Below are 1,153,433 nucleotides of genomic sequence, written 5' to 3'. Positions count from 1 at the left end.
GGCAGAGACAGACTGGCTGCGAGTGAGAAGCCCAAGGCGCCATCCCAACGTGGCATTAAGTAGTGTGTGATCTTAAGACGAATCGCCTCCCAGCTGACACCTGATTCTCTTGCCTATGTAACGAAGGGGCTTCCACTGGAACATTCTGTGATTATATAGTCTCTTTCATCTCCTTTTGCATGCTACTTCCATTGGACTGCTGGTGAAAAAAATGTGGCAAGATTTTATTTTTCAAATATATTTGAAACTGATCTAGAACAAATGACTAGAAATTACAAGTTCTTCAGCCTTCTAATAAATCCAGTTTAATTCGTTTCAGGTTTTTGGTGGAAACTGTAGTGTAGTGTAGACTCTGAAAGGTCTAGAGCAATTTCATATGGAATAATTCATAAGCACTAGAAACAATGAAAGCCATTTTTACATGCCAGAAATTTCTCCATTGTTGTGAAAGTGCCATGGGGACACTACAAATTAATATGAAGTCTACTCAAAAAGGAAGCTTGGATACAAACACAGAAGCAAGAGAACAAACCTTGCTCCCTTTTCCAACCACCTTGCTACAACTGGGCCCCTCATGTGTAAAACTCCTGTAGCTACTACTGTCTAATCAACAATTTTGGCTGTGATCAACCACAAGGGACAAAGCATGAACCAATCCCTGCTATCAAATACTTCCACCATGCGGATAAACTTATTCTAGTCCCTTTTTCCTCATAGACCTTCACCTTGTCCCTTTAATTTTCCCAAAAGTCTTTGAATGAGAGTTAAATTTTTTCTTATGCTATGGTTTCTCAAAACATCATAGGGATATCCAGTGGTCTGATACATTTATTAGTTTCTGGAATTTCAAAGCCCGTTTCAGAGCTAGATGATAGTTGAGATTTTTCAATGTCTAATTTTTAAAAAGACGGCTATGAGGAATTTCTAATATACACAAAAGGAGAGAATAATATAATGAACTGTCATATGTCTATCAGCTCGCTCCCACAATTTCAACATTTTGGCAATCATTCTTCTTGATTATTTTTTGGAACATTTTTATGTTAACTCCGCTGTTATAGTTAATAAAAACTATTACTTGATGATATGGTGCTATGCTCTGGCTACTAAATCTTCTTTAGAAAAATTCAGTTGAATGTACAGAGAACTGCAAATTGGCTGTTTTACCTGATTTCAAAGATAGCTGATGCTGTGCTATCAGAGACCATCTCTAAGAGCTGGTGTATGATATTGTCTTATTATGGGGCATCTGCTGGATTGTTCTTAAGGTGAGTTCACTTGGACTGTGGTTTTCAGTTCAGAGATTAGAATAATCAGAAATTGAATGTCTTCGTTACTCTTTCATTCCCAACTGTAGTACCTAATCCAGTACCTTGTAACGAAATATCTGATATATTTTAAGGTTGATTTCAGTGAAATTAATATATTCTCTGGAAATTCTTAAGTTTCACCTGTTGTTTAGTTTTCATTATCTTTGTACTCAGAAATGTTAAAAACAAAATTATGATATTTATAATATAATACTAGTCTATCAGTTCACTGATTACCAAAATGGTAGAGACTTGTTGAAGGTTAAATATTGAATAATGAGTCCAACAGATTCATTGCCTCATACTCAGCTCTATGCCTCTTCTTTATTTTACATTATTGAATGTTATCTCCTAATTATTATTCTTTGGATGCAATAGAGCAATTACTATAGTTAATCCTCCCCCATGCTTAGTTCTTAAAACTTGCGTAAATGATACCTAGTCTTGGTTTCAAGAAACTCAGTGAGGCACCATATCGTAAAAAGAAGCATGACCAAATTCTTAACAAATTTACAATTTATTTGAATTTATTTTGATGTGTAAAAAGCCATATATTATTTTTAGAAAAATTTAAAGGGCTGTGAGATGTGATTGCAGCTCGCAAAAAGTTTGGGAATTATAGGCTACACTTACTCATACCTTTGACGATAGCATCTATACATTGCAACCCTGAGAACCATCTGGACGAAACGACATTTCCAGAGCTATCAGGGTTATCTACTTCCCTAAGATCAGGTACTTGGTGGTAGAAGAGAGATGTCATTTGACAGCTTTAAAACTTCTGCTAACTCCTCCTTTCACCTTGCTTTGTATTCTGCTCTTTCTAGTTTTCTAGCCACTGCCTATTTTCTATTATTTATTTTCTTTCCAGGAACTTTGTAGTTGAAATTTAAGATATCTTGTTATCAGAGGGGTTGTCAATAGATTATAATGCATTCAGACTCATGGCCTATTTAATCTGAAGACAAGAACATAAAGCTCTAGCAAATGGGTATGCTTGCAGCTCTTGATTCTAGAGGTTATATCCTAACCAAGCAGTGGCATAGATTCCTTTAGTTGTTTTTATAGTATCAGTGATTGGGTTCATCTTACTTGGCCCTGCCTTACAAATAACACACATTTTCTAAAAGCTTGTCTAAAGCTTTTTTGTAAGTCTGTAATTTTGAAATTGATGTAGAGTAACAGATCCATGTGGGGATTGAGCCCATAACCTTAGCCTCATTAAACCTTACCAATGAGTGAATTGCTTACAGAGAACCGCCCCCCCCTGCAAAAAAAGAGAAAATAATAAAACACTGTTGAGAATGATAATGTTTTATAACAAAATAAGTTGACTCTCTGTTACTGAACTTTCCTACTATTTTGCCAAAAGTGAGATTTGAACCCAAGTTGTCAAATTTACGGAAGATAAAATCACTGGTATTTTCTGATCAGTAAGTAGGTTCAGTTGAGTAAGTATTGTGTTCTCTTAAAATACAATGAATATTATACTCCTACTATATTGTTCACTAAGGTCTGCACTTTTTCCTACTCTACAAGGCTCCCGTTGCACTAAGACCTGGGACAGAAATATAGAGTAAGTGAAATTTGTTTGTAACATAGACTATTATCTTTCATATTGCTTTGCAAGTGCTTTTGGAATCCATTTCCTTCAGAACAGATTCATGGAAAAGACTTAGAATTGCATAGTTATTTGACACTAGATTTCTCTGTATAATGACCAAGAAAAAAAATGAAGAGACAAGAAGAGAAAAAGATGCATTTCTTTTGAGGAGATCATATCACTTGAGTATGATGCATTTAAGCTTACTTGGAGCACAGCCCCCGTGAGCAGAGGGCATGATTTGTAGTTCAGAGAAGGCCAGTTAATTTTGGTGTGTGACATGACCACAGACAGTGTTCTCAATTGCTGCAAAACTTCTGGCAAATGCATACTGTTGTTAATTAGAGACCAGGCCAGAAAATGGTGATGGATGTAAAGTCATGCCAAAGCGAGGGGACAGTAGTGCTATCTTTGTATGTGATAGAATTGGTGTGAATTTCAGTACAATAAAACATCTCTGCCAATCCTTGTATTTGGATCTGCTGAGCTTTGGTTCATCATCCAGTTACTCATCCCTCACTGTTGTGACATAATGGGACTCAAGAAGAATGTGAACATGCTTTTTAGGAAATATTGCCACTTTGGTTTGATGATAAATGACATAAAATTGTATCGTTACACATAGTACTTTTTACTTCTTTAGAAATAACAGACTCCGCAGGAAATACTGATACTGCAGCAAGAAGTAAAGCTTGCAATGTTTCAAAATGACTCAAAGAAATCAATTTTAACTGAGTAGTATTTTCATTAAAAAAAATTATTTTCCTCCATAGCAAATAGAGCATGTGGGTGACCCTGAGTGTCAGTTTTCTGAAGGATGGGCTCTCATTCATAGGTGTCCTGCTGTCCTTTTTTGCTGTTTTGTTTTTCATGGGGGCCATCAAGCCATCGACCTCGTGGCTTGTCAAGAGCTGCTGTGGGAGAGTTTTCTTGTTCCCATTTAGAATAATCATGTCATGGTCCCTGCTCTCACTGACCTCTTTCTTTGGGGCTCAGAGTTGGGATACAGAGGGAACTAAGAAAGATTCAGAGCTGAATCTGCATAATAAACAGAAAATGATAGAAGGGTCTTAGTTTTCTGCTGCTATGTCAAAAAGGTATATTGTTCACAATAACAATTGCCAGCCTTGATTAAGAACGTACTTTGTGCCAGACACTGCCCCAAGTGGACCCCATGTTATTGCATTTAATTTCCACAGCAACTTAATAAAATTATTATCCCCATTTTACAGTTGTGGAAACGGAGGCTAGGCCAAGTGAAGTAATGTGCCCATAAAGGTAAGGAGGTGAGATTTGAATTCAAGCCCATCCCCCTAATCCCTTCTCTATTTTACCATCTCATAGTATAGAGACATTAACTTCTGAGTGTTCTGGGTCACGGACGCCACACAAAAATGGTTCAATTGAAAGCACATGATGTCCAGGGACATAGTCAATGTAGCTGTTTCCGTTGGTTGAATAGTTACCTACTTGGCTTGATTTCAAGAGAGGCAGAGAGACCCACCTGCTGGTTACTGCCTGAAATTTCATGATTACGGATTTCCTTTAGGAATGAGAATACATTGAAACCTAATCAGCAACTAGCTAGTGGATTGTTTTCTCTGATGTGTGCTTTCTCTAAGTGCAAGGGTTTAGGTCATTCAGACTTTCATGTAAGTTTTAGTTGCTTTTAGAAAATCCTAAATTTTTTTTCAAACTTATTTGTGTCCTTTGAAGGGATTTGATAGTTATAGTCCCTGGGGGGGAAAAAAAAACAGAATAGTCTGTGTTTTGCCATAGGTAAAAACATCTAAATATGCATGCTTTGTAACAACAAAGGTTTTGTTCTAGGTCATGCTATGTATCCACATCTATTCTGGGTTGTTAGAGACCCAAGCCAGACGGAAAGAGATTCTGGAGGATCTCCCTTTGGCAATTAACTATTTTTGCCCACAAGTAATTCATGTATTTCCCCTTGTAGCTTATTGGAGACAAATAGTCACATAGTCCTAAATAGCTACAAGGGGGCTGTATTAGTTTCTTAGGGCTGCCATAACAAATGTGACCACAAACTAGGTGGCTTAAAACAACAGAAATTTATTCTTTGACAGATCTGGGCTATAAGTCTGAAACCCAGGTGTTAGTAGAGTTGGTCCTTCTGGAAATCTGAGTAAGAACCTGTTCCATGCTTCTCCTAGCTTCTGGTGGTTGCTGCCAATCCATGGAATTTATTGGTTTGTAGAAATATCACACTAATCTCTGCCTCTGTCTTCACATGGCGTTCTCCCCTGTGTGGGTCTGTATACAAATTTCCCCCTAATGAGAAAACTGTGCATTGGGTTACTGCCCGCCCTAATCCTCATTTTAACTTGATTACACCTGTAAAGACTTTTTTTTCCAAGTAAGGCCACATTCACAGGTACCCTGGAGTTAGGACTTGGATATATCTTTTTGGGATACAATTCATCCCACAACAGGAACTGTGAAGTGCAATTGGATTATGGGGTTGGGAGGGAAGAGACGTGAAAATATATGGCAAAAGGCAGCAATGACTACTATATTATTCCCCTTTGAAATCTGAAACTGAGACACTGCTTTTTGGAAGTTGCCAGGAGTTTAAGAAAGGTCAGCAGCTCCAAGAACTAAAACAGACCTGACTATGAATGTAAACCCAACAGTTTACCTGCTGAGAATGTTTAAATGTTTTGAATGTTTGAGGATACTATTTGGGAAAGAAGCTACAAAAATATTGATGGTTTCAGTGACTTGAGGCCTCTCTTTATTTTTGCCACCCATGGAAGGAAGTGAAACAATTTTTGTGAGCACAGGGGCAGAAATACAAACCAAGTCCTTTTACCTAATTGGAGCATTTTGTATAGGATATAAGTATCTTCTTGGTGGCAATGGTGACAGAAGAATAACTTAGAAAAAAGTAGGGAAGACATTTTGGAGCCAGAGTGGTCTCAAGATTGAGGATATACTACAAAGAACATCACTGGATTACAAACCATGATTCTGTGTGAATTGATGATGAAAAACTAAAGGATTAATTGGAAAGTCGACAAGCTGTATCTTTGGTTAATTATTACTTAGGTACCTTTTGGAATAAAATTGCCTGACTTTAAAATTCTATTGTTTAAGGATGAATTATATTAGGACAAATAAGCTGTGGAAAATGCATGGTTATAAATGTCCTGGGGTTGAGAAGCAGGCCCCATTAGAAGCTTGTACCATGGTGGAGCTTAGGTTGTCACAAGAACACTGTGTACCTAATGAGTGTGTGGGTGGCTGGGATGCAGGCAGTGTGCTTAGGACCTGCCAAGTGGCAAAATAGAGTCATTGATATGGTAGCATCTGAAAACAGCCTTTATCCACGGCCCTCTCTTGTTACAGAATGAGTCTTTCTTGTAGCCGGACTTTCTCTATGGCCTGTTGCAACTTGCTTGTTGTCTTGGTCCATTTTTGTGTTGCTATAAAGGAATATTTGAGGCTGGGTGATTTATGAAGAAAAGAGGTTTATTTGGCTCACGTTTCTGCAGACTGTACAAGCATGGCACCGGCATCTGCTTCTGGTGAGGGCTTCAGGAAGCTTCCACTCATGGCAGAAGGTGAAGGGGAGCAGGCATCACATGGTGGGAGGAAGAAAGCAAGGGAGAGAGGGGAGGGAGGTGCCAGGGTCTTTTAACAAGCAGTTCTTGAAGGAACTAATAGAGAACTCACTTCTGTGAGAGTGGGGCCAAGCAGTTCATGTGGGATCTTCCCCCATGACCCAAACACCTCCTACTAGGCTCCAGTTCCAGCATTGGGGATCAGATTTCAACAGGAGACTTGATGGGGCCAAATAAACCACATCCAAACCATAGCAGGTGTGTACCCCCCATTGCCTACCTTCCAGAGTCTGGGAGAGTTGGGGCGTGTTCTTGTTGAGACCTTCCTTGCCTCAGAATCTCAAATGTCAGCAAAAAGTGAACAAACATTTCAGGAGTGGAGAGACTAAAGCATGTGAAAATAATAAAGACGGGCTATAGCTATGGCATATGGTGAGTGGCCTAGGTCTTAAAATAGTCAGCAGTTACTTGAGATATAGTAGAGAGACTGGGAAACAGAAGAACTGGGTTCTAGGCCAAGCTTTCTCACCAACCATCTGCGGCTTAGGCAGATCACTCATTTTCTTTAAAATTGGACCAGATATTTCCTAAACATCTTTCTGGCTAGAAACTGCAATAATTAAGGACAATTGCAACTTTCTGTTCATCCATATATGTGGTCATTGATTCATGGAGAGTTGGCAGTTTTCCACATTGGGGAAGCCTTATTTCATAAAACTGCCAAATGTTTATAAAGGAGGGGTATCTTAGGTTTTGGGTCAGAACGGGGTACAGGGGACAGTAATAAAAATAATAGATATTTACCAAGTATAATAATAAACATTTCTATTGTCAGTGTTATAAATGTTTTCTATGCATTAATCTTCATACAATCCTGGAGGAGGAAACAGAACCACAGAAGGTTGAAGTCACTTGCCCAAGGCAACACAGGTAGTGACAAGGTGGCCTGACTGAGCCCTTGCTCCTAACCCCTGCACTGTAACGCTCGCCACAGGTGAATACACAGACATTAGGTGGGAAGGAAAAGCCAGGGCACAGCAGTGGCCTTGGACCTCTCTTAAATTTATGCATTCACTCATTTACTCAACAGTTATTTACTGTGCACTCACTAAATGCCACTACCATCCCAGACACTAAGGAAATAACTGTGACCAAGAGAAGTCCATTTCTTGCCTACACAATGTTTTTAGTGTAGTTGAGAAACAGGGAGTTAAATAACACTTAGATTACAGTGTCAGAAATTCTAATATAGGCCAAATACAGTAAGAACATGTGTGTGTAGGGGGCATCCTAGAAGAAGTAATGTTTAAGCTGTAACCTGAAGGATGAATATGACGTGAAGGAAAAAGAGTGTTTCTAGCACAGAGAACAAGTGGTAAGAACCTAGAGCCAGCTGTTACTTTGGACTCATACCAATCTGGCTGTTTGAGCATCAGTTAAGATTCTGATTTCACAGGTGTGGGATGGGACCTGGGTATTTATGTTGTGAACACAGTGGCTTGGATGCCAGGCTGGTTTGTGAATCCTGCATTTTAGGCTGGTTTGATTCCAGGAGACCTGTATGAGGGCAGGTGGTTCTGCCCCACGTGGAAGTTCTGAATCACATTGGAAGAAGGCAGGAGAAGAACCTTTTTAAATAAAAACATTACAACCTCCGAGGGAGCTTCCCACTCTGGGAGGATTTTGGTGGTGTCTGAGACAGACAGGCTACAAATTCTGGGAACAGTCTGGTAGTGCTTGGGCCAGCCGGAGGGCACAAGTTGAAGGACATACTGAAGTGATATGACAGGATCTATTTCCTTTTTGTTTGAAAAAAATCTATTTTAGGAAGTGTTCAATTCTCAAAGACTTGTGCATGGCTATGTCATGGATGCGTAATGTTTATTTGGGTGCCTTCTTTTGTGTGTGAATCATGTGACCAAAATCTGTTAGTACTCTGGCACTATTTGATGGTATTTTGCATTAATTCCACAGGTCCAATGCTGTGATAGCATGTCCCATTTTTATCAATAAATAACCCTAAAACAATATAAACAGAGAATCATCATTTTTTATTATCTCAGTGACATCTCTGTGCTATTCTTTTCAGGAAAATAAATTCATGGTTCAATAAAATGAATAAATATATGAAATTATACTATATTTGAGTTGCTTTTGGAGTACTCTTGGGAGAAATTCTTAAGTCAGTTTTCTTTTTAAAATTTTCATCAATTCCTTTCTTCCGTATTATGAAACTTGTCTAATATATAAAAGGGTAAAAAGAATAATATAAAGAGCATCAGTGTATACTCTACTATTCATTTTAAAATCTTCTCAATTCTATTTCCTTCTCCTACTTTCTCTTTATCACTTCCCCTCTCTTAACACTTACTGTTGAATTTGGTGTTTATCATTTAGGTCATTCAAAAATGTCTTTTTATGTAAGTGTATAAGCCCCCAAATATATAGTAATTTGGACATTTTAAAACATTATTTAAATAGTAGCTTCCTGGATATATCTTTCCACAACTTTTTTTTTTTTTGTTGCCCAACATTATATTTGGAAGATATATCTATGTTTATATTACTACTTCATTCATTTTTATTGTTTTATAGTATTTGACTACCTAAAAATATGATGTATTTATTCTTTCTCCTAATTGATAAACATTTAAATTGGAAACAACCAAAAATGTCAAGTTCTTTCACTGATCATCTATATAGTTTAAATTATTCTCCCTTTGCCATTTATAGCTGCCTCTTTCCTTCCTATTCAATGATCATCTAAGTCATAGAACCATTGTTTCAGAAAGATTATGGAAAAACAGAGACAACATTGCCATAACCATGAAATATGTTCATGTGAATCCAATTACAGAGTGAACACTATGTGCCTAAGCTTATCATATGAACCAAGGCTGACTTTCTAAATGGAGAGTAGGTGGTTGGCCATAATAAAGCTGAAGCTCTTCTTGTATCTCATAACCTGGTGCTTTCTACTTCTGGTGAGTTTATTAAAGGAACCAAATAAATTGGTATCTATCTACAGGAAAAATATTTTCATATTAACTTCTTCAGGATAGCTCAGCAGGTTCACCTTTGAAAGGATGACTTATTGCAAGAAAAGGTCACCCGATCAGATTCTGTCACACTCTTGGCCTTTTCAGTCTTGAATTCTGAATCAAGACAAGCCTTTGCTTATAGTCATTCCTAATTTCTAGAAAGTTTTAGAAATATTTGCTTTATGAGCATGGAGGTAGATATCAATATGGCCTAATCACTAGGGTATATATGGAACCATCATCCCCTCCACAAAATATCTTCCACATCTGTTATCATTGATGTTTCAAATATTCTCACCAGAAGATACATCCTTTCTGCTATGTGATTAAAGATAATGTTTATTAAATTTGGGGTGACATAAAGCTTGGAAAATGACTAGAAGTTAGATGACAGAGCTGGTAACTTCGTATGATGGAAGAAGAAACTCAAATCAACAGAATAAATTGAACTCGAATGAATGTAAAAATTCAAAAAGCAATGAAAAAGCACTGGACTGGGTCAATTATATTTGACAACCTTTCATGTGAAATATATCTGAGGATTTTAGATACAATCTTAGTGGGTCAAGGCTACATTAATAGCTTTATGTAGAGGGATAATTTCACAATCAAGGGAAGTAATCAGCCTATTGTATTTAGAGACTAGTCAGACAACATCTGGAGATTGGTTTGCAGTTGTAGGATCTGCACTGTCATTGGAACATTGATAAACCAGGGATCTAGAAACTGATCAGAGTATTGAAAGATTGGAAATAGTGCCACTGAAAAAGAGTTTTTGTGAAAACTAATTTCTTTAATTACCCATGGTTCTGGTGTCATGATTGACCAGTACTTGACATGGAATACCTTAGACAGACTGAATTAAAACAGTGCATAAACTGTGACTCTTCATAGATTATATAAGATATTCGCTCATTTATTTGTGGATATATTTCATTATGATTTCTCCAGATAGGACAAATCATAAATGGGAAGATGAAAAAAAGAATCAATTTGATATACATGGATACTTTGATATATGTATGGAAATTACATAGGAAAAATTTTGTTACATTTTGGAATGAACATTTTGTAAATAAAGGCACATTTAGCTACAATTTCCCATTTTCTCTATGTATGGCAACTTTTGGGACACCTGTATTCTCCAACCTATTGACAGAGAGTGGATAATTGTTAACACCCCTAAGTCAGAGCGAATGTTAATTTTTTAGCTTCCTCACAGATTATCTTTGAGGCCTGTGAATATATACACAACAATATGAACACTATAAGGATGAGGTGATGAACCACAGGTTTTCCTGCTATCACTTTTCTTCTCCCCTCTCAGAGACAAACAGAGGAGTGGAGGAGTTGGTAGTCCATTCAAGGAGGAGATGAATAGGGCCTAGTTCTGTAGCGCAGTGTTTAAGAATCGTGTAGGGGGAAAGGTTTTACAATGTAGGTGAAGAGCTTCTGAGGCTCCCTTTCAAACACATGTTGACATTGGTCAAAGGAAATGATATTTGAATAATTGTTGATTGTAATCATATGTTTACATGGACCTATGGGACTATTCAGTAACTTCAAATGTAGATTTTGATTTGTTTTGTTTTGGACAAACTTACGAAATCAATATATTATAATAAAATATTTCCTTAATGGAATTTCTCTTTACTGACTTTCTGGAATGTGAATTGCTCTTTGAGTCTTAATCTGCTCAACTTTGGTGAAGCCTCTAGAAATGTACATTTCCATTGTGCTGTAAGGTGGGGGTTCCTTCTCACTCTACCAGTCAGCCTCTGTCTTACTGAGTCTTCAAAAAAGTAAAAGGTCTTAATGGTGAAACCATATAGTTTTACAGTTTTCCTCATTGTAAATATTGGTATGAATTTTGTTTGGATTCTGGGATAGTAGAGAGGTAAATTCAGAGCCATCATAATACTGATGTAGGATGCATTTCTGGATTCATATTATTCCATCTCAGTCCTACTAATCTGAAGCACTGTTGGAACAGGCAATCTTCAAAAAAAATGAAGTACTTTTTTAGCCCTAATATGAGCCAGTTGATGTTTTGGAATATATAATGAACTTGAAGCCCAGGAAGGTTGGATTTAAAGAATAGGATGTTACCTGCTTTTGATTTCACAGATTGGCTAACCTAACTGATCTTCAGTAGCTTTGCTCAGGAAATACCATAGAAACAGATCAGTGGCCATTCTAAGAATAATTTATATTCTTATAATTCTGCCAGAAATAATAAAAATTATTTTCAGAAAAGGCAACTACCAAACTATTCAAAATCAGTACATAAACTGAATAATTTTCCAAATAATTTCTCTATGTGTAAAAATGGGAAAGATACGCTTTTCTTTCCAGGTAATTTCGTGGATTAAATAAGCTATGTAATGCCTGTGAAAGTTCTCAGCATAGCAACAGCTACCCAGGAGAAAGTAGGGAAGTAACAGAATTTTGCTGCTGTTGAAGATATTCAACCACAGAAAACAAAAAATGTCTAATAGACATAGCAACTGTTTATAAAATGTGACAATCATTCATAAATAAGTCACAAAACTTTCTGCATAATCTATAAATAATAACTAATATTTATTTGAATTATTACCACCATTGCTCACTGAAGTGTGTGTGTAACTTTTAAATTCTTATCATTAGGGCAAAAATAAGGAAAAAAGTAATTTTTCTTTTTAAGGCATTTAAACTTTAATTTGCTTGTCAATAATCAGAAAAATGACAAATTTTCTTTATTTTCTATTTATTTAAGTTATTTGAAACTTTTGTAGAAGAGAAAATATTTCTTAAACCTCATGAGAGTTGTACATTTTGAATTTTTTCCTCAACCAAAGGAGAACATACTATTTCTTCGTAAAAATGGAAGTCAATCATCTCTACTTGCAGGGGATATATAATATCTTTTGGACTTTTCAAGTAATGAGCAATCAATAACAATATGATTTTTCAATGTAAATGATAACCTATTAAATACAGTTTTTAATTTAAAAAGCTGTTTTGGTTTTATTAATTTCTTTGAAATTGTATGTTAAACTTCAGATGATGAATTTATTGTCTGGTAGGCAACAAATTAAGCTATTTAATCCAAAACACACATTTTGCTTTTTTAAAACTGCATAGCTACAGTATCCATATAAAAATTCTTAAAATTTTAAAATCAACCATTCTTTCCCAAGCATGATGATAATGCATTTCAATAATGGTAAGTAAATTAACTAAAAATTTGAACAGACCTAAGTACCTTCCATGGACAGACACCCTCCCAGTGCCTAGGCAGAAAACAAAATAAGAAAATCTCAACTCTGGGGGAAAAAACTGCAGATGCTTATGAGGGTATTAATGATGAAAAAGAGAGTTCCAAGGAGAGTTACAGGAACAACTGGCAGTGACTGAATGCCTATTATATACCAGGCATTTTGACATTTGTTATCATGGTTAACCTTCCTAGCAACATTATTCTTGGATGACTATGTAATTTATTGTCCAAATGTGGGTAAGATTCAACCACTAAAATGCTAAACCAGGCATGATTTTGGAACAAAAGGAATAAACCACAGCTGTCTTGTGAAAAGCAGAACATATAGTGACCACATAATTACTTACCTTTTTCATTACAGGGAAGCTCCCTCCCCTTTAGAGATTTGCTAATAAACAGGCTAATAGGTCTAATAACATGTCTAACAGGTTAGACATGTCAGTTTCTCTCATCAGAGTCCATTCATGGTTTGTGCCACATTTCTTTTCCAGGTGATGGAGTAATGTTGTACCCTAACTATGCAGGCCCAGGAAATAAAAATAGAAAACAGATGCTATATGTAGATCTTCACCCCCATCCATCAATGCCATTTTTCCTAAAGCAGATAGGTCCTCCCACCTCCACTGTGTTCCCTTCTGTACAAAGCTAGTGGTTGTCTCTCTTTGCTTTCCTATTTCAACCCAGACTTTGAGATGGAGATGCCACTCATCTAAATGTTCACATCTTCCTTCATTACTTCATCTGAAGCCAACCCCTCTTCCCTACGCTCGACTTTCTGCTTCCTTTGGCTCTTGGCCAGTGGCTCCTCTCTTTCCTGGAAGGCACTTCTTCCTAATTAAAAATGTTTTTCTTTTGTTTTTGTATTTCATAGCAGCTGAATAGCTGTTAGTGACACTGGCTTCCTTGCAAAGAGTTTGCGCTCCCTGTAGGTAATCGGTGATGGGTTTACCATGAAGCTAATGCAGCATAATAGGCCCTGTGCCTAATTTTGTACTTGTATGATTGTATGCCTTTTCTTAAAGTACACCCCTACAACTGTAGCAGCAGCAGACAAACCTTTAAAATCTGGACCTGCTCTTGGTAACAATTTATAGGTCAGAAAAGATAGAGATGCTAAGAATGTAAGTAAAAATGGACATAACAAGAAGAGGCAAGATTTGTTTTTAATCTTTAAAAAATTAATGTTTAATTTGCGAGCAATACAATGCACAAATATTAAGTGTACAGTATGATACTTTGGAGAGCCATCCTTGTTTTATGTATCAGTAGTTCATTTCTTTTTATTTCTGAATAGTAGTCTGATATATGAATATGTCATATAATTTGTGTATCTGTACACCTGTTCATAGACATTGTTTCCCATTTGAGGATATTCTGAGTAAAATTTCTGTGAATATTCTTGTACAACTCTTTTAAGGACATGTGATTTTATTTCTTGTGAGAATATCCCTGTGTGCAATTGCTAATTCTTTTAATAAGTAAACATTTTATGAAAAATGTGCTAAACGGTTTTCCAAAGTGTGCTACTGGCAAAGTTAAGTTGCTCCACATCCCTATCAACTTTTAATTTTGTCAGGCTTTTCAATGTGAGCCATTCTAGTGGGTGTGTGGTGCAATTTGTGGTTTTAATTTCCATTTCTCTGGTGACTAATAATGTTCAGCATATTTTTATGTGGTTATTAAACATTCATTTATCTTATTTTGTGATGTGTCTATCCAAATATTTTGCTATTTTGAAATTTGGGTGCTTGTTTTCTTGTTATTGAACTGTAGGAGTTCTTTATATATTCTGTCAGATATATTTATGTGAACACTTTTTCTCAGTTTGTGTCTTGCCTTTTCATTTTCTTTCTTTTTTTTTTTTAAATTATTTTTGTCTTTGTTCTATTGGAAAAGTAAGAAGAAGAAAATATTTGGGGACAAAGTATAAGTAGATTATAAAATATCTGTTGAAAACCAACTAGCTTTTGATTGATTAATAAGCAGAAGTCATTAGCTTTATGATACGGGGAACCACTAAGCCTTGATCATCTTTGCTTTCAGGTACATAGGTCCATCGAAGGTTACATCAGGGTTGCTTGAGAGCAGTTGTTAAACTCCCACTGCGTTTTATTTTTGTAAAATAATAAGGTACTCTGACTCATTATTAGACACATTCTAAAACATCTACCCACCTGTCACCTATTCCTGACCACCTCATCCTTCTCCTCTATTTACTTATTCCAGCCAAATGACTCAAGTGAGAAAGAACATTTATTCAAGGCAGACATTAAATAAAGTGTCTATGAACAAATGATGTTGGAACTGCTTTGCCGATGCCTACTGTTACAAAACGCTTGTGGGTAAATAAGATCAATACACCCTGGAGGTGATGTTCAGGAGCCTGGGTCTTGACAAGCACATAAGTATACATGAGGAAGTTATATCTTTGGAGAGAATCCAGTTTAATTAATTGATGCTTACGGTAGCTAAGAGATCACTTTTAATTTTCTTAATAGTGTTTTTGTGATAAGCAGAAATTCTTAATTTTGATGAAATCTAGTTTATGATGTTTTTAGTTAGTGCATTTTAAGTTCTAGCTAAGAAATCTCTATCAACTCCAGTGATGTGATGGTACTCTCTTATGTTTTCTGCTAAAAGCTTTATAATTTTAGCTTTTATGTTTCTCTGCTATATAGCTATTATTTTTCTCGTAACTCATAAGCAACTTATGAAAGATACTTTAAAGCCAAGCAAATATCTTGTTTTTCATCAATTTTTCCCTAGTAGATTTAGTATAAATTGATGATTATTGCACCCAACTAATTTTTTCTATGATGATTTAAAATTGACAGGTTTTCATCTCTACCACATATCAGTTATTATTCTGTGTAATAAAGAATCCTTCTTTTCAGTTTCTCTCTCTCTCTCTCTCTCTCTCTCTCTCTCTCTCTTTGTCCAACATGGAACAGTAGATTTCTATTTTATTCAGTAGGTTATAATCAATTTTTATAATTTCTTTTGATCTCAAATTGTCCCAGATATGGCCAATGGGTACCCCTTCAAGATGAATCCTCATTCCTTTTGAAATCTCTCCATCTTTTTTTATAAAGAACTATCTTACTTTCTGGCTTAATAAGATGGCTCAAGCTCATCTTGTATTTTCTCTGCATCAGCCCTGGAATCATCCATTTCTCCAAAGATTTCTGGGTTCTTGATTTCCTCTAGAGGGAAATGCTATTAATATGTTAAAAACCAATATCTGGATGCTGAGTGTGCTCACTGCTACCGGGATGGTATTACTTCAGAGGCCCTTTCAGTGGATAGAATTGGAATATGAATATCTATTAACCCTTTTACATTTATGAAATTATCTTCTATAATGATTTTATATAAATAACTGCAATTCAAGCCAATCCCACAGGGTTCTTCTGAACCTTCCATTTCATATTTGTATCTCCTTTCTTCCATGTGTTCTAGCTCTCAATAATAACACATTTATTCATTGTCCAATATAATACACATAAAATAATTCCAGAATTTCCACCCCCATGGCATTACAAAAATCAACCTACTAAAAAAAGTTCAAGATTTGTTTGAGTCACTTCCCCACACTGACACTGAATGTGTATTGTCAAAATACTCTGATCAGAGATAAAGTTCTTGAGGTGAAGTTGCTGAATTGAAGAATAAAAGCTTATATGTATACTCACATATGTGTGTGTGTGTGTGTGTGTGTGTGTGTGTGTGTATATAAAGATTTCACCAAATTCTCCATAAAATTTGGCACATTTTGCATTCCATTGAGCAATATTTGAAAATGTCTCTTTCTCCACAGCATTGCCGACATAATCTGCATATTTGATAGGTGAGAATTAGTGTTTTTGTGTAGTGTTATCTTGCATTCTTTCTGTGAGTGAAGTTTCTCACCTTTTTATCTGCTTAGGGGCCATTTTTAAATCACTTTAAATAAATTGTTCCTGTCATTTGCTTATCTTTCCCCTCCTCAATTTTTAGAAGTTTTTTTATACCTTAGGGAACTTAGCTCTACCTGTGATGTGTGTTATAAATGTTTTCTCCCTATTTGACTTTGTTTGTGGTATATATATATATTTTTTTACTACAAAAGAGATGTAAAAGTAGGAAGTTCTCATACATCCTTTTCTCCACTTCCCTTTAACACTTACATATCCATAGAAAAATTATCAAAACTAAGAGATTAACATTAGTATGTACTATTAATTAAACATATATTTCAATTTTTACCAGTTTTTTTCTGTTCTAGGATCCAGATTAGGATTCCACATTGCATTTAGTTGTCACGTCTCCTCACCCTTCTCCTATTGAAAGCGCAATGTCTTTTCTTTTACAACCTCGGCAATTTTGAAGGGTCTGGTCACTTATTTTGAAAACTGTTGCTCAGTTTGGGTTTGTCTAATGTTTTCTAGTGAATAGGCTGACGTTGTGCACATTGGAGAAGATACCACAGAGGTGACGTGCCCTTGTCAATGTATCATACTAGGGGCACATGATAGTAACACAGCATGTTACTGGTGATGTTAACCTTGATGATTTAGAGAAGGTGGTGTCTGCCTGGTTTCTCTACTATAAAGTTACTATTTTTCCTTTGTTAATAAATATTAGGGGAGGGTACATTCAGATTTATGTAAATATCCTGTATCTGCTTAAACTTTTGCCAATAAATTTAGTATCTGTCAGTGGATTTTGCCTGAAGCAATTATTTCTGTGGTATCCCAATGGTCCTTTTTTACTTCCCTCATTCCTTCTACATATTTTAATCGAAATCTTTCTATAAGAAAGAGTTGTTCCTTTCCCCCAGTGTATTCAGCTATTTATATAATCAATATGGACTTGGGGAATATATATTTTATTATTACAAATATTATTTATTTTAATGTGCAAGATGTTCTAACTTTGGCCTTTGGGAGCTCTTTGACATTGGCTTCTGTGCCCTTTTTACATGAACTGATTTGTTGTTATTGTTGTTGTTGCTTTTTGGCACTTTCTTACTTTTTGGCACCACAAATGCTCCAGGGTGCTCTTGTATTTTTTCCTGCTCCCCCTCTGGAATCACCACTTCTACAAGGACGCTTGGATCCTTTTATTGGAAAATGGTAGTTAGAAACAAAAATCTGGTTGGTGGGTGTGCTCATTGCTACAGAGTGTCACTGCTTTTGGTCCCTCTCAGTGGGTGGAGCTAAGAAATATATGTATGTATAATATAACAACTCATGCATCCCCACACATATTCGTCTCTGTATTTAACTATATGTACATATAACAAAACCATGAGTCCATACCGATACCGCTGACTCCAGCCCAGCACTGCTGGGTTTATGTTAGCCTTCTCCCTTTCCTTATTTGTAACTTCTTTCTCTGACAATAGCAAACCTGGCTCTCATTATCTACGATACATTCACACATTTGTTCAATCCTAGCATACCTAGGGCTTCAGTAATGCTAAGCCATACCCCTAAGAAAAACAAATTTATCAAGTAGAGTGCAGTGTTATGTAGACTTCTTTTTGTCTTTAGCCTTACAATGTTCAGTCAAAACCCTGTTTTCCAAGTTCCTTAGGTCTATTTTATTCCCTAATCTCTTCAGTGTGATTATGTGATTAATTTATCATACAGTTAGGTTTGCTTGTCACATTCTGAATTCCATCTTTCTCTACAACCTTTTTTTCTTTAAATTTACATATAAAAAAGTCTTGTGGTGTCTAGTTCTGAGTTTTGTCTAATGCATAGAGCCCTGTGTCCACCAGCAGTGTCATGCCGAGCAGCTCCAATACCTTTCGAATTCCTCTTCTTGCCCTTTCACCTCCTCTCCCCGTCACTCAGCTCCAGCAGCACGGATCTGCTGTCTAACCCTGTTGTTTTGCCTTTTTTAGAGTATCATATATTAATCAATGGAATCATACCCAATGTATAGCTTGAGGAATAGATCTAATACTTTTTCCAAATGGCTATACAATTATACCAACACTACTTATTTAAAATTTAAAAACAATAATAAGAGGTATTTTTAATTTATGCAAGAATCCATTTATATCTTTTAAGCGTTTTTTTGAATAATTTTTTTCATAAAGGTTTTAAGGTTAACTGGCTATATTCATTTCTGAGTTTTTCCTTCTTATTGCTCTTATGAATTGGGTTTTCTCTTACACTTTATCTTCTAACTTATTCTATAAAGATTATTGATTTTAGCATGCTAACTTTATATCTGTTATATTATCTAATTCTTTTATCATTTGTTAGTTATATCATTGATACTATTATTATGTTATCTACAAGTAGAGATAGTTTTATTTCTTCCTTTCTCAGGTCTAATTGCATTGGTTAACACCTTGAGTTAAAAAACATCAAAAAGGTTGATATTGGACATCCTTGCCTTGTTCTTGACCTCAGTAGGGATGTCTGTAATGTTTCCCCATCGAGTAACATGCTGCTGACTCTAAGACTGAGGGAGGGTGTGTGTATGTGTGTGTGTTTTTGTGTGTGTGTGTATAAGGAAGTACCCATCTATTCTTCTTTATCAAGGGTTTCTTTTTATTAGAAATGGGTGTTTAATTTTGTCAAAGGCCTTTTTACAGCTAATTAAATATTTTATTTCAGTTACTGCTTTTTATTATTTTAAAGATTTCCATTAGTTTCCTTGACAGTTTTCATATCTTTCCTGAGATCCCTACCTCTTTATTTATACCTTCTTTTCTTATTGTTTGTAAACATTGATCATAGGTTCTTTCTTGTTTTTCAGTTCTTGTGCACTAATTTCAAAATCTGCCATGTAACTGGGTCTGTTTCTGTTGACTTTTCTCTAGGCCATGAGTCATAGTTTGACGTCTCTCTGCTAATATGCTGGACATTATGTGTGACGCACCAAGGAGACTCTGAATTCTGTCATTTTCCTCTGAAGAGTGTTGGGTATTGTTCTAGCAGGCAGTTAAATTACTGGCAGATCACCCCGATCTTCTGAAGGCTTGGTTTCAGATTTTATTGGAGTAGTGCTAACTCAGCCTTGCCCTTAGTGTAAAGAACATCTCCTAGTCATGGGATGTGATTTGTTTTCCTCAGGTAAACAGAGGTTCAACAGGGTGGCTGAGATATTTACCAAGCCTCTCTGACTTAGTGGGCAGCTGCCGAAGTTTCTGGTCAGCCCAGTCAACCTTCCACCTGGTGTTTTCTTCTGGAATGTTTACAGTCTTGTCCTTTATATATGTACTTAGGAGTCATCCAAACATTTTGAGAGAAATTTTTATGTAGATTTTGGGACTCCTCATGTGTGGCTCCCTTCTTTTAGGGAGTTTCCTCCTTGATTGTTAGTTTTTCGGGCAACCCCAGATTCTGACATCTGAGTCGTGAGTTCATTAGGAATACCATTTTCTACCCGAGTTACTCTAGCCCGTCCTCTGGGAAGAATGCGTGGTTCTCTCAGAGGAATAGCTGTACACACGTGGCTCTTACTCAATGTCACTTCCTTCTGTCAAGGAATGAATTCTTTCCAGGTCCTGTTTAATTTTGCTCATTCTCCAGTACCTCCAAACACATTAAAAAGGTATTTTCCCTAGAGTTTTTTTTATTGTTATTGGTAGTAAGTTTAGTATGATACAACGACTCTGCCATTACTTGAATCCAAAAGTCCAGAACCAAGACAAATCTCAGTAGAATTAATCTCAAAATGTATGTCCTTTCCATTTTACCGCACTGTCCTGCCTACTCTGATTGGGACTTTCTAGGTGTGAGAAATGAGTTTCATTATGTTCTGGTTACTTCTCAAGGCTAGATTGCCAGATGATAAGTGGTGGTCTTCTTGGAGTATGTTAATAAACTAATAGTTTGACTGTTTAGAATGAATTGATTGCTAGGTTGGAGGAGCAACCACTTGGAATAGTTTCTCCTGGACTGATCAGTCTCATGGACTGTGTCATGATTTTTCCAACTTTGGCAAACCCGTGAGTCTGCAGCTCCTTATGCTGTTTACATACAGAGCTGGATGCCAAAGAGCACCATATCTTTTTTTTTTTTTTTTTCTGAGACAGTCTCACTCTGTTGCCCTGAGTAGAGTGCCATGGCGTCAGCCTAGCTCACAGCAACCTCTAACTCCTGGGCTCAAGTGATCCTCCTGCCTTAGCCTCCTGAGTAGCTGGAACTACATGTGCTTGCCACAATGCCCAGCTAATTTTTTGTTTCTATTTTTAGTTGCCTGGCTAATTTTTTCTACTTTTAGTAGAGACAAGGTCTTGCTCTTGCTCAGGCTGGTCTTGAACTCCTGATCTCAAACAATCTTCCTGCCTCAGCCTCCTAGAGTGCTAGGAATAGAGGCATGAGACACTGTGCCCCGCTTAAAAAAGGTTAAAGATATTTAATATTGAAGCCCAAAACTGTTTCTACATGTTAGATTCTAACAGATTCTACTTGATATTAAACTTCACCTGACATTCCTTATGTTTACAAAATTAATTTAAAGATTTGAAAAATATATAGTAAATCTATAGGAAAAACTCATTTTTATTTAAAAAAAAAGATTATTTGTTTATTCTTTCAAATAACCCAGTTTATTGGTCCCAGGGGCAAAACATCAGACTAATTTGTGATTTCTTTCTTATGTTATTTCAAATGGAAAGATAATGAATTTAATTTTGGCAATTGTCTTCAGAATTGTTTTTTATCAGTGGTGAGGAGACACTTTCCTATGCAGCATTATCAAGTTATAAAGTGTTTAGTATGAGTCATATAATAGGAAGATTATAATGTTATTTTTCTATTTTAAGAATACTCAGTACATGAGAATTCAACTGCAAGTTAACTTTAAAGATGGCTATTCACTTTATGAAGCATTATTTTCTTAATATTAGTTTTATATAAGTGGTCTTCTGATATATTTAAATAAAATGTAATCTAGGGAGGATCTAGGTTTACTGCAATCTGTAATAATCAGTCTATGCTAAATAGCAAATCTTGCCAGGGAGGAGAGTTAACCCCAGGTCCCCAATGAGCCATGACCATGCTTCATGTCTGCAAACTTATTAATTTACTTTCACATCATTAAAATTGATTATAGTTGCTTTTATCCATAATTTTTTGGTTACCCATGATCACCTTCCTAATATTGCCCACTTCATTTCATCCCATTATGACAGTTAAAATTTAAGTTGTGATTGCATTTTGTAATATGAGGCAAAATTCCACCATATATTATCACCAATAATTGATATTTCTTCAGTGATATTTTAAGGAACTCAATATTGGTATATATGTATAGAATAAACTAGTAGTGGGGTAAAGAGTTGGAAAGAAAAAGATGAAGAGAAGAAAATAACATAGTAATTAGGGTATTAGCTGGTAAAGTCTTGAACCAGTGTTATTGTTGTAGAAATATAAAGGAAGTAATATCTAAGATAATTAAATTACAGAAATAAAATTAAAGAATATCTAATCAGATTTGGTAACTAAATGAAAATGGCTAGGGTGGAGTGGTTCAGGGGAGGAAATTTGGGGAGAAAGATGGTTGTTGAATAAGAAGTAGGATAGCTAAGAGAAAATACAATTTGAGAGAAAGGATCATCAGAGTTTAGGGATGTGGCCAGGGATAGAAATGCCTATTTGGGATTCATTCTTCTAGAAGTGATAGATGAAATGTTGAGAGTGAGTAAGACAGGATTAGCCATCATCTGGAATACAGCAGATGATGTTATGGCAATTCCGTGGCACAAATTTATAGAAACATTTTGTCTTAAAATATTTTAGTGTGACTTATATCCCTGAGTACAGTTTTATATTAGAAATCAGCTTCTTTTTCCTAGCAGTTTGCAACTCATGTATATTAACCACAGTATAGTCTTTCAAATTTAAAAAGGGAAAAATAATCCCTTGGGTTTTCTCTACAGCTTGCTTATTACCATTTGGTAGAAATGCATGAGCAAAATGTTAAGCAGATTTAATATTAGAGCTTTGATTGATTTGAAGTCTCTTTCTGGTGAATTGCTCAGTTATGATTTTTTTTTTTTACTAATTTTATTACGGTTGTCATACCCATTTGCAACAGGGAACTTCTTATCTTCCAATAGACCGTTTCTGTTGGCATGTTACACTCTAGGACTAAACGAAAAAATAATTTTGTTGCTCTATTTTATTTTAGAGAACATTTTTATCATTTCACATGTTTATAAAGGAATGCTCACTTTTGCTCATCATCTCTGGCGTTTCTCTTATTAGTGTACCAGTGGAAAACTGGAACTATACGACCCCTTTTAGCCTTCAGATTTGTTATTTTTCTCTGTGCCACATATCGAGCTATTAAATGAAATGGATTTCCACTTCAAAAAAAAAAAAAATAGGAGATTTCACACACCAGAGTCTGAATTTCCAGCTGTTCCTGAAAAATTGGAAATTCTGGTGACACTCTATATTAGGTATCTACTGTTTAAAACAATATTATTTATTACCTTAGTTTCTGTGGATGAGGAACCCAGGTACAGCATAATTGGGTCCTCTGGCTCTGGGTCTCTCCCAAAGCTGCACTCCGGTTGTATGCTGGGGCTGAAGTCATGGCAGGACTCCAGTGGGAGAGAGGAAGATCCCCGTTCTGCTTTCTCCTGCCATGGTTAGAAGAATTTAGTTCCTCAGGGGATGTCTGTCAAAGTCCTCCGTCAGTTCCTTCTCAGGCGGGGCCTCTCCACAGGGCAGCTTATCACATAGCAATTTGCTTCATCAGAGCAAATATGCTAAGAGTCAGAAAGTATGTTAGCAGGACAGATATCGCAGTCTTTTGTAAGCTTATATTGGAAATACCACCTCTTTTTTTGTTTTTTTTTGTCTTTTGTTCCCCGCCCCACATTGGAAACAAATCACTAGGTCCAGGCCATTCTCAAGAGGAGAGAATTACCCGGGGTATGAATGCTATTTTGAGCCATTCTAGAAGTCTACTGCTCACTGTTCAGAGTTTTCACAGCATAGACATTTGCTAGAGCTGAGTTCTGACTGGCTCCCTACACATAGGTCATGAACTCGCTGCATCTTCTGGTACCTTTAATGGATTTGTGTTCCCTGCTGGGATTCTATACACCACTGAGTTTGTGATCTCAGTTTAATGTCATCCTCACTATCTATTTCGTAGAAATATTTGTTCCACAGTTCCAGATTCTTACCTTTTCTGCCCTGTGGAGACAAAATAACCACATGCAGTGAGAGTATTAGACCTGAAAGGAACCAGATTTAATATAGACCAACTGCTTAACATACACCATTTATTTTTTTGGAAGTTCTGTAGGAATTCTCCAAATTTTGATTCAAACCTTATTAACAGAGATATCTCAATTATTTAAAAACTATTTAAGAGAACCTACCAGAATATAATACATAAAAGTTGTCACACTTAGAAATCATCAAAGCTTTGTGTTTTTCTAGGTAAAGCTTCTACTTTGCACATACATTTTAAATTTTTCTAAATGTGTTGTTAATTAGAAGTTTGTGAAATTGTACTGGTCTTTAAAAAAATTCTATAAAATTATACATGAATGTTCAATGGTATGGAGCAAAGTCTTCATGAAATTGTACAACTAAAACAAAATATATAAATGGGTTGTTAATGAAGCAGATATAATACTGTAACTTTTCTCTATATCTCCTGATTTCACATTTTGTGATTCATCAAAGTAGAATTTACTGTATTCTCATTGACTTTATAAGTAAATGTAAAAAAATATTAACTTATTTATATTAATAAAATGCTACTTTTAGCTCAATTGCTATACTGTGTAAGATTTCCCTAGACCAAAGAATTTCACTGCTAAAACAGAAGACATTGAAAACCACTGATCTAGACTAGTTTTCCTTTGGGTTAAGTAAAAAGACTTTAGCAAAAGATATACCCAGTAAAAGCCTTATTATTCCTAATCAAAATCATAGACTAGTTAGTTAGAATGAAAAGCTTTCTTTTATATAATAGCTACAAATAATGTTTAAAATAAAAACTCAAAGGTGCAACAAGACTATGAAGTATCTTTTTAAATCATCCACATTTGAATATGCATAGTAGTTTTCTTAGTAAAGAGATTAACAGTTAAACAGGTGTATTGATTATGTTATTTGGCCACTGTATTCAATTAATCACAATTTTCCATTCCCTGACCATACTATATTGCAGAGAGATTATATTATAAACACTATATCTGCACAATAACCTGTATAAATGTTTGGTTTATGTGCCATGATTCTTTACTATTTTTAGGATATAAACTAAATAATAAGAAATGTAAAAATCTGCTTGGTAAATACTGAGACTTTTCTTATTAGACTGTAGAACATAGAATATAGTAGAGAATATAGAATAATGTATATATTCTATGTAGTATATAATATATGTAGAATATGGTAAAGAATTATAGCAGCTATTTGTAGTACTTATGCTAGGAAATCAAATATTAGCCATTTATTATAAGTTTACATTATTCCTTAGAGCAACATGAAGGATATTTATTACTTATAAGGCAAAATTAATGTGTGGCTAGTTGATTTTATTTGAACATTAATGAAAGTTTTCTTATGCTTTTAAGCACATATTTTAACAGTGCATAATCTAACTTTTTAAATGTAAGTTTCTGTTGCATAATATTTATTTTCTCAAAACACTTTATAAATTTATCTGATATTTTGCCTAATCTAGGATTATTTTTATTGTGGTATAATTGACACCTATTTAGGATGATTTTTGAAGTAATCTGTTCAATAATTAATATTCTGTAAGATCAACTTATACAAAATTCTGCTAGCTTCCTTGGCATTCTAATTTTTCCTCTTAATTTTATAGGTGGAAAACTGAGATCCCAGGAGGTTAAGCAACTTAACTAAGCTCTCATAGCCATTTAAAGATAGATAAAGTCTGTTTCCTGAGTCCCAGACAAGTCTTTTAGGACAAATGAAGACCTATCTAGGCAAGGTCAGCACTTCTGTGAGCTCCTGTTACACCTGATGCTATGGAAATGGCTCCCTCTGACTCTAGGAATTTTTGTAGGCTCTGCCTCCCCCATCTATATGATTCCTCCTCATGGTCATCTGGTATCCTTGGATCTTACCATGCTGCTTCCTTGTGCATAGATTCCTGCTATCTCTTTGGGGCAGACACTTATGCTTCCTGAACTATTGCTGCATCCCTCCAGGGGACACCACTCACACACACTACAATGTGAAAGATGTCCTGGACAGTGGGTGGTGTTCAACCTGTACAGCCGCACAGTGGCATCAGCCTCTAGGCTGTTACGATGGACCAGCTGTTGGAATAGTCTGTATGACTCTCAGGCTTCTCCTCAACATTCCTGTCTCCACTGCAACCTTTGCCACATGCTTTAGCATTGGCCTTCAAGATTCCCATCACTCCGTTCCTGCTTCTCTGAGCTGGAGAAATCAGAAATGTATTCTATTCTGTGCTCTTTCTACTATACCATATTGAGAATTTAATTCCTTGCTATTAGAAAAATATTGGCAATAATAAATTCTAACATGTCAGGGATGTTGTGATCATTAGTACCATAATAACTGGTAAGTGGCTGGCATTCAGTAAATAATACTCATCATTCTTTTCTTAGTATAAATAATTAGTATAAGATTGTGAATTTTAACAACGCCATTTATGCGTGAGTCTATACAATGATTATAAAAAATGCTTTTCTCTTATTAAAGTAGGCCTTACACAGAACTAAAAACTTTTTGTTAGCCTAATTGAGTTACTGTGTTCTTGAAAGTAATTAAACTATGTAACATTAGCAAAAATCTACAATTTAGTTTTTCACAAATTCAGCCTGCAATTTCTGCTCTAATTAGCCAAGATTAGTGAGATGTTCCTGTGTGTGGTCTGACAGACACAAGAGCCGCCTGCATGAAGGAGGTAGCAGGATTATGCCTGAGGAAGATGGTTTTTGGGTGCTATGCTGGGCACCATGCTACAGCTGCTAACAGGCTGTGATTTCTAGTGGGTTGGCTTTCTTCTATTGTCTTTCTAAATTTGGGTCCTTTTTTTCTCGCTCATTTTTCTGGCCTGCCAACTTACATCCCACAACTCCTTCAATTTAAAACTCAGAACATGATGCTTCCAAGAAATTTTCTTTATTTATTTGTACAAAGGTTCATTATTCAAACATATTCACTTATGTTTGAGCTATCGAATGCTCTGCACCTAGCAGGTGCTCAGGAATGCTCCCTTAATAGAATTTCAGAACCACTGAAACATGTTTTATCTTGTTATAAGGGAGGCAATACTCCTAAATTCTGGGACCAGGCATGTATCTCTTTTCCTCAAGACAAAGAATGCCAGAAGAGTATAGAGGAAGAGCACTCTAGACCTTAGAGATAATAAACAGCTCTATGCAAGATATTTAAGGTGGATATTGATTTGTCTTCATGGTGTGTATCATTTTGATTACCCATGAAGGTGGTTTGCAACCCCTCTCTTAACCTACAGTCCCCTGCCCCTTTTACCCTATTCTATTCCCCTCGGATCTCCAGTTTATAGAACATACAAAGTAGAGCTCCTTTAGTTGAAGCAGCATCTTTATGGCCTCTTTGAGTCTTTTGCTATATTCCTGGGGCTCAGCTATATGGCTTTGGGCTTAACTCTTCTTGATCAATGGAAATGGAATCATATAATTAAAACTATTTAATTCTGTCTATTGTATGGTTGGAACCACATTAGATACTGTCTAAAACACAGAAAATGATAAGACCTACTCATTTATCTCCAGGTGCTAATGTGAGAGACAAACACACATGAAATAAGAGTGAATGGTCAAGGCAGTCAGTAATTAAGTATAGCTACATCGCTGTTCTGGGAGTTGTCATTGCTGTTCTATGTGCTGCCAAGCCCAAGTTAACAAGTATCAGGTAACATTTATGCCATGGTGTCAGGCATTTTTCTTTCCTTATTCCATTTTATCTTCACAACAGCTCTATGGTCACCCTTCTTTTATAGAAAAGGAAATTGAGGCTCAGAAAGGTTAAGTTCCTTGCCCATAAACACCAGAGGAGAATTTTGGATCCTGTGAAGTGCACTCTCTGGATTATTACACTTTGCTGGCATTCAGGGTTGTCCATGTTGAGTACAGAAGGTCTTGGCCTTTGAGGGGTGGTTGTAGGAACACATTGCTTTCTGTGACAGCATTGCAGGTAGCAGTTAAAATACAGATGAGACCTGTGCTATAAAGCAATGCAGGAGACATAATAAAAATGACAGACCAGCTGAATTATCTTTTGTATTTTGAAAGCAGCTTCATAGACATTACCATAGATATGAATTTTTTTTATGAGCTATAGCATTGTTACAGATACTGCTTTGCCCACCAGGAAGAATGAAGAAATCCACCAAAAGACACCAAATAACTTGTCCTGTGCTGCATGTCTAGGGACAGATTTGGGAATAGAACTCAATATTTCAGCTCCCTTTCTACCAAGATTTTTTTCAGAATTGGGAGACATGATAAAAAGTGGACATTTTATAGGTTGTCTGAATATTTTTTATTAATAGCAGCTTCTAAATCTATAATAATGATCCATGCTTGCCAAAGGAGTGTTGGATGAGAATATAACATGAATTACTTGTACATGGAGACTTGTACATACTTATTTTTCAAACTTACTTGTTTTTTTTTTTTTTTTACCTTTTAGTAATATTTTAAATGCCCGTGGAATTAAACTTGAACCCCTTAGTTGTTTGATCTGCTCCAAAGGTAATTGTGGAGGAATTCAAACCTGCTTGCATGACAAGAGGTGGCAGTTGCATAGACAGTCATAATTACAGGTAGCCTTTAGGCTGTTGTGGTCAAGATATAATGATTAATACATTACAACATTTTTAAAACATTGATAGTCCCTCTCAGGAAGACATTAGTAGGCACAGATTGCTTCAGAAGCAAAGCTGACTTCTGAAGGAAATTCAGACGTTGTTGGAGGAATAAAAGAAGAGTTGAAGGAACCTGAGAACTGTGTTTTGTTCCAGATATACAGAATTAAAAACCAGGCTACATTATTTAAACATTTTGGAATACTAGTTCATTCACTATATACTTTTTGGATTGAAAACCAGTAGGTGATTTGTACCACACTGTTCTGTTTGTTCATCATTTAATCTCTTATTTTATATTAGTGAATTTTGTCTCAAAGGCTCTCAGTGTGACTCATATTGCACATAAAATCCTCCTCTATATCCCTGGAAAACTACCACCTCTCTTCCGTAGGGGACATTACCTGGGGCGACAAAGAGTGTGTGGTGTGGCTGGCCGGTCAGCCTGTGCCAGCATGACAGGCGTTTAGATGTCCCCAGACACCCTAGCATGTTAAGCGCTAGTACAAAGGCACTGGGCAGTTGTTCATTGCTCTCCACAGCTCAACTCTTTTCAGTGATCTTTTCATCCTTATAACATTTGGACAAAATCCTAACTTGATATCAAATCTTCATCCCCTCTTTAATAAAAGCTAAGACATTCAGCCTGACCACAAGAAGGCAGATGCTGTGGTCCCAGGAAGATGGAGAAGCAGTGTAACTCCAAAGAGCAGACCCTACTAGCTAGTCTGGATCTGTAACTCAGGAGAGTTTTCTGTAAGAGTCGAGGCTCTGCACAAAGCACACATGATTGGCCAGTCCATGCAGCCCTGATGTCATATTCACGGGGGAGTTTATAGCCAGTGTGCTGTGCACCTGGAATGCGTGAGTGTGGGAAGCTTGTTCTTCCCACCGTAGGCACTCAGGAGGATTAGGGCATGGGAGCTTCCCCTCGGACACCAGCCCTGTCTTCTCTGCTGGGACAGAGGAGGTCACAAGAGGGGACTCTCATCCATCACCAGAGCCTCATAGTTAATGAGGATGGAGAAGGTATTTTGGGCCCTAGGGAAGCTCCAGCTGGCTCCCAGCTCGCCTGTTCATCTTCCCTAACACAAAAGGATGTTCCTAGGCTTCTTTGCAAGCCAATCAGAAACATTAAGTGGCAGTATTAATAAGGGTGAAGATTGCATCGTTAAAACAGCAACCACCTACTTCCTCACCTTTATTATAACTTGGGCTTGAGGATTCTGAGTTGTATTTTATTAGTTCATTACTCATTCACCCATCACTAACAGCACACTCATGCTGAGCCAGGCAAGTTATTGGGTGCTATGGAGGCAGAGATGAATAAAAGATATATTTTCTCCCTTCTAAGAGTGCACAGTCTGCTAAATACTTGTAATACGAAGGGCTCCTGATGAACACTGCCAACCTGCTGGTCACCTGGGAAAGCTTTAGGTTCCTTGTCTGTAAATAGAAATATTTGTATGTGATGATCTTTTGGCTCTTCTTCAGGTCTGATGTTTCTTGACTCCTTCTGAGCGACTACCAATAAATGTCATGGTTCTTAGCAATGTGGGATGTTTTGCTTGTAAAAGATAGCATCATTTTGTCAATTCAACCCCTACATATGGTCTTCCCCACAGTTATCAAACACTTGACCAACAATCTTAGGTTAAGTAGACTCAATACCTGTATTTTAAGGCTTTCAAACTAAGAAGTAAAAATATTTTCTGACATGGGCAAGTATTATTGTACTGGAGGAAATACATAGTGAGATACATTGCAATGTTTATCACATCTCTGGCATCCATTCTTTAGAATGGGCTTCTGCTGTAGTGGAAACAGGTTCTGGAATGATAGTCTTAGATTCTTCTCAAACTTCCCACAAATGTGTGAAATCTCTAGGTGAATCCAGTTATGATTAGTAATTGAAAATACATTGTTACAAGCAGAGTAAAGAAATAAAGCCCCAACAGAAAAATCATCATCAAATTACCATTCCCTTTTAATGAAGTGTGGTGGCAGATCCTATAGCGCTATGTGTGTGTGCGTGTGTGTATGTATGAGAGAGGGAGAGTATGATCAGCATCTTTGAGAAGAAGGGACATTATATCTTTGTAGGCTTGCAGACGTGTGGACTTTATCATGCCTTGACTCTTTCCCTCTGCCTAAGCTGTTTTTTCATTCACTAACAAAGTCATTTACCTATTTCATGAAAGACTGTCTTTAAAATGTGTCCTGTCCTCTCTCACCCCTGAACAAAAGTAGATTTTATAATTTATAATCTCTGTGAATCTCATTTTTCTCACCTATGAAATGGGAGAATGCTTTTCTCTCAGGGTTGTTATGGGGATTTAATAATCATATATGTGAAAAAAAGGTTACAAATTTGCCAGCGGCTTTCAAAGATGACGTATGATAATAAGCTGGTGCTTGAAGGCATGTCAGCGTCTTTCCTTGCTTGCAGTGTAGAAATTGGTTTCTGTTGACATTAGTCCTGTTTCACTAAATTTTAGTGGAAAACTTTTTAATATCTTGTACTAGAGGAGGTCTGCTTTTTTGGTTTGGGTTATAGAAAATACTGATAATTTCGGATCCCTTAAGAGAGCTATGATTTCTAAGACTATTCATATATATTTTTTCTAAATATTGTTTCTAATTATTTCTAATTATTACTTTCCTAAGTGTTATTATTTTCCTACTTATTTATATATAATGGTAATAATTCTATTACATATATAAATAAAACAACAAACCTATTCAATCAACCTAATCTATCTGTGTGTTGATTGGACACTCATACCAGGTGAGCGCATTCTGACACTCACTCTATTTAAGGTATCAAGTGAATGAAATCTTTGCAGAAGAGACAGTTCATCATTTTGTGCATGACAAAGAGCATTGGGAATAAATCCAGAGCTTGATGATTCAAGTCAGATCTCTACCCCTGTTCTCTAGTCAAGGCAGCTTTGTTTGTGACAGAGCCCACTCAGACTAGCTTAAGCCAAGGGATTCAGTGTAAGCCTACAGTAGTCAATTTCACTGTCATCCAAGATCAGGAGGTAAAGTACAGCCAGACTTTGTGCAGATAAGCATGGAAAGCCAGGAATGAGTGCTCTCGCTCGCTCTCTCTCTCTCTCTCTCTCTCTCTCTCTCTCTCTCTCCCCTAGGCTGCACAGTTCCCTTCATGTCGTCTTTCTCCAATCTTAGTGTTTCAACTTTATTTTATTTTCTTAACCAGTTTCTTTTGCTTGCTCATATTGGATATGACTTAACAAAGTCATTTCTTGGTCCCTCAGACCACAGTGTGGTTTTTCATTTCCAATGCCTATATCCAGCCAACTACAGTCTCTTTATAGCTTAGTTCAAATTCTCAAGACAATCTCATGAAGTGTTGGTTGATTTGGGGCCAGATATCCATTTCTGATCCATTTAGTGGTTTTGGGTGAAAAGGTTGCGCACACAAAACCATCTCCAGTATAACCCTTACTAGTTTGGTGAGCTGGGATAAAATTCTGATCAATTTTCTCCCCTGAAAAGATGTAGATAACACTACTTCCTTCAAAGGATAATGTGAGGATCAAATAAAGTAATATATGTGAGATTGCTGGTTAAAGTATAAAGAATTCTACAGTAAGAAAGGACTACTCTAGGGCAGTGGTTCCCAACCTTTTTGGTACCATGGACCATTTTCATGGAAGATAATTTTTCCATGGACTAGGGTCGGGGGGATGGTTTTGGGATGATTCAAGCACATTACATTTATTGTGCACTTTTTTCTATTATTATTACATTGTAATATGTAATGAAATAATTATACAACTCACCATAGGTTGGGGACCCCTGCTTTAGGGGATAGTGGTTACTGGGTAACTTGAAGCATTTGGCAGCTGGTATTCCTAAGATTACAGCTATTTCCCTTTAAATTAATTTCAACTCATTTCAAAGACTTTAGCTCCAGTCATGCTATAAGACATGAAGGCTAATGAAATGATGTCTCTGAAGAATGAACAGAGACTACACTGTTTAAATTACTATGACATGAGGCCAGGCATGGTGGCTCACACCTGTAAGCCTAGCACTCTGGGAGGCCGAGGCGGGCGGATTTGTTTGAGCTCAGGAGTTTGAGACCAGCCTGAGCAAGAGCGAGACCCTGTCTCTACTAAAAATAGAAAGAAATTATATGGACAGCTAAAAATATATATAGAAAAAATTAGCCAGGCATGGTGGCGCATGCCTGTAGTCCCAGCTACTCGGGAGGCTGAGGCAGGAGGATTGCTTGAGTCCAGGAGTTTGAGGTTGCTGTGAGCTAGGATGATGCCACGGCACTCACTCTAGCCTGGGCAACAGAGTGAGACTCTGTCTCAAAAAAAAAAAAAAAAAATTACTATGATATGAAAACAGGACAAATTAGTGTGAACCTTAAAGGGGAAAAAATGGAGCTGTTTGTGTTCCCAAATGTTGAAATATTTAATATGCCATCCAATCTTGACATTTAAAATATATTACCTTTTTATTATAAAGGGAAAAAAAGACTTAAATATATTGTGAAAAGGTAAATGAATGTGGCTGATCTTTTGTCGGCAAACATACTTTATAGCTGAACTACTAACCCTTGAACTAATTATTAATATCACTTGAACTAATCACTTCTTTTTATCAAGTCAGAGTATTTAATTTATGGTTTGCCTTTAAAAAAAACTAAGCTCAATTTTTACTTTGGAAATGCTAGAATCTGGAGAGAATTGCTTAAATGTTCAAGTCATCATTTTAAAAATATATTGGAACTTAGAGATTCACCAGAAAAATAAACAAAAAAAAAAAATTTAACTTGTTGACATGATGCTTTTTCATGAAATTCTAGACTTAAAGTCTATATAGTATCATGTTTTTTAATGATCTCTATTTTTTTAAATTTTTTTATTTCAGCATATTATGGGGGTACAAATGTTTAAGTTGCGTATATTGCCTTTGTCCAACCCAAGTCAGAGCTTCAAGTGTGTCCATCCCCCAGATGGTGCTCGCTGCACCCATTAGGTGTGTATATACCCATCCCTTCCTCCCCACTCCTATCTGCCTGACACCCAATGAATGTTATTGCTATCTGTGCACTTAAGTGTTAATCAGTTAATACCAATTTGATGGTGAGTACATGTGGTGCTTGTTTTTCCATTCTTGGGATACTTCACTTAGTAGAATGGGTTCGAGCTCTATCCAGGATAATACAAGAGGTGTTAGATCACCCTTGTTTTTTGTGGCTGAGAAGAACTCCATGGTATACATATACCACATTTTATTAATCTACTCATGTATTGATGGGCACTTCGGTTGTTTCCACATCTTTGCAATTGTGAATTTTGCTGCTATAAACATTTGAGTGCAGATATCTTTTTTACAGAATGACTTTTATTCTTTTGGGAAGATGCCCAGTAATGGGATTGCTGGATCAAGTGGTGGTTCTACTTGTATCTCTTTGAGGTATCTCCATATTACTTTCCACAATGGTTGTACTAGTTTGCAGTCCCACCAGCAGTGTATGAGTATTCCAATCTCTCCACATCCACACCAACATTTATTGTTTTGGGACTTTTTGATTAAGGCCATTCTCACTGGAGATAAGTAATACCTCATTGTAGTTTTGATTTGCATTTCTTTAATGATTAGAGATGGTGAGCATTTTTCATGTGTTTGTTGGCCATTAGTCTATCTTCTTTTGAAAAGTTTCTGTTCACTTCCTTTGCACACTTTTTGATAGAGTTGCTTGATTGTTTTCTTGCTGATTTTCCTGAGTTCTGTATAGATTCTAGTTATCAGCCCTTTATTGGATGTGTAAAATGCAAATATTTTCTCCCATTCTATAGGTTGTCTGTTTGCTCTTGTGATAGTTTCCTTGGCTGTGCAGAAGCTTTTTAATTTGATCAGGTCCCATTTATTTATTTTTGTTGTTGCTATGATTGTCTTTGGGATCTTCTTCATAAATTCTTTCCCTGGGCCAATGTCTACAAGAGTTTTTCCAACATTTTCTTCTAGAATTCTTATAGTTTCCTTAGGTTTAAGTCTGTCATCCACCATGACTTGATTTTTGTGAGAGGTGAAAGGTGTGGATCCTGTTTCAGTCTTCTACATGTAGCTATCCAGTTTTCCCAGCAAAGGATTCTTTTCCCCAGTAATGATCTCTATTGACACCATAAAATATAAATTGGAAAAAGTCAACTGACTCATCCTTGCTCCTAAAATGTTGTTCATGAGACAGAATTTGACATTTTCCTTGTAACCACCTCACTCACACAGAACATGCTGGGATAGTTCTAACTCTGCTGTTACCTGAGGCAATATGACTGGCTGAGATGTCATCCTTGGGATAATATATCAGGTTGGGTTGCTAGTTACATATGAAGATGCTTAATGAATTTTCATTTAAGGGAGTTTATTGCAGTCTTACAACAAATATTTTCAGTCACAATATTTCATGGTGTCATCATCTGATTGGGGGAATCACTTGGGTGGTTTGTCCATATGTGAATTATCTGTGCCAAATTCACAAGCTCACATTCACTTAACAGACCAGTGAGGTCTCTCTTGACCTCCAAGATGGCTTATGGTCAAATGAACAACTTATTTTAATAATCTAAAATCTTTAGGGGGTTAAAACCACTGCTAAACATATGGTGGAATCTCAAATTATATTAACTATTACAGCATACCACTATTTCTCACCATCATAACAAAAAATCCAAGTTGTCTAGACAACCAAAAATTTTGATAAAAACTTTCATAAGTCCAAGCTTCTGCCCTAACTTATAGGCTACTTCATCTACAACTTTTTATTAAACATTTAGCTTGCTTCTGTTTATTTCCTACAAAGCTTTTATGTACCTATTAATCTCTTTTTTCTCTCATCTTATTTTTTCTTTCTGTAATATCTTCTGGTTGTTTGCTTTAAAACTTTTTTTTTCATATATTATTCATGTCTCCTCAGGTAGATTGAGTACCTCAAGGATTGGGACCCTCTCTTACACCTCTGTATATGTTAAAAATTGCTCACCAAGTTAATATGTACACACTAGCTGCTCAATAAACGTTTACTGAATGAGTAAGAATTTTTCTCTTTACAGATGCTAGCCCCAGCTCAGATCCCTCAGCAGCTCATAGGTACTTTTTACCTCCTGTGTCTAGTCAATTATATTTACCAGGAAGTTCTTTCTACAGAAACTATTGTCATTTCATCAATGAAACATCTGTGTAACACATTTACATCTGGTTAGCAAATGCATACAATTTTTAACCCTGTTTATTGTGTTAGATATAACCTTCTCATACCTTATGACGTAATTTAGGAATAGAAAATATCATATATTGAATGCCTCATGAGATGAAAGTGATATTTTTGTATATTTGTAGTTTCATGTTAGTGATTTTTCTGTTTGGCTGATTTTAACTAAATAGTTTAAGCAAGGGAGAGACACCTTTTACTTTATAACAATCACTTTGGCTGGACCTGTAAAACAGATGACAGAAGCAAGGACTGGAGGTGAGGAGATCAGTTTCAAAGCACTTGGTATAATCTAGGCAAGAGATGATGATGATGTTAGGGTCTAGTTTAGTGTCATTGGGGTTGGAAAAATGTGGACATATTTAAGAGTTAGTAGATAGAGTTAAAAAAGTAATGATTGCGTTTCAGATATGCTGAGGAGCATGAGGCAGTGGTTTGTGTTTTGAAAGATCTCTCTGGCTCAGAGAATACTAAAAGAAAACTGAAAGAGATATGGGTTGACTTGTTAGGAAGTTATTGCAGTTGACAATGACAGTAACTTGAACTAGGATGAAAGCAGTGGAAATGGATAGAAGTGGACCAGTTCTAGAGATACTATGTTTAGAGAATAAAGACAACAAGAATTAATGATGGCTTGGATATGAGAGGAGAATGAGGGAGAGGGAGATGTCAAGGATGGCCCCTGCGAGTGGGTGGCTAGATGTGACATTCACTGAGATAGGAAATTGCAGAAAATAATAATTTTGGGAAGAAGATCAAAAGCTGCTTTTTGCCATGTCAATTTTGAAATGTCTTTGAAAAATTCAAGAGGATTTTTCAAGTAGGTGAGTGGATATACACATCTAGAGAGCCATAAAGGGAGATCCAGGTTGGAGATATACAATTGTGAGTCATCGCGTGGCAATTAAAGGCGTGGGACTGAATGAGATTGCCAGAGAAGGAGAAAAAGAGGGGTAATTGTTGAGCTGAGAGAAACTTTAGCATTCACACCTGGGGTTGAGGAAGTTAAACCTGCAAAAGGAGACCAAGGAGGAGTGGCAAGAGTCAGATTCCACTGGGCTGGAGCAATGAAAGAATAAGTGATGAAGAGTGTACGAGATACTGATCAAAGAGGTTATTTCCCTCTCTTGTCTCTGACCAACATTGGCATCGTCTTATTACCACGCTAACTTATGATGATCTAGTCCTTCCTGGAGACTCTTCTGATAAGCAGAGAACTCTATTTCATGAGCAGTTGTTCAGTGTTTAGACTGTATAATATATATTTGTTTTTCTTTTTTCATTAACATTGCAAATGTGTTTGCAACACCAAAATTACTGAAAGAATAATTCTAGAATTAGCGTCACTCTATCCTGCTGTTCTTTTTAATAGATCTTTCACACTTTAGGGAAAACAAAGAATATCTTCTGGAGTGGCTGTGGTCCACAAGACACTCCCCACCCCCACCACCATCCCCCTTACTCAAATCCCTGCCCTCCTTCCAGCAGCTTCATTGGAAATGGTGTTTCTTAACTGCTCTTTGCAATATGTTCTAATTATAGTAGCTCAATTTTTAAAATAACAAAGCACAAAAGATACAAAGTCTTCTCATATTAGAATTTTGTACTTCTTCCTTTTCAGGCATCTCAGGAATCAACAATAACGACACAGGGAAGTATTTGTTCTTTCCCTTTCAAAAATTCCTTCTAATTTCACGTAGTAATGTCTATGGCCTCACTGACTCCTAGGGTTGGTCATCTACTTGTTGCCAAAGTAATTGGATTTCTGAGATTGAGGTTAAATTTTTGAATACTAGTATTGTATTAATTTAATAATATTATCTTACAAAAGCATGTCGAGATGGGTAATTTTATGTGTCAGCATGACTGGACTAAGGGATGCCCAGATAGCTGGTAAAACATTATTTCTGTGTATGTCTATGAGGGCATTTCCAGAAGAGATTAGCATCTGAATCATTAGACTGAGTAAAGGAGATCACCCATAGCAATGCAGGCGAGCATCATCTGATCTGTTAGGGCCCACATAGAACAAAAAGACAGAGGAAGAGTGAATTCATTCCTGAGCTGGTATATTCGTCTTTTTCTACCCTCTGACATTGGTTCTCCTGGTTCCTGGGCCTTTAGATTTGGACTGGGATTTATACTGCTGGCTCCACCGTTTGTTCTCAGTCCTTTGGGCCTGTGTTGGGACTACACCACAAGCTTTCCTAGGCCTCCAGGTAGGAGATGACAGATTGTAGCACCTCTCAGTCTCCATAACTGTGTCAGCCAATCCCTCATAATAAATCTCTATTTATCTGCATATATTCTATTGGTTTGGTTTCTCTGGAGAACCCTGATTAATACGTGCACAAAGTATTTGACCTGGAAGTAACTATGAATCCCAGATCATTAATTTGCCCACTGAGGGCCCTTGTAGGAATTTAAAAAAAAAACCCTAAGAAATATATAAAAAGAATTATTGATATATGCAATGAAATAGATGAATCTCAAAATCATTATCTTAAGTGAAAGAAGCCAGGCAAAAAAGAGTATGTACTGTGATTTTATTTATATAAGATTTTAGAAAATGCAAATTTATCTATAGTAACAGAAAGCAGTTTGTGGTTGCTTGGAGCTGGGGAGCTGGGTAAGGGAGGGGCTTGGGATAGATACCAAGGGGACAAGGAAACTTTAGGGTATAATGCAAATTTCATTATTTTGATTGTGGTGCTGGTTTTAAATGTCAAAACTAACCAAACTGTGAACTTTAAATACATAAAGTTTATTTTACTTCAGCTATACTTCAATAAAACTGTGAAAAAAAGCCTACTAAATGACTCAACAAGAAAAAAAATCAATTTTAAAGTTCCTTCTAACACTCGCATTCTGTGATTCTCTTATTTTAGAGATGAGGGGACCAGAGGCAAAAGAACATCTTACAAGAGTTACTTCTGCACATAGCGTTACAGCTGGTTAGTTATGTTACTTACTGCCAGTTCCCACCAACTGTTAGAAAACAGGGGGCTTCCCTCTTCTGAGAACTTATCTAGTGAAAGAAAGAGTCTCTGAAATTTTAAAGTACTTGTTAGTTGAAGGACAACTATATATGTTGTGAATACAATTGTTTAAAAATAACACTATACTTATCATTCAGTTATCATTCATTTAGATGCAATAAAACCCACCCTTCATGTACAGTTGTGCAAATCATGTCTAAATTTGAAACAAGCCAAAATTTTGGACTTTTAAAGAAAATGCCATTTTAATTGTCAAAAACAATATGTTCATAAAACCTGATTATATTTGGAGTTAAGCTTCCGTTTTACAATGTCCCATGTTTTAAAATCCCTGATACTGGCTCCTTTTTAATAACTTAGAATTCAATAGTGATCAACTACATTTTCCAAATTAAGAACTACTTACGGAGCTTCATTTTTTCTGAGTCTATTTTAAATGTCAAAGTCCAATTTTCTGCCTGCACTTTTTCTAGGATGTATTTAAAAGATATGTTTTCAATTGTGTGTCAAGCATTTGGTCACAGATAGGCCAAAAGTTGACAAAAATGATTAATACTATTCTTGATAAATTTCAGTACTTTCTTACAAACAAAAAAGTATTTTGTTAGGTGAAAGAATGAGAATAATAGCAGTTCAAAATATAAACAGAATTAAAAGGACAAGATATTTTGCTCTATATTTTGAAAAATTTATTTTCTTGATTTTATAGAAAACACAAAGAAATTGTTTTTATCAATTAGCATTCTTTGCTGAACAAAACACTGTTATACCTCTTGCAAAAATATTTATGATTTCTTTTCCACTAGAAATAATTGATTATTTTTTATGCATTCATTTTTTGAGCCTTTAATCTCAGCATTCATATTTGTGCCACAATTCAAATGTAACATGACAGGTCAAAATTATATCCTGGTTGTGAGAATACATTCTTGAATCTTCTAGATGAGAGAGCAAAATAGAATGATAGGAACCAAAAAGTAGCATAGAGACTATGGTTATGTAAAACCTCAAAATCTTCCATGCCTCAAAAAGTTGGGGATTCAGTATGTGTAAATGGTTTTAATGGAAAAGAATTAAAAGTGATATTGTAGAGTCAGGAATGACATTACCCATCTAAAAAACATTGTAGTTTGCGGGCTCACAGGAGTTTTTTTTTCCTTTATGATGAGATTAATTCTTATGAGTTTTACTAGTTTTCTATTGCTATTGTATTAATATTACCAATAACTAGTTTCCACAATTTTAGTAGCTTAAACAATAAATATGTGTTATCTCAGAGTTCTGTAGGTCAGAAGTCTAAGGTGGTCCCACTGGGCTAAAATCAAGGTGTCAGCAGAGCTGTGTTCCCTTCGACCTCTCTCTCTTATCTCAGGCAGAAGAGTTCTTTTAAGTACTCATGTGATTTGTCTGGACCCACCTGCATAGTCCTGGACAATATCTCAGTCCCAAGGTCCCTCACCTTCATCACACTGCAAAGTCCCCTTTGCAATGTAACATATTCACAGGTTCCAAGGATTAAGCCATGGAAATCTTTGGGAGGTCATTATTTTGCCTACCATATGGGTAAAATACTGCAACGGGAATAAAACAAGGGCAGAGAGAGACTGAATTAATGGCTATGTTTTGTAGAGTGTCTGTTGGTATGGTTTTCAATAGAAGAATAAACGAATAAAGAAAATTATCAACAGAAAGAAAAGTGGGCATCAGGATAATACCTTTTAGTTACCAGTTGCCACGCTTTCCACACTAGCGATCCTCTTTGTTCATTCAATATTTAAATAAACTAATGACACTACTAGGCCTGTTCTGTCATCTGTTTCTCAGTCTGGGTAGCAGATGTAAATCCATCATTTAGGTATGTGAAGTTCTATAGCAAACATTTATGTGAATTAGTTGAAAACTATTAAGGGAAAATAGAACTAGGTTAATAGACAGTTTTTAAACCTAAAATTTCTTACCTAGAGTATTTTTAGGATCCATAGAGGAATGACACTAACTATAGACCAAATAAACTATAAACCAAATTTTGTCTTCTCAGAAAGATGGTCTTGACTTAGATAAAACTTATGATACGTGCACATCAAAAGAATGGCAAGATTTAATTCTAGTTTTTAAGTTAGCAAAGTGAAAATATTCCAGTTGTCACAAAACTTAATTAATAAAGAAAGGCAGATTACACTTTAAACATTCATTAGAAATATTGCTGGATAATATCCTCTTTGTTTTAGTTAATTAAATGGCTTTAATTTCTTACAGAATCCTGTTAAACTGCATTTTTCTTTCTTAAGTGGATTTTAATAAATGAGCTGCATAAAATTAATATTCATGTGAATCTAATAGATGGCTACAAATGTAGCTAGATTTGATGGTCTTAAAATTAATTGTAGTTTAAATTAATTGAAATTTAGAGCTCAAGCTATAAAACCAAAGACAATTGAGTAAAGCAGAGATCCAGGCAGTGTAGGAAGATAATTTTGTATGTTGTGGGAAATTTCCTTGTTTCAAAGATATGGAAAGTTTGAAAATCACTTCCTCCTCCCCCACCAATCTCTATAAAAGCAATAACTGGTTTTACATAAAATAAATACCTGAATTATCCAATAGAATTACTTGGTCTATTTCTACAAGTTAATTCATATGTGAATGTAAGTTACTACTGCCATTATTATGTATCTTACCTTTCCTTCTGCTGTGGGCTGGACAACCTAGGAAAAATCTAGAATCCCTTTGATCTCACTCTTCCCTGAGTCTAGAGGGAAAAGGGAAGGATGGAGGGAGGTAGAGGGAATTAACACTTATTCGGCACTACTCTGTACCAGATACACTGCTTTAAACACATTGCCACAACTTTTTGAATTATCATCCAGGAGACAACACTGAGACTTAGGGTGGCCCAGAATCTTGTGTGAGGTCAAACACTCCCTAAGCAGTATAGACTGGCTTGAATGCTCATGGGCTTGACTCCAAAGCTTCATTTTTCTCATCACCTCCATGACCTCCATGTTGCCTTCCTGAATCGAGGCTCATTTGTTGTTGTTGTTGTTGCTGCTTCTCAAACAGAAGGTACTGGCAGCCTAAAAGAAAATGCAAGGAAGACCCTCAAAACCTCTGGCATTGACATGTTTATAGGATTCCCCAAAGCAGCCCAGAGCCCTCAAATCAGGAAAGCCTTCAAATCACAGACGGACGCTTTCTTGTTCTCCAAATTGTGTGATGCTTTCCCTTCTCTAACCTATGTCCTCATCCTAGGTTATGATTCTCCCCTGGGAACAGATGGAATGTGCCATGTGCCACGCTCTCTGTGGTTATGCTTCAACTCAAATTTTCCTGTCCTGTCAACCCACGTGAGATTTCTGAGGATTCTGGCTTCACTTTCCATTCCTTCCTTTTTTGGCTCATCAGGGGTTAATGGGGTCAGTGTGAGGCCAAAAATATTTTCCTGATTTTAAAAGAACTTTTCGATAACGTTGACTGTAGTTGAAGCAAGAGAACCAAAGAAATGATCACACAGGCTACTGAAAGAGGAAAAAACTTATGTGTTGAAGAATAAGAAAGGTAGGACTATGTGGAAAACATGTTTGATAAAAATGATATAGATTTTTGTAATATTTTTATTTTCTAAAGAATAATATGATAACTGTGCTCATGATGTACTTATAATAGTTGTAAGTGAATTACCTTTAAGGCCAATAGAGTACCATTTAGAAAACCCCCCATAAGGGATATTTAAAATATAGGCAGTCATTACTGGGAAGGATTTTCATTGTAATATTATAATGCCCAGCAACAGGAAAATAGGAAAATAGTTAAACAAATTCTTGATCCCTGATTGATGTCCACAGCCTTTAACTGTGGTGTTTATAATGAATTTATAATGACATGGAAAAAAACCTTATAATAACATTTTTAAAACATGATTGAAAGCTAAAGATATGATATTTTCTTAATTATGAAAATGCATAAAAATTCTAAACATAACTGTTGAGATGTTAACAGTCTTGCCTGGGGAGTTCTCATTTATTGGTAATTTTTTTTTCTGCTTCATTGTGCTCTGCCAATATTTACAATTAGAAAAACAAGGTTCCATGAAGAAAAAGACAAGCAGAAGAGTTCATGAGTATTTTAAAGTTACCAATGAGGAAATAAGATATATCCTTCTGGCCAAATGGCATTTTGCAACGTAAAATTGTTACAACTTAAATTGATTCTGTGATCTCTCTGCTTAGATTAAAACCAGTGGTAATCAGGTAATGACTAGACCTAAACACCATAAAAGCAATTAGAAAAGTTATGCAACAAAAGACACATTTTGAACATTAAAATATGATGTGGCTTACTTGTAGACACAAATATGTAAGTTAATTAAATAATCTTGAAGTGAAATATAAATGACTTCTTAATTAATGCATTTGCTACATTCTGCCTTTTTATAATTTCCCTTAGTATAAGATCATTTCTGTCTTAACAAAAAGGCCATTTAGAAATTTAGAAATTAGGTATCAGTTCATTATTTTTAAAGCTATTTAAGTAGTAAATTTGTATATCCAATCAGTGAGCAATGACTTAGATTTATAAAAAAATTATAAAAATAATACTTTTAAAATTTTTAGTGTTTTGGGCTTTTTAATGGACTTTTTTTAAAGAGCAGATTTGGGTACTCAGCAAAATTGAACAGCATGTACAGAGTTGCTATTGTCCCATATACTCGATGCCACCAAACACACATAGCCTCCCCACCTAGCAACATCCTGCACCAGACAGGTACATTGGTTAACAATCAGTGAACCTACCTTGACACAACATTATCACCAAAGTCCATAGTGTACATTAGGGTTCACTCTTGGTGTACATTTTATGGTTTTGACAAATGTATAATGACATAGATCTACAAATTATAGTATTATACTATGCAGAATAGTTTCCATGCCCTAAAAATCCTCTATGCTCTGCCTATTCATCTCTCTTTCCTAACCTCTACCAACCACTGATCTTTTTACTGTCTCTGCAGTTTTGCCTTTTTCAGAATGTTATATATTAATAGTTAGAATCATATAGTATGTAGCCTTTTTCAGATTGGCTACTCTCAATAATATGCATTTAAGTTTCCTCCATGTCTTCTCATGGCTTGATACCTCACTTGTTTTTAGCACTGAATAATATTCCATTGTCTGGATGTACCATGGTTTATTTATTCACCTTCTGAAAAACATCTTGTTTACTTCCAAGTTTTGACAATTATGAATAAAGCTGTTATAAATGTCTGTGTGCAGGTTTGTGTGTGGACATAGTTTTAGGTTCATTTGGGTACATACCAAGGAGCACAATTTCTAGGTTGTATCAAGACCATGTTTAGTTTTGTAAGAAGTTGCCAAATTATCTTCCAAAGTGGCTGTACCATTTTGTATTCCCACCAGCGGTGAATGAGAATTCCTATTGCTGCACATCCTCACTAGCATTTGGTGTTGTCAGTGTTCTGGATTTTGACCATTCTCATAGGTACATAGTAATTTAATTTTTTAATTTGTAGTGTTTTAATTTGCATTTCTCCAAAGACATTTGATGTGAAGCATCTTTTCACATGATTATTTGCCGTCTACATATCTTCTTTGGCAAACTGTCTCTTCAAGTCTTTTGCCCATTTTTAATTGGGTTGTTTTCTTATTTTTGAGTTTTAAGAGTTCTCTTTATATTTTGGATAGCAGTCCTTTATCAAATATAATTTTTGCAAGTATTTTTTTTCAAGTCTGTGGCTTGTCTTCTCATTCTCTTTACTATGTCTTTCACAGAGAAGTTGTTTTTAATTTTAATGAATTCCAGCCTACCAATTACTTCTTTCACGGATAATGTTTTTGGTGTTGTATCTAAAAAGTCACTACCATACCCAAGGCCATCTAGATTTTTTCCTGTGTTATCTTCTAGAAGTTGTATACTTTTGCCCTTTACATTTAAGTCTATGATTCATGTTGAGTTAAATTTTTTTTGTAAGGTGAAAGGTCTGTATCTAGATTTGTGTATTTTTTTGCATATGGATGTCCAGTTGTGCTAGCACAATTTGTTGAAAAGACTATATTTTTCTATTGTATTGCTTTTGTTCCTTTGCCAAGATCAGTTGACTATATTTATGTGTGTCTATTTATGGACTATCTATTCTTCTTTTCCATTGATCTATTTGTCTATTCTTTTGCCAACATTATACTATCCTGAAGAGATATTACTTTGAAAACTCAGAGAAAGTAGAGTTCCTTCTACTTTTTGGGGGTACATATTTTCTGCAAAATAATTGTACTCTTGTAGACAGTGTTTCTCTAATGTTAAAATTAGTTCTTATGTTCTAGAGAATATAAATAGTGCTGAACAAGAAGATTAATTTACAGAAAACTATTTTTCTCTACTTTCTAAGTGACAATTTAGTTTCATTCTATTTGTGTACAAGTTTTTAAACCATTTCTGCAGGAATGAATGTGAGATAAATTATTAGGATGGTATTAGATTATATATTTTTTTCTGCATTTTCTTTAATGTTCCAAAAAAGTATGTAAGGAAGAAGCAATGAAGAAAGAAAAGCTTAATGTTCATTCACCACAATTTTAGAATACTCTTTCTAATAATTTTAGTAGAAGTTCTGTCCAAGAATAAAACTCAAGGAACAGATTGAGAAATTAACAAATTAGTATTAGATTAGAAACTATTCTATTTCTTTCATCTCTTATTTAACTGTTATCTTTTGTTCTGTAGTAAATATAAAAACATCAGACTGTTTCATCATCAGGTTGAGAAAAACATCAGGTTGAGCTCTCTTTGGTGCCTGGATTTCGGTAAAGGGTGTTATGCAGGATATTGTCCTGTGCTTGAAAGGTCAGAGCATGCCTGGTCAGCTGGAGGTTATACAGTCTGAGAGACTGATTTGTATCAGTCAAAGTCACAAGAGACCGATTTATAAATCTTAATGTCCACTCATTAATACACTGGGAGCTAAATTTAATACAATAACTGGATCAGTTATCTGTACAAGACTCTCCCTTTGGGTGAGTAGATATACTCTGGTGGCCAAATTTAGAAGGAAACTTGCTTGGAGGCTATGAAATTAGAGCAATTGAATATTGTTCAATTAGAGGAATTGAATATTAACAGATATTTCTTTCTAGCTAGGGGAACCTGATAATTTACCCTTTGCTCCTCCAGGGATTTTTCTATTATAGTAGCCAAAGATATTGCCTAGATCTCTTTTTAAAAATTTAGGGAGGGCGGGAACACAAAAAAATAAAAAAATAATAATAATATGTATTTTAGCTAAAAAAAAAAAATTTACCTTGCCCGTTGCATTCTCTAGATTGTTTAAGGTTACTATAACATACTGTTATTAAATTATTCTTCATGAAATATTGATTTCAGTTTCCAAGATGATGGTATATTTCAGAATAGTTTTATTTTGGTTCTTTTTACTGACTCTTAGATATCATATTCTAAAAAATAAACTATCTGGAAATAATAATATGGTAGGTTACAATAATTTCAGGTATTGTGCATTGGTTCTTACCTCATTTAATTTCAGAGGTTGTAACACTTTAATTTACAATTTTATTCTATTCTTTTGGCCTGTTATTTCTTTCCCTGTAACATACTGAATGATAGGCTACCTAGGATCTGCATTTTAATTTTATATTTAATCTTGGTGGTTTAAAAATATTGGTAGTTTAGCATTTTTGCAATCTACTTTAATAAATGTTACATTTGTTTCTTTTAAGAAAGATAAATTCTTTCTAAAGATTTGTTCCTTACTATAAAGCTCTTTCATAATTCAGTTTGTGGGCTGAATGATAATGATAGAAATGCTTCATTCAATTTTGAATCCTACAAACCACTTTTCGATAGGTAAAAAAAATAGCATGCTGAGGGAAGTTTTTTTTCTTTTTTGCTGTCATTTTTGTCAATTCTGCCGTGATATTTTCATGATATTTTGATGAGAATGAATGTGTATGCATTTCCATTGTAAATTAAGAGTCAGCATATCTGTCATAGGAAGTATATTATTCTAAGAAAATGGAAACAATGAATTCAGTGTTCAAGCTATGTTTTTCCCTGAAGTGTTTATTGAATTCAGAATATTATTCGTGTGCCTATTATTCCAGAATTACACCAAAATTGTAAGAGCAAGAAAATAAATGAAGATCCAGCATTGGAAAATGCAATTGTGGTGAATCTTGCCAAGCATACTTATTTTTGGGTAATATGTGGTTATAGTGATGGCTTGGATGCTTCGCATATGCCTACAAAGTAACTAGTAATAAAATGTAGTTTATATTGAGACATGTCCATTTCACCTGCATTAAATGTCAAACTATTGAATTGATATCTTTCTGGAAAAAAAGACATACTTATATATTACTTTGAGCAAATTTATATTAAGAATGTCCATGAAACAAATAGAAATTTTGCCATGAATACAACACACAGCTGGAATATTTATGAAACTCACCCTAGAAATCCAGATGTCCTAAACATTATAGCTATAAGGAAATGGACAATGGATAAGATTGTTTGTTGTAAGTCTTTTTGAAAAGGAACAAATAATCTGCAGAAACTACACTATTCGATGCACACTAAAAGATTAAAAGTAAATGGTGGTATGTTTATGTCTTCCACTATGTCCTGTTTCTTCAGGCGGCTGCTTTGATGCTTTGGAACATGTAGCAACACCTTCAAATAATGACCAAACAAGGACAAGATCCTACCTGATGGAAAACTCGGATAGTCTACTAAAGTTCCCATCAATCTTATGTCATGATGTCCCTTGATGTGAGAATGATATATAATCTGGTGTCCTTGGAGAGTGACATCAATGGAGGAATGTGATTTAATGCTAATGCAAGACTCCAGTGTACCCCAATTGGCATGATAATCTCATGCCTAAAGACTGGGAATCAGTCTTAACCAGAAGTACCATTGGCCTTTATTTATTTTCATTGAAAGTTTACTTTGGTTTTCTGCTTCCCTCTTTGAGCCACATGAGCTTCAATTGCAGAGCACAGCAGTACTACTTATGTTAAATCCCCTATTACTTTGTTTGCTGAGGTGTAAAATAATTTTCATTCCAAGTCAGGATAAGTCCTACCTAACCTCCAACTGGTCCCACAAAAAGAAAATGATTAAGTCCTTTAATTTAAGGGCATTACATTTTGTCTTTAGGATAGGCATTTTAATGAAGTGGTAACTGATCATTAAATAGTTATGACAAGTAAATTCTTCCTGCATTGCTAATAAGACTGGATAAATGTAGTAATCACAAACTGATGTTTAAATTAGACGTATAAACAACCCTATTAATCTTCCCCTCAGCTTTCCTGGATTCATGCTGAGAACACCTCAACCCTCTAAACTTAGGCAGTGACAATGTATAAAAACAAGTAGGGTAATAGTTTTTTTTTTTTTTTTAAAGATAAGTTTTTCTCAATGGAAAGAAATACTTTCATATTGAGTGTAAATAAAAATTATTTTATTGATTTGGGGGTGAAAGAATGTTAAAATATATTGGAACTTACATAAAACATGAACATTTATTTATTTATTTTGAGACAGGGTCTTGCTTTGTCACCCAGGCTGGAGAGCAGTGGCACGATTATAGCTCACTGCAGCTTTGAACTCCCGGGTTCAAGGGATTCTCTTGCCTTAGCCTCCTGGTGTAGCTGGGACTACAGGTGTATACTACCACACCTGGCTATTTTTAAAAATTTTCCAGGAGACAGGCTCTCTTTATGTTGCCCAGGCTGTTCTCAAACTTGACGTTAAGCTATCCTCCCACCTTGGCTTCTTAAAATGCTTGGATTATAGGTGTGAGCCACTGTACCCAGCCTTAGAATGCTTAATTATTAATATATGAGTAAAAATCTGAGATAAAACTGGAGGAAACTGATAGGTTATATTAATAGATGGGGAAAAAGTCATTTAATAAACTAAGACAGATTTAGAAAGTGACTCAAAATATAAGGATACTTGCTTGACATGGTTGACATATGTATTCCAAAGCAATATGTAATGCTTAGTTGTAAACATTTCTATTTCTATAAAATGCAGAACATGTTTATCATAATTATTTTAACATAATAGTGTTTTTAATATTTTGGGTGGTTTGTAATATTACTCCAAATATCAGTATTAAGAGTAACCAGGCAAATTCATAGTAATCAGTTAAAAATAACTTCTAATAAAAGGCTCCAGTATAGTAGGTAAATACAAGGTAAACAATATAAAAAACAAATAGGCAAAATAAATGCCTTACTAGGAATAGTCATTTAGAAATTACAATAAAAAAATAATTCCTAATAGTAGCAATTGCATGAAATACTTAAAAAAATCTGCAAAGGGATTGCGCATTTCATATGAAACTTTACTGAGATAATCAAAAGCAAACATGAATAGACATATCTCTAGTGAGAAAACTAAAGTTTGTTAGTATGTCAGTGCATCCAAAATGGATCTTTAAAAGGAAATTTTTGCCTAAGACATGAGTTATTAGAAAAGAATAACTACTGAGTAAACCCAATGATAATACATATAATCTCCCCTCTAAAAGGGGAAAAATGATCTATAAAAAATAAATTGTTTTAAGTAAATGGTTAGCAGTTTAGGGTGAAAATTTAGTTAGATACACGTTTCAGATATTCTACTACAATAGTTTCTTAAAAATTATAACAAATATGTAAATAACTAAGAAAAAAATGAAAATAAAATAAAATTAAATATTTGTCAGCTCTTAGATGAAAAAACTAAATTTAAAAGTGCTAGAAGGATCAAAAAGTAAAAAAAAAATGAACAAATTTAATTATATTAATATGATTGGTAAATAAAGATAGGAATAAAGAAAGGAAAGGGCACCTAATATAATGGGGGGAAAAAAGAAAGAACAAAGGAAAAAGAAATAAAAATAAAAAATAAGAAAAAGAAAATGGCCTCTCCTGATGAGGTTGCCATGAAGCCACTAGTCACATGTATTGTCAGTCCACATAAAACTAACTTCAGAGACTATTAGTACTCACAGAGGTATTCATACCCTTTGACCTAGTAATCCCACTCTGGCATTCCACATTAAGAAGTAATTCATGAAGGTAAATCCAAAATAATTAGTCTTAAAAATGTGTAAACTGTTCATCACAGGAACAATTATTGCAGTAAAAAATTGGAAGCAACTAAATAGTGAATAATATATGAAGCATTAAATTGTTTTGTAATATAAAAAGAATGTTTTACAGATTGTAACAGTGCTATGTAAGGAGAAATATGGAAATATCTTTGAACATATAGTTCAGGGTTTTTTTTTTTTTGTTTGTTTGTTTTTTTGAGACAGAGTCTCCCTCTGTTGCCCGGCTAGAGTGAGTGCCATGGCGTCAGCCTAGCTCACAGCAACCTCAAACTCCTGGGCTTAAGCGATCCTCCTGCCTCAGCCTCCCAAGTAGCTGAGACTACAGGCATGCACCACTATGCCCGGCTAATTTTTTCTATATATATTTTTAGTTGTCCAGATAATTTTTATTTCTATTTTTAGTAGAGACGGGGTCTCGCTCAGGCTGGTCTTGAACACCTGACCTCAAGTGATCCACCAGCCTCGGCCTCCCAGAGGACTAGGATTACAGGCGTGAGCCACTGTGCCCGGCTAGTTCAGGTTTTTAAAGATTATGTTTGAAAAGAAATATACATAAGGCTTATAAATATTACATTAGAATAGTGAATTTGTAGATCATCTATTTTCCACTATTTGATTTTTTTAGCATAAAAAAGAATAAACTTGAAATTAAACTAAATAGAGAAAAACTTTATATATTGACTATTTCTATTCATTATAAAAATATGAAATAGAAGGAAATGCCAAAAAAAAGATCATTAGGGAAACTCCTCATTCATTTTAGGCAGAATTTCTCTGTGGAGGGATCCCAGTTGCAAATAGAAACTGTAAGGCAATCCAAGTCATTTGCTGCATAGCTAGTAAGAACTTGTGTGAGGGGGGAGAGATGGTTTGCTCATATTACAGAAAAGTTAACAAATCTGCAGGGATTTCCTGTTCAGTGCAGAATTGAGACTGCAGGATTATGATTTGATCTCAATAGCCAAAATGTTTCTTTTCCCATCTGCTACACTATAACCAATCAAATAGGCTTGTGGTGATAGTTACCGAGTAACAAAGCGAGGCCATGTCCCCTCTACCTTTTCACTTGAGAGACTATGCATGTAAAACAATATGACATGACCATCAAACATCCTTTTTATTAATGACAGTTGTCAAACTCTACAGGAAGATTTAACTGTCAACTTGAAGTGCAAAGGGAGATACGACAAGTCACCTTGCCCCAGATATTCTCCTTGCAGTTAGAATTACAAAGAAAAGTCCTGATGAGGAATAAACAAACCCTGGTCCCATAAAGGAAATGAAAGGAAGGAGGGAAGGAGGCATTCTGGTGCACATATAAGGTAATTAATAGTAATGAGCCCTTACGGCTGTAAAGAATAGGCACTGTGACCTAAAGCAAGAGAGGAAGCATTTTGAAAGTATATTATCACCTATGTACTAATTTAAAATTATATCCTTATTTTATCATTATTGAGTGACCCTCACTCTCTAGGATAGTTTTTTGTCTCAGAGTCAACTTTGTATGATATTAATATAGCCATATAATTTTTCTTTTGGTTAGTATTGTCAGGAATATTTTTTTGTCCTTTTTATTATATTTTCAAGCTTTTATATTCTTTTTAAGGTGTCTTACTTGTAAACAGCATATAAATGGATTTTGTTATTGTATCCAATCCAACAACCAGTTTCTGTTAACTGGGGCATCCTGTCTACTTACATGCGCTGTAATTACTGGTGTTTTCATTACTATCTAATTTTGTGCTTTCTACTTATCTTCCCTTTTCTATGTTTCATTTCTTCTCCTTCTTCACCTTTTTTTTATTGAATTTTTTTCTCATTATATTTACCTTCTCTATTAGTTTGTAAGATACACACATTATTTCTAGATTTTTATTCCGTATCTCAGAAATTTTAACATGTATATGTAACTTATCAAAGTCTACAGCTAATCAATAATTTTACCCTCCTCCCAGTTTTTATACAGTGTCTATCTTTTTTTAATTTCAAAGTATTAAGGGGATACAAATGTTTTAACTGAGTTAAAAACAGTGTGGATCAACAGTGCAAGTCAAAAATCACATCTGTGGGCACTTTCTGTTCCCAACCTAAATCTGGCTGGCAGGGTCGCAGTTTATATTCTCTGGTGTAAGGTCAATTTATTGAGGCCCCATGAATTGACCTTATAGCATTATTTGAGAAAGAATCAATCATTAGCTTTAAAATAAACAGAATGGAGGTTTAATTACAAAAGATACCTGATCTCAAAAATAAGGCCCAGGTACTATAGCTAAGGCAAATGGTCAGAGTTAGACTATTGGCCAAAGTGATTCGATAATGAGTGACCCTAAATAATGACATTAAATCACCCCTTACTAGGTTCAAGACAGGTTCTATGGACTGACAGGGCTTAGAGGGAAGATGAGAACTGTGGCCTTGGAACAGATCTTTACCTTTGTGACTGTAAGTGGCTCTTGATGTGGAAACCATGTCTGGGTCCAGTTAGCTTCACGATGTGAAAAGTTGACTTAATTTGCCATGTGTCTTTTCACCAGGTTGGTTCTTGGGGAGAATCTGGAGAGACAAAAGTGTTGCCCTTTTGGCTGGCTAGACAAAAGATAGAATGCTATATCTAGAAATCAGTGATTCTCAAATCCCCTGGGCAATTCCCTAAAGCACAGGAAGTGGGGCCCCACCCCCAGAGCCACTGATCAGTAGGTCTGGATGGGGCCTGAGAATCTGCATTTCTGACAACTTCCCAGGTGATGCTGATTCCGCTGGGCAGGGAACCACATTTTTAGACCCTCTGATCTTAGATCTTTAATTCTAATTTTCCCACTAACCTGGTTTTGTACTTTTTGTCTTTGAATCGGTGGGAAATGATGCTCTTCACATGTACTTGTTAGAGTACTTAGAATAAAATAAAATATAAATGCTGAATAAAAATTATAAAGTTCTTTTTAATATGGCTGCTACTGATCTTTGGGTTTTATCACTTGGCAATTTTAGGAGCCACTTGATTTCTTTACATGCATAAAAATATTTTCTTGTAAGTTTTCCATAGCAAACGTTGGAAGCTGTTTCTGTACTTCCAGATTGCCTGGCATCTTGGCAGGAATGGTGAGGATTGGTGAACCTCAGGGCCCAGACCTCATATAGTCCAAACGCATGTGCTTGGATTGTCCGGTTGAAAGTTTGATGTCTGTCTTTTTCTTATGTCTTTGTATTTCTGAGGAATATTTTCTAAGACAGCTGAATCAGTGAGGCACATCCTGGAAGCTGTTTATGATTTCCTTGTTATTATGCTGTTAGTTAGTGAAGCTGCCATTTGTCAGGGTGGCATGGACCCAGTAATTGAACTCTCTGGAGATCAGAATTACTGAGAGAGGAAAAGCATTAGTATATTCAATTCAGCCAGATATTTTTTTTTTCTGTCCTGTTTTCCAGGGGGGATACTATGTGTATTAGTACCATTTGGAACGAATCTTAAAAGAAACAGGCCAGTGATTCTCAACTCTGGCTGAGACATTAGAATCCCCTAGGCAACTTTGAGGGGGGAAATGCCTGAAACCACCCTGGATTAATAAATTTGATACTCCCGGGCTGGAGCCTGGCATTGTTATCCAGCAGGTCCTCAAATAATGTCATGTCATTCAACATCCTTTCCTTATAACACTGATGAGAAAGAAAATCGATTCCCTACAGGGCAACTGTCTGTTTGGGGTCTGTGCGTTCTCCCCATGTCTGCGTGGGTTTTGTCTGAGTGCTCCAGTTTCCTCCCACGTTAGGTGCACCTTAAGTGGTTAGGTGACTCAGCCTGTCTACGCTGTCCCAGTGTGAGTGAGTGTGTGTTGTGTGAGTGTGAGTGCGCCCTGCCATGGGATGGCGTCTTGGCTGGGGTCAGTTCTCTTCTTGGCCCTGGGCTGCCGGGACAGGCTCCTGCCACTTGCAACCCTGAACTGGAATAAGTGGGTTGGAAAAATGAAGGAAAGAAAGAACACAGATTAATATCAAATAAAAATTTGTAAAGTCTACAGTGCATGACAATAGCTGATATAGTACAGAAGCAGAAGTACCCTGCTAGCTGCCTTGTCTGTGATGGTCGGCTTTTGAACTGCGTGGTAGGAGGACAAGCTCGTGACGATTTTCACTTTGCAAACATTTATTCCTTGATTTAACTCACTATCACTGTGACCACCGTCACTCATTGAGCCACCAAAAATGGATAAATTATTATCTTACCGTTTTACTGGATTTTTCTGAAAAGTATGTATAGCACACATTTACTTCAATGTTTGATATTAAAGGTGTTTTGAGTCTTTATCCAGAAGTTTCGTGATGTTTTGTGACCAGATATATGCCGGAGGAATGCAACTCTTGTTTATATCAATTGGCCTGTGGTAAAATTGGTTTCATTGCATGTCGTTTTGCTTAAAGTTGCAGTTTCCAAGAACTTATTAATGACATTAAGTAAGGATATACTGCATTTTAAAACCTCCTTAGATCAGTAATTCTGAAACTTTGGCCTGCATCAGAACTACCTAGAGGGTTTTATTAGAATATAGATAGCTGGATATTACCCCTAGAGTTTATGATTGAATAGGTCTGGGTGGGAGCCTAAAATTTTGCATTTTTATTAATTTTTTTTTGAGACAGTCTTACTCTGTTGCCCTGGGTACAGTGCAGTGGCATCATCATAGCTCACTGCAACCTCAAACTCCTGGACTTAAACTATCCTCCTGCCTCAGCCTCCCAGAGTGCTAGGATTACAGGCGTGAGCCACCACACTTGGCCTGATTTTTATTTTTATAGAGACAGGGTCTAGCTATGTTGCCCAGGCTGGTCTTGAACTCCTGGCCTCAAGTAATCTTCCTGCCTCAGTCTCCCAAAATGCTGGGATTATAAGTGTGAGCCACCATGCCCAGCAAATTTTGCATTTTTAGCAAGTTCCTAGTAGATGCTGTTACTGCTGGTGCTGGGACCATACTTTGAGGACCACTGCTCTCAGTGGCTGCAATGTGGAACTACAGGTACAGGTAGTACTGTATTGTAGGCAGAAGCTGGCCTGTCTGTAAGCACAGCTGTTGGCAACTTCGTTAGCCCTGGCCTTCCTACCAGGCTGAATAATAACCCTTAACTACACTATGAACCTTTTGTTACAGACTAAAATCTTTTGGAAAGTTAAGCACTTTGCTACATTGGAAGCCTTTAACTATCTGGCAATTTATTTTTGTATAAACAAAACTATAATTTTTGCATCAAAATGTGTTACTTTAGCCACTTCTAGCTGTATCAGTCAGCTCCAAAGAGCTCTGTCTTTACTAATATTTTCCATAATATTTTCTTGTAATTTTACTTACCAGACCCTTACGTTGGAGAAAAATAACAGCAGCCTCAACAGGCTAACATAAATTAGGTCCATGTGACAGTTTTCTGTATTACCCCCCGATATGATAAATATGATCATTTTACCAGGATTGCCATTCCTGGAAAGGTTATTTTTACTAAAATGTCTAAAGACAAGCCTCCATGTCAACGAGTCTTAGAGGTTTCCAAATTTTGGTTCTTGGCCTTTCTCTGCTTTTGCAGCATTCCACATGTATTTTGATTATAATTAAACCTGTTAAAACATATATGTGCATTGGTTTTCTTACTATGCTAAATGTCCAAGCTTCTCTTGTTAGTGTAATGAGAAAAGCATGGCCTTACAGACACATCTTTATTCTTATTACTAGATGTGTATGTTTGAGCAAATTCTTGGTCTCCCCAGCCTCAGTTTTCTTATCTGCAAAATGGAAGAATAATCTCTGTCTCACAGTGGTATTATAAGAATCAAATTCAATTAAGGAAGACTAGGTCCCCAGCTTAGTGCCTGCTAAAAAGTGCTAAGTTAGTAGACACTATTTTTCTTTTTTTTGTAGTGATTATAGTGTCTAAGAAGCTCTTGGAATCCTATGCAGGGAGAGAAGATCATGATCAAACAAGAGATTCATCCAAGCTGTAGAACCACACCAAACTAATCATTAGTAATAAGGAGCCCTGTCTGTCTACAAATAGTTTCACTGGTTGTACTGTATTCTGAAACATTTAAGTATGCCTTAAGAGAGAACATTGGAGGTCAGATTCCCTGCTCTACATAAGAATTTTTGCAAATATAATTGCTGACCTGATTTTTCATATTTACATGGTGGCATGGTGTGCCTATTAGGCACTATTTGAAGTGTACAGACTTGGGAATAATTCACTTAGGATTAATTAAAAAATGGAACTTGATTTAATTAAAGGATTACCTTTACAATAGAGGCTAGGTTGGATTTCTTTGAAGTTTGTAAATCTTAATTCTAATTGCCAAGTGGTCGCTGCCTTGTGAGACCATGCTTATTTACAGCTTAAACCAATCCTTATAATACGGACTTCTCATCTCAGTGAACATTCAAAAAGGGTTTGGAACTCTGCCCTCCCTCGGATGAGGTGGGCGTACACAGCAGACTCCTGCAGCTTTGCAAAGCTGGCAGGAATTTGGAAGAAACAAAGTCCATGTGAAAAACCAAAATCAAAACCAGTCTTGAGAACTCTAATTACTCTTATCTTGGTATGTTAATTTAACATGGCTGCAATATAACGGTATAACCATATAGTAGAATTATTATTATATTACTATGTGTATAGCTGCATAGGCAATTTATTTTAAGTACTTTAAACTCAATTTGTTGCATCAATTATGTGTGCAGTTTCTCCAAGCTAAGAATTTTGGTCCCCAAGATGTATATGTCTGTGTTCACAGGTGTGTGTGAATTTCTAACACTTTAATTTATTTATCTTAATTGACATATAAAAATTATATATTATCGTGTACACCATGTTTTGAAATGTGTATTCATTGTAGACTGGCTAAACACAGATATGTGTTTATATGTGTGTTTTTGTACAGGAATGAGAACAGTCTTTTTTTTGTTTTTGTTTTTATAGTTTACAGAAACAAGTACTGACTAATCACTGTAATATAATAAATATGAAGCATAGTTTTATTAATATTTTCCTTAAGTATTTCTGTTAAAAGCCTATTTAAAATAATATAAAAAACTTTATGTTCTACCTTTTCTCTTGAGGTCTTGATAATAGAATTTTATTTTCGGTATCTCTGTATTTTAATAAGCTAGTGATGCCAATTAGGCTATTAGATTTAATTTTGCCTAACTCTAGGCCAAGCTTGAGCTCTCTCCTGCAGGGTTTACCATTCCTCTCCTGTACCCCTCAGGGAGCTTATCTCTTTTCACTAATGAGCTAGAAACTTACAAACACTGAAGTGCCAAGAAATGCATGGGACTCTGACTGCTGGTATGAGAACAGCTCTTTTACTTTAGTCCACTCTGACTTCTGGCCATTTCTCTGACTCTCTATCTTGGGATTCTTATTGAGAATTAATGCTTCTCCATTCTACCTGTTCAAAAGTTAACATCTAGAAAAATGCTGTAACCTGTTAAGAATAGGCTCCACATGTACTCACCATCAAATTGGCACTAACTGATCGACACTATGGTGCTCTCACGGTAGTAATATTCTCCAGGGATTGGGGGGTTGGGGGGGGGCCTAAATTCATAACTAATGGACATGGTGACCATTGTAGAAGGGAAGGGCATGCCTCTAATCCCCACTTGGGTGAAGCAAAGTCATACAATGTAACCAAAATGTTTGTACCCTCATAATATCCTGAAATAAAGAAAAACACTATAGAAAATATTTATTAAATAAATAAAAAAAAATTTACACTGTAGGATGTAGACATACAGACATTTAACTTTGTTTTCTATAATTAAGCTCAACTTCACCATGAGATCCCATTTCTGCTGATGGTGGAAGGATATAAAATTTGCTTTACTTTTTCATAGTAATTTGTTTTCTTCCTTTACACGGCTTAGGATTTTTATAAGTCAACAAGTCCAGGATTATTTTCTACCATCCCCCCTCCCTTTCCTTTTCTTGGGGCAGATGGGGAAGCGTACGTAACACCATGGCAGTAAGGTGGGCTGGGACAGGGTGTTCAGGTCGTCCTCTGGGCTCCCTCGGGCTGCTGTGGGTGAGGAACAAGATGTCCTCAGCCTCTGAGCACCGCTGGGCACCCACTGCCAGCGGCCCTGGAGTCTGCGACAGCCTCAGGCATCAAAGTTCAGGACACGTTGACTTCACCTTCACTGTGGCCACAGGTATTTTCCTTTCAGAGGCCCAAATGTGAGCTAGGGCACAAGCCCCCTCTACTTTTAAGTTTCTCTTCAAACTATCTGAAGTTTATACAATTTCCTCTTCCGCCTTTGTCTTCCTTCTAGACCTTTCTCAGCGACACAGGCACTGTGCTTTTTTTCTAACTCCTGACTTCTCCCTCTGTAGTCTCTTCAGTCATAGTACAGGTTACAAGGGGCCCTTCCTTCATTCCTTCCATCTTTCCCTCCTTCCCTCCTTCCTTTGTCCCTTTCTTGCTCTCTCTTTTCTTTTACCTTTTTTGGTTAAAAAATCTTCATTCCATATTCTGCAGTTGATGTTGATCATCTCTGTGGTGGGTCTTCCAATTTTGACTCACTGGGCCTCATAAGTCCATCCTCTCAACGAAGTTTGGCTCCTACTGACAAAAGCTTTAGCTCTCACAAGTGTTGTCTCTGAAATGGACATTAAGAACCCACTTGGGAATTTGAAAGTAGAATAATATAATTTTTTATTTTTCTCTGCTGGATTCTGCCTTTCTCCTGAACCAATGGATGCCTCAATTTCAAAGAATGTAGACTAAAGATTGGCAAAAATTAGAGATATGAAATTACATCAAATAACATTTCAGAATTATTTTATACTATTACTTCAACTAAACATATGCATTGCAGACCTTGCATATTGGTTTTGTCCAGTATTGTTCCACAGAATATCTTGGTGGTTTTTGGACTTTCTTACCAATTAGGTAGCCCTTCTTACACAAATATTCTGTTGGCCTTTTAATCTTATTATAAAATAGTAGGTAATGAGGACATACAAAATATTTACCAATATTTATTGGCAAATTTCTATGATCCTAGACATATTGAAGAATATCTGCAATGACCTTTATTCTGTGTGATTAAAATAACTACAGTTGATTTTTTAACTGTAGATTTTTACAACTGCAGTTTCATAGAAAGTAATTTAAAAACCTACTGTGTAGGAGTTGATTTTTGACACTAAATTGTACATGATTTTTTTGTTTTATATAGATATTTAGAGTTTTCTCTATTATTCCAAAAGCTATGGCAATTATTTCTGATGGTTCAGAATAAAGAGAGGCATAAACACGAAAATATTTCATTCAATGCAGAATTGGTAGGGAGAATAATTGATTAGATTTTCTAACTATTGAGAAACCCCCTTGAGGATAAATCCATGTTTCCAGAGAAGTATAAAGGGAATTAATATTCATGCAGCATCTACTCTATGCCAGGTACTATACTAATAGCTTATATATGTGATGTTTTATTTAGTCCCTATTAGGTAGTTCTTATAATAATGAAGCACTTTATAATGAAGCAACTGATTTGTGGTCAAGTTGGAATTCAAAAACTAGGTCACTTCCCCATACCCCATCGCCAAACATGAAAATTATCTTCATATAATCTTTCCCTCCATCAGAGGAGCAGCAGCTGACATTTGAATAAGTGATACCTTTAAGAGATATTCATTAAAAATTCAACCAAATAACCAAGAAAATGATTCATTAAGAACATTTTTATAATGTGTTCTGCTAAAAAATATAAAAATTTAGTCTGACTCTTTTTATATATTGATTCAGTATGTGACTTTGAAACTGGGTGTAAGTGATTTTGAAAACAGTTGAGGACCATACTTTAGCACAAATTCAGTGACTCTTGTGAGTTGAAAATAACAGTAATTGATATATAAAGCATTAATTTCCCCTCCTGGGAATTATTTTAGAAATAGAAATTTCCCTTTTAATGCTTGTTCTAGCTTTAAAGTGAAAAATTACTGATAGTCCCATTCAGGTCCTCAAACAACCCTTGGGTGCCTTTGGGCAGAGTGCTACATCACTCTCACAGAATCCAAGATGAATAAGGCATGATCCCTTGCATCTGATCAGACGTCTACCTTAAATTAAAAGTTTTTGACACATGTTGCATGAGACCGTTTCCTGAGGACAGGTATTCTGTCTTCTTACATTTTTTTCTTGTACTTTAAAATGGAACATACATGGGAAGTGCCCTGTACATATTCAGTTGATGGTGACAGAATGAAAGTATGGTAAAATGGAGCTTCAGTTTAGTAGTATGGAATCTAACACATATTAGCTATTGAGTAAGTATTAATCACATTTAATTGAATTTCAAGGTGCTACTTAAGGCTTTATTGAGAGTCCACTTTGAGTCACTAGTAGCAGGTATCCTCCTAGATGCTGAATCCCATATATCTTATAAATCCCATCATTGGCTGTGAGTGGTTTTTTCCATTTCATAATAAAATAAAGATATTTGAAATAGATCATCTAGGGATTAATTACAGCATTGGAAAAAAATCTGGCAAGGCTTTTCTTATTAACACACTTTCATATTGTAAAGAATGTCCTTGAATTAACTCAAGGTTCCAAACTGGCAAGTGTGAGGAAATTCTTGACTTAGAATTATATTTAAACTTTTAAATCAATATCGTCTTTAAAAACAAACATATACAACAAAGCCTTGCTATATTCACCATTCAGGACATCATTTTGAGTTGATAAAGTTGAATGGCAAAAGTTGTGGTTAAGTGTGTAAGTGTTACATTTAATACCCCACTCTACATTTGGACAAAATAGCATTCTTAGGAAGTAAGAGACCTTATGCAAGCTAAGAAATGCGTATAGTTTACAGCTGAATGGAGGGAAGAATCCAATTAAATAATTTACTAGCCCATTAATTGGCCAGCGGCCCAGTTGTAAGCGTCCATGATAGAGCCATTAAAACCCGCTCGCAGCTTTGTGCACTTTGAAACTATGATTTGACCACTAGTGAGAATATATGTAAATTAAAATTTTAAAATTAATATTTATAAAGTTACTGTTTCTTTGGTTACCTTATGATTAATAATATTTCGCCATTATAGCATTCTTTTTAAGCATCATGAAACAAGGAGCAATGCCAGTGGTGTCTTGATCCTTTAAAACTCCTAGAACAGAGAGATAATTTTCAATTAGAAATTCAATTTCCTCTTTACATACGGGTTGCATTGCATGGAAGCAGATGAGATAGCTCCTAGCTAATTTTACTAGACTTTACTAGACCTCCACTATCTAATCTCTCCTATATAAATATGCCCTTCTTGTGGGTTTTATCCTATTTTCTCTCTCCCTTACATTGTAATCTGATATATCTATTTAACTTCAGCTAATCTTTGCCCCCTTATCTACAGTTTGCTTCTCAATAGTAATTTTTTCACAAACTTTCTTTTAGGTTTACATATTTGTAAATATGTGCAAGACCATTTTAAGGGAAAGTGTGCAGTCTTAGTCACCCAGTGGAAAATAACCATATAAAGTTTGTTTGCCAGCTCTAACAGTTTTCTAGATGGAAAGTGTTCTTTGATTTTTCTGAGAACTGAGAGGCACATTTCCTGCTCCAACTAACAGTTGAACAATGACATAGTGGACAAATTAGAAGAGTTTCTCTATTACTCTAGTATTTCTCTGCCTTTCTTCTTTCCCTCTTTCTTCCCTCCCTCCCTTCCTTCCTTCTTTCTTTTCATATTTTCTCTTCTTTCTTCCTTCTAACTTCCTAATTCTTTTCTTTCTCTTCCCTCTATTCCTTCCTCTTTCCTTTTATTAGTATATCTTTTTTACTTTTGTATTTTTCAACTTTCATTTTCATATAATTTTAGAATTATAGATGAGTTGTAAAGACACCATAAAGTATTGCCATATACCATTCATCTAGCTTTCCCCAAAGTTAGTATCTTACATGACAATGATGCATTGATCAAAAGTTTTACTTTTGTATTTTTCATCTACTCCAACCCTCTGTTCTAACACCTGTTAATCACTACTATATAAGAGAAATGATTTATATTTTGATGAAAATCATGCATATTTCACAAGGATACAATGAAATAACTTCATTCTACATCCTTTTTTTCCTTTACTCCTTACTCTTAATTTATACTGATAGTGTATTTTGGTAAGGGACATGTTTCTTAAAATTTTTCTCTAATGTCATAATCTCATTAAAGGGGTTGTTTTCAGAGCTTTACAGTGGTTTACTCTTACCCCAAATTTACTTCCTGGAATGGTGGAACCATTGCTAAACTATTCCCTTTGCCTCTCGTCTTGGCAGCCTCATCCTTCTCTAGCCAGCTGCCAGGATGATCTTTTTAGAATGTACATCCAATCACATCATTCCCTGGCATCAAATCTTTCCATGAATCTAGTTGACTAGAGTTGTGGTTCCTAATCTGTTCATGAAGGCACCTGGGCAGGCATTGGGGGTAGATACTGCAGAGAACTCACACAGGTACATGGATATTTTAAATGTTTGGGGGAAACAAAGCAATACTTGACATTTATTGAACACCGTGTGTACTAGCTTGAGGTAGTTCAATTTCAACATTAGATTGACACCTCTGTTTCTTTCAATAATGTCATATGTTGCAAAGCTGAATTTTCAGTTGTTGCTGTGATAAAAAGCAAGTATCACATGAGAAACAAAGTGAAACATAAAAGGAAGGTGGTAGTACCAATCTGATTCCAAAGTCAGTAAAGACAGGAGGTGCCCAGCTGCACACATCCATTGGTAAGTACTGTGAAATAAAAGTGTTACTTTTTCTTTCAATTTATGTGTATTATTTTTTCAAATGGCTACTACACTTTGGGGACATAAATATTTGTTGAGGTTTTTTTGGATCTAACTACTAAAAAAGGGAACTGTTATTTTGGTATTTAATTTGGTCTAGAGTCTCAGTGAAGAATGTTACTGAGAGTAGGAGCACTGAAAATAAAGTAAGTTTGTGAATCTGGACTAGAATAAAACTCCAACTCCATGGCAAAGTATAGCATGCAAAGTCCTCCTAAATCAATTTTCTTATCTTAAAATCAGGGTATCATGCCATTCATGTAAGAGTTTTGGTTTCAATTTTCTCATCTATGAGATTGAGAGAATAATTAGTATTGACATTTATATCTTAGGAAAGCAGTTGGAATTAAGAGATTAATTCTTAATTAATACCAGCACTTAGAATAGTCCTGGGCATAAAGTGTTTAGTCAATTTTGGACAATTAAATTAAATGCACAATTTTTGCTTATCTAAATCAAAACACATGTAAACTTAGAATCTGAGTCTATGAAGTCCTAGTGTTCTTTGACTTAGGTATTTCAGCCAGTTAGTGGCAAAGAGAGAACTCAAAGTCAGACCTCTGGGCTCTTCTCTCAGCCATTCCTCTGCTCTGCAAGCAAATCAGTGCTTTCTATCATTCAGAAGGTGGGGACGAGAAAGTTCTGATCTTGAGTAGAAAACATTTTCTGAATTCAACATTAAAAAAACCAAATCCAGCAATGTCTTTCTTGTTCTTTACTTTGCTTGGGACAAAGACTTATCTGTTATTACCTTTGTGGAAGTAGGAGAAATAAAATACTGAGTTGTTTGCCTTATCTAGAAAAGTAGGACAATGTGGGCTATACGTTGAATTGGTTCTTATTCCCATGTTGCTTTTTGATTCTGTCTCTTTTTCCTTAAAAAAGAGGGTTCCATAAAAACACTCAGATTTATTCTGCAGGGGAAAGCCATTTGCCCAGTGACGCAAGTACTCTGAAGGAGGCCTGTTTTGAGCTAGAGAGAGATTGCGAGAGATCGTAGAGGTGACATTAGAAGGTGTTTTCTGTGTCGCTACCTGCAGTTTGCTCCTGGGCCCTGGCCAAGCAGTAATGGGGCATCTGTTTAGACTCTGAATTCCTTTTATTGAGAGAAACAGAATTTTAAAAGGAAGCATATGATGGCATAGCAAATGGGATTAGTAAAGGACCATACTGATCATATACTGCTGCTGCACAAACTTAAAACCATGAATCCTTATATCCTCATGTACCTAAAAAAGGATTTGACCAGATTATTTTGAAAGTCTTTTCTTCTTCCGTGACAATTTGGGGAATCAAATTTTACTATGAACGGGACCCTTGAGCTTAGACAAGTCTCTTATCTCAGTGTGTGAGTTTCCTGATCTGCATAATAAGGAATGTTGGGTTGATCCAGCTGGGTCTATGGATTGTGCTTCCTGGGAGCACACTAAACCAACAAGCGACAAAAGCAAGCTTTAACAATTTCCAGATCAAATAAGGTTAGGATATAATACATCCTGTATTCCTCTTAGGTATTCATAATGGACATTATTATAATAAAGACTCAGGATATCCTGCAATAAAAATTGTGTTGAGATTCATTTGACTCAGTTTACTAAGGGAATTTTTTTTGGTGACAAAGTTTACTGATACACCACCGACTGTTCCTTGTGCCACAGCCTCTAGAGTACCTCTAAATTCCAAATGTAAACATTTTGATGCTGTGTTTCTAAAAATCATTTGAGAGACCAGAGGAGTGGGTCATCACCTCTCTACGTCTGCTGAGATATACCGTCACCTTTTATTATCCACGACGGTCAATTACATTACAGGTGTGCTAAGTAAACCATGAAACTGGGAAGTCAAGCGGTCAAGAGTAAAGAATACAGAGCCAGACTGCCTGCATTCAAACTCTGCTTCTGCTGCTTACTAGCCGTGAGACCTGGGGCAAGTTTAGACATTTGGTGCTTCATTTTGCTTCACTGATTAAACAAGCATGATAACAGCACCCACATCTTAGGGTTCAGATCAGAAACAGGCCTTGTACATAGTCAGGTGTCCACAAACATTACGCTGCTACTATTATTATTACTAAAGGAGGCTGCTGACTCCTCTTCTGGATATACTGAGAAGGAATGGAAAGATTCTAACCGATTCTCATCAAACGTCTGTTCATGTACTGTTTAGTTTCATCTCCTTAAATCTCTCTGCAGGGTTTCTCATCTCCATAAATGGCATTAACCTTCAGCTGGTAGTTCATGTCCAAAATTTACGAGCCCAATTCACAAGTTGTTTTTCCTCTACCTTCCAAATAGCCTTCAAAACATATCTCAAAACCAGCTCTCTTGAGATATTTATTGCCACCATCTCAGTGCAATCCAACACTGTGTCTTTCCTGCAGTTCTGTAATAACCTTTCTAATGGCCTGTGGTCTCGCATAGCCTTTTTATCAGTAGCAGCTAGAATGCTAGTTTAAAATGTATATCAGATAACTTGCCTAGGACTCCAGTGTATTAGAATAAAATCCGGGCATCTAACCATGACCTTCAAAGTCCCCACCTGCCTCCCTAATCTCCTCCCTCTCCTTCAGGGTGCTTTGGTCCACCTGGCCATGAACCTTGTTTGTCCTTGGTCTTTTGGATTTGGTGTTCCTTCTGCGTGCAGTATTTCCCCCCTGGATCTTCATAAGGCTGATTCCTTCTCTTTATTCTGGTCTGGATCAAATGTTAGCTTATCAGAGAGACAATCCTCCTTTACTCTAGGTGAAAATAGCCCCCAGCACAGTCTATCTGAATTTTTTTATTTGCTTGCTTGTTTATTTTTCCCTCCTCCTACCAGAATATAAAGCTACAAAGGAGGAGGGACCTTGTTAGTCTTGTTCTCAGGCATTTAGAATAATAACTGTTATTATTTCCATTTCAAGGTGTATTTGCTTAATGGCTGAATGCAGTCTTGCTTAAGGACCAATCAGTGCTCATCTCACTAGCTTGATTTGAAGGTTAAAAGGAAAACTGCAGGTAAAGGAACTCAGTTCAGAGCTTAGTGTGTGGAAGCTGTTGAGTATCTGTGCTTAGTATTTTTTGGTATTTTTATACCACTTTCACAAACAGTTTCCTATTCTAACCCCTCTAAGGCCCTACGGCAGAGATGCAAGAGACTCTGCTCAAATCTGGAGAAGACAAAGCAGAACCAGGGCTGGGGGCTGGATCTTAGGGCTTCTGGTCCAGGAGGATTTCTCGCACTGTGTTAACCAACTCCTGTGGTGGAAAACTGTAACCACTGAACTTTTAAGAAACTTTAGATACATTGTCATAGTCCATAAGGGTAAAATATCCTTTTTAAAAAAGAAGAAGACCATGACAAATTTCAAGCCCAGGATGGCATTAATTCACTCTCCTGTGATCATTTGAAATAAGTCCTTTATTATAGTTAGTCATCTATTTTTTAAATATATTTTTTCACTTCTAAGATTCAACATTTGACATAAGCTCTCATTCCATAGTATTACACTGTCTACTTCAGCTCCCTAATATAGGTTTTAATTTTTATTTCTAGACTTTGAAAGTATTGACCATCATCATTTCCCCTGGGTGAATAACTGCTATTCTATCCAGTGGAGCTTTACATTATTTACCTAGTGAATCAGCAAGATTCATATTCAGGGACCTCTATTGCTGATACAATTATACATTATGAGATGTATCCTGTACAAAAGTGTGTGTAACAAGTGTGTATATATCGTTTAAAGAATGACAAGTAAATGAATATCTCTATTTTTACTACCCAGCTTGTAAAAATAGAGTATGATCACTACTCTTGACATTCTAACTCCCACTTCCATTTACAGAGGTGACTGCATCCAAATTTGGTAACAATCCCTCCCTTCCTTTTCTTTATATCCCTAAATAATGTAAATTTGGTGTTGCCTGTTTTTGTTCATTTTGTATAAATGGAATCATATTGTATAAATTGTTCTGTGATTTTTCACTGTATTTGTTTGAGATTCACCTATGTGGATGAATATAACTGACTCATCATGCTCACTTTGGTACAGAATTCTATCATGTGAGTAAATCGCAATTTAATTCTCCGTTATCTTATTGGTGGATATTTGAGCTGTTTAGAGATTTTTGCTGTTATGAATGATGTTGCTGTGGACATTTTCTTATGTCTCCTGGTACATATGTGCAAGAGTTTTTCTAAGGGTTATACTCAGAATTGGTTTTATTTGTTCATAGGATATTCTCATATTCAACTCTACTATGCAATACCAACTTGTTTCCCAAAGTGATTATATCAAGTTATATTCCCCTCAGGTGGTACATAAAAATTTGGGGGGCTTTATATCCTGAACATTGTCAAGAAGATTGTCAGGCTTTTTAAGTTTTGCCAGTCTGGCAGGTATGAAATGGTTGTCTCTTTGAGATTTTAATTTGAATTTCCTTGCTTACTAAAGAGTCTGAGCATCATTTCGTGTTTATTTGGCATTCCCATTGCCTTTTCTGGGAAATGTTTGTTCATGCTTTTTTTTTCTCTTGGGTTCTTTGTTTTTGTCTTATTGATTTATAAGGGTTCTTTTTATATATTCTAGATACAATTTGGTTTGTCATATGTACAGAAAAATTTTCTTCCAGTTTTTGGATTGTCATTTCATGGTTCCTCTTGATAAACAGAAATTTTACATTTTAATGTAGTGGAATTTATCTGTAATTTCTTTTAAATTGCTACATAAAACATTCTCCATCATGATGTCATAAAGATATTCTCCTACATTTTCTCAAAAATCCTTACTCTTCAGGTTAAAGTCTTGGAACAGATTTTTTTCTTTTAGTTTATTCCAAGAAGGAATCAATTTTGTATGGCTTTCTATATAAATTCATAGTTATTTTGCATAATTTATTGAAAAATCCATTCATTCTGCACACATATGCAATATCAGCTCTATCACATATCAAGTCTCCATATACGCATGAATCTGTTTCAGGCTCTCTCTTGTTTCATTGGCCTATTTGTCTATTGCTAGGACAATACCATAGTTGTTAAATTGCTATAGCTTTCTAATAAGTCTTAATAACTGGTAGGGCAAATGTTTTCATCTATTTATAATCCTTTAGTCCTGCATGAAAATATTTAGAATAATTATATCAAGTCCTATGAAAATCCCATTGGAATTTTTACTGGAGCACCACTGAAAGTGTAAATAAATTTGGAGGACAAGGTTAATACTAGGCACTTCTATCCACAAACATGGTGTATCTCTCCATTTATTTAGCTCTCCCTTCAGGTCTTTTAATAAAATTTTGTACTTTCTACATAAAGGACTTGCGCATCTTAATATTAGATATATACTTAGATATCCCTGTCTTTTATTATTTGCAAAGGGTATATTTTAAAATAGCATTTTCTAATTTGTGGTATTTTAAAACAATATATTTTTATTAATTTTAATAATTTGGAATACTTAAGTTTTCTATGATACAATAATGTTATCCATGAATAATGGAAGTTTTATTTCTTCATTTACAAGTCATTTCTGTGTTAATTTTTTTCTTGATTTATTACACTGACTCAAACATCAAAGCTAACATTGGATAGAAGTGATAGTGGGCATTTTTTGGTGTAATTTCAAAGAAATAATGATAACATTGACCATTGAAAAGATATTTGTTGTAAGTTTTTTTTGTAGATACACTTTATCAAGATAAAAAAGCTGTCTGTGGTATCTTGTTTTTAAAAAGTTTTTATTATGAAGTGATGCTGAATTTTAAAGAATGCTTTTGCCAGATAAATTGACATGAATATGTAGATTTTTCTTTCTGTGAATTGTTAATGTTATAAATTACATTTCTGGTTTCTAATGTACAATCAACTTTACATTCTTGAGATAAACCCAATGTGATCATAATGTATTTGCTTTTTGGGGCATTGCTATGTTTGCTTTGCTATTTTAGTTGAGCATATGTGCACACATGTGTACATATATGTGTGTGTATATGTAATAGATATACATATATGTATTTATGATTAGGATTAAGATTGGTCTGTTATTTTTCTTTCCTGTTATCTCTTTGGTATTAGTGACAAAAATTAGACTAATGAGATGATTTGGAGAGTGTTTCCTCTCTTTCTTTTCTCTAGAAGTGATGGTAACGTACTAAAGTTATTGATTCCTTGAAGGTTTGTAGAACTTGCTCATAAAATGCTCTGGGTATGATGTTTTCTTTGAAAGAAGATTTTAAACAACTGACTTGTTTTTTAAAAATGTTATTAGGATTATTCAAATTTATTTCTTAAGTCAGTATTAATAATTCATACATTTCTAAGACTTTGCCTTTTCACATTGTTTTTGTATTTGTTTCTTACAATATTCTCTTGTAAATTTTTACTTTTCATTCTTAATATGATTTATTTCTGCCTCTCATTTTTAAAAATCAGCCTTTTAGAGATCGCTTAATTTTATCAACCATTAAAAACCAATGTTGACTTTGTTAATCCTGTATTGTATCTTTTCTATTTTCTATTCTTTTTTTCTCATCTATTTCTACTTTTAACCACATCATTTTCTTCTGCCAGCTTTTAAAAAATCAGTTTTCCTCCTTAAATTGATTCCTTAGCCTATTTTAGCCAAGTATGTGTATATGTGTGTGTGCATTATATACTTTTCCTTTTAAGTGCATTTTACAAGTTTGGATTTACTGTGTTCTTATCATCCTTCCTTGAGTTTCAAACACTTCTTTTTCATTATGCCTTATTTTTACCTGTGCTATTTAGCAGTATGTTTAATTTTTGCTTTTTCTAACTTCCTCCTCCTCCTTATTCTACCTATTCTTCTTGTCTTTCTCCTCTTTCATATCTTTCATTGTTTCCAACTTAATTTTGTTGTAATAAGATAACATGATCTATACGACATTGATTATCTGAAATATGGTGAGACTTGCTCTATGTCCTAAATAGTGATCAGTTTCCTAAACGTCCCATGTGAACTTAAGAAGAATATGTACTCTTCAATTATTGGTTTTAGGATTTATGAGTCCATCAGATCAAGCTTCTAATTATGTTATTCAAATACTTTTTATTTTTACCATTTTCTTTGTGGTTGATTTATAATACCAATTATTGCGTGAAGTGTATCAGAACTTCCCACTGTGATGGCAGATCTGTAATTTTTTTTGTATTTATATCAATTTTTCCTTTGTAGATTTTTGAAGTTATGTTAGTAGGGGCATAAAAGTTTGGAATTATTATGTATTTTTGGTAAATTAGACAATTTATCAATACGTAGTGACATTCTTTTACCTCTGCTAAGATTTTTGCCTTACATATATTTTGATTGGCAATAATATATAACTTTAGCTGGGTCCAGTTAGTATTTGACTCATATATCTTTTACTGTTGTCTAACAACAAAATTTCAACAAATTTAAAAATTGAATTGGCTTTTATTAGCAGTTCATGGCTTAGGCAGCATCCCATCTGCAAAGCAGAAAGAGCTCTGCTGGACATGGCAAAACATTTGGTTTTGTAAAGTAGCTTGAGCAGCAACAGAGAAACAGCACAAAACAAAACAGCAGATTGGTTAACAGCAAGTGACTTCAGGCTATTATCTTTGTAAGTGTTAAAGCAGAGAGGAGGTCCTTACCATGCTGGCTCAGGTAAACTGGGCCCCTTCTGATTGGTTACGGTGAACCTCCTGCTTTTGGACAAACTAATGTGTTTGAGAACTTTCCTATTTTTTAAGGTTCCAGTTTGATTATGTGGCACTTGACAGGATCACCTCCATCTTGGTTTGGTCTGTTGGGGCCCAGTGCAGGAACTCAATCTAAAACCGTGGCCTCCCGTGAATTTTATTTAATACTATCTTTTTCCTTTTAAATATTTGTAAATAGCACATATTTGGATTTTATCTTTTCTGAATCAAATCTGATTATCCTTGTTCTTAGAGAGTTCACTTTGTCTTAGTCCATTTACCTTGATTGTTGCTGATATATCTGTCTTCATTTCTAACATATTATTTGTGTTTTCTGTTTTACTTTTTTCTTTTTTCCTTGCCATTTTCAGATTCCCCCCCCCATTCTTCTACGTAAGTTGAGAATTTATATATCTGTGTCTATTATTTGAGTTCCCATATATCTTAATAAGCATATTTAATTTAGCAAGGCCTACTCCATATTTCACCTCCTCCCAACAATACAAGGATTTTGGAATGATTTAACTTGAATCACTTTCTTCCTGATTAAGATAATTGTCTTGGATTTTAGCTATATCTTGATTCCTTTAACTCTACAAGTAAGAGAGGTTTTATTATTGTTTTTCTATATAATTTTGCTCATATGTTCACAGATTTCTCTTGTACATTATTTCTTCAATTTTATATATTCTTTTGAGATCTTTTTTCCCCCTAACATATATCATTTATCAAGGTTTTTAAATACAGTTTCCTGATTCTAAACGCTGTTTCTGTTGATCTGAAAATGTCATTGTTCTACCTTCATTCTATTGAACATGTGATTCTTGGTTGACTTTTACTCTTTCAGTATTATTCCAAATACTGGTGTCAACTATTGCAGGTAAAAATACATTCAATATAACCTCTTTCATTTGTAGGGGTTTTCTTAAAGCCATTTTAAATATCTTTTCTTTCTTTTTGGTATTCTGAAGTTTTCTGATAATATATTTAAGTGTTTCTCTTTATTCAGGGGACATCCTGGATTTCTTAAATGCATAACTCAGTATCTCATAAGTTCCAAGAAATACTGTGGGGTCATTATCTTTTCAAACATTGCCCTTGCCCCCATACATCTTTCTTCTCTTTTTTGAACTTGGAATAGATGTATGTTGCACTGTCTCATTCTGTTCTCCAGCTTCTGAGCTTTTCTTTCATATTTTGCTTCTTTTTGCTTCTCAGTGCTACAATTAGGGCAATTTCTTATGATTTATCTTTAAACGCACAAATTTTTCTTCAGGTGTGCCTGATCTGTTAAACACTTTCATGGAGGTTTTAATTTCTATTAAAGTTTTTATCTTTAGACGTTTATTGCTTTCCTTTTTAATACTTTGTGGTCAATTTTTAGTGATCTCTTTTTCCTTTGATGTACTCTCAGCGTCATATTTCATTTCTTTCAATGCATTTATAGATACTAAAAGTTTGTGGGTTTTGCAGGACTCATCCTGCAGTTTGCATTTCCTGCTGACTCTTACTCACTGTTTCCTTATGTATGTTTTGATTTTTTTTAAGTTTTAAAGTGAGAGGATTTGAATTTTGTTTGTGGCACTAGAGGTGCTACTTGCCCATTACCTCTTTAAAATAAACATGTATATTAGGGATTGTGGGACCTCTCGGATCATATAATTTGCGTTCTCCCAAAATACGGTCTATCTTGGGGTTAGAAAGTCAGAGTCTCGGGAAATTTTTTTCGTCTCTTCTCACCTAGGGTCAAGAACAAGGAGACATGATGCTCCAGTATCTCCCTCTGCAGGAGGTTTTATTTTTCTAGCTCAACCATTTGGGAGATTCCAGCTTCATATCTGCAAGTCTTCTGTCCTCTCATCTGTTGGGATCTAAACTTTTTTCTTCTATTTTCTTCAAAAACCTAGGCCCAGGGTTACTGTAGATTGGCTGATGCCCTCAGAGTAAATGCTGGCTTCAGCACTGCTTATGTTTCTGTGTTCATCCTTTCTTGTCATTTCTGGCCTCCAAGGAATTCTCTTTATTTCCCCGCCAGCTCAGCCCTGCGTGAAAATGATTTTTTAGAAAAATACCCCATCATTTTTAGTTCTTCTGTATTAGAGTGTGTGAATGTGTGTGTGTGTGTGTGTGTGTGTGTGTGTGTGTGTAAAACTCGTCTGCTATAATGCTAGAAGCCAAATGTGCATGGTTTTCTGTCATACACAAATGAGCCTTATTTTTATTGTCTGTGCATCTGTCTCTCTGTATATGTATATGTGTACTTATATATGTATATATATGTGTATAATACCATGTATACATAGCATCAGTAAATTTTAACTTTGTTAATATTCAAACAATTTTAGCTCTATATACAGAGCATAGCATATATTGTAGGCCACATTATAGGGTTAGAAATTATTCCCGTGCTAACATACCTTCTTCTTCTATCCCCAAGTTAACTTTTAAAAACTATAATTAAAAAAAATCAGAGGTTTAAATCAAGGAACAGTGGGGAAAAACTCCCACTTTAAGAAAGCAGCAAATGTAAAATTTCCATCCAGCCACTGTAACAAACACTTAGGATTGGACCTGGTCACAGAAAAGAGACAGTTAACATAGGTCTGCTGTCTTCTAGGAAGTTTAAGTTCAAGTTTATGTTACCACCCAGCCAAGTTCATTGCCTGCTGCTCAAGAAGAAGCCGATATGTAGAGACAGCAAGTGTTACAGTGGAGAAAGGGTTTAATATCACAGGCGCCATGCGAGGAAACAGGAGGAGTTTCTCAAATTCGTCTCCTTGGGAATTTTTGGTCCAGGGTTTTTAAAGATAGTTTGTCAGTCAGAGGGCTGGGGAATTGGGTTTGCTGATTGGCCAGGGATGAACTCATAGGGTCAGGAAGTAGACATTGTCTTCTTGTGCTGAGTCCATTCTCAGTTCGCAAGACCAGTTGAGTTGGTTCCTTGGTATCTTCCTCTGAAAGATATATCTGAAAGACCAGCCTTAGGTTTCACAAGGGTGATGTTGCCTATGGGAGCAATGAAGAAAGCTAAGAACCTTTATGACCATCAGCTATGTGACTCTTGAGTAGTGAGCAATTATAGGAAAGCAAGCTAGGGAAGAATGGCTGGTTATATACATATTTTAGCTGTGCCTGTACTTTTGTAGAGTTCAGGCCCCTACCACGGTTCCCACCTTATCACTTTTTATTAATTTTATAAAGGGCAGCTTCATTTACTGGTACCTATATTTGACAGTACTTGTAAAAGTCTGAGCAAACTGGCCTACCAGAATTTGACCTTGCCTATAGAGTGGCTACTTTCAAAGTTCAAATCCCAGCTCTCATTCCTTATGTGGCATTGGGTGCGTTGCTTAACTTCTCCATCATTTCCTCATTTATTAAATGGGTTAATGAAAATAATAAATGTGCATGTCTCATGTTGTTGTAGTAGAAATAAGAGTTTATTAAGTTGATAGTGTAAAGTATTAGTAGGCTGGGTCTTATTTTTCTGAGTAAACATGTTCCGTGATTCTGAAGTTTTAGCCTATTTTGTATATTGGAGTCCAGCAGGTGAATTTTGCAGGCCTTCTTCTTTACCCTCCAATGAGAGAACCTGTGCTTGTCATGTTTCCACTTTTCTGAAGTTGCTCAGCATTGATGCAACACCTTATCTATAACCATGAGCATATATAGGTTTTTGTGCCCAATTAATGTTTTTTCAATACCCCAAATAGATGGAATTTGTGTGCCAACCTTATAGTGATTGATTGCCAGTATAAAAATAATGTGATATGCAGCCATGAAAGCTCTTTGGTGTGTATGCTGCGGTTCTGAGACTCAGGAAGGAGAGGCAAGCCCTTGCTTCTTCCCAGAACTCTTATAATTCTGCCTCTTTTTTGGTATTTGTGCAATACATCTGGGTGTTGTTTCTTTTACAGAATATATCTCAACTTAGATTGAAAAGCCCCAGAGGGTAAGTGTCCCGATACAGTTTTCTTATATTAGTTATTCAGTATATATTAAGTTGTTGAGAGTAATCTTATCCCTCATTCATTCAACAAGTATTTATTGAGCACCTAATAAAAGACACCTACAAAGAGAAGTTTCTAGGTTCTGGGGTATTTTTCAGTGAACAAGATATACAAAGCTCTGCTGTCAGGGAATTTACACTGGCTTAGAGGCAGACAGGAAAATAAACAAGTAAATGAACAAGGATTGTAAATAGTGGTCAGGGAAGGCTTTGGTGAGAAGTGACATTTGAGATTTGAATTAAACGATGTGAAGCATCTGAGGATGTGAGAGAAAAATCCAGGCAGGCGGAAGAGGTTGACATTTTGAAAAACAGGAAGAAAGCCAGTGTAGCTGGAGCACAACAAGGGATAGAGTGGTACTAGATAAAATCTGAGAAGCAGACAATGGCTAGAGTAATTGATAAGGGATTTTTATTAACAGTATTCCAGGTGGAATTGAATAGAATTTACCATATTGACTTCTATTGCATTTTGTCTCTTCCCCCTGCAAACTTATTGCTATTCCCTGTGCCTAAGCTATTGATTCCAGCAAATCCTTCTTTTCCTACCCCAGTCTTCCACACTCATTGTAACTCCTTCGGGCACAAATGACTGGCAGAGCTAGTTTAGTAAGTGATATATTAAAGAATAAAATGTGTTAATGGGCTAGATTCTCTGGGTAAAGGTTTTCACTGTCTGTGGAAGATGGATTCTGCAAAGTGAGCTTTGCACATGAAGGGCAGATCACAGCAAGATTCTGGCTTCTTGCAATAAACAGATTGCAAATCGGAATAAATTACATGCCCTCCCTTGGTTGAGCTTAATGTGAATTACTATTGCCTAATATGAGTTTCCTGAACTGTTACTCATGATTTATCAACAAGTTGATTGGGAAGCTATAAAACTACTATCCCTGATTGGATGACATCTTACAAAATTGCGGTGATTACTACACCTCCCTCCCCTCTGCGAGAGGCTTACAGAAGGGAATTCTCATGTCTTAGGAGACATTGTCGAGCCTTCTCATAAATAGTTGTGAGGCGCTTGACCTTGTGGCTATAGGTCTCCAGAAATGAACCGCTCGTTTCTGAAAGTCACATGGCTTTGGCACTGGATGAAATAGAAATCAGAGGAAATAAGGATTTGGAGAAAAGCTGTAGGCAAATATGAATAATTTTGTGCTGTGGCATTATCAATCTTCTGCTTTTATAAAATGGATATGGCACTGTTTGGAGATTACAGAGCGTAATAGGTTAATTTGCACCTGCAGAGTGAGTGTCTAGGGAAGTCTAGGTGACAGTACTCAGTGAAGCTCGATTTAGAAATTTGGTATGAACTCCAGCTGGGAAGTTAGGCTGGAGAAATCAGCAGGAGCAAGCTAAATGTGTGTAGAAAGTGGTAGTGCTGGTGCTTGTTCTCAGCAAAGAAAGCTTTACATGATGTCTGAGCACTTGAGCTGCCTGGGACCAAACAGCTTAGGCATTATTTGATTTGGACTAAGCAGTCCTGAGATGAAATGGCCTTTTATGCAACTTTGTGAACTGGGGCATGCTGGGCCTTGTTTCACTCTGAGTTTGCCAAGTAAAAGGATTGGCAGCCACGGAACAGAGCAAGATATTTCTGTCGCATCAGTCTCTCTATGGCAGCAGTTCCAGCTAATAGGCAGCTTTTCAACCCTGAGAGCTATCCTGTTTGCTCAGTGTTTCCTGGCTTATCTGGGTACACAGAACAAAACAGAACGGAGAGACAGAGCAGCTACAAAGAGCAGTTTACACAATGCAGCTAGCTCCCTCTAGTGGATAATAGTGAGAATGCAGATAATTTGAACAGCAAATTTTAGGAAAGATGGGATTATTTTGGACCCTCAGATACCTGATGCATACCCAGGCAGGACTGAATATGGGTTTAGTGGGGCCTAAAGTTTATACATTTTGTGGGGGGGTGAATTTAGAAAATAATAGTGTAAAATATCTTGTTTATGTAAGTTTTACCGAAACATGCAAATGTGTCAACACATTACTGAGTGAACTTCGTGGTAAATCTGCCTATTCTATATTTGCTGATTTTAAATAAAATAGAAATTTTGGAGAATATATCTTTAAAAAGGTTTGAGAATTTCTGCTTTTTAATCTATAAAAGTTATTTTGGACAGAAGTTTTAATATACTTTGTAAGTACAATATAAAATTCAGACTTAATTCACAATTTTCTTTCTTGGGAATAGTTAATCTAGCTTTTACAGCATTTCTCAGAGTGAATATTCTTCTATTTCCCAGCTGAATTTCGAACTGTATCTTCTAAGTAATGCATAGTACATTATTAGTCTTCAGCCTCTAAAATCTTACTTGAGTTATGGTAAAGTGCAAAGTTAGTAAAAGTTATTATAGTAAATAAAATTGCCCTCACTAACCTGAAGAGAGTATTCCAGTGATCAGCACATTCAATTCTGCTAATTTATGAATTAACTATAGAAATAAATGAGTCTCATAATTAGAAATGTTTGAATCTGCAAATAGGCCTACAGATCTGGGAAAGAGGGAGACAGAGCTGCCGAGTAGAGAGGAAAGGTTGATTCAGTCGTGAAGTGCAAAATCATTGACTGAAAGACACTCTCCCCAAAACTAGGGCATTAAAAAGCCAATTTTTTGAAACAAAAGAGGCAATCGATTTTTAACTATTTCCTTGAATTAAATGGGTATAGTTTTGTAGTTCTGTGCCCCAATATGAGCTTTTTCTTAAAAATAAAAGCTATAAGTGGAGTTACTTAAGCATTTTCCATACTAAATAAGCTTCTAAATAATGACATATAGATAAGTTTCATCTAACTAATGATGCATAGGCAGAATTAATTAGACTCAAATGCTGAGAGACAAGGCAGAAGACAGCTTGTGAGGCCACGTGGTCTAGTCTCCTCTGCCATTAGACAGGTCGAGAATTGTGTTCTTCATATTTTCTTCACATATAAGGATGACTGGTTTTAAAGGAAAACTTAAATTGAACTTCTGGATCTCTACCAAGGTGAGGCAAACTATATGAAGTACTAAAAGCACTGAACTATTATCCTGACTCACTAGCTGTCTTTTATATGGAAATACAGGTTAATTTTATGCTTACAAGTATAATTTATTTCAATTTCAAGTCTAAGATAATAACAGCTAGCTTTTTGGTTTCCTTTTATGAGGTATCAGAAACCAGTCCATGTGTCATCACAGTGTGTACACCTCCCATGTGTTATTATCCTTATAGTAACCCACTGAGTCTGGGACTACAAAAGAGAACACTAAGGGTTACAAAGGCTAAGTAAGTTGCCGAGGGTCTTTTAGCTAGCAAGTGGCAGAGCCAGGGCTCATCCCCAGGCAGTCTGGCTCCCTGAGATGATACCTCCCTATCATATCAGAAGGCCCTGCAGAAACCCACTGGTGATGGGGCACGTGAGAGATTAGTGCATTAAAAAAGAAGGAAATAGACACAATTATAATGACATGCACCTATCAGAAGACAATATAGATGTTGGTGAATTAAGAAGCACACTTGACTTGAAATCTTAAACTCCTGAATGGTGGCAGTAGTTAGAAGTATGAGCGTGAGCTGGGTATAGATCCAAAAAAACTGACAGCAGGGTCTCAAAGAGATATTTACACACCTGTGTTCATAGCAGCACTATTCACAATAGCCAAGAGAGGGCAGCCACCCAAGTATGCGTCAACAGACCAATGGATAAACAAAATGTGGTACATAAATACAATGGAATATTACTTAACTTTTAAAAGGAAGAAAATGCTGACACATGCTATCACATAAACCTTAAGGACATCATACTAAGTGAAACAAGCCAGTCACAAAAAGACACATACAGCATGATTCTACTTACATAAGGTATCTATAGTAGTTAGATTCATGGAAATGGAAAGTAAAATGGTGGTTTTCAGGGGCTTGGGGAAGGGGATAACGGGGAATTATTTAATAGGTGTAGAGTTTTAGTTTTGGGAGATAAAAAAGTACTAGAGATTGGTTGCACGCTAATGCGAATATACTTAACACTACTGAACTGTACACTTCAAAGCATGATTAAGATGGTAAATTTTATGTGATTTTACCACTATTTTTTTTTAAAAAGAGTATGGGAGTAGATTAAGAGTCCAGAAAAGAATTATAGGTAAAAGAGGAGGGATCAAAATGCAAAGCCTTGGGGAACACCAGCAAAGAGGAAAGTTGGCCTGAAAGTGACACTGAGAAAGAATGGCCAGTGAAGCAGAATAGCTGCCATCTGGAAATGCCCCAAGGGGGTGGGGACCGACAGCCTTACAAGTTCAAGGTAGTTGGCAAAGCTGTTAGTACACACATGTGCACACTGCCTCCTTAGATAAGAACATCTCCTATTCACCTGAAGGTATCTGTCACATCAGCCACGTGTAGAGTCTGATTATTATCCTAGAACGTTAGGAAATGAGCTACTTCACATTGGGAGAGGACAGTTAGAAGGGGCAGTCGCAGCCCTCAAATAAGAACACTGATCCAGTGGTTTTCAGTTCTCATGCTGATGAGCCTCAAACAAGAAAGAGCAGGCTGTTAATTTTGTCTTTGAATTCCTGTACAGATGGTGCTAACAGGTGTTTCCAAACAACTGACTTCTAAAAATCACAAGTCTACTTGAAGTTTCAAACAGAAGTATGCACAGACTTTGTAGTGCTTTGGCATACCTCTTGTTTTTAAAAATAGTACCACACTCTCAACCACTTGCTATGAGCAAACTTCTGTTTAGTGACAATTTTCACATCTACATCTACCTTACCATTGTTGAGGATGTTAATGTGCATTTGAAGGTGGCTTTCTAATGTCATTTTCATGACTTTGATAAGAAATTTGATGTGGTGGCTCAGGAATCCAGCAAATTCTAAAATCTAAAAGCGTTCCACCTTTCTAGTTTAGGAAGAGGACAATTAAAGAGATGTAGGTAGCAATAAAAGGGACAGTAAAGAGAGACTTGGTTTTAAACCCCCACCATCTGAATTAATTCAATTGTAAAATATTTATTGAGTGGATACTACGTACCAGATATTATACCTGGGGAGACAGCAATGGACTAAATGCTTTCTCATGGAGCCTTATTCTGGAAAATGAACAAAATAATAAATAAAATAGATAGTAGTAGACAGAAGCAAGTGTTTTGTAGGTAAGGTGACCTGAACTCAAACCTGACCTCTTACACATGTCAGGGTGCCTGTGTGCTCTTTTTTTAATGGTCATTCAAGTTCTGTCACTGCCCCTGCTGAAGTTTGCCTCTCCTTTGTCCCTGTGTCCTGAATTGCTGCTGCCTTCTCTGTTTCTTCTGTGACGTAGGCTTCCCTTGACAAGCCAGGACAAGTCTCTATCACATTGACATACCTCCCAACTTCACTTTGGGGTTCTGATTTTGTTCATTGCAGCACATATTTATTGAGAATGTCTTGAATGTCAGGCACCATGCCTGGTGCTGGGGACACAGTGATGAACAAGACAGATGTAGCCCTTGCCTGCATGGAGCTTACTATCTAGCTAGGGAAAAGCAACACCACGTAAACAGTCAAGAAAATCTGACAAGTGCTATAAAGGAAGCAAACAGGATGCTGAAATAAGAGAATCATAGAAGGGAATGATCTTAGACATTGGTGACCAGGGAGTTCCTCCTCGAAAGTGTGCTGTCTAGGGTAAGAGCTGAAGAAAGGAAGGAATCAGACTGTTTATTTATGGGTTTTTTTGCATGTGTGTTTGTGTGAGTGGAGGCCATGAGAATGCCACGTGCAAAGATGCAAAGACCTTAGCTAAGGAGAACAAAACCCAGCACTTTTAAGGACCTGCACAAGGGCTTTTGTGGCATTGAGTCAGGGTTGGAATACAGGGTGGCCTGAATCTGTTTCTTAAAGCTAATGTTAAAAGCTTATTTGGCTCCATTATTTAATTCCTCCCACCTCCGACAAATCCTCTTTCAAGAACCTAGGAATCATCTCCATCCATGCTGGGTGTTGGTACCTTTGAGAGAGTATGAATTGGCATTGCTCCCCAAGTCATCTCTGCTTGTCTCTGTAGTCTCTTACCACTGAGACTCTCCTTCCTCAGAGATGGTTCTCGGAGCGTGCCTGAGTGTGGAGTGGGGGCAGGAAATAATACTTCCAAGAATTGCTAACCCTGTTGTTTCAATGATGCCGTGAGGTCCCTCATAGTCTTCCTCTCCATGGCAAACCTCCTTAAAAGCTTACAATCCTTTTGGGACCCTTGCCACAAAGACCTGTGCTTGGTAAAAACATACAATTTCCAGTTTCTTTAGTTTGATAAAAAATTTTTTCTTTTAAGTCTAGATTTAGTTTCTCTTTTAAAAATACTTTATTCTTCAAAAGTGCCAGATGGACAAATATTTAGCTACACCCTCCATTGCCTTGGAGAAGGTCAGTAAGCCAACACACCTTTGAGCTCCATTGTGTAACTGTCCATATTTGGAGATTCTTTTTTTCATAGTGTATTTTTTCCCCCAGTAGATATCACTCTAACTGTTGATACTTTCACAGGAAGGGATTGCCTTCCTCTGCCTGAGTGTGCATTTTGGGCTTAGTAGCTGAGCCAAAGGAAATATTTGTAGCAAAGTCCAATCTATTAAAGAAACCAAGTTACTTTCTTTCATTTCCACTATGGGGTATTCTTCAACAATTTGACTGGAAGAAAATAATGAGTATAAATGGTCATTGGATATTTTTTGTGCCTAAGCAAGGTAAGTTTGGTGAAGAGAGAACTTGAGAAATAAACATGACTTTTGCCAATCTAATGATCAAAAAGTAGTATCTTATTATTGCTTTAACTGGCATTTCTTTGATAACTATTGTAATGAACTATTTCTGTTTATACCTGTTGGCCATTGGTATTTCCTATTGTTTTGGGGTTTGACTTACTGCTAGGTAAGATCTCTCTCTCTCTGTCTCTCTCTCTCTAAATATATGTGTGTGTGTGTGTGTGTATGTTACATACGGATATGTTAACATGTAATTATTAACCCTCTGTTATGTATGTGTCCAGGTTGTTATTCTGATCAAGTCTATCTATCATTTTTTTATACCAGGTTGAGCCATATATAGTTGTTTCTGTCCAACAAACATAGCAAAAAACAGCAATTGCATATGAGTCAAGCTAAACAGTTTGTGCCTGTGATATCAAACCTAGAGAGTTTGTACTCATCCCAGATTATATAAGGTTTCACATGTACATTTTTTCTTGTGCCTAATAACCTGTAATATTTATTTCCTTATTTAAGTGTTGTGTTTCTTTGAAAATTAGCATTTTATTCCTCCTTATAGTATTAGACTGTCTTCTAACATGGTCTGGTTTTATCTGATTTGGTATGTTTTGCTTTTGTTCTGATCCCAATACTGCGGTGTTCCTACCCTTTCCTGACTCCTTTTAGATTCTATTCACGAATCGGCCCCTCTGGGAAACCTCTTGGACTCCTTTGGCGTGGTCAGGTGCTCATGTTCTGCTCTTCCGTGGGACCCTGTGTGTACTTCTCCCATGGAATTTACCATCTCTGCAGGGATTGTTGACTTCTGCACTTTTAATCTGGGACCACACTGTAATTACTTCTAAGTCCTAGGATTTAGGACAGTGGCTGCCTCATAATAGACCCCCAGTTATTGTTCCTTTTACTTGAATTGAACTAAGTAAGCAGGAGCTTCTCATGGAGCAAGTAGTAAAGCAGTTATTAATATTTCTACTGCTTAATGCTGCGCAAGATACACCCAGGCAGTCTCCCCAGCACCAGCACTGACAGAAATAATAGCACCACCAGAACAAAATGCGTTGGATTATATTGCATTGGTATCGTACACTCTTTATAATTAGGTTTCCTTTCCTTATTCATTCACATTCATCTACCTACCTCCCTCCTTTCTGCCTTACAGTTCTAGTCTCTGACCTTGTCTCTGCATCCTCTTTTCCTGAAACCCATCTGTGGAGTGTGATGCTTAACTATTGCAAGTGTGTATGGATGACACATTGACAAAGTGTTTTTCCAGTTTGAATATTTTATTCTTCATTTTACTTTAATGCAGGTTAGATATCTGTTGAAAAATGTTATTAGAAGAATCATATCATTATATTCAGATGGGACCATGGGCATAATTTTCTATTTGGAGAGATGTTTTGCATTTTATCTGATCATGTGAACATTTTGTAGGCCATTAGCCATTATTTATAGACTTCCATATTTTCTATCTGGTGATACTCCCTTTTATCCACATATTCTTTTTTGAAATCAGTGTTAAAAATCATCAAATCCAGTCATGCTTCTTTGATTTGTCACATTGATTTTTCCAAAACTTTCGAATGACACCTGTTGTCTTTTATTAAATATATCAAATATAAATGCCTCAACATAAACTCTTTTTAAAAACCAAAAAACCCCCCAAAACTGTTTTTATTGAGTAATATAGCCCATTTATGAAAAAGCACAGTAAAACATGCAGTTTAAGAACAATAAGGAATGAACATCTGTGTATACCTTACCCAGAGGAAGAAATACGTTTTCCATTCTCATTTCAATCTCACCATGCTTCCTGAGTAGGCCTTCAGAGGTGGTTACTATGCTGAATGTTATGCTAGTTATTCCCTTGCTTTTTTAAATAGCTGTTTTTTAAAGCAACTGCTGTAGGAATTTCTAAATATTATATTGTTTTATCTATTTTTGAAATTTATGTAATTATAATGAAATAATTCTGTCTGAATTCTTAGGTAACTATTATTCAGCATTATACTTTTGAGACTTACCCATTTCAATGATTATAACCTAAATTCATTTTTCATGGCAATATAGTATTCCATGATATGACTATATTACAAGTTTTTTTTTTTCACATTACTTATGAGGTGTACATAGGGGTTTTCCAGTGTTACTGCTATTCTAAACAGCATAGTTGTAAATATTTTTATGTATATCTCCTGGTGCACATGGGTAAAATGTTTTCAAAGATAAATACCCAGTAGTAAAATTCCTGAATCAGACTAGCACACGTTGAAATTTCTTACATGATTTTCCAAAAAGTTTTATCCATTTATATACCCACTATCAATGGAAGAAAATACTCTTTGCTCTCTACTGATGGCAATGCTTGATATTATTCTGTATTTACATTTTTACCAACCTTGTAGTCATGAACTGTATCTCATTATGATTTTAATTTATACTCCCCTGATTATTAATGGTTAATATTTTTAATATGATATGGGTCATTTATTCTCTTTTGTAAAATTCGTGTTCATTTATTATTTCCATTTTTCAATAGTGTTTTATACTTTGTCTTATTGATTCATAGAGTTTTTTGTATATGATGCATAGTAATCTTTGGTTCTTTGTGTGTTATATCTTATGCAAATATATAGCTTATATTCTTACTCCATGATATCTTTTTTTTTTTTTTTTTTTGAGACAGCATCTTGCTTTGTTGCCCAGGCTAGAGTGAGTGCCGTGGCATCAGCCTAGCTCACAGCAACCTCAAACTCCTGGGCTCAAGCGATCCTACTGCATCAGCCTCCCGAATAGCTGGGACTACAGGCATGCACCACCATGCCCAGCTAATTTTTTCTATATATATTTTAGTTGGCCAGATAATGTCTTTCTATTTTTTTAGTAGAGATGGGGTCTCGCTCTTGCTCAGGCTGGTCTCGAACTCCTGACCTCGAGTGATCCACCTGCCTCGGCCTCCCAGAGTGCTAGGATTACAGGTGTGAGCCACCGTGCCCAGCCTTCCATGATATCTTTGAGGTTAGAAATTCTTATTCTTTATGTAATTGCATTTACCAATCTTTCCCTTTATAATCTGCCCATTTTGTCCCTTGTTTAAGAAATAACTTTATATACCCTCATCATAAAAATATGGCCCTGAATTGCTTCTAAAATTTTGCCTTTCTCATTTGTGTGCTTAATTCATCAGGAATTGATTTGCATGTGTGGTTGAGGAAGGGATGTTTTTTCCACATGTGTGTCAGTTGCCCCAGTACAATTTATTTTAAAAAGTTTATCCTTTCCCCATTGATCTACATTATAAACCCATTCATATGTCTGTGAATTCATCATTTTATCTTTGGGCCCTCAATTTGTTTAGTTGTTTTATTTGTCAATTACTGCTCTGATACCTATCTTTATTAATATGACTTTATAATAAAGTTTGATATCTGGTAGTCAAGTCCCATGACATTATTCCTCTTCTTAATTAGTATATATAATTATTGAAACTTTGCAATGCTCTATATATTTTAAAATCAGTTTCTTAGGCTTTGCATACAACACATACACACACGTACACTGAGTTGGATTTTGATTGAATTTATAGATCAATTTGTGATCAAATAAGATTTTTGCAATATTGACTAGTCCAATCCATTAATATAGTATTTCTACTTATTAAACTCTTCATTTATGTCTTTCAACAAAATGTTATAATTTTCACCACAAAGATCATACATATGATTTTTTTACACTGTAAATGGTACCTTTTAAAAAATAATTTATTTTCTAAACTTTGTTGCTGATGAATCGAAATTCAAATGATTTTTATGCAATTATTTTCTGTCCAACAATCTTGCTAATAGTGTTAGTCATAATTTATTGGAAGATTCTTTTTTATTATCTACAAACATAATCATATCTTGGTGAATAAAGATTATTTTGCTTCTTCTTTTCCAATCCTTATACTTTTTTCCTTGCCTTACTGTATTGGCTGGGAACTCCAAAGCAAAGATGAGTAGAAATGATAATAACAGACATCTTCTATGACTTCAGCATTATACAATTCATCATGTAACAAAAACCCTTGTACACCCTTACTATTTTGAAATAAAAATATTAAACAAAACAAAAAATAAATAACAGGCATCTTTACCTTTCTTTGCAAACTCAAAGGAAATGATTTCAGTATTTCAACATTGAGAATCAGAAGGGCTCCCACTATCTGCTCTAGGCCTTAACATCCTGTAAGCCCCTAGGAAACTAGGTAAATCACTGGAGGTCAAGGAGAGGATGCCAACCTAAGGTTATGTTTCTGCCACAAAGCATACTAAGAGTTTAAAATAAAAATTAATTTCTATTATAGAAAAATAAAGTGATATACCTTGCATACCTAAATTTGTAGACTGAATACGTGCCCATTACACAGTGAATAGATTCAAGAAAATGGCACTTATTCCAATGCAAAAAACATTATCAGAGTTTCCTGTGAGCATTTTCTGGCTCTCTCAATCTCTTAAGAAATTCCCTTGTAAAAATTCTCCCTATTTGAGAGCATTGCAGTAACTGACAGGTTAGTCTTTGCAGCATTTCCTGGAGGAAGAGAAGATGGCAGGGTGTTAGCAGAGCCTTTTAACCGTCCCTGTAAGTGTATGAAGAGCCTTGTGTGCTCTTTCACTAATACCTTAGTAGGTATATGTAACTGACGGAAAGAAAATAGGACAATCATACTGTTCAACTGTCTCACTGTAAAGGAAAACAGATCCTCATAAATCTCACTCAGTAAAACCACTAAGTTCTATGATAAACAAAAACAGAATTTTCAGTGCTGGTCCTGACAGAAGGAAGGCTTTTTGTGTATGTAGTACAGCGGTCCCTAACCTTTTTGGCACCAGGGACTGGTTTCATGGAAGACAATTTTCCCACAGACCGGTGTGGGGGCAGGGTATGGTTTTAGGATGATTCAAGTGCATTACATTTATTGTGCACTTTATTTCTGTTATTGTTACATTGTAATATACAATGAAATAATTATACAACTCACCATAATGCAGAATCAGTGGGAGGCCTGAGCTTGTGTTCCTGCAACTAGAGGGTCCCATCTGGGAGCAATGGGAGACAGTGACATCTGAATTGTGTTGCTTATGTTCAGTCTACTCTGTAATCTGGGTTTGTTTACTGTCACTGCAGAAAACCCTGCTTCACAAAGATAGGATGTTGGAAACGGAAGCAGGCTTTTCAGTGCTTTTGTGGCAATCTCAGGATATTCTACCTTGACTTTAATCCAGAACGTATGGAGACTTGAAGTTGTCTCAAACATACTTTTAAGGCCACTGTCATTTGTGATCTCAACCAGTTGATCCTCTTCTAGGACAGACAAAGTCGAGTCACCTGGCTTATTCACAAATGGGTCAGGGATCCATTCCTTCCCAGTTCAGTGGTCTTGTGTGGTTGGGAAGCAATGCTCAAACTCTTTTAAAAGCTGAGATAGGTGATCATGCACCAGCTGGGAGAAAGAAGGCCCTGTCTCAGTCTCTTTCAAAATCTCTGCTAATGTTTGAAACGTCAAAAATCCCAGTGTCCACTCATTGCCCCCATAATTCCAGTTTGGCTTTGAATGTAGCCACTTTATCTACTGACTTGAACACAGTTGTTGTTCTGCCTTGAAGTGACAGATTGAGTTTGTTGAGCAGGTTGAATATGTCACACAAGTGAGCAAATTTTGCTACCCATTCTGAGCCACTGAAATGTGCTGCCAATGGCAACTGTTTTTCTAAAAGAAATCTCTGGAGTGGCTCTTGTACCTCAAAAATTCTGGCCAGTGATCTGCCTTTAGAAAGTCACCTCACTTCTGTGTGTAAGAGAAGACTTTTGCACTCTGCCTCCATCTCCTCACAGAGCTGTGTGAACAGACATGAGTTAAGGGCATGTATTTTAATGTGATGGATACTTTTAATCACATCCTGCAAAACGTTGTTTAGGTCAGGTGACATTTTTCAGCTAGCCAGCATTTCTCTATGGATGACACAGTGCGTAGACTTATATTCAGAAGCAACCTCCTTGACCCGAGTCATGAAACTAGAAAGCTGTCCCATGCATGTACTGACACAAAATGACCAATTCAGTTTTCCTGTTATGTCATCATTCAAAGATTTGAATAGTTCTGCAGCTGGTTGGCAACAATAGTTCACATAACATACCCTCATGCACATCCTCCTGAAAAATATATCACACAAAAACAAGCATCGTTGCCTTGTTGTCAACATCAGTAGACTCAACAATCTGGATTGTGTACCACAGTGACTTATTAATCCTTTCTAACAATTGTGCCTCAATATCCTCTGCTGTTTCATCAATTCATCTAACTAGATGCTAGCAGAAAGAGGAACACGTGCCACCTTTTGAACTGCAGCCTCTCCTAAAAGTTCACGGCAAATGTCCTTAGCAGCAGGCAGGATCAACTCTTCAATAGTAAAGTGCTTCTTAGCTTAGCAATGTGGTTAGCCACTAAGAATGATGCTCTCAGTGCAGACTCATTTGATGAAGTGGTGGCCTTCAATAATTGCTTCTGTTCTTCATGTTCATGTTTTTTTCCTTTTGAAAAACTCCAAAGGCTTGTCTTTTAATGCAGGGTGCTTGGTCTCCATGTGGTGAGGCAGTTTTGAAGGTTTCATTGCTCCGTTGGATAGCTGGTTGCCACATCTTATACAAAGGGGGCTTGGAGAATGTGAATCACCTGTTGCTATGAACCGGTAATTTAAGTAGGACTGTTGGTATTTTGTTTTAAATGCAGCTTTCATTTTGTTGGAAGTCTTAGAGTCTTTGGCTGTCTCATCATTGGTCTTTCCCCTTTTTAAAAGAAGCTCTCCAGCGACATTTGTTTTTTACTCATTTTTGCTCGGGTTAGCTTGTGGGCTTATCAAAGCTGTAACTGAGAAAAGTGCACAGTGTGGGGAAGAGGCAGGGATGGAAGTGGTGTATAAAGCAATGGGCATGCCATGTGCAGACTAAAGTAAGTGCAGATTCTGACTTAAACCCTGCCACCAGATGCAGCTGTTCCATTGAAGTACATCAACTTGCCAGTATAAAGCCTATCACCAGATGTAGCTTAATTGTCACTTGCCACTCACTGATAGAGTTTTAATATGAGTCTCAAGCAATTGATTTATTATGGTCTCTGTGCAGTCAAAGCTCTCTGCGAATGATAATCTGTATTTGCATCCATTCCCCAGCACTAGTATCACTCCACCTCAGATCATCAGGCGTTAGATTCTTATAAGGAGCAGCAACCTAGATCCCTCGCATGCGCAGTTTACAGTAGGGTTCGCGCTCCTATGAGAATCTGATGCCACTGCTGATCTGACAGGAGGTGGAGCTCAGGAAGTTATGTGAGCGATGGGGAGCGGCTCTAAATACAGATGAAACTTTGTTCACTCACCTGCTGCATGGCCCAGTTCCTAACAGGCCACAGACTGGTACCAGTCCACGGCCCAGGAGTTGGGGACTGCAGGTATAGTAGACATTCTTCCTCCTGAAATCCACCTGGAGACTTTAGAAGTCAACCCCAAGACATAATAAATCAAGGACCACCTTGGGCACACACCTCCAGCACACACCTGTCACAGTAGAAGTGAGCTGAGCCCTGGGAGCAGCCTGGAGCATGAGTAAACTAACGGACAGAGGAGACGGATGACTCACAAACCTGGGGGAGGAGTGAATGAACATTATACGGAAACCGCTGGTAACAGATAAGGACATGCAAACATGGAATTTATCCATAGACACATGTTATTCATAAACATAATAATTGTCCAAAGAGAAGACATGGCATATCCTCTATCATAGCCAAGAACTGAATGTTAGAGACACAGGATTACTCAGGGAGGAGGGTCTTGGGGAGCTGTGTGTAGAATGTAAACTATAAAGTTAGCAATATGGAGATTGAGGTTAGCCTAGAAAACACATTTCATAATGCCCAACAGACATGCATCTATGGCCGAGTAACCTGGGCTTTTTCTCAGGCACAAACATTTAAAAAGTACAGAAACTCAACATCATTTTTAAAGATTCATTATCTCCTCCAATAGTCCAAAATCCATTATGGGCACAACATGCTTAATTGGTGCTTTGGAAAGTAGATTAATAGTAAACATCGTGAAGTTCCCCAGAGTCACATAAAGCTTTCTTTTTGATGTTATAAACCTGAATACATAACCTTACTGACATCCTTAATGACAGCCTTAACAGGGAAGAATACAGGCCATAATTACACCTTGTCAAGTCGTCACTTACTGATTTCAACTTGGCCTGCCAGTGCTGTCTCCATGGTCCTATGCCAAGAGATAAAAGAGAAAGGAGGACAGGAAAACAGAATTCATAGTGAGAGGTCCAGTGGCAGGGCCATCTTTTTCTTTCATCTGACATTGTCATATTTCTTGTCAATACCCCATGCAGTAATTATGGCTTTGCTGTAGAAACATTGTTGAAAAACTATATTGATGGAACTGAACATATAACTGATAAAGACAGGAACATAGAACAAGTCAAATTTTGATTTATCCTTTCAACTTCAGGAGTCTGGTCATGTAAAATTATTGTTAGAGGTTAAAAATGCTTTAACCTAATTTCCATATTCCAAATCTACACTCATTTTTAGGTCCTGGCTCCTGATTTGCCTTACTAGAATTATGCATCAGAATTCTCTTTACATAGGGCATCAGTTTGAATAAACAATACAACACTTTAATAGATTTATGACTACATAAAATAAAGTATATAAAATGAAAGTATACAAATAATTTATATGGTTCCTATTTCTATGGCTCCTATTAGAAAGGATGAATTTCACATCATCGTACTCTAGAAATAAGCCATGTACAGACATGTGAGCCTGTTTGTGTGGATACAGCCGAGTTTAATCTTTTTATTATAGATTATAAACCTCTGAGTCTGTTTCATCTTTGTATCTCCTTAAGTACTTATTGAATGAATAAATACATGAAAGAGTGAATAAATTTATAAATGAGCTAATGAATATATCAATACCTGGTATTTCTCTAGGAAAAGCAGTTAGTACATATTGGCTTATTTGGGGTTTGTACAGTATGTTGCCAAATAGACTTTCACTTTTTTATACCCTTTATGTTCATCGATAAGTATTTGAATTTTAACCTTTTAAAAATGATTTTTTGTCATTGCTTAGATTCGAGCAATGTGAAATTATAATCACCTTTAAAATAATGTCAGTTTCTCTTAATGCCACTTCTATTATGTTGATGTCATCATCATTGAAAATTTTCAAAAAGGTACAAAAAAATACCACACTTTCCTTTCATATCCAGGCACTGTCTGAATACGATGCTCTCTCATTTCTGTTTATGTTTACTACCCTCAGGGTTCATTTGTCAAGAGTCCTTTCAAGCGTGACTCTTTCTTTTCTAAGTTTTAAATTAAAAGGTATTCCCTGTGTTACGCTAAATTACATCTCAGACTATCCAGCTGGCACAAGGACAGGATAAGTGGTACTGAACCAGCTCTTCACAAGAGGTAGGACAAGAGCCACTAGTGTGGGCCCCCCGGGGACGGAGAATGAATAGATCTTTATCCCTTTCCTCTTCTCATCACTCCCCTGTTCACCCCTTTCTTTCATGTCTTTTGATTCAAGGAGACAGCTTCTGTTACTGTTCGTCAAGTGGAAAAGTGGCTCAGTTCCATATGCTTGGAACTTTTTGCCTCAGGTTGCTGGGGACGATAGTGTCACCTCCTACCGAGGATTCCATGGAGGTGTGTTTGCCCGTCCAGCCATTACCCAAATCAATCCAGGCCCAGCTGTGAGCCCTTTGTGGCTCTTTGATTTTTTTTTTTTTTTAAATCTCCAGCCAGACACTCCTCTGTTCCATAAGAGGAATCCGTTCACTTAGCAGGGCTCTCAGAAGCACACTCATCTCTCCTTCTTATTGTAAAAATGCTCTACATTTCCTTTATTCATGGACCCGAAGAGCTGGTGGTAAGTTTGCACTCCCAGTGGAGAAATCCAGAAAACGTGTTAAGTCAAAAAATATGGTACCTTTCCAACTGGGATCCTCTGAATGCAGTAGTAGAGTTTTGGAATTGAAATACGCTTAATAATTTTGAATATAGAGAAATTATTTGTCAGGGTAACTTTGGATTTTAGGGTAACAAAAGGGAAAAACACACTCACTCTTTTTCATGTTTGTCAGCTGGGACTCTTAACACTTGTTGGAAATTATAAGGCTAACATGCTTATTCAAACCTGCTATAATACAACTCACAACAAAATTTATCTTTTAACTGCATGGAAAATATCCCTCACATCCAATTGAGGAGGGCTGTATTTTGTTTTCTTTTAAAATTTTGATTGGAATTTGGCACACTGAATGGTTTGTGTATAGGTACATGAATATACTTCCCAATGCAACATGATTAAAAAGTCATACCATGCAGAAATGCATCGTAGGTATGTGAGGGCGTATAGGGGTATAACATGGCTGTGTTATTGAGTACTGTGATTAAACAGGCACTGTCTGTAGCTGTGACTTTGTACAGATGGCAGGACCCAAGCCAGAGTGGTTGAAATGGTTTTCTGAAATGAAGCCAGGAAGTAGATCCAGTTTTCCCCACTAAATCTTTGGAAGAAACCACATGAAAACATGCACTGTGCAAATAGGAGCTATGCATGCCGTGTATGTATAGATCTTTTACCTCTACTTTTGGTCATGGAGTTGTATATGCTACACCTACTATATGCTTGTGAAGTCTGAAACCATGTACCTGGGTAGAATTTTAAAAGATGTGTGATTTATTGAACAGAAAAGTATCTGGATATAGAGTGGTTTTTCCTGCCTTAAGCTCTTAAAACTGCTTTGGATAGCTCAGGTGCAAATCTTTTAGATAATTGGCAGCTAGACAGAATATTTTCTCTATTACATTTGTTTGAATTATTTTTTTCCCACCTCATTAAAGTAAATATTTTCTTTATCCTTTTGTTCTTCCAGTGAGCATCTCATCTGCCTTAACTCTTTATCCCCTAAAATCTTCTCCAACTTGTTATTATTTTTAAAAATTATCTTTTCTACATCATGTACATTTCTACAAGATCTCCTTAATCTCTTCCCTAAAATCTTTCCTAAACGATGGTTATTATTCAAGAGTGTTTGCCCTTCTGTAGTTCAGAACATGAAGTTTTGGCCAAGGGATAACTAAAAGCATTGGCTCTACTTTTTTTCTGGGTACAAATGCTTCCTTGATCTTGCATAAAATCTCAGGCAGATAAGCCACCATGCACGTGGAAGAATTATTTAACTATACAAGCTCATATATGCTTTGGAGAAATAAGTGAAATAGAATTTTCACAGAGTTGTAAGTTATTTGAAAGAAGTTATTCTTTCAAATTTCAAAGATAGGCAATAACTAACTAATTAACTAATTAACTAACTAAATAAATAAATAAAATGAGCTATGCATCAGAATAAGAAGGAAAAAATGAGATAATATCTAAGGGGTAGGTTCCCCTTAGATTGGGTATCAGGGAAGAGCTATATGAGAAAATGTAAGAGTTATTATTACTATGTACCAAATTATTCTGAAAACTAGCAGCTTGAAAAAACAAACATTTATTCTTTTACATGGTTTTTTTCAGATAAGAATTCAGTAATGACCAAGCTGGGTAGTTCTATCTCAGGGCCCCTTAAGAGGTTGCTGTCATCTGAAGGCTTGACTGGGCAGGAGAACCTGCTTCCAAGATGATTCACTCACATGACTGTTGGCAGGAGGCCTCATGGGTCTTCCCGCATGGGTCTTTCCATAAGGGCCATTTGAGTGTCTTCATGACATGCTGACTGGTTTCCCCCAAAGCGTATGGTCTAAGAGAGCAAAGAAGAGCAACAACATATTCTATGTTTTAGCCTTGGAAGTCACATGCTATCACTCTACCATATTTTATTGATCATACAGATTAGTGCAGATGCCATGTGGGGTGGGGTGGGGGAATTATTACAGGGTGTGAATACCAGGAGGTAAGGATCATTGGGCCACAGCTGGCTACCATGGGAAAGGATGGTTGAACTGAGGGCAGAATAATTACAAAGAATCACTTAAGTGAATACCTAGAGAGGAGGGCATTCCACTTAAAGGAAGCAGCAGTTCCTATGACACTGAGGCAGAGGAAGGTTGGTATTGTCAAGGAATAGACATAAAGCTAGCTTGAACAAGCAGGAGAGTTGCATGGAATGAGTCCAGTGAGCAACAGCCAGATTGCATAGAGCGGCTTGAGATAGAATCTGAGTGTGACATAAAACTGTTGGAAAGTTTTAAGCAGAGGGGTGACATTAACTGCATGATTACATGTTGAAAAAAAGTACAATTATGAGAAAAGAACTAGATTGGACCTGAAGAATTGCAGTAGTAAACAGAATGAGTTAGACAAAGACTCTTGACTTTTACCCTTGACTATCATACTCTGCAAACTCACATAAAGATGAGACACAAATATTTATTCTACTCCATTGAGTAATACAATAAAAGTGATCCAAGGATTTTTTTAATTTCAAAATATTGAGGGGGTACAAATGTTTTTGATTACATGGATTGCTTTTGCAATGCTTGAGTCCCAGCTATAGGTATGCCCATTACCCAAATAGTGTTCGTTGTAACCATTAGGTAGATTTTTGCTTCTCTCCTTCTCCCCCTCCTCCTGCTTGACTTCCACTGAGTTTTACTTCCCTCTGTGCATATGTGGGTTTATTGGTTAGTTCCAGTTTAATAATGAGTACTTGTGGTGTTTGTTTTTCCAATCTTGAGATACTTCACTTAGGAGAATCATCTCCAGTTCCATCCAAATTTTTGTAAAAGACATTAATTCATCCATTTTATGGCTGAGTAGAACTCCATGGTATACATATATGACATTTTCTTAATCCACTCATGAATTGATGGGCACTTGGGTTGATTCTACACCTTTGCAATTGTGAATTGTGCTACAATAAACATTCATGCACAGGTGTCTTTTTGATAGAAAGACTTCTTTTCTTTTGGGTAGATACCCAGTAGTGGGATTGCTGGATCAAATGGTAGTTCTATTTTTAGTTCTTTAAGAACTCTCCATATTGTTTTCTATATAGGCTGTACTAATTTGTATTCTCACCAACAGGATATAAATATTCCTTTCTCCCTGCATCCATGCCAGCATCTACTGTTTTTGGACTTTTTAATAAAAGCCATTCTAACTGGGGTGAGGTGATATCTCATTGTGGTTTTAATTTGCATTTCCCTGATGATTAGTGACATTGAGCATTTTTTCATGTTTATTGGCCATTTTTCTATCTTCTTTTGAAAAGCTTCTGTTCATGTCTTTTGCCTACTTTTTAATGGAGTTGTTTTGTTCTTGCTACTTTGCTTGAGTTCTTTGTAGAGTCTGGTTATTAGTCCTTTATCAGATGTACAGCTTGAAAATATTTTCTCTCATTATATAGGTTAACTATTTGCTCTGTTGATTATTTCCTTAGCTGTGCAGAAGCTTTTTAATTTAATTAAGTTCCATTTATTTATTTTTGTTATTGTTGTGATTGTCATTAGTGTCTTATTCATAAATTCTTTGCCTAGGCCGATATCTAGAAGAGTTTTTTTACACTTTCCTTTAGAATGCTTATGGTTTCATGCATTACACTTAAGTCTTTTATCCATCTTGAATTAATTTTTGTGAGTGGTGAGAGATAGGGGTCCTGTTTCATTCTTCTGCATATGGCTATCCAATTTTCCCAGCACCATTTATTGAATAGGGTTTCTTTTCCCCAGTGTACATTGTTGTCAAAGATCAGTTGGCCATAGATAGCTGGTTTTATATCTGGGTTCTCTGTTTTTTGTTCCACTGGTCTATGTCTCTACTTTTGTACCAAAACCATGCTGTTTTAGTTACTTATAGCCTTGTAGTATAGTTTAAAGTCTGGTAATGTGATGTCTCCCAGATTGGTTCTTTCTGCTTAAGATAGCTTTGGCTATTTGGGTTCTTTTCTAGTTCCAAATGAAGTGTAGAATGATTTTTTCTAGGTCTGTGAAGCATGATTTTGGTATTTTGATGGGGATAGCATTGAATCTGTAAATCACTTTGGGCAGTATGGGCATTTTAACAATCTTGATTCTACCGATCCAAGGATTTAAATGTGAAGTTTGAGCATCTCTTAATCAGCCCTGATGTGTTCTGCCATTATAAAAGAGATTCTACTGTTGATCCTGACCATTTATAGGAGCCAAAAGCCACAGGGAATTTCAGACAAGAATATACCTATGAGATATTTTATAAATATTTCAAGGTCCAAGTTGCATCCCTGCTCAAGCAGCTCTGTATTCTCCTTATTGCTTGTCAGGTAGAGCATCATTCACTCCAATTTGTCCAATTCTTTTCCATGTTGTTAGAAGGCAGATTTTGACTCATTTTTTAAAATTCACTTCAGACATAAAAGAATAGCTCTTTATTCTTTTGACCCCATAGCTCACCCTCTCAGCTAGCTCACTGGCCAATGATGGGTCTGACTCTTTACAAAGTGGTTTCAACCTCCAGAGAAAATGCAGACTTTAATTTCAAATGCGATTATTCTGCTCTGTTGCTCTGTGCAGGTGCTGAGATTCTGGCCATGGTTCACTGCCTTGGAGGAGGCATATGTTCAGTTTTTCTCTTAAACGAGACATACTTGCCATGTCCCTGCTGTGCCCCACAAAACATTTTAATGGTAATAGAATGTACCAGATAAAAATGTTCATTGTCTCTGATCCCAATCATGTGCACAAAATTAACCTTTTTCCGGGTCTACTGGTTTGATGTAACATTCTTATCTCTTCACTGTTTACTTACATTTCTTTATTTTTATCTGAGAACAAGAATACCTGTGCTTTTTAGAGCCTTGCATATAATGTAGCGGTTCTTCAAATATGAATGTACTAAACATTGTTATGTCTTTATTAATTGAAGCATTTCTAATATGGATTTGGGATATAACTCCATTAAGAGTTCAAAACCTTTATCTTGGTTCACATTCCACCTATCCCAACCCTCTTGTACACCCTATGCTGTTATTCACCATTAAGTAGACCATGTGCTTTCATATCTTTACTGCTTTGTACCTGTGGTTTGCTCTGCTGAGATGTCCTTTAACCTTACTTCTTTCATGAACTTTTATTTCTCTTTCAAAGCTCAGTGCAAATACCACCTTCCCTAAGAAGTTTTCTCTGATCCTTATAAGCAGATCCAGCTGCTATTCCCATAGCCCATGCTGGGACATTCAGGCTCCTTTTGGGTATTTAGTTCTAAGTTCTATAATTGCTTAATTTGATTACTCAGTTCATAGTCCCTGACATATCAGAGCCTCAGTACAAGTTTATTATTTTAACCAACAATCCCAAACCATTTTAAATAATCAATGTAAAATATTTCAAAGTTTCCCAGCCAATTTGTTCCTGTCATTTGCTCATCAGAATCCTGTAACAGCTTCAAATACTAGAAGCAACTTCAGTGTGGCTGATGTCCAGAGGTTTTACATGCATTGAGATAGAAAGTAGTGCCTGTCTTTTCTCACATCCCCTGGGAGCTACGATAACAACAATTGGAAGATCTGAGGTTCATTTTATTAGTGTGATGATTGTTCTTATTATCACCCTCTGGGAATATTAGCAAAAATGATATACACAAGTCCACCTTCTTTCATGTCCATTTAGATTATGTGACCTAAAACAAATGTCTGTTCATGTCTCAGGGCATTGAAAAATGTAAATATGACTAACACTCACACAAAGAGTGAGTCTAGGCATTTGAAGTTAAAGGCGGGCTATGGCATTTTAGGTCCCTTGGGGGGAATGGCAGAGATGATGGGTAGAATCTGAATAAAGAGCCTTTGGTGCCTCCCACGTCTCATTGTGGTCTGGGGGAGTGAAAAGAAAACGTTGCAATCCGAAGTACGTAGGGAAATAGCATCTACATATTTATTCATGCATTTGTTTACTCATTCACTGAGCTGAGCACGCCTTTTGGGCAACCACTTGCTGGAGGTCAGAGCCACAGGGATGAAACAGGTTGTGCCCTCATGGTGCTTCCAATCTAGAAGGAAGGGCAAAAGTGATTATGTGACTAATTTATTTACTACGTTTTTGATAAGTGCTATAGAGTAATATTCTGGAGTGTTATAGGAGCATATCATGATGGAGGTAGGTGTTCACATAGAGGGTTTTTCTAAGGAGGTGACATTTAAGGTGGGTCTTGAAGAATAAGGCAGGTAGGCAAAGAGGACAGGATAAGGGGAAGTGAGGGAGAGGACAGGAAGGTGAGGGGTGATCGAATGCTCTGTCTGGGTGAATAGACTCACTTCTGTGACTCTCCATGAATTTGCCATTGACTAACAGGACTAGCTTTCTTGCTTTTTTGTTTTAAGTTTGAATCATGTGGCATTAAAATTAACTTTTGTCATTTGGCATGACTTTTTTTGCTAGAGAAGGATACAATATTCAAAGGATTAAAATTGTGTTTATTAGTAGAAACAGAACATCATGCTAATTGGAATAAGCCAGTCACAGAAAGACAAATACTGCGTTAGTGTATGCATATGAGGTATCTAAAATATTCAAATTCATAGACTCATAGTGGAATGGTGATTACCACTGACTAGGGAGGGGGGATTTGGGATTTGATAATCAATGGGCAAAAGTTTCAGTTAAGCAAGATGAGTAAGCTCTAGATATCTGCTATAAAACATTATGCCTACAGTCAACAATAATGTATTATGGACTTAAAAAATTGGTTAAGAAGGTAGATCCCATGTAAAGCATTCTTACTGCAATAAAATAACAAATGAATTAAAAATAGGAATGTGATGAAAATACAGAACACATTAAAATAATTTATATTTATACTTCTGTGCTCATTTCACCACTAGTGGAGAGTGTAAGGAAGGCAGAAAGATACAGACTGAGGGATAAAAGGAGGGAGAGGATTTCTGGAAGGAATTACTGGAGGGGTAAAGGCATAAAAAAGAGAAAACAAATAGAATGTGAGCAGAGTGATGAACTACTGTATGTACCAACTCTAAAAAAAAATGGTTTTGTTCTTTCTTGCTGCAGCATCAAGGTTCAGACAACGATTTTTTTTTTTATCATTCTCTCATGTATAAAAATTACTAGGTTAGTCTTTGTTCACAGCCCTCAATTTTTTTTATTTTGTCATCTTCAGATAAATTATTCTCCAGGTTTCAGTGCCCAGAATCATGTAATCGTGAGGGCTGGGGAAAATGAAGGCAAGAGCCCAGGCACGCTTCAGTTCACTGGTACTGTGCAGTGGAGTGCAAAGTGGAGAGCTAGAATGTCTTAGCAGCCAGGGAATAGCAGAAATGTCTTTGGATTCTGGTTTTGGTTGCAGTGGACTCCTTAAGTCTGAGAGGTCTGACAGCCCTCAACTGCTCATGGTGTTGGAACTGGTGACAGACACCAATTTCCTTTCTCTAGCCAGAGAGGGGACAAGCAAAACAAGCTGGTTGACACTCAGTGGTAAGACAGGTTATTCATCCTCAAAGGGGTATCAGGAGGTGACATCAGTTGATAATAGCAGTGACAGTTGTGGATTTCTGTTGAGTGGTTCAGTTGAATTTAAATATGAGATAAAAAGGGGAGGGGGGGAGAGAGAGAGAGAGAGAATAGTCACTAGTTAAGTGAGGTGACAACAGTAGTCAAATAACACACCCAAATAACTGTTGGACATTAGAAAGGAAAATGTGAACACACAATAGATATTGCTGTTAATTCCAAGGGTATTTTCCCACAATGCTCAACATTCCTAATAGGCTTATGAATGGTTCTAAGCTATATATCCTGGAAGAGTCAAAGCCATTAAAAGAGGCTTGAGCAACTTTTGAGAACGGATGTTTGAAAACCAATGATGGGGTAAGGTGGCATTGGAAATAAAGTTATTGAAACTGCAATCAGGAGTGTCTTGAACTTTGGTTAACTTGGTGTATGTATTCAGATGGGACAATAAGAAATCACTATTTAGCACACACATTGACTTACATGCCCCAAAGGGCCACACTTTTCAAAGAAGTTTGTTGAAAATCAGCCTTATTTATCATTCTACCTCTTATCTAAATGATTTCGTCTTCCAAAGGATATGAGAGACAACAAAATTACTAAGCTACATGAGGAATGTAAGTTAATGTCAGAAAGGTAACTCATATTCAGATAGTCTATCTGGATACTACAGGACATCTAGATATTATTATGCTCAAAGAAAATTTAAAATTATAAAACAATTTTGACATCTAAAAAATGTATAACATATTTTGTAAGTAATATATGAGAGTGGCTTTGTTAACCTTTGTGGGTTTTTTTTATGAATCATGAAAGTTCTAATCAATTTTTTCCATTAATTCCTATTAAAATATTAAAGATCCCACGTTTGGATTTAAGAAAAGTAAGTGGGTGTTTTATACTTACAAGGATAAAAATATCTTTCTTTGCTATCATCCAAATTAAATATATTTCTTTGTTAAAACACCTCATGATAAGATTTAAACATTCTTTCTCTAGGATTAATGAGAAATGATACACCCACACATGACCAGCATACTTCTAAGAATTTTTTTCTTTAATTTGACATTAAGCAGATTTGCAAAATACATCTTATGATAGAAGTACTCTGCTTTAGGATATAGAGGATGGATGATGAAATGGTTTTACAAGGTGGGAAGAAAGGAAGGCAGAGAGGTGCACTAGATCTATGTGCAGCTTTCAAGTATGCCTGTTGAATTCTTGCTCAGGCTTGTTCGAGGGTGATCTTGAGCAAGTTACCTAGACTTTCCCAGCCCTGGTTTCCTTTCCTGCAAAATGGGTGATGGTGGTTCCCACTCCATAGGGTTTTCTTTAAGGATCAAATAAGTGAACATGTGTAAAGCACATAGAAGGGAGACTACACATGGTACAGCCTCATCTGTTAAGTTGAATCTATTATTTTATTTTAAAAGGAGGAAATCCCTATGCTGATGCAGAGATTTTTCTTTGGGTCACTTAATGTGACTGCAACATCATTCACTTTTTTCCCCCCAGCTTTGTTGAGATATAATTGACAAATAAAAAATACATATATTTGAGTGTTCTCATCCCTCACTTTTGTTACCTGGTTGTGTCAGATGGTAGAGACGGTAGGAAAAGGGAAATCTGCTTTTTTCAATATGAATTCTTCTCTCTGGCTTCTGAGAAGGGGGCACAGCATTCCAGAATGTGTTTTTCTTCCTCAACTCTTGGTCCTTTTCTTTGTCTCTTTTCCTTTCTCTTCATCTCTTACTTCAGAATCTTAACACTTGGGTCAAAGGTAATCACACTAAATTATTGTGGACTGGACATGAGGTTAAGGATTACTGAAATGGAAACAGGTCAGAGTGTTGGGTGTGTGAGATCTGGGGTGATTATTTCCTCAGTTGATTCTGTGGCCCTTGAACCAATTCATGGACACCTCGTACCTGGACTTACTGTGATTATGCCAGAATGAGCCCACAGCTTTGCTTCTCTTCTCTATGCAGGACAATCTAAGTTCTGTAGAGCAGCAGTCTCCAACCTTTTTGGCGCCAGGGGCCTGTTTCATGGAAGAGAATTTTTCTGGGGGGTGGGGAGGAGGCGGAGCTTACACGGTGATGCGAGCGATGGGGAGTGGCTGTAAATACAGATGAAGCTCCGCTCCCTCACCCACCACTCTCCTGCTGTGCGCCTCCCCCTTCCTAAATTTCATGGAAGACAATTTTTCCATGGATGGAGGTGGAGCTCTGTAGTCCAGTCCCTAGCAGGCAGTGCAAGGTACCTGTCTGCTGCCTCGGGTTGGAGACCACAGCTGTAAAGGATATGCAGATAAGAGGAGATCCTTCATGATTAAGGATTGTGCCCTTGTACACATATACAGCGTTCACTGACAGCTCCGTGGAGATCTGTGATAAATGCCTTGAGAACTGCTGCTCACAGAATTGGAAGATAAAAGATATTGTCGTAGACTCAGAAGTCTTTATGAGACTCATCTTTTGGGATTTTTCTTTCTGGTGGTCTTGGAAGTAAATTTCAAGTACAATAAACAATCTGCACTGTCTTCTCACTTTTGAATTTTAATCTCGTGGAGTTAACTCAAAGGGAGGGAAAAATATTTGTACAAATTTGGTCAGTGTAACATTTAAAAAATATTTTTTAAATGTAAGCAAACTTGGAGGAAAGTTAACTAAATTACGTCAGTTCAGTGAAATAAGATGAAGCTATTAAATGATAATTATGAAAGCACGTATGATGTTAAATGAAAATCAGGATTATAATAGTTTTAAGTAGAAGACAAAAAAGACTTTGGTCAGTGGAAATTGTGGGATTTTTAGTTTTTCCAATTTTTGTTAAAGCCATCACAGTATTTATAAATGTGGTTTTAAAATAAAATTGAAGAGGTTAAATATTTGACTACAATTATTACCACCAAGAAATAAAGGTGACAAATCTATCATGATCCCCCCAAATAGTAAATAGTCTGTAATTTTTAAGAGGACAACTTTCGGAATACCGAGAACATTACCCCTTTGATCTCAGATTCCTTATCTGTAAAATATTCTGTGGATGTTGGGAAGATTAAATATAATAATGCATGCAAAGCAAGTACCACAGTGCCTGGAAGTCAGCAGTCACACAGGAAGATACTAATTTAATGTATTAGTATATTTTGAAGTATTGATATGTTAATTAAAAATCAGAGCTTACCAGAATGAAATTTCCAAACTTCAGGTGGAAGCCTCTGCCTCATTTCCACCTGCCCAAACTCACGTAAATACTTATAACCAGTGAAACGTGATTTCCATGCAAAACATGCAAGTGCTTGGAAAAAAAATTAAAAATAAGAGCATTACTTTGGGGGGTGGGAATTCAAAATGAAAATTCCACAAAGTAACTACCAAGTATTTATTATCATATAAGTCAGTTATTTGTTTCTGAATTGAAAAATGAGATAAGAGGAAATTTATTCTCAATAATGTACAAAACTCGGATGATACATTGTGTTCCCTATCATAAATTAATGGGGACAGTGGGACAGTAGCTTGAAAAGCCACTGCTGAGCAACTAAAAAGGAGGTGTGGTCAGTAAGTCAAGGGCTCAGACTCTGGAGCCAGGCTGCCTGGGTTCAAGTCCCAGCTTTGCCACTGGCAGCATGAACTTGAACACCCTACTTAACCTCAGTTTCCCCATCTGTAAAGTGGGATTAATAACAGCCCTCACTTCATAGTATTATTGTAAGAACTAAATGAGTCAGTATGTGCAAAGAGCCAAGAGCAGTGCCATGTATTATAATTTACCTAGAAAATGTGTATAAAATTTTATGCCTTCAAATGTTTGCGTTTTCATAATTTTAGCCTTTAATCCACTTTTGATGTGCTGAGCAACACCATTTATGGTATTAATAACATAAAATACAGTTTTTGGAAAATGTAGGTCCTGATGCTTTCTAGATGGCGAAAATCTTCAGATGTGAGTTCTTGAGCTATAAATGCTTTTTCAATGAATACAAGCAAATTGTCTCACAGAGCAATTTAACACATAGTGACCAAATACCTTCACTCCCTCCCCGCCCCCCATTTTATGTATCATATAAACAAATGTCACTTCATTCTTAGGTTGTAAAGCAGTTAGACCCTGGATGAAAATTAAAAGTTACTAAGTTATCAGCTATAATGGAGGGATAGTGACTGATGGCATTATCAAAACACCTACAAACACTCAGCTTATCTTTAAAAGTCAGTATGCATGGAAGCGCAGACTTAATACAAAGATACATTCATCTGTGATTACTGGTTTTATGAAGGCATTTTTCTTAGGAGTGCTATAAATATACAATTTCTCTTGGTATAAATCAGTTCACTTTATATAAGTTGTATATGTAAATATTTAAAGAAAATATGTCTTAAATAGCTCAATCAGGCCCATACCTTTGCTATTATATTGAAAAATGTTTTATATATAATGTTTTCATCGTCACTATCACATGGTTTTTATTGACCAGCCATTGATCCTGTGGCATGAAGACTTTCATTGCACCAGCACTAAAATCATCATTTTTCTCCCAACCGCTCTTCTTCCTGTTTTCCCTCTTCTGACAAATGAGCCCACCATCCACTAAGTTACCCTGTTTGACATCCTAGGGTTCATCTTCTCCTCCCTCCTCCTTACACTGTACCCCCCTCCCATCCAGTCATTTACCACATTGTCACAAGTCTCTCCACTAAATATCCTTTACTTAAGAGCTCATCTCTTTTGTTTTCTTCATCTTTATCTACAGGATTACGGCCCTTTCCTAAATGTTTTCCCCTCTACTCTGTGTGCTACATTGCTTTAGAGGTATAACCCTAAGGCAACTGTTCTACCCATGCAAATCTGCGATTACTAGGCATGTCCCAGAGTCCTCTGTAGACACTCGTTCTGCACCATGTTAAAGATGGTGCATTTGAGAAATGCTGGGTTGAGCCATGTTAAATAGGATTCTTCATTGTAAGATTTCTCAGAGTTTTTAGGACTTGTACATTATGAATGTCCAAACGGATCTTATAGTACATAACTTTTTCTAAATTTAACTGATTAACTTCTATTTTTTTGGAAGAATACAGAGAGAAGTGGTGTTTTATGGAATATACTTTGTGAAGTGCTATTTTATTTGCCTCTTCAAACCCTCAAAAATTTGCATTACCCTATAAGATAAAGCATAAATTCCTTAACATGCATTACGAGGGCCTCCGTGGCCAGCCCCTGCTATCACCCTTGCCTTGTACACAGTGTCTGTCCTTGCACACACCTTTCGTTTTGGCCTCATCAAACTATGTGTAGATGCCATGTCATCCATATTGCTCTGCCTTGCATTCACTGCTCTCTCTACCTGAAATGCCTTCCTTCACGTTGTGTACTTGATGAGCTTTCTTCATCCTTCAAGTTGGGGTGCAAGTATCACCTCCTTTGTAAAACTTCCCCTGACCCACCCAAGGGGTCCATCTCTTTCTCCTTCATACTTCCTGGTACTTATCTCTCTTGTAGTTCTCATCATATTTTATTAAAGTTATTTGCATATAGTCTCCCTTCCATACCAGAATTGGGGGGTCTTTGATGGTTAGTGGTCTTCAATCCCATGTGCCTGGCGCCTGTCACACAGTTGGTGCTCAGTACAGAAAGGATAGTGCTCCGGTAGTGGTGAACGGACACACTGCTGTCAGAGGAGAGAGCTCCAGTGCAAGAAAGTTAGGATGATAATGGAATCAGAAGCAAGACTCTGTTTACTAATTAATACACGTGACTTCAACTGTGAAAACATCAGAACAAACAGCATCTGAATCCCAAGTCCATTTCCTCCTAAAACAGATGTCTTCAAATCAAATGTTGGGCATTTGTAACTTTGAAGGTTGCTTCCTGCTTTCTCTCTTTTCTGCATTCGTGGTCACCATACTTCTGAATGAAAGAGAAAAGAGACAAAACGGCCTTCAGAGGGGCTGAAATCTTTACTGAATATGGCATATCTCAGATCCTGGAACAAGATCAAAGGAAAAGCAATAAATAGGTTTTTTCTTTTGATTTAACCATTCGCTCTTGGTTGGCTGTAGATCATTCATTTTTGAAAACAAGGTAATTGTGGCAACAGCTGTCTGTAAGAAGCAAGTGGCAGAGTTGGCTTTGTTCCAGGAGAAAGGAGATTCAGATTATGAATTTATTTGGAATAATCACCTTACAGGGCTTTTACAACTGAAATGGGCAAAGAGAAACCCATCATTTTGGAGATAGAAAAATGGATGCTGGCACGGGATAAAAGACTTGCCCAAGGTCATAAGAATGAGAGGTTTATATTTTGTAGGTGGCAGCAGGATGTTTTTATCTATGTTTGAAAAACATAGTTCTAAAAAGACTCAAGGAATAAACAAGAGGAGACTTTAAGATCATCAGGCAAAATAATATTGTCAAGGTTTTTCCTGTTCATTTTGCCTTCTGTTTGTGTATAGCACGTGTCTCATACACTAACTGATGTTTCGTGTTAATGGGTTGTTTTGGCAGAGGTGTGTGGAGAGGATAGATGCAGGAATGATTTAGGAAGAGATGGTTGGTGTTTGCAGATGCAGGCAGGATGCTGGATGCTTGATCAGCCAAGGGGTGTTATGGAGGATCACTATCTTGTAAAAGTTTTTGCAAGGTGGATCTAAAAGCATTCCTTTACCATTTTCATTTCTTTTTGTTTCCTAGTATAGGAGGTTCCAATTCTTGATAAGCTATTTCAGCATTTTTTTAAGTGAGCATTAAAAAAACTAGTAAAAAAATTACCATTTATGGAAGCAAGATAATTTAGACAGTTTAGGCATGAGGCAATGGGAATGCAAACATGAACAGAGATGGTCATAGTAGTAGGGTATGGCCATGTTTGCATTACAGGGAAGACCCTGTAATGGATTGGTGGCAGCTATAGGGACTTCAACGCAATCTTTTGTGGCTAAGTTGGGCTGGTTAAGAGAAAGACATGGCTCCATGGCTACAGAAATTAGCAGAATCCAAAACTGTGTGTGGCTTTGCTGGAATGAGGGCTATCTATGGAAGAGATGGGGGCTTTCTTCTGATAGTTGGGAAACTTTAGCCATCCTTATCTGCATGAAAGGTAAGAAGGAAAAGTTTGTCCTCATTCCTCTGATCTTCATTTTTGTTCTGGGCTCTTTCTTTTCTCTCCTTGCCCTTATCGCCTCTGCGCAGCATTTGATCTTATCACATACACATAAAGCTTCTACAAACTATCTAAATATGTACAAGAGCAGATTGTTAGTGTGCTTTTGCATTCAACCTTTGAAAAATACAGTTTTGTAGATTATAATACTTTGGATAAAACCAAAGCATTTTTTAAATTAATTTTTAATTGGCAAGTAAAAACTATATCTATTTATCATGCACAACATGACGGTTTAAAATATGCATACATTGTGGAATGGCTAAATGGAGCTAATTAGCATATACATTAACTCACTTATCTTTTTTGTGGTGAGAATACTTAAAATCTCTGTTAGCAATTTCCGAGTATATAATATAGTTATTAACTATCATCACCATGTTGTACAAGAGATTTCCTGAACTTATTTCTCCTATCTAACTGAAATTTTGTGTTCTTTGACCAACATGTCCCCAGCACACCAGCCTCCCCGACCCCTGGTAACCACCATTCTACTCTGCTTCTATGAGTTCAATGTTTCTATGATTCTACATATAAGTGAGATCATGCGGTATTTGTCTTTCTATGCCTGGCTTATCTCACTTAAAATAATGCCCTCCAATTTCACCTGTGTTGTCATAAATGACAGAATTTCCTTCTTTTTGGAGACTGAATAGTATTCCATTGTGTATATGCAACATTTTCTTTATCCATTCATCCATTGATGGACACTTAGGCTGATGCCATATCTTGGCTGTTGTGAATAGTGCTGCAATAAACATGGGAGCATAGGCATCTCTTTGACATACTGATTTTCTTTCCTTTGGATGTATACCCAGTAGTGAGATTGCTGGATCATATGGTAGTTCTATTTTTAATTTTCTTTTAAGAACCTGCATACTATTTTCCATAATGGATATACCAAAGAAGTTTCTAGTAGAATAAATTAAGAAGCAGCTATTCCATTTTAATGTGTGTGAAAAGAAACTCAAACTTTAACCTAAAGCCAGATGTCCTAATCTTGGCACTATTGACCTTTTTGGCCATATAATGGTTGGTTATCTTGGTTATAAGTGGCTGTCCTGTGTGTCATATGGCAGCTAGCAGCATTTCCAGTCTCTACCAACTAGATGACAGTAATACGACCCCACCCCCATTGCAACAACAAAAATATCTTCAGATGTTGCCAAATGTCCCCAGGAAAGCAAAATTGTACCCGATTGATAATTACTGACCTAAAGCAGAATGCATGGTTTTTTGCTTCTTATAAAGTAAACATTTGTCTTTGAGTCAGCAAGACTTTTCAAGTAGTGCTGAAATCCCCTTTTCTTTATCCATCAAACGTTTTGAACATCTTACAATGAATCAGATGTGAGGGATGCAAAAATAAATGAGAAACTGCCCTCACAGACTTGCATTTTAATAAAGAAGACAGACATATGGAATAAGCCATTACTCTAGAGGATTCAAGTGTAATTCTGTAAGGGTAGGTCTATGGTGCCATAGAGCCCAAAGCATATAGAATCAAATCTGGAGTGAAGAACTCAGGGAAGTTTTATAATGAAAAGGATCATTGCATCTACTTCCTGGGAGGTATGGTTCCATGGATGCAGGGAGTTTTAGTTTCTAAAACTTTCAATAAAAATTTATAATTTTTTGCAAAACGAAGTTAGTCCTGTAGAGTGACCTTCACAACACTATTCTCTGTTGATGTGGGGACTCAGTGGAAATAGAGGTGGTTGACATTATAGATTATCATTCTAAGAAATGTGAAGAAAAAGAAGTCAACTTTAGGTAAACAGTGTCATAGCTTTAAAGGAAATGAACAGAATCCAAAAGGTCAGATAAAAGTCAAAGAAAATCATTTTGTTACCCTAAGATTCTGTGTCCACCTTGTCTCAAGAGCTGAGCAGCAGATTTTATGAGGAATCATATATTCTACCTCAATTGGCCATAATTAGAAAAACTAAAAAATGAAATAGATTCAAAATAAATTACATTGGATCTAAATTTTCCTTTGGGGGAAGTGAGGATTCTAATTTTAAAAATTAAAATTCTATGGTACAATGGATTAATATTAAACTTCAAGTTTTTATTTTGTTAAGTAAGCATTTATTACAAAGCTCCCAAGTATAAAGGACAGTTTTGTGGGATTGCAAAAAATGAGGACAATTCAAGCATTTAGTCTTGTGGAGAAGATGAACACAAAAGAACCAAGTTAATTCATCAGGGGGTGAGATTAGTACTATAATGGGGGATTTCAGATGAGGGAGTGAAGAATTATAACTGGTGGATGAGGCAATATGAACATCAATCTTTGCTCTTTCTGATTTCCTGAGCACAAGAATGTATATCAGGAATATTTGCAGATCAAAAAGTGTCATTCACCAGTATTAATGAAGCTGGTAGGAATCTTGAGTATGGCTTTAGTAGATTGTTATCAAACTCATTTTTCTCTTAGGAAAACAAAAAAAGGAAACTTTCTCTAAAAGTACGAAAATACCCTTTCTTTTCCTCTCATCCACCCATCCATTCATCCATTCCTCTATCCATTTTCCAAATAGTTGTCCTGATCTTTTTGAAGCAAAGCAAATCACTTATAACTCCTGTAAGATTATATCCCTTCAGTTGCTTCCCATTGCTCTTAAACTAAAAGTCAAACTCTTTTCCATGACCTTCAAGATATTGCAACGACCTGCCTTCTCCCAGCTCTCTGACCCCAGGTCACATCACTCTCCCCTTGTTCCTTGTCCTCCAGCTACTCAGCCTTTTCCCTCCATCTTAGGATCTTTGCATATATACCTGCAGTTCTGTCCTCTCTCCTCTGGGCTCCTACCCTTCTGTCTGTTGGCTCCTTTTCATGTTTCCCATCAAAATTTAAATTTAATTTCCCTAGAGAAGGTTCCTATCTCAACCTTTGTTCACTTCTTCCTTCACAGTTCAAAGCACTCCTTGAAGGTAGAAATCCTTATCTGTTTTGTTCAGCCATATATCCCTGTACAAGGCATAAGAAAGTGTGTGCTCAGTACATAGATTTTGAATGAATTAAACCACTACATTTCTTTGAGTATTTATCACCTCCACTAGATTATAAGCTTCTTAAGGACAGGGATATGTCCATCTTGCTCACCGTTACATAACTGATGCCTAGATTGATGCCCAGTCCAATCAAGATAGTCTGGAAATATTTTTGAACACGTAATAAATGAATTAATCAATAAGATGATTTGTAAGATTTATTTCAGGTAAGAAACCAAAAAAAAAAAAAAGCAAAATTAGAGCAATAACAAAAACCTTTGATCCTACCATTAGACTGCCAGTAGATATGGGAAGGAAAAGTAAAAATTTGGTCACCTAATTAAAAAATATATAGCTTCATGGCTAAATACACCTGTAAATATCTACTCAATTTGAATTTATTGTAGAAAAAATTTCCTAAAATCACTTATTAAGCCAGATGTAATAAGTTTAACACACTTCCCCTCCCCTATAGAAGCGTGACTGATATTTTGTTATTAATATTTATTATGATTATTTCATTATTTCAAGTTGTATTATAAAGATTGTTAATGGGGTTTATTCTCTTAACGGAAACGGCGAGCTATCAAGCCTTAAATTAAGGAGCACGTGAAAGACCAGTATTCACATTGTAGTTTTACCAGTCTAAAATGAGTCTCAATTTTGGCCACCAGGTGGCGCTGTCTGAGAAACCAATCCCCACTTGAATTCTTTCTTCGGCCACTTGATGGCACCTCTCCATTGTTTTCAGGAGCTCCTGACCGGCTCATCTCGATTCCTTTTGTGTTTCTTGTCTGCACTGCCTTCCGTTCTGCAGTTCTTTCCTTTCACATAGCCTCCCACATGCAGTCCCAGTCCTGTGTCAGGTTTACTAAGGAGCAGGTCTTTGGGACATTCCTTTGAAGAATATTCGTTGTGAAAATTTTTCATTTTAATTGTTTAAACTGCACTTTGCAGTAGAAGAAAATTTTTCTTCTATACTTAAAGGAAATGAAAAACTAGGATTCTTTAAAAATTTGTGAGAAAATTACATATAGACACATACACACACAATAGACAAAATGTTGGTTGGAGTATATGTGTGTGTGTGTGCGTGTGTGTGTGAGATAGTTTTAAAACGGTTTTGTGATCAGCCTGCACAGTAGCTTTATGTTGCCGAATTATATTATGATTCCATATGGGGACCTTCAAACTGTACTCTTCATAGTAAAATGCAGAATATTTATAGATTTTTTGCTTGTTACAACTTTCTCTGATTTTTTTTTTTTTTTTAGTATTTAGGGTAAAAATATATGACCACATTAAAAATCCAATGTAATTTAGACTTTGATTTTATAGAGTTTGCAGGGAAATGATCATTTTAGAATATTTGTATATTTTTCTTAAGGACTAGTAACTTTTCTTTTTAAGTTAGTTATATCCTCATTAACTTATTTGGTTTGGCCTTATAATCAAATTTTTGATTGGCATTTTATAGGTGATGCTTTGGGTGATCATACTTTCAGGGGTCGCTTTTCACAGCATTTTAAAGATGTTCCAGGCCGGGCACGGTGGCTCATGCCTGTAATCCTAGCACTCTGGGAGGTCGAGGCAGGTGGATCGCTCAAGGTCAGGAGTTCGAGAACAGCCTGAGCAAGAGCGATACCTCGTCTCTACTAAAAAAATAGAAAGAAATTATCTGGCCAACTAAAATATGTATAGCAAAAATTAGCTGGACATGGTGGTGCATGCCTGTAGTCCCAGCTACCCGGGAGGCTGAGGCAGTAGGATCGCTGAAGCCCAGGAGTTTGAGGTTGCTGTGAGCTAGGCTGACGCCACAGCACTCACTCTAGCCCGGGCAACAAAGCAAGACTCTGTCTCAAAAAAAAAAAAATAAATAAAAATAAAAAAAATAAATAAAAATAAAAAAAATAAAGATGTTCCAGATTGGTTTTGCTATTAAGAGTCTGCAAATGAAATGAGCAAGTTTTGCAAGTACTGTTTTTAAGTCAGAGACTATATTTCACCTGAAGCATTGTTATTCATTGCCCACTATTTAAAAGCAAATCACAGACATCTTAAAGCTCATTAATCCGTTTTGAAATAAATCTGTTTTTCTATTCTTCTTTCATGAAGATTTTATCTGTGTATCCTCAAGTGGCTTGTCTTTGTACTTTGGGTAATAAGGCTCTCTTCTTTCAAACTCCTGTTTCCACAATACACAAAACTTATACTTATGATCTTGATGCTCAGGGAGGTTGGCAACTGCAGGTAGCTACGTACACGTGTGACAGTGAGGGGCATACATTATAGCACTCACACCAGGGCTCTGTTAGAAGTGTCTTGGCTGAATGGGAAATTCAAGCAGACAATAAGAGAAAGCTGTGATTAGCTAGAAAGAGGAACTTTATCTCTCCTATGCCCCCTTAAATCAGATAAGATGGGATTTACAACAAGTAACAAAGCTCAGCTAAATTAAAATATAAGGAAAATATGTTCTGCCACCAGGACTGAGGTGTGATGGTTCCAGGTTGGGTAAGACAGAGCCTGAAGGATATCCTCTGTCTTTCCCTTCTGTCATCCCCAGTCTGTCAGCTTTGTCCTCTGGCTTGTCCCCTCGTGGTTGCTAGATGACTGTATGTTTCCAGGAGTCACGTTCAAATACCACTATGTCCAGAGGAAGAAGAAACCACTTAGCCATACTCAGAGGCCCTGCAGCCAACTCCCTCAGCTCTCATTGGCTAGAGTTGGTTGAATGCCCCTTTCTAAACCAATCCATGGCAAAGCGATTTCATTTACACAACTGCTTACACTGCTATTCAATTCACCACTGAGTCGCAGAGTGGAGGGGAGGATTTTCCAATGGAAGACACCCAAGAAAGGTGAATGCGCTTCAGGTAGACAACCAATAATTTCTGATGCCTTCCCTTTCTCTCGATTATTGGAGGTTTGGTAGAGCTTGAAGAAATTTAGTCATCAGATAAGAGTCAGAGTGTGCTTAAAATCTCAGTAATTTTAATGTTCTTGGATGGTGGACTCTGGGAAGGATGGTCCATCAGCCTTTGAGATTGTGCTTTCAGACCAAAAAGGCTGGGTTTTTGTTTGTTTGTTTGTTTATTTTTGGTCCCCTGAAATCTTTCACTGTTATACCCATGTTAAGGCCTGCACCCTAGCTAGTAACATATATCACTTGTTATAAAATAAAAATTCAAGGTTCTGAGCCTTCTTGTTCTAAACCCTAGTTTGTAATTGTTGGCTACCATATTTCTGCCAGGGATGGTGATTCTAGGCCATCATCAAAGACTAAGCAGCAGAAAGGAAGCCATGCTGGTGTTCTAGTCTTCTATTTCCCTCACTCTGAGCTGATTACTAGCGTCACTGAGAAAACAATGGTTGACTCTCATGAATTCCATCAACTGATCTTCCCTTTGTCATCTGAGTCTCTTCCTTCCCTCTGTGTGAGGATGGAATTCCACTCCTCCCTTCCCATGCTAATTCCCTCCCCAGGGTTTTCTATTCTTTTCTCTCCTGACTCCTTGCTCATTGCAGTCCAGGTCCTTTTCCCAAGTCACCTCGGCTAGACACTTGGGATTTAGTTTCAACTCTTTTCTTAACCCCTACCTACAATGAGTTGCCGATTCCTATTAATTATCCCTCCTGGGTATTATTTTACCCCTCCCTGCTGCCACTGCTGTCCTTTGCTGAAAGTAATTTTAGATTCTTGGAGCTCAGTAGACTGTTCCCTGAATTTAGCACTTCAACAGTCTGGCATTTGAAATAGAGTTTCTATTTTGCTATTTTTTAGCTTTATTAAGTATTCTGAGAGGTAACCTTTTGGTAATCTATATTTTCTTTGCAGTACACTAGAATTACATGGTACACATAAAACCTGAAGAGGCTAAAATGGTAGTAACTAACTACCAAGTACAGAGAGAGCACTAATTAAAGTGTCTTATAACTAAATCCTCCTGATATTAGGGTAGATAAGTTAGAACTGTGTGAATTTACAGAAGACAAATTTGAGATGGCAAAATAAATCCCATTATTATTATTACCATGAAAGTAGGTTGGTAAAATTGTAGGCGAATGTCAGTTAATTTTGTGAAACCAGTTATTTGTATAAATGGTTATTAAATAGGGCCAATTCAATTCTGGGTAGTATTTGTTAAAGCCATTGTTTTCTTTTCTTTTCTTTTCTTTTTGTTCTTTTAGTTAAAAACCTCATCTAATCCATTTTATCTAATGGCCAGAACCAAAGTGCTTGGTGAAATATCTCATTTTGCAGACCATGTGCTGAAATGTGTGAAGGGGCAGCACCTTAAGCAATTTTATTTAGTTTGTATTCAGTGGTCTATTGACTATTTCACTCTTGTTGTCATTGATTCTGTCCATTAACACATCCAAAACATGATCAACCTTATTTGCAGATTTGGCAAGCATGCCTTTTCTTTTCTAATTGTTTTGTAGAGTATACTACTTTCAAAATTTAAAAAAATCGTTAAAAATCTAACAAGCCCTGGGGAAGAACATAAAGTATTCTTGTAAAACTATGATATCATTAGGACTAGTGTTTCATTGAATTGTTTTCCTATTCATCATTGGATCACATAAAGGGAACATTAGACAACCAAACAGGGATCCAAATTATCCAGTGATCCAATTCCCAAACCCCTAGCCATGTCCCATTATGTAATTTTAAAAGTTGTAAAACATTATTTAAAATCCCAATCATGCTCCAATCCCTTCTTTCTCAACTGATGATCTTGGGTTCTGCTTGACTGAGAAAATAAAAAGGCATTCTGCATGAACTTCATCAAATGTTCTTATCTCGTCTTCTCTTCTGTGAATCTCTCTTCTGTTCCTCCCCTCTCTGGGGCAATTGAGTCCAACATTAACTCCAAACCTTGTGTATTTGACATCTGTTCCCATCTCCTGAGCCTTTGGCCACCACCCTTTCGTTATCTAGGCTGACACTTTCCAGTCATTGTCAATCAGTCCTTTCCTGGACTAGCACGTGATTACTCATTCCTGTTCTCTCAATGTCTCCACGGTTCTTTCCAGTTCTTTCCATGCCCACCATGGCTGCCCTGGTTAAAGACTACTTCTCTTCTTTGTCATTCTCAATACTAACTTATTCTTATAAATTTCCTCAGCTGTGTTCTTAAAACAATTGGAATTTTGTTACTCCTTGCCTCAAGAACATTCATTCAGTTCCTCCCTGTGGTGTAAGGAATAAAATTTAGATGTCTTCACAATTTATTCATAGTCCTCCTTGATCTGACACAAAATACCAAAATTCTTTCCAAATGCTTCTTCCAGAATGTTCCTCAATCCAACTACCTTGGATTTCCCAATGCTGTGCCAAGCTCCGACTTTGCCATGATTGTCACACGTCCGCTCATGTTGTTCTAGCAACCCAGGGTGTCCTCCCCACCAGTCTGAGCTATTAAAGTCCTACTCATGTTTCAGGGTCCATTTTGAATGCCATCTGGATTCTTGCAAACCTTTTTTCCTAATCCGTCAGTAAGAATGAACCAAACATTCCCTGTACTACTAAACTAAATGTCTTATAATGCTGTCAAATCACTTTACTTTTCCTGCTTTTTAATGTATTTAGTGTGTGTGTGTGTTTTTTTTTTAACATTTTTCCCGTTAGATACACCCTTCCCACTTTACTGCCCCAAGCACTTAGCAAAGTGCTTTACACAGAGCAGGAACTCAATAACATTTGCTGGAGTGAAATTACCTGTTATTCAAATAGTCTGGCTTATGTTTTGATGTGATCTTTATAATTTTATGAAATCTATAATAAAAAGGTAAAGTTTAGTGCACAGCTTTCTAGTGTTCAATGCTAGTGTTCACTGGTTGGCCTCAAGTGAATTTTTTTTTTTAACTTTTAAATTTTTTCAATGTTTTTTATTTCAGCATATTACGGGGGTACAAATGTTTAGGTTACATATATTGCCTTTGCCCAACCTAAGTCAGAACTTCAAACATGTCCATCCCCCAGATGGTGTGCACCACACCCATTAGGTGTTTATACCCATCCCCTCCTCCCCCTCCCACCTGCCCGACACCCAACCCAAGTGGATTTTTGGTGTGTGTAGATAGTGATTCTTTTACCCTTCAAGGTGGCATGAAAGGGCTTCGATGACTTAGAGGATTTGCCCCAATATGCATTACAAATATTACCATGTTCTGTGTTTCCTGAGTTGTGCACAAGGTCAGCAGAGTGGTGAGGGCATGAGTGCTGGAATCAGAGTGGCTGGATTGGAAATCCGACTCTGTCATTCACTCATTTAAGGCTCAAATTTTTCAGGCTTCAATTATGGAGTCTTAGTTTTATTTTTAGACTCAAGTCAAAGGAGCCCCTGGGCCAGGCCCCCTGTTTTAGAAAGCTCTGCTCTGGCTTCCCTGTGACCACATCATTCCTTGCAAGATGAGGAGGTTATGCTACTATGAGTATGTGCTCACTTGGTGCCTATACCTCTCCTTAAAGGACAAGTTCTGGATCCCCGGAACTGTCTGCCAAATGACCTTGAGCCTACTTCCAAGATCTGCACAGGCCTCTTTTCTCAGCTTGTCTTCCAGTGGGCAGACCACATGTACAACGTGCCGTCTCGGGATAGCTGTCTGAGGCAGTGTGGCCCGAGCTAAGACATGTGAGCCATCAGTCCACAGCCTGTGCACATGGTGTCCCCTCAGTGGGGAATTCAAGAACTCAAATTCAAACCTGACCTAACATGTTTTTATGGAGAGATACTGGCAACACAAGAGTGGAGTACATATTTTTCATAACAGTATATCAGCTTGGGTTATAACTTTTGAGTATTTAAACTTAAGGGGTGTGTGTGTCTCTATTTGTATTCTTCCCTAGGCCTTGCATATGTTATAGGCTACAACCCTGAGATAATTAATACTTTTTCCCCTTACAGATTGATAATGTAGATTATTTATACTAATGTGAGCATACCACATTGTCTGGTTTTTAGTAAGTGATCAATAAATATAAGCTCTCATTAATAATTTATTTCTCCATTCATCTGTTCAAAATATATTTATCAAGTACTTGCATCAAACATGATTTTATGTGAAAAGACAGACAAGATTCATTGTCTTTCTGTCATTTGATGCTAAGTTGAGATAATTAAATATTGCACATTCTCATACCTTTAACTTTCTACCATGCTTCTTTTTATTTTTGGATTTCTTTTTATTACTATTATTATTATTATTACTTCAATAGATTTAGAGGATACAGTGTTTTTGTTACATGGATGAATTGTATAATAGAGAAATAGGGGCTTTTAGTGTATCTGTCACCAGAATAGTGGACATTGTCTACCAATAGGTAGATTCTTATTCCTCATTCCTCCCTCCTTCTCCACTTCTTAGTTTTCAATGTTCATTATACCACTTTTTGATTATATATACCCTTTGTTTAGCTCCCACTTGTAAGTGAGAACATGAGGCATTTGTTTTTCCATTCCAGAGATACTTCATTTAGGATAATGGCCTCCAGCCCCATCCAAGTTGCTACAAAAGAGATTATTGCATCCCTTTTTATGACTGAGTAGTACTCCATAGTATGTGGATGTGTGTATACACCCCCCCACACACATATTTATCTACTCATTAGTTGATGGGCACTTAGGTTGCTTACATATCTTTGCAATTGTGAATTGTGCTATGATAAACATTTGAATGCAGCTGTCTTTCTAATATAATGCCTTCCTTTCCTTTGGGTAGATAACCAGTAGAGAGATTTCTGGACCAAATGGTAGGACTACTTTTAGTTCTATGCTGCTTTCCATACAGGTTGTACTAATTTACATTCCCACCAGCAGCCTATAAGCATTCCCTTGTCACCGCATCTGCGCCAACATCTATTGTTTTTTGACTGATTATCTACCATGCTTCTTGACACATGTACTTGTGCGTGTGCCAGAGGATATGGCAGGCAGTTTTGCAGAGTCTCAGAAACTGTGTCCTAGATACTGACATAGTGTGAATAATGTTAGTCTGGGAGTTGGGAACCAAGGAAACCTCTATGAAAATTGGGCAAATCAGATTGCCCAGTAAAGATTATAGAAGAGGATCAACACAAGATGTGGGGCAAAACTGTGTGTGTTCAAAGCTACATTTTTCTGGGGTTGATTTTTATCATAATCTCCAAATGGTTTGTATTCCTCTTCCCTATCCTCAGACTTTCCCCTCCCCCCACAAAAGGTTTAAAACCATCAGACTAAGAGTTTTCACTAGTTAGAAAGAAGTTGATATCAGGTCCCCATTGTTTTAGAATTCATTATCTATTCCATGTATTTCTGCTTGATGAATTATATAATAAAATGCTGACATAAAGTTCCCTGTTTAAAAGCTCCTCCAGTCTTGGTTTTTAAATAATGGACTCAAGAGAGTCAACCATAGTTTAAGAGGAATCACTAATCCCACATTTGACACCAGCCTCTCTCTGCAAAGGCAATGTTTAGATGATTAAATATTAGAAAATCCTGCCTTAGCAACATTAGGAGAATAAGTTAATAGATACCATTACTTCCTTCTTTGTTGTCTGTACATAATATGAATAAATAGTGCTTTATAATGTTGAAAAGTCTGATTTTTTGTAATCAGTTTACCAATTGACCTAAATAGGTGAGTTAGGGCAGAAAAGCTAATCCCAGACCATGTGTTCCCAATAGCCTTTATTAACTAACTCAAGGGTCAACTGAAATTTTATCAGTTTCTGTCCTGTTCTGAGATTTCATTTTACACCCTCAGATAATCCAGACCCACCATGAGAAGCAGCACATCTCAGCAAAAAGCAACATGCATAAGCTTTGGTATCAGATGGGCCTCAGTCCTAATCCCAGCCCTGCCCCTTACAAGTTATGTTCTTTTGAACACATTATTTCCTCTGTAACCAACTAATATAGTCCTTTGAAAATGGATTAAATAACATGTCACAGATTCTGAAGAACGGAGGAGAGAACATGTGTGTCTGACACAGGGTCTGCAGGCAAAAACATATGAACACCCTCCAATCAAAGACGGTGGGAAAAGCTAACAAATTTGCTGGCGCCATCCGGCGTCCTTCTGTGCTCCCACAGCACTTTGCTTTGACATTGATCGCGCACCATCTTGTATGCAAATTAGTTGTTTTCAGGACTCTCTTTTGGGAGCCTCTCACATAGCCTTTATTCTAAGATAGTTACAAAATGTGAGAAAAGCCAATCAAGGGCATTATTGGCATCACTGGGAAATGTGGGCATGTGTTTGTGAGTTAGTGGAAAAAACTCAAGTAGAGAGAGTAAGAGTTGTCCAAAAATCAGCTAAAACCATCTCTGAGGGAAATAGTCACCAGTTGCTTTAGGTTCTAGGTCAGGTGTCTGTAAACGATGGCCTGGGGCTGCATCCCGACTCCTCTCTTGTTCTGTTCTACTCTCAAATGCAGTTGCAGTCATGCACTGCTTATTGTCTGCAACAGCAAGCCAGAAACATTTACCTTCTGGCCATTTACTAGAAAAGTTTGCTGACCCCCACTCTACAGAAGAAGTATGCAATAAAATATAGTGTGATTTTAAATTTTAAATATTATGTAATATATGTATTACATAAATATATATCATTTATTATTGATCGATTCTCCATTTTAAGTCATGGAAATCTGGTATGGGTTTTGCACTTACAGCACATGTCAGTTTGTTCCAGTCACAGTCGCAGTGCCCAGTGGCTACACGTGGCTGGTGGCTGGCATGTTGCACAGGCCTGCCAGACGCCCACATGTGGCTGTGGCATCTTGAAGATAGAAGTGGCAGTGAGATCAGGTGTTGGCTAGGTCACTGGACTACACACAGGCCAGTGATCTCTGGGAACCCCATCAGACAATGGCAAACTCTGGAACCTACATGAGGCAAACTGGGGAATAAAAAGCAGGTGAGATAAAGAGCAGGAGAGTTAGAACATGCCTGGGGGGAAGAATGAAGGGAAATGTCAGCTGCAGACAAGGAAGCCACCCAGAGCTGCAGTGGGTGAGTGTGTCTGCCTAGTTTCCCAGTTGCTTGAAATTTAATAAAGTAAATGTCAATTTCCCTACCGCCTTGATTTGGGATAATTCATACATTTGTTATATGCCTTTAAAAAATCATTAGCTCTTGAAAAGCAAGAACTATATTTAATTCATTTTCATATGTGATCAAGGTACCTACCACAGTGTGTGGCCCTTAGGGTGTGCTTAAAATAATTAGGACTGAAGCTAAGCAGTACAGTGCTGATAAATGGATAATGAACAAATGATTGACTTAACAAATACCTAAAAATGTAATAATAAACCCATTTTTCAGTGGCTGATAACAGTTTCCTCAGGATGCTTGTAGTTTAGTAAGGATCAGAGTCTGAGAGTTAAAGAAACTAAGATCTACTGACAAACACCAAGCACCATTCTGTTCATTGAAGAGGTGACTTTTTGTTTGTTTGGTAGTTTGTTTTGGGAGGAGGCAGAGTGAGGGCTCCTGACCACAAGTCAACCATACACATACTTTGTGATAATGGAGACAGGAGATTTGAAGGAAGCCCATGAATATAAAAGTGCTTGCAGGCCAACTCCACAACAGAACCATTTCTGCCTCAAATTCTGTGCCTGCAGAGTGGACTGGAACCAGCTTGCTCATGCTTTACATTAAGTTAGGACCCTGATCTGCATATATTTCAAGGCACTGTGATTCTAAATTAGACATGAACCGAAGAGCACCTAAGGCTATAGGCAGGCTTCCATGACTTCAGGATCGCAAATGTCGGTCTGCCGTGTTCCCAGCCCCATGTCTCTGAGCACAAATTCCTGTTTCAGCTTCTGGGTTGTCTCTTCTCCACATCTGAAAGGCAGACTTCAAATTGCTCATATCACAGGAAAGTATTTGTGGCAAAACAGAAAGAAAATATCTTTTTATTGCTTTCAATTTTTACTAGGTTTCAGAGCCACAATTTAACCAGTATCACCTAGCTGAATTTCCCAACAGTGACATAATGAAGTAGTGTTCTTCTATGGAATACCACAAGCTACTTGACATGTACATAGGATGCACACACTGAAGTAGCCTGAATAATGGATCCCTCAAAGATATTCAGATCCTAACCCCCGGAGCCCTCATGTCACTCTACACGGCAAAAGGGACTTCACAGATGTGTGTAAATTAAGGATCTTGAGATAAGAAGTTTATCCTGAATTATCTGGGTGGCCCAGTGTAATCATGAGAGTCCTTAAAAGCAGGGAGGTAGGAATGTCAGAGTCAGGCAAGGAGATGTGACAACCAAGGCAGAAGGTAAGCAAGAGAGGCAGATTGCAAGATGCTACATTGCTGGCTTTGAAGATGGAGCTATCCTCTGTCTTCAAGAACCAAGAAATTACAGGTGGCCTCTTGAAGCTAGAAAATAAAAGTACACAAATTCATCCGTGCAGCTTTCAAAGGAATGCAGCTCTGCCCACCCATTTTGGAACTTTTGACCTCCAGAATTGGAAGCAAATAAATTTGTGCTTTATTCAGCCACTAAGTTGGTGGCCATTTGTTACAGAAGAAATAGGAAACTCATATACATATATTATATATACAAATACCTTTCCGTTTGAATAATAAATTTAAAAATCAGTTTACTTAAATGTCACATTTATATTAGTCCCTTCAAGGAGTCTTTTCTTTGGGGACCTAAAAGATGCCTGCTAGCTCTAAGCTATCATCTTCTACAAATTAAAAATGAAGGCTAGCTTGAGACAGCAGGATTTCTAGCAGATGTTGATATGTAATGCCAAATGAGGCAGATTCTAAGAAGGAAAAGGCTGTAGCAAGTAGAGGGAATCTGAGCTTCCAATCTAGCAATGGGCTGGCACCAGCACTCTTTGTACCTGTTTCACATCGCTGTGGTCTGTGCTCAGTGTTTTGCTGCACCATCTTCACAAGCTGACGAGATCACATTATTAGTTAGTAAATGGCAGAGTCAGAAGTTACACTGAAGCAGATAGGGCTCCAATGCACATGCTATCAAGGTTCTACCATCCAGCTTCTGATATTCACTGCAGGAATATTGTGTGTTCATTTCTTTACCATGCTCACTTTCTGATGCATTTATAAATAGGATTCAGTGCTGAGGCACCCTTTCTTTAACTTGTACCCTGCTCCCTTCCTGGTCCACACTTAACTTTGTATCTCTTTTCCATATGCCCTGCCCTCTTCTGCACTGGCACTATGATGAGCTAATTCTCCAGCCCCTACTGGCACACTGTGGCATTGGGGGAATGTGGTGATCACCTTTCTTTCATGAGCAGCTTTGTATCTGCTCTTTGTCCTTGACCTCCATCCAGGAGTAACCTACTGCAATCCCCAGACTCCTAGGATTCCATTTGAAAGCACCACATGTAGCTAGGAAAAGGCAATCCGGAGTCTTCATTTGACTGCCCTGCCCTACTCTTTGACAATCAACATTGTCATTACCTGAAATGGCATGAGACAACTGAACCTAGCAAAGATAAGAAATAATATCATTTTCAAATAAAATGAATCTTATTTTCCTCCTTTAAAATTCAAAAGGAGAATGGTGGATCCATGTTATATTAAAGATTATATGCTTCATTTTTATTTTGTAGAAGCTATAATAATCATGTATAGTCAACAGACATCTCATTTGTCCCCAGATTACAATTTGACAATTAAGGTAAAGTTTCAGTACCAAATATTCATATTCCAGTCAATATTTACTTTAATTATATGCAAATGTCTTCAATTATTCAATTCTTGGTATAGGTAGTATGTGCAAAATTAAACGGCATATTAAAATGGGAAGGAATCTTATTTTACTTTGCAAAGGCATCAGCCACTCCATAAAAACAAAAACCATTATCTTATACATCATTCTATGGGGAACAGCCTTGATAATTTTAGAAAAATAACTATGCAAATTCTAGGCAACCGCAGGAAAAATTGCCATTTTCCACATTAAATTAAAGGAGGACGTTTCTGTGACAATGTGTTTGGAAGTCACAGTTAAATAAAGTGTAGGTGTTATTATTAGCATTAGAAAGACTTCTAGAGTTTGCAAGAAGCCAAATTTTCAAAGACCCTCTAGCCAAAAATTCAGTTAGGGCTTTCAAATGTCATTCCAGGCTTGGGGTTTCTCTTTGCAGTGAAGCTCAGAAGTCTTTTCCTTTAATTCAGAGTGAATCAAATCCTGCTGACCTACTTTCAGATTCACCAAGAGAATTGTAGCTATACTGCTGAGGTCCCTTTCTCTTTAATTATTATATTACTTATCTATTTCTGTGTAACGAATTACCCCCAGACTTATTGATTTACAACAACGATATGCAATTATTATTTAACAGTCCCTGTGGGTCAGAAATTCGGGGGCAGTCTGCTGTGTGGTTCCAGCTCGAGATCTCTAATGAAGTTGCAGTTAGGGCGTCAGTAGCGCTACAGTATCTGCTTCCAAGGTTACCCACTCACAGACCTGACTGTTGGCAGGAGGTCTCGGTTCCTTGCCATGTGACCTCTTTATAAGGCTGCTTACGTGTCCTGACAGCATGGCAGTTGGCTTTTCCCAGAGCGAGTTATCCACGAGAAAGCAAGGCACTATCGTTTTCTGTTTGTTACACGGATCAGCACGATTCAGTGTGGGAGGGAACCACACAAGGGTGGGAGCGCCAGGAGGCAGGGGTCATTGCGGGCCGGCTTTGGGCCTGACTACCACAACTGTAAAATTCTGATGACCTATGTGTATTAGTGTGCTTTGGCTGCAATAACAAAGTACTATGGACTGCCTGGCTCAAACAGAAATTTTTTTCCTCACGATTCTGGAGGCTGGAAGTCTGAGATCAAGGCACTGGCGGTGTTGGTTTCTCCTGCAGTCTCTCTCCTTGCCTTGCAGACGGTCCTCGTCTCCCTGTGCCTCCACGAGGTCTTCCCCCTCTTTGTGTCTGTGTCCTAACCTCCGCTTCTTGTAAGAACGCCAGTCGGACTGGATTAGGGCCCACCTTAATGTTCTCATTTTGACTTAATCACCTCTTTAAAGATTCTGTCTTGAACTACAGTCATCTTCTGAGGTGCTGAAGGTTAGAACTTCAGCATATGAATTTGTGGGGGGAAGCAATTCAGCAATAACACCCTGTCATCCACCTTCTTCACAACACACGTCCTTGTTTTGGGACTTGTAAAAGCAAGTATTCAAACTACTTACTCAGAAAGTTTGTGTACCCTTTAACAAATAGTGTGGAAGTCACTATTCCATGTCTGTCTACATACATGTTTCAGCCATCAAAGAGAAAGCTCCGGGAAGGTAAGGACTCACTGCAAATTCCTTCCTACAAACTGCAGTTGTACCTATGTGATCTGCTCCCTGATGACAACTCCAAACTAATTGCACAGCACTGCACCTGCTTACTCCACTCCTGCCTCCTTGCTGTGCCTCTAATACGCCAGGCTTGCTGCCCTGCAGGGCTTTGCCCATGCTAGTCTCTCTTTGGAATGTTCTTCTGCTATGTGGCAGCATGGTTGATTCACTCACTCATTCAGGCCTCTGTTCCGTAAGTGACTCTCTTCAGAGAGACCTTCCCTGCCAACACATTCTATTATCATCTTTCTCCTCCTCCCCCTACTTATTCTCCAAAGCTTCATTATCAAACCTATCACTACTTGAAATTACATTTTATGTTATATTTTTAACTCCTTATTGTCTGTCTCCCATACTAGACTATGAGTTCCATGATCATGGGGGCTTTATCCTGTTCACTATATATCCCCAGTGCCTGGTATATAGTATATACAGTCAACAGATTTATTTATTGAATAAGTGAATGAATGACTATGTCAATTAGGTTAGTCCGGGCAGTCAGAGAAAGATGAATTAAGGTGGTGCTTGTGCTTTATAATCTACATCCTCAAGGTTTTCTGATTACTAATAGGATACATTTTTTGCTTTGGTGATATAATTTCAGTAAATTGCTTTAATTACATTGGAAATTGCCAGTAAGTGTTTGTTTTCCTTAGACGTGGGACTCTGAGATTCAGATATTACATCTGCAATGTTGAACAAACACACAAATGGCTGCCAATCTGGATGATTCCCAGAAATTCTCAATACTGAAAAACTCAGGTTCCTAGACTTGCAAAGTGCTCTCTGTTGATGCACACTTCTGTACATCCTCCAAACTAATCAATGAAGGTAGAAAATAATTCTTTATTCTATTATAGTAAGATATTACAGAGACCTAAGATCAAGTTTACAAACTACTTCATGACTTCCTTTTTTGTTGTACATTAGTTTCTTACCTGAAAAACAAATTTTGGGCCTGTAAAATAATTTGTAGCCATCGTGGTAGCAAAAGCTTAAATAGCTCAGCAAATTTCTATTGTCTACAAATGCCATGTAATAAGTTAATAGACATAACCTACAGAAAGTACTTCCAGAGATACGTAAATTATCTGTCCCCATTCTCAAATATGTTGTCTACTGTGTGTTGTGGAAATGCCTTTAGTTGAGACTTAGAGCTCCCAATTTCTAGTGTAAGAATCACAACTACCCCCATGTATGGATTGTGGTAAGTCATTGATTTAATAATTATCTGGATATTAATTTTCTTCATAAATTGAGGTATATCATTCAATCTATCCTGTTTCTTTTTATCCTAAAGTCCCATCATTTGCTTCTCCTCTTCTTCCCTCTTCTTCTCTCTTTTACCTCTTCCCCAGATTTGCAGAAAAAAAATAAAAAGAAATAGTGGAAAAAGTTTAGGAAGAGGAGTGGTAAATAAATAGATAATCTTATTTCACTTACTAGGAATCAAAAGAAAGGTACTTTACTATTCACACTTTCTCAATTGCTATTCCCCAGCCTCCAGAGAATCCTCTGGGGATGAATGAAAGTGTCACACTACAGGTCATAAGAGGTCACGAGAGGCACCTCTGTTTATCATCCAAACTGCACAAAATTATGCACGACTCTGCTAAATAAATACATCTGCTAAGATAAGTGCATGTATATGCTTTTATACCTATACATATACATAACATATGCAACTGTAGGCAAAATAAAGATATCTGCTAAAATAAAGGCAGTTATATGTTGAAATAATTTGGTGCTGGTATGCACAAGAAATGGGTATAATTAGGCTATGTGTGGTTTTGACACTTCTCAATTCAAATTCTTGACCAATTCAAAGTATGCTTAAGAGGATCTTGAATCAAACATTCGTTGCTTTTGTCTGAACGGGGTGATGATAGTATGAACATAATTCTAGAGCATGTCCAATATGACCTCAACATTCTCCTAGATTGTATCCTTTAGAAATATTTTCTTCTTGGGAGTTTCTTTATCCAGGCACATTGTTTCAGAAACCTGCTTCATTTTCTTACGATGTACCTGAGGAAAGGGGTTGTAGATAGCAACAGAAAGCCCAAATTTTATGTTTTTATTTATGAGATAATGATAATCTGGAAAATGAATTCCATTGTTAAAGTTCCAGGCACTTCTGATAGAATTTATTTTTTTTTAAGTTTTGGCAACATTTTCAATATAAACATGACTCTCCCAAGCAAAAGGATCAGAACACTTTTGAAAAGTGATTGGTAGAATTTTCACCTTCATATTTCCCCTTGAAAAGTGTCTTAGTCTGTTTTGTGTGGCTATAACAGAATACCCAAATTGGGTAATTTACAAAGAATAGAAATTTATCTCTCACAGTTCTGCAGGCTGGGAAGTCCAAGATCAAGGTATTGGCATTTCATCTGGTGAGGGCCTTGTTGCTACAGCCTCACATAACAGAAGGCAGAAGGGCAAGTTCATAAATTACCCAAATGCTGCAAGAAGCTTCTTTTATAAGAGACTTAATTCCTTTAATTAGGAAGGAGCTTTCATGGCCTAAACACCTCTTAAATGTCCTACTTCTTAATACCATTAACATTGGCTCCACCTGAATTTTGGAGGAGATACATTCAAACCATAGCAGAGGGTATACATTATACCTATCAAAACTCTACTTGTTCACTGCAATGAAGAATCAGCAGAGATTCAACATGTTTTTCAAAGTAACACCTTTTCAGCATTTCTAGAATATATTCCAATGCATTTCGATAAAGAAAAAAAGCAGTAGTAGCATTAAATTATTAGACATTTACTTTCTCCTTAGTAAATCTACTTTTATTCTCTCTCACATGGATCACAAATAATGTCCAGCAGAGACGATGCCTGATTTTTTTAGGGACAAATTCTGGCTTCCTTCTATATACATCATTCTCTACCTCAAATGAGATTATAGCTCTCTCTTCCCCCTCCAAGTGATACACAATGGTGAAAGATAAATTATCAACTCAATCTCAGAAAAAAGTTCTGGAGTGAAGCCAGCCTATGGTGCCCTCCTACTTTATGTTGTAGAGCTCTCAGATAATTTGGGCCATCTCTTTCCCTTATCTCTCAGTTCTCCTTCAGTTCCCACTGCTCCAAAATGAGCTTTCTTTTCTTCATCCAATATCTACTAACTAAGGTAGCCTTCTTTATGCAATTTTTATGATTAAATACCCTCAATATAAAACTTGATATGGTGCATCTTTGTCCATCAAAGGTCATTTTCTTGTTAATGGAGCCTTATAATTTTAATGCATCTGTAATTAATAGAGCTTTAGGCAATCAGACCTTGTGAAGGTTGTCTAGAAAACTTAGGAATACATTTAAGGGTAAAGGGGATCTTCATGGTGCTGCCTAAATCACATCACACAAACAACCATCTACTCTTCATCTGTGGAAGGGTATTTGGGCTCTCTCTCTCTTTAATACACCCCAAGAGTATTAATGTTATTTTCGGATAATACTCTTGAAAATTTTCCAACCCTTGTTCTAAGAGGTGTTAATATTCTCTTTAACACAGCACTCTACCAACTGTACCTGTGGTGACCAAAATATTCTGTGATACAAAAAAAATCTCAGACTGGACTATACCAAAGATTCATATGTTTCAGGTCAAATACACCTCTCTTCTTAAGATTACCTTCCCTACCTCCTTCCCTTGAAGAAGAAAAAAATAACAGCATTTTAAAAATTTGGTTTTTATAGATCTAATGTGGAATATTTAACATTTCATGCCGTGAAATTTATTGGTAGAATTTCTCATATCAGAATAGCAGAACAGATTTACTACCAAAATTATTGGTATTTTTTTGAAAAGTTTCTCATAAACACCTCAACACACATAGTTCTTACAATATAAATATTTTAGGCTACTTCTGAATCCTTGAAAATATTAAATTACAGTCACTATAGTCCAATAATCTATAGGAAAATATACAACCACATTGATCTGTGAATTTATCATTCAAAAATCATCAAATGACTCTTTTGAAAAAAATAGACTTCACTAAAAATATTAGCAGAAATTTAAAGCAAAATCAAATTTCTGCATCAAAAGTCATGAGTCAAAACAGTACATTAGTTCAGGAAATATTTGTTTCATTTGATATACACTCAGGGTATAACCCAATAGGAAATGCAATACACTATTCATTCCCTAGAATGGAAAAAATACCATGCATTTCTTAGAATGAATAATTTATTGATAGCCTTTCTTTTTTGTTAAATAAGGATGAGAAAAACATATTTTCATGTTAATTTGTTGACTGCAAGTCCTCAAGTATACCAAGTATAAAAGTTGGGCATTGAAACTAATTTATATCACCACCACAGAGCCTTATGAATTGGAATTTTCAAAGATTGCTTTGCTTATTAAGGTCTTTGTTTAAAAAGCAATTTCATTGTATTTAAGAAATAGAATTAATTAGGGCAGCCTGTGGAATTTATTTACAACATTTGCTACATAAGAATTTATTCGCTTGAAAGATTTCATTCTTTTGTCGAGGATTAACTCAACAGACCTTATGGTATCTAAATATAGCTCAGAGGGATAATTTAGCACATCTTGAAATTTACTACATAAATGTAAAATGTCTTTTCCTCTGGAACTGGATGAGACTTATATGTACCACTTCTTATACTTGTGCCAGATTCTTTATTGAAACTGTATTTTGTAAATTTAAAAGTAATTTTCTACTTCCACATTGAATGATTATTTGATTCTGTTAGGGAAGTTTTAAATTGTTGTTATAATCTTCAAAGTGACCATTAGGAGAGAGATTGGCTAGATTACAAATTCCTGGAGGGTGGGAACTATGTTGTATTCATCTTTTTATCCCTGGTGTCCCATTTTCTAGAGTTAGCAATAAACAAGTGCTGTCTTCAATAAGTGAAAGAATAAACATATTATAACTCTAGCCATGACTGTTAGCCAGCAGGATATATTATTCTTTCCATTAGCTTAACATCTTTTATCTAAGTCCACATTGACTGTAACACAGATAGTTTATGAAAGTGTCAATACAACTTTAAATGTTTGTGTTAAACATCTAGAATTTTTTTTTAAAGCAACAAATGTATCCTTTCTGGTTTGGAACAAAGATAGGAATTTGAAAAAAAATAATTTCTTTTGTTTAAGACTTTTACAAAAATATTTTTAGTGGTAAATTAGATTCAGGGAGAGAGATTGAGGAAGAGAAGAATACCAACATTTTGAGGAAGAACCCAAACACAAGAAAATAGAAGAGTTTGTAGTCTACCCATCCTAGGATTAGTCCTCTAAAAAGAATTCATAGAGTAGTATCTGGGTCATGCCAGGGATAAAATTTTAATTGAACTCTTTTGCCTCCTAGTAGGATACCAAATTTTTTATGTTGAAAATGTCCTACAATGTAGATTGTGCTTTATATTATTAGTTGATCATTATAACTTTTACAAACACTGTGTCCTTTTTAAAACTATTTTTCTCTTTCCAGAGACAGAAAAAGCTTTTAAAATGTTCTGAGTTACTTGGCTTCCCTGAGAAATGGAAATAGAGAAAAAATACCTCAAAATTATCACTTCTTTGTAGGATTTAAAGCTAATAGCACAATGCATTGGTTCATCTAAGTACAACGTCCTTCACATAGACCTTGAACCTCAGGTAATCGCACACTCACCCGTTCTGTTTCACACCTTTATATTTAAAATCTTTCCCAGTGGTAGAGACTGCCAAAGCTGCCAGAGCTTTTCTGGCTTATGCTCTTGGTAGCTCCTTTCACTATAGTCCTGGTGGCATTTTCTTAACTGTATCTAGCCAAAAATTCAATTGGTTCAACATTTTAAAAAGAATTCTGAATCGAAATTTGGATCCTTATAATATTTTTTCCAGAATATACTGGAATTCTATTATGTAAGATATTAATTAATGCTTCTTAAGCTTACTGATTCGACATGCTATGAAATCTAAACTCATCTTGCAAAAGAACAGAGATCACAGACATACACTGAGTGCTATGTGCAGACTGACTTTAAAATTAAAGGTTTCAGAGATAGACTAATTTGAACTTTGTGCAAATTAATCTTGATTTTAAATATTCCTGGGAAAAATCTAGCTCATGTGACTTTATTCGGGACATTCATTTTATCAGCTATCCCACAGCCATGCTCATTGTGCCAATGAGCACAGAGAATCAGAATGACTCAGATATATTATTAGTTTTGGAAGATTTTAAGACAAAAACATCACTTACATTTGCATATGTGTCAACTTGGGAAATCACTGCCTTTAACAGCTTTAATTTGTTTGTGGCAGACAGATGTGGAAAGCGATATTTCAGGCATAAGCTTCCATTGTCCTTCAGTAGTACAAGGTACTGCGCTATGCCCAGTGCATAACCGCGATACTGACAAGAAGCCACGGTGAAATCAATGTACCTCCAGCTTAGGTCACTATGCTGCAGACGCAGTTTCTTCACCAGCAAATGATGCATGATCACAGGGGCTGAGTCTATGTCATGGTCAGTTCGCTGAGGAAATGTCTGATTCCCCACAGCTGAACCCTCTGTACACTGCATGGTACCACTCTGAAAAGCCTCAGTCATTACCAGATTAAATTGTGAAAACAATCTATTTATTCAGGCTTGACTTTTGTTAACAGAATGAAATACCAATGGAGGAATTTAGATTGTGATGCAAAAATTCAGTTTAAGTTGGCTATTTAAAATGTGGTTTCTACAGTATTCAATTCAGAATCTGGCAAAGAAAGATAAGTTTATTTATTACTATTTCTATTATTGCTATTATTACTGATATTAATATTGATATTACTTTTATAGTTGTTATTAGTACCGCTCCTGTTACCGTGACCATTGCTGTCTTCATTGCCACTGTCACATCTTGCCTGGGCTTTGTATCAGAGCCTTTTCACTAATCTCCTTACTTTTACTCTTGCCCTTTCATCGTCCATTATTGCCTTCGTCACTTTTTATCATCCATTCTCCATATAACAACCAAATCCAGCTTTAAAAAGTATGAATTAGATAATATCACTCTCCTGCTTAAAACCCTCCAATGAATCAAAGTAAACTCCCCATTGCCTCAAAGTAACATGCAAGCTGCTTATCCTGTTAAATGTAAGCAATGTTGCCCCAGTTGATCCAATTTGATACCAAACAGTGTAGCTGGGGTGCAGTGGAAGGCACTGGCCCCTGTACATTGGCCGTCACTGCCCCCAATCTCAATGAACTCATGGGTGACCCAGAGCCCTCGCACCTGCTGTTCTAACTACCTGCAGGTCTCATGCGCTAGCCTTCATGTGGACGTTTCTTCCAGCCACTGTCATCTCACTTGTTCAGCTGTTACCATCTGAGAGAATGTCTTCCTGAATATCCAGTGCTGCCCTAGCATGTCATTTCTTCTTTATTTATTGTAATTTCATCAATTTGTTTATTTCATTTCTTGCAGCTTTTCCTTTTTTTAAGTCTTTATTGCCTGCCTCTCTTACTAAGATGTAACTAACCTTTATGAGGTTCATTGTTTGGAATTCAGGATGATGTTATTAGTTTCTTGCATGGCAGCTACTTTTTCCTGTCAATGGTCTAAATATTTTACCAGAGACTAGGCTGGCCAATCCTATCGCTTAAAAACTAGAGATGCAGATATAAATAGCACAGAGCGTCATCACAGCCCCTACAGCTGATCATTTAGAGCATCAGGAGTATGTATACCATTGGAAAGATTAAAGAACACGCTAATGTGTGCTATTGTGTCAGGTCTGTGATGCTGTAGGCATGTACTAAAAGTTTTGGAAGGTGTTTAACAGCAATTGAGATCCATGAAAAAGGAAAGCTCCCCTTCCCCAATCTTTTAAAAAAGCTTGGTTATTCTAAGTAGACCCATAGCCTTTTATCACTATAAAATTTTGAGCACAATCATAATATAGTCATGAAACCACCAGTCAATATGGTTCTTATCCTTTTAAACTTGGTTAAATTATCATTCACTATGTGAAAGTTTCCTTGCTTGGCAAGAAGTTAGTCACACAGTTTTTGTGCTTCTATACAACTTCGAACAGATTATGTAGCAGTCACTGGAATATGAACCTGCCTTTCCCAGTGCACTGATACCTTGGTTTTATCCATCTCTGTATCCTCAACTCTAAGCATGGTGACTTGTGCATAGGAGGTGTTCAATAAATGTGTGTTGGATGAATGATGGATGAATGTCTAGAAGAAGGATCAAAAGAGAATGATCATATCAAGTAGCCAAATAAAGGACTGCTATGTCTGTGATGGAAAATTAAATTCACTCTTAGCAATATTCCTTGGCAAATTTCATAGATGATAAAGAGCTTTAACAGTATAGTTTAGTGGATATTAATAGTTACATTGCCTGGGTTCAAATCCTGACACTACTGCTAACCAGCTGTGTGACCTTGGGCAAGTTATTTAATCACACTATGCTTCAATTTACTCATCCAAAAATGGCTATAAAATGTATCTAACTGAAACATTATCTTGATTGTGTTACTATTATGATGAAATGAATATGTGTAGAGCCCCTAACATGTAATGAGAATTATGTGACAGTTTGTTGTTATTGTTGTTTGGGGTCTCTGTACATCTGTGATAAAGAAGAATAAACAGACAAATCATAGGCCTGCTCCACTTCCCAAAATTCCACATGCAGGACACACTGGGTTCGTGTGGGTGAGGAAAGTTAGAACAAGACCCAGACTTCTGTAAGTTAAAATTTCAGTAATCACATGTCCTTTCCCTTGTTTTGCCTTTAATCAAATCTTGCTGTTCCGATACATAATGAAAATCAGTTAAGCAAAACCATCTTCTTCTTATTGGAAAAAATCTAGTTATAAATAATTCCAACAGTCTGTTATTCAAGTGAATTAATTTGCAGTTCGGCAAGGAGATACTTGGGTGGAAACAGTGATTCCATCTTTTCTAAGCCCCATCATTCCACGATAGTGAGTTGGATGGTAGAAGAAGCCCTTGAATTCTTCCAGACTCCCAGGCCACTGTTAAGTACCATCAGGCAGAAGGGCCCTGGGGGTGGGGGACGCCGTGGCCAGGATGCACTGTTGTTTAAAGCTTCATGCACATGATGGCAAGTTTGCTATTTGGTTCCCCAGTGGGCTGCCTAGCTTTCTCCAAAGCAGGAGGATCTGTCTGAAAGAATGCTGGATTGAATCAGGACAGCTAGATTTCATTCCAGACCTAAAAACCATTGCTTCAAACCTTTGGATGTCAAAGTTTTTCCATTTATCCTTGGCCCAATATTTTATTAAGTGGAATTTATAAATCGATACATTTTTATTGTGTACATTATAAGCATGATACTTCACTAAATACCATGGACATAAATTCTAACTTCACGGAGAAGTGATGGAAGTGGCTGGGCAGAGCTGCTCTGCTTCACCCTTCACTTGATCATAGAGGACACATATTTAATACCTGCAAAAGCATAACAAGATGACTGCTGCATAGTGTGTCTTGGCTAAACATGACCATAAACTATATTACACCGTCTAGAGTCTGTGAGAGAGAGAATGTTCTAAGAGAGGGCTGCTGAGTGTGCTTGTGCAAAGCTGATACCACAAATTACTGTTATGGTACTTGCATTGAGTATTTTCATGAAGGAGATCTTGGGGGACAGTAGGAAAGTATTTGCTCTTTCCCAAGGGATGAAGCTAGTAAGCTGGTATTCAATTCAACCCTGCAAACATATATCAAGCACCTAGTATGCATCCAGTGCTGTTAAGGTACAGAGATGAGTAAGATAGAAAGTCATCCTCTCTCTAAAGGAACTTACAGGGAAGAGGATCTAACTAAATATCAATATGTTAGGAAGTGTACCTAGTTCAATGCAATTGTGCCCTTTGTTTAGCTCTTCACTTTCCATTCAGTCCTATGGAAGAATGAACAATTGGCTACCTTTCTCTCCCTATGTGTGGGTCTAAAAGTCATCGAGGACATACATACCGATATGTGAACACAAATGCCCAAAGTAAAATGTATAACATTCTACAAAAGAAGTTATACTTTATTATTTTATAGGGATTAAAGTATAATGTGTTAGCCCTTTAGGCAATTTCAGTGTGAAAGTGATTTGTAATCTTGAACTGCTTTACCTCTCACCAAGAACTAGACAAATATAAGAGAGAAGTAAGCATAAAGGTTTCTGAATCCATTTTATTCGCTTGACAGTTACTTTTGAGATCAACTCATTCTAAAATATGCATGAATTAGTAGAAAAATGATTAGTATTCCCATTAATTAGAAACCTATTTACAATTTAATCGAACTAATTCTCTCACTTTCAATAAACTCACATCTGTTCATAAACAGCAAAGAATTTGTACAGGTCCCCTTAGTTGGGAGCAAAATTGTGTCAGCAATTTCATTCTTCAATTATGATCAAGGTGTAGGTTCTCACTTAAGCCATCAAATGCTTAGCTTTCACAATAGACACTGGATCTTTTCTATAAAACTCTGCAGGTTCCAGGCTATTAGCTTCTGATCCATCTTTAGCTATGACATGTGCCCATGCTGTGAGCCCACTAGGGGTAGACATTCCCGTGTGTTTTAAGTAACTTTGAGGGTCTCCCTGCTACTCAGAGATATTAACTTCCTCCTTCTTTTCTGCACTGAAATGCCTGCTCATCCTGGTATTAAAAACAAACCAAAAAAGCCATGAAAACTCTTTAAAACGCTAAATGAGCAAGTGCCTTTTATAATTAAAACCGCCAGCAAAGAAAATCTTCAGTTCCTCCCCAAAGTGGAACTGAGTTCTCCAGAGATTTCATTCAATTTTATTTTACACTTAAGTGAATCTGCCTCCTAAATTTGCCCATTTCTTAATAGTGTTCTTACTTTGAATTCCCAAGGATGTCAAAAAAAATTTTAGTGCATTCATTGGCAGTGGTCCAAGAATGCATTTAGTTAGGACAAATTCAAAACCAGTTTTATTAAATTTTGAATGCTTCTGGAAGGAATCTCTTAAATTACAAAATAAGTAGAGTTTAGGAAGTTCTGTAATCTTGTGGATTAATTGAATTTGTGATCTTGAGCAACAATGAATTGCAAAACAGAGCCCCAAGTGTAACTTAACTTTGAAGGCTTTTGCTGATAGAGATACAGGGAATGCCTGTTACAATCGTACAGACGTGCTGTGAAACAATGTTCTTTGTCTTCACTGTTGGCTTATTTGCATGCTGTAAAATGAGTGTTCTTCAACATCCCTCCATGTGCAAGCCCAACTGAATGCCTTATTAACATATATTAAGAAGGAAATTTATAAAAATAAAGCTGGTTTCTAGTGAAAATGGCAATAGTGTTGAGGACTATTAATCATTTAACAAATTTATGAACCATTATTTTTTGTCAAGCATTTGTGTTAAGCATGAGTAAGACATTTACCCTGTCCTCATGGATCTTACAGTTTGGGTTTGTGTTTTGGTGAAGGAGAGTGGACAAATATCTGCTGCAAAGTAAAAAACAAAAATGATTGAATTATGGCAGTACTGAATAGGCTTCTGGATACAAAATGATAGGAGAATTTACCTGGGACAGTGGAAGGACTCAGGGAAGCATGAGGACAGACTATTTCATCTGATCTTGGAATGGGAGTTTCCTGGTTAACAAGATGGGGAGGAGGTTACAGGCAGAAGAATCAATAGAAGCAGAGGTATGGAATTATGAAAGTTAGTGGAATATTCAGGGATAGCTTGTTAGTACCATGTGGCTGGAATGCAGAGTGTATGCTACCTAAACAAAGTACCTATAAAGAAGGTTAATAAAATGAGGTATATGTACACCATGGAGTACTACTCAGCTATTAAAAAGATGAATTAATACCTTTCTCCTAAGTGAAGTATCTCAAGAATAGAAAAACAAATACCACGGTACTTGCTGTTAAATTGGAGCTAACCAATGAGCACACATGTGCACAGAGGGAAGTAAAACTCAGTGGAAATCAAGCATGGGGAAGGGAAGTGGAGGGGAGGGACAAAAACCTACCTAATGGGTACAATGAACACTATTTGGGTGATGGGCACACCTATAGCCACAACTCAAGCATTATAAAAGCAATCCATGTAACCTAAAACATTTGTACCTCCTTAATATTTTGAAATGAATAATGAAAAAAGGTTTGGTGGTATACCATGCTCCATAGTTTGAGCTCCATCCTGCTAGTACCAGGGAGCCATCAAAGGTTTAAAAGAGAAATGACATGATATGATAAAAATGTGAGAATGATGAATAGAGCCACCATAGAGAAAAAATTGGATAATTTGACAGCTATACTTAAGAGTGTCCAGAGCAATTGGTAGGCATTTGGGCTGTTTCTCCTTTCATGGCTCTTAGCAATACTGCTGCTATAAATATTTACATGCGAGTCTTTGAGTCAAAGTATGTTTCCATTACTCTTGGGGTAGATACCCAAGGGTAGAGATGTTGGGTTGTATGATATATATACAACTTTTTGAGAAAGTTGCAAACTGTTTTCCTCCTTGCTACTAACATTTTTTTTGGAATGCCTGGATATTCTGATATATCTAATATATTAAGCTATGATTTGTATTCCATTCTTACAACTGTGGCTCCTTTTCAAACAAACTCTTTCTTCCCATCCTCTGAGCCTCCTCATTCTGGGAATGCTGGCAGCTTGCCTTAGACCTTGTTTATAAAAGTGAAATGAGTTGGAGGCATTTTTCACCAACAAAGACTATTACATAATTACTCATTTCTGCATCTTTTAAGAAATTATGAGTTTTGAAATAGTGGTTAATAGAAAGCATCTTATACCTCAAGTAAAATGACCTTGCTTTGAAACTAGGAGGCAGAAGATGAAGCATTTAGAGGAGAGATTTAAAAAAAGATCTCAACCTAAAAAGCTTTAGACTTAAGTTTTCAAAGTAAATATAAATCTACACCAAGCTCTGATGTGGCAAACAGGTTCTATTATATATTTGTTGTACCAGAAAAAAAAAATAGCCTATTCTTGACTTTTTAAAAAGTTAGTGCATGGGTTAATTTATTTATCCAAAGAGTAGTTATAGACCTAATGGAATATAGGGGTCATGTCTTAGCCTTCTGGTCAGAATTTAAAAGTTGAGGATCTTTGTAATAATCTGTTGAAAGCACTAAAGAACTGATGTTTTCCATTTCTGACATCTCTCTTCCTTTAAAAGATGAAGTCAAAAATGACAAAACAATAGAACTGCAATTTATGATATAAATATAATCCTAAGGCTTTAAGGTATTTTTAAAACCTATTTATTCTAAGCCTACATGTGATAAACCAAGGAAAGAATAAAGCCAAATATCTAGTTCAAAGAAATCCAGCCCGCTGTTTTTGTATAGCCCACAGGGAAGAATGATATTTCACATTTTTTAATGATTGAAAAAAATCAAAAGGAGAATATTTTGTGACACATGAAAATAATATGAAATTTAAATTTCAGTATCCTCAAAGAAAATGTTGTTTGGACTTAGCCACACTCATTCTTATGCATATCGTCTATGGCTGTGTCCATGCTATAGTGCCATGGCGGAACAGTTGCAACCGAGAGTGCATGGTCTGCACAGCTTGAAATATTTCTGAGCTGGTTCTTTACAGAAAACTTTTGCAGACGTCTGATGTGCATATTCAACCATAAAACTCGCTCTGGTCTATTTATCTGATTGAAAATAAATATGTAATTTTAGGGGGTTTGGTTTCTTGGTTTGTTTTTGCCTTTATCATTGCTTTTGTTCTTCACCTCCCAGAATGTGTGCCTGTAAACTTTAAATGTTTCATCAATCCTTCCTGTGAACTGCTATAATATGTACACACACACACACACACACACACACACATACACACACACACACACACACTCTAAAGCCAGCTGTGATCATTCTTAGCACATTGTAAAATCCCCACATTATAAGGGATCATTTTAAATGATGAAAATGCAAATCATTTTAATACTAAAATAGGATTTTGCTCCTAGCCATTTTCCTTTCAGAAAAATCTTCTGCTAATAATTACCACTAACCTCATGTACATTCATGTTTTTTTCCAACGGACTCCTCAAGTTTTATTTTGAAAGTGTCTTTCTTCTAAAAGGAGCATTTATTGGGGAATGCTAGTCTCAAGCCATGCACCTCCTTGATAGGTTTAGCAATCTACTACATTTGGGGAGCAATGCAGCCTGTTCTCAATGCATAACGCACACTTGTGTACTGAAAGCTCTGAGAATTCTTGTGGTAAAGAAATTACTTCAAGTTATTTGACTCAGTATTTTCCCTGGGAGACTTTCCTTTTTCACATAATGCTTATCAGTAACAGAGTCGAAGAAACACTAACAGCACACTGAATCTTTAAATCTTACTTATTTATCAGGAGAACTAAATGAGAAACCAAACATTACACAGAACCTCCTGTATAAGAAGCATGAAATCAGTTCTCTTCAGGCAGAAGGGTGGGGTGGGGTGGAGCCCCAGTTCTCTGTCTTCCCAGCTAAGCCCTCCTACCCCAACCTCTTGGGCCCTTGTGGAATCCATTGTAATTAAGGATCTATGATTTACAAAAGTGAGTTTATAAAATGGGCTTTCAAGATGTATTCTGTGCAAAGAGTGTATGGGTTAAATTGTGTCTCCCCAAAAGATATGTTGAAGTCCTAAGCTCCAGTACCTCAGAATGTGCCCTTATTTGGAAATAGGGTCATTGCAGATGTCATTAGTTAAGTAAAGATGAGGTCACACTGAAGTGGGATGAGCCCTTAATCCAGGATAACTGGTGTCTTTATAAAAAGGATAAAGTTGGACACGGAGACACACAGGGAGACTGCCCTCTGAAGGTGAGGACAGAGATCAAGATGAGGCTTCTATTATACAAGATAAGGCATGCCAACGATTGCCAGCACACCACCAGAAGCCAGAAGAAAGGCATAGAATAGATTCTCTCTCATAGCCTTAAGGAGGAACTAACCCTCCCATCACCTTGTCTGTGGACTAATAGCCTCCCAAACCATGAGACAATAAAGTTATATTATTTTAAGCCACCCAGTTGGTGGTATGTTGTTAAGGAAGCCCTAGGAGACTAATACACAGGGCATGTGAAACTGTCAGCTGGCATTGCAGTGTTAGTACAGGTCCCATGCACAACGGTACTACTCTGCCTATTAAAAAGGAACAAGTATGTAAGAGAACAGTAGCAGTGACAAAAGAAGGGTTTTCAAAGCGTTCTACCTTCTGGAATAGAAGAGGAAAGTAGGAGGTCGGGGAACCTTCTACACACCATTTAAAAAGAATTAAGGCTTAGAGATCAGTGTCTCTAAGTGAGATTCCTGTAAGGTTTTGGGAAACCGAGACTAGCTTCAGTTTACTGTTATTTTTTCCTACCTATTTGAGTTCTCATCATAAATAGAAGCAACACTCTTAAAAAGAGGTCTGCCACAGAACGAATTCTCACCCCCAAAATTAATATGCTCGAACCCTAACCCCTGTTGTGACCGTTGTTGGAGATAGGGCTTGTGAGGAGGTGATAAAGGTTAAATGAGGTCACGAGGGTGGAGCCCTAATCCAGTTGGGATGGTGTCCTTGTCAGAGGGCAGAGAAGAGACCCCAGAGTCTGTTCTCTCTAGCTCTCTCTCTGCCATGTGAGGACACAGCAAGAAGATGGCCATCTATAAGCTAGGAAGAGAGCCCTCACCAGAAACTAAATTGGTTGGCACCATGATCTGGACTTTCCAGCATCCAGAACTGTGAGAAATAGATTTCTGCTGTTCAAGCCATCCCGTCTGTGCTATTTTGTGACAGCAGTCAGAGCAGGCTAAGACAGGTCCATGTGCTAGCTATATAGAGAGAGCAACAATATCCAATTCTTGGGCAACTGTATCCTCCTCTTGAAGCAGTTTGATAGGAAAGAGAGCTCACAAAGAAACAGAAGTGGGCTGAAACCCTGGGGTCTCTTGGAAGTAAGGAAGGGTAGCAGAGGGAGTCAGTCTAGGCCCAAGAAATGCCCTGTGGGATTTATTCTTGGGATTCCCTAAAGCAGGGGTTGGCAAACTTTTCCTGTAAAGAACCAGCTCTGCTAGGAAGTATTTTAGGCTTTATGTGCTGCATGGTCTCTGTCACAATCTCTCAATTCTGCCATTAAAATGTAAAAGCAGCCATAGACAAAATATAAATGAATGAGTGTGGCTATATTCCAATAAAGCTTCATTGAAGGACATCGACATTTAAATTTCATGTAATTTTCATGTACCATGAAATATCCTTTAATTTTTGTAAACTGCTCAATAATGTAAAACCATTTTTTAGTTCATGGGTCGGCAAGCTGGATTTGGCCTGTGGGCAATAGTTTGCAGCTCCTGCCACAGAGAGTTCCCCTCTCTCTCTGTCAGCAGGTGCCTTTGGACTCCCCCTCAAATTTTGCCAGGCTTATTGCTGTTCTTTGTGTGCCAACAATATTCTGCAGATGTTACAGAGCAAATAAGATGGGCTCCAATACTTGGTATTGTGTTGTTTCGGATTGTTTCGAATTTTTTGTTTCCTTTTGGTCCAACTGATTTGATATTAAATGTTAAAGAAATAAACAAGTCTCTCTCCCTCCATTTCCTCCTCCCACTCTCCGTTCCATCTTTAATGTAAAGCTCCTCTCCTTGGTTATGTGTTTTAACTCCTAAAATCATTTTTTTGGAATTAGTTTCCTCATTGGAGAGTTAAGACTCAAGAAATATAATTTTGCTTTACGGAAATGCAAACACACATGCACTTCCTAATATTTATATAGAAATGACAAGCTTATTCCTTAAAAAGCAAGCAATGAGTTTTAGCAATTATGATGCAGCACGGAAATGTGGCATCAATTTGCTAATTACTCTTTCCCACTCTCACATCCGCCAGAATTCAATTTCTAGCTGTGGCATATGAATAATTAAAAGGATTGAAGTTTCATCATTTACATTGTGTCTGGATGGGCTAAGACTTCTCTATTCACTCAAGGTCCTCACAAGTATATAGTTTCATGGGCTGCTGTTACAGTCTTGAGATTTGTACAACTGGAGATATTGGAGGTTTACTAGGGTTTCCAAGATATGTAATAAAACTTCATAGTAATTTTAAAATCACAGGGGGTTGCATTTATGCTTACATGTTGCTGAATATCTCAATTTTTACCTTGGAAAATGGGACAAAAGGGAGAATTATAGTGTATATTTTAGGAGATATAGAAATATTTAGAGATATTGTTTTGGCCATGAGAACTACTTTTGTGGTATTAATAGTACATACTTTTAATAAGAGAATTTAGGAAAATGTAATATTCTTTTCTTTTGCTAAGTATTGATAAGGTTAATATAAATAGGATATTTTATCTTGATTTACTCCAAAGACCTAAGTAAACTCTTGGTTCTTTCTTGGAAGTTGATCTCACAAGTAGCCAATGTTAATTAATGCAAACCGAACTCGGCCTTTATAGAGCCATTTGAACTATTTATTCTTAACAGTACCAACACCAACAACCATTTGTACCTTCCACTGCAGGAAAATTTTCCACTGACTTCTATTCTTGCTTTTTGGGTAACGGTCTAGCATTTCACTCAGTGTTTGAAAACTTTTCAATACCTAAATTATTGATATTTTTTGTGAATGTTTTGCTCAAAATGAAAATTTTAAAATGCAGCAACTTGTAATCTTGCTGCTCCCTGTAGCCCAGCAGCATTATTTTGCACTATTATTCAGTGGTCAGTTGCAGCTAAGGTGAATGTCAGTTATCAGTCAGGCAGGCATGCCAGATGATGATAATTGGCTTAAATGCCAACAGTGTTCTGTCTGCCCTGTTCATTGGAAAAACATGTGAATAAAGTTAATTTTCTTTTCCGGATCTCTTCACTCTTCCTTTGCAGGGCTAGCGATGGAAAAACAAAGTTGAAATAATCCTGTCCCCTCGCTATTTTGTTGCCTGTCTTCCCTTTTGCTTGATCCTGTTGGGGGTGGGGAACCTGGGGCCTTGGGGCTACAGGTGGCCTTCTGGATCCTTGACCGCAGCCTTTTGACTGAGTCCAAATTTTATAGAACAAAAGAAGACAGAATAATGGCCAGCAAACACATAAAAAAGTGCTCAACATCTCTAATCATCAGGGAAATGCAAATCAAAACCACAGTGAGATATCATTTAACTCTAGAATGACTATTATCAAAAAGTCCCAAAACAACAAATGCTGGCGTGGATCCGGAGAGATAGGAGCACTCTTATGCTGCTAGTGGGACTGCAAATTAGTACAACCTCTGTGGAAAGTAATTTGGAGATATTGCAAAGAATTAAAAATAGAAATACCATTTGATCCAGCAATCCCACTACTAGGCATCTACCCAAAGGGAAAAAAAAGACATTTTACAATAAAGACATCTGTACTCAAATGTTTATGGCAGCACAATTCATAATTGCAAAAATGTGGCAACAACCCAAGGGCCCATCAATACATGAGTGGATTAATAAAATGTGGTATATTCATGTGGAATACTACTCAAACATAAAAAACAATGGTGAACTAGCACCTCTTATATTATCCTGGGTGGAGCTAGAGCCCATCCTTCGAAGTGAGGTAACATAAGAATGAAAAAACAAGCACCACACGTACTCGCCATCAAATTGGTACTAACTGATCAACACTCAGTGCTTACATGGAAGGAATATTGATCAGGTGCCAGGTGGGTGGGAGGGGGGTGGTGGGGATGGGTAAATTCACAACTGATGGGCACACTGTATGGGGGATGTGCATGCTTACAGCTCTGGCTTGGGTGAGGCAAAGGCATTATATGTAACCAAAATGTTTATACCTCCATCATATTCTGAAATTTAAAAAAATAAATAAAAACAAACAAACAAAAAACTTTGTAAAATGTGGACCACTATGTAGATGGAAGCCAACAAAGGCTTAAAATGAGAAGTGTATTAATGATATTAAAATGAGTTAGAATAAATGTTAAAAAAAGAACAAATCCTTTTATTAAAAGGGCTCAGCAGAGAAAGATGAAGCTTTTCTTGCCTCCTTTGGTGCTTAAAAAAAGAACAATCTTGAAATCAGAAGGCCATAGGTTCCCCACCCCTTGAAAAAATAAAAAAGCTTGAAATATATCAATCAACTCTATGTTCTCTTATATTGATTTTTTAAAAGGGTAGTGAAGATCTGTTGAAAAGCATTAAAAAGACCAACTGGTTTTATATGACATTCAGAAACACCTTAAAGTTCATTCTCATGTTGAACAATATCTGATTCATAGAGTTCCTGTGATTACATGATCCATTACAAGAATATTTATAGTGTCACACTAGAAAGTGCCAAACTTCCCACTGGTGAAGAATTAACCAATTGATGTACAATATCTATTATGAGATATATTGTAGATATCTCACATTTATCTCTCTATCTCTTGTCCCAAAAATCACTTTAGGAGATAATGATCAATTTGACTTAATGGGACACACCATCAAAGATCTCAATATATTCTTTAATTTTGGTATGTTATCTTGGCTATCACCTGTTGTAAAGTGATAATCAATGACATTTAAATTGCCATATCTTTCATAGTCTTACATGATTCATTTAAATATGACAGGGAATTATAGTGGGAAATAATTTTTATGAAAGATTAAACATAATTATTTTTACATTAAACAGATTTTGTTATTTAAAAAAGGTAAAATACGTAAGAGATGTATTATTTGTTCCAGGAATTAGGTCTACAATTAGTCCTGCATGTTAGATTTTTTTTATAGTGTCTCAATCCTTTTGTTTGAGAAAAAAGAATTTTTGTAGAAACTGGCTATTTGTTCTACAAAATTTCAAGGAAAACAGTTCTCATTTGTAATCATAGTTTCCAGGTGTATAGATTGTACTAAAGAGCTAGATTTAAAACATCAACCCTTTATTTTATACTGGAAGCTACTTCTTCAGTCTCCTTGCTTAGCTTCTGTACCCAACTCAACTGCTGCAAAAGAGAACACCCCATGAGAGCTGTCTGAGGTAGCCTTGGGTTCATGAATTAGTCCTTGTGCTAAGTTAGAGAAACTGTTTAGCACGTTATAAGGCATTTTTCTTCTGCAAAGTGTTTTGCAAACCTATATATTTTCTTTACTTGGTAAGCTTTCCCTTTACCCAAGCCATGTAATATTCCTCATCTTAAGCTCCATTATCCTCTCAAATTCCTGAAGAGTGTTCTTGGAATGGGAGCCGAGACTTCATTTGCTTGTTTTCTTCCCCTGAGGCGACTCTTTCAAACTTTCATTTGTACTGAAATCACAGTGTGCAAACACAGGGATTTATGTCATTTCTCATGGAATCTACCAGTAGACAGTTCAATTTGTTCATTCTGATGACAAGTCTTAGGCGGGAGACATTTATTAATCTGTGTGAATGAATCACTTTTACCACTACACAAAATGTAAATTCGAGAAGAATGAGTAATTGCTTCTTGAGCTGATATCTTTCTGACTACATAGTATATACTTCAAAATGTATCAGCATATGTTTTTAGGAAAGTACAGCATGAGTATAGCTTTCATTTTGTCTGTGTCCTGAAATAACCCCTCATGTGTTTTAACACTTCACATAGTATTGCATATAATTTTAGTTAAAAAGTATTTGGCCAACAAATTTGGCATGGATGCTATTCCATCTCTTTTATCCTCCCACACTCCCTAGCTCCATTCTTCCCCAACTGCTCTACCTCACTAGGTGAAAGAAACACTCCTAGGCTTGGGCATGCTTAAAACCCAAGCAAGGTCAGAGTAGAGTGTGTTAAATTCATTTTGGGTTGAATGAGAAGCTTTTTTTTTTGAAGCTTTGAGAGTAAAAATAGTACTTATTTTCACAGAAGCAATTTTTCTTTTTCCTCTTTTAACACTCAGTCTTTGAAATGAGATTACTAACACTTGTACTGCTATATGCGGCACTGAATTGGAAGACGATGCTGATGATGAAGATGATGGAGGAGGAGAGGGAGGAGGAAGGATGATGATAGGCAATACTTGTGTAAAGCCCGTCATACTTTGCCAGGCACTGTCCAAAGTATCATGCGTATATTAACTCATTTAATCTTCACAACAACCCTAAGAGGTGATACAACTATAATCACCATTTTACAGATGAGGAAACTGAGACACAGAGAGGTCAAGTAACATGTGCAAAGTCACCCAGCCAGTCAATAGCAGAACTGGTATTTCAATACAGATGATCTGTCTCCAGGGCTAGTCTTTCTAATGTCATTATTTAGTTTTACCCATCTCTTATTGGGCCTTCGAGACATATTTTTGGCTGATCAAGTGAGCAAATAAAAGTTTAAAATATACTGGAGTGTATGTGTTTTGGTGCAAAATTAGGCACAATGGATTTGACTACAATGTACTGAGAAGTGTTCAAAGAAAAAGGGGGCAACAATAATATTGGATTTGTGTTTTGAGCCAGACACAATGGTCCTTGGAAGGGGATATTTTCCAGATTTGCAGATAAGGGAGAGTATGCACAAAAAGGCTAATAAATATGCCTCAGGTGACATTACAAGTGGGGAAGGCAACATTCTAAACAGATCTGTCCTTCTCCAAAGTTTCTCTGTTTTTCTGGAACTAGATCTTCTTCTTAAGAGTGTATCAGTCATTATAAACCAGAGAAGCAGAACCAGTTATGTGTTTGGTCTGCTGGCCAAACCAAATGCTTCTGGGGGCCCAGTGTTGGCCACCAATTTTCAACCTGGCTTTAAGTAGCTGATGTTGTTTTCATACAGTCAATGCAGTGGGCATACTATAGTATTACTTGCCAACATGGGGGCTTCTCTTTTACTAAAAGAAATACACTATGCAACATTTATAATCTTCTTGTTTAGAGGATTTTTAAATATCTATTATGTCTAGGCATCATTTAAAGCTATTTATGTTAATTTTCTCATTTAATCCTTCTAACACCTCTGTAAGTTAAGTTGTACCATTAGGTTCATCTTACTGATGAGGAGACAAAAGGATAAGGGGTATTGTAAATGGCAGAGTTGGCATTCAAACCTGAACTCCAAGGCTGAGCTCTTAAAAATTATGGCTCACTAAAATGTTATAATTAAAAAGACTGAAGTTTACACAAAATCCTGTATTGTCCAACTGAGTACCTGGGCCAATTTATCTTTCACATGAGGTTTGCACCTCTTACTTCTCTCTCTCTAGTTCTGCCTATAAAGTCCATGCCAGAGAACCTCATAACAAATTCCTGTTAAAGCACTTGTAATTAAGTCCTCTTGTAAGGTATGCAGAAAGACCTAACTTAAGGTGTACAGAAGGACCTAACTTATAATCTATTCTGCTTTATAGCAAACAGTGTCATGTAGTTCCACCTGCGTGCAATGACTCAGAATCCGGTCTTAGTTTTCTTTAGAAATAAATAGAAGTCCTGCAAGTATTGCTAAACAAGATTTAAAGGAAAGAAAAAGAAGTTCTCTCTTATTAGATCTGAATTTAGATTAGCAGGAATTTAACTGCCAGGTATCAATTAGGAAACTAAACAATGGTGGGTGATTGAGGGTGGAGGTGAGGGAGGGGGACAGCAGCAGGTCAGGTAAATACACAGGAAGGGGGAGGACGTGGCCAAATATATAGGACATGATGTTAATGGGAAATGTAGACTGTAAGACTCCACGATGTTAGGAGACAGTTGCAAATATTGAATATGCATATGGACAAGGATCAGAAGATGACACAAATAAAGAAAAATATGCATTTGAGGGTGTGAATATGGGTGTTTTTTTGTTTTCTATTATTTCAATAATATCTGAAATAAATATTAAAGAAGAAAAACAAATACGATCAGGAATCTGGGAAATCAAATATAAGTACAGCAAATAAGTACAAAATACTATACACATATAAAACAATATTCTTTAAAGTGATAGTGCCTCTTTTAAATTGCTTCTTTAGAGTTAGGGAAACGGGAGCGATAAGACGTCAGTGTTTCTTAGTGTAGTATTTATGGCATGATCCTTAATGACTTACCTACTTAGAAATTAGTTCAGGGTGATTATTCTTGGAGTTGTTTTGTTGTATATATCTTGGCAACATCTGATCACTTTCTCATGTCTAGCTGAGTTCTTTGATCTAATTGAAAGTTATTTTTTATTCCAAATAACTTTTGCACACTCAATTATAAAGTATGCTTTTAATATTGTAGGGGAACTGGTTGTATATAGACAGAAAATGTTTTCTAATGTATGTGCATAAGTTAAGGTAAAGTTTGCTGCTGTGGAAGGTAAATCCAGTGACTTAACACAATAGGAATTTATCTCTTATTCCATTCAGAGTTCGGTGAGAATGTGCCTGGCTGGGCAGCTCTTCTCCAGGCAGTAATTCAGAGACCCGGCTCTTTCCTTCCCTGGTTTCACCATCATTGGTTTATGATGCCCAGGCTCTACTTCGGGGCCATATTCACTCTAGCTAGACAGATCACCAGTGGGAGGTTTCATGAATCAACTGGATCCAGAGTAGAATGTGTTCTTTTGCCCAATTCTGTTGGTTAGAATCCAGCAACAAGGCCAAACCTAACTTAAAGGGAGGTTAGGGGACATAGCATAGCTATGTATCAAGGAAGAAGAGGAAACAGGGTTTAGTGAGTGTAGTTTGTCACCATCAACCTTCTTGGTCACCATATACCTATTTCAACTCTTCTTCCCACACATGAACAGTCTCACTTCTTCAACCAAGGGGAATCCTAAACTATTAGGAAGAGCCAACAAGCACTTAATAAAAATTCCAGTGATCTATGTTGTAAATTGGATTTCCTAACTTAGTAGAAACAAAGAAAAGGGAGACTGATTCAAGCTACCTATCATGGCAACAAATTACAAACATTGTAATAATGTCATCCTTCTCAACAGTATGAAACAATTTCAGCATCACCTGTACTTGTAAAGGGATTATTTTTAAAAATTTGTGTGTGTACTTAATTATTTTAACTTTACCTAAATTTAGTGGTTTGTGAATACACTGAGTGCTCATTAGTTGGTGTTTTAATTAATGCTGAAAATGTGAGAAGCACAGAACCATAAAATAATGCAATTGAAAAAAACTAAGAAAATTGAACTCTACTTAGAACAATTGACTTCTCAATATCAAACCACTTATTAGTAGCATATATTCCATAGTCTTTCTTTCTGCATTTTAGATTTCTTTCTTGGGTTAGCCCAAGGATGGCAACATCATCCACAACTCAGGGAATACAAGAGAATAAAAAAAGAAGTTTGGGAATAAAAAAGACAATTTTGTGGGTTTTTTTTTTTTCAGACTTACAGAGTTTGAGGTGATAGTGAGACGTTTTGTGAACAGATTTAATAGATCATTTAAATTCCAACTTGGGAGATTAATAGAAAGTTAATGATTGGAGATATAAAGGAAATAACTAGCATAGTAGTGTCATTGGTATTTAATCTAGGGAAATAGATGTTTTAGGAAGCACTGGTAGAGGAAGAGGAGGATGAAAAATGAGGGGGAGATTTGGGAATTTGGATCCATCCATTAAAGAAACTAAGCTCAAAAGAGAGTTTGAATGAATAAGAGGGAGTAAAGTCACGAGAATTAGAAAAAGAGGATCGGCAGCAGCATCAACTATTAAGTGGAGTCTAAGAAGGGCATTATTTTTCAGATAGTTTCAAGAGAATCAAGAGGGTGGAAGACTTTAAAATGGATTGCAAAACAGAGCAAGAACTGAAGGAAAGTGATGGTCACATGGGAAATGAGAGAGAAAAATGATTCTACATAATTATAGTAAAAATGGGATGGAGGGAGGACTTTTGGGAATGGAGTAGATTCATGATAAAATTCAAAATAATTTTTTCTTACCTTTGGGTAGATGTCTCAAGTGCCATAAATGGTTTTTAAATAGCCATTAATGTTATCTCCTTAAAGATAATTTAAAACTAAAGTTACATACACACACAATTCATTTTTCTCCCGTATTACTGAGATGTAATTACCAAAATTATATATATTTAAGGGTCACAACATGATGTTTTGATATATATTGTGAAATTACCACAATCAATCTAATTTACATATCCATCTAAAACTACTAGAAGAAAATGTAGAGGAAAAGCTCCATGATATTGGTCTTGGAAATGATTTTTGGGTATGACACCAAAATCCCAGGCAATGAAAGTTACAATAAAGTAATATTACTACATCAACTTAAAAAAATTTCTGTACAGCAAAGGAAACAATCAACAAAATGAAAAGGCAGCCTACAAAATGGGAGAAAATATTTGCAAGCCACATATCTGATAAGGGGTTAACATCCAAAATATATGACTGAATTCAATAGCAAAGTAAAATAACTCAATTCCAAATGGGCAAAGGACATGAATAGACACTGTTCCAAAGAAGACATACAAATGGCCAACAGGTGTATGAAAAGGTGCTCACTGTCACTAATCATTGAGAAAATGCAAATCAAAATGAGAAATGCAAATCAAAATGCAAAATGAGAAAAATGTTTCTCATTTACAGTAACCTTTTAGTGTCTTTCTTCCTTGAGTTTGTAAAATAGGCCCCTTTTCCTCAATGTATATGTGCACAAAATATCACATGAATATTAAAATATTGATTGTACACATTTACTGTATGTATGCCAGACACTGTGCTTATTCTTTCAAATACATCATCTTATTTAATCCTTATTTTCATTTTAAGAGATAGGTATTATTTCCCATCTTCATTTTACAGAAGAGAAAAGCAAAACTTAGAGATGTTAAGTAACTTGCTCACTGTCACAAAGCTAGTAAGTAGCTATATTGACTCATATGCAGGTGAGGAGGCACAGTGGCTTCTGGATCATGGTAGAATATAGCTGGGGTGTCTGGGAGGCAGTGCTCAGAGGTCTGCCTTAGGGCAGTTCTGTGGGTATTTGAAAGACATGAACTCTCTCCCCCACTCCTGGACTACTCTAACACCTTGTCTCCCAGGGCTCTTCCAACCCTACAGTATTTCTATGATGCAGCATTATAATCATAAATGCCACGTGACAGTATCAGAAGTAACATACAGAAGATTAAACAAGAAGGGAAAATATAAAATTACTTGTACTCTGTGATTACAGTGATATAAACCTATAGAGCCTATGGATAGCACCTTTATAAATGAGCATGCTGTCATGTTGATATGATATTTTTAATTAAAATTTTTACTAATCAGATTGCAAAAGATTAAGATCTGGTGTTTTCAGGCATGTGGGGGAGCATGCACTCTCACACAGTGCTGCCAGGAGTGTAAACTGGGACAGTCTTTCAGGAGAGAAAATCGATATTTCCCACTAAAATTCAATATAAACAAAATTTTCATTTAGCATTTCGATAAATCTATTGTATAAGTAGACTTGTGCCCAAAGGAAGGTGTGCAAGGATGTTTATGACAGTAGTTTGTATAATAATAGAAAAAAATGGAAACAACCTAAATCTTCAAGAGAGAAATTTAAATAAATTTTGATATGCTATACAATTGATCATTGATTAACTTTTTTAAAACATGTGAGACCAATCTATCAATCATCTTGAAGTAAAAAGAAGAGAAAATATATTCAGAGAGAAGAGTGTTGTAGAATAATATGGAGAATATATTTTCTTTTGTGTTGTGAAAAGTATGTCTCTATATCTGATTATATATTCTTAGAATACGAAGAAATAACAACAGAATTAAGAGTGACCAGCTTTGGATAATGAGAAAGCAGGGAGCAGCTTTAAATTTTGCTTAACACTCTTTTGTATTGTTTGAGATTTTTATTTTAGAAAGAGTACATACGAGTTTTTTTTTTAATCAAAATGAACTTTGGGTTTTAAAAAAATCACTTGATTTTGTGACAGTTTTATTGCTAAGATGACTCTGCGTATCCTAGTTTCACCCCATCCTAGTTTCCCAGAACTTTCTTGATGGCATGAATGGTATGATGTGCATATGCCTGGTTAAGAGGACCGTGAAAGCATGGCCTTTCTCCACTCCTTCATCCCTTCTTCCAGCCTGTAGGCCTTTGCTTAGAGCTCTGGGCCTCCAGGAAGATGTGACAGACTAAGAGGTGGGTAAACTTTGGCTGGCATGGTGACTGGGAATTTGCTAGAGGGAAGAAAAAACTTAACTCTGGGTTGAAAGATAATTCAGTTGAAGCAAACAATGTAGAAACAAAGATTGCAATGCTAACATACCTACCACCTCTTGAATGTAGACCAGCCAATTAGAAATGAAGGGATAATTTAACCTAAGTTGAACTGAAGTTTAACTTGATCCATCTATGAAGAAGAGATTTTCCAGGCACAGTAGTCCTGTTATAAAAGATATCCAAAGACTTGTTTAATCTCCTCTATAGAACTGCTATACAAGATTTATTGAGGTAATTTTTGGTATATAAATATGCTAGTAGTTACAAATCAGGCTATCTTTTAATTAAAACTGGCCCAGAATTATGTATGCCCACATGATAAATTATTATACACTATTATAAATTATTTTTAAGAAGAGTTTTTAACTAATAGGGGGAAATATGTTTATGAGATGCCATTTAAAACCCTATGGCATTCTTACATTTGTTTGTGGATGAGTTGACAGATAATGAGACATATTTTTGCTAGCTGATTTTCATATATATATATATAAAGCATCAGTCCAACAGCCAATACATGTAAGAAAGTTTAAAGATTTTATAGACGTTTAAATCGATTCTTTTTTAAAGGCACTAAGTACAATTAATAGCTCCTAATATATTTCTAATAATTTCTATAAATTCTGCTCCTAATACATTTTTAATTAGGAATATCACATTTTTGTAAAATCCTAACAGATTTCATCCCTAATCTTGGTCTGCGCTAACCACATATTGCCATGATTCACTTATGTATTTTCTTAGACCCAGTTCATCTTTGGACATTAATCAGTTTCCTTTCTAGAGGCTAATTCACAAACTAAATGCCCTTAGAGAAAGAAAGTTAAGGTATACATAGAATTTGCTCTTAAAAAGCACATGATGTAAGAACAGAGTAGAGTTCTTATGAATGTAAAAAGAAATAGGTGGGTTGCATAACCTTTATAATATAATTACTTAGATTTTTCAAATTTTATAATTTGTAAATAGTTCAAATGTGTTGGTTAGTTAATCCCTAAACTAATTTTAAGATAGTAAGTAATCCAGGAACTAAAACATTTAATTAGAATGATTTTCCCACGTGTTATGAGTTAAATTGTATCCTCCCCCTCAAAAAAAAAGTATGTTGAAATCATAACCCCCAGTACCCTAGAATGTGACTTGGTTTGGAAATAGGATCATTATAAATGTATTAATAATGAGGTGAGATGAAGTCATACTGGAGCAGGATGGGCTCCTAATTGTTTAATTATATTAATAATATAATTGGCATCCGTATATTAATAAACAGCCCTGTGAAGACAGAGACTCACAGGTAGAATGCCATGTGATGATGAAGGGAGAGATTAGAGTTATGCAGCTACAAGCCAAGGAGCATAACAGATTGCCAGCAAACCACTGAAGCCAGGGAGAGGCAAGGAAGGATTCCCTTACTGATTTTAGAGGGAGCATGGCCTTGCTGACAACATCTGAACTTTTAGCCTTCAGAACTGTAAGACCATAAATTTCTGATGTGTTAAGCCATGTAGTTTGTGGTACTTTGTTACTGAAGCCCTAGCAAACTAATACTCCATGAATATGAGATTACGGTGCTTTGCACAAGACCATTCTCTGCAAGGTGCTCTAGAAATTCAGAATGGTCATTGAGCTTACGAAGGAGTTGTCTTACCTCTGTGAGTCTCAGTTTCCCGATCTGTAAAATAGTTAGACTACTACCCAGTAGCAGTGCTGTATGCAATGAGACCACACCTAAAACACAGCACAGAACCTGGCACATAATAGATGTGTAATAAATAAACGTGAGTTCTCTCACATTACCTCGATAAATCATACAAGGCAGCAGATTGCTCCAGGGGAAGCGTTTTCCAAAGTCCGTCCTAATTAGTCTCTGAGTAAGAGAAGCCAAGTCTATGTCAGTGACTGAGTGAACTCCCTACCTAGCCCAGACATCCCAGCAGGAAACAAAGAAGGTCTGCCTACTTCCAAAATAAGCTTTTTTTGTTTTTGTGTTTGTGGTTTCTGTTTTCTTTTGTTGTTTAGCCACTCTACATGAAAATATAGCTATTTGTGGAATTTCTGCAAGTTAGCATCTTTACTTTAGATCAAGGGGTGGGATTATGCTTTCAGTGGTGGAAATCAGGGAAGAAAAGTGTGGAAATGAACCAGGATTGCTCTGAATTGATTTTTTTCCCCCTAATGTCTCCTCTCTCCTTTCATGAATCATCACTTGCACACCGGGTTTTTTTAATTTAGAGTTTGTGGCTTCCCCTACAGCAACTTTTCTACTCAAAAGAGTTCCCTCCAGTTCACTGGAGAGCCCAGTCTTTGAAAAGACACTGGGTTTCCCTGAGCATGCACTTGACTCATGAGTGCATATGTGTTCATACCCCTTTGTTATAGTACAGAAGGCTGATCAATTTTAGGCCAGGCATCTGAATCTTGCCACCTGCTATTCTAGTGTGTGTGTATGTGTGTGTGTGTGTGTGTGTATGTGTGTGTGTATGTGTTGATAGCCTATTTCTTACTCTTCTCCACTCTCTCACCACCCCCACCCCCTTTTTTAATAAGAGTGAAACAAACCTCTTCATCAGTTACTAACATGACTTAGATGCACATTCTTCTGGACTAAGCAGCACAAGGAATTAAATGTGGATGAGCATGTAAAGCTGTTGTCAGACCCGTGGCTGAAAGCAGGTTTTAATGGGTCAGAGAGGGAAGTGAGTGTATGGAGAAGGAATGGGGCAGCAGGACAGAAGAAAAGGCAAAGACAGAGACTGCTCATGAGAATGTTGTCCCTCCACAGTGTTGCCCAAGACTAAGTTAAGACTTCACGGCAAGAAGATTGTCTGCCTGCTCTGTGCAGACATGGAATCTGCCCAAATAGTGTCATTGCAGGGAACAGTTATGGAAGGAATCAAGGACTGGCAGATATTGAGGAGAGGCCCACATCCATTTTCAGGGCTTTGATAATATTGAAAAGGAAAAAGAAAAGAGAAGAAAAGAGAAGAAAAGAGGAAGAATAAAAAAGTCAAAACCAGATCACAAAAACCATAGTATGGTTTACATATTTACATTCAACAAGTTAACACTTCTTTTTAATAGAGAGAAAGTCAGAAGTCTAGATTTGAGGCCCTTATGAAGAATAAGCATTGGGCCAAGTGGTACTCTTGCAGCCCCCACCCTAGGCCGTGGCACTGATTGATACCATCAGTTGTCCTTTGGTCCATTTCCATGTCGTATGTTTGAGACCCATTATTCTTATGCAACAGCAGTACCTCATTGCGGAAGGTATTCATCCCTTCTTGTCTTATACCCACACACTGGTGACATCTGGAACAGTGCCCCCACCAGCTGCATCTGGAGATTTTTATTGAAAAGCTTGCTACCTGTGTGGATTTTGGCTGAGCTGATGATGGGATTTGACATTTCCTGACAAGAGAAGATGCGGCAAAGCTGTAGTACTATTGGTTACCACTCATCCAGTGGGGTCCAGAATGAATTGCTGCTGAATTTCCCATACTGCATATAGTAATGGGCAAATGAGTGAGACCTGAAAGGTTTTAACTGTGCTTTCTAATTCTACTCTTTTTCCTATCTCCCCACAGAGGAAACCTCCTGTTGCGATTATTTCAAATGCCCCCATAGGTCAAAATGTGATAGATGTACTTGCTACAGAACTGAGGACAATGAGAAAATTATACCACCTATATTGTTCATATTATAGTAGTGTTATCCAGCTACAAGAATATGACAGAAATTCAAGAGGGGAAGATTTTCCCAGATGTGTGTATTTGGATGTGAACGTGGTTTAAATAAATCATCTTTCATACAAATTGTGGAATTAGCATGAAATTAATAAGCAAGGTTTGGAAAAGAATAGGTTGGTATGTAACAATAAAAAATATTATGCAATGCAATTGTGGTTGGCTAGGACTATTGTCAGGGTGGTTTGCTGGAGAAGGAGCCAATAATTGTAATAAGACAGGAAATTAAAAAGTAGAGGAGGAAAGACATTTTCAAAGGGACTGGATGGCTAGGGGGAGAAATGCCTCCAGCATCACCACGCTGAGGAGAACATCCAAGAAAAAGATCTGATTCAAGTGAGATGTTTTTCTTCTCTGTTCTTCTACTTTCATTTTCCTTAGAGAATCTGGCAGAGTATGAACAGGTGGTGAAGAGAACCAGACCTGCAGTAAATACCATGGCCTTGACCTTGACTAGTTTGACTATACTGATGTAATATGGTGCACATGAGTTCTGCGTCACATTTATTGGATTTTGGGTCTCACCTAAGTTGTGGATGTTGGATAACTTCATAAAGTACATTTTTTCTATATACAAAAATCCTTGGCTGTTTACAACCAGTATTTTTTACTATATACCACTAGATTATTTAATTTCTTTTCTTTTTTTACCCCACTTGGGAAATGAGTTAGATCATTCCATTTCTTGATGTGCTTTAAAATTTTTCAACAATGAACATTTTTGTTAGCATAAGTAAGCCATTGTACCATGTTTTTTGTTTTATTATGTTGAATTTGATCAAATAAGATTCAAAAATCCTAAAAATGTCCCTTAGGGTAAATTGGCTCTTTTATGTCTTTGGTAGATACATATGAAGTTTGGACCATTTTCTTCTTTGATGTAAAATTAAGGAGGAAAAAAGGAACTTAATCAGATTTTGCTTGCCCAGGTAGACTCATTTAAGGTCTTAGAGAAACCTAGGTTGCTTTTTTAAGTTTGGAAGGGCTCTCTTCCTTCTGAAGCTACCATTTGGGGAGTGAAATTCCATGGGATGGTATCTGTGTGTACCTCCAGTGATGTGTGGGCTGGTGGATTAACAATCTTGTCTCCCCCAACTCCAGTAATTGTTCTCTTGCCTATTCTGTACCATGGCTTCAACTTAAGAAACATCTCTAAAATTCTAGTGCCAAATACATATTTAGGAGTAAAGAAAAAAAAATAAATGTTGAGCCATTTATTCAACACATACTTAAAATGCTTTTTAATATACTTGTGTGGGTCTGGTAAAATGTAGGTCATATAAAAAATAAACAAGACTTCTGCGTATGGCATGCACAAAAGAGTTTGGGGCATGAATCAAACCCTATAGTTTCCATCACTCAATGTGCCCAGTAACAGCCTGGGAGCTTATTAAACATGTATATTCCCAGGCCCTTCTGGTGCTTCTGATTTAGTATTTATGGAATGGCCAAGGAATTTGTGTTTTAACAAACACACCAGGTGATTATGAGGAAGGTAGTGCAGGAAACACTAGAAGATAATCCGATGCTGACTGTGGTACTACTTGGGGACAAACATTTGAGCAAAGGTTCTATTTGGGGGCTGTTCACCAGCCAGTTCAGTCGTAATATCCCGTGAGAGGGAGTGTGTATGGCAGACACAAGAAAAGTGGAAAATGACCTCTTTGTTGCTAAAAGACAATGGTAAATTCGACATCTTTTGTAGGTTTCAAAAAGAAAAACTCATCTGTAGAAATATGATTGTAATATTGACCTCATAGTAAGCATTAAATCGTGATTGTAAATGTTTCACATAGTATCCCACAGTGTCTGATAATAAGATGTTTAGTAAACACCGTGTATTCTTTTTAATTCCTATCATCTGTTATTATTTAAAGTATGTATTTCCTATTTGCTGCTTTACTAGAGTAAGCTGACCTAAGGGCTTAGATTATCATTTTGTTTATCATCTTGTTTAAAGAACTAAGCTTTCTCCTAATCAAAAGAAAATAGTAGTTTCCCATTCTATTATTCTTACAGAAGTAGAGTTTAAAAAGACACAAACGTTTCCTTATAGGGCTCAAAGTTGTAGTGGGCTGTGATAATAGAAGATCAGTTTCCATACAATTTAAAAGAAGACATGGATAGTCTGAATGGTGAGTGACTGGGATTATTCCTTTGTTCTCAGGAAGAGCGCAGATTTTCCTTGGTGTATAAAGTAAGAGTACTTTTCAAAGGGACAGTTAAATTAATTTTAATGGAAGTGAATCTAGCTTCTGAAGTGTCTGGGTCCGCAAATAAGGGCAGCCTTGTCAATCCCCTGTGACTAAATTAGCATAAAGAAAATAAATACTCTAGAGCCTTCATGAACCACGTGCTTTTATTCTAGCAACTTACTTCTCACAAGACTAAAAGCCCAAACTTTTAAACAGTACTTTTATCCTTTAAAGAGAAGATCTAATATGCTAGAATATTGCGGGAAGGCGAGGAGCCTCTTTTCAATAACTATTTGCCATTTGTTTACTCTAACCACTTAATCTCGGGATTTAGAAGTTTTAACTGGGGTCAGAAAGTTTCAAATCTTAAAAGTTTTATACGAAGAGAAATCCCTTGTGATACAAGCTTTCTTCTTTTTGGTAAAAATATTAAGAACAGTTTTGGCAACAGAGAGAGAACGCGGCCAGGGATAATCCATACATCCTCACAGCTCCCCCGTGCTAGATTCAGCAGAAACTGTGCGTCCACGGTGCCTCCTTCTCCCATATCCAATAAGACACATTTTCAGAAATTAATTTGACCTGGTGTGTTTGTATCGATTGTGAAGTATTACAACACACATTTCTTTCAAATACAGGACTAAGAAAGTACAGGCATCTTTCCAAAAATGGGGTCGGGCCATAACCTGCACCTTAGAGAATTATGTCCAGGTTAAATTCCTTTTCAGATGAACTGAATTTGCAATATATTTGGAGTGACATCCCTTTCTAAGAAGGGTGTATGATAAGGCTTTCCTCTTTCATTGTGTAATATAAAGCCTATTATATTCTATTGATAGATAGATGATTTCCATCATGGTAGTTCCAGCCAAGCAGTTTCCTCCAGTGATGAACGCCAGCATCCCAGACACATTAATGCTGTATGGGGGGTCCTGCTGTCAGGTGAACCACTAAAATTCGCTTCCTATTTTGGGAGGCAGATTTAATTAGGGAAGTCTCATAATGGTTTTAAAATGTTGTTTAGACAGGATGTTTATGGAAAAATATTCCCCAAATGGAAAAATTTCCAAATAGGCATATATGTAGGTTATGTTTAATTGGTATGACAAGTAAATTGCTTCTAAACCACTATAAATCACAGAAATCTCTTTCTAAGTCCACATCCTGCCCCTTCAGAAAAAGCATGGAATCTGTGATTTCTTTATTACCTCATTCTTCTTCAGGACCATTTTGTTTTCTAGTTTTACAGTTCAGTTTCATTTGAGATTAATCTAAACTGCCCAAATCCAGACAATAGTGAATCTTTCATTTTATTTTACATAGTATGCATTTGGATTTGGTTTCTAAAAAAGCAAAGCAAAGTCAAGCACATACAAGAACGACAAGAATCGGAATGTGGGGAGACTCTGTCTGAAACTTGGAGGTGGTGTGCACTTGGCTGTTTTGCCAGACAAATGGATAACTGCTTGATGACTGTCAGCTCCCCTTCAGGATCCTGAGAGGTGAGGCCCCTTGCCTTTCCCTGCCTCCTTTAACAATTGGCTGGTTCTAGCAATTCTTTCAGGCCCATTTTGACCAGTTCAGCCCAGTCTCTCACATTGGAACAAACTGCATTTTTAGCTGGCCCACCGCATTCCACACCAAATTGTTCACTTTCAAGTGTGTTTCCTTTTTTCTCCTAAACCAAACTGGTGATTCCTTGAAGATAGGGTAAACCACTGGAATATAAAGACCAAGGAAAATCAAGGTTCAATCTTTTAAAAATTTCCTTTTAATCAAGTTTCAGCATTCTATGCATGAAATTTTGACTTAATAAAAGTTTAACTGTCCTCTAAAATGTTATGAAAGTTTTAAAATAAAAGTTAATTTTTAGAATCTAGATTCTATAGTGCCTGGAGTGTTCCTCGGGGAATAAAATAGATGAATTACCTTGACTTAATAAAAGAGACTCCTCTGAAGTAAGAGAAGCATCCTTGCTTGTCAGATAGGCATTTTTAACAGCAAATTAGAATGGGAAGGATCATGACTGTGAAATAGATACGGATGCTGTAACACTTGTGCCTTGAATTTAGTTAGAAAATACTTAGAATGGAATGAGTCTTATAACATTGCTATTTTCTCTCAGGCATATTATTCATCTTATCAGAATTTTCCTGCCCTTTTTTGATGACTTCTTTAAATAATATCTTCTAATTACCAGTGCCATAAAGATAATAGCCTAAAGAAATACAGTTCTAGATGTTTCTACAATAGGAAATACATCATGTTTTAAAAATAATTATTTGCAAATTTCATATGTCAATCATAGATTTGTTGAATCTTAAAAGTCTTTGATGTGGACAAGTCTAAAATCTTATTTGAAACGGATCTTATTAGGTAATAATAAACTGTGATTAGTTTGAATAAAAAATTAAATTGCCTGAGGTCTTAACAAAAGTGAGAGAAACTATTTTAGTTTTACTCCCTCTTTCATTTTCTATTTCTTGGATATATAAGCTACTGTATTCAGAAGCTTTTATGTTAAACTACTAATATTCTACCTAAAACAAAACATATTGAGTTATACACCCACTTTCTCTAATATGCTCCATTCTGTTGTATTTTAAATTGTGAAATACATATGACATATTCATAAGAATTCTTCCTTGAAGTGTGATCTTGGCAATATAATTACAAGGGTACCTTGTAAGTCATGCATTACACATTGCTAAACTTGTCATCGAAGGTTTATTGGTTTATTGACTATATGATACAAATCTTATCTAGAAGAAAAGAAATCCCCAAACCTGCTAAGCTGAATAACGCTTATAGTTGTACTGAGTTCAAGATCATATCTCAGTTTAATATAAAACATCTTCTGTCAACAAAAGAATGTTTGTTTGAAGCATTTTTTTATTTTAAACTAACCTTTCTATGTGATACAAAAATATAGTCTCCCTGTATCTTAAGAAAAGTAAGGTAAACAAAAAACCTCATAAAAGCCAATGTGTGATAACCCTTGTGGCACTCCCAGGCGACTAAAGACTATACCTTAGTCTGCTAGTCCTAAAGTTAGGGGAAACAAAAAGAGCTAAAAATTTAAAATCCAAATGAAGTTTTGGGTCTGAGCTGAGTATATTTTAGAATATTAGTTGGATCTTTAAGTTGACTATCTGAGTGTGGGAAAAACGAGGTTGTCCTAACGCAGGAATGACACAAGATCCTGTCTATGTGTGTGAAAACTTAGTTATTCATTGTATGGTCATGGGTTGTTTAACAATGGGGATGTGTTCTGGGAAATGCATTGTTAGGTGATTTCACCAATGTGAGAACATTATAGAGTGTACTTACACAAACTTAGATGGTACAGCTTACCACACACCCAGGCTCTATGGTATAGCCTGTTGCTCCTAGCCTACAAACCTGTATAGGATGTTACTGTACTGAATACTGTAGGCAATTGCAGCACAATGTGTTTGTATATCTACACGTATCTGAACACAGAAAAGGTACAGTAAGACTACTGCATAAAAGATTAAAAATGGAATACCTGTATAGGGCACTGACCATGAATGGAGCTTGGAAGACTGGAAGTTGCTCTGGGTGAGTCACTGAGTGAGTGGTGAGTGAATGTGGAGCCCTAAGATGTGACCGTACACTACCGTAGACTTTAGAAACACTATACACTTGCCTACACTAAATTTATAAAATAATTTTTCCTTCTTTAATAATAAATTAACCGTAGCTTACTGTAACTTTTTTACTTTATAAGCTTTTAATTTTGTTTAGCTTTTTGACTCTTTTGTGATAACACTTAGCTTAAAACACCAACACATTATACAGCCATACAAAAATATTTTCTTTCTTTATATCCTTCTCCTATAAGCTTTTATCAGTTTTAAAATTTTTCTGTTTTACTTTTTAAACGTTTTTATTGGTAACTAAGACACAAGTACATACATTAGCCTGGGCCTACACACAGTCAAGATCATCAGTATCACTGTCGTCTACCTCCACATCTTGTCCCACTGGAAGGTCTTCAGGGGCAATAGCACACATGGAGCTGTCATCTCCTGTGATAACAACGCCTTCTTCTGGAACACCTCCTGAAGGGCCTGCCTGAGGCCCTTTTATAGTTATTTTTTTAAGTAGAAAGGCTAGACTTTTAAAATAATGATAATAATCATATTACAGTAAACACATAAGCCAGGAACATATTTATTATCATTAGCAAGTATTATGTACTGTGCATAATTGTATGTGCTAGACTTTTATATGACTGGCAGCTCAATAGGTTTGTTGACACCAGCATCCCCACAAACACGTGAGTAATGTGTTATGGCATTAAGACGGCTACAGTGTCTTTAGGTGACGGGAATTTTTCAGCTCCATTATAATCTTATGGAACCTCCACTGTGTATGTGGTCTGTCATCGACTAAAACATCAGTACGGGGCATGTGACTGCATTAGAGAAACAGTTCCTATTGCATGGCATAAAATCACCGATCACATCATACACCTTCCAATATTTCTGCTCCTGGCTTATACTTTTTAATACCTGGTCTATCCATGTCCTTTATCATATTGCAAACCGACCTGACCCCTCCGTCACCTGGCCTTCTGCCTTCCTTGATGGCGCAGCCATTCCCCACCAGCCTGGACACTAGACCTGATCAGTGCGTGTTGCTTTGCTTCAGAGATCTCTCCTGGGTCCTCTTTTTCCCCGCCTTATGCCATCCTCACTGCCTGCCACCACAGAAACCAGTCACCGGTCCTGCCTGCCTCCATGGCGACATCACTGGCTGCCTTCCAGCTTATCACCCACTTCCCTGCCTTTGGCCTCCAGTCTTTATGACATTAGAGATTTATTTTTCCTACTCACAGTTCCCTTGTCCCTTGACCTGCCTCCTGGTCTCCCATATGCATTGATAACCCTTAGAACTGTCTCAGCTCGTGTTCTTTCCTGTTGTGCTCTTCAATTGCTGGGCTTGAAGGAAGGAAAGTGTAGAGTTAGGCCTATTATAGCATATTGCAGGGCCACACAAACTCAGCCTGTCCATTAATGTAGCTCCATGAGCCATTTATAATACTTCTGTGCAACTCTAAAATCACTGTCACAGAGGCCACTTGTGACCTGTTTGTTCTTCTCTGACTCTCCATCCTGCCTTCTCTCACTGCCAAATTATATTATGGTAACGATCACTGCAGTTTGGCAGGAACTGGTCTGCGACTTTGGTCACGTTCACCTCCATCCATCATTTCCTTCCTCCCAGTCCTCCTCTCCATGGACTTCTGTCTGCCTACCATACCCTTATAACTGCAGGAAGGCTCTTAGTCCCTCATTCATTTCCAATAGCCCAAACTCTTCCTCTTCTACTTTTAAACAAGATTAACTCTCACCATCTGAAGATGAAACGACCAAGCAACTTTTGGTTCAGCATGCTCTGTCCCTTCTCTGGAGCTACTGTGGTGTAGAATCCTCATGGGACTGCTCTTTCTTCATCATTGGAACCTCCCCATATCCTTGGACTCTGGCTTCAAACCATGCTGAACCCACACTTCTGATTTTCCTCCAGTTACCTAATAGCATCTTTTTTACCCTTAGACTCTAAATATGAATATTTTTAAAAGTATATTTTGGATAGTTTTCATTGCTTCTTTTTTGCTTGGCATTCCCCAGTTTCAGCTATCAACTATATTTTCATGGTGCCCCAAAATATGGCTCTACACAGATCTCTCTCCAAAATTATAACTCCATTTGCAAAGGCCTACTGGGCATTTCAACTTAATTTTCCTATGATGTCTTTCATTTTAGCTCGTCTAAAATGTAATCAGTTATCTTTCTTCCAAACATTTCCCCTTTGACATTCCTTCCCCAAATGATTTTTCATTTCTGAATTTATTTTATCTTAATTTTTGAGGGAAAAATGTAAGTACTAGTCGAGACACACTCCTTTGGCTTGGTGCTAAAATAATCATATGCAGAGTTGGCTATCACTTCAGCTTTTATTTTCTTCTTAGAAAGTACATTATATTGCAGATGATTATTGCGATCTGGTTAATCTTTGAGTGCAGTGAAGGCAGAATGGTTTTATTTTTAGGAATTTTTAATGCAAAGCAATGCTCAGATCATGTCAATTATTTGCTAATCAAATTCATTGTCCTTTTACAAGTAAAAGCTCACAAATAATAATATTTATTTCAAGAAATAGATTGGTCTTCATAGGTAATAAATCCAAAAACAAATTAAATTTTAACTCAAGCTGTCCTGCGGCCATTTCAATATAATTTTTACTTTAGATGAATGTAGAAAAGAAATTTAGGCAGTTTCTGATGTGCTTTTCTCCAAAGCTGCTTTATTGGAAATTAGCAATTTGCCTCTCCCTGTGGCCCCCCATGAAATTTTCCATGAGAAACACAGGCACCTCCATCCATACATAGCCATAGATCACTCTTCTACCAAATGCAGAGGCGGCACTTGCAACTATATTTTAAGGAAGAGTGATTTTGTAAAGTACAATTTATTCCTTGCATCATCATCAAATATAAGACATATAAGGTAAATATACTGCCTTTCCATATTTTTCACAGTTTATGACTTGGATTCTTTGTTTCTCTCTACTTTGCTCACTAGTCCTTTTCAGTGTAAGTAGGTTCTGGGCTATGCAAAAAATCCTGCATATTGGTGGCACTCATGAAGATTGCTTACCTGGTGGCAGTTGCAGATAGTCGTGTTACAGTTGACATGTCAGAAAGCAGTTGGTGATACACTTGTTTTCTATTTTCTGTTCATACTTACCATCAACATACATTCATGGCCCAGGATAGTCAAGGCACTGTGGGAAAAGCAGAGTTATGAGATAAGGCACTTAATGTCTGGTTGTGAAGAAAGAACAAAAAATTAGAAAGGCAGATAAGGCTCCGTTGACAAGTGGGTGGTTCAGTCAAATTGTTCAGAGGATGAAGCCCTTCTAGCTGTTCTTTTTTTCTATGTCTGTGGCTTTTCCCTTTTGACGTGGTTTTTTATTTTCTTGTGCCCATTTACTCCACCAGTTACAAGATGCCTTTGCCCTTTCGATACCTGTTTTCCATGTGTGATGCCCTTGCTATATTTTACATCACCTTTAATTTTTGTGTTTCTTACACTCCATTCTCTTTCAGTGCTTTTATCTTCAATGGGGAGAATCTATTTAGATATTGTATTTGGAGAATTCTTTTATGCACATCACATTCAGTAAATCTGGGTGGCAATGAGAGAGCTTTGATTGTTCCTCTCCGAGACCTCACAATTAAAAATTGTGACTTGCTATTTGGCCATAAATGTCTTTTAAGCGTGACAGTGATAAAACTATTAAGGACATTTATTCTGTGCTTTTTTTTTTACAAGTTCCTCTGTCAGGAATGAGATCTTTCCTCTCTCAACCAATCTCCATCTGGCTAAATTCTACTGACACTTTTAAGACTCAGTCCAAGAGCTACTTCCTCCAAAAAGCCTTCTGGTATGCTAATCTAGTCTCAGTCAGATGCTTGAAGCTGCCACATGACACAGCTCCAGGGGCCACCATTTACTCCTCATCTATGCAAATGGCGTGTCCTGGATGTATGTACTTCACAGTCTGAGCAAGGGTATACAGCAGGCTTGTGTGGCCTCCTTTGAGTTCCCATGGTACCCAGGCTGTCCTCCATTACAGTATTGTTCCTTTCTATTTATATTGTGTCCCCTAACACATTGTAAGTATTTTATTTTAGTTTTTTTCTTTTTTTATTTTTTATTTAAGCATATTACAGGGGTACAAATGTTTAAGTTACATATATTGCTTTTGCCCCACCCGAGTCAGAGCTTCAAGCATGTCTATCCCCTAGATGGTGCACACCACACGCATTAGGTGTGAATATTGTAAGTATTTTAGAGACAGGAATTGTGACTTAATTCCTGACCCATAGTAAGTACATAGTAAAGGTTTGTTTTATTAATTTTAAAAACTGAAGCTGAATGGAACCTCTTTGTAAAATTCACACCTTGATGACAGCTTGAAAGACCTAGGCTTAATCCATGTCACTACCGATCCTGAATCACAGGTTAACAGTCTAGCTTTCTCCCCGATTCTGACTCCTGATCGAAAATATTGGGGCTTCCATTTTGTGAGAGTCTTATACACTTCACTTCTGACCCACTTCATTCCCTGTTCCTTTATCTTTGTGTTCTCTAGCCTGCTGTAACCTTGTTCATTGGCCACTGTTACCTTATCCTTGGACTCATTCACTTTAGAGAAAGAGTACGAGAGAAGCTTGTCAAAACTCCACCACCTCTATTTTCTTCTCCCGGGCTTCTTTCCTTTTATTTCCTATTGTGTATTTCTCATCATCCTCTTCCCCACTTGCCAATGGAAATTAGAAATTAAGCAGTAGAAGATGGATTTGGATTTTTATATCACTGTGTATTTTTCTTCCCTACCTTCCTTCTTAATGGAAAAAAAAAATCCATAGATTTAATAATATCAATAAAGAGTCAAATCTATTTGTCTAAATGAAACAAAATAACTGATTAGAGCACTTACCTCTATATAGATTTTTTTTTTTTTTTTTGGTCCTGTCAAGACACAGTTTTCAATTGGCTTTCCTGGTCTTCCCTTGATCTATATGCACGCCTACATTCTGCACATCATTTGTTGCATAGAAATAACATTTACCTAAATACTTTCCCTTCCAAGGCTGCATTTCCCAATCTCCACTTCTATACAATGAATTTTGGAGGTCCTGTTTCCAGCCATTGGTGACTGGTGACGATAAAGAGTACACTTTGCAAACTGGAGGCCTGAGGGTTTGACCCTGCAAATGTGTTTTATTTGGAAAGCGCACTGCTTGGGGAAAATTATTTTATAGTCAACATATGAAAATTGGAAGATTTTACACACAAAAAAGTCAGCAACAGATGATTCACTTTATGACATAGGAAAATTCAGCTGGGGCTTAGTAACGATGACTTTATTTATACAGGTATTCACTCCCTAGTAGACCACAGTCCTTACCACTCCCTGTTTTCTCTCTTATGTGGATGTGCAATGCAAGCTGCCATTCATCTCTTTCTTACACTGTATTGCCTTATTGTAGAGAAATACTTCCTTGTATCCATGGCTTTTTTAGTTATGAGAAAATGAAAGATAGCTGGACAAGGCAGTTTATTTCAAGAAAATCTAGAAGCTACCTTATTTCTTTGTGTCAGTGAACTATATTCATACACACCAAATACAAAAAAAAAAATGTGTCTGAAACTTCACCTAGGCATCTTCACTCATTTAAGTTACTTTCTTATTTTTGTAGGCATTTAAATTTGTGACTTTGCAAAATATAAAGAATCATATTATTACCTTATCCCCCGACTCATTCTTTTTAGAGAAAGAGTACTAGAAAATCTTTTCAAAACTCCACCACCTCTGATTTCTTCCCGCTATTATTAACATTAAAGCAACACCCCCAGAAAGTAACTGTTGCCAGTAAAAAGTATAATCCAGGTAGGAAAAATGCCAGGGCTGATGAAGGGTGTGAGTGACACTGGTGTTGCAAAGAATGATGAAGAGAGGCTTTGGTTTAAACTCCCAGCATCTCTAAATCACCATTCAATACCCACTGCTGTCTTATCCTTTCCACCCAAGTGGAATGCAGGGTCTGGATTCAGAGAGAACAGATGGTATAGGATCTGTCCTAATTTACCTAATTTGATACTAAGAAGTACAAAAGAGTGAAAACTAGACCACAAAGGAAGATAGCAGATAAGCTGCATATTCAGAAAGTCATTGTAGTATGTATGCCACTTTGAAACAGAAGTGTCTGGTGGCTTCAAAGCCATGCAAACAATACCACTGAATATATAATCATATGACAGTGGGTGATAGTTTTTACTTTGACTTGCTTTGCCCATTAAAGGAACATTTTTGGCAAGCCATTTTTGTATCCTCTATATAAAGATAATAACAGTTCTTCCTCTAAATGAGGTATGTCATAGTGCACTTATTTTTAGCTTCAGCAAAAACAATTCTTTAGCAGTTTGTCATAACATTACACAGCTATTGGTAATTTAACTGTGTACCTAATGAATATTACAGTTTTATTTCCTTTATTCTCCGACATTGTGCCCTCCACTTATCCAGGGTGATTTTTCAAAATTTTTCTTCTGCAGAATGCAACTAGAATGCTGTTAGATTTTTTTTTTTAATTATGCTGTCATAATTCCCTCCCTAATTGGTTTATTAGGAAAGTCTGGGTAAACCTCGCCTACCTTAGTAGGGAAAACATAAAGAAAAAAAAAAGAGCTGTAATCAACTTGTGCAACGGCTGAAGTTTTAATTGGAATCTCCACCATGAGCCTATGGTTCTCAGAATTCTGGAAGCTGCTAATTAAGTTCTAAATTAATCTTGGCATGGAGTAGAAGACTATTGAATTTAGGAATGTTGTTACTACATGGAAGAATGATATCCACAAAGAATCCAAAATGAAGTGTGTCATAGAAGAAAGAAGTGATTTTTTTTGGTGGGGGGAGGGGTGATAGTTGGTTGTTTAGTTGGTTTTATGGACAAAGCAGGTATTATTCTGGTGTAAGATCACTATTCTGTTCTTAAAGTCTTCAGAATATAATTTTGGGATACCAGAAGAAAATAACAATGAATTTTAACAGATAACAATGTCTTCATATCACATCTAGTGGTCTTGAGAATAACCACACAAGGGAAATAAGATAAATAAATGAGGAAATCATCTAGGTAGTTCTGGCTAACATGAATACATGTTTTTTAGAATAATCTGGATGTTGTTCTACTGGTTTTAAACCAACCACTGACTAGTCCAAATAGTCTTTTAGACCATAATATATCACATATTTCACATGATTCAAGTTTTTAAAATATTGGCTGTCATGAATTTTTTTCCTTTTTTTTTTTTTTGCAACTCATTTTCTGTTATTTCTTTGTATGAAAATGGAACACTCAATGAAGCTCTTGAATCCCTTCTCATTTCTTTCAAACAAGACGATAAGAAGAAAGTGACATGCTGTTGATAGTACCATGTTATTTGTTATAATGCCTTTAATCAATTCCTAGTGAATGATTCCAGGTCATGTACATGAAATTTCAATCTATACAATCCATTATTTTACTTTGTCACTCTCTTAAATAGTCAATTTCCAAACATTTTATTCTTGATAAGATGGCTAAATTTACTTTTACGTAATCGAAGATATAATTTAAGTTTCACTTTTAAGCTTCTACATTGATAGTCCATTAGTTTAACTCTTTCCTTAAAAACACTGTTTTAAAGAATATATAGACATGAAAATATTACATTTTTATTTCTTCAGCCACAGCTTTAAAACTACTGTATTGAAGGAAGGATCCGGACCATTTGGGCAAAATACCATAACCTTCTGGTCACTCCTGCTTAAACTTCAGTGTCGTATCTGATTTGAGGTTCTCTTCCCTTCCCCCAGGAGTACTTGGCTGCTTGGCCTTTGGTGACAGGAAGGGGGTCTAGTTTCTAGATCCTCATTCCCTCTTTCTTTTGAAGACTAGTCCCTTAGAGAGACTGGGCCCAGGTTCTCAGGAGAGAGAGAAACAATGGAAGCAGAACCTGTTATTTGACTAGGCTTCTCTGGTTCCTTCTGGTTTCATCTTAAGCTCTACTTTGAGAATGGTCTCTGAGTAAATTCTTTACGTTTGAGGAAGGAGAAAGATGGCTTTGTCCATCCTCCTTTTGGTGACCCCTGTTGCTGCTGACTCCTGCAGAGAGGGACAGCTGGTTTCCCTGGAGTCCTTCCAGAAGCCCGGGCTCCCCATCCCTCCTCGTGGTACAATACCTCCTCACTTCGCTCCGCCCTTGCTCTCTCCTCCTTGCTTTTTCTTATGGGGCCACAGATATCACTGGAGTCCTCTTCTGTGTCCCCTGACACCCTCTGGGAACTTGGAAGGGGCTGCCTCACTGATTTTCGTCACATATTGAACTTCCGTCTGTTTAAGACCTGCTGACACAGGCTACTCTGAAGGCCTTCCTGCTGCCAGACAACTCTAGCCCCCAAATGGGTACCAGGTTCTATAGTTAGTCCCACATTCTAGGGGATAGCTGTTAACCACACCTAAGAACTGTCTCACCGTGCTCAACTCTGGCTCAAGAATCAACCAGCCAGGCTTTCTCACCAACTGCTGTAAAAATGCATCTCCTCCACCTCTGAAATCCTTGTCTTTAGAAACAAACTATTCTTGCCTCTCACTTCTCACCGGGGCAGTGATAAGCAACCTCTCACCACAAAGAGCGTACACCCAGGAAGTCTGAAGCTTTCCGGTAGGCTCCTTATTCTAAAGACTGAGGGAAAAGAGGGCAGGGGGAAAGGTTGGTGGACAGGGGACTGGTTCTACCATCTCTAATAGATCCCTTGAGAAGAGAAACACACCTGGTCTCATGTTGGTAGTACAATTTTGTACTCTTGCTACAATGTAAAAGGTCCCACTCAACATGCTGTTAGATGTGTGTGCACGCACATGTGTGTGTTTGTGTATGTGTGTTTACGTGTGCAATACCCTCTCTTCGATAGATTTTAAGAGATTTTGAGGCAGAAACAATGTCTTACAGCTTTTTTCATCCCTACTAATTACCCTGTAACAACAAAAATGATCACAAAAACAGCAATAATAATAGCAAACACTTAAATGATGCTTATAATATATAGGCCGGGCATTGTTCTAAAAGCTTTATATATATAAATGCACTTAATCCTCACAAACCCTATGAGGTGGTATTGTTGCTGTGATGTGCCAGCTTGTGAAAATAGGTATAGAGTGGTTAAGTAACTTGCCCAAGGTTATGCCGCTGATAAGAGGTGAATCTGTGATTTGAACCCAGACAGCCGTGCTCTGGGGCTGGTCCATACTGATTGTCTTTATCATAAACATATAGCATCACTGTAACCAGGTACTGTTGGTAAAGACCATTATCACAAGGATAATTTGATCAGTCATACTTGGTATGTGAAAGAATATATCAAATTTTAAATGAATTTTTTTATTTAATAGAAAAATCATGTTATTATTATTTATGCATGAAACTTTATCAATTATTGTTGAACTCAATGAGTATAAAACTTTGTGGATTAAATATAAGCAAAAAGATTATGTATGAATGAATTGAGTACATTAAAGTGATTCCTTCCAAAGCTAAGAGAGCAGTTTTTTAGTAACTGTCCCTGAATATATAAAAAGTATCAATTCACAATTGCAAAGATGTGGAAACTACCCAAATGCCCATCAATCCACGAATGGATTAGTAAATTGTGGTATATGTATACCATGGAGTACTACTCAGCTATAAGAAATAACGGTGATACAACATCTCTTTGGTTCTCCTGGAGAGAGTTGAAACCCATTATATTAAGTGAAGTATCCAAAGAATGGAAGAACAAGCATCACATGTATTCACCAGAAAATTGGTTTCCCTGATATCATCTAAATGCATATCGGGGAAGGATACCAATTGAATATCAGACTGAGACGGGGGGTGGGTGGAGGGGATGGATGCATGCCTACATGATAAGTGCGTTGTGCAACGTCTGGGGAATGCTCTTGCTTGAAGGTGCTGACTCGGGGAGGTGGGGGGTGGGGCGAGGGGATGGAGGTATGACTACATGGTGAGTGCCAGGCGCACTGTCTGGAGAATGGACATGCTTGAGGCTCTGACTCAGGAGGATGGGCGGGACATGGACAATATATATAACCTGAGCTTTTGTACCCCCGTGATGAGCTGAAATTAAAAAAAAAAAAAGTATTTCTAAAGGTAAGTTTAAAAAGCTCAAAACATAATTGCTATCTAGCCTTGGATACTAACTGGTACCTCTGTTTTTACTGATAGGAAAATAAAACGTAGTCAAATTTCCAATCAGAACAATGACGTTCATTATTCTCACTCTGCTTCTCTTTAAAATCCCTGATCTCTTCCTAGCTTTAGAGGCTTTCCAGGCCCCATCCCCTCTCCCTTACACACCCCTTCTCTCTACTCTCTGTCTCCGCCTCTGCCCCTCATTCTCTGCCCACCCGTTTTCCCTCCAGTGTCTCTGGGAGCAACAGCACAGGCTGTGCGATGTGCCAGCTCTCTTTGCCTGTCTTCAGGCCGTGGCGCTCCCATGGGCTCTCACAATGACCGTCTGGGGCAAACTGAACTCTCGTGACACTGCTATTATGGAGAAGAGTGAAAACTGGTCAACTCAAACACAGCATGAATTTTCACAAGCTTTTAAACCTTGCCCATTCAATACAAATTTCTATAAACCATTTCAAATAGTTAAAACAAACAAGTAAATTCAGTGAACCGGTTGGTGAATTAGCTTTCCGCAAACTGGCTGTACATGAAGAGGTTGTCCAACCAGCTAGTGACATGATGAATTACCTTTTGGAACATTGGCCTTGAGGCTGCCCTGGCTCCTGCCTTCCCGGTTGTGCAGTTCCTCCTGCAATGCCAGGAGCTCTCTCAGCATCCTTTGTGCTTAAACTGATTAGCATCTGTCACTTGATAGAAAGAGTCCCAACTAATACTTCTGAACCTGCTGGATTTGGACTCTCCATTGAAATTTCTCAGGCCACAGGGACCACTGACTTCCATATGGCCAAATCCAGTGGCTACATTTCTATTCTTATATTGCTTGATAATTCTATTGCTTTTTCTTTTTCTCCTTGTTGACCAATCTCTGCTACTTAAAATCTCTTTATTTGGTTTTTTGAATCCTTCTTTCCAGGATCTGTGGCTTCTCTTGCTGTTACTTCTGTCACGTTTATAAATCTTTCTTCGGCCACCCCCTCCCTTTAATAGGGTCTTTCTCCAGGACTCAGCCCTTGACCCTCAGGTTGTCTTACTTACATTCTTAGATGTGCTTATACATAGCTACAGCTTCTACTCATCCCCAAATTTGTATCTCTTGTTTTGGCCTTTCTACTAACCTCCAGACACATGTTTAACTTTCTGCTTTTTATCCCAGTTTGGTTATCTTGCAAGCACTTCAAACTCATGATCAACCCTTTCCAAATCTTCCCCTTCAACATTGCCTGTCCTGGCAAATAGCACCGCTGTTCACCCAGCACACCTGCGGCCTCGAGGCCACATGTGGTCCTCCAGATCCCCGAGTGTAGCCCCTCGACCGAATCCAAACTTCGCAGAACAAATCCTTGTATTAAAAGGATTTGTTCTATAAAATTTGGATTCAGTCAAAGGCCACAATCAGGGATCCAGAAGGCCACATGTGGCCCCCAGGCTTCAGGTTCCCCACCCCATGAACAAACATCAGTCTTTATGGATCTGTCTGTCTGTCTGTCTACCTCTTCTCTCTTCATCACTACTGTTCCTGCCGAGGGCAATCTGCATCTATCCTCATCCAAATCACCACAGCTGCTCCTGAGTGATTATTTTCTTTCTAATCTCTTCTCTTTCCAGTCTGTCTTTCACACTGTGGCCTTGCAGGGAGGTTCTAAGGTACATTTTTGGTCATGTCACCTCTTTGGGTAAAAGTTGTCCTTAGATGCCCACTCCTTTCAGAACAAGGAGTCATCTTATTAGATGAATAGAAGGCCCTTATAAGCTGGCTCCTGCTTTGCTCTCTAACACTGATTCTTTCACTTTCTGAGATGTATCTGTCACTCAACAATAACATTTCCTGCAGGCACTATGTAGGTTAATGCCCCCAAGCCTTTGCACCTGTTCTGTAAGGCCCACGTGAAGCATCACCTGCCACGGGAAACCTTCTTTGTTCACCCAACCTCATGTAGTGTTTCTCTTTTGTGTTCCTGTATCATCCTGTGTACACATATACTTCTAACCTTAATGCTTATCATACCCTTCTAGAATAATCTGTTTACTTTTCTGTCTCTTACACTGAAGTCCAAATTCTACTCACTTTATCTCCCCAGAACCCAGCCCAGTACCTAGTAGGTAATCAAAAATGTCTACTGAATGAATAATGAATATATAAATGAATAAATGAAATATCATAATAAATAAGAAAATTAAAACACTAGTAGAGTTTTTCTCACTTAAAAATTCAAATAATTTCTCTGAATAATTCCATTTACATATTTTAAATTCCATCCTCATATCTTCTTTCTGAATGTTTTGAGGACATTCTTGCTAATTACATATTTAAATTCATATTGCATGAAGCTATTTATGCCATATAAGTATACCCATGTTATTGAGTAAGAATATAATAAAACACATAGTACAAAAAATGTGGTCTAAATGATTGAAATTATAGTGTTTTTCTCATCCTTGTCTATTGTCATGTCTGGTCCATCATCATGACAGTCAGTTATTATTACATGACACATATGGGAACTGCAGGTTATCAGAAGGCCAGAAGTGTTGTATTTTATTATGAACTCTGTTTTCTCTAAACCTCAATTCAGCTCTTTACTTTTAATGATATTGTTTTAAAAGATCCTCTGGCATCTGCAGTAACTCAATAATATGAATATATTAAACTTTTTTTAGTTATTTCACTCATCTCTGCACAGCGTTTTAAATTATTAAGAATCTTTTTTGACATAATTTTCCTGGAATGTATAATCTTTCTTCAAGCCTAAACCTTTTTCCTAAAATAACCCCACTTTTTTCTAGAGTTTGAGTGATCAGAGGTTTTTCTATTCACTGCTTCCTTAGCATGGTACCAGCTACTCAGCAGGTACATGGTAGCTGTATCTTGAGTCTGTATTTTTTAAGCTGTTCTTTTTAGTTATACCACACTTGGAGGAATTTTAACCTAACAAAGCCACTAATACATTCTCTGCAAAGCTGAGGGTATACTCAAGAATATAATACAGTAGGAAATAGGAAGTCAAGTGAGTGTTTCTTAATCTTCCTGGGATTGGGGATCCATGGAGAGTATGATGTAGATCCTCTCGCAAGGACAATGCACATACGCACACACTTACTAATGTTGCCTGCAAGTTCAGGCAGTTATAGATTCCCTAAGAGTGTTTCATTGGCTTTTTAGGGTCCATGGAGCTAAGGTTAGCTGTGGAGTCAGGTTTGGTGATCACTACTGTGAAGGATATTGTGTTGGGACGTGACAGAAGATGAAGCCAAATCAGAGATAATCAAGAGATGGAGAAGGGCTTGGAGTTCATGAAAGCGGTTAGGATTTCCTCCTAACGAAACATTTAAAACCTGTGATAGGGTTTGGATGTTCAGCCCCTCCAGATCTCCTGTTTGAAATTTGATCCCCAGTGGTGGAGGTGGGGCCTGGTGGGAGGTGTCTAGGGGATGGGTGGCAGATCCCTCATGAATGGCTGAGATAATGAGTGCCCGCCCCAAGGTGAGTGAGTTCTCACTTTATTGGTTCATGAAAGAGCTCATTGTTTAAAGGAGCCCGGCACCACCTCCTCCCTCTCTTTGCTCCTTCTCTTGCCATGTGACACCCCTGCTCCTCCTTCACCACCTGCTGCCTTGACAGGAAGTTCCCTGAAGCCCTCACCAGAAGCTGATGCCAGTATGATGCTTCTTGCACACTCTGCAGAACTGTGAGCTGAATAAACCTCTTTTCTTTATAAATTACCCAGCCTCTAGCGCTCCTTTATAGCAGTGCAAAATGGATTAATACAACCTGTGATAACTAAATTGGAGGATATTTACAAAACTGAGACTAATACATCAGAAAGGAAATTTTTTAATCTATTTGATGTGAAAGCTTGATATAATTTTGCCTAAGCATCAGGGGGAATATTGAGTTTCCTGAGTCACCTCTGTATTCAGTGAGATGGCTCTAAGTAGGAAATCTCACATTTAATCAAGCTGAATAGAGTTACATTGAATTGGGAGGAGTTAAGTACCATTCTCTACAAAGTATAGGCTCACTCATTTCTAATATTTTGTCTACCAAAACTACAGAAACACAAAGTTATGCCCAGTTCAATCTCATAAGTATAATTGCCTGCCTGAAAGTGTCAGGCACTTTCCTAGGCTCTAGGAGGAATAAGCTTGAGAAAGAAATATACAAATAACCATGATATATGCTATAAGTGAGATCTAGTTATGATAGGAAAGATGAAAAAGAGATTTGATCCTGCCTGGTGGAATCTAGGAAGTCCTTACAGAGGAGATGGAACTTGAGCAGAGATGGAACTTGAAGACAGGTTGGATTTTTGTGGAAGTGAGATGCAGAGATTATTTTAGATAAAAATATGTTCTGAGCCAAAACATGGAGGTTAGAAAGAGCAAGGAAGATGATGAGTAGTGTTCTTGGGTTGGGGCAGAGATAGCATGATATGGGTAAGGAAATGTCCCATATGGCATAACTTGCTCTGCATTCAACAGCCAACAAATATTGAGCACTTACTGTATATAAGTCGAGTAAGACAAATGATAAACATAATAAGAAACATAATAGAATAGAAATAGAAACATAGAAAAATTATAAATCATTTTAGAAGGTGATTATGTGCTATAAAAATAAAAGAAAAATAAAGTATGTAAGAGGGATTGTGACTGTGAGTGCCCTGTAGGATGCAAGCTAACATCTAAATTGGGTGGATCCAGCATAATTCATTGAGAAAGTGACACTTGAGCAAGGACTCTGAAGGGGGTGAGGGAGAGAACTATTCGGATATCTGAGGGGAGAATGTTCCAGAAAATGAGTTACAAGCCCAAAGTGTGCCTTGTGTGTTCAAAGGATAACATGAAGGCCAGTATAATGGGAGCCAAGTAGTAGGGGAGTGGCAGGTCCAGGCAGAGGGGCAAACTGGTGTGTGTGGAAGTTGGGGGTGGTGGACTCTATAGCGTCTAATAGGAGGCTTAAGACTTTCTGGTCTCTCTGCAAACACTTTCCCCAAACACTCAATAGTTCCCCCATTTTGGTATCTTGTAGAAAACATAGAGTAAATGTTTTGTCACAGCTTCCCCCAGAAGGGATGTGGTGACTCATTTATTCATATCCCAGCAGGCAGAAGCAACATAATCTCCATATGATTTCAAATTTTTGATTCAACCTCATAAATCTCTGAAATGAAGATGATTTTAGTAGACTTCGAGTAGTAAGGAAGCAATATTTCAAGTTGTTAAATGTTCCCTGTATTGAAACATACCTGTGTTGCATTCATTAGACATGACGGGTATGAGTTATTTTTCACTGGAAAGGGTTTTTACCCCAAAGATACTCAAAAGAAATTTTTTAGAAAAAAAGGCAGGCAATTATATGATAACTTTCTTAAAAACAAAAGATGGGGAGACAAAGTGATGTGTTTGTAGGTTTTATGTTTGTTAGGATTTTTTTTAACATATGTGCGTCTTCTTTGGCCAAACATTGAAGTATGTATGTTTGATATATTTGATTCAACATATTGGCATTTGAGTTTCCTCTTCTAATTAACACAGATGGTATAGCCAAGCCTGATTATTCCACAGGATTCTATCTACAGCACAGATACTCAGAAACATATGCTTATGTGTGCCCGAGTGTGTTTATGGCCCATTGTGTTCAGTATTATTTGCACTATACTTTGAATTTAAAAGAAAGAGTTACCTGAAATTTATAGAGGTTAAATAATTTTGCCCAAGTTGCACTGTTTATTCATTGTGGGACTGCAATATTAGTTTATATTGCTCAGATTCAATTTCCACTTAAATGAATTGGCACCTTTTTGACTTTCTTTGATCAATATGTAACTAGAGCCTAGTAGAAGGAATTGTTAATAGGTTAATAGCTACTAGGTGTTCATCTTTACTGGATATGACATCATACACTAATTTAGGTAGTATGGATTTAAAAGTCCTGGATTCAAACATTAGCTTTGCCCTTCATGAATGGTATAACTGTGGTCAAGTCATTTTTATAATTTCAAGCTTTCATTTTTTTTTAATCTATAAAATGAAGATAATCATATTTACCTTGCAGAATTATTGGGAGAATCAAATTGGGGCATATTTTAGACTAAGCCTTCAGTTTTTGTTAGTTAAATACAGTAGGATCTTTTTCTTGTGTGTGCTTGGCAGAGCATGTTTCTATATCAAAGATTAATAGTCTAAGTTATGTCACAACTTTAAGATTGCATGTAACGTGTCTTACTGTAGAATATTATAATTAGGTTTTCAGTAAGAAAAGTTCATTACCAGTCTTGCATGACAAGTTGTATTAACCTCATTTAACCCAGTCAAGTGTTCTGTAGTGCCAAATGCAGACATTTTTTGACAATCTGTCCTCTTAGTCTTTGCATAATTTAATTATTTCAGTTTCAACAATCTGTCTCTGTGCTCTTCAGCTTATATCTCCTCTTACTAAGCTACTTGATTCCTCCTACCTCCAAAAGAATAACTAAAAATAGCATATCTTTAACCCAATTTCTTTTATTCTTTAGCTTCCATCTGTAGTCAAATATTAAGTGTCGGTTAAATGTTAGGCCATCAAAACTCCAGTTTTTTTTTTCCCCTGTAATACTTAACAGCAATATTGAAGTAGCAAAGGATTAATGGCTAATAGGGTGGCTATAACTAAATTTTGATCAGAGTTTTGCATTTCTAAAATATATATATTAATGGAAAAACAAAATGACTTTGCTTTGATTAATAGATTAAATTGATATTGCCTTAGTAGTGTAATAGAATTCCTCAGAGTGCCATTGGTTTAATCTCATTTTACTCTTACTTTGAAAGAGGCAAGAGTTGGACAAACAATACTATCTGTATGTTGCAGTGACTGTTGGATAAAAAAATTTTAGAAACTAATATCTTTTGAAATTGACAGCTATAGCCCTTAGAACTTTTTGAAATAAAAAGTGATAGTTCTAAAAGATGTTGAGATAATGTTATAGATACATTCATGGTAATTTACTTGTGACTTTTTTTTTTTTAAAGTTGTGAGACTTTGGTATTTGTTTAGCAAAAATACTCTTTGTCTTCAGAACTGTAACATTTGTTAGCTCAGCAAACCAAAATGTTCCCTCAATATTGTGTAGGTGTTATGCTTTCTGTTGATTATGTAGTTATCCATTTTCTATTAATGTTTGGAAAATAAACTTAGAGTCTAAAAAAAGTCAATATGTGTTCAATGTAGATTATTAGAGTCAGGGAAGCCCTTACTCATCCATGTGTGTGGGAAGGAGGCAGAAGTGGAACATTTAAACTTTTGATAAAGTATGCTTTATGGAAGTGATACTGGGACTGTGATATTCTTAGGCACAATTCCTATGGAAGCCCCATTGTAACAAGGGTTATGACTTAAAGCACTTTCAAGTGATTTGGTCTTGGAGGATGGTTGTCATGAAGATGCTCATTACCACATCAAGCTGTCATCATTTTCCTTTGCAAACCAATTCGGATTGCATTTGCAGTGACATTGAGCATTATTCTATAAGAGTTTGCAAATTTTCAAGAGGGTAAAATTGTTCCTATTATATATTAAAAACAGGTCTACAGGTCTCTTAGAATCCTGAAAAATGTTTATAGCAAGTTTTCCTAAGTATGGTGGTGAATAATTTAGAAATAGAAGTACATTTTTTCTTGTTCATCAGTTGAAAAATAATAAAATATTAATAATTATATGGGATTATATTGGTAGCAACCTAATCACAATCAGTTCTTTCCATCATTAAAAGTTAATCTTGAGAGCAAGAAATCAGATTTGTTTTTAAAAAGTAGGTAAAAAGACCAGAATATTGACTGAAATATTAGTAACCGTAGTTGGCATTTACTGATCATAACTGATGTACCAGGTGATCATAACTATGTACCAGGTGTACTGATAAGCCATGTGTGTATGTGTTTGTGTGCGTGTGTGAGAGAGAGATAGTGCATAGCTAATGAACAATAAGGTAGAAACTAGTGGCATCTTAATTTTTTATGTAAAGAAGCAAAGGAATGAATAATTTAATGACTTGCTCAAGTCTATACAGCTGATGAGAGCTGTATAGAGCCTAATAGAAGGAATAAATTGTTAGTATTCAAATTAGTATTCAAATCAGGAATGATCTGACCAGAGCTCATATCCTCCAGCACCACATTCTATGGCCTTTCTTAAACCCCCAGTGTACCTGAACTAACAAAAGTCTTCCTGTTAGGGCGAAGGACCCCAATACAGTTTGGCTGCTAGAATATGGTAAATTAGAGATTAATGTAGAGTGATGACTTTCCACTCTCATTGTGTATCAGAATTATCTGGGGGCATTTTAAAAATAATTATAATAAAAATACAGTCAGATATAGTAGGTACAAAATTTTAATACAAGATAGGCCAAGCTCACTTCACTCCTGGGGTCTTTGCAACTGGCCCATAGTTTGAGGCTTTGTCGGGATGATTTCTTCCTTTCATTCAGGTTTCCGTTTCCATGTTCCTTCAGAGGAACAGTCTATAAGTGTCTCCCAAAGTAATTCCCCTGAAAACTTTTGATCACATTACTTTTAAAATTTTTCTTTGTAACACTCTTAATTTTCTGAAATTGTCTTTTTTCAATTGTGTATTGTTCATGTGTTTGCACTAGAATGTAAACAACATGTGAACAGAGATCTCTTCTGTCTCATAGCATGTCTATTTCTCTAGCACAAGATATGTATGCACTTTAACACATAGTAAATACTCAATAAATGTCTGTTTAATGACTGCACGAACATCAAATTTAGGGTATATTTTTGGTTGGTCCATCTGCTTGTAAACTAAGATAGCTCTCACAACTTTAGATACAAAGTCTGTGTGTATCATTGTTTCCTGTGTAATTAGGAGACGAATACAGCTGTTGTGCAGATAGAGGTATTCAGTTTAAAGTACTCATACACTGCTGGTGGGACTGTAAACTAGTGCAACCCCTATGGAAAACAATATGGAGATACCTTAAACAGATTCAAATAGACCTACCATTCGACCCAGCAATCCCATTATTGGGCATCTACCCAGAAGAACAAAAGTCATTCTATAGAAAAGACACCTGCACCCGAATGTTTATAGCAGCACAATTCACAATTGCAAAGATGTGGAAACAACCTAAGTGCCCATCAATTCACAAATGGATTAGCAAATTGTGGTATATGTATACCATGGAGTATTACTCAGCTATAAGAAATAACGGTGATACGACATCTCTTTGGTTCTCCTGGAGAGAGTTGGAACCCATTATATTAAGTGAAGTATCCCACGAATGGAAAAGCAAGCATCACGTATATTCACCAGAAAATTGGTTTCCCTGATCATCACCTAAATGCACATTGGGGAACGATACCAACTGGATATCAGACTGAGGTGGGGGGTGGGGGGAGGAGATGGGTGATGCCTACATGATGAGGGCGTTGTGCACCGTCTGGGGAATGGTCATGTTTGAAGGTGCTGACTTGAGGAAGTAGGGGGTGGGGGGAAGGGATGGAGGTATGACTACATGGTGAGTGCCAGGCGCACTGTCTGGGGAATGGACACGCTTGAGGCTCTGACTCAGGGGGATGGACAGGACATGGGCAATATATATAACCTGAGCTTTTGTATACCCCCATAATAAGCTGAAATAATTAAAAAAAAAGTTAATTTTACTTGATAAAGCCTTCATTCATAGCTGGGATTGTGACTCGTATTTGAGGATAAAAAACTATTTCTGAAAAATATTAGTTTTCCAGTAAAATGACAATATTAATACATCTTTAATGTTGTCACAAGACAAATTTTTTAGACTATCCATCAAAATGTCCAAGACAATGCTTTTTGCATAGATGTGTATCATTAGTAAAGCTAGATGTATTCCTGTAGTTTATACCATTTTAACGGGGATCTTGGGTTTCAAATTTTAGACTGTATCATTCTTTTCTCTGGTGACAGTGATTTTCAACCCTGGCATTCCATTCTTTGGATAAAATAAAATCGATTGGGAAAAATCCCTTTGGTAGAGACAGGAAGCTGGGTAATAGGGCATGTTTATATATCTCATAGGAAGGGTTCTCAGCCTTTGTCTGCTTGAAACTGCCAAAGCCAGGTACAAATTCCTCAAGTAATATAAAAGAGAGCCCACCTCTGGAGTAAAATCAGCTTAGTGTTTATTGTGGAATAGAGAAGCTTTCTTCAGTTATTACAGATTATTTTAAAGGAGGGAGAGGGCAGTTTTGTTTTATACTATCCAAATGTATTTTGGCCAGCTGCCAAGTGAAGTTTGCTAGTGGGCAAAAAAGCAGTAGAGTCAAGGATGGTAGAGCCTTACAGATCACTGAATTCAATCATCTCATTTTACATTGGAGGAAACTGAGAGACTGAGGCCCAGAAAAGGGAAGTGAACCCGGAACTCTTGACTTCCCTCCGCAATTGCAGTACAGCCACGTGCTCTGCCTTCCTCGCTAGTATCCGTGAATGGGTCACTCTGTATATTTTGGTATTTATTCTAGAAGTGTTTTGCTTTGTACTTATGAAGCTTGAAACTGCATGTTTTAAACATAATGATATAGGGTGCTTATGGGTATCATAAATGGAAAATGTCCCTGGGTAAGAGATCTAAAGCATAAGTGTTTATCTGAAGTAACAATTTGAAGCTGAAGGTTTTATGTGTGTATACCTAAAATAAAATTCCTTTTATTTCGAGAATTCCAAGATCGTAAACTCCAAAGGTTTCTGCTGTTTCAGGCTTCAGATTTGCCACTGCAGCTCTCTAAGGTTCATTCTCGCAGTGCTAAAAGGAATTTACTCCCAGTGCTTTAACATTGACCTTATATCAAGACGGCTACATGCACCTCAAGTTGCAAGACACTAAAGGAGTTTGGAAGGAAACACCTTAAATTAGACTATGTGTGAGTCAGTGAGGTTGCTAAGTTACAGAAGGAAATGAAAGTGTTCACTGCACTTGTTCGGTCACATTTTAGGGGTACAGAATTTCATTTCCCTGTTGGGAGATGTTGTCATGAAAAAGCATGGACTTCTGGATCAGGTCCATAAGAGAGTCAAATCCACTCTGCTGTTTATGAGCCAAGGACCTAGGACAAGTGACAGAACATCCCTGACCCTTCTTTGACTCGGCTGAAAATTACCCTGAGATAAAGGTAGAGTAGAGTAAACAGGCATCAACATTATGGGGGTACAGACATTAAAAAAATAAAATTTTAACAGTGCCATTTAAAATAATGTGATATTTACATGGTGACAGCATAAGCACTGAGCTTAGCACCTAATTAGCCAGAAAGAGTAATTAAAATAGGAAGTTGCCATGTGACAAGCACTGTTAGTACTACCTCCCCGTGAAATGTATTATCAAGATTATCTGATGCTGCTGCTTTCCCTGGGCTCAGTATTGCCAGTGATCACTCTGATGATGCCAACCTCACAGACATGTTATGAGGATTAAGTGAGATAGCACACAAAACGCTGCAATGGCTATGTAAATGGTAGCCGATGGCCATCAGGACAGGGGCTCCTCCTCAGTTCTCCCAGTATGACATTGCACTGGCTTTACTTATCAACTCGCTTTCTTTTCTACTAGACTTTCAGCAGGGTCAGGCCACTGTTTTTTTATGCTTTATGTCTACCAAGTGCAGGGCCTGATTTGGAATAGGTCCTCTTTGAAGAGTTTCTTAGTTGGGAATTGTATTATCATTTTAAGAGCTAAATCTCTGCCCTAATAGGAAAGATGAACTAATGCAAAAGGGCTAAGTAATTCTACACCATTGATGGCACCAACCTTGGGAGACCTTAGCCTCAACCCAGTGACCTTTTCCTGGGCAGTGATAATGCCAATAAGAGCCAGTGGTGATTATTTCAATATGAAGTCAGACTATATTGTATTATTTCCAACTGGATCTCCCCTCTGTATTTCAGTTCATTTGAAATACAATGGGTTGAAATTCATAAATCAAAATAACCCCCCCTTATTTATGTTATTTTCATTGGACATTAATGATCCAGTTGAATGGAAAATAGAACACTTTTTTAAAAAAAATTCTAAGCTGTATTTGTATGCCCATTTAAAGATTTCTTTCAGGTTGAAGTCTTTTATTAATGGTGATTTACTAATATAAGTATAATAATAATTATAAAGAAATTTGTCATGTCATTAAGTCCTTAGAAGCAAGGTACAAGGCAGTCAACATTCAGAGCCTTTCTTGAGAATACGTAACATGTACGCTCTCAAGTGACTTGGTTTTTAGCTGTGGCCTTGACTTGAAAAATAAATCTGCAAGTTACTATGCAGTAAATCTCAAAATCATTTCTCTTAGAGTCTATAGCACAGCAAGTTGAAGGTGATAAAATTCTTATCAACAAGGAGTTCACAGTTTTATATGTGATTAAGGACATGTACTTCTGGTTATTTATAACATGTGTCCAGATTTTTAAAAACTCTCATTATCATAAAATCAGCTATGACATATAAATTGATTGAAAAACATGCCATGGTTTTTATACCTCTTCTGAGATGGAAAGGCAGATATATCATTCCTTGGTTTTTATAACATACATTTTTCATTTGCTGATGGCAGATAGTTGAAGTAAAAAACTCATAACCCTCACATGAGAGCTCAGCAAATATTTTTGCAAAGATAGAAATATGAAGTATTCACTATTATTCATCTTACTTTTTTCCATTGGAGCTCATTCAATATTAGTAGGTAGAATCGCCTCATTCGTTTTTTTTACTGGCTACTTAATATCCCTTTATTTGGATTTATACAATGTAGTGAACCATTCTCCTATGGATGGAAATTTATGTTATTTCTAAACTTTTGCTGATATAAACAATGATGCAGAGACTCTCTGTGTGCAGGTGTCATTGAGCTCATGGGTGAGTACTCTGTAGCATAAACTCCTAGCAGTAAAATTGCTATGTCTTGGGGCCTATACATCTTTTAGTTTTGATAAAGATGAACAAATTGCCCTTCCTAGAAGTTGTATCAATTTATATTTCCACTGGGAATGTAAGATACACAATTCTTCATATGTATATATACCAATATGATAGATAAAAAATGGTATCTGTATCCTTTTAATTTACATAGCTCTTGTTACCAATAGGAGTTTTTTACATTTCATTTTCTATGAACTTTCCCTGTGTTTTCTGTTCATTTTTCTCTTGGATTGTTGATCATCTTCCGATTTGTTGACACTCTTTCCATATTGTAAAATCTATCCCTTTGTGATAGGATTTGCAAATATTAATATTATTTCTCCTCATTTGCCATTTATCTTGGAGCATCTTAGTGACATGAAAAAGGAAATTTAGATTTTTTTGCCTATTCAATTTATGAATATTTTATTTTGTGTCTTCTCATAGCCAATATACCTATACACATCCTCTTATTTGTTTCCAGTGTTTTTAGCTGGAATTTATTTTGACATGAGAGAGAGATCTAATCTTAATTTTTACCAGATGGTTTCCCAGTTGTCACAACACTATTTGATTTATCTTTTGCTGATCAACATGTACTTATATCATAAACTACAGTCCTATGTATCTTTGAATTTGTGTCTAGACTTTATTCTTTCCCATTGATCTTTTTATACAACAGAACCACAATATTTTAATTGCAGTAGACTTATAATAAAGCTAGTCTTCATCCCCTCTTTGCTATAGTAATTCTTTTCTAAAAATTTCCTGTTCTTACACATTTATTTTTCCATGTAAATTAAACAAACATCTTGGTATAGGCAAAAAAAAATGTTGCAATTGTATTTAAAGTTTGTGCATCAGTTTTTCAAGTGTTATTCATTCATATTTTAGGAGGAGACTATTTCATTGGATTTTGGCATCCATGTTATATTAGCTTCATATAAATAATTTGAAAGGTTTTCCTCTTTTTCTATGCTTTGGATATGTCTCAACAGTATTAGAGGTATCTGTACTTTCAAATTTTATATAGTATTGGAGCTATGTACTCATTATAGTTTAATTTCACCAGGGAATTACCTAAGACTGGTGGTTTTTCAAAGGCATAAGAGGGGCTGGGGGGAATGACTCTTCTATTTCTTCAATTTTATTTTCACCAGTTAGAATATTTATATACTCTGCTCATCTGGGCCAGTTCTTGTAATTTATAGTTTCTTAGTAAGCCATACATTTCATACAGATTTTCAAATTTATTTGCAAATTGATGAGAATAATAGCACTCATTTCTTTTCATATCCTCTGTTCTTGAGGTTATTTCCTCTTTCTCCTTGTGTATATGTGTGTGTGTGTACATGTCTTCCATTCTTTCTTGGCTGTATTTGTTATTTATTTATTATATTTTCTAAAAAGAGCCATCTCTGGTATTTCTAAAACTTAATTCTACAACATTTCCACATTCTAATTATTTGATTTTTTTTCATTCTCCTTACCAGTTCTTTTTTTTTTTTTTTTTCCTTTTTATTTCAGCTCATCATGGGGGTCCTTACCAGTTCTTGAATTTTGTCTTGCTTAGTTTCATTTTGCTCTTTTTCTTTCTTGTGTAAGTCTGGATAGTTATCCTTCAGTATTTTTCTTTTTGTTATCAATAGAAATATTTAAAAGTATGGATTTTCTCTTAAACCTGGCATTAGCTGTTTCTTACTGTTTCTAAGAGTATTTTCATTATTTTATTTTCTAAGTATTCCGTAATTTTATCTTTATCTCCTCTTTAAATCACATAGATCTCTACTAATTATACTTCGGATATTTACAGAGGTTTTGTATATAGTCTAAAACTTAGTTAATTTTTTTGTGGATATTCCATCATTACTCCAAAACAACTTAGTGTCTTGGTTTGTAGGTGATAGATATTTATATCAATTACCCATTTTGTTCTTTAGGTACAAGATGGCCTTGATTATTTCTTCTCCACTTGCACTATCGTGGGCTGGAAAAGAAGAAATAAAATACCCTGATGTGACTGATGTGATTCTATCTATATCTACTCATATTTCCTGTAGTCTTTGCTTTATGAATTTTAGTACTAAATTGTATTCACAGATATCATAATTGTTAAATTTGCAGTGGGTTGAACTTGTAATCATCATCCTAGTGTACAACATATAGTTATGTTTTTCTCTCAAAAATATCTCTTTTCCCAATGGATAAAGATATCCTTTTACAATCATCTATAAGACCAATTTGTTTGGCCTAATTCCGTTATTATGCTTTGTAGCATATGTTCCTCTCCTATTTATTTGGACAAAATGTATTGACTCTCCTATCTATGCAGTGTTTTAATTAGCATTTTCAATTTCTCTCACTTGCCTTCCCTCCTATCTTTCCCTTCACAATTTTGGCTGCTTACATTTTATTAGTTCTGATCTTTTCATTTATATCTTTGAATATATATACCTCTATTTCTGTTATTTGATCAGCCATATATGATGCCTTTTGAAGCCCTACCTCTAAAAGAGAGGATATCAGTATACATCCACTACCATCACTTTGTCCCTCATTTAAATTTTGGTAATTATAATATTTCTCCATTTTATGATTCTATTACTATAATGGCCATAGGTTTACTTATTTTTTTCCTTATCCTAGCATTAGATAGCTTCAAAAGGCACTGCTATTTGCTGTTCTTACTTTATTTTTCTCTCCCTCTGCTGAAATTCTTCCTATGACTTTTGAGAAATTTCGAACTCCTTCACGAAAGCTTTCTTGGAACATTATTCTCTGAGTTCTTGTTAATATATGTTCAAAAATGCTTTTCTGTGGCCTTTATACTCAAATGATTGGTTGACTGGGTATAAAATTCCTAAGATCTTCCCAAGCACTACTGTACCATGTGCCACCTATGTATTCTACTCTGGAGAATTCTGTGAGCAGTTTGCTGAAGACAAGAGAGAAGATTAAAAGCACATAAAAATCTAAAATATAATCTCAAAAAGGAAAACATTTCAAAACAACATCCAATATCCCTCAGATGTATCTGAAAGCCTTATCACAGCATATCCCATAGTAATGATATCCATTATATACCCCAGGGTGTTAAGAAAAATGTAAATTATTTTCAATGTTATTTGTAAAAATCTAGGCAAACATATAATTTGTTTTAGAAATATTCTTCTAGTAATTAGAGAACTATTCACATGTTCTAATATTTTAACTATTGTCTGTTAACTTTAGCTGATTTGAAAATTTTGTTCTGTGGAATTTTTTATTTCCTTAGGACTCAAGAAAAAGGAGGTAGTTTTGCTCCAGTGGGACAAAAAGTGTGTCATAATAACATGAGAAGATTTTTTTTAAACTTCAAAAAATTCTGTCACACCACTCCATGTAAACCCCATTTGAGAAACTGTAATTAAATATCAAATTAGATATATTACCAGAAGAGAAAGGAGGGAGCCTTGCTGGCTGGATCTCTCTTGGTGAGGTGGCTCTTGAGCTGGGTAGATTTTTATCAAGGTAGAGAGGAGGGGAGAATATTTCTAGATCCTGGAAAATGAATTGTTGGTTGGAAGGTGCCACATAATCAGTACACCTTGTGAGGCCTTTGTCTACAGTATCGATGCTCCTTCCAGCAGGTCTGAGATATGAGTCATAGGCATACCTTTGTCCAGAGGCAGCATTTTCTATTTGCGAGGCCTTGAATCAGCAGAGTTGGCAGCAAGTAAAGTTATTTTTTCAGTCTGTTATGTGATTAGAGCACTTGAAACAGGCAGAATTTCAAAATGCTATCTTAACCTGATTTCCATTCAGACTGGAGATTGGTTTAAAAGAATTGCTCAGTACCCAGCACAGATCTTTTGAAGGTTTCTGTCCAGTGGTCTCCATAGGACTTCAAGAAGCTTTGGACCAGAGTTGCCTTATGATGATGAACAGTTGAGTTTGATTTCTATTACCTTTTCTCAGCCAGTACAAATTCTATTGCCCTGGCTACGTGTGTGTGTGTGTGTGTGTGTGTGTGTGTGTGTGTGTGTGTGTGTGTTTGTAGGGGGAGCAGATGTTTAGTGATAGGTGTGTGTCAGTAAATAAATTATGAACTGCTTAAAGGCAAGAAGTAAGTTCATTAAATTTTTCTATCTGCAGATTAGGGATAGTGCTTTGCATAGTATTTTGAAAACTATTTGTTCAATGAAGGAATATTAGTAAATTATGAAAGGCAACCAGCTGTTGAGATCTTCAGGAGGAAGCATATTTTTTTCAAGGTATCGAGGACATAGGTGTTGCCTCATTTCCTACAATCAGCAATACTGTCCCAGGCACAGACAAGTTAGGAGCTGAGTTTGAAAGACATGGAGTTGGATGTTTATTGTATCATTGTGTAGAATCATCTGTAAAAAAAGAAACCAATCCAAATGTCTATCAACAGGGAAACAGATAGACAAATAATGACATATGCACCCAATGAAGCTATTTAACATTTAAAAAGAGATGGACCAATATAAGCTGACACTTTAAGGAGCACTATAACATTGATAAGCAAATAGAGCAAGGCACAAAAACATACAATCATATGTAAGGTGATTCAATTATTTTAAAATCATATATAAAATAACTCTATTCATTTACCTATACACCCACTCATCTATAATTTTTATACCTCATTCTATAGATCAGGCTATCTACCCATCCATACATACATCTGTACATTTACCCCCCTCTCCACCTTCTCTTGCAAACATGAAGAAAAAGTAGTTTTGGGGATACAAACTAAACTGATAAATGGATATGGAGGGTGCTGGATGACCAAGAGAAACTTTTGCTGTATCTGTAATCTTACGGCATTTTGCAAGAAAAGGGATTTCTTGTTTCTAAACTACATTGAATACTAAATAAGAAATCCATGTAGCCACTTCCTTGATGAAAATATTGTATACTTTATCCTTAGGTTGCCAGTGACAAAAACCCTATTCAAACTAACTTAAGCAAAAAAGGGAACATTTGGTGAATTCCAGACTAGGAAGTCCAAGTTAGTGTTACTGGCTTTGGACAAGGTTAGATTCAGGGGCTCAAGCAATGTGGTCAGGGCTCTCGGGTCCACTTTCTCCTATGTAGCTTCATTCTCAGACAAGTTTCTTTTTGATCTAACAAGGTGACATCCAGCAGCCCCAGACACACACACATCTTGTCAGTTTAGGTAGCAAATAGTGATGGTCTTTTCCTGTAGATTCAGAAGACAAGTTTAAGGGGAATTCTGGTTGGTCGAGTTTGGGTCACATGCTCATTCCTAAGCCAATCACTGTGACAAGTTCTGGAGCACTCAGGCTGGTCATATAAATAAATTGCAGAAGGCTACCAGCTCAGAGATCTTCAGGAGGCAGCATGTTTCTCAAGGTGAGGTGGATACACCTCCTTTCTTACAACCAGCAATGCCTTCCAGGGTACATATAAGTCAGGTGCTGAGCAGGACCAACTCAGGGACAGGAAACATATGCAATTGATTGCCCGTAGGGTAGATGGTTGTATATCCACAAGAATGGGGAAGAAGGATAAAGGTAAGGGCAAAACAACGAATCTCCACTACTGTTATTTAAGGTGCAACCTGGAGCATCAATTGAGCTCCAAGAGAAACCTGCTAGATCTCCGAGATTGATGTGATGGAAGAGACATTTACCCTTTTAGGACAATGTAGCAGGAAAATATTAGTGTTAGGAAAACAGACTCTCAAGATAATGGCTAACAGATTGGAACAAGTTGCTTCTTGAGGTTTCAAAATTTTGTCTTTGACTTCTGGTGGATTGTTTACTATGCTGAGTGCAGAGGGAGCTCCCGGAATGTTACTGCAGCCTGGCAAGCTGAGGGATTTGGCCAGAACTGCAAATGGCACCACAATGATTCTGAAGCGCCATTGTTCTCCTTACCTCCAGGCTTGTGAAAGCTGATTTCTACCAGAGTGACACCATGTAGGTACATTTAAAAATGAAGGAACATCTGAGGAAGTATCTAGAAGATACTGGTTTGGTAACGTTTTCTCCCATTCTCCCAAATACACAAAGATAAGAAGTGTTTATTAATTCATTTTATCTGTAGGTGGAGAATTGATCTAAATAGCAGAAATATGTCTAAAAGAGTAAATTTATACCTAAGTTAGAATTACAGAGTACTTCACCCTCTGTCTTCATACGACTTAATAAAGAACCATATTATTAGGCAGATCTTTTTCTTAGTCCTTCAGAATTTTTCACCAAACTTAATGAGTTGAAAAATATAGTTTAGTAATGGGGGCAATTATAATGTTTAATTTTATATTTTGGGAGTCCCTCCTTGATTCTAATTACTTTACAACAGTTTTCTTTGTTAAAAGACAATTTTAACTACTGGAAAACTTTAATCTGGAATTTAAATTTCATATTTTAAGACTTATTTCCTTTAATTTTTTTTCTGCATGTTACTTTTAATTAGAATAGTATATTAGCAATAGTATACTTTTCATTTTTATTACACAGAAGAAAAATTAGGGTTCCACATGAGAAAATAGATACTAGAAATGCCTGTTTTGTCCATTCTTTATATTATCCATATTTTCTTTTCAAATTATTTCTGGAGAGCAACTCCAGATTTTATAACAGTTTACTAGGGCACTCTGAGTAAATGTAATCCAGTGGTATGATATTTGCTACTTTCTCACAAAGTATTCCAGAATCCATTCTCAAAGTCTCCTATCTAAAGGAATTCATAATTCATCCTAGATAAAGGACAGGATAGCAGAAGCCCTTGACTGAATGCCCACATTCACTCTTTCTTCTATTGTCATTTAACCTCTGGTGTATATCAGCTCCAGGGAAGTTACCTTATTAGACTTCCAAATGGAGTTCCATCTGGTATTCAAGGTAGCATGTACATTTTCTCTTATTTTCGTATCTTTTTGAGTTCACAATAGACTGAAGGGTATGTGACCCTTGACTCTTTGCTCTTCATTATAATTATGATGATAAACAGCTTTTCTAGTTTCTCTAAGAATAATATTCAAAACAAAATAATCTGTGATTTGTTGTCAAGTTTTTGTTGAACTATTAGCCAACAGATATTTATGGAAATAAATAATTTCATCTTATTATAAGTTTTAAGATAATTTACATATTTGTGGTGGCATAGTTATTTGGAGCTCAGAAATATACACCTGGGTTGTCATGGATACATACATTCAGAAGCTTGCTTCATCAATTTATTACAAAACTAACTATTTATTTTTAGTATGTAATATAGTTTAATCAAAACACTGATGGTGGTGTTTTTCCACTAAGTTTATTTTATTAAGCACGTTGCTGCTTAATTTCTTTCCTTTTAGTATTTTCTCTGAAAGACACTTTATTGCCAAAGGGCACAGTTTAAACTGTGTCAAAATGACTGATCAGCAGTCTGGGTTGACTTTTGCTAGTATACCTTTCTCCTGCTGATATGTCAAGTAAGGTTTATATATAACCCTTAGATTAATGCTCATTATAATGTGTTGGACCAACCCACCAGGGAACTCACAGAAATCTAATTAACCCAGGTAGGGAAAAAAAGTAAAACTTTAGCTCCCCCTATGCAAAGTCCCCAAGTCTCACTGTGCTCGATTTTAAGGGTACAATAACTATTATTAAGAAAAGACTAGAAACAAAGAAATAATTGACTGATATCCAAGAAGGAAGGGGAAAGAGAATGGAATGGGTGAGTGATGAAACCAGATATATAGGTCAGGTTGTCCATGAGCAAATAGTGGGATGCAAGGACTTGGAAAAGGTTTTTCTGAGTAGGCCAAGATTGGGTAAGACTTGATTAAAGTGACTGGACGGACCTTTTTAAGTAACTTGCTTGGATAGAACATACTACTGCTAGGTGTACAGGTCAAACCTGAGTAATAAGTTTAAAGGCCATAAATCTTATGACATTTGGAGCTCTCACTCATTTTTTCTTATCCATAGGGTGGCCATAAAGTAAGGGATATTATGGTGTGGGGAAGTCATTTTCTTAAAACATAACAGAGAAAAAGCTGGACTCGAGAACTGACCAATATGAAAAGAAATGATGTTGTTTGGAATATATCTTTTTAAAAGGCAGCCCCATTAACTAAAGTAATAATGAACAGGACAACGTTCTACCAGTGGAAAAATACAAAACTACTTTGAAGACTGTGTACTATTTACATACAGTAACAGAGACTGATCGTGCATGAAAATGCATCTTCACATAAGCAGAAAAGACAGCTTCAATATAAATTGTCAGACAAGCTTCCTTAAATTACTGTGTAAAGTAATTCTGAGGATGTTATCTTTGTTAATGTGCTCAAATTAGCTTGGTTGATTTTTTTGATAATCTGATTTCAATATTAAAATTTAAACATTAGGTATGATCTCAGGTTAAAATAAATATGCATATTGATTTTCATATACATGAACATAGATTTATTTTCACATATATGTATGAAAATGTAAAGAATAATGGAAAAGAGGCTTAAGCAGCACATCTTCTTAAAGATATTAGGCATCCAGTATATGCTCGTTGGAGTACTGCTGCATGAATTTTCAAACGTCATGGCTCACTAAGTTTTTGGTGTTATGAATTTGATAGCAACCTTAAAATGTCAGCAGAAGCTACTCCACTATTTTAGATGTCTAAATAGTTTAAGAGTCATAAATAGGGATGGTGATTTGGCATAAACACTACAGTAATTTCTGCACTCTCTGTTTCTGTAGAAAAATGAAGTTAAGAGCCAGTTTGGTGAACACTGAATTTTTACAAAAGAACCACAGGCTTATCCAACAGCATTGATCAAGTAGATGTAGGGATAGGGAAAGTCTGGAGATAAAACTCAGAGTTAATGGGGAGATAGACGTGCACTGTGACTGTTACTGTAGTGGAAGAGTGTGATATGACAGAGCCTGGGAGTCAAGGGGAGCTGCACAGAGGATGTGACACCTGAGCTACTCTGGAGGATGTCCAGGAGTCTGCCAGACAGAGTGGGAGAGGGGGTTGGGAAAGGGTGGTGTAGCATAGGCTGTTGGTGTCCCACCCACATTTTTTCCAGGGGTATTTCAGTGTCCCAAGCCCAACTTACAACTCTTTTGCATTACAATTTCTTTGCATTTGCATCTGTTTGCTTGAGAACTTCCTCTGGCTGCTAGAGCCCAGCACAGCAGAACTGGAAGTGCTGGTGAATTAGTGTACTCTCCTCTTAGTAGCCCTAAATCTATACCAGACAGGCAACAGGCATTGATGTACAAATTCTCAGGCTCCTTGAGACTCTGGATAGGATAACTCCCAGGAGCAGGTTCCACATCTGTCCCAAAGCATCCTGGTGTCACAGAGCCCCAGAGGCCCACTGTGATCACTTATGGGCAATACCTTCCTCATTGTCTCCTTCCTCTTCCCAGTCTCAATTCCCCACTTGCCCTCTGTGTCTCTTGAGATAACTACCAAATGAGCCACTTGCACCCAAACCCTTGTTTCAGGGTTTGTTTTGGGCAATAACCCACCCCAAGACAGGTAGAAGGAAGCCATTTCAGAAAGAGCGGTCACCACGTGAAAAAAGGTTTTGGAAATACTTTGTCAAGAAATTGACCAGCTTGGGCCACTCTCTTGAGAAATAGGAAACTGGAGATCCTGAGAGAATGACGTAGAGTCCAGTGTTACAAATGGAAGAGGTGAGATAAAAATTCTACCCTCTTGACTACAAAGTTAATGTTCTTGACCCCATTCAACATTGCAAAATTTTTTATTACAAAGATAAAGATTAAGATAGAAACACTACAGTTTTGACAAAACCCTCTCTACATAGTTGTGAAACCATTGATATTATATACTGGTGTTTTGGACAATGTCCTTCAAAGACAAAGAACTTGGATATATTATATGCTCAGTGAATAGAATTTCATAAATAATCAAAACATAACAAGTATAGTAACAAAATATTGAAGATATTCTTATAGAAGAAGAAGCTCTATTTTATGGGAAATTAAAAAGTCATGCCAAAGTATTAATAATTAAGATTTTACAAGACAGCAACTACAAAAGTGAGTGAAGTGGTATGAGAAAAATGTAGTGAGCCTATGAAATGTAATAAAAATCTATTGTCAGTGGTAGTCATGTTATTAACGCCATTGTTCTAGCCCTCAGACATCTGCTTCAAAGATTGTCATATTTTGTTGCAGATTCAGAGAACCCAATGGGTACACATAATCACATTAGCTCAAAATATTCCAGGTGTGTGTCTGAAAAGCCCCTTTAACTTAATAAATAATACATGGGAAAAATATTTTGGAGCTAAGAGTTAGCTAAAAAAGATCTATAGTACATTAAAATCATCATGAAAATATAGAATCAAAGCCAGTGATCAAAGGACAGAGTTATATCTATCCCCAAATTAAAAACTAAATGTTTATTGCTGTTATAATCATTTTGAACTCTATGGGTGGTGTGTAAACATTAAAATCCAGCTTACATAGAAATTTCAGTATTTTTTTGTATTTACCTTAAATGCTCAAAATGTTTGTAAATCACATGAGGATATTAGCACCCCACCCAACTAGATGGTATTTATAAAGATCTCTGAAGCTAGTACATTTGATTATTATACAAATTAAGTTGTAACACCTTCACACAATTAATTAAACTATCAGAATAAAATTCAAAATGTAAAAACATTTTGAGTCTAGCTTTCTTGGGGTTTTTTTGTTTTTGAAAATTGTTATTTTACATCTCAAAGTTAGATACATCTTCTTCAATATACTTGATTTGAGTTCTTGCAAGCATAAAAAGATAAATATGTGATAGTCGCAATCTTTTTATATTTCAACATGAATGAACACATGACAAATAAGATGGACATCAAATGCCTTATCTGGCTACTTTTGAGCATAGAAACTAATTATGTTTGAATATGAAAGAGTCCAGCTCAGGAATCCTCTTTGGAGACGCTTCCAGACAGAGCCAGTTGCTTTAGTCCTCACTGGTAAAATCGCAGCTTGCTTAGTTTGTATTATTGTGCTTTTCACTATAACGTATTTATACAGTATATTAACATATACTATTTTCCTGTATTAGAACGTGTATGTCTCAACTGTTAGACAGTGGTCTTGTTCATCTTTACCTTGCCATTTATCTCAGTGCCTGGCACATAGCAGAGGCTCAGTAAATGTCTGGATGGATGGATGAATGAACATACATGTTGGTTTAGGGCAGTCATTGAGGAAAGTCATATGCCTATTGGCTTGAAAGATACTGTGGTGTTAAAATATTTTCAAACATAATTCTAGGATGGGATAAGTGACCAAACTTGGGGAGATGTCAGAATGTCACATGGAGGAAAGGGAGGAGATCAGAAGAGGTAGAATTGGAATAGATTAGAAGAATGAAGAAAAGAAGGGAAGTAACTCTACTTTCTAATCCTATGGCATTTCTTTTGAAAATGAAAGACAATGTAGAGTAGGGATTTCATTTCAAATGCTGGAAACACGATGGTGTCTGGGTTGAAATCCTTTCTCTGCCACTTCTTAGCTTTGTGACTCTGAGGAGGTTGCCTTTTTTGTCCTTCAGTCTCTTCCTTTGGCATTTGTTTCATAGAGCTGTTCATATTGAAGCACTGAGCAGCAAGTACAAGAAAACATATTAGTTGCCTAAATAATAAAGGCAGTTTGGGACTATCTTGTATAATCAGAAGTCTTGGAGGCAGTAGACTCTAGGTTGGTACAGCATTTCCAAATGTCAAGCTGCTGGGCCATCTCTTTCTCTTGGCCTCTCCCTCATGTCTTCAAGATGATGGCTATAGCCCAGCATCACCTCCTCCAATGACAACATCCATCCCAAAGTTATGGACTGAGCAGAACAACAGTAAGTAGCATAGCAAGAGCTACAAGAGAGCTTGGGTGCCTTTTCCATTTTTTAGGAAGGGAAGATCTTTCCCTCAAAACTTGCATCATTTCTTTCCCTTATTGACCACAACTAACTATAAAGGATACTTGGAAGTAAGCATCTTACTTTGTAGCTTTGTTGGCAGGAGAAGGACAAGTAAGAAAGAGGTTGAGAATGGCAGTTGGGTAGCCAGCCAAGAGTATATGTCACTGTTAGGATTGTTACTGCTTAGCACCATGTCTGGCTACAGAGTAAGAATTTGTTAAGTACTACTATTTTTATTATTAACAACTCTGGACTGCAGTGAACAAAATAATTCTAGTATAAATTAAAGCTTTTTTATGGCAAAGTAAGCTAGTTCCTACCACTTATAATATTTTACGAATTACTTACAAACTCAGACATTGCTATTAGCATACTTTCTCTATTATCTCCACTCCATCCTTTCTTTAACCCACCCCCACTCTGTTTTTGTGCAAATTACCAAATATGGGCAGTTTGCTGCTGTTTTTAAGACTGAAATGTAAACAGTGGTCTTTCTAAAATATCAATTAAGATGAATGGAAATTTTTGTTTTAATTGTTTTGAATATATATCTTCAGGAATTAAGGTTAAATTTAATCTCAAGCTTCACAACTTATAAAATTTTCATAGCAGAAAACCTCTTGAGAGAGTACCTTGCCACACAGCCAGCCATTTCCATGTGGGCTATTTAGCTAACGGGAAAATTCATCTAATATGCTGTTCCCATCAATTTAATTTGAGAACACTGCGTATTTCAGTTACAACATGAATTGTGGTGAGAGAGGACAGCAACTTGGAAAGGTAAAATAGCATGTATTTAGGGAATCAAGTAAGAATACCAAAGCGGTAAACAAAACAAACAAAATGAAAAGTAGCTTCTGGAGGAGACAAGGATAAAAGTAATAAAATCTACAGCCAAGTTTGTTGTGCCAGCAAATTAAGAAACCCCTTTGAATATACTAATCACGAGACTTTATATCATACAAGTTACATATTAGTAGAATTTGCAAAGCCAATAGCCCTGAGCAATAGTATTTTTCATGTCTGTAAGTGGAAAAGCAAATAATCACCTTTAAAAAAAATCAATGTATGTATTGGAGCTGGCAGAAATGTACATGACTATTTCAAATGTATGTCATAAATATACTGAGGAGATCAAAGGGGTAATTAGAGATAGACTCTCCCCAAGAAGCCTGAGATGATTTCTATCAAATAAATAGTTGAAATATTAGGAAAATGGGATTATTATCCAGACCTATTACTGAATGTATGTTAATCTGTTTTGTTTTTAAAACAGTTGTACTGAAATATAATTTACATGCCATAAAATTCATCCATTTAAAGTGTACAGTTCAGTGCTTGGACTTACTATTTATAAGCAAACCAAACAAACCTGAGGGGGAAGAAAGGTAAAAATAAAAGGAAGAATGCTTGGAAACTACTGGTTTCCCATTAGAAACTCATGTAAATGCAGAAAAATCCACTAGAGGACAAATTTTTCATTTAAAACCCAAATAGCAAATGAAAAGTAATTTTATATACTGCATTGTTCTCTGTGTCCTGAGTTGAAGCATCCATAGTGTATGTACGCTCACCTCTACCTGGGAGTGGAAAAGCTCTAGTTTTCTCCTAAAATACCTTGAAGCAAATATAAGCAAAGGCCGAGAGGGAAAGCTGAGTGGAGGAAGATGCCAAGGAGAGCTTTGGTATGGATCCAGGTGTGTGAGTTTGAGAAAGCAGGCTTTATTGTTATGCTTCATTTTCATATTTTCTTGATTTCTAATATTTCCTCTCCCCGAAGTATCATTGTCTGTTTTTAATTGCAAACTTCCTTCAACATATATTGTAAACTGTTTAAGTAAATATAAAAATGTTAATTTCTAAAAATAATTCCTGAAATGTGTCATCTAAGCCTGAAGCTTCCTTTTGAACATTCGTAGAACTCTTGAGTCTTTTGCATATGAGTCCTTCAGTGACATATCAAAATAAGGAACCGATGAAGATTAAATACCAAAGTCATATGCTTTTCCATCTGGAAAATTAAAGAGAAATAAGAAAAGAGTCACCATTTTGTTCAAGGAAAAAGTTTACGATAATTAGAATTATTCAGCCAATTTACCAGAGTTTATGTTGACACAATTGCCAAATTTGTTGTCTATAACCCCATTAATGGATCTTCAAAACTCCATGTTTGGCCGGGCGCGGTGGCTCACACCTGTAATCCTAGCACTCTGGGAGGCTGAGGCAGGTGGATCGCTTGAGGTCAGGAGTTCGAGACCAGCCTCAGCAAGAGCGAGACCCCGTCTCTACTAAAAATAGAAAGAAATTATCTGGCCAACTAAAAATATATATATAGAAAAAATTAGCCGGGCATGGTGGCGCATGCCTGTAGTCCCAGCTACTGTGGAGGCTGAGGCAGGAGGATCGCTTAAGCCCAGGAGTTTGAGGTTGCTGTGAGCTAGGCTGACGCCACGGCACTCACTCTAGCCCGGGCAACACAGCGAGACTCTGTCTCAAAAAAAAAAAAAAAAAAACTCCATGTTTTCAGGACTTATTGCTTCGTGTTACTGTGTTGTGCTCAGATGAGCTTGTCTTAAGTATTTCCTTAAGTACTTACCCGGTTTACTTGTTATTAATTATACTATAAGATTTTGATTTGATGTTCTTTCTACAAGGGGAGAAGCTATATCAAAAGGAATGGATTTTCGCCTCAGTGTAAGGTCATGAAAATGGCAGCAATTAATCTTTTTTTCTTTGAAGTTGTATCTTTTTGTTCTTTGTCTTTTTGGTGTGAATTTTAATACTTTTTAAAATTAGTTTTAAGAAAAATCCATAACATAGAAAATAAGTTTTGCAATGTTAAACATGTACTTGAAGTGTTTTATGGACCTCGACTCTAAGAGAAAATTCTATCTTTGGATGTAGAGGTTAAAGAATAATGTGGTTTCAATAACTAAAAAAATGTAGAATTAATATTCATTTTCTGCAATTGACCAGGTTTGCTTCCCTCTCTCTTATCTTGCTCCACTCCAGTCCATTTTCTATACAGATATTAGAGTTCTTTAAAAATACAATTCCGATCACATTTACTCCACATTTAAAATCCTCAGTGACTCCCTATCCTCTACTCCATCTACTTTATGCTACAGCTCAACCATATCAGCCACTGTTATCACCCACCCAACCTATTCTCCTGCCACACGAAACCACTTCTTGTCTTCAAATTGTACCATGGGCCTCTTGCCTTTACCAGAGATGTTCTCACTATCTAGACTGCCTTTCTCCCATTCTTTGGCTGAATTTGCTAAATTTCTGTGCTTCCAGAAGCAGCTGGGAAACTGCGTATCTTCCCGGTGCTCCTCTTCCTGTGCTCTCTGCTGCGTTCAGTGCCTCTCTCCATCTAGACTGGGAGTAGTGAGCACGTCTCGGAGCAGCTCCCTGGTTCCTGTTCTGTAGTAAGCATTTGGATTTCCTTAAGACTAAATACCTCTGGAAATGCCTTCAGGAGGAGGATATTAAATTTGTTAGAACTCCTGTCCAGGAGACTAAGGTGCACCATTAGGAAGAACTGGGCGTGACAAGTGAGAATCCCCAGGAATTAAGTTCCAGTCACAAGATGCTCCTGGCCCTGAACTGCCTTCTTGTGTGGATGAGTCTGGTTACCTGTGGAGCTTTTGCTTTCCTGGCTAGAGTGTCCATGTTTGATGTCAGAGCTGCATGACTTGGGGCAATAGAGGATGGGCTGGGCCTCACAATCTTCCCTTATTTTCCATATGTAACTCAGTCCCTCCTCCAAAGTAAGGCTTAAAGGGTTAAACTTTCTTTAGCAACTAGCTAAAGAATTTGTGTTTTCAGCTTATCTAGGAAGTTGAGTGTCCAGTCTAATCTTGTCTTTAGCACTTGACATGCTATGCAACTTCCTATCTTCTCAGGTGGTTTGCCTGGGTGTTCCATGCTTGGGAGGACTATGTAATTAATCTCATATCCTCAGCACTTGGCATAGTGCTGGACATACAGCAGACATGCAGAAGGAGTCAGTTGAATTAACATATGTGTCCAGCTAGTTCAGTCAAGGTTAATTAAATCATATTCAATGGCATCTTCATAAATTTGCTAAAATCTTAAATTCATGGCCATGCTGTAAGTGTGGCACCAAATAAATTCTACACCTAAAGAATTATATATGTAATTCCTCAGCAAATAATAAATAATGTTTGTATTATATATTAATGACACTGGAAATATGACTCTATTTCCAATTTAATAAAGAGAATAAAGCAGATCTATAATTTGCTGATGTTTTCCTTTTGCCTGAAGATAAACATATGCTCAGGTGTATCTGGCCCAAATGTTCCACAGCATAAACTCCTGTAGCATGCACACAACACACTCCACTTACATCTGTAATTTCACAGTGCTCTTGATAAGTTTAGCTTCTTAGGCTTTGCTGCTCCTTGGACTCTGTAGTATTGGGCAATATTCACTTTCTATACAAAGTAGGTAATGCTAAAAATGCCTTATTTTTGGCACACTGGATTTGGATGGAAACAATCTAAGACTCAATGAAACTGGTCTTAAAATCTAAAATATTAGCTCTGGAAAGAACTCAACAGAGCATTAACATCACTCTTATTTTATATATTACCCTGAGACCCAGAGGAGCAAGGTGCCCTCACAGAGTTCACAGTGCTACTTACTGGTACAGCCTAGATAAGAATTCAGTTGCTTTGGCTTCCATACTATTCCCATTCTATGTAATCATGTCTCTATGGCTTCTGCTTTTCACCTTCCTCTCTGTCCCCACAACAGAACTGGAAGTGACAGCTGTCAAGATTTATATAAAGAGAAAGAAAGTAAAGGGGAGTAGAGGGTGATTGAGAATTTGCCGTCCAGAGTATATGGAAGATGGCAATGGAAGATGACATTGCAAGAGTTCCTACCTAAGACCCAAATAAGTTTTGGCTCCAGGCGCATCCTTGGGGAGTCACAAGCATAGTTTAAGCATGCTGAAAATTGTTGTAATTGATAATTGCAGGGGTTTTGGATTTAGGTAGGTATGGTCCTATGAAGTTGTGTTTATGATAAGAGTTCCTCTTATTGACTTTCTTCTTTATCTGTTTGTCTCTTGCCATCTTTCCTATTGTGAGGGGTTAGTGAGTTTTCAAATTGGATTTTTCCCCAACTGGTTTGATGCCAGGTGGACAGCTCTAGAAACAGACATTCTCTATTTTCTGGCTACCAGTCCACAGAGCTTAGTTTGAGGTATTGACTCTGAGCTTCAAAGTATCTAGTGGCTTAGATTCTTGCCAACTCAGAAATCTATGTTATATTTATTTGGTAACAGTCCAGTAAGATAGCACACAATTCACTCATTGCTTTTGCCAACTTGTGGCAGAGATCACTGTCACATTCAATAATGCAGTATTGAATCTATCAGAGATCAAGATGACAGGGATTTCAAGGCATTTGGGATCTTTAATTTATGGAGATAGTATTTGTAGAAAGAAGAACCCCTTGTAATATTTGAAAATATGACGAAATAGGCCTAATTTAGAACAGATTGTGGATTATATTATGGAACAGAAGATCCCTGTATTCATAATTACTATTTAAGAAATTTTATCACAACATTTTTATGGGACTATAATAAAGAAGAATAATATAACATTATGGTTTGGCCAAATATCAGCAAGGAAATTTTATCCAATATTTAAAATGTAATGAAAGAGAAAGAGAGATTGAGATACACACACAGACGTACAAACACACAGATTTTTATAGATAGTAGGCAAAATAATGAGATCAGTAAGGAAGGAGAATGGAGCATAGGTGGTGTTAAAAGCAGCCAAATAACCATAGAACAGTCATAAGAATATATAGATGATTATTTATCTGAGCTTGAGTTGGGGATGGATTTTCTTTAGCGTAACATCCATAATGAGTGCCACAAAAAAGAAATGACCTCTAGATTGAATGTATAAATGTTCAAATCTTCTTCTAAATAACAAAAATAACATAAACAAAATTAAAAAATGAGCAGAAAACTACCAAAATGCTAGCAACTCACAAGAAAATGGATTAATGTTCTTAGTATAAAGCAAGCTCTTATAAATTAGTAAAAAAAAAATAAAACTCTCGTGGAAAGAAGAAGCAATTTGCTAGAAGAATTACAAAGGACCACAGGAAAAATGGAGTTTTATAGGTTATAAAATATATATATCATACCTTTCTTTTCTGTGATCAACATGGCCAAAAAGTAATTTAAATTAATGATATGCCCAGCTTTGTCAATGATTCACTAATAAGGACATTCTTATACTTTGCTGAGGGGCAAGTGAAATGGTACAACACTGTTAGATGGAAATTTGGAAATAACCATCAAGAGCCTGAAAAAATAAGCATGATTTATGAACTAATCATCTATCATCCTGAATTGTATCTTAAGGAAATAATCAAGGATGTGCACAAAAATGTATGATTGAGTACTATATATCCATAATAGCATTCATTTATAACATTGAAATGACAGCAAGCTGATTATCTTCCATTGAGTAACACAATACAATCCTATCTAACCATTTAATATTTTCTATTTAATTTTCTAAGACTATTTGATAACACAGAGATCAATTTGTGATATAATAATCATATTAAACTATATATGAAGTGTGATTCTATGGTTCTTAAAATACATGTGAAATTTCCAAAAATCACATCAATAGTTGTTGATGGGTAAGAAAATAATACATAGTTTTTAATTTTTTATACTTTTATGAATTTTCAAATTTTTCTGTATTGAAAAATTATTCTTTTATAATTGGGGGAAAATAATAACTATGTTTTCCAAGCTTTATTGTGTACAAAATATTCATGAATTTTGAATTTATAGTTCTGTGAATTCCAGCAATTATATGCAATTGAGTAACTGTGCTGCATTCAAGATATAGAACATTTTCATCACCCCAAAAACATTCCTCATGCCCCTTTGTAGTCAAGGTAGTCAATTCCATCCCTTGAACAATCCCTGGCAACCACTGCTCTTTCTGTCACTCTTATTTTGTCTTTTCTAGAATTTCATATATGAGTTTGAGATACATCTATGTTGTGATATGTGCAAATATTTTCTTCTGAAAATTATATTTCAAAAGAATACTCAGTATGTGGTTCACTCCAAGGATTAACATTGGAGGGAAGAGACTATGGAGCATAAATGGAAAGAACAAGAGATATTGAAGCTGAAGATTGGGCAAGTCACCCACATTCTCTGGCTCTCAGTTTGCTCATCTGTAAAATGAGGGTGATAATAACATCTTTCTCACCCATAGCTCAGTGTCATTATGAGTAATGAATCAGAATATGCTTGTTAAACCACCTTGTGAGGCACCAACATCAGCTTCTATGTTTATTGTTATTGTGAATCTGATTAATATTGCTGATGTGTAGGTCAGTGTTCCCATCCCCTTCAAAATGACATTTGCCTTTATACAAAATAGAGAATTGTTTTCATAAAGGCATGTTCTGACATTAAGCCAAGCCTTTAATGAATTGTCATTATAAGAAATGTTTTAGGAAGGGCCAGACTTTAATGAGTGGTAAATGATCGAATACTCTAGCATGAGTTATTTTCAGATTCAATTTCTGATATCCATACTTTTTTCTTTTCTTCTTTTGCTTTTCTAATTCTCTCTGTGTTTAGATCTTGGTCCCTACTTACAGGTTAGATTCCGAGAACTTCCTCCTTTTATTAACTGTTGATAGCTAAATAAGAAATTCTTAGACTTTTTAAGGCTATGAAGTTAGGGTTTGGGGAGACAAAAAGGCACTGAAGAATCAATAAGTTTTTAAATCAGTTTGTAGACAAGCACTAGACACCATGAAATAACTCTAAATGGCTGGAAAGAAATGATTATAACAAGCATGCCTAGTTCATTCATTCTTCATTTATTCATTCTACAGTCAACACATTTTGATTGAGTTTCCATCATGTTCCAGGCGTTCTGCAAGGACCTGGGATACAGTTGACAATAGGCCTATAGAAATTACATTCCAGTAGGAGATGAGACTGAATTAAATAGTTACAAATTCTGAAGAATGTAAAAACAATTCAAACAAAGCGGTGCAGTGAGTGATGAAGGAGGGTTAGAGACCTCAAGAAAGGACTCTCCAGGGAGATCACAGGTGAGCTGAGTCCTGCAGAGTGAGATGGAGCTAATCTTATGAAGAGCTGGAGGAAGGAGCACTAGAAGAGGGAGTGGTGTATGTAAATGTCCTGTGACAAGACACATAGAAACTAAAAGGAATGAATGTGGTTGAGGCAGGATGGGTAGGGTGAAAGGTCCAGAGCTGAGACTGGAGAGAGAGGCAGGATCAAATTTGTCACAACATTGAAAGCCAAAATGAGTAGTTTGGCGTTTGTCCTAATTCCATGGAGGGAACTGGATGGTTTTACTTATGGGAGTGACTTGATCTGTTTTAATCCTGAGTGTTTTCATAAAATTGAATAGATCATTCTCTCATCTGATCTGTAGCCAGCAGTTTACTTGTAAAGAATTTAATTAAGGTATAAGGAAAAACATATACATTAAAGCCTTATTTACCTATTATTTGTTAGAACAATAATTATTCAAGGTTTTTTCCTTGGGAGAGTATCAGGTACTGCAGAACATTATAATTCTTTCTCTGTTGTCATCTCTCTACTTCCTAATTGAGGAAGGCTTCCCAGAGACAGCTGGGGGTTCCATGCAGTCAACCAGATACCCTGTTTACTCTGAGCCAATGCATGTTCCATTTAGGCTCCTGTGGATGGCTTTGTCTGGATTTAGAATAAAGGCAGTCAGAAGCTGATTTATTAACCAATTTAGAAGCTATTATATAATAAATCAAATTCTTCTTTGGTACCTTCATTTTTAAACTTACTAGCTTCAGGTTACTAGCAGAGTTGTGATAATATTTTATTTTATTTCCTCTCCAAATGCTTGTACATTTCATATGAAGTTCAAGTAAACTCGAATAATCATCATAATTTTATTTATACGATTACACAGATACCTTTGGTTTATGCTTACTATCATAGGCATCAAGTTTCTGTCCAAGGACATCTTTTGTGTGATTAAAACCTCTTTTTGTGATACTTGTCTAAAATATTGTTTTATAGTTATAAACAATGGTAAATCACAGTTTTATGATATACCTAACTAGAGTATCTGAAACTAATTCAGTTGCCTTAAAAATAGATTTTAGTTTTTTATTTATACATTATAAAGCCTTATACAATATATCAAGAATTCATATTTGAATTCAAACCATGGCTCTGAAACTTACTGTGTGAACTTGGGTAAGTATTTAGCCTTTCTGTGCTTCAGTTTTCTGTACTAGAAAATGCAGGTGAGAATAAAAGTTGGATGGTAGTGAGAATAAATAGATTTTATATATGTAGAAACTTACCCCACATTTGCAAAAATCATATGATCCATTTAGAAACATTCATTTTTTTTCTCAATAAATACCGTGTTTGCAGTATTGTGTTATATTATATATCGGGCATACCAAATGAGTATGGATAATTCTTGTCTCCCCGGAGAGGCCAGGCAGGTGGAACTAGGAAATAGGGAAGGAATGTGGAAGTTGCTAGTGAAAACAAAAGAAACCCAGAGCTATTGGAAGAACCGTTGGTTCTTCTGTGCTTTGCAGGATTCTGGTGCAAAGTTAAGTTATGTTCACTGAGTTGCTTTTCCTCTTTTCAGGTTTGTCAGATCAGATACTGGCTTCTTTTTAGAAAGCCACGGGAACTCAGTACAAATCTTTTTTTGCTGTTGTTTTAATTGGCAGCAGCACATTATAGTGCGTAAGAGCGGGTTATGGAATAAGTTAGACCTGGATTCAAGTCCATTTCCCAGCTATGTGACCTTATGCAATTCTCCTAACTTCTCTGACACTATTTCCTCATCTGTAATAGTGGATAGTAAAGCTGCAAACTTCATAGGTTTGTTATGAGAACTAAATGAGCTATGCGCTTGGAAAGCCTAGTACGCTGTTTAACGCATAGTAAGTGCTCAAAAAAAGTTATCATTTTAACATCATCGTAATTAGCCACTATCTATTTTAAAAGTAAGAACTCATAAAAGTTATATGAGTTGCCCAATGACTTAATGTAGATTCAAACTCGGTTTTCCCTGATTTCAAAATCCTTGTAGTTTGTACTGATTTTATGCCTCCTTACAAAACAAAACAAAACAAAAGAAAAAACTAGACCAATTCTTTCAGAAACTAAAATCATATAATCCCTGAAACTACAGTTATTAAAAATAAAAATGAAAGGCTCATGGTTGTTAAAAAATATGATACCAGAATAAACAACAGTGATACATTTTTTAAAGGATGACAAAAATGGATAGCAAGTATGGTTTCCATTACCTTGCTTCATTAAAATCCTCTACCAAGCGGAGTTACTGCTTTGAGGATTTTCCAGATCACAGTAGGTCTCTGTTTCCCAGGTGAACAGACCTTATGGTCCAACCCAGCACTAGCCATTAGTGTCAGAAGCCCAGATCCACAAGGCGCAGGATGTATGGCCAGGACGGGCTCTCTACATTCACTGGTGAGAGTCAGAGGGTGTTTGAGAAAGCATACGGTTTGAGCTTGAACTTATGTCTGATTTAGGCATCCATTGGCCGATAAATCTGACTTAAGCAGCACTGTTAACAATGAAATGCTGAGCTTCCCTCCAGTTCATGTAATTTATGCAAGTGGTAATTGGAGATTCACTAAGTCTCCCCTCCCAACAGGTATTCATTCATGAGTTCTTTACCAAGTTGGTCAAATTTATGGCATTCATAATGGCAATTTATCTAAAATACCTCTTATATGTGTGTGTGTGTTTGTGCACACAGTGTGTATGTGTTGTAGATGTCAAAGTTTAGAATAGAAAGAATTCATTTACAGTAATGAATAGCATTGCAAATATTAGAGGAGTGTGACTATCAAGTGATTAAAAACGTACATCTCAAATTCTTATATTTTCAACAAGCCTCCATGGACTCATTAAAATTTTAGAATTATGCCAGAAAATCATTCCTTGTATGAATGGAAGTTTTAGGGTTTCAAAGCTGAGAGAGGATGTATTTTAGCTCTTGGCTTTTGAATATTTGTTAGGCACTTTGTCAGTGTGTATATGTAGGATTTCTGTTTTTGGTGAGACAGAAGCTACTTATGTACCTTTTTGTTTTCCAAGGTAAATCATTTTATATATTAAAGTTTTTCACTTTATTATTGGAATATAGAACCCCCTCTCAGGCTAGAGAGGAAAGCAGTAAGGGAAGTCAGAGGTGGTTCTCTTCTCCTGTGTTCTCTGCAGCTACATCTTTTTCTGGAAGAAGCAAAGGAGGAAATGAAGGTGTTTTGTTTTGCTTTGCTCTTCCTGGAGTAGTAGCTGCAGGAAGGACAGCACATGGGACTTCAATGTCGGTAATAATAAATTACTGATATTTTCTCAGCTCTTACCATGTGTGGGACCTTCTTCTAAGGGCTCTGTACATATTGGCATATTAATTTCACATTATTCTTTTGACATAGGTAACATTATTACCCCCAATTTGCAGATGAAGAAATTAAACCAAAGTGAGATTAAGTAACTTCCTCAAACCTATGTGTACACTGTAATCTGGGGTTTAAATCCAGGCCCTTGGGTCTATGGTCTGTGCTCTTAAGCATTGTGCTGCACTGTCAGTGAATGAGATAGCAATAATACTACTAACAACAATAATAATAATTACCTTTAAATGTGCTTTTCACTGTCGGTACTGTGATAATTGTTTTTAATCTTCACAAAAACCTCAAGATGGAAACTATTGTAGACCCTGTGTTTACAAAGTGAAAACTAAGGCTCTGAGAAGTTGAGAAACTAGCCCAGAGCCACACTGTGGGTCAGAGGTGGGACTTGGGTTTGAATTGAGTCTGTCTAATGTCAGAGCTAGCAGATGAAGGAGGGACGATGAAGCATAAACCACCCAATCCCTGCTCATGTCTTGAATCAGTGTGAACTTTAACCCATTCACACCCATCCCCACCTCCATTACAAGTCAGAGTGAAAAAGAGAAAATTTACTGCTGTGTGTGTGTGTGTGTGTGTGTGTGTGTGTGTGGTCAGCGACTAAAGTCTGTTTTTATTAATTTATGAAAGAAATGTATAAAAGAAACTAAATTATTAGTGAGTTCTCCTCAAAGCTTCCTAAAAAACCTTTAAAGTAAGTAATTCTAGGGATGTAAGAGGATTAAGAGACTACTATATTGAAAGTACCCCTGTAACATAATATTGAATATAACCCTTAAGAGGGCTTTTACTAAAAACTATACGCAGTCATGTGAAGGATTAATGGTCTCAGATATGCAGCGTAAAGAAGAGTTTTGAGTGGAGCTCGTTACCTATCTTCATGCATTTGGAGAACTATTCTCTGGAAGAAACACTCAACTTGGAAGTTATAGGGAAGCACATTTCACCTCCATCTTAGGAAAAACTCTCTGTCCATTAGAATTGTCCAGTGGAATGGGCTGCCTCAGAAACTTACCCACTGCCTGTCACCATAGGCATTAATGAAGAGAGTGGATTGCTTTCAGTGAAGCTGGGGAGAGAGACCCCTAATAATGAAGGGAAAATGCAATAAACAACTATTCCAGTTCTGAGATTTTTTTTTTTAATTTTACATGTAATAAATGCTTCTTAAGCTACTTAACAAAGGAAGCCATCTATTTCAATAGATTTTAATGTATTTTAGAATCTATTATCTATAAAAGATGTCAATAGGGAAAAGTACTTTAAGTAAAAGAAAACCTTATTTAATCTGTTTGGAGAACATATATTTGGAAATAACTATTCTGTAAGTCAATGGAATCTATAAAGAGATTTAATATTTTGAAAAATATTGTAGAAGCACCAAAAAATTCCTAAAAATTTTATAAGTGAACTTAAAGTGAAAAAAAAACAGAAAAACATTTTTTGATAAAAATGATAAATTGCTATAATGTTCGAAACACAAATGATTTTATGATAAAAATAATGAAACACAACAAAGCTATAACTGATGCCAATCATAAAGCAAGCAGGATGTTCATATTAAGATTATAAAACATTGAGGCAAACCAAGGTATCTACAAAGGCTTAACATTGGGTTGGTTCCTGGTGTTTCCCTTGGATATTTGAATATCATCCTTCTGCACTGTGTGCATTATGTTCATATACTAGAGCATGAAAATGTAAGTTCAATTAATGTCCAGATCCCTGTGAATTTCGATGTTATTGGAACATCTTTTATTGAGTGGAGCATCTTTTATTGAGTGGTATTTTCAGAAAACACAGGAAGCTTTTGAGTTCTCTGTACTACCTGGTCACTGTGTCATTTTATTTCCATTTTTATAGGTTTTCATGAGTCGGCCCCTTTTATATCCAAGGGGTTACCATAACGAGACAGTGTGCATTAAGATATACAATGCTATATTGAAGGTGCTGTGATTTTTTTTTAAGAGAGGGAACATGGTCTTCAAAAGGAAGAAATGTAGATTATTTATACTGTGGTTTACTGTTAGCATTGAGAATGAGCTCAAGTGTTATCATGATTCTTCAGTTTAGCATCATTTACACAGGAAGTCAAAAGGGGAAGATGATCAGTGGGAAGTGGTCTTCTGCAGTATGGGAGAAAATTAGAGTTGGTTGAAAGACAGGCTTTGGAATATAGAAATTCAATGTGCCCAGTTTGCTATATTTTTAGGATACTGTAAGCTAATATGATCATGTCAGAGTTTTCAGACTGCTAGAATTTGTTTCACAGATTTATAAACATCCACATTCATAAAATTTGTAAAGAAGCATTTTGGGTTTTTGATATACTAACATCTAGGGTTGGGTTTTGTCCTCCTTGCTTTTTCCTCAGTAGATTCCTCTCTAACACTGGAGAAGGCATCCTTCCAGTGAAAATATAATTTCTTGAAAGTGGAGAGGAGGGTCCTGAAAACCCTACTTTAGATGTTTCCATAGCCAACAATTCTGGTACAAGCTACTCCAATGACAGAAGAAAAACTTCCTCTCATGCACTGTCATCCTTCTTTGATATTCTTTTGCAGTGTCTTATCCAGATCAATTCCTTGGAGGTTTTGTGGTTCTCTCCTCTAATTGCCATTAGAGAGGGCTGTGAATCTTCCTACTTCTTCATAGTTCGTAACTATTCTCTTTGACCAAAGTTATTCAGCAAAACTTAAGGGGGTTAGGAGAATCAAAGGCTGTGTGGTTTCAGAATGATGCTGTCATTTCTGTGGGGTCCTTAACATTTTGGAACAGTGTGGGGCGGTGGGTAGGCAACTGTAGTGTTTCAGCATTTTCATGGTGCAGAATTCTCACACCCTCAACAGAACCACTTAAGGGCATTTAATAGCTTAGAAAGGCTGGAGCCTTGTGGCCTCCCTAAAGGCAAGGTCGTGTGATCTGATGAACACCACTCTGCAATGGAGCGTGAGGAAACCCATGCCGCCCTTGGAGTCTCCTGCCTTCCTCTTTTCCCCATTTATTAAACTCAGGAGAACTCACAGGAAGCATTCAGGTTTAATTTGTCTTGCTTGAGTTCATTACCTAGTCCTATACGTATGCACACTTGTGCATACTTAATGAAAATTGTCAGTGGGTTTCCAGCTCAAATCAGCACATGCTGCCTAGAAGATGAATCACAGTATAGGGATTTAGTACATACCCAGCGCTGTTCTAAGTGCTTCACCGATATTAGCTCATTTAGTCCTCACAATAATCCTAGGTGTGTAGGTTTATTTTTATCTCCACTTTACAGATAAGGGCTCCAAGGCACAGAGGAAGTGGGTAAATTGCCCAAGGTCAGGGTCAGAATTGGGATTTGCACCATGCAGCCTGATGCCAGAATTCAGACTATTAACTACTACATCAATGTCATACCAAGTAATAATTTGAAAGACTGAGCATTTCTTCTCTGAAGTCTTTTAGCTTAACTCTTACACAAGATTAAATTACAAAAAAAAAAAAAAAAGCTAAAGCTGAGGCAGTGGTTTTACTGCTGTGGTCCCCTTAATTGTGAAACAAATAAAAGAGAAGTGAAAGTTTGTCTTTACAGCCTAGTAGACTGATTTCAGTCCACACTCTGGTTTTATTAGTATGTTAGACTTGTTGCTAATTTCTCTGGACCTCACTTTCTCAATCTACGAAATAGGATTATGATTGTTGTTGATATGAACTTTTGTAATACATTTCAAGTGCTTAGCACAGTGCCTGACACGTACATATTAGCAGTTATTATTTGAAAACTGCCTTCAGTCCTTTGTGGAAATAGAATAGTGGCAGACAATAAATTGACTGGGTGTGAGGTCTATTAAAGTGATATTGTTTAATAGACAATAATCAGACACATGAGTTTTATTACACGAGGCAAGTCAGTGGTCTGTGTTTTACCAACGGCCTAGCTTTCCTGCCATATTCTTAGATGTGTGTGTGACAAAGGATCATTGTGACATTGTGAGGGACATAGAGTTGCAGCACAATGTGTCAGGTATTTATTAGACTTCAGGGAGGGTCCACGTTGTCCCACATTCTGAATCACAGCAGTGTATCACATCTGCTCTCGCCGCTCCTGGTTCTGCTTCAAAACGCATAATAGTCAGAGAGCTGGGGTTTACTAATCTCTTGGAGTTAATTAGAAATGGAAAATCAGTGTAGTCATAGGGAGGGACATAAAGAGGAAAAAATAAGGAAGATGGCAATGCTCTAAGGATGCGGGGTTCTCCTGGGTAGGAGTCATCCCGTCCACTGCTGCCACTGAGATCCAATGCGGGGGGGGGGGGGGGGAGGGGACGTGGGGACATGGGAGTCCCAGTGGGGGTTGTGACAGGAACTTCCTTCTCCTCCTAACTTCCCTTCTCTAAGTGAAACTATCCAATTTCTACCTTCAAATTGAAAAGTTCTTTATTCTTTCTCACCACAGGAGTCCTAAAGACTATACTCTCCCACGCAGCAGCAACTCTTTCTCAAAGCTTCCTTCCAGAATGATGGGGTGGGAATCTCCCCTTGGGGGAAACTCCATCTTTTATAGACAGCATCCCACGTGGCACCTTAAGGGTTAAACTTTTGTTACAGAGAAAGAGTATCAAGTGGTCTTCCAGGAGGGGATAACCTCCAATTTAGAAACTGCCATTTCTAAAAAGGTAACCCAAATACACATTAGTTGACACGGCTTTCTGTGAAAGGAACAACTCAGCATGTGTGAGTTCTTTCGGTGTCTGTCATCTCTATAACGTATGTATCGGGGTGAGGACGGTCAATCACAGTGAATAAAAACCCCAGAACACGACAGAGATCCCTTTTACTATAGGTCCATTTTATGATAGCTCTCAATTTACAATGTCACAGAAATCAGAAGGGAAGCATTTATCTTATCATTCACGGGCATCCCTTCTCCCTCTGTGTCCTAGCCCCTCCCCCCGTGCCAGTTTCCAGTCCCTCAAAGATGCTTTGTGCAAGAAAGTGCAAGTTGCCCGTTCTGGCTTTATTTTTGTTCCCTTTTGCTCTCCTCCTGGCTCCCCCCCAAAACCAAGCCAGCAAAGCAAATGGCCCGGGTTCCCCCCCAACGCCTGACCTGCGTTTACTGGGAGGAGAGCGGGAGAGGGAGCGCGCATTCCGGAGCAGGCTGCTCTGACTCCGACCACAGGCTGTTTTGTGCAGGCTGTCCCTCTCCTTCAAAACCGTGCATCCCCTCCCCGAAGCAGCAGGCAGTGTGCCTCCATTCAGCCACATTTGGTATGCATGAGCACGGCTGCAGGGAGAGGGGAGGTGGCTTTCTTAAGAAGGTTCAGGGGCTCAGGCAACGCCACTTGACTAGTCTCCCAAGTTCCAGGAAGCCTCTGCCCTAATGGAATTTGCAGGTGTGGAGATGACCATGGGATGCCAGAGCCGTGGGGGACCGTTTATTTTCTAGGCATTGCTCAGGTTTGCAGTTTCTTGTTTTCCCGGTGGAATTTGGAAGGGGTCATGAATCAAACTGATGCTCCTCGACCCCTAAACTGGACCATCCGGAAGCTGTGCCACGCAGCCTTTCTTCCATCTGTCAGACTTCTTAAGGTACCGTAACTTGCTGCTTTGAATGGTTCTAATTATGCTTTTCAGGTCTAAATACCCAACTTGGGCACTTGGGCTGGGACACACCTTTGGGGGAGCACAAATGTGTGCAGTGCTGGCTCTGTGACCACTGGCTGGAGAGAGGTTCTCAGCATTCCTCACCTCCCCCGCCCCCCACCTCTACCCTATGGTGTCAGGGAGGAGAGACTGGTAGGAGCCACACTTGAGAATGAGGTTTTGGTCTCAGAGAATGGTCTCAGAGCCTAAGTGCCACCCCCACCCCTCTTAACCATCCCTAAAACAGAATTAATTAACTTCTTTGGGAGGGTGGGAACAGGAGTGGGAGTGAAATCTCTTACTCCCCTGTGTTTGGCTCCTGGTTTCTCTTTTCCCTCCCTGGGGAAACCCTTCGACCCACTTTCCCTTTAAATGGAACCTGAGAGAACAAAGGATTCTGCTCATTATTTTAAATGCTCTGTGTAGTTAGATGGTCAGTCAGGTAAAGACAAAGAATGAACCTCATCAGATAGTGACTTTTTTTTGGTGTCCTTGTTTTTAAAAAAAGGCATGATAATTTTAGTCTCCCGAGTGAAGCCAGTAGTGGGAAAAGTATTGTTAAACATACATTGAACGTAAGCTCTCTCTCTAGCTGTGAGTCACACAAAAGAATGGTACTACACCTGAGCTGGAATTGCCACCTTGTGTCTGCACTGCTCTTCTTTCTAGAAGCAAATACATTAAAGATACTGAAAAAGTCCACACAACTTCATAGTAATCTGCCTTCATTATCTGCCTTGTAGGGAAGGAAATACAAATAAAATTTAAAGGTTCCGAAAAAAAGTATTTTTGCCTAGAAAAGAGAATGTGGTCACACCTATTTAGGAACAGTGCATATCTGTGGATGTTCTTTAGCCATCTGAAGTTAAAAAGGCAAGGCAAAGTTCCTAATTCTCTTTTCCCTATTATATGTGATCTTTTGATTTAATTACCACTGGGCACTGAATCCAGTGGGCTACAACGAAGGATTGATGGATTATCCCTGAATAAATTACACTTGCAGAAATTTGTCTGAGGCTGTGTTCTGGTCAGGTTAAGTCTGATGTGGACAGTAGGTTCCATACTGCTAAGTGGCTCCTGGCAACAGTGTTCCCCGTCCTCTGCATTTTCCTTATCCTGTTAAACACAAAATGGTTTTAACTTTCACAAAGGCTGCCCCCAAGTGCTGTTCAAACCCCCATCATATGGTTGTCATGGTGATGGCTTGCTTCCCTTAAGGAATATTGAGGAGGAAAGTCAGGTTTGGGCAGGAAGAGCCAAAGGAAGAGGAGCTCCTTTGATATGCGTGTTTTTGCTGTATTGTAACAACATGTGTGATAGGGCAAGAAAAAGAATGTGGCCACAGAATTAGCAAATGAATATAAATTTTCCTCCATAATCACTAGTGAATCAAGGGTTGGGGGCAAAGAATGTTTTGGCAAATCTAAGTCTGACTGAGAATATTGACTCCAATAATTCCATGTGCTATGAGAAATATATTTTTCTGTTAAAGTCCTTCATCAGCTTTACTTGGAAATAATGCTTGTTAACTCTTCTTAACAGATATGTGACTATCACTTTCAATATTTTATTAGTTAATATTCTAGTTTTTTAATGGAAATTGTTACTCATTTACTAGTCATAAAACCAGCAGAGAGGTACCTATCTATCTGTGATGGATTACTTATTTTTAGAAGAATAAAATAAAAGTCATCTCTTTTTTTAACTAAAAGTACTGTCCATATTATATACCAGGAGATATTGTCAATACTACACTAATACTTTCATTGGCATACAGCTCGATCCTACCATCCTTTATTAACGTGATGCTTTATAACAATTCATCTAACAAAGTGCATTAGTGAGTATCCTTCCAATTCTTTCAATATCTGAAAGACAGGCTTTTACTAGAGAACTTTTTTCCAAGTGACATCTGTATTTTTGAAAGATCATAGCTACCCTATTAGAATTTAGATGCTGAGCACATTTCAAACTCTTAAAAAGAAAATTAAGTGTTAGCAAATTCTTTCAGCAATACTTAGAAAGAAATGAAAGCTGCTTTTATGAGCAATTGTATTAGGCACTCTCTGAATGTGAATGCCATGTATTTTTTTTTTTTTACCTGTGGATTGCGGCTTTCCTCTCTTTGCTTTGCTAGTTCCTATGTATTCTTGCCCTGCTTTTATCTTTCCAGTAAAATAAGGTTTGTCAGTAATAATCTGTATCTTTTAGTAGATGTTCTTTCTGAGTTAGTCTATAACTATTGAATAACAGTAATTCTCACATCCCTTCCTTACTTTCTGCTCAGTTCCTTCCTCCCTCACCCTCTCTTACTGCACCTCCCCCACACCACTGCCACCATGTTAATTTGGTGGATGGATTCTCTGGGTATCCAGTAGTCTATTGAAATCTTGAGCTAACACACCCAATTCTCCTATTCAACAGGTAATTTGTGTTCCTCTTCCAAGTATTGCTGTGATGTGACATGCCCTCTCTCAGTGCTCTGACTTGTCAGTAAATACTGTGGAGGGCATGATTTAGCTAAACTCAGATCACTCACCGTTTCTGACACACTGAGTTCAAGCCAATTTCCCTTCCTATCCCTTTCCTTGAAAATGTGTGTTTCTTTGCTAACTTACTTTGGTACCATGTTAATCTTTAGAAATGGCTTCATAATCCTGTATCTTGCATTTCCCATTTCCGAATAGAAACAGCATACTAAAGAATTAGAAGGGCAAGGCCAGCATCTGAAGCCTGAATGAAACCCAATGAGCATTGGAATATACATATTATTCCTCCTGAAAACATTTCATTTGTTGTTTTGTCCATCTCAGAGCAAATTTTGAACATGCCAATGAACTTGCATTTTGAATTTGGGGTTGCATTTGGAAATAACACTTGGAAATGAATTTTTGGACAGGCACATGATGATGATAGCCAAAAGACAGAGCCTGTTTTCAAACGGATACATTTCAAATGGGACCCTTTCCAAACCATTTCTCTTCTGTTGTCGTTTGCTTTATTCTTATGTGTTTCAAGATTTCATCTTACTATTAATCACAAAAAAAGTCAAGTTTATTTCAGTGACAGAATGTTCTCAGCATATTTCATATTCATTATCAGGTCTATCTTTGCCATTGTTTTATTTGGAAGATTTTATTTTGGTAACATGTTGAATTTGAAGATTATTTTTAGGGCAGAGAGCCTTCTTTGCATTGAAGTCTTGGAGAACATGCTGAAAGGAAGGCTTCTGAAAAATGGGTTGCATTGGAGGAAAGGGAGGATCTATATTTGTAACAGATTTTGGAAAGACATTTAAGTCAGTGTGTTAATGAAGAACGGATGAGTAGTATCCTTTTAAGATGTTCAAAGTATTGTATTGAGAAATTCTATGACTTTGCTCACTTTGAACAATGTCAGAAATAGAATAAAGAAATCCTATTCTGGAAAGGTAGGCCTAAACACTGGGTCCTAATTCCACTGTGCTCTTAACCAGCTGTGAGATGTTGGGTAAATCACTTAATCTCTCTGTAACTTGGTGTCCTCTTTAAAATGAAGGATGTGGGTCCTGACTCAATTTAGACCCAGAGCTCTGATTCCCTGTGGTGAAGCCTGCCAGTCTCCATCTGTGTGGAAGAGAATAATCCGTTTGGGCTGAAAGAATCGAATATGGAAGTGAAAGAAGGAAATAGACAGGGTTGAAATCACGGAAGCCCTTCTCTGCTAAGTTAGGGCATTTGACCATTATCCTGAAATGAGGGGGTTCAATTAAAGGAATGTTTGCAGCCAGGTAACTGCCAGATTAACGTATTATATACTCATTCACCCTAGAATGTGTGAGATGGTGCAACTGGAAGCTGAGAGATTAGGTTAGAGGCCTGGAGAATTGATAAGAATCTGATGAAGGCAAAAGTAAGGGAGGTAAAATAAACAGGATAAACAGGATCTTGTTAAATGGGTGAATTGTGGTGGAGAGAAGAATCTAGGATAACTTCTTAGTCTCTGTCTTTGCTGTAGGGTTGATGATGGTCCCAGTGTCTGAGTATAAATGTTCTGAGAAGGACGACAGAGATTCTCACTTGGTGGTTCCTCTGTGGAGGGCTAGAAAAAGTATGTCAATTACTGACTCTAGTAGGAGTGAGGAAAACGTGAAGAATATTCTTCCTTATCTCACTCGTCTCATTAATGAGTATGAATGCAAACTGGGTAACACAGGGGAATTAATTGAAAGAGCCATGATCAAGTTAGGCTATCAAATTAGCACACATTCTACCCAAGTGTAATATTTTATACTTTTATAATTCCACATAATGGTAACCAAAATTCATTATATTGTCCCCCAAGCACAGCAAGATCCTAGTGACCGAACGCATTCGGTCTGTTATAATTGATGCCAGGCTTTCCAGGAATTGATTTCCCTTTGGGGTTCTCAAACTCCTCCAGAAACAATCACATTGAAATTTGTTTCAATTTGTTTTTTAAATTTATGACCTCCAACATCTTCCATTCACATCTGAAATTTTGAATCTTTACAGGGGAGGTAGAACAATATTAATAAACCAGAATTTTTGCTTAGCCAGGAAAGGGCACCCCTGAGCCACATGCTATGGGCAGCAGTGAAGTTTCCACAGCAAGAGGAAACACACACCTATTATGTCTAGGTGAGTGTGTTGGTGTGTTGTGTCAGGCAAGGTCAGGGAGCTTGTTATGGACCGATTCCACAAAGTGCCTTGAAGATGGGAAACTTGAAGAATAAATTGGTTTTAGGAAAACATGGTGTATTATTAGGCAGAATTTTAAGGGCTACAAATAAAGAAACTTCCGTCTTTCTCTCTCAGCATGCCAGCCTCAGATTCCCTTAAGAAAAAAGTGAGAAAGAAGAGAATAAAACAAAAGAAAATGTGACCAAACTCAAACCCAGGAGAGGGGGAAATTTGTCTGGTGTGTATTAAATGGTGGCTCCAACTCAGGCTGCTGAACGGTGAACCATGTGACTTATCTTTTTGTGAAATGTTCCTCAGGCAGCCGGAGGGAATTTCCTGAGGCAACAAGAAACCCTCCTGTCTCTCTGGAGAGTTCTGTCTCCTAATGCCCTCTATTGTGGAGGCGAGAATGGAAATGTGTGTTCTCTGGGGAAAGAGGGAGGAAATGGCTGGGATGCCCAAGTCCTGGAGCCACCTTACTCTGGGATGCCTGGAGGCACAGTGACAGCCATGGCAAGGTCTGTTTTAGGGGACAGGCAGAGAGGACACGACCTCTCCAGCAGTGGCTTCACGTCCTTCCCTCTACTCATCTGTTGTAAACTCAACTGTCTCAAAGCTAATTTTTAGACAGCTAGATCATACTTTTTTCTCCTTTTATGTTATCTAGCATGAAAAAGAGTTTTAAAGACTGTGACTGACAAAATGCATTCAATAAATGTTTGTTGAATGAACAAATGAATGAACAAACAGGAAAAATAAGTAAAATCCTGAGAATGCTCAGGAATCTTACTCGGGAAGCTTGTGAGAAAAGCAAGAATTGCAGCCCCAGTCCTGGAGGTGTTGATTCAGTAGGTGGGCGGTGGCCCCAAGAATTTGCATTTTCACAAGCTCTGCTAGTGATTCTGATGCCCGGAGCTCTTGAAAGGACCCCACATTGAGAAGAGCTGCCACGGATTCAGCTGAGCTGGAGGGAAACTGGATTCAGTGGCCTCTCTTATGCTGGCATCTGGGCAGAACAGATTTTGTGTTAGTCGACAGTGGGAGCAAAAGGTTTTAAGTAAACAGTTCACAGGTTTTCAAAATCTAATCAGGAAAGATCATTTACAGAGAGAAGTAAATTGAGTTCAGCTGCCTTGCTTTGGGTTGTAGAGGCTATAAAAATATAATCTGAAGAAATGTTTGTCCCTAGTCTCTATATTTTCTGTTTATTGATGTGATCACTCTGTGTATTTTTCATCATGAAATTTTTTAGTCACGTTGTGTAAAATTTCAAAGTTTTTTATTCCATTGAGCTTATATGGAGAAATGGTTGTGAAGTAGACCTCCCAAATGTAGTATCCATGGTCAAGGTTCTGGAATATCATGCACAACCCCCCTGTGGCCCACTAGCATGGCCCTTGGGATTGCAGTGGTCCCTCAGGTTCACGTCCCTTGGATTCCAATGGTATGTGATAGCACCAAGTGGACGTGGCCAGTTCACTTGGGATCAGGGCCAAAGCAGCTATAATTCACAGCCATGACACACGCCCCCACTGCCCCTTCCACTCCACAGCCTTCAGAAACTCACCAGAGATTCTGGACAGAGAGGGGGAAAGAAAAGAACATCTAAGGCTTTCATTTGAAAGCATATTTTTACTTCTATACTTAATTGTACACTTTTAAATTTCAAAAATTGATGCTTAGCATTAAATATTAGATATGGGAAAACAGAGTGGACAAAGTTTTCTTGGCTCTTGAGTATATGGCAAAGATACAGCACTACGACTGCTGGGGTGGGATGGGTCAGGTATAACAAAATCTCCAGAAGGGGGACATTCATCACACGTAACATTTGTGTTTAACAGCCTTTAGGAATTCTGTCCCAACCAACTGTCTCTTCTCTACTTCATTTTCAGAGGCACATGCATAGGAATTGCAGTTTAGGGATAGCATTGATCAGTTGTGTTTCCTCTCCCCCAAATAATAAATAGATAGATCAGTGAGAAGGAAGAAAAGAAGGAAGGAACTTATTGTTTATAAATCCATTAATAGCACCTTTTTATATGTTGAATTGCCTTACATGAAGGGAGATTTATCCAACAAAATGAGCCTTTGAAGGAGTGTTTCCCAAAATGTCGTCCAAGACCGCTTGTGGTAGAATTAGACTCTGGGGATTCGACCTGGACCTACTAAGTTAAATCCTTTGGAGGACCTTGAAAATCTAAATTTAACAAACAACTCAGATGAACCTTATACCCAGCGACATTTGAGAACTCCCTTCTAAAGTGTGACACTTTAGTAAAGAGAATTGGGGCATTAAAATTTTGCCTCTGGCATGACCACACCCTCAGTATCTGATTTTTATTGTTAAAAATTGAGCACCTAGCATCTCTCTATAAATTTATATAGGCTCATAATGTATCCTCATCTTGAAAGTTGTCATGCTCACAGAGGATTGAATGACTTTTACAATTGTTTCTTAAGGGATCATGCTGGAAATCTAATTTAGATGCCAGAAATGTGTAGTCCGAAGGTTGTATCCTAGACTAGAAGATGGCATATTGACCTCATTTTTGTTTACTTTAGGAGACTATACACTTTCATGGTTAGAGGCAGAAAAACTTTGAGACAGAGAAAAATCCTAAGTCTAACTTCTGCCTTAATCATATGGCCTAAGCAAGCTCCCCTCAAATCTGCTCCTTTTCCTTTAAACTTTCTTCCAACTGCTAGAATTACCCATTCACCAAATTGCCCGAACTGGAAAACCTAGGTTTATGCCTTTTGCCTTGTTTTCTCTCATTCTTACATAATTAGCCAATCAGTGCCAGATTTCCTCATAAATATATCTCTGATCCACCCCCTTCTGTCTATTCCTAGTTCCCAAAATCAGTCTCTCTTTTTCTTGGGCCCAAAATACTACAGCTGCCTCCAGCCTTGTCTACTTCAAATCAATCCTTCCCACAGCCACCAGAATGGTCCATTTAAAATGCAAGTAAGGCCAGGATGCTGCATGTTCTACATTCATCCGTGGTTCCCGTCTCCTGCAGAATAAAATCTAAGCTCTTGGGCATGGAATAAGACTGTCAATGTCCTGCCTCTGCCTACTTCTCTGCCTTCATAGCCCATTTTTCTCTTCCACAAACTGTGGAATTCCTTATAGCTGGGCTTTTTGCGCAAGTGACTTTCACTTCCTAGAGAACCTGAACCACACCTTCTCCTGTCTAACTCCTGCCTGTCTTCTCATACTCAACTCAGGTGAGTAGGATGAGTTCAGGAAAAATTTTCCTGAACCCTCAAAGCCAGCTGAGGCTCTTCTCTTCTGCATGTCCATAAAAGTCAGTGGGTATTTCTAGCTTTGCTTTTAGCATATTGTGGTATTATTAGCTCTTCCAACTCATTTTGAAGACCTTCCTGAATTTAGGAATCATATCTTATTCACTTTGGTGTGTGCAGCATTTAACAGAGAGCCTAGGATATCTCAGGTGCTAAATGGATTATACTTAAATAGGTAAACGTTGGAGGGCATGAGTAACTGTGCTCTTGATTCAGTGCTCTGAAGTTGCTACTTAGAACCAAATGGTATTACAGGGTCTTGATATTCTTATATGATTAAATAACACCTTAAGTTTGAGGTGATTTACTTCATATGTTCCCCAAATTGGGGGATTAATTAGGGAGTTGAACCAATAATTAGTACTCAGTGAAAGTGATACAGAATAAAATATGTACTCAAGGAAGAAACTAAGTAGGTAGCACTAAATGTCTGCTTTGGTAATATTCACTGAAAGATAAAGTGAGAGATTAAAATTACTTCACCTATTGATTGAAAAGGCATTTCTTCATTTGGTGATCTAATAGTCTTTAATATATTTCCTTTAATAATGTTGTTGGCTGGGTTACACTGTGAAATAGAGAAAATATCACAGAAGGAAAACAACATTGTTAAACTTGTTTGGGCCATCCTTGCTTTATTCTTTAAATATGCCTTTGGCAAATTTCTAGAGATAACTAGACACTATCCCATTGACATGTCTTGGTGTTTCTATTTAAAGGTAAATGTGACTTAGGATTTATTTTCTGTTAGCATTAGATTATTTTACTAATGGATCAAAGACAAATGGAATTCTTAGTTTATCAGGTTTCTACAGGGAAAAAAATAGATCAAAGTCAAAATAACTTTCTTGTGGAAGAGATCAGAATCATTAGGAAATTATCCTACTGCTTTTTGGCTAAGGTCAATAATACATGTGGCTGGAAAGAGGGTAAATAATTATTTGTTGACATCATCTCTACGATTATCCATCTCCTTGCTAGAAGAAAATTTTACAAAGAATGAGCTATTATTCAGACTTCCATAAGAAATATTTGCTCTGTAGTGCTAGTCCATATCTAAATGATGGCTAGAATATTTAGGATCTGGCAGATTAAAACAGGGTTTCTCAACCTCAGCACTACTGACATTTGGGTCTAAATAAATCTCTGTTGCGAGGGCTGTGTGTCCTGTGCATCATAAGACATTTAGGAGTATCTTAGGTTTCTATCCACCAGATACCAGGAGCACTCTCCCTCTTGGATTGTGACAACCAAAAATGTCTTCAGACATTGCCAAATATCCTTTGGAGTGGAAGCCAAGTCACCCCCCAGTTGACAACCACTGCTGTAAACATTTCCCCTTGAAGATAGATATTTTAAAGGGTAAATAGGTCATTGATTTTGCTGGAATCCCAAGACATACTTACCAGTGATACAAAGGGAATGCTTTAATTTTAGACATGTTCTTTTTCATTTTACAAAATACTGAAATTTAGCTTACATTTTGGAAATTAACTGGTTGAGCTCTATTCACTAAACATAGAAAGACTAAGGAATTATTTTCTCATCTTATTGTCAATCATCTCCTATAAGAAAGTTAAATGTGGCTAATTTGTCTGAAAGTGTTTGAATGTTCTGTATATGTTGCTTTGTGAATTAAAAGTAGAGCATATTTTTTCATCTGATGGTATCAGGTGAAATATTTTATTTTTACCATTTTGTTCTACAATAACTTCTACTTAGAACTGCTTAAGAAAAATCAATATAAAATTCATTTCAATGAATAAATGAAGGAATTATTTCACTTCATCAAGATGGATTTTTTTGGTATGACTTAGCTCATGTGAGCAATCAAAGATTTTGAGATCAATCCGGTAATTTGAACAAGGAGGCTATATACTTTAAAGGTAAATATAACCAATCATTAATTTCAGCATGATCAAATGGGCAGAAAAACTAGATTTTAGCCCTTACTTAATTCTGCATTAATTAATATCCTATTTGAGTTACCTGGAATAAATAATTATATCTTTCAATGTTTCAGTTTTCTCATTTACAAAACGAGAGGGTTAGGTCAGATCAGGGTAGGCAAACTTTTTCTATAAAAGGACAGATCATAAATATTTTATGTTTTGTGGGCCATGTAGTCCCTATTGCAATACTTAAATGTGTTACATGGTAGCATGAAAGTAGTCATAGTCAATACGTAACACATGAGCATAGCTGTGTTCTAATAAAACTTATTTATGAACACTGAAATTTGAATTTCATATACTTGCCATGTCATAAAATATTCTTATTTTCATTGTTTTCAACCGTTTTAAATTTAAAAACTATTTTTAGCTAAACAGTTATACACAACAGAGGGCAAAGTGGTACTTGGCCTGTGGACCACATTTTGCCAACCATGAGATGATTGCTAAAGTCCCTTCCAAGGGACCTTAACATTCTTGAATTTATATTCTAACATTCTTGAATTTACATAGGAATGACAGAAAAGCCATTATGTGCCCCCATTTATCTGAAAACTGCTTCAATATCTGAAGGAAGCTGAAAGTAAATCAGTTGTTAATTTTAATGATGTCATATGCTCCTTTGGAGAGAGTAGGTGCTGCACTTGCTGTCTTATGTTGGGTAGGAGAATACTTGTTCTCTCTCTCTAAAAACGGAATGCAGTCTCACTTCTTCAAAAGATGTCATTATTCACAAAATATATTGAAATGTACAGGGACTAAAAGTGAAATGATATTAAAAACTTAACATTTGAAAAGTCGTTTTCAATTTACAGGATACTTTGCTTTACATCAAATGAAATGAACTTCATAGCAACCCTGTGAATAAGTGTGGTATGTACAGTTACTCTTATTTCTAGCTGAAAAAGTTGTGGGCCAGTAGGTTAAGTCACAGATGAGTGGACTTTTCTGAGTTCAAGCTCAGAACTCCTTCCCTGCACTCCTCTGCATCTTGCATCTGCCTCCGTTACTTTGTCTCTTTTCATCTGAGACCCAGCTAGAGTATAGAGTTATCTTATGCTTTGATAATAGAAACAGGCATATTCTGTTTGAATACTTGACTGCAAAAAGAATTCAAGGCATATTTTCAAAATGATCATTGACAAGATTCAAAACTTCTCTGAGTCTTAGTTATAATTTGAAATATTAAAAATGCTGCTTTGTATTATTCAGAAATTAATATGTCTGGTGTTGGCATAGACTATTGTCAGTATTCAGTAAATATGAATTCCTTTCCTTTAAGTGTAATAAAACAGAAATGGTACAATGTAAATTAACAGAATTCAAAATGTCTCTCGTAATAATTTGGACTTAGATAATGCATGTTATGTACAACTGCTTTCACTTTGGAATTTACTATAGATTGTATAAGTTAGGGTTCTCTAGAAAACAGAATCAATAGGATATGTATGCATATTGAAAGAGATTTATTTTAAGGAATTGTCTTATGCAGTTGAGGAGACTTGACAAGTCCAAAAGCTGGTGGTGACGCCAATAGGTCAGAGACTCAGGAAAGAGTTGCAGCTCAAGACTGCTGCAGAATCCGGAAGAGTTGATGTTGCAAGTAAAGTCTGAAGGCAGTCTGCTGGAAAATTCCTTCTTGCTTAGGGGAGGTCAGCCTTTTGGTCCATTCATACCATCAACTGATTAGATGAGGCCCACCCACATTTATGGCGAGCAAACAGCTTTACTCAAAGTCCATTGATTGAAATATAAACTTCATCCAAAGCATAACCCTCACGGAAACATCTAGAATAATGTCTTACCAAATATTTGAGCACCACGGCCCCGATAACTTGACTTATAAAATTAACCATCAGATAGGTCATTGTTCATCAACTCATGCTAACTTAAATAAAAATTTTCCTCTAAAGTTAATCTCTAGGATATGCAATAAATGGGATGGAGGTGTAGCCAGACAGACCCAAACTTCTCTGCTATGGGGCCCTGGAGTCTCTCATTTCTGCTTGTCTTGGCCCATCTACTACTCTGTATTTTTCTTTGTAGACCAGTTTCCCCTGTTATGCTGTATTCTGCTAACACTTGGTGCAGTGCCCAGTTATTCATAATCTTGCAGTTGCATTTCTTACATCTCCCCTTCTCCTAAGAAATCTCATTAACCGTGGTTTGGTCAGATGTCCACCCTTATTTACTTAGCTCTGGTCAGGGAAATAGAATCACCAGGTATTAAAATGGCCACCTAGATCCATTCATCTAGCAGGTGACGTGGACAGGAGCACACTCTCTTAGCAAGAACATAGGCACAGTGTTTCATTAACTTACTTAGCATGAATTCCCTGAACACATAATAGCTTAATGGTTCTGCAATCCACCCAGAACCAGAAGGCACTGCAAGTAATCCAAAACTAAGATTCCATTCTGCAAGTGAAGATAAACAATTATTCTACATCTTTTGCTAATATATAACAAGAGGAAATGGACTTTAACTACAGAACTTGATTTTAGAAGTACCGTAAAGACACTGTGTCTGATCAAAAGGCTTGAAGAGCCTAGGAAAGGTAGTAGACTCTCTTCCATGGGAGGAACACATTGAAATCATGAAGAAATGCTTTCAGAATCCCACCCTGAGATGGCATGATGCGTTCCAATGTCCTCTTAAATGCCTCCTTTAGTCACTTCCATTATTCCTGGTTTCACCACTGCTGAAAGATCCCACGGAGCTCTTAATAGCCTTTGTTAACTCTTCCGGCTGACCGAAATTGCACCATTCCCAAATGTATATCCCTGAAAAAAGAAAGCAAAATAGCACATTGTTTGGAAATAACGTGACAGTAAACTGAATATGGGTAAGAAAAGTTTTATGATTTTAAAAAATTAACCATGCTTAAAGGAGTTCAGTATGAGAGATTATTTAGGTAATATTTTAATCAGAATATTCCCGTTTTCATAGAAGTTCTTTTGAAGGGCAAAAGTTCATCCAAATTTCATACAGTTAAATGAGCACTGTTTTCGTTTTTAAGTGTATAGCAATTCATACATCAAAACAGGAATATAAAATTAGCGTTTCTCCCCCAATTATTTATTTATCCTTCACAGACTTATTGATTCTACAATCATCTATTGCTATGTGTCAGAAACTGTGCTAGGTCTTAGAAATTCAAAGATGAAAAATGCAATACCTTTGATCAAAAGAAGCTAATAATGGAGTTGGAGTGACAGACAAGGAAATTGGAAATGACAATATGGCTTGATATATGTTTTTGTATTTGTGAGCACAGAGAAGGGGCGCCAAAGACAGGCTGGGCCAAGTTTCCTAGATAAGGTCAGTCCTGAACTGAGTATTGAAGGAGATCCCACTGAGAAGCTGGGGTAGAAAGAATATTCTGGGTAGAGTGTTGTGTCATGTCCAAAGGCAAGGAGGTAGTCTAGAGATTATAGCTCCTGGTGGGAACTCCCTTGAGGGGAATTGAAACATACAGTGTAGGGGAGTGTCGTGGGAGGATTGAGCTGAAGAGAGTGGCATGAAATGTAGGGGCTGCTTCTGTGGGGGGCGGGGTGTCTTTATATGTTTGCATTGCTCTGGCGTACAGTTCGTACTTGTTTAACAGTCTGCCTCATTTAGGTTGCTCAAGTTGAAGTGCAATGTTGCCACCTCCTCACCCTCTGCCTCAAAACAGCTCGGTAGATAGCTCCAGTGCCCCCAGCTGCGCAAATGCAGAGGCGAACCCCAATTCATTAGTCACCAAATGTAGGAACTGTTCGGCAGCCTCAGAATGATCTTTTAAGAGGATGACACTGTAGGAGGGATAGTCACTTTTCTTTCTTTCCTTTTTTTTTTTTTTGGTGCCCCCTGGCAAACTCATTTTCCATATCCTAACAACTTTGCAATGTGCCTCATCACGGAGAAACATTGTGTTTTACACATTTTAAAATGTCTTCATCCAGAGTATTAACAGCCTTCAGAGAATTATAGTAAACAAGAACTATGTCAAGAGTGTTTTTCTGTTGCTCTGGACAGCTATAAAATGTTAGGCAAAGAAGAAATGAGCTTCCTTTGCCGTTGTCAATAATGGCATGTCACTGAGCAGGAAGAATAGGAATATTCAGACGTGTCCCTAATCAACAAGCAGATGAACCCTGGACTTCAAGATTCTTCCAATCCAAACTGACTTCTCTAGGGTGGTCATTCTCCACCACCCTGTAAAAGCCTCTGACAGGTACTCTGCTTAAGTGAACGGTGAGACAACATCAAGAAATCTTTCTTGAATTGAGGTTTAACCTACATACAGTAAACTTTATGGATTTTAACTATAAGCTCAACAATTTTTTATAAATGAAATTACCTATGTGACCACCACTAGCATCAAGACATAATTTACATCACCATAGAAAATTCCCTGGTGACCTTCCTCATACCACAACCACCTCAACCACCCAAGGTAATGACTGTCAGACTTCAGACTTCTATCACTCTATGTTGTGTGTGTGTGTGTGTGTGTGTGTGTGTATACACATACAGTGTTCTGTATATTATGATGTTTTGACAGAGGGGAAGAGACTGCCCATCTCAGGGATAGCCAATTCTTACAGACACCAAGGGCTCAGCCAGGAGCTTTGCTTTGACATATAAACTAACAGTCCAGAGCCACCTCCTCTCTCTGGCCTTTATGCCCCAGGAGACAGTATTCCTTCGCATTAATTATGCTAGGGCTAGATATTGATTGGGCAACTAAGGACCACTCCTGTAGCATAGAGCTCAGTGAAATTATTCAAAGTAACCCACCTTAATATAATGAACCTGCCCTGCCTTGCCTTTCCTGAGGAAATCCCAGTAAGGTCTGTGGTCTAGACTCTTCCTGAGCTCCTGTCTCCTGCCTCCTCACCCCCTCGTGTCTTTCTCATGTGACCCTGCGTGGCATACCATGCTTCCTGTCTCTAGGACCTGGGAGTATAATAAACTTTGTTTTCCTGAGCCTCTCCTCTTGTGACCCCACCTGACTGACCACATAGAAGTATGCAAGACACAGTCTATATTAGTTTTGACTGATCTAGAATTTTGTATAAATGGAATCATACAATATGTACTCTTGTGTCTGACTTCTTCCACTCAACATAATGTTTCTGACATGCATCCATTTTTTTTTTTTTGGTCTATCATTCTGTGTATACATTGTATGAATATACCAAACCTGGTTTACCTTTTTTCCTATTATTGGGTTATTTCCCATTTCGGGCTTTTATGAATAAAGCTGCTATGAATATTCTTGTAGACTAAGCACTCATTTGTCTTGGCATATACCTCGGAGTGGAATTGCTGGGTTATAGGGTGGGCATACATTTGACCTTAGTAGATACTACAAAAGAGTTTTCTAAAATGATCATACCATTTTATACTCCCTTTAACATATTAGTTTCAGTTGCTGCACATTCTCACCAATATTGGCATTGTCTTTTTTAAAAAAAATTAGCCATTCTGTATCTCATTGTAATTATAATTTGCATTTCCTAGTGAATAATGTGATGTTACATTTCACATGCAAAAATATTTTAAAAAATAATAACAGCAAAACAAATTTATGGGTTAAGTTGAGGAGAGAGAGGAAGAAAATGAACTTTCACTGAGTTACTATTGTGGCTGGAAACCAAGATATGTGATTTATATTTTGTCATTTAATCTTCACTAATGAGGTCTTATTATCTCCAGTTTTCACATGAGGAATTTGTGATTGAGAAAGGTTAAATGAAGTAGGGATAGTAATAATATTAATTACTTAGCACGTGGTTGGGAGAAATAAATGAGTTAATACACAAAAAGTTCAGAGAATAGTGCTTGGAGCATGAGAAGCATTCAATATGTTTTTGCTGTTTTGAACCATAATGCTATAAATTGTAAATAAAAGCAATGTGTATTTTAAGGAAAACCAGCCTATAGCAGGCTATAAATTTATCTTTCTGAAGTTAAAATCATGAAATTTCACAAAATGTTGGCTGTGCCACTAGGGATGTGTCTGTATTAGTAGTAATGGTCACCCTTGCAGAGATGCTAAATCTGGTTATTCTCAGCTGTAGTTAGTTATTCCGTGGAGCTTGGTTTGGTAGAAAGTGTCCGTATTTCAGAAAGAGGGCTCAGTCTGCCATTAAATGACTCATGTATTTACACCTTCCACCAAACTTCCCAGGTACATGCTATGTATATAATATTGCATGCTGGAAATAAAAACTTGTAATTGTGAATAGCCTTCATGGAGCTAAGGAAAGAAAAGATAATCTTTGGGAGGATACTCTATCTCCCCACCCCCATCACATTGACTTCCTTAACCAGTTAGACTTACACCACTTAGAGTGCTTTTGAAGACTTTCTGGGTCTCTTTTTTCCACCATCTTTGCTCCTGGTCTCTGTAGCCAGCAAGATATTTTTTAATTATCTTATAAATACATTTTAAATATCACAATGACACAGATTACCAGTATTTGATAATTTTTTTCTCAACTTTAGCTTCTAAAATTTCAGGCTTTATTTGGTAGGCTTCTCAAATAAATAGTCATGTTTTGGCCTCAGCAGGTTGAAAGACTAGTTATTACTCAGGTAATAAGAGCAGACACTCATCACTTTGTTCTAAGGTTCCTCTTTCACTTTTTCCTTTTTATTTTTAATAACTCTCATTTTTATCAATGAGAAAATGTAAGAGGGGTATTTACTTTGGTCACAATCAGGATTCAATGAAGAAAAATAATACAAGAGTTTAAGAAAATTCCAAGCATGGTAATTCAGCACATGATTTATTAGGGATGGGGATTTTTTAATGACCAAAGCTATTATCCACTTTATTTATTTACATTCATCTTATGCCAGAGCATTTGCAGTAATAATGTTTTTACTTAAAAAAACTAAAAAGCTACTTCTTTTATTATTTTTTTTATACTTCCAAATTGTGTTAAAAACACAAATATTGAGAAGGGGAAAATATGTACTGCTTTATCAGGAAAGGCCAAAGCATATGTATTGGATTTCTCAGAACTAGAAATCAATTTCATTCAATAAATATTTTTGAGCATCTCCCATGTTCCATGCTTGATGTGTTCCATTAGTAATACAAAGATGAAAATGACATGGTCTTTATATTATAGGCTCTGATCAACTGATAGTAGAAATCAACATGACCAATTAATCCTAATGTGTTCTAATAAAAATATAATAGAAGAATGCACCAGGTATTATAAGAAAGCAGTGTGTAAAAACAACCAAAGTTTGCTTGAGGAAAAACGTTACTATACAAGTAATTACTATATTTGGGTTGGGCAAATCTTAAAAGAGGATTAATATTTCAACAGGAAGAGAATAAAAAAGTCATTGCATATGGAGGAAAGAGTATGTGCAAATGCGTGTGGTATGAACAAGCTGAGTAGTCTGAGTAGTGGTTGAGCAAAGGAGGCTTGAGGAAAAAGTAGGCAGAGTGGAAGAAGCTAGGACAGGACATGGGAGGGGCCTCACATGCACTCCTCAGTAGTTTGGACTTGACATTTGTAAGAACATTCTGAAATGTTCTTATGGGAAAATGTGTTCAACAAATATTTACGGAAATGAGCTGTGTGGCAGAGTCTGAACTGGGCACTAGAAACACAATGATAAATAAAAATTCATTCCCAGCTCTCAGACATCTCAAGTGAGCTAGAAACAATAGCACTTCAAGGGCAGGTGGTTCCCTTTAACTTAATGCAGTCGGAATTAGAAGCATAAAGGAAGGCTTTGTTTTGCTTTGCCTTTGAAAGAACACATTTCATTTACTACTAAGGTAAAAAGCAGTTATATTTCTATCCAAAAATTAATGTAGCTGTAATGTCATTTCTGATTGTGCTTTGGTATGGAAAGGATGCTTGATATATATTTAAAAAGAAAAATTCACACTCGAACTCCACACTCACGGATTTGGTGTTCAAAGCACAGACATATTTCCCTAAAAGGAAAGCTGGAATAGAGTTTTGATTTACTTGCTTCTTCTGAACGTCCCAGGGAGAAAGCTGTTGGGCTTCACTGGCCTTTACCAGTTTTGTTATCAATAATACAAGAGATGGCTGCTTAAATGTTGCTTTCTCACAGGGGAAATGCTGTCACAGGAGCCAATGACCTAAATTGTCTTCAAACATCAAACTTTCTAAAGTGAAGAGGACACATCTGCCTTTGAATATTAAACTAGCCACTAAACTGGGTCAGAAGGCCTACAAAGAGCGCATTTATAGCATTCTCTTCCTCATGGAAAGTGATGTTTTAGGTGTTCATTACCATGAAGAAGTTAATTGTATTTCCTGTGCAAATTGCTTTCGATGGAATATGTGTTTTATGATATGATATAGCTTTGACAACATAGCTATTTGCCAATTTTTAGAGTTCCTTAACTGAGTTTGAACTAGTCCCTTGGGAATTACTCATTCGACCCTACCTGTACTCCCCACTTTTTTCTCCTAGCCCTGTCTTCGATTGCATGTACACATAAAAGCCAGCCTTTCTTTCTGTCATTAGAAACAGTCTTGGTAATTATCTTAGACTGCTTCAGCAGATTTTTCTGTAGTAGTTGCCATAGAAGGAGGAAATCAGTGAGGACTAATAGAAGACTCAGTCAAGTGATTTGGATGATCAAGGGTAACTGAAATGTGGAGGTATAATGGTGTTCAAGGGAAAAAAATAAAACACCCACAACCATCTCAAGAGCAGGGATTATGTATTATTCGTAGTTCATTCCACAACACCTATACTGAAATCACAAATGCTCATTTGTTTCCTGAATGCATGAATAAAAGAGTAAACAGGAAGTAGAATTTCAAGAGGATAAGCAGTGAAGGAGAGGAAATCTGGCAGCTGTGCTTCAAGTGGTTGCATGGTCTAGAGGAAAGGGATGCTTAGGTTTTAGGCCCGTAAGAAAAAGCAAGTAGAGAAAGGGAGATTTAAAATTCAAGCATGATTTAGGAAAAAGAAAGAATGAGACATTCCACATGCCAGGACAGAAAATGTAACATAGGCTCCACTTAAGATCCATGCTACATTTATGTTGTGATTCTAAACTCATTCATTCATTCAATATCAAATAATACTAGCTACTATTTATTGAACATTTACTATGTATAAGGCAAGGGGTTTTCTCTTGGAAAGGAGAAGTCTAGTGGTGGGCACAAAATGAATATTTGTTGGATAAGTCAATGGGCAAAGAAAGACACTTCATCTTTGAAGACAAAAGGAAGTACAGCTAAAGGTACTAAGAGTTTGACAGGGAAGGAAGGGAAGTTGGAGATTCTTATGTTTTAATCATTTAAGACAATTGTAGTTAATATTTAGGAAATGATCTTTGTATAGCCAGTAGTTTGTTATATACTTTACTTATATTATTTCATATATACCCATGAGGTAAGTGGGGGTTAATATTCTTATCATTTATAGTTAAGGGAACTAGACTTAGAGTTAATTAGACTCAGGGAACTACTGTGGCTGAGCTAGGATTTAAACTTAGAGACTCCGACTCCAGAGGCTGTCACTTCCTGATAGTGAAGGAATGAGGCTGGAGGTTTGAGCATCCTTTACTCTTAGTTTGCTGATAGTTTCTCATCTTCTCATGCTTATGTTCCCATTGCTATGTGGATTATATACTCATTAAAAGTGAAGGCATTGACTTGGTATCTTTGAATCTCCCTCAGTGACTAACAAAATTTGCCTGGGTTATCATAGTCAATTGAATATTTGTTTATTAAATGATTTGTTAATCAAAGGAGTTAAAATTTGGGATATGAAAACCAGAAATCAAAAATCAGAAAAGAATTAATTTTTACAAAACACAATGAAACAGAAATATATCTATCCCTTGAGGTGTGGCCAACAAGATCTGAAGCCCTGCTGTGTCACTTAAAACTTCTAAAATAGGCTGGGCGCGGTGGCTCATGCCTGTAATCCTAGCACTCTGGGAGGCCGAGGCGGGTGGATTGCTCGAGGTCAGGAGTTTGAGACTAGCCTCAGCAAGAGCGAGACCCCGTCTCTACTAAAAAAATAGAAAGAAATTATCTGGCCAACTAAAATATATATAGAGAGAAAAAATTAGCCGGGCATGGTGGTGCATGCCTGTAGTCCCAGCTACTGGGGAGGCTGAGGCAGGAGAATCGCTTAAGCCCAGGAGTTTGAGGTTGCTGTGAGCTAGGCTGATGCCACGGCACTCACTCTGGCCCGGGCAACACAACGAGACTCTGTCTCAAAAAAAAAAAAAAAACTTCTAAAATAAAGGCATTTGCAACTTCTTCCAGTATAAAAATAATGGGAGAGACTACAGCACACTGTCAGACACGTGAAACAATCAATGTGCATCCATAGGGAGGCAAGATAGTATTGACATTGGCGTCAGATTGCATATTCAAATCTCATCTCAATAATTGGAAACTTTGGGCAAATTATTTTATCTCTTTAAACCTCAGTTTCCTCATCTGTAAAGGGAATAATAATGACACCTCCTTTGTAGGGTTGTTATTAAGATCAAATAAAGTAACACGCATAAAGAGCTTAACTTTGAATGAATAAAAGGGAGCTTAGAATCATATCACAAATGTAGCATGGATCTGAGGTTGAGCCTAAATGGCATTTCCTATCCTGGCATGTGGGTGTCTGGGACAGTGGGCTTACACCAGGCTTCTTGGGGAAAAAAAAATTCATCTAAAGGTAAAGTCACAAAAAGCCATTGGACCATTAAAAAGGCCCCATACCAGAGAGCAGGGGAAATACGGTATATAATATTGTACTCACCCTGTGCACTTCATGGAGACAGGGATCATGAGTTGAATATAGTGTGGAGAGGTGGAGGAGCTCTTTTCCTATAAAATACCTGAGATATTGGAAGTACCAAGTGCTGTGGTCTGAATGTTTGTGTCCCCCTCAAATTTATATGTTGAAATTCTAACCCCTAAGGAGATGGTATTAGAAGGTGGGACCTTTAGGGAGGTGACTAAGTCATGAGGACAGAGCTCTTGTGAGTGACATGAGTGCTCTTATAAAAGAGGCCCCAGAGAGCTGCCTGCCCCTTCCGCCATGCAAAGACAGGAGATGGCACCATGTATGACTGAGAAGGTGGGCCCTCACCAGATAACTAATCTGCCACTGCCTTCACCATGCGCTTCCCAGCCTCCATTTCTGTTGCTTACAAGCCACCCATGTTACAGCATTTTGTTGTAGCAGCCTAAGTGGACTAACACATCAGCCAACACTGCTTTGGCTTCAGTGTCATGGTGTGAGGCCTGAGGAGTGGGGAACAAGCACCACTTCCTCACCTGAGCAGCTCAGCCTGGCACTGGCACCAGCACCAGCACCAGCTGATGGCCCTGCGAGAGAAGGAAATGCAGATCCCCAGGGAGGCAAGGGTATCAGTTCCTGAATGGTGTGACCCTTGTGAAATCCTGTCACAGGTTTCATCGGCCGCTGGAATTGCCAGGGGACTCCGAGAAATCTTTGGACAACACTTGAGGAAGATTGGTAACCTTCTGGTTGAGGTTATAGACAGAGAATTATGCTACAGTTGTATCTATCTACATATATATATATATATATATATATATATATATTCACTTTCAGGACAGTGTGGTCAGGGGAATGGGAACTATATAGATTTTAGAACTGAAAAGAATATAACTGGTCACCTGCTTCCATTTTATCCCTTAACCTGAGGTCTAGAGAAGCCAAGTGATTTTGCAATATCACCTGTAATAAGAATCTGTTTAACAAAGCTTGGGTGATAGGGGAGCATTTGCCACTTCATATGCTCGTGACTAACTAGCACTGTGTAAAGTGTGACGGAGCTGAATAGTCTATGAAAGTAGTTACATTAAACCAGAAAACCCCAGTAGGAACATCCAGGCAGCCTGGCTTGGTTTGTCTCCCCACACATATTTACTCTTTCCTCTCCCTTTAAGATAGGTCTCTAGCCTAACTAATAATGTAAAAATTGGCTTCCTCAATTCCTATACACGAAATAAATTAATGCTGAGGTACCACTAGGTTTACAATGAGAACAGTTGATTTTTACTGCTTGTTTTCGGTTGTGGCTTTTATTTTCTTTTCATTACTTTCATTTGGGAGTTGTGTCAGTAGAGTGAGGACATCAAAAATAATCCATGGCCCTAATAAAGGGGCTCACAGGAGATAAATAAACATGTTGCACATGTACCGATATTGACTACAGAGCCACTGTCGTGCAGGGAGACTCTCAGGGCACGTGCATCACATATCAAAGAGTCCATGCTGATACTAGGTGGATTTTCACATTGCTTCTTCTCCTCTGTATGGCAGAATGCAGTTCAGAGTCCTGGGTGGTGTTAGGAGCTTTCCTATCTGCATCTTTCCCTTGCTGGACGGATTTAATCATAGATCCCGTCCTTTCCACATGTCTCCAGCTTTGTGCCATCTGTGATATTTGGCAGCTGCTAGTTACATCCAAGGTCCCCCTTGGCCCAACATTTATTGATTTAGACGAACTGGAAATATTTCATCTGTTGGCAGTGTCTTTCAAAATCATTCATTGGTTATTTTGTCACCTACGATGTTAAGATAATCGTTTCCCTTCTATATGGCACTGTTGGATGCTCGGACTGCCATTCACAGCTATTTTTAGGCCTCCAAATGCAGAGAACATAAGTTCGAATAGTGGGACATGTTTTTTTCCTACGGGGTATATACTTGGTTCTAGGAGAAATTCAGTGGTGCCAATGAGAAGGAGAATACAGAGTTGGAAGTGTTAGAAAGTTCTCTGTGGTAAGTTTTAAGCTCAGAGAAGTTTGGAAGAACCCCTAAACTAAAAACAAAATTACATATAAGCATATTTTAAATGCAAAATATTAAGTGTAAATAAACAACATCAAAACCTGTAAATTAAACATCCTACTAACTTACACATACATATGTATATGTGTAAGTATATATATTAATATGTAAAATGTTGGCCAATGGTAGATATAGCATATGTGTATCCCAAAGTGTTGATTATCACTACAAGACAGAATTATAGATATTCTCTATTTTCTTATATATTTTCTAAGACTTTTTGTTTTTTTGTTCAGTGAGCATGGAATATTTTCATAGAAAGGAACAAACAAACATTGTAAAGCAACCCATTCTTGAGTCTTTTTGACAAAAAAAAACAAAAAAAAAAAACCAAAAAAAAAAACCATGAAAGCTGCCAGAGTCAGAAAGGACACAGGAAATTGCTAGTGTTGCCTGGGCACTGGCCAAATAGGTCACAGGACTTGGTTTCCTCCCCTACCTTCTTCTCTGAAGCACCAGCTATTTTGTGCCAGAATGATATATGTGATCAAGGAAACGACTGCTATGGTCTGACCAGATAGACTGTAGCACCTGTCCTAGCGGCAAAATGTGATTGTGTTTGAATTCTGAATTTTTATTTTCTCTCAGATAGTGCCAGATAGTCTCTTCCCATTCACTCACAGAAATTGTAGAAATATAAATTAAGTTGACCACCAGCTGATCTGCAAGTTACTGTTTAATTATGAAGGACTGATTGCACGTAATGATTGCAGCACCCCAGGTAAATAAAATCTCCCACTGCCATATTGGGTTCTTATACCTCCTGCACCATTTTATTTAATTGAGTGTATGTGCACATGTATAATGTGTGTGTAGGCACACCTGCCCTCACATACAGAGGATGGGGCTCTCACAATCACTGGGAGATCCCATAAGCTTCTCACCTACTGGGTTTCATTTTCTCTCTCAACCTCTGGAAGAGTTCCATAGCACCCAGAGGCAATGGAGTATGTGGTTTTCACTTTCAGGTTTCCTGACTCACATTATCCTAACGACTTTCAATTAAAAATTTAACCATGGACATGATTACCTTGTTCCTTCAGCAGGTTAGTTTCAATAATTTCTAGTAGTTAAAGAAAGAGAAAGGCAACTAGATGTAAAATCTGTTGCAATAAGAGGGAACCATACTCTATGCCCTTTTGATTTGGGGTAGAAACATAGCATTTGCAACATTGCTCTGAATTTACATTTTTTTCTCATCACTGGTCTATTTTCAGATGGGATCAAATGAACTTATTTTTGAAGCTTTAACTTCACTTAACATCAAATCAAATTTGGTCCTCCAGAAACAAGAACGCTAATCTTGGAAAGTTATCCTGCTTGACTGAATAACTTTGTTTAACCCTTCACCATGGTGGTCTCCAGAAAAGAAAAACACAAACCTGCTTCAATTTTTATAATTGATCTATCTGATCCTGGAAGAGCAAAATTGTAATTCCATGAGAATTACTCTGATGAAAATTTTAGGTGTCTACTCCATAATCTCTGGTAGCTATCTGGGTGAGCAATGGAAATAATTCCCAGAGTTACTAGAAGGTAATACACTTAAATGGAAAATTCCCAAATTCTTCTGGGTTGGAAGAGGTGATTTTGTTTTCTACCTGCTTAAGCCTTATGGTTGCAATTTCATAAGAAACTTAAATAGAGCTTAAATAGAGGGATCTCTCTTCCTGCCCCACCTTACCCCTCCATCCCATGTTCTTTCATGAGAGAAGAAAATGAAGGGAATCTGGAAAGTGGTTTCATCTCTCATACATGACAAGGGAGTCAGTTTTGTACTCATTTAATAAGCAAATCTTTTGTTAGTGAAAACAGGAGAGTTTTTGTTCACATAAATTTTAACAGCCAAATGTAATCAGAAACTCAGGAGTCCAAGCAGCAAAAAGAGAAACTGTTATATGTCCTTTGAGCCCTACTCAAGATAAAAGCTGAGGCATTTCCCAGGGCTTGGATTACAGTCCATTTTATAGATAGTCATCTGTGGGGATGATATTGTTCCTCTTCTGAATACAAAGTAGTTGTTTTGGATGGAGTGTGCTAAGAGGACCTAAGACCTTCCTAGAGCTGTGTGCTTCCAAAACTATTATGGAAAGCTTTATGGCTGTCTTTTGTTCTGTCCATTGCTGTAAACTCTGACTATTTCCCATGAGATCAAGGTTGTATTGCCAAGTTGAGTGTCAATATTTTATTCTGAGGATGGATTTTTTTAAATGATATAAGTGAATAAACCAGAGGCAAAGTTTAATTTTTAGTACCTACCTTTATAATAATGTCTAACATATCACAGAGTAGTCACTCTGTGCCAGGCATGCATTTAACATACCTTTCATACACTGAATGCGTTCAATTCTTCCAACAATAGGATTGCCCTTTCTACCTACAAGAAAACCAGGGTTAGAGAGTTAGATGCTACTCTGTTGGTGAATGGCAGAGCTAAGGTTTGAACCTGGTCTGTGCCCTTAACTACTGATTTCCTCCCCTGTATTCATCTTGCTCAGCTCTTCTATCTCTCATAGAATAATAGGGATTCTCTAAAACAGAGCACAGAACATGGAAACAGAAAAAAAATGGGAAAACAGTCAAGCTAATGATATAAGAATATGCAGGACTAGCAGGATATTCAATTTTCTAATCCTAAATATCTGTCATAAATAATTTCTACAAGAGGAAGGACCTTGTCTATTCTGTTCATTCTTGCATCCCTGCCACCTAGCACAGTGGATGACAAATGGAGGCAACCAAATATTTTTAAGACAAATGAATGTCTATGTTGTACCATTCATAAATGTATCAGAATGTTTAATGTAAGGTCTGCATTAATAACAACCAAAAGTAGAGGACATTAATTTTGTCAGTTCAAATGAATGTTGCCATATTGGTCTTAAAGATTCAGAAATTTAGAAATAGTAGAAATACCTGATATATTTTGTCTCTGTTATTTTTAACCATCATAAGAAATCTAATTGATATCATTTGTAAATACCTTCCTAATCAGGTCCTGAAATTTCAAATTGAGTATATGTTATAAAGTATGAAGGAAAAGAAGAAAAATCTATACTTGGCAAACTGAGTAAGTTAGTCTTTTTGTTATTAGAAATACAAATTTGTAAGAAATCATGCTTAAATTTCAGTAAATCCATGCCTCTTCATTCTTATGAAAATAGATGATTAGTGTTGTTTTCTTTTTAATAGTTTAAAACTTTGTTTAGGTTGCTCTACTGTACGATTCTAGAGGGCACCATTCATAATGTAGTGATTCTATGTGAATAGAGCCCTGGGATTAGGGGGTGCTTTTCACAGCTGTGGACAGCCCTGCTTTCCTTCTCTCTATACAATATTTAGGCAAAACCAACAGATTCCTATTTGCATAAATAAGTAAATAAATAAATAATCAATGTACCCAGGACATTTATTTTCATATAAGTGTGATGATTTGTTTCATTTTAGCATTACCAAGTACCTATGTCAGATTCTGGGCTCAAAGCTTGTAAATAAATAAGACATGACCCCACAAAGAGACTCATTGCCTGTCAGAATGAAAGATACTAAATTGACAAGACTGTATCTTTATCTACAGACAGATTTGATTGATGATCTAGTGAAACAGATACATATATAATATAGATAATATAATAAATAATACTTGTGTCTGAATAGCAAGAAACCAAGGTTATTATGATATTTTAAATTTCAAGCACCCAAATAAAATTCTTATATATACCCTTACTATTCACAGTAGCATAACTCCCTCTTTCCTTGGGCTTTTGAATACTACACGATGCTTAGAAAGTAGTCTTTTTTTAGGGTTTATATCCTCAATTTTCTTTAGCAATACATGTAAGTGGTGATTTCATTTGTAACAGCTATGGCTCTTTGCAAGCTGAAAACAACAGTAAATTCAATCCCAACCAATTTAAAGCACAGAAGAAATTTATTGGGTCCTGTCATTGGAAAAACCCAGGATTTGTTTGGCTTCAGGTAGACAATGTTGCTAAGTTATCAGGTTTCTCTCACTTCATCTTTTTACTATACTTCCTCCATCAACAGAAATAACTCAAAGCAAGAAAAGCATTTGTCTCACTGCTTTTGTACTGGTCAGGGCAGACAGGAAGAGCAGTGCAGGTATGGGAAGCATATTTTAGAGACAGCTTTGATAAACATGAGGGCATGGTGTGGAGGATGGCCAAGATGGTGATGGATGTAGAAGTTACTGGATGAGAATATTTATATCAAGGAAAAGGTACATGATGACTTCACCTACTTGTGAGAACCAGCTTGTAGATATGGAATTATATTTGTCCTGGGAGAATGGTTACTTGATGTTTTAAGGAGACAGTTTGCAGCTAAGGAAAGTCTTCCTAGCCATTGTCCTTTGGCACATGCCAATCCTTCTGTCCAGAATGCTTCTCCACTCCCTTTACATGTCTAAATTCAACCTGTCTTTGAAAACTTGAAATGCCTCTTCCTCTATGAGGCTTTGCTTGATTTTCTTCACCATCAAACTAGGTTATCTCTTTCCAGTAACTCCCAGAGCACTAAGATACTTCCCACCCCTGACCTACGCTCTCCTTTATTAATGTAGAGCTCTTATCTCTGACACCAGCCAGTAAGTTCTTTGAAGACATTTCAAAAATATGAGCACCAGGACACTCAAGGCACTTGTTTTAATGACCTACCTGGTGAGACACAGCTCCTCCTGTTTCTGGGCATCTTCAACAGAGAACTGAATACCATGGTTATGGGGGTTAACTCTTGCATAAAGTGGAATATTATATGATTTCCAAGATCCCATTTCATGCTAAGGTTCTATGATACTTATAGCCTAATTTTATGACTATTTTGTATTTTTCCACATCATCACTTTTGATATAGTTTGGGTATTTGTCTCCTCCAAATCTTATGTTTAAATTTGATCCCCAGTTTTGGAGGTGGGACCTGGTAGGAGGTATTTGGCTCATGCAGGTAGATCTCTCATGAATGGCTTGATGCCATCCTCACAGTAATGAGTGAGTTCTTGCTGTATTAGTTCCCACAAGATCTGATTGTTAAAAAGAGCTAGGCATCTTCCTCCTCCCCATCGTCTCTTGCTTCCTTCCTCTCCCCATGGGACATCTGCTCTCCGTTGCCTTCTACCGTGAGTGAAAGCTTTCTGAGGCCCTCCCAAGAAGCAGATGCTGGAGCAGTGCTTCTTGTACAGCCTGCAGAACTGTGAGCCAAATAAATCTCTTTCTAGCCTCACATATTCCTTGATAGTAATGCAAAATTGACTAAGATATTGTTCAAATATCACTTTATATGTCTGACAAAAAGATTCCTATTTGCCTCAGCCAGTACAAAAGCAGTGGGACAAAGCAGATGAGGATCATGTCTGGGCATTTCATTTCCTTATGAAACCATTTTAAGATGAGGTTAAAAATTTTTGTTAAATTCAGCCAACATTAGAATCCCAGAACATTACAAATTATGAATAAAACAAGCATACATAAAAAAGTCTAAATGAATTAATGCTCTGAAGTATCTACATGTCCCTAGTTCAGAGAAATACTTTCAGGTGATATGAAGGAAGATAATATAACACAGTCTATTACTGTCTTTTATCTCTCTTTAGCTAAACTATCTATATAAGCTATAGGGAGATAGAAATACTATTTAAAGAAAAATAGATATTGTATATATACATATTTTATATTATGTAGTTTATATCCTTATATAGTAAGTTTAGAGCTTATAAAGCACTTTTGAAAACATGACTTTACATTATAGTGATATAAAGACTATATACATATAAGCAAGTATATGTATATATATAATATAATACACCTAACCATACGTGTGTGTGTGTGTGTGTGTGTAATGCATGTATGTGATTTACAAATTTGGCTTGGTATTTGAGGTTTCCTTTTACCCTGGAGAGCAGCTAAGATAGTGCCACGACTATTTTCAGAGAGAATCAACTAGAGAAAAAGGAGAACAATCTACTAGAAGCTGTCTCCTCTCTCCTACAACCTCAAGTTTCCATGATCTATTTTCCACGCTCTTTCTACCTCTCTGCTTATGTATATTATCATCTGGTCTCAATATATAAGTGTGAATTAAAAGTTTGGTTGGAGTGACTTCCAAAATCAATGGAACATGAAGAATCTTTCAAATAAAGGAAAATTGGGTGAAGTAGTGTTATAAAATTTTAGAGCTGAAAATGACCTTGCCTGTATCCACACATTAATTATGTTACCTTGGGCTAGTTAAGAATGAAGAACTCCATTATGCTTTTGAAATTCTATTGCTTATACCTAGAAATGTTGGTTGGCTTTTTGGTTGGCACAGACAATTTTGGATCTTCTAAAATTAAGTAATGTTACTTAGCTTGAGTCTAGAGCCAGAGAGAAGCAGTATTGATGTATCTGGAAACAGTTTGGTAACCAAGTAGTTTAGTTTGTGTAAAACAATCATTAGATTATAGCTATAGATTATGTTGGTTCTCAAATGCATTTTATATCAATATGAGGATATATCAAGATGATTCAGACTTTTGTATATTTTTCTATGCTGTTCCCACTTCATAGAATGCAGTTCCTCCCTTGCCATCTGGAAGTCCCACTCAACCTTAAAAATCTGTTTAAGCAGTGTCCACCCCAAAATCCATTTTTTTCTGGTATAACCAAATGTTTTGTCCTCTGTGTAACATGAGTTTATAAATACTTCTCTCTCCCAGAGCTTGTCTCAAGTGTTTCTTCTTCCATAGTTGGCTATGGAATCACTGTAACCTGATATGTGTTACTGTAACTCATTGTTGACAAGAGCTCATGAAAGAACAGATTTTTTGTCTTCTTTTTATTTCTAGTGCCTAGCCTAATATCCAGCACAGTGGAGAAACACAATAAACACTTTATTAAACAATGAATAACAATCTAAGGGTTAAGGCAGATGGATGACCCAAAGATACAGTTTCCTTGTCAACATTTGAATCCAAAGAACATCATGTCCACATTTTTTGAGCTTTTCTTTTTTTTTAATTTAATCTAATTTTTTTATTTATTTCAGAATATTATAGGGATACAAATGTTTTGGTTACATGGATTGCTTTTGTACTGCTTGAGTCAAAGCTCTAAGCGTTCTCACACCCTGATAGTGTACACTGTGCCCATGAGGTATGATTTCACCATCCTCTCCTCTCCTCTGCCACCTGCATGACTTCTGTTGAGTTTTATTTCCATCTGTGCACATGAGTGCTGATATGTTAGTTTCAATTTAATAGTGAGTACATATGGTGTTTGTTTTTCCATTCTTGAGATACTTCACTTAGGATAATGGTCTCAAGATCCAGCCAGATTGTTGCAAAATATATTAATTCTTTTTCATGGCTGAGTAGTACTCCACAGTGTGCATATAAAACATTTTCTTAATCCACTCATGAATTGATGGGCACTTGGGTTGATTCCACGTCTTTGCAATTGTGAATTATGCTGCAATAAACATTCACAAGTGTCTTTTTGATAAAATGACTTTTTTTCCTTTGGGTAAATACCTAGTAGTGGGATTGCTGGATCAAATGTTTGGTCTATTTTTAGATCTTTGAGGAATCTCCTTACTATTTTCCATAGAGTTTGCACTAATTTGTAGTCTCACCAACAATATATAAGTGTTCCTTTCTCTCTGTATCCACACTAGCGTCTGTTGTTTTAGGACTGTTTAATAAAAACCATTCTCACTGGGGTTAAGTGGTATCTCATTGTGGTTTTGATTTGCATCTATCTGATGATTAGTTATGTTGAGTATTTCTCATATGTTTATTGGCCATTAATCTGTCTTCTTTTGAAAATCTTCTCTTTATGTCTTTTGCCCACTTTTTAATGGGGTTATTTTTTTTCTTGCTAATTTGCTTGAGTTCTTTGTAGATTCTGGTTATTAGCCTTTTCATCAAATGTATTGGGTGCAAATATTTTCTCCTATTCTATAGGTTGTCTATTTGCTGTGTTGATTGTTTCTTTGGCTGTGCAGAAGCTTTTTAATTTTTTCAAGTCCTATTTATTTATTTTTGTTGTTGCTGTGATTGCCCTTGGGGTCTTCTTAATAATTTCTTTGCCAAGGCCAATATCTAGAAAAGTTTTTCGAGCATTTTCTTCTAGAATTCTTATGGTTTGATGTCTTAGATTTAAGTCTGTTATCCATCTTGAATTAATCTTTGTGAATGATGAGAGATATGATCCTGTTTCAGTCTTTTGCATGTGGCTATCCAATTTTCCCAGCACCATTTATTGAATAGGAATTCTTTTCCCCAGTGTATATTGCTGTCTACTGTGTCAAAGATCAGATGGCAATATGTGAATGGTTTTACATCTGGGTTCTCAATCCTGTTCCATTGGTCTATGACTCCACTTTTGTGCCAGTATCATGCTGTTTTGGTTACTATAGCCTTGTAGTGTATCTTAAAGTCTGGTGAAGTGATGCCTCCAGATTTGTTCCTTTTGCTTAAGGTTGCTTTGGCTATTTGGGCTCTTTTCTGATTCCATATGAAGCACAGAATTATTTTTTCTATATCTGAAAAAAATAACTTTGATATTTTGATGGGGATTTCATTGAATCTGTAAATCAATTTGGATAGTATAAACATTTTAACAGTGTTGATTCTTCTGATCCATGAGCATGATACGTTTTTCCATTTGTTTACATCATCAGCAATTTCCTTCCTCAGTGCTTTATAGTTCTCTTTGTAGAGACCTTTTATCTCCTTTGGTAAATATGTTCCTAGATATTTTGTTTTCTTTGTAGCTATTATGAAAGGTATTGAGTCTTTGATTTGATTCTCAGCTTTACTGTTGTTGGTGTATAGTTGCTACTGATTTGCATACATTGATTTTGTAGTCTGAGACTTTGTTGAATTTATTTATAAATTCCAAGAGTCTCTTGGTGGAATCTTTAGGGTTTTCTAAATATAAGATCATATCATCAGCAGAGAGAGATAGTTTGACCTTCTCTTTCCCCGTACGGATACTCTTAATTTCCTTCTCTTGCCTGATTGGTCTGGCTAGGACTTCCAGCACTGTGTTGAATAGAAGTGGTAACAGTGGGAATCCTTATCTTGTTCCAGTTCTGAATTGAAATGCTTTCAATTTTTCCCCATTCAGTATGATGTTGGCTGTGGGTTTGTCATCTATTGCTTTTATAATATTGAGATATGTTCCATCTATGCCTAATTTGTTAAGAGTACGTGTCATAAAAGGTGTTGAATTTTGTCAAATGCTTTTTCTGCATCTATTGAGATGATCATACAATCTTTGTTTTTACTTCTGTTTATTTGGTGAGTATGTTGACCCATCCTTGTATCCCTGGGATGAAGCCCACTTGGTTGTGGTGGATTATTTTTTTGATGTGCTGCTGAATTCAGTTTGCTAGAGGATTTTTGCATATATATTCATAAAGGACATTGATCTATAGTTTTCTTTTTTTATTGTGTCCTTTCCTGGCTTTGGTATTAAGGTGATATTGAATTCATAGAATGAGTTGGGGAGGATTCCAGATGGTTTCACAACCGAATTTTATCAGACCTACGTAGAAGAATTGGTACCCATATTGCAGAAATTATTTCATAACATTGAGAAGGAAGGAATCCTCCTGAGCCTTTCAAATATTTGAGCTTCTAATACTTATTTGCTTTGTACTCATACAGATTGTAATTTTCAAAATACTGTGTACTAATGCTGAAGTCATTTATTAGTTATAAGTGTTTTCTTAGTCTTTATCCCAGTAGAATTGGCCTAAACATGCAACAGCCCATGTTTAAAATCTACTTTGCTGATTGAAAGAAGGAAATGGGCTTGCACTGGTCCTTTCTCTTTCCCCAAAAGCTTATTAATCCAAATACACTTTATATTGATAAATAATGTACCCAGTCACACAGTGAGGTACAAATATACTGAGGGCCCACCATGTGTAATTTCACTGCTAGGTACCAAGGGTACCAGGACAAATAAAATGGACTCTTTCTTCCAGGAGTCCAAAGGGCAGTTATAGAATAGATATAAATGGAAATAACCTTTTTATATTAAATAATAAAAAGGCAAACTAAGGTTTTTACTCTCTCAATGTCATAAACAAAAGGCAGTGACAGAACAAAAATTAAAAAAAAAATTGTTGTGATCTGAAAAGTCCTTTTCCAGAAAGTGGGATTTGACTTGAGCTTCAAATTATACTGTATAAGCATTGTACAGTATAATCAATAAAAAGAAGAAAATTTATAAGAGGAAATCCCATCTTGGACACAAGGCTGGAAGCAGCAAGGTTAAAGACTATTGTATGGCACAGATGGGATGCAGGCATAGTAATAAGGTATGAGATAAGGCTGGAAAGTAAGATTTGGGTCAAAAGTTCTTGGTGAGGTGTAAGTATCTGGCTTTAATTTCTCAGGCACCGGGGAGATATGAAAGTTTTGGAGGCAAGGAAAAGAGAACCCATGGTGCTCAAAGGCTTTTAAGAATCAGAGATTTCAGAGTCAGTAGACATTGGGATCATAAGTAGCAGGATATTTGGTAGTTTCATAAGGAAATGAAGTACTCAGACATAATCTTTATCTTTGTGAATGAGGGCTAGAACTGGAGAAAGGCATGTGAAGTGCCTAGGGTATAAATTTCAGGAGGCACTCATTCTCAGGGCAGTCCAAATGCATGAAATGATGCCTCACTCATTTTAACCACTGCTAACCCTGGCTATAATATTAAATTAGCATCATATTTCCCATCTCGTTTTCTATGAATAATAAAGTGGTAGATAGGATTCTTTACTTAGGCAGAGCCATCATTTTCATTTCTATAAGAGGAGGGGAATTACTGATTTGCATGGAAAGTTTGAGCTTCAATGAGCTACAACAGGGAACCAGGCCTATTAGAAAAAGAAGACTTTACTCTCCACCATCCTAAACCCCCCACTTCTCCTGACAGGATATGCATAATGACTCCCAGGCCTTTGTCACTTTGACTTTTTTAAGTTAGACGTTTAGTCTAAATAGAGAAAAGGACATGGTCAACTGGTTGGTGATAAACATCTAACTCTGAGCAATGAATTTTTGTGATTATACAGATTTATCCCTCATTTTTAAGGTTTCTGAAAAGAGGGAAGAAAAATTAGAACGAGACTCATCTTTTTAAAACCAAAAAGTAGGTGTTACAGAACTTTTGCTCATTCATGGCCAACATCACTTCAGGCTATTGCTAAGTCATTCTTAATTGCCTATGTGACACCATGTACAATCAGGGATTCCTAGAGCAGTTTTTATTTTATAATATACTGTGTGAAGTGAATCATTGTTAAAAATTAATGTACACTAAATGTGACTGTTGGACCGAATATCTATTTAATTACAGTCAGCCAGCCTATTTCTCAAGGTTGCCATGAGTATCAAAGAAGGTATTCAGAAAGTAACTAGCACAACATGGTAGGTCTTCGGAATCAAAGACTGGTTTGCTTTCTTTCCTTCTTTCAGATATCTCCTTTCTCTGTTGAATTTCTCTGTCTCCTCCATAGACTTGGTCCATATCACTCCACTTCAAGATTTCAGTGCTAAGATAATTCTTCCAAAGTATTGTTCGCATGTCCTATGCCAGACAATTTATTGATTTTAATATATTTCACTGTCACTTGGAAGAAAAATTGGTTAAATATTATATCTCTTTTTATCTATACATATATATACACATATACTATATAAATATAAATATAATATATATGTTTGTGTGTGTGTGTGTGTGTAGTAATACATTTTGGGGAATTGTATGGAACATTGTTTATAAAAAAATGTCATTCAGTGTACAAGCCTTCTAATTACAACAAAAATAATTAATGTATAAAGTCATAGTCATCAAAAATAAAGAATAACTGGTCTCAGTGGCTAATGCCTTTAGTCCCATCTACTCTGGAGGCTGAGGTGGGACAATCACTTGAGCCAAGGAGTTCAAGGCTACAGTGAGCTGTAATTGTGCCACCACACTCCAGCCTGGGCAACAGAGCGAGAGTCTGTCTCTAAAAAAAAATAAATAAGGACTACCTTCACCCCTTTTTCTTCATACTTTTCCTTCCATTCAAAACATTTTAGTGTGCAGTCAGAGCATCGTGGAGTTTGCAATTTTAGAATTAGTGGCTCTTAAGATTGGCTCATCTAATAAAATGCAGAGAGAGGCAGGATGGAGGATGTGAAAGAGCCATGGCTTTGAATCAGTCAGACATGGGTTTCAATTCCCCATTTGCCAACCCTGTAACCTTGGACAAGAAACTTGCCTTTCTGAACATTTGTTGCAGATATTAAATTTTTCCACTGTGATGTTGTAAGCATTCCATGAGTTGATATATGTAAATGATCCAGTGTAGTTCCTGATCCATGGTAGGTACTCAATAAATGAGAATTATCATTATCAGACTGACAATGATTACATTTTATGAAATTATTTCCATCTTATGCAATAACTCTGCCATTTCAATCCCCATATATTCTAAGAAATTCACTTGGACTCTCAGGCTCATAGCTCTTTAAGTGCTCAATGGACTCTATGAAATGCAGTACCTATTATATTGTATCATTTAAATGAAAGCTGTTCTTTGGAACATGCACATGAGATATTTGGAAGACTTCCCTAATTGGAGCAAGCTAGAAGTCTCCATATTAAATCTCCATGTAAAGACTTTTTCAAATTATCTTCTAAGATTTTACCTGTTCTGTTCCTGCCTGTTCAATTCCTTCTTGCTATCCTAGAATCTCTTAGAATTGAAGTAAAATTTAATACCTATTGTGTTTTTATATGATTCTTCTTGCCTCCACCACTACAGAGGCACTGTTCTGTTCCTGGTAAAGCCACTATCACTGGTTATATTATTAATCATTTCTTTTCTTTTTCCTGAGATAGATCACTTTAACCCAAATAACAACCTTGATTTGACAGGAGATCAGGTGGTGTGAGATCATTTAATCCACTAATGATAGAATCATAGTCTGTTGGAACTGGAAGGCATTTTATAGAGTATCTAGTTCACTTACTTTTTTTATACACAGGAGACAATGGAAGTTCTAAGAAGTTAAGGTGCCTTGGGAACTATCATTTACAGTGTCTGACTTATGTCAACACAAAACAGATTCCCTCTATTTACCTAGAATGAAATTAGAGCACAGCTCTAATTTACCTTATGGACATCCTTTCTTTACTCTTTATGTTAGTAGGTTTTACATGAGAAGACATTGCAGAACAGTAAAATTACAGTCTTGTTAAGAACATTCCATGAGTGTCAGGAAAATTGGCATCATTGGAATGGTTTCCCAACTTTTATTTTCAACATCAGCTATTTGGCCATTTGTGCATATATTCTTGGGAATGACCACTAATGATTAAATACAAAGCAAACAAATGATTATCAATAAACACCAATGAAAATGCCCTTAATACATATGATATATTTCCATGATCTTTGAGATTGGCAGTGGGTCAGTTGAGAATATTTAACTGGTAACCAAACACACAGGTAACTAAATTGGTGTTTTACAAACTCTGCCTGCTACATGTAAACATTCATAGCCACAAAGATCCTTTTTCTGCATTCATTCCAATATATATTTCTTTAAAAAAATCAATTGAGGCTGTTACATCTGTACAAGTACATACAGTTCTGCTAGTCAAAATTAAAAGATTGGTGGGTAAGGAGATGGGGCTTTTATCTTATTTGGAATCATCCTAAATTGCAACACCAATGAATTTGTGTGGCAGTGTAGCTAAGGAAAAAGCCAGAATGTAAGACAGATGTTTGTACATTTTTGTTAGAATTGCTTAATACTGAGACAAGACTCTGAGATTGGGAAAAAACCAATGGTATCAGTGGTTTTTAATCATTTCAGAAATAATGCACAAAGCATATGTTATAGTTAAAATAGGTCTCTTATTTCTAAGAGCTCCTTATTTTAGGTGTGTGTATATGTTCAAATTATGACAAAGAGCATTTTTATATCAATATTATACCAAAATTAAATTCACAAAATTCCATAAAGGACTCTTGTCTTGGCATCTCCCTAATCTTTCCTTGACCACCCTAAGTCTCTCAAAAGTTTCCCTTCTTTGAACTCTTATATCTAACATTGGTTACGCATTTTTATGTGCTAGGCACCATCCTAAGCATTTAATCCTCTCAACAATTACCAAGGTGCTCTTATTATCCCATTTTTAAAGATGAGCCCAGCGAAAAACAGAGGTCACCTTTTGCAATGCCACATAGCTAGTGAGAGATGACCCAGTGGAATCCAGGCAGTCTTGTTTGAGAGCCCACTTTCTTAATTACTTCCATAGATTGCCTCACATGTTTGCTATTACTTACAATTCTGTATGACTATACCCTATCTTTCCAGGTAGTTTTTAAATATATTATAGCCTTTGTTCCTCTTTATACTGTTAAAGACAGAGTAAATTTTGGTTTGATAAAGATCAGTTTAGTGTTATGTCCAGAAAGCTGAGATAAGTGAGGGTGTCCTGGACTTGCCGAGGTCAGAGCTGGGAAGGGTAGTCCTATCTTGGACAAGCCTGTATTTCCATTCTCTCCCCTCACTTTTTTCTGCTTTTTGGTACTGTCAGGTGCAGAGTCGACTCCAGAATGTCTATATAGAATGGGTTTAGTACTAGCCATCCAGTGGGAGGAGAGACTTTAGGGACTTTCATGTTTACTGTGTACCTACAAGATGAGCTACATAATTTGCCAGGTATAGTGCAAGAAAAAAATGCAGGACCTCTTATTCAAAAAGCAGGAAAAAATTATTCCTTCCCGCTTAGGGTTGCTTTGGCTATTCTGGGTCTTTTCTGGTTTCATACAAAGCATAGAATTATTTTTTCTAGATCTGCAAAAAAATGACATTGCTACCTTAATGGAGATTGCATTGAATCTGTAAATCACTTTGGGTAATATAGACATTTTAACAATGTGGATGCTACTGATTCATGAGCATGGTATGTTTTTCCATTTGTTTACATCTTCTGTGATTTCCTTCCTCAATGTTTCATGGTTCTCCATGTAGAGGTCTTTCACCTCCTTGGTTAAATATATCCCTAAGTATTTTACTTTCTTTGTTGCTATTGTGAAAGGTATTGAGTTTTTGATTTCTTAGCTTGACTGTTGTTGGTACATAGGAATGCTACTAATTTGTGTACATTGATTTTGAAGCCTGAGACTTTGCTGAATTTATTTAACAATTCCAAGAGTCTCTTGGCAGAGTCTTTGGAGTTTTCTAGATATAAGATCATATCATCAGCAAGAACAATAGTTCGACCTCTTCTTTCCCCATTTAGATACCCTTGATTTCTTTCTCTTGGCTGATTGCTCGGGCTAGGACTTCCAGCACTATGTTGACCAGACATAGTAACAGTGGGCAACTTTGTTTGGTTCCAGCTCTAAGTGGGAATGCTTTCAATTTTTCCCCATTCAGTATGATGTTGGCTGTGGGTTTGTCATGTATGGCTTTTATAATTTTGAGGTATGTTCCATTGATGCCTATTTTCTTAATAGTTCTTTCATAAAAGGGTGCTGAATTTTGTCAAATGCTTCTTCTGCATCTATTGAGAGGATCATATAATCTTTGTTTCTGCTTCTATTTATGGAGTGAATCATATTTATAGATTTGCATATGTTGAACAAATCAGGAGGCATCAATCTACCAGACTTCAAGATATACTACAAGGCTATAGTAACCAAAACAGAATGGTATTGGCATAAGAACAGAGAACTAGACTAATGGATCAGAACAGAGAACCCAGATACAAAACCATCCTCATATTGCCATCTGATCTTTGACAAAGCAGACAAAAACATACACTGGGGAAAAGAATTCCTATTCAATAAATGGTGCTGGAAAAATTGGATAGTCACATGTAGAAGACTGAAACAGGGTCCACTGTGAAATCTGTACAAAAGCATTTCATAAAATCAAAATGTTTGTACCCCCATAATATTCTGAAATTTAAAGAAAAGCACAAATATTCCAAATCCAAAAAAATTATTCCTTTTCTTCTGCAATGTCTCTTTCAACCCATCATCCTGTTTTATATTTGATATTTAAAATTGATCTTGTTTGAACATGGGGAGACTCACTAAGTGAATGCACCTAGGTCCCTGAAGGAGGGAGCTGAGGAGAAGGCAATTGCTAGGTGGATTCAGTGTTAGGGATGACCAAGAACTCATCTCAGGGAGGCAGTGGGACATGGGATTGCCACTGAGCAATCCACCACCCTGGCATTTACCCCATTGTCCTATCATACCTCACTTACAGAATACACACCCAAAAATAAAATTACTAAGAATTTCAAGATGGCAGCAGCAGAGTATTAAACCCCAAGAGAAGACTCTCTTTTCTGAATATGGGGGTCTTTGCAACTCACTGGTGGCATGCTCGTGAAGCTGGCCTTTTGTACATATTTATTTGGTTTGGCTTGCAGCTGGGGGAGCTGATGGAAAGTATAGCCAAAGCCTCTTGAAGTTATCCCTGGATCCTGCCACTATGAGGGTGCTGGCATCCTTTAAGGTGTTGTTCTTGTCTTACTCCAATGACTAAACTGAGAATCCTAGAGAGGAAAGAATCTCTTTATGTCCTGTGAACTCTCCCAAGTGACCAGAGACCACTGGGGATAATGTGGGCAGTGTGGAAAGTCCATTGCAGGACATGCCAGCCTTTCCAACCCAACCCCAACCCCAGAAGGAAGATTCACACCACTTAGTGAGCACATCCAGTGGACTCACTGAGCAACACGTGGACTACTAAGTGAGCTAGAGGGGAGCAGATGGATGCAATTTGCATAAGCAAGCACTACATTCCAATGGGAAGACTCACATGCATTATGAGTAAAGAGCTATTTATTCTCCAGCTTATCTCCAAAGGCTACTGCTCTGAATGTGCAACCTTTCAGGTACACACACACCTCCAGAGATGCAGTTTTCATTTGGCCTGGACTTTATCATAGCACACCTTTCCCTTAATGATTGGCACAGGTTTCTTGGGACAGAAGCTGTCCTGAGGGAATAGTGCAGAATGCTAATCCAATCCAAACTGCAATTTGCCAGTGTCCATAGACCAAACAGATATCCCTTTTCTCCCCCTAGAAAGCCCTTCTTTTCCATCTTGTGCATTACTCTGGTGGTTTACCCAATCCAGCCACCAACTCTGATGGACACAATCACATATCTCCTTTCCATTGAGACGTTTGGACTGTACAAACAGGACCCTCACCCAAGCATAGTGGTGACTCCTCCCTCCTCCAGGAGTTCAAGGCAGGGGGGAAGGTACAGAGTTTAGGTCTGATGAGGAAAAATTGGTTCTTATTCTATTCAACCAGCAGGGAGTTCATTCAGAAAAATTCTGAAGTTGTACCCAGGCCCAGTGGGAAAGCAGGCTACGACCATCAGAAGTAACTTCCTGGGGTGCCATGGCACAGAGAGTGACAGTTGTGCCACTTGTTCACTTTGTACCAGCTTAGGTGCTTACTCTGGATTTCTTCCTGCATTTATTATGCTGTAAATTGAAATGATATTGGAAAATATTTTAGTTGAAATTCTGACTCATGGGCTAAATTTCCTAATGGGCTCCCCTATTAGGCCCTGCTGGCAGAAGTTCTCTCATGATATTATTTAAAGAAGCAAGATGATTAGGGGAAGATGCTTTTGTTTATCGCTTCAACGTTACAAATCCTTATTTATCAAAGCGTTATTCCTACGTCTATGCATATAAGGCTAAATAGTTTAAAACTCTTTGTTTTTAATTCTGGTGAGTTCTAAATTTGTTTAACATTATTAATTGAAGAACTAGTATAGGCCATGGCAAAAATTTTAGAGTGTACAAAAAAGTCTTCCATGAAAAATATTATTTTAATAATAATATTTATATTATTAAGTAATGTTTAATACTAATATCTCATCACTAATAATTCTAAATTCTCCCTCCTGTGAGGCATTACTGATAAAAATTCCTTTTGTATCTTTCTAGAAATTTACTATATGTAAACAAAAGTGTGCGTTTATACACATGGAGAGATATTTTACATATTATTCTGCATCATGCTTTTATTTCCACATAAAATTACATCTAAGAGACAGTTCCATAGCAGCACAAATATATCTGTCTCATTTTTTATCATCTATATACATTTTCATTTCAAAGATGTTCCTTAATTTATGTAACAAATCACCCAAAGAGGATGGTTTCTAGATTTTCACAATTTATCTATACTGTTTTGCAAACAATATTGTAAAAAAAAAAAAAACCTACAAAAAAACAAAAATAAAAACCTCCTGAGTATGTTTTTGCCCACATGTGCACATACATGTATAAGATGATTTTCTAGAGGTGAAGTTACCAGCTCAAAAGATATCTGCATTTAAAATTTGTATCGGTATATTCCAGCTACACTCCAAGAAGCTTGTATGTTTGGCTAGCATTTAAAAAACTGTGCTGAAATAGAAAAAAAAGACAAAAACCAAAACAAATGACAATGAAATGAATTAATACGTTACAACATGTTGAAAGTAAAAGGAAACAGTAATTTAAATGTAATCCAGAAACAATAAGTAGTTTCATTCAATTTACCAAAAATTTATATAGTACCTATTGTGTGCAGAGCAGTGTAAGATGGATGAGGCGAGGAGGCAGGTGAGCAAAGGTGAGCATGGCTGGATGCTTGTCTCTATCCTCCAGGGCTCCACAGTCCACTAGTGCAGGCAGAGTATGGGTAAAAACAGGTGTGACGAGAGCACAGGTGAGAAGCTTTCAGTTAAGTGTGATGTTGATAGAGAGGAACTTATGTTTATGGTACTTTTTTGTACCTCAAACATCCTTCTGCTTTAGCCTATAAAATTTATGTACAATTCAGGACAAAGTGATGTACAAGCCATTCCCTATTCACTACGGGTTGAATTCTAAAACTTAGTTAAGTACATTTAGAGCTCAGAGTATTTTTCTCCACGAAAACATTGCCATAAATTGTTTTGATTCCTAAAGCATCGCATAAAAGCATACTTACCCATAATGAAAACGGTGCTTCTGTAGTTAAAGAAGGCGGCAATGTTGTGGCAAAAACAGGTAATTAAGCAAAAGATAAAAACAATACACTTAAATTTGAATGCATAGCTCACCATCAAAGCCTAGACTTGAACAATGCCAGGTTTAGTTAGAGGAAGATGAAAAGATCTTTGGAGATTCTAAGGATACTGACTGGTTCTCTGAAGAGGCACTAGGAGTCAACCACTCTATCATTTCTACTTTTTGTCCTCGTACTACCTTTCTTTTGTAATTCATGGAAATGGATCAGAGGGAGAGGTTTTCCTAAGGTGAAAAGAAAAAGTTAGAAGAAAGAGTAGAAAGAAAAATAAGTTCACATAAGGTGTACATATCTATGTGAGAAAGAGATGACCTGAAATGGAATTAAGAAATGTATGACGAGCAGTGATGAAGCTTAGAGTCAGACAGTTCTGCAACTGACCAACAGGTCATAATGTTTGTCCCCAGCCCTGTCACTAGTCTTTGGAAGGGAGGGTGAGCTTTGATAATGCTTGCTTTAAACCACTAGTTTCCAAACTTGGAAGTATTTCCGAGTCATTTGGAAATTTTGGAATTGTAGATTCCTGGGCACTAATACAGGAGATTTGATTCAGGAAGTTAGGGGCAGATCCCAGGAATCTGTATTTTTCTGTCCAGGAGTATGAAGCTATCTAGGTGATTCTGATGCAAAGCCAGGATTGAGAACCACTACAGGAAATGACTCCGTAACCTTAGGTTGAAAGGGAAGACAGACTATAACCTGTTGATGGTATAAGAAATATATGTTTAGGCCAAGTGTTTATAATGTAGAAAATGCTTATTTGAATCTCAGGGAAATTCATTCTCTTCTTTTTGGAAAAGTGTGTGACCTAGAGCCTCTGTTCTTAGGGACAGGATGGTAAACAAGGTAGGTCCCTCCCTGATGCCTTTGAGTTTAGACTCTAGTTTTTGCTCTGTGCAGCAATCTTAAAGAGTGACTGTCATTGCACTGTACCTAATGCCTGGGCTCTAAACACCGATATAATTCACTTGTTCTGGGATGGGACTCATTCATTGGTATTTTTCTAAAGCTCAAAAGCTACAGTATAGAGAACACTGTCTAGTTTTGCATGGGGTTGAAGAAGTAACAATAACCTCTCTCCAGGTTTTCACCTCTCTCAACTCAGCTCCCCTCCTCCTCTTGATTTCTGATGTAGGGAAAGACATAGTTTTGTCAAAAAGTGTTGAGATGCAGAGAGGGAATATGTTGTTCATCATGCTAAGAAGAGAAGAATGCTAAAAACAATGGAACTCTGATCGTCAGTGACTCACAGGAGCTTTTTCCTGTGTGTGTAGCATCCTTCCCTTTCCCAGCTGATGGCTACCGTAGAGAACTCTCCACCCAATCCGGGAATTGGAGAGCAGAGGAAAACGTCTATCTCTAAGGATGGCTGTTTTACCCAGCAGCAAATCAGCCCATTGTTTTTATTGTCAGATTCAGCCTATGTGCTAGCAAATGTTTAACTTCCAGCTCTGGAAAAAAACAAAAGCTCTGATTGGTACCGTTTTCCAATTTCATGGTATATATAATCTCCTATGACTGATTTCAAGCTGATGGCAGTTTAATAAAACAATCAGCTTCCAAAGTTCTGAAAACTGAACCATCAGCTCTCCTGAGCTGGCATGAGTAAGTTCCAGCAAACCACTAGTTATCTTTTCGTTCCCCCGACATTCCAATCATTTTTATGTTCAGTATTTTCTTTTGCATAAACATACAGTTGGCACTTTATTGTATATAAGTTACATCTCAATTAAACAACAAAAACAAAAAGAAGACGGGCTAACGTTTTATCCTTTTTACCATGACAATAATTTTCATCTCTGTCCTGTTTGTATTTCATGTACAGGGACAACTTGTTGCAAATCAATATGCACTGTTAATGCTCTCCACTGACATGAGCATCACAACTGAAAATAGCATACAATTTTTCTGTTGATCAAGGTCCTACTAGAAAAGACTCCTAGAATTGATAAATAAACTCAGCAAAGTCTCAGTTTACAAAATCAATGTACGCAAATCAGTAGCATTTCTATATACTAATAACAATCAGGCTAAGAGTCAAATCAAGGACTCAATACCATTTACAGTAGCTACTAGGAAAATAAAATACCTAGGAATATACTTAACCAAGGAGGTGAAAGATCTACCAGGAGAACAACAAAACACTGATGAAAAAAATTATAGATGACACAAACAAATGGAAAAACATTCCATACTCATGGATTGGTAGAATCAACATCGTTAGAATGTCTATATTGCCCAAAGTGATTTACAGATATAACACAATCCCCATCAAAATACCAACATATTTCACAGAATCTAGAAAAAATAATTCTAAGCTTCATTTGGAACCAAAAAAAAGCCTGGATTGCCAAAGCAATCTTAAGCAAAAAGAACAAACCTGGAGGTATCACATTACCTGACTTCAAATTATACTATTAGTCTATAGAAACCAAAACAGCATGATATTGATATAAAAGTAGAAACATAGACCAATGGAACAGAATAGAGAACCCAGAAATAAAAACATCTACAACCAACTGATCTTCAACAAAGCAGACAACAACATACTGGGGAAAGGAATCCTAGTCAATAAATGGTGCTGGGAGAACTGGAGAGTCACATGGAGAAGTATGAAACAGGACCCCTATCTCTTGCCATACACAAAAATTAATTCAAGAGGGATAAAAGACTTAAATGTAAGGCATGAAACCATAAACATTCTTGAAGAAAATGTAGGAAAAACTCTTCTAGACATTGGCCTAGGAGAATAATTTTTTACTAAAACCCCCTAAGCAAATACAGCAACAACAAAAATAAATAAATGGGACTTAATTAAATTTAAAAGCTTCTGCACAGCAAAGGAAATAGCCAATAGGGTAAAAAGACAACTTACAGAATGGGAGAAAATATTCGCATGCTATACATTCGACAAAGAGCTAATATCCAGGAACTCAAACAAATCAGCAAGAAAAAAAAAATAAAACAACTCCATCAAAAAGTGGGCAAAAGATATGAATAGAAGTTTGTCAGAAATAGATAGACAAATGACCAAGAAACATGTGAAAAAATGCTCAACATCACTAATCATCAGGAAAATACAAATTAAAACCACAGTGAGATAACACTTTCCCCTTGTCAGAATGACCATTACTAAAAAGTCAAAAAACAATAGATACTGGCATGGATGCAGAGAGAAAGGAACACTTAATTAAACACTGTTGGTGGGACTGCAAATTAGTACAACCTCTATGAAAAACAATGTGGAGATTCCACAAAGAAATAAATGTAAACCTGCCACTCAATCTAGCAATCCCACTACTGGGTGTCTACTCAAAGGAAAAGAAGTCATTTTATCAAAGAGACAGCTGCCCTCAAATGCTTATTGCAGCCCAATTCACAACTGCAAAGATATGGAATCAACCTAAGTGCTCTTCAATTCATGAGTGGATAAAGAAAATGTGGTATACACACACACACACACACACACACACACACACACACACACACATGCACGTGCACACACACACCCCCACACACACCATGGAGTACTACTCAGATATAAAAAGGAATGAAATAATGTCTTTTGCAGCGACTTCGATGGAACTGGAGATCATTATCCCAAGTGAAGTATCTCAGGAACAGAAAAACAAACACCACAAAGTCTCACTAATAATTGGGAGCTAAACAATGGGTACACATGGTCACAGACAGATGTAAAGGACACTGAAAACCAAGAACGGGGGAGCCTGGGAGGGGGGTGTGATAAAAACTTACCTATTGGGTACAGTGAACACTATTCTGATGAAGGGCACACTGAAAGCCTGCCTTAGCCTTATACAAGGTATCCATGTAACAAAAATGTTTGTACTCCCTTAATACTTTGAAATTTTAAAAAATGCCCTCCAAAAGAAAACTTATATGAATAGAGTTACAGTTTTCCCTAAATTGGAAAAAAAAAAAAAACATTTTGTTTTAATGTTCGCCTCTGTTCAAAATCTAGATAAATGGCCTGGATACCGATTATTTATGGTTTATTTGTGACCCTCAAGCCACTAATTAGATGGCTTTGTGAAATAAAGCTTGACTCATGATGTGCAAGTTTTTATAGGTTTTTAAAGACACAATGGATGTATATTTAAATTAAATCTACCAAACAGTTATAGGAGAATGAGGGGTTGTTTTCTGAGCAATTATTATCCAAATCCCTATGGGAACAAGGTCGCATAGAAAAGCAAAGATATTTGCAAATATTCACAAATGAACTGACCACTTCTAATATTACTACCCATTCAAACAGCCCTCTCCACTTGACGTCTTGTCTGTTTAAACACTGAACAAAATACAAGGCAAATTGAAGTTGAAAATCCTTCAATAGGTGGAATTTCACTGAAGACAATGTTGGTGAAAGGCTTGCATCTTATGCAAAGTTAACAAATGATGATCTGGTTGAGGTAGCTGAGTGAAGAATTGAAGAAAAGAAATCTAAGCATAGGTTCTCCAAAGGTAAATTATTTGAATACCAAATATTAATGCAATTGAGAGAAACCTTTGCAAAAATGGATAGATACTTTTGCCAAAATGGCTGTGTTAATAATGGTGCTACTGAGTATCAAATAATTTTGGTCCCACCCAGCAAAAACAAAAACAAAACCAGAAAACAAAACAAATGCAGTAGAGTCATTGTTCTTAAAAACAATAGGTTAATTCTAAGAATTAGCACATAGATGCAATTATATTAATAATTTAATTTCTTGACATATAACATAAAATAAGTTATTTTTATAATTCAAATTTCTTTATCCTTAGATAAACTCCTATTCAAACTTTTTACTCCCACTGTTTATAATACAATGGGTTTTCCTATGTTAAGTAGAGTCAAGTTAGTCTTTTCCTCGTAACAGTTATCTTTAAATGACCACAATGACCTAGCCATGAATTCTATTTCCATCCAGGATTGCCAGGTCTCTACGTTTTTAGTAATATTGACAACAATAGTGATTGTTAAGAATTTACTGTGAACTATTCCACTATGGCTATGCACTGTTCTGAGTACTCTACAGGTATCTTCTCTTTTAATCCTACAAAAATCCTGTGAGGTAGAAACTTCTATTACCATCATTTTAGGTATGAAGTAACTGAAGCAGAACAATGTTAAGTGCCTTGCTAAGGAGGGAAGCAGGATGTGGACACAGGGATGTTGGAGTCTGCTGCCCATGGTGCCCACTGACATAACAGAGCCCCCAAATACCTAAACTCTCAACTCTTCAAAATCTGATGGTGAAGGGCCTACGAGTTATATTCTTTTCTCCTTTAAAGCACAAAATAAGTATTATATAAACAGGAATAAACATATATCTATGCCAGGAAATTCTCTCCCTAGTAACTGGCTTATTCACATACCAGAGTAAAAGACACTGCAAGAAACTGCTGCACAGACTGCTTGCTTCATGCAAAGAAAAATATTGTACAATATTTGGACAATAATTTAAATAAGAGCTAACCGTATACACCTTACCTGTTCTGGTAGTTACTAAAATAGAATTAATTGCAGGCTGTTGAGTAATATTGTTAACAATAATCATGGTGCTCTTGGTTCCTGTTAGATGAAGAAAAAAGCATGTTATAGCTCTTGAAGTTATTTATTATTATCTAAAAGCCCCAATTTAATAGGATGAAAAGATATATTCTTTATATAGGAAAAAAAATGGTCCAGCAGTGAAAGTTTAAATTAGAACAATTTTGTATGATAGAAGCATATTCTTTTCCTTAGATTAGTGCTTTTTCTAGCTTTTTTATAGCTACCTAGGGAAATAAAATCAAAATGATCATAAATGCCTTTGTACCACTGTAAAATTCAGCATTTTTTTTTTCAGAATTATCTCAGCAATATTTTTCTGGTTTATTTTTTATTAAACAATATTTAATTTGTGCATCATGGAGTTCCTTCTATATCTAAGCTCACAGTTTAAAAAGCAATGGTCTGTGCTTTAATATTATGCAATGTAAGAAACAACATTTTTCTAACCAAATTGGTTTATTGTTCATTGATAATCTGTGGAGTGGAACAGGGAAAGACATTACAGATTGCTTTAAATAATTTAAGAAAATACCAATGGATATTTTGGAACATGAGCAGTGGCTGAAGCTACATCTCTGGCCAGCAAAATTAAAGCAATTAGGGAGTGTCAGAAGCTCATCACTGATGAGACCGCTAGACTTTTTCAATCTCAGAACTGGGAAATTAAATGAAGGGCTGAGAAGGATACAATGTGTTTTTCTCTGGATTAGTCGTCTTCCTTTTGCTGTGTAGTAAGAATCATGTCACTAACCCTATTTTCCTTTTTGCCTTGACTGCCAAGACGTTTAGAAGTAAGATTTTGGCTCAAATTCGGGATCTTGTATGAAACCTGTATTTTCCTCTAAGTCTCCCCTCTCCTCCAGCCCCTCTTCCTCATCCTTATTACTTGACTTCCCCTCCTTTAGTCTTCTGTTCATAGTTTTGTTTTGTTTTTTTCTTGTTTCCATGCATCATATGGTGTATTGTTTTAGTTTTTGCAAAGTGTTTTGAGTCCTTGAAGGGATACTAAACTGCATGGGCTCTGGAGTCAAACTGCCGGGTCCAGCTTTCAATTCAGCAACTCAAGACCGGTGTGATCTTGGACCAACAATGAATCCATCTGTCATTCATTTTTCTCATCTATAGAATAGGGAAATAATGGTACCTGTCTTCTGGGTTATTGTGAGGATTAAATAAGGTAATAGTGTACATATGAAATGCTTTAAGAAGTGGGTCTGGCACATGTTAACAACACATGCTCAACAAATATTATTTATTAAAGAGATGGATGAGCAGACATGCTCAGAGGGAAATATAAATAGGCAAATCTAAGAGAAAATGCTTTTTAGCAATAACCATAGATGTAACTATCTTAACTTTTTAAAAAATTGACTTAATGACCACCCTGATAGCAAAATGTCGTTCTGATACTGATCAGCTGTAATAGCCAGGAGAGAAATCTCACAAATGTAGAAGTTGCCGTCAGTGAGAGCACAAAGTGCTGGCAACTAGATCTGAAATGTTTGACTCTCCCTATATGAAGAAATCAGATGGGCATGTGTTTTATGACTTTAGTCTCAATTAGCTCCTCTCTGAAACTATTTATTACAGGTCTGGGCCTGCTCATTCTACCACCTAATACCTAATTGAGAGATCCAGCACCAAAAAAAAATTATGCATCCCATTCTCTACTCTCTTCTCTGACCTCCTTCTTTTGTACTTTCCTGGCACTAAGACATCCATGATGTCTCCTTGAAGGAGTAGAGGAAAGATACATACATCTGAAATTTGTTGATTCCTTGTGTATCAACCAGGTCCTGTTCTAGAAGTTCTACCTGCACCCTCCTGCCACAGGCAGGTGTTAGTACCTCCACTTACATTCCAGGTTCAGGGGAGTTAAATGAACCTCCCAGCACCCTATAGTTAGTAAGTGGAAGAGTTGGATTCAAACCCAGCTCTATACAGCACTGAAGTCCACTCTCTTCCTGTTCTATATCTCTCTAATCTCTCTGCTACAAAGTCTATGGACAAAGATAGAGCTACAATGCATTAATGCACTCTTGCTTAATTAGGAATCTATAACAATGGATGTAGGGTCTGAGTTACAATTCTCTGCTGTAAGTTTCTGAAGAAAATTTTTGCTGGGCAGTTTAATATTATTCATTTCATGGTCAAGATTGCAGTCTCGTGGCCTTCTAACAGTCCCTCATCCTTTACTCTTTGTGGTCCTATCCATTCCTGATTGTTCACAGCTAAGCTAATTTCTTAAAACACTCTCTCATAGCAAGACATCTTTATTAGCTAAGGTGCAGGCTATACTTTTTTAAATTTCAAAATATTAATTAAAGGAGTATAAGTGTTTTTGTTACATGATATCTTATATAATGATTAAATCAGGGCTTTTGGTGTGCCCATCATCTGAATAGTGTTCACTGTATCCAATAGGTAAATTTTTAACCCACAGCCCCCTTCTTAGTTTCTCATGTCCTTTATATCACTTTGTGTCCAGGTGTAATCATCTATTAGCTCCCACTTATTAGGGAGAACATGGTTTTCCATTTCTGGGGAACTTCACTTAGGATAATGGGCTCCAGTTTCATCCAAGTTGCTCCAAATGACATTATGTCATTCCTTTTTATGACTTAGTAGTACTCCATGATATATATATAATACATATATATATCTCACATTTTCTTTATCCACTAATGAAGTGAAGGGCACTTAGGTTGATTCCACATCTTTGCAATCATGAATTATGCCGCAATAAACATTCGAGTACAGGTGTCTTTTTGATAAAATGACTTCTTTTCCTTTGGGTAGATACCCAGTAGTGGGATTGCTGGATCTAATGGCAGGTCTACATTTATTTCTATGAAGAATCTCCATATTGTTTTCCATAGAGGTTGTACTAATTTGCCGTCCCACCAACAGTGTATAAGTGTTCCTTTCTCTCTGTATCCATACCAGCTTCTATTGTTTTTTGACTTTTTAATAATGGCCATTCTGACAAGGGTAAGGTGGTATCTCACTGTGGTTTTAATTTGTATTTCCCTGATGATTAGTGATGTTGAGAATTTTTTCATATGTTTGTTGGCTGTCTCTCTATCTTCTTTTGACAAACTTCTGTTCATGTCTTTTCTCCATTGTTTGATGGTGTTGTTATTTTCTTCTCGATTTGTTTGAGTTCTTTGTAGATTTTGGATATTAATCCTTTGTCAGATGTGTAGTTTGAGAATATCTTCTCCCATACTGTAGGTTGTCTATTCACTCTGTTGATTATTTCCTTTGCTGCGCAGAAGCTGTATACCTTTATAATCAAAGACCCAAAATACAATGGCTCAAAGAAGAGAGCAGTTTATTTCTCTCTTGCATAACAGTCCAGAAATTCTTTAAAGCAACAGTTATGGTCTTGGCATATACTGTCTAACAGTTCATAGATTTCAACCCCTTCAGTTGAGTTAGTAAAATAACCAGGATAAAGAATGCTTCAGATATGATGAGAAAAATTAGATTTCTGTTCATACTAGCTATTGAGACCAAGATTTATATTTCATATTATAAAAAATCAGTCACTACCCTAAAAAGATAATTTCAGAAGTTAAATATCTGTTTTTATCCTTTTTCTTTCTCTAAACTTCATCATTTAAAGAAAAGTAAATATGTTTTTATTTGCATGGGTATCAGTTAACAGTGAATTTTCAGCAACCCAGAGTTTTGCAAATGTTGTTTTCCCAAAATTTCTTGCTATGGTTTTGTGGTGTTTTGATATTTTTTTAAAAAAGAAATTGCATCTGATAAGAAATCTGGCTGAAGAGAATTTAGGGAGCAAAGCTTATAGAAATTGCAATGGATTTGTTACACAAGCTGGTGTAAAGCTAAAAGCAAAGCAAAGACATGTTTCTTTGCTCTCAAACAGTGCTCTCTGTTTCAATCAGCAGCACATACCTGTAGAGCTGAATTTCTTGTGGCACCATGCATCATTCATGACCCGATGCGGCTAGACAGACTGCACAACAATTGATGCAGAAATCCTGCCGCGCGGAAAAGTTCATCCCTAGGTTATAGACTTCTTCGATTTTGTTTTCTGCTGATCAAGGATAATTCCTCCTCCCATTTCAGAAACAAATTACTGATACATTTCGATAAGGACTCTTCACCCAGATAGTTCCCCCTTGATCTCTAAGCTGACTTGGGTGATGAGAGTTTTGGCAACCCTTAGAGTGAAATATAATAATTTCACGCTGAACACGCATTAAAATCAAAACTAGGCAAAAGAACGATACCTTAGCACATTAAATTATTAGCCTGGTGGCTTTAAATCCATTTTTTCTCACTCAGAATAGATTGGTGTTGGGGGAAGGGACTAAAGTGGCTTTTTAAAAAAATTTGATTTTCACATACAGGCCCTCTTGTTTCTGCCCATCCTGTCTGTCCCCCTCATGCCACTCTTGTAGTAACTAACCCTTTTTTTTAGCGTCTTCTTACACTTACATACAAGCACAAATGCATATTCTTATCCCCTTACCTTTCTTATATAACAGGTAGTATATAAGATATTATATATACTGCTACCCACTTTGTTTTTCTTGTGTAATATATCCTGGAGAGCTTTTGGTTTGCATACACAGCTTCCTCATTCTTTTACAGAGCTGCATATTTTTCTCTTGTGCGAATGTGGCAAAGTTTATTTAACCAGTCTAAAGCCTATTGAATTAAATCCTCAGCTACCCTATAAGATAACATTATTATCCTGAATTTGTACAGAAAACCAAAGCTCTGGGAACTTCTACAGTGCTTCCACGGTAATCTCTATCTTCCAGGATCTGGTAGACTGGCTTATATTTTACCACTATGATGGAAGTAATAGTATAAGTTCTTAAATATTGAATATTCTTTACAGCATCTCTTTTCTCCATGTGCGCACAAGTAAGTTTTTTCTCTGCATGAGGTTCTAAATTTCACAGTACACGAGACTCATTCAATGCCTTTGAAAATGCAGATTGCTAGGTTCCACTCTCAAACATTCTCATCAGTATGTCTGGGATGAGTCATCGGAACGCCGTGATACCAGATTGCTCAAGTCCAGCATGGCCATCCATATAGAATGTAGCATAGAGGTCCTGTTTGGCCATCTTCATTTTTAACATACGTCCAGATGATTTGGGGGGCAGTAATCCCTGGGCTACACTGTAAGACACACAGCTGTAGATAGTCTCTAGAGGCACATACTACTGTGTTGGGCATCATGCTTGGTAGTCAGCAGCCTTCCCTATCCCATTGCTACCTGGTTAAGTGTACTCTGGACCAGGCTTTGTTTTCCAGGGCACTTTGCGTCCTGGCTGTGTACAGGCTGCTTTAAACTCCAGTGGATGCAGCAGAGCATTAGGCTGAATACCTCTTGTTCCTTTTGGATTGAGAAAGAGTATAGTTCTCTGTAGCAAATTAGCATATAAATAAGTGCTGTTGGATTCCCAAATCCTGAGTACACCAAGAATTGAAAGTATGTGCAAGAGATTTAATTAGGAAACTCAGTCTCCAATAAGATGGAAAACAGGGAAATCTTCCAAGAGGAAGAGTTGCTTCCTGAACTTCCTGAATAGTCAGGTCACGAATCATAAGAAGGGGACCATTTCCATGAAACTGAGCACCATAGAAAATCAGAGCTAGAAGAATCACTGAAGATCATATAACATGGGGATTCTTAACCTGGGGCCCCTACAAGAGCTCTGAGGGGCCAATGAAGCCCTGAAATCATGAACAAAGTGCTGTGTCTAAAGAGTTTCTCATCTGAAAACCATTAGGAATCACCAGCATGGCATAGCACCCTGATTTTACCAGTGATGAAGCAGTGATTCAATGACTTATGAAGGTTACACAGTAATTGTTGGCAGAGGTAGGGCCAAAACATGGGGATCTTAATATCTGGTAATCAATATCCCCAAGGACTTTAAAAATAATACACGAAGGTGGCCTAGTAAGAGCCCTTGGCAATGAACATGCAGTTGACAGAACCTGCGATCTTCAAAATAGGAAATATTAACTGAGCACTTAATTTGTACTAGCCACTATTATAAGTGCTCTATATATTAATTCATCTGATTTTTATAATCATCCCATGAAGTAAATGGAATTATTATCATTGTTATTATTGTTGTTGTTATTCTCATAGCAAATAAAGTCCAGAGATATTGTATTCCAGGATTCAAACCCCAGCAGTCTGGCTCCGCAACCCATGTTCTTCATCACTATGCTATGCCATTTCTTTCTATGAATTAATGACTAATGTCAACTAGGAGAATGACAAAGCTTTTACAGATCTAAGTTTTAGGAACACATGGGTGAAGGTAACCGTGGCTCCCCTCGCCGCCCGCCACTAACTTCTGCATTTCCAAGTGAGTCCTCCAGAAGGAAAAAACATTGACATGATTTCAATGATAAAAGACTAGATAGTAAGATACTAGTGATTATCTCTGGGTCATACAATAGTGGAATTTAATTTTTGTTTGGTGCTTTTCTTTTTTCTAAATTTCCTACAAAGTACATCTGCTACTTTGGTAGTCAAAACAAAAATAAATGTTATTTTTAAATGAAGTACACAATGCAAGAAACCTAGCAGTTCATTGCCTCCTTTTTGGTCTGAAGCCATCGAACCTCTGTAGACATTCACTGTCAGGTTTCAGGCCTCTGGGGCACAGTCTTGTCTATCTTTAGAGTGGTTCTTTACAAGTAGGAGTTTCAAGGGCTCACAGAACTTCTCTAATGCTTTCACGGGTTGAAATATGGCGCCAGAGCACCGACCCCTAAAATCAACGGAAAGAAACAGATTTTCCGCAAACTTTTATCTGTGGAACACAAAAATGATGAACTAGTGTGGGCTATGAATGGGTAGATTACAGGCATTAAATTTCAGGTACACAGAAGTGAACAAAGAGTGGACACAGTGGTGAAATTAGATGAAAAGAAGAAACAGGAGCCAAAAGAGACTGACAGTTGGAAAACTTTTGGGATAGACCACATAGAAAAAGGTGGTCTGAAGAATGAATTATTTTCAGCCATGATTTCTGCAGGAGAAAAGAAAAGAGTAATTTAACATTCAACAGCCTTCATTGCTAGTCAACAATGATTTTTCAGTATGTGTCTCGATATGCCAAAACTCTGAGCTGTTAATTAGACAGCATCATGAAATGTAACCCCACTCTGCATTAAAGGCCATCTACACTGTCACAAAACAGTATTAGCACCACTTAAAGACTGTACCCCATCTGCCCAGACCCCATTTACAAACAATTTTAGAATCTACTATTTATGACTGGGAAGGCCTGTGTCATGATGTTTGTTACAATTTCAAGTCTCAAGTTCATGGGTAATTTCTTGGAAAGTCTGCACAGAATCCATTTCTTACGATTTTATCTCTTGGTATGAAAATCAGACCAGACCTCAGTTTCTCAGGAAACTTCTTAGCATTTCTCATGTCAAAATATGACATAGGCAAGTTTGCCAATATTTTAATAATAAAGGTCAATAAGTCAAGCCTTGTTTAGATATTATTGTCATCAAGATATAAAGCATTTAGTGAAGTTTTTCAGAAGACTGAATTTATAACTGTAAGGTGTTGAAGATTATTCTCTCTAACTTTAAACTAATGAGTAGGAGCATTTCTCACATGTGTGACACATTTCTGTCCCTTTTGAAACAAAGCACTCTAGATGGCTATGGGTCACCATTATGTGTACAATTGATTATTCTCGAGAAGTATTGATGCATAGAGAGCAGTTTTCCCCTGCACTTAAGTTCCAGATGGCTGTGCTGGTTCAGTTTGTTGGATTTGTTGGATTTTTGATCTCTTCTCCTACTATCCCACTTCCATATGTCATTGCTTGTTTTTCCAGTGTACCAGCCTCTAGAAATGCCCAACCTCATGCATATTGTGTTGCTTTGCTCCTACTGCAGACTTAGAGTGATAAGCAAGTGTTACCAATTAGGCTGTTTATGAAGATTGGAGTGTGTTCTTGTGAATAAAATGCATGAGTTTCAGTGCACAGACATGTGATACAAATTTTGGTTATTTTCTTTAATCTACTATGTTCAGACTTGCTTTAATTAATTGAAATGATTAAATGAATGTTGTTTTAGATAAATAATATTGTGCTATGAACATCAATAGATGTTTTTAACGAGTTTACTTAATAATAAGCTCTCAAAGTACTTAGAACACATGTTTTGGCCCCATTGTTTAGAAATGTGGGATGAGTGACTGAGCCACAGAATTCTATGATTGCGATTTGACCACATTAAGCCGATCAGTAGCAGCACAGATGGTCCCTTAAATCTCCCAGTGTTCAGAACTCTAATTCATTGATTCACTCATTAAAATGTTATTTAAGAAGGAATAATTCTGTTCTCTTATGCATAATGATTTCAATGTTAAGAGGGAACAAGTCTTAACAGAAATATATGCTGAAAGAACTCTAAACCAGTTAGAGGCATTTCAGTAATTTAGCATAAAGAGTCATCTTTATTTGACAGTCCTACTTGAACATGTTTTCTTCATCCATTAGCTTTGAGATTCTTAAGTGACTATCGCCTGCTATAATAAAACTCAATTTTATGGCATAGTTCATTATACAGGGATTTGGATGAATTTTACTCGTAAAACATCATGAAACCTCTGTTACACCAATTGCTTACATACTCCATCACATAACTACAGTAAAGTGTGTTATAAATAAGCAACTCTTGCTAGACATTCACCTCTAATTTTCCATGTTTAAAACTAACTTCTCCTATTAGGCCTAAGATACCTACAAATTAATTCTACGTTTTGAATAATTGTACTGTGCCATGACCCACCCCCGGCACTTAAGACACAATCCCAGCCTGCAAACATTTATAGGCTAAGAAGACAATAACAATAAACCACTAAGAACACTAATAATTACTTTATTACATTTAGGATGAGGCCTATGAATTAGAAGCTCAGCACTTGATGAAAGTGTAGTAACAAAACTAATTTTTTTAAAACTTCTTTTATGAGAACTCCATAGCTTAAGAATTTCTGATGCTTATTGGCTATTCCCTCATGTTGTCTTTCATATACATTTTTTATTTTCCTCCTTCCTATATTCCCAATATTATTTTACTTATTTCAATAAGCATGCTGTCATTCCCAGGTGCTTCCCAGATCTCTATTTCAAAGACTTTTGGCCTCTTCCACACCTTTCTTCCTATACTTCCTCTCCAGAAATGTTGCTTTGAAAGCAGAAGTCCTCTGCTCTGCAGGCACTGGTGGTGGTGTTTCGTCATCAGCAACAGTAATGCCGATCTTCTTACACTGCAACCTAGGCTGTCCTCAGTCTACCTTTCCAACCTTATCATGCATTTTTTCCCCAAACCCACCTGCCCCTCAACCATCTTAGTCTACTCAATGTCTCCTGAATATTCATTTATGTTCATTCTCAACTCCGTCAGATAGCTCTCCCGCCTCTTACCATTGAATCCCACCAATCTTCATATTTCAGTATAGATCCCTCCTGTGAAGACTCGTATAATCCACAGAGGCTTCTCCTTTTCTGACCTTACAATATTAATTTGTATTTGTTACTTAACAACATAGTCCTATCGTTTCCTTGTATTGCATCACATGACTACACACCTAGGCCTGACAGTTTCTAAACATCAAGGACTATGTCACTCTCAGCACACAGCACATGCCTTGAATAAAATACATGCCCAGTAAATATTTATTGATTTCATAAAAGATTTCTAATTGTATTCAGCAAAAGGAGGAGACACTTTAGTAATCCACATCAAGGAGCACTTCCATAGAAATTACATGGCGGGCTCCTCGGAGACACTAGATTTGAGGGCTTTGTGGTTTTCCCAAGTGTCAGCTCATGGGACAAAGGTGAGTGCTGTGACAGGAATTTAGACCTGCTTTGATAATGCAACCAGAATGATTGGATCCTACAGACAGAAAACACTGTAACGTTGTTTGGTTGTTTCTTCAAAAAGCAAGATTTGTCTTCCGTGACAGCTCTTGTCTCATCAATATTTCATTGCCATTTTTCTCTCTTGAGAATGTAAGAGTATCTTAGTCCATTTTGTGTTGCTATAGCAGAATGCCACAAACTGAGTAATTTATAAAGAAGAAAAATTTATTTCTTGCAGTTCTAGAAGCTGGAAGTCCAAGGTCGAGCAGCCCACATCTGGTGAGAGCCCTCTTGCTACTTCATCTATGGCAGAGGGCGGAGGGCAATAGAGGGTGAGACGGGAGGGGAAGAGGGCTGAATTCATCTTTTTATCAGGAACCCACACCTGAGATAACTAATCTAGTTCCCAAATAATGGCATTAATTCATTCCTGAGGGCAGAGCCCTCATGACCTAATCGCCTCTTAAAAATCTCACCTCCCAACACTGTTACATTGAGGATTCAGTTTCTAACACATAAACTTTGAGGGATGCATTAAATTCATAACAGTAAGTATATTGAATTTCTGTTTACTCGCAGAAAAGTATTTAGTGAGCAAAATTAGCAATTTTAAGCATTGCTTCACCGGTTGTGGTGAAATTGGCATACAAAACATAAAATTTGCTTTTGTGTGATTTTATGCTTTGTTTGTATTGATGTTCTTGCAATTAGCAGAATATAAAGTGCAAAGATATGACTAATTTTTCTTGGTCTTGAATAATAAATTGAAGGGATATAAAAGAGGGCATTTAGACCAGCACACTGGTTAGCTTAATACAAAGACATAAACCTGAAATGCCCTTAAGAACATCTTATTAGACTTATAAGCACATCCTGCATTTTAATAAAGGGCAGATAGTTTAAAACTCTAGAGCACCAAAAAAATTGGCTTTCTGAACTGTTGAAGGTAAGATGGCGTGTTCCTAGCAAATCCAGGGCAGTGGCATTGGGGATTCCAGGTGGTTGTTGAATATTTAGTATGAATCTTCATTGAAAGTCGCTGTATGTCTTTAAATTTTTATTACCCAGCTCTGGCTCACTGCAGACATTTCTAGACCCTAGAGGAGTAGTACAGAAACTACACTGGCTAGAGTTCTCTGGGAACAGCAAGGCCATTCTAACCCACCTTTCTAAGCTCTTCTGTGGTCAAAGAGAATGATTTGATTCCACAGTCACTATGGGCTTTTAGGTCAGCAGGGTCACATGCCCTATGTCAGGGGTCCCCAAGACCCCTCTCCCCCCAGGTTCGATGATTCACTCACTAGGAGGACTCACAAGACTCACACAGTCATATTCATGGCTAAGATTTATTACAGAGAAAAGATACAAAGCAAAATCAGCAAAGGGAAAAGATGCGTGGGGTGAAGTCCAAGGAAACCAAGCACAGGCTGCTAAGAGTCCTCCCCACGGAGTCCTGCAGGATGTGCTTAATTCCTCCAGCAATGAGTAGTGACATATGTGGAATGTTGTCTATCAAGGAAGCTCACTGGAGACTCAGTACCCCAATTTTTATTGAAGATTGGTCACATAGTCACTTTCTGCCCAGCACATACTGAAGTTCCAAACTCTCAGAAGGAAAGTAAGTGTTTAGCATAAACTAAATTGTTTTCACAAACAGGCACAGTGAGCCACAGTGATGTGTTCAGGAAGTGTCTAAGTTTCCTGTGCCAGCCAAGGGTCAACCTTGCAGACAGGACTTTCTGGGCATAGCAGTGTCAGGCGTGCTATGTTGACTCTTCCACACTGATCCAGCCACATGTGCAACTGCATTTGAGGGCTATGAGACTGGGATGTCCCAAGCTGCCAAGTTATCTCTATCCTTTATTCATTCATGTATTCACTTAAAAGATTACATATTTTCCATGGTCCTGCAGCAAGTGGCCTCTGCCCACCCCTCCAGCCGCATTGTATGCCATTGCCCTCTTTGTTCATATTAAGTCAGGCACGTTAGTCTCCCATCTGTCCCCTCAGTGCTGCAGGTGGCCTCCAATTTCAGGGCCTTGCTGCCCTGCACCTGGCTGAGTACGATGTGTCTTTCAGCTCTCAGCCTGGCAATCACTTATTGAGGGTTGTCTTCCCCAACCCTCCAGAGGAAATAAGGATCCACTTGTTACTCTCTCTCCGAGTACTCATTCTCAGCATTGATGACAACTGTAATTAAATACTTATTAATACATTTCAATTTAATATTTGTCCCCATGACTCGGTGTAAGTTTCTTAATGAGTCAAAGACCATGCCTATCTTGTTAGCAGCTGTATTCCTAGATAATTAGTGCCTGTGATCAACCAGTATTTGTTTAATGAAAGAATACATTTCTTGCACTTTCAATGCTTTGACAAATAAGGTCTTGCCCTGTCCCTGATGAATTTGCCACATTGGACTGAAGACAGACAAGAAAACATATGATTAGGATGCGTATGCTAAGGACCAAAGAGACAATAATTGGTGCTCATGCTTGTAATTTTGAATCTTACTATTACATAGTAAGTAGAGTGTTTCTGCATATGGTTGCCCCCCAATAGTTACAGGGGAGCACTGCTTGTCAGACAGGCCTGGGTTTGAAACCTAGTGCTTCTACTTATTGAATGATGTTGGACCAGTTACTGAACTTCCAAGAGCCTTGTTTTCCCTCTCTGTGAAGTGAGGATACTAACGCCCACCTCAGGAGTTGGAAGGATGAGCACAGTGCCTGGCACATAAGAAGACTCAGTTAATGACAGCTGTGGTCTTGGAACTGTCAACCGGGATCAGAGCTTTGAGGCTACACTGTCTTTCCTCTTACCCAATCAAAGAGTCCCTTTTTTACTTCCCTTCATATAGTATAATTCCAATCAAAGGCTGATTCCTGGGAGCTCATGGCTTCAAGAGGAAGCTGATTCAGCTTGAATAGTTAGCGAGCTCTTATTTGCACTGATGCCAAGTCTGCCCTCTGTAACTTCTAACCTTGGACCACAATCCTCTTTTCTTGGGCAACACAGAACAGGTCTGATTTCTTTTCCACAGTTCTGACCTTCAAATATATGAAGATAGCTATCAGGTCACACTTAGACCTCCCTCCTCCAGACTAAATATCTGTAGCACCTTCAACTCATCCTCACATACCACAGTTTCCAAACCCTCCTGGTTCCCAGACCCCTCACGGTCTTGGTTGCTCCAGTTGGGCAGTGTGTCAGTCAGGTTTCATCAGAGATACACAACCAATAGGGTGTGTGTGTGTGTCTGTGTGTGTGTCTGTGTGTAAGAGATTTATTGGAAAGGATTGACTCACATTATTTATTGCAAGGGATTGGCTTATATGGGGGTTGGCAAGTCCAGAATGTGTAGAGCAGTTTGGCAGGCTGGGAACTTGGGCAGGAGTTGATGCTGTGGCGTTGGGGCAGAGTTTCTGCTTCTCAGTTTTGTTCTTAAGGCCTTCTCTTGATTGGATGAGGCCCACCCACATTATCAAGGGTAAACTCCTTTACTTAAAGTCAATTAATTATAGATGTTAATCACATTTGCAAAATACCTTCATAACAAGAGCAAAATTAACATGATTAAATAACTGGGTCCTATGGCCCAGCCACATTGACATAATATTAACTATCACAGGCAGTATCTTTAAGCTATGGTGCTCAGAACTAAACATGACACATTTGGTCTGACCATGATTCAACCCAAGCAGACCGTTAGCTCCTTTGATCTGGAAACTACTTTAGTATGAATATGGGCTGAGGTTTTATTACCTTTTCAGAAATAGCATACCACACCAGCTTACTTGAATGGAGCATATATACTACCCTCGCAAGCAGGAGGCCTGAAACCTGCTAAAGAAGCCCAGGTGGGAGGGTGCCTGGCAACAAGAGAAAACTCTAGAGTGGAGGGAGGGGTAGGAAAAGGGATAGGTGCTGTCAAGAAGCCTGGAGGGAGAGGAGACTGTTGTCTTTGACACATTCTTTGTTTTCAGTAGCCTTTAACATAGCTTTTCCCCTCCAGCCCTTCTCTTCAAAGGTCCCTAACTGCCACCTAAAGCCACTAGCATGGTACTAATGGTGACTGGTAAAAGAAAAACTTTAGACGAATTAAATTTATAGAGTTTATGTGAGCAAAGAACGATTCATGAATTGAGGCAACACCCTGAATTGGTGGAGGTGCAGAAAGCTCCACCCAGCAGTGTGAGCAGGAAGCTTCCATAGTCCTGGCGCAGAGGCCCAGTGGAGAAATCACCTGATTGGCCACAGCTGGGCGTCTGCCTCATTTGGTCATGGTGCGGTGAGTTGGCTGCCTGTGATCTGCTGAAACTTGGCTATTTGTTATACTCCTACATGAGGTTTTGGTTTGTTTACATACTAAGTTACTATGCTGTAGTTTTCTACATAAGGATGTGAGGTAGGAAGGCAGCCTCAAGCCAAATTTAAGTTAATTTACTATGACTTAGGGTGTTATGTCTCCTACGGATTATTTACAGTCTAACGTGACTCTAGAAATTTGAAAAACGTGCCATAGAAATGCATTTATTACAGCAGAGCTTCTGACTCCACAGGCAGGCAGGGAGGGAGATATTTTTGGAAACTGGCACAGGAGTCATCAGGTGGGCCAGCTGTGTCCTACTCTCCATTTCTGAAATCTGTCCACTGTCTCCTTCAAGAGGCCGACCTCACCAGGTACGGCATCCACTTGATTAGCCTCCAGGGCCAGCACTCCTGCATCTGTGCAGCTGCGCAGCCTTTGCCCCAGTTTGGTTTCCTAACTCCCATATTAATATCAAGAGGGCCTGAGCAGCTGAAGAATCAGCAGGAGAAAACAAGAGAAGGGAGCATGTCACTGCAAAATAGTAGGAGGCTGCGATACCCATCAGTCAAAGCTATAGATTTCGAGCTATTGCCAGGTGGCTGCACAACTTGCTAGAAGCATGTATCTAGTATCATTTGGGGAAACATCAAGGTTTGTGTTGGGCTGTGCCCTGGGTTCATTCTGTCGTTGTAGCAGCAGCAATTTCTAGCACAATGTTTCCCAGAGTAAACTATCCATACACCATTGGTGACACACAAAATAATGTTAGGTGTCCCGTGGATAGTCATTTTTACTCTAGACTTGTATGTTTATTTATTTTAATGCATATTCTTATCAAATGTGGTATAAAGTTGTTTTTATTATAATGCATATTTTAAATGTATAATTATTGCATCAAACATATAATTGCATATTGGTTACGACAACGTAAAGGTAAAACTATGAGTCTATTTGAAAAGAAATTTTAATACATAATAGTATAGACAGTATTCAGATATGGTAAAAGTTGGGGCAGTGAATGAGAATGACTAAAATTGGAAAACACATGACCAATGGGAAAATCCTGTGCTTCATCATCAGAACTCAGTTCAAATTTCAGCTTCATTATGGCCTCTTTAAGGTCTTACCTTTCTCACCTATGAAATGGAAATGATAATATTTAACCTTTAGGATAGGCTGAGGATTAAAGCTAACAATATAAAGTCCCAGGCACTTCATGGGCACTCCCTAAATAGAAATCATCGCTTTTAGTGCTCTAGATCTGTTAGAAGAAAATGTCACACTTATAACAATGATGAGAATGTACATCTCTAGGCTTAACTCGGAAAAAATGATAAGAATGAAGGGTAGAGATCTAGCATCAAGAAATAAAAACAGAAAACTGTTTAAATCCATGAGGCTACGTCAATGTAACTAAGCAGCAGTTTAGCTAACCCTGTTGAGAGCACTTCATTATCTGACACTAGTTTCAAATACAAAAGCAGAATGAGAAGACCATAATCAGGACAAGCCCAGGCTAGACCCTATGCAAAAAGTAGACTCAATGGTCCATAAAGTGTCATGAGAGTTTCAGTTAAATGTGCAGAAGAAGGACTGCTTGCCCCCTGGCCCTTTAGAGGAAAGGGAGAAAATGACCATGGGATCCCAGTCAAGCAGAGAAACACACAGAAGGGCATGAAAATCTAACTGTGTGGCGAGGGTGTCATGAGCAGATTGCATGGGTGTCTGGAGACTTAACAAAATGCAAGCAATGCTACAAATGGAGTCTTTGATGCCTTTCCTCTATTTTGTTGAAATCTAAAAGAGAAAACCCATGCTTGTCACTAAACTTCAGGAGCGCCCAAAGCATTTCTTCTCACTGTTTTGTCCATCTTAGTCAATACCTTGATATGCTTTTCCTCACGAGGCAAACCGAGTCCTAGAGTGTGCATGAATCCAAGCATGCTGTAGTAGTTTGCTAGGGCTGTCGTAACACAGTATCACCGACTGGCTGGTCTAAACCACAAAAATTAATTTTCTCACAGTTTTGGAGGCTAAAATTCTGAGATGAAGGTGTCAAGAGGGTTGGTTTCTTCTGAGGTCTCTCCCCTGGGCTTGTAGATGATGATCTTCTCCCAGTGTCTCCAAATAGTCTTCCCTCTATTTCTGTCTGTGTCCAAATTTCTTCTTTTTATAAAGATACCAGTTGTATTGGTTTAGGGATGACCCTAAAGACTTAATTTTAATTTCATTACTTTTATAAGACCATATCTCCAAATATAGTCACATTCTGTGGTACAGGAGGAAGTTAAGACTTCAATATATGAATTTTGGCAGACACAACTCAGCATATTAACCACTCCTGGAAATGAAGAAATCACAAAGGAAAAATTGACCAGCTGACTAGAGCAAAAGCCTCATCTTCATCTTCATAAAGAGTGTCTAATTATTCATATCTTTGCAATGAATCCTAAGGATCAAAGCCAAATAATCATTTCTCTCTGAAGTTTTAAAATTAATAGAATTAGAGTTCCTTTGAACATATTATAAACAGATTAGAATGAGAGGCAGCACACTGTGATTAGTGTGTTAATTTCTATTCACAGCTAATGAGTGCTTTGTAAACACTAGAATATAATATATTCTTCCTCAGTTTTTCTAGTCCCAATTCTACCCTCAAAGATGTTATTTTAATACTCCTTTAAACTTGTTTGGAATCATGCTCTGCTGTCAGATACTGGAATGGCCTTGGGCAAGTTTGCCCTGGGTCTCAGGCCATTTGTATGTAAGCTGGGATGATAATAATTACCTGATGGGGGACTTAGAAGAGAATAAGAGGAGATAATGGCTCTAAAATGCTTTGTACAATGCCTGGCCTATAGCAGGTGCTCATTACATGATAGGTAAAGCTCTAAGTTTATCTGTATACAGAGTATATGGGAAAGAGGCAAGATTACTAGGTGTCGGGTTGGGGAAAAAATAAAGATGAAGGAGTTGTCCCTTTCAACCGTTATTCTCTGTCAAAAGTGGAAACTACTTTGGTTGACTCCCAAATCATTAGTTCAAGTCAACATTCATTTATGAACTCAGAAGGACACACTAACATTGAACTGAAGCAGCCCCAGCACATGTGATATTATCTTTAAGGAACTGACGTAAAGATCTGAACTCTTATGACATCTATCTACATACATCAGAGATTCCTTTAAAAGGGCATGCAGCAAGGCTGGAGATGCTATAATTGGTATCAGACCAACCAGCAAAAGGCAGTAAGTGACATTGTCCAGAAATGCATATATTTGAGAGCTGAAGCTTCTCTTTTTGGAAAATGTTCCCATTGAATATAAGAAATGATGTATATTGAACATTTTCCAGCCACTCACAAGCCCTGGCTATAAAAATATATGCTGAAAACTAAGCAGCTGGACACCTTCTCTTTGCCATCTTGATTACTACTCATCCTGAATTCTCTACTTTGCCAGGCACTCTTTGAAATCCTGAATTTCCTGTAATTTTCTCCATTTTTCTTCTCTGTCTTCAGTGGTGTCTAATTATCTTCAGACTGCCCCTTCGCTCTTTCTGCAGTCTATTGCACTGGCTAGCCTTAAGTCTCCACTAACTCTCGTCCAGATTATTATTTTTATAACCAGTCTCCCTGACTTTATTCTCTCTCCTATCCAATTCATCCCACTGGCCTGATTAAGTTTCTTAAAATGTAACTATTCAAACCACCACTTGAAATCACAAATATTGAATCACACGCTGCCTCCCAGATGGTTTAAATACAACCTAAGCTCTGGCCTTAACATAAATTAATAAGGCCTTTCCTCCTCACTTGTTTTAAATGAACCAGATTCTCCAAATCTACTCTGAACTCACTGCTTAAGCTACAAACATAGCTAACATTTATTGAGCGCTGCCTGGTGGCCAGGCATTGTGCAGAGGGCTTTACATGCGTACTGTAATTATCTCTGGTTTATAGACTGAAAATGGGGACTGAGGGAGTTCAGGGACTTCCCAAGGTCATCAAACTAGCAGTGATGAAGCTGGGTTTACCTGACTCCAAAGTCACCTTTCTTCCCAATCCCGCCTCTTCAGATCTACCTGTCAGTCCTCTGTGGTTCATCTGAGGCATCTCCTCTAGTGCAATTGTAAGCTTCTTTGTTATTGGGGCCATGGAGGCGCCAACTATATATTTTTTTATTACTCATAAGACCTAGCATAGTTTTAGCCCTCAGTAGGCATTCAATAAATGTTTGATGAATGAATAGGTGAAACAGATGATTTCAGATAGTCCAGAAAATGAAAGTAAAAAGCAAAGTGGCACCTAGTGCTACTGGGTGGACTTACATAAACAAAGCTGAGCTAAATTAAATTTTATTTCATTTCATCTCTACCTCAGTAGTCTGCCTCAAGGGAAGAATAAACAAATTCTATGAACTTTATGAGTTCATACCTTGATGGAACATTGGTGATGTGTGGCCTCCTGCAATGGGGAACAGAGTTTCATAGCAAGCATCCTGAATGATAACCAAAGATGCAGAACCTTGCATGTGAGAAGCATCTCAAGCCAGTCAACAAAATCAGGCTCCCTGGAACCATTATTTTTTCTTAGCATGTATACAACTTGCCAGGTCTTCCTGGGTAAGCCACTTCACCTCTCTGAACCAAGTTCTTCATCTCTGATGTGAAGAGGCTGCCCCAATCCTAGCAAACATTTCTCATGTGCCACATACTATGCTAAAAGCACACATATGTCAATGGTGGATAGCACAGGAATTAAACCTGCACAGTCTAACTGAATTTAAAGCCTAACTCTACCATTTAAGGCCTCTTTTCTCACAGGTTCTTTTTTTACCTTGAAACTCTTGGTTGACGAGAAGCTTTTGCACTCCAGTGTCTGAAGGAGCCTCACCCTGTTTTGTGATAGTTGACCAGTAACATATAGCAATGATTTTTGTACTTCTAGCCCTTGGAGTACCTGCTGGAGAAATCTCAGCCATTGCATAGGCTGGTCTGGCTCACACCTGCTGAGAGTGTGCTGCTGAAGGAGTATGAGGAGGCAGACCAGGGACCAGAAAGCAGCTTCTGTTGCCAAATTCATGTCACTGACAGGCAATTTGATCTGTAAATAGAAATTTTAAAATATTTTTTAAATTTTCAGAAAACATCTCTAACCTCCAGCAGAGCTGAAAAATAACACACAATTGTCAAAATTGAGCAGTGGAATTTTAGGTGGCGTCTGTACCTCTTTCATTACCTTGTGTTTCATAAACAATGAGCAGGTGGACACTCACCCTCTGCCGTGGCTTTTCTGGGTGACCTTGGGAGAAGACTTTAGCTTCTCAGGACCACAAACTCTGTGTGTTTAACAATAAATCTTTTCACTTCTGGGATATTTTCCCTTCAAAATCCACATGAAGCTGGAATGACATAAGAGGCACTTAAAGGGTATTAGGCAATGTGGCTAGCACTGTACAGGTGAGGATAATGAGGCAAGGTGAGTTAGCTTGGAAAGCCCGGCACAGCACTGTCACCTGCACAGGTCAGCCTCACTCAGGTTTCAGCATGCTCTTCTTCAGCAGGGTGTTGAAATACATGACCCTGAGGTCCCTTCTAGGTCATTAATTGCAAGACTAGCTTGGGAGACAAATTCTCTCTTCTCTCTCTGCTCACTTCTTTTTAATAGTATGATTCTAAAAAAGAGGTATTATATCTCTTTGCTAGTTATGAAACTCTATATGCACCACTGGTGCCAAAAGAGTTAGTGAGATCCCCTTTGGATAGTTGTAAAAGTGTTTTTTGTTATTATATTTTCTGTGATAGTAGTATAATATTTTATTTGCCATGAAAATATAGCTACCGGTGGCCATTTCAGTCAATAAGAGGAGTAATTAATTTTCTCCCACAGACTCTATTCTTTGACGTAGGGGAGGTTCACTTTATCTGGTAAAATTGAGGCGTGCTTTGCTTGTGTGCTGAAGATAGCTAATGATAGCAACTGGGCCATTTGCAGCAAACTCCTAGACACCTAGAGCTGTGGGGATTTTTGAATATGGTCTTTGGTCCAGGTAGTGAAGGGAAGTGGCAACAAACTCTTAGGATGACTCCCATTGTTAAAAATTATTGTAAAGGATTTGCAGTGAGCACAAGTTATTTTCTTGTTTCAACAGATGACGATCATGAAATGAGCAGCACTCGTGCCACCACTTCTTGTCCATGCCCCTTACAGACATAGATCCTCAAACGTGGCACTCTTGCCTACTGACTTAGGTCAAGGTCTCAGAGTACCTTCTCAACATAGTAATTCAGAAAGCTACGACCAGCTAATGAGAATTGGTACCCAAAACCCAACCGCTATCCCACATTTTGCTGTAGGCATTCAAGATAAAGCTGTCTCCCAGACTCTTTTCACCAAGCTCTAGCATTCAATCAGGGCCCAGCCTTTTTATAATAGGCTTTGACACATATTTACTCTGGGGCGTGTGACTTCCAAGTACAACAAATTTATTTTGCTTTATTTGGCTTAATAAGCTTGTATCTCTTTACTGTAGCTTAATTTTAACTGCATCTTTAAAAACTATTTTGAATCACTCCCCAAACGACAAATGCTAGCGTGTCTGCAGAGAGATAGGAACACTCATACACTGCTGGTGGAACTACAAACTGGTACAACCTCTATGGAAAGTATTATGGAGATACTTCAAAGAACTAAAAGTAGATCCAGCAATCCCCCTAGTGAGTATTTACCCAAAGGAAAAAAAGGCATTCTATTAAAAAGACACTTGCATGTGAATGTTTATAGCAGCACAATTCACAATTGCAAAAATGTGGAAACAGCCCAAGTGCCCATAAATATATGAATGCATTAATAAAATGTGCTATATGTATACCATGGAGTACTACTCAGCTATAAAAAATGGTGAACTAATACCTCTTATATTAACCTCGATGAAACTGAACCCGATTCTTCTAAGTGAAGTATCAAAAGAATGGAAAAACAAGCACCACATGTACTCACATTAAATTGGAACTAATCAATAATGCTTATGTGCACATATGGAAATAAGATTCATTGGAAATCAAGCAGGTAGAAGAGGGGAGGAGAGGATGGGTAAATTCACACCTAACAGGTGCAATGCACACAATCTGGGTGATGGGCACACTTATAATTTTGACCCAAATGGTACAAAAGCAATTTATGGAACCAAAACGTTTGTACCCCCATAATATTCTGGGGAAAAAAAAGAAAAAATCAGTAGCAAATTGAGCTCTAAGCTCAAGTGAGAAAGTGAGAAAGTATACATTATTATATCTCATACAAAGTGGAGTGGCTATAACTTCTTATCAATTTTCAGAATCAGTAATTTGACAAATGCATATCATTCTGATGGACATTTCTTTCACTCTATTGACTTCTTTTAAATTTTATTATTTTTTCTTGAATTTCATGAATACTTAATGTCACAATGTTTTAGTTTAATGTACATTCTGTGCTTTGGTAAAGGGATATTAAACCACTCCAGGTTTATACTATTAAACAAACAAAAAACTATTTTGGAGACAAGGGTATGAATCTTTGATCTGCCATTAACTAGCTGTGTGACCTTAGCCAAGTCCCTTAACTTACCTGAACTTCAGATTCTGCTAGTATGAAATCAAGATGAATATGTACAATGATCTCCTTAGCATGAAGCCAAATTGTGCCCTACATTTTCTGTCTCCCTCACACAGAACCAACCACCAGTGAGAACCTAGTGCTGCTTTTGCACTTTCTTCACCTTGCCCGGCTTCCTTCTCCTTCTGACCTGGCTATTCTGGTGGCAGGTGTATCTTTGATCAAGAGGAGGTAGTACAGAAGTAGGTAGGGCATGCCAGATTTGAACACTAACTGGAATAAAATTAAATGGTAATTAATTTTTTCCTCATATTCCTCTAGGTGATGAGACTAACATGAACACCCAAACTATGTTCTGCAATAAATTTAGGTGATAGAAAAGAGAAACAGCCAAATAATATATGGGCCTGAATATTTAGAACACATTTGAAAGGTGTAACAAGACTATATAGCCCCCCATTTTCTCTCTGTCTTTTGCACAGTACAGCCTACAGCCCCCCATGTAGGTGAGGCAGTGTGATATCAGGGAGGACCACTGGGCTTGAGATAGGAACCCACGTGCTCAGGGTCAGCTCTGTAACTGACAGCCTGCGTATCTTTGGGTACATGGCTACCTCTGTGAGTCTCAGCTTACTTATCTTAATGGAAGAGAATGATATATTGACCTCACAGCAACATTGAAATGAGATAATGAATGTGATTTAGTGCATTTTAGTAATGAATTCACTAAACTGCAAAGCACTTAAACACATTTTGGAGTCCTAAAAGAGATGCTCAAAAACACATTGAATGAATGCAAACCTGCTAAGTAGTAGAGGCTGAGACTACCAACGTAGTTGATTCTTTATAGCATAATACTTTGTTCAAAGAAAATCTTACTACGGAAAGGCAGTAATTAGAACAGACGTTAAAAAGGTTTTAGAGGTTAAAGAGGAGACCCAGTCATCTCCCCTCTACCCCTGGAACCCTTAACAACCAGGCAAGGTAGAAATGGCTAAGTGTCAATTGCTTCCAAGGACCTTCTCTTCTGGCCACTTCTTCTCCTCCTCCCCCAAGCCCAAGCAACACACATGCCTCCTTACTGGTGTGAACTACTGGGAGACCATCCTTTCCCCTTTCCTCTCATAACCTTGGTTAATTTGGTTTATGTGCAATTATAAAATGATGTTTTAGAACCTAAAACTCACTTTTCAGATGTGGACGATGTCCGAGCAGTGTTAATATAATATATATATATATATATATTTTGGAGACTGTATATACTATATGCTCTGTGTTAGTACATGTACTATATATTTTGAAGTATATATGCATAGCATATATTTTGGAGAGTTTTTCCTACACCCTGAAAGATGAGCACTTAGCTCTATGAACTTGACTCTGAGTATTTTGGCTGATGTGGCTGTCATTGGGCGCTCTATGAACCTGACTCTGAGTATTTTGGCTGATGTGGCTGTCATTGGGCGCGAGACAGGAGCTGTGTGAATGGAGGAGGATCATATCGGTAAGGCACGTCAGGACAGCCCTGGGGTGGGAGAGTCAGGGTGCATCTCATAATAATAAAGTTAAGTGAGACAGAGTCACTTATAATGCCTGTCTACTCTTGGGCAAGAATGATGCCAAAAGTGATAGTGCAGCGAAGATGTGCTGAAGAAGGAGAGGGTCCTCAGCCTGCTCTGGGGAAGACTCATTTGTCATTTTCCCCTGGAAGCGAAAGATCATGTTAAAGCCCTTTTGTAAGATGGCATTTAAGAATGTGAGTTTGAAAGGAATGAATAATCTCCATCTGCTTTCATCTCATAATGGCTCATGCGATCCACAATGGAGCCATAGCTCAAGCTCCTGATAAAAAATCATATGTCCCCTTTACATTAGGAGTGAGTGATTTCAGTAACTTTACTTATTTAATACCTCACAGAAATCCATCCTGACATTCCTCTCACATCAGCATCAAAGTGAGGTTGTTGCTTTCTGAGGCAGTCTCAAAAATTGGACACTGCTTGTCAGTCACCAGCAGTTTCCAGGCTTGATTGTGATTGACTGTAATTTTTCATCTCCTTTCCAGTGCAAAGCTCACATTCTAGCCCACACAACAAACACGGTAGATTCAAAGTCGCTTTGATCACAGTAGGATCAAATGTGGTGAACTGGACAAGGTTTTACCCCCTGGCAAAGCAATAAACAAAGTGCCTAGAGGGGAAGCAGAACCAGTTGGGAATTCTGATTCAGATGGTAACTGAGAACTGCAGTGTTGTTGGAAGCGCATCCCGCCCCAGCAGGCTTGCTTGAGGAAGACGGATGGGACAATTCATGGATGGCCAGTGACTGAAGTGTTTCCAAAGACATAAGGATTTTAGGCCAGTCAGCCTGTAACTAAGTGAAGGTTTACCAACTAGGCAGTGTAGACTAGAGCATTTACTTAGTTCTTTGTCATAAAATCAGGTAGGGAATCAAATACCTAAGTACTCTTAGAAAGTTAAAAGATAGTTTTAGCCACCCTTTCATTTCACAGATGTATTGAGCACCCATTCTGAGCAGAACACCAATCTAGGCTGTGTGGGCAATGGGGTGATGAAAATGCATGCTTCCTGCTTTTAACAAGTGTCAATAACATTCTAAATGAAATATATAATGTTGAATCATGATATGACCAGAGTAGAAAATGTAACATTCATTCTTGCATTTGTTCGTTTATTCAACAACTAGTTATTAAGCATCTAAAATGTATCGGGCACTCCAGGAAGAATTGGTAAATAATTTATGAATGAAAGAATCAAAGATTCTGCTCTTGCCACACTTTTTCTTTTTTTTTTTTTTTTATCATGGAATGCAGCCAGTAGGCTTGCATCTTCAAAGCAATGATTTTCTGTGGCAACTGCATATATCAACTTGCAGTTTTTTAGCCAAGGCTAGCTTTCACTGATCATGAAGGAATGAGTTCTTGCATGTGGTGAACAAGTACATCTGGTCATGTCTTCTCTAGGGCATAATAAAGTAAGCAACACATTTACCTTATCTAGAGGATAGCCTGAGTTGCAGGGGCTGTCTATAGCCTCAATTCAGCCAGATTTTAATCCCTGTGTGTGCAAAATCAACCTATTGACTGAGTTCCTTCCAACCCTATTTTGACGTGCCCAGATTCTTAACAATGGATTCTAATTCTGGGACATTCCAGTAAAACCCTTCATAAGAATTTCAGGAAAAAAAATTATTTAAATTATTAAAATTTTCTTGCCAGATGGTCAGTTCAGGCTAGAGGATTGGAGTGGTTAGAAGAAAACCAACAAAACTTGGGATAATATGGAAAAATTAAAGATCCATAAAAGATTAAGGACTATATTTATATACCTAAATAATTAAAGTATAGTAATTCCTACTAATCTCTAGTGGTCTTGATTCCAACTTGGCCAGGAAAATAATCACAAATGAATTGCTTTCTCTAATTAATTTGAGACCCTCTTCATCTGCTGGAGAAACACGTCATTAAATTGATTTTATACACACACACACATACACACACACACACACACACACACACACACACAGGCACTCCCTCTTCTTTCCCTAATGGTCCTGAGCAATTCATTTTCATAAAATATTGCAAAAAAAAAGTTTATATTTTGCCTTCAAGCTATCTCAAAATGATAAGTTCTTAAGGATTATAAGGGTAAGACTATTTTGGCATATGTGTGAAACTCTAGGACTGATATACATAGTATTTAGTCTTTATATTACTTTAAATAATTATTTTGATCATTTCTTAAGTAAATGTCATGGCATTTAGAAAAAAAATGGACCACAACTATGAAATACCAAAATCCGGGTAAAATATTGACTCCATTCCCTCCTGAATTAGTTCTTTATTCCGTACCTCCACACAAATACTTATTTGAGATATATATATATGTAAATAAATATATGGCTTTAGCAACATTTTCAAGTCATGGTAAATCTATTTTAAATTATAAGGGCCTAAGGGTTGTGTATGTAGTTAATTTCCTTTTTTTCTCCACCTTCCTTGAATTGCTAAGAAGATTCCTCCAGAAAAAAAGTGTCTCACTAAGTGAGAGTAGGGAAGGAGGGTGATTGGTTGTGGAAGATAAATCTGAAAACAGGCAACAAATAACTGATAACGTGGGAAATCCTCTTGGGGGAGGGGACTGTGGAAAAGATAATATTTTGCTACTTGAAATAGAAGTGCGCTTTTCCTTGACAATTATGAGCTTGCTAATTTATGTCTTCCATGTCTAAGGTACTGAATATTAACATTGCCTTTAGTTTCTTATTTAAAAGCTCACAAAATACTGAGTTGCAAAGAGTTATTCATGCACTGTGTCCCTGCCTGTGTTCCTCAGAAACGCTATTCCTACAGAATGCTTGTAATGAAAGAGTTTAGTGGTCATAGAACTATAGGAAATACCGCTGGCAATAGACTCCCCTGGAAAGCCACACATTAGCAAATGGAAAGGTCTAGGAGATGTCACAATAAATAATCCTATTCATCTTTGTCAGATCTTCCCAAATTATTTGGCCATAGAACCCCCAATTTTATGGGCTAGCAGCTATTCATTTTTCTCAGAACTAATGTTGCATAATACACTAACTCTGTAAGAAGCACCCCGTGGGGTAGTCTCCCATAAGAGTCCGTTAACCAGTACTTAGAACTCTTCACAATTGAAAACAAACCCACATTACTTTCCTAAGTGTCCCCTTCACAAAAACTGTAGACTTTCTTTCTCTAAGTGAAAAGTCTCTTGTCTGTATCTTTATGCCCCATCTGTCCCTCCCCCCACTCCTTCTCATTGGCTGCTTCTGTTATGAGATCCATCAATCATCTCATAAGCAACCTGCAGGCAGAATTTATTCAACACACAAATACTTATTAACTATCTATGATATGACAAATTGCATGCTGGATGCTTAGGTGAGAAAGAAAAACTTAGAGGTCAGCTCAGTATCTATCTTGCAGGAGTTTACAATCTAGCCAAAAAGAGACGCCATTTTACACATTACTAAAATAACTTGCAGATGTGTCACCTGCCATAAAAAGGTATAAAGGAAGTGAAAAAACGGGAAAGATAATGTCCAGGTGAGGACAACCTAAGAAGGTGACATGGAGGAGGATTGAGATGGTATTCCAGGTTGAGTGAAAGCATTAAACATAAAATTATAGGAATATCAAAAATATTAATAAATTCCAGAGACTTTTCAATGGAGAATCTCCTGGATTGACAAGAATATAGCAGGGGACAGTGTCGGCTAAGCCTAGGAAGGAAGTTGGGAGTTATGTAATAGATAATCATGAATGTCGAGCTAATGAATGAGGACTTTATGAGGCAGGTATTAGAGAATCATTGAATGTCATCCTAACGATACAGTAAAAACATTGGAATAAGATGTTATGATTAAGTTGGTAGTAATTACTAGAAAAAACTAAAGTGAAAGATAACTGGAAGCTGGGCCTACCAGAAAGTTGGTGGAAATGCAAAGGATATAAACAGACTCAATGAGACTTGGCAAGTACTCAGTCATGGAGTGAATAAAAAACAAAGATGATCCTGAGTCTTTGAGTTTTCTTGTCTGAGAGTCTGGTGAAAGAAACAGGAGCAGCTGCTTTGGGGGTGGTGAGGACCGGGTGTTTGGGTTTTGATGAATTCCTTTGAAGAGGCCACGGAACATAGAGATGGCATTTCTATGCAAGCAACCGGAAATGTAAACTTGGAGATTAATAGAGAGGCTGAGACAAACAAAAATCTTAAAAGTCCTGTGACTAAAATTTATAATAGAGATGCATCAGATCCTCATGAGAGAAAGTGCAAAGTGAAAGGAGGTGAGATTTAATCATGGAAAACTCCAGATAATGGGAAACAAGTCAATGAAAGAGATGAAGAAATAGTGTGAGATAAAAAGAGAATGTGTCAGGGTAGCACAAAGCCACAGAAAATAAGGGAGGAGAAAAATCTCAAGGAGTGATGTGACATGATACAGAGACAGTGAAGGTTCAGGTCTGAGGAAAGCCCACTAGATCTGGTGAGTCCGAGGTGATTATGGAACTTCGAGAGAGTGGTTCCAAGAGGGCAATGGTGCTCAGACTGAAGCGTGCATTGGAATTCCTTGGAGGGCCTGTTAAAACCCAGGTCACTGGTCACTCCCATCCTCTTACCTCCAGATTCTGATTTCGTAGATCTGCAGTAAGGCCAGAAAGTTTCCATTTCTAACAGATTCCCAGGTGATGCTGATATTGCTAGTCAGGGACCACATTCCGAAAACCACTTCAGTTGTAATATATGCAAGAGGATACAGGAGTATCTGATACTCAGGAAGTCTATGCAGCAAATGGAGGCAAGTTCAAAATATTTATTTGCCTATGAAAAGAATGGGAAAAGGCTGTAGTTCTGGGGACTGGTTTTCCTTCACATAGAAACCAGTGCTGGAGCTTATATATATTAATAATAGGTACTCATGGACTATGGGTACATTGAAGATAACCAATTGCCATTTCTTTCTATTAGGTTGGTGCAAAAGTAATTGCGGTTTCAGACCTTAATTTTAAATCATTATAACTAGGCTCAAACACATCTTTATTAATCAAAATAGGAACAGTTACAATCAACACGTTGCCAATGATAAATAAGTTTATTTATTCCTGTAGAATAAAAAAATCTGTGCTTCTGGATTCCATGAACTCTTGGAAGGTATTTTCTGCATCCTGCTGGTTGTGGAAGTGTTTTCCCTGCAAAAAGTTGTCAAGATGCTTGAAGAAGTGGTAGTCAGTTGGTGAGAGGTCAGGTGAATATGGGCAGGTGGATGAGGCAAAACTTCGTGGCCCAATTCATTCACCTTTTGAAGTGTTGGTTGTGCGATGTACAGTCAGGTGTTGTTGTGGAGAAAAATTGAGCCCTTCTGTTGACCAATGCCGGCTGCAGGCGTTGCGGTTTTCAGTGCATCTCATTGATTTGCTGAGCTTACTTCTCAGATGTAACGGTTTCACAGGGATTCAGAAAGCTGTTGTGGATCAGACCAGCTGCAGACCACCAAACAGTGACCATGACCTTTTTTGTGTGTGCAAGTTTGGCTTTGGGAAGTACTTTGGAGCTTCTTCTCAGTCCAGCCACTGTGCTGTTCGTAACTGGTTGTCGGTTGTCGTATAAAATCCACTTTTCACCGCACGTCACAATCTGATTGAGAAATGGTTTGTTGCTGTGTACAAGAAGAGAAGACGACACTTCAGAATGACGATTTTTTTGATTTTTGGTTAGCTTCAAATGCCAGATGACCGTAGAATGCTCAACCTTGAGTTCTTTGGCAACTTCTCACGTAGTTGTAAGAGGATCACCTTTGGTGATTGCTCTCAGTTGGTCATTGTCAACTTCTGATGGCCGACCACTGTGTTCCTCATCTTCAAGGCTCTTGTCTCCTTTGCAAAACTTCTTGAAGCACCACTGTGCTATATGTTGGTTAGCAGTTTTTGGGCCAAATGTGTTGTTGATGTTGTGAGTTGTCTCTGCTGCTTTACTGCCCATTTTGAACTTGAGTAAGAAAATCACTCAAATTTGCTTTTTGTCTAACATCATTTCCATAGTCTAAAATAAACATAAAATAAATAGCAAGAAGTCATCAGCAAAAAGAAAACAAAAGTGAGAAATGCATATTAAAATGATGTATAACATAACCGCATTTATTTAAGAACGTATTCCAATATCAAACAACAAATTTCAACAATGCTAAAACTACAATTATTTTTGCACCAACCTAATATTTGCTCTGGTATCCAAGACTTCTCAAATATAGCTTTAATTGTAAACAACCAGTCCAAACTCCTCCACCTTTTCTCCCCAGAAACTACACTAAAATTCTATCTCATATCCAGAATATACCAGCTGTGTGACAGTCACCTCCCAACTACCAAAGTTGGGACATAGCAAGGTTTGAGGCTCTTTGCAAGGAGTATAGCTACTAAGGAATCAGGGGAGAATATGTCAGACATCATTTTAGTCTTGAAAATGCGCCAATGTGTTTATTCTTACATTTATGTGCTTAAAAGCTCAAGATCTGTTTTGCAAAGATATCGAAATCTCAATGTTCCTTATAAGGGCTTGGCAGAAAGCATGTGCTTGCTTTCCTTCAGATGCAGTCATGCTCTTGTGTAATCCCAGGAAATAGGAATTAATGCAACTCTTGCAGTTTAGAAAAATCATTTCAAAGTCTCTGTAGTGGTTTTTTTCGTGACACTATGATTTTATTACCTGTAATTTAACACACTGTTGTACTTCCTGATGAACTGTTTATGGCCCTTTCATTTTTCCCAACTGCCAGGTATGTAATGCTTATTTAAATTAAATTTTTCCTTTCTTATTCAAAACGTTTGAAGGACTCTGCTCTTTGAAAAATTGACTCTCACCTGGGTAAGAAGAGAATGAAGAGTTACAGAAATGTAATCAAAGGCTGTCAGAAAGCTGAAGCTTCTATCAGTGATTAGAAGTCAGTTTCTGGACACCCAAAGGTCACTTCGTTTACATGTAAATACTAGCTTGGACACAGGAAATTGGAGGAATGAAAATTCAAGGAGAACTACTAAGGCATGGTATAAGAAGAAAAAGATGGTGTAGAGAGCTTAGCATGTCCCTGCCAGCTATCATGGAATATTTATTGAACACCTACTATGTGTTTAACATGTGAAGGAAACTGAAATATAAGGCATATCCTATTCTTCATGTGAATACCACCTATTTGGATGACAAGACAAAATTAAATAAAATAACAACAAATAACTTTTTTCAGCTGGCCGTTGAATGGCATGGTACATACTAAGCAGGGAATGCTGCACAATTCATGAACATTGACGAATAGCAACACAAGTGAGCACAGTAGAGTCTAAGCTGATTAATTAATTACATTAAATGCAGGATTTCCCAAACGTATTTGACCATTGCCCCCTTCCTTGACTTTTTTCAAATAACAACTTCAATATTCTAAGGTACATACTTTAGGGAGTGGGTATGGAAAGGACAAAGCTAGAGAACTAAAAAATTGTCTGACCTTTTTTTTTTTTTTTTTTTGTTAGAGACAGAGTCTCACTCTGTGGGCCCAGGCTAGAGTGCTGTAGCGTCATCATAGCTCACTGCAGCCTTTAACTTCCTTCCACCTCTGTCTCTGGAGTAGCTGGGACTATATATATGCACCACCACACCTGGCTAATTCTTTATTTTTTGTCCAGGCTGGTCTTGAACTCCTGGCCACAATCAATCCTCCTGCCTCAGCTTCCCAAAGTGCTAGGATTACAGATATGAACTATTGCACTTGGCCTGTCTAAACTTTTGATCCTCACTTTTCTGAGCTCTAGAAATGGGAATAATAATGTCTTTCCCATAGAAGATGTAAGGATTAAATTAGATTCTCTCTCTGTGGGTATTTGTTTCTGGGACAATACCTTTCATAAAGTTGATATTCAGTGATCAGTAGCTGCTATTAATATTGTTATTTTAAATTATTTATATTTTACATAGAGGGGCAATGTAAGAGAAGTTATTGAGGCAGCAATGAGTATGATTTGGGGACAATGGGGAGATTGACCTGTCTAGGGGAAAGTGTTCCGTTTTGAATATAGAGGGAATTTTAGGTTGGCTAAATTTTGGGTTGACCAGATACATTGGGACCTAATACAGTGGGGAGGGGAAGATTCAGGTCAAAGAATAAACTGGAAAAATAAAAACTGCTTGGGAGTATAGATACAAAAGTCAGTAGCAATTGGCTCTTATCCAACATAAGGCCACCCACTAAACCTTTGTGAATGGCTATAACTGAATCTGGTCTTATCTCTTAGCTGGGTTGGGGTGGATAATAACAGTCTTTTGCAATGCGATTATTTGTACATTGCCAAGAAACCATCACATGGAGTTAGGAAGAAGAACATACTTATGTATATATATTAGGCATATGTTTACTCTCCCACCACCTCTTCACCAAGCTATTCGTAATCAAACTCAATAACAAACAAAATATCAGAAAGAAACCTGTCATACCAGAGAAGGTTATTGTGGTTTAAAGGCAAAACATTTGTTCATCTATCTATCTTTCTCTCTTTGCCTTCTCGCCCCCCTTTCCCTTCCTCCCTCTCTCTTTCTCTCCATATACTCGTACAAACACACAATTTCCTTCTGTGCTATTCAAGAGTAAGTTTCAGATATATCTCTACCCTTAAATACTTCAGTGTGTTTTTCCAAAACAAGGTCATTCCCTTTCCTAACATGGTACAATGATCAAATTCAGGAAACTAATGCAAATACAGTATTACCTAACCTTATTACATTATTCAGATTTTGCTAGTTGTCGCACAATGTCTGGATAGCAAAAGAAAATCCTGGGTCCCGTGTTGCTTCCAGTTGCCATGTCTCCTCAGTTTCCTTCAGTCTGGGAAAAGGCCTCAGTCTTCTCTCATCTTTCATGACCTTCATACTTTTGAAGAGTAAAGGACAGTTATTTTGGCAGCTCGCTCAATATCTGGTATCTCCTCATGATTATATTCAGGTTTTGCATTTTTGTCCCAGAAGTTGCATTGTGTACTTCCCAGACCATCGTACCTGGAGGTATCTCTTGTCTGTTTCTCATGGCTGGTGATGTCAATCTTCATCAGCAGCTTGAGGTGGTGCCTGCTACATTTCTCCTCTATTTTCCTCTGCTTCATTGTGCAGTTATGTAAATATCTTGTTACTAACCAAAGTTTATTACCACTTGTTTTAACATCCATTGATGTTTCTTTCTGAATCAATTATAACCATGATGGTTGCCAATGATGACTTTTTAAATTTCAAGTCAAAGGCAATTTTTAAAAATGAGTGTATTCAGAAAGTGAATTACTGTAGTTTACGAAATGCCATCCTGAAAGTAAAATGTTTTATATTCAGCATGAAAACATATCTCTAACACCCAGCTGTGACTGTTAAGGTTCTGGGGTAAACACTGCTGAGAAGGTATGGAAAGCAATATCAGGTTGATGAATGGCAAGCATTTCAAAACTTCTGTTATAGAGAAATCTCTGTCCACCAATGTTTACTTTTAAAGCATATTGAGAAATATTCTGTGCTTAGTAATAAACTATTTTTATGAAGAATTCCAGCTCTAGCCACTGGGAGTTCTTTCTGCTTAAAGACTTGAAGAATTTTGTTTTTTGATTTTACTCAAGCAATAAACTTGTTTGTGTAAGATTGAAAGTAGCCTCAGAGCCTTTAAAGCCTTGTCTGAAAGAGCCGCAGGCTTTGTCTTCCCTGCATAGGGACTCTAACTCCCTTTTCCCCTTATTTGAAAACTATGCCAAAAAAAATTGATGTTCATAACTCCTATGAGATGTATTAAACAAAGAAATAAGCTTAGTCATTCTTTTTATTATTCCCCTTATAATCAAATTATCAAGCATTATCATTTGAAACCTGTATTATAGAATATGAACATCATATTGCATTCATTCGAAAGAATAACGTCTACTGAGCACTTCCTATGTCCCAGATATGGGGCATAATAAAAATAATTGCAGTGTATAATAATGCATAAAGATAGTTATAGAGGGTATAATAATAATTATAATTATTGTAATGTGAAGTATTATTCCCATTTACAGAAGGCAAAACTGAGACAGGGAAGAGTTAAGTGCTCTTCATTGCAGTTTCAGTGTTTGAGTCCTGCCCCATCCATTAAAGCTACGAGATGGAACCTGCTTTTGTTTGTCTGCCTTAGTGAGGATAATCATCTTGAGGCTGAGTTGACCATGGCTGTGGCCCAAGGGGCTCATTAACCTTCCCTACTTCTGTGGCCACATATGACATTTTGACATTTGACATGAAAATGTACGTTTTTTTCATCCCTGGCAGATCTAGGTAGAGAGTATAGATTTTAAATTTCTGTAAATCCAGTGCTACTATTAAAAAGCATCTACTGATGACTGAAATTTTTTAATTTTAAAATGTCATATACCTTTTTACCCACTTATTGAATGTATGCTGAATACTTAATGTGCTCTTGGGCTCTTTACATATGCTCTTTGGAACCTTCTAGACAGTAGCTTTGATTCTGATTCTGCATGTGAGAAAGCTGAAGCTTAAAGGCTGAAAGATTTGCTCAAAACTGAAGCACCAGTAAGTGCAGAGTGAGGATTCAGTTCTATGGTCTGTCTGATTTCAGAGTCCACAATCCACACACCATGCTGACCTCACTGGCTTTCAGGAGGTTGCAAGGAACTGTGGGTAAGAAGATCAACACGTATGGTTATGGTGTCCGCATCTTAGCACAGATACATGATACATTTTCCTCTATTTTTTTAAGTTTACTTCAAAATGGTTCTTTCTTGTTTATTAATACAAAATTTAAAGATCTTACAGGAGTAAAAATATTTTAGAGGGAATTTAGGGTTGAGGATTGGGGTTATAGCAGTGAAGACAGGATCAAATGATAATACTATTTTATGCCTGGCATATCAGTTCTGCCAAGATCTCCCTAGTGGGCTGTTCTAGTCTTATTGCTGACTGAGCAGCGTTCTGCCATGGGGCATTAGCACATACTGTTTCCTCTACCTGGAATGTTATTCCTGTTCCCCCATTCTGTAACAGCCTATTTCCTACTCATCCTCAGGGCTCAGTATAAATATGCCCATGTGCCCTATTAGGCTATAAGCTCCATGAGGCCAGGGACCCATCTGAATCCCCAGTCCCTAACACTATCCTGGGCACATAATAAATGCTCAGTAAATAATTGTTAAATATATGAATAGATGGATGAAGTTTCGAGAAAGCGGAAAATGAAAGAAGAAAGGGAAGAAGATAAAAGAGAGAGAAGGAGATGAAGGGAAGCAGGGAGGGATACTGTTAGGGAGAAAAAGAGAAAAGGAGAGAGATGGAGAGAGGGAGAAAGGAAGGAAGAGAGGGAAAAAAAGGAATGAAAAATTCTCAGCCAGGTTATACAGTAAGCACGTGGTAATGAAAAATATTACTGGACCTAAGGCCAGTAGAAACGATTTTAGCCCTTGCATTTACCTGTTCTATGGCCTTGAAGAAATTAGTTTCCCTCTCTGGACCTGTATTTTCTTATCAGTAGAATTAAGGTTTGAACTTGAAGACAAGAGGCATCTCAGATCTCTTCAAATTCTATCATTCTGTGGATCTGTAATCATGAGTGGATAAGTGTTCTCAAATGCCTAATATGCTCTTCTCCACTGGTCCTCCAGCTCCCCGAAGTACAAAACAACTCATGGCCTTGAACAATGCAAATCTGTTTGAAAACACTTTTTACTCTGTCACTCCAGCTTTTATCTCACTAAACTAAGACTGTTGAAAATGCAGCAGTATCATTAAAATCAATTCTTAGACCTCTGTTCCCTTGTAATCAGTAAGCACTTCTATGTTCTGACTGAAGAAGACAATAAAAGCACATAAAAGCCTTAGCAGCAGGACTGATAGGCTGCACCATTTCTTTGAGTACATGAATGTCATTTTCCAGAAGGACTGATGTTATTATCCAGGTTTCTCTTGATTAGGACTCTCCTGTGGCATCCACACCTGATCGAACTGTGAGTGGACAGGAGGAAAGAATGGCAGACTAGCTTGTATTATATAGCTCGTGGGCTCTAGTGCATTTCTGATTGCATCTGGTGTCATACATTTCACGGCATGGCTTCTGCATGTGTCTGCTGCTTCATACCAGTGTTCTGTAGGCCGTTGGCCAAGAAAATGAAGTGAACCACACAGTCCGCTACAATGAGTAAGACTGGAGTAAGCAAGAAATGAAGTCTTGTAATTCCATTTTAGAACAGTTGTGCTGAGTGGATGGGCAAGGGATTGGACTGAGGCCTCTTTTCTGTATAAACACACACTTTACATATGTTTGTATAAGCCTCTCCCATTGGAAGCCATACATTACATGCACACATATCACATATTTACATAACAAATGTTCAAGGAGCACACATAAACCCGCTCAGTTTTAGGAAATTCTTGGATTTTACCCAGTAAAATGAAATCCAGTCAAAACATTGGATTTGTGTTATATATTCAAATATTAAATGTGGTATTGTTTGGGATACCAAGACTTATTTTGAGATGTAAGGGGTATCTACTAATTGGTTAAAGTAGATTTGTCTTACACACCTAGGTATCCAAATGTTGAAACTCTCCTCTCTGTCCTAAGGAGGAAATAATCATAATAAGAATAGATCAATACTGGATTAATTCTCAATCAATAACCTTAAAAGGAAAGGAAATAAATGCAGACTTTATATATATAGCATAATATACATTTCATATGGGAGGCCATGTTATCCCTTTGTGTTATTGTTTATGCTTCTATTGTCTCTACTGTTCTTGGCCCTGGGCTGTTTGAGTGTGGCAACTGTGTCTCATATGTCTTGTCTCAATCATAGCTTCTTCTCATCACAGATGTTTAATAAATGCTTATAATCACCTTGTAGTGGGTTGTCCTGAGTGTTTCATAATTTTAAAACTACCAATTTGTGTTTATCTTTGAAATGTGTTTTTTTACTCAGATTTGAGTAAGTGTCTGCAACTCCCATTGAACCACCTAGTGACATCCCCAAGGTGCAAAAGAGTTGTCCAGTTTCCCATGCTGTCATTTTGCACACCTCTATCTTGCAAATTGCTTCATGATGGTAGATAGCTAATTTTCTTCAGACTAATGCAAACTTATCCTTCTTTCAAAACTTCCCTGAATCTGGGCAGGGGGGCAAATGTTTCTCTTTCAGAGAGTTCTCCTCACACAAAATAAATTGAGGGAATACCTTCATGTATTTACCTATTTCTTCAAAAATATTGTGCCATGGGCAATGAAGCTTTTTCACTATTAACTTTTTAGATAATGCCAAGCAGGTGAAAATAAAATATTAAATGAACTGGGATCTGTGGAAAAAGTAGAAGGCAGTGTAGATAATATATCAACAAGTAAGTGAAATTTGGTTGCACTGAGCTTATATGGACTTACTAAAAACCATGTCAATGTGCCTGAGACACAAGTGCTTTCTCGAGGACATTGAAGAGGCAGAATTTACGGACATAAGTGACCTGGAGTTCCATGCTTCATGTATCCTAATTAAGTAGAGCAGTCACTGAAATTACTTTCTGTCATCTGGACAAGAAGCAATTACAGTTACACTTCAGGCTGTTGGTTTTGTTGATGAATAAGGTATTATATTAATATTTAGTTGACTCTTCTAATCAACTGAGGGTTAATAAATTAATGTCCATAGTTGTGAAAATGTAATGTGACAATGGGGGAAACCTCTTAAGTGCTTAGGAAATAGAGACTTTAAAAATCCAACATGAAACCTTCCATTTCCAGATGATAAAGATAGGGTTGGTGATAATTTTTGTTTTGTTTCTTACTAAAACTGAAAAAAAAATCTTAAAATTATAAATAAAGTCTATGTTTGCATCACCAAGTTGAGTTTTAATATGATATATAAAAATTTAACTAGAATAGATTTATATAGCATCCTCTACTTGTCTCTATTTAATAAATATTACCACATATTTTATGACCCTCAGTAGATGATAAGCTCTTCAAGGGTAGTTACTGTGAGATTTTTCTTTGAGAGATCCTATTTATAGCAAGTCCCCAATAAAAGTTTGATGAATGAGTAAATTTTTATATTATGTTTTTATACAACATATGAATGAACAAATTTGTGTCTTCTAGTGCCTCTTCTGAAGATATGTTAAGTCTCCAAAAGTAGCTTCTCATTATTATATTAGAAGACTTTCTGGGAAGATTGCAATGTTCTCATCCTTTGGTCTTCTTGGTAGTCTCATCTTCCTCTTCTTGAACAATCTAAACTCTATAAATTGCTGATTACTTGATAAGTACAGTTAGCTGAATGGTTGTCAACCAAGTTTTTACTGACCAAGAAAAAACAACGAACTTAAGGGAGAAAGCTTTTGGAATAATTCTGATTAACTACAACAAAGGGGTTGGCCTACTAAAGGAAAAAATTGGGCTGGAATTACCAACAGGTTGGGATTAATCCACTCTTACCAACTGCCACTGTAAATAAAGATTGAGGAAACAGGTTAAGAGATTTTGTAGCAGCTAAATTATGTATCTTGATCATTTTTTCAATGTGTGGGTAAGATAGAGCAAGATTTGAAGTTATTGAAGTTATTTCTAATTCATTTTCCAGAAATCAAATTTCTAGAATGTATACAGGCACACACCTATACAGACCCACAGTGAGTGATATGCTGATAAATGTCCAACCACCCAACAATAGTTGTCTGAAAAAAATAGTAAAAACCCCTAATTTGTGACATTATTGATTTCCATGATGTAATTGCTCCCACCATGACTGATTTCGAGCTACCAAGATAATGTGACTGAGCACAGAGTTGGAAAGAGATGTACGCCATCAGAGTTGACCCACACCCAGTATAAAATTATCTAAACTTGTATGTGTGAAATATTCACCTCTCTTTTCCTTGCATTTCAGCCAACTCAATAGAACAATGAGACTTACTTCTTCTTGGGCATAAGCTCAATTTAGTAAAGCCCATTTAGCTGATAAATGTTATCTATAAACATAAACCTCCCTCCAATCCTTCGATCATTTGGCCAATGACCCAGACTTACCTGACCAAGCTGGTTTGCTGCCTACCTCTCTACTATTCCAAGCAGAGCTGGGCATGTTTATCATGACAGCCAGAGGGTGCAGCTTTGAAGTACAGTAGGTCTTCAAATAACGTTTCGTTCCATGTTGTTTCATTATAAGAAAAAAATAATCGATTCCCGACTGGAACCACTGTCTATGTGCAGTTTGCACCATTCTCCCTGTCTGTGTGGGTTTTCTCTGAGTACTTTGATTTCTCTCATATCCCAAAGACGCGCACGTTAGGTGAATTGATGTGTCTAAATGGTCCCAATGTGAGTGAGTGTGGGTGTTGTCAACCTGAAATAATTGAAAGGATCTGAATCTAATTTTTTAAAAGAATTTATTCAGGCACAAAGGTGAGGATAGCCATTCAGGTAACACAAACTCCAAAAGAATGGGGTCAGTGCTCTGAAGTAGAGAAGCTAAGGCTTCATTTATATAGGCAGAAGCAAAGAAATCTATCAGAATTACAACATTTTCTATACAGTGCTGTTTTATGACTTACAGCAATTTGGTTACAGCTTGTTCTTTTTGAGGAAAAGTATATTTAACATTCCATTTTGAGCAATTCGATAGTCATAGGGTCTTTTACCATCTGGTCTGGGTCAGGTACAAGAAGGAAGGAAGTTTATCTGCAACAAAGGGTCAGTAACTAAGAGGGAAGGGGATCTTATTTCCAGTGCCATTTACTCTTTCTCAACATTTTACAGGGCAAGAAAAATAAGAAAGAGGGTTAATCTATAATCAGAGAAGCAAAAGTTGCAGCAGCTTGCTACGTGACTCAGGTCTCACAATCACATTTCCTTCAAGGCTCAAAATAATTTAAAATTCCAAAGACTTTAATTTGAATTATTTTCACAGCGTGAGTGTGAGTGTGAGTGTGCCCTGTTATACAAAGGGCCTTGGCCTGGCTCAGTTCCCACCTTGTGCCCTGAGCTGCCAGGGAAGGCACTGGCCACCCGCCACCCTGGTCTGCAATAAGTGGGTTGGAAAATGAATAAATGAATATAAATTGTTACCATGTAAAAACTCATCAAGTATATAATAATCATACAAATACACACAATAAACAATGCCACTCAAAAGCACTCAGCAATATTGGTTTTTGTTTGATTTTGAACTGCATGGAGGTAGGAGGTGCTCTTGATGATTTGACTTTTCAAACGTTTATTCCTTGATTTAACCTACCACCACGATGACCACCATCACTCACTGATTCACCAAAACTGGGGTAAATGACTCTCTTACTTCTATTAATCTTTCTTAATGTATATATAGCTCATATTTATTTCTGTGTTTAATATCAGCAGTGATTTGCATCTTTATTTAGAAGTTTAGCGATGTTTTTGTGACCAGAAATATGTATGCAATAGGAACTTAACTCTTGTTTGTGCCAATTAACCTATGGCAAAATTGATTTCATTATATGTTATTTTGCTTAAAGTTGTAGTTTTCAAGAACCTATCTGACATGAAGTGAAGACTTACTGTACAGGCTTGTGTATATTAAAGGTAGCTGTGTCCCAGGGACCTTGCTCTCACCACAACCCGCATCTTTCATCGCATTCTGGCTGTTTGACTTCCAATGGTTTGGGACCCCTTCTCTTTATTTCCTATGTTTCCCCTTACTTCAGGGACTAAGAGCCCCAGCCTGCTTAAGATGGTGAGACAACTTGACAATGAACTATAAGATAGGTGCCAGAAGAGTAATATGGAAATGGGATCTGATTGTTTAACTCTGCTTATAATCAATAATTAGCACTAAGTGAAGCAAGGAGTTTTAATCAAGGTAAATGGAACTATGATGAATAGGTAACTAGCTAAATGGAATCCAGGAAATAATAGAGTATAATTCAAAAACAAAGGTGACATTTAATTAAAATATATAAAAAGCATCTGACAGGAATGAAGGTTACTTCCTTGCAGATTCTGGAAATTCAGTTAATGAATATTTATTGAGATCCATGATGATATGCATAGTGCTGTACTATACAAAATAACATGCCAAAATGCAATATTTTGACATACTAGAAATTGTCTATCTCTAATCAACAAATATATTATAAAATCTACCCAATCAAGCCTTTATTGAAGCCAATTAAAACTTAGATGTACATTTATTCCTGATGGAATTTTATAATGCAAACTCAATGACTAAGTAATCTAGCATGTCTTTTCTTATAAAGAAATGAATTACCTTGTTACTTCAAAATCCGCTGGCAGAATGCTAAAAGTAATAATAAGGATCATCATTGAAAAACTGCTGTAAAGCAGATTTAAAACAAACACACATATGTCCTCGGTGTTGTGGTAGGAAAAAAAAATGCCTACAGTTTTGGGCTTGAGATTAATTGGACACAGGAAATCATTTTTTCTTAGATCTAGATCTTTTCATTATGTACACTCTTATATCATCTCTATTAATAAAATGTTATTACATTTATGTAGACTTAGAATGACTATCTTCTTATCCTGTCCTTCACTTCTGCAATCTTTCCACTTCTTTCTCTTGTCCTATTAGCTTGTTTCACTTCTGCACCATTCAGACTGTATTTTAATAATACATTGAGCTTAATGGTGGTTTTACAACCTGATATTTATAAATATGACCAGAGATTGGTAAATACGCGGAGGATGGGTCCCACTATCTTCCCTCTAGGTCAGTAAGTAGGAAGTGTCAAATTTTAATGATTTTCGAATTATGGTTTATGAAATATATTTTGTGAAGGAATTAGTGGCCAAACACATTTAGGCTGGGATTAGCCCAATGGCTCCAGCCTTGACCCTGAAGTTGAGATCTTTACATGTGAAAAGGTAATGTGTAAATCTCCCATAATCTCAGAAATTGAAAATTCTGTAGCTCTAATGCAATATAAATTGGCACAAACACAACAAACACAAAAATAATAATAGTGGGCATGTTTTCTTAAGTATCTACTTTATGCCAGGTATCTGGCTTTCTGAAGTACCTACTATGTGTGAATACCATGCTAGGTATTCCATCTGCATTGCATCCATTCTTGATAGTGACTTGACAAAAGTTATCACTATCCTATTTTTATAAATGAAGAAGTTGAAGCTTAGAAAGTTCAGAGAGAAATAAGAGGTAGAACCAATATTCAAACTCAAATCAGGCTAGCCATAAATAATTCTGCTCTCCTAACTACTATGGCAATCTGGTTTTAAGCTCTGAAAGGGCAGAGACCATGTTGGTCTTGCTCATCTTTCTATTTCTAGTACCTAATAATTTGCTTGGCATTCGATGTATATGTGTGAGTTGAAAGAATAAATGAACATCTTTCCTATTCTTGTTAGCTGTCTTGGTTTTATTTTTATCTGTAAAGTGAGAATTATAATGTTAAAATGTTTTGTTAAATTTTCAGACATTTAATGAGACCATATGACTTAATGTGTTTGCAGCAGTTTAATTGCTCAGTATGAAGCAGTGAGGCGCAGCAGGAGCCCGAGATATAATCTAGGAAAGGCTAAAATATACAGAGATGTTGAAATCAGCTCCCAAATCCCATGAGTTCAACAATTCGACATTTGACTCACATAATTTTATGGGTGACCAATAAATACTCTTTGCCTATGTAATTTCTTTGCAAATGTTTCATGTCAATATCAGCATAATAAATGCAAGAATTACAATGAAAAGCTTTGGGCAGCGCGTTCAACAGTCCCGTGGATCTGTCTCTTGCCTCAACAGTGTTTGCACGGAACAGACCTGAGGATTCCTCTCTACCGGTCTTGGACCGCCCTCCAATATCCTCTCACTTGCAACCTGCGGGACCAGCCATTTCCTGCTTCTGGGACCAGACAACACCGTTTTTGTGGTTAACTCCTTACCGCCAACCAACTATGATCTCCCAGATTTATCCCCTTGACTTGGAGGCAATCATCAACCGCCTGGCCGATTTGCATCTGCAGGCTTCCTACACCGACCTCTCTCTGCGCTTCTATTTCCACCTCCATGATGAGGCTCTGGAAAGTGTGGGCCTCTCCTCCGTGAATTACCCGAGGAGAGGAGCGAAGGCGCCAAGCGTCTCTTGAAGATGAAAAGCAAGCGTGGCAGAAGCCGTCTCAAGATGAGTGGAGTGAAACCCTGGACGCAATGGGAGGCGCCATGGCCCTGGAGAAGCACCTGAACCAGGCCCTTTTGGATCTTCATGGCCTGGGTTCTATCCAAACAGACCCCCATCTCTCTGACTTCCAGGAGAGCCATTTGCTAGATGAGGAAGTGAAACTTATCAAGAAGATGAGGAGACCACGTGACCAGCTTCCACAGGCTGTTGGGCCCCAGGGTGGGCCAGGCGAACAAATCTCCCAAAAGGGTCTCCCACAAGCAGACAAGGATTCTGCCAGGCGGGGACCTCTGAGGGGCCCCTCTCAAAATATCTAGGCTTCTGCCCGAGCCTCTCCCTCCAGCCACTGGGCAGCGTTTTAACCACCCTGGATGCTTCTCCCAAGGCTTGGATCAAATGGAAATAAAGCTTTTTGCAAAAGAAAGAGAGAGAGAGAGAGAGAGAGAGAAAGAGAGAGAGAGAGAAAAGGAGCAAGCTTTAAATTCAGTCTGTCTTTGTAGCCCAGGTAAAACTGCCAAATAGCATTGACAACATCCTGGGTGTTAAATTCCTGAATTTGCTATTACAGATTAATACATGTATTTGTTATGTCCAAGCTAGCATCGCTGCCTTAAATTCCAAAATGAATAATCTTGTCTTATAAAATAATGTTTTATGTTCTTAAAATGCCATTTAGCCTGATTAGTCAAGGAAAACTTGAGTGTTATTTTAGCAATCTTGAAGCTTCGTTAAAATTTAGGATTCTGTCACAAAAGAAAAATAGAACTCATCTTACCAACTAAGATGTCTTGTCATCTCTAAAAACAAAACAATAGCAAATTATTTTTGAATAATTTAAACATGTCCTAACTATAAAAATAGCATATGTTCATGGAACAAACTTTAGAAAATGTAATCAAAAAATAAGAAATTAAATATATCACTTCAGCCCTGAGCCTAAGATAACCACAGTGTACACTTATTAACATTTGTTTGTGTATACTTAGACATCTTATGCTTTATTTATAGATATGTGAGTCAGCGGAAAAAGAATGTGAATCTGACATTCTTGTCTTTATAGACATCCTCAATATGTCATTTTAGGTACTTGGACACCTGGTGTAGTTCCTTTTGGCTAAGGGATCAGTCTGTACCCTGGTACATGACTCAAATAACCCACCAAGTGAATGTCATTGCCCTAATCCAACTATAATTTTCCTGCTAAATAGTCTTTCCTGAATTCTAGTTACCTATCTATTGTTTGTTATTAATATCTATAATATTGGCATTTGAACTCATTTCTATTAATATATGAGGATCTTGGAATGACTTAATATGGTTTCTTGCTGAAAGTGTTTCATAATACATCATTATAATATTTTGATTCACAAAGATTTTATAGTATCAGAAGGACTGTTCTCAAGAATACAGTATACTGAAATATCTATTGATTTTCTTCTTTCCGTCATAAGCTTAGACCATCCAACCTTTATCATCGTATTTCTCTTTCTTTATCTTATCTTCACATAGTATTTAAATTTGGAGTGGATAAATCTTGAACTTTTTAGGGAGACAATATTTACATCTTAATTTGGTGTCATTTTATATTTTGGTCATGTTTCAAGATGTAGTTTTACCCCATGCTGAATTTTGTTCATTTTGGCATTACAAACCTATGCGTGCACAGAGCATATTAAACAATTGCTCTTATTAAGTTGATTTCTATATAGTATTTTATCTTTTACTCTCTCTTGATGTAAGAACTTTGATCTTATTATAGGTGAGGAGTTCTTTATCTGAAGTCCTCAGATACCCAAGAGCCCAAGGACTGAATTCAGAAAGTCTATTAATTTGGATAGGACAAAAAAAAATACATCTTATATTCACTAGCTTCTACCGGAAATTTAGCAGTTTATTTGATTATAAGTGTAGACAACACACCACAATAGTATTAGCAATGTCTGTGACTTTGTTATTAATAAAACTCACAGATATTTTCATATCACCCTATAATTGTTACAGATATCTTAAAATGTCATTTATATTCATCTCTACTTTGAATTTATGGCAGTTATTAGACTTGCTGCTAGATCTTGGTATTTAATGTATTAATAAAGTCTTGAATATTTTATTCTATCACCAATTTCTGGTTTTAATATTTCTACAACTGCATTTCAATGTAATTGGGTTTTTTTGTAAACATGTGTAGTTTATTTTATGCATAAAAACTGCTTTTAAAATAAGATTATCATCCATTTATTTTAGTCTCCCAAAGATTAGGATAATGTACCAAAATATAACATTAATAATGTCACAGATGTAAACATCAATAACTTTTGATGAATAAAACTAAATAACCTTTAAGACCCAATCCAATAGTTAGATCTTTATATTTAAAGCACATTATTTAAAAATGCATACTTTAAGCCATGCTAATTTCAACCTATTTTTCTTTGACTTCTAGATATTGGCTATATTTCCCATTCAGAAATACTGTAACTAGTAATTATTCGATATATATTTTTCCAGTCTTGTTATTAGGCACTTAATTATACTGTATTTTTTTAAATGGGCCAGGCCACAGTGGCTCACACTTGTCATCCTAACACTTTGTGGAGGCCAAGACATGAGGATCGCTTAAGGCTAGGAGTTGGAGACCAGCCTGAGCAACATATTGAGGCCCCCTCTCTATAAAAAATAAAAGAAATTAGCAGGGCATGGTGGCATGTGAACCCATGGTCTCAGCTACTCAGGAAGCTGAGGAAGCAATATCACTTGAGCCCAGAAGCTTGAGGCCGCTGTGAGCTTTGATGACTCCACTGCACTCTAGACTGGACAACAGAGTGAGACTGTGTCTCAAAAAAAAAAAAAAAAAAAAAAGGGAATAGTAACATGCATAAAGTTTTATAATCTGCTTTTTTCTGTTAATAATATACTGGAAAAATCCTGCCTTATCATTAAATATTTTTATACATTATCTTAATGGCTACATAATATTCCATTGTATAGATGTACCATACAGAGCCAATCTCTCTTGATACTTGGATTTTAAAAGCATCTTCTTACTAGTTTTTATACTTTGTTTTAAAAAAATGACTTTAAGAGCTTGGAAGAACTGAATAGAAAATAAACTTCAAAACAGACAAAAGAGAAAGATTAAAAATGGATAGAGAACGATAAACAAGGGTGAGCCCAAATGATCTAGAAAAGATAATATGCAGTCTGTTTGGTTTATAGATGACGCTTATCTCATCTAGGGGATGAGTTGCCAGATTGATGCAGATCATTTCAAAAAGACCTAGTAAGACATGGCAGATGAGCTTTCATAAGGAAAGGTAGTAAATTCGCAAAAACCGATTCTAGAAAGAGGACCTTTGGATATAGGAGCCATTATTGGCTGTTTCCCAAAGCGTAGGGTTCTGCAGCCAGAAATACTCCCATCCCCACCCTTGCAGACCCGACTTCTTCAGGAAAAGTCCCAGAAAGAAAAAACTTAAAATCTTGTTCTGATTATATATCCTCATTATAAGACCATGTCAGAAGTATATTTCTGGTTTCTATTCTTCCATAAAAAGAATGAAGAATATGGAGGAAGTTCAGTGAGTGGTAACTAAAATGATCAGGAGACAGATGCACGCCTTGATATAAAAGGGAGAGGACGGAAAAAACCCAACACTATACAATTCTGAAGAGTGTGTAAAGATGGATATGGATCTATTAATCAAATTCTGAGACATCGAACTTCTTTGAAAATGGGTTTGATTTAAGAAATTAGATAAAAATAAATGGTAAAATCACCGTACACCACAAATAGTAACCATATGGAACTGGTTATTTCCAAAGGTGATATTTGTCAATATAAACAACAAAAAAATGGGGCTCAGAAGAGGTAAGTGTGTGGATGGTGGTCTTCTAAGGGGCTCTCATTAAGAGAAAATAAAAATGGTAAAACTACATACCTAAACTTCCAAAGGTACTGTCAGAGAGGACAACCACTGCCTTTGACAAAATGTCCTTTAGTGGCATTGAGAGAAGCCACACAATGAACTGGATTCTGGTGGTTCTACCACGTAACTCTTTGTTTCTACGGGCTGCATATTGTGTACACTGTGCCAACAGTGGTGGCTATTAAGTCAATGCTCGTCCTTATTAAAGAAAAAATGTGCCAAAATGGTATTTTCCCTAGGAGAGATCACATTATGGTTCCTTACAAAATATGAGTCTCATATATCTCACACCCGTAAGTTGGAGAAATATTTATTTCTTTTCCATGAATCAGTCCTTGCCAGTGAAGCTCAGGCTCTCACACAGTGGAATTCTCAAGGCTGTCATTATGCAGACTTCAGGGCTACTTCAGCTACTCCTGCATCACTCTGACAAGCAGAACGAGTCTATCTATAGGGGATTTAGAGCTGACAGCACCAGTCTACATCATTACTGTCTATCTCGTCAGTTAAGAGGGTTGCAAAACAAGAAAAAATTAAGGGGGCTGGAAAATGATTATTACAGCTTCTATTTGGAGAATGAATATACATTGCCTAAGGTGCATTAGTGCTTTGATAAGGAATAAATACATTTCTAAGAAGATGAAGAAACTGCAGAATCATCTCTAACTTGTGCTGGACTCATATTACAAAGATATGTTGGAAATCAAAGCCAGAAAAAGGGAGACAGATTTCAGTGAGTTGTATTGATGAACTAGTTTCCCTCTCCAAGCAACACTGTGTGTATCTGGGTGGGTAAGCCATCACCTGCACAATACTGTGCTTCTTTGATCTATATTCGAATGGCTTTAGAAATCAGAGATTCAGGGATATCAGGTCCCGTAGACACTGTAGAATAAGTTCAGAAAGTCCTAAACCACCAAAATGCAATAAATAATAAGGAAAAAGTAGGAAAATTATAGCTTATGCTGTCATCTATGATAAATGCCCTGCTGTGAGATAATACAGTTAGCTAAGCCTGACTGAATGCCAGACACTTTTCTGAGCTTTTTATATACATCAACTTACTTAAGTCTTCATAACAACTCTATGTGATTCATATATTATGAGGAACCTGAGGCATAGAGAAGCTTCAGTAACTTGCCCACAGTCATTGTTACGCTAATAATGGACAGAGTTGATATTGAATCTTAGGAAGTCAATTTTAGAGCTCACACTCATAACAATTGCACTCTACTGCATGTATTGGGGAATGATGTGTTCTGCTCAAGAAGGCACCAGAATATACGTTCTTTGGATTTTCATCCCTGGTTAAGTAGAAGCTTTCCATCTCCTTATTTAAATCTCTGTTTGTCTATCCAATCCTCCTGCCTCTCTGATATTACTGTGTCTACCTTATTCCTTCTTTTCCAGAACCTGATAGTGACTCAGTTGTTGACAGTTTGCTTCTCAGTCCCAATGTGTGTACACATATGTGTATGTATGCACACATACACAATGTATATATTTTCTTTGACTTTATTGAAGAAATATTTTTCTTTTCCTTTTTTTTCTTGTTTCCTCCACTTTTGAAGGATAGAGGAAGCATTTTTTTCTGTTTATTTTATTTATCTAATCGTTTTTATTTTGAGCTAATTATAAATTTACATACAGTTGTAAGAAATAATACAAAGAGATCCCATGTATCCTTTACCTAGCTTCCCCCGATGGTAGCATCTTGCAAAACCATAGTATTAATATAATATCACAACCAGGATATTGACATTGTACAATCCACCATCCTTATTCAGATTTCCCCAGTTTTACTTTTACTCATTTGTGTGTGTATGGATGTGTATGTATTTATCACATGAGTATGTTCACGTGTCCACACAGTAGTCAAGATACAAAAGAGTTCCATCACCGTGAGGATCCTTTGTGATGCCCTTTATATAACCACCCCTTCTCCCACCTGCACCTCCCCGTCCCTGTCCCTAACCCCTGGCAGCCATTAATCTAGTCTCCATTTCTAAAATTTTGTCTTTCCAAATGTTTAATATAAATGGAGTCACACAGAATGTAACCCTTCAAGATTGGCTTTTTTCACTCAGCATTATCCCCCGCAGACTCTTCCAGGTTATTGCATGTATCAGAAGTTTTTTTTTTTTTTTTTTATTGCTGAGCAGTGTTCCACAGGTGGTTTAACAATTCACCTGTTGAAAATCAATGAAAATAATGAAAAGCAATAGCCCCTGCTCGTGATCTTCATTCCAAACTCTGGAAACAAAACTTGTCACCTGTTTGCATTTTAGTTTCTTTTGGTTGTTGTCTCTTTATCTCTAAATAATATACTTACATTGCTCTTATATTGCTACCTCTTGGTTTATCAGCTTTGGATGGTATGCATTTACTTTCTGTTATGCTATATAAGCTCTTAGCTCACTTGAATCAATCCATCCCCAATTCTTCCTCCTTCCTTCCCTTGTAGTTAAACTGCTATTTTCAGTTTTTATTTGCTGGTCATCTGTGCAACTTGAAAAGACATACTGGAACCTTCATCACTTGACTCTCCACTTTGTAAAATGGCACACTGCTCCCCCAACTCTTTCACCCCAAATATTTTGTCTTACACTCTGTCAAACTTTCCAACATTTACGTTCTGTTTTGTAATGATAATTTTCTTAATTTGTTTATAGTTTGTTTTGAAAAGTTAAAAATTAGTAGACATTACTAGCTTTTTAAAATTGAAAATATTTAATTACACATTAGTGTGCCAAATAACAACACCTGGACCATTCCAATACAAATGTTCATAATCCCAAATTGAAATGGATTATTCCCACCAATTGCTCAAAATTATGTCACATTTTAGATGACTTCACACTTAAAATATGCACTTCTTATTCCTTGAGTTGTAAATTGTCAATCTTTTTGAAATAAACTTTCTTATTGAAGCATATGCATACAGAAAAAGCACAAATTATAACCGTATGGCTTGATAAATGTTCACAATAAATAGAACATTAACAATGCCTTCCAAAATCTTGCATGCACTGCCTTAATCTCTACTAATCCTTCCCCACTAGCGACCATTATTCTGACTTCAAACACTATACTTTTGTTTTACCTGATTTTGAACTTTATATAAATTGAGAAATACAATATTAGTCTTTTGGCTTCTTTTGTTTAACATTAGGTTTATGAGAGACATTCATGTAGTCACATTCATTGATAATTCTTTTATTGTTATTGTTGTAAAGTAGCCTTTTGTATTAAAATACTATGATGAATTTATTCCAGCTCTCATGGACTTTTGGATTTCCCCCACCCCAGTTTGATTATTGTGAATGTGTTGCTATAAACATTCTTATACCTCTATTTGAGTACACACATATAAATTTTCCATTGGGCATAGGCTAGGAATGCAATTAGTGTGTTACAGAATGTAAGTCTTTTCAAGTTTAATGAATCCTGTGGAACAGTATTTCTAAGTTTTCCTATTTTATGCTCTCGCCAACATGTATGAGAATTCTGCTCTATCAACTAACCCACCTATACTTGATTTGGCAACTATTTTCGTTTTAGCCAGTTTGGTGAATAGATATTTTTATCTCATTGTGGTTTTAATTTGCATTTTCCTGATGACTACCGAGGTTGACTACATTTTCATAGGTTTTTCAGCTAGATCTTTGTGTATTCTGGATGTAAACCCATTTCTGTTTATGTGTATTACAAATAGATAATCCCATTCTATGACTTTTGTTTTCATTTTCTTAAAATTGTCTGGATGAGTAGAAATTCTTAATGTTGCACAATATATCATTCTTTTCTTTTTTGGTTAGTGGTTTTGTTCCACATTTAAAATGTATTTGCCTATCCCAAGGCTATAGAAACACTGTCTAATATTTTCTTCTAGAAGCTTAACTGTTTTACCTTTCACATTTAGATTGAAAGTCCACCTGAACTTAATTATCATGTATAGTGTGAAGTAGGAGTCAAAACATATTTTTCCTATGTGAGTATCCAACCAATTTGGTTCTATTTCTCTGGAAGACTAGCCAGTCCCCAAAGTTCTGCAGTGAAACCTCAGTCACAAAGCAAGTATCCATACATGTGTGGTTCTGTTTCTACACCCTCTCTTTTGTTGTATTGTTCTAATTGTCTATCTTTGCATCAGCACACATTACAGTTTTATATGAATGCTTAAAATCTGGTTTATAGATACTTTGGCAATTCTTGGCCCTTTAAATTTCCATTTAAGTTCTAGAATCTGATAGCAAATTTATAAAAATCCTCCTGGGGTTCAGATTCAGATTGCATTGAATCTATAGATAGATTTGCAGAGATTGGACATCTTTATAATATCAATACTCCAATCAATGAATCTGGTGTATTATCTCCCCAACTCTTTAATTTTTTATAAACCTTCTCTCAGTATTTTTGTAGTTTTTTGGGGTACTTGCATGCTTTTTGTTAGAATTATTACTAGGTATTTGAAGAATTTTGATGCAAATATAAACTTTGAAAAAAATTTTTTAGCAACTGTTGATGATATATAGAAATAAATTGATTTTTGTATATAGACCTTCTAGATAATGACCTTAATAAACCATTTATTAGTTCTAATAGTTTGTTTGTAGATTCCTTTGTATTTGCTATAATTCTTTTGTATTTTTAGTCATCTGACAACTTTATTTGTTCCTTTATAATATTCTTTTTATTTTATTTTCTTACTTTATTGCACTGACTAGGACCTCCAATAAAATATTGAACAGAAGTGCTGGTAACAAGCACCTCTGTCTTGTTTCAGGTTTCCAGAGGAAAGCTTTCAATATTGACTATTAAGACTATGCATATTCATTAAGTATTATTAAGAATAATACTAGCTATAGGGTCTATTTATTTGTTTGCTTTATAGATAAACTTTATCATTTAAAAGAAATTCTCATTTATTTCTGGTTGTTTATATGTATTTTTACAGCATCAGGTTAATATTATCATCTTCATCTTTTTATTTTAGTTAATGTGGTGACTTAATAGAATTTTAAATGTTAAACTATCCTTATATTCCTGAAATAAACCTTAACATTCTCCCTCCCTCTCTTTCTCTCTTTCTTACACAGACACGTATAGACCTATGTGTGCATGCATGTGTACCATGTGTACAAATATGTGTGTATGTTTGTCTCTGTCTATATATATTAATATTAATGAATCCAAAACCTAGCATCAATGAGGAAACACAAAATATTCACATTAAGATTTGGGAACAAAGCAAGAATGGCTAGTATGCTACTACATTTAATATTGCATTGGATGTATTAGCCAATGAGACCTAAGGAGAGCAAAAATACAGAGGAAATTTGGAAAGAAATAAAAATGTTTATATTTAATGATAATGTGATATCTGAAAAATATTAGGGATTCAATAATAAAACCCTCACACACCATAAAAAATTTTGGTAAAGTATCAGAATATAAAATAAACATAGAAATATTAGCTTTCATGCGCACAAACAAAATCAGTTAGAAGGAATAATGGAAGAGAAAACTTAGTTTCAAAAAATGTGCCAAACCTGCATGAGGAAACCTTCAAAGCACCTTTCATGAAAGACACCAAAATAGAGGTGAACAAGTTAATCTAGAAATGTAATACTTTTCTCATAAATACATTACGTTTTAATCTTCCTGGAGATAAGTTGACTCTAAAGTTCATATGGACAAATATAGCACATGACAATAGCTAGGAAAATGCTGAAATAGATAATGGTAAGGGAAGGATTAGCCCTACCTGATCTTTAAAAAAACTCTAAAGGCAATATACGTAACCTAAACATTTGCACCCCCGTGATATGCTGAAATTAAAAAAAAAAAAAAAAGAAAACTCTAAAGATCCTATATTTGAAACAGTGCAGAACTGGCCATGAATACATAGGCAAACCAAAGAATGGAATAAAAAATCAAGAAATAAACTCATATGTATATATATATGGAAATATGATATCTGAAAATGTGATATTCCTAATCATTGGGATAAAATTCAGCTTTTAACAAATAGTGTTGCATGATACCTATTTACAAAATGACAAAACTGAATCCATATCTCACACCATGTACCAGAATAAATTTCAAATGGGTCAAGGATTTAAGCATAAAAAATGAAACCACACAAGTACTGTGAGAAAACACAGATGGATTCCTGTATGACCCCAATATGGGTAAAGCCTTTTTATTGTGACTCAAATCAAGATGTAATTAAATAAAGAAATTTATAAATATCATTGCAAAAAATAAAACCTCTAACATAACATAAAAATTATGATATGCAATTCAAAATCAAATTAAAAATTTGGAGAAATATTTGCAAATTTAACAGAGATGAATGGCTAATCTTCCCAATAGATAAAGAATTTCTTAAAAAATACAGGAAAGAAAATATCAAAAACCTGACAAAAATTAGGAGAGCACAGTTGACAAAAACATTATGCAAATAGTCTTTTTGATTAATTGACTTTTTATCTATAATTGACAAAATAATTATACTTATTTATGGGGTACAGTATGATATTTTAATGCGTGTATATATTGTATAATGATAAAAAAGTAATTACCATATATATCACCTTAAACATATTTATCTTTTTTTGTAGTGGTAACATTCAAAATCTTCTCTTCTAGCTGTCTTGAAATATATGCTACATTGTTATTTGCTATAGTTACCCAACTGTGTCATAGGACACCAGAACTTATTCTTTCTGTCTAACTGTAACATTGTACTAGCTGACCAATCTCTCCCTTTCACCTCCCCTCCCACCTCCCCTCCCCATCCTCTAAGAACCACTATTCTCTTTACTTTTATGAAATTAACTTTTTTAGAATCCACATATGAGTGAGATCATGCAGTGTTTGTATTTCTGTGCCTGGCTTATGTCATTTAACATAATGTCACCTAGGTCTGTGGTCTCCAACCCCCGGGCCACGGACCAGTACCTGTCTGTGGCCTGTTAGGGACCAGATACAGAGCTCTGCCAGCACCCCTCCACCCCACCCATCCTGCATCTGTGGAAAAATTGTCTTCCCTGAAACTTAGGAACCAGGGAGCTGCATAGCAGGAGAGTGGAGGGCAAGGAAGCAAAGCTTCATCTGTATTTACAGCTGCTCCCCATCGCTTGCATCACTGCCTGAGCTCCACCTCCTCCTGCCTCCCACCCCCAATCTGTGGAAAAATTGTCTTCCGTGAAACCAGTCCCTGGTGCCAAAAAGGTTGGGGACCGCTGTTCTAGGTTCATTCATGTTGCCACAAATGATAGGATTTCATTCTGTTTTATGGCTGAAAAACATTCTGTTGTGTGTGTGTATATATGTGTGCGTGCGTGTGTGTGTGTGTGTGTGTGTGTGTGTACATATCTCTCTCACAGTTTCTTTATCCATTCATCTGTTGATGCGCACTTAGATTAATTCCACATTTTGGCTACTGTGAATAGTGCTGTAATAAACATGGGAGTGCAGGTATTTCTTTAACATACTGATTTGATTGCCTTTGGGTATATACCCAGTAATGGGATTCCTTGATCATATGGTAGTTCTATTTTTAATTTTTTGAGGAACCTTCATACTGTTTTCCATAATGACTGTACTAATTTACACTCCCACCAGCAGTGCATAAGAGTTCCCCTTTCTTCACATCCTCACCAGCATTTGTTATTTTTTTTCTTTTTTAAAATAGTCATTCTAATGGGGGTGAAGTGATATCTGATTGCAGTTTTGATTTGCATTTCCCTGATGATTAGTGATGTTGAGCATCTTTTTCATATACCTGTTTACCATTTGTATGTCTTTTTTGAGAAATGTGTATTAAAGTATTTTTGCCCATTTTAATTGGATTATTTGGGGGCTTAAAAATTTTTTGCTATTGAGTTATTTGAGTTTCTTACATATTCTAGATATTAACTCCTTTTCAGATGCATGGTTTCAAATTCTTTCTCCCATTCTATAGGTTGTTTCTTCACTTTATTGTCTATTTTTGCTTTTGTTGCATATGCTTTTGAGGTCTTATTCAAAAAATCCTTGCCCAGCCCAATTTCATGAAGCATTTTTCCTATGTTTTCTTCTAGCAGTTTCATAGTTTCAGGTCTTTCATTTAAGTCTTTTATAGCTTTAGAGTTGATTTTTGTATATGGTGAGAGATAGGTGTCTAGCTTCATTGTTCATACGGATATCTCATTTTCCCAACACTATTTAATGAAAAGACTGTTCTTTCCCCAATGTGTGTTCCAGGTGCCTTTGTCAAAAGTCAGTTTGCTTTTAATGCATGGATTTATCTCTGAGTTCTCTATTCTGTTCCATTGGTCTATGTGTCTGTTTTTATGCCAATACCTGCTCTTTTTTTTACTATAGCTTTGTAGTATATTTTGAAGTTAGGGAGTATGATGCCTTCAGCTTTGTTCTTTTTGCTCAAGATTGCTTTGTCTATCTGGGGTCTTTTGTATTTTCATATGAATTTTAAGATTGTTTTTTCTATTTCTGTAAAGAATGTCTTTGTTATTTTGATAGGGATTGCATTAAATCTGTAGATCACATTGGGTAATATGAAAATTTTAATAATATTAATTTTTCCAGTCCATAAATATAGGTATCTTTCCATTGATTTGTGTGCTCTTCAATTTCTTGCATCAGTGTTTTATAGTTTTCATTGTAGAGATCTTTCACCTCCTGGGTTAAGTTTATTCACAGGTTTTTGTTTTGTTTTGTTGTGGGTTTTTTGGGTTTTTTTGGTAGCTACTGTAAATGAAATTCCTTCTTGATTTCTTTTTCAGATAGTTCACTATTGGCATATAGAAATGCTACTAATTTTGGTATGTTAATTTTGTAGCCCGTGACTTCACTACATTCATTTATTAGTTCTAACAGTTTTTTGACAGAATCTTTAGGGTTTTCTATATATATGATAATGTCGTCTTCAAACAGGAACAATTTGACTTTCTCTTTTCCAATTTAGTTGCCCTTTACTTCTTTTTCTTGCCCATTCTAGCTAGAACTTCCAGTACTATGTTGAATGAAAGTGGTGAAAGTAGACTTCTTTGTCTTGTTCCAGATTGTACAGAAAAATCTTTTAACTCCATTCAGTATGATGTTAGCTATGGATTTGTCATATATGAGCTTTATTGTGTTGAGGTATGTTCCTTCTATACCCGGTTTGTTCAGAGTTTTTATCATGAAAGGATGTTGAATTTCATGGAATACTTTTTCAATGCAAGCATTCTATTGAAATGATCATGTGGTGTTTGTTCTTGTTATTGTGATGTATCACATTTATTGATTTGTGTATGTTGAACCATACTTGCATCCCTGGGATGAATCCCACTTAATCATGGTGAATGAGCTTTTAAATACGTTGTTGAATTCAGTTTGCTAGTATTTTGTTGAGGATTTTTGCATCTACGTTCATTAGGAATACTGGCCTATAGTTTTCTTTTTTTATTGTGTCCTTGTCTGATTTTGCAATCAGGCCTCATAGAATAAGTTGGGAAGTATTCTCTCCTCTTCAAATTTTGGAACAGTTCGAGAAGAATTGATATTATTTCTTCTTTAAATGTTTAGTAGAAATCAACACTGAAGTCATCAGGTTCTGGGCTTTTCTTTTAGGCTGGAGTACAATGATGTGATCATAGCTCACTGCATCCTTGAATTCCTGGGCTCAAGAAATCCTTCTGCCTTAGTCTCCAAGTAGCCGGGACTACAGTCATGCACATGACATCTGGCTAATTTTTAAATTTTTTGTAGAGAGGGAGTCTCACTATGCTGCCCAGGCTGGTCTCAAACTCCTGGTCTCAAGGGATCTTCTGCCTTGGCCTCTCAAAGTGCCAGGATTATAGGTGTGAACCACTGCACTCACACTGGGAGAGTCTTTATTACTGCTTCAATGCTGTTACTCGTTATTGTTCTGTTCAGGTTTTCTATTAATATTTCTTCATGATTCAGTCTTGGTAGATTGTATGTATCCAGAAATTCATCCGTTTCTTCTAGATTTTCCGTTTTGTTGGTGTATAGATGTTCATAACAGTCTCTTATGATCCTTTGTACTTTTGTAGTATCAGTTGTATGTTCCTTTTTCATCCCTGATTTTAGTTATTTGTGTCCTTTCTCGTCTTGGTCTAGCTAAAGATTTGGTGGTTTTGTTTATCTTTTCAAAAAACCAACTGTTTGTTTTGTTGGTGTTTTGTATTTTTTAAATATCTATTTCATTTATTTCTGCTCTGATCTTTGTTATTTCTCTCTTACTGATTTTAGGTATAGTTTGTTCTTGTTTTTCTAGTTCTTTGAGGTATAACATTAGGTTGTTTATTTGCGATCTTTCTGTTTTTTATATGTAGTCATTTATTGCTATAAACTTCTTTCTTAGAACTGCTTCTGCTGTATCCCATAGGGTTTGGTCTGTTGTGTCCATTTTAATTTGTCTCAAAGAATTTTTAAATTTTGTTTTTGTCTTCATTAACCCATTCATTGTTCAGGAGCATGTTGTTTAATTTTCATGGATTTGTAAAGTTTAAACATTCCTTCTGTTATTCATCTCTAGTTTTACTTCATTTTGGTCAGAAAATATTCTTGATATAATTTTGCTTTTGTTTAAATTTGTTAAGACTTGTGACCTAACATATGGTCTACCCTGGAGAATGTTCCATGTGTTGTTGAGAAAAATGTGTATTCTCCAGCATTTGCTGGAATGTTCTATAAATGTCTGTTAGGTCCATTTGCTCTGTAGTGCAGTTTAATGCTGATGTTTCTTTGTTGATTTTTCTGTCTGGATGATCTATCTGTTGCTGAAAGTGGAATGTTGAAGTCCCCTGCTATTGCTGTATTGTCAATCTTTCCCTTTAGGTCTATTAATATTTGCTTTATATATTTGGGTGCCCTGGTATTGGGTGCATATTTATTACAATTGTGTATCCTCTTGCTATATTGACCCCTTTATCATTATATAATAGCTTTCGTCTGTCTGTCTTTTTTTTTTTTTTTCAGACAAGGTCTCTTTCTATTGCCCAGGCTAGAGTGCAGTGGAGTCATCATAGCTCACTGCAACCACAAACTCCTAGGCTTAAGTGATCCTCCTTCCTCAGCCTCCCGAGTAGCTGGGACTACAGGTGTGAGCCACCACACTCAGCTAATTTTTCTACTTTTTGTAGAGACAGGACCTGTCTCTTGCTTAGTCTTCTCTGGAACTCCTGGCCTCAAGCAATCCTCCCACCTTGGCCTCCCAAAGTGCTAGGATTACAGGTGTGAGCCACAGTACCTTGCCCCTCTGTCTTTTTGTTTGTTTGTTTTTACTATTCTTGACTTAAAGGCTATTTCATCTGATATAAGTGTAGCTACTTCTGCTATTTTTTGGTCTCCATTTGCATGAAATATCTTTTTCCATCCCTTGTCTTTCAGTCTGTGTATATCTTTATGAGTGAAATGAATTTCTTATTGATAGCATATAGTTGGATCTTTTTTAAAAAATCTGTTCAGCCAGTCTATGTCTTTTAATTGAAGAATGTAATCCATTTACATTCAAGGTTATTATTAATAGGTAAAGGTTTGCTACTGCCATTTGTTGCTTGTTTCATAATTGTTTTGTAGATCCTTTCTTCTTTTTTTTCCTCTCTTTTTGTTTTCCTTTGTAGTTATGAGTTTTTCTTTAGTAGTATGTTTTGATTTTGTGCTGTTTATTTTTAGTGTATCTATTGTAGGTTTTTGCTTTGTGGCTACCATGAGGCACACACAAAAAAATCTTACAGCAGGTTATTTTAAACTAATAACAACTTAACCTTGGTCACAAAGAAAAGAAATGTAACAAAAATAAACTCTACATTTTTACACCATTTCCCCACACACTGACTTTTTGATGTTTCAATTTACATTTTTTATATTGCCTATCTTTTAACCAACTGTTGTAGTTATTACTGTCTTTAATAGTTTTGTATTTTAGTCTTCATACTTAAGATATAAGTGGTTTATATACCGTAATTATAGTATTAGAGTACTCTAAACTTGCCTGTATTTTTACTTTTATAATACCAATGAGTTTATACCTTCAGATGTTTTCTTGTTGCACTTTTGTATCAGACTGAAGAACTTTCTCTAGCATTTTTGTGAGACAGATCAGGTGTTGATGAATTCCCTCAGGTTTTGTCTGTCTAGGAAAGTCTTTCTCTCTCCTTCATGTTTGAGGAACAGCTTTACTGGGTAAAGTGTTCTTGGTTGACAGGGTTTTTTTTTTTTTTTCCAGCAATTTGAATATCTCATTTCACTCTCTCTTGACCAACAGGATTTCTGCTGAAAAATTTGCTGAAATCCTTGTTGGGGCTCCATTGTATAAAATATATTTCTTTTTTCTCACTGCTCTTTGAGTATTACTTTTTTTTCTTTGATTTTTGATAATTTGATTATGATTTTTAAAAATTTTTGTTTGGGTTGAATTTGATTGGTGACCTCTGACCTTCCTGTACCTGAATGCTAATGCCTTTATCCAGATTGGAAAATTTTCAGCCATCATTCCTTAAATATGCTTTCTAGGCATTTTTCTCTTATCTCCTTTGGGGACTCCTATTATGTGGAGGTTGATTCACTTGATGGTGTCTCATAATTCTTATAGGCTTTCCTTACTCTTTTTTATTCATTTTTTATTATTTTTGCTCCTTTGATTGGGTAATTTCATGTGATCTGGTTTCAAACTTGCTCATTCCTTCCTGTGTTTGATCAAGTCTGTTGTTAAAGCTTTCTATGAGTTTTTCGGTTCAGTTATTATAGTCTTCATTTCTAGGATTTTTATTTTTTTAATTGTTTAAATTTATTTGTAAAATACCTTTTTTTCTGGATTGTTTTTCACATTTCATTTAGTTTTCTATCCATATTTTGTTGTGATTCCTTGAACTTCTTTAAGAGGATTATCCTAAATTCTTTGCCAGACAGTTCATATATCTTTAAATTCTTCTGGATTTATTACTGGAACTTTGTTGATTTCTTTTGGTGGTATCATATTTCCCAGAGTTTTCACAATCCTTGCATTTTTACACTGATGCCTGCTCATTTGAGGAGACCTCCACCTCTTTAAGCTTTTGCAGGTGTGCAGATGTTCTTTGGTAGTGTTAAACCTTTGCCACTTAATATTGGAGATTAATTGCTATTCTGCTCTAGCTTCCTAGTCTGAGGAAGACTTATGATGAACATTGGAACTTAAATTTTGCACAAAAACTAAATTACTGCCCTGCCATTGTTTCCCAGTCTGGGAAAGATGTGAGTGCCACAATTTAATCACTAAATTTTAGTTGTTTCCAGGTCAGAGAAGACTCCAAGTGAGCATGTGGGCTTTGTGGGAAATCTGGTCAGAGATTTGGGTCTTTTAGCAGATTATGTCCCCTGCCATCCCCTAGAGTGCTATGGGACTGTCCAGTCTCCTCAACATGATATTTCCACTGATTAGAACACAGAGAAGCCACCCTGCATGCCATTTGCTGCTACCAGTACCCACACATTTTGTCCCCAATTCCCCCAAGGTGATTCAGCCCTCCTAGCACTCCCCAGTGGTTCCTCTGAGACAGGACCAGAGTAACCTTCTCCTGAAGATTCTCAGATTGATGAGAAAATCACACATCCATCTCCAATTCTTTCCTCCCATCTTGGAAACCGTGGATCTAGGGAAATTCTCTATGAATGGTGTTATGCTGGCTTGGGTGAGGGATAGTACAGTCTAAAATGGCCATTCCTCTTATTGGCTGCAGCTTCTCTCAATTTTGTGGACCCAGGGGTTTTTCTGCTTCTTCCTTGAGTTCTGGTGTATACATGGTGGTATTCTTTTCTTTGAATAATTTTTGTTGTACTTTTGTGGGGACAGTGATGTCAGTGAATCTTCTATTCCACTGTCTTGCTAACTTTAAAAAAAGATACCAAATGTTATTCATAAGTGTAATGTCAATTAAACTACACTGAGATATATTTCTCATATGTCAGAGTGTTAAAAATTCAAAAGATGGACAACACATTCTGGTAGCAAGGCTGTGGAGAAAGAGCCACTCTCCTACATTGTTGGTGGGAATGTGCAATAGTTCCACCCTGTGGAGGAGGGTTTATCATTATCTAATAAAATATATATTAATTTACTCTTTGATACAACAGTCCCAATTTTAGTTATTTACCCTGGAAATACACCTTAACAAATTCCAAACAACACATGCACAAAATTATTTACAGCGCCATTATTTGTAATAACAAAATACTGGAAACAACCCAAATTCCCAATCATAGAAGAATGAATGAAATTTGCACTAATGTACTGTGAGCACAAAGAGATGTAGAGAATGAAGAAGATGTCTTTGAATTGCTATGAAGTGATTTCAAGATATACTGTAAAGTAAAGAAAAGCAAGTCTCAAAGAATTCAAAATGTTTAAACTGGATCTAGTCTTGGAATAATAATCAGACAAATCAGATTGTGGAAAACTGTGGTAACTACAAAAGATACTTGATCCCAAGACTCTTTAAAAATGTCAATGTACTGAATGACCAGAACAAGAGAAATATAAAAGACAATGGACTTGCTATAGATTTATAGAGACTTGCCAACCGAATGCAGTAAGTAATCCTTAATTGGGTTCTGAACCAAACAACAACAGCAACAATTATTAAAGACCTTTTGGGAAAACATGAATATGGACTGAATATTAGATCCTATTTATCAATGTTACATTTTTTTATTGTGATGTTAGTATTGTGGTTTTATAAGAGAATGTTCCTATTCTTAAGAAGTATATGCTTAAGTATTTAGGAATGAAGTATCATAATATCTATAACTTGCATTCAAATAGTTCAGAAAAATAAGAAATATATGTAGATAAAGGATCTAATTGAAGGTACAAAGGTTCTCATGTTACTATTATTTAAAAATTTTTTTGAATATTTGAAATTATTAATATAAAACGTTAGGGGACAAAAGGGATATACAAGATAAAAGAGAATTTTAATTAGAGCTATGCCTTTTATTTATTTTATAATTCATCAGAATTTAGACTTACATTTTAATAGTATTAAAAAGTAATAAATTGATCATCCTCACCAAGTAAACATTCATTGAATGCCTGTTATACTATAGGTTTGATAGGAGAAAAATGAATCTAGTGAGTTTACTAGAGAATAGACATAGTGGAAGGAAAAAGAATCAAAGGAGAATAATGATCAATATGCTGAATGAAGTTTTAAGAACAACATCAATGTTGTTGTGTTATGTGTCTAAAAAGCTGGTCTTTCATTTATTCTAAGAACTCTCATTAAAAAGAAAGGTGGTCCCTTGTATCAGATAGTTTCCTGGAGACTGACGTTCTTCTTAAGGTTCAAAAGCTAAAACCACTGGCTCCAGTTTCAATCTAGAGAAGTATTTCTAGCAACTAATGACTGCTTATGGCATAGGATACATAACAATGACCTAGTACATGGGGTCAGGGAATGCTTCCAGGATGAAGTGATGTCAAAGGTGAACTCTGAAAGATGAGTAAGAGTTAACCAGGCAAAACAGGGTGGATGAAAGAGTATTCTCAAGACATGGGAGCATACGCAATAACAAAACCAAGAAGGGAACATGGCACATTTGAGAACTAAAAGGAGGCCAGTATGGCCAGAGCACAGAAAGGGAAAAGATGAATAGCAAGAAACAAGGTTAGAGAGGTAGGCAGGAAATTTATCATTTACCTGCTGGCTCAGTGTACTACACCTCTATCTGTAGTGGCAAGTCAACCACAAGGGGGCACCCAAGACCCAATACCTGGTCTCTGCCATGCCTGCCTGCCATCCCAAATACAATTCCTTTTTTCCTTGGGGTTATGCAAAAGTACTTTGGGTAGCCCCTATCTCTTTCACAGATGCCTCTGCCAACTAAGCAACCAAGGTAAAACTGAAGTGACTAAGTTCCAAGTTGCTATCACCACACAATAGATGCCATATGTGTCTTATGCTCCCTTTTGGGTTAGAAATCAAAATCACTGCCTAGACACAGGTGGATCAACAATACCATCTTTCTTCAGTTAAAATGACTTTTTCTTTGGAAAAGAACAGGGATTTGCTGTTTTTACAGGACAAAAAGAAAAGAGAGTGTTTGGTTTTATTTTTTACAATGCCTCAGATGTTCCTGGCTTATGCCTTAATGGACTGTGTGTGGTACCAAGGTGTTAATTCAGCATGCTTGTGCAGAATGTTTTTGGATCAGTAGGAACATTGTAACTTCTGGTACTAGAACTATGAGGTACCAGAAGTCTTAGGTTTGCTGGGACACATTAAAGTTTTTTTAATGACCTTAATAGAAAGGACAAACATGTAAAGACCTGTGGGAAAATGACGTGTCTGTGTGTGTGTGTGTGTGTGTGTGTGTGTTTACATCTGTATATTTGTTAGTTATCCCAAGGTTTATAAATTGAATTAGAATGCACAGTGATTACTGAATTGGTTATAGACATAACCCCACGTTGGGCTTGCTGTTTGGCAGACCCAAGGATTCTCAGACCATACCACCTACTCCAGCCTGGACTCTAGGTTCTGGCTTTGGGTCCCAAAAGTACTAATAATCAGAATTCACTCAGTCTCCCATCCATCAACCACCACTCAAACAAGTTCTACACCAATCTTTCACCTATTAGAATGGGAGGCAATTAGGTAGTGCTGAGCAAATCTAGTATGCCAAGCCATCATTTTATAGTCTGCATTTAATTTGTTGAGACCCTTCTAATTTAAAAAAAAAAAAGATGTTTTGGTTATCTAGCTGGCATTATGTTTATTGGAACAAAACTTATCAGACTAAAATCAGTTCTTTCTGCGGGAATGCCAGGACTAATAGATTGGAAGATGGAGGGATTGCAATATATCTTAATTCTGTAAAGATTTTTATTCTATGCATATTAATGAAAAAATTAGAAAATCCCATTTCATTTTTCAGCGTGTGTCAGCCCTGCAGATTAAATAGCAGATGTACATTTTATTGTCAGCAGCCTGTTAAGTGTGTGAAGGGTCTTGCTTGGTTAATGAAGTAACGGGGAAAATCACTCCTCTTTTATGTTGGCAGACGATTATGTTATTTAACCAGCAAACAGTGTTTAATCAGCTCTAAAGATGATTAAACTATTAAATAGAAAAGTTTGACGATTAACTGCCAGAGAAAAAGCAAATAAATTAAAACAGAAAATCTAAATTTCTCTAGATTCCAACAGGGTTAAGAAAAATTTCTTTCTCTTGTTTATATACACTTTAAAATTTATTTTTCATTTAACACCATACCTCAGGGGATTATTTTTGCACCAGGGAAGACTGATCATGGACCTAAAAACCAATTTAGCACTTTATTTTATTTCCAAAACTTAGCAGTACTTTGGAAATGGCTAAAGAAGAAATAATAACTAAAATGAGGTGGAATTCAACACTTCAAACTCAGTGTTCAGCCAAACAGAATCTTAAGGCTCTGAATTGTAAACTCATTCCATTTGACTTGATTTTAGGGTCACACTGAGCCAAAACCAACGTATGTGTCTTGAATTCACTGCTTTGAACTGAAAAGTAAACTGTTTACTTATTCCCAATGGGAATATATTATGCTAAGAGATCGCTTCCTGTTTGGCCTAAAGGGGTTTCCCTTCCCTGAAAGAAGTCATAATCTGGGTCAGATGTCTCTGCAGGGGCCATCCCTGACAGCTTTCTTGGGATAAGTGAGATCCGAAAAACACTAGGCTGTCGCAATATATGAAACTAAAGGCTTGGCATTGTCCCTTCCTTTGCAGAGGGCTCTGACTTTTAAAACAGCCTAAATGCTGAAGACCCAGTAAAAGAACACATTTTCCCCCAAGTGACTCCTGCTGAACCACACTGTGGCTTGTTTCAGATGCTCCGAAAAGCCATAGGAATGATCCCTGTGTGGATATTTTAGATGGTCTGTAGGAGGACTGCCCAGAAAGAGTTGCACCTTTTTCTGGTGTGACATTGAAAGGTGCTGGAGAATAAAAATAATCCTGGATCAACATATGAGTCAAATGCTGTATTTATCCCTTCTGCAGTTAAAGAACAAAAACTTAAAATGCCACCTTGCCGAAAATAACTGGCAATTAAAGTATGCCGAATCCATGATACTATGCATGGTAGCCAAACGTTCTCAAGGAACATCATTATAGAGAAATAATTACACTGGAGTTGCCAGTCTTTTGTTTCCCCTGATGTTACCTGCTGAACTCTTTACCCTTTGCTATGTGAAAAGTCATGAAGCTTTCTTTGTTTCCCTCCTCTGGATTCATCTAGGGTAATACTACACTACTTCTGCTTATTATTTTAGATCACTTTCAGATCAAGAAACAACTGTGCCCTGTCCTGGTAAACTCTAAGTACAATGCTGAATTCTAGCATGAACTTACAAGAAATCGTGGACGTCCAAAGACTTCCCCCATTCACCAGACTGGAAAAATCAATTCAGTTAAAAGCACACCTGCAAACTACTTCTGGTGGGATGGGCAGCAAGATACTAGGTCAACGCCTTCATAATTCTTTCTTTCTAGTGAGGCCCTGTGGAGGATAGGCCAGATACTCTGACTCATCTTTGCTGGAAGCTTTCATCTCAGTGTGTTCCCTTCCCTGAAAAGCACCTGGAATTGAAGAGAAATAGAAAACTCACCTTGTGGTAAAATGGAAAGGGATCAAGGATCCGGAAGGAGGTAGTGATTGTCAGTTAGGCAAAAGAAGGGGATTTGCTAGAACCATGCCTGGTAAATTTGTCTACCCTCTCCCCACAGTGCCTTATATGAAGGTAGCATGGATGCAACAAAAAATTATGGAAAGTATGAAAATGATGAGTGCACTGTTCAGACTTGCAGGGGCTAAGAGGAGAGAAAGCAAAACTTGAAAAAGGACATAGAGACTATTATCGTAAAATAAATGTAAATGCAATTCTGGGACTTCCAAAACACAATAGTGAAATTGTGCATTTCGCAGGACTGTAATCTGGGTTCCAAGAGTAAATAATGTATCCTTTTCCTGTGAATAATGTAAACAGCAAGAGGGAGAGGGAGAACAAAAAGAAGAGGAAGAAGGGACTAGAAAATAACTAAAAAGTAGTGATGAGGGGAAGATGAGTAGGTGGAGCAAAGGGGATTTTTAGGGTAATAAAACTGCTCTATGTGATGCTACAATGTCATTCTAAGTTTGTCATTCTAAGCATTCTACAGGATGCTACAATGTCATTCATACATGTCATTCTAAGTTTGTCTAAACCCATGGAATGTACAATACCAAAAGTGAACCCTGGGTAATAACGATGTGCAGTGTAGGTTTGTCATCTGTAACAAATGTACTTCTCTGATGGAGGATGTTCTAATGCGTGTGTAGGGGCAGGGCATATATGGGAAATCTCTATACCTTCCTGTCAATTTTGCTGTGAGCCTGAAATTTCTCTAAACCATAAAATGTTTACTTAAAACATAGTGATACAAAGAAAATTCAATGTAAGAGGTTACATTCGGTAAGGAAAAAACTAAGAAATACAATTAAAGTATTATATATGATGTATATAAATAAAGAATAAAATTAAAACCAGAATTTTTTAGCAGCAACCATAACCCAAGAACAATAGGAACAGGCTCGACAGCATATGGACAAGGTATTTCTTGTTACTGCGTGGGCTGTGTGCTGTGGGATGTGGGACTTTCTATTGTGAGGCTTTGAGTGATCTTGGGTGCTATGAAAGTGGGTATCAGAGGGATAATGAAACTTCGTATATTACTGTCCATTCAGAGGAGGTAGGCACACAAACAGATCAGGAAGGGTGGAACAGCTCACTCAAGAAATGCAACAAATGATGAAATTTCTAGTAGGAATCCACAGTGAATTATAATTAACCTTGATACCCAGGAACGTTGCACACTGAGGAATAGGTCAAATTAACTACAGAGTGTGTCCTGTGAAAATCATCTGGGACTAGACATTAATTAGGTGACCTAAACATGCCAACCTCCCTTATTAGGGGAAGGAGAAAGCGTTTCTGTATTCCTCTACTTTGATTTACTAGATTAAAAAAAAAAAATAGAGATGAAAGTCCCAGGAAAGAATGTGGAAAAGTCAGATTTTGAAAAGGTAGAAGGAAATCAAAGAAAACCTTAAGGCTATTGAGTATTAAAATGTGACACAGGGGTTGGGGGAGAGGGATTTTTAGAAAGGAATACCTAGCTGAAGTTATAAATTAGTTTTAGCTGTGTCATTGGAAAACATGTTGTCTCTCTAGTCCGTCTCAAGATGCAAACAACAAACCATACTCCATAGAGCATTAAAGAGAATGTACTGACACTGACAGCCAAACAGGCCCAACACTATCCACAGGAGAAACAGGAGTCATACATCCCTATTAAGAAAATATTCATGTTTGATTAGAAGTTTGCTCTCACTTATGAAAAGGAATGGCAAACCTTCCTCAAACTCCTGAGATCCAAAAAAGTATTCCCCACATCTACCTGTTCGTAGGAGCTGAATAACATCAGAAGACATTTTAATCCACATCCCCAGTTACTTTGAAATCCTAGATAGTAAATGTTAAAGCTTTAGGACCAATTTAACCAGATGTTAGCAACCCAACAAAAGAAAACCTAAAGCTACTGTTCAAAGTGAAAAGAGAAAAAATTCAAATAAACTATCAAACTGGAGACTATGCAGTATAATGGAAATGACTCAGTGAGCTGACCTAAAAGTGAGAAATCAGTGTGATTTAACATTAAGATTTGGCCAGTGCTTGACTGTTGGCCTTGGATATAGTCTAAGTGCCATGACTATGGATGTAAGTGTGAGGTGGAACCATATATTTGTGATCCAATTTACTAATCCTTCATGAACCAAAAACAAAAACGTGCTCCTGTGTGTCTCCTTCACTTGGTTGACTATTGGGATTTGCTAGCAGTGGACATGGAGGCATCAAGTCCTTGGGTGTCATTATAGAGCAAGAGAACAAATTTTGCCACAAATGCCTTCACCTTCTAGGAAGACTGAACAAGGTGAGCTCCTGTCTGAAGGCCAAAAGTTCTTAACTCCTTAAAATAATATGCAGATTTTTGGTTCTGTAAATATATGTTCATTTTTTCTAAGGAGACATTATCATCAGTCATTCACATTCACATTGGCATGAAAAGGTTAAGGGAGACCTTTCACTGATTTAACAATGTAGTAACTGCAATATATGAACAATAGATTTTGTGATTACAAAAGTGAGTAAGACAGTAATTCCCTTAAGCAGTTCTCAGTCCACAGGGGAAAATAAACCTAAACCAATTCAAAAATGCATTCTGTATTACAGTATAGAGAGACACACAGACCTATGACTCCAGGGAATTATAGAGAGGAAAGTGACAAGTTTAAAGTTTCTTCCTGATATTGTCAGAAATGGCAATTAGGGACCAGAGTTAGGACACCAAGACAGTATAGTTAAGTAAATGAGTGAACGGTTAAGTAAATATGCATGTGTATGAATCCACATGCATAGGGGCAGGCAGTATCCGGGTTTTGCAGGGCTTTATTTTGAGCAATTAGTTTTTAAGAGCCTGGCATGCTGAGTTTATTTGTCATCTTGCCTACACATGTGGAAAGATGCTAAGAACCTCTGACGTAGCTAATTAGAACAAATGGCTCTTGTTCTATCATGATGAATGGTGAAACGAGCATCTCCCTCTTCTTTACTAGATTTTGCCACAACCTAATGGGAGAAAAATGTCAAAAAATCCTTCCAGATAGATACGTTCCCTAACTGTTACAAGGACACTAGATGTGCAGGGACGACAAATGCCAAAACGTAAGGCAGTTAAAAAAATGGATTCGGTGTGTAGGATTTGGAGATTAAATTGATGAGAATTTTTCTTTTTAAAAATGAATCACCTAACATGCACACTTTTAGGAAAGATAAGAGTTAAAAGCAGCAAATAATCCATCTCTCATCCACATTTCATCTCCCCTGATCTGGAGAAAATTTATTGAACTGCTGATTTAAATGTTTTCTTGAATAAAATTCTTCAATAAACCCTGATGAGGACAGTTCAAAGAGAGTTAATTAGATCTTCTAACCTTAGGAAATGCTGACTTCTTAAAAAATAGTGTTGTACTCTAAAGACTTGTTGACTAATTTTCAGCCTAGTTTACAGCAAGAAAATGCTGATGAGATTACACACACACACACACAGAGGAGAGAGCAGGAATTGTGGAAAACTACATGATCTTATTTTTGCAAAAGTTGCCTATAGGCCTGGTGGTTTATTAGGAGTATCCCCAAGGATCCAGTGAATCACCTGTGCACATACAAAACAAAGATGGAGAGCTTGCTCTGTGGGAAACAAGGAAAGGAGTTTTAGAGATGACCATACGGAGCTGGCTCCATGTTTCCAATTGATCAGCAGGGATAAATAAATTGTCTGCCATTTCTTTGTTTCTAACATCCAAAGTGGCTGGAGGTTTATGAAATAGAACACACAGCAAAAGCAGAGTCAGCAGGAATTTAGCTGATGCACGTGTTTAACGGCAGGTTGCGAAAAGAGCAGTGCTTTTTGTCTTGCTAGGGAGCCCTGGGTGCTGAGTAAGCTGGTGAGGTTCCCCTGGAGAGGAAGGTGGGCTGGGAGGAGAAAAGGGGAAAATAATGAAGGGGGGAAATTCCTCTGGGCATATATTTAAAAGAAAACATGTAAACACAGGCACTTGCCTGCCAGAGAGCAGAAGGCAGAGCCAACTTCAGGAAGCAATGTAGGTCCACTTCCAATTTTTAAAAAATGAATTAAATTTAAAACTTACTTGTAAGAAGTTTCAGAGAAGAAGTATACAAGAGAAATAAGGAATAGAGGCAAAGTCAGGTGGTTTTCAAGCCCAGGAGTCATGGAGTGGTGGAAAGATCCCCAGCTTTGGAGATACACACACCTGGGTAAATTTCCTAGGCTTCTCACATAGTAAATGGAATTACTAACACTGGCCAAGGTATTTTGTATCAACAACTAATGCATTTTGGGCATTTCTTACATGTTAGGTATTAGAATTTTATACATTGTTTTATTTAATTCTCTCTACAGCCTCATTTTATCAATGCAGTTTGAGATTAAGTACCTTGTCCAGGTGATACAGCCAATAAGAATGAAGTCAGGATTTTAACTGTCAGATCTGTATGACTGTTTATTTGCATTGCAATCATGTGAAGTAGAGATGCTATTACTAACCTCCCAGGGCGTGTGGGTGAACATAGTGGCAATTAATAACAGTTGGTTTTCTCTCTCCCTGACTGTACCCATTTGGTTGGTGCAACACTCAGAATACACCTCTGTGATGTGCACATCACTGGGTCCCTGATGGTTGGGTTCTTGGAATTTGTCCATTTTGCCCCAAGGAGAAAGTGACCTTAATCTGAAATGAATAATTACCCTATGCCGGTACAGGTCAGTATCTTCAGTCTCCTGGAGACCTTTTTTTTTCTTTTTTTCTGCCTGTGTTCATTCCACAAGGAATCTCATCCAGTCCTTTGCTCTACACTGGTAACTCTCAACCCCACATTTCCCATACTGACCTTTCTTCAGAACTCCTGACTTGACATCTCCATTTGCACATCTCATAGGTGTTTTATGCTTGGCACACCCAAAACAGAACTCTTGGTTTTTCACCCCAAGCCTGCTCCTCCTCCAATTATTATCTTAGTCCATGGCATGATCTTCCAATGCTGAGGCCCCAAATCTACACATTGTTCATAATTCCTCTCTCTTCTTACCCCCACCCCAATCAGTTCATTAGTAAATTATGTTGACTTTACCTCTATAATATATATAGATTCCATCCACTTCTATTTCCATGACCCTAACACAGAACTGCCGTCACCTCTCACCTGGACTCCTGTATTGATGCTGCCTGGACTCTGGTTTCCACTCTACAATCCAATATTCACATAGTCATCAGCATGAGCTTTGTTAAAGATAGATAAAATCATGCTATCCCCTTGTTTAAAACCTTCCAATGACTTCCCATTGCCCTTGGAAAAAATGTGAACTCTTTACAGTGGTTTACAGAGCCCTGCAATAGGGCACCAGCTCTCCTCTGCCTGCATGTCCTGTTACAACCCCTTACCTGCTGCACTCCAGGTTTATTGGCCTTTCCATCCCTCAAGCCAGATGCATAATTCTCTTGTGGGTTTGTATTTGTTTATGTTCTCTTTGCCTAGAATTCTCCTACCCTTAATTCTTCCCATAGCAGGATCTTTCTTGATATTCAAGTCTCAGCTCAATCATCACTTCCTCAAAGGAACATTCCCTGAAACCTCAGTGACTCTATATCAGTGTACTTAACTCTTTGCATTGGCATTTATAAGTATCTGAGGTTTTTCTTCTTTATTTGTTTGGTTGTTTTCTTACTTATTAATTCACACATTTGTTCACTTACTCAGTTCTAACATACAGCCTCTAGGACCACATTGTTAATATGGTATCCACTACTAACACATGGCTGTTTAAATTAAATTAATTAAAATCAAATAAAATTAAAAATTCAGTTTCTCTGACATACTAGTCACGTTTCAAATGCTCAATACCCACATATGGCAATCAACTACTGTATTGGACAATGCAGATATAGATCATTTCCATCATCACAGAAATTTCTACTGGACAGTGCCACTCTACACTGTAAGCTTCATGAGAACAGGGACAGGGTTCATTCCCTCTTGGGTCCCCAGACAGCTCCTGGCACATAGTAAACTCTCAGAAATATTTACTGGATGAATGAATGAATGATGAGCAAATAGCACGAACAAAGGGGAGGATAATTTTTCAGGAGGAGACACCACTTGGAGGTATCACAAAAACATAAGCTGTTGACTTACAATGGCTCTGCTGAGGATCACTCTGAAGATGTAAATTAATCTATCCAGAGGGACCAGAAGTCAGCACTGATATTTGGAACATAGAAGCCCTGCTTCACAAAGAAGCTGTCACCAAAGCAAATTAGCTAGCCCCACTTCCTACACAATTGGGAATCTTACACTGACTACAAAACCAGCTTTTGGGTCGACTCAAAATTTCCTTCTTTCTATGACACTTGTGGATGATAGTCGAGCCCACATGCACAAAAGGCCCACAGTGTGCTGGGCACCATTGTAGTACAGACGGTACAAGGGGCTCCCAGACTCACAACCCCTAAGAGAAAGAGACTTATAAATAAACAACCGTGATGCACTGTGCCCAGGCACAGTGTACAGGAGTGGAGCAAAGAAATGAGTGATTGTCCTGAGTCTGAAAAAGACAGAGGGTCGATATGTCAGACAGGGTGTCCCAGGGAGGTGACCTTGAGTGGATCCAAAAGGATGAGTAGGACTTAGGAGTAGTAAATCAAGGAAAGACATTTTTATCAGAGAGAACAATGTGCCCAGAACATCAGAAAGCTGAGATGGCTCAGTGCATCTGGAACTTGAAACCAATGGAATGCAGAGTACAAGGATGCACACAGTGGTGATGAGGCAGTCCAGGGAGACAGGGAGATCACAGAAGGCCTTCTCTGGGCCACAGAGGATTTGGGTGCTAACCGGAGGGTGACTTGGAGCCACTGAGGAAGTTCAAGTTAAGGGAGTAACATAATGAGAATTTTATTTTAGAAAGATCCTTCTAGAGCAGGGGTTCTTAATTCTTGTGTGTGTGCCAAGGACCTCTTTAGCAGTCTGGGAAAGCCTATGGATCCCTTCTCAGGATTTTTAAAAAATAGACACATACAATTTTGAAGGAGACCAATTACATTGACACCCAGTTATCAGATTCAGAAAAAAGAAAGTTTATGATACAGCAATATATGTGCTTCTTTATTAATGCATTAAATAATGAGATCTAGCAGCAGGTCTAATAACTATCATAATCTTGAATGGTGGTGAGTATAAATGATATTTGGGAATATTTGCTGCAAATGTAATAAAACATGAAAACATGTGATTCTGTTTGGTGACAAGGTCACGGTTACTGCTAATAATACTGAGGTTTGTTGTCTCTGTTCATGATAGAAGGAAACAATAAATTTCAATCGGAAAATAAAGACTTTTTTTAATTCAAGTTTATGGACCACTGAATTTGTGGGTCTAGATTAAGAGCCCCTCCACTAGGCAATATGGAGAATGAAGTTGGAGGTGGGAAAGAATGGTTGTGGATGTTATGAGGCTGAAGATCAAGAAAGCAGTTAGAAAGATACCGCCGTGGTTCAGGTGAGAGATGAGGAAGCCGTAAGGGAGCACTCCCTGTAAACCCAACATAGCACATATTAACTTCCAGAATAGGTCATCTGAAGAGCAATTATTGGTATTAGAAAGGATTCATTGCACTGTCCTATAAATAGGTACTCCCTTTACTTTAATTAAGATATAATTTAATTTCTAGAACTTTAAGATATGCAAGCTTCAGAAACACAGTATGTCAGGAGAGATCCAGTTGTGCCGTTGTATTTTCAAAGCTCATTTGGAACATAGCAAGAAAACTGAGCAGTCCTAAAATCTGTTCTGCCAGGGAAAAAAATCCTTTTTGTGCATTTTATGTCTTTATTTTTTTAATCATGTGCACATGTGCACACACACACACATTGTTTAAAATCATGACATCAATGACAGAAACAAATAGCCCAGGACTGAGAGAAGTGAATTTTGCCTTCTTCCATTTCAACACAAACATTTCAAGCACAGAGTGTTTTGGATCCAAGCACATATTATAAAGGAACAGGGATCCAGGGAATCACCTTTCAAGACCTATTTATCCCATAACTTGAACTGAAAGCTTCTATCTTGCTATAAACTCTTAAACTGTACTGTCTGTTTTATGGTCCCTTATTGAATTTTCAAGGCTCTAGGCAGAAGTTGTAAAGTAGGCTCTCTCATTCTTCATTTTTATTGCCAATAGCGGTGGTGAGGGAGAGGGAATGTTTGGAGAGGGAAATATTTGGACTCAATTACTGGTTTTTAGGTGTTTTGTTGTTTCATGCCTCTGCACTTCCTTCTCCAACCAGAGACAACATTCTTTGACATGAGGGTCCTGCATCTGCTGAACACTGCATTTTGCGTGCAGCAGATTTTTGGACTTAGAGAAATAATGCATCCCATCTTAGAATAGAATAAAACCCAACTTGAAAGCCAGAATTTCTGGGTTCTAATCTTTCACTTATTAGCTATGTGATTTGGAGCAAGTTATTTAAATACTCTGTAGTTTCTTCATTGTACAAAAGAAATAAGATAGAACTTACAGTACCTTTTTCAGAGAAATATTATGACAGTTAAACATATTAATACACATACAGTGCCCACAACAGGGTCTGCCATATAAGTAAGTGCTTAACAAATGTTAGGTGTTGTTATTACTTTTACTGGAAAATGCTTATATGCTTCTACACAAATTAAGATTCCTATAAATATTTGCTTTAGGTTGTAAAAAAGATCATCATGCTTATATTAGATTTAACTTCATTGAGCCTAGAAACTTTTCAAAGGAAGATAGACTAATGGCCAGGAAACATATGAAAAAATGCTCAGCATCTCTAATCACCAGGGAAATGCAAATCAAAACCACAATGAGATATCACTTACCTCCAGTGAGAATGGCCATCATCAAAAAGTCCCAAAACAATAAATGTTGGCATGAATGTGGAGAGATAGGAACATTCATACATTGTTGGTGGGACTACAAACTAGTACAACCTCTGTGGAAAGCAATATGGAGATACCTCAAAGAACTACAAGTAGAACTACCATTTGGTCCAGCAATCCCATTACTGGGCATCTACCCAAAGGAACAGAAGACATTCTATAAAAAAGACATCTGCACTAGAATGTTTATAGCAGCACAATTCACAATTGCAAAGCTGTGGAAACAACCCATGTACACATCAATACATGATTGGATTAATAAAATGTGGCACATATATATCATGGAGTTCTACTCAGCCACAAAAAGCAATGGTGATCTAGCACCTCTTCTTGTATTATGCTGGATAGAGCTGGAGCCCATTCTACTAAGTGAAGTAACCCAAGAATAAAAAAACAAGCACCACATGTACTCACCATCAAATTGGCATTAACTGATCAACACTTAAATGCACATATAGTAGTAACATTCATCAGGTGTTGGGCAGATGTGAGGGGGGAGGAGGGGATGGGTATATACACACCTAATGGGTGTGGTGCACACTGTCTGGGGGATGGACACACTTGAAGCTCTGACTCAGGTGGGGCAAAGGCAATATATTAACCTAAACATTTTTACACCCATAATATGCCAAAATAAAAAAAAAATTTAACTTCATTGAGCCTAGAGATATGATTTATTTTTATTTGAAATACCTTAGAAGATAAAGTTTAGGTGAGTGTCCAAGTTCCTAAATAGTCCAAAAGAATTGGGATTTACGTCAAACAACATATAAAGCTTGCTGTTACTTTTTCAAAAAAAATCTTGATCTTGGTTCAAGTCAAAAGGGCAAATAGTGCCAACATCCTTACTCTGCTTCACCCTCCACCCCAAACTATATAGAAGGACTAAGAAAACAAAAAGTCCAGGACAGTAATAAGAGAAAAAGCTCTTCACAGCTGTAAACCTTTGGGGACTGCTGTTTTGCCAAGTTAAAAGTTCACTTGCTGTCGCTTCTAGATTTTCAGCTAAGCCTGTGGGCAAGATGGGAAGGTTGTTTCACTGTAGAGCATTTATTATAAACTAAAGGAGATGGAGTGAAAGAGGCATGCATTTCTGTGGTCCTTGGTGATATGTCAAAATAGTGGATGTGCTATTTTTCCCTCCATTTGTCCCTTGAAAGATAAGTGCTGTCACTTCTTGTTTATGTTATAGATATAAGCTTAGGTGTGTTGTGAAAAAGGCAAGAAGAGAATTTTTTAAAAATAATATTACCTTTTAAAAGTATAAATATATGACTTCATTATGTGTACATATATATATACACACATAGTGTATGTGTCCTATGCCACATAAGAAATTATCACTGACTTAGATAATTTGTTATTTAAAACTTAAATTACTTAAAATAATACCCATTTGTTAACTCACAGTTCTGTGGTCAGAAGTCTGGCACAACGTGACTGGGTTCTGCTCAGGGTATTGCAGAGTTGAAATCAAGATGTCAGCCAGCTGCATACTCATCTGGAGGCTCAACTAGGGAAAGATCTCTCTCTACACTCTTTCAGAGTGTTCATTTCTGTGTAGTTATAGGAATGCGGTCCCTTTGTATTGCTGCCTGTCAGTTAGAGATTGATCTCAGCAACTAGAGGCCACTGTCACGTCCTTGCCATGGAGCCCCCAAGGGCAGTTCACAACCTGGATGTTGGGTTTCTTCCAGGCTTGCCTGAGTGTGTCTCTCCGCCCTCCTCTTGTGCAACCAGCAAGAGAAAACTGCTTGTACAGGGTTCACGTGATTAGGTCAGGCCCACCGGAATAATCTTCCTATATTAAAATCAACTGACTTAGGACTTTGATTACATAGGCAAAACTCCTTCACAAAAGTACCTAGATTTGTGTTTAATAGAATAATCAATGGTCTGGAATCTTAGGGCACCATTTTAAGATTCGACCTACCAAAATATACATATGGTAGGTATATAGGGTGTACTTAACCAGCATATTCAGGGAAAGGGGGATGGTTGAGAACTAATTGTCTTAAGTTTCTATTCCGGAGTAGTTGCTGTTAGAAACTTCACACTGATTAGTGTTTCCATGCTCCTAACAACCCTTCTATTTTGCAGGTGAGACATTGAAGGCTGAGAGACTTTAAGTATCTTAGGTCACACAGTTGAAAAACAAAGCAAGATTTCAAACTTAAGGCTGGATTCAAAGCCTGTGTACTTTGCTCCATACCAGTGGTTCTCAAACACGAGGGTACATATGAATTGGTAGAGCGTTTGTTAAACATATTCATTTTGAGGCTCTCCTCCAAAAACATTCTGATTCAGTAAGTCAGGATCTGGGAATCTCTATTTAAGAAATCTTGCTCAATAGCAATGTTTCCCAGAAATTCCAAAGAATCTCAGTGGCACACATAAGCTACCTACTTTGAAAATAGCTATTTTAACACCCCCAAAATTAGAACATAATTACAGAATAAAAGATTATCTTTTATTATGTCATTTCTCTCTTTTCCATGGAATGATGATAAATTTGCAAGCAGTGCACTATTACCAGGCCTGGCACTTGGGAACTGTTCTACACTATAGTCGGAATGTTTTTTAATTATTTACATAACATGCATGATTTATCAATTGTCCATAAAATAAGATTTTAATATAATTTTAAATATATGAATATTTTACCATAGTGTTAAAATTTGTGAAAACTCCAAAGGCGTTCCAGAATCCAACATAATTAATCTTTGTTCTACTGATGTGCAAAAGTATGAATTAATGGAAAATTTCAGTCAACAAATTACTAGATAATGCATTATGTATATTACTATATTCTCAGAATGATCATAATGACAGAATGAACCTTTGTGATCTTGTTTTCATAGGTTCTATTCCCAAAGAGCTTTCATTGTTTGTAGAACACAATAACTAATGTGTGTATGGTTTTTTTTTTCCCTTGGAGGAGGATCTTATCACTGTTATTGTTTAGAATTGCCAGAGTCTGATAATAAGAAAAAGCAGACTGAACTTGTGTCTTATTTATTACTGTTTTAAATTCTCTCTCTCCATCCTGCCCTTGGTACACCTGGGTATTCAGTGTACCTGTTTCAGTGGCTCATTTCTTCTCCAAATGCAAGACTCTTTGAGTTTTTTTTTTTTTTAAGATTTCTTATACTCTGCCTGCAATATTATAAAAATAGTATATTTCTCTTCCCCTGTTAGACTACAAATTCATTGAGTACAGGGATTATTCTAGTCCATTTTTAGACTTCTTAAAAGGGCCCAGCACAGTGTTTTACAAAGTCACTTCTCAGAAAACACTTGTCTGTTGAGCTGAAATTGGCAACAAGTATTTTGTCAGGGTTAACCTGTTCGGCACAAGGGACCAGTTTCATGGAAGACAATTTTTTCCCATGGACCAAGGGGGAAGAGGGATGGTTTCGGGATGATTTTGCAGCTGCTCCCCAGTGCTAGCATCACCCCCTCAGCTCCACCTCAGATCATCAGGCATTAGATTCTCATAGGGAGCGCACAACCTAGATTCCTCGCACATGCGGGTTACAGTAGGGTTTGTGCTCCTATGAGAATCTAATGCCGCTGCTGATCTGGCAAGAGTCAGAGCTCAGGCAGTGATGTAAGTGATGGGGAGCGGCTGTAAATAGAGATGAGGCTTCACTCACCCACCCACCGCTCACTTCCTGCTGTGTGGCCCAGTTCCTAACAGGCAACAGACTGGTACCAGTCCACAGCCTGAGGGTTAGGAACCACAGCTTTAGATGGATTTAGAAGACAAATTTCATTTTTTTTTTCCAAAAAAAAGTGGTGTTTAATTATACTGCTTTTGGCTACAAGTAATAGAATAAATTCCTAACTTAAAATGCCTTGGTCAATAAAGAGATTTCATTGCCTTCATTGTCATATAGAAGAAGTTTGAAAATGTGCCTCCCCAGGGCTGGTTTGGAGTCTCAGTGCTGCCAGAGCACTGGGTTGCCTTCTCCAGAATTCTCTTGACTTCCTCCTCATGGTCTTAAAATAGCTGCAGTAGTTCCATACAACATATGATCACATCAAACATACCTAGCAGGAAGGGAAGGAAGGAAAAGTCTTGTCTTTATCCATCTCTCTTTAAGAAAAACATTCTTTCCCAGACACCTTTCAAAACAGGTCTCCTTAAATTTGTCAACACTTGGTCTCAGGATTATTACCCTTGACATTTTTAGCCAAGGGGATGCCTGGTATTGGCTCCAACAGCCTCTGCTGTAGTACAGTGGTCCCTAATCCCTACAGACAGTAGCGGCATAATCAGACTTTCTTTGTGATCTCATGTCCTTTTACTTTTTCCTTCTTTTTTCCATTCTGTTTCTTTGGTACTCTATGCCATCCACTGGGTATTGTTTACTTCTGCATCTTAAAGTGTACTTAATTTGAGATAAAGAACCCAACAGCAGAAAGCTAGAATTTGGGACAGAGATTCAGGAAACTCTGAATGACTGACCTGTGAGGGAAATAAGATGTGGATGGCACATTAGTTTTCTATTGCTGCTGTGACAAATTACCACAAACTTAATCACTTAACACAAACTTGTTCTCTTCCAATTCTGCAAGTTGGAAATCCAGAAAGAGTCTGAAGTGGCTAAAATCACGGTGTCAGCAAACCTGGTTCCTTCTGGAGGCTCCAGAGAACATGTTCCTTGCTCCTCCCACCTTCAGTGTGGGCCAGCATTCCTTGTGTCCCGGTCACATCACTCCAATTTCTTCTTCCATTGTCACATAAACTTCTCCCCTCTTATACACAATCCATTTTCCCTACTAATCCCAGTAGCTTAGATTTTAATGGGTCCAGTTAAAACTATTATAAAATTGTATCTTCACTGGTATGGGAAGATGCCTCCTTTAAACTTTGTCAAGCAGAGATTGATTAAGAGGAAGTGCTTGGAAGATGCCAAGGGCCCCACTGTTTCCTCAGTTGAATCTCCTGCCTCTCTCTCTCTCTCTCTCTCTACCTCCCTCTTTATAAAAATTTAAGGAAAAAATTCCATTATTCTAACAATGCAAGTCTTCAAATTGTAGTATACTTTGTTAATTTAAATTTGATGCTATTGGTAGAAAGACCTTTCAAAGTGGTAGTGCTTTTAACACGCTCAGAAAAGAAATGTGAATAGTGGCTGTTATATAGGGGGCAGTGACTATGTCTGCCTCAGATAAATCTCTCATTCTCCTCCTGTTTATGGTAAGTAAACCAAATTTGAAACAAACTTTAAGTAGCTTGTTTAAAGTTACATGGAAAATATGTGGTGGACCTATGAAATCAACACTGTGATTCCAGAGCTCACAAACTTATTAGCATGCTGTGTTGCCTCCTTACTTTCTGGCTTACACACCTGAACTGATGGAGGTGAGAGAGTGAATATACAAATGAACAATAGCCGGACTAAATATAAAAACAGAACTCTGACCCATCGTTTGCAGTAATCAGGCCAGGAAGCCAACCTACTACATATAGTAACCCGTCTAGGAAGTCAAACTACTATCTCTAGCACCCACTCCAGGAAGCCAGACAATAACCTTGTAACAATAGGCCCCAAACAGCCATGATTTGATTGATAACTGGCAGCTTCTCCAATTTTTGCCCTATTTCCAACATAGGACAAATGAGAAAAAGCCAAATAAATACCCCTAACCAATGATATAGGATGTCCTCTTTCAGTTAGCCTGTCTATAGCTTCCCCATGCCAACAACTCCCAATCAGGGTATACCTGAAGCCTTTCTGTTTTTTGTTTTTTAACTATAAAGCTTTCTCGTTCCTCTGTCTGCAAGTCTCTGCCAAACATAAGCAATAGTGGCTGACTCCCTTTCTCTTGCAAGTGCTGATTTAATGGCCTTTGCTTATTCTCATTTGCATGGTCTATATTTATTTCCACAGTGGTATCTGGTAATGACAGAGAATATACTGGCATAAGAGAAAAATGGATCTTGGCTAGGATGAGTTTGTTGCCTTTGAGGTTTTCCAGTACGCATATCAAGTGGGCACGTAGATATATTGGTCTGAAGAGTCAAAGCTGTGAAGGGTGGACAGAGTTGCCTGGGGAGAGTATAAAGTGGGAAGTTATGAGGTATTAGAACTGATCCTGGAGGAACTCCTACATTTCGTGGCTGAGCAGAGTGGCATCAGCCTACAAAAGTGCGTTAGACATGTGAGGAAAAAGTAGAAACACTAGAGCTGTAGGGTCATGAACGTCAAAGGGAGGAGAGGCAGCAGAAGGAGGAAGTGATCCACAGTGTCTGAGGCAGAGGAGAGTTCAGAGGATCCAGCAATGTGGAGGTCAGTGGTGACCTAGACCAAGGCCACCGTGATGGCGTGCCTTCCACACTCACGGAAGTTGAGCAGGAAGAGCAATGAGGAAAGAAGACATAAAATTTGGAGAACTTTCAACAAGTTTGGCTGTTAAGAGGGGGGATGAAAACGTGCTGGGAGATGGAGTAGGATGTGAGGACGAGAGAGTCTTACTTAGGGATGACGAAGGCATGCACATGTTTAAACATTGACTGGAAGGGGTTGGTTCATTACATGGGAGAGAAAAATGAGTAATCAGATCTCAGGCTCCTGAGGAGACTGGAGGAGAGGGACCTAAAGCTTAAATAGAAGAGACAGTTCTTTCAATCTAACAGGAGAGGACTGTTAACGAGGTCAGTGGATTTATCATTTTCAAGACGATTCCTTTGGAAAGCTTTGGTTTTCTGAGTGATATGAAGTAAGAGTGGAAATGTTTCCAATGGTCACTATGGAAATGAGGAGTTTGTGTACCAGGGAAATGATGAAAGACTTCCAGGCAGAAATGAAGGCCCATTGTGAGGTTTATAATCTTGAATGTATTGTTATAAGAGATCAGAAAATTGACCCAAGAATGTGAGGTTGTACATTATAATTGCCTTGGAGAAATAATTCACTGGAGACTTAGGGGGAAAAGAAAACATTCATGATGAGGTGAAACTGTTTGTGGACAATGGATGGGGAGGGTATAATCCAGGACCAAAGTCTGGTGAGAATTAGACAGAAATAGGCCCAGTCCTCCAAGGATTGAGAAAGAGCAGCAAGCGTTGCAATGTTTGCTTGAGTTGCACCAGTATATCAAGACATCTGTTCGGGAACATTTTATAAACCTCCTAAAAATGATTTTAGTGCTTTATTGAATGGAGTCCAATTTGTTTGGGGACACTATAAACATAATATTTTCTAAGATTAGTATGCATCTATGTTTTTCTACCACTATCTTGAAAGTTCCATTATATGTGTCTTAGAAGTATGAGCTTCAAAATGTAATGGGGGAAAAGATGTCATTATCCTTGCATGATAATAATTATTAGCTTTAACTGAGTACTTACAGGGAACCAGACTCTGTGCCAAATGTTTGCCTACATTACCTCATTTCATCCTCCCAATACCCATATAATTGGGGTACCATTATTATTCCCACATTACAGTCAAAGAAAGCAAGATGCATAGAGGCTAGGCAACTTGCTGAAAGAGACTCTGCCAGGAAGTGAGGGAGCAGGACTAGAACTCAAGACTTTCTCAGGCAACACTGTGATGTCAGCAAAAGTGATCTTCAAGACTTCCCAATTCTTTCTTCAACTGTCTCCCTTTATGCTCAGACCTTGCTCGACACTCAGCCTCCCCCAGATGACACATCTTCTGTCTCCTTTCCAGCTGAGAAAATAAAACAATCTTTGCTAATGGGTTAATCATGTACCCCCAGACATCGTATTCATAATTTATTAGGAAACTTTCTGGAGGTCATGGCCTAAATCAAAGGAATAGCTCTAATGGTGCTTTTACTCTCCCATTTTCAAGCTATTCTGCACTATAAAACTGCAGAAGCAGTAAACAATACAGTTTTCATATACTATGGCTCTAAAATCAAGCCTTCTGAGGCTCTGGACCAAATCACATTGTCGTCTTTCTCAGCAGAAGTGAGCAGGTTGGTGGGGACAGGGGAACAGAGAATTGCCACAGACTAAGTTCATCAAAGCTCATGCTAATTGGAGATCCATGACTCTCATGTGACTCCAGCTTCCCAGTCACCCAGGAAAACACATTCTTGTGTGTCTGTGTGCGTGAGTATATGTACACTCACATGCGTGTGCACGTGTGTATTTGAAATTGCTTTTGATTTCTCTAAATAAATAAATAAATATAATGCACTTTTGAGTCCTAAAACCGAGGAGAGAATGGAAAGTGAGAGCAGAGTCTATAGCAGTATGCCTATCTCTATGGCAAAACAACATCTAGCTTGGAAGTTCAGGCAAAAATAGCCCAAAGCACAAAGATTGGGTTTCCACCTTTTAAAAAATAGTTCAGTTGATTTTTAATCATCTCTGTCCCCTTTTTGGAGAGAAGTCCAAGGTAAAGTAGTTGAAGGCAGTATGTGTTGGCAGGGGCCAGGATGCTACTGAACAAATGCACTGGGGGTGAACAGCAAAGGAGAAGGAAACAAGAGGAGTACACAGGGATGAGTAAATCAGTCAGATTGGACAGAAACTGTAGCAAAATACGAACAAGGAGCAGATGCCTTGGAACCCCCGGGAACGGCCGCTAGAAGTGAGCAGGAGGAGTAAGGAAAATGAACACCTACACACAGCTGGCATCGATCAGCTCCCTACATCAGGAACACGAGAGAAAACCACTTTCAAAAACATCTTAGAAAAGCACAGGGAAAATACGAACTCTCCTGGCCTGCCTCCATCTCTCTCTCACTCCAACTCTAATGGTCTTTCACGGCTGTTCCTTCTGCTCTTCCCATCCTCTCTGCTATCACTCAAATCTCTCTTTTTGCCCTGCAAAGATCTCTAAAGCCCAGTTCCTGCAGAAAGCCTTTCCTGGCTGAATGAAAAGAGGTAATGCTGATTTCTCCTCCTCCTCCTAGTAGACTGTTGGCATGGCTCCCAGCGCACACCACCACGCCTGAGTCACACAGGTTATCCTCAGCGTAAATATTTCATAACCAGGGCTCTCACCACAGCATTAGCTCTTGGCTTAGTGTACTCTGTGTGTATGTGTGTGTGTGTGTGTGTGTGTGTGTGCGCGCGTGTGCGCGCGCATGCATGCACATGTGCTACAGACTGAATTGTTCCTTCCAAATTCATATGTCGAAGCCCTAACCCCCAGTGTAACTGTATCTGGAGGTAAGGTCTTCAAGAAGTAATTAAGGCTAATGATGTCATAAGGGTGGGGTCCTGATCTGATAGTGAATGTGGCCCTCCCCTTCCTCCATGCCACCATGTGAAGACACAGCCAGAAGGTGGCCCATCCACAAGCCACAGAAAAAAGCTCTCACCAAGAACCAAACCCTGCCAGAACCTTGACCTTGGACTTTTCAACTTCCAGAACTGTGAGAAAATAAATTTCTGTTGTTTAAGCCACCCAGCCTACAGTATTTTGTTACGGGAGCCTGAGCAGACTACCACAGTTTGTGTGGATAGTGGGTGGAAGCAGTTATGAAAAGTGTTGGTTGAATTTAAGTCACCCATGTTAGAGTACAATTCCCACAAGGCAAGGATTGTCAATGTAACTCACTTTCCTTACACCAAGGAGCACATTATTTATGTAAACCAAGTACCTACTAAATACCAATAAATTCTGCTGCTTCTTTTAATTTTGGGGTGACAAAATGTCTTCTGCCTATTTTGCTTTTATCCACCCAGCTGGGTCTCCCCTTCACGTTCCCCTCTGCCTCCCTTAAACTTCCATTACCTGAAGCCAGTGATCCAGATATAGGAAAACTATGGATTACTCAAGGCAAATTTGGGGTAAAGTTATCCAATAACTTGTAGAGTTGAAAGGTTTTGCCACTTAGGCATGGATCTTTTGCACTCTCTAGCATTTCTGTTATATTAAAGCCATAGCCAACTGTGTGTACTTTTAGGTATAGAACTCATCGGATAAATTGTTTCTAGTAAGGATACCTGCAGTTAAGACCCAGGTAGTATATAGCAGCCTAGCAGAAAAAAACACCTTTCCTGCTACCTTAATTCATGTGTTGAAAACTCTAGAAGCCTGAAAATACTTAGATGCTGTTAAGAGGGGGATGAAGGAAACCAGCTCATCCTCCACCCTGGGATAGTATACCCACTCCCCAACTCACATCAAGAAACCCTTCTCCCTGGCTCAGAAAGAGAACATTCCGCTATGGCTATGGTCCCCAACCCCCAGGCCATGGCCGGGTACCGGTCTGTGGCCTGCTGGGAAACAGGTCGTGCATCACCTGAGCTCCACACCACACGGCCCCCACCCGTGACACCCCACCCTCCCCACCCCTGGTCTGTGGAAAAATTGTCTTTCATGAAATCAGTCTCTAGTGCCAAAAAGGTTGGGGACTGCTACCATATTGGGCTTCCTCATGTGGGGAATAATTGTGCCCCTACAGACTTACCTTCTTTAACCCTCAGATACTACAAACTAGCCACATGGACCTCAGAAAGGAGTACTAGCAAGGTTGGCAAAAAACATGGAGGTGCCCTCTGTAAGGCTTCAGGGCCAGCTTGGAGAATAAGATGGCAACAGCCCCATGGTCAGGAAGATCAGTTCTTGTTCTGTGCCCATTGTGAGGGGTTCCCAGATTGTGATCTTTAGTCTTCTTACAACCAGTGTTTCCCAACATTATACATCAGCACCCCAAGAGCCATTTTGGTACCTGATTTTGTGTTGCATCTAAAAACCAAGCAAGGCCAATACCCAAATCTTGGAGGGTGCTGACCAGTTAGGGGAGGATGGGGGACCCCAGGTTCAACACTCACTCTTTCCATTTCCATGCCTATCCCTACCTATTCTCCACTTCCATAAAAACCAGGGGCCTTGAGATAGGGAACCAGGTCCACTGATCCTCCTCTAAGCCTTGTCCTCCTCAAAGCTGCAACCTGGGTGGGAGTAAGAGCTTTGAAGCCTAAGACCTTTAAGACCCTAAATGCTGTAACTATTATGTAATCATTTCTCATATGGGAGTGAAAACATAAACAAGTCTAAATGGAATGGCCATATAATATATCATCCAAACCTGGACACTTGTGAGAACAAAAGAAGGAGCTAATGACATAGGCCAGGACGGCAGATGTGAACCAGGAATGTCCTGTTCAAATAGGATGTAGGATTCCCCAAACCCCAAACTGTGAAAAAGGTATAAGGAAGTCTTTTTCCATAATGATTAACTTGATATTCTTTTGGGAATATCAGACTCCTTTTTTTTTTTTTTTTTGGAGACAGAGTCTGGCTCTGTTGCCTGGGCTAGGGTGCCATGGCGTCAGCCTAGCTCACAGCAACCTCAAACTCCTGGGCTCAAGCAATCCTTCTGCCTCAGCCTCCCAAGTAGCTGGGACTACAGGCATGCGCCACCATGCCCAGCTAATTTTTCTATATATTTTTAGTTGTCCAGCTAATTTCTTTCTATTTTCTAGTAGAGACAGGGTCTCGCTCTTGCTCAAGCTGGTCTTGAACTCCTGACCTCAAGCAATCTTCCCATCTCGGCCTCCCAGAGTGCTAGGATTACAGGCGTAGGATTACAGTGCTAGGATTCTGGCCACCATGCCTGGCCAGAATATCAGACTCTTAAAAAGAAATCTCTACTATAAATATCATTTGGGTTTTTTTTTTTTTCTTTCTTGAAAGGGGTGATACTTGGTCTGCTTATTGTTAAATCCAATGGCTCTAAAACTATAGTCCTTGGACTAGCAGCATCAGAATCATCTGGGAACATGTACGAAATAAATATTCACAGGTCTACCCCATACTGCCTGGTGGGGGGGACCCAGAAGGTGTAGTTTAACAAGCTCTCCAGGTGATCCTGATGCACACTAGAGTTTGAGAACCACTGGGTTCATCAGTCCAGCTCCAAAGGCAGCTTGTTAGGAGATTCACTAGGAATTATCAATAGTTTGGTGTGGTTTCCTCTCCAGTGAAAAGGGAAAATGCCTGGATGGACGTAATCACCTTCTGAGGATACTGATAACCCTGCTGACAGTCACTTCCACCTGAGCCTAGGGGTCTGTCAACGCCTTCACCTGTTGGCTAGCTGCCTGATTTTAAAGGAGACAGCATCTGTGCAGGACACATGTAGGGTCTTATAAAATGCTTTAGGGAATGGACCTCAATTTAAAGCATGCAAACACACTGACTTTCAGACCATTGTATTTGCAACACATTTTCAGAAATATGTGGGACAGTAGAGGACTACCTGGACTTTCCAGCACTGTGACATTGGGAAAGTAACCCTCCAACTTCCATATGTCAGGCAGAGTAGGTGAGGTTATGCTGTGCTTTCAAACATACCCCAAATCTTAGTGGCTTAAGACAACAAAGGCTTATATCTTGCTCATGCTTTATGTCAATTACAGCTTGATAAGGTAGGAGATGGGAGGGTCCTGCTCATTGGAGTCACTCAGAGACCAAAGTCACCACCTGCTAACATTGCTGATGTTTGACAGAGGAGAAGAGAGACCTAGGCTGTCTTATATCAGCAATTAAATGCTCTAACCTGGAAGGGGCACATTTCACTTCTGCTCACAACTCCATAGAAGAACAGGTGACATAGTGCAACCCATGAGGCATCAGATATTAAACAAAAGGCATAAGAAACAAATTATGGAGTGTGCAAGAAAGTGATAAGTGCCATGGGGAAAGAAAAAATAGAGCAGGTGAGGAGGATTGGATATGCTGGCATGGATGAGAAAGAGAAGAAGGGTGAGACAGGGGGTCAAGGTACACCTCAGGGAGAAGGTGACTTTTAAACAAAGACTTAAATGAAAAGAAGGAATTAGCCATGAGTATACCAAGGGGAAGAGCATTCTAGGTAAATGCACAGGGGGTCAGCTAATGCAAGTGCAAATCCCCTTAGGTTGGAACACACCTGGCATGTACAGGGCCAGCAAAGAGGCCACTGGCCTGACAGAGTGGAGTGAATGAGAGAGGAGTACTTGGAGGTGAGACTGGAGAGGTAAAGGGGATGACCCCAGTCTTGATAAGGACTTTGACTTTGACTCTGAATGCCATGGTAGTGATCTCTTACAGGCATTTGGGAAGAGGAGTGGCATGATCGCACTTTACGTTTCAACAGATTGCTCTGACTAGGAGGGCAAAGGTTGTAGGAGGAAGACCTTATAGGAAACTACTGTCATAATCAGGGCATGAGATGGTCATATGGGCCAGGAAGGTAGCAGAGAGGTGGGGAGCAGTGATCAGATTCTAGATGCAATTGGAAGGTAGAGACAAGCAAGATTTCCTGAGAGATTGGATGTGAGGTATAAGAGAAAGGAAAGAGTCAGGAACCACTTAAAGGTTTTTGGCCCAAGGAAGGGGAGAAGTGGAGTGGCCCTCGTCCCACACATCGGCACAGCCTTGTTTCCCTAACTGCACAATTAAGTTAGATGTAAAAGAGACCTGGGACAATTATTTAGACAAAAGGCTGTGATTTTCCTAAATATTACATGTTTCATAGAGACGCCTCAGCATCAGTGGAATAACAGAAGTTAAAATTAGAAATCTAACAGTATATTATATTCATTTTTGTATTCAGCATGACCAGAAAATCTGGGACACATACAAGTGAATAATAAATATTTGATAAATGAATGAATGAAATTACCCCCCCATGTCTCCCCAAGTGTGTGAGTATTAAGGATCAATGGAATGGCAAATGGGGAGGTGTAACGAGATAAGGAGAACCAATCAAAAGGCACCGGCTGGAAAAGACAAATCATTTTGGCCCAAAGGGGACTTTGTATATTGACCTGTCACTGGTATCAAGAAGCAGTGCACAACCTAACCCTAGAAGGAGTTGTATTAGTTGGGAATTCTTTTCTGCTCTAGAAATGTGTTCCTTTGAGATGACTCATCTCAAGATATCTTCCAGGGCAATAACAATTTTCTGATTTTCTTTCTTCCCTGGGGAAAAAAATCAACTCTCTTCTAATCATGCTTCTCTCTAGCGTTTGTGGAAAAGGTATCAATGTGACATTTTGAAATAATTGTGTTCATTTGCCTGTAATAGAGGTGGTGTACAACCTCGATGTTTTGTGTGGAAGACACTGGCAGGGCACCCGTGAGCATGTAGCCATGGGATAAATTTCCCTCCATAAAACAGAGCCCTCTGCCACCAAAACAAAAGCATTTCCATTTCATGCCATTTGTGTTTTATGAAACAATTTAAATTACGCTGACAGCAAATTAGCACTGAGCGAAATGTCCTACCCCATGACGGGAACTGCAGCACATTTGCTCATGGAGGCAGTGTTTCAGGAATTTATGTTGCAAACAGAGTCACTGGAAATAACTTCAATGGCTGATATCTCCAAAGTACTAAAAGCATTTCTATTGTAGAGGCACTAAATAATTAGGATTGTTGCTGGAAGAGAAAGGGAGTAAGTTTTGAGAAGGGGAAAACCCTAAGGGCTTTTCTGAGTAATGTTGGCTAACTGGAAAAGAGTAAAATACACTTAAAATATATTAAAGGAAAGTGGAGTAGTCATGGGCTGGTTTTTCTTATACTCAACTGGCTGAATTGCATTTGCTTTGCTCACTAGACATAAATATGTAAGCAGGCAGTAGCCCTGAGAAGCATCCGAGACATTTTTTATTTCACCTGTGCAGATTAGTCATAGCTGCACTCTAGCTAGCAGTGGCTGACTGTAATTATAAGAAATACGTATTTGGTCTTTGTCCCTGGTTGCTGCCACAGAGCTTCTAAAACCCTTGGAATCTCCTGGGTGACAGGAGCATCTTTTGTTCTAATGAAGCCACTGTTGGTGGACCCCTAGATAGCTTTGGGATGGGGGCTGGTAGCCAGAAAGACCAAGGCATGATTAGAGGGTTGGGAATTTCAACCCCACCCCCCTACTTCCAGGGAGTGGAGAGGGGCTGGAGGTTAAGTTAATCATCAGTGGCCAATAATTTAACCAATCATGTCTACAGAATGGAATCTCCATAAAAGGTCTAAACAAAGGGCTTCAGAGAGCTTCTGGGTTGGTGGACACAATGAAGTGCTGGGAGGGTGGCCTGCCCAGAGAGGCCATGGAGGCTCTGAGCCCCTTCCCAAATACCTTGTCCTGTTCGTCTCTTCCATCGGGCCGTTCCTGAGTTGTATCCTTTATAATAAACCAGTAATAGGAAGTGAGGTGCTTTCCTGAGTTCTGTGAGCTATTTTAGCAGATTATGGAACTTAAGGAAGGGGTTGTGGGAACCCCCAACTTTATAGTTGGTCACTCAGAAATACATCTGAGCAAGCCTTGCAGTTGGCATCTGAAACAGGGGTGGTGTTGTGGGACTGAGCCCTGAACCTGTGGGGTCTGTGCTAACTCCACATAGTTAGTGTCAGAACTGAATTGAATTATAGAACCATCCAGTTATTGTCCAGAGAGTTGGAGAATGAGCTGGTGTGGGAGAAATCCCACACATTTGGTGTCAGAAGTGGTATGAGTGAAAAACAGTTCAGACTGAGGCACCCCTCTCCCCCAACACACAGCAAAAACACATTTTAGAGTCTTTGCATCACATATATTTTGTAAATATTTTTTGCCCTTCATAAAGTTCTGCTGTGACTTTCTCTTCTACCAAAAAAAAAAAAAAAAAAAAAAAAAAAAAAAAACCAATCCCCGGAATTAGAGGAGAAGCATATTGTGGTGATTCACAAATGAGGTGATGGAAACTCGAAGGGATCATTCCGGGACTTGTCCACTGTCCAGCAGCAGCAGCACCTGGTTCCTTCATTCTCAGGCAAGGACTCTATTATTAATAACTATTATTTATGAAACACTCACTAGATGCCAGTTCAGTGGTGCATTATCTCAGTTAGTCATCGCAATAATCCAGTGAGGCTGGATTATTTAGGGACTCCTATGTTGCACATTTTTACAGATGAGGCAACTGAGGCATAGAGAAGCTCTGTGGCTTGTCTGAGGTTGCACAGCCACTAACGTGAGCAGCCAGGCATTAAATGAAGGCAGCCTGGCTTTCAGATTCCATGCCCTTAACCACTTTACTACTCTGCAGTTTTAAAGACCTAAACACTTTCAAAGAAATGAGCTTCTTTAGAAGATGTTCTCAAACTGTAGTGTTTGTGAAAATCTCCGGGAACCAGCTGATTTAGTAGCTCTAGGCTGGGGCCCAAAGATTCTTACTGGATTCAGGTGTCTGTGGCTGGGCCCACATTTTGAGAGCACCTCTGCTGTCTAGCTGTGTGGTATCTTACATGGGATAGGATTCTTCTGAATCTCTTGATTTCAGCACATACTTTAAACATTCTGCCTAGTACTCTGGTGTCGAGAGTTCACTCTCTTTGGACATGTGGATGTTGTTGAATCTAGTCAAAAAATCAGTAACTGTGTGACCATCTGGTAGGAGAAGTTGAGCTTCCCTGTTCTGGTTTTTTTTTTTTTTTCTTTCTTTCACTGTGGACAGATCCTTCATGTCCTGAGGTTTGAGCTTACAAGATAATGCCAATTCACCTTGCTCCTCCTTGGGCCTTGTCTCAGGCTGAGTTGTTCTGCACCAGCGATGACAGTGTATCTGTGCTCTTGTTCCTCTTATAATCCAGGGAATCTCACCATGGATAGTTTTCTCTACACTGGGAGGTGACTCATTCTCACTAAATAATTGCACTGAAAATATGTGCTGGAAGTAATTAAGTGAGATTGCCCATGAATTCTGTCTGAGGCTGCAAATGGAGATCATGGTTGGGAGAGGAGGGGTAAAAGGAAGAGGAATTAAAATATGTGTTTTAGGCACTGTGCTGGATACCAGGTAAATTATCAAATTGAATTCTCACAGCAGACATTTAAGGAATGTGTAATCCACATTCTTACAGATGAGGACCCCAGGCTTAGAGAATTTAGGTGATGTGCCCAAGCTTGCACAGCTAATAGATGACAGACTTGGAATTTAACTCTGGCCTGTCTGATTCCAAAGAGTATTTTCTTTCCTCCTACCTAGAGGAAGACTGGCCAAGACAGGGCAGGGGCTGGCTGGAGTGAGCTCCCAAGTGACCCCAACACTGCAGAAAGCCAGTCTTTAACCTTTGAGCTGTAGCTGCCTTCCAGCAAGTTGCTGAGCTATTAATAATAGAAGTTTCCCTGAGAAGTTCTCAAGATCTAAGGACTTCCATGGATATTTTTTTTTAAATTCAGGATATTATGGGAGTACAAACATTTTGGTTACATGAAATGCATTTGCCTCGCTCAAGCCAGGGCCACAAGCATGTCCTTCCCATATATGTGCCCTGTCTCCATTAGATGTGGAGACCATGGATTTTATCCATTGCTACTAGTTAGATAACTTCTTCAGAAATTGTGGTATACAATGTTAGAGAAGCATAAATACAAACACCTATGTTTTTCTGCTTATATGAATAAAATACGGTTTGACCCAAGACCCTGGGTGGTATTATGTATATGTTCTAAGAGGCACATGGAGGTCTTCGTAACATTAGAGATGGTCAGAATGTTTTTCCACTAGATATTTCCTAAGAATGGCTGTGGTACAAATAACAAGCTGCTCTTCCTTTCAAGAATCCTACACTTAACCTCTTATTTCTTGTTCTTAATGACAGATTTTGAAGATATAGTAGTAACATGATATGATAAAATGGCTCCACTCAACAATTCCTTCACTGACATTAGCTTCCCAAAGAAACTGATGTTCTGTCATTCTTGTGGAATTGCAATCAATTTTGAATTTTTGTCTTTGTGTAAATTACTTAAGCTTTTCTGAATTTTGTATTTCTCCTCTGCTTAAAAACAAAGAAAAATCTTCCTCACTTATATCTGGAAATTATTGCACCAATCAAAAAAAATAATGCATGTGAAAATGTTTCAGTAAATTTATCATGCTATGCAAAGAAAGAATTTCACATTATAATGACCAAATTACTTTTGAGGATTAGCCTGCTGGTTTCTTTAGTTAATAGGTAGTTAATAACATTTGTAAATATCATTCTTTTTTATTTATTTAGTGTGTACATACACTGCAATAACTAGGTGTGGGAAGTTTATAAATAGCAACTCATTTATTTTATTGGGAAGATTGTCCTTTAAGGCATCAATTGCTTTATAAAAGTTTCTGTCCATTGGTGAAGAATTTTATCATGTCTTTGAAACTGACCAATTCTATGCTGTGTGATTTACAGAACTTTATTTTAAATATTTTATTCAGTGTAATCTTTGTTACAATTACTTGTCCCTTTCCAATGACTTTAGTCTGACTTTTTATTTCTTTCCAATGAATAATAGTTCACATCCAGTGGTGTGCTGGTAAATGCTTAATAGCCAAATAGGTCATGTTTAATAACCAGGTCAGAGGAGGTGACGAAGACCATGATTTGTAGCATTTGCCAATTTCTATTGTGTAAATACTCCCACCATAGCTAATCTGATGCTATACCATGATGTCACAATGTGGAGATGGAAAGAGATGCTAACATCAACTCCCATGAGTGTCATCTTTTTATTTCTTATCTTAAAGATGATATAAATTTGAGCTTAATGAGAATGACCTAGATAAGCTTAGAAAATATACGTGTCTCATGGTGTGTAGGATATTAGTGGCCTAACAGTCACTACTTTCCTATGTAGGTATAGTTGATAAGGTTTGAAATCTCATATAAATACAAATCAATAGGAGGCCTACGTAAGAATGAATGTACTTGCATAAGTCACTTTTACTAGAAATTAAATGCAGTCACAAATGAAGGAGGCCTTCTTGTAATTGGGCTAAGCCAGCTAAAGTAAGTAGAATTAGCATGGCCTTGTCAGTATGAAAATCAAGATTGAGAAAAAGACATTCCTGCTTATATTAGCCACCCACAACCTGTCATTAATGGGATAAGAAAGTCCGTGATTTAAATGGTAAGAGTTAACATGGTAAGAGTTAAAGATTTAACATGGTAAGAGTTAAACAGGACTAGACTCCAATTCAGCAGACCCACACTCCAGGGTTGCTTCTATCTATGTCATTTAAAATTTTATTTGGCTCCAGCCATTTCATCTTTATATTGGAAATAACAATTACTGAGAACATAAATGTCACAATGCTTTAAAAGTCAAAGGCACTATGTAAATATTATATATGAATAACAAAGTATTAACACTATGGTTGCATCTCAGGTAGGGGTTAGTTTCCAAAGTCAGGACATGACAAGGCAGAAGTCATGTGTAACCCCAGTCCATGCTTCTGATCCTGTAGATATCCTAGCCTCCCCCCAAAATATTAAATATTGGCGGGTCAAACTGGGCACCCAGCTGAATAATGCTTACTGAATGACACCTTACAAGTATTATCAGCCTGGGGTCTCTTTGACCCTTGAGATGTTAAAAAAAAATCTGCATTGATTGAAGTCCAAAGCCTTATTCAAGAGCTTAAAAAATTTCTGCAGTACTGATGCTATTTTCTTTAAATAAAAGAACAGCTTTGTTGAGATATAATTCACATACCAGAAAGTTTTTAAAGTGTACAACTTAGTGGATTTTAGTATATTCCCAGAGTTGTGCATCCATCACCACTATCTAATTCTGGAACATTTTCATTCTCCCAAAAAAATACTCCTGACCAATCAGCAGTCCCTCCCCATTTCTTGTCATCCTAGCCCCTGGCAAACACTGATCTACCTTCTGTCTCTATAGATTTGCCTATTCTGAATATTTCATATAAATGTAGTCATACACTAAACGGCTTTTTGTATACGGCCTTTTTTACTTAGCATAATGTTTTCAAGATCCATCCATATTGTAGCATGAAACATAACTTCATTCCTTTTTTATGGCTGGATAATATTCCATTGGAGGGTATATCACATCAAATTATAGACATTTGGATTGTTTCCATTTTTATTATGAATAATGCTGCTGTTAAAATCTATGTGCAAGTATATGTGAACACATATTTTCAATTCTTTTGGATATATACCTAGGAAAAGAATTGCCAGGTCATAACATTATGCCAGGTCATAATGTCTGTTTAACATTTTGAAGAACTGCCAGACTGTTCTCCAAAGCAGCTGTCCCATTTTACATTCCCATCAACAGTGTATGAGGGTTCCCATTTTTCCACATCTTTGCCATCAATTGTTGTCTGTCTTTTTTATTATAGCCATCCTAGTGGGTATGAAGTGGTATCTCATTGTAGCTTTGATTTGCATTTCCCTGTGACTAATGATGCTGAACATCATTTCATGTGCTTATTGGTCATTGTATATCTTCTTTGGAGAAATATGTATCCAAATTCCTTTCCCATTTTTTAGTCGGGTTGTCTTTTTATTATTGAGTTCTAAGAGTTCTTTATATATTATGGATACAAGTTTCTTATGAAATATTTGAGTTGCAAATATTTTTTCTCATTCTGTATCTTTAAACTTGATAATATTCTTTAATGCATTGAAGTTTTTAATTTTGATGAAGTCTAATTTATCTTTTTTTTGTTACTTGTACTTTAGGTATATCTAAGAAACCATTGCTTAATAAGGTCACAGAGACTTACTTCTATGTTTTTTTCCTAAGAGTTTTCTAGTGGTAGCTCTTACATTTAGATCCTTGATCCTTTTTGAGTTAATTTTTCGTATATACTGTGACGCTGATACCTCTATGGTCACCTATCCTTTTGGGCTCCTACATTTGTACATGTTGTTTCTGTTCTCACATTGACACACACGGAAACCAGGCACTTTCTTGGTTTCTACACAAACAGATACTCACACATATACCCAAACTCTTCTTCCATAAAATAGCCGTGAGACAGCAGACTTTCCTAAAATTTTAGTAGTCAGTCACATCATAATCAGAACAAATAGCTTAAAACCAAATTCTAGACATCTCTGACCTTCAATGTTCTTTTGGCCACAAGATATTCCACTGTAATTGTCACCAATAGAATCCAATAGTTCCTTTTCTCTGCTCAGTCCTTTTCTCTCTCCCCCATTCTACCCTCCAGGCCCTCTTGAGAAGCAAAACACAAATTTATCTCATTTTCTCTTGTAGCACAGATTAAGTTTCTCATTTTCTTTCCCAAGTTTCTGCTAACACTCATACCCTCAGGGCTTCCCACTTTATTCTCCACAGCAATGCATTTCCCCCCCAGAAGTCTGGTTTCTTCCCTAATAGGAATTCTGGTCCCTCTTTTCACATCATTATTCTAAACAGGTTTTGATAGGGTAGAGGATGAAGAGTAGTTCTAGTAGGGAATAGACAGCCTAGGTATCCAGAAGTGACAAAATAAGGATCACCGCAGAAATAAACAAAAGCCGTAAAAAAGGGAGACAAAACCTACTTATGATGATGAGCTTCAACTATTTCAAGATGCTGCCCCCAGTTGAGGGAGCAGAAAATATCTTATAAGTCAACTCAATATGGGGGTTGGGGGGCAGGTGTGCAGAGATTACTCAGTAGAAGAGAGAAAGAAACCAGCTTTTAAATATACAATTTTATGTGTTTTTTAAGATTATACAGATCCAAAATTCCTTAGACCCAGCACTTTATAATTTGGTATTTTTTAGATTTTAGAAAAGTGATGCAGTGGACATGCCATCTAGGGTATAATATCCTGGTCGAGAATGAAGCAGCTTCCCATAATCAAATACAGCATCCAACATAATACTAAGTGGGATAAAAACTCTAAATATAATAGTTTTACATCATTTTAGGGCTGGTCTGGCTGCTAAATGTGTTAGGAAAAAAACATTCTGTTTTCCAGTTTGTTTTTTCATTTTTAAATTCTGAATGTCATGTCAGGGACCTGTCTCAAATTTCAAATACAGAATTTGTAGGTGATAAGGCCATTCTTACAATATTCTCTTTTGACGTACACCTCAGAAAGGTTAGTGAGGATGAAGATAAAGACGATATTTCCCTGGTGCCAATCTCCTTTGCAGCTGGTATATAGTGGGTCAAAGATTTGCCACACAGATAAGTTTTGCTGCTTGGAAACATTTACTTTACCCTCATTTCTTCCCAACTTTCTTTTTAACTTCAGTTTCTTACAATTTATTGCAGTGCATATAATTGGGACATAAATGATGAGCAAATACTACTCAGGACAATAATGTGAAGTTACAAAAATAAAAAGCAATCGCCACAGAGAGGAGAGTAGCAGGAAAGAACAGAGTAGACCAAAACAATGCTGGGGAAATAGCTATTTCACGCAAAAGGCCCGTCACTGTACCAACCCTCTCCTTGGAATAACTTCAATGACAATAAATGAGTACCAGGATCTAGAAGGAGTGACTGGCAGCCTTTATAGACTTAATTGAGGAATTAGTCTTAATTTGCCTTTTGTTTTTGGATCACTTTAAAGGGATTCTGGTGCAACTTTGGTGTAGTGGAAAATGCTCAGGATTTAGATGCAGGATATGAGATATCTTACCCAACATCCTACTCAATATTACCCTAACAGGCATCATTTATTTTCACTATGAAGGTCACCATTGTGTTTGAGTCACTCTGGTGGGAGTATTTTACACACATTAGCTCTAAAATTCATAATGGCCTGAAATAAAGGTTCTAAAATCCCCACATAATTGACAAGGAAATTGAGGTTTAGAGAGGTTAGCTAATTTACCCAAGTTGTGCAGTTAATAATGTGTTCCATTGGGCTTCAGACACAGCTCTGTTTGATACTAAAGCTCTTGCTCTTTCTACTGCTCAGGATGCCTCTTTAATTGGTACCCTGGTTTTGTCATGGTCCATATGAATATTGATTTTGCTGTACAGTATAGAGGCCCACAGACCTGGCTTCAAATTTAAGCTTTACCATATACTAACGGTATGACCTTAGAATAGTAATGATAGTAGTAGTAGTAACAGTTGCCATTCACTATGTATCAAGCACTATTCTAAAACATATATATATATATATATATATATAATTTCTTATATTTGAAGTAGTCATTTCATCTTCACAGCAATCCTACAGGCATGTAGGATTATTAAGCTATTTACAAATGAGGAAACTGAGGCACACAGAGGGTAAGTCACAGAATTTATAAAAGGTAGAAGGAGATTTCAACACAATGGTCTATCTGCAGAATCCATGATTTCAACCATTTCACTGTAAAGCCTAAGAAGTTATTTAAACTCTTTTGAGACCCCATTTCTTATTCATAAAATGAAATGCTACTGTCTATTTTATATAGTTGTTATAAGGATCAAATGAGAAAATATACAAAAAGGACTTCTCATAATCCCCGACAAATAACAAGCACTCAACAATGTTAAATTTCTACCCCTTTGCTCTGAAGCCAACACAACAGTTTCACAGCTGGTATTTGATGTTTGATATTTGCTACACTGGTGATCTGGACCACTTTTAAGAGTCAGAGTGATCTGGAACAATCCAACGGGCAATATGCAACTTTGAAATAGATCGGAATCCCAGCATAAAAGAGCCTATGACATTTATGCAACCTGATGGAGCTAGGACTCCAGGGCCAGATATGAACTGAGAATTCACACTGACTGCATGATAAAGGAAGGAAGGAATCCATATGAGTATGTAACCATCACAGTTTGATATAGCCTGTTCCAGGAGAGACTTCAATACCTATTCACTGTTGAAATGGAATGTAAGACCAGCACACAGCCTTGCCTATTGTAGGGACAGATCTGGATTCACATTAATCTTTCTTTAAGTATTTTTGCTTTCTATAAAGAAATAAGCTCTTGATCCATCAACATGAGCATATCAAATACCTATTATATGGCTCTATGGGAGATGCAAGGTACACAACACACAGTATCAGCTCTCAAAGATCACTTCAGTGCAGAGAGAAGACAGGCTACTCAGGGGAGCTGATTAGCAATGCAATGTCATGTAAAAACAGGGAGGAAGAGTAAATGCTACTATTATTAAAATGAAAAAGCAAGGACCCAGAACCTCGATGGCCTGGAGAAATTCCCCAAGAGAGATGAGATTTGAGTAGGGTTCCAGAGGACTTAACTCATCTGTCTCACAGTTCTCATCTGTAGAATGGGGATAATAACACCAGCTTAATTTACATGGAGTTCACATGAGATAGTATGAATCAGCTTTATCCGCAGTGCATTGGAGGGACAACTAGATACTTGAAATATCCCAAGGAATTGGTTTTATGATAAAATAAATTTGCAAAATCCTACATAGATCACCCTCTGAAAGCTTCTCAATGTATATTCACATCATAATGATGCTAAGAAGTATGTAAGGCTAAAAAGAAATTGCTGAATCTTGTTTTACTTGGGGGAGGGTTCCCAAATATTTTGATCACATAACCCTTTACTCAGAGTTTTCTACTAACATTTTGCAGATTCCGTGGAACACAATTTGAGCAATGCTACTGTACATGAACATTCTGTGCCTACTTGCATAAAGTGGCATAGTGACTCATATTATTTTGTGCAACTGTATTGTAAGTTCACAAAGTAAACATAAAATTTCTTTGGATCAGAAGATATATCTAACTTTATCTTTCGCTCTACTCATGGGCTTTTCCAACTTGGATTTTTAAAAAATATAAAAATATATTTAGAGTTTATGTGTTACCATCCAAATTCAGCCCACTCAAACCCTGGTCAAGATTTCTCTCTTTCACAAAATCTTCCCAACCTTCCCTCCCCTCCTGCCCACTCCTCTGTTCTCTGATCTGTCTCAGCACTGACTGTCCCCGAGGAACTGGGACTTTGGAGTCGTCTCTAAGAAACTGGAATTATGCAGAATTAAAATGTCCCACATTTGACAGTATTGAATAGCATTAGAGTGAAATTTGTGAGAAAACCACAGTTTTAAAAGGAAAGGCAGAATTTTCTCCTTAGGGTTCCAGAAGTTCCAGGGGAATTTCACAAGGGAGGGGAAACTGCTTCATTTCTTTCTTTGTTTTGTTTCGTCTTGTTTGCTTTGTGATCCAATTCTCAGTTCACAATTACAAAAATTTCATTTACTCAAAGCATATGTTAAGTTTTCTAAACTTGGACGTGGATTTATATTTAAATTTCTCATATATCTTCTTTTTAAAATACTGCAAAACTAATGACTCTTTTCTCTGTGTGACTTCTTGATTGTTCTAAACTTTTAATACTCCTTGGCTATATTGAAATGTGAGAATTTGTATTTAAAAGTCTTTTTTTTATTTAAAAAAAAAGTGATGAAATGAAACATTCCTAATTGAAACTTTGCACATTATTTATCACTGGGGCTCTGTGTTTTGAAGTTGTAAAATCAAAGTACAATATTTACTCAGTTTAAAATGCCAGTAATATGTTTAATGCCTCTCTTGCAAGCGAGGCTTCCTTTGGCCTTCTGACTAATGCACCAATGGACACATTATATATATTAACGGAAAGTGCCCACAAGCCACTTTTACTGTGAATTTCAAAAAAATAAAGGATAATTTGAGAGGGTAACACTGTAGCTATGCTGGGAGAAGCTAGAAGTTATAATGGATGGGGAAGAATGAGTGAGTTAGAGAACAGGCAGTAATAGGAATAGCAGCAGCAGGGTATAGATACAAAAAGACTCTCTCAGATACTGGTTTACTACAAAAAAATTCAAAACAACCACAAGCTAAATGTGGTGCTCATTATATTATAGGAAGAGAATTAAAATGAGGCAGAGAAATACAGATTGAGGCAAATTTTTATTGCTTCATATAACAGAAAAGAGTCAGAAAAGGTTACATTTTGGAGAGTCTCATGATAGCTAAAATGGAACTAGACATCTAAACAGAATCTTTGAAGTGAAAAAGGTGATTTATTGGAAACACTGTGGTTAATTAAAATACCCATTACTCAAACATCAATTGTTATTTATGACAATTATTAGTCCAGGAGAGGAGTCATACCTGAGGCTGTGTTTCAAACTTGTTATTTACAATAATTCACATCAGCTCAGACTACAGCTGGAAACTTTTCTGTGAGTTCTTCAATCCAGGAGGTTGTAGATTCTTCTCAGCTCCAGGCACAGGGCCTGGAAATTAGTTACTGTTCAGTGAATTGTTGTTGTCCAGACTAGTCACCCGGAAACCACAAGGCAAAAATATCAATGATAATGAGATTGTTGCCTTAACTTTAGCACACACTTCTGCCACTTAATTAACTCATTCACTTAAGCATTCATTCATTCACTCAAAAGCTCCTCTTTGAGCTTATCCTATATGTTAGGCACTGGGTATACACTGAGAAATATAAGAGCTTGGCCCCCGCTCTCCTAGAGTTTATTATGATCTAGTAGGAAAGACAGACAATAAACAAGTAGAAAGATATATCCGATCATAATTAGGATAAATAAGAATAAAAATTAATGGTGATAAATACCCATGCGGGTTGTATTACTTCAGAATAGCGGTTCTAGGTGAAATTTCACCTTTCCTTTGAAAAATTACTCATTAAATTGATCTATAGTCACGGATTTGCCAAGAAAGCAGTATGGAATTTAAAATTGAGATTAGAAACTCTCTAACCAAAAGAAGACACCACCAGAGAAAACATATTTTGCAAGGAAAAAACATAAAGGTAATAGCATCTGTTTAACTGATAAATTAGGCACAATAAGAGATTAATAACAATAATAATGAATAGAATAATTATAACAATAAACTCTAATAAAAGTTATGTGAGTGCATGCGCTCTCTCTCGCTCTCTCTCTCGCTCTCTCTCTCCCCCTCTCTCTCAAAATATCTTATCGTACTCTACTAAGAGTCACTGAAGGTGTGGAAAGAGAAACCTCAGATAAGGGGGGACTTCATAATTGGACTTCATTAGTTTTAATTAAAAAAATCTTGCTTTCAAACATTTCTTTCTGACCCCACACAGAAGTTTTCTAGACCAAAGCTCAGGCTATTGTTAATGCAGAAGACTCGTTTTTTTTTTTATTCACCCACTTTAAAGGCAGCAGAGTTTGATGAAGACTGTAGATTTTGGTGTCCACTCCGAGAAACATGAGTATGGTACATACTCTGTTGGTGCTTTCCAATGTGAACATAGGTTATTTAACCCTTCCAAGCCTCATTTTGCAAATATTTTAGTCAAAATACAGCACACACACAAAGAATGCCAGAGTATCAATGTATAGCTCAGTGGATTATCACCAAAACACACCTGTGTAGCCACCACCCAAGCCAAGACCTGGACCATTGCTAGCCCCCCAAAAATCTCTTTGTGGGCTCCCTGCAATCTCTTGACCAGTCTTCTCTCCAGAGTTGCCACTCTCTTGGATTCCAACATTACAATTTCGTGTTGCACCCTCTTTTTAAAAATGTTATACATATGGAATCAAATTGTATGTATTTTTTGGCATCTAGCTTCTTTCACTGAACCACATTTCTGTATCTGTAAAATGGGGGAAATGATGTCTTCCTTACTCCTTGGTTATGAAAAATGATGTTGAAGTTGTGCAGCATGTAAGATGCTTGGCTTACAGCCAGTTCCCAGAAAAGATGACTATTTTATCCTTCCTACTTCTGTTTTCACAAGCAGTGTGTACATAAATGGAAACACTAGTGATGAGGATGGAATGATTTGGAAACATTTGATAGTCCTTACCTTGCCTTGAGGTCTACTATTTAAACATTGCCCTTACTCCTACCAGTTCATTCTCTATCAGAGTTCATTATCTATCATCTGTGGATTTCAACTCATCATTGGAGAGGTTCTTGGTTGAAAAGGTAATGGGAAAGTTGGTTACATTCTCCCCTGTAGCCTTACTGGGAAATGTCTTCAGTATCTGGCGCTGAACAGAAGCTTGGAGGTCACAGGCCACACAAATGCCTCATTAAAAGTTCTAAAATATGAAGCCTAAATCCATTTTTATTGTGTTACAGCTGCACTAGAGCACATCGTGGTTCATCTGGCAAAGTGTCTTTGGGGACTTTAGTGCCTTCTCTAGTTCTGTTACCATTTCCTTCCTATTATCTTTATTATATTTTTTCCTGTTTCTGTATTTTCCATTACTAACCAATAATCATAGCCCTATAGACTCATTCTGTGATGCTGGTTCCAAAAACCAGAGAATCTCTTTGCAAATCCACTGCCAGTTTTAATCCTATGAAGTTGCTGGGAAGACGGTCTACTTGGACATTTTGTATTAAATCCTCTTATAGCATTATATATCTCTGTTTATTAAAACCAAACTGATAAATACCAATTTAGTGTTGTCTTTGTGCATGGTGTCATTTTAGGGACTCTTGGGAAAATAAGAAAATAATATGTCACAATTCCCACCCCCAGAGAAGTTAAAATTTAATTGAAGAGGACTAAAATACAGTCAAAGAAAGTTAAATATTAGTTCAAAGTAATAGTAGAAATATTATAATACTGCCTATGAGTAAAAGGACATCTAAGGAGGTCTCAGGATAATTCCTACAGATATCCAGAGAAAGCAGAAATCACTTTAGGATGAATGAAGGATGAATACAAGCTGCACAGTCAGGCTCTTAAAAACACCCTGGCTCAAAGTCATGGCTTTACCCCAGGCTTCAGGAAGATGAGGGGAGACAGGTAGAAGGTGAGTGCATTTGTTTCCTACTGCTGCTGTAACAAATGATAATTTAGTGGCTAAGACAACAAAACTTTATTATACAGCAGTTCTATAGGTCAAAAGTCCAAAATGGGTTTTATGGGCTAAAATCAAGACAGAACTGTGTTCCTTCTGGAGGCTCCAGGGGGGGATCTATTTCCTTGCCTTTCCAGCTTCTAGAGGTGACCTGCATTCTTTGGCTTGTGGCCTCTTCCTCCAGCTTCAAAGTGCATCACTCCAACCCCTGCTAATGTCATCACCTCTCATCTCTGGCTCCTGCTCTCCTGCCTTCCTCCATAATGACCTTTGTGATTACATTGGACCCACAGGGATCATCTCTTCATCTCAAGATTAGCTTCATCACATCCGCAAAGTCCCTCCTGCCAGGGAAGATGACATATTCCCAGGTTCCAGGGAGTAAGATGGGCATGGACATCTGTAGGGGGCATTATTCTGTCTACTACAGGCTATTGATGCCATATTAAGGAGGATTTCCAGTGATGGGCTTTGAAGTTTACCTTGCACAACACAAAACCACTGAAGATTTTGACCTGGGGAGAGACCTGAGCACAGCACAGAGTGAAAGGTAGAGCAGTTGCCAGAGAAACGCAGAGATGGGGAGACCAATGTGGAGAGTGCTGAAGCTATCGGTGCACAGCGTACACGTGGCATGTTTGGCTGTGTGTGTGTGTGTGTGTGTGTGTGTGTGTGTGTGTTGTGGACGTTGTGTGTGAGCATGAGAAAGCACCCACATGCCCACCCATGCCTATGCTTGTGAATACAGCCTCAGCTGTTCCACGTGGAGGTTTGCCCGCCATGGGAAAGCAGCCGCTTGAGGCCTAGGACCCTCCTGCCTCCCAATATTCCTGCTAGAACAGGGGCAGTATGGAAGCGTTCTGCTTTCTGAGGAATCATCATTGTGCTTCAACATATGGGATTTTTAGAGAGTTGGGAACTACTTCCCTAAGCATCTTTCAGGTGCCCCCTAAAGGTTTTCCAATCATAAGAAGATTTAAAAAAACAAAAAAAAAAGTAGTTTGTGATGAGCAATGCAGGAAGCTGCAATGACTCCCAGAGAGACTGTTTCCATGGGTGGTGGGGCAGACAGCCAGGAGGAGTGATTTGATTAATAACAGGGAAGCCTGCATAGTGTTCATAGCAGAGCTGAGATGCCATCCATTAACTCCCTTCTCTGTTGCTTTCCTTTTCCCATCACATCGTCTACGATTTGAAACGAGTTGTTATACATAGTGAGATTTGATTCAAACACTTACTTTATTGGAATTAGCTGTCACTATGGCTCCACACAAGTGTGAAACTAGAAGAAAAAAAATCAAATGAATTAGCAGACTTGCAATGGACCAAAAGATTGTGAGGGAGGTTTTCACTCACATACAGGCAACAGCTGAAGTTGCCTCTTTGGCAAAACAAATTCAAAGAGTTCAGAAAAGTATAAGCCCAAATGGTTATTAACTCAATTGGGGGTTCTATCATCAGTACCGTTGCTTATCTAGGGTAAAGCAATTAAGATGGGATCAGTTAGCTCTACCCCTACTGCCTAGGAAAACTTGATAACATGGAATTTTCAGAACACAAAAGTGTGTGTTTTCAGAAATGGAAGAGAAAATTATAATGTTGGTGTTCAGAGTTTGGGGAATTAGAACACAATCTGAAAGGGATGGACGTTGTGAAACGAAATTTTTCCCTCTTTCCAAGGCAGAATGGTGCAGTAGAGTTATTTTGGTGGTGTTTAACAGTTATGATGTTCAGTAGCAAAGAAAGATCCTCAGAAATAAGCCCAGAAGTCTCAGAGGGAAAACATAAATATTCAGCTGTGCTTTTAACGACTTGCTATTTTCTTTCTTAATTGTGTTTACCTTAAAACAACAACAAACAGAAGCCAAATACTTGGCAGAGGGTTGCTTTTTAAAGAGAATACGTTCCTTGACTGTGGAACAAACGCGCCTTTCTTTCTTACTTGGTTCTTTTTCCTTTTTTAAAAAAAGTGATACTTTCCATTTCTTTCATTCAAGAACATCTTGCCCTTCAACCATCACCCAGTACTCAGACTTCAGAATGTCGGGGGGGTCCAAAGAGGACATGTCAAAGGCTGTATTTATTATTATCACCTTTTTTGTTATATTATTGCATTAAATTTTAATAAGCATCCATTAAGACTCAAGGTATTAGGCATTACGGATACACTAGATTGAGAGAAACTTATATATATGTAAAAGCAAATAATTAGTATACAATATAATAAGGCATTTGTACTTAAAAATTACTATGAGTATGTTATTATTATTGTTACCATCATCATCATCATCATCAGAGGACAGAATCTCTAGTGAATCCATGTACATACATCTATGCAGAGCAGAACCAACCAAACAAACCGCACCAGCAAGAATAGCCTACCCTTTCTGGACCTGTTTCCTATGCTTGGGGTGTAGGATAGAAAGGGGGCCACTGCCCTGGGGTCACTGATGTCATGTAGTAGCCAGAGTGGTAGTCACAGAGAGCCCCCAAGGGGAAGGTGACCTTAGATCATCTGTCTCTTGCTGCCCCATGTTCTTCTCTGTGCTTATCTGGAAGTTGCAAGGCTCCACGTCTAGTTATCATGCATGCTAGCCCTAATTCTCTAGTTGTTAAACCCTCTTCCTTTTGTACCCAGAGAGTACCTCCAGGGAAGTGGGTTCTGAAAGCAAAGCACCGTCTTTTCTGCATAACATCCTTTCACACAGACCAAAGCTTGGAAAGAATGTTAAAGAACTAGAAGAGGACTTTCATAGTATAGGAAAGTCTGTTTCCTAACTGTAGAAAGTTCTGCCTGATTATCTATAGCAGACACCACAAAGCGGATGAAGTTTGAAGAAGCTAGAGGAAGGGGAGTGGGGCAGCTGCTGGATTTGAGAAGTTTGGGCCAAATACTTGAATTATTGTGAAACTTTAAAAAACCTGAAATGGATGAGTATTTATTCTGCTAAATAATTTATATACCTATTTTATTTGATGTCATCTTCAAAACAAAAGATGAGGTATAGATGTGAAAACTAAGGATTTGCAAGAAATTACCCAAATATGTTTTTGTTTCACAACCACGAAGTGGCAAAGCTCGAGTTGCAATTCAGTCCTTTGATCCCAGGACACAACCCACCCTCCCATAGCAATAATGCCTGGAGCAGTGGGTTACACACAGTTGGTGCTTTGGTGCTTCGTAAGTGCTTAGGAGGCCTAAAGTTCACAGGTTCTGCTTCTGAGGTGACTTTGTACAGGTCTAATGAAAAAACATTTGCTTTAAAAATAAAATGCCAAAAGGTAGACGAATTTTTTCAGTGTAAGAAGTAAACCATTAAAACTTTCATTCATTTAGATATGTTATGCATATAGATACATACACATATATTCACAGATTCCTAGTTTAGTCAACAGTAAGTTCTTAATAGATTTTCAACATCCTTATCTTTGCTTTAAGAGCTTACTATACCTACTGTGTTTGCCTTGCTGAGTTATTGCAGATTATATATTTTACCTCATTTTTTCTATTTAAAATTTATCATCCTTGAGTGGAAATGTTGAGTTAATTAATAGAAGCCAGTGCTTTCTGAAGTGAAAAATGTGTATTTCTCCTGGTAGAGACTTAGCTATATTTATTTATATGATTTTTTAAAAAAGATTAATCCTAAGAACTGAGTTCTCCATTTATTTATGCATATAGTAAGTATAGCCTGTGGTCTGTTACTCCCAACATTGCCCAGTTTCTTAATTCTTATTCCAGAAAGCTTATCTTTGAGTAAGCAAACATTTAAGTCCCTGTGATCCTCAACTGGGTTACATCGCCAAATAGTCCAATTAGAATCCTGGGAGTTCCTCTGATATGAAAACTCATGCAGTAGGTATTAGACCACTGATTTGTTGGTATTGGCCACTGAAAGGTTGTCAGAGATAATGATATCTTGTCATTCTCATTATTTTTATACTTTTTCAGCATACCAAGTTTATTAGGTGCCAAATAAAATCACAGAGCTGCCCTCAATGATCTTGCAGTTACCACTGAGTTTATTATATTAATTTGAAGAGTGAGGTGCCAAACATTGACAAAGACTTGGATTCTATTCAACAGAAAAAGAGAAATGATAACCTAGAGTTCAGGGCACTTATGTGATAGGTAATTTTTCCAGGTCAAGAATGTTATATGCAAAGAGTTGCCATGTTACTTGGAGAGGTAATAAAATACTATCAGACACCTAAAATAGTGGTCAAAATTTTTGAGTTCTACTCCTAGCACCTTCCTTGATTTTCTGTGACCTTGAATAAATCACTTAACTATTTGGGTCTCAAATTCTCTACCTGTAAAATAGAAAGCAATGATGCAATTCCACTTCTGTTATAAAATTGCTGTGAAGATTAAGTGAGATAATATATATATAAACATGAATTTTAAAGTACTCAGAACTAGAGACATGTTAACTTCTTTTTTTCTTTTTTTGAGACAAGGTCTCATTCTGCTACCCAGGCTAGAGTGCAGTGGCATCATCGTAGCTCACTGCAACCTCAATCTACTGGGCTCAAACGATCCTCCTGGCTCAGCCTCCCAAGTAGCTGGAACTACAGGCACACATCACCATGTCAAGCTAATTTTTCTAATAATATTTTTAGTAGAGATGGGATCTTGCTCTTGCTCAAGCTGGTCTCAAACTCCTGGGCTCAAGCTATCCTCCCACCTTGGCCTCCCAGAGTGCTAGGATTACAGGCATGAGCCACCGCACCTGGCCAAGACATGTTAACTTCTACTGATATTATTGTTATGCAGTCATGTGGAGTAGAAGAGAATATCTAAAGACAGGAACATGAAGTATACATGAAAATAAAAATAATTAGATGTGACAAGCGCAGTAAATAAGGTCAAAGAATAGTCCTCAGTCTTCCTGTAACCTCTTCTTTAATGCAGAAACAGCCTCCAAAAAGAGGACCCCTTAGCTGTTTAAGACCTTGTCAGCTATAGGCAGAGGTGTGTCACGTAGGAAAAAGAAGAATGTGATTGCCACTTGTTTTTAGTCACTCAAAGAACTTCGAGCGTAAAAGACTAATACAGACAATTAGAGGCTGATGTAACTGTTGGAAGGGCCGTAGAAAGCAAGGTTGTGGGCGGGTTGGAAATGCTCCTGGTTTTCAGGAACTCTGGAAGGACAGGGAACACACAGCAGCTATTGCTGATGACCTTAATTGCCTGCAACACCCAAGTTAAGTGACTCACTCCCAGGTGCTCACCTAGAAAGCACTTGGCAAAATCTTACGGAGGCATCTGTCGCTGTTCACCTGGCTGCTGCTGGAGGCTGCTCCTCTCCTGCATTCCAGATCTCCTGCAGGCGACTCCCTTTGGCACCATTCCTATTGCAACCTAGCTGGCAAGGGCTCCCAGGGAATGTGGGGCCCAGGCTTCTCCCCAAGGATGGGCAGTGATGTGCAGTTGGCAGCAGACAAGTTGGCGCCGTATTGCTCTTCGAAGCAATTTCCATAATAACACGCGCATGAAAAGACTAAAGTTATAACCACAGGTTTCAAACATTAAATCAGAGTTTTTTGAAAGTGTGAAACTGGACTTTATTCTTATACTCTCATATGTTACACCATTGCAATTCTAACATTGCAACGATGAGAGGTGGCATTATTAATTTAATAAGAGCTTTTCAAGGAAAAAAATAAAGCAACATAAAAGATACACATCAAATATATGAGCTATGCGCTCAAATCACTACAGTTAGTAGTATAAAAACGAGTCTTAGAGACAAGGAAATAGGATGTGACTGCAATTTGCGGGGAGAGGCGGTAGTGGAAGAAAGTTGGGAGTTCTTATTGCTTCTCGGATACCTCTGAGCACTTAATCTAAGCCTGTCCAAAGTTGAGTCAGGATCGAGGTATGTCACTCTGCCACCAAAGAGGCCTGGTGGACCTGCTGAAGGATATTTTACCAGCCACTGGGCTGGGGCAGTAAGGGAGAGACCGTTTCACTGTCCTGAGCAAGAAGGAAGAGTGAAGCAGCACTGCCACAGTCTCTATGTCTGTGGTCCCCAACTCCTGGGCACCGCCCGGTGCCCATCCGTGGCGTGTTAGGGACCAGGCTGCACATCACCACCTGAGCTCCGCCTAATCCGCCTCCCCCATCTGTGGAAAAATTGTCTTCCATGAAACTTAGGAATAGGGCCGCACAGCAGGAGGTGAGTGGCAGGCGAGCGAAGCTTCCTCTGTATTTACAGCTGCTCCCCATTGCTCGCATCCCTGCCTCCCCCGCCACCCCCACCTGTGGAAAAATTGTCTTCCATGAAACCGGTCCCTGGTGCCCAAGAGGCTAGGGACCACTGCTCTACACGGGTGTCCTTACAGTAGAGAGAAGTAGCTAGTTCTCTCTCCTCTTTGATTTCCTTCTGCTCGTATCTGACTTTTGTCCTCACGTGGCCAGAGAAGGAGTCCTATTGATTCCTAAAGAAAGCCTGATCTTCTCTCCATATTTCCTTTGGGGATGTAGTTTCTTCAGGGATGTCCCTGATGCCTCAGCTTAAGAGGACTTACCAAAGGTTCTCTTGACCAAGTCTTCAGTAGGCATTACAGAAAATGTTTCCTCCGTCTGCCTCTCTGAGTTCTCAGAGGCTGGCTCCAGATGAGAGACTTTGTAGCGGCATGGCAAGGTCTGAGATTTGGGCTTGGCCAAGACGTACAAGGGCACAGTGGCACCCTCAGCCTGCCTTGGCTCTCGACCTTTCCAGCCTTGTTTAGGCCATAGGAGTTTTACACAGGCCCGCTCCCAGCTCACTGGAGAGTTCTGCATTGGAGTTTGGAGGATATTTGTACATAAATTTCCTTTGGCATGTGGTGGGAGTGGATGGTCAATTTATGACCCAGATTCCTGGGTTCTTAACCAAATTCTGTAGTAATCTCACCTCGTATTGAATTATGCCATTTTTATGGTCTACAAAATAATTTCAAAGAATTTTAACTTATAATCAAGAATCTTGAAAAATATATTTCTTTGTTTCTGAAAAGTGTATGTATGTGCTTATGATGAAACATTTTTAAATGCTTGGCAATGTCACATACTTTTCCGGAAATGGTGTTGTGTCCTAACTGTAACTTTTTTTTTTTTTTTGCTTGTTTGTTTGAGATTAGAAGAAAAATATTATTCAAAATAATCCAGCCTAGGGCTGAGCAGTTCATTCTGAACTAAGTTTCACTCTGAAAGAATGTTTATGCACACAATCTCCAATCATAAATGCTAGCACAAGTCTTATCATCAAAGCCTCAAACGCACTTGAAAATCTAAAGCACTTTGAAACTGGATGAGCATTCCATGATACATTCTCAGGCAAAACTCCCCACTATGGGAAAAGGAATAAGAAGATTTGGGATATGTCCTGGACCTTGTCTTTGACTTGTGCCATAGAAGTTCTATTGAGTAGCCATGAAGTATGAAGCATGTTGGGTCCACCAGCATAGATCACCATCCAACTTCAGTCAGTAGACCTTTCTAATCAGAAAGGAAATGCTTATTTTTGAGACTGTTTCTATGTTATTTGGGTCAGTAGAGAAACCATTTCTTCAGCATTTGACATAGTTGCAGAAAAAAGGTTTGACTGTTTTACCATTTCTTTGATGAGTCAAATTCAATTTCCTCACCTCTCTGCTTAAATATTCCTTTAGTGTCTCTCTCTTATGTTCTGAATTAAATCCAAAATCTTTCCCATGGCTTTATTAGGCTATTCAACAACTGGTTCCTAATTACCTTCCCAGACTCATCTCCCAACGATCCTCCACAGGTTTTCATCACTACACCCTCAATGAACTCTTCTACTTTCCTCCAGCACTCATGGTCAGCTGCTAATCCCCCAGTCTAACTCTGCATCTTTCACCCTTTCCCTCACCCCCTTATCCAATCTTCCAGATGAATTTTTATTTAACTTTCAGAGGAGTAGACTTCAAGCTCCTCCAAAAATTGGACATGTCTTATTGATCTCCAAATTCCTGGTGCCTATCAGAAATCCTGCTACATTGAGTGTTGTTTTGTTTGTTTGTTTGTTTGTTTGTTTTTGAGACAGTGTTGCCCGGTCACCCTGCATAGAGTGCAGTGGCCTGATCATAGCTCACTGAAACTTAAAACTCCTGGGCTCAAGCGATCCTCCTGCCTCAGCCTCCCGAGTAGCTAGGACTGTAGGGGCGTGCCATGATGCTTAGCTAATTTTTCCATGTTTAGTAGAGACAGGAATCTTGCTCTTGCTGAGGCTGGTCTCCTGAGCTCAAGCGATCCTCCTGCCTTGGCTTCCCAGAGTGCTAGGATTACAGACATGAGCCACCCCACATGGCCTACATCAGGTTTTGATAATTCAATACAAGTCAGTGTGCCCACAATGAGCTATGTAACTGTGTACTTTCTATATTATTTTTATCCCAATGTCGAGAGTCTTCTGCTTATGTAATATGAACAATTATTAGAAATTTCTCATTTAATTTCTGTGACATCTCACTAGCAAGCATCTTTTTGGTTATTATCGAAGCCCCTAGTAAGAGCTATATTATGAATTCCACATATAAAAGCATGCCCTAAAACATGCCATTTGAGAATTCAACATAATTGCAGCTGTCATAGTAAGATCGTTCCCAGGCTGTGGATTCAGGCTGTACAATGAGCAATAAAAATTTGCTGCTAAAGAAAAATGTGCTTTCATTAGTGCCATGGGTTCATCAAATATTAGAGTCTTAGTTGAAAGACAGTGAGAAGATCTTCTAAGGCAGAAATTTGGGCTCATTTATGATTAGAAGAATGGGGCTTTTCAAATCAGGGCATTGTATTTGGTTTTGGAGGTAGAATCAAGGCTTCTTGGATTATGGATCCCAGGGAGCATCCTGACCTTCGTCTTCCCCAAACCAATTTCGTCTGCATTTTGGTATGCCCCAGAGCAGCCATTTTCAGCCCAAATTCAGCCTAGAGGTTCACCATGAAGCTCTGTTCAACTGATGAGAAATTCTAGGGAGCTGAAATGCAGTGAAAAAAAATTATGACTTCTTTGTCTGAATGTTTGCTAGTTAAGGCATTCCTTTAGCTCTGCAAGATCTGTATTTCCCTGGAAGCCACTACAGAGACTCAAGCACAGACTATAACAGAGATATTAATATTAGCAATGAACTTTACTCCCCCTGGGTTATGTAAGCAACAATACTTAAGTTCTGCCCTGTTTCTCTGATTCTGAAAGAATCATAATTGTATAGTATGTCTGATTTACAGAGTGTGGTTAGTGAGGAAGAGCTAGCAATGTAATAGAATAAAATTGAATAGAATGCTATAATTGTTAAAAGATTTTGTTTACTTCCTAATGTTATACCTATATTTTCCTTGATCTTTTACATGTTTAATTCATATTTTAAATATGAATTTATACTAAACTCCTCTATTCCATAATTTGATTACTTATGGGATAGTAGAATGCTGTCACTATACTATTTGTTTTAAGTACCTTGGTCACATGGTTTACAAATTTAGACTTACTTATGTTGAACTGAAAAATATTTAAGATATTTATCTTCATCATTTCTTGACATTTCTATATATCCACTCATTCAAACATAATTATTTATTAAAGCATCTCCCAAGGATGAATGCTGAAATGCAAAATCTAGCAATTGTTTTCCACAAGCTAAATTGATTAAATTCAGAATATTCTCCTATGAAAGATTAGGAAAGCTTGAAGGCTAAATAAATTGAAAAACAAATTAAATAAAACAGCAAGGTAGATGTGCTATAAGAAAAGAGGCCTCAATGCAAGCTGGAGAAGTTGTATAAGATTTAACAGGCCTTTTCAAATTCTTAATTTCAGTGAATTCATAGGTCATGATGTTGGCTTTCTCCTCTTCCGTTCATTTTGGTTAATCCCATTAGCCTCAGAACCTGTCTGCCCATTCACTGTGGAGTGAACCCCATTCCCAGTCCCTCAATTCAAAGAACACTGTTCTTCAACAGGGATGCATTTTCCAAAGATTGACAAAGATTCCCATTCAATCCATGTAATAAATGGATTTTCTCAATTTTATTTGTTTTCAACCACCTTATTTTTCCTTCTTTGATACAGTCAGAAGCACACAATTAATACGTCGCCCTACTCCATGAAAACATTGTGGAGGTTTGCCCATGTACTTTTAAAGGATAAAGTCAAAATGTATTATAGCCACTTGAAAAATAACATCATTATGGGCTTGCCACAACTCTTTATTAAGAACAAATAGAGATTTCTGAAAAAGGTTTTTTGAGGCCACAAATAATGTTCTGTTGTGAGTTTAAATTCATCTGTATTGTGGTGTTACTTTAAAAGAAAGTCATTTCTCTCCTTAAATATTTTCTAAGCTGTTTAAACAAGGCAGCTTGAGAAGATTTTGCTAGAAATTGCAATACTATATACACTTTGCCATCTCAATTTGAGGGAAATATGACTGTGCAAGGAGCCTCCAAATCATTTTTCCCCCAAATCTTAGTAAACAAGATATGAACATCTCGTGAGTCATGCTAAAGTGAATTGCCTTGGCATTCTTCCAGATTATGATGCCAAATTAGCATTCAGGAGCTTTCCAAGCTTGTAGCTTTGGCATAGGAAAGAAATGCAGATCTAGCTTGTCCAGGCAGTAACTCCCATGTCTCAGAAGGAGGTGATTTCAACCACTAGAAATAAAAGAACGTTGAGCTTCTTCTTGAAACCTGCATCATTCTTTTTAATAACTCACACGAACACACATCTGATCCTCATCCTATCATATTTCTTTAAAATTCTTCATTGGCTCCCCATTCATTGCCTTTAAGATTACATACAGGCCCAGGCCAGGTGCATGACTCACTCCTATAATCCCAGCACTTTGAGAGCCCGAAGTGGGAGGATCGATTGAGGCTAGGAGTTCAAGACCAGCCTGGGCAATATAGCAAGACCCATCTCTACAAAAAAATTTAAAAATTAGCCAGGCCTGGTGGTATGCTCCTGTAGTCGTAGCTACTTGGGAAGCTGAGGCAGGAGGATCGCTTGAGCCTAGAAGTTCAAGGCTTCAGTGAGCTATGATGGCACCACTGCACTCCAGCCTGGACAACAGAGCAAGACTTGGTCTCAAAAGAGAGAGAAAGAGAGGGAATATATATTGTAGGGAAGCTGAGGGCAGAGCCCAGGGGTCAGGTGGGATGTAAGATAGTATGGAGTGAAAAGAAAAAAAAAAAGAAAAGAAAGGAAAGGGGAGGAGGGGAGGGGACAGGGGAGAAGAGAGGAGAGGAGAGGAGAGGAGAGGAGGAGAGGAGAGGAGAGGAGGACAGGAGAGGAGTACATACAAACTCCCTGAAATCAGAAGAAGTCCCTCCAGGATCTTGCCCCTGCCAATCTCTTCAGTCTCACTTCTCTTTACCTGAAGGTACAGCCGTATGAAAGTCCTGTGGTTCTCCATACTTGCCATGCTGTGTCTCCTGCCTCCATGCTGTCCAAACACAGCTGTATCTGCTTAGAATGCTACACCACCCAACCCAAGCCACTCCATTTGTCTCAACCAAGTTTTCAAAACTTACCTGATGAGTCACCTCCATGAAGCCTTTCACACATATCAGATCACTCTTGACACCGTAAGACTTTATGTACCAATTACTTACCTATTATCTCAGATAGATTGAAAGCTGTGGAAAAGGAGAAATCATATTTGCCACTGTAGCCCCAGTGCCCAGTATGGTGCTGAGCACATTAGAAAACACTTTTAGATAGTGAATAAAAGAATAAAGGGATCGCTCCACAAAAGAGATGACCGTACACTACTGCCACTTCATTCACAGTTTCTGTAACCCAGGCTTCTGAAATCACTTTACTGGAAGACTTTGGAAATGGAAGAAGCATATCACACAATGTATTTCTATAAAAGGAAATTAGTTCTATTATTTTATCTGATTATAAAAGTAATAGAGGCTAACTATAAAAGTACAATATAAGCAATACGTAAAAATAAAGAAGAAAATTAAAATCATCATGTAGAGATAAACACAATATTCTGTATTACATTCTTTTTTATGCAAAGGCACTTTTTAAAAAGTGTATGTTAGACATACTGTTTGATAATTGTGTAACCTACTTTTTGGAATTCACAATGGTCAGCTTTCTCTGTCAGCAATATAGATGATGATGACAACAATAATACTTAATATGCAAAAGACACTTTTCTTATATAAATTTCAAAACAGGCTTATCTTGGATTGTTACTGTCTTCATTTTACAGATAAAAAAACTAAAGCACAAGGAGGTTATGTAACTTGCCTGTGGCTAAGCTACACAGCTGTTAAGTGGCCAGAACTCCTCGGTTTGAATCTGGGCAATTTTGCTTCAGAATCTATGTTCAAAATCATAGATAACGCTATCATCCATCTTTAATCTTATTTGTAATGGATGCCCAATTTTAAAGTGTAAGCATAAATCTTAATTCATTTAACAATTCCTATATTATTAGACATCTAGGCTGTTCCCAGTTTTTCAGTATGACAAATAATGCTGTGGTAAATAGCTTTGTGCAATCATGTTTGCATGATTGCCTGCTTATCTTGTCACGATAAATCCCCATTTTCAACTTGTTCTTCTCTTCGCTTTGGACACTATGCCCCCTCTACACGTGCCTCTTGTCAGTTCTACACACTCACAAAGCCCGTTCCTGGAATATTCTTCCTCCATCTGTTCCCATAGCTGTCTCTTTCATCCTTCAAGTCTGAGTTTAAATAACACCTCCTCAGAAAGCTCTCCCCAGACCACACTATTTACCTAAATCCCCACTTTCGTTATTCAATATCATTGCCTGAAATTCATTTCTTCAAAGCACGATAGTTCCAATAAAATATATATCTGACAGTCTACCTGTTTATTTCCTCACCTCTCTAACTCCCAGTGTCCTGTGAGCTCCAGAAATGCACGGATTATGTCTATTTTCTAGAACACCATTTGCCCAGGGATATTTCCATGCACAGCCTATAGTAGGTATTTAAATATTAATACTAACTGAATGAACAAATTAAATTTAAGTATAATTGCTGAGGCAAGGAGATGTCATGAGAAAGTAAGATGAAGGCATTGCCTTTCTCTCCCTAAAAACATAATGTCAAGAAAAATGCCGGAATCAGCAAAACAGCAGGCCTGTCTGTAGTAAGGATACAGTATGATAAAACCTTTGCAGTAAAAAAATCAGCATCTTTCTGCGTCAATTACTATTCTTGGCAATAGACAAATGATTTAAGTAGTTCAGGAAAATCCATGTCCAAAGTGAGTCCAGTCATGTCCACTCAGTCCAATGTCATGTTCTGAGTTCCTAGGAAGCAGGGGACTACCTTTGAGGCTTGCCAGTGAGAGAGGTTCCACACTAGCATGGCTAGTGGCTGGAATACCAACGGCTGCAACAGCGGAAATTATGTTTGCTGCTCCTAAATGCCTAATGAGGGTGATGTTTGTTTAATAGTCTTCAGTGACTCCGGCTGTGCTTTTGAAGACAGTCTCTCCAATTGTTAGTAGATCTTTAACCTAGAGCCAAGTCTGCTGGTAACAGATTCAATTCTTTATAGATATCCCCCAAGCCAGAGGGCATGTCACACTACAAAAATGTATTACAGTCATCAAAGGGCTCTTTGTTTTTCAAGATTAGTGTTTCATTAGACTGAAAGACAAGGAAAGGTCAGAATAGGGCTGAACGGATACAGTGGGAACTATTAAAGTATATTTTGTTTTCAGCAATGTTCAGATTGACACAGGTGACTCCGAATGTAGCTCCCTACCCAACTTTCCCAAGCTAAAAAGAAATAATTATTTTAAATAATTTATATTTGGAAAAGAATGCTTGAGAAAGAAGTTTCTTTCAAGCCCAGGAAAAGAAAAACTCTGTGTGATTTGAACATAAGCCAAGAAAATATATTAATGAGCTAGAACATTTTTATGAAAGTGAAGAGCAGTTTAGTGTTCTATCTGAAAGGCCAAAAACTGGCTTTTGAGGGTGAGCATAAAAATGGAGAAGCTGTATCCCGGATGATAATCAGGCTAGTGTTTATAAAATCGAATTAGGTTAAGGAATCAGGTGGTATTCCTGTACACTGTCATATATGTGAAGAAAAGCAGGAACACCTGAGGTGTTTAACAAATGATAAATTTTATAATAGTAACTTTTCCCTACTTATTAGTTTCCCTGCAGAAAGATTTGAAGGAAGTGCAGGAAACTTAGGTATGACTACGCATGTATTAACTGTCAAAGTAAAACTTAAAACCCAAAGCTACAGTCATGAATTCCATTACAGAATACCCACAGGCTTTCTGTGTTGTCGCTATTCCCACATGTACACCCAACCTTCTCTCCTCCCGTGCACCCCTCCTGCCGCCCGCACATACTTGGCTCTTGAAAGCACCTTGCAGTCACTAAAAATGGTGCCATGGAGCCTCCGGAAGTAGGTCAACTTCCCTTATTGTCTTCCCTTTCCCTCTCTACTGAGCTCTGAGCTGGCCTGCAGAGCTGAGATAATTTTTTAATTCCACTTTGAATAGCAACAAAAGGAAGAGCAAAAATGTGTTTTATGGAAGAGCCCCTTTTTCCCCTCTATTACCAGAGGATAATTCTCCCTAAATTCCAAAAGAAAAAAAAAAAATACAAAATAAAAATAGTCAATACCCTAGGTTTCTAAATTAAAACTTATCTTTCTCTGAAAAGCTTTGGGGAAAGACGGTTATTAAAAACAACACAAAAAGTGGAGCTATGGAGAGGGCACAGGCTTTTGACCTTGAAAACCCCAAGTTCAAATCTTGGTGTTACTTCACAGAAGATATCCAAATACCCATTAAACAGGTGCTCAATTTCATTAGTCATCAAGGAAATGCAAAGTAAAACCACAATGAGATGCCTCTGCACCCACCACAATACCTATAATGAAAAAAACAAAGTAGTAGAATTCTCACACACCACTGATGGGAGTATTTATCATATAACCGCTTTCTGTTTTATAGTCTGTTCTAAAGCTGATTATATTCATACATCATGAGCCAGAAATTCCACTCATAGGTTTATACCAAATGAAATATGTACACATGTTCACCAAAAGTATTAGTAGAATGTTTATGGCAGTACTATTTGTAATAGCTTAGATCTAGGAATTATTCAAATGTGTATCAATGATAGGATGCATATACAAATTGTAGAAATTTGCAAGTGGAATACCACACAGCAGTGAGAGTGAATGATTTTTACCTGCACACAGCAACATAAATGAATCTCATAAATATGATGTTCAGTTGAAGAGGCCAGACACAAAAGGTTACACATTATAGGATATATCTCTTTAATACAAAGGACAAAAACAGGCAAGACTATTCTATGTCTTAGTTGCTTACTTAGGGTGGGGGTGGGGAGGTTATACAACTGGAAGGGAGGATGAGGGTAGCTTTTTGGTGCTGGTAATATTTTGTTTCATAGTCTGGATGCTGGTTACATGAGTATTTTCAGTGTGTGAAAATTCATCAAGAGATATATAAATTTTAAAAGCTTTTAAAACTACTGGTTCCCACTAGCTGTATATATCCTATGTATGATTATACAGTGCCCACTCTGTACCAATATTCTGAGTGCTTTATACATATTAATGCATTTAATCATCATAACAATCCTAAAATAATTATTCCCATTTTACAGAGAAGGAAACTGGTACACAGAGATGTAAGTAAATTCCCCCAGAGCCCAGGGCTGGTACAGGTTGGAGCTGGGTTTCTAACTCAGCCTGCCTGTCTAAGGATTCAGTGTCCTTAACCACTCTGCTGTGCTGCTGCCTCCTTAAAAATTTAACATTTTTTTACTATCATTTCCCCTTTTATAAAGTACAGATGATAATACATCACGAATTGCCATAGGATCAAAAGATATTATTGGTCTTGTAGCCCATCCATAAGATGCCTAACTATTGTTAACTAAAATTGAGGTCCCCAACCCCTGGGGCCTGTTAAGAACAGGACAGCACAGCAGGAGGTGAGCAGCAGGCGGAGCTTCATCTGTATTGACAGACTTACAGCCGCCCCCATCGCTCATATCACCGCCTGAGCTCTGCCTCCCCTACCCTCCAGTCCGTGCAAAAATTGTCTTCCATGAAACCAGACCCTGGTGCCAGAAACGTTGGGGACCGCTGGACTAAAAGCATGACTGCTACACTTTTCTAACCAAAGCTGACCGTAGATCTCCCTTGTTCACGGTCAACAAAATTTGTGATTCACATACTCTACTTCTTTCTCCCTTTTCAGGTCTCATTGAGAACCAGTGTCCTCAACATGCTGCCAAATTTCTGTTCCCCTCCCTTGCTCCACCCCCAGCCAGTTCTTCCTCCTAACTGGGCTGCCCTGCCTGGATAGTACAGAACTTCCCTACATTTTGAATTTTATTCAAAATTAGCTTGTTCTATATGTTAGGGTTACTAAGTGGTAAGAACTCATCTAATTGATATTATTCTACTAAGGTAAGCTATTTACATTTTAAGAATAGTCAGCTGAAAACCAAATAAGGTAATTTAATGTTGGCAATTTCAAGCCATGAACTATTTGGGGAAACATTTTGGGTCAGATAATGTCTTGGAATAATAAGGATAATATTTCCTAGGATTTCACCTTATCCACTAGTTTACATGGACATGATTTCATTGAATTATCACAGGAATCTAGCAAGGTAGGCAGTAGTAGTATTTTGCTGATTGTACAGATGAGAAAGCTGATGTTTATTTAACCTGTTTAAATTCATTTATTTTATATATGTAACAGACCAACAACCCTATACTAAATACTTTTCTGGGTTCACTAGAGCTTACATTCCCAAGAGAAGAGACTGGCTGTACAGAAATAACACAAAAAATATATAAAGATAATTTTATATGGTAGTTAGTGTTATGAAAGAGTAATAAGACAAGATGGTAAGATAGAAAGAGACTGGGAGGGCAGGGACAGGAGCTGTACTTTGTCCTGAGAAATTCAAGGTAGAATCTCCTGTGCCTTCTCCCTTCCTCACAAACAGTATTTCTCCACACTGGCTGTACTTTAGAATCAGCTGGGGGCTTTAAAAAAACACCTATGCCCAGGCTCTACCCCCAGAGGGACTTTATAATTAAGCATGATAACTTTAAAAGCAAAAACAAATTGAATGTGGCCCAAAGAATAACAGCACTTGCTTCAGGTGATGCCTTATGTTTAACGTAAAGGATGAACAAACTTACATTGATCTCTGATCACTCACCTAGTTTTATTGAGGCTTTTATGTGGGTTTTTTCCCTGCAAGCTGAGTAATCTGTCTCTTTGCAATGAGAGAAGATAAAACCTTCAGAACATAAATGAGCATAAACATCTCCTTGCAAACCACAAGAGATCATTGTTAAAATTTAAAATCACGGTATAAATGTCGTCCTTCTGGCCATTTTAATCAGGAAATCTTGGAAAGACTGAAGGGAAATACGTGGTTCTATTATGTATTTTTCTACTAAGTGTCCCTTAATCAAGTCTTTCCTGCTGGTGTAAGCTGTCCGCATGGAGGATCTGAATTGACGGCAAATGATATTATCGTCCACACTTTGCCCATTAAGTCTAGAGGGGGATTTCTTGAGTAGGAAAGAGGAAGTCTTTAAAGGGAGACTGTAGAATAACTCTTCATTCATGACCTCATTCATTGGAGGAAAAAGAGATCAGAGAGAAAGGGGCAGGGAGAAGAAAGAAAGGAAAGGAATGAGAAAATAAGAGAAAATTGGGGATGTGGAAATGAAAGAGAAGGATGTGGGCTCTGTGGTCTGAAGCAGTTAACCCACTCAGAAGCCAGGGAACAAAATAAAGGAAAACAAGAGACACTCCTGCCTTGCTCCAAGGCTGTTTCTCAGTTAAGCTTGTGGCTTTCTTTCTGCTTACTGGAGGCGGGATTATTCAAGCAGGGTGATCATTAAAGAGGCTGCTGCTCATTTTCTCTTCTCTGGTTTTCATTCATCCACCTCCAGCCCTACAACTACTTCCTTCTTTGTGCTGCCAACGAGACCAGAGCCAGACTGAACTTGCTTCTCTGTTACTTGAATAACCCTATGGAATCTTCTTGTTGTAAGAAATTATTTTAAAACCATCATCATAATGACTAATACATAATAAAATTGCTATCCAGGATCAGGTAGTTGGAAGACTTTGAGGTCTATACAAAATCTTTTAGCAAGATGGTAAGTTTTTTTTGAGTTTAAAAAAGTAAGAGAATGGCTGAACTTGGAAACATAGTCTAGCAACTGTGACCCATGTTTGAGGTTTACTACAATATTGGTCATACGTTGAGAGCATTTGCACATAGTCCATAAAAATTATTTCTAGCCCAGGGGAGCAAAGTATTTCCTCAGTCCTTTAGGAAAAGTTCACACAAGTTATTGGGTGAATGTGAGAAACTGGATGGAGGGAGGGCTTAAACATGAGAGTATACTGGAACTATATGTTACGTAATCAAAGAATTTTGTATCAAAAGTTTTACTGAGTACCATGGGTAAATGCAATGGCAGTCATACGTTCAATTCCTATGTTCAAGAAATATGTAATCTATCAGAAAAATCTTAAAAGAGTTTTCCTGGAGTCAAATTCACTGTTCTGTGTCTAGAAGGCTCTATTTAAGTAACACAAATCCAAATGTAGCAAGAGATTCTACTTCAGCCAGTATCCATCAGTCACCTTCTGTGAGTCACCTTATCCATTAAACCCATGACCCCGAGATGTAGGCATTATTATCCTTATTTAACAAATTGGGACACCATGGGGCATACAAATTAAATGATTTAGCCAAACTCCCACAGTTAGTTAAGTGGTGGAATCTAGAGAGGAATTCAAATTTTTGATGCCAAAGACAAAGCCCCTTTCCATTTTACAAAAGGATCCCAGTTAGGAAACATTTGCTGATGGCCAGGCCCTTGTTACATGAGGTCATCTTTAATCTTCAAAACCAGTGGTTTTCAAAATGTAGTGGGTATCAGAATCACCCGGGGAACTTGGTGAAAATACACAGGTCCAGGCCCTGTCCTCATTCCATGCGTTTGCCCTCTGTGTTCTTTATTAGCTCTCCACCAAAATTTGAGAACAGTGATCAAAACCATCCATATGACAGATGATCTATAGAGGTTAATAGTTGGCTAAAAGCACAATGCTAATAAATTATGGAGCCAGGATTCAACCCAATCTGATCCCAAAGTCTTTGTCTCTGAATGTGGACGGCCATGCTCGTGGAGGTAAAAGGCATGAAAAGCACAGGCTACACAGGACCCATCTTCATCACTGAAGAAGATGGAAAAAACGGTATGACCATTGATAAAGAAGAAAAGAAGGCCCACATGGTGAAATTCCCAAACAAGGTTTTGATTTACCAAGAGCCAGGGTTGATTTGTAAATAACTTGTGCCATGTACCCATACGGTTGTTGATGGTTGAAATACTCTTCTCTTTGTTCTGAATCTTGCCATTCTTTGCTCTTGCTTCTTCTCTTATCTTCCATGCATTTTGGCCTCTCCTTGCTGCACCTGAATGAATAATTCAACTGTGTGTGAGCATGTATGTGTGTGTGTTTATACATAACAGTTCATTTGAGAGCCCCAAGGTTAGCTCTCAAAAGAGTATTAGAGAAAATGGTCTTGGAGTAAGCTTTTGAGAAGAAAGCTCTCCTTTTTTTTTTTTTTTTTTTTGAAAGCTCTGCTTCTGGAAAATATCTCAGTTTAAGAGTAGCCAATTGTTCCTGTTAGTTCTTGCTAACTTGAACTGTATGATCCATTGGTCTTACAGATAAAAAATCAAATGGCATACAAAAGGAAGTTGAAAAGAGTATGTAGTAGGATTTTAGAGGAAAAACCTACAGGTTTAGAGCAAAATGTAACATACCCAAGGGCCTTTGTCTGATTCTTTTTGGAACAGATAGAGATCGGTTAATTGTTCCTTTCACGTAGCAGATTTGGGGATGGAAACTACTTGCTGAAGCGAGGAGTCAAGCCAAACAGTAATCATGTCTGTTCTCCTGAGTCCAGTGAGCTCTCAGAAGGTACCTGAGATTCAGGAGAATAAAATCTAATCCAGATGCTCATTTGGTATGATCTCACCCCTGTGGGTCTTTTGCAGTGTCAATAGAAAGCTGAAAGTTTGCCACCTTTAATAGAATGTCCCTAGCCTTTCTGCATAAGCCTATGCACGAACCAAATCTGCTGGCCTGTGGGAACACCCCCAGCCCAGGGCAGATACCACACTGATACCCCCTCCAATTTCCCTCCACACTACACAGTGGTTTTCAAATCCCATTCTTGCATTCCTTGTATGCAAACTATTAGAAAGCATGACATGTTCATCATTTTAAAGAGGAATCTTAAGTAAATACTTTAGCTGCAATGATATTTAAAAACAGAGCCAGTTTTGTCCCTCATTAAAACACAACCACTCTGGCTTTGCTTCAGTTATTCAAATATGAGCAAGTTCTTTTTCCCCTTAAGCCTTTACACAGTTGCTCTTTCAACGTAAAACTTGCTCCTTCCCTCCACTCTCCACCCAAGACCCCAAACTTCCCATTGCTGACTCCTCATCCTTCAGTGTTAGCTCCAGTAACATGGCCTCAGAGAAACCTTTCCTCACCACCTTGTGAAAACACATCTGTAGCTTGGTATTCAGTCTGCTTCATGATTATTTCTTTCACACCATTTATATTACACAGCATTATATACTTATATATTTCTGTGGTTACTTCCTTATTATCTATTTCCCCACAATACTGTAAGCTCCATAAGGGCAAGGAACACCCCATCACCTAGCATAGCACTTAGCACATAGTAGATGCTCAAGAAATATTTGAATCAATGAACCAGCAAGAGCAAGGGATTAAAACTGAGCCACTGTCTTATCTCCTCTGTTTCCCTCCATTCATGCTGTCATTATATTCCAATGAAATCTTTACTAGCTTTCAGAGAAGCTTAAAGACATAATGCAGCCTGATATTGAAGAACACAAACTCAAATCCCAGCTTTGCCACTTTGTAGCTTAGTGAACTTAGACAAAATGCTTTACCTTTTTTGTGTTTAACTTTCCTCATCTACAAATTGGAGATAATAATTGTACCTACTTTAAAAGACTTTAATGAGACTGAAATAATCTAACATGTTATGTGCTTTTAACAAAGGCTGGCACATAACTTCTGGCCATTACCGCCCAGGAAACAGTTTCAAAACCTCCAGACAGGGGCTCCAGTACCTGCAGGAACCCTAAGCTCAGAAAAGGTGGTTAAAGCCACCCAACTGAGAGTTAAAGTTGTTTCTTTTAAATATGGAAACATCATCTGGATTTCTCACTTCAGCTTCTTAACTTTAGCTAGCAAGTAGCTTACTGTAATTATGGAGAATCTATCTCATCAAGTGGAATTCCAAAGGACTTTAAGCAATTTGTTTCCATGCCATCCTCAGACCTCAAGATGCAACATCTTGTGTCATTAACAGGATTAATTAATTTCACCCATATATGAGTATGCCGAGTAGAAGAGACTTACTTCCCCAGGGCCAGAGAATGAGTGAATAAAGATGCTTGGAAAAGACTGTAACAACCCTATTTCATAATTCAGCATGAAATTCAAAGGACTGAGCTGTCTCTACTTTAGATTTCCTGTTCTATCTCTCGACATAAATTTTAATTGGATTTATCTTAGGAAATTTCTCTTTTCAATCCTTCACTTGCAAAATCAACCCTTGTGGGTAGATCTGATTACTGTAACCCAATTAGGGATTTGTTGATTTATCTCAAGAAACTGTTTCTTGAAGCATTAAGGTAAAATCTCTCTGTTGCTATTCAGACCCTGTATTGCTCTAGGCAGTCAGGCTGACTAATACTGGCCCTACTGCTGCAATCAAAGTGATAAGTCATTAATCCTGCTCAATAATTAACATATATGAGAAAAAGGGAGGAAATACTATCGACACCTGACAGCAGTTTCAGAAACTGTCGGGTAATGAGCAGCAATAGTGAGTAGAACCTCTTGCTTACTTTGGAAAATTCTATCATAAATAAAGACAATAACTTTGGTAAGAATTTTGGTGAAGAACAACAACCTTAAGGAAAACTGTAAAGGAAACAACGCTCATTCTTGGTGTTCGTTGATACTCATTCAGTGCTCTCCTCCCGTCCTTCCCTAGTTGCTTGGAAATAGAGCTGGGACCTGCTACGCCCCACCTTTTACAAAGGACAGGGGCTCTGAAAAGCAGATATATTTCGGAAAAATTAGTAATTTAGTAAGGTATCCCTTGCATGACGATTTTGCGTTATACAAGGTGAACTGTAAAGAAATGAATGTCTAATGATACAATTTCAGCTGATGAGACACCTTGGTAAAGGGAGGAAAAAAATGTTACTAACGATTGGTGATTGGTAATATTTCATGCTGAGAAGGGGGCTGAAAATGGGTATGGCTATTTAAAGAATGTTTACAGGACAAGAAATTTGAGAAGAAAGCTGAGAAAGAATCAGGAGAGAGATAGGAAAAAAAACAAACAAACCAGGATTAAATAGACGTATTCACTAAATAGAAAGAAAGCATCGAGGGGGAAGGTATATTCAGCATTGGCAGATATGCAAAGAGCTCAAAGAAAATAACAACCATAAAGTCACCAGTGGAGTTGGCAACAGTGACTCACTGGTGACCTTAAAGAGAGCAGGCTCAGGACTCAGGGAACTGAGAAGGGAATGTGGCTACAGGAAGTAGAGATGACATTGTTTCCACATGGTTTGAATTTGATCTTTGGAACCTATCCAGATCTCTAGCACTTGAAGCAACCTCAACCCAACAACCCAAAACTCAGGACAAAAGTTACCGAACACTCTAGCTCCCTCTGCCCCAGCCCCGAGGACACAGCACTCCTGTGCACCATAACAGTGATGCAGACCCACATCCTATTCCCCATCCCAGCAAATTTAGAAGTCCTAAAAATGGTCCTCCGACTTCTGCTTGCCTACTGGACAGAATGTACCGACACATTGTAATAGATGAGGGTTCTCATACTAAAGCAGCAAATTAGAGAACGAATTTTCAGAAATCAAAAAAGAATTTAAAATTCAGAATTTTATTAAATTATGAGGTGTTCTTCAGAAACTGTATTCCCTCCCCCTCCCCCCAACAATGCCAGCTTTTAGTCTGAGAATCTAGTCAGGGCCTCAGCTGATTTCTGCAGGGCCATGGATATGATTGCTAGAGCTCTCCTGTCCCAGGAACTTCGGAAGAGAAGTTCACGGTCTCCCCAGTCAACATCCATTTCTCTGCTTCGTGAGGGCTGCCATTTCAGTTAGTCACATTTTGAAGCTGCGTTTCTGGTAAGGTTTCTACACAAAGGGTCAATTAAATATGTGCTATTTATTAATATGTTTAATGTATTTTAACTAGGGGATGGCAGTCAATTAAAATTTTTTCTTTTGTCCATAGGAAAACATGTATTGGCTCAGTAATTTTGGACGCTCTTATCTGTAATATCTTGTAAAGTTATTTTAACAATGAAGTTAAATATTCTAAAAGCTTATTGTATTTACCGGTTTCCAGTGTAGCAACTTACAATTTAGATCCCAAAAGGATGCTTTTAGAGTCATAAATAAATCTTTTCACTTATGGATGGTACACTGACAGAGGGGTAAATGAAGGATTTGCCCAAAAATGCTGGTTTATGACCAGCTGTGAAAGGAAACTAGAGACTAGAATAGACCCTAAATCTAATTCCAAACTCAGTGTCTGTTTCTATGCTACCTGCCTCTCTATCTACTTTCAACCCAGCTACATTTAAAAACTTATTTCATTTTGAAATGTACATATATGAGAAAAGGTTATCTTATCCATTATTACCATGTGGTGAAGTTGTGTCAAAATGTATAACAAAATAAGGTTATTAATTCCTTTAAAACCCTTTTCAGCTCATGGCACATTTTCTCCTTGTGTTAATGTTGAACAAAAGTATAAGATAATTTATGCAGTAGACTGAGTTTGCTTTGGAAGGCTTTTGAACTAGCAGAGATTGCAAATGGGTAATAAGTCATGTATCTTTTGTATTGTGTGAGGGGCTGAGAGTCTGGAAGATCTTGACAGACATGAGTTATAGCAGAGAAATGTTATTTGAATTTCTTCTTTGATGCCAAAGCTTGGAGTCAGCTGAGCTGCAAGCTGTGTGTTCAAATGAGTTTGATTTTAGTTTACTTCACCTACAGGTACAGCTCTCCTCTTGGGCAAAGAGAGTATATTCCATTGAATTATAACAAAAATCTATTTCCTGGGTCGAGAGAACTCTAGGCATACGAGGCTGGTGTGAAATAAAAGCCTTTGGAGCACGTGAGGGATAAAGATTGCAGATTTCAGCTTATCTGAACCATTATCCAAAACATCCAGCAAAGCAAACTGGTAGTGATGAAATCTCCATCAGTTCTGCTGTCCACTTCTCTGCTAACTCCCTAGTGGTCTCTGAACAAATCAATTCCCTTCTGGCTGAAGTTTTCCATTTCTACCAGTTCAGCCTGAATTTTTCTTTTTTTTTTTTTTTTTTTTTGACAGAGTCTCACTGTGTTGTCCGGGCTAGAGTGAGTGCTGTGGCGTCAGCCTAGCTCACAGCAACCTCAAACTCCTGGGCTTAAGTGATCCTACTGCCTCAGCCTCCCAAGTAGCTGGGACTACAGGCATGCGCCACCATGCCCGGCTAATTTTTTCTATATATATTTTTAGTTGGCCAGATAATTTCTTTCTATTTTTTTTAGTAGACATGGGGTCTCACTGTTGCTCAGGCTGGTCTCGAACTCCTGACCTCGAGCGATCCACCCGCCTCGGCCTCCCAGAGTACTAGGATTACAGGCGTGAGCCACCGCGCCTGGCCCAGCCTGAATTTTCTTATCTGATTCCAAAGAGTTAATAATGAAACATTCTGTCAAAAGCTATAGAGTACAGAACTCCATCATTAACCAAAGTTTTTCAAAGGATGGAAATAATTCCCCCCTTTAAGGAAAATTCTGTGGCTGCCAGGTCTTCATACAGAATTTAATGAATGGAGTTGAAAGAAGTTTTTGTTTTATTTTGTTTTAGAAATCTTTGAAAATGAAATCAAGGCGAAGCAATACTACTTTTCATATCTAAAGACTGGTACACTCAGTCATCTATTTACTTATTCATTTACTGAATTTGTTGAACTTACAGTGCGTGTATGCCATGCAATCAAGTTTCAAAACCTTGGAAGCTGAAGATAGCAAATTAGAAAGCTAATTCCATGGAGCAATCATCCCTAAGAAGGCTCTCGTGCCTATGTTTTGCAGCCAAAGTTAATCCTATTGCAAAGGCAATGCCAGTGGTCTCTGGCATTATCAGAAAGCATTTGAAGAAAGGAAAAGTATATAAATGCACCATACTCACAGGCCTTTTTGTTCTGTCAATAACTAGACCATTAATACTCCTCTTCCTAACCCTTGCAGCTTTAAGGTACACTAGAGCAAATTTGAGAATTGGTAACTGATTTGAATGAACAGCATACCAAAGGATATTATGATATGGAGCATTGATCATTGTTTTGAGGGGAAAATCTGTCACTTCTTTTTAAAAGGTTCACAAATATTAACAAGATTATGTTTAAGCCTTACCCAAAAAACATATTTAAATGCTTACCTATTCTTGGAATCAGACTAATTCTAAATATGGCTAATTTGTCAGTGTTCACTCCACTCCACAGACAGCTCTTTGTCCAAATCTCCATGTCACTGAACTTGTTGCTTGTTCTCAGCCCTCACCTTTTTGGAATGCTCTCTTTTCTTGCCTTCTGTTTCCTACACTCTTCCTACTTCTCTGGCCACCTAAACACTTTTGAAGAAGGCTCATCCTTAAGTGTTAGAGTTCCTTCAGTCTCGGTCAGACTCTCTTCTCTTACCCTTCACTCTCTCCCTAGGCAATTTCACCTATATTGACCAATTTAGTTCCTATCTTTAAACCAGTGATTTCCAAACTTGCTATCTCCACCCTGGACCCATTTTCTAGGTCCATATCATGCACTTGTCATACAACTGTCCACTAGATATCTCCACCTTAATATCTCAAAGGGACCTCAAACTTAGCAAGCCCAGAATGAATGCACAATATTCTCAACTAAATCTTGACCTCTTCCAATCTTATCTATCTCATTGGATGGTGTCATCATTCATTTTGATGTGGAAACCAGAATCAGAGTCCTTTTTGAAACCATCCTCTGTTTTGTACCTCATATATCAATACATCACCAAATTTTATAGATCTCACCTCTGAAATACATCTCAAATCCACCCACTTCTCACCGTTACTTCTGCCACCAACCTAAGCTAAAGTACCTCCCACCTAAAGCATAACAATAATCTTTTAAATGGCATTCTTACATTCACCATAGTTTTGTCCAAGATGTTCTACTCAGCAGCCATAGTGTGACACCTCCATGTTCTTCTACCAAAAAAAAACCTTCAGTGATATTCTGTAGTTCCATCAGAATGGAGATCCGAGACATTAAAAATGGTCTGCATTTCTGGCTTTCTACCTCTGTCAAGTCACCTTGGTCTCTTTCAGGATCTTGCTTCCACCTGCTACAGGACCTTTGCACATGGTATCTCCCTCAATCTGTCAATCTCTTGCTTCCCTTGTTGATATAACTGTTCTTTGGAACAGTCTGAGATACTCTAGGTCTGAAGGCATTGTTTGAACTCTGTGAGGCCTTATTCCCTTCTCTCAAAGAATTTTACCCCAAGCTTTCATTACACATTCAAAAGTATGAATATTTATTAGATAATACATGATGTCTGTCTCCATCACGAGTCTTTAAGCTCCATGCAAACATGAAATGTGGCTGGTTTTTCTCATCATTGTATTTCCAGCAACTAGTACAATGTCTAGAACAGAGAAATGCTCAACAGAAACTTGAGGGAGGCATGCAGACAGGCAGACAAGCAGGCAAGCAGATGGGCAGCAAGGAATTAGAGCAGGCACAGGCATCCCCTCTTTCTCAGTCCTTCTCCCTACCGCCATTGTGAGTCCAAAGAAAACACAGTAGATCCAATAGGAAGGTTGGCAATAATGTAATGATAAAACAGAGGTAGAGAGGCATCTAAAGCAAACCTGAAATGCTCTCAGTTTTCCCCAGGCCTAACTTTATAATCATAAAATATTATGCTTTTCCTGCCAAGTCCTCCCATTATCTTTCTATACTGTAGACTTCTCATCGGTGCCCTTTTTTGTTATTCCTGAGCCTACCTGGGGCTCAGCACACACTGATGCTATCCCGTGCATTTCAAGAATGTTGGTACCCTCATAAAAATACTTTGAAAACTATGTGTTTGGACAGCCGAGAGAAAATTCTTTAGCATTCAAGATGTTGGCAAAGCAACAGAGGCGAGGGGAGTGAAGCTATGTGACTTCCCTAACTTCAGGGACTGAGTTTAGAAAAAGAGTTTATATACCAAGTAGGATGTTTGAGTATATGTTCATTACTCTAGAAACACCCAAACATATGTGATAGGCAAACTTTGAGATTGATTACAAACTTTGATGTTTTTAAAGTTTTGCCCCAATCAAGGAAGCATGGGTAAAATATTAAAAGGTTTGTCATTTTGATAAAATACCATCTTTCTCCAGAGAGCTCATTTTTCCATTTCTTCCTGATCATTCTTCTACGCTACAAAAGAATTATAGCGCAGAAAACAAAAAGATTGAAATGAGTATCAATCCTACCTTTTACTTCTTCAAATGAAATATATTCTTCAAACTTCATTTTATTGTTATTATTTGGAAGCTGGTGGGTGTACATCTTTGAATACAGCTTTATCTTTGGGGTTCTGTCTTTAATCAATTTCAGCCATCAAGAGCTCACATTTATGAAGCCATTCTTATTTCTTAATTTTGGAGATATTTTCCTTGATATGCATTCTGAATATGCTTCTCTTAAAATTGCATAGCCTTTGCAATTTTTATTCTTGGTTCTTGAATGCACTCAGAAAATAGAAGTTTTCAAATTTACTCTTATCTTTTCTCCAAATGCAAATTATACATTTCAAATTATTCTTAAAACATATTTCTTACATATGCATATAAGTGAATTTACTATAAGGATAATTACCGTTATGACAGAAATACTACCAAACATAAATTTGTAGAGTCTGAACATTGTCTACCCAAAGTTACATTACTTACTACTATCCTTATATAACTCATAAGGGATAGGAAAAATCCTTTTACCTTCAAAACAAAACAAAAAAAAATTCACTCTTTGGAAGAAAGTAAATATTATGCCCTTTTAACTAATCCGGAGTTTGGAGGCTACAGTCATTGGAGCTTGCATATTCTGATTTCTCTGCATGCTGTCAGCCTTCATAATTGCATTTGATATCGCTCAGTTACTTTCCTTTGCCCTGCTTGCCCTGTTCTCTCAAGCCCCACATCTCAACTAAATATGCTGGCAAGGTTTTTGTCTTGTTTTTAGTGGACATTTAAAGTAAACAATATTCTTGCTTTTTCCAAAAGTACTTAAGAACATCACTTTGGATACTGAAGATAATTGAATTTGAATCATATTTTGTTACAAGAAAATAGCCATGTGATCAGATTTCAGGACATTCATTGCTCCTTGATAGTCCTACATCTCATGCCATAACACTTCCTGATGTGACATTATGAGACTATGTAAGCTGGGTGTGGTGGCACGTGCCTATAGTCCTAGCCACTCGGGAGACTGAGGCGGGAAGATCCCTGGAGCCCAGGAGTTAGAGTCCGGGCTGGACAACATAGCAAGACCCAGTCTCTTAAAAACAAAAAACAAGTAGATGTAGTTCTCTCCTTTATCCTTAACATTTTATTGATGATAGGCTCAAATATTAAAATGCTGTGGCTTAAATGTTAATACTTAAATAAGTAGGTCAATAATATGCACATCACATTACATTTTTTATGATCAAAAGCCAATTGTAAGAAAAAGATAATGAAAGATGAGGAAAGGAAGTAAAAAATTCACCAGAGAAACAATTTTTATGGTACTGCTAAATCTCATCAAGAGTTATTCACATAAGACATTATGTAATCTGCATTAAACAACGAGATAGACAACTTCTCAAACTATAATCTTAAGAAAGATAATAACACAGAAATAGTCACCATTTACTACATGCTGTCAGTGTGAGGCATTATGCTGGCCACTTCACAAATGCAACTCTATTTCTAACTCCTACGTTGGTTTTTTCCTACCCGACCCCCTCCCTCTGCTGTCTCCGGTGAAGCTCATCTTTTCTCCCACCAACCCCACATGGGTGGGTGTAGAAAGTGAAAGAGTGGAAAGCCCAAGACAAGGCATCCCAGACTCACTACATGTAGGATTTGTGCTGTCTCTTTTTTCATTCTCTGAACCTCAGTTGCTGCGTAGCTAAAATGGAAATAAAAATATCTATATCATAAAAATCGTGTGAACAACCAATCATGTTATGTATATCCAGTGGTTGATAACATAAGATTCTCCAGTTTCTCTCTCGTCTAACGGACAGGCTGAAGAGCTGAAATTTGAAGGCCTAATTCTAATTCTATAACAGGAAGAAAGGCAAGGGTGAGAAAGACAAGTAAAGTGTGCTTTAAAAAAAATGGCTCTTTAAATAAGTTCAAATACCTAGTGAGCTCTTGGTGAAGATCAGAGTCCTGTGCCAGAAAGTGTGAGAGAAGCAGTTTTTCCCTGACCGTGCTAAGGAAGGTTTTCCATGACACCCATGAAGAGACTCAACCAGGACCCAGTGGGACGTGTGATTTCAGAAATCACCGTCCTCAAGGACTGTCCAGAACCTGTGGTTTTGGAAAACACGACGAATCATGTGGCTTAGGCTCCAGAGACATGAAAAACTATGATAAAAGTTATATTTAAGAGATGAAGCAAAAAAGAAGGCAGTGTTTAAAGACTATTGGAAATTAGCCAGCAACTAAATAAACCAAGAGGCTACTTTCCACCATTTGTGAGGATGGCTAGAAAAACCATGAGAATGTAGACTCCTTTCTCCCTTGAATATGTTCTGGGTCTTCCCTGGGCAGTGGAGGAAACCATGGTTGGCTGGCTGACTGGGAATCACAGTGATTCTCGTCACACATGGAGCTTCACGCTGTGTCAGAACAGGAACGAAGGGCCTTTCCTGGTGCCGATTTAGTCGTGAGCTACAAAAACCCATTCAAACTAGATTCTACGGGAGGTGGCTGATTGTCACAGCAACCTCTCAGGCAACCGAGTGCAAGGAGCAAAGGGTGGCCAGGTCTCTCATGAGGCTGCCTGAGCCCACTCTGTCTTCTGTCCACACGTCTGCTTTGTTCTGCCACACCTCTCTGCAGTCAGTTTCTCAGGGCCTCCTGATTTCCACTCCTCCATGCCATCAGTGGCTCGGGTTTGTCCTGCTGTTTCCTTTGAATCCAGTTGAAAATGTTCAGCTGCCAGCCACAGTGAAGTCAACTGAGAGGCAATTCCACGTTGACAGTCCACGCCCAAGAGTTCTGGTGCTCCATATTGTCTCAACTGTATCGTGTGTGTCTTTCATATTAAATTTTCAAGGAGGAACCATAATTGGCTGTACTCAATTTGTAGATGGGTTCTCTTGGGATCGGGTTTCTACATTCATCTATCACTGTAGCCAGAGGCTCAAGTTCATCTGTATAAACTTTGACTGTCCCTAGGATCACTCTGCAGAGAGAAGGCAGTTTTTATAAAGGCGTGAGGGGACATGGTCTGTTAAGACAAGTCCAAGTGTGTCTAACAGAGTTTTAGAGCCTATATTCCTACAGTATATAAACTAGATAGCATTGTTTGCATTTCACAGGTGAGGAAACTGAGGATCCAAGATATTAAAAGCTCCCACCCAATGTCACATAGCTAATACGTCACAGAAATGGCATTTGATCCCATCTCTCTCTCTCTAACTCTAAGCCCATGCTCTTTCCATTTTGTCCTGCTACCTAAATATGTAGACGGCCTGCAAAGGTGGGGACAACTAGAAGTCACAGGAACTCAGAAAGAAGTAAAATCTCCAAAATATCCTCTGTACTTCCAAGCAGTGTATTCATTGTCTTGGCAATAAGACATGTCTCAGGAAAGCTCTTAATAAAAAATAAAGATTGCCGATAGGTGTTATTAGAAATTGAATTGGTGAGAAGCGAGAAAGCTGCATTGGAGCTGAAAATAGACAGGAAGCAGCCTAAACTTAGGGGGAGAATGAACAATATCTAAAAGGAAAAAGAGAGACCCATGTCAATTGTGCCTGCCTCTTGAGACATACTTGAAGGAAGAATACAGGAAAAAAAGTATTTGGGAAGTCCTTGCAAATAGCAAAAAATACCAACTGTTGGAAACTGACAATCGAAAAAAGTGTATAGAACATGTATTTTTTTTCCTCTCTCTGTGAGGAAACCTTAATATATTCTTCTAATTTATGACATTGAATTGGAAGATTTGGATGTCTTTAAGTCTTTGTTAGTGACATTGAACTTCCTTTATCTTTTCTTATGCTGTGAATTTCCTGAAACTTCATTCATAACTGACAGTTGCTTTGTGGATAGTATTTACAAATATCATTCAAGTAACGTTCAATTGTGTCTTATCCATGGCTTAATGTATTTTCACCTTTTATGTGCAGAGCATGATAGTATGAAAGTAATTTGAATTTCCATAAAAATATAAGGAGACATACTCTCTCAAGCTTCCATATGAGATAACTTCTCTCTAGCCCCCTGAGCTGCCCATGAAAAGAGAACTAGAGTACAATAAATTCAGGTACAAAGTGATGACACACAGGAAAATATTTTAATATGTTGATAACAAAATACAGTATAAAACCTTGATGAATAAGACTGAGCCCTTCAACTATGACAGCCATGAAGGCTTCTAGGATAAATTTTCATGTTATTTGAAATGGAATTTCCCTAGATGTGGTTCATTTTCAGGTTAGTACTCAGCCTTTAAGCTGGAAATTTTCCAATTAAATACAATACCTGCCATGGGGAGAGTTGTCAACATGAGTCTTCTCTGATTGGAAAATGTAGCTGATACGTTCTACAGTGTGGATATTTACAATCTCAAATCCGTAAGGTTTCTGACACCTTTGAAAATTTAGTTTTTGAAATGTCTTCTCTAAGCACACTCAAGACTGAGATTGCCCACCAGTTACAACATGTTGAGAAGCAAAACAGCCAAGACCATTAGATGGAACGTATAAGCAGAAGACCAAGTAATTATAAAAAATTTCAAAAGCTGCTTAAAAACAATGGATTACAGAGAAATGGTTCTGTTTGTTAACTTCTATTACTGAAGGCCCAGAATCGGATGTGAGTTGAGTTAGAATGTGCCTCTATGTTTCTTTGAGGCAGTACAATGTGAAGAAAAATTTGTGAACTTATGGCTCTTTTCTGAGATGTTTTAAGATCTAAAGAAATAGTTCAACCTTGGTTATCCACCTGCATGTTTTTCAAATACTCAACATTTCCTTTTGGGAAAGCCTACTTTTCATTTTTTTGTAAGTCTCTCTATGAAATCACATGTACTTATGTGATTTTACAAAGGGGTTCATGCATTGTTATCTCTGAGTTACATAAGCACAAATTTTTACAAATAAATGCTTATAACGTCATAGATAAATATATTAGTTTGAGCTGAACCTGAAATGTTTTACACATGCTGCTTTGTCTAACTTTGGTCTTAGGGACATCTTACTCTGAAGATCATACAAGCCCCTAAGCCAAGATTTACAATTTATTTCCATTTCTTATCAAATTACAGATTTTGGAAGGAAACTACTATAGGTCATCTACTTTCCAATATCAATCTCTTTACCAGCAGCCTATGTTTCATTTATGGTCTTCTTGAAACACAGATGAGTTTTCTATGTGGATTAGTGACAGTTGTTTGAGATATGTTTGAGATTGTGGATTGATTTTAAAAGTGGTTGTTTGTTTGCTTTTTATTTTTCCAAGCAGAACTTTTTCTTCCCCACTCATGAATAGATCACAAATTACCTTACTGAAAATGAGTCCTCACCTGGGCTGACACTTTTTTCAGAAAACTTGGATTGGCCTAGTTTCCTCACTGTAAACATTGTCTTAACCCAGAAAAGAAGCTGTTCTCACTCAAGTCCTAATTATGTTTGAGGGGACGTCTAACCTGTATTGACAGTGAGAAATTTATCTCCACTGGGAATGATAAAAAGAGTTATTGTACTTCTTCTTCCATCCCTAACATTAAATTATTTTGGAAAATGAGTCACTGCTGCTACCCCAGCCATCTAATCCATATTCCACCAACATTTGTTCCATGGTATCTACCAGAGAGGCAATATAGGAGCTGTATAATGACTCATCATCTTTGATAATTACCTTGTTTTAAGACCCACCTCTGACTCTCACCACCTCTCCAAAACATTAGCTGCTATGTCTCCAGGAAAAAAGTCTAGTTTAATGCATCATTGCTGTAGGGTGGTGATTCATCATTTATTTGCCCTCGGTACTCTCAAAAACACATTGTTTTCATCAATACTGAGCAAAGACTGGTTTCACATTTGAGGTATGCTGTCTCATTTTCAGATTTGATTTTGGGTCTGTGAGCAATTTCAATAATACCAATGTGCAAAGTAGACTTCAGTGAACACCCTTGAGCAACCCCTGCTCAAATAGATCAAAAGTTTATCATTTGCTGTGTAGCAGATGTCAATGTTGGAAAAACAGCACCATCTGCTGGAAAGGGACATGCAGGGACATACACTTTAGCCAAGTGTTGGAGAATCTGAAAGCCAAAAGTCTTGGCTGGCTCGAGCAAGGCTGTGCATATCCACATTCATGTGAGTCATGTTACAAAATGGCAATTATGTTATTTCAGTGATAATGAGGCCGCGTGGTTCAAAGGAAAGAGCATAAAATGAAAGTTGCCTTCTGGTCCTGGTTTAGTGGTTGCCATCATCGTCTACTCCTTCTTCTCCTCCTTCCTGAAATCTGTGTAACCTTGAAAAAAATCACCTCTTTAAAATAAAAACGTTCCTTATATGAATGTCAGGGTGGAACGGGTATAGTACCTGAACTTCCAGCCTCCTATTAGTCAGCGGAGAGAATGGTCATTAAAGTACTTAGGAAATCATATTAGGGCTAGAAAGTATAAGTATTACTGTAACTGTGTCAAATTTTAACTCAGCAAGATGCGGTAGAAACAAAGCCAGCTTGATAAGTACTCTAATACACTACCAGAGAGACTGTTAATTGGGAAAGTAATTTGGCAACAAAAAGAAGAGCTTTCAAAACATTCCTGTAGTTTGACTCAGTAATTGTACTTCTAGGAAGCCATCCAAAGACATCATTAGAGGAATGAAAATAGATTCATGGTCAAGAATGTTCATACCAACATTATTTATGATACTGAAATACTGGAAATGGAACTGATGATGCTCAGGAAGGATTAGTCAAATAAATCACCTGGTAGACTATAGTGTAGCAGTAAATGTCACGTTTTGAAGAATAATTATCTGGGGAAATATTCACAGCATAATTGTACGTTAAAAAATAGGCTATGAAAGCAGATGAGCAGTGTGATTATAATTTTGGAAGGAAAGAGAAATCAAGGAAGGAAAAAGGATATTGATGGATACACAACAAAATGCTAACAGCAGTTACCTCTGTTAACACTGTCAGCACAATTGGTATTTGGGGAGCAGATAATTCTCTGTTGTGTATCTGGGGGCTTTCCTGTGTGGGGGACGATGTTTAGCAGCATCTCTGGCCACAAGCCACTGAATGCCAGTAGTACAGTTTCCCCACACCCAGACATGACAACCAAAAATGTCTCCAGACATTATCAAATGACCTGAAGGGGAGCGGATGAAATCGCCCTCAGTTCAGAACCACTGGCTTAAAGGAAAGTAGTAAAAAATACATAAATTTTTCTGTGTATGTACTTCTACATTACTAAGCCAAGCTGGGTCAATAAACTGGTTATAGGAATCAAATGGAGAACTTTGAGAGCAACTCACTGGCTCTCCAGGGTCTTGCCTGAAGGAAGTTTTGGGGAAGCAGATTTGACACCTGGCAAGAAAATTCTTGGGAGATACAAAGATTTTCTGACATATGATCCTTAGGAATCTAGGCACTTTTCCCTTTGCACTAACAACATTGCTTTATAGCCATTACTTAGCAAAAGAGATGAGTGACTTTTTTTTCTTCTTTGTACTTTCTACATTTTTCATAATTTTCTGCAATTAATATAAATTCATTGTTATAAAAAAATTAAATGCATTTTAAGAAAACATGGAGGAGGCAGGCTAGGAAGCAAATGCTGTAATCTTGTCTAGTGTTCTCCTGATATAATTCTGATGAATTTTATCTTCTCTATATTCCTCCCATCATCTTGAAGTGACACAAAACATGCACAATTGCAGTGGTAAATGTGAACACGTATTAAACAGTATAAAATGCCATGAAAATGAAAACACATAGTTATTCTAAGTAATATTTACCTTCAGGTTTTCCAGGCATTTTTTTAATTAACTTGTTCATCCAAATTGTTTTCAAAAATTTATAAACCAAGCAACTTATGGGTTCCACTTCATTGTCCCTGGATAGTCACTATATTTTATAATAGACCCAATAGTTTACTGCGTTTAGAAAAGCCAAAGTCAGAAAGATCAATCGCTTTTTCTCTCGGTGGCCATTATTTTGATAGGTGGATCAATTGCACTGTTTCGGATGAGCTCATAGCAGATGAACTTTTGTGGAACATGTTTACAGAGTCTCTTCCCTTTCCTCAGGCCCCGAATATTATGTTCTATATAACATGCTGGTTACCTGCAAAATCCACTTTTGAAAAATAACCTCTTTGGCTATCCAAGCTCAATATGTGGAGAGGAAACAGGCCCGAGACCACTTAGCTGCACTACAATAACTAAAATCAAATAAAAATGAGTGAGTTGTTTCCCTTTCCAATTTTTCAAAATGAAATTTTCTCAACAGTGGAGTACCAGTGTGTGAGGGTTTAGCCACAAGCTAAGTTAAAGGAACTGTAATAAATTCTGAAAGACACGATTAAGCAGGATAATGGTACTCAAAGGAAAGTATTATGTATCTTCAAATGATAGCAGAAAGAATAATGGCAGGAGACCTGCCGAGGTACGAAAATGTCAAGGCTGCCTTTCTGCCATTTAAACTCCATTTTTAATAGCTTTATCAAGATATAATTTATATAATATTAAATTAGTTCATTTTAAGTGTGCAACTCAATAATTTTTAGGAAAGTTACAGAATATGCAATCAGCATGACAACTGGACTTCTTTTCGAGGCCTAACATACTTGATTGTCCAAGTCAAACTTTAATGGTACAACATACAGGTGCATATGTATGTGGTTGAGGACAGGATTTCGGGAGGTTCTATTTATTCTTAATTACATTTCTTTGGCCAAGAAATAAGCAAAAAGGAATATAGTTAGTACAAAGGGGAAGATGCTTAAGTTCCTAAAGGTCATAAATCAGAAAATTGTCATTCCATCTGTTTGTATCTGATACAGATTTGTATCTCCTATGGGTTATTCTTGCCAGGTGTCAAATTCACTTTCCAACTTCCTTCAGATAAGACCCTGGAGAACCAGCAAGTAGCTCTCAACGTTCTCCATTTGATGCCTGTAACCAGCTTATTGATTTAGCTTGGCTTAGTAAAATATAAGCACAGAAATAACTTTACATTTTTTTTTACTATTTTTCTTTGAACTGGTAGTTCTCAAACAAGAGCAATCCCCCTCCTCACCCCCAGGAATATTTGGCAATTTCTAGAGAGTTTTTGGTTGTCAGACCTGGTGGGGTGGGGGGATGCTAGTAGTATCTAGTGGGTAGAAGCCAGGGATGCTATTAAACATCCTCCAATGCACGAGATATCCCCATATAAGCACACAACAAAGACTTTTCCAGCCCCAAATATTAACAGTGCTAAGGCTGAAATACCTTACTTCAAATTCACTTCTGCAAATCTCCACCGCGGACAAAGTCAGCAGGATCCTTGTCTTCTCCAGTCATTCCAAGATAATGAAAAGGCCTGTGGTCATTTTCAAGAAGTTAAGGGTCTACTTTGAGAAAATAATCAAATAATTCCCATCTTATCTAGTCAAATAATAAAACTATTAACTCATTCAAAGGGACCACTTTTATCCCCACTTAGCCCAGGACTGCTGGAAACCTGTGGCAGGAAAGGGTGTTGTGAGTTATTCCTTCCTTCCTATCTTGCTCTGTTCTCTGGCCCCTGAGCTGCTATGTCCAAGCTCTTTAAGATCTAGCCCAGGGGCCAGGGAATTGCATGGCTGGTAAGGTTGTAATTTGGCATTAATATTGTGGGTATAATGCATGGACAATACAGATTTTTTCACTCATGGGATACTTTTGCTGTTTCCTCAGAGAGTCTCCTACCTACTCTCCACCCCTACTCCCGAAAACCTTCTCCAAGTGCTTTGATTTGGACAATGTCTCTCCTCCTCTGACTTCTTCTTTGAAACCTTGTCCTTCCAGTGGCCATCCTTCTCTTGGGGAGCTTTCACCTGCTACTCCACGTGTTCTTCTGCCAGGAGATCCCTTTTAAGACATCCTCAGGCCAACTCCCATCCATGGGGTCCAGAGTTGGTCCCCATGTGTAGTTGTTATCTATGGCTATGAAACAAATTCCCCAAAACTTGGTTATTGAAAACATTTATTATCTTGCAGGTTCTGGGGTTCAGGAATCTATGACTTAGCTGGATCCTCTGGCTCAGTGTCTCTCAGAGGACTGCAATCAAGTGTTAGCTGGGGCTGCCAACTCACTTTAAAGCTCTATTGAAAAAGGATCCTCTTCTAAACTCATTCATGGGGTTTATGGCAGGATTCTGGTTTCTAATGATGGTTGGGAAAGCGCTACTCTCAGTTCCCTGCCACATGGGCTCCTCCATACAGCAACTCACCACATGGCAGCTTGCTTTGTCAGCTTGGGTGAGAGAAAAGAACCAGAGAGAGAGAAAGAAAGAAAGGAGAGAGAGAGAGAGAGAGTGAGAGAGAGAGAGAGAGAGTGCAAGCAGGATAGAGGCATGGATCTTTGCTCTGCTAGTTGTAGAAGTCCAGTCACACTCCGTGCAAACTGCCCTCTGAGAAATTCATAGCAAGCTCTCTAAATGGGCCACTTAGAAACCCACATAGGTCTAAAACATTGCTAAGGGAGAAGCGACCTCCTCTCCCCAGTGGAGAAATGTCATAGCACCTCAACACCTTCTCCCAAAACATCCTGTCTCCTGGATTATTCAAGGCTGTGGGAGTGGAAGCCCTGGCTAATGCTGACAGCACCAATTCAGGGCTTTCCTCTTTGTGAGGCCGACATGGATGAGCTAGCATTTTGCTATACAATGTGGAGGGAGTCAGCAATTCGTTACAGTTCAGCTTTTAGGCCTCAGCAAAGCTGAGGCAGAAAGTACTGGGTTTTAATGTCCTGTTACCGTATCATCTAAAGGCAGTACAGAACAGAGAAGCAGATTATAAAATTTCATTTAGATGCACTGTGGGTAACAGAAGTAAAAATGAGAACTGTGGTGAAACTGGAAGGGAGAGAACAGAACAACCTATGTAGAGAAGCACCATCATTTGTTTGATGAAGTTTCATGTGTTTCTCTCTTAATCTTCAAGGATTTTTTTTGGTGGTGCATTCCATCATTTTTTAATAATATAGAGCATGTAGCTTTAGAAAAATATACAGTGACCAAAATCAGTTATCTTAACACCATGTGAAAGAGTTCTGGCTAGAAGTTTGGTAGAGGAGACTTTAAAATGTGAAAGTTATTGATATATTAAAATGCCTTGTCATTTTCCACAATTTCTTCAGTGTCTATTTTATTGCCACATATCATTACTTCTACTATTTCTATTTTATTACCACAGCAGAAACCTAATAGACTTTTCAAGTCACCGACCCACCCACTAAGTGATGAAACAAAAGTTTATCAGGCACCTACCGTGTGCAAGGCCCACAGGCATGGTGAGGAGTACGGGTAGAAGCAGGGCACAGTCGTTGCCTTCAAGAAGCTTCTAATCAACTTCTAATCAAGAAAAGCTTTTATTCCAAAAATGCTTTATTGAGTTTCTACTACATATCAAGTACAAGAGATGAAGTAATAGAAAAGGCATATGGTCCTTACCCTTTTGGGATAACCACAAAAAGCTGAACATGGGATAATTAATTATCTAGAGTAAAAGTCTTTGTCTGTCATGTTGGGTTTCTATACCTTGGCTCCCCCTTGGACTAAGACAAAGCTAACTATATTCTTGAAGGCCAACTTAGTAACACCCGAGGAGGGCCCATTCCCTGCTTTTGACCCCATTTACACAAGAATACCTGCATCGGTTCATGGACAGAAAAACACCAAGTTAGCCCTTCACAAATAAATATCAATTGTGGACATACATAAATAGAAGATAAGGTAGAATATAATAAGGCAATGAACAGTATATCATGGGAGTACAAAGGATGCAAGATTAATTCTGGCTGAGGAAAGTGATGAAAATATATTTGAGCTAAACTTCCAGAAGCTAACAAACATACATTAAGAGGCTGGAGTTGAGGGGAGGCCTTTCCAGGCTGGGAAGATTATTCCCATTGGCACGGTCGCTTTCTGAGGCAGGGCACATTTCTAGAACAGGGCTCAGTTTGACTGCAGCATCAGGTGCCTGAACATGAGAAGTAGAAAGTCAGTGGAGATTCTAGACAGATGACAGAGAGCCTTGATTTACATACTGGGCTGTTTGGACTTTGTTTCTTAGCAAATGAGCAGCTATCAAAGGATTTTTCACTGAGAGTGATAACTATTTTTTTAGCAGGACAGAGGATAGAATGAATTAGAAAGGGGGGAAACAGGGAGGGAGGTACAGACACCTCCATTGAACTATTGTTACTGCCCAAAAAAGAAATACTGAGGGCTCATATTTGATCAGTACCAATAGCAATAGAGAGGAATAAAGTGAATGAATGGATCGTGTATTGAATCTCTAATACGTATAGAACATGCTACGTTCATTTGGGAAAACCAATACCCACCTGCTTCATATGAAAGCCATATGAACATCATCTTCCTGTAAAAATGCTATCCTGGCATTACATATTTGTCCCCTTATTTTTATATAGGGATCTAGGAAATTTCTTTTTTTTAACTCAAAACTCCAAAATGAATAATCTTCACTCCCAAAGCTGACTTGTCTGCTGAAACATTTCATTTTCTCTTTGTCTGGTGAGTGCTCCTCTCTGAGCATCACCCCAGATGGCTGCATTTTGAGTCTGCAGGATGCACAACCCAATGCTCCCCTCTAGTAGCTCAAGCCTAATGGTTTTACTGCACTATCCTTTGTTTTGAAAATAACTTGTTTCTATTTGGCTCTGGGGGATGAGGGAAGGAAGGAAATCTACACAAGAAGGAAGGATCACAGGCTCATCCATATCTAACTCTCAGAGAACAGCAAGTGACAGCCACTGAAATGCATGACTGAATGGATGATCAATCCCAACACAATGCCATGAAGATTTCAAAACAAAAGCAAGCCCATGTATCTTGAAATAACGATGTTGTTGTAGATAGAGCATTTCCTGCAAGACCAGAAATCATTAAAGTAATATATTCATTCTAATGACACTTCCTTTCCTGAGAGTCTAAATGTTTGAATGTTACAAAGAAATATTTTAAATCATTATTATAGACTTTTAAGAGCACTGTCATGTTTGCCCTTCACTACGCATCCATTACCACAGGGAGTTTATTTTGACACATCACTTTATTTCTCTTTATGCCTCCAGTGACTAAGGGATACAGATTATGGTATGTCTTCATCTGTTCCTGCTGCTATCACAAAATACCTTGGAATGGGCAATTTACAAACAAATTATTTCCCCCATTTCCGGAGGCTAATAAGTCCACGATCATGATGCCAGAGAATTTGGTGTATACTGAGGGATCTCTGTTTGCAAGATGGCACCTGGTCATTTTTGACCTAGTCTTCCCAGAACCAATAGAACATCTTGGTGCCCTGGGGTCTAGGTGTGGTGTGCAGCCCTGACATCCAGGAAAACATGAACCTGTATCCTTAACAATTTGTTTTCAAGACTGATTAACAAGTCAATGTTTTACTCCTAGGAGAATTTACAGAGAAAGACAATGAGTTGCTCTGAGTATTACAGAGACTAAAAAATTTAGTTTTAATGATAAAAGAACTTAATTGGTCTAGTACGGCCTGCTGCCTTTATGCTGGCACTACTAGACATCACCAATGTTCCTCTAGAATAGTTAGTGCTTGGTAACAATAAGCTATTCATTCATTTAAGCCATTATAGATCATTTTCGTCTTTCCCTGCTATAAAAAATCTTGCGAGTTTTAGCAGCAGCTATTTTCCCTCTACTAGTTTTGAACTTGGACGTTGTAAACAAATGTATGTGAACTTAATGACCTTTTTCTGCTTAATATCTCTCTCTAAACCACTCTCAGTAGTGGTGGTAATGTGAAAAGTATGAGACACAGGGAACAATGATCCTGGCCAATGGATCACCACACACTGCACTGATTAGAGCGCTGCTGACTTTTGACCCCTACAGACTGTGAGAATGCAGTAAAACGTTTCTGGGTAAAACGAGTAAGACCATTGAGATACTCCTGTGTACAGGTAGAATTCCGAGTTCATCCCTCTGAATCATGTCAGAGGAATAGAGCCCTGGAAAACACAATCCGATATCGTAGAAGAAGACTCATCACAAATTTGGAAAAACAAAACAAAATGCTGTTTCTACCATTTTGGGTAGAATTGACTGTGGCAATTTCACCACTAGAGAGGATACATACAGGCCTTATTCTATATTTATAGATTAGATTTTATTTTTCAATAATCCATCTCATAGGTTGGATACCTATGTATCCAAGTGGTTTCCTTGGAAAGGATGGATTGCAAAGGAGGAGAAAAAACTTTAGGGAATGATATAAATAAATGTACATTATCATAATCGTAGTGATGATTTCATGCTTATACATACACATTAAGACTCACCAAATTATACATTTCAAATTTGTCCAGTCAATTGTACCTCAATAACATTGTAACTGAGAGAGAGAGAGAGGGAGGCTATTTAAAACACCATGCACTGTGCCTGCCACAGCACTGGTTTCCAATATATTTTAGTTTGCTTCTCCCCCCCATCATTCGTTGTTTTTTCCAGGCTTTCTCTTGAAGTCTGTTTCCACAAACACTTGCTAGGGAGCAACGTCCACATTTGTTTTGGCTTCCCACAGGCCGCTTCTTTCGCTGACCAGCTTTCTAAACACACTTATTGATTTTAAGACAAGCTACCCAAACATGTTTTTACATTTATTCACAGGGCCATTCTTCTGTCTGCTCACTCTTCTTACCTACTATCTACACCATCTGAGAAGCTAAACTAGGAAATCCCACTTTTGTTTTAACTGGTTAAGGTTACCTCACTTTATCAAGCCTGTGAGGCAACTACCCAGAACATCTTAGGAGAGCTCGTTTTAATTTTTTATCAGTGTCAAAATGATTTTTTTCCCTAACATAATATTTGATTCATGAAAAGTTTGTTTTGTTTTCCAATTTTAACTTGAGAAATTGTCTAACCTCTAGAAAATATTCTTAACTTCATATCTTAAGGGGGGGTGGAAACGACTGAGAAATACAAAGTACCTGAAACCCCAAAAATCAATATCATGATTCTCAGAGAAGATTACATTAATCCTTTTAAATATTTATTTGCCCCCTCTTTTTTTTTCTTTGACTTTTCCTGCCTATACTGGCCACAAAACTGGCCTCGACATCAGTCACTGATTGAGACAGTCATGAAGGAATCGACTTTGATTATTCCGACCCCACACTTACTCTTCTCCTTGCTTAGACATCATCCTGTTGCCTAAGGCAGAAGCTATGTCCATTCCTGGCTACTGAGCCACTGTCCAACCAGGTGAGGTTCAGCCACTGCCAGAAGGAGAGAAGGGACAATGGTATGAAGGAGGTTTACATAAATCCTAGGGAAGCAAATGAGGGCAAGATGGACAGGATATAATGAGGCTTTTTAGGAGGGTGTTGCTATCATACAGCAAGAAAACATGAAGACATGAACTAAAACAACTGTGTTGGCCTTGGGAATGAAGAGGAGAAAACAGATTCAAGACATATTTAGAAACTAGAATCAACAGGACTAGGCGACTTTAGACAGTGAGTGGGAAAGTGAGGGACAGAGAGGAGAATACTGACATGCAGGTTTCTGGTGTAATCACTGGTAGACTCATGACAATGATGTTTACTGTTAGAGCATATAGATGAGGCAGGTTTTAGGAGAATCCCATGAGTTCATGTTTGGACATATGAAATTAAAGATGCCTTTGAAGCATCTAATTGGAGTCAACTAGTAGAGGGTTGAAAATATAGCTAGAGAATTTCGAAGCAAGATCTAAGTTCATTTTAGTGTCATCAAATTTTAGATGGTAATTGAGGCATGATTTTGTATGAAGTTTCCCAGGAAAGGAGTATAGAATGAAATAAATGACAAGGGTACCTAAATGAAGCCTTGGGAAACAGCAGTGTTTAATAGGTGGTCAACAAAACAGGCTTTTGCAATGGAGACCAAGAAGGAACAGCCAGGAATGACTGATGTACCAATAATAAAACCCTTCCCAAAGTGATCCATAGGACATTATTCCTATAATTTGATTCTCTCAGTGGAGTTCATTGGTCTAATAAGTTTGAGAAATGCTGTATATTATATTCGTTTCTTGCATAGCCCCCATCTGAAAAGTTCTCTATTAATGAGAATTGTTTAAGTTATATAACATAGGGAATTCCTAAAATGTTGAGCCAAAAAAACACTTTTCAAATACAATAAACTTCACCAGCATCCAATAAGATTACTATGCCTGAAACATACTTTAAAAAAGAGCTACCGTAATAGAAGTCAAGGTATGAGAACTTCAAGGAGGGGGATTGTCTTCACTTTTAATGTTGCCCTGAAGTCAAGGACAGATTAGGGCTGAAAGCCATGGATTGCTTTTGGCAGTGCTGAGTAATGGTTAAGAGCTCAGACAATAATAGTAATTACCTCCTAGGGCTTCTAGCAGGATAAAAATAGTAACTATATGCAAACTTCTTAGAGAAGTACCAGGCCCATAGTAAGTGTTCTTAGCTATTGTTTGATAACTGTTATTCATAGCTTTACAATTTCAGTTGCATGTGGTAGTAGAACTTTCATTTTTAGAGGCTGAAGAGTATAGAAAGTGATGACACAATAATCAAAGATTCAGCTTCTATAGCATATCTTTCTATTTATCTTATATATTTACCAAGTTTTATTCTTTTTATTTCTAATAAGCTTAAAATATAACGAATAGAAAAATACATAAATCATAAGCATATTGCTCAATAAATCGACACAAAGTGCACACACCCATGTTACTACCAGTCAGGTCCAGACAACATCCTAAACATCCACTCTGGTCCTCTCCCAGTCACTATCCATACTCTCCTCCCCAGTGATAATCATATCCTGACTTCCAACACTATAATTAATTTTACTTGTCTTCAAACTTTATGAAAAATGGAATCATGTTTTCTTTTGCATCTGACTTATTTCACTTAACATTAGGTTGATGAGAATCACCCACGTGGCTGCACATAGCAGCAGCTTGTCACTTCTCACTGCTATGTAGGATTCCATTGTGTGAGCATGCCACAGTTCATTGATCTATTCTACTATTGATAAAAATTTGCATGCAGTTTGGAACTATTATGAATATTGGTACTATTAGCATTTATGTACATGATTTTGGTAAACATATGTATGTATTTCTGTTATTTGCTTAGGAGTGGAATTGCTGGACCACAGCAATCCCTGTGATTTAAATCAAAATTACATTGAATCTAGATCAATCTGACAAGACCTGAAATTTCCATAAGATTCAATTTTCTAATCCATAAATATGGTGTAACCCTCCACTTAAGTATTTTTTTTTTTTTTTAGTTTCTTTCAGTATTGTTTTGCTCACCCTTATGGGTTTCCCCTTTTTCCTGGAGTTTGGCCCCACGAGTTCTTGCCACCTTCACAGCTCCCAATGCCTTCAAAACTTTATATATATTTTGTACAGCTCATATGGTTGTTTTGGTGGGAAGATGGGTCTGAAACCAACTAGTCAGCCATTGCCTGAAGTGAAACTTTCTACCTCTCTATTTAAATAATTCAATATTATTTAATTAAATAGTTGATTCTCATTATTTGCAGTAATTATATTCTATAAAATCTCCTTGAACACTGAATTAGCAAATACAGAACCATTGCTCCTAAGAGAAATACAGGGTTAGGTTCCTGGGAGCCTCTGTTCGCAACATTTTCATCAGCTAATCAATATATAACATTGATTTATGTGTATTTCTGTTCAAAGACATCTTACATAATATGTATTGTTGGTTCGTTAACATCGAGCTCAGGGCCAACAGCACTATAATTCATGCCTGAACAAGGCTTATCTAACATATATTTCCCCCCTAATGCATATCATAGCCTTTTTGCACGTGGCAACACTAGACAGCACTTCAGCACAATGCTTGGGGGACATTACAACAGCAAAATTACCAACAAAAAGCACAAAAATATGAAAAATATGGCACTAAATAGACCATGAAAAGTTTATAGTGTGTGACTGAAACAAGAAGGTGGAATGTCACCTTGTTTCATCTCAGTGGGGAACACGTACTGGGTTGGGAGCTGGGGAGGTGACTCTAATTTTTTGTCACTCTGCAAATGTTTACAAATGATAGTGAAAGCCCTGCCAGTATTGATTTTGGGGTCACAAATACATTTTAGCGAGTAGACAAACTTAAACATACAGAATCCATTAGTAACAAGGATAAACTGTATTTTTTAAGTAAAATTATACTGTTTTCAATAAACTGTGCTATAAATTAAGGTAACATAATTCTAAAGAGTAAATAATAAATATATACAGCTCTCATAGCTTGGGTTTGTCCTGCTTTAATTTAACTTCTTATTTTTCTCAGAGATTTCCTAGCTTTCCTGTTCTGTATCTGAACTTCTTTTCTTAAAAGATCATTCTTATCCACTTTAACTGATGAGATTTTTAAATCCCCACCTATATACTACTCTCTAGGCCAGGATGTCTTCCCCAAACTTCCAGGAACTCCCAAAGCCCTCCTGGCATTTATTTCCCTGAAATTTAACAAAGGAACGGCACTAATTTAACCTTCTAGAGGTCAGCAGCCCTCTCTGCCTTGGATTTCCTCCCTCTACATCAGAGCCCAGAGTGAAGGATCGTCTTGGCTGGTACCTCTCTCATAAGCTTATTGCTGAAAATTAAACCTATGTATTATCTTCATTTTAAAATTTTCTTCTTTCATATCTCTCCATTTCTTTTCTGTAATAAATGTAAACTCTAAACTCCTTGGCTACTACTACCTGGAATCCTTGATATTTCACAAAACTTTTCTCCCTAAATATTATTACAGAAATAAAAATTCAGCAAAAAAAAGGGAGGGATTAAGTTGTTAAGGAAGAACAAAGTCAAAATTTTATTTTGTCTTGTTGTCAGCTGTTATTCTTTGTTTGAGAACAGAGACGTCAGAGGATTCTCAAACAAGAAATGAATTCCTTATCATTTTCTTATCATTTCTTCCAGGTCCTAGACATGGAAGATGATTACGTGCTTGTATTGATCATCTCTTGACCACATTTACTAGCTATAGAGATGGCAAAAGGTTATTCACTGCATTTCTAATTTCTAGGTATTTCTGAAATGTTGTTTCTTCTCATGGCTATAAATCTTATTGGCCTGTCTATACAGTGGTATGTTACTCTTCAGAGTCATTAAACATACTTTACTGAGAGAAAATACTATAATCATATAATTACAACTAAACGGAGGCTATTACCCTCAGTTGGTTTGTCAAAATTCTAACATAGGCACTTTGGTATCTTCTGCAAGATGTTAACAGTTGCTGCTGGTCTCTAAACAAAGAGTAGAGAGAGTTTTAATTAAATTAGTTCAGGGAATGTTTAAACAAAATTAATCAGCTTTCTTTACTGCCACATTTGTGGTCTTTTATATGTTAATGTGTATTGGGTATTTCCAGAAAATTACAATGTGCTGCAATCTCAAACATACTCAGCTTCAGAATGCTTTTAAGCACCATCTTACAGGAGTAGTGTTATAAAAGGCACAGATTTGGGAAATCTCTAGAATATGACCCACGTTACATTTGTAGGCTTAGAAATTAAAGTGGAAAAAAATGGATAATTACATTGATGCACTTGAGGTGGCTCTTCAGGATTACTGGCATCTCCCTGGGAGGTCTTGAAACCTGCCAAAAACAGTTGAGTTTTTGCTTACCTACTTGATTAAACAGCACTATGAATAAAGCAGATATTATGAGATACAGGGATCATTATAAGGAAAGCTTCCGTGGCCAAAAAGAAAATTTAAGCTCTGGAATATAAACAAAATTTTTAGAAAAGCTCCTTTCAGATTTTCTTAATATCAAAAGAAACCATTGTTCAGTGAAGAGACTCTCCTCTAAATCCTCTTTTAAAATGTCTTTAAACGAGCAAAACTTCATTTCAACACCTTGGAAAGAAAAATATTCTGAATGATTACTGTCTTCTTAAACTGAGTATACCAAACACAATTCAGCTCTTCCTTAAGGACTCTGTCATTTTGCGGACAGAAGGGACTGTATGGTGGCTGAAAGTTGGGTTGTTCAAGGCTCATTAATATGCATTGACCCCAGCATGCTCTGCTTCCTAAAGTTACTTCCTACTTCTAATCTGCCTCCGAGGTACCTCCTTCTTATCTCTCCTCCTCCTTCACACTCTTCCCCAAGCTGTGTCTAAAGTGCTGGGCTCTTGAGAACCATATTAGTATACTTGTTGGTATAGGTAGAGAATTAGAGAAAGTGGACCCAGAATGAGCACCTGCTTTGAGCTTCTTTGATTAGAAATAAGTAACTTCTCGGAAGACTTTCTCAGTCCTCCTTATCAGGCAAGTATTCAATTAACAAATGCTGTTATGGTTTGGGGCTGCTTTTGGGGTAGTCAGGTTTTGCCAGAACAGTGAGGTATCTTTTAATTTTTATTAATTATAATAATTTCAAAAAAATAAGCAAAAAAAAAATACCTGACAACTTCAAATCCTATACAATTCTACATTTCAGAGAAAACAACATTTTCTCCTTTGTATTCTTGAATACACACAATGGATTGCTAACTGAACATTTAAATAAACTCCTTCATCGTGAATCTCTTGTATATAAGGAACCCTGTTTTATACAAGCAATGCAACCAAAAACTACAGTAAACTAAACCCCTGCCTTATTGTCTATTGGGTCTAGCTAATAAAATTAAATAATATTCTATAGATAATGTTTAACTTGAATCACTCTCTTTAGTGTTTCGTATTCAGCATTTTGCTTTTACATTTCCTTTATGATAAACAAACTCAACAAAAAACTAAATTTCTTCTCTTTTAGTTCCCTTGTTTAGAAAAAAGTATGTCAATTCCTAATTGTAGTTCCTTTCTTTTTACCAGATTTTTTTAATAGTACCCCCCAAAATACTTTTATGGCAGTACTACTTTAGGAGACATTTCTTTTTAGGGATGTGGCTGGAAGTTCCATTCATGCTGTCAGAGGTCTAGAATGTTAGTGTAGGGGTGCCAACGTGGCATTTCCATACAATGGCATTAATCCCTACAACCAAATGTGTCAGTCATTTCTCTGTGTATTAATGTCCCAACTCTCGTTTAAACAGCCAGGAAAGCACAGATCTTTGTTTTAAGTGCAAAGCCCTGCTGATGGGCCAACTTTGTCCAGGCCTCTAGCACATTGTCAGTGCTGAGTGAACTGGAAAAAAAGACCTATTATATCTGAAAATGTTAACGTTTCAACACAGGAAAGGACAGTAAGGTACAAACCAACACGGGGTCATCTTTCCTTTGTGCTGGATTTGGTTTCTGAATTCCTTCCTGGGAAAGGGTTCCGGCTGTGATTTTTCCCTTGCCAGCTTAGTGGATAACATCTTTACATCCCCCATCCGCTTCAGCTCCTCTTTTCCATTTACAGAAAAACACCTGATGCCTTGCGTTAGGGAACCTTATGTACTTGTGGCAACCCCTGCACCAGACTGTGAACTGGAGGCAGGTGCAAGGTTACATCTGCTCTGCTATTTATGACAACACTGTGAGCTGTTTCAATAGATTCTATGACTTATTCTAATGAGATTCAAGCCAATAACTTTCTCTTTCCCTGAAATATTCCTATGTGTGAGTCACAGGTTATTCATGCACTCATTCATTCATCCATCAAGGATGTATCCAGCGCCAGGAACTGTGACTTGTTCATAAGGGATCCCTAGCACCAAGTGCAGTACCTGGCATAGAATATGTCCCTAAGAATGGAATCAATGAATGAATGGCATGGCCTGTGTTTTGCTCATTGTAGCTTCTCTGGAAGAAGTCTGAGAAGCAGTTGATACGATTGTTATTCAAACCAGAGGTGAAAGATTAAAAGGAAAACTGAACTGACTCTAATTTGTCACACACAAATGCAATAAACTTGTGTCTCTTGTGCAAAACCCAAAGTCTATGTTGCTTCCTTATCCTCCAGATGAAAATAAGTTGCCTTCGGAGTAATAAAATAAACTTAACCAGTTCCCACTCAGTCATCAGCATAATATGTACCATGTTGAGCAAAAAGGAAATGAGGCATCCCATCTGGAGAACAAGGTCAAGCATAACCACGGCTTTGCTGAGTATGGTGCGTGAATAAATAAAGGTGCATGCCCCAACTGGGGCTGAAACCATGACCGACCTTGCAAGATTATACTATTTGCAACTTGGACTTCTCAGATACTGCCCTTGCTAGATGTCATTTCCTTGCAGGTGGGGTAGATTTGTTTCCTTATCAGCCAGACGTGTTGGAGAGAAACAGATTTAAGAAAGGAGAATTATAGTTACGTTAAAATTGCTGTGTGTTACTGGCTAGACTTTCAGTATTGACCTTCACATTCTATACGACTCTACCCCCCACCACCAAAGAACAAGAATGTCAATTCATAAAGCTTGCCTTGTGTAGCTACAGGTGTCTGCCCATGTCATCTTATCCTAACTGCAGCAACAAGCACAACACGTGACATGTAATAGAAGCCTAATGATGACAATGAACCTCATCAGCTGGCTGAGGTTTACAAAGCACATTCACATACGTGCTGTCATGCACTCTCATATCATTAGTCATACTCTGGGGTCATTCATCAATCATTAATAACTTGGAAACAAACCACACCTGCCTTTCTATTCTTTTGTACCATTAGGTAACATTGAAACTTCAATGCTTCAAATGCTTTAAATTTTCAAAGTCTAATGATCATTCTTATCAATTTGCATATTGTTGCACCTCTTTCACTATAAACAGCTAGATTTTTGATTTTTGAATGCTTAAATTTTATTTGTGATTTATTTTTAAAAGTATTTATTGAATTTATTTCTGGATATAAAACCCCTGAGTGTATTTTTCCCATGGTATATTTCAAATGTCATAAAATGTTTTACCGCCATGAACACAAAGTGTATCATGTTGCTAACAAAAGTCACATTAAAACTACCCTGTTAAAATAAAAAAGAAGTTGAATGTTACAACTTAATAATTTTACTCACACAAAGTAAATCAGTGGATTACAAATGTGCCTTTAAAATGCGCTACCTTTCTATTGTCGGTGTTTAAAGCTGCCTTAAGGGAATTTTCTGTGCAAGTACTGGCCCTATATTATCTGGAAATATTTGAAGGATCATTAATCTACTGTGCTCTAGTGAACTCAATGATCAAGAATGTTTCCTTTGGTGCTAATTCACAGTATCATTGCCACAGCCAATAACAATTGTGTGGGTCATTATTGCATGCATTTTTACCTAATTCCTGGCCACATTTTAAGTGCCCACCCTTCTTTTTCTTTCTTTTTTCATGCCACTTTCATTTTAGGCTCTCCTGTTCCTCCTGGAACAAGGCAGTATATAAAGGGCACTGAAGCAAAGGATAGTGTTAAGGCAAACTAATCATTGATTTCTGTTGAAAACAAATGGGGGGGAAATGTTGCCCTCTCCATCCCACTGGGCATCTCGCAAAAGGGAGTTTTGAAAGCTCTTTATGAACCTCAAAGACATTATGTCTTCCATAGTGTCTTTGGCCCAGAAGGAAAATATTGCCTTTGTAATAATGTTGTTACTGCCTGCCTCGGCGAGGGGCCCTTCTCATCTCATTATCAGTCTTATGAACCTGAAACCAAAGATTGGGCTGGACCATCACCATGATTTAGGGCAGAATCTGAAGTCTTGCCCTGTCATCAGGCTGTATAGTAACTTTGGCCAGGACAAAAGTAAGAAGAGCATATGTGAAAAGATTGATCCAAGTGAATCAATTTCTTATAGTGGGAAAAGACTAGAAATTCTTATTGAAAGATGTTTGTAAATACTTCCCAGTTTTGTGCTATAACTTACAGAATATGCCTTTTGAGCTAAAGTATTTAATTATTTATCTTTTAATTTTAATAATATATTTCTATAATGCTCTAGTCTATTTTCTCTTGTTATTCCTTGCTTGTGCCTTGAATTCCAAATTTCATTATTATTTTTCTTTTTTTTTAACTTCCTTCATTTCTGTAATAAGTATTTATACCATGATCTCTGTTTGTTCCTTATTAGCTTGATTTTTCTAGAGATTTATTTCTTGGCCTCTAATAAGTTGGACTGTATCTATGTCACCAAAGTTATGATTCCCACGCTTAGAACTTGATTTTTCTTCTTCAATGAATTTATTTTAAAGAGCCCTTTCAACCCTGAGATTCTCTGAAATGTTTCTTCTGTCCAAGTAAGAAAAAGGTACTGAGAGTTTATGCAGTGCTTGTTCTTATATTCTTTACAGATATTTTAAAGGAAGGATAACGCTGCAGTAGTATAATTTAAGACCAGTCTCAAAGTATACATTTGTCCTGTGATTGGTTGACTGATCCATTCATTCATTCATTCTCCATTCACTTCTCTATGTAAGCACAATGCTAAGAACTGTATTTACAGTGATAAAACAGAGCAGTTCCTAACCCAGAGGAGTTCACAGTCTAGTGGAGACCAACCCTCAAATAAGCAAATGTCATAATGTGGGATCGTTACTATGATCTAAGCATCTATGGGGTGCACTAGGGCACAAAAAAGTGAATGGTCAGTTCTCCCCAGGGTGTAGGTTATGAAAAGCTTCATAGATGAGATGATGAGTCAGTTGAGTTTTGCAAGACATGAGGGGCCAAAGGAAGGGACAAAAAGTTTCGGCAGAGAAAGCAGCACAAAAACAAAAACCCATGAACACAAACCAATATGAGTCACTTGGAGACTGGCAAGTGGTTCTTTGGCTCAAGTGTGGGGTGTGAAGGAGGGACGTAGAGGGAGATGTGCAAAGAGGTGGAAAAGCGATCAGAATGCCATAAAGTTTGCACACAAACTCTTAGGCAATAGGGAGCTGAAGGATATGAGCAGATTTGCCGGAAAGATTCTGTTTCAGTAAAATAAACAGTAACTGTAAGATCATCTCTAGGAATGACAAGTCATCATTTAAGGCTACAACAAAATGTAGTGACAGGCTTGCAATGAGGGATGGTAGTTTGTAACCGTGTTACTCCCTAAAGCGAAATCTCTCTTTCCCTCTTTAAATTTTGGTTTGCCCTATTACATTTCCATCTCAGTTCCAAAGATACCTCCAGCCTTTCATGTCCTGCTTCTTTCTCTCTCTAGCAACATAAATTTCAGATTCTCTGAACACTTTACCCAAACACTGGCCTTGGCTTAAGTTCTTTTCACTGATGATTTCCAACAGGTATACATTATTTCTGTTGTCCGAGCTTCACACTAGTAACCAACTTGCCAGCTAGGCAAAGGTTTCCCCAGAACGTTGCCATTTGAACCACTTTCATTTCCTGTAACAGTTCAAATTCAAGAAACTGGTCAGTCCAGGTTTTACCAGCAGCTTCTGCTATCTTCAGACTCCTTTCAAATTGGTTGAAGTAGAGGAAAACCAAGTAAATTTTTCACAAGCATTTACTTTTAAACTTATTGTGAACTCCTTAGTGAGAATTTAGGTTCCTGAAATACCAACATAAAGACTTTTTTAATGAGTCACTCTGTATGTAGCATTTATCAGGGATCTTATTCAAGGTAGGGGCTCCCCAGAGCTGGGCAAGCTCCAGAAATTGGAGTTAATGCTCTATTTTGTCTTGAGCTGCAAATTATCTGTTGTTTAATGACAACTGCCTAGACAAGTTGAGTCTTGCTATAATTTACCAGTCTGACCCTCCTTGAACTTCACTACAAACGCTGTTAATGATCTTGTGCACAGCAGTAAAGAGAATTTTTCCTCTAGATTATCAGCATAACATTGAAGTCATTATTTCTTTAATCTTTCAAGCCACTGGCATACTCTGTTTCTTCCCCCCACTAGATGCAATCAATTTCTTCTCCCAGTTGGAGACATCTACTACAGATTTTATCATTTTCCTAGGAATTCGCCTCTGAGAGAACTATTTTCTCTTCAAAACTCAGCCTACACTTTATGGGGCTCTTAAAACCAGAGATCTCCAAATGGAATTGTTGGGAAATCGGGGTCTAATTCCAACCCTGATACTCACTATCCGTTATGCACTTCGATTTTCTCACCTATCAAAAAGATTGATCATATGAGTGAGAACATACAGTGTCTGTCTTTCTGTGCCCGGCTCATTTTACTTAACATAGCATACTCCAGTTCCAGCCATGTTGCTGGAAACAACAAGATTTCTTTCTTTTTTTCTTCTTTTTTTCTTCTTTTTTTCTTTTTATGGCTGAATAATAAAAAACTGATGTCATGAAGGTAGTGAGTAGAATAATGGTTACAAGAAGCTGGGAAGGAAAAGGGGGAGAGGGGAGAAAGCAAAGTTGGTTCGTGGGTACAAAAATACAGTTAAGAAGGAGTAAGTCCTAGCGTTCGATAGCAGAATAAGGTGACTACAGTTAACAAGAATTTATTGTATATTTCAAAATAGCTAAAAGACATTTGAAATGTTCCCAATACAAAGAAATTATAAATGTTTGAGATGACCGATATCCCAATTACCTTGATTTGATGATTACACATTATATACATGTATCAAAATACCACATGTACCCCACAAATGTGTACAACAATTAGGTATCAATAAAAAAATGGTCATAAGGTCTTCTTAACTCCAAAACACTCTGTGATGTTAGGCAGTTCTTTACACTGCCCTGACATGTAGAAAACTATTGTAAATGGGAGGAATTCATTTTAATAAGGCATAAATCTCCTGGTGTAAGCATTAGTCCCTACAAATCTCACCATTGTTATTTGTTAGTAGTAATCTTTTAATTAAAATCTGCCTAATTCAATTCAAGAGTGATATACAATAAACATGTTGGGCTTTTATTCATAAATGTTAAAATATCTTAACTGCACAATGAACATCAGTTGTGATTAAATAGCTCCATATTTTTTTGTTTCTTTTGTTACTGAAAGTATTCATTTCCTCTATCTGTTCACAAATTGATTTGCACTTTTCTTTGTATAATAATTCATGCACATTCACTTTTGAATTCTTTTGTCCTCCAGCATCTGGTTCTTTATTTTCTGTGACTGTATCTCATAAAAGAAATTGAAGATGTGGCAGTTATCTGCTTGCTGTAATCAATATGTGTAGCTGAAGTAGAAAATTCATCCGGATCCCAATATGTTTTCCAGAGTTTTAGCCTTTCAGTGATCAGTTTAACCAAGTAAGTCCGTAAGATTAAAGCACCATTTCACACGAGGCTACAGAGCCATACTGTACAGCCGACTCCAGAGAGGCATCACAGGCAGACAGAAGTGAACATCTCCAAAATTATTTAGCTGTCCTGCCCCTGTGTAGACAGAGTAGATAACAGTAACATTAACAATAGCCTGTACCAAAAAAAAAGATATTTTTATGAATTGTTACTGCTCCAGTTTCTATTTCTTTTTCTAGGGATTGGCCTTTATCTTATGTTTCTTCCTAAAAGGATTCTTAATCTCTAGTGATCTTTCTTGTGACCTATGTTCCTTTTTAGATCCTTTAGGCCACCTGATATCTGGCCCATTTGACCACTAATGCATTTTATAAGAGGGGACATTTTCCTTATGTGATGAGGTTTCACTGAAGTCACCTTTGGTTAATCACTCTTCCTTATTCCTAATTTAGGGTTATCTAAGACTTTTGCCATCTCTAGTCAAATTTGCTTTCTCTCTTCCAGGTGTGTCCTTTATGAGATTAACTCTGGAGTTTCTGGATTGTTATGAGAGCTAGTCTGTGGTCTGTCTCTTTTTTGTAAGTTATAAAGATCATATAACTTCCTGAGGTCTTTCTTTTCTCTTATTTTCTGGCATATAGAATTGTCATATAGAATTGCATATATTATGGCATATAGAATTGTCATACTACTGCTAACATGTATATAGCACTTGGCACACTGCAAAGTGCCTTCATATAAAACATCTCATTTCATGTTCACCTGGGAGATAAGAACTGTTACTTATCTTCCTTGGGCTGATAAAGAAATAGAGGCTCTAAAAAGATAAGGGATCTTCCCAAGTCATGGTGCCAACACCTAGGACAGTCAGCACTCAAACCAATGTTGCCTGAATGCAAAATTTGTGCTCTTTTTCTCACTCTGTATTCACAAACTTAGCAGCAGGACCTATCACTTATCACTACAGTGGGTCCTGCTGGAATCAGTGAAGCACTAAAGAATGTAAGCTTCTTAAAGACATAGATCCTTAAGAAGGTCTATTGTAAGAAATAGTACTGTTGTGGTACTACTAACACTTATATAGCAATCTGTCAAGTGCTATATAAAGGATGGTAGGACACCCCAAACAGGTACAGATCTGAGCCCTGGAGAGGCCCACTACTGAATTTTCTATTCATTATAGAATTCTCAAGTGCACATAACCTTGTATTTATACTTTATCCTTATGTTCAGCAGTCTGTTAGTCAATACTATACTCCCATGTGCCTTAAAGCAGTGCCTGACAAATGATAGGTGCTCAAGGAATGTTTGTTGACTAGATGAATGAATGAAAAGTGATGACAGTATCCCTGGCCTTTGTACCTACCAAATGCATGGATCTTGATTTTTAAAGAGATGTTCCATGAGATACAAATGCTGAATATAGCAAACCAGAGTAGCATAGTCCCAGGAAGCCCAAAAGATGTCCCATGGTCCCTCTGGTCCACATATCCATGGACTCCATAGCTCAGAGCAAACCTCTGCTGGGTCCTAAGTTCAACTTTCCTCCTAACTGGTAGCATCACTGGGCAATCCTGATGAAAATGTTTCTTTTTATTTATTATGAGATGTTACATATGTTCATTCCATAGCCATGTAACCACTGCACTTGTACATAACACCATAAAGTAAACTTGGAGTACATGTCGTGTTGAAACTTGGGCATCTTTTCATTCTATTGTACATGCTTCTGTCTAGCAACATTCCAAACACTTTTCCAAACACTTTTCCAAATTTCTAGACATCCATTGCCCAATTTGTTCTCCAATATAAGTGCTGTTTCCTATATGTGGAGTAAAACCTTAAGCATATTAAAACGTTTGGTATTTTCCAGTAGAATAAATTTGTGCTTACCTCGTCATATTTTTTAGCTTCTTCTAAAATAACTGAGAGGCTTAGAATGTTTTGCATAAGACTCCTTTTGTGTCCCAGGCCATCGATGGGAGAAAAGAGAAAGAATCCTTTGATGTAAATCTTTTTTTATGTAATCCTTTTCTAATATTAATCTTATTCACTCTGTGTCAATCTTTAATTACCATTAGCACTTTAATCTGGCCACGTGTGGGATTTGCGGAAGAGGGTGCTTTGCTTCCACAGTAACGTGACTCTGGTTCCATGAATTACAGTTTTGCTTTTCCAATAAATAAATTTTCCAGGTCTGGGGGAGGGGTGTATTTTCAATCCCAAAGTCATCAGGATGCTACTAAAAATATATGTAGTTTATCATAAACCCTTGGTAGTCATCATGGGATATTTTGGTATTTTTAATGTTATACTATTATTTCTATTACTGGTAATATCATTATAACTTACATTTCTATAGTGTTTTATCACTTATAGAAGAGCTTCTTATACACTAGCCATTTATATTCTTTATGCACTTGAACCTAATGAAAACCCTATAAGCAAACAGGGCTTCCTTTTTATGGATGAAAAAAGTTGGGCTAAGAGTATTTAAATGAATTGCCCAAAGTTCCTTGTGACAAAGCCAGTTCTCTAACCCAAGCACCTGGCCTGGCCCATGTGATTTCACCAAGCAAACTTCCCTACCATGGTGGTGCAGCTCTTCCAATTTTGGAGGATCTGTGTGGAGTAGTTTCGTCAGCAAATGCATTACTGCCGTCTCAGGCAGTATCTCTGCACCTAGTTATTATAATAGCAATCCAGTGCACAAGACTCTCCTTTGTGGAAATAGATCATCAATGTTGCCTCTTTTTCAGAATATGTTGTAGATAGATGGTGCTTTATGCTTATTTATAGTGTTATCTCATGTTGTAGCATATTCTTCATAACAACCTTGTAAAGTTAGAGTGGATGGTAATTTCTCAATTTTATTTGTGGGTATATTTGGTTATATAGAAATTAAGTGACTTTCCTAGACACATGAAGGTAAACAACAACCAAACAAGAATACTACAGTATCCTTATTTTGTTACTGTTCAAGTGATTTTCTATTCCACCCTGCACTATGGTTGGAATAACAATTACTGATTTTAACCAGTTATATTCCAGTATTGATTGAGAATTAGAATAGACTCTTTAATTGAAAACCCTTGACCCATATGCAGAAATATAGATTCCCTTAGAACTGGTCTTAACCGCCCATAAACATGATAAATTTGTTGATTTTTTTTTTGAGGTCAAACAAACAATTATGAAGTTTCTCCCCCAGTCCTTCTGCTTCAGCTTGGAATGGCTGTCCCCAGCTCTGCTGCAGAGCTGTCTTGTCATCTGAAACTTTGGTTTTCCATCCTTGTATAAATTCTCTCTACCTCTGTCCTGCGCCTCGTTCCCTATTCCTTAGATATCATGTTTTCTTGTGTTTGTGGAACATATTTTCCAATAGCTTTTTATGCATAGGTGCATATGAGGTTACATGTTGAGATATTTTAGGTCTTAAAATTTATTTATTCTATTCTCATTCTTGATTAAAAATCTTTCCCTCATAATTTCAAAATGTCCCCATTGTTTTCTAGATTTCACTAACTCTTGATCTTTTTTTTACAAAATCTATTCTGCCCTATCTGGAAGCCTGTAGAATCTTCTCTTTGTCTCTGTCTTTGGACTCTACAATTTTATACTTTGATGTAGTTCTGTCTTCACCCACTGCATGGAGCACTCAGTGGTCCCTTCAACTTGGAAATTTATGTTCTGCAGTTCTGAAAATATTTCTTATATTATTTTTTGATCATTTCTCTCAGCGTTCTCTGTTCTCTTTTTCTGCAAACCTTTACTACTGATTCTCTAATTTTCTTGTATTTTTTTCTCCTGTTTCCTTTTTGTTCTATTTTCCAAGAGACAGTAATAGCTTCATTTTTATCTTCTAGTGCTTCTCTTTAGGTTTTTTTTTTGTTGTTGTTGTTGTTTTGTTTTGTTTTGTTTTTTTGCCTGTCATATCTCTTAACTTTTTAATACCCCCTTCTTGTTTGCGAAATGCCCTTTGCTGTGCTCTCTCTTCTTCCATGCTTGGGTCTTATTTAGTTCTCTGGGGCTACTGAATATACTATCCCCCTACTTCTCTGCACTATTTTAATGCTGATTTTCATGGTTTCTGTCTTTCACAGTAAAGGCTTTTCTCAAGTCCTGGTGACCCTTGGCTGTTACTAAAAAGTAAAGCACTAAAATGCACATTGGAACTTCTTTGTCCTCAGGTGGGATTTATTAACTGGTGGTCTTCTCTGTGAACACCCAACATTTTGTCAAGAGAGCCCTGAAAGTCAAGATCACTAGGTCTCTGCTTGGTGCTCTTCAATATTTCCAAAGAAATGTCCTCTGATGTCCTGCCTGAAGGTGTGTGTGCAGAGGTGCAGGAGCAGGTAGAGGTGGGCAGGGGGTTGTGAGGAGGATATTCAGCCAGCCTGCCCATGGTCTGGCAGCTGAGAGAAGTGAGGAGCCTGGGGGACCTCACTAGTCAAGGTGTAGACTTTTAGTCCATCTTTTTGTTTTCACTCTGGTGCCCTCTGCCTACTTTCGGATGTGCCTCTGGACCCAATCTAAGGTTCAACTTCTCAAAATAATAAATTTCTCCCTCTGGGTGGGAGAAAGACAGTTTCCTGGCTTTGTGCAGTAGAAGGGGAAATTTGACTGCTTCTTTTAAAGATTTTTAACAAATTGCCCCATATGGGCTTGGCCCTATGACCCCACCCATTTTCTCCAGCCTTCAAATACACCTGCTGCCTCTGTTCCTAAGCCTGTCTGAGCTTCGGCAGAGTGAGCCAGCCTGTTTCTTGGTGGCCTATGCCACCCTTTCTGGTCCCTGAGCTCTGGGCATTCTGTACTTGGCTTTACTCGTTCCCACTCATTGCTTCACTTTGAACTTTCCAAAAATGTTGTTGATACCTCTCGTGTATTCCTACCGCCTTCTCCATGCTCTTATCTTTGTAGATTGTGCCTTTTTGTTGTTGTTGTTTTACTGTCATTTTAGGCAAATATTTGAGAGGGACCAGGATAAACGCATATGTTTAATCTTCCGTGTTCCATCAGAAGTGCCACTGAATCAGGCCCCTTCCCATTTCAAAACGGACATGATCACATCTTAACCTTGGCAGCGGTCAGGCTGAGGGGAACCACGTCTCCTTCCTTTTCTCATCCTAGGCCCAGGGGTCAGGCCAGTGTCTCTGCTGAGCCCAAGTAGGCACAAGGAAACAGTTAGTCATTGGCTCAGAAAGAGGGTACAGCCATCCTTCCACTGAAATTTTAAAAAATGGTATGCAATATATGTTAACCATGGAGGTTAACATCCGGTACAGCCATCCTTCAGCCTACCACTGAAATTTTAAAAAATGGTATGCCATATATGTTAACCATGGAGGTAAAACAATAAGCAAAAGTTGAAAGCAAGACCTGTCAATGCCAAAACAAATTAAAGGGCAAAATCCCCCTGATGAAAAAGACTTTTCTGAGAAAAATCTCAGAGAATATATACTATCTGATAATTTCCAATTTTATCTTAATTATCTAAAAAATTTTACATATAAGATTGGATAAAACATATATATACTTCCAGACACATACACACACACACACTCCAAAATAAAAATAAGAGCAAAAAATACTCTTCTCATTAATCCAATAAGAAATTTTTAAAAATGAATATATTGCCATAAAAATTCAAGTTTTCATGCACCTACTATGTGCTGGGCAGTTATAATGGTTCATAATAAAGACTGAAGCTAAACCCCCTTTAGTCATATAAAACCTCATCATTATAGTGACTTGGGGATAGCCAAATCTAGTTAATACGCCTTCTTGGTTCTATGGAGCATGCTACAATCTGTGCCAGATGCAATTAAAGAATGGTTCAAATGGCAATCTGTAGAGCTTTGAAGATATCCGTGGGAAATAGGCTGCTTGGCTGTTCATTACCGTGGTAATAGATTAGAAGTGACATTGGTTTAAAATAAAAACAACAACTCATCATTCTGGTCCAATTGACCAATTAGGGCATTCACACTTGTCATACTGCAGTTGCACAATTGTTGACATTATTTTTCATCATATGATGGTTATGGGAAAGATACACAGTACTTTATAGGTGATTATAATATCTCTGCTTCTGTTCAAATTAAAGCCTTCATGCTTATGAGAATATGTGTTTATGTACATGGGTGAAAAGGAGCAAACCATTCATTGGTGGTAAAGAAGAAATGGGTTGACACTTAAAAAACAGATGTTGAAAACCACAGATACCTAGATACTGAGAAAATAGATTTGTATCGGCTGCCTCATTCCATCAACTGTAACATAAATGAGAACAACTATAACTACTGGAATAAGAAACTTAGAATTGCCTGCCAGAGGTCTACTCTTGTTATTCCAGATATTCAGGGAAAGTCTCTTTTGTAATAATTCATAAAAAGAAACCATAAATATCATAGCATAAAAGTTTGCTTATTATGTATGTTTGCATCACATGTATTTTCCAATAAACTCTAAAAAAACAGGAAAAAAAGCATTTTTGTATTTACATTCTGTATATTACTTCCTACTAAGTTTTATTAGCACCTTAGATGAGTAACGATATGGTGAGGAATCATTTTAGTAGTGAACAATTAGCTCTTCAAAGACATTTCCAAAAATTCTTTTTTTTTATTTCAGCTCATCATGGGGGTACATAAGTTCAAGTTATATACAATGTCTATGTCCTGCCCATCCCTTTTGTAACATCAACAGTGAATTCAGGAAGGAGACTACACGTAGACATGACATGCTTTGAACTTAATAAAACCTGGAACAACCTAAACTAAATCACTGGAACTCAGATCCTCAGCCATCTTTGTTTCTAAGCAGTAGCTCAATCAGCTAGGCACAGGTGACCTGTTTAAAGAAAGCTAAATGACATAGGGGTTAGGTAGTTAATATTGGTAAACGCTAGCAGAATGCTGTTACAGATTTCAATGTAAAAGAATGCCCTCCTTCCAATTCAACGTTTGTTTTGGTTTCATTTTCTCCCAATTATCAGTTATAAATGTTGACTCTTTATAAAAAAAAAAGAGACACTTCCAAAGGACTTCCGTCACCACCACCATTTCCTCCTCAGCAGTCCTCATTTCACCCTCAAACCCTTGACTCCATCTCTTTATTCTGAGTTTAGGGTAGCAAAGGTGGTAGAAATAAGTGCTATAGACCTGGGATTAAAACTGGAAGGTGAAGATCCACTGTATGCATTTGTTGTACAACATAAAGTAAGGGCACAAGGCAATGGGGGGAAAATGGAGACAAGTTAATTGCTTTAAATTACTGCAATTGTTAAGGCAATAATAGAGGAATTCCTAAAACCCAGAACTCCTTGGGAGTTCTGTTTGTAACAAGTCCACCAAAGATGCTCGCATGTGGTACCTACTGAATCAGTGCTTCTCGAAGATGACTGGAGGTATAATTTATATCTATTAAAGGAAAAACATTAAAGTAGACATGGCTCCTAGGTTTGTTTTGAGGATAGTTTTGTTTAATTTTGGCTGCTGGTAAATAGTTTAGTCACTTGTTCTTACTGATTTTAGTTTAACTCTACCTAAGGACTCAATGCACAATGCAAATGCAATTTTCTAAAATGTTGGTAGCTGTATCCTGGCTACAAGTGTAATGCTGTAAGTCTATAAGATATACATTTAATTTTATTTTTATTATTCTTCATGATTCACTGGCAACATATGGATTTAAAAAAATGTTTGCTGTCTGTGTTATGCTTTAAATGCCAAATTTTTATTCATTTGCACAGACCTTATTAAGGGCAACTTCTGCTGTTCCTATGCTAAGTGCCAGAGATTTGGGCAGAAATAATGTCAGGTCCTTGCTATCAAGCGAGAAAGAGATGGGGAAAAAATTGGTTGCAAAACAAGTTTAAATGAATAAGCTCAAGGTAGAGGTGGAAGTAAACATACAGTACACAAAGGAGTTGAGATAATTAGAAAAGCAAGAAAAACTTTGGAAAAGATGGATTTTGAGCTAAGCTTTGAAGGCTGGCTGAGGTTTTCCTGGGAAAAGCAAGTGAGAAAAGAAGGATACTCAAGGCCTGAGCAAAGGCAGGAACAAATGCAGAGAGGTATGAATGCTGGTGGCTGGTTGGAGGAATGACCTCGTTTGGTGAAAAGTGAGGGTCATTGAGAAGTTTAATAGTAGACATGCCACAAAATATGGTTTGGAGGCAAATCACACAGATATTTGAATGCCATGGTAAAACACTGGACAACGGAGTAAGAGACTAGCTCATTCTTCCCTAAGGTTTAAGAACAGTGGTTTTTAACCAGGGAAAATTTTGTTCCCAAGGGACATTTGGCAATGACCAAAGACAATTTTGGTTGTCACAACTGGGGGAAGGGATGTTACTGGTGTCTAGTGAGTTCAGGCCAGAGATGTTTCTAAACATTCTACAAGGCACAGGACAAACACCTGCAACAAAGAATTATTCAATAGTCAATAGTACCCAAATGTCAATAGGACTGAGGTTGAGAAACCCTGGTTTAAGAAGATCTTTCTTATGGCACCATGAAGGATGGAAAGAGGGGGAAGGGGGCCACATAGGCCTGTCGGAAAACTGCAGTCAGAGTTGGAGTGAGATGATGAGGACCTCAATGAGGCAGCAGCAGTGGCTTTGGAACCCTGCAAGTAGACATAAGTAGGCCAACTCTGAGAAACTGAGGAAGAGGCAAGGTTAGCAGTGTTGCTCAGAGAGTAGTTCATGGAATTATTTCTGGTTGGTATTTAAAAGTTGAGAAGCTGGAGACTCACTTTCCCCTACATATTCAGAATCTCTGAGCAAGGGACCATAATGTGCATTTTTCACAAATTTCTGGAAGGATTTTTAGCAGGAGTTTTGCCACAAGTCATTGATTCCTAAACTTATTTTCTGATACATTGGGCTGCTTATAATTATCTCCAGGATTGTCCTAATTTATTTTTCATCTCTTATATGAGAAGGATACATGTTCCAGCTCTGTGAAGTAGGGACATAAACCAAACACATTTAGGATGTTGCAAAAACCTAAGGCAGAGTTATGCCATCTGTATGTAGGAACTGTTTGGGGTATTTATGTAAAATGCAATGTCTCTCCTGTAATAAGGAGCACCTTTGCCACATGCCACATGCCACATGCATGCTTTGCCCCATACTGAGACCATCGCCAGTTTTGCCCCCACTTGCCTGGTCAGCACATTCTCAGATGAATGGTTAATTCGGTTCTGCATGCTTTCACCAGGTCACTGCATCCCAGGGAGAAATCAGACGTTGGCCTTATAGATGCCAACATTATCAGAGTTCTCTCTCAGTGGGAGTCAGGGTTAGAGGTAATATTTATTTTCTTCTTTGTGTGTAACTATTTCCCAAAAGGCCCTCAATGAATTAGCACAGCTTTTGTAATACAGAAAGGACATACAAAATAAGTTGTAAAAAAACAACTTGAAGAGTTTGCCTTTGGGCACTGTCCCTGCAAGGGATTGTTATAAACCACACATTAACACAGACAGACTCCCTAGGAAGCCCTTCATTATGGAATGGCAAAGGATGGAGACCTAAAGGGGATGAATCTCACTATAAATATATGTCCCTATATTTCTTGAGATCCCTAAAATATGTTTTTAAATACAGCCCAGAAAACAACTTCCCAAATGCTGAAAACCAAATTCCTTTAGATGAATCACATTAGATAAAATGTCGGGACATCCAAGACCCATGGATGTCAGAGCTAAAACTGCAGTGATTTCCAAACGCAAAATAACTCCTAGGCTTTTGCCCCTGATATACATAGAATGTTCCAGCCTCTCTGTACTTGTCCTGCAAATTCAGCCCCTTTCCAGAGATGAAAATACCCTATCTTGGAAGCCAACAGAACGTGTCCTCTACACGGAGGAGGAAGTGTAATGTGATTGGAGCGCATAGGCTTCTGGGCAAGAAGAGCTTGCTTGAATTACTAACTTTGCTAGTTGCTAGTGGTGTGACCTTGAGCAAATCACATCTCCTCTTTGAATGTCAGTTTCTTCTACCATAGGGCTCAGGTCGATAAATGAGAGCTGGATCTGTGAATTGTGAGGAAATAAATTTTCTGATGTGTTTGGCTCATATGAGTTTACCTACCTATATTGATGAGAATCCCTCAAGTCACTTTAGGGGATGGGAAATTGTTGTAAGTCTAGAAATTGACTAGAATTGGAATGGGGAAAGCGTTGGAAACTGTTCTCTTCAGCTCTGTCTTTCATAGGCCACTTGATTTCTCTCTTGTACACAGATTTCTGCTTCTAACTGCATAGGTTCCATAGAGTACTCTGACAATGCTGTGTTTTCCTCTCTCGGTTTCTGCTAATACATAAACATTGTTGCCTATTTGAAACTTTCTCTACCTCAGTACTTCTCTGTATTAGTTTCCCATGCTTCCTGGTTCATTGTTTTCTAAGTTCAAATTTCCAAGGAAAGGAATGTAATTGATCAGCTCTTTGGGGTTAGTACAAAAGTCAAAGATAGTGGCCAACATGTGGAATTTTTGCTTCTGAGTCAGGCACTACTACCAGTTCACTAGTCTATCCAGCTATGACCATGGGGATGGGGGTGGGTGTGGTATCATAATAAAAATGGCCACACGTGGTCAGACAGGCACTGACAGACCTCTAGGAAGTACACTGGTTTGAGAACTTCTCTATAACTCCTGGCTTTAGCATTCTTACATATATATCATTTTAAAGCTTGATACTATCTCATTATTATTATGTTATAGGAAACACATGTGTCCAGGATATTGTCTTAGGAAATGCGGTCCATGGCTTAAATGGTCCCCAGTTGCAAACAAAGTCACTCCCTGAAATGAAGGAGTCAGCCTTCTTTATCCTTTGTTCTTTATGGTATTGTGAAGTCATTGAGAATAGTTGTCACAACTTGCCCCCAGGCATCCTTGCCAAGTCATCTGGTCGAATCTTTCAGTGATAACTCTATCAACAACTTAATGTCGAGCTCATATGATCAACAGTATAAAGTGAGGAGACACCAGGAGTGGGATTAAGTTTAAAACTAACTTTCAGGAAGCAATGTGTTTTAGAATACTCAGAATTTCCTGCTAAGTTTGAAGTTTTGGTGTCATTCTGAAAAAATAACGCACCCAAATAGCCAGTTGAGCCAGTAGAAACCAGTGACCTTATCTGAGGCCTGAGCCTACACCCCTGCAGTTGTACTGGTGTTCTAACATCCAGGGATGGAAAGGAAAGAGAACCAACATTGGCTTTGGAAATTCGTTTCCAGCCGTGCTAAACAGCTTTGACATTTCCTGTTCAGAGATATTATTTATGTCCGTTCTTCCCGGTGTAGCATTTTTCACTGTCTGATTTGTGACTCTGCTAGAAATATGGCAGACCTAGGAGTTCCAGGAGAATAAGGGCTCTTTATCTTGCAATGACACCAAAGACATGTAACCAAATTAGCTAAACTGAGGACCCGGTCAAGAGACTAAGTTAATGTGTTTAGTCAATTGGCTTGGACCGAGCACTCTGTGTGGCCAAGGATCTATGAGATAAATCATCATTTACTCATTGATACAGTCCCTTTAATATGTTCACTCTTAGTCTTTTAGCTGACACAGCTACCTTATTCTCCGAGAATAACTTCCTAGAACTTGAAAATTTGGTGATAATGTTATTTTCAGAGCATACTTTATAACTGTTGAAGATAATTCATTCATCTGCTAAGCAAACATACTGAGTGCCTCTATATGCCAGACACTGTACTAATCGTTTAGGAATCAGATGAGAGATACAATTCCTACCCTCAATGTTGTTATAATCTGGACAACAGAGTAGACAGAAAATCTCAGGAAACAGTAGAAAAGTTGGCAGGTTTTGATATCACTTGAGAGAGATGGGGAAAATTCTAAAGGCAGTACTCTAAAGGAAAATGCAGAAATGGCCAAAAACACCATTGCAATGTCGCCTTTTATTAGCCCACAGAAAAGATGTAATTATTCTGCTAAGTCTTCATTTGCTATTTGAGAGCAACAAATTAAACCCCACTAATCTATCTCACTGGATGGTACTTACCAAACCTAAGAGGCTTCAATTATCAACAGCTTAATAAACTTACTAATCTGCATTAAATGAAATCCTTTGCAAAATCACATTGAAACAATGCCTAAGTCATAATCAGCCTGCCTGGTACCTACAGCCTGCTGTGGCTGAGCCCCAGAATGCACTGTGTAATCAAATTCCATGTTACTTACATCTCGGAAAATTCCTAATAGGTTTTTTTTTGGTGGGGAGGGAGGGCACATTAATTCATATAGTGCTTTTGAAATCTGAAGAAAATTGACATTTAGGTATAAGTCAAGCAAGAATTTAATTTAAAACTGCTTAAATTCAACCACCTATTATGATTTAAAAAAAAGCTTAGAAGAATGTTTTACACTCTATATGTCAAGCCAGTGCCCCTACGCTAACAAGTCCTCATATGACACTCTTAAAGACTCCAGGGTTAGATTTGATTATATGAATGTATCAAATTATCACATGTAGCCAGAAAATATGTACATCTAATATGTATCAATAAATTTTTTTAAAAAAAAACAGGTTAAAAACACTGGTAGGTCATTAAAGAAAAGAATCCAGGGTTGTCATCATGTTTATCAATCCTGACCACAGTCCCTCGTGAGGTAACCAGAGATGGGCAGTATTCTTTGTTGGCAAAAGATGAAACTGAGACAATGGAACAATTTTTCCCCCAGTCACACATAATCGAGAACACAAGCAGGCTACCACTTCATCTCTCTGCTCTATTCAAATCCAGGGAAAAGAAGACTATAAGAACAGAATCACTAATTCAGTGATTGAGAATACCACGTAGATATTCTCCAAGTTACTTGCAGTGATACCTGACACAAAAGCCCAAGTTGATAGTAACAATGTCATGAGGAACTCACCAATGAGGTCTTAAATGTTAGCTAATGAGCAGAGCAGTTCAGATGTGCATCTAAGAACACACAGACAGGGAGCCATAAAATTAAGCTGAACAAAGCATTTTAGGATTTTGTCCTCAAATTTATGGACTAATTAATCATTTAAACCTGTCCAAGGTGCACGGAACTATATGCTCATGCAAACACCAACTAAAATCAACCCATTTAGGTTTCTGTTAGCACAATTTTTATTGTTTTGATGTAGAAAATGCAGAATTTTCTCTTTGGGTAAGACAAAAGCTAACAAGGACCATCATTTAAAAGCTACCCAAGAGGTAAAATCCAATCTTCTCTATTATTTTGAATTGTGTTGACTAAACGTACTTTTTAGATACTCTGCATCAGCCTGCATTTTTCTAAGGCTTGGGAAATCTTGAGCAAAGGGAAGGTATAACGTGATCTAAATTCGGTGAGAAAACATAATTGATGGGCAATTATACTATTTAACAAATGGCTGACTTTAAATGACATCCACTGAAATTAAGAAAAGATTTTGTATACCCCCAAAATAGCATTTGAAAATCCACAGCTCCCCTAAGATTTTTTTCTTAGACCATGAAATAGTAATTTGAAGGCCCAGACATTCAAGAATGACAGTGTGGACACATTATCCTTCAAATGAGTTAATAGGCTATATATAATGCCAACAGAACGAAGGGTAGAGATTTAATACATTTTTATATATTTCTCTTTTTTCCGTGTTTTACAGCATGTTATCTGTAACACAGAATTTGTAAATTCAAAACTTGGAATGTGTCTACCAGATTCTAACATAAAAAGTACATGTGTATGTGTGTGTGTGTGCATATGCAGGGTGCATTGCACATATGATTCAATGTAATCATTCAGTTCAGTGGCAATGCTTGAAAACTAACAGTTACATTTTGCCCAATATTTTAAGTCTTGACAGTTTCACAAATGCAGAACGTTAGGAAAATATTCTAATGGAGCAAGATGTTCCATTCACAAACACCTTAAAGAATGCTCCATCTGCAATTGAATGATCTATTTTCTTGATAACTGTACAATATTATCCATTATTTTAACAAATGTTTATTGGGTTTTTACCAGGTGCCAGGCCCTTGGGGTTAGGGGAGAAGGCTAAAAGGTAGTAGATATGGTCTTTGCCCTAACTGAGCTTAGAGAATAGCAGGAGAACATAGGATAACTGCATACTCTTAACTGGAATAGAAAGTGTTAATGGGCAGGAGAAAGAGCAAAGTGCTTGGAAGCTCAGAGTAGGCAATAAACACTTTCCATTGTAAAGATTTAGGAAAAACAGGGTGAGAAAGGAAAATTTAAGCTAGCTCTTAAAAAGTAGAAAATACAAGAACAGGTAATTAAATTGAAACCACCTCCCTGAAGTTATGGAAATAGGGAAGGACAAAAGTTATTGAATTCAATAAAACGCAACAAAAATCATTTAAGTGCCTAGTCAATGCTAAAAGAACCAAGTATGTCCCAGGCCCAACTCAAATGCTCTCCCAGCCAAAACTGGTCTTCCTTCTTCTGAGCACCCCTGGCTTGTGTCTCTACTTCTCTGTGTCACTACATCCCTGTGTTCTGCTTTCAAGCTCTGTGACATTGAACCAGTAGCTTACCCTCTCTGGCTTCAGTGTCCTTACCTGCAACGTGAGCATAATAAAAGCACTACTTCCCAAGTTTGTGAGGAAGTCCAAATTAGTTAATACATGAAAATAAGTAGGCCAATGCAGAGTATATTGCAAGGGCTATAATTATTAAATATTATTGTAGCTTTTACTGCATCTGATTGATTTCCCTACAGAACAGTGTTTTTCCAACTTTAATATAAAGAAATCATCTGGGGATCTTATAAAATGCAGGGCAGATTCAGTTGGTCTGGGATGGGGCCTCAGAATCTACATTTCTAGCAAGTTCCCAGGCAGTTCTAATGCTGCTGGACCATGCACTATACACTGATTAGCACCCTGTGGCTCACGAACTGGTACTGGCCCACAAGCCATTTGTGAATGACAAGAGTACAAAAATTAAGAATAACCATTTAGAAACTTATATAGCAATATTTCCCATTGCCACAGAATCCAAGTGCTTGATCATTTTATGGCATTTTACAAAATTACCAATTTGTAACAGATTGAATATTACAAACAAAAAAAAAAAAAGAGTCTTTACCACAAATCATTTGAGAAACATTGTTCTAGAATACAGCATAAACTTAAAAGCAGATACAAGGACTTTGTAAACATTTGTGTCTCCTTAGAAACTAAAAGAGGTTTGCACAGTTTGGTTTTCAACAGATATTTTTAAATGTGTGAGTGGATTAATTAAAAAATAAGTGAATACAGCTCTGATTGCCCATTTTCAAATTTCTCCATGTAGTGACTAAGGTTGGAGCTCCAGGTCGATCAACCTTAATGACTTACAATTAGCAACTCCACAGCTAAGCTTCTGTTTACCTTTTATTCATAATGATTGTTTAAAGAATTCTGCATTAGAACTGTAAGCACAGTGAGGTGTTTCCTCTACCTGGTGTTCTGTGAGGTATTAGATTTCTACATTTGTAAAAATGCATGCCCATTTTCAAAATAATTCACTTTCAAACAATTAACATTGGGATCTGAAGTAGGATAAGGTACATACACATATGTGGGTGAATACGAGTCCCATATTTCATCATTGTTCTTCATCTACTATGGCCTCAAGTAGAGTCAGTATTTAACAGTAATGTACACAGCAGTGTTCCATGTGGTACTCAAGGAAAAAAGTAAAAGGGAAAAGAAATAATTGTTCATAAAAAAGAAACATTATTTGGGGGGTCAACTAGTACTATATCATATGCCTTCATCAGTGGTGACAGTGTTAATGAATAGTCACAAATAGTGTTTCTATATTGACAGATCCCAGAGTCAAGAATTTCACAGGTGTGTGTGTGTGTGTGTGTGTGTGTGTGTGTTATTATTTTTCTTTTGCTATATTACCAGCTAGAAACAGAGTATCATTTTCCAAGAAGAAGTTCGTTTTCTACTAAATATTGAAGAAACCTAAGATCTCTTACAAACTTAGGGTTTGAGGTTTAAATTGACAGACAAATAAGGATACTTCGTCTCTACTCCATGATTTCTCAGTGATTAATGACTTTATAATTACCTTACTTCCAAAATAGTATCACACTCATCCCTCGTGTGTAAAACAGGAATCTTTAGGATAAATCACATTATCAAATAAAATAAATTTGTAGGGAACTTTCAGTTCCCTGAAGAGTGATGGTTCTGATATTGCTACGTAGAAAAATTTACATTTGAAATATCAAGTTGCCCATGATTTTCCTCCCAACTCCCCACCCTAGGTTATGAATATTACTTGCTTCAACAAATAGCATTCAAATTAAAAACTAACTTATAACATATTTTTTACTCTACTATCTTGTTATCTGGAGCAGTTGAGGATCTGAAAGAAGTTTGGTGTGGCTGGAAGTAGTGAGTGAGTGGGGTCAACCTGGCACAGAGAGAGTTTGGAGACGTGAGCTGGGATGTAACTATGAAAGGACTCTGAGACACATGAAGGAATGTGGATTCTGTTCTAGAAGTAATAGGAAATCACTGAATGATTTTGTGGTGGGGGAGATGGAATGCCACGAGCTAATTCATCATTTTAAAAGATAATCAGTAAAACTATTCTGTATGGTAATGATGGATAGCTGATATTATGTACTTGGAAAAACTCATAGAACTGTACTATGCAAAGAGTGAACCTTAATGTAAACTATGGATTTTAGTTAATAATAATAACAATAATGTATCAATGTAACAATAATGTATTGATTTCTCAATTGTAACAAATGTACCACACCAAGCAAGATGTTAAATAATAAGGGAAATTGTGGGGAGGGGTGGAAGGAGGGAGTAAATGAGACTGTATTTTCTGTTCAATTTTTTGTAAACCTAAAACTGCTCTAAAAAATAAAGTCTATTAATTAAAGAGGAAAAAAAGGTAATTTGTTGCTGGGAAAAGAATGGATTTGGGGAACCAAGTAAGAAGCCAGAACAGTATTCTTTTAAAAATTAGCATAGTTTCACTCAGAAGAATCTTGCTATCAGACATTCATGTTGGCATCAAATATTTTATTTTTATATTGAAAATTTTTTTAATTTTTATACTTTAAAACATTTTTAATTGACACATAATGATAATACATATTTATGAGGTATACAGTGATGTTGTGGTACATATAATGTATAGTGATCCTACTAAAATTCTTCACACTTACTTTTGAATTTATATTCATTTCTATATGCATTAAATTTAAATTAATGTATTTAGAGAAAGTCAATATATGTATTAGCATCTTCTAGGACCTAAAATCTTCCAGAGATATTTTAAGTTAACATAATAAGGTAAGAATAAATCAGTAAGATACAGGCTTTGGTAGTGAGTTGTAAGGAAAGACATCGACAATATTTTGAAGCTAAGCCTAATAACCTTGAACAACCTTAAAACTGTAATATTAGAGCAATATAACCAGAGGCTGAATTTATTCGGGTGGTTTTATTTTCTACCTAACAATCTAGTAACTTGACAGAGAAATATGACTGTCAGACAGAAATGCATTTATGCTTCATTAACTTAATACCTAATAATTTTTCATTTCCAAAGAGTAATAGGAATAGCGTTACATTTATATTGCTGGGGTTGTCTGCTTGTAAGTTGCTTCTGATGATACAAGTGGGATTGATTTGTTTTCAGTCACTCTAGTTAAATAATTCTTGATTGTTAGTTAAAAAAAAAAATTTACAAACCATGGGCAGTCTCTGCATATTCTGACCTGAATGCTGATCAAGATATGATTTATCATTTGGTAGGGGATGAAGGCAAGTGAATACCAAGTTCTGCTCTTGAAAACTCTCTCAATGGCAGAGCTAGAAATGCCAAGTTGTTAATGAATTGTAATAATGTCTTAATGTTTGAAGTATTATTGAAATAGAATTTTGCACGTGTGTAAAATTGCTCAACCAGGGGCATTCTTGAAAATGACTGGAGTCTGGTGAGAATTCTTTCAGGGATTATTTATTAATTCAAATCTCCTTATGTGCTTTGTGCTTAGTAGACACAAAACTTTGTGCTTAGTAGACACAAAACTTTGTGCTTTGTACATTTTTTTTGTTTAGTTATCAAAAGAATAATAGTTCCATGATTTTGTAAAAATTAAAATTTAAAAAATCTCTTATTTTCAAAAAGCTTCTCTGCCTAACTTTGTACACAACAATGAAGGACTAACAACAAAGCTGTGAGGTTCTGATGCCCAGAACCCTTACTCTAGGAACTGGGGCTGACCTTGAAGATCACTAAGATTAAGTCACTCCCCCAAGGTCACACGCCTAGTTGTCAACAACTCATGGCTAGGATACATACCTTCAGACTCCTCAGTCACGCTTCCACCAGGTTCTGCCTTCCCACTGCTTTGAATGGATAAAGAAAATAGGGATTTCAGAAATAAAATCCTATGGCTAAATTTAAGTCTGTACCTGGTGAGGATAAAGAATTTGACCTTAGAATTGAAATCACCCATCGAATAAAATAAATCAGTATTTCTACCCAGAATACTTTAAGGTAGTTAGGAATGATGATAAGGAAAATAAAAATAATAAAAATTAAAATATATATATATAGAGAGAGAGGCTGAGAGAGACTATGATTTCCTTGTAGTTAATCCAGATGTGACAACTCCACTACAAGTACTACCCTTCTGCTTTTCTCAGCATCTTTGTCCTTCTAGGGCAAAAGAGGTAAACAATATTTAAAATCAGCCTGTGAATCTACAACATTACCTGTCACATAAATTCCACATTTCTACCTAACAAAATTGTTCCAATGTTATGACTCAGCAGATTTCTTTGGCTCCTAACAAAATCAGAATGGTGCCGGAATAAGTCGTGGAAGATAAACAGAATTGAGGACTTAAAGGATGACATTATGTTGCTCTAGCTCTGAATTTCCTTTACAGAAAACAAAGTTCTATTTCCCACCAGCATAGCCTCCATCGATATAGAAAACCCTCCATTCACTAGGTGTGCACTGACACTATCACAGTGATGTTGTTTCTATGAAATGATCCACCATTTAAAATTTCCTGGCCCATGAGGACAACATGAAACTTCAATCTTACAGTATTTTCTGGTCATAATCTTTTCTTTCATTTCCTCCATCTTCAAGTAAAATTTATCCCATTCTTATTTTTTTAAGATCTATACCAGTTTCATAGGGCCAACACTACTGCTGTTATGTTTTTTGGCTGACAGAGGCAGTAAAGTCTCTAAGTGTATGTGTGTGGCTTTTAAGTTTTTAAGTCATGTGTGTAGACACAGCTATTGTATTGAAACAGATGGCTAATGCTTCTATAAATAGGATACTTTCGAAATAAAAACCTACATCCTTATTTCAGTTTTTCCTCATAGTCTTTTAAGCTTGACGTAGTGTGTATACTTTTATTAAGAATAGAATGACTAAAATATACTTATTCTACCACAAAGAAGAAAAACATGATTCAGCATTCCTAAAATCAGAGTATAAGGGATGCAGGGCTCTCAACACCCTAATGGAAGCAAAAGAACTTTGGGTTCATCAGGCTAAGCCTAAGGCTGATATATAACTTTGGCATGATGTTCAACCTCTATAAGCCCCAGTTTCTTATTTGCATACTGGAAATTTATTATTATCTACCTTCCAGAGTTATTGTGAAGATTGCATGAAATTCTGTATGCAAAAGCATTCTGTGAACTATAGAATACTTTATAAATATAATATATTATTGCCAAGTGATGATTAATTATGTCATAAGGAAGAAACCAGTTTCCAAAGAAACACAAAGATATATTTTAAAATTGTTTATGAAAATCCCTATGTAGAATGACCATTCTACATAAAAATTCTGAATATAGAGGCTGGGCATGGTGGCTCACGCCTGTAATCCTAGCACTCTGGGAGGCCGAGGTGGGCAGATTGTTTGAGCTCAGGAGTTCGAGACCACCCTGAGCAAGAGCAAGACCCCATCTCTACTAAAAATAGAAAGAAATTATATGGACAACTAAAAAATATACATATAGAAAAACTTAGCCGGGCATGGTGGCACACGCCTGTAGTCCCAGCTACTTGGGAGGCTGAGTCAGCAGGATTGCTTGAACCCAGGAGTTTGAGGTTGCTGTGAGCTAGGCTGATGCCACGGCACTCTAGCCCAGGCAACAGAGTGAGACTCCATCTCAAAAAAAAAGTAAAAAAAAAAAAAAAAGAAGTTTAAGAATTCTGAATGTATTTAAGTGTAATTTACACAGCATGGCCTATTGGTAAAAGATAAATTTCATTTATAATTGTAAAGCATAATTTATAGAATCTTTTCCCAACCAGGTGATAAAAATAAAATTTAACTTTATGTTAAGGTATATATGATTTAAGTTTAGAGGCTATAAAGTAAACTGTAGTACAATTTCAGTCCATAAAAATATTATTCACCTAAAGGTGAATTTTAGGAAGGAGGAATTGATGTTCCCTTAGAAACAATGTTAAAAATGGAAGAAGGAAGAAGGGAGGTATCCTTGGCAAAGCTACAAAACACTAGTTATACCATAATTCTGCAGACGTAGAGTTTTGTATATCTGCCATGGAAAGTGGCAATGTCTGATTACACATATTGAAATATGAACATAATGAGAGGCCAGCCAAGCCCCTCAAAGGACACAATGCTTTATGCAGAGTTTGGAACAACAGAGAGGCGTGCGCCAAAGTGCAGAGCAAGAAACTAGTGTTCCAGATGAAGGGACAACATATTCGAAGGTTGACAAGTGTAGAACAATGTGGCATATTAGGGGAACAATCAATAATTTGGTTTGCTGGAGCATAAGTGTGTGAAGGTTTGTAGAGAAATGAAGAGATCTGAATAAAGATGCTTCCAGAGCCAGACCCTGAAGGCTTTAAATGGTGAGCTGACCAGGCTGGGGATGGGGGCGGGAGGAGGGCACTGAAGGGTATCGATCAGGGGATGGCACAATTGATTGTTTTAGAAAAAACATGCTGATGGCAGTGTGCTCTGGAGGCAGCTGGCTTTGTCATGGTCCTCTAGCATTGTTTAAGTTTATGGGTCAATGGCAACTCTAAATATTAGAGAACACAATACATTCATTTTCATGCATTAGAATAAAAGCAAGGAGGCTAAGGGACATTAAGAGGGGCTGGTCCTGTGTTTCTCAGCCTTCAGTCACTTTTGTGACACCATCATGACTTTCTCTTATCTACAAATCATTTTTATTCAAATCTGTTAAATATGGAGGGGCTTATTTTTTCACAACTCCAAAAAGGAAAAATTATGTCCTTAAGCAATAGTATTCGTTAAGTTGCAGGTTTATCTATCCCGTGTACATTATATATTAATATAAACCCAATTTAAAAGAAAAAGGCTTGTCTGGTTACCACCCTAACCACCACCCCCCCTGCTTTGGGAAACCTTGGTTGACCTGATGCCATCATTTTCCAGGTGAGGAATTGATGTGCAGGGAAATCAGATGATTTGCCCAAGTCCTCGATGTGCCACAGTCCTAGGTCCTGGGGCAACAGCAGTAACAGAACAAAACCACTGTCCTTGGGAACTTACATGCTAGTTGGGGACACAAACAAAAAACAAACACACAAAGACATGGCATAATGCCAGGTAAGCTGAAGGGCTATGAGGAAAATAGATGGAAGTAAAGGAATAAAGAATGACACCACGGTACCTTTAGATAGCATGGTCTAGAAAGACGTCTGAGCCGTCCAGATGTGTTGAGGGAGTGAGTTATGGTATAGCTGAGGATGGAGCTGTCTAGGTCCATGAATAATGGGAACAAAGACCCCTAAAGGAGAACTTGCCAGAAATGCTTGAGGAAGAACAAAGACAAGTTAGTGGTGATACCATGAAAGCCTGATTTTTAAGACCATTGTCACCCACTCCCTTGATATCCCATCATTCACCTCTTTTTTCTATACCAGAGATTGGCCAACACACACCAATTCTAGCTCACCCCCTGTTTTATTGGAACAGAGCCATACTCATTTGTTTATGTGTTGTCTATGGCAGTTGAGTATCAATGCAGAGACTCTATGGCCCACAAAGAGCCTAAAATATTCACCATCTGGCCCTTTGCAGAAAATGTTTGCCAACCCCAACTTTATATCATGCCCGTTGTTGTTGTTGTTGTTGTTGTTGTCGTCAAATTTGGACATCACACAAAAAAATGCTTTGGACATCTTTATAATAATGAAATATGCATTTTCCTTGTCAAAAATCTAGTTTCTGCTGGTAGAAAATCTGATTTTACTTTTTAAAAATTAAGTTGTATACCAATGGAAACATTTTAGTATACTCTCTTCAGCTGTAATTATTCTTTAATGATGAATTGGGAGAATAAGGTATCTGCCATTGCGTTAAGATAGGAGTGAAAAATAACCACAGTTAGCTTATGCTTGTGGTTTCCTCTTATTAGTATTCACATTACACTCTCTTTAAACTACATCTGAAATAGACTAGTAATGTTCCCTGTCAGGAGTTGCATTGTTGGGTGATGCACAAGATTTTAAAAAGATCCACATGGACAGTGTGGCCCAGAGCTACAAGTCTCTTTGGAGCTAATTACTGTCTTAAATCAAAGAGTCCTGAAGATTATCTGCAACCTCCTATGAAAAAATTGCAGCACTGATTCCACCTGGGGCTTCCTTTTTCACTTAAACAGAATGCCCAGGGTTCTGGTAGCAATATTTTTGTCTTTGGTGTAACATCCATGGAAGGTGCCTCATATTCTATTCCCTACTGAATATTTATTTCTCTTTAGAATGGAAAAATAAGCAAAAACAAAAACAAAACACAAGCAAGACTAGAAAGAATAGGGTAAAAATAATACATGGGCAATATCTAAAGACTGAGTGTGTATGTAATTGAACTCAAGATTTAAAGTAATTCAGATGAAGGGTTGGGTAGTATCTAGTGAAGAAGGAAGTTGAGAAAACTGAATTTTTAAAACATATCTTGCATTGGGAAGATTATCTGCAACCAGTTTGTTTAGTCTCAGGACACACTACAGCCTCCTACATCAGTGTGTCTTTCAGGTGTTTGCCCACGAGCTCTGCTCTCCCTGCCCCGCTCCTCCCTCTCCAGAAAGCTGACCCTGCACATTATAAAACTTTCTTTTCCAGATCTTTTCCACTGAGCCCTCTATCTTTTCACTGAATTCTCCTTCCTTAGTCTCTTCCTGAACTACTCATTCCTGATCACCTCCTATCATCATAAGGTAGAACTTGACAGTTGGGAAAAAAGATTTTCTGACTACAAATTTATGGTTGCAGGAGAAAACTCTGGAAAACATGGAAAAGCAAAAGGAACAAAATAAAAATCAGCCACAGTTACCGCCTTAGAATATTTCCTCCCTAGAATCTCTGGATCTATTTAAAATTTGGAATTTTTCTGCACTTAATTGTTTTACAGCCTGCTTTTTTTCATATAACAACATGAAAACGTTTATTTCTCTGTGTAACTAATTAGTCTTCTGAAACCTTACGATGATCACAAAATGGCAGGAAATAGTTTATTTAGCCTCCTATTGATGCGCTTTTCATTTGTTTCCCGTTTTTCGGTATTATAAATAATGCTGCAGTGAACATCTTTGTGGGCTTATATTTCTGATGGTCCCTTTGGAATAAATGGTTAGGAGAGTTAAAGCTGCACAGAAGGAAGGGCACGTGTGTTCTGGTCACCATATGTTCTGTCGCCAGCTCACCAAGACAGGCAAAGACTCCATCGTGTTCACTGCGCAAGCTCAGTCTGACGTCACATTTGGGTGTTGCTATTGTAATGTTTCCTCAGCTGAAAGTGACTAAGTAGTTCATCGTCCCTTGTCCCTGGGGAAACCTTGGTAAATGAGAGAAAAGAAAACCTGGGAGTTTGAAGGAGATCAATCCTGGACGGAGCAGAAAGACAAAAAAGTGGCTCACGACCTAATCCGAGCCTGAAATAACTCGTTCCATTCCCAGTGTAACTCTCATTGAGGGTCCACGTGACACGTGACACAGAAGGTTACGAAAAAGTAAAAATCCAAGCCCCATGGCCCTCACAGATTTTCAGTCCACGAGACTCCCGATAAGGAAGAATATCACCTCTCAGCTCTAACGTCTGTCTGTGGGACAAGATAAGTCCTTTGGTGATGAAGTGCTCATATATTCATTTTTTAAAAAGTATTTTTCCCTTGTTGAAATTTGAGCTCTTTTCTTTCTCAGTTTGTTCACTTACTTAGTCAAGAACAACTATAATCTAAAAAATTCACTCCTGGATGATATTTGAAAGAAGTCTTTTCTATGACTGAATGCCAGCTGAATCTCTCAGTTGGGCCACCCCCGATGAATATACTACTTTCAGTCTGCATCCCTGTGCTATAGTGGTTACAGCTCACCTTTCTTTAATTAAAAAAAAACAGGCAGTGTAGGTTTCTGATCATATATTTGCAATTGTCGAGGATGAGAAGTTAGATCAGGCAAGTTTTACTACTGACATTTTAGAAATCGTGGAAGGTCCCTGGCAAACTCCAGCTTTATTCTTCTCAGGCTCATGTTCAGAGACCAGAATATTCTTTTGAGACACTCAGAGTTTTTAGCAGTTCCTCTTTAAAGAAATGCTATCATTCCATTCTTTGGAGACGGTGGAACAATGCCGCTTGTGTGCTCAAACCACTCAGAGCATTAATACACTGTTTCTTTAGAAGGATTTGCTTTCCAAAGTTGAACTTTCGGAACTCAGAACACCTTATCACACTTTCACAAGCTTTCTCTCTGAAACTGGAAAGAGAAAAAGGGAGGGGGGAGCCTGTTAGGACTTGTGCCAGTTAAATCCGATCTCTCCGGGGATTTGTTTTTCTTCTGGCGTCAGATTAGATGTTCAAATCAAGCAGTTGTTTGAGGGCTGGGAGGGAATGTCCATGGGATTCTTAGTGAGGCTAATCCCGAAGCAGCACATTCCAAGGGGCTAATCTCCCCAAGTTCATTGCTTACTTGAAACGTCTCTTGGGGGAAGAGCCGGGCAAGTGACTTTTTTTCCAGTGGGCGGTCATAAGAGCATTATTAACGGGATGGCCTGCCCAGCCGCAGCAAAATGAAAGCAACAGGAGCTGCTCGGGGGACTGCCTTTGCCAGCACCCAGAGTCAGTGGTCAGGTAAAATGATTTCAGCTAACTTTTCTCTTGTTCGACTTCTCACTGTTGGATCTGGGGACCTAGAGGAAGACCAAAGACCAACACCCAGGGAGGTGTTGGGGGACAGGGCAAAATGAGCATATGCATTCAGTACCTTTGGGCCTTTGGTGTTTTGTTCTGATGAAGACAGGGTATACGTTTGAAACAAGAGAGTGTGGCAATGAGAAGCATGGTGAAATGTGCTTTGTAATTTGTTCCTATGAAGTTAGTGGACTCTATTTTCTAATCTTGCGATTACTAGTCTGGTTTGTTTTTCTGTTAACTTGTCCTGCTGAAGAGGGGATCGCAGTGGCACTTTCCAAGGCTTTTTGGAGACAGGTTTAACACACACTTTGTGTATGTACTTGTAAACCATTCCTACCTAGAGAAGTTCTTGATTCTGTGGCTGGTGGGGACTGCATAGTAAAAAGATTCAAAGTAGTTTGGGAACTGTTGGTAGCAGAGACTTTGTGAAAAAAGAGTGGAAACCTGCTTAAATGAAGTGACTTAGTTTATTTCTTTATGAAGCATTATTTACATATTTTTTGTTTCTATCATTTTGATGCTTTATTGACTGTATATTTAACTTTCAAAATTAGTAGTTGCTTTATTCCTCAAGGGTAATCATTATACTTTGTTCAGTGTGAGTGTCCTCATTTTTGTTTTGAATATGATGTCTTTTAATTATTAGCCTTTGAAAAACACTTCCCTATTAGACATCACACACGACCGATAATGCAGACAGGCAGGAAAGAAACCAGCCCTTCACAAACTCAGTCGCGGTTATGTGACCATTCTACATTTAGAAAATAACATGCAAAAGTGATTTTCTAGGGCCTGTAGAAGCCGTCTTTTCTAAGAGTACATGAGATATCCTAAGCATATTTTAAAAGAAAAGATTTTAGGGCACAATGTCTGTTAAAGTTTTTTATTTGGAGAGAATGAAAGGGTCAGCTAGAAACGCAGCATGTCAAAACTATTTCATGCTTTCTAATAACGAGGATAACCATTCTGGACTAACTTGGTTGGATGTTGAAGCAAAGTATAACGCTTCATGCAGGGTAGTTCAAAGCCTTTGAACAAAAGAAAAGGAAATCAGGTAAGAGAACAAGTTAAACCATGATTATGCATCAGATATGCCCTCTCGAAGAAGATAATTTAAAAAAAATCTATTATCTGTTCGCACAGATTAAAGAACTCAATAAAAACACGCTAAAGCAAAGGCCACGATAGAGCATAGTAAATTACGCATGCTATTTTGTAGAATTCCTAATTCACGTGTTATATGTGCATTCTTTATATTATATATTATACTTTCCTTCTCAAAAAAAGAATCCAATTTAACTATAACTGATGGAAAGATTTTTTTAATGTTATGTTTCTCTTTTTCCCCCCTTCCAATTTCCTGTGCCTTAGCAAGGGAAATGGTTAATCTGTTAATGATAAGAAATAGAAACTGTATCCTCAATCTTTTTGCTAACAATGAGGTAGCTTTTCACCTTTGAGACGTAATTAAGTTGCCAAACTGTGCACAAGTCGAATTACTTTATATTTAAAGGCTAACAAACAAGTTGGCAATCCATATGTAGTAATTCTTAGCACACACCATCTGACTAAAAGTTCCAGGGCCTTCCAAGTGGACGCTGGGATCCCTGAGCAAGATAAATAAGGAAGGTGTCCTTGAAAAGCTTAATCCATTTGTCATGGCCTCCCATGACTCCTAAAATTAGGAGTCTTGTGATTACATGTGTTTGCTGTAGACATCATAATGGCTTTACTTCTTTCTCCTAGTCTGATATCTTCCTGACATCCCAGCCTCATCCTTTACCCCAGGGAGAGGGAGAGAGGAAGAACCGATGACAGAGTGTTCATTAATGCACATTTGAGGACTGGAAAGGGGGGAATGAGGAGAAAGATGCAAGTGTGAACTAGTTCTAAGACAAGTCCAACTCTGGACAAATGCCAAGGTGTTCCTGGGCATGCTCAGATGGCATTGCCCTTACCAAGGGTATTTAATATCAATAACACCTAACATGGAGGGGCAGTTTAGCAGAGTGGGTACGAGTGTGAACTCTGGAGTCAGACTACTCAATTTTTTTTTTTTTTTGAGACAGAGTGTCGCTTTGTTGCCCAGGCTAGAGTGAGTACCGTGGTGTCAGCCTAGCTCACAGCAACCTCAAACTCCTGGGCTTAAGCAATCCTCCTGCCTCAGCCTCCCGAGTAGCTGGGACTACAAGCATGCGCCACCATGCCCAGCTAATTTTTTCTATATATATTTTAGTTGGCCAGATAATTTCTTTCTATTTTTAGTAGAGACAGGGTCTCACTCTTGTTCAGGCTGGTCTCGAACTCCTGACCTCGAGTGATCCACCCACCTCGGCCTCCCAGAGTGCTAGGATTACAGGCATGAGCCACCGCGCCCGGCCTGCACTGCTCAACTTTAAACCTTGGCTTTAGAACTTACTTGCTGCATCTCTCTGCCTCAATTTCTTCATTGGTAAAATGGATATAATAAGAGTGCTTCCCTCACAGAGTTCTGACGAGGCTGCATGGAGATAATACATGTATGGCACAAGTTCAAGCACAGAGCATGCCCTTACTAAATGTTAGCCATTGTTGTCACCTACTGAGCTCCTGCTATGGGCCAGGTACTTTATCTGAATCGTCTGGTGTGATTATCACAACAACTCTTCAAAGTAACTATGATTATACACATGTTAGAGATGAGGTTCAGAGAAATTAAATAGCTTTTCTATATTCCTTGTTAGTGGCCAACCAGGCCTTCTGGGCACCTACCATTTCCAACACAAAGGAAGATCAGTTCAAGTCAGGTTTGCTACAGCAATTTCGTAGTTCCCTCATCTGAATCTTCATCCAAACTTTTAGCACCAGAATCAACCCAGGAAGAGTCCCTTTTCTTGGAGTGAAAGCATGGTACTCCAAAATAATAACAACACTACGTGTTAGGTATTACTCTTATGCCCATTTTATAGATGAGGAAAACTGAGGACCCAAGAAATTATGTGACTTTCTCCATGCCACAGAGTTCCCTTCACACCACTGTTTCTAACTGCAAACCTCATACTGTATCCATAATACAGTGTTTCCCACTTTCTCTCAGGGAATATTGGTCAGCACTCCCTAAAATTCCCAGGTGCTCCCTCAAAAGATCCTTCTGAATACTGGCCAAAGTGGGACACGGAAAGAAAAGCACATTCTCCTTTTTTCACTCCCCAAGATGTAGGAAAAGTTGGTTTCAGATATCCAGTGAGGAACATTTTACCGTCTTTCTGCCAAGAGATATTATCAATGAAAGTATTCAGTGTCTAGAGAAAATCACAGCCTATGAATAGTTTAGCTTACAGGATTTTTACAAAGATAAAGATTGGTTATCTATGCTCCTAAGCTCATTTCTGTTGCAAAGATATAGCCACTAGTTTTTTCTAGGTTTGAAAAGAAAAGTCTTTGGGAATAGACATTGGGATTTTTTTCATGTTTAGCTGACAAATAAAATTGCCAATGTTACCTTTGTGGTGTGAGGATGCAGAGGCCCACCTGGACCCGAGGATCTCTGAGGCAGACTGGATGCTCCTTTTCTTGGGGATAATGCGTGAACACCCAGAAATTATGGACCTGATTGTGACCACAACTGAAACAGGGTGCCCCTCGACCATCCCTCATGTTGCTACTTGTGAAATGTGCATTGCCATGACTATTAAACAACTACGACCTTTTGGGCCACCCACTTGTGTAGACATCCCTTGTGAGAGAGGAGAGAGGGGAGAGACTGAGGGGTTGAGGGCCCACCAGAACTGAGCACAGCTTTTGTAGATATCTGAGTCATTGGCAGAGTCGAGACCAATTATGGCCAACAAATGGGGGCTTGTAACAGTAAACACCGGCCATCGAGACAGACCAAGCAAACAGTTCAGTTGTGCTTTAGCCCTATATATATTCTGAGAGTACGAATTTAGTACTGATGCTGGCTTACAGAAATGATACCCCATAGAAATAACATTACAGGTTTCTCTAGCAATTTCCATCTTAAGTGTTCAGAGAAGGAATCCTTTGAGCAGTTTATTGGATCTCATGGGAGACTCCTCCACTATTTCAGGTGTGGTAAAGAAAAGGGTGAAGGGATGCAGGATGGACACTGCTTTGGAACAAAGACTGTACAGTTTGCCCGAACATCCTTTGTCTGTGGGGGAACCTAATCTCAGTGGCAGCACTTCTGGGAGGATAGTCCCAACAATGCCCATTCTAAGAAGTTGTATATGCTGTGCTTAAAGGCATGTGAGATGCAAACAGGAAAAATGTGCTATCTTTCTTCCTTCTGAAGACATTACCTGTGAAATTTCGGACTGTGAAAAAGACATTTATCTTCCTTATGTTTCCATTTCCTTTTTTCCTCTCTGTACCTAAACACCACTAATTTGGATTTTAGAAAAATCATGGTGATAGATTAGGGCTTTTGAGTTATGCAATTTTTCTTTCCTTCTATGAGGAAAATCTAATGGAAGTGTCAGCCATGAAAGCTTGTACTTATTTAGATGTATCTCTTCCCACTACTGAATATTTGTTTTCTATAAGGTTATAAAGATACTATTCTATCCCTCCAAATTTATTTTCTCTGCAAATAGTATTGTATGTCTGGCCTTCAAAAACCATTATGAATTTGTGTATGATTCCATCACTAACATTTTTTTTTACTATGGCCATTTCCTTTAACTTTCAATATTACAATGTAAAATAACCTAATCAGCAGGTTCTGGGAGTAACCAATATCATTATATGCAGTGTTTATGTGTGAAATAATCACAATTTCAATTCAGTTTATGATATACTAGTTCATTATGTGATTATGAAATTTTGCTTTCTAGTCAAAAATATTTAGAGGTTATGTTCACCTTTCCTCTTTTATTTTTTTTTTTCAGGCTCAGAAATCCTGGATAGAAAGAGCATTTTATAAAAGAGAATGTGTTCACATCATACCCAGCACCAAAGACCCCCATAGGTAATCTTGCTGTCTCTAATGTATCTAGGAACATGAAGCAGTGATTATGGGAATAAACTACAAGAGTAATTCCTGTTGTGAGGGAAACACTGTCGAATTAAAGATCTTTTTTTATTGTTGCTGGAAATCTTTGAAGCAATCTTACTTATACACAGTATATAATATGCCATGCCTACAGTTAAGTCTTAGTCTAAGAGCATATGTACCATGGCAGAAGGAATTAATCACTGTATATAACAGTGGGTTATATTTTTTGTTATGGTTACTGGTTTACTCTTCTAAGCATTTCATCCAAATGCTTAATTTGTACCAACATGCTCTGTAGGAAAAAAGATAATTCTAAACAAAAGACATCTAGCAAATTACTAACTAGACTACAGACTTTCAGATGCCCATTCAAGCACATTTTTAGTACATTCTATACCTTTCTGAAGATCAACAAGATATAAGGTGGGAAGCATTTATGATAAAGTAGTATATGTATGTCTGGCAATGCCTTTATGAACAGGAAATTTAATAAAGAAATTTAAAATATAAACTATGGAGTTTTTGAGACTAGCTGTGTAACCTTTGGCAAATTACTTAACCTTCAAAACTATAATATTTCATCCATAAAATGGATGCTAAATTGTTAGTGTTTAATGAATTGTAGCTGTATATTGTAACTATTATTACTAATAGTCATAATAGTGGTAGTAGTAATGTATGAAGGACATTTTCATGATAGAAGGAGCAAAGTTTGAGTTTTCAAATATCTTGTGAATATTTTTTTTTCATTGTTTCTTCAAGAACCCTTAAGCCTGCAGATTTTTATTCTCAGAATTGGATGTTTGACAGCAAATGTCAATTGGGAAGAGACAAGTTCGGTTGTGACTCACATATAAGTGAGATTCCTCATTTAAATGTGCATGTTAAAGTTCTTCCCTCAAAGCTCTTCAGTGTCCTTCGTGCAAGATTTGATCGAGGGGAGGAATAAGAAGTAGAAAAATCTAGAGACCTTTTGTTTGCAGGTATCCAATTCTGAACAACATGCCAGGTGCAAAAAGGCTGGGTGAAGGGCAGGAGGCATGTTCTAGCTTAGACAGCTAAAGGAAAACAGGGAGGGAAGAGAAAAGGAAGGGTATGTATGTCACAGAAAGGCTGAGTTTACCATTTGCCTGTTACAGCCGCATGATGGAATTCCACCTAAGAATTGACTGAAATCGCTCGGCACAGATTGTAGATTTCTCCTGCAGGTTGTCTTCAATTCCAGTTGTGGCTAATACCAGGAGTTCACATTTATCTCTTCTGTTACAGGTGCTGCTGTGGGCGTCTGATAGGCCAACATGTTGGTCTCACTCCCAGTATCTCTGTGCTTCAGAATGAGAAAAATGAAAGTCGCCTCTCCAGAAATGACGTCCAGTCCGAGAAGTGGTCCATCAGCAAACACACTCAACTCAGCCCGACAGATGCTTTCGGGACCATTGAGTTCCAAGGAGGCGGCCATTCCAACAAAGCCATGGTAATCAGAAAGCCATTAAGCCATTCCCAGATGCTCTTGCAAGTCCTACAAAGGAGTGGTGAAGAGCCCAGGATTTGGTCTTTGGGCCTAATCTCAACTCTGCCACTTTCTGATATGGGGTGACCCACTCTGAGTACCTTGCTCCTGTGGGTCTCAGCTCTTCCTCTATAAAACAGGGGAAAGAAAACCTCCCAGAATTTCTTGAATAATTAGTATGATATCAGACACAGTGACTATTATTACTTATAAAAGAAATAGCTTTCTATAGTTACCCACTGTTTATTATGTTATTTTTGGAGTCTCAATCACTATGACATATTTTCCTAACTCCTTTTATTTTTCTTTTGGTGAAAAACATGTTACCTTTAGGTTTCTGTGTTTGTTCTATTGGTAACTAGCATTTCTCTCATTTCAAGGTAGAAATGATCATCTCTGCCTCTTTCCTTCCCTGGTGTAAGACAGATCTTGCTATCCAAATTGAGCGCTTTTTCTCCAAGCAGCTGTGTTCAATAATGTTCTCAATAGAAGGGTTCTATATGAAAAGTATTTTGGGGGAAGAAAGGGGGTTTTAGGAAATATACAAGTTTTACTTCTAATTGTTGTCACTTCTAAATTTCAGCTTTTATCATGGACTGCTCCCTATTTGGCTGACAGATTTTGCCAGGAGAAAAGTATAGCATGTGTTTTGGATATTCTGGAAATGCTGTAGTCCAACAAACTTGCTTGTGACTGTTAGAAGACAGTGAGTTAGCTAAGGGCGGAGCAGTAGGAGGTGGCTGTTCTTATGCATGCCATGGAGTTTTCTGAGTTTGGAGAGGAAATTTTGCTTAGAGAAGCATACTGCAAAATACAAGGGGAGTCATCTCTCACAAGTTGCAGTCTAAAAATGTGCAATAAAACCACGTCCCTCTTCTTTTTTCTCACGTCTCCCCGCCTTCCTCTCTCCTCTTCCCCCTCCTCCCACTGCAGTAATTCCTTTACCAAGAATGGTTGACTAAGTTATTCTCATAGCTCTTATCTAAGTAAATCAATTTTGAGATATATATTAAATTAAAAGCAATGTTTAGGGGGAAAAATGCTATTTGCAGCCTCCAGCAAGGCTTGGAAAAACAAAGAATGGGTTAGTTAATCGTGGCCTATATAGAATCAAGGAAAATGGAGATTTGTCAAGTTCCTCACTCACTTAAGGGATCTATTTGCCCACACAAGTTCAGTAAGTGTCCCCAACTCATACAGTCACTATGCACAGTATGAGATTGAACCACATACAGTTAGATTCTCTGGAACTATGTGTTAAAAGTCATGCAAATTCTCCCTAAAAGTGTTGCCAATGAGGAAGAGGCTTCCTAGCAATAGTCATTGCAGAGTGGCACACCGAGTGGCTCTCCAGGATGCTTGAATGGTGCCTGCAAGCATCCTGCCGTAAGCCCCGTAGGTATTTGATAAGCATGTGGTCCTCATTTTCATTGTTAATATTTAGTGTCAAATATGGAACATAAACAAGCTTGTAAGTAAGAACATCCCTCCAAAGTCATCACTTTGAAAGACTCTAATTACTGCGATGCTGCCATTGTCCAAACGTGCATTGGTCTGTCTTTTGGGGACTGATTTCAGATAATTCATAGATCACAAGAGAAAAGCAGTCTATATTTTCATTAAATGATAGTTTTAATGGAAAATTAATCTCAAGTACCTGAAATTCACGAAATTTAGAGCTTCGCCACAAATAACCTCTGCTAGTTCTTACAAGTCCATTCTGTTTTCTAAAGTTTTCCATCATTAAAAATATCTTTAAAAATGAAGTATTAGTTTAGTAGTGAAGACTGTGGATTCTGGATTCAGATAGTCCAAGTTTAGCCATCATGTACATGCTGTGACATAGAGAACGTTACTTAAATTTTCTGAGCTTCATAATTTATTCCGTCCTATAGATTGTTGACACTATTATCATAAGCATTAAATGAGATGGCATATTTAAAACGTATGACACGGTACTGGGCACATAATAAACATAAAATTAATTTAGCTGCTATTTATATTACTGCCATCATTATTATTTGCTTCTGGCTCTGAAAGAAATTGCAAAAACATTTTGGCTAATACTTTGAAGGACACTCATTTGGATGTATATGTCTTGGTATATTATTTTGGAAAGTCAAGTTATACTTTTTCAGTTAACACTTTTAAATAATTCCAGAAGCTCTGACCCCTTAGTCTGCTGGTTGATCACAGAATCTAAAGCCACAGTGCATTTTATTTATAGCCTGGCTCTGTCACTCACTGGCTGTGTGACTTTGTCAAGTTTACTTAGCTTCCCAGCGCCTCAGTTTCCTCACTAGTAAAATGGGCATAGTAATTCCTACTGCATAGAATTGTCTCAAGGATTAAATGAGTCAATATATGTTCAGTGCTTAGAATAGCACCTGTTAAAGCTAAATAAGTGCTTGCTATTGTCATTCATTCTACTAAGAGTTAACTTGCTATAGCTAAGAGAGAGGCTTTGTGATCCATTAAAAGAAAATGCATAATCTTGAAGTCAGACAGAACTGGATCTAAACCCTCACTCTCTCAATATCTAACTAGAAAGTTTTGGTTAAACCATTTAACTTGGCTAAGACTCAAGTTTTCTTATCTATAAAGCAGGTATAGTTACCTTACTTGATGTTTATAAAGATTAGAAAGAAAATAAAAAGCACCTGGTATGCAGCCAGCGCTCAAGATATTTATGAAATTAATAGAGATGGAACAGTGAAGCAGCCTTTTTCCTTCACTTCCTGGGAGTCCACAGACACGTTAGAATATTTCCACAGGAGTACCAGGCTGCATAAGTCAGCAAGCTACTGCTCTGTTTTATTGAACAATGGCATTGGTGACAGTCACTCACAGAAGGATGGTGCTGTGAACACCAGCCCATCACTGATGGAGACGTGGTCTGTGACATACTTTGACTTCCCCATTCAGTCAATCTCCTGCGTCTATTCATTCCACCAAACAAAAAGTGAGATACTGTTACCTGTGTACACCTCGACAATTAAACAGCTGCTGTGGGTGTGCTATTATGATGGACAAAGCCAAGATCCCTTCTCGTTATATAATTTTTCTCTATCTGAACTTCTTTTCCCCCTCTTGAAAATGTCTTGTGAGTTTGAGAGACACTAAGAACCCTAGAGACTGAAACTCCAATGAGTTTATTAGAACGTGTGTCCCTCAAGGTGTTAATCAAAATACTTTTGCAATTGCTTTCAGAATCTGTAGCAGATGATAATGATAATCACAATAATAATAGCAACTAAAATTCATTGAACATCCACTATGTCCCTGACACTGTGGCAAGTACTTACCTGCATTATCTCATTTTATGTTTATGATAGTAGCAGCATTATTCCTACATGATGGAGTAATATATTGAGGCTTAGAAAACTGAACTCATTTATACCATGTCACAAGGCAAATAGATGCTATATGTATATTATGCCATTTTACAGTTGAAGGGAAGACTCTAAGAGGCAGATAGATCTTTGACTCTGCTCCAAAGAGGGACAAATATGGACACTGAACGTTGACAGCTGTCCTCAGGCCCCACAAGGCTCCATGGAATGCAGAACTGTTTGTTGGTGATCAGGTTAGGTAATATTGACCACAAACTTTGTAGAACCCAGTGCAAAATGAGAATGTAGGACCCCTGGCAGGGATAGGAAACTCAATTTCCCCTTCCCACGGCTGGTAGCCCCAACTCTCAGTGGATGGGGGGCCCTCCCCCACCAGGGGATTATCACCTCCATTCTAAGGTGCTCAGTATCTGAGGGGGGTGAACTTCCTGCCAGGTTGCCCATGAAACACACCATGGTGCTGCCACCCAAGGCAGAGATAGCTGCTCCCTTCTCCTCACCCTGAAATGCTGCAGGCCACGTGCCCAACCCTGACCCTGGCTGTCCTAGGAGCCAGCAGGGAAGAGGGGCCAGGAACTACATGTGAGCCGAGGTTCTAAGCCCCGTACACGTGCTCCACTGTCCCATAAGACTTCATTTACCAAGTTCAAGGATAAAAATATTAAGAATTTTAAGACAGCTGGTGCACACCAATGAACCCCAAGCATTGCCCTTCTGAGCAGTGTGACTGCTCACACGTCACGCACCCACGAAGCTGGCTCTGAGGTTAGTCTCTGAGGACAGGGCTGCCCCAGATGGTCTCAGAGCAGCCACTATGAGGACAAACCTATCTTTCTGAGTCTAAGCAACCAAATGAGAACCATGTTTCCTTTTATTACAACCAAATATTGAACAAGTGGAAGTCCCAGCTATTTATCCAGAAACAAATGAGCATTTTGTCTACTTTGAAAACTTGCCCTTGAATTAGTCTGTCTCCTGTCTAGACAAAGGGGTGCAGTTGTCCATGGCTCGGCGGTCTCATTTTACCAGGCAGGGTGTCGTTTTGTGCCCGCTTGTGCCTTCTTTATCTGCCATCCTCTCGAACAAACCAGCAGGCATCTTGGACCAGGCAAAGTCAGCAGCCAGTCTGTTAAAGAGTTCCAGCCTTTCCCCGGGGAAGGTGTGGTTAATCATTCATCAAGATTTGTCAGCCAGGCCAAAATAATATGCCCTTGATCCCCTGCTTCTGACAAGAATTCTTGAAAGTTTAAATCATTCTTAACAAAGTGGCCAAAAAACTCTACAGGCAAATTGACTTCTATTAATTTTTTTAAAAAAAAGATGTAACATTAATTTTTTTCCTTCAAAGCAGCCTGAGATAAATCCCTTGTATCTGCAGAATGCCGGTGTGGTCTGGACACAATATGAGGCAGTCTGCAGGAGTTTGGGGAGAGGATATAGTTGGAGAAGAAAGAAATCATAGTCATTATTAAAATGTCAGCCACGTGAGCGCCATATATGTCTCTGCTCAGGAACATTGGGTATCTCTTTTACCACGTAGTTGGTACAGGAATATGTCGCAGAACTTTAGCCACTGAAGGCACTCAAGGGACCAGATGCAGTGGTTCTTAACTTGGAAACTTTTGGACTGACAAATGCCCATGTCCAAGACTCACTTCCAGAGAGTCTTATGAATTGGTCTGAGATAGAACCCAAGCATCCGAAGTTTCTCGAAAGTTACCCAAGTTATTGTAGTGTTCAGCCAGGCTTACACATCACTAATTAATCCCAATCCCTCTACCTATTTTATAGATGAGGCAACTGGAGCCCAGAGAAGTTAAATTATTTTTCCAGAGTCACACAATTGTTTAACAACATAGTTCTTGAACCCTGTCTTCTCAGGACTCCCTCTCAGTTCTGTTTCTTCTCCAGCGTGGATGCCTGGTGCAAGCCATAGGAGATGCTTTTTTGGGAAATATATGTGTAGGTGATTGAAAGGATGATCATTACTACCACATTTCTAGCTCTTTTATATGGGTTTTGAAAACTTCATAGTAGAAGTATAAAGTCACTCACGTTTTATGAGGTTAAACTCTATAAAGTTGTGAGCAGGAAGAGGTCTTTGTAAACTTCTGTCTTAGGTTAATAGAACCATTTTCTGAGCTCTTCTGAGTAGTTTGTGGTGTTTGGTCCTCAATTCCCAGACTTGACAAGCCCAGTGAAATAGCAGTGAAACCAGGACTTGACAAGGAAAAATTGTGACACAGGAAAAAGACATTCAAAGCTGGCAGGAAGCAAAGGGTTCTGACTTCCTTCTCAGTACCAAGCCACATCCTACCAAATTGCAAGCCCCTAAATGCCATTTCTGGACTATCAGAGGACTTGGCAAGTTCATTTGGATGCCCCCTAAATGGCAGAACAGAGGGACAAAGGAAGAAGATACTAAGATACTAGGGCTCTGGTTTAGGCATTATTTTACTAGAACAGAATCCAGGTAACTCTTCAGAACCACCTTAAAGAGCAACAATAAGATAGCCCCGTCAGAAGACACTGTGTTGTTTCCCAAAGACTCTTCTTTACCTGGGGCTCTGGCCGTAGATTATTTAGAACTGGAAGCAGTACAGGGCTTGATTACAGACAGAAACTTATTTGCTTACTAATCATCTCTTCCAATTAATGCTAAGCTGACTTGTAGGCCAGGTAAGTATAACATAATTAAGGGCTCGTATTTAAACCTCTCAAGTCACTCTCATAATTCTCTTCCAGTTTTCCCTTGCTATTTACTCTGCTTATTAGATCAGGTTGAGTGCTTTATTATAGTTTTCATATGATTTAGGTAATTACTCCTAGCCCTCATTCTTGCACTTAAAGCTCTAACTATTGAGTCTGCCAGGATGAAAGCCTTATTCTCTGAGCACTGTGGGTGTGGGGAGAGAGAGGCTGGGGGAAGCTAAGTGGGGACACCAGGCAGGGGGAGGCTGTCAGCAGCATAGCATGTAGCCTTATGCTCTTATAATACTCTGGGATTGAATTTGAAATTTTAAAAATTGTCTATCTTTGCATTATGCAGATTTGATCTGAGAATCATCATTGACTGACACACACCGAATAGGAAATTAAATGAATCCCAATCACAAACCAAAATAGCTGATCAGGAGAATAAAGCTAACCAAGCAGCTTTACATATGCATAGTAAGGTTTTTGAGAGGCTTTGTAATTGCTCCCTTGATTTCCAATTTTCACCTTGTAATCTCAAGGCCACTGAATTGGCAGTGTCTTTGGAAGGCCTTTCTGAAACTGAGAATAAAACAAATTTATCACTTATATTTCTGATCCTAATCATAGATTTCTGAAGAAGAAGGAAGAACCAATTCTCTTCCAAGAAACCATCCCATTTCTTTGCCTCTAGAATATTTTATGCTAAATAATTCTGATAGAAAATTCATAGGGTATACCCTAGGATCTGTTCCTATGCTCACTGAAGTTTTATATTATTTCTAAATCTCCAGCTTTGGCTTGTCAGCATCCCCTGTGAGTACCTGGTATCTAACTTTGAGAAATTGCAAAAACAATGTGGAGTAAATTACAATAGCACTTTTGCTTCCAAAGTATTGTGGGTCATCAAACTAGGAATTTAATAACAGTGAATGTAATTCCAAATTTTTTTTTCTGGGGAGATTTCATATCTATCAAACCATCATAAGCATTAAACTCCCACTGCAAAACAAAAGGCTTCATGGGCTTAAAAAGCTGGTATAAGCAAAATTGTCTTAGCAGTCTGATATGACATATTCTTCTTGGCCACTGATTTAATTACAAGTGCTCATTTTAAATGTGACTATAAAGAACTAGAAAATGAAATGGTGCTTGTCACCATTTTCTCAACAAAAAGGAAAATGAGACAAATTTCCAACTATAGGCTTGGGAGAAAGGTATTAAAAATACCTTTAAAATAGATTTAGCAATGGTAGTTCCATTATTTAAAACACTACTTAACAAATGCCAAGTGACCATTTCCAAGAATTAAAGGTGGCTTTGCAGCATAAGGAAGAGGACTTGTCCTTTAACACTTCCAAGAGTGTAGCCAGATTTATGGTTCTACAATTCTTTTACATTTTCATTAAAACATTTTCATGAAGACGTTTTCGTTAAAACAGCTGGACAAAATTACATGGGTTAAAATTTAGGGCTAAAGAGATGGCTGATGAATTAACAAAGCTAAATTGCTCTAGAAAAAGTCAAGTTCAAAATGCCTAAGGAAGATTATTATTATTTGTTTCTCAATGAAACAGCCCCCGTCTGTTCCAAGTAGTAATGGCTGTTCTCCACCCTCCAGCCTTTGCCCGCTGGGGGTATGGTGAAGAGGAGAGGATTCTGCCTGGCTTGTGACTCCTCTGTGAGCTCCAAGTTTAGTGCAGAGTGAGGCCATAATAAAGTTGAATTCTGCTTTGATAGGTGAGTAGTGACATTTCTAACGATGAAGCAATAAGATTGGCTTTAGTAAAAAACGCAGTAAGCAAAAAAACCTTTGGCATTAGGCAGAGCAAAAATGCAGGAGTTTTAGTTATTGGAGCCCTCTGCCATTTGAATGAAAGAAAATCTGTTTGCTATTACCAGTCTCACAGAATTTCATTTCTAAGTTTGTTGTTTGGAACTCAAAATATGTTTTCTCATGAAAACCATGCTGATGCATTGGCCTCCAAAGCACCTAAGGATAGATAAAATAGTACAGTTTCAACTAGAGCTAGTCTCTATTTTATACAGAACATTCTTAAGATGCTATTCTAAATGTCATTAGCACATCCCAGGGGCTTCCTGCTGCCAAGCAGAGGCTCTAATGATAGAAGGGGAAGAGAGTAGATAATTCCAGGCATAGGTAACTTATTTGAATTCAGTTTATCTCCTGAAATGATAAATTGGCGAACTAAAGGCCTATGGGTGAAGCAAGGATTAGGTAGCCCAAGCTGGGTAATTTTGTAAAGATAAACACCTGTACTAGTCACTCCCCAGATACTCCGAATTGAGAAACAAAGGGCTATTTTGAAAGGAATACCAGTTAAAGAGCTAAAGGCAATTTACTTGGACTTGTTGTACACAGGAGTCATATAAAATGTGAATGTAACCTTCATCTAATTTGCATTTGTTGTTTTTTGTGCCATACCTGGTGTGTTCTACAAGTTAATCCACAGTGTCCTGTGGGGTGGTCAGGATCACTCCCATGTAACAAGAGAGGCTGCTCAAATTGGCCAAATGGCTTACGATGCCACTCTCTGATGCTAGAGCGTGAGGCTGCACATGTCTGGAAAATCTCTAAATAAAAGCACTACATCAGAGTAATGCCTACGTGACAAAATTTAGTATGCCCATTAGGAAGCGTTGTTATTTGTAAGGTGATCCCTTAGCAATTAATAGACTCACAAGTGACAGTCAAAATTGCTTCTTTTGACAACCAAAGTAGCTCCTAATGTGCAATCACATGGACTTACTTAGCAGGAATTTATTAATTGCTCTGGGCACAACCATTTATGCGTGTGAAGCTGCTGATTCAGCACATAGGTTAACTGGTGTATTAAAGTACCTGAAGAGGTTACTGAAGCACCTGATTTTTATGGGTATAAAATATGATTTAAAATTGAATTCTTCAGATAGTCTCAAAGTGTTGCTTTATCCCTTGGCAATTATTCTCTTATCTCCAAAACCATTTATTTAAGTTGCTAAACAATCACAACCAAAAAAGAAAAAAGTAGCAAATGGATTCATTTAAATACTTTATTTTATCTTGCTTTTTATTCCCTAAGAGAAGAGCACCATAAATCACAAATAATGGGCGACATCCAAGGGCCAGAGCCACCCATGTCTGTGTTATTTGCCAGCTTCTGGGTAGTTAGATGTGGCCTATAGGTAATCAAATGTTCCTTTCTATATTAATTAGTCCTGATCAAAAGGAGTTAGTTATGGCAGATACCTTGAATAGCTTATCAATTGCTGTACTTTTACATTTATAGGGCCTGGGTAATTCTTCCATTATTTCCTCAATTTTCCTTTGATTTTCATGTAAAATATGGAGCATTCTTTCTTTGACTCAATAGCAAACACAAGACATACCACTTGGGATGTTTGCTCTGGGGAAGAGTTACAATTCTCGCTGCTCACGTGGTCCCTTAGAAATGCAGAACCTCAAGCCCCACCTAAGACCTATTGAATTAGAACCTGCATTTTTCAACAAGGTCCCCAGGTGAGTTCTGTGCACATTAAAGTTTGAGAAGCACAGCGCAATCTAGAGCTAATAGGAATTTTAATAATATAGCTTTAATAATGGATTAAATAATTATTGGATAACTAGCTCTGAGATCCCAGTCCCTCACTACCATGTCGGGTTCGAATCAGCCTGGTTATGCTAACTCCAACAGCAGGGGCAGGAGATTTCACAATGACCCAGTGGCCAGTTAAATGCTTTCGAATTCTCGGTCTATTGCAAGGCTTTCACACACCAACAGTCATGCACATGTATTCAGCATACACAGGCAGAAATAAGAGAGAGGGGGGAAGACCCACAGGAATAGCTCAGGAGACCAGCCGCAGCCTGATGAACTGGCAGGCTGCCAGTGGGGAGGAGGCCTCAGAATTCTCATGGGCGGAGCTTCTGCAGGTGTCTTGGCCATGGTCAACTTCTTTGCTCTTGTTATGGCCCTCCACAGGAGTGTCCACAGTCATTACCTCAGCCACCTTTTGGCTTCACTTTGCTGTTGGGTCTCAGGTGCCTGGCCACAGCAGGGGTCACCTTATCACCTCAGTCCATTACACATACATTTACCACTTTGGGGGATGAGCAGTTTCACTGTGGCTGAGTCACTTGTCAGATTAGTAAGTGACTACATTTTGAGACATTTCAGATCGCAAAACGTTATTACATATCACTCGCCCTCCCTGGGTCTCTGTGTCCTCTTCTATAAAGCCCAAGAATGGAACTAGGTGATCTCTAGAGACCTGTGATTGCTGAGCTCTCTAAGCTCCTTTTTATTTCCAAGATTGTAACTACTTCATAGCCAGTGCTGAAAGCTTACAAAAAAAACGTGGTCAAGTCAACCACGGTCCCTCCCCTCAAAGATTTAGCAACATGGGGAGATCGAACTGACTCATGGGAGAAACAACCAGGAAAAAAACTACCACCCTGGGCTTCATGAAGAGTTATACTGCATCAGCAAGAGCTTGCATTCTCAGAGGTCATGTCAGATGAAACAAAAACCTTTGAAAGACAAGAATGATTTCTGTAGATGAAAGGGAAGAGACTGGATTATCCAGGACTTGGGGAAGCACTGGCCAAATGCAGAGAGACGTGGGGAAAAACCTCTGAGTGGGTCGGATAATTCCAAATTATAGGGGAGCCCGATGGCCATAATGGGGAGTTTACATCTGATGGAAGGATTTGAGTTGAGAAATAATATGATCAAAAAGGGACTGGAGAAAGAATCTGCCTATTGGCATCTCATAGAGAAGTTAGTAGGAGGCCACTGCAGTAATTCAAACTGACATTTTAGGAAGGAGATGTATCCTTGACATGGCAACTGAAGGGACAGAGGGAAGGGGCTGGTTGAAAGCACCATTTTGAAAAGTGGATCCTTAGGACTTGGAGACTGACTGGTCAGAGGTAAAGGAAAAGAGGAAATACACAAGGAGAGAGGCTTTTACATCTTTGAGGTCAAGAGACAGGGCTGTGGAGTCAGATGGACCTGGGCTGCGAGTACCGTCATCACCCTGGCCAGCAGAGTGACCTTGAGAGCATGAGCGAGCCTTTAGCATGAATTGTAATCTCCCTTCACACTATGTGAGTTAATAATGTCTATCCAGGTATTAACTATGGCTCTGAATCTCACCTTGCTTACCCAGCTAAATGAAATGTACAGACAGGGATACTAAGTGGAGAATTTGGGGGTTCCAGAAGCCACAATCATAACTACTTTTCTTGTTTTTCAAAATATTATACTGTTTTCACATATGCATTCTCTAATTATTGAAACTACCTCTATACAATCCTTCAGAAATGGTAGAAATTGCTGAAATATTGCAAGGGGCAAATAATTTATACTTTAGATGCTTTCCTAGATTTAAGAAAAGTGTAATTTATATCTCACCTTAGAAGAATATCCGTCCTTATTAATTGGGGTTTTCTTAGTGATACATTAAAGTTGGTGAGTAAGAGAACAGTAACTTGACATGCAATTTCTTACCATTTCTCACACTAAGCATCCTGGTTTGTACAGGTTGGAAGTCTGTGAGTCCCAGTTCTACTTTATTTCATTAAATATCCCTTTCTGAAATTAGTCAGATGATATAAATTCAATTCAGCAGGGCACCCAAAATTTAACTACTCAAGTAGCTGAACTACACTACTCAAGTAGTAGTGTATTCACACGAAAAAAAATCTTATTCTTTCATCTTTTTCTTGAACGACTTTATTGAGGTTTGATTGACTTACAAAAACTATTCATAAGTGACCTATGCAACTTGATAAATTTGGTGATAAGTACACACCTGTGAAACCATCACCACAATCAAGGACATAAATGTATCCGCCACCTCTAAAAGTTTTCTATTGCCCCTTTAATTAATTAATCATTATTTCTTTCTTTATTCTCTGATAGCTTTATCTAGATATTTGTCTTACAAAGAGCCACTCAATTAAGAGGAAAAAAAAAAAAGAAACTTTTATTTAAGAAACACAGTGTTTGCCTCCAATACTGTCATATCCTCTCTCCAGACCCAAGGCTTGCATGGCCCAAAAGTACTCATTGTTGAGTATTCTGTTGATAGATATCTGAAAATTCTTGCTTTCTGAATGAGAGTTTGTACACAAAATATGCCATTTTTCATATTGTAAAAGCTAGTTAAATTCTATTGATATAATATACTTAGCTAAAACTGCCAACATTTACTCTTTCCATTCTAGAACCAGTTTTTGCTAGAAAACTCAATACAGAACCTGTTGTACTGGATTCCAACACTTTGGATTCCTGGTGTATGCATATAGGAAACTTTAGCTCTTTGATGTCTTCTGATTATGCAGTTTATTAAGCTGCTTTCATATTTTATGTTTTCTTGCCTCATGTTTCAGCTAAATACGTTGCAAATGTGCTTTAACAAAAGAGTAGACAAATAATTTTTGAGGCTTTGCAACAAAGGGGTCTGCCAGACCCAAAAATATAGCAATAATTTTCATTTCCTGGATAATCTTATTTATTTATACATCCAGAAGCATGTTTGTATGATTACCTGCAAGTCTTGTTCTTTTTGTGGTTATGCTACTTCAACATTAATACTTAACAAATTCCAGAGTTAATCAATACCTTTCTTTTCTCTCGCATACAACACACAGACTTAAAAATGCTGTAATTCTGAATGGAACTATCAAATTTATATGTTGTACTGTCCAGTGTTTTAGTTCTACCACTTTCTACAATAAATTAGATGTTATTGTTATCATTTTATATTATACACTAATGCTTTTCTAGATTTCCCATGTATTAACTAATATTTTAGTTTTCTATCGTACCTTATATCCCAGATCATCCATTTGGGGTCATGTAAGTTCTGCCTGCTATATATACTTTAAATCTTTCTTCAGTGAAATCTGCCAGAGGTAAACCCTCTCAGTTTTGGCAGTCTGAAAATGTCTATAATTTGCTCTCATTTTTGAAAGATATTTTTGCTGAATATAGAATTCTAAATGACAGATAATTTCTCCTGACATACTGAAGATCCTGCTTCTGGCATTCACGGTTGCTTCAATCTAATCACTGTCTTTTTTTCTAGCTACTTTTGAGGGGTTTTCCTCCCTTTGGGGTTATCTATGATGTGCTGGTGTGCAGGGTTTCTGTTTATTTATCCTGCTTGGGATTTATTGAATTTTTTGGATCTGAGAATTGGTATCTTTCAATAATTCTAAGAAATACTTGGCCAATATCGCTTCAAAATTGGCCTCTTTCCCATTATCTCTTTCATTTATATCTAGAATTCTGATTATCTTCTCTAAGATTCTACATTTTCCTTTTATGTTATTAACTCCTTGGTTTTTCTAGGCTGCATTTTTGTTTATTTTCTGGATGCATTGTTGGTATGTCTGATCTTTTAGTCTAATTTATCCATTGTAATTTTTGTTTAAATTGTTACAGTTTAATTTCTAGAAATTCTGCTTGGTTCTTTTTCAAATGCATGTGGTCATTCCTTACAGTTTCTTGTTTCTGATTCATATATTCAATAATCTCATTTATGGTTTTTTAACATATTAAACATAGCTATTTTATATTTTGTAACTGATCATTTCAGTATCTTTGAAGATCTTATTCTGCTGCCTATTGTTTCTGTTTGTTCTCATTCATGCTGCTTTATTTCCTTGTGTAATTTGTGGTTTTATTTTATTTTTTTTTTACCATGCAATGATGATTATTTCCCCATGGACATTATTTCCAATCTGAATTGATGACACATTCTTCCACAGAGGATTGCGCATTTGCTTCTGCCAATTATCTGGAGCCATTACTCAGCTAGGATCATTTTGTATTAAACATTCTGCTTGACATTTCTCAAACCACACTGATAGTGTAAATGTGAACCAAAACCTGTTTGAGGGCCTGCTTGTGTTAAAAAATAATCAAAGGGGAATTTTTTTGCCCATCCACCCAGAGCCGAGGTTGAGGTAGGCAAATTTCCTTGCTGTCTTCTTTTGTACATCAGACTTATTTATTTATATTTTTCTTCCTTACACTTGAGGGTGGCACCCTTTGAAGTATCTCAGCTTTATGTGGGGTCCCTTATAAAACTCTCCTATGCTGCATAAAGCCATTAAATCAGATGCTCAAGGTCTTCCAGGATTTAGGAGAGACCCTCAGGTGTTGCCTAACCTCCTGAACTTCTAAGCTTCTACTTTGTTTAGGAATCTGAATATTCCCTCTTTTTATGTCAGCTCAGCAACCTAATTCAAAATGATTTCTATATTTGTCCAGTATTTCAGTTGTTTCCAACTTGAAACTGATGTATTTATATAATTAGAGACCTAAATGAGTATCTATGTATATGGTTATAGAGATGTTTATTATTGTATGTATTTATAGTATTTCCTTTATATATGCATATCATAACCTTATTTCCAGTTGCATCTGGTAACACCTTGCTATCTGCTATACACTTCAATTTTTCAACTATTCTACAAGAATATTGGTCCTGCCATTTGTCACTTGTCTTTTTTAAAAGAGATAAAAGAAAACATTTGGTATGCAGTTATTAAGACATGAATAAATATAATTCACTGTTACCTATTTTAAAATCCTCATCACATTATGTAGAATTGTAGAATTTTTCAAATCCTCTCAAAATAATAGGGTCACAGAAACAATTATGTCTGCATCTAGTTGATAAAAGGGAATATTAATATTAGAAACATTTGAACTGTTGCACAAATGTAAAAAGTGTTAAAATATAAACATGATTTCCTTTGAGCAAAGGACTCTATCTGGGAAAAGTTATGCTTGCACTACATTTTAGAAAATCAAATAATTTAAAGTGAATTGTCACAATTTCAAGGAAGCCTTTAAAAATGGTGAATCCCTTTGTCTCATAAAGGCTCTTTTGGTAAAGCAAATGATCCCCCCCTTTTTAAAAAAATCTGATTTTATACGAGACATTTTTGTCAAGTAACTACACATATAGCTGCAATCAATAAAGACAACCAGGCTCAGCCAGCCCTGCCTCATCTCTCTAACCCGTGGCCTTTTTTCTTCTAGTATGTGCGAGTATCTTTCGATACGAAACCTGATCTCCTCCTACACCTGATGACCAAGGAATGGCAATTGGAGCTTCCCAAGCTTCTCATCTCTGTCCATGGGGGCCTGCAGAACTTTGAACTCCAGCCAAAACTCAAGCAAGTCTTTGGAAAAGGGCTCATCAAAGCAGCCATGACAACTGGAGCATGGATATTCACTGGAGGGGTTAACACAGGTAACTGGAAATGGGACACAGACAGGCAACATAAGGCCATGAGAACATTGTGCTTAAGATAAGTTTCTGCTAAGGTTAAATGTATTTATATTTTTCCACCTCATCCCCTACCCATGTCTGTCCATGATGGTTGGTTCTCCTTCGCTCCTTTACCTAAATGGTAATTACACAGTTATTTCTCAAGCAAGAAGAATTACTTACACATAAGAAACAGGTAGGGATATTTAATAGGTGACTATACAGAATTTGTAAACATGACTAATAAAATTTTACAAAATATTTTCAATAGCTCAAGTTGCCATATAAACATTCAATAATTCTTTAAGAAATGACTGTTGCTTCACATTGGAAGCCCTGCCTCTGTTCTTTAGGCAATTTCAAGTTTGATGCCAAATAGAATAGCTTCAATTTTTATAAAATGCTGTTTCCGTCTGGGACATAAACTGTGATGGCAAAGTCTAGGGTATTATGTATTTATTATCTAAAACATTTAATTAGATCATCTCTGCACCAGTAGAAGACTCACCTCACTCTGAATTCCAAAGAGTTTTTCTTATCTGCCAAATGAGTTTCTGTATTGTGATACAGGCATAGTGTCAAATCAATTCTTACAAACCCACTTGCAGTTAAGTGCTTATCTGCAGAGCATTATTAACGTGCAACAGATAATGTAATGAATGCCTGTAAATGTTTTGGCCCTATTTCCCCAGCCTGAGTCCAAAGTGCCAATTGGACGTGTAAAAGTAGTGTTGCAGTAAGTTAGGGCAAACTTGTTACAGGGCTTAAAGTCTGCACATGTAGACATATTTGGAGTTAGTGGGATATTCTGAACATAATTCTGCACCAACTAGTTTTAATAACATGTTATCTCAATGTTGTTTATTTTCTTGTTTGTAGTTGGGATCATGTTTAAGTAAGACCTTCATTGAGAATTCTCCTAAATGCCTAGAATTGGTGAACATTCAGCACACAGCTACATAGGCACCTTTCGGCAGTGAAGTCTGCAGGCTGGCCATGCTCAACATTGTTATGTGAAATCCTGACTCAGTCTGTAAACTGACATGATCTTAGAATGGCCTCTCAGCTCTTTACTGTTCATCCTGTAGTAATCGAATATCTACAGAGCAATTTTCTTTCAATGACTGTTGAAGTATTGGGCTCCATGCTTTACTCTCAGCTAAGTAGGCATCAGCTACCTGTGATTACTGTCTTTTGCTTTCCTGTCATATAGACACCAACTCAAAGGATTCTATGGGTTCGAAAGAAATTCTTACCAGTCTTCTATTTCTAGGAACTTGAAACATTAATTATTATTTTTCCTTCTTTTATGAAATGAATTCAATATCTAAAGAAGAAAGCATAGCCTAAATACTGTAAACCGGAGAGTTCACCTCTGCCTCATTCCAGGCTTAGTGTTCAGCCCAATATCCAAAGTGAGGTTCTTATGATAGGATGCTGAGGTTAGGTAAGAGGCAATGACGGAATTGTGCAGGCAGAGGGGCATACCATGAAGTTCAACTTCTTGCCCTGGGCTGGCCCTTAGAGGAGTTTTGTACATCAACAGGAATCAATTTAACATAATTTTCACAGCTTTACTCTCTCAGGGTTTTGTTTTTTTTTGTTTTTGTTTTGTTTTGTTTTGTTTTTTTACCAGGACTCTCACTTAGAAGATTCATGGATAAGCTAATAAGTGAAAATGATATTCTTCCTAACACTCCTAGCATAGCTCAACATGGATTAGTGGCTGTTTACACTATTTTGTTATTTGATTTTTAAAAGAAGGTTCTTTCTGTTGGATGTTATGAATATTTCAGAACTGAGTTATTTAAATATGTATGTCTGTTCCCATGATTACATTGCCTGGCGTGTTTTGTGTGGTCAGTTAGTTCAGAGCACAGTGTCTGAGCCTTTCCTCTGGGATAGCCCCTGAGACACAGGAAAATGAGGCAGACACTGACCCTCCAACCCTCCCCTCAAGGAGTTTTACTATTAGAAGAGACATCTTCACATGCAGATGAATCACTGCAGAATATGTTAGGAGACATATTGAGCTATGCAAAATATGCAAACTGTAACATGTTCAAATGGAGAAAAAAATCAAATCCAACTCAACATTCATATAGGAGATGGCACTGGGTATACATTTTTCCATGAGGAATGGGGTGGAATTTTGATAAGCAGAAACATCTTTTCTTCGAGAATATATCTTTTAAGTCTCCTATAAAAATGACCATTTAAGAGGAAGGTTAAAAGATTAGAAATGGCATATTTTTTAAATGGCCTATAAAAAGGTAAGAGGTAGGTCGCTTACCATCTTGTAAACTGAATTTTCTCACTTTTAACTATGACAGGGAAAGCCATTTTGACAGAAGAGGAAAACAATTAGAAAGATGAAGATTAACAGGGGCATCTATATATTTTTAACATAAATTATCCACAGAATAGGCCAATATTTTCTTTATAAGTAGGGTCTTCACATTATGTGTCCATAAATAGGAAGATGAAAGAAAGGTTTACAAACTGAGCTAAGTAACTAGACTATTTGAATGACCCTAACTCATACACAAACTGTGGTGTAAATTTAATATTATATGTGCTGCTTTTCACGTGATACAGTCAAGGAATTGGTTCTTAGCCATACTAATGAATCATTATGCTTATTATATAAGAAAGTATTCTCTAAAGAATTGTATTTGGGTTTTTTTATAGACATTGGATGCTTTTTATTTTTTCATATAAATCAGAATATGCAATGCATATTCATATACAAGTCTGGCAAATGCATCTTGCATTATAACCACAGGTTTGTGTTCTCTCCTAAATATATGTAGTTTGCATAGAAATGTGTCAAAATTTTATATTCAATGCATTTGACCTTGGGAGAAATAGTTACCACAATTTCCTTTAGAACAATGGAAAGGTACTTGCTTTAAAAAATAAAATTAACCCTCCTCTCTTTCCTCTTAGGTGTTATTCGTCATGTTGGGGACGCCTTGAAGGATCACGCATCCAAGTCTCGAGGGAAGATATGCACCATAGGTATTGCTCCCTGGGGAATTGTGGAAAACCAGGAGGACCTGATTGGAAGAGATGTAAGTCCTGGGAGCTGTCCCTTTCCATGACTTCTCCTAGAGGGGTTATCGGAAGAGTAAAGTAAAATTGACATTCAAAATGTGCATATTACAGTACTCTTTTAGTTCCTACCTCCCCAAATGAAACTTGGTTTATTGGCAAACTACTCATTTTCCAAAATTTATCTATGTGAGCTCCATGTCAATTTTTAGGTCAAGAAAGGTCCAAAGTAAGACTTATCAACTACTTCCTCTCTTCTTGAATCACGTAGTGGTCTTTCTTCACCCATCAAATCCTGCAAGTGCTCTTGATGTGGTTATATGAAGATTGATTGATACCATATAATATATGGCAATGTGAACGCAACAAGGCCTCTCCTCACTCCAGGGCTCCAGCTTCTTTACTTACCCTTCACCTAGCTCAGGAGAGCTGCACAGAGAGATTCTTTCCATTCATGATCTTGGCTTCCCTGATAGGCTTTCTTCTGCTAAATGCTTGGGTGAGGAGTGGGCATAGTTGGATTCTTTATTTCCCACTCTGGAGCTCTCAAAAGCCCTTAGCCAAAGTTAGCAAAGTGCTAGACTTTATTTCCTACCCTGATGTCCATAGCCACATAGCCAATCAATCAACAACTTTGCCAGAAACCAAGAGAACTTGGTCCCATTTTTTCTGAGCCATCATCTCATTTCTGTTCTTACAGGGATCTCTCTTTAAAAACAAAAAAACAAACAAACAAAAAAACAAACAGGTTATTACCAACTTACCTTAAAGAGTTTTTCTCTCCTATTAACCATCAGACTTTTTCTTCTGTATAACTCTTCTCAAAATTTTATTGGTAAGAATTATAGTTATACTATGTAAACAGATTTCCATACTTTATTTTCTTCTTTTTCCCTAATATGTTTAGCAATTAATTATCATTGTTCTCCACATCAGATCAACATAGTTTTTCCTTCCCAATCAAGGCCTGCCATAGAACATAGCCAATGTGTTAAGTGGTTTTTTCAAGTTCTTTCCTATCTGAGCCAAAAAGTCAAAAAAATAAAAGAGGCTAAGAATTAACTGATTTCAAACTGCTTCTATTATGATGAAATACAATGTAACCATCTTATTTCAATCTAACACAATAGATGCAGTTTTTAAAAATGCGATACAAAATACTTTGTATTTAAAAAATGTCATGAAATGCAAGCAGTAGGCAAACACTTTAAATCCTTCAGAAGCTTTATTTTAAGTGATAAGAAATGTCTACATCAATGATACCAAATTATAGGTAGAAACGCTAATTTATCCTGACTACATAGGATAAGGAATGAAATAAGAGTTTTATCAGTGTAATATTGTCTTAATTAAAATTAACTGTTTTATATTACACACAAATTGAATGTCTAAGCAGCAACTTCCAACGTGTTATTATGTAGGCAGACCTGACTGGGAAAGTAAGTGTTTCTAATTTTTTGAAAGTATCTGGGAGTACTAGTCTTTCACAGAATATACTTGGGGTAATACTCGCCTTAGATTCCAAGTTGGCTTTCAAGTTAATTTTGAATGAGAGCAAATATATTAATATTCCTTAAAGAATTAGAATATGCTAAAATGCCTGCAACACCAAAAATAATTTAATAGTGTATTTTGTTAACACATTAAGTTAATTATTTAAAACATTATGATGATTCAGAAGTCATTTTGAAATGTTCACTGCTTCAGGATCTCTATTGTAAACCTGAATTATTATTACTTAATTTGGAGGAGGGAGGCCGTTTCGGAACCTTCTCATTCAGATGAACTATGAATTAATGACAGCTGATAATTTCTTTATTCAAGATAAGAGTAACCAAATAATTACCTTAGTTGCCTAAGCATTTGCAAAGAATGCTGGCCTCCTGCCTTTTGTGTTATTTTGTTTGTTCATCTTATAACTCTTATATGATTGCAGAAAGACAGACTTCTATTACATTCACTTACCTTGCTAAATTGGAAGATTCATGATTCTTTTCCTCCAGTTCCAAGTTTTTCTCTGATTTCACCTTCTTCTCGTGCTCCTCTTTTTTCCTCTCCTTTTCTTTCTCCTATTTACTTCTTCCCAGTTGTATGCCATTGGAAACTCATGCATGCCCATGGGTCTTAGTGACATTTTCTGACTTCCCAACTAAAAATGCTCTTGATCCTAGCACAGAGGGCAGAAAAACTGTTCAGTAAATGTGTACTTTCATCATCCCTGTTCCTGGGGGTCTAATAAAGGCAAACCATGGCTCACAAAGAACCAGGTGAGCCATCAGAGAGATCATCATGAAAAGGAAATGAACGTGGCAGGTTGTAGAGAGCACAGAAAAAACAGTTGTATTTTAGTTCTTCAGTAAACCTTTGACCAAGATCTATTGACTTTTGACCACTCAGGTATCTTCTTCTCCCAAAATTGGGAAATTAGAATACAATTTCTCAGGCTCTTGTGTGATTAGAGTTTGTTTTTTAAGTTATAAATTACTCGGAGCAAAAGTACTGTTTTAGGTATATAGGATTTATGATGTGGTTTGAGGTAAGTTTTTATACGTGTTCATTCTTCTAATGTGATAGTTATAAAGTAGCATGATGCTAGGTTGCCATAAAAAGAGGTATTTAAATAACACGGTGGTGGTTACAGGCAAAAATTCCCCTTAATCATCAAATTAGAATTATTATCTCATAAGTTTCTTAGATAGTAGCAACAATCTTCATAGCTAACTTAATGTAGTGCCTTCTATCTTTTCTCTTTTGTTTTATATACTCAAACTCACATATAATAAATATCGAAAAAGAAACCTTTTAGCATCAGATATCAGATAGGAGAGAAAAAAACAAATGTATTATTAAAAATCTTTACCACTGCAGAATTCTATCAAAATGAAATCATTTGAAAAAATAGAATAGTTGAATTCTTGGTCAAGTCTGTGTGTGTACTCCAGAATAATGTTGAGGAGGTACAAACAAATGTCAAGGGAAATCTAGGAAATGTATTTGAAATAAATATAAATACAAGGATAAAAGAAAGGCTCCATTTCTTACACCTGACATTTTGTCACAGTAGATTTATTTCCAAGCTGATGGAAAATATAAATTATTTTATTTCTGTGGGGTTGGCTCTTGAATGAGCACTTCTGGAAGCTGAACATTCAAGTACTACTAGAATTTTTTTATTTATTGAGAAAATTAGTAGGTACAGCAATTGCTATTCATCTTAATCCCTTTAGAATGGCACTAGAGAGGCGGATACTAGTCCTAAACATAAAAAGGAGAATTTACTCGCCCTCAGATCCGCTTCTAGATATTCTGAGGCATTCTCTTCCCTTTGAGTCTTATCTCATATAGCTGGACTTCAAGTTACTTGAGGGCAGAACACATATCTTTGGATTCTCAGCCCCCAACTTAGAGCCTTACACTTAGTAGGGACTCAATAACTATTGATAAAGATAGATTTGAAATGATAAAATCCAGGTTACAGAGAAAATAAACATTATGGAAATACTAATCTTACCTAGTTCACAACTTCATCTATAATCATATTCCCAAGCTACATTATACTATTGTGACAATAGTGGGGACATTTTTAAATTAAGCATCTGGATGTAAAATTGTTTTCTTATATGGCAACTCAAGGAGGGAGGTGGATGGTGAGGTATCAGCCTACTGGGTGTGGAGGCAAAGCAGGTGGAATGGGAACATGCCTTTTTGTAAAGCCTTTGGCAGATGGATGATCTAGCCAGCTGAGTGACAGAACTAGCCCTGATGCTTTAAATTTAAATATCTTCCACTCTGTTTAACCAAACCCTCCTTTTCTCAATTAATAGATAAAAACAACAGACTTTGATAAGGAATAATGCTATGAATACTGACATGGTAATCATTTTTTTTTCTGCCACTTAGACTTGAAAACATGTACTGTTTCAGTTATTCTTATCACTCCACCTCTGTGATTTCTCCATATTATCTCTATGGTCCTTTTCCTCTATTACTATCCATAATCCTACACTTCCATCAAATTTAGCTCAAGGCTTGCTTCTACCAAGATGTCTTCCTAGATGAACTTCACCCGTAATCTCATATCCCTGACTGTAATTCTCCCACAACTGTCTTCTTTCCCAACTGTGTCAGCTTGTTCAGGCTGCTATAACAAAATACCATAGACTACAGGGTTTATAAACCACAGAAATTTAATTTTCACAGTTCTGGGGGCTAGACAGCACTTTCTTGCTCTGTCCTCACATGGCAGAAAGGGCAAGGGATCTTTCTGGGGTTTCTTTCATAAGCATACTAATCCCATTCATGAGAGCTCCACCCTCATGACCTAATCACCTCCCAAAAGTGCCACCTCCTAACACTGTCACCTTGGAGGTTAGGATTTCAACATATGAATTTGGGGGGAGTGTGTATATACATACATTCAGTCCATTGCACCAACTTAATTAAAAACTCCCCCCAAGGCCGGGCGCGGTGGCTCACGCCTGTAATCCTAACACTCTGGGAGGCCGAGGCGGGTGGATCGCTCGAGGTCAGGAGTTCGAGACCAGCCTGAGCAAGAGCGAGACCCCGTCTCTACTAAAAATAGAAAGAAATTATCTGGCCAACTAAAATATATATAGAAAAAATGAGCCGGGCATGGTGGCGCATGCCTGTAGTCCCAGCTACCCGGGAGGCTGAGTCAGTAGGATTGCTTAAGCCCAGGAGTTTGAGGTTGCTGTGAGCTAGGCTGACGCCACGGCACTCACTCTAGCCCGGGCAACAAAGCGAGACTCTGTCTCAAACAATAAAAAAAATAAAAAAATAACAAAATAAAACTCCCCCCAAAACAGAGATAGAATTGTTTCTTGTTAACCCCTATTGTAATACTTTGTATAAATATGACACATTGACATGCCACTTAAAGTCTATAAAATTAGATTTCTTCATCTCTGGATATAAAAACACTTGCTCCATCTTCATGCAACTTCTATGAGCATAATTGTAATAATAGTAATTGTAATTTATTGAACTCTTATTTATGTTCTATGATTGCATATATTAGCCTTATAAGGTATTATTATACCCCTTTATAGTTGAATAAACTGAACAAGAATGAGAACCAAGATCCAACTGTCTCCAAAACCTATTCTCTCAAATATTAGTATGTCAAGTAAGATATAAGAAAATATTCAACAATATTATGTTTTTATTGTGGGTGGAGATATTGGCAAATATCTTACATCTATAAATTGGACTCCAAAATAGACTCAATAAATGATCAGAGCCCTTTTCTTTGTCCCTAGAGAATCTTGACCTGGCTAGATGATTATGAAAGTATCAACAGTGTAAAGCCAAGAAAGAACTTCCAATGAAATATAATTTTCATGGGACACATTTTAAATTTAGATCTCCTACTTTAGAAAACAATCTGATCAGATTTATGTCAGGTAATTGAATAATTTCTAAAGCCTTTATCATTTGTCTTTTCCAAAAGCTTGACTAACAAGACACATACCAATTTAAGCATCCAGACACAATCCCAAGAAAAAGCACTTTTCATTTTAACTTGAGGATGGAAATTGTGTTTGGGTAGATTTCCAACACATCATCTTATGTGGTTATTAAATTATTTTCACATTTGATGATATCTTCAACTTTCCCTAAACTATAGATTTATTTCTTCAACTTTCATAATCTTTAAGAGTCCCTATGTTTAATTGGAAAGTGCTCTTTTGATGCCTTCTTTATGTTTCAAGCCAAGAAACATCAAGTTCAATAATACGACTGATTGCTAATTTGGATGTAGTTATCAAGTAAATACATTTGTCACTTATTTCTGAGTCAAGCCAAAGATGACTTCATATTGTAAGCTCAGAACACTTACCAATAGTGGCCCTGGCGTGGGATTTTTTTTGTATTTTTATGATTGGATTAGATAAGATGTATCTGGGGGTATAAGAGAAAAAGTCCAGAGATAAGGAGACCTGCCCAAATCTGTCATGGTTATGCAGGAGAGAGCCAATGCCTGCTGAGCCCGGACCACACTCCTGTTCCGGGCTAACTGCCGTGGCAGCAGTTACATTCACTTACAGGGGGAATGCAGTTTTGGTGAAGACAATGGTGAGTCTGGATTTGGGCATGTTGACTTTGAATTTCCTTCGAGATATCTGCATGAAAATGTCTGGCAGGCCAGCGAGCATCTTAGGTCAGTGAGTCTATAAGATAGAAGCTTAGAAGCAAGATCTGGCTATGCACATAAATGTGGAAGGTATCTCCTATAGATGGCAATAAAGGCCCTCATGGTGGATGGAATCACCACAGTAGAGTGTACAGAGTGAGGAAAAGAAGGTCCTACACCTGGCTCCTGGGGATCCCCAACCTTTAGTGGATGAGCAGAAGACAAGCAGCCTGCAAAGGAGACCAAAGAAATGTCTGAGACGTAGGAGCAAGGCCAGAAAGAAGCAGGAAAGCCAAGGGAAGAATCCTTCAGAAGGACTGAGAAGGGCAATGCCAAAGACTACTGAGAGGCTTAAGAAAGACAATGTTACCTAGGAGCACCCATCCATCCCATCAAGATGGACATCATCAACACTGTTGGTCAAAGCTGTGTCAGAACAACCATGAGGAGGCATGCACGCTTCTATGGGATGAGGAGGGAGAAGACATGGAGAAGCAGAGACAAACCTTTCAGAGATTTGGCCATGACAGGGAGCAGACATATGGGTAGCCAGAGGGAGCCATCATTGGAGGCATTTTTTTTTCTTTAAGATGAGGAGACTCTCGGGTTTGTTGATGTGTTGGTGGTAGAAAGGGGCATGGGGATAAAGAGGAGACCACTGATGACAAGTCCTCGAAGGGCTGTGAGGTGATGGGTCCAGAGCCAAGGAGAGGTTAACCCCAGGTACACTTGTAACTGAAGGAGAAGAGGAAAGAATACACGTGCAGAGGGTTGGTGTCAGGATGTTGAAGGAGCTTTAGCCTGGAAGTTTATTGTTTATCACTAAAATAGTAATAATAACAATAACTACACCAACAACAATAATATCAACACTTTTGTAGAGCTCACTAATGTCAGCACCCTTCTAAGCACTTTTGCATAAACAAACTCATTTAATTCTCACAATAGCACTCAGAAGTTGACATTTTTTTTAGTATTACTATCATCCTCCCCATTTTTAAAACTAAACACTAAGAGATGAAGTAACTTGCCCAGTGTTCCATGACTAGCAAAGGATGTTACTGGGATTTAAAACTAGGCCACGAGCTCCAAAGACCATATCCTTATCTATTACCAAGACTGATTCTTTATAATAATAACAGCTCTCATTTATTTGGGTTCATACTTCATTGCTCTATGAGTTTTATATCTCAGTTAATCCTTACAATAGTTAATTAGGTGATTATAATTATTATTATTCTCTATCTACATATGAAGATGCTGAGACATGGAGGATAAATAACTTTCACAGGGTCACCCGACTGGCAAGTGTGTAGGAGCAGGGGTCAGATCACGTACCAAAGGGAGAAGGGATGGTGTTCGGGTGTGAGGAGAGTTAGTCACCATGGCAACGGAACAGAAACCGGAACTGATCAGAGCCCTGGAAAGGAATGACAGGCAGCACAGAGAACCCAAGCAGGGCAGGGTAGGGGGGCTGGGGGCCATGAAATTATGATGCATCAACCTGTCCAGAATAAAGGAGAGATGATACATTTTGAAGCCTTAAAGAAGGAAGATAATAATACACTATTGTGATAGTTATCTATTGCTGTGTAAAAAAAAGTTACCCCAAACTTAATGGCTCAAACAACAAATGTTGATTATCTCACAGTTTCTGAGGGGCAGGGATGTGTGAGCGGCTTATCTGGGTGGTTCTGGCTTGGGGTCCTCCCTGAGGTCACACACAGTCAAGATGGCAGTTTGGGCAGCAGCATCCAAAGGACCAAATGGGGTTACAGCACCCTCTTCCAAGATGACTCACTCATAGCTGTTGGTAGGAGTTCTTGGCCGTGTGGAACTCTTCATACGGCTGCTATATATTGTCTTCACAGCATGCCAGCTTCCCCCAGAGTAAGAGATCTGCGACAGCACTAAGAGGAACCCTTTTATGACCTAGTTTTAGAAGTCATCTACCAGCACTTCTGTTTTATTCTATCCCTTAGAAGTGAGTCACCGAATCCAACCTAGACTAAGGGAAGAGTTTCAAAGAATTTCTGAACATTGGTACCTGGTAAGTTCTAGAGGAAGAGTAGCCTCTGTTGAGAACTCAAGAGCCTGTTTCCGCTGCCAGTGGGTCTTGTCGCTGAATGGTCCAGGGTTCTGCTCAGGATGGGACAGAGGGAGTGAGTCCATGCGAGTGCAAAGTCTGAAATGAGGACTGTGCTGCTCTCTGCCACGCACAAATTGAGGACACATTTTCAAAGTGCTGCAGAAAGACGTAATTGTTTCTCCCATGGATTTTAGTGGGAGTCACACAGCTAAAGTATTGGGCGCTCTTTGGAAATGGATGCCTGGGTTTGCTGGTTTCTTGTTTGAATTGCTCATCTGGGTTTCCACATGAGCCTCCTTTCTACCTACACTTACAGCTGAGCTGCCTGAATAGGAAATAATCAGCCAGCATCCCTGCTGGCTCAAGGCCTCTCTGTGATTATGAAGACACACAGAGCCTTTCTTTTTTTCATTCCATTCTCTCAGTCCCCATGTTCCTTTATCTCAGACACAGAGGTTGCTTCCCACTTCTCAGCGGTATCCCCTCTTCCCTTCCAGAAATGGATGCCTGATCCTCAGAAAACCTCGCCACTCCTTTTGTTTCTCTTTCTCCAAAGCACAACCCCATTCTGCTGCCGGCTGGTGCTTTCTCTGACCTCTGCATACATACAGTTCTAGATGAATCATCTGGAAATAATCTGATCAGCTGTCAGAAGGATTTTAATGCCCAGCTGAGCCACTGGCAAAAATGTCCAACAGCAAAACCAACCATAATATCCTCTATAAATTTAAAATCAGACTGGATCCTCAGTCTTCCCTCTAATGTACCCTGGCCTGTAAAGGAATTTAAGATCTACATGTGGTTTACATGAGTGTGGTAAGTGGGGCAAATCTGGCCAAGACACCTCACCTTTCTGAACCCCTATGGCTCCTGCTATAAAATAAGCATGAAATGGATTAATCCATGGGAAATTGTCTATCACAATGCCTGGCATGCAATAAGTGGTCAATAAATGCTAATTTTCTTCCAGCCTAAATTAAAACCATGGTGCTATTAGGAGAGAAAAAATAACTCTTTGGGCCACTTGCCAGGGGCATGTTGATATACAACTCATTAGGTAGCGGTATTGCAGAAGTCCCGTGATTGATGGCACAGAAACCTGATTTAGTCCAGTTCAATTTTGTTCAGAAAGGAGTGCTTAGTGACCCACCTGCCTTTTCATTGTAGAAAGTACCATAAAATCGAAGAGACTCAGGATATGAGAGTACTACTTTTTTTTTTTTACTTTTTTTCTTTTTTTTTTTTTTTTTGTAGCTAACACCCATGGAAGCACATGGAAGGTCATTGTTCTGCAGGAACTTAAAAAGAACAAATGTACTTTTTAACACAAGCTGTCCAGGTTCAATTTTAGTGGTAGAAAGCCATCAGAAATTACAGTCAAGTCTTCTATTTTATAGATAAGAAAACTATTGTCCAAAATGTTTCTTTCAATGAGCATATTTTGAACATTTATTATGAGATATTATCTAGATGTGTGATTATGTATCTCCTTAAGCCAACACAATATTTACTGCATACTGTATTTCATCAAGAGATTCTTGATGAGTGAGTAAAGGAAGGAGTAAATGAATTCAGAAACTTGCTCCAGGTCACGAATTAGTAACTAGGGGAACTAGACCTAGAGCCCCCCTCCCCATCTCCTGACTTCCTGCTTAGTACTCCTGGGTGAGCCCAGAACATGCATGAAAATATCTAGGAAAATTCAAGCAGGTGTCTTAGATTAGTTTCTGAATCACTGATCTAAGCCCATCCAGGAAGCATAAACGCAGCACCCTGGCACCAGCACATGAAGGACATTCAGTTTTCCATAGTTCAGTGTCTCTGAGTCAATCCCTTCCCTGACAATGGTGACGTCCTACTAATGCCTTATATAAAAGGGACTTTATCTCCGAGAACCCCTTAAATAGCCCTCATTTCACGTTGCAGGGATTCTTTGTTTAAAAGTCAAGGGATACCGAGGCCTTGGAACCAGAATTTTGTCAGTCAGCCAGTACTAAGTGGTATACCATGGATTACTAAATGAAGAATTCTCTCATTTATCTTTAGGGACAAGAAAGGGAGACACAACATCATTACTTAGAGGTGTTCTGTCCCATGGTAATCAGAGAGTACTAAGTGCCTAAAATCCATTTCTAAGCAAATTTCTCTTCTAAGTATAGATACTACTATATTTACAAATCATGAAAACTCACCTGATAAAGGCCTTTCAGACATCATTCAGCCTTTCTCAACTCAGGTTCCTTACCTGAACTACAAAACACAGAAAATAATTTGAGTGACTGTCCTATATTCTTAGGAGAGATAGTGATGCATTACATGCAATGGATGCTCCAGGGCACTAGGACTTAATTTTCTCAGGAAACCGTGTCTGAGAAACATGCTACAGTAATCCAATATACCTACAAACTGTGAATATGTCACACCTGTTCTTACTCACCACCCCCTTGCACACACACGCACTCTTCCAAAAAAGTTGCCCTCTTTTTATGAGCTCTTAACAATGAAAATGGTTGCATTACCTCCAGAATTTCTCCAGAGAAAGTTAAAAATTCATTTGTATTCATGTTATAGGAAGACATTATTTTTTTCTATTTGGGAAACATAACAGGAAGATCAGCAAATCTTTTGTAGATATGCAAATATAACTCAAACAAAAATAGACTGCTGGTGTGTTTGTGATGAAGAAGACTAAATGGATTTTGTAGGCAAGTTAGACCAAATTGCATTCCTCTGAAGTATTTGGGGAGTTATTTCTAACTTTGCAGTTAATCCGCATATAGTTCCAGACCATCACCCTCTTAGATGCTTGGGAGGACATGGCAAAGAAAAAACACTTTGTATATTTGGCCAACAGATTGCTGATTTTTTTTTTCTCTTTACTTGCATTGATTTAAATCTCTTGGGTAAAACAAAAGTCACTGTTTATCTCATTATCATTTCAGTTTGATCAGTAGTTTGCAACCGGAAAATCAGCTTGGAGTCGGTAAAACTAGAATAGAGCTAGAAAAGGAATTAATATTAATATTTATAAAGTGCCTACTAGAAGCCAGGCATGGTGCCAGGTACTTTGCACATATAATCCCAACTAATCCCCATTAGGTAAGCGGTTTTATCATTTCCCTTTTGGAAATCAAAAAAGTGAGAGATTCACACAGCCATTAAAAGAACTGGGATTCAAACAAGTTTCTAAGATTCATATGTTCAGGATTGTTCCAGGATTCAGCACGTCTTCCTCCAATAATAACTGAAAAATAAAATGGGGCATTTTATTTATTTTTCAGATTTATATCCCCTATTATTCAGCAGACAAACTCTCTGCCAATATATGACCACCTTTAACTTGCCTTCATATAAGATCAAAAGAAATGAGGATCAGTGAGGTGAAGAAATTAAAATTCATGAATGATACTGTAAATTTGACCTTCTTGCCATGACTGACTCAGATGTGCAGTGTTCCCAAAGAGCGGCTGAGCTATGTTTCACGAGAAAAGAAGGTCAAAGTCAGAAGACGGAAGCACCAATGTCCTTGGAATCCAGTAATGGAGGAAACAGATACTGTATATAGAACACAGATTATTTAATGATCTTTTATTCTCAGATACATCAGCTTGGGCCAGAATCCTTTTCATTCCTTTATTTGTTTAAAAATTTCACTTTCACTGATAGTCTTTATGTAGGTTCCTAGGAATTAAAAAACATGCACTCGTGTCTTAGCCAGCACAGATGTCTGGGGTGCACTATCACACACACTTTTTCTCCTCTAGAAAATCCACTGTTCTCTGCCTTTCACAAACTGCTTTGGGTCTTCCCCCTCCTTCACGTGGAGTCTTGTGGGAACTGTTATTAGAAAAGAGAGAACAGTAACTAAAGTGTTTTCTTTTGTCCAAAATCACAATGCAGAAGCACTTTAAGAGTAGGAGAAAGTCCTTCTGCTAGGCCTTTTTCAGTAAAGCATTAATATTTATTAACTTGCACTCTGCTGTAGAATGAATGTTTTATGATCAAAAATGAGTAGCAACAAAATAGGAAATTCAACCACAAGAAACCAGTGATAGAGAACTCAGTATGGGATTAGCAAACCACTGTCTCTATATTTTAGGGGACTCTAAATGCACTCATCTAGACAAAGGAGTAATTGATGACTGCTCCATGCAATTACTAGAGGCAATAATCAAAAAGTTATGGGCTTCCTTTATCAATAAAAGCCAACTAAAATAAAGCTATGAATTAACGTTATAGTAATGCCACATTGACAAATGGGGCACATATTGATAGGACTGAAGACTATTTCAAATCTCAGAATTATACACACATTTTATATTTTAATTAGACCAATTCCCAAACAATTCAGAAAAGAGGATTTTTTTTTTTCAGTTTTGAACAAAAGTGTGTCTATCTCAAGTTTGCCTATTCATTCATTCACTATTTATTGAGTAGGTTTTATTTGCCAGGCACATAGAAACGTCAGAGTTTTGAATCAGCATCAAAGTCTAAAAAATGACTTATATGAGATCTTAACTATTGAAGAATGCCCTTACTAAATCACTTTGTAATTCCTTTAACAAACTATTCAATCTTACCATAGCTTTTCATAGTGAGTTATTACATACTGAAAAAGAGCAAGAGCATCTCAACTCTATAATTAATGTACACACTGCACAATGGCACAGAAGTAAAAACCCAGTAGCATTTCTGTCCTGTCAGTTTTGATGATTCAGTACAGTGATAGCTATACTGAGACCAAATAACAATGAGCCTACTGAATGTTCCCTTTTCATAGTTTTGAGTGAAGTTCCTACCTGAATATTTTAGGAGTAGATTTCCAACACATCGTCTTATGTTTCTATTGGGTCTAAGCAGTGCAAGATAGGGAACTGAACATAGATTTGGGGATCAGCCAGACCTGACCGTGAATTCTGGTTGTATGTGTAGTAAACTCTTGGAAAACTTACCTTACCTTTCCATTTCTTAGTTTCTTCATCTATAAAATGAACATAACATCATCTACTTTGCAGGATTGTTGCAAAGAATATTGATAATGTGTATAAAGCAACTAGCTCACAATAGGTATTGCATTTCTTTTTATACCAAAACTGTGAAAGACCACACTGAAATTGCTCTATTTTAGGTAGCGTAATTCACCATGAATTACACAACAACAAAAAAGGTAGAATGAGACGGAGGTGAACAGTTTGGGCCTGATTCATATTTGTCTCATGAGACAATTATTTGGCAATCAAGATTTCCATTTAAATGGGATATCTAATAAGAGCAGTGTTGATTTTGAATAATGGACCTTCAGAGTACTGAATGGGTTTGAGAGAAAAGATCACATTACCTACACTGTTCTCTAGAATCATGACTGTTCTGCTGTGCCCATTAAAGTATAGACATGGTAGGGAATGGAAAGAAACAAAATAACTAGATTTAAAAATTATTTGGGGTTCTTTAGCAAATAAAACATTAACTTCAATATGAAACAATCATTGCCATGCCAGTTTTTGAGTACAGTGAAAGCACCAACTCTATTTTCTGAATAAATAAATATTCCTTTAAGCATAGTCTTACTTCAAATGAAAATTTACCATAAATCTTGCTTCTATCCCAAAGCAATACCAGGAAGAGGACGTAGACTATAGCTGCACCATACCAAAAAACGATGTTCTTTCTCTCTTTCCTCTGTCTGATTTTCTTTTTCATATTTTGTTTTCTTTTCTCTGACTTCTGCCTCTTCCTTATGATACCTTGCAGGTTGTCCGGCCATACCAAACCATGTCCAACCCCATGAGCAAGCTCACGGTTCTCAACAGCATGCATTCCCATTTCATTCTGGCCGACAATGGGACCACTGGAAAATATGGGGCAGAGGTGAAACTCCGGAGACAACTAGAAAAGCATATTTCACTCCAGAAGATAAACACAAGTAAGTAGGCTGGGCTGCTGTTCCCGCTGTCATGCCTCATAAGAAGTGTGTTGAAAGTGAATAACTTTAAGTACACCATGCAGCAATACTATAAAAAGTTGAGCAAGTTTCAAACACAGGCCATTATTTCTACGGGGTTAGTGGTTAGAATGAAAGGAAGACATCCGGAGGAGGACAACTGGATATGTAGGAACTGAGGTTTGTGAAGGCAGATAAGCTTTCATTCTAAACTTTTCCTATACCCTTTACACAGTACTCTGGGGAGGAAAAGCACTCAAGAAAAAATTGTTGCTATGAACTAAGCTTTTTTTTTTTTTTTTTGGCTAAAAAAAAAGAAAAAAAAATCAAGTTTTGGTCTTAGTATAGCTCTGGCTGTGTGAGGGCATTTCAAGGGAACTGAGTATTCTCTAAACTAAAGCATCGTGTGAAATTATCTTGATGAAATTTTATTTCTGTCTCTTAATTTTATATCTGTCTTCATTCATTGCCTCTAGATACATGTGTATTTAGATATATGTGTGTATGCATGCAAACCGCATAGTACATATCAAATGGTTACACTAACATTACCTCTTCAGTACTTATGTGCTCTACGGTGTGTTTATTGTGTAAACATTTGTTTTAACTATGAAAAGGTAGCATCATAAAAGCAGCAATGCTCCGCAGATCACTAAGTGGCTTGCATTTAAATGTGATTGAGGTGTGAAAACAATCTACTGTCTTTTCTTACAAAATAAAATTCAATTTGTTTTTATAAAGTAACAGGTGAGGCTTCATGGCAAACTCAAACTTTGTAGTAATTACATATCCGATCGGGAAACTTTGATCTAATTAATTGAAATTCCAAAGCCTACCATACCAAAGAACAAAAGATACTCTTTGGCTAGATTACTTTTCAAAAATTCATTGTAATGTGATTCAACTTGTCCAAATCCCTTGTCTCTTCTCTGAACTTTTCTCTGCGACTATCCCAAATGGATCTTCCTTGCTATAGCCACTTCATCCCAAAACTGGTATGTGAGACCTATCAGACCACAACTTCTCCTTCCCATACCCTCTTTTGTGATTCTACTTTTTAAGGCCTACCAGTGTTTAAGCAGTCAAGTTTTATGCTTTCATATTTTTTCACAATGAAGTCTGGAATCATGAATTTTGGCCTGGGTTTGAAATAAAAATTGTATTAGGAAACTCCCTTCCCCAACTGTCTTTGGAAAGAAGAAACACAGCATTATCCCTTAGTGAACATCTTTTGGGGGGTAAAAAAAAAAAAAAAAAAAGAGTAAAGAAAACTGATCCAGAGATCAGCAGAGATCAAATGTAACAAAGCACTTTTATCAATGGGTGGTGGGGTTTCCTGTAAATATTAAAACTGAATTTCATTACAATATTTGATGGAGAGAGCAGATGTTATGTAATCAGTGTTATCTACTTAGATTTTTTCATAAGCTACAGCATTATTTTTGTTATACCATAGGGTTAAAAACGAGAGCTTAAATAGGAGTGAGCTGGTAGCTGAAGGAGATGGGAGAAGGGAGACCAGGAATAAATTCAGGGTCAAGTTCAGTGCTCGGTAGTGAGACAGAACCCGCCTAGACAGGCAAAGCATGTCATTGTGCCAGGCCTGGTGTGTGAGAGCAGAGCTGGATGTGTGGTCGTGTGAGTTACACACACAGCACAGGGATTGGGAGCTGGGGTTAAAGCCCAGCCAGGGCTCTGTCAGTCAAGCCTTGTGCTTCCTGGCTGCTCAGAGGAAATGGTACCATCTTCTAATTGGTTATGCCAGAGGGAGCGCCCTTTTGTAATTTATGTGCCCAGAGGGGTGCCTTTCTCCAAAGCTGGCAGAGGTGCTGTATGTGGGGGTGGCCCTGCAGGGCAGGCTCAGGGAGCAGAGCCCAGCAGCGAGGAGCTGAAAAGCAGGCCACCACAGCTGGTCAGGGGGTCAGCGAAGCTGGAGGAGCCACCACCAGATGCCAGTCCTTGGGTAGATCACCAGGGATACGTCACATCCTATTCATGGAGACATCAGCCCCTTGCTAGCTTATCAAAGCAGGTAGCGGCACATGGGCACATTGACAAGTGGGGACCCAGTCAGGGGTCTAGGGTACAAAGTAGAGGAGAGGCATGAACCCACCTACCAGAGAACTTACTTTGAGAACTGTATTTATGGCTTCGTAGAAACCCACAGACTCCCGTTCAGTGAATGTGATTAAATGGTAAGGGAGATGCCTGAGGTCACAGGAAGTTAAAGGGCACAGGGTTAGGAATTTGCCTGTGAGCTGTAGTGGATGATGCCAGGAGTTAGCTCCAGTTTTACCCCTGAACTTAATAGTGTAGGGTGACCAGCTTGTCCCAGTTTGCCTGGGCCTTTCTCATGTTCAGCACTGAAAGTCCCATGTCCCTGGGCCCCCTGGGCTGAGGCAAACTTAGATGATGACTTGCCCTTCAAGTGAGTGACTCATAAGTCATTAGATCAACTCCTCCTTACTGTGCTCACCCCCCAAAGCAGGGAGGGAGCAGCAAGCTCCTCAGAGGGTAAAAAGTGACCCAGGCTCTTTGAAGTACATAGAGCAGGACGTTGAGGTCTCTGTTTGGTTAGTGTCAGAGCAAAGTGCCCACTGAGAACACAGAAGCCCCCAGAACAGAACTGAGAAACACGGGTACAGAGTTGACTTGGCCATCACATGAAACAGCAAAACTGCAAATACAAACCTTTCATGCCATCCCCAGTCAATATTTTAGAACAGCAAATCTACTTTCTAATCCGGAAACCCTGTGGTTCTTCCTTCTAAAAATAAAATTTTATTCTATAAGTTCATCCTAAAAATTCCATTTACTTTCTCATTTCCTGCCTCAAAAGTTTAGGAAATCTGAAATACGACTATGAAACTTCAGTTTCCCAAAAATGAGACACTGTAGCACAGTAACACTGTCCACCACCTCTTAAACTCAGGGTGGTCCCAGGGATACCTGAACACACTCAGCATTCTCCTCATTGAAATGCCATCCCCTCTCCTCATCACTTACAGGTGACCTTAGTACTGCAGCAACCTAGCAACAAGCCTGTTTTCTTACATAAATAGCATGAGATACTGAAGAATATTTCCCTTAAATATTAAGTGAATACTGCTCAGAAGACCCGTAAACCCTTTTCTCATCAACATGATGGTGATCACTGATAACATCACAAGCACCAGTGTTTGAGTTTGACCTTCTTCTCCACACTCTGGCTTCAGCCATTTCATTGCGCCCCCCGCCCCCCACCACCCCTATGCATTCCTACTGCCAACGGTCAGGACTGAAGCATTGTCATCGCTTATTGATGAGCTTTGATGACAAAAGAGAAGCCTTTTGGACACGAGCTGTTACCTGCTTCACAATGCTCTCCCATCTGCAATCTTCTAAAGTCCAAATTTAATACGCAAGGAACAATTCTCATCATTCCTTTAGCAAATAAATATTTAGCATAGATCTTTATTATGCTTTAAAACACTCTGCTGTTGTGTGTAGAGATTAGACTGAGGTTAGGGACAAAATTAAAAGCAAGGAGATGCTTTCAGGAGGCAACAGCAATTATACAGGTGAGAAGTGACAAGGGTTTGAATAAGGATGGCAGCAGTAGAGCTAGTAAAACAAGTTGTAGTAAAATATACATAACCTAAAATTTACCATTTTAACTATTTTTAAGTGTACAATTGAGTGGCATTAAGTACATTCATGTTGTTGTGCAACCATAACCATCATCCATCTCCAAAATTTTTCATCATTCCAAGCTGATACTCTGTACTCATTAAATAACTGCCTCCACTTCAGGCCCTCCCCCAGCCCCTGGTAACCACTATTCTACTTTCTGTCTTTATGCATTTGCCTATTCTATAATGCCTCATATAAATGGCATTATACAATATTTTTCCTAAGATATATTTTGAAGATAGAGCTCAAGAGGGCTTGGTAATGAATTGAGCATCCAGGATAAGGAATAGATACATCAAGGATGCTGGATAGTCATCCTTAGAGGCACCAATGCATCCTTACAACAATGACACTAGATGGGAGCCCCTACGGAGTAAGCGTTTATAGAAAAGTACGGGGGATTGAGGACCAATCTCTAGGGAATTTGAGCAAAGTCCTTGAGAAGATGGGAGGGGGTGAAATTCCACGCACAAATGAAGAACAGGAGGGAAGGCAGAGTATTTGGGCGCGGATGTGGGTAGGATAGAACATTTTCTGGTGGGAAGACCAGGTGGTTCTTTATAGATAGCTTCTACATCTAAATAAAATAATACATGAGGCCATTGGCTGACAGTGTGAAAGATGAGATGGTATAGATTTAGAGACAGAAAAGAACTACATTCAGTTTAGAGACTAAGATATTGAACAGACTGGGAAAATGTAGGATTGCCATGCAGCCCACTTGATATTTGTAGTTGTAAACTTAAAGTAGAGTAAATCATCAGTGCTGTGTGGGTTTGTTCCAGCCATCTTCAGCTGCAGTGGTAGAATAGGCATCAATTTGGGATTTTTCCTGGCAAGGAAGAAAGAGGGAGAGAGCGGCAAGGGAGAGAGGCTAAGAGGTTCTCTATAGACCCATGTCCCTAGAGTACCATTCATGTCTATGGATGAAAGAAATGTGTCTGGCATTTAAAAGAACACAAAATCATTAATCTAAAAGATCACACCAAGGTGCAGAGAGATGGCTAAGTGATATATCAAAAGTGACCACGCCTTTGAAGTGTTTAAGTAAACAAAGGTCCATAATAAATAATTTTTAATATTCATTTTATTGCTGTTCACATATTCACATAAGTTAAATCAATTTAGCATATTACTAGGAATATATTCACAGTTTGAATATATATAGTTTGAACAGCTGTTCAATAATTCTGTGTTAGCTGAAAGAATGAGTACCAAGGCACGATTCCAGAAAGTAGTATCTATGTACCCTGATGAGAATTTAAAACTCCAAGCATATATTTTATAAAAATTTTATTATTAAAATATTCAAACAAATATAAAAATTACAGAATATTATTACAACCACCCTGTAACTATCACCCATTTATCAGCCCATGGTCAATCTTATTTCCTCTATCCATATAACCATCTACTTCCTCCTCTGGAAAATTATGAAGAAGATCAAGACAGCATAGCATTTCATTCATAATTATTTTAGCACCAAAGCATTTTTTTAAAACTTCTGTTGGCCATACCTAGGCTAGATTTTAAAAATATCTCCTTAACTCAGTAGCAACATCATGGCATATATTGATTCAAGAATTCTTTAACAATTCTTTCAAAAAATAAAAATTAAGAAATACAATATTGCATGCTAAAATTTATCTCAAACATTTGACAATCATCTTTTCCAGTCCCAAGTTCTACTCTCAGCTAGCCAAAATCTATTTAAAACAAATGTTACATTGCAATTCTTGGAAATGAAGATTGAAAAATCCCCAGAAATTGTGATTTCCTTTTTAAGGGTTTGAAGGGAAGAATGTAACTTTTGGGAGAAGAGAAAGTCTTTGCCTGTTGCCAGTGGTCTAAGCTGACAGTGGCAGGTAGACCTGGGAGTTAAGGTGATCATGGCTCTGTGACCTTAGGCCAGTTATTGTATTTCTCTCAGGCTTGGTTTCTGCATCTGTGGACCAGGGATAATAATTCCTCAGTGTTGTGATTAAAGGAGTCAACATATGAAAGGATTCTGGCCTGTGGAAGTTCAGAAACTTTGGTTCCCTTCCTGCCTCCTCCATGGTGCAGTGGTCTCCCAGTGGGAAACCACGGCCGTGTCTGTGGAGCCTCACTGCAGTAGGTCCCAACCTCAGACCCAGACCCCCTCCCTCAAAGCCCATCAGAGACCAAGGCGTTCATCAAAATATCTTTACCACAAATCATGACCTGCCTTTCCTTGTTAAAGAGAAACCACGTACACCTTTTAGTTACAGAAACGGGCCAGGGAACACAAAGACTTAAAATTATATTTTGCCACGTCTTCAAGCCTCTATTAATCTTACTTGTTAAGGAGCAATTGACTTAATTTCTTGGTCATTGCAGCAATAACCAGAAAACGCTTTTATTTTTTCTATATTGTTTATAATATATTCTAAACTGTCGTTGTCCCTCCTACCTTAGTAAACAGACTGTAATAGAGAAAATTCCAGCTTTCTTTAGAGATTCAAGAGGTATCAGTGTCTCAGAGTAATCATAAATGTCAGTTAGGATTGTGGGAGGCATCGGAACTCAGGCTAAATGTGAATTGGCCCAGACTATATCTTAAAAACTTAGATTTGGGCTACTATCAGATTTTCCTCTTGTAATTTACCATTTTATTCAAAAAGGAGAGGGAGAAGACAGTAATCTATTTATCTTTGAGCTCCATTTGATTAAGGTTTTATTATTTTGTATTTGAATGTTATTTGAGGTTTGGCTATATGGAAATTTTATTTGGATTGCACATCAAATTATATTGTGAACATCAGACTTGGGTGTAGGAAATTTCATTAAGAGACTAAAATTTTCTGACCTTATTATCTCCCTACTTGAAAATGAAATCTATGTCAGACTTAATCCAATCTAAGGGATTATTTCTCCATAGCAGCCCTTATAGATATACCAATTTTGCAATATTAATTGATAGTGGTATCTGGGTAGGTTTAGATTTCCATAACTAGTGCTTTTGCTATTTTCAAGGTTTGCTTTTAAGGGAATGTGATGCTTTGTTCCCTCCTTGCCCAAGAGTAACGTCTGACATTTGAACATGGCCTCATCTCATGAAGCCACCTGGAGTACTATTCTCTAAAGCAGTAAATTAAAATGGGCTTGGCATTTCTAAGTAAACAAGTAGCAGAAATGATGGCAGAATTCATAAAGTATAATCAAATCTGGTATTTGAGGATATTGGTATTTAGAAGTGTCTGGAAAAAAAATGTGCTTTATTATAAAGTTCCTAAGCCAGCACACCTATCTATATATGATTGTGTGCTTACTCACATAAACTAACAACAATGATACTAATGTCTCCCAGTAGGACAGAATGTCATCCCTAATAAGTTGTGCTTTCTAGTGGGAAATAAATATTTCCCCTTTCCACCGAGTTGTATGATATATGAACACCACGAACATGCAAGTACACAGGTGAGTCAAAGTGGGTCAAATCCAATTGGTTACAGGAGATTTTGCTTTAAAAGCCTCATTCTCTTTGAGGTAACACACACCAAATTAAAGTGTGTTGTTGCATGTGATATTTCCGTAATCAGAAATAAATACTCATGACCGCATCATTTATATCCTGTGTCCTTTACCACCATTTTTGGTGATAATTCTGAAACATGGCTGTAGGAATTCTCAGCTACCATGACACTGCCTCCCCCAGGAAACATTTAAAAATGTGAGAGGGAATTTGGGGTTGTCACAATTTCTGGTGCTTATTAATGGCATGAGAGAGGGGACAGGAATGCTAATATCCTGCGATATGTAGGACAGTTTCACTTGAATTGTTGCCTGGCCCAAGCACCAATAGCATCTCCAAGGAAACAGTACTCTAAGAATGTTCCCTGGAGTTTTCTTTCTTTTTTTTTTTCTAAACTAAATGTTTCCAATAACACACTGTTCATTTGTCAAGACCACACCTTTCCAAGACAGTCTGTCCAAGTTTAAAGACATGTGTAGAAGAAACATCGCTAGTGAATGGCAGTGAGACTCAGAATACGTGTTTAACAACCTGTGAAGACTTTGGTGCCCTAATTCCACAGTGAAGGCTGGATGTCAGCCCTGGTACCTCCTTCAGATCTTAATATCACTTGCTGTTGGGGAGTTCTTTCACAACTAACTTCATTTGTGCTGAGTCTTAAACTTGTTCTCTCTTGGGTAAGGATCAAAGTCATTGTCTATATTAGAGCTCTCAGCATGTTTGAAAACTGTAAATGGACTTGAATTGACCTTTCTGCCATAGTGGCTGTAAGGAAGCTGTTCTTCATTTGAAGAGACAAACCGACCTGCTTAACAGACAGAACTAACTCATGAAGTAAATCAGATCAGAATTTCCAATCCGACAGCACCCGCTCTCAGCTCCACTGCTTTATATATGTCAGGCTCAGTGACTCCAGAAATGTGCTCAATGTTGGGAGCTTTCCTGTCAGAGTCCTTGATGCTCAGAGAAGTCCTACAGTCCACAGTTAGCTGACTTGGGGGTAGAGACAAGGGCTCAGAAATGCAGTTGCTTTGCCCATGGGCCCTTCAGAGCCTACTCACTAGAAGGGATTGCCTGGGGAGTCATTTAATAATTCAAGGTTCTAGCAGAATGAAGAGTTAGAAATTAAATGTAATGAGAACTCTAATTTTTAATCTATAAGTTACTGAGAAGTATTTTGGGAATAAGGGACAGGGTAGTAAGATAAATCTTGAATGAATGGGTAAATTCATGAAGTGGTGCTTTTAAAAAATTCACGTTCCATTTCTGGTGTATGGCTTTCACTTCTGTGGACCATAGTAAATCCCTTATATGCATTAGTATTGCGCTGTTAAATTATGAAGCCAACTTATCGTGGAAATTTGACAGAGATTATCTAAAGAGCACTGCTGGCAGACTCCATAAATTTACCAATGTCTCTGACACCAACACTGACATTTATGTTGTGCATAATAAGTGTTCGGTAAAGACTTTAAGTGATTTGACCCAGTCATGTTATTATAAGAAATATAACAATTTCAAAAAATTCCAAAAATGTTTTCACAATGGCAACATCATTGAAATAAACATCTGATTTCCTGAGAAGCTCTTTTTAAAGATTGTAGTCATTTATATATAAGTAATATATCATAAGTACTACATACGTCATTTATTTTTATTCTTACTAGGTTTGTTAAGCCAGTCTCGTTTCTTTGCATTTTTACCAAATACAGAGGTCAAGCCTGGAGTGGTCAGCAGTAGCACAGAGACAGAGAGAGGAAGATGGTAAAAGGAGGGTATAAGGTGCTAATGAGAATTTTCTTCTGGAGCGTTTTCCATTTTGGAGTCATTTGTATTTTATATATTCATACAGTAAGAGATTAGAGGTGGCAGCAGGTCTTTGGGTCCTTTGCCCATGGCCAACATTGCCAACCTAGCATGACACTTTTCCCACTGAGCTTTGATGCAGCTCAGAACCTTTTGGCCTTAGTGAGGACACGAGTTCTGCCTCAGTAACAATGACTCAGAATAACGGATACTTAAATGAGAAAAGGCTTTATTCCTTATTCCTATGTTATTCTGAAGGTGAGTTCAGATCTGACGTGGTAGACTCACAATTGTGAGGGCTCAGACTCCTCCTTTGTTTTGCTCTGCCATTCTGGTTTGCATGGTCCATGGGAGCTCACCATCATTTCTACATTCCAGCCAGAAGCAGTCAGGAAAAAAGAGCAAGAGAAGGCATAACCCTTCCCTTTAAAGGCACAAGGAGGAAGTCCCCCACACCACTGTGGTTTGTATCCTATGTGTCAGTATTTTGTCACATGTTAACACCCAGCTAAAAGGGGATTAGAAAATATAGTCTTTATTCTAGACAAACACATAGCTGGCTAAAATCCTATCTCTATGAATGAAGGGAAGACTAGGTATTGGGGGGGGGTGCTAGTAGTTTTTGCCACACTTTTTCAACACAGCATTCCAGGTGGTTATTAAGAATTGGCTGGAGTTGGCACATGAGATAAAATGTATCTGCCATTCATAAATAAGATATGTCTGTATGCTGAACATGCTCATTGGAGAATTCTGCCCATAAATAGCTCCTGCAGCTACAGTTCATATCTGGCCCTTCCCACTCTTCACCTAGGGCTTTGCACTAGCTCTGGAAACCCAGTTGAGACAAACTGTCTAAAATGACATAGATTATTTTAGATGATCTTGGTTTTATTAACTTTTTAAGTTAGCTAACCGAAACAGATCCACTAAGGCTCAAAACAATTATATATGCACTTTCATGCATAATTCATGAGCATTCCTTAATGGATCCTTTACCGCATATTTTCTTACACATCATTCAGTAACATTTTAAGTTCCAGAATATTAAAAATAAATAGAAGAACAGATTCTGTGTTTCTATGACATTGTTCTCTTGATGTTAGTGCTTCAATGACGAATCCTGGAAAATAACTTTTATGTGGCCTACACATTACTGTAATCTCGGCAATGGGCAGTAGAATGGAGGTTGGTTGCCCAATTCAATCCATCCTGGAAAGAAAAGGTTATAACTGAGCCTTGGCTGTACTGGAAGAAAAGGACAAGAGACCTTTCTTAGAGGATAGGAGCAGCCCACCCTTTGACTCCGTTGACTCTGATGAGCAGAAGAGTATGTGAGGAATTTAAAACTTTCTTATACCAATTACTCAATTTGCATTCTTACACTTTAATAACTCCTAAGTGATAACTAATAATTTGGCAAGATACAGTCAGTGCTGAAGAGCTCTTGAAGCCTTCAGAATACTAGTAAATATATAATTGTATGTATTTGCTGATGACAAATACAAAAAGATAATTACTAGAGTTCTTCAATAAGTAGTGTATTGGGTCATTTTGTTTTAGAAGTTGAGATACATGTGATCCAACTTTAGTTTTTCTTTTGTTTTAGCTTGCATTATTCAGTCAAACCTAAATGGTACATCTACAGATAATTAAGATTTCCCTTCTATCTTGGTAAGTGAACAAAACCCAGGAATATCTATTGTGGTACAGATTTTCCACAAGCAAGAACTTTGAAAATAAACCTTGCCTTTCCTCTCCGGATACTCTATATGTAAAACAATTTCTTTGCTCTGTTTTGCCTTAGTGTCTTTGTCTTTCATCAATTTATAATACCAAACTCATAGGTATTGTGACTTTTCCGTTCATACAAGCTAGGTTTCAGTGGAAAATAAATTAAGTGTTTAAACACCCCTTTAGAAAATACAATGAACAAATTCAAAAAACAAACGGCAAAGAAAATATTTGCTACTATGACAAAGGGCTAATTTCCATAATATGTAAAGAGCATCTACAAATCAAAAAGAAAAATGTGGAAAGCCTTACAGGAAAATGGACAAAATATATTAATAGGAACATCATAGAGAAGAAAATACAAATGATCAACTCCTTTCAGAAGTAAGAAATGAAAATTAAAACAATGAAATTTTTTTAACTTACCAAATTGACAAAAATTAAAGGTTAAATATATTTAATGTCAAAAAATATATATGGAAATATTCACTTACAAATTTTTGGTGGGTGTATAAATAGGGAAATGTTATTTGGAAGACAATTTGGCTACCCCTATTAAATATTAAATGTACATATGCTTTACCCCTGTAATTTTACTTCTAGGAATTCATTCTACATGTATTTACTATAATATTGTTTATAGTAATAAAGTGGAAATAACCTAAGGATTCTTCAGTAAGCAACTCGTTAAACAAATTATATGTAGACACATAGTGAAATACTGTGAAAGTATTGTAAGTGATGCAATAGCTCTGTTAGACTCATATGGAAAGATATTCAGGGGTATTATTTTTCTTTTCTTAATTTAAAAGTTGCATAATAGTACAATTGTATGTTTAGTGTAATCACATTTATGTTTTTTAAAAATTATATATATATGTGTTTATAAAATACCTGAAAGGACAAACATCAACAATTATTAGTTACAGTTTCTATGAGACTTGAGGTGAGGGAGGGAATACGGGAAGTGACACTTTTCACTTTGAGCCTTCAAAAGCTGTTTGGTGTTTTTCACAATGAGAAGATATTGCTTTTATGGATGGATGGAAGGAAGGAAGGAAGGAAGGAAGGAAGGAAGGAAGGAAGGAAGGAAGGAAGGAAGGAAGGAAGGAGAGAAGGAAGGAAGGAAACAGGCAGCCTAGCAGTCAGCCTATTCATGTGGTGTGGGAGTGACCTGTGGGTAAGGAGCCAGCACAGCTGTGTTTGACAAACCTCCTTTTCTCTTGCCCCCTCAGTCTTCTGGCAATCCTCACTCCTAAACCAAAAGGAAAGAGCCAACTCAGGAAGCCTAAGGGAAGAGAGGCTGGTTAAGGACGCTTTACACAAAGTAACATTCTCAAATCGCATAGAAAGGGTGTGTATAAAACTTTTGAGACCAGCATAACAGATTTAACACTTACATTTGATAATGACTGAAATCTGAACCCAATTTATCTTCCCTCTTTAAAGTTGGTGAATGACAAAAAGCCTAAATGTATTCCCAATCCCTAGCCACAACCAGATAGCCTATTAGAATGGGTATACTGAAAGTGCCTTACGTGTATATGCCCACCATGAGGGCGGTCTAGCCGAGCTGGAATTGTTCGTTTCCCCTTTGGCATGCTCCTGGGCACCCCCAAAGTCCAGCTCCCGTCTCCCGGTGCCCCACTCCCCAGCATGGTGCAGCTCATCCAACAGCTTCTTCACGTGGAATATCACCCACAGGCTCCCTGTGGGACAAGTGGCTCCTCCATACTTTTTATGCCACGACGCTTTTATGATGCTTCATATGGAGGCAAAGTACATGTCAAATTTCTTCAGCTTTTCCAAATGTGACAAAAATAAGAACTCAAGTATCTGTCATTTAAAATAAGTCGTGACTGTTCTCTCTGTTATATCTTCCCTTGACAGTACTTCTATTAGGCTCTTTCTCTACCATATCTGTTTGTGCACCTGCCGCATACAAAGCACTGTAGGGGTGGCAAGATAAATCAAGCATAGTTGTTTACTTGAAGAACTTAGTGTTACAAATAAGTCAACAATAACTAGTGTTTACTGAGCACTGTTCTAAATAATCAACAGGAAATAACTGATTTAATCCTTACAATACCCTGGAGTGGGTACGATTATGATTCCCATCTGCCAGTGAGAAAACTGAGGCTCCAAAAGTTCAGGTAACAAGCTCAAAGTCAGACTGCTTGTAAGTGGCAGACCCAAGAAGTCTGCATCTGATCCCATGCCTGGACCACTGTGTTCTACAGCCGCTCTCTATGCAAAGAGCTGCATTAGACAGCAGCAAGTGTTAAAGGCCCTTTAGTGATACAAAGTGCAACAAGAATTCAGATAGTGAGTATCATCTAGTTCAGTGCTTTTGTTTTGTAGATAGGAAAACCACTTGGCAAAATGTCATGTGTTTTGCCTAGATCCATCACGTGAATTAACTTGGCAGAGCTTTTACCTGAACCTGAAACTCCAAACTCCTAGTCTGCTGTTCTTTGCTCAGCATCATGTCTATAGTTTGGGAGGTACTTTCCTTACTCTGTTTAGTACAACACCCTAGACCTCAAATAAGAACAAGCTATCCATACATCTGAGCAACAAACAGAAGCAGGGTACTTAGAGCATCAACCTTATTGCAGTACAAAACCCTTAGCCCTTCATATTCTCATTTATCCCTCTTAAGACCATTTTCTCTATTGTGTCCTGAAGGGTAATTAAGGAAATACTTAGATAATTTGGGACATAATCAACACACCGGCTATCCAGACATTTCCATTATTAACCATGCCACTAATCTTTCCCTAGTTGATCTTCACTAAAGTGTCATTTAAAATTTTTGTTCATTAGGGTTGGATAACTGGGGGAAAAATAAACTGAAAATACCAGCATGCTATTCACTGTGCAAGAGAGACATAGCTAAGCCAATTTTGTGCTTGGTTCCATCAACAAATGCTTGTGCTAAATTTCCAAGAGGGTTTATATTGTTGTTGTCTATGTGAAGCTTTGCTGATAGTATTTAGCCAGTGGTCTAATTGCCATATGCAGTGGTAGAGCAACCTGGGGTGTGTGCTTGAAAACTCAATTTATGTTCCCAGAAACACACTAATTAGGAACTTTCTGGAAAATGTACAGTAGTTGCGCTTGGTTTGTTATTTTACAAACTATTGAGAATCCAAAGGAACCAACCCTCACATACTGTGCTTCGAGGGTTATTGCTTTGCATCTTCCCCAGTGAGTACATTCTTATGAGAAGGCAGCTTTGCCAAGTTATGGGGACTGAAAAATAACCGCATGATGCTCCATGAAAAGTGGGTGAGGCCCTGCCACACCTTTCAGTAACCAGCTGCCCCTGCCAAGCCCCTGTCTCCCAACAATTGCCATAAGGCAATGCTACTAGAAGTCTAGCTTAATCCTAAGAAGCTAGGGTCAAAAGACCTAACTTGAGGATCTGGGGTTCTCCCTAAATGCTGTTTCTAGGGAAGGAATAAACTGGGCTCAGAGAAGAGCTACTCATGCACATGGGATTCTCCTCTGAGGCCTAGATGTGAAATGAGATGCTGCCTGAGCCATCTGGCCGAAGGCTAGCTTGTTTAGCAACTCCGGAAACCTGACATTACCATTGAATTCATCTCCCAGTTTTGGATAGAATAGCAAAATTGGTAGGAAACCTACCAATTATACTTACATGGCTTTGATGACTTTTTTTGTAGATAGATAGTCACAGATATAGAGATACATTTGTCTATATCTTGGCCAATGAGAGAAAGAGAAGAGAGGAGAATATGGAAATCAGTCCAGTAAATAATAATAGGTATGCTGAGTGACACTTTCGTATTTGTTTCAATTCCTCTTTCAAAAGAAAAGAAATGAAATAGATCAGCCTCTCAAAGGACAGTTATTCCAAGTCAAAATTAGCTACTCATTTGAGAACAGATCACTTATTTCTCCAGAAATCAGAAAAAAATATTTTTAAAAGGAGAAAAGAATCTAGTTCCTGCCTTGTCATAGAAGTGAAGCATTCCTAATTGTCCTTATAATTAACAAAACAATAGCTAACATGTCCTGAGAATTTACTAAGTGCTAAGCATCTGTACAAAGAATTAGGAATTAACTCATTTAACCTTTTACCACCACAGCAGCTATCTAGGCTGAAAAAGAGCAATGAAGAATACTTCCTCCAGCAAAGCAGATGTTGATTTTAAGGGCCTGTTTAATTGAAGAAGGGATGAGACAAGATATAGGCAGTACAGAAAGGCTGTGTGTGCTCTACATAGGTCTGGGTGTGCAACTTGGGTTGCTGTCACATGTGTAAATTTATATAAATTGGGTAATCCGTCTGCTTTAATATAATGTATATCCAACCATTGGGTTGTAGAAATTTCAAAGATTTTATTTTTTGACAGGATGCCTGCCGTTTTTCTCTCTTGACTCCCGCTTGTTTTATTCATTTTGGGGTAGTTGCCAATTAGACCCAATTGGTAAGTATATAATTAATGGACAATCTGAATTTCCTCTTAAACTCCAATCAAGAAAATTAACCACAGAAGCCTCTATTTCCTCTAAAAGTTCCTAACAATGTCACTCCCTGTAACTGCTATTTATCACTCTCTTTTCTAAGACATTCAACTACATCAGACATTAGTTACTCTTATTACTTGTCATCTTAAAGAGACCACCTAGAATAGCTTGGCATCACTACTAGGACACTGCTAGCAGGAAATAGGCATTTATTTAGGTTTCAAGCACTATACTGAGCATTTTCGTATATACGATCTTTTTAAATACTCACATAAACCCTTCAAATTAGGGATTATTATCTTCCTCTTTTATGGTTGATAAAATGGCAGCTCAAAGAGGTGGAGCCTTTGTCTTAAATCCAGTTAGTGGCACAGCTGGGTGCAGCCTTTGACTGATATGATTCCAAAACCCTTTCTCCTTCCATCCCACACGTAGAAACGTTATCTCATTCAAAAAGAAGTTTCCCCCAAATTTTGTTACCCTGGAGAGCTTGGGGGTCATTATTTCATTTGACAATTATTTGAGCGCCAACTCTGTGCCAGACACCAGTTGAGCGTTGGTTTGGTTGGAATGAGTCATCAAGCAGGACTTGGGGAAGAGGACGGTGGCTGGTGGCGAGACAGTGGAGGGGCCATGTCAGGAGGAAATAGGACAGGGTGATGGAGAGCAGGGTGGGGTGGAGGCAGGTAGAGGAGCTCCTGACCGTGTATCCATGGCTACAGTCTTTCTTCATGTGACTCGTGGACTTCCCTTTGTCATCCTATGCCTGAGAATATATGAAGGAGGCTGGGAAGGCAAAGGGACGTTCAATTGTCATCACTGGCATCTTTTTTGATCATTGCACCATCATCAAATGCATTGGGATAACCATGACATGAAATTTTCCATCACGGGGCCCATCATTGTCCCCTGAGAGAGATAAAAAACTCTATATGTCAAAGGTCATAGCAGAACTTCATCTAGGGAGCTCTGGTGGTGGGAAGAACTAATAGCCCTGGGTTCAAACCATGTGGCTTGAAAAGGAAGTTGAGGAACCTCTGCCCAGGTTACATGTACAGTCATCCTTTGCTTAACAATGGAGACATATTGTGAGAAATTTCTTGTTAGGCGATTTTGTCACTGTGAGAACATAATACAGTGTACTTACCCAAACCTAGATGGTATAGCCTACTGCGCACCTAGGCTTTATGGTATAGCTTAGTGCTCCTCGGCTACAAACCTGTACAGCATGTTACCGTACTAAATACTGTGGGCAATTGTAACACAATGGTAAGTATTTGTGTGTCTAAACATACCTAAACATAGAAAAGATACAGTAAAGATATGATATAAAAGACAAAAAATGGTACACCTGTATACAGCACTTACCATGAATGGAGCTTGCAGGACTGGAAGTTGCTCAGGGTGAGTCACTGAGTGGTGGTGAGGGAATGTGAAGGCCTCGCTCCTAGGACGCTACTGTACACTAGTGCAGACTTCATAAACACTGTGCACCTAGGCTACACTGAATTATATTTTTAAAAATCCTTCAAAACTAAATTAACTTTTGCTTACTGTAACTTTTTTCTTTTGTAAACTTTTAAAAATTTTTTGACTCTTTTGTAATGATACTTAGATTAAAACACACATTGATATTTTCCTTATATCCTTATTCTATAAGCTTGTTTCCATTTTAAAATTTCTTTATTTTTTTTTTTACTTTTTAAGCTTTTATGTTAAAAACTAAAACACCAACACACTAATTAGCTTAGGCTTACACGGGGTCAGGATCCCCAAGATGTCGCTAGGCAATAGAAATTTTTCAGCTCTGTTATAATCTTATGGGACCATCATCGTATTTGCAATGTGTCGTTGACCTAAATGTCATTAGGCAGCGCCAATCATACATGAGGAACATCCTACTGCCTGCTGTGGATGCTGTAATCTGTTGGGCCCAATCATGCAGACCTTCTACTGCCCCAACCAATTGACGGAAAGGCTTTCCAAAATACAAACGCCACATTCATGATCGGTTCACTTTAGACTGTAATAACTTACCATTTTCAGATGCTTTCAACTGAATGTGTTGTTCAAATTTTTCTTTGCCTTTTAGAGAGTCTTGTCTCTAAAGAATAATTTGTGCAAAGAAAACGTTACGATCTATACCCCCCCCCCGCCTTCTCTTCAGTTTGTGAAATGACTTGACACAAGTTTGCTATGTAACTGAAACATTTTTCATGCTTGTTAATGAAAAGTCACATTGTCAATCAAGATGACAATGAAATCGAAAGAATAACTTCGGGGAGCAGAACAAATTTTAGTGAAACTGATTTCTTGGTCTTTGCCTGTCTTGTTTATCTGACCCACTTTCCTATTTAGGCTAGGAGATTTCTGTTTTCCAGCTAAGAGACTTCCCCACATTGGAATTACTTGCTCAGGGACTGGGACAGTTCTTGTAAATAAGTAGTTGTGAACAGGGGTGCTGCCTGCCATTCTAAGATCTCTTAGACACTTTCACATTCAGAAAAGAATTTTTGAGATCTCTTTTCAGATTAGAAGAATTTGGGTTGCAAGTGTTTGACATTTTTTTCTTATCGTTAGCAAAGTTTACTGTTGCAAGTCAGATATAATAGGTTCGTCTCACCATAACACAGACTTTCTTGATGGGACCCAATCTCCCTTGTTTCACTGAAAGACCTTCCATATTTTTCCTCTGTTATTTTTCTAGCTTCTTCTTCTACCATAACACCAGGTGAACCTTATGTCCCATCCATTCCAAGCTACTTACAATTTCCTGTAAATGACATACCCTCATCTCAGATGTGTTTTTGTTCCTTTTTGACATTAGCTGAAACTTCATCTTCTCCCCCACCCTACCTATCTGGCCCAAATCCACACTCCCTCTAAGTCTCAGATCAAAAACCTCCTGTCTGAAATCTTATGGGAACTTCCATCCCTAGGATCCCCACGCCCAACTCATCTCCTCCACGCCCTCATGGCACTCTGTATAAACCTCTGCCAGAGCACCACTTCTTTTGGTAGAATAATGACCTGTGCATCTGCCTGCCTGTCCCCCATCATCTGTAGATTGTGAGCTCCTACAGGGTACAGCCTGTGTCTCATTCATGTTTGTCATCCTGAAAACCTAGCACAATGCCTGGCACATGCAAGTAGGTGCTCAATAAATTGTTACTGTAAATATCAATATTTGGTTCCCCTGGCCTTATTTTTAGCTCTGGTTTCTAGCCTGACATAAAGATGTAACAGAAGGGATTATATATTAAAAGCTATAAGGAAGGACAAATAATGAAACAATAATGACATAGAAAGACTTGGGAAGGATAAATAAATACGAGCATGTACAGGCAAAGACCATCATGTACACTTCGTACGCATGAGCATGAAAGCATTTGGTCTGGGAAATTTGACGTGTTTATCATGACTGTTGTTAAATCATTTCCATCTTATGAATTTACAAAGTCTAGGAATATGTATTTTGTAGCAACCAACGCCACCATGGCTTCAGTATTTCCATTAACATGAACAAAGAAATAACTATTGATTTTCCCCCACTTATTCAAAGTGATAATTGCTCAGGGCTGCTTTTCAGTCTAGATTAGGATCAATCCATTCAGTAGAAATGCATAGCTAACTTTAGAAAGTTAGATACACATAAAATAAATGGGAAAACTTGTGCTGAAGGAGCACTTTTCTGCCACAATCAACAATTTTACAGCGAGATCTATTTAGAGAAGATAAGGTATCTCATTCCCTTTTAAAGAAAATTGGGCTGAGGTTTTAATTTGCTTAAGATAACCACCTTAAGGCCAGGGAATTTATCACAGGACCCTTCGAAGTCCCTTCCGAGGATTTATAGTAATTTGTCTATCCCTGGAAAATATTATTTGGATTATTTCAAGCCATTGAAACTAATAGATGTAAAAGTGAAGTATAATCCATGTAGGCTTGAGAAATGACTGCAAATAGCACTCCCAGATGTCACTAATAAAGTTGTCATAGGTTTTAACAGAATAAAAATGTTTTAACCTTGAACACTCAGTTCAAGATTATTAACCCTTGAGACAAATGAAGAAAATAGAGATGCTATACCCTAATAATGGCCAAATAAGGAAACAGTTGGGTTTTTTTTTGTTCTTTTTCCTTTTCTTCTTTTTTATGGAGGGGGGACACCCAAGGCTGAAACAAATAAGCAGCCCTCTGCACTGAACAGGCTGTCCCTGTTCTATGTTGGAGGCCGGGTTTCGAAAGCTGCATAAGGAGTTTCATGTGCTGCAACCCAGTAGGCAAACATTTGAGTCCTAAATCACAAGCAGAGGAATCAATGACTCTTGTTGGCTAAGGAGCCTTGGCATCTCTGGGTCCACCTGGGCTTCTCTGGGCGGTTCCTGGCTGGGACGAGGCAGGGTGAAAAAACAGGTGCGCCTTTGCTAAAACAGGGAGGAGAAGACTGAAGAGTCAGCTTTTTGGTCATCACACAGATCTGAGCTGAGCCTTCCTCATTAGCAGCATTTCTTCCACCCAGGGGAAGAACGGAGGAAGTGCATACTGACTCTGGTGCACATTAGAATTTATTACGAAATCCTGGGGGAGATTGTGAAGCGAGCAGCAATTAAACACGATGTGCCCATGTGAGGAGTTTGGAGAAAAGTGGAAAGTTCACTTCACCCTTGTATTTCCATTTTTAGATGCATGGGGCAGGATTTGTTTTGCTTCTGTTGGTTACTTTGTTTTCATTACTCAAGTAATAAGAACTACTGTAGTAAGTATGCATTATTGTTCATAAACTTAGGTATGTAGGAAATATCACAGAATAAAAATTTTTTCCTTTATTCACATACATCCAGTTCCAAGCCCCCTTCCATCTAGTTTTTGGTAAATTTTATCTTAAATCTTTATTAGGTGTCTGTCTCTCTCCCTCCCTCCTCCGTTCTCTCTCTCTCTCTTTTTTTTTCTCTCTTCTCTTTCATGCTCACGCTAATTTGCTCATGCTTCCAGAGTACCTGGAAAATTGGGAAAGGGCCTCTTAATTTTTGTCAGCCAGAGTTACCACTGATACAATAATTGCCCAGGCCCACCGGACCTCTCCAAGGTGGGCAGCTCTGGTGCTCCTACGCCAAGCAAAGCCAGTGGGGCCTTGGCTGCAGCTGGCATCCCTGGCCGGCAAGATTCAGCAGCCTCAGGCCGGGCATCCCGTGGTGCACTGCACAGCAGCCCCTCAGACGGGGTGCCTGAGCTAATGCCCACCCTTGTGGAGCTTACAATTGGTGGGGCAGCTATAGAAAATATGACAAACAAGTAAGATATAGAGTGCATTGGATAGTGAGAATTGCTAAGGAGAGAAATAAAGCAGAGGCGGCAGAAAGGGGGTGCAGGAAAGTGGCTGAAATTTCACAGAGAGTGGTGGGAAAACAAGAAGAAAAGGGAATCAAGAACTGAGTCTTGGGACAGTCCTAGCGGCTGAGGTCAGGTAGATACAAGGAACCAGCAAAGGAGACGAGGCAGGAGCAGGTGGTAAGGTAAGAGGGAAACCAGGCGATAGCACTAAAGGGGAGAAGACAATGGAATTTCCTTTAACCCTTAGAAATTTGTGCCTGGGAAAAACCTCTGTAAGAAAAGACAGATTCATAAGAGAAAAACAAGCATGCACTGCCCATCATGTGGGGTAAGTGCTCAAAAGCAGTGGTTTAGGAGTCTGCTTACACAGTATATCCAACAAAGAACCACACAGGTAGAGAAGGGACAGGACAAAGCTGAAAGCAGTCCTAGGCTCCTAAAGGCAGGAAATGTGGGAAGGTAAATTTACAGGGAGTAAAGTCCGTTCCCAGAGCCCTCTGGCTCCTTTCTGAGCTGATAAGGGTCTGTTAAAAGAGAATTTGTATCTTGTCTTCAGGCGGGAAAGAGTCGAGGAAGGAGGGCAGAGAGACCTTTTGTCTTTGAAATTCTCTGTCCGGCTTTAGGCAAACTAGAGGAAAAACAGAAGCTGCCCAGCACATTTCTCATAGAACTTTTGTGGCCTGCCGCAGGTAAGAAAGGGCAGCTCACACGGCCCTTCCTGGAACTGCTGCTTTCCAGTGGCCTCAAGCTTCAAAATACTTACCTCAAAGAGGCATATTTTGGAGTGAAATGTTCTGGCTTCCTTGAGCACAGTCTGAAGGCAGGTGAAGAATATGTCCAAGAGGAAGGAATGGCTCCATGTGTCAAATGCTGCTGACGACCGAGTCAGAAGAGACCTGGGAACTGATGGTGCCTCGAGTTCCTTCTTTTCCCTGTCCTAGGCTTGGACGATTTCTTCCATATCTCATGTGCCCCCACTTCTCCACCACCAAAGACACTTGCCATTTTCTTCTTCCCCTTCAGGACATTAGCGAACTTAGGTTTTTTACAAAAGTCATCCAGAGAGCTTACTTCCAGGCAATTTCTGTTTTCTAGTAGCTTTGGCCAGCAACACAAATGTCCCCTGAGAATAGACACCCAACTGGCCCTTTTGAAATAAGGAGAAGGAAAAAAAAAGGAAAATAAAATCTAAATTAATTAATAACTCAATAAATTATCCTGCTACAACAGAAAAGATATTCTTTACTTTTAGGCAAAGCACCAAGTAGTGAATGTACTAAATATATAGGTAGGTGATTTTCACTAGGGAAAACCCTATTGAAATGGGTGAAGTCGTAACACATTTGCTTTTAAGCAGACCCAAATAGCTGGTTTTAGGGGCTGAATTAAGAAGAGTGTATATCTCCCATGCTTTGCCTCTATAATAAGGGTACTATTATATCAATCCCACACAACTAAAACAGCTGTCAATGTTTGGCTTACACAGGTTTCCAACTTGGTTAGTTTCTCATTGATCACAGATGCACTCAGGTTTAACAAACTGACAGATGTTGTTTTATATGAATCATTTGAACCAAATTAGTGAGACCCAGGGGTCAAGAAACTGTGACCTGTGGGCCAAATCCAGGGCATCATGTTTTAGTAAATAAAGCTGTACTGCAATGGAGCCACGCTCATCCTTTATGTAATATCTCTGGCTGCTTTCATGCTCTGATCCCCAAGCCGAGCAGTTGCAACTGAGTCCGTCTAGCCAACAAAGCCAAAAATGTGTACTATCTGCCCCTTTATAGAAAAAGTTTGCTGATGCCTAGTTTAGACTTTAAAATCGACTTCTGGAAAAATATCGTTCATGGATGTTTCGGTTTCATTCCATGGACTTTTGCATTCATTTGCTCCAGGGGGCACATCTTAGATTTCACTTCTCTTCACAGGCAAAAATCTCCTTCCCTTCAGCTTTATCCTGGGGCATTGGTTCTCAAAGTGTGGCCCTGGGACCAGCAGCAAAACATCATCTTCGGACTCCTTTGAAATGCAGATTCTCAGATCTCCTGCTAGACTTGCTCTGAGGGTGGGGCCCAAGAGTGTGTGTGTTTTAAAAGCTTCTCCTAGTGATTCTGATGCACACTAACATTGAGAGCCATTCTAATAGAGCAAACACTGGTAAGAAGAGCTTGTAACTTGAAATGGGGATTTCTTCACCCCCTTTCTTGTGACAATGTACAATGGACAAATGAGTTTTTGCACATTAGAACTGGGGTTTTAAGAACAGTCCTTAAGGTTCCGCTTTCTTATTTATAACATTAAGATAGCCCACTTTCTGGAATAATGGTATTAGCACTTATTATCATAGTCAAATAGATTTTTGATGGCAGCAATGGAAAGACGCCAAGTAGCTGTTTCACATAGACATGACAAAGTAGGATAACTGGGTTAAATACCCAGTGATTTAGGACCCAAAGTACCCGTTGCATGCCTCTGGCCCATGACTGTCTGCTGATTCCTCATCATGTTTCTGGATGAGTTTAAATGATAGAATGTAATGGAGCACTTATTTATAAGAGAGAAAGGTAGAAGGGATTCATTTTCAGCACCATCAAAGATATGCTAGAACATGAGAAAATAATTTAATTGATTTTTCCCCTTTTTGGATTTATGCAGGTGCTGCTATATTGTTGCTGTTTTCCTTTGCTTAATGATCTAATTCTTCCCTGGAGTTTCATTGCTCCATGTATCTAGAGAAATAAATCGCTCTGATAATGAGCAGCTGTGGTTTAGATGTAGAAAGAAAACTGAACCAGGAAACTGGAACGGGCAACAGTGAGTCCTGGCCTTTTTCAGCCAGGAAGAGAAGCAACAAAGGAACAACAAACAAACTCGAGCTCCTTTTTAAATATCTGAGATTGGCATCTATGTTTAAAAGCTACGAGAAACCAGCTTGAGACACTAAGATATGATATGAATGAGATGGAGTTACCGTACAACCACTGGTTTGTTCAGGATTAAATACCTCTAGTTTATACCTGCCATTCCAGAGTAATTATTAACGATGACCCTTCACTTGTAAATGTGTCCTTATTGTATGATAAATCATGTGGTCCCCTTAGTAAAAGACAACCCAGTAGAGCACAAAGAACACAGACTCTAGATTTCCTAACAGGTCTGAAATCCAATTCAGACATTTATTAGTTGCATGAATTTTGCAATCTACTCTCTATGCCTGTTTCCTTAACTGTAAAATGGGGACAATAGTACTTGAACAATGCTGAGGTTAAGGGGTTAGTCAAAAATCTACAAATAACTTTTGACTCCCCCAAAACTTCTCTAATAGCCTCCTGTTGATAGGAAGCCTTACTGATAACATGAATAGTCAATTAACACATATTTGAACATTATATATATTATATAAGGTATTCTTACAATAGAGTAAGGTAGAGAAAAGAAAATGTTATGAAGAAAGTCATAAGACAAAAAATATGTTTACTGTTCACTAAGTGGAAGTGGATCATCATAAAAATCTTCATCCTCATCATTTTCACATTGAGTAGGCGGAGGCAGAAGAGGGGTTGGTTTTGCTGTCTGAGGGATGGCACAGGCAGAAGAAAATCCACATATAAGTGAACAGATGCAGTTCAAACTCATGTTGTTCAGGGCCAACTGTATCTCTATCATAGGGGTGTTGAGCAGATTAAAATACGCAACCCACCCTGGCCAAGGGTCGGACACCTGGTAGGTGCTCAGGAACTACGACTTCCCCTGAGGGAGAAAGAAACTGCCTGCAGTCAACTGGCCTGGTGGATTCCACTACATTGTCATTCACTACAACCCAGAAATTCATAAGCAACTTTGTTTTAGTTCCATTTGTAATTAGTTTTTCTTAACATGTTGTAATTGTCTTTTCCTTATAAGGAGCTATAAGGACATCAAGAAAAAATTGCCTTTCAGAGAAAGCCATATTTGCACTTAAAAAATAAGTTCATGTTCTCAAAGTTGAGCCAGAGGCTAAAGTGTGTTAGGTGCTGCTGCAAAGTGAGTGCCGGAAGCAGAAATGATGGCATTGCCGTCCATGGTGTTGGAGCTTGGGGGTGGGGGGCAGTAAATTACAGCTCACTCGGACAGGACAGCATTCAAATTGACTGAGAACTTGATGCCAGAGTCAGGCAAATGGAGATCAAAATATCATTTTTATTAATGGTGAAGTTGTTGAAGATAATGACTTAGTGAGTTTCCCTGCCCACTTAAGCTCCCAGACACTCCACCAGAGAAGAAATTTGTGTCTACAATCAACACCTTTATCAAGATCACTGACTGGCATTGGTCCCTCAAGGAAAAGAAAAAAGAAAGAAACTAAATGCCCCATGCTAAAGGACTTTTAACAGATTAGCTCTATTGTTAACATAAAATAAAAAAACAAAAACGCTGTAAAATAATGTAAAGAGGTTTATTCAGAGCCAAATATGAGTGACTGAAGTCCAGAGCTACACAATCTCAAGAGTTCCTAAAAAAAGTGTGCCCAAGGTGGTTGGGTTACAGTTTGGTTTTATACATTTTAGGGAGGCAGGAATTGCAGGTAAAATCATAACTCAATATATGGAAGGTATACATTGGTTTGGCCTGAAAAGGCAGGACATCTCAAAGTGGGAGCTTACAGGTTAAAGTTGGGTTCAGAGATTCTTGATTTGTAATTGGTTAAAGAAATAAAGCTTTGTCCAAAGGCTTGGAATCAGTAGAAAGGAATGTTTTAAGTCAATATAAGGAAGTCTGCTGATCACAGAGCAAGGCACAATATATTAATAAGACTCAGACTCCAGTGATCTGTTAAGCAAATTGAGGGCCTACAGATCCGACTTAACTTTTGCCTTGCATGGCCTTAGATCCTGTTTGTAACTCAGTATCTCACTGCCACAAAGAGTCTGTTTTGTCAGTCCTATGATCTCTGTTTTAACATTAATGCTGGTCAGTTGTAGTGTCTAGACTCCAAAAGGGAAGGGGCATAAAGAGGCGTATCTGACTTCCCTGTCACAGCTAGGAACTCATTTTTAAGGTTGTTCTGGGGTCCCCTTGGCCAGAAGGGGGGTGGTTCAGTGGTGGAGGGTCTAGGATTTTATTTTTTACTTTATACTATCCAATCATGAAGCAGACAATAGTCACCACCAATCAGGTTATTCAGTTCTACATGTGGCAAGGAGTAAAGGAAGGACAAGAGGCTAGATATGTCACGCTAACAGAGCTCCCTCCGCATGGAAACATGAAACCAGAGGAAAAAAGGTTCCCAACAACATTGTCACACGTATTTTTTTACTGAGGATTTAGTCACAGTAAAGATTTGATCAGATTAAACTTGACAAGTTATCTTTTAGAAAAGATACCCAGGTAATCAAATAAAAACCACTTATCACTTTTCCCAACTGTGGGTCAGAAATTGGATTAAATACCATCACTAGAGCTAAAATAATCAATGCCTTTCCCTTATTTCATATATAATAATGGCAGTCAGTTATTTTAATAACCTTAAGGGTGAATGAAGGTCATCCCTAGCCTACAGCACTGTTAGCTGCTAAAACATAACAATCACCTGAGTAGGAACAGAATTAGATCTCCCCTTCAATTATATAGTTTCTATTCATTTCAACTGGAGGAACTAATAGCTTCACGGACACCCTTCCAGCAAGGGAAGAATGTAAAATTTTGTTTCTGTGTTTCTCCCCAGTGGCTGAGATACTTTGTCACTCTAGCTGGGTCCAATTCTGAGAAATAGCAAGGCTTTAATTTAAAAGTACAGGATAGCTGAACTGAAATTGGTTATTCGAGTCCCTAAGAATTTGGGCTCTTTCCAATGTAATCCAGATGGACAGCAGCCACCCGCATCACCTGGCATGTTCTTCTCTAGGTCTCTGACCGCTGCTGAGGCCCAGTGGCTCATGCCACAAGGACACTCAAATGGCTGTCATCTCCACTGTTAGCAGGGTCCATCAACAGTGTTGAGGTGTGACAGTTAGTCCCTTTATAATTACCCATTCATTCCAATCCCTTCAGCTGCACCAGTCCCAAGGTATGGCTCATAAGCATTGCACATTTTATTTTTGTTTTATTTCACAAGCATTTATTTGAACTGCCTTCTGAGTGTGAGGCACTGTGGGAACCAGAATGTCACCTAAGAGTGCAGGGGAATCTGTCAGAAGGAGCAGCTTTCAATTTAGTGGATGAAACTTCCATTAAAGCAAACAGAATAAAATAATTGCCAAAAGACATTCTTTTTTTTTTTTTTTGAAAAAAAAAAAAGAGCAATGGAACCATAAAGGAATGAATAATTAATACTGCCTGAGGGAGTTAGGAAGGGCCTCAGGAACTGGTAACATTTGAACTAGACTTTGGAGGTTGAGCTGGGTGGGGTCTCTGAGGGGCTAACATAAATAATACCCTTCTTCCTCATCCAAGTTCTGACCAATTTGGGAAATAAAAGAACTATTTGGTGGAACCCCAAATGTCATTTTTATTACTTATGGGGGACAAGTGAGAAGATGTGGTTTTAGGTCTATTGGCCAATAGGCTTAGTGACACCCCCAAATTAGGCAGAATCCCACAGTAAGCCTTCACCTCCTCAACTCACTGTACATCTTCAGGGGCAGGGTCCCCAGAGGAGCTGAGAGATCTTAGGTTCTCTGCAGGCAGGAAGATACCAAAAGGAAGCAGAGCCAGGCTGAGCTGAGCAAACCCAATTGTTTGTATGTTTCTTTGTTTTTACAAATTTACTGACGGGCCAAGTGAGTAAAGAGGAAGAGAAATCTAACGATGTGCCTAGGAAAAATTCCTCACCTTAAAAGCAAGGATAGGGAAAATACTCCTCTCTGAAAGTCAGAATGGCTCAGAGAAAGGGTAGAAATAATCCTACGTGGCAGATGGTGAAAATAGTCTGAGGAGACCAGGATCAGGGTGAAGAGAGAGCTCTAGGGAAGATGAGGACGCAGATGAAGGTTGGTGGAGAACAAGGGGAGATTTGTCTGTCACATGATGGGATCAGGCTTTTTTCTAAAAGCAATGGGAAGCCACCATATGTTTACAGAAAGACTGTGTTTATGAGTGATAACTATCAGTTAAGTGAAGATGGTTGTGGAGGCAGGAAATCAGGAAGCAATTTCAGTAGTCCACAGGAAAGGCAATGAGCACAGGCCCTGGGCATTTGGCATAATTCCTGATTTCATGAGAATTCAAATCACAGCTGAGTACCGTGGGTCTCTGGTCAGTTGACCGAGGGAAAATTACTTGTGTTCATAAAAGCCTTAAAAATGTATCTGGAAATAATTACATTGTCATTTAACCTATGAGAGATCAATTATATTTGATGGTAATTCAATATCCTGCCTTCCTGCCTTCCTTTTGTACCCAAATTTTCATGAGCAACTACTACATGTAGAACATTGTATGCTATGCTGGGAATACAAAGATAAACGTACCTAATAGAGAAAAAAGATGCCCAGATCTGTAATTAATGAGATAAAACTTCAAAAGACATAAGTAAGGTACTAGGAGAATTCTTTTATACTATCATAGTTGACAAATTTATAAAGTATATTCATTGGCATTGCTTTTTTTTTTTTTTTTTTTTGAGACAGAGTCTCACTCTGTTGCCATGGCGTCAGCCTAGCTCACAGCAACCTCAAACTCCTGGGCTCAAGCAATCCTTTTGCCTCAGCCTCCCCAGTAGCTGGGACTACAGGCATGCACCACCATGCCTGGCTAATTTTATATATATATATAAAATATATAAAATACACATATATATTTTAGTTGTCCAGCTAATTTCTTTCTATTTTTAGTAGAGACAGGGTCTCGTTCTTGCTCAGGCTGGTATACAGGCGTGAGCCACTGTGCCCAGCCTGGCATTGCTTTTTTAAAAAAGTAAATGGCATGTGGGCACACGGTGAGAATGGTTAATTTTGCCTAGTGAGGTTGGGAAGAGCCTGAGGGAGACGTATCTTTGAACCTGGGCACTGAAGGATGTGTATAAAAAACATCTAAAAGAGCATTCTATAAAAACGAAACAGAACTTTTTGCATTTGGGGCAGGGAGAAGTTGCTGTCTCCCTCAACAGACGCAAAGAAAAAAAAAATTTTTTTTGTGATTTGGGAAAGGCAAATTAATATACATACCACTGGCAAGGTCTCTCTCACTCCTACTGGTCACCTCCCTGCCCAGCTCTTCCTTAAATCACGGGCTAGGTCTTCCTGTGTTTTTTCACTCCATAATTCCCCTGGCTGCTTTTCTCCTTACTAATTTTGCCAAGCCAAGAAACATATATGGGCTGTGAACTTAGATCCTGGCACATTTGCAGGGCATTGTGGGCAAAGTATTATAAAGTGAAATGAGTTAGAACCACTCTGATTACCTTATATTTGAGAAGGCAAGGTCTGCCTTTTGATGTGGGTCTTGAACAGAGCAGTGACTAAGACTATAGCTTTGTTTGGGACTGTAGACTTAGATCAATTACATTAAAACATTCAGCCTGCAAACAATGGCCCCAAAGAAAATAATGCTGACTTTTTCCTTTTATGAAAGTAATACTTGCCTTATAGCCCATGGGATTGGCCGTCCCTTTCTATTGAAATTATTCACGGTAATGCTTCTTGGATGTCCTGACAATACATTGACATTAGCAGAATATTTCAATCAGAGCCATCTGGCCATAAGGGAATAACTGTTCCCATTGATTAAGTCAAAAGCTAAGTTAGTTTATAAACACATAATACACTTGGAGTTGGTTTACAGGTTTCGTTATTTGGCATTTGCATCTCTTTCCAACCCACTCAAAAGACTTAACAAGCTGATTGAAACAGTGAGGAGAGGCCTTTGGTAGAAGGCATTTGGAGAGTGATATAAAAGGTCACATATCCCAAAGCAGAAAGTTTTAGCCTTCTGTATACAAGATAAAGGCATTTGGCTTTCTCAGCATATTATTGGTCTGCAAGAGAGTATTCAAACTTTGGAAAAGCATATTCCAAATTATTTGTCAGAGTATCCTTTTGGTTTAAACATAAAAAAATGCATTCATTTTTCTTTCATCTTCATGAATCATTTATACATTTAAAACAGAAACTTTTTATAGGCTTAATAAATATAAATAAGCATGTTTCTATTTGTGTTTGTTTAACCATACAGTGCGTGTTACATGCCAGATTCTGTTCTAAGCACTTTATAAATAATAACTCATTTATTTCTCAGAACAGCCCTATGAATCATATACCTACTCTGTGTTAGTTACTATGTAAAATACCAAAATACAGTCATCCCTTGGTATCCATGGGGGATTGGTTCCAAGACCTCCCATGGGTACCAAAATCCGAAGATGCTCAAGTCCCTTATATGAAATGGCTTAGTATTTGCATATTGCTTACACACACCCTCCTATATACTTTAAATTATCCCTAGATTATTTATAGTACCTAATATAACGTAAATGTTATACAAATAGTTATACTGTATTGTTTAAGGAATAATGACAGGAAAAAAGCCTGTACCTGTTTAGTACAAATGCTTTTTTAAAAATATTTTCTATCATGTTTGATTGAATCCACTTATGTGTAACCCATGGATACACAGGGGCAACTGTATATTTTTGGTATATCAGTATATGTCAAGATGTATTTCTGCCCTTCTAGGATGTGCATGGTTCCAGCTGATATGTTGTTAGTTTTGTGAAGTCTAGCCCTGTTGTCAGGGTAGCAGAGGTAAAATAGACTAGAGTGGTACATGCGGACAGCCAACCAGGGGACACGGGAGTCTACAGGAAGCCAGCTATCAGAAACTGCCAACAAGGACATGACACATTCCACCAAGTTGCAGCCAGGCAGCCCAAGATCTAAGGAAAATCCTTGTCTGAGAGAGTGAGACAGGCTTCCAGAGCACAGGGTAGAGAAGGTAGTGGTGTGGGCCAAAGCCCGTCCAGGAAAGCCCACTGCAGTCCAGGCAAGACTCAAGTCCTGGGGCCCATGGTGCCAGCAGGTGAGCAGCAAGAGCCCCAACCTAGTTGGGATGCAGCAGTCGTTCTGCCCTCTAGGAACTGTGGCTATTCAGAGAGGAGTGATTGCTCCCTCTGCCCTTGGGCTTAGACTTTTGGGAAGACCAGATATGAACCCCCTCTGTTGCTAGGGTGAAGCTTCTTGGTATACCACACAATTAACTCCCTCTCTCCTTACTTGGAAGAAGCAGAGCTGCTTACCATACTAGTGACTGGCTGCCCACGTGGTCATCAGTGATGCACCAAATCAAGGCCCTCCTGACACCTGTGCAAATACCAGGCCTACCTACACTCAACATTGACCTGAATATTGAAAATAGAACAAAACAATTCTGCTATCCCAAATGCCTCAAGTACAAGTATGTGCTTTCTTCCTGCTGGATTTTCATGCTTAGAAAAGAGCCCAGGAGGACCTGTAGGGTAGTTAAGGATGGGTGAAAACTGCCTTAGAGCAAGCATTGGTGAGGCTGGGGAGGGAAACATTTGGTAGCAATAAACTGAAACTCGCTCAAAGTACATAAAGGAGTATTTTTTATAGGGAGACAGATATGTGTCTATAGGAAGAGTTGACAAACTATTGCCCATCCTATTTTCATGTGACTCATCGGCTAAGAAGTGAATTTTACATTTTTAAATGTTTGAAAATAAAAAGCATAATACTATTTTGTGACATAAGAAAACTAAATGAAATCCAAAAATTCATTCGGTATTAGTAGACCCGTATTACAAAAAAATGTATTCAATTGTATTTTGAAACTCATCCCTAAACATTTTGTAGAAATTTTTTTTTATTATATAAGTACCTGCACAATAGTCTCTATTTTGCCCTTTGACCTGCAATGCCTAAAATATTTACTATTTTGCCCTCTTTACAGAAAAAAGTTTGTCTACCCCTAGCATATAGGGGACTCTCTACAGGAACTATGGCCAAGTAACTGTAACTGGGATTGAAAAGTCGCCAATAATCCAGGCTATATTACTGTACCTATCTATCTATCTATCTCTCCCCCTTCCCTTCTCTCTTTTACTCTTTCTTTTATTCTCTCTCATTCCCTCTTTCTCTCTCCTTGTCTCTCATATTCTTACACACACACACACACACACACACACACATCCCACTTCTTTCATTCTTCTCTCTCTGTCTCTCTCTCTCTCTCACGCACACACACACCCTTCTTTCCCTCTTTTGCTCAGGCCACGTGGTGATCTTTCTCCTCCGTGGTGCCTGCTGCTCCCTTGTTTTCTTCCTGCGTACAGGCTTTTTGTGCATGTAGCCCCCACTAACAGAGGCTTCACCTCCCAAATGCACATGCCCTCAAAGCCCACTTCCCAGTTACTCAGCCTGGGCTCAGGATCTCCACTCCAATTCTAGGAGGGAAAATCTGGCCTACTGCAGTTCTGGTCCAACCAGCTCTGAAGAAAGCCCAGAAAGGTTGCCCCTTCCTGCTGTGGGTGGGTCAGTTCTCTGCTAGGGGAGTGTGGACAGGAAGGACATGACGGGTGTTTTCAGTACCCACGCAGTGACCTCTTTGGTTAGTTTATAAGATTTCCCATTCGATCCACTGGCCCAGTTCTGTCCTTTGGCCTCTGATTGCTAGACAGAAAAGCAAAGCAAGAAGGCAATGTCCAAGATGAAAGCCAGCTGGTAAGGACTAACACAGGATTCCTATGAAAATGCGTGGAGCATTGATAATGTACAAAATAGATTAGTTCAGCAGTATTGAAAACAAAAAATATGAGGTTTGCCATATTAATTCAATAGGTATTTATTCTCAGTTCCTAGCATAAGAAGTGCTATGCATCATCAGTTTTCAATTTTTTATCACTGTCTGAGGAAGACATTCCCATTAATCCAAACTGTATTTTCAGTATCTTGACATCCCCATGTTTTCAGCCAAATTTGCTAAAACTTCACATGCCAAGATAAAATGTATAAAAATGTTTATTCTGGAATATTGATATTAGCTTTAAATATGTAAACATTGTATATGGAGGGGGCTCCATTAAGGTAAACATCAATAAGGGAGTTGCCATAGAAACTGGTAATAACAGAAAAAGACATTTAAGAAATCCATGTTATTTTTACCCCTGCCTAGTCCCAAAGTGGGTTGGAAATATATGCTTTGAGAAGTCCCAATCTCAGGGAAAAAAAAACCCAGCCATCTTTCAAGGAATTTTTCCCCACTAGAGAACCATAAGTATCTAGAAGTGAAATATCTAGTTGCATGTGGTTTTATTTTGACTGCTTAATAATCGTTTGTGTGGTACTTCATATTTTCAAATGCTTTCCTAAGCATCAATTTAGGTACAGAATTGTAGTGGCAAAAAAAAAGTGTAGTTATAATGGCCAATGGGATGGGTTTGCATTGGGTTTGGCATTCACCAGTTGGGTACATCATAAAGATTCACTAAAAGATACCTGAGTTTATTACCTATTTCCAAGTAAGTTCAGATACATTCCAGTTATAGTTCTGTTGTCTTGAATAGATAATGTATCCTACCTTCAAAACAGGAAGGTAATATCTAAAACATCTGCTTCCATCAAAGACCTAAGAGACATTCTAGTTAAAATGAGATGCATTTTTTCATATGTTATCCCTAGATATTTTTCTGGGCTCACTCTGCTCCTAAATAGCTCAAAGATTTCTAATCACATTGCCTTTTGCAAAAATATAGCATATTCAAATATTCTCTTTCTGTAAATAATATTTCCACCGTTGTACTTGAACATTCTTGTGTTCACAACTGGGAACATTCCTAATTGTAAGAAACACCTTAAACATATTAAGGAAGAAAAATGGTTTTGAATGTTGTCAGTTAGGCACAATTGCTTACCAGCTTCCCATAGTTTTCGTAAATCCATCCTCACACTTTCCAGACCATAGAAGACATGCACTAAATAGGTAAGGGCATCAAGAATCTAATTCTGAAATTATTTGTAAAAAGCTATGGTAAATGGCAAACTTCAGCCATTATTTCTTAGTCAGCAGTAAATTGGTGCCTATTCAAATGGGGTAGATAGCTTGCCTGCTCTCTCCCCATCACTACAGTAATTGCTAATGTTCCTCAAGTCTGATTTGTAAGTTTGTGAATTTTTCTAGAGTTTTTTAATATCCTATGTCCAAAATGTCATTTAGAAAAGAAAGTGTGAACAGAAAAAAATAAAGAAAAATAAGGAAGAGAGAGAGGACTAGAAGGGAAGAAGGGAGATGGCCAATGGCCATGCTTCACTCTGCAGGTGTAGCCAATCAATGTAAAGGGGCAGTAATCAGGTGATATAGTTCCCGCTGGGCATCGAATTTTGTTTGAAAACCCATACTAGAACTTTTCTCAGAGACCTGGATGAGCTTCACAAAATAACACATACTGATGCTCTTTGCAGACACATCAAAGTGCTTAAATTAGGGTGGGGCTTTGTAAGCGTCCATTAACGAGGTATTCATAGGCTTATGAGTAGGTGGGACAGGCTTCAGGGATCCATGAACCTCTTGAAATTACACAGAAACATTTTTGTGTATATCCATACATACATTTACTTTTCTGCAGAAGGAGTCCCTAGCTTTCATCAAATTCCCAAAAGTAGTCTAAGATACTTACCTCAAGAAAATAAGCTATGAACCACTGCTTTAGGTCATTACTAATTATTTGATATAATTTTCTTTTCCCAGAAACAAAGGCAGTGTGTGTGTGTGTGTGTGTGTGTGTGTGTGTGTGTGTGACCTGACAGAAAGGCTTAATGTTACCATATCTTGACAAATTTAATTTCCCCTAAGCATGATATTTTTAGGCATAATCTAATTCTCTACCTCTCATAACTAAGAAATTAAAAAATACTTTACTTTTAGGCTACAAAGCCTTTTATCATCCATGGAACAAATTTCCATGTATTCACTGAAGGAAATAGGAGATAATTTGGAGGCATAGATACATGTAATATTTATGAAAAAGATAATACTTCACTCCATCTAATTTTTAGCACTGAATTTGACTAAATATGTACGTGTGTATACATACATACATATGTGTACATATATATACACCTTCAACTCTCAAACAATCAGCCTTTGAGAATTGATCCTTTCACCCACGTGTGCGCTCAGAGGGAGAGGAGGTTTTCCGCCATCGTGCCTACTGTCCTGCAGACCCTAGATCACTGGCATTCTAGTAGACCCATTCTAGGGCTTCTCCCTCCGTGAGAACACTGAGTGCATCGCACTAGGAGTCTGTGAGTTGGAATAAAGATCCCGCTGATGGCATCCATGCTCAAGAGTCAGAATTTGGTAAATTCTTGGATCTCTTAATCCTGGAATGAGTCTAAATATATAATTTGATTTAAAACAGCAGGTATAGAGTATTGTTCCTTAATATAAAGTCAGTGATATAGGAGCATATGCTAAAGCAAAGGGGAAAATTAAGTAGCATAGTACTTTGGGAAATTCTTCATAAAATAACCTTTAACCATGGGAGAAGAGGCTATCTTTTCCAAGGCATGTTAAAATACAAATCCCTATGGGGTGGGTATTTTTTATGACAACAAATTCTCCTCCAAAAGAGGTATGCTATATTAATATTGCAAGTTAGCCCTTAATCTCTGAAGTGCCTTTCAGTAGGAATTTACTTAATCTTCATAATCAGCAGCAATGGGGAAAGTGTCTCTCTCTCATAGACACCCAAACAGAGCTTTAAAGTCACCTATTGTCTGAGTCACCAAGGACTCCTGGGTCAAAGCAGAATAGCAAGGCTTTTCACTTCTCTTTCCTTGGATTTGAAGAAGTAATTCTCCAAATCTCCCCATCCACAGAAAACTAATGGGGCCCCAGGTCACTTCTCTCTGCCAGTTTCCCCTGGGGAACAAAAAGAAATCTTGGCATCTTGCCTTGATCAACAATCACCATTTTCTTTTACATTTCTTAAGTGTAGATTTAAAATGGGATCCATTTTTGTGTAACTGGCATTTTGGACCATTCCTTTAAGATGAAAATCAACAATGAGAAACACTGACTTAGAAGAGATAAGGCCCTAACAGACTAAAGTATTTTTACATTAGAAGTAAAACAGGTCACCTAAGTCAAAAATATCTCTTACTAATAGAGCAAGAAACCAAATCCCAAACTATTATTTGTCACTGGGAAGCAGTTTCTTGATCTAAGACAAACAACAGAGCGAAAGGAATAAAAGGGAGAATTCAGATGTCCAAGAGTATTTTTTTTTTAGTTCATATTTACAGAAGTGGCACGGAATTTTGATTCTTTCTTTTTGAAGATAACTGTTTCGTGTACCCTCTAAGGCCAGCTCATCTTCATGGTACTGCTTGATTCCTTAACCATTCTGAGGAGGCAAGGAGAGGAAATACAGTGTGGTACAAAATTGAACAAAAGGAAGTTATTCAATGAACAGGGTTACTTGAAATGTAACTTGACAATGAATTTAATTTCTTCTAATCATATATCTCAGGGACATTTGATTTTAATACTTGTCTTTAATGTTAGGTTGAACCATGCATACAGTGCTGATATTAGAGCAAATTTTAACTCAAAACAGCAATGTCTTGTGATTCAGCATAAACAGCTTAAATACTTTAGGAAAGATCTGTGAAACCCCTTAATTCAACTGAACTCAATAAAGGTTCACTGAACACCCGCCAGTGCCGGACACCCTGCTCAGCAGTGAAGGACACAGTAATGGGGGAGGCGATGCCAGGGCTTCTGGGTAATTTATCATGCCTATTGTGCAGGTGAGAGTCAGTAATCAAGCTGATCATCTATGGTCAAAAATAAGCCAATAATTCAGCCAGTAGTTGACTCAACAAGTTAAAATATAACCGCCAGCTGATTTTGATAGTCTTTAATAAAAAGAGCCATTTAGGCATTTTCTTACCACTATGATAATTTCAGGGTCGTGACATTTTTTTTTTTAACTTCCCACTTTTCATACAGGAAACTGAACCATTAGATAGGTAAGAGACTTGCTGCAGGTCACGTTTGGCTTCCAGTCTTTTGGCTGCTGGTGCAGTGTTTTAGCTGTTGTCCAATTCCTTTCTCTCCCTCCTCACCCCAACCTCCCCCTGGAAAAATGTATGGAAGCCACAGCCTTCGCTGACCCCGGCACCCTGGGGGGTGTGGGGAGAGGGCACAGTCAAACAGACTGGTGGGGAAATTCTGCTAAAGGGTTTTCTGTAAATTTTCGCTCAGTATTTTGTCCCTTCATATGTTGTTACTTCCCCCGTGCTCAGTAATTTTAGTTTGTGCTTTTTGTTTCTCTTTTTGTTTCTTTGGTTTGCTGGCTTTGTGTTCTTTTCTCTTTTTTTCCTTTTCTTTTCCTTTTTTAATGCAGGAATCGGTCAAGGCGTTCCAGTGGTGGCGCTCATTGTGGAAGGAGGACCCAATGTGATCTCCATCGTGTTGGAGTACCTCCGGGACACCCCTCCTGTGCCGGTTGTTGTCTGTGATGGGAGTGGACGAGCGTCTGACATCCTGGCATTTGGCCATAAATATTCAGAAGAAGGCGGGTAGGTAATTTGCCAGGACCCATGGTAGATCCTTAGTGCAAAGCATGTGTTCAAAGCTTGGACAGGAGGCTATTAGTTACCTGTGTTTTCAGTGGCTCAACCAAGACCTCACATCAGCACCAGCTATGAACAAGTTGTCTCAAAGACATGGGAGGGTGGTGGAGAAGAACAGAGGAACGTATCCTAAATGTCCCATGCAGTAGGAAATTCCATGAAAACTGTACAAGACCACACTGGCGTAAAGAGGATGAAGGGAAGCAAGGAGGTCATAGTACATGGTCTCCTTTCTCTTCTCTTCATTCTCCCCAGTAAGGAGAAGCAGGAATTGGGCTTTAACACACAGAGCACAGCTAATCTGGACCACATCGTACAGGTTAGTGACTTGAGAGAAGCTGGGGTGTGCAGCTTCCAGGCTTGGCCCCCAAATACCAGCACTGCCGAGCTCCTGTACAGACAAATGGTGGACTGTGCCTTCAGGTCCCTCTAGATGGGCTTGGAAAGTAAAATCTCTGTAATGGTAACCGCTCTGGTCCTCTGAAAACTCCTCTTGAACCCCTCATGTACTTCCCTTGGGCTATCAGTCTCCTAATGCTACTTTCAACCATCCAAAGCCCCCAACCCAACCTGAGTTCCCACTCAGGCAACAGTGCAATCCCAGCACTCTGATAGATTGTTGGATCAAAGTAATTCATCCCAAGGTGTGAGTGTAAGGAGCAAAACCCAAGGGAGCCACTGAAGTTTGAAATAAGGAACTTCTTAACCCAATCAGTTCTTCTAAGACGTGAAATTTGTGGTGGGAAAAAAATCCCAAAGGAGATGGGGGTCTTTTATTCATGCTTCTTATAAATATACAGTAAGTGTCTACTGGGTGTCCTCCACGATGCCAAACACTGAGATGTAAAAAAGAATCACGTACAATTAATTACCAACCTCAAGAAGCTCTGATAAGTTAAGAAGACAAGTTTTATTATAATAAAAATGACAGGTGAGCTCGCCTACTGCAGGACACTTACTCTTCCACCTCTCTCTTACCCATCCTGCCTTAAGAAAGAGAGTCCCCATGGCAGTTCAATGCCATCTCTTCTCTCCCATCCCCGTCCTTGTCTTTGCCAGTAGCCCAGCACTCCAGGTGAGCCATTAAAACAACACACTTACCTTGTTAGTAGATGGACGTAGGTATGTGAAATGAGAAGTAATGAAAGGCATTGGGCCTCCAGCCTTTGACTTACAGACCTTGACAGTGATTTTAGCGCTAGTTAAAGCTTTGGTACTCCCCCTCAAAAACTGCTAATTTTTATAAGTTCAAAGCTGGAGTTTGCTCACTGGCGAATTTAATTGCATTACTATAATTTTCTTCTTTGATAATAAATATTGATCCTTTTACAGAGAAGGATCTAAAAAGAGAACAAACATTTGCCCAAAGTTCTCCATATCTACTACCATCCAGAGTTCAGGATCCTTAACTGTGCTTAGTTCTTATTAAAAATTTAGCCATAGTTCTCATTTCTTTAAATATAGCAATTTGTTCTTTTTTCAGAAATAAACTAAAGAATTTATAAAGCTTTTAGCTTTGACTTATTTCTCGCTTCCCAGTGTTTGCAAATTATTTTATTGTAATGCTACAAAGTGGATACAAATTTGCATTCAGAATGCATGTTTCAGGGGTCTAGCTCAGTGGCAGGGCATTTGACTGTAGACTGCATGTTTCTATTTCAGAAACTCATGGAAAAGTAGGCTATTTAGCTTAGTATTTCAGGTTTTCTAATTCTATTCATAATGGAAGTCAGGACTTAGTGTTTATTGTTTATCATGCTCTTGGATTGTCTACCTTGAAAAATTCACTAAAATATGTTCTGCGATGTGTGTTTCAGTGTTTCTCATATAGTACTTCAGTGATACTGTCTTTTAAATATCTAAGTGCACTTAAGTGGCCTTCAGCTTCCTTTTCACACTATAATTTAATTTTTTTATTATTCTGTGTATTCCAAAAAGATAAAACCAAAGCATTCTTGGTTGTAAACTGGTGTCCAAGCTGATCAACCCTGTCACATAGATTCTTTTCCTTCCCCAGTCCCCAAACTGACTCAAAAATACCATACCCTATTAACTTTAATTGGCAGTTTTAGTTCTAATTATTTTATGTTCTGAATATGCAAAAGCACAATCTATATGGGATCTATACAAACTATGAACCAGGGCTGATTATCAAGAAATATGAAGTTATACAAACAACTAGTGTGGAGATGAAGAATTAAGTATAATTTTATATCATGAGAATTTTCAAAATTAAAACTTAAAAATTTTAAGAAATACCAGGCTGACCAAGAGTGAGACCCTGTCTCTACTAAAAATAGAAAAAATTAGCCAGACATGGTGACCCGCACCTGTAGTCCCGGCTACTCAGGAGGCTGAGGCAGGAGGATCACTTGAGTCCAGGAATTTGAGGTTGCTGTGAGCTAGCGTGATGCCACTGCACTCTATCCTGGGTGACAGAGCGAGACTCTGTCTCCAAAAAAATAAAAAATAAAAAAATTTTAAGAAACATTTAGAAATGGTTATTAAGAAAATAGAAGTCTAAAGAGAAACTTTGTATTTTATACACACACACACACACACACACACACACACACACACACACACACATGGTGTTATGATGAAAGTGTGCTCTTTCTCCAGGAAAGCAATTATAAATTTATCATGATAAAATAAAGTCAGGATGTTTCTTTGTGCCCTCTGAATAACTGCAAGAATTGATCATGTTTATTTGGCTTGATAAGAAATTGTCTAGCCACAAATGTGCAGCCAATTTAAAAAATCATTTCCGAAGAACATCATTTTGCAGTAGTGTGCTTTCTTTATGCTAAAAAAAGAATTGGCCCACCTAGACTTTATTCATCAGGAAGGATTTCTTCTTTGATTTTCAACAAAGTCCAACAGAGTTGGACATGTTTCACTACAAATAAATATAAATCCATAACTATAAGTTCATATAAGTAAACCTATTAAGTGTGTTCATTGTACATATAAAATTGGATGTAGGGAACATACACACCCTGTTCATGAAACCTTTATTTCAGGGCTGAATTGGTGTCTTCTCAATTACTCCACTAACTTAAACATGATTAAAAAAATTTTAACTTCATTTATAGGTTTGTAAATAATACATGTCAAAGGACTATAAATGTATATGCTCAGCTATATAGCTTTTCATGTTATAATCTTAAAAGGGTAAAAAAAATTCATGCCTTATATTTCAACCCTTGTGAACTTTATATTTTGTCTTTGAATTCTCTCCTAAGAATGTGAATTTGAAAGAGACTCACTTCGGAAGCAAATTATCATTGTCAAAACTGATTAGCTTTTGTAGATGAGATAGAGTATGATATAGAAAAAGACAGACTGTATCTATCACAGTGCAAATGGGTTTGGATAAACTAAGAAACAATTGCAGTTAAATTCTTATTTTGGTCTTTTTCTCCCCAACTTTGCACTGTGGCATATACTACCTGAAAAAAATGGTCAAACTCATTTTTTCTTCGTTGTCATAACGGATTTTCTCTGTCCTAGTTTAAAATGAGTCACTAATCATTTTCCCTAATTAATTTCATTGCTTTAGAAATATTACCAAATTTTATTTCTGAATCATGAATGACTAAACACTACAAACATAAAGAGATTAATACTACCCAAATAGCAGTAGATCGAATTACTTAAGTGTTTAAATATGAGGATTGTACTTTTTGCTGTGTCTGACTGACTAGGGTGAACAGCGATACCCACAGTTGAGAACACCTTTCAAGCATTAGGCTCCTGACATTGAAATCAGAGATTACTTTGCCAGCTAATTGTCAGCCTGAGTGTCAGATTGCAGAGAAATGTTGTCTAGCCCTCCATTTATCAGTCAGTGAGCAAGTACTTCACCCACGAAAAATGTCAGTGTGGAAAAGGCATCTAAATGCATGCCCTTATTCATCTAAATTTTATTGCCAATGCTTATATTTATTTTGGTATCTTTGTCCCAAAAATAGTCATCTGGATTTACCATTTTTAGACACCCTAGGACAAGAAGCAGAACTTGCTAGTGGCAGAAAGCCTTAAAGATTTTTAGTAGTCTGTTCATCACTTTTGGAAAATTGTCGATTGGGCAAACACCAAGAGACTGTTCACAGTCTTTTATGCCACAACATTAGATATTGTGAAGAATACATGAACGATGGCTTGCTCTTGGGAGCAGGAGAATAGATAATACATTTCAAATAAAAATTTGACTTTCTTGTTTAAAGGAAACTTAATAATAAGTCCCTACATTTTTTAAATTAGCAGAGGCAAAGGCATAAATGGAATATCAAGTGGAGATGAAAAAGGAAAAATATGTTGTATGGCTTCAAATTATCTAACTATATATTACTAGCAGAGATGGGGCAAAAGTATGTTTCCTGCAAACACGCATCAAAATGACCAAAGATAGGAAAAAGTCCCCAGAAAACTAGATGCTTTAGAAACCCAAGTGTCGTCTGTATTCCCCAGGTCATATCATTCTGTGCAGCGGTCACAGAGCTATGTTTTCTCCTGCTGCTCCAGAAATTTCCATCCAAAGCTGAAGGATGTCAAAGCCTTATCATATTTCTCTATGAGATCTGCTGTAAGAAAGTAATTGATCTCGTTGGTTTGTGTTCCAGCATGATTTAGGCATAATTGGAATGTCCAGTGAGAAAGAAGGAAACATGTCAAGCATGCCGACTTCAAGTGTTCGTTATAGTTTTTGTTAATTCCATCTTACCTTGTCTAGGATTTTCTATAAGAAATCATGTCAAAACTTGATTCTTTTTTGTAATTTTCTCAGAAAGGAAGTAAGAAACCCTGGGAACATCTTGTAGGAACAAAGAATATTGGTGGCTTTATTTATAAAAAGTGTCATTTTTGTAAACTGTTTTCCAAGTTAACATTTATTACCTACTATATGCATGGAACAGTTAGAAGATAAATAAAACATGACCCTAGCTGTCAAGGACTTTATGGTGGAGATTTAAACACAGACACTAATACAGATAACTCGAGGGTCATTTGTGCTTTGATAAAGGCACAAAGTGTCACACGAGCACAGAGAGTGGGGCATTCCTCAAGAGAATCCTTTCAATGGAACAGTGTATGTTAATTATCCACAAAAATGGCAATATTATGAATCGATTTCTCCCCTTCCCCCTTTCCGTCAAAAACTGGATCCAAACTGAGGGTCAGGCAAGATGACTGAGGAAAAAATAATATTTGACCTCCTCTCATGTAACTCAACTTAGAAAAAGAATCAATCTGAATAGGATTGAAGGAAATTGATAAAGGGGACAAATTCATTGAGATAGCACGGTGGTGTTCGTGTGTGTGTGTGTGTGTGTGTTTGTGTGTGTGTTAAGTTAAATTTATATATATTCTAATTGAATTTAATAAATTAATTTAATTAAGTTAATCTCATAAAATTGATTTAATTACCTATAATTAAGTATATATTAGTGCCTGTAATAATGTCTGTGTGTGTGTGTGTATATATATATATGTGTGTGTGTGTGTTTAAAATTTAAGTGAAGACTTAAAGACAGAACTGATAACATGACTTTTCAAATCAATCAGTCACTAGGTAATTTTTGAATGCTTGTTTTAGACACCGTGGGTACTATGAAAAGAGTAACTTTCCTCAAGAGACACACATATAATCACGTTTGAGCTAGTATAATACGATAATTTTCAATTAGATGTTAGTTACTGAGTTCTGAGAAGGCAGAAAGAGGCATAGGTTGGAGTGAATGGAGAAAGTTTCATGGAGAGAGAATTACTACAATTTTTGCCTCTGTGGCGTATGTAAAAATATAGATATATAGCTACCTGTGTCACTGTATTCAAGCTCTGCAATGCTAGAGTAACTCCATTTATTTAGGAAAGTGCAAAATGAAATACATACTTTTGTCTCACAGTTTGCTATTTGATCCTCATATTGTGTCAATATGGAAGAATGAAGCATTGACTTAAAAAAAAAAATCTAGAATTTAGGGAAGAAAGTATGGAGGGGAGAAGTTTCATTGATCTAATTTGGCCTGTCAGTTCCCCACATTGATTAAATTTGCATTAGAATTGCTCAACTCCAAGCTCTTTGGGAAAGAGTACCTTTGAACATGAAGAGCAAACATCAGGAAAAACATAGATGAGTAATCAATTATGATAGAGAAATCCCTTTGAAGGACCCATCATACACAACTTTCAGAAAGCCCATCAATGCTAAGTGAAGATTTCAAAGATATCTATTAATTACATTCCTCTGAGATTGGCTAACTCTTGGCTACTTGTTTTACCCAAAAAAAAAAAATTCTAAATGAGCATGTGGCTATCAAACTTCAACATGCCTGAGAATTTCCTAGAGAGCTTTGGAAGACAAAGACTTCCAAATACCCTGATTTTGATGTGCGTGTGGTGGAACCCAAGAAACTACTTGAAACCAAAACCCTAGGAGATTCCAATGAGAGTGATCCATAGACCACACTTTCAGAAACTCTGTTTAAAATTTATAAAAATTAGTTTTCTCTTTATACTTCCCTGATTTTTTCAAAAATAGTTTCTCTGGTTTCTGTGCTTCACATGTGTTCTCCTCACATGTCCCTGTATTGTTGCCACAAGCACTTGGTACCCTCTGCCAAATTTTGTCTTTGGAACCCGGTTGACTTGAAAAGTGTGTTGAGCATCAGTCACTTCATTTATTTCTTTACCACAGCTGTGCCTGGTTCCAAACAGCTGTCAGACTTGAAAACTCTTCCCTGAAAAGCAAGCTATGCCATAAAAATACTCATTTTGACAGGACTGACAGGTGTATCTGTTAGTATTTTTATTTACATGGACTTCTTAAAGACATTCAGTTCACTTATTTCCTTACTTCTTTTGCAAATTGTTTTCTGACTATTTCAAAATACATGACCAATTTAGAAAGAGAAAGAAAAGAGAATGAGAAAAGCAAAGGTATTTAAAAGCAAAATGGTGCTCCTTGGTTGTGAATGGCAATTCTCTCAGCTGTGTGGGAGGCGAGATCCTTAGGGCCAACAGTGAAAGTTCAGCATCAGCAGAGTGCCACCCTCTTGCCTTTGACTTTACAACTGAAATGGACAACCATTAAAGGGTCCCTACCTATCACTTTCCTTGATTGATTTCTACTTTTTTAAAGCCTCTGAACTCTTTCTCAGATGAAATCTCAGGTAGAAAAAACACAGACAAGATACAGGTTTACTCTATTGAAGCTGGGGTAGAAGGCCTAGAGCAATGGTTCTCAAACTTTACCTTGCATCAGAATCACTCAGAGGGCTTGTTAAAACAGACTGCTACATAGGAAGAATAAGTTTAAGAGATCTATTGTATTACTACATCCTAGGAACTATAGTTAATAACAATATGTTGTATACTTGAAAATTGCTAGGACAGTAGATTTTAAGTGTTTTCACCATAAAAAAATGATAAGTATATGAGTTAATGTATATGTTAATTAGGTTGATTTAGCCATTCCACAATGTATACACACATTATCAAAACATCATGCTGTATATCATAAATATATATAATTTTTATTCATCAATTAAATATAAATTTTAAAAAATAAGAGGAAACAACAGCAATAACAAAACACAATTACCGGCTTCACATCTAGATTTTCTAATTCAATAAATCTGATTGAGGTCAGATAATTTGCATGTCAAAGGAGTATCCAGGAGATGTAATGCTGTTGACCCAGGGACCATACTTTGAGAACTACTTTCCTAGAGCCTTCTTTTCTTTGCCTGGCTCTCTCCCACTAAGGCAGCTCTGAGGCAACTCTGGAGCTCCTCCTCAAAATTCCAGAAGCTTCTCTAGAAAACTCAGTTGAAGACCCCTAATCTGCAGGTCAAGTCAACATTCTTTTGCTTGAACTCAAGATCCTCTGAATTCTGGCCCCAGCTTCTCTCTAAAACCCTCCCTTGCCCAATGAACTTTCCATTCACCCTACAACCCAACTGAACTGTCCTCCCCCCTGTTCCTTAAGCACATTGTGTTGTCTGACTTACCATGAGATGTACAAACACATCTCTTTACCCAACTAATTTCTGGTAAATTTTTCTCTGAAGTTCTATGATATAGCCTCTCTCTTATGAAAACATGTGAGGGCTTTAAAATCCACAGACTTCTCTAAGTAAGGTGCAGATAATAAAATGTCCTGGTATTTAATCCCTCTCCTTTAGAGGAAATGAATTCTGAATCAACATGGTTGACATTAAAATCTACAGCTGCTAGGAATATAATGGATTAACATCTCACTCAGTGGTATCATCAATAATAAATAATGTTTGGGATGTTCTTAATGGATTTTCTCCAGATTCCCCATACATTTCTCAGACATTGATCATGGAACACAGGATTTATGAAAACTATATATAGCAGTGACCACCGGCTATAAAAGCTTCTTCAACCAGAGAAACTAAAAATGCATTAAAGTAGGATTTCAGAGTTAACTCAAGTCTATACTATTGTTTTCCAGAAAAGTCTCCAGTTTCAATAAGTCTTTTTTTTTATGGTCCTAAACTGTTTTAGAGTTGATATACATGTTTATTATGTTTCCTGGGGATATTCAATGCAAAGCAAATCCCGATCCATGAGCATAAACCTCTAAAAATCTTGAGTAGGCAGTAAAGAATCCATTTCTCTAAATCCATGGAAGCCATGGCTCAGTGTCTTGGAAACAAACCTAAAATTTGGAGTTGTTTAACCTTATGATCTCCTTGGTTTTCACCATTTGATAGTGCATTTGAGATTTTGTTATCTCTAGTGCAGAGATGACAAATACAGTTGACCCTTGAATAATATGGGGGCTAAGGGTGCCAACTCCCTCTGCAGTTGAAAATCTACAAGTACCTGTTGACTTCCCAAAACTTAACTCCTGATAAGCTACTGTTGACCAAAAACCTTACCAATATAATAGTCGATTAGCACACACTTTGTATGTTATATATATTGTATGCTGTATTTTTACAATAAGGTAAGCTAGAGAAAAGAAAACATTATTAAGAAACCCATAAGGAAGAGAAAATATATTTACTATTTATTAAGTGGAAGTGGATCATCATAAATGGCTTCATCTTCATCTTTACATTGAGTAGGCTGAGGAAGAGGAGGGGTTTGCCTTGCTGTCTCAGGGATGGCAGAGGCTGAGGAAAATCAGAATATAAGTGGATCCGAGCAGTTCAAACCTGGGTTGTTCAAGGATCAACTATAGTTTTATTTTGATTGGAAACTCTAATCAATTGGGGGTGGCTTCATTGAATGATGTCTTGAACACGATTCTAAAGTCACATCTGGGCTCAGAGAAAAGAGTACAGTGATAGATTAACAATGTTTGGTGAGACAAAGAAAAGAATTTACAGTCAACATGCCATAAATATTTACTGAAATAAAGCCAAAATCTTACAGATACCCTCATATCTATAAGATTTCCAGGCACTCATAAAGTCATGCAATGAATCATGAAACCAGCAGGAAAAATAAGAAACCTAGCTGCCTGAGAAATACTGAGGGCAAACAAAGGAAATAGTCAATCTTTTGTCAACACAGTGAAGCGCATCCATGTTGAGATTACCTGAGGATATGAGCCTTTCCACACAGGCATCTTGCATAGGAGATGAAAGACAAGGAGCTCTTTATTGTAGGACACTGTTTGGATTTGGACTGAGGGATAAGCTAACTGAGCAACTGCCTATGAATATAATTCATAAAAAATAATTTAAAAAAACAAACCACCTAGAACAAATCCATCACAGAATATCTAACAAAAATTGAGAAAATTATATTTGCCCCAGCATCCCCTATAGTAGGATATGGAGTTAAAAGGAATCCTTTGATAAATTACTTGGAAAGAGAATTTAGACTTACCCCTCCTCTCTCCACATCCCACTGACCCTCTCCCGAACAGTATGCTTGCAAATTTGAAATTAATATTTTTTTAAAGCTTCTACATGCAAGAGCCTGATCTAAACACTTTATTCCATTACATTATTATCCCCCTTTTATAAATGAGGAAATTGGGGACAGAAAGGTGCGGTGATTTGTTAAACATCTCCCAGCTAGCCTGGTCTGCCCAGGCTGATTGGGGCTGGAACCAATGCCCTTAGCAGCCCCACCATGTTGCTTTCTAGGAATATGGGGTCCAGAAACTATAAGAGGTTTATTTTTGCTTGCCCCGGAGCTGAGATTTTCTGGACAACAGAGGAAGCTACACCCAGATTCCATCTTCTCTCTTTTCTCTCACATGCTAGTTAACTTCTCTTCTGAATAAATGTTAGACCAACTTGTAAAGTGTGTCAGTTGAAGGAGGGCCAGTGTTGTAGCCTGCCCAAAGAGTCCACACATCACAGTCCAGCTCTGATTCTGTCTTTTATACGGGACCTAAAACAATAAAAAATTTTGACTGTTCCTCTTGCCTGGCTATGGCAATACTCACTGGAGGGATTGCACTTGGAATGAACTCAGAGGATGTGCTTTCCTTACTATGTTGGCAGCAGAGAGTCTACTTAACCACTTGGAAGTCCCTGTATCTACTGGCAACACTTCAGTTTCTACTCCTGTGCACATTCATAACCAAAGGCAAAGAAAAGGATAGAAATTAGAGACTCAGCCAACACTGTTCAGGATTTTTCATCTAAATGCCCTGCTTGTCCCTAAGATGGAGAGTTTGACAGCTCTGCCTGTCTTGGGAGCAGCACTGCCCAGCAGAACTTTCTGTGATGATGGAAATGTTCTGTGCTGTCCAATCAGACAGTCACTGGACATTTGAATGGTGGCTAGTGTGACTAAGCAACTGAATTTTAAATTTTATTTCATTGTAATTAATTTGAATTTAAATAGCCACATGTGGGTAATGGCTGCCATATTGGATAGCACAGCTCTAGCATCTCTGCAACTGGTTACCACCAAACTAAGAAGCCTTGAATGTCTCATGAATTTCCAATATTAGTTGACATTTTTTCCCTAAATATTTTAATTATATTTTTCCTCCAACCAGTGTTATGCATTCAGTCATTCAACAAATATTTTTTGGACACCTACTATGTTCCAGGCACTATTCTAGACACTGATGAAAACACACTAGCGAATCAAATAGACAAAAGTCCCTGTCCCTGTGGACCTTATATTTTATCAGGGTTAGACAGACAATAAACATAATACATACACACATTGTATAATATTTTAGAAGGTGTATGCTGTGAGGGAAAACACATACTGTAAAGAGGATCAAGATAGGGAGTGGTGGAAAGCCATCCATCCTTGGCACCTTGGTTAGCACTGAGGGAAAGGGAGGAGAGAGTATCTAAGTAGTATATGCACAGTCCGTGCACCCAAGGAGTTCACAGCCTACTTAGGACTTTCTTAGATTAATCCAGGTAATGAAAAGCCATATGTGAAATGCACAGCACAAAACTTATCTTCTAGCAGATACTAAGCACCTTTCTTGTCACTCTTAAACTCATCACACCACCCACCTTCTATTTCCCCTTCTGTGTATATCTGTGCCTTCTGTTTTACCATAGCCAGCTCAGGATTCTAAAGTGGGAACATATGGTTTGGTATGAAACGGGTTTTGTGAAAAAGTGGGAAAATAAAGAGAGAGGGGAAAGGAGGGGATTATTCAACACTGCTATGTGTCAGGAACGGTGTCAAGTGCTTTCCATACATGATCTCTTTTTTCCCAAATATATCAACCTTAAAAGACATATTTACCTCCATTTAACAGATGAGGAGATGAAGGCTTAAAGACATTAAATAACCTGTCTCAAGTCCTTCACTGGTAAATAAAGGAGTTATATTCCAGCCAAAGGCACCATATTATTATAGTGCCTTAATTATGTCATTCCATCTTGTACAGTAGATTATGAAACTGACCTCACCCCTTCCATGTATGTCATGGAATTCATTTAAAAAATGTAGATGTATATTGTGTTGATTTTTATGTGATATAATTACTTCCAGTTTTCAAAACTGTCAAGATTTATGTGGCGGAAATTACCTTAATATAATTGAAATTCTTAAAGTTTTCAAAGTTATTGAGCACTTTTATATATTGCCCTAAGCATAATGGGGTGGGGGTGGGGGACACAAGTGATTAAGAAACTATTGACAAGAGCTACAGAGCAATTCAAAGGGGGGGGGGGGGGAAATAAAGCAGTGCCCAGAAGTAGAACCAAATATATATGCTTTTGTGTTGGTTTCTAAATACCAACACCCTGTGATTTAAAGAAAGATAGTCAGAGACCAAGAATATTTCTTAGGATGAATCTAATTAAAATAAAAAGGATCAAGAAAATAAAATTATTTGAGGGAAAATCCCTATGCCAGTTCTCCCATTCTCCCAAATAGGCTTGAAGTCCATCCCACTATGAGGACAAAGGGGCATGGGGAAGACCACCTGGTTACCTATCACAAAACAGAGCTACTCATCATTCAATCAATCCACACACATTCTTTTCCAGCTAACATTGAACCAAGCACTCTTCCAGAACTTAAGATACAGGCAGAATAAAGAAGTTTATAATCTACGGAAAGAAGGCAAACATGTAAACAAGTAATTTCCATGCAACATAATAATTATAGGAATACATATCAAGTGCTTTCAGTGCCCCAAGGGAGTGGTAATCAGAGACTTTCACACAGGTGGTGGAATTTGAACTGAGTTTTAAATGATACATTTTGAGTGATGAGTTCAGGAGTAAAGAGTATTCCAAGTGGTAAATACAGCAAATTCAAGGGCATGGAGGCATGCAAGAGTCTGGCAGACTTGGGATATATAATATTCATGGGTAATGTATGGCAGGAGATGAGCCTGGCTGGCGGGAGAGACCATGAAAAAACCTTAATGCCATTTGCAATTTGAGGTGTTACCTTGTTAGTGATGGGAAGCTATTGCAGTGATTTAAGAAAGATGTTTGTAGAAGAACCATTCAATCAACACCATGGGAAATGGACTGGAGAAGGATAGAGAAGAAACCAATTACCTGTCTGTTGGTACCACCTGAGTAAGATAGTATGAGGACACAATCCAAGGTAGACAGAGAATGAGATAAACTGGAACAGTATTTTAGGAAGTCAAATTTCTGTGGTATCTAGTTTCTAGCAGGAGTTGCCAAAGCCAACAGATCCTGCTGTTGCTTCACCTCTCCAAACAGACACCAAAGTGAAATTAAGGAACAAAGAAAAAAAAAAAAAAAACAACCCTGTTTTTGGTGGTGACTTAACCTGGACCTTAAAAGCTCACCCAGGCATGTACATGTTTTACTGACGATGTCCCTTATATACAGCATTTAACAGGGACAGGATGTGATGATGGTGTCCACGGAAAACAGGCTCTGGCCAGGTGCCAAGGCCTAAATGAAATACCTGGTACATAGTAGCTGCTAAATAAATGTAAATAGGCAACTGGATAAAAAGGAGAAAATATTTGTAGGTTCTACACACCAATCAGTAATAATATTTTGAAGATATCTGTGAGTGGTTAGATTACTACTTCTAACAAAAACGGTGTTTTTCATAATCATCTGTTAAAAGAGAGAATTCAAAGTAAGGCAGTTAAGACTGTTCATCACTGAACTATGAAAAAGATCACTGCTGTACAATGTTTCATCGGAACGGAATCATGTGATGGAGGTGCTTGTCTCCAAGACGATCACCATCAATATATTCTTTCTCTGTATATTTACGCCTTCCTGTCATCAAGATATGGAGTCTATTCTTTCCTTCCTCCTAATTCTGGGCTACTCTTAGTAACTTGCCTGATTAATCAAATGCAAGGAAATTACATTCTAGGACTTTTGAGCTTTGTTGAACATTCTTTCTTGGAATCATCACTTTAGGAGAAGCCAACCACCCAGGAGAAAGCAATGTGAGCCAACCCTCAGCCCTTTCAGCCATCCCAGGCCAGGTACCAGAATTGGGAGTTAAGAAAGCCACCTTGGACATTCCAGCCCCAAAAGATGCCACATGGAGCATAATTGAGGTCCCAGACATATGGACCCAGTTGAGCCATGACAGCCTTCTTTGCCCATTCCAGCCACTCCAGTTGAGGCCTCAAATATCATGGAACAGAGACAGGTTGTCCCCACTGTGCCTATCTGAATTCCTGACCCACAAAATCATCAAGACAACAAATAAATACTATTTTACACAACTGTGTTTTGGGATGTGTTATCTATTAATAGATTATAGAATATATGGCATACAACCCTGTAAGTTTCTTGAGACTAGAACTGAATATTATTCATCTCTCTGTCCCTAGCACAGTGCCTGGCACACAGTAGGCATCAATATTGTTTTTTGAATGAGTGAAAAAACAAGTAGATGTCTGCACAAAATATTTACAAGACTCCACTATAATTCGGCCTCCTAAATCTGCTACACATCTCCATTTTCCAAATGTAAGAAAGAACTGGTGGTCTCTAACCTCTCCAAAGTGGGAAAATTATTTTCCAGCCTTGCACTATGAGGCTCACCAGGTGTGCAGAGCACTGCTAACCCCAGGACAGAGCTCTGTATTGTACATAGAGGCCCTGACTACTGTTCATGCTATTTAACAAGAAGGAATATATCCATGACTCTTTCCTAAAAAGCATTGTAGGACTGCGTTTGAATAATAGTATATGCTTGTGTAGGACTCGCTATGTATCAAGCTCTTTTCTAAGCCTTTATAATGCTTAACTCATTCACAAGTCTATGATATAAGTACTACCATAATTCCTATTTTATATATACATGTAAAATACAACATAAAGACTAAACTTACACAAGATCGCACAGCCAATAGGTGACAGCTTAAATCCAAACAGCCTGGCCCTGCTGGCCATTATTCTTCATTAACAATGCTGCCCTGCCTCTCTGGGAAGAATCATGCTGTTACTTGTGGCTCCAGAGTCATGGCATTTTGGACCAAGGGGTGACTTGTACAAAAAAAAGAAGAAAAAATGCCATTCTCTGTGACCTCAGGCAAGACACGTAGCTTTATGTGCCCTTAATAGAACATTTAGTAATTTGCTTTGGCTTCAAGCAAATGATAAAATTTCATTCTTCTTTAGAGAATTAGATATTCTGTAGGAAATGATGTCTTTTAAGTACCAAATTGTGGTATTATTAACAATTTTTTATATAAGTAAAATTTTCTTATATTGTGTCTGAATAAACTAATAGCATCTAGGAGGGTCAGAGGAAGGGCTCCTCTCCACGAAAGCCATTAACCTAAGATTGGCCCTTAGAGTCCCATTGAATTCTAAACGCATTTTCTAATTTTTAAATCTAGGAACAAAACTCTAATATTGCAGGTAATTAAATTCATTCTGAGAAAAGTATTCATATGTGCGGGTTGTATTGCCAGCCTTTGAACAGAATACTAATAGCAAACTGTGGGGCCTTTTTTTGGTTACCCTGAGCACTGGATAAACATTGACCTATTTTAAATTGCTCAGTGACTCATCCACAAAGCTCCAGATCATAAGTACAGCATTTAAATAGAGACACAAATGCCATAGTAGAGATTTCCCTCACTTCAGTGACTCTACTTCCTATCACAAAGCCCTCTAATTTGAGGTGTACCAAAAATAACATGGCCCATATGGAGCCACAAATTAATAGTTTCCAGAAATAGGGCCACTTTATCAAAGACTCTGTTCTGAAACTGAAACATCACATAATACTATGTCCATGTTTTGATGTCAAGAAACTTTCTATCAATATTCTAGTGCCATAAAAGAAATCTAAAATGAGCATATCTCTAATTTTTCTGATGATTCAATATCACAGTCAAAATTTTTAAATCACTCCAATGTTGTGCAGAAAAAAATGGGAAAAACAATAATTTCAAGAGAGTAGGCTTTCTAATATCCTAAGGAACATCGTCACAAAATAAGAAAGGGTCCTTGGAGAAGAAAGAGTAAGCCTTTGTACCAAACAGAAAATATCTAGTTTAGCAGAGCAAATACTTGTGAAAAATTAGAAGCAAGTATACTCTTCAAACTACAAAATGCACTTTGCCTTTGTCTTCATTTACCAGTTTCCTCTTATCCTCTCTAAACTTGTCTAATTTCCTTCTGATGTTCTCTATATGTACAAAAAGGAAAAGCATTATCCTGCAACAAATGAGCTTGAATTTCTACCTCCAACGCAGATGATTAGGAAACTGAAAGACATAGAATGTAAACAGGAAAAGCAACAGCATGGGACAAACTGAAGTCAATAGGCTGAACTCAAACATGGAGATCATCCAGCCATGTGACTTGGCACGAATCATTTAACCTCCTTAGGCCGCTGTTTTCTCTTCTGCAAAATAGAATTAATACCTGCTTGCCTCACCGACTGTTATGAGATTATCTTGTGGCCCATTGTGTAGGGTAAACCAGGACGTGCTATAGACACACCAAATGTTATGTGGGATTTTATTTAAAACATTATTAAACTCCTTCTACCAAAGGCATGAGACCTAATATCTGCTATTATTTCTTTGTTAAAAGGAGAGATCTGCAAATGTTGGGGAACTGATAAAGGCAGAGAGGTACCAAAAATGAGATTTTCTTCTTGATGCAATCAGAAGGATAGGAAAAGAACTGAAACAGGAATAGCAGTTATTTAGTGTTTAATGAGTGTAACCTAATGCTTCGGATAAACCAAATGACCTTTGTTCCACCTAAAATCATCTCTGTTCCATCAGTGATAGGCACCCCACGCTTTGGAAAACACCAACCTAGAGAATTCTTCTATTTCTAGCATTCTATGGTTCTTGTTATTCTTTGGCTAAAATGATTTAGCCAAAGCCGCACTTCAGTCAGTTGTGAAATTGGGCTCAAAAGTATAGGATTGTTAGTGTTTAGCTCTCCTAACCACTGAAAGCCACAATCAGCTAAACTGCACATCAATCTTCAATTTTTGCAAAGTGACAGACTGGATACAAGTGACAGACAGATCCCTCAAATAGATAATGACCTCAGGGAACTGGGATTTCATTACAGATGGTTGACCGTGGAAAACAAATTTTGAGTTGTTATCAAATTGAACACCTGCAGATGAATGATTGGATCTATCAAATTACTGATCAGGAGAGTCCCTGCTGTTGATAAACATGTACAACATTCATGTACTCTTGATATTGTAGAACTCTCCAGACCCATCCACTTCTGTTACCTGTCAAGTAGACACATGCCCAGGTATGAATGCTCATGTCTTCACTCTTCAAGAAAATTAATTGGCAACACAAACATGATCATGTCATTCTCCTGCTTAAATCCTTCAATGGCTTCTCATTGCCTGGAGGATAAACCCAAAATCTCTACCACGACCTCCGGAGTCCCCCGTGACCTTGTTCCTGCTCATCCCCTTTGCAGCCTCATCTTGTTCCCCTCTTCAATTTGTTCTCTGTGTTCTAGCCATACTGACCTTTTATTTTCTCCAAACTAGGCCTGTCTGTGCCATTTTGTCTGCTGGAATGCTCTTACTCAGCCCCACCCCACGCCCAACCTGCCAGTGCTCATTCATTCAAGTCTCAGATAAAACTTCCTCAGAGGAGTTTTCCCTGAACCCCCTAGATTAGATTAGGTTCATCTGTCACAAGCTTCTCTACTTCTTTACGGCTGACAATCACAGTTGAATTGCTGATCTGTGTCTTTCTACTCCACTGGCACATAGCTCATTGAAGGCTGGGAGTGTATATATCTCAACTATCCCCTAAATCTGTGGTATATCCCAATGTCTGGTAGTAAGTAGACATTCACTATGTATTTTTCGAATGAATAGTTTCAGGCTAATCCACAGTTAAGACCATAAGGTCATCCAGAATAACTTAATTTTGAGAGAGGACCTGGTATTTTTTTTTCCAACCTTATTTGGACTGTCCTCTTTTTCTAAATGTGTATATTCTTGATAGAGATCTTCCTAGTGGAGTGGGACAGAGGACAGGGTAACCCAATCCTCTGCCCTGCTGAGTGACCTTCCAGGATCCTTGGTATAGTTCTGTCATGGGGAATGCCATGTCCTCAAAGTAGGGTTACCACAGTATCCAATCTAGTGCATTTAGGTGAACCTCACACAACCCAGGGCATAGAAGACCACTGATATGAAGACATTCTTAAACCTCCCATCTTGCCTTTTTTTAAGCAATAAAGTTTATCTTGCTTTCATATTGATGAAAATTTCACAACTGGTTGCTCAAGTAGCCACAGCAATGGAGAGAGGCAGTGGTATTGTGCACTTGGTGTAAAAAGTGGCAGCATGGAGTAGTGGAAAGAGCACTGGACAAGGAGTCAGAAGAACTGGGTTCTGGTTCTGGATCTGCCACTTATTTGCTGCATGGCCTTAAGCATTTGGTTCTTTCTGGCTGTAGGGCTCCTATAAGCACCAAACAAGAAAACAATTTATTTTACTATTTAATCTGGGAGTTGCTAATACTTCAATGATGAAAGCAATTTGTAAAGTGTAAAATACTAGGCAAAATGTGGTAACTTAGCTACTGATCCTTGTGAGCATTTTATCATCTTAAGAGTAGTATCTGTTGTTAACAAAAGGACTTTTCCTTCCCTGCCATTTGATGGCTGGTGGAGAGAGGGAGCCTTCTTCTCACCAGGCTAGTGAGAGAGAAGTAAAAAATTAGTTGTGATTAATCCATAGTCAAGACATAATTGAGCATTGATTGGGTACAATGCACCTCCCCTGTTTCCATTCATTCTTCTATAGTATAAAAACTATCTTTTAATAAGATAGCCAATATTATACCACCTTATAGATCAGACTGTTGTTTGCTGTAACAGAGCAAAAGTTTGGCATAATAATGATTAACTGATTCATAGGCCAAACAGGCTACCACCTACCTGGAATGATTTTAGAGGAAACATAATTCCTATCTGCTTATTGATGTTCAAAAATCCACTAATGAGATACAATTTTCATTTCCACCATTAGAAATGATGTTGCAATCTCAATCTCCTTTAGGAAAATAATACAGCAAATTCTCACCAAGATGCAGATAGCTAATTGAAGGCACTTTTTATAACAGAACTTGAAGAAGGGAGCATTAGACATATACTATATGAAAAAGAGAGGAAAAAAAACTAAATCAATCTTCCTATTTTATTAGGTTAGACATGAAAATGGATTTATTTGTAAAAGCACTGCTTTTTAAAGTATCACATTCAAAATAACTATTGTCAGAAAAGTTGGGGAAGAAGTAACTCCTATTTAAAGTACACTCCCATAATGCTTTCTTGGGTTCTATAAAATTTCTCAGAAATATGTACTGAACAGATGCTGATTGACCTGGTTTTTACGTTGTTTTTAATTGCAGGCTCATAAATGAATCTTTGAGGGACCAGCTATTGGTGACTATCCAAAAGACTTTCACATACACTCGAACCCAAGCTCAGCATCTGTTCATCATTCTCATGGAGTGCATGAAGAAGAAGGAATTGGTACGTAATTCCTCATGGGCAACCAGGCTCTCTCCACATTCCCAATCATTTTCTTGAATCACACACCATTTTCTCTTTCTGGCTAAGCTTCGAACCCTCCTCAGGCTCCACTGGCTCCAGAAATTTCCTCCCCTAAATAACTAAGACAGGAGCTCTTTTTCTGCCTTGGATTTAATGAAGTGTGTGCAGCAGGGTTTTAGCATCATTTCCTTTTGGAGCTCGTCCAGATGCTCTGACTGCTCCAGCCAAATGAATTGAAGAGAAAAATAGGTTTCCTCCTAGAAAATGCTTCAGTTGATCCTCTTAGATTTGGGGTTTCATTTCACTTGTGAGTAATGAATCACGGATGTGCCTTGTGTAGAATATCTTTAGTGACACAGGTTCCAGGCAAATCTGGTCATCTGTGCAGGCAGAAAATGGAAAAATGTACTCAAGGAATGCTGGAAATGTCTGCAGTTTCTGACATGTTCTCCAAAAAGCATTTCTTACATCAGAGCAAAATGTCTTACAAACGTGGTATAATCAGACGCCTTCTGTTAAGGTGAATAGAAATTACAGGAGCCAACATTTAACAAGCACTTGCAATATGCCAGGCAGGGAGCGAATCTTTACACGTATTAACTTGTGTGATCTTTGCAACTGTCCTGACAAAAGTGGGACAATTATTACCCTCACTGTACAGATAAGGAAACTCAGACTCACTTGACTAATAAATGAGGAACTAGGGCTCAAAACTAGTGATGTTTAATCTCCGTGGAAAGTATTTTTATTATGAAATTGTCTCCTTGAAGCCAATGTAGTGAATTGCCCACTCGGGGTAGGTTCCCGTCAGGCCTCAGCAAGGGAGACTGTTCTCAAAGGTCAGGTGAGCCCAGCTGCTCACAGGGATGGCAAAACATTTAGAAGAAGAGGAACTGATTAGAGTAGACAGGACTCATTTCTGGAAAGCATCCACACAGCCTCTGCGGGAAGCCTTCCAGCAGCTTCCAGGTTTGGGATGAGAGGAATGGAGATGAGGGACGCAGTCTGGCTGCCCTGAATCAAGAAGCCAGCAAGCACGTGGTTACATAGCCACGACTGCTGTCGTCTCCGGAGACCCTCTCCCAACCCTGAAAGTGCCACCTGCACTTGATAACCTCCCATCTTGGACGTGGTTAGCTCATGGCCTTTATGCTCACGTGTTTCTCCACTCAAGGAGGTGCTGAAACTCTGAGCTCCCACATGCGACAGTAGAGATTTTCTCTGAGTACTGACGGTTTTCCAGTACTGAGGCCAATGCTGACTGAGAAAGCTTACCAGAGCTGTACATACCAGAGCTATAAATTTGTATTTCCTAGAAAGGCAGCGAGGAGCAAAATTCAAGGAACCAGTTGGAAGTCATAAAACCAAATGAAGCTGAATGAACTTCTCTGAGTATTTCATGGAACTGTTCTGTGGGATTCTGCCTAATCGTCACGTCGTTTAATCATGGCCCCTGCTGAAAAAGTCAACTGCATTGTAATGCAAGTTATGTATTACAAGAAATGTGAGGTATTCCGGGCTCCAGGTTAAAGAACTGTGTTCTTAACAAGCAATACATTATCTTATCTCCACATCTAGGCAAAAATAGATGAGAAATTTTTAAAATTATAATTGCAGTGTAATTATAATAGTTTCCATTTCTGAGGGACCATTTATGTGCACAGACTGTACTAGATGCCCTACAAATAAGGTAGACATGAGGCAGGCGTTGCATTTCTCCTTTTGCAGGGGCAGGGGACAGCACTAAGAGTAGGAGAGGTGAGGAGGTGTACACACAGCTAGGAAGAGCCGAGCTAGGACTGCCTTGCTGCAGTACTATTCACTCAGGCTGCACAGCACAGCACACAAAACAAGAAAGCGTTGCACAGTGGAGTTCCTCTTTTCTCTTATATCCTTCAAAGTTTTTTTTTATTCCCTTTACAAACTATATGGTGTATCATATTAGGAGGCCAATCTAACCACTGCCAAGTTCGGCTAAAGGATTTGGTTCTAGAGCTGATGAGACATATTTTTCAACCCAGCACCTGATGAGCTTACAGAATAAAGACCTGCACTATGGATGCATATTGATTAATGGTTTGTGAAACCTGGGCCTCTGGGTGGTGTGGCCTCATGGAAAATATGGGCCCTGTGTGGTGTCCTGGTAGGTGGGTCAGTCCTCATGACATCACACAAGATACTGCTGTACTTTCTACACATTTCGTGTGGTGTCTTGAAGAAATTCACTCATTTCCCTGCTGACGCAAAACCTGTCACTGTCTGAGAAGATATGTCCCTGTAAAATCCAACCCATGAGCTAAGTTCCATCAATGTTTTCACCCTAAAAAAAAATTAAAATTAAATAGATAAAAACTGTCCACAACATATTAATTTGGAAGCAAATGTAAGAGATCAGGACTTAGTGCCCCTCCATCCTCATCCTCCTCAAGAGGGATCTGCACATAAGGAACATCAAGGAAAAGAGGACCCCGGTAGCCACACACACGATGAGGCGGATCGTGTGCATAGAAACCACAGAACATTTTCGTTCCAGAGGCCAGTGCCAGCCCCTTGTCTCCTGTTGCTTCCCAGCACTCCTGCGGAAGGCTTCTCCCATCACCATGGCCAACCCCAGACTGGGGCAATACATTTGCCCTTGATACCCTGAAGTAAAGGAGGGTAGGCTGGACTCAGCATTGTAAGCCCTGTGCCATATGTACCCCTGAACAAGTCGTGGGGGGTGACAGCACCGGCCCTACTCCTGCTTTACCAACTCCCCCTCCCACACTGATGACTCCTCTAGTTCACTGTCCTCCCCTGCCAGCTGCTGGACCTCCCAGGGTCCTGTGCAGTTCATCTTCCCATCACTTCCCAGTCACACCTGGGAATCATGTCTCAACTCAAAGCTGATGGTGCTCCAAAATCCAAGGCTTTAAAATCCACTCTCTGCTCCAAAGATAACTGTCCTGTCTCCCCTGTTCCCATCATTTCATTCATACTAAACCTGAACTTGGATGCTAAGCTTCTCTGTAATTCACTAGCCTGAGATCAAACGCTTCAGGTAATCTACATGAAAAAAATGTTTAAAACAGTAGTTTTCTTTTCCCCATGCCTTGTTGAGAGTCCGTGCTAGAAATTTCCACTCTCCCCTCATCTGAGTTCGCTTACCTTTCTGTTCCTCTGTTCTATGTGCCTAATGCTTCTCAGTATCACTCCCAAAACTGAGTCATTTCGTTCTAATTCAACTGGGCCTTCGATAATGCTGAGCAATCCTTGGACTTGTCTCTGGTCGATAGCCATCCTGTTCCCTACAATTGTCGCTCTAAACCTTTCATATTCTTTTCAAGTTTCAAAACACATCCACTTCCCCTTATTCGTTTTATAGATTGATAGTTTAAATGCCAATACTTGGTTGTATGTATTATAGATACCTTTCCTCAGTTTGGGGCTGCGTCCTTTAATAAACAGAAATTCTCAAATATAATGTGCAGTCATGCATTGCTTAAGGACAGGAACACATTCTGAGAAATGAGTGGTTTAGTGATTTCATTGTTGCGAAAACATCACAGAATGTATTTAAACAAACCCAGGAGGTACAGCCTACTGCACCCCTAGGCTATGTGGTCTAGCCTATTGCTCCTAAGCTACCAACCTGCACAGCATGTAACCGTACTGAATACTGTAGGCAATTGGAACACCATGGCAAGTATTTGTGTATCTAAACATGTCTAAACATAGAACAGGTACAGTAAAAAGGCAGTATTATAATCTCATGGGACCACAATTGTATATGTGGTGCATTGTTGACCAAAACATTGCTATGCAATGCATGCCTGTAGTTAAATTTATCAGCCTTTTCAATGTTTTGGTCTTCTTGCCTCTTGTTTAATAAACCCTTCCCTACCCAGCTATCAGTATCTATATTTTCTTCTAAAATGTATTTGATTTCACCTTTCACATTAAATCTATAACCCCAAATTGATTTTTTTTGTATATGATATGAACTAGGGAGCCATATGGTTGCCTAACTGACCTTGTATCACTTACTGAATGGTCCATCCTTATGTTGCATAACGCCAGCTCTGTCCTAAGTCAAGTTTCCACACTACATGAGTCTTTCTGACTCTACTTGTCTAGTCCTGCCCCAGTGCCCTACCTTTCTAATCAGTATATAATAGCTTTACAGTAAACCCTGATGTATGACAGGGCAAGTCACATTCCTTGTTATTGTCCAGGATTGCCAGCTATTTTAGCCCTTTGCTCTTATATATAAATGTTAAAGTCAGGTTTGTCAAACTGCACACACACACACACACACACACACACACACACACACACACTCTGTTGGGATGTGGATTGAAATTGCATTGAACTTAGAGATTCATTCTCCTCGTGCTCAACAGAAGACTTATTTAAATTCCCTCACTTTCTTCCCCTCCACCTGCATTTGACTGTATCTTGATCAATGCTTTTTTTCCTTCTATCTGGTATCAAAGGAAGTCGTGACCCTCTAAACTTAAGTAACACATCTCATCACTTTGCACTTCCTCTGTGATCTTGCCCTAGAAAATGTACATTTCTTGAACAGTAACCCTCTTCATTACTCCCTCTGCAGTGGGTTCTGCTTTTATCTTTTCCACCTTCCTAAAACTTCGGTGACACTGCGTTTTTCTGCTAGTCCTTCAACTTTTCTGTTTCTCTTCCTCTTTTCCTTGCCCTTCTTATTGTCTTTGTCCATAAATGCAAACGCTACCTGAGGCTTTATTCTTGGTCCATTTTTCCTTTGTGTCATACTTTTAGAGAAGTAATTTAAAATCTCCTACCATAGGGGATTATATTATTTTCTACATGAAATTCTGTCAATTTTTGCTTTATATACTTTGAGATTATGTTATTAGGCTCAGAATTTCCCAAGTGAGTTTCTTTCTTTCTTTCTTTCTTTTTTTTTGAGACAGGGTCTTGCTCTGTTGCCCAGGCTAGAGTGCAGTGGCATCATCATAGCTCACTGTAACCTCCAACTAGTGGGCTCAAGTGATCATCCTGCCTCAAGCTCCTGAGTAGCTGGGGCTACTGCCGTGCACCCTAACACCCAGCTAGTTTTTTCTATTTTTTGTAGAGACAGGATCTCACTATATTGCTCAGGCTGGTCTTGAACTCTTGGCCTCAAGCAACCCTCCCACTGTGGCCTCCCAAAGTGCTGGGATTACAGGCATGAGCCACCACGCCTGACGAGTTACTTTTTTATCGTTATTCAGTGACCTTATTTATTCCTGATAATGCCTTTTCCTTACATTTCAGTTTATCTGATCTTAATACACTCACATCAGCTTCTCTTAGTTCGTAATTTCCTAGTATAGAAAATTTCCATACTTTTTCTATTTTCTATTTTCAACTTTTCCTTACCCTATGTGTTAGGTGAGTTTCTTAAAAATGGTATAAAGCTTTTGTTTTTAATATCATATTAGAAATTCTATTTTTTAAATGATAAGTTTAGTCTGTTTGCATGTATTTTATGCTATTTACCCTGAATAACTTTTTCATTCATTCCTTCAGTAAGATAGTCTCAACTGCTGAGTCTCATTTAAGTATTTCACTATAATATCCATTTTTCTTGGTAATATCATGCATCTATCGGCTTCACCAATAATTCACAAAACTCTACACCTGGCCCTGACCTTTCTCTCCCAGTCTCCACAACTGTAATTGCAACTTGCAGTTGGATGTCTCACCTGGTTGTCCCATTGTTACTTCAAGTTTAACATGTCTGGAAACAAAATCAACCTGTCCAATATCCTCGAGTACCCCCCAACCTACACCTCCACAAGGCTTCCCCTTCCAACTCTTGTTTCATTTCCTCAATCTCGAAAGCTTCAGCTCTTCCCTTTTTCTCACTGCACTGCAACCAACCAATCATTGCCAAGTTATTCTGATTTCCTTTTGGCCGTGTCTCTCACGTTCGCCTCCTCCACCTTGATTTCGGTGCTGCCATCCTGGTTCAGATCCTGGTTGCTCTTCACCAGGGTCACTGCCATGGGTTCCTACCTGGTCTCAAGAGGGAAACTTGTTCTCCCTCCTCCAGGCTACTCTAAGCACTGCTCCAGGCTTGGTCTCTTGAGGGCCCCTTCTGACTTTGTACCTCTCTTGCTCAAATGGTTTCAGGGACTTCCTTTTGCTACTGACTAAAGTCCATCCTATTTATTGTGGATTTTGGGGCCCCCCCACAGTCTGCATGTGGTGTGAAATTTCATCCTCACACTCTCCATTGACTCCCTTTACCACCCTGGTCCCCAGCCAGATAAGCCAAGCTTTCCAAACGCCCATAGTTCCCTTCACCTGGAAAATCATTCTCTCTGCTGCCGTTTCCATTTGCTCAAATCATATGTGACTGCAAACATCCAACTGTGACATCTCACAATTGCTTTCTATGATTTTCAGCAGAAAAGTGCATGGTATAATCTTACAGGTTCCCCGGTGGCTTGTGTCTAAGCTGCTCATTGGTGGAAACTGTTATGCATCATTGTTCCCATAGGGTCCCTGACATGAGTTATTATGTGTGTAACTACTGTTGGATTAGTGGTTATCATAACCTGGATTAAATGGTAACCATTTTAAATGAGATACCTGCAGTGGCTGGCACAAGAAGGAGAAGGGAGAAAGAGGTGAGAGGAAGAGAGGGAGACTGGGAAATAGGGAGAGAGAGAAAGAGAGATTTCAATTACCACCCATTAAATCTACATCTGAGTCAAATGGACTTTATCCACTATGCTTTTCTTACACAAATGAAATCCTCATATGCCAGACTTCTTTTCCCACAAAGGTGAAATGTGAGCCCATATTTAATTATGTTAGAAGATAAAAATTAAACACCAGCGATGTTGTCCTAATTTGTTGCCTTCTCCATGATGACTTCATTTAGTAATACTTGATTATAAAATACAAGGCATAATCTGAATTTTATTCTTCTTACCTCAGAACCTAGAGCACTTTGGCATTTTCCTACCCTATTATTATATGGTTTTTGGCAAATTGCTTCAACAATCTTAATAACTAAGGTGTTATTTATTATTTCTTAACCCCACCTTGTAGTTTCCAAAATAAGGGAGTCATCCAATGGCTTATGTTCTGTTATATAGTGTTCACTGGAGCACTCATGGCATGAATATAAAAAGAAAAAAAAGTAGCTTTCTGATCATAATTTGTGTGGTAAAATTAACTGAACATCCAAATCTCCTGACTACTTCTTGTCAGCTTTTGTAATGCACTTCACAGACTTTATGGTAAGGTAACACGGGCTTCCTACTTATTTTGTTACAGCTGGTTCTCATTGGCAGTAAAGGTTCCAAAATCAAGAAGCAAATATTGCAACTAGAGTATTAACTCTGTTTATTCAGTCCATCAATTCAGGATGCATAGGAATAAAAATAAACTGGTTTATTTTTATAAAATAAAGCATCATCAGTCAAGAAGCTTTCAAGGACCATTGCCTTAGTCTGTTCAGGCTGCTATAACAAAATGCCATATGGGGTGGCTTACAAACAATAGGAATTAATTGCTCACAGTTCTGGAGGCTGGGAAGTCCAAGATGAAGGCTCTGGTAGATTCGATGTCGGGTGACACTTTCTCATAGAAGATACCTTCTTAGTGCATCTTCACATGGTGGAGGGGAAAAGCAAGCCCCCTCAAGCCTCTTTTCTAAGGGTGCTAATCCCATTCATCAGGGCAGAGCCCTTGTAACCTACTCACCCCGCAAGGCCCCACCTCTTAATACCATCACCTTGGTGATTAAGATTCAAGATATGAATTTTGGGGGGACACAGACATCCAGGCCATACATAGCAGTCACATAGATATCCACCAGAAGACATGGCAAAGAGGTAGTTTGGGGGCAGTGAGAGGGAACTTGGTGTCTGGAACATAATGGAGGTACAAATTAAGAAGTTAAACTTAAACTTCACTGTTATACCCTAGCAGCTAAAGCTGTAAAACCCCATTATCATCACATTCTCTTGTGGATAGGACACCTTAAGGTAAGGAAAAGCCAAGGACATACAAAATGTGCCAATGGACTAAATGGAAGCAAAGATATTAGGTCATCACCTTTGTATCCTTTTCAGTAAGTTCTCTGTAGCATCTGACACTGTCAACTTCCTCTTCCTTCTTAAAGTTACGTTCCTACGGAGTCCGTGTCAGACTCTCTCAATTTTTGAAATCTTTCTTTATCACTTCTCTTGCAATTCATTTTCTCTTTCCATTGTTAGTTTTTCTTCTTTCTCCCCACTCTATACCTAGGTGTTTATCAAAGATCAATTCTTGGTTCTTTTCCCTTTTGTTCACTATTATGACTTCCATTACCATTTTAATTGAGACAACTCCCAAATGCACAAATATTTAGCCTTGCCTTCCTCCAAGATCTTGTGTTTCCAAATTCCACACTCTCGCTCATACCCTCATTCTTCCTTGCCTAGACTATTGCTATTTCCTATGAACTTGGCCCCCCTAGTCCAATATTTGCCCCCCACCCAACAATCCATCCTGTACACTGAAAAGGTTGGTACGCTTTTCTGTAAAGAGACAAATAGTAAATATTTTAGGTTTTGCATGCCAGATACAGTCTCTGTCAAATACTCTCCTTTCTTCATTTGCTTGCTTATTTTTAAACAGTACTTTAAGATATAAAAACCACTTTCATGCTATAGAAAAATAGACCATGAACCAAATTTGACCCCCAGGCGGTGGTTTGTTGGCCCCTTGCTGCAGTAATGCCTGATGCTTCTTACTGAAGCACAGAGTCAATCACGTCACTCTTTTGAATGTAAAGTATAATGTTTTGCCTCTAGTTCCAGTTTCAAATTCCATTGCTTCTTTATGAGCCCTTCACACTAACCAAACTGATCTTCTTACAGTTATTTTTAAATTTTTTATTTCCCTGCATTTTTGTTCAGGCTTAGAGCACTCTCTTTAGTCATATCCAACTGCCAAACACATGCACATACATGCATATGGATGTACACACACACACACACACACACACACACACACGCAGCTGGAATACACTTAACTCCTTTATTTGTAACTCTGTTGTGGTGTTTGTCAATAATACTTTAAGATATTTACATACATCTCTAACTTTCTATGTATGCTTTTAAGAGCCGAATCTGTCTGATTCATTATTCTATGTTTTCTCTGCATTTACTCATGCCTAGTTGTGCTTAGTACCATAGTGTGTACACAGTAGACACTCAATAACTCTTTGTTTAATAGATAAGAGAGTGAATGAATGAATCCAGATGAATATAAATTAGTGGGGATGATGAATACTCAGTTTCCATAAATTTTATTAAAACCTCTGTCAGGGTAGCAGTCTGCTCTTGGTTCTTGGTGTGCTCTTGGCCGAAGAATGACCAGACACACCAGAGTGTCAGGTCCGGCCTCTTGGTGGAGTGTTATCCTAGTTCTTTGGCTCCTTGCTTGGAAAAAAATCACAAGCAGAGCCAGTGTAACGGAGTGACCACAAGAAGGAAGCAGTTTCACACGAGTAGCTTTATATTATAAAATGAAACAGGTCTGTCTCTGTGAGTGGAGAGAAAGACAGACTGACTCACTGACTTACTGACTGACTAACTGACTCCCTCTCTGGGAATTCTCGAGTTGTTTCCTTTTATTGACCCATTCTGGGGAAGAGCTTTCAGCAGCCGAATGATTAACAGGTGTTCTCAAGGTTGTACTTGCGATATGCGAGCTCCTTCTCTAAAAGCCCTACCTGGGGTGTCGGGGAGATGAACCACAATGTAGATTTAAGCTATTGACATAATAATTAGACTTAGGTTACTCTAGGTCACTTTCCAGATCCTATTATGCTTAGGCCAGGAATTCCCAGATTGGTAAAGCGTTCCCTCCTTCCCCAGGTGTAGCAGTTGCTTGGGATAGGATTAAGGGTGGGGCAACACCAAAACAGAGTGCCCACTCTTATCTTTCTTCCCAGGTGGGGCAATTACTCAAGGCAGCACCAAAGCAGGGCACCCTTGTCCCTAGAAGAGCTGGAGATCCTAGCTATCTACCTAACATCTCTAACACAGTGACACATCTCCTTAGAAAATTATAGATTTGATTTATGAACTTAGATTTGATTCAGACCCATCCACTTAAGTTGCAAGACCCAAAGAGGCAAGCTAATGTGGTGGTTATGAGGGGCAAGCTCTAGAAGCAGGCAACCCTGGATTCCAGTTCTGGCTTTATCATTCAAGTGGCTTAACCTGCATTAAGCCCCAGGATCCTCAGCTTTAAAAGAGAGTGGTAATAATCCCTATGTGTGCTAGGATCTGCCAGATGTGGAGCTTCCTCCTTTTTGGTCTGGACTATGCTTTGATTTTTGTTTTACTCCAGTGAGACAAATATAAATATACCAAAAGATTAAGACTGGTCTGAGGGTTTCACATGCCCTGTGTCCCCTACCAAACGCAAGGCCAAGAAGTATCCAGATATTACATGGCTTCCTGTCTTCTGTTATAAGGGTCCCAGGCTCCAAAGCTTGCGAATGTCCCTTAGACACTGCAGAAAACAACAGAGAGCTACTGTGTGTGCCTTGCAGATGACTCTTTGGAGGCCCAACTCCACTACTAGCCAATGCAGGGAGATTTATTATTTTTATGAGGGCATAACATAGGATGAAGGCTATGCTGGCATCCAATCACAACTCTCTTACCCCATTTATGAAACTGAGGGCCAACTCTCTACCTATCCTGTCATAGACTTATAAAAATCAAGCCAGCATAATTTCTAAATAAAAAAGTTTCATGTCTTTTTGCAGTAGACATCCAATATCTGGGAAAGGATCACAAAGTCCAAGATGTTTCTTAGAAAATAGAAAAATAGGTGCTTTATACCATGGTTAGCGTTATCTGTCAGGTCAGGGTCTCAGCACAATACACAAGACATTCCTGAGGATTGTTAGTACCGACCCCTCCATCCTGGGTTGCTGGGCGAGTTAAGTGTTAGCATGTGTAAAGAATGTTGGCATAGTGTATGGCTCCTAGGAAGCACTCAGTAATTGTAAAATGTAATCACAGTTATTGTATGAGTAACTACAGGGACTGATTAGTATCTAAGCCCAGATGTCTCCTCTTTCCCTTGTATTTTCTCCAGTCTTAGTTAAAATTGTTAATGAGGCGTACTTTGGCTTCAGTGACCTGTCATTTGATCTTCAGTTCCATCTTCCTTTCTTCCTCACTTTAACGGACAGAGAGTACAGCCAAGAGGAAACATATATGTGACCTCTCAGATGGTGGTAAAGAAGCAGGCCAGTGTCTCCCCTGTTTAACATCACTGGCCAAATGAACTCAACAGGACTATTTATGGTCACAGGGGAAGAAACCTTGCATAGCTGAGAAGAGACTCTTTAGGCCAAATGACTGAAAGGCATAGAGTCATGCATCAAGTTTAGAAAACAGCTCTCCCCCACACTATGTTTGGGGAGAAATAGAAATGTTCTTTGACATAGATGTTGAATTGTACCTAAACTCCTTTTAAATTTTATCTGAATATCATCTTGATCACATGGTTTAAGTCAAAACATTTTAAATGAGATAGTGGAAAGAGAGTATAAAAATAGCCTTGCTCAATTAAAAATGTTTTCCATATTAGTTCTCAACAGACAATGGATTACTAGTAAATTTTTGGAGGTTCTGAAACACTTTTAGATGATTATAACATCACTGATCTAGGAATAAGGATGATGCAGGCTTTGCAGTTTGCCTGCTTCAAATCTCAGATCTGCTATTTAATGCATCACATTGGGCAAGTTATTTAACCTCCAGATGTGTTAGTTTTCACCTCTGGAAAATTGAGATAATAATATCTATGGTATGGGATTAATTATAAGGATTGAATGAGTTAGTACAGGAAGATAACATAATAAGCACTCAGTAAATATTTTTATTGTAACAATGGTGATGATATGATGATGTCTATACAGCACTTTGTATTTAACAAAAATCACTTTTCACATTATCTTATTTGATGCTAAAATCAACAATGATGAGGTCACTTTAGTATCTCCATTTTACAGAGGAAAAGCAAGACTCAAAGACATTAAAACAAGTCTAAACCTTGCAACCTTGGACTTGAACCAAGAGCATCTTTCTGCAAGTCCTAGGCTCTTTCTACCATATTTCAGCTGATTCCATTTTCTAAATGTCCAATTTGACCAAGTTAAAAAAAACTTTAAAGTAGGAGCTAATTTTCTCTCCCATTCCTGGAATTATAGGAACAGATATTTATTAGACTTTGAGATTCATGAAAAGACAAGACTATCTTTTTGGCTGGCATTCTTGGAATCCCCTCTGCCCCCTATTCCTACAAGGGAAATGTCAGCACAGCGTCCAGATCACCCTGTGTTCTTCTCACAAAATATTCCTTGAAATATAAAAGGAATTTGAAGGGAATGACATTTACACAATTTTTTGCCAAGACAGCCAATAACAATAATAGCGCCTTTCATCTTATGGTATATAATGTGTAATAACACCTTACAATGTGCCCAGCTCTGTAGCATCCCTTGTGTCATTTCAGCTGCACAACAATGGGGCAAGAATGATGTCTGTTTTTCAGCTAACCAGAACAATGAAACAGTCTGAGGAAGACCACAGAAGTGAGCAGCAAATGCCCACTTGATTTTCAACCTCACTATCCAGGCCTCAGATTCCCTCTCATAACCAATGAAAATACATACAATTTTAATGCTTAAATATCAGTAGATTGGAGACAATGGAAAAACATAAACATTCCTTTTTTACTGAGAAAAATAAATAAAAATAATACAATAAATAAAATAAAAATAACACACATAAAAATAAACATATTAGTGTGTTATTTTATTCTCTTTAATAGCTGACTTACGAAATAATCTATGTGACAGTTGGTGGTTTGAGTTCCGACTCTAGGAAGGTCTTCCTGGGGACTGGGGACATTCAGTACATCTCATCTCTGCTCTGCAGTCCCGCTCTGCCTCCCCAGGCCAGAACCTCACCACCCTCACCTAGACTGGCCATACCTGGCTGACCTCCCCGCCACCGTCTCTCCATTCCACAGACACAGGACTGCTGAATGACTCTCTTTAAAGAGGAACTCTTATAATGTTACCTCCCACCCAATCAGAAACCCCCATCGTCCACACTGTGATTCCCAAAGTTAGGACTTCCCACTGCTGATTGCTAGGAGATCATGTTAGGTGGAATGTACATTCATCTTTCTATTCTCAGAGTTATGCTTTTATATGCATATGTAAATGAAATAATTATAATAAAGTACAAAACTATTGATATTAAGCCTAAATACATAAAAGTTTTAAAGGGGAATCAATTTGAAGAAAAAGATCTAATTGTAACGTTGGTATGTAAAGATGGCAAAAAGGTGAAGATTGTACAAAAATGACTAAGTTGGAACACACTGGGCTTCAGAATGTTCAGTTCCTTAGTCTGACATTCAAGACCTTCCATGATCCAGGCCTACCCTACTTTTCCATCCACAACCACAAGTACTATTACTCCTGTCTTTTGTACTCTACTCTAACCAAATCTAATTTTCAAAAAATCCAAGAATAACCCACCTCTGTGACTTTGCTCACAGTGTTCACTGTGTCAAAATGTCCTCTCTCTGTAACCCCCTATCTCTAGCCACCCTCCAGACCCAGAGTAAAGGCTGCCTCTTTCATGGTCTCTGCCCAGAAGCCCACAAAATAAATAGGGAATTTCAAGGGAACTGAGGATGGATTGAGTGTGGTGGCTAAAGAAAGATAATGGTCAAGAATCATGGTTCCACTGAGCAATACAAAGAAACCCAGAAATGGATCTTGATTTAGGAAGATTAATACCTGTGTGGATTGACTACAACTGATAGAGCCCCGTCATGTATTTTATCTCACAGATTTTATCGTCAAAACAACCTCTCATGGTAGGCAGGACAGCTGTGATTATGTGTGTGTTACTCATGGTGACCTCAGACTCAATAATGCTGAAAGGTTTATCTACACAGCTCTAAGCAGCAAAGCTAGAATACAACCCTTGGGCTTCCTTACACTAATAATATTAACAATAATAACAATTGCATTATTTTTCTAATTATAAAAATTATTTTAAGGGAGAGATTTGTTTTTTCATTTGTACAAATTTATGAGGTGCATGTGACATTTTGTTACATGTATAAAATGCATAGTGATCAAATCAGGGGATTTAGGGTGTCCATCACCCAAGTACAATACCTTTTTTTAAGTATAGTCATCCCACTCTGCTATCAAACACTGAATTTACTCCTTCTATCTTTTTTTTTTTTTTTTTTTTTTGAGACAGAGTCTCACTCTGTTGCCTGGGCTAGAGTGCTATGGCGTCAGCCCAGCTCACAGCAACCTCAGACTCCTGGGCTCAAGCGATCCTTCTGCCTCAGCCTCCCAAGTAGCTGGGACTACCAGCATGTGCCACCATGCCCGGCTAATTTTTTCTATATATATTTTTTTAGTTGGCCACATAATTTCTTTCTATTTTTAGTAGAGACGGGATCTCGCTCTTGCTCAGGCTAGTCTCGAACTCCTGACCTCTAGCGATCCACCCGCCTCGGCCTCCCAGAATGCTAGGATTACAGGCATGAGCCACCGCACCCAGCCCTATTCCTTCTATTTTACTGTATGTTTGTACCCTTTAGCCCAGTTCTCTTCATCCTTCCCCCACCCCCCCGATGCACCCTTCTTAGTCTCTTTTATCTGTCTTTCCACTCTCTACCTTGGAGTGTTCAAGTTTTTTAACTCCCACAGACAAGAAAGAACATGTGATATCTGTCTTTTTGTGTCTCGTTTATTTTACTTAAGATAATGATCTCCAGTTCCATCCATGTTGCTGCAAATGATATTATTTCATTCTTTTTTATGGCAGATAGTATTCCATTGTGTATATATAGCACATTTTCTTTATCTGTTCATTCATTCATTGAAATTTAGGTTGATTCCATATCTTTGCTACTGTGAATAGTGCTGCAATAAACATGCAAGTGCAGGTATTCTTTTGATATACTGATTTTTTTATTCCTTTGGGTAAATAACCAGGTAGTGGAATTGCTGGATTGAAAGGTAATTCTATTTTTAGTTTTTTGAGGAATCGCCATACTGTTTTCCTGATCTGGTCACTATACATTATATATATTGAAACATCACTGCACAAAATATGTACAATGTGTGAATTAAAAAATAAAAATAAAATATTTTAATTGTAGAAATATAGAAAATAAATAAAGGAATACATGAGAAACTTAAATAACCATAATTATAATTTTGGCACATTCTGCATTTTTTCCTATGCATAATTTTTACAGGATTGAGGTAATTGTTTACATATGTTTCTATCTTCAGGATTTTTTGACTTAATATATATATAATGATTTCCCTGTCTCATCAAAAATGTGGCTTTAAGGAATAAGTAATATGTCATAACTTTTCAGGAATATATTTATTTTTTAAAAAATCAGGAAAGTACTAAAACTTTAAAGAACAAAAGGAAAGTCAATGCAGGCTTGAGTCAAATATGTCGAGTTGGAGATTACTATGAGGAGCCCCAGAAAACTTTTGGTGGGCAGTTCAAGGGCTGGGACTGGAGTGCACAGAAAGGCAGGACCAGGACAGAGACACATGGCAGCTGGGCACGAAAGGGCTGTTTTGCAGAAGCACTTTTAATTTTATTGTTTTCCTTCACTAGTTTGAGCCAACAGCCTATAAAGGAAATATACCAAATGTTAAATTTTAAGAAATAATCATCCTCTTTCCTCTTAATTCAAATGCCACCTTTTCTCCTTTGAGCATCCACAATAGTAATCACAGCAGATAACAATCACCCAGGGCAGACACACTGCGCTAATGTGCCATCATTGCCTCATCTAAGCCTTATGACAATCTTTCCATACTGGAACGATCACATGTCTCATTTGCTTGAGACAGTTTAGTTTATGCTTGCGGCTCACCATGATTATTAATTGCACCCCTTCCACTTTCAAGAGTGTCATGATCTGGGCTGTAAATTATATGGTCACCCTGAGTATTACATGCATTTCATATATGAGGAAACCAAGGCATGGCAATATCCACAGGGATACACAGCTGAGAAGGACAAGTATGGATTTGAACCTAAGCAGAATAAGTTCCAGAACATGCTTTCTTGAGCCCTTTATTAGGATAGAAAGTTTATGCCTTCTGCAAGATGGCATGCAACTTAAAGAAAAAGACCAGGCTTTATATGTCTTTGTGTTCCATTACAATACCTATCACAATGCCTTTCCACATAGTTAGTGTTCAATAAATGTGGTAAGAATGAATGAGAATTAATAGGTGTTTCCTAAATTCTCCATTAGGAGTATCCAGTCATCAATCCTTACAGCCTTGTAGATCCTTGATGAATTTCCTAGGTATGCAAGGGCAGAACATCTTTATTTGTATCATATAGGAGATATGCAAGCCCTTGAATTTTCCTTTGTATATTAAATGCAGTAGGCCCTACAAGTACCAGGACAGGTTCTCTACCCCTACCCCACAGCCTATTCCCAAATAGGATTTTTTCTCTTAAACATGGGCCAGTGTTTTGCCTGCAGCAGTAGAGCAAAAGTTCTAAGCCTAAAGTCCATGAACAACTCAAAGTCTTTAGGGAGCTCTGTGAACCCTCTGAAGCAAGATTTTGAGTGTGTTTCCTTGTCATGGGATGAATGCATACAATTCTCAGACTCCCTAAGGTATCTTAACTCCAAAGAGTTAAGAACCACTGAATTAGGGTCGTCTCTGTGGCAGCAACTAAGTTAGAATCACAGAAGCCGTTAACGTTGCCTTAGACTCCTCATAGTCCTCAGAGATGCCACATCTGGATAAAAATTTAACATTCTCTGAGAAATTTTTAAATGTGTGAACCTCCACAGTGCTCATTAACAGCTTTTGTAAAGGTAATCTCTTCCATACTAAACAGTCAATTGTGCATTTCAGGAAGTCATCACTTTTTAAATGGGCTCTGATCCAAGGATCTATTTGCAGATCAGAATTCATTTTCTCATAAAACAATGTAAATAATTTAGCACAATTCTCGTTTGCTATTAAGACACTGGGAACAAGAAACCAAAAAAATGTAGTAGGAAAGAAGAAAGAACTTGCCACCCCTTTCCTTGGGATAAGATTGACCCCAGACAAAAACTTTTAATGGGCAATGTTTGTTTTTATTACCTGCGCCCTGCTCTGCAGCATTGCTCCCAGTGCCCCACCAAAATCCCCTACAGACACCTGAACAGGACTTCCGCTCCTTCCCCCTCCAGAATTACCCATCTCCCACCTCCTACAATTCCATTTCCTCACTGCAAAGAAACTCACCTGGGAATTTAGAGGCCAGTGGTATTATTGAGTTCACATTCATGTATATGGACTGATAGCTCTTTGACCTCTGTAATTGCTTTCAACAGAGGTTACACACTGATCCAAAAGAATTATTGATTGGGGTTCAAAGTAGTGTGGCAAAATGGAGGAAATACAGGTGGGAAGGGTTAGGAAGGGGTGTGGATGCCAAATAGATTGTTGAGTTTTCTTAGAACTCTCCTGATGTCAACTCTCATATTCAGATGCAAACTCTGCTTCCTGCAGCATCTTCATGGTGGGTAATGGCAAGGAGAAAAATGAATGCTGAACATAAAAAATTCTGAGCCACCCTATCTCTGTTTTAAATTTATTTTAGTTCTTTAACCCTTCCCAGTAGCACTCATTTGACTAAAGGTCACAAGACTGAGGTTTGCAAATCACTGCTCAAAAATAGACTGATATTTCCCAGCTTCTTCCCTTCCTCCACTTCTGCCTTTGCTCAAACCTGCAAGTTTTGTTGTGTTTTTGACCCACAGTGCTTTGAGGGAGTGGAGGGTGGGAGGAAAATAGACAGGAAGGAGTTAGAGAAGCTATCTGTATGCGTAGGCTGCTTGTTTCTGCTTCTTCTTCCTTGCTAATCAATGTGTATAAAATACCCCCTATCATTTGAACTCATTCACCCACACTGGCTTCTATGTCAGTATTTATGCTGCTGCTTGTTAGAGGTGATGCTCAGTAAATGCATACATTCATCAAATTCCAAGGCTTCAGCCAGGGCTATTGGCCTGATGTTGAACACATGTTGTTCAATATATCATTCTCCCAATTTATCATCTGCCTTCATGGAATGCAAACCTTGATGTGAGAAAATTAACCTAATCAGGGAGGGCAAACACACATTGCTAAGGACGGATGCTGCTATTACCTCTCTATACTTTATCTTTGGGATTTAGCTGCTCTATTCAGCCATCTTTCCATTTAAATAATTTACTTGCTAATCTTCTTCTTTAGAGTAAACAGTATGTTCCTTATTTTTGCCTTCTCATCTGGCCTTTTCTCTCTTTGCATTTTCTTTATTCTCCTGTGCAATTCCACTGTGTGTTATGGGCACATGGCTGTCACCTGTGGTGGCTGATGTGCGTGCCTAGATCCTGAGGCAGCCTCTCACGTTCATTCCCATAATCACGTACCTGCCTTTGGCTAACATTTCCTTCGCCCCATCCCTGTGGGCCAAAGCACTGGCCTGTGGCAGCCATGTGGCTGTAGTCTTCTTCTTTTCCTTTAATTCATAAAAACACAGACACATCCAGAGGTCTGGGGTGTTAGGAAACCACACAGCAGTGGTTCTTAGTCTTGGCTCCAAATTAGAACCACCTGGGGAGCTTTAAAAATTACTGATGCCTGGATCCCACCCCTAGACATTCTGACGTGATTGGTCTGGGTGTGAAAAGATGTTAAAAGCTCCCCAGGCGGGGCCTTCTGATACAAAGGAATTCTTACATCAGCAACACTACCACTTATACATTCTATTTCCTACCGTGCCTTTGGGCCTAGAGAAGTCCTGCCATAATTCATCGCAAGGAAATGGGCTTAATTATTCTGGGGAAAAATTTAAAAGTTCACTTATATAAAACCCCTCATTTTTCAAGGATACCACCAAAGGAAGCATCATTCTACATGGAGAGCAGGCCTGGTGGGGGCTGCAGCAGAGAGAGCACATAATTAAGTGAAATTGGCTCCAAATGACTAGATTTTCAGTATTGTGATCACATCCTTCCCCGAGCACTTGGCCATGAAATAACAGGTAGTGAGAGTGCCTGTTTGGGTTTCGCCCCGCACCACGGGCTCTGCACGCGCCGAAGATGAGCCATTCGATGATAAGAGGCAGAAAAGAGGGAGAAGGAGCCACTGGCTAGTGCAGGGAAGGGAAGAGAAGAAGAGAGATGGAAGAGGAGAAAGAAAAAAAGAGCAAATTAACACCTAGCATTCCAGGTGCTTTTTGCAGTTTTATCCTCCCCACAACACTAAGAGATAGATTATACTGTTGTTATTATCACAGACCTCCCAAAAAAGTGCTTGGAGAAGGTAAATAGTTTGCTTGAGGTCACTCAGCTGGTAAGTGGCATGAGGTAAACACTGCCTGCCTCTCCAGTCTGCTGTTATTGTCCACTCAAAGACCACCGCCCTGGTTTTGAAGGTAAAACCAGAAACGGGAAACACAGACTCTCCAGATAAGAGGAAAATTAAGTTTTCCTGATACTTCCCACCAGACTGGTTCCAGCTTGGATGAAGGTCAGGTCCCCAACCAAGGGAGAGCAGGGATTGCAGGTGTCAGCCCTGCTGGAGGGTAGGGGTAGGGGGGGATTTGCAGGCTGATTTGAGAGCCAAGAAGTAGAGCTTGAGTTTTCCTGGCAGCATGTTGGCTTCCAAGGGAACAATGAGTCACTTTTATCTGCTCAAGTGAGAAACAGAAATTCTACCAGCAGGATCCAGCAGGTGCAACATGAATGGAAAGACTGGAGTGTGAGTCCTTCCAGTAGGCTGCCCAGGGACTGGGCTGGAGGCTGCCTCTGTTAGCTGATGGGGGGACAGCTTTGGCGCCTGTGGAGAACAGTAGGGCACTCATGGTCACCCACCATCCTCTCACAGAACCACACTAAGAAATAACCAACTGCTAATGATTCAAATATAGGCAAACTGATACACTCTAATAAATGGCATCATTTTGCTTCCAAAACTGTAGGGCACAGACTGGTAACCAAAGAGAGAAAACGCCTTACAAGATAGAATGTTCTCGTGATAGATTCTCAAGAAAGATTTTCCCCAGGAATGACTACCAATACTTTCACCTGTGTCTCTCCTTGCTCTGGCACTGGTCTCTCGGCTCAGCCACTCTGGTCTTGCTTCAGTGCTTCAAACACAACCAAGTCTGGTTTGGCCTCAGACATTTGCTAACAACCTTCCTTCTGCGTGAGACCCTTCCCTCCAGTCTTCACACGGTTGGCTTCTTCTCATTCTTCATTTTTAGCTTGAACATCACCTCCTCCAGGAAGCCTTCCCTGACCACCCTACATAAACCAGTCCCCCTTTCATTCTCCTATCCCTTTCCTGGTGACACTTTGCACTTCCCTCATTTATTTATGTCTGCAGGAGTTTTTGTCTGTCTGAGCCTTTAACTTCAATTAAGGATCTGCCTTGCCCATCATGTCACTCATTTCTAGATACAAAATAGATACTCAATTTAAAGATCACTGAATAAATTAATAAGTAAAGGCCAGGTCTGTCATATATGATGCTGTATTTTCTTCCTCCTTCCCCTTTATATAGCTACCATTTAGGAAGGACTCTATTTCAGGCCTTATACCAGCACTTTGCATGTATCTCATTTAAGACTCAAAACAATCCCACATAATGGGTATTAATTCTCTGATTTTACTGATTAAGAAAATAAGGTTTGAGAAATTAGGTTTGTCGCCTAAGCCAACACCATAACTGAAACAGCCAAGATTCAAGCACAAATGCATCTAATCCCAAAGATTGTGCTCTTTTTACTTTGTGATGCTCTCTAAGGAGGATGGATAATCTTTTTGAAGCACTGAATAGATCATCCTTTTCATCTATCTTTCTTCCTCTCCTTTTATTTGTTCATTTCTCCTCCCCACATCCCATTTCACATTGCCAAAAACATGCACGTTCACTGGAGAAAACACAGGAAAATTATCCCTGTCGGAGATACCACTTTCTGGAAACCCTGAAGTCAGAGTCGCTTTGGATGACAAGCTTCCTTTCCATGGCTCCCCCAGAAATCTCCTCTCCCAATACCTGTGTTTCCAGCACCTCACTGCAGCAGGCTGTGGCACACCGTACCCAGCCCCTCAATCATCAGAGAAATGCCTCTGCACCAGCTAAGAGCTCGGGGGAAAAGGTGCCATGCCCAGATAACACACCCACCAGCAACCCGAAAACTCAGGGCTCACAAGGACCAACGTACAACTTTCATTTGGAAAAAAAAAATGAGGGCAGAATGATGGAGGAGAGAACCCCAATCCTGACACAGATAGAGCTGGCGACTGCCAGAACTGATTGGCTCCAAATGCCAATGTTCCAGCTTTCTGGACAACCCGATTTCTAACCAGACCTCGACCATCTGCCATCTATGAGCCATAGCCTCTTTGTATTCCTCTGTCATTGGTCCTCGGAAGCTCTCCATACCGCCTGCAGCTGTTTTATCTCCTTATGTGGGCTGATTTTGTCTCTCTGCCAGCTTAGCAACACTTGATAGCTCTCTCAGCCCGGATAGGATAAGCCAGAGGGCTCAGAGAGGAGGATTTTCCAAATTACCTTATAACCTTCTGACGAAGTCTCAGATGCCTCGTGGGCACAGGCACACGGAGGGGCGGAAAGCAGAGCAGATGCCGAGCACAGCACATATTGTACACAAATAAACATGGGCATATGCAACCGAAGCTCACTGCAGAAAACTCCAAGTAGGAACTGTATCTCTTCTGAAAGCCAAACCAACACACAATGCAACAGATCATAAAACACTGAGCGGAAGTCCAGGATGGACTCAGGTACCGCTGGTGGCATCCATGAGGTAGGCTTCAGCTTGGAACATTTATTTCTGTTCCTCTTACGGTCCCCTTCTAAGTCATACACAACAAGATAAAGTCTCTGCCTGTTGCCTGCAACAGTCTCCTGTTCACCAAACTACTTTGGCACTCATTCACTGCAGGAACATTTGTAGAGTGCCTGCCACTTGCCAAGCACTATTCTAGGGGCTAGGGATGCAACAGTACCTGTCTTCATTCAGCCTACATTCTCACAGCGAAGAGATAGTAAAGAAATAAGAAAATAAATATAGGCCGGGCGGGGTGGCTCACGCCTGTAATCCTAGCACTCTGGGAGGCCGAGGCGGGAGGATTGCTTGAGCTCAGGAGTTCGAGACCAGCCTGAGCAAGAGCGAGACCCCCGTCTCTACTAAACATAGAAAATAAATTATATGGACAGCTAAAAACATATATATATATATATATATATATATATATGTGTGTGTGTGTGTGTGTGTGTGTGTGTGTGTGTGCATATATATATATATAAAATTAGCTGGGCATGGTGGCACATGCCTGTAGTCCCAGCTACTCGGGAGGCTGAGGCAGGAGGATTGCTCGAGCCCAGGAGTTTGAGGTTGCTGTGAGCTAGGCTGATGCCACAGCACTCTAGCCCAGGCAACAGAGTGAGACCCTGTCTCAAAAAGAAAAAAGAAAAAAGAAAAAGAAAGCAAATATATAGAAGAGTACCGGGTAGTGATGTGTACGATGAAAATAAAAAGCAGGATTAGTAGAGACCAATGAGATGGGATAAGACAGGATGAGGTGGGATAAACTGCTGAGGGGAGGAGTTTAGCTCACTGCCATCCCCCCGGCACCTAGAACAGTGCCTGGCCCAGAGTTAGTGAGTGTATGCAAATGGGGATTGGAGAAGGCCCCCATGAAAATGGGATACTTAAGAGGAGAACTTAGTGAGGAGAGGGAGCCAGCTGCCAAAGACCTGAGGCAGAACACTCTAGTAAGAAGGAAGAGTAGGTGTAAAGGCCCTGAGGCAAGAGCATGCCTGTAGGGTCAAAGATATAGTAAAAAGGCCGAAGTGATTGGAGAAAAGCAAGTAAGAGAAGTGGTGATAGGAGATGATGCTGAAGAAGCAGCCTGGGGCCAGAGAGTACAGGATTGACAGAACATTGCCAGGAATTTAGGTTTCTGAGTGGGAAGCCATTAGATGGTTTTGAGCAAGGTAGTAACATGATCTAATTTAGGTTTTTAAAGGATCATTCTGATTCTGCCATCTATGAAAGCCAGGAGATCATTTCAGAACCTACCATGCAATCCAGGCAAAAGGTGGTGGTGCGTGTACTGGGGTGAGAGATGGTGAGAAGCTACTGGGAGGGGAACGGGGTTTGCAGGTGGAGGCAGCAGGGCTTGCTGATGGATTGGATGAGGGTATGAGGGAAAGAGAGGAGTCTAGGGTTACTTCTAGAGCAATTGGAAGAATGGAGTTACTATAGAAGAAGATGGGGAAGAATGGGGGAGGGGGGTTTTCAAGGAAGTGGAAACAAGAATTTCATTTTGGACATGATCATTTTTAGATGCCTATTGGACAGCCAAGTGGTGATAGCAAGGAGGCAGTTGGATTTATGAACCTGGACTTCAGAGAGCAATTGGAGTGGTAGATATGAATTAGTGATATGAATCTAGCATATAGATCGTATTCCCACCGTGGAACAGAGAGGGGAATGCAGAGGGGGAGGGGAACCAGGGCTGAAACCCCGGACACTGCAACATCAGGAGGAGGAAGAGGACCCCACGAAGGAGAGCTGAGAAGAAACAGCCAGAGAGATGGAAGGAAAATCAGGACAGTGTGACGTCCTGTAAGCCAAGGGAAGAAAGAACTGCCGGGAGGAGGGAGCGGTCTTGCATTAATACAGCAAGTACTATAAGGGTTAAAAATTTGCCACGAGGTTTAGCAAGATGGAGCTCATTGGTGACCTTGGGAAGGGCAGTTTCAGTGGTGTTGTCAGAAAATCCTGAATGGACCCATTCAAGAGAGAATGAGACTGAAGAAAGTGAAGACAGTGAGGACAGAAAATGATTTTGAGGAATTTTGCAATAATGGAAAAGCAAAAGGGAAGAAACTGGAAGAGAATAGAGATGAAGAGACGATATCACAACTCTTGTCCATAAAAAATATACCATGTGCTTAACTACTTATCCTATCCGATATCGGAAGACACAGGACTCTGAGGGATCTAAAACAGTCCAACCCATAGAAGCAGAGAGTAGAGCGGTGGTCGCCGGGGCCGTGGAGGGCAGATGCAGAGCCGCTAGTCAACAGGTAAAAAGTTTCAGTTGAGCAAGATGAGTAAGTTCCAGACATCCACCCTACAACATTGTGCCTGTGGTTAACATTACTTGAATTGCACACTTAAAATATGTTAAAAGGGTAGATAGATCTCATGTTAAGTGTGCTTACCACAATTAAAAAAAAAAAAAAGACAGAGACGTCAGTAGTTATCTTTCTTCTCTTCAAAACCAAAAAGAAATGGCATCAAAATACCTCTGGCCTGTGGGCTATTGAGGAATTAAAGAGGCTCAAATAATAATAACAATAATGCTAAAAAGCTGCATTTATTGGGTACCTATTATGTACTCTCTCATTTAAATCAAAAAATCATTTTAAGAAATAGGAATCATTGCCATCTATCTGTCTTCTCTAAAGCTTAGAGAGGTTAAGTCATTTGCCCAAACAACACAGAGTTAAGGAGCAGCATCAAAATCTAAATCCAGACTTGTTTGCATAAAAAGCTTGTGTTCTTTCCACTTCCCTCTCCTAATGTGAGGACAGACTTCAACTCTCCAGCCCAGATATCTGACCTTCAAGTGATCTGATTAGACAGAATGCAATCTAGATGAATCCTAGGTCCCATCTGGCACTGCCTTTCTTGAATTCAGTGATTCATTTACATAGTAAGAGTTTTCTTTCATATTTCAAATTAATTTCACATTTCTCAGTGAACAGTCATCTTGAAATTGAGTATAGCTTTGATCCGGTTCATTTTTTTCATTGTGAAAGTGATATATGCTGATTAAAAATATGTTTATTATAGAAAATGCTAAAACTATCAAAATTATAAAAGGAAGAAAAATATCATCCACAGGCCAAAAGCACCAAATGACTTCTGTTGAATTTCCTTCTAAGGTATTTTTTTCATATAAGTTTTCATCACTTCTTGGCCTTTTGGCTAAGATCAAGTATATATATATATAAGTTTTTAGGATTATTTTGTTTTGTTTTAAACATGGTTGTAATCATGTTATGTATACTTATATAGTGAGAGCTTTCATTTAGCAATAAAGTATTTGCATTTTTTCATATGATTTATAAATATAGTTTTTTAAGGCTATTTCATAGAGTGAGATCTCCCACCCCATTTAAAACTTTAGGCTGAGTTTTAGAGTAGGGAAGAGGTACCAATAGCATCTAAGTACTTCTAGCTATGATTTTAGAAAGGAATAGGTGTCAAATTATAAGTATACCCAACTCTGTGCTTGTAACATCTTTTTCTTCCATTTCTACTCAAAACTTCTTTGCAAGGGATCTGCCTTGGCAAGTATAAACTTTGGGGTCATCCTGGCAGTAATGCTATGACCCTATAGACAACACTTGAAAAAACTTTGGATTTATTAGCATGCCAATCCCACATCCGCCTAACAAAGCCCTTCCTAACCATTAAAATTGAATGTGAATGCTGTTTATGAACATCTACTAAAGACTGCCTAATATTGTAGCATTTGAATGGAGGTAATTGTTGAATATTATAATGCAGAGATGACCCTTACTACTTGCCCTTCCTACTCATGAACTTCATATAATACAATTAATTTAATGTCCAAAAATTTTGTTGGGCAATTTCCTGAGTTGGTGAGTATCATGGACTCTTAGGCATTAGGGAGTTTGACCTTACTCAAAGCCTACTACAGAAGCTTTGTGCTCCTCAAATACATAGTCCATGTGAAGGAGCCACAGGATAAGAAGTAATTGCATGACAAAAAGAAATATGAAGACCCAGCCTGCATTTGACGTCTGTGATGAATGCAGCCTTTCACTGATGAACTCCCGCCAGTCCCACCTCTGTTTGAATTTGCATTCTCCGTTAATGTGGTTATGAGCTGGCCCTGGTAAAAGGTCCCATTGTAAGTCTCCTATTTCCTGGGTATAATACAACCAGCAAAGTTGCTTACATACCAGCTGTTGACTAACAAAACAGTGAACTATTATTAAAGAGGTCTTGGGTCACTGTACAGTGTATTCTTTCCATGCAACAAAAGCTATGTCCAGGACAATGTTGGAAACCAATGAGAACCACCAAAGGGAATCTCCATTCATTCTCTCTCTCATGCAAGCTCTATTTCTCTTGTTGTCTTTCTTTTCCTTTTAAATTGTTTTGCAAGCAGTATTACCTATAAATCCATGTCTGATGAGAAGTGGTTCATTTTGTAAAATGCCATTAAAATCACACTGTTGATGAATAGTGTGAACTGAACTGTTCTTGTCTGAACTGTTGGTACCTAGAGAAACTGTATCTTCTTGACTGCTTTGCCTCTCACCAGTATTTAAATATTTTGAAAAATTTCAAAATACTTTTTCTATCCATTTGGGAACAAGAAATACAGCCCTTGGATTTTGGTGGACCCAAAATACTGGGAAATATGAAAAAAAAATTTCTTTTTCAGGAGAGGATAGACTCATTAGCCCAAAGCCTAATTTTAAGCAGTTTATAGCCCCGGTGACTAGCATTTACTTTGCACAGGAAGATATTTGAGAAAGCAAGCAACTATTTGGGGAATGAAGGATTTACAGTAGCAGTTGTTACAACAACTGGCCCTCAGCCTGTCCAAACATTCTCCCAGATTTATAATTACCATATCAGAATGAGCCTCCAGGGAGCTAAAGCAACCAATTGACAAGCTGTTCCTTTCCCTGTTAAGGCTGAGCAGGGTTTCTCTCCTTCAGGATCTCAAAGCTTTCAAAGCTAGGCCAAGTTTTTAAATCCCCAGGAGAAATTACCTGCTTATTACCATTTCATCTTTCTGGCGTCATAAAAAAGCAAACACGGGGAAGTTATTTGCACGGAGCAAGACAAAACAGTTTTTCTTATGCTTCTATTTGCTACTATGGGCCCTTAACACCTCAGGGCAAATTTTCATTTGTATTAAGTGTTAACCTAACTCAGCGGTGGTGATGTTGGTCACTCCAAAGAAAGTTAAAGGACAGGCAGCAGAGCGTCACCAAAGGGAAGAAATCGTAGAGATCACCGAGATTAAATCTACCCCCTCAGTTTACAGATGAGGAAACTGGGACTTTAAATAATAACAATAATTGCAAAGCACTTACTGAATACTTTCCTCATCTGAGGAATACTGAATACTGAATACTTTTTTAGCCCATCTGTCAAGCTAGTCCAGTTTCTCCAAGAATACTCCAGGATCTTCTCTGTTTTACATATGTTAATTTACTTTTCTCACAACTTTTGATGATTATATATTATTTATGATGTTATTTATAATATGTAACATATTATATTATAATAAAATTATAATACAGTAATGAATAATTATTTATATTATATATTAAAACATATGTTTCAATATAATATTTATTTATTTTTATTTTTATGAAAATCCATTTTTCTAAAAGTTTCTATTTATTGACTATTTCATTCAAGAGTGTTGCAATAAGTCCATTATGTGTGACCAAGGAAAATCAGGGAAAAATATGTCATATTCCACATAGTAAAAGTCCTCTGCTTTCATAAGATACTGAATCGGAACATCAATCCTGCATCTGAACAAGGTGTTAAAAAAATATCTATTGAATCAAAATCTGAATTTCATTCTTATAGTCAAAATAGTGAATCATCTGGGTCCAGTAATCATATTTTGGAAGGTAAAATCTAGGTTAGATGGCATTGGATGTGAGCTAACAATAGGACAAAATATTTGAAACAGGGACCATTTTGGAAAATTCCATTTGTATAGTCAGTGTATGTGTGTTTAATGTGTGTGTGTAATGTGTGTATTTGATGTATGGGTGTGTGTGAATGTAAAATGAGAATGAAATTTTTAAACTTCTTTCTCTGATACCTAGTCAAACATTTGTAACATTCTAAAACCTAATCATTTTAGAAACTGTAGCTGAAGCCCAATAAAAATGTGGACTCAGAGTGAGAGCAGGAGCACCCAATATTCTCTCATAAGGCAGCATAAGTACATGACCAGCTCTTCCCTGAATTTCTTACCAGTTCTAGAAATGTCTTTTTTCTAAGTCCATATCAGAAAGTATAGAATCAGTCACTATAAAAAGGTATGTTTAAAACTATTGTTTCAGAAAACTGCTAAAATATGCTTTTCCTTTAAGTGCTGTGTGAGTTCTTTCCCAGTCTGCGCCACGTTGGCCTGGGTAGGTCTGTGATTGCTGAGTGTATTCAACGAAGCAGTGCTTGAAAAGTAATTGAAACTTGGAGTTGATTGGGCCTGTAGCAGCAGTCAGTCTACTCGAAATTACAAGCTGGACTCCTTGAAATGAAACTTGTCATGCCCAGCAAAGCTGTTGACTGCCTGTCACATATGGGAATGCTTGGAGGAATCAAACTAGCCTGACAGGTTAAAAAACCAAGTAACCTGGAAAATATTCCTGAGTCTTCCCTCCCTCGTAGCATCAGAGATACTGGTGGCTGTGGGTTGTCTTCCTTGTTACTTCCTGGGAGCATGGTGGTTATGTTTTGGGTGGCATTTTTTTAAAAGATGGTGAGATACTTGACAAGTTAATGTCTTAAATAATTATAGAACTGATCATTCTCTTATTTCTCCTTTTGGAAAACAATACTTCCAGTTTCCCAATTTATTTTGGGGACTGCTTTGTTTCTCTAGAGCCTTAAGCCCAGGGAGTTATGATATCCATGTGTGGCTTGAACTTGACCTTACCTATTCTTTCTGATTGACACCATAATTATGAAGAGCTATCAAAGGTGTCATTTTCTCAGACCCTACTGCCTCACAAAAACTAAGTTTTTCTCTTTTAAAAGGTGAATAAAAATAAAACCTGGTTTCTTTTCAAAGAGTTAGAATTGTCCACTATACCTGGTATAAACCCACTAATTTTTTTTTCATTCAGAATTTCAGGGACCCACTGAGTAGTATATAATTTTGTAATTTCTCCCACTGCTAAATTCAGTTTCATTTAGCTCCTGATATAATCTATTGTTTCTTATTTTAGACAACTATGACCAAAAAAAAAAAATTCTCTGTTAGGCACATTTTACTCATAGCCCCAAAATTATATTTACTCTTTTATTTTTTTTTATTTTTTTATTTTTTGAGACAGAGTCTTACTCTGTTGGCCGGGCTAGAATGAGTCCCGTGGCGTCAGCTCAGCTCACAGTAACCTCAAACTCCTGGGCTTAAGCGATCCTCCTGCCTCAGCCTCCCGAGTAGCTGGGACTACAGGCATGCGCCACCATGCCCAGCTAATTTTTTCTATATATATTTTTAGTTGACCAGATAATTTCTTTCTATTTTTAGTAGAGACGGGGTCTCGTTCTTGCTCAGGCTGGTCTCAAACTCCTGACCTTGAGCGAGCCACCTGTCTCGGCCTCCCAGAGTGCTAGGATTACAGGCGGGAGCCACCGCACCTGACCTATTTACTCTTTTAGATAATAAACTTGCTCTAATGGTGAAATTTTTGAGGTTATAAATTTGACTGAGGTTCACCTACCTCTAGATCCTGTTGTTTAGAAACAAAGAATCACCATGTCCTTCAAGTTTAGTAAAAAAAAATGGCTGATTAAATGTTATCTACCCAATATCTACCCAATTACTCAAAATGTGAGACAAAGGGCACAAGTGATACTAAGGGCAGGCCCAGTGTACATACATGTGCACACGCGTGCACCCACCCACATGCATGCACACACACAGGGTCTCCCCAGGTCTTCACACAGTGCCTAGCACTTTAAAGACTCCTAGTTATATTTTTGAAAGTGAAGAAGGAAATTAGGGAGGGGAGAGAAGGGGAGACTGAAAGCATAACCGAATGAAAGGCAGGCTTTCTATGAGACAGGGACTAAGCATTTGAGTGATTCTTGAATGTTCCCATGCATCTATCTGTACAGAACTTTCAAGCTAAGAGGTGTTTTCCTGCAATGGACTGATAAGAGGTTAACAAGAAAAGAAACGTCTCTCACTGATGTCCAGAAATGAGTAGCTAAGTGACAGACTCAAAGACAGGTGCTGGACAGAAAATAATTATATTCTACTTTGTGCAACTGTTACCAAAATCAAATTCAAAAGATTTATAATTACTAGCTAAAACTATACACCTTTTCATGCCGTTTTACCACGCCAATATTTTAGAATTTGACTTTCTTTAGCAGCTTGCTTTATTTCATGTTCTACTTGTGGGCATCTAGGGAATTCCCTATTTAAAAGCAATGTTTAAAGGAGCTGATGATCAATGATAAAATGCATTTGGATCATTTGACCAGTTAGTAGGTGCTCTTGCCAAAGCAATAGAGAAGAAGTTCAAGACTGTAGAGCAGGCCAGTCATGGTGGCTCATGCCTGTGATCCTAGCACTCTGCAAAGCTGAGGCAGGAAGATGTCTTGGGGTCAGGATTTTGAGACCAGGCTGAGCAAGAGCGAGACCCTGTCTCTACTAAAAATAGGAAAAATTGGCCGGGTGTGGTGGTGCACACCGATAGTCCCAGCTACTCGGGCGGCTGAGGCAGGAAGATCTCTTGAGCCCAGGAGTTTGAGGTTGCTGTGAGCTAGGCTGACACCAGTGCACACTAGCCTGGGCGACAGAGTGAGACTCTGATTCAAAAAAAAAAAAAAAAAAGACTGTAGAGTAACCCTGTCTCTTTCTTTATAATCAAGGTTCCTTTTACCCTTTCCTGTAAATTGATGGTTTTACAGGAAGTAAGAAAAGATTGAATTCTGTACTTCAGAGAACAAAGAGAAGAATAACCAGCAGTCATGATTCTTTTCCTCCCTTAGCTAGTGAGCTTTTTTTCAAGAGTCCCTTGAGTAGAGGAATGGACTACACAAAACATGGGGAAGCATGGTTTCAGTGACAGAGCCGTGGCCCGAGAGCGTGACCGGCCAGGCTCTGCTGCTGCTCACCCATCCTCCCAGCAGGTTCTGCATTTGCTTGAAACATCGAATATGGAACCCTACCTCTGACCTCCTCAAGGCTCCCATTCATCCTCCTTCTGTCCCTCCCTAGGGTCCCAATGAGGGGGGAGGCCTGCAACCGTGTGGTGTTTGAGAGCACAGCGTGGGAATTCCAGTATGTGACTTTCAGTAGTTACTCTCCCTTTTTAAGTCTCTCTGTTATCTCTACTGCAAAATAAGAATGACAATACTGAGGGTCATTGGGAAGATTAAGTGACACGTACGGTGCTTAGTGGAGTGCTGGCACACCACAGCTGCTATTATTATTGTTAAGAGCTCACTTCTACTCCTGCCTTAGGCAGATATATTTATTTCACTTAGCAAGCGTTCTCCTTAAGAGTTTATATATGTTCACTCCTTAATTCCCTAGAAGAGCTGAGCAGAAAGAGTTCAAATAAAATTAATTACAAAATTTTCCTGCTAAGGATATGGCAATACCTAATTTATCTAATGGTCCCTTACACAGAACTCGTAGTTACCCAGAATATATACAAGAACCAGGAAATTTAAAAAAAATCAATTTAAAGCATGACATCGATATCAGACAATCCATACACTAAATCCCTCACAGTCATAGGCACTAAATGCTGCAGAAATCACTTCTTCCCTGCTCAGTTTTGGTCTCATAGTCCTGCCCACTGCAGGAGGTGCAATGAATGAGAGTTGCAAAGAGCAGTTAGACCATAGAGATGGGAAACTATAAAGAACAGACACGTGAACTCTCAATGTGAGCAGTCTCTAAATAGGCCCGAATAGCCTCCTGTCTCCAGCAGTCAGTGAGAACATCACTAAGTCACGCCAAAAGAAAATAATGGGTTTTCATTCTATTTAATGTTATCGAAGAAGACAGATGTGTCTATTCCATTTTAGAAAAGTTTCCATCCCAGAGGATTAACTTGTTTTTATTTGGCATGAAGGGATAATCCATACTTAACTAGAAAATTTACTTCTATGGAATACTTTATTCTTTAATATCTCTAAATAAAATAGGCATCATTGTATAACTACAATCACTATGGTGGGGAGATGTGGACCAAAAATGCTAGCATTTCACTGACGTGGTAGCTGTGAGTTGGACATTTTCCTGAGGGTTCTTTGTGGGAAAGGCATTGCTGGTTGAAATGAACAACCTGCCATCTGAGAGGACCACATGAACATTGTACCAGAGTTGCTTTCTGGAATAACGTTTAGTATATGTAGCATGTTTAACATTGCCCAGGCATGTGACTCACGAAACCACTGTATGCACATACATGTGTGCACCCCCACATGTCTCTTTATTGCCAGGATAGGCAAATGGATGTGTGTAAAACCTCCCTCAGATTTTGTTCTCCAAAGTGGGCAATTGGGAGACAGGTTCTGTTTTCTTCGTCTTCTATATATACACATGGCTCTGTGCCACTTATAATCTAAAAAGCTATTGACACCCTCTGAGTTTTGCCAAATTTGTCCCTTTCCTCACTTTTCAGAATTTCCCCCAGGCTGTTTTTGGGATCTTATTCATAAATTCTTTACCCTAAGCCAATGACCAGAAGAGTTTTCCCTATATTTTTTCCTAGAATTTTTAGGGTTTCTGGTCTTACATTTAAGTCTTTAATCCATCTTGAGTTAAATTTTGTATACTGTGAGAGAGAGGGATCCAGTTTCATTCTTCTGCATGTGGCTAACCAATTTTCCCAGCATAATTTATTGAATAGGGCTTCCTTTCTGCAGTGTATGTCTTTGCTTTATCAAAAATCAGTTGATTGTAGGTAGATGGCTTTATTTCTGGCTTCTCTATTCTGTTCCATTGATCTATATGTCTGCCTTTGTACCAGTACCATGCTTTGGTTACTACAGCCTTGTAGTGTAATTTGAAGTCAGGTAATGTGATGCCTCCAGATTTGCTCTTTTTGCTTCAGATAGCTTTGGCTATTTGGGCTCTTTTTGGGTTTCATATAAAGTTTAGGATTGCTTTTCTAGATCTGTTAAAAATGACACTAGTATTTTGATGGGAATTGCATTGAATCTTTAAATCACTTTGGGCAGTTTGGACATTTTAACAATGTTGATTCTTCCAATCTATGAGCATGGGGGGTTTTTCCATTTGTTTGTGTCATCTGTGATTTCTCCCATCAGTATTTTGTAGTACTCCTTGTAGAGATCTTTCACCTCCTTCTTTAAGTATATCCCTAGGTATTTTATTTTCTTTACAGCTATTGTACATGATATTGAGTTCTTAAATTGACTTTCAGCTTAACTTTTATTAGTGTATAGAAATGTTATTAATTTGTCTACATTAGTTTTGTAACCTGAGACCCCAAGAGCAAATACTACAACAAAACTAAGTAAATGGGACTTAATTAAGCTAAAAAGTTTCTGCACAGAAAAGGAAATAATCAACACAATAAATATACAATCTAGAGAATGGGAGAAAATATTCACAAACTATACATCTGAGAAAAGGCTAATATCTATAATCTACAAAGCACTCAAACAAATCAGCAAGAATAAAACGACCCCATCAAAAAGTGGGTGAAATACATGAATAGATTTTTTTCAAAAGAAAATAGACAAATGGCCAAAAAACATATGAAAATATGCTCAACATCACTAATCATCAAGGAAATACAAACCAAAACCCCAGGGAGATGCCACCTTACCCCTGTCAGAATGGTCATTATTAAAAAGTCAAAAGCAATAGATGTTGGCATGAATGCAGAGAGAAAGGAATGCTTATACACTGTTGGTGGGAATGTGCACTAGTACAACCTCTATGGAAAACAGTATGGAGATTCCTCAAGGAACTAAAAGTAGACCTACCATTCAATCCAGCAATCCCACTTCTGGGTAGTGGGAAAAGAAGTCCTTTTACAAAAAGAGACACCAGCACCTAAATGTTTACCACAGCACAATACACAATTGCAAAGATATGGGATCAACTTAAGTGTCCATCAACTGAGGAGTGGATAAAGAAAATGTGATACACACGCACACTCACACACACACATACACACACACACACACACACACACACACACACTCACCATGGAGTACTATTCAGCCATAAAAAGGAATGAAATAATGTCTTTCACAGCAACTAGGATGAACTGGAGACATTACCCTAAGGGAAGTATCTCAGGAATGGACAAATACCCCATGTTCTCACTTGTAAGTGGAAGCTAAATGATGGATATATATGGTCATAAAGTGGCATGACAGACATTGAAAATTAAGAAGGGGGGATATGAAGGGGTGAGGGATAAAAATCGACCTATCAGATACAATGTGCACTATTCTAATGACGGGTACACTGAAAGCCCTGACTTCAGCATTATACAATTAATCCATGTAACAAAAAACACTTGTACCCCCTAAATCTATTGAAATAAAAGAAAAGAATCTCCCCCAACCTGCAGCATAGCTTTATTCAAAGGCATTTTAACAAAGAGCACATTCTTTTTGATCACCAGTGCAAAAGCAAGATTTCTAGGACATGTGGGCAGTAATGACTCTACTCATTTTGGTTCCACTACAGGGTAGAGCACTGTCTGAGTCACCCTCCTATCTTCCAGGGTCCTGCCCTGGGCCTACACTCAACCTTGGAGTCAAACAGGACGGAAGTTCTAGATAAACTCATCACTTTCCCCCAAATCATCCTGGCTTCCCTGTTTCTGAGAGCAGCCTTATGCTCCCAGCACTGTGGCCCAATAACTTGGCATCCTCTTTGGTTCCTCCCTGCCCTTCGTCCTTGTAAGTCGACCCACCTTGTGACTCTTCTTGCAGGCCCTCACACAGCACCTGCCTCTCCATCACACGCCACCCCTAATCCAGGCCCTTATCATCTCATCCCAAGCCTAGTGCAACAGCTTGAATTTGGGCCCCAACTCCAATCCACTCCCCAAGATTAAATTGCCACTAGCAGAGTGTGATTTTAGCAAGAAAGCCTAGAGAGACACTATGAGCGTGGGTTAAAGCTGGAAAGATCTGAGGTCAGATCTTGACTCTGTCATTTATCAGCTCAGTGATCTCAGGTAACTATTTAATAATTCAATCTCTGGGTCTCATGGGGTTGATGTGAGGATTAACAAGGTAACACATATAAAGTGCTTGGCACGAGGCCTGGTACGTAATGGATCACGTCCAAATTCCTTACCATGAACGATCATCTACAGCTTGTCCCCAACCTTCCTTTCTCACCCTACTTTATAAGTTGCTTTTCCTTTACTCAACCCTCCAGCAAACTGAGTATTTGCACATAATGTTTTTAGTGTTCACTTTTCACTTATTTTTTCTTATCATTTTCTTCATCCTGCTCCCCGCTACCACCAGCTTCCTGATGGAAATCCTAACACAGTCCCCAAGGTCCAGAGCCAACCTTGGTCTTCTCCGTGAAGTCTTCTATGTCACCCCAGCCACAAATGACTCTTATCTCCTTAGCCCTTAAATTATTTTTCTAGCTGGAATTTGATTGTGACTTTTATCACAGCTTCTTGATTTTGACGATATTTGAATCTCTATTTCTCCCCAAAATCAGCTTTTTAGGCTGCTTAAGAGTAGAGGCTGTGTTTGGCCACTGCTGAATACACACGGGGACTTACAAGGACTGCGTGTCATTTAGCAGGGCTTTAACTGTGAGAAAGAAACAAAACGAACTACATCGCTTCCCTCTTTCCCTTCAATTACTCAACTCCTGGTCTTTTTGTGACCACCGAATCTCTTGGAACCAATGAGCGCTGCTCCTTGGGATATATGTTGTCTGTATATAAGCTCTATACTTTCTCTTTATACATCTTGCTGCAGACTTTGTGTCACATCAAAACTCACGCTCTTTTACCGTGGAATTCAGTCACGATAATAATGCTAGCACACGTGTTGGGGCTGTGCCAAGTACTTAATGTGCATTAACTCATAACTTTCAACAGAAGACAGTTAGAATGGGAACTGGTATTATTTCCATTTTCCAGATGAAGAAATAGAGGTTTTGAGATGGCAAAGAACTTACCCGAGGGAAAGTATAGCTACTAAGAGGAAGAACAGAGCCTCCCACACCAGCAGCCTGACTCCAGAAGCTGCCCGCTTCAGAAGGCAGAGAATCAAACTTGAAGAAGAGGCAAGGCTGGAGCTAGACAGCTGCTTACTGGGGCTACTGTAGTCGTCTAGGAGAGAGGATGGTAGCTTAGACGGGGATGCTGAGCAGCAGTCAAGTTCTGGATTTGATGTAAGAGAGAAGCCAGCAGAATTTGCTGACGGACCCCGTGCCATTAATGATATTAACTATTGATAATGATAATTATACTGACAAATACTCTTCTCAAAACTTCCTAACAAGTTGCCAGAGAGGTACGCTTAACTGCGACATGGAACAGTAAAGGCAGTCCTAGAAGAGACAGAGAGAAAAGTTTGCTCCCCTTGGGAGAAAAGCTGTCACTCCCAAACAGTCATTCTCAACAGAAAGTTAATAATCCTAAAATCTTAGCCTGTAATTTTTATACAACAGAGTTTTGACCCTGGAGAAGTCAGCAACCATGACTTGTGCAATGGGCAACAATGAGAATAAACTCAACTGTTCAGTGGTAGAGTGCAGGGTTGTGCGTCTGTTTTGGCCCAAGGAAGAAAGAGGGATTACTTGGGTTTACAGAGAAACAACAGAGCTGATAAACTGAACTGTTCTTTCTTTGAATCAATTCCATCTGAGCGTGAAAGAATAGAAAACTTTTCAAAATAAGGTTCATCGTAGGTTAGGATAATGTGAGTCTGTAGGCCCTGGAAGAACAGTCCCTTTTACCATCTAACAAATGTCATGTTCTTCCATTGTCAAGTCAGAAAATGCAGTTCCGTGTGAAGACTTGTATTCTCCTACCAGTTTTAGTTTTATTTTGTCAAGCTGATTTACGGGGTAAACCTACCAGAGCCGCTTTTTGTTTCCCTTTGTATTTCCATTCTTGTCATATGACAAAGGACGCTGCTTGTTTCTTATTCTTCTCTGGTGGCCCTAGAAAAAAGCCATGGAGAGAGCACCAACTGAAATTGAAAACTGCAAAAAGGAAGGGAAAAAAGGCAGCATCTCCAGGCTCGGCATTGTGTACATAAACAAGGGGTTTTCTCTGCCCGTGGGACGGAGGGCTTGGCACACAGGAGCAAGGACAAAAGAGAAGCCCTTGGCAGGCATGCCAACTTCAGGGCAGGGGAGGGTCTGGGTGGATTTGATTTCTAGGAAATGGTCTTTGTGATTTTCTCCTTTATTTGCCACTGTTTAAGACAGTAATCATCATATTAAAATGTAATCTTTCATCTTTGTTTACAAATGCTTTCAAGTATATTAACTCAAACAAAATTTAGGGTTATCTTGGGTCAGACACAAACTCTAGAACGTTCTGCCATTGGCACAGCATGTCCTTCAAAAGCAGGTTTGCACACACATCCACAAAGCAGGCCAGAAGCTATTGTTTCTCTGTCCTCTCTCAGACTAGGAATTTATTTTACTGCTGGCTCTTATGACCACATGGGGATGTTCTTAACCAAATGGCAGTAACTGTTTTGCTTATGACTAGCCTGAAAAGCCGCAAGCAAAGTGAGTCCTAACCCTTTGGGAGGTGACTGCCCCAAGACAGCACTGAGCCTGTCCTGTCTTTGCTAGTAAGACTAAGGGTGGATATTAGGAGCAAACCTGACTAATCTCTGGGTGGAAAATAACAGAGAGACACACAGTCACAGAATTCAGACATTGGGCAACTAAGACTCCTGCCCTGCCCTACCTGAACCTAATCAGGACTGTTCAGTACCAAATACATTTCCCATCTGAAAAGTACAGGCCAGATTTGGACTGAGAATGGAGGGTTCATTCCACAAACATTCATCGAGCACCCACAACATGCCAACCACACTACTATGTAACAGGGATGTGGAAATGCAAGAGGTGTCCCAGCCCACCAAGAATCAGAGACTATTAAAGCATGTAGACAAGCAATAGGATAACAGGCCCTTGAGCCAGGTCGTATGGGCTCAAATGCACCTCAGGCTTTCCTAACCGTGTGGTTTTCCATGTGGTATCTAAGCTCTCTGGCCTCAAGGTCATCAGCAATGAAATAGGAATAACAAGAATAACTAGGAAAAATATTTTTGTGGGATTGTCATGTTTGCAAAGTGCTTACACAGTATTTGGCACATTGTAAGTACACACTAAGTGACCATTAGTAATATCGTTGTTACCAATGTTGGCATCGTTTGTGCTGTGATAGAGGTATATTCATATAGTTCAGAGAAGGCACAAGAGGCCAGGCACCTAATCCAGGCAAAGAATGATTAGAACCAGGATGAGCATGCAGGAGATGGCACTTGAACTGTGCCTCCGAGAACAAGGAGCACATAGCCAGCCAGAACTTTAGGAAAAAGACCAACCAGCAGAGGGAACAGACAGGGCAAAGCCACCACAATGGAAGAGAACATGCCCAGGAAATTTGCCAAGGACAGCAAATAGAAAGGGAGTTAACAATGACTGAGCCCATGCTAGACACTAGAAACTGTGCTGTATAATTTAAAAAGACGATTTCACACAAAGCTTTGCAATATTGCTGAGACAAAGAGTTATCCCTATTCCACAAAGGAAGAAACCAAAGCTCAGAGGAGTACGTGGCCTAAAGTTACACATCTAGTAAATGGCATGATTTGCTTCTAAGTCTGTTTGATTTCAAAGTCCATGCTCTGTACACAGTCTGTCCTCTCCGAGCCAAAGCTTAAAATGTGTCTTGGTGTTAGGAGGAGAATGGGGGCTGTGGAAGAGGAGAACTTACAGTAAGGGGTTGCCCTGGGCCGTGGGCACTGACGAGATTATAAGCCTGTGGCAGGTTTTCCTGAATAGGGGAAGGGTTGTCTTGTGCCACTTAGCTAATTTCACAGGCTTAATAGCTGGGTATATAGCAGGATTCACATCAGTAATAAAGAATATGGTGCCATGGTCTAACACCATAAAAAGGGAACATTTTTTAAATGGTAATTTGTCCTAATCTAACGAACAAAATACTTAAGACAGCAAATGGAAATAAGATTTTCATATGGTGCCATCCATGAAAACCAAGGTCCCTTCTTATGGATGCTGTTGCAGAATTAACATATCAGGTAAGAGGCCAGAACTATTAGATGCCCTAATGCTGATCTTCTGCCATTCTGAGCATGAAGAAAGAAAATCTGTGGCCTCTAAAGCTAAAAAGAGTCCCAGTGACCACTTAGTCAAACTTATTTTTTTTTTCTGCAGACAGTAAAACCAAGATAGAGAGAAGTGAGGTGATTAGGACACGATCTTTTCAACATGGGACATCCATCATGCTAAACTGACCTCCTCCTGTCAGCCTTACAAAGAAAACCCAGGAACCTGAAGGCAGTGACACAGGGCTGAAATGGGCAATTTCTTCCAAAACATTTCCCCTGACCCCCCATAGTGGAATCTCCCCAAGCTCCAAAGTGAGTGTTATTTAAGCAGCTTCTGCTGCTCCACCAGGCAAGGTGCAGAGGGCCAGCCTGGGAGAAGGCAGATCCCCCGTCCTCAGTGAGCTTATATGCCCTACCCTCAAGATATTTGCCTCTGGTGTTCCTCATAGTTGAGCAGGAAGGAACAAAGAGGTAAAATGTATGTTTTCCTAAGGTGACAAGGAAATTCAAATAGTTATTCTCCTTACACTCAAAGGTCTCTTTCACCTGCTCAGACTCAGAGCTGCCCTGCTCAAGCTTGAGCAGGGTGAGATTGGCCCAGTAACAGGTGGTGTGACCGCCTGCCTGGTGGGCAGGTTCCCAGAGAGGCAAACCAAAAGCACCTGGTCTGCCAGCCTTGGAAAGTGTCAATAAGATTGTCACTAGGGGAACTGGACCAGCTGGAGTTGGGAGGTGAGAAACTTCTCTGTAGCGCTTTCTGATGCCTTCCTGACAATCTCTCCCTTGGCGATAGTTTCTCAGAGAAGTGCTTGGGCTGCCAAAGTATGTGATGTCCTGATAAATGTGGCAGGGAAGTCAATAAAAATGTAGTTTCACCCTATAATGATGAAAAAATAAGATAAAACTACCAAAAAAAAGCCAAAAATTTTTACCATTTGATAAGAAGCCCATATGGTATTATTGGCCTAGAAGAATTGTCTGTGGTTCTGGGTATTTCTCTTGAGAAGGATGTCTACTTATTTTTAAAAATATATGAAACGATGCATGTGAACCTAGTAATGTCTTTCCTAAGATGAAAAATATCACCTTAAATCAAATTAAATTTTCAGCCATCTGGTTGTCTGACAAGATGGTAGGTGACAAATATTCTTGATTCTGCTTAGCCAGGGCCATGAAATATATAAAGAAGCTTCTGGAAATATTATTGCTGGACCTGTGGCACCTGTCACATTGGCATCCAGTGAGGTATAATACAAAGTTATGTAACAAATGAAAGAGGTAACATCAACTGTCAGGAAAAGAAATGAAAGCAAGAGATGGTAGATGACAGGTTGTCATCCAGTTCCAGCCCCCTAGAAAGCCCCAGTGAAATTTCCCCATAAAATCGGTAGATGAGGAATTTTAGCCTGTTCCCTTTTTTGCTCTCATCACAAAATCAACAGGTTGCTTTTTCCTGGCCTCCCTACGTGTCACCTTAGGGTCATAAAGTGCTCTTTCAGTGATGAAGGCTATGTCAATCACAGGTCCAGGGAGCCTTGGTAGAGTTACTGACCCACATCTAAAAATTTTCTTACTGCAGTATGATGTATGCGCTTTACGAAAAAAGTCCCCAAACCTCATTATCACCGGAAGATTTCATTTGCACCCTCAAGTTATATAAGCCAGAACAGCCCTGGGACCTACGCAGCATTGAAAAGGCTGAAGGAAAAAATCAGGAAAGTGAAACTGGCAGAAAGTGATGTGGTCAATCTGTTTTTTCAAGACCCTTCTCCAAGAAGCAAGAGCTCAAACTCACCCTGGTGCTTGGTAGCAGTCCCAAGAGAGGGCCAAGAGTGGATCCTGCGCGAAGCTCCTCCGCCTCCACGTGTAAAGGCTGCGTTCTCAACATACACGTGTCTGTGTTTTCCTGTACCATTTTGGTGCAGTCAGCTTTCCCTAGGACTTTCATTAATGGGGGTGGAGTGACATCACAGCAAATCTGCTTCAAGGACAACACAAGCTTCCTTTTACTTTAACTCACTTTTATGTGCTAAAATACTCATTTCTAGCTGTGAGGCAAATTGTGACAAAAGACTTCTGGGAATCATCCCAAGAGCCAAATGCTAACTACAGAACAGAATTCATACATAAAGATGTTCATCACACTGTTATTTATATCAAACATGTAGAAACAATGTAAGTGTCCAACAATGGGGTTATTGACTAAGTGAACTATAACACGCCATTGGACAAAATATTCTGCAAACATTAAAAATTATGCTTTTGAAGAGTTCCCAAGAATACAGGAAAGTGCTTGGTTATAATGTTAATAGAAAAGAAAATAAGACTACAAACTAGTATTTCACAAATAACCCCTCCTCTCCACACACAGACTTTGCTTATGGGAAAAAAAAATAAAAAGAGAGAACCTTGAAGGAAATATACCAAAATATCATCAGTAGTGTCTCTGAGTAGGACTTGGGGTTTGGGAAATTATTTTTCATTAAATTTTTTCTAAACTTTCTACAATTTTTAATGACAAAAATGCATTACTATTATAATAAGAAATTTTTTTTCTGTGTCGGAACCAGTGGACCTTTGGCCTCTAAATTGCATTTCTAGAGAAATAAATTCTAGTGTTCTTAAATTACCGTGGAAGAAAAAAGGGAAAAAGGAGTCAAAGATTAGAGTCAAAAGCAAAACGTGGCACTCTTTGTTAGTTGCCAAGTTGTTCACGACGGTCCCTTGAGAGAAAGTGGAGTTGAGTGGTGATGTGAGCATGATTCGATCTATAAAACAATCTGCTACTAAAAGTAATCTAAATCAAATTGTGTGCTAATGGAATACACCTTTAAAATAAACCGGGAAATCCATTGTATAATAAAATATCCTTTTGAAAGTCAAATTATCACTTATTTTATCTAATGTGTAAATTCATACATGATAGCTTATAGGACATACTGGAATTATATTAATTTCACCAAATTTCTATCTCCCCAGCATCACTTTTTAGTTGCCCACTTCAATATAAAACTGTGAGACTTGTTCAAAAATATTCCATGGAAAGTCTATAGTTTATATGGAACTCAGTGAAAGTAATAGAACTTATTTGATATTAATTTTCTAATAAAAATTTTGCATCTCATTCTCCACTAATCTTTTGTTGCTTATTTCCAGGAGTATTTGAAATTCCTTTGATTTTCTCTGATTTCCTTCCCTCCTCCATATAAATCAGCACATCCATTTCTAGAATTCAGTCCCTTTGGCAAAATGTTAGCTTTACGAATTTTCTCAACCAAAGAAAGCTTATTTTCTCAAAGACTAAAAATCAAATATGAATATATTTTAGATGCAAAATATTCTATTCATCAAGTTGCATTTTTGTCTTCCCTGTACCAAGTCACCGTTGATTATGCCAAAGAGAAAACTAAAGCTAGTATATGCTTGAGGATTTTTATCACCGATCAGGATTCCTGTTTGGATTCCTATCAACGATCTTGCATCATTCCATATCTTGATGAAGATGAACTTTTGCATTTTCTATTAATCACTCAATTACTTGAAATTATTTTGGATAGTAATGATTCATCAGGGAAATATTATCCTAAACTGGGGATTTTTTAAAATCATTGCATTGTAGTGATTGAATTATTTATTGGATCTAATTCTCTCCCCTCTCCTTCTGCTCCTATCCTCAGGAAATACCTTGCCAGATCCTATTAAGAAATTAAACAGGCAAATAGAAAACATTTTGGAGATGTCTCTTCTATGAAAGTTCCAGAAGTAGCATTTTTATTGTCCTTAATCCTATTGTTAAACATTATCGTAGTTAGATTTTATAAATTCTTAGAACATCATAAGAACTTTCTTTATTGATTACCTATTGTGTAGCTATGGTATTTTTCTAAAACTCTCAGACATGTTACACACCGTTTGTCAAACTCGAATATCATCTCTTACATATCTAACACAGCATGAAATGATTGTGAAGTGTTCCTTTTATTTTTGATAGATAGACCCAAAGTGTCCTTGCAGCTTATAGATGTTTTTCAATCCAATATCATGGTTGTTTTCATTTTCAAAAGCTCTTCTCAATCTCTTTTTCTGTTTTCACAGATTCATTGCTCACTGTGACATAAATATAAATCACAAATTAAGCTAATTAATATATACCTTGACAGTGAGTCAGTTTAATTTTCCCAATATATTTTCTCATACCCTCATCTTATTTAACGATAAGACCTGCTGGGTTTAAGAAATGGAAAGTCCATGATTACTTCAAGCACATATACTCTGTTTTGTTATTTAGGTAGTGAGTATACTTATTTATTTCCCAGAAATTGAGCTAAACTGTCTTTAAACATAAACTTACTTCCCCCAAATTATTTCTGCATTTCTTTTTTTTAAAAGCTTTTTATTGAAGTAAAATATACATATAAAATTTAAAATCTTTACCATTTTTTAAGTGTACAGTTAAGTGGTAATAACTACATTTATATTGTTTTTTCCCCTTCATCCCTCCTTCTCACCTACCCTTCCCAGCCTCTGGTAGACACCAGTCTACTCTCTATCTTCATGAGATCCAGTTTTTTAGCTTCCACATATGAATAAGAACATGCAATATTTGTCTTTCTGTGCTTGGCTTATTTCACTTAACATAATGGCCTCCACTACCATCCATGTTGCTGAAAATGGAAGGATTTCATCCTTTTTATGGCTGAATAATATTACATTGTGTATATATACCACATTTTCTTTATCTACCCATCTGTTGATGGGTCCTTAGGTTGATTCCATATTTTGGCTATGGTGAATAGTGCTACCATAAATGTGGGAGTGCAGATAGTGCTTCAGTACATTGATTTCCTTTCTTTTGGATATATACCCAGTAGTGGAATTGCTAGATCATATGGTAGTTCTATTTTTAGTTTTTTGAGGAACCTCCATACTGTTCTGCATAATGACTGTACTAATTTATATTCACACCAACAGTATATAAGAGTTCCCGTTTCTCCACACCCCTTGCCAACTTCTACTATTGCCTCTCTATTTGATATAAGCCCATTTAACTGGGATGAGATGATATCTCACAGTGGTTTTGGTTTGTATTTCTCTGATGATTAGTGATGTTGAGCATTTTTTATATACCTGTTGGTCATTTGTATGTCTTCTTTTGAGAAATGTCTGTCCAAATCCTTTGCCCATTTTTAAACCAGATTATTTGGGTTTTTGCTATTGAATTGTTTGAGCTCCTTATATATTCTAGTTATTAATTCCTTGTCAGATGGATGGTTTGCAAATATTTTCAGATATGGCTTGTCTCTTCGTTTTGTTGATTGTTTCCTTTGCTGTGCAAGAGCTTTATAGCTTGATGTAATCCTATTTGTCTATTTTTGCTTTTGAGCTCTTAAACAAGAAATTTTTGCCCAGACTAGTGTCCTGGAGCATTTCCCCAATGTTTTATTCTAGTAGTTTCAGGTATCAGATTTTAAGTATTTAATCCATTTTGATTTGATTTTGTGTATGGTGAGAGATAGGGGTCTAGTTTCATTCTTCTGCATATAGTTATCCAGTTTTCCCAGCCCCATTTATTGAAATGATTGTCCTTTCCCTATTGGTTGTTGTTGGCACCTTTGTTGATATTCCCTCCTCTTCAATTTTTTTTTGAAGAGTTTGAATACGATTGGTATTAGTTCTTCTTTAAGTGTTTGGTAGTATTTAGCAGTGAAACCATGGGCTTTCCTTCGAAGAGAGACTTTATATTACAGATTTGATCTTATTACTCATTATTAATTTGTTAAGGTTTTCTATTTCCTCATGGTTCAATCATGGTATATTGTATAAATCCAGAAATTTATCCATTACTTCTAGGTTTCATAATTTCTTGGCATATAATTGTCCATAATAGTATCTAATGATTCGTTGTGTTTCTGAGTTCTCAGTTATATATCTTCTTTTTCATTTCTGATTTTATTTATTTGAGTCTTCTCTCCTTTTTTCTTAGTCTAACTGAAGTGTTGTTGATTTTGTTTATCTTTTCAAAAATATAACTTTTCATTTCATTGATCTTTTGTATTGTTTTTTATTCTCAAATTCATTTACTTTTGCTCTGATCTTTATTATTTCTTTCCTTCTACTAATTATGGCTTTGTTTGTTCCGGCTTTTCTAGTTTCTTGAGGTGCATCATTAGGTTGTTTATTTGAAGTCTTTCTACTTTTTTGATATCGGTATTTATTGCTATAAACTTCCTTCTTAGTGTTGCTTTTTCCATATCCCATAGATTTTGGTATGTTGTATTTTCATTTTCATTCATTTCAAGAAATTTTTAAATTTTCTTCTTAATTTCTTCATTGCCTTGTTGGTCATTTAGGAGCATGTTGTTTAATTTCCATGCATTTGTGAAGTTTCTGAGGTTCCTCTTATTATTAATTTCTAGTTTTATTCCATTGTGATCAGAAAAGATACTTGATACGATTTATATTTTTTGGAATGTGTTCCCTACTTGTTTTTTGGCCTAAAGTATGGTCTATTCTGGAGAACGCTCCATGTGCTGATGAAAAAAATGTGTATTCTGCAGCAATTGGGTGAATGTTCTGTAAACATCGGTTAGACCTATTAGGTCTAGTGTGTAGTTTAACTCCACTGTTTCTTTGTTGATTTTCTGTCTGGATGATCTGTTTTTTTACTGAGATTGGTGTGTTAAAGTCCCCTACTGTTACTAAAGTCTACCTGTCCCTTTATATGAGCTCCTTTATATGTTATATGCTTCTTCTCTCTTGCTACTTTTAGGATTTTCTTTTTGCCCTTGACCTTTGTGAGTTTGATTATTATTGCCTTGGCATAGCCTTATTTGGGTTGAATCTGTTTGGTGTTCTCAGACCTTGTGACACCTGAATATTTATATCTTTCTCAAGTTTTGAAAAATTTTGTGTTATTATTTCTTTAAATAAGCTTTCTCCCCCTTCCTCTTGCTCAACTCCCTCTTGAACACCAGTAATTCTTAGATTTGGTCTTCTGAGGTAATTTTATATGTCTTTTAGGTGCTCTTTATTCCTTTTCATTCTTTTTTCTTTTTTCTCTTCAGACTGTATATTTTCACATCACCAGTTTTCAAACTCAATGATTTTTTCTTCTCTTGACTCATTCTGCTGCTGAGAGCCTCTACTGAGTTCTTCAGTTCAGCAAATGTATTCCTCAGTTCCAAGATTTCTGTTTGGTTTTTATCATTATTTCAATCTCTTTGTTAAATTTCCTTGATAAATTTCTGAATTGTGTTTTTGTATTATCTTGGAGATCACTGAGCTTTTTCTTAAAACAGCTACTTTAAATTCTTGGTCAGAGAGCTCACAAATCATTGTCTAGTTTGGGCCAGTCATTGATTTTTGCTTTGTCCTTTTGGGGAAGTCATGGTTCCCTTTTTGCTTTTGTTTCTTGTGGGTATATATGCCTATTTCTTTTCACTGAAGGATTAGTTATTTATTCCGGTTTTCTCTGTCCAGCTTGCTTTGGTTTTTATTGGATATATTTGCTTAGCAAATCTTTATCTCTACGTCACCGCCTCCTTTTCAGCCCTAGGTGATGCCTTAAGCCCAGGTTAGCCTCAGCTCTAGTAAATGAGTAGAGCACAGCCTGTCCTGAATGGGGGAGGTCCCAAAGGGATTATTCCAGCAGTGTGGGAAGATTAGCTAGGGGTTTGTGCCCAAGTGACCTGTGAAACATATCTCCTACAGTGTGGTGCTGCTGAATAGCCACTCTGATTTTGTGTCTCCTTTGGCTGCTTTACAGAGCACAGTTTCCAAAGCTGGGGGATGATTGTTGTCTCTGCCTGTCCTCAGGCATTTTTCTCCCTGCAAGCATTCGTGATGCTTCCTAGGGGTTAAGGCAAGGACAAGTCTCCTGCCAGGGAACCCAAGATGGTAGGAAAGCTGGTTGACCACCTCAATCTCACTTTTTCCAGTGCAGAACCATGAGTTGGGTGAAGATTTTCTGTGTGCTTGATGCTGGGCAGAATGAAGAGGAGGGCATCACAGATGTGGTAGTCCAGTTCTCCCGTCATCTGCTCAGAGTTTTTTCACTTCTCTGTGGCCCTAGGATTTGTCTCATCCTCATATTTGAGTTCTGGGTTGTTGCTCATGAAAATCTACCCACTGCAGGTTTGGTTTTGGTTTTCTGTGGGGAGGCAGTGGGGAGGGAGTGGAGCCAGCTTGCTTTTTTGCCACCATTTCAAAACTGGAATTCCCCTACTTCCACATTTCTGTTTCATTTTTCTGTAATATGTTCCTGCTTTAAGTCTTTCTCTACAGTATGGCTTAATCTACATGGAACCAAAGTTTAAACATTTTGGTGAAAAATACTTTTGGGTTTGCTGCCTATATCTCAAAAATGTCACATTCATAATAAGTCTCAATATATAATGTCTAAAACTCAGGCAGCCCACTTTCTATCACACAATGCTTGACTAAATGTTTAATCCCTGAACAATAAGGTAGTGTCATGTGTCTTGTGTTAAAATTGACTCTTAACACTTATGACAAACTCTTGGTCTGTGGCCTAATACACCCATTCACTTTAGCTATGTTTTCATTTTTGTGTGGAATATCCTACTTTTTAATTTTTATTTTCTTCAAACTAGTCTCCCAAACACAACCATTTGGTAATAATCCCTCCACTCAGCAAATGCTTACTGCGCAAGGACTAGGACTCCTGCCTGCAAATAAACCTCTTTATAATGCAAAGAGACATGTTCAAATGCAAGAAATGAAGAGTTGAAAGCAGTATGTTAGAAAGCTTTAGAGAATAATAGAGGCACAAAGAGAAAGCGAAGGTTTGATCATAGTTATATGGAAGGCTTCTTAAATGGCACATGTCGAGCAAAAGGCTTGGAGTTTTGTTCACCGAGCAGGGGGAAGTGTATTCCAGGAAGAAGGAACTGAACGAACAAAGGCAGAGAGTTCCGAAACAGCATCAGGGTTCCTGAAAGGAGCAAGATGCTCAGCACAGCTGGGGCATCAGGTGAGTGGGGTCAGGTCGTGGCTGTGGTGGTGGGAACGACAGCAAGAATGTAGTCAGCAAGAGATAAAACTGAAGAAAAAGCTGGGAGTGTGACATTGGATGCCCTGCTAAGAATTTTTAACTTTATGCCATAGGGACTAGCCATTAAAAAATTATAATAAGGAGGGTGATATGATCCAGCATGGAGGATTGCTTGAATAGCTGCATTGAGACCAGAGTGGAAGAAGGGAGAGACAGGACCAGGGTTAGGAAGACTAGAAAAGAATCTACTACAATTGTTAAGATGCTCAACAAAGGTTGTGACAGTGAGGATAGAGAGAAAGAAGTAAACAGGAGGAAGAAATCATGCCGTAGAGAACTTTTCACAGTCTGGCACATAATATATTTTACTTACTTTCCCTCTGTCTTCCCTTTCTAGAATGTAGGCTCCATGTAAGCAGGGATTTTTGTCAGTTTGGTTCACTGCGGTATCCCCAGCAACTTAACAGTACCTGGCACAGAAGAGATACTCAATAAATGTGTTCCATGAATTAACTCCATGCAGGGGGGTGAGGGTGACAAGTGTGATGCCCAGATTCCTGACTTTTAGAGGGTGCACAATGAGAGCAAGAACGTAAGCAGAGAAGCTGGTTGGCAGGCAGGTCAGAGGGGCAGAAAATAGGGGGATGGTGTCATTTTGAAAGATTTCACTTCCTTTCAACATGAGAATCAAAATCCCGTCTAGGCTAAGGTAATTTCTCCACAAGAGAGCAGAAAACAAAAGATATCAAACTGAATTTGGGGGGAAAGTACTTCTTTAACAAAATGTTTTGATGTTTGTTCTTTAGGATCTCAAAGAACACTTTAATCTTCCTGTATTCCACCGTGCTTTTTCACAAGGTCACCAACCATGTCAAACAATTCTGAGAGTTACTTTTAGGGTGCATCTTAAAAATACCAATTTATAGTAAATAAAAAATCAGGCTTTACTCAATCACCTATGAAATAGTTATATTAGTAACATCTATCTGACTCAAAATTTTTTCTATTAAAATTTACATTGGTGAGATTGATAGAGGGAGCTATTTCCCTTCCTGCTGCTCATCTTCAAATGACCCAAGAAGACAAAATGACAAACATATGTGTTTCCTAAACAGATCTCTGTGTGTTCAGCTTGAAGAGAGAGGGAAAAGGATACCATATTAGGAAACAAGAAATTTTGAGTAATTTCTGGAATTTTCAGGCAGGTATAGAAACTAGAGTTTCCAAATTATTATACGAGAAAAATATGTACTATGAAGTTAAAAGTTATTTTGGTTGCCATTCAGGATCAAAATAAACAAAGGCAGGGAACAGGAGGAGGTCCTGGGAGCAAACTCAGAGTAATGAATTAAAGAACTCCCCTAGAGTAACTAGGCCCAGAAATTCCATATCTACAAATTTTAGCCTACAGATATACTCACCCATGTGCATACACCGATCTTCAGTGCAACTGTGTTTGGCAAAAGATGGAGAATGACCCAGATGTCATTAGCAGAAGACTGGTTAAATAAATCATGGTACATACACATAATGAAACATTACGCAGGCAACAAATAATGATGCTCATCTCCCTGTGGTTGAATGGAATGGTCTCCAGGATAAATTGTCAAGTGGAAAAAGCAAAGTGTAGAATAGTGCATGAAGTTTGCTACCACTTATGTGAAAGGGAGACCTCTTTATATGTGTATAGAACATCTCTAAAACTGGTAATACTGGTTTGCTTCGTTGAGGAGCACCAGAGTACTGAGGTAATATATGCACCATTTGTGCATATATTACCTGTTCAAATATATCATATTTTAAAGGCAAGAAATAGTGTGGAAGATAAATGATAAGAAAGTCTAGAAAATAGGAAACAAAAAATAAGTTGGAAGAAATAGGACCCAAAAATCAGGAATTACAGTAAATGTAGATAGATTTTTTTTCTGCAATTAAGAGACAGAATTAGTTTTAGGGGAAAAATCTAGCCTTGCTGTTTACAAGATATGAATACATACCTCAAATGCAATGACACAGAAAAGTGACAAATGACCAGATGGAATAATATATCAGACAAATCCTAATCCCCCAAAAGTATATGTGGTAATTACAATATTATGTAAAACAACATATAATACAAAGCAACAGCATTAAATAGGAAAGGAAGATATCATATGTTGATAAGAAGTGTAATCCACAAAGAACATAGATTGTCATGAATATATTTATACATTTATAAAAAGCTTCAAAACATACTTTGTTTTCAAAGACTTTATTTTCAAGGGATAATTGTGAAGTGTATAATCATAATAGGAGATTATAACATGATTTCAGAATTCAAAAAATAACACAAATAAGAAATAAGTAAATACACAGAGGATTTGAATTAAAAAATAGTAAGTGTAATCTATTTTATATATATTGAACTCTGTATCCAGCAAATAGAGAATGCACCCTCTTTTCAAACAAAATACCGTATTTACAAAATGCTGCACAAACCAAGAAATTTTTACCTACATATCATACTCCAAAACTACTATTTTGATTCACCTCCCCACCAAGAATATTTAATACCACCTGATTTTTTGCATCTCTGCCAACATAGGGGGCTTGCTAGGAGAGGAAGACTGGTGTTTCCTGTTTGACTTCTTTTATTCTGAAGTAAAGATATAAATTATGCAATTAATATTTTTAAGCATTTTAATTTCAAATAACAAAGTTTTTGAGTCATGATGAGGATGTAGTATCTTGAGTCAACCAAGGCAAAATTATAAAATAACTTTTTTCTGTGGAGCCTCCAGTCTCCCTTTGGTGCTCCCTTTTCATCTTTTTAAGACACCCTTCCCTCCAACCAGTTTTACCCCCAGGTCCTTGGGTTCTTCAACCCCAGCATATTGGGATTGGGCATGAATAGGTGGGCAACCATTGCTCCCACATCAGCTTTCCAGAAAAACTTTAAAGCCTCGTCGTACCATAACATTGCAAACAACAATACACATGTTCATGGACCTTTCCCCAGAAATCCTTCAGAAACTCTACATTTATCTATCTTCCTTTCCCCAACCTCAAATTTAAATCTGTTGCTAGGAAAGCTTGATAATCTTTCGTTTCAGGGTAAATTTAATGTATCTATTTGCTGCCTCAGAAGAATTTCCATCTGAAATGTGATCTCTAATTATGCAGTGAAATTTAGGCATCAGCAGAACAAGTAGGTCAGATGTTTAAGGAATTCCATTTGATGCCTAATTTCTTAATTCTTTTAAACAATCAGCTCAGATGTTATCCTGATTCTCTTCAGCTTGCTACCAGCTAAGTGCAAGATACACGATAATAGCTTTCAGAGCATAACCAGCCCTGGCTTAAAGAGTTCTAATAACTTAAAGAGTTAGCCAGAATTCCATCTTTGCCTCCTGGTTCTTTCTCCAATGGACCCCAAATTTTCTTCTCAATTCAGGCATCCCTTCCTGAGTTCAGAGCATAAAATAGCTGCCTCTCAACTCCCAAGGGAATCTCTGGGAGTATCAGTAGTTGTTTGAGACAATGTCCACATGGCACCTTGGCCAAACCTATGGTTATACTGAAGCAGATTTCTGTGCAAATTTAATTGAGCTGGAACACACCCCCACCTGACAATCCTTACCAGAGATCACAACTGTGGCCCATGACCCAAACATAGTGTATAGATGGATTTTGTTTGGCTGTCTCTATTTTTAAACTTTTTGAGTTCAAATGTCTATGGAGACATTTCAGCTTGCAACATCTGCCTTAACACTACTCATCCTAGGCTCTGACCTTGGGACATAAACAAGTACAACAGGTTCAGGTAGCTCACAAGTCAGGTGCTTTTTTTTTATGTCCCCCTCCCCATTTCTTTTCCCAATATTTAAGGCACAAGACAAAAAGGTGAGAGCTATTGAATTCCAATCACAATTCTCTTTATAGCTCATTGTGTGACCTTAAACAAGTTACCTTATCTCTAGGAGGGACACTAGAAGATTTCTCAGGCAACTAATAGTTTAACAGTCTATGATTCTATGTGTCTTTTCTCCCCACTATAGTGACAAAACTTAGAATTATATATTAGTAAATCCTATTTTGTCTACTTCCTATGTAGTTGGAAATAGACAAGCACTATTATGATTGCATTTTACAGATGGAGAAACTTGACACATGAAACAGTTGAGTACAATAGTTAACACAGGGTGGATAATCAAACAACATTTTTGCTTCCCTACAAAGCTTCCTCTGACTTGGAAAATAAAGTCTTTGTTATTTTTAAGAACTATTTGGGACTTTTTCCTCTCCCTTTTTCTCTACCATTAGTTGTTACTGTTCTAGAAGTTGAAATTTATGCCAGAGGCCACATAGTTATGTTGTCTGTATATTAAAATGTCATTTTGTCAGCCACCCTCTATCTGCATCAGTCAATCCACGGACTTTGCGACAATCCCACTTTTCAAGGAAAATACACAGTCAGCCATACTCTGCCAACACTGCCATGTTCTTTTACCCTCTTACTTTGGTTGAAGTTATCTTCTGCTCTGTTAAATGGGTCTATGAGCAGCTGTGATGTGCTATGTAGGACTTTGGGACCTGGATAGCTTAACCTTATTAATTTCTCCATCTGTCTCTAATCTAAATGTTCAAATCAATGGTGTGTTGATTACATACTTATGTAGATCTATCTTTATATATATTCACATATTTATTTTATGTATTTACAAAAAATTAGCAACAGTGGAAGGTAACATATTTGAAAATATACATCTCTATGCTTGACACATATGAAAGCCCCAAAATCATAGTTTTTTTTTTTTTCATTGGGGAAGAGGGCTTTCTTTGTCCATTCAGGCTGCTATGACAAAATACCAGAAACTGAGTGGCTTACAAACAACAGAAATTTATTTCTCACAGTTCTGGAGGCTGGGACGTCCAAGACCAAGGCACCACAGATTCAGTGGCTAATACGGACCATGTTTATGTTTAGGGTCCATAAAGGGCAGCTTTGAGCTATGACCTCATACGGTAAAAGGGGAAAATCAGGTCTCTGAGGCCTCTTTTATAATGATCACTAATCATGACCTAATCATCTCCCAAGGTCCCCAATTCCTAATACCATCACATTGATCATTTGGTTTCAGCATATAAATTTCAGGGGGGGACACAGGTATTCAGACCATAGTGGGGGTTACGTAGTTATAATCATGATCAATGCAATTATAAGAGGTCTCTGTTTGGAAGTTAATGAGGCATCTTCCTCTTAAAGAATTGCAGAGCCTTCTCATTAGGTTCTTGTTCTGTGTGCTTGCCCTGTGGTTACGAATCTACTTTATAGATAGTAACAGGGTCTCTGTTCAGATGCGGTCTCATTGACTTAACTTCTTTTGGGGGAAAAATGCATTGCTAATGGTCACCTTGTCTCAAATTGCAGATTACGGTATTTCGGATGGGATCAGAAGGACACCAGGACATTGATTTAGCTATCCTGACAGCTTTACTCAAAGGTAAAAGAGTTTCTGTGTCCAGAGAGTGCAAAAATAATTTAAATGGATTAACAAACAGCAATGTATGTCTTTTAATAGTGGATATAATCCCAAATGATACTATGACACATTAAGTTACTGATAACATAAGGACCTCTCCTCTAAGACCCTGTTACTGCTATTAAATTCTCCTAGAACAGATCTTTTATAGTGTGACTCAATTTTACAAGATTTACATATACTACAATTCAAGTTATGTCCATTGAATTATAAACATATATAAAGAAAAAGGCTGACATATATGTAAGGCACAGGTTACCTGAGGTTATTTAATAATAATTATTACCCTACTTTCAAAAACCATTTGATATGGCATATGTGTGGGCATGTGTGTGTGTGTATGTGTGAATATACACAAACACACAATACATTAACAATGGAAAATCAAACACCATTAAGAGGAAGGGAGAAAGAAATGAACAAAAAAAAAAAAATAGGCTACTGTCCTTGTTATAGTTAAGCACCAAATTTAACTCTAAGCTTCCTGGAAGTCAAGACAAAAATGAAAATACCCTGTATTGTAGGATGTTTATTTATAAGGTGAGTATTTTCCTATTCTCCAGTCCCAATATTACAAAGATGTCTTACTACATGTCCTCATCCTTGGAGCCATATCCAAGAGCAGTTTCCTGTAGTTTCCTCAGGTCAAATCCCATTCTTAATGTGCCTTAATGAGTATATTACACTCAGCTAATAATTTTCAGTGTTAAAATAAACAAGAGGAAGTTGCCCTGCAGTACTAAAATTCAAATGGAAGTATAAAACAAAACAAATCCACAAATCTTGCTGAATGTGGCTCTGGGTTAGAAATGTCTCTTACATTCTCCCTTAGCCCGTAGTCTGTCTGCTGCGGCATTAGCACATGGTTGTTCACTACCTGCTTGTGGTCTCCCTAGATTATAAACTCTATGAGGGCAAAGAATGTATCTTGTTCACAACTACATCCTCAGCACTTGGCACAATGCTTAACACTGACAGCATTCAATCATTTTTTAATAAATGAAGAAATGAATGATTTTTCAGTGATTCAGTGACAGATTCAGCATTCCAAAATTAAAACTCAGAATAGTAACTCTTTCATTCTATTTTCCAGTCTACATACTCTTCATCCACTATTAATATTTTCTTCAGGCCTGATCATGTGGTAGCCACTGTGCTAAGCTATTTATAGATACTGTAAACATTGACTGTTGCAACAACTATATAATGTAGGAGCTATTTTTAATCTCCATTTTATGGATGGGGTAAGTGGAGCTACAAGAGGTGGTAACTTGCTAAAGGTTACAGGGCTAATTAGTAAACCTGGACTTAGGTCCAAGTATGTCTAACTCTTCACTATACCACACGTGACCCCTTTGACAATAGTAGTTGTCTGTTGTCTCCACCCACTCACCAAATTCACATAGGCACATTCATTCAAAATCCTCATTGCATTTCAGGAGGTTCACAATCCCATGAAGTGTATCATGTGTCCCAGATTGAGAACCTCTTCTCTAAAGCATTTCATTCCCGTGAACTAAAAAATACAAACACTGGGCAGAAGAATTAAGGGACCAGGGACTATGCATGGGCTGAACCACAAAGCCTACCATGGGCTCCACTCTCCCCTTATCAGAGACAAAAATAAAAATTTGAGGCAAGTAACTCTATGATATTTGCTATTCTCATATAAAGATTTTAAAAAGTAATTATGTTGGTGACTAACATTTATTAAGGGCTTGCTATGTGCCAAATACTCTGTTTGATACATTCCATATATAAATTTGTTTATTCTTTACAATAGTTCAATTGTTATAAAAATTGTTCAATTTTTACAAGCCCCATTTTACAGATGAGAAACTTAAGGTACAAAGCAATTCAGTAACGTGCCCAAGATAAGTTGGCCAGTAAATGGTAGAAACGGTCTGACTGCATAGTCCTCGCTTACATACAACACCCAGGTGTCTCTATCTCATTGGTAATAAGAAATGAAACATCACTTTTGTGACCTTGGCAAAACTAATGGCAAATGGAGAAGTGATTGAATTGTTGCTAAAAACACATTGTTCATCATAATATCTTCTGTTGAAAATATTTTCTTCCTCTTTCACTAATTTGTGAGACTTTAAATTGTGTTTCATCTTTGAATCAGTCTCAGAATTTATTTGTTGTATTATAGAATAGTTGTTTTCCAACTTTTTTGAACATGACACACCACATATACATATAAAGTACATTAAATAATATTTACATTGACAATATGTGATGAAATTGGATATTTTCTATTCTAATCTGTTCTGTTCTTTTTAACGCTGATTATATCCCACTAAATTGATTTCATGATCCACTAATGGGTCATAACCTACAGTTTAAAAAACACTGCCATAGAAGATTAAAGAAAATTATTATTGCTCTAAGAAATTAACATTTCTAATCACTATAATGAACATTATTTATGCAGCAGTTGATGCTAATGGGAATTTATGCCGTTAAAAGATTATGATATGCCAATTCTATTTTGTGAAGGCTTTTAAATGCTCTCAAATGTTGACCCAGTTGATTTGTGAAGGGTATCAAGCATAATACATTTGCTGACTTCTTTGGAGGCCAAGAGCATACTTCTATCAGTTTCAGATTCTTCAGTGTGTTAAATTATTCTTCCTGTGTGTGTTTTTTTTTAATTATGCTTGTGCATGTAACATGGCTTAATATTTAAGATTTATAATTATATTTAGTTTTCAATTATCTAATGCATGGAGAATCTTTGTACAGTTCAGTTTTTATTCCGAGAAATCTGAGAAAGGTCTGGGAAAAACCAAAGGCTAGGAGGAGAGAGCTACCCACTGGTCCATACATCCAAAGGCCAAAGACAGAAAATCAGGAGGCTGTGAGAAAAATACATCTTTTCTGCTCCTTGCTTCTAATTCCATTGGCTTTGATTTTCTTTGGGAGCTGCATATTATGTATTAGAGAGTACTGTTCATGTGATACAGACTTATTAGGTGTCTGTTCAGAAATGAAGAAAGAAAGGAGACAAAAAGAATGTTGTGTCAGAGATTTAAAAGACCCATAGTTCCTTCAAATGGTGACCTGGGGTAGCATTTGAGAATAATCAATGTCATATTTGTCCCTCACACTAAGGTGACTGCTTGACAAGGGTGGTGGTCCGACACCAGAGACTGTGGACCCTCCTCCTCCATCAGCCCTCTCACACCCCTGCCACACACACCCTGGAAGCCCCAAATACAGGATGTCCAGTTATCTTTGAATTTTCAGACACAAAACAAATAATGTTTTAGCATAAGGATGTTCCAAATGTGACATACTTGTGCTAAAAAGAATTGCTCATTATTTACCTGAAATTTGAACTTCACTGGGAGCCCTGATTCTTTCTTTGCTAAATCAGGCCACCCTACTCAGAGGAGATCTGTCACCAATGTAGGGGCAGAAAGGGGGTGATCCCTTTCCTCCTCAACATAAGGATCATGGCCAACACCCTTCTAATAAAGACAGGTTCAAGAGAAAAGTGTAACAAATGTATTTGATCATAGTTTTCCATGACACAGGCGCCTTCCAAATGAAGATCCGAAGATGCAGGGAAAACTATCCATTTTTATGCTTAGGTTCAATGATGCATGGGCAGCTGTGTAGAAATATGACTGGACAAAAAATTGTTTGATCTAATTAATGCTAATAGACTCAGTGGGGAAACTCGGCGAGGCCTGTTAAGATTCTTCTTGGCCCCTCGGTGTAGCATTCCTTCCTTCTGGGTGTGCGGTAAGGGCCCTCTGGAATGAGAGTCTTAATTTCTTTATGACCAGCTGTTATACAGAAAGGGGGTGGAAGGAGAGGAGGAAGGTTAGAGTCATATTTTTAGGTTTTATGGCTGGCTTTGGGAGAAAAGGTGTTCTGGTTTCTATGACGCACCTTGGGGAAGAGAGATTCCAGTTTCCATGGCTTGCCTTGGGAGAGAATGAGGCACAAGAGGAAGGAGGGCAGGAGAAACTCAGAGAGAAACTTTGCTTCTGAGGCCTTCAGTTTATGGTACTGTTTTCTGAGCCCCAACACCATTAATACTTCTAGACCTCAGACACCTCGAGAGGGCCTATGGGAAGAGTAACTCAAGAATCTAGGGAAGTTCCTGATTCCCTCTATCTGCCTCCTCCTCTCAGCCCTGCCTTAATCCTAGCAGCCAGGGAAGACTTCCACTGGAAAGGACCCCAGACTTATTTTAATAAACTGTTTGGTATTTATAAACCTGCTTACTTCGTTTTCTGGAAAGCATTTTAAAAGAGCTAAAAGAGAGCTCAAAAACAATATGCTCCTTCTCAAAACTATGAAGGGGATCAAAAACAAGGGGAAATCTGAAACATTGTCACAGCCTAGAGGAACTTAAGGAGACATAATGACTAAATGTAAAGTGGTTTCCCGAATGGGGTCCTGGTGCAGATAATAAAAGGGCAGGCAGGTATTAGGTTAAAAACTAAGAAAATCTGAATAAAGTATGGACTTTAGTCTTTAAAAAAAAAAAGTTAAGAAAAAATAAGAAAGCTATGTTATCATATATTATGAATCTGAGCGGGAGACATATAATCAAAAACCTCCACAATTCTTTCATATTAAAAAGACATAAAAGGAGATAGCAATTTATGGAATTCATTGTAAAGGTCAAGTACATATATATTCAAAGGACCTGACAGGTACAGCCAATATCTACATAAAGTATCTGTATAAATCACATAGATATGAATAATAGCTGATCACTGTTGATCTAAGAAATGACTATAAATACCACTGGGAAATCTAAGCAAGAGATAAATGAATGTGGAACGAAGACAAAAAATTGTATGAAATCAAATTTCCCCTATGGACTTTTACAATTATTTCATAAATAATTATCTAGTCCCTATCACTTTATTTGATGTGTTTCTGTTCCTCAGACATAATTGATGCCATCAATAATTAATCAACTAATTAATTACTTCTAGATACTGACATGGAGACAACTTCTAAGATAAGCATTTTGTAAATTTGTTCAAAGTGTAAACAGAAAGTTCAAAATAAAAATTGAAATGCAAAAAGAGTAGTCTATATGGTCTATATGACATTAGAAAAGTTTTAAGAAAGCATACTGTTGATTAGATTAGGTAACACAAAACATTGAAAATCACGATGTTTGGAGTCATCTTCCTTTAAAATTGTATCTTTAGGGGAAAAAAAATGAATGCAAAATAAAGGTGGATAAAATCTTTTTTAAAAAAACAATACATTTTGAAGTTTTGAAACTACTTCTGAATGCATATCCCCCAGCTCTGTTAACTAGAAAATGGGGAGTTATTATCACAAACTAGCTCTGACATCAATAGGCAATTGGTTTTGCTACGTAACTCATCTTATTTTTAAAAATAACTTAATCAAACCCTAGTAAAACAAAACTTTTGGCATATGTTCTGACATAGTTTACATCCGATTAATTCTATGCATCAGATAGATCTCATAAGCAATTAACTCGTCCTAGAGTGTTTGCTGAGAAGCTGCCTTGCTTCAACTCTGATGATTCATTAATGGGTTTTATGGGAATTTATTATGCCTTGCTTTGAAAATAAAAACATTTCTAATTATGTGTACAATCTTTGCTGCCTCTCTTTCCTGTGAGTAGGCAGTTTGATATATTGCATGCTTTCTTTTTAATGTTGTTATTTTCTTAACCTGGTATTATTTCAATATCCTTAATAAGGCCAAAATATGAGAGATCCTTGTTAACATTTTTATCATTTATAAGAGATGTAAAGTTACCATACATCTTAAATAATGTATAAAGGGAAGCAGATGAAATTTTGCCCTAAAGAGACCTACAAAATCAAGATTTGTGACATTTTCCATCTCTCTTAGGCATAAAGGCACCTGGGGACCTTGCTGTGTGAGGTAAACTGTAGGCAAATAGTGAAGTATTCCAGTTAGGGACTAAACTTACCAGATAAGGTTCACAATGTAGAGTCTTTCCAAAAGTATTTATTAAGCCTTTCTCTGCTTCAGTCTACTTTGCTATTCCTGTAGCCTTTGACTCGTCAATCAAGCCTCCCCAAAAGCAATTGTTTTTTTGGTGGTCCCTTTTACCCCTTTGTTCAAGTTGTTAACTTAGATGTCACAGAGCAAATCAGTCACCAGAAGTTGCAGTCCAAGCATGAGTCCCCCAAAACCAATGTCTGCCACCTACCCCTTGTTACTGCCTCATCCCAAAGCCACCTGGAAGCTACAATACCCACTTCCACCTTGCTACCCCCCATGCATCTTACAGACTAGGAAACCGAGGCCAAGGAGTCTAAAAGATGTTAAAGGTTATTTGGCAAATCAGTGGTAGAGCCAAAGCTGAAATTCAGGTCTCTTCATTTCTATTGAATGTTCTTTACAAGGCCTTGGGGGATCCAAGATTTCCTGGCTTTTCATTGCCATGGAGGTGTCAGGCATCCGCACCTGTGGCTCCAGAAGGATCTCGAGTAATAAACAGATCTGTATGTCTTCTCCCCTAAAGCACTTCCCAGTTGCCCTCTGCTGCCAGAAGACCTTAGTTGCATACACAGTATTTTAGTAGGGAGAGTGACATCAGCAAGACTGTGGAATAGAAGACCCCCCATATCACTCCCCCGACAAAAGTACAACTAACAACTCTTCAAAGACAAGAATACCACCATGAATTCACCAAAACTTGGGGGAGAAGTGGGGAAAAAAGAAAAACCTAATATTTTAGTGCGGAAACTAGGATGCCCACAATTTTACCTAATGTATTGGCAAAAATAAGTGTGATCTGACACTTGTTTTATTTTTCAAATTTTAGACCATCAGTGGAATATTGCTGCAACTGGGATTTTTTGTTAGGCACAGGTGACAGAAGAATGCAATAAAAGAATTTAAATCTCTTTAATCTCTTTTGTTTGTAGAATGCTTTACAATTCACAAAGCATTTTTTACGTAGGTTTTATCATCTAATTTTCACAATAGCTCTGTGGAATGGTTACCAGATAATTTATCTTGAAACTGGCACTTCCTTGGCATGAAAGTGTGCGGTATTAATAATTATGCCAGAACACCAGATTAAACCAAGAATAGCCAGGCAAACTAGGAGACATAACCACCCTGGTTACAAACCCTACCTTCCAACCGGGAAGTTTTTGAAGGGAAAGTATTATGTCTTCTTTACCTTTGTATCCCAACAACCAGCAAAACATCTGACAAATGGTAGGAATAAATACCATTAAATAAATACCATTGATTAATAGAAGTGAGATTGGATCCAGGTCCAATCAACCACTAGCCAAAGCTGTATAAACAACCCAGATGTAAGCCAGGCCTCCTTACCCCTTGGAATGTCATGCAGGTGAGCTCCAACCTCTCCAGTCAATGACCCACAGAAATGTAAATCCTACGTCCACCTTGGGATTTCCACAAGTTCCTGAAACACTCAGGTTCTCTTGATCACCTTTGCCTTCAGCTCCCTGAGTCCATATGTGTCATTTCTTTTGCTCATCACAGAAACCAAAATGTAAAACTTAACCCTCTTACAGTTTCAAAAAAAAAAAAAACAAAACAAAATTTTTTTATACAAAGCATTTAATAAACATAGAATTTATTTATTTATTTATTAAATGTAGGGAAGGATAGAAGAGAGGTTTATTTCTCAATAATGCAAACGTCTAACAGAACAGCAGGCAACTCCAATGTGGACATCTTTCAGCTACTTCACACAGGGGACTTGTCACAGACGCCTCACCCATGACTTCCCTAGTGTCATGCTATCTCACGGCCACACCACCCCCACCACTCCTCCCGTTATTTGCTGCCCTTTAAATGTGCAACGAACTCCTCTCCTCCTTTCAGATAGAGCAGTTCATCCCTGCTCTCTCATACTTTGGCCCCTGCCCTCAAGGTTCTTCTACTGTAAGCACTTTTGCAAGGTACTTTTGCAAACAAAGACAGTGCCCTTCCCGAGCAGAGTCCTGGTGCCAATTCACAGGAGAGAGTGATTTCTTTAGCTCTATCCATGTAGGTGGTAAGTGAGAGAATGGGGCCTGGGTTCATGTCTCTCCTCAGAAGGTGAGAGTGCAGTATTCTTTGTTCCCGGGCCACAACTACCAGCAGAAAAGATGCGACAGGTAGACTCAAGTGCTTGCAGGGACCAGGAACAGCAGGGTTTCCAAGTCTGAGGTCTTAGATAGGCTACTCCTACCAGATTTTCAAGGTTATGACTATATCCTTGAGACTGTCTCACTGGGGAATTTTAAAGCTGGTTAGAACCACAAAGATCTGGGAAACAGAGAGGCTTCTGCTGGTATTTGGAGAAAAAGCTAGAATCCAGGTCTGCAGATACCCAGGTCCATTATTCTTCCCCTACACAACCATGCAGCCATTTCTGATGACAGATGTGGTCATCCCTGGCCCCTAGTTACACAGAAGCTGAACGTCCTTCCACTCTGTGACTTGCTCAGGCTCAGAACTGGCAGGGGAACGGAGCTCTCCCCACTTAGTGATCTACACGTCAAATTAACTGTGAATCCAAAGCTTCTGAGTAACTTTCAGCTTGCGAAGAACTCATCACCACTGATTGCCCAGCAGGGCTATGGAGTCACACTTCTTCCTTCTTGACTTGCTTGAGGGCAGTGAATCAGCTTCATTCATTAAATGAATCATCACCTAGTCAGAATTACATAATCATGCAGCTTGGCAACAGCACAATTCTGAAATGAGTAGCTTACATTAATAATAAAAATAATGACAATAACAATAGTAAAACTGACATATAACAATCACAACTAATACAGAACTCACTATGTTTTGTCGGTATTAGCTAATTTAATCCTCATAGTACCACAATGGGACAGGTACTATCAGTATCATCTATTTTACATATGAGGAAATGGAGGCACAGAGAGGCCAAGTATCCTGGCCAAGGTCACACAGCTAGAAGTTGATGGAGTCTGAACATGAACCTGGGTTGTCTCAGTCCAGAACATTTTCTCTGTATTCTGAGAATCTATGGCCCTGACTATTAAGGACATGCCCCCATTTTTGACATGTTTTGGACAGTCAATGATGACTAAAGTTTTCTTGGTACAGGAAAAAGTACAGACAGACTGTCAGATAAATATGGCCCACTGAACACAAGAATCTACTATTATTCTCCTGTGAATGCATATAAAACAAGACTGAGACTTCTTTATTAAAAGTATTGGGGCAGAAACTAAAATATTTTGTGCTCACCAAACTGATTTCTCTTCTTGCATACTGGAAGACTAAGTATCCCAGCCTCCCTTGCAGAGAAGTTGGGACTATGTGACTGTGCTTCAACCAATGGGACTGGGGCAGAAGTGGCGCCTGCCATTTCCAGACCTGGAAGACGAGGAGCAGATGGAAGGGTAGAAAACAGCAGACCAAAAAGACCAAACGGAATACTGAGCTGTTATCAAGCTGACTTACACTTCAAAGTGCCCAAAAGGCCCAGAAACTGGGGCTTCCAGAAACTCAAATAAGGAGAGTAAAGGGAGGAAAAATATAAAAGAATTTGCTAAGTCTTTTTAAAGAAGCAGCCAGAATGCCATATGCTTTCCTCTACACCCCAAATCCTGCTCCAACCAAAAAGTAAAGATTTATTCTCTGAAGAGGGGAAAGCAGATTTTCTCCTCTAGCGGACAGCGGGTGCAAAGCGAGGGCTGGGCTACAGTACTGAAGAGGGGTGGGTGGGAAGGCAACCAAATCAGCTAATGCACATCAGATAGTGGGGCCCCAGCCCTCTTTCCCTACTTGGTTCCCAGTATTCCGGCAGAGAGGTCTCTATCCTCCAGGCAGGAGACTGGAAGATGCTTTTCTGTAAACTTTGATCCTCTCGAGAAAAAAGAACTAAAGATACTACATGAAAGATTTCCCATCTAAGAAACCCAACCAGTTTGTCTTACCATGAAGTTTACAGTTGATAATCTCCACTCAATGCTCTCAGGGCATCCAATCAGCACTTTAGTGCCTCCCTCTTAAATATGAGCAGATAACCAAGGTTTATCAGTCACACGGGAAAGACACCTAATAGAGATTGACACAAACAGAGATGCAACTTGGAGCAAACAGAGCTATGTAGGGAGAAGAAAACTTCACCACCAAAACTATGATTAATAGCCTCAGAGAAATCAAAGAAAATATTTCAACCATTAAAAAAGAACAGGCCGGGTGCGGTGGCTCACGCCTGTAATCCTAGCACTCTGGGAGGCTGAGGCAGGAGGATGGCTTGAGCTCAAGAGTTCGAGACCAGCCTGAGCAAGAATGAGACCCCATCTCTACTAAAAATAGAAAAGTTAGTAGGGTGCAGTGGTGCCCTCCTGTAGTCCCAGCTACTCAGAAGGCTGAAGCAGGAGGATTGCTCGAGCCCAGGAGTTTGAGGCTTCACTGAGCTATGGTGATGCCACTGCACACTAGCCCAGGCAACAAGAGCAAGTCTCTGTCTCAAAAATAAATAAATAATAAAATTTTTAAAAATAAGAAAAGAACAGAATCCTATAAAACATCTAGTTCATTTAAGAACTAAAAAGAGTTACTGGTAATTAAAAATAGAATAGCACTAAAGAAAAGAATTAATGAAATAATTAAAAGATAAAATTGAAAAGCTCTTCTAGAAAGTATAAAAAGAGACAGAAAGAATAAATGAAAAAAAGAGAACAGAAGGTAGGAAATCATCAATGCAATAATTCCTCAGAACTCCAAGCGTAGGTTTCTATAGAATCCTGCTAAAAGAAAAAAAAAAAAACAATATGGAAGATGCAGATGTTTTACTTACCCCGCTATGTAAATGAATTTCTTTTTGTTGTGTCACAAGTAAGTAGAACAACCAATAGAATGTTTTTCTCTTTTTATCCCTCAGTCTTACATTAGTAACATGTTTCCCAGCTTTGCATACTGAGCATGAAACAGGAAGGCTTTTGTAAAGCTCTTTGTTAACAGGTCAATGGGAAACTTGTGAAGTATTGGCTTATTTAATTGTAGAAAGGGCACAATAAAGAGTACACATCCATTTAGGTAGATTGGAAAAAAGAAGGAAACAGCATGGTACTTCACAATGTTATTAATCATAAGCCATATAATTTCATCTGTCCTTTCTGTTTGCATATGTTGTTAGGACATGAGGAAATAGTGGCAATATTTACTGCAGAAACTCCTGGCAAACATCCCCAGGGAGACAGGGTACCTATTTAAATATCTGACTTTTTGAGGTTTTTATATAGCTTTGGTCGGTAAAAGTCTAATACCCTAGCTCTGGAAATTAGGAATATTTCTTCAAAGTGAGTGAGAGCTTACGCAGAAAATGCAAACTCAATAAATAAAAGGAAAAACCAAACACAGCTTAATTACCACCTCCTGCCATCCCTAGATCCAGTGGCCAGGAAGTGAAGGGACTCAGGGGAGAAGAAGAGTCCAGCTCTCACTCCAGGTAGGGAGCAATTCTGAGAGAAGAAGTGGCTTTTGATCATCCCTGGGGAGCCACCAGCCAGCTCTGACCAGTCAGGACAGGTACAACAATTCTAACAGCAGCTTGCATCAGGTGCCACCAGACAATCGTGAGCACCATCCTGGTACACCAGGCAGCGTGAGGAAAGTGCCAGAGGTACTTCATTAATTGGACGTGGTTATAGCTTTTAAGGAAAATATCCAATGTCTATGGCCAAGGCTGCCCAGGCAAAAATACACAAGCAATCCTCTCAAATTAAGTTCCTACAAAATAATCACATTCTTACAATCCAAACATAGCCTCTGTGTCTAAATTCAGACACTTGCATTGCAACAAATTTACTTCATCTTGTTTATATCTGAGCTTCTGCAAGTTTCAACTCACCTAGGGGAGTGTCCACAGCGAAAGCCTCAACAGAAGGTAGCATTTGACTGACTCCCTAAGCTCTGTCGGAGAACCACTCCTAATACTCATCAGCAATTCTTATACGTGTGTGTGCCCTGGGTGATTCAGGCACTATCTGTACTTAATTCTGAAAACTACTGCTTCACTATACAGTAAGCATCTTTTTATGAAAATTCAGTGACACCTAATCATTCACATCGACCACAGTAGAAACCAAAATAATAACCCGGCTGGTAACTGTTCTCCATCCAGAAGTGTCTGCATGGCAATGGCATTATTAACCTGCTAAATTTATTAAATTGTGATTATTCACCTGATCAATTGATTGTCAGGCATTTGTAAGACAGTAAAAATAAGTGCACAGTGCTTTAATTTTTTTTATAAAGCATCTTTTTTCATTTATTATCCTATTTAATCTTCCAAGTGACTTTTTCAGGAAGATATTATTGACATTGTTTTATATATGAAGAAACTAAGTCTTGGAGAGGTTAAGTAACGTTCCCAAGCCCCCACTGGTAATAAATAAAATCAGTACACTTTCTCCTTCCCCCAAAGAAGTTGTTGTGGCCTGTATTTATACTCATCTCTCCTATGCTATCCAATCAGGGGTAGCCTGACATGGATCAGAGAACTGAGTCAGACAGCTGCCATTTGGCTGGTATCTCTTCAGTTCTCCAAGAAGCCAGCGTGTGTTGGTCCTAACATCAGGGACAATTGGCCTAAAACCTGGCACATCTACTGGGTACAAGGCATTATCTTAAGTGCTACGAAGTCCTTAAAGATGTGTAAAACAATCTCGAAATATGGTAGAAGTACAGACCATAATATAAAGTGTAAACTAAATACTAAAAAGTCTCAAATGAAAGAGACTCCTGTGTTCAGGGGAAACGTTATTTCAGAGGCAGCGTTCGAAATGCACTGCTGCAGTTCAGAATGCCTTTGGCAGGCCACAGACAAATCCAAGCCTACTGTATCTAACACATAGCCTGGAGAATTACAAAATAAATAGTACACCAGTTCATTTTTAGAGGAATTTACCTTTAAAAAATCTTATTAATACTGAAAATCAGAACCTCCAAATAAACACGATATTATAGTGTCCAAACAGGGTTCATTTTGCTTTTACAGGTAAACACCATTTTATCTAATCAGTAACTTCCTTCAAATGTATTTGTAAACTGTACCTTTTGAATAGCATCATCTTTACCTGCTCATACAAATTCAAATACCTTTGTGAAAGAGAGAATCTCTTTATACAATAAATATCACCTAAGTAGGTGATTATAAAATAAATATCACCTGTTTTGTAGGTATTCATTTTTACAGCATAGCTGTTTAATTTATGCTTCTCAGGGAGGGGTTTCAATCAGGATGGAGTGGTTGGGATCAATGGGGCTGGCATGTGTGGGTGGAGTCCAACTTAGAATCTGTATTTGCTCTTCCAGAGGAAATGAAGAACAATGAGTTCATTTTGAGTCACTTCAGAAACTGGCATAGATGTTTAGGTAGCTTTGAGAGGATTCTGTCCAAAAGAGAGACTCACTAATAGAACCCAAAATAGAACTCAGGTGGGGGAAAAATTCTCTCTCTCTCTCTCTCTCTCTGTATATATATGTGTGTGTGTGTGTGTGTGTGTGTGTGTATACACATTTTTTTTCCTCCCTGAGGGTAGAGACTTTGGTCCAACCCTGTTTTCCCAATACCTGCAATAAAGGTTGGCAAAGAACTGGAGTTGAGTGAAATTTGCGGAGGAAACGGGCCTCTCTGGGAATCCAGCTCTCTTCCCAAAAGGCTGACCGGATTCCCCTTTCCTAACCCCAGAGGCAGTAAAATGAAGACGTCAAGAATTTCAGCTCTGAAACCAGACTGCCTGGGTTTGAGTCTCATCTCTGGGCCTTCCTAGCTACTTGAACTTGGACAACGTTTTGTGCCTTGGTTTCCTCGTATGTAAAATGGGGATAATGGCACCTTCTAGGCTGTTGTGAGAATTTGACTCATTAACACTTAGAAACAGTGCCTGGCACAAGCCAAGCGTGAAAGAAATGTTAGTTATTATCTTTCTCATTTATTAAAGACACGCCAACAAAGAAAACCCTGTCTTCCCACAGAGAGCTTCATCTCACTGAGTTGCCTGTTTTGTTTGTCTCCTATAAGCCAAATAGGAATTTCTCCAGCTAACATTAATTCAAATTTTCCTGATTCCTTTTAACTTTCTCCGGGGATTCAGCTAAAGTTATTTTTACCAAGAGGAGATAGTTATCATTCAGGGCAAGAAAATAGAACAAAGAATAAATTATACACAGACCTCATCTACTTTTCTATGTGTATGTTTCAGGCCTTTATTACGGCTTTTCTCCATGTAGAACCCACATTCCTAAGAGAGGCTCACCCAGGGCAGGCAGCGTCTCCACTGTGGGAGACCCGCCAAGGCGTCTCCTAGCAACCCAAGTCATGTGACGGGGCTAGTTTCCTTCCACCTTGGTGATCTTCATATAGGTAGAGAATCTGATGTCTTTTAATAAAAGGATGGATTTTAACTGCCTTAGGCCCTATCATATTTAGTTGCAACATCTACAGATAAAGTAAATTGATGGAAATAAGTCGAATACAACTCACTGAAGCATTTAGCAACCTTCAAGGTGTTTTTTAAAAAAGTTCCCCCAAACACTGATGCTCAAGTCCCCAAATGCATATTTCCTGCAACACATATGCAGCGGTGCCATAACATATGTGTGATGTCTTTTCTCAGGTGGGACCTAACTCTAGTCTGCAATCCCCTCATCCTTTAAGTCTTATTCTCTAGCACATTCCCAGGTTCCTCCACTCCCTCCAAGTCGCTGCCCCCTCTCACCCTTAGCAGACGGCATCCTCTCTCATCACTCACAACATTCAGGTTCAGCCAAGCTCCCTTCCTCGCATCCTTTTCCACTCATGAATGTTAATTGCTTCATTCTCTTTGCTTTTCCTCCTCCCTCTGAAGACCTCTCTTCTGAGCTAAAAGTACTTCCTGGCCTCGGTGCTCCGGGGTCCCACCCATCACGTGCTTGCTCTTTCTTTTTACACTTTCAATGTCCCCCTTTCCAGTGGTATTTTCCCTTCTGCTACAAATACCTTCAGCCCCCGTCACCTAAGAAGACCCTGGCTCCTCTCCACCAAGCCCCTCAAGGTACCATTAACTTTTCTCCTCTTAACCATCAAACTCCGAAAGGTAGTCTGGGTCTGCCTCCCTACAACCTTCCTCATCTCCTCCCACTCTAAGTTCTTGACTCATTCATTTGCTCTGAAAACTCTTACCTTCTATATTTTACTCCACCCAGTTTACTCACACAACTTTCCATACTCCTGAAGATTCTAAATGGTCTTCTAAACTCAATGACCAGTTTCCAGAACCTCTCAGCAACTTTGACAGTGTTGACTTTATCTACTTCTTACTGCAACTCTTTCCTACTTTAAAGGAAGACCTCGGTTTCAAGCCTGGCACTATGAGTTACTTCACCTCTCGGAGCCTATTTTCCAATCAGCAAAGTGGGGATAAAGATATTCTGTACAGATTTTTCATGAGCATTAAATGAGACAATGCATGTAACATGGCCAGCATGTAATTGGCTCTCGCTGCATCATGATAATTATATTTATTTTTTACCTTTCCTTCGTGTCAGAGATCCTGAGTATACTGCCTTTCTGACCACTCCTTTGTCTCCTTCATTAGACCCTCTTACTTCTTCCCTTCACCTTCTGCCAAGTGTATGAAGTACCCTGACTTCAAATGTCACATTTACAGAAAACCTCTAGATTTTCCTCCCACCCTGGCTTCCCTCCCTGCACCCCTTTCTGATTGCCGACTGGACAGCTCCCTTGGGTGTCACTAGGCACCTCACATTCAATCACATTAACTGTCTTAAAAAACAAACAATAACAATAAAAACAAATGAATTGTTTTTCCCCCAAAAGTTTATTTCTACCTGATTTCCCCATTCCTGTTCATGTAGCCACTATCTCTTCAGTTACCTAGGCTCAAAGCCTGGAGGAAGCTCTTGCTAATTCTGAGCGTTTTTCGCCACCACAGTATCATCATGTCTATCCCTTCTGTTCCTTCCTTGCTCAGCACCATCAGGCCCTCAGGGGTTCTGATTTGATTTATTGCAATGGCCTCTTAAGGGATCTTCCTGCTTCGTATCCTGTCCATCCTCCATGCTTCAAACAGAGGAATACTCCCAATGCAAAGCTCTGATCAAGACACTCTTCTGCCTCCAAAATCCTTCAGGACTGCCAATATAGGCATGACTATATATACTCACCATCCTTTTCTTCTTATCCTAGAGAGCTTTGAGAACTAATAGGAAAAGGGAGGGAAAAGAAAAATCAAGTAAACTGCATTTTTGGTGAAACTAGGAAGTAAATCCCAAATATGTGTATATGCAGGAACTATGTGGGAGGAAGGGGTACAAGCTGAGGAGAGAGGAATCAGCAGTGGCAGTCCTCAGAAAGCACCAACAAAAATGTCATGCCTGGACATGAATAACACCCTAAGATGCAAAGTTTTCTCCGTTGTTCAGAACAGTGTGTGCAAGAACAAGAGTGAGTTGGATGGTGGCAGGAGTCGGTCCTGGCCCTGCTTAGTACGTAGCAATAGAGGAGGTGGGCTACGTACTGAAGTATGCAGATAAGCCTTGCTTGCAGGAGGGAGTCTGACTTTGTAGTAGCTTAGAAGAAAGCCTTCCAGTTGTGATAATAATTAGCCTGGAATACTCATTAAGTGATAAATAATAAAGAGGGATTAGCATAGACTACCTACAGAGATGTTGTAAGAAAAAATAATAAAAGAGCCAAATGTATTAACAGAAGAATACTCTTTATAAAAATGTTTCTAGGAAACAGATGAACATTATGAATAAATATTGTAACATAAAATTTAAAAATGTTAAATCTTAGTGAAGTGTTCATCTATGAAGAAATACTTCAAAGTTGGAATACCAAAATTCAGGTAAGAGCAGATGGGGCAGCAAGAGGAGATAAAATGTGAGCAGCACTCAGGAATGACATGCAGGGGAAAAAATAAGATCATCACAGAATTGCAGATGAAAATGAGAAATGGTGCAAGATCAAACAATGTGGAAAACTCAGTGCAGGACACAGAGAATAGAAATATAAAGAAAAATGAAATGAAATGGAGGTAATGAGTGAATGAGAATTAAAGAGAAATTATATGACAGAAAACAGAGATCCAACATAAGCATAACTGATGTCTCCAAAGAAGAAAACCAAAATAATGGATCATAGCAAATATTATAAAATATAATTACATAATTAAAAAATATAATTTAGGAATGTTTTCATTTAAAAAAAAATTTAAACTTGACCTAGATATGGGAAGAGCCACCTTATGCCAGGAAATCATCAATGATCCAGAATCATCAATGCCCAGATATATCCCAGTAAAGTTACTAAACCTGAAAGAAAAATAAAGTATACTTTGGGCCACCAGACAGAATGATCAAGTCTCTTATGAGGGGGAAAATAAAGGTGGCCTTAGGTAATGTTACAATAACATTCAATGCCAGGAGACAATAGAGCAACAGATTTTATATTGAGCCAATATCATTCAACTATAAAGACTACTGGAAAAGCAGTTTGAAATATTCTAGAACTCTGGCAATATTATTCTCATACATTCTTCTTGGAAAATCCTAGTAGAAAACAATCCAACCTACCAACCAAGAAATGCTTGGGTACTACACTCCGGCAAAAACAAAAACAAAAAACCAAGAAAAAAACCCTAATTATGACCATTGATACTAGAATCTAATAGAACTAAGATAAAAACAAAAATAGGAATTTGACTAACAGAAAGAAATGTAATTGTTACTTGCCATATAATATAGAAATTATTAAAAAAAAAAGTTGAGAGGATGAGGAAAGAAAGATAGAAAGACCATGACCTCTGGGTTCTCTTCCTATCTCTTTGACTGTTTTTGGTGGTCCCTTTCTAATGATTTGTTTTACTTTCATCCCTTTTAAATATTCGTTTTATTCAGTTGTCCATTCTTTGCCCTCTTGTTCTTGTCACCTTCATGCTAATGTTTCCCAAATCTCTGTCTTCAACTCTGACTGTCCCCTGCTCCAGACCTCAATGTACAATGGCTCTGTATTGATGCATCAAGCCCAATATATTCAGGAATAAAATGTTGCTGCTCAAAAAAAAAAAAAAAAAGCTTATTTTTATCTTCCATTGCCAATCTCAGTTGGCCCTTATATACCTGGGCTTCCAAGCTAGAGACAAGACTACTTTTGACTTCTCTTACTCCCTTGTTCCTCACTTTAAATATATCACCCAAGGCCATCAATTTTGCTTTCTAAACATCCCTTTGTACCAGCTTCTCTTTCAGGTCCTCATTATCCCTTTCCTAGAATATTGCAAAGCTTTCCTGACTACTCTTCCTCACGCCAGCGCAATGCCATGCCAGCGCAATGCCCCTCAAATACACCCTCCACACTGCGCTGCCAAAGGGATTTCTCTAAGACACAATCTGACTGCATTGTGTCAAAGACAAAGCAGTTTCCTGTGCCCTCAGGGTAAAGGGGAAACTCTTCCACATCATTTACAAATCCTTCCATGTTAGCTTCATCTCTCTCTGCTTCTAACCCACACCGCACCACAAGCATATAGGTACAGTGTCTTCCCATGAATTTCTCAAATACACTGTACTATTCACTCCCCCAGTCCCTGCATACACTGTTCCCATTTTTAGGAATGCATTTCTTCGTCTCATTTGTCTACTAAACTAACCCCTTAAAACCCATGTGGTTACTATTTATTCACTTAAGTCTTCCCTGACCTCCTGCAGAAAGAGAAAATAATAAAACTATAATATGATGTCTTATACCAGCTTGTATTCATTTCTACATCAGGGTCTCTGCACCTGATGTTTCCTTTTCCTGGAATGCTTTTCCCACAATTCTTCGCATATTGGCTTTTTCTCATCACTTAGGTCTCAGTTCAGATGTTACTCTCCGGCAGGCCTCCTGTCTCCTCATTCTAACAGAGCTGTCCTCCCCCACCCTGGTCACTATCCCCTAGATTGCTGCTTTGAAAGATCCACCCCTCGAGCCCAAACCAGGACCTGCATGGACTCCAGATCCACTTCAATACTTCAGAGCAGTTTTTAACCCTCTTCTTCCCATGTGGAATCAACCAGGATGTCCCAAAGAACTTTCACACTTGTACCTATGAGCTTACCCAATGACTCCATGTCCAGCCCTCACTTCAGGAGGGCAGGCTGGCCAGCAGATGGCTCCAGCTGGCTGGGACAATATTTGTCACAGGAACATGCAAGATTGGGTGGCCAGAATGGTGCTGCCACATTGATTTGTTTATATAGACACATGTCCCACATACCCTGGGGGTAGCACTGCCCCTTCATAGCACTTACACAGTCTGAAAAGACACGGCTTATTCATTCATTGGTTTATTTTCTGAGTGCTGCCCCACCACCAGTAGAATGTAAGCTCTGTGAAGAGGGTTCCCTTTGCTATCTGGTTCACCATTGGATATTCAATGCCAAAACAGTTCCCGGAACAGAAGGTGTTCAATAAATATCTGTTGAGCAGATTAATTATTGTACAAGGTGGTATATTTGATTACAGACCTCTCTGTTCCTCTAGGATGTAAGCTGTCAAGACAAAGGATTCTGTCTTATTCATCCAGGTCTTCATACTGGCTTAGTGCTTGCCATAGAAGAAGGCATGAAATCAGTATCTTTGAATGCATAAATAAATGAATGAACATATATTATCTATGCTAGAAGTTTTTACTCTTATCTTCACATTAGAATAACCTGGGAACCTTTTAAAAACTGCGACACCCAAGACCAATTGAACCAGAATCTCTGGGGGGTGCGTCCCAGGCATGAGTATAACGAAAGTTCTTTAGGCAATTCCATTGCACAACCACAGTGGAGAATAGTGTGACCAGTCACCCAAGTTTATTTGGGATTGAGGCATCTCCCAGAATGCAGGAATTTCAGTGCTAAAACTGCCACTGTACTAGGAAAACCAAGATGGTTGGTCACCCTGGTTGAGAACCGCTGATCCAAACTGTCGCCCAGGCCCATTCTGAGTGATGCATTTTCCATTTTTGAAAAGTCAAGACTCATTGGTTTCATGCTTTCACTTGACACTTCGCTAATTACATTCCGGCCTGCAGCTGGCCTTGCCCCCAGCACCTGCTTCCTGCTATGTGTTCTCGTTCAGGTTCGTGCTGCTATTATTGACTTGGGTGACATACAAATTTGTGACACACAAATGCCAAAAGGAATGATTAAATCATTCCAGCAAGTCAGCGCCCGCCCAATGGACCCGTTAAAGAAGGAGAGGAATGTCTAAAGTGCTACCTTTCCAAGTGCCATTTCAAGGAGCCTTCACCTCTTTTTCTCTCCACATTGATGACAGTACATTATGACACATTTCTGTTTATCACTGTGTATGCAGTTACCCTGGTATGAGTGTACAGTCCCTATTGTTATCTGAGGCGATAATAATTTTCTTAATGGAAAATTCCTGGTGAAAACTGAATTAAAATTCATCATTCCAAACACTCATCAATTTACTCCCAGTATGTGATTTGTACTGAACCCATCAATTCTGGTGTAGACACCAGAATCAGAAATGCTCTTCAACCTGTGAAGGGAACATAGCACCACAGCTCTCTGAGGCCTTGTCATTCAAAGTGTGGTCCCAGATCAGTAGCAGCAGCATCACCTGGGAGCTTGCTGGAAATGCAGAGCCTCAGGCCCCGCCCCAGAGCTATTGAATCAGAACATCTGGAGTTAGAACCCAAGAACCTGTGTTTTGGAAAGTTCCAGGGTTATCCTTATGCATCCTCAAATTTGAGAAGTGCTCATCTAGCGAACACTGTGCCGAATTCTTAATGTCAGTATCTCAGAGCCCAGAGGGAAGAGGCGAAGGTAAGCGGGAAAGGGGATATATAGCACACGGTTCCCAACTGCACATTGGAAACACCTGGAGGGCTTTAGAAATTATCGGTGCCTGGATCCCAAACCAAGCAGTATGATTTCATTGGTATGGGGTGCACCTGAGCAGCTCTCCCCAGGTGATTCCAACATGCATGAAAGTTGCATTTGAGTCGCTGATCTCGCTTAATCACCAGGAACCCTGCTCCCACCTCATCGCTTCTGGCCTCCACTGCTGTTGGATACATTTGCTAACCCTCCTTCCTTCCCAGACATCGGAAGCAGCAGTGATGGAATGAAGGAGGAGCTCACTAGGGCTGCCACGAAGACCCTTTGTTCCCTCTATCTTCTGTTAGGCACTGTTTGACCTTTGCTCACTCCAGCCTCTCTGGGTCTCAGTGTCTTCGTCTGTCCAAGGGAGACAGTAAGCCCCAGTGCCCGGGACCATTTGGGACATTACATACGACAACACTGGAAGTGCCCAGTACTTTGCCTAGCACATGTCAGGTGCTGAGAAACTCTGAGCGGGGAGGAGGAGAGCTGTCTCTCTGCCCTTCTCCCCAGCTGGTGGGATATCCATTAAGTTGGGAAAAGTCTGTCTTCCTCAGTGCGCAGAGGGTGTTGGCGAATTGTGGAAAACCTATTTACGTGTTAACTCACTCATAGGATCTCATTGCAGTCTCCCAACATCTCAGCCATGTAAATGGGATAATCTTGTCCCCGTTTCACAGACAATAAAACAGTGGCTTAGAGGATTCCAGTCTGACGCAGTCACGCAATGGCAGACTCAGATCCCCTGACTGTAACCCAATGTTCTCCGTACCCCCCGTGCTGCCTCCACGTCCAGCTGCCTGGCAGGTGGCATTTATGGACAGGACACTCGCATCTAGACCAGCTCCGTCCCGGTGGAACTTCCTGCGATGATGGAAATGTTTCCTGTCTGTGCTCTCCACTTCAAAAGCCACTAGCCACATGTGACTATTGAGCACTTGAAATGCGGCTAATGTGACTGAAGAATTAAAGTTGTAATTTTATTTAATTTTAATTCATTTTAATTTAAATACCCACATGTGAACAGCATAGATCTAGAGGCAGAGGCTGGAGAATTAATGGGAAACTGGGAAATTGTTCCAATGGTTTCTACTCTCAAATAAAAGCAAACCTAAGCCACTTGCCTGCCTTTTGCTTCAAAGATCTTCTGAGCTCTTGTGTAGTAGGGGGACAAGTAGGCCCACTGGTTGATGACAGCACCACCCCCATGCAAAATACTATGGCAAAATGGATTGGCCGGCAGAAGCATGACGTGTTATACAGCAGTGCTTCCCAAACGTTAGTGTGCACAAATCAACTGGGATCTAGCTTGTTCAAATACAGAGTCTGGTTTAGCAGGTCTGGGATGGGCCTGAGGTCTGCATTTCTAACAGGTGCCCAGGTGGCTCTGCTGCCCTGCAGACCCCACGGAACCAGCCAGGCTGTAGAACGGTGGTTCTCAACAGGCTGATTTCGCCTCCCTTCATACCTGGGGGCATTTGGCAATGTCTGGAGACGTTTTTAATTGTCATGTCCACGAGGATGGGGGTGGCAGGTGCTATTGGCATCTACTGGGTTGAGTCCTGGTACCCTAGTAATAATCTACGATGTACTCATACACGTGTATCAAAATATCACATGCACCCCATAAATATGTACAATTGTGTATCGAAAAAGCATGGGGTCTTTCAAAGACCTTCTTTTAAAAAAATTTTAAAACATAGTAATAATAATACTTATTATCTGTAATGTACAGGAGAGCCCCCAAGACAAACAATTATCTTGCCCAAAAATGTCAATAGTGCCAAGGCTGAGAAACCCTCCTGTCTAGCCGAGTCTGCTCTGCGGGAAGAGGGGTCAGGGGCAGAGTGATGGAGTGAGTCTTCTTGGTATGATAACTGACTGTTGTTTTCTCTCTTCCATTCTTTTCTCCCGTTTGTCTGCACACAGGAGCCAATGCCTCGGCCCCAGACCAACTGAGCTTAGCTTTAGCCTGGAACAGAGTGGACATCGCTCGCAGCCAGATCTTTATTTATGGGCAACAGTGGCCGGTAGAGTATATGTTGTCACCCCTGAAAGCCCTCTTGCTTGGGCAAGGGTATTTGTTTAAGAAGCATCTGAGATCGGCTCGGGAAACTACTACCTTTTCTTTAGGATGGAAAGTGTTCCTTTGCCGCACAGCCCCTCACCTGGGCTCCCTTTCTCATATTTGGGGAAACACTGCCACCTAGTGGAAATTACAACTAACCACAACGCCAAACTGCAAACATGTCCATCTCTCTCAGTGGCCCTTGATAGCAATTTTCAGCTGCAAATGATACTATTTCTTTTAGTACATCTGAAAAAAAGAAAAAACAAAGTTGTATTGATTAAAATTAAGGAAGGAGTGGAATTAGCAGTTTATTTCTGATTGTCCTTAATGGGGACAAAAGGAAGCGTTCGCTGCCCAAGTGGTGGCACCTCCTGCTGGTTTATGGCTGGGTCACACCTCAGGATGCAGAATTAGCAGGCTTCCCTCGGCAAGTGCCATCTGGTCCTGGTGGCTGAGCACAGGTCCTCCCTGTTCGAAAAGAACAACACTAGGGAACCAATACTTTATGTAACCGTTCTTGGTCTGTTTCCCTCAATTGCCTCTACCAAAAATAAAAACTTGGAAAATCAGCCATTGGGCGGTATATGCACACGCGTCCACAGGAGGCAACCCAGCAACCTGAAATTTGATTTCTGTTCCTGGAATCACACCACTCACGGGCAGGTCTTTTTAACCCTTCCTTTCCCCCAGAGAGCTTCTGCCTGGGATTGAGCACCTGTCTGCATTTAGTGCCAGTGGATTGTTAGTATGGAAAGATGTGTCAGAGTCTGGACACTATGAAGTTTTTGTGAAAGGAATTAAATAAAAATCCTAGCCAGTGGCAATTCCAGAAAGTAGGCTATTCTTTTCTTAGTTAAGTGACACCATCTTGTCCTGGTCTTGCCCACTTCTGCACAGAGTGCAGCATCTACTTAGGTCCCTTAGGTCTCAAGTCAGCCAGGGGTCTCGCTCAGAGCCTAAGGATGCTGAAAATGAAGACTGCACATTGCCCACTTCAGCACTTCCCTGGTGTTGCAAAAGTTTGGTCAGAGAATTGTGAGGAGAAAACCTTCTAAACCCTTACACTTTCTCAGGGTCCAGTACAAGAAAGAGATTCGGGGAAGAAATAGCTTTTGGAACTAGAAATCTTTCACTTCTATTTGCAAAGACAGGCCCCCAAATACAGGAGAGGCTGGGGCAGTCCCAAAAGCAGAGCTGTGAACAGTCTTGCTAGCATGTTCTTGGACGAGCTGAAGGCTTACCGGATGTCAAAGACATCCCTTCCTAAGCTGTTCAGGTGAACGCCAAAGAACTGCATCCCAAGACCCTGGGACAGACTAACTCAGTGACTTGATTCACAGGTGGGGTCTTTGGAGCAAGCCATGTTGGATGCCTTAGTTCTGGACAGAGTGGATTTTGTGAAATTGCTCATAGAGAATGGAGTAAGCATGCACCGTTTTCTCACCATCTCCAGACTAGAGGAATTGTACAATACGGTAGGGCCAAACTAAGGCACTTTTTATTTTCTCTGTTTTTTGTTTTACCTTTCTCCTGCCCCCTACATGCCTGTGAGTCTCTTTCCCCATCCCTTCCAAATGCATGGAACATTCTTCACAAATACTCCCTTAGACCTACGTAGGTGACAAACACCAAGTCACCAAGATTCCACTTGTTTTAGCTGCTCAGTTGTCAGCATCTAAGGCAAAAATGTGATAACTTAAGGATATTGTCCTCATATTCTTACATAAGACCACAAGGCTCTGGAAATTAGAACAGAGTTCATTCCGTAAGCCCAGAGGGTGTTTGAGCCAATTAGCAGAGGAGGATTGATTTAACTCAGAGCATCAAAGGAGGCCAATTAAGTACCCTGCACCATTTTGTTACCCTCAGAGCTATGAAGTTCATCCTTTTTCCACAATAGTGGAATAAAATATAAAATATCTCTTGTTTGGAATTACTCAAATATATTTTTCTTTTTAGTTTTGTAATAATTTGCTACTGCACTTACGAGGATACCAACAAGTAATCATCGGTGAAACTATTGTTTATGAAGTTGCTGAGAGCGTTCAATAAGTTAAATGATTGGCTCTGAGCTGACACAAAAATCCAATGAAGTTTGAAGAGCAGACATTGTTTTCCCCCATATAACAGACAAGGAAACTGAGGCTGTCTTAGTCCATTTGTGCTACTATAACAAAATATCTGAGACTAGGGAAATTATAGACAACCAAAATTTATTTCTCACAGTTCTGGAGGCTAGGAAGTCTAAGATCGATGTACCAGCAGGTTCAGTGTCTGGTAAAGGCTGCTTTTTGCTTCCAAAAGGAAACCTTGTTTTTGCATCTGCCGGAGGAGACCAATGCTTTGTCCTCACATAGCAGAAGGGATGGAAGGACAAAACGGCCCCACCTCCTAAGGGCCCCACGTCTTAGTACTATCACATTGGAGATTAAGTTTCAATGTGATTTTTGTAGGGAACACAAACATGCAAACCATAGCAGAGGCCAAGGTGAATTAGTTTGTTCAAGGTCAAAAAACTCCAAAGAAAGAAGCCAATACTGAACATAAACTTCTGTCTCAGAGGTGATTTTTCCCATTTGTTGCAATGCCTGTCCCACCATGCACAGCCTCAGCAGGATAGAGCTTATTACCTGTCCCCAGACAGGGCAAGTTTTAGGTGGTGCCACCCTGGCTTTATCTCATTCCCACTGCAGGAAGTACAAAACAGGTTAGCAGAGTGGTTCCAGGTTTCTGTTTTCTCTGCAGATTTTTCCTGATTCAGCATCCGAGACTTTCAGTAAGAATAATAGGGTTTTCTTTTAAAAAATAAAATAAGACAGAGTTGAATGGCACATCAATTAGAGAACCAAGGGAGTAGAGTGATTTATTCCAAAATTCCAAAGATTTCAAAAGAAAGGAAAGAAGCAGGAAAGTTCTAGAAAGACAAAGGCTGGTAGATTCCATCAATCCAATCAACTGGTGGTGGTACTTGGAATACTGTGTAGACAAGGGATACAGGATAGTGACTGGCCTCAGTAATATTATATATTATTATATGTTTTAGATATATCATATGCAATAATAATAGTATCTAGCATTTATTGAGTGCTAAACACTGTTTTAATGGATTTATTAACATTGTATCATCTAACCCTCATAACCACCCCATCAAATAAAGTGGTATCATCATTCCCATTTTAGAGATGACGAAAACTGAGTCACAGTTATGCAGCTCGCCTGTATTCAGAGCCGGTCAGCGGCAGAGCAAGGTTTGGAGCCAGGCACCCTGACGCCAAAGTCTGCATGTTCAGTCACTACACAATACAGCACCCCCCATCCCCTTGGTGGAAAAAGAGTTCCGATGAGTATGTTCACATGAATGGGCAGGAGGATGAGGCATTTTACAGGAATTGTCTCAGTACTTGAATGTGTTGCAACTATGCTTAAGGATTTGCTATCACTATTTTAGATCCTTAATAACGTCATCAGATTTAGCAAATCAAAATACAGGATATCTGGTTAAATTTGAATTTCAGGTAAATGACAAACAATTTTTAGTGTAAGTATATCCCAAATATTACATGGCACATGCTTTTGCTAAAATTGCCCATTGCTTATCTGAAATTCAAATGTAATTAGACATCTTGTATTTTATCTAGCATTCCTATTCCTGAAAGACCATAGAATGGCAACTTATTTCACTTTACTCTTCCCTCAAGCACACATACATCTTTTCTCCAAGTCTCTCTTTTTCCCAAACAGCCTGTGGCTTTTTCTTTAAATCAAGTTTCAGCAAACTGTCACCCAAATCCAGCCCGCTGCCTGTTTCTGTATGGCCTCCAAGCTAACAATTTGGGTTTTTTTTTTTTACATTATTTAATAGTTGGAACAATGAAAGAAGAATGATATTCTATGACATATTAAAATTGTATGGAATTTGACTTTCTGTGTCCACAAATAAAATTCTGTTGAATCATAGCCAAGCTCATTTGTTTACATATCACCTATGGCTGCTTTTACACGACAACAACAGGGTTGAACAGTTTCGATAAAGACTGTGTGACCCACAGAGTCTAAAATATTTACTATCAGGCCTTTTTATAGAAAATGTTGGCCAGTGCTTTTTAGACAATTTCTCATTCATTATGGGTAACAAACAAGTAGCAATGGCAAAGCGCCAAAGTGTATCTCCAATGCAGTAAATAGGCCCGTTTGTTTCCCCCTGCTGCAAAACTAGCTCAGGCAGGCATGTTCTGGCCCGGTTGTCAACAAGATTGACAACCTCGCTTACAAAGTTTCAACCTAGAACCTCAAATGCATTTTCCTGGAGAAACACAATCCAAAAACCTGCCAGTGTATGTGTTTAGAAAAGACAGGTACAACTGAGCAACTAGAACAAGGTCCATCTTAATGATCTGCCCTCCACCAGCCAGAACCCTTCCTTCCAGATCCTTCTTGCCTTGCCAGTTAGAGCCCCTGACTAGCAAAACCGTTTGATTCTTCTCTATTGTTTTCAGAGACATGGGCCCTCAAATACATTGTACCACTTGGTCAGGGATGTCAAAAAGGTAAGAACCCTCTCGACCGCAGGTCAGAGGCCCTGTCTTCACTGCTTCCTGTGATTAGAAAGTGCTTCTGTTTTGCATGAGCTGCCAGAGTATTCCTGTCCCTGCCAGACCCCGTCATTTCCGAACAGCGTGTGTGCGTGTGTCTTTTAACTCTGACACCTCCGCTTACAATGCAGCTGTGGTGCTCTCTCCAGCCGCCGTGGTTTAGACGCTTTCGTTGGACATAATGCTTTTGGGTCGTGGACCTCTAGGCTTTCCTCCGTGCCTGGTGGATTTATGCCATTACCTGTATTTTTCCATATGCCCCTCACTGCTTGGGGAGCTGGCTTCCATGCTGCCTGGCTGGCCATAAAAGGTTATCTTCATTTGCCAGCTCCTGATACAATATCACGTCTAGCATTACATGGTGTGTAGTAAGCATAGCTCCCGAAATTTCAGAAAACAGAGACTAAAGCACATACATGTATTCCATTCTTCTAACACTCTATTTTTTCCACAATATTTTTTCTCACTCATCATCTCATTTAATGGGGAAAAAAAGCTGGTAGGGATGGATCAGGTAGAATTATTCTCCTTTGACAGATGAAGAGGCTGAAATACAAGGAGGTGAGAACTGTATTAAGTGGTTAGTGAGCAGCTAGATTAGAGTTCAGTTCCTTTAATTAATAATAATAAAATAATAGCTATGAGTTAGTGATGACGAGGTGCATATATAGCATTGATAGAAGCTTTAGATGCATCTTAACACATTTAATCCCCACAATTCTATGAAGTCGAATTATTATTTTATTATTATTGCATAGTATTATTCCCATTTAAAGAAGAGAAGAATGAGGTGCAGAGAGATTATGTTTAATCTTAGCCAAGTGCTTGTTCTTTTGCCCCATATAATCTCCTTCAGAGGTAGCTTGGGTTCTGAACCCATGAACCTATCCCAAAAGGTGACGTTTTAACACCAAAGGACAAAATAAATGATGGCATTTACCCTACCCTGTAAGTATGTGCCTACTCTTACACGCACATATATACCACTGTTGCCACTTTGTAGCAATTCTTCACCAAAATCGACAGGACATACTCACAGAAAGCTACAAAGTGAGGTCAAAAATAGAGTATAATCCCTTCATCTCGTAGGCAGTCATTGGCTAGAATTTACCTTTGGGCATCCTGTAGCTGTTTTTATTTTTCCTTCAAAAGGCCAAGCAAAGGCCCTGGCGCTGCTAATAATGTACCTATTAACCTTCTGGACCTTTGCTAAGAATGAATAAAGGGCATAACAATAAAAACAAAAAAAGCCCCCAAAACCTCCCTCCTTTGGCCCTTGTAATTTTCCCCCCATCTCCACACACCCTTAATGAAGGATCTTTCGTCTGTGAGTGACACCTGCAGTTCTTTCAAAGCAAGGGAAACAGGCTTTATGCAGTCTGTACTCCCACTTCAACAACCATTTCTCTAAAACCATATCTTTCACTGGTCTACCCCATTCCAAGCCATGGTGTAGAGTTGCCCTCCATAAACTCATTTCTCTTTCCTTCAAGTCTTCCAGTTTTGTGGAATTCACCCTGGCTTAAAATTGCCTGGAAGCTAAACTCAGAAGGTTAACAGTAGACACATCCAATGTGTATTCTTTGCCAAGATATTTGTTGCTCGTGTTCGATAAAATGTTTTGAGTTTCTCTAAAACAACAAATAAGGTATTATCCCCCTCACCTTAAGCCAATATGTGTCCCTAAAGGAACTGTGAGGCTTTCCGAAGAAACAGCTATGCCTTTGTCCCTCAGCCCCAGCCATCAGCCAATCCAAGCCTTTAAACAAAGTCATTCACCCAACCCCACCACCTAGTCTCTCAGCAACAATGTTTTGCTGGATTTTCAATGGGATTTTCACAGTTAGATCTCACTGAGTATAAGTAATCAAAATCCCTCTTATTACACTTTTCTTCCCATAAGACTGTGCTTTGCAATAGTATTTTCTCTTTTCGGAAATCCCTTGGGCTGCCTCTTGCATTTGCTCACATCACTTGTATTATTGGACGGCACGTAAAGTATCCTTAGGGTAGGGGTTTTCTTAGCTTCTTAGCTAAAGATGTACATCAAAAATAATATAGACTAACAAGAAAGAATACGACAGTAAGAATTTGGGAGAGAGGAGGATTAGCGAAGAGCAGCTTTTTTTTTCTTTTAAGTATGATCCAAATATTGGAGGAAGAACATAATTATATGAGCATGTACTTACTCTCCGATTTAGTAACTGGAAAAATGATAATAAATCAAAAGCATAGTACTGAACTAGCCTAGGAATGATTTATCCTTTTACCTGGGAAAAGAAACTGCCAATAAGACAGGGAAAAGCAGAAAATTGATGTTTAGTTTCTTCCCTTGGGGAGAAATAAGAGCAAGAAATGCAGATTTCATGAATTTCCATGGTCAAGGTGAGGGTCTAACTGTTGGAGAGCAGAGAGAATAACAATAGTAGTCAAATGAGCCCAAGTGTCTACATTTTATGTTACATGAATGATGGGAGCTGAAAATGAAGTCTTTTGTTTTGTTTTAAAGTGCGTAAGAGAGAAATTATCATTGGTACACAACTTTCTCAGATGATTCCAGATGACTTCCAGCAATTTAGGAAAATAAGATACTAAAGACTACAAAAACTAGGGTTAAAATGCTAAGAAAATCTTGGGAAGTTTAAGCAATTTTCAAAATTAAGGAACATAACTATAATTAACGTGTGCTTTCTTTTCTACAATTATAGCGGGAAAAAATGTATGTGTATATACACATTTCATCTATGACAAAAATTAACCAGTAAGTTATAAACCGTGGTACCAAATGCTGTTCATGAGTTAGGAACATAGTTCTAGACCTTAAACATAGTGTTTGATAACATGCCTGTCAAGTGAAATGCAAATAACTCTTAAGAACCCAAAGAATGCATTTAGGAATTATCAGACCATCCTAAGTCAACCAGCATGACATCTCCAAGTTCAACTATTTTTTGAGACCAACAGAACTGAACATGGAGAATTGCTCCCAAGCCCCTTTCAAATCTCAAATTATTGATATCAAAGGAACAATCTAGGAGCAATGAGGTAAAAAAAGTAGCTATTCAGCATCGATCAGAAATTTAAATTGATATAAGCCAACCCAGTTCCTGGACATATTTTCATGCATAAATCCATTGAATGTACCAATGCTCTTATATTAAACCAAAGTGGCCCAAGTCTGTCTGCTTTTCTGTGAAATATAACCTGCCATTTTAGTAGCTGTCTGCTCAACTTGTGCCTCTGTATGTTCTAAAGTAGTAGTTTTTTCTTTCTTAAATTAAATGTGCTAATACCTCAGATTATCTATACTATCCACCCTCCCGCCCCACCAAAGGAGGATGATATTTTAGTATTATACAGAAGTAGTGGTGAAATTATGATAATTTAAATTTCATTTATATGGGACTTAAGATCCAGAGCTTTACAGAATGCAAAAAAGAAAAAAGAAGGCATTTCAGACACTTTGACTAAGGAAAGGACATTTTCATAATCCCATCTGCTAAATTCATGCGAATTTGCAAAAGCATTCTTACTTTTTAAAAGATTGGTTGCCTGGTCTATTACCATGCTAATGGGCCAAACCCTGGGATGAGGTCCTCTTTTCCCCTGAGCTTTCACCAGATGAAGCCCCTACCTGGTGATTACTCATAACACCTGCAGGCCACTTTTCCTTAGGATAAAACCTGCCCCAGGGTCGTCTATTTTTCACTCTCTCGGGAAACCTAACAACCAGCAATCATTTGACACTTTGCCTATGTCATAAGGCAACAATCTTGTTTTGAAGGCTTGTCATAAGTTTCCAAGAAAAAAATATTCCTAAATAGTTGAAATCTAATAGTGATACATGAACTGACATCTGAAAAACAGAGTTCATTTGGAAAAGCAGATCTAATAAGTGAATTTACACTACTATTTTAATTAAAAGAATTAAAGGGCATGGCACAGATTAAACCTTAGCTTCAGATTAGTAGTTCATAGCATGAATAAAAGGAGATATTTTCAAGTTGTCAAATTGTATCTACCCATAGACCCGATCCTTTCTAGCAAATTATTTGAATCACGGGGCCTACCACGTGTTGTTAAGTCATGAAAAGGAAAATAATAGTTCAGGCTTTACTAACTACCAAGGTCATTAAGGGGTAGGGTGGGGTGGGCTGGGAGGAACTGTAACAGAAACAGCAGGCAGAATGAGTATTCCTCCAGTATCGTTTTTTACTTCCAATTTGAAAAGGACCCAAGCAAAGGAAGACTCCTCCAGAAGGTTTGTGTACATTACCTGTTGGTATGTGAGGTCCTGTTCACCTTCTCTGCTTTTCCCAGAGGAGGAGGATTCAGTGAGCACAACCCCATCCCCATTTGTTCCTTTACCATCCTTCATCTCAGAGACTTGGTCCCACTAACCGAACTCCAGGGGATAACTGGAAGCTACATGAACCATGGAAGCTCTAGACGTGGTCTTTGGCCAGTAGTCTGGCAGCATAGAAATAAGAGCAGCCTGCCAGTTAGTGGTCATCCAACTGGACCTTTACAAATCAACAAGACCTTAGAAGTTACTCTGTCCAAACTATCTATTTTCAGAGCATAAGCTGAGGTCCAGAGAAAGGAAATGATCTGTCCAGGGTTACATGGGGCAGAGCCAGGACCGCAGCCCAGCCCAGTGCTGTTTCCACTGTGGGGTCACGTCACTGGCTGTTCTCTGCATGAGCATCTATAAGGTCCCCTCCGTCCAGCAGTGCCCGTCCTAGGAGAAGCAATGCAAATGCTTCAGCTTTGACATCTGCAGGTCACGGGCAGGGGTCAAGGCCCAGCACTTCATAATGCACCCAGGCCGCCGTCCCCTCCAGAGCCCACCCAGGACAGTTATTCCAAAGGATCTAAATTATACCCAATTTTATGCATTTTATGAAACCTATTTCTTCTTCCCCCAAAGGATTCCACCCTTCCTAGTAAGAAATAAAACTAATTTCCCTTAACTTCTCTTCCCCCAAAAGTCCCTGCAAAGAAACAGATGCAATCAGCCTTGCAGGCTGAGTTCAAACACATTACTTGTTAAACTCTCCTTCTGCAGATATTACTTCGACAAGAGCATCTGACTCTCTCCTTATCCTCCAATCCTTCAATTTACCCTGGACTCATTTATATGGCCTGATTACACAGATAAAGAAGAACAGGCAGGTAAACGCTGGTGAGGGAGGAATTCTCACTGGCTTCCGTTAGGTGACATCGGCCCCTGTGGTCACACAGAATGCAGGCCCGTTCCTTGCAGGCTTTGGCTCAAAGTTCTGTAGCACCTGAATGGTCACCAAAACCTTCCTCCTGCTTCAGACCCAACCGTACATAAGTCATTCTGAAAGGATCAAGCTTTATATGAGATTCCAGCACTTTCCTTTGCAGTAGATACCCCTAAAAGTCCTTTGTGAATAAAGCATTTGCTAAAAATGTTTTATTTGCCCCTTAAATTTTTATTTTGAATGTTACTACTATTATTGCTTTCTTGACAATTCCCACTCCTAAAGACACCTCAAAAGTATAAATATTGCCATTTTATACAGGTCTTCAGGCAATATTGGTGTCTTGTTCTTAGAATTCAAACTGATGCTCCTACCTAAGTTTCTCAAAACAAACTGCGTAGGCATTAGGTTCACTATTATGCATATTTTAAATTTTATTCTTACAAGATTAAAATAGGCACCAATTCACAGACTTGCTCTGATTGCCTTTCCGTAGCATCACAATCAGTCCTTTGGGGATTTTTCTGAAACCTGGTATTTGAGCATTATAGACCATAAAGGCCATGGAGTTCAACCTCCTTTTACTGGAAAGAAAAGGGCAGCCCCAAGGGACATGGCTGATCCGTGTAGGACAGACAGAAGCCCAGGGCAGCTGGCTAGAAGCTGGCTCTTCCTCCTGCCTGCCTCAGCATGCCCAGGAAAATAACCCAGAGGGGCTGGGAACGCTCTGGAGGTCATCCTTACGGGATCCAGACGGCTATGACATGAGGCCGACCCAGGCAGCTCCAGTCTCTTGGGCTCTTCTCATTAAATAACAGCCTTGCCTACCAATCCATTAGAGCCAGAGGATACAGAAACCATGGCCTTGTTAACCTGCCCCAAAATAATGGGAAAAAAGTGGTTGCATGGATACTATTTTTAAACTCGGTTTAATTTTTGTGGAAAAGGCAATACATGAAAAGTTACTATCTTAAAACTTTCTCTGAGTTCCCTTTTTAAATACGTTTTGCCAGGTTTTTCATAAAGAAGTCAGACAATTGGTCTGTCTTTGTAGCCTGAGGGGAGCTTAACTTGCTGATTCAGTTAGATTGACAAAGCAACCTGCCAGGCGTGGTGGCTCACACCTGCAATCCCAGTGCTTTGGGAAGCTGAGGTGGGAGGATTGCTTGAAGCTAGGAGTTTGAGCCTAGCCTAAGCAACATAAGGAGACCCCTCCCCACCCCCTCCACCCCCACCCCTGTCTCTCCAAAAAAAATTTAAAAAGTAGCCAGGCATGTACTCAGGAGGCTAAGGTAGAAAGATGGCTTGAGCCCAGCTAAGATCTGGCCACTGCACTCTAGCCTGGGTGATGAAAGAAAGAAAGAACTCCAACAAAGGAGATTTTGAAATGCTGACTGAGGAGGGTAGAGATCATTTTTGTGAAGGGACAAAAGGGACAATCTGGATGTCAGATTGGGTAGGGATGGGCCCAGGTCAAGGAGGGGAGGGATTCTGTGTCTCAAAGTGTTCCCACCTCATCCATGATGCCCTTCACACAGTCCCCTTGTGCCCGGCTGGCTCAAATTAGATCCCCAAGCCTGCCATGCACCCCAAGCCAAGGGAGAGGTGGAACCCCACAGGTTGGGGTGGGTGTTAATTCTGAGGACAGCTAGGAAGTCTGAAGAGCAGCAATGGAATCTCACATGCTTGCAGCTAATGCTTCAATTGCTTTTCCTCCATTTACCCCACTGAGAATAGCCACTGAATTTCAGATACCGCAAAACATGTATTTCAAATTGAATTTCCACAGTCAGCTCAGGCTACCCCAACCAAGGGCGACTTATAGATAATGGCTAATTAGTTTTGTTATTGAGAATATAATACTAAAAAACCCAAACTCAGACTCCCAATCAAATCAATTAATTTCACTGTTTTATTGGTTTACATTTTCAACAAAAACATTCTGAATGCCTACCATACCCATGGCCCTGTAAAAGGCACTGAGAATATAAAGAGAAATAAAACAATTAAGAAAAATATAAAGCAATAGGTTTCATGATAGGATACAGTGGGCTACCTCTATCCCTGAACCCCAAAACCTTTCAATGGATATGACTGACCATAGAAGAGCTGAGTAAGGATAACTGAAAACCTACCCTCAGGTTAGCAAAAGAACTTAAGCTAATTTCCAACTGGCAGTGATTTTCTTTCTACATTATGAATTTCCCAGTTCTGCGATGTAACTTACCATTGCCACCAGAACCTTATTTAGCAGACAAGCGGTCTGACAAACTGTGGTGTACACCTGAACCACCCGGAGGAGCTAATAAAGAACACAGAGACTAATACATTGTAGTAGTAGAACAAGGTCCAGGCCTTGGTACTGTCACCAAGTTCCCCAAGCGATTCTGGTGCCACCAAAGTTGGAAAATCACCACTATAGATTATGAGTCTCATCTTTGGAGTGGCAGAAATCTCACACAGCATCCTAGGTGGATCCTCCATTAAGGACAAAACTGGAAGAAGTCCCTCATGCCTCTCCAAGATATATCTAAGGACACAATGCACACCAGGCTTCACGCCCCAGCCATTCGCGGTATAGAGCGCTCTCCTGCGAGAAGGAACCAAACCAGATGAGGAGAGTTGATTAATCATGCCGTTTGGAATGCACTGCACACTCAGAATTTCCCACAAATGGAACTGTCTTCCTTGACCTCATAGAGAAAAACTTTCAGAGCTTCTTCTTGAAGTAGAAAGCAGTAATGAGTAAACAATAATAAAAACTTTACTATTTCTGCATCTATGTATGGCAAGCAGCTAAAAGATACACCATAACTCTAGGTCTTTAAGAAACACTATTCTAAGAGAAAAAAATGAAAAATCTTCTTAATTCTAGAAACAATGAATATTCCATTGACAAAACGTCTTCTTCTGTTCCTCTCCCACCTCTCTTTAAACACAAGGGATGTTCATATACGACTTCATCCTCACACCCAAAATCCCCTCCCTAGGCACTGCTCTTTTTTTAGGAAACAGGTTTCATTTTTAAAAAATTATTAATAGAGGTTTTGTATTAAAGGAGACCTGAGTCCTAAGCAGGTCCCAGCTGATGCAGGCCCTGGTAGTGACACTCATCTTCTGAAAGAGTCTTCCGTTAGTGAGTGGGAAGAACTAAACGACTGTCAAGAGAGCAGTAACAGGATTGGGTCAGAAGCATAAAAGGGGGCTCGGGGAACATCTGGGGACCCTAGTTGCTAGTGGCTGGGAGTGATAGCATTTGTTATGTCTAGCTTTGTGTTTCTTTCTGCTACACTGGTGTTTTTTTCTCCCCAGCTGAAGACTTGAATAAATATTTTGATTTTCTGTTATTGCCGACGATTACTGCATCTTCTTATTTAACTTATGTCTTCTTTCCAAGCGAGAATATCCAGGTTTCGGTTGGATCTATTTTAAGGTGAATTAATTAACCAGCATAATAATACATTCATATGTTTCTTTTTTTGCATTAATTTTTTTCTCTAAAATAGTTACACAACACATGAAATAGAAGCCCTAGTAAACCGCGTTGTCTTTTGGATTTGTTTGTTTGTTCGTTTCCTTCTTCCCTGGTAGGGGAACCTGCCCCCAGACTACAGAATCAGCCTGATTGACATCGGCCTGGTGATCGAGTACCTGATGGGCGGGGCTTACCGCTGCAACTACACGCGCAAGCGCTTCAGGACGCTCTACCACAACCTCTTCGGCCCCAAGCGGGTGAGGCTTGGGGCGCATTCCCGGGGGCTTCCTGGGAGGGCTAGGGGTGTGGCTTCTTTGTCTGAGAGGAAGACCAGTTGAGAAGGAGGTAGATAACCCTTCCTCTTCTTCCCTCTTCCATAAAATCTGTTAAAAAAATTTTTTTTGCGCATGCCTGTAGTCCCAGCTACTCGGGAGGCTGAGGCAGGAGGATCACTTGAGTCCAGGAGTTTGAGGTTGCTGTGAGCTAGGATGATGCTACGGCACTCACTCTAGCCCCGGCAACAGAGTGAGACTCTGTCTCAAAAAAAAAAAAAAAATTTATTAGAAAAACAAAAACAGTGTATGGGGAAAAGGGGAAACTGTTTTTGGTGGGTTTCTTTGGTTTTTCGCTAGGTCCCATTCAAATCAGAAAATTGCATTGAGAGTGAGCTTAAATAATCAGAGAGTATTAATGAAATTCAAATTAATCGTATTATTAAGATTATTAAGCCCAGCAGTGTTCCAGGCTTTGGGTCTTGGGATCTATTTATACCTTTAAAAATTGTTGAGAACCCCAAAGAGTGTTTACCTCTGAGAATTCTATCAGTATTTCCCATGTAAGAAATTTAGATTAAGATTCTAAAAATATTTATTCATTTTAAGATAACCATAAGAATCCCATTAAATGTTAAAATGAATAACATGTTTATGAAAACTATATTTTCAAAAACAAAAAATTAATGATAAGAGTAGCATTGTTTCACTTTTTTTTTTGCAAATTTCTGTAATGTCTGGCTTAGTAGAAGACAGCTAGATTCTTCTAATGGCAGTCTATTACAAGATGTTTTGAAGTATTTGAAGAAAATCTGACTTCACACAAATATGTGACAAATATTATTAATATATCAAAAAAAGGAAGGAGTATTTTAGCAATCTTCACATACAATTGTAGGTATTATTTTTTTGTACTACACAAAAATTTAACAAGTAACAGTTTCTTAAAAATGAGTTGCAATGTGAAATCTAACACCATGTAAGTGAACTTTTCAAACTCTATCACATTAAAATCCACTGGTTTATCCGGGAGTGGTTCCCAGCTACGCAGGAGAGTGAAGCAGAAGGATGGCTTGAGGCCAGGAGTTCCAGGCTGTAGTATGCTATTCCAGTGCCTGTGAATAGGCCACTGCACTCCAGCCTGGGCAACATAGTGAGACTCTGCCTCTAGAAAAATAAAACTAAAATAATAAAATAAAATAAAATCCACTAGTCTATCTTGCATTGTGTATGGATCTTATAACATCATAGATGGGTCATTGGAAAATATCGGTTTGTTGAGTTATGCAGATCTTCCAACTGCTGACACATTTCATTATACCATTTCCAAAAAATCTCATTCATTAATATTACCTCTAATCTCATCAGAAAAGTCTTTACATACTGAAAAGTTGTCAAGGTCATGGTGAGGGAGAAATACAAGTTTTCTAAAATTCCAATTTTTTTTTTTGAAAGTGTGAATTTTTTCATTGGCAACAAATCCTGTCAGTTGTTTTCCTTGAAATAATAATCTCCTTTGGTCCTTCCAAAAATGTCTGCCAAATGTCCAAGTCTAAAGAACCGTAGTCCGTCTGCCAGCCATTCCTTCAAGTAAAAATGATATTCTATGAAAAAAAAAAGGTGGCTATAATTCAATCCAAACAATCACAGAAGTACATTTCCCCAGGACAACCCATCGTACATAGGTCAATATGCAGCAGAAATACTTTCAGGGCATACTTTCCATTTCATCCCACAGAATAGCAAAAAGACACATAGTCAAGGGGAGAGATTTATTAAGGTTAATCATTTTTTAGGCCTCAGCAAGGACATTCTTAAGTTAAACTTTTTTTTCCATAACAGTGGAATCTAATGACAATTGGTAAAGTTTGGTTCCACTGCCTTTATTCTTGCTAAGAAGACATCCAGCAGTTTTTATTCACCACGGCTTTTGCACCATCAGTGCAAATGTTAACACAGTGTCAAAACCCAATACCATCTTCGTATTATTATGAAAATAGCTTTGACTTCACACACCCTCTGAAAGTGTTTCAGGGATCCCCACAATCCATGGACGACATCCTGAGAACTGCTGCTCTAGCTGGTAGTGGGCATGATTTTTATTTTTAACAAAGCTTTCTTCTGATTATGAAGGTACTTTGCAGGACTAGTAGAGAACTTTGAAAACAAACAAAAAATGTATGAAGAAGAAAAAAATAACACAGATTTTAGACTGGTGGTCACTTTAGAAGCTGAAAGAAAAAGAAAGGGAGACAGAGCAGGTTCAAGCTGTTGCAACTTGAATAGTCAAATAAAATCTGGAGGAACTGTAAATGCTATAACCTTGTCATTTACTCAGATAACTTTCAAGATGTCACACCCACCACTCTGTAATACTTAAAAGCTTAGAATTGGTATTCCTGACCCCTGAGATGTAATTTTGATCTCCCTTGTTAAATATAAATCAGGGTCTGTAATCTGCTGAGTTGCCTTCTGTCTCTGTCTCGGTCTGTGCCTGTTTTGCACATTCCCAGCATGGCTGATGATGACACCTTGTGCGCTGACACTTCCCATGCCTGAGCACGTTTTGCTGCCATCAGCACATGCCCTCTGGCCCCACTCACCCCTGCCCCACTGTGCAGCAGCATAGGGAGAGGGCCAGCAGGAAGCATCCAAACATACACTTCTGAATAATATCCCAAGTCTCCAGGAAATACAGGTTTTCCAGGGGTTTCAGAAATATGTGACTTAATTGGTTGGATTGGATGTTTCACTGCTCATCTGTCTTAGTCGTGCAGCTACTATAACAAAATACCGTGAACTGTGTTGCTTATAACAATGGAAATTTATTTCTCATAGTTCTGGAGGCCAGGGAATCCAAGATCAAGGGGCCAGCTTGAGCGTCTAATGAGGCCCCATTTTCTGGTTCATAGGTGGCACCTTCTTGTTGTGTCCTCCCATGGTAGGCAGGCAAACAAGCTCCCATAAGCCTCTTTTACAAAGGCGCTCATCCCATTCGTGAGGGCTCTCCCCTCTTGACCTAATCACCTCCCAAAAGGTCTACCTCCTAATGCCATTACCTTGGGGGTTAGAATTTCAACACATGAATGTGGAGAAGGGGCAGTGCTCTGCAGGTGGCAGCCATGCAGGATGTTATAGGAAGGTGAAAGAAATCTTGATCCACAAAAGACATTATAAACCCGTAGGCTCTACCCCTTGGGCAATCTTATTATGTCTCTCCAGTTTCCCAATTTTCTGTGATTCACCAAAATCACTAAATACATAATTCTCTTAGAACTTCTATAAATAGGTTTTCTTCTTGTGGTGTTGTATTTAGCAAAATAAAAATAAGTGCTATATGGTACGATAGAGTTCTTACACTACCTGTTTAAGATACAGTAGGACTCTTTTCTTACCTCTATGAAAGAAAGATCTAACTTTGTTCATAACATTTTTTTTTTAACAGCCCAAAGCCTTGAAACTGCTGGGAATGGAGGTAAGTGTTTGCTCAAATTATTGGTGTCAATTATTTATTCCCTTTATTTCATATCTTAAAAAATATGTCTATAAGTTCATTTCAGTGGTAAGGCTTACTTAGTACATGGTTTTAAAATGAAAAAATTAAAACTTTTCAAGTGTCACGGAGGCATCTCACAGTAGCTTTGAAAATTCCACAGTGAGGTTATGTCAGCATTGTGAACAAAAAAATAAATCCTATTTGAAATACTAACTTGAAGACTAAGGAAGCATATAAATTACAGTGAGAGAAATCTATTCATAGGTGTGTACAAATGACAACGGACCAGAGCTACTTCACAGCTGTATCTAACAGGTGTGCAGAAACTCCAGATAGACTATGATTACCATCTTTCGCTCATGTGGTTATTGTCATATATGCAAATAAAAGTGTAAGATGCCCTTGTCCTTTCAGCAAAAAGAGTAGTACTGTCCATCAGGAGATACAAACAAACCTACCTGTAGAAGAAAAAGAAAGGACAAATGTAAAGAAAAAGAAAATAATCCATTAAAAAATAACTTTTTAATTAGAGTATAGCACTGCCATGTTCCCACAGGACTGTGGTTTGCATTTATTATAACTTGCTTTAAAGTTAGGCATGGGTGAGCATGTGAGTTCTTTTAGGCTAGGAGCTGGCCCAGTTCATTCCAGTACTGATCCCAGAGCTGAGCCAGTAGAAGACATACAGTAGCTACTTACGGAAAGGAGCTGATTCATTTCTAACTCAGCCTGTATGTTTTCCATAAAATTACAGGATGATATTCCCTTACGGCGAGGAAGAAAGACAACCAAGAAGCGCGAAGAAGAGGTGGACATTGACCTGGATGACCCTGAGATCAACCACTTCCCCTTCCCTTTCCACGAGCTGATGGTGTGGGCTGTCCTCATGAAGCGGCAGAAGATGGCCCTGTTCTTCTGGCAACATGGCGAGGAGGCCATGGCCAAGGCCCTGGTGGCCTGTAAGCTCTGCAAAGCCATGGCTCACGAGGCCTCTGAGAACGACATGGTGGATGACATTTCCCAGGAGCTGAATCACAACTCCAGGTTGGCCAGCCCAGCAAATGGGGCAGTCTCTGGGGAGAGACGGGAAGGTGGGCTTCAAATACTGGAGGGGCTGAGCCACCCAAAACTTTAAAGGGAGACAGTATCACCCCAATGGTGTACACAGAGGTGGGCATGAGTATTATGCACAGTGTACATACAGATACACAGAAATTTTTATTCCATCTTCTCAACTTCCCCAGTAGAGAGGTCCTACTATTTTGCATTTCTGAGGAAAATGAGGCTCAGAGAATTTAAGCAGCTTGTCCAAGATCACACATTTGTGGTTGGCAAGGCTGGAATTTGAACTGAGGTTTGTCACATTTAAGAAGACATCCTGCACTCAAACTACTGATTGATTGGTCTGCCTCCCCAATCTATATCCCTTGAATTTGAGGCCTTGAGTGTGGGGATCAGTCCTTATTTGACTCTCACCCCCAGAGTGAAACATGGTATCCCACACACAGTGATGGCCAATGGATGTTAGCTGGATGAATGTATGAACAGACTAGATCCCACATGAAACAACTACCCCACACAGCAGCCATTTTTTTGTGGCTGGCCAATGGGTCCCCACTTTTGTCATATGCCTCCAAGCTGGCCTGAAGGACTCCTCCGCCCATCCTGTCTTTCAGGGACTTTGGCCAGCTGGCTGTGGAGCTCTTGGACCAGTCCTACAAGCAGGACGAGCAGCTGGCCATGAAACTGCTGACTTACGAGTTGAAGAACTGGAGCAACGCCACCTGCCTGCAGCTCGCGGTGGCAGCCAAGCACCGCGACTTCATCGCGCACACGTGCAGCCAGATGCTGCTCACCGACATGTGGATGGGCCGGCTCCGCATGCGCAAGAACTCAGGCCTCAAGGTCAGCGCGCCCAAGAAGGCCCTCTCGGCTGCTCGGGCCAGAGGGTTGGTTGGAGTTTCCCAAGCCAGATCCGCGGGGGGATTAGGCATTCTCTTGTGTTAGGAGGGTGGTTCTAAACCTGGACTGTGTGTCAGAATCTGTCCTGTTCTGTTTTGTTTTGCACGCAGAGGCTAGGGCCTCCCCCAAGTCCTGCTCAATCAAAATCCCCAGAGAGGGCGCCTAGACGTTAATATCTTTCAGAAGATCCGAAGGTGGTGATAACACACAGGTACCACAGGGAGTGCCATTTGTATGGGCACAGCCAGCTGCACAGAAGTCCCCACCTAGGCGACCTGTCACTTCTGTGTGTACCCGAACCCCCAGCCCTCTAAAGCATCGTGTCACAGAGACATTGGCTCTTACCAGATGTGCTTGAGCTAGTTTTTAAATTGAAATAAAAATGAAACAGCTGTGTATGCTAAGACATTGCTAGATAATCCTGATCTAGTCTTCAATGAGGAAAATCAAGTTGCAGACCAGACTGTATAACCTGAGTCCATTTTTATCCAGTGTGTGTATGTATTGCTAAGTCTGTGTAAATTAATTTATAAAAAAAATAGGAAGGGCACATAGTAAATTGCATGTGGTGGTTACTTCTGACATTGAAAGGACAATGTCAGGAACTTTACTGTTTTTAAGAGAAGTAGGCTGGAGTGCAGCTTTTGCTTTTCTAATGGCTTCCTTCAGTGTTTTTCAAAGACATCATTAAACTGAAAGCAGTAAAAGAAAGGCAAAAATAGAAAGTGGAAGATTGAAAGAATGTGGGGTTTTTTGTTTGTTTTTTATTTTAATTTTTGTGATACCAGTTTCTTTTCATTTTTTGACTGTCTATATTTAAGGTGTACATGAGGTTTTGATATACACAGTGAAATGGTTACTATAGTCCAGCAAATCAACATATTTTTGTGTGTGGTAAGAGCACCGAAAATCTATACTCCTGGTAAATTTCCAGTATACGATACAATATTATAACTATAATACTCTATAGTTACAGATCTCTATTGTACTTATTCATCCTACATATCTGCAACTTTGTGCCCTTTGACCTATATCTCCCATTTCCTCCCTTCCCCCTCCCGCACCCCCACTCTGCTAGTCACCATTTTACTGGACCAGCACCTCTTCCCCCACACCACTCTTCCCGTGGGCTCTTGGCCCAGGGTCACAGAAGGGTTCTGTGCAGTGGGTCATGGATGTTCCACGGCCACACTGCTAGTGACCGCCAAGCCTAGCCTCAGGCAGGGAGCCAAGCTGGCTCTCAGCTCTTAGATGGTGTAATGTCCCCTGAAGGCTGCCAGCACGCAACCTGAGCCTCCCCAGGCCTGCCAGGCACCCAGAATTCAGGGTCATCGCTGTCCCTTTCCCCTGAACTGCTCTTGAGACCCTGTGGTGAGTCGAGCACCGGCTGTGCCTGCCTAACTACTTGAATATCATTTTTATGGACCCTTCAGGATCTCTCTGAGTCCCTCACCTTGGAGCAGTTTCTTCAAGGAGGTTCATCTTCGGAAGCCTTGTGCCCGGAGTCGTTTTAGGATTGAGAGTAGTGGTGGGAGAAGACGTGGGGGACGGAAATCAGATGTCAGTATATCATCATTCAGAATTGCACTTGCTCCCTGACGATGGAGAATGACATTGCCCTCCCATGGGAAGGGGCTCCACATTTAGTGTCCTCACATAGAGATTCACACATGATGTTTACATGTGACAGAAATACAGTTCTGGCACTTCCTGGGGTACTTGTCCCAGGGCACCCTCTTGTTGCATGCAGAGCCTGCTGGGTTGTGTATGTGTGTTTCTGTTGTACAGTAGGATTGCTCTAAAATGAATAAAATGCTTTACTAACATGTACTCTCTGAGGATCAACTTATAACAGCATTTTTTGACAGAGATAATCAGATAATGCATAATCAACTCCACTTGATACATTAGCAAATACATGCCAATGGACATATGTATGAATTGGTTTCACAGTCAAAATCAAGTGCTGTCTAATGGCCAAATGGGAATCTGAATTCTCTACCACTTTTGTCTTGAATAGAGTCTCTTTTTTCCTCAGTTTCCCCCATGCAAAGTGAGTGCTAATTGGGTAAGACGTAGTTGGGTAAAATGCTTTTTTTCCTTCAAAAATTAAATGGAGCTACTGTGCAAAATAATTTCCCAGAAGGGACAAAGGGACCCTCTTAGTAGTCATGTGTTTAGTTATTCGAATGTCCAGGATCCCCCACAGAGCATACAACACCCATGTGCACACGTGCACACACACCAACACTTGAACACCACACCCCAGGCCCTCTGATTCTAAGCAACCACCCTAATCTTAATCCCTTAAATGTGATTATTATTATTATCATTATTATTACTTTAGGTAATTCTGGGAATTCTACTTCCTCCTTCAATTCTCAGCTTGGAGTTCAAGAACAAAGACGACATGCCCTATATGTCTCAGGCCCAGGAAATCCAGCTCCAAGAGAAGGAGCCAGAAGAACCAGAGAAGCCCACGAAGGAAAAAGATGAAGAGGACATGGAACTGACAGTAAGAAAACACTACGCAGTCACTGTCCATGGGGAGAATCCCTAATCCACCTGTCCCGCTGACATGCTGAAGGTTCAATAACTACTCTTGAAGTCAGACAGTTGTTCCCTAGCCTCCCCCCATGTTTAATCATGGGGTGCTTTCATTTGGGTGTTGAGAGCAGGGTATAACAAAAGTGTGTTCTTTCTGTCTAAATAACATGATTATAGGGTCCAATTGTATGTGAAATCTTTCTGCCAGCCAGTGGTGCAGGACAAACCAATAAAATTCAAAAGCAAGACACCCTAAATTTTCCAAACAAGCAAAGCGTTCTGAACAACGAAGGAGAGAGAATCCATGATTTGGGAGCAGCCGGCTTCCCCAAGCTGGGACTGTTCGGCTGATCAGAGGCTGAGCCTGTATCTGTCTTCGGGGGTCAGGCTCGCAATTACAGCACTAATTGAATTTTGAGGTTTGTATGGAAAGCTTTTATTAGCTCTTCCTGGTATAATTATAGAGCATGGAGGCTTTGTTCTGCGGAGGGAAGGGGGCAGCTGGGCATGGGACAGCTTCCCGCAACTCCCGCCTGAGCAGCGTGACTGCTGTTGGCAGCTTTCCAAAGGCTAAAAATATCACACGCCATTAAAGGGACATACAAGGCTTTCATAGCTTGGGAGCCATCAAGCGACAACTCCATAAGGACTTTCTTGATAGTCTTCACCCCCCCACCGCCACCACCCTGGCCAATGACCGTTGCTGTAGTGACCCAGAAGAAGCTATAAGGGGAGAAAACAAAAATGGGTTTTGCTCAGGTGACAAAAGGCCTTCGCATTATTATCCTAGTGGGACCACTGTATGAATTGTTTTTCCTCCAGATAAACAATATTTCTTTCCAGTAGGCCCTTCGTAAAGATGTATTTGCAGCCCAATCCCTGACTCACTGAATAAAAGCCAACTTGTGTTTTGGTCTCAGGATCCTTATAAAAATCTGTGGAGGAGTCTGCTCACCTCTGTAACAAGATCAGACGACTGTCTTCCCTAATAGTCTTATCCTAATTTTGGCCTCTGGATAGGATAGGATATTTTAATCATTAGCAGAATCATTGGTAGTAGTAACACCCAATCTTTATTGAATATTTCAGCAGAGTGTGTGCTCTAGAGCAAAATCTTGCCCCTCCACCAATGGGCACAAGTTTATCATCTCTAACATGGGAATAATAACGTTGTCTACCTCATAGGCAGTTGTGCGGTTTTAAAAGTGTGCAGGTAAACTACTTAGATTAGCAAATGGCACACCATAAATGTTGATAAATGTTCCCTAATGTTGTAACAGTGCTAAGCCCTTTATATACACTTACTCATGGAATCCTCACAACAGTCCCACATAGTAGGCACTATTATACCCATTTTACAGATGAGGAAGCAGATTCAGAGAGGTTAACTTGCTCAAATTGACCCAGCTAATTAGTTGCAAAGCTGGGATTAGAACCCAGGCATATGGATTCCATCAGCCACACTTGTAGCCAATAAGTTAAGGGGGAGAGTGAATTTCTCTCTACTCTCAGCTTGTTTGGTCCACCAAGTAGCAAAAAGAATCCAAGAGTGATACACAGGCCTCCTAAATCAAGTGTGAAAAAGCCTTGACTTGGGCAGACATCCTAGAAAGACAGCCAGAGGCTGAATCAGCATTTTCTCTGGTTGGGTTGCAAGGAAGAAAGCAAAGGGAGGTGGCTTCGCCTGCTTAGCCTAGAGCTTTGAAGACTCGATCCTTCAAGAAGCCACAATAAATGATGCATCTCTAGATGAAGAGCTAAGTCTGTTTAGGAGAGAATAGACCCTGGTGTTGTTTACCGAGAACCCAAGTAGGAGACACTGCAGTAGCATTCCTGCCTAAGCTTATTGTCCACAGGCAGAAACGGTAGGGAGAAAGGGAAAGGAAGGAAGAGACGTGTGAGTTGGCAAACTCCAGAGTGTACAGCAGTTGTCTTTAAATCCAGTGGAGCCTCCTTTGACTCCGATGGCAAATTCTGTCACTGCTCAGGCACTGGTCAGCGGGCTCACCATGGACGGAATTGGAGAGTGCACCTTGTTGGCACCTTCATAGGATTGATATTTGAGCTTCTGTGTTAAACTAATATATCCTCTCTTAGAATGGGACAGTTTTCTTTGGCTCTTCCAAAATTATACACAAAAATATCACACTCAGTTCACTCCATTTTGTAGCCATTAGTAACTTAGTTCACCTCAAAGTTCTTTCTCAGTTTTGACATCTGTGTCCAGCCAACAAAGATTCTCAAATCATACTGTGTGGTCTCATCTGTATTTGACTCTGTTAAATTCTGCTTTAAGGAATGTCAAAGGAAATGTTTGACTATAGGGAAAAGAAATTAGCAAAATCACAAGTTAAGCTGCTTAGGCTGGAATTAATGAAATTTCAAAAATGCTTTATTCAAACCCATGAAAGACAAGCCTTTTACAAATGCACTCATGTTGGAATATGTCTGAATAATAAAGGCAAAACAGGTGATGGCTGCTGTTTTTGTTTTGCTCACATAGCCAGATAAATATCTCCACCTTGCACTTTGCCTAATAAGGTTCCAACAAGTCCACAGACCCAGGACAGGGCTATAGCTCTGTTGGGAAAGCCACTGTTCCCAGAGGTTACCCCAAGATGCCACTCTCCAAAATGCCTAAAATCCTTCAAGCTGTCTTTACTCTCATCTCATTGTGTCACCAAATAGCATTGTATTTGCCAAGCATGTAAATAAGTAGTACAGAAATGGGCTAATAATGTTATATAAATTTTAGGAGCCCAAATATCATGTAACCTCAGAGTTTCTTGAGGTCAACAACCAATATTTTTAGAACTTTATTACTGTCTAGTGTGCTATATCGGTCATGAAGATTGACTCAGCTCACTGATCAAAATAAACACTTAGGTAGGCCTTAGTGTGAAATCTTACCTATCTGCTAACTCAACACACTTTTCTAGCCAGAGGTCCACAAAGGCGTGGACGTTACCTTCTCCAGAAATCCTATTAGTTACAAGGAAATCAGTTGTAATCATTGCATATGTGAGTAAAGTGGTTATTAGAGACATTAGAGGCAATGATCCAAGTAGCTGTTGAAACTAATATTTGTATATTTTTGGTAATTGGTTTGAAACCAGAATTATCTAGTAGTTATCTTTATTCTCAACTTCAAAACAAAGAAATTGTCTCTATAATTAGATCTCTCAACTTTAAACTCATATCCCCAGTACTCTGTCTTGTCCCAAATCCTTGTCAGCAAAATCTCAAGTTAAGCTGCTTAGGCTGGAATTAATGAAATATCAGAAGTGCTGTATTCAAACCCACAAAAGACAAGCCTTTTACAAATGCACTCATGTTGGAATATATCTGAATAATAGAAGCAAACAGGTGGTTGTTTTTGTTTTGTTCACATAGCCAGATAAATGTCTCCATTTATCAGGATTTCCATAGTCCTGAGAAGTTACAAAGTTTTACCCTGTTCTCACGTTTAATAAAAATCTCCGAACTCTGTGGAATTAATCTTGTCCTAGAACAATATTGAAAAATTAAAGCCAAGAAATCATGCTGTTATAGATTCTAATAAAACTTTTTTGTTTAGCAAGAGATCTCAACTAGATCATTTCAAGAGTATCCAAGAAAGTCTCAGTTCGCTTTAATGACTGGCTAATATTTACTGAGCACTTATTAAGTACCAGATGCTAATTGATTTTTGGCCAATCCTATTGCAGGTGCTTTATTACCCCATTTTCCAGTTAAAGAATCTAAGACTCAGAGAGGTTAAAACTTTGTCCATGGTGCCACCGTTTCTAAGTGTCTAAATTCGGACTCAGTCTCCCATCTGAGTGACGCAAGGCTGGGACACTTCCCCACCAGGATCTTCAGCTGTCTTTGAGGCATTCTGTCACTTGCTACCCAAGACAGGCAGGTGTCTGCCTTTTTCAAGTCCTGCTTTTTTTCGATGTTAAATGATTATTGTTATCACTGCTACTGTTGTGAATGAGGAGATAATTCCATTCTCAAGGAAATCTGCAACACCTTGGAGATGAGGACCTCTCTGGGTCAGGCCTGATGGGGGTCCTTCTCCTAGTCCCACCTGGTTGCAGAGGAAGGTAGTGTGCCCAGGAGTCACCATGAAACTAGTACCAGCAATAATTCAGGTTTTACAGGGTTTGAAATCCGGGAGCCTAAGAGCATGTGCCTAAGAGTTAGAGGATATCCCTAACCTAACTAAGCTCCAGGCACTTCAGATACTTCACCTCTTCAATACTCACAACCCTTGGATAAATTAGATATTCTGGTTTAATTTACCTTTGACTTAAGAGTCGTTTAGCATGGATGGAGACAGAATTTTAATCCCTATCTAGTTTATTTCATGATAGGGATGGGGAGAGAGGAGAGAGAGGGACAGATTGCTGAAGCCTGGTCTTTCCAGGCTGCACTCTGTCTTCCCCTCGGAACACTGGTGTCTTCTAGCACCCACATATTCCAGAGCGCTCAGGATGGAAGAGAAGAGAACCGTCAAGAAATATTCTCAGAAATATTACAGGCTCACACCTGTAATCCTAGCACTCTGGGAGGCTGAGGTGCAAGGATAGCTTGAGCTCAGGAGTTGGAGACCAGAATGAGCAAGGGGGAGACACTGTTTCTACTAAAAATAGAAAAATAAGCCAGGTGTGGTGGTGCACACCTGTAGTCCCAGCTACTTGAGAGGCTGAGGCAGGAGGATCGCTTAAGCCCAGGAGTTTGAGGTTGCTGTGAGCTATGATGACACCACTGCACTCTAGCCGGGGTGACAGAGCAAGACTGTATCTCAAAAAAAAAAAAAAAAGAAAATAAAAAGAAATATCCTCAAGGTCTTCCATCTCAGACAAAGGGTATACACAGATTATATGTATAGTGCAAATGTGCGCTTACGGAAAGCACAACCTCTAAATCTCTGGGGCCTTAGGTTCTTAGGTTCTATGGGCATCCTTTCCTCCTCTGTAAAATGAGCACATTGAACTATGCACCCTCCAGAGCCCTGCTGTGATGGTTTCAATTCTCTTCCACTGTAGGCAATGTTGGGACGAAACAATGGAGAGTCCTCCAGGAAGAAGGATGAAGAGGAAGTTCAGAGCAGGCACCGATTAATCCCCCTGGGCAGAAAAATCTATGAATTCTACAATGCACCCATCGTGAAGTTCTGGTTCTACACTGTAAGCATCTTTCCTTTTCTCCTTCCTAATGGATGGGCACAAGGAGCCCACATCCATTTCTCATGCACCAGTGAGGTTTTCTCTGCAAGTCATAATATAAGCACCCACAAGCAGGAATGAAAGCTCTGTTATCTTGCTTTTTCAATAGCTTTGCGAGTTTTGTGCAGTTAGGAAGCTAAGTTAGGAAGCTTCCACAGGCTACATTTCTCCACCTCTCACAAAATAAAGGAAATGGCAAAAGAGAACTAACAGAAATAGAGGTGAGATGAATATGAGTCTAGTTAGCAGGACAGTAGATATCCTTTTTCAAAACACTTCCTTGTCCTGGATGGATGAGTGCCCCTGTTTTAGATGCCAATCCCAAGTTTAGGGACACTTTTGGTGGGTAAAGGCTGAGGAGAATATAGAAGTAACACCACTAAGGAAGGGTAGCATGTGTGTGTAACTACTGCCAATCTGGTGGTGTCATCAAACAACCTTTCTTGCTCTGGCACAATTTTTTTTTTTTTTTTTGAGGCAAGGTCTCCCTCTGTCACCCAGGCTACAGTGCAGGGGCCCTATCATAGCTCACTGCAACCTCAAATTCCTGGGTTCAAGGTATCTTCCTGGCTCAGCCTCCCTGGTAGCTGGGACTACAGGCATGCACCACCCTGCCCGGCTAATTTTTTAAATTTTCTTTTCTATAGAAACAGGGTCTCGCTATGTTGTTCAGGCTGCTCTGACACAATTAACATATAAACCATAGCAGCAAAAACCACTCAATAAAACCTACAAGCAAATATTATTTGGGATGCACACCCTGCAGACATTTCCTGCCTGCAGAACCATGGGCTGTGCCTGCAATGGCCTCGTGATGGGGTACAAATGGCTCCACTGTTGGTTTTCCGCTTCTCCTTTTCAATGATGTGTTAAGTTTAAGGTGAGCTCTCGGCTCGGGTCATCTCTGATACTCTCCAGCCACAGTGGCGCTGGGCCAGAGGAAGGATAGTACATCTGTATTTTTAGCCTTTGTCACAACCCGCTGCACAGCAGTCATTTGAGTCAGCAACAGGATCATCTGAGTCTGAGCCCAAGATGACTCAGATGACCAGACAAGGCTCTTTTCGTGTCGTCCTGTGTGCTAACACTGAGCCCTGGCTTTGAAGCAGAGTTTCTCTACCTCAGCACTGGTGATACTTTGGGCAGGAGAATTCTTCATTGCGGGGGCTGCCCCCCCGCACGTAACATGTTCAGCAGAACCCCTGGATCTCCACAGGAGCATCCTCCATCCCCCAAGTACGACAACCAGAATGTCTCCAGACATTGCCAGACGTCCCCCTGTGGGATCGAATTGCCACCAGTTGAAAATTACTACTGTAAAGTATGGTCTTAAAAGAGGATGGGCTATTATAAAAGTATTAGCATTTTTAGTAAAGTAAAAATCCAAATGTATCAATATTAAAAAGACAGAAAAATTCTCTCCTTCCCCCCCCAAAATAACGGAGGCATGCAAAAATCATTCCTATTTATATATTTTATACAGATCTATATTATTTTTAACGTTGCAGAAAACAGCTCAGTGGTGACAAGCATGGACTTTGAAATCCAACAGCCTGGGTGGAAATCCCATCTGTGCCTCTTAGCACCGTGTGCCCTCAAGCAAGTTACTTTCCCGTGCTGTCCACAGTTTCCTGAAGATGGGGATAATAATAGTACCTACTTTGTAGGATTTAGTGAAGAGTAAATGTGTTAAACTATATAAAGCACTTAGAACAGTGCCTGGACATGTAAGCACAGTGTAACTGCCCCTGTCGTTTTTCCTAGGCTATTCGTGTTGCACAGCAATAGGTAATCAGTGTTGTGTTCATCCGTCCACTCAACAACAATAATAATGTCATTTATTGAGCACCTGCTACATTCGAGGCAATGTTCTAGGTGCTATATAACTGCGCTCCATAATCCTAAAGGCAAATTTTACCAAGATAATATTTTTACTGCCATTCTACGTCCCAGGTCTGCCCTTCCTCTTACCCTGTGCTGCTTCAACTGCCTCAACCCAGAACAGGGCTTGGCAAACGACAGCCCTCAGGCTGAATCCAGCCCACTGCCTGGGATTGTGGCCCACCAGCTAAGAATGGTTTTTACATTTTTAAAGGGTTGAAATAAAGTTTTTAAAAGACTATTTCATGACACATGAAAATTATATGAAATTCAAATTTCTGCATCCATAAATAAAGTTTTATTGGAACACGGCCCAACTCGTGTGCTTACCGATAGTCTGGCTGCTTTTGCGCTACCACAGTAGAGCTGATTTGTAGCCATAGAGACTGCTGGGCCCACAAAACCTTAAAAAGTAACTATCTGGCCACTTGCAGAAAAAGTTTGCAGACTCCTGAGAGCAGAAAAGAAATCAGTAGAAGTAATCGTATCAATATATCTAGAAGTTTTGTTAGGAGTGCACATTCCTGGCCCCATCATAGACCCAGGTGAGTCAAATCTTCAGGAAGGTGCTTGAGAGGCTGTGTGTTTAACAAGCCTCCCAGGCAAATCCTATGATTAAGGAAGGTTGGGACACACTGCTTTGTCTGCATCATTTGCAGCACGTTGGGAAGCTGCCTCTTTGAGGGGTGGGGGTCTATGTGTCCAACTCTCTTCTGAGTAGATCCCCCACATGTATCCAATTGTGTTTCTACAACGATTCTCAGAAATCCATATTCACGTATATACAGAGCCCAGGCCTCAAGGAAGTGAACTGCAGATGAGGTGTGCCAGCCTTTCCAATTGCCAGGGATGCTTAACAATAAAATTCATTTTTAGATTGAAGGTCCTGTTTGCTTTTGCTTGTGTTCTTCTCTGGAAGAGTGTTTCTCACTCTGATTTCCAGAAGTGTCCCCTTCTACTCTGCCAGGGTTCTGAAAGGTCAGACACCCCTCATTTCCCCATAACCTCACTTCTCCATCTTAGCCAATTTCCCGAGGAGCAGGTTGGGTCGTCTTCTGGTCCAAGAAGAAAGGAGGCAGGGATCCAGCTGGCTCCCAGACCCTGTTGGTGAGCCCATTTCAAGTGTCCAGCTGGAGAGGATTCAAGTTCAAGGTGCAAAGTGGGTGCAGGTCAGAGGATACGGCATGCACGCAGCGTTTCTCTAGCAGTGACAAGCTCTATCCTCTACAAGGCCATGTGCCCCCTCTACTCTCTAGAGACATTAGAAAAGGCCCAGGAAGAAGTGAGGAAGAGCAGACCTCACCAGGGATCCACAGCAAACTGCAGCAGGCTTTGATGCTTGTGTTTGATGGCTTACAAAGCATGTATCTTGGTTAATGGAAAATGTACGAAAAATATATATATAAGCAAATAGAATACAAATTCTTACAGGACTGCCACTGACAAGTAAGAATCATAAGATTATATTTTTGTTCAAAATATTTGACATTCCACACACAGGTTAAAACTTACAGAATACACACACACACACAATTACAACATTAAAGCATGTTGTGTTAAGACGATCTGCAGTAAGGCTGCACAAATGACGGCAAGTTCTGAGATAGGTTGCTTCTAGCATAGCAGCCAGTCCTCTGTTGTGCCGTCTAAACATGTTTAAGACCCTATTTTCAGAAGTCTATATTTAGGGAGTTATCCCAAAATATTATATGGTAGCTTAATTGTGGGAAAAGTTCATTACAGAGTAACTGTGATTTAAGGAATAGGCAGGAGCTAAAAAGGATGAAAGTGGAGGAAGCATGAACAATAATGAAGACAATTTTAAGAAAAAGAGAAAGAAGAGAGGTATGAATAGTACACAGGAGATTGGAGGGAAGCAAGGGCTGAGGTAAGTGGAGATAAGAGGAATAGGAGAAGCATCTTGAAAAAAAAGGTGAATATTAGTCATTTGTTGGGGCCTCTACAATGTGTTGAGAGAGAGACAGATAGATCCCCAATCCTTCCAAAGGCCCTAAAAGGTAGGTAGCAATGACCTCCATTTTACGGAATGGAGGCCCAGGCAAGTTAAATGACTTGCAAAGATGGTACAGCTAGGAAGTGTGTGAGCCAGGATTAAAACCTATGCCTCCCTTCCCCCCACCAAACACATGAGATCTGTATTCAGAGGACAGGTGCAAGTAAGAGTTACTTGAGTACTAAAACACAGAGATTCTAGAAGAATTGTGCTTGTGTCACTGGGCCTACCTGTGACAAGAGAAGATAATGCTTTGGAATGTTTTGCAGTGAATTGGAGAAAATGAGAAAAACCGGGGCAGTTAACAAGATTCATTTCACCTAGAAACAATGGGAGTTGATCCAACAAAGAAAAGGAAGCAACCAGAGAGAGAGAGAGAGGAGGAGGATTTCAAGTCAGAAGGAGGCTGAGAGTGTATTTTAGAGTTTGAATCATTGAAGTCCTTTTTTTGCATTTTGTAAAATGCAAAGTCCTTTTTTTTTTTTTTTTTTTTTTACATTCTGTATTCAGGGCCTACAGAGTGAATGCCAGTGTATTATAATGACAAACAGAAACCATATGAACCAAGTTCCATTTTGAGCTGATTTTTAAACAGTGTCCTACATGATTTTAACTAAACTCTTTCATGAGAGGTTTTCAGGAGTTGCTAATGATTTTGAGGATAGGGAAGGGTAGGAACCTGGGCATGGATTACAGTGATAGTCGTGGGTGGGGTCGGGGAGAAGAGCCAATCACTCGGGTGGAGAGTGAGCCCCGCTTTCATACGTGATCTCATTTAGTTGCCACATACTTTCATCCTTTAAGAGATGGGGAAATTATATGCAACAGCTGTGTCTGCAAATGTGACAATGTTATAGGGTCTTAGAAATACCTCCGATTCCTATTAAGAATCTATTTATTCTCTTACAAAAACAAAAAGGGAAAAGAAAGGAAAGAACAGGAAGGAAGGAGGGAGGGAGGGGCCCTGTTAGTAGAGAAGCAGCATTTTTCTCCAGTGTCTCTGTGTATCCCCAGCCAGCTGCAGCTTCCGCCACCTTCTAAGCTGCCCCCGTGACTCCAAAGTCACACAATGCCTCCAGAACCCTCAAGACCTCGATCTTTTCACCCACACTGTGTCTTATTCTTTGCAATGCCACTCTAAAGAGTGCAGAAAATTTGAATTAACTCACTCTTAGTTCCAACTCCCAGCCCCTGCGGCCCCTGAGGCCAGTAAGTGCCTTATTCCACTCGAGGCATAGCCTACGGAAGGTTTGGCTTCTCTGCCGTTTTCCCTCAGGGTGACTTTCTCTCAAGGCTCCTCAGCCTCTCAGGCAAGAGCCTCACCGGTTTTCCTGCACTCCTTTCACCTTGACATAACTGAGTCCTCCAGTGACAGTCCCCAAACCTGAACCCTGAGGAGTTTTTCCTGGACATCCAGCAATTCGACACTCACATCAGGATTCAGCCTCAAGGTGCTAGAGCCACATGAGGATTAAACCCCACTCCAATCACAATAGGCCACAAAGACTCATTCCCATCTGTAAATTGCATTGTTTTCCCTTGTTTCAAAGAAGCAGATGTGGGAAAGAAATATTGCAACCTGGGTAGGGCAAGAAGGTGGTGCAATGAAAACCAGGTAAAACCCTCCCAGGGCACTGACAACCAAACACTTTAGGGTAGGAGGGGAAAAGATGACATTAACTCAGAAGAGAACTAAAGTGGGGCCTCAAGATAAAGTATGGGCTGTTTTTATGTTGGTTTGACCGATGTACAGGTATTACACGTGTCTTCCTCTCCTTCCCACAGACACTTATTCTGCCTGGCATTCATGAGGCAGAAATCCACTGTGCTGTCCTAGTTTAAGAACCTAAGGTCCACGCATGAGCAAGAGCAGCCGCTGACAGATGAGGTTCCCCTTTTAGCCAGGGAGACACAAAAAAACGAGTAATTAATTGCAAAACAAAATGATGCATCATGACAGACATCAACAAATTACCAGGATGCCAGAGACACATGGAAGGGTCAAAAGAAAGATTGCATATTACATTATTGCAAACAATAGTCTTTTCTAATCCTTTTGCTAGCTTAGAGCTTGTGCGTTCATTTTGTCATGAATTCTGTGTCCCGCTAGCTGACCTCGTTCTGTGCTGCCGGGCGGTGGCCTTGCCCGAGGCCAGGGCTCGGGGGCCTCTGCAGCCGGAGCTCTGTCTGTGTCTCCTCACAGCTGGCGTACATCGGGTACCTCATGCTCTTCAACTACATCGTGCTCGTGAAGATGGAGCGCTGGCCTTCCACCCAGGAATGGATCGTCATCTCCTACATTTTCACGCTGGGGATAGAAAAGATGAGAGAGGTAATTGCTTTCATAAAAGAAAACACAGGAGAAAGACAGTGGTTAGTTCTATTTGTGGATGGAGGGGCCGGGGTCACCTGGGGATCCAAATTCAACCAGAAACTGTTCCGTCTAATGCTGCCACGGGGCTGCTGCTTTCCTCCTTTGACAAACCCGGGGAGGCTGCACAGTGCGGTGTTCATGGGGCTGTCACCCCACCAGTGCTTAGGATTTTTATTCTATTTTCTGCTACCGGAGCTTTTGCTCACCTCCCTCCACCCCCCGCCCCAAGAAACCCTTCAGTTGTCTTTGATGCCGTTTACACCTCTCTGTACTCAGCCCTACAAACAGCACTTTCTAAATTTTGCCGCTTTTAACTCCCATTTCCACCCCTTACTCTGGGTCTCTTTGGACACAGCCTGCTTGTGACTCTCCAGATGGGTTTCAGCAGCTCCAGGAGCTTCATTCATTCATTTCGTTTATTCTGTGGTTTCTTCCTTCTCAACATTCAGCATGCACCTGCCGGCACCACCCACTCCACCAGCGCTAGGGATCACCAAGGTGAACTGAACGCAGTTCTTGTCCTTCAGGTTGAGGGTGTAGGGCCCCTCTTTTCTCCCCCCTCCCTGTGGCCTAAAAGGAGCCATCAAAACACCACCCGCACATGATTTAGTGGAAATCCCAGCTAACCTCAGGGGCCCACCGGATTCAAAGAGCCGTTAAGATAAATGTGATCAGGTTAAATTCCACAAGAGGGCGCCGCAACCCTGCTCAACGCTCTCCACAAACTTTCACTAGAGAAAAACCACTGGAGAAGGCAGGCTTGGGAGACAGTGCATTCCTCTGCATTTTCCCTGGAACTGCAGTCTGTAGGACAGGCCCTTTCTGGAAGAAATGCTCCCAGTCAAGTCCACTGCACCTTTAAGAGCTCAGGAACAACCCTACTTGCTGTACTACAGTGGGTGGGAAAATATACTGGGCAGCAAAGAAAAGGATTCCTACAGATCCACAAACGCGCCACAAATTTGCCTTCATTACTAAGACAGCTTGAACCCTGGCAAGGGCTTCAGCTCTAGAATGTTTTCCTCCAGAGAAAAGATGCAGTACCTATTTGATGCAATTGTATTGGAATCACGAAAAATCTTTTTTGAGTTTTTTGGGTTTTTTTTTTAGGACAGGGTCTCACTTTATTGAAAAAAAATCTTTTACCTGTATTTTGAGCCCTGCTCTTGAGTTTTGAAACTATTTGGGGACTATTTTAATTCTTCTCTTCTTTTTTTTTTTTTTTCCTTATGCTATAGGCCTATGAAGCAGAAGGAATATCTTAATTCTAACAAGCACCTCCCCATCCTGAGAACTCAGGAGTGGTGTACCAGTCCCACTTTATAAAGAATAGGATGAAAAAAGGAAAAAACAGGACATGCCTTGCCTTGTTCCAACTAGTTGTCTACACCGGGGGTCTTCCCGTGTCCTGATGCCTTTTCTTCCTGACCAGTGTTGTGGATCTCCCATTTGTAAACTGAAAAAGAGTAATAACTTTGCTTCGGTCTTTGTGCAGCTGAGAACCGAGGCCTGCCACTGCCGGGGCCCTGCGGCCGCGCGGCGCCAGCTGGAGCTGCTGTGACTTAAGGCCCAGCGCGTCTTCCTGCCCCGTGATAAGCAGAAAAGGGAGACCGGCGTCTCTCCAGGGACTAGGCCGGTGCAGGCCGGCAGCAGGCTGTGCTCCGGGGACTGTCCTGGCGGGGGCTGCCAAGCGGGCGGGCGGCAGGAACCTCCAGGCCTAGGTATCCGCTTCCCCTGAGGCCGGACCGCAGGGAGGGCAGGTCAGCAGGGGGACAGCGACCGCAGCGCGGGGCAAGAAGAAAAGCCACCATGAACGGGAAGACAGCAGTGTAGACACCTAGTTGGAACAGGGCAAGGCATTTCGTGTTGTTCTTTTTTTTTAAATCCCGTCCTTTATAAAGTGGGACTAGTACCCCACTCCTGAATTCTCAGGATGCAGAGATGCTTGCGCCCTTGCTTCCAGGGTAGCTGTGGGGAGGGAGGTGGTGACCACCTTAGCGGCTGACCTTTTCCTCTGTGGCCCGGGGAGGTGGCTCCCTGCCGCCTGCGTCCCTGCCCTGCACCCATTAAAGAGACACTCGACTACCCAGGGGCCAGGCCCCCACAGGCCGCGTCAGCACCCGGGCTCAGACGCAAGATCCTGGAAACGTGGAAAAGTTTGCATGCTTCCGTGCCTTCCCGGGGACACACAAGGGGGGCTTTGTGGTTTCCCTGCTGCCCCCGTTCCCAGCTCCGCATACTTCTGCCTGGAGTCACCAAAGCGAGCAGCCAGCCGCAGCGGTAATCCCTTAATAGCCTGCACTGTTTACAGTGCGTCAGCAGACACGACCTCATCTGGGTCCGCCTCCCCACAACTCTGAGGTCAGTGGCGTGGCTGTGATGACATCCCCACTTTACACGTCTGGGAACTAAGTCTCAGAGGGATTAAGCAATTTTTCTGTATCCCACGGCTAGAAAGGACAGCTAAGGGTCCGTGTCCACACCCACTGCTCTTTCTGCTCCCCGAGATGCCCCTCAGGGTCCCGGGTTATAAGCCAGGTGCCTAAGGGCTGGCTCCAGAAAGGAAGGGTGCCAGGTGGGGGGACCCTTGACTTTCCCCTCTGCTTCACCCCAAACTGCTCTGCTTGTATCTCTTTTGTTCATGTTGGGAAGTCACAAAAACTTTTTTTCACTATTTAAAAATTATACTCCAAACCTGTATGTTTAGCAGTTCTAGGAAAGTGTGAGCAAGGGTTAGCAAAGCTCTAAGGCACTGTCCACATCCCGAGCCCCCCATACACACACACAGATTTTTGCTCAGTTAACATGGAGCCAAGGGTGAGAAACCATCAGGACGACAGCAACTTCAGGAGTTGCTGGTGAGTACGGCAGTGGTTCCCAAACTGTGGCCGCCAGCATGACCTGGGAACCTGTTGGAAACATAAATCCTGCAGCCCCCACCCCGCAGGCCTGCTGGAGCAGAAACTCCAGGGGTGCAGCCTGGGCAAACTCCAGGTGATTCTGGTGCACAGGAAAGTTTAAGAAACCCTGGGCTAGGGCTTAGGACGGGGACATCACACTGGATGAAAAATAAGGCTACCAGGTGGCTCCTGGTGTCTTGCTCATCCTTTGAGCCCCAGCCCTGACTTACTAAAACTTGCCTGCCTTAGCATTTCAGACCAAGGTAAACCAATACAGTGCAAATAAGGTTTCAAACAAACAGCTGCAAATAGACCTGTCCCCAGTCTGTTCTCTCCCCTCCTTTGAGAAGTCCTGAGTGACGGAAAGGGTGCTCATGTTTGAAGAGAGGGGAACCTCAGGGGCAAACACAAGCGAGCCGGGTAGATGGCCCTGGTGTGCAGCTTTACAAAACCAGGTTCCCTGGCTCTTCACACCCTGGAGCAGACTGTGGTGCAGGATGGCTGCCACTCCTGCTGTCCAGCTGTGCATTTCACAGAGCCAGGTGTGGCAGCCCCTCTAGGTCGAAGGTAAATTGAGAGTCTCACCCAGCAGTTAGGATATGCAAGGACTAGAGAATTGCTGTCAGGTACCTATGCAACAGTCAGTCAGTTGACAAATGTGTATTGAGTACCTGTGATGTACAAAGGATCTTGCCTTGGAGTTTACAATCCAGGGGAGAGAGAAGGATGGATGGATGGATACATAGGCAGACACACATACTCATACCCACATACATATCCCTGCATACAAAGATATTTTCATATAGTGATAAACAGGGTAGTAATGTATTAGAGAGTGAGCTGGTGACATGGAGGTGACTGCAGCTAGGGAAGTCAAGAAAGGTCGTCCTAAGAAGGGGCTATTTGATCAGAGACCTTGAGGATGAAGAGAAGCCAAATATAAATCTGGGAGAAGAAAGTTCTCAACAGAAAGAACAAGTGCAAATGTCCTGAGCATAGAATAAACTTGTTATGCTTAAGAGCAGGTGACTATGGCTGCAGGGTAGAGAATGAGGGAGATTATGGTGAGATGTGAAATGAGGCCACTGTAAGGAGTTTGGATTTTACTCTATTTGTATTTTTGGTTTTTTCTTTGTTTGCTTGTTTGTTTGTTTTAGAGATGGGGTCTTGCTTTGTTGCCCAGGCTGGAGTGCAGTGGTGCACTCATAGCCCCCGGTAGCCTCGAACTCCTGGGCTCAAGTGATCCTCCTGCCTCAGCCTCCCAAGTAGCTGGGACTCCAGATTTTTCTCTGTTTGTAATGGAAGCCATAAGAAAGTTAAAATATGCAATTATCATAATTCCTTTTAGTTTCTGTTGTTGTTCATTTGTCTCTCAAAGTCTCTCCTTTTTTTTAATAGACATATAATTTACCTATAACAAAATGAACAACTCCTAAAGGTATAGCTTGATGAGTTTTTACCTGTACGTACAACTGTGTAATCACCGTCCAGATCATGGCTGAGGTTTTTCAAGATCATTCTGTGTGCTGCCCAGAGACTAGGATGACCGTGGGGGCCAGGGGCAATAACGATGCAGGGACACCGGTTAGAAGGCTGCTGCAATCATCTGCAAGATGTGATGAGGCTTAGAATAGGGTGGCGGCAGGCAGGGTGGGGAGAAGTGGTTGGGTAGGTTGCATTTAGAAATAGAGGCAATAGGACTTGTTGATGCAGAGGATGGGGGTGAAAAAGAGAGGAATGAAGGCGTCTTCCCCAGTGGGCGGCCTGAGTAACTCAACATGGTGAGTGGCACTGTTTACAGAGAGGGAATAAGACTTCAGAGAAGATTTGCAGCCCATTAGGATTCAATAATTTTATAGCAAAACCCTAATGTGTGTCTTAGAATTTTCAGACAACCCAAAGAATCAAAATTATTCCTTATATCCATCTCTGTAATATTTGCATCTGGATTGCCTAAGCTGAGCTCAGTTGGACATTCTCAGCACAAAAGTATTCAGGTAGACACAGGTAGACAAAGCAAGAGACTACGTCAGCTAACAGACCAAGCACTTTCCAACTGGGCTGAAAAGGTAGACAGAAGCCAGACCTAACCCCACTCCCCTTCCTGTCTTGTAGATTCTGATGTCAGAGCCGGGAAAACTGCTGCAGAAAGTGAAGGTGTGGCTGCAAGAGTACTGGAACGTCACAGACCTCATAGCCATCCTTCTGTTCTCTGTTGGCATGATCCTTCGCCTCCAAGACCAGCCCTTCAGGAGTGACGGGAGGGTCATCTATTGCGTGAACATCATTTATTGGTACATCCGCCTACTAGACATCTTCGGCGTGAACAAGTATTTGGGCCCGTATGTAATGATGATTGGAAAAATGGTAAGCAGGTGCCTCTGATTCCATGTTATAAGTTCTCAGAGGAGAAGTGGTGATAATAGAAAGAGAGAATTCTTCCGGGCCTGCCATCAAGGGCTGAATGAGATGACCCTAGAGGCGGGGTTATTTTCTAAGTTCCTTTGACTACATCTATTTACAAAACTGGAGAATTTAATCATCATTCACCCACTCACTTACTGAAAAAAATAGAACAACCATCTATTTTGTGCCAGGCTTACTTACTGGACTAGGAGTTGGGTATACAAAGGCATCCTCTCCATGTGATTGAAGTTGAGAGAAAGAAAAAGAGAGCGAAGTAGTTGCCATACTGTGTAAGAATGCTGTAGTAGAGAGAGGTGTGTATAAAGAACAACAAGGGCATAGAAAAGAGAATGTAGGTCAGGTTCGCACGAAGGTTATGTTTTAGCTGGGTCTTGGAAGACCAATGGAGTCTCCCCTACAGATTTTTAACAGACCTTTAAGATTTTTTAAAGATCCTGTGTTTCTAAATGAAGTGCTAGAAAAATGCCTTTCACTCCACAAAGGGAAGGAAAACAGTTTATTTGAGCTGAGCTGAGTGGAGCTGACTTGGGTCGGGTTTGAATTGAACATTAAGTTCTATCATACATCTTGTGTTTTCTTGCACTACTGGAAAATCATGACTGTTAAGAACGAGGTTCCAGAATAATGCTCGTACTTATCTAATTCTCTAAAGAAGAATCCCAAGTGGTGAGCTGGTATGCTTCCCCACAAATGCTGGCGGCTTGTTCCGATACTCCTTGAGCACACACCAGCTTCCAGACTTTTTCCATAAAGACTAGGACAGCATCCTGTGGATCTGGGAGAGCAGCAGTAAATCAGCTTCCTCTCCTAACTCACTAGAGGAAGCAGCAGAGACTGAAGCCAGGACTGGGTATTTTTTATCTGTTCCCCCAGTTTTCCAAGTGTGCCCCCTACATCACCTTTACAAGACATATGTGGGAAAGCTAAGTATATCCATCCTACCATGGCAAACACCTCTTACTGAAAAACCTCTTTGCTAATAATAACCTTCACTTTGCTTCCATTTAACAATTAGTCAATAGATATTCCTTATCATTATCACTCATTTTACTACATATGTCATTGCTAACTCATTATTTATTAAACATCTGTGTGTGTATGTATAATTCTACTGAAACGAACTTAAATAACCAAGACTCTTCCTGCAAAAGCACTGACAAACTCATGCAAAGAGAGGAAGAATTTGAATTTAAAATGAATGTTATGAGACCTTGAGCAATTTATTTAAACTCTTTGAGACTCAGTTTTCTCATTTCTAAAGTAGTAATGAATAATAAATGCATATCTTGTAGGATTGTTGTAAATGAGTAGAAATAATAGGTATTAAAATGACCAACAGTGTCTGGCTCATAGTTCAGTGGTACATAAATTGTATCTCTTATCATTATGTCCATATTTTATTTTTTAAAGTACAATGAAAAAAGGAAAAATTGGCAAACATAGTTATTCTGCTGTATTCCTAATCCTTTTGTAGAAAAGTTTGGTGTTAAACACCAGCATAGTTTAGGGCAAATGTCACCAAACACATTATAGAGAGGAAAAACTTGAATTCAGAAGTTGATGTTACTTACCCAAAAGTGAACCTCAGTTCAACTGAAGATTTTTTTAATTTAATTTAATTTAATTTTATTTCAGAAAATTATAGGGGTACAAATGTTTTGGTTACATAAATTGCTTTTGTACAGTATGAGTCAAAGTTATAAGTGTGCCCGTCACCCAGATAGTGTGCATTGTACCTGTTGGGTGTGAATTTGCCCATCCCCTCCTTTTCCCTCCCACCTGCTTGATTTCCAATGACTTATAGAATAAGATATGCATTTTTTTCCTAGTCCAAAAAATCTCCAATTCCTGCAAAATTTTGACTAGGAAAAAAAATGTGTATTACTCTATTATACTGTCTGTTATATCATCTTCTTTGTACTTCAAGAATAAATTTGAGATTATGGTGAAAATTCCTATGACTAAAAACAGAAAGCCTCTATTTAGAGTCTATGGATGAGGCTCAGGAGACAGAATCTGTGGACCCTCCCCCCAATTTATATATAAAAATGTGTGGGTGTATGAATTTTCTGGACAAAGAGGACAAGCTTACATGAGAGTCTCAAATGTATTCTCAAATGGATTCGGTGAAAGTGAAGAACTATAACAGCTATAAAATTAGGCCAAGTTTTCTCCACCTTGACACTATTGCTATTGTGGGCTGGATAATTCTTTGTTTTCGGGGCTGTTCTGTGCATCGTAGGGTGTTTAGCTGTATCCCTGGCCTCTGCCCACTAGCTGTCAGTATCAGGCATGTCAGTGAGTGTGCACACGCACACACACACACACACACATAGTTATGACAACAAAAAAGTCTCCAAACATTGTCACATGTCCCCTGGGGGACAAAATGGTCCTCTATTGAGAACCACTACATTAGGCGATTGCATAACCTGGTTGTTTTTCTGACTTATTTTATTTTAACAAGTAAAATCTGAAAAGACCCAAACGAACCAAATACATAACTTTTTAAAGTCTGGGTGGCATTTATATACTTGAAATAACTAACGTCACATGAAAGCAGCAAGATGATTTTAAAATCCACGTCTATCATTTTAATAATGGCATAATTATCCCCGGTTTTGACTAGAATGAAACCTTTCCAAGGAGTGAGCAAGAGGGAAGTACTGCATTTTCTCTGCCTTTTAACTTGTGAATGACTTCATTTACCAGCCAAGAATAAGTAGAAAATGAGCATATTTGGGGACTTTGCTTCTCTTTCATGAGGCTTTTAAGATAATTAGTTCAATAATTGAGTCGCTGATCCAGAAGGTAGATAAAATATGCCTATAGAATTTATCTGGGAGCCAGATGGACTGCCAGGCTGGAAGCTTAACAACATGTGCCCAGATGTGTTTATACTGAAGGCCTCTCAACATGAGGGAGTCCCTATTCAGAAGTGAACAGCCAAGTAACTCGCTGCCACTGCCCCGCAGTCTAGGGACAGACAGCTGATAAGATTCCAGGAGGCACAATGATGGGGAGTCCATTTTGAAACCGGTGCTATGAGTCTTTGCTTTGCATAAGAAACCAGCGCACCTAATGCCTCAGCCTGGAAAACCTGCCTCGCCAGTGTGATTGCAATTGATCTGCAGGTCCAGGATCACTTACCGCAATCCTGACCCCTTTCCTTCATGTTCCACTTCTTAATGGAATTCTCTCAGCCTAGTACTGAGCTCACTCTTACAGTGCAAATGAAAACAATAATAATAACAGCTATCACTTGCTTTGTGCTAGATACCCTGTCAGACATGTCACAATCATTATGTCCCCATGAAATAGGTCTTAGTGTCGTCATTTAACAATTGAATGAACAATTGAATAAGAGACAAAGCAAGGGACAATGACAGGATTCAAACTTCTATCTGACTCCACAGCCTGATCTCCTCCCAATTCTAATACGAATGTGTCAACACTGACTGAGAACTTACCATATTAAGTGTTTCCCATGTTATCTCATTTAATCCTTACAAAAATAATATGCATTATTATTCTTATTATTGTGTCTATTTTACAAGTAACAAACAAGATTAAACAATGCTCCCAAGGCCACCTCACTATCTTTCTTTTTTTAATGGTCAGGAAAGCCTTTATTTTATTTTTGGTAATTATTTTTACTTTTTTGTGGATTTTTTTTTTTTTTTTTACCATGTAGCTATTTTTACTAACAAAATCAAGATAAAAAGCCAGGTAGTCTGACACCTGAGAACACATGCTTAACCACTACAGTATATATTTGCCTGTATAGAACACAACTGAAAGATGTTTACAAAATAGAACACAATCAGCTCTCTTAATATTGAACCAACTGGACAGCTGAGCTTTAAAAACAGAGGAAGCCACCCCCAGTTCTCACTAATAATGCTCTGTTTTCATATTCCACCCTATCATATTTCGGTATTTGTATGAAAGCTAAGACTTCTTTGGAATATATGAAGCTGAGTGTTTGGGAAGAACGTTTCTTCTGTTTGATTGTTTTGACCCTTTGCATTGATATCATGATCAATCTGAACAAAAACAATCCTGAGAAATTTAATTAGAACAGTTTCTGTATTTGCTGGCTGAGTTTTCTTAGGTCAAACTAGCTCCTACCTCTCATGAATACACACCTTCCTCTCCCCACCCATCTTTCAATCAATGTAAGTAAACATAAAATGAAGGACCCGTGTGTGCTTTCTCATTGTTAGAACTTTTTGTAAGTAAACGATGAAAGAATTTTACAAAATAAAAAAGAGAAAGAAAGAGGATGAAAAAGAGACCCACATTTCCTATAAAACTGTTTCAACACAGCTGGCTTACTCACTTTAAGGGAGTTCTGAGACCACTAAACTGTAGAAGGAATAATTAGTTAATCAGCATATAACTTTAGGGACAATTTAAAAGTATGAATGAATGTCAGATTTTGAGATATTTCTATTTAGTTTCAAAGTCATACAGTACTTGTGAGATGAATGTTGAAGCTGCCTTGAAACTTGATTAATTGGCCTAAAACATATTGAGACCCCAATGTCCTAAGGCATACAGGAAGGCTGTAATGTTCGAATTCCAATAACAGGAACCATAGAATGTCTTCTTCTAAAACAAAATTTTAAAGTTAATTTCAAGTCTTCATTGTCACTGGTAAAATTAACATGTCTTTCCTTGTGGACGGACATCCCTTCAGGAAGTGTGATATCCAAGAGAAAGTCTTTTGTAGTAGATGTTTTGATGCAAGATAGAAACCAATGTCCAACTAGCTTAAGCCTAGGGGGATGCACCGACTTGTAGAAAGGTCTGATGGAACTGGGCTCAGGGCCTGCTGCAAGCAGGGAACCAACCACTGTTAGGATTTGCTCTCTTTGTCTTGCATGTCTGCTTCATCTACTCTGATGAGTTTCAATAGCAGAGGACTCAGCTTCAGACACTCTGCATTTATATCATTAAAGAGAGGAAAAGAAAACTTCTCTCTCCCACCTTCAGTTAAATAAAAACCTAAAGAAAACAGGACATTGGTTGGCCTGTCTTGTGTCACCTTGACTGCCTCCCATCTCTTCTGCCAGGGGGCAGAGAACCATGATTAACCTAGCCTAGAAAACACACCTACCTTGTGGCCAAAATAGGTAGAAACTGTTTCCAAAAGAGGGAGGTAATGGGTTCTGGCCAGGCAAAAATCAATAGGTACTGCGTCCTCGTCTATTGTGGGTGATAAAAGGAAGGCAATTTGGCATATGAGAAACAGATCCCAAATTACATATATCATGGAGACAAACAGGGAAGAAAGGAATAAAGAGGAAAAAGAGATAACATTGTATTAGAGTGAAGCCTGGAGGATCTTATAAACATGTCAAGATGAAAATCTATCATTTCAACAGCAGGTACAGGTGTGGGTCATTAGGCTACATGGTACTAATGCCCAGGAAAACACCCTCCAGAGCCAATAGGAGACCCTGCAGGGGAAAGAGCACTTCTCTGAGAGACTGGTTGATGGCAGAAACATCATGCAGTGGGGTGGGGCCACAGGAATAAGACAGAATATGATGGATATTTGGTTTGTCCTAGCTTTGTTTACAAGCAGTTATTTTCTTGAGCTTTCCAACTTTTCATTACCCCTTCAGAACTTAGAAAGGAAATTTACAACATTGCAGTCATTCTTGGAATAGTTCAGCTATCCCAATTCCAATTTCACTAAGAAGAAAGAGACCCAAAGAGGACACTTGCCTCCCCCAGGAGCAGAGAAAAAGTTAGTACTGGGTTTGCCAAGCCTCTGTGTTATATGACCCCCATGCCTAGAATGGACTTGGTCCCACAGTCAGAAATGAAAATGAAGAGACTCCATCATGCATGCACTTTTTTTAAAAAAATGTTTTTTGAGTTACTGATAAGATTTTGTGGACGTTGGCTTCAGTAGACCAAGTATCCTCTTATTTGGACATGATTCCCTGTCTAAACATCCCTTATTAGCAGTCCAGAAAGTGGATCTCCTCCAAAGGTTTCCATCAATGTCAGTGTTCATAAGTACACTCAATCATATGGGTTTTCTTCTGTTTCTCCCTCTGCTTCTCCACCCTTCCAGATGATAGACATGATGTACTTTGTCATCATTATGCTGGTGGTGCTGATGAGCTTTGGGGTCGCCAGGCAAGCCATCCTGTTTCCCAACGAGGAGCCATCATGGAAACTGGCCAAGAACATCTTCTATATGCCCTATTGGATGATTTATGGGGAAGTGTTTGCGGACCAGATAGACCGTAAGCAAGTTTATGATTCTCATACACCAAAGTCAGGTATTTAAATTCAATTGGGTTGTGTCTTTTCTGAGTTCATTTGTTTGTTCTCAATAAATGGCTCAAGATAGAGGACCGATTCCTAGCTTCCTATCCTGGAGGAAAAAAAAAAAACAAAAAACAACAATTACAGAAGGTAAATATACAATTTTAGCAAACCAGTCCTCGGGTGTTTCTTTAGGTACATCATGTTCCGTGATACAAATCGACATCTGGCATGCCAAATTGGATCAAAAAAATGAACCATTTAAAAAGATCTAAATTATTTTGTGATTCAAAGTCCCAGGGCCATGTGTTGAATATTTCAGTATCAGGATATGTCACTATTCCCCACCCTTACTCCAACCCCCAGCCTTTAGAAAATAAATTTCTTGAGTTTGACTTTGGAACAAATAAACAATTCTCAATTTTGCCATCAGAATTCAAGAGTAAGGGCAAACATCTGCATGGTGTTTTCCTTGCACTGGAAACTATTCTCTAACTCCCTTTCCTACTGTCTTAAATTATGTGCCATTGAGACTCATAAGAAGCCAGTATTCACTGCCTGGAAGTATGGAAAATGCCTTAGGTCACAAACTGAGTTGCTTGCTATAAATGCCAGAAAAAAAATAATATCTATATTATGCAGAGATTCCATGTGGGGAGTGAGCGCCAGCAGACCCCCAATGTTTCATGCCCTAATAGATGCTGATTCTCTGTAATAAAAACTCCTCTTGCGTGGAGTTTGAAGATAGTTATATCCTAGGAGTCTGTTCCAGGATTTTATTTGGACCAAATGTCAAGACACATCAGACATTGGGAAATTTGGGGGGGAAGAAAGCATCGTTAAAGAAACATCTTCCAGTGTGGAGGAGTTGAATCCCAGGAGCAGCAACTCTTTCTCATTTTCCCTGAGGAGTTTATCTTTGAAAATAACATCCCTCCAACATTGTTGGATTAACATTTTTCAGACATTTTTTGCTGACAGGCCAGCCATCTGAGCCCTGGACGGTGGGCCTGGATTAGGGTTACATAACCAGGTGTATAGCTACAAAGAACAGGAGCAGAGACTAGCAGCATCACCCCCCAGCCCCACCCAGCCCAGGTGGGACTGAGACCAGGAAGAGAAGGACAAGGCACCCAAGACTGTGAGTCCTCCGGGCCTAGGAAGAGGATGTGTACACACTGGCAGCAGAACACACCAGTACATAGTCTTTTCTTCCGTGATGCATTTTGAACAAATACCCTTTCCTTCTCAAAATATGTTATCTGAAGCAAGCAAGACTTTTTGGAACACCTAACTGGAACAAAATATTTGTTTCATGAGACTTAGCCAACTCACTGAGAAAGAATTTTAACTCTATCTCCTGGTTGTGTTGTCTTTGGTTAACAATGTGCAGCCTTCCCCAAGACAGCTTTCCAGGGACTGGGAAAGTCCTCTTGAGAGCCTCCTTTCAAACAGTCCCTAAAGGCAAAACAACACCTGAAAAGCCTGCCTACGATCATTCTCCTCAGAGACTCAATGTGCTGGTTCTCCCTCAAGAAATTGTTTTGACCCTTAGTTTCATTATTTTACCTTTTCTAGTTTTCCTTTCCTCCCCAAAATGAGAAGAATCCCCCATGGGTGTTTTGACAATGCAACATTTGGGGATGGGAGGAGGAGGGAGGTGTAGGTGTGCTTTATCAGTGGGATTCTGTCTGTCCCTCTACAAGTGGCCATTTATTGATGTTGTACTACGAACCAAGCCTAGTGCAACAAACACCACCATCTGGCTGAACAAGAGGATTTATTATTGTTATTTTAAAAGAAGGGCTGATTGTAGTTTAGAACTTGAAAACCCCCTGGAGATGGAAGAGAGGTGTATTGTGTGAATGAAATATGAAAATAGATTTCCCACATTGTTAATTAGATATGTGGTGCTCTACGTGTGTGAGAATAAATTTCTACTCCAAATCCCAGTATATAACTGACCCAGCCTTGGATAGATGCAACCTTCACTGTGCCCTTCCCCCAACCACTTACCTTCCTTTTCAATGTTCTGAAATTGGCTGCAATGGTAGCCACTGTTCTAAGCTAAATCAGCCAGTTTTCTGTGTAGAGTGCTAATGAGTATTTGTCCTTTCTCAAACGGGTATAGAAGGCTGCCCCCCCCATCTGTCATTCCATTTGGCCAATGGCATTGAACACCCCCACCCTCTAAATGATTTGATATTCACGTTATGGCACTGGCTGGGCCCAGTGAGGATTGGGTGACTGCCCTACCTGATGGTTCAGAAATGCCCCAGAGACCCAAATATGGAGCCCTTTGAGAAAGGTACAAATCATTTCTGCTGCCCTATGATGTCTTGCCTCTTTTTTGTGCCGTGACCAGGTTGGTTTGTGAAGCATGTATTCAGGCTGATCGGATCTCACAACTGCCTGGACCTACACAGCCCTGCTCGGGGTCTGCCGGTCCCATCCTGTCGATGTGGCCCACACGGGCCTTTCCAAGCGCTGCTCATGCAAACACGTTCTCAGAGCAACTCATTTCTAACGTGATGCACGCGCTCCATCTCTGACTCTTTTTGTTTTTTACTTCAAAATTGCTGAACTCATTTCATGTTTGGGAAATAATCTCTTTCTTAATTGGGATGGATGTCTGTGGATGCACAATAGGGCGCTCAGAGTGGGTTATTAACATCAATCTTGCACCTCAGAAGGGAGGACAGCTTGAATGCCCTCACTTTTGGGAGACGATGTTACCTAACTACAGATTTTTTATATACATTTCCTCTTTCTTCCTATCATTTGTCCTAAACACACAGACCGAAGATCAGTAAGATCAATAAAGCCTAAGACACTAGAATGAGCCCGGGAAGGTTACTTTCCAAATGTGCTTAAAAACTAAAATCAAAAGGGAAAAAAGTGGAATCACTGTGAAATCACAAAATAACTTAGATGCTTTCCTCCTCTAAGCTGTGTTGGACTAACACAAATGATAGTTCAGCCTTAATCTAAATTATCTATGGAAGCTAGAATATTTGCCTTGGTCTTGGAAGCTGAGGCAAGAATGTGACTGGAAGCAGAAGATGATGAAATTGGGATTGGGGAAGGGACAGTGATGCTCTGCTCGACCCTGGAAACTGTACCTACCAACGACCCTGATGTCATTCCTGGGAATTGAACTTGCTGTTGTTGTTTGGTTGGTTTCCTTTGGTTTAGTTTTGTGTTTTCAAATAGCCCAAACTTTGTTATCTATAATACTAGTTCTCCAAGACCCAGCCTAAGGGCTGCCGTGAAGTGACTTGGGCTCCAGGCCGTTGAATGCGTTGCTACGAAATGGTGTCATCCTTTTGGGCAGTCTCATTAGGGCACTGCATGTTGTATGGCTTCTGAGAGCTGGTCAGGATCCCACGGGAGCTTGAGGGGAAAAAGCCACTGAGAGGAGAGGAGACATAGAACACATTTCCAGCCCAGCAGTGCTCGTGCCAAGGCTGAGCAAAGCTAAAATTAGATGGCCTCTTGCCAGCTTAGAAATCTGGTTCTACGGCCTGGTGTGTGAGGTGCCTAGAACTAGAAGTGTACCTTTGCTGGCAGAGAAAATGGGGTGTCTCTGGCTTTCTCTGGCCCCTGAATGAATGCGACTTTCATTTATTTACAGGACATCCATGTGTTGCCTGGTGTATATTCAGATTCCCCAGGCTGTACCAGGGCAGGAGAAAAATGAATCATGCTCTTGAATGCATTAAATAAGAGTCTAAATTTAGTCCTTCTTTCTGCCTCTCTGAGTATTTTTACAAGTTTAGATAGTAATGTGAAAGCAGAATGTCCAAAACTTACTTTCTACCGTGACAACTTAGTATTATCTAGCTCTTCCAGTCACTCCAAATTAACTATCCAATCTACTTAGTACATGGGTCAGGGTTTTTTTTTTTTTTTTTTTTGTCTTATTGCCCAGGGCTTTTCCATCTGGAATTAATAGGTAGTCTGGGCTAGGAGGAGTTTTTTGTTTTGTTTTTGCTTCATTTATTTATTTATATGTATACATATAGTACAAAGGCTTGGTGTGGAAAAAAAAATCCTTGCTCTTTTGTGTGCATGTTGTCTCTATGATATTGACTGGATTTAAAGTGGTGTGTTTGTCAGGAAACAAGGATCACGTATATGCATGTGAAGCCAAAATAGTCTCCTGAATTACTTTTCTGCCTCGAATTAATTGTTCCTCACTTCAGGTGTGGCAGTCAGGACAGCGTAAGGTGCCAGTCTCTGAAATATGCCTGCTTATGGTGATGCTTAGACCAGCATGCACGGAGGAGATGGGTATTGTTTGTTATGCATTTCACTCGTTAGACCCCAGTTCCCAAAACTCAGGCCTGTGCATCTGTTTAGTATTCTGGACTGACCTTCTGTAATGGATTCAGAGCGCACAAATGCGTAACAGCTATATAGCATGGGGAGTGTTGCCTGACCAGAGTATTTTGGAAAAGAAAAACTTGAGCCAGTGCCAACTTTTGGGAAGGGGGGAATTGTTTTGTCTGGTTTTGTTTTCACAAATTGCTAAGGAAGCAAGCCAATAAAAGACGCCATCTCCATTTTCCGTCCCTGAAAATCAGCTCACTTCATAGAGAATACCCACCTCACTTGTTTGCTAATGTAAACTGAGGCTTAATGGAGTTACGAACAACAGAGCTATCTGCAGACGGGCCTTTGTGACGATGTAGTACGCTATTGTGATCAACATTTGTGCCACCGTCATGACATTTATTTAGCATTTCTCACAGGCTGGACTCCATTTTGAATTCTTTCTTGCCTCATTCAGCAGATATGTATTTTGTTCTTGTTCTGAGATGGAAACTGAGGCACAGAGATGCCCGTGACAGAGACATTGTCTTCAAAGAGCTTACAGTGTAGGAGAGGCAAACTGACATTGACAATATATGTGTAGAGATGGAACCCAAAGAAGAAGGTAGTCAGTTCTACCCGGGGTGAAGCAGGGGTGCAATGGATGAGGTCTTGCAAAGAAGTTGAGCCAAACCCTGAAATATGAGCAGATGTTTGCTAGGCAGATGGAAGCAGGAGGTGTGAAGAGAGAAGAATGGCATTCCAAACTGAGAATTTGTATGAAAATTTCCAGGAGCAGCAGGTAGTTGCGTATAGCTAACTGTAGCGTTAAAGGCAAGAGGCAGGAATTAGAACAGACAGGTCTGAAGAGAGAGACCTGAGTGCAGATCATGGAGGACTTCTACTCCATGCTCAAGGTGGTACCATGATCAGATACACGTTTTAATCAGAGCTCCTGAGCAAAAATATGGAGTGTCCATAAGAAGGATTGAGATGAGAGGTGAGAGTTCATTGCTAATGCAGTAGCAGCTAGGTTGGAGCAGACAGGCAGAATAAGATTTTAGAAAGTTCAAATCAAAAGGACCTGGAAAGAAATCAGATGGTACAGAGAGTGGTAGTGGGGAAAGTAGATGAGGATTTAAAATGGGGGTGCTGGAGATCATGCCCAAATTTCTGGTTGAGTCTAAAGGGTGAGCTAGAGAACCTAGGAGGAGAATTGTGAGGGGAAGGGGGGAAGATTTGTTCATTTGGGGTTGAGTTGATTTTGTGGTTTCCATGGGAACTCCAGGAAAACCATGAAGAAGGCTCTTTTGTACGTAGAATTCTGGAGCTCAGTAGCAAGAGCTGGACTGGAGCTATAGATTTAGGGATCACGTATGTAGCTGCCAGTTAAAGCCATGATGAGTGAGCTTGCCAGGAAGCACAAGTAGAGAGAAAAGAAGGCAAGAGTGGAATACTGAGATTGGAATAGTCAACAGTTTCAAATGCAAGGGAAAAGTCCAACTAGGTGAACATTTAGAAGACTCTATTCAATTAGTCCTTTAGGAAGTCACTGATATCTTTTGCCAGAGAATTTTTATTTCAGTGGTGAGTGCAAAAACCAGGTACAGTGATTTAAGAGTAAATAAGCAACAAGGCAAAGCATTTACTGGGGAAGAGGGGTAGAAGTGTTGTATGTGTATCAGCGGTGGGAGGAGGGGCAGAGAAAGTATCAATGAAGCAGAGCTTTGAGAAGAAGAGTGATGTCTTGTAATCGCCACTAGGGAAAATGAGAGATGTCACTGATTGGTATACATCACAGGATTGCTTACGGCCCCTTATTTGCATAATTAGGTTGTGTGTTTTCTCAATCATGACTCACCAGCCCAGATAAAGTATCAGGAAAGACAAACAGTTGGATTAATCCAAGATTGAGGCTTAGCTGTGTCTGTATGGCAATGAGAAAGGGGACTAGGGCTTTTAGGGATGCTCTCAAGGGTTGTTAAAGTCACACATTATGAGATCTAAGAAGGAGAGAAAAGAAAGTAAAGTTATAATAAGTTATAATAAGAGCCTGTAAGGAGAAAGAATAATACAAGAGCTAGATTTCTAGCCTGAGCAGAAATTGCATTAACTAAGGACCTTGATAGCTGTGGTGATAAGATATTGTGGTCAGAGAATGGTAAACTGGCATTAAGAGGTGCAGCAATTTGGAATAATGATAAGGTCAGGTGTAGCTATGAGAATGGGTTCCAGACTGTGCTAGAATTGAGGTCAAGCATCTTAAAACTAGATTCTTCTGTGTTTGTCAATAGATACTGAAGTTTTTTTCTAATAATGAAAGGAGAAGGTGTGAACAGTAAGACTTTGATCAGGATGACCTGAAACTCAAAGGAGAGAGGACCTTTTGCACAAGAGTTAAAAACAGTGGTTCAGAAAAGGCCGAGAGTATCAATGATAAGGCAGACATTACTTCTGCAGTGAATATAAGAGACTGTGCATTTTCCACTTGAGAAGGTTACAAAGAAATGATATCCTGCTGCAAAGCAGGTTTTAAAGCAAGAAAATGGCGAAATGGGCTCATAAAAGTATGAGAAAACAGAGAAGTTTGCGTTCGATAATAAGGGGGTTCCAGAAGGTTCAGGGAAAAGGGAGAAAAAGGGAACAGCGAGGAGAAAATTCAGGGGGCAGAAAGCCCAGCCTCGTGTGAGGACAATAGCATAAGGGAGGGTGGGTAGTTGGAGGAGTTCGCATTGCAGGAGTGGAGGATGATAGGGAGAAGTATGTAGGAGTATCTTAGCCAGAGTTTTGAGGCAACCAGAGACTAGAACCTTAGTAGTATAAGAGATCAGATGAAGCTAATGATATCTAGCCCTAAAAGGATGGAACCAGAGACTTTGTGTAATGGAGAAGAGTAACAAAATCCTGAAAAGGAACCTCCCCAAATGGCTGGAGAATGCTCCGTCTCGAAGGAGGTAGAGGCCAGTGATGCCAGAGAAGCACCATTCATCATCTTTCACAAAAATGAATTCTTGATATTACCTCCAAATATTCCATTTGTTTAGCCTCTTTGAAACTTGCTAATACCTTGCTTTTAATTAAAATTAGTGCTTGGCCCATCTTGACCATTTTCAGCCTCTGTTGCAACTCCACCTTTAACAGAGCGCTATTCGTTCACTTGATGTTTGTATGACTCCAAAATCCATGCTTTTCCTACCCTACCATGAATACCCTAACTCAGTCCTAGGCAATCCTGTGGAAAACAAAGCATCAGCAGATGTGATATATTTAAAATCCTTTAAACCTTCTCAATAAAGCTCCAGACCACTTCCCAAAAATGTGTGCTTGGAGGAAAAAAGTTGACGTCTTATCTAGTTGTTAGGACTATTTTGTCACCTACCAGTAGCTAACTTCTTACTGGGGAAAAAGTTATGAAAATGTCCCTTTGAGAGACAGATCAATAGAGTTTCCTTAAAACTATGTTGAAACTTGTCCTCTTTAGCATGTGCAAAAGTGATCGAAAAATGGGAGTCCACAAGATTTAGAGAAGAATCTATGTATGGCAGTGCTAAATACTAAGCTCACAGTAAAGGGTTTCAGAAAACATTCATGTTTTGTGTCAGTAGGAAAGTAGCAGATAGGGCTTACCAAGAACATGATTAAATAACATTTAAAAATAAGTTTTAAATGAAATATATTTAAATTATTAAATTAATAATTTTAAAACAAAATAGGATAAAATTGGTCATCAAGAAACAGGAATACTCTGTACTCTAAATAGATGCAATTGGCTACAGGTAAGGAAAGATAATCACTACAGGTTGAAAACTAGAGTCACCTGCATGATGTGTAACTCAACCCAAAATGATGTTGAACATTATCTAGAATAGCATTAAAAACAAAATACAGGCTGGACACGGTGGCTCACACCTGTAATCCTAGCACTCTGGGAGGAGGCGGGAGGATCACTCAAGGTCAGGAGTTCAAGACCAGCCTGAGCAAGAGCAAGACCCCATCTCTACTAAAAATAGAAAGAAATTAGCTGGACAACTAAAAAAAATATAGAAAAAATTAGCTGGGCATGGTGGTACATGCCTGTAGTCCCAGCTACTCAGAAGGCTGAGGCAGGAGGATTGCTTGAGCCCAGGAGTTTGAGGTTGCTATGAGCTAGGCTGAAGCCACGACACTCTAGCCCAGGCCCCAGAGTGAGACTCTGTCTCAAAAAAAAAAAAAAAAATACAAGGAGCTATCTTTATCTAATCCAAAGCCGTGGTGTATCTGTGCCTGTGCCTGGGGCACCAAGTATAATTTTGGTCACTGTGCCCCCAGGAAGACATAAATACATTGAGCCAACGAAGAGCAACCCAACCAGTCAAGGAAAATGAATAAAAAGCTGCAAATTGAGGACGGGTCAGAAAAAATAGGGTTCTTCACTTCAGAAAGATAAAACTGAATGTGCCTGAAATATAAGAATTCTGAAAGTGAATTTCTCTGTGGATACAGTGAGCATGACGTGAGTCCCAAATCTGAGTATATTTCAGCCAACGATCCCTTGAAATATGAAAGTGGTAGACTTATGTCAAATAAAATAAATACCATTCTACAGAGTGGGCAGAGAACTTCTGGGTTATATTTCCCCCCAAAGAGATGTTATAGAGAAATAATAGAGTCTCAGAAAGAACTTTGAATTTTTTATCTTTTCAATCATAAAAAAAGGAGACTCACCACCCCCACCCCCAAATAAAGTAGCTGGCTTTTTGTTTCTCCCCCCAAAATAATTTACTTTTGAAAGAAAAGTAAGAGGATGAGGAAAAAGAGGAAGAAGTTGTTTCTGCCATTCAGTGGAGGACCCATTTTATGGAAATGAAATGGATAACTCAAAATGGCACATCATATCAAATTACACATAATAAGCACTGGTGGAGAAGACACCCAGTCTGGTGCTGTGGCAGATACCATTAGTTCTCTGCCCAGATTACCCTCCCTTCCCCCTTTTACTCATCCCCCAGTTTCTGTGTGATTTAATGCTAGGACTCCCACTGTGGACTTCTGATAATTGCTCTTGAGCTATTGGAGCCTCTTTACCACCCAGAGAGTTTAATGTTTTGGGGGCTTTTTTTTTTGTCTGTCCAAGGTGTTTTGTCCTCTGTCACTGCCTGTTGGGAAGGGAAGGATATGGGGAGTATAAAAGCCTTGTTCCCTTGGCTCCTGTTTAAATGGAAAAAACTACTACCTTCAGGACTGCAAAATACCTTCCTAAATGTCACGTGTGATTCATAGTCTGGAGATCCCCATGGGATCAGGCTAAGGCTCAGACTTCAACTGAAATTACACCTTTCTTGGCTTTTTTCCCTTTCCTATTCAGCTTCCTCTGCTTATCCTACCCAGTTTCTCCTTGGAGCACTTCCTTAACTAATCACCTTCACTTGAAGCTTTTGCTTAGGGGTCACTTCTGGAAGAAACCACCCTAAGATAAGCACTCAGGCTCCACGTCTCCTCAGATCCAACCCGACATCTTTTGTAATGGAGGCTCAAGACTCTTCCTTGCAGTGCAGAGCAGGAAGCCACGGGGAGCCCCCCATTATATATACAGCAGATGGCTGATCTAGTCATCTGTATTAGCGAGATGAGGAGATAAGATTATCTCTCTTATTCCAGCTGCCAGAGACTTCATTGCATCTTGTACTTCTTTTTTTTTTTTTTTGAGACAGAGTCTCACTCTGTTGCCCGGGCTAGAGTGCAGTAGCGTGAGCCTAGCTCACAGCAACCTCAAACTCCTGGGCTCAAGCAATCCTTCTGCCTCAGCCTCCCGAGTAGCTGGGACTACAGGCATGCACCACCATGCTTGGCTAATTTTTTCTATATATATTTTTAGCTGTCCAGATAATTTCTATTTTTAGTAGAGACAGGATCTCGCTCTTGCTCAGGCTGGTCTCGAACTCCTGACCTTGAGCGATCCTCCTGCCTCGGCCTCCCAAAGTGCTAGGATTACAGGCGTGAGCCACCGTGCCCAGCCCACCTTGTACTTCTTTAATACTTGAGGTTAATGGCTGTAACTCAAAGCATCATGTTCCTAAGCATCACTGAAAGAAGTCATCCTTAAAGCTTGAAAGTTCATTCTAGCCTTAGGATCTTTTGTTACACCCCATTTCTCAAATCTCTGCTCTGTGTGGAGCAGGAGCTGAAAGGAAATAGGAAGATGTTTAGACATGGTCCTCATCTTTAAAAAGTTTATAATCTAGGCCAGGTGTGAGCAAACTTTTTCTATAAAGGGCAAGATGGTACTGCAGGATCATATAGTCTCTGTTGAGCTATGCAATGTTGCCACTGTACCACAAAAACAATCATAGACAATAAGTAAACTAATGGGTGTGGTTGTGTTTCAATAAAACTTTATTTACAAAAGCAGGAGGCAGGCCAGACATGGCCTATGGACTCTAGTTCTCTTAGCCCTGGTCTAAATCATCCAGTCGTTAAATTGCATTGGCTTCCTTCCCACTGAGTTTAGTTGAGGAATGTGTGAAACCAGAGCTCCAGGATGGACTCAATTTCCATGCCATTTGAAGTTTTCTCCAAATACATAAGATGACACTGCTTTGTGCACTACTTCCCAGGAAAAGTGTTATTCTACTGATAGAATAATGTAGGCATAAATAAAATAGAGCAAAGGAGAAGATGATGTCTGTGGTTATCGTATATAGAATGAAATCATGCTCCCTATGAAATGGGTATGGCTCACAGACCACAAAAATACAGAGGCTGCCAGAAAATCAACTTTATTTTTTATTATAATTCCATTTATTTCCATTTTGAACACTCATCCCCCTGAGCTGGAGAAAAATCACCATCTCAGACTCACCCTTTCTATCTTCCTTGAGGGTAGATTGAGATTGGGGGAAGGGCAGGACGTAGTTGGTGAATCATCTGTTTCCAGCTGAAATATCCATTATTCCAGTCAGTGTGATCACTCAGGCCCAGTGGATTTATGTGGTCCCACCACAGTCCCAAATCCTGGACACTTTCTTGCTCTTGGACCCTGCTACCCCCAATGGAACCTCCAGGGACACCACGCAGCCTAAGCCCACAACGCATGTGCAAGATGGCATCACTCTTGTACACCCTCACGTGTGTGTGCAGACTCTTCCTCCTCCAGCCCTGCTTCTGCCAACACATTTTTATCTAGTCCCCAAATCCTCCTTTCTATTGCCCCTTCTAGAAATACTCTAGGACCCCTGAAAGCTTGGATATTTGGACCACAAAAACAACCAAGAGACTCAAGGACTATTTCTGTGTTCTGCCCCATAAACTTCTTTCTCCTGGGATGGTGGATAGAGCCAGTACCTGCTTGAAAGACAGGAAGGGAAGATGAGTGAGTATTTCAAAATTTTATCCCACCACACTAATTTAACCATCTCATAGGTAAAAACAGGATGCCCCAAATAAAAATAAACTGATAGGCTCCAAGCATGCTAGACATAATTTACAAATTTCAAAGGGATGATTATATATGAGGTAATTATGACCTGATGTCATCATAATCATCTCACAGTGTGGCTACAGGGAATTTCTTAGACTCCCAGAATGGTAGTAGGACTGGCAAATTTCCCCAGAAAGCCTTGTACAATAGATCTGGAACTGGTCCAAATCTACATTGTCCTGTACCATAACTGCTAGTCACATGTGCTATTGAGTGCTTGAGATATGGCCAGTGCGAATGAAAAACTGAATTTTTAATTTTATCTCATTTTAACTAATTGAGATTTTAATTTAAATAGCTGCATGTCACTAGTGGCTACTGTATTGGACAGGTCAGTTTTAGAATATAAAATTCATTTAGAATGTCAGCTCCATGAGAGCAGGGACCACATACATCTACCTTGTTCACTGCTGTCTCTTCAGCATCTCAAACTGTGCCTGGCGCAGTGTAGGAGCTCAGAAAATGAATTAAACTCCTTGAAGCAAAGGATAGAGAATGATGTTGTTATCTGCTTTAAACAATCAATCAAACAAACAAAAAGACTTCAGAAACGACATATTAAAAAACTAGAAAAATCAAAGTGTCTGAAATGTCAGTGAAAATGATGAAAAGGAGTTAAGTTTTTTATAACGGGAGTTTAAAATTTGGATTAAATTAAATGGAGTGATTATAGATTCATGATACACACACATGCACGAGGTGGGAGGAGGAAGAAGAGAGAGAAGTGAAATCAGACGGGATCCTGGAGTTGATAAGTTCTTGAAATGGGCTTAATTTGTATTCAAGAAGAAAATTACAGCCAGGTTCAGGAAATATCCATCAAACAAGTCATTATTCTAGTATATGTGTAGAGATTAGGCAGCTAGAAGGAAGAGAAGGAGGAAAGGTGGGAGACAAGGAAGCAAGGAAGGGGGAGGGTAGAAAAGAAGAAAGAAAGGAGGGCAGGCAGGCAGGCAGGCTGACCACTGGCCCTTGGTTGTTAAGGACAGCATAGGAAGGAGGAGAGAGCCCAGCAGTGGCACCGGATGAGGCCCGTGCAGAGAGCCCTGCCAGCTCTGAGCCATACCACGCTGGAGGTGGTTGCCATGCATCCTGTAACCACAGCCTTTCCAAAGGCACAGTGTTCTGACCAAATGCAAGGAGGCAGATGGTTGATTTCCACTCAAAGCAGAGCGGAGTACAGTACACCCCTTCTGAATAACGTGGCAAGACTTTAACCGATCTGCATTAACAGCAACCAACAAACAGACTGATCTCCACATGGGTTAACTATGAGTATTACATAGATAATCCCAGCAAGGCTCACACATTAATTCTTTTCCCTCAAATGTGACAGAGTCCAAACAAGCCTGCAACCTCAATATGTAGGAGGAAGGAAGGTGCTCAAGATCTTTTGCATGATACTGTCCAGTGGAGCGAATAGCTTCCTGCAGCTAGATTTTGGACCATGTCTGCCAACCGATGTTCGACTGACTTGCTTGGCTTTTGGCCAAATATTTGGCATCCAGAATGTCAGGCCTAAGGTTCAAGATGACTGCTTGCTTGGAAGAAGACCCCAATAACTTCAGGTCAGATGAAGAATGTGGAGTCTTCATCTTAGTGACACACTCAATTCAAGTATATGACATCCACTGATGAGTTAAGAATACAGGAGGCTATTTCTTGACTGAGGCTGTGGTTACGTAGGTTTTCATTTTACACTGGACATATATGTCTTATGAACTGTTCTATATATATGATATATCTCACAACCTAATACAAAAAGGAATAAAGGAGACATCCTGCTATCACATTTTCTAGATTCCAGTTTGAATGGGCTCATTCATTTGATGACATTTACCAAGCACTGCTGTGTGCCAGGCACTGTGCTAGGAGCTGGGGGTTAAAAAGACACATACTTTATTGCCTGGGCTTTAAAGAAAGTTACCAGAAAAGACTGATGAATAAACACATCATTACAAATCAGTGTGATATATATTTCCATAGGGTGATGTATAAGGACTTAGCTCAAAGGAAAGAACACACTTTCATTTGGTGGTAGGGCAGCGGGGACATGGCAAGGCAGAGAAAAGCGAGGGAGAGCAAAGTGTGGTCAGAGAAAGTCTCGTGGAGGTAACAGTTAAGCTGGATCATAAAGGATATTGAGAGTTTTTCAGACAGATAATGAGAGGACATTCTAAACAGAGGGACTATTACGTTCAGAGCCAGAGAGGCGTGACAAAACATGCCCAGTGTGGGCACGTGGGCTTGAATAGAGCAGACACGTGAGATTTCTCCCCTGGGCCAGCCAGGAGTGAGTCTCCAGGTTAGTTCCACGTTCAAGGTACTCCTGAGCCTCCCGTACCTACCCCGGGTTGACAGGTGACATGTGACACCATATTGTCTTTGTCTGATTTCTTATGTATAATCCCCCACTGGACTATATGCATGGGGGGTGGTTTGGGGGTCAGGATCTGTGTCCATCTTTTCCACCATTATTTGAGTGGATGAATGGAGAAGAGATTTGAAAGGCAGATTCTTACAAAGGGCTTTTTATGCCAGGCGAAGGGATTTGGATCTTTTCTTACGGGAAATTCACAGCTCACCTCACGGGAGCCCCTTCCTCAGTGAGGGCTCTGGTTTATGGAATTCACAGGTGTGACCGAGGACTGCAGAGACTGTGGCTGGAGAATATGCAACCGTAATGCGCATTTCAGGGCAACCACATAAGCCATAGAAAAGCCTTTTGTTTGGAGTAACAAGCTTCTCTTTTAGGAGTCAAAACATCCCCTGAACAGGTTAAACCTGCTGACTCTTCTCCCCTTAGTGAAATATTAGACTCTTTCCTCTCAACCCCCCAAATAGCTGAACTCAGCACCCAAGGAAGGGGCGTTGACATGGGGACAGGTAATGTGGAAACTGGCGGCTCAGCCTAGGGGGGTGGACTTTGAGCAGCCAGAGTCCACAGGAGGCCACCGAGTGTCTGGAGGGCAGGGAAAGTGCGACAGGGAATGGGGAGGCTTCAGAAATAGATGTTCAGGCAGAAACGACTTTGCCTACATCGCACTTTTGCCAAGGGTCCTGGCAGATGCCCAGCTTGCCTCCAAACACCACCTTCTACATGGCCTGCAGTGAGCTCTGATGCCTGGACTTAAATATCAGGATGACCTGAAGTTCCACAGGCCTCAGTCTCCCTTGGTTCAGTCTACAGCACAGCTAGACTGCAGCCAGGTTTCTCCTCCCCTACGTGCAGTCTCTCCCTTTCTGGGAGACTCACAGAGGTACAGAGGAGAGAAAGGAAGAGAGAGGAGAGGAGTTAACGCATCCATGTCCCACCCTCTCTCACCTTTTCCTTTTTTATCGTTAGTTCATCCACATCAAAAACCTATTCTCTAGGAAACTCAAAGGTCTGAAAGGCCCCAGGACAGACGAGAGAAGCTGGAGCACTCTCAAGAGGCTTTCTTGTGACCACAAAACAATCTCCCACGGTTAAGGTCTTCCTCACTGGTTCTCATCCAGAGACAATTGTGCCCCGCCCCCAACGTCTACCCAGCAAGGAGACATTTGGCATTTCTAGGAAGTATTTTGGCTGTCACAGCTTGAGGGATGCTAGTGGCATCTCGTGGTGGAGGCCGGATGCTGCTAAACATCCTACAACGCACAGGGCAGCCTCTCCAAACAGAGACGCAGCCAACCCTAAGTGCCAGTGTGCTGAGAGTGAGGAAACCTGGCCTGTCAGAGTCCAAAACTCAAGTCCTTATTGCTGCTTCTCAAAGAAAAATGTCGCAATGTGGTTGCCTCAACATGTAAAAAGTCCTAAAGGGCAGATATGAGAAGGCCCCAAGTCCTCACAAACTAAATCCAGGCTCAGACTGCCCCGGGTCCCCATTTAGCAGCCCTTTGAGAGTCCCCCAGCATGGCCGTCCGCTCTGCTCACTCTCTCTTCAGACCAAAGACCAAGTCAGGGCATCGCGCAGTGACGGTGTCTGAATGGTCATTGTGACAAACACCAACAGGTCCTGTCACGTGCTCTTGGGCACCAGTTTTGGATAGAATAAATCCAGCTGTCATTACTACGAAGAATGAGAAGAACCCAGAGGCCTTCATCCATTTGGAATTCACAAGTATTTTGCTGATGCAAGTGAAACCTAGCAAACTGCAAAACTTCCCTTCCAACTTTGAATAGTCTTTTCTTTCTTTCTTTTTTTTTTTTTTCTGATAGAAAAGCATCATCATTCATTGACAAAGAAAGTGGTGGGAGTGATTTCAGACATCCTGGTGAATCAGTTCAGTCAATCCAGCTCATCAATTGGAATGAAACAGACTCAATCGTTGTATTTACTGACCAACTTAATGCCACTGAGCCAAATTCAAAACGGCTTTTCAACATTCACTGGAGCCAGCGTGTCTCCCCCGAGTAGACCATGGGCTAGCTTCACAAAATCACAGTCCCTGAGGCCAAGGGATGAAGTCTGTTGCATGCCCTTTTTAATATTCTGAACAAGGGCTTCAGAAGTAAAATGTCACTGTGAGCTGAATGGTTACAGTACTGTTACAGGAAAGCCAGTTGCTGACAAGTACTTCAAAGTCACTTAGGCCACCTGAGGAACATAATGTTCAGCCACCGAAGGAACTATATACGGTGCATGCGGTTCTATTCTACAGCAAATAATTGAATATACAGGGCGGGGGACACCTCTATCAAACAGGTCAGGCGCTAAAAGACTGGGTCCTTTTCAGTGGATTTAAGATTATAAACCCTATCAGGAGTCTACATAAGATAGCCAAGTGCTGCAAATGTCACTGCTTTTTGCAAAATGTACAGCAGTTGTGCTTAAGCACATTGTATTGAATATAGGGAGGCCTGAGTTCTCCATTAACTATCTAGTGTGTTACAAAGGCTGCCTCTTGGGTTTCTTGAGTTTCTTGTGACATTTCTAGGAAAAGGAAGTCAATTAACATTTGTTAAGATCCTATTACAGTGGCTGGCACCAGGCCAGGCACATGATAGACTGTGACTCATCAGTCCCGATTTGCTGTTGATGTACATACAGAGCAGAGGTGAAAGAACTTGCTTACAACACACAGCCACAAAGCGGCAGAGGCTGCACTGGAACCCAGGCCCCTCTGACTCCTGGGCCCACGCTCTTAATTTCTGCGTTATAACAGAGGGCTGCTTCCATCTGACTCCAGAGACTTGCTCTTTTCTCTGCACCTCACTGCGGTACCTGGACCATTTCATGCATTTATTTACTTACGAACCCTTATCAAGGGCCCCATTGGTCACTAGCGAGAGGGCGATAAGAGATACCCTGGCATTCCGTGCACAGTGGTTACTGTTTGCTAGGGGTGTGGGGGGTAGGCAGGAAGGAGACAGACAATAGGTAAATAAATGAACCACATACTTTGGGGTGGTAGAAACTTCCATGAAGAAAATAAATCCAACGAGTAGGATAGGGAGTTACTGGGATGAGGAGTTAAGGGTACAGTTTTATGTAGGATGGTCAGTGAAAGGCCTTGAAGAGATAACACTGAGTTGAAATGTGAAAAATGAAAATAGGTGTGACAAGAGCGGGGGGAAAGAACATTCCAGACAGAGAGAACAGCAATTGCAAAAGCCTTGTGGTAAGAATGATCTAGAAGTGTTTGACCAGGATCAAAAAGAATGCCAGTGTGACTGGTATTTAAGATCTGTGGCAGCTAAAGTTGGTATAACATGTCATGCATTCAAATATGTGGTTTAATTTTAAATTAGGACTGGATTTAAGGACAGAATTAGCAACTCTGCAACTATTCAGGAAAGAGCACATCGCCATAGTAGGGTAGAGGGAGGGGAGAGAATCTCCCAGAAGCCAGCGGTTTCCAGCATCAGGAAAGGAGCTGCCTCCACTGTCGGAGCCTTCTTGTGGCCTCCCAGAGGGTTTCTATGGCATTGAGGTAGTGACACCTTGGATAGTCTCAGAAGCACCCAGCATGGATGAATTAGACACTGTAGCATGAAAAATACATCGTACCTCTCAAGAGGAGATTCATCTGTCTCTACAAGTATGTCAAAATGGCGTCCATCACAAAAACTGTGAGCCTCTTAGTAATGCAAACAAGAATGCAGCACTTGCAAATGAGATATGGCCCATCAGTGGGTCAGAAAATTACAAATTGGGAAGAGGCAGCTAAAAAGTATTAGCCCCAAGATGTCAGCAACGCTGCACAGGATGTAACATACTCAGGGGAAAAAAATCTTACAGAATAGTCTGCTTTTGGAAGTCATCGTTAATCCAACAACAGTTCACAGTGGTGGAGTGCCTGGTGTGGGTAGAGAACTCAGTTAAAAATGGTTTGAGATCCTTTTGCAGTTCATAAGCGTGATGATTGTGTTTTCACATGCCTGTGTGAGATGTGCCTCCCTCAAACCTTGTTACCACGTCAGCACATTTCTTGTCTGACGTGGAATAAAAGGAAAAACAAAAAACAAAACAAAGAATGGTTTGAGTTAGTGTGACACGGACAGCCCAAGACAGAGCCAAGAGTCAGGCACCGAATCCCAGTTCTGTCATCTCTATTAACCAAGTGACCTTACAGAAGTTACTGGAACTCTCTGTTCTTCAGTATTCTTAACAGATTGGGGACAGTAAGGAGGTCTGCCTGGGTGTGCCTCCCACACAGGAACACTGCTAAGAAAAAGAGCATTCCTTCCCAAACGAGCATGATAAGCCCAAGAAATACAGGAGTTCATGCATATTATTTTATTTATGATGAAGCTAAAATCTGAATTAATGTCAGGTTGCAATGTATTCAAAGAAAAACATTAATAAATAATAGCACTGGTAATTTGCAGATGCGCCAAATTAATGAAAGTGATACCCAAAGACCAAAGTTTGGGGAAGAGTGAAACAAAAGGCACAATGTCATGGGCTACTCAGAGATCGGGTGTTATTGGTAATAACAGTGGAAGGATGAAGTGGAGGCATCTGTAGGGTTGAGCCCAATAAAGCTGAAGTTTGCAATGCTGTTGTTTCTTCCAGACCCTTCCAGCAGGGAAGCCAGCTCCAGACAGATGCAGGAGCCTTCACTAGTCCACACAGTGAGGTGCCTTCTAGGTGCCTCTACTCCATCGTGTTGGTTCAAAGCCAAGCCCATTGAAACAACTAAGCCAAAACAAGCAGTCTCAAATGGCACGCTTCTCTCTCTTCATAGCAAAATAGAAGCAAGGTATTATGCTGCTGCTCCTCATGAAAAATCATGACTGTGTTTCCCCCACTGTGTCAGCCTTCCAGCCAATCTGAAAGTCATTCCGGGCAGCTAACCCAATTATTCATCCATTCATGGATTCAGCAAATATTTGGAACCGACCCTGTACAGGCAGTATTGCTATGTACTGGGGTTTAGTGATGAATGAAACCGACGAAGCTCCTGTCTCCTTGGGAGCTCACAGCATAGTGGAGGCATCGGATATCAAACCCAGAATCACACAGATAAATACTTGATCATAAGCTCTGATGAGTGTGTGATCAAGAAATACAGAGTGCTACAAGAACATCTGGCAAGGAGACATACTGGGGACTCAGAGAAAGGCTCTCCGAGCAAGTGACTTTTAAGTCGAGCTATGCAAAATAAGCAGGAGTTTGCCAGGCAAAAGGTAGAAGAGTCCAGGGAGGGGAAACAGTCTGCGCCAAGGCCCTGAAGCAGCAGGGAGGGCAACTCTTCCTGCCAGTAACTGAGTGAAGACCAACAGGGTGGACACATAATGTGCGAGGAAGAAACTGGTACAGAATGAAGCTGGAGAGGCAGATGAGGGCCAGGTTGTGCAAGGCCTTAAAAGGATTTAAATGATCTCCTACGTTCCATGGGAGCCCTAGGAAGGATTTTGTGCAGGAATTGAGTTGGTGGTTTTGTTGGCGGTGGTGATGGTGTGTGTGTGCATGCTTGTGTTTGTGTGTGCATGTGACATCAATCACATGGCTTAACCTACATTTCAGCATCAATCCAAGGGTTACCAATAGGCATTTTTGAGGGCTCAGCACACACCAGATCCTGTAGATTAGGAGCTGGCAGGTTCAGTTTGCCCTAATGTGCTGGCTACGTGGACCTGAACCCAGCTCCTGGCTATGAGATAAAGTGATTGGACTTAAATTATAGCAGTGGTAGTCTTGACTGGGGCACAGCACGGCCTCCAGATTTTGGAAATTTCATCTTGGAAATTCGAAGGGTGTTTTTGCTTGCCCTTCCTGATTGGGGTTGGGGGCACCACTGGCATTGAGTAGCCAGGGCCCAAGTCGGTGTGTGTCCTGCAGTGCACAGGACACTCCCACAGTGAAAGCGTTGTTCTTTGTCCACACGGCTTTCCAGTGTCCCAACAGAGATTCACGTAGGTGAAAAACCTGGTTATAATTATCTGAGCCTAACTCCATTTTACTTTTAAATGCGCAATATTTTTGCGAGTTTTTAATAAGTCCTGAATTTTTCCAGGAATGAAACCACCATGAAAATTGAGGGAGAAGGTATTTTGTTTGCTTTGGAACTTTCCCCTGGGTTGTTTGGCATCTCAGGAAATCAACTCACCAATGACAACGCTGCTCCTTGTCTTTGAGCCTTATATTCGTCTGCATTTGTGTCTGTCTTATCCATGGGAATTCTTCATTTAGATGTAAGCATCTGACCACTTCACTACGGCTTGTGGAATAGTCATGCCTGAGATTTTGTATATTGAAATAGATATTTTATTATAAATCATATTCCTTTTATTTCTCCTGTATATTAAAACTACAACTGCATATTGATTTTTCTGTGATTATGTGTACAGGTAAATTATACCATCTACAAATTTCATTTCAGAAGAGGAAAGGAGGCAGTAGAAAATATTTATTATGAAAAAGATGTGCTGGGTCTGATAAGATTGAAAACAACTGAACAAGCCTGTTTAGTGCTTCCAAGTGCTGTGATTTTAGGAATCTAGCTAGCTACTTACTATCTTCAGATGGTCTCTTGGTAACTTTAACATATGAGAATTCTGTGTCAAATTTTCTATTTGTTAAATAATGTAGCAAGTTATCAAGACTAATATCACCAGTGAGGAGTCATCTTGGTATAATTTACAGGCTGCTATGACACAATGAGAAAGGCATTTCAACTTTGTGATATTCTTCCCAAAAACTCATTACCCCAGCCTAATCACGAGAAGAAAAAAATAATCAAACTAACTCAAAATGAGTGACTTTCTACAAAATATCTGAGCAGTACTTCTCAAGACCATCAATGTCATGAAAAACAAGGGGAGACTGAGACACTGTCACAAACCAGAAGAGACTAAGGAGACAGGATAATAAAATGCAATGTGGGATCCGGGAAGACAGGAAGGATTTTATGGAAAACTAATGAAATTTGAAGCCAGTCCGGAGTTTAGTTAATAGTCATGTAAGAATAGTAATACACAAATGTAAATTCTTAGTTTTGGCAAATGCGCAATGGTTATGTAAGACTTTGACATTGACGCTGGCTAAGTAAGGGTTACACAGAACAGGAGTAACTCTCTGTACTATCTCTGCAACTTTCCTGTCTGAAATTATTTAAGTTTTCTTAAAGTCTGGTTTCTTTTTAAAAAAAAAAAAAAGGCATAGGAAAGCAGTAGGAATCCCACATTTGAACATAACTTAAGGAATTTTTCTAAAGATATAAAATCACCATCACATGAAAAGACAATTAAAGTAGAAGAAACATTGTATCTTTCCTGAGCTCTCATGCTCCAGGGTCAATATACAAAGAAGACGAGGACAGCACGCAACTGCTGCCAGCTAACCTAAGGCATCAGGTCCCCAGGGAGTACACAAATGCCAAGAGATGTGGCAGACCCGAGGACACGGAGTGGGCGGCCAATCAGATGAACTGAGCCAGGCCATGAGGAGCAGAGGGACGTTGCCGGCAACACAGAAAGGCTGATTGACAGAAGCAAAAAGGGATTAATAAACAGGCTATTCTTGGGAAAAGTTTGTCAGGCAGTGATGAGATGCCAGGGTAATAAAAACAACACTAGCAAATACCTAAATAGCACTTTCTACATATCAAGCACTGTGCTGTATGTCTTACGGCTGCTAACTCATTTAATCCCCACAATAATCCTATCAGATAGGATTATTGCCCCTGTGTTTAGTGGGTAAGGAAACTGAAGCACAGAAAATATTACCTATGTATTATACAGAACCCTATGAAATTGCCATTTTTGTAAGTCAACAGTGGTCTATTCTCAGAAAGTTCATATAGTTCATATTTAACCTAATCAGTAATTTGTACACAGCTATTTGAGAGGCAGAGCTGGACTCTGAACCCTGGCAGCTGGCTCAGAAGCCGGGGGCTCTGAGCCTCCAAGCTATGGGGCCTCTCCCAGGACTTACTGAGTGTTCCCTGCGTGGCAGGCACTGTGCTAAAGCCTTATGTGTATCATGAACAACTCATTTGTCTTCGTAACAGCACTCTTAAAGTAGCTGCGAATATCGCCTAATTTATAGTTGGAGAGACTAAGACCTCCTTAGCTACTAAGATGGAGCTTATATAAATGGCAGAGCTGAGGTTTGAACCCACCTCCACTGGTTCCAGAGCCTGGGTCCTGTGTTCTCTGTCTCTTGTGTGTTCGTAGGTCTGGCAGAATTTGGACTGAGACGGGCTTTTGCTGGAGATCAACAGTCTGGAGAGGAGAGACTTTTCCTGCCAAACCTCCAGACAGATGCTATGGGCTTTGCATTTGGCAGGACACACGGGGGAGACATTTTCTGGCCAGCCGAAAATGACTGATACTGTTATTCAGGTGGAATAGAACATTTACCTCATAATCTCTTCAAAGATAAGCAAGGTAGCTTCCAATTAATAAAGGTGAAAAAAATAAAAAAATGAGCAAGGAAATGAAAGAGAGAATGAAAGACAATAAAGCAAAAGGAAAGAAAGAGAATGGGAAAGATTGAAAGATCTTGGAATATCTCCATGCTGGAGATATTTGGAATCAGTATTGTATTTTGTTTGCAATTAAATAGCTTTTCCCCACTCTCAAATGATTCACTGACCATTCAATGGACATTCAGTATCTGGATCTGTTTCCTCCAGTAGTTAAGGGGTCATGTCATAATGGCCCAATATTCAATCTACTTAATTTAGCCTAAGATTCTCTCAGGTAGAGAGAAAAAAAATAATGACTGTTGCTCTCCCAGCAAATCTGCTTTTAAAAATATCATCTAATAAGAAGAACCCAAATTTTACTAATCTTAAGTACCAAGTTTTAATAAATCTGAATTAGCCAAATAATCTGAATTATAAAGTTTAAAAATGCAATTCCATTATTTTTACATGTGTACAATATCTTAAGTTAGGCTAGCTATGGATTGCCCAGCAAGAAGATTCTACAAAAATACAGAGTCCCAGAGTCTAAAGTAACTCCAATCTTGAGCATGAAGTATTTCAGACTAACATATGCACACAAAGATGGAAGTAACCTTAAATTTATCTCTTTAAATCTCAAAATAGAGCAAATTAATTGCTCATGCACCAACATTCTGGGTCAGTTCCATGGAAACATACCTTAGACTGGAGATAGACCTAAACAAAGCAGAAGCAAAAATACATCAATTAATCAATTATGTGAAAAGAACACTGCCATGAAGATATTATTGGCACCGCCTTGCCCACCTGGCCCTGTATACCTGCCATTGTTATTAGAATTCTATGAGAGCAAATCCATCTCTTGAATTTTGAAACCCACAAACATGATTGTGAACATCCATTTTTTTTTTTTTACTAAGTCTGAACTGGACACACGGTAACATCTTGATTGATCTCAGATGCTAACACATAGACTTCCACCAAGAGATAAAGCCAAATCCCTTTGCTTTATATTCTGAAACTCAATGTCTGGTTCCTGTTATAATCTGGGACCAGTTGGAGCAGTGCATATCCATGGCAACCGTTGATATAACTGGTTCTTTCAATCACCTAGTAACACAAAATAATAGGCCATTCTTTGTGACACACAGCAAAACAAGATTTTGTTTTGTTCATTGCTTGTATAAGTTTTATTTTATGCTTGTCCTTACCCTCTTCTTAACAGAGATCCTACTGCAAACCCAGCCCTACTATGCTGAATGATGCTATTGGCCAGGGTATGTGCAAATAGCTATGCTTAAGCAGGCTGCTTACTCTTGGGCCCATGCACACTGTCTAGCGAAATGGAAAGGTCTCTGTTTCCATGGATTAAAAACAGACTCAGAACAAACAAGACCTGAAAAGGACTTATATTGAGCTTTGAGGCTATGGCATAAATCACCTTGTCCAACACAATATAAATGATACTTCCCAGCCTGAAATTGTTTATGCCCCTTCCAAAGAGTATCAGTGTACTCATTTCCAAAGGAATTATTGGACAGTAGTTAAAATGAAGACTGGGCTTTTTAGTTTCTTTCATTATGTTTGTGGTGATAAGTTTTCCACTTACATAGAATATATTGTCAACATAGAGGTGTTTCCAAAGTAAGCATGTTGGCCAAAATCACTTATGGTTAAACTTACCCTCAAAAGCCTTTAAAATGTGGAAAGAGTACTACTTATAAATGTCACTATTTGAGAATGACTGACCCAAACAAAAGAAAGGAACATAAAGAAAGTCTAAATGCAAAGATCTGGATGTTCAAACCCTTCTGCCAGCCAGGTGCAATGGCTCACGCCTGTAATCCCAGCACTTTGGGAGGTGAGAGCCAACTCTACAAAAAAATGTAAAAATCAACCAGGTGTAGTGGTATGTCCTTATAATCCTAACTAGTGGGAAAACTGAGGCAAGAGGATTGCTTGAGCCCAGGAATTTGAGGTTGTAGTGAGCTATGATCATACACTGCACACTCCAGCCTGGGTGACAGAGCAAGACTCCATCTCTAAAATAAATAAATAAATAAAAACCTTCTGCCTTTAAGATAACCTCGAACTCCTCACCATGAGAAATAGCACAATGTGGTTGTTGAGATGATAAAATCTTAGGTTTGAATCCAGGCTCTGCCTCTTACTAGCTGTGTATTCTTGGGCAAAGTACTTGCCTCTTTGTGTCTCAGTTTACTCATCTGTAAAATGGACATAATAGTACCCACCTCATATTTTTTATGAGTTGAAATTTATAAGTATGCAGAATAATGCCCCTGGAATATGGCAAGTGTTTAATATGTGTTTCTGAAACAAAAATTTTGAAAAGTAAATGAATGGGTCAAAAATCCTTCCTGTAGGATTTATGCCATTTTGTCTTAAAGAGCAGCCTCTATAATCTTAATACCCTTTTTAAAATGTGTTTGTTACTATGATGATGAAATGAGATACTACATCTGTGAAAGCACCTGGCAGAAAACTGACGTGTCCATCTCTAGGATGGTTGTAACCAAAAGTGTTTTCTAGATAATTATAGATGCTTGCTGTGCTTGAGCTGGAAATTTCTTTCATCAGATCCATATCAAGCCTGTTCTTTGAAAGAGAAAAACTTGTCCATCTTCCTCATGTTTGTGCATGCTGGCATGTCCTATTGTGGCCCCAGTGAACAATTATCACTCTCATTCCACTGGACGCCTGAAGTAGAATTGCATCTTACCTACAGATTTCATCATAGTCAGTTCACACATACAATGCACGCATGAGGCTACTCCCCTATATCTTATTAGTTAACTAGAAGTCAAGCTGGACTTGACCCCATAACTTTCTTTTAGCTCTTTGCTCTTCTCTCTGTTCTGTCTCCTCTGTGTGTGTTTGGTGTGTGTGTGCTTGCATGTATTTGCATGACCTTGAGAATGCAGCACAGAGCCTGGACATTGGCTGTCCCATCTTTACTAACTAGTTACACAAGATGTAGGGAAAAGAAGACAGAACATTCTTTTATAAACTCCCCCAGTTTGGTCCCCAGGTTTGCACGAGTACTGATCTATCAGAGCCCGGCAAAAAGCTTTTGTTTCACAATTAGGCAAGGGATATCAGTGGGAAAAGCCTAACTCGTTTTCTTTTCTTTTCTTTTTTTTTTATTTCCCAACTTGTTTTCTTTCTATGCAGGACTCAGAAACTAGCCAATTTTTATACTGCTTGTGGTTTCATTTTAGGATTTTCCCACAGGTCTATTCAGACCGACTTGGCCAAAGGAAATGCCACTCACAGCATTGTTCAGAATGGCACTACATGAAGCATTAGCTTATTAAAAATGTGACAGCCATATTTTAAAAAGAGAAATGTAGGTCAGCTTTCACATGTCACCAGTTTGTACTCTGGAGTATTTGTGTGATGGCAAAGTGAAGCCATCTTATTTTCAAATACTCTAATGAATATGATCCACTGAGTTGATCTTTGGGTGTGTGTGTGTGTGTGTGTGTGTGTGTGTGTGTGTGTGTTCCAGACCAAAAAGAAAAATTCAGATTTTTTGCAAACCATCTATTTCACTTAAAAAAAAAAAGGAGCAACCTTCCTGCCTTCATGAAGAAGGCAAATGAGAATTTAAATCTACCCTTTCTCTTCACATACTTTATGATGAACATGCACACTGTTGAGCAAAAGTGGCCAGAAAATGTTCAGACTAACTGCTGGCTATAGTTTGGGGTCGGGTTTCCTGCCTCGAAAAAGGTTAAGGTGCTTAAGGAGTGGCGGATTTGGCCTGTACCTAAGCTTATTGTTCTTGCACACAGCAGGTGCAGTGAACTGTCTGTGCTAAGCAGCAACCGCTAAGGAGTTTAGCTGCAGTGGGGAAAGCTGGGCTTGTGCTCTGATGTCATCGATAAGAACCTTGTTCCCTCTCCTAAGCCTCATACTGTGAGGTTTTCAACTACCTATAAAGGTTGATTTTGCTCAAATCAGATTAGAAATCAGCTTTCCCTCAGCAGACTGCTGTGTGGCCAATAAAGGCAGGACAGCTGTGTGCGGGGGCGGCTTGAAAGCAAACCTGAGCCTGGGCACCCACTGCCATTAGCGCTCCCTTTCCTCAGGGGAGGGGGACGTGAAAAGCAGGCTGCACAGGACCGAGATTCAGCCGCCTTCAGTCCTCCCACCTGGGGACCCCGGCTGTGTCCCCTTCCATTTAAGGACATTGAAGATCTATCGGGAAAAATAGAAGTAATGAAGCAAGGGCTTTCTTAGTACATGAGAAAACATCAGGCAGGAGATGGAGGGAATGAAGAGGAATTACTCAGTTTCTGTAATAAGCCCAGTAAAGGATTACAAGAAGTAATAATGCCTTATGGATGTAAGCTTACCTCCGTGGAGCCTGATTGGGTGCTCTGAGGTCCTTCCCAAGCTCTCCCTGCCCACCCCTTTGTGCCCTTTCCTCTCCACCCCCTCCCTGGCATTGCTTCAGAGGGGACCTGCTGGCATGCACAAGACACAGCAGGCACGCTTCGCTTCCGCCTCTGGGCCTCTGCCCCAGCAGGGCCTACTGCCTAGAGCACCCTTTCCCCAGAGACCCTCTTGGCCAGCTCCCTCATCTGAGACTGGAGTCTTTATTCACATCTTGCCTTCTCAATGCGACCTCCAGCCCCCACCTCCCCACCTGCGATCCTTCTTACCCTGTGTTCTACTCTTTATTTGCTCCCGTGGCACTTACCACCTCCTGACAGCTCCCTTAGCTTACTTATTATGCTGTCGTCAATTTTCAGTCCACCCACCGTCACTGCCACCATCCCTTCCCCAGCGTACACTGTCTAAGGGCAGGGAGCTCTGATGTTTTGCCCACTGAGGTATCCTGAGCACTTAGAGCAAGCGGTGCCTGGCACGGAGCAGGGGCTCCATAAATACTTGCTGCCTGAGCCATGAGGGGAGCTGGGCATGTGTCAGCGTCACTCTTATCATTGTTTCTGTTACCGTTGTTACATCAGGCTTAGAGGTAAGGACACTGGGGCTCAGACACATCAGTGGACTTACCCAGTTGCACATAGATGGCAAAGTGCCAGATCCGGGTCTCAAACTGAACCTATCCAAGGTTAGTGCCTGTGTCTAGTGACTTCAAGGAATAACAAGGTGAATCAGTTGCAGGTAGTATCAAAACGGGAAATGTAGGATAATGTAATTACTTAAAATACCCAAACCATGGTGATCCGCCAAGTGCCCTTCTGATCCTTTCCCTCCTTCTGTGCCCCCACCCCACTTCTCCACTTGATCAGCATCTGAGTTTATTATTTTTTAACAGATAAATCTGTCAAGATGAAAATGTTTATTTGTTTCATTTTCATTGATGTATGTCAGTGTTGCTCTGGGAAAGCAAACACTGTTAGTCCAGTGTACAGGGTGTACTGTCACCCAGCTATTTCACCGTAATGGCGGTGTTCATATTCAGCATACAGGTGGACTCGTATTCACAACACGAGGGCCAACAGCCTCTTAGGTTCCAGGCAGAACATGGACTGGATTCCTTGCTGTTGGAGGAGCATCAGTTGAAGTGAGGAAAACTCGAGTTTTAATAGGAAACAGGGAGGAGTGGGAAGGGAGAACAGAGCTTGGGATCCGGAGGGTAGTGAGGGAAGAGGGGCACAGAGGGAAGGGTCCGCAGATCAGACAGATCAGAGCTAGGCATGTGAGCGGTGAGCACAAATGGGTTTCCTGCATTGTCACCTACCAGGGGATTTGGAGTAAGGTCAGGGAACCTGTGTTTGCTTATATTTGTGTTCCTGAATATTAGGGACCACATTCATGGTTTCTGTAGAAGCCCTGTAACCCCTTGGGCACAATCCAATGGGAGTTGGTGGGAGCCATGGATTAGTTCTTTGGAGCTGGTACAGCTTCGTGTCCCCGGATGTGTGTCCACACATAGCTAAGCAGTCTGGCTCACTGAAATGATCCTTCTAGGCACAGAGAGCCCTGATGTGAGATTGCTGGTTTCTTTTTATTAGACAGCCTCCCTGGCTCTTCCCTCTTCAAATATCCTGAATACCTTAACTATGCATGGGTTTCTGAAAAATCATAAACCCCATCTTAAACAAAAACAAGAGGCATATTCCTTAGTATGTGGCGTGAGGCTAAAGTGGTGTGGGCCACAGGGAAAATCTTCCTCGGTCAAGACAGTGAGAATGCAATTGAGCTCGCCCCACCTGTGAAGGAAGGGGCACCTCCTCCTGCCCTCATAGCTCTGACAGGCGTATTGCTGCAGCTTGAGGAGCTGTGATGAGACCACCACAGTCAAGAATTGCAAGGAGGTGGACAGCAGCACAGAAATCTGGAAGAGTACATTATTTATTTGACGTTTTCTCTGCAAATTTTTTTGTTGTTTTTGGTTTGAAGAAGAAAATAGCTTACCTAATCCTATTCAGTTTAAGCGGATATCAAAAGGAATGTGTAATGATGATGACGAGGCAAACCCACAAGAAACTTGTGAGTTAAACAGGTTTTATTTCCAACCTCTCAAGCCTGCCCTGAGCCGCCCCCTCCCTCCTCAGTGCCCCCACCCCCAACCCCCAGCATTCCCAGAGCTCTGGGTCTCTGCACCCTCTGAGGAAACCACTCGGCAAAGAAGCTGATTCTAAGGTGTTAATAACAGTGTCCTCCACTAGAGGAAAAATGTTGATTGCAAGAAAACAAAGCCACTCAAATTAGGTTAAAGAAAGACTGTAAGCATCTAAGAGGAAACCACAGAGGCATTCAAAGACGGAAAACAAAGCGTGATGTGAGCTGACTGGGAACAAAACTGGAAGTGGTTTTGGAAAGTCAGAATCTCAAGACACAACCATGCTCATCTGCTTTTCTCTCTACCTCTCTCCAGGCTCCATCCATCAATCGTCTTTCTCTCTCATTCTCTCTTGCTGTCTCTCCCTTCTCCCCCCTCCCTCTCTCAGAGGGCTTCGTTTACTTTTATATGAGCACTGTGGTCTGGCTTTATATTTTATATGATCTTTAAATTAAGTACCTGCCATCATCTAACTAAAGACTCTGCACTTCAGTTTTATCTCTAAAGACAGAGTCTTTTTAGTCACCGGTCATTCAGTGAACTCGCTCCTCCTTGGGCAATGATGGGATCTGCTCCAATCAGCTGTGGCCTGAATTGGGTGGAAGGGGAGGTGAAGAAATGAGAAAAAGGGCTTTGTCCACCTGAAGGACGTAGGGCTGCCTCTTCCAGCTGTGAGAGCAAAGGAAATTGAGCGTGTGTAGCTCAACTCCACAACTCAGTGGCTTAAAGCTATAAGCATGTATTGAGCTCACAGGGCTGTGGGTTGTCTGGATGGTTCTTCTGGTCTTGGCTGGGCTCGATCCCATGCCAGGGTCAGCTGGCCATCAGCTGTTCCAGAATGGCCTCCTCTCAGACAACACAAGCAACTGGGAGCCGAGGTCCCATGTGTTTCGTGCCCCAGCAGGCTAGCTCAGGCATGTCTCGCACGGTGACGGCTGAGGTGGAAAAGCAGAAACAGAAACACTCAAGGGTTTTTCCAAAGTTCTGTATGGGTCACATTTGCTAACATCCCGTTGACCAAAGCAACCCACATGGCCAAACTCAGAATCAAGGGTCAAGGAAATAGATCCCACCTGTTCAGTGAGAGAAACTCTAAAATTACCCAGCAAAGGAGCTCAGGAACAGGGAGGGGAGAGAAATTATGGCTATTAACACTATCAATCTGCTACATCATGGCAGCAAACTCACTGACGTGTACAACAGACTAGGATAGATATATATTCTTCCCCAACAAGATTTGCACAAAATCTTGCTGATACTAACTCTTGATACAAAATAATGAACTACCAACGTTGGAATTTCGGAGCTCTCTTCAAATAAATGACAATTTTGTCTGTAGGTAAAACTAGATATATAGGATAGCAAGAACAGAGAACCAAGGTAACAGAGGGAATCAAATTCTCTCTCCTTCTCTTCTAGAACACACCACCCCACCCCATCCCACCCTGCCAACATCCAGCAGGCTTGTGACATCCTACTTTCTAATTCACTGGATTTAAAAATGAGACATTCAACCTAACAGTGTGCTCTGAATAGCTCAAAGCTGAAACTCTGTGCCAACAGTAGGTGGGCCGCAGGCTAAGATGGCCCTGAAAAGTTAGAGGCTCCGTCCTTGGTCTCCTCTGTTCCCCAGGTGGTGGCTGGGTTCTATTTCATGCAGTGGGGCTGAGTTATTTGTTTGCTTCTCTTCCAGGGGTGGAAAGAGAAAGGCTTCTACAAATGGCCTACAGTTCGTTCCTGGGATAGATGATTCACTTTGGGGATTACTCAAGTTTTTTGCACCTCTTCATGGAATATCTGGAATAGACAGAGTTTAGAGATCATCCAATCCAGCATTTCCCAACCCTTAGTCAGTCACATACCCCCATTCACTGTTTTGTTAGCTCTGTTCTACTCCTTAATATTTTTAGTTAAAAATGATTCATTTTTTTAAAACTCAGTTTATTAAAAATTTATATTATGGCCCTAAGTTGCAAATCAGCATCATTTGACATAAAAAGGAGATAACCATAAAATAAACAGAATGAAAACACTACATTATTATGAAATTCTAGCCAGTGCTTGAACCTTCAGCCTGCCCTTACTTTCCTAGAAAGGGAATTTAGCAAACGTGAAGAAAGTGGCACAGAGATAGTATGTGCAAACTGACTCTTTCTCCCTAATGGAGTCAGGAAGATCAAAAGAGGCTTGACAAGGTCATCACTTTCTTACTACCTAGTTCAATGTTATGTAACGCCCTGTTTCTGTGTCCTAAACTCATCCTGGACTTCCTGAGCTGCTCATCCGTGTTGGATAAATAGGATAAATGTCAGATATTCAACTAAGATATTTATTCCATTGCCTGTGATTTTGAATAAGCTTTTGAGACATTTCTTCAGACAGGGCAGGGGCCCTCTTCAAGAAATATCTTTCTTTGTCATATTTTTAAGGATGATGCTGATTATATCAGACATTGGCTGGTGTTTCATTTTAAATTTCTCTTATTGAAAACAAAATGGTGTGCGCATTTAGTAAATAAACATTTCTTTTCTGGGCGTATCACAGGATAAAATCAAAAGGGCAAGCATCTCATTCTTTGGGACAGAAGTACCCACACCTGATACCCGTTACATGAACCTAATTTCTTTCTCCACACTCAGAACTCCAAAGTGTTCCATACGCTTGTCACTTCATCTGAACCGCTCAGGCCAAGTTGCTTGTGTCGACGGGAACAAGAAAAAGTCAGGTGTCTAATGAACAGTTTCTACGTGTGTCCATAATTGAGAGATTCCTCTCAACCCCATGTTGGCTCTTTCCTCAGGGGTACAGAGAAAAGGGACTTAGTGGTTCAGCAGGCTTGTGTGACATCCTGATTCTCTTCTTCCTGCCTCTGACATAGTGACAGAGATACTAGAGCCTTCTGAGCCTCGGTTCTTCATCTGTAAAATGGGAATAACAACATCTATCATGTCAAGATATTGTAAAGATGAAAATAAGTGACAAAAATAAAGCTCCTAGCACAGGGCTTTGCATGTAAGTATGCAGCAGGGGGTCACTAGTATTGTTACACTGGCAAGGCCACGTGAGGTGGAGTGGAAGACACACAGACTGGCAGGTCAGAGAGAGGGTAGCGCCCGTTTCTGCTTCCTTCGTAACTGCATCTCCAGTGCCAGTTGCCACTGGCGCATAGCGAGAACTCAGTATTTTTTGGACAAATGGAATGGTTCTGGTATTATCCCTTAGCAGCTGTGTGATGTTGGGTAAGGCCTTCCACCCCTCGTGCATGGTTCTTCAGTTGTAAGACAAAGACGATGCATCTCTTACGGGCTTGGTGGGAAGCTCAAACGCGACGGCCAAATGTAAAGAGCCTGGCATGAAGGTCGGCCCTTCACATGCTTTCCTCAGCCATTTATTCCAAATCTCCACTCTTCTGCGCTTTGGAGGATCCCAGAAAAAGGAAAAGCTAGGATCAACATTTTCTGGAGAAGCACCGTTTTTAAAGCTGTCTTTTAGAATAGGCAGTGGGCAGGGTCCTGGGGCCCAGGGTGTATGTGGGAGAAGCCCACAGCCCTCTCGGGTCAGTCCCTGGTCAGAAGTGTCAACATCTCAGAGAAGCAGGATTTTGACCCTTTTTTGGTTCCTGGGCAACTGTCAGGGGGTACAGATCGCGTGTCCCCAGGCCACATGGGCTTGAGGAGGATCCTGAAGAGAGGGACAGAGGTATCCTCCACCCCAGCCCTCACAGTCCCATTCTAAAGGGGCAAAGAGAAAGGCCCCATCTTTTGTGTCAACTTCAGTTGCTTGGTTGTGCTATGAGAATTTTCATCTTGAGAAAGATTCTGAGGTCACATCTTGGCTCAAAGGGAAAAAAGAATCAGGATTAACGGGCAGCGTCTGCCACGGATGCAAGGTGGGGTGTTGTGGCTGGTTTGCTGTGGAGATTTACACGGCAGCACCCAGAGGGAGATTGTCTACAGCCTTTGCCAAAGACCAGGCATATTGCTTTAACCTTGGCAATTGCCAAAAAGCAAAAACGAACAAAATCTATTTTTTCCCTCTGTCATTTTTTTTCTCTCACAGGGGCCATCCTATATTGGCAAGTCGTAGTGGCACCTGATGAGGTCTTGAAGTCAATAGGAAAATAGACCCTGACCCAGTAAAATGGAGCAGGTGTAACACTCACAGAAATGCCTGACAGTGTAGGCCATGCGTATAGGGTGGGGAGCTCGTGCCTGCATCCAATGAAGCAAATATTTATCGAGCACCTACTATGTGCCAGGCATGTTCTGGAGACTGTTTTGCTTAGTGAACAAAAGAGACAAAAATCCTGTCCTGTCAGGCTTATATTCTAGTAAGGAATGCTGTTTATTATCCTGTTGTTATTATGAAAGCTTATTTGTGAAAAAAAATTCCAGCCCTTGAAAGGCTGCACTCCAAAACCTCCACAACATGTACGGGGAGGGCTTTCTTACCACCATCCACATAATTCGGCCAGATTGTGCCTGCACAGCCTATCAGTTTGTTCCAGAGCCCAATCATCCATTTCTACTTATGAATGCATAATTAGCAGAAACAGTACTTCCAGCTTCCTACGATGCAGTGTGTCGCTGTGACCCCCATCAATAAACCACAGAGAATCTGAACCTTCAAATGTTTGATCCTTTCTAATTTGGCCACAACTGCATAGACGTAGGGTTCCCACTCTGTACCTGCACCCCACCTGGAAGCTCCATGGCTTAATCTATCTATGACTAGCTTCTAGAATGAGTTTTCTTCACTTTAGGGATAGCTGGCTGTGTCTGGATGCCTGACCAAAGTTTCCTAATTGTATTTACCCTACTAATTAGATAATAGGTCAAATCTGCAGCCATAGTTTCCGAGTCAGAGACCCCAGTTGGACAAAACGGAGCTGTATCAGTGTAGAGCTCTTCAGCTATGATTTTATGATTTGGGGAGGAAGGGGAGCAACAGTGGCCTCTGGCTCCTGAAACACTGACACTCATTTGACCTTGGTTTCAGGTCACATTAAACACCCCAGGTTCCTTCCTCCAATCATTCTATGCTATTCCAAGACTCCAAATGCAGTCTCTCAGGAGTGAGGTGCCCAAAACATGAACATCTGTTATTACTGCTGGCCTGTGGACAGGGGCTAGAGGTCAGGGCAGGCGGGGGTTGAGGGGAGGAATGTGACTGTATAGTCAAGACTAATGGCAAAAGACAGAAACCAAACTCAAATTAACTTAAGGTAAAAATCAGTTTTATGGTTTGTATAATATAACTGAAGAGGACTGGTTTTAGGCATGGCTGGTTCAGGAAGCAATTTCTCTTCTCTGTGATTGAGTCAGTCTTGTGCAGGCCCTCTCCACTTGGAACCTTACATTGCACTGTAAAAAGAGTTTCTCTTTTGTGTGTGTGTGTGGGAGGGGGGCAGGGTCTTGGTCTGTTGCCCAGGCCATGATGCAGTAGTATCATAGCTCACTGCAACCTCAAACTCCTGGGCTCAAGTGATCCTCATGCCTCAGCCTCTTGAGTAACTGGGATTACAGGCACATACCACTAATTTGAGAGCTGCTCTTCTATATTAGTTCCAGCAAAAGTCCCAAGGCTGATGCTCAATGACCTTGATTGGTCAGGCTTGGATCACACTTCCATCCCTAAGCCAATCACTGCAATTGGGGTAAAACACAATGATTAATCTTCTCTTAGATATAGAATTGGAGTTCATTTCACCCAAACTTCATGGACTGAGAGTGGAAGAGGGGGTGGTTTCACAAAGGAAAAACAGGATGGGAAAATACATACTAGGCAGGTGGAACCAGCCAATATCCACTAGAGGGACTCTGCACTGACTGTCACCAGTAAAGAGGCAGATGACAACATGCCACTTGGTATGAAGTGGTAGTGACTATGCATTTATGAGATCTGTCCAGAAAGTATCCAGCCATTGTTAACATAATGAGAATAGTTACATGGCTGGATACTTTCTGGACAGATGTCATACTTCTTGCCAGAAGGCTGGGAGAAAAACCACCCAAATGTCAGGTCCCAAAATCATGGAAGGATGAGGCACAGTAGAAACCACCAGCCCATATGTTCCTAAACATCCATGCATGTGCCATCTTGGGTGCCTGTCCCTGGGGCATGAGCCCCCAGATACTGGTGTCATGATAATCCAGATAACTTTCTCCCCATCTTGAAATCTGCTTCTTTCCAGGGCTTTAAGGCACAAGTTCATCTTCATCAGTGGTAGATATCTGTAAGTTTGAATCATAGCACTTTCTAGTGCAAAGGATGCCATTAGGAGCCATTATAGAGCAATGTTTTGCACTAACTGCTGCATATAATGTTCACTGCTTCTTTGCTGATATTACCAAATGAAGGCTGTTTCTTAATGATTCACTTTTATTGCCATTATCTCTGTCTCAGGGATCATCTCATTCATATTGCACTTGTTGCTCTAGAACCTAGATGTTCCTCAGGCTAGTTCTGACCACTCAACGGTTGTGTGGCCAGGCTGGAGAGACTACAGCAGCTCAAACAACAGTGCTTTCTCAGAACCCCATCCCAACTCGCATCACACAACAATGCAATGTTCTGTTCCCTTTCTGTCCCCCCTCCTGAATTGTGAGTTCCTTAACAGCAGGAGACGTCTATGATTCCCAATATGCCCTGTACTCAGCCTATTGTAACACTCAATAAATGCTTGTAGAATAAGTGCTATGCTTAGTGACTGCAAAACAAAGAGGAATAAGACATAGTCCCCAACCCTGAGAAGCTTCAAATCTATTAATTATAAAAATAACAATACTAACAATGACATCAGCTAATGCTGATTGAGTGCTGTGTGCTAGGTACTGAACTACGTGCTCTGCATGCATTATCTCATGTAATGAACTTGACAGCCCCATGGTATATACGATTACTAACCCCATTTTACAGAGGAGGAAGCTGAAGTTCACAAACAAAGCTGAAATCAGATCATTTGAAAATGGTAGAGTTGGGGTTTGAATCCGGGTCTGCCTGATTATAACGCATGTTCCTAACCACTGAATTAACACCACCTCTATAAAGGCAGGATGAGTAAAAGGTGGGGAAAGCTGGAACAAATTAGTACCCCCCAAATTGGCAGGCAGTTCCCAGTGCTGACATAAAATCAAATCTTCAATAAAGGTATTAAGCTGGTCCAATTCTTCAGCTGGTGGGGGCCTCGGAGGAACTGAGCAGACAGCTTGCTCTGAAAGTTCATGCACATGGGCATGGACCACTTGAAACCAGCAAGCACCTACTGTTCTCCCTGGTTTCCCCTCTCTGCTGGGAATAGGGGCCAAAGTGGAGGAAGTGTCTGCGTGGCCTTCACTCAATATGGGATCAGAAAGAGCAAGATGGATGAGTTCTGCCTCTCACAAGTTTATTTTACGTTCTCTCAGAATGGAGTCGAGAAATGGAGATCAGGGACCACATTTGTAGAAATTGAATAAGCTTTGTAATTTACTTTGAGCAGTTATGTCTGCTGCTTTTGTTGGCTTTCCCATAGAGATCTGAGCAGGAGCCAGAGGAAAGGGCAGACTAGAGGAGTGACCAGCCCCCCAGACAGGCCAGAAAGAAAAGGGTAGAGTAGGTGGGGGGAAGCTTTGCAGAGGAGAGGAAAGCACAGCAAAGCTTCCATGAAGCCTGAGGCCAAGTGGGTAGCAGAGGCCCTGAAGTCTGGTGGAGCCAAGGGCAGGATTTCTGGAAAGGACCTAAGGAAGGAGCCAAGGACCCCTCAGAGCTAGGACTATCATGCCTGTGCAGATACGGGAAACGTCTGTTAGTGTTCCAGAGCAAGATTGAGTCCCCATAATCTCCTGTATTCATTCCCCATTAATCATGTTTGGATGCCTAGGGAGGTGCCATGTGTATGTACTGAGCCAGAGGATGGGAAATCTTAAAGAGCAATTTCCCCACTAGGGAGTCTTGTGTGGGATGCAGATGAGTAGATCAGTAATGGCAATACGGTGGGAGAGACTCCCAAAGGGGCAGGCAGAAGGTGCTCTGGGATTGTAAGGAAGATACCTACCGCAGTCCTGGCTGGAAGGGGTTAGAAATCAGAAGCCAGGTGAGCATTAAAGAATGAGTAGGATTCACCTACTCAGGCAACGCATGCAGGTGGGAGCAAGGTATCAGAGGGGTCTTTTGCAAGAAGAAGAAGATGGTTCAACATCAGGAAGTAAGAGAGAACGTGGCATTTCAAGGAACTCAGTCCAGTTTGTGCTCAGAAAGAGGTGGGAAGTGGCAATACATGGCACTAGGTCAGCCACCCTCAGAGTCAGGGGCCTCGGTCACTGGGTGTTCCTTCCAAAGGAGGAAACGATCAGGACCTCTTACAGTGCTATCCTGGGGGTTTAGTGCCGCAACTGGCAATAATAAAAAAGATTCCTGCTCCTCAAAAACACCTGATTCCAACATCCAGTCATCTTGCTGTCCAAACCAAAGGAAGCACTTTGGCCATCTGTTTCTAGCCATAAAAACAGAGCCTTGGTGTCCTGACGTTATTAAAACCCTCATAGGCAGAGAAGACGAATTTTGGGTTTCAGAGCATGTCAAAAATTACATAATTTTTCCAGCCTAATTCTAGCTCAGTGGGCTCCACCTTCATGGCAACTTAGAATTACCTGAGGAGTTTAAAAAAAAATGCCAGTGCCTGGGGCACCCTCAGAGATTCTGATTCATTCGTCTGGAGCCGAGCTGGGCACTGGGATTTTTTAAAGCTCCCCAGGTGACCCCCCGGGCAGCCGGGGCTGAGAGCCACTGTGGAGTGTGCAGCCTAGCAACGGAAACTCTGCTGGTGAGCAGGGAGTGGACTCCCCTTGCCAGGTACTCCAGCTGAGTAGATTCTGGGTCAACTTTTCAAACCTTCCTGGCAGATCCTCAAAAACAGCCTGTGACAACTGCTGACACCTCTTGGCGCTCCTCCTCACTCCCCGCCACCCCCTGTAACAGGTAGACACAAAGGACCCTGTTCTAAAGCCAACATGAGGGGCTGGAGAAGCGGGGCTACCTCACCTCTGCTTGGCACCTGAGGGGCACATCTGGCTCCTGGAGCCACACTGTCTGTGCAGTACTAAGAAGCTTTGTCAAGGATATTTCCCCCTTGCATTTACGCGGAAACTCCAAGCAGATCTCATTAGCACATTGCTCACGCTCACCCAGTCCCACACATCACCTTCCTCCTCACCCCCACCTCCAGATATTTTTCCCCCCGTTTGCCCATTTTATCCACTGCAGTTTGGTTTTGTTCCCTGTGCCCCAAAAAGCACATTTTTGGAATGGAAATGCTGCTGGCGGGTAGCGGGTGGCCGCGGGCTCCGTGGTCCCGCTCCATCACCCCTCATTGCCCTCCTGGTGAAATCCCATCCATCAGGCGCACAGAGCGACAAACCCTCTAAATGCTTCCCAAGGCGCTGCCCTGTGTTGTTCCTTCTGCACTGAGACAGCAAATCCTTAGCTCGGAGCTCCCAGGTTGTTTCTTGCAGCAATTAACAGCTGCCCTGGTGTTAATTCCCAATCAATAGCCCTGCCATGCGCTGCTCTTACAGCTGTCGGCCTCCACAGCACATTTTGAAAGTAACTTGTGGGGTGGCGAGCCTCTCTGCAACTTGGGCGCTCCCAGGAAAGCCCTCACCAGGCTTCCGAAGGACACCAAGCGCCCCTCGCCCAGTGCAGGGGCCTGGGGACAGGGTGAGTGAGTAGGCAGCTCCACCCCCTCTTCCTGTCGGATGACACCAGGGGGAGACAGGCAGAACCCAGGCCCCTCTGGCCCCTGGAGGTATTCATGAAGCTTTCATTTTTCAATCTCGGCTTGTTTGGAACTTTTTTGTTTGTTGGGAGATGGCTGTATTTTTCTTCCATCTAAAACCCTCATTCCAATCAGTCTTTTCTTTTTTTCCCCAAATCGAATAGCCACGGTTTCTCATTTCGTGCCTGTGTTGCTTCCTCCAGCTCCCTGCGGACAGAACGAGACCCGAGAGGATGGTAAAATCATCCAGCTGCCCCCCTGCAAGACAGGAGCGTGGATCGTGCCGGCCATCATGGCCTGCTACCTCTTGGTGGCCAACATCCTGCTCGTCAACCTCCTCATCGCCGTCTTCAAGTGAGTGGATCCTTCTTCGGAGGCCGTGGGGTGGCCGGGGAGGCCGGCGGGAAGGGGAGGGCTGATGCTTCAGAAAACAGTGGATTTCCTCACTTGATTCTCTCTGGTCTCTACTTCAGCAATACGTTCTTCGAGGTAAAATCGATATCCAACCAAGTGTGGAAGTTCCAGCGGTATCAGCTCATCATGACCTTCCATGAAAGGCCAGTCTTACCCCCGCCACTCATCATCTTCAGCCACATGACCATGATCTTCCAGCACCTGTGTTGCCGGTGGAGGAAACACGAGAGCGACCCCGACGAAAGGGACTATGGCCTGAGTAAGCTTCAGGCGACAGCCCGGCCCCCCGCAAATCTGAGAGCCCTACCCCTTCCTCCAGGCAGTCACGCAGGATCGCGTGTGCACTGAGTTCTTCCTGCCTCCTGCAGGCTGCACGTGGTGCTGAAGATGTAGGAAGGGGAGGCAGGGTCTGCCTGCCTGAGAAACAGTGTTGGAAAGAGGACAATAGAGGCTGAAATCGAGCATTCTTAGCCTCATCTTTCTTAGGAAGATACAGCCAGTCTCTAGCAGGGCTGTTTTAGCACCTTCATAGGTTCTACGTTTCTTTCTTTTCAGAGATCCCCCAAATATATCAACCATATTAATGTGTACCCGGTGCTACATTATACAGGGTGTCCCAAAAGTTGCCATCCAGAGGGGAAATGGAAAATTGAAGCTAAATGTACCTTTATTTACAAAATACTCATTACAAAAGTTTTCCTTTTGGGGTACCCTGTATATAACTCAAGTGTTGTCATGGGTTGAGTTATAGGTGACTAAGTTGATTTTCCATTATAATTTCTGGACCTATCACTTTTTCAGGTCTTAAACATTTTCCTAAGCTTTAGGGGTTGTGCCTGTATGATATCATGGGGAAACTGGTCCTGTTTTCCATTATTCAAAGGACAAGACAGAAGACCTTCCACCATCCACCTTCTAGCCCAGGGTTTCTAAAATGAGGTTCTACTGGCATTGGGGTAGAACAATTCCTTGTTGTGTAGGATTGTCCCACACATTGCAGGAGATTTAACAAATCCAGCCTCCCCACCATAGCAATACCCAGATTCTTTATAGACATTAAAATCGGAGAGTTGGAGAGAGCTGGAAATTCCAAAATTCACTGTCCCATCTGAAACACAAATTTAGGCAAATAGAAAGCTTGGGGTGGGGGAAGGATGATCTATGAGATAAACCCTGTGCTTCTCAACTCGGGAACCTCGGCTTGTGTGGAGGAGCCTGGGCTGCTTGGCCGGGGGCAGGGGGACGCTACACTGAATGACGCCCTGCAGCGGATAAGGTGCTGAGGGTTACCTCTGGGCCCAAAAGGAATTTAAAATAAAGTATGACTTGTTTAGCTCACTTATCCAGAGAGCTTAGGAAGGGGGTGGCTGGAAATGCACTGCAGGAAATAGGGTGGTCCAGAGATCCACTTCTGCACCAGTGCCCACGCCCTTGCGGAAGGCATGAGAACCCGAGCAAACCAGACACCGGGTCAGCAGGGGGCCAGCTCCATAGAGCTCTAGTTCATGGTTTTCTTGTTGTTATCACCAGTAGTAACAATAAAAGCATTGCCAGGTCACTGGCCCTGTGAAAGAGAGGAACAAAGTGTCAGCTTTCTCAGAAAAATATTTCAGAGCTGGAGCTGGGTCAGAAAGTGAAAAGCAGAGGCAAGGGCCCTGCATTGTATTAATTAATCAAGGAAAGTGAACTTTTCACTGTCTATCTGTAGCCTTAATTGGAAGAACCCAGGGCACTGCCAAATTCTAGCAGAGCCTCAGATAAAAGCACTTTGAAATGCAAAATTTAATTTTTATTGCAAAATTTGACATGTTGATGGAGTTATTTAAAAAAAAGAAAAGCATTACATATAGCCAAAGAAGTTAAATGAGACACTAATTAAGGTGCAAGTAGAGTAAGTATTAAATATACTCCTTTTGGTCCCAAATATAGCAGTAGCAGGAAGGATTCTGTGCTTTAGGGGCCTCTATAAACTGCCTCTCTTCACTTTCTTCCCTCCAAGTTAATGCTCTGTGTAATTTCATGACCAAATCTCAAGAGTCCCTTGTAGCATTGCTGTTCCCCACCTCAGGAAGCCTGCCATATTTGAGAAGAGTGGTCTGACTTCTGTTATTTTCTTTTCTCTCACCTGATTTTACATTCCTATCTTCCATGCCCCAGGCAAACTCAGACCAAGGCCTCAAAGCAAGCAAGAGCAGTCTCGGGAAACAAAATCCCTGAGGGTCTAAAATACCCGGCTCCAAACATTTGGGACAATCCCTATGGCATCTCAAGGGTATAGAATTACACGAGGGACCTGTCCCATTTATGGTTTTTGTGAAGCAGCTCTCTCACCCTAACCCTGATTTATAAACCATTTAAAGATTCAACTTTCAACTGGGCTCTTTCTACTGCTGTATCATTTATGAATTAGTTTACCATCTATTAATAGAAAACCAGGCTAACAATAACACAAGGAAATAAATAACACAAAGAAATGATAGCCCAGAGCCCAGCAATGCCTCACCAAAGTCAAAGACCTAGAGTCCTTCTATTTTAAAGTGCAGCTATTCCTTATTGCACTGTCTTGTTTCATGGTCACAAAATAGCTGCTGCACCTCCAGTCATCACATTTATGTTCAAGGCAGGAAAAAGAGGGGAAGGTGGGAAAATGTAGAAGGAAGCAACCACATCTCTGTATTTTGTCAAGAAAGCAAACTCTCTTCCCAACACACCACCCCTGCAGCAAACTTCTCTTGTTTCTTGACCCAAATTGTGTCTCATGGTTGCTGCTAGCTCCAAAGGAGACTGGAAATGTGTGTTTGGCTTTCCAGGAAATAGGGTGGTCCAGAGATCCACTTCTGCACCAGTGCCCATGCCCTCGCGGAAGGCATGAGAACCCGAGCAAACCAGACACCGGGCCGGTGGGGGAACCGCTCCATAGAGCTCTAGTTCATGGTTTTCTTGTTGTTATCACCAGTAGTAACAATAAAAGCATTGCCAGGTCACTGGCCCTGTGAAAGGCCTTCCTTTCAGTAGTAGGAAGAAGGAAAAGAGAAGGGGGTTGTCTAGGGACTTTTAGTAAGGCCAATCCACAATATCTGCCACACCCCAGCCCAGAAATTTTTGAGCTTGTAAGAAAATTCCATGCTCTGAGTAGCTTTCCTTTCCTTGATTTAGCTATGTTCTCAGTCTTACAACTTGCCTAATTCAAACCAGCCCCTAATTCAAACCAGCCCCTTGAGTTCATGCCTGCAATAAACCAGGTATAAACTCAAGCGAACTTCAGAAACCCACGGTAAATCCGATGTTCAGAAAGAAGACAGTAACACAAGTTGCCTAATTGGATTTGGATTTTGTTTGAAACTTAGTAAGGAATCTAGGCCGCTTTTCCCAGCCTTGATTTATATTAGGGATGTGCTTCAGCCCGCAAATCAGATACCATCACCTTTACTTCTCTCCGTCATGGCTCTCAATTTTTTTTTTTTTTTTCCGCAGAACTCTTCATAACTGATGATGAGCTTAAGAAAGTACATGACTTTGAAGAGCAGTGCATAGAAGAATATTTTAGAGAAAAGGATGATCGATTCAACTCCTCCAATGATGAGAGGATACGGGTGACCTCAGAAAGGTGTGTTCCTTTTTCATGCCCCTAAAGATGTTTTATGCCAAGGCATGCTTCACCAACTGAATTTGTTCACAGTTACAGAACAGAGATCTTTTGTGTTTGTTTTTATCACCCAAGAAATTATGGAGCTTAGGAGAGAACAGAACATTGCCTAAAGTATCTGCAGACCAAATTCCAAACTTGCACATCCTAGATGTCGCTAGCCAGCAGTAGCAGTGCCCTCTTGGACAGTAAAGTTTGCTGAGCTGAGGACAGGACTGGGGTTGCTGACTCAGACCAGAAATTGTAAAGTTCTGACCCAGACACAGACCAGGAGAGACTCAGCCCAACTCTAGCAACAGGTTTATATTTTGTGTAGATCCTTGAGTGTCTCCTCTAGGGGAGCAGAACTGTCGAACTGCCTGGCTCATATGGGTGTTGAACACCTTCCGAACAAACGATGGTGAGAAACTTGTGAATTAGTTAGAATAATGATTGGAGTTTCCCCCCTCCCCAAGAATTGCTTTGGTTTTTTTTTTTTCTTTTTATAGAACAAGATGAAAGAAAAGAAATAAAAGTGGATTTTCCTACCCAGTGGTTATATACTTTTAGCTCTTACTGACCACCATAGCATAGCCAGTAGGGCTATAAGAAAAATCTCCAAATAAAGAGAAAAGAATTCTTTAAATCTAGTAACTCTAGCTTTATGCAAATGTACTTACATTTTCTTATTTCTTATTCTTTATCTTGACTAATAAATACTTCATTCCAGGCTATTATGTTCAAAGCTTGGCATTTGGGAACCCCTGTTCTGAAGGATACCCAGAGTATTACAAAACATTGGTGTAACTTTAAATTTTAAGTATTTGCAATATAAAGATGGCAGCAACAAATAATAAATAGTGTAGAAAAGCACAACATACTGATGGCCTTAGTCAATATGACTCAGGCTTCTAAGATTCAAGGCCATCACCTCTAGTTTTCATGAAATGATGTTTTGTCTGCTTATCCACTTCAGACATTCCCCAGTAACTGTGTAAAAATTACATATATGGCACTTTTTTTGTCCCTGGCCCTTTATTTCTTGAAAGAATGCAGTCTAGATAAGTAGGTTTATACATAGGCCATCGAGTGATTGTAGGCATAGGTATCCAGCCAATATTAGTAAAGTTTAAAGCCATGCACAGACTTTATACACATCTGTCACTGCAGAATAGAGCATTTTATGATGATATAATGAAAAGCAATTTTCTGGCAAACAGAGGAAGGAACTGGAAATCCAAATATTTCTCTCATTCTGAGGCCTTGAAAAAGCTATTTGTCAGTGGACATATAGCCATGTGGTTCCCAGGAAATTATGCCATGTGGACACATTACCCATTGCTCAGACATATTTCCAGAGCATATGTCTACGGGCCTTTGAAACTCTTTTTAAATTCAGAAAAGCCATAGTCCTGGAAAGAAAGAAAGGTAGGGAGGAAGGAGTGTTATTATGTAAGGAAGGTTTTGCCCCGCTGGGGAACTAGAGTGAGGAGGTGCAGACGCCAGCACATGTGAACATACTGTGACCATTTCACCAATGCCTTCTGCAGAGAAACAGAAAGGAACTGTAGCACCTCCACCTGAGCCCCTCACCCCATGCCTGCAAACCCTTCAGGACCCCTCTTTCCTCAAGGCCCTTTTCTCTGGGTGGTTACACAGTCTCTTGACCCAAGTGAGCCATTCCCAGAAATCCAGAACAGAGTGTAGACCCACCCTCCCTGTGTCCTGGGCATTAGACTGACCTTCTCAAGTAACGGGGGCCTGGAGGACCAAGGTGACCTCATGACCAAGTGCAGGTGCCAGGGAAGTAAACCTAAGCCTGGGCCTCATTCTGCTTATGTTGCTTCAGTCTGTGTTTGTTTTGGGGTGCTGTTGTTGTTGGGTTTTGGGGGAGTTGTATTTGTAAGTGTAGCAAAAAATAACATTTCTCAACATTGGAATTGCACTTATCACAGCAGACACACCATGGGGTGCATGAAGGAACAGAGACCAACGAAGGGAAGAGCGGACCCATCCTACCCATCTCACACATCTCCTAGGACATGTCCTTTCGAACTAGCAGGGGAAGTCACCTATTTATATTCAATTGAGATAGATAGCTGGAGAGATAGGGTTAGAGATATGTACTCATGTGTACGTATGTATATATACACATTTGGATAGGGACGTATTGTTGAATATACCTAAATTAACCCATGAATATTCCATGTAGTATACAGAATATTATATAATTCTACCTTCACATTAAACAACCACAATACAGAGATTTGAAATCAGCAAAATTAAGAGCTAGCTCTTTGCTCTGCTAAAAGAAAGGGGTAGCTTTACACAGTGAGCTCCATACTCCTTCTCCTGCCACTGCCTTTAAAATGCAGGTTATTTTTTTTTCTTTTTTTCTTTTAATTTTATAAAAGAACATATATCTTTTTTTTTTTTTTTGAGACAGAGTCTCACTCTGTTGCCCTGGCTAGAGTGCCGTGGCATCAGCCTAGCTCACAGCAACCTCAAACTCCTGGGCTCAAGCAATCCTCCTGCCTCAGCCTCCCGAGTAGCTGGGACTACAGGCATGCACCACCATACACAGCTAATTTTTTCTATATGTGTTTTTAGCTGTCCATATAATTTCTTTGTATTTTTAGTAGAGACGGGGTCTTGCTCTAAAATGCAGGTTATTTATACAAGTTGTATTTGCATGAATCTTCTCAGATGTACAAAGACACTTCCATAATCTATAAATTGAAACAGATCACTATTGAATTACACTTTTGCACTGAAATGGTATATGAAGAGCTGAATACAATATTCAGGAGATCATTAACACCTCACAGGAAATTGATTCTGAAAAATCCCTGTCTTTACAATTTTTTATATAGCAATGACCCTGATTCATCTAAAGCAATACAATTCCAGAATGTAATGAGCTGGGAGAGTACCAATGCCCTCCACTTTATTTGGGTCAATATCTAACTAATGATCGCTATATTAAAATAACCAAACTTCTCATCTATTAGAAAATAGATGAAAAGTTATGGCATTTTTTTTAAAGATGCTGATAAAACACTGTTTAATTTTGAAAGTGGGGGAATGGCTAACCAAAAAAACTTCCTGGAACAAAACATGTGAAATGCCACTAATGACTGATGATTTTCTTACTGTATACTGTAAGCAAGTTATCACGTATTGTGTGCTCATGCACTCACTCTTTCTTTCTTTCTGAGATGTTTCTAAAAATCAAGAATGACTACATGTATTTTTTTTTCATTTTAAGGTATGTAAAGAAATAGGAGGTTAACAAAAGCCAGTAGGAATTAAAAATTTTGCTAAGTACATCCTGTTTGCAAAATTCTATGGCATGTTGCTGCCTATTACACAAATTGTCAGTGCCCTCTTTTTCTCCAATTTTTGTGAGTAATGCTGTGTTTCTAGGTGATTTAGATAGAAGTTAATAGATTTTTAAGATAGTTGCACATATACTACGTTGATTCATGCACATGTATATATGCATATCCATACATATACACATGTATATCTCATCACATCATGTGAAGACATTGGCAACTGGCTTTTTTTCCTGAGGAGTTTTGGACTCTTGGCTGAAGATAACCCATTCTTAAAGGCTGTTCCATCAAATTCTGTGTGTATTGTCCTTTTACAAGTTCAGTTCTGTTTCAGTATGTGAATACTGGACTTTCACCATGTGCAGGTGATATGCCACACGCCAAGGACCCACAAGGCAAGGCTCAGTCCTTAGGGAACATGCAGGGTAATTGAGTTCCCATGTACATCCCACGGACATGAGTGGAAACATCTAATCCAGTGGTTCCCAAACTTTAGCAGGTCTCAAAATCATCTGGAGGCCTTGTTACAACACAGGTTACCAGGCACCCTCTTGTTCTCCCCAGAGTTTCTGATTCACTAGGTCCAGGTTGGGGCGTGAAAGTTTGCATTTCTAACACAATTTCAGGTGACACTGCTGCCCCTGCTGGTCCAGGGACCATACTTGCAAAGCTGCTGATGCAAGCCAAGGGACAAGCTTAAAGTCCAAAGCTGGGAGAGGATGATGCAGAATTATTCACTGTGGAGCATATAAAATCTTGGCATCTTAAATTTGGAAAAGGTTCTAGAGGTCACTGAGTACAGATGGCTTGTACCCAAAGCAGTTGTTTCCTCTGCACACTTGACCAATGGTGACTTAACAATATGTCCTGAGCAACTGGCATGAGCAGGGCCTGGGTTAGCAGGAGGGAATATAGAGGCTCTGCTTTGAAAGAATGCACCGTCTAACTACCCAGCTTCAGTTTGAACACCTCCTAGAAAAGAGAAGAAAACTGCCTTCGATGCCAGTCTTAAGAATGAACACAGAAAAAGACTACATTCTTTTCTCTCTCAGAAAATATTTCACATGTGAGAAGATCACTGTCATCTCTCCCATTGTGCTGTGTCTTTTCCAAACCAAATATCCCAAGATCCTTTAACTTCTTAACGTGCTTTCCAGCAGATTGTCCACCACCCTGCTCATCTTATCTGTATGCACTTTAAATTGTCAACACCACCCTTTAAATGTGGTGCCTAAATTAATCTCAATTTCCTGTGTTGTAATTAGAGCCTACATTTAATTCCTTTATTCATTCATTTACTTTTTTGAGCTCTACTGTGTACCAGGCTAGTATGTGTACAGTAGGACAAGTGGTCCCTTCCATAGTATAAGGGAAAGAACACACTATAATGGAAAATATAATGTGTATAACACAGTACAATGAAATTTTAATACTAATTCTGCAGTAACTAGCTGTGTGACCTCAAGCAACTTCCTACATTCCCCCACACCTGGGTCCCCATCTGTGAAATGGAGTATTAACACCTAACTATAAATTATTAAAAGTTATTGAGCTATATACATGAGATATTATGTTTTTGATAAATTATTATTATTGGATCTACACATTCTATGTGCCCTAAGATTGCATTACAATTCTTTGCAACCAAGTTGAGTCTTCGATTCAGAGTGAGCTTGCAATGAACAAAAACCAGGACTTTTTCACACGAGCTAATTCAAATACCTTCAGACCTCTTCTTGTGAAAGAATTTGTTTTAACCTAAAGTCAGGACTTAACATTCATTGCTGTGAAATTTTTCTTTAATTTCTTTTTCCCCTTCAGCTCATTGTTTCCACACCTCAAGAATTTTGGGATCCTGATTTTTATCATTTAGTGTATTAATTTTTCATTCTATTCATTTTATGCCATTGTTTGGTCACCATACTCAACTATATCTTTTTTTTTTCTTTTTTCTTCTTTTTTATTTCAGTAGATTTAGGGGGTACAAGTGTTTTTTGTTACTGGGATGAATTGTAAAAAAAGCTGAAGTCAGAGCTCTCGATGTAGCCATCACCAGAATGGTGCACATTGTACCCGACAGGTAGATTTTTATGCCTCCCCTCTTCTTAGTTTTCAATGTCCATAACACCACCTCATGATCATATATACCCCTTGTTAGCTTCCATTTATAAGTGGGAATATGTGGTATGTTTTTTTCATTCCTGAGATAATTCACTTAGGATAATGTTCTCCAGTTCCATCAAAAAAGTTGCTGCAAATGACATTATTTCATTCCTTTTTCTGGCTGAGGAGTACTCTATGATGTTTACATATAAACCACATTTTCTTTATCCACTTCTCAGTTGATGGGCACTTAGGATGATTCCATATCTTTGCAATTGTGAATTGTACTGTGATAAACATTCGGGTGCAGATGTCCTTTTTGTAAAATGACTTCTTTTCCTTTGGGTAGATACCTAGTACTGGGATTGCTGAATCCAATAGTAGGTCTACTTTTAGTTCTTTGAGGAATCTCCATACCGTTTTCCATAGAGGTTGTACTAATTTATATTCCAACCAACAGTATACAGGGGTTCCCTTTTCATGACATCCACAACAACATCTATTGTTTTTTGACTTTTTAGTAATGGACATTCTGACAGGGGTAAGGTGGTATCTCATTGTGATTTTGATTTGCATATTTCTGATAATTAGTGATGTTGAGCATATTTTCATATGTTTTTTGGCCATTTGTCTATCTTCTTTCAAAAAAAATCTATTCATGTCTTTTGTCCACTTTTTGGTGGGTTTATTTGTTTTATTTTTGCTGAGTTGTTTGAGTTCTTTGTAGATTCTGGATGTTACTCCTTTGTCAGATGTATAGTTTGCAGATATTTTCTCCCATTCTGTAGGTTGTCTGTTTACTCTGTTGATTATTTTCTTTGCTGTGCATAAATCTTTTAGCTTAATAGTTTTATTTGTTTATTTATTTATTTATTTGTTTGTTTATTTATTTATTTATTTATTTATTTATTTATTTATTTATTTATTTATTTATTTTCATTGTTGCCATATTTGCTTTTGGGGTGATAGTCATAAATTCTTTGCCTAGGCCAATGTCCAGAAGAGTTTTTCCTACATTTTTTAGAATTTTTATGATTTCAGGTCTTACATTTAAGTCTTTAATCCATCTTGAGTTAGTTTTTGTTTATAGTGAGAGATAGGAATTCAGTTTCATTCTTCTGCATGTGACTATCCGATTTTCCCAGCACCATCTATTGAATATCAACTGTGTCTTTAACATAGTTCACCAAAATGCCACGAGCACAGATCATGTGAACCAAGACAGAGGCCCATTGTACAATTCCAAAAAAATATCTTTCATGATGACATGAGCCCATTGTTCTGCCACCTCTCCTTTGGTTCATAAGCCAACCAGGTCTCACCTTCTTCCAGGCAGCCCAGTGTGCTAACCTCCTTGCTACTTCCACAGTACACTTCATCACAAGTAATGCACTTCTATGGTAACCTGTCAGTCTAGATTATGAAAAAAGAGGCAAGATTAATATTGATTTCATACACTGTCCTGCTAACCACCCCTATCTTTTTAAAGTACTCAAAAAATATCATTGGTTTAATTACCTACTACCAAGCCATTTTATAATGCTGCCCAGAATTTATGTCAAATTTACACAATTTCTAGAATCCAGGAATTGTAAATACCAGAAAGAGCTTTTCCTACCTCCAGTTTCCCAGCATTTCTTTTTATTTCCCATTGGTTCTTAAGGGTTACCTACATTTTCTGGTGATCACAGTTGAAAGTTCTTTTCTGGTTCCTTTAACCCATTGAAAGCAGAACTCAAAAGCTGGTGGCTTGTGGGAAGCATCTGCCCAAAGAGGGCTGTTTTGTGGGACTTGCAGTGGTTGTTAAAATTTATCCCAAATATATTTTTGGACTGGGCAGGCTCTCTACTGCCACAGAGTGAGCCCCTGCCAGGGCCGGCTGACGCCCTGCCTGCTTTACCTGCATTCTTGATCTGCCTGCCCAGAGGCATTTGCTTCTCAGACTCTTAATTAAAGCATAGAGATCATCCTCACCATCACCCACCTGTCAGGCTCCACTTGTCAGAAGCAGTTGCGGTTTGAATTTTCTCCTTGATGGCAACAATTTAAGCAAACTAGGATTTAGCATTATTTCTGGTGTCATCTTTTAATCTAACATTCTTTCCCAAGCCAGTGAGCTTTTTGCCCTTTTCATTTTGTCTAAATCCAAGAAGTGATAAAACATGACTATTAATAGTATACCTAACTTATAAGTATTCTTAACAATGACAGAGAGCAATAACTTAGGATATAGAAAATTCATAAATAATAATAATTTTAAAAAGCAGTATAAGCCAAAAAAGGTGAGCTTCACCACTTGCCACCATATCTTTTCCCAACGCTGATCTTTGGTCTCTCCGTTGAGTTGAGTTTAAACTTACCCTTTTTCTTCTCAGAGTTAGTGAGGAGGATAATTAACTCAACAGGAACAGTTGGTGACCCTAAAGGACTTAATAATTCACAAATTAGATATCAGTCTGTGGATAAGCAAGAGTTGGCTTTAGCTCTTCTGCATCATTGCCTTTCATTTGAAACCTGTGTGCCCTTTTCTCCCAACGAGAGCCCCAGGGTTAAGCCCATGCAGCACAGGGTCGCCCTTCCCTTCATCCGACACACACCCCACTACTAGCACTGGGGGAGTGTAGGAAATTCACAGGCATGGCCTGCCAATCTTTTTTTTTTTTTTGGTACCACATTTCCTTTAACCACATTTTGAGGTTATCAGAAAAGAAAAAAATGAAATTATCTAAAATAACAATTCTTAAGAAATTGTGTATTGAAGCCACAATCGCTGTGCCACCGGAATCTTCTTTCAAATGCTCTTTTCTTCATCTTGCTGGCTGTCTTCTCAGCTGGGGTTTTGCACCAACCTATGGAGGCTCCTTTTTTGGGCCACCTCACAGCTTTCCAGGACCCCACTGTGTCCCTGTTGCAATCGCTTCCTCCTGAGTTTTTTCTGAAACAAGCCACTCAGAGCCTGGAGATATAAAAGAGAGAAAGTTAAATGGAGAGTTCCTCCCATGGAATGTCTTCCTTTCCACAGTGGCTCCTTTTCCTTCCTTAGTCACTTTCAGCATCTATCTCCTTGGGAATTCCTACCTGTCCATAAATTCTTATCACCCACATCTCCACGGTTATCTCCGGAGTTATTGGATCAGAGTCAGCTCCCCGTGAGGACAATCCTGACCCAAAACTCTCGATCTGCACCTCAGGCCTGTTATCTATGATGTGTGCCCATTTACACTGAACTTCTCAAGAACACGTGTTTAAAGATTAAAGGAAGCACACTTGTATGGGAGAAACGTATGCAAATTTGCATCTAGGACTTTCTATTCTTTTGTAACCCCTACACCAAATTCCCATCAGTCAGGCCCATGACGGAAATGATCATACAGTTAGACGGTTAGATGGTTAAACATAACAATTCTGGAAGAAAACGAATAAAATAGTCCATTATTGTCTTAGTCAAGTCTTACCTTCCAATCCATCCCAGAGCCCACAGGAGACCTAAGATTTAGTCAAGAATACTTCTTCGGCCTCTAGCAGGTCCCCTCCCCTAGTTCTGTTCCCTGGGGCCATACTTCTTGGGGCTCCCACCTGGCACCTTCTGTCTTTCCCTGAAGAGCCTCTTCCTCCTCTGCCTCCCCTGTCTCCTTCCCATCCTCCTTGGTCTCCTCAGTCTCTGTGTCCTGTTTACTGCCTACGAGCAGACAACCAGGTCCTGACTCTTCTTCTTCTTCTTCTTTTTTTTTTTTTTTTAAGACACAGGGACTCGTAATGTCATCCAGGCTGGAGTGCAGTGGCTATTCACGGGCACAATCATAGCACAGTACAGCCTCAAACTCCTGAGCTCAAGTGATCCTCCCACCGCACCTTCCTGAGTAGCTGGGACTGCAGCGCGCTCCTGGGGCTGAAGCGGGGTGGGATGTAGGGAGAGAGGCCCCCACAGCACAGCCCATGGCGGGGAGCTATTTCATAGTGCTCAGACCAGTGATCACATGCAATTATTCCAAAAAAGCAACTTTATCTCTGCTGAATGCCAAACTTGTGTATACTGGGCACCAGAAAGAAAAAAAGAAGGAAGAATAAAGCTATCCTGTCTTTCATTACTCTTCCAGCAATAAAAAGCTAGTGAGATCCAGTACCTAGAGTATGTTACACAAAAAGTCTTGTGTTACAGAAATGCATGGTCGGGAGACTTTCATGAACAAGTATTTTACCACTTAACAAAGCTCATTGCATTGCAAAAATGAAATTGCAGTACCTGCAACATCAAACTCCATAGGCTGGATGATGAAAAACGAATTGAAAGTCTCTAAAAGACACAAACTTGTTATTGTAAATAATTTGTTTCTTGGGCTATGCTTTTATGATAAAACGAAGTGAAAGAGGGAAAAGTTGTATTTTCCTTCTGAATTAGCTGAGCGAATGGCATTGGGTTTGCCAGATACAGAATAGCTTAGTGTTCAAGTCTTTTGAGAATACACCGGCAGTATGGGCCTGGCCCTTGAGGGGCACTAGGTTTGTCATGGGATAGCCAAAGGGAGGAAAAGAGAAAATGTCTCAGATGCAGGGCTCTTGAGAACGGTCTAGGGGTAGGAGCGTAGGCTGAGTAAGAGAAGCTGGAGGACAGAGCAGGTGACAGGGTGCTGAGAGAGGCAGAAATGTGCCCCAAGGCAGGGGAATCACACCCCTTGCCCTGGTGAGGTGTTTAAAAAAGCCTAGGGGTTGCTAAGAGAGGGACTCCACAGCCTATTACAGTATACCTCCTTCTGGTACAGAAGTGTACATACTCCTCCCTAACAGAGGTGTTCCTGTCACTAATAGCCTAGTGCCAACAGCAGCACCACCGCAGGCTAGGGGAGACCAGCTCTAATTTCCACATTCATTGTAGAGCATATTCTGTAGCCTTGGTCTACTGGCGGCATGTGCATTTTAAGGGTCAGCAGTCAAGTGATTTACTTTGCATATTGGAAGGATTGGGGGAAAAAAAGTCTTTATTCCTCCCCAGAAAAGTTGTGAATGGGTCTCCTTGAGAGTCAACAAAAAAATTACCTGTGGGCATTTCAAAGCGAAAGTTTGAGCTCAACCTATGACTTGGCTTTGGTTTGTCCTTTCCAAGTTATTAATAATTTGAGCAGGTAAAATATAAGGTACAGTTTTATTTTTAATATGTGGCCTCCATCTTTGTCAATAAATGGCCAGGCAGACTGGTGACAATTGAAATCAAGTTCATAACTGTCATTGACTCAGTGAACATTTACTGACACCTGGCAGGTGTTGGGCCAGCAGCTTGGAGATGGGAACAGAAATACAAGACAGACCACGCCTAGGAGGGTTGAGACATCTAGAAGTAACTGTAATACAAGGCATCTGTGATCAGCTACCCAGAGAGGAAAAGACAGAGACAGGAGTAGGATGGTTTACTTATTGACAGATACCCCAGAGTTTACCACAAATTACTTTATGTAATCTTGATTAAATTTCTTGATTCTTGCTTTTCCTTTATTAATGAAAGGATTGGATTAGATTAGATCAACCTTGGATGTCTCAGTCACAAGGCCATCTTAATCCTTTGGAGACACTAAATTCTCAAAAGGTGATCGTGAATAACAACAACAAAGATCATTGTATAAATGCAAAATAAAAATGATTTCCATCCATGGAATCCAAAACTTACATGTATGCTGGAATAAAAATAGCTACATTCTAGAAGTCTATTGCAAAATTAATGGGTAAAATCTTCAAAATGCAACATTCTCCTTTCATGGGTGGCCCTGATAAACCAATACCTGAATACTTGCTAAGTTCATTCAATCCTGCCCCAAGCCACAACCAGGCCACAGGAGTGGGACAGGGGTGGGACTTGGCCTCACACCACTGCAGTAAGAGCTGCTCCATTGTGGGGCTCAGTTACGAGGATTGAGCATTCCATTTCATTGAGGGAAAGGGGGGTCGGCAGCTAAAAACCACTGGATTAGATAATCTCTAAAGCCTCTTCCAGCTCAAAAAGATTTGGATTCTGTGATTCTCAGTGACAGTGTCAGTGCCATTCTCTCCCCACCAGCCCCTTGATGACCTGTAACCCCTCAGTTTCCCTCTGGGAGGACAGCATTGAAGGCATCAAGGCCAGGCACGGCTTTGATCCCCCTCTGTACCTGATTCTTGCTCTCTAAACCCTGGCAGAGGAACCCGGCCCAAGTGACTCTCCTTCTCTCTTCCTCGCACAGGGTGGAGAACATGTCCATGCGGCTGGAGGAAGTCAACGAGAGAGAGCACTCCATGAAGGCTTCGCTCCAGACCGTGGACATCCGGCTGGCACAGCTTGAGGACCTCATCGGGCGCATGGCCACAGCCCTAGAGCGCCTGACAGGCCTGGAGCGAGCTGAGTCCAACAAAATCCGCTCGAGGACCTCCTCAGACTGCACAGATGCAGCCTACATCGTCCGCCAGAGCAGCTTCAACAGCCAAGAGGGGAACACCTTCAAGCTCCAAGAGAGTATAGACCCTGCAGGTGAGGAGACCATGTCCCCAACTTCTCCAACCTTAATGCCCCGTATGCGAAGCCATTCTTTCTATTCAGTCAATATGAAAGACAAAGGTGGTATAGAAAAGTTGGAAAGTATTTTTAAAGAAAGGTCCCTGAGCCTACACCGGGCTACTAGTTCCCACTCTGTAGCAAAAGAATCCAAAGCTCCTGCAGCCCCTGCAAACACCTTGGCCATTGTTCCTGATTCCAGAAGACCATCGTCGTGTATAGACATCTATGTCTCTGCCATGGATGAGCTCCACTGCGATATAGACCCTCTGGACAATTCCATGAACATCCTTGGGCTGGGTGAGCCAAGCTTCTCGGCTCCAGTACCTTCCACAGCCCCTTCGAGTAGCGCCTATGCAACTCTTGCACCCACAGACAGACCTCCAAGCCGGAGCATTGATTTCGAGGACATCACCACTATGGACACTAGATCTTTTTCTTCAGACTATACTCACCTCCCAGAATGCCAAAACCCCTGGGACTCAGACCCTCCAACATATCACGCCATTGAGCGTTCGAAAAGCAGCCGCTACTTAGCCACCACGCCCTATCTGCTAGAAGAGGCCCCCATCGTAAAATCTCACAGCTTTATGTTTTCTCCTTCGAGGAGCTATTACGCCAACTTTGGGGTGCCTATGAAAACAGCAGAATACACAAGTATTACAGACTGTATTGACACACGGTGTGTCAATGCCCCTCAAGCGATTGCAGACAGAGCCACTTTCCCTGGAGGTCTTGGAGACAAAGCAGAGGACTTATCTTGCTGCCATCCTGAGCGAGAAGCAGAACTGAGTCACCCCGGCTCTGACAGTGAGGAGAACGAGGCCAGAGGCCGGAGAGCCGCCATCGCAATATCCTCCCAAGAGGGTGATAACTCAGACAGAACCCTGTCCAACAACATCACGGTTCCCAAGATAGAGCGCGCCAACAGCTACTCGGCAGAGGAGCCAAGCGCGCCATATGCACACACCAGGAAGAGCTTTTCCATCAGTGACAAACTCGACAGGCAGCGGAACACAGCAAGCCTGCGAAATCCTTTCCAGAGGAGTAAGCCCTCCAAGCCGGAGGGCCGAGGGGACAGCCTGTCCATGAGGAGACTGTCCAGAATGTCGGCTTTCCACAGCTTTGAAAGCAAGCACAACTAAACCTTCCTAATATGTGTTGCAGGAGGCTCAAGAATCCAGCCCTAAAATTCTCCCCCACTCCACTTTTCCCCTTTCCTTTAATCATATCTGCTTTATTCCAAGCTGAGCAAAACAAGCAATGCTTTGGGAGGTGTTAACTCAAAGGTGACTTCTGGGCCACAGATCAAGAAAGCATTTGATCTGACCCAGTGCCAAAAACAGGGGATTTAAGGCATGTTCACACTTGCTGGGTAGGGAGGGGGAACGAGGGGAAGAAAAAGGGTTAGAGCTGAAAGAGTGTCACCAGTCACTGCAAAAAGCCATGAGAGCTGGGGAACCAAGGGGCTTCAAGAACTCTCCATGCCAGGAGGCGTCTTTTGATTTCTGACCATTATCAAGAGTCTTAGGATGCAGGGCTAAATTGCAAAATAAAATAAAATGGCCAGCATACAAAATGAGATATTCTAAACTTCCATTCTGTTTTCTTTTCACATTGGCTCATCACTGGTGACTGATGAAGAGCATCCTTTTTATTCAGTATAAGCCGGCAGCAAGCAGTTCTACCTAACGTCCCACATCCTTCTCATGCCAACACTTCTGTAATTGATCATTATAAAGAAAAAACAAGGTAACAGTCATAGTTCACCTGTCTCTTATCTATTCACTTCTGGTGCCACAACTGTTTATCTTTTTGGAAGAAAATAAGGGAACAGAAATGCCTTTTTTGTATTGCAATCGGAATGAAAGAAGAGTTGATGTTAAAAACAAAAGTCAAGTGATTTATTATATATGGAGCAAATATAGTCGAGCAAGCTCAGGATGAATGTAATTAAATAATTTTATATTTTTTAATTTATTTTGTATTGCACCTGTCATCAATGAATTCACTCCCTGAATATGTAATATGGAACTTCTGGGGGGGAAAAAAAAAACAGTGAGCAGAACTAACCTAAAATTGCCATGTGGGATAGTGTTATAGTCTCACCATTCGTATCATGTGTTATGCTGCTGTCTAACCTTCCTCATTTGCATGAGTCCACCGTGTCCTCTGAACACCTCCAAGATGTAACTGCCAATTTTTCACACTACCCATCACATGACCATTTTGTATATGAATATATGGTATATGTGGATATTTTCATACCTAGAGTTTTGCCATCTAATCTGAGCTCAGCATAAATTTAATTGGAGTTTTTCAAGGGCTGGTATCTTTTCTATGGAAATGTTCCAAAGTACTTTTTAAGGAAGTTTCAAAGCTATAAATAACCTTAGAATTGACTGGAAGTTTGGGATCAACCCAAAGCCATCAGTTGCAGGCATACCATGAATATTTTTCTTATAGACAGAGCTATTAAAAAAAGATACGGTAAACCAAAATAGAAAGCAAATAAACCATATAAAGAGTTCTATACTATATACCACCTATATACATATATATGCATTTACATAAAGACACATGTTTATATATAATATATAAACAGACATATAGAGCTTTCTTAAGAGGCTTGGACTTTTCTATCACCTTGAAGTATAACCAAGATTTTTTAATATCCAAGAAGTTCCATTGAAAGAGTTCATTAAACTATTAGACCAAATCGTTGAAATTATAATTTTTAAAAATTCCTATAACCTTAACTTTTCCCCATACCAAATTAAAGTTGTCAAAACAACTCACCCTACCTGCCCTCTGCCCCTTTTTGTCTGAAATCACTCGTGATCAGGACATCCCATTTATTCTGGGTTTTCCCACATAAAGCTTTTACACCAAGTACAACTCTGAATAGACATTCAATTCTACACCAGTTAGTATTACAGACTCTGGAATATAGGCATGGGTTTCTAGATCAGAATCTAGATTTGAAGTAGGGTAAAGAAATCTTGACTCCAAATTGAATTCCTGTTTGGATCACTGAAGATTAAAAGAAAATAAAGCCTTTATAAGGAAAATTACTTAATGTTCCTCACCGAAGATAGTACCTGGTTCTTTTATTTAGTTATAGTTGAAAACAACAAGTTTTATTTCATTTGGTGAAATCAAGTAAATATAGGGACAAAACACCTAGCCTTCAAATACAAAAACAAAAGCGAACAAATGAACAACAAAAAAAAACCCTTCTGAACAAGTTTTTCAGGTATAGAAAAAGTGATGGTGATGAGGTCACATATGTAAAAAATTAAAGAATTCCTTTTTCACTCCTTGGTATTTAGGTAAATTGGTAACAAATATTCAGACTTCCTCATTTATAATTGCTCTAGAAACATTTAACATTTTATTGGACCCCACACTGGCTATTCCCCTCTCAGTGAACATGCATTTGATCTGAGAATAAATCATTTGTCCTTAAACTTCCTTGATCATGAACTTCTGTGAGGATCTGATGTAAACTCCGGGCCTTCTCCCCAAGAAAAAAAAAATGTACATACACGTGAAGTTGCAATATAACCTTAAAGGATTCATGAGCCCGTGGTTCCATATTGATTGATAAAGAGGGAAAGGAACCATGTTTGTTAATACTCAATATGATTGTAATAGGCACTTTACATTTTGAGACCATTTCTCTGTGAATCTCAGGAAGGCCAAGTCTCAGCACCAGAGTTTGAACCAAGATTTTGTCATTTTCGTTCCTTAGATTAGATGTTGCTAGTTCCATGTACATACATCCTAACGTTTTGATGATTTTAAGTAGCAAGCACACTCACAAAGCCGAAGGCTCTCTGAGAGAGCCTATAGAGGAATCCAGGAAGGAGGTGAAACCATTATTCTTTGACATCAAGCACCTCCAGGGCTTCATTCTGGACCAGATTGGAAGTGAGAAAAGAAATTACGAACCCGAGTGTTTCCATTCATCATGATTTCGGAGAGAAAGGAACAGAACCCGAGAAACTAAATACACGTATCAGTCCTGATCTTGTGATTACCTGGTTCTCTTTTTGTGCGTGCATATTAAGTTCTAATATCTTTTGTGATGTCTGTGAAATATATAGCCAAATTTGAATGACTTTAGACACAAACTGTGTAACGTCCATGAGCCATTTCTTTCCTGTGTACATACATGCGTGTTATTTTTCAACCCATTTCTTTCCATTTCCGGGCTCTCTGCGCACTGATGTGGCATTGATTCTGTGGCCTTGTTCTGTCAGCTCATGCCCAGCCCATTGATCCCACCACGTCCCTGACCAACGGGATGTTAATTACCTGTCTCTGTGAATTAAGCAGCTCATGATCTGCAAGTTATTGAGGACTGTAAATAAAGTCATAGAGAGTCAAGGAACTAATAGCTTTGGTTTAATCATCTGCTTCAAAGGTGCCATTTTTATATACTACTATATGTAATGATTTGTTCTAAAATTGCTTGTTCCTTTTGAAAAAAATTAAGGATGTTTTACGAAAATGACCATGGCAGTCTCCTGATTAACTGACATACTTTATATTTATAGTTAGAGAGACTCCCTCCTTGCTAGATGGGAATGAGAAGCTGGAAAGCTTGGGGACAATTGTCATGGCTAGTTTGTGTATTTCTGCAAGCCGAAAGGTGCATTAGCAGTCAGAATGCAGCACTTTACAGAACTGGATTTTTTCTAAAGTCTAAGCTTCCAGGTCTAGTATATTATTTAGCACTTTGAAAGTTCCCCTTTTAAAATATATATATAAGAATAATCAAATGGGAAAATTGTACTTGTAAAAACACAAAATGTGTTTCTTCTGAATGTTTCAAATGTATTCTAAAATATGGTTTCTATGGGTAATATTATGGTAGATAACTGGATAGTACATTTTTTTTTTTTTACTTTCTGAGGCTGTACAGTCTAATCTTCCTGAATGTTTGGGCTGTTTGATTTCTTTAAAGATAATAAATATTATCCAGTCATCCATCATGCTATATCTATAGGCTATGCCATTCCATATGTTGGGCAATGCTGTATTATAAAACATATGTATACATATATGTAACCCGTGTTTAACCCAGCATAGTTGTAGCATGTGGTTGTATTAATGAACGTTACAGGACAGCTTTATAATCATTTATAAATCTGTAACATTCAATAAAGAAGCACATGTTGCAAGGATTAATCATGCTCCCAATTCCATGTTATTTAGCATCCTTGTGAAATGGGCATTTTTGTTCCTGATCTGCTCTATGCTTTTCACATCCCTGTAGACCACTGTAAAATATTTGTATAAGCTGATGCCTATGCTCCAGTGAGTCCCGCGAGCTGTGGTAGGCAAGTTGTGATTTAGTGAAAGATGAAACTGGCATGTTATGCAAGAGACTATATAACAAATGAACTTAAAATAATATTTTAAACTCCAATTGAATTAGCTGTTTGTTTACATCTGCCGACCTAATGTGGAAGCAGTGTACAGTATTTTATAAATATGTTCATTTAGTAACACTATGTGATTTCTAGATAAAGTGATGCTAGTGTGTAGGTGGTTATATACTTGGCCTAGATATTGCATTATATAATAAGTCACTATCCTTTAACAATAACAATGTGACTGAAATGAAGTAATCTCTGTCTAAACCCAGTCTTAATTTTGTGTCAACAAAATGCATGCACTGCTTTATGCATTTCTTTTGATTTTTCTAAGGCACTTAATACTTTACTATTGCCTGCTGTGACGCTTAAACCAGTTAGGAACTCACTCAAAAGGTTGGGCTTCTTATACTGGGGATTATGTTCAATTTTTTAAAATTAAAAACAAAAAAATAACCAAGGATTTTTAAAATCTTTTTTTTTAAGCTCTGAACAAACAATATGAAATGAAGTATTAACCGAAGGTTATATAGCTGTGGGACCCATAGATGGCAAGCCAACACCACTTGGATTTGCCAAGGTCTAGGTGTTGGTGCATCTGTGATATATGCAAGACACATTTCTGATTACTTAGGGCTACTGGGTGCAAATTGCTAAACCAGAGATGAGAGTGAGAAGTCCATTGGTGAGAGTGCAGAAGTGCACATGTCACTGTGAATGAGTGGTCCAATGATACAACATGAGACCTCCCTCCTTGTCTTGTGGCTTTCTCACCGTGGGGGTGAGCCTGGCCGGGGGGTGGGAGGCGGGTGATTGGGTGTCTAATTGAGCACAGGGTGACTCTGAAGAGTTTTACTCTTTAAAGAAATCACCATTTCATTATTAGAAGCCATTCAGCATCTAGAAAAGAGAAGAGCCAATTTGCAGTCTTGTAAATTACTGCTCCTAAAATGAGGAGAGAAAACTTTTCTCTCATCCTGCACTAACCTAAGCTTTCTCTTCTTCATACAAGTCAAACATTCTGTCTGTCTCTCGGGTTGGAGTCAACCAAAGGAAGGGTTGGTTCTGATTTGAGAAAAACAAGATTTTTTTTTCTTTTCTTTAATTCATTTCAGAAGGTAGTTGTGTTACCTTTTCTCTGATGATTTCCTTGCACTTATCACTGCTAATGAAAGCAAGATGTGACCGTTTCTACGTGTCATCTGAGAGAGAATTTCAGTGACCAGATAATCTGGATGGTCATAAGAGTGAGGTGACTTTTCCCTTCCCCAATTTACCTAGTCTACCGGCCACCTTAATTAAACCTGCAGGCCATTGCGCATTGCACAGTGTTGTGTGCTGGAAAGTGAAAAGACATGTGCATGACTAGAATTCCACAGCCTTTCTGGAGAGCGTCAATGCCAGCCAGCACCCAGGCCTTCGTCTGGAGGAGGCAGGCTGCTAGAACCATGGGACACAGAGGAAAATTCAGCCTCATGCCTGGATGTGGCTTTCTTATTTCCTCTACTTTCTTCTTTTCTCCTAGTCCGATAGTAGCTGCTCTTTTGCCAGACCAACAGACCCTTATTCCCATAGTTACCTCAATACCTTGTGGGCCTGGCACAATAAGCTGAAACAGCAGCTACTTGGGAAAAGCCAAATATTCAGACTTTGTCCCAGCCCCAATCTTCCCACTAACTTAGCCTCCTCTTGACTCTATCCCCTGCTCCGAACTTGGCTGGTGTTTGTATCCGCCTCATCCAATCCTTTGCCCATCTGTATCCCGAAAAGAGTCCCTCACATCTTCCCACACATCATCAGAACCAGCCATCTGCACCTAGACTGAGGAGCTGCAAACTCAAATACATGGAGGGGCCGGATCCAGAACACAAAACGTGTGAATTGGACTAGAGAAAGCCAACAGAAGAAGTAGGGTTTGTAGGGCATGAGGGAATACATGTCCCACCACAGAGACTTTCAAATTCAGATTTCCAAACACCGTGCTAGCCAAACAACCGTGTCTGCCAGCAGCGTCCAGTCCTAAAGGCCACACTTTGGGACCTCTGACTTTGAGCCAGCCAGGATCAGATTCTTGATGACAACTTGGTGAGTGTACACACAAAATACACTGAGCACTGGGGGAGGAAAGGAACTCACCCTGTTCGAGGTTGCTCTTGTTCTCCTGAGTGGTATCTGCATGTGTATTTGTTAGCCACATCATTCCAGACCCAAAGGCAGGATCTTTGTGAGGGAGATTCGAAAGAGTACCGTAGCATGGTATGAAGACTGACCTGCTGCCCGTCACTACAGCATCTGACCTGAGTTTATATTGCTGCTACCGCTGTGCGAAACAGTACCTGCAGTATACTGTACTCATAGCCGTTTCATAACATAGGACTTAGACTCTCATTTGTAAACATTCTAACCATAGTTTATAATGGGGGAAATTATTCACATAGCCTTTTTAAATGAATTCCTACAAATACAATGATTTTGAAATTGGGTTTGCTAACTCTATATACATCTTTGTGTATGGATAGACAGCGGTTTGCATATCTACCAACACTATAAATATATATAAATCCTTAGAGGAATTGTTCTTTTTTAAAGGTCTATTATTGGATTCACAATGCACTTTGAGCTTGTTTGTTTAGATATATAATTCAAAGCAGAAGTTGGCAGATACCGTGGGAAAACTTTCTGAAATTTCTGTAACAAATGTTTTGCAATAAAAAAAAAAAATAAGTAGTTTAAAACATGACTTGGACTTCCTTGTGCATTTATTTTCTGCCATCTCATCTCCACCATTCATGCTAAGAACATGTGGGTTACGTAGAGGTAATTACCTATGGCTCCAAAATCACCTGTTTTGGTAGAGCAGAGGTTATAAACTGGCAGCCTATGGGTCATATCTAGCCAGCAGAGACAGGGTATTATTGGCCAGCACAAAAAAAAATTTTTTTTAATTTGAAACATTTCAAAATTGGTAGATTTCACATCTAATTCCAGATTCCTGGCCTATTTTAAAAAATCTAAAGATCTGGTTATATGAGACCTATAATTTCCACATGACAATAATCTGCTGAATCACGGCATCTTCAGTGCCCCCTTAGAAGGAGCAGGCATTCTGCAATACACCACAGTCCCCACCACTCCCCACTGTCTCCTATATCTGGTTCCCTTTACCCATTAACATTACCCAAAAGGCCCCTATTTGCACCGGGTGGGGGACAAAATTCAACCCATAACAATGAGCAAATATATGAGCAGGGGTATAGTGGTCTTCTAACACTGTAATTTCTTTTAAGGTAAAGGAATCAGAATTCAAGAATCAACTGGAAACAATATAGGAGAAACAAAATGAGTTATGACACACCATAGAGCCATTAAAAATAATCAAATCTTTGTATATTGTCATGAAAAGATGTCATTGGTATATTATCAAGTCTTTTGTGTGTGTGTGTATGTGTGTGTGTGTGTGTGTGTGTGTGTGTGTGTGTGTGTGTGTGTGTTTTCTGAGACAGAGTCTCACTCTGTTGCCTGGGCTAGAGTGCTGTGGTGTCAGCCTAGCTCACAGCAACCTCAAACTCCTGGGCTCTAGTGATCCTCCTGCCTCAGTCTCCCCAGTAGGGGACGCACCACCATACCCAGCTAATTTTTCCTATTTTTAGTAGAGATGGAGTCATGCTCTTACTCAGGGTGGTCTCGAACTCCTGAGCTCAAGCAATCCTCCTGCCTAGGCCTCCCATAGTGCTAGGATTACAGGTGTGAGCCACCGTGCCCAGCCTATCAAGTCCTCTTAAAAGGAAATACACACTTTGAGAAACGAGGCAGGAGGATCCCTTGATGCCAGGGGTTCCAGACCAGTCTGGGCAACAGAGCAAGACCCTGTCTCTACAAAAAATATAAAAAATTAGCTGGGCATTGTGGCACATGCCTGTAGTCCTAGATAGATACTTGAGAGGCTGAGACAGGAGGATCGTTGGAGCTCAGCAGTTTGTGGCTGCAGTGAGCTGTGATTGCACCACTACACTCCAGCCTAGCCAACAGAGCAAGACCCTGTCTCCAAAAAAATAAAAGTAAAAATAAATTTTAAAAAAAGGAAATACAGGCCGGGTGTGGTGGCTCACGCCTGTAATCCTAGCACTCTAGGAGGCTGAGGCAGGTGGATCCTTTGAGCTCAGGAGTTCGAGACCAGCTGAGCAAGAGTGAGACCCCATCTCTACTAAAAAATAGAAAGAAATTATATGGACAAGTAAAAATATATACAGAAAAAAATAGCCAGGCATGGTAGTGCATGCCTGTAGTCCCAGCTACTTGGGAGGCTGAGGCAAGAGGATTGCTTGAGCCCAGGAGTTTGAGGTTGCTGTGAGCTAGGCTGACCCCACTGCACTCTAGCCCGGGCAACAGAGTGAGACTCTGTCTCAAAAAAAAAAAAAAAAAAGGAAATACAGAACACTGTATATATGGTCTATTTTAGTCCATTCAGGCTGATATAACAAAATATCTTAGATTGGGTAATTTATAAACAACAGAAATGTATTGCTCACAGTTTTGGAGGCTGGGCAGTTCAATCAAGATCAAGACACTGAAAGATTTGGTGTCCTGTAAGGACTTGCCCCCTGCTTCATAGATGGCAGAAGGGGGAAGGGAACTCCCTCAAGTTTCCTGCATAAGGGCTCTAATTCCATCCCTAAGGCCTCTGTGACCTAATCACTTCCCAAAGGCACCACTTCTCAACACTATCACATGGGGTATTAGTGTCCAACATATGAATATTGGAGGGACTCCAACATTCAGACCATAGCATGTTGTAATCCCCATTTTTGTAAAAACTAAACCAAGTATATAGATATGGATGTACTATATGAATAGTAGAAAGACTAAGGGATAACACAAAAGGGAGTAAAAGTTTTGCAACAAAACTTTTTTTTTTCCATAAATTCAAATGCTGCGTAAGAGTAACCTAAAGTGACCTAAATAAAGTTGGTTCAGGTAACAATAAACATCAACCAGAGGGTTTTCTTTGCTTTCTTTCTGTTCAGAAACCTGTTGTAGGTACTGTGACAATAATCATAAGCCTTGTAATGGCAAGTCATCTTCTCCAGGGTACAGTAAAACTGGAATAAAAGAAAATAAAAATGGTAGCAATGGTTTAACTATTAATGCCATGGAATTATAATTTTAGGCATAAATATAATCAATGCCTTTTGAGCAGCTACTTTGTTCCTCTGGAAGAACTGAAAATTTTATTAAAAAAGCAAGACAGTCATGACTAAAAAGATAATTGCATGTTTTAGTTATTTAATTAGAGCTGTTGAAAAAATGGGGTTGAGCAGCCTAAGTTTAGCTCATCAACACTAAAACTATTCAAGTAGAAGCAAAATGGCCCCCAGGAAGGCAATGTATGGATGGTTTCCCTCATTTGGGTAGCAAACTGGACTATATAATCATTCTGAGACTCTGTGTAGAACAGACTAGAAATGCTCTTAGAATTAAGAGGAAAGAATGAACATTTGTAGCCTAGAAGGGCCCAAAGGACTAGGCAGGACTAAGAAGGCAGGAGGTAGAGTCAGGCATTTCCAAGCCAAAGTCCCAGATGTGGCCATAAGAATAATTGAGACAAATGGTTGGGCAACAGTAGGAAACCAATCTGACCAGAGAAGAGGACTCACATTGGAGATTTGCCAGAAAGTATAACAATCCCTTATATTTGCTTGATCTTCTCAACACACCCATGAGATTGGCATTGTTATTCTCCTGTCCCAGATGGGGAAAAGGGGGTGCATTATTTTATGCATCAATGCCAGGTAAGCCTTTGGACTTCATGCTGTGCTAAGAAGAAAGTGACTGAAGAATTCTGGGCAAAAATGTGGGATGTAATAATGAGGCGTGGTGGAGGAGGGGGTAGGTGCAGGGGAACTGATTGCAGGATTCCAGGCACAAGGTGATAAGATCTTATGGATGAGAAGACACTTTGAAGAAATTTCACCACTCAATTCAATTCAAGAAATATTTCTTGGATACCTACTATTTGAAAAACACTTGACTAAGTGCTAGTACATTCTATCTGAAATGTCACCCTCTTACTCATTTCCTAGTGAGCAGCTAGTCATCCTTCATAGAGGACTATTTTTTAGTATATGCACATCCATTGGAATGCCTCCTTGCTGGTAGTCATCTTGTACAGTGTGGAAGAGTTCTACCCTTTGGCTACAGCTACACCTTTGGCTACACCCTTGGTGGAGGAGGCATTGACCCAAGAGCACCAATCAGAATTTTTTCCTTGGGAATTTGGAACAGAGATGGGAAGTGGGCAGCAATCTCCGGATAGTGGAACCATAACTTATAGATTCAGGAATTGTCAGCAATCACGTTTCTATGTGCTGGCTGAGTTGTAAAGGGACTCAGTCTGCCAAGAACAAAAGAAAAAAAATACAGACAGAAATAGGAGCAGATGTGGGAAACAAAGATTCTAGACTCTTCCTGAGACATGGGGTCTTTGGGGTCTAAAGACCTATTAGTATCCTTAAAACAAATTCCCCCTGTGCTAGGCTGAATAATGGCCCCCAAAGATGTCTATGCCCTAATCCTCAAAAGCTATAAACGTTACCTTATATGGCAAAAGGGAGTTTGCAGATGTGATTAAGTTAAGGATCTGGAGATGGGTGGATTATCCTGGTGGGTCCAATGTAATCACAGGTGTCCTTATTAACAGGGAGGCAGGAGGAGTCAGAGTCATAGAACAGGCTATGTGACAACAGAACAGAGATTGAAGCAATGTACTTTAAAGACATAGGGTGGGGCTGTGAGCCAAAGAATGCAGGAGGCCTCTAGAAGCTGGAAAAGAGAAGGAACAGACTCCTTCCCTAGAGTCTTTAGGAGGAACCAGACCTACTGACATCTTGATTTTAGCTCCATAAGACTCATGTTGAATTTATGACCTCTAGAATTGTAAGAGAATAAGTTTGTGTTATTTTGATCCACTTTGTTTGTGGTGATTTGTTATGGCAGCAACAGGGAATTAATGCACCTCCTCTCCCCACCAACCTTTAAAAAAAAATCAAGTTGTCTATTCTGTGCAACTGTAAGAGTCAATGTACCATATCTTCTTAACACTGAGATGACACAGACTGTAAGATACACTGTCAATTAATACCACATTTGGAGTGGGAGAGAAACATTGTCACATTAAATGTATACATTAACCAAAAAAAAAAAAATACATTCTGGCTTCAGGATGTGAAAAAAAAGAATTAATAAAATGGGCAATATATCCTTCAAGTCACAACTCAACCATCTCTGCCTCTGTGAAGCCTTCTCTAACCCACCACAACGAACTCCCCTTTCTTGACCATGCATGAAGCCTTGCATCTGTCCTCTATCATAGCAACCGTCACACTACACGATACTGGTAAGTGTACCTGTTTATCTCCCTAGCCAGACTGTGAGCACTTTGGCACAGTTCCTGGTCCCTAGCTTGGTGCCTGCACATAGAGTGAATGAAGAAATAAATGGAGAGTTCCTGCCCTCAACAAACTCCCCAATCTAGTAGGAACACATATGTCACGATACAAATAAGACTTTTCCAAGCACTGGCACTAGCATCACCGCCTCAGCTCCACCTCAGATCATTGGGCATTACATTCTCATAAGGAGTGTGCAGCCTAGATCCCTAGCATGAGCAGTTTACAGTAGAGTTCGTGCTCTTATGAGAATCTAATGCTGCAGGAGGCGGAGCTTATGCGGTGCTGCCAGTGATGGGGAGTGGCTATAAATACAGATGAAGCTTCATTTGCCCACCACCACTCAACTCTTGTTGTGTGGCCCATTTCCTAACAGGCCACGGACCATTACCCATCTGCTGTCTGGGGGTTAGGGATGGCAGCTTTAGCATACAGTGTGTTCTTTTAATGTACATTCAAATTTGCAACAACTGAAAAGCAGAGTTGAAGGAAAATTTGAAAGGGCTTCTCAGAAGAGGCAATATTTGAGCTCAAATATCTTGGCCTTGAAGAATGAGTGGAATTTCAAGAGGCAGAAAAGACGGAGATGGGGAGGGTTCCAGGAAACAAAGTACAGCATGACCAAGAAAAGTCACAGTGGAATGAAGATACAACAGAGTGCTGGAAAACAGGTGAATGATTCATCGAGGCTGGAGCATGGGCTAGCATGTCATAAGTGGAAAGAGATGAGTCCAGAAAATTTGATCTTGGTGAGAGCTGACAATGAGCTGAAAGAGAAATGATGGAGGAAGCCTATATTGTAAAATACGTATTTGATCTTGACTACCACTACTAAAACACTTAGGATCTCGAAAGTGATGTCTTTTTGTATGCTAATAAGTTGACTGATGGCTGCCAGCCCCTATAGGGATCAGGGCTGATCACTAGAAAAACCAAAGTAGGATTAGAGAGTTAGTTAGCACTGTCAGCCCACCCCATCCCGACCTTGACCTCTCGGGAGGGAAGTGGGAAGGTAAGTAGATCACCGGTGGCCAGTGATTTAATCAATCAAGCCTATGTAATGAAGCTCCCATAAAAATCTGAAAGAACATGGTTCAGAGAGCTTCCAGATACCTGAACACGTGGCAGTTCCTGGAGGGTGGTCCCCCAGGGAGGACACGGAAGCTCTGCACCCCTTCCCATGTCTTGTGCTATGCATCTCTTCATCTGTATCCTTTGTAATGTAATAAACCAGAAAATGTAAGTACAGTGTTTCCCTGAGCTCTGTGAGTCATTCTAACAAATCAGTGGGACCCAAGGAGGGGGCTGTGGGCACCCCAATTTACAGCCAGTTAGTCTGAAGCACGGAGAAAACAACCTGGGGTTTCTGATTGGCATCAGCAGTGAGGGACAGTCTTGTGGGACAGAGCCCTCAGCCTATGTGACCTGACACCGTCTCCAGACATCTAGTGTCAGAATTGAATTGGATGAGAGGACCCTCAGCTGGTGTTCAGGCAGAATTCATTGCCTGCTTGGTGCGTGGGGAAAACTAAACCCACACATTTGGTCACAGAAGTCTTCCGTGTTGATTGTTGTGGTGGTATGAGAGCAGAGGAAAAACGATTTGTTGTTCTTTGCCCCTGAAAGCCAAAATGGGAAATAGAAGAGACTTGCCCATGGAGTAATAGAGCCATGGAACAGGTGCAGGAAGAGTCGGTGAGGCAGACTCAATAGGGTGAGAGTAGACACAAACCAACGGAAAGGGAAGAGTTGAAGGTGACTGTGAAATCCCTAGTCTCAAATGTGGGTTCCAGAAATAATCTGGGGGGTGCAATTCTATACTGCAATTGTAACCCAATAAATATTTGCTGAATGGACGAATGGACACATAAATGAATTATGAAACAAACGAGTGGTGAATTGAATGTGTGAACAAATGAATGATGGCTCTTCGTCCGAACAGTGGCAAGTAGACAGGAGGTTGAGGTGGAAGATACATGGGACCTTTTACCCGGAATTGGATCTGGACTGAAAAGTATTTTGGGATCATGGCCACAAATGCTTTGTCCACCAAGGTATTTTTCCCTACTGTGTTGTGTTTAAACATGCCCTCAGTAAGCTCCCATTCTAGTAGCAACAGGGGTATATAAAATCCAACCAATGTCTCCTAGGGAAGACTTCAAATCTGGCGTGAGCGTTAACTCAGTCATGGGAACATGCTACTGACGGGGTGCTCCGCCGTAGGCCCCAGAGTCACTCATGGTCATGAGGAGCTGACAAGCAATATAGTGGGGCTGCAGTTACATACTGCAATTGTAATCCAATAAATATTTACAGCAGCGGGAGACTGGGGGTAGAGGGCAGAATCCCATAGGACCCAGAGGCACAGCTGGGAGCAGAGGTGGCCTCAGAACACTCCAGACCCTTCTACTGGGCACCCAGATGCTTGAAGCCCCTCAAAAATTACTTAAATGGCATTATTCTTAGTTATAACTATTCTCCAGCCCTCACACCCACCCTTATCATTCTCAATGTTTTATTTATTTATTTATTTACTCTAGAGACAGAGTCTCACTCTGTCACCCAGGCTGGAGTGCAGTGGCAAAATCATAGCTCACTGCAGCCTCAAACTCCTGGGCTCAAGCGATCCTCCTGCCTCAGCCTCCCAAATAGCTAGGACTACAGGCACATGCCACCATGCAGGGCTAATTTCTTTCCTTTATATTTTGTAGAGATAAGGTCTCACTATCTTGCTCAGGCTGGTCTCAAACTCCTAGCGTCAAGCGATCCTGTCCCCTCCTCGGCCTCCCAAGGAGCTAGGATTATAGACGTGAGCCATTGTGCCCAGGCCTCAATGTTTAATGTAAAGACTCTGTTCTGTCTTATCTTATTTGGTAAGCATGGCAATGCTTCATCAAATAGAGTGCTTTCTCTGTTTCAGAAAAAATAAACTGAGCTATCTCACTATCTCTTTTGTGTCAGTTCTGCCAAGGGACCCATTTTTTATTGTTTTGTTTTTTGAAACAGTGGGTGGAAGGGCTAGGTGTGGAGGAGAGTGGGTGGAAGGATGGAATTTGTTGGCATAGGTATTTCTTAATAATTTTTCTTTTTTTTTTCTCAGAGCTCAAATGTAATCCAGGCAAAAGAACCTAACTGGTCTCGCCCATGTCGCTGGCTTCTAGAGACTGCAGGGGCTGCTCCTAAATTTGTTTCTCTTCTTAGGGATTTCAACCAGACTTGTCTCTGCTATTTGGGGTTTCTATGCTGACAGCAAAAGCTCCCTAGCGGCTCTATTTCATTCAGCCAGTTTTACTGGGCCATTAGCTCAGTCTGCAGTGGAAGAAAACCAGGTCAGTTCTATAAAATACACAGATATTCCAAAAATTTCAATAACTGATTCTTTTCCTAATTTGTTCTCTCAGTTTCTCTGTCTGTTAAATGAGGCTTAGAGTCTGGACCAGATCAGTGGCTCCTAAATTTTTTTCTCGTTGTAACCACTTATGGAATCTGCTAAAAGCTAGAAACATTTCCTAGGAGGGGAAGAAAGGGCTAAAATGTATTTAAAAGACTCCACCTCCTTGGTTGATTTAACAAAATAAAATAAAATAATAAAATTTATTTGGAAGACTGTTTAAAGGGGTTCATGGAATCCTTGAAACTTTTCCACAGCCACCAAGGGAAGAATCTATGAACCCCAGGTTAAGAATCAGCTGTCCCTCCACTTCTAAAGCCCCGAGACTCCACGCAGGCTGTCAAAATAGAAGCACACGCAGTCATTTTGGAACCTGTCTCTCTGTCTGTGGAGGAAATCAGGCTGACAGCTGTATGAACCGTGATGTAAGCAGCAGGCACTCACCTGTCCTCCTCCACAGCTGTTGAACAAATGCACTGAGGTCGCGACAGGAAGATCCTAAATTAAGCAAGTCAAATTATTCCCCACAAAGACAATGTGAACAGTGTGTGCACCTTCCAAGTCTCCTGTAAACCAGATTCTACAGCCCTCCCATGGCGAGCTTTGCCTGCAAATGGAGATTAACCAAGAGTCTCGTCAGTTATCTCACTTTGTCTCGAGATCAGACCCCTTGCCTCCACATCATGAAGGTCTGTCTGTTGATGAGAAAGCCACCCCTACTGAAGCAAGTGGCCTTTCTCATCATGACATTACAGGATTGACACACAACTCTCTGTCACACTGGATAGTCTAAATGAACAGGCTTCATTTGCTGTTTTTGAACCATGAGCTGGGGTTCCACAAACACGCTACAGCTATTGTCACATCTCTTAGTTTTTCCAGTGAATTCTTGGAATCCTTGTGTCCTGTTAGCTAGAAGTCAACTATCTCTTCTTGAGTCTCCCTGTTCCCTCTTTCTTAATTATGGAATTTTTACACATACAGAAACATTGAAAGAACAGAAAAATGAATGCCTATATACCCTCCATCTGTACTCAATAATTATTGACATTTTGCTCTATTTGCTTTCTTACTCTCTCTGTATATATAATTTTGTTTTCCAAAACTATGCAAAAGTATAAATTGCAATAATTGAAGCACTCCATTTCTATACACTTTAAAATTTGTATCCTAAGAATGATGAAATTCGCCCCCATAATTACAATACCATTATTGTGCATAAGAAAATTAACAATACTTCTTAATGTCATCTAATATCTGGTCCATATTCAAATTTCCACAGTTATTTCCAAATGTACTTCTGTGACTATTTTGTATTTTCCAAATCATCACATTGGGCTGACATAGTTCTTTAACCTTTTAGTCTAGAGCAACTCCCTGGCACACACTTTACTTTTCGTGTAATTTACTTTCTTTTTTTTTTAATATTTTGTAGAGGCATGGTCTTGCTATGTTGTCCAGTCTGGTCTCAAACTCCTGGCTTCAAGCAATCCTCCTGCCTCGGTCTTCCAAAGTGCTGGGATTACACGTGAGCCACCAACACCCAGCCAGCATTGATTTTTTAAAGAGTCCAGGCCAACCATCTTATTGAATGCCCTACATTCTGAATTTGTGTGATTATTTCCTCGTCTTGTTCATGCTCCTCTGTCCCCTGTATTCCCTATATATAAACTGGAATTTTGGTCTAAGCCTTTATCAGACTCAAGTTAAACATATTTGGCAAAAATACTTCACAAGTATCTTACATATTTTTGTATCACACCAGAAGACAGATGCAGGCTGTCAATATAGAAAGCACATACAGTTATTTGGGAACATCTGTCTGCAGAAGAAATCAGTCTGACAGCTGTATGAACCATAATGCTGTAAGCAGGAGGCAGATGTTTCCATCAGTAGTGGGATGCTAAATTTGACCTCTTGTTTAAGGTGTAGACCACAAGATCTCTCTGATGTAAAGTTACAGTTTACTTTTACAATTCACAAGCAATCTATGGGGTGATAGATACTTAGGTCACATGAATATACTGTTCCCCCAAGAACTTTGCACCTAATGGTTTTAGTATCCGTTGATCCAACCCTTGACTGAAACAATTATTACACTAGGGATTGCAAAATGCACCCCCTTCCCTTCTGGATTTAATTTAAAATGGTCAGTTCTACTTTCACATACAAGTGAGGTGAGCATTAGGTTTGAGCAGTCTGCCACTGTCATTGCTTCTTGTTGTTATTCAGTGTTGCTGCTGAAGGCTGTCCCTACACAGCCCTAACGGTTCTGGGCCACCTTAAGATGACGCCACGCTGATTCAGATCCCTGAACATGCTGCTGTGACCACAACGGAGGCCAACCCCAGCCTGTCAGTGCCAAGTGGAGCTGGAAATGCCCCTCTCCCGTAGTCCCAGTTCAGCTCTCTGGTTCACATACACACACTTACTCGGCACATCAGCCTGCCCCAGGAGTGCTAATCCACGATGAGTTCTGGCATCTTCCACCTCCTGGACCCTATGATGAAACTGACTCCATTCTTTCCCAAAGACCCACACTAGGAGGCAGGCAGGTTTTCTGATGATACTCCCTTTCCCCATGCACCCTTGTTTTTTAATTTATTTATTTTTCTTGCCTTATTGCATTCACTTTAGGTCTTTGAAAAAAAAAACAACTGATTATTGTGATATGTAACACACTGGGGAAAATCTATGTAACTAAAGCTCTGGCTAAATAAGCATCTGAGAAGACCCAAATATGCCTGTCTTCAGTAACTATCCCCTTCCCTAAAGGTAATCATTATGATGACTTTCAGGTACCGGTATGCTGGCAAGCATTTAACAACTCTTTCTCCAGGGGAAAAAAACTCTCATTGTAGCTTTTGCTGATTTCCATAATGTAAATATTATGACTGTGGCTGATTCCAAGCTACCAACAGAGATTCGGGTTGAGATGCCACAATCAGCTGTCCTGACGCAGCACAGCCGGGCTCCAGCAGGCGGCTGCGTCTACGGTAATCACCTCCTTTCTTTCCTTCAGGACTTTACTGCTGACATACGCATCCCTGAAAACCTAAAACCTAACTGAGTTCCCTCTTCTTATGTAATTAGAATAACATTGAGCTTATTGTTTGCCCAATATTATGGGTACGAGTTTCACCAATGTTGTTTAAAGTAACTATAGTGGGATAATTTTCACGGATGTATAGGGTATCCATGTATCATTATCCAAAGTCCACTTGGACATTTGGATTGTTTCCAGTTTGAGGCTAGTAAAAATAATAATGAACATTCTGTTGGGTCTATACTTCTGATTGGAATCTCTGGGTAGTAGGGTAAGTCTATCTTTGACTTTAGTGGATTAAGCAAAATTTTCTAGAATGGTTTACCAAATTATATTCCCTCCCACTGTGTGTGACATTTTGCATCACTTCATGTTGTCAGTTGTTATGGTCAATCTGTTTGCTTGGTTTTTTTTTTTTGTTTGTTTGTTTGTTTGACACAGGATTTCATTCTGTCACCCAGGCTAGATAAAGTACAGCCTCAAACTCCTGGGCTCAAACAACTCTCCTCCTGCCTCAGCCACCTGAGTGGCTAGGACTACAAGTGTGTACCTCCATGCCTAGCTGCCTAGCTAATTTTCTTTTTTTATTTTGTAGAGATAGGGTCTCACTATGTTGTTCAGGCTGGTCTCAAACTCTCGGGCTCAAGCAATCCTCCCACTTTGGCCTCCCAAAGTGCTAGGTTTATAAGCATGAACCACCATGTCCAACCTGGTCAGTCCATTTAATATTAGACTTTTCAAAGAGTATATAATGATATTTCATTGTGTTTTAATGCCCATTCTTCAGATTACTAATTAGTATATTTTCTTTTTTTTGGCCATTTGGACTTCCTCCACATTTGAACTGCTTGTTCCCCTCTTCTACATTTCTACTGAGTTGTCTTTTTACTTACTGGTTTGTAGGAGGTTTTCACATAACCTCTTTGCCATTTATATGAATTACCAATGTCTTCTCTCTCTCAGTGGCTTGACTTTTTAAATGCTGTATCTTTTATAAATATGTATTCTTAACTTGCCTTTTATGGTTGAGGCTTTTTGTGTTTCTTTTAAAAAAAATCTATTCCCAATGAAAACAGAAAAATTCAGAGTGAAAGCTAGAAATTGCTACCAGAGATTGGAGAAAAGATGACCTATCTTAGGTAGCAGTGACCCCATGCACCCTTCTAAAGGGAGCCATGCTTAAAGATTATGTGTCCTTCCAAGAGTGTCTCCTCAAGTGATTCTGAGGTTTCCATACCCCACCCCCTTCTAGGGGTGCTACCTTCAATGATCCAAAGTTATTGCTGGCACCTCTAGATAGAGAAAAATACATGCACAGATTGACTCTCTGGTGGCCCTTCCTGTATACTCTCCATCATAAGCTACCTGCAGTTGATCTTATGCTTACACAATGTACATATGTTCAAATATTTTTATATCTTTTAATGTATATTAATGTACTTTCTTCGTAAGGTCATTTGTGCAGTTTGTGACTATCTATGATAAGCCTGTCAATTAATTTGTTTGCCTCTCCAAAAACCTAATAATTTTAAACTAGACTAGAGGACAGAACTCAGAAGCATGAGGTAGGTATACATAGCAGTACTTTCAGGCAACTCTACGGGGTAAACAGCTCTGGTTAAACTAGACATACTGAATTTATCTGCACAGACTACAGACATCATTCTCATCATCAGAGCTACCATTTATTTTGTATCTGTAACTGCAAGACACTTTACATCTGTTATGTCTAATCTTCAAAACGGCTCTGCAAGGTAGGCATTATTATCGCCAACTTAATGAGGAAACTAAGGCTCAGCATGGTTAAAAGGTATTTCCAAGGTCACACAACTAGTACAGAGTGGACCCCAAATTCAAACTAAGATCCCTTGAACTCCAAAACCCATGCTTTTCCACTCCTCTGCCTCTCAGAATATATGCCAAGCCTGGGCTTGGGATTCTGTAATTCTTTGAACTCTGGGCTCTTCTTCAATTGGAGCTCATTTAGAGGATTTAACCAGAAAATCCCAACAATTCTTCTCATATCTCTGTGTACCATATTTTTTGGGGCAAAGTGCTGTAAAGGAATGTTTAGTATTAGTTAATGTTTATTTTATCTTCTCTAAACACTTTTATACCAAGAAAATAGTAAAAAATCAACTTAAATAAGGTACTTTTGTGGTAATTTTAAATTCACTAAGTAGGACAGGTAGGGGAGGGCAGACTGGGCATCATGAATGTCTACTCCTGAGCTTGCTGTTAAGCTAAGTTGAAATGCTTAACTGTGTCCCACTTCTGCATCACAAAGAAATGACCACATCTCATTACTTACTGTTCTGACAATGGGTAATCCATCTCATCCGACTCACCTGTTGGAAAGCAAATGGCCCCACTAAACAAGCCAGAAGGTGATAAACGGGGAACAAAGCCTTTGCTGGCTGTGGCTCATCCGGCATGTCTCCCAGGAAATGGGACCCAGGGGAGCAGAGGTGAGTGAGGAGATAGGAACAGGCCACCGAAATGGCTTCTCCAGACCTACTCAGCTGCAGACTACAGAACTGCCAAATTGCTTTCCCTTCTATGGAGCATCTAAGCGCTCAAACCTCACCCCTCTGAGGCAGTCCTCCCACTCATCCAGGGACACCCACAAAAAGACAAGCCTTTTAGACATGTCCTTCAGTTCTCTACGGGCCCACTTTGAGAAAAGAGAAGGCAACCATAGTTTATCCAGTGCTGGCTAGGAGCCAGCTAGTTTAACATATGTTTTCATCTTAAACAGCTTCAACAGCCCTGCGAGGTGGGCATTGTTATCCCCTTTTTACAGAGAGATTGTATCTCGTGCTCAAGGACACACAAATATCAGGTGGTAGAGTTGAGAAATAATCCCAGGACTATGTGGCTGGAAAGTCTGATAACTCTTGACCTTCCTTCTAAGTAGGTCTCTCTGTTGTTTGAGGGCACGTGTCAACAGGCTGGGAACCAAATGCTTTTTAAGACCACTAGAGATTTCGAGCTGGGAATGAAACCTTACAAAGTCATCTGCTTCCAATGGCTGTTTGCCTCTCTTATCGGCCGCAGTGACTCACTCTGTGCTAGCAGTAGTTTCAGTCAAGAAAGCACATCAAACTCAAGTGAGCAGAGTGGCATTAGGCTAGGAGACGATGCTAAATCTGCCTTAATTTTTTATCAAGTAAATATTTACAAACTTTGCTATCTTATCTATTATTTTATCTTTATTGCTATATGTATTGTCAATTATTTATCACAATATTGGGTTAAAAATCCTGATTTAGTTCAATCTTTTTATTTCACAGCCAAGGAAAGTCAAGCCCAGTAAGGGTGAGCAATTTGCCCAGGTCACACCACTTCTAAGTGGTTTTGCTAAAGTGAGTTTTCTAAATCATGTCTTGGTTCCCGACACTACGCCATAATATCCAATTATATCCAATTACCAGTCCTGGGCAAGGAGAAAGTCTTGCTCCTAGTGCTTCATGGACTCCCCTCTCCTTCTCCTGAGGATCTTCGAGCTACCTTCTCATTTCCTAAGTCTGCATTCTCCCAGGGCAGAGACCACCTTTCTCCCCATCCCACTCCCAGACCCAGAGCCTCTCTTCACCAGCTCTCTCAGCAAAAACAGAATTCAGTCGACACTCAGATGAAGGTGGCTTGAGCAGCACAGCCAGCTGTGCTGCAGAGCAGTTCGGTCTCAGGATGTTTCACACTCTACAAAATTATTGAGAACCCTAAAGAGCTCCAAACCAAACAAACAAAAAGTTAGTGAGAAGAATAGCATTGTTTTATATGTTTGCAACCTCTTTAGTGTCTGGCTGAATATAAGACAGCTGGATTCTCCTATCTGCTTCTGCATTTGCTCTGTTGTGATATCACATGTCGTGTAGCCGCTGGAAAACTCGTCTGTACAGAATTAGAGTGAAAAAGGAAAATACTGTCTTAGTATTACTTTACAAATAGTTTTCACTTCGGGGACACACTGAAAGGTTCTCTGGGACACACACACACTCCCACTCCTGCAGGGTCCCAGGATCATACATTGAAAACCGTTGCTATAGAGCAATGAACTTGGAGCTAGCGGAGCTCCAATCCTGGTGACTGACCTTGGGCATGAAGTCATGCATAAGAAAGAGCCCTGCACACACAGTAAATGTTTTTTAAAAAGCTTTCATAAAGCTCCTCCTAAAGATATTTATGTAAAAAGAGATAATGCTTAGGGATAGTGTCTGCATACAAAGGAGTGACTCTAATGATGGGATATCAGGCAGGCTCGGAAGCAGAGATGGAAAGTGAATTTCTAAAACTTCTGGCGGTGGTGAGGGATCCCTTGAGTCACCCTTTCCCAGCACCCCTTGGTTCACATCATGCCTGTGCCCACTTGATGGAAAAATTCCAGCTGCGGCTTTGTGTGTTCTACTTAGTCCAGAAATATCTTTTGTATCTGAGCCTTTCGTTCCTCACCAACCCTCATCTGCCCACAGCATTGCAGAGGAAGTTTTCTGAGAGGCTGCCCTGCATAAACGAGTCCTTTTGATTGCGTGCCCTATGCGTACCTGATAGAGACCACCTGGGCAGTCCTCACCCTCCCTCGCCCTCCCCATACCGTAGGCATGGATGGGGTCTGGGACTCTTCCCAATCTATTTCCTCACTAGCTAATGAGCAGGAATTCTTAATTAGACTTATTTCTTGGGGAATTATTGCTGTGGATGTTATAAATAATAGAGTGTGGTCTGCATTCAGAATTATAAAAATTAATTTTGGCTAAGTGGTACGCTCTGCTATTCCTACTTAGCCATCTTTCCTGGCCGTGGAGGACCAAGAAAAAGCACTGAGGCCATATTCCTGCCTCCGAGGCAGCAGGGTTTCAAGGAACTTCTGACCATAATTTTAACTGAATCAAACTACCCAACCCCCAAATAAAACAAAGACCTAAGGAAGGATGCAGGGCCCAAGCAGCTCTGACTTGCAAGTCTCCCGACATTCGATTTGAGCATAGTTGGAGACACATGACTGAAATGTTTGGTGAAAGGAAAGACTATTAGAGGCAAGAAATACAAATGCCATTATCTGCTGCCCTGAACTAGGCATTCTCAACCTGATAGGCAGGCAGGTAGCACAAATAAGTGACACTGTCAGGCGGAAAACTGGTTAGCGGGAGAGCAAACACTCCACCTAAAGGGGGAAGCACCTCCAGGTGAGTGTTATACCAGACTGCACAGTAGCACTGTTGCCAAAGCTTCTGATTTGTCAAGAGAACCCAGAAATATGGATTTTTAAAATGTGAAATCTTCCAATACTTAAATGTTTACAAATTTTTAATGATACATATTTTCAGTAAAAATTCAACAAAAAATTTTTCCCAAAAATGTCTGTGGGCTACCAGTTTGTGTCCTTTAGCCCAAAATCTCATTTCTCATAGTACAAGACTATGTCTCTCAACCCAAAACACTGTGGTTCCTGCCCCATATTGCCCAGGGCTCAATTTTTCTTTGTTTTTATGTGATGAAAATTTGTGTGACGAAAATTTGCACATTACCCTGTCACGGGATGCATACAACTATAACTATTTCACAATTTCAGGAGTGGATTTCATGTGCTTTTAACAGATCTGACATGTTTACACAAGAATAGTCTTCCTTCTGGAAGGTTGCAGAAATCAAATAATGATACCTTCCTTCAAATACTTCTCTCTTGCCTCAGCCACCACTCTGTGTCCCCAGGGTGTACGGCTGCTGAGTATGTTCAACGTATATTTCTTGGTACCCCTTGACAAGGATGAGTCAGAATGGTTAGAAATCAATCAATTAATCAGTCAATCCCAGGAGATAACCAAAAGGCAAGGCAGAACAGTGAGCAGAGAAATAAGGAAAAGAACCCTATAAAAGCATTTGAATTTACAAAGCATAGCTCTCTGGTCCCACAACAGTGAGCTCATAGAAGACCTTTGGTGGATATCCATCCTATTTGCTTTTTTAATACTGTTGCTATCTATTTATGTAGCCATAAACAATACACAGTATTATTTCATAAGTTTTAATTTTACATGAATAAGATGTTACTATATTCATTACACAGTTTTTAATTTAATGTTTTTCAAATCTATGTTGCTATATATTTATGTAATTCATTCATTTTAACTGCTATATAGTATTTCATCATTAAAATGTGCCACAGTTGAATTTATCCATTCTTCTTTTGATGAACATTTAGGGATTTTTTTATTCCCACTATTATAAATCATGTCATATGCCTCCAACATTAAGAGTTTCTTTAGAAAGAAACCCTTGTTGAGTTGTAGCAAGTACATACTTTTATCTTTTCGAGATTTTGCCAAATTTCCCCTCAAAGTGGTTGCAACGATAGACACGCCCACCAACAGTGTGTCAGAGGTCCTTCTAAATGGGTCTTGTTTTTCTCTGTATGATCCTAAACATGAACACAGTGGAAAATACACACTTTTAGAAAGGAGGAATATCTCCATACGCTACTAAAGAGGGATCTTCAAGACAGATCACTAACTTCAAAAAAGCAAGAGGGAAAAAAGTGTATATGGTATGCTATCATTTACCTAAGGAGAGAGATATGCGTAGATATGTATGTTTATATTTTTAAAATGGAATAGTAAACCATAATGTTTTAAAGTACTTACATATAGAAAAAATAGGCAGATGGAACAGGAAAAGAGCTAGTCTTCTTTCAACATGTCTTGTTTTATAGATTCAATTTTGGAAATATTTAATATTTTACATAATTATACCAAAGTTAATTTAATACAAAAACAACCCTAAAAGTCAGTAGTAGAATAAAGCAAATAAACCTAATTACGTGTCCAGTTGGTGGCATAACCACACAGAGATGAACTGTTTCACAATTCTTTTAATACACAACTGTAGGGCCAGGTGCAGTGGCCCACATCTGTAATCCCAGCACTTTGGGAGGCCAAGACAGGAGGATCACCTGAGGCCAAGATTTGAGACCAGCCTGGGCAACATAGCAAGATCTCATCACTAAAATATATATACATATATATAACTGTAAAAAAAAGCTATATTTGGTAATTATATTATTGGTTGTGGTGTTGATGTTATTCCAAGACTATTGTGTATGCGTTATGAACTAAAGCAATTTAGTAGTTATATTGTATTGCTGGCAATTACAATTTTCAACATGTGAAGAAATAAAGATGTAAGATTGATAAATTTAAATAAAAACCCAATAGAACTGAATTTGAATTAGAAATTTTACCTTGAATACACGGTATATTTCATCTTTTAAAAGCAAATAAAAATTTCCTAGCTCTATCTCCTAAAAAAACTTAGAAACAATGACCAACCCAATATCAATGAGCTCTTCTGGCACCCTAATCATGATTTCTAAATACCATTTTCCATTATAATGAAATGAATCTCCTTGGAGAGATGGCTGATTCCAGATTTGAAACCAAAAATGTACACAAAGAACATAGACCACCTTGTCACACCCGAAAGCAAGGAAGCTATTAAAGATTACTAGGATCATACCAAAGACTTAGGAACTAACCTATGGCTCAAAGATGGGAAAGTGTGGCCATCAATAAAGGTAAAAACTGCAGTCGATTAAAAACATATTTCTATCTATATGTTCATAGTGATTTATTTAAACACCATTGTTGGTTACTTTTGCTAACTAACTCATGAGTTGAAAGAACCAACTCATTATCTTGAAAAGTAATAAACAGAATAAAAATCGGAAGCGTTTATTTCAGCTTTCCAAAGGGACTGTATGTCAAGGCAACCAAATAGTTTACATGGGAAAGTTGCCCTTTATAGATGTATTCTGGCAAATAAAACACGATAAAATTAGAATGCCGTCATTTTGCAACTCAAATGAATTAATGTATCTAGACAGTGAATTTCTACAGCTGCTCTCAATCCTATGGGAGAGACAACCAGACTGATAGACAGACAACACAGCACCAACTCTGAAGTCTTAGCCAAAAAAAAAAAAAACTGATCAAATCTCTAGGTTTAACTACCAATTTGCATCAATTTGCATGTACCACAAGGGATAGGGAAACATGTTAAATAGTACCAGGGTGATATGTGGAATAGTCAGGAGTATTACAGGTTACCAAATTGTTCTTCCATCAATACAACTGCTGACAAACTACTGAAGCCTTAATGAATCCTAAACACCATTGAACAATGCAGTCATTTTCACTGAAGCTGAGCCATCTAACTGCTGGAATTGTTCCACCTCTTCTTACCTTCCACAATTGTATCCTTAAAATGAACCCCATTAAATGAAGTTCCTGATCATAACTATTCCTTCATAAAAAGCATCCTACACATTCATAAGGTAGTACTAAATTTCCTCCCTAGCCTTTGTACACAAGTACTTTCCAACAGAGTTCCACTGATGCAGCACTGAATTTGGATAATCCCGTGAACCTGTACTCAATGGGACCAAGGAGAAAATTAAGCCTAAAGGGATTTTGACTTCTTCAAGAAGGAAGATGCTGTGAAACGTCCATTTCCATCATTTTCATATGTTGGACAACATTCAGACTGCTAGAAAATATAAATTATAATTCCCAGAGCTTTATTTTTTATATAAAAATGGAAGCTTAGAGAACATCTCCCCAGACTGTTACCATTCAGAGGGCTGTGACTCTTCAACAGGGAAGGGATCTCTAATATATTGTTAACATAGCATTAAAGGGATGAAACAATTTCTTACATGAAGGTCTAAAAAAGGCAGAACAGCTCCCCTGCTTCATAGTGTCTCAATCTTTTCCATATTTAGTGAGCAAGAGTCAAAAATATCAAAACTCCTGGGAAATTCTCAGTAAAAGAATTTATTTTTGCTCAGCATAATTTAGTTCCATTTGTGGCTTTATCATGCAATACTCAAGATCCCTTAAACTTGGAAGAGAGAGATTGGAAACATGACTGTCAATCAATAGTCCAAGAATTCCTTTATCATTTAGCCATTTTCTAGCACATTCACATGAAATTAAGAAATAGGATCAAAAAGAATGGGAGCATAGCCTAAAATAACAATCTTTAGACAAAACGTACTGAGCTGTGATTTCACCATCTTATACATCAGTGTTGATAGAGGGAGATCTTGTATCATCTACGACCAGACATCAAAGGAAGCAAATTTATGAAAAACAATATTATGCAGAGAGCAGGACATTGATTTTAATTGCTCTTAATTTATACTTCAAGCCAGAGAAAAGGCAAGACTTTGGAAAACGTAATGATTTTTTTAAAAAACCAAAAATCCTGAAATCATGGTGTCTGTGCAGGCAGAAAGCTAGGTTCTGCTTGAGCCATTCTCTAAAGCTAAAAGGAGACATTTTTCCCTTTTCCCAAATAGTTATCTATATGTACTATCTTATAGTCTTGACCCATGTTAAAATCTTGGCTCTAAAGCAAGATTTTCATATACTAACTATGAGTGCAGGACTCAAAATATCAGCTAAGAAATGAATTTAGTGTAGTATATCTGGAGCAACAAGATTTTTTTTCAAAGGTGTAATATTTGCTCTACATGTATTGTGTGTTCTATTTTTAGTGTCTATTAGTAATGGCTGATTTAAAAGTTAGTACAGGATGGGCACAGTGGCTCATGCCTGTAATCCCAGTACTTTGGGAGGCCGAGGCGAGAGGATGGCTTAAGGCTAAACGTTCAAGACCAGCCTGAGCTAGGGTGAGACCTTGTCTCTATAAAAAACAGAAAAATAACCCAGGCATGGGCATGTGCCTATAGTCCCAGCTACTTGGACTAGGCTGAGGCAGGAGGATCACTCCAGCCCAGGAGTTTGAGGTTGCAGTGAGCTATGATGACACCACTGCACTCTAGCTCAGGCAACAGAGTAAGACCCTGTCAAAAATTAATTAATTAATTAATTTAATTAAAGTTAGTGCTATACAAACTGGAATTAATTTTTTTTGAGAGACAGGATCTCGATATGTTGCCCAGGCTGGAATGCAAGGGCTATTCCCAGATGCAATAATAGCACACTACACCCTCAAACTCCTGAGCTCAGGTGATCTTCCTGCCTCAGCCTCCCAAGTAGTTGGGACTACAGGCTCAGCACGCCACCATGCCCAGCTAGAATGAATTTTGAGAAAGAAGATTATCCCCAAATGACCCATCTGCTACTTTTTAAATTGCCACACAGATGCTACAGACAAGATTCATCATGTTCAACGATCTCAGGTTTCTAATCTAGTATAGTCATACAATTTAAGAATTTTTGAGTTTAATAGAACCCTAAAAAAAACCTAGTCCTGCAATATCTTGTGTCACATCATTGGGGCTGTATGTCTGAGGCACTGTGTTGACTTCTGCTACGGCTGGGCTCAATGGGAACAGAGAGCTTATACCAATTAGGGCTGCCTCTGCCATCTCTTTAACCCTACGGCGGGGGACGGGACCCATCAGTCCATGTACCACAGAATTGCCACCCCTGCTCGGGTCCAACATCCCATCTGGAGGAAAAAGATTCAGATCTATCTCTAAACTTTTCCACAAGCTAGTCTGGGCCAGTAACATTGAAAGCAAAAATAAGTCACTCAAAATATTTGAGCCTGCCTTTATTCATCAGCAGTCAAATGAAAATAGTTAATCAGTAATATCTGCTCCAGCACTCAGAGAGGGATGTTGACAAGACCAAGTAAGATAATGTTTAGGCAAGGGCTTTGTAAACCCTAAGCACTATAGGAATATGAGTTTGATTTAATTAAAAAATAATAAATTATTCCATATAGATGGCTACTTATCTTTCACCTAAGTAGAACCCCTGGCTGCCACCCATACATGAACACTCCAATGTGATTAGGAAATAAAACCAGATGGAATGATTTTTAAGCATTGTGATGGTGGTGTTTTGTTTTGTTTTTTGAGGGGTGACTATTTTGGAAAGTTTCTGCTTATTAATTATATGTATTAATACATCCCTTTTATCTACCAAGAGTTTGAGGCAATATATAAATTCTATAAAAGTACAGACAATATCACATGGTAAAAGGGACAAATCAAAAAAGAATACAGATAATAAACGATAGAACCAAAGGAAAGGGGCACAAAACTGTCAGACAGGATGGAAATTCTGGATCTGAGCTTCCTGGCAACCAAGGAAAAAATAAAGCAACACAGTTCTATAATTCTTTATTTTGTTTTTAGAAAGGGGACAAAAGGTTTACTTAAAAATTGAGATGAAAAGAAATTTTCTTCATCATGCTAACCATAGTCAATCTTTTACCATCAAGCCTTCTATTTGACCATGTAAATGTGGACCCAGCTGATAATGTCTCTCCAGAGACCTCTAAATATAAAAAAGTTCATATCACCCAGCATGAGGATATACTTTGATTCTGGCACAACATCAATTTCAAATTCTTAGAGCCATGCCCAACAGGAAGCACAGAACACTGTAAAGAACATGGAACTGAGAATTCAAAACCAGTTCTAGTCCCAACCGCCCCGTCGGTGGCTGTGTGGCCATGGGCAAATGTTTTAATTCTCTGAGTCCTGGTTCTCTCATCTATAAGAGGGAGTAATTATACCTACCCTGGAGAATTATAATAAGGAAAAAACAAGTCTATTTGGCAGACACTTCATCTGTAAAGTACTAATGACATGTTCATTATTATCAACCCTAATGTTTCATAGTCTGTGAATGTATCTAATGTAGCAATGCCCAAAGTATATTCAATGCATGCTAATCCCATATGTTCTCTCTTAAGTATTTGAGGTGTACATTGGCTGTTTTAGTCTCTTCGGGCTAATATAACAAAATGCCATAGACTACACAGGCTAATAAACAACAGAAATTATTTCTCGCAGTTCTGGAGGCTAGGAAGTCCAAGATCAAGGCACCAGCAGATTAGGTGTCTGGTGAGGGCTAGCTTTCTGGTTCACAGTCAGTAGTCTTTTTGCTTCATCCTCACATGATGGGAGGAACAAATCAGCTCTTTGTGGCATCTTTTATAAGGGCACTAATCCCAACTGTGAGGGCTCTGCCCTCATGACCTAATCACCTTTGAAAGGCCCCACCTCCTAACACCATCAGTTAGGGGATTAGGATTTCAGTATAGGACTTTTGAAGGGACACAAATATTCAGTCCATAGCATTGGCATATTACAGACCTGAAAAGTCCTAAAACTAAAATGCTGTTTAGCTTGTTTTAATTCACCATTTCCAGACTTATTTGACTATAAGTCTGGAGGGTCAATTTGCATGACCCTATTCTGTGACCCATCCTTTGGGAACATTATGTTAACCCAGTGGTTCCCAGTTAGGGGTGATTTTGACCCCCAGGAGACCCACGACAGCATCCAAATACATATTTGGTTATCACGACTGGGGTCAGGGCAGGGGATGAGATGCTACCATCATCCACCGGGTAGAAGCCAGGGATGTTGCTAACCACCTTACAATGCACAGGACAGCACCCCACAACTAAGAATTATCTGACCCAAAAAGCCAATAATCTCAAAGTTAAGAAACCCTAAGCTAACCCCTTCTTTACAATATTTCTATTTCCAGCCTACATATTCCTAGAGGGTTAACAGTCCCAGAAGTATATTAATATCTTTTCTTCCCTCCATCCCCATGCAGCGCAGGCCTAGTTTACATATTTGCAGAACTCCAGGACTTCACCAACCATCCACAGGGCCCAGCCCTCAACCTTGCCAACTTTGGCTAGATCCCTTGCCTGCCTTGTGTGTTCCCGGCCACAGGCGCAATCTCCCAGCCGCCCTGTGTGTCAGCACCTCCCGCCAACTTCCCTGCTTCCCTCAGTGCTGCTCTTTCTCCAGAGACAGCAGAGCCTTCTTAAAAGGGCAGCGGCCGGGTCTACACCCAGAATTCCAGAGACAGGGGACCCTTGCAGTGAGGGGGATGCTTCCTAAGAGAAGCCACCAATATAGCTCCCAAGCCACAATAAAGAGCTAAAAAGTGTCACCTCATCATTACAGCTGGGGCGATGGCTTTCTATGGGTCATGCATATAACTGTCAGCTGCAGTGTTTCTCAAATGTAACTTTCTTTACTTTTGGGGATTAAACGGAAGTTCTCTTTGCAGCTCCCATTATGCTCATTGGCAGAAGTTTAATCTCAGTCAATTCAGGATCCCTGTAGATGTCAGGGGAAGGGGTCACCGGGTCCTCTGTGTCACCTCCAGACAGGTCTTCTGCCACGTTGTCTTGGTTCCTCTTCATGTCCACACTCTGTAGTTCATCCAGTACAGCAGGATGTCAGGCCCCCTCTGCCCTCAGTTTCCAAACCTACCCGGGGCTCCATCGTTCCTCACCACACCTGGCCCGGGGACACGCTACGGGCAGAGACCAATATTTCTCCTCCTCCGCCTCCAGCTTCCGCTCTAGGGCAGCTATTCCCTGTTTGCCTGTTTTTGTTCTTTATTCTACTCATCATATATTCTCCCTGCCCTGAATCCCCTCAGGAGCTACGCCTTTGAAACTCCAAAACTTAAGCTTTTGAACCTCAGAAGCTTTTCTTTTTTTCTCAAATTACCAGCTCCCCCAGCAATTTCAGAAGTCTGTTTAGACTCTTAGCTTTCTCTCTGCCCCTTTGCTGAGTCATTCATTCACCAAGAACATAAAAGCAGAGAGTCCTCAGCCTGGATTCAGAGAAGGGCTGAGGGTAGAAGGAAATGAGGGGGAAGACATTGGCTAAATCTCGAAAAAAAAAATCTCCAAATGTGATTTAGTCCACTTTAATGGCCCATCACATCTTGTGTCCGATCTTGGCAAGGTTTAACGTTTCACTCCCTGAAAGGTCGGGTGTAGGAGTAACAGATAGAGTTCATCTCGCTGACCAAATTGAATTGGTTGGTAGTGGCTGCCCGGAGTCGCATTGAAAAGGTTTTTTGAGGCCTCAGCTGGGCTCAGTGGGCAAAAATGACTTAGTGGCCTTCACCATGGGCATGAGAGGAGGGAGGTGATGGCATGCAGGCCAACACCTTGCTGGCACTGCCTTACTGCTACCAGCAAACTTGGAGATTCTTCTGGAACCTCCCTTTTCCAGATCATGTAAGTCAATATGGTGAAAGGACTTGATGGAAAACCAACCAAAAGTGGGAACCCTGAGTGCACAGGGTGCTAAGAGACAGAATCCTTCCAGGAGCGGCACCCCAAGTGGCCGCTCTGGAACTGGAATGGGATGGGGCAGGTTCTAGGTGTGAGGTTTTTTGGATTGGCTGGTGCCAGAGAAAGAAAGACAAGCAGAGTTGAAAGGGATAAGTAAAGAGGCTTTATTGGAGCGCTCCCGGGTGGGGGTAATGAGTCCCAAGAGAGGGACCCAGGCGAGCTTCACGGGCCCCACAGAGTGGGACCAGAGAAGTCACACCGCCCAGAAGTCTGAGTGGGCTTATATGTGTTTTTAGGGTGGGGGGGATGGGAGTTTTTCTGGCAGGAAGGTTTTGGTGGGAAGAGTGAGGAATTTCTTTGTTTCAGCTTTAGGGAGGGTACTGAGGTTAGGAGGGGCTTCTTCTATTTCATTAGGGAAGGGAGGGGTGCCTGCCACCAGCCTTACACTAGGGTCCCCAGATACCATCCCTCCCCTCTCCCCAGCTCGCAGGCCTGCCTTCAGCAAAGGCCGGGTGAGTCCATGGGGTGTGTATCTTCTGGAGTAAGCACAGCAACTTTGATTGCACAAACCAGTTATTTATTCCGCGGGCAATAGGAACCGCTGATGGTTTTTAAGTGGAGGAATGACAGGATAAGAGAGGCCCTTTAACCAAATTAATCCAGCAGCTGCAGATAGAACGGATCGAAGGGGAGAGTTTAGAGGCAAGGATGCTTCTTGGAAATGGGCTACAGTTGCCCCGGTGAGAAGTGTTCGTGAATGGGATGCCTGCAGAGACGAGGACAGCAGGCCACCTCGCCTGAAAGCAAGCCAAGCCACAGGCCTTGCACAAGCACAAGTGTTACCACTTCTCCTGACAACGCCTTGTGCCTGTAGCCTCTGCCTTCACTTTTAGGGGAACAAAGAACTTGCCAAGTCAGGATGCCTTGGCACAGAGTGCTGCCGGGCTGGCCTGATTTAGGGAGGCCTAGCTGGGGGTCTTAAAAGGAGACATGCCCACCTCCAGGTGCCTGCATGGCCAAGGGGAACTCCTGGTACAAAAGATGCCGACCCCTGAGAGAGGTCAGCGCGGAGTGTGGCACTGGCTCTGTCCCTCTCCCCATGTCTCCAGGGCTGGGGATAAGTCCTCCAAGGCATAAGTCAGCCCCTCCCACTGAAACAAACTGAACCAGAAACTCAAAAACAAAGGCAGGCACAGCACAGAGATGAGACTACCAAGGAAAAATACCCTCAGGCCTGGGGCTGCTTTTTGATCCATTGAGGCAGGCAACATAAGGGGGGGGTGCTGTGTATCCGGCCTGGGGGTGGAGCAAAAGCATAGACACAGTGGGAGCCACTCAGCAGTGTGTCCTCCCTGCAGACAGGCGTGGAAGCTTGCTGCTTCCACCCAAGGTTTGAGGCCCCCAAATTCATCTCCTCCCCTTCCTCCTCCTTGCATTGACTTGCTTTTTTCTTTTCATTTCTATCTCATCTTCCCTCCCCAGTCTGCCTTTCTGGTTCTCTCCCTGTCTGCCTTTTTGCTCATTCCTCTGCCCAAACACAGTGACAACAGAATGTACTTCTGGGTCAGCCTGAAAGAACCTCTGGAAGACAAGTTATGCCTGCCTCTTCCGGGTCCCCAACCCCAGCATGAGCCAGGCAGGCACCCCGGGCAGATGACTGAGTTATCCAGAGTCTCTTTCTAAACACGTTCCTCACACTCCATCACTCATCAGGAAAAGATTTGGATTCTGTAGCCTGGACTAAATCCACTCCTGCCTGGCTCTGCCAGCATCCCTTACTGAGGACAGATGGGGTGAGGGGTGACAGCGAACCTTCGCGTTGGCTGCAGTCAATGGGTCATTCGGCAACTCACCCCGCCTTAGCACAGAACATAGACATGTAGAAGGTCACCCCCCATGTGGGGCTGCCCAGTGCTGGAGTCCCCAACCCCCAGGCCTCAGACTGGTACCGGTCTGTGGTGTGTTAGGGACCAGGCCACAGAGCTCCACCTCCCTGCCCCCGCTTCCCATTAGTGGACAAATTGTCTTCCATGAAACTGGTCCCTGGTGCCAAAAAGGTTGGGGACCACTGGCCTAGTGGGCACAGGACCAGGCTGCAGAGTTCCCAGGGCGGAGGAGGCTGGGAGGAGAGGTGGGAAGAGAGAAGGGACACTGCAGGTGGGGATGGATGAGAAAAGGACCCCAACAGAAATGGAGCAAGGCCACTTCGGGGGCAGTGAGTGTGTGGGCCAGCCTGAAAGGAACAAAGAGTTTGTGCTGGGGACGGTAAGAGAAAAACCTAAAAAACTCAAAATAAAACTAGTATGTAGAGGGCCTTGAATGCCAACAGAAGAGTTTAAAATTTATCCCCTTCATAACAGACAAAGTTGTTAAGCAGGAGAGGAACATTATCAAAATGATGTGTAAGAAAATATCAAAGGACCTTCTTGTTGCAGCTTAGTTGGTACTTGCTACAGAACACAGGCGTGTGCCTATTTGCGCCCTTCCTTTGGCTCTCCCTTTGAGCAACAATGGGTCCAGTTGTCATCCGTGGCATACGTATCACGCATCACTCTCCGTAATCCCGTATCTTGCTCTTGCCCTATAATTGTATCTTTCTCTCCTCAATAAACCTCATTTTCATGCCTGCCTTAAAAAAAAAAAAAAAAAAAGAACACGGGCAGAGCATGTGCTGCCAATGCCACATGCCCCTAGGGCTTTCTGACTGGGGTCCCACTAAAATGCCACCACCTCAAGCTATATGAGCACTCCTGCTGGGGAGGGAGCAGGCAGTCGGGAGAGATGGACCCGGGGAGTGCAGTGGCTTTTCCTCCTCTGTGCTGCACAGGCACTCCAAGAGCTGCACCCTTGGAGATCTAGAACTTGAAAGGAGAGGCAGGCAATCCAGTCCCTGCTTAGGCAGCAGGGTGCTGATCTCCTTCCGAGCCAGGAAAGTGGAAATAGGAGGACAGCAGGTGCAGAGAGAAGACACCTGGGGAGCACCTAGGCTGCCACCATTTGGTGCAGTATTGTGTCACTTCCCATGGGCCACAAGGACACCTCAAAAAGTAGCTGAGTTTAAAGACACAAAAGGCCACATATTGTATGATTCTGTTTATATGAAATGTACAGAACAGGGGTGGGCGCCGTGACTCATGCCTGTAATCCCAGCACACGGTGAGCCTGAGGCAGGAGGATCCCTTGAGTCCAAGTGCTCAAGGCTGCAGTGAGCTATAATTGCACCACTGCACTCCAGCCTGGGTGACAGAGCAAACACCCTGTCTCTAAAATAAATAAATTAATTAAAAAATTCAGGCCAGGTGAGGTGGCTCATGCCTGTAATCCTAGCACTCTGGAAGGCCAAGGCAGGAGGATCACTTGAGCTTAGGAGTTCGAGACCAGCCTGAGCAAAGGTGAGACCCTGTCTCTACTAAAAATAGAAAAATTACCTGGGCATTGTGGCATGCACCTGTAGGCCCAGCCACTTGAGAGGCTGAGGCAGGAGGATGGCTTGAGCCCAGGAGTCTGAGGTTGCTGTGAACCGTGATGAAGCCACAGCACTCGAGCTGGGGCAACAGAGCTAGACCCTATATCAAAAAAAAAAAAAGGTACAGAACAGGCAAATTCCTAGAAACAGACAGCAGATTAGTGGTTGCCAGGAGCTGAAGGGAGGGGGAGGATGGGGACTGACTGCTTAACGGGTATGGGGTTTCCTTTTGGGGTGATGAAAATGATCTGGAGCCAGATAACGGTGGTGGTCACATAACATTGTGATTGCCCTAAATGCCACTGAATTGTGCACTTTAAAATGATTAAATTGGCAAATTTCATGTTAAGTATATTTTACCACAATAATTTTCTTCAAAGAAGAAAAAAGCAGCTGGGCCCCAGGTCAGTTGCCTGCTCAAGGGCTGCCCATGTGGGCGGAGATCCAGCAGCAGGATGGACGGAAGGATGGACCTCCAGTAAGGGAATGTAAGGGGTCGGACAGGGTCTTCTGGAGGTGTCAGAGGTCCCTTGCCAGAGAACTAGACCATGCTGGCTTTCTGGAGGTCACACATGTGCCCTGGGTTAGTCATCAGCACTGTTCCCAAATATTTCCAGAGCACCCCTCTGGGCACATGGTACAGAGTATCATTGGACTTCCCAGTCCCTTTCTGGGTGAGCGGGGCCATGTGGCTAGTTCTAGCCAATGAAATGCAAGTATAAGTCATTTGGACACCAACATTTAAGCCCTGATGCAAGATGTTTTGGGAGCTCTTGTTCCCTCTGTTGGATATGGCGGCTGTGCCATGAGGCTGAGTCCCTGAGTGACGTGGTAAGCAGAGCTTCTGCTGACCTGTAGTGGGCGCATAGCATGAAAGAGAAGTAATCACTTGTTGCTCTCAGATATCCAAATTTGTTACCACAGCAGCGCCTAAGGCATCCTGGAAGAATCAGCATTTGGACCTTTGCCTCCTAGACAGCCCTGATGGGCCCTCCCTGTTGGCCACAGACATTAGCAAGCAAGAAAGAAAAAACTGTCTCAGTAGCTAGCTATGAAGACAGAGATGTGTCCCTTTCCCTTCTCCTCCTTCCCCCAGTGGAAGAGTGCACCACGCACGCTTGCTCGGGGCCCTATCCTTGAGCAGAGGAGAGGAAAGGAAAATTAAGTCAGGCGAGAGATTAAATTTTCGACACAACTGGACTAAGTGGTAATAATGGGAATGACCAGAAAGCAATGGGAGCTCCCTGTGTGATAGGAAAGTGAGCATCCACAGATCTAGGCTGGACGCAGCGATCGGGTCCCCAGGCAGGATGCCAGCAGGAAGCAGACGGCATCCTCAAATGGGGGTAACGTAGAAGACCTTCACAGGGCATGACTGTTTACAAAGTGCTGGGCAGGTTAAGGAGAGCCAGCAGGTCTAGCAGCAGAAGGGAAAGCAAGAAAGTAGCTGTGGCCATTGGGAAGGCGTGTGGTCTAGGGGAGAGAAATGTGGCCACTGCCAATCCTCAGCCCGTCGGGATGGGTAACACCCACATCGTCCCCTCCTCCCTAGCCCCCAGCCAGTGCGTCCTAACTGGCTGAACCTAGCAGGTAGCTAGACAGCAAGGAGCCCTCTGATGCACCCATGAAGGTCTATCAGAGCACGCGGGAAGAGTGGAGAGTTTATCAAGAGGTGCAAATGAACACTATCCAGAACCTACCTCTCCCAAGCCAAGACTGCTCCGTAAATTGGCTGCAGGTGTTTTAGGAAGATTATTTTTGTTTATGGGTCATGGTCCAGATAGGGCAGGATGGAGTGGAAACAAGACGAGCACTAATAAGTATGATAGCTCTTGTCAGAGAATGAGTGAAAAGGTAGAAGGAAAGGAGGAAGACGCAGGGAAAGGAGAGGACACAGGGGAAGAAGTAATCTGAGCACAAGTGGCTAAGGACAAAAGGGCTGGGAAGTTTTCTTAGGTACCTGTCTTGGACGTTTCTGATGACCCTCCAAGGAGCTATTTCAGCAGCGCGGTGAGGATGAACGCTGCATCGGTTAATATCCTGGCAGGAAACAGACGGACACTCAAAAGGGTTGAACTGTAAGGAATCTAATAAAGGGGCCATATAGGGTATAGACGGGACTAAGAGGACCAGCAAGAGAAAATGATGCACCCTGAGATTCACCATCAGGCTGTTTCCATCTCTGTGCCTGAAGGGGCAAGAGAGGGTGTGGCGACTCTAGAGCCACAGAGGAACCCCTCCCTCCACCAGGAATGGTGCGGTGGGGGTACATGGCCTCTGCCAGACCCTTCCTGAGGCTGCGATGGAGGGTCAGAGGCAGCAAATGCCTCATCTCCCTGCCTTCTCACCCTGCCATCCCCACTCTCTGCCCCCCACTGGGGGAACTAACTGGAAACTCAAGGACAAGGGAGCCCTGGGGCCCAGAGAAGGAAGGAGAATGATCTGCCAGGGGAAGAGGACAAACAGAAAAACCTACCAACTTGGAGGAAGTAAAAACAAGTAGACAGCGGGGAAACAGAAGCTAACGCAGAATTTTTTCTGTGGAAAACAGAAGACATATAAGATAACAGTAACAGTGTCAAGCAGACGGCCTTTCTTGGCAAAAGAGACTGAAGCATGCTTTAAACTGAGACCCGGTTCACCTAAGCCACACCACCGAGTTCATTGTGACCCAGCTAAAATTTAATCCTGGCTAAAATCGTGTTGAAAAGTTTCTGTCAGAACTATGCATCTCAGATGACCCAAAAGATTCCAAGGACAAAGCACAAGGGGCAACTCAGTCCCAACACAACGCTGCAAGCGCCTGTTGGCGCTAACTATCCATCTTTCACAAAAAAAGCAGGATAATCTTCTAAGAAAAGGAAGACTTTCAGTGCTCGTAACATAAAGGCTACTGTATCAGGTCTCTGGCTCCCTGGAGGCTGGCTGGATCGAGTTCAAATAATTTCTTTCTGGAGCTGCTGTTGCCAGGAGGATTTGGAATAGCAAACAGTGGTGGTCAGTCTAGGTGAAGCCGCTTGTGTTTGTCATCCCTTCTTCCTGGGCATTTTGGAGAAATCGGCATCTGACTTTCCAGCAACAGCCAACTGTAGTCAACCAATGCACCGTGTTTATGTTAAAGGATTAGCTGCCCTCTGCAAAATCACTCCTCAGAATAGTTAAAAAGGAAGACTCCTCTTCCTTGCCCTTGGAATGGTGTGCAGGTGAGCATCTGAGAAGGCCAGCGGAATCCGGCTCCCTGGTGGGTAGATAACCAAGAGAGACAGCACAGACGGTTGCAATCAGCATGAACTGAAACAGCTCAGAAAAGGGGGAAGTGGTGGGCAGGCTTAGAGGGTTAGCTGGGCTTTGCCAGAAAAATGAAGAGTAAGCCTTCCAGAGTTCAACCTGCTCAGTGATTCGTCACCCAAGTCAGGGCCCAGAGTACAGCTGTGCAGGTTGTACACTGCATAGACCCCCCTCTCTCCCCCAAAATTGCACCCCTCCCTGCTAAGGGGTAACGACCGTTGAAATCTAGCATGTATTCCATTCCCCGTGCTGTGCAACCTAGCATGCAGGTGTGTCTTCCTAGAAGAAAAGGTTATTTTTTTTTTCTTTGCACAAAGATGTTATCCACTTGTCAAGCCATGTTCTCTAGGGACTGCACTGCCCAGAGGTAGAAGGAGCGGTCTATTTCTGATTCTAACAAAGATGTTATCTATGCTTACAGCAACACCGCCCAGAGTCTTTCTAGTTGCTAATGATGCGTTTACTCTTCTTGTCTTGCCAGAAACAACCTTGCACCATAGTCCCAGCAGGAGTGGGAGAAATTCAGAAAAGATGATCATAGTAACAATAATAATAATAACAGTCCCTCATTTTTTTTTTTTTTTAGCCCTTACTGTTTTAAAAAGTACTTTCCTACCCAGGATCTCATTCAAGCCTCAGAGCAACAGCAGGTTCAGACTGGGTAACACTTGTGGAGCTGGGACTCAAAGAGCCGGGACTGAAACCTCAGTTTTCTGATTTCAGATTCTCTGCTCTTTGCACAATATGAATCAAAAAAGAATCTACACAGTTAGAAAAGCTTCCAGGTATCGAGTTGGACAGCCAGCACCTATTTGCCTGTCTCCCGGGTAACAGAACAGTGATTTTCCCCTGGGACCTGCTGCCAATCTCAGTCTACAGTCTTCAGCCCAGGGAGAGACAGGCACCTCCGAGCTGCTGTGGTGGCTGCTTCAGGAATGAACATGTGATCCAGCCAGAGCCAGGGAGGGGCAAGGAGATGTTTGCAGTATCTGAGATGGGAGGGAGGCCACCTCTACCTCTTTTTCATTGGTCTTGAGCGTGGAAGCTTAGTCTGGAGTTATTGGCTGCCATCTTGCCCTCATGTGGAATGTGAGAAAGCCAATGTGATGAAAGGGAGGCCAAGAGGCAGCATCCTGGTGACATCATTTGAACCTCTGGATTGAGTCACATACCCAAGTACTTAGTATTTACTTCAGCCAATATATTTCTTTTATTATTTAGGCTCGAATTGCATCTTCTGTCACTTACAACTAAAAGTGTCACTAGGCAACTACGATTGCATCATCTGTCACTTGGCTGGTTCAGGTAGTTTCTTCCTCTTCTATCTCATTAGCCATACGCAGATGCAGGCAATGCCATTCACAGCACCGGAGAGCAGCGTAAGGTTGAATCAACAAAAACTGAGTCACAGAAATTGCCTCAGTACCATTCCATCTCTAACCACCAATTCTACTCAGTAGTCTGGAAAAAAGTTTAAAAAAAAAAAAGTTCCCTTTGCCCAGATGCCCCGTGGATGCCTAGCCTGCTGGATGTCATGAGGCAATTGTGTGGTGTAATAAGAATTACACTTAGTAGACATTGAACAGTGCTTAATTGTGCCTGGATACCTGCATCAGATACACACCCCCGACAGTGAAAAGATTGTTCCCAATGGTAACGTAGAAGTTATATGCAAGAGAGAAAGAGAATCTTCTCCCTCAAGCATGGGACATAAGTCCTCCCCTTCAGTCTCACTGGGCCATCTTAGGTCGCCATTGGATCAATAGCAGTTGCCAGGAGAATGTCATGTGTTGATTGGCTTAAACTAACCAGGATCTACCCTGGAGCTGGAAATGGTGTCAGCTTCTCCTGAGTCATAATGTGGAGGGATAAAGCCCCAAACTGGTATTCTATTGAGAAGAAAGAAGAAGAGATTAGATGTTGGGTAAGATCATGAATGTCATCATAGGCTGGGCATGGTGGCTCATGCCTGTAATCCCAGCATTTTGGGAGGCCAAAGAGGGAGGATTGCTTGAAACCAGTTGTTCAAGACCAGCCTCAGCAAAGTAGCAAGTCCCCGGTCTCTACAAAAAAAAAGAAAAATGTCATTATAACCACTACTTGACCATGTGAACCTGGACATATCCCTATAACTTCTCATCTGCAAATTGAAGAGGGCAGAATCAATCAATCCATACTCTCTTCCTACTCTAATATGCTATGACTCTGCTAACTCCTAATTCCAAACAGGAAAGCCAAGGGCGGTGGCATGGCAAGGAAGGGACAATTGATGATGGTGGTAAGCTCATGTTTATTCATTTCAAACTTGCTTCATTTCGGGGGAGATGTCTTGATAGGACAGAGGTGTGTTTAGGAAAACCCAAAAATCAGATCCATAAAACATGTAAACCTAGATGGGACTATACATTTGCTTTACAAAGGGATTTACCACAGTTCTCTTTTCTGTTTCCTGTTTATTTTTAGATATTAAGATGCTGTGATGTCTTTAGACCAGGCGTGGTGGCTCACGCCTGTAATCCTAGCATTCTGGGAGGCCGAGGAGGGAGGACAGCTTGAGGTCAGGAATTTGAGACCAGCCTCAGCAAGGGCGAGACCCCATCTCTACTAAAAATAGAAAGAAATTACCTGGGCAACTAAAAGTAGATAAAAATTAGTCAGACATGTTGGCTCCCACCTGTAGTCCCAGCTACTCAGGAGGCTGAGAAAGAGGATCACTTGAGCCCAGGAGTTTGAGGTTGCTGTGAGCTAGGCTGATGTCATGGCACTCTAGCTGGGGCAACAGAGCAAGATTCTATCTCAAAAATAAATAAATAAATAAATGCTGTGATGTCTTAAATTTGAAGAAATTACTCTTGCAATCTTTTGATTTTTCTGTTTTGTTTTGTTTTTTTTGGTTTGGTTTTTGTTTGAGGAATTCTGCTGTTCTTTGCATTTGAAAAGGCCTTATAAGCTATTTTGTGCAATGAGTACAAGAAGGAACTAAGAAGACTTTCCAAGAAAGTGTGGGAAAATAATCTTAACATGATGCAGCAGTGTTCAACATAAATCAATTTAGCATCCTGTGTGCTTTAATAGCTTCCCTTATCACTCCTGGCCTTTATTAAGGACATTTGTGTCCAAACAACAGCTTTCTCCTTTCCCTCTGATATCCATGCTACTACTTTGGCATATGCTGAAGTCATAAAAATGAGGAAGCAGCATAGCAGGTATATCTACTGGTTCCACAGCCAAAATTTGATATCTAAGCTTAGCAGCTTCTAAGAGCTTGAGGACAAAGCGGTCTTTAGTCCAAGCTGACATTCAGCACCTCGTTCTCCCGTGACAATTTCCAGACTCCTCTCAATTGCCCTGCTACCTCTCACCTTAAACACTCTACCTTGTGCCTTCTTTGATACCCCTCACTATACATAAGCAGGGCCATGTATGCCAGGAACTCTGTCAGCATGGTACACCTCCATGCTACTGCCTCCTCTATCCTGGCTTCAGACACACCACATGGATGCTGAAGCTTGCCTGCCAGCTTGGTTCAGATGTTTTGCCAGACTCAAAGCCAGGTGTGGTGGCTCATGCCTGTAATCCCAGCAGTCTGGGAGGCTGAGGCAGGAGGATTGCTTGAGCCCAGGAGTTTGAGACCCCAACCTGGGCAGCATAGCAAGACCCAATCTCTGCAAAAAATAAAAATAAAAAAATTAGCCAGAAGTGGTGGCTTGTGCCTGTAGTCCTCACTGCTCAGGAGGCTGAGACAGGAGGATCACTTGAGCCCAGGAGTTCAAGGCTACAGTGAGCTATGATCATGCCACTGCACTCCAGCCTGGACAACAGAGTGAGACTGTTATTCTTTGAGACAGAGTCTCACTCTGTTGCCCTGCATAGAGTACAGTGGCGTCCTCATAGCTCACAGCAACCTCAAACTCCTGGGCTCAAGCAATCCTCCTGCCTCAGCCTCCTGAGTAGCTGAGACTACAGGTTCATGCCATGATACCCGGCCAATTTTTCTATTTTTAGTAGAGATGGGGTCTTGCTCTTCTCAGGCTGGTCTCAAACTCCTGACTTCAAGTGATCCTCCCACCTCGGCGTCCCAGAGTGCTAGGATTGCAGGAAAAAAATTAAATAAAATTTAAAAAGATGTTTTGCCAACTCAAAAATACATAATAGAGCAGGTAACGTTCCTTCAAGCTCAGATCTTTTTCCCAGGACATCTTCCCCACCTGGCATGTTAATGCCCTGAAGCTTAGGAAACTCCAGAAGAATAAACTGACACATTCTCTGGTGCCTCTGAGGATAAAGAATCTACTTCCCCCAGCAAAGCAGGCAAGAGGGGAGAGTCAATCCATAAAACAATAATAAAAGTAAGTTGTGGAAATGGACTGGTTTACTAATAAATAAATAAATAAATCTTGATTTTTAAATAGGTTCCCACTTCCACACAGCTTTAGCGTTCACAAAATGCCACTCCATAGATCTAACCTCCAAATGTGCTTTTCAGCATTCAGTGTTCTTAATATCGAGAGATTCTGAATACAAATCCTAATGTGTGCCTCTCCTAACAAAAAAAAAAAAAAAAGAAAAGAGAGAACAGAACAAGGAGAGAAGGGAAAAGAAGAGGAGAAGAGAGAAAGAAAAAGAAAACAGAGAAGAGAAAAGAAAGTCTGGCAACATGAGGTCCAGATTCATTTGGCAACAATCAGCCAGAGCTGGGTCACTGTTACCTCCTTGACCTAGGACTCCAGGCCCTACTGCTTGTTTTCCTATTGTCCTATGTCCTGCCGTTCTCCTCCGGCACCTACCTGACCGCCTCGCAGATGTGTGAGGTTGCAAATCCTGGTCTACAAAGCTCTCCCCCACCCTGCACCCCAACCCATGCCGCAGATCACAGCAGCCCTGCAGGGCAGGCAAGGGAAAGATTTTTACCCTCCCCAGTTGCAATCAAAACACAAGCAAAGGATTTCTCCAAATTTCTTTATTATGAAGTCCTGTTCTGCAGCATATAGAAAGTTAATTAAACAATGATGACCTGTTAAACAAAGGCTGGATTCAATTTTTCTTTTTTTCTGATCTGATCAGATCATATAACTATAGCACATTACAAATAACTAAGAAGATTTTGAAGTCCTGATGCCAGGTTGAACTCCAGATGATATAAATTCAGAATCACTAGAGGTGAGCGCCAGTCGTCAATAGTTTTTTTTTGGGGGGGGGGTTATTTATTTTTAAAATTTTTTGATTGATACATATTTGTACATGTTTATGGGCTACCTGTGATATTTTGTTACATGCACAGAATGTGTGAGGATCTAACCCCCCAGGTTGCTCTAGTGTGCCCCCAAGACTGAGAGTCCTGCCTCCGAGTCTGCCTGACCAATGGCTCCTCAACCCAGTGCAAAAAGGGAGGTGAGTGCAACATTTCCCTACTCCTGACTGTAGGAAAAATAAAACTGTTGCCTGAATCTTTAATGATTCCTGAGCTATTTAGGGGGAAAATGTTGTTCTGGCTCAAAAGGATTCAGAGCTTTAGTAGTAGGAGCTAGCCGGAATGGGAAGTCTTACTTCTGAGAGGTTCTAATTAAATCATTCTCTTCTGTAAGACGGCCATTACCAACTCTTCTCTCATGTGGCCAGTGGCTAGTCTTACTGCTGGAAACGCCTCTAGCCAGAGCTGTTTATAGGGCTCCTTAGCAGAAGGTCACCGAAATTATTTTATTATGATTTTTCCACAGAAAGATTTAACTAAAAGGGGCCAAAGGGGGCACCTGAAATGTTCCAAATATTCACCAGGCAGAAGCACTTAAGCAAGAGGGACACCTTCAGCTGGACAGGCTCCAACTTGGTGCTGCTCCAAAGCTATGTCCACATGTGGCCTGAGCCAGAGACTAAATGCAGGCACAGGAAGTCATCTCGGGCAGCCAAGGGACATTTAAGGTGAGGCAGTGATTTAGTTCAAGGCATAACCTGTTCTGTTAACAGCATTTTAAAATGTTCCCCAACCTATGACTTTTGGAATTGACAATATTCTAAGAATCCGAGGCCACATGCTAGAGGAAAAGAAAATGTTCTTACCACTGGCTTAGGAATATGTGATTATTCCTTGAACCAGGGGTGAAGATGAGTACTATATTAGGAACCAAGCATTTGTTCTCTCTCTGCTCAATCATCTCTCTAAATATCCTGAGGGCTGCAAAGTATTATTAATCACCAAAAGTTAGGCTCAGCGCTATGCAAGATGACTAAAAAGGTTTGGTCTCTAATTTCTAGGTGGTGCTTATTAAATATATGCCAATTGATTGATGGATTGATTTATAAGAATTTATCAGAGAACAGATAAAACACACACTCAGCAGCCACCACCCATGGACAGGCATTGTTAAAATGAAGACTACAGGCCGGGCACGGTGGCTCACGCCTATAATCTTAGTACTCTGGGAGGCCGAGGCAGGAGGATCGCTGGAGGTCAGGAGTTTGAGACCAGCCTGAGCAAGAGCGAGACCCCATGTCTACTAAAAATAGAAAGAAATGATCTGTACAGCTAAAAATATATATAGAAAAAAATTAGCCGGGCATGGTGGCACATGCCTGTAGTCCCAGCTACTCGGGAGGCTGAGGTAGAAGGATTGCTTGAGCCCAGGAGTTTGAGGTTGCTGTGAGCTTGATGCCACGGCACTCTAGCCCAGGTAACAGAGTAAGACTCTGTCTCCAAAATAAAATAAAATAAAGACTACAGTAAGTTCTCTTTTCTCACTCATCACATAATCACTTACAGTTTATAAGCCCGCTGTAGGTTTATAAGCACCTTACCGTAAATCGTGCTCAATATGGGGATCTATCTCCTTGCAAGCCGAGATGCAAAGCAGACTAGCTGTACCAAAAGGCTGACATAAGCCAGCAGAGAAGCACCAGGTGTACCCTGAACACCTGGAGGATATCAGCACCAGGCCAGGCCCTGTGGAAAGGATGCAATGCAAGGAAAACAGGCAGTGCTTGTCTGTGCCCAGAGCCATGCCAAACCAGTTGACTCACTTTAATCTTTTTTTAAATTTTTTTATTGATACATAATGATTATGCATATTTATGGAGTACATGTGATATTTTGAGACATGCATACAATGTGTAATGATATCCATCCCTTCAAACATTATCATTTCTTTATGTTGAGAACACCTGAAATCTTGTCTTTGAGCTATTTTGACATATACATAAATTATTGTTATATTTTTAACTATAGTCACCCTACTGCCCTACTGTGTTTTTGAACACTAGAACTTAGTCCTTCTATCTAGGTGTATGTTTGTATCCATTAACCAACTACTCTAGATCTACCCTGCCTTCAGATTCACTTGAATCTTGACGCTCAACACAACCTGAGCTGGAATGGGCATCAAGCTAAGATAGATAGGGTTGGGGGACAGTTGCAGGCCAGATGCCAGAGGGCTGTTCTTTGAGCTGCTATTGACTTGCAGGTAGTCCTGGGGCATGAAGGATGCAATGTGATAGAAGTATTTTAGTTGTGGGTTATAGACACTCAACAGAAATTGACCTAAACCCAAAGGGAATTTACGAGTTTCAAGGTATAGTATTGGCTGGGTCCAAGTGCTCAAAAGATGCTACCCAGAATCAGTTGCTTTCCATCCCTCAATTCTGATTTCTTCCGTGTTGGCTTCATTTTCAGACAGGCCCTCTCCAAGTGGTGGTGATAATCATGGCGGGAAGCTCCAGGCTCACATTCTACCAGCTTGGCAGCCCCAGGTAGTTCTAGCAAGAAGCTGGGGCTAACTCACTGGCCTAGCTGCAGTCACATCCCCAGCACTGAACCAACATCTCTGACCAGAGCAGTCCTCTCACTGGCCAGGCCTCTGTCCATGCCCACTTCTCCTTCAAGAAGAGGAGACTGGCCCTGCTCAAACCACATGGACTAAGACTTGGGTGGGTGCACAAAAGAAAATTGGGGAATTTTCCTAGGTGAATGGAAACAGGTGTCAAAAACAACTGTGCTGACCCTGTTTGTGTCTCCTGGAGTTATGACATCTGTTCTGGTCCTCATTGTCATTGGATTCCCTGTGTCTGAAATCTAATAGATAATTCCATAAATAGTTGTAAGATGAATGAATGAATGAATGAGTGGATCTGATTGAGGACATAAAGTATGAACCCATTAAAAATTCTACAGTATCTGGTGATATTACTAAATGGCTAACATAAAAGCAAAGATGCAAAAATAAAGGAAGAGATCAGGGGACACCATAGGGAAGAGGCAAGACCTGAACTGGGTCTTGAAGGATGAGTAGGTGTGGGGCAGGGGAAGGAGGAGGGTGCATTCCAGACAGTGCACAACATAGGCACTGAGATCAGACAAGTCCCAGGCATCCAGGGACAGAGAGAAAACTTGCCAGGCAGAGCTTCGTACGGGGAAATAGTAGGAGAGGAATGGGGAAGGTAGCATGAGACCAACTGAAAGACTGGAATGGCCATCTGAGGAGCTAGAACTGTGTCCTGTAGACACTGGACTGGGGTGAGAAGGGAAGGTTGGGCTCGAAAGGAGAGGGAAGAGTTCAGTTTGGGACAGGATGGGTTTGCAGTGTCAGCAGGAAGCATGAAGCAGGAGAGTGATGATGACATGCTGCTTTGGAAAGATAAGTGAGGTGGAGACATGGAGGGGGTGGACAGAAAGGGGTGAAGACAGAAGCAGAGAGTTAGCCGGAAGCTGTTGCCAGGTGGAGGTGACGGGGCCAGACGCCACCCGGCAGGACAGCCTTTTCCAGCCCAGCCTCAGGAGCCCATGCCTCAGCCCTCCCCACGCCTCTTTCTCTCCCCTGCTTTTCCTGCCTCTACTCTCTGAAATCATGTCAGGTATTTTATTATATCCAAGAAACTTTAACTCAAGGAGGCTCCACTGAGAGAAGGTCTAAAGGAGATCTAGCTCACCAGTTCAACTCTTAAAAATGTTTTCCAAGTAGCATTAGCACCTGGATTCTGCAAACCAACTGCCTGAATCTCAGCTTCTCCATACACTGGCTGTGTGATCACGGGCAAGTATTTCTTATCTGTAAAGTGGTGGCAATAGTTGAACTTCCCTCAGAGGCCTATTATGGAAATTAATCGTGTTAATAATGTATATAATGTGCTTGACTCAATAAATGTCATTACTATTATTATTATTATTTGTATCTGGGAAAATCACAAGCAACCCTGCTGTAGGACTCACCTAGACTTCCTCCCAAAGCTAAAAATTCCTACACACCAAGGAGGCCTTTGGAGATGAGGTTAAGCTCTTCTCCACTGATCCTCGCTGCTGAGCTGAGACTACAAGCTCTAGGCGCTCCTGAAAGATACTGACCACTAGAGGGAGAATGGACTTCCAGAAACCACAGTCCTTTAACCCAATGTCTTCCATACTGCAGGTTTGAAACACATTAGCGGTTTGTGGTATCAACTTAGTGGGAACCAACTAGCATTTTTTTTAATGAAATAGATTAGAATAGAAAATATCAGCATTAATGGCAGAAGATACAGGCTGATACTGTTTCATGAAGTATTTGTTGCAGTTACACAGTTATACACACCTGTGTGTCCTGGGTCCCCATACAAAATGTATTTCTCACTGTCATGGTAGCTATCAGAAGAGTTTGGGAAACACTGCCTTAAAGGATGTGCAGGAGGAAACTACCTATTTTCTTCAATTCTCAGACTAACAGCAGCAGGTCACATTCAGGTGAGTCATTATTCTGTATTAAAGAAGAATGGGACATAGGAATAGAGGACTAGATTTAACTCATGACACCCCATCGTGCTAGGAATTTATGTTGTTTCTCAGATTTCCTTCCTCTGGTGTTCATTAAATACCAGAACCTATCAAGGTCCCTCCTTTTCTAGGCCTGTAAATACCCTGCATGGCTCTCACCCTAGGCAATGGCAGTCACTCCCAAGGCCTTCGCTGGTCACTCTGTGGCTGAATCTTGAACTGCCTCTTTGGCTTTTAACTCCAGATATGTGTTTCCAAATGATGACTGGAATGCTCTCTGTGGATGTCACATACACTCCTCAAATTCAACCTGTCTGAAACTCTACTCACTACCTTCCCTGTACAAAAGGAAAGCTCAAGAACCCTGTGTTCCTTCTCTTGGCCCCCCTCTCCTCTCAATCACCCCATGAGAAAGTCAGCATGGCCGAGTCTCTTTCTCTCTCCATCACTGCCAGCTCGCATCATTTCTACCACCCTGTGCCTCCTCTGCCCAGCCTGCTTTTCCCTCCCACTCACTGTTCTAGATGGTTTGTGTCGTCTTCCTCCTGGTCTCCCTGTGTCCAGTCTCTCGCCTTTCCCGTGGATCCTTCCCACGGCGTCAGCTTCCTTACCCAAACACAGGTCCAATCATGTCATTCACTCACATTATTCTCATCTTAAAAACATGCAATAACTCCCCAAGAACAACTAACTAAAATAAAAATATGTAAGCATGGGATTTAAGGCCTAAGCCAGGAATGACAAATGATTCTATCTCAAGTGCCAATGCCAAGTGATCAGTGGTGGCTTCTTGGAGAACTGTGTTGAGAAGGATCCCGAGGCTTCATGCAAACTCAGCAAAAAGGGTTAACAATGGGCACAACAGGAGGAGGTACCTATCTCTGCTCTAGGCTCAATCTATTTTTTTTTTTTTGCTTCTTCCTGCATATTCTAACACCAACCACTCAGCCACAACAACTACTTTTTATCACCCAGATATACTATGCAATTCTATTAACTACCAAGACCATTTACTTTATGATGCCTTTCTTTAACTGCCTAGCCTGCTGTTGCCTCAACTTCCCACCCCATCTTGATCCTGTAGTGCCCTCCCTTCACAGTTTATGTGTACCTCTGCTCAGCCTGTATCGACCTCTTTTGGACTGTAAATATTACATATGTATATTATGTATTGTATATACCTGTGTGCATTTCTGCCTCTCCCACCAGACAATAAACTCTTTGAAGGCAGTGAATATATCTCACTCATCAACAACTCCTAGATCCCAGCCGCTAACTTTAACATAGCAAGCTTTCAATGGACGTTTATAAAAGGAATGAACTATTTAACCAATATTCTCATGGCATGTTGACATGTGGCTTTTGATAAAAGAAGTCACAGGGAATCTCTGGGAACGGAAACCAACTCAGAAGTAAAGACACTCTTATAGAGATCTCCCTGTTGCCAGCAGGGAGCAAAATCTACAAGACAGCAGCCCTAAATTGTCAGGTAGGTAGTAGAACTGCAAATCCAAGAGAAGAATCTCTTTCATTGGTACAGTGGCATAACATCCGACACTTACAAATGACTGTATGTACACAAGACAAGCCTGTGCCCCTTTAAGTCTCAGAAGACATGACTTGCCCCATATTATATGAGTACCCTTAAGTAGAAGGAGACTCGAACCTACGCCTCACACTTCAAATCCACAGCTCGAAGTTGTGCTATTCCTGCTTCACCAGTGAGGGGTTTTTTTGTAAATTTTAGCACAAAAAAAGGAATCCACTGCTATTAAAAAATTATAATAATAATAAATTGAGAAACCACTGCTCTGCACTGCACTGTCTAGCCTATAAAGGTCTCACCCTCAGATCCTCTCAGAAGCCCCTAAGCCATTTATCAGAGTGTCCCCAAACTGAAGACTCAACTGGAGACAAAGTGAAGATTTTTTTTTTTTTTTTTTTTTTTTTTGAGACAGGATCTCATTGTCACCCAGGCTGGAGTACAGTGGCTTGATTGCAACTCACTGCAACCTCAAACTCCTAGGCTCAAACAATCCTCCCAGGTAGCTGGGACTACAGGTGCACGCCACCATGTCCAGCTAATTTTTTCAATCCAGTTTTTTTTCTTTTTTGGTAGGTGAAGATTGTTTTTGAAGAGATATTTCAAACCACCTTACCAAGTGTTAGCAGCTCAGCAGCTTCGCTCGTTGGTTATTTATATGGAGGCCAATGACTCAAAGCCCTCACTATCAATTCTCTCCGGTCATAACAGCAAACTGAAGGACACCATTTGTAATATTGTGATAGCCTGAAAAACTGGGAGACAAGTCACAGACACTGGGGGCCTTATCTTTCCTTTATAGGGAAATAGCTTCTATTGTTGTTGTTCCTTGAATGCCTCAGAGGGAAAAAAAAAAAAAAGAAATTGAACAGAGAGACAGTGACAGACTTGTTAATTTCCAAAGTTGATGCCAAGTCCTGTGTTAGAAAAAGGACATCACAGGCATTTTGTTCTTCCAAGAAGTGTAATGCTTAGGATTTTTAATTTCGAGCAGTGCAAAAAGCAAACAGTCTGGGCCACATTCGGAGAGAACACAACGATTTCAACGATTCGGGGGTTATCTTCCCTGTCTTTTCCCTCTGTGTCTGTGTGGTTCCTCAAACGAAGTGGGCTGGGAAAGTTCAAGCTCAGTTCACAGAAGAGAACATTCTGTACTCGGCACCACAGGCCGGGCTGCGCTCTGTAAAACAAGATCAACAGCATGATCTCAGCCGCCACGGCGGCAGCAGCAGGCACCGCGCTGCCAGCCCACAGCCCGCGGTTGAACACACGGGCTGTCAAAGGCGATCTGCGGCCAGCGCGCTGCGAAGGTGGGGACACGCACGCACGCGGCCCGGGAGAAATGACTTTCTGTCCCCGGCAGTTCAATTGTTACTTCTTCTCCCCAGAGGGTCAAGGAAGTTGTTTGGATTTTTCTCTTTGGAGAGTCATTACAGCTAAAACATTTCCAGGGAAACAACCCCCTGCGTGTGCACTTCAGCTCTGGCATTGATTGGAGCCTTTCAATCTGTTTGGATGTTACTGTAATCAGATGACAGCAGCGATACTAAATGTGCCGCTGCCTGGGCTAAGGGAGGGGAGGCAGGGAAAGAGGAAGGAGGGGACAGAGAATCCACTTGGCTGTTGCCCCTACGCCCAGGCCCAGCCTTTTTTATTTTCTTGTAGACCCAAAGCCTTCTCTTTCTTTATCTAGAATTTAGCGTGCCGTGCGATTCAACACATATTTACTGAGTGTTTATTTTGTGCCAGGGCCTGTCCGTAGAGTAATACCGACAGCAAGGTTTTTCGGGAAGTGAAAATCTGGCCTTGAAGCCAGTCAGAAGAGGAAGGAAAGAAAGAAGGAAAATTGTACGTGGAGACACGTGGCGGGGGATGGGGAGGGGAGAGTTGCTAGAATGAGGGATGGAAGGGCCTGAACACCGGTTGGGTGCTTTTAAGTACGACAAAGCAGACATCTGGCTCGAGCTGCTTCACCCGTGCTCTTTCCACATTGAATGCAAGCCTATCTGCAGGAAGAAGAAATGACAAAAAGAATGCACGCGGGCCCTCAGCGGGGGAGCGCAAGTGCAAGGGTGACTCAGCCTCCTGCAAAGGTTGCCCTTTCCTGCTGCCACTGCCGCAGGGGGCAGAGACCAGCGGGGGAGGGGCAGCACAGAGAGATGGAACCTGGAAAGGCAGGGGCTCCTTCGCAAGTGGCTTTGAATCCCGATTTGCTGCCTGTGTGACTTCAGGCAAGTTCCCCAGATTTTGTGCCCATGAATCTCTGGGCTCTCAGCTATTAACTGGGGAGAGGCTACCTACTGTAGAACTATTGACTATTGGGGGATTTATGGGAATAATATATGCCTTTGCTTGGCAGAGACTAGGTGTTTAATAAATAGTAACCGATGTTATTATTAATGTAAGGACCAGTCAGTGAAAGCTGTTGACCAGGGTGTCACTTACGAATTTCCACCAGTGTGTCCTCTGAAATGTTTTCTTGCCCAAGTATTTTCACAATGTATTTACTCAGTGACTGTCTGCTGAGCACCTGCTCCCAGCACCCTGCTCTGTGCCAGGCAAGGCACGAGGCACTGGGGCAACAACAGCCTTGTCCTGGTTGCTCCCTCACCTCTCCAGTGAGGGCAGTAAGCCCTGGGCGGTTGACAAACACTTCCTCGCAGCCTACCTGCTCTCATGCTCACGCTCGGTTCTTCTAGGTCCAGGATGTCCCTTTGTGGGGCTGTGACAAGCCATCCCAGAGAAAAAGAAGCTGCTGGGAGCGCTGGGGAGCAGGGACTGGTTGAGAACAGCCCGGGTGCCAGACATTTCTCAGGACTGCTCTTCCAGAATGTAAACACCCTTTGTCACTTCAGGACCAGAGCTCCTGCCAAGACTTTGAAAAACAAGTTACACAAGCACCTTTGGGGTGGTTGGACATGCCACATCACAGCTGCTGCTGCACGGGGAGGGAGGAGGGAGCTGGCCTCAAGGACTCAGGGACGATACAGCCTATGAACACAAAGCTAGCTGGGCCAGAAGTCCAATAAAACACAAGTCCTTGGACCTCCACAGCATGACCCAACCTGTGGCCCAAAGGAGTCAATCACTGAAGATCATTTCACAGACTTCCCTGCTACCATCACTGAGAGGATCTCAGAGTTCAGCTGAGGAGTCACCTGCCATTAGAGCCAGGGCCCAGGCCAAGGTGGGGCTTTCTTGGAACTGGTCACCGGACATCTTAAATTCTTCCCTGTGGGGATCACCTCCCTTCACTTCCCTGACTATACCGCCCTGGCTGAGGGCACTGCTTAAAATTTTGGCAGCAGAGAACCTGTCTCAAAGACACTGTCCCCCCCGAGTTGGAGTCCTTTGCCAAGGGCTAGTGCCAACTTCAGTCATTTGCAGATGGAATTTCTCAAGCTAGAGCGTGCGTGGGGCAGGAAAAGCAAAACCTTAATGATCTGAGATGGATCAAGCTAAACGAACCCAGCGATTCGGCCAGTAGCCAAGATCTCAGAGGGAGTAAATGAAGGGAAGGAGTTCCCAGAGAATTAAGCAAGAGTTCGCACCAACCCAAACACACCTGCTGGGAGGAGAGACCTAAGAGAGTGACATTTGTTGACCATTCATTGTGTTCTCTCATTTAATCCCCACGATGATCCTGTGGGGTAGGTGGTTATATCATCCTTGTTGTAGACAAGGAAATCAACACTCAAAGAACTTGCCCAAGGTCATGTAGCCACGTACCTGGCAGAGCTGACACTTGAACCCAGGCCAGTTTGAAAACCCAGGTTCCTTTCATTACACTATTCTGCCTCCTTGTATGCAAGAATCTTATTAGAATACAATTGGAATCATCGTGTACATTTATTTTGATTTTTTTCAGAGACTGAAGTCCCAAGTTGAAGGTCTGATACCAAGTCCCACTCTCCAGTCTCATATATTTTACCCTATCTCAGTATCTATAATCAATCAGCAATAGTTATTGAACATCCACCAGGCCTTGTGTTGTTCTATAGGAGACAGAAAGGGAAGTTACGCATGCATGCTGCCCAAGGAACTTACGATCTGTCTGGATAGGATAGGCTGGGGTGCAGTAACAAATAACCTCTGATTCTTAATGACTTAACACAGCAAAGGTTTATTTCCTGCTCACACCACATGCCCATTGTGAATCAGCTGGGTCCTCACTCAAGCACCCAGGCTAAGATATAATCTGCCAGATACCTCAAGCATTGCCAGTCACCATGTCAGGGAAAAGAAAGTGTGATCGATCACTCACCAGCTCTTAACACTTCTTCCTCTGAAAACTTCCCTTCCAAAGGGGCTCGTGCCAGTTCTGCTCATATTTCATTGGCCAAAGCAAATCAGCCACACATGATGCCAAATTATATACAAACCTACCACAAGTCTGGAAATGGGGAAATGTTGGTGAATAGCCCTACTAATGACTGTGGTCCGGGAAGAGGAGTGACCTCAAAGCCTCATACCCCACATTCTACAACCATGCAAGGACAAATGATTACTTGCTCTCTGAGTGAATGGTTTCAAGGCTTATGTCCTAAGGATTCAACAAGGAGAGAACCATGCCTGGGCTGGAGACTTCAGTGAAGTATCCTGGGGAAGTAAAGACCTATTCTGAGCCTTGAAGAGTGGGAAGAACTTGGCCAGACCTACAAGGCCAAAGCAGTTACATCCACCTTGACTTTCAATAGGGTGATAGTAACCTACCACCAATCACCCTCGTGAATGACATACATTATTCCAGGTCTAGAGAGAGACAACCTGAATGAACACCTGAAATCAAGAATATGTACTGTGGGCTTAGGAGGAAGCGGGCCCATCATAGCTGGGCAGAATGCCAGAGTTAGGGAGAAATGGCAGTTGGCCAAGGCATTAGTTGAGAAGGTATGGAAAAATCTTCAAACAGGAGAAAACCATGATTTGAGGGATTGTAATTGGTGGCTACATTCTTTCATTTATTTCTTCCGTCACTTCACAAATATTTGAAGTATTTTGCATTGGAGATGCAAAGATGTTTGAGCTTTGATTCTTACCCTCAAGTTGTTCCAGTCTCTAGCAGAAGACGAAATGTGTTGGTTATTTGTAATACTCTTGCCTTTTGTTTCCTTCCTTCCTTCCTTCCTTCCTTGCTTCCTTCCTTCCTTCCTTCCTTTCCTTTGGTGACAGAGTCTCGCTGTGTTGCCCAGGCTAATCTGGGCTTGAGCCATCCTCCTACCTGGGCCTCCAGAGTGGCTGGGATCACAGGTGTGCACCACCACACCCAGCTACCCTCATCTTTTAAGATGGATTGATCTCAAAGAGATTCTTTGATGAATAGAACCTAAAGCTTTAAGGATGGAAGATTATGAAGGAGAAAGGGCTGAGCCGACTAAATTGCCAGATGGGATTGGGGTGGCGGTGAGGAATTCAGGTGGGAGGAGGCTGGAGCCAGTGCAGCTGGAGGACAGTGCAGAGTGGAGAGTGGAGGCTTGGAGGAGATCCGGGAGATAAGGCAGCTGGCAATGGGAGAAAGGCTTTTGGAATGAATGGAGATTTGTAATGGGGATTTTTATGAAGTTTGGCCATATGGTATTCAGTGTGAGCCCTCCACTTCTCTCCCTTTTGAGCGTTTCAGTAAAATCTACATTACTGAAATGCTTTGGGAGGTGGCTTGAGAGGTCACAAGGGGACAAGTGGGTTGCAATGAAGTGTTGATTATGGCCTCAAAGTGGGTACAGGGTGTGAACGGAGACTTCCCAAGAGAGCCTAGTCATGTTTTGTTAAACAGATATATGCAATCAAATTTGGACAGGATAAAGTGGCTCATTCTGAGAGTGGAGAGTTAGTCAAGAAAAGCTTCATTAAGGAGATGAAAGAGGATCCTGGTGCCAGGTGCTGAAAGATCAGATGATGTCCCCAGCCCACTTGGATGAATGGAATGCATTGCAGTCCAGGCACCAAGAGCAGCACACGCTGAGGTTCTGGGGTGTGGAACAGTCTGGCTTGTTCAAGCAACTCCAAGTAAACTGTGATAGACAGGATTGAGGGATAAAATCGGGAAGGGCAGTTTCAGGAATCTCACCCAATAACCAGGATTTATGGAAATAACAGCGTGTATTCACCTTCAAAATTATTCATGTAGCACTTACTGACCCTTGAATAACTTCCAGCTTTTCTATTGTTTTGATTTGCAAAAAACCTGGGAAATTCATGATTTCCTGTTAGCCTAAGGATGTCTTAACTTATTTTATATTTACCTCCCACATACACTATGCCAATATTTACCTGGCTGCTAAGCACCACGTCTCCGTGTGCAGTGGCGAGAATGGGCCAGGATCCTTGAGGTCCTGTGTTCCAGCAGGTGAAAGATCGCCTGAGGCAGCAGTAAACAGGAGCAGAAATCTGGTGACTATTAAAACATACTTATTGATTTATGGTCAACTGTCAGGTGGGAAAATTTATCTCCACTGATCAGAGCCAAAAGTATCCTGAGTGTGGGGTGTGAGTGTATGTGTGTGCCCGTGTCTATTTTAACTATCCACCTGGGAAATCTCTCAATCGGCATTTATTTCAATAATCTCATACATTGCTCTGGCACCTTTCTCCGCAAAGGCTTCCAAAGCAGTTTGTAAATTTTATATAGCTGGGGAATTACCAAGGCAGAAATAGAAGGAAATAGACACTTATCAGCTTCCTAATGAGAACTTGGGACTAAATGTACTTTTGTTGAGAAATACAGAGATCCAAGATGTGTATTTAATTCAGAATGAGTATGTATTTAAACAACATAGTAGTTCAGGCCGGGCGCGGTGGCTCACGCCTGTAATCCTAGCCCTCTGGGAGGCCGAGGCGGGTGGATCGCTCGAGGTCAGGAGTTCGAGACCAGCCTGAGTGAGACTCCGTCTCTACTAAGAATAGAGATTTAAAAAAAAAAATTATCTGGACAACTAAATATATATATAGAAAAAATTAGCTGGGCATGGTGGCGCATGCCTGTAGTCCCAGCTATTCAGGAGGCTGAGGCAGGAGGATCGCTTAAGCCCAGGAGTCTGAGGTTGCTGTGAGCTAGGCTGACGCCACAGCACTCACTCTAGCCCGGGCAACAAAGTGAGACTCTGTCACAAAAAGAAACCAAAAAAACATAGTAGTTCATTACAATGTTATTCAGATTTCCTTCTAATCATCTGTTCAAATTCTACCCAGCTTTCAAGATCCACCTCTAGAATCAGCTCTACAGTTGACATTAAACCTTGGTCCCCTAGAGCAACATACTATCACCTTGCCCTGGTTATTGCTTTTCCCTAAACACCCAGAAGAATGGCAGTGGGCAGGTGACCTTGTGTCACTCTAGGAAGTTAGACATTATGCATTTCTGGCCCATTTCTCAGCAGAGGCTGGAAAGTATCTATCCAGGAGTCCAGTGAGCACCTGTGAAGAAACCAAAGCAACTTCAAATCATTTATTCATTCAGCAAATATTTGCTGAGCAATTACTATGTTTTGGAAACTATGCCAGGCCGCTAGAGACACAGCTAAGAGCAATAGAGACATGGCCCCTGGCATCCTGGAGCCAGCAGTCTAGTAGGACAGACGGTCACTGATGTAATAATCACACAGATCATTGTAAACTTCGCACTAAGCTAAGGGTGACCAAGGATGATTTTGAGAACATAAGCAGGGAGCCTGACCTACCCTGAGGGGTCAGAGAAGGCTGCCTGAGAAAGTTCATGTGAAAGATGAGCAGGAGTTAGGTAGATGTGTGAGTGTGCGTGTGTGTGTGTGTGTGTGTGTGTGTGTGTGTGTGTGTGTGTGTGATGTGTGGAAGAGCCTCAGTTTCCTCCTTCGTAAAATGACTGTACTGACAGTGCCTTGCCTAAGTGTGGGGTCCCCAGAAGCAGACCCTGGGATGCGGACTCACAGGAAGGTGATTTATAAAGAAATGTCCCCAAAGGAAACTGAGAAAACTGGTAGAGATGGTGGGGAGTAGGGCTGGGACGGGAAGAAGGGAGTCCAAGCAGCGTTGAGGATCAAGCAAAGTCCCATGGAGAAGCATGTGGGAGACAGGTGAGGTCACACAGGGAGCTGGGAGCATCTGTCCCCTGCACCTGTTAGTCACAGGTAAAGTCTCAGGCACTTCTGCTCTCTGGGTTGAGAAGCAAAGTGGTTCCAGTAGCACGAGGACTATCCTCCAACACAAAGCCGCAGTGCTGGCTGCTGGGAGCATAGTGTAAGGTCACAGGGCACGGAGGAATATGCAAGGGGATGCAGGCAGAGCAGTGAGGTGTGGCGACGTGGGGCACAGATGCAGGTTAAATGCACCAATGCAGGTAAGAAACAGAGCACAGCACCTGACACATAGTAAGTGCTGGATAATATCAACTCTGATTGTAATTTTTATTTATCAACTATACATCGACGTGGCCTGGGACAGACTCTGCTTTGCCCAGTTATCTCTGCCAAATCCTTCAGGAAACCCACTCTTCCACCCGCCACTCCCCACCGGGCCTCCTGAGACAAACACACATATAAATATAGCAATATATATTTATATTTCCCAGGATTGTCACATTTTGCTGAGCTCATAACAGAACTGAACAAATAGCCCTGTCATCCTCTGTAATATATTCCATCATTCACCAGCCCTTCATCTCTGCCTGTCCTCCTGGGCTCCTGCAGCTCAGAAATTCATGTGCTCGGCTGCTTCTTCAATGTGATCTGCACTAACCTGATGAAATTCTCAGGCCTTCATTTCCTGGGCAAGTTGATAGAATTTTTAGACCAGAGGGACTTCCTGGATCTGCTCGTCTTGCTGAGCAATGGAACAATTGTTTGCTGCTTCAAAAATCCACATTTTAAATAAAAAGGAATGAACTATGATACAACAAGAAGGATGAATCTCAAAAATATTATTCCGAGCAAAACAGCTAGATACAAAAGGAGATACATGGTATGATTCCATGTATTAGAAACTCTAGAACAGGCAAAATTAATCTGTGGTGATAGAAAGCAGATCCGTAGTTGCCTGGAGCCGAGGGGTGGGGGAGGCAACTGCAAAAGGCATACGGGAACTTCTGGAAGTTGAACGTGTTCGTGTCTTCATTGTGCAGGTGTTTGCGCTGGTGTACACACTCGTCAAAACTCTCAGAACTGTATGCCTAAAACGGGTGCGCTTATTGTATGTAAATTATACCTCAGTAAAGTTGATTTCAAAATGAAATAAATAGGCATTTTATTGCCTGACCAAGAGATTGAAAGTAGATCCAAGTGTAATCATAGGGAACTCCAACTGGCCAGACACACAAAAGCCTTTGTAACATTCCCCATCCCTGTGCCCTAATTTTTCTTTTGGCAAGAAGTTGGTCTTCATCATGGATGGGAACAATAGCAAGGAGAATCTAAAAAGAGAATAATCCACAAGTCACTTACATCTGGTGGCTCTGGAATGTGTTTTGTTTGGAATTTGAACAGAGATGGGCCTGCTTGACATCCCCAAAATGCACCTGGAATGAAATAATGAAGGTTCCCCATAAAGATCTGCATTGCTGGGAGCTGGGAGGCACATCACGCTTCTTGTCTGACTCCACTCTCCCTTCCCTATTCCAGGCAGGAAATGCAAAGATTTGCCCAGTCCCAGACCTTCCTTCAGCAGGCTCTGTGTGTTGGTGCCTCTGCCTTCAAGGGATCTGGGTTGGTGCCTCTGCCTTCAAGGGATCTGGGGCCTCCGCCTAACGTGCAGTATAAATAGAGGGAGATGAGATGCCACAGCCATTGCAAAAAAAGCTTGAAAGAAGTTTTCTTGCAAATTACTGGAATAATCCACTTGTAGACAATTGAGAACAGATTCTACAAAAATGAGTTTTTTATATCCAGCGTGAAGTCTGGAAATCTCTCCTGGCGTACTGCATCCACCCCACCCCCTTCAAGCCCTGCCACTCCCGAGCTTGGGTTCACTGCCCACTATTTGCACCCCACCTCCTGTCCCTAACACCCTGTACTTTGTCCTTCGTGGCTCTTATCACGTGGAAGGCAAATGCCTGTTTACTAATCTGTGTCCTGGACCAGACTGTGAGCAGGGTCTGCTGAGGTCACTGTTGTATCCCCAGCTGCTAAGAACACTCCCAGGCTCGTAGTAGGTGCTTAATGAATAGTAATCGAGTTGTTATTCTTATGAACACATAACAGAGTTTATTTAAGGTTCTGAAAATCAACTGCACAAACAGGAAAACTCTGGCGCTTCCAACGGGAACTCCACCCAAGCAGAGCTCCAGCAGGAAATACCAAAAAGTAAGTATCTAACACAGAAATCACTGTTTCAATGCAAACTCTCGTGAGTTGATTGCCAAGAGACCGTAGAATAGTCTGGAAAATCTAAGGCTTTAGGAACTGCCCTCCAAGGCAGGTGACAGTCTCCAAGTGAGGGTAGAGATGCTCCTTGTTATCTTACCTCCCTGGGGTTCCAGCGGGACACTGAGTTTGGAGTCAAGGCCAGGTTTGGAGGACGAGACTCTCAGAGCCTCTGTCAGTGACAATACTAATACCTTCTCACATCTTACAGTGCCATCTGTAAGTCCTTAACAGTGATGTAAATTTAGCTGCCTAGTTATCAGACACAGGAATAACAAAATACACTGGGACGTTAAAGCAGCCAGAACAAGAGGAAGAAGAACAAGGGAATTTTGAAAATAACCATAAGTTACTCCTCATTATTCAAACACTGCCTTCCAAGATCTGGATCACATCAGTCCCTCCTTTCTTTCCATGGCCTGCTGGGTGCTCACCTTTTGGCCCATTTACCCCATGGGGAGTGAGAGGAGAACACAGACAGCTTAAGTTCACTCTGTGTTACTACAAATTGTCAGCCCTTGAATTGAAAAACAAACAAGTGGCTAAAACAAGCAATTGAGAACATCTGAATTCCAGCTTTCATAAATTCACCTTGTTGGGCATCTATGTGTCAATACTCAAAGACCAAAAATTTATTAATTCATTGATGGTACCTCCTTCTTTCATTAAAATGCCCAGTTAAGAAGTGACTGCATGAATTTTTTGCTTTTTTTTTTTTTTTTTTTTTGAGACAGGGTCTTGCTCTATCACCCAGGTTGGAGTGCAGTGGAGCAATCATATAGCTCACCGCAGCCTTGAACTCCTGGGCTCCTGCCTCAGCCTCCAGAGTAGCTGGGACTATAGGATGTGCCACCACACCCAGCTAATTTTTTTCATTTTTTGTAGAAACAGGGTCTCACTGTGTTGCCCAGGCTGGTCTTAAACTTCTGGCCTCAAGCAATCTTCCCACCTTGGCTTCCCAAAGAGCTGGGATTATAGGCGTGAGCCACCACGGGCTGACCTCATGAATTGAAAGGATTCCTGTGGCCTATACCTGTTGAATAACTTACCTTGAATTTAGATAACAAATATGACATACTTGGAGAAAGGCATAAAGATTTCAGAACATCAGCAATTAGGTCAACTGCTGGTGAAATTCAGCTCATGCCCACTGCAGTGACATCACCAGTCATTCATTCATTAAATCATTCATTCCACAAAAGGGAAAGAACTTTGGTTTGAATCCTGGCTCTGCATTTTACTAGCAATATAACCTTAGTCAAATTGCATGTCCCTTCCTTGGTAAATTGCAGGTCGCAATAATTTCTACCTTGGAGATTTGGCATCAACACTAAATAAGTCGTTTTAATTATTAACAATAATAGTAGTAACAACTATTGCTCAGAGGCTAATATATGCACCAAGGATCTAGAGCCACTTGCCTTCCCTTTGGGGGTGCTCACCACCCTTTGGGGGTGGCAACAGTTGGGCAGAGCATCCAGCTGTGCACGTGGCACTTTCCACTTGAAGAACATTCTTTCCAGCTTTAAGGCCTTGTGTGGAAGTCGCTTCCCTTCTGTTCAGGTGCCACGTGTGGACATTGAAGGGAATCTTATACAACACAAGCTTTGCAAAGCGTTGTGTCTCTGGTAAGAGAATAACAGGCCCGTTAGATTAAACCATTCGACTGGTTTTGGAGGAAGAGAAGGAGCTCACCTGAGTAGGAATTGGGAAAAAAAGAAAACACAAAGATCTAAGGTGAATACTCAAGAAACACAATTGAAGAATCTCAAGTCGGATCTTTCTAGCACACAGTTATGGTGATCACAAAAGCTTCTCTAAATATGTTGCAGCCTAACCACAATTCAAGCACAGTGTTTTGTAAATAATGGGTGCCAGTCTAGTCAATAAATTTTATTGTGCCTTTGCACCTTTTGTGAGATGGGAAAGGTAAGAGAAACACACAGGAGTCATATGGGGGCTCTCTTTGAAGAAATTTGTCTGGTAAATATTTAATGACTTCAATAGAAAGGTTCAGAGATCAGTTCTAGTTTATCAAAATTCCATAGCACTTTACCTGTCCCTCTTTTAGGGAGTAGTCTCTCCTCTCTCCTGAGCTTACAGCTGACTGCTCCTGCCAGAGATGTCAAGCAGTTGAGAAGGACCCATGACTGGTCCACTACTGTGTCGTCACAGCACCCAACAGAGTGCCGAGTGCAGAGTGTATATTCTCTCTCTTTCTCTCTGTCTATCCATCTATCCATCTATCTATCTGTCTATAATGCACTTTGATCAGAGTGCACATCTATGGGAACTAAGAGGAACCAACATAGCACATCCTCCACCCCTACTTAATGTGCAGTGAAGCTCAGGCAGAGGAAGAAGGAGGGTGGTGCTCCAGGCCATAGGACCAGTGATGAAAGTCAGGAAAAGGACCCTGGTCCTTAACTTCTTGCTTTCCATATACTCTCTTTCCAAGGAAATTAAATCCCTGGTTGAAGAGAGGCATAATTCAAAGAACTAACCTTGAGGACAGTAGAAATATGAAAGAAGTCCTTTCCCTATCTCTTTTGAAATTGAATTTTTTTTTTCTGGTTTCTTCAAGTATTGAGATTGACATTGAATTTTAAAGGCTCTTAGGGGAAAGTTGTCCTATTGTATGTGGTGAGTACATGTGTATACACACACTTCTTTATGCATATATGTATCCATCTGCAGTGTTAGATCTTATGTGTGTGTATATATAGCTTTGCATATCTTACATATATTATACATTTAGCATTATGTCATATATGTATATAGCATGTAAGTTACATGGATATGTACGTATATGAATAACATCTATATACATACACATATGTCTGTATACATATGTTTATTTTACTTTATTTTATTTTATTTTTGGCTACTCTTCTCCTTGCCCAATATGTGTATATTATATATATATATATATATATATATATATATATATATATACATACATATATGTATATATAAAATAAAATTCCGATGTGACCTGGTCAGTTATTGGGGTTTGGCTGGTGAAAAGTTTTATTTGCATGGAGAACCAAAATGCTCCATGGGAATGATTTCATCCTAATAAGACGGGAGTGTCCAGAGCACCCTCTGGGTTGCAGAAGAGTCGGGCTCCATTAAAGGACAGCACTGGGCGCTGCCTGGAGGGCTGCTGCTCAGTGCTTCTGCCCGCTTCCCGCTCTGTTCCTGCAGTCCCCGCCGTGACCCGTGGTGGCAGCAGGGGAAGGACGCCGGGGAAAGGCCAAGCCCTCAGGGAGGGAAGGGAGCCCCAACTGTAGGGGGCGCTGTGGCGGCCCTGGACGCAGGCACGGGAAGAAAGAAAATGGAATTTCTTCAGTGCAACCGGGCAAGAGCAAAGCCAAGGAATCGCCATCTGCTTGTCCCTGTGCCCTTTCAGCCAGACCGACCCCCGCCCAAGCAGTAGACCTCAGCTGTTGGGACCTGAGGGAGTCCCTTTTCCACCCAAGTCTGGAACCAACGGGGAGAGCCACAGGAGTCAGGCAGGCGAGGATGACAGCCCCATCCTTGTTACTCATAAAGGCTGCGTGGGAAGATGGATCTTAGATGCGGGACAAGAAGGAGCTTTCCTTCTCCAAACTCGGCACTCTCTGAAGTCACCCATTTTCTCCTGGCATGGGTGCGTCGAAGGGCACGGGAAGGCCAGCAATGTCACTGTAACGGAAGGCCCTCCACAGGGAAGCAATGTCGTGAGCGGCGAGCGAGGATTCCCCCAACGTGAGTCAAGTCACAAACCACGCTGCGTGTGACAGTGGAGGTTCTCCCAATGGCCCTGAAAAAGGACGCTCTTCTTCCCTAGGCTCCCTCCTCCGCCCGCGGACAGTGCTCCCCACTTTCTGTGCTCACTCTGTCCCCGGCCAGCCCTCCGTACTGTGGGTCCTGGCACTGCTCTCGCGGGAGGGGAAGCAGTCGCGACTAAACCCGGGGTTTTTACTCCAGTGACTTGGGGGAAGCGACACTTTCCACGGAGTAGAGAATGGAGAAGGAGGGGCACGTCAGCCCCACGTGTTGGTGAAGGATGACTGCCTCCTAAGCTCTTCTCCGTCTCCCCCAAAAAGGGTGCAGGACACAGGCAAAAGTATTCTAAATCATGGTCCTGTTTCACATCGCTGTTCAGAGCTAGAAAGGAATTGTGGTAGACTATGAAATATATTTGGTCTTTGTCCCTGGTTCCCGTCACAAGAGCTCCTAAAACCCTTGGAATTTCCTGAGAGATGGCAGTGTCTTTAGCTGTTTATAATAAGCCCCTTTTGAACACACCTGAATTTATGCTAATTTGTGACTTAGGGTGGGGCTCCCAGATAGCTTCAGGATGGAGCTGTTCTGGGAAGGACCAACTGATTAGAGGGTTGGAACTTTCAGCTCCCCCTACTGACCTCTGGGAAGGGTAGGAGGGGGAGCTGGGCATTAAGTTCTACAAAACTCTTGCACAACAAGATTTGATGAGCTTTGGGATTGCTGAGCACGTGGAGGTGCCAGGAGGGTGGCCCCCAAGAGGGCATGGAAGCTCCACGCCCCTTCCCACATACCTTGCCCTACGTGTCCCTTCCATCTGTTCATCTATATCCATTGTACTATCCTTTATGATAAACCAATAAACATTTTTTCTTGAGTTTTGTGTGCCATCCTAGCAAATTAATCAAACATGAGGAGAGGTAGTTAGAACCATGATATATAGTCAGTTGGTCATAAGTATAGGTGACAACTTGGGATTGGCATCTGAAGTGGGGGCTGTGGGGCTGAACCCTGAATGTGTGGGACCTGAGGTTATCTCCAGGTAGATAGTGTCAGGATTGAACTGAATTAGGGGACACCCACCTGGGCTCTGCTGGAGAATAGCTTGGTGTTTGGAGAAACCACCATCTGTCACAGAAGTGTGCTCTGTTGAGTGCAAGTAGGAAAAAAATTGTTTTTTCCCTCAGAGGAATCAAATGAGCCAACCCTAGAGCACGCTTTTGGATTTACAAAGCTCAGCCTTCACCTGAGACTTGCCCCCTCCAGCCTGCTGAATGCAACAGTGAAAGGACTGATACTGAAGCACCTACAAGAAAAGCCTGGTTCTGTTTGCTTTGGAGAAGAGATAACTTCTTCACAGATTGCCTGGGGGTGGAAGACAGTTTAGGAAAACAAAATAAACGGCTGATTCGATAACTAAAATGACATGTCTCTCACGGAAGACTGCACAAATTCTGAAGAAGTGTTGGTGAGTGCATCCTTAGGTAGGCAAAACCATTCTAAAAAATAAAATGCCGTGGCTTTAAAAACGTGAAAGGGGTGAGAGTCTGCATCCCGCCCTTTATGGGGGCAGGACTGCTGACCGTACCCTGGTTCTCAGAGAGATAGATCTGTACATTTTTAGATAGCATAGAAAGATTTCTTTCTGCCTGGGCTTCTTCAGAGCATTGTACATTTTGACAAAATTTTAAAACAACACAGCAGGCAAAAGAATAAAAGCTTTTTTTCCCCGCCTTTAGTCTCAATATAACTGTGTATGAAGGGCGGAGAGCCAAAAAGTTCATGTTCAGAAACTCAGGGGCTATTTGTAGCTCCCTAAGAAGCAAAACTTTTTTGGCCATCTACTCATCCATTCATTTTGTTATCTCAAAACCTCGAAAACCTAAGGGTAGGCACATAGTAGGTGCTCAGTGAGGGCTCATTGAATGGATGGATGGATGAATGAATGAAATATCCAGAGATCAGTCTATAGTCCATCCAACTTCCCACAAGCACAGAGTGGCTTCAGCAGACACCATCTTGTTTACACCCCACCAGAGACTGGACGCAGAGAAGTTCTTGTGTGCTGAACTTTAAGGGGAAGAAACCGAATAGAAAAATAGAATGAACTCGTTCCAAAAGACTGCTGAACCCAAGAAATAGAGAAGTGGAGAAATGTGCAACTCAATCCCTCTAACAGCCACCCTCAGGTCCATAATTACCTCCGTTAAGCTGGGTGCAGTGGTGGGTGCCTGTAGTCCCAGCTACTGGTGAGGCTGAGGTGGGAGGACCGCGTTAGCCCCGGAGTTTGAGGCCAACCTGGGCAATAGAGAGATATCCTGTCTCTTAAAAAATAAAATAATAATAATTACCTCAGCTTAATCACATAAATTAATTGAGCTTTTACTATGTGCCAGGAGCTGTGGCTACCAAAGTGAAGAAGACCACACTCTCCCATTCTTCCAGCTCACATCCCACCATCTTGTCTCTGACCAACGACTCATTCCACCCTCGTTTTCCTATCTATGAATTTAGAGCTCCTAATCAAACACTATGCTAACCATTCCCTTGCAATGCCTTCAACTCCCTTGCCCTCTCTCCCCGGTTGCACACTCTGGCAAACCTTCACTTGTGAATGAAACCTAACACCTCCCTCCTCTGTGCCAGCTCATCATTGCTGGAGAAAGCCACAACACTGTGCCAACTGATGTCATTTATAATACATGACCCAAACCCATCCCTCTCCCAATAATCCAATTTCAGAAAAATGGCACCAAGGCCCACCTGGGTACTCAAGCCAGAAATCACTCTTGAAATTCCCTTTTACCTCACGCCCCACATTCAAACCGTCACCAAGGTATTGATAAAATGTCCAGCAGGAATCTGAAGTCTACCTCTTCTGTTCATCTTCATCTGCCACCACCTTGTCTAGGTCTCTGTCACCTCCCACCTGGACCACTGAAATTGCCTCTGAATGGGTCTCCCATTTTCATTCTGGTCTGCTGGTTTACTCACTGCAAGAACAAAAGTGAACTATTAACTCCTAAAGTGGATCATGTTTGTGGCATATCTATCTGCTGTATGTATATATACCGTCACCTTTACCACTTCAGTGCTCACTAACCTGGCTTCCAAATGCCACAACCCATATTTCTTTGCCAGAAGGTTTTTTCTGGTCACAAAGCTGCTTTGCCCACCCTTGAAGCAGGCTAGAAATGCCTGCCTGAGCCCCACAAGACACTCCCTTGTCCCCCAACAGACCTCAAACAATGGCTGACCGGATTGCGTATGTAAATACCCCAGTTCTCTCACCCCTCAAGTGGGATAACTTCAGGGTCACAGTCTATAGTGGCTCCCAGAGCTCCCCAGAGGGACAAAGCTTTCATTGTCCCCAGTGATAACTTGATTTATCACACATCCTTCACCGCCTCAGTCTCCCACTTCTCTACTGACTTATACCACCTCCAAAGAGACTACTTTGTCTTAGTCTTCTTCTGGGGAAAACCAGACTAAGGCAAATGTCTCTTCCTTGCCTACAATCCTTACCATGGCATACCACTGCCTTTAGGATAAAATTCAAAATCCTTAACTTTTCCTAGAAAGTCCCACTTAATTCTCCTACATACCTCTCAGTTTTCACCTCCCATCATGCTCTCCTTCCCCACAATGCTGGCATCACATTGCCTCCTTTCAGTTCCTTGAACATTCCAATCCCTTTGCTATCTTAGGGCCTTTGCAGACTCTGTCCCCTCGGCCTGGATCACTCTTAGCTCCAGGGCCAGGCGTCACCTCCTCACCTGCATGCCTGGCCTTCTTCCTCCAAGTCCCAGCCTAAATGCCCTCCCTCAGACAGGCCTTCCTTCATTAACCCACCTTAATTGGTTGTCCTCACTCCTAACACCCTTTATCTCCTTCCTGGCACTTACCACAATTTGTAACCCTGTTTTGTGTGTTTGCTTGTCTAAGATCTGTCTCCCCACCAGACTGGAAGCTCCAAGAAAGCAGAGATCATCTCAGCTTTCTTAACCAGGCCATAGCAAAGAGCCTAGCGCAGTAGAAGCCATCAATGCTGATTTTATTTTTTTAAGAGTGAACAAAAACATGGTCCTTGCCCTCAAGGAGCTCACAGTATAGTGGAAGAAACTTGTATACAAACGGGTAATTTCCATGAGGTGTCAGAGGTCAGACAGCCATAAGTAGAAGGTGCTAACAGAGCACAAAGCCCACAGTGGTGGATGAAAGAAATGACACTTCATTTTACTGATCCAATAGCCTCTAAGTTACATGAAGTTCAAAAAGTAAACAAGTCCTTCTCTCTCACTTCTATGTCCTCAGCGCTGGACATAGTGCACAGCTCAGGTTAAAAATATCCATTGCTTAAATAAATAAGTGAATGAATGAATGAATATTTTTACTCTCTTTCTGAGTCAGAATCAAAATGATCAACTCCAAATCTGGGTTTAAAATTTTTATATATATTCTAAAATTCAAAATAATTAAAATACCCAGCTACAGGAGAAATATTAAGAAAATCATGGTACATCCTCTTACTTGAAAAAATAAGTAGCTGCAAAAAAAGCACACATGAATGAAGAATTTGTAATAAGATAAAAAATGTACATAATATCAATGGGGAAAAGTAGAATTCAATATTATATGTACAGTAGAAATACTGTCATGTTAAACACAAAGCACCAAAATATGTCTGGAAATAAACAAAAATCTTGAGCTGTTTTCCTTGTCACTTCCTTTTACCCTTTTGTAGATTCTAAGTCATCTACAACATAATAAAGTTTTTCGTTTAAGGGATATAGGTCATAAATCTGGCCAGGAATTCTAGAAATCAAAACAAAAGACAGAACTGATATACCAACATCAACATTTGCTTTGAAAGAATGACCAGATAGGAAAAAAAATACATGTATGTAATAAATCTCATTAAGCCCTTCCCCACCAAAGTACTGTTTCTAAAGTTGGTTTATATATTTATTCAATTCACTTTAACATGATTTATCATACCGCTAAAAAAACGGAGGCATATATATATGAACCACAAAATGGCTCCCAGGGCTTCTTTTGCAAGAATGAAGAGAACTAAATCTTAGAAAGCAGCCTCCAAGGTGGCCCCCAACAATCCCCACCTCTTGGTATTCATGCCTTTGTGTAACTCCTCCCCTTTGAGTATAGACTAGATTGAGGCTGACCAGCCATCCTGGTTTGCCCTGGAAGGCCTGAGGGAGTTCCCCAAATGTGAAACTTTCAGTGGTAAAAGCAGGAAAGTCTTGAAAAAATGAGGCTGAGTTGGTCACCCTAGCTAGATTTAGTGACTCACTTCTACACAATGTAATACGGCCGAAGAGATGAGTGGTCACTTCCAAGATTATGTTATACAGAGAGTGCGGCTTCCATGGGATGCTCTCCCTCATGCTCCCTCTGAGCTCACTTGCTCCGGAGAAGCCAGCTGCCGTGACCCAAGGCAGCCCTGTGGCGACACCCACATGTGTGGGCCTGGAAGCAGATTTGCCAATAGCCACGTGAATGAACTTGGAAGCGGGTCCTCCCTCAGTCAAGCCTTCAGATGACTAGGGCCCCAGACAACACCTTGACTGCAGCCTTGCAAGACTCTTGAGCCGGAACCACCCTGCAAAACCACGCCCAGATTGATCCCTAGAGACTGTGAGTAATAAATGTTTGTTTGGGGGTAATTAGTTACACAGCATGCATAACTAACTATGATAATACAGTTGTGATAGATTAGAAGGCATGAACTGTTTTTGAATCTAGAGTTTCTTTAAAACGAGCTTCGCCATGCCCACCATAACTACCCTCCCCACCCACGTTAATATAAGTGCCCAGAAGCACAATATGCTGTTGTCCTGCAGCTCCCCACCCCATTACAAATATTCAGACCACGTCTCTGCTTTTGTATAAGTAAAAACTCAGGAAATCATGCCTTCCTTTTCTGCCTCGCTCCAGCCCCAATGTGGAACTAGTGCTGATGATTATTATGAGTAGTATATCAATTGATCACAATTTCACAGAATCATATAATCAAAGAATCATCAGGTTAGAAAGAGCCCAGTGAGATTTCTCTGATTATAAATTTAATAAAGGTAAAAATTGCATACCCAACTTAAGAGGAGATCCTTAGTACCTTTTCCCTCCCCTACCAGAGAAAGCTGTCAGAGGTACAAGTCCATTGAGGTCTTTGCTTTTTACCTTTGCATAATGGAAATTTTCAGCATAGAGAAGTAGAGAGAATAACAATGAACCCATCACTCTTGTATCCATCACCCATCTTCAACTAGCGTCAGGCTCAAGGCCAACTTTATTTCATCTCTTACCCACCCCCCCATCCCACCCTACTCCCCCATACACTTCACTGTCACCCTCACCCTTTGGGTTATTTTGAAACAAATTTCAGACATTGTGTCATTTCATCTGTAAATACTTCACCTATAATAGGTATCTCTAAAAGATAACTTTTTTTAAACATACCTACAATACCTAAGTTTTAAAAAACTCCCTTAATGTCATCAAATATCTAGTCAGTGTTCTTATTTCCCTAATTGTCTCACATTGTTTTTGTTTGTTTGTTTTATAGTGGTTTGTTCAAATCGGGATCCAAACAAGGCCTATACTTGCATTTAGTTGATATGACTCTTAAATCTGTTTTAATTTATGGCTTCTGCCCCCATCTGCCACCACTCCCCACCCACCACGCCCTGCACCAGGGTTACATTTTGAGACAATCTTTCCAAGCCCTGTGAACACGCTGTTTTCTGATTTCCACTAGTGACTCATCTCTCTTGCTAAACAAATAACAACGTACTGGACCCCCTTCTTTAAGATACAACTTTAAGAGGGATGCTTGCACTTAGATTCATTTTAAAATATTAAAATTTATCAATGACAGACAGCCTAATTATACCTCGTGCTGGAGGAGACAGGAGTCAATTTCACGCAATAGTTGCTGTAACACTTTTTAAAAACTCTACTATCAGAGGATGCTTCACAAAAGTCAAATAAATATTTTGCTCCATTGACGATGCCTTTGCCATAGCCTTTAAATAATAAATAAGAAATAGGAAAGCGTTTCAAAGCAACACACAGCAGTTACATCCTGATGACTGCAGTGGCCCTTCTCCCTAGACCTCCGTAAGGTGGCTTTTATATTCTTCTATTAAGTGAGGTAAAACTAATAGCTTCACAGGAAAAATCTCACTGAGACCTCTTGGCAAGTTTCTCCCAAGCTGAGTCGCATCTGTGGACAGTTGGTGTGAAGTGAAAACACAGGGAGTAACAGATATCTGTGAATTTATTTGGGTCATCACGATGCTCTTAACAGCAGGGCTTTGGCGAGAACGCTGTGAACCCTCCTCCCGAAGCCTGGCTTCCTCGCTTAGGACCCAGGAGGAAGCACATTCTCAAGGTCTATTTACTCTTCAAACCTGGCTCCCCTGGGCTTGCACCTCCCCCCTGCACTTACCACCTGAACAGGCAAAATTCTGCACTGTGAGCTTGGAGGTGTGAGTCTCATTACTGCTGTTCCTATGGTGCCTGCCTGAGATTTGTCCGGCATTGGAATAGGCAAGAGTTCAAAGCAGCCTTGATGGCACCTTTTCATGACTTGAATCAATTAACAAGGGATTCCAAGCTGGCCTGGAAGTCCCGACTGCCAGAAAGTCCCTGGAGCAACAGCTGGAATAAAACTAATAAAAACAACAGCAGAGCAATTTGTGAAAATGCCAGCACAAACACACTGACCCTCATAAACCTTGACATGAACTTAGAGAGGTGGGGCCCAGCTGCCTTCAGGATGGCAGAGGTGGGAAGCTGCTGCCTTCTTGCCGATTCTCCCATCTTTCCAAATCTCCATGACACCTGCTCTGTTGTCCAACCAAACTCTCCTATGTGGCTCGCTCTACTGGATCAAACATGTGGGTCATCCACTCTTTGGTCTAAGCAGACCCTCTCTCTACACAACTCCCTTCTTCGATGAATGAAAGTGTTGAATGTATCAGAGGTGGCTGGAGCCGGTGATTCTAGCAGCCTGTTAAAAAAAACCACAGCTTTAGGAAGAGGACCACTAAATAGCTCTTTAAGCCTCTAAAGAGGCCAAGAACCTAAATAAGTCAATGTTAAGATTCCAGGCTCAACAATTCATCCTTTTCTTTTCTCTTCCCTCCCATTAAATGGTTCAGGGTGTACTCACCACTGTTTACACAAAACCAAATACTTCTCTTAAGATAAATGGACTTTTGTAAGCTCCCAGCTGTGTAAGCTACAAAAAGTTACAGAGGTGATTAATTGATAAACCACCATAGGTTAGTTTATATAGACACAATTCAAGCTAAAGACAGCCCAGATTACAATTTTGTTACTACTGTATATATTGAACCAAAGACTGTTTCAGGATCCCGAAAAACTTGACCAGATTAGGAAGGTAAGGAAAAAATACACTAAGTTGGGGTTGGCAGGGGACAGGACAAGAGAGTAGTGGCCAACAGAGGCCATAAAAGGGGATTCCTGGGGTGCTGGCAATGTTCTCTATTTCTGAACTGGCATGTTTCACAATTTTATATATCTATTCCCTCCAAGGTTCATAGCCAGTCCCTAAATAATGCACAGTTCCTAAAAAAGTTTTGCAAAAGTTTTTTTCAGATTTATATTTGCTTTTAATGGTTACAAAAGTTATCATATAGATATGTACATCAAAATGGAAGAAGCACATCATTCCTCATGCTTGCTAAATCATAATATGCATTTCCCCTCTCATCTATGCCTTAATACAGCAGTTATTAAAAGCTCATATAATACATTTAGGGTGATTTTTTTTTAATAGAACAACTTTTAATTTTTTTAATTTATCTTTTATTGAGGTAAAGTGTATATATATATATAATTTACCATCATTACCATTTTTAAGTGTACAGTTTAGTGACAATAAATACATTTATATCATAAAAGTTTAAGTATTTCTTATGAGGCTTCTAAGAACTGTTTCTTTCTTTCTTTTTTTTTTTTTTTTGAGACAGAGTCTTCCTCTGTCACCCTGGTAGAGTGTCATCATGATAGCTCGCAGCAATCTCAAACTCCTGGGCTCAAGCAATCCTTCTGCCTCAGCTTCCCAGGAGGCTGGGACTACAGGTGTGTGCCAAGATGCCCATCTAATTTTTCTATTTTTAGTAGCGACAGGATCTTGCTCTTGCTCAGGTTGGTCTCAAACTCCTGAGCTCAAGCGGTCCTCCTGCCTTAGCCTCCCAGAGTGCTAGGATTATAGGCATGAGCCACCATGCCCGGCCATCTCACTGTTTCTTAAAGTGAGTTGCTAGACCATCTGCTTTGGAGTTATCTCACATGAGCATTATAAAAGCAGATAGCTGTATCTCACCTTGGCCCAACTAAGGCATACTTGGGAGAAGAGAGGGAAGAAAGGAAAGTGGTATCTCTGGAGCTCATCTGAACCAGACAACCGGGAATGATCTTTTGTGCTTTCTTCTCATGCACTGCACATATCCAGATGCCCTCAAAGCCATTCTGTGACCCAGAACAAAATATGACCCAGTCTCTAGCTACTGCGTTTCTTCCTTGATCTCCTAGTATGTGTCTCAGACCCATTCTTTCTGCCCACTTGTCCTCCACACTGCTTCCAGGACAGTATCTCCAAAGCACAAATGTGACCGTTTAATAAGAACCCACTGTCTATCACCACCCCCCGCCAACACACACTCTATTAAGCGCAGTTTCGACTCTGCCACCTTCCGCTCTCCTGAGTGCACCTGTCATCCTCACATCTCCAGCCTGCTTTCTTGTTCCCAAGCACACCATGCTTTTCTGAGCCTTCTTGCCTTTGCTAATTTTTTCTTCTCTGCCTAGAAGGCCCATCCACTCCCTTCTTCTCCTGGCGAAGTTCTACTCGACTGTCAGGCCAAGCTCACATCAAACATCATCACTTCACCTGCTTCACCTGCTGGAAGCTCCTTTTCTTGCTGTCACCACTAGAATGAATATATTGTGTCTGTTTTTATGGAGAACTTCCCTGCTAGGTGATCAACTACTAAAGAAAGGGACTACGCCTTTTTCTGTATGAATTCATAAAGCCTGACATATTTTCTGATGCATATTAGGTGCTCACTAAATGTTTTTTCCATTGAATTTAATCAACTCTAACAGAAAAAAAAAACAAAACCCAATACAATCTATTATTACTTGGCTCCTCAGCCTTGGGCTCTCTTACCTACACTGTGTCCTTTTGGTTCCCATCCAGTCACGGTGAACATTGGTCGTTTCTGGCCTACAGAAATGACGCTGCAGATGCAGCCTTTCTTTGCACAGCCTCCTCTCTTGGCTTGGACCTGAGCAACCGACACTGGTGCCAGTAACTATAACATTACATGCTTCTGCCAGCAGTGGCCATGACTCAGGAGCAAGGTGAGCACGGTAGCTGGAAAGTGTTCTGTCTTTGCCAGTTGTTGGAGCCATCTTTTGCCACCTTCTGAAGCAGCAGGTGGCAGCTAGAATTACCCTCACCCAGAGCAGAGCTGTCTCATAGGAGACTTAACTCCCTCCAAACCAAACCACCTTTTCTTCCAAACCTCACCTTGTTGGAGGTTGCTTTTCCAGCCTGAAATGCAGAGAATCATCTTGGAATGGTTTGAGTTCTATGGGCTGTCGCACTGACTCAGTGGCTGGGCACAGCACTTACGATGCTCGAGGAGGCCTGGGACTGAAAACAGGTCAGATGGTACGAGCACTGGGTCATACAAAACACTACAAAAAAATTAAGATAATGAGCAGCCTTTTGACTTGCAGTACGCTCACATACAAAAGGATGTTTGGTACATGTCAAGTCTCATAGAACAACTTAGAGATCAACAAGTCCACATCTTCATTTCATATATGAGGAAACTGAGGCCCAGACAGGGAGGGTGGTTTGGCCAAGATCACAAGCTGGTTGACACTTGCTTGTGGAGCCTTGTTCCATGCAAGGCTCTTTCCAGCTTCCAGACTTAAGCTCGAGGACCAACCGGCAAAAACAAGCCCAGGGTTTTCCAACACTTCTGCCTGGTCCATGTCCCATCTGCTCCATTGTCTTTAAGAGGGTTGCATTTCTGACCCTGCAGCCTATTTATTTAAACTGCACATCCAATCCATCAGCAGATGCACAGGATGTCCCTCTCCCACTTGGAGTCATTCCACTTAAGCCATGGTATCTAAGCCTGCACTAGACAGGCTGGAATGACTTTTTTTTTTTTTTTTTTTTTTAAGACAGAGTCTCTCTTTGTTGCCTGGGCTAGGGTGCCATGGCATCAGCCTAGCTCACCAGCAACCTCAAACTCCCAGACTCAAGCGATCCTACTGCCTCAGCCTCCCAAGTGACTGGGACTACAGGTGTGCACCACCACGCCCAGCTAATTTTTTCTATTTTAGTTGCCAGCTAATTTTTTCCTATTTTTAGTAGAGATGAGGTCTCATTCTTGATGAGACTGGTCTCAAACTCCTGACCTCAAACCATCCTCCTGCCTTGGCCTCCCTGAGTACTAGGATTACATGGAATGATTTTTTAAAATACAAAATCCTGGTCCTCAGATTGGTATTTTCCACTTCAGTAGATACAGGATGGGCTCAAGAATCTGTAATTTTTTTTTTTTCAATTTCTTCACTAATTCCCCTGTAAGGCAAAATTTCAGGACCACTAGGCCAGCTGCTTCTTTCTGACCTATAAATTCTGTGCTTCTATATAACATGGAATCCCTCATCTCTGATTCACTGGCATCCCATCATTCCTGATTTAAAAAAAAATAAAAAGGATAAATTTTGTTATTCAAACTTAAAGCAAGAAAACGGGCATTCAGAGAGAATGTGAAAGTTGCTCAAGGTTACCAACAGACTGCCTCCATCAGCAGTAGAGCCCAGGAGTTTTAACTCAAACACCACGAGGTGCTGCTGTCCTGTAGAATAAGCAGCAAAAGGAGAACTGTGACCCTGAATGACTCAGCCCTTGCCCTGCAAGGTGAAAGTCGATTAATGTCTGTGCACCATCTCTCCATCCATGACATGACAGTGATAATGCTTGCCTCCATTTCAGGCGACAGAGATGCTTATAAAACCCCGAAAGGATAAAAGTTTTATGGGAAGACAGAACTGCCTTTTTAAAATAACTCAGACATGATATTCTCTCTTAAGTGGCCACATTGAATAAAATTTCCATTTAGATCCAGCATGGTCATATGAAATATGAGAGCACTGACATCTTAAACCCCTGTTCATATAACTTGGGCTGGATGGGTAACTTCATTCAGTGTGGCTACTTTAATTTATAATTTATTAGAATCAGCCTAACACCAAGATACAGCTTTCTCAGGTCACTAGATTCTCTTAGTCTCCAGCAAACCCAAAACCCAGTTATAGACTTTGGAATAAGGAAGGTGCCTCCATGGGAAAAGTCATAAACTTTTTTAGCTACAAACATTGGACTCCAGGGCCTGGAAGCTGAAGAGCTGGCTGAAGAAGCTTGCTTAGTGACCCAAAGAATGTTCCTGGATTCATCACAGACCCCTGAGAAAACCTCTATGTTAACTAACTCTTACACCATCTTGTCCCAACTCCCACTAATCTGTGAGCTAGTGGGAAACAGTTCTGTTCAGTAGGATGCCTTAGATAAGACTGAGAGCTCACGAAAGCCTTGAATAAAATTCCACTCAGATGTATGGGATTTCAATGGCTACCATCTCCTGGGATTGCAGATCCTGTAATGCTAAGATTGTTTTGCAATTGATCATGTTCTTCCACCTCCACCCCTGTTATGCTCATACTCAGAGTTCCCTATGGTTTCCCTGTCAGTCTTTGGGATGGGAAGCTCTAACTGATTTTCACACAGATGCACTGGGGGAGAGAGAGAGCAATAGAGGGGAAAAAGAGAAACAGCAGAAAAAATGGAGCACTAGGACAGACCAGAGAAAGAAGTGGACACACAAGTTGAACAAACTCATGTGCAGAAACCAGAGAAGCAAATGCAAAAACAGAGAAGGGAGGCTGAACATAGTGGCTCATGCTTGTAATCCCAACAAGTTGGGAGGCTGAGGCAGGAGGATCGCTTGAGGCCAGGAGTTCAAGACCAGCCTGGGCAACATAGCAAGATCTTGTCTCTACAAAAAAAAAAAATTTTATTAAAATTAGCCAGGTGTGGTATACCACACCTATAGTACCAGCTACTTGGGAGGCTGAGGAAAGAGGATCACTTGAGCCCAAGAGTTTGAGGTTGTAGTGAGCTATGATTGCGCCACTGCACTCCAGCTTGAGCAAGAGAGTGAGACCAGTCTCAAAAAAAAAAAAAAGAAAGAAAGAAAGAATAAGAAAAAACAGAAAAGGGGAGAAGAAGAAAAGGAAAAAATGGGAGAATAAGGAGAACAAGGTATCTATCTTAAAGGTAGGTGGTAAATGAAAGAAAGAGTTCTCAATTCCAGATTGTTTTGAGTTGAGGCAGTAAGAATAGTGCTAAGGGGTGATGGGTTTGTTGACTGCAAAAAAGAGGAAAGTCATGTTGTCCCATGTGCTGACTGCACCAAGGCAGCACTGGGACAAGGAAGCTGCAGCAGTCCAGGCCCAAGTGTGATTTCACATAGACTGAAATCACACGGTAGTGTGGCTGTACAGGAGGTACCTGACATTCTGGTTTCCAAGTCCACAGGGAGCGTGGGGCCAAAGCCTGTCCCACGCCAGCCTTGGGGAAGACAGAGAATTCCCAGTGGGCCAAAGAAATGAGTTCCCTCCCCCAGAGTGGACTGGAAACTTGAAGGTTTCCTAATTCTGTCCAACCTACTGTGTGCACTCCAAATGAAAGTCTACTGGGACTGGCGTGCAGAGCAAGCTTCTCAGAGTGGTAAAACCAGACCATGTGCCTGTGCTGTCTGAAGAGCCTCAGAGTCTCTGGGAGGAAGTTGAGGCTACAAGTTCCCACTTCTCTTCTTAACAAATGACATAGACTGTGTAGTTAACTCATTGCCACACTAGAAAAAAAATTTTTTCCTTGGGATGTTTTATTACAAAAATAGAATAAAAACTTCAAAAATGAAACTATTCTTCCTAATTTAATGAAAAATTTGTTATTTTTTCTTGTTTTCTGTGGGTAAGTTATATGCAACTTGAAAAATAGTTCACATGGCTCAAGGTAAAGAGATGTGTGAGTTACATAGGCTTCATGGGGTCCTGGGCTCAAAACTAGCATGCGTTAAATGCAGCTCACATGGAAGTTAATGTGTTAAACAATAGAAGTTTATTGCTCACAGTTCTGGGGGCTGGAGGTCCAAGATCAAGGCACTGCCTGATTCTGTTCCTGGTGACAGCCCTCTTCCTGGTTTGCAGACAGCCATATCTTCACATGGCTAAAAGAGAGAGACATCTCTTTCATGTCTCTTCTTATAAGGGCACTAATACCATTTATGAGGGCTCCACCCTCATGACCAAATCACCTCCCAGAGGCCTCACCTCCAAATATCATCTCACTGGGGATTAGGGTTTTAATATATGGATAGTGGAGGTGGTGGACACAAACATTCTGTTCATAGCACCACAAGTATTTGTTCTTCTCTTTTTTTTAATTATGAATAAATGTCAACCTACAGAGTTTCCACCATGTGGATGTAACAAATGATATGTTGCCATATTAGCTTTGCATCTTTATTCTAAATGTTGCATCTACATTTGAACTTTATCTGACCCTTCCCTGATCCTGCTTCCTGAGAAGTAACTGCAATCATGAAATTGGTGTTTATCCTTTAAAATCCATGTTAAAGTTTTACTACATATATATGTATCCATGAATAATATTTGTCATTGTTTGGATTTTTTTTCTTTCTTTTTTTTTTTTTTTTTTAAGACTAGTCAAGTGCAGTAGTGAGAGGGGGGAGAGAGTAGAACAAGCATTTCTATCTGTACCTGACAGGGAACAATCAAATGAGATAACTCCGTATCTTCAGAGCAGCCTGTTTGGAGGTGTTTTTTAAATTTGCATGAAAGGTAGTACATATGATCCTGAAACTTGTTTTTTTAAATTCATTCTGTTTTTGAGATTCATCCAGATTGCTACGTGTAGGTCTAACTCACTCATTTAATTGTTGTATGCTCTTCCCTTATCTGACTAGCCCTCGATTTATTTATTCGTTCTTCTTTCAACAGACTTTCGGTTTTCATTTTTTGCTGTTACAACACTGAATGAGATCCTTGTGAGAGTTTCTCTAGGGTATATTCCTGGAGATAAGGTACATATATCTTTAACTTCCAGGATATTACCAAACTGTCCCCATAATGGCTCTCCCAATTTCTGCTCCCCAGCAATGTGTGAAGTTTACTTTTTTCCCACATTCTCACTAACATTGTTGACTTTTAAATTTCATTAATCTGATGCATGTAACATAATATCTTTCTCTTTTTTGGTGGTGGTGGGGGACAGGGTCTCACTCTGTCACCCAGCTGGAGTGCAGTGGCATCATCATAGCTCACTGTAACCTAAAAGTCCTGAGCTCCCACAATCCACCAGCCTCAGCCTCTCGAGTAGCTGGGACTGCAGGCAAGCACTGCCACCCATCTAATTTTTTTTTTTTTTTTTTCATTTTTTTAGAGACGAAGTCTTGCTATGTTGCCCAGCTGGTCTCAAACTCCTGGCCTCAAGCCGTCCTTTCACCTCAGCTTCCTGAACTGCTGCAATTATAGTCATGAGCCATAGCACATGGCTAACATTTTTATTTTAATTTGCATTTTCATGATTACTGGTAAGACTGACCATCTTTGCACATTTTTTCCTCTTCAGATCAGTCTCTTCTGGGAATTTCCTCTTTGTAATCTTTTCCTGTTTTTCCTTTTTTTGGTCAGTAGGTTGTTTCTCAATTATTTGTGGGAGTTCTTTGTGTTCTTTGTATAACCCTTTGTTGGTTGTGTATAAATGCACAGTATTCTCCCAAATGTAATTTGTATTTTAACTCTGTTTTGAGTGTCTTTTATCGTTCAAAAATTTTGTTTTTGTTTTTGTTTTTTAATATAGTCAAAGGTATCAACTTTTCCTTTATGGTTGTAGTTTTTGTATTTTGTATAGAAATTCTTCCATACCCTGAATGATAGTCTCCTATAATTCATTTTAGAGTTTTGCTTTTCATATTTAGAGCTTTAATTATTCTAGAATGTATTTTTGTATACAATAGATTGTAGATATATAATTTAATTTTTTCTCATATAGTAGATATCCTGTTGCCACAGCAACATTTATTGACTAGTCCATCATTTTCCCTGCTGATTTGTAATGCCTCTTCTATCATATATCATGCGTTCATGTAAGTTTGAGTGTCTTTGTGGGCTCTCTATTCTTTCCTATTAGTCCTTTTGCTTTATCCCTTCTCGAGTGTCATACTGTTTTTGATTAAATAGCTGTATAATGAGTCTTGATATCTGCCAGGGCAAATCCCCTCCCGTCTCCTCCCTTTTTCTTCTATTTTTTCAGAATTCTTTTAGTTTATTCTTGGCCTCTTGACATTCCAAATTAATTTTTGGATTAGCCTGTAAATTTCTATGAAATGCCTGTTTGGGATTGTGTTAGTTAGGGGTTGATTAGAAGCACAGAACCACTGTGAGTGATATAGAATAGAGGATTTATTATAGCACTAGGACCTCATACAATTGTGGGGGGTAGTTAAGCATTTTATGCAAGGCTATTGATTCTAAATCTGGTGTCAGACCTGAAGTCAGCAGGGCCAGCAGTAGGGAAAGAAAGTGAATGGTAAACAGCAGGAATGGTTAGGAACCCACAAGGGCAAGCTCATGTCTATCTCTTGGTTCTCCCCATCTCGGTGATATGGCTGTCCAGCAGGACACGCTGGCATCACAGAGCTGCCACACAGCTGGTCCAGCTGCTATTGCATGAGCTGCAACAGATTCTGACCTTCAGAGCATAAAAAATGGCTACCGTCTCACCTTCACCTTCCACTCTTGGCACAATTTTTTCTTATGGTTCACCCTAACCCATGATCATTCAATGAAGGTACATCTGGGTAACAAAGTTCCTGCATAGCTAGGCTGACACTGTCCAAAGTTATCTCAGAGATTTTATTTAGAATGGCTTAAGTGTATGGATTAATTTAGACTAATTTGCATCTTTAAAATAGTGAATCATTCCGTCTACAAAACCAGTTTGTCTCTTCTTTTATTCAGATCTTTCTTTAGGATACTTGAAATGTTTTATACATTTTTCCAAAACAGTCTTGCACATATTTTAATAATTAGGTACCCAACAATATTTGCTGGATATTTTGAATGGGATCTTTTCAAATTACTGTCTTAGTCTGTTTTGTGTTGCTATAACAAAATACATGAGAGGGCAATGTATAAAGAAAAATAATTTATTTGGCTCATGATTCTGTAGGCTGGGAAGTCCAGGACTGGGTAGCCCACCTGGTGAGGGTCTCCTGCTGCTTTGACTCATGGTGGAAAGTGGGAGGGGAAGTGCGCATGTGCAAAGAGACCAAAATGAAAGGAAACCACCTGCTCTCACTCTGGCTCTCTGGTAACTAGTCCAGTCTGGAGAAATGGCTTTAATCTACCCAAGAGGTATCCACACCCATGACCCAAACACCTCCCACTAGGCCCCATCTCCCAACATTGCCACATTGGGAATCAAATTCCAACATGAGTTTTGGCAGGGACAAACCACAACGAAACCATAGCAATTATGTATTCTAATAGATTGCTAATCATTTATAACAAAAGTTTTGATTTTGGTAAGTCTGTTGAAAATGTATCTATTCTGTTTCTTTTCTTTCTTCTTTTTTACATCTTTTTTTTTTCATTTTTTTTTTCCTTCTGTCTTTTTCTTCATGCGTTGGATCTACTACTATTCTGAACTGTTACTAATCCCTAATTATTTGTGTGCTTGGATTTTCCCATTTAGAGAATCCTATTATCTGCAATGTTGAAGATTTCACCTCTTCCCTCCCAATCCTACACCTTTTGTTTGTTTTTCTTGTCTTATTGCAATAGCTAGAGTTTCTTCTACAATCTTGATTACTAGTGGTGAAAGGGCCATTTTTGTCTTGTCTCTAACGATAAAGCTTCTAAAATTTCACCATTAAGTGTCATGTTTTTTATAGGTTTTTGGAGACTATATATTAGTGTAAAAATTTTTTCTTCTATTCCTAATTTAAGTCTTTTCTTATGAATGAATTTTAAATTCTAACTAATGTTTTCTCTTCCTCTATTAGGATAATTACGTACTTTTTGTCCTCTATTCGGATTGTTGGTAGCTAGTCTCTGATACTACCCCCAGTAATCCCTGCCTCCTGGTATCCACACCTTTCTGTAATCCCCCTCACCCCGCTAGTGTTGGGTGGACCCAGTGACTCACTTCTATTGATAATGTGGCAGAATTGATGGCAGGTCATTTCTGTGATTAGGTTTTTCTTGGCTTATGAAGTGAATTAGTTTTCTGTATTTTACTGTTCTGTGAACAGTTTGTACAAAAGGAATTATCTGTTTCTTAAGATTTAGCAAAATTGGCCTATAAAATTATCCAGGTCAAGTGTCAACAAAGTGATGATTTTTAAATTACCAAGCCACTGTCTTAAATAGTTACTGGTCATTATTCTTGATTCACTTTTGGTGTGTTGTATTTTTCCAGACTATTGGCCATTCTGTCAAAGTTTTTAAATTTAGTGTCATAAACTGGTTCATATTCATCACTTGTGCATTTTTTAAATCTATAAGTTATCTGTAGTAATGATCTCAATATTGTTTATGCTTTTTTCTTTGATCTCTTGATTAATATTGCCAGAAATTTGACAATTTTATTAAACTTGTCAAAAAAATCAGCTTTTGCTTTGCTGAGACTCTCTATTGTTGCTTAGTTTTCTATTTTACTTTATTTTAGTTTTAGCATTACTATTTTCTTCATTCTACTTCTTTTAGATTTACCCTTTTATTCTCTCATTACCTTCTCAAGTACAGTACTTAACTATTTTGTTTTCACTCTTTCTTGATATCTAATAAATGTGTCTAATGCTGTAAATTTCATCTTAAGTTTTATATTAGCTATATTCCACAAGTTTTGATGCTCCAGTGTTTTTGATATTCAATTGTAAATAGTCTATAATTTCTATTGTGACTTCCTCTTTAGCATAAGAATTACTGAAGGTGAGTTTTCTGTCTTTTTAGTTTCCAAACATTTAGAGTTTAAAATATTTTTCTTAAGACTGTTAATGTCTGATATAGGGAAACCCTTCAGCCATAGTGCATCCCTTTGTAAGCACCTAAAAATAAAAGTCTGATATAAATGTATCACAATTAGAAAACATGGCCTATATAATTATTTAAAAGTTCAGAGTTCTTTTGTGATCTATAACAATCTTTTTTATTTAATTTCAATGTGTGCTTGAAAAGAATATATATTCTTATTTGTTTAGTACAGAGTATATTTTTACTTTTGTTTTATCTGCACAATCTATCTGATTCTAAGAGATACGTATTAAAATCTTCCACTATAATTATGAATATGTTAGTGCAAAGTATTACTTCTTACATGTTTCTCATTCCATTTTGCCTTAAACTTGTTTTTTCTGAAGGTCATCCTTTAACTAGGGTCTGTGGGTGGTAAGCTTTCTTAATCTTTATATGTATGAATATATCCTATTTTAGCCTTTCTTCATTTTCACACAATATATATTTTCCAACTGAAAATTCATGTCTTTCTGCAAATCTGTAATATTATTAGTCATTATCTTTTCAACTATTGCTTCTCTGGTTTTCCCTCTATTAACTTCTAGAAATCCTACTGTATGTATGTTGGATCCCCTCAATCTGTATTCTGTGGCTCATAACTTTAATTTGGTATGTTTCATTTTCTTTATCTCACTGTGCTGCATTCTGGAAGAATTACACAAAACTATCTTCTAGTTCACCAATCATCTCTTCAATTATATCTGGTCAACCAGGCTGGGTGCAGTGTGGCTCATGCCTGTAATCCCTGCACTTTGAGAGGCTGAAGTAGGAGGATCGCTTGAGGCCAGGAGTTTAAGACCAGTCTGGACAACATAGCAAGACTTTATCTCTACAAAAAAAAATTTTTTTTTAAGTTTATCCAAACTATTGAGGTTTTTTTTCAAGAACTGTATTTGCTTCATTTCCAGGGTTTTAAAATTGATTCTTTATCATAACCAGCTGTTCTAGTTTCCTATCTAATTTTTCTTGTTTCATACCAACTTGTTTCTGTTTCCTAATTTCTTTTAAAGATTTAAGCCTTCCTTTATCCGTTTAAGTACTTTAAACATACTTATTTAAAGGTCATTTTTAGATTGCTTTACTATTTTTATTTCATCTGGAATAAATTAATCTCCCCACTATTGATTGTGCTTACTCTTTCTTAGTTTTTGTTTTCCTCATGTGCTCAAATTTTTGGTTTGCAAGCTCATCTTGCATGAGAGTTTTTGTTGCCCTCTGTCTCTCTCCTCACCATTCCTGGTCTAACAGTCTTGCACTTACCTCAACCCAGACCTGCAGGGTCACCAAAATACAACTGGATTTTATAATTGACAGCTCAGGACAGATGTCCTAGGATAATATCTGTGATACGGCAGTGGGTGGCTTGGTTTAGGTTCCGGCCAAGAGGGTCTGTCTACCTTTTCCCTCTCCTCAACTATTCTGCTTTGTGTAGCCTAGGAAGTGGTCAGTTTCCTTTTTCACTCTCCCCTCAAAGATGTGAAGGGGTAAAGGGTGGCCCTCCTCAGAGCCTGGTTTTCGCAGTGAACCTGGTTTTGATCCTCTGCCTCAGTGGGCACTAAGGCCCCATTTCAAGCAAGAGTTGATTTCTTAGGTGTTTCTCCCTGATTTTGGACCCAAGGCCCAACAGACCTGCTGCTTCAGTCCCACTCACTATTTGTCTTTCTGCCTCATTTCTTACTGTGAAATTTTTATTTTGAGTACAGCTATGTCTGTTTTTTTTCTTTTTAATTTTTTTCTTATTTTCTTATTTTTTCTTTCTTTCTTTCTTTTTTTTTAAGCACAGCACACTGAAGGAAGCTATGTCTGTTTTGTTTTCTTATTTTATAGTCTGTTTATCATTGGTATCATTGAAGCAAAGATAGTGATTGACCATAAACTTACAATATGACCTCGACAGAATTCTCCCACTAATTATTAAACCAGGCCTCAAGATGTAAAAGTCTTTGTCTACATGGAAAAATTTAACATTCAAGGATGGAGCAGGGACATGCCAGATGTTGATTCAAAAACCTGTGTTTTGTAGGGCTGCAATGTTCAGTGTTGGCCCACATGTCCTCCCTAAGGACACTTTGTTCAGTGTTGCCACTAATTATGTGCCTGGCCATTGGAAGCAGTGGCGGCCAGTTACCATCACAGGGCTGACCCCAGGTGACCCGATACTTAATGATCCCTTTGTCTGGTAGAATCACCCTTCCCTGAGGTTTCCAGTTAAAGAAAGTGGAACAAAACTGTTGGGAAGTAAACACATGTTTAAAATGTTAAAACGAAGCTTCAGAGATTGATTTACCTTTGAACTCATAAGGATATTTAACCCAAATTAGGAGTATATGGTAATCTGGCAATGATGGGGCACGGAGAATCTACATGGAAAGCCATCAAATAACCACCATACACCAAATCTTCCTGGGGTGATGATTTCACCATTAAGTTTGGGTTAAAAAATTATTTTTACATTAAAAAAATACAGATATAGAGCATTATTACTAAATTCATGTGAGCTTTTATAATAAAATACCACGATTCAAAGAAATGAGAAGAAATTGCTATCTTCGAGTCCTTCCCTTAGAATCTCAGAGGTTCACTCTTCTGGACTATAAGATATTTTGGTGGAAAAGTTAGAGAGAAATCATCACAAGTGAATGAGGTAAAAAACACAACTAAAAGGTGGAATGAAAATGTGCATTCCCTGCTCATTCACTCCGTTCAGTTTCTATTTCCTTACTTCATAACCAAGGGGGCCAGGACTCAAGGTAAACGTCAGCAGTTGTGATACTCTGTTTAAAGACTGGAGTTTGGTTGTCTTCGCCTCGAACATTTTTACATTATCTGCAAACACTGAGCAAAGCAGGAAGTACACCCTCATAGTTTAATATGCTACCCAAAAGTATACCAACAGAAAATTGTTCCTTTCCTTTCCTTTCATTCACACTAAAAAAAGTATTTGCCCTGTCTCAAGTCTTTGTAGTCCCCCCATGATCACCGTATCTCCAAATGGAAAGTATGAAACCCATGACGGGACAGTGGAATAGTCTTTGACATGTTCATTGGAATCATGCCACTGGAAAGGGGGTTGAAGAGTAGAAACAGTATATAGCCTTCTGCAAAATGACAAACCAGGAGAATGAGGTCTCAAATGAGCTAATCTTATCACAACACCTGGCATTACTGAATGATTTATAAAGGGTAGCTAGAATGCTCCCCTATTCTGTTGTGTGCACTAGGCTTCTCTTTTGGTGTCCCATCATCTCTTCCACCATCATATACTTCCCGGAGCTCTCAGTCTTCTCTCAGAGAACAAGGGCACCTGATCATTCATTCCTTCACCAAGTCAGTCATTCATCTCTCCTTTATATTTTCTCTTACATGTTAGCAACTGTTCACCATGACAGCCCTAGAAAAGTTATGTCACTTTATTTGTGATCTTTCGTTCTTTCTTTTTTTTTTCTTTTGAGTGTAACAATCTTTTCACTCAAAAACTCACTAAATAAAAAGACTCAATGTGTGTCAAAATAATAATAATAATAAAAAAACTCACTAAATAAGTAATGAACAAGAAGTACTATTTCTTCATTGGGATTTCAAGCCAAGACCCACTCACCATTTTCCTTGGCACAACAGTTTATTGTGGGGAATATTATTTGGAACAAATTTAAATTGTGAGCCCTCCCTGTTTGATTAAAGCCAAGACATGGTGTGTTGTGTACATATGCCAAATGGGAGGACCAAGAGGCTGCATCATCCATGGCCTTTTGATTGGCTGTGCTCGGGAGCTGTTTCCATATATTTTAAAGCACTCACATGTTTAGCTTTTATGTTGCCCTAGAGGTATTTTTCTGTGCTATAATTTTATTTTTAGTTCAGTATGAGTGCAAAAGTCACCAGAAGGTTGGGAAATTGAAAAAGAAAGAAGAAAAAAGACTGAGTACAACAAACCTATAATGTTATCGGTTATGTATAAACTATAGTTAACTTTCAAACTGTTGGTTATTACTTAAATTTTTTTTCATTGTTCAATTGATATATTTTTCTATCTGTGAAAATTGTTTGGTATCTTGGGGTGGGATACAGCATAATCTTTCCCATTAAAATAAATAGAATTATTTTTATTTTCATGTAACAGCTTTTGACTTAGTAGCAGAATTTTAAGAAACAAATTAAAGTCATTCTGTGGGAAATGGGTAAACTATGTTCAGGGCACCCTGTGAGGCACTGGAGATCCAAAGACAAACTGAACACAGATCCTGCCTGGAGCTCATAATCTAACAGGAGAAACTGATGGGTGGACAGACAACTTAGAAAGCAATGCTATACTAAAGATACAGGGAGAAAAGTTTTGTGCAGCCAGAAAGAGGATGAACTTTAAGTGGGCATCTGAATTTGGGGCAGGGGGAGATATCTCCTCTCCTTCAGCAAAACAAAAGAATTTGTATCTTATTCCTTTAGGACTTTGCAAGTTAACCAGACTGCTAATCTGTAACAAAGTAATACAAGGTGAGGCCCTTAGTGGCCAATGATTACCCAACTGTCTCCTAGGCAACTCCACTTGATTGTCCCACAGAGACCTCAAACTCATCCAAAACTCAATTCTTCTTTCTCGCCTACAAATTGGTGATTTCCACAGTTGTCCAAGTCAGAAAACCAGGAGATATCCTCACCCTCTCCCTTGCCCTTACCACCAAATCTGATTCCCAAGACTTGTCAATTTTTCTTCCTAAATTTATCTGGAATCTGACTACTACTTCTGTCCATCCCTTTGCCACTCTCCTGCCCCAAGCTACTTCCATCTCTGTCCGGGACTCGTATCTCCCTACCTTGGTTCCCTTCAATTCATTTTAGAAATGTCACATTTGAGAGTAGTATTTCTAAAATATAAATCTTATGTGTCTTTCCTGACAAAAGACCTGCACAGCCTGCCATTGCCCTTGGATCAAGGTCATGAATGTGGATATTCAAGGCCCTTTAAGATCTGCCCTGTGCCTTCCTTCCAGCCCTCGGGGCTCCACCGCTGCCTTCAGGTGCCTCCCTTCTTTCCATTCTTATACGCAGCACAAGCTCTCACAGCTGGAACTTTGCACTTGCCATTCCCTCTTCCTGAAACCTCCATGCCCCGCCCATTTTCCCTCCTTGCTTGGCTAACTCCTACTCAGCTTAGCCCCTGATCCCTCCCTGATGTTCTGACATGGTGTTATGTTTTCTTCCCAGCACCCTTTAATTCTCCTGTCACAGCACTAATCACACCGTATGCAATTGGTTATTTTCCTCCCCTTTTAGACCGTAGGACCTGGGAAGGCCGGGGCGTTGTGTGCCCTGCTCACCATTATGTTCCCAGTGCCAAGCCCAACGCTGCCATATGGGGGGCCCAACCTGTTGAAGAATGAATGAATGAATGGAGTTGCTTCTTTTATAAGTAATTATAGAAAATTGTAGAAAATTATTTTTAACTCAAAGAAATGGACTGTTAAGAAGAAGTACATTTTAGATAACTGTGGCAGGTATGGAGGAGGTATATCTGAAGGTGCCATACCCCAGTGTGGGCTCTTCTTGGTTCTTAAAGGGCTGGAGCACTGGTTCTGAGTTCCCTGTGAGGATCCTCTGCTTCCTCTCCATGTCACCTCCCCACCTGCTTGAATGACATGACCACACTCTGGTCCTTGCTATAACTTAACCACTCCCCAGAATCGTAAAACCTTTCCCTTGGGGCTGCTGGGTTATTCAGAGCCAGCACGGGGGTTGGTGTCTACCTCCAGGAGCATGTCCAGGAGCTGGAACCTGGAAATCGACCGGTTAAGCCTCATAAAACCCCAAGAGCTGCTGAGTGACCCAACTGGTCTCCATACTGACAAGATATAGAAGGAAGCACAATGAAAGATAAATTTAACAATGGACATTTAAATACCACCAGGTACAAAGACAAAGCAGGAATATATTGGTTTTATGATAATTGACGTACTCCCAGGCAGATCTGTTCCCTCCTTGAAGCAGTGAAGTAGGGGAATTACACAGTTTATAACCTGCCTCTCTGAGTTGGGAGACCAGAGAACCAGTTCGTTGACTTCCCCATTCTTGCTTTTGGAACTGTTAGAGGCTGCTTAGGGGAAATCTTAGGAGCTTGTCTATCAGCACCATAACTAATTTATGGTTTCCAGGGCAACTTCTCACATTGCTAAGTAGTTCAAATTGGTGGAGAGCAACCCTGGGATTGCTCTATTTGCTCTTAGTTCCATTCCTGCCTTTCCATGCTCTGCTCTACAGAACCAGCTACATAATTTGCACAGCAAAATAAAAGCACAAGACTCCTTGTTTGAAAACTATTCAGAATTTCATGACAGTGACAGCAGAACATTAAACCAAGCGCCGGGCTCTTCTAAGGCTGGGGCCCTGTGTGACTGCACAGAGGGAATGCCCATGAAGCCAGCCTGCTGCCCTGCATCAGAGGGAGCTGGGCCCTGCGTCTCTCCCAGACTCTCTGCCATCTTGCCTCTGATTAGGTTCAGCCGGGGGAGGCCCTGGTGGGAGGGGCCAACTAAAAGGCAGGAAGGAAGAAGTCATTTACCCTTCTCTGTTCTGGTGAATCTCCAGAAACACCAGGTCATCCTTTGGTGGTTCCAGTGGCCGCAGTGGTGGGTGACTTTGGTTCCAGCATCCTTCAGTGATTTGGATAGGTAGTGTCAGTGGTTTCAACAGCAGGCACAGCTGTCAGCATTATCAGCAGTGGCCATGTCCTGGGCTTGGGTAACACTACCTCCTGCTTGTTCCTACCATCCCAGGGTCCCTACTGTTCCCTGCAGTTACCACTCCAGAGGTTATCTCACTTCCCCCTTTTTGCTCCTTCAGCCCTTCCAACAATAGGAGTCATTCCTTAAGTCCCCTAACTGGAACAATTAGTATGGCTTCTATTTTCCTGATGGGACACTGGTTGACAAAGTAGCTAAATCCTTAATATAACGTTTACCCATTGATCCAGCTATTCAGCTTTGAAGGATTTTTACTAAGGATATGCTCATGAAGTGGGAAAAGAGCCAAAATTCTGTTTATTACAGCACTGAGTGGAATAGCAGGACACTGGAAACAATGTAATTCCTAAACATTCAACAGTGCACCTGTCAATAATAATGAGATAGGAAAGACAAGTGTCAATGGAAAAGAATATAATGTAAAACCCAGAAATGGACCCAAATATATATGAGAATTTAGTATGTGACAAAAGTGGTATCTCACATCAATGCATGGCAAGGACTTTACAAGAAAAGAAAATCACAGACCAGTGTCTCTAATAATATAAAAATCCTTAACAAAATATTATTATAGTAAAGAGAATCAAACAATGTATAAAAAGGAAAATAAATCATGAACAAGTGGGCTTTATCCAGGAATGCAAGGTCGATTCAGTGTTCAAAAATAAATTAACATAATTTACCACATTAACAGAATAAAGGCCTACCCCCAAAAAGCATATAATCATCTGCATAGACATGGAAAAAGCACTTGTCAAAATTCAAAATAAGGCCAGGTGCGGTGGCTCACGTCTGTAATTCTAGCACTCAGGGAGGCCAAAGCAGGAGGTTCGCTTGAGGTCAGGAATTCAAAGACCAGCCTGAGGAAGAGTGAGACCCAGTCTCTACTAAAAATAAAAAAATTAGCTGGGCATCATGCCATGCACCTGTAGTCCCAACTATTCAGGAGGCTGAGGCAGGAGGATCGCTTGAGCCAAGAGTTTGAGGTTGCAGCGAGCTATGATGAGGCCACTGCACTCTACCTGGGGCAATGGAGCAAGACTCTGTCTCAATTAAAAAAAATCATGATAAAAACTCTCAACTAATCAGAAATGGAAGGGAACTTTCTCAGTCTGATAAAACTGAGGGCGTCTACAAAAACCCTACAGCTAACATCCTAATTAAGGGTTATGGTTTCCTAGGCAACCTCGTACACTGCAGAGTAGTTCAAATTGGCATAAACTTTGTGGAGAGCAATCTGACACTACATAGCCAGTCATTTACCTGTTTGCTCTCAGGTGAGATCAAGAACAAGGCAAAAAGCCCACTCCTTCTACTCTAGTCAACATTTTATGAGAAGTCTTAACAAAAAATAAATAAAAGACATAAAGCTCAGAAAAGAAGAGAAAGTGTTTTTATTCAGAGATGGCATGATTATCTATGTGAACAGTAAAATCAACACACGGTATTGGAACAACTGGGTATCATTTGGCAAAAATGAACTTGAGTACACCTTCACAAATTACACCAGAAAAAAAAATTTTAATAGATCATTGAAATGAAAAGCACTAGAGGAAACCATGGGACAATCATAATTTGAATGTGGAAGACCTTTGTGATTATGAAATATCATCTTACAAGTATAATAAACTAAGAAATACAACAATAACAAAAAAACTTCTACATGACTAAAATACAACAAATAAAGATAAATGGCAAGTGACAAATTGAGAAAACTATTTGTGAGTCGTATCACAGACAAAGGACCATTATCTTAATATAGAGAGACTCTACAGAGAGAAAGCCTACCATCCAAAAGAAAACAGGCAAAGGAAATATATAAAAAGGAAATATCAAAAGTTCTCAAACATAGCCAGGTGCTGGCTCACACCTATAATCCTAGCATCTGGGAGGCTGAGGCGGGAGGATTGCTTGAGGTCAGGAGTTCAAGACCAGCCTGAGGGGCCGGGTGCAGTGGCTCACGCCTGTAATCCTAACACTCTGCAAGGCCGAGGCAGGTGGATCGTTTGAGTCTAGGAGTTCGAGACCAGCCTGAGCAAGAGCAAGACCCTGTCACTACTGAAAACAGAAAGAAATTATATGGACGTCTAAAAATATATATAGAAAAAAATTAGCCGGGCATGGTGGCGCATGCCTGTAGTCCCAGCTACTCGGGAGGCTGAGGCAGGAGGATCACTTGAGCCCAGGAGTTTGAGGTTGCTGTGAGCTAGGCTGATGCCACGGCACTCTAGCCTGGGCAACAAAGTGAAACTCTGTCTCAAAAAAAACAAAAAAACAAAAAAAACAGTCTGAGCAGAGCAGGACCCTGTTTCTACAAAAATAAAAAATAAAAAAATTAGCTGGTCATGGTGTCACACACCTATAGTCCCACCTACTTGGGAGACTGAGGCAGTAGGATCACTTAAGCCCAGGAATTTGAGGTTGCAGTGAGCTATGATGATGAAATTGCACTCCAGCCAGGGCAACAGAGTAAGATCCTGTCTCAAAAAAAATAAAAATAAAATAAAATTCTTGAACATGGAAAGATTCTCAATTTCATCTATAATGAGAGAATGAAAATTAAAATCACTCTGAAATATCATTTTTTATCAATCAGATTGGCAAAGATCAAACTTTTTTTCTGAGACAGGGTCTTACTATGTTGCCCAGGCTGGAGTGCAGTGATCACAGGAACAATCACAGTGCAGTACAGCCTCAAACTCCTGGGCTCAAGTGATCCTGCTGCCTCAGCCTCCCCAGTAGCTGGGACTACAGGTGCATGCCATCATGCTCGGCTTCAAACACGTTTTTACCAGACTCATTGATCAGGATGTAGAGAAACAGGCACTTTGCAGGGGGTTGGGGGAAGGGGGAAAAAAAGAGAAACACGCACTTTAATACATTGCTAGTAGGACTATAAACTGGTACAAATTCTAAGGAAGGCAGTTTGACAACATCTATCAAAATTACAGATGCATGTACCTTTTAACCCAGCAATTAGATTTCAAAAACTTTATCTTACAGATGTATTGCCCCAATGTAAAAGAAGGTTATTTGCTGTAGTATTTTTTTGAAATTCAAAAAGGTCATAAGTAACTTAAATGCTGAGCAGTAGGGGATTTGTTAAATAAATTAATGTATATTTACATCAAAGTTCTATGGCAGCCTTAAACATGAGAAAACTATATATTGAAGATCAATATATAGTTGATCTTCATCTAATAACCCTCAAGATACAGTATTAAGTTAATAAAAGAAGGTGCAGAACACTGTTATAGGAACTATTTGTGAATAAATGTGGAGAAAATATATGTATTTGTTTGGATATACATAGTATATCTTGGGAAGTATTTATAATAAAATAATATTTGGTTGCTTGTGGGAAAAGCATCTAGATAGCTGAAGGAGAAGGCTGGGAAGAAAATTTTCCATAATCTATCTTTCTATGCATTTCAAATTTTGAACCATGTGAATGTTTACTTATCTAAAAGATAAATTAATTTTTAAATAATAAGGTAGAAGTAAAATAATGTAGAAAATATTCATAGAAAATTGTTAGTTAAAAAAGAGATTTTTAAAAAAATACATAAGCCTGATTTCAATTTTATTTTTTAAAAATGTGCAATCCCTATCAAAATACCAATGAAATTCTTCACAGAAATAGAAAAAACAATCTTAAAATTCATATGGAACTACAGAAGACTCCAAATAGCCAAAGCAATCCTATGCAAAAAAAAAAAAAAAAAACATAAAACAAAGCTAGAGGCATCACACTACCTGACTTTGAGCTATAGTAATCAAAACAGCATGAAAACAAACACAGTATGGACAAATGGAACAGAACAGAGAACCCAGAAATAAATCCACATATTTATAGCCAACTGATTTTTGACAAGGGTGCCAAGAACATTCAGTGGGGAACGGACAGTCTCTTCAATAAATGGTGGGAAAGCTGGATATCCACATGCAGAAAAATGAAACTAGACCTTTATCTCTTGCCATATACAAAAATAAAATCAAAATGGATTAAAGACTTAAACGTAAGACCTGAAACTATGAAACCACTAGAAGAAAGCTTTGGGAAAACACTTCAGGGCACTGGTATGGGCAAAGATTTTTTGGGTAAGAGCTCGAAAGCATAGGCAACAAAAGTCAAAATAGACAAATGGAATCACACCAACCTAAACAGCTTCTATACAGCAAAGGAAACAATCAACAGAGTAAAGAAACAACCTACAAAATGGGAGAAAATATTTACAAGTTATCTATCTGACAAGAGATTAATAACTAGAATATACAAGGAACTCAACTCAATAGTGAAAACAAATCCAATTTTAAAAATGGGCAAATGATCTGAATAGACATTTCTCAAAAGAAGACGTACAAATGGCCAACAGGCATATGAAAAAGTGCTCAGCATCAGCATCGCTAATCATCAGGGAAATGCAAATCAATCAAAGCCACAGTGAGATGTCATCTCACCCTAGTTATAAAAAAGATAAAAATTACAGATGTTGGTGAGGATAAAGAGAAAGTGGAACACTAATGCACTGCTGGTGGGACTGTAAATTAGTGCAGCCACTATGGAAAACAGTTTGAATGTTCCTCAAAAAACTAATAATAGATCTACCACGTGATCAAGCAATTCTACTGCTGGATATATAGCCAAAAGAAAGGAAATCAATACATTAAAGAGATATGTGCACACCCTTCTTCATTGCAGCACTATTCACAATAGTCAAGATATGGAATTAAACTAAGTGTCCATCGATGGATGAATGAATGAAGAAATTGTGGTATGTATGGAATACTATTCAATCCTTAAAAAGAATGAAATTTTGTCACTTGCAGCAACATGGATGGAACTGGACATCATTATGTTAAGTGAAATAAGCCAGGAACAGAAAGAAAAATATTGCACATTCTCACTCATACGTGGGAGCTAAAAAAGTTGATCTCACAGAGGTAATGAATGATGGTTACCATTGGCTAGGAGGGGTAGGGGTTGGGGAAGGATAAACGGTTGGTTAATGGGTACAAAAATACAGTTAGTTAGAATTAATAAGTTCTAGTGTTCAATAGCACAATAGGGTGACTGCAGTTAACAGCAATTTATTGTATATTTCAAAATAGCTAGAAGAAAACATTTGAAATGTTTCCAATGCAGAGACATGATAAATGTTTGAGGAGATGGATACCCTAATTAACCTGATTTGATCATTTCACACTGTATACAGGTATCAAAATATTACAAGTACCTCATAAATATGTACAATTATTATGTATCAATAAAAATGGCAAAAAATGTATGTATATGTATAAAAAGGACAAAACTAATATATATTAAAATATTACTTGTGGTTGTCTCTACAGTTGAAGATATGATTGATTTCTATTTATTTTCTTTTTCTTATCATTATTTTAAAACTCTTCTACAATGAAAATGTACTCATTTTGCAACAAGAAATAAAGAGAAGTCAGCCGGGCCTTATGGCTCACACCTGTAATCCCAGCACTTTGGGATCACTTGAGGTCAGGAGTTCAAGACCAGCCTGGGCAACATAGAAAGACCCCATCTCTACAAAAAAAAAAAAAAAAGAAGAAGAAGAAAAATTAGCTAGGTACGGTAGCACGCAACTGCAGTCCCAGCTACTCAGGAGGCTGAGGCAGAATGATTGCTGCAGCTCAGGAGTTTGAGGCTGCAGTGAGCTATGATGGCACCACTGCACTCCACCATGGGTGACAGAGCAAGACCCTATTTCAGTTTTTAAAAAAGAGAGAGAGAATTACTAAGAATGCCCCACAAATGCATGGTTTTCCATCTCAGGTAGGCAGCTGTTGCTGTTTAACAATCCTATCACTAATATGGAGTAAACTCATTCTTCGAACAGACAGAACCTGCCATGTGCCAGGCACAATGCATGGGGATATAAATAAAGCAGTTCATTCCAATGACAGGTATTCCAAATCCTTGCTACTCTCCTCATACCTTCTGCCATATTCCCCATCACCTCACTTACACAGACTACCACACTCCTACTTCACAAAGAAAACAGATGCCACCAGATGTGAACTCCCAAGGCTTTTTTCTTTTCTGTCTTGCTCTGGTTTGGATATTTGTCCCCTCCAAACCTCATGTCGGAATTTGATCCCCAGTGTTGGAGGCCTAATGAGGTGGGGCCTAATGAGAGGTGTTTGTGTCATGAGGGTGGATTCCTACATGAAAAAATCAATGCCCTCCCTTGGGGGTGAGTGAGTTCTCTATTAGTTCCCAAGAGAGCTGGTTATTAAAAAGAATCTGGTACTTCTCCCCACTTCTTGTTTCCTTTCTTGCCATGTGATCTCTGCACATGCCAGCTCCCCCTTGCCTTCTGCCACGAGTAGAAGCAACCTGAGGCCCTCACCATATGCAAATGCTCAATCTTGAACTTTTCAGCCATCTGAATTGTGAGCCAAATAAACCTTTTTTCTTGAAAAATTACCCAGCCTCAGGGATTCCTTTATAGCAACACAAAGCAGACAAAGACATACCTCCAAACTTCTCCCAGTTTTCAGCCAGGCTCACATTCTTCTTTCTGCCTCAAAGGAAAATATGGTTTTCCTTTTTCTTCCTGGGTTTTTGAGACTCTATTCCCTTCTGTACCTGATTTTATCAATTTATCTCCTCCTTCATATATTTTTAATTTCTTTCTAATTACTAGCTACCTCCCCTTGACTGAATCACATTCAAGTATGTGCAATCTAGAAAATTATTCCCATGGTCTTTCCTTCCCTCAATATACCTTAACATTTGCTTTGTCCTTTAACCTCCCAACTTCTTGAAAATTTATGCCATAGTCTTTGATGATATGTATTTACCTCTAGTTTGCACTTCAGCTCATTGAAGTTTGACTAATACTCTACTAATCTACTGAAACTGTTCCTATATGCATCTGTTAGGAATACTTTTGGCTGCAAGCAACAAAACACCCAACCAGCAATGGCTTAAGCACAAACAGGACACTTTTTCTCATATTCATTAATTTTTTGTCTGTCATATATATCTACTTAGAGTTAATACTATACCCTCCACATAAAATTTAGAAAACTTAAACAGTATAAGTCCATTTACCCTCCCCCTATTCTTTATACTATAATTGTCATATGTAGTACATTTACATTATTATAAACCCCATAAGACAATGTTATAATTTTGGTTTTAAATAGTTAATATGTATTTTAAAGAAATTACTTAAAATGTCTTTTATCTTTATCCACATATTTACCATAGCTTAACCTAACATATCCTAGTTCATATAGACTTCACTTTGTTTACATTTGTATTAGTTTCTATTGCTTCTATAACAACTTACCACAAACTTAGTGGGCTAAAATCACATAAACTAATGAAATAGGAACCAGAAAAACAATATAAAAGATCACTGAAACAAAAAGTTGGTTTTTTGAAAAGATAAAGTTGACTCACCTTTAGCCAGACTAACTAAGAAAAAAAAGAGAGAAGACCCAAATAAATAAGATCAGAGATGAAAAGGAAGACATTACAACTGATACTTCAGAATCCAAAGTATCATCGGAGACTATGAGCAATAAAATAAATTGGAAAACCTAGGAGAAATGAATAAATCTCTAGAACATACAACCTACCAAGATTGAACCAAGAAGAAATCCAAAACCTGAATAAACCAATAACAAGTAACAAGATAAAAACAGTAATAAAAAGTTTCCCATCAAAGAAAAGTACAGTGAAGCCCAGTGGCTTCACTGCTGAATTCTACTAAGCATTCAAAGAAGAATTAATACCAATCATACTTAAACTATTCCAAAAAAAAATCAAAGAGGAGGGGATACTCCCAAACTCATTCTATGAGGTCTGTATCACCCTGATACCAAACCAAAGACACACACACAAAAAGAAAACTATAAGCCAATATCCCTAATCAAAATAGATGCAAAAATTCTCAACAAAGTATTAGCAAAATGAATTCAACACCTATTAAAAAGATTGTTCATCATGATCAAGTGGGATTTATGCCAGGGATATGCAATCAATCAATGTGACACATCAACAGAACAAAGGACAAAAATCATATGATCATTGATGTTGAAAAAGCACTTGATAAAATTCAACATTCTTTCATTATAAAAGCTCTCAAAAAACTGGGTATAGAAGGAACTTACCTCAACACAATAAAAGCCATATATGACAGACTCATTGCTAGTATCATACTGAATGGGGGAAATCTGAAAGCCTTTTCTCTAAGATCTGGAACAAGACAAGGATGCCGATTTTCACCACTGTTATTCAACATAGTATTGGAAGTTCTAGCTAGAGCAATCAGACAAGAGAAAGAAATAAAGGGCATCTAAATTGGAAAGAAAGAAATCAAATTATCCTTGTTTGCAGATGATATAATTTTATATCTAGAGAAACCTAAATATTCCCACCCCAAAACTATTAGAACTGATAAACAAGTTCAGTAAAGTTGCAGGATACAAAATCAACATACAAAAATCAGTAGCATTTCTTTGTGCCAATAGTAAACAATCTGAAAAGGAAACCAAGAAAGTAATCCCATTTACAATAGCTACAAATAGAATAGAATACCTAGGAATAAACTTATTGAAAGAAGTGAAAGGTCTCTATAGTTAAAACTATAAAAAACTGATGAAAGAAATTGAAAAGGACACACAAAAATGGAAAGATATTGCAAGCTAATGGATTCAAAGAATTAATATTGTTAAAATGTCCATACTATCCAAATCAATCTACAGATTCAATGCAATCCCCATCAAAACACCAATGACATTCTTCACAGAAATAGAAAAAATAATCCTAAAATTTATATGGAACTGCAAAAGACCCAGAATAGCCAAAGCCATCCTGAGAAAAAAGAATAAAACTGGAAGAATCATATTACCTGATTTCAAATTATACTACAGAGCTGTAGTAACCAAACAGCATGATACTGGCATAAAAACAGACACATAGACCAATGGAACAGAACAGAAGGTGCAAAGAACATACCATGGGGAAAGGACAGTACCTTCAATAAATAGTGCTAGGAAAATTGTATATCCACATGCAGAAGAATGAAACTAGACCCTTATCTCTCACTATATACAAAAATCAAATCAAAATAGATTAAAGACTTAAATCTAAGGCCGGAAACTACTGAAAGAAAACGTTGGAGAAACATTTCAAGACAGTGGCCTGGGCAAGGACTTCTTGAGTAATACCACCATAAAACAGGATACCAAAGCAAAATTGTACAAATGGGATCACATCAAGCTAAAAAGCTTCTGCATAGCAAAGTAAACAATCAAAACAAAATGAAGAGACAACCCACAGAATGGGAGAAAATATTTGCAAACTACCCATCTGACAAGGGATTAACAACTAGAATATATAAGGAGCTCCAACAACTCAATAGGAAAAAAAATCAAATAATTTTATTAAAAAATGAGTAAAAGATCTGAATAGACATTTGTCAAAAGAAGACATACAAATGGCCAACAGATATACGAAAAATGCTCAACATCATTAGTCATCAGAGTAATGCAAATCAAAACTACAATGAGATATCATCTTACATCAGTTAAAATGGTTTTTATCAAAAAGACAAGCAATAATGAATGCTAGTGAGGATGTGGAGAAAGGGGATCCCTCATACACTGCTGGTGGGAATGTAAATTAGTGCAACCACTATGGAGAACAGTATGGACATTCCCCAAAAAACTAAAAATAGAACTATCATTTGACCCAGCAATCTCACTGCTGGGTATATATCCAAATGAGGGGAAATCAGTATATCAAGAAGATATCTGTACTCCCATATTTATTGCAGCACTATTTACAATAGCCAAGATATGGAATCAACCTATGTGTCTATCAACAAATAAATGGGTAAAGAAATTGTAGTACATATACACAATGGAGTATTATATAGCCATAAAAAGAATGACAATGGAGTATTATATAGCCATAAAGAGAATGAAATCCTGCCAATTGCAACAACATGGATGAAACTGGAGAACATTATGTTAAGTGAAATAAGCCAAGCACAGAACAACAAATCTTGCACGTTCTCATTCATATGCAGTAGCTAAATATTAAAAACAATTGATCTCACAGAGACAGAGATAGAATGATGGTTACCAGGGGCTACAAAGGGTAGCAGGGAGAGGGGGATAAAGTGGGGATGGGTAAGGGGTGCAGAAATATAATTAGATAGTTAGATAGAATGAACAATATTTGCTAGCACAACAAAATGACTAGAATCAACAAGAAGTTAGGGTATACTTTAAAATAACTAAAAGAGTGGAATTGGAATGTTCCTAACACAAAGAAATGATAAATGCCTAACGTGATGTGTACTCCAATTACCCTGATTTGATTAATTCACATTGTATGCCTGTATCAAAACATCACGTGTACCCTATAAAGATACACAGCTATTAAGTACCCCCAATAATAAAAAATAAAAATAAATCACATAAACTTACCGCCTTACAGTTCTGGAAGCCAGAAGTCTGAAATGTGTCTGCGGGGCTTCATTCCTTCTGGAGGCTCCTGGGGAGAATGCTTCCTTGCCTTCTAAACGTGTGGGGGCCGCCTACTTTCCTTGTCTCATGGCCCCTCCTCCATTTCAAAGTTAGCAGTGTGGCATCTTCCCTCTCTCCAGACTCCTGCCTCCTTCGTATAAGATCCTTGAGATTACATCAGTCCTACTCCGATAAGCCAAAATAATCTTTCCATCTCAAGATCCTTACTTTAGTCATACCTGAAATGTTCCTTTTACTATGTAAGGTAACATATTTGCAGATTGGAAATTGGGATGTGGATATCTTTGGGAAGCTACTATTGAGCCTACCACATGTATCACTAGTGTTTACCACAGTAAACAAGATATATAGGAGGCATTTGATAAATGTGCATTAATTAAATAAATCTTTGCTAAAATTGTGGTCTGATGACCATTAGTATTAGCATCACATGGGAGCTTGTTAAAAATGTAGAACTCGGGTCTACCCCAAACCTACTGAATCAAAACCTGCATTTTAACAAGACCCTTATGTACAGTACAGTACGAGAAGTATGGGATTAAATGATCTAACAGTTAAAATAACAATAGCTAAAATATATCGAGCACTTGTAACAGATGGTTTGCATGTCTTCACTTCACATGTTCTGACACACCTCTAATTTCAGCCACAGCTGCACTAAACATTTCTGTAAGAGTGCAGATTCTGGACTGACTCCATCCAGTGTGTACTTTCTGTCCCAGGGACTTCTCCAAAGGTGAGGGAGTCCACAAGTACAGGGGCTAATACTCCTTGGGCAACCCTTCACCAATGACGATCTAGTGCTGGTGGATAAATCCTTCTGCCTCCCATTCTGGGGACAGACAATTCTAAAAGGCATTACTACAGCAGGGATCTCAATAATGCTCCCAAATATTGGCTTTTCTTCCTTTCCTGTGTCATTCTTCCTTCTCCCTCACTCCTGCTTCCTGGGACCACCTCCCAAATAACCCATTTGCACCCAAGTCCTTATCTTTAGTTTCGTTTCCAGGACAATCACAATCATGGCAGTACTTATTAAATACCAGGCACTGTACCAGGAATTTTATACCACTTATCTCATTTTATACTCACAACACTGTGAGTATTTTTACCCCCTTTCAGATGAAGAAACTTTAAAAGAGGTTAAGTGATTTGCCCAATTTCCTAGAACTAATGAATGGCAGAATTGGATTGCTAGAGTCCAGACAGCTTGACCCCAGAGCTTGTGTATTTACTCAGTATATTACATTGCCTCCCCAATGAGAATACTTCATGGCTTACATGTGTACAGTATTTTCCAGATTAAATCTGAAAAGAATACATCCCTTCATTCTCTGGACGGCTGGCAGACTAAAAGGAGAAATGGACCAAAAGTTCCCAGTAGCATTGAAGACTGGACTTCAGCATCATCTTGGTGATGAAGCTTAAGTCTAGAGAAAAGAGAAAGTAAATAAAGCAGGATAGAGCAGCCTGCAGAGGGTGGGTGGGAAGAAGTCATCCTAACAAAATCCGAACTGCCATACCTTCCCCATGTGACTTAGGAGAAGGAGATCTACCGCCAGATCCAGACAGACAATCCAACCACTCCTAATACTTCCCAATAGGGCACTAATGGCGTTTTCAGCAGAACAATTCCTCATTTTGTGGGACTGTCCTGAACACTGCACGAGGTTAAACATCTCTACATGCCACACAATCCCCAGCCCACCATGGCCAGTCACTTTCCTAATCACTGTGACTACAAAAACTTCCTCATACATTTTTCAAATCCCCCTAAGGAGTATCACTAGAACTCCAAGCCAATCTTCACAAAGTATCCCCCGGCTACTGTTGCTGATCGAGAGATGCAACCTAAGTTAGTCCAGCTGGGCTGACATGGGCATCTTGCTCTTTGTCTTGATGGATATGAACAAAGAAGCAGATAGCACCAATCGCCCCAGGCAGGCATTTTCAATCCGAAGAGGAATCTAGCCCTAGGATGAAATTGATGCTGAGAATTACAGAGTGGAAAGACAGAAAGAATGAGGATGAAGTTGATGCTAACAATAGCAGAGTGGAAGGACTAAAAGAACGCCATCCTACTATCACATATGTCTGCACCCCTTTTCATCGGGAGCTTTTCCTACTGCACCATGCTGCCTCTACTACACAAATATGCTCAACATCTTTGTAAGTAGCCAAAATACTCTAGTGCCAGCCAAATACACTCCATGTCCTTCACCATCACCCTCCTCTTTTCTTTGCACCAGTGTCTGGAGCTGGAAAGGTAAACTGTGTGACCCAAGCTGCTCCCACATACATACTCAGGTGACATCTGGAGATACTACAGTGTGCTTCTCCATAGCTGACTGCAGCCACAGCAGAAAGAACTCAGTTTTGGCCTCACAGCTTGCCCATATGCAGGGGCAGTATAATGGCATACTTGCAAACATGAGCTCTGGAAGGAGAAGCCTGAGCTCAAACTCTAACCTTGCCACTGCATGATCTTGGATTTGTCACTTACTCTCTCTGTACCTTAATTTCCTTATGAATAAACCAAGAGTGCCAAGACCACACAGAGTATATTTTGGGGTGCCCAGCTAATAGTAAGGGCTCAAAAAAACTGCAGCTCCTGTTTACAACATTCAGCAAAATTTACTGAGAGCTTATTATCTGCCAGGCAGCATTCAAGGCACTAATAATACATCAGTGAACAAAACAACTTGTATTCTAAAAGGGGGAGACAGACAATAAACAACAAACATAATAAATAAGCCAACTATGTAATATGTTGGAATATAATGCTATGGAAAAGAAAATGTAGAATAGGGCAAGAGGAGTTGGGGAAACTTCAGGGGTTGCAACTACAAATAGGATGGCCAGGGCAGATCTCTTTTAGAAGTGGACATTTGAGCAAAGGCTTAGAGAAAGTGGGGGAGTGAGGCCATGCTGACATCTTGGAAAAGAGGGTTCCAGGGACAAGGAAGAGCCATTGAAAATGCTTATAAGCAGGAGTGCAGCTGGTTAGCTCCCATATGAGCGAGGTGGGTAGTGTGGCTGGCGGGGAGTGAGGAATCAGGTGCAGTAGGAGAGATCAGGAAGTCTCCCTTTGGGGTGGATGGTGGAGGGGCTTGTCTCCACTGTGAGGACTTCAGCAGTTCCTCTGAATAAGATGGGAATCACTGTCGTGTTTTCAGCAAAGGAGTGCAGTGACCCGACATGTATTTTAAGAAGAGCACTTAGCTCTTAGCTGTTATGTTGAGAAGAGAAGCAAGGTCAAGGGTGGAAGCAGAGACAGCAGCTAGACGGCTCCTGCAGGTATCAAGGCAAGAGATGAAGGAGGCACAGCATGGCAGGGAAGGCGATGAGAAGGGCCAGGCTACGGGGACATTTGGAAACTACAACTAACAGGAATTCCTCATGGATTAATTAGCTGTCGAGTAGAAATTAAAGAGAAGGATCAACGATTATGCATGGCTTTTGGCCTGAGCAACCAGAAGCACAAAAATGTCTTTATCTAACATGAGAAAGACTGTGGATAAAGCCATTTTGGAAGGGAATGATCAGCAGTTCAATTTTAATATGTTAAGTCTGAGATGCCCATTATATATTCCAATAGAGATGATGACTGGATAGTTGGATGGTCAAGTGTGGAGTTCAAGAGAGAGGTCTGGACTGAAGATAAAAATTGGGGATTCACTGGCATATAGAAGGTATTAAAGCCTTGAGACTGCAAGAAATCACAAAGGGAGTGAGTATAGGTGTGGAAGAGAGCCTAGGACAGGGCTCCAGGGCAGCCCAACTTTAAGAAAGCCAGGAGAAGAACTAAAAGTGGCAAGGGAGACGAACAAGAAATTCACTCCTCTGCCTTTTCTTCATTCGGCTTCTAGGAAGCCATATTCTCCTCTTTTCCTCTTACTTCACTGTCCACTCCTTAGTCTTCTTTGCTGTGAGGCAGATGAAGTGAAATAACTGCCCAATAGATGGGGCAGCATGGAGTTCTTCTGTGACCCTGACAAGTGGATTGGCGTGAGATCGAGAGAGCACTGGAGGTGTGCACAGACATAGACAGCAAGTGCAGACAACTTTGAGATGTTTTCAGACAAGGAAAAATGGCAACTAGAGTAATATTGCAGGAGAATCTGGGGACAAGGGGTACACATATGCACAAGTATATACATAGAGACAGGAGAGAGGACATCATGTCTGATATAGATGATCAACCGAAGGGAATGATCTAGAAGAGAGGGACCATTTTTGAGCAGCAGATGGGGGGAGGGTAATTTTAGGAGCAATCAAATAGTCTAGAGGGGAAGGGACCCTGGTGCCAAGTGGAAGGGTTTTCCTTAAATAGGAGCAGGGAGAGTATATCCAGGTGACATGACAGGAAGCAAGGCAGAGTCTGGGTGGAAAGGCAGCTAGGATGGAAGATCTGGTGTGTGTGGGGGTGGGGAAATGAGGTAGTTCTTGTCAAATTGCTTTCATTTTCTCTGTGAAATAAGAAGCAAGGTTCTCAGCTTAGAGTGAGGAAGGGGAGGGGTGTTGAAGTTTGGGGAGAAAAGGTGTAATATAGTGATTTCTGAGTGTAGGAAAGTAAACTGACTAGGGAAAAATGCAGAAGGACAGTGTTGAGAGCCCACTTGAGACTTATGGTCATAAATTTAGAGTGACAACAGTTAGCCCTGTCATTTTGGGCCAGTATGTATTAAGCTGGACAGAATCAGAGTTTTGCCAGATGGTCCCAGAACTAGAGAATGAGGGGTGTATTTAAAGAAATGATATAGTGACAGACTATGAAATCTCAGCTGGGTAGGAGAGATGTAAGAATAAAAGGACAGTGACAACCAGTGAAAAAGTAGACTGTAGGTCAAAACAGGGTCAAAGAATTGTTCAAATGCAGTTATTAGAGCAAATAAGTTGGAAGAGAAAAGTGTTCAGGAAGTAGGATGCTTGAAGAGTTCAGAGGTGGTGTTTTATTTGGTGATGAAAAGGTCTAGGGTACCCACGTGATGATAGGGTGGAGAAAAATGGTTGCAGTCCAGGTACTAGGGTTTCAGATGGGTCATTAATCTACTGAGATGCTAAATTCACCAAAATTGTTAATTGGAATGGGGTGGGGGTGGGGGACTGTGAGTCAAGTGCCAGAATCTTCTGGGAATGAGGGGGAGTGCATGAGAGCCTGCAGATGACAGCTGCAAGGAGTGGGTGGTATAGTCTGATGGCAGGTACTTCGAAGCAGCTGGGAGGAGGGGGTCACCGATGAGGGGGAGAGGAGAGAGTCTAACTGGGGGAAAAATTCTCCTGCCAAAGGTTTGTCCTGAATTCTGCCCTCTAGTATCTCAATAAGCTTCCTTCTCTCTTTTGGCAGCTGAGAGGCCATCCAGGGTAAGGGATTTTTTTTTCAGGGTCGTGGGATCAGAAGGAAGGGAACAGGCCGGACTTTTATTCCCTCTTTCTGTGCTACCAAAATACCAAGGCAGTGTTTTGGATGTTTGAAAGAACATTCAAAATTTCCTTGTTTGTTTCTGCCTCTGCGCAACATTGTGCTGCTGAAGGACAGGGAGCTGGTAACCATGGCAGTGGCGCAGAGGGCGGTGGTGAAGAGGTGAGTTTTAAATGGGGTGAACTTCACGCAGGCGGCACCCAGCCCCGGAACCCTCACGGCCTCCTTGGAGTCCTTTGTTCATTCAGCTTCCTTAGGCGGAGAGGCGCATTCTTCCCTGCTGGGAAGCAGGCTTTGAAAGGGAAGGTTGTGCCAGACTCCATAAGGAGAGGGTGTGTCCCTGGGAGCAGGTTTGGGGGGTTTGCCTGAAAACCTTGGTCGGCGGCGGGGAACTCTGGGCAACCTGCCGGCAACAGGACAGTCTGTGATGGCAAACAAGCCAGCTCTGCAGCATCCTGGATGCGGAGTTCTTACACACTGTCAGCTGTCTCACCGTTCCTCCCTGGACAGGTGGCCACTCCCGAGGGTGCCCCAGAATTCTGGCCAACAAGGCAGCCAGGCAGAGCCCCCACAGGAAGGTATCTGGCAGGGGGGAGCAGGGAGGAGAGGAAAAGGAACGAGGGAGGCTGTCACCTCTTCCCCATTCCTGGGTGGGGAGCCCCAAGAACCTTTCCAGGACAAAGTGCCCCAAGTGCACACAGGGCAAGGAAGGGCAGGACAGGACAGGGCAAACCCGGGGCACAGCTCCGGTCCAGGGAAGTCCCATGACTGCAGTGTTTAGCTGCAGGTTTCCCAGCTCTCCGGGCGGGAGGCGGCGCGGGGTGATGGGGGCGGGGAGGAGGGGCCGGGAAGAGGAGGAGGGAAGTAAACACGCGACCACAGAGAGAGCCAGTTCCCCGCGCTGAGAGAACACTAGCCGCCTCCGGTCCCCGGTGGGTGGCTGTACGTGTGGAAATGAAACTGGGAGGAGAGAGAGAGGGAAGAGCGAGCACGCACTTCTCGGCTGTCACCCACCTCGCCTTTCCCGACCCTCCAGCCCACTCCCCACCCGGGTAGGGGGTGGGAGAAGGTGGGAGGGAGACGGTTCACCGGGCGCCCTCCCCCAAGCACGAGTAGCTGGTTCAGCTGTCGGTGAATCAGACACTGTCTCAGCAGTTTGTCACCTGCGCTCAGGAGGGGAACAGAGGGCAACCTTGGAACTTGGGAGGGGGGAGGCTGGGGAGGTGGAAGATCCAGCACTGGGTGGGCCTGGACCTGGAGGAAAGGGGGGTCCACCTCCCACACCTACACACTTGTCGACCCCATTCCCCAGACACCGGGTAGAGGGGGGTGGGACAAGGGCACGGAGGCACAATCGAAGGGGGACTGGCCAGCGGCGGCGGGGCCACGAGTGGGGCGGGAGTGTACTGCGGCGAGGCGCTGGGGAGCGGGGCTGGCGCGGGCCGCGGGGTAGGCTGCAGCCCGGCGCCTGCCCGCGCGGGGTTATGCGAGGTAACCGCGAGCCGGGAGGAGGAGGGAGGCGGCGGGGACTGCGGGCCGGGGTGTCTGGCACTCGTTGGACAAAGAGATGATGAAACGTGAGCGCTATATTTACCAAGGGGGTGGAGACGGGGCGCGGGGCGGGGGGAGTAAAAAGGACAAACTGTTCCACAACAAGCACAGGAAACACAGCCCATCTGACTCACCGGGAGGGCCGCACCGACCCTGAGCCGGGAGGCAGGCGCGGGGCTGGAGGGCGCGGGTGCTCCCCGGACCGGACCGAACCTGGGCGCTACGCTGGGGATGGGTATCTATAAATAAAGGCACATTCGATCCAAGTGTTTGTGTGTGCGTGTGTGTGTATCTCCTGTGGGGTAGGGGATTGTGGAATGGCAGGAATGTTTCCTAACCCCGTGGCCGGGCCATCGCGGAAGAGATTTGCCTGCAAACTAGGAGAGCACAATTCCTGCAAAGTCATCTCCTCCAGCACAGCCCGCCCGGCCGGCCCGCCCGCCCCGCCCTCGGGGACAGCAGCACCCGCCTCCCCCACTGCCTCCCCACCCCCGTGCCCTGCTCGCAGCGCTCAGAGTTGGGGTGCGGTGCGGTGCCGACTATGTATAGAAGCTGATGTCATCTCGACACCCTACTCTGCAGTGCTCCCAGGGGGACCGCAGGGCAGGTTTTTCTCTTACTCGCGGGCGTTGGGGCTGGAAGGTGGCCTGTCCTCTCCTCAACACACACACCCCACACCCATCTTACCCGGGAAACTAAAAAAAAAAAAAATGCAACGCCGCTAGAGTTGTGAAACAGAGTGGTGGGGGCGGTACGTGCATGCGGAGGGCGCTACCCAAGGGCTGGGGCCGTGCGGGGCTCACGACCGGCCCCCGCCCCTTCCCACTCCCTCCCGCCGGGGAGCAGGGGCTAATTTCAAGGTTAGCTCACGTGGGCGCGGGCGCCCGGAGCTCCTTGCACGAGTTTGGGGCGGGTTCCTCATCCCCCAATCTAGGGCAGTTTGTTCAACTGCAGTAAAGGGAGCTGGATGTTCCAGCAGGGAAGGGATTTCTGAGAACTGGGACTGTCCTCAGATGAACTCGCCTCCTCAGGCTGCTGCTGCGGCGGCGGCCGCCTGCGGAAGACTTTTTAAAAGGGCGATGCCAGGCCCGAGCGCGCGGCCCGCCAGTGGCTGCGTCGCCCGCCAGTCTGCGGCCGGAGCCGAGCGCCCGCCCCCGAGCGCGGGTGATTCACCGAGCGCCGCGCGGGGCTGCTCCGAGCGCGGGGGGCTGCGAGCTAAACTTATCCTCCTGCATATGCATGAACGGGTGGCCTTTCTGCTCTGCTAAGGAGAGGGCTGGAGTTTTGCGGAAGGCTGCTAAGTGGGGCGGGAGCAAAGTAGGGCGTTGGGCAAGTTTTTGCGCCTTCCCGAGCTCCCCTCCCCTCCAGCCCCTGGGTGTTAACTGCCATGATGGCCTCGGGGCGTTCCACCAGATCTCGCTGTACCTGATTGTATTTCAAATCCAGGAACAACGCCATTGTTGGAAGCCCGATCGCTTTAGCTCCGCTTCTCCCTTCCTCAAGCTTGCCACCTCCCCTAATTCCCGTGCTGTCATTAAAATGAGCACGGATTGCCACCGAATATGTCCCCCGTGCCTAGATGGGGGTGCTGAACCCGTAGGGCCTGGGCCCTGAAAGGGGGAGGGCTGGATCCAGCCCAGAACGAGGTCCGACACGTGATCTCCTACCCCCAGCGGGCCATCTGTTCTCCTCCTTCCTTCCCGCCTGGAGGCTGGCAGTTCTGCCCGGCACGGTCCACGCCTCCCAGCAGGAAAGAGTGAGAAAAGCCAGAATTGGCAGAACCCAATACCTACAGTGTGATTTTAGCCTGAACTTCCCTGGGCCTAGGGCAGGGACGACACCCGGTAATCTGTATTTTAAACGGAGCGCCAGGTGATCAGCTCCACCCTGCAAGGTGGGGAAGCCCTGCCTGGGGCTCAGTCTGAATAAATATCTCCCGGGGAGGAGCCTAGGAATCTGTGCTGCCTTCGCCAGGAAACACCCTATTTCGGGCTAGGGCGGAAAATTTACCTCGGAAAAAGAATACATTCTTTGAGTCTCCAGGCCACATCCCACAAACCAGCTTGAAGAAAGAAAAAGCGGGCCCATGAAATTATGGAAGAAGAGATTTGGAACAAATTTATATTTGTGCCTACTATCCCATTAAATATTGGTTTAAGGTATTCTGACTGTCAATACCATAAAGAGCAGTGAGGTGGTATGTAAAAAACCCAAATCTTGCCCGTTTTTTCTCTACGATTTTTTTTTTTTTAGATCCTTTTAGTGTTTGGAGTTTGGAAAGGACTATGGAGACATATTAATCTAATCTCATCTATTTACAGATAAAGAAATAGCTCCCAGAGATTGCCTGAGGTCGCATAGCTCATCTCAGACCCAGAGACCAGTTCCCCACCCTGGCCTGCAACCTAGAGGTGATCCTGATAACAGTAATTAGTTTAAGATACAAAGAATACAAGGTTTACATGTTCTGACTACAGGCCCATAAGCCATTGTTTTGAGAACTTGGATAATAAATCAAAAGTTTTTGGGAAGAATTTAGAGCAGAAAACACATAAACTGGAAGCACAGTTGTGTAAATTTTCATTGCTTCTTCCAGTTGGCTTGAGTGGATTTGAAATGTGTATTTACAAAGACTAACTTGGGGAAATTAGACCTCTTATATTTCTGTGGCATAATATATACTTTAGTGGTAAATTATTTCAATTAGGAATGATTCATATTAATTTGGATAATTTCTTTCGACAAAATATAATTGAGACAACCACATGCTGGCAAAACAGCGTAAGCTGGGGTTTTTTTTAATCATAAAACTATTATAATAACATCCCAAAACAACAAGATTTCATTGTTGAAAATACAAGAAAAAAAATCCTGATGCAGGAATTATTATTTGTCATGATACATGTTATTATATGTACATTTGATTTTAGCATATAGGCCTCATGGAGGACAGACTCTCTTTTCATTTCTGCATTCCCTCATGCCTGGCTCATTTCCAGGAACATAATTATCTGGAGAATGAATAAGTGGAAAAGGAGGAAAAGGAGAGAGCGTTGTACCACTCCAGAAGATATTCTAAATCAACTCAAGCAGCAGTTATGTTTGTAAATGTGTAAGAGAAATTCATGAGGATGAAATCTCAGTTTTCTCTTATTACTTTCTTTTACAATGCTGAAATGAGCGAGTTGGAAAGAGTTCAGGGTTTATGTCCATTCCAAACAAAGTGAAATTAAAGAAAAAAAAGGGCAAGGAGTAAGGGAGGGAAAAGTTTGTGTTTTTTAAAAACCTAAGGTGATTGATGTATTCAAATTCCTGGATTACATAATCTTCAAGGAAAGATACAGATTTGTCTTCTTTTCTGGAATAATCCTGATGTTAACCCTAGGGCTATCTATAGATGCCCAGGCCTGAGTAGTCTGATTTACTCTTGCAATGCCAGTTAAAATGCACGTGTGAGAGAGGCTGTCCAGGCCATGATCATAAGCATCCTGGAGAGATCCCACTCGTATTTGTGCTGGACCTTAAAAAGGCAAGCAAAGGTGCAATTTCTAAGTGATCATGTATCCTTGGGGACGGAATTTGTCCCAGAAAAATCATGAAGTAGGCAAACTCTCTTGGGCTTCAGTGAATTCTTTTCTAAAATTAAGGGGATTAGACTGCAAGAACTCCAAGATGGCTTCATTTTTACATGCTATGATATACTTACCTTACAGGCATGTTGTAAAGATGCTTGCAGGGTGCTAAATACCGGGCCTGGCACAGAGTAAGCCCTCCACGAAAGAGGGCAGAGATAATGATGCTGATGGTGATGATATTCTTTGTTGACCAACATCGCCTTTCTATACCTTTCTTCCCCATGCAGTCACCTACGGCAAGATCTTCCCTACGCCACTTTAAAAGTAAAGTCAAAATAAATTACCCTACAATTCAAATTGGGAGAGTTAATTTGGGACCCCTCCCTTAGAAAACAGGAACCTGGTGTAACTTTCCCTTACAGGTTAACAGCCAGTGGGAGTCAGGGTTGGCTATCACTGAATCACATAGAAGCAGGTATCTCTCACACCCAGGAAAGTGAATGTATTTTTAATTAATCATGCTGACAGTATGCTTCATGCAAGAGACACTAGCCCTAGATTCTTTTCTCAGCTACCAGATGGAAAACAAACCCATTATTCATTCAGAAGGAGAGGCAAACTGAGTTAATCAGACTCCAAGACCCATACTAATTGTTGATCAAGTAATGCCACAATATTCAATGGTTAAGCATCTCTGGCTGGTTCCAGCTCTTACGAATCTGTTTAGCACAGTTAATATTTCACAAAACCAAAGGGCCCATTTGTTGTAAATTACAAAGAGCTACAAATCAGGAGATTTGTGGTTTCTATTGAGTTCTGTCATTATCTACCTAATAAGGTAGATAAGTCACTTCTCTGTGTCTCAGTCTCCACATTTGTAAAGTGAGGGAAGAAAAATGTTCCCCAACAACCATGCTCTGGAAAGAAAATGAGCTAAGAATGGTGGTGTTTTTCAAAAGTCACACAAATGAACAGTTTTTGTTTCCATTTAACTGAAGGTGGGTTAAAACAGCTTCAAAACAAAACTAAAATAAGTTACTGAGGCTAAATTGCACCAGGGAAGTAGAGAAATTAAAAGGTACGACGAGAACAAAGATGGGGTGCTTCAACTTAAGAATAGGGGACAGTACAAAGACTGTGCTTTAAAACCAGAACTTTCGTTAGCTCTGCATTTTTAAGATGAATTGGTCATAGTTAATGTACTGGATGGAAGAATTTTTAAACATCTGCTCCCAAAGTGTGCTGCATCCAAAAACAACACCAACAGCAAAACGAATTGATGCTTTCTCATCTGTGTTTATTTTTGGACAACTTGTCCTGACATATTGAGTTTTTTAAAAAAAAATTATAAATTCACACTGCATTTATTCATCACCCCTGTCCTCCCATCCGTATCTCACTTTTACTACCAGCGACACAAAATACAAAGATGTGTCCAGTTTCACTACACAGCCCTGCGTTTACAAGTGTCGAGAGCTTGCTTTCGGAACGCCCTTCTGATTGGCCGAGCCGATGCCAGTGACATCAACCAACTTACTTTTGATTGGAAGGCTGGTTGCTGGGACTGTAGCGTTTGCAGGAAGTCACTTAACTGTTTGCGAGCTGGAAAACCGAAGCCGAAGTTTTTTGTCATAGGAACGAGCACAACTGACTAGGGAAGATGCGTCCCACCGCTCCTCGAGCTGGGACGTGAGGCGGGGGGCCCGGACCGGCTACGGGACCGGGAGGCGCTCCCAAAGCGGAGCGGCTGCCCCTGCCCTGCCTCCCGGCTGTTACCCTTTTAACTGTCGGCGTTCGAGGCTGTAGGGGTAGCACGAGGCAGCGAGACAGAACAGTCGGATTGGCCGCACGCCTCAGTTCTAGACGCACCTCTCCACGGCAGGGCCGTTCTGACTGGCAGGGGGAGAAAGTAAACAGAGTTGAATCACCCTCCCCACTGGCCAATTGGAGGGGGTTTGGTTTGTGACGTGATGGGATTCTGCGAAATTGTTACTGAGCGAGAGAATGCCGGAACGGCGCGGCCCGGCAGGAGCTGGGGCTCAGAAGCCGTCCGTGGACTCGGGGAAAAGTGTCTCCTAGACCCGGCGCTCGGCGCGGCCCTTGCCACCCACGTCGGGGTGGTTGGGTGAACGTCCTAGGGCTTTGGCTCGACGGAGAGCGGCGGCGGAGGGCGTGTACCTCTCCTGCAGTTGCCTCTCCCAGCGCCTCGGGGGCGTTTTCAGTCGAATAAACTTGCGACCGCCACGTGTGGCATCTTTCCAAGGGAGCCGGCTCGGAGGGGCCGGCGCGCCCGTCGGGGGATCGCGGCCGGCGCGGGGCAGGGGCGGCGGCGAGAGGCGGCGGCGCGGCGGAGCCGGGGCCGTGGATGCTGCGTGCGGAGGCGCTGCCGGTTACGTAAAGATGAGGGGCTGAGGTCGCCTCGGCGCTCCCGCGAGTAGGAAGCGCCCCGCGCCCCCGCCCCCTTGGCCGCCGCGCCGTGCCGCGCCGCGCCGCGCTCGTCGTCCGAGGCCGGGGCAGGGCCAGCCGAACCGCCGGAGCCACCGCCAAGTTTGGCCGCGCCGCCGGGGCTGCTGTCGCCCGCACCATGTCCGCGGCCGCCTACATGGACTTCGTGGCTGCCCAGTGTCTGGTTTCCATCTCGAACCGCGCTGCGGTGCCGGAGCATGGGGGCGCTCCGGACGCCGAGCGGCTGCGACTACCTGAGCGCGAGGTGACCAAGGAGCACGGTGACCCGGGGGACACCTGGAAGGATTACTGCACGCTGGTCACCATCGCCAAGAGCTTGTTGGACCTGAACAAGTACCGACCCATCCAGACCCCCTCGGTGTGCAGCGACAGTCTGGAGAGTCCGGATGAGGATATGGGATCCGACAGCGACGTGACCACCGAATCTGGGTCGAGTCCTTCCCACAGCCCGGAGGAGAGACAGGATCCTGGCAGCGCGCCCAGCCCGCTTTCCCTCCTCCACCCTGGAGTGGCTGCGAAGGGGAAACACGCCTCCGAAAAGAGGCACAAGTGCCCCTACAGTGGCTGTGGGAAAGTCTATGGAAAATCCTCCCATCTTAAAGCCCATTACAGAGTGCATACAGGTTAGCGGCGTCGCCCTCTCCCCCGGAGCTCTGGGGTTAGTTAACCTTTGGCCGGGCAGCGTTCCTGGGCGTTAGGGACGCCGCGCTCGGCCGACAGGGTGCAAACATTTTGGATGGGATGCGGTTTAACTCTTTAAATAATTTAACTCTGCAGAAGCGGAAAGCTCACTCTCCTTAATGGTCCCCAGACCCGCGGAGAGCCTTAAACTGGCGAGCAGAGCGAGCGCTGTGCGAGGCTTCGCGGGGAGTGGTGCCCGCCCCGCCCCTGTGCCGCCCCGCCCCCGGGACTCCCGCACCCGGCGGCGGTGGGGCCACCGCACCTGGGAAGACGCTGCCAGGGGGAGTCGGATGGCGTATCTTTTATTTAATTCCCTTGTCGGGTTGCAGAGAAGTGGCTGAAACCTAGGGGGGAAGCGGCGCACTTTACTTCGAGCCTTTTAGGGATGACTAAGGACTCATTTAGCTGGATGTCTGCTACTTTTCAGGGCTTGCCAAGGTGGTTTTAAATTTGGCCAAGAGTCCCCTGAGAGGTTTAAAATAACACTGCTTCAGGCAGCAGGGGAGTTTGAGTAAGTAATGGTGGGCTAACTTCACGTCTGGTTAGCCTTCCCAAAGAGCGAGATTTCAGAGCTGATTTTTTTTTTCTTGCCATGTGACTTAAGTCGCACCCTCCACCCCTGAATCAGGCGATTAGCTGGGAGGTGTGGTCCTTGCCCGAGGTCAAGGCTCAGTAATGAATGTTGGGCGGTTCTGGAGGGCTAGGGGAAGAGTCCCTCCCAGGGAGGGCTAGAGGCAGGGTTGGACTAATGAATGTGGCTAGAAAGGCATCTATCTTACAAAATGGGCTTTGGAGACTTCCAGGGACCCTGGTCAGCCAATTCTGTCGATTCTGTTTAATATGCACAGAAAAAGTTGGAAAGCATTCACATTTGGACATGCTGTCTAATCATCTTTAGAAAGGTTCTACAAATGCGATTCTGATAAGGTAGCTTGAGGCTCGGTCCTCTCAGATAAGCCTTTTCTCTCTGTCTTATGACACCATGTTTAAGAGGGTGTTGCTGGAATTAGTTGGAAAAGTATTGTAGTTTTTTGGTGTAATAGCTTGATACTTTTATGATGAGGCCCTGGGCTGATGGTTTTAAAATGATACTTGGTTGGGAGTTTTTTGTTTTGTTTTGCTTTGCTTTTTAAGAGAAAGGCCACGTAACTGCCTCTCCTATATTATTTCCTTTGGAAACTGGTGCTTGTGGAGGTGGCTGCTGGCACTGGAATGAAACGATTTCCTCTGTATTAATGCAAAATCAGGTTCTGTTTGGAGTCCTCATCTAGGTTGCCACAAAACAGCACATTTTAAAGTTTGTGTCTGTAAGGTTGTTGAAAGGCGTGTGCCTGCATTGGAGGATGTGACCTTTATCGGGGCTCTGGGGGTGAAGTAGGGGTATATTAACTGGAGGGTGTTACTCACCAACAGCTGTTGGGCGGGCCTGGCTGTGTCAGCCATGTTCCCGGAGTTCAGTTGTTCTCATCGACACCCACTGCCACCTTGAGCAAAGGCATTTTCTCCTTCAGGGAGCTGCCCGGTTGTGCAGCTGGGGAGGCCTGCAGTGCCTCTGTGAGCCACCTGAGTCTGGACTGAGGAACAGGATTTCCAGCATTCTGGGCCATTCGGCTGAGTGCTTTTCTCAGGCATTTATAGAAATGGCTGCTTATGTGTGCGTGCATGCGTGCTGCTCTTTAATTCTCCATAAGGCAAGTCATTCGGCTCAGCTGTTTCAGGAGAACCTTTTGCACAGTCTAGAGTGGAAGACGAAGTGAGATGTTCATCCAGTTTTAAATACTGCAGTCTTTTGAAACTAGTGATATGGTGATTGCAGGTGTCTATGTTTTGGGGGTCTCTGCAATCCTAGTGCATGGCTGAATAAAAACCTCAGCCTCTGTTAATACTGTCAGAAGCATACTCCTGCCAGAGAAGGTAGGTGTTAAAGAGACTCTAAATAAGAGACTTGTCAGAGGTCTCATGTGTTTGGAAATTTCAAATATAGCTTCAAGTTAGATTCACTTGGAAGTGGGGGAAGGAGCTTCCTGATTTTCTTTCTGCTGATGTTAAATCCAGAAGGTAGACAGAGGTGGCATTTGGAGTGTCTGCATTCTGTGAAGATTTTAAGAGCTAAAATCGCTGCCACACCCCCTTGCTCACTGCAGCTCAACATTCCCTCAAATCCCTCCTGCGTGCTCACTTCCTAATAGAGCCTCATACAGCTGCCACTTGGATAGACTATCTTCTAAACCAGCTTTAGAAGTTGAATCAGTTAAACAAATTTACATTGAATTCAACGCAGCTACTTCTGTGGAGTCCTAAGAGGAGAAACACAGTTGAGGCCCACTGAGCTTGGTTCTGATTTGCCCCACTGTTTTCTAGTTTGAGATTGCAAGCAAGTTACTTTAATTCAGAGTTTGCAATGTGGCTGAATTTGCTTTGCAGATTTGTTTGGCTTGGCCAACACAGGATTTATAAAAATTTAATTAGTTACCAACATCTAAAAATCAGACAGTTTCGGCATGAATCCAGATTTCTGGCTTCTCTGGAAAAATCAAAAGATCTGGCAATACTGGGCCTAAATTCCTGCCTAGCAACAATTGGCTTGAACCAATCATTCATTACGTGGAGAAGTACCCCTTATTGTAATCACTTACGTGGTCTCTGTTAGCATTTATGTTTTCAACCTCTACTTTGTTTGAGCCTCAGTTTCTTAATCCATAAGATAGGGATACTATCCTCAACTCAGATTCTTATGCAAAGATAACATATATATAGCACCTAATAGGGTTCCACATACAGTATGCCCTTGAGAAATAGTAGATCCTATAGTTTGTGTGTAATATATACGGTGTCCTTAAAATCAGGAAACTGAGGATGAACTTATTTTTAAGCAGTATGTTAGTTTTTGTTTTCTAATGATATGTTCAATTTTTTTTTTCTTAAGCTTCAGACCTGATATCATTTCAGGTAATGTACCTCTAAAAGAGTTTAAGCTGTAGATCCATGGTTAATCCTAAGAAAAAAAAAATACAACAAATATATTCTTTTCCCTGTTTCCAGACTTTTTGCACACTTCGTGTATTTATTGTGCTGCTTCAGATTAAACCTGCTGCTTCAATTAAACCTATTAGAGTACTTCACATGAAAATATATCGGGCATATTATTTGAAAATGTAATTAACATTTAAGGAGTTTATCTTGGCCAGGCATGGTGGCTCATGCCTGTAATCCCAGCACTTTGGGAGGCCAAGGTGGGAGGATGGCTTGAGGCCAGGAGTTTGAGACCAGCCTGGGCAACATAGTGAGACCTCATCTCTGCAAACAATTTTTTTTTTTTTTAATTAGCCAGGCATGGTGGTACGTGCCTGTGGTTCCAGCTACTTGGGAGGCTGAGGCAGGAAGATTTCTTGAGGCCAGAAGTTTGAGGCTGCAGTGAGCTATGATCATACCACTACACTCCAACCTAGGCAGCAGAGCAAGACCCTGTCTCAAAAATATATATATAAAAGTTTATCCTATGTCTCCTGACTTTGTGGACACCCTGCACATATAGTATAGGCAGATTACAGGTGGGGGATAACAGGAATATATCCTTTGTGAAGGAAATAACTACGTCCTAATTCTAGCTCAGAATTGGTTCTGATCATCAGAACAGGCTGATACGGAGTCATGCTGGGTTGATGTCCAGATGATAGAAACCTTCTGCCCTGTTTCCATGCCAGGTACCATCTTACTCTCTTTTTGGAGGGGCCTAAGTCAGCTGTCCTCAAGTAGTGACAATGGGTTGAGCTTGATGACACAGGATATAGGATTCTGAAAATCAGAAAGCCCCCAAATCCCAACTATCACACCCCAGTTCTGTGGAAAAAATTTTAAAAACCAACAGGCTTTTTTTTACAGAACAAAAGGAAGTTTATGTCAAATTCAGAGCTACCAACCCCCCCGCCCCCAAGTGGCTGCTTCTGTTTCTCCTTGTCCTCTTTGAACATTTCCTTGGGATACTTAGCATATCTGATGGAAGGTGTACTCCAATATGGGAAATAGGTTTTTTGGCTTCTCTAGGAATGCCCATCACTGGCCAACTCTAACTCAAGGAAGGAAATTTTGCTTATACAGGTGCCAGGTTGCCCTGTGCCTCGTGCACTCTTCTCCTTTAATTACTGCAAAAGGCTTTGGAGTCAACTATTTGGTTAAAAAGAGTCTAGTGTCATCAGAGGTGTGAAAGAGACTCATTACCTGGGAGGCAGGGCTTCAGGGACAGACCAAGGCCTTTGGCTGCAGGCCCTAGACTAAGGGGCCTTAGCTCTCTGGGCAGCCCATTAGGTAACCCCTGCCCAGTCCTTGCCACTTTCTCTTCTCTTCATGAGTGGAATGGAAGCCCTGTGCCTTGATCCATAAGGACACATTTGCTCTGCCCATTCTTTCCAGAGGCCTCCTGAAAGTGATATGGAATGGTATTTCATAACCTGGCATGCTTCATCAAAGATCTATTCAGAGCTTGCACAGGTAACTTTTTCTACCTTATTCTCATTATATCTCCCCTAAGGAGACTTTAGACATTTTTTAAATAATTGTCCTCCCACGGCATTTTAATACCACAGATGCATTGTAGAGCTGTTATGGACTATGCCCCGTTAGAAGGCCACAAACCATTTTAATAGCTAAGACTTTTTTCACCCACTAAAGAGCCAATTTTTGCCCCCTTGGGGTGGTATCACTCGCCCTGCCCCACCCCATGTGAGAATGTCTAGAAAGGGTCTCACGTATCCTGTTAGGGAAAGATGATAATCTACATTCTAGAAGAGAGCTAAGGGCCACATGCATGTAGTTTCTGGCTATAGAGGATGGGTTTCTAAGGGCTGCAAGAATTTCCTATAGGTTTTGCTTCTGGGTTTCAAACCAGAGGCTAAAACGTCCTTTGAACCCAGGGAGAGATGGCCCAGACAGCTCCCCAGCCCCAGCTCACTGCTGAAATCTCACCCTGGGGATAGAGGCTGTCAGGACCCTGTGGTTTTTATTCCCAGGGTAGGAAGGACCAGGTGCTGTTCTTCCCTCATTTCCTGCTTGTCCTTCGTCATCCTCCATCTATCTGCCCTAGCAAAGACAGAGTGGGCTTGCCTCAGAGAAGCTGCTGCTGTTGGCAGGGTTACTGTTTCACAACAGAAAATACAAGTGGAGTCAAATTACAGAGTGCACACATTGTTTCCCTTGATTTTCCTCTCAAATCTTCTGTGGGTGGTGAGAGGAGAGAGGGGAGGGGTGTGAGTGGGGCCCCGGGTGGGGAGGGAGGTACCAGAGTAAATCTAGTGCTGTTTGGATGGTGACACCCTGTTACCTTCAGACACAAAGATGTAACCTGGGAGAAAAATGAATTCTTAGATTCTAAACATACGGGTCAGATTTACATTCCTGTCTCCATTGTTGACGCTTATCCCAAGTACTAGTCATTCTGCAACATCTGTGGGAAATTCCCAAATTGAACTTCCCAGAGAGAAACATCATATGACATATTGGGAAAGTGGCTGACAATGGTTTTCCTTAATACGTTCATTGAGAAGAAAAGTGGGTGGATGATTTCCCAGTCTTCACTCTTTCAGAAGCCCCTAAAACAATCTGACATGCTGTGGTTGGGGCCTTGATGGATTTAATTTCTGAATGCTTTATGATCATTAGCATTCTTGATTTTTTAGAAAAAAAAATCCAGTTTTGTCGTGTTTGCTAGTCTTGACTTCCAAATCTTTTGGGTTTTTTTTTTTTTTTCTTTTCTTTTTCCTCTCTCTCTCCCTTTGGCTGTTCTCAGGCTTGGAGAAAAAGCTTGCATGCCTCCTACTGCTAGAATCCTCCCCCACATCCGACCCTCCCACCTTTCCCAATGTTTCTCCAGCAAGCCCAGCGCCCACTGAAGAGCGTAAATTAGTGCCTAGTAATTGGTACAAAGGCACTCCGTTTCTATGCAACACACGCAAAAAGGAGGGGCAAAAGGAAGAAGAAAAAACACCCCACAGATGGTTCAAAAGGGAAAGAAATGAGATCCTCTTTCAGTGGTCTTTGAGCAATCCTGGCGCTCTCTCCGCCCCACTTTTTGTTGGAAGTTAGTCACAGGCCTAGGCCTAACTCAGAGCACTTGATGGCAGCAGTTGTTAGTAGAACTTGGAGGTTGGAAGTGACCTTGAGAGGTCATCACATCCATCATTTTGTCTGTAAAGATGCATATGCCCACCCTTCCAGAGAAATGGGGATTGTTCCATTTAAACATTTTGGGGGACTTGGAGGGTTTGGAAGCAATCACCAGGGTTCAAAAGCTGCCTCTCTGCCTTGACTTAGCATGTGACTCTGAGCATACTGTTTAATCTCCCAGAGCCTCAGTTTCCTCAGCAGCCCATGAGAGTACCCGGTAGTCTGAATGGTTTTTCAGCAGGAAATGTTAAAGCCCCTACCTTGAAGCTTGGCTCTGTGTGTGCTCAGGGGTTTTGCCCTTCATTTTGAATTCTTTCTAGTTCTTTCATTTGGATTCCTTCCCCTCCTGCTCTCCTAAGGATGTCAGTCTGTGGTTAACTTTTTTTTTTTTACCTTGGTTTAAAGAAATGCTTCGTGGAATTAACCAAGCGAAAGGGCAGAGGTGGAGTTGGCCATTGTAGCCTCTGCCCTTTTTATGGGAGCTGCTGGGAGCTGCGTGCACTCTGAACAGCCCAAGGCAGAGCTGCTGGGAGATTTCCTACTCCTCCCTTCCTGGAATCCTCCTGAAACTTTAATACCTTTTTGGTGCATTAAGGCCAAGAGTAAACATTTGTCTTATCCCAGCCTCAAGCAGTCCCCTCAGCAAATAATAGGACTAACATTATTATTCATAAGGGTGCGATTCCCACCGAGGGAGTGAGATGCAATTTTTCCCTACATGGGACATTCCAAGGCATTCATTTCCATTTGTGTCTAACGCCTGTTTATGATGCCGTGCCTGCAGCCTTCCCTGTTGATCTCAGTTTATCGTGGTAGAGTTGGCTTTGGAATCCTGAGAATTGGGAATCTGGATCTGAGCTCTAAAGGTTCTAAAGCTACGAGAACCAGTCAGCTCACCACGTAAGCCCAGAGCCCCTGGGCCCTTGAATTTATTTATTTTTTTACGTGAAATTGAGAATGATCGCAAATTTGAACAGTAGAAAGGAATCCATCCCTGACTGGCTAGATTGAGCCTTTTTATTTATTTTTTTTTAAGTGAGGACATTTATTTAAATAGATTAAAATAAAGAGACTGGAGCTTAAGCCATACAAAATTAATGACAAGGATTTGAAATGCAGGCAGCAGTGTTTTGTATTCAGTGGAGTTTGAACAGTTTTCCAAGCTGAGCCTTCATCATTGCCGAAGGGAGTGTCTCCCGAAGACCTGACTTGAACCAAAGTGGGAACCAGTCTGGTAGACAATGGACAAAAACACAAAATCCCACTTGGAAGTTATGGACATTTTAGAACTGGAAGGAATCTTATAGGCCATCCTGGCTCAAAGACATAGAGGAGGAAGAAAAGCTTTCACCATCTTTCTCTTCCAGGGAGCCAGCTTTGATAAGACAATCAGAAAAGAAGAGTAAGGCCTAGCCCACTTATTATTGACCCTGTGACGAGGAGACCGGTCCACTCTAAGAAACTTGAATGTGAGGGGCCTCTAGAATAGACCTTTACCTTCAATACAGAGTCAGACAGGAGAGCAGTCAGAGCACAAGCTTTCGGATCCCTCAGACATGGCTTTGAATCCTCCCTCCACCACTCTAATTATGAAAACTCAGGTGGTACATACCTCTGAGCCTCAGTTTTCTCATCTGTAAAATGGAGCTCAGTCATTATATATTCATGAAGTTATGAGGCTCAATTCAGATGAGGTATTTAAAACATTTAGCATAATGTCCCCATATACTGAGTATTATTATAGTTAAAAATAATTTTTATGTGTGGCCTAGAAGCCCTTGAGATTCCTAGAATTTTTGTTTGGAATTCCAGATTAATCCAGTAGTGTCTCATTCGTTTAAATTATTTATTGAGTGACTGTTACATGCAAAAAGCTGTGCTAAATGCTGACAGCAGGCACTATGGCTTTTGTGAATAATAGTAATAATAAGGATAACAGCAAACATTATATGCCAGGTTCCAGGTTAAATGGTTTACATACATTCTCACATTTAAACTCACAGCAATCCTATGAGCTAGAAAGGTACTGTTATCCTTCTTTAATAGGAGCAATCAGAATTGGAATTAGTTAACCTATCCAAGGTTACCCTGGAATTTTCCTAATATGGTTCTAGGTACCTGGCGTTGTGCGTGAATGGTTGTTGACCCAGACCCCTGGGGTTTCTGCCAGTGAGAAGAGACCTTGTGTTTCACATAGCTCTCTTGGATTTGGCCACAAAGCCACCGGTGTTTAGCTGTCTACTCTTGTGTTGTTCTAACTCTAGCTTGTGGTTGGTTTTTGTGAACCTTGGTGAGTAGTGTTGGCAGAAATCTTGGACTCTGCCCACACGTACCCTGTATTTTCCAGAGTTATCCCAAAGCTGTTTCCTTCCAATTGAAAAAGAACCAGTTGGGGAACCATAGCTTTCTATATTAGTCAGGACTCTTGGTTGCAAGCAACAGAATCCAAACTTGGACAGGCTTAATAAAAAATAGCACTTTATTGGTTCAAGTTGCAAACACACCCAGGGGTAGCTCCAGTTTGGATTATGTCTGGATGCTGGTACTCAGTGTCTGCCTCTCTGTGGCTCAGCTTTGCTGTCTTTTGTTTTGGCCTCATTCGTGGGTGGGCTCTCTGAATAGTAGTGAGGTAGCTGCTAGTGATTCCAGGCTCACATCCTGCCCCTTCAAGCCCCATGGAAAGACACTTTCCCATTCCTGATGATTCCAGCAAAAGTCTCAGGCATTAAGCTCCATGACTGAGCTCCAATTGTGTGCCCATCCTTGAAACGAATCACTGTGGCATGACTGGGTCACATCCAACCTCTGGGTCTGGGGGCATGGGGTCACCCGTCTGGAATTACGTAGACTCAGAGTGGGGAAGGGGTGGTTGCCAAAAGGAGATTCAGGGTGTGCTATTTATTACCCAAAAGGGAATAAATTCCAGAGAGGCAAAACCAACACCTATTCACTCTTTCGGCCCATTTAGAACTACAGACAGGATATTCCAAAGAGCAGAATTTGACAAAATGAGGGACAAAACAGTATGACGATATTTTTTTCTCCATATATTCCTCCCCCTTGACAGGAAAGGGCTCTGAACTGTCTCTGAAGTTCAACCTAAAAGACAGGCCAATGTGAATATACAGAAGGAGCTTTGCAGAAAACAGATTATTTCAGCGTGTATTACATGTGCTCAGGCACATACCCACAGGCCCTTCTGAACTGATGATCTAGAAGCCTTACACGGAACAGGTGTAACAGCAACAGTGTGATCTTCAAAGCCATCCACTTGGTCTTAATTCCATTCTGTCCATTTTAATGCCCAGAGAAATGAATCATGTTTACATGAACATTTATTACCCTGTGTGCTAATAGATAAAGGACTAGTCTATACAGAGATGAGCTTTTGTATAGCAGTTCACATTGAGATTCAGAAGTCTATTCAGTGTGCACAATGCCCAGCAAAAACACTATAATAAATCATAAGAGACAAAAAGCAGAGCTTAAAAATAACTTACAAAAACACATAAAAGTGACTTAAATCCTCATGCCACCATAATTCTACAGAAGTTTTGTACCATTGCTGTTTTAATGCTCATCCAGTGAAAATTCTCTCACTGAGCCAGGGGTTCCCAGCATGAAAGAGCCTGAGCTGTCTCCCCTGACCAGAGGCATTTCTTCTGGAAGTGCTGCTTGCTCCCAAATTTCGAAACACTGCCCAGGAATATCTGCCCAAGGAGGGGGCTGCATTCCTCCTCTGAGATCTCAGGGGGAGTCGAGTGGGACTGTTTTGTGAAGGTTGGACAGCTCTGACCTGCAGTTCTTTGTAGTCTTTGGTGACAAATAACCTATGTGAGGTAGTGGCTTGCTCCACCCCAGGAGTAGAGGGGTTAAAGCTTGAGAAACTGTTTGGTGGTGGCTCATGTGACATGTGTGAGTAGGATTTATGGTCGTCACAAGCCTTACTCTGGTACCAGCAGTGTGCTGAGGTTGATCCCAGACGGAAAGTGCTAGAAACACTTGCTGGAGTAGCACTGCCAGTCGCTACAAGTTCTTATGAGTGCCACGACCTAGCTGGCAGGTAGAGTAGGTGTTTACTAGTCAGGCAGCAGTCTCTCCATTTCTGCTGTTGGGGGAACGTGTTATCTTGGCAATTTAGGGTCTCCGTCACTAGTGTATTACATTTTATTCTCTTTTGGGTAAATGTTCGCAAAATCAGGGTTTTTGCTCTGAGTTGGGGTCCTTTGCCTTTTGTTCTCCTGGGAGTGATCTGTTGTTTGGGGCCCAAGGGGCTCACCTATTGTTTTGGCATCACCATCCGTGTTGCCTGCGTCCTTTGACCTTGGGGTGTCACACACTTGCTTGTGTTGCTGTCCTCACATGCTGATGTCCTCTGCTGAAGAGGGCTTCTGCGAGTGGCCCTAGGTGTTAGGTCCTCACACTGTGACTCAGTCTTCCAGTGGCATTCTAACAGCATGGTTTGGGGCTCAGGAATACACAGTCCTTTTCCCCACCCTGCATTTGGAGGGGTGCAGGCACTGAGACCCCGTCAGCCATAGCTACCCCACCCCCAGGTGCCGTGGCATGTGTGGAGACAGCCTAGCAGGGGTTACACAGGCTCTTGTCATGCCATGGGGAAGCCCGGCAGCAGAGACTACCCCTGGGGACTTCCTAAGCCTGTCTCTGTAAGGAGAGTAAAGAGCTCTTGGCACTTCTTAGAGGCCTCTGCGTCTGTCCTGTAAACACAGCCCCTCTAAAATCTCTTTTTCTACCCCTCATTTGTGGGTGGGAGGCTCTGACAAATCAAAAGAGTTTCAGTTTAAGGACTTGCATTTTGTAAATACTATTTTGAAAATTAAAGCTTAGTAGCAACTTACTGGTCCTAAAAAACTGTGTCAGACTTCCCTGAGGCAATGCATCCGGAAGGAAGGGCCTGGGAGTCAGAGAATTAGAAACACACACCGGGACAGGTACTCTCGACTTTTAGTTCAGGCCTGGGCAATTTGAAAACCAGATTTGATCTGATTACACACTGCTGTGCAGGGTGTCCTTGGGCAAGTCTTCTGCCCTCTTCAGTTGGCTTCATCTGAAACATGACAGATTTGAATTCAATAGTCATAAAAATCATCAAAAATGCAAAAATTCAAAGAGTCTGTGTTCTCAGGATAGCTTTGCCATTAAGCCTTTATTTCCTATTCAATGTTTAGTGCCCAGTAGACATTTATTTTTATTTATCTTTCCTGCAAATAACTGGACCAGCGGGAGCATCGCTAACCTGGGAATGAACCAAGCCGGGCCCGGGCCTGTTCTCGCAGGGACTAGTTGTGTGGCTGTGGGAGGTCACTTCACCGCCATGGGCCCTTAGAGGATTGCCAAGATCTCATCCAAATCTAAATTATGTAACTCTGACTTAAATGTGGTCTTTTATCAAACTATACCGTGAGGCAGACTTGCATTGTGTTAAAAATGTATATTTAGAGTCCAGATTTTGCCAGTTTCTGAGATGGGGGCCATATAACCGAGGCATCGAGACATAGCTCGTGCTGAGTTGAGAATCGAAGGAGTTAAGAATCTGTCGTCCGCCGCCTTTTGTTTGAGGTCTGCTGGGACCGCATGAGCCATCTCACAGATGAGCTGAGACTGGGGATGTGCAAGCAAAATTCAGATGGAGGCTTGCATCTTGGACTCCGACGGGCCTAAATGAGGAAGTGCTGTGTACGGATGTTACAGACACACACCCACTTCCCATTTTAGAACCTGAAGTATCGGACAAGCTGCTTTCTACAGATAAACACAGGGCCCAGGAAGTGCATTCTCACACCTAAGCTCTACCGTGTCTCTGCTGTATCAACAAATAACATATAAAAGGGATCCACATCATCAGAGGGAGTCAATGAGAGGTCAGGAGCAAATGGTAATATGATGGGATGGCATTTAAGCAGGATTATTCTTTCAAAGCCTATCAAGCATTTTTATTCATTTAAAACATCTACATGTGAAGCAATATTTCTGGCAAACAGGAGGCTTTTGGTTTCTTGATTTTTTTTTTTTGAGACGGAGTCTCGCTCTGTTGCCCAGGCTAGAGTGCCCTGGCGTCAGCCTAGCTCACAGCAACCTCAAACTCCTGGGCTCAGGCAATCCTCCTGCCTCAGCCTCCTGAGTAGCTGGGACTACAGGCATGCGCCACCATGCCCGGCTGTTTTTCTATATATTTTTAGTTGTCCAGCTAATTTTTTTCTATTTTTTAGTAGAGACTGGGTCTCGCTCTTGCTCAGGCTGGTCTCAAACTCCTGACCTCGAGCGATCCTCCTGCCTCGGCCTCCCATAGTGCTAGGATTACAGGCGTGAGCCAACGCGCCCAGCCTGGTTTCTTGATTTTTTAGTTCAATGTTACTTGAAATTAACAGGGAACTTTATGCAGGAAAATGTGGAATTCTCTGTACCCAGAGATGGCCAGCACACCTCTTCTGTCGTGTGTATTGGTGGTTCTGCATGCGAGGGCAATGGAAAATGGAAAAAAAGCAACCGTTCACATTTTGTACTTGCAAATCAACATTGCTTTCCAGTGGGGAGGGAGGCCGGATGGTCATGGAGTGGTTGAGGCCTGGGGTGTGGGCAGGTCTGTGTGGACACATCCCCCACCAGCCTGGTCTGTGAGGAATGCTCTAATGGTCTCTAATCTGTGCACCTCTTCACGATCTGACTCCTCACCTGCTTGCTCACAAGGACACCCTTGTCTGCTGTTCCTGTATGTGTAATTCCTCCTCTGAGGAAATGTACCTGTCTGGCCTTGTAGGAGCCACTTCCCTTTCACATAGGGAAAAAAGTAGGACAGGAGGAGGTAGGAGTGGAGTGAGACAACAGATGTAGCATGGTCAGAAAGTTTCTGACTTTCTAACAATGTGTTTGAGAAGCAAACAGAATGACTCTTCTCCTTTCTTTGGTCTTGGACACTTGGAGTGTCCCAGTAATTTCTCAATAGAAAATAAATTACACCCCATCCACCAACCCCATCCCCATGGGATATATTCTTGATCAACCCATTTGTGGAACAATTTACATTCAAATCTATCATTGTTTTCAGTAAGACTTAAATATTGAAATAATTTTTTCTGAATTTTTCTCATTATAAAAAAAATTTATACTCCCTGTTTTAAAAAAATCAGAAGATACAGGGGAAAATTACAGGAAGGAGTGGAAGCTATACTTTTCCCCCAGTAAATAACCACTGTTCCTATTTTGTATATATTCCTCTAGGATTCTTTTCTCTCAATGTATATTCACACACCTATGCAGCAGATTATACACTGCTCTTTTCACTTTGCAATGGATAGCTAACATCTTTCCATTTCCTTGTGTAACAATCTGGTACCTTTTTAACAGGTGCATATTATTCCACTGTATGGCTACGCTACAATGTGTTACTTTTCAGTATGGATATGCTACATTAGCTCCTTATTGTTGGACATTTGAGCTGTTACCAACTTTTAGCTCTCTCAAACAATGCTAGTATCCTTGTATAGTTTCATGTCCCCATCTAATTATTACCAGATTAGTTATTACCAAAAATAATTTCCAGAAGAATATTGCCAGATGGCCCTGGATCAATTAGAAGTCCCACCAGTGTGGCAGAGGGCCTGCTCCTTCATGCCTCCAGACTTTTGAACATTTTCACCAGCCTCACAATATCTTTTTGGTGTTTTTGTTGGCATGTTTTGATTACTTGTGAGATTGAATATATTTCCATATTTATTTCTTGGCCATTAGTCTTTCTTATTTTATAAATTGCTTTTATAAATTGGGCTTTTTTATCAATATTTGCAAGTCCTTTTAATAGTATAGATTTTAACCTTTTGTCTTATGCTGCAGTTTCTTTCATTAGTTTATTGTTTTGGTTCTTAAATTTTTTTACTTATATATATTTTTCCCATTCAGAAGTTTAACATTTTTATGTATTCAAAACTGTCCCTTCAAGTAGGATTTTTGTTTTTGGTTTCATGCTTAGAAAGTCTCACTCCATTTCAGGATTATAAAAATTTTCACCTATATTTTTTTATCTTTATGATTTTATTTTTTATATTTGCATTTATAGTCCATTTGGAATTTGAGTAAAAAGTGTAAGGTCAGGATCCAGATTTAATTTTTTTTACCTGATATCTATGCCAATTATCGAATCAAACATTTTTTTGCTTTATTGATTTGAAATTCTTCCTTTGCCATATACCAAATCCCTATAGATTCTTAGGTTTATTTTCAGACTCTACTCTGTTCCACTGGTTTGTCTTTTCCTGTACTGGTATTTCACTATCTTCATTATTACAGCTTTCATAATATATTTTAATAACTGGTATTGCAAGTGCTCACTTATTTGTTCTTTCACAGAATTTCCTTGGCAAGTTGAGCATGTTTATTCTTCCAAATGAGCTTTAGAAATAATTTTGTCAAGTTCAAGAAAAAGAAATTCTTCCGATGTGTGTTGATTTCATAGATGAGTTTGCACAGAATTGCCATATTCACACCATTGAGTTTTATAATCCAAGAGCATGAGACGTGTCTATTTATTTTCTTTTACAACAAGGTTTTATAGCTTTTTTCACGAAGGTCCTGAACTTTCATTGTTAGGTTTATCCCAACTGATTATGATCAGTATCTGAGAAAACCATTGCTCTTTTCATATATTTATATTTACGAATGCATTTTTAATTTATATTACATTTTTCAGTTATTTACCTTGGATTTTCCAAATAGAAAATTGTATCAACTGCAGATAATTTTTATTTCATAAACTTCTTCCCTCTCACCCTTTACTTCTTACTTTGTTATCTGATTGCACTCCCTAGCATTTCCTGAACAATGTTACATTGTAATGATGGGGGTGGGTGTCCATTTATGGTTTGGGCTTGACTTTAAGTAGGAATACTACCTTTATTTTACTATTGACCTTGCTGAGGAACGGTTTCAGATCTATATTTTTTATCCTGTTAAGGAATTGTTCTCCCATTTTCCTAAAAGCTTTTATTAGGAATGGATATTGAATTTTACCAAATTCTATTTTGCATCCATCAAATCAAATGTGTGTGTGTGTGGTAGCTCATTAAAATGGGGAGTATCGATATGATTTTTTTAATATGAAATTATCCTTTTATCTGTGGAATCCTAGTTGCTTTTCCACAGTCAAAAAAACTATTTTTCCTCCAGAAGAATCCTTGATGTTGTACTTCTGTAAGAAGCTATGATTCTTAAATGATACTTTCAGAGTTCTATTCTGAAAAGGAGGCCTAAATCCCTTAGATTTGTTTTTTACCAGATTGGTTTACTTTTGCTAGAAGCAATGGAAGCTTTTGATTTTGTATTTTTGACCTTCCTGCCTTGATTAAGGTTAGACCTTTTCAGGCCTTTCTCCAGACTGGGGAAAAGGAAGATGAGAAAAACCAGAAAGGAAGGAGGTGGTATTCAGAGGCTCGGCCTCCCTGGCCCCAGGTGGGACCTTGGTGGCTGCTCATCTGAGCTCAGGGGAGCCTACGGAGGGTTGTCCATACGCAGGGAGCAAGCCCTCCACTTGCCAGGAACCCTGGCCTCTGTCTTCTCTTAGGAGAACTCACCTCCATTCATTTTGGGACTTCACCAGGAAGAATAAGCTTCACTTTGCATCATCAGCTAATCACAGGCAGACAGGAAGCTCCCTCTCAAAAGCAGAGGGGGTCTTTTTGTGTGCGAGTACTTAGCTAGCAGGCCCCAGGCCACTGCTCTTGCACCCGCCTTAGGCCCCAGAGAATTCTGGAGGCCTCATCTGTCTCTGCAGAGAAAGTCCTTTACACATTTTGTGGAGTGTTCAGTAGCTCTTTTGATCAAGTTTATTTTATATCTGAACTGAGTCAGTCGGTGAGAGGTGCTTAGCTCATTGCTGAAAGGGGCGGGGAGTGGCCTATAAATAATGAGAGCTCCGAGAAGCTTGTGCTGTTAACAGCTCTGCTCCAGTAAAGCAAGTTTATTGTGTCACTGCCTCTGGGTGTGTTTTCCTGGGAAGGCTGGAAATGAAGCACTGGTACAAGTCTGTTGTTTTTTTCCCCCCAGAAGGATGGTAACTTGTTAATGCTAAAGACAGGTTTAAGGATTCTCTAATGATAGGTGCACTGTGGTGCAATTTGTTTGGTGTGAAGAAGGCTGACCACTCTCCTTTGGACCTCAGGACTGAGCTGAGAGGGCCTCACTCAGTCTCCCCCTGGTTGTGGGATGAAATGCCTGTCTTTTTCCTCCTCTGCAAATCATCACTGGTCCCATTCAACCTTAAATTCTGTTCCTTTCTACATGTGGTGTCCCCATTCCATAGGTTCTTAGGTGAAAAACGTATCATTTTCTAAATGTTACTTTATTAGGTGTCTGTTATTAACATGCAGGACTGTGTCCCACAGTAGGTGGTGTGCACACTCTCCATTGTGCTAAAGAGGTGCAGGCTTTTCCAAAGGGCCACAGATTGTAGGTCCCCAAGCAGAATCCAGCCTGCATACACACTGTTGGCCAGCCTGTGTTTTATATATAGTGTTGAATTTGAATGTCTCTAAGTGAGGGAAGCATGGATCCCACTGTGATCTGTGATCTAATACGCCTGTTTTTTTTTTTTTTTTTGTTTGCTTTTTTTTTTAAACATGTCTGGCTCTGGAAGACATTTGAATTTACAAACTCTAGTGTACACCAGGCAGAAGTTCAGATCGTCTGATTGAGATCAGGAATCAACCCACTTTTTGTAAAGGGCCACACAGTAAATATTTTCAGCTTTGCAGGCTGCGCGGTCTCTGTCGGCAGGTGCTCTCAAGGCTGCTGTATTCGTGGAAAAGCAGCCGCAGATGATACATAAACCAATGAGCATAGCTGTTTCCAATCAAACTTCATATGTGGATATGGAAATTGGAATTCATATTACTTTCTCCTGTCATGACATACTCTTTTGATTTTTTTTTTCAACCATTTGGTAAAAACCAAACATAAGAATGGTATAAACCATTCTTAGCTCATGGCAGGCCACATCTGGCCAGTGGGCCGTGGTTTGCTAACCCCCGATTTAGGTCTTTTACCAAAAAGTTCCTAATATTTTGCCAAAGGATCTCAGATAAATCAAAATGATCCTGGGGCGAGTACACTAGCAGCATGCTTCCAAGCAGATCCTTTTAAATGCTTAGAAACTGTAAGTTTGAATTGTACGAGTTCTATGAGTCCAACAAAGGCTGCGGCAGCTCTCGGTGGTCTCTGGGCTCTGTGGGTCTCCCTGTCCTCTCTCTGTGAAACACTTCAGGGAGGAGGACGCGAGGTCAGTGACTATAGCAGCTGGATTGGAAGTGGTGAGAACAATCACAACATGATCGTCAAGAGGAGCAGTCGAGAGTGTAGCTATAAGCTGGATTGAAAGTGAATTCCGCGGGAGTGGACTCTGGTTACACTTGAAATGTGAAATATATGTGAGTCTCAAGCATAAAACTTAACATTTCACCTGTTCCTACAGCTGATTGAAGTTTCATGAGATTTTCCATTGACTTTCAGTTCTGTAAAGCCATTTTCCTAGCACAGAGGGAGCAAGCACCTCATTTCTTTCCAGTCCCAGCCCACAGCAGAGTCATCTTCTGGTCCATTTTTCCCACAGTGGGCAAGATCCCTCCAACTCAGTGAACCCCCTCTTTTTGTGACTCACTTGAAAGGAACGAGTACACAAGCCAGCGAGTAGGCTAAACCGTATTACCACTCCTCTAAGAAAACCACTTCTGATGAGTTTTTGTCCTAACAGGCATCGAGGCTTTCTCTTTCATTGTTTTCCTTACCTCTAAGTCAAAGCATCGGAGAGAGGGCCCCAAAAAGAAGAGAGCAGAGAGTTTTTTTGGTTTGGTTTGGTTTGGTTTTGTTTTTGCAACTTATCAGTTGAGTTCTGACCCCTCATTATTATATTTTTTATATAATATGTTTAGAAGAACATTCCCCCCCATAGCCCCTTCATTGGAGTTAGAGTGGACATGGCTGCAGTTTAATTCTGGAATAGCCCAGAAGTCTTCTCCGGTAACCCAGTAACTTCTTAGCAGGTTTTGGTCAATATCAGTAACTTGGAGGATGAATAGACTCTGTGTGTTGGGGGGAGGATGGGAGGGGATGTATTTAACATTTGGGCATTTACCAAATGCATGCCAGCATGAGTAGGACAAAAGTCATACATGACATTATCCTTGTCTCAAGAAGCTAAGCCTTGTTGGGTTGTGATGAAGTGGGTAAAAATGCTGTTTATCCAATAGAATTGGCAAAAGTATAGTTTTCACCTTCTGTGTCTTTGTAGAGTTTTCGGGGAGGAAGCCCCTTTTTTTTCCTTTTTGGCCTCCCTCTAGGAGTATCTAAAAGCATCAGTAACCCCTATCTCTCATCCACCTCGGGTAGGGCCCAGCATTCATTGGCTTACTGTAATTTGCCTTTTTTTCTTTTTTAAAACAGTCTTGCTCTGTCACCCATGCTGGAATGCAGTGGCCCAGTCACAACTCACTGCAGCCTCAAACTCCTGGGCTCAAGCGATCCTCCCACCTTGGCCTCCCATGCCGGGCTTGCTGTTGCCTTTTGCTGCCATAGCTTTTAGACCCAGAGCTCAGTGAGAATTTTTACCTAGACCTGCACATAGAAAATCAGCTGCTACAGGTTTGCTTTGCCCACATTGGGTTTCCCCCAAGAACAATAGGTCGTACAAGGCATTATGACTATTGCCCTGCTTAGAGGACAGCAAATAAAACCTTTGTCATGTATTGATTATGGAGAAAGTGATAGAGTTGTTTGGCTTTGTTTTGTTTTATCATTTCTACATCTCTTCAGCACAGGTTAAGAGAAGCTGAGGGAAACAGAATGAGTAATGTTGGACGATTCAGATATGCTGTGCTGGACAGCTCCCAACCTCTGCAGTTTCCCTCTGGGTTCCCGGAAGGCCGGGACAAAAGTGAGAAAATATTCACTTCTCACACCTACCAAAGGAATGTCTGGAGAGTTCTGTGGAGACCAGGAGTCTGTGTGTCCTGTGTCTATGAAGCAGCTGCTTTCAGCTACGCTTGGAAAGATGTGAAGAATAGGCAGGCGGGCGGCTCTTGGGAGCCGGGTGGTGGCCGTGACTTACAAGAGGAGCAAGAAGGGTTCTCATCCCAAAAGCTCATGCGCTCTTCGGCTTGTGTGTCCTCCCCAACGTGGACACAGGCCCTCCCGCCACATCACTGTGGGGGCCAGAGGAGCAGCAGGAGGTTCTCTTTGCTGGCTTGATCACTTCTGGCAGGCAGGACTTAGCTGCATTTTAAGTGGGACGCAGAGACAACAGCGTGAATCCAAGGAAGGCAGTCAGAACGGGGAAGACATGGAAACTGTCAAGTCCTCATGGCCCACGGAGGCGGGACAGCCGAGTGGCCAAGAACACGGGCCTGGGGGTCGGGTAGACAGGTCCATTTGTGGCTCTGCTTTCCCATTCCAGTTGTGTGACCCTGGGAAAATAATCTAATCTTCCAGGCCTCTGTTTGCTCCTCTGTAAAATGGGGCGACCTTGTTGGGTATTTTGTGAACATCTAGTGAGGAGGGCACGGGAAACTCTTAGCTCTGCGTCTGCACTTACGTTATTATTTTATCATGTGAGTTCTTTTATGAGGAATATGGAAGAAACTGGAATTGTTTAGTCTGGAGAAGAGAGAATTAGAGAAAGACATGATAGCTGTCTGCAGATATTTAAAGGTTTATTATGTGACAGAGGGAACAAACTTATTTTTAGTGTTAATACAATATGACTTAAAATATGGCTTCTGCAGGAAGGCAGATTTCACATCAGTAAAGGAGTGTTTGTGCCTGAGATGCTCAAGAACAATCAGGCTGTCCTGTCAGGTGCGGGACTCCCTGTCTCTGGACTTTTTGCCGACAGCTGCTGGGTGACCCCAGCACTCAGGAGCTCAGGAGGAGACACCTGCTCCAGGTGGGAGGTTGGTTGGACCAGATGCTGGTTCCATCTCTGTGATGCCAGGAGTTTTAGCAAAGGGTTCAGCCTTCTGACCCCTGAGAGAATTCATGAAACCGGCATCTGTGTAGAACAAAACCAGAAAAAGTAATTTCCAAGGGATCCCTTGGGTACAAAATAGCAAGCTCATTTGCTTAGAGAAGATGATTGTTAGCAATCTCCTCATCGTGTTAGTTTGCTCGGGCTGCCATAGCAAAGCACCAGAGACCGGGTGGCTTAAACAACAGAAATGTGTGTGTCCTCACAGCCCTGGAGGCTGGAAGTCCAAGATGAAGGTGTGGGGAGGGGTGGTTCGTCCTGAGGACTCTCTCTCTGTCTCCTTGCCTCATAGATGGCCACTTTGTCACTGTGTCTCCACGTGATCTTTCCTAATCTTCACATGTCTGTGTCCTAATCTCCTCTTCTTATAAGGACACCAGTCACTGGATTAAGGGCCACCCTAATGACCTCATTTAACCTTAAAGGCCTTACCTCCGAATACAGTCATGTTCTAAGGTGCTGGGAGTTAGGGCTTCAACACATGCATTTTGGGGCAGGGGACACAATTCTGCCCATAATAGTCACATTCAAGGGATCCGTCCCTTGAGTCACAGGGATCGTTGACCTTGACCAGCCTTCAGAAATTTCTTTCGCCTTCCTGAAACGGTATCCTGTCTCCATTCCCTTCTCGTAGGTGAACGGCCCTTTCCCTGCACGTGGCCAGACTGCCTTAAAAAGTTCTCGCGCTCGGACGAGCTGACCCGCCACTACCGGACCCACACGGGGGAGAAGCAGTTCCGCTGCCCGCTCTGCGAGAAGCGCTTCATGAGGAGCGACCACCTCACAAAGCACGCCCGGCGGCACACCGAGTTCCACCCCAGTATGATCAAGCGATCGAAAAAGGCGCTGGCCAACCCTTTGTGAGGTGCTCCCCACGGCAGCCAGGGAGGGGTGGACCCCGCAAGGACAGAACCACTCCCAGGAACCAGATGGACACGTGGAAACCAAGCCCCAGAGGAGGCATGCTGTCAGCACAGGAAGTCACCGCTCTTTGGTCAATATCCTGATTTTCCTCTCCCTGCCTTGTTTTTAAAAAGCACATTGTAGCCTAAGATCAAAGTCCACACTTGGTCCCCTTTACAGAGGCAACTCTCTGATGAACCCGTCTCTGACTGTTGGAGGGAAGGCAAATGCTTTTGGGTTTTTTTTTTTTTTTCCTCCTTTTTTGTTTTTCAGGGGTGGGTGGTGGGTGTGGGGAGAGGGGACAGGCCAAGACTGGGTAGAATTTTAAAGATCCAACACTGGTGTACATATGTCTGACTGGGTGAGTTGACCTGTGGCCTCACGCAGTGATTCTAGGCCCTTTCTGCTTGCTGTCTCTCGGAATTGTTTTCCTACCTTTTAATGTAATGACGAGTGTGCTTCTGTTTGTTTAGCAAAACCACTCTCTTGACTCACGTTAACTTTTGAGATTAAAAAAAAAAAAAAACACGCCATAGCACAGCTGTCTTTATGCAAGCAAGAGCACATCTACTCCAGCATGATCTGTCATCTAAAGACTTAAAAACAAAAAAAAAAAAGTTACTTATAGTCAATGGGTAAGCAGAGTCTGAATTTATACTAATCAAGACAAACCTTTGAAGGTTACACTAAGTACAGAACTTTTAAACCTTGCTTTGTATGAATTGTCCTTGTTGAACATAAGCTGCACTTTTATTTTCTAATGCAGAGGATGAATAAGTTAAATACATGCTTTTGAGGATAGAAGCAGACACTCTGTCTGGCACCACATTATAATCTGCTTGTTTTACAATATCCACGTTTCCCTAAGACATCACGGCAGAGATGTGAGGGCAGAATCTACACAACAGTTGCTGAAGGAGAAGGAGGGTAGTGTTTTAAAATAATAATAATAAAAATAATAAAAGAACCAATGGAATTTTAACTCTATTAACTTTTCCAAATTTTCCTATCCTTTTAGTTAACATCATCGTATTGTACCATAATGCCACTAAGGGAGAGGACTTTTGACTCTGTTAGGTTTTATTTGAATGGGTGGATAACAGTAACTAAATCTGGAAACAGCTATTTTTGGGGGGAAAGGGTTTGTGGGTCTCCTCATGTTCCTACAAAACTCCCACAATCAAGTGCAAGAGTTATGTAGAAGGAAAGGGAGCTGAAATAGGAAAAGAAAAACAGACCCCTGCAAGTAGTGAGTGCCAAGGGAAAATACCACGGTAACTTCAGAGGGGACTCTGCAAAATGATCCCTTTTGGAGAACTCTGGAATACTATGAATGAAATCACATCACTGTACCTTTTACATCGATATCCTCACCACTATATATCTTGTATCTCGGTGTCTAATGGCTGAAACCACTACATCCATAATATGCCATTTATCTGAAAGCTTCATTTGGGCCTTTAAGTGGCCAGAAAACTGAACTGAGTTTTCATAGTTAAGAAAAAAAAAAAAAAAAAAAAAAAAAACCTCAAAACGAGGGGAGTCAGCAGTGATCATGGGGGAAATGTTTACATTTTTTTTTTCTTCAGAAGTAACGCTTTCTGATGATTTTATCTGATATTTAAAACAGGAAGCTCCGGTGCACTCTAGTTTATATAAGTGCTCTCCCACGTGTTGTGTAAACATAGGGTGCTTACCTGTATCACCTGACACGCGTTTCCAATTCAGAGCGAGCGTGGGCTCCTGCAGCGGGCGCGGGTCACGGCTGACTCCGACTTCCAATACGACAGCCATCACTAGCACGGTGTTTTTTTCGTTTAACCAACGTAGTTGTATTAATAGTTCTATAAAGAGAACTGCTTTTAACATTAGGGACTGGGAGCAGTCCACGGGATAAAAAGGAAAGTGTTTTCTCACGAGAAAACATGTCAGGAAAAATAAAGAACACTTTCTACCTCTGTTTCAGATTTTTGAAACGCTTATTTTAAACCAAATTTTAATTTCTGTGTCCAAAATAAGTTTTAAGGACATCTGTTCTTCCATACGAAATAGGTTAGGCTGCCTGTTTCTTCCTGAGCTCATGGAATGGTTCTGCTTGTGATACTCTGCACGCTGCCTTTTAGTGAGTGAGGAGTTTGGGTTGCCTAGCAACTTTCTAACTTGGAAAAACTCATCCTTCCCTCGCAGAAAGAAACGAAGGAAAACAAAGCAAAGTCAGTCAAGACAATCTTTGTAGTTTCAGGAGTAAATCTATATGTGGCTTTCGTTGAGCACTTAGATGGATATAAATGCAGCAACTTGTTTAAGAAAAAAAGATGCACAATTTACTTCCCAAAAAAGTTGCTACTTGCCTTTTCAAGTTGTTGACAAACACACATTTGATATTCTCTTATATGTTATAGCAATGTAACGTATAAACTCAAGGCTTTTTATTCTTTGTGATAAATCCTGTTTTAAAATGTCACAAAACAGGAACCAGCATTCTAATTAGATTTACTCTATCAAGATATGGTTCAACTAGGACTACTAGAGTTCATTGAACACTAAAACTATGAAACAATTACTTTTTATATTAAAAAGACCATGGATTTAACTTATGAAAATCCAAATGCAGGATAGTAATTTTTGTTTACTTTTTTAACCAAACTGAATTTTTGAAAGACTATTGCAGGTGTTTAAAAAGAAAGAAAAGTTGTTTTATCTAATATTGTAAGTAGTTGTCATATTTTGGAAAATTTAATAGTTTTAGAGTTAAGATATCTCCTCTCCTTGGTTAGGGAAGAAGAAAGCCCTTCACCATTGTGGAATGATGCCCTGGCTTTAAGGTCTAGCTCTACATCATGCTTCTTTTGAGAATTCTATTTGGTAGTTATAATTACAGAAACCGATTAGTTTGTCAGTTTGCAGATAGATTTAGCACAGTACTCATCACTCTGGATAGATTGAGATGTTCTTTCACAACAGATGAATGATCTGTAACACTGTAAGATACTGATCTTTACAACTGTTTAATCAGTTTTATTTTTGTACAGTATTAGTGACCTAAGTTATTTTGCTGTCCCGTTTTTGTAAATCAAATGAAATTATAAAAGAGGATTCTGACAGTAGGTATTTTGTACATATGTATATATATTGTCCAAATAAAAATAATAAATGATAAAGATTGAGTTGTTCCAGCTATCATGTGTTATAAAAGGGGCATATTTCACCATAATGAAAGTTACTTCTTTAACCTGTGCTCATGGGATTTTAGAACAAGTGCAAAGATGATTTTATCCTGTACCTTTCAACACATGCAATATTTGTACCTATCTGTGTGTATTTACTATTAACAGACCACCTCTGAGGAAGCAGATAGAGCAGAGGTCACTTGAAACCGCTGTATTATGCTGGAGGGGAATATTTATATTTTGAGATAAATCGCTTAAAGAGTTTTTTAGAGCTCATAACTATGCAACTGTGCAGGGTGTACTAGGAACTGGTTAGTGATTGTTAGAGGTTCAGATTGTGCTCTTACGATATGATATGATATCGATAAAAGCACACCAGTCAGGCTTTCAAAGGCACAATAGAAACGTTATGCCAAGCAAAGATGAGCACCAAAGTGAGCGTGTGTGTGTGTGTGTGTGTGTATAATTTATGTACATATATACTAGCTATTATTTATTAAGCTCTTACTGTATACTAATCACGTTGCCAAGTGTTGAGGTTTTTCTCATTTAGTCCTTACAGCAGCTCCATATGGTAGGATTGTTGTTATCCACATATTTCAAATGAGGAAACTGAGGATCAGATAACTGGCCAAGACACACATCTAATAAGTGGCACAGACAGTATGTAAATCTGGATCTGCCGAATCCAACCTCTATCTTTCTATGCCTACATCAGAGCAGCCCAGGGACCACATGTACTAGACTGTGATGTTCATTTGCCCCATTTTGTTGCACACACCTGTTGGTGCCAGGAACTGCTGTCACTGTGGACACGAAAGTGAAAAACAGACCAGGTCCCTCTATTCAAGGAGGTTATATGTTAGCGGAGGGAAACACATAGTAATAAATTGTCCACATAATCTCAGGGTGATGAGCATGATGATGACAATAACACAGGGTGATTTGACAGCGACCTGCAGGGTGGCAGAGGTTACTAGAGATTGAGTGGTCAGGGAGGGTCTCCCACAGGGGACTAAACATTTAAGCTGAGACTTGGATGGCAGGGAGCCAGCCTCACAGAGCCATGGAGGGAGTGTGGAAGGAGTTTGGTGGGAATGCGACCAGACCAGCGTTTCGAAGGAACTGCAGGGAAGGCTGGAATGTAAACAGGATGGGAAGGGAGGGGAGAGTGGGGTGGTTGGCAGGGCCCAGATCACAAGGGCCTTGTATTGTAGGTGGTAACATGGTGCTTGATTTTGATTCTAAGGGCAAGAGGAATCTGTTGAAAGTTTTAAAGAGGAAGAGCTCTATGATCCTGTGCATAGTCTGGCAAGGGCTGTGTGGGAAACAGATTTTAGAGAGGCAAGAGTGGAAGCTGCTGAGGCCAGGTGCGGTGGCTCACACCTGTAATCCTAGCACTTTGGGAGGCTGAGGCAGGAGGATTGCTCGAGCCCATTAGTTTGAAACCAGCCTGAGCAAGAGCGAGACCCCGTTTCTACAAAAAACTGAAAAATTAGCTGCATGTGGTGGTGCGTGCCTATAGTCTCGGCTACTCAGCAGGCTAAGACAAGAGGATTGCTTGAGCCCAGGAGTTTGGGGTTGCAGTGAGTTACGATGACAACACTGCACTTTAGCCCAGGTGACAGAGCAAGACCCTTGTCTCAAAAAAAAAAAAAAAAAAGAAGAAAGCTGGGAGACTAGCGAGGGGACTGTTGTATCTGTCTAGGCAAGAGATGATGGTCTTTTGGACCAGGTGGTCAGCAGTGGAGGTGGAAAGAAGTAAATAGTGCTAAGAAATGTGTTGAAGGCAGAATCATTTGGACTTGGTGATGTTAGGATGTGAGGGGTAAAGGACTACAAAGCCCACTAATGGCCCTCAGGTTTACGGCCTGAGTAGCAGGTGGCTGGACTGCAGTGTGGGGAACAGGAGGAGAAGGGAGGAGGAGAGGGCTGGCGTGGGTTCATCCTGGGAGGTGTCGAGGTCGAAGTGCCTGTTAGATATCACCTGGAAGTGTCGAGAGAGTGATTGTGTATGTTAGTTTAGAGTTCAAAGAAGTGGTCTGGACTGGAGATTTTGGAGGTCATAGTTATATATGATAGTAATTGAAGCCAGAGAAGTGGATGAGATCACCTGGGGAAAGAATGTAGAGAAGCGGTTACAGCCTAGAACTGAAGAGGGGGAGGAGGAGGAGGCAGAAAGGTAGCTCGGGAAACAATAAGACAAACAAACAAACATAACCAAGAAAATCGCAGGGTCGTGGGGTAAGGGGTGGGATGGGGTTGTGCATTGTGTGGAGTGGCACTGAGGAGTATAGTAAGACCAGTGCTGAAAAGCATCCCCTGGATCTAGGAATCTGTGGTCATTGGTGATTCATTAGAGCCATTTAATTAGAATGGTGGAAACTGACATCTGGTTGGGTAGAAGGAGAAGTAATTGGGAGGTGAAAAAGTATAAATAGGAAGTATAGTCAAGTCTTGCATAGTTTGCAGAATAGGAAAACAAAACCAGGCTTGATCAATAGAGAGACTTGATCAATACACAACAAAAGAGAAAAAGAAAGGTAGCACAAGAAAAAGACAAAATAAGAAGGAAAATAGAATCCACTTGTCACTTAAACTTCCTTATTAAAATTAATGTTAGAGTCTCAACTGGGATCAAAAACAATCACGTATCTGGGTGAAGGATGAGGAGTGTATGTGTGCATGTTACTGGAGGCTCACCTAAAATGAAATGGCAACGGTTAAACACAGGAAAGATAAACAAGGTCAAGGCCAAGAAAAATAATTCAGGAGTCATTACTGATATCAGAAAAAAATAGAATTTAAGGAAAAAATAACTGGGTCAAAGAGTGGATTACTTTTTATTTTATATGAAGATATAACAGTGCCTAGTAAACTTCCATCAAAATATATAAAGCAAAATGCAAAAAATAGCAGGAGAATTTGATGAAAATCACAGTCTAAACCCAAAGAAGAAAGCGGATTTTAATAATACATACATTCTTTTTAAATATCCATGGAACCTGTACAAACACACAGAATATAATACAGCTGTAAATGACACATTATAGACCACATTCTTGGATCACTAGAAAATAAAGTGAGCAACTAATAACAAAAGGATAATTTTTAAAAACTGAAAATACTAGAAATTAAAATACTGTCTTAAAATACTTTTTAGATCAAAGAGAAAATACACATTATAATCAGAGTTTAAGGCAATAAAATAGAGAAAACTATATATCCAAAATATACCCTAAAGCCCTACCTAGAAACAGAAAATTTAGAGCTTCATATGCTTTGTTATCATCCATAAGAAAATAAAAGTAAACCAAGCAATCAATTCAAGAAGCACAAAGTGAATAATATTTAGGGAAAAAAATGAGAGAATAATAAAATGGGATTGACATATAAACCCAGTAAGTGGATCTTTAAAAAGGCCAATAAATAGACACACTTTGACAAAGGCAAACCAGAAAAAGAGAAAATCTAAGTACATATTATGACTGAAAAAAGAGATATAACTATAATCAGCTAATAATTTTGGACATCTTGATAGAAATGGCTCTTCTAGGAGAACCTTTGATAGGTGGTACAGTGGTATAGACTAAAAAACTTTTTAAAAAAGTTGACAAATGTCAGAAAACTTAGGCACTCAGCAAATTTTATAAGCAGAATATTTCAAACCTTTAAGGAACCAATATTTCCTTTAATTCAGACTGTTAGAATGTAGACCATAGACAATAATGGAAAGGGCCAGGCACAGTGGCTCATGTCTGTAATCCCACCACTTTGGGAGGCTGAGGCAGGAGGCTTACTTGAGTCCAGGAGTTTGAGATCAGCCTGAGTGAGACCAAGACCCCATCCCTACAAAAAATGGAAAAATTAGCCAGGTATGATGGCATGTGCCTATAGTTCCAGCTACTCAAGAGGCTGAGGCAGGAGGATCACTTGAGCCTGGGAGTTTGAGTTTGCAGTGAACTGTGATGACACCCCTATAGTCTAGCCTGGGCGACAGAGCAAGACCTTGTCCCTGCCCCACTGCCCCAAAAAAAGAAAAGAAAAAAAAAAGTGATGGAAAACATCTTGATTCATTGCAAGAAGCTAGTTTAACCCTGACTTATAAGAATAGCCAGGAATATTTTACAACGGAAAAATAATATAGGAGTATTTGCCCTATCAAGAATTACAGTCTATTTCGAAGGCATAAGAATATATAAGAATTTAACATATTGTATAAGAATGGCATCACAAATCGGTGGGGAATGCATGCATTAACCAATAAATTTTGTTTAGCCGAAAGATTATCTAGGAAAAATTCAAATCATATCATACTATATACCAAAGATGACAAAATCACTTAAACAAAATATAGGTGAAGATTCATAAATCATGATTTGGGGAAGAATTCAAATGCACAAAACTAAAGGTAGAAATTATGAAAAATGTGGAACTATTATAAATGAAAAATTAGCCTAACCAAAGTTATACAGTATGGATATGGATATGGAAAAATGCACATAAAGAGGATTAATATAATCTCTTTACTATATACCTTACAAGTTGATATGAAAAATGTACACATTTCGAAAAATCTGGCAAATGATATAAATTGACACTTTATAAAACAAGAAGTAAAAACAGCCAATAAACATCTTTTTAAATGTTCGCCATGCTTTCAAAGAAATACAAGATAAAATAATACAGTTATTTGCCTATGCAATTGGCAAACATTGAAAAATATAAAGCACCCATTTGGTCAAGAATTGGGGGAGCCAGGTGTGATGCCTCATGCCTGTAATCCCAGCATTTTGGGAGGCCAAAGTGGGAGGAGCTCTTGAGCCCAGCAGTTCAAGACCAGCCTGGGCAACATAGTGAGACCGTGTCTCTATAAATAGAAATAAAACTAGCTGGGCTTGGTAGCATATGCCTGTAATTCCAACTACTCAGGAGGCTGAAGCAGGAGGATTGCTTGAGCCAAGGAGGTCAAGGTTCCAGTGAGCTATGATTAGGCCACTACACTGTAGCCTCAGCAACAGAGAAAGAGTTGTTGTCTCTCAAAAAAAAACAGGAACTGGAGAGAAGGGCATATTGCTAGTGGGAATACAAATTGGCACAACTTTTCTAGGACACAGTTGGGCCATTAGGATTAAAAAGCCATAAAAATGTTCATATACTTGAGAAAACGATTGCATGCCCAAGGAATTATCATAAATGTCTGCAAATATTTTGTGGCAAAAATATACATAATAGTATTTTTTATAATAGTGAAAATTTGAAAACAATCTCAATGTTCAACTCTGATTGTTTAAATAATAATGGTATAGTATGCATCCATTACAAATGATGCAGAACAGCTTTTCACCAAGGATATTCCATAGAATATTAAGTTTCCAAATGTTATATTATTGGAGAATCTTATGATTAGATAAATTTGAGATACCCTGGCAAGGTGAACCCAGTTTCTCTACTGAATTTCTTTACAGAGTCTTTGTTATGATCTCATGTGCATCATTAATATCTGAAGAGCCGATACAGTGTGCAGAATTGCACAAACTTATTTGTCTATAGTCATTTTACCTTTTTTGGTTTGTTTGTTTTTGGGGACATTTTGTAAATCAGACTTTGGGAAATGGCATAGAAACACGTTCATAACACATTTGTGTAAAAAATGATATGCACAGCATAGTCCTACTTTAAAACATGTATATGTGCTTAGAAAAAAAGGCTAGAAGGATTTAAATGATATTACATAAGAATGTTAACTGTGATTACCTTGATGCATAAGAATTTAAAGCCGGGCGCGGTGGCTCACGCCTGTAATCCTAGCACTCTGGGAGGCCAAGGTGGGAGGTATCCTTGAGGTCAGGAGTTCGAGACCAACCTGAGCAAGAGCGAGACCCCATCTCTACCAAAAATAGAAAAGAAATGATCTGGACACCTAAAAATATATATAGAAAAAAATTAGCCGGGCATGGTGGCACATGCTTATAGTCCCAGCTACTCGGGAGGCTGAGGCAGGAGGATCGCTTGAGCCCAGGAGTTTGAGGTTGCTGTGAGCTAGGCTGATGCCACGGCACTCACTCTAGCCCGGGCAACAAAGTGAGACTCTGTTTCAAAAAAAAAAAAAAAAGAAATAAATAAAAAGAAGAGTAATATACCAAACACATGAAGATTATATGAAATTCAAATTTCAGTCCTTATAAATAAAGTTTTATTGGGAGGCAGCTACTCTTATACATTTACATTTGCCTATGGTGAGGGGTCACACTACAAAGGCAGTTGAGTAGTCACAACAGGGAGTGTATGGCCCTCAAAGCCTAAAATATTTACTATCTGGTTCTTTACAGAAAAAAAAACCTGTCAACCTCAGCTCTCTAGGCTATTTATTTCTTAGATAAGTATATCTTGAAAGTCAGCTTTAAAAATAAGAAAGGTGTTGCTCATTGCATTTTTTTAAATTAAACGAAATAATTGTGTTTTGAACCCTTAATTTTTGAAATCTCCATTTCCATCACTTTTCTGCAACCCCGATGAAGTCTGTCATAGGTTGGGATTCAGAAATCTTGGCAATTCTAAGGTTGCATGTGCCTTTCTAGGTTATCTGCCTGCCTGTTGGTTGGGAGCCACCAGGTTACTGGGCAAGACTAGCTTTTAGGGTTAAGCTTTTAAACTGTGTATCTCCATTTTAAAATAATGACCATTTCAGATTTGTTTTTATTATAAGTTCTAACTGATATTTCATCAGCAGTACTCTAGAACACCTGTCATTAGCTTCTCTTATTATTCAATGATTTATAAATAAAATCTGAGAAGATGCTACTTTAAAAACCCTGTGATTCTTCTGTAACGTGAGGAGTCCTGCGAAGTCTGACCATTTTCACCTTCTCATTTATCCGTAGGTAGGTAAGCTGTCCAGACACTAATGGCTACTATTCTGTTTAATACTGCAAAAGGCAACCCCCGGAACAGGGACAGCAAGTCCCTTGGGTAGAGCCTCCGTACAAAGATTGTTTTTTTCTACTTCCCCCTATGGCAATGAGCATTTTGGCGGAGACCCTCAGCAGCCCAGCTGGATTTGATGCATAGATCACGTTTACACTGAGCTTACGTAATTTAGAGGGCAGATCCAGCAACCATCCATTTTGTTATGCTTTCTCTATAAAAATAAAAATCTTTATTAAATGCAACTAACACTAAAGAAAGCGGTACACATGAGAACAGGATATAAAGGGCCAGAGCCGCTGACGTACAAGCAGCACCTCCCTATCATGTTTGCACGATGCTAATCACCGCTAAACCGAACTTGATTGTGCTTATTCTATTTAATAAGAGAGACCTTAAAGTTGTTCTCAGGCTGTCTCAGGCAGAAAAACCACTCCCCCTGGGGACTCAGAGCAGGCAGGTTTTCTCCTGATGCCAGCTCTAAACAACCTTATTTACCCAGTGTCAGAGCGATTGGAGCGAACTTACTTTCTATGAAACCTAGGAAAAGCCTTCGGGTCTTCTATCTTCTTTGCATTTTTAGTAGCTGCAAACTTGTATCCAGTGTTGCAGAACTTCCCTGCTTTCCTAAAGCAGCAGGATTCCAGTCCTCACAGTCTCTCCAGTCTGGGAGCCTCACCTCCGTTGGAGTCTTTTCCCGAACTGCTCCCACGGATTTTTATACCCCTGCCTAAGCCAGACTCTTTACTCTTTTGCATATTTAAATACACATTTGACAAACCAGAATCATTCTAAAATAGACAGGAATCTCCCCATAGAGAAAGTACTAAATTGTTTATAGCTTCTTCAAGCTTTATTTTTATTTTCTAGGATGCATTTAGCAATTTCATTGTATCGTGTTTATGCTGTCCAAGATTCCAGCTGCCCTCCCTATTTTTCAGGAAACCATGGATAAGTGCATTTTAAATGAATCGTTTCTCCATCTTCCTCAGTTGAGATCACCATTGATGTGCAATCTATTGCTCTTAAGAGCCTTGGATAATGGCTATAAAAATATGTTTTCTTTTTCTATAGAAATCGAAGTAACTTTTTAAAAGCCTACAATCACCGTGTATGTTTCTGTGTCAGTAATCAGCTTAGGGTGTCCTAAAAAATCATTCTCTGTTATCATTGCCCATTGAAATACCAATTGGCCTCCAAAGAACTTACCTTTATGTGTGTTTTAGTTGTATTTATTTTTATTATTGAAATTTATCATCTGTATTTGTTTCTCTCTGGAATCCTATGATGGGATGTCTCAACATTTAAATATTTACTTTTAAAGCGTCCTCCAATTTAAACATATGGGATTTTATATGTACTCCAACAGGCATTGTAGAATGAGACTGCCTGAAATTTTACTTTTGGAACTGTGGTGCTTTGGCCACCCTCAGCCCCACCCTGCCCCAGTACAATTGCAATCTCTATGGTGATAATGTGCACAGAACACAAGGAAAAATAAACTCAACATATTTGGGGGAACTATACTAACTAGACAATGTTGCTCATTGTAAAAAACTGGAATAAGCCTCTCATGTTCTGGAGATTAGGGGATAGAGCGAGGTGGGAGTAGGAGACAGTAAACTGCAGAGCTTTTCACAAGAAAATGTTACACTTAAGAGAAATGAAGTGTAAAGGTCAAAAGAGTCTATGCATTTACTCAGCTGGTGAAATAGTGATGTTAATTGTGGAAGACTGAATCTTTTTAAAATTTTTTATTTTTTATTTTATTTTTTTGCCCCACCTACCATGCTTATTATTTATTTTTTAATTGGCAAGTAAAACTGTATACATTAATGGTATACACCATGATGTTTTGAAATACGTATGCATTGTGGAATGGCTAAATCAATCAGTTTTTAAAACACACATTTGGCCACTCATTTTTCTGGACTCCAGTCAACAACATTATGAAATTGTAACAATTTCTTTGTTTCTGTCTTTTCCACGAGGCACTTAGTTTCTTAACGGTGTTACTTATCTTGGTGTAACTTGCTCACTCCCCTTACTTTGGGGGCTCCATACACTGTCTGTCCCCAGATACTCAGACTGGCCCAGTCAATGCTGGGAAAGAGAAGTGCTTTTGTCTGCTACATTTGCTGAGTTGGACTGTGTAAGTCTGGAACTGCAAAAGGCCATTTTTTCTAGCTACTTGAAAGAAACTGTGTGTGCCAGAGAGAAAAAAGGAAGCATACAGAGGGAAGAACTCAGTTATGGAACCAGAGTAAGCGTGGAGACAGTACTTGAAACCCTGATACTACTGTGCTTGAATCCCAGCTTCATCCCTGGACTTCCCAGTTATGTTTATTACTGAATTTCCTTTTGTTGCCCAAGCTAGTTTAAGTTGGGCTTTGATAACTTTCAACCAAGAATTCTGCCACAAATCTGGTACAAATTTCTACCACAAAGTTGATGAAAAAAATGTTTGGCCGAACAACACAACAATAAAATGATTATTTCAAATCTCTGATTACACATTTTTTAGGCTGTAGAATCTAATTCATCTATTACAAGTCAAAAAGTATTGCAGTGTTTTATTGACCAGTAGTCATTTTTGACCACTTTTTCAGAATGAGATGTGAGGCGGGGAACTTAGGTAGCAATTTTAATGAACCATGGATTTATCCCCCCAGATTATTTTATTCCTCTTAATATATCTGAGTTATTTTAAATTATTTGACCAGGCGCAGTGGCTCACGCCTGTAATCCTAGCCCTCCCTCTAGGAGGCCAAGAAGGAAGGATTGCTTGAGTTCAGGAGTTCAAGACCAGCCTGAGCACGAGTGAGACCCATCTCTTAAAAAAAAAAAAATTATAACTACTCTGCTAACTAAACAACATTTCATTGTTTAACATTTTAATGTCTGTTTTCAAGTGAATTGCCTAAGAGCAAACTGGTCAGAAAAAAAAAAAATCATGTTTCCTACAATTCACATATGTATATATATATATATATATTTTTTTTTTTTGGAGACAGAGTCTTGCTCAGTGGCCCGGGCTAGAGTGCCATGGCGTCAGCCTAGCTCCCAGCAACCTCAAACTCCTGGGCTCAAGCGATCCTTCTGCCTCAGCCTCCCGAGTAGCTGGGACTACAGGCATGCACCACCATGCCCGGCTAATTTTTTCTATATATTTTTAGTTGTCCAGCTAATTTCTTTCTATTTTAGTGGAGACAGGGTCTCGCTCTTGCTCAGGCTGGTCTTGAACTCCTGACCTTGAGGGATCCTCCCGCCTCGGCCTCCCAGAGTGCTAGGATTACAGGCGTGAGCCACCTCGCCCAGCCTAATTCACATATTGATAACATCTGTTCACTCCCAGAAATGTATAAATTATTTAAATTAAAAAAAAATCAGCCTCTTTGTTTTCTAAGTTAGGCCGGGCGCGGTGGCTCACGCCCGTAATCCTAGCACCCTGGGAAGCCAAGGCGGGAGGATTGCTCGAGGTCAGGAGTTCGAGACCAGCCTGAGCAAGAGCGAGACCCGGTCTCTACTAAAAATAGAAACAAATTATCTGGCCAACTAAAAATATATACATATAAAAAAAATTACCCGGGCATGGTGGCACATGCCTGTAGTCCCAGCTACTCGGGAGGCTGAGGCAGTAGGATCGCTGAAGCCCAGGAGTCTGAGGTTGCTGTGAGCTAGGCTGATGCCACGGCACTCACTCTAGCCAGGGCAACAAAGCGACACTCTGTCTCAAAAAAAAAAAAAAAGATTCACACTCACCTAATGTGGTATCCATGTCTTGCTTACTGGAAAGGGCATTTTTTGAGGCAAGAAGGTAGCTAACGTTAATCGGAAGATGATGATGGAGACGGTGCTGGAGAGGATGGAGTGGGTGCCGGAGAATCAGGGATTGATTTTGTTGCTGGAGGGGAGCTTACCCCTGAAGTCAGTTTCTTAAAAAAGGCATCTAGGGTTGTCTGCACAGCATTTTTCTTTTTTGTTTCATCATAAATGGCCTTGTATCAGCTGATGTTCTCACTAACTGCACGGTAAACCTTTGTAAGCTGCTTAATGTTAGGATCTTGCTCCTCAAGCTTAACAAATCCTGCTTCATGGAGACATGAGGCTTCAGCTAATTCTTTTGTCGTAAACTTTCTTGGCTCTGCATCTGCTTCTTTGTGTTCTGGTGTTTCTATTGGCTGCTTCTCTATCTTGAGACTAGCGCTACTGTAAAGATGCTGCACTAATGAACGGCTTATACTGTGCAGGTTTGGTTACTTGCTCGGAAGAAACTAGTCCCCCAATTTTTAATTTAATTATAAATTATCCTCATGGGGAGCCTTTGGAGCCCATTTGTAAGTATGGGATGCTGTAAATCGGGTCATCTGTAACCCAGGACTGCCTGTATACATAAACGTATAATTTAAAATATGTTTATGTATATGCATGTTTTAAAATTATACTATATGTATTACATATATGTATATAAAATGTTTGCTTTGCAAATCTCGGGAAGTATACCTAGTCAAATGTTAAAGTGATTGCCTTTGGGAAGGGGTGGGAGTGGAGTTCTGAGACAAGGGAGAAACTTCCTTGTCTACCTTGTGTATAGTGTTTGAATATTTTTATCACATGCATGCATTACCTTTTCAACTGAAAATACATTATCTTTAAAATGTAAAATTTCAATCATTATAGGCAATATTTGAAACCATCACTTTAAGTAGATGAACATTGTTTGTTAAGGCAGAAGAGTCATTGCTGGTTGGAAAGTTGCAAAACCATGACTGGAAATACTCATTTCCCATCCAATCTCTCTGCTTCTGTATGGAATGTGTCTGGTGTTTGCTAACATTTGTTGAACTGAATTAAGAGTACACTACAGAAACTGGACCAAGAGTCAACCAAAGATGGAAAAGCATCAACACAGAAGAAAAGAGAAACTATCATAATATTAATAATGTTAAAGAAATACAAATAGGCTGGGTGCGGTGGCTCACGCCTATAATCCCAGCACTTTGGGAGGCTGAGGCATGAGGATCGCTTGAGCCTGGGAGTTTGAGGCTGCAGCAAGCTACGGTGATGCTCCTGCATTCTAGCCTGGGCGACAGCGAGCTCTTCCCTCTTAAAAAAAAAATACAGAAGTGCAAATAAAGGACAGGCTGGTTAGAATTTCTAGTCTATACTAAGGAAACAAGGAGGAAAATTAAAAATTGGGAAATGTGCTGAGCTAAAGAGAAACTTAGAAGTCGGCATTAGCAAAGCAGGGAGGCAGGCCGAGCAATTTTTGGGTACCATACATGACAGGGCAGCACACTCGAAGGCTCCTTACAGTGCCGGCTGTTGTGGATACTCTGCAGGAATAGGACGGACCCTCCACCCAAAGTTTGGTTCAGATGTCAAGATGATGCCACACACATACACCAAGAGGATAGAACAAAATTTGTTACGTAAGTAATGAGTTTTCTGAGGACAGCAGGGCAGACCTCCCAAGTTTGTCCAAAATGGTTTGAGAGAGTAAGGAGATTTGATCCCTGCTGGTGCCCAGGGAGGGAGGACTCAGCTTTCTATCGGCTTGTCCAGATACGGGGTGCAAGGAGAAGAGGGAGGGATGAGGCTTAAAAGACATCCAAAGGGAAACATCAAAAACTGAAATCAGGCCAGGCGCGGTGGCTCACGCCTGTAATCCTAGCACTCTGGGAGTACAAGGTGGGAGGATCACTCAAGGTCAGGCGTTCGAGACCAGCCTGAGCCACAGCAAGACCCCGTCTCTACTAAAAATAGAAAGAAATTATCTGGCCAACTAAAAATATGTATAGAAAAAATTAGCCAGGCATGGTGGCACATGCCTGTAGTCCCAGCTACTCAGGAGGCTGAGGCAGGAGGATCGCTTGAGCCCAGGAGTTTGAGGTTGCTGTGAGCGAGGCTGACACCACGGCACTCACTCTAGCCTGGGCAACAGAGCAAGACTCTGTCTCAAAAAAAAAAAAAAAAAAAAAAAACTGAAGTCAGACTCTATTACACAAGGCCTGATCAATGCAAAATCATTTTGCATGATTCCATTTCCATGTGAAGAAGATAGAAACTGGGGAGAGAAAATTCAGAACTCCACTGCCCTATAATCTAAGTCTGGTAAAGAGGGAATACCGCATCAGAGAGAAAAAGAAACCTACCAGACACAGGTAAAGTGTGAAAAGGCATGAGGAAGATTACAGAATGGATTTAAAATGCCAGGCAACCTCAAAGATAATTTAAGGAGTCAATGGACTTATGGACAAGGTTGCTAAAATGCCAGAAAATAGCTACAGAATTAAAAGTTGTAAGACAAAGATGGGAACTCATGGGAAATGTTTTGTACAAAAAACACTTCATATCAGTATTAAATTTTTATTCCTATCTATTTTGCGTGGCAAAATATTTAAGGTGATAAGGCCAATATAAAGTCAAAAGTAGAAAATATATTTTAAAAGGAACAAGAGAAAAATTTGATTCACTCAAAAGAAGGATATGGAGGTCAGACAGAGAAATTCAACAAGAAGGAGTCAGTAGCCAAGGGCTCAGGCTCTGAATCAAGGTAGCGAGGGTTCAAATCTCCCCTGCCATTTACTCACTGTGTGCCCTGGAGTAAATTAGCAACTTAGCTTCTGTAAGCCTTAGATATCTTCTTGCCAAATAGGGGTAATGCCAGGACTTAACACAGTTGTCAGGATGATTAAATTAAATAGCATATATAACCTGGTGTGTATCAGTCCTGGCACGTCACCCAATGTTGGATTAATATATTAATATAAAAAGATTTTGAGACTACTTAACAAAAAAGGGAGGGGTGGGGTGCTGCTCTTTTTGGAGCATACATTATCTCATTTAATCCCCCACAACAACCCTGCAAGGCAAATACCATTACTGTTCCCACTTTACGGACACTGAAATAGAAACACAGCTTGTCACTGGTCCAAGATAGGCACTGGAGTCAGCATCGAAGCAAAAGTCTGCCTGGCACCAAAACCTTACCAAGCTTCTTTTCTTTGTTACTCATTAATGCATATTATTTCTACAGTGGGAGAAAAGAAGAATGAGTCTTAGAATAAAAATGTGGAAGTCTACAAATGTGTAGGAGTCAATACATTTGAGAATAAAAAGAAGAAAGGAGGATGGGAAAATAATGGTCATATGTATATTGTGTTAAAAAATTAAGCAGTGTTTGTGGGAAATTCCCTGGCTATGGGATGGGGAAAAGTATATGTAAGTGTGTAACATGTGAAGATTGCTTTTATAATTAAAACCTGTAAGAAAGAGAGATGAAATTGATTTGGCAAAATAAAAAGTACTTTATCAATAAGATAATATTAGATATGAGGTATCCTTCAAATGCTTACTGATAATGTTCTAACTAAGACAGTTTTATGGCCATAATCCTTTAACTGCCTTTTTTTTTTTTAAGGGAGAGGGAGATATACAATAAATGGAAAGAAGGCATTTATCCAAACAGCTCCACTTAAGAGAGTTGTTTCATTGTCACTTTTTTGTTGTTTTTGTTAGCATTTATTTATGTATTTATTGTCTCTTCATTTCAAATGACTGTTTGAAGTCTCAGAGCATGGCATTATTCTTTGGGTGTAAATGCAAAACGTATTACGCCTCTAGCAACCAATGCCAATCCCAGCTTTTCAACAGTTTATGATATTCCATGCATCTCTCAGGTTGCTACAATATTTTCACTTTAAATTTCTTAACATTTTGTTTCTGAAAAGCTACACATTTGGCATTGAGAAGCAAGGAAGAGAACATGAAGAGAATATAACAACACGAAAACAGTTATTGTGCAGCATGATTCTAGATTAATGCAAAGAGCAGTCAAGTAGCGAAGTCCAAGAGAACAAACTGAAGGAAGCTTTCAGGTCCACTTCTGTCTGACTGGTTCGTCTGCCTTTTGTGATGCTCACTGAAACATAACTCAGCCCTCTCTTTATTTTCCTCCACTGTGTTCCCCTCATACCCAAGTCTGCAGACATTGTACTCCATGGTAATACAACCTCTCTATGAAAAGCTTTTATCCATTTGGAGGCTATAGCCGAGGCTGGAAGCAGGGAGGGCAGATAATGAACAGAACCTCTCCACTTGGGCTCCCTGGGTTCCAAAGGCTTCTGGCTTATTTTTGTAAACTGGATCCAGCCGTATACAGAATAATTTATATTTCCATATTAGAATAAAAGAGGCAAAAAGAAGTAGGCGTAATCTTCATCAGAAGACACAGTGGTAATTAAATCACTAAGCTGGACATTCTACTACCCTGGTTTATATAGTCAGAAAGCAATGATTTATAAGACTAGACTCTGGCTATAACTTCACAACAAGTATGGGCTATAATCAGCTGGGAAACTGTTTTCTCTCTACAACGATGACAAATGAAGTCATTCTGGATTGTAAAGGAGAGGATATTTTCTAGAGGATTTTTGGATATGGTTTTTGTTTATATCAAAACAGTCTTGTGATGACTCTCAGGAACTAGTATCAACAAACAATATTCTGTATAATATAATGCCTTTGGGTTACTCTACACTTCCCTCTTTAGTTCCAAGAGCAATAATGATTTATCGTCGCTATCACAGATTTGCAACCATGCAGTCACACAGGGCCCCTGCTCAGAAGGACTTGTGCTGGGTTTATTGTTCTGTGGTCACTGTCTTGAAATTATTAATAATTTTGAATAAGGGGCTTTGTATTTTCATTTTTCACTGGGCCCTGAAAATTATGTAGCTGGTTCCGATGGTCGTATTTGAGTTTAGATAACAACTTGCTTAGAGATCAATGATGCTAATCTGGTATTTTACAGCCTCACAGCTGTGAAAACCACTGAACTTGGAGTTAGAAAGGAAGAGAAACCAACAATTAAAGAACCCTATGTGGCTAATGTAACTTAGGTCCTTTAGAGGTGCATTCTTATTTAGTCTTAATCAATCCTTCAAAGCAGTGTTATTATCCACATTTGGGTGATGAGAAAACCAAGGCTCAGAAAGATTAAGTAATTTGGACACATACCACAAAAGACATCACAAATTATGTGAATTGATTACAAACATGTTTAAAATATAAACATAAGTAATACTACAAGGGAGCTTCTAGAAATAGAAGATAGAGTTGAGGGAACACATCTATAATTCGTTTTTTTCTGAAACCCACTAATATGAACAAAGAGAATCAAAAACAGAAGGATACTCCATTAATAATAAAACTAGAAAATAACTGTGGCCTTACCCAAGTATACGAAGACTAGATACAAGGACATTTGGACCAACCTGAAGGAGGAAGCTTAACAACAGCACTCAATTCCTCTAACCAGTACAGGGCACACAATTCAAACCATTTCAGAAGCATGTTACTAAAAATCCTTACTTTGAAGTGACAAAGACTATGGGGATGTTTCCACACTGAAAATGGCTAGTGAAGTAGAAGAGCTATTTTCAAAAACAACTTACTGGAAAGTGCCAGCTGCTTCTACTCACTGTCAACTCTCCCTAAATACCTATAAAACCAAACAGAGCCTCTGCATCACCAAAATTTCAGCGTAAGTTCTATGTATCATCTACAGAGTACCTGGGTAAAGAGAGTTGAGAAGAACTCACAATATTTGCAGCCAAATAATATGAGTAGAGTCCATCTGCCTCTATTTAAATATAAATTATAAGCAGGAAAAAAAAACACCCTATAACAAAGCAATGCAGTGAGAGTAATAATGTGTAAAATAAAAATATAAAAAGAGAGTAAAAAGCAAAAAAACCCCCAAAAAACAAAACCCATGAAGTGTCAGAAAAAAATATTTTTGGAAGAAAAATTACTGCAGGATATAGAACATTTCAGACAAAAAAATAGTTATATTCTTAAAGAAAAAACAGAATATAAGATTAAAGGGGGTGACAGAGATGAAAAAGAAAAGGGTAAAATTTAAGTCAAAAAAAGGGATATTATAGAAATAAGAACCATATTAGAAATTACAAAATAAAGGCCAGACACAGTGGCTCCAGGAGTGCTAGGATTGCAGGTGTGAGCCATTGCACCAACACAGGTATGGTAGTTTTTAAAGTTTTCCAGGTGATTCTCATGTTTGGTCAGGATTGACCACCACAAAATTAGAGCATATTATATCACAAAGAAAACCTCAAGGTAAGAATATGTACTCTAAAGCAATAGTAATTAAAATAATGTGGTAACAGACTAATGTAACCCAATACAAATTGGGTTTAGTATGTGATTAAGATGGAATTTCAAACCAGTGGAGAAATGATGAATTATTCAACATATGGTATAGGCACAACTGCTTGTTTTCTGGGGGTGGTGGAGTGAGTGGGGGAAGCTTGCTCCTTGCCTCATTCTTACATCAAAATCAATTACAGACACAACAAAGATTTAAATGTAAAAACAAAACTATAAAAATACTTAAGAAAAATGAGCAAATTATTCATAGCATCTACAAGTGAGAAAACTTTCTGAAAATGATATAGATGGACAAATCTGACTAGAATAAAATTTTAAAAAACCAAAATAAACACAAAAACTATAAACAAAGTCAAAATATATATGGGCACAAATATTTACAACTTATATTTACAACTTGCAGATAAATGGTGTATGCATATGTATTCTCTCTCTATATGTATACATATATGCAAAATACGTATGTATATACAGTCATCCTTTGGTATCTTTGGGAGATTGGTTCCAGGACCCCATGGATACCAATATTCATGGATGCTCATGTCCCTGATATATAATGGCTTTGTATGTGCATATAACCCATACACATCCTCCTGTATACTTTAAATCATTTCTATATTACTTATAATACCTAAAAAATGTAAATGGTATGTAAATAGTTGTTATGCTGTATTTTTTATTTGTATTCTTGTATTAATTTATTATTTTATTAAATTTTGTAAAATAAAATTGTGAATTTAAAATTTATTTTTAGATGAGGGTCTTGCTCTGTTGCCCCAGCTGGAGGCTATTCACAGCAACCTTGAACTCCTGGGCTCAGCCTCCTGAGTAGCTAGGACTATAGGCATGTGTTGCCACAGCCAGCTAATTTTTAAAATTTTTTTTGTAGAGACAAGGTCTATGTTGGCTAGGCTGGTCTCAAAACTCCTGGCCTCAAGTGATCCTCCTACCTTAGCCTCCCAAAGTGCTGGGATTGCAAGCATGAGCCACCATGCCTGGCTTGTATTGTTATTACTTATTTATTCCAAATATATTCAATTGCGGGTGGTTGTCTGTGGATGTGGAACCTGCAGATATGGAGGGCCTACTGTTATCTCCTTCATCTAGGACAGGGTGGGCCCATATATACTTCTTTTAGTGTCTGATGCAGTGTCATTTTATAGGGAATATCATATATACCCCCTAAAAACCAACATGAAAAAGTCCCTGGTAGAAAATAATGGGCACAGAACATTAGTAAGCAATTCAAAGAAGAAATACAAATAATCAAGAAACATAGGCTCAACTTCAATAAAAAGTTCACATTAAAGCAAAAATAAAATACCATTTTTGTTTATCAGAGTTATGAAGATGAGAAAGATTTGTAATATCCAATATATGGGAGCATATTAATTACAACAGGGTTGTACTACTGTAACAGAGACCAAACAATAAAGTGGCTTCATAAAGATGCTCATTTCCCTTCTGCCTAATACTGCCAGTATGAACAGTCCAGTTCAATCTGGGGCCTTGCCCTGGGCCCCGTGGCTCAGGTCTCTGCTTCTTTGCTCCTTCACAGGCTCTGTGCTCCATGTCAGGCAATCCTCTGGGGGTCCCTTGGTTACCCTCTCTGAGGATTTTTGAGACTTTTGCTCTATGCCAATGGGCCCTTTGAATCGATGTCTTGTCTTGCTTCCAATGGATGTGGCAACATCATGCCCTCCCAGGCTAATCTCAAGTCATACCAACAAGGGACAGACATGTCGTGAACAGGGCTGCTATTCTTACTTCACCCATGGGCTACTGGCTCAGCCTTCTCTCTCCTGGCAATATGTGGAAGGCACGGGTGTGGTCAACAGTGATTATGGCTTAAGGAGCTCAAGCGAAGGCACTTTTGGAAAATATGTTACTCTACATTTATGTTATAAAATTCCGAATGGTAAATTTAACATGACTAGAAGATGAATTAGGGTTCACATCTTCCTGCATACTCTGAGTAAGCCTTGCATTTATCCTCATCATCAGTGAAGCACGCTAACAATCTTTGACAGAGTCATTGGAAGTCACTGGCTGATGCACAGTCAGGAGTAATAATGTAACCTGCATTAAGTAAATGGCATTAGGGAACTGCATAGGCAAGATAACCTATATTGTTTCCATACAAACAAATTCCCAAGAGCTATGGCATTTAAAGTAGTAATGGTGTTGCTTCTTTTTCTCTCAGGGTGGGATATGATATTCGCCAGGAAGGATGTAGTTGACAGTAAAGAAGAGACGATTCCTAGACCTCCATATGTTCTATAATGTGGTCACATTAAATTAGAAAATAACTTGGCCATGGTCACATAACTAAAGAGTAGAATCAAATTCTCTTTGAATCCAAAGCCCATGCTCTTTTCTTTAAAAAAAGATTTTAAGAATAGGTAACACAAGGTATGTCATTCAAAAGATACAAAAAGGCATCCATGGTGGAAAATAAATCTTCCTCCTACCCTGTTCTTCAGTTACCTAGTTCCTTTCCCGAGAGGCAGCCACTCTTAGTTTCTCGGTAACTTTCAAGAGACAGAAAATCTAGCTGTGTATGTATTTGTGTAATTTTTTAAAAAACACAAATAGTAAAAAAAAAAAGGACACATGGAGTTTTGCACTGTGCTGTTTTTATTAATTACTCTATCACTACAGATGTTGTACCAATTTTGCAGTCACCCACAGTGCATCTGTATCTGTCACCATAAGCTTGACAACTTCTTAATTTTTGCCATTCCCGATGCTCTTTTCAGTGTAGGACACTGCTTACCTGAGTCCCAATCCCAGCATTTACTAGGTCTGTGACTTCGGACAAGGCAATTTAATCTCTCTGAACCTTCTTCCTCAATGGAAAAAATATCTATTTTCTAAAGCTCCTATAAAAATTATAAAAATAAAACGAGCTATGTTAAAGACCAACCGTTATACAAATGATAGGCAGAATCAGTATTTTTATATATTCTACATATAAATAGCTCTTGTACTTTTCCTCCACTTCTGGGCTTCTATTCTTAGTACAGCAACAATTCAGGCTTTATTGTTCATCTACTTGCTTTCAGTTTCTTTCTCACTCACTTTCCCCTGTCCCCCCAGATCTGACGGTCAAATGAATCTTTCTGAATTGAAGTTCTAGCTGTGCTGCTCTTCCACTTGAAAAACAAAAACTATAAAGCTAAGAGGAAATTTTGTACCTTATCCTTCAATATCTAGCCCCCCTACCTTCCTAAGTGTTTACTACTGCCTTTAACATTGTTATAATTTCTTTTAAATATTCCAGCATAAGCAGCATGATATTATATGCTAGGTTAAATCACTAGCGTAGTCAGTCGCCCTAATCAGTAGTTCACAGAAAGCCCATACTAGAGACACAGTGTCACCACAAGTGCTGCTACTATCCATATGTTCATTAATATCACATAGAAACTTTGTTAATCAGCACAGTGCATGTGAGAAATGGGTTTTTATTAAATTGATGGCTTTTACTAAGCAGGATGAATGTTAGAAATGGCTTCTTCCTGAGAAATTAGAGATATTCAAGATATATATTAAATTGGCTAACATGTTCAGAGACAGTCATTATTTCATGAACTGGGTATAAGAATCCAACAAGGCCTATATCCTCATCCTTAGGGTTTCTAAAGCTTGAATCCCTAAGAGATCTACTGGATCCAAGGATTTCTGGTTGTTTCATGTTCGTTTAAAGGATAGTGTACTTCTGGATTACCACATCTGGTATAAGTGAAACTTTCATGCAAAGTGTGATTAAATCACCTAAAACAACAAAAAGCTAGAACTTAACCATGCTTACAAAACAAGTAATATGAATAGTTTTGTGCTCTCTTGTAATAGATGTTTAACAAATGTCTCTGTAAGTGGCAGAATTTAACCTAAGACTGACTGTCATTGTAACCTGTTAACAAGGTTGTGGGGAAATAGCTCTCAGCTACATTAAACTTCATTAGTCTTTTACCAACAAAACCTTGAGTTGCACATGACCAAATTGTCTTTGATCAATTGGATGTATATTTTAACCATATGAACACCTTTCCACTTTCTACAAAACACCCTATGATGGTCTCTGCCTGCACAGTCTGGTCCCTCTTTCTGAAGGCTCATTGTGAATACCCAAATTCTGTAACTTCATGAAGCCTTTCAGGTCCCAGGTTGATTTCAACCCCTCAATTCCAACAATGTTCAACACAGGTCACTTACCATATTTCAAAATTTGCCTTGTGTCTTTGTGACCCACTTTATAGCACTGGGTAGATTTTCTTGAGAATGGAATCATATGCAGGCTATACTTTTTATCAGTTAAACTATATAGTATAGTGTTTTGCTCACAGAACAGGTAAATAGGATTAAATGAACAATGGATTATGTTCAAATCATTGTCAATGCTGGGAGAAAGAGCATTCTTTCATGCTACAGTTATTGAATGCTTACTATGTGCTAAGTATTTTTTTTTTTTTTTTTGAGACAGAGTCTCACTCTGTTGCCCAGGCTAGAGTGCCGTGGCATCAGCCTAGCTCACAGCAACCTCAAACTCCTGGGCTCAAGTGATCTTACTGCCTCAGCCTCCCGAGTAGCTGGGATTATAGGCATTTGCCACCATGCCCGGCTAATTTTTTCTATATATATGTCTAGTTGTCCAGATAATTTCCTTCAATTTTTAGTAGAGATGGGGTCTCGCTCTTGCTCAGGCTGGTCTCCAACTCCTGACCTTGAGGGATCCGCCCGCCTCGGCCTCCCAGAGTGCTAGGATTACAGGCGTGAGCCACCGCACCCGGCCTGCTAAGTATTTTTCTAGGCTCTGGGAAGTCATCAACACAACAGTCTCTGTCTTCAGAGGACTTATATTCCAGTGTAGAAGACAATAAACAAAATAAATCATAAGTAGTGATAAAGGCTATGAAGAAAAAGAAAACATAGTAAGAGGATAGCAGAGTGGTTCAAGGGTGCCACTTTAGATGGGGGTAGAGTGGGGAGACCAGTGTGATGGAAAATCTACTAAGTCTTTTCCCCGAAAATACTGTTAGCAGGCCATAGAATAGTCAGTCATTTCTTGGGGCTTGTGGCAGACCCTTGATTGTCCCCCAGTATTCATCCTCTCCTTATCAAGTAACAGGGTGGCTAGAATTTAGTTAGGCACATAGCCATGTAGACGACAGTCAAACCTCTCTTACAGCTATGTGACTAAGTTCTGGACAAGAGTATAAGTAATGTGTGCCTCTTCCCAATCATACTCTGAAAAGAAGTCATCATGTCCCCCCTTGTCTCCTTCTCCCTTCTTGGTTTGGATACATACATGTTGGCAAGAGCTGAAGTAGCCATCTTGGACCAGGAGAAGGAACCAAAGGTTCCCGAGGATGACAGAGCAACAAAGCCTAACCTGAGTAAGGAGCTGGCAATATCAGCCCCAGATCGCTCATGTTCTGTTAAGAATAAACTTCTATCTTGTGTAAGTTATATTTGGGTTTTCATTACAGCAGAAGAAATCTGTACCCTAATTTAGGGGCACATTGGAGAAGCTATATCATACCCACAAGGAATTACATAACTCAAAAGACATGGTAGCTTGATAGCAAGGGAGGATGGATTTCGGAAAAAAAAATTAGACCTGGTTTTTCAGTAACATTCTGCCATTTACCAGTAATAGGAACTTGAAAAAGTCATAACATTGCTAAGTTCCTGTTTCTCCATCAACAGTACAACATACATATTAAAATATACTATATAAACAAATTATTATAGCATCTATTAATAATTTACAAAATAACTTACATTTAGGCTTATCAGTCCTAGCCTTAATCAATTCATTTTCATGCTCTATGACTGTGAATAGAAGAGGATGGCTTAAACCACTTGGAAGGTCCCTCCTGTCTAACATCTAATCTGTGAAGGTAAAGGATGCCAACATGTCACAGAGCTCACTGGCACTAAATTAAGATTTTAAATAATATGCAAGGAATATAGAATTTGTCATTCTATCACAACATTCACTGGGCAGCTTTTCCCTAATCTTTTCTTACACTGGAATTATTTGTTTCAACCCACTCTTTATTGAAACTTTGGCAGTAATGGTTAAGTGACCCTTTTGGGACCTGTCCCCTCAACCTTCACTCTAAACACATGGGCCTGAATGCCAAGAGTGTGTAAGCATGCTCCTGAGAGGCAAAATGAAATGGAAGTTTACTAACTAAAGGGTGGTCAGACAGGTAAGGCACTATTTGTGGAAGGAGAACATCTTTCAGATGTTTCTGACCTGCATAAAAATAGCCAACCTACGTTGCAGCTTCTCTGATGAAGGTAGGTCCAGAGACAGAGCTGTTTTTAGGTTGCCCTCAGCCTCGCCAAGTCCTCTTAGCACAGCTCAGAATGAAGCTAGCCAGAGTAGCCCTGTTCTCTTTGGAATTAAACAAAGCTGGCTTTTTTGAAAATATCTAAATCTTCCAGCCAATCGCCAATAACTCAGTTTGGAGCAACAAGTAAATATTAATAGTTACATTTCAACATTAAAAAATAAATAACCCCCCCCACAGCCAACTTTCCTACTGGGAATAAAAAACAAGCCCAAATTGCCAAAATAGTCAAACCTCCCAAATATGCAAGTTCTACTAATTATATGTTTTCCAAAATATATGACTATAAAATTATAAAATGGACTGGTGTAAATATCTTTAGGGCAACTCACCTGTATAACCTATATTCAAATTTCATGAAGGTAACAAGGTTTATGAAAATAACTATCTGTACTTCTCAATGTTCACACGAAGTCTGCAGGTAGCTACACACTTAGGAACTGACATTATTTAATCAATAAAAAAGAATGCAAATCTCTACATCAACTTTACTTAGAATTCTCAGACCTAGATGTATAAAATACACAGTACATCTGTCAAGATTTAAAGTGAGAAGAGATGTAGACATTTATAAAGCACCTATTATGATGCCAGGCCTAATAGGCCCCTGATCTCATTTGATCCTCTCAACAATTCTGTGAATTAGTTATTATCCTCACTTTACCAATGATGAAACTGAGTCAATTAACTTGTCTGTAACCAAGTGATAAAGTCTGCCTGACTCAAAAATACATTTTGAAAAAATTACTTCAGATAGTAGTTTAATGTGAGAAATAAGACAAAATTGGCTATTGGGCATGTTTTTAGCAAACCTAGTGCTTCAATCTAAAAATATTTATACTTGCTTTGTAACTTGGTTTCTTCAGATGGTTTAAACCTGTTTTTTTTTTTTGAGACAGAGTCTCACTCTGTCACCCAGGCTAGAGTGCAGTGACAATCACCACAGCTCATTGTAACCTCAAACTCCTGGGCTCAAGCGATCCTCCTGCCTGAGCCTCCTGAATAGCTAGGACTACAGGCACACACCACGAAACCTGGCTACTTATTTTTCTATCTTTAGTAGACATGGGGTCTTGCTGTGGCTCACGCTGGTCTTGAACTCCTGAGCTCAAGCAATCCTTCCGCCTTGGCCTCCCAGAGTGCTAGGATTACAGGCATGAGCCACCATGCCCGGTCAGTTGAAACCTTTTTCATGTGTATTTATTGCTTCTATTAGACTGTAATTTCATCCCAGGCAGATGAGGAACTAAAGTTTCTATCCTTTTGAACACTAATAGACTGCTGGACACTATTTTGTAAATGTTTCGCACTTAGTAGACTTGTTTTTTAGTAAATCTGAAAACCCAAATGACTCTTAGGAAGGTTCCAAGTATAAAAAAATAGTTCTCACTTAAAATAACATACACCAAAAGAATATGAAAATATGTATTTATTACCAACAAAGTGGCATTTCCCACAAAGTTTTTTTTTCAATTACACATACGCACACACACAATAGCAGGAAGAAATTACATTTTTCACGTACTGAAGATTTATACTCCAAAGAAAACAGGCTTATGTCCAAAAGACAATTATAAAGCAGCAAGAAATCTTTTACTTTGAATATGGGAAACCTTTTAACAGAGACTCTACTTAGGCAAATCAGTGAGGACTTAGTCATCAAAAACACTTGTTGCCTTAAGGTTTTAAATATTTATTCATCAAATCAGGCTTTTACTTGAAGACTTTACAATTTGTATGTAATTAAAAATCAACTTTTGCAGAAAATATATGAAGTTTTAAGTGGCTGAGACCATACTGTGCTAGACTTATTATTCTTGATATGTTAAAATGGTACATAATTTATCCTCCATAGCTCAAAATTCAATGTTAAACCAAATATTAACTTTGTCCAGTAGAGAAATATAAATGCTTATAAACAAGGTATGGAATAATTGTTGGCATATGTAAACTGAAATGTAATTGACCATTTTCAAACATGCTTAACATCACACTTCTTTTTCATGTTGATATTCATTTTGCAGAAATAAGATGACTGGTATTAACTTAGACAAAAATGAATTACACGAAGCACATATTAGTAAAGATATTTTGGTGGGAAACAAAGTATTTAACAACAAAAACATTTGGTAACACCCATTTAATAATGTTATCAAGTTTTCAATGTTTACATGAACACATTGTTCATACTAGTAAAAATGTTATTTTAAAATATTTTCATACTTCATGCATTAGACTTAGTTTAAGAGGGGAAGGATCTTTCTTTTAAAATTTTTATAAAGAAAAAATACCTTTTTAAAGAGAAATGTCCACGTGAGAGGACATAAACTTATGATTCATTATTTTCTGACCTAATAAGAATATAAATTTCAATGGCTACTTGATATAGAAAACCCATACTGAATACAATTTTTCAATTTATTCAGGCAAACAAGTCAAAAAAATAACTTTGTTACTACTGGCACAGATCCAATCCACTGTTCAAAGACATGTCCTTGGACTAGTCCATTTTCTTACAAGATTTATTTTTTAAAAGAATAGAATTTGTTTGGCTCTGTTAATTAGTATAACCCAGATATAAACAAATGATTTTCTCATTTAATTCTTTCAAGCTGAAAGAAAACAATTTAAACTACATTTTCTAAGATAGATCAACACCGTAAGGAAGGACCTATAAGCTAAGTTCTAAAAACATTATGCTTTTAAAGTAATCAATGCTTTCCCCTCACTCTTTACATAACACTGAAAAATTTCAAATATAAATTGTAGAAACCAGTATATGAAATCTTAAGAAAAATCTTACTAAAAATAATTATAAAAATGCTTTTAGAAATTTAAGATGTAAAATACAATTGACTTTAAATTAAAAAACAAAAACAAAAAACACCCTCCCACACATTTTACAAGGTTATTCTTTAAAAACCCTTGTCACCTGATTTTATTCTCTGTCAATCTCTTGGTTGCATTTTGCATCATCTAATGGCCACCTGGTGGCATTTCAAAGAAGTCCTGCTACCATTTTTGAACCCCAGTGCTTCTTATCCCTTTGAAATACCAATATAATTATATCATCAAGTTTCATAAAACTTTTTTTAAAGGCCCATAAAATTCCATTTCCTAGTGGAGATAGGGTAATCTTTTTTAATAGGAAGAAATGAATAGATTTGTCATAAATTATTACTATACATTAGGCTGGATATTTCCATATCAATTTTTAAAAATTAAATATAACACTGGGAGAAAACTAGGACTGAAGCTCTAGAGTTATCTTTAGGCTCTAAAAGTAATTAGTTACTTTGCAATTAAAGCTACCATGTCAAGTAAACCTGTAACTGATAACTCCCCATCTACTGTACCTTTGATTTGCAATAGTAAGTACCTTTTAACATGGGAATCCAAGGACCCACGGTCAGAGTGCTAAGGACTCAAGTTCAACCAAGAATGAAAAAAGCTGAACTTTTATTACCAGATGATGTTCCAGAGAAAGAAGTCATTACGGTCTTTATTTCACCAACCTATTTGTATTTAAAAGGTTTCCAAAAATAACCGATTTTTCAGTTTTAATGAATCTCCTAATTTTATTCAGTTAAGCCATACTTATAAACAGAATTTAACAGAGAAATTCCAAAGTTCCCTCTCTTTACTTTTTATTGAGAGGGTTGAGTGAATGTAATACGGCGCCGCCGTCTTTGGAAAGCCTTTAAATTCCACCTGTTTGGTTCCAGCATATGAGGACCATTGTACACAAATAATACCGTCATCTTTTCAGAATAAGGAAGATTTTGTAGGAGCTGTAAGTATTAAAACAGACAAACTGTCACATAATGCTATAAATTGAGAAGCACAGTTTCCCAATCTTACATGTGTACAGTCAAACATATTATTTATTTATAATATAAATAAAACTCTTATGAAGGTCTCAAACACCTCCATATAACCTTGTCAGACTTACCTAAATTTGCATACCTGAATTCTGGCCTAAGAAATAATTGAAATGTCTAGGAACTCTCTATATTCACAGGACAATTGGAATTATACAACTTCCTAGGAAGACCCTGGAGAAGAGTACGTCCTCCATAATTTTCCTAGGATACATTCACATTTTATCCACAAACACTTCTCAAGCAAATTCTATGGTCAGGTACTGTGACAGATTGGTAGCCTGAAAAGAATGTTAACAGCAGGTTTTGGTTTATAGGCCACAGTTTTTGGTAAGTAATAGGATATTAACAGATGTGGCTATTCCTTAGAGTATCTGCTGAAAAAAGAAGGCAGATGATACTATTTAATAAAAATATGAATGTAGAATGGGCTCCTTAACAATATTTGTCATAAATAATCGAAAAAGGGGAAATAATCTGATCACATTAAAAACACATTTCTGAGTATGTCCATTTTGGGGGGGTTATTAAGTATGAAATGTCCAATTTCCTTAAGTACTAAGTTTGACAGTCATTATCTCTGACATGTCACTTTGACACTTCTTGTTTTATTTTTATTGTGAAGTACATCCTCAGTCTTTCAAGCGCATGGTTTGGCTTGTGATTATCTTTCAAATTTATTTTTAAAGCAATTTTTATGAAACCATGGATAGATCAAAAATTTGAGTTATCTTCAAATATGAGTTCCATCACGGAACCATTGCAGCGAAGACAGCTCAAAATATCAACCAAGTGTCTGGGAAGGATGTAGCTAATGAATGCACAGTAGGTCGATGATTTGAAAAGTTCTGTTCTGGTGACTTTAATCTTGAAAATGAGCTTGTTAGGTGACCCGAGACCAGGTGGATAATGATGAGCTGAAAGCTGTAGTGGAAGTAACTCCATCTCAACCTATGTGTTAATTAGCAGCAAGGTTTGACGTTACTATTCCAACAATATTGGACCATTGGAAACAAATCAGCAAGGTAAAGAAGCTGGATAGATGGGTTCTGCATGAATCAAACAAGTGTCAGCAGAGAAATCATCTCAAAGCTTGCCTTTCTTTGCTGTCATGACAAAAAGGTAAACCATTTCTACACTGTATTGTAACATGTGATGAAAAATGGACTCTTTTTGACAATCACAAGTGTTGGACACGATGGTTGGATAAAGTTGAAGTGCCAAAACAGTCCAAAACCCAATATTCATCAAAAAACCTAATGGTGTCTGTTTGGTGGTCCAGCACTGGTATTATCCACTACAGCTTTATGAAGCCTGCTCAACTGATTACAGCAGATGCCTACTGCAACCAACTGGATGAAATGATGAAGATGCTTGTGACTAAGTGGCCTAGATTGGTCAATAGCGACAGGCCAATCCTCTTGCAAGACAACGCTCAACCACATGTCTCATAAACAACTCTGCTCAAACTATAGAGGCTAGACTTGGAAATTCTCTGTCAGCTACCATATTCACCAGACCTGACTGACTACCACTTTTTTCAGGCTTTGGACCACTTCTTGCCAGGAAAAATATTCAATCCTCAACAAGTCGTGGAAAACACCTTTCACGATTTCATTGCCATTTGCTCTCCAGGCTTCTTCGCTGCTGGTGTAAACAAGCTACTGTTAAGATGGCAAAACTGTGTTGATAGTTTAGGCACATACTTTAATTGTACTGCTTCTTGTTTGAGATATAATAAACTTTTAATTCAAAATCAGACATTTCATATTTAACGACCTAATATAATTTATACACAGCACTAGATTTAACAAAAGAAAATTTCCCATTGCAATAGTTCTAGATTATGGCAAATGCTCTATAAACATAATTCTGTTTTCATCAAAGTTAATCTGTGAGTAGGAGATGCTGGGATGCTTATAATTTCCTTTCAGCCAGGGCAGTAGCAGTGGTAAACAGAGAAGGGTAGTACATAACAAGAGAGGCCTTTCTTGGAACACGGAGAGGGCCAGAGTTCTAGGGTTTGCATTCCTCAGCCATCTTTTAATGTTAAAAGAGTAACTTTTTTACAAGAGGAATGAGTGCCAAAAGCAGGAAGAAAGTTTTGGTTCTAGAACATAATGATACGCCTCCTACATTGTTTCCTCTGGTAATGAGGTTTCTGATTAAGTATGTCACTGGAATTTGTCCCTTTCACTAATGTAAATATTACTATTATCTTTTTAGTTTCCTTTTTGGGAGTATTCCTGTTCATATTTACATACTAGACCAAAATTTACTATATGATTGGGACACACGGGATTTCTGAGTATTACCTACCTTTGGTGTGATGAAGAAGTATTGAGATGTGTTTTCTTTACAGGCAGTATTTACAACCATTTCAAACACTCTCCGTTCATTGATTGGGTCCATTCCCTATACAATGACAACAATAATGACTATACATCTATTATAGGATATAATAAGACCCAAGTAAAAGAATAATCACTATACCTGATTGATTTCATCAACTACTCTGAATGGACATCTATTAAGCTCCTGAAGCGCCATCAAGTATAACATGGTAGAAACACTTCTTTCACCTCCACTTTGATGATGAGGAGTTAATTCATGCAGCTGAGTACTACTGCGAAATTTGACTCTAATTCGAATTCCGTATTTATCATAATCTTCCTGTAAAACATTAAAACAGTTGATGAAAGATGACATTTTCCTCTAGTAATTTCATTCTACATTTGGAAATAGACTGGATTGACTAAGAATACAGAACTTAAAATTTAGTGATACTAGTTTAAAAGTAAAGCACGCACACTAACAACCAACTATGAGATGAGGAATATAAAAAAAAAAGTAAAACAATGAATATTAGGCAAACAGTTATCTAAAAGCTTTAAGGGTCTCCAAGGATCTATTCAGACAAGGGCAACATCCATATTACATTAACTTTTTCCTACTCTATATTATTCTTTGCAACTAAGTGAGGAGCCCTGTCATGAAAAGGCACTATTTATTTTAGTTCCAAGTGCTAGCTTTTCAAACTATATGTGAAAATAATTAAAATAATCAGAACATAATGGAGTGTCATGCCATTTTCTAGAGAAGAAGCTGTGCATGCCACTACAGAGGGTCACAAGTCCTTCCCACGTCTTCAGTTGGTTGAGAAGGAAAAAAACAGGCAGAAATTATATGCATACTTTGAAAAATTATTAAGTCACACACACACACACCTCAGCAAAAAGCCTGGCACATACTAGTATTCAATAAATATTTGTTGTAATGAGTGCATTCAGTGTTTTGTAAATTTTGCCAAAACTGAGGCTGCTCTAAGGTTTATTTACTACTCTTTTCAATGTCATTTCTAGGTCAGTCAGGTTCAGATTTACCTTAAAAATGAGATATGTAACTTACTAATTAAAGATTATTTAATGCATAAAGCTTTAGAGTGGTGGTCAAGAGAAAGATATAATGCAAGCCACGCAGGTATTTAAATTTTCTAGTAGTGACATTAAAAAAAAGTGAAAAGAAATAGGTGAAATTAATTTTAACACGTTGACTGCCACACTAGAAAAAAAGCATTTTCCTTGAGGCCGTGGTGTTTTATTACAAAAATAGAATAAAAACTTCAAAAACAAAACAACCCTTTCTAATTCAAAGAAAAATTTGTTATTTTTTATTGTTTTCTGTGAGTGAGTAACGTGCAACTTGAAAAACAGTTCACACAGCATGTGAGTTACATATGCTTCATAAGGTTCTGGGCTCAAAACTAGCATGAGTTAAATACAACTCACATGGCAGTTAATGTGTTAGTAATATATTTTATTTAATCCAGTATATCTAAAATATCATTTTGACACGTACTCACAACATACATTTTTTCTTTTTTAAAAAATTTATAAAGATGGGGTCTTGCTATATTGCCCAGGCTGGAGCGCAGTGGCTATTCACAGGCACGATCCCACTACAGATCAGCACGGGAGTTTGGACCTGCTCCACTTCTGACCTTGGCTGTTCACCCTTCCTTAGACAACCTGGTGGTCCCTGGCTCCCAGCAGCTCACCATATCGATGCCATAAGTTAGTGCGAACACCCACTCAGCAAAAGGCACTGCAGCCCAGAACTTCTGGGCTCAAGTGGTCCTCCCGCCTTAGCCTCCCAAGTAGCTGGGACTGCAGGCACATGCCATCATGTCTGGCTAAATTAAAAAAAAAAAATTGTTTTTAGACAGGGTCTCACTACGTTGCCCAGGCTGGTCTAGAACTCCAGGGCTCAAGTGATCCTTCCATCTCAGCCTCCTGAGTAGCTGGGATTACAGGCACAAGCCACCACATCTGGCCACAATAATTTTATTAACTATGTCATTTTTTAACTATACCAGCTTTGATTACTAGAGTTTTATTTTTGGCTCTGACACCCCATTCTTTGCTCTTTCTGCCCCATTCTAGCTTCTTTCATTTCACTGACGGTTCTGGCTAAAGAAGGCAGTTCCAGAACCAAGACTGCAGAGGACAGAATACAAGCATTCCAAAAGGAAGGCTGAGAAGAGATAAAATGTCCATTTCCTAGGAGCCCAAGGCTAGACAGAATTACACGCACAGGTTAAGGAGAATCATCTCTATGATAGTAGTTATCATTCAAAACACAGAAGAGCTATGCAGAAGAAACAGCATATGATAAAGTTACAGTACCATGCAACTATGACAGGTCAAGTTCCATAGGCTTCGCCATGCTTACTTGACCATATTTGTGTCTTATCTGGTTAACCTGTTTGATAAAGACATCATAGCTACTTTGAGTCTGATGAAGCTTTCATTAGTCAAATTTATTTGAGAGCTTAGGTTCTAGGATCAGGTCTGGAGTTTGATTCTTTGCTTTGCCAATTGGAAGCTGTGTAATTTTCAGAAAACTTATCTTAAGTTTTTAGTTTATTTATTTATAAGTTTTAGTTTATTTATTTATAAAATAGGGGCAATAAAAGTACCTGCTTCATAGAATGGTTTAAGAATTAAACAAGATAAACTTAAGAGGGCATGGCACAGTGTCTGGTACAAAGGAAATATATTAGAAATTATTATTGTTATTATACTATGTCCCTTAATTCTAACAAGCCCAAAGACTATGTAGATGACAATTACTGTGGTAGGGTCTTAGATCTAGAACTTAAAAGTGAAATGATGTTCCGCACTTATGCTTCACACTAAGCAGATGAAGGAGTCATGGGGCAAAACTCCTAAGAGGAGAAAATAGTGCAATCATGCTTTATATTTATGTAACATATATTCAAAATTGCATACATGCTAAAATGCAAATTTGTTGGGCTGCTTTATTTCTTGCTAAAAAATTTTTATTATGGAAAATTTTCAACACATACAAAATTAGAGAACACTAAAAATGAGTTCAGTACACTATCAACTAGCCTTAACTATGATCAATAAATGGCCAATCTTCCTTCACTTATAAGCCCATCCACTCCCCTTTCTCAATTATTTTTAAGCAAATCCCACTTTATCTTTTTACATGTTTCTTAATGGAAAATGAATTTTATCCCAAATTGCAATGTGCAAATTTACAGCTTAAGAAATTGGACCAGGTGTGGTGGTTCACATCTATAATCTTGGCACTTTGGGAAGACAAGGGAGGAGGATTGCTTGAGGCCAGATGTTGAGACCAACGTGGTCAATATAGTGAGACCCCGTCTCTATAAAAAATAAAAACTAAAATTAACTGAGCATGGTGGCACATGCCTGTAGTCCCAGCTACTTAGGAGGCTGAGACAAGAGGATCCCTTGAGCCTAGGAGTTTGAGGTTGCAGTGAGATATGATGATGCCACTGCACTCTAGCCTGGGCAAAAGAGTGAGAGCCTGTCTCAAAAAAAAAAAAAAAAGAGAGAGAGAGAGAGAAATCAGTAGCAAATTCCCTAACATTTCCACTCTCACAAACTCTTAAATTCTTGATCAAAAAGAAATCATTAGGCCGGGTGTGGTGGCTCACGTCTGTAATCCTAGCACTCTGGGAGGCCAAGGCGGGAGGACTGTGTGAGCTCAGGAGTTCGAGACCAGCCTGAGCAAGAGCAAGACCCCATCTCTACTAAAAATAGAAAGAAATTAGCCAAACAACTAAAAATAGAAAAAAATTAGCTGGGTATGGTGGCGCGTGCCTGTAGTCCCAGCTACTCAGGAGGCTGAGGCAGGAGGATCGCTTGAACCCAGGAGTTTGAGGTTGCTGGGAGCTAGGCTGACGCCCTGGCACTCTAGCCCAGGCAACAGAGTGAGACTCTGTCTCAAAAAAAAAAAAAAAAAAAAGAAAGAAATAATTGATATACACTACATTTCAATTAAATTTGCTAATTTGTATATGACTCTTCTGATTTGGGCAGTGGTAGATTTATAAATCAATGCATTTATTCAACACAGCTGAATAACCATCATTCAGCCATAAAGAGTTAGTAAGGTATTAGTCACTTATCTCAAACAGGACTGTGAAATAAATTTTTGGAGGGATGGGGCAAGATGACTGACTAGAGACATCAGCTGACAGATTGTTTCAGAAAGAAAGGAAAAGTTTTGGACGGAAAAAAACATAGCTCAGTTGTAATGCTGAGGGAAATGTGCCAGAACCTATCAAAGGTTCCACAGGGAAGAAGTTGTGGAGCAGAACAAACAGCAAGATTTCAGCACAGATCAACCCCTAAGAAACTTGGAGCCCCTTGGAAAGGGTGGGTGGAGGTTTTGTTTCTCTTCTCCTCACATCTCTGGCAGACTGCAGGCTCTTAAGCTGCTGGAGAGCTTTTCTACCCCCCTGAGCCTAAAAGCTGCTGCCTCCAGTGAACTGGGAGCTTCCTGAGAACAAAGGACCAGGCTGCCAGCCCCCTTGGGATAGTTTCCCCTCACCACAGACCGAAGCCAAGGTGGCAGGTGCCATACTGCTTCTCCACCCATTATGTACCTTTGTCCTCCCCAGGAAGCTTTAGCCCTTCAGTTTTTGTGTCACCGGACCCCACAAAAACATTTCCCAACTCCTGCTCAGACTGTGGTGGCCACAGGGGGTTGGTGGGTCCTGGGAAAACTGTGTGATCCCGGAGCTTGGACACTCCAAGTGAGCTGTCTTCTAGGGAAAGAGACAAAGGGTACCAGAGTGCCAGCTCTCCTCCATTCAGACTTTTCTCTTCCTCCTGCCTCCCTTACCCACTGCTGCTGAGCAACAGTTCCCATGTGAGCTGGCATGGGTGCCCCAAGGGAGGATTGAGCTAGGGCTCTCAGGAGCATCTGCTCTGGTGGTATGCCCACCACTCCGAGGCTTCCACAGAAAGTGGGGCTCATGCCTTAACTCTTAAAGAGCAGCGGCGGACCAAGGGGTACAAGAACTGTGGTTTTCCTGTCACTGGCCCTGCCCAGTGTTGCTTGCTTGGCTGCTCCAGCACAGCAGAGCATACCCCAAAGTGGAGGAACATTAAATCTTCTTGAGCCCTTGACAGAACTCAGGACCACCATGCTTCTTTCTGGCATGGTCAGGAATTGAACCTGGAGGACGAGGGAACAGGCCTGCAGGCTGGATCCCATACCCCCAGGACTCGGGCATGGAGGAGAGATGTGTGGACTAATCTTGGTAGGCTAGGGAGCCCATGTGGGCAGAACTAAAAGGACAGTGCAGTGTGGGTCTGAACTTCAGTGCACTCATGGAGCTGGAGCACCCCTCCCTGAAAAGGAAAGCCACGCTTTCGATCTGAGGCAAGAGCCTGGGCAGGAAAGCTCCCAGTCTGTGGCACCACCGCTGGTGAGCTCGGCTAGTTTGGGCAGCTGCCTCCAGCCAAATGTTGGAAGGAGATCTGCGGAGCAAGGGAAGAGGGAGAAGAATGAAACCCCACTTCTAACAGCCAGACTGTGAATCCCAGATGGCCCCACCCCCATAAGCAGACTTTTTGGCTTGGTGGGGCTGCTTCAGCGCCTCCCTGGTGGCTTTACCCAGTGGCCTTGGAGCCCACCCTTGGCCTGGCAGAGAGAGATCTTGTGCCTGCTTTTATGGAGCCTGAACGCAGGCTCACCTGACCCAGCCCCATTCAGCCTTGCTCCTTCACCCACCTCTGCTGTTGTGGAGAATAAGAAGTCCCCTAGAAACTCCAGGGCCCCGCACACCACCTGGGGCATTGAGTACTTCTCCTGATCAACTAGAGCTGGTCACATGGCCCCCAAAACACCACTGCAGCTCTTTCCTGTAAGCACCACCTACTGGCAGGGAGGACAACTTGTCCAGCCCATTATAGATAGCATTTACTGATTCAATCATATAGGGCGTCTGACTCTTACTACAAGCATCACCTATTGTCTCAGAGATTAAACTGGGTGTCCCAATATGATTCACACTGTTAAGGAGACCACAGGGCTGGGGAAAGAGAAAGAGTTTCAAAGACCTCCATCTTCCCTTGTCAATAAGACAGAGGGAATAGGCCCACACACATAGCTCACCACTGCTACAGCTTACAGATAACTATTATAACAACTGAGAAAACCACCACACTAAGGATATCTAAAACCAAGGTATCCATCCAGAACCTAGACCCTCATCAAAGCACCCAAAAGCAAAGCCAAAGGTCCTTACCCAACATATGCTACAGACACACCCTTAAGAGCAAGGAGGAAAAAAAACAAAAGAAAATTGAAAACCAGGAAGTGATAGTTGGTCCAGATGAGAAGGAATCAGTGCAAGAACTCTGGAAGTACGAAAAATCAGAGTGAAAGAACACCCCCAAAGGAGCATACCAGCTCTCTAATAAAGGATCCCAACCAAAATGAAAATACTGAAATGACAGATAAAGAATTCTAAATATGGATTGCAAGGAAGCTAAATGAGATCCAAGAGAAAATAGAATATTAACTCAAAGAAACCAGAAAGACAATTCAGGAAATGAATGAAAAATTTACTAAAGAGATACATATATTAAAAAACAAAAAACAAATAGAACTTCTGGAAATGAAAAATTCAAGAAATAGAAAACACAGTGGAAAGTTTTAAGAATAGAGTAGGCCATGCAGAAGAATTTCAGAGCTTGAAGACAACTCTTTAGAATTAACCCAGTCAAAAATAAAGAACAAAGAATCAAGAGGAATGAACAAAGTCTATGAGAAATATGGGATTATGTAAAATGGCCAAATATAAGAATCACAGGCATCCCTGAGGGTGAAGAAGAAAACCCAAAAGGCCTGGAAAACCTATTTGAGGGAATAACTGAGGAAAACTTCCCCTGGTTTTGCTAGAGATTTAGACATCTAGACACAAAAAACTCAATGAACAGCTGGGAGATTCACTGCAAAAATGGCATCACCAAGGCATAGTCAAGTCATCAGACTGGCCAAAGTCAACACGAAGGAGAGACTCCTATGAACCATGAGGTGAAAACATGAAGTAACTTTACAAAGGAAAACCCATCAGACTAACAGATTTCTCAAGAGAAACCTTACAAGTCAAAAAGAAATGGGGTCCTATCTTTAGTCTCCTGTAACAGAATAACCGGCAGTCAAGAATTTTGTATCCTGCTAAACTAAGATTCATAAATGAAGGAGAAATAAAGTCTTTCCCAGATAAGTAAATGCTAAGGGAATGTGTCATTACCAGACGTGCCCTACAGGAAATGCTCAAAAGTACATTATACATGCAATAGCACAATAGATACCAACCAGTGTAAAAACACCCAAAAGTTATAGCCTATAGTTCTTATAAAACAATAGCACAAGAGGGAAAACAATGTAATAAGGTATAATCCAACATGTTGAACAGCCATCCCACATACCAATACTAACACTCAACATGAACAGTCTGAATGCCCCACTTAAGTGACACAGACTGCCTGAATAAATGAAAAACACAACTACAAGGACTCATACAGACTCAAGGTAATGGTATGAAAAAAAATATTCCATGTAAATAGAAACCAAAAGCAAGCAGGTGTAGCCATTCTCATATCAGATAAATAGACTTCAAATCAACAATGGCAAAACAAAAACAAAAACAAAAACACAAAGATGTTCATTATATAAAGGTAAGGGAGCAATTCAAAGAGAAGACATTACAATCCTAAATATATATGTACCTAACACAGGACCTCCTAGTTTCATAAAGCAAATTCTTCTAGATCTAAGCAAAGAAATAAAGAGCAGCATCTTAACTGTTAGAGACTTCAACACTCCACTGACAGAACTAGACAGATCTCTGAGGCAGAAAATGAATAAAGAAATATTAGACTTAAACAGGACTCTAGAACAAATGGACATAACAGACATTTACAGAACATTCTACCCCAAACTACTGAATATACATTTTTCTCATCAGCACATGGGATATTTTCCAAGACTAATCACTTCTTAGGCCACAAAACAAGTCGTAGCAGATTAAAAAAGAAATCGAAATCAGACCATGTATCTTCTCAGACCACAGTGGAATAAAACTAAAAATCAATTTCAAAAGACACACTCAAATCTACACAAAGTCATGGAAATTAAACAACCTGCTGCTGAATGATCCTTGGGTCAATGATGAAATTAAAATGGAAATCAAAAGATTTGTTGACCTCAATGACAAAAGGGAACACAAGCTTTCAAAATCTATGGAATACAGCAAAAACAGACCTATGGAGAAAGTTCATAGTCTTAAGTGCCTAAAGACGGAAAGATCACAAATTAACAACCTATGTCACATCTCAAGGTAAAAGAAAAAGAACAAATCAAACTTAAATCCAGCAAAAGAAAAGAAATAACAAAGCTCAGAGCAGAAGTAAACAAAATGGAAACAAACAAATAAAAAAACCAAAAAAACAATCAAACAAAAAAAGCCCCACAAAGGATCCATGAAACAAAAAGTTGGTTCTTTGGAAAGATAAATAAAATTAATAGACTGCTAGCCAGATTAACCAGAAATAGAAGACAAAGGACTCAAATAACCCTAATCAAAAATGAAAAAGAAGACATTACAACTGATACCATGGAAATACAAAGTATCATCCGTGAATACTATGAAAACCTCTACTTAAACAAACTAGAAAACCTAGGGGAAATAGACAAATTCTTGGAAACACATAATCTCTCAAACATGAATCAGAAAGAAATAGAAATCCTGAACAGACCAATAATGAGCAATGAGACTGAAGCAGTAATAAAAAATCTCCCAACAAAACAAAACCCCAGACCAGACAAATTCACAACCCAATTCTACCTGACATACAAAGAAGAACTGGTACCTATCCTACAGAAACTACTTCATAACATGTAGAAGGAGGGAATCCTCTCTAACTCATTCTATAAAGCTACTGTTATCCTAACATCAAAGCCAGGAAAGGATACAACAAAAACACAAATCTGCAGACCAGTATCAATTATGAACACACATGCAAAAATCCTCAACAAAATACTAGCAAACCTAATTCAACAGCACATCAAAAAGATAATTCACCACGATCAAGTGGGTTTCATCCCAGGGATGCAAGGATGGTTTAACATATGCAAATCAATAAATGTGATTCATCACATAAACAGAAGTAAAAACAAAGACCATATAATTATCTCAACAGATGCAGAAAAAGCACTCAACGAAATACAGCATCCTTCATGATAAAGACCCTCAACAATCTAGGTGTACAAGGTTCATAACTCAAAATTATAAAAGCTCTAAATAACTAATCCACAGCTAACATCATACTGAATGGGGAAAAGTTGAAAGCATTTCCTTTAAGAACTGGAATAAGACAAGGGAGCCCACTAACACCACTTCTATTCAACATAGCATTGGAAGTCCTAGCCAGAGCAATCAGGCAAGAGAAAGAAAGAAAGGGCATCCAAATCGGGAAACAGGAGGTCAAACTATCCCATTTGCTGATACGATCTTTTATCGAGAAAACCCTGAAGACTCCACCAAAAGACTCCTGGAATTGATAAATAAATTCAGCAGAAGCCTTAGGTTACAAAATCAATGTACACAAATCAGTAGCATTTCTGTATGTTAACAACAGTCAAGCAAAGAGTCAAATCAAGGACTCAATACCATTTACAATAGCTACAAAGAAAATAAATACCTAAGAATATACTTAACCAAGGAAGTGAAAAATCTCTATAAGGAGAACCAAAAAACACTGATGAAAGAAACTGCAGATGACACAAACAAATCAATAAAAATCCCCTGATCATGAAATGATAGAACCAATGTCATTAAAATGTCCATACAGCCCAAATTGATTTACAGATTCAAAGCAAACCCCATCAAAATACCAACATCGTATTTCACAGATATAGAAAAAATAATCCTAAGCTTCATTTGGAATAAAAAAAAAAAGCCTGAACAGTCAAAGCAATCTTAAGCAAAAAGAACAAATCTGGAGGCACTGCATTACCTTACTTTGAATTATACTACAAGGCTATAGCAACCAAAACAGCATGGTAATGGTATAAAAGTAGAGACATAGACCAATGGAACAGAATAGAGAACCCAGAAATAAAACCATCTACCTACAACCAACTGATCTTTGACAAAACAGACAACAACATACATTGAAGAAAGGAATCCCTATTAAATCAATGGTGCTGGAAAAATTGGATAGTCATGTGCAGAATAATGAAAACCGGACCATCTCTCAACATATACAAAAATCAATTCAAAATGGATTAAAAACTTAAATGTAAGGCATGAAACCATAAAAATTCTAGAAGAAAATGTAGAAAAAACTCTTCTGGACATCAGCATAGGCAAAGAATTTATAACTAAGATCCCAAAGGCAAATAAAGCAACAATAATAAATAAATGGGACTTCATTAAATTAAAAAGCTTCTGCACAGCAAAGGAAATAATCAACAGCGTGAACAGATAATCTACAGAATGGGAGAAAATATTTGCAAACTATATATCCAACAAGGGATTAATATCCAGACTCTATAAAGAACTCAAATAAGCAAGAAAAAAACAAACAGCCCCATCAAAAAGCAGGCAAAAGACATGAACGTTAAGTTTTTTGAAAGATAGACAAATGGCCAAGAAACATCTGAAAAAATGCTCAATATCACTAATCATCAGGGAAATGCAAATTACACCTACAATGAGGTACTACCTTACCCCTATTAAAATGCTCATTATCACAAAGTCAAAAAACAACAGATGCTTGTGTGGATGCAGAGAGAAAGGAATGCTTATACACTCTTGGTGGAACTGCAAATTAGTATCACCTCTATGGAAAATAGTATGGAGATTCTTCAAGGAAATAAATGCAGACCTATACCACTCCATCCAGCAATGCCACTGCTCAGTATCTACCCAAAGGAAATGAAGCCATTTTATCAAAAAGACACCTGCACTTGAATGTTTATTTCAGCACAATTCACAATTGCAAAGATGTGGAATCAATCTAAGTGCCCATCAATTCATGAGTGGATAAAGAAAATGTGATATATACACAAACGCCCTCCCTCCCATGGAGTACTTACTACTCAGCCATAAAAAGTAATGAAATAATGTCATTTGCAGCAACTTGGATGGAACTGGAGACCACCATCCTAAATGAAGTATCTCAGGAATGGAAAACAAAATACTGTATGTTTTCACTAATAAGTGGGAGCTAATAGATGGGTACACACCAGCACAAACCGATCAAAAGGACATGACAAACCAAGAAGGGGGCAGTGTGTGGTGGGGTGTGGGATAAAAACTTACCCGTTGGGTACAATGAACACTATTCTGGTGACGGGCACACAAGAGGCCTTGACTTAAGCATTATACAAGTTATCTATAACAAAACACTAGTATCCCCTTAATTAATATTTTGAAAGAAAAAAAAAAAGCATTGGTAAATCAAAGTAAAAAAAAAAAAATTTTAAAAATAAATTTTTGAAACTTGAAAATGGGCAGGGGGAGGAAAAGTGACCCTGAATGGAATCCCATAGGTTGTCTTCTTCTTCCTTTGGAAAATTTTTTAGTAAACAAAATTCTCACAGGTATAACTCTCAAGTTAATAAGTAATTTACATGTACTTTTAGCATACAATTAAAATTACTTTCATAGAAATATATTTCAAATGCAATTTTACCTCATTTTCTGTATGGAGATCAACTTCACCAGCACACTGCATAGAACTAAAAAAATTGCTGAATTTTTCATTAATTTTTTCTACTAGCTCTTTTAAAGGATTAAGCCACCTTTCTTTTACCTATAAATAAAGGCAACACAAAAACACAATTTAAAAGCAGTATTATTATGGTTCTGGCACAAAACTTTACGTAAAACAAATTTTATATCAATATCAATCTGATCATGGAAACACATTTCTCTCAGGAGTATGTCATCCCATTTTGCATTATTCTATGTTCCCGCTTCATTAATAATAAACATATGATAAAAACAAAACATAAAAATTAAAAAATTACCTGTGAAATGTTTTCCCTATATTTATCTAGTTCAACTTTCTTTCCTTTTAGTTCCTCAGTTAACTGCTCTATTTCTTCTTCTCTTTTTGTGTATTCCTCAACAATCTGGCAGGGAAAAAAATATCTCTTTAAGATAAATCTACAAAAGGACAAAATATAAAATTTACATAAATTAAAACATTAGCTGAAAATGCCAATTGTGTTGCATTGTTTGTATTCAACTAATTTATGTTCTAACTACATACTGCAAATGACATTTTTTATCATTGAAAAATAGACATTGCAGTATTTCAGGTTAGCCCAACTATTCTTTTTATAAAGAAAAGGCACAGAACACTGTGTTCCTTAGGAAGAATCTATTTAAAATTCTAATAGATTCAGAATCTGGCATTTAAAGCACATTGTTCCTGCTGTCTAGCTTATTATTACCAAGAGCTCTAGTACAGAGTGGGAGGCAAGTACTGGAGGGAACTCTGTGTATGTGTGTGCATGTATGCACACGCGTGTGTGTATGGGGAGGGTAGTAGCAGTGGTGGCTGCAGAATGGGAACAGAGAAAGAGGCATACTGTAGGATTCAGTCCCGTGAAGCAGGAAGCTCTTGATCTTTCTTCAGTTAACAAAGCATCAATTTCATCCAATGTGTTTGGAAGATCTTGGAAAGCCTAAAGAAAAAAATTGTCCATCACCATAGATACAATGAAAACCATTCATTCAAATAGTTAAAAGGAAAATAATCTGCTGAGTAAGTATCTATTCTCTGTTCAACAACATGCTAGCACACAAGGATACAAAGGAATTATTAACAGGGTCCTTTGCCTTCAAAAAGCTTATACTTTAAAAGAAAACAAAATGTATACACTGGATAATACCTTAAAGCAATGTATTCATGTTGAGTATTAAAATAAGCAGTATATATTGCACAGACTATAGAATTTAGAGAAAGAAGTTATCAGTTCATGCTACAGGAGAGTTAAGAGAATTCAAAGGCTTAGAGTTCATCTCTGGGTCTTAAAGCAAAAGCCAGAAAAAAATCACGGCAGAGGGAACATAGGAGCTTGGGAAAAAAGAATGAGCACTGCATACCATGGGGGGTGAGGAGTTGTGTCCATTTGGAATGGTGGGTACTTGCTGAATTGGTAGAATGGGTCCAGAATATGTGGGGCATTGAAAGAGAGCAAGAAGTTAGAACTTTATACTGTACTTATGAAGAACTACAAAAGCATCCTAAGAATCCAATTACTTTGGCAGAATTTCACCACAGTACTATCTTCTCAGTCCATTCCATGGAGACAAATTAGAACAGTTGCTTTCCTGTGAGGGGAGGCAAGCAGTACACTGTTGTATTGAGCACAACCTGCTAAGTCCATATATGTACTACAAGGTACAAAACCAATCTTGAAACCCTGAAAAAGATCTTGACACATGACACTAATCTAGTATCTTAATCTTATTTTTTTTAACCTTTTAGAAAGCAGTTCAACTTCTACAGACCTTTAGATATTCAGTATGTATATTTGCTGATTTTCTGCCTTGTCCACTAAGCTTTGAGCACATGTGTCAAACACTTACTTGGTATCTTCACTTCACTCTAATAGGCTTCTTAACTTTAAGATGGTGAAACAGAATTTTCGTTTCATTCACCTTCCCCAACACTTTAAGCAAAGCAGTTTCTCCTTCAATCTTCTTCATCTCAGTAAATGACATCATCATTTGTTCAGGTGAAAAATTCAGGGGTTCTTTCTCTTACCCTTTATGTCAAATCCATCATCAAGTCTTGCTGGCTCGATCATTAAAGATACCTCAAATCTGACAACTTCCCTTTCTTTCTCTCTTCAGATCTAATCCATGCCACTATAACCTCTTGCCTAGTTCAAACCTTCTAAATGGTCTCCTTACTTCCATCCTTGTAGCCCTACTTTACTCTCCATATAGAAGTTAGAGTGCCCTTTTATAAACTGAAGTTAGCAATATCACTCTTCTGTTAAATCCTCCAGTGGATTCTATCTCAAAAAGAGTATAACCTAAACTCCCTGTATGGTCTATAATGCCCCAAATAATCTTGGCTTCTGCCTTCCTCTCTGCTTAGATTACAATTTTCAGCCCTACTGAGATTTTTTATTCTTTTTATTCATGTTTATTTATAAACATGTCAAATATACTTCTGTCTCAGGGGCTTGTCTGAGCTGTTTTCTCTGTCTGGAATACTTTTTTCTCGCTTCTTCACTTGACTGATTTCTCTTCATTCAGGAATTATCTAAAGTAGTATCTTCTCAAAAAAGGCTTTCCTGACCAATTCCTATCCATGTCACTCTATTCCTTCACCTTGTTTTATTTTTCTTCTTAGCATCTCTCACTATCTGACATTATCTATTCTCTTTTTGTGTTTTTGTCTGCCCCATCCTCCAGACTAGAATATAAGTTTTAGTAGAGAACAAAGTATGTCTGTTTTGTTCAATGCTTGATATGTAGCAGGTAATCAATATACTTTTAATGAATATATTAATTATCTTCTAATTTTGTTTCTTTCAAAAACTGTATGACTTATCAACGGGACAACCATGTTGCTGTTTTTATCTTTACCTGACATTTTATTGTCTATTGAAATACATAACATTTGAAATTAAGAATCAAAAAAGGGATAAAAATATGTATTTTAAAATTCATTTCCTAATTTCATTTTGGCATTACTCTGAATAGGCATCTATGTAGACAATTTATCAACCCCACTTATCAGATAGAGCCTAGGGCCACAGGGGTACATAATTAATGGTAGAATGTAGACCAAAGAGCAGTTTCTCATAATTTAACTAATTGGTATGTTAGCATATAAAACATAATGGAAATAAAGAAAAGGCTCTTTTGTCCTTTCCTTACCAGCAGATGTTAGCCCTAAAGATTCAGCTCCCACTGAACCCTAATCCAACACCCAGTTTCTAGGAAACATTTCCATTTTGCCTTTCTTTTTCTAAATACCCCCTTTTACTGTATATACCAATTACTGGTACACTGTTTCCAGGAAAAACTATACCCCACATTTATAACTGTACCTCTTTAAAGGTAGTTTCAGGGGAAAAAGCCCACTTTTATTAGAAGAACAAATGCTACAGTACCCATAATTTTGTATAGTGATATCCATGTTTTAAGAATTTTCACACTAAGCCATAAGACTGGTGGCCAAATTTGAATACAGTAGAGAAAATCTGTTAAACAAAATTATTTAATATTATATATTCAGTTTAAAAATGGGAAAAAAATTCCATATTTTTTATGACACATCATGTTTTTTGTGGCCTGTTACAATGTGTAAGATCCTCTAAGCTTAAAAATAATGTGTTAAATACAGCAACTGTAAATTATATACTTTTTATACTTACTGTCTGATATTCTTGAGGAACAGTCTGCTCTGCGCCCAGGTTACATACTTGCCTAGCTCTCTTCATAAGTTCCTTGCATTTCTGCAGCAATCTCTGTCTATTTTCATCCAACTCAATGAAATGTTGCTACAAGAAAAATATATTTAAAATCTGAATATTACTGTTAGAGGGCTGTTTTATTAAACCACCACACTGTATGAAATAAATTACTGAATTCTGATTATGATTATAACCAAATCATCTAAAATCATATCTCAAATCATAAGTGCTTTTATGGTAAAGGTTAAATTTGAACTTAAACGTATACATTATTCCCTTTATTTCTCACAACACTGTACACTAATATTATCCCCATTTAGCACATTAAAAAAAGACTGAAAGGAATTGTCCAAGCTCACACATTTAGTTAGAAGCTGTCATGACTCAGATCCATGCCTGCTTACAGAACACGTGCTCTTTCCCTTACAGCATGATGCCTCTCAGTGGGAGCAGACTGGATAGAGTATGTGCGTGAGGAAAGGGGACGCAGGAAGTTCAGATGGTCATACAAGCTATGACAACCGAATAGTCTTAAAGAATAAGTAAGAATTTACTAAAGAAGCAACAGCAGAAGACATTCCAAGGACAGGTGACTATGAAAGGCACAGAAGCCTCAAAGACCCATTTAGGGAACAAGTATCTAACATGGCTGGAAGAGAGAAATTTGTAAAGATGAAAAGGATCAGAGTTGACAAGGTGGACAAGGACCAAATTGCAAGTTTCATGTGTAATAAGGAGGGTTTCTAATCTACTGAATATTTTCTGCAGGCCAAGCATTGTTATAACCACTATCCCATATATTAGTTAACCTAATCCCCATTACAATCTTTTTTTTTTTTTTTTAAACAGAGTCTCACTCTTTTGCCCAGGCTAGATTGCCATGGTGTCAGCCTAGCTCACAGCAACCTCAAACTCCTGGGCTCAAGCAATCCTACTGCCTCAGCCTCCCAAGTAGCTGGGACTACAGGTATGCGCCACCATGCCCGGCTCATTTTTTTCTATATATTTTCAGTTGTCCAGCTAATTTCTTTCTATTTTTTCAGTAGAGACAGGGTCTCACTCTTGCTCAGGCTGGTCTCGATCTCCTGAGCTCAAATGATCCGCCCATCTCGGCCTCCCAGAGTGCTAGGATTACATGCCTGAGCCACCGTGACTGGCCCCTATTACAATCTTTTGGTCTAGTTTTATTTTTATTTTATCTCTTTCCATTAAACCTCAAACTTTGGTCTACACAAAAAACACCTAGGGGTGGGGGATGGATGCCCTAGCCACACCCCAGATCTATTTGATTAATGCTTCAGGGGCCAAGGCCTGGGCATCTGTATTATTAATGAGGTTCTCAGGTGATTTTTATGCATACAAGTTTGATAGCAAATAAAGTAAATCAAGACAAAGTTATGAAAAGTAAAAGAATATATACTGGACCAAACTGAAAATACAAGCTAGCCTTTATACTAATCACTTAGTACTGTGGTTTCCTTGAATGAATTCCTCAGTTTCTACAGCCTGAGAGAAATAAAAGAAAATATTACAGACTCCTAGTCACTACTACTCTGCTCTGTAAAGGCCATTGTACTTAGGCAAATGCAAAATAAGGGACAGCTGGAAAAAAACTGAACACTCCTAATTTCTTCTATTCCTGTTTCCTGTTCCTCTACACTTTGCTAAAATGAAGTATTAGAACATTATCTTAAAAGAAATATCACTGATTGATTATTTGAAGCTCCATACTTAAGATGGACAAAACCTCATTCAATGGTTTCTGTTTGGTGGCATATGCCTAATAAAATCTTTATCTGAGAAAATATTCTTTTTATACATACACATTTGTGACATACTTCTTTCACATAGCACCTGACTTTTTTTTTAACTGCAATTTTTCTTACTGAGCTTTTTTGGTTGGGGTAGGGAGAGGATAATACACAATTATCTAAGATAATGTGAAGTCAGGCTAGCTTCACTAGCTTTATTTACATTTCTGCTTAGAGTCTTTAACGGTTAATAGAGAACAGAAAATACTCCATCTGTTTAAGACATAAGAAGAGAGAGGGGGAAGATTTACAAAATATCCCCTCTAACATCACTTTGTAGGTATACATTCTGGAAAAAATTATTAACCACTGCCTTTTCTCTGAAATTCTTTCTGAGAAAGTTTGGTTGTCATGGAAGTTGTACAGAAATACCTTGACATTAAACAAGGAAAAGCTTTTCTAAGAAGGCCCTCTTGTGGAAGAAATAAAAATTGTTTACAGAATTTCTTATTAAAACAGTATGTATTCTATTTAACAGTTCATTAAAATAAGAGTGAAACAAAATGAAAAACATTTTCTGTGTGAATGAAATATAAGCCGTAAATTAACACATTTCTTCCTCAATTTTCCCTCAATACAAATATAAGCATGAAATTTCATTCCAATTTAACTGCTTTCAAATTCAAATGTTAACCATTTTTTGTTACCAGACAGAATACATACTTAAGAATATAAAAATTATTTATTTATTTTTTCCTTCAAAATTATATATCTCTCATTTAAGTAAAAATGTTTCCTTTGAAATTCAGTTCTTTTTGTGCAAGAGTGGTAAGGTAAGCAGGCAGACAGAGGAGAGAAGGTGAGATGAAAAACACTATACTCCTAAATTTAGTATTAGGAGAAACAAACAATGTTTAATTCTTATAACTAGTATTAATTCTGATGTAAATCTATACTTTTAAAGGAAACACTAGCTTCATGCTAGACAGCACATTAGGCATCTTGATATATATTACTAAACTGAATATCATAACATCCCTGCAATTTAAGCAGGTATCATACCTATGGCTGCACATAACAATTAAGCTTGGAGTGGTTAGGAAACCTTCCCCTAGTCAAAACCAAAATAATAGGAATATGTACCTGTCTACCTCTATATTTGGATTCACACATAGTCAGCTTACTAGTCCTAAAAATAGTCCAGAAATTAATGATATTACCAAATAGAGGCTCCCAATCATTTGCCTTTCTCTGGGGATGTTTTCTAGGTCTGGAACCCTGTTGCCCTATTTGCCTTCCAAAAATGTGAGGAAGTATCAAACTCTTGGCGGTTAGTTACCCTTAAGTCTCCTCATGAATACAATCCCTACTACAATTTTATGTCAACCTTCTTTTGTGAACTTATTTTCCCACGTTCAGGGTAAAAGACAAAATGGGAAGTGGTAGTAATAGTTCCTTAATGCAACCTGCTGTACTCAAAGGGACAAATAGGAAGAAAAAAAAAAAAAGATTTCTCCTTGGTTCAAAGGAAGCTGGATAGTAAGAACAGAAAAGAATGTTATAGGTAAATGGCAGCAAACGTGAGAAGAAAAAAGAGCAAGGAAAAGAGAAAGTGAACTACCATCCACCTACTCTTACTATACATTCTTCTTTTGCTCATCATTCTTGACTCTAAAATGTGTGGCTAATGACTATGGTCAGCAACAAACATTAAGTATGCAGCACAAGAAATAAAAGGACCTTAAAAAAAGGGCTGGTAAAACAATTATAAATAAAAAGCATGAGAAAGAACTTTCAAATCAACATATGAACAAGGGAAACAGAATGTTCTAAAATATTGCTGAGGAAATGCAAAATAGTCAGGGGTAGTATTAAGTAGGATTAGCGTGCAAAACCTTATTAAGGGGTGTGTGTATGTGTGTGTCAAGGAGGGGTGTTCTGGTTTCAAAAGTCCCAACGGACTCAGACTGACAAAAGTGAGAGAACAATATGGGAAAGATACAGAGGTAATGACAAGCAGTTGTAAGAAAACTATACTGGAACAGCCAACCAAAGTAAAAAAAAAGACTACAAATTGAGAATAGATATTAGAAGATTTCTGTAAAGCTTCACATCATGCATAATATTATAAAATTATAGAATTCTAAGCAGTGGAATATAAAAAATGAGACCAATTTTTCTGGCAGTTACATGAATACAAAATTGGTAAGAAGTGAGGCTACACTTCCTAGGACTTAGGGCCAAGACTTGGTAGTGGCCATGGCAGTTAGAAAGAGGTGAATTACGAACGTGGTGATGGCTGAATTGGGCAAAGGGCATGTAAAGAAAGGAACAAGGACTAAAGAGAATTAAAATGTGCTAAGTAAAGTTTCTCCAATTAACTTTAAAATTATGCAAATGAGTTAAGAAATTATGCATTATTAAAACATGATCAAAATAATACATGACTATATTATTTTCATTATAAAATAAAGTAAAATACTTGGCTATTTTTACTTTCTGGATAACAAAGATGAGCATTCAACTACAGGAACTGTAACTTTTAATTTGTTAGGATATATTTTAGCTTAGATATAGATGAAGTTGGTAAGAGGCTGAGAGGTAAAATTATTTCCAAGAACAAAATCTAGAGGGACAAGCAGTTAATCAGAAATTATTTCTCTGGGCAGTATTATGTGGCTGTCTTTGTAAAAAATCAATTAGTAATTCAAAGATTGAAAACAAAGCCCCTTCCCAGGAAATATTCCTACTCTCCTGAAACACAGCAGTCAGCTCTACTCAAAATAATATTTCTGCTACTACTAACAAAGTGGATTAGAAGAGAACACTACCCTGTCAGTTTGCACTAATCTCAGTACATCTATCTGAACTAAGGCAGTTGGAAAAGTATCTCTCACTATGTCTAGAGTGGCTTAAAGTTTAGCAGAGCACCTACTCCAAAGTCATTGATTTCATACTTCTGTAAACATGACACGAACAGACCATTTTCTTAAGTTCTCATTAACACTGATTTAAAAATAAAACTTCAGGCACCAGGATCAAATATTGTATTATGTGATTTTGGTTATTTAAAAGCCAAATATAGTAAAGCTCCACATAGTATCTGCATGATGGGTTAACTTCATCATGAAACCTTTTCTATAGCATCATTTCCTATACTTAACAATCACATTCATAAGCTCAATCAATAAAGTAACTTTAGCATGGGCTCTACAATTATTTAGCAACAGAACAGATGAGGAGCAGATGACATTCCCCACATGCCCATGAAACAAGCACTGACGAAGTTCTCCTCTGGTAGCTAGTTCCATATCCAGCTCTTCCACTCCCCACTCTCATTTGGGTCCTATCTTTGGTTTCTTTTTGCTGCATCACTTCTACCTATTTAGAATGACTATTGCTATTCCTTCTGCCTTTCTCCTTCCTTTTTTTCAGGGACGGGGGCAGGTTCCTTGCCTTCCACACTTCCATCTTGGGCTCAAAGTGAACCGAACTAACCAATCCTAGCATATCAAACCTAACCTTCAGCTCTGTTTGGCTATGTGTGTTTGTGCCTGCAATGCTCCTTGTTGCTTATCTGCTAGCAAAATTGTTTTTTTCCAGTTTCTTCTAGCTATAAGCTTTTTTAGGAAGCCAGAGGGTTTGAAGAAGCTGGCTTCAGAATAATAAGCTCTTACTCTACTCTGATTTAATCTTCCCATTCATCTGTGCAGTCTTATGTATATATTTCCTAAAACCTATTCTATGAGTATGCTTTCCACAAAAAGATATCACTATGTAGCTCACTTTTATGCAACAGGTATGTTTCTGAACTGTACAGTGAATCATGTACATAACAGTGCCAAAGAGCAGTAGACACCCTGGGGAAGTAGAAGAAAGGAAGGGGAAGGGTACAAGGGGACTTTGAATACATAAAGATGTTTAAAAATCTGCAACAAACATGGTAAAGCATTAACATTTGTTAAACAGGGGTAGTGAAAACATGGATATTATGTTACTCTTCATACTCCTGTATATGCTTAGTTTCATAATTAAAAATATTGGAAAAAAATACTTCAGTGAAACAAATGATAAAAGCCTAATTTTACTTGTGTACAACTTGATGAGCTTTGACAAATATGTACATGAGTAAAACCATCACCAGCAAGATAATAAACATATCGATCACCCTCAAAAGCTTTGTGCTTCTCTGTAATCCACCCCACTGTACCCTTCCCAGGCAACTACTGACTTGCTTTCTGTCACCAGGCACTCTGCATATTGTAGAATTTTATATAAATAGAATTATATAGTATATACTCTTTCCTGGTATGGTTTCTTTCACTCAGCATAACTGAGATTCATTTACGTTGTGCATCAGTAATTCATTTCTTTTCGTGGCAGAGTAATATTCCATTGTGTGGATGGATATACTACAACTTATTTAACCATTCAGCTATTGCTGGACATTTGTTTCATTTTTAGCTATTACAAAGAAAGCTGTTACCAATTTGTGTACTGGTCTTTCACAGACATATGCTTTCTTTTCTCTTGGGTAAATACTAGGAGAGAAATGACTAGACAACATGGCAGGTATACCATTAGCACTTAAACTCCCAAATGATTTTCTGAAGTGGTTACTTTAAATTCCCACCAGCAGTGTATGAGAGTTCCAGTTCCAAATCCTCACCAGCACTTTGGTATGGTGAGTCTTTTAAAGTCTTAGTCATTCTGGTGGGTCAATGGTGGTAGCTCATTATGGCTTTAATTCAAACTTCTCTACTAATAAAGTTGGGCATCTTTTCATGTGCTTATTTTCTATCCATATACTTTCTTCAGTATGTTGAAATCTTTTACCCACTTTTTAAAATTTTATTTATTTCAGCTCATCATGGGGGTACATAAGTTCAGGTTATATACAATGTCTGTGTCCCGCCCATACCCCTGAGTCAGAGCCTCAAGCGTGTCCATTCTCCAGACAGTGCGCCTGGCACTCACCATGTAGTCATACCTCCATCCCCTCCCCCCACCCCCCACCTTCCCGAGTCAGCACCCTCAAGCATGACCATTCCCCAGACGGTGCGCAACGCACTCATCATGTAGGCATACACCCAACCCCTCCCCCCACCCCCCTCTCAGTCTGATATCTAATTGGTACCCTTCCCCGATGTGCGTTTAGGTGATGATCAGGGAAACCAATTTTCTGGTGAGTACATGTGATGCTTGTTCTTCCATTCTTTGGATACTTCACTTAATATAATGGGTTCCAATTCTCTCCAGGAGAACCAAAGAGATGTCGTATCACCGCTATTTCTTATAGCTGAGTAATACTCCATGGTATACATGTACCACAGTTTACTAATCCATTCGTGGATTGATGGGCATTTGGGTTGTTTCCACATCTTTGCAATTGTGAATTGTTTTGCCCACTTTTTCACTGGGTTGTTGGTGGTTTTCTTTGTATTGATTGTTGTAAGAGTTCTTTTTATAGTATCTATCAGGGGTCAGAAAAATTTTTCTATGAAAGGCAAGTAAGTATTTTCATCTTCGAGGGCCATATAAACTGTCACATATTTTTGTGGTTTTTTTGTTTTAGCTCTTTAAAGAATGCAAAAACTGCTTTTAGCTCATAGGGACTTTACAAACAACCAATATACATATGTGGATCTACTTCTGGATTTTCTATTCTGTTCCACTGATCTATAGATATCTATTTGTACATAACTATACCTTGATTGTTGTAACTTTTTTATAAAAAGTGTTAAAATTAGTATGAATCCTATAACATCTTTTTCAAAGTTGTTTTTGTTCTTCTAAGTCCATTACATTTTAGAATAAGTTTGTCAATTTTTACTAGGAACTCTGCTGGGAATTTTATTGAACCTACAGATATGGAGAAGAATTGACATTTTAACAAATCCTAAATCTTCAATCCATGAACACAATCAGTGTACTTAATTTCTCTCAGCAAAGTTTCTCTCACCAAAATTTTGTAGCTTTCAGCACATAGTTCTTGCAAATATATCCCTAAGTATTTCATTTTTGATGCCATTGTAAAAGGTATTATTTTTACATTTCCATTTCCAACTGTTCATTAGATGGGGCCACAATTACTTTCTATGCATTGAACTTATATCCTGCCATCTTGCTACCTTTTCACTGATAGTTCCAGTAGATTTTTGCAGATTCCTTAAGATTTTTCACAGAGATGATCATTTATCTGAAATAGACAGGTTTCTTTTTTTCAGTCTGCATACCTTTGATTTCTTTTTCTTGCCTTTTTCCACAAGCTAGAACCTCAAGTACAATGTGGAACAGAAGTGGCAAGAGCGGGCATCTTCCTTGTTCCCAGTATAAGGGGAAAGTTTACAGTCTTTCACCACTGAATATGATATGAGGTGTTGGTTTCATACAGATGTCCTTTATCAGGTTATTGAAGTTTCCTTCAATTCCCAGTTGTAGAAAGCTTTTTATCATGAAAGGATGCTGCCTTTTTTGTCAAATGTTTTTTTCTGTATGTACCGAGATGATCTAGTTTTTCTGTTTGACTGTTATGATGAATTTCTAAATATTAAACCAATCTTGTATATCTGAGATGAAACTCACTTGGTTAGGATGTATTATCCTTTTTATATATTGTTAGATTTGATCTGCTAGTATTTTATGAAGAATTTTTGCATCTATGTTCATGAGAGATTTTCTTGTCTTTGGTTTTGATATCTGGTAATACTGGCCTCGTGCAATGAGTCAAGAAGTATTCCCTCTTCAACTTCTGGAAGACTTAGGATAGAACTGGTATTAATTCTTTAAATCCTTGGTAGAATTCACCAGTGGAAACACTGGAACTGAAGTTTTCTTTGTGGGAATGTTTTTAACTACAAATTCAATTTTTGAAGTAAAGATAAGGCTATTCTGGTTATCTATTTCTTCTTGAGTGACCTTTGATAGTTTCGTGTCTTTTAAGACTCTCTCCAAGCAGTAAGATGAAGCAATCATAGGGCTCACTTTGTTTTTTCCCTCTTCTTTCAGATGTACTGCCTGGCGTTCAATGTCTGAAAACCATTATTTCACATATTTTATCATATCTTTTAGCGGTTTAAAATGAAGAGGTAAACATGGTCCCTGTTATTTTATCATGGCAGATAATGGAAGCTTCACTTTTTACTATGGAAAATTTCAAACATATACAAAAGTAGAGAGAACAGTATAATAAACCTTCACATACCTATTACCCAGCTTCAGCAATTCTCAACTCATAACCAATACTGTCCCATCTACACTCCCTCCCTGCATGGGCCCCCTCCCTGTATGGCCCCCTCTCTGAATTATTCTGAAGCCATCCCAGATAGCCTATCATCTCCCTCATAAACATTACAACAATATATCTCTAAGAGAAAAAGACTTAAAGAAATCCATAACTATAAACTACTATCAAACCTAAAAATAGTATCAATAAATTCCAATACTATCAAATATTGAGCAAGTATTCAAATCTCCCTGTTTTTTCTAATTATTTTTTTTTTATAGTTGCTTTGTTTACATCAGGATCAAAATAAAATCTACACATCGTATTTGGATACTATGTTTCCCTTTTAACTTAGAGATTCCTCCTTCCATTTTTTCTTGAAATTTATTTTAGAAACTGCACTGTGCAATACAATAGGCACTAGGCACATGTGGACATAAAGCACTTAACATGTGGCTAGGGACTGAGAACCTGAATTCGGAATTTGAATTTAAATTAAAAACTGATACTTACTCAAGCTATTGGAAAATACTTGAAACAACTTGGGTATGTGAACCTACTTTTTCAACTATCAGTTTTATAAAATCAAAAGATAGATCAAGTATTTCTGATGAAAATTTACCATCTGACTTCAGGTGTGTCTTAAGTGTAAAATAAGGTATTTTGAAGACAGTATGAAAAGGAGGTATAAATAGCTCATTAATTTTTCAATACTGATTACAAGTTGAAATAATATTTTGGACTTACTGAGTTAAATGTGTTATTAAAATTAATTTGACCTATTTCTTTTTACTTTTTAAAATTTGGTCACTATAAAGTTTGTAATTATATATACAGCTTACATTGTATTTCTATTGGACAGTACTGAAGTAATTATTTGTCCTACAGCGTTCCTTACATTTGTCCTAGATTTTGCTGACTGTATTCCTGGGTGTCATTTAGTATATTTCTTACTTTCCTGTATTTACTATAAACTGGTAGTTTTATCATGCCTGTAATCCTAGCACTCTGGGAGGCAAAGGCGGGTCGATTGTTTGAGCTCAGGAGTTCGAGATCAGCCTGAGCAAGAGCGAGACCCCGTCTCCACAAAAAAAAAAAAGAAATTATATGGACAACTAAAAATATATATAGAAAAAATTAGCCAGGCATGGTGGCGCATGCCTATAGTCCCAGCTACTCAGGAGGCTGAGGCAGGAGGATTGCTTGAGCCCAGGAGTTTGAGGTTGCTGTGAGCCAGGCTGATGCCACGGCACTCTAGCCAGGGCAACAGAGTGAGATTCTGTCTCAATAAATAAATAAATAAATAAAAATAAAAATAAAAATAAACTGGTAGTTTTAGAGCAGCAGTTCTCAACTGGGGCATTTTTCTCCCCAGGGTACATCTGGCAATGTCTGGAGAAATTTTTGGTTGTAGCTATTGGCAGCTAACAGGTAGAGGCCAAGGATGCTACTAAATACAATTCTATAATGCACAGGACAGCCTCCCACAAAAAAATTATCTAGTTTAAGATGTCAATAATACTGAGGTTGAGATATCCTGTTCTTAAGACTTACTCAGATTAAAATTTGATTTTTTCACAAGATTACTCCACAGGCTGTGGTGTGTCTTTTCATCAGGATACATATAAATATCTGGCTGCCTTTTTATGATGTAACAGCTAATGTGCTACATTGATTCATTAGCAGCTGCAAAGTGGTGATATTCTAAAGGATATAATTCCTTATTAGCTAAATTACTTCTGTAAAGAGAAACTTTCCCTCACCATTTATTTGTTTATTTTAAGTAAGAGTCACATAGCAAAGGCAGGATAAATGTGAAATTCTCTCTTTATAGACACCATTTTTCAAAATAATGAGCTGGTACCCTAATATTCTCCAAAGTGGCCAATATTATTTTATCTTATTATCATTATAAATTTATAGATTTAGATATTTTTGATATGTTTCCATCTATTATGCCTTCATCCATGGCCAGGAGGAGATTCTTTATATAGGCTCCTGGGTCTTTTTAATAACCAAGTCATCTTTGATAATTTCTTTGCTCTCTGGTATCATAAGATGATTGAGGCTAAACTTACATACACATTTCTTTCCTTGGACCTGAAATCAGCCATTTCTCCAACGGGCCATTTTAGCAGAAAATAGTATTGAGGCCACAATCTAGGTAGACAGAGCTAGGAAATGTTTTCTTTTTTAAAGAAAATATATTAGGAGTTCATTCTGATATTTACAATTCAAATGAAAATGTCAAGGTTTTTATTATCTTGTTTTATATTTGAATCTCTTTTCTCTTATGATGAAAATATTAATGCCATTAACATAATTTCTTAGTTGCTTTATCCTGTATTTTCAAAGTAACATTACAAATATTATTTACACTATGATTACTGAAAACAGTAAGAGTTTTCTTTGCAATACGTTTTGTCCTTAGAATCAAATTACTGTTTTAAAGTCATTTCAATAATTTTTCTCTGTGAGGCCATACTGTTAACTCAAAACAGTCAGATGCGGTTTGTTTCATTTTGCTTTCGCTAAGTTTGCCTTTAAAAAAATGTTAACACATTGACTGCCATGTAAGCTGTATTTAACTCAGGCTCTAGTTCTGAGTCCAGGGCCTTGTGAAGCAAAACCCTGCAGTTGGTTCTTGAAAATCTTATTTGTTGATGTTCTTATTGTTATAATTAATATTGACAATTTAATTCTAAAAACGTGGATTGTGCTATATATAACTCATGCACAGAAAACAATAAAAAATAGCAAATTAGAAAGGATCATTTTGTTTTAATAAAACACTGTGGCCCCAGGAAAAAAATTTTTTTTTTCTCGTGTGGCAACGTGTTAATTTTCTTTTGTAGGCAGATGGTTCCAAAGCAGGAAAAAAATAAGATCTGTTTAGATGAGCATAGCTTTTAACCTTGTCTTCTCCCACCCCCATGAACAATTTAAAAAGCAGATTCTAGTTTATCACTGTAATTTTTAAATAAGCAGATAGTTATCACTTCCCTTGATCCTTTCTTGTAAAATGGTAACATATTATACATACTTTTCTCCTCTTCCTTTTTCCACCTAACAATGTATATTAGGTATCACTCTATAGCAGGACACAAAGATATGCAAGCTTTCTTTTATATTTCCATTTGCCTGGTTTACCTCTGCCCATCTATTTATTTAGCAGCTTTCATGAGGTATAATTTATATACCATAAAATTTACTCATTTTAAGTGTGCATTTCAATGCTTGTTAGTAAATTTACAGAGCTGTGTAATCATTACCATAGTCCAATTTTACATTTCTATCACCCCCAAAATCCCTTGTACCATTCATGCTTTTATTTTAAACTTTTCTGAATCTTTTTTTAGATGTAACTCTCAAATTCTGCAAGTGTTAGAACTTACTTCCACAAATTCTTTAATAGATGAATTATATCCATTTACATTTGGTAATATGATTGATGTTTAGCCTTAGTTCTGCCATTATTCTATGTCATATTTATTTATATGTCTCATATTTGTAAATAAAATACCTAGTTTTTAGCTATGGGATCTGTTTTATTGCACCATCCACCTCCTGTCTTTATATATCTTTTTGGTATTTAGGAAGTCTTCTAAAGGTTATCTTTACGCAAATACTATATATAATATCCTCGTGTCCTTAATAACTTTTTTGTAGGATACTATTACCTCCTCACTATAAATAATATTGAAATTCTCCCACATCTTCCTCCTCTAAGGCCTCCAATTTGAAGTGATATCCTTTTATTTCCTGGTAATGCTTACAGGACAATCAGTAAATATATCCTACATTACTTATATTGTTTCCCCTCTTCCATTTTCAGAGAATTGTGTTTTAGCTACACTGTCAGACTTATAACCATATAGTATATATTTTACTATCTCCTTTAACTATCACATAGCTCTAATTCTCCTCACTAAGTTTTGTTCTGTGAAGGAGTTTCACTTAGTCTGAGAGAGTTCAGGGCTAGATCACCCCAATACGAGCTGACCTCTCTGGAGTCTATAAGGTTGTTCCCAGTTTCAGCTGCTCTCAAATTGATCTGCTGCACTGGACTTTCTCTGCACCTAATGGGGCCTCCTCCCTTTAGAGATGAGTACCTGTTGGCAACTGGATTTTGGGGTTCTCTGAGCCTTCCCCTGCTACCCTTGATACCACACTACTCTTGATGCTGCTGCTGATTTACCTCACCCACTTGTATTTTGGAGTTCACAGGTGTTGTACAATAAAGAATTTGACAGGTCTTTGTTGCCGGTTCCTCTAAGGCCCTTGGAATTGAATAATAGGAGGGTCTTTGTTAGTCATGAGCCCCTTGGATTACCCATGAGTTTATGCTAAGGATATGACTCAGGATGGGGGTAGAAAATGCCAGAAAGACCAACTGTATGATTAGAGGGTTGGGTCTCTGAACCATATGAGAACAGCTCAATTTCCCAAACTCCAGGGAGGGGAGGTGGAAATCGAGCTTAACCACACAAGGAATGATTCAATCAGTAAGAACACTAAGTACTGAAGCTTGGTGGAGATTCCTGATTGGTGAACATACAGATGTGTCAGGAGGATGATGCGCCCTGATTCCACAGGAAAAGAGTACAAAAACTCTGTGTTCAAGATCCCCACCCCCCCCCCAGACCTTGTCCTATGTCTCTTCATTTGGCTAGTCCTGTTTTGTAGCCTTTAAAATAAAACTATCATCATAAATATAGTGTTTTCCTAAATTCTGAGTCAGCCCAGCAAATTATTAAACCTGAGAAGGTCATGGGAACCCCTGAATTTGTAGTAAGAAGTGCAGGTGGCCTGGGGACAATGAATTTGTAGTCAGTGTCCAAGGAAGGGCAGTCTTGTTGGAAACTGTGCCCTTACGTTGTACAGTTTGACACTAACTACAGATGGTTAGCATCAGAATAGTATTGCAGTACATAAATAAGGATACCCTGAAACTTAGTTTTGCTGTGTATGTTATCCATGGGTTTGTTGTTATATTATCCTAGTTGCTCTTCTATTTTGGGGACAGGATTTTGGAGATTCAAATGCTATGCCACTACCACCTTGTTGCCAGTTCTCCTTTGGGTTTTAAGTTAATGTGGTATATCACATTTCCTCTCCTCCACCCACTATTTCCATATTTATCATTTCACGGTCATATATTAACAAAAGATTAAATTGCTGAAGTCATTCAGCCACTCTAGCAAGATGCATTAAATTTGTAAATTAAATAGTATACAACAAACTACATATTGCAAATGATGATACATAATATATATTTTCAAACTGGCCTGAGGCTGGAAACCCAAAATAAAAAATAAAGGCAAAAGTCTTACCTCTGTGAGACGTAGTTGTGAAGATGCAGCCATGTAATCTGATTCTAATTTGTTCTTCTCAGAGATTACTGTAGTATTTTGAAGAATTAAATCTACTTTTTGTATATGCAAAGAAGTACAAATCTAGGAACAAAAATCCCTAATAGTTTAGTTTTTATGTTACTTATGTTTTAGAACTAAGAAAAATAATATAGTTTATTTTTTAAAACAAAATTCTAAACCATGAAAAGATAATTTTTCTATTGTGACTGACACCTGTCATATAGTTCTTACAAGTTTTTAAAAGGTGTTTTCCTGTGTATTTATTAGAGTCATCTGGGATAAAATAATTTAGCTTACTGAACGCTTAAATTTTAATCTATTTATCATTACCCACAGAGAAAATGTCAAGCAATTGAGCAAGCTGAAACTGATAAAAATCTCTTGCTTATATAATTGAAGTGTGAAAAACCTTAACCAAAAACCTTTCCTCCAATAAAGCCCTCTGAAGATTTTACTATCTTGTCTTGTCTACCTGCTATTTTAAAAAATGACTAAAATTAAGAAAACGCTTTACCTTTATTAGGCTTGTTAATTCGGTAACAAGTTTTGCTTTTTGAGTATTTATTTCTTTGATTTTGGTACTCGCTTTTCGCTCTTCCTCTTCAAGGTTACAAGTATCCTGTTCCATCAGCTTTAAACTGTATGACACATATAATGATGTAAAAATCAGAGTTAAACTCAATGAGCCAAAATCTTTAGGTCTCCTATGGTTTTCTGGGATGTACTCAGCAATGCTTTACAGATAAACTACTAGCTCCTAGCTTAAACAATCATTTAGTGCAATTTGTCAGGATCAAAAGTATTTGTTGAGATATATCATGTGCCCAGCATAGTCTAGGTAATGCTAGTGCTAATGATGTAGAATTTGGAGTCAGAAAGATGGCTTTGAACTTCATCTTTGCCACTCACTAATAAGTAGTATAACTGGACAAATTACTTGTCTGAGCTTTTCAGTTTCCTCATTTGTAAAATGAAGATAATAGTAATATTTTCCCCATACGGCTGTGGTGAAGATTAAAAAAAGTAATACACGTAACACAATTAGTATAGTACCTGGCCAACAACTGATCAATTAATATGTTATTACTGTTGTTATTAATATTGCTTATAAAAAACAGTCCCTTCCTTTCAGGAACTTAAGTGAGGAGAGTTGATTAATAGGTAAAAAAACAAAATGAAAAGACAACACAACAATCCTAAAAGTTAATACCATGCTATTTCAAAGATGGTGAAAGCTCAGAGAAGTTCAGTAAGTTACCTAAGATCATAGATATTAAGTGATAAGATATGTCTGACATCAAAGTCCATGTTCTTTCCACTATACCACATTGCCTCCAGGGAGGAAGAACAAAGGACAGAAGCAATAATAAACAAGCATGAACAAGGTCAGTAGATGTAGACAGTGGCCTGAATGGTTCATGGAAGAGTATGTTGGGGAAGGTAGAGAGGTTAAGTTGGAATGGGTAGAGTGAAACAAGATTTTATATAATCATAAAAGCTAGTCTAAAGGAGAGTAGTGTTTAATTAAATTTCGTGTAGTAATGGTAGGAAGCCACAACGAATACTCTCGAATGGGGTAGGAACATGCAAAGAAGGTAAGTTTTGCAAGTCTTCTGGATGAACTGATTGGAGAGAGGACGAGTCAGGGAGAAACCACTAACCAAGTCACCACTGCAGTAGTCCAAAGCGAATGAAGGCAGGTATGAGATAGTGGGATGGTAATGAGTATGAAAAGTCATTTCACCGCAAAAATCAATATTATTTTAAGAAGAGAAGGTTTAGTTTTAGATAATAGGTCCAATGCAGCAGTTGCACAGTAAAGTTTAAGTGTTTTGTAGATGATTGAAGACAGCAATGAAGCAAAGGGCTCTAGTTAAAAAAAAGGTGTAAAGTTGGAAAAAATTCTAGGAAACTACATTAAATAGACCTTGCTTTAAGCACCCAAGGTACATTATTGATTTGTAAAATAAAAGTTGACAGGCAATTGTTTGCGTTAAAAAAAGATTAACAAAAATGAACAAATTTTTCTAATGCATTTCAAATACGACTCCATTTATGAAGGTGTTTAGGAATACATACTATATAGGTCAACGTAAACTTTTATTCAAGGCAATGAGCTATTATTTATTACTAAAGATTGATCATGTTACTAATCTCTGTATCTTTATTCTACAGGTAAGAGTTAAAAGAGCAATAACAACAAAAAGGTCTGGGCTGTGTCACTGGTAGGATATGGAAAAAATCTTGAAACTGGAAACCATGTTCTTTTCCCCTAGACTTGACGTCTTAAAGCTTTTATCCCATCTTATATATTCCAGTTTCTACAAAATATCTAAATTCAAAACAAAGTTATAATCAGTTCTGAGAATGGTTGCCCGCATACCGACAGGAAGCTAGTTTTTCTTTTAGAAAGGACTTTTGATAATATTCACATTTTGTATAAAATTTTGTGGAATATGTGACCATTAAGGCCAGGCAAACATAATCCTAACTGCAAGAAGGGAGACTGCAATTGAGTGAGATAAACCTTCAGGAGCTCAATCTGTTCTGTGAAAAGCAGCATAACCTCTTACCTCCCTATTATCATCTCTCAGAACTGGTGAGAAAACAGCCTAGTTTGATAATTTTCTTCCTATACCTTTTCCTCCCCTCTCCTGCCATTCTGAACTCAATGGACATATTCTTTTGGCTATTCATCTAGGGCAGTGGTTCTTTCCCCTTCTTCACCTTTTTTTTTTTTTTTTTTTTCCGGAGAGAGGGACTTGCTCTGTCACTTAGGCTGGAGTGCAGTAGCATGGTCATAACTCCCTGTAACCTCAAACTCCTGGGCTGAAGTGATTCTCCTGCCTCAGCTTCCTGAGTAGCTGGGATTATAGGCACACGCCACCATACATGGTTAGTTTTTTACTATTTTATTTTTTGTAGACATGTTGCTCAGGTTGGTCTCAAACTCCTGGCCCCAAGCAATCCTGCCTTGGCCTCTCACAGTGCTGGTATAATAGGTCTGAGCTACTACACCTGGCCTTTGGGTAGTAGTTCTTGAAATATGGTCTGCAGACCTCTGGGGATACCCGAAACCATTTCAGGGGGTCTATGAGGTAAAAACAATTTTCATGCTAATAATAAGATATCATTTGCCTTCCTCACCATAAGGACATTTGCACTGGTGGTATAAAAGCAATGGTGAGTAAAAAATGCTAATGCTTTAGAATGAATCAAGGTAGTAGCACCGAAGTGTACTAGTCATTAGATTTTTCACTGCTATGCACTGAAATTTTTAAAAATGCCAAATTCACTTAAGAATGTCCCTGAAGCAGTAAAAATTAAATATTAAATCTCAATATCCTGAGTATATGCCTTTTTAATATTTTATGGGATGATATAGGGAGTACACAGTATAGTCACCCTTTGGTATCCATGGGAAATTGGTTCCAGGACCCCCAGGGATACCAAAATCCATGGATGCTCAAGTCCCTTATATAAAATGGTGTAGTATTTCCACATAACCTATGCACATCCACCTGTGTACTTTCAATCACTTCTAGATTATTTATAATACCTAATACAGGGCTGGGCGCAGTGGCTCAGACCTGTAATCCTAGCACTCTGGGAGGCCGAGGAGGGAGGATCGCTCGAGGTCAGTCAGGAGTTCGAGAACAGCCTAAGCAAGAGTGAGACTCCGTCTCTACTAAAAAAATAGAAAGAAATTAGCTGGACAACTAAAAATATACAGAAAAAATTAGCTGGGCATGGTGGTACATACCTGTAGTCCCAGCTACTGAGGAGGCTGAGGCAGAAGGATTGCTTAAGCCTAGGAGTTTGAGGTTGTTGTGAGCTAGGCTGATGCCACGGCACTCTACCTGGACAACAGAATGAGACTCTGTCGCCAAAAAAAAAAAAAAAACCCTAATACAATGTAAATACTATGTAAATAGTTGTTATACAGTATTCTTTAAGGAATAATTATAAGAAAAAAAATCTGTACATGTACAGATGTAACCATCCATTTTTTCCTGAATATTTTCATATTATGTAATAAAATGTGTCAATATTTGAAAGATCTATGCAACTTGGTGAACAAATATTTTCCAAATGACCAATGCATGATGTAACAAAATCATGAGTAAAAGACTATCTGAAGTACAACAGATTTTAACGTAATAGGGTACACAAGTTCACTGACAGGATTTCAGATTCCATATTCCAAGTGAACTTTTTACACATTGGCAAATTTTGATATAGTATTAAAGAAGAATATCCACAATTATCTAAAATGTCTATTAAAATACTCTTCTCTTTTCCAACTACTTATCTTTTTTTTTTTTTTGAAACAATCTTGTTCTGTCGCCCTGGCCACAGAACAGTGGCGTCATCACAGCTCACTGCAACCTCAAACTCCTGGGCTCAAGTAATCCTCTTGCCTCAGCCTCCTGAGTAGCTGGGACTACAGGTGCACACCACCACACCCAGCTAATTTTTCTATTTTTTGTGGAGACAGGGTCTCGCTCTTGCTCAGGCTGGTCTCGAACTCCTGAGCTCAAGCTACCCTCCCACCTTGGCCGCCAACTACATATCAACATGAAGCCAGATTGTCTTCATGTTCAACCAGAACATCTCACAAGAGACTGAATACAGAAGTAGATAGGAAAAATCTGCTAACTTCAACTAAAGAAATGTGCAAAAATGTAAAACAATGCTGCTCTTCACATTAAATTTATTTTGTTTGCAAACTAGTTATTTTTAATCAATTTTTAAGAGATGGGGTCCCACTATGTTGCCCAGGCTGGAGTGCAGTGACTATTCACAGACACAATCATAGCCTACTACAGCCTTGAACTTCTTGGTTCCAGTGATCCTCCTGCTTCAGCCTCCCAGTAGCTGGGACTGCAGGCAAAGACCACCATATGTGACTATTTTTAGTAAATTTTTATGTTAACATATGATGGGTTTGTTACTTTTTAAATGAATTGATAAATATTTTAAACATTCTCAGTTTTAATTTATGGTATGGTAAATATTAATAGATATAATTCATATTAGCAAAACTTCTTCAGGGTCTGCATTAATTTTTAAGCATGTAAAGGGCTCCAGAGACTGGAACAGCTGATCAGGGAACAGAAAAACTCACACAACACTTAGGATTCATCTCCCTTTGCCCTGTGGACTAAAATTGTGTTTTGGGTAGTAAGAGCAAAGCTTTAGAGAAAAATTACTACAAAGCATGCTTGTGGGAACTGTGTTGTTGCTACAAGGTATAATTAATAATCTCTCACACAGCACTTTATGCTCCTCCACCCTCAGCCCCACAAATAGGCTAAAACATACCTTCCTAGTTTAGAACTAATTTTTTGTTCCAGTTGTCTTTTCTTGGTTTTTCTTTCAAGAAGTTCCTTCTTCTTTTGTCTAAGTTCATTGTCTTTATATTCTAGATGTCTGCTTGTCTCACGTAAGGCAATCAACCCTGATTCCACTGCTTGCAATTTTCTGTTAATTTCCTATGAAATAGTCAAAATTGTTAACATATTTTAAAAACAGTTCTAGTTAAAGTATTAGAAATCCAGTTAATGTTCTAACATTCAAATCTAATTAACTAACCTTTAGCTGTTCTTCTAAGTGTCTTCTTTGCTCTAGATCCACAGTGACTGTGAGAAACTGGGCTACTTTTAGAGATGTGTTACTAGAAATAACTTTGTTTGAATAAAAAGACGTTTTCACCACATACTTTTCTTCTGCTGTATAAATTTGTTTTAATCGGGTTTCTTGTATTACCTACAAATGTAAAACAAGTATTAACACACATCTAATACTACATACATGTTTTAAAGGACTAAAGAATTAAAAATACAGACCAAGTGAAACTTGGAAGATCAAAATATACTAGATACATTATCATTTTTTTCACCTATCCAAAAACATCTCAAAAAAGGTGGCTGATACATTTCAGGTCAATATTTTGTAAAACACCATCAAGGAAGAGAGAATTAGAAGAAAACTAGAACAACTAGCAAAGTCAGTTATATTTCACTATACAACCTCTCCCAAGTAAGTATATTTCTGGAGCTTTGTTATATCTAAAGAAGAGATACCAAGAACCAGGTATCCCCAAAATTGAACTGCACTATCTCAGGTTAAGTTGGTTGCTTTCCCCTCCACTCAGTTATACTGTTTAAAGATAAATAGTCTTATACTGAGTTCCTGTATATTTGGGAGAATACTCAAATGAATCATTGTTCATAGATTTCAAAATATTGTTTTGTATTTTTGCTTTTTGAGATCTTTTCTCTCAAAACATAGGTTTCATAAACTAAAATACATTCTAAATACCATATTATTATTAGATATATTTTCTGTATATTTACAAAGAATAGGCTGTTATAATGAAGTTTTTCCCCAATCTTTAAAGGTTCATAACCACTAAGCTTGTGGCTTATTTCCCTCCAGAAGTTTATAGTCTAAGACATGTTTAAAAACATTTAGTCAGCAGAGTATAAATAGGCATCCTAAATCCTGAATAATTTGGAATAAAGGGATAGACTAGATGAGGTTAGTCTATCCAACTAGACTATCTAACTCATAAAAATGAGTTTTAAACTGAATTTGAACTGACAGAGATAGTGAAGGAAGGACACTTCCAGTAAAAAGGACAGCTAAGATGGTCAGCAGACAATTTAACCAAAGGGGAGAGTCTTAGAAATTAATGAGAGAACAACTCCATGAATAGGGTACAATCACTGTTAGGGAACCTAAAATTTTAAGATTTGATAATAAAGCAAAACACACACTAAAGAATATCTTTTTATTCTAAAAAAGAAATCTAGCCATTATTGCCATTATCCAGACACGAAATAAACAGGATTGAGGATGTAATAAAGGCAGTAAATTTCCTCAAAATGTTTGTATCTTCTAAAAGATGGCCAAGATAATGCCAGGGGCTTTACCAGGTGCTTGAAATACTTCCTAACTTGGCTTTACCTATATACACATATCTGAAAAGTATATCATCATAATTTAAAGTATTTATATACAATGTAACACTGAGTCGGGCATTGTGACAATAAGGTATAAGAAACATTTAATGTGTTCAAGAATTTTAAAAGTCATTTAAATAAAACGGAGATTAAGATTAATGAAAAATACCTGAAAAAGAAATAAAAGAGAAGGAAAGAATTAATTTCACTTTTAATGTAAATTATATGAATTCCAAATCTATTTCTCTAGTACAAATAGCAGTGTTACAACTTGCTAGGTGACTTAAACAGAATGTTAAAAGTAAAAGTGCATAAAAACAATTCAACTTGAAACACAGGTCAAAAAGTAAAAGAATTTTCCAAATTAAGTAACTGCTCCTTTCTGTCCCAAAGTGAAGCTATAAAAGCCCTTATCAAACTTTCTGCTGTGTCTTCTGCATTAATAAAAATTCCTACTCCCCTTACTTTCAGAGATAGCGCTACCTATCCCTGAAGTTATGACAAAAATTGGTTTGGTCCATACATATGGTCTTGTCCCCTTTTCTAAAGTTCAGTGAATTAAGGCACAAGAAAGGTACACCTACACTGAGAGTTCTATTTTTGGTTTCCCCAAATGATTACCATAAGAGGAAGTCATTTCTAATCAAAGACACAGGCAACTTACTATAAGTAACATGTTTTCGCAAAATGAGTTGGTAATAAGCCTTCATTTCTCTTTTCTGTTAATGAAGTATAGAGAGCCCCCAAATGAATTATCTTAGAAATATTTGTACACTGGTTAAGAATTTAAAACATACTTTCTATTAAACTAAATATTATAAGTAGCATTTAGGTCTGTAATTGGTTCCCAGATGCTTATAAACAGTATTAACACAGCAACTTGGTGTTCCGGAAAAATCTGTTCCAAGAGAGATTTCTTCTCTGCTTCTGCCTGTGATAAAAGCACACATGGTTTGGAGTAATGGATATCATTTGTAAGAAGAAAATTCCAAACAGCATTAGCAGAATGTAGGAACTAAGAGTTTCTGTGGCTCTACATACTAGCTGAACATTCAAATGAGTTCCTATGAGGGGTGATCATTCATATACGAGAAAATCTTAAGTAGAAGCTTTAAGAGGGGAAAGCTTTCCCAAAAAAATTCTATATCTCAGCTTACCATTCTAAAGCGTAATTTGTCTGAAAGATAGTCTTGAACACAAGAATTTAAATGACTAAACTATTAATATAATGTTTTAACACAGGTTTATCAAGCAAGGAAGAATCAGGTAAGTGTATCTGGTGTCTCTTTCTAGGTTTTAACTTTGTTCAGTTACCCTAAAGGTATAAAGCATTTATTTATTTTAACTCCACAACATTCCTGTCAAAGTATTAATAGTCACTGCTTTATGTCATATGAAAAATAGTAAATACAAAGATAATTTCTGCATGGTTAAAAACAACAGAATGGTACACTTACTCAAATTTCTGACACTTTTTTCTTGCTTTTAGCAACAAAACTATGTTTTGGGTAATAATTCAATAATTTCTTACCCGTTCAATTCTTTCTCTGGTCCTTTCAGTTCCTACAGGAACTTCATGAATATGATACTGACAGCAAAGGTAACTCATTACAGGATCAGGTGCATCAAATAATTCTCTCAAATAAGAGAAAAATCCATATTGTCTGAAAGGAAAAGTGGTGATTAGATTTTCTTAAAACATCTTTCAAAAAATCTGAGAGTAGATAAGTTGCCAATAAACAATAAGTGAAACATAAATTATTTCAACAATGATACAGGAAAAGTCTTTTTTTTTTTTACATTTTAAAATCACTAAATATTACTATTTACTTGCCAGAAAAAATTGAAGCTTTTATTGTTTTTATATCTAGAGAATGTCTACTTATATCTTATAGATATACTTATAGAGTTAAGATACTTACTTTTAATTGCTTTATGACTGCAACTTTTACGTTTTTTTGCAAAAATAATGTGAAATTATTTTTGCATTATCAAGTGATGATTTATTTTTTCACTTTCCCAATAAATCATCATTTTAATATCTTTTATTAAATAGTCCAATATTGTTCTACTGACTTGAAACATTACCTTCATCATATACTAACTATATCATGGTCTGCTCCTGGGCCTAAATTTTTATTTTACACTTAAGCAGAGATACTAAAAGGAAATAATAAAGCCTATAACAAACACATTTATGTGACAAAGAGATAATTAACATATATTTAATTACTCAATACTCAAATTAGTCCTAGTAGTATTTTCCAGACTTACTTCAGTTCATTCAGAGATCTTGAAGGTGCTATGTCAGCATATGAACTCTTGGGAGCAATAACTGCATTTACTCTTAATTTTTTATTGTCACGAACCTAAATACAGGGAAAAGAAAATATTTTAATTATATATTGTCAACTGAAATGATTTTTAAAGTTATCGCATTTCTACTGGCATTCATGGGATGGGTCAGAAATTTAAACATTGGATATCTGATGTTAGAAAATTTTACTGTGAAAATGATACCGTTATTTATGTGTTTTTACAAAAAGAGTCCATTTTTTAAAAAGACACATACTGAAATATTAACATATTCAGATGAAACAAAATGTCTGAAATTTCCTTCAAAATAACACAGAAGGGGGACAGTTATGCTTCCATTACTAGCAGATTATCTGGTATCGTGCTAAAGGTTATAAACTCAGGTCAAAATTTAAAAAACAATTACTTTAAGGCACTGGAGATAGACAAAAAGCAAATAGAAGTTGGAGGGGGACTGACATTTAAAAGATAAGACTAGCTAGCACCAGGAGAGATTTCCATTTGTGTGGCTTGTGGCTTGAGGGCATTCCCCAATCTGGAGCATGAGGAGTGGGGATGAAATTCAGGTAGAAAACTGCAGTTTTTCTAGCTGGAGGAATCATAGGATGGAGCTTGGGGTGACTAGAATGGTTGTAAAGTGAGAGGGTAAGTTCTTGGAAGAAGGGTGCTGCAAAGTGAGAAGCTTCAAAAGCTGCATTTAAACTCTTATCTTAATTCCTGGCTGCCCACTGAACTATGAATGCATAGAAAAACTTCAGAGGGCTGGAGGAAAGCAATAAGCAGAAGGCTGAATGGAGATTTTAGCTGCTGTCCACTGCTTGGGAGACAGAGTTTGGAGTTTGAGACCAGCTAAGTTAACTGCCTACTAGTCTCTTTAGAATAAAATAACTGAATCTAGTCTCTACAATGTATCATCCACAATTCCAGTATACAATAAAAAACTACTATGCATGAGAAGAATAAAATGTCATCACAAACAAGAGAAAAAGCAGTAAAGAGTAAATGACCCCACAAGGACCCAGATATTAGAATTAGCAGATAACTTTGAAGCGCCTATTTTATATATATATGATAAATATACATTTTATATCTATATTCAAGAAAACTATGGTCATAATGAAGGAAGAGAACTTCAACAGACAAAAAGAAATAATGAAAGAGAATTACACGGAAATTCTAGAGCTAAAATATGCAGTATCTGAAATGCAAAATTCCTTGATGGGCTTAGTGGTGAAAAGATCCTAGAAACGTTAAAAATAAAATATTATGAAAACTTCACGCCAAAAACATAAACAACTTAAATGAACTGGAAAAATTCCTTAGAAACACAATGTGCCAAATGTGAAACAAGAGGAATGGAAAAACTAGAATAGATAGCTTTTACACCTATCAGAAAAATAGAATTTGCTATATAAAAATCTCAATGATTAAAACTCCAAACCCAGATGTTTCATTGATAAATTTGATAAAACAGTTAAGGAAGCAATAATACCAAAACTCTTCAGAAAATCGTAAGACAGAATGCTTTCCAAGTCTTTTTATGATACCATCATAATACTAATACCAAAACCTGACAAAACGCTACACAAAATACTATAAAAAAATACCCCTCATAAAATACACATACAAAAATCCTTTAAAAATATTAGTAAACAGAATCCAGCAACATATGAACAGGATACATGATCAAGCAGAGTTTAGCTCAGGAATGTCAGATTGATGTAACTAACAGTCAAAAATCAACTAATCTGATTTATCATATTAACAGAATAAAGTACAAAAGCCATATCATCATCTCAGTAGATGCAGAAAAATATCTGACAAAATTCAAGAGCTATTCATGATAAAAATTTTCATCAAACTAGGAACAGAGGGGAACTTCCTTAACCTGATAAAGGGCACCTATAAAAAAGCTACCACAAATAACATACTTAATGTTGAAATTTGAGTGCTTTCCTCCCAAGGCTAGAAACAAGCAAGGATGTCTGATTGTTATCACTTCTTTTCCATACTGTCCTGGAAGTATGAGCCAATGTAATGAAGCACAATAAAGAGATAAAAGATTGGAAAGAAAGAAGTAAAACCATCTATTTGCAAAAGACAGGACTTTCTACATAGAAAATCCTATGGAATCTACAAAGCAACTATAAGCATACCTCATTTTATTGCACTTTGCTTTATTAAGCTTTGCAGATTTTTTTTTTTTTTTTAACAAACTGAAGGTTTCTAAGAACCCTGTGTTGAACAAGTCTATTGGTGTCATTTTTCCAACAGCATATGCTCCCTTCACGTTTCTGTGTCACATTTTGGTAATTTTCCCAGTATTTCAAACTTTTTCATTATTATTTTATCTGTTAAGGTGCTCTTTGATCAGTGATCTTTGATGTTACTACTGTAATTTTGCAGTGCCAGAAACCACAACCATATAAGAGGTGAACTTAATCAATAAATGATATTCTGACTGCTCTACCAACCATAAGTTCCCTTGTCTCTTTCCTTCTCCTCAGGCCTCCTTATTCTCTGAGACACTACAATATTAAAATTAGGCCAATTAACCCTACAATGTCTTTTACATGTTCAAGTGGAAGGAAGAGCTGCAAGCCTCTTACTTTGAATCAAAAGCTGAAAATGATTAAGCTTAGTGAGGAAGGAATGTCGAAAGCCAAGACAGGCAGAAAGCTAGGCTTCTTGCACCAGTTAGCCAAGTTGTGAATGCAAAGGAAAAGTTCTTGAAGGAAATTAAAAGTGCTACTCCAGTGAAGATACAAAGAAGAAAGTAAAATAGCCTTATTGCTAATAAGGAAAGTTTTAGTGGTCTGGAGACAAGAGTAGTCTGGAAAGAAGATCAAACCAGCCACAGTATTCCCTTAGGGCCAAAGCCTAATCTAGAGCAAGCCCTAACTTTCTTTAATTCTTTGAAGGCTGAGAGAGGGAAAGAAGCTGTAGAAGAAAAATTTGAAGCTAGAGAGGCTGGTTCATGAGGTTTAAAGAAAGAATCCATCTCTGCAACATATAAGTGCAAGGTGAAGCAGCAAGTGCTGATGCAGAAGCTTCAGCAAGTTATCCAGAAGATCTAGCTAGGATCATTGATGAAGGCGGTTATACCAAACAACAGATTGTCAATGTAGACAAAATAGCCTTGTATTGGAAGAAGATGCCATCTAGAACTTTCATAGCTGGAGAGAAGTCAAATGCTTGGCTTCAAAGGGCAGGCTGACTCTCTTGTTAGCGGCTAATGCAGCTGGTGATTGTAAGTTGAAGCCAATACACATTTACCATTCCAAAAATCCTAGGGCTCTCAAAAATTATGCTAAATCTACTCTGCCTGTGCTCTAGAAATGAAACAAAGCCTGGATGTTTGCACATCTGTTTACAGCATAGTTTACTGAATATTTAAAGCACACTGTTGAGACCTACTGCTCAGGAAAAAGATTCCTTTCAAAACATTGCTGCTCATTGACAATGTACCTGGTCACCCAAGAGCTCCATGGAGATGTACAAGAAGATTAAAGTTGTTTTCATGCCTGCTAACACAACATTCATTCTTCAGATCAAGAATGGATCAAGGAGTAATTCTGACTTTCAAGTGTTATTGTTTAATAAATACATTTCATAAGGCTATTGCTACCATAGATAATGATTCCCTTGATGGATCTGGGCAAAGTAAATTGGAAAAGATTAACCATTCTAGATGATTAAGAACATTTGTGATTCAAGGGAGGAGGTCAAGATAACAACATTAACAGGAGTTTGGAAGAAGTTGATTCCAATCCTCATGGAAGACTTTCAGGAGTTCAAGACTTCAGTGGAGTAAGTCACTGCAGATACAGTAGAAATAGCAAATGAACTAGAAGTGGAGCCTGAAGATGTGACTGAATTGCTGGAATCTCATGATAAAACTTGAACAGATGAAGAGTTACTTCCTATGAATGAGCACAGAGTAGTTTCTTGAGATGGAATCTACTCCTGGTGAAGATGCTGTGAACACTTGAAATGACCACAAAGGATTTAGAATATTACATAAACTTAGTTGATAACATAGCAGCAGGGTTTGAGAAGACTGACTCTATTTTTTTTTTTTAGAGATAGGGTCTTGCTCTGTTGCCCCATCTAGAGTGCAGTAGTGTCATCATAGCCCACTGGAACCTCAAACTCCTGGTCTCAAGTGATCCTCCTACTTCAGCCTCCAGAGTAACTGGGACTACAGGTGTGTGCCATGCTAATTTTTCTATTTTTTGTACAGAGAGGGTCTCAGTATGTTGCCCAGCTAGGATTCAAACTCCTGGCCTCAAGCGATCCGCCTGCCTCAGCCTCTCAAAGTGCTAGGATTACAAGTGTGACCCAGTAAGTCTGGCCATGACTCCAACATTTTAAGACATTCTACTGTGGGTAAAATGTTATCAAACAGCATCGCATGCTACAGAGAAATCTATTGTGATAGGAAGAACTGATCAATGCAACAAACTTCATTGTCTTATTTTAAGAAGTTGCTACAGCTACCCCAACCTTCAGTAACCACCACCCTGATCAGTTAGCAGCTCATCAAGGCAAGACTCTCCACCAGCAAAAAGATTACAACTCACTGAAGGCTCAGATGATTGTAAGCATTTTTTTAGCAATAAAGTATTTTAATATTAAGGTATGTACATTGTTTTTAAAGACACAATGCTACTGCCCTCTTAATAGGCTACAGTATGGTGTAAACATAACTTCTATATGCACTGGGAAACAAAAAATTGTGTGATTCACTTTATTGCGATATTTGCTTTATTGTGGTGGTCTGGAACCAAATGCATTATATCTCCAAGGTACATCCGTCCTAGAACTCAGTAAGAGAACTGACAGTGTCAGAGGGATACAAAGTCAATATACAAAAATCAACTGTGTGTCTATGAAGAAGCAAGGTACAATTAGAAATATTTTTAAATAGTGTCAAAGAACCATAAAATACACATTAAAATATACATTTAGGCCAGGTGCAGTGGCTCACACCTATAATCCCAGCACTTTGGGAGGCCAAGGCAGGATTGCTTGATGCCAGGACTTTGACACCAGTCTGAGTTACATAGCAAAACCTAGTCTCTAATATACACATTTTTAACAAAAGATGTGTAAGACTTACACCCTGAAAAAAACAAAACAATGTTGACAGATATTAATGGAGGCATGGTGGAATGGTAGAATGGAGAAATTTCATGATGGCATGGATTAACAATTCTGAAACTACCCTCAGAGTATTCTAGGTTAAACAAATGAGTAAATATATTGACGATATGGAGAGCTATGCTCTTCACTAATATAGAAGGAAATTATAAATATATAAAGGAGAAAGACTAGAAGGTATCCTATAGTGTTAGATTGCAATTGGAAGTAGCAGTGTGAACTCATGTTGCACTTACATTCTCTAGCTTTCTAGATAAATACAGAAATACACATAGATGTAAGGGTTTGCATGAGAGGACCTGGAAGCACTGAGACACCAGTAGCGATGAACACATCTGGTATCCAGACCTTGGTTTCTAAAAGAAATTAGGGATCTATAAGAAAAGAGCTGATTGTAAGGCCCAAGCAGGGTATGTTAAAGATGAACCTGTAACATCTTACTTTGGTCAAAATTAAGAATTGCACAAAATATGATGGCAACATATTAAAAAGACATAGGAGTCAATTTGAAGAGGGTCTCACTAACCAAATCTGGGATTATTTCAGCATTAAAATTTATAACACATAAAATTCTGTGAGTCTATATTGATAAAATTCAACAAACGGAAGAGAAGAAAAAACTTTCTCATAGGCAGAAAACAAATATAGAAGAAATGACTGAGTTAGAATCATTTATGATTCTTAAAACTACTAGGTAGGCTTTCATGAGGAACAGGGTATTTGCAGTCTCAAAATATTAATATCTCCACATAAATAATTACAAAGAGAAAAACTGTTTTGTTATAACACTTAACAAATTTGCTCCAAGCGATTGACACATTAGGAAACAATTTGAGCATTATGTGAATTTCATATTTGCTTACTGCAATTTCACCCACAAAGAAACAAAAGATTTTTCCCTAGGTGAACGCAGAAAACTGCATCCAACTGAACCAAGCTTCCTAAGAATACACATAATTTATGTGCATGCGCACACACCGACACACATATACCCCTTCAAACATTTACCAGCTAGTTACTTAAGTTTACCATGCATTATGAGCCACATTTGTTGTTACAACTTTCCATCTATTAATAATTTCAGATAACTGGTTTATAACTGCTTTAACCACTACACAATAACTCACAAGCTGAACACATACAATACCCGCTTCTGTAAGCCAACTTCAGGTCTTTTTTCAAAATAAAGCATCATGTATTTGGGTATTAGTTAACAATTCACCATGTAAGAAACTGTGTCATCGTTTTCAATAGGTTCACCTTTTTTCATATGTTATTGATGAAAATTTTGAGTGTTGTACTCTAACCTTTTCCTCCCCCATAACTCCTGTGTGTTTTTAATTATACAATTTTGCATAACAGTGATTTTTTAGGAATGCGTACGTTGTGGTATAGCACAATTTATTGTACTTTGCAATGGAGGAATAATAAAGTAAATGAGGATAAATGTAAATAATCAGTGAATCTGATTTATGGGCTTTATGGGAATAAAGAAGTTCCATGTACTATTCTAGCGACTTTTCTGTTAGTTTTAAATTATATCAAAATAAGAAGTTATCAAGAAAAAAACCAATAGAGAACTGGAGGTATAAATGAAATAATATTAGCCATCAGCCAATGTATCACTGACATTAGTATATGGGGTACATTAAGTTATTAAAATCTATTATTGTACTGGTTACATTAAATAAAATTGCATTGCACAGTAAGAAAGCAATTTCCCTTTCAATTCCCTTTCAATATTTCTGATTATACCAGGGAGAAAGCTACAGTATGGTGTCAACATGTCCTTAACTCCTTGTTATCTCTTTTTTAACATGTTACATGCTTTTAGGAAACAATACAGATCTAGAATTTACTAACATTGTGTTTACTGCCTTACTGTTATGTAAATTATTGGTTCTCTAGTTTGGTAATGATATTATGTTTCCTTCTAGAAGATTTTTTTGAGTAACAAGAAGTGAGGTGATTGAAAGAAAAATATTAAATACTATAGGTAGTACTCAGATATGGCAACAATTGTGATGGCTATACATTGTATGTAGTATATAGAAAAGGCAAAAATTGTGAAGATGGTTTGTAAGTTACTAAAGGACGAGAAACGGCACTCTAGTAGATACAATTACAGGGGAAGGTTATATAGAATAAAATTTCACAATTTAAAATACACACAAAGTCACAGAAGTTCTCGTACTATCTGACAAGCAGTTATGTAAAGTTAATTGTTACAGCATAAGAAAAAAGAATAAAGATCAAATTATCAAGAATCTGTGTCATATTATAAATATATTGAAACAGGGAACGGGCAGGCCTTGCTCAACAGAGTCATAAGCCCTGCACCAAAGTCTCTGATAAATCAGGAGATGGCAGAGAAACCAGCCAAAACCAGTTAAAACTAAGAAGGCCACAAAAAACCCCTCAGGTTGCCCTTACTGCTCATTATACCCTGCTTATAATGTATTAGCATACTAAAAGAAACTCCCACCAGTGTCACGACAGTTTACAAACGCCATGACAATTCCCCCAAAGCTACCCTCTACGGTTTAGAAAGGGGAGGGACTCTCAGTTCTGGGAACTTCCCATCCCTTTCCTAGAAATCTTATGAATAATCCTCCCTCTGCTTAATATAAAATTAAATAGAAGGTATAAAATAAAACCCTAAAAATTCACAAAGGGATACTATTACTCTGAGAGAGAGCAGCTGCTCTATGAGGCAGCCACCTTTTTTTTTCTTTCTTTCTTTTCTTACCTTAGTAAACTTGCTTTTGCCTTACTCTGTCAACTTGTTCTTGAATTCTTTCCTGTACAACCCACTTGGCCTTCAGGCCAGAATCCAGCTCTGGGGGTCTACTTTTTCTGTATCAATATGGTTCAAACCCTCAGCACAAAGGTAGAATGGGTTGACACAAGGCAAGATATTCTGTATGGGCTAAGCTGGCCATGTGCAAAACAGAAATCATATTGCCTGTACTTCACAGTGTACCATGTTTCAAAGACATGTAACCCAAGCAACTGACTTCTTCAGTAAGCTCTAACATTAGATCAACAACCCACTGGTTAGGCTTAAACATATACAAATGTCTAACTTTTTGGAGTTCATTTTATAATTTTATTCATACAACCCTTCTATCCAGTCATCTTTATGTTGACATTCTCTGCCATCTCCCAAACCAGGAGTAGGGCAATATGATAAAACCAAAAGAAAGTAAGGATTCTTTCTAAGCACTGTGTAGCAGAGAAACAGAGGATCACTTGATCTGATTCAGGGTCCTTAGACCAATCAGCAAAGGTTTAAACAAGACAAAACAAATTCTAGACCTAATCTTTATGAGTCTTTTAAAGAAATAGAAGACATATGCAAAAAGAAAAAGAAATCTTACAGACAATAACACAGCTAACAATATATCATATATAACAATATATAATGTATATTACATAGGTATATAACATTATAATAGCTCATAAGCATTGTTGTTATACTTTTACATTTTATTAACTGACTTAAATACTCACAACCATCTTTTGAAATAGATAATATTACCACCATCACCTCCCATTTTACAGATGAAGAAACTGAGGCAAAAAACATTTTGGCAACTTGCCCAAGTAAGAAGCCAGAATTCAAATCCTTCCAACCTAGCTAGAGTATATGTCCTTAACTACTTAACCATGCTGTCTTTCAGTGGCTTGAATTCTTGGTCAGTGGTGTTTTTCTATAGCCAGATACAGGATTCTTATTCTTTTTAAAGAAGTTTTCTTTATTAATATATTAATAAGCAAAAACATATTGATTTCTCTTTCAAAGAAAAACTAAGTTCATTCCAATACATTTCCAAAAAAGGATGTTCAAGACCAAAGGTCCATCATTGTTTCTTTCTCTTAAAACATGACAATTATTCTTCATATTAATTTCAAATAATTTCAAAATATGGTGCAGACAGAATATTATCGGCTGTTTTCCCTTTATAAAACAAATTCATTGCCTTAAATGGCATAGATAGGAAAGAGATGAACAAAACTGAGTGATTTTGTACAAGAGTTAACTGGTAGTAAAATTAGTTATCACCTTTTGCTCTAGTGAAGTTAAAAATTTAAGCACTAACACACATGGCCCAAGTGAATCAAAGTGTTATGTTGGTTAGTACTTGCCTCTTTGAGGAAAACCTCCATATCTTCTTGACTTTCAAAAACAAAGGCTCTCAAGTCATTTGATGGAATGTGATTTTCAATGTATTTGGCATTTTTATTATCTTTCATATTGATCTGAACAAAAAGAAAAAATAAGCTTTTTCGTGAAACCCAAACTAATTATTAAAATACATTTATATTTAACTTAGATTTTAAAATTAAAGTTTAATCCTTGAGAAAAGGTGAGACAAAAAAAAAACAATTTGGTATCAAAGGGTCATTTTAAAAAATCTAATCTATTTTATTACACAGAAACAACCAACACAGTACATAGTTAAACAAAAGACAAGATGTGAATAATATCTGATGCATATTGATTTTGATGCTATCTAAGAAATATCAAGTACCTTTCTGGTAAACTCATTTCAAACAGTCTTAGATTGTGACTTAATATAAACATCTCTCATCTTCCCCAAAACTTTTAATATTTTTCTTCTTAATTTTAAGAGAATTCCATACTATAAATGGAAGTAACTGATAGGTAGAAAAAACACAAAGAACTGAATAAAACTTGATAAAACTAATAAGGGAAAAAAAAACTTGCTATAACTTAATTATAACTGTTAGTGCCTTCAAGAGAAACTTCAGGTTTGTACCACCAGAGTATAAAAACTTACTGACTTATTTTAAAACTATTAACTAATCAGGCACTTCTGCATGTGAGGTTCAATGCTACGAAAGATATTAAATTAGGTTAGAAAAAAAACTGTTTCAAGGAGAGTACAATCTATTATTGATTACAGATTAAAAAGTATGTTGAAAAGCAGAGCATGATTAAAGCTCCCATTAACAGAGGTATATAAAAAGTGCTATCTGTGGGATTCTGGATGAGAGATCAATTACTTCCAGCAGGTGGAAATCAGCTTTCTTGAAAAAATAATGAGAAGAGAGATATTTATGTACTATATTATGAAGCATACTAGTTAAGAGCTAGAGCTCTGGGGTCAGACAGCTGTTCTTTCAAATCCTATGTATGATCTTGCTCAAGCACTACTTAAATCTCAGAAAGCTTTAGTTGTATCTGTAAGATGGATATAGTAAAACAGTATAGGACTAAATGTAGATTAGGACTGAATGTAGATTAAAAGAGATAATACAATAAAAAAACAGTAAAGTGCTTGTCACATAAATGTTGGCCAACACTATTTCACTACTCTCTACTTTAAACTATAGGATATCAATCAGTGTAGAAAAGTGAGAAAACAGATACGTAAGCAAATAAAGAAAATTAAACCACAAAAAACACCATTACCCTATACTATAAATATTTAGTGTCTACTGTTTCACAATTTTTTTGGTACCATATTACTGTATTGGAAAAAATGATAAAAAATTAAAGTGGGGGGTTTACTACAACTTACAGAAAGGGTAAAAATGACCCCAGTATGATCACAGAAAGTCACCTTTTAAAAAATTTTATTTTTTTAGAAATGGGGGTCTCACTCTCTCACCTAGGCTGGAGTGCAGTGTTGTGATCATAGCTCACTGCAGCCTTGAACTCCTGGGCTCAAGCAATCTCCCTGCCTCAGCCTCTCGAGTAGTGAGGTCTACAGGTGCATGCTACAATGTCCAACTAATTTTTTTTTTTCATATTTTAGAGACAAGGTCTTACTATGTTGCCCAGGCTGGTCTCGAACTCTTGGCCTCAAGCAATCCTCCTGAGTAGCTGGGATTATAGGTGCAAGCCACTGTGCCTGGTCACCTTTTTTTTTTTTTTAATGTAGCTAGAAATAAGCCAGTCTAGGATTTAGCTCTCATTATCACATTCTCCCAGGGTGTATGAATCAGAAATATTCTGCTATATCAGATTCCAAGGCCCCCATCTTGTGTAAATTGGTTATATGGCCACTTAATTCTTTGATAGATTTCATCTGCTCATTCAGGTAGTAAGTCTCAAAGAAGTTACTCAAGTAGGTGTCAATTTGGGCACTGGTCGGTTTGTGTAGTGACTGATTCACATGGTTTTTTTCCAAGTTGTAAGCACACTCTATGGCATTTATAGTCTGGAAGTTTCCTGATAACCTGAAGGAAGATTTAGCCACTCTGTTGGTTCTTCAGCTTCCGGTTTCTTAGGATGCTCCCTCTCCTCATGAGATCGATGAAGAAAATATTTGCCAAAGTTCTTCAAAGAACTTCACAGTGACAACTTCACTGTCAAAGTCGTGAGACACAGTTAGACAGCCATAGGAGACATAGGACTCCAAGAAAATCTGGTAGTTGATGGCAAGCCTTCTGTTTCATACTTTTTTAAATGAAATTTTTCTACACATCCTATTCTGTAACCTGCTTTATGATTAAGATGTCATAAATGTCCTTATGTATTAGTTAAAAGAGATCTACAGCAACATTTTTATGGCTGCATAATATTCCACTACAAAGACAGAGAACAATTTACTTAACCAATCAGTATCTTTGTAAATTTTCTTCTGTTGCCCTATCATTCTGCCATTATAAACACTTCTGTGAGTGTTATCTGTAAATAAATCTTTGCACAATTCTCCAATTCTAGATCGCAATTGTTAGAAATAAATCATGGAAATAGATTTCTAATTGACAAGATATATGACTAAAATTTTGAAGTCTGCATATCGCCACCTTGTCTATGAAGGTGGCAGCATTTCAACTAGACCCTGAAGGGTGAGGTAAGCATGTGGGGGATATGGATGGAGGGAGGTGGTAAGAAAGGTGAAAGGCTATTTTAGGAAAAGTAAAAAAGCACAGTATACTTCTTTATCTCAAAGATTCAAATGTATTAATAAAGTGGAAATACATACCAGCTAGTAATCTGACTTAGTGACAGGCTACGTAATCTGACTTAGTGACAGGCTACTATTAGAAAATCAAATGATAAGATGACAAATCTAATAAAGTACTTAAGTATCATTTTGAGACTGGCATTTTAATAAAAATCTGTTAACAATTATACTTGCATTATACCTTCTATTAAGGGTCACGATATTTTTGCTTATATTTTCTTTTAATCCTTATCAGATTAATCGAAACAATGTCTTCATCCAAAATGGAAATTCTCATCTTTCTAATAATACATACCCAAACAAGAAGAGAATATATTATGCATATTAATTTTGCTAATATGATATATAATAAAAGATGAAAAACTATATAAAATGACTTTTAATAAAGTATAACAATCACGAGTTAGAGAAAATAAAACTTTCATGAATCTTGCAAGGGGTTCTATAGTGAGTTCTTTTCTAAAAGAAAAAAATTATCTAGCAAAAATAATCCTTAAGTCGTTTTTGGAGTAAGTTTTAAGTTTATGTTATATATCTATACCTAATATATCATTATTAAAGATGTGGTTTTTCAATTTTCATCTCTTTACATGGCCAAGCTTATTTTAACTAGCTTAAATGGCAATCATCCTAGTAAATCCTTGGCTACATTTCATTAAATGATTTACTAAATATAGCTTCACCTACTCTTGATGACCCACAATCAACAATAAGAGCTATCAAATACTTTATGATGTCAATGAACTACTACTGGCTTCATTTTTAAAATCCTCAGAACGCCCTTTTTTGTAGCAAGCGATTTTCTTGCCTATCTTGTCATGTGATCCTTATTAACATATTTGTTTACAGCGGTTTTCTATCTCTTCAGCAGGTTTTAATCTAATGCCTGCTATAACCTAAGAATAGCAAGTGCCAGAAGGAACCAGCTAACCAAGCTAATTTTCTACATGATCCTTTGTCAATAAGCTGCTAGTTTCCCATACCTCTTTCTAGAAAAAAGTTCACAGGTTTTATGACAGTTATTACCCTCACTGATCAAGGGCCCTTTAAAAAGCTCACGTAGGGATTCTGCAGTATGCCAGATGCCACAAGTCTGATAATGGAAAACCCAGGTGTTAATAGGACTAAAAATTCTTAAAACAAAAATCTACAATGATTATAATAATAAAACTAACAGATGCTACCAAGAGGAACAAAATTTTTTACCGTGAGCATTATGGGCTCACAGACTCTTCGCTTAAATTTGTCTCTGTTATTTCTCAGCCATAAAACAGCATCATATGTGTCACGGTATCTCTGTCTCAGCTTATCTTCCTTTTGATTCATCAGATTGTCAAAACGTACAATATGATCATCCACATCTAAAATTGGAAAACAAAGTATTATTTCTCTGAAAACTTTAATTAGTGAAATAATTTATTATTAATATAAAAGAATATCCTAGATCTAAAGGTTATAAATACCACTCAGCAAGTACTCCTCATAGTGGAAAAGACCTGACCTGGACAAATCATTCTAAAATTTCCAAACACTTGGGATAAAACATGAACTTGAAACTATCAAAAATAAACAACAGGTCACCTACAAAAAAGAGAAAAACACTGATTTCCTATCAGAAGACAATGGCAATAGGCCTTCAAAATTTTTAAAGAAAAAATATTTTCAACCCAGAATTATATATACAACAAAATTGAGAAAAGGGCGTAGTATTCAGAGGTACAAAGACCTGATATCTCTCATTAGATATCTAATTCCCGGATATCTTTTCTTAGGACGTTATCTGAAGACATACTCTAACAAAATAAGGGCATAATTAAGAAAAAGGAAGGCAAGGAACTCAGGAATAGGTTTATAATGCAGAAAAAAAATGAGAGAAATCCCAGATCACAACCATGCAAGAGGCCTTGAGAATAACCAGTTCAGACAGAAGGAGTAAAAGGCTACAGAACTCAAGAGAATGCCTGATAAGATACCTTTGTTTCTTCTCTTCAATTTAGAGAAATTATTATATAAAAGAAATGGTGTTTTTTAAAAAAAAAAAGTTAAACTGAAACCTTTTAAAAAAAAGCTATCAATGATAGGAAATTTAATCTTAATGTACTACTTGGCTTGACTACAAACAAGTTTAACTGTTGCAATTAACAATACTTAGTATTTCTAAACTTCTAGAATTAACCCATAGATAGAGCACATAAAACTTGATTACAGTTCTCAATAAATGCAAATGTTTTCAGCTTTCAAAATATCAAAACCAGAGTACAGATGAAAGAATTTAGAATGTGAGAAGGGAGGAAAGTAAACAGCAAGGACAGAAAGGAGTACCAGTAATTTAGCTTACAAAGAGTGCATTCAAGCGATACTGGCAATGTTAAATGCCCAAAAAAAGTATATTAATTATAATAAAAATCATTATCATTAATATAATAATCCCATTTGAGGACTGAGTGTGTTATGAGGTAAAATCAACATATAGAGTAACTAAATATAAAAATGTAATGTCTAAAATTGATTATCAAGCAATAGTAAAATAAGAATATAATAAATATATATGGAAGGACTATTAGAAAAAACTGCTGAAAGAGTTAAGTGTTTACTTTTGAGTGAATCTGGAGGGGGAAAAGGGTTGCACCACCGTTCTCCTCTAGTTCTTTTTTTCCCAGCCATACACATCTAGCTCTTTGATAAACATAAAAAAGGGTTCTTTTTTTTTACTAATCTTAATCATATACACTGAGCAGATAAATTATAGGATCTCCTCTATCTTAATAATGCTACAGATCTATTCGCACAGTCTACCAGAAAGAAAACCAAATATGAAACTGGACAGGTTTCAAGGAACTAGGCTAATAGAAGGTTATGAAGGCTAGAATAAACAGCTTAAATTTGATCTGAGTAACAGTGAGTGACTCTGTAAAGAAAATAAAGCTAAGCACTTTTAGAGAATTAAATCAGCTGCCATAATGTGACATAAGGCAATGGTCAGCCAGTGGCAAATCATAGTACACGAAAGACATAGGTAATTAAGGCATGAAGTTGAGGTAACTAAGGCATGAGCTAAGCTTCCTAGACAAGGAGACTTAAACATTTTAATTAAATGATTATCAGGGAAAGAAGAAAGCCCATCAACATAGATATATCTCTATTTGATAAAAATTTTAGCCTAACTTCAAGAAAACTTACTCTTTTTCTCCTTCTCTAGAGTCTCCCTCTCTCTTCGTTTATCAATTATCTCGCCTTCACATAATGCCTTTTCGTCTTGAACTCGTCTCAGATCATTTGTAATGGCATCAATCTGGGGCTGAAGATTCTCACAGTTTTCTGCTGTCTTTAGCTCATTTTGCAAATCCTCTATCATTTTGCGGGTATTACTTATTCTCCTCTGTCGGTCATGTTCTTCGTTTTGCTTTACTGTTAAAGCCTGCTGAAGTTCCTCAATCTAATAAAACAAAAGAAGTTAATGCTTGAGATTGCTCTTCTCCTGGTTTATAAGGATTTCATAGCAATATACTAGTTTTAGAAGGTGCACAGAGGGAAGTAAAACTCAATGGAAATGAAGCAGGGGGCAGGGGTGGGGAGGGGATGGGCAAAAACCTACCTAACAGGTAAGATAAACACTATCTGGGTGATGGGCACACTTTTAACCCTGACTCAAGGATTACAAAAGTGATCCATGTAACCAAAAGCATTTTTACCCCGGTAATACTTAGAAATTTAAAAAGAAAGGTAAAGCAGAAATTATTAGACAATTAAAAAATAAGGTTGATTTTTTTTAAATAAAAAAGATTATTTGAAAAGAATTATGAGAGTGACAGACCCTAGCAAATATGAAAGGACAAACAAGAAAATGGATTTTTAATTAGCCTTTTCATGCCCTACTCTTAATCATAAACAACCAACCAAAGATCCCCAGACAAATAAGGAAAGACTCCAGGAAGAAAGCAAGAAACCAAAATAAGAAAACCAAAAACAAATATCAAGAAAAAAAGATAATAGAAAAGAAGAAAACTTCAAAAAATTTTGTTTGTATTCTCAGAAAGATTTGTGAAGACATTACATACATCAAAAACAAGATACTATGAATTAATAATAATTAGATAATAAATATTAAATGTTCTTAGAAATTAATAAATATGACTTCTGAATGTCAAAATTCAATTCAGGGGTACAAGATAAACCTGAGGAAACAGCAAAGGAAACAGACACAAAGACATGTTCCATCATGAAATCTCTTTGACAGTATTTCATCACACAGATGTTTTCTGAAGTTCATCTTTTTGGAAGAAAAGTCCCTCTCCCTTAAGTTTTAAACTTTGCTAGGTTAAGTATGAACTACAATTTAAATAAATAGGATTTTCCTTAGCAAAAAATTGCCTGCAATAAGCTGAAGTTTTACAATTTAACTGTCTTTATTTCTAGAAATTAGTGCTATAAACCAAGTTACATCAAAACACATTAAAATTTAACAATAAAATGTAATCAAAACGAAAAGTTCTGTAGTGTAAGTATGCTTCATCTCATTAGTTCCAATCATGTATAAAGGTACACATGCATTTTCTACATAAATGTCATCATTGATTTCTTGAAATGAAAGCTCTATTTGGTGTTTAAAAAAACCAAAACCAAAACCAGAATATATACCTCAGAATTTAATTTCTGCTATTAAGATAACTAAGTCCATCATTATCCTATTAAAAAACCTTGAGCCTCCGAGCTCAAAGATCATAATGAATAAATGAGTAGTTTTGAGGAATTTTTCCTAATTGTCCTCTGTGCAACTACTACCTTCCAAATCTTAGTTTCACTCACAGATTAAGAAATAGACAATGAGGAGGATCTTAGACAATTCCTAAATAAGAATTTGTCACATAATCCAAACCTGAAAACAAAAGTTAGGGCAAACTAACATAATAAAAATTTCAGTAAGAAATCTTACATGTTTATCTTTTCTTTCTATAACATCTTGCTTTTGTTTGCATTTTTGAGATGTCTCCTTAATATCTGCTGCCTGTAAAATTAAACAAGGGGGAAAAAGTTAGTTAAAAACTCATGCAAGCCAATTATATGGCCCTGTCTATTCCAATCGTGTTATGTGAGTTAACCCACAACAATTTTTCGCAATTTGTTTCAACAAAATTCGTAATTATCACTAAAAATACCAACAGTTATTTGTTAATCTACAAAAGATTATTCCTATTGATATTAAAAAATAAGTGCATGTGTATGCTTTATTTCTTCACATTTATTTTCCTGTGTTATTTTACCTGATCCTAAAAACCGTCCTATAGGATAGTCAGGACAGATATTACTGCTTTTCTACACATGAAGAAAATAAGGCTCAAAGAAGCCAAGTAACCTATGTACATAGCTAAAAAATGGTAACATCCAAAATCAGGTCTTATTTCAAATATAGAGTTCTCCTATCATAGCAAGTATGTTACCTCCTTGATATCTTCCATTAACAAATAAAACATGTAAACTACATATCAACATATATTACACATCACTAACACATAAAATATGTAATCCAAACAGTGAAGAATAGGGCTGTACGGAAAAGAATTAACACTGTAGTCCTAAGACAACTACTCTTAGAAACACTTTTTTGGAAGTTTGGCCCTTGGCTGTTGTCTGGGTGGATTTAGGGAGTATTTGTACCATTTCCTAACTGATAAGAATGGTTTACTGTGCCTGTTTGTACAAACAATGTGGGTGAGGCTAAACTCTTGCTTTCCTTCTTGGGTTCCGTTTATTTAAATGAGTGCTGAGTCTCTAATGGGCTTCCCCAGTAGACATCACCTTCACAAGGTGTCACAATTTGATGGAGGAATTAAGCAGGTTTTGAGAGACTTCACTAGGAGAGGACCCTTGAAAGCTTGAGCATGGTTTCCCCATGACTTTGCCCTATGTGCATTTTCCCTTTATTGACTGTTTTGCATCCTTTCCCTGTAATAAATCTTAGCTATGAGTCCTGCTAGCATTATCACTGAAATTGTAGTAGATTCCCAATGCTAAGAAAAAAGTAGTTTCTTCCTGTAGAGGAAAACTAATTTGTTGACACTAGTAATACTGATTTACGCTTAAATCATACGACGGCTGTCTGGAAAGTATCCGGCCATCGTTGTCTCTATTTTTTCTTATCACATGACTGGATACTTTCCGGACACCCCTCATACATGTTAATCATGTAAGATAAAGATTAGTATTACTGTCTTCACTTGACTAATAAGAGTAAAGCTCAGTGAGACTAAATATCTTGCTCAAGGGTCAGCATTTAGTAAATGGCAGAGTGAGGATTTAAAATACAGACCTGTGAATCTAAACCCTATGCCCTGTTCATAACATTTTATCACCTCCCTGGAATGTTTGGGAAACAAAAATTACAAGTGTTGGAAAAAGTTTTCTTCTGGAACAGAAGGCACAGCAACAAGAATACATGCATACTAAACCAAAGTAACCATTCTGTCCCTGTTGCACAGCTAATACTTAAAAAAAAAAAAAAAAAAAAAACAGACTGATATAATGTGCCACTTCCAGAATCCTAGATCACTTCTTTAGGAAAAAAATTCTAAAATATATTAGGCTATGTAGATTTTCAAATAAACAAATTAGGGTCTTGGATGTTTGACAATGTCTTAATAGCTGGGCTTCTGTTAGGAACAGACAAGCAAAACAATGGGTTTTTAAATATGTTTCCTTAATTAAGAGATTTGGAATTTATTATGTACATTTTCCACTATAAAAGTAATTCCACAGTAACACAGAAAATTCAGGAACCAAAAAAAGCAATTACAAACCCACAACCTAACTACAACTGACTCCATTAACATAACAATGATGGCCAACTATTAGTTCACATCTTTGAGGAAGTCACTTACCTCTGGGATTCAGTATCCTAAACTATAAAATGGGGAGATTTACCTAGAATAAAATCTGTAATCCTTTCTTTCTCTAAAATTTAAAATAATCAATAGTAATTCTCTTTAAAATCAGATCCAATCAAGTCCTAAAATCCTTATCTGTTCTTAAAAACTGTTTAATCTTCTGGACTTCAGCATAATAATTTTAAATCACTTTAATCCATATTAGAATTAAGACATAGTGGAGCTTTTCTGACATGATAGTAGCAAATTCTAAACCACTGATTCTTTTTCTCTGTTGTAGACTTTATATTCTTAGATATGGCCCTCTCACTCAGCAAGCATTGCTCAACATGCATAATAAATAAATGTTTGGTACCATCTAGCTCAAGAAATTATTTTTCTTACAGGCTGCCCCCAAAAAGAGAAAGCACAATCATAGCTTTAAATGGAAAAAGCTCCACATAACTGCTTTTTCACAAACAAAAGTTAAAACTTATTATTAATCAAACTTGTATATTGAATGGTCCTTTATCAAATTGGCAATCTTCAATCAGTAATGAAGAATCTGGAGTAGCATGTTCACATTTATATATAATTTTAAAAATAAAGGGAAAATGACTACAAAGAAAACAATACTGCAAAATTTGTAATAGACTATCTACAAAATGATTTTTCAATAGTGGAAATCATGTTTGACTCTATTTTTTTCTAATAGCAGTTACAGGTTGAAATCTTCCCTTTATGAACACTGACACCCATCTTCGAGCACAATGGCCAACATCAGGGGTATATAGTACAAACACACTGAAAATGGTTTTCTGAATTCACAAAATTAACCTTCATAGAGCTTTAATCCCACTGGTCTAATTACAAAGCACTCTACTTCTCTGAGCTAAGGGACCAATTTATGCCAGAGGTTCTTAAGTAAGGGTCAATGCCTGAACGTCAGGGCATTTATGCAAAATCTTAGATTTGCTTATTTTGCGTTATTCTGGAAGCATGAATTTAAACCATTTTCAAAATGATCTCTGACCCCAAAACCCTCTTAAAAGTTAAAAGCCATGACCATAAAAAATTTTAAGTTACACTTTTAAAATACAGGGACTATTCTATGAAACATATTTTCTATATCACCCTCCTTCAAAAGGGTGTGTAATTACAAAATTCACAAAAGCAACTCATTGTTTCTAAATACTACCATGAATCCTCTTGTAATTACAACAATCACAATTTCATTTTTCTTTCTTTATATCTTAGAATTTCTACAAAGTGTTGATCCTCTAACATTAATAAGACTCTGAAAGCCTTGTGGTAGAATTCCTGGTTAAAAAACTTAAGGAATGAAAGCTACAAGTAATATCTAGAAAATTCTTGGAAAACTTGCAAAATACTTTTTATATTTGCTAAAGTAAAATTCAAACAATCCAAAATTGAACCCACAAAGTACCTTCTCTTTGATTCGGGCCTCCAAATCGTGACGTTGCCTTTCAATTTCCTCAATTCGACAAGTCATAGGAATCTGCCCTTCTTTAAGTTTTCTGACCTCATCCTTCACGCGGTCACGAGCTAGTTTTACTTCTTCATATTCCTGACGAACATTTTCATATTCCTTGCAAATAATTCAAGAAATAGAAGTTAATGAACTACCAGTTTAAATTAACATATATATCAAAATCAAGATACAGGTAGAAACCAAATCTAAGAAAAGATTGTTTTGATATCCCTTTGGCAGGCATATTAATATAAAATTTGCCCTCTGAGATAACTTCAAAAATAATAAATACCAATATAATGATTTAATAAGAGTCCTGATATTTATTGAGCTTTGATTTCTATCACTAGGCTGGACTCTGACTTCTATCCTTTTGTTTCTGAAACTTATTCTAATGGCTATTAAAATGAGATTTGCCTTTAATATCTCAATAAAGAGGGATACAAGGATGTATAAAGAAGCAAATCAGTTATAAAAGGCAAAAACAAAAAAAAATACAGAACAAATGGAAAATGGGTCAAAAAGAAAACAAAAAACATGTAGCTAGCAAGGTGAAAATGATCCTTGTCATGTCACAGGAATTAATAAATATCTGCTAAACAAAAGTAAGTGGAACACTAAGACAACTCATGAGTGAATGGGATGAAGAAAAGAAAAAAAAGAAGAAACAAATAAATGTAAGAATAAATTTTAAAAAAGTGAAAAAAGATTGAAATCAATCTTAGGGAAAAAATGGAAAACCAAAAGATTTCAAAAGACAAAGTGGATGAAGTAGTAATAACGGACATAGGAAAAATGCAATCAAAAAGAGCTGAAGAAAGTAAAAAGTTTAAGAATAATAAAATCATGAAATAGCATAGAGTTAGAATCCCACAAATATAGCCACATATTTTTTCAAATCTAGTAACAATTATTTCCATTCTAACTTTGGAACACTACAAAACTTTCTTACCTATTTTGTTCCACCTATTATAAAGTAATGCATTGTGGGAATTGAAACTTTAACACAAACTGTGGTCTTAAATAAAATGTACATCACACAGATTACAATACAGTAAACTCAGGAAAATTATGAAATATATGAGTAGAAGACTACAGCTAAGATTCATCTGTAGCTGAATATTCCAAGTAAATTCTCAGTGATCTGAGGATACTCAAGGATTTAATTTTTACATATGTGAACATTCGTAGATCATTAACATTTTAAAAAACAACCAAAGAACCATATTGAGCACCAAAATCTGAAAGAATTAAGAGCACTGACAATTATAATTTGTTATATAATTATAACTAGCACACAGCTATATAATAAAATAGTAAGAGACACAAATTTTATAATACATAAAGCAAAAAATGAAAAAGCACCTAATTTGAATACACAGAAATTGGTACCTTTTTTATAACTACTCTGCTACTTAAAGAATCACCTATTTTTGCTTCTAATAATTAAGACTTACCACCCATGGCCTTTTTGCTTCAAGCATCTCAATTAAATCTAAATGTCGCTTACGTTCATAGAATCTCTCCACATCTTGTTTGTATCTTTCATTTCTCTGAACCATTTTCTCTAGATATTCAGTTTTCTCTTTACATGAGGTCTAAAATAAATATTAGTTGAATGATTAGTTTAATTGAAAAAGACAACAGGTTAAATCTTTTAATAATGAAAAATAAACAATGCTAGCAAAATTTCACAAAAATTCCACAGGGATTGTTAAGAACTGTGTAAAAGTAACATTCATACCCGAGTTCTGGTCTAGGGTCTACAATTTATTAGTCATGTGACTGTGAGGAAGCCCTGCCATATCTTTGAGCCTGGACTCTTCTTGCCTAAAGATAAGAGAAATACCTGCTCCATCCACTTCAAGGGTAGAAGCAATTCACTTAATATAGGTGAAAGCTCAACAAAAGCTGTAAAAGTGATATGCAAATAAAAAGTAATATTATCATGATTAGTATGTTATGAACACCTGTGACTTAAAGGTCTTAGAAACAAGATGAAAGAAAGCTAAAATTTAATCTTTAAATTTCAAATTAACAAATACAAAGATGTACTCAGAACCTAGTAGAATATATGCTTGGTTTTTTGGTTTTTTTCCCAGAGGACGGTAGGTAGCATAGGTGAGTGTTTCAGACGGGAATATTAGATTGTTGGATGTAGGGAAAAATAAAAGGACCAAAGGAGTATCTGAAGTAGGATAAAATAATTATACAAAGCTCAGAACTGGCCAGGTGCGGTGGCTCACGGGCTGAGGTGGGAGGATCGCTTGAGGCCAGGAATTTAAGACCAGCCTGAGCAAGAGCGAGACCCCATCTGTACAAAAATTAGAAAAATTAGCCGGGTGTGGTGGTGCAACCCTGTAGTCCCAGCTACCTACTCATAAAGCTGAGGCAGGAGAATCGCTTGAGCCCAGGAGCCTGAGGTTGCAGTAAGCTATGATGACACCACTGCACAGTAGCCCAGGCAACACAGTGAGACCCAGTCTCAGTAAAATAAAAAAAGCTCAGAACAATTCTTTTGGTCATTCACTGTGAATAAGTATAATAATAAAAATAACATTTAATTACAATAAAATATATGTTGCAAGTATAGACAGTTACATTAAAAGAAAGCATTTGTTCACAAGATTTCTTATTATGAAAATTTACTGTATTTATTTTGGTTACTGGGATATGGAAAAAGACCCATGAAATAAAAATACATTTACAAATAATATGCTATAAAAGGACATTTTTCTGTTAATATGTTTTATTAAAGATGAAAATAACAAATTTAACACTACAGCTAAATGCATAGTTTTCTTACAAAGTCCACCCTCATACAAATGAAAAAAATACATGTAAGAACTAGGTCAACAGAAATGTTATATTAAATGCCACTGTTACATTACCCAAAACCTTACACGGTGCCTGTCACATAGCAGGTGTTTAATAGATAATGAATGAATGAAAGAATAATACTGTAACTTTGTAAGAAAAAAGAAATTTCATAATACTGTTATTGGTTCCTTAAAAATTCAATTAAATGTATTTGCTGAAACAGTCAAATTTTTCAAACTTTACATTACCAAATCCAATCTCACTTTTTGTCACTTTGACATTAGCAGTACAATCCTGGGTGAAAAAAAATCACAAATATGAATATATTTAATGAATAAGAACTACTGCCCACCCTGCCACATTTTGAGACACAGAAATCAGTAAGAAAAAAATGAGTTGTCTATTTATAAGTACCTCTAGTTGCTTTTCTTTCTCCCTGAAGTTTTTGAGTTCACAGTGATACCTGTGCATTTCTGGAGGACCAATTGACTTCTCAGTAGCTTCAAGGAGTTCAATTTTGCTGAGTTTAGCAAATTCTCCAACTTTGTCCTAGAGTACAAAAATTAACATCAGCAACTATCAGTTATAAATATCTTCAAAATGTACTTCACTCAATGGTTACACTTGTTAAGATAGAGCTTATTTTTTAAAAAAACTTTTGAGATGTAAATTTTCATAAAAACTATATACTATATACACATACATATACATTATTCTTTAAAATAATAAAGACAAACTTAGGGTAGAAATTGTCATATTTTTGATAACCTTTAAAAAATTTCTATGTCAATATTTCCAGGTTGAAATGTTTATATACATATAATAAAAACAGTTTAGGAATAAAAGAAAAAGTAGTCCCCTGGATTGAAATGATCACTATCACAAAGCAATGGGAATATTATAAGGTTTTTTTTTTTTTTTAAAAAAGGCAATTTCAAACATCTGTAGATAATCTAACATTAGCTGATAAATACAAAAAACTTTAAAATTTTTATTTAATTTGGACATAATCAAATCACCATTGTGTTTCTGAAGAAAAGAAACTATAATTGAGTCACTAGACAGCACTGAAAGCCAAATTTAAAAGGTATTTGACTTTAACATTTACCATGCATTATCAAGATTTTTTATTTCTAATAAATTTAAAATGTTAAGATTTTAGAAGGCACTCGTATAGATACAGGAATTTTAGTACATCAAATACCTATGCAAATACATTGACTAAAAAACTGTTTATTAACAAAATTTTAAGGGTCTACAATGGAAGCATAACTTCTCTATACTTAAAAATAATACAACTTTATTTTTCTTTCAAAATACTCTATAATTTAGACTTTTATTAATTAAAATTTTCTAAATTACTACAAATTAATAACATACTGTAAGTGATGAGATGCTACCTTTTACAAAGAACTGTTAGTAAGTATTAACAATGCACGGCCGAGTGTGGTGGCTCACGCCTGTAATCCCAGCACTTTGGGAGGCCAAGGCGGGAGGATCGCTTGAAGCTAGGAGTTCAAGACCAGCCTGGGCAACATAGTGAGACCCCATCTCTATAAAAATAAAAAAAAAAAAATTAGCCAGGCATGGTGGTGCACGCCTGTAGTCTCAGCTACTTGGGAGGCTGAGGCAGGAGGATCACTTGAGCCCAGGAGTTCAAGGTTGTAGTGAGCTATGATCATGCCTTCGCACTCCAGCCTGGGCAACAGAGTGAGACCCTTTCAAAACAAAAACAAAACAAAATACAGGAGTGCTACATTCGATTTAAATAATATCCATTACAATATCCCTTGAAAAGTATTTACATTCTTATAAGGTATAAAAAGGAAACACTATATATAAAATTGTTCCATCTTTATATTTATTTCTCTCATACCTGAGGTAGAAACTGGCAAAGATTGCCCACTTGAATATTTAAGGCTGCAACTTGCTCTTCCACTACTTTCTGGGTTGTAGATTTTTTGTTGATGAACCAAAAGGACTGATTTTTTGCCACATCAATCTCACGGGTGATTACAAGATTTCCAGATGCCCTGAACCTAATTAAAAAATAATTTTAAAAGCTTTATATTCAGAATACTTACATTAGTTTAGAAATAAAATTTCCAAAATTCTCTTGCATCAAAGGTGCCAGATAGGATTATAATTTTTATTCCTTTTTATATTTTGATATGATGTTATTTTTCCCAATAAAGAAACCTTGACATTTCATTAGTAACAATACCATAACTGACCACATGTCAGGTACTACTTACTCAACATTCAAAATTATTTAAACTGTTAAAATAAAATTAGAACAAATACCAAGACTAATTCCCAAGCGCTACTAGAGGAATTGCATATCTGGAGTTACTTATCCTTTAATTATCATGCTATTCTACAATCACAACCGTTGACTGCATTCAAAATGGGTTGGTATATTAAAGCATATGACAGTTTAACCTTGAAACTCTCCCTATACAGAAAATGTATAAATGAAAATTGACTTTTGTACAAGCATTTCCAGAAATCAAAACTAGCCTATACAGGTAGCCCACAGCTTCCTCACCATGTACTCCATCCACTCTGAACTCAGAGGGGATTACATCACATTGCTGGCTATAAAGGAATATTAAGCAATACAGAATCTGAAAGAAGGGTATTTACTTATTTCTTGCTTTTAGAAGTACTACTGCTCCACACCTGCCATCTATTCATCCATCTTCTTCACTGGGAATCAGCAGCATGTGGTAGAAAGATAAATTATTGGTATCCAATCACTAAACAACAATGATAATCTGTAAATGATGTATATATAGATTATATTGTAATCAGAATACTTCAAACACAGTAAGCTTTTAGGGCTTTAAAATAAGTAGTTTTAAATTTTCATTTTCAGCAGAATGACTAATAAATAAAGTATCCTTATTGATCGTCCTGCTATCAACAACTAAAAATAATAGATAAAATATATCTTCATAAATGAATTCATGAGTTATCATGAAAGTAAGGAATTCTGGCCAAAATCCTAGTGCACGTGGAAACCTGGAATGGAAAAATGAAATTGGCTTTCACCTTGAGGGCAATTGCCCAATCTGGTGACTTTGAGGATTCGTTTTCCTGATCTCCTGGTAGAGGACAAAGACAGACAAAGCCCATAGCTACCCAATGTGGAGAGTCTAATGGAAAACCACACCCAAGGGCTATATACTCAGTGTAAGGTTAAACTAAGAAATATTTCATCACTATCACCACAAGCTGAGAATCACTAATATTGGTGATCTTGAACTGAAAGTATCCAATGATCTCTGAAAGAAGTTAATTATAATTCCCTCTGCAGGAATTTACCTTATCCTCAAAGACTTAGTACAGATAAAGTTCAACGAGAAAGGAGCAGTTTAGTATGAACACACACACCTCCCCCTACCCCCTAAGAAAACAAATCATTAAGGACAAACACAAATAACAGAAAGTAGAATCATAAAGATGAAAAAATGAAAGAGACATGGATAACTGAGTAAGAAAGCCTAATATGTCTAAATGAATTCTAGAAGAACAGGAGGGAGAAAGGGCAGTGGTAATATTTGAAGAGATAATACACAAGAACTTTCCAAAACTCAGAAAACATAGATTTAAAAAGCTCATTAAATACCAAGGGAAATAAATAAAAAACATGATATGAAACTATAAAACAACAACCAAGACATGATTTTAAAAGCACCCTGAGAGAAAGAGAATTACTGTCAAGGAAACTAAGATTAGATTCACATTAACAGACAATAGCATTATACTCTGAAAATGCTGAGAAAAGACCTGTCACAATACAGAACTTTGTATCTAGCAAATACGTCTTTCAAAATTTAGAGCAAAATATCATCATTTTCAGATAAAAACTGAATATTCCAATAGAAGATCCTCATTAAAGGAAATGTTAGAGAATGTCCTTCTGGCAGAAAGAAAGTGATCCCAGAGGGAAGATCAGAAATGCAAGAAGAAATGAAAACCAAGACAAACAGAAATATCTGGGATAATTCTAAACAAACACTGAAAGTATAATTAATATAATTATATTAACAATAATTATGTCTTGGGGAGTTTAAAAAATAAGAGAATTAAAAAGCATGTAAGTTTGGAGAAGTTATCAGAACAAAGTACTCTAAGGTCTTTATTCAGTAGGAACATAAAGATATTAATTAGACTCTAATAAGAATTTTTGTTTAAAATTCTAGTAACCGCTAAAATAAGAGAATGCAAATTTCCAAGACAATAGAGAAGGAAAAATGAAACAAATAAAAATCCAACAAAAGCAAGAAAGAAAATGCTAAACAGTGGGAAAAATAAAAAGCAGAGAAATAGGATGGTAAAAGTAAATTCAAACATATAAATAATTACAGTATTTGTAGGTGGACCATACACTTTATTTGAAAGACTACAGAAAAAAAATAATACCAGCTATGCCAGTTTAAATGAGATTTAAAAAAAAAGGAAATAAATGAATGAGAAAAGATAACCAGGAAAATACTTTTAAAAAAGCTGCTAACTACATTAATTGCAAATGAAGTAGATTTTAAGGTTAAAAACCTCAAAACATAGAAGTTACTACACCAACAATAAGAAGTTCAATTCACCAGAAGGATTAACAATTTGAATCTTAGCTGTAACTAATGATGCCCTGGCAATATATAAAGCAAAAACTGACAGGACAAGGGTAACTAACAAATCTACATAGAGGGATAGTGTAATACACTTTTGTCAGTTATTAAGGAATCTGACAACTGAAATCAACAAAAATACAGAAGAGTTAACATTAATAAACTTGAACTAATGGACAAATATAGAACACTGCAGGTATCAACAGGAGAATACTCATTCTTTCAGCCAAATGAAGAACAATTACAAAAGCCCACTATAAAAAGTAAGCCTCAGCAAATTTCAAAGGATTGGTAACATAAAAACATCTCTATATTTCTACAATTAAGGTAGAAATAAATACTAAAAATATTGTACAAGAAAATCACTAATTAGAATTAGAAATAACTTCTCATAAAGAAAATATTCAGAACTGAAATAAAATATGAACATAAAAAAATATGGCCAGGTGAGGTGGCTCACGCCCATAATCCTAGCACTCTGGGAGGTCAAGGCAGGAGGATCACTTGAACTCAGGAGTTCGAGACCAACCTGAGCAAGAGTGAGACCCTGTCTCTACAAAAAATAGAAAAAATTAGCTGGGCATGGTGGCACAGGCCTGTAGTCCTAGCTACTCTGGAGGCTGAGGCAGGAGAAAAGCTTGAGCCCAGGAGTTTGAGGTTGCAGTGAGCTATGATGACACCACTGCGCTCTAGTCAGGGTGACAGAGTAAGACTGTCTCAAAAAAGAAAAAGAAAATACCAAAATCTGGGAGATGAAGCTAAAGCAATACTAAGGGAGTAATTTTTAATCTTTACTATTTGCATTAGGGAAAACAAAAGACTGAAAATTAATACAATAAACATCCATTTCAAGAAATTAGACAAACAACAAAAGAAACTAAAAGAAAGTTTAAAAAAGAATCAGCAAAGAAAAGAATAGAAATTAATGAAATAGAAAACCGTGATGTAAGACAAAACAACAATGCAAAAATAGTTCATTAAAAAAGACTAACAAAATGGACAGATCAGTTTTTTTCAAGTATAGAGAATAAAAGGACATGAATGAATGAGGGAAATATAACTACAGATGACAAATAAATATATATTATACATAAGATAACAGACATATATAATAAACTCATAAGAGAATATTATTCATGTCAATAAAATTTAAAACTAAGAAAAATGGGAAAATCTTTTAAAAGGTATAAATAACCACATGAACCAAGAAGAAATAGAAAATATAAATAATCCCATTCCTATGAAATCAGTACTTAGGGAAAAAATTAAATCAGTACTTAGAAAGGCCAGTAAGTTTATCCAAACATTCAAACCATAACTACCTTTCACAAAATACAGATGTAAAAGTCCTAAAAAAAAGAGTAGAAAACCAAATCTAGGAATGCATCAAAAAAATTATGACAATATTGTGTTTATTCTAAGAATGCAAAATTGAGCAAACACCAGGAAATTAATTCAATAACTAAAATGACAGGATCAACTCAATAGATGCTGATAAAGTTCATCAGCTATTCATAATTAAAAGCATTCCAAATCAGGAACAGAAGGGAATATCCCCAACCAACTAAAGTCCTACAGCAAATATCTCATTTTACTCCAACCACACTGCCATTCTTCTGTTCCTCAGAAGTAATAAAACTTAATTCCACTTTACAACTTTTGTGGTCTGATTAGACTACTATATTCCCAGATCTTCTTATGATTATTAGCTCTTTTTATATCACTCACTTCTCTGCTCAAAAATAATCTCACAGGCCTTTTCCAAACACTCAATGCAAATTTTAAAAAGCACTCCTTCTCCCAAACCCTGTCAAGGCCAATGATAAACTAAAATTTAATTATGAATTCTTTGTCCTCAATTTACTTGACCTAACAACAGCAGTATCAAACACAGGTGATGAACAACTCCCTCCTCCCTCAAGCCATTCAAAGCAATGGTTTCCAGGTTCTGTATTCTTCTAACTCAGTAGCCAATCTGGTTTCCTTTCCTATGTTCCATCTCTAAAAGCTGCACTGCAGCAGGGTTTAGTTCTTAGACCTCTTCTCTCCTTCATGTATCTCTTCTTCATTGGTAATCTCATCCATCGTAATACTGACAATGTTCCAAATATATTATCTTTAGCCCAGACTTTTCCCTGAATGACAGGTTTATATATCTAACTGCCCATTCAACATTTCTACCTGAATGTCTGCTAAGCATCTCAAACTTTACCATGTTTAACATTTCTAAAATTAGGATGCACATTTCAAACTATCTGTGCTAGTTTAATTGGAAGCTGCATCTTACAAGTGGAGGCATCTTAGTTCAGTGAAATGTGATCTACTCCAAATGAATTTCTGATATTACTTTCCAAATGTCCTGTGGCAGCTTTCTCTACCTCAGTTAATGGAAACTCTACCCTTAAGCATGCCACATATTTTGCAGTACTCCTTGATGCCTCTCCCCTTCTCCCAAATCCAACATGTAATTCATGAGAAAATCTTAAGCTACTAACATCTATTATATTAGTCACTTAACCGATATTCTTGCTTCTGCCTTTGCTCTCTTAAAGTCTATTTTCCATATAGCAACCCAAATAGCCTGGTTAAAATTTAAGTTAGATAATGTCATTCCTCCGCTGAAAACCTGGTGGCTTCCCATTTTATGTAAAATAATTGCCAAGTCCTTACACTGGCTATAGGCTCTATAGTTCTATGGCTATAGGCTCTATGAGCTGGTATTTTCACACTTTACCTTTTATTATACCATTTTCCTCCTTCAATGTGATACAGTCACCCTGGTTACCACTTCAGGGCCTTGGCATTTGCAGACCCCTCTACCTGAAATGTTCTTTCCCAAAATATGTCCATGCTTACTACCTTCTCTTCTTCAGGTCTTTGCTCAAATGCTACCTTCTCAGTGAACTTTCCTGATCACACTATTTAAAAAAATACAAAACTCCACTCTGGCACTCCTATCCTCCTTTCCTGCTTTATTTTTCTACATAGCACTTATCACTACCTAACAAAATATATATTTTACTTATTTAGACAGCTCTCCTCATATCCCTAACTATAAATTCCATGAGGGCAGAGTGCTATATCCCCAATATATAGGTGCTCAATAAATATCTGAAAAATGACTGCATGCTTGAGATTGTTCTAGCCACCATTCTACTCAATGAGTACATGGCCAGTTAACCCATTTGTGTAATAGCAATTATAATTTCAACTAGAGATGAGCTGTTTTACATTTGGTACTCTCAAGGCTACGTGGACCCTGGCAGAAAAAGTGACTATAATGTAATCACTTGGAGTTTGGGGAAAGGAAGCCACCCCCTATGCCAGATTTGGTAAAAGGGCTCTGGTTAATGGCCACTGATTAGATTATTAGAGCTGGTAGCTACTTCATACCAAGTGGTTTAACTCTTTAGATAACTAAGAAAACAATTAGGCCTTGGTGACTGAAAGTACAAAGTCAGGAGTGCTTAATACCTATAGCCATCTGTCCTGGAATTTTAAAACCTGAATGCTAATACTCCTTCTGTCTTTAAGAAATATACCCAGCTTAGTATATTTGTTTCAGTTTTCAACATCTGAGAAGCCATCATTCAATGATACCAAGGCTAACCCAAGAGTATCTGTGACAATTGCTTTTTAAAAACTGAGATATAATTCACATATCATATGATCTATTATTTTAAAGTGTATAATTCAATTTTTTCAATTGTGGTAAAATACACATAACATAGTTTACCATTTTAACCACTGCAGGCATACAGTTCAACAATGGTTTTTATTGTATGCACAAGGCTATGCAACCATCACAACTAATTCCAGAATATTTTCATCATCCCCCCCAAAAAACCCTACCATACCCATTAAGCAGTCACCCAACATTCCCTCTTCCCCTCATACTCCAGTACCCACTAATCTATCCTTTGGGTCTATGGATTTGCCTATTCTGGACATTTCATATAAATAGAATCATATAACATGTGGTCTTTTGTGTCTGGCTTCTTTCACTGAACACAATGTTTTCAAGGTTCACCCATACCGTGGCATATATCAGTATTTCATTCCGTTTTATTGTTAAATAATGTCATTGTACAGATATGACACGTTTTGTTTAGCCATTCAACTGATGGACATTTGGACAGTTGTTTGTAATTTTTCACTATTAAAATTAGGGAAAGCTAATTTTGTGTTAATGAGTAAACATTCTGTATAATACATATTTGTTAAAATAGAATAAATGGGTAAAAGAGTATCTGTATTCTAAATGTTGCTAGATATTGCCAAAGAGAATATACTGATTACACTCCTATGAACAATGCATGACTACCACTTCCTTATACTTTCATATTATTGGGTTTTACCTTTAAATTTTTTTTAAAGTGAGAGGAAAAAAAATCCTCATTATCTTGACTTCCTTGATAATTAGTAAGGTAAAGCTTCTATTTTCTACTTTTTTGGCCATTTATTTTATTTTTGTATTAAATTTCCTTGCTCGTTTTTCTATTAGGTTGTTTATAATTTTTACTGATTTGCATGAGACATTAGAATTTTAGTAATTTTAAGAGTTGAACATATTTTTTGTGCTGAAATGTTTTATCTGTCACTTATTTTTAACCAGGGTATCATTGCTTTTAGCTAGATTTGTGTGCTGCCTAAATTTCCTATCTTATTTTTTATGTTTATTAAGACTTTTGTTCTGCTTAGAAAGGCCTATCTCATTCCCAAGATTTAAAAAACATTCCGTATTTTTTCTGTTATTTCCAAAGTTACATATTTTTTCACTTGGCCTTCAACAGTCTTAAATTTTATTTATGTGTATGGTGTTAGGTAAAGCTCTAAATTTATCTTTTTTAATAAAAGTAACAGCCAATTGTCTCAACACAATTGGAGTAATTTACGCTTGTGATAGCAATACACAGGTTGATTATCCCTAATACAAAAATCAAAACTCTGAAATATTGCAAAATCCAAAACTCCTTGAATGCCAACATGATGATGCTCAAAGGAAATGCTCACTGGAGCGTTTCAGATTTCAGAGTTTGGGATAAGGGAAGCTGAACCAGTAAGTATAATGCAAATATTCCAAAATCCAAGATCTAAAACACTTTTGGTCCCAAGCACTTCAGATAAGGGATATTGAACCTGTAATAAGAATTACATATTTAGTTTCTGCCGCCAGTTCCTGGCATAGAACTCCTAATCCCTTAGAATTTCCTGAGTGACAGGAATGTCTTGTTCTAATGAGGCAACTCTTGGTGGGCTCCTGGATGGAGGGTGGTAACCAAAAAGACAAAGCCATGATTAGAAGCTTGGAACTTGCAGCCCTACCCAGCTCTCATCCCCATCAATCATACCTATAATGCAATGAAGCCTCCATAAAAATCCCTGAACTACACAGGGTTCAGAGAGCTCCCAGGTTGGGGATAACATCCATGTGCCGAGAGAGTGGTACCCCAACTCCATAAGGACAGATGCTCCTGCATTCTAGCCCCTTCCAGACCTTGCTCTATATTTGACTATTCATCTGTATCCTCTGTAGTACCCTTTATATTAATAATAAATGGGTAAACTAAGTGTTTCCTTGAGTTTTGTGAGCCAAATACTTAATCTGAAGGAAGGGATCTCCTGGGAACTCCAATTCATAGCTAGTTGGTCAGAAGTACAGGATATAACCTGAGATTGGCAAATGGCATCTGAAGTGGGGGACAGTCATGTGGGACTGAGCCCATAATCTGTGGGCTCTGCAGTAATGCCAATTAGTGTCAGAACCGAACAGGTGTGGGGGAAAAAAACCCACACACCTGATGTCACAAGTGTTCTATGTAATGCTGAGTTTGAGAACAGCAAAAATAGTTTGGGTTTTCCTATCTCTTACAATACTCCATGCTTAATCAAACTGTCACTTTTACAATAAATGAAGTTCTCACATTTAGATCTGCTCCTAGTTTCTCCATCCTGCTCCTCTCATCTTCTGTACCAATACCATACTAATTACATCAACAGCTTTACAGTATACTTTAACATCTGGTAAGTAAAAATCTTACAATTCTGCTTTTTCAAAATCTCCTTGGGCTTTCTGGAACATTTATTCTTTAAGATAAATTTTAGAATTAACTTGTAAACTTACCCGTTAAGACTCTCATTGGAATTGTATTAAATATATTCATTAATTTGAAAAGGACTGACATGTTAAAAACATTAACTTTATGTTTCTAGGAACATATTATGCTTCTCCATTTATTCAGATTTTGATTTTGTATCCTTCGATAAAATTCTATCATTACATTTTAATAATTGGGCATAATTTTTTATTTATTTTCTTTTTGCTTCCATGTGTCTATTTCTCATCTATACATAAATAAAAAATTTTCCAATAATTTTTAAGTGAAAGATCATTTCCTCATATCCTATTAAGTGAAAGATTATTTCCTCATATCCTATAAAATCAGATAATCTTTAAGAGCTTTTCACCTCAAAAATGCCACAATTTTCCACAAATACTCCCAAAACAACAGTCTCTAAAAATCATCTAAACTGTGTATATTTATGTATAAAAGACTAAAAGTATATACACTGAGGATGGTCAATTGGTTTTATCATAAATACCAACGCTGGTCCATCAAAAATAGCTGCCAAGAGCAGTCAGCTGAGAATATCCATGCTCAATGTTAAAGAATACCATGATGAATTACTGGTATCATAAGAGAGGAAATAAAAAATGGTGACAGAAGTACCAAGTATCTGTCATACATGAGATTCACCAAACTATTAACCGTAGTTATTCCTAGAAGAATTATGGCAAGAAGGCTTTTATTTTCAACTTCATACACTTCCAAACTGTTCTCATTTTTTAAAACAAGCATCACTTTCAAAATCAGCAAAAAACAACAGATACTTTAAATTTGTGGAAAATATCCCTACTTATTAATGAATATTTAATAGTAATAATTCTATTATCTCTGATAAACTTAAAATTTCCTTGAAAATTTTTCCAGAATAAAATTCTTACAATTTAAGTTTTAAAAAATGCATTTTAAAAAAACTTAGCTGTCTGGATAAGCTATTCTTTAAATATTATTTCCAGTATTTATGCCATAATACTATATTAATACTCTTTTCTGGAATCACCAGGATAACATGAACATAAACCAAGAAATTATACAGAAAAAGGGGGTTATATAGCACTTTTAACACTTACAATTCAATTTCAACCATGCCTTTGGAACATCCTCTCTTCACAAAAAACCCAACCTAAACATAAAAAAGAAAAAGTGAGGTGTGTGATGACATTCCCAGGTTAACAATCAGAGCTGTAACAGTCATTATTATATTAGTCAATCAAGAATTTGTTTCAGTAACTACTTGTATGTCCATTCCCATTGCTTTTAAAAGATATCCTTCCCAGATTTGAACCCCTCCATTGTTCCTTCCCACAAATAACAATAATAATATTAGTTAAAATTTATTGAATTCCTATGTGCTAACTAGTTACCCTCTTAACAAACCTCATGACAAAGCCAGTAAGTGGCAGAAAATGGATCTGAACCCAGGAAATCTGGCTCCAGAGCCTGTGTACTTAGCCACTATACTGAACACTCTCAGAGAGAAGAGCAAAAGCCTGTGGGAAAATAGGTCCTGTGGTATAACCACAAAGTGCTATACCAAACCTTCTTACTACCACTGAAGACTTCTACAGTCACACAGATTAAATATTATTATAACAACCACTATATGTTATTATGACAACCACTAATATTATCTATCCTGTTATTAATTAGGATATAACTGTCACCAAGTATCTTTCAAAAAAGAACAAATACAACTTACATAGTAAAATGGACATATTTAAGCTAGTTTCTATATATCTGAGTCTACAAACCCTGGGCCTAAAAAATCAGACTGGATCTTAAATCAGGCTATAAATAAAAAAATACTAAAAAAGGTAGAAAGTACTCCTTGCAAATAATAATCTTTTTCACAGTGGTAATGACAACGATGACAATTACAACCACAACAGCTAACATTTATTAAGCATTGACTATATGCTGTTGTGCTAAGCACTTTACATAAATTTTCTCATTTAACATTCATGACCAAACTTGAAGTATATATATTATTTCCATTTTATAGATGATGAAACTGAGTCCTAAAAAGATGAAAAATCTCAACTCTGCCATATACAAGTTATTTGACGCTGGCCAGGTTACTAAAGCTCTGTTTGTCTGCTCATATAGATAGGGAAACTAATGACTTCTTTGTAGGAGTGCTATCTGCTCATTAGCTTATAACAATCAAAATAGTTCATAACAATGAGAAGAAAAAAAATTAGGAGGCAGTTCTTATTATAAAATATCCATACAGATGGTGCAGAATATGTTTTTGTTAAATTTTTGTATTAGCATTTACACAAAAATACAACATTAAAATATTCTTGCTGAAAACTCGGGCATCCCTAAATACATCTGTGTATAACCGAAGGATTGCAATCTGTCATCTAGGAAACACACTGCACTCCACAGCCTCCCTTAAAAATACTACCACTCAAGGGTAAGAGATGTGTTTTCTTTATGACAAAAATAAACATGAAGGTTGGGAAAAATTGCTAAACCCAATTCATTCCAACCATACAGCCTTCGGAGTACTATCCAACAAATCATGACACAGAGATAGGCATTTAATTAATTATCTGATAATTAAAAAACTATTCATCAGAGAGGGGTCAGAGCAAGATGGCCAAATAGAAACCTCCAGTGATTGCCCCTTCACATGAACATCAAATTCAACAACTACCCAGGCAAGGAAGCACCTTCAGAAGAACCAAAAATTAGGTGAGCAATCACAGAACTTGGTTTTAACATTGTGTCAAGGAAAGAGGCACCGAAGAAGGCAGAAAAGACAGTCTTGCACTGCCTACACCACCCCTCCCCCATTCCCCTGCAGTGCAGCCACCAGGCCAAGAGATAATCTGTGTGTGCCTCAGGGAGGAGAGCGAAGTGATTTTAGGACTTGATTGTGGGACTCTGCACTGGAACTCAGGCCCACCCCATCACAGGAGAACACAGCACAGGGAAGAATTCTGCCTGCACCCACAGAGTGAATATTTAGACCAGCCTGCTAGCCCCATCACAAGGTGGCAAAAAGCAGCCTGAGCCCTGGAATAAATCTGTAAGGCAGTGGCACAAAGGTTTGCAGTCCTTGGGCAATTCTTGCAACTGTGCTGGCAGGGAGTCAGTGGTCTCAGGGTGCACACGACCCAATGAGACACCACCAGCAGCAGCCAAGCCAGTGCCTGTGTCACCCCTTTCCCAATTCCAGGCAGTGTAGCTAAGGGAGAGTCGTCTTTGTTTTGCAACCTGGGTACTGGCTCCGCCACAGTAAAATAAAGTACCATTGCAGACTCCTGAAGCCCCTGAGTGCAAGCCTTTGTTCCAGGAAGGCATTCCTAGACCCACCACGGGTCAGAAGGAAAGATGCTGCCCTGAAGGAAAGGAACAGTCCTGGCAGGATTCACCACCTGCTGACTAAAGAGCCCTTGGGCTCTGAATAAACATCACAAATAGCCAGGCAACAGTCACCATGGGCATTGGGTAAGACTGGGCTGGCTTCAGGTGTGATCTGGTACAGTCCAGAGGCCATGAGGGAGTGTGCTTGTCACTTCTCCCAAAACTCCAGCAGCCTGGCACACAGAGGGAAGTGAGTCAGAGACTTTGCCTATTAATCCAGGGAATTCTCCCCTATCTTACCCAAGTCCATCAAGACAGTAATACTAGCAATCTGTAAGAGTCACAGCATAACTGTGCTTGAGGCACCTCTAGTGCTGAACGGCTGTAAGTGACCAAAGACTTAGATCACAACACTCAATTCCCTTTGAATATCTGGAAGCCTTTTCAAGAAGAACGGATTCAAACAAGTCCAGACCGCGAAGATTAAAATAAATACTGAGCTCTTCAACACCCAGACATTGACGAACATCCACAAGGATCAAGAACATCCAGGAAAACATTACTTCATGAAACAACTAAATAAGGTACCAGTGACCAATCCCAGAGTGACGGAAACATGAGCCTTTCAGACAAAGAATTCAAAATAGCTGTCCTGAGAAGTTCAGTGAACTTCAATAAAACACAAAGAAGGAATCTCAGAAGCCTATCAGAGAAATTTAACAAAGAGACTGAAATTATAAAAAAAAGAACAAGCTGAAATTGTGTAGCTGAAAAACTGACAAACTGACAAATGCATGCCTATCTCAACAGCAGAACTGATAAAGCAAAAGAAAGAATTTGCTAGAAAACAGACTATTTGAAAATATACAGAAAGAAGAGAAAAAAATACGAAAAAATGAATGACGCCTACAAGATCTAGAAAATAGTCTCAAAAGCGCAAATCTAAGACTTACAGGCCTTAAAGAAGAGGTAGAGAGATTGAGATAGAAAATTTATTCAAAGAAATAATAACAGAGAACTTTCCAAACCCAGAAAAAGACAGCAATATTCAGCTACGAGAAGGTTATACAACACCAAGCAGATTTAACCCAAACAAGGCTACATCAGACATTTAAAAACCAAGCTCCCACAGGTCACAGATAAAGAAAAGGTCCTAAGGGAAACAAGAAAAAAGGAAAATATAACATATAAAGGAGCTCCGATATGTCTACCCAGTGGAAACCTTATAGCCCAGAAGAGAATGGCATGACATATTCAAAGTACTGAAGGAAAAAAACTTTAACCCTAGAAAATTATATCCTGCAAAAATATCCTACAAACATGAAGGAGAAATAAAGACTTTCTCAGATAAACAAAAGCTGAAGGATTTCATCAATACCAGACCTGTACTACAAGAAATGCTAAAAGGAGTTCTTCGATACAAAAGAAAAGGACATTAATGAACAATAAGAAATCACTGGAAGGTACACAACTCTCTGGTAACAGTAAGTACACAAATACAGAATTATCATATTGCTGTAACTGCAGGGCACAAAACACACATCTTGAGTAGGAAGACTAGAAGACAAACCTATCAAAATTAACTATAACAATTTTTTAAGAGATAGTATAAAAACATACAGATGGAAACAAAAAGTTAAAAAGCTGGGGAGGATGGAGTTAAAGTGTAGAACTGCTGTTAGATTTCTCTTTGCTTGTTTATTTGCTTGTAAGCAGAGATGTCATATGTTTAAATAATTGATTTAAAATAATTGGTTTGCAAGCCTCATGGTTACCTCAAATCAAAAAACCTACAATACATACACACACACAAAAAAGCAAGAAATTAAAACCCATTACCAGAGAAAATCACTTTTTAGAAGGAAGGAAGGAAGGAGGGAGGTAGGGAGGGAAGGAAAGAAGGAAGGAGGGAGGCAGGGAGGACAAAACAACCAGAAATCAAATAACAACATGGCAGTATTAAGTCTTTACCTATCAATAATGACATTGAATGTGAATGTACTAAACTCTCCAATCAAAAGACACAGAGTGGCTGAACAAAGAAAAAAAATAAGAACCAACTATGTATTGTCTACAAGAAACACACTTCACCTATAAAGACACACATAGATTGAAAACAAAGGGATGGAAAAAGATATTCCATGCAAATGGAAACCAAATGAGAGCAGGAGTAGCTATACTTCTAACAGATAAAATAGATTTCAAGACAAAAACTAAAAAAAGAGAGAAAGAAGGTCATTATGTAATGATAACGGGTCAATTCAGCAAGATGATATAACAATTCTAAATATATATGTTCCCAACACTGGAGCACCCAAATATATAAAAGCAAATATTATTAAAGCTAAAGAGAGAAATAGATCCCAACACATTACTCGTTGGAGAACTCAACCCTCTACTTTCAGCATTGGACAGATTTTCCAGACAGAAAAATCAAAAAAGAAAAACTGAACTTAATACAGGTTCTTCTCAATTCATGAATCATTCTCAAGGATAGATCATATGTCAGCCCACAAAACAAGTCTTAAAAAATTTTTTTTAAAAATTGAAATTGTATCAAGTATTTTCTCTGACCTCATTCGAATAAAACTAGAAATCAATAACAAGAGGAACACTGGAAAATATACAAACACATGGAAATTAAACAATATGTTCCTGAATGACCAGTGGGTCTATGAAGAGATTAAGAAGGAAATTTAAAAATTTCTCAAAACAAATGAAAACAAAAACACACCATATCAAAATCTACAGGACACAGCAAAAGCAGTTAAGAGGAAAATTTATAGCGATAAGTGCCTACATCAAAAAGGTAGAAAAGCTTCAAACAAACAACCTAATGATGCATCTCAAAGAACTCGAAAAACAAAAGCAAACCAAACCCAAAATTACTAGAAGAAATAATACAGATCAGAAAAGAAATAAATGAAACTGAAACCAAAAAAATACAAAAGATCAATAAAACAAAAAGTTACTTTTATAAAAAGATAAAGAAAATTCACACACTTTTACTGGACTAAGAAAAAAAAGAGAGAAAATCCAAATAAATAAAATTAGAAATGAAAAGGAGACATTACAACTGATATTGCAGAAATACATAGGATTATTAGAGACTACTATAAGCAACTATATGCCAATAAATCAGAAAACCTAGAAGAAATGGATAAACTGCTAAACACATACAGTCTGCCAAGACTGAACCAGGAAAAAATCCAAAACCCGAATAAACCAATAAGTAGCAAGATAGAAGCAGTAATAAAAAGTCTCCCATCAAAGAAAAGCCCAGGATGCGATGGTTTCACTGCTAAATTCTATCAAGCATTCAAAGAAGAGCTAATAACAATCCTACTTAAACTATTAATATTCAAAAAAAATCAAAGAGGAGGGAATACTCCCAAACTCATTTTACAAGGCTTGTATCACCCTGATACCCAAACCAGACAAAGACAGAAGAGAAAAAAAGAAACAATAGGCCAGTATTGCTAATGGAACATAGATGCAAAAATCCTCAACAAAATACTAGCAAACTGAATTCAACAATACATTAAAAAGATTATTCATTATGAACAAATGGAATCCATCCCACGGATGTGAGCATGGCTCAACATATGCAAATCAATCAATGTGATACATCATATCAAGAGAACAAAGGACAAAAACCATATGATCATTTCAACTGATGCTGAAAAAAATCAATAAAATTCAAAATCCCTTCATGATAAAAACTCTAAAAAAAATGGGTATAGAAGGAACTTACCTAAACATGATAAAAGCCATATATGACAGACCCATACCTGGTATCATACTGAATGGGGAAAAACTGAAAACCTTGCCTCCATAATTTGGAACAAGACAAGGATATCCACCTTCACCACCATTATTCAATATAATATTGGGAGTTTTAGCTAGAGCAATCAGACATGAGAAAGAAATAAAGGGCATCCAAATTGGAAAATAAGAAGTCAAATTATCTCTGTTTGTAGGAGATATGATCTTATTTATTATCTACAGAAACCTAAAGACTCCACCTAAAAACTATTAGAAGTGATAAACAAATTCAGTAAAGTTGCAGGATATAAAACCAATATACAAAGATCATTAGCATTTCCATATGCCAACAGTAAATAATTTGAAAAAGAAACCAAGAAATAATCTCATTTACAATAGCTACAAATAAAATAGAATACCTAGGAATAAACTTAATAAAAAAAGTGAAAGATCCCTATAATGGAAACTATAACACATTGATGAAAGAAACTGAAGAGGACACAGAAAAACTGAAAGATATGCCATGCTGATAGACTGGAAGAATCAATATTGTTAAGATGTCTATACTACCCAAAGCCATCTATAGATTCAATGCAACCCCATCAAAATACCAACAACATTCTTCACAGAAATAAAAATAATCCTATATGGAACCACAAAAGACTCAGAACAGCCAAAGCCATCCTGAGGAAAAAGAAAACTGGATGAATCACATTACCTAACTTCCAATTATACTAAAGAACTGCAGTAACCAAAACAGCATGGTACTGGTATAAAAACAGACACACAGACCAATGATAGAAAACTCCAAAATAAATCCACATATCTATAGTGAACTTATCTTCAACAAAGGTGCCAAACACATACAGTGAGGAAAGGACAGTCTCTTCAATAAATGGTGCTGAGAAAACTGGATATACATATGCAGAAGAATGAAACTAGACCCTTATCTCTTGCCATACACAAAAACCAAATAAAAATGGATTAAAGACTTAAATCTAAGACCTGAAACTATGAAACTACTGAAAGAAAGCATTGGGGAAAGACTTCAGGACACTGGTCAGAGCAAGGACTTCTTGAGTAATATCCCCAAAGCACAGGCAATCCAAGCAAAAGTGGACTAATGGGATCCTATCAAGCTAAAAAGCTTCTGCACAGCAAAGGAAACAAAAAAGTGAAGAGACAACCCACAGAACAGGAGAAAATATTTGCAAACTACTCGTCCAACAAGGGATTAATAACTACTATATTATACACACACACACACACACACACACACGTAACAAGCTCCAACAATTCAATAGGGAAAAAAAATCAAATAATCCAATTTAAAAGTGGACAAAGGATCTGAAGAAACGTTTGTCAAAAGAAGACAAACAAATGGCCAAGAGGTATATGAAAAATGCTCAACATTAGTCCTCAGAGAAATGCAAATCAAAACTACAATGAGATATCATTTCACATCAGTTAAAATAGCTTTTATCAAAAAGACAGGCAATAACGAATGCTGGAGAGGATTTGGAGAAAGGGGAATCCTTGTACACTGTTCGTGGGAATGTAAATTAGTGCAACCACTATGAAAAATGGTATGGAGTTTCTTCAAAAAAACTAAAAATAAAACTACCATATGATCCAGCAATCCCACTGCTGGGTATATATCCAGAAGAGGGGAATTCAGTATATCACAAAGTTATCTGCACTCCCATGTTTACTGCAGCACTATTCAGAATAACGAAGATTTGGAATCAATCTAAGTATCCATCATTGGGTGAATGGATAAAGAAATTGTGGTATATATAGCCAGAAAAAAGAATGAAATCCTACCATTTGCAACAGCATGGATGGAACTCGAGAACATTATGTTAAGTGAAATAAGCCAAGCATGGAAAGACAAATCTCACATGTTCTCATGCATATGTGGGAGCCAGACATTAAAGATAATTGTTCTCATGGAGACAGAGAGTAGAATGATATTTACCAGAGGCTTGGAAGCGAGTGTAACAGGGAGGGAGGGATAAAGTGGGGATGGTCAATGGGTGCAAAAATATAGTTAGACAGAATGAACAATATTTGATAGCACAACAAAGTGACTATCACCAACAAGTTAGGGCATACTTTAAAATAACTAAGAGTAGAAATGGAATAGTCCTAACACAAAGAAATGTTAAATGCCTGAGGTGATGGATACCTTAATTACCCTAATTTGATTAATTCACATTTTATGCCTATATAAAAACATCTCGTGTACCCTATAAATACATATAACTATTATGTACCCATAATTAAAAACATAAAAAATTATGTATCAATATTCATAAAAATGAGTTAATCCTTAGATGTTATATACTCCAACCCCCTTATCTTTTAAATGATGAAAAACTGATGTTCACACAATTGCCCAAGGTCACAAGCCTAATTATTAACACAGAAAATTATCTTTTCTCCTTCATAAATGCCTCCCATATAGCATTAAAACACAGACACACACACACACACACTCTCTTTGAATAGTTTATTTATAATCTTAAGAGGTATTTGCTTCAATCTTTTAACTGTATATTAAATTTTAAGTCTAGATAAGAAATTTGTAATATTTAGATATCACAGTATTCACAGTAGTTCATTTCAAGCTTTAAAAGTATTTTTTACAGTGGGGTGACAACTCTCATTCTTTTTAAAATTATGTTTTTATGAGAAACACATTTTATACCCAATAGCATGTAGCATGTATTGTTTAAAGAATAAACCAACCAAGTATCTATCACCAATTTAAGAAGCTGAATACTGTCAGTATACTTGACATTCCTAGGAAACTCAACCCCAACTGCCTTCTCTCTCCTCAGTAAATATAACCTCTAAGCTAATTTGTTGATCATTCTTTAGCTTTTTTTAGTTTTACTACATATATATATATCCTTCTAAATATTAACGATTTCATGTTTTGACCATTCTGTATATAAAATTATACTACACAGATTCTTTCAATATAGCATTTTTCCTTAAAATTGTTTTTGAGATTTAACCAATGAGCTGTGGTTTATCTATTTTCACTTTCATATAATGTCCAATTTTATTGAATAAACTAGAATTTATTATCAACAATACTGCTATAAATACTTTCATAATTTTACCATATAAATGTATAAGAGCTTACTAGGGTACCTAGGAAAATTTTTTTAGTGATTGGGTATATGCATCTAGATTTACTAGATAATGCCACATCATTTTCCAAAGACGCTGTTCAAATGTTCTTGCAAACACATGCCAGAATTTTTGTGGGTCTGATGGGGATGCTGTGCTAGGGTTAATCTGCATTTTCCTTATAATTAATGAAGTTGAGCATCTTTTTATACATTTACTGTTTGGGATGCCTCTTCTGTGAGACACATGAGCATTATCTTTTGCCTATTTTTCTTCTGAGTTGTTACTGCTTTGCTTATCATATAGTCTGGATACCAATCATTTGTAATATGTGTATATCTTCTTCCAATTTGCAGCTCATCTTTTCTGTTTATAATGTGTACTCGTGAACAAAAGTTTCTTGATTTTATTATAGTTGAATTCACCAATACCTTCCTTTCAGTCTACACTTACATTTAAGAAATTTTTCTTTCTTTGTCTTTTTTTAGATATGGGGTCCCTCTCTGTCACCCAGGCTGGAAGGCTGCAGCACAGAGGTCCAATCACAGTTCACTACAGCCTTGAACTCCTGGGCTCAGGTGATCCTCTTGCCTCAGCCTCCTGAGTAGCTGGGACTACAGGTGTCTACCATTACAGCCAGCTAATTTTTCTACTTTTTGTAGAGATGGGGTCTTGCTAGGTTGCTCAAGCTGGTTTCAAATTCCTGGCCTCATGCAATCCTTCTGTCTCAGCCTCTCAAAGTACTAGGATTACAGGTATGAGCCAGCTCAGCCAGCCATATTACCAGTATCTTCTAAAATCTTTTTTGCTCAATCACATTTAGATCTTTAATTAACCTGGAATTAATTTTTGTTCAAGTGTGAGTAGAGGACTTAATTTCATTTTTTCCTATATAGATAACCAGTTGTCTTATTATTTATTCATCTTTTCCTTGCAATGCCAGTTCTATAATAATCAAGTCTCTATTACTCATATCTTTGTATCTGGGCTCTTTATTCTGTCTCTATCCCATCACATTGGTCTACATCTATTCCCACAACAATACCACAATGTCTTAATTACTGCAACTTCATATTAAATCTTGATATCTGGTAGGGCAAGTTCTCCTGCTTTGTTCTGTCTTCAGAGGTATCTTAGCTACTCTTGGCCCTCTGCTTACTCATGTAAATTTTAGAACCAGGTTCTAATTTGTATAGACATTATTGGAATTTTGACTAGAATAACGCTGAATATGTAGATCAATGTGAAGAATAACATTTTTATAACAAATCTGCCTGTCCATTAATAAAATACCTCTCCATTTACTTAAATCTTTAAATATTTTAAAAATAAAATATAATTTCTGCATGTAGGTCTTAGATGTCTTTTGTTAATTCATTGCTATGAAACTTGCTCTTCTGTGCTACTTTAAATGATATCTATTTTTAATTGCATATTTCTGTTCATTGTTAGTGTACAAAATGCAACTGATTTTTGTCATACAATCTTATATATATATATAACAATCCTAATAAACATCCATATTAATTCTTCAGGCTTATCTAGAGATTCTTTTTGGTTTTATGCAGACACTCATATAATCTGTGAATGACAATTTTGTTTCTTTCCAATTTTTCCATCTTTTCTTTGTCTATCTTACTGTTCTACGTACAACTTCCAGTACAATATTAATAGTAGTGATAGTAGGTTACCTCACTTGTTCCTGAGCTTGCTACATATTTTCATAGATATCTTCTATGAAATTAAGAAAGTTTTATTCCTTATTTACTAAGAGATTTTAATCAAAAATTATTGTAGAATTGTTTTCTCTATCTATTGAGATAATCATGCAATTTTCCTTTCAAACATGTTAATTTTTTCTAATGTTCAATCTCTTGAATAAATCCAATTAGGTCATAACATATCACATGTTTTATGTATTACTAGACTCAGCATATATTTTAAGATTTTTCTTCTGTATTCATGAATGAGACTTTGTAATTTTTCCATTCTATTTCTGACTGATTTTGGTAACTAAAGTCATATTCTCTGATAGACTGTGTGAAATTGGAATTACTGTTGTTAGAACTAATCCATAACTGTCTTTGTTCTCTTTATGAAAGAAGATTTAACAGCTGATTTACCTAAATGTATTTTTTTCTACTGAGTCAGTTTCAATAATTTATACAATTGTAGAAACCTATCTATCAACTTTTCTTAAAATTTAAACTTTACTAGTATAAAGTTGGTAATATTCTCTTATAATCTTTTAAATCTCTCCTGCAGCCTGGTCATGTCCCTGTGGTAGTCATTAAGGCAGTTCATAAAAATTCTGATACTCCTTCAAGCCCACGGTAGGACTGGCACTGGCTCATTATCTTTGAAGTAAGCAAGATGTGGCCACGTGACCTGCTTCATCCAATGAAATGTGAAGGGGAAAAACATGTCACTTTTCAAAAAATATTTTAACCACCAGTTGTCTTCCCCTTGAGGTAGGAATGATGGAAGTATGTACTGAAATGAAGCTTCCATCAGCCTAAGTTCCTGAATGACCACAATACACCTACAGTGGACGAGAAGCGAGAACAAGAATTAATGTTTTGTATTGTTAAACCACTAAGATGTGGGGGTTATATGAGTCACAATATAATATCCCTTAACTATTACCTTTTAAAATTCCCTATTTTTCTCTCCCTTTGTCTTCTCAGAAGTTACTGACTTCATTACTCTTTTTGAAGAGCAATTTTTGTGGTTTCTATTGTATCATTTATTATTTTATTAATTTTTGCTCTTATTGTCCAATTTCTATTAAGATTTCTTCTTCGGCCTATGTATAATAATATTTTTAATTCTGAACAAATGGGAAAATTTAAATTATCTTCGTTATGTTATTACTTCTATCTTAATAGCATTGTGATCAGAGAATATGGTCTGTGTGGTAGCAATTCCTTGAAATTTTTTGATACTTGCTTCATGACTCAGTACATGATTAATTTTTAGAAATGTTCCACTTTTGCTTGAAAAGAATGTGTGCACTCCATTTGTTGAGTGCAACATTTACAACATATCCATTAGTTCAAGCTTAACTGAGTTGTTCAAATCTCCTACAGTCTAATTTTTTATCTGATTGATCTACTGATTACTGATAGCTCTCCTATTATGATTATGGATCTGTTAACTTCTTGTTAGAGTTCTGTTGATTTTGCCTATATATTTTGGAGCTGGATTGTTATGTGATGTCAACCTGAGAACTGAACTATCTTCTAGATGAACCGAATCTTTCATCAGTATTTAATGACCAATGGCTGGGCATGGTGGCTCATACCTATAATCCCAGAACTTCAAGTTTTCAACATTTCTGGAAAATTCTCAGTCACTCTTCCTTTAAATTTTGCCTCTTCCTTAGTCTATTATCTCTCTATGGAACTGTAATTAGATGTGTACTGGATTATCTTCCTTTACATACCCTTAACCTTGACTGTATATTTCCTCTCTCTCTTTATATTGCATTTTAGGAAACTTTTAAAGTATTTTGGTACACAAATTCTTTTCTCAAATATGTTGATTTGTTGCTTTACCTTTAAGTTTCTCTCGTCAAGTAATATATTTTTCATTTCTGTAAGTTCTATTTGATTCTTTTTCAAATTTATCTGATCTTTTTGTCACTTATTTTTCTATTACACTTGCAACTCTCTTTTATTTCCTTAACCAAATTAAATATACAGTTGGCCTTCCGTATTCACAGGTTCTACAATTGTAGATTGAAAATATTTGGGGGAAAAAACAATAAAAAATAACACAACTATTAAAAATAAAAAAATAAATAAAAACAATACACTATTTCCAAAGCATTTATATTGTATGTGGTATATAAGTAATCTAGAGATGATTTAAAGTATATTGAAGGATGTACCTGTGTTATATGCAAATTTATACCATTTTATATGAGAAACTTGAGCATCTGTGGATTTTGGTATCCTGGGGTGGTCCTGGTACCAATCAGATACCAAAGGACCCTCAGATACCAAGGGACAACTGTACTTAGTTTATATTCTGTATCTACAAACTTTGTAGGTTTTTTGTGCCGTTTGTTGTTCTTGTTAGCTCTTATTTTAGGTGATTCATTTTCTTCCATGTTTTGTGACTTTTAGGTATAGATTCATGAATTTCTTAGAACTTTTTATGTTAGAATTCTTTTAAGGATTGGACTAAAGGTATTTTCCTTCAAAGGATTTACATTTTCTTCTACCAGGTGCCCAGAAATATTACTAACTGGAACCACTTTAAACTAAAATTATAATTTATGATATTTAGACCCCATAGGTGATGTAAATTCTGGCCCTAAACGTGTTAAGGCTTGTGGTTAAGAATTTTCTGGAAGACTTTTTCTTGCCTCTAGGCAGAGTAATGAGATAAGTAAGTAACCCACTATTCCATTCTGTGGTATGTTTTTTTCATGCTACATACAGTGCTTGGCTTCTACATTTTTTCTTCTATTTCTTCCCCACCTTCAAGACACCCTAACCCTGTGTAGGCTTGTGTGTGTTTGTGTCTTAGTTTTTAAAAAAAAGCAGTTTAAAAAGTAAAAAAAAAAAAAAAAAATTAATTTTGAAAATAGAAAAAAGCTTATAGAATGAGGATATAAAGAAAAAAATTTTTTTTACAGCTGTACAATATGTTTGTGTTTTAAGCTAAGTGTTACTATAATACAAGAGTCAAAAAGTTTAAAAAAAATTAAAAAGTTTATAAAGTAAAATTACAGTAAGCTAAGGTTAATTTATTATTAAAGAAAGAAAAATACGTTTTTATAAATTTAGTTTAGCCTACGTGTACAGTGTTTATAAAGTCTAAAATAGTGTAGTAATGTCCTAGGCCTTCACATTCACTCCACTCCCTAACTCATCCAGAGCAACTTCAGTCCTACAAGCTTCACTCATGGTAAGTGCCCTAAACAAGTGTACCATTTTTTATCTTTTTATAGAGTATTTTGCTATACCTTTTCTATGTTTAGGTAAGTTTAAACACACAAATATTTACCATATTTTATACCTGCCTACAGTATTCAGCACAGTACCATGCTATACAGGTTTGTAGCCTAGGAGCAATAGGCTGTAACATATAATCTAGGTGTGTAGTAGGCTGTACCATCTAAGTTTATGTAAGTACACTCTGCGATGTGCACACAACAGCAAAATCACCTAACAACTGATTTCACAGAACATATCCCTATCATTAAGCAAAGTATGATTGTTTATTTCTGCCCTTGGTAAATTTACTTCACCATTCCATAAGCCCAAAAAGGCATTTAAAAAAAGATTTATTATTTCTAGCATTTCAGGTATAAGGTACTTGGAAAATTCCCTAGGCAAATAGTCCAAAATACTTCAAGAAAAGAAAATCCGCTCTCAGCTTCTCTACCTGCCAAATTCATTCCTTATATTCAAGCACTACAAGTTTGCTATACCCAAGAAACTGCGATACAGAAATTGATTGGTGACTAAAAGGAATTAACAGCTTTGAATTTTATTTAAGTACTTATGTTAACTCACCTTATCTGCTCGTCCCATGAAAGCAGGTTTGCCTGCTAATCCAAGGCAAATGGCACACACGATGCTTGACTTCCCTGTTCCATTTGCTCCAATAATCATATTCAAGTGGGGCCCAGGAGATACTTCACAAATATCATATGTTCTGTATTATAAACAGGTAAAAATATTAAGAGATAAGAAAATAAGAATATTTTCTTTCGAAAAGCACTTTTTCTTGCTTTACATTATCAGTATGTATAAGCTTCCTCCAATTCCTTTAAAAACCAGCTAAAATTACAAATTCAATGTTTTTTATAGGCCGTTAATAGACAACTTATAGGGGGAAAATCTATCAGTGGAAGAAATAAAAAAGATATTGAATATTTAAAATAAGGACATGATTCCATATGCTTTTTTGGAAAGTAAGCCTGTCGAAAAAAAGCAAAATTTAATATATTCTACTCTTTTTTAATAATTACAATACAATGGAGACTATATCAAAGCTACCATACAGATAAAATAATTTTAAAATAAATTTTACAATAGAAGCCATGGCTTACCTTAAATCTGTCAACTTTACATTTATATTTCTCTTAAATTAAAATGCTTAAATGGGCTACTTCTCATATTTTAATATTTGAAACAATCTAACCAAATTCTTATTTTAATTAGAACACTGAAGATCTATATCAACTCAATGATTTCATTTTATTAATTTTTTAAATTATTTTTTAAGCTGGGCATAGTGACACGTGCCTATAGTCCCATCTACTTGGGAGGCTGAGGTGTTTGAGCCTGGGAATTGGAGGCCAGCCTGGACAACATAGCTAGACTCTGTGCCTAAAGAAAGAAAATTAAAAAAAGGTGCATGCTGTTCAGCACTCTTAACTATCTGCACTGTTAGCATCTAAATCTAATCTCTATTTAGTTGCCATGAACAGTTACAGCAAAATGTGACACAAACTCTAACAGAAATTCTTCTAACTTGACTTTGAATACCCTGAATTAGGACCCATAATTAATGTCCTTTGCCCATAGCATCTCAGTTAGCTCTCAGGTAACTGTCAACTAATTGCCCAAGAATAAAAGCTTAGCCTGCTACTAACCTGCCAAATATATAAATAATTTAACCAAACACATTTCAACTTTAATACTTAAAGAAATTAATGACTTAGAAATGCCAGGTGGTAACAAAAATAAATACAGGTGGCAAAGGAGAAGTATTTTCTGGCAGGTTTGTCAACTCCACACATCTAACATAGCATCTACTTTGTATTTTCAAATGCTTTGTTCAGTTACAGCTGGGTCTTAAAAGAACCCTTTTTATGGTTAAAATAAAAACAGTCTGGGAACTTCAGACATCTGGGAAGTTATCTGACATGGAATTTCTTAATCTCAACATATGAAGCCCTATTCTTTTAATGCTTGATTTCCTATTGTGAAATCTCTGCACAAATGTCATATTAAAACAGTGATGCAACTGGTATTTAAGAAAACAGTAAAAACACCAGGGAAAAGCATAAGAATTTCTGGCCTAGAAAGTATACATAGAAATTATAAATAGAGAAAGTTGCCAAAAATAAAACCAAACCTCTGCATGGTTTTAAAATCGTTCTTCTGACTCTACAATATATATTGGTAATTACCTTTTTGTGAGTTCCCTTTCCTCCGAGCAGGTCCTGAAAGAGCTACAGTAAAAAGCCCATTCTCTTCTCATGCTACATACTTTACAAAGTATTTCATGTATTCTCCATGGCCTCAGCATCTACCTGCTGAAACTCAGCCCAGATGATAAATACATGCAATTACCACCTCAATAATTCTATTTGGATGTCCTGTAACAATCATCTTAAACTTAACACATTCAAAACTAAACCCACCATCTTTCCCAGCCAAAACCACTCTTGTAGTCTCCTAGTGAATGGTATCATGATTCATCCCATTTCCCAAATCAGAACATTAGTTTTGCATCATCTTTGATTCTTCCATCTCTTTTGACTCCATCCAAACCACCCCCTACCATCCAATCAATCACCAAGTCGTGATGGTAGACTTGCAAATCTGATGTTGCTTGTTAAAAAAGAAAAACAAAGAGGGGAAAAAAGAACCTTTCACAATTTAGCCCTAGCTTCATCTTTTTTCTACTTTTTATTTCCTTTCCCTATTGTCTGCTGACCTCTAAATTCTACCTGTAATGTACTTCTTTCAGTTTCTTGACTCTTTTGCTTCCTCCTTTCTCCAAGCTTTCACATGTGCTATTCCTTCAGCTTAGAAATCAATCTCTCCCTCCATTCTCAACTCTATTTGACTTGGTTCACTTGTAGGAACCCTTCCCTGCCTACTCTCTTCCAGGCCATTTGCCTGCCCCTCCTACTTCCTTGCTAGTTCTCTAGAACTACCTTTCCCTACTTCACTCCTAAAACTCAAAGTCCTCTCATCATTAAAATAAAATCTCACCTACCTCTCCACTTTTTAGCCACCTTTTCTTTCTCCTCTTTACATCAAAGCTTTACTTCCTCACCCCTCATTCAGTCTTCTTGGCCTACAAAGTTTTCTGCTTCCACTGCTTCATCAAAGAGTCAAAAATTTCCTAATTGCAAAATGCAATGGGCTCTTTTCAGTCCTGTTATCTCACTTCAATGTAGCAAATGATATTTTTGAAACATTCTTTTCCCTTGGCTTCTTTGATAATAGTCTCTCATGGTTCTCATCTTATGTCCCTGAACAGTACCTTCTCCCTGAAAGTACCTTCTCAATCTGTGAGTTCCTCTTCTGCTCACCCAGAAGTGTTGGCATGCCCCCAGGACTCTGTACAGGGCTTTCTATTCCTTCAATTTATAATTCCTTTTGGGCAATCTGAACCAGTTCCGCAACTTCAACAATCACATGACTCCCAAATTTCTCATCTGTTCACATTTTCCTCTAAGCTCCAGATCCTTATAAATTCTGCCTATAGAACATCTCCGATGTTCCACAGGAAACTTTAAGTCGCAGGATCTAAGAGATGCCCATTATTATTCTCCCCAAACTGCTCCCTCTTCTGAATAGTACCTGACTAGTTAACAAAGGCAAACTTAGGGAAAGTACTGCATTCCTCCCTTGCCCTCATGCCTCACAATCAACCTGTAGCCAGATTCAGTCAAATCTCTTTCCTTTAGGCTTCTACCAAATTCAAACTGATCTCCTGCCTTCATATCATAAAAGTTTTCTCACGTCTAACCTGCACCTTTCTAAATCATTCTCCACACTGCTTCCATATTAACATAAATCATATGTCATTCCTTGCTTAAAACACATCCTGGTTGCCTACAGGATGGAGCTGGAAATCTTTAGCATAGTAGATAAAGAGACACACACCTCAATGTTTGCCTACCTCTGTCCAAGCATTCACTCATATCCCATAGGACATAGATCTAGCCATACTGAAATACTTGACACTTCCTCAATATACCAAACTGATTTTTTCAGGCAGTTCCTTCTGTCAGCAACGTTCTTCCCTTCCCTTAGACTTTCATGTCTTCTTTACAAAGCCCCTTTTCACCGTTGTGGATGAAATTAACCGCTTCATCCTTTGTGCCCTAATGGCATCCTAACATATATGCAGTTACGACATCTACCTCATTTGATTACATTTATCTTTTCTGATGTGGATTCAAATAGCAATTCAGCTACTTATTGGTTGTGTAAACCTGGGTAAAATAGGCATTCTGAGCTAATCTCATCAATGGAGACAAACAGTTGTTATGAAGAAGGAGAGCACTCTGTAAAGAAAACATGGAGTTCGGTACCTGGCACACGATAGGTTCTTGAAAACAAACAAAAACAATGGTAGTATTGTACTATTACCTTTATGCCACTATCTACAAGCTTAAAAAAATAAAAAAGACCTTGAACAACTGAATTGTAAGGCACTAGATACTTTTGTTAAAACATACTAAATTCTAAAGTGATAATTAGATGTCTGAGGGACAGAGAGAGGAACAAGGGAAGAAAGGGGAATTCGGAGGGGTAAAAAGGTTTGTAGGGAGGTACAAGAGTTGAGAGTAAGGTTTAATTTTTTTGTATACTCTAACCCCCAATCTGAACAACCTTTACCATCTTATCTACCACTCTCTGTCCACCTGGCGAACGCCTACTCTCTAAGAACCTGCGACAGCATCACTGCCACTCCGAATTAACTCTTGTCTCCTCTGAGTTCCCAGGGCCAATACTTCTGTGAATCGCAGCCCAGGTCCCCTACAGACGGAGACTCCCACGGGCAGAGACCTAGCCCCTAGTACGTCCCTAGTACTGCCTCCTGTAAGAACGTTCGAACAACGCTGGCGTAATAAATTTAAAATAAAACAAAACACATCGCACGAGACACACACCTACTATACCAACACACGTCAATCTCCACGGCCTACGCAGAAAAATCCTCCCAGGAACCGCGGCACGAACTCACCGCCAGACCCGCAAGCCAGGTACACACCCCCACCCCCACCCCCGCACGAAGGTGGCGCCCCGGGCTTGCGGGCCCCCGGCCTCCCCGGCCGCGCCGCGGCCTCCGGGCCACTCACAGGAAGTTCTCCATCGAGATGCGGACGATAGAGCCTTCCACGAAAGGCCCGGACGACTGCAGCGACGGCGGCGGCGGCGGGGCCGAATTCTTCCTCTTGCTCCGGACCTCCGACGAAGGGTCCTTCGGCAGAGCTCTCTTGGAAGCCAGGGGGGCTGGGGGCGACGTCTTCGTGCTCGGAGTCGCCATCCTGGCTTCCTCCGCGCCCCGCAGCGGCTTCCGTTCCCACCGACCCGCGGCCCCGGCGCCTCAGCGCCCGGCTCCCGCGCGAACTGCCCGGCGCGCGACCCAGCCCGCGAGCCCGCGCCGCGCCTGCGCAGTCCCGGCCCGGTGGCGTCAGCAGGGCCGCCCCGCCCTGTCCTGCAGCAACGCCAGGGGCGTGAGGGGTGAAACGCTGGCGGGGCGGACGGCGCACCTGTGGGCGTGCGGCGACGGGACTTTCTTCTCCGTAACTTTGGCATTTTTCAGAGGTGTTTGTTTTCAGCTCAGGAGAAAATGTCAGTTGCGCTTAGTAATTTGAAAGCCACTTCACTGCTTTCCGAGCCTCAGTCTCGAGAGGTGGTGGCGGAAGAAGGTTGCGGGTGGTCCCGGGGACCTCAGGGCCACCGAGGCGGGGGCCGTCGACCCTACTTGCTCCGACACCTGCTAGGTACTTGCCCGAGAGCTCTGGGGCGCGCCCGTCTTTGGCTTTTCGTCTTCCCCTTTGGTTCAAGTCAGGTCCCTGTCTCGAAACAAAACAAAACAAAACACAACAAAACGAAAAAGCAGCCCTTCCAAATGGCTCTGTGCCCTTGTCTCCCTTAAGGCATTGCGCTAGGCGCTCTCCAACTTGTGAAAAGACTACACTGCACAGATTATCTTCCTTGTCTCTCGTCCCCTTCGCTCCCCAATTCCCTGGTAAAACTTCCTCGGGGGAGGTTCCTGAATGCCCAGGGGAGAATGAGCTGGCTTCATTAAAAGGGTGGTTCGGCCTCAAGCTGCTCACGTTCATCTCCTTAGCCCCTCTAAAGAGGAGGCATCCTGAGGCCTGCAAAGATATTCGTTCACCTGGTTACCAATGTCTAACCTGTAAAACGCTGGGTCTCCGCAGTTTAGGAGCCTGCCGAGGTTGCCTGCCTCTGTGCTTTCTAGTGTGGAAGACAGGAAAAGAACAAGTGAACCAACTGTGAAATTAAGTAAGTCAAACTTAAAGCTTTTGGAACTTTAAATTATTCTGAGCCTTGAGAGGAATGTGGTTTTGTGGCCTGAGTCAAGGGGCATGTAGCTGCAATTTCTGCTTTTTTTTTTTTTTTCCGCCTCGTGAATAATTAGGAAGACTAAATGGGCCAGAAATAAGACCCCCTCAGATCACTAACCCTCCTCACAGAGAAATAATCTTCCTTGGAATGTAGCAATCTGTGACCAAATATGGAAAATTTTGTAATCCTGCTAAAACTTCTCTGTTTCTGCCTGTACAAATGAAACCTTAACTTCGCTTTGGAAGGCTGACCCCATTTGTTTGGAATCAGTGTTTTCCATCTGGCTATCCTCAAGCTTTGAGCTGGAATTAAACTCTATGCTTAATCATATTTTCTGACTCTCCTGATTTAAGGTTGACACAAAAAATGATCAGGATAATTTCAGACTGTTACAGGTGGTAATGAGATAATAAAACAATGAATATGATGGCAGGGAGGCACAGAAGGCCTGTCAGAAGAGGTGATGTTTGAGCTGAACCCTGAAGGACAAGAGGGAGCCACATGTGTGAAGATCTGAGAAAAGGGTGTTCTAGGCAAAGGGAACACTAAAGACAAAAGCTCTGAGATGGTAACAATGTGGGAAGGCCAGTGTGGCAGCAGAGTAGTGAACAAGGTTGCATAGCAGAGCCTTGTCCATCATGGCAGGGTCTGAATTTTATTTTTAAAACAGTAGGATGCCATTGAATGGTTTTAAGCAGGAGAGGGACATGATCGGATTAAAGTTTAAAAATGATCATTCTGGTTGCCGTGTGGACAATAGATTAGAGGGGGTCAGACATGGAAGTGGGAGGCCATTTAGAAAGCCATTGCTGTAGAACCCTGATTCCTGACTTTCAGACCAAAAGCCCCTTTCCCAGGTCCTTGCTTCTTCCTCTCACACAAATGCAATCTGCTCTCTCTAAAAGTTATAACCAAAGAGAATAGAATAAGTAAAAATCATGTGAACTTGTCATGGTTTCTAGAAATTTTCTAAAAATTCAAATTAAAATAAAGAACAATTTTTAAACTGTTCAAGTGGCAGGCAGTAATGAAAAAACTCAGTGCTTAAGAGGATGCAATACTGTCCTTTTCTACATTGCTAATATAATTTGTCTTAAGTGATTTGGTACTCTGCTTCGAGAGCCTTAGAAGAGTCAAGTTCTTTGAAGAAATAATTACATTGGGGGAAATCTATCCTAATGAACAAATAAGAATATAGGCATTAGTAATGGGAGTTCAGGGCAGGGAACCAGACTTATCATTTTGTACCATGATCAGTCTTTAGAGAACTAATCAAATTGTGTTTCTAAACTTGAAAGCTGAGGATGAGCCAGCCTCAGAACTAGTAATGACTCCACAAATGCAGACACATTATGAATTCTAAATAGCTAGCCAGTCATACTGTAACACCATCCTTTAAAAAGGGAAATATTGATTTTACTTCTAATTTAAAAAGCAACACATGTTAAGTGCAAAAATTTTGGGAAAACATACAGAAAAAAAAATATACCCAAAGGGAAAACTTAGTTGTAATTCCTCTACCCAGACTAATCAATGTTAAAATTTTGGTGTCTGTTTTGACATCTTTTTTCCTTGTGTATGTTATGTATTGGCATATTCCTTTTTTTCCAAAAAAGAATGATACTGTACAAATTGTATTATATATACTGTTATTTAACCTTCTTTTCCCCACTTAACATATTATGAATAACTTTCCATGTTGTTAAATATTTCTCTATGACATAATTTTAAGTAGCTATGTAGTATTCCATTACATAAATGTACCATTATTGATTTTAATAGTTCTTTGAAGTTAGCATGAACCAAGGATACTCGGGCAGACTATACTAGCTCAGTTCTTTCTAACATTCTTTAAAAGTTTTATGTACCCATAAAAGTGTACATATTTATCATGCTACATCTGGATTCTTTAATTCCACTGGTGAAAACTGTCTTAAAGGGGTGATATTAAAAAGGCAGAGAGAGGTCTTTGGAAATAGAATATCAATTAACCAGAATCTGATGCTAATGAATGAGTGAGCTACAACAGCTAACCCTAAACACTCCACAGTGTTCAAAGTCAATCAGCAGCTAACTTCATCACTCCCCCCTTGCTGGCTAATATTTGTGGCAAAACAACTGTAGTTAACTTTCTACTGACCAAGGGGTAGTGACCAGGGTCATTTTGAGTGACAGCCTTCCAATTCTGCAAGAACTTTAAAAACTGGCACAGATAAACTAGCAGAAACAGGCAGGGTCAAGGTTTATAAATATGTTTCATCTTACAATCAGAATACCATTGTCTTAGTCTGTTTGGGCTGTGCTAAGAAAATATCATAGACTAGGTAGCTTATGAACAACAGAAATTTATTTCTCACAGTTTTAGAGGCTGAGAAGTCCAAGATTAAGGCATCAGCAGATTTGGTGTCTGATGGAGGCCTGCTTCCTCATAGACAGTATTCTCACTGTGTCCTCACATGGTGGAAGGGAAGCACTCTGGGTTCTTTAGCCTCTTATAATGGCACTAATCTCATTCATGAGGACTCCATCCTCATGACCTAATCACCTCCCAAAGGCCCCACCTCCTAATAGCATCACACTGGGGCTTAGGCTTCAACATACAAATTTTAGGGGGACACAGATATTCAGACCATAGCAACCATCCTCTGTGTTCTCTTTCTTGGCTTCACTTCAAGGCCTTGCTATTGGTGCCACAATAGTAAGAAGGTGAGGAAAGATGCACGGAATAGAACTCCGTTGGGATCATCTCTGATAGGGACAGTTTACTATTCCTCTTCTAACAAAAACCCCCACAAGTTCACAGGAACAATCATTTCTGGTTTGTATCACAAGTAAGGGAAAATTACTTTTGCTTTTGGTAAGTTCATAAAGTAGCAAAGTGAATCCTCATGGCCTGAAAGGAAGAAGTCAGATGGTAAAACCTAAGTCCTTGGTACCCAGGAACAAATCCCATACCACCCCCCACCGTCGCTTCCCACACACTTTCTAATCAACACAGTTAAAGAACTGATGGGAAAGATCTAGGAAGGAATTAGGGGTTCTGAGGAAAACCAATGCCCTTCCCACAGGGGAACTAAAACCCCATATAGTAGGCTTCTGCTAGATATAAGGATACCTCAATTCTAAAGTTTTTTATTTTTAAACATGTGTTTCAAACATCATATAAAAGTTAAAAATAATCAAAGTGTCTGTTTCCTCTTACTGTAGTTGTATTAGCATTGGAATTTGTGTTAGTAATAGCTGCAGACTTGGTAGTAATAGCTAATACTAACACTTCAGATATGCCTTTATATACATGTGCAAGCATTTCTCAGGATAGATTTCAAGAATTGGAACTGCTAGACCATATACTACACTTATTACTCTCCTTCAGTTTCTTAGTATTGTAAATATTGTTACTCGTGGCAAATTTCTTGGTAACTGTGATTATTTGAAAGTTATGTAAGAACAAAATCTCTTTTTTCCTCTTTCTGGCATTGACTTTGGTTCTCTCTCTCTCTCGCCCCCTCCTTTCTCTCTCTAACACCCATCCACCTGCACATATATTTACATACTCACATATCCCCTCCCCTATGCAGTGCCCTTTCTTTTTGCACCAGATCTAGGTTCTGTGGGGCCTGAAGCCTATAATTTTGAAGCTTCCTCTGAAAACATACAAAATTACAAATACAAAATTAGGGATAGTGATGATTCAGAATGAGAAAAGAAATCACAAGCTCAGCACTATTGACATTTTGGGTGAGATAGAGTTCTTTGTTGGGGGAGGGAAGGCAGCTGTCCTGTGCATTATAGGATGTTAGCAGTATCCTCTACTCATTAGATGCCAGTAGCACCTCCCTTGTTTTGACACCAAAAATGTCCCAGATATTTCCAAATGTTCCTTAAGGAGCAAAATTGCCCCCAGTTGAGAACAACTGTTCTAATTCTATTCCCTCCTTCAGTGTGTAGAAAAAGAGGGAACACTCTCCAGCTCCTCTTCTGAGTCTAACCTTGTCTAAAATCAGACAAAGAAATGAAAAGAAATGAAAATTTTCTTTTACTCTTACTCATGAACGTATATAAAAATATCTAGCAATGTCCAAAAAAGGAAATACATCATGATATAATTGAATTTATTGAAGAAATTCAAGGTTGATTAAATACTATCAAAGTGAATCAATTAATGTGATTCTTCATATTAAAAGATTAAAGGAGAAAGATCAAAGTGGAAAAAGCATTCAATAATTTTTAACACACATTCATGGTTAAAATTTATAGAAAACTCTGCATAGAAGAAAACTTCCTTTAATCAATAAAAGGCAACTTCAAAAACCTTCAGTAAACTCATATTCAATGATGAAATTTTTAGAAATTTTCTCATAAGTGCAGGAACAAGGTTAAGGATAACAATATCACTACTTTTATTGAGCACTATATTGGATATTTTCACCTGCCAAATAAGTTAAGAAAATGGAGCAGATAGAAGGAGTTGGAAAGGAAAAAACAAAATTGGCCTTATTAAGAAATCTGACCTAATAGCAAAAGAAAATTGTGGTAAGCAGAATAATGCCCCCTCACCCAAGATGTCTACATCCTAATTTTCAACACTTGTGAATATGTTATATGGCAAAAGGGAATTTTCAGATGTGATTAAATTAGGGATCTTGAGATGGGGTGATTATCCTGGATCATCCAGGTGGGCCCAGTATAATTGCAAGAATCCTTATAAGAGGGAGACAGGAAGGTCACAGTCAGAGAGAAGGAGATGTGACAATGAAAGCAGATAAAAGAGAGATGCCCCCTTTGTTTGGATGTGGTTTGTCCCTGCCAAAACTCATGTTGATGTTTGACCCCAATGTGGCATTGTTGGGAGGTGGGGCCTGGTAGGAAGTGTTTGAGTCATGGAATAGATCCTTTATGAATGCATTAATGCCTTCTTGCAAGGGTGAGTGAGTGCTCACTCTCCTGGGGATGGGTTAGTTCTCAAGACAGACAGTTGTTAAAACAAACCTGCCTTCCTCAGTTTCTCTCTCTTGCTCGTTCTCTCACCACGTGATCTCTGCACACACCTGCTCTCCTTCTGCTTTCTGCCATGAGTGGAAGTAGCCTGAGGCCCTCAACAGATGTAGCTGCCTGATCTTGGACTTTCCAGTCACCAGAACGGTGAGCCAAATAAACCTCTTTTCTTTATAAATTACCTAGCCCCAAGTATTCTGTTAGAGCAACACTAAGTGGACTAAGACAATGCCACAGCTGGAAGGAGACCATGAACCGAGGAATTCAGGGAGCCTCAAGAAGCTGGAAAAGGCAAGAAATGGATTCTCCCCTCTAGAACAAACACAGCCCTGCTGACACTTTGATTTTAGCCCCATGAGACTCATTTTCAGACTTCTGGTCTTCAAAACTGTAAGATAATAAATATGTGTGGTTTTATGCCACAAAGATTGTAATAATTTGTTACAGCAGCAACAGAAATGAGTAAAAATGCAGAGTCTGTTCTGAGATGTAATAGAGAGCTCAGAGGCCGGGCGCGGTGGCTCACGCCTGTAATCCTAGCACTCCGGGAGGCCGAGGCGGGTGGATCGCTCAAGGTCAGGAGTTAGAGACCAGCCTGAGCAAGAGCGAGACCCTGTCTCTGCTAAAAATAGAAAGAAATTATCTGGCCAACTAAAATATATATAGAAAAAATTAGCCGGGCATGGTGGTGCATGCCTGTAGTCCCAGCTACTCGGGAGGCTGAGGCAGTAGGATCGCTTAAGCCCAGGAGTTTGAGGTTACTGTGAGCTAGGCTGATGCCAGGGCACTCACTCTAGCCCAGGTAACAAAAGCAAGACTCTGTCTCAAAAAAAAAAACAAAAAAAAAAACCTCAAGGTCAGGAGTTCGAGAGCTCAGAAAACTTGCTAGATCTAAAGCCTTAAAGGTGATAGGCAAAAATTTAATGTTTTTAGAAGAAACCATTTGGGAATATTTTTAAAACAACAGGATAGAGAAGAATTTCTTAAATAAGACAAATATATATTTATATATATATCCCATAAACAAAAAAGATTTATTAATTCATATACATTAAAAAGTAAGGCCTTAATTATCAAATTCACCACAATATGCATGAGGTGGGAAGCCACAAGCTAAAAAAAATTTGCCACGTTTCAAACAAACAGAAGATTGGTATATAGAATATTAGAGAATTTCTATGAATCTGTAAGAAAAAAACCAAATAACTCAATAAGAAAATAGGCAAAATAAATAGGTGTTTTGCACAAGGTGATAATGAGTGGTCATGAGACATATGAAAAGATGTTCAATTTCATTAATAATCAGAGAAATGCAATTAAAACCTCAATGAAACATAATTTCACAATGATCATATTGACAAAAATGAAAAAGTTGGACACTACCAAGCTTTGGCACTCATCTATACTGGTAAGGGTGGTGTAGATTAGTGCAGCCACTTGGTAGACAGTTTTTTTTTTTATCACTTGGTAAAGTGTACATATCCTATAAACCAGCAATTCGTACACTAGATATATAACCAAAAGAAATTCTTTCACCTGGGTACTTGAGTACCTGTAAAAGAATATTTTAGTGGCATGGCTTGTAATAGCAAAAACTAGAAATGAGTGTAACATTCGTAAACAAAAGAGTAGATTAATAAATTGCAGCATAATCATTTGATGAAATACCATGCCATAGTGAAAATGAATTAACTACAGCTAGAAATTCAACATGGATAAATCTCAGAAACATCATTTTGAGCAAAAAGGATGAGTTACAGATGAATACATGTATGGTGATTTTATCCATATAATTTTTAAGAGCCAGCAGTATGTTGTCAGGGGGCACATATGGAAATTAGGACTACAAAAGAAAAAGTAAAAAAAAATATTAACATGAATTTTAGGAAAATGGTTACCTCTCTGAAAGAGGAAAGTATATGTGATTAGAGAGTAGTACACAGATTGCTTCTAAGTTTTTGATAATTTGTTCTATTTCTCACGCTAAGTCAATGGTATATAAGTGTTCGTTTTATTATTATATTACTCCTCAACATTTAAATACATTTTATCTACTCACTTTTACAATTATATTTCACATAAAAAGTTAAAACATTTTAAATGAGAAAAAAGATGGAGAAAATCTATAATGTATCTATATAATTCATCATATTAATGGATTAAAGGGAAAAATAATTATCTCAACACATGCAAAGAAACATCTGATAAAGTTCAATGTCATTTGTAATAAATTCTTAGAAAACTGAAGTTTCTTAACTTGATAAATGCTACATATCAAAAACCTAGAGCACACATCATAATTAACAGATACTTCAGATTCATTCTCATTAAGATCAAAAGAAAGATGCCACAGTTCTCACTATTGAAGATCCTAAATAATGTGCTAAGATGAGAAAAATCATTAAGAGTAAAGATTCTGTGCTGGTTTTTCTCTGCTTGCACCTCTATATCCTTTGTTCATCCTGCTTCAACCTGCTTTGTGCACTGGGAGCCTAATGTGTGCATCATCTGCAGCATCAAGGCTTGCTTGCCCTCTGACTTCTGATTGGCCAGTGGCAGGAGACTGGAACGTGGCTGCAGTTTGGCTGCGGTTGTGTTCCTCTACCCATGGCCCAGCCTCTGCCACACAGCACTTTCCCCATACCTACAGCTTTTGCTGGGTTTGGGAACAGATCTTGTGACCCTTCATGCCTGCCTTCTAACTGCCATATAAAATGTAAATAAAGAACAGGATATGAAAATAGGCTGGTATTCTAAACCTGCAGCAGAATCTGAGAAGGTTCATGGAATGTTTAAAGCCACAAGAATGGGCCCTCAGGGTAGGGGTCCTCTTTACTTACTATCTTTCCGTTTTAATTTGCTAGTCTAATTCTCGAGATGCTTGCACAGATCATTAACTCTTTCCCTATTCAATGTTTGGTTTTTATTTTATTAATTTACGTTCTTTATATTTTCCTTTTTACTTTCAGTAGATTTTATCTGTTCTTTTCCTAATTTTTTGAGCTGAATGCTTGTGTCAATAATTTTCTGTCTTTTTTTCTGTTTTAAGTTAATTATTTAAGGTGATACAATTCTCTTTATGTATTAAGTTAGCTATATCCCACAAATATTGATATCTGGTACATTTACTTTCTTTTATATATAGTTATACACTTTTATACACATATATACATACATATGAAAAATACATAATTTCTTCCTTGTTTACCTGAAAATGGCTGTATTTTGTCCTTATTATTGAACAAGAAAATTCCCAGTTGACATTATTTTCTCTCAACATTTTAAAGATTTTATTCCACTGTCTTCTTACATCCTTCATTATTGATGAGTTTGATTTTGTTTAATTTTCTTTCCTTTCTAGTTCATCTGTCTTTTCATTCTGGTTGCATTTAAAATCTCTTTGTTGTCAGTATTCCAAAATTTCATAATGTTGTGTCTAGATACAGATTTATTTTTATTTATATTGCTCACTATTTACTGAACTTCATGATTTGCAACATTTTTATCTATAACCAATTCTGAAACAGCCTCAAATATTCTCCCTTTGAATATTATCACTCCCCCTCTGGAACTCTTACGTTAATACACTGGACTTTCATTCTCTCTCTTCTTCGTATTTTCCATTTCTTTATCTCTCTGTGCTGCACTCTGGTTTATTACCTTATATTCCAGTTCACCAGTTCTCTTCTATTAAATATGCATAATTGGTTGTTTGCCTTTTCCACTGAATTTTTAATTTTAGTGACTATATTTTTTATGTACAGAAATTCTATTTGGTTTCCTTTAAAATACACCTGCTTTTTCATAAAGTATTGGTTTTGTTATATTTTCAGTGTTTTTTTTCCTAATCATTTTAAAGATACTTATTTTAAAGTGTCTATCAAAATGTTTCATTTTATAAAGTCTTATGTATCCAATTCTACTGTTTGTTGACAGTGGATATTTGCTCTTAGTAAATTGTTTCATTAAATGTTTTGTAATTTTGGATTGTGAGTCCTTTAGTGCACTTTTTTTTTTTTGAGACAGAGTTTCGCTCTGTCACCTGGGCTAGAGTGCCACAGCATCAGCCTGGCTCACAGCAACCTCAAATTCCTGGGCTCAAGCTATTCTCTTGCCTCAGCCTCCCTAGTAGCTGGGATTACAGGTGCGTACCACCACGCCAGGCTGATTTTTCTATTTTTAGTAGAGATGGGGTTTTGCTCTTGCTCAGGCTAGTCTCAAACTCCTGACCTCAAGCAATGCTCCCACCTCCGCCTCCCCGGAGTGCTAGGATTACAGGCATGAGCCACCACATCCGGCCTTTAGTGCACTTTTATATGTGAGAACTCTGTGCAGCCTATATTGAGTGCATGATCCTTTAAAGAGATTTATATTAGTTTCCACTGGGTACCCCAAGACTATCACTAACCAGGGACATCTTTTCACATTAAATTTTGAGCTTTTGGATTTCCAGATCATGTTGGCAGGGTAATTTTTTGCTCCAAACTTGTGCAATATAATTAGGAATTCTCAAGGAAGAATCCTTATCCTCACTCCATAGTCTAGATGGAGAAAGGTAAGCATCCTGGTTGATTTCCTGTGCCAGAGAGGAGATTTTTTTTTTTTTCTTGATTTACCGTTGTAGTGAAAATGTGTCTCCTTAAGAGTATTAGCTTCATTTGGGGAGCCTCAGTTCCATCTTTCCCACCTTTGGTGGGCTTTTTTGGATCCCTTTATGAGTATAAGAGCCTAAGCTTCCAGGTTACCAAGACTGACAACTCCCCTCCAGGTAGCTATGGTGTTAGCTTATGTTCTTACATCTCTGCTTTTCAGCACTCTTGTTTTGGGGGATGGTGTGGAGGGTGGTTGTACATTTCTCTTCCTTTTTTATCACCTTAGTTATTCATTTACAACAAAACTTGTCATATTACACCCAGCATTTCTAAATGTTTAGTGAACATACATGGGGAGGGTTCAGATGTCCATTCTGCCATACATAATACTTCTTCATGTTCTCAAGTATATATTTCTTGCTGCATGTATTTTAAAATTTAATTTTTAATAAGCAGTATGTTTATATGATATCAATAGGTATACATTGTGAAGTCTCACATGCCTTTCCCTATCTGCTTCATTCCTTCCACCCTCATCCTTTCTTCTATTTTTTGAAACAGTTTATGCGACTTTGGGTCTGGGTTTGAATTCACTGCATGTTTTATAGTATGCAAATTGGTTTATGAAATGTCAGAGGATGAGATTATCTGGGGAGAGTAAGGTCCTGACAAATATACAAAAAAGACCAATGAAATTTCGATGGACCAGAGAGAACCATTACATCCCACGTGAGTTTGGAATGCACGTGTATGCTTGCAATAAACTAAATGCTTTTACTGAGCATTTGTTTATTTAATTTAGGAATATTTGTTGAGTATGCTAGGCAGTGGGGATACAAAACTGAATAAGTGACCATTCTTGAGGAAGTAAACAAGGGGTTGGGTTTAGTGTGATCATTTTTGCTGGGGGCATGTACACAGGCTTGGGGGCCCCGAAGAACCATCAACAATGGCTGGAGTGAGAAGAACACGGGGAATGACATTGCTCTGCCGGTGGTCCAAATGAGCCTTGTACTGCTAGTAAATAAAGAAAAAGAAGACAATAAAATGACAAGATTATATGGTTGCTTTATCCTTAAGATGGCACTATAAACTCACAATTCCTTTGTAGAAAAAGAGTACATAAAAATAACCAGGATTTATCTGAAATTTCACTGAAACCTAGAATGGCTTTAATAATATAAACTAGAATGGCTTTTTTGTATCAGAGGCTGTTCTAAGTGCTTATATGTATTATTTCCATTTAATTTTTACAGCTGTCCTAGGAAGTAGGGACAAGTATTTGCCCCATTTTGTAGACTAGGGAAAGGAATCGGGGCAGGTGTAAGTGACTCACCTCAGTCACATAGCTTGTAAATGGCAGAGCCAGGATTTAAACTGAAACAGCCTGGATTTGGAAACCGTGCACTTAATCACTGTGTTGTTTTACCTCTGTATAGTAGTCCACATGCTGAAAATGCAGCATCATCATAATTATCAGTTATGAAATCTTAGGGTCCCCCCCTAAGTTCTGGTTAAATCATACAGGGAAATATGTCAAAGAGCACAGGTAGCCTTTCGAGAGTGAGAGAAGCCGTCAAGGTATCCGGGACACCGTGTTAGAGGGTCCCTGCTGGTTTTCACTGCTCTCCCCAGACTGCAGACAGGAGACTGCCCCTGCCCTTCTGGGTTGGATGCCCTCTGAGGCCCTCCCATAGTACCCTGGGCATATGACCACATCGCACTTGGCATTCTGAACTGTGCTGACTGGTTCATATCTCTGTGTTGCTCACTAATCTGTGAACATCTTTGTAACATCCATGCTTGGTACAATGCCTAGAGCATAGATTTCCCAAGAAATCTTCGTTGAACCTTTTCTTCTTCTATATTAAACCAGACCCTGCAGCAGAGGCACTATTTTCTCAGTACCTCTTCCTTACTCCCTTCTATACACAAGTAATCTCCATCCCAGACAGCAAATTATAGGAGAGAAGACAGTCTGAGAAAGTAACGTCTATCTAAAGCAGTTGGGTGTTTAGGTGCTGCTGAGAATTGGAATAAATGTAAGCACTAGGCTTAAATTGTTAAGCAGTACCCATCAGCTGCTATTTCTTCCCCTTGGGCATTTCTAAACCTGAGAAAACTATACTGTGCTTGTGATCCTTCCTATTTTCATCCAGGTGAAATATAAAGGGCAACCTGGAAAAGAAAGAAAAGCATCAAACAACTGGATCCACCAAAAGGAGCATAAATAAGGGAAGAGTTAATCAGCTCACTTTCCACCTCCTGTTTTCTCTTATATGAACTTTAGGTTGTTTCTTAACAACGTTTGGTAATTATTACCTTCTTCCTTCCTTCCTTTCTGCCCCAAGTCAATACCCAGTACCCCACTCACACCTTTTTTTTTTCAATTCCCAAAGCTGCTGTCCCAAGTAATAATAGTATTCCTGGTTTAGCAACCTTAGGGGCAATTTTGGTAGCTCATAAATCCGTCTTGAAAGAGGGAAACTTGGAAACTTTGCCTAGAGTTTAAATTAGTGTTGGGCATGGAGTCGGTAGGAGAGCTGGTAGGTTCAGGAGGCAATCTCGTAAGGATTAGAACACACGTCTGGCAGTGAAACAGAGTTGGGTTCAAACCCAGGTCCTGTACTACCTACTGACCTGGGACAGATTTAGTTTCCCTGTTTATAAAATGGAAACATCACTAGTATCTACTTCATGGGCTGTTGTCAAGATTAAATAGGCAAATTCATGTAAAACTTTTTGAACGATGTCTGAAAATAGTATTTAACAAATGTTAGTTGCCATTATTACTATGGGGATTTATGTCACCAGCAAGGAGGCAGTGAATGACTTTATTCATTCAATAGATATTATAAACCCCTTACTATGTACCAGATGTTCTGTTAAATTCTGGAGGCACAATCTTCATCCCTTTATTCAGCAATTATAACTATAGCTCTGGACAAGAATGATGCTTTGAGGGAATCATGATGCCTGGCCTAGTATGCAGATGAGTTGGTCAACATCTCGAAATCTTCCTTCCCCAATGTTTCAATTCTGTTTAGAGATTTCCTCTACTACAGGTAATTAATCATCATGAATAGAAAGGATTTGATTCACAAAATTTTGTTTTATTATAACATTTTATTTTATTTTCCCTGTAAACCTTAGTATATTTATTTCATATAGTTGAGTATTTTTTGTTTTCTAAGTAATGTGGCATTCAGGGAGGTATACTGCTCTTAAAAGACTAATTTATGGGTTGTAAGACTCTTAAGTGGGAACACCTCCCAACTCCATGAGAACAATGGACTTTTGGCCACAAAAAGTAGTTAAGAGTTGTGGGCTTTGGGGTCAGAGAGGCCCGATTCCCAAGTGTGTCCAATCAACAGCTATAGAATCTTAAGTAATTTCTTCACTCTTGTGAGACTTGGTTTCCTTACCTATCAAAGGGCTAATAATACTTCCATCTCAGGGGATATTAGGAAGATTAAATTCATTCATTCATGCAACAAGTACTTTTTTTGTTGAGTACCTACTATATATCAGATATGTTCTGAGTACTGAGAATACAAAAATAAACAAAATAGCAAGAATCCTTGTCCTCACAAATTTACATCCTAATGAGATAAAATTTGGGGGAAAACTGAGATTTTTTTATGTGAAATAAAGCACTCTTTAAAATTAATTATTGTATCAATGAATGCAGTGCTTATATCACTAATAAAAAGGCCTAAGAAGAGTCTGTTGTGCCAGAGTGGAGATTCAAATTAGAATCTGCAGTTATGTAGTAAAGATATTCTAATAAAGACAAATAATGTAGAAATGAGTAAATTGCTAGTGAAAAGGTTTTCAAATGACCTTTTATTAGGTAATTTTATAATTTCATAACAGCTATTTGAGTACACAAACATATATATACAATTTTCTAAACAAGTAAATAAAAAGCCATTTAGTATATCTGCTTGAATTCATATTATTCAAAACCTTAAAACATTTACTATAAAAATTAGTAAAATTATTTAACAAGTTTATAAAAATTGCTGGGTATGTGTACATAAACATTTTCAAGCTTGCTTTACAAAAAAGAGTGCAATTTCTATCCATGTGCTCAAAGTAACTTTCAAACGTAGTTCCAAGGAGGAAAAAGGAAGGTAATACAGCATTAATTAATAGTGACTTACCCTGGGACATTCATGAAAGATCCTTTGTTATCACATGTGGTGAAAAATATTAAAAATTAATATTCCATTTCTATTAATAAAACATAAAAAATAAGACTTTGTTTTCCCAGATTAACTTGTTACCATGAAAAACTGCATTCCTTCTGCAGATATTACTGACACCCCATATTATTTACTTTAAAAATATTTATGATACTTGAAATTCTAAAGGAAACCCACAAGACCTATTCTTCTCCCAACACATTCACTGAATGCAGATTTAAATGAGCACATCTCATTTTGATTGTGCCTTTTATTTGCATACTTTAAAATGACTACAGTGTAGTACGTCTGTATTTTTAACTGATACCAAAATTAAGATGAATGATCTATGCAAAACCAGTAGCCTGTACTTTTAGTAACAGTTGTCATACGCAAAAAGAAAAAAAAAAGCCCTGAGTCAGTATTTTTTGCAAAAGTAATGAAGAAGGGTGCTCTGAAGTTGGTTTATAACTTATGAAATGGTTAAGACTGTCCAGTATCCATTTGTTTTATTTTGATTGAAGAGAGGTATGGTTTTTGTTTAGTTAATCCCATTCAGATCACTTCTTAGTACTCAATTTCATTTAAGTCTTCAGAATATCCTGATGATTGTTGAGTTGTATCTTCCATTTCTGTCAGAAAAGAAAAATACACAATAATAGCTTTTACTATTTTTATTATAGAAAAAATATTTAATTTGAATTCTTATAGTTTGAGACTGAATTGTAAAATTCATATCAATCAAGTTTATATAATTAGGGAAAATATTATTACCTGCACAGGGTCCTGCCTGAAATTTAACATCATCAATGGCAGTATCACTTCTTACTGATACTCCTCGAATGGCTTCAAAAATTATCTGAAAAATAACGAAATTTGAATTTAGAAATAGAGTCGTCCTGAAAAAACAATGCTGGTCAAAGCAGGTGCAGGCTCTGAGATCTGGAAACTTAGATTGCTCTTGGGGTTCCTGTTAAGGAAAAGGGTATAAAATTACAAATTCAAATTTAGGTGTTAAAGAGAATATTTATTTGGAATTTAAAGAAACTCACAGTAAATTAGTGGAGTCTTAAAGATTCAGGTCCCTTTTTTTCTGAGATTTCTTTAGACAACTTCCCAGAAATGCTTACTGAGAAATGCTTTCTGGTGGTGACCTGGTTTCCCCTCCCCACTTAGAACATTCTATTCCCAGCCTCTCCCAGAACCCACAGGGCCTATGAAAATGAGGGTCCCAGAAATTTAAATTTCCTTAGGTTTTCCACAAATCTACCCTTGATGCCAGTACTAGGTGGAAAAATTTATTACAGTATGACTGATAATACCCACATATGAACAGAAAGCCATAATAATTAAATTTACCAAGGATAATGGTTCACTTATGTTAAATACCATAACATCAAAGACACAACCCAGCGAGAAGAAGGAATCAGTTTCATAACTTTATATTCTGAGAAGGAAATAACTGATCAAATATTCTGGTTCTAGGAAAAATAGATTACCAGTTCTAAGGCTGTCCCAACAATGGGTAATAAACTACTAAACATTCTAAGGAGGCTCATGGGTAATGAAAATTGTCCAGAAGATATATTTGTTCCATTCATTTTATGAGCATATGACTCCTCATTGGATTAGTTTATGATTTAAATTAAATTAAAAAGAAAGCCCTAAAACTAATTTCTTTTAAACCCTCCCCAAAACTAAATCAAATAATATAAATTGAATAATTAATAAGTTTATGAAATTATCTTGAAATTAATGACTCTAAAAAGCTTTAATGGCATACATGTGGCAAAATACCATTAATAAAAATTCTAAGGACACATGTGTGATGGTTAACTTTAGGTATCAACTTGACAGGGTTAAGGGAGACCCAGAGAGCTGGTAAAGCATTATTTCTGGGTATGTTTGCGAGGGTGTTTCTGCAAGACATTGGCGTTTAAATCAATGGATTGCATAAACAAGATCCACCCTCACTCACTGTGGGTGGGCACCATCCAATTGATTGAAAGCCCAGATAGAACAAAAAGGCAGAGGAAAGGCAAATTTGCTCTTCTGCAACTGGAACGCCCATCTTCTCCTTCTCTTGGACCTCAAACTCCAGGTTCTTCAGCCTTCAGATTCCAGGACATGCACTAGAGACACCTCAGGTTCTCAGGCCTTCAGCCACAGATTAATAATTACACCATCAGCTTCCCTAGTTCTCTGGCCTTGGGACTTGGACTGAGCTATGCTACCACCTTTCCTTGTCCTCCAGCTCGCATATAGCATATTGTGGGACTTCTCAGGCTCCATAGTCATGTGAGCCAATTTCCATAACAAACCCTTTCTCTATCTATTATATCTACTATTGGTTCTGTTTCTCCGGAGAACCCTGGTTAAAATACAACACTAAACAAGAATCCAAATAAATGGCAAGAGGAGGGAAAAGTGTTCCAACATGTCTAGATAGGAGGACATCTGAGTGCAGTGAATAAACATTCCAGTTTTCTAAACAAAAAATAAAATCTTTTTCTTTTACCTCCAAGTCTGCAAGGGAAAATGTAATAGACAAATTACCTGATGGAATTATACTCTGAATAGTCTGTGACTTGGCCAAACACTTGATTTCATATAACCTTCTCCTCTGAATTTCCTTAATACTGTAGTGGTGACCATTTTATAGCATTACGATTTCCCCCTTGTACTATGGATAGGTAGTAGCATCTCTTCATTTTCTACATTGATGACAGGATTCACCTGACTTAGTTTTGCACTTTAGGACTAACCAAATCCATCCAAATCTAGTAACTGCTGAACAAATACTTGTTCATTTAGAGAATAAACACAACAAATGTAGGGTTAAATAAGATAATATATGTCCTTGGTTCCCAAACTGTGTGCTGAGGCACTCCGGGGTGCCCAAGTGCATTCACATGGGTGCCGTGGGATAGTTTGCAATTTCAAGGGAAATGCAGCAATATTCAAGATCTAGAAGACACTGTGTGAACTACTGGTTCAAGATCATTCAAAGCTTTAACATTAGATTGATCTATATTTCTTCTGATAACATCATACCTTCACAGAGCTGGGTTTTTTGATAGCTGCTGAAATTAAAAGCAAGTACCATATAAAAATCAATGCAGAACATTAAATGAGGGTGGTGTATTCAACCTGATTTCAAGGTTTGAGAAGTTGTGCAGTGCCCAACAGGTATACATATTCTGTTAGTAAACAATTTTGATTATTTAAGAATTAGGTAAGAATGTTATTTTTTCTTTCAATTTAAGTATTATTTTTTCAAATGGCTACTAAGTTGTTAGGATATAAATACTTATTAAGTTGTATGGACCCCTGTACTTAATGAATGGAACTGTTAGGTATTTCTTTTGGTCTAGGGGCACCAGGAAAAAATTACTGAAACTAAGGGCTCCATGAACAAGAAAATTTGGAGACCTAGATGCGAGTTGAGTACAGAGCACATAGAAATTCCTAGTCAATGTTAGATGGTATAATTAACAATATGACTGATGTAAATATTTCAGTGAGCTGGGAATTTGCCTGAAACTTTCTTTCAGTTGCATCAAAATCCAAGAAATCAAAAAAGAAAACACCTGAAAGTAGAGGAGGAGAGGTAATCAGGGAATCCAAAGAAAATAAAATGATATTGTGCTTTTGATTAACAGTGAGTCAGGTTCTGCTTGACACTTTAATAAATCCCTTAGGAAGGGACATGATTAAAAATTTGCCATTTGATGAATTTCTCCTACAAGGATAATCTGATGAGTGGAATGTCTTTGGGAGGCCACCCACATATTTTCCCCATAGAATCAGCCTTAAACGGCAGCAATACTACCACTGCACTGTAAAAACCATCTAAACCTGCCCACCTCCACTTACTTCCCTAACTCTAGTCTCATATCCTATTCTTTACTTGACACGCTCATTTAGATTTCTAATGGACATCAAAAACTTAGCATGTCCAAAAAAAAAAAAAAAAACCAAAAAACCAACAACTTATTAATAGCCTTCCCCACACATTGCCCTCATTCCTCCATATCTGCCCTGCCTAAAGTCTTCCTCACCTCAATCAGTGGCATCTCTATTCATTCTAGCAATTGCTCAGGCCAAAAACTTGGAGTCGTCTTGTCTCCTCTCTTTCTCTCAAACTCCACATTTTATGCACAAGTCCTGTGGGCTTCTGAAGACACCTCCTCGCCTCTGCTACATAGCCCAAGCCACCAGTCCTCTTGCCAGTACGACTGCAGAAGCCCCCAGTAGCCCCCTTGCCCACTGTAGTGTACTTTCTGTATAGTTGCTAGAGTGATCATTTAAAAACACAAATCGGATCATATTACCTTAAAGCTGTATGATGGCTTCGTATAGCTTTTGGAGTAAATTTCAAACTCTTTACCATGCCCTCCAAGGCCATTCACGATTATCCCAATATTTCTTTGACCTTATCACTTGATGGCTTGACTTTGTCTTTTTCTTCTTCTTCTTCCTCCACCATTTCTTCTTTTTAAATTAACATTACTTTAAATTGATAAATCATAATTGCATGCCTTTATGGGGTACAATGTGATGTTTTGGTATATATACAATGTGCAATGGTTAAATCAAGCTAATTAACATCACCTTGCTTACTTATCTCTGTCTCTCTCTCTCTCTCTCTCTTTTTTTTTTTGTAGAAATGGGGGTCTTACTCTGTCACCCAGGCTGTAGTACAGTGGTATGATCATAGTTCATTGCAGCCTTGAACTCCTGGGCTCAAGTGATTCTCCCACCTTAGCTTGGGAGTTGCTGGGATTACAGGCCTGAGCCACCATGGCCAGCTATTTAATCACTTTTTTGTGGTGAGACATTTGAAATTTACTCCCTTAGTTATTTTGAAATAGGCAATACATTATTTTATTGACTATAGTAACCCTGCTGTGCAATAGATTTCAAAACTTATTTCTCCTATGTGAAGCGTTGTAGCCTTTGATCAACAACTCTCCGTTGTTCCCCTGCCTGCCCCCGTCAAGCGTCTGATTACTGTCATTTCACTCTCTACTTCTACGAGTTAAACTTGACCTTTTCTTCTTCATGGCACTTATTATCACCTGATGTTACATTTTGTCTTTCTGGCTTACATTTTCTACCCCCATTGGAATGTAAACTCCAAATAAGTGAAAACTTTGTATGCTATATTCATTGCAGTATCCTCAGCACCTAGAATAGCAAGTGATCAATAAATATTTATTAAAACGAGACATTTTGGTCTCAAACTACAGGAGCTCAGTCTGGATGCTTGATTTAGCTATTGAGAGTATCAGCTCTACCATGGAGATACGAATTAGAGACTGGAGAGACTTAGGAATAGATACGTTTTTAGAAACAGTGATAATATCTTTTTATATTTTGGTACTTCAAAGTTTACAAAACTCTTTTACATATAAAATCTCATTTGACCCTCACTCTAACTCTGGCACTGTCAGCATGGCAGGAATTATTACCCCATTTTGAAAATGTATAAACAATCTCAGAGGGTCCAAGATTTCTCCAAAATCACCCAGTGCTTGTAACCCGTAGGAAAATGAGGGCATTTCAGAACTTCTATGTGGGAGGCAACATAGAACAGTGGCTTGGGGATACACACTTTGGAATTAGGCAGATCTGGGTTTGAGTTCTCACTTGGCCACTTACCAGCTAGATATTTATTTTTCTCCATCTGTAAAATGGAGCTATAAGATAAATTGAAAGAACTGTGCACAGCTCTTAGCACTGTAAGTGCCTGTCACATAGAAGGCGGCTGATCTATGTGTGCATGAGTATATCTGCATTTTATTAGACACTAGCATGTTTCAATGCAACTGGTTCAGCCTGGTCTCCCTGCTAACCAGTTTGGGATTCCCTAGGGAATCTCTAAGTCCAGAGGAGAAGATTCACATATTTTCCATTCCAGCTAAGGGGAACAGTTTGGAATCTTCCTTCCAGACTGTGAGCTATAAATCTCTAGGGCTGTTTCATACCATCTGAACTTGAACACCCCCAGATGCCACCCTAAATGCCTCACTACTCTATACTCAAAAACCATTTCAAATGACCAGGTACACAGCAAGTCTAGTGTGTGCAACCCCATGTGCTTGATCTCCAGGACTTAGATGCTGAGAAGTTGCCTGTCTTCAGAACTCAAAGCTTAGAGAACTTGTGCATCAGCATGACTTGGGAGTTTTAAAAAATATCAGTGCTCTGGTGCTACCACCAAAGATTTAGATTCATGTAGTCTGGTATAAAGATCCTCTATCTTTAGCATGCATCAGAATCACCTGGAAGGCTTATTGAAACAGATGTCTGGGGTCCCAGAAATCTCTGGAGTTTCTGATTCAGCAGTTCTAAGGTAGGGCCTGAGAATTTGCATTTCAGGTGAATTTGCATTTCAGGTATTGCTGATGCTGCTGGTACCTGGACCACACTTTGAGAACCATTTGAAGAAGGTAGATATATGGGTACCCTAATAGCCTGACAAAATTAATCCATTATCTCTGAATAATAATCAATTGTATTAGTAAGTTCCTGAGCAATCCACTTTCCTTTTGTAAACATTAAATCACTGTTAAATTCATTCCTGGGGCTGTTATTTTTTTTTACTAAATTTCTAGACAGTTTATCCATGCTAAGATAATGAGCTATTCCCACATAGTGGCTCATCTGCCCTCTGTCATTTGGTTTTTAACAATGCTGCATCCTCGATGATCACCTGAGCTACTGCAGTTCGTTCCCATTAACATCTCTAGATTTTTGGTTGTACAGTAGTGCAAAATAAATCCCTTGTTTTGGATACCTTTTCCCAGGAAGATCTGGGCTTAGACCAGGCAGCCAGTGGTTACAGCTGAAGAGAGCTGGTTCAGGAGATTTATCAGCCAGAAGCAAGGATGAGGAGGAAGCTGGGCTTTCAGTTGGAGGTCACGCTTGAGAATTCTACACAGCAATTTCAAGAACAGTCAGGAATCCAAAGTTTATCTCCCCAGAGCTTTCTGGAGCTTTGGTTCATGGTAGGCAGGTGAAGTTGATGGCTGTCAGAAGGTGGCTGCTGGTGTCCAGACTAGATTGGCTGCTCAGCCCCACCTACTGGAATTTAAAAGGGTCTTTCCTATTGCTACCCAGATTTGCTTATGATAGAGATCATCTAGAGTGGTCTCATCTATATAGCACATGAGAGGACCAGGGTGGAGAGACCCAGGATTGGGATCAAGACTCTCAATTTCCTTTGCATCAATGCAGTGATGGGGGCAGAGGCTTAAAAGAAAAGAAAAGAAAAGAAAAAAACCTTACTCTGGACTATTTACACTCACTGTTAAATAGAAGCTTAAAACCAAAGCCCTCCCATGCATGTGGGTCATGACAAGTAAAAGATGCAGGCTGCAGCAACTAATTAGGTAATACCATATTTAGAAGAAAGGGAGACTTTGTTCTGGAGATTTCAGGGTACATAGAAATATATTTGACACCCATAATGTATCAAGACAAAAATAGATACACTTTCATCATTGAATTGCAAAAAAAAATCACTTTATGCCTAAATTCCCAAGGCTTTCTCTCTTTCTGTTTAATTCCTCATTCACTGCTTAGATTTAATCAATATATAGACTAATTATGTTAATCCTGCCTTTATCTATGACCCCGAAGAAGAACAAAATATTCTTATCTCTTTTGTCTCACCTGGTGTTGCCTCTCACATCTGTATTCAATCAGTGCTCGGAGCCAGGAAATGCTCTGTTCCCCTCTTCTTCTCCATAAGAGAGACTCTTCACTATCTTCCTCCTTTTTCAAATAAACACTCAGCACCCCAGTCCCTGCTCCATACATGTGGTAGAAAAAGGTCAAGCAGTGTTTTCCGGAGACTCCTCGGAGAGGCCCAGACAGGAGGCGAGCCTTTTGTCCGTACACCATGTGGGAGGCCTCGATGTACATGTAGTAGCCTTGAGAGAAATGCAAAAGCAGGTGGTGTTAAAAAGGACACAAATCATATTTTCTTCTTTTATACTGTTCCTGGAGACATGGCTGATTTGACTACAGCACTGAGAAAGGATTTTATAATTTTGGAGAGTATGTATAATCCAAGGAGAATAAATATGCTACAAAAATGAGACCATCAAAATGATTTTTAAAATTTAATGATTTATACTTCAGTTTAATAGATAGGAGGCAATTAATATGCCAGAATTACGCCACTGATATGGTGATTAACACATCAGAATTTATATTACTAATTCATGGACAATATTCTGAAGCTCCCAGGCATTGATTTAGGGGAGAGAGTATGCGTTTTGTAGTCAGGTAGATCTGAGTTCAAGTTTTGACTCTAATATTTGTTGTCTACGTGATCCTGGTCTAATGAATGATCTTCTCTGAACCTATATTCAACATTTTAAAGTAAAGGTTGGTAATACCTGTGCTACAGAATTGTGAGAATTAAATGATATTCGACATATGCCTGCATGTAATATATATTCAAATATTAACTTCCTGTCCTGCTCATTTCCTAAAATTTTTTGTGTCACTTTTTTTAGTCTTGAAAACATATTCTATAACATTTTTAAATTGCCTTTCCAATTTCCTTTTCTAATTTTATTTTATGATTATTTTTTAATTTGCTAGTTTCAGGCAGAAAGAGGATTAGTCTACATTTACATAAGGCAACTGTGTGCTAGAGCCAGCTTCTACTGGCTCCCAAGAGTCAGTTGTGTGCATCCTTTACCAGTTCCAAGTGACTTCACATGGAAAGCTTGAAATGGGCCATGATGAAAGTATTTTCACCACAGAAATAGAACATGTATGCAAACCAGCACCCCTTCCCCAAAGAGAGCCAGTTGGTGTTAAACAATTGCCATCATGTCAGTGAAATGAAGCTATATATGAATAGTAATGCAAGAGATCTTTTCTAGAGTAATGCACCAGTAATATAATTCTGTGCACGTGAGGTTCATTTTTTTTTTTTTTTTGAGACAGAGTCTCACTCTGTTGCCCTGGCTAGAGTGCCGTGACATCAGCCTAGCTCATAGCAACCTCAAACTCCTGGGCTCAAGCAATCCTCCTGCCTCAGCCTCCCACGTAGCTGGGACTACAGGCATGCGCCACCATGACCGTCTAATTTTTTCTATATATATTTTTAGTTGTCCATATAATTTCTTTCTATTTTTAGTAGAGACGGGGTCTTGCTCTTGCTCAGGCTGGTCTTGAACTGCTGAGCTCAAACGATTCACCCGCCTCGGCCTCCCAGAGTGCTAGGGTTATAGGCGTGAGCCACCATGCCCGGCCTGAGGTTCATTTTTAAAAAGGCCCTGAACTCCACATTAATAGTTCTTAACCTCTGACCATTTAATTAAAAGTTTTGATCTCTTCTATTTGAAAAATAAAACCCACAAAAAATGTTTGCATGTAATTGCATTGCCTTCTTTGGTGTTATGTTTGTGTTTGGGCTGGATGTTTGTGTTCCCCAATATTCATATGTTGAGACCCTAACCCCAATGTGATAGTATTTGGAAATGGGTCCTTTGGGAGATAATTAGAGTTAGATGAGGTCATAAGGATGGGGGCCTCATGATGGAATTAGTGCCTTTATAAGAAGAGCCAACAGAAAGCTGTTTTTTCTCTCTCCATGCACACACACTGAGGAAAGGCCATGTGCGCACATAGTGAGATGGTGGCTATTTGCAAGCCAGGAAGGGAATCCTGGCCGGGAACCAAAACAGCTGACACCTTGATCTTGAGCTTCCCGGCCTCCAGAACTGTGAGAGATAAATTCTAGTGTTTAAGCCACCCATTCTATGATATTTTATTATGGGAGCCCAAGCAAACTAAAACATTTGACAATATTGATTTTTTTACATACATGATATAAAAAATAATATTTACAAAGTAACATATGTTTCTTTATTTCATGCAGAAATTAATGGCCAAGTTGAGGGGAAAAATAAAGAGATCTCAAATAATGCATGTAAATGAAATGTTTTCAAGGGTATCTTTCTTTATAATTTGAAATTTAATTAATGAACTCTAATCATTTCCCAAATATGGCAATATGAGATATCACATCAAGAATTGGTTGGAAGTCCTATCTATGCACCTCCTTTCTATTTCCACAAACACAGATCCAAGGAGTCCTACAGGCTTATTAAAAGAGTGAGAGAAATCATCATCAGTCTTACTAAATTATGTACACTGTGCAAACCCTTCCCCTAGTGTTTATAAAGTTTTCACCCTGCAACACTGGGCTATCCACCTCATGGGATGTGGCCTCCATCAACTAGTCACATCCTTAGGAATGATGCTGCCCCAGAGTAGCTGAATCAGGGCAGTGTTCTGTGTCTGTCACTTCAGGTTGCCTGTAATCAAGCCACGGTACCAACAAACCCTTGCTAGCTGTGGATCCATGGATGCAGTGAGCAAGTAGAAATCAAAACATCCTTAGGGTACTCTAAAGACTACACACATTTAAGCCCTGCTCAAAAGTAAATTTAAATTAGAAGGCTAGTTGGTTTATATAAGAAATTGAAATTGTGGCGGTGTCTTTGATCTGGTATGTGGCATTTGACATCCAATTTCAATTTTTCATTTCTTTGGCAGTAGTTTTGTCCAGAGGCATGCTAAAGGAAGTGGCCTAGCTGTCAATTTCCCCATGATCTTCTTTAAACTACAGGGAGAAAAATTGTCCGTATTCTGGAGTGCTTACCAATGACATCCTCATCACTGAAGCCAATGGTCAGTTTCCAGTCCTTGTCATTTTGGTACCATCAGCGGCACTGGATATAGCAGATCACTCCTGACTTCTAGAATTACTTCTTACTTTGGCTTGCAGGACACTGTATTTTCCTGCTTTTTCTCCCACCTCACTGGTCACACCTTTGCCAGTTCACCCTCTCTTCCCTGACCTCTTAACCTTGGAGTGCCCCAAGGTCCAGTTTTTGAACTTCTCTGTTCTCACTCCTCCCTTGATGATCTCGTATGATTTCAGGTCTTTAAATACCAAATATATTGTCATATCTCAATTACAAATTTCAAACCTCTTTGCTGAAATCTGGACTTGTTCAAACTGCTTAATGGACATCTCCACCTACAGTCAAATAGGCATCTCACGCTGACCACATTCAGAACTAAACTCCTAACAGCCTGCAGTGTGCTAAATGTCCAGTTGTCCAGGCCTAAACCTGGTAGTCACATGCCACTCCTCTTTTCCTCTCCCTCTCCACATCCAGGTCATCAGGAATTCCCATTGGCTCTACATTCAAAATATATCCAGAATCTAGTCACTTCTCTTCTGACCACCTCCACTGCTACCACCCTGGTCTGAGCTGCCATCATTTTTCACTGGGATTAATACAACAGCTTCCCAAATAGTCTGTGTGCTTCCACCCTTGTCCCCTGCAATCTAATCCCAACACTGTATCCATAGTGATCCTTCTAAAACAAAAGCAAAGTTTTACCATTCCTCTGTTTAAAACTTCCATTTCTCAGTATTTCAGAGTAAAAACTAGAGCCCTTGCAATTGCCTTAGGGCCGTACAGAATCTCCCACACCATTCCTTTATCTTATCTCTCTGGTCTCCCATCCAAGTACTAATCAGGGCCAACCCTGCTTAGCTTCACGGGATCAGGTAAGATTGGGCATGTTAGAGTGGTATGGCCATAGATTCTATTATCTCTCTGATTCCTACAACCTTTCTCCTCACTCATCCTGTGTTGCTTGGCTATGCTGGCCTCTGTGTTGTTGCTGTAATCTGGCAGGTATGCTGCTACCTTAGGGCCTTTGCATGTGCTATTATAAATCTGGCTCTTCCCCCAGATATTCTCAGGTCTCACTCTTTTACCTCTTTTAAGTCTTTGTTCAGATGTTACCTTTTCTATTAGACTTATTCTGACTACACCATTTCAAATTGCAATTTCCCCTCCTCTGGCACTCCTTATTCTCTACACCCCAATTTATTATGTTTTCATAATGAATTTCATGTAATCACCTCTTAACATACTATGTAAATTTCTTATTTGTTATGTTTGTCTGTCTCTCCCCTCTAGATTTCACAAAGGCAGAGATTTTTCCTTGTTTAGTTCACTGCCATGTCCCCAGGTCCTAGAACAGTGCTTGGAATATAGTAGATGCTCAATAAGTGTATGTTTAATGGGTAAGTGAATGTATTTTCTTCCACAGCTCTAAGCACAAACCAGTTTGACTGTTTCTAGAGCACGTGGCTCCAAGGTCACTCCAAATGTGTGAGGTTCTTGGCAGTGAGATATGCACTTGACTAGGACGTTCCAAGGCAAAACTAGAGCAAATCCAAGTTTTGATAAAATTAAAATCTTATTGAAGCAAATGTTCTCAAACTAGTTCCACACCATCTGATGCATTTTTTTAAATGAGCACACATATGATAATTCTTTGACTTTATAACCTTCATTCTTTCACTGGCAAGAAAATTGCTACACAGGAAGCACTGGAGTTTTTGTGCATTCAGCAGTGAAAGGAACCTTTATTGCACTTTCTTTCCTTTAACAATTTCTAACTTAACGCATTGACTGCCACACTAGAAAAAATTTTTTTCCCTGGGGCCACACTGTTTTGTTTTTTTTTTTTTTTACGAAAATAGAATAAAAACCTCAAAAACAAAACAATCCTTTCTAATTTCATGAAAATTTTTTTATTTTTTATTGTTTTCTGTGCATGAGTTATATGCAACTTGAAAAATAGTTCACATATCTAACAAGGTAGAGACATGTGAGTTACATATGTTTCACGAGGCCTTGGGTTCAAAACTAGTGTGAGCTAAATACAACTCACTTGGCAGTTAATGTGTTAAGCTAGGTCAATGTAAACAAATATGGACATACACAATCCCAACAGAGAGGTGTGTTTAATTTAATTCCATGGAAAATAAGGTCAAGGCATGAAAATGACCACAGTATATCACCTAACTATGGACAAAGGAATGATATACTATTCTATACATAAGTTAGCAACACCACAGACTAAAACAATACGGTTAACTTAAAAGACATTTCCTCCAAAAATAATTTTTTTAAGGCAATAAGAAAAAAAAAAATCAAAGAAAAAATTTTTGCACCTGGCTTTGGATCTCTCAAAAGGCCCACTTGAATCTTAGGTAAAGGACCTTAGCTATAGATAAAACTCTCATATAGAGAGAAAAAAAGGCTTCTCTGAAAAATGCTATCACTGGGGAAATGGAAAGTAGAGACTACAAGAGCCCTGAGACATAAAATCTTTTCAGAACAGAGAGGAAGCAACAGATTCATCACGAGTGAGAGATGACACGAGAATTGCCTTGCGTTTAGTGATGATAGTTGCACATTCCTAGTGATAACAATATGAATCTTGACCAGGATTATTCTGAGGTCCTGGAAGAAAGCAAAACTCTTAATGACCTCCAAGATCATTTGATCGAATTCCTTCTTCCATGGGTCCAATGCACTAATTCATTTAGCCTTGAAAATGTGAAGTATTACTCTGGTTGCCAGGCTCTTCCCGAGAGGGTGGGGCTCTAACTAAATCAGAGATGATCTGCACAGCCTCCTCCATCCCATCGTCTGTTCTTTGGGCCACACACCCCTCCATAGATGTGACTCCTGAAGTCTACTATGCTTTCAGTTCGCGCACCTCTGAGTCTTGGGTATCAAGCTGACACTCTTAGCTAAGGTTTCCAGTTCTAGAAAGTTTTATGTTTAGCACTATGAAATATGAAAAGAAATCTCCTATGTTGTTTGACCTGTAATTGTGCTGCTTTTGGAAGAGAGGAGTAACATACAGGGGAATGTGAGTGCCTTTCTCTGGGCACTGACACCAGTCTACATTTCTTGAATAATTTTGGCTTTTGCAAATATCTTTCAGGATATAGTTTGTACTTCGAGCACATATAGTAATCCTCCCTTATCCTCAGGGTATGCATTCCAAGACCCCCCAGTGGATGCCTGAAACCATGGATAGTACTGAATCCTGTATATATGATGTTTGTTCCTATACATAATATCTATTATAAAGTTGAATTTATAAATTAGGCACAGTAAGAGATTAACAACAATAACTAATAATAAAATGGAACCATTATAACAATATTCAAAATGGTGCATAATTTAAAACTTATGCATTGTTTATTTCTGGAATTTTCCATGTAATATTTTTCGACTGTCGTTGACTAAGGGTAATTGAAACCACACAAAGAGAACCTGTGGATAAGATGAGACTACTATATGTATATTCTGTATGGCAATATAGAGTTAGAGCTATCCAGACCAATATCTATACCTAAAAATAATTTTACCAAATTTGTCAATAAATCAGAATTTACCCCTCTAATATACAAACTAATTATTTCTCTTGATTACAAATATTTTTTCTTCTTGGCTTGCATATGACACTTTCTTTCCCCAGAAAAGATCAGAGCTTCACAGAGAGCCAGTCTGCCTCACATGTGTTTAGAAAGCAGAGAAAAGCCCTGTGTGTTGACAAGTTTTGCCACATTACGGCTTCAAGCACTGTCTGTCTCCGCAAACAAAAGCTCTGGCTGGAAGCCAGGAAGCCCCAGCACTGAAGCTTCAGACGGGCTCACATGTTCTTGTGCACGAAGGATTCCAGTCTGGGGAAGGGATTATTAACTGGAGAAAACAAATTACTTTTTCTCTGTAGGTCGTTGTTTAACATTCAAAACAGGGGTTCCAATGGATCTACTGGGAGATCAGGGTCCCATCTGTTCTTTGCACAGCAACTGTGATGTGTTGAGACACACAGACACACAACAGATCCATAATTCTGAGCTCTGCAGCAGCTGTTCCTCCAGTCTCGTAGTCTCTTTCACAGGGTGGGGAAGGAGCCCGAGTGCCCGTGTGAAGGAGCAGTGTGGAATGAGCAGCTATCTGCGTTCAGTAAGCTGGAAGAGGACTCTTAAAAACCAAGGGAAAAAGACATCAATACTTTGGGAAGCTGCTAAAGATGTCTCCCTAAAATTGCTCTTTACTATACTTTTAAGTCATTCTAAAAGCCTCTCATAAATAAGGCATTATTGTTTAACGGGTATGGAGTTTCAGTTTGGGGAAATGAAAGAAGTTCTGGAGATAGATGGTGGTGATCGCTGCACAACAATGCTAATGCACTTAGTGGCCATGAGTTACACACTTAAAAATGGTTAAAATGGAACATTTTATGTTATATGTATTTTACCACAAAAAAATTTTTCAAAAGCTTTTCATAGGAGCCTTCTCTGTGTAAGATCTGACAATATAAGAAAGTAAGATAACAAAATAAGTTATAGAGAGATGGAAGGACACTGGAGTTTTGTTTTTTTCTTTTCTTTCTTTCTTTTTTTTTGTTTTTTTTAGTGATGAGGTCTCACTCTATCGCCCAGTCTGGTGCGCAATGGTGTGATCATAGCTCACTGCACCCTCCAATTCCTGAGCTCAAGGGATCCTCCTGCCTCCCTAGTAGCTGGGACTACAGGTGTGTGCCCCCACACTGGATAATTAAAAAAAATTTTTTTAGAGACAAGGTTTTACTATGGAGAAAATTTAATAATCTGGAGCTAATTCCTCAGATGGTTACAAACTAGTTAAGTAGCATTGTTGCATGTCTGAATAGCAATTACCAAAATTCTTAAAAGACAACCACTTGAAATAGACTGGAACTAACATATAAAATACATAGTTTCAGTTTTCTTTTGTCTAACAACATATTTTTATAAATGAATTTCATTATTTGATGTATCAAAGTATTATTGACATTTTAAACACACAAGAAGGGGGTGTTCTTGGAAATGAAGAAAACTTCTACCTTTACTTAGCAGCATGTTGGAAGAGAATTTAATTGCCAGAAATAAGGAAGATTTATTGGAACATTGAACTGCACCACAAAAGAAAGTGATGGTATCCTTTCTCTGGAAATTGTTAAGAATGGTGCGGAGCTGCTTTTATGGGATGTAGTAGCACGGGGAAGGAGGACTGAATGACTTTTAATCTATTTATTGGGGGACTCAGTGGGCTAGGCAATGTTACAATTGAAGGCATTTTCTCACTAAACTGGATAATTATGTGTTGATTTATTTATTCTACTATAGTCTGGCTACAAAATCTCTATAAACTTCAGGTCAACTCAAACAAATGTTTACAAAGAATTCTGACAGCATTATATCATATGTTAATAAAATTGCAATGGCCAATAAAACCTTGGGGACCTTGTTAAGACTTATCTTTATTATCTTGTAAATACTGTACTCCCCCCTTATCTGGAGGGGATATGTTCCAAGCCCCCCAATGGATGCCTGAACCTATGGATAGTACTGAACCCTATATAGACTATGTTTTATCCTATATATACATATCTATGATAAAGTTTAATTTATAAATTAGGCAGAGTAACAGATTAACAACAATAGCTAATAATAAAATGGGACAAATTATAACAATAACAATAGCTAATAATAAAACGGGACAAATTATAACAATAACTATAATAAAAGGAATGTAAATGTGGTCTCTCTCTTTCTCAAAATTTCTTATTGTACTGTATTTACCCTTCTTCATGTGATGATGTGAGATGACAAAATGCCTACATGATAAGATGAAGTGAGATGAGTGACGTAGGCACTGTGATGTAGTGTTAGGTTACTCCTGACCTTCTGAAGATATATCAGGATCATCTGCTTCAGATGATCCTGGATCTTCGAGCCATGACAACATTGATGGTTGGATATCAGGAGCAGATGATGTTGTTGGTTAGAGATCCTCAATAGTTGAAGGTTTTTTTTTTGCCAAAACCTTTTGGAAGGGCATTGTAATTGGTAGTTGTTGTCTCTTTCTCTTTAACTCATCAAAGTGTTGCCACAGAGGTGATCATACTGGCGACTATAATGCTGCGTTTCATCCAAGGATTGTATTCCATAATTTTGTCCTTCAATGTCGGTGCAATTTGAAACAGTTCAGCAAATTTCAGTAATGTCTATATTGTTGGTTCTGCTTCAGTTTCTTCATCTTCCTCTTCCTCTGTAGATAGCAAGTTCTTCTGATTCCTCATTCGTTAATACTTTTGATAGCTTTCAATATATTCTTACAATTCTTCATCAAGCATGCTGGCAAATCCTCCACCAATTTGTCCTGCTGTGTGAATGATTTTCCTAACTTCTCCATCGATCCCCAGGAAGCCTTTAAAATCATTCACTTCCCTCCATAAGTTCTTCCAGCAGGTAGTCACAGTTTCTGGTATTAATTTATCTATTGCAGTTTTGATGACTGTTATTGCGTCACCAATAGTGAATTGCAATAGTGAATGATTTCCAGCACTACATTGTGTCCAGATTAGGGTCTGCATCGATTGCTGATAGAATGCAATCAAATAGGGCAGGTGTCTGTGGCCTTGACAAACCAAATGACACCCTGGTTGAGGGACTAAAGGAATAAGGTTGTATTTGGAGGTAAAAATACGACCTCAACATTTTCATTTTCACAGCAGACAGATTCAGGATGGCCAAGTGCATTGTTTATTTTTAATAGGACTTTAAATTCCAATGCTTCCCTTTCCAAGTATTTTTTTCACTTCTGGGATGAAGCATTGGTGGGATCATTCCATAAACAGGGTGACTGTCACCCACACTTTCTGATTATGCTGCCAGAACACAGGCCAATGTTTTTTGTTTTTGTGAGTGAATTCTTCATTCTGTATACTGTGCTGGCTTTATCATATGCCCTGCAGTGCTGTCACGTAGTACCAGAGTTAATCTGTCCTTCCACGTTTTATGCACTGGTGCCTCCTTTGCACTTTTATAAATATAGGTTCTAGTGGGCATCTTCTTCCAGAAATCTTGAAAATTGGCTTTAGATGGTATCGTTTCTCTTTAATCACTTCTTCAACCCTGCTGGAAATGTGGCAGAAGCCTCTTTATCAGCAGACAAACCTCTCTAGTAATTTTTATATTTTTTCAGCCCAAACCTATTCCTGAATCTATGTAACCACCCCTAATTTGCAGTAAATGGGTTGGTGTCACTCATTTCTGGGGCTCCCCTGCTGAAGTCTTTGTACAGGCTCACTGCTTCCTGGTGCAACACATTGCCACCAGTCGGAACACATTTCTGTTCATGTCTTGCCCCTACAAATGTAATGCCTTTTCCATTTTAACTAAGCACTGATCATGCATTGTGGCTGTAAGTTTTGTAGTTTGAGGTGCAATAGCAAAACTAGCATGACTTTCTTTTTCCTTCTTCACAATTTCAGGAACAAAAGTTCGTTCTTACTGTAGATCTTAGCAACCTTAGCATACAATTGCTTTTCTTTCCTTAGTAAGTTGAGAACTTTCAACCTTTTCACTTAAACGAAGCACTTTACATCTTCTCTTTCGCGTGTTTGAATTGCCAGCATCTCTACTCTTGCACTTTGTGGCTGTTATAAAGGAAACTAAGGGTGACTTGAATACAGGGGAGATTTTATCACACTATTCAGAATGGTGTACAATTGAAAACTTACAAATTGTTTATTTCCAAAATTTTCCATTTAATATTTTTGGACCATAGTTGACTGTGGGTAACTGAAACTGTGCAAGTGTGAAATCATGTTTAAGGGGGTATTACTGTATCAGGAAACTTTTTGTTCCTGCCAGGATAAGGTGACTCAAGTAAATGGTTGCAGGAAATGGATTGTCAAATCCTGCAGAGTCCATCCCACCTCAATGCAAGTCACTACCCATCTGTCACTGATACTATTATTATCTTATTAAACAGGAGCGAAGTGCTGGGGCTAGATTTTTTTTTTTGTCTTTGTTGTTCTACTAAAATGACTTGTTCTACAAGTGTTTCCCAAACTTTATTCATACAAATACCACTTTCATGGTATTTTTTTGTTTATCCACATACTTTCTGTACAATTATTCATTTAATATTTTTCTTTAAATAGATTTGACTTTTATTACTTAAATATATTTATTCAAATAGAAAACTTCATACTAACATAAAAACAGCTAGCTATAAATCTGTGAAATAATGGTTTTGATGGACTGGTTATATATTTTTCTTATACATGGATATTACTACCAAATTAAAAAAAGTTCATGTAGTTACCACTTGAATTACCTAGTTATAGATGTAATGCATTTCGAGAGACATTGGATTAAGGTTTCTATCAAACCTTCTGATTTCTACTAAGTCATTTTACTTGTAGTAATAGGCCATGACTTTCTATTTTATAAAAGTACAAATGACATAAAACAGTGAGTCCAGGAAAATATCCCAGAGATAAACATCAGAATTTGTAAAAGATTCACTAATTGTAAAAATAATAATACCATTCATTTCAGTGGCATTTATATATTATCAAATTCTTAAGAAATGTAATTTCAGTTGATCAGCACAGCTACCCTAAGAGATTAGCAGATGTCTTAGTCTGTGCTGCTGTAACACAATATTTGAGACTCAGTAATTTATAAAGAACAGATATTTATATCTCACAGTTCTGGAGGCTGGTAAGTCCAAGATCAAGATGCCAGTAGGTTCGTTTGTCTGGTGAGGGCTGCATCCTCCAGAAGGGAAGGATGCTGTGTCCTCACATGGTGGAAGGTAAAAGGGTAAGTGAGTTGACTGCTGCATGAAACGTCTTGTATAAAGGCCTTAATACCATTCACAAGGGAGGAGCCCTCATTGCCTAATCAGCTCTTAAAGGCCCCATCTCTTAATCCTATCTCACAGGCCATTAAGTTTCACCACCTGAATTTTGGAGGGGACACATTTAAACCATAGCAGCAGGTCATTGATTGTTACCTTTATTTTACATATGAGGAAACTGAAGCTCAGAGAAGTTATATAACCGTTCCCTGGGTTATACAGGCAGCAAGTGGCAGAGGCAGCTCATTGGTTGATCTCTCCACTAGACTATACCATGCAACATCCTAGAATTTTGAAAGGTTAATTGCATCCCCAGTTAGTAAGTTGGGAACTACAGCTCCCTTGGAATTGCTACATGTGATGATATATTGATTCTAACCAGACACACAATAAACTGATATGTTTATAGTGTGGCTTTTCCAAGCTCTTCCGAGCTCTTTTTATTTAATGGATCTATATTGACTGACTATCTATTGCAGTTTTCCATAAAACAGCTTTGTATGCCTCTCCCCTTGTTTTTTTCTTCCTGTGCGTGTTCTTCCAAGTGTAAATTGACAGGCTTTGAGATTGGGAAATGAAAACGCAGAATTCAATCTACAAGTACAGGTATATCCTCAGAAAGTCCCAGAATGCACTGCACTCCCTGAAAAACTCCTGTTACCACCAACACCAAACAAACACCCTCTAGTCCTCAAGGAGAAAAATACTGTGTCGCTGGCCTAGAGTTTGAATCTAATTACTTTGCTAATATATAGGATAAGAAGTCCAGCCATTTTGTATCCTGGCATCACTTCATTGGGTATATTTGAAAAGGAGACATAGAAAAGGTTATTAGGACTAAATGCAATAAATCAGCAATGCAGGCTATAGGAAATCTCCTTTTTGAATGGAATTTCATTATTGTTTAAATTATACAACTAATCACAGGCAAGCTTCTTGTTGCTATCCCAGGATCCAAGCAGATAAGAATTAAAACTCCCTTAAATGGGTTTCATTCAGTGTTTTAATATTTAAAATATGTATGTTGTCTTAGCTGATCTATAAGATCCTGTCTACCTCCAGCATACTGAAAAATCTATGAATGGTTGTTAACTTGCTGAGTCAACTAAAATTTTCTTATTATTTGAGAATATATCCTCTCTTGAAGGGAAATTTCAGTGACATTCTTCTAAGTAATGTTGATTTACTATATGAATCACTTTAAAAATATCTTTAGGTGATTGTCAAAGTGGTTTCTGTGATAAGCGAACAAAAAAGACAATTGCAGTACTTTATTACTATGGTAGTTGACAAAGATTCTTTGCTTGACTGAACTTTAGTTAGGCTTCCAAACCTTCTCCTAGGCCTATCTTTTTACTTCCTTACAAAATCCAGTTTTAGCAAGAACCCTAATCAGTCAGTTTAGCAAGAACCCCCGACCCTCAATATCTGATCACCTTCAATATCAGGTTCCTCGTCCTCCACCATCCTCCAGGTGATGTCTGATCACCCTGGCCTGTATTTAGCAAGAATCCCATTAGGTTGGTTTAACCACAATCCCTCTAACCCCTTATGTTACCTCTTAGTAATTTTCCATCCACTGACCCTCTCCCAACTACTTGACTATAAATTCCCACTTGCCCACACTGTATTCAAAGGTGAACCCAACCTTTCTCCCCTACTGCAAAATTCCATTGCAGTGGTTCCTATCCTTACAGCAATGGGCCAGAATAAGTCTGCCTTGCCATGCTTTAACAAGTATCATTGAATAATTTTTTCTTTAACATCATTAGATGTCCCCAATATTTATTATTCAAGATGGGGACTTACAAAGGGAAAGAAGTAGAAAATTCCATAGTCTCTCAGGCAGTTTATAGCCAAAGGCAGCATAAATGTAACTTCAATACTCTCCTCCTTTTACCCCTGCCAAAGAACAGAACACCACGCAGTAACAGTCTCAGATACAGCAAGACCTTGGGTAGAGTAGTCAGAAAATATCAACAAAAGAATACAGTTGTGAGAAGACAGAGACACAAAGATCTCATTGAAAGAACTGTGACTGGTTGGTTTGTAATGCAGAAGAAAAGAAAAAATGCCTTCAAATTTTTAGTATAATATTCATGTTCTTAAATAAATGATGCTAAAACATAAAATACCAAAGATATCCCCTCTGGCTCTGTTGAGTAATTTGTAGCAGATCTATACTCTGCTGACAAATTTTTTTTAAAATGGTAATAAAAAAAAAAAAAAAAAAAACACCTATTTTGAAGTTAACTGAGAGCTTCCCAAGCAGCAAGGACTTGAGGGATCAAGATCCCAGAGGAAAAAAACAAGGTCAATGAAATAAGTTCAACATTCTTCAAGCTGCTTTTCATCTTGAGGTACTTGCCTATTCAACTTAGAAGCTAAGCAGAAAATAGCTGCCAAGTGGCAGAGAAACCAACAGCGCTCACGGGGTTGAGAAGACAATTACTGGATTTCAGGGCTACCAAAGCAGCCAGGGCTTTGAGGGCCACGTTTTGTAAGAAAAGAGAGGTACAGAAAAGTGGGTCCATCCCTTGGCAATCTTCTTTTGAGGTATTTGCCAAATTTTTAACTTGCAGGCAGCAAGAGGCCAAGAAGCCAAATGCAAAACAAAGTGGAGTTTTCAGCAATCTCATCAGCTGAAGACACAAAAGTTGAAGTTTAGGACTTACTAAGGAGGAGAGCCTCTAATTTTGGAGAATATACCCTAGGTGTAGGGGGGAACCAGAGGCAGACCATCAAAATACGTGTTTTTATTATTTAAATTAAAAAATGGACATTTAAACTTAAAATGTCCACTTTTCAACAAAAATTACCAGCCACACAAAGAACAGGAAACTATGGCCCATATACAGGATAAAAAGCAGTCAATAGGAACTGTTCCTGAGGAAAGCAAGACGTTGGACAACCCAAATGTTCATCAGTTGATAAATGGGTAAACCTTGAAAATCCTGTGTGAAGTGAAAGAAGCCAGAGACAAAAGACCACATATTTTACAATTCCATTTATATGAAAGGTCCAGAATGGGCACATCCATATAGACAGAAAGTAGATTAGTAGTTGCCTAGGGATGGGGGCAGAGAGGGAAGAGATGGGGAGAGGGAATGGGAATGATTGCTAATGGGTATGGGGTTTCTTTTGTGGTGACAAAAATGTCCCAGAATTAGATAGTGGTAATCATTGCATAACTTTGTAAGTATATTAAAAACCACTGAATCATATAGTTTAAAAGAGTGAATTGTATGGTATGTGAATTTTATCTCAATAAAGCTATTATTAAACAAATGGAAATTCTCGAATTGAAAAATAGAATTACCGAAATTAAAATAATCAATCAATATGTTTCATAGCATACTGGACACAGCTGAGAGGAGGATTCATAAACTTAAAAAATAAACCAATAGCAAATATCCAAACTGAAGAATTGAGAGCAAAAAGAAAGGAAATATTTTTAAAAGAGCATATAGGATATACAGTGGTACATGGTGAGGACTTTTAACGTACATATAACTGCAGTTTCAGAAAGATAGGAGAGAAAATGGGGTCGGAGCAATGTTTGACAAGATAAAGGTCAAGAAGTTTTGAAAATAGATGAAAGACCTTGACCCAAAGATAAAGGGAATTTAATGAACCCCAAGAAGAACTGCAGAGAATACTACACACATGCATGTCATACTGAAATGCTGAAAATCAAACATAAGAAGAAAATATTAAAAGCAACCAGAGGAAAATAGTACACTTTCAAAGGAACAACTATAGGACTTCTATCTGACTTCTCAACAGAGACGATGGAAGCCAGAATTCAATTGAATGACATCTTTAAATGGCTGGTAAGAAAATAATTGTCAACCTAGAATTCTATAGATGGCAAAGCTATCCTTCAAATGTAAAGGAAAAATAAAGACATTCAGAAAAAGACAGAAAATTCATCATCAGCTGACTTGCACCAAAAACAAAACAAACAAAACAAAAACAAAAAACTAGATGAAGAAAATACTTCTAGCAAAAGAAAAACACTTCCTGCAAAAGAAAAATAATAATAATTCAAGAGAGAAATATAGAAAGGCATAAGGGAATGAAGATTAACGGAAAGGGGAAATATGTGAGTAAAGGCCGGGCTTGGTGGCCAGGCTTAGTGGCTCACTCCTGTAAACCCAGCACTCTGGGAGGCTAAACTGGGAGGACCACTTGAGGCCAGGAGTTTGAGGTTATAGTGAGCTATGGTTGTACCACTGCCCTCCAGCCTGGGCGACAGAGTGAGCCTCTGTCTCTAAAAAAAAAAAAAGAGAAGAAATGAAGAAATACATGAATAAATATAGAAGAAAACCAATCCAGTAATATCCTTTAGGATTTAAAAATATATAGAAATAAATTGTAAGACAAACACTAGTGTAACCATTAAAAGAATAAGACCAGTAAAGGAATGTAAAAGCATAAGGATACAATAAAAAAAGACTATATTTTAGACTCCACTTTCTTAGAAATTCTGGCTGATGATATCTTACATAGCAGCCAAGTATAATCGCTTATAGTTCTCAAAAGCTGCCACACTGCTTAATAGCTCAATACTTCACACCTGCCATTTCCTCATCCTGAAATACTTCCTCACTCCCCACCATTCTCGATAAACTCACACTCTTCCTTTAAGACGCTTCCAAGGAGAACTACCTGCTTCTTTCTGCATGGTTCCATCATCTCTAAAACTTAACCCTTATTACTTTACTTACTGTAATTCTGGGGCAATTATTTGATGCATAATGCAGGAAATATGGACTAGATCAAGATACTAGGGACCCTGGACTATATAACATTTATGATTGCTGCCAGTTCTAAGATGTTTGATTCTTATATACATGTAGCTTCTGACACTAGTGGCTTTAACAAATAAATGGATGTTTTGAAGGCACCTTCATTTGCTTATGCATTAATTTTTGAATGGGTAACTGCTATGATTTGAATGTGTTCCCCAAAGTTCATGTGTTGAAAACTCGATGCCCAACGCAGCAGTGTTGGGAGGTGGGGCCTAATGGGAAGTGTTTGGGTCGTGGGGGCACCGCCCTCACGAATGGATTAATGCTGTTATCATGGGAGTGGGTTCCTTATAAAAGGGTGGGTTTGGCCCCCTCTTGCTCTCTCTCTCTCGCCCTCTCTTTGCCCTTCCACCATGGGATAATGCAGCAGGAAGTCCCTCACTAGATGCTGGCACCTCAGTCCTGGACTTACCAGCCTCCAGAACTGTGAGGAAATAAATTTCTGTCCTTTACAAATTACTCAGTCTCAGGTATTCTGTTACAGCAGCACAAAATAGACTGAGACAGTAACTCTTGTCACATTGTGGTCTAAGAGCCAATACATCAGCCACGTAGAGCTCACAGCTTCAGAGGCCAGGACAAAAAGAAGCCACTCTTCTGCAGCGTTTAGGATACACAATAGGTTTGTGGACTGCAGCCCTGGAGTTAAACTCACAACACTGTTACAAAGACACGAGAAATAGCTCAGAAAAAAATTTACATGCTTTCTGCTGGATGCCTTTCTAAGAATGTCCAAAAATAGCATTCATTGGTTTAAATATGGTCTTTCCAAGACAACTTACTCCCCTTTGGTGTGAAGGGTCTTAGGGGTGAGATTATGCTGTTATGTGAAACATTGTGTTTTTACATATAAGCTGTCACAGCCATTCTAGGTCATGTGTGATCTCTTAGTGCCACGTAGAATGGGAAACTCTGGTGAGGCAGTGTGGGTAGAATATGGCCATTAGAGCCAAGCACACCTGAGATTCAGTCCCCACTCTACCAGTTACGACTGTGCGGCCCTTAACTTCCCCGAGCTTCAGTTTCCTCCTCTGAAAAATGGGAACTTTCTCTTATTTTATAGGTGTGGTAAGGATATAAAGGCTCCCAGCACAGTGCCTGCACATGGTAAATATTCAGTACAGTAGTCCTCCCTTATCTGAGGTTTTGCCTTCCACGGTTTCAGTACCCACAGTCAACTGCAATCCAAAAATATTAACTGGAAAATTCAGAAATAAACACTTTATAAGTTTTAAACTCCATGCTATTCTGAGTAGCATGATCAAATCTCACACTATCCTGCTTGGTCCGGAGCTGGACGTGAATCATCCCTTCGTCCAGCGTATCCACGCTGTCTATGCTGTCAATCTGTGAGTCACTTGGTAGCTGTCTCAGTTATCAGATCGACTGTCGCGGTACCCCAGAACTCATGTTCAAGTTAGCCTTGTTTTACTTAATAATGGCCCCAAAGAGCAAGAGTAGTAAGCCTGACAACTCAGATATGCCAAAGGGAGGCTGCAAAGTGCTTCCTTTAAGTGAAAAGGTATGAGTCCATGACTTAACGGGAAAGAAAAAAATCCGTATGCTGAGGTTGCTAAGATCTACTGTAAGAGCAAATCTTCTGTCCATGAAATTGTGGATAGTTACTGTGAATAGTATATTGTTATAATCGTTCTATTTTATTATTAGTTATTGTTGTTAATCTCTTATTGTGCCTAATTTATAAATTAAATTTTATCATAGGTACATATGTATAGGAAAAATCATAGCATACATAAGGTTCAGTACTATCTATGGTTTCAGGCATCCACTGGGGGTCTTGGAACATATCCCCCATGGATAAGGAGAGACTACTGTAATGATCACTAGCTACTGTATTTCCCTAATAAAACAGCTATTACAGTGATTTTAAGAACAAAAGCAAAACACCTTCAATCCATTGCTACATCTACCTGTCTGTACTCTGGGCACAGCCTAGCAAAATTTGTTTTCTTGTTTTCATTGCTGTGCATGGAAATAAAAAGATATAACCAATAAAAGATTTTATTGAGTTAGAAAAGTGGAAAGTGTCTCGAGAAATCTTTAAAAATTTGTATTGAAGCAGGCGAAATAAAGAATGAAGAAGGCAGACCCTAGAAATAATTTACTTTAAAAATCAGAATTTTCTATGTTGTGCACCAGAGAATTTCATTTAATGTGCCAAGTGTTTACTCAAAATAAATATTGAACACACCAAGAAGTTTCTGCATTCAATTTTTGCTCTGAAGTTTCACCCTGGTCAGCTGAAACATCCCTCTAAGTTTTCAAGAAGACAAAGTAAACACAGCCACATCATTTCATTTTTCTTAAAGAAAGTCACACCAAATTAGCTCGTGTGTCCCCATAAACCAGGAATAATGCAAGTATGGGAGTAGAATTATGAGCAATTTCATATCTACTGCCTGTATTTTTGATAGATTTTCATAGATTTTGTGTACATGGGGAGGAAGTACACATCCTTTATCATCTCCAAACGATGAGTCAGGCCCAAGCTGAGGGAAAGAGAGAAGACTCGGCTGAATGAGAAATGCAAGTTTTGGTTTGGATTGTACTTTTTAACATACCTGAATATATGATTGCTCTAACACTTCAACAGGACTAGGAAGCTAAGGGATTTGCTAAGAGGTGAGGAAGGGGAGAATCTTTAGAGCATGTCTGAAGAGAGGGATGGAAAGGAAAAATAAAGCTGCTTGCGATTGCATCCTACCAAGTTTAACCAACCTGACAAACAGATTATCCTGGTTGTTCTATGGTGTGATTCCACAGGCCTATCTTGAGGTAGGCTGTAAGAAACAGCACAATGTAATTCAGCTTCATGGTAAATATCATAATGGTTTCTCTAGAAGGGTCCTTGAGGAAACATCTCTACAAGTTTAGTATCAGGGGGGTAGTTTTGCTTCTCTGGACCAAATGTGCTTTTATCCCATTGGAATGCCAAACGCAATATGAAATAGGGGTGTCAGCCAGGAAGGTCCACTCTATGGGATGTATTTTATCACTGACATTGTTTACAATTGCTGACACATGGTGATAACATGAAGCAGATCAACTTTCAGTCTGCTTTATTGTAGTTTATACACTTTCCACAGAAAATGCATCCGCTTTTTTCCTACATCCCACGTGGGCTGCTCCCTCTGTTTTTATCCTAAGGATGCTGTGAATCCTGTGTCACGGGTGAGTTTTCCATCTTTGTTTCAGCTCCTAGAAAGCTTGGAGTCAAACTTGATGCCTCGCCCTCTGCCTGACAGTGCATTTTGTATACAAAGCCTCAGCCCTGGCTCCAATTTAGACACCCTTTTTTTTTTTTCACTTTCATCCTTCTCTCTTTTATTTTTAAACCTACTTCTAATTAAATTATCTTCCTGTGCATATCTTTGTAAACCCTTTTAGATCCTCTGTGCAGCCATGTACAGAAGCAATGTAATAAACAGAAAGAATGGTTTTCTATGCACATATGGAATCATCTGTGTGTAGAATCCCACGTGCAGTTCATGCTAGACACGACATAAATTTGCACATTTCAAAATGCAGCAGACAATCCTAGAATGTTATTTTAGAAGGTTTCCTTAGGAAACAGCACCACGTGGCATAACTCACCTACCCCAGTAGTGTGATCTCCCTTTGGTCCCGTGTAGGAAGTGGGAGTTTCTCCCCTCCTCCTGTGCCAGCTGCTCCGGTTTCTTTTCTCCTGAGTAAAGGCACATTCATCTTGTTCGAAAGTACACTCTCCAGGTGTAGGTGGAAGGCTCTCTGCAAGGAAACAGCAGCTGTTGCAATTGCTGAGACACTTTCAATGAATGTGTGCAGCTGGCATTCCACTCTGCAGGAGTGTTTTCTGGCCATATGCTACGCAACAGAGAGGCAGCCCCCCACCGGCCGCCCACCTACACGAAGCTCCTACCTCGGGCTAGAGGCTGCACTCCATCATCCGTCCTGCCACACAGGCAGAGAACAATCAGAAATCTAGATTGAAAATACTGGGATACTTTGAGAAAGAAATTTTCTCTAAATTGTGAATTTATTTGTGTGAATTAGCTTCCAAAGCTCTGACAATTGGAAGTATATTGCCTTTATGAAAATAAGGAAAATAATAAAATTAGGTAAATGCAGGAAATTTCTCCAGAAATCCATGCTGAGTCAAGAGTATTCTCACAGCAACTCTAGAGTTGCTTTGCAGGAGGGGAGAATGTGAGGAAGCTAAATGTACCTCTGGAGGCAGAGCTGTGTGGAGCAAATGACACAGTATTTACTTATTTCTCTGTGCCTCAGTATTCTTGTCTGTAATGTGGGAATATTTAATGGTACTTACTTCATGGGCTTGTGAGGATTAAATGGAATGGTGTATGTAAAGTGAAAATTTCAAACATGATGTTGGCAATAATTATTAGTGAAATAAATATTAGAACTTGTTTTGCCAAAATCAAATGTTTATGTCTTTGAATAGTATCTACAATAACTTTAATAGTTATTATTAGAATGGCACTACTTCCTAATCTTTGTCTGACCTTGGTTATATCACCATACATATAGATTCTTAGCAAATTTCTCTAATAAATAGCCCATCTTTTGTCTCTTATGTGATAATTATTTTACTTCATTTTATTTTACATACTAGCTAATAAAGCCTCATTCCCTCTTTTTTAAATTTTTTATTGATTTGTGTGGGGTACGTGTACAGATTTGTTACATGGATATGTTGCATAATAGTGAAGTCTGGGCTTTTTGTCTAACTCTTCTCTCTTCTATGCCTTGACTGTAGAGATTTTCATCTGTGTTGTCCTTATAGCGCCTGGCAAATCAAAGGACTAAAACCAAATTGTCTTTTAATTAAGTAAACATGGAGATTCTCATCCAGTGCCAGAATGACAGCAAAATTTGCCTGTTCATCAATGAAATGGATACACCATGATTTAGGATGGATGGTAATAGTAGATGCAGATCAGTGATCTGGGTTGAGGTATGCACCATTTTCTCATTAGAATGTCCCACACACAGCTAGCTACCATGACTTTATTTTGTCACTATCACCAATGCTTGGACTATTGTTCCACTGTCATTTGATTCACTTAGAACATATTTATTTTATTAAAATTTTAAAATTATATGCCTAGCTAGTAGCTGTGAAATAAGGATTTCATCAATATTTCTTGACAATCTTCATTCATTTAAGGCAATAACAATAGTAATAATTTTAGTAGAAGATATTTGTTTGTACTGTTTTGTGTCAGGTCCTATGCCAGGGAATGTATGTGTGTTATCCTCAATATTCAGGTTGATATTACATATTCCCCCTTACAAATGAAAATAAAGAGGTTAAGTCACATGTACAAAGACATACATTACATTTGAGTCACCATTTCTAAATTCCAAAGCTTACTACACAGCTCTGCAGAGGACAATTTTGTCAAGAGAAGCAAAGGACAGACTAGCACAGATTACATGTAGATGTCTCTTAGAGAAACAGGAAGTGTAGCACAGGCCAGGGAGACAAAGGGCTTCAATGACTGCTGTCTTACCTGGAGACCAGCAGCTTCCCAATTGCATTGTAATGTCATCCAGGGCCACGAGCCCACAGTCCCAAAAACTTTTGCATAGGCTCATGAAAACCACCTGCAATTCATAAAAATAAAGCTGTAAATTCTGTTAACTGAAAATTGGAAACTCTTACAACCTGGGATTTACTTAGCACAGCAGGCATGCATAACCAAGCTACAAACACTTCTTCATTGTCCGTGTGAATAACAGAATGCAGTGGCATGAAGAATGGTTATCATTTATATATGACCCTGGAATTACTTACATTATTTTTTTGAGTGGAGTCACCTTTACAGTGATAAATTGTGCACAGTAATGCTGAAATTAGTGGCATTGTGTAAAGAATTCACAGGAAGGGAGAGAAAAGCCTGAGGTTAACTGGAGGACAGAGAAAAGCCTATAATGTTTTAAATATTTTCTCCAAATAATCCACAAAGAATATAGAGTTGATGGATTTCCAACATTTTTCAAGCATTTTCAGTACAAACACTACTGATATTTTGGAAATGACCTTCCGGCAACATGCTTCATTCACACTGGGAACAAAGTCCCAGTGATTTGCCATCTGGAGACTTATGTTCCATTTCCAAAGACAAAGATATATGTTCCTGGTCGCTATTGCTGATAAAAGCCCTAAACACAGCTATTTAATCAGTCCAAACATTTTTATTGTTGCATGTGAAGGAAAAATAAATCCATACCATAAATTATTAAATTTATTGTGCCAGAGAAAGAGAGAAAAGTCTTGGATTTCTTCCCATTAGGACAATTTTTAAGGCTATTTTTTATATATAGGATGAGCAAAGAGCACTTTAAAAAGCATTTACATTATATTCTCACTGTACTTGCAGTTTACAAACCTGCTTCGCTTGTTTTGTTTGAGTAGCACAAGCCCAAACAGTCCATGTTCAGTTCCTAAATTACAAATCTCAATTCAAACAAAGACAATAAATGATACAGCAGAAGCTAAACCCAATTTATAAATAATGAGAACATTTGATTTTTTTAGGTTCTAATATGCAGAATGTATGTCTTCAATTTATTTGTCTTATCAGTAGGGTCCCTTTGCTCTTTGATGATCTCATTCATTAGAATATCAAATTTATTTAAAAAGGTATTTTAAAATCACGTGCCAGCTTACTGGTATGCAAAATATAAAATGTCTTAAGCCAAGATCTTCAAGATAATTACTAATTGTAAGATATGTGAAGGTTTATTTGCACTGTACTCATATTACTTTCAATTATAAAAAGGAAGTTTAGAGTTATAACAATGCATAACTGTATTTACGAAGAACAGGGTGGGTTTTTTGGTGCTTGTTTTTTTGTTTACCTCTGTTAATTTTTCATCTTTGTAAATTCTAGAGAACATGTAAAATACGTTACTTGCAAGGTTTAGGCCTGGGAACTTATGCCCCATTTGCAAAGCAGCTCTGAAGGCAGTTATATATTATCAGCAATTTTTATTATTACATGGAAAGAAATATTAATCTTTCTCATAATTTATTGAATTAATTGTGCTGCAGAGAAAAAGGTCTTGGCTTTCTTTCTTTCTGGCAGCTTTAAAGTCAATTGTTCACAAGTGTAGTGAAAAAATACTTTTTGAAAATGAATATGTGATAGTGAAATGATTCACTATGTAAATCATTGCCTGCATAAAACGCAAACATTTGACACGGTAATGTATTCTAAAGGGGGGATCTATTAACATGCTTCATGTGTTTACCATAGCATTATTTTATAATGATCATCAAACCAAATAAGAAAGCAAGCAAACACCCAAAATTTCAAAAACAAGAAATGAAGAAATTATGGAATAATAATCTAAGAAATAAGTCATCATTAGATCTGATTACTTGTGAAATATTATTCAGTAGTAAAGAAATATATTCCTCTCATAATGTTAAGAGAAAAAAGCTGGTAAAGTAAAACAAAATCATATCTAACTCATCTGAAAGTATATAAAAAAAGCCAGAAAATTTTACCAAGTTTATAACAATTATGTTAGACTCATGAAATTATGGGTATTGAATAGAATCCCCTCCTATTTTCTATTAGTATGTTTGTACCTAAAAAAGAAATCAGGTGATCTATAATTAAAATGTGGATAATGAGTTGGTCATTATTATTTCCTAGATCGTCATTTTCTAGTATAGTAGCCACTGTAATAGATGCTCCTTATGGACAACCCACACAATTTGTGAACTGCCACAGTGGGTTGAATGAAATGGTAAGGATGTTTTGGACAACAGCAGGCCATTAGGTTGTTGCTATGTTAGAGCTTTTCAACACTTAGAGCACTTGGCAGACCACAGGTTGTTCTGTCTGATAAAGATCCCCAAAGTCAGTTGGCTTCTGACTAGATTCTAACCATGGCTTCAAGTCTCAAGGCTGTGGAACAGTTGTCTGTCAGCACTTCAACACACAAGACAAACACCACAAGATCAGCTTGTTTGGTTTAACACGCTGGATTTTCCACCAGCTACTAATCATGCCGATAATGTCAGCTCCTATTTTGGGGCCACCAGTTTACATTTTGTGGGCCACATGAGGTGGAGAGGTTATTTAAGGAGAGTCGGTGACTGGGCTGCTGAGGGGGCCTGGTGGAGACAGGGCAAAGGAAAAGCCGAACATCTTGGCCTGTTCTTAAGAACTCTCCCTCCGGGTCCAGTGAAGAATGTGACAAGAAGGGAATCAGCCATGGTCTACATTCCTGAGGGGATTAACCTCTTGTTTATTTATAGACGCTTTTAAAAAACAGTGTTTATTTCATTTTAGGCAGTATTTCAAAGCAAGTGGACAAATCTCTAAAGACTAGAAAAAAATTTTAGGCAGCTATATTAATATCTAATTAAGAGGAGAGAAGATAAGAGGGACCAAGTAAAATGATATTTCTTAGACAGGTGTTCCTGATTTCATGCAAATCACTTAAAAGTTGGGGCAAATTAAATTTGTGTAAATCCATCTTTCAGTGTACTGAAGGTTCCAGTCCTTAGATACTAGTAATACGTTAACATGTTTGTTTTGATGCAGAACATTCATTGTTGAGGAAACCTACCCAGACTAACTTTAAAAACACAAATAGGCAGTGAATGGAGGGCTATATAAACATATTTGCAAAGAAACAATTTTAAATATAGTTAAGTAAGGATCAACAATATTACTTAAGTTATTCTTTATTATACTGAAAATAGAGATTGTACATTTTTTTAAATCTACAACAACAGAGTATTTCAACCTCAGCACTACAGATATTTTGGGCCAGATGATTGTGTGTTGTGGGGACCACTCTGTGCATTGTAGGATATTTAGCAGCAACCCTAACTTCTACCCACTAGATTCCTGTGTCACCCTCAAGTCGTGACAATCAAAAACGTCTTCAGACATTGCCAAATATTTTTTGGGGGGCAAAATCTCCCTGGCTGAGAATCACTGGTTGAGAATAGTAGAAAACTGTGGTGTGGATTATAAAATCCCACTTACTAAATTCCTATAATGCACAGTCTGTGTGAGGCACTTTCAGATGTGTTACCTCATTTTTGGATTCACCGCTGATTTCAACGTATTTATTCTCCCCACTCAGAACAATAGTGTTTCATAAATGAACTACACTGAGTTAGTTTTCTCTTCTGCATATCACCAGGCATTGGTTCGAATAAGCAATGAAAAATCCTCAAGTCGTGGGAACAAAAGGTAAAGGAACAGAAATACAAGGCAGATGGACTAATACTCAAACTGAATAACCATCCCCTACATTACCAGGGATTTACTATTCCAATTTCCTACTTCAGAAAACTGCAATTATCAGAGGGCAATAGAATCTCCTCTTTGTTTTCATCTTTCTCCCTTTCGAGAAACAATGATCTGCTCTCTAGAAACAACATAATGACGTGCAGCAGAACCTTAAAGATAACTGAGCAAACTTTCCTTGTAATACATAATTTCAACTCTCTTTAGAAAGTTTTTTTTTTTGGGGGGGGAAGAGGGTTGCTGAGGAGAGGGGTCTGTATAGAAACCTAGCTCCAAGGCTCTATTAGTCAAAGGGGACAAATTGTCCCTAGGCCTGTAAAAGTCCAGAAAATTTCCTGGTTAAAGTACCCAGGAAAGAAAAAATAGGGAAATAAGTATGCCAAGAAATTCATTTTCTCAAACCAAATTAGGTTAGGTTTTAAAAGAATCAGGGTTACTGATGTTCACTCTATGAGATGTCATAGTGTAAGAGCTTCCAAATACAACACATAGAATTTTGCCAGGGGAAGAAAGAAAGAAGCTTTGTAGGAAGGTGTGGAATATAATAAAATAAAACCTTTGCTGTGCAGTTAAAAAGAGTTGTTTGTATGAAACAGCTGAACACTGGCTGAATGAACTATTTTTTCACTGCCTTTTAGGGTAGTTTCCATGGCTTGTTTGATAGACATAGTGCGCCAGGTTATTGGGTTAATCCACCATCTACTTTACCAATTGAATATCCTCATTTAGGCCTATAATTAGCATGAGAATGATAGCTTCCAGAAATTGCCTTCTATGTTCAGATAAAAACATTTCATTCCTTTGCCAACAACACCATAAGTTATTCATGCTCACAAAATGAATCTAGTTAAGTTCTTATTATGCGTGGTGGACCTCAATAATTTACCAGATGGTTTGATTCTGAGTTAAATTTAACTTTTCTTCTGATGAGGTTAAAAATCCTTTAAAATCATTTGCACAGATAAATTTGGATACGGCAACTGCAGAGTTGGTGGAATAGTTATTCACAAAATTACTATAATTCAGTCCATGAAATTCCAGAGCCCTTCTAAAAGATGCTACTGGTATAATTACAATATATAATATATAATGTAATTGCATTCATTTAAACTGTGTAACAGTAAGTTGTAATAGAATTTTAAAAATATGAAAAGCACAAAGCCAAACAAAACAAAAATTCCAATATTGAGATACTTGGTAAAAAGGATGGAATTTTCACAAATCCCTAAAAATAGACTGACTGAAGCTTTATCTAGAAAAGTGAGTGTGAGATTTCAGTGTTCTTAGAATCTAGGCATGTTTTGGGAAATAGTTGCTAAAATGTAACAGCGTGCCTCCTGCAGATACTATATTTGGTTTGCATACCCCACAAGAGGCAGAATGACCATGTGTTTTTAAATAAGTCTTTAGCTGACCAACACTTTTTTTCTTAAAGGACTCATCTGTTTTGTTTTTTCTTTTTTTAAAGACCCATCTGATTTAATTCAACTTTTGGCTTCGACAAGCAACAAAGATTGAACAGCTTCCAACTTTTTCCAGGGTGAAAGTCTTTCTGCTCCCAGGAGCCTTCAGGTCTGGGGTAGAGGCCACACTGATAGAATACAGGCCTACAGCCGAATTTTATCATCTCTATTTGGGTGGTAAACATCCAAATCCCTCAACTCGTGGATTTCAGAAATCTGCATTATTTTTGGATCTTTTGGCAGAAGAGAAGGGGAGGGGAGGTTCCAGAAGAGACCTCAGAATCAGTCATATTTTAGAAAAGAAAAAGGCCTGGAGAACCTGTGATACAAGCTGCCACCCCAGCCAGCTGCAGACTGAGGCATGAAACATTGTTCTCCTTCCTGATCCCTGATAGAGCATCCTGTGTTACACAACCCTGCTCATTTTTCTCTGTTTTGCTTTCAGTATTTTAAAATATGATTCTGAAAGGCGTGAGCTTGAAACTCCCCAATTAATAGCACTGGACCAGACATATCTTTCACTTGTGTTTACGACCAGCTTCCTGTCATTTTGCCTTATGTGTATAGAGTTTTCTGTAACTTAGCACAGGACCCTGAATCTTACGCAGATTGTGGCTGAGTTCCAGAGCTGGCCGAGATTGCACCAGTCATAACCCCTCCTCTTCTCCACAGTAGCATTTCTTTCACCTCAGCCATGTCCTTCTCTCTCTCCCTCCACATCTACAACCTCATCTTCATTTGCACCCCTTTTCACTTTTTTCCTTTATTTTGGGAGCAAAGTCTGTCTGACTCCAAAGTTCATATTTTTTTCAGCATGGGACAGAGATGACTAACCCCACACAACTAATGTTGAAGGTCCAAGTGGAAAATAAATGTGAAAAGCCTCTGAAAAAAGGAACATTAGACAATGGTAAGATGGTATCATTTTTAGTGTTTTAGACTCTCTAATTCAACACCCTAACAATGAGGACATCATTATATAAAATTATCCCATAAACCTTTTATTATCACTAAAGGAAAACAGGTGTGAATGCCTTCCTGCTTTTAACATATACTCCTCTGGAGGGCAGGTGGCCATTTGGTGACTTCTTATAGGCCTTCAGCCTGCCCTGTGATTTTGCATGAAAAACACAATGCTGAGGTGGAGATACAGTGTGGTTTCTTTCTGCCCCACCTCCCTTAGGGAGTTCCCCTGGTCAAACACTTGCCTGACCAATGTAATGTAATGTAAAAACCAATTTAATTGTCATAACCAAGGACGGCCATCATAATAAGGAGTTATTGCTGTGGTTCACTTGAACGAGTATATAAAAATGTCAGTCCTACCAGAAGACATACAGAATGCAATCAATAAACAGAAAAAAAGGGAAGAATCTAGGTCTTTCTGTTGACCCTCAAGGGCTCACTGTGCTCTAGATGAATGGCTCTTGGGTCAGGAGAAGACAGCAGGCACTTTTAGCATAACCTTACTCATACTGAAACAGGAATATGGCCTTTGCCCCACTTATGTCTGAGACATAGAGACAACTGTTAGCCTGATTTTCACTGATTACCAAGGCAAGGTATAAATCCCTGACTTGATGAACAGCTACAGTTTAAAGCTTACATAACTGACTCCTTTTTAACTATACCACAACTTATTTAAGCAACCCTTAAAAATTAGACAATTGGGTAGTTTCCAGTTTCTCAATATTACAAACATTACTGGGATGAACACTGGTAGCTAAATCTTTGTGCATAACCATGATTATTCCTTTATGGTAAATCTCTATCAGTAGAATTATTATGTCAAAAGGTATGCATGCATGTTTGGGTGCTTTCTTTCTGATTCATGTAATTGAATTGTCATCGATTTATCCCCATATCAGAGCATATGAGAATCCTTATTTCCTTGTATTCTCATCTTTCCAGGGTAATGTAATATATATACATATATACATACACATATGTATTTATATATATATATATATATACACACACACACATACAGTCACACATTATATAATGATGTTTTAGTCACTGATGTACTATATATATATGGTGGTACTAAGAGTATTTTAGCATAATTTTACTGTGTCTTTTCTATGTTTAGATATGTTTAGATACACAAATACTTGTCATTTTGTTGTAATTGTCTACAGTATTCAGTACAGTAACATCCTCTACAGGTCTATAGCCTAGGATCAATAGGCTATAACAAATAGCCTAGGTGTGTAGTAGGCTACACCATCTAGGTTTGTGTAAGTACACTATGATGTTCGCACAACGATGAGATTGCTTAACAACACATTTCTCAGAATGTATCCTTGTCATTAAGCAACACATGACTATATATTCATACATATGTATATTTGAATATATATATTCTATTTATCAATTAAAAAAGAAATGTTTCACTTTAGATCCCCCAAATATATATGTGTGTGTATATATAAAAATAGGTACATGTATTTATATATTCATATATATTTTTGGGTCTAAAGTGAAATATTTTTTATACATAATGTATTTTTTAATATATAAATACATATATTTTATCTATATACATATATATTTTCTGGTTGAAAGTGAAAGATTCCTTTTTTAATTAATAAATCAATCAATACAAACAGTATATAGTATAAAGACAGCTGTTAATATAAACATCACACCAGGGTATTATATTTTAAAAATACTTTAATCCATTTGATAGACATATGTGTTATTATTTTATTATTTTTAAGATTTCTTTGATTATAAATGAGGTTGGATATATTTGTGCATTTATTTTCTAGTTGTATTTCTTTTTTTCTGATTTGCCTGTTTATATACTATATCTACTTTCCTATTTCTTAGTTTACCTTTTGCTTATTGATTTATTAGAGTAAATTTATACATTTTTATTAAATGTATTAAGAGTTTGTCATATATGTTGCAAACTTTTTTCTGGTTTGACATCTGCCTTCCAGATTTGTTTATTAGGCATTCTTTATTTGAAGAATAAAACAAAGGAGAAAGCAAATGTTTTGGTTTGAAGACTGAGATGAAATGGAAGGCTGCAAACAGTAATTTGTCCTTGAGAATTGTGCAGATACACACGTAATCTGATATTATGTAGAAAATAGAAGCTTGTGGCCCATCTGTGGTGTGATGGGCGATGCCATAGGGAGTGGTTTGTGGACTTGCTGGAGAGAGACTTCTACTAGAGGTGGGTACTGAAAAGATAGAGCAGAAAATATCTGCAGAAGGACATACAAGAGAGGGAGAAAGAGGTGGGGATTCCCATACAAAAGGAAATAAGATATCTTTTCCCCTGGTGAAATTAGAGTCTCTATCACTGTGTGAACTGTCCATTCCAACTGTGTGGTGGAGCTGGTGGCTAAAGAGACCAGCAAATGCTCACCTGGATAATGAGCTCAGAACGCCAGAGAACGCCCAGAGAATCTCAATGTGAGCATCAACAAATAATATTGCATCATCCAGAGCTTGGGAAAAGATTCCCTAAAAATGCAGCTATTGGAAGGCCGTGAAATATTCACAAGGCAGAAATTTGAGAGTATGGAGGAGAGGTAAGGTTTTCAGGTTCATAAACAAACCTTGGAATAAATGTTTGCCTAATTAAGGTTATTAGTAAAACTATGAAGAAAGAATGCCTATTCTGTCTTTTCAGACATCTCCATGGTTCCGGGAGGACAAATTGCCAATCCAGCAGTATTCCATGAAATTAATTACTCAGGAAAGAATGCACTTACATAAACACTATGCTCACGTAAGCTATGTGTTCGCAACTACCAGTCGTGTTAATCAGTCTTTCCAGTAATTTTCTCATAAGTTGACATGTAATACAGAAGCCCGTAACAAATACCTGAAAGGAAACGAAACAGAAGGAAAACAAGAGTATGCGAACCCTGCCTCACTCATACTTAATATAGAATTCTTGGCCTGACAACTGATGCTGAGTTTAGCTTGAAAAACTCAAGATCAGGCTTCTTTTCCATTCTTAGCCTGTCTATTCAATTTGACATTAAAACTTATTCCACTTGACAGTATAATGTCCTTGTTTGTGTAGGGAACAACCCTAACACATCTGGTAGCTGCTATAATGTGCTGATTACCTTGTCAGCAATTAATGATCTTGCTATTTCTACTTTGCACTCAGCTGCCCTGCTTTAATAATGCCGGTGCATTCATATCCTGGAGCAATCCTCTCTCAATGTTCCCAGACATCATGAAATGTGATAGGAAATTCATCTTCTCTCATGTTTGTTGTTTACACATTGGTTTTCTAGTTCCTTAATCCCTTTATAGCAGGGTGTCTTGCTGTTAAATAGCTACCTATTTATAAATCCCTACAGAAACTTTCTAGACTTGTTCTTCTATTTGAGTGAACTCTTAGCCATTGCCTTTAAAAATTTCAGAACCCTAGCTATTTTACATTTAGTCACATTTTCATTATTTAAGAGTGCAATTAAAAGGAAGGTTTAAAAGTGGAAATCTGAATCATAGACTTAAATTTCAACTTTATTTTCCTAAGAGGAAAAGACTTTTTGTAAGAGAAAATAAAGAAATAGAAAAAAAAAATCCACAAGAACTGTGTTGCACAATGTTAAAACACAGTTCCTGCCCTTAAGATGCCTAAAAATATAACAGGAGGTGGAAGAGACCTAGAGGTCATCTTAAAATATGTCCTTATTTCATAGAGAGGTGACACGAAATTCTGATTTACATAGTCCATGCCAGAGTCAGGCCAAGCTTCATTTTCCTAGAGTAGGGCACTTTCATTACACAAATATCATTCCAACAAGTAAAACACAAATCAGTGACATAAAAGATTCAAAGAGGAAAGGACATTTGAGATGGTCTTTGAGAGAAGTATCACATTTTTTCAGGTACCTGTAATGATTCCTGCAGCAAGATCAATGAGAAATACTTTGCTGTTGCTAAACTCTGAGGGAACATTGGAAGAGGAAGGCAGAGGGCAGAGGATGAGGATTTGAAGAGTAAGAAACTACACTGGAGCAAAGACAATAATTGAAGATGCATCTGTCAAGAAGTCTGGAGACTAAAGGAATGCAATAGGGTGGCAGCTTAAATGGGTACAGAGATGAAAGAAAAGTTTGCTGTTCATTTGTGTCAAATGCAGGAGACCAACACATGTTGCCAGTGTGCACAGGACTGATGGAGATTGGAGATTTACAAGAGAGGTAATAATTTATGAAATAAAGTCCCACAGAAGGCAGGAAGTTGAGATCAAATGCAAAGATGGGTGGGTTGGTTTTGAGTAAGAGCAAGGATAATACTTTCTTTGTCAGATTGATCAGGGGATGAAGAGAGGCAGGCGAAGCTTCAGAGATGAACAGAACTGAAGGAGCCTGTGTTGCATGCCTTCATCCTTTTGGGATACGAACCCATGAGGTCACATCCTAAGAATGAGGCTGGGAGAGCCAAGTTGGAAACTTGCGAGTGAAAATGGATCAAATGGATGTGACCCTCTGGGGTGGGGAGTGAGGAAGTCAATAAGAGATGAGATGAGTAAAAGGCTCCCCCAGAAGCATGGAGGGGAGAGTGGAGATTAGTCTTATTTTCTCCAGCTGTACAGAGAAGCCTGGGGTAAAGATGAAAGCAGCTGCCGGGGTTCCTAGGGATTAGGAGGGCTAAGGTGGAGATGCCGGGAGGACCCGGGGGTGGGGAGGAAATGATGGAAGCAAGTGCATTGATGACTATGAACACAGAATGGGGGCTGGAGACGCTGTGTTGGAGGTCAGGGAAGGGATCCGGGGAATTGAGGGGCTGGTAAAACCTGATATAGGTCCCCAGGAAGAGAGAAATGGCACAATGCAGAAATGGGAAGTTGTCTGGAAGGGAAGAATCACAGCTCTTGGTGTTAGTAAATATCATCATAAAAAGCCCCAAACCAGACTCAGCATATACGTGTCCATGTGTGTCCTTATATCCACTCCAGCAGAGAATTTCTTCTTTTAAGTACTCAAAATGAAATTCCTTCCAGGACAAATTGCTTGGGTGCTGTGCCATAGGGGATGACAGTTTATCTGACACAAAGGCAGAAACATTAACTCTTCCTTCTTCCTTTGATGGAATTATGTTGTTCTTCCTTGCCATCAACACATATTAATTGACAATTCAGTTCTCTTTCTTAACTATTTATTGAGCACCCATTCTGTTCCAATAAATTATGTTGGCATTAGAAATAAAAAACAAATAAGACACAGATCCTTTTTCTCCAGAAGCTTACATCTGATTTAAGTAGCTAGGCAGGTAAGTAGACAATTTCAGTATAATGCATTAAGCACTATGACGATAGTATGATGCTGACAGGAGCTACGCAAGGCCAAGGGTTCCAGGCCACATGCTTTTAGCGTATTGCCACCTTTGACAAAGTTAAGCAGGATTCTTTAATGTAGACCTTATCAACGGTTTCTAATATGTTCCTGTGCATCGTGAATCTTCATGTGTGAGTAGAGATCCAGTGTGCAGAATTCCACAAACTTATCTGACCATAGAATCCCTTTTCAGTGGAACATCTCTGGGGATTTGTGCTCCATTAAGTGAAAAGGGCTGACATAAGACACTTAGTAAAAAAATGTATGTATTTATTTATTTTTAAACTGGTTAAATACATAAATGCTTTTTGAAGTTTATTTGTTTTTTGGTCCTATAACAGAGTAAAGGTGTGTAGACTTAGAAGAATTTACCATAATGATTTTAATGACTGCTGGGCTGATCATTAAGCTTGATTGGACGAAACAGAATGCCTGGTCATTCTCTCATTTATGGACTGTTTAACAGTTTTTCTCCAAAAGAAATATTTAATGAACACAATATTGAGTTCCTCCCAGTGCTTCTAATTAACAAACCACTGAAAAATCTTTGCTAAAGGGAATGCTATCTTTAGGCCAGAATGCATTGCAGCATCTAATATATGTGCCATGGTGACCAAGTGTAATGTTACACTGTGAATCTGAACACATCAAGGCTAATGTTTGTGTTCCCTCGTTATGGAATTTCTGACAATCACGCTGTAGGCTCTCCTGACATTTGGCTTTTAGAAAAAGCATTTTGGGGTGAATTATTCTCTCTCCTCATTATCTTCTTTAGTGGAGGAAAGTCTCAAGGTGACTCTTGATTACATGCTGTCTATTTAGTAAAGGGGAAAAACAGACCCAGAAAACCATTTCATGATTCATGCCTTTTCAAAATGTTTCCTAAACATTAAAACAATTATTGCAGGCTGTTCATGATTGCTTGGTCATGATTGCATAAAAGCAGCCATTTCTTTAAGAAGTCTATTGCCATTAAGATAAAGATTTAACTCTGACCTAATTCTTAGTTTAAAGAATACTTTATAGCAAAAATCGAGGTGTGTAGTTATCCACATACTAAAGAGATGTTGCCTATGAAACCTTAGGAGAATCAGGACCTAGAAAAAACATTCTTTAGTCTCTTTCTCTCTGTTCAGCTAAATTTAATACATGCTAACTATGTGCCAGGTGCTATGTTAGGGGCTTTACGTGATACATCTCATTTGATCGTCACCATATACCATGGGCATACGGGGATACTACTGGTATACCCATTTCACACATGAAGAAAAGTATGAATTGAGAAGGTTACATAACTAGCCCAAATTATAGATCGGTAAGTGGCAGAGAACCCACAGCCAGGTGTCTTAATTATGCTTTATTTTCCCTGTAACCCACAGCTTTCCTTTGTGTTAAACCACTTTGAATTTTGACCCTTCCAAGGAGCCGAAGTTATTTTTAAAATAGAACAATGAGAGTTAGTAATAAAGCCCTAAACTTTTTTAGAAATCCTGGGAGTTAGGACTGGGATCCCCTCCTCACCTGATCCTACACTTCTGATGTTAGCCAGGAGAGGGATGGGAGATATTTAGGCTTAGACATTTAGGCTTAAAAACCATGGATTCTGAAGTCAAAAAAACCTAGACCTATTTCTCAGCTCTGCCACTTAATAGCTGTGTGATGCTGAACAATATCCTTAATTTTCTGCCTGAGCTTTCCTCATCTGTTAAATGGCACTATAATGCCTTCCTTCCTAGGGAGCTGTGGCATCAGAGGAAGTGTTGGCAAGTATTCAATTAAAGTCCCTCTTGTTGGCAGCCGTGATAACCTTACAGAATCTGTCCCGAAGGCTACTTTGCTAGAATGCTCTAAGGGACACACTTACCATTGCTTCATTCCTGAGTTAGAACTTTATATTATAGTTTCTGCCGAAGAGTAAATTATCTAGGGGTGACAGCAAGAACGTATTAATCTGATTAGCACATTGTCCTTAAAACACTCTGGGCATATGCCAACAGGGGAAAGAAAAGTAAAGAAAGATCCAGAGTGGAAAGCCATCTGGGAAGGAACAGGTAAGGTGGCACGCAGGTCTCAGGAGTGAAGGAAATCAGAGGAGAGAGGCTGAAAGTCTTGACTTCTTTATAGTTACGCCCGGAATGTCCCTCACTCAGCTCAGCGCTGGTCCCACAAGACAACTCAGCGAGAGCTGAAAGTAATGTTCATGAAAGCAGGTACTGTCTTTGAGTCGGGCCCTGATGAATCACACTTGGCTGGCTTTAGGAATGGGTGGTGAGGACGTGAAGCATAGGCAAAGGGGCTCTTTCCCACATCAGTGACATACGTGCGACAGGCTCTCAGTTTAGTTCATTTCTAGTAGAACACCTGGTGACTATGGGCTAGTCTGACTGCACATCCAAGGATGCCAAAGACCCTGAAAGGAAATACTTCACTTCCCTCACAGGAGTGTTGTGAGAATTAAATAGCAGAAGGTGCCTTTGCCCCAAGGCAGGCTTAGGGGAGCCTCACTTTCTCCAGGTGCACAAGCACAGGCCTTCCCCAAGACTGGGGAGAGACCTTGACCTCCCAAAGATACCCTGCACCAAAGGGCAGCCTTCAGAGCTGGCTAGACCATGATTCAAACCCCAGCCCCGCCACTTACCAACCTTAGGAAGTTCACTCATTCATTCTTTTATCCATTCATTGACCACATAGGTACCAAACAAAATGTATTGGACAGAATTTTACTTCGCACCAGGGCACAGTGCTAGATGCTGTGGATATACAGATGAACAAGACAGACAAGGTCCCTGTCCTCATGTAAGTTATATTTTCATGAGAGAAGACAGATAGATAAAGAACAAGTAACCAAATAAACAAATGAGATCATTTGAGATTGAGATAAATGTTATGCACTAGGCAATTTATTGGGGAATAATCTGGGGATGGAGAAAGACATGATTAACTGGGAGGTCAGAAAATTTCCTCTCCAAGAGGAAGCACTTGACCGGGGACAGAACCATGAGAACCAGCTTGACATGGGAATAGCTGCAGAAGGAGCTTCCTCTGTGGAGGGGGCTGCAAGCACAAGGCCCTGGTGAAGGAAAGACCTTGGGGTCCAAGGAACAGGGAGAAGGGCCTTGTGACTGTGCAGACTGTGTGACTATGTGATCATCGCAGAACGAAGGGAGACGAAGTCCGCAAAGCAGGCAGGGAACAGATCCTGCCTTGTACGCCACAGTAAGGGATGAACTTTATCCTAAAGGCCATAGAACAGTTTCACGCAAGGGAATGCCATGATCTAATTTCTGTTTCAAGAAGATGATTCTGGCTGCTGCATGCAGAGAGAGAGCACAAGGTGGAAGCAGAGAAACCAGTTAGGAAGATACTGAAGTAGGCTGGGTGAGAAATGGTGGCTTAGACTAGGGTGGTGACTGGGGAGACAGAGAAGTGGATATATTTGAGATGAATTTTAAAGGTATCACGGAAGGATTTTGTCTGGAATTTGGGGGAGACTGGCAAGGAACCAGGAAGAATTAAACTACTTTAATTTCATAAAACTTCAGTTTATTCACTTGTAAATTTGGAATCTGTTACTGTAATGTAATGTTTAAGGATTAAACAAGAGAACATATGCTGCCTGGCACAAAGTAGGTACTTGATAAACAGCCAAGCTGTCCCTTGTTCTGACCCAGGTTGAACTGGCAACCTCTAAGTGTTCCAGCAAGTTCATTTCAGAATCTCAGTTATTAAAAATTCGAACTATTATAAAATGTATGCTAAGCCCGATAGGCTCAGAAAAATCTCTCAAACTGTCATCAGTTTGGAGTTAGTTAAAGTAAACACTGAGTTATTAATGTGTAGAGAACAGCCAATAGAAGCTTCTAGACAGATTGTAACAGCTGACAAGTGTTCACCATATGCTTATTTTGGGTGCTCTGTGACTTAAATAAAACTCCTTTCTAAATGGCAAGAATATTTGGAGAGCCACGTACTCTCTGTGGACAGAAACCACATGTGGGAAACAATCACACAGGGTTTGGTGTCGTATCTCTGGAAAACTCTTGATCTCTGAAGATTTCACGGGGGTTTCCTGGCTTACAGGGTACACACAAGGACTACAGATCTGACTCCTGCTTTCTGAGTCACTCATGACGGAAAAGTTACCTAGGGGCAGGAAGACTGTCCATCCAGCTCTGTCCCTGCCTGGCTGTGTGGTCACAGGAACATCTCTCAGCATTTCAGGGTGGGGGACCTGGGCATGGACGCTACATAGATATGCCCTTGCCCAGGCCTCTGGCCACCACAAAACCTGCTGGTCTACCATGGCTGGTTTCAGTGTCGCTGAGCTGGATACAAGACAAACACATGGTCTTTCGTGTTGCTTGTTCCTTTTCTGCTTTATCATGGTTAGCTCCTTAGAGCAATAGTTCTCTATGTTGCATGTTACAATCCCTGAGTGCACTTTATAAAATACTAATTCCCAGGCCCTGTGCCAAGAGATTCTGACCTAATCGGTATAGTAGATGCTATAATATGCTGCCCAGCCAACCCTTTAGGAATGAAGAGCTTATGCCCCAGCTGCTGAAGGTGCTGTCAGCAGACAGTACTCAGATTGTCAGACCACTCTGGGAAGTGCCTTGGCTGAAGAGAGCTGCCTTGTTCAAGGCAACGCCTCTTCCTGAGGTAGCCAGCATCTAATGACTGATCAATATGGAGCTATATAGACAATATTGCTCAATTCAGGACAACTCTGAAGGGCCACGCCAGCTTCAGAGCTCTGAGCAAGCGAGTTGAGGCCTTCACTGAGAATGCATTGCAGCCCAGCAGCTCCCCTGCCTGACTCCGCTTCCTTCCTTTCCCTTCCTTCAGTAAGGAGCCCCAGAGCACACCCTCGTAAACTTCCCGCATGCTAATCTCCATCTTAGTGCCTGCTTTCCATGGTTTGAGGTAACACTTGGGCATCAGCCTTTTAAAGCTCTCCAGGTGATTTTAATGAGGGTCAACAACCCCTGATCAAAAGTCAGAATGTGACAGTCAACAGACAACTATTGAGCATCAACTGTGTGCCAAATACTCTGCTAGGTTTTTGGCTTCAGATGGAAAAGTAAAGAAGAAAGAGATTAAGAAAACTGACTATTTCTCATGCCTGTAATCCCAGTGACTTGGGAGCTGAAATGGGAGGATCACCTGAGGCCAGGAGTTCAAGACCAGCCTGGGCAACAAGGTAAGACACTGTCTCTACAAAAAAATTAAAAAATTAGCTAAGCACAGTGGCACATGCCTGTAGTTCCAGCTATGTGGGAGGCTGAAGCAGGAGGATTGCTTGAATACAGGAGTTTGAGGCTGCAGTAAATTATGACTGTGCCACTGCACTCCAGCCTGACACTCAGACACAGTGAGACCTTGTCTCTAAAAAATGAAAAGCAAAAAACAAAACAAGAACTATGACTGCAAAGCTAGTAAGTGGTAGAATTAGGATTTAAAACTAGCCAGACTCCTGTGTATATGCTCCTAATCGCTGTGTTCTGCTGTCTCCAAGATGATGAAGGAGAAGCATCGGATGCCCAGGGAGCCCTACCCTAGCCATGCTGGTTAGGGATAGGGTTAAGGTCAGAGAAGGATTCTCTGAGGAAGTGAGATTTAAGTTGATATCTCAATAAGACGAGTCTAGGGAGAGGCAACAGAATATGCAAACACCCAAGTTAAGAGAGAGCATAGTATGTCCCAGAAACTGATTGTTTGGTGTGATTAGAACTCAGACAGCAAGAGGCAAAGCTGGGGAGGTGGCTGATATCAGAGTACACACAGAGCCTTTTCTGTAACAGCAATAGGAAGCCAAAGGGTTCCTGTGGGGGAGGGTTGCATCGTGACAACTCTGCTGCCAGACAGAGGACAGATTGCAGGGCAACAAGAATGGATGGCAGGTGGGTTTGGTCTTTAATTTCAATTTACAGAATCAACTTATAGGCCAGTGGTTCTCATCCCAGGATAGGATGGCACCTCTGGGGCCATTTGGAAATGTGTGGAAATATTTTTGGTTGCTACAGTAATCACAGATGTTAAAAATCTGGTAATGTGAGGGATGGCCCCACACAAAGGCACAACTGTCCTATTCAAAATGCCACCGGGGCCCTCATTGGGAAATCCAGCCATATGCAAGCACAGAAGGCTTAATTGTCACAATATAAATGTTACATCCATAGCAATTTAAAAAGAATTGTATATGTGTGAGAATTTGGAAAGTGGAGCAGGCACAAGAGGTAAAGAGAGGTGTAGGGGTATAAATGTATTCATCTTACATAGTGGGTATCAAGAGGTACTGTCTAAAGTTTATGGGTCCAAATGATGGCTAAGTATATTAAAGTTATAAAGAGAACCAAGAGAAAAGTACAAAATAAAAACAGCCCTTTCACCTGTGGCCTCTGCCTGGGCTGGGATGCCCTGTGGAGCTCCAAACACTTGTGGAGGGGCCAGCTATGGACTTTGGGAAGCGCAATGCCAGGATAACTTGAAAATAAGGCATACTTCATCCGTGTGAAGACAGGAAATAGTGGCAGGCAGACAGTCTGCATGTGGAGTTTTCAGATGTCTTCACTCGAATGAGAAACCTGCCTCTGTCAGGATTTCAGATGTCTGACAGCCCTGTGTGACACCTAAATAAGTATTGGGAATAGAAGTTAGAGAAAACTTCACTGTATTCTTTGAAGTTTATTCAGGACATCAACAAGGTGGCAGAATAGGATGGTCCAGTGCTCAGTGCCTCATAGAAACATCAATTTGACAATTATCAATATGCAAAAATATATCCACAAGAGCTAAGGAAACCAAGTGAGAGATTACAAGGTATAGCATAGAAATAACATGCATTGAAGAGGGTAGGAAAGACAGTTTCACAGTACTCACATCATCCCTTCGCTAAACCCAGGCAGCACAGCTCAGATATCTTTTGCATGGGAAAGGAGAGTAAATTAAAAACCAGATATGCTTTGGACCCCAATACCAGCCCCACCTTAGTAAAACCCAGTGACAGGCAGTTCTTCACAGCTTCATACTCCAGGCTGGTACCTGAGGACTTAGACTCCAGGTCAGGCCAAGTACCTGTGGATCTTGGCTTCAGGCTGGCCCCAACATACAGGCTTCTAGGCCCACTGCTGCAGGCTAGCTGGCCCATGGGCCACACCATATGGTGTTCCAAGAATCTTTGGATGAGCTGATTGGTGAAGAGTTTTCTCTGCTGAAGCCAGTCTGTAAAGACTAGAATAAGTTCCCACTTCTTCAAATGTACAGAAACCAACTCATGGCCACAAGGATCATGAACAATCAGGAAAATACAACGCCACCAAAGGAAAAAACTGAAGCACCAGTATCCAACCCTAAAGAAATGGAGATTTATGGACTGCCTGAGAAAGAATTCAAAATAATTTTAATAAAAAAGCTCAGTGAGTTACAAGAAAATACAGAAAGAGAACTACATGAAATCAGGAAAACAATACATGAATAAAATGAGAAGTTCAACAAAGAGATAGAAATCATTAAAAAGAACCAAACAAATTCTGGAACTAGAGAATACAATATCTAAACTAGAAAATTCCATAGAGAGCTTCAATAGCAGACTCTGAAGAAGAAAGAATCTCTGAACTTGAAGACAGATCATTTGAAATAACTCAGAGGAATGAAAAGAAAAAAGAATGAAAAAAAGTGAAGAATGCCTATGGGAATTATGGGATACTGTCAAGAGAACCAACAAACACATTTTGGGTGTTCCACAAAAAGCAGAGAAAGAGGCAGAAAGTTTAAAGAAAACTTCCCAAATCTGGAGAGAGAAATTAACATCTAGATCCATGAGGCCTAGAGAACGACAAATACATTAAAGAGATCTTCACCAAGACACATTATAATCAAACTCTCAAAGACATAGAGTTTTGAAATTTATTCATATATGTACTACCTATTCAAAGACTTTGAAAATCCTGCCCTCTTTCCCCATGTCACTGTTAGAAGAGGAGCCATTGGTTAACAGTTTTCTGTTTTTAAATAGCCTTAACAAATGACCTTGTTCTAGGGGATTAAATCTGTCCGAGTAGATTTTTGAGGCCACAGCTCTGCTATAGGCAGCATAACATAATATTCAAAAGCTCTGGCTTTGTCTCTAGCTGCAAGACCAAAGGCAAGCTTCTTAATTTCTTATGTAAAATAGGAATAATGTTACTTTACCCTCAATGGTAATTAATATGCATTATTAGCTGCTTAGTATAGCACATAAATATAATAGTAGTCAATTTTACTAGACTCCTGAGCCCCGAGAGAGCAGAGACCCTTTATTTTGTTTACTATTATGTACTGGAAAGTGCCTGGAACATAATAGTAGTCTCTGAAATATTAGTTGACTGCTGAATGTCAAATGATTGACCTCAAAGGTGTGAATCCCATTTTGTAACATTTTAGGCCTTTTACCTTTGTCAAGTTTAATTCTCTCATCAAAAGAAACTTTAAGAAAAATAATGTCACAATGTCATTGATGTCATGACTTCCCATATTCACCTAATGAATGTGTTTTATAATAGATTTTATGGTGTCAAAATATGTCCTCAATCTCTTAATGTCTTTTCCTCTGCTCAAAACTGGAAAAAGTCCTCATTATTATCTCAAATCCAGGCTCTATTCTGCCACTGAAAGTTCCATTATCAAACTTGTCACTGAGATCTTTCAAAGTTTCAGCAGCAATTCTTGCTTTTTTTTTTTTTTTTTTTGAGACAGAGTCTCACTCTGTCACCTGGGCTAGAGTGCAGTGGCATCATCATAGCTCACTGCAACCTCAAACTCCTGGGCTCAAGTGATCCTCCTGCCTCAGCCTCCAGAGTAGCTACAACTATTTTTGTAGAGATGAAGTCTCACTACCGTGCCCAGGATGGTCTCAAACTCCTGGCCTAAAGCAATTCTCTTGTCTTGGCCTCCCAAAGTGCTGGGTTTACACATGTGAGCCACCACACCCAGCCAGCAATTCTTGCTTTGAAGGCCTCATTCCTGGTGCAGACCCACACTCGGTCTCAAGTAACCCAAATGTGAATAGAGCTCTTGACTCATCTCTGCTCACAAACAGGCCCACCCTGAGGCCAGATCCCTTGTCAATCTACTTCATCAGACCAAGATCTTCAAGAGCTGGTGATTTGTCTTTTCCATCATTGTATCCCCAACCTTGCTTGTATAGTGTTCTTCACGAAATAGGCATTTGATGAATGAAGTCTTGTATTTTTAACTTTGGTTTCCTATGTGTCTTTTTGCTGCTTTGCCTCTAAGCACCTATAACACTTCTTTGAATCTCCCAAAACATCACTAAGATCCTCAATAATGAATTACTCACTTGAAAAATAAAAGCATAACTAAAAGTGTGAATAAGAGAAGGGAAAGGAACAGTATCAGTAAGCTAAACTCCTTATCTTTCATGTCAGGGAGTCAGCAAATACTGTTAAGGTTAATGAATCAAGAAATGGAGGTAGAAATATAATATTTAGAATATAGAGCAAACTTTCAGAAAATCAGGAAGAAAAACAAGAAGTAAAATTAGAGTATGAGTTCAGGAATAGGAAGTGGTGGGGGAAACTCTGACTTTTCATTTTATTCATTCTCTTAAATACTTTTTGCATGTTTATTTCCATCTGTGTATGTTATATAAGTGAGTGAACTTTAGTTTTCTGCCTTACTTAATGCATGCCTCTGTGATGGACATCATACGGTTCTCTCACTTTCTGAGGAGCTAGTTCTATTCAGCAGGGACCTGCCAACAACTATGGGCCACCTTCAGACATGTGTCCATGTACCCATAGTTTTCAAGTGTTCAACTGTACCATCTCCTCATCTGCACTGGGGCTGAATCCATGAGTATTTTCTTCCAAGTGCTGTAAGAACTTCCGTGCCCCTACTGGGTCTAGATCCATTTTTCCCTAAGTGGAACTGAGGGAAGGGGGCAGGGGACACTGTGTAGTCGCTGAGAAGCTTGGTAGTCAGCCTCTGGAGAAGAAAGGAACAAATTCTCCAGGGCACCCTTATCTGCTGGGAGGCTCCTTCCAACTGCGTGGGAGTCAGGTACGAGCAGGGATTCACTATAAAGGAATGAGTACATTCCTAACAAGCCACGTGTCTGTGAGTAGAGGACATGGGAGGGAGAGGAGTGGAGTGATGAGCAGGAGTTAGAATCCAGCACAGCCTGAATCTGAACTCTTCAAACACCAGCTCAGTTGGGGCTCTATTTGCCATTAATTTTTGTAACAACTACTCCTCTATCTTTCTGTGCAGCCTTTCCGAGGGACAGTGAGTTGCTTACTTAGTCTTCTATCATCTGTGATCTCCTCTTCCAGGGTAGGATCTGAGCTTCATTCATCTTTATATCCCTTGCACTGAGCATATACCTAATAAATGCTGGTTGAGTAAATGAATAAATGAATAAATAAAAGCCAAATGAATAAACAAAATGCTCATTATATCCTCCCTTTTTTAAACATCAGCAAAACAGGGTATGGAGTATAACAAAAATTCCATTACTTTCTGGTACATCCCTGATTGTGTGACTGGTGCATGTCTATTTGTGTGTGTACATGTGTGTTTCTGTGTATGTGTTACCATTACTCCTTGCAGGAGTTAGATAATTAGTAATGGGAATGCAAGTTAAGCCTTTGGGATCCCTAAGAGGTGCAGGAAAGCTTGGACTTCTCCAGGACTAATGGATTAAAGAGGAAATTCAATAACCCTGCAAGTGTGGGATGACATTTGTAGAAAGAAAGGTTCACTCAAAAAATATTTGGAATTGTCTAGGCAATAAGCTTAAAGAGCATGAGCCTAGGCTACAAGTAGACACTTGGCACTAGAAACACCAATTTGTTTCCTCTCTTGCCCGGGGAGCTGAGCCAAATATCTGTTTAGTCAAGTGAACAAAGTATGATGGAATTAAGCAGGAGATACCTACAGCAACACTATCTATTTAATTAGCCTAAAAAGGATAACAAGCAGTGCCTGTGAGAGCGTGGTAAAATTTGTATGCTTCTCTTCCACTGGAGATATTATAAATTGGTTTAACCCTTTTGGAAATCAGTAAGTCAAAGAGGCTGCCATGCCATTCTTGTCTAGCAATGGAAAAGAACTTTGTAAAGATTTTCAGACATCTTTGATTAAGCATTGTAAAGATTTAATCACGCCCTGGCAGGTGTTCCAATAGATTAAAAGTAACCAAGCAACATTGTGATAGGAATGGTGTACAAAATTTCCTTATCAGGAAGTTATAGATGGACACAGCTATCATTCTGTCCAGATAGTTCTAACTAAGAGAAGTCCAGAATGTTTGTGAAGGTTCTGCAGTTCTCCCAGGTTTGTAGCTTCCCCTGGGGAGCCTGGACTTTGGGTAATTCCTGGATAATTAATGTGATCAATTGATTTATCCATTCATTCAAAAATGTTTATTGAGCTTCCATCGTGCTAGTTATCAATTTGAAGGAAGGCACCTCTTTATCTTTCTTTGGGTCCCTTTCTTGCGCAGAGAGGATACTCAAGAGATATTTGCTGCTTGACAGGCTGAAACAAAATGGATTTTCCCACACCAGTTTCATATCTGGGTTTTAGTTGACAGAATTTATTGCATCTGTAAAACTTCCTTAAGTTTATGGGTTGCTAAGCTTGGGAGATTACAGCTTTCATTTTGCATTCCCCTTACAATAAAGATCTCTTTTTGTATTTTCATTGCTATCAAAATCAGCTACTGATGGCTCCCTTATGTAAATTCTCTTTGGTAGGGGCAGAGTTGGCTGCATACCTTTTAAAGAGCTTCCTCATCTAGTGCTAAATGCTGGAGCCTTAGGTTGTTGACCTTAAATCCTCAGCTTAGAGGTTCACTGATTTCACCTTTTCTTAAATACTAGCATTCCCATCGGTGTGTGCATGTGTGTGAGAGAGAGGGAAAGAAACAGAAAGAGAATTATGGCTTAAACCTAAAGTTCAGCTGTTGAACTTAGACTATTTATTAATATGTACTCCCAGGCTTTGGACTATTCTCGGGGAATCTTAAGAGATAAACAAAAAGCCATGATACAGAGACCTGGAAAACAGAAGAGAACTGAAGGATTAACTTGCATGTGGCTGGGGTTAGAGTGTGAGGGCGAGGCTGTTAGCCTGAGCAGAGGAAAATAATATATCAACAGTCGACAGTAACTAAACAGAAATTTACAAACTAGTCCAGCAAGAGAACATTGTCAAAGGATGCACAGGTTCTACTGTACCTTGGTAGGCATGGGCTTCTTAAAGGTGATTTCGGCTTGCAGCCAAACACCCCTTGGAGACTCCAACAGAGACCAGATCTTTTCTTGAACCACGTGGTTCTCTTCAAAGATATAAACGGCTAGGGTGTCACTCATTTTTAAAAACCCGTAGATGGCGTAATGAAAACGCAGACAATACTGCAAGTTTCCTGGTAGAGAGGGACCGTAGAGCCTTCCAATGTAGCCAGGCTGAGATGTGAACTTTGTGTTGGCCAGCAAGTAATACCCTGTGAACAAGACAAAGCATTTAGTGTATTCTCAATGAAAAATAATCTAATCCAGGTTAGCAGGTGGAAAAAATGTGGTTAAAGCAGTGGCATTTGCCAGCAGAGACTATTTCCATAGGCTTTAAATGATAGAAAGCATTTTCTAATGTCTGCAATTTGAAAGAAAAGATCTATGTGACTCTATTGTAAGTAAACTTCCTTCAATTCTAAGTAAACTTTATAAACCAGTGAAGATTTCCTACTGCATATGCTCAAATTTCAGTAGTCATTTACGCTTTTCATGAAACAAAAAGGATGAAATCATCTTGGAGCTACCAGCTGGCTTGGGTTGTATATGCTTAGTGCTGGGTTGCAGTGGAGGGACAGCCCAGGGCAGATTTTTCCTTCTTAGCTGTGCAGTGACCAATGGGGACGGAGGGATCAGAGTCTGGCCCTGCAGTCTTTGTAAAAGGGAGTTTGTGTGAGTGGCCAGACCTCCTCTCTTGATCAAATGTTGAACTTGCCCCTGAAGAGCAAGTTTTTAATCAGATAGTCCCTCTCAGGTGCTGAAGATCTGTGTTCTTCCCTTATTTCTAAATGGCATAAAGAAAAATAAGATCAGGAAACTTCCTCTCTCACCACCCTTATGGTCAATTTTTAATAAAACAGGTCCATGTATCCTGGAAAGCCCGGAAAGAAAAGAAAAAAAATAACACCTACTTTTTTTCTTTCCCTTTTCTGCTCACTCCCCCATCAATTTTCTTTTGGGCATATCACTCTTTGCTACACAGTTTAGTTTTATCCAATTATTTAACACCAGAGCTCACTCTCTCTCCATACACAAAGAAGCCATGTGAGGGCACCACAAGAAGGTGGCCATCTGCAAGCCAGGAAGAGAGGTCTTAAAGAGAGGCCTTCTCTGCTGAAAACCTTTCAATGGCTTCTCATTTCCTTTATAACAAACTCCCCAGTGCTCATTCTGCCCTGCCACGCCCATCATCTGTCTCCTCTCCAACTTCTTTTTCCTCCACTGTCTCCACCCTCCCTCCCCACAGTGCAGCCACAGCCACACTGACCTTCCCGCTCCGTGGTGTGACTAGCTCTTCCCGAACTCAGGACCTTCGCAGATGCTGTTCCCTCTGCCTGGATCACTCCCATGCTCTCAGCTAACTGCAGCTTCCCTCGGAGAAACCTTCTCTGAATCCTCCACCAAAACTTCCCTCTATTCTTTCTCAGAGCTCATTCTTCATTTCTTTCATAGCACTAAAGGAGATCAGAACATGCCACCCCCAAACATGCCACTTTGGCATATGAATTATTTTGAGCTAAAGGCACTTGAAAGATAGCAAATTTAGGAAGGGCTCTCTGGTCTCCCACCTTCTACCTAAATGCAGGTCATAAAATTTCCCATGAACCAGGTGTCCTCCCTGTACCAGGAAGGGAAGAGCATTCTTACAACAGAAGACCGGGAGTTGACGCTAAGGTGGATCTGTACAAACCAACCTACTAAAATAACCCTTATCTTTTATTGGTTCCCCCATACATTTCCTAATCACTTTCCCATACCTTACTGCCCCTAGAAGCTTTGCCTTGTCACTTCTCTATGATTTTATCATTCTTTGTTAAAAATGGTATATAAGCTCTCTGGCCTATCTGCTTCATTGAGTGTTCATTTTTCCTATAAAGGCTCCCATGTAAAAATGGTAAATAAAACTTGTATGTTTTTCCCCTGTTAATCTAGCTTCTGCCAGTTTAATTCTCAGGCCCAGCCACAGAACCTAAGAGGGTAGAGGAAAAGCTTTTCTCTCCCAGTAGCACTTACCGCAACTGTAATTATAAGTTTATTTGTGCATACATTTGTCTAATGTTCCTCTTGCCCATTGAAATGATTGTCGGCCAGCGAGAACAGGATTCACATCAGATTTGTTTACTATTGTAGTGCCCAGGAGTTAACATACTTGAATCGTTATCTTGCTTTAAAAATTGACAAAGTGAGAGTATAGGGAGTGTCTGTTCCTAAACAGCTCCCTGTTTCATCAGCTCACTGTTCCTAGAACTCAAAGGTTTCTCTAGAGATGATTTTCCAGTTAGTCTGCGAAGGTCAGAATAGGTTTTGTAGGGCCTGTATTCCTACCAGTGAGGCAACCTCTAAAAAAAGGAATGCAAAATGACAAGTGCAAAATTGTGAGGGCCCTTTCAGGGCCTTTCCCAGGGCTGGTCCCAGACAGGGGCCCTGGAACTTAAGCTTCATCAGCTTCATGATAAATTCACCCCTGTGCCCAGTGTATAAATACTTGTTGAATAAATGAATGAGACACTAAACCCTCTGAAATCATGCTCTTTCCACTTGTCTCCAGTGCAGTGGGCTCTGCAAAATATGTCATTAAATTAATAGGTAATCCCTATACAAGGAATGCTCAAACTCAGGTTTCTAAGAGCTCCTTATAGATATATCCATCAAGTGTCCAACATGCATTTTCAAATAACTTCCCTCAACAATAGATTTTTTAAAATACACCTAAAATTTCCTAATTTAACCATTTTAAAGTGTACAATTCTGTGGCATTTAGTACATTCACAATGCTGTCCAAGTATCACTACTATCTAGTTCCAGACCACTTTCATCAGCCCAAAGGGAAACCCATCCCCACTAAACACTCTCCATTCCCCCCACCCCAGCCCCTGGCAACCGCTAATCTGCTTTCCATCCCTATATCCCCATGGTTTTGTCTGTTCTGAAGATTTCATGTAAATGGAATCCAATAGTAATTTTACAGTATTTCATTTAAAGTGAAGAACAAAATAATTTCCAAAGATTTGGCTATTAAATTAACTGGCAAATACATTTGCTTGCACAACAAATTGAATTCCAATTTTTATAAAAATTGTCAAACACAAGATTATCTATTGTCTTTCCTTCTCCATAGCTGCTTTTTTTTTTTTTTTTTTTTGTAAGTTGATGTCTTTGTAGGCGTGGCTGAGGAATGGCCAAGGAGGCATGCAGACTACCTGGGGGGGGGGCCCACGTGGGCAACCTGCTGGTTTACCTGAGCCCGTGGTGTGGTCTCCAGCCCGATACATGTTTGGTTTTACTTTCACTCGGGTCCAACCCGGACCTTCTTTATCTTGGTAAAAGTTGCAGAGGTCTTCCTCAAAATTGCAGCTTGCTTCCACAGCACTGAAAGGAAGATCTGAGCAAAGGAGAACCAAAGTTAACAACAGTCAAACCCGAAGATCTCAACAGTCTACGGCAACCGGTTGACAGATACATATACATTTATGCCGGGGGAGACGGAAGAAGTAAAACACAGCTAAATATTTTTACCCGAATGGCACGCTGCCAGGTTAGCATCAAAGCAACATTTGAACATGACAGGAAAATTGTTCTTTTCCTCTCTACAGGGAGGGGTGAAAAGAGCCCTGTTTATTATACTCTCTACAAAAATGAGGTACTAGATTTCAGAAAAAATTTCCTTTCATGACTGTAAGCATTGATTCACACGCTTCTTCACAATTCAAAATTCATTCATACACAATTTAAAAGAAAGAAAGGGAAAAGGAAAGGATTTCAAGGGACTCTTAATTTCTAAGATACATATTTTAGAAATAGTATTTTCTAGAAATAATTTTCCTTTGTTGCCCAATCTCTGTGTCAGAAGCACAGCTGCTGTCTACTTATAACTGATATTAGTAGCAGGAGCTGATCCGCTTGAAGAAAGTCCTCACTCAGTACAAATCATGCAGTTCAAAAAGTCACAACAATTCTGTCTCGGGTTCTGCTATTGTTCTGGCTTTGCTGAGTTCTGGTATCATTTACCCTGATTTTATAAATATCACCTCAGCCTAGATGGCCGAGAGGAAGTAGGACATAAAAGGTGACTGCTTTTTTGAGAATAACTTTATAGTCCTGTTAACAAGTGAGTTGTACATCTCACTGTTCAGATTGCCTGCTGAGTCCAGAGGAGATGTGACCATAGCAGTTTTGGACACATTCCATGCAGCCGAGTGTGATTCTGGTCTGCACGCCGACACACGTGTCTGACATTGTAGCGAAAGAGGGCACTGTGTGAAATAACTGGAAAATCATCTCTAGAAAAATATTTGAGTTCTGGGATTGGGGACCTGATGAAACAGGGAGATGTTTAGAGACACAGACTCACTGTCCTCTTGATCTGTCAATTTTCAAAGGAAGAAAACATTCAAGTGGGCTGAGGAACTGACCCAGATTAAAAGGAATGAAAGAGGCACAACACTCAAATGCCACCAAGGATCCAAGATTCAATCTTGGTCCAGAAGAACAAGAACAAATATCTATAAAGGATATTATTGGGACAATTGGAGAAACTGGTGTATGAACTACAGGCTAGTTGATAATATTGTATCAGTATTGAATTTCCTGAGCTTCATAATTATCCTACAATTAATTACATTGGAGAGTGTGTTTGGCCTTATAAAATTCACATTAAAATATTTAGGGGCGAAGGGGCATGATGTTAGCAACCTACTCTTCAATGATTGATAAAGCAAACACAGCAAAATGTTCATGTGCAAATCTGGGGGAAAAGGAAATGGGAGTTCTTTGTAGTATTCTTGCAAATTCTGTCTGAGTTTGAAATGCTATAAAAATAAACAGTTTCAAAAACATTAAAGTTTTTAAAGAAATAAGTGACTAACACCACATTACAAAAAAAGATTAGGAAGAAAATGTTCCTGTATAACTAGAACCTGATTGTATCTCAGGCAACGCACCCTAGGAAGCGCACCAGGAGCAAACCCTGATGAGCCAGACAGGGGAAGAGGAAACGCAGAAAATTCTCAGGGCGCTAAGGCCGGTGGATTAGCCCACGCTCTGCTCTGCCTGATTCTGTCAGCACCAGGGCATATCTTTAACCCCTGAAGATAAAGTTGGTGAAAAAATGAATATAATGTCATACAAACAAGGATCCTTTGACATTCTCCTATGGAGATTGGAGACCACAGGAAACTTCATTAAGGTCTCTAGTATTAGTCACCCCTCTGATATCTGGTAATGAAAAAACAAATGAAAAGTCCAAAATCTACAGATGGTTGTCTAGCTCAGGAAACGGGGTGGCACTCCCAAATGCCGGGCATGAAGAAAACAGCAGGTCAGTGGAATTACTCATCAGGAATGAATCTCAAAGCAGTACCCTTGGGCAACTGCAAGAAAATCTTAACTAATTTATTAGGTGTGTGGGAGGGGGTGGGAGGTGGTACTAAAACTAGAAAGTTTATAGCAGTTTTATTCATAATTGCCAAAACTTAAAAGCAACCAAGATGCCCTTCAGTAGGTGAATAGATACATAAACTGTGATAGATCCAGGCAATGGAATATTATTCAACCCGAAAAAGGAACGAGCTATCAAGCCATGACAAGACATGGAGGAAAGTTAAGTGTGTATTAATTACTAAGTGAGGGCTGCCAATTTGGAAAGACTACATATTGTATGATTCCAACTATACGACATTCTGGAAAAGGCACAACTATAGGGACAGCAAAAAGATCAGCGGTTGCCAGGGGTTGGGGGGTAGGATAAACAGGCAGAGCACAGAGGATTTTTAGGGCAGGGACACTGTTGTGTCTGATACTCTAATGGTGGATACATGTCATGACACATTTGTCCAAATCCATAGAATGTACAACACCAAGGTGAACCTTAATGTAAACTATGGACTGTGGGTGACCGTGATGTGGGGGGCTGGGGGAATATGGGAAATCTCTGTACTTTCCATTCAACTTTGCTGTGAACCTAAAACTGCACTAAAAAATAAAGTCTATTAAAAAAAAACTTGACAGTAATCAAAGATCACATCTCTTCATGGTGATAGATTGAGTTATACAGAAAGGATTTTTCTGATGATGTGATCATATTCTTTTACTAAATACCTAGTTTTAGAAATGGATTTGTCTGGGGTCCTGAGAAGGTCTGTTAAAAAGGAAATCTCAAAAGCTTAACTCAGAGGTGAAATCTTTTTCAGCTAGAATGCTGCTTCTGCCCTGAGACAACATCTGATTGCAGAATATGGGGCCAGAGGGTCCATGTGTGACCAACAGTGCGCTCCCAGAGAGCTGGGGTGGATGCTAAGCCTTTGCTTCAAGCTTGTTTCAGAAGTGTGGGTCAAGTGGTGATGACCAATTGAGCTACTGGGGAGTGTTAATGACATATCTAAAGCATGGGGAGGAATCAGAGGCAGTTGGAAGCCCCTGAGCATCAGCTTATGATCAGGAAAAAAAGAAAAAAGAATTAAAGCCCCTTTAAGCAAGTTATCAAAAAACATCATCCTGTAAGGTTTAATCACTTGCTTTCTGACATTTGAACTTTTTAGGAATGAGAGGCTTTGAAGATAATCTAATTAGATGCGGTGTGTTGCAGTTTGAGAAGAATAGTTGGGAGCATTTCTCATTCTTTCCTCTGTTCCATAGGGTTCATGGAGACAAACTCAGCATCAGTCCTACCGATCTAAAAAGGTCATCAGCCCCTGTGGTGCTAACAAGAGAGATACTGGGAGTAGTGTGCTCTCTAGAATGGCTAAAATTGCAGGATAGTTTTATTTTAGTATAAGCCAGCCCGAAGGCAGGCTGCAATAGCTCAAAGCTGGCTTGGGGAAGAGAGTGAGTGGGACCCATCATGCTGAGGAACATGATGAAGCAAGAGGCTGGGTCACTGGCAAGCCTGTAGAGACCTTTGGGAGCACCTAAGATAAGGAAGGCTGTGGCAACTTCAGCTATAACCTAAGCAGCAGTTGGACCTGGGTTGCCAAGTAGAAAAGAGGTCTCGGCAGCATGCTTTTGGTGAATGGCCGATTTGGGGATTCAGGTAGTGATCCTCCGAGAGACATGTATCCACGGATGTCAGAATCCACCCAGTCCATGGCCTGAGGGTGGGGTAGACCTAATCCCAGAGAGGAGGTTGGACCCGCATGTGGCAGGGCAATGGAGCTCTCAGTTTCAGGTTTGGCAAAGTGGATTGGATCACCTGTTAGGCATTCAAGGATTTGCAGACCAACAGGAGGGCTTATTCCTACAGTCTAGACTTCAGGACCAACGTGGTTGTGGAGGGAGAGTATGTGGATGGAAAGGGATGGAAAGGGAAGTTCCGTAACTCAAAGTGGGGATGGCCTCACTGTCCTCTGGAAGCTTTCTTGGGGGGGGACACATGACACCGAGTGTTGAACACCTGTGACTATGCAATGGGTCACAAGTTTGGGAGACTGGATTAACTCTAAGCCTAACCAGATGGTGGGAACATGGTGCTTCATACGCTGAAATAATTCCTGTCTCAGCCTACAAGAGAGAAGAGGGAAGAAAATGCTTGAACCAGCTGGGAAAAGCAGAGACAACAAGTCTAAAGCTAACCGAGATAAAGAAAAAATGTTGGCACCTGTTTTGAAACAGAAGGGCATAAAGTATTTGCGAAATGCAAGATGAAGTATGAAAACTGAAGGGCTCAGCTTCTGAAGAGTCAGTTTGGCCTGAAGCCACTCAGCGAAAGGCACAAAGCAGGCCCCAGCGGACACATTCATCAAGGCAGTGCCCCTGACTGGTTCCTGTTAGCTGCCATCTGACCCGCTGTTCTCCTGGGAAGGGGTGGGTGTATTTTGAAAATAAAGTACATAATGTTGTCTCATGACCAAGCATTTTCTGTGTGTCATACTCTATGCAGTGGCCTTCATAGACATTAGCTCATTGATCTTCCTGACAACTCTAGGAGACAGATTCTTCCATCCTTGTCCCTATAGATGTGGAAACGGAGTCTCGAAGAGGTTAAATAACATGACCAACGCCACATGGCTTGTTAGCGGCAGCTAGGGATGTGAATCCAAATTCCTGGTTCTTGAGCATAACACTGTGAGGATGCAATGAAACCACTTTAAAGCCAAGTTGGTATGGTGGGAAGTTCTGAAGACCAACATGAAGCCTTGGTCAATCTAACTCTAATATATAAAAACACGTATCTGGGGAGATTCCTGCAGAGAAAGGGTCTTTATGTGGGCTGTATTTTACAGACTGAGGGGCCAACAGCCCTCTTAACAGATGGGCCTTATTTTGCTAGAACCTTTCTTTTCCTTTTCCCACCAGTCAGACCACCAGTATAATAGGAAGGAGCTCACAAAAATTCTGTATCTTTTTCAAAGAAAGAGCATTTCTAAACATCACTTCTAAAGTGACTGAGTTGACTCTCTTACCTCTAGCTGCCTTGCCACTCCACCCTCTACCCAGGACAGATATCGAATAAACACCTTTTCTCCCATATGTTATACATAACTGGGACATATAAAAGTTCAATGTAACTGCCTAGTGACAGAGAAGAGCAACTTTCTAAAACTAATGATAAGAAAGTTGTAAAATTACTATTAACATAATTGAAATATTAACTGATAGGATTAGGGAGCACATGAATTTAGAGAAGTAAAACAATTTTGATTTCTGGGTTCTGTCAAATTTAGAGACTTTTAATCTTTAATTATTATTTGATTATTATTAATTAATATTTGATTTATATTTAAATCATTTAAAATATGTAAGTCTAGTCTGGTTCTATTTATTTTACTACCTTTAAAAATTAGAATTAGTAAAAAGTAATATTTAGTTTCAGCCAATTAGCAGATTTCTCTCTCATTTTGGTGTAACAGTTTAGCTCAAGTAGAAAATATTATCTTTTTTAGTCCCCTTGCTTGTAAAATATATCTGAAAGCATATTAAGAGGCCAACTCTATTTTAAGTGAAAGTGAGACCACGAAGGCCAAGTTCTAAAATTTCTTTCTATGTTCCAAAACCCAGAATGAGGGCTCATTAATAAGATGGGGTGACCACAGTGTCTCCCTGAGTCTCTCAAGGAAACAAACTCAGTAAATGGTAAGGTCAATTACATTTATGTGGGTTATCATTAATATACTGTCATCATTCTTATTCTAAAACATTTGTTTTCTAATTCACTTTGAATCAATTTGCTTATCTATTTTCCCAGAAAGTAAAAAATGGCCTCTTTCCAAATTTATAAAATTACAAAATTTGCCATGATAAAATAATATGAGGGTTCACTTAGGAAGATAAATTAAGAACACATACTATTTAGCCAAAACCATCTAGAGATGTCTACCAAATGCTAACATCTTTAAACATGAGGACATTTATAAATCGTGGATACACAAAGTTGGAAAGGGTTGGAAAGAGAAAGATGCAGTGGGAATCAGTTGGTACCATTTAATTTTCTTTGCCTAGTAGGTAGGGAAGATGAAAGCTCCCTAAGATGTGACAATGGGCCTGTGAGGTCAGAACAAATAGATTCTCTCTGTGAGGGAAAAAAAGAGTAATATTCCAGAAAAATGACTGTTTAATGAAATAATTTTTTAAGGATAAGATAAGGGGAAAGATCTGGAAATCAAAAGCAATCAAAGCAAGTCCTGACTACAACATCTGCTGAGATAGGAAAATTCCAAATGTGAGAAAGAAGGAAAAGAGAATGCTCACCTGTCTGGTTCTGGCAGTGAACAGGAGAGAAAGAAATGTCATCCAGGGCGACGTACCCTCCTTTGGGACCATTGAATGCAACTTCAAAAATAACCTGTGGAGGAAAATGACATGTTGTCACATGTTGACATATTTTCTGTTAGGCTTAGGTGCTCTAAACCATGATTTAAAATGGCATGTCAATCAAGCCAGTTGATGCCAAGTTACAGGTACTTAGGGACTCATGTTTCCAAATATAAGAGTTTGGGCAGCAACCTCCTCAACCTTCTCTTTTAGGGAGAATGAAACTGCTGTGATCTGAGTGTTTCTGTTCCCTCAGAAGTCATATGTTGAAATCCTAACTCCCAAGGTGATGGTATTAGAAGGTGGGGCCTTTGGGGAGGTGATTAGGTTTTGCGAGTGGGATTAGTGTCCTATAAGAAAGGCCCAAGGAAGCTCATTTGCCCCTTCCACCATGTGAGGACACAGAAGGCACCATCTAAGAACCAGGAAACAGGCCCTCACCAGACACCAGATCTGCTGGCACCTTGGCCTTGGCCTTTCCAGACTCCAGAACTGTGAGAAATACATTTCTGTTGTTTATAAGCCACCCCAGTCTACGGTATTTTGTTACAGCATCCCAAATGGCCTAAGACGGAAACCCTAAAGTTGCATTTTACTGGTGGATATTTCCCTCTTCCTTGAGTGTCAGCTGAAGTGCCCGTGTCATTTCTGATAGACCTACAGAGTTCATCAGCATTATGAACGTCGATCAAAGGAAAAACAGGCTAAGTGAAGAACGCAGGCCAGGTTCTCTCCCTGTCATCCAGAGGGAGCTAAGCCCCTCTGAGTCCCTTTCCTTCTTCCTACATGGAACTCTATGTGAGGGCCTGGGCAAAGAGGCAGCACTCAGGGATGACTGCCCTGATCTCAGCTTGTCCAGGTATGTTCCGATGGTTAGATAGAACGTGGGTTAGTGAGCTCGATCCCTTCAGTATTGTTCTCTTCCCTGACACTAACTATGACTCTGAGCTCAATCGACCTCCTCTGCCCGTGACCATGGGGAATCAGGCGTGGTCAGCACAGCCTTCACCCGTGCTGGGAAAACCACCAAGGTATGCAGTCCACCCTGCATGAATTGGTAACACGAGAAAACACAGCAGGGGGCAGGGTTTGAAACGACAATGCCTGTGTGGGCCAGGTGGGTAGTGTAAATGCGTGAGGTTGGGCTTGGTATTGGTGCAGACTCACATGAAATAAAGAAGGCAAGCCCTGTTTAAAGGGACAGCTGTTACTCAGCTTCATCAATTGCTGAGAGAAGTCAGGCCTGCTATGGGTTCAACTGTGTCTAGGGACAAATTAAGATGACAAACTTAACACAGGTCCACGACATTTAGCCTTCAAGGCACTAGCTGATACAAAGAGTGAATGAGAGAATTTGGTTCATACTGAGCAGGTGGCGTGAGAATGATATTTCTGATCATAACATGCTAAGCACGCGCCTGGCACCAATATGTTCTCTCATGTTCAGAAAGACAGTCTCCAACATTTGTTTTCCTTTTTAAAATTCCTTTGGGAATACAGTGGCATTGAATTCACCAATTTCTGCAGGACAAGTTTCTTTTCCTGACAATGAGAGGCAAATAATACCAGTGAATAGGTTCAGAACAGTAGAGCAAAATCACACATTTGTGGACCCAAAGGATGTGTATGGAGGTTTAATAGTGTTCAGAATTGTAACTTTTCAAGTATTGATATAAAAAAAAACTCAGTGAAGTTTCATTCATATAAATGTTGCCTGAGGAGTTTACGGTTAGATGAAAGGAGTTGGTGAAGAAAATGCTGTCAGCATGTGTGTGGGATTCATTTGACAGAAGGAAAACTTTTGAAACAATACATGCATTTGTTTCCCTCCTTGTAATCCAAACTCACAGAAAATTTTCCACTGGGCTGCAAGAGCAACCCGAGACCTGGTCTGACTTTGGGATAGGAAATAGCACACATTCTGCAAAAGGCACTGTGCTCTCTCTGGGCCGGTTCGGGGGGCAGGAGGGGTGCAGGGAGAGGCAGGCACACCATCAGTAGACAGAACACGTCAGAAACCAAGGCCCAAGCCCAGCGTCCTCTGCAGCTCTGCATCAGGCTAGCAGATGGCACCACTGAAAAGCGTCCAGAGGAATAATCCGCTTCTTTTGCAATTTAAAGGGAACTGGGGAAGATATTGCAAAAAGCACAAAGTGAAAAGTGGGGGATATTAACAACTTATGGTAAGTAAGACTCTACTTATAGCTCCAAATCCTTATAGCAATCTTGTATGTATATAGCAACCACAATGCTGCAGCTGATGATTCCAGAGTTTCTCTGGGGTCCTCAGACAGAGCCAGGCCACCATCCTCAGCGTTAGGTCAGAATTTAGTGTAGGAACTTTACTAAGTTCTCTGGCATTCACCAGTGTGACCTAGAAAAGAAATGCCAAACTTGGACACTCTGTTTTCTCCTTTCTTATCTATAAATATGGAGATAATTTTATCTACTTTGTTGGATAGTCAGTACTGAAAGTACTTGTAAGCTCTGAAATACATACACAGATACAGCTTAGAAAAGGGTTTACAAGGATAAACACCAAAATGTTAGTAGTCCTCATCTTTGCGAAGTTGGCTTAGGGTGTTTTAGTTTATTTTGTTTCTCTGAATTTTCCAGTTTTTCTGCATTGAACATTTATCGCTTACGTAACTGTACAAAGTTTTTAAAACTAAGGCACCAAGGCTTGTTTCAAATTAGGGCCATAATATTAAGTTTATTTCTGAGTTTGTGGCATTATTTATACTGCAAAGAAAGAAATAAGTCACTTTTTTTCTGGAAGGACTATTCCTTCAAGTAAAGGAAACCTTCAAACCTGCTCCCGGGAGTGGAAGTTCAAGAATGAGTTTCACATAGAGAGCTCTGACCTCCTCCTTTGAACCCTGCATGACCACTGTGCAAAGTTCAGAAGACGAGTGTGCCCAAGAAATCTAGCTGGTTGACTGGCTTTTTTCGTATTTGTCCTTATCAAAAAATACTCTCGCTTGAAAATGTAGGTGATGAAGGAGGTAGAGAAGCAGAGGGGGCAGAGGACGGGAAAGGAAAGATTAAGGCTGAGGCACAGCAAAAATGACAGACTGCACGTGACCCCGTGGAGCCTCCTGGTGTTCTCGCCTGTGCTGGGGCCACCCCGCAGAGCAGCCGCCAGGGCACACCTGGGACATGGGTGTACCTGCACCTACCTCCATCGAGTAAGGGGCATTGAACTCGACCTCCGCAAGGTTCCAGGCGGCATTTCCTGGGTTGTCCACTCTCCAGATCTCCTCATAAAGGCCGGCCACATCCCGAGTATAAAGGGAGAAGATATTGTCATTCCCCTGCTGAAGCTGGTAATAAAACGACAGGCAGCCAGACATGGGGGCCGTGGTCCTCGGGGAGATTAGCTGTGCCACCTCCTGGAAGTGCTTGACGTAAACCGAGTCCACGTACATGTAGTGGCCTGAAAGTCACACAGATGGAACACAGCGTAAGACGGGCTGCGGGGTGGGGGTTTCAGATGAAATGATGGGACTCTGGGATTTGCTTCAAGAGAATCCAGTGGGAGGGGTGGGGAGGAAGTGGGAGGGTTACAGAAGAAAGAAGTTTGGCCACGACTAGCCATGAGACAAGTCCATGGGTTCATTGTACTCTGCTAAATACAGGATGAGACCATTCTTTCTTCTTTACTTTTAATTGAAATAAAATATACATACATAAAGAAAGGCAGATATGCCATCTGTAACGTGCTTGAATTTTGACAAGCTGAGCACACCCATAGAAAGAAACAGAACATTACCCCAGAAGCCACCCCCTCCCAAGCCTTTTTTGAGTTGTAAGAGCGTACACTAAGCAAATCATCTATTCTTAAAAGGACAGGGAGAGGCTGTCCTGCACATCTTTATGACTTACATAAAATGTCACCGTGTGTTTTTTGAGCGAAACTAAGATTTTAAATTCACACTAGATGGCAATTTGTGTATCGCTAATGGAACGTGTAGGTCAATCAACACTACAGACAGGGTTAAGATTTGGAAGGTTGAACGTGTGGTCTTAGAGGGCTCTGGACCCAGGGGCTGACCTCCCTCAGAGAAACCATGTGAAACAGAGAAACCGTGTAGCAGAATGGGGAGAGCCTTGATTTGGCATCGAAGAGAACTGAGGTTGAATCCTGCTCCATTTCTTACTTGAGCAAGTTTCTGAGTTTGTCTGGGTCTCAATTTCCTAATCTCTAAAAGGAGAATCAAAATACTTCCCTCATGGGGTTGATATGAGCATTAAACAGGATTCTGTATGTGAGGTGCTTAGCGTCTGCCTAGCACATTGTAATCATCTAACACAATTATTATGAAATAAAGTAATGTTATCGATCATTCTGGAACCATGCTTGCCCTACAGTCTGTTTTGTATATAGGGTAGCTATCATAACTAGCAATTTTATATGGATTTATTTAAGTAATGACAAAGAAGTGCTATGCAATGTAGCTTCAACAGAATGCCCTTTCTATTTACAAACTCAGAACAATTATAGCTCAATACCTTTGTTTTTATTACATGTTTCCTGGTTAAGAATTCCTTTTCACCTTGGCAAAAGAGCAGTGAGAGTGTTAGGAAGAATATATACATTCACGCACTGGACATTCACTTTGTATCTAGCACTCTGTCTGGTATGCGGTAGGCTCTCAACACATGGCTATTCAAAGCATGAATAGGGTCTCAGAAGTCTTCACCTCAACACGGCAGAGGGAAAGATGGACAGATCAAAGCTTACTGTCTCCTGGTGGCAAATTGGTCAACACCCTGACTTCTGAATAATCCCCCTTACTAAACATAATTCTCTATGGTCTTGCCAAACCATGCAACTGTGAATAAACAGAGATCACAAACTCAAGTGCTCAGAGGGGCTGGCCAGATTAAGTGTACGAGTGAAGTGGATTCAGTCAGGGAGAAAGTAGAGGGGTAAATTAGTCGCCAGCATTTGCAACAATATTTTGCAGCAAGGACAAACAAAAATTAAGCTTCTCTGGAAAAATAAAAAAAAAATCTGCTAGCACTGGGCCCATATTCTCATGCGGTAACAACCAGCTGGTGGTAAGAAGCCCCGGCCCCTTGCACGGGACTGTGTTCTCCATACTCTCTGTGAGGACAGCTCTGCTTCAGCTCATGTCCTCATATCCAGCCCGGTGCTGCAGGTTTTTATGGCACATCTATCAACTTGTAAATGACAGATCCTTGTGTTCATCTGATAGGGAACTTGTAGCAAAATACCACGGACTGGGTGGCTCAAAGAACAGAAATGTATTGCCTCACAGTTCTGGAGGCTGGAAGTGCAAGATCAAAGTGTCAGCAGGGTTTGTTCCCTCTAAAGGGCTGTGAGGGAAGGACACCTGGCTTCTGGTGGTTTGATGCCGTCTTCGCATTCCTTGGCTTGTCGGTCTCTGCCTTTGTCTTTACTGGGCATTCACCCCGTGTGCATGTCTCTCTCTCTGTGTCCAAAGTTCCTCTTTTTATAAGGATACCAGTTATATTGGACTGGAACCCACCCTACTGTAGCATGACCTCGCCTTAACTAATTACATTTGCAATGACCTATTTCCAAATAAGGTCACATTCTGAAGTACTGAGGATTAGGACTTCAACATACACACTTGGGAGGATAACAATTCAACCCATCACACCCCTCACCATAATTTTTAAAATTTTGTGTGTGTCAAATAAACATATCTGCAAGCTGGACATGGCTGATGGGCTCCCCTTGGCCACCCCTGGGAAGGCATTTTAAAGGAAGAGTCAGAAATGTCAGACTGGACAGAATCAGGGAATCCCTGATACGGAAGGAAGGAAGGCCATTTTTTTCTATCCCAAGCTCAAATGCCCTCTAACGCATGTCTGGCGGCCAGCCTCAACTAAAACATTCTGGTAATGGAGAACATGTATGACCGCTTACCCTCTGTAACATGCCTCCATTCACTAAGAACTCATAGGGGTATGAAAGGCAGAGATGAAGTCTTTATTGCCGTTGGTAATATGTCTTACTGATGAAATAGAATCTTTTTGCAAGACGAGCTGCAGGGGGAACTGAGTAGAGTCAGGTTTGCACCCTGCACTGGAAGGTTCTTCCCCCCCAGAGCCACTTTATGATGTTTGTGGGCCCTGGGCACTCTGGCTGCAGTGGGTCCCTTCCTCCACATAAAACATTACAAGTTTTAGTTTATGACTACATTAGAATAAAGATGAATATAATGTAGGCTAGATTTGTTATTATTATATTTATTATACTCGTTTGTTTTCTTCTGACTTTAAAATAAAATTAAAACATTTTCTTGGATCCCTAAACATGTTGTGGCTCCCAGGCACTGTCCTATGGCAACATGTTGTGGCTCCCAGGCACTGTGTTTAATGAGCTCATCGGCCCTGTCCCCAGCTTCTCTGGCTCCTTTTTTCTTAGTCCTTCCCAGCCATCCCCCTCCCCACCAATAAATCTCTCTCCCAACTGATCCCAGCGTAGTGTCTGCTTCCACAGCCAGCTTCCTTCTAAACTCATCTTCCTTGCAGATGACAGACATCTGACAGTCTTCTTTAAAGGGTGGTTACTCACCTGGTGTGTGGACAATATTTCAATTCACACATTTGCCATCAAAGCACCTCGTTAATGACTCCTGTTCAAGATGCTAGGCCAAGTAAACCACAATCACATGTCTGATCCAAAAAGCATCCAACACACACAATGTGACCTGCCCAAAGTGAGTCAGAGAGGCAGCTGGGAATCAGACCAAGACTGCTGACACCAGGTCTCCTATGGGCCCAGCAGACTAGACCACACTCTCATGCCCCTCCCCTTTCCCTCCATGATTCGCTTGCTGCCAAAGCGAATGTTGTGGCCAACATTAACTTTCTCACTGGGAAACAAAAGGTAGCTCATCATAAGTTTATCATTGCAGTTGAAGGGGTGGGGATGATTCAGAAATCATCATTCAGGTGTCTGCCCCAGGAGGCCAGGCTGGAGGAATGACAACCAACGCAGGCTGAGTGTGTCGCTGGGGATAATCTGCTCTGAGGAAGAGGAGCCAAGAGTTGGGTGGGTGCAGGTGCCATTTTGTGCACATTTCCCAGGAGAACGAAGAAGGTAGCCAGGAGTTCTTGGGCAATGATGTCCAGCATCAGGTATTATGAGAATTTTCCTGTCTAGTTCAATGAGGCCAACCCTCCTATCTGGCCCCGGGTTCTAGAGCTTCCAGAACCTCTGGGAAAGGAAATTTTTGTCAGATCTCTGAGATCTGAGTAGGATGAAACTACCTACGGATGGACTTTAGGTAGACAGGATCCTATAATCAGCCAAATCACCGGGGATCCTGCAGGCCACAGAGATTTTCAAGTATTAAAACTTGAACTGAAAATGGAAGAGTTTATATAAGGGGATGGGTTCCCCATAAGGTTAAGAATTGAGGAACCTATTGCCACTCCTCTGACGTCTGTGCTGCTTTGCCATACACAGATTGGAAGCCAATCTATTATTGCCTCATGCTGGATTATGCAAAAGGAACTTGAGGTTTCTTGGAAAAAAAACAATTTCAAATTCAGGTGAAAGATCACAATTCTCAGTAATGTCCGTCGGCCGACACTCAGGCCGCTTCGGGATAATGCCTGCAGTGATGACACGGGCACACTTGCTTGTGAAGAGGACTTTCCTTCTTTTCTTGCTGCAGCCCCCTGTATTAGCTAAACTTTCTTTCCATTTTCCCTTGGATTAGGGAAAGAACTTTGAAGGCAGTTCCTGAATGTTTACTTTCAAATGGTCTGGCTAACCAGCATTCCCCAAAGATTGCCCCTGGGTTGGCCATGATGCCAAAGGCATCCTCTGACTCAGCTGGGTTTTGGCCCTGTTGGCCACATTTGTACTCCAGTTGCATCGTCTGTTTCAGTGTTGCTGGTTGTCTGGACAAGCTGTCTCCCCAGTAAGGCAGACAACTTGGTCTGAAGAAACATATGCCACATGGAAATACCCACTGGTCTGCTGCTATGGTGAGGAGACAGCACCCAGAGTCAGAGAGTTAACACGCAGGACAGCAAGTTAACATGCCTGCTTCCTACTCCATGAATCCTACAGTTATCGTCATGAACCTTCAGTTCTAGGGTTTGAGTGGCTCTTACTGTAGTAGAGTTAGAATCTAGTCTTTTTTGGCATCTTTCAGGAATGATGTAAACATAAATAAAAATTAAGTGGGAATTCTTCTAGTCTCTGCTAAGACCTCAAAGCTCAAAATGACACGTGACAAGAACCTCTATTTCTTAAAGAGTAGTGCTAGACCATCAAGATGGTAGGTGGCAGCATTTGGCACCTAAGCCAGCTCTACCAGTTTTAGTCCAACTCTCCCCTACAGCCTGTGTATAAGAGAAGGCTAGAAATGGGTCAGAGAGATTGGGGGGGGGCGTTGCTTCTACTTCTTTACCTTGATCCAAGACAGGGGGCTTAAGGGAACCACTCATGGAAGGGATGGAGGAAGGAAATTGCTGTCTAAACCTCATCCCCTCCCACATGTGCAGAAATTCCTGGGCTCTGCAATTGCCTTGGGCATTGAGATGAGGGTGGTCAGAGTTCTCGAGAGAACTTGACTCATAGTAACTTGAGTTTATGGGGTGCAGAGACTGGTGCCTGACACTGTTACATACATCTAAAGGCAAGAAGATGACTATAGGGACTTGTGGGGGCAGAGTGGAGGGGAAGGATTTTGTTGCCAGTCAACTGCACTTCCAGAGTTTGATGGACAAAGACATTGAGTTTTTCCTTAGCCTAAGTGGGCAATTCAGAAGGCACCTGGGCTACCTTGGAAGGACTCTTCTCAAGTGGGCTGCCTGCCAGCATTGTAGCTCCAATAACAAGGGACTGGCAGGGTGAGCCATTACTTACAGGAGCTAACAGGGATTCACATATGGTCAGCCGGAGAGTGCGTCATCCCTGCCTGGGAACAGTGAAGTGGGATTCCCCATTAGCCATGACAGAAATGGCCAGAATTTGGCCACCTGCTGCATAAAGAACATCAACTCTAGATTAAACAGCAATGGGCAAGTAAAACTTTTTGTCCCTGGCCTTTCCCTTTCTGCTCCCTCCTGCATCATGCCTCCCAACCCTGAAGGAGCCAGAAGCAGCACAGTGAGTGGGAGAAGAGGAGGGGAGAGAAAAGTGAAGAAATATGAAAGCACAAACCTTCCTCTCTACTGTGGCTCTGTGGCCTAGTTTGGGGGAAGCTCTGAATGTGATGACATATTGGAGCTGTGAATTGACTGAACTTAATCCTCAAAAATAAGTCTGTTTGTTCATACCTGAAGGTAAGTGGGAAGCTATGTAAGTTATCCAGGGGCAGGGAAAAGAGACCCAGTAGAGTTTGCACTGGCAAGAAAATTGACAAAGACGCTTCCCTGCTGAGTGCTCATGCTATACACCAAATGGATCGATGCAGAGACTGAATGAATAGGTGCTGTCAAGGTGACACTTGGGCTCATTCCAAACTGAAATGAGAAGAGTGCCATGAGTTATGGAGAGAAGACCCATCCATCTCATGGTCTTTGATGGAAGAAAATCATTCTGATCTGATTTTAGGTTTTGAAACCTGGTCCAGCTCCTTCCAGAGTGGCACCCTAAGCAGGCTTGATTTTTAAAATCTCAGCAAAGAGATGAATTTCCCTCATTATTTTTCCAGCAATTATCTTCTTTTTTCTAAGGTGTGTAGAAAACAGCAATGATTGGAGTTGTCAGTAGGTTAGCTCCTGAAAGACTGTGTTTCACTTCATAAAATATTAACAAGGAAAGAAACCCATATGTGATGAATCAGATAAAATCACATTCCCTCCAGTATTCCAAAGATGTCCCACCACAATTCTTACTGCATTATTTCAGCCACCTCCATTATTAGATGAGAATTTGGGGACATGGCGCACATTGAAAAATCTTGACTCAATGTTTGAGACAAATTACTAAAAACACACAAGCAAATGAAGGAAAACTCATATCCACATTGTATTTTTCAGATTATTACATTTGCTGCTCCCTTTTCTGCAACACAAAGACAGCACCCTCCTGGGAAGACTTCTCTCAACCCTCCCTACAGTTCTGAAATTCCTGAGAAGGCACACAGCTCCCCTTCTCCCCACTGTTTCTCCAGTTTTTACCCGAAAGCAAAGGCAATAGCTGTGTCCAGTATATGAATAAATAGGAGGCAAGTTCATATAGAGTAAAATCTGCTGCTGCAGGCAGACATCTGAACCATTTCATCTTTACTTTGCCACCCAAATTGATAGAGCTCAGGGAAGATCAATATACCCAGTACAAGGCAAATGTAATAAGAGAGGCAACGTCTTTCATTTTTAGAGCATTGAAGTTTTTTGTTGTTGTTGTTCAAGTGTGATCCTGTTCAAATCTTTGAGTCTTATGGGCACAGCTTTTCAAATAAGATATTTTAGAATCTTTGAACTCACCTTTTATAGCCCCATCCTATATAGGGGAAGGACTGACATAGGAATCCAGGCATGAGGAGTGTGCATGTGGGTGTTATATGTGTGTGTGCACATATGTGTATGTGTGCGTGCATGTAGGTGTGTGTGTGTGTTGAGTGGGGATGAGAAAGCTGTTGGCTAATGAATGGGCAAAACATCTGTCCAAAAGTTGGAGAGAAATTGGAGTGAAATAGCAGAAAAGAGTGGGAGGAAGTGAGTGAAGTGCAGACATGCAGGCTTCCCAAGCTAACCATAAGCAGGCACGTAGCCTAGGATCTAGGGGCCCCTCTGCCATCAGCATACACCCTGGCATGCTCAGATATGTTCCCAACACGAAATAAACCATTCACTCTCACATCTCTGCACTTTTGCACATGTAGCATTTATATTTCCCTTATTCATCTTGCCAAATTCCAGTTCTGCTATTATGTCCTCCAGAAAGTCTCCTCTCACCCCAAAACCGAGGTAATCTTTCATTTTTCTTTAGCCCGTATCATTTATTTCATACCTCTATTAGTCATGCATCACTGTGCACATTTATGTAGCATTTCAGTATTCAGATAATTTGAGAAATGCTGTAATATATTAACACAGAACAATATTAAAGTCCATAAGAAGTCCTAAAATAAAGAAATCTGTTTAGCTTTCTTTAACTTAGGGTTTCCCCAGTTTATGTGACAACATATCGCCCTTCTGCCTCCATGTACAGATTAGTATACTCAAGGACTGGTATTCTAGGGGACAGCATTTTGGGAAAAGTTGGTTCCTGTGATCTTTTTGAGCAAAGTGCCTGTTTTTGTATCACCAGGGTATACAAGAATGCCTGACATATAAAAAGTGCTTATTTTGTGTTTGTTGAATGAATAAGTGAATGATCAATGAAGAAACCTCATTCAGTGTTCCAGCTCCTACCAGACTGACTATATAATCCTGTGCATTGCTGGAAGGAGGGGGAAGGTCTCCTTAGACTTCTCCCCTTCAGCCCTAGGGTCACCTTCTTTAGCCCTCAGTATTGACATTAGGGGGCCAAGCAAAGCTAGTGGGCAAAGCTGCCTGCCTTTGGGAGGTGTTTAAGAAGAGCCAAGGAAGAAGAGAAAGGATGGGAAAATGGAGAGAGGAAGATGGGAGGGGGAGAAGGAGTGGGAGAGGAGGAGAGAGGCAAGTGCCAATGGCAGGGGTGACAGCACCCTCCCAGCAAGCCTTAGCGCTCCTCAGGAATGACCGCACCACTACCCTTAGCTCTTGGCCCTGTGGTCAAGACATTAAAAAAGTCAGGTCCTCTTTTGCTCACTTCTTCATCCTGTTAGTCTTCCTTTTTTCTTTTTCTTCCTAACATCAAATGCAATGTGCTTGTAAAGTACTCAGGAGGACTTATTTTTGAAATAGATCTCAATGAGTGACAAATTTGGAGACCCTGATATACAGCATCAGGCAAAGAGAGAAGAGTAAACTACTAGAACTCAAAAGCATCTTAGAGATCATCAGATTCAAATTCCTCATTCGCAAACAGACCAGTGGAGATCCTGAGAAGTTAAGGGTTTGCTCGAGGTAATACAGTGCTCTGGTAACTGGCCAGGCGCACAAGCATTCCAACTCCTGGCCTCGTGTTCTGTCTCCATGCTTCATTGACGCAAATATGGTCAGAGTGTTCTACAGTTACAGATGAGTGTGAGGAAGGGCTAGGTGTATCACACTCTTCAAAGGATGGATTGTACTCAGATAACAGAGTCAAATGGATGATTTGACACTAGTCCGTAGTTCTGCTGCCTCTCCCAAGAGATGTGCGTCTCCCCACCAGCTGACACTTGCCCTCATTGAGGACAAAAAATGATGCATTGAATAAGTAATCACTAAATCATGACAGTGGCTACCCAGAGGATTTGACTTCGTAAGTAATTTGTGAGTGATTTGGATCAAGTTCTCTAACACTTCTCCATAGTTAAACTTGCATCTCTGTGTAACTGTGAGAATGACGTGGAGAATTATTGCAATTTTAAGGTATCAGCCTTTGAGGATCCTTTCTGTTCCTTGCATTAGATTCTAAAGATATGATAGAAAGACAGTCTGAAAACCAGCCTATTTTCATACATGAAGAAAAAGTCACCTGAATGTTCTTTTCTGAACCCCCCAATAGATTGTTAGTTGCTTTACTCATTCAAACAAAGGTCTCAAAAGGTGGTGACATTTCATTGTTTTGGGTTAACCCAGTTGTCTTTTAAAATACTCTTGCAGATTCAGGGACTACCCTGCCATGACTGGCAGTTATTCACTCTACACAAAACACTCATTTACAGTGTGGTTCCTACAATGGCCACAAGTGGCGATGGCCCATGTATCTTTAGGGTCATACTATGAGGTATATAGAGAGAAATGCCAATCTTTTGTCATTGTCAAAGGTGCTAAACCTTACTTTTAAAAGTGGAAATATGTAAAAATGTTTTTCCTTTTTGTTATCTCAGTATCTTATGTAAGTGACTCTAGATGTATCTGAAGAAACAGTTTCTGGGGCATTCTTTTGTTTTCTTGCTCTACCTCTTTGTCCTCCCTCTGTTGAGATAATCATCATCATGTTCATCTAAGTACTTTGCTGTGATGGTATCTCTCCACTGCTCGAACACCTGCAATGACTTTTCATTGTCAATAAAATAAAGGTAAAATCTCTTTCCTGGCATTCAAGGCCTTTTAGAATTTGCCCTGCCACTGCTTTCTCAGCCCCATCTCTCCCTCACTTACCCCTTATTGTTCCTGCCTCTGTATCAGTGCACTGGCCTTCTCTCGTCTCTGCCTGTCAAAATCATACCCACACTTCAATGCAGTTTACTTCTGTTGTCATGTCTTCTAGAAACAGTAAGTGATCTCTCCTGTCTCTGAATGAACAGCATCTTTGTGTGTGTGTGTGTGTGTGTGTGTGTGTGTGTGGAGAAGGGAGACTACTCTCACAGCATTTGAGACACACTACCTTTTGTTACATCCATTTGTGGTCGAAATCTCTTTCCCTTTCTTGAATATATGTTCCTGGAAACTGGGAAGAGGCCATAGGGGACTTGTCATTTTCCCCATCATAGTTAATACAGGGTCAAATGAATCTAAGTGCTAGATCCATAGTTGGGTTTGTCTTAAACAGGCAAGCTCCATGAGATTCCAATCTTTTTCTATGTAGTTGCTTGTAAGTATTTTGTCTTAAAAAGCCTGGACATGTTGAAAAAAAGAAAGAACCTGTAAAATGAAAGTTGCAAAATAGAAGTTTGTCAGCTGGGTCTGACCAGCAGATATGTTTTGTTAGTCCATGCATTGATTTTAGAAAATATTCACCAACTTTTAAAAATCTGGATAATTTCACATAAACACTCTGCCTTTCTGATTATCTCGAAACATCAAACATCAAAAGATCGGGCAACCAGGGCTTGCCTTCTCACATGGCAGCCATTCATTGGGGCTCAGTAGTCTTTGCACAGGGTCTCTGCTCTCTGGTTCGCCACAGTCCTCAGCCAGCCCACATTTCACTTGCTTATACTACATGCCTGACCCCCGGAGGAAGTTGAATCTGAGACTCTGGGCATAAAGGAGGAGACAGTAGAAGCAAAGAGAACGGTAAGGTCAGGATGAAGACGGCCCAGAGCCAAGATAAGCTGCAGGATGGGCACTTTTGAAAAAAAGTTGCAGACATGGTTAAAAATATTCAGATGAAGAGAAATTACAGTGAATGAGGAAAATGGTAAAGAACCATGAAAAGTCGTCACGTCTTCCGGAACGGGATACGCTGCCAGCACTGGCAATTTAGTAGGAGTAGATCACTCAGTGTCCACATGGAAAAAGATAAGAGAGAAAAAGGTACTATTTACAGCAGAACCCAAATTCCTATTCTTGTTGGAAAGCAGCCACCAGAAGCTTCTCACTACTTGGAGAAGACCTTGGAGTTGGGGACTGGAATGTCTTGCGATTGTGGGGAGACCTAGGCTTTTACAAAGCCTACCAGGGTCCAGTGACAGGCCCACAGCGATGACCCACAAGTGAGGAAGCCCCTGCCCCTGTCTCCCTCCCGGGGAGAGTTTCTCCTCAAAGCCAACTTCTCCCTGAAATCGCAATCTCACCTCCCCGTTTTCCTTGCAGAGAACCAGCCTACTTGGCCACTAGGGGGCCCTGCTGCACACCGCATTCAGTTAACCATCAGTGCCGGTTCACCCTGCTGTCACTTGGGAAGTCCTTAAGGACTCATTCCTGTCCTTCCATCTATATTTAGTGATAAGTAACTTGGGACTGTTCCAGCCTTGTCTTTAGAAATAAGAAATATTAAACAACAAACAGATAAGAAAGCAAGGCATAATATGGAAATGTGAAAACAGCAAGACCAGGTCACAGGTACAGAAAAACCTTTTAACTGGGTTGCTTTCTCCTAAGTCACAGAGTTCACACCTGCAGTTTGTCTCTACCTCGCTGTTTATTCTTCCCTGCTCTTCCGCCCGCCTCCTGGTCCCTCCTCACTCTCCTCCCTCCTCCCTTCCCTGTTGACAGAAGCCACAGTTAGGTCAGTGCAGGGTGGGAGGAGAAGGCAGAAAGGTTTCTCCTGGGAAAAAGACTCCATTTGCCCCCAGCTCACCCAGTTCATTCCTGAAGGTGTGATCCTGCGGGAGAACGGAGTGGGAGTTCCGAATGTTTCCTCCGCCTACAAACCAGTTCACGTTGGGGTTCCAGCGGTTCACGTAGCCACAGAGATGATTTTCTTCAAAGTCACATTCTGGCAGAAGAGAAATAAAAAGACTCTTCATGGTCACGCAGTCACACCTGGGTACCCCATACTCACTGCAAAGTTTGCTCTTAGATATTGAGATGTTTCTCTCTTTCTTGGCCCACTGGAACCTTTCACTGGGGCCTCTGGACAATATTGGCCAAAGAAAGAGACAAGTCCTGTAATGAATCGAGATTCTAACTCATCATTGGCCCTTTGAATTGCAGTGCTTCTACTTACTAGCCATGTGGCTTGCAGCATGACTAATCACTTCTCTTAGCCTCTGTTTCATCATGTGTGAAATGGGGACAATGTTCCCACCTCCTAGGGCTGTTGTAAGTGTGGACAGCTCCCAGCACAGCGCCAAGCACGTGGCTGGTGCTTGGAACAAGCTGGCCATTTTTATCAGTCATCTCTCTTTCAGAGCACTGTGCAGGGTTATGCTCTTAGCTCCAGAAGTTTTGTCCTCCACCCTTCCTTGAACCTGGTGGCCCAGTCATCCATCCCTTTCTCTCCTGATGGTGAACAAGACACCCAGAGATGAGAGGCATGTTTCCTCAATGCTAAAATCCCCTGCTTTTCTTATAAGCAAGAACCCAGTCAAAATAGGTGGGGCAGGTATTTCCTAGGCTCTGGGTCCCCTCTGCAGCTACTGAGTGGAGAAGAGAGTGAAGATAAAGACCTCCTTTAGTGTCAGTGACATGTTTGCATGGGTAAGTTGTTCCCCATCAACAAACTCCTTTAGTGGGAACAAGAAACTCACAAACTGATGCTTCCATTGACCCCAATAATCATGCAATTAAATTATGAAGTAGGATTGTGCTGGCCATCTCCCACTGTCCCCTGCAGATCTACCCTGTCCTCCATCTGCTCTGGCCTCTAGTGGTTGACCTATCTGGACTGTATCAGTGGGCTCCCCTGCCTGCCAGCTTCCTGTTGGATTTGACCCATGGAGGACAGAAGCAGAGGGAATTCAGGGGTTTATTCCCCCAGCTCTCTCCCGGCCAGGTTGCCCTGGGTGGGTGAACCTTGTCAAGCAGCCCTCACCATACAGCTCCTGTTCCCAGGTTCCTCCTCCTCCTCCCTTGTCTTTCAGACCTAAAGAGGGTAACAGCTAATAAATCATCATTGTTACTAGTCCTGGGTCACAGCACTGTCCCTTGCTGATTTCCTTTACCACTCACACCTCTGTGGTCTCTTTAATGAGAATGAGCTTTCCTCAGATTACTCAGGTTGAGTATACCCTCTGTGCCTGTCTCCCTGCCAGGATCCTCACAGGTAGAGGTATGAATGTGTTTTTACAACAGCAAGCATTGAACATTTTTAAGATTTGCATTTTCAATTTTTCCCCAACGGCATCTGCTAGCCAATGCCCAACATTCAGAGCTAAAGGTTGCCACAGGGGAAAATAAAAAGCAAAATATTCCTCAATGGGCCAGGATCTATTCTAAGCACGTCATATAAATTAACTTATTTAATCCTCAAAACAGCTCCCTGAGGTGGGTACTATTACTAACCCATTTTACAGATGAGGAACTGAAGGAAGCAGAGAAAGTACCCAGAAAGAGAGGAGAGGTGAGAGCGTGATCATACCGTTTAGCAAGGTAAAAGCATCGGCACCTCTTTTGTTTTAAACAAACCACAAGCCCCCAAATCATTTGAAGAAAGGCAATTAACATGCCTGAGTGCCCAGCACTGTGCCAAACACCTTCACATCCACGATCTCATTAGTCCTCACAAGAATCCCAGCAGCAGAGTGTTTCATTCCCATTTTACAGGTGGAGAGGATCAGTGAGCCAACTGTGCCAGCAGGTGGCGCTCCGCCAGGTGTGCCTGACTAGTCTGCGTCTAGGCCACAACCCACCTCCCAGATGGGAGGCCAGAGGGAGGCTCAGGAAGGGAGCTTGGGTCAACTCACTGTAGCTTCAGAAAATAGCCACTTCCCCAGTCTGTTTTCTTTCACTTGCATTAGAGACATCACTGGAAGGTCAAAACAAGAACTGAGATGTCAGGGAATTAGCAAAGCCTCTGTTTTGTTCAGAATCATCTCATTCTCTTTTCTCTTCCACATCCATTTAGCCTCCACATACTGTCAGTGCTAAAAATCCCTCAGCTGTATTGCCTCTTTCCTAGTCCACCACTAACTCCCAATTTTACCTTCATTACTTCCCCTTCCTCTGTAAGGTCACCGTCGCCCCCTGTCCTGCTTGCTCTGTATTTTCCTTGTCTCCAACTCATCATCTGACCACAACTGCACACCTCTCCCCTTTGGGTGACTTTGGGTTCCTCCCAACCACATCATTCAGTAAGTCTGAGCTCCACACCCAGGATCCACACTCTTCCAATCACAAACTCCCTTAGCAGGCCTGATCCTCACTTCCAACACCCCACTCAGCCTCTTGCCTTTGCCTGGACCTGCTCTGTTCTTTCTCCCTGCGGGGGTCTAGCATAGCCCTTTCCTTCCTACCGTGCGCCTCCACTTGACTAAGTTCTACTCCTTGAAACCCCAGCCCCAATGCGTCTCCCCTACCAGTTCTCCCCAGTTTCTCCTCCTGCTCCCTGCACCCCCACAGCCTCGCTTGTCCCTCTCTGGTGGTATTTATCAGAGGACCAGCTTCGGTGGCAGACAAGCAGAAGGTGAGCAGCCATAGGACAGGGACTGTCCTCTCCCGATGCCCTCTCTGAAGCTGGCACATAAGATACGCCCATCCAACTCTGCTGAAATGGAGTCTAAGTGACAACCGTGGTTATTAAGAGGGGGGCAATGGTGTGCCAAGAGAGAAATGGAGGGAAGGAGATAACACAATGCCTGCTTTTCTGACAAATGCTACAAAAAGCTGAATTTACAGCAATCTGGAAATTATTTTTATTAGAGCATGTTGAAGTTAAGGTGGCAACTCTGAGGTTACAGTTGCTGCATCTACTTTTCTTTCATTAATCTGACCAGTCCAGGCAAACTCTAATGAGCCTTTCTGCACTGAAGACAAACAACATCCAGCCTTCAAGTGAAGCTAGCAAGGAATTTCAACTACTATGTATTATACAGCGTCTTCTATACAATGCTTGATCTTTAGGATTGATTCAGTTCCCTCTGGCAACAGTAGATTTCAGACAAAGATTCACATTCTGATTCAATGAAAATGAAATCCACTTACCAATACAATAGCCTGTTGTCATCTTGATTTCAAAGAGTGCGATGCTGTCTGTGTCTCCCTGTCCTATTACACCTTCTATTAAAATCTGCACGACACAAAGGGAGGAAGAGGAGTTAGAATTCAAAGCACCATGTTTCTTTGGTCCAGAATTTCATCCTTTAGTCAGGCTGAAATTAGTCAGGAGCTGTTCAGCAATTCAAGGCAAAACAGGATTGTTAGTTTCTGTTCATTGCTATTGGATACCAATGTCACTATGGACTTTATGAAAAGAATGTGCTTGTGTATGATGCACATGTGTGTGTGCACATAAACTCATACATATATTCTCAGAACTCTGAGGTGAGCCAGGTGTCCAAAAGAAGCTGAGTCAGCGGTCTTCTCTTCTGTTGCCATCTCAACCACCACCCTCTCCTGTGCTTGTGGTAGCACTGTGGTCCTGTTTCTGAAAGCAATAGCTTTTTCCTGTGTGGTTTTGGCCCTATATTTCACAGCTGTGCTAGCAGACTTAGGATGTGATAACTATTGGGAGGAAGTAGCACAAGAGGGAACTCAGACTTCCAATGCACCTTTCTCAACCACTGCCAGACTGGGAGGGACTCCAAGCAGACAGAGGGTCTAGGAGAGTAAAATATTTCAAAACTTGACAAAGGAGAAGAGGGATGGGACAGGAAACTGAAAACCAGGTTAGGAATGGAGAAAGTTTTTGAAGGCTCTATTGTGTCCTCAATGACATAGTCTCAGTAAACATCACACCTCACGGCCAAGTGTGTCCAGACCCCATGCTCCTTCCTTCCTCCAGCCCACACCCAACGTCATTTTACATCCTCCACCTTCCTTTTCCTGCACTTCTCAAGGAACAGCTTCCCTCTTTGAAAAGGAAACAGAATATCTTTCCTCTTTCGAAGTATTTTCATTTTTCCTTTTATCATAGTTAATGTTTTGTTCAAAATTTGTAGCAAAGAAACCATTAACGAGATAATATAAACATGCACCATACACAATTTAGGAGGAAACAAAATTATAGGAAATGAGAATACTCCCTAAAACCACAGAAAATCTATTTCCAGGGAAGAGATTGATTTAAGCCCCATTTAGATTCTTACCGAAGACGCATTTAAATAGATGGGAAAGAAATCTGGGAAGAAGCTCTTTTAAGGCATAAACAAAATGTTAATTTGCATTACTAATATTCTTCTATGCCACATCTCCTATGAAACGGTGCATTCTAATTCAGGAAATAACTAACCTCACCAGCAGAAATTTTCACAGCGTCTTAGAATAGCATAAAGAACACATATCAAACCCTGTATCTTCCTCCTAAACTCCATCTACCTTGAATTTCTTGGAACTGTTTTGCAAATCCAAGCTGGCTATGAGCCAGCTGTCTGAAGGTTCCTTAGCCGACCAAAGCAAGCGATCAAAGCTTTCGTCTTCAAATCTCATGTAGAGGTTCAGCCGGCTGGGATCTGCTGGAGACCCGGAAGACGTGGTTATCTGGTAGACCAAGCGGAGACAGCTCCACTCTTCCGCCTGTAAGTCAGAACTCAGCAGAACGGCTTTCTCCCCTTGCTTGGCGAAGGAGGTGTCCACGTAAACATAATGGCCTGCAAAGAAAAAGGAGCACAGGCAAGGGATCAACCTTTTGTTTGCAACTTGGAAAAATATACAACTGTGGTCCAGTAAATCTGTGGGCAGATAGAAACTGCAGAGGCATTTTGTCAGCCCACTGAAGCCTGAACACCGGATATCTGGCCTCTTGTGAAAAAATTATAGTCTGGCCACACTGAGGTCACTTTCCCTCATGACAACAAGAGGCTGGAGCTGAGCAGTGCTGCCTCTGCAGAGGGAGGCATTTGGTCCACAGTTTGACATAATCCCTGTCACTCTCTTTAACTCCTGACGCTGAAGCCCAGTGTCTGCAGCCACAGGGCACACTGCCTTCATGTCCCTGGGCCCCGTGGCGTGTGGGTTTGGCATCAGAACCCAGAGGATCAGCATGATCAGGTGCAACACCCAACCCTGAAGTGAGCATCACTCAGTGCACTCACACTCCTCCTTCCATAGCTCCCTCGTACCTAACGATTCAACCCACATTTAACTTGCATCATTCTGTAGACAGATGTGTAGAGTAGACTGGATCTTGGGGGCTAGGCAGAAAAAATTCACTGTAAGCTTTTTTTTAAGTTAAGTATAAGACTCCCTTCTCTAGACTCTTCTATGACCACATTTCATAGTTCTGATAACTAAATGAGAAAAACATGTGCAAAGCATGTAGCATAGGGCTGGGAAGGCCGTGGACACTCTGGGACTAACAATTACCATTTCCTTCTCCTCCATCCCCTCCTCCCTTTCTCCTCCTCTTCCTTCCCCTCCCCCTACATCCTCCCAATATTGACAAGTGGTGTTCTGCTGTCTACACTAGGATGCGCAACAACATTTTTATAAAGAAAAAGAAGGCACTGAAGCTAAGAGTCCTAACTGGAGCCTTCCAGACCCAGCTCTGGCCGCCTGCTGTCCTATCGGTGACCCGTACGCCTGTGGGTGTGTGAGGACCCATGAGCCCCTTCTGGCCTGCAGACGCTAATGCTTGCTCAATGGTCCCCACGTTCACGGCCAGCATCTAACCTGCCGTCTTCCAGCCTGGGGCTGTGCACCCCACCCCTTGCACGTTGGGCTCCCCAAAACTAATCTGCTACTAAAAAGGCCCTGAAATGCCTCTTTGTTTTGCTCAATGTTCTTCAGCTCCTCCTCCCACACTTGTTGTCCTAAATTCCCATCCCAGCCCGGATCCTTATCTCCGTGGCCAGCAGCAACAGGCCAGCTGCAGCCCAGCCGATGACCATCCTCGCATTTGGAACACAGTTAGGGCATTGTCTCCAGGGAGCCATTCTTGCCGGCTGACGGGTCTCAAGATTGAGATCTATCTCTAGCTGGCAATCTTCTTCACGTAGCAACCACCACTGGGTACAAATAGCAACTGCTTCTCGGTGCCAACCCAGGCACCCTTGTGGAGAAATCTGGCCCCTGAGGCAGTTGCTGCCACCACCACTATCTCCTGCGTACAGCCAGCACTCACTGCCGAGGCCCGGGCACCGTTCTAAGTGCTGCACACACATTCCCAGCCGAGGGGCCTGTGGGATTTTACAGTCCTGAGTCGGGGCCCTCACACCAACCCTTTCTGAATACAAGTGCTGCTTCACTGTGACAGGACGAAATGCATCAGTGCCATCCTCCTTTCCCCACTTTTTGCTACTGGTCCCCAAAAGGGACTCTAAGCAGGCTGGTAGTGGGGTGGGGTGAAGATGGGATTGGGGGAGATCCCGTGAGCACTTCAAACCTTTTCTGAGTAAGTAGAGAGTTGGAACATGGGGGATAAAGGAGGAAAGAAACCAAGAAAGTCTGCCCTGTGACCTATCAACATTCACACCAAATACCAACTTAGCTGCCACGTATGGAGGTCCAGTTCTCCCTGGGCACTTCCTCAGTTTCCCCCGTTCTTCCCTTCCCTCCTTCCTTTCCCATTCTAGAAGGGAACAACCCAAAGCAGTGCTCTCAAACCTGAGCCCAGAGTCACCTGGAGGGCTTGTTCAGATCTCTGGGCCCACCCCTAGAGTGTCTAACCCAGTAGGTCTGGGGTGACGCCGAATTTCTAACCAATTGCATTCCTGGGAAGTTCCAGGTGATGCTGACGCTGCCGGTGTGGGCCGTGCTTTGATCATTGTAACGTACAGCAGAGCAATGAGGGCTCATTCTCTAGGCACTTCTCGTCTACCAAGGAAAGAGCAGCTCCTGTAGCATGGAAATGAGGCAGGAGACAGTTCTTCTTGAAGGTACAACTCAAACTGAAGTAAATGTGTGTTATAGCAGGCTCACAGCGTCCATATGCTAGTGATTATTTTGACTTTTTAGTGAATGCCATAAAAAAACTCTCTTGACATTCTGTCTCACTAGATCAGATTTTACTATAAGCATATGCTAATGTTCTCTTGTCAAGAACCTTTGAGAGCACACACCATATAAAATGTATTACTTAAAATACCTTCATATTATACTGTATGATGAAAGTTGGTTCTATTTATTGAGTGATTTTGACATCCCAGCCATAAATGTCAGCTATTTCAAAATATTGGTATTTTGCATTTAAATTACAGAGCTCAAATTCGTGTTTAGGTTATGCATGTGAATGTGCCTACTAGCTGCACTTCAGCTCATCCAAAGATTTATCTACCCAACTGATTTTGCATCCACTTAGAAGAGTGATGCATTTTCCTAGATTCAATAATTAGGCCAAGTGCTGCCCACCTCCACTATCACTGCCAAGTTCAAGATAAATTTTCTAAATTAATCTCTACATTTTTCATGCCTCATCTGAATATAGCTTCAGAATCCTTCTAAACACAGTGTTGCATGTAGCCACTACCAGTCAATCTGAGTTGGCTCTTGAGTTGAAACTATTTGCTCCTTGCCCATGGTTTCAGTGTAAGAGTATATTTTGTGGTCATATTGTAGCTAAATTGAACTAGAAGGAACATGGTATATTTCAAAGAAGTTTAAGAAAATAAATATAGAATGAGGAAGACATATATCAAGGATGGTGACTTTCCTTGCTCTGTCAATAATAAAATTGCTGTTCTAAAACAAATTTGTGAGTTGTTTCTTCTTACTTTATTAAAAAGAATCATTTTACCACTGAGTGAGTTAATGAAGTTTTCTTTGTGTGTGGAATACTTCGTTTATTTCATCCTAATGAGATTGTCATTTGGAAGTTAACCTTAGACATAATTCATGTACCATAAAATTCACCCTTTTAATATAATTCAGTGGTTTTTGCATATTCATAATGTTGTGCACCGTCACCACTAATTCCAGAAAAATTTTTTTTTAAATTTTAATAGATTTAGGGGATACAAATGGTTTTTTTTGTTACATGGATGAATTGTATAGTGGAGAAGTAGGCTTTAGTGCACCCATCACCTGAATAGTGTTATGTTGTACTCAATAGGTAATTTTTCATCCTGTACCCCCTTCCACCCTTCCCCTTCTGAGTCTCCAGTGTCCATAATGTCACTCTGTATGACCATGCACACCCACTGCTCCCACTTATAATTGAGAACATGCAGTATTTGGTTTTCTGTTTCTGGGTTACTTCACTTAGGATAATGGCCTCCAGTTCCACCCAAATTGCTGCAAAAGACATAATTTCATTCTTTTTCATGACTGAGTAGTATTCCACGGTGTGTGTGTGTGTGTGTGTGTGTGTGTGTGTATGCATATATATATATATGTATACATACGTACACACACACACACACCACATTTTCTTTATCAATTCATCAATTGAAGGGCATTTGGTTCCTTATGTTTGCAATTGTGAATTGTGCTGTGGCAAACATATGAGTGCAGGTGTCTTTTTTATAAAATGACTTCTTTTCCTTTAGGTAGATCCCCAGTAGTGGGATTGCTGAATCAAATGGTAGATCTTTAGTTCTTTAAGAATTATCTGTACTTTTTTCCATAGAGGTTGTCCTAATTTACATTCCCACCAACAGTGTATAACGTTCCCTTTTCACTGCATCTATGATACCAGTATCTACTGTTTTTTTGACTTTTTAATTAAGGCCATTCTGACAGGGGTAAGGTAGTATCTCATTGTGGTTTTAATTTACATTTCCCTGATGACTAGTGATGTTGAGCATTTTTCGTTTGTTGATCATTTGTTTCTCTTCTTTTGAAAAATGTTCATGTCTTTTGTCTGCTTTTTAATGGGATTATTTGGTTTTTTTCTTGCTGATTTGTTCATATTAGCCCCTGTTGGATGGATAGCTTGTGAATATTTTCTCCCATTGTCTATTTACTATGTTGAACCATCTTTATATCCTTGGGCCGAAACCCACTTGATTGTGGTGAATTATCTTTTTGATGTGCTTTTGGACCTGATTATTTTGTTGAGGATTTTCCTATCTATGTTCACCAAGGATATAGGTCTGTAGGTTTTTTTTTTGTTGTGTCCTCTCCTAGCTTTGGTATCAGGGTGATACTGGCTTTGTAGAATGAGTTAGGGAGGATTTCCTTCTTCTTGATCTTTTGGAATAGTTTCAGTATGATTGGTACCAGTTCTTTGTCAATCTGGTAGAATTCAGATGTGAATCCATGTGGTCCTGGGCTTTGTTTAGTTGGGAGATTTTTTATTACTGATTTAATTTCACTACTCATTATTAGTTTGTTCAGGACTTCTCTTTCTTCCTGATCAAGCTCAAGAGGTTGTATGTTTCCAGGAATTTATCCATTTCCTTTAGATTTTCTAGTGTGCATGCACAGGCGTGTTAAAAGTAGTCTCAGATGATCTTTTGTACTCTATGGTATCAGTTGTAATACCTCCTTTTTCATTTCTGATTGAGCGTATTTGAGTTGTCTCTCTTCTCTTCTTGGTTAATCTAGCTAGTGGTCTATCGATTTTGTTTATCTCCTCAAAGAAGCAACTCTTTGTTTCATTGATCCTTTGTATTATTATTATTATTATTTTTTAGTCTCAATTTCATTTAGTTCTGCTCTGATCTTTGACATTTCATGTCTTCTCCTAGCTTTGGGTTTGCTTTTTTCTTGTTTTTCTTGTTCCTTGAGGTGTGACAGGTTGTTCATTTGTGATCATTTTGTCTTTTTGATGTAGGTGTTTAGTGTTATAAACTTCCCTCTGAGTACCTTGCTATATCCCAGAGATTTTGATATAGTAGCTTGTGTTATTATTCATTCTGAAAATTTAAAAATTTCCATCTTAATTTCATCGTTGACCCAAATACCATTAAGCAGCAAGTTGTTTAATTTCCATGTCTTTGTATAGTTTTGAGAGTTCCTCTTGAATTCCAGAACATTTTCATCATCACCCCAAAAGGAAACCTCATATCCATTAGCAGTCATTCCTCATTCTTCCCTCGTCCAACCTCTGGAAATCACTAATCTACTATCTCTCTATATGGACTTGCCTATTCTGGATATTTATATAAATGAAATTATATAATATGTGTCTCTTCGTGGTTGACTTCTTTCACTTAGCTAATGTTTTCAAGGTTCATCCATGTTGTAGCATATACTAGTACTTCATTCCTTTCGAAGCTGAATAATATTCCATTTTATGGATATACTACATTTTATTTCTCCATTCATCAGTTAATGAACATTTGGGTTTTTCCACATTTTGGCTATTATAAATAATGCTGCTATGAGCATTTGTATGCAAGTTTTTACGTAGACATAAGTTTCAATCGTCTTAGGTGTATGCCTAGGAGTGGAATTGTCAGGTCATATGGTAACTCTATGTTTAACTTTCTGGGGAACTGCCAAACTCTTTTCCAAAGTGACCACATCATTTGTATTTCTACTAGCAATGTATGAGTTCCAATTTCTCCACATCCTCACCAACACTTGTTATTGCCCATATTTTTTATTATAGCCTTCCTAGTAGACATGAAATGGTATCTAATTATGCTTTTGATTTTGTATTTCTCTAATAACTAATGATGTAGAACATCTTTCATGTGCTTACTGGCCATTTGTATATCAAGTTCCTCCTCCATTTTAAAAATTGGGTTATTTGCCTTTTTATTGTTGAGTTATAAGAAGTTTTATGTATTCTGGATACTAGATCTTATCAACTACATGATTTGCAAATAATTTTTCTCCCATTCTTGTGGTTTGTCTTTTCACTTTCTGTATTGTATCCTTTGAAGTATAAAATTTTTAAATTTTCATGAAGTCCAATTTTCTGTTTTTTCTCCTTTTTTATATGTTTTTGATGTCATAGCTAAGAAACCATTCTCTAATTTAAGGTCATGATTTATACCTATGTTTTTCTCCAAGAGTTTTTTAGTTTTACCTCTTACATTTAGGACTTTGATCTATTTCAAATTAATTTTTGTGCATTGACTTTTCTTGCCACCACTGTTGAAAATCAATTGAGTCTAGATGCAGGGTTTATTTCTGGACTCTCAATTCTATTTCATTGACCTATGTTTATCCTTACACCAGTACCACACAGTCTTGCCTACTGTAGCTTTCTAGTAAGTTTTGAAATTGCGAAGTATGAGCCCTCCAATCTCATTTTTCTTTTTTGAGATTGATTTGACTATTTTGGGTCCCTTCTATTTCCAGATGAATTTAAAGAGAAGGATGAGAATAAGATAGGTTAAAACACCACAAAGCTGTTCTTACCATATTCAATCATTTTTCTTAAATATTAATGCATGCTCCTGAATGTTGCAAATGATTGGTTCATTTCCAGGCTTCTTAAAAAGTTGACTTTTTATCATTTTTCCAGTGTTCTCATTGCTTTTATGGAGAGAGGATCTTTTGAGGTCCTTACTTCACCATCCCTGCTGACATATCCTCTTTCCCTATCTTTTCAACCAATAAGAATAAAAAACAATGCTTCAGAGATATTAAAATAAACACAAACAAATAGGAGAAAAGCAAAGAAAGGCAGAAATCACATGGGGATTGTGATCTGGGGGAGATTTACCAACCACCATGTTGAAGACGTACGTGATGTCAGGAGGAGAGGGAAGGACCCACTTCAAATACTGCTGCTTGGGCAATTTGAACTGATTTATGAGCCATTTATTGTAAATAATAAAATCTTTACAAGGGGTCAGAAAAGGGCCGTAAACTTCCAAACAGAGTCTCTTAAAAAGTAAGTCAGCAATCAGAAACAATCATTAAACCATCTTGCCAAAAAGAACAGACTCCACATGCCCACATGCCCCAGGGTCTGACCATGTCCTTGTCACATGCAGGCACCAGAAAACAACAACAGAAAAAATTTTTCTGTTTCAGTGAAGGCAAGTCATAAAGAGCTGAGTCCTGAGGTCATGCTCACTTGCTGGGCATATCTGCACAGATGGAACTCAATGCATTGATGATTTTTGATAGCCAAGGCACAGCATGATAGGATAAAGCCCTGGCTACCACAGGGCACTGATCACAGGAGACGATTGGCTAACAACCAATGCACTGTCCTTCAGGTGTGATGAGCATGCTGGGATGACTCTGTGGTACAGTGGACCCCACTCAGGTTTGCAAAGTATAACCTAAGTTTAAGACTCTATCATGCACATACTGACTGCATCATCAGTTTTTTTTATTTGCAAAATGGAAATAATGAAAGAGTGGAGTCCCATGACATATACATTCAATATTTGGGAAATCACTCAATGTTCTCAGAAAAACACCAGCTAAAAACAACCCAGCCACTGCTATACAGACATACATACACGAAATAAATTTTTCATGTGAATATCCACTGAATGGGATCTATTTCATTAATGTTCAAAGTATAGATTTCCACAATGAAAGGAAAATTGGCTGTGTTGTTCATAGAAATGTAGAAAGTCACATACATTATACTCTGTGTGTAATTTAAGGAAATTTCAAAGGCAATTTTGATAGTATACAATTTTCATCTTTTGTGCTGACTTTAAAATGTAAAACTCAAGTGAGATATGACTTCATATCTATAGGGTTGCTCTGAGAATCTGATGAAATGATGTACAGTCCTGGGTTGCTTTACAACAGGGATACATTCTGAGAAATGGGTCCGTAGGTGATTTCCTTGCTGTGTGAACATCATAGAGTGGACTGACACAAACCTAGATGGTAGAGCCTATTACACACCTAAGCTATATGGTATAAACCATTGCTCCTAGGCTACAAACCTGCATGACATGTTACTGTACTGAATACTGTGGGCAACTGGAACACAATGGTAAATGTTTTTATATCTAAACATGCAAAAGGTACAATAAAAAAAGTATGAAAGATTAAAAATGGTACACCTATGCAGGGCACTTACCATGAATGGAGCCTGCAGGACTGGAAGTTGCTCTGGGTGAGTGAGTGGTGAGTGAATGTGAAGGCCCACGGCATTGCTGTACACTATAGTAGGTGTTATGAACACTGTCCACTTAGGGTACACTAAATTCATAAAACATATTTTTCTCTTCAATAATAAATTAACCTTAGCTTACTGTAACATTTTTACTTTATACACCTCTAAATTTTTCAAAACTTTTTGACTCTTTGGTAATAACACTTAGCTTAAAACACAAACTCATTGTACAGCATTGTATAAAAATATTTTCTTTCTTTATACTCTTATTATATGAGCTTTAGTCTATTTTTAAAATGTTTAATTTTTTTTACTTTTTGAACTTTTTTGTTAAAAACGAAAACACAAACATACATTAGCCTAGGCCTACACAGGGTCAGGATCATCAAGACACGGAATTTTTTAGCTTCCTTATAATCTTATGGGACCACGGTCATATATGCGGTTCCTTGTTGACCTAAATCTGGTTATGCAGTGCGTGACTGTATAGAAAAATGCTTTGTAAACGGTAATGTTAATTGTTAATTATTTCTGTTTTCATTATCAGGGAAGGAGTCCTTTAGTTGTTCCAGAGATAGTGAGAAATTTATATTTTCTTACTTTTTTTCCAGTGTGGATCAGAGCAGATATTCATTCAGGTAACAGACCAGCACACATTTGCAACACTGATATGAAAACAGTCTTCATGCATTTCACCTTAATTGGCCCTTTGCTGTTGACATCTGCAACTCTGTCCTCTTTAGTACCAGGCCCCTCCTGGCTGCCCACCCTTGGCAGTTCCCCTGCTCACAGCTGAGGCTCCCTGGCTCTTCCCCAGGATTAATCATCATCTAAAGTGGAACCCAGCATGTTTACTCCTGGTATGATGCTGGCTGAAATCTTGTGACCCAGGTCTGATAGCAATGCCTGTGTCTCCCTTTTGTCTAGCTCTTAGCACCTTGCATAGCTAAGACAAGGACACTGCTTCTTTTTGGCAGCTTCCTTCTCAGGGCCAAAGTTCAGTCCCTGAACCCAGGCTAGGATCTTCTCACCTGGTTTTCTGAATGTCTTACTGTCGCCTCCCTGGGTCAGGTCCTGCCTGTGAAAGCAGTGCTGTGGAGTGGTCCAGTGCGGTTATCACACCCGCCCAATGTTGGTTCAAATCCCAGCCACGTCACTTAGAAATGATGTCACTTTGGACAAGTCAATTATGCTACCTGAAACCCACTTTCTTCATTGGTAAGATGGGGATGCTAAAATATCAACTTTGTAGCATTTTTTTTTCTTTAGAGATGGGGTCTCCCTCTGTTGCCAAGGCTGGAGTGCAGTGGTGCTATCATAGCTCATTGCAGCCTCAAACTCCCGGGCCCAAACAATCCTCCTGCCCTAGCCTCCCTAGTAGCTCGGCTACAGGTGTGCACCACAACATCCGGCTAAGTTTTTAAACATTTTTTTTTGTGGAAATGGGATCTCACTGTGTTGCCCAGCCTGGTCTCAAACTCCTGGCCTAAAGTGATCCTCCCATCTCAGCCTTCCAAAGCGCTGGATTACAGGCATGAGCCTGGCCATCTGTAGTGTTTTAAAGAAGATTAAGTCAAATAATAGAAGTAAAGCACTTAGCACAGTGCCAAGCTTTTAAATGTTAGCTCTTCTATTTCTAGTTATCTGATCAGCATGCTCTTCTGATAGTTAGCCCACCTGGTATCTCATATTGGACCTCTCTGATACCAACTGCTATTGCTCTACCTGCTGTCTCTTGCCCTATCCTTCTGACACAAACTTCTGCCCACTGTGTAGATCTTCCAACCATCTGCGGCTGGATCCATTCTCCCTAGTGCTTGCTCTACTGCTGTGGGCACATCTTTTTCTAGGTCCCAGCCTTTTCCATTCTGTCCCATCCCATTTCCCAGCTGTGTTCTATGTTAGATGATTGTCAAATTATCTCTGGGCTCTGTCAGCTGATCAAAGCAGTCTGGACAATAATACATGCAAAGCATCTAGCAAACATTCAGAAAGTTTCTGCAAAGAACCAGATTCCTATTATAGAGAGAGGATGCCTCTGTGGAACTGCATTCTCAATTATATATAAGCCATCAGCTTACATTTTGAAGGAGTCTTGCTTTCTTTGCACATCAAAGATTTTAATAATTAAAAAGTCAAATTTGTGAATATGTATAGAAAATGCAACAGTCATAGGGGTTCTCAAAAACAATTGATTGTGTTATTAGAAAATAAATGAAACCACACTCCTCAAATGTAAAGAAAACCTATTAAATCTTTGGGATTGTTAATATTTGATTTTTTTCTCAGTCAGGTTCATAATTATTTGTAAATCTACCAATTACTTCTGGCAGAAAATGTTCTGATCTGAAAATATCTAAGAAAAATCACAACTATCTCTGACTTGCATAAATTATTCTCACCTTCTGTTTGAAGTTTCTGATTTTACTACTATCCTGTGTTGTTTATTCAACAAGTCACTAACTATACAAATCATAATTTTAATAAAATGAAAATGAACACACCTTTCAAGACTTCAGCCCAAATCATCTGTTAAGAAGCAGAGATTCAAAGGAAACTAACTTTTGTTGTGCTCTGGGCACTAGATTCTTGCTATTTGTTCCCTCTTAATCCTGTCCAATGACCCTATCAGGTAGGAATTGCCACTTTACCAATAAGGAAACAGAGATTCACAAAAATTAATTTATCAGTTTAAGGTCACAGCTAGCATGCTAAAGTCTGGCACTAGGTCCCCCCCTTTTTCCCTGTACCAGGCTGCCTCCAAATATTTCCTTGTCTGTCTTCTTTATTAATTTATCTTTTCATAATATTATCTTCCTCAAGCAGGAAAACAACTTTTTCTTCCTTTTCCTTATACTGGGATTCTGAAGGGATGGATGGAGCTATATGGAAGCTCACTCTGGCTTCTCCACAAATACTATCCCTACTGACAACACAACCAGCAGATTAACTTTTCCACCACATTGCCTCAACTCTAGAAGGTTTTTAAACATGTCAAGTTTTCTAAAATTAGGGTATGTCTTACAATTGATCTATAGTAGTGCATCCCCCATCCCCCGAAAAGGACGATATCAAATCAATTATGCAACTTAGAATCTATGGATACAAAATAAGATATTTGCACCTGCACTTTGGTTAGTGACTGTTGTCAGAGAGACCCCGCAGTGCTGGGCTCAGAGGACCCCAGCAAATATCCCCTGTAAAGCCTGCTGAGGAGTGGGGCGTGCTGCAACCCAGAGATAAAGGGGTGCACAACCACTCTGCAGAAGGGCAACACCGGCAGTGCAGAGACCCCTAGTTATCAGCTAATGCACAAAGCACGGTCCAGGGTTTCAGCCTAGGTCTTAATAAGTACTTACTAATTTACAGGGAACAGAAGGCACTGTGTACACATCTAATGGGTAATCCATTTCCATAAAGGATTAGGCCCCCTAGCTGCCAGACAGCAGGGTGCTTCGTACCATCCAATGTAAACAAGTCCAGCGGGCTCCCAATCTTCCTGCTGGATTAGAAAGGGTCTCTCCACGGATTTTTGCAAGGCACATCTCTTTTCAGTAACTGTTTTTGATGGAAATGGCTTCTCTTCCCCCTTCTCCTTGCCATTTGAGGCCCCTAATAATGACACTGATTCGAGGAACTTCTCATTCTCGTTTTATAAAAGTGCGTGACACCCCTGGCTTTTGGCTAGTTTCCAAGGATGAGAAGATGAATGATACTGAAGAGGTATAAGCTTCATCTAAATCTCGCCAGAAGTCAATGCATTGAGGATGGTTGGTTTGCAGCGTAACTTTATAGGCAGGTCCCACTTCTGAAGTGTGATGCGCAAAATGATCTGTAATTGAGAAGGAGTCACTGGCCATTTCCATGCTATTTTGGTCCCAAGTGGTAAGAAACCCCACCCAGAATGAAACCTTCCCTAGCACAGCAAAGAGGCTTTCGCACTGGGGAACGTTTAAAATAGGGCTTTGCATAAGGCAAGAGGAAAGCAGGCATTTAAAGAGCAGCCTAAAATTGCTACGTATGAGGTTCCGTGCTATCCCAACACACAGGGACGTGGGCAGGTGACTCCTCCCTCCTGATGTGGAAATTGACTCTTCAGTGTTCCCGTGTTCCTGGGCAATGTCGATCGGCTCAGGAAATTCATTCCTCTTCTGTCATTATGATACAATGCTTATCTCCAAAACGAAAAAAAGAAAACTTTCTTCCTTTCCAAATTCATTTATAAATAAGAATTTGTTCCTCTTACAAAGGGAGCCAGAGCTCTGCCTGTGACTGCCGAACCTCTGGAGAACCTTAACGTGTTGAAGCTGGAAGGAACCTTGATGTCCAGTAGTGCCAGGGAAGGTTTTTTTCTCTAGTGCCACTTAGGATTGAAAGTGAAGGAAAGAGTGAGGCCCAGTGTGGATGCACTGAGTAAGCAGGGTGTCTCTATCAGTTAGCAATGTCTGGCCTGGGGGGGCAGATCATGTCCAACTTCTTCCTTCGTAGGTGACTCAGCAACTTCTCCCACATCTGGAGCGTCTGGCTTTTTGGGAATGAGGGGAATTTCCACAGGAAGACTGTGACACTTTTCACCTTGGAGGTGGCTTTATAAAGGCCCATGGGAGCAGCATTAACCTCTTGATCTTGAGATGTTCTTCTCCTCTGGATTCCTGGAGGTCCTCTCTGATGTTTTGCTCCTGTCTTCCACCTGCTACTCCTCAGTCTTCTCCGTGGTATCTGGTACCTTTGTTTGTCTCTTAAGTGTTTGTATTTCGCTGGGTCTGGGTCTAGTTTCTATTCCGATGAGCCTTCCTCCCCATGACAGTAACTGATAATCGCCTCCCTGATATCCATTCTCTCCTGCTTCTTCACCACAGAACCCCAATTTTATTGGGGCTGCCAACGTACCTAGCCACACTGCTATGCCACCTTGGTGTTTGGGGTCGCCAGTGACTAAGTTCTAAATGCAGAAAGTCATTGGATGGGGCCTTCAAGAAAGCTCAAGGATGGGAGTTGACTCAGCTGGCAGGTCCCTTTTGTCCTCTCCTCCCCACTTTCTTCCCCCTTGAAGTGTGCACGCAATGGGCTGGAGTTGCAGTGGCCATCTTAAGACCAGGAGGTGACAAGGGTGACCAACCCATTCTAACTATCCTGGTTATCTTGGTTTTAAAATTTAAAGTTCCATGTCCTGGGAACCCCCATAGTCCTGGGCAAACTGACCCAGCTGGTCATCCTAGCAGGGAACCCTGAAGAGGGAAGCCATTGCCTAGGGCAGGGCAGAAAAATAGAAGGAGCTGGATTCCTGATCATATTGTACAGTCTTCTAACCACTCTAGACTTCATGCCTCTCTGTACTTTGCATTATGAAAGAAAAAAAGAAATCCTAATTTAAACCATTATTGTTTAGATTTTTCCTGCTATAGGTATCCAAATTACCTGAGCGACTCTCTATCCCTATGCCTTCCAACTTCATTTATACAGAGGTGATTCTCAAGTCTCTGTCTCTGGCCCAATCCTTTATTCAGTTCTGGACCTATATTTCTCTAAGCTAAGGTGCCAGACTCTTTGTTGCTTTAAGCCTTCCCACATGCTGTTCTTTTACCTGGGATACTCTTTCATCTCCCTTCCCTCATACATTCTACTCCACTACCTCTTGCTTCCTTCTTAGCTCACTCTATACATCATTAAAGCCTTAGCTTAACAGAGCCATCATGTATAATTGTGCAATGCCCAACCCATACAACTGTACACAGTGGTCCTGTTTAGATACTGCTTTTTCCAGGCAGCCTTTGCTAATCTCCACCTCCAAATATGGTTAGATGTCTCTTCTAAGTGCTCTTTTAATATCAGCGTTATAATTCATTTGTCTGATTACTTGTCTGTATTCCTCACTAGGATTTTAAGCATATAAGGATACATACCATGTCTGCCTGCCTCCTAGCAGGTGCTCTCTATATTTTTAAATAAGTGAGTAAACTCTTTCCTGATGACAGGCTTGTTTTATTATGTTTATATATAAAGCCACATTAAAAATCTTCTTTTATTATGGAGATCTCTCATTAAGTTTGAATTTCATGTTAATTACTCAATTTACTGTTATTGTAGGAAATATGATATTTAATGAGAGCTGTAAATTCATTGGCAACTCACACCACACTTATTATTTTCACATATGCTCCCACTGTTAATATTTTTTGAAACATAAATTCTTACTATGTCAAGATACACAAGGGATTGTTGAAATGCACAATTCTTTGCCTTTCTGGAATGCAGAGTTTGTGGGAAGCATTCAGAAAATGTTTCATTGTGTGACATTTCTAGATTAAAGGGAGCTATAGTTTTATCAGCCTCAAATTTCAAGGAGTTCCAAAGTGCAGAAATCAGCAATACATTGAGAAGTGATGAGGTCAGCATTGCTTAGCTGTCTCCAACGCCATTTTGGTTCTCCCTGACAACGGGGAAATTATTCTTATATCAAAGCTAACACTGCAAAAGTAGTCTTAAAAGATTACAAAGCGTTAAGCCTGGCACAAGCAAAGCAAATGCCAGGAGGCAATCTCCAGTGTAAACAATCTGCCAACATTTGCAACCACAACCACAGATGTTTGTTCCACCCTTTGTCATAGGGTCTGGGAAGGGTGTAGCTTGAAACCCTGTTGGCCCAAGTGGCAGTTTTAGAAGAGAAGTTTACCTTAGCAACTACCAACAGAAAACCAAGTGATGAACCCACAATGAAAGGTCATGGCATATTTGGAAAAGGAGTTTCACTTTACACACTACTTAACAAAACATGAAAATATAAGAAAAGGCTGCATTACCTGATAGTGTTTGTTCTATCAGAGATCAGTCCTCACAACACATTCTACATTACATTACTTGTCAGGTGGAAAAGACATTCCTTGGAAACATAGAAATGTCCCCCTATTAAAAATAAAAGAATATGTTTCTGTCTATTTTGTCAAAGATTAGATGGTTATATGAGGATGGTTTTATATTTGGGTTTTCTGTTCTGTTCCACTGGTCTGTGTCCCTGCCCTTGTGCCAACACCAGGCAGTTTTAAGAACCACAGCCTTGTAGTATAGTTTGAAGTCTGGCAAATTAATACCTCCCATTTTGTTTTTATTGCTTAAAATTGCTTTTGCTATACGGGGTCTTCTCTGATTCCATACAAAGTGTATAATTATTTTTTCTAAATCTGTGAAAAATGATGTTGGTAATTTAATAGGAATTGCATTGAATCTATAGATTACTTTGGGTAGTATAGACATTTTAACAATGTTGATTCTTCCAATCCACGAGCATGGTATGGTTTTCCACCTATTTACGTGTTCTGCAATTTCCTTCCTTAGTGTTTCATAGTTCTCTCTATAGAGGTCCTTTACCTCTTTAGTTAAATATATTCCTAGATATTTTATTTTCTTTGTTGCTATTTTGAAGGGTATTGAGTCCTTAATTTGGTTCTCCGATTGAATGTTATTGGCATATATGAATGCCTCTGATTTGTGTGTATTGATTTTGTAACCTGAGACTTTACTGAATTCATTAATTAATTCCAGGAGTCTCTTGGTTGAGTCCTTGGGGTTTTCCAGATACAACATCATATCATCAGCGAAGAGTGAGAGTTTGATCTCTTCTGTCCCTATTTGGACATCCTTGATTCTGCTCTCTTGCCTGATAGCTCTCGCAAGGACTTCCAATACTATGTTGAAAAGTAATGGGGACAGTGGGCAGCCTTGTCTGGTTCCAGTTCTGAGTGGGAATGCTTTCAATTTTTCCCCATTCAGTATGATGTTGGCTGTGGGTTTGTCATATATGGCTTGTATCATTTTTAGGTAGGTCCCGTTTATGCCTATTTTTCAAAACCACAGTGAGATACCACTTAACTCTGGTGAGAATGGCCTTTATCAAAAAATCCCAAACAACACATGTTGGTGTGGATGCAGAGAGGCAGGAACACTCATACACTGCTGGTGGGAATGCAAACTAGTGCAACCCCTGTGGAAAGCATTATGGAGATACCGTAAACAGATTCAAGTAGACCTACCATTCGATCCAGCAATCCCATTATTGGGCATATACCCAGAAGAACAAAAGTCATTCTATAACAAAGACACCTGTACCCAAATGTTTATAGCAGCACAATTCACAATCGCAAAGATGTGGAAACAACCCAAGGGCCCATCAATCCACGAATGGATTAGTAAACTGTGGTATATGTATACCATGGAGTATTACTCAGCTATAAGAAATAACGGTGATACGACATCTCTTTGGTTCTCCTGGAGAGAGCTGGAACCCATTATATTAAGTGAAGTATCCAAAGAATGGAAAAACAAGCATCACATGTACTCACCAGAAAATTGGTTTCCCTGATCATCACCTAAATGCACATTGAGGAAGGATACCAATTGGATATCAGACTGGGATGGGGGGTGGGGGGAGGGGTTGGGTGTATGCCTACATGATGAGTGCGTTGCGCACCATCTGGGGAATGGTCATGCTTGAAGGTGCTGACTCGGGGAGGTGGGGGGGGGAGGGGATGGAGGTATGACTACATGGTGAGTGCCAGGCGCACTGTCTGGAGAATGGACACGCTTGAGGCTCTGACTCAGGGGGATGGGCGGGACATGGACAATGTATATAACCTGAGCTTTTGTACCCTCATGAAGAGCTGAAATAAAAAAAATAAATAAATAAAAATTAAAAAAATAAAAGAAATGTGGATGATGGTGATACCAGAGGACACGGGATGACTGAATTCACTCTGAGAGTTCCCCAAGTGTACCTGGTGGGAAAAAAGTATTTTTCTTCTACAGAATATGTGTTCATTCATAAGACAAGAGACTCTAACTCTCTACCTTGCGAGAGCACGGTTGAATATTTTTTCTCATGCTTCATGCAAGGCACTTCTGTCAAACAAAAGGAGTAATATGCATTTCAGCTTCATTCAAACCAGAAGAAAATAGGAGTGCCTATGAAAATTTCATCATGGTACAGGTAAATAAATACCTCTGAATATATATACACACACACATATATTTAATTTTATTTATACTTTCTCACTGCACAGTCTGCATTTTATGCCTATTATAAAAGATAAAAGCAGGTGGAATAAGAATATTCCATTTTAAAAGAAAATATAGCTGCAGAGGTAAACACATTTCATTTTGTTACATTACAGAGAAGATGTGACTTACATGGTGGGAACATAATAACAGAAAGAAGAGTTTAAATGACAGTAAACCCCACAATATCTGTAAAATGAGCCACTTGATCTAGATTAGGAAGTGACTTTAAAACTTTTTTTTTCCCCAAACATAATTGAACACAGAAGTCTATCTATTAACAAAAACAAATAAGAGTGGCTGTGATCACCAGGGGGGCTGAAGAGTTCTACATAGTCATTTGTTGTCCAGGGCAATTTTGCCTACAAAGTCTGTTCCCTCCCAGCCAACCTCCTTTACAGGGGCCCCTAAAGCTTGTTGTCTGAGCCCAGGGAGGGCTTGGAACCCCTGACTTAGACTCTCTGGAGTCTTCTCAAATATGGCCATCGAATATCACGTCCTGCCTGCTCCAAACCCGACTCCTGCTCCTTCCATCTGTTTTGCCCAGTTTGCCAGGTGTTTAGTCTATTACACCAATTCCCTCTGCACATGTCTATGTAAGTAACCACATTCATGTTGGCTGAGAAGTCCTCACCTGCAAAATAGTCTTTATTGAAGTCAAGAGCCGACATGCTCCATGTTCCTTCTAATCCAGCAGTTCTCAACCTTGGCTGCACACTGGAATCACTGAGGGAGGCCTTGGTTTGCCAGACAGCCTAGCCATCTCCCCAGGTGATTCTAAAGTCAAGCCAACCTGGAGAAGCACTCTTCTTATCTGTTTACTTTCCTCCTTTGGTTCTAACATAGCTGGACCTCCGCCAGACCATACATTCAGTGATGAAAGGGTTTGGGTCTATCGGTCTATTTCACTCAGCCCTTTACCATCAATGCCTGGCACATAATAGGTGATCAATAAAGATATGCTGAATGAATTAAGCAGTATAGCTTGCCAGTCATTCACCTAAGGTAAAGATGGTTTAAAATAAAGGCAATAAGTCTAAGTCCAAGAACAAAAGACATTGAAAATGAAGTCCTTGTTGATGTGTTTTAGGAACACGCCTTAAATATGAAAAATAGATGTGTGACAATGTGCCTAAGGCTTACAAGAAATCACAGTGAAGTTGGAAGAAAACAAGGCAGTAGTTCAATGCGTTGTTTGTCATGGAGACCAGGGTTTGGATAACAATAACACTGATAGCAACTGTCTTTATTCCCAACAATTTTAGAACATGTAACTATTGACAGGGCACTGGGTGTGTTTAAGCCTCATAGCAACCCCGTGATAAAGTCAGACAGTTATCATCCTTCATTTCACAGACAGGACAGCCTGGCTCAGAGAATGTATGCTGCCTAATGAGCAGCTGGGTTCCAGATCCTGCTCAGACTGCTAGATTAAGCAATTAAAAATACCTAAGTATTTTCCAAATATTGCCTGGGACGTACTCATACCAAAAAAAAAATTTGTTTTTTGTCTGAAATTCAAATTTAACAGGACATCCTGCAACCCTAGGTTCCAGGCCAATTCTTTTTCTATGAAAAGAGCATTTTAGATTGGAGGGTCACAGTGGACCCTCCTGGATTAAATGGGCTGAGCCTGTGGTACCTTTCTCCTCTCCTTTCTAACTGTCTGCGACTGGCCCTTCTGAAGGTTCCACACATGCCCGGCTCTTGCAGATCTGTGCCTTGCTCCAGCAGAGCAGCAGTCCCAGCTGAGGAAGGGAAAGGGTGGCATACAACCACAGGGGACGTCTCTCCGGGCTCCAGGCCCACACTCTCCATATGTACTCAATAATTTATTATTATTTTAAATAAATAATACACAATGGCATATAATTCAAAGATACAAAAGAATGAAGGTAAGCCTCTCTCTTACCTTTGCTTCTGGGATAACCTTTGAGAGATGTTTTAATCCATATACAAACATATATTTACATAGAGCCTTTTAATTTTTATACAAGTGGTTGACATACTACATGCTATTCTGTGTCACACTTTTTTCCCCTTAATATATCTTGGAGATTTTCTATCTAAAGCTGCATGACATTTTTAACTGCTGCATAGCTTTCCACTGTATAGATGTACCACAGTTTAATTAATTGGTGCCCTAGTGGTGAACATTTCCTCCAGTCTTTAGCTATTAAAAGCAATGTGGTGATAAGTCTCCTTATACCTAAGTACACATTGCTGAGCTTAGTCATGGGAAAACATATGAGAAAGGGAACTGCTGGGTTAAAGGGAATGTGCATTTATATTTTTGTTAAATGTTGCCAAATTTTCCTCCCTGAAGTTCTACCCATTTATATTTCTAGCAGCAATATACGAAAGCATTTTCCCCATCCTTGTCAATCCGGTGTGTGTTACTGAGCTTTTTGATGTTTGTCCATTTGGTAGATAAAAAATGGCATCTCATTGCATTTGTAATTTGAATTTCTCTCATTATGAATAAGGCTGAACATCAATTATGTGTTTAAAAGCCATTTATAATTCTTTTGTGTGACGTCTTTGGCCCATCTTTTTTCTATTGCGTTGTTGGTCTTTCACTGTTGATTTACAGAAATTCTTTCTGTATTAAGGAAATAAACCTGATATCTGTCATACGCATTGTAATGTTCCTCCAGTTCATCCTCTGTCCTTTGATGTACAATCTTTTTAATGCACAACTTAATGAGTTTTGAAAACATCTTATATTTCCATTAACATGAGACATATCCAGCTTAGGAAAAGAAAGGATCATGTTCAACAGCACACATGATTATCCTCAGAACTAAAATAGCTACCATTTACAGGAGGGCTTTTTATGGGCCAAGTCCTGTGCTAATCACTAACTGCTTATAAGTCATCCCTGTAGTCCTATAAGAAAGGTACAATTGAGTCATTGTACCAACAGTTCCTAAGATTTATTTGGACCTAGAGGTAGCCTGAAATAAAATTGTCACATCATATGGAGTTTGTCTTTGGTATTTTCTCAACTTTTTAGTCAACCTTCTTTCCTCAACACTGCATTTTTTTCACTTTTTCCTCTTCCCCTCTTCCCCCACGGCCCCTACCTTCCTTCCCACACATCCTGTACACTCTGAACCTATTTATAATTTCCTAGGTTTTCCTGCCAGCTCTCAGCTATTCCCTACTAGGGTGCAAACTGAACAGCAACTCCAACTTATAGAGCACAAAAGCAAATTTGAAGATGCAAAAAATTCAAATATGTATAAAATCAGAGCTGTAATAATTGATATGATAAGGGGAGTATTTGCTGAATCAGACAAAGCAGGGAGCTTCAAATTCTTCCTGTCCATGTGTCCAGCTCTATCTAGACTGAGAAGAGCATCAGAAGGCACCTCTGGAATTTGAAGTCTTGTGAATTTTATAGAAAAAACACCCAGGATATGGAATCAGAAGCTCCTGTCCTGATTTTACCTGTTAGCCGTGAGTCCTGGGGCTAGTGGAAAGAGCATGGTGTGGCTGGTGGAAAAAGCATGGGTTTTAGAACAAAGTAATTCTTACTTTGAATAAGAACTCAGCCAATCAGTGTGTGATTTCAGGAAACTTAACAAACCTCCCACAAACCTTAGCTCCTCAGGCATAAGATGGGAATAATATTAACAACATATACCTCACAGGGAATTTGAGAAAATCCAACAATATCATGCATAAGAACTACACACAGTGGGTAGTGTAGGTTCAAAATAAAGCATGGTCTCAAATTTCACATATGTCAAATCATTATAACACTATTTTATCCAAAAATTTAGATAGAAGTCATGTATATCAGAGTTTCCTCAAATTCTATCATTCGCATACCACCTCTGTGGTTTTGCCATATCTGTGCACCCATGGTACTCATATTACTTAATGTTTTCCTTTAACTGTACTCATCTTTTAAAAATATAGCATTTAATTCAGGTGGTTCTTTAGCATATTATCCACAAAATTTGGTGGTGGTTGTGCTGGTTAACCTAGTATGTTAAAAAATACATACATAATTATTAAAATAGAAAAATATGGCCAGGTGCTACCTGAAATAATCTCATGAGCCACCATGGACTGCATGCTACACTTTACTAATTTATGTGAAAGTTAGTTATTATATTTTCAAGCTTTCCTTTTCAAGACTTAGAAACTCAGGCCCAGAGAGGGTGAGAAACTTGATCAAAGTCAACTAGGCAATGCAGAATCGAGACAAGAATCTAGACTTCCAGGTCCATGTTTCCATCAGCCAGCCTCCTAAAATACCTCTAGTTGAAGGCAAAGTTAGAATCTTGCTGCAAAACTATAGGATTAACACCATGAAATCTTGAATCAACCTTGCCTTTCTACCACTGTTGTTATTATTTCTTCACCAAGGAAACCTGAAAGGCAGCCCTTTCCTCTCAGAACATTCTTGATAGTGCACACCTGAGAACACCCAGCTACGAGTCCTGCTTGGCTTGGCTGGAGGAGCCCAGGGGCAAATGAAACAGAACAAAGAAGGGCAGGGAGATTTAGCGTTGTCAACACTGTATCCTGTTTGGAGACTTTTCTGGAAGTTGTCTGATCTTGTTTTATTCTCTCCCAACAATACATTCTCAAATGTATCAAGCCTTCTGGACATTTCTACCAATTGCCTCCAAAAATTTAGGCTATGTTTGAATTCTATGCATTAAAAAAATTCAAGAAATCTCTAAATAATCCCTAAGTGAGCAATAATAAAATTGAAGAGTCTATAATAGAGAGGAGTTTGGGGTACTACAGGAGCAACAGTCAGGCAGCTCTGCAGTGAGTCGTCTCACCTGTTTCTAAGTATCAGCCTCAAAAGCCAACTAAGAGTTAAGGATGTTGCAGTCGATGTATGTTGTTTTTGCCTTCCCAGCATCCATCCTCCCATAATTCTGGTTAACATTACCCTGGTTTTTCTTTGGGAAACCTACCCTTCCTTATTTTTAGTCCAGATGATTTGAGTGGGGTTGACCCCAACTCCCTACCCCCAGTCCAGGGATGGCCACATGACCCGGGCTCTACCAATCAGATCACTCAAACCCTTTGCCATGGGGACCAGTCCAGGGATAAGTGCATGAACCAACTCAGGTAAATGGGGGTTGACTATGAGAATTTTCTTAGCACTATTAGGAAAGAGAAGTTTTCTTTTTTGTAAGGACTATCAGCTATAAGAATGTTGGATGCCTCCATCTGTTGGCGTCCACAAGGAAGGTCCCCTGAAAATGACGTCTGCACAGCAGAAGCAGAGCTGAAGGATATGAAGGGAGGGAGACTGAATTGGATGTCACCTTTAAGCTCCTAGATGCACCTGACGCCATATATCCCTGAACTTTTACATTAGTTGTAAAGTCCTTCTTTAGTTTAAGCCAATTTGAATTAGAACATTTTTTTTTTACTTGAGGACAAGAACCCTGTCGATACAAAAGTCTGAGTAAGTGCATGATGTGCTGGTTTCCACCACAAGGAAACAGGGAAAGGAAAGAGAGGCGGAGGTGGTGAATGGAACAGAAAGGTGGTCAGGCCAGTTTCTTGACTCAACTTTGTGTCTATTTAGCTGTATGGCCTAGAACAGTGAGTTAACCACTCCAAGCCTCAGTCTCCCCATCTGTAAAGTAAAGGAAATAGACAATCGGTAGTTCTCAGACAGAACACTGAGGCCCTGCAGTGGCCCGTGCAATGGATGGAGGTCCCCAGCCCAGACTTCCATTCCAAGGCACTAGCTGTCCTCTTATCCATATTATATGCCAGGCTTTCTTATAAGGTTTTGTTGGAAGAATGGGTTCCACTGTTAAAACAGATTATTTTGACTTTTCCAGTTCTGTTTATATTGACGTCTAAATTGAATCAAAGCTCAGCTGGGGCCCAGTAAGAATGCGGAGCCTGGTTCATATTTTCTGCTCTACGTTAGGAATTGGTAGGAAGCCAAGGTCAAGAATTCAATCCCTGGAGGGTTTATTATTAATAGCTTTCTGCAGACATAAAAAATTGTTAATGGCTATTCTCTGCATCCCCAATCCTGAGAACTGTCTTAGAGATGCGGGTCACTGGTCACACAAGAGGCTGGGAAAAGGAGTGTGAATGATTCTAGCTCATCATTAGCTCTGCCTTAAATGCCAACACAAACACCACTGGCAATGTTCAACGTAGGCGAACTCTTCATAGCTAGCAAACAGAGGGCAGTGTGCTTGAAGGTTTTGTTTTTCTTTCTCAAGACAGTGTAGAAGAAGCTGAGAAAACAAAGGACACTTGTTGCAGAATCAACTGCACAACACCTGATGCATATCCACAGTATTCCAAAGTAACATGGATTTGCTTTTCCTTATAGAGACAACACATATATTGTAGTGGAAATCAGATGCAGGAATAATTTTTATGAGAGCATATAGAGGGATTTTTATGGAAACATAAATTATGATTATATTAAAAATATATTAACTTCAAGGCAAGTTCTGACACATATGCAAATTTAAAATGTACCATATCTTTTTAAAATGTCTTAAAAATAGATTTTAGCACCAATTTCATGAATATGTTGTCCATCACTATAGTCAAAACAATTTTCTTTGCTTTATTTCAGGTAAAAATTATGAATGGAACTAAAGCCTGTATAACAAATGTATGTTCGAAGAATAATATTGATCTTGCCAACAGTAGCTGAATACTTAATTTGCTTTAAAAAACATGCTGAAAGATAAACTAAAAATGAAAACTATTTTTCCTTTTAGTCTCTGTATAACTGGAAGTTTTCTCATTAGAAAACTATTTTTTTAATAGTACATAACTTAGGCAATTTATATTAATACAAAAATTAAGAGTCATTTATATCTGGAGGCTTAATTTCTCTTTTTTGTTAACTTCTGATTTCTATCATTTTGCTTACATGTGCTTCAGATACACAAGAACCATATGGGGAACGGGGTGATCAATGTTAGGAGAGGGCAATAGTTAAGTCAGACGAGGCAGAGTCAAGATAAGAGGCAGGCAAAGGGTTAGCTGAGGGCAAGTTATGAACGTGTCAGAACACATCTCACGATTTGGAAGCAAGTAGAGGTTTGGTAGGATCCAATTTGGGAAACACAGATGGTTTCAGAATTAGACACAGTCAGGAGGGTTAGGCTCAGTATAGGCAGAAATATATGTCAACACTGGGACAAAAGATTCAGGTCTACCGGATAACAGGGAGTTTCAGACAGCACCTTGGATAGCTCCCTGGGCAAGAGGTGTTTTGACAAAGCTAAGACCCTGAGAAATGAAGAATCTCATTCTCTAAGCCCCAGACTTCTCAACTGGCACCACCCCTCGATGGAATGAACTTGGTCCTGGAAGCACAGGGGAACCAGTTACAATAGTCCACAAATGGTCTGTCATAAAGCCTTAGGGATAATGTCTATGTCCCTTGGTAAAAGGATCTTTAGTGATCGTGGTATTTGGATAATGTTTTCCAATTCAGATAATGTTTTCCAAAAGCCTTTATCCCACATAATTTGGGAACAGAAGTTTATCCCAAGACTAACATTACAGGAGCCCTGCAGTAGAATTTTAATGTATTAATGTTCACCTTTGATTTCTTATTATCCATTTGGGGTACTTATATTTGCAGATTAAAGGAAGTGTGATATAGCAAATTATGTATTTATTAAATGTAATAAAATTCTATATTAAAGCAAGTTTAATTTTCCTTATTACTATAACTTCAGATATAGTAAAGTCCATGATAAAAAAAAAATCCCTGGGTTTGATATTTATGCAGACATCTGTTGCCAGACATTTCCCCCCCTGACCAACTACTATTACCAGTGGAGAAAAGTTGCCTTCAGCTGACTTCTCACTGTGGAGCCTAAAGTCTTTTGAGTTCAAAGACAAAGTTCTCTGGCCATATTTGCCTTATGATGCCAGTGAATCATAACAATAATTGAAAAACCAAACTCATTCCAAATGGTGTATTCACAGAATTAAAAACATAACATCTAGATTATTAATCAAATGACTAGCAGATTTATATAGAATTAACCTAGGAAAGGAATCAGGCAGAAGGAAGAAAAGAAACATGTTATAAGTAAAGGTTGGGCAAGCGGTGGGATAGGAGAAGAGATATCCACTAGGAATATCTAGGAATATCTACGGATACCCACTAGGGACACCCACCTGCCCAATGTGTAATTGTAACTATGTAGAGTCCAAGACATGAGGATGTGGTGTCGGCTCTGACTTCATCCAACAATATTTGTTGAGCATCTATTCAGTATAGGTATTGTTCTAGGCCCTGGAGGTTCTCTTGCAAACAAAACAGATATTCAGGGCATTATTTACTCTTTTCTGGCAATCTTAGGTCACCTTGAGTTAGAGCTGACTGGGTGGCAGCTCTTCAAGTGAAAGACTATGGTTAAGACACAACATCAGTAGGTCACTAACTAGCAGGTGGGGATGTCATTCCTGGAACTGGGGGACATGGAAGACCTGGGTGACAGATTTAGAGGTGACAAGTCCCCCACGTCATAAAAACCAGCCTCCCAGTACATAAATTGAGAAGTGCCAGAAAATTGGAAGTGGGTTCCAATGGTATTTTTGAAACCAAAGAGTTAATATTTTAAGGGAGACATAGGTGATACTGAGCTGGGTTTCTTTGTATGATCTCTTTGCCATGACAACATATTAACATTAGAAAAGACTTGAGAAGTCACTGAGTCCAACCCCCTCTCTCCACTGTTCTTAAGTCTCTCAGCTAATCAGTGGCAAGGCCAGAACATGCTCATCTTTTACTGAGATGGAAGCAAGATGCTTCTATGTGTGACTTTCACATTTTAATTGTGTCTGGCTAAAGAGTCTCCTTGATGACAATAGCCAATCGAACCCACATTGATAAATATAAATTTGAGGTACCACAGGGCAGTCATTTTGCTTTTCTCCTTGGGCCCCTGATAGGCTGTGCTTTGGCTTGGGATTAGGGGTATAAGAAAGAGAAAACCCTGGATAAGCATGGAAAGAGGAAGCAGCCAAGGGAATGGAATGCCAGGCCTGACCCAGAGCTCTCTGGCTTCTTTCAGTACAAAGTACCATCCTCGTCGTCAGTTACAACTCCCTTCTAGCATGTGATTGTTACTGCTCTTAAATAGCATAGACTGTCTCGAGTGGTTGATCAGACAGGATTTGCTTTGGCTTAGGGGACATATATCCACGGAAAAGAATTTTCACTGAACTATGGAGCCCTTTATGGCTTTGGTCATAGAACAAGCAATACTTTAAAAAGCCAACTGAACTGTGAACTATTTTCCAAAAATTCAGTCCAAAACAAATATAACTTTGTAAAACTAAAATGAGAATCCCATAGACACTTTAAAATGAAAATATTCCATTATTATAGTACTGGTAAACCACCAGTGGTACAACATAAATCCAAAGAGAGAGGGGAGGGCAACAGTGGACAAACCAGCCATTCTTACGTAAAAATTGTTCCTATTCCTGAAAAAGACAACAGTGGCCATGCTCACTTCCATGGTTTTCAAAAGTTGGTCAGTTTGGCTATTCTGTGTTCTGATTTCACTTATAAAATAAAATGTCCTGTGTTTCATTTATGTTAATTCAATCTTTAGCAGGAGATGCTAGGAGCTAAGGCTTTGAAATTGCACTGACAGTGTCTTATAGAACAATATTCCTATTATATCTTAAAATTTTATTTTTTAAATTTTTAACATTCCTTTTGGGTGGGGAGAGAGGCATTTATTAGAAAGTTCTGCTTTGCAGGTGGCATTGCAGCATGTGCCAAGAGTGAACCAGGTAGAGGAAATTGCTTCTTAAGCCTGCAGGTCAGAAAGAACAGGGAATTGCTTCTCTGCAAAGAAAAGTAACTTTCATGACTGGCACTGTTTTCTAACCAGCCCTCCAATGGTAACTCTGCCAGAAACAGACCCAAACCTGGGCTAAATTGTTTGTAGCAGGCTCTCCAGACACAAGGCTGCAAGAGCTCTTGACTTTCCTTTCAGATAAAAAGAAGCCCAGGAACTCCTTTGAATTCTTGGATTAAAAGACAGGGAATGTATGTGAAGGAAAAATATATATTCCTATATCCTTGCAGAAGTTAGAAAACACACTCCAAATCAGAAACAATTGAGATAAAAACATAGAAAAAACCAGTGACATTAGATGAGATCTCATACTTTTCACCACTGTTCTAATATCTGAATTATAGACTCACTTCCATGGGAAAATTACAGCAGACTGAAGCTTGGCTTTTGAAGGCAGCTTTTTTCAAATAAATTTTTACCTAGTGAATCTTGCATTCCAGAACAACTAACAACTATAGTTCATAGAGCTTTCTGCAGTTTACATAGAGCTGCTACTCACACTGTTTTATTTGAGCTTTCCAACAGTCATTTGAAGCAGCTATTATTATCCCATGTTCTTTGTATCTTATATCTTTATATCTTATATCTTCATGGTCTGTATCAAGAGGCAAGATGGAAAGTCCGGTAAGCATGTGCTCTTTCTCTTTGCATTTTCCTTGTCCCATAGGTTTAAGCCACATCCATCTCATGGCCCTCACCAGAGCTGTGAAAATCTGGTATGTCCAGGTCAGATATCTTTTATTTATTTATTTGTTTGAGACAGAGTCTCACTCTGTTGCCTGGGCTAGAGTGCCATGGCGTCAGCCTAGCTCACAGCAACCTCAAACTCCTGGGTTAAAGCGATCCTTCTGCCTCAGCCTCCCGAGTAGCTGGGACTACAGGCATTCGCCACCATGCCCGGCTAATTTTTTCTATTTTTAGTGGAGATGGGGTCTCACTCTTGCTCAGGTTGGTCTTGAACTCCTGAGCTCAAGAGATCCACCCTCCTCGGCCTTCCGGAGTGCTAGGATTACAGGCATGAGCCACTGTGCCTGGCCAAGATATTTTTTATTTTGACTGGAAATGAGATTATCACATGTAAGAACATCTGGCACAGGCATAGTAGTTGATAGCTAAAAGTATCAGGTGAATCAATTTTAATTGGTTAGCCTTCTTGGATACTCCTGGGAGGAAGTGTTGGCCTCAAGGAGCCTCCAAAAAAAGATGATCTCTTGAAACTTCTTCCTCTTGGTGGAGGCCTGGGGCTAGCTCATATGATGAATACGGGGCCCTCAATTTGCTGAATCTATCCATAGGCTTTTATTGTCTTTGGGACACTGGTTAAAATGTTGGAACCAGCAAGAGACCCAGAAGGACTGAGGACTAGTAAGGAAGTTTCATGGTTTTTAAAGGGTTTTTAAATTATCTCCCAATTTTATTTTTGTGGGTTGATCTGTGGAAATAATGTGTGGTGTGTATACACACATAAAAACCGTACTACAGACAAACTCCCAATATGAAACATTGGAGATTTGTGGCTATTGTTCTGAATACTCCTTGGTGCATGGAAACCTAGTGGAACAAGCTATAAAAAATAAGGTATAACAAACTCATCCTACGCAAGGGGCAGGAGAGGACAGTCCCTCCCTGGTCATCGATCACAATGACACATGAAAAGCCCACGTCTGCTCTCAACTCACTGATTTGGCCGTTCCCTACCGCTCCAGAAAGGTTCTGTGGCTTTCCATTGCTCTCAAGTCCAAGATAAACATCCTCAAGATCTTAGTGTCTATCACTAGACCAAACCACATGACCTCATTTTCCGGGTCTCCTCCTACTCCCAAATTAGATCTTACTCCTGGCCTGCCTGTCCCCTTCTCTGTCTCACCAAACTTTCTCCTTTGCATCAAACAAACATCTGAGAGGCCCTCTTCGGCCACGCTCTCAAAGAAAATAAAAGGTATTTTTTGTCTCAATGTAAATCCATTTGGTTCAACAAACATTTATTGAGTGCCTACTTTATGCCAGGCATAAAACAAAGACACATGGAGGCTGTTTCAGTGAGCTAACAGTCCGCTGTGGAAGTGTTATGCTCGAACAACGCTTGAGTGAGGGCCTCTGATCACACCAGGGACCCCAAATCTCTCTTCATTTAACACCAAGTAAAAAACATTTTCCTTCCCTGTATGCAATGTAAATATTTATGAGGATTTTTAAAAATTAGGTGTCTCCACGCTATTTTTCACAAAATAGGAACTAGACCTGTTTTGGAATTGAAACCTCCCTGACCATTTAGAAACCTTGCAATATTTTCCATTCCTCGATGTTCAGTTTGCATCTGGCCACAAGACACGGTTTAGGAAGAGCTGTTGGCCGACAGCTTACACAGATTGGCAATGACACACGGAAACCTAGGAAACCGCCTGAGAAAACAAACAATACTCCCAAATACTCATGCAACCCAACCAGCTACCCCTGAAAGCTCCGTCACTGCAGAGCAAGTCACTTTTTTCTTCCTTGTTTCTTAATAAAGGGTCTTAAGGTTAAAAAAAAAAAAAAAAGAAAGAAAATACCCAGCAGTAGAAAAATGATTAACTAGATTATATGGTCCCTATCATGAACTGTTAGGCAACTGTTAAAAAGAATAAGGTATTTCTTGTCCAGCCTAGGCAACATAGCAAGACTTCATCTCTCAAAAAAAAAAAAAATGCAGTAGCTCTATATTGACTTGTAAATGTGTCATGTGTATGAGTGTATGTGTATATACATATATATGCATATATACTGCTACAGCATATAAAAAGCATGGCTACATTTACATAAACTTTAAAAACAAAAATTTCTGTTTCTATACACATAGAACAATTGTGGAAAGATGTACGCAGTGCACTACATTGGTTACCTCAGAAGGATGGGATAAGATGAGGAAGACTATTAATTAGTAATTTATGCCCCATATTCTGTATTACTTGAATTGTCACAAAAGCATGAATGTTTTGGTCATTTAAAATAGTCAATAGTGTGTTAAAGCAAAAACAGAAGACTGGGAAAATACTCTCCGCCCTACAAAATGAATGATGAGTTTAAGCTGTTTCAACATATACAAAGTAAGGAAGAATAATATTTGGCAATAACACTCATAATTACATAACATCTAGCCACCAAGAAGCTGTGTTTGCACACAAACTTTCATTCAGTTTTAATTGACTGCAGCTGCACACGCTCCCACTTGGCCAGATAAAGAGCAGGTGTGTTTTGCTTGTGCTGGGGACAGGCACACCTGTTGAATAACTTCTGCAAGGTTGCACAGTGAGCCGTGGATCCCGGGGAGGTCCTCTAAAACTCATGCATTCACCTGGCTGTGCTGGGTCTCTGGTTTGTAAAGGGCAGATTTATTATGACATCGGAGAGTAAACAGTAGCCATTTTCCTGTCAAAAACCCAGAAGTAGCCATTAAATGTGCAGTTTAGAAGCAATTAGTGAAGGGCTCACAAATAACACGCAAAGGCTGACCAGAGAACAAATCCCCTCGGCTTTGATTCATCACCCCCGGCAGACCACCCACACTTTACGCTCAGGGACCACGTGTGCTCATCAACAAGACAATAACATCTGCCCTTCTGGGGCTGTTTCTACTCATGGCGCTGTGCTGGGTGGCTTGCTCAGTAGGAGAGGAGAATAGTTAATGTCAGTCTTAGAGCAGCTTGTGATGTCATGAGTTTGTTCCTGGACTAAGCCCTTTGAGAGCTTAGGTGTTCCGGCATCACAAAATTATCTCAGATCCACGTGTCCTACACAACAGCCTATGCTAGTGGGATTCACCCTTCTAGGAGTTCTGCTAACAGTGGAGGGTGAGTGAGCCCATAGTCACCCGTCTATGGCATCTCAGGGCGGGGGGAGGATGTGTCAAGTAAAGCATGGTTTATTACCAGTGGGTGTACATCAGAGGCCAAGAGATGGCGACCCAGCTCCACGCCTTGACCACAAAGCACACCCGCTAAGCGGAGGCTGGGGTTAAGGCTGACTCTGGAAGACAGCTGCTCTGTGCGAACCCTGAGGTACTGGGGTTTCCAGATGGCCACTGCCGGAGAAACGACCAACTGGAGCCGGGCATCTGAAGGGGGCTGGATTTGCTCTGGGCCATCCAACCGCCCCACTTCCTAAACAGGTAGAATTCCTAAGGAAAGGAGGGCTAGACCTCTCTCTTAAAAATTCTGGAAATGCTCTAGGCCTACAGATGTGAGTGTGTGAGGCCTGGGATGAGGATTTTTTTGAGGGGGGAGATCACACTAATTGTGACATTTTAAAACTGTACAAGTATTTTGATATCTCTCACCACCATATTTAGTCTCTTCAAATGAAGGAAAATACCAACTAGTCACAGGGTTAATGACTTTAACAAGTTTACCCCTTCGGTTCCTGTCTGCAACACCCAATATCCCTTTGAAATACCAGAGAGACCTGGCAGTGGCCAACAGTAAATCCCCACCCCTCAGGGTTGAAAAGTTCAGGTTCTCTGAGCATTGTGTTGCAGTGGCACTTGTCCAGCACTGGTCCCTCCCCATAGTTGGGGGACTTTAAATGTACCAGTGAAAAAGCTTTCTCTCCTTCAAGGGGAAGAAAGAAACGCAGCAGATCTGGCTGGGAGGTCTTTCGTCTGTCCCGTCTCCTCAGCTCTCCATCAGGCTCTGTTGTGCCTTTTTTGCAGTGGAGCAAGAGGGACCAAAACCTAGCCTGAGTCACAAGAAACAAGACAGTGACGGGAGTGACCGGGAGCAACTGAGATACTCCTTGACCTCCCACATCCAATGCATGTGCTTCACAGAAAAACAACAAAAATAACAAGTCCACAAAGTACAATAGCCAGAATGACAAAATCCCTTCCTCAGAGGGTGGTGGAAGGCAGGAAGGAGAGGGGGGTGGGTAAATGGCTCAGGGAGAAAAACAGAGTTCCCAAATCAGTCTGGGCACATGCTAGAAACCAGCCACAGAGAGACCCGTGGTCCTTTCAGACTCGCAGTGCTGCTAAAAATTCACACGCTGGTGTCAGGAAGATGGTGCCTTCCGTGCACCGGAGACAACTTCCAATTCCTCAGAGAGAAGGGACTATGCAGAGGGCTTTGGCAGCGTGGGTGCTGCCTTCCCTGGCAGGGGGAGGCGAGCAGGGAACAGAGCTGCAGCAGCCTTCCTCCAGTCCCACCGGTGCCCTCTGGGTGGCAGGTGACTCAGTGGCCTGCTGCAGCCTTGGGTTTGGCGGGAGACGGACTCACTGAAGGGAACTTCTCTGCAGAGGGCGAGCAGCCCAGGGCAGACTACCCTATGCTGCCTTGTGGAAGAGTCTGTTGTTTACAAATGCCGCCAGGAGAAGAGGCAGCTGAAAAGGTGCGCTTCGCCAGGGGTCTTTGCTGCACTGGCACGGATAATGAATGAAGGAAAGAGGATAGAGAAGAGGCAGCCACTGATGATGTACGAGGACTGCACTGCTGTGAGAGAAGCCAAGGGCAAACCAGACCCAAAGCAGTAAGGGCAGTTCCTGTCTGTGCCTGACAACCGCGGGTGCATTTCCATCTCCTTATTGAACCAATGCTACTGGAAGTCGTGTAACGAGCAGAGAAGGGACATATACGGGAGACTAACCAGCTGACCCACAAGATGGATGGGAAACAGACTCACAAACATTCCCTGGACGTGGAAAAGAGCCTGCAACCAAAGGTTGAAGAGCATGTCAGCAATTATTTTGCTGAGACCAGGGAATGGGTGAGGCTTCCTCCCTGCTACCTCAAATGCTGGGTCAGCTCTATTTTGAGAGCAAATGGCATTTGCAACTTTGCTAGGCACAAACAGGGGATCACCCAAAAAGCACCGGAAATTTACGTGAGCAAGAGTTCCAGCCACGGCTAGACATTTCCACGTAGAGAGGGATCACTAATCGTTCAGGCTGTTGCTGACTGAAGCACAGGAATAAACACTCCATGAAATAAGAGGAGACTGAACCAGGATACGCCACCATTACAGGCTGCAACACTGGAAAATTCTACTAACAATACGTGACTCACTCTCTTGCTTCCACTCTACATTCTGGGTTCTTCCTCCCTTGCTCCAGGACACTACTTGCGCTTCAACGCTGCTCCTCTCTCCTTTGCAGGATTCGAGCATCTAGCTTTGAGATGGTACAAATACTCCAGGTGGAGTCTTCCATTCCCCTGACAAGGTCTTGGAGAGAGGGTTTGACACTGTCAGCCATGGCTTCACCACCCACACTCTCAACTACACAGAGGAGAGGGAAGGGTCCCCAAACCTCTCATCATGAAGGACGTTTACCAGTTTGTTATACAGGATATTGCAAAGGATACAGATGAAGAGATGCACAGGGTGAGGTATGGGGGGAGGGGTAAAGCTTCCATCCCTTCCCTGAGTGCACCACGCTCTGGGACCCCCCACATGTTCAGCTACCTGGAGGTTCTGGGATGAGGATTTTTGTTGGCATGACATGGTAGGTTGCACAACAGGAGGCTTGACTACCCATTTTTTTTTAACTTTTTGCCCCACCAACCCCCCATTGTTTCTTAATCAGCAGCATAAAACGGTGTATGGGCGCTTTGAAAAATGCCACTGAAGGGGCCTAAGGTAAAACATGAGTACTCTAAAGGGGAGAAACAGGGTAGGAGAGCGTTATCAGACTGATTTAGGGTGAATAAGATACACAGATTAAATGGTGTTTGCTCTGACAAGTCACCTTGGACGTCTGTCCTGTACACAAGACTGTTCTGTAACAGCAAATGAGCCTTTAAGTGTCATGATGCCCCGAACTGTGCACTATAGCGCAGTTCATTTCTATTTCTTGATAAAAAATTATAAGCAGGAATGAGTAGAGTTGGGTTTTATGTGAGTAAAGTGAAGTCTCTGTAATTAATGAGTTTGTTATGAGCTTCAAGGAAAGTTTGAACACAAGGGAAGTTTTTTTACTTGTAAATATCAGGTGCAGTGCTGTGATTTCACAGTTTTTACTGCTTGGCTGTGCTTTTGTGTCAGCCTGCCTCTCCAAAACTGAATCCCTGGTTTGTTTCTTGCAAACGGACCAATCATAGTCAAAGAACGGCGTGGCATCTCTGGTTTATGGACCCCAATAAGGAGGAGGTCTGGATGACCTGCACCTCTCAGAACACCCAAAGGAGAAGCGAGTGTCAATATATCTACTCTATAAGATGGACATGTAATGCATACAGCGCTAATGTGACATTATCATCATCTTAATTGGTATAAGGACAGAGTTCAGAAATCATAATTCCTGGTGCCCATTCCGAGCATCAGGAACCTATGCTGTCCAAATGATAACCATTTAAATGTGGCTATTTACATTTAAACTAATTAAAATGAAACACTATTAAACATTTACTTCCTCAGTCAAACACAGCCACATTTCAACTGCTCAACAGCCACACTGGGCCAGCAGCTACCATATTGGACAGCCCAGGCACACAACATTTCCATCACCCTGGAAAGTGCTACTGGATGTCACTGATCCAGATTAACCTTGGACATAACCTTGGGCCTTTGTGTTGAGAATCATCCACCAAGTCAGAGCAGTTAAAGTGCCAAGATGAGGGGATGAAGGAGGGTTTCACCTCTATTACACATCAGCTACTCCTTCATTCTTTGACATGATTAATTTAAAATCCTTTGATCTTACAAAAGGGCCATGAAAATACAGTGTCAAGCCCTCCCACCTCATATTCTGGAGCCACTACTAACTAACCATGATAGAACACACGATGAATTAATCCAGGCCCAAAACACAGGAAGATGACAGAATTTTTATAGTGCTAACAGATCATCTACTAATCTATAATGCTTCCTGATGCCAGAGTATTTTTTAAGTAAAGAGAAAACATTGTCCTGGCACTTGGGTTTCTCTCCTTTAACTCGTGAAGAATTCTAAGGATTCAGCCTTCCTAGGATTTCACAGCCATATATGACAATCTCCAAGGGAACGCTCCATGGTGCTTTTGCTCTAACAAACTGCTCTGCTAACTCTGAGCCTTGACACCTAGTTTAATGGGAAAGGCTGAAGGGATTATTTTTAGAGAACAATTTATTATTGAAACTCGCTCGTGTTTCCACTGAAGAGTGTAAGCATTCTCTAAGGCCCAAAAGAAAACACCCTACCATGAGCGAGTGATACAAATTCAAGAGGCGAGAGGCACCATACAGAGCTGGAAGAAGAGCACCAATCATCCAAAAGCACTTAGAAAAAAAACTTTGTCCCCAAACAATCTAGGCGAGGCCTGAAGCAGCTGCAGCTTTTCCAATTGGAAAGGATGAAAACTTAATGCAATCTCAGAATCGTTCTACACTCCAAAGCTAGGTTCATCATCTCCAAAGAGATGTAATAAAATGTTTTCCTTTGCCACAGAATTGGTGAACAGGATCCACAGCCTAGGGAAGAGAGGCCCTAAGTACCTCCATCGATGTTAAAGACAGCTGTCGGGGGCCTTCAACAACCCAAGCTTACGAAGAGGGCCCAGAGCTGACTGCCCTCAGCCTCATCCCAGCCCTGACACCCAGTTTGTAAAGTCACAGGGCATTTTGGGGAGCACATTGTTCCTGGTGAAAGAGGATTATTTTGCTTGCCTGTCCTATGCACACTGGTCTACTCCTTGTATTTTTCAATTCCCAACATGTCCTGGAGATTTCCCTATTTCAATCCTTAGTGATCTCCCTCTTCCTTCTGGACAGCAGCACAGGTGTCACTGTGAGGATGGACTCAACCCGGTCTCCTCTGCTGGACGCCTGGGTTGCTGAGAGTATTTTGCTGATATCAGTACCGCCACCACGAATAACCTTGCATGTGTGTCACTTCACACATGTGTGGGTCTATTTGTGGGATAGCTTTCTGGCAAGAGGACTGCTGCATCACAGGGCCAATGCATTTATAATCTTGGTAGATTTTGTCAAATTCCCCTTCGTTGGGTCATAACCTTTTGCTCTCTTGCCACCAATGTGTTAATATGAATGTCTATTTCATTGCAACTTCCCACACAATACTCATCCCAGGAAGTTTATTATACCCTAAAAGTTTTGAGTAACATTTCTTAAACTTTGTAAGAATCATTAGAGGGAATTTGTTTAAAATGAAGATTCTTGTGATCCACCCTTAGATATTCCAATACAGTGGTCTGGCTTAGAGCCTAGAGGGCTGCATTTTAAACAAATATTGTAGCGATTCTGGGACAGGTGATCCTAAGACCAATGTTTTTATAAGACATTTAGAGAGTTAGAACATCCCTGCCAAACCGCAGATGGTGGTTTTTGCAGGCTGAGCTGCAGAGGTGGTGCTGTGCAGCGTTAGGGTCCTGAACTTTGAAACCCAGGTGCCGTGGCTTCCTCGCTTGCTAGATGTGTGTTCTTAAGCAAATTACTTCACCTGGGTGTGCTGCTGTTTAGTTGTAAACTGGGTCTAATAATACTATTGCTTCTAGGATTAAATGAGCTAAAAGTTGTAAACACTTTCAATAATGCTTGGTCCTTGGTTATTATTTTAAAAATATTTTCTTATATGGTAGAAACTGCTAGTTATCTACCCCAATATCCATTGTCCCCATCTTCCACGGTAACGGAACTCCTGATTTGGGCTGGGCACAGCCACCAGAATGAATACTGTAGTTCTCAGCCTCCTCTACAGCCCTCTGTGGCTGGCCGGTGAGACACAGGAGGACAGGCTACATGATTTGTAGGCTGCAGCACAAAAAGTGCAGCTAAAAGTATTAAATATAAAGCTTTTCCATTTCTTGCAGGGTCTCTCTCTCAACCTGTCATCACGATTTTTATTTGCTATTTTATGTTGCTCCCTCAAGCTCACAGACACTTGTCAGACAAATGAAGTCCCTCACTCTGGCGACTCAGTGAAACACAGCCCCTGGGCTGCTGGGTTTGCCCTCTTGCCAAATGCCAGCCTTGCATTTGGTGCCCCGGTGGTGGGGAAGTCGAATCAGACATCTCCTCTTCCTACTGTCTTGCTACCCCAGCACACCACGGACAGTGGCCCCCCAGGGTATTGCAACCTCCATGCTAGTTGTCCAGGTGAGGGAGCTGCTCACTCCCACCGAGTTGCCTACTTCGCTAGCTACGGCACCAGCATCTCAGGGCAGGGACCACTGTCACCATGCCCTGCCACAAAATGCCATGAGCCATGCTCCACTTGCCTGACACCGCCCCCCTGGGGCCCATGTGCACTGGACAGTGGGCTGCTGCAATCACTGGGTAGGGATGGAGAGGGGAGGCTGGGAAGGTCCAGGGTGTCAAGGGGAGAGGGTCCAGCAGTGAAGGACTGGTCCTGAGGAGGTGACAGGAGGCAGGAGGTGGGACCCTGCATGAGCTGAGGCTCCAAACCCCTGGCATGTGCCCCACTGTCCCATTGGACTTCACTTAACAAAACATAGAGTCAAACATAAATGTATGGACAATTTCAAGATGGTTTAACTACCCGTTGAACTGCAGTGGTCACATGCTCGTGGAGCCAGTCTTGCATGTAAGCATAAGTTTTATGTGCAACTTTTGGGAAATGCCCTTGATAGCATGGGGAATTTGCCATTATCTGAGACCACGAGGATAAGGGCTACAACTAGGCGTGGAAAAGTGTGAGTGAGACAGAGCCTGGATGCCAAACAACACTCTTTCATTTAAAGCTAATAAGGTCAGGGTTCTTAGCCTGGGGTACAGGGATTGGTTTCAGAGGTTCGTGACACTATAGACAAACTATTATGTATCTGAGTAATTTTCTGGGGACAACATCCATGGCTCTCATCAGATTCCAAAAGGGCCCACGTTCTGAGAGTTAAAGAAACATAGCCACGGGGACTGAGCTTCGAGCAGCTGCAGACAGAGCTCTCTTTGGTTGTTTACATGTTGAAGTAATAACAGTCCCTAGCCAGATCAATGTAAGATGTAGAAGAGGGCAACATGGAAAAGACACCACCAGGACTGGAATGATGAAAGAAGGGGCTTGTGGCCAGGCTAGGAGAGAAATTCTAAATTCTTTATTCCCAGTACCGTCTTGGTGAGATGAGATTCATGGCTTATACCAGAACCATAAACGATTTGCACTTGATCACTATTTGAAAGTTGCTAGGCTCCTGTATATAATTCACATTATTTGAAAGCTGCGAGCACATTGTCTGTAATAAATCATTACAGAATAGTGTTTTTTTTTTCCAATTAGTCTTTTCAGTGTCTTTGGCCAAAGGCCAGAGTTCATGAATCTTTCAGTAGCTTAAGCGGGGGTGTTCGAGCTGCAGAGATCATATTGACATTTGAAACAGCCATCCTGGAACCTGGAAAAGTCGGTCCCCTCCCACAAGAATTATCTTTTGCCTGGATGGAGAGTCTTCCCTTGGGGCTGAATCAGCCCCTACTCCAGCTCTTGGTTTTGTTTTGGTTTGAACACAACTGGGACACTTTATTACAAATATTCCGTGCTCCTCAGGTACAAGATGTACAAGTACCACAAAGTAAAACAAACTTGGCTTGTCAGAGTGAAAGCCTTTTCCCTTTGAAAGCACATATTTGCAGATACTTGAGCTTGGAAATGAGAGCTTGACTCTTTCGCAGCCTATTTGTCATTCCCTTACACAAATCTCTGCCGCATCTCAAACAGAAGTCATAAAAATATGTTTTCAACTTTCTTCTTAGAATGTGCCCTTCTTGACTGTAATTTTTGGTGCACTCTTCTATCTCAGCCTTTTCTGTTTTAATTTGGCAGCAACAGAGACAAATATATATATTAATCTGCTGATGATTCAAAAGTTTGGGAAAGTATTTAGCTTAGAGAGATAATAGAGTCTAGTGGTTAAGAACCTACACTGCCTAGATTCAGATCCAACTCAATATAACCTAGGCAAGTTACTTAACTTTTTCACCATGCCTCAATTTGCTCATCTAAAAGTCGGGATAATAAGAATACCAATATCCAGCTCATAGATTTGTGGTGAGGATTAAATGAGTTAGGGCTGATATATAGAAAATGTTTGCTAAATATGAAGCTACCAGTATTATTCTAGTATATGCGGTATCATAATTCTAAAATTAAGAGAATTTATAATCTAATTTGGAAGAGACTAGAATTCAGGGTGGCTTCCTTAGTACTTATCTGGTGGAAAGGGGGCCTCAGCTAGAACCAAAAATTCACTCCTTGGGAACTTGAGCTTCAGGCAGACAAGTGACACAGTGGGAGCACCAGTGATCACTGTGAACCAAATTTCTCTGAGAGGGGTTTTATGTTGAGATGGTGCCACTGGGCAGGAAAACTTGACACATTGTTCTTTATAAAAGAATTGAAAACAAGGCAAACTAGATGAGGGTTAGCATCTTCCACCCTCCCCAAATTACCAAAGCACTGAAAATTTCTTAACAATAAATACATCTGAGATTAGTATTAATCAGTCATAATATTGACAGCATCTGCTTAATGGGAAGCCAATCTTTAATAAACTATGAGGTTTTAATCCTGAGTGGTTCCTGAAATAGTGGAAATGAGGGCTCTTTTAAACATTTTACATTTGTATTTTTAAATTTAAACTCCCAGTGTACCTCCTTCCTATTGTATAAGCTCACTTTGTAATGTACTCCCAGGAACTTTGTGGTAAATTAGAGGGAAACATCAATTTCATTTTCGGTCCCTTCCTTTAGCCTCTGTGTTCATCTATTCATTATTAATCTTCTCCAAGCCCAGGTGCTCTCCCTCTGCCCAATTTATTCGTTTCTTTAAGATTGTCACTTTGCTTTCTCTCTAGAATTGCTGACTCCTGATACCATCCCCCATCAACAACCTCCCGAATGAAAATGCTTCCACCCACTGCTGAAGAGAAAAGTCACCCAAAGGCTGTACGGTGCAAATTCTTTGAGTTTATCTTATTCATAAGTAAGAATAAAAATAATACCTCATGTATGTATAGAACATCAAGGTTTACAAAACACTTTTTATCTTGACTGTCTCCATTAACGTCACAATAGTTCTGGGAGGTAAGTGAGGAATATGGCAATTCAGCTCATATGTCAGAGAAGTTAGACAAGCAGACATTCTGATCTTACGAAATTTGAGGATCAAAAAAAGAACATTTTCACCAAAAACCCTAGATTTATGACTTATGCTTGGTTCCTAAGTTAATTATTTCTACTTGAATGGAAAAAAATAGAGTAACTTCTTAATTCTGGAACCCCTGGGCCATAGCATGGCCTCCTCAATTGGGGAATTTTCTGGTTCCTGAAAGGAAACTATGACATCTTAGGTAAAGCAAATACTGCTCTCAAGTTTTCCTTCATCTCACGGTTGGTCTCCTTTACAAGGGAGAGACAGTCAATGTGTATGGTAAAGCACACACTATTAACCCAACACAACTCAAGTTAATTTTATCAAAACCAGGACCAAGAAGCCCTCTCATTCTGACAGACAAGTAACTTCCTTCTGACCTTTTAAAAATTACTCTTTATTAAGCAATTCCATTAGGTCCTTTTTAAATTTCTTGTTTATAGAGTTCCAGATATTGCAGGTTTGGTGTTAAAAGGTTCATATAAATAACCGTTGCTATTCAAATATTTATGTGGTCATGATTTTTTGAAAGCTTTGCAAATAGCAACTCTATTTATTGAAATATTTTTTAGCAACATTATATACTATATTTAAATCTTAGAATATTTACCTTAAAAAGGAGGGAGAAGACAATTGAGTATAGACATAGCAGAGGAACATATTCTGCTATAAGAATATATATAGGAAAAGAAGAAATGGGATAAGACAGTGAGTATATAAGCCAAGGATCTATGACAAATAATATCTATAAAGAAGGTTCAGAAATAGTCTAAGGTTTGAATATAATTCATTACTCAAGTTGCGGGCCAGAAGACCACATCATAGATGAAATACATTATTATAGGATCTTCTTGTCTCTCAAGTCAATCAAACATCCAATCGCTAGGAAGCTACTGAACACCTACTATGTGCTCAGCTATGTACTTTTAGTGACTCAAGTCTCTGGATGTTACTAAATGCTTATATTAATATTATAGATATCTGTACTACATGGGAATGTGTGGGGTTTTTGTTGTCGTTGTTTTGTTTGTTTTTCTTAGAGCTGATGGCTCAACTTCCCTATTTCTTACTTCTTCCAAAGGATGAGTCAAGATTAAGATAAAGAAACTCTGCTCTCCAAAAAAGAGGGCAAATCCTTAAATTGACTGGGATATATATATATATATACATATATATACATACACACACTTTTTTTAGCAGTGGAGCTTTTTGAAGACTATAAGCCCATATGGGTTTAGTCTTTCTTCCCTTTCTCTTTCCATATGCCTGGAGTGGTAAGGGCCCAGGCCCACTCTTCCACAGGATAAAACCAGATCTTGCTTTTTCTCCTCCCAAGAAGCAGCTACGTTCATGCTCATTTTGTGCATGATTATTTCTCAGGAAACTCAAGAAATTGAGGGGTAACTGGCCAAGGAAGGATTTAGGTATTGGTGGATCTCCCAAATAGCATGCCAGTTTCTAACAATGCACAATGAAAATATGATCAACCAGCCAGCCCTCATTCACCGTACACTGTTTCCAAAGTTCAGCTCAGCTCTTTTGCAACCACCGCCTCCCAAGAGGGTGATCAGAGAAGTCTCAGACAGGGTTGCAAAAAGGCACGTCAAGACTGTTTTTCTTAGCTGAGGAAAACGTCAAGAGGAATAAATTCTTCTTCAGTCAAGGCCATGCTGACACGAGAATGATGTCCTAGGAAACAAGGGGAGAGCAACCAAAACAGCAAAGGTTTCTGGCTGAAATTCTCCAACGTTTCCTGTGAACTCTTCAGGAGCAAGAAGTTCCAGAAAGCAAAGCAGTTCCCTCCTGGGTGCTACAGTGGATCAGGGCCAACACAAAATATTCACGATCATCTTCAAGAAGTTCCCCATTTCAGGAATTGGAAACTTCAATTTTCTTCCTTGAAACAAAACTTTGGATTATTTATAGCCTCTGCTAGCCACTATGGAACAAAGTAGCCTTTGATTTTAAAACTTGTCAGGAACCCTATCCTAAACAAATTATCCGACTGTGTATGTTCACAGTTTCCTTCCCCTATCATTCATAAAATATTTCCAATGACGAGTCCTGGCTATTTGATCCACAGGAATATTAAAGATTCTGAGACTTACGTTCACATACATTAGCCAAGAAAGCAGGCAGGTGTAATAGTTGCACAAGAAAGTTGTGCTATGATTGGTAAAATGCTTAACATACTCTTAGCCATAATAAATATAATTACTAATAATAGTTGTGTGGCTCTTTAATGTGACCAGTGAAGTGACGACTATGGTAACAGAAAAACAAAACAAAACAGGAACAAGAAGAATGCAAACACTGCTGGTGTGCATGCAACCGAAATGCCACGTGAGATGGAAAATATGTGAATAAAAGAGAAGGTACCCTTCAGGGAACTCATAACCGAAGGCTGAATCTGGGGTTTTCTTCAGCTTATTTCTCTTTTTCTCAGATATACACAAATCCTCCCACTATGTTCTACTCCTTCCGAGCAATAGCAAATCCCATCCTTTGTGTCTATCGATGTCTCTAGAATGCACCTTCTGCATCCCGGTTCCACTGGCCCCTCCATAATTACTTGTAAGTAGGTGAGGGCTAGAGCCCCAGTTCTGGCACCCCGGTCCCCTGCTCTGTACCACAGTGGGCTGTGTTTCCTAGCTAGGGTTCAGCCAACAGGAGGTGCTGGAGGGAGGAGTTTGGAGAGTTGCATGGAGGGAGAAGTGTGGGTATTTTCCTCTGTCCCTCTCTGCCTTAGGTAATGTCACCTGACCTGTGGCTGCATCTCCTTCCATGGCTGCAGCACGGTTCCATGGCTCCAGTGTGATTCCAGCTTTTGCCAATGACTACTCACTAGCTGGGTGACTTTGGGCTATTTACTTAACCTCTCTGTGCCCCAATTTGCTCATCCATGCGATGGGGCGATAGTCTCTATCCCATAAGGTCACTATGATAATTACCTAAAGAAATATCCTTAATGTTCTTAGGACAATGCTTAGTGTGCAGTAAGCACTCAATAAGTGTTAGCTAGAATTCTTCAACTTTGACCTTTGCTCCAATCACATCGAATCATTCTTTTACTGCAATAAACTTTGTTACCTATCTTTGAGCCTTTGCCTTACACCTGGCTTACCTTACCTAACTTTCAAAATCCTACCCATCCATCGCAGCATATTGTAAATTCTACCACACAGAACTCCTCCCTCTTTGGACGTCGAGACACCCTTGTATCTCTCCCATTGCACACATCACATTTTGTCTTTGGATTTAGATGTTTGTCTCCTGTTTTCTCTAGGCATTTACTCTTTTGAGGGAAGGATCCGGCCTCCATTGTCACTGAATCCTGCCCAGCCCCATGCTCCCTGCTCCCACAGAAGAAGTGCCCCATAAATGCTCTTGTGCTTGATCCCCAGCTCCAGGCTGTGCCTCTACACACAGGCTGCCCTATAGGCAGAGTCATCATGGTGCCTTTAAGAAGTAGTACGTAGCCCAGAATAATCATAAAATAGCCCTTTGCCTATTTCGCAAGTTAACTAAAATAAATATTTTCCCTAATTTTATAGTCCCTCATACGTTTAAGGCGTCAAAACTGTCAAGCTTAACTCGGCTCTAAATTCTCTTTGTAAGTCTTATAACAGCTCTTGGTTGCAGCATGCTTCATCATTTGCACCAGCTCAAATCAGTTCATTGGAGCCACACAGCATTCTTTATGGGATACAGGGTAGGGGTTTTCTCCTCATTTTACACATGTTGAGAATAAGACTTACGTCGGGTAATGCCTTGAGTAAGATCCCATGGCTCAGCACACTCAGACCTGGCTGGAGCCGCACATGGTGGTACGTTGAGGTCTGGTTCTCTGATCTAGCATCTCCATCAGGCGCTGTTGCCATGGCAGCACCACACTGGTGGGGCACAGAGAAGGTCTAAGAGATGCTTTCCTCATAAACAAAGTGATTTTTGTAAATTATCCAAAAGAGCTGCATCTCCCACTTTACTTTTCCACTTGCATCACCAAACTGAAAGATTCTATCCTTAGATAGTAAATGCATATAAACACCACATCAGCCAGAATCTGGCCCGTAGAATCACCTGAGTTCTTTGACAGATTGAAGAGCTCTGAATCTATTACTTTTTGCTCTAGGTACAGTTTTTCCCCTTGTGCACTCCAAACTTTCTGAGAGTTGGGGCCTGGGCAACTTTTTTCTAAAATGTATAAGGCACATAAGTTTCACTACACAGCCATTTCAAAGGATTGTTGGTAGATAGTAGATACCTGGAAATCTACTGTGTTGATATATCTATATATCTGGGCAAGCAGAAAAGAGTAGCCTGATGATGGTATCTGTGCCATAGACAAGAGACACTGACATGCTGTGCTGCAGATCCTCCTTCAGGACTGAAGTACTTACTGCACCAGATGCCGGGACTGCCGCTGGAAGGCAGCCCTCAGCTGGTCAGCCCTCTTTGGAAAATGCCTCCGGTGAAGAGACCTGGCACATCCACAACCTTTTTCCTGGATACTAGTCATAGGGATATAAAGGCGTGGCCCCCTGCCCCAACTTGGAACAACACAAGGGCCAGTCCAGCTCCAGAGCATCCATGAAGTAGACTGAGGCCTTTGTTGAGGTTGCATCTCAGCCCAGTTTCTCCCTCTACCCAACACTGCTTCCTCCCTTTCCCTTCCTCAGGTGTTGATTCCAGGAGCACTCCTTCATAAACTTGCTAATCTCCTTGGGGACTGCTTCCAAGGAACCACCTGCAACAGAGAGTAATGAAGAGGTGCCATATATTGACTGACTGAATTGCTCAATTCATTAACTGAGCCATTCATTTATGCATTGTTATTGGCAAATCCTATTGGCTTTATTTTTCAAATATATCCCTAGTAAGACTACTTCTCACTTATCTCTCTGCTACCCACCAGCATGCAATTTAGAAAAAGACAAATGAATTGTAGAAAAGACCCCACCCAGAATGCCGATTAGAAAAAGGCATCTTTCCTCCTGACTGATGGAGCCTCTGGCTTGATGAGAAAAGCCAGATGGCCTTGAGCAGTGAACAACCTGTACCATTGTACACTATGGCCTCGCAGCCATCTCTTCCTAAGCCACCATGACCTCTTGTCTGATCTGTAACCTCTAGCTGCCCTGCTTTCCCCTTGCCCACTCACAGTGTACTCCCCATGCCAACCTGCATGTCCTTTTTAAAAGGAAATGAGACCACGGCCCCTCTCTTCTCAAAATCATCCAACTCCCACATATGCAGATAAATCCTATTAGTCCTTGAGTTCTCTGGCTCGGCAGCCTCTCACCTCATTTTCTACTGCCCTCCCTGGCTCCCACTCACTCTGTTCCAGACACACTGACTTCTCAGCTGATCTTCATGTTGACGAGTCCACTCGTTCCTCAGGGGTGTTGCCCTCGCTTTACCCTCAGAGGCCAGAAAGCCATGCAGCTGTCCTCTCATTTCCCTCGGGTCTCTGTGCAACTGTGACAGAGGTCTTCCCAGATTGCCCCCACCCTCTTCGTACCATCTTCCTACCTGCATTGATTTCCTCATAACACGTGATCTCTCATATACCTATTTATATGTTTGTTTTCTGATTCCCCTTACCAGAATATAAGTTCCACGAGAGTAGGAACTTCGTTTTGTTCACTACTATATCCCAGTCCCTACATAACTGCCTGAAATATCATAGGTGTTCAATAGATTCTGTTGAGAAAAATGACTGAATAAACAAACTTGTTCACAAACAACCTTCAGCTCCTACCAAAACGTCTGCAAGCACACAAGGAATAGGAGGGTGAAAAACTGACGGAATCGTGCTCGTTAGGGCTATGTAATGTAAGACTCTTGAGCTCTGGCAATTCTTACAAAATAATGGATGAGATTGTGAAATAATTTTGGTAGAAACATAGTGTACTTCATCCGATAGCTCAGCCCAGTGGCCAGGCTAGGGATTGGAGTAAAGTGCACGTTTTCTACCAAAATGTGACTTCATAATTCTACATGACTTTCCTGCCTTATTCTGATTTCTGACTCCTGCTTGGATGAGACACAGTCTATTCTCTTAGATAAAAATTACAACATTTTTCCAATGAGCATAGAAATGTGCTTTTTGTACGGTCCACCTCCTAAACCAAAGCCATTTAAAGTAGACTCTAATACTACTTTAAAGAACTCAACTATTTATATGTGGATAGATTAGTAGTCATCAAAAATCTTTATTTTCTAGACAGAAGTTAGGATTCTTAAAGAGAACTCATTTGATTTTAATCCCTGACATTTTGTGCAACATACATAGGAAATCTCATCAATCTAGATAAATCTAATGTATTGGAATGTTCACCATAAAGCACCTTTCAAAGACGAAGATGAGTTTTTAGTAATAAGACTTTATTTCACACTTGCCTCCAAGATTTGGACAGATGATACACGTGGTTTTTGGTCAAGTAGGTTGTAATCATTGTTAGTCATTTCTCCAGTATGTTTTCGAGGTGATTTTGAGAGAAAGAGGTTTTATTGATTTATTCTTCTCATTATATTTCATATAGACAGATGGGAACATGATTATTTGCCTAAATATTAATTCACATGGAAGTTAAGCTCTTGGAATGTTGTTTCCACTTGAGTTACAGGAGCTCAGCATTCTCTTGATTTCATTTTGTTTTATTTTACAGCATGAGGTTACATAGACAAAGTACCAAACCAGGTTTCTCACTGGCTGGTAGTGGCCTCCCTCGGTACTGACTATGTGACCTTACACAAGTCACTTGGCTTTCCTGTACTTCAGTTTCCTCCTTAGTCAATTCTCCAATTTAGATGTGTTATGTAGTAAAATTTTTGCTATTTAGGAAGTTGAAGGATTTATCTGCATAAGTGCCATGGATGGAAACAGAAAATTATTTTTAAAAGCTATGCTCCAAAGATGGATTATACACACACACACACACACACACACACACACGCATGAACACACACACACCTCTTTGTCTCTGAATGCAAACACAACTGCAGATATTACACAAGAAATTGGTTGTAGTGGTTACTTACAGGGAGTGGGATTGAGGCTTGGGGAGAAAGAAAGGAGTCTTTTAATTTTAATTTATATATCCTTATATTGTTTTTAAATTGTTATCATTTTTATAAGTAAAAGCTTCAATAGTGATGTGAGAAGCACATTTGATTTGTCTTTCAGACACTTCTGTTTTTTAAAATAAAGAATGTTTATTCCTTTATAATGCAGCAAAAATCGGTGAAGATCTTTTTCAGTACAATTCTATTTTTTCAGGTGGTTTCCGTTTAATCATCGATCAGCACATTGAAAAGAGAAAAGGCTTTGGAATGAAGCCAACTTGGGTATAAATCCCAGATGTAATATTTAAAAGCATATACTTCAGGCAGATTGTTTGAGCCTCAATTTTCTTATCTACAAAATGGGACTAATAATAATAATACTTAATTGCAGGTTGATAATCTGTTGGGCAGATTTTAAATAATTAAAATAAAATACCTAATAAGTGTGTGGCACAAAGTAGGTTCCAGTGATAACTATTAATAATACTATTACCATCTTCTTGTTTTCTCTTTTAAGATCTAGTGATGAATGAAAAGACATTAAGTTACAAGACAAATTAACACTATTTTCAAAAGATGGCTTACTTAACTACTTAGTTCTAAAATATAATAGTAAAAATACTTTATTATATTTTTTCTTTTATTCACTTATCCAATAACATTGAACTTCATTTACCTTTGACATTTTTGGAATAGGGTCAAGATCTATTCCAAGAAAACCTGGGGCTCTAATCATAAAAGGCACCCACTCCCACCCCAACCAGCCCCTAGCCCCAGTTAGAAAAACGTGGTAGGGGGGAAAGGCACGTCTCAAATCATGGTTTGGGTGTGGTAAAGTCATAACATGTAACCAAAATGTACCCCCATAATATCCTGAAATAAATAAATAAATAAATAAATAGAAAAACTTGCTCTTGGGGAAGTTCTAAGACAGCACACATTTTCTGTCTAAACCCTGGCACCAGGTTTGACCTGGTGTCCCTCTTTGTCCTGTACTTTGTCACACTTACTTCAACCTTTTGCCTCCCAAGTACTCATCCAATCTCAACTGGCTCCTATGCCAGTATTAAACTAGAGTTTAAACCAACACCTTTTGTGAGCCACAACAGACATGTGCTGTCTGAGTCAGGGAACCAGGCCCTATATGAACTTCAAGACAAAAATACTGAAATGAGTATATCCAGACTCTAGTCTTTTTGGCCAAGGCCTGTGTCCTTGTTCTTGGCATGAACGAGTTACAGTCAGTACCCTCTGCCATTTGGCCTATGGAAGTCAAGTTTTGCATGAGGCTCAACCTCTTCACGGGAGGGAGGTAATATAATTCCACCTATATCATTAGAATCAGACAAGAGGATGAACAGAAACCCCATGTGATGTGCATGCAGCTAGGCCATTCTGACTCCACAGTCATTTCTCTCTGTTTTTCAGACCTTCATAAATAGTCCCATCTGTGGTTTCTTAAATAATTACCTAACCAATGTGATTCTGCTTTACAGATAAGAGTCTCAGATCAGAATTAACTAGGGAGGTGGAATGCCTTTAATGCAAGCCACCTAGGGACCATGCTTCTAATCCTATTTAATTTGGTGCATTTTGAGGGTGAAGGGAAGAGTTATATGGATCATAAAACCCAAGTATGATGCAGTTGAAAGAATCCTGGATTCTAGCCTCCCTCTATAATTCTACCTTTCCAGGCTTCTGTTTCCTCATCCATAAAATAAAGGGTTTATACACATGATCGCCAAGGTCATCTGGCCATTCTGTGATTCCAAACACTTCAAAAATAATAGGCACAAGTGAAAAAACTGGGCTCTTTGGATTGTTTTTGGACAAAACAGAGGATACCAAAAACTTTGGTTAATTCTATGCCACACAATGCAACTGTTTTCAGTCTGTTCAACAGCAGCAGGTGACAGGTATATCTCTCTGTGCTACAGGGAAAGAAATTCACAAGTGGCTTCATGGAGGAGTCATAAAAATTGGCTTCCTTAGCCAAAGGAAAGCTGCTCAAAACTTCTATTCTCTGTTCACCTCAAACTGCTCTTGCCCAAGATCACCAAATGCCCTCCTGTTGCCGAATTGAATAGTTTCTCTTTGTCCTCGTTTTATTAATCAGCTGCAATAACAGCTGGACACTCTCCCAGAAACACTCTTCTTCTGGCTTTTAAGGCATCCGTCTGTCCTGGCTTGCCTTCCTCCTGTCTGGCCACCCCTCTCAGCCAGGGTTTTCCAGAGAGACAGACCTCCTGGCTGGCATCTTCTCTCCATCTCTACTCTAAATCTTGGAGCACCCCAGGGCTTGGTCCTACACCCTCTTTCTCTTCCTTATCTGCACCATCTCCCTAACTGATTTCATCCATCCCTGGGCATCTGATACTATCTGCAGGCTGATAATTCCCAACTTGATGTCTTCCCCGTGGACTTCATCTCTGAACTCCAGATGCCCATGTTAAATTATCTATGAAACATTTGCATTTGAATCTTTAACAAATGCTTCAAAAGTAATGTGTCCAAATCAGAACTCTTGGATTTTCCTGCGTCCACTAAGGCCCTCCCCCACCTGACCTCTTCCTCTCTGTCTCCATAAATGGTCCCACCGCCCACCCAGTGGCTCAAGCCAATGACCAAGATAGCATTCTGGATTCTCCTTACTTCCCACAACCATGGCATGAATAAATCCTGTTGCTTTACCTCCAAAATATTGAATATATCCCAAATCCATTCTTTGACTCCAAAACCTCTACCAGCATACAAATTGCTCTCATCTCTTGCCTACACAATTGCAAAGGCTGATTTCCTGGCTTCCATTTCACTCTACCATTGATTCTCCACAAAGCAGCCAGGGTGGTCCTTTTGAAATAGAATCCAGACTTAATCCCTCCAATGGCTACTCATTTCAATCAGATTAAAATCCAAACTTCTCACCACAACCTAAACATCCCTCCAAGGTCTGGCCCTGCCTCCCTCATTGTGCTCTGGCCACACTAGCCTTCTTGCTGTCCTTCTGTCACACACGGCTCACCCCTGCCTCAGGGCCTCTGCACTGCTGACTGTCCACCTAGCATGGTGCCCCCTCCCTCATTGGTGCATGGCTGGCTCTTCTTCCTTATTCTGCTCTCAGCTCAGTGCCACCTCTCCAGAGCTCTCCTACCCATGAACTGAAGCAGGCAGTCCCATCCCCTCTGCTTTCCTAGCATGCTCTTTAATTTTACTCCTAATGCACCTGAATTGACTTCATCTCTTTCTTTATGTGCCCATTGCCAAAATTCCCCATGCAATTGTAAGCTCCACAAGGGCAGGGTTGTTTATGCTTGCCTTCTGGGTTCCCAGGGCTAAAGCACCCTTCTTTCTCCACCCAGAAGTGAGAGTGATCTTTACAAAACAAAAATCACATCAGCTCATTGCTTGCTCAACACCCCCTCCCCCCGGCCAAGGTTTCCCATTTCTCTCAGAATAAAGTCCACTCTTTCCCGGGGCCATCACCAGGCCAACACGATCTGGCACCCAGGCACCTGTGCGACCTGCTCTCATTCTCACTTGTCCTCCCTGCAGCCACACTGACCTCCTTGCTGGTCCTCAAACACATCATGTGCTACGCTCACTCCCTCCCTCATTCAGGCCTCTGGTCAACTGCTTCCTCTCTAGAGAGTCTTTTCCTGCTTACCTAAGCCCAAGGAGCTACTCCATGCTGTCCTATTTCTCTGCATGAAACCTATACCACCCAGCACATCATACCATTGTTTGGTCAGTCATTTATCTTATGTTTCCCCACCAGAACACACGCTCCACGTGAGATGGACTGTTGTTTTGTTCACTGTTGAATCCCCAGCAGCTGGCATCCAAAGATCCTCAGTAGATATTTGTTGAATGAATGAATAATCTGGTCTTGCTGAAAATGGGTAACTTTTTCTAGATTGTGCCTGTCTGGGTAGATCATACCTAAGCAGTAGAAAGACTTATTCCAATAGAAATTACTCCTTCTTTTCAACAGTTTAGGTCCAGAGCTGCAACCCCTGTGCTCCAGTTAAGACAGCCACATCTATGGGCGAGAAGAAAGATTTTCCTGCCCTGTCCCTGCTTGTACAGCACTCAGGGCTCCTCTGTTCCCTTTCGGTTTCTAGTCAGGCTGACCGCTTGTGCACTTGAAACTCGTTTTCTACATTTTAATTCTATTGACTTTGAGGAGACATATCTTTAGAGAGAGATTAAAGTTCCCCCGAAAGTGGTGATGTGTTCTGTAATTGAGCCTGTTTTTTGTTTTATTAAATGTTATCGTGAACAACAAGCAACTACATTCCACTTAGAGATTCCCTCACTTGGCTAAGTAGTGTTCCAAATACAAACAATGCAAGCAGCTTGGGAAAACGGGCATAACACAAATGAAAGCAAATTAGACCTGCTGATCTTTTTGTTTGGTTTAAAGCTTTTTGTTGGCTATAAAGCATAATGGTGACTTTGGATATAAATTTAATATGCTCAAAATTAAACTATTCTTTTTCCTACAGTCCATCTTCTACTAATCCTTCAATTGACAAACTCACAAATATTTACTGAGCTCCTATTGTCCACCCAGCCCTGGTGGAGGGGTAGGAATGGTGGGGGAGGCATGGATAGATACATAAGTATATGTGTGTGTGTACATATATATGTGTGTATATATTAATATATATATCACTGTCCTTCCAAAACAACTACTCTGATTTTTTGAAATAAAAATATCAGAAAAGCGGGAAAATAACAAAATGAAAAAGCAACTGTAGAAACTTCAAAATCCTAGATAACCAATGACAGTTTCTTTTTTAAACTTCTGCTAAGAAAACTACTCCCACTGGGCAGACTGCTGCCAAGGCTGGTAGGGAAGCTGGACTCTGGCAGTTCTTCCAGGCTTGGGAGTGACCACGACAGCTGAATCAACATCTCTGTGGACAGACCAACAGCAGGACAGTCCAAGGGCTTTCGTCCACCAGATTCATTAATGAGTTCTGAATGGTAACATTTCACCGGGTAGTTACCCATACATTTAGCTCATGTGCACCAAACACCAGTTCTACAATCCATTCAATCAACAAGTCCGAAGCGCTTCTTACGGGACTGGGACCAGGGTAATTCAAAGGAAGCCACGTGCAGGTTCGGAGACCATCTTCATTTAAAATTTTGTCATTTTGCTCATCATGAAATTTTTGCATTAATTTTGAATTTTTAAAAATAGTGCATTAAAATATTAGTTATCTTGATTATTGAGATTTTTGGCACTACCTTAAATTTTGCACCCATGGCGAGTGCCTGACTTGCCCCTGGTCTAGGCCCTGCTTTATCACACACCGGGCATTTCACTAAGTCCCGGGATTAAGGCAAGGAAGAGACATGGATGCCAACTTCTAGAATCATAGCTTAATAGGAGGGAAAAGGTATGTGCTGAAGAAAAGCCAATCAAATGAAGGAGTGGTAAGCACTTTAAGAGAGGTTCAAAAATCACGACAGTGCTTCAGGAGTGACAAGGCAGGATAGAAACCACGACAACCCGTCCTGCCCCAGCCCTGCCTCTTCTAGCTGTGTGATGTCAGGCAGACCACTCAACCACCAGAGACTTCTGTTTCCTTATCTGTGACCTAGAGGGAATGTCACCCACCTCAGAGCATGGTTGTAAGGTGAAACAAGGTTAAGTGCACGAAGCATGCAGGTGCCCACCATAAATGGCAGCAGTTAGTAGCTGTGATTCTATTGAAGGGGGCCTAGGGAATAGCCCATAACTCTGGGTTATGACACTGGGTCCCCCAGGCCTCCATGGAGAGAAGGGCATAGAAATGCAACACACTGTGTGCATTTGCATAAGGATGCATGAGAAACGGGGCCACGCACTCACACCCAGTAATTGGCAATTTCTTTTCAAACTGCTTCCAGAGTTCTGTGTCATTTAGGATCCTAAAAGAAAAATCTGCGATAAGGGAGTGTTTTCCATATGATCTGTAGTTTTATTACCATGATGGATTTCAGGTATCAGTTTGGTTTATCATAGGGGAAGAGAAAAGCATTAAGACAATTGTTTGAATAATTCATACACAACTGGTAGTGGGAGAACCTACACAGTTTTCTGAAAAATCACTCTCAAACCACAGACTAGCTAAGGATTTACCCTTTACACACACACACACACACACACACACACACACACACACACAAACTCCTCCTTATTCATGGCTGGGCAGTGTCTTAGAATTTAGTTTCTTTCTTTGCTGCAGGAATTACTTCCTAGGTTTGTCAAAAGGAGAAAATATTACCTTGTTTCTGGGAAATCAATCTGTTCCCACAGTGGAACACTCACTCAAACCAGCAGACAGAGGGAGAGTTGGTGGCACCACAATGGCAGGACTAACCCATAACTGGAAAATCCATCTTTTCTATCCATTTCTTCTGCCTGGATGCATCCCTGAGAGAAATGCATCGCTTTGCAAAAAGTCTCTATGATGCTTTTAAGCTCATCTGGGATTTCATTTCATTGAACAGCTCCTGACAACACGTTGGCCTTTGTAGATTGCTAAGGCCACATTGCCACGGGGACTAAGATTCATTCATCCATTTGTCAAACATCTACCGAGTGCCTCTTTGGTGCCAGACACTGTGTTAGGCGTGGGAGAATCTCTGGTGACATGAGTGAGATGGGTTCTTCGCTCTCACAAAGCTTAGGGTTTAACGGGGTTGGAAGTCAGCAAACAAATAATTAAATGCACAGGAAAAATATCAGAGAGCTAATGTGCTAGAGAGAGAAATAAAATTAGGCGATGTGACGGTAACTGGGAGGAAGGTCAGCCTTGAGATGGGGTGCTGGGTGGGGAAGTGACATTTCAGCTTAGGCTTGAGTGATGAGAAAGAGAATGCCCTGTGATGGTCTGGGGAGGGGTTCTGGGCATGCCCAGGAAATGGCACTATTGCACACCCTGACCTGTGTCATTCACAGGTGAATGAAGCGTGCGCTGGAGCTCCAGTTCATGGAGCACATGGACTGGGTTTTGGGGTGTGGTAGTGCAGGTCTCACAAGAAAATAACCTTTGATCTTGACCCCTTAGCTTTTAACAGATGCTAATGGAGCCATCAGCCATTGCAGAGTCTCTGGAAATGATGAAAAAATTTATTCTTCAAGGACTGAGGCCAAAGAGAATGGAATGTAGTGGTAGAAGCTTTCTTTTTACTTGTAGGAGATTGAAACTGACTTTGGGAAGTGGGACGTGAAGTCAGTTTTGTGATAATGGCACTAGGTTACCTGAATGAATGAGGAAGGAACTTGTTCCAGGCTTGGAAGAACAAGTCCTAAGGGACCAAGAGCCAGTGGGAAGAGGAGAGAGGGGAGGGGATCATGTGAGATGAGCTTAATAGGTCTATTATGACCGCGGGCCCTTATGTGTTGGTTCCTAAAATACACATCATATCCCACGGAATGAACTTAGGAAATGTTAAAACAATCTATCTACACCCTAGTTTCTTCATCCATAGATAGTACCTTCCTCACTGAGTCATTATAAGACTTAAATGAGAGATGCATGTTCCTATCCCATGGGTCAAAAGACATTGCCCACTACTGCATGAAAAGACAGAAAAACCAATCTCATTCCTCTGACTTTATCCAAGGTTGAAGGATATTTCTTGTTTTGGGGCTGACATGTTGTTTCCTGCTTACATCCCTCCTCATTTGAGTTCAAATGTCTTTTTGCGTAACTCAAGCAGACAAATATTACATTTTTCATTTTTCCTTGCATAGGGATACTTGACTCATTTTCAAAACAAGACCATCAAGATCATCGAGGAACACAGTTGGACTGGAATTTGTCCAGAGAATGCAGGGCAGTCGTGGGGACCCTTTGAGTGTGAGACTCTCACAGGAGTTCCCAAGTTAATCCCATTTAGAACTTGGAACCAAGCAGAAAATTCTTCTGTTGTCCCAGGGCCCTGTGCCATTTCTAAAGGAAAAGATTGATTTAAAATTTCCTCAAGTTAGAATTCACTTCCTCAAATTAGAATTCATTTCTCTCTGTCTATGGGAGAATCTAGAAGAATATTTTTACATGGTTCTCTTAGTCACTCACATCAGAACTCAAGTAGAAGAGTTTCTTGCCTCAAAGTGGAGTGAAAAAAAAAAAAAAGAATGTGACAATTGCTATATCCATCACAGAACACAGTCTGGAGCCAGAAAACCTGTTATAAAATATAGCCCTGCTACCTAGGGTCTCGATGATCTTCAGGTTTCTCTATGTCTCACTTTTCTCAACCCTAAAATGGGGATAAAAATAGGATCCAGCCTCACTGGGCTCTTGGGAGGGTTAAATTAGTTAATATTATAAAACACTAGAACAACATATACATAAAAGAAATCACTGTCTAAGGGTTAGCTATAACTACCATTATTATTTCTATCACAAAGATCCCCTGAGACCTCATGTCAAGGGAGAATGGGAACAGAGGCAATATAGCAGAGTGGTGATGTCCTTAGTGTTTGAACAAACCTAGGTTAAAATCCAGGTCCTATCAATTACTTACTGAATTAACTTGGGAATGTTTAAAAAAAAACCCTCTAAACCCCAATTTCTTCATCTGTAAAAAGTATCTTCCTCATTGGGTTATTATAAGAATTCAAGGAGATAACACACGTAAGGCACTTAGCATAGTATTTGGCATATACTAATTACCCAATAAACATTCAATAAAATAACGTCATTACTCATTTTCCTATTGAATCTTCAGGTTCAACGTCAACACACTCACCCACTATTCAGTAAATGCTTGCCAGTGCCATTTTGGTCTCTGAGCTTGTTTTTAGCTACTCTGAAATGAGATCTAAGGATAAAAGTAAAAAACAATCATCTATGTATCCACTTTCAAAATATTGAAATAAAATATGCCAGGCTTCATCCTCAACTCCCAGCTGAGAGTACCCTGACAGCAAGCCATTCTTCAGCACACCTGGGGGCTGGAGACAGAGACTAGAAGGAGATTGAAACTCTGAATCCCTGTTGTTCACTCTCCAGGCTTTTTCCTTTGTCACCATCTCCAAGGCAAAGTTCTTAAATCATCCGAGTCTAAAACCCAGCATCTTTTGTGTATGACTGTGATTCACTGCACATTTGGATAGAATGATGGTGACTATTATCTATTTTTCCAAGACCCATTAATTTTCCAAGAATTCTTAGACTACTAGGCTAATATTATGCCCAGCAAGAGATCACTCATAAATGTGTCCAAACTTATTTTATGACAGGAATAATATAGCCACAAAAGTACGAATGGCTTCCTAATAACCAAAATGAAAAGGGTTAATTAAAAATATAAACCATTTTGTACCCTTTTCATCTACCAGCAATTTTTATTGCGAGTAGCTGATTTTGTGGAGAGACAAGAGGCTCAAGGAACATTCTGAGGGGTGGGAAAACTTTGGTAGCAACTGAGCTGTCCACTTTCAGCTGTTACACAAGTAGGTCACCCTCATCCTCTCTCCAAAGTTGGTTAATAGCATACTTGACAGGCAAGATGGCCACTGGGACCAAAGTTGAACCCGACAGAAATGAAGACATAGTTAGTAATTATTGATGGGTTCTTTAAATGAAGATGGTCTAAAAACCTGGGATTACAGATGAATTGTGCCTCATGCAACTTTCAATGCACTTTCAGATGTATTATTCCCAACACCACTTCTCTTGTGTTCTACAATATTCAGCACAGAACCATGTGTAGGTAGTTTGTTCAGTATTTTATGTTGACAACAAAGATGCAAATCTGAATCACTAATATATAACCTGGGATATATTCATTTTTTTTGTTTTTCCTATATGTTTTTCCAAATGTGAGTTCTAAGGGAACTAATATTCAGTGTTGATTCTTTTTTTTTTTTTTAAAGGTACTAATGTTTTTTCAGAATCTGTGAAAAAAGAAAAAAGTTTTCAGGAACAACAGTGCAATTTCAGACATGCGTCACTCATTTTCAGGATTTATAATGGAAAGCCAAAGGGCTTCTTTCCATACAGCTTATACTTTAAAGTTGGCTAGTGTAGGATCAAAACATACTTCAAAAGAAAATTCTCCAATAATCTACCTAATTATCCATTTTTAATAAAGTCACAGAAATAGAAGAAATCTGTAGACACTTAAAAAGAAAACTTCCTAAGTTATACTTTCAGATAAGATGGTCTTAATCATAAAATATTGTTAAGCAAAGGAGCCAGCTTCCCAGTGAAGCGAAAGCATATTAAAGTCACGTTCATTATAAGCACAGCCCCAAATAACACTTCAACTCTCCTTGGCAGTGAGGCAAAAGTTTTTCAAATAAGGAATGGAAATTTCTCTAAGCATCTAGCTAAGTTATATATCACCTAGCTGTATAGAAACATTGCCATTCTGTTAAGAGTAATAGAATGAATAAGTACCAAAATGCTTGTCTAGAGGGGCAACCAGCTTGCAAAAACACATTTATCCGTGTACTCTTTTAATTCTTTCACAGTAGGAATAGATGAATTTGAAGGTTAGGAATACTCCTTAAGACTGCCAAATTATTTTAGGTCGAGCTGTAAATTTTTCCTGAAGTTTTCTTCCAAGATTATGCTGAGGAATGAGAAGAGAATCCTTCAAATGGTTCCCAGAGTAAACTATAATCTGTTATGGAAAAAAGAAGTAAAAATTACATCTCCCTGTCTCTTGATGCCTTCCAAAGGCCGAAGGCTTGCCAATGCATGGGGAACACTCTAGGTGTAGCTGGGGGCTAGAACTCAGGGAAGGAGTTCTAACGTTGGGACATCATCAAAATTGATGATGTGGGCCGAGGCTTCCCACTTCGTCTAGAGAAACATAAACCATGCAAGTCTGTCTTCCTTGGTGTTGACATCTGGAAGAACAAAGGCATCATTCTGCTCACTTGTGGGAGGCAGCCTAGGACCAGGGGAAGCTGAAGCCAGGTGGGCTTAGGTTGATGTGTCCACTCTCCTGCTCTCTAACTGCAGTGCTTTGGGCATGTCATCCTAATCTCACAGTGCCTCACACTTTCTCATCTATAAAATGTTCATAATGACCACCTTCAAGATTGTTGTAAAGGCTAGAGAAGATGACAATGAATGTGCTTGGCAGGCACTGCTTAATGCTATATGTAGATCACGGACCATGGCTGCCTAGGAAGCTATTGTGTGACTATTTCGTTAAGTTTCACTTCACACTTCTCCCTGGGATCTACTTCTATAACAGAAACAGGATATGCTATGCATTCAAGTTCCCTTAGACCTAAAACATTCTCCTGCAGCTTGTGAAAGATTTGTTTGTGTTTTTTAATGGGAAAATTCCAGGACACATCATAATTACCACAGATTCAGCCCAATCTCCTACCTCCTCTGCATTTACAGCAGAAATACAATCACACATATTTCAAAGTGGACATTCCAGTGCCCTCAGCCACTCAGTGCAGGGCTCTTGGGTTACATGGACCAAAGAAATTCATGTTTCTGAATTGTCAAAGTAGAAATTGGGTCTAATCCAGAGCTAGTGAGGAAGCCTCCCCCAACTCCACCACCACCTTTTCAATCTTCTTTCTTTGCTGGTCCCTTCCTCTCACACCATAAACAAGTCTTAAAACAAAACAAAACATAACAAAAACAAAAACTCTCACCTCAAGTTTCTTTGTAGGTATGGTTGACCCTCTTTCTTCTCACATCCAAACATCTTTGCTGAGAAATCTCTACCAACCGTCTACATTTTCCATTCATTCTTCCACCCAGGGCAGCCTGGTTCTCCCCTCATCGTTCCACCAAAACTGCATTCATTCAAGCACCAGTGGCCTCCTAATTGTCAATTCCAATGGCCAAGTCCACTGTGTCCACCCTCTCTAATGCACGGGACTCTGCTGATCACATCCTCCTTTGGAGACTCCTAACTCCTTTGGCTTCTGTGACCCTTCACTTTCCTAATTCTCCTCAAGCATGCCTGGTTCCTTCTGTTTCTCTTGTGTCCCTGACCCCTTGCTAAGCCGAAGCCTTAATTGCAAGTTTAAGGCTTCATACTTGGCCTCCTGCTGTTATTACTTTCTACCTTTTCCTTGGGTGATACCATCTCTGCTCAAGATTGTAACCACGATTTTTATGCTGAAGGTTCCCATGACCACAGTCCTCCCCAGATTATACCTGGCCTTCAGATTCTTGCATCAAAGAGCTGCTAGAAACCTCCACTTGGTTGTTTCCCAGGCAGTTCAGAACCTGTCATATATCTTCTTCTACCCTAAACATCCAGTTCCTCTTGAAATGCTCTCACCTGTTGGCACCATCAACCAAGCAGCTGCCCAAACCAGAAATCCCAGAGTCACTCTCCTTTGAGTCTTCACTCCCACTCATGAATCCTCAAACCCTGCCAATTTAATCCCCGTTATGGTGCCTTATTTACCCCTTCCCTTTTAAACTTAATACCCCCGCCCTAATTCAGGCCCTTGTCATCGCTCACTTAGGCCCCTGGGGAGCCCCCTAACCAGCCTCCCATGGCCAATATTACCTCCCCGCCAGCCACTGAACAGGCAGGTCCAGCAGCGGAGTAACAAATACTCAGTGGCAGAGTCACACAGATGGTTCTTCCAGAAGGATCTTGCCTTCATCTTGCATTTCTTTATTATCTTGCCCAGATATAGCTCTCGTGACTTCCTGCTGATTCTGAGAGCTGACACTTCCAATAAAACTCTTTTTCTGTTTGATTTAAACAGCCCACTTATGCTGTTTGCAATGAAAATCCCTGACTAGCACACAACTCCTTTTACTCTCTGCCATTAATTACAGATTTTTGTCTCCTGGATTGGCAGGAGACCGGGGCTATGTACTCCATGTACTGTGCACTCACGTGTATGTCCTCCAGCTACTGACATAGTGCCTGATGGATAGTAGGCACTTCAGTGCTTGTTCATAGTATGAATATTCTTTAGCAGCTTTTCATGATGCTATGAAGGTACAGTAGGACACCACTCGTTTTGTTTTATTATCTTATTTTTAGCCTTAGAATCCCCCAAACACACACAAATTTCTCACAAAGTAGAGAAAGCAAATATTCTGGCAGATCTCACTGAATCACAAACCTGATCCTTTGGTTTCTCCATCTGTTATATCTGTATGCAAGAACCTCTTCCCAGAGCACACAGATATCTTTACCCGCTTTTAACCATGAAGGCAGGTACTATTGATAGCTCACACCTGAGTGCCTTAGAAACACCCGCCCTCAATAGCTAGTTCAAAGTCTGACAATCTTTCGCCAAAAAATACTTTTCAGACCCAGCAGCTCCACTCTCAAGGTTGCACTGTGATTGTTGGTGATGGCAGAGGATCAAGGCACTCAGGCAGCGTGATGGCTAAATAATCCAAGAGCTATTTCCCCATTGGCATGTCAGGGATGAAACAGGCCATGTATTGGTGAGGCCAGCTGTAATACCGCTTCCCTGTCCTATTTGGAAATTACAACATAAGCCTCTAAAGTCTTTGAAATCCTATGGTAGGAAGGATTATTAAACACAACCTCTTTCACTACAGAAAAAAATGTTAAAGGTTTTCTTTTTGTTTTTTTTTTTCAATCAATCTCAACAAGGGCTTTAGAGATTGATTAAATTCAAAGTGTTTGTTTATACCATATTCTGTTTGTCAGGTGTCGTAGAAAGGATGTGATCCCTGATCCCAAAGATGTAATAGTCTGATGAGGTGATGGGATGGAGATTCCAAAAGGGAGATGCTAATCAGATTTACAGAGTGGGAAGTGCAAGCCATGGGCAGGGAGGGAAAGGAGAGGTTCATTTCACCTGGGAAAATCATGGAATGTTTTAAGAAAGAGCCAGACCTCAAAGCATGGATAGCATTTAAATAGGCCAGGATGGGAAAGAGGAATAAAAAATAAGGATTGTACAGGTGTAGAGACAGTGTACACAGACTAAGAGACAAGAAAGTAAAGGGTATGTTGAGTGACCAGCACATTAGGGAATAATGGGAAAGAAGAGTAGAACAGTGACCAGTACATCAGGGATTAATGGGAGGGACGAGTAGAATTACAGTTTGGGATAAATCATGAAGGGCCTTGAATGCCAAGCTAGGCAGTTTGCACTTTACCCTGTGGGCAACTGCTAATCATCAAAGGACGATTAACAAGAGGGCATTTCTTCTTTCTTACATCTGGAGGGGCCAGGGAGTAGGTAGGCATCCCAGTGCATAGTCCTCAGCTATGGACACACATTAGAATCACCTAGGGAGTAGGTTTCTTTGTTAATGTGTTTTTTTTTTTTTTTTTTTTTATCAATGCCAAGTCTGGCCCCTTTTCTGGTCAAATAAATCACTGTCTCTTGGGGTAGGAGCTGGACATGGCTATTTAAAAAAAAAACTTTTTGTGTGGTTGTTAATGTCCAGCCAGGACTGAGACCAATTGCATAGGTGAAACAGAAGGTTGTTCATATGATAGAAACTTCTGATATACTGCGACAGTTCCTTACTCCTAAATAACTTCCTCCTAGCAATCTATTCTGTGTGATGCACTACCTTCTTCTAAGATAGACAGAGAGGTAAATAGCTGAATATGTAACGAAACACTCCAAGACCTGAATTGAACACAACCTAGACCTGAATGCATAAATACATTTATATGATTTAGTTGATTAGGACAAGCATAAAAAAATTGAGGGAGAGTACTGGGATAGTTGTCAGATGTGAAAAGCAGGGTTGACCAGCAAGGCTGCCCAAGACATGTTCAGCTGCCCACTGGCTCTGCTTATTGAGATGCCCATCACCTCTATTAACATAAATGGATTTCACCCTTACAAACCAAATATAGTTTAACAAGAGAGACAGGTGGGATTGGTGCTGGGGTGACCTACCAAAAGAGCTTCTGCTATTTTAAGAACCAGAACTTTTTATGAATACTATATCCTAAGATGCAAGTCACAAAACATGGTAACTGTAGGCTAAAAGGTTTGAAGATGGCAACAAAAGCATAAAGTCCTATGACAAGAAATTATTTTTTTTCTCCAACATATTGTGACCTTGTCTGACTTCTGCAATTATGAGAAGGGAAACATCCTAAAAATCCCCAGGTGTCTTGTTGGGGATCAGGCTGGAAACTGGGTAGCAACTTCCCATTCAGCAAGTCTAATCCAACTAGGGAGGAGCCCAGACTGGGTGTTGGCCTTGATAAAAGGACGTTAGTCAGACAGACTCTACATCCAGAAAAGTCAGTCAAAGAGGGAGGAGCAGGCAGATATCACTACCCAGGCAGGTTAAGTCCCAAGTGGAGGGCTCACACGAGGGAACTCGAGGACACAGACTGGTTGACAAGGAGGCCAAGGGTTAAAGACCTGCCCAAGAGATTAGAGGATGAGAGATCAGTTTAGCTGGGGGTCTCATAGAAGGCACCAGCACCACCAATAATGGAGCCGATTGATGCTGAGGTACCAACTATAAGGGACAGAGAAGTGGGGAACCACCAGCTGGGGTGGGAGACTGATGAGGCAGAAAGCAAAGCACTACTGGCAAAACCCAGTAATTTATAAAGAAAAAAGTATACTTCATTGGGAGTACATATGCTAAGTGTGAAACTCAGTCTTATTACTTCATATCCACACCTCGTTCAGGCACACAAAAGTGAGAAGAGGCTCACCGATGCTTACACTAGAGCCAAATGAGGAGAAATGGCAAAACTATAAGCAAAAGAAAATTACATTGTCCTTATCTCCCCAGAGCTGTGTTGGAAAGCTGTCTGAATTAGAAGAATTAATGTTTATTTGTCATGTTTATAATGTTGATAAAATACTAATCTAGTAACACTAAGAGTAAGAATAACATCAGTTTATATATATATATATGTTATATATATATATATATAATGTGCTCACCATGTGTTAAATGTATTATAATCTTCACAACAATCTTATGAGATAGGTACCTCTACTATCTCCATTTTATAGCCAAAGAAACTGAGATACAGAGAGGATAAATAACTTGCTCAAGTCCACACAGCTTGAAAGGGCAGAGCCTGGGGTCTAATTCGAGCTGTCCAGCTCCAGAGTTTGTATTAACCCCTAGGCTTAAGCTGTTGCTCATGATAAGGAACTACCTTTGAAGGGGTAGAATGAACCAGGAGCATGTAGGAAAATGCATAAGAACATTTTCATGATCTAATACTGGATTCATTCGTGGAATTCATTCATTCGACAAATATATAGTGAGCATCCATTATGTGCCACGCCCTTTTCTATATGCTGAAGATCACAGCCAGGTAGGATCCCTACACATCTGAAAGAGTGAATAAATGCTACTCGGTATGGCATAATAAGTAGTGTTTTGTGGGTTTGCTAGGCCCAAAGCGCTGCATCTTTGGAATCTGAATTCTTCCACATGTCTGGAATATAATTAGCTCTCTGATGAAGAGTTTCCAACACAACAAAGCTAGCTGCAGAGTCCAGGTCTCAGGGGAGACAGGGATGTTCACAGAGAGGCAGCACTGCTGGAGGAAAGAACCCGTGGAGAGCCAAGGAGATGAGGCCCCACCCCAGGGCTGCCCAGACATGTTCTGTGCATAAGGAGGTTGCACTGGATGACCCCCAAGGCCCAGCTCTAGGATCTGGGCTTCCAGGCAGAGCCAGGGAGAAGCCAGGCTGTTCTTGGGCACAGCACATGACAGCCATGCTCAACAGGACAGTAGTAGTAGCCAGGGCAGCACCAGGGAAGGGCACATGATACTGTAGGACAACTTGGCCTAATTTTTGGCATAGACCATCTCTCCCAGAGGCATCCAAGGAACCCCCCAGACTTGTGCTGGTTTCCAGTCTCTACACAGTGGGGCATTGCACTTCTGCTTAGAGAGCTCCAAAGAGAACAACCAGCAGGGACCATGCAGGATCAAGCAGCCCCTGAAGACAAGAATTGCCTTATGAACTTTGTGATGTGAGGGTGGGATGTTGAATCAGCCCCCCAAAGTCAGGACAGGAGCTGTAATCTACAGGAAGGAGAGGACTAGCCCTTCTCTCCCAGGAATTCCCCTTGGGGTCCTGGCCAGACTTGTGGCTCCAGCTGGGCCTCAAGAAGTACCAGGCGGGATTTATCACTGTTAATAATAACTGGCACATGACTGAGTGCAGAACCGAAACGCAGATGGCCAAGTAGCCAAGAGTGTCCTTAAAAGAGAAGGGACGAGTTTGGGTGAAGGAAGGGGTATCAGAAAGAGACACACATGCACTTACAACGTGATTTCAGTATACTCTACCACGCCCGACCCACCCCTTGGCTACGTCCAGCCCCGAAGCCTGCCTGCCTCAGATGCTATCACTTGCTCCAAGATACAAAAACCATCCAGACTTTTCCTGTATTAGGCAATTTCTCACACCCCAGCCCCTACTGTGGAAAAGCAATGTTGGGCTTCCCTACAAGTGCTTTCAATTTCCCTTTTTACCTCATCTTAACCTGACACCTTTCCGCAGCTGCCTTCCCCTCCCAGGTGGCTTAGCATTCCAAACTTATCGTTAAGGAGCAGCATCTGAATTTGGTTTTACCTCCCCTCCTTCCTTCCTAAGTTCCTCCAATGGCTTCCTCATAGGGTCAGGTAAAAGATGCTAAGCCACAATGCCCCCAAATGAGAGTGAAGCCAAACTCCACTCAATGGCTCTTTTAAATTGTGACTGTTCGGATACGTGCCCAACCGCATGGTCTCCAAGAATCCTCAGCCGAAGGGCTCCTGCCCCCACAGCTGGCATTAGGAAAACGGAAGGAACAGTCTCAATTCAGTGGAGCACCATCACTCAAAGGGGTTCCAAGATTCTCTGAACTGTGAATGAATCAATCACAGCTGAATTTTTTTATAGGATAAATGAATGAAGGAAGATGATTTCTATAGGATAAAATAGATCCCTTCTTTCCTGGATTTAATTCAAATCTAAGATATAGAAGTGAGTTCAAATTTGAGTCTGATATAATCTCATTTCTCTTGATGTCAGGAAAATACAAATATTCTACAAAAAACATAGAGGGAAATCAAGGAAGCAGGGCAACCGCTGGCAAAACTCGAAAGACAAAGCTGGACTGCAGTGTGTGGTCACCTGGACCACTGCAACCGCCTTTGCCTGGGGGGACCCTCCGGACATAATACGCTGTCCGGCTGAAATTTACCTGATCCTGTGTCCAATGGAGACAAAGCATATTTCAAAACAGCCATGAACGAGGGACACTGGAACTGTAATCAGAGATGCTTAGGGACTTCATATTCCAAATAAACCAAAGGAGTGAATCTCAAATAGAATTTCAGGCAGGAGGGGACATATATAGAGACAAGGTGACTTTTACACCTACCCCCATGTTTGATCCTCCTGTGATGAAATTCTAATTTGCAGATTGTTTTCCAACTTAACTCCCTTCACTGGGCTTTAGCACCTTTCTCTCCCCTGTGAATTAACATATTGACCAAGGACATATAGGAAATGCCATTTGTGTTCCTAGTACTTGTAGGCGAAATTCTCTGAAACCCACAACTTTCTGTGGTGGGTCCAACACATGGAGGTGGATGGAACCAGTTTCAAAGGGTTTCTGCGGCAAGATGACATCAATTTGCAGAGAGGCTCGTGAACAGCTTGCCAGATTTCAGCCTGGAATAATTTTATTATCTTTAATTTACCAACCTAGAAATGGGTTTATAGAGGAAATTCTTGGTGATGGCTTCTCAGCAGGCAACCATAGCAACCGGCACACTGCCCTGGAGTCTGGAGTGGACCGTTATGTCCAAGTTCTGGCCTTTGAAAAACCAGATCTGTAACAACTGAAGCCTAACCTGCCTGCTCCACCCTGGAGAGCTCAGAGGAGAATGAAATAACTTTCTCCAGCCAAGCCAGTAGTGCCAATCCTGAGCCAGAAAGCAGTGGCTGTTAGAAAGAAAGCAAAAAGCAAAGCCACAGTGCCTTCATTATACTATTAAACTGTAATCACCTTTTCCTATCAGCATCTTCCTGTTTTCCCTGAAGGAGGACTGTTTAACCGCCATGCTGGGCAGAGGTGCCAACTCAGCAGAGAGCATTTCCTGTGGGTCTGGGAGGCGGTTGCATTCAGCAGGCTGTGGCATGCCCACTGACCCAGAGGCCCCCATCCTGACAGAGGGCTGGGGGTGGGGGCTCAGGGACTGCTTTGAGCTTCCTTTTCTCAGGGCCAGCACTACAGTGAGGCAAGCCAGGAGCTGCTCATGCTCAGGGTCATGCAAGTGGCTCCTTCACCCCAGCCCTGGCTCTGCTGAGGACCCACAGTACAGAAGGGTATATGTGTGTGTGTTTGTGTGTGTGCATGTGTGTAAACATACACTGTGGAAGTCATGGGATCTCAAAGCGTGACCCCCAGACTAGTAGCAGCAGCAGCAGCCTCTAGGAACTTGCTAGAAATTCTCAGGCCTCACTTCAGACCCCCTGAACCAGACACTTAGTGGGTGAGGCCCAGCAACCTGTATCTTAACACACCCACCAGGTAATTCCGATGCAGGTAACGTTTGAGAAGCACTGTGTTAGAGAATAATGCTCTCCAAAGCCAGTCTCGTGGCATACGCAAGGCCATCTCCCAAAATGCTTCCCCCACAACCAGAACAGGGAAAGGTGGGGTGGTGACACTAAATAGGCTTTCCTAAAGCCATCAGCAAGGTAGGAATCCCTCTGATAACAAATCAGGAATTGCCCCTTCCTAGCTACCCCTAAGTACACTGTAGTGGGCAAGAGTTGGCAATTGTTGGAGATAAATGAAGATTACTACTGAATTAGTTCCTTCCTGTTTCTTCTCCTAACTAGACAGCTCAGAGTTGGCCACTCAGTGACACCTGTGTGACATGAACCAGCCATTTGAATATTCTAAGACTGAGATTTCTTCCTCTGTAAAATGGGGCTAACATTATGCACTTGTAAAGGTAAGAGAGGCTAACATATACAAAACCCTGAGCAGAACCGCGGGGCAGAGTGAGCTGTGGAGACAAATTCATACATCTAACCAGAGGTTCTGGGCTCCATCCTTCTCCAGATCAATTGAGTGGGGAAGGAGGTTTAGCTGGTTTCATTTATGGTGCAGTGTTTTTTAAAGGAGGCTATTTTCCAGTCCAGATGGTCTGGGGCATCAGGTTTCTAAATGATGGTGACACAAGGGAGAGAGAAAGGGAAGGAGAAGACACCCAGTGCCTGCCCTTGGGTACTGAGAACCACTTTCTCTTTATATAAATGAAGTTAAGAAGACACTTCTGAAGACCTCACACTTACGCTTTCTCCCTGGGACCCAAACAATATGGTGTAGTGAGGCAGTGACCAATGTCCACCTGCTGAGTGCCCTCAGGCATTCCATAGTGGACTCAGTTTCCTCTTTTGTCCAGTGCTGGATTATAAACAGGAGCGAGGATGAAATCATGCAGCAAAAACACTATCAGTCACAAGGTAAACGTGAGGTCTTAGCACTGAGTTCCTGTTGCAGAATTATGGAACGACTTCTGCAAAGCTGGACTAGTGCTATTCAAATCTCCCAGCTCACACATGTCTACTGAGGACCAGAAAGGCTGATGACCTGCAGGAGCCACACAGCTGGTGGGTGACAATCACTAGCTGTTCTCTTTCTCTTTCTTCCACTAAGGAGCAATGGGGTGGGGAGCAAATTCTCAGAGGTTCTGCCCACAGGCCAGGTAAACAAAGACAGCCTCGGGTCTCTTCCTTGGCCATCCCTTGCAGCACGGCTGAGGGTTAGGAGGAGGATCCATGACTCACGTTTTTCCTGCCGAGGGGAATTAACTCCAAGATAACATTATCCATGTGGGGAAAAAAAAAAAGCCCAACCAGCGAGGACAAAAGTTCACCTAGGGCTCTTCTCCACGGAGCCACCTTACCTTCCTCATTTAAAATCCACGGCAAAAACTCAAACACCGAGTCGAAGCCACAAGTGTTCTCTTCAAAGGCACAGGACCCAGAGGGCAGGTCCAGGGCACCAGCGAGCTGCAGGGCTGCGGGCACAAAGCGAGTTTCAGTTCAGTTTGGGCTCCCGTCCGCGAGCGTTTGCACCGGCTGGGGCGCCCCGGGGAGACGAGCTGGCGAAAGCGTGGGGAGGGCGTGCAGCAAGGGCGGGAGGGGAATGCGCTACTACAGCCCCCGACACGCACTCCCGGCGCCCACTCTGCGCGACCCCACGCCCACCCCACTCGCCTTGGCCAGGAGAGGGAGGCTAGCGGCGGCGGAGGGGGACCGCGAGGCGCCCTCGGACCGCCCAGCCCGGGCAGCCCGGCCATCCGGGGCAGCAGGAGCCAGAGCGAGTCGCCAGAGCGCCCCCCGGGGGCGTCCCCAGGTTCAGGCCTTACCTTGCACCGCCAGGAGGACGACCCTTAACAGCATGGTCGCGCTTCAGGGAGAAAGGCTGGGAAGGGGTGCAAGCTGCCACCCCGCTGGGACAGGCTGCTCCTGGTGAAAGGATGCGTGGGGGGCGGGGGCGCCGGAGACCCGGGGACCCAGAGAGGCAGGCAAAACGTGCGCTTGGAGCTGCCCAACTTTGCAGAGCGGCTCCCGCAGCCGAGCCGCGCGCTGGAGGCGCCCGAATGCAGAGCGCCGCGGCGCTGAGCTGCAGCCGCGGGTCACACCGCCGCCAGCTGGTCCTGGGCGACTACGGGGCCGGGGCAGGGAGGAGACAACTGCACACTTTTGAAAGGCCGGCCACGACTGGCTGGGAGAAGAGAGGCCCGCACGCAGTGCCTTCTCAGGATTTTAAAGCTTGGGACCAGACCCCTTGCAGACACTTGGAAGGGGCAGGCCTTCCAGGAGCCTCTCCGCTGGGCTGGGACAGGAGGCGCCCGCCCCGCCCATCCGCGGTGGGAACCAGCTTATTTCTGGGGACAGCCTCCCGGCATCTGGCATGTCAGCCCCGCAGGGCTGGCCCTAATTTTAACTTCTCCCCAGAATGGAAGAGGGTGCAATTCTCCTAGGACAGCCGAGAGGAAAATTTGGAAACACTTGGGTGGAATGAGCTTTATATCTCAGTAGTTTCAGCCCAGTAATGCTAACCCTGGAATACCACCCCTCTTTTGAGCCGTTGGAATGTGTGGCATGCCTGGTGCTCACCATTCCCTCTGTCCAAAGCGCCATGGTAGATTGATTAGCAGAGGGTTCTAAACTGGGATGTGGAGGGTGTGGGGGGTGGTGTTGGGCAGGGGGTGACTTCTGAGGAACCTATTTGCTACAAGTTTGCTTTGAGCGCTAGGTGGGTATCCAACAATATTTTCTTCCAGTAAAGAGTACTTCCTCCTCTCCTCCTCCTCCTTTATTCTCTTTATAATTTTGTGTAGGCAATTTTGCGAAGAGGGCAGTGGTTCTAAAACTTTAGGGTGCATCAGAATCCCCTGGGGGGCTTCAAGGTCACAGTTTCTGTTCCAGTGGATCTGGACGGGGACCTGAGATTCTGCACACTCCTAACAAGTTTCCGGATGCTGCTGTGGATGCAGCTGGTCTGGGACAACACTTTGAGAATCACTGGCCTAGCAAACTCCTGTTCAGCCACCAAAGCCCTACTTGCAGGTCTTCACCTGGCTTCCAGACTCCAGGCTTTCCTTTTCACTGGCAGATCTTCCTTGGTCTCCTTTGCTATTTGTTCTCTATGACCCCGTAACACTGGAGTGTCTCCAAGTTCTGCCCTTTAATTTCCTGCTTCTGTCTCTACCCACTCCCTCAGTGATTTCATCTGGTGTCATCATTTTAAATACCAAATATAGGCTGATAACTCCCAAATTTATATTTCTAGCCCAGACTGCTCACTAATGCTAGACTCTTGGAACTCAGTGCCACCTCAATAATTGGCCATCAGTTGGATGTTTCAAAGCTATATCATACTTCATGGGTCCCAACATGAACGCCTCATATTCCTTCCCAAAACTGCCCTTCCTGCAGCCTCCCCATCTCAGTTAAAAGAACTATTTTCCTCCAGTGGTGCAGGACAGAAAACACAGGCATCCTGAGCCCATCTCTTCCTCTCAAGACATTACCAATTCCTATCAGTTCAGGATTCAAAAAACAGCAGGTGCTGACCATAGTCCATGTCCGTGGTGATGCCTGATCCAAGCTGCCATCACTGTTAGCGTGGGATACCACAGTGGCCTCCAAAGCTGGGTCTCATTCTTTTGCCTTGCCTGCCCCAACTCCATTCTTAACACAGTAGTCAGGGGCATCCTTTGAATATGGAACAAGGGCCATATCACTCTTTGGCTCAAGACCCAACAACTTCCCAAATCATTTAGCAAAATCCCAAGTCTTCACAATGACTTACCGGGTCCTACAAGACCTACTCTCCCCCGACCCCCTGCCAGTTTCTCTGACCTCAACTGCCCTGCTTACTCCTCTTGTCTCATCCTCAAACACCGTCCAGCTGACCTCTCAGAACTTTGCACTCGCTGTTTCCTTCCCTCTGCTTGAAATGTTCTTCCCCAAAGAGCCACGGGCCTCGCTGCCTAGTGAGGTCTTCAATCAGATATCACCTTTAGTATCAGAAATTTACTAGCTTTCTCTCTAATAAGGAAAAAATATCTGGGACCCTTCTTTAAAAGTTTGTACAAATTTTCATGAGTTTTCTGTAAGCAGTGACTCAAATAATCTAAAATGTATTTAGTGTATACTATTTGGTGTATGTGTGTGTTTATATGTTTTGCCTTGGGTAGTAGATAATAATAATGAACAATTTATTGTGTTTATAATTATAAATGTTTTATATAGTTAATGTCATTTAACTTTCCCAAAGACTCTGTGGGGTAGATATGTTTATTATTCCCATTTAATAGATTGGGAAACTGAGGTGCAGAGCCCAACAACAGCAAGTACTAGAGACAAGATTCAAACCTAGATCTGCTTTATTCCAAAAGCTTATTTTATCAACCCAACAAACCCGTCTCCCCTTGTCTTACATTCTTTTTTGTCTTCTTGCTCACAGACAGTGCTAAATATCTAGTGGGCTTCATCAAATTAGTTAATTAAAAATTCAAAGATAAATATGAATTCAGTTGAAACCTAAAAACACTATTTTCAACCAAGCAAGTTTTCAGCAACTATCAAACTGGTGCTCCTGTCTCCAGGTTCCGTAGTATTTCAAAGTTTTAGAATTCCCTTAGATTCATGTTTTATGTTACAAGTCATAGGAAAATGAAAGACTGCAAAGCCCCGAAGAGATCTCCAAAATATTTTAAATATGATTTAAAACTTCAAGATGACATGGCTTATTGCCACCTCTGGGAAACAGAATCACTATACATAAACTAGGAGTAAGTTTTCTACTTTGCATATAATTGTGTGATCCCAAGAACATACGATCCTTAGACATTGGCACAGGTTAGGGTGTCTGGGAAGCAGACTCTGATTTGGAGTTTAGTGTCAGGGTGTCTATCAGGGGTGCCCTTGGAATCGGCACTCATGGAAGGGAGGGAGAGGAAGCAGAGTGGGCCGAGGGAGAAGTGGCATTGCAATGCAAGTCCTATGAAGCCTCTTCCAACCCCACAGGGAACTCTGGAGTTAAAATGGCCCACCTGACTTGTCCCACATTCAGCCGAAACAACTGGACCTTTGTACTGCTGCCTCCCTCAGTCACTGGACGTTGCCCATCTTGGGACAAAAGTCATCTCCAGGAGGCAGCTCTCTCTACTGAGGAGGATCCACAAAGGCCACCAGCTGAAGGCTGATGACAATACTCCCAGCAGCTGGGACAAGTCTTTCCTTGAAAGGGGATCTGGACTTCACATCAGTGTCCATCACAGGCCTTTTGCAGAGAAAGGACTGAGTCCTGTGGACTAAATCGGGGACAGGGAGAGGCCCAAGGAAGGAATCTAGAGAATCTAGAAATTATGTGCGTCCACCCACTTCTTTTGGTCACTAATCATGGAGCCCACATGGTTATGGCACTCCCTTATCACTTGGGAAAACAGGATCAGGCCCCAAGGAACCTGGAATGCTATCCTCCAAGATTTAGCTTCATCAAATGATCAAATAATGCATGTAAAATTCTGGCTTATGCAAAGCATTCAGTACTTAGGTATTATGATAGGTTGAAAGGTGTCCTCCCCAAAAGATGTGTCTACATCCTGGAACCTGTGAACATGATCTTATCTGGAAAAAGGGTCTACGCTGACATAATTAAATTAGGTATCTTGAGATAATATCATCCTGGATTACCAGGTGGGGCCTAAATCAATGGCAAGTGTCCTTCTAAGACACAGAAGTGACAGACTCGTGTAGGAGAAGGCATGTGAAGATGGAGGCAGAGACTGGAGTGATGCAGCTCCGAGCCAAGGAATGGCTGAAGCCACCGGCAGCTGGCAGAGGCAAATACTTCTCCCCCAGAGGCCCAGAGCGCTGTAGCTATGCAGACACCGTGATTTTGGACTTCTGGCTCCAGAACTGTGAGAGAATAACTTTCTGTTGTGTTAAGCCACCAGTTTGTGGCAATTTGTTCTGACAGCTGTAGGAAACTATGACAATACAGATAGTGTTATTCATTAAGCAAATATGTGCCAGGCACTTAACATGCATCATCTCATTTCATCCGTGCAACATCCCTATAAGGAGAATATCCTTATTGTTCCCATTTTACAGAAGAGGAAACAGGCCCAAGAGAGAGTCAGTTAACCTGCTCAAAGTTGCACGTCCAGCCAGCATGTAGCCAGGGTTTGATCCCAGATGCCCAACTCTTCTGGCTACACACGACACTGCCTCCCCGAACACAGCCTCTTTACACAGGCCTGGCTCTCCCGACGCGAGCTGCCTGCAGCACACACAGGCGCAGTGCCCTGCTCTGTCGGTGCCTACACAACGCCCGCCTCCCACAGAGCCTGGACGTCCTCTCTGCTCTTTGTCACCCCTGCCCTGATCTCCTCAGGTACCCTTCACGAGGGGCTTGCTTCTTGTTGTGCCACTTTCAGCCTGGAGATCTCCAAATTCTTGCTTGTAAGAGGAAGGTGAAACTGCCACTCCTCACAGGTGTCCACGTCCTGTCCCTCTCTATCCAGTGTCTCCCCTCAGAGCCGGGCGAGGCATTAGAAGCAGCAAGCTCAGCCGTGGGAAGACAGCAAGCCGGCCAGTGTGTATGATTGCATCCTTGAACGTGGCTCTGAGCCTGGCCAAAGTGGTGGCTGTCTCGATCGCCGACTTTCCCTCATGTTTGTTCTCTCTCCTTTCTTGTCATTCTCATGTAGTGTCATCTCATGGTAAGTTCAACAAACATCTCCTGAGCACCTACTATGAGCCAGGGGTGAACAAGACACATCCTCTGCCTCTGTGACAGGAGACTGGCCTGCCAGCAATGACGCATGTGGATGAGACAGAACAAGGGCTGCAAACATAAAAAGCCCAGGGGCCAGGGAAGTCAGGTAAATGAATGAAGTGATCTGGTGTGGGGCAGGTAATAGGGAGTGATGGGGACTGTGGTGAACTGGAGCAAGCAAGCCCAACTAAAGGGCATCACAGGGACGAGCTCTGCTCCATCTGCCCATTTTGCAAAAGAAGCCCAACATCCAGATATTTGTGTAGTAGCTCCTGGTTTTCAGATGCTGGCAAGGAATTAAAACATTATATTTAAATCCCTGCGGGGGTAGAACAAAACCTGTTGGGAAGTTAAATTCAATTCTTGAGCTGTAGTTTGCAGCACTGAGAAAGAACCATGGAGATAGAGAGTGGGGGGCCCCACTGCACCCCCCTCAAGAGGAGGCGGCTGGGCACACGGGAGCAGTCCCCTTCTATAAAAGAGAAAACTGCATGAAAAGTCTAAGTGACTTTTAACCAAGGCCACACGTCCCTAAGTGGCAGGGACAGGATGAGAAGCCTCCAAATTGGCCCATATTTGGGTACGTGGAAAGAATTTCATATACTCTAAGACCTGTTAGGCTTTTAATAATAATATTGATAATATTCTTTTTATCATTATACTTTGTTTCTCTCTCTTCTATATCTTTTTGAATAAAATGAATAGATATCTTTTTTCTTCTCTTAATACCTGGGTCTTCTCTAATCTGTGCCAAAGCATTATCTTTGCATTTTTGTCTTTGCCTGTCTCTCTCGCTCTGATGCACTCTGACTGGGCTCACTTCTGCCTCTAACTGTCACTCTGTGCTCAGTCATTGTTGTTTTTTTAATGTTTGATTTATTTATTGGAATCACATTACATATGTACATTGACTTATATGGATTACTATATTTATTTTGGTCCACTGTTATAAATTTTTGTGTTTTCTGGTAACCTTTTAAACATATCTTTATATGAATTTTACTGACTTCTTTAGGATTTTATTCAAAAGTAAGACCGAATCTGCAACAGTGCACTCAGTGTTTTGCTCTGTCTTGCTTTCGTGTTGTCTCCTTCTCTCTCTCTACACATACACCCAATGTGCCCCATTCATTTCCCGCTATCAGGTGGAAATGAGCTGCTAAAATAATTCCAGGCTCTGTGGCTTGTCCTGCCGGTGACCTCAGTTGTTGCATTCCAGCAGGAGGTGTCTGCGGGCTCTGCCCCGAGGCCGGTGGTGTCCCTTGGTTACTGCCCAGCACTGGCTGCCTCTCATCCCCAAGGGGCATCATGTGCCCAACACGGATCTGAATCATCTGCTGTGAGGGACCAAGGCCCAAGAGTAGCCAGTTCTTACAAATCCCTTTTATTATAAAATATATAGCCTGCTGTACAAATTGCCACACTCAAAAGACCTGAACTCATAAAGAAGGTAGTTCTTTTAGAGCAAGCATTTAAAAGGAAATAGATACTTAAATGGATGTTTTCTTTCTGCAATTAATCTTTTCTCCATCAGCTCACTCCGGATCCTAGCTGGGAGTCAAACATCCTTCACTACAGTTTGAATGCTACCTTTTGATTTTTTTTTTTTTCAAATCAAAGTTTTCTGGGCTGACTTGTCACAGGGATGACACTACCATGTTTTGTGAGTGTCTGTGACGTGCAAAGCAGTTTCATGGTCAATTCATGGAGGAAGAAACTAGGCGCGGAGAGTTGGAGTGATGTGCCCAAGGGTACAGAGCTGGGATGGGAGCCAAACTCTGGCTCCTGCCAAGGCCCTCTCGACCTCTGTGCCGCCATCTGACACAGGGAGGATTTGCGCAGACACTCTGAAATGTCCTGTTCTCGGATACCCTGCCTCCTTACTCTACCTTAGGCAGAGCTGAGGCCAGGAAGGCCAGAAGCAAGGGGAGAAGCATAAAACAGATCTTCCCTCACAGCCTTCAAAAGGGACCAAAGCTGCTGACACTGTGATCTCAGACTTCTGGCTTCCAGAACTGTGAGACAATACGCTTCTGCTGTTTAAGCCACCCAGTTTGTGGTACTTAGTTATGGCAGCCCTAGCAAATACACTCCTGCTCATGTCTCAAGATCAATCAAATGTCCACTCTCCTATGTCTGACTTCTTATGCAGCAGCATGTGTTATGTTGTGTCTTCGCCCATTCAAGCTGCCATAACAACATACCACAGACTGGGTGGCTTATAATCAGCAGAAATGTATAGGTCACAGTTCTGGAGGCTGGGTGTCTGTGAGGGCCTGCTTCCTCCCAGGTAGCTGTCTTCTCACTCTATCTTCACATGGTAGAAGTGGCAAGGGGTCTCTTTCAGACCTCTTTTATAAGGGGACTAATCCCATTTACAAAGGCTCCACCCCCAGGACCTAATCACTGCCCAAAGGCCCCACCTCTTAATCCCATCACTTTGAGGGTGAGAATTTCAAATGAATTTGAGGCAGACACAAACATTCATGCTTTGGAATGCTGTATGACTTTGTAATAGACTTTGTCTATGTCTCTGTTATCTTTTTTTTTTTTTCTTTTTTTGAGACAGAGTCTCGCTCCGTTGCCTGGGCTAGAGTGCCATGGCATCAGCCTAGCTCACAGCAACCTCAAACTCCTGGGTTTAAGCGATCCTCCTGCCTCAGCCTCCCAAGTAGCTGGGACTACAGGCATGTGCCACCATGCCAAGCTAATTTTTTCTATATATTTTTCATTGTCCAGCTAATTTCTTTCTATTTTTAGTGGAGACGGGGTCTTGCGGGTCTCGCTCTTGCTCAGGCTGGTCTCGAACTCCTGAGCTCAAATGATCTGCCTGCTGTGGCCTCCTATGTCTCTGTTATCTGCAAGAGAAGCTGAGATTTCAAGGGAAGAGAGGAGAGCAAATCTGTTTTATCTTTGTGTCTGCTCCTGTGCCATCTCTGAGCATGGCTAATTGTAGTTACTCAATAAATGCTTGCTGAAGGAAAGGCTACAGAATGGCGTATCATCATTGGTCCACATAGCCCAAGCAAGGGCCTGCCTAAGCTGCAACCTATGATTAGAAGAAAAGAACTAAATCTAAATTATAGGTCACCCAGGGGGATATTTATGGGAATGAACTTCACAGATGTGCTTTGGGAGCACAGAGCCAAGCTGAAGAGGAGCAAGAGTTGGAACACGAAGCAAAAGCAGGCTGTCGTGGATTGGAACGGTACATTTGGCAAACTGGAGGAGAGAGGCAAACTCTTAGAAGTCTACTTTCATGAGAAGCAGACAGGGCTGCAGAGAAAGAACTTGACCCCTGGAAGGAGGCACTAGGCCTTGGAGATTGGAGGGAAATAGAGATTATGAAACAGGTTGGATCCTGCCGCCTGAGTCTGTCCTGGCCCAGCTCTGTGGACAGCTGGGTTTAGGAGAAAGGCTGGGCTATTGGAAAACCAGAAAAATATAGTCTGCTAAATCTCTACAGAACACTGAGCCACAAATAGGTCTGTGGCCTACATTAATACTGCCTGTGACAGTACTAAAAAGAGAGCAGATGAGCAGCACCATGGCCCACTTTGCTATAGACCACAACCCCTTTGGCATTTCAGGGTTCATTGCAGTCATAATGGGCAGCACAGTGGCAGTGCCAGGATGTGCAGGCTGGTTCATGTGCACACATGTTCACCCTAGGACAGCCCCACAAATTCTGGGAGCTGAGGCTCTGTGTCATCTGCTGTGGTTAAGAATGAGGCAGAGGACACTGGAATGTGACTTATCATAGCTAACGGTCGCTCCAGAGCCTGGGGAGGCACGTGGACAACTTAGGCTAAACCTAGGTGGCATGCTTTCTCCTCTACAGGTTTTGATTGAGTGT

General features: G+C 39.2%; 5 protein-coding genes, 1 non-coding gene and 1 pseudogene across 10 annotated transcripts; 3 read left to right on the top strand and 4 right to left on the bottom strand.

The window, feature by feature from the left end:
- The first annotated feature begins 211,781 nt into the window (after positions 1-211,781).
- On the top strand, positions 211,782-716,055 carry TRPM3 (transient receptor potential cation channel subfamily M member 3). 2 transcript variants are annotated; one of them, XM_045563926.1, is made up of 26 exons: positions 442,337-442,393; positions 447,346-447,425; positions 448,722-448,926; positions 464,072-464,285; positions 467,253-467,377; positions 481,352-481,523; positions 496,629-496,703; positions 518,423-518,597; positions 537,958-538,081; positions 591,777-591,849; positions 614,707-614,807; positions 616,189-616,323; positions 619,345-619,395; positions 628,263-628,403; positions 631,864-631,893; positions 632,669-632,958; positions 633,591-633,819; positions 636,224-636,391; positions 641,457-641,597; positions 647,735-647,863; positions 652,921-653,172; positions 659,324-659,498; positions 698,646-698,796; positions 698,916-699,115; positions 702,331-702,463; positions 714,132-716,055. In XM_045563926.1, exons 3-26 carry the CDS (start codon positions 448,924-448,926, stop codon positions 715,582-715,584), a joined length of 4,740 nt encoding a protein of 1,579 aa, XP_045419882.1. In that variant the 5' UTR covers positions 442,337-442,393; positions 447,346-447,425; positions 448,722-448,923; the 3' UTR covers positions 715,585-716,055. The 2 variants fall into 2 exon arrangements, with proteins under 2 accessions (XP_045419881.1, XP_045419882.1); XM_045563925.1 differs by lacking the exons at positions 442,337-442,393; positions 496,629-496,703; positions 537,958-538,081; ... (15 more) ...; positions 702,331-702,463; positions 714,132-716,055 and adding an exon at positions 211,782-212,225 and having other exon boundaries at positions 518,423-520,101.
- Positions 677,611-677,714, top strand: LOC123646803. The gene has a single exon (XR_006738051.1). It is a non-coding gene; the product is annotated as a small nucleolar RNA U13 (small nucleolar RNA).
- Positions 716,056-828,270: 112,215 nt separating the features above from the next.
- LOC123645697 (predicted GPI-anchored protein 58) lies at positions 828,271-829,574 on the bottom strand. Its single transcript, XM_045562135.1, has 2 exons — positions 829,167-829,574; positions 828,271-828,881 (listed from the first exon to the last, which is right to left on the bottom strand). The coding sequence occupies exons 1-2, from the start codon at positions 829,572-829,574 to the stop codon at positions 828,618-828,620; spliced, it is 672 nt and encodes a 223-aa protein (XP_045418091.1). The 3' UTR covers positions 828,271-828,617.
- Positions 829,553-854,386, top strand: KLF9 (Kruppel like factor 9). Its single transcript, XM_045563650.1, has 2 exons — positions 829,553-830,077; positions 850,955-854,386. The coding sequence occupies exons 1-2, from the start codon at positions 829,573-829,575 to the stop codon at positions 851,182-851,184; spliced, it is 735 nt and encodes a 244-aa protein (XP_045419606.1). The 5' UTR covers positions 829,553-829,572; the 3' UTR covers positions 851,185-854,386.
- A 25,170-nt stretch (positions 854,387-879,556) lies between these two features.
- Positions 879,557-977,805, bottom strand: SMC5 (structural maintenance of chromosomes 5). Of its 3 annotated transcripts, XM_045563647.1 has the most exons (25): positions 977,523-977,805; positions 972,985-973,126; positions 958,306-958,358; positions 948,356-948,518; positions 946,894-947,028; positions 945,117-945,257; positions 943,615-943,776; positions 940,241-940,312; positions 938,488-938,743; positions 936,514-936,668; positions 932,513-932,626; positions 923,159-923,253; positions 922,416-922,548; positions 919,512-919,685; positions 919,242-919,411; positions 914,431-914,554; positions 913,875-913,997; positions 899,527-899,652; positions 897,236-897,280; positions 896,719-896,814; positions 896,152-896,256; positions 895,815-895,934; positions 884,254-884,433; positions 884,080-884,175; positions 879,557-881,670 (listed from the first exon to the last, which is right to left on the bottom strand). In XM_045563647.1, exons 1-25 carry the CDS (start codon positions 977,708-977,710, stop codon positions 881,527-881,529), a joined length of 3,312 nt encoding a protein of 1,103 aa, XP_045419603.1. In that variant the 5' UTR covers positions 977,711-977,805; the 3' UTR covers positions 879,557-881,526. The 3 variants fall into 3 exon arrangements, with proteins under 3 accessions (XP_045419603.1, XP_045419604.1, XP_045419605.1); XM_045563648.1 differs by lacking the exon at positions 897,236-897,280 and having other exon boundaries at positions 977,523-977,786; XM_045563649.1 differs by lacking the exons at positions 948,356-948,518; positions 958,306-958,358; positions 972,985-973,126; positions 977,523-977,805 and adding an exon at positions 947,880-947,979.
- Positions 977,806-992,173: 14,368 nt separating this feature from the next.
- MAMDC2 (MAM domain containing 2) lies at positions 992,174-1,145,264 on the bottom strand. Of its 2 annotated transcripts, XM_045562422.1 has the most exons (14): positions 1,144,650-1,145,264; positions 1,144,185-1,144,298; positions 1,075,751-1,076,022; positions 1,074,419-1,074,503; positions 1,071,135-1,071,272; positions 1,059,253-1,059,509; positions 1,056,011-1,056,104; positions 1,049,568-1,049,711; positions 1,046,276-1,046,541; positions 1,022,483-1,022,576; positions 1,020,564-1,020,716; positions 1,000,214-1,000,473; positions 993,308-993,392; positions 992,174-993,165 (listed from the first exon to the last, which is right to left on the bottom strand). In XM_045562422.1, the coding sequence occupies exons 1-14, from the start codon at positions 1,144,681-1,144,683 to the stop codon at positions 993,101-993,103; spliced, it is 2,061 nt and encodes a 686-aa protein (XP_045418378.1). In that variant the 5' UTR covers positions 1,144,684-1,145,264; the 3' UTR covers positions 992,174-993,100. The 2 variants fall into 2 exon arrangements, with proteins under 2 accessions (XP_045418378.1, XP_045418379.1); XM_045562423.1 differs by lacking the exons at positions 992,174-993,165; positions 993,308-993,392 and having other exon boundaries at positions 1,000,375-1,000,473; positions 1,020,568-1,020,716; positions 1,144,650-1,145,258.
- Positions 1,108,402-1,109,468, bottom strand: LOC123645900 (annotated as a pseudogene).
- Positions 1,145,265-1,153,433: the final 8,169 nt, after the last annotated feature.

This window comes from Lemur catta, chromosome 10 (genome assembly GCF_020740605.2).
Source record: "Lemur catta isolate mLemCat1 chromosome 10, mLemCat1.pri, whole genome shotgun sequence".
Lineage (NCBI taxonomy): Eukaryota > Metazoa > Chordata > Mammalia > Primates > Lemuridae > Lemur > Lemur catta.
This window is presented reverse-complemented; position numbering and strand designations above follow the sequence as displayed.

What these genes read in the sequence shown, in the direction of transcription:
- TRPM3 (XM_045563926.1), top strand. An exon ending in ACCTCTTCGGCCCCAAGCGG is followed by an intron (nt 628,404 to 631,863) that starts GTGAGGCTTGGG and finishes TTTTTTTAACAG; the next exon opens with CCCAAAGCCTTGAAACTGCT. An exon ending in ATACGGGTGACCTCAGAAAG is followed by an intron (nt 702,464 to 714,131) that starts GTGTGTTCCTTT and finishes TTCCTCGCACAG; the next exon opens with GGTGGAGAACATGTCCATGC.
- KLF9 (XM_045563650.1), top strand. Translation starts at nt 829,573, where the DNA reads ATGTCCGCGGCCGCCTACATGGACTTCGTGGCTGCCCAGTGTCTGGTT. An exon ending in CCATTACAGAGTGCATACAG is followed by an intron (nt 830,078 to 850,954) that starts GTTAGCGGCGTC and finishes CCCTTCTCGTAG; the next exon opens with GTGAACGGCCCTTTCCCTGC.
- LOC123645697 (XM_045562135.1), bottom strand. Translation starts at nt 829,574, where the DNA reads ATGGTGCGGGCGACAGCAGCCCCGGCGGCGCGGCCAAACTTGGCGGTG. An exon ending in GAGAGGCAACTGCAGGAGAG is followed by an intron (nt 828,882 to 829,166) that starts GTACACGCCCTC and finishes TCCCCCTGCCAG; the next exon opens with TCAGAACGGCCCTGCCGTGG.
- SMC5 (XM_045563647.1), bottom strand. Translation starts at nt 977,710, where the DNA reads ATGGCGACTCCGAGCACGAAGACGTCGCCCCCAGCCCCCCTGGCTTCC. An exon ending in TCTAGAGAAGGAGAAAAAGA is followed by an intron (nt 936,669 to 938,487) that starts GTAAGTTTTCTT and finishes TTCCAATTTTAG; the next exon opens with ATGTGGATGATCATATTGTA. An exon ending in TTCCTCAAGAATATCAGACA is followed by an intron (nt 897,281 to 899,526) that starts GTAAGTATAAAA and finishes CTACCAATTCAG; the next exon opens with CAAGTACCCACCATTCCAAA.
- MAMDC2 (XM_045562422.1), bottom strand. Translation starts at nt 1,144,683, where the DNA reads ATGCTGTTAAGGGTCGTCCTCCTGGCGGTGCAAG. An exon ending in AGATCACACTACTGGGGTAG is followed by an intron (nt 1,000,474 to 1,020,563) that starts GTGAGTTATGCC and finishes ATTTCTCTCAAG; the next exon opens with GCTACTACATGTACATCGAG. An exon ending in TCAGGCAGGACCCTGTGCAG is followed by an intron (nt 993,166 to 993,307) that starts GTAATAATATTT and finishes CTTTTCTGACAG; the next exon opens with AAATGGAAGATACAACTCAA.